The sequence below is a fragment of the Equus asinus genome, chromosome 24, assembly GCF_041296235.1.
Source record: "Equus asinus isolate D_3611 breed Donkey chromosome 24, EquAss-T2T_v2, whole genome shotgun sequence".
NCBI lineage: Eukaryota > Metazoa > Chordata > Mammalia > Perissodactyla > Equidae > Equus > Equus asinus.
Genome location: NC_091813.1, coordinates 12,381,624 through 13,535,056, shown reverse-complemented (window position 1 = coordinate 13,535,056; position 1,153,433 = coordinate 12,381,624).

Genomic DNA, 1,153,433 nt, shown 5'->3' with positions numbered 1-1,153,433 from the left:
AGTTTTGATTTTATGTGAATTGATTGCCGTAACCCAGCATTATAACATCCTATAGCTTTTCACATCTACAATCTCATAGATTTAGACATCTGTGTAGGTTACATCATCTTCACCACTGTAAGCCTAATTACAGGCCCTCACCACACACTTGTGCCTAATCAACTCTTTCTCCCTCAGACCCCCGCATCCATTTCCCTTTGGGAACTACCAATCCCATGTCACGTCCTACCTTTTTGTTGCTCCGTTTTTCCTCTTCTCCTTGTACGTGAGATCCTGTGGTATTCAACCTTATCCCTGGGGCTGGCTTCAGTTCCCCTAAGACCCTCAGGAGCCATTCTGGTGGTCACAAATGGCTGGACTGCATCCATTCCTACAGCTGAGAGCTATACCCTCGTGTGGCTATAGCCGAACTTCCTTCTCCATTCATCTCTTGATGGTCACCACGGACGCTTCCAAGTCTTGGATATCGGGAGTAAGGCTGTGGTGAACACAGCAGTGCATCGATCTCTGTGCATTAGTGTTTCCATGATGTTTGGATATATACGCCACCGAGGAATAGACGGATCATATGTTAGGTGGATTCTGAAATTTCTGAGGCAATTCCACACCACTTTGCATAGTGTCTGCATCGGTTCACATTCCTACCAGCAGTGCAGGAGGCTTCCTTTCTCTCCACCTCCTCTGTGAAACTTATTGTTTCCCGTCTTCATCCTTACAGCCATTCTGACCACTGTGTGTTGCTATCTCATTGCCGTTCGGATTTGCATTGACCAGAGACTTAATGATGATGAACATGTTTTCATACAGCCTGTTGGCTATCTTCCTATCTTCCTGGGAGAAATGTCTGTTTCCATCTTTTTCCCAGGTTCTATTGGGCTCGTTGTTTTTATTCCTGTGAAGACGTATGAGTTCATTGGATCTTTTGGCTACTCACCCCTTCTCCGATGTGTGGTTTGCAAACAGCCTGTCGCAGTTGTTGTGCTGTGTTTGGAATGAGTCCAATGGAGTCGTTGGCTGGGCAGAAGCTTCTGCATTGGATGGAGTCCCGCTTGTTTTTTGTTTCCTTTGTTGTCTTTGCCCACTGACACATGCTTCTTCCAAATAGGCAGCCAAGACAGATGGCAAAGAGCAAGCTGCCTGGGTTGTCTCCTAGAAGTTGCACGGTTTCAAGTATTCCATTCAAGGCTTTAATCCATTTCGAGGTCGTGTGTATGTCTGGTGTAACATCATGGTCTACTCTCATTGTGTTACCTGTTGGTGTGCAGTCTTCTCAGCACCGTTTCTTGTGGAGACTCTCCTTTCTCCACTTTCTCCTCTAGGCTCACTGTTCGAAAATGCACTGTCAGTAGATGTGTGAGTTGACCTCCAGGCTCTCGTTCTGTTGCATGAGTCTGTGTGCCCATTTTGGTGGCCAGGCTGTGCTGTTTCCGTACCTAGGGCTTCGTCCTATATGTTGAAATCAGAAAGTGTGATACTTGCTGCTTTGTTCGTTTTCCTGAGGATTCCTCTGGCTATTCCGGGTCCTTTGTTGCTGGATAGAAACTTTAGGATTCTGTCTTGTATTTCTGTGGGAATGATTGTTGCAACTTTGACTGGGACTGCATGCAATCCAGACACTGCTTTATGCGGTATGGACGTTTGAAGTGTGTTCGTTATTCCATTGGAAGAGCACGGAATAGCCTTCCGTTTCCTTGTGTCTTCTGTAATATCTTCGCCCAAACCTTTACAAGTTTTCTGTTTCCATAGCTTTCTGCTGTTTGGCCACGTTTATTCCTAGATATCTTTTTCTTCCTACTGGCATGCTTTCTGTTTTGAGGTTCAGTTTTTCTATTCTTTGCAACTTTCAATTGGTTTTGTTTTGACAGAATTTATGGCTGTGCTCACATCTGCTGGCCATGCTGTTGCATTTCCTGAGGAAGAATGTCAATGTCTATCGTCGCTTCCCATCTGCCTCTACACTACCTCAGACGCCTTCCCAAGAATGGCTGGACGAGCGGTGAGGCGGCTCACCCCCAGGATTCCACATCGCCGAACCTGGGCTGCTGAACCAGAATGTGCGGACTTCACCACGGCCCCACTGGCTGGCCCTTTTCATGTTCCATTGCCAACCTGCAGTTGAGTGGATTGTGACTTGAATATGCTACTTGAGCCCAACTCTGGCCCTGTGTAGATGAGGCCAGCTTGCTGTTCTGGCCCACTGTGATGTTGGGTGATTTGTCAGAATTGTGTCTCTGCTGTCCAGTCTAGCTTCGTGGACACAGGGTTTCAGAGCCCGCGGGGAGCAGTCTCATAAGTCACCTTTCTCATTTAGGCCAGGTTTGACCTTTGCTGCTGTTTTTGGCGTTGTGACTTTCTCTGACTTACAAACGTTCAGAGTGTGTCTAATGACTGACGTCTTTCACTGTGGATTAGTCAGCTTTGATTTCTGTTGGCCTCCATATTCCGGGATACTTTTTTCTTTTCTATAGTCTAATTGTTATGGTCTTGCTGAGATATCTCCGTTCGATTTGCTTATCAGTGCGTTCTCCTTCTTTCCAAGTTAGGAGTTTTGTATGTCTTTAATTACCATAGGTTCTGTAGCCCGACGTGTGAGTCATTTCGTGATTGTTGGGTGTGGTCTTGGAATTTCCATCGGTCACTTGTAGGAATCTTTGCTATCCCGGCCCAGGTGACACTTAGCCCTGAGAACACATGGTCGTCTTGGTAGGTTTGAGATTCTCAGATCAGAAACTCCAGATTCAAGGTTTTCCAGACAACCACCTTCACGGACATTATGTTTTTGAGAGAAATTAGAGAAATCTGATGAATTCCTCCCTCCAGGTAAGTGATTTGTCTGTCTCTTTTCTGGATTTGGGAAGTTTCAAACTTGACCCCTGATCATTGAATGCTCCACAGGATTACGTCTGGATACTGGGCTTTTTATTTCTACATGGTTTCCTACTGGTTTGATTTTCATTCTGAACTTTGGCAGGTGTTTTTTTATTTAAACATAATGGCAATGTTCTAATTTTCAGCAAACCTCATTCCATATGTTGTCAGAACAAGAAATCAATACTGTTTCCATGGCAAGAGGTGGGGGAGAGAATTTCATTGGAGCCCAACTGAGCACTGTAGCCTGGGAAGGCAGCCTTCACACAGGAACGGAGCCCTCTCGAAAAGGGTGTTTTTAAGCACACTTCTACAGCCCTCCAAACCAAAGGACACACCCCAAGCATGACAATCATCCATTCATTTAAGTCTTCACAGAGATGTCTTGGGACACATTAGCATGTACCCAGAGGGACCCCGTGACGCCAGAGCTATGCAAAGGGAGACCTCTCTTCAAAGAATGCTAGGGGCCTAGGAAAGAAGGCCTCAATTGTTCTCTTTAATGTCCTCAAGAGATCATTCTTGACTTGGGTTTATGAGTAAGGCAGAAGGAAAATGTAGGTCTGATATGCCCCAAGTCCAGCCTCTTGTTTCAAATCTAGTTGCAAGCTTCGATCAGCACGGCCCCCACATCTACTTGAGTAGATAACAATGTTCTCCTCTCAGTGCTTGCCCCTCTAGTATCCCTTCTTCCCAATGATTCCTTTCTTATCCCTTGAATCAGTGCCTCTTTGATCTCTTCACGTTTCTGTGTGCGGTTTCTGTTTGGAAAAGCTGTTTCTGGATATCTCTCACCTGGGTATCCTAGCCAGGGCAATCCTCGGACTCTAAACTTGCTGCCATCTTGGGTGACACGTTCACCGAGACGTCATAAACACCCTCAGAATTCTAAGTTGTCCTGAAAACCTCCAGGCACACAGTGTTTCAGAGCCATCTCATATCAGTCTGACGACTCCATCTTTCCAGGTAGGATAGTTTTCCTTGTTCTGGATTTCTTGTCAGTTTCTAACTTTCTCGTGGAACTTGAAAGGTATGCTACATTCCCTCTACCCACCGGTTCCTTTCCTTTAAGATTATCCCTTGTTTTATATCTTATCCATTGTGTATATGCCCAATTGGGTGGACTTTCCTCAGAGAAAGTCCTGGGGGCCCTCCCAATTGGAAGTTGCCCAGGCAATCCCCTGATGCACAATGATCGTGTGATCTCCTAGCAGTCTAAAAATTCCACTTGGCAGGTCACATGTTTTCCTTCCTTCATCATTTGGGGAAGTGTTCCTGATGCATTCATAGATTGTCATATACTCATGGTTCATTTTCTGGTGCATATTGTTAAGGTCTCGTGACAATGTCTACTTCTTTATGATCTCTGTGCCCACCATACCTTGAAATCTATATTTCCTAATGCTAGTAATCTGATCTGCACCCCTGATGCTAGCTGGTGAAGCCCGGGCCGCCCAAGTGGAACATAGGAACCTGCCTGCTACATCACAGGGCCGGCCCTGAATTGGACTTTTGGACCAACCTTTGACCTGACCTGTGAAGATGTTGGCCTGCTTCGATCATTCGTGAAGGAATCAGTAGTAACATCATGAACGGTAACGTTTTCTGTTGGTTCATGAGTTTAGCACCGATCATGTTCTCTTGGTAGTATTCCTCTTCATCTCTTTGCAAAGGTCTACCTTTCTGTAGCATCATTGAGCATGTTGAGGTGATTACCAATACTTGGAAGTTCATCTTCTCTAACCTCTTTCTGTCTCCAAAGCTTCTTGTTGTAAATCTGCATCTCTTTTGAGAGTTTTGGTTTTATGTGAATTGATTGCCGTAACCCAACATTATAATGACCTATAGCTTTCAGATCTACTTCCACATAGATTTAGACTTCAGAGTAGGTTACATCATCTTCACCAACGTAAGACTAATTACTGTCCCTAACCACACATCTGTGCCTAATCAACACATTCTCTCTCTGGCCACTGCCCCACTTTCCCTCTGGGAAATGCCAATCCATTGTCATGTGATACCTGTTTGTTGGTCCGTCCTTGCTCTTCTCCTTGTACGTGAGATCCTGTGGTATTTGACCATACCCCTGGGGCTTCTTTCAGTTCCCCCAATACCCTCAGGAGCCATTCTGGTGATCACAAATGGCTGGCCTGACTCCGTTCCTATAGCTGAGTGCTATGCCTTTGTGTGGCTATAGTCCATCTTCCTTCTCCATTCATCCCTTGATGGGCACCAGGCAGGCTTCCAAGTCTTGGATATCGGGAATAAGGCCAGGGTAAATAGAGGTGTGCACCGATCTCTGTGTATGAGTGTTTCCACGTTCTTTGGATAAACACACCACAGAGGAATAGCTGGATCATATGGTCGATGTATTCTGAAATGTCTAAGGCAACTCCTCACCGTTTTGTGTCGTGGCTGCACCTGTTTACACTCCCTCCAGCAGTGCAGGAGGCTTCTCTTCTCTCCACCTCCTCTCCGAACCTTATTTCCTGTCTTCATCCTTATAGCCATTCTGACTGCCGTGAGCTGCTATCTCATTGCCTTTCAGATTTGCACTGACCAGAGACTTAATGATGATGAACATGTTTTCATACAGCCTGTTGGCCATCTTTCTATCTTCCTGGGAGAAATGTCTGTTTCCAGCTTTTGCCCAGATTTTGATGGGGTTTGTTTTTTTTTTTTTTTTCTTGTGGAGCCGTATGAGTTTATTGGCTGTTTTGGCTATTCACCCCTTCACCAATGTGTGGTTTGCAAAAATCCTCTCCCAGTTGTTGTGCTGTCTTTGCATTGAATCAATGATTTCCTTGGCTATGCAAAAGCTTTTTTGTTTGATGTAGTCCCATTTGTTTCTTGTTTCCTTTATTGCCCTTTCCCAGACAGATATGCTTCTTCCAAATATGAGGCTAAGAAAAATGACAAAGAGCACCCTACCTACGTTTCCTTCCAGAAGTCTCATGGTTTCCAGTATTACATTCTAGACTTTAATCCATTTCGAGTTGGTGTTTGTGCCTGGTGTAACACCATGGTCTACTCTCCTTGTCTTACATGAGACTCTGCACTCTTCCCAACACCGTTCATTGTAGAGACTTTCCTTTCTCCACTGTCTCCTCTTGGTGCTGTGATCGAAAATGGGCTGTCCATATATGTGTCCCTATACCTCTGGGCTCTTGATTCTGTTCCATGGTTCTGTTTCTCTGTTTTGCATCCCAGCCTGCGCTGTTTCCATTTCAATTTCTTCGTCCTCTATGTTGAAATCAGAAGGTGTGATACATTGCGCTTTGTTCTTTTTCCTCAGGATTCTTTTGGCTATTCGGGGTCTTTTGTTGCTGGATGTAAAGTTTAGGATGCTCACTTCTATCTCTGTGAGAAATATTGCTGCAACTTTGACTGGCACTGCATGGAATCAAGAGATTTCCCTATGCGGTGTGGACATTTCAAGTGTGTTAATTCTTCCATTTCAAGAGCATGGAATATCCTTCCGCTTCCTTGTGTCTTCTCCCATTTCTTTCTGCAAAGGTTTGCTAGTTTTCTGTTTACAGAGCTTTCACCTGTTGGGGTGAGGTTATTCCTAGGTATCTTATTCTTCTTACTGGCATCCTTTTTCTTTTTTATTGAGGTTCAATTTTCCTATTCTTTGCAACTTTTAATTTGTTTCCTTTTGAAAGAGATTTATCACTGTGCTCACACCTGTTGGAAATGCTCCTGTATTTGCTGAGGAAGAGTGGCTCTGTCTAATGTCGCTTCTCATCGGCCTCTACATTACCTCCCTCGCCTGCCCCAGAATGGCTGTACCAGTGGTGAGGAGGTTTACCCCCAGGATTCTACCCTGCCAACTCCTGGCTGCCAACTCAGAGTGCGTGGACATCCCCAATTCTTTACTGACCAGCCCCATTCATGTTCCCTCGGCAACCTGCATTTGAGGGGAATGTGACTTAAATAGGCTACTTCAGCCCAACTCTGGCACTGAGTAGATGTAGCCAGTTTGTATTTTCGGTCAACAGCGATGTCAGAGAATTTGTCATAATTGTGTCTCTGCTCTCCCGGCAAGCTTCATGGACACAGGGTTTCATAGGACGTTTGGAGGAGTCTCATACCCACCCTTTCCAGGTAGCCCAGGTTTTACCTCGCTGCAGTTTTTTGGTTTGTGTCACTTTCTGACTTTCAAAGGTTCAAGCAGAGTCTGTCTAAAGTCTGACATCTTTCGTTGTGGATTATTCCGGTGTTATTTGTGTTTGCCTTCCTTCTTTTGAGCCCGTTTTGTTTTTCCATAGCATAATCATCGTGGTCTTTCTCAGATTTCCCCGTTTGGTATGCTTGTCAGCCAGTTCTCCTTCATCCCAAGGTATCAATTTTCTATTTCTTTAACCACCCTATGTTCTATAGGCCTAGGTGTGAGTGGTTTTCATTGTTGGGTGTTGTCTTTGAATTTACATTGGTCACTTGTAGCAATCTTTACCATGCTAGCCTTGGTCAAAATGAGCACTGTGAACACGTGTTCATCTTGGTTGGTCTGACGTTCTGAGATCTTAAACTCCAAATTCTAGTTTGTCATGTTAACCTTCTTCATGAACATAATGTACCCGAGACAAATTAGACAGATGTGATGAATTCCGTCCAGGTAAGATACTTTTCTGTCTCATTCCTGGATTTGGGAAGTTTCAATCTTGACCCCCGATCCTTGAACGTTCCAGTAGATTACATCTAGATACTGGCTTACTGTATTTCTATAAGGTGTGTTATTTGTTTGATTTACAACCTCATGTTTATTTTTCTATAAAGATAATTGTAATGTTCTAATTTTCAGACAACCTCCTTTCACATGATGTCAATACACGTCATCAGTAATCATTCTACTCCAAGAGATGGGGGAGAGTATTTCATTGGAGCCAAACTGAGCACACTAGCCTGGTAGGGCAGCCCTCACAAAGCAATGAAGCCCTCTGGAAAAGGGTGATTCTCAGCACACTTCTGGAGCCCTGCCAAACAATGCGACATACCTGGAGCATGACGGGTTTCTAGTCCTTCAAGGGTTCAAAGAGACGTATTGTGACAAATTAGCATGTACCCAGTGGGCCTCCGTAAAGCCAGAGGTATGGAAAGTGAGACTTCTCTTCAATGAGTGCTAGGGGCATAGGAAGGGAAGCATCGATCCTTCTCTACAATGTCCTCAGGAGATCATTCTTGATTTGGGATTATGATTAAGGCAGAAGGACAACGTAGGTCTGATAAGACCCAAGTCCAGCCTCTGGTTTCAAATCAAGTTGCAAGCTTCAATCAGCACGGCCTCCACATCTACTTGAGTAGATAACAATGTTCTCCACTCAGTGCTTGTCTCTCTGTTATTTATTGCTTCTCCACAATGACTTCTTTCTTATCCCTTTAATCAGCGGCAATTCTAACTCTTCAAGTTTCAGTGCTGGTTTCTGTTTTTAAATTCTTTTCTGGGTATCTCTCACTTTAGTATTGTAGCCTAGGACAATCCTCGGAATATAAAGATGAGGCCATCTTGGGTGACATGTTCACTGTGATGTCATAAACACCCTCAAACTTCTCCGTTGTCCCGGTGTCTTCCATGCACACAGTAGTCACCTACTGAATTGGCTATGAGGTTAGGAGACCTGTGATTTATTCTGGGAACTGTCATGCTAGGGTAGTGTGCCCCAGCATTGGAACTTTTGTGTGACTTTTATCATGATAACCCTCTGGGAATGGCCATGAGGGTGAGGTCTGGTGTCTTCTTTTAATTTCTTTGTTTTGCTCATCACGTCCTCTGTTGTCACCAAGTCGAGCTTAATTTCAGGCTGGACTTGACCAGAACCTGGATATTCTGTAAAATTAAAAAACTTGAAAATATATTGCAAGGGACTTACCTCTCAACCCGGCTACTGGGTGCCCCGGCCTCCAGCATGTTCCAGGCCTTTGTAGGCACTGCACCCTTGTCCAGTTCAATGTCAGTCTGACACTGGCTTTACTGCCATCAGGAATGATGTAAGCATCCCAAGAGACTCACCACTTAGAGTCATTCTAACTAATTAGAAACACTTTCAATTGTATGGGTATGCCCCAGAAACTTCATCTGGGAGAAAATTTGTGATGTATCTCTGTGCCTTTCTGGTGCAGTTGGACAGGTAGATCAACCTAGAATGTCCTTCATGTTTCAGTCCAGTTTCTGAGAAATCAAGAGCAACCGTCCTTAGAAAATCCTTGCAAGACTGGAAAGACAGCTCTAGAGGCAGTTCAGATTCCACCTACTTCCTTTATGATGAAAAGGATTCTCATTCCCCCTCTGAAGGAACTACTATGTAGCCCATCACTCATTCTTAAGACTGAAAAAAAAAAAGGAGGGGAAAGGATAAATGGTCATAAGTGCACCCTTGCAAAAAGTCTACCATCTCGAGGGTCTTCTCCATAAGTATTAGTAAAAAGGCTCAAAACAAAGTGTGGATTCATAACTGGTGAGCTTTATATTATTGTACCTGATTCACTGGAGTAGTTTTTAAAACAATGGTTGTACAGTCTCTGTCTATGTGTGTCTATGTGTACATTATACGTGTGATATTTTTACCCATGGATGGTATGGCCAAAATTAAGATCTCTGTTTAGTTGGCTTAAAGAAAGTGCTTACATAAATTCTAAATGTAGTAGAAATTAACTCAGTGCCTTTCAAAGTTAACGTGATGTGAATTAACCTTTGGTAAATGAAAGCTTGTTAAAGTTTGTTGGTTTGATTGAAAATTATCTTCTTGTCAGAGTTGTCGGTATTTGCATAGGATGCAGGCATTCAGCCTGGGTTATCTAGTCATATAAGTTCACTTTCTTAACTTTGTCAGTAAAATAATAGCTTTAAATGATGACCAGTTTTGTCTAATTCCTCATGAGGTTTTCATAGCTAATCTGAACATGGTTCTTGGAAACAAATGGTTTAAATCCATAAAACTCATAAAGGTGAGTACAATAACTTTTATGGTCAGTATACTTGTTGAAACAAAACAGCTTCAAAATTTTTCTGTGTAACAATCTTGACTTTTGCAAAGGTAAGTTAAATGATAAAAGATGAATATGTGGATCATTTTTGGATAGGATGAAACACTGAATCATTATTAATAAACATATCTAAGTTATCTACTTTGGGCTTCTTCTTGAAGAGGCTAAAAGAGTGTGGGTGTATCAAAAAGCATGCCTGTGTTTTATTGTAAAGCTGCATGTTTCTAAAGTTATGAAGTGTTTAGAATGCTGATATAAAAGACAATTCATAATTGCTTACTTTTTAGTGTTTAGTAGATCTGTTAAGGCTTAAAAGTTCTAATTAACTTATGGAATTAAAGCTACAGGAAATTAATAAGGAAAAGAGCTCTGTATTCAGGGAAGTTAAAATGTATGCTTTCAGTAAAAAAGGTATAAAGAATGGAAATATTTTTGTTTGATGGATGAAAAAAGACAAATTTGTCCTAATGTCCTATAAAGGAAAAAAGAAAGAGTTGTTGACACATTCTGAAAACCAAAAAGAAAGTTGTAGAAGGTTTGTGAAGTAGAAATTCTGAAAAGAGTTTTATGCCTACTCAAGTAGACTAAAGTAAGTTCAATTAAGTGAATGAGTTTGAATGTTCAAAATAAGTAGGTGCAGAAATTGAAATTTGGTTTTATCTAAAAGGATACTTTTTCTTGAACTTTGGATCTGCTCTTGATAAAGAGGTTATAAAAGCTGTTCCTTTGAGTAAGTCTACCTAAGAGAGAAATGTGTTTTGTGAAAATAATGACTGAGGTCACTCTTAAGATTTTTGACTCTTTCTGTCATCACTTTGAATAGATACCTGAGCATTGTTTCACAGTGAGTGTTGTTTCCTATTTGAAGAAGCATTTTAAAAACTTTGGCTATGTTTTGACAAGCTTCTCCCTCAAAAATATTCAAATCCTGAATGAAGTCTTTCTTTTGACCTGGTGGACAGAAGAGAAACTACTCTGAGGATTTTCAGAGGGCCCCTGAGACTTCTCAAAGAAATTTGCTCTCTGTTCCTGTAAGGAGGAAAACATTAAACTAATTAGGCTTATATTTTCTATTACATTACATGAGAAACATTGTGAAACAAGTGATAGATATTCTTAGGTGGTATTAGATGTGTAAATGTTATTAATATAGATGTCTTCAAATTATATAGAATTCCTAAGATTCTGATCTGTCCTGGTTATCAGTCATAAGTCCACTTATTATCTGGAAGGGTCATATGTCACAGAAGTATCCAAGTTTCTTTGTCAATTGCCCTTTTGAGTCCTTTGTCCATTTCCAGGTAGTTGTTGTTTTACTCTGCTGCTTTTTTCTTTTGCAAATATGTTTCATCTTCTGAGATATTCCGGGAAAGGATTCTGACACAGAGGTTCTAAACTACAGGATTCTGATAAACTTTCAGACTGTAAAACTGAGCTGAGTAAGACACTACAGAATTGTAACAGAAACTAAGCTCCTCGATCTGCTGACAGAAGATTCAGCTCAAGAATTGATTATACAGGACTGTGTGAACTGATGAGGACTATTATAATTTTTTAGGACTTCTGTTTGAAATGTTGAGTTTTGATGTGTTGTTTTGTTTTCTCATAATGAAGGAAATCTTTTTCTCTTTTCTCTTATGCTAACCTTGACTTACAGCAATTTGGTGAAATTATACCTTTATGAGCAAAACTGAAACATTTATGTTTTACTCCCTACCATATCCCTAAGGAATTGTCAAACCCTCTGTTACTGAGTATGGTCATTTCGTGGCAATATTTGCATAAGTTCCAAAAGAATCTGTTCTCCTTATAACAGGACACATTGGTTATATTACCAAGGCTTTGACTGGAATGTCATATTTGAAACATACAGGCTCAGATATGACAAGACAGCATTTCAGGAACAAAGATTGGACTTTCTGGAATACAGCCACTCAGAAACACGGGCCCGGTACCTTGTTTATAGAGATTCTGGCAATCTTACCCGTTAAGTAAGGAAGCGTGCTTATCTGGAAAGTGCAAGTAACCTCCGAATATTTTGGGGGACCTGAAAGAGAACTCCACTCAAATCTGTAAGTACTGCAGGCAAAATCTGATGGCAAATCCTTGGCTTGGCTTTTCTGGACTCTAGAGGCTTTCACAGTTCAATCTATGATTCCTCATAAAAATTTCCAGCAAAGCATACTTTAAAAAGCCTGTACAAAAAATTGCTATTCTTGTAGCTGTTATGTAAATAATTGGAGCAAGTTGTATTGAAACTACACTGGGCTTGCAAACCTGTTAATCCTGATTTGGCTATCTTTTGAAAAATGAGGGTGATTTAAGAGAGAAAAAATTATGTTTCTGTAGAAGCTATAGTAGGCATTCATGGATATTAGATTCTAGCTCTTTTCATCCAAAAGATTCATCTATTACTAATCATAATGTCTCCTTGTGCTCATCTATGTCTGACACCTGCGAGTTCCCTGGCCACAATCAAACATTTTCCTTTAAAACTACTCCCCAAATACTAACTAGATTTGCCTTGTCACAGGTGGATCCGAAACAACAAGTTCCAAAGGGAAAGTCCCCAACTTATGGATACACACAGGATGGACCATATGAAATTTGGGATGAATGTATTTGGTTCACTCCTACTAGTGGTGAACTCAGTAAAAGGTCACTCTCTGTTGGGAACAAACAAATCACACTTGTGATACATGGCCTAATAACAGCCGACCTATGGGAAAAATTCGCTGTTATATGTGTTCTCATATCATAGTCTTAAAAAAGTACTGATTGGTTTGGGACTGACTTGGATAGACAGCCCAGCACGCTTTAGTTAGTCTCTAATGGTGCTCAGTGGCTATGCGGCTCCAATTTATGGCCTTTGCTGCCACCTATGTGGATTACACGATGCACACTAGGCTTTTTCTGGATGCAAGGTAGAACTACATTTACTACATCTCCTCCTGCTATCCTACCCAACTTGCAGCAGCGCTGAACCAGGTCTGTCTTCCACTGGTATGACCATCTTTCCGCAATTTTCCTTCCCTAATTAGGAATCGAAAGTGTCGTCTTGTACATGGAAGTCCTAAACAAATTTATTATGAAGGCATTAAATGATGCACAACATAGCATTTCGCTGCTCAATTTAGAAGTATCCCAAATGTGTAAGGCAGTCCTCCAAATCCAAATGACACTGGATGTCTTGACAGCAGCACAAGGGGGCACCTATGCCATTATAAAAACTGAATGTTGTGTCTATATTCCTGACTACCGTCAAAATATTTCTGGCTTCCTATCCCAACCACCAAATTAAATCCATGTCTTATCAACCCTAACTCTAAACGATTGGTTGAACTCCAAGTCAGGACCAGGTTTCTGCACTACTTCAATACGTTATACATTGGGTTAAACATACTGCTTGTATTTCTTATTATAGTTTGTTGTCTGTTTCATTGTCTGTCTTCCGCAAGTGAAAAAAGTTTCACCTCCTGGACCACCTGTCGTCAAATGATTCTCTCGTCTCCAGAAGCTCTGTATACCTTGTCAGCCTTGAACTCCACAGGTGAAGCCTTCCAGTCCACTGAACATCCTACCTGTACCTATGACCCCATTTATGGACAGCTCTGCGACCTTGTACAGCCATAAGTAGTTACAGAAGACTGACCATCGTCCATATCCCCAAACCTCTCCAGTCCAAATGGGTTCAGGGGGTGTTTATGATATGGATTAAGGCTGCCCCAGCTAGGGAAGCCCAAGGTGATCTGGCCTACATGCCAAACTATATGAGCAGGTGGAATAGGGCTGACTCAGGGTGAGAAGCTCAGCGCATCCTCAGCTACATGCTGATCTACAGGGCCAGATCCCTATCTAAAGTTATATGACTGCACAATGACCAGACCCCGTCTGCACTGAAATCATTTAAAGACATTTTACCACATCATTTCTTTCTCCAGTAAAAATAAATCATGCACCCATGACTTATAAAACTAGCCCTAACCCTCAACTCAGGGCAGCAGCAGGAGGTTTGACTGCTCATGGGCCCCATCCCCAGGGAGCAGCAGCAACTCTTCACTACCCATGGGTCCTGTCCCCATGCTATCCCATACTATTCTCTAAATAAAAGAGCACCAGTGCCAGACCTTCAATGTCCGAGAAATCTTTCATTCGAGTCTTCAGCTCGCTGAGCCCATATCAAAAATTATAACATGGAAAACAAAAAACCGTCCCAGAAAATGGAAGACACACAGAAATCACACCTGAATAATCCACAATGAAAGATGTCCGTTTTAGACATTCCCTGAACGTTCGAAAGACAGAGAAAGTCACAAACCCAAAAACTGTAGCAAATGTCAAACCTAGGCTAACTGGTCAGGGTGAGTTATGAGACTGTTAAAATGTGGCTCTGAAAACCTGTGTCAATGAAGTTTGCCGTGATAGCAGAGACACAATTCTGAGAAATCCTCTGACATGACAGTGGAGAAGAAAAACAAACTGGCCTCGTCTACACAGTGCAAGATTTGTCCCAAATAGCATATTCAACTCACATTCCACATCAAATGCAGGTTTCCAATGGAACATGAAAGGTGCTGGCCAGTGGTGCAGTGGTGAAGTCCACAAATTCTGGGTCGGCACCCAGGGCAGACCATGCAGAATCCTGGAGGTGAACCTCCTCACCGATGGTTCAGATATTCTGGGGCAGGCGTCCAAGGTAGTGTAGAGGCAGATGGGAAGCAACGTCAGACAGCGTTATTCTTGCCCAGCTAATACAACAGCATCACCACCAGATGTGAGCACAGCCATAAACATCTGCCAAAACAAAACCAATGAAAAGTTTCAAAGAATAGAAAAACTGAACCTCTGGAAAAAAACATGCAAGTAAGAAGAATAAGATTTCTAGGAATAAGCTTAGACAAACAGGTGCAAGATATGGAAACCGAAAACTAGCAAAGCTTTAGGGAAAGAAATTCCAGAAAACACAAAGAAACAGAAGGGTATTCTGTGCTCTAGGAATGTAAGATCTGAAACACCTGAAACGTCCGCAATGGATAAAGCAATCTCTGGGCTGCATGCAATCCCAGTCAAATTTACAGCAATCTTTCCCAGAGAAATAGAAGAGAAAATCCTAAAGTCTCTATCCAGCAACAAGGGACCCTGAATACCCAAAGGAATTCTGAGGAGAACGAACAAAGCAGGACGTATCACACTTTGATTTCAACATGTAGGACGAAGCGCTTGGTACCGAACCAGCACAGCCTGGTCCCAAAAACAGGCACAAACCCCAATGGAACAGAATGGAGAACACAAGGGTCAACTCACACATATATGGAGAGCACATTTGCAATGAGGAAGGCAAGAGGAGACAGTGGAGAAAGGAGAGTCTCTAAAATAAATGGTGCTGGGAAGACTGCACAGCCACATGTAACACAATAAGAGTAGATCATGATGTTACACACACACCATCTCGAAATGGATTAAAGCCTTCAATGGAAGTCTTGAAACAGTGAAACTTCTAGGAGAAAACACAGGCAGTTTGCTCTTTGCCATCTGGGGTAGCCGCCTATTTGGAAGAAGCATGTGTGACTGGGCCAGGGCAACAAAGAAAAGAAAGAAGCAGGACTCCATCCAACGTAGAAGCTTTTGTCCAGCTGGGGAAACCGTCCAGTCAATGCAAAGACAGCACAACAACAGAGAGAGGATGTTTCAAACCACACGTCTCCACAAGTGAAAAAACAACAAGCCCATTAAAACTGGGCAGAAGATGGAAACAGAGATTTACCCCAAGAAGACAGAAAGGTGGCCAACAGCTGTATGAACACATGTTCAACACCATTAAGTATAAGGCCAACACAAAATCCTCACGGCAATGAGATGACAGCTCCCTGTGTTCAGAATGGCTATAAGGAACAAAACAGCAAACAACAAGTGTCAGAGAGAAGGTGGAGAGAAGGGAAGAGTCCTGCACCTCTGGTAGGAGTGCAAACTGGTGAGGGCACTAGGCATAGCCATGTGAAATTGCCTCAGAAATTTCCAAATCCATCTACCTTATGATCCAGCTATTCCTCTCCAGCGTGTTTATCCAAAGAACTGTGAAACACTAATGCACACAGATCTGTGCCCCAGTGTGTTCACCACAGCCTTACTCCCGATATACAAGACTTGGAAGCCGCCCTGGTGCCCATCAAAGGACCAATAGAGAAGGAAGTTGGGCTATATCCACACAAAGGCAAAACACTCAGCTGTAAGAAACAGTGCAGTCCAGCGATTTGTGACTGCAGAATCACTCCTGAGGGTAGGAGGGGAACTGAAACAAGCCCAAGGGAGAAATCAAATACCATCGCATCTCACTTACAAGGAGAAGATTAAAATAAGGACAAACAAACAGGTAGAACGTGATATGGGATTGGTGGTTCCCAGAGGGAACAGGTGGCAGTGGACGGTGGGAGAAAGAGTTGATTAGGCACAAGTGTGGGGTGTGCGCCTGTAATTAGGCTTACTGTGGGGAAGAAGATGTAGCATACACAGAAGTCTAAATCTATGAGGATGTAAATCTGAAAGCTATAGGATTTTCTAATGCTAGGTTATTGAAATCAATTCACCTAAAATCAAAACTCCATAAAGGCAAGCAGGTTTAAGGGATAAAGTTTGCAGGCTGAAAGAGTTTAGAGATTATGAACTTCAAGGATTGATAATCACCTCGGAATGCTTAATGATGCAACATAGAGGTAGACCATTGCAAAGAGATGAAGAGGAACACTACCAACAGAACATGACCCATGCTAAACTCCTGAGCCAACTGAAAATGCTGCTGTCCACGATGTTACTGCTAATTACCTTTACGAATAATCAATGCAGACCATCTTCCCAAGTTCAAGCCAAAGGTTGGTCCAAAAGTCCACTTCAGGGCCAGCCCTCTGGTGTAGTGGGTAAGTGTCCATGTTCCACTTGGGCGGCCTGGGACTGGCAGGCTGGCATCTCAGGTACAGATCCAATTAGGAGCATTAGGAAATATTGATTTCAAGGTATGGTGCCGTCTGAGATCATGAAGAAGTAGAAATTGTGAGGATACCTTATGAATACACACCAGGAAATGAACCATGAGAATATTACAATCTATGAACACATCAGGTACACTTCCCCAAATGATGAAGGAAGGAAAACATCTGACCTGCCAAGGTGGAAACACCAGACTGCTATGAGTTGACATGATCATTACACATCAGAGGATTGCTTGGGTAACTTCAGCTTTGCAGGGACTCCAGGACTTTCTGTGGGGAAAGTCCACACATTTGGCCACATCCACAAAAGATAAGAGATAAATCCCAGGACTATCTTAAAGGAAAGAAACCACTGTCTAGAAGGAATGTAGTAGAACTTTCAAGGTTCGAGGATAAAGTTAGAAACCGACAAGAAGTCCAGAAAAAGGAAAACTATCGCACCTGGAAAGGGGGAGTCGTCAGACTGCTATGAGATGACTCTGAAACACTGTGTGCATGGAGGTTTTCAGGACAACTTAGAATTCTGAGCGTGTTTATGACATCACGGTGACCACGTCACCAAAGTTAGCCATAGGTTTCCAGCTCTAGGATTGACCTGGGCTAGGATATTCAGGTGAGTGGTACACAGAAACAGCTTTTCCAAACACAAACCGGGCACAGAAACTTGAAGACATCAAAGAGACGCTAATTCAAGGGATGAGAAAGGAATCATTGGGAAGAAGAGACAATAGAGGGTCAAGTACTCAGAGGACAACATTGTCATCTACGGAAGTCTAGGGAGGCCATGCTGATTCAAGCTGGAAATGTGTTCTGAAAAACGAGGCCGGACCCGGAGCTTATCAGACCTACGTTGTCCTTCTGCCTTACCCATAATACAAAGTCAAGACTGATCAATTGAGGACATTGAAGAGAAGAATCGAGGCCTCCTTTCCTAGGCCCCTAGCATTCTTGAAGATAATTCTCACTTTCCACAGCTCTCAAGTCACGGGGTCCCACTGGGTATATGCCAATATTTCACAAGAGAGCTCATTGATGCCCTGAAGGAATGGACCCCTGCCATGCTTGGGTATGTCTCTTGGTTTGGAAGGGCTCTAGAAGTGTGCTGAAAAGTACCCTTTTGCAGAGGCCTTCCATCCTTTGTGAAGGCTGGCCTCCCAGGTTACAGAGCTCAGTGGAATCAGTGAGATTCTCTCCCCATATCTCTTACCGTAGAAGGAGTATTGATTATGTGTTTTGAAACCACACATAGAAAGGATGGCAGAAAATTAGAACATTACCATTATACTTAAAGAAAAATAAACGTGCCACAGCTGAGGATGTAAATCAAACAAATAACAAACCCTGTAGAAATAAAGTAAGCCAGTATCTAGATGTAATCTAGTGGAAAGTACAAGGATCAGTGGTCAAGCTCGAAACTTCCCAAATCCAGCAAAGGGACAGAAGGTCTCTCACCTGCAGAGAGGAATTCATCAGATTCATCTAATTTGTGTCGGAACCATTGGGCCCATGAAAGTGGTTGCCACGATAACCTCGAACCTGGAGTTTATCATCTCACAATGTCAAACGAACCAAGATGACCACGTGTAGTCAGTGCTCAGTTGGATCTAGGCTGGGATAGCAAAGATTCCCTCAAGTGAACGATGAAAATTCCAGGACAACACCCAACAATGACGAAAGGACTCACACCTTGGCCTACAGAACATATGGTGATTAAAGAAATGCAAAATTCCTAAAATGGAGTAAAGGAGAACGCACTGATAAGCATGTCAAAGGACAAGCTCATAAAGAACATGACGATTAGACCATGGAAAAGCAAACAGGGTCCCATAAAATGGAAGGCCAACAGAAATCACACCTCAATAATCCGCAGTGAAAGATGTCAGTCTTTAGACAGACTCTGCGTGAACGATTGAAAGTCCGGGAAAGTCACAACCCCAAAACTGCAGGGAAGGTCTAACCTGGCCTAACTGGGAAGGGTGAGTTATGAGACTGCTCCACGCGTGCTGTGAAACCTTGTGTCCACCATGCTAGACTGGACAGCAGAGACACGATTCTGAAAAATCCTCCGACATCACAGTGGGCCAGAGAAACAACCTGGCCTCATCTACACAGGGCCAGAGTTGGGTTCAAGTAGCATATTCAAGTCACATTCCACTCAACCGCAGGTTGCCAATGCAGCATGAAAGGGTCCAGCCAGTGGGCCAGCAGTGAAGTCCACGTGTTCTGGGTCGGCAGGCCAGGGTCGGCCGCGTGGAATCCTGGGTGTGAGCCTCCTGAACGCTCGTCCAGCCATTCTGGGTCAGGCGTGGGAGCTAGTGTTGAGGCAGATGGGAAGTGATGTTAGACAGCGCCACTCTTCCTCGGCAAAGAGAGCAGCACGGCCAGCAGATTTGAGCACAGCCATAAATTTCTGCCAAACAACACCGATTAAAAGTTGCAAAGAATAGAAAAGCTGAACCTCAAAAAAAACCCATGCCAGTGAGAAGAAAATGATACCTGTGAATAACCTTGCACAAACAGGAGAAAGCGATCGAAACCAAAAACTAGCAAAGTTTTGGGGAAAGAAATTCCACAAGACACAAGGAAACGCAAGGCTATTCCGTGCACTTCGAATGCAATAAGGGACACACTTGAAACGTCCATACGGCATAAAGATCAAGTAAAAATGGGAAGCAATTGGATATATTGGACTATATGAGGAAGCCATTTGGTATAGACCTAATTTGGCCTGATTTTGTTTTTTCCAAAAGGGCCTGACTATGGCTATTTAGCACGCATTGCATATCTGCTTAGACATTTCCTATGGCCCTTGAGATAAAGGTGCAACTTCCCCCCACATTAGCATTTCTTTAGGGATAAGCATTTCTCCCTGGGCTAGGAACTGATTGCTGCACTCACCTTTGACCACCCAGCTCACCTGTGACCAGTCAGCTATAGAAAACAGACTGCCACCCTACTGTGTTCACTGAGACAGAAGACATACCTGCTATTTCCATCAATCGCTGTGCCAACAGAGCAGTCTTGCGACTATTGTAAATGGGACATTTCAATCCTATGTGAAACATCCTCTATGAGGGGAATACAACCAGTCTGTGCACCCCACTTCTCTGATGCTCTTTCTTCCTTTGGGTAGAAAGGCCCTGGGTTATAATCCTCAGATTGAAGCTCAGAATAAACTCCCCCAAATTTTCATTTACAGATTGGTTACGGATTATTTTTGTCGACAAAGCAATGTCTGGATTCCATGCAGTCCCAGTCAAAGTTGCAGCAATCTTTCCCACAGAAATAGAAGAGAGAATCCTAAAGTTTCTATCCAGCAACAAAGGACCCTGAATAGCAAAAGGAATCCTGGGGGAAATGAACAAAGCAGCAATTATCACACTTTCTTACTTCCACATATAGGACGAAGAGCTAGGTACTAAAACAGCACAGCCTGGCCTGCAAAGGAGGCACACAGCTGCATGGAACAGAATCGAGAGCCCAGAAATCAACTCACATATCTATGGACAGCCCATTTTCGACCAGGGAGCCAAGAGGAGAAAGCGGAGAAAAGAGACTCTAGACAGGAAATGGTGCTGGAAAGACTGCACAGCCAGATGTAACACAATGAGAGTAGACCGTGATGTTACACCAGGCACACACACCACCTCGAAATGGATTAAAGCCTTGAATGGAAGACTTGAAACCGTGACACTTCGAGGAGAAAACGCAGGCAGCTTGCTCTTTGCCTTCTGGCTTGGCCGCCTATTTGGAAGAAGCATGTGTGACTGGGCAAGGGCAACAAAGGAAACAAGAAACAAGCGGGACTCCATCCAACACAGAAGCTTCTTCCCAGCCAACGACACCATCGACTCAGTGCAAAGACGTCACAACAACTGCGACAGCAGGTTTGCAAACCACACATCGGAGAAGGGGTGAATAGCCAAAGATGCAATGGAGTCATATGTCTCCACAGGAGAAAAATCAAAGAGCCAAATAAATCCTGGGCAAAAGATGGAAACAGACAGCTCTCCCAGGAAGATAGAAAGATGGCCAACAGGCTGAATGAAAACATGCTCATCATCATTAAGTCTCTGCTCAATGCAAATACGAACGGCACTGAGATAGCAGCTCACAGTGGTCAGAATGGCTATAAGGATGAAGACAGGAACCAACAAGTTTCAGAGAGGAGGTGGAGAGAAGGCAAGCCTCCTGCACTGCTGGTGGGAGTGTAAACCGGTGCAGCCACTACGCGAAGTGGTGTGGAATCGCCTCAGAATTTTCAGAATCCATCTACCACATGATCCAGGTACTCCTCTGGGGCATATATATCCAAAGAACTTGCAAACGCTAATGCACAGAGATCCGTGCACCGCTGTGCTCACCAAAGCCTTACTCCCGATATTGAAGACAGGGAAGCCTCCCTGGTGCCCATCAAGGCACAAGAAAGATGGGCTATAGCCACACAACGGCATAGCACTCAGCTGCAGGAACAGAAGCATTCCAGCCATTTGTGACCAACAGAATGGCTCCTGAGGGTTTTAGGGGAATGGAAACAAGCCCCAGAGGGAAGGTCAAATACCATAGGGTCTCACTTACAGGGAGAAGAGGAAAAAAAGGACCAAGAAACAGGTAGCACGTGACATGGGATTTCTGGTTCCCAGAGGGAAAGGTGGCGGGGCCCAGAGGGAGAAATAGTTGATTTGACACAAGTGTGTGGTGAGGGCCTGTAATTAGGCTTACGGTGGTGAAGATGATGTAACGTACACAGAAGTCTAAATCTATGAGGATGTAGATCTGAAAGGTATAGGATGTTATAATGCTGGGTTATGGCAAACAATTCACGTAAAATCAAAACTCCCAAAAGACGTTAAGGTTCACGGCTTAAAGCTTTGGAGTCTGTAAGAAATTAGAGAAGATGAACTTCGAAGGATTGGTAATCACCTCAAAATGCTTAATGACGCTACAGAAAGGTAGACCATTGCAAGGAGACGAAGAGGAACACTACCAAGAGAACGTGTTCCATGCTAAACTCGTGAACCAGCGGAAAATGCTACCGTCCATGATGTTACTAACTGCCTTCACGAATAATCGAAGCAGGCCAACATCTTCCCAAGATCAGGCCAAAGGTTTGTCCAAAAGCCCAATTCAGGGTCGGCCCTGTGGTGTAGCAGGTAAGTGCCCAAGTTCTGATTGGGCGGCCCGGGCTTCACCTGCTATCATCAGGGTTGCAGATCAGATTGCTAGCATTAGGAAATAGAGATTTCACAGTATGGTGGGCACAGAGATCATAAAGAAGTAGAAATTCTGAGGAGGCATTTTCAATACACACCAGAAAATGAACGCTGAGAATATTACAACCTATGAATGCATAAGATACAATTTCCCAAATGATGAAGGAAGGAAAACATGTGACCTGCCCAGGTGGAATTGTCAGACTCCTAGGAGATGACACGCTCATTGTGCATCAGAGAATTGCCTGGGCAAATTCAACTTGGGAGGAGCTCCAGGAATTTCTCTGGGGAAGGTCCACCCGTTTGACCACATCCACAAAAGATAAGGGAGAAAACCGGGGATAATCTTCATGGAAGGAAACCCGTGTCTACAGGGAATGTTGTAGACCTTTCAAAGTTCGAGGAGAAAGTTAGAAACCAACAAGAAATCCAGAACTGGGAAAGCTATCCTACTTGGAAAACGGGAGTAGTCAGACTGGTATGAGATGGCTCTGAAACACTGAGTGCATGGAGGTTGTCAGTACAACTTAGAATTCTGAGGGTGTTTATGATATCACGGTGAACATGTCACCCAAGATGGCCACATGTTTACAGTCCAAGGATTGGCCTAGGCTAGCAGAATCAAGTGAGAGATACCCAGAAACAGCTTTTCCAAACAGAAACCGGGCACAGAAACTTGAATAGACCAAAGAGACGCTGATCCAAGGCATGAGAAAGGAATCATTGTGATGATACCTCATGCTTTCTTCGTTTTCTTCCATTCCAAGAGCACTGAATTCCCTTCCGTTTCCCTGTGTCCTCTGGAATTTCTTTCCCAAAGGTTTGCTATTTCTCGGTTTACATAGCTTTCACCTGTTTTGTGCAGGTTATCCCTAGATTACTTGTTTTTCTTTCTAGCATGCTTTTTTTTTTGAGGTTCAGTTTTTCTATCATTTGCAACTTTTAATTGGTTTTGTTTAGGCAGATGTTTATTGCTGTGCGCATATCTGCTGGCAATGCTGCTGTATTTGCTGAGGAAGACTAAAGTCGCTTCCCATCTGCCTCTACACTACCTCGGACGCCTGCCCCAGAAAGGCTGCACGAGCGGTGAGGAGGCTCACCCCCAGAATTCCATGCGGCCAACCACACGCTGCCGACACAGAACACGCGGACATCACCTATGCAACACTGGCCGGCCCCTTTCGTGTTCCATTGGCAACCTGTAGTTGAGTGGAATGTGACTTGAATATGCTACTTGAGCCCAAATCTGGTCCAGTGTAGACGAGGCCAGGTTGTTTTTCCGGTCCACTGGGATTTGTCAGAATTGGGTCTCTGCTGTCCCAGAAAGCATCATGGACACAGGGTTTCAGAGCCAGCTTGGAGCAGTCTGAGAACTCACCCTTCCCAGTTAGCCCAGGTTTGACATTCACTGCAAATTTTGGGGTTGTGACTTTCTCGGACTTTCAAACGTTCAAGCAGACTCTTTGTAAACACTGACTTCATTCACTGTGGAGTATTCAGGTGTGATTTCTGTTTGCCTTCCATTTTCTGGGAGCTTGTTTTCTTTCCTTAGTCTAATCGTAGTGGTCTTTCTGATCTCTCTCCCTTCGATATACTTATCAGTGGGTTCTCCTTCATTCTAGGTTAGGAATTCTGTATTTTTTTAATCACCATATGTTCTGTAGGCCGACGTGTGGGTGCTTTGGTGATTGTTGGATGTTGTCTTTGAATTTCCATCTGTCAGTTGAAGGAATCTTTGCTATCCTAGCTTACGTCCAACTGAGAACTGAGGACACGTGTCCATCTTGCTTCATTTGACATTGTGAGATGAGAAACTCCAGGTTAGACGTTGTCCTGGCAACCACCTTCACGGACACAATGGTTCTGAGACAAATTTGATGAGTCTGATGAATTCCTCTCTCCGGGTGAGAAATCCTTCCGTCTCTTCCCCTGGATTTGGGAAGTTTCGACGTTCAGCCCTGAACCTTGAACGCTCCCCTAGATTACATCTAGATACTGGCTTACATTATTTCTACAGAGTCTGTTACTGTTTGATTGACATCCTCAGCTCTGGCGTGTGTATTTTTCTTTAAATATCATGGTAATGTTCTAGTTTTCAGTCAACCTCCTTCCATATGGTGTCAAAACACAGAATCAGTACTCCTTCTACGGCAAGAGATGGGGGAGTTAATTTCATTGGAGCCCAACTGAGCACTGTAGCCTGGGAGGGCAGCCTTCACACAGGAATGAAGCCCTCTGGAAAAGGGTGCTTTTCAGCACACTTCTAGAGCCCTTCCACACCAAGCTACATACCCCAAGCATGACAGGTGTCCATGCCTTCAAGGCTTCAAAGAGATCTCTTGGGAAACCTTAGCATGTAGCCAGTTGGCCACTGTGAGGCCAGAGCTATGCAAAGGTAGAGTTCTCTTCAAAGGATGTTAGGGGCCTACGAAAGGAGTCCTCGATTCTTCTCTTCAACGTCCCCAAGAGATCTTTCTGTACTTTGGATTATGAGTAAGGCAGAAGGACAATGTAGGTCTGATAAGCCCCAAGTCTGCCCTCTTGTTTCAAATCAAGTTCCAAGATTGAATCTGCACGACCTCACCATCTACTTGAGTAGGTGACAATGTTCTCCTCTCAGTGCTTGTCCATCTATTATCGCTTGTTCCCAATGATTCCTTTCTTCTCCCTTGAATCAGAGTCTGTTTGATCCTTTCAAGTTTTTGTTTGGAAAAGCTGTTTCTGGGTATCTCTCACTTGAGTGTCCTAGACTAGGCCAATCCTCGGACTGTAAACATGCGGCCATCTTGGGTGACATGTTCACCGTGATGTCATAAACACCCTCAGATTCTAAGTTGTCCTGACAACCTCAATGCACACAGTGTTTCAGAGCCGTCTCATCCCAATCTGACTAGTCCCCCTTTCCAGGTAGGATAGTTTTCCTTGCTCTGGATTTCTTGTTGGTTTCTAACTTTCTCCAAGGACTTGAAGGGTCTCCTATGTTCCCTCTAGACACCGGTTTCTTTCCTTTAAGCTTATCCCGGGTTTTATCTCTTATCTTTTGTGGATATGGCCAAATGGGTGGACTTTCCCCAGAGAACGTCCGGGAGGCCCTCTCATGTTGAAGTTGCCCAGGCATTCCCCTGATGCACACTGATCGTGTGATCTCCTAGCAGTCTGACAATTCCACCTTGGCAGGTCTCATGTTGTCCTTCCTTCATCATTTGGGGAAGTGTTCTTTATGCGTTCATAGATTGTAATATTCTCGTGGATCTTTTTCTGGTGCATACTGATAAGGTCTCCTCACCATTTCTACTTCTTTATGATCTCTGTGACCACCAGACCTTGAAATCTGTATTTCCTAATGCTAGTAATCTGATCCCCAAGCGTGATTGTAGCTGGTGATGCCCAGGCCGCTCAAGCGGATGTGGGCACTTACCTGCTACACCACAGCCCGGCCCCAAATTGGGCTTTTGGACCAACCTTTGGCCTGAATTTGGGAAGATGTTGGCCTGCTTCGATCATTCGTGAAGGGAAGCAGTAGTAACATCAGGGTCGGTAACATTTTCCGTTGATTCATGATTTGGCTCGGACCATGTTCTCTTGGTAGTATTCCTCTTCATCTCTTTGCAAAGGTCTACCTTTCTGTATCATCATTAAGCATTTGGAGGTGAATGCTAATCCTTGGATGTTCATCTTCTCTAATGTCTTTCAGCCTCCAAAGCTTTAGGCCGTAAATCTGCACCCCTTTTTGGAGTTTTGATTTTATGTGAATTGATTTCCGTAACCCTGCATTCTAACATCCTATAGCTTTCAAATCTACATGCTCATAGATTTAGACTTCTGTGTAGGCTAAATCATCTTCACCAGCGTAAGCCTAATTACAGGCCCTCACCACACACTTTTGCCTAATCAACTCTGTCCCTCCGTCCCCCGACACCTTTCCCTCTGGGAACTGCCAATCCTATGTCACCTGCTACCTGTTTGTTGGTCCATTTTTCCTCTTCTCCTTGTACGTGAGATCCTGTGGTATTTGACCTTACCCAAGTGGTTGTTTCAGTTCCCCTGATACCCTCAGGAGCCATTCAGTTGGTCACAAATGGCTGCACTGCATGTGTCCCTACAGCTGAGTGCTATGCCATTGTGTGGCTATAGCCCATCTTCCTTCTCCATTTGTCCCTTGATGGGCATCAGGGAGGCTTCCAAATGTTGCATATCAGGAGTAAGGCTGTGGGGAATACAGCGATGCACGGATCTCTGTGCATTAGTATTTCCAAGATCTTTGGATATATACACCACAGAGGAATACCTGGATCATGTGGTAGATGGATTCTGAAAATTCTGAGGCAATTCCACACCACTTCGCGTAGTGGCTGCACCGGTTTACACTCCCACCAGCAGTGCAGGAGGCTTGCCTTCTCTCCACCTCCTCTCTGAAACTTGTTGGTTCCTGTCTTCATCCTTATAGCCATTCTGACCACTGTGAGCTGCTATCTCAGTGCCGTTCGTATTTGCATTGAGCAGAGACTTAACGATGACAAGCATGTTTTCATACAGCCTGTTGTCCATCTTTCTATCATCCTGGGAGAGCTGTCTGTTTCCATCTTTTGCCCTGGTTTTATTGGGCTCGCTGTTTTTTTTCCTGTGAAGACGTATGAGTTCATTGGATCTTATGGCTGTTCACCCCTTCTCCGATGTGCGGTTTGCAAACATCTGCTGTCAGTTGTTGCGCAGTCTTTGCAGTCAGTCGATGGTGTCTTTGTCTGGGCAGAAGCTTCTGCGTTGGATGGAGTCCCGCTTGTTTCTTGTTTCCTTTGTTTCCCTTGCCCGGTCACACATGCTTCTTCCAAACAGGTGGCTAAGCCAGATGGCAAAGAGCAAGCTGCCTGCGTTTTCTCCTAGAAGCTGCACGTTTTCAAGTCTTCCTTTCAAGGCTTTAATCCATTTCGAGGTGGTGTGTGTCCCTGGTGTAACATCACGGTCTACTCTCACGGTGTTCCATTTGGCTGTGCTGTCTTCCCAGCACCATTTCTTGTCGAGAGTCTCCTTTCTCTGCTGTCTCCTCTTGGCTCCCTGGTCAAAAATGGGCTGTAAATATGTGTTTCAGTTGACCTCTGGGCTCTCGATTCTGTTCCATGGGTCTGTGTGCCTCTTTTGGGCGCCAGGCTGTGCTGTTTCCGTACCTAGCACTTCGTCCTATATCTGGAAATCAATAAGTGCGATGCCTGCTGCTTTGTCCGTTTCCCTCAGTATTCCTTTGGCTATTCAGTGTCCTTTGTTGCTGGATAGAAACTCTAGGATTCTCTCTTCCATTTCTGTGGGAAATAGTGCTGCGACTTTGACTGGGACTGCATGGAATCCAGAGATGGCTTTATGCGGTATGGACGCTTTAAGTGTGTTAGTTCTTCCATTCGAAGAACACGGAATAGCCTTCCGTCTCCTTGTGTCTTCTGGAGTTTCTTCCCCAGAATCTTTGCTGGATTTCAGTTTCCATAGCTTTCTCCTGTTTGGCCAAGGTTATTGCTAGATATCTTTGACTTCTTACTGGCATGCTTTCTTTTTTCAGGTCAATTTTTCAATTCTTTGCAACTTTCGATTGGCTTTGTTTTGGCAGAAGTTTACGGCTGCGCTCATATCTGCGGGCCATGCTGCTGTATTTGCTGTGGAAGAGTGGAGAAGTCTAATGTCGCTTCCCATCTACCTCCACACTACCTCACACATCTGCCCCAGAATGGCTGGACGAGCCGTGAGGATGCTCACCTGCAGGATTCCATGTGGCCGAAGCCGGGCTCCCAAACCAGAATGCGCGGACTTCACCACTTCCCCCCTGGCCGTCCCCTTTCGTGTTCCATTGGCAACCTGCAGTTGAGTGGGACGTGACTTGAATATGCTACTTGAGCCCACCTCTGGCCCTGTGTAGATCAGGCCAGCTTCTTTTTCTGGCCCTCTGTGATGTCGGAGGATTTGTCAGAATCGTGTGTCTGCTGTCCAGTCTAGCTTCGTGGATGCAGGCTTTCAGAGCCCGCGTGGAGCAGTCCCATAACTCACCCTTCCCAGTTAGTCCAGGTTTGACCTTTGCTGCAGTTTTTGGCGTTGTGACTTTCTCAGACTTTCAAACGTCCAGTCAGAGTCTGTCTAATGACTGAAGTCTTTCACTGTGGATTATTCAGATGTGATTTCTATTGGCCTTCCATTTTCAGGGATTTTTTCCTCTTTTCCAAAGTCTAATCGTTACGGTCTTTCTGACCTATCTCTCTTCGATATGCTTATCACTCCATTCTCCTTCATTGCAAGCTATGACTTTTATATTTCTGTAATCACCATATGCTCTGTATGCCGAGGTCTGAGTCTTTTCGTGATTGTTGCGTGTTGTCTTGGAATTTCCATCGGTCACCTGTAGGAAACTGCTATCCTGGCCGAGGTGACACTGAGCCCTGAGAACACGTGGTCATCTTGGTTGCTTTGACTTTCTGAGATCAGAAACTCCAGATTTGAGGTTGTGCTGGCAACCGCCTTCACGGACATTATGTTTCCGAGACATATTAGAGAAATCTGATGAACTCCGCTCCAGGTAAGATACTTTTCTGTCTCATTTCTGGATTTTGGAAGTTTCGAACTTTACTCCTGATCCTTGAGTGTTCCAGTAGATTACGTCTAGATACTGGCTTACTATATTGCTATAGAGTGTTTTACTTGTTCGATTTACATCCTCAGCTCTGGCATGTTTATTTTTCTATAAACATAATTGTAATGTTCTAATTTTGAGCCAACCTCCTTACATATGCTGTCAATACACGATATTAATAATCATTCTACTTCAAGAGATACGGGGAGAGAATTTCATTGAAGCCAAACCAAGCATACTAGCCTGGTTGGGCAGCCCTCACAAAGCAATGAATCCGTCTGGAATAGGGTGCTTCTCAGCACAATTCTGGAGCCCTGTCAAACAATGGGACATACACGAAGCATGACGGGGGTCCATTCCTTCAAGCGTTCAAAGAGATATCTTGTGACACATTAGCATGTACCCAATGGGCCTCTGTAATGCCAGAGCTATGGAAAGTGAGACTTCTCTTCAATGAATGCTAGGGGCATAGGAAAGGAAGCATCAATCATTGTCTACAGTGTCTTCAGGAGATCATTCTTAATTTTGGATTATGATTAAGGCAGAAGGACAATGTAGGTCTGATAAGCCCCAAGTCCAGCCTCTGGTTTCAAATCAAGTTTCAAGCTTGCATCAGCATGGCCTCCCATACACTTGAGTAGATTACAATGTTCTCCACTCAGCGCTTGTCCCCCTATTATTGCTTCCTCACAATGACTTCTTTCTTACCCCTTTAATCAGCGTGTATTCTCTCTCTTCATGTTTCAGTGCCTGGTTTCTGTTTTTAAATTCTCTTCTGGGTATCTCTAACTTGAGTATCGTAGCCTAGGACAATCCTCAGACTATAACCATGAGGCCATCTTGGGTGACATGTTCACTGTGATGTCATAAACTCCCTCAAACTTCTAAGTTCTCCCAGCATCTTCTATGCGCATGACTACTCTCCCTTTCCAGCTTGAATAGTTTTCCATTTCCTGGATTTCTTGTGTGTTTCTAACTTTATCCTTGAACTTTTAAATGTCTACTACATTCTCTCTAGACATGGTTTCTTTACTTTAAGTTTATCCTGGGTTTTATCTGTTACATTTTGTGAATATGGCCAAATGTGTAGACTTTCCCCAGTGAAAGTCCTGGAGTCCATCCAAAGTTGAAGTTGCCCACTCAAGCCTCTGATGTGCAATGATCGTGTCAGCTCATGCAGTCCGCCAATTCTACCTATGCAGGTCACATCACTTCCTTCAGTCTGTATTTAGGGAAGTGTACCAGATGTGTCATAGATTGCAATATTTTCATGTTTTTTTCCTATTGCCTATCTCTAATGTATGCTCACAAATTCGACTTCTTTGTGATCTCTGTACACACCATACCATGAAATCTATCTTTCCCAATGTTACTAATCTGATCAGCACCAGTGATGCGAATCCATGAATCCCAGGCCACCCAATAGGAATGTGGGCACTTACACTCCTGAACACATGGCTGGCCCTGAATTTTACTTGTGGACCAATATTTTTCCTGAACTTGGGAAGAAGATGGCCTGCTGTGATTATTCGTGAATGTAATTACTCGTAACATCATAGACGGTAACATTTTCCCTTGGTTCATCTGTTTAGCATGGAACACATTCTCTTCATAGTATTCCCCATAATCTATTTGCAATGGTCTGCTTTCTGTAGCATCATTAAGCGTTTGGAGGAGATTCACAGTCCTTGGAAGTTCATCTTCTCTAATCTCTTTCAGCCTCAAATCCTTTATGCCCCAAATCAGCACGCCTTTTTGGATTTTTTCATTCCCTCTGGGAATCACCAATCCAAAGTGAAGGCTGACATCCAAAGCTAGAGTGCTCAGTTTGGCACCAGTGAAATTCTCTCCCATCTCTGGCCGTAGAAGATTATTGACTATGTGTTTTGACAGCATATGTGAGGAAGCTGGCTGAAAATTAGAACATTACACTTATATTTAATGAATAATAAACATGCCAGAGCTTAGGGTGTAAATCAAACAACTTACAAACCCTACAGAAATAAAGTAAAGCAGTATCTAGATGTAATCTACTAGGAGGACCATGGATCCAGGGTCAAGTTCCAGCCTTCCCAAATTTAGAAAAGAGACATAAAAATATCTCACCTGGAGACAGGAATTCATCAGATTTCTCTAATTTGTCTCAGAAACATTATGTCCATAAGGTGGTTGCCTGGACAACCTAGAATTTGGAGTTTCTGATCTCAGAATGTCAAACCAACCAAGATCACCTCGTGTTCTCAGTGCTCAGTTGGACCTAGGCTAGGATAGCAAAGATTCCTTCAAGTGAAAGATGGAAATTCAAAGGCAATGCCCAACAATCATGAAAACACTCACACATCAGCCTAGAGAACATATGGTGATTAAAGAAACACAAAATTCATAACTTGGAATGAAGGAGAATGGACTGATAAGCGTATCTATGGGAGATAGCTGAGAAAGACAATGACAATTGATGTGGATTAAGGCTGCCCCAGCTCGAAAAGCCCAAGGTTACCTGGCCTACATGTCAAAGCATACGACCCGGTGAATTTTTTTTGGTATGAATTAGAGGTGCCCCAGTGAGAGAAGCCCAGGTGATGCTCACCTACATGCCTATCTATATGGCCAAATTCGTATCTAATGTTATACGACCACACAATAACCAGACTCCATCTGTACTGAAGTCATTTAATGGCTTTTTACATCATCTTTTCTTTTTCCAGTAAAAATGTCACGTACCCATGCCTTATAAAATTTGCCCTTACCCTCAACTCAGGGCAGCAGCAGGACATCTGACTGCCCATGGCTCCTTTCCCCATGCAGCAGCAGCAGCTATTCACTGCCCGTGCGTCCAGTTCCCATGCCTGCAGCCCTTCACTACCCATAGGTCCTGTCCCCAGGAAGCAACTCTTTACTGACCATGGGTCCTGTCCCTATGTTATCCTGTACCATTCTCTAAATAAAAGAGCACCTCTGCCAGGCCTTGAGAGACCAAGAAATCTTTTTTCTGACTCATCAGCTCGCTGACCCACCATCATATATTGTGGCCCCCCTACTGGGAACTTGCTTCATCGGTTTCTGAGCTCAACTTCTGGTAAGTGCCCTTTTCTTCCTTGTGCCTCTCTCTGTTTCGAGGATGAATCTAAATTCACTTCTCCATCAGGAACTGTCTTTGATAGCTGTATGAATCCACGTTTGCTGCCCATGGCTACTCTATGGGGCAAATCATGGCATTCAGCTTGCAGAGAATCACTACCTTAAGCCTAAGGGCGATGTAGAGTGAATCACTGCATTCCTTCCTGACTCTATCTCTAACATACAAATTTTAGGTGGGCACGGGTCAGCCACTTAAGTCATTAGGCTGGTCAGCAATCTGCAAGACTCCCCTGTAAGGTTCCTTTCCTAAGGTTGGATTGGGATACCTCCCATGGCACCTGACCATGCTCTGAACTGTGTGAATGTCCCAATTGGGACTCCAGTTCAAAGAAAGTACCAAAGTCTAACCTTTGGTTGCGTATGGGAAGCCCTTCTCGGAGAATGCCTCCAACACGCAATTGGGTAGAATGTCCCCCAGAGCGGCGGAAAATGCCTCACTAATTTTCTCCATCCTGTTCTCTCTTGAACTTCTCCCTTTCTCTTGGGGACCATTCACCAGGCACCTATTACTGCCAGGCAGAATAGGAAAGATGTTCACCAGGACCTGTAACTTCCAGGCATACCAGGGAAGATATGCAATGGAGGCAATGCTGGGGGACACACCCATCACCCCTTGTTATAGGAACCCCACAGTAGGAATGACAGGTAGGATGCTGCCCCAGGTTCAGGGGGGATTTTCAAGGTAATGGACCTCTCTCTTTCATCTTTCTTAGAGTTGCAATGGTGTTTTGCGTCTCCTTTTGAGCTTTGCAACAGGGAAGCAAAGAAATCTGTCAACAGTCATGGCCTCCACCCCTGGGAGCCCAAACTTGGCATTTCTGGGCCTGATCACCCCGGAAAGCCCAAGTAGGGTGCTCTCTCTTGGGGGGTGAGTCATTGAGTGTTTTAGTCACCTACTGAGTTGGCTATGAGGGTAGCAGACCTGTGAGTTATTCTGTGAACTGTCATGCTACAGGAGTGCGCCCGAGCATGGGAACTGTTGAGTGAGTCTTCTCTTGAGAACCCTCTTTGAGCGGCCATGAGGGTGAGGTCTGATGTCTTCATTTCCTTTCTTTGTTTTGCTCATCATGTCCTCTGTTTTCACCAAGTCTTGGTTAAGTTCAGGCTGGACTTGACCAGAACCTGGAACTTCTGTAAAATCAGAAAACTTGAAAAACTTTTGCAAGGAACTTCATTCTCAACCCGGGTACTGGGAGCCCCGGTCTCCAGCCAGTTCAAGCCCTTTGTATGCATTCCACCCTTCTCCACTTCACTGTCAGTCAGACACTGGCTTTACTGCTGTGGAGAATGAGATAAGCGTCCCTTAAGACTCATCACTCAGGGTCACTCTAACTAATTAGAAACACTTTCAATTGTATGGGTTATGCCCCAGAAACTCCAGCTGGTAGAAAATGTGTGATGTTTCTCTCTGTCTTTCTGGTGCAGTTGGACAGGCAGATCAACCTAGAACGTCCTTCAAGTTACAGTCCAGTTTCTGAGAAATCAAGAGCAACCGTCCTTAGAAAATCCTTGCAAGACTGGAAATACAGTTCTAGAGGCAGTTCAGATTCCACCTTGTTCCTTTACCATGAAAAGGATTATCTTCCCCCCTCTCCAGGAACTACTATCTAGCATATCACTCATTCTTAAGACTGAAAAAAAAAAAAGGAGGGGAAAGGATAAATGGCCATAAGTGTGCCCTTGCAAAAAGTCTAGCTTCTTGAGGGTCTTCTCCATAAGTATTAGTAAAAAGGCTCAAAACAAAGTTTTGATTTGTAACTGGTGACCTTTATATTACTGTACCTGATTCATGGCAGTAGTTTTTAAAACAATAGTTGTACAGTCTCTGTGTTTATGTGTCTACGTGTACATCATACGTGTGATATTTTAACCCCTGGATGGTCTGGCCAAAATTAAGATCTCTGTTTAGTTGGCTTAAAGTAAGTGCTTTCTTAAATTCTAAATGTAGTCGAAATTAACAGAGTGACTTTCAAAGTTAACGTGACGTGAATTAACCTTTGGTAAATGAAAGCTTGTTTAAGTTTGTTGGTTTCATTGAAAATTGTCTTCTTGTCAGAGTTGTCAGTATTTGCATAGGATGCAGGCATTCAGACTCGGTTTACTAGTCATATAAGTTCACGTTGTCTGTTGAATTTGTCAGCAAAATAATAGCTTTAAATGATGACCAGTTTTCTCTAATGCCTCATCAGGCTTCCGTAGTAATCTGAACATAATTGTTGGAAAAAAATGGTTTACATACATAAAACTCATAAAAGTGAGTACAATAACTTTTATGGTCTGTATATTTGGGGAAAAAAACAGCTTTGAAATCCTTTTTGGTAACAATCTTGAGTTTTGCCAAGTTAAGTTAAATGATAAAAAGATGAATATGCGGGTCACTTTTGGATAGAACGGAACTCTCACACATTATTGTTAAACATATCTAAGTTATCTACTTTTGGCTTCTTATTGAAGAGGCTAAAAGCGTTTGGGTGTATCAAAAAGCATGCCTTGTGTTTTATTGCGAAGTGTCATGTTTCTTAAGTTGTGAAGTGTTTAGAATGCTGATATAAAAGACATTTCATAATTGTTTACCTTTTTAGTGTTTACTAGGTCCGTTAAGCGTTAAAGGTTCTAACTAACCTATGGAATTAAAGCTACTGGAAATTACTAAGCAAAAGAGCTCTGTATTCAAGGAAGATAAATGTATGTTTTCAGTAAAAAAGGTATAAAGAATGGAAATATTTTTGTTTGATGGGTTAAGAAAGATAAATTGCTCCTGATGTACTAGAAAGGAAAAAAGAAAGACTTTGGGACAAGTACTGAAAATGAAAAAGAAAGATGTAGAAGGTTTGTGAAGGAGGAATTCTGAAATGAGTTTTATGCCTGCTCAAGTAGACTAAAGTAAGTTCAATTAAGTGAATGAGTTTGAATGTGAAACATAAGTAGGTGCAGAAATTCAAATTTGGTTTTCTCTAAAAGTATACATTTTCTTGAACTTTTGATCTGCTCTTGGTAAAGAGGATGTAAGAGCTGTTCCTTTGAGTACGTCTACCTAAGAGACAAATCTGTTTTGTGAAAATAATGGCTGAGGTTACTCTTAATATTTTTGACTCTTTCTGTTATCACTTTGAATGGATACCTGAGCATTGTTTCACAGTGAGTGTTGTTTGCTATTTGAACAACATTTAAAAAACTTTTGATATTTTGTGACAAGCTTCTCCCTCAGAAATATTCAAATCCTGAATGAAGGCGTTCTTTAGACCTGGTAGACAGAAGAATGATTACTCTGAGGATTTTCAGAGGGTCCCTGAGACTTCTCAAAGAAATTTGCTCTCTCTTCCTACAAGGAGGAAAATGCTAAAGTAATTTGGCTTATTTGGTCTATTAAATTAAATGGAAAACATTGTGAAATAAGCGACAATAGACTTTCTTAGCTGGTATTTGATGGGTAAATGTTATTAATATAGACGTCCCAAAATTAGATAGCATTCCTAAATTTCTGATCTGCCCTGGTTGTCAGTGATAAGTTCACTTATTATCTGGCAGTGTTATATGTCACAGAAGTAGTCAACTTTCTTTGCCAATTGCCCTTTTGAGTTATTTGTCCATTTGCAGATAGTTGTTGTTTTACTCTGATGCTTTTTCCTTTTGCAAATATGTTTCAACTTCCGAAAAATTCCTGGAAAGGATTCTGACACAAAGAGTCTAAACGACAGGTTTCTGATAAACCTTCAGATTGTAAAACTGAACGGAGTAAGAAATGACAGAATTCTAACAGAAACTATGCTCATCGATCTGCTAACAGAAGATTCAGCTCAAGAATTGATTATACAGGACTGTGTGCACTGATTAGGACGATTATAAATTTTTAGGACTTCTGTTTGAAATATTGTTGAATTTGGATGTGTTGTTTTGTTTTCTCATAATGAAGGAAATCTCTTTCTCTTTTCTCTTATGCTAACTATAACTTACAGCCATTTGGTGAAATTATACCCTTATGAGCAAAACTGAAACATTTACCTTTTTCTCCCTACCTTATCCCTAAGGAATTGTCAAACCCTTTGTTACTGAGTATGGTCATTTCGTGGCAATATTTGCATAAGTTCCATAAGAATCTGTTCTCCTTATAACAGGACACATTGGTTATATTACCAAGGCTTTGACTGGAATGTCATATTTGAAACACACAGTCTCTGACATGACAAGACAGCGTTTCAGCAACAAAGATTGGACTTTCTGGAATACAGCCACTGGGAAACACAGACCTGGTACCTTGTTTACTGAGATTTTGGCAATCTTACCCGGTAAGTAAGGAAGCTTGCTTATCTGGCAGGTGCAAGGAACCTCCGAATATTTGGGGAGACCTCAAAGAGAACACCACTCAAATCTGTAGGTACTGCAGGCCAAATCTGATGGCAAGTCCTTGGCTTGGCTTTTCTGGCCTCTAGAGGCCGTCACAGTTCAATCTGAGATTCTGCAGGAAAAGATCCAGCGAAGCACATTTAACAAAGCCTGTATGAACAATTACTATTCTTGCTGCTCTTATGTAAATAATTGGAGCAAGTTGTATTGAAACTACACTTGATTTTCAAACCCGTTAATCCTGATTTCACTATCTTTTGTAAAAATGAGAGTGATTTAAGAGAGAAAAAATTATGTTTCTTTAGAAGCTATAGTAGGCATTCATGGATATTAGAGTCTAGCTCTTTTCTTCTGCAATATTCATGTATTATTAATATTAATGTCTCCTTGTGGCCATCTACCTCTGACACCTGGAAGTTCCCTGGCCACAATCAAACATTTTCCTTCAATACTACTGTCCAAATACTAACTAGATTTGCCTTGTCACACTTGGATCATACAGAACAAGTTCCAAAGGTAATGTCCCCAACTTATTAATACACACAGGATGGACAATACAAACTTTGGGATGAATATATTTGGTTCACTCCTACTAGTGGACAACTCAGTAAAAGGCCACTTTCTTTTGGGGAAAAAAATCACCCCTGTGATACATGGCCTTATAGCACTCGACCTATGGGAATAAATCCCTGTTATATGTGTTCTCATATCATAGCCTTAAAAAAAATACTGATTGGTTTCAGACTGACTGGGATACATGGCTCAACACGCATTGGTTAGCCCCTAATGGTGCTCAGTGGATACGTGGCTCCAATTTATGACCTTGGCTACCACCTGCATGGATTGGAGGATGCACTCTAGGCTTTGTCTGGATGCAAGGTGGAACTATATTTACTATATCTCCTCCTGCTAACCTACCCAACTTGCAACAGCACTTGGCCAGCCCTGTCTTCCATCGGTATGACCATCTTTCCGCAATTTTCTTTCACCAATTGGGAATCGAAAGTGTCGTCTTGCACATGGAAGTCCTAAACAAATTTAGTATGAAGCCATTAAATGATACACAACTTAGCATTTCGCTGCTCAATTTAGAAGTATCCCAAGTGTGAAAGGCAGTCCTCCAAATCCAATTGGCTCTGGATGTCTTGACAGCAGCACAAGGGGGCACCTGTGCCATTATAAAAACTGAATGTTGTGTCTATATTCCTGACTACCATCAAAATATTTCTGGCTTGGTATCCCAGCCACCAAATTAAATCCATGTCTGACCAACCCTAAATCTAAATGATTGGTTGAACTCCTAGTCAGGACAAGGTTTCTGCACTACTTCAAAACCTTATTCATTGGGTTAAACATACTGCTTGTATTTCTTATGATATTTTGTTGTCTGTTTCATTGTTTGTCTTATGCATGTCAAAAATGTTTCACTTCCTGGACCACCTCTTGTCAATGACTCTCTCATCTCCAGAGGATCTGTATAACTTGTCAGGCTTGAACTCAATGGGGCAAGACTTCTGGTCCACTAAACTGCCTAAGTGTACCTATGGCCCCATTTAGGGACAGCTCTACGACCCTGTACAGCCAGAAGTAGTCACAGAAGACTGACCATCATCCATATCCCCAAAGATTTCCAGTCCAAATAGGTTCAGGGAGGTTTTATGATGTGGATCAGGGCTGCCCCAGCTAGGGAAGCTGAAGGTGACCTGGAATATATGCCAAACTATATGACCCAGTGGATTTTTTTATGGTATGAATTAGGGCTGCCCCAGGGCAAGAAGCCCAGGGCATTCTCACTTACATGCTGATCTATATGGCCAGATTCGTACCTAAAAATATGACAACACAATGGCCAGACCCCATCTGTACTGAAATCATTTAAAGACATTTTACATCATTATTTCTTTTTCGAGTAAAAATAAGTCATATACCCATGCCTTATGAAATTAGCCCTAACCCTCCAGTCAGGGTAGCAGCAGGAGCCCTGACTACCCATGGGTCCTGTCCCCAGGCAGCAGCAGCAGTAGCTCTTCACTGCTAATGTGTCCTGTCCCCATGCTACCCTGTACTGTTCTCTCAATAAAAGAACACCAATGCAGGATCTTGAGAGTCCAAGCAATCTTTCATTCGAGTCTTCAGCTCGCTGAGCCCATATCAACGATTGTACCAAGGAAAATAAAAAACGTTCCCAGAAAATGGAAGGCACACAGAAATCACACATGAATAATACATAAAGAAAGATGTCAGTTTTAGACATACTCTGAACATTCGAAAGTCAGAGTAAGTCACAATCCCAAAAACCCAAGCGAAAGTCAAACCTAGGCTAACTGGTAAGGGTGAGTTATGAGACTGCTAAAATCAGGATCTGAAAACCTGAGTCTATGAAGTTTGCAGGGACAGCAGAGACACAATTCTGACAAATCCTCTGACATCACAGTGGAGAAGAAAAACAAACTGGCCTCATCTACACAGTGCCCGAGTTGGGCTCAAGTAGCATATTCAAGTCCCATTCCACTCAACTGCAGGTTGCCAATGGAACATGAAAGGTGCTGGCCCGTGGTGCAGTGGTGAAGTGTGCACGTTCTGGGTCAGCAGCCCGGGGCTGGCCATGCAGTATTCTGGGGGTGAACCTCCTCACCGCTGGTCCAGCCATTCTCGGGGAGGCATGGGAGGTAGTGTAGAGGCAGCTGGGAAGCAACGTCAGACAGCATCAGTATTCCTCAGCAAATACAGCAACATCGACAGCAGATCTGAGCACAGCCATAAACATCAGCCGAAACAAAACTAATGAAAACTTGAAAAGAGCAGAAAAGGCGAACCTCAGGAAAAAAAAGAATAAGATCTCTAGAAATAAGCTTAGCCAAACAGGTGCAAGCTATGGAAATTGGAAACTAGCAAAACTTTGGGGAAAGAAATTCCAGAAGTCACAAGCAAATGGAAGGGTATTCCGTGCTATAGGAATGTAGGAACTAAAATACTTGAAACCTCCATAACGGATAAAGCAATCTCTGGATTCCATGCAATCCCAGTCAAAGTTGCAGAATCTTTCCCACAGAAATATAAGAGAGAATCCTTAAGTCTCTATCCAGCAACAAGGGGCCCTGAATACCCAAAGGAATCCTGAGGAACACAGACAAAGCAGGACATATCACATTTACTGATTTCAACATGTAGGACGAAGTGCGAAGTACCGAAATGGCACAGTCTGGTCTCAAAAACAGACACAGAGATCAACGGAAAAGAATCGAGAGCCCAGAGGTCAACTCACACATATATGGACAGCCCAATTGCAACGAGGAAGGCAAGAGGATCAGTGGAGAAAGGAGAGTCTCAAGAAGAAAAGGTGCTGGAAAACTGCACAGCCATATGTGACACAATGAGAGTAGACCATGATGTTACATCAGGCTCACACACCACCTCGAATTAGATTAAAGCCTTGAATGGAAGACTTGAAACCGTGAAACTTCCAGTTGAAAACCAGGCACCTTGCTCATGGCCATGTGGCATAGCCACCTATTTGGAAGAAGGATGTGTGACTGGGCAAGGGCAACACAGGAAACAAGAAACAAATGGGATTGCATCCAACGCAGAAGCTTCTGCCCAGCCGAGGAAACCATCCACTCAATGCAAAGACAGCACAACTGCGAGTGGATGTTTGAAACCACATATCGGAGAAGGACTGAATACCCAAAAGAGCCAACGACCGCACATGCCAACACAAGAGAAAAAACAACAAGCCAATTAAAACCTGGGCAAAAGATGGAAACAGAGTTTTACCAAATAAGATAGAAAGATGGCCAACAGCTGTATGAACACATGTTCATAATCATTACGTCTAAGGCCAATGCAAATCCAAATGGCAATGAGATAACAGCACATTGTGGTCAGAATGCCCATAAGGAACAAGACAGGAAACAAGTGTTGGAGAGGAGGTGGAGAGATGGGAAGCCTTCTGCACCATTGGTGGGAGTGAAAGCCGGTGCGGGAACTACGCAAAGCGGTGTGGAATTTCTGCAGAAATTTCAGAATCCATCTACCATATGATCCAGCTATTCCTCTGTGTCGTATTTATCTGAAGAACTTGGAAACACCAACGCATAGGAATCCCTGCACCGCTGTGCTCACCACAGCCTTAATCCTGATGTCCAGGACTTGGATATCGCCCTGGGGCCCATCAAGGGATGAATGGAGAAGGAAGATTGGCTATAGCCGCACAATGGGATAGCACTCAGCTGCAAGAAAGGGTGCAGTCCAGCCATTTGTGACACCAGAATGGCTCCTGAGGGTATGAGGGGCACTGAAAGAAGCCCCAGGGAGAAAGTCAAGTACCGTAGCATCTCACTTACAAGGAGAAGAGTAAAATAAGGAGAAACAAACAGGTAGCACATGACAAGGGATTGGTGGTTCCTAGAGAGAATCGATGGCAGAAGGCAGTGGAAGAAAGAGTTGGTTAGGCACCAGTGTGTGGTATGGGCATGTCATTAGGCTAACGGTGGTGAAGATGATGTACCATACAAAGAAGTCTAAATCTAGGAGGTTGTAAATCTGAAAACAATAGGGTGTTATAATGCAGGGTTATGGCAATCAATTCATGTAAAATCAAAACTACAAAAAGGCAAGCAGGTTTATGGCCTAAAGCTTTGGAGGCTGAAAGAGATTAGAGAAGATGAACTTCCAAGCATGGCTAATCACCTCCAAGTGCTTAATAATGCTACAGAAAGGTAGACAGTGGCAAAGAGATGAAGAACAACTCTACCAAGAGAACATGTTCCGTGCTAAACTCAGGATCCAAAGGAAAAGGTAACCGTCCATGATGTTACTACTAATTACCTTTACAAATAATCAAAGCAGGCCAACATCTTCCCCAGTTCAGGCAAAATGTTGGTCCAAGAATCCAATTCAGTGCCGGCCCTGTGGTGTACTGGGTAAGTTCCCACATTCCACTTGGGTGGTACAGGCTTCATCAGCGAGCATCACGGGTGTGGATCAGATTAGTAGCATTAGCAAATATAGATTTCACGGTATGGTGCAGACAGACATCCTAAAGAAGTAGCAATTGTGAAGAGACGTTATGAATACACATCAGAGTAAGAACCATGGGAATATTACAATCTATGAACGCATCAGGAACACCTCCCCAAATGATGAAGGAAGGAAAACATGTGACCTGCCAAGGTAGAAATGGAGATGACACGATCATTATGCATCAGAGGATTGACCAGGAAAATCAATCTCGGGAGGGACTCCAGGGCTTTCTCTGGGGAAAGTCCACCCATTTGGACTCATCCACAAATGTTAAGAGATAAAACCCAGGATAATCTGAAAGGAAAGAAACTGGTGTCTAGCGGGATTGTAGTAGACCTTTCAAAGTTCGAGGATAAAGTTATAAACAGACACGGAATCCAGAACAAGGAAAACCATCCTACCTGGAAAGGGGAAGTAGTCAGACTGGTATGAGATGGTCGTGAAGAACTGTGTGCATGGAGGTTTTCAGGACAGCTTAGAATTCTGAGGGTGTTTATGACATCACGGTAAACATGTCACCCAAGATGGCCGCAGGTCTCCAGCCCGAGGATTGGCCTAGGCTTGGATACTCAAGTGACAGATACCCAGATACAGCTTTCGCAAACAGAATCTGGGCACAGAAACGTGAAGAGATGCAAGAGACGCTAATTCAATGGATAAGAAAGGAATCATTGGGAAGAAGTGATAACAGAGGGACAAGCACTGAGAGGAGAACATTGCCATCTCCTCAAGTCGATGGGGAGGCCATGCTGATTCAAGCTTGAAACTTGACTTGAAACAAGAGGCCGGACCTTGGGCTTATCAGACCTATGTTGGCCTTCTGCCTTACTCATAATCCAAAGTCAAGAATGATCTCTTGAAGACATTGAAGAGAAGAATAGAGGCCCCGGTCCTAGGTCCCTAGTATTCTGTGAAGAGAAGTCTCACTTTCCATAGCTTTGGCGTCATAGGCACCCACTGGGTACATGGTAATGTGTCACTAGGCATCTCTTTGAAGCCTGGAAGGAATGAGCCCCTGTCATGCTTGGGGTATGTCTCTTGGTTTGGAAGGACTCAGGAAGAGTGCACAAAAGCACCCTTTTGCAGAAAGCTTTGTTACTGTGTGAAGGCTGTCCTCCAAGGCTAGAGTGCTCAGTTGAGATCAATGAGATTCTCTCCCCCATCTCTTGCCATAGAAGGAGTATTGATTAGGTGTTTGACACCACACATAACGATGTTTGCTGAAACTTAGAACATTACCATTCTATTTAAAGGAATATAAACATGCCACAGCTGAGGAGGTAAATTAAACAGATAACAAAACCTGTGGAAATAAAGTAAGCCAGTATATAGACGTAATCTAGTGGAGCGTTCAAGGATCAGGTGTGAAGTTCTGAACTTTCCAAATCTAGAAAAGAGACAGAAGGATCTCTCAGCTGGAGAGAGGAATCCATCAGATTCATCTAATTTGTCTCGGAACCATTGTGTCTGGGAAGGTGGTTTCCAGGACAACCTCAAACATGGCGTTTCTGATCTCACAATATTGAACCAACCAAGATGACCACGTTTACTCAGTGCTCAGTTGGGTCTAGGCTAGGATAGCAAAGATTCCTTCAAATGACCGATGGAAATTCAAAGACAACACCCAACAGTAACGAAAGCACTCACACTTCAGCCTATACAACCTATGGTGATTAAAGAAATACCAAACTCCTAACTTGAAATGAAGGAGAACACACTGATAAGCATATCGAAGGGAGATAGCTCAGAACCATGACGATTAGACTATGGAAACGAAAGCAAGCTCCCAGAAAATGGAAGGCAAACAGAAATCACACCTCAATAATCCACAGTGATTGACTTCAGTGTTTAGTTAAGGTCCGCTTGAACGTTTAAAAGTCGGAGAAAGTCACAACCCCAAAACTTGCATTGAAGGTCAAACCTGTGCTAACTGGGAAGGGTGAGTTCTGAGACTGCTCCACGCAGGCTCTGAAACCCTGTGTCCCCGAAGCCTGATTGGACAAGAGACACGATTCTGACAAATACCCTGACATCACAGTGGTGCAGAAAAAGAAGCTGGCCTCATCTACACAGGGCCAGAGTTGGGCTCAAGTAACATGTTAAAGTACATTCCACTCAACTGCAGGTTGCCAATGGAACATGAAAGGGGCCAGCCAGTGGGGCAGCCGTGAAGTCCCTGCGTTCTGAGTCAGCATCCCAGGGTCGGCCAGGTGGAATCCTGGGGGTGAGCCTCCTCACCGCTCATCCAGCCGTTCTGGGCCAGGCGTGCGACCCAGTGTAGAGGCATATGGGAAGCAACGTTATACCGCGCTACTCTTGCTCAGCAAATACAGCAGCATGGCCAGCAGATGTGAGCACAGCCATAAACTTCTGCCAAAACAAACCAATTAAATGTTGCTAAGAATAGAAAAAAGGAACAGCAAAAAAGAAAGCATGCCAGTAAAAAGAAAAAAACATCTAGGAATAACATTGGCCAAACAGGAGAAAGCTATGTCTACCGAAATCTAGCAAAGCTTTGGGCAAAGAAATTCCACAAGACACAAGGAAACGGAAGTCTATTCCATGTTCTTTGAATGGAAGAACGAACACACTTTAAGCATCCAGACCGGAAAAAGCCATGTCTGCATTCCATGTCGTCCCAGTCAAAGTTGCAGCAATCTTTCCCACAGAAATAGAAGAGAGAATACTAAAGTTTCTATGTGGCAACAAAGGACCCTGAATAGGAAGAGGAATCCTGAGGAAAACGAACAAAGCAGCATGTATCACACTTTCTGATTGCCAAATATAGGACAAAGCGCTAGGTACCGGTACAGCACAGCCTTTCCCCCAAAATAGGCACACAGACTCATGGAACAGAATTGAGCCCAGCAGTCAACTGCCACATATAGGGCAGCCCATTTTCGACACGGGAGCCAAGAGGCGACAGCAGAGAAAGGAGAGTCTCGAAAAGAAACAGTGCTGGGAAGACTTCAGAGCCACAAGTGGCACAATGAGACTAGACCATGATGTTACACCAGGCACACATACCACATTGAAATGGATTAAAGCTTTGAATGGAAGACTTGAAACCATGAAACTTCTGCGGGAAAATGCAGGCAGCTTGCTCTTTGCCATCTGGCATAGCCGCCTACTTGGAAGAAGCATGTGTGACTGGGTAAGGGCAACAAAAGAAACAAGAAACAAGCGTGACTCCATCCAACGCAGAAGCTTCTACCTGGCCAACGACTCCATCGACTCAATGCAAAGACAGCACAACAACTGCGACAGGATGTTTGCAGAACAGACATCGGAGAAGGGGTGAACAGCCATAAGATCCAGTGAACTCATACATCTCCACAGGAAAAAAAACAATGAGCCCAACAAAACTTGGGCAAAAGATGGAAACACACATTTCTCCCAGGAAGATAGAAAGATGGCCAACAGGCTGTATGAAAACATGTTCCTCATCATTAAGTCTGAGGCCAATGCAAATCCGAAGTGCAATGAGATAGCAGCTCACAGTGGTCAGAATGGCTATAAGGGTGAAGACACGAAACAACATGTTTCAGAGAGGAGGTGGAGAGAAGGGAAGCCTCCTGCACTGCAGGTGGGAGTTTGAGCCGATGCAGCCACTACACAAAGGAGTGAAAATTCAGAATGTTTCAGAATCCACCTAGCATATGATCCAGCTATTCCTCTGTGACGTATATATCCAAAGATCATGGAAACAGTAATGCACAGAGATCCGTGCACTGCTGTGAGCACCACAGCCTTACGCCCGATATCCAAGACTTGGAAGCCTCCCTGATGCCCATCAAGGGACGAATGGAGAAGGAAGATGGGCTACAGCCACACAATGGCATAGCACTCAGCTGTCGGAACGGATGCAAGTCCAGCCATTTGTGACCACCAGAATGGCTCCTGAGGGTACTAGAGGAACTGAAGCGCCAGGGGTAAGGTCAAATACCACAGGATCTCACGTACAGGAGAAGAGGAAAAACGGACCAACAAACAGGTAGCACGTGACATGGGATTGGTAGTTCCCAGAGGAAAAGTAGGCGAGGGCCAGAGGGAGAAAGAGTTGATTAGGCACAAGTATCGTGAGAGCCTGTAATTAGCCTTACGGTGGTGAAGATGATGTAACCTACTCAGAAGTCTAAATCTATGAGGATGTACATCTGAAAGCCATAGCATGTTAGAATGCAGGGTTACGGCAATCAATCCACATAAAATCAGAACTCCAAAAAGGGGTGCAGACTTACGACCTAAAGCTTTATAGGCTGAAAGAGATCAGAGAGGATGAACTTCCAAGGATTGCTAATCACCTCAAAGTGCTTAATGATGCTACAGAAAGGTAGACCTTCGCAAAGTGATGAAGCGGAATACTAGCAAGAGAACATGTTCCGTCCTAAACTCATGAACCAATGGAAAATAATACCTTCCATGATGTTACTACTGATTCCCTTCACGAATGATTGAAGCAGGCCAACATCTTCCCAAGTTCAGGCCAAAGGTTGGTGCAGAAGTCTAATTCATTGCCGGTCCTGTGGTGCAGCAGGTAAGTGCCCAACTTCCTCTTGCGTGGCCCGGGCTTCAGGGGCTAGCATCATGGGTACAGATCAGATTTCTAGCATTAGGAAATCCATATTTCAAGGTATGGTTGGCACAGAGATCATAAAGAAGTAGTAATTGTGAGGAGACCTTATCAATACTCACCAGAAAAAGAACCATGAGAATATTGGAGTCTATGAACGCATCTGGTACGCTTTCCCAAATCATGAAGGAAGGAAAATATGTGGCCCACCAAGGTGGAATTGCCAGAGTGCCATGAGATCACACGATCATTGTGCATCACAGGATTTCCTGGGCAACGTCAACTTGGGAGGGAGTCCAGGACTTTCTCTGGGGAAAGTCCACCCATTTGCCCATATCCACAAACGATATGCGATAAAACCCAGGATAATCTTCAAGGAAAGAAACCGGTGTCTGTGGGAAAGTAGTAGACCTTTCCAAGTTAGAGGACAAAGTTGAAAACCGACAACACATCCAGAACAAGGAAAACTATCCTTCCTGCAAAGGGGGAGTAGTCAGGCTGGGAGGAGACGGCTCTGAAACACTGTGTGCATGGAGGTTGTCAGGACAACTCTGAATTCTGGGAGTGTTTATGACATTACAGTGAACGTGTCACCCCAGATGGCTGCATGTTTACAGTACCAGGATTGGCTTAGGCTGGGATACTCAAGTGAGAGATACCCAGAAACAGCTTTTCCAAACAGAAACCTGGCACAGAAACTTGAAGAGATAAAAGAGATGCTGATTCCAGGGATAAGAAAGGTATCATTGTGATGATACTTCATTCTTCCTTTGTTTTCTTCCATTCCATGCGCACTGATGCCCTTCTGTTTCCTTGTATCTTGTGGAATTTCTTTCCCCAAAGCTTTGCTACTTCTCGGTTTACATAGCTTTCACCTGTTTGGCACAGGTTATTCCTAGATACCTTGTTCTTCCTACTAGCATGCTTTTTTTTTTTTTTGAGGTTCAGTTTTTCTATCCTTTGCAACTTTTGATTGGTTTTATTTAGGCAGATGTTTACTGCTGTGCTCACATCGGCTGGCAATGCTGCTGTATTTGCTGAGGAAGACTGGCCCAGTCTAACGTCGCTTCCCATCTGCCTGTTTCCTTTGTTGCCCATTCCTGTCACACACGCTTCTTCCAAATAGGCTGCTAAGACAGATGGCAACGAGCATGCTGCCTAGGTTTTCTCCTAGAAGTCTCCCGGTTTCAAGTCTTCCATTCAAGTCTTTAATCCATTTCGAGGTGGTGTGTGTGACTAGAGTAACATCATGCTCTACTCTCATTGTGTTACATTTGGCTGTGCAGTCTTCCCAGCACCGTTTCTTGTCGAGACTCTCCTTTCTCCGCTGTGTACTCTTGGTTCCCTGGTTGAAAATGTGTTGTGCATGTATGCATGTGCATATATGCGTGAGTTGACCTCTGGGCTCTCGATTCTGTTCCATGGATTTGTGTGCCTGTTTTTGGGCCCAGACTGTGCCGTTTCGGTTCCTAGCACTTCGTCCTATATGTGGAAATCAGAAAGTGTGATACGTCCTGCTTTGTTCATTTTCTTCAGGATTCCTTTGGGTATTCAGGGTCCTTTCCTTCTGGATAGAGACTTTATTATTCTCTCTTCTATTTCTGTGGGAAAGATCACTGCAACTTTGACTGGGATTGCTTGGAATCCACAGATTCCTCTATCCGCTATGGACGTTTCAAGTGTGTTAGTTCTTCCATTCCAACAGCACGGAATAGTCTTCCGTTTCGTTGTGTCTTCTGGAATTTCTTTAGCCAAAGCTTTGCTAATATTGGTTTACAATGTTTCCACCTGTTTAGTGAAGGTTAGTCCTAGATATCTTATTATTCTTAGTGACATGCTTCTTTTTTTGAGGCTCAGTTTTTCTATTCTTTGCAACTTTTAATTGGTTCTGTTTTGGCAGAAGTTTATGGCAGTGCTCACATCTGCTGGTCGTGCTGCTGTATTTGCTGAGCAAGAGTGGCACTGTCTAACGTCACTTCCCATCTGCCTCTACACTACCTCCCAGGACTCTCCCAGGATGGCTGTACCAGCGGTGAGGAGGCTCAACCCCAAGAGCACAAATGGACGACCACGGGCTATGGACCCAGAAGGCATGGACTTCACAGCTTCACCAGTGGCCAGCACCTTTCATGTTCCATTGGCAACCTGCTGTTTTGGAATGTGACTTCAATATGCTACTGGAGCCCAGCTCTGGCCCTGTGTAGATGAAGCCATGTTGTTTTCCTGGTCCACTGTGATGTCATAGGATTTCTGAGAATTGTGTCTGTGCTGTGCCAGCAAGCTTCATGGACACAAGGTTTCTGAGCCCGCTTGGAGCAGTCTCAGAACTCTCCCATTCCATTTAGCCCAGGTTTGACCTTCACTGCAGGTTTTGGGGTTGTGACTTTTCTGACTTTCAAACGTTTAAGCAGAATCTGTCTAAACACGGCCGTCTTTCACTGTGGATTATTCAGTTGTGATTTCTGTTTGCCTTACATTTTCTGGGAGCTTTTTTTCTTTTCCATAGGCTAATCATCATGGTATTGCTAAGCTATCTCCCTTAGATATGCTTATCAGTGTGTTCCCTTTTCATTCCAAGTTATAAATTTTGCATTTCTTTGATCACGATATGTTCTGTTGGCCGTTGTGTGAGTGCTTTCGTGATTGTTGGGTGTTGTCTTTGAATTTCCATCGGTCACTTGAAGGAATCTCTGCTATCCTGGCCGAGGTGACACTGAGCACTGAGAACATGTGGTCATCTTCCTTGGTTAGAGATTCTGAGATCAGAAACTCCAGATTTGAGGTTGTCCTGGCAACCATCTTCATGGACACAATGGTTCCGCAACAAATTAGACGAATCTGATGAATTTCTCTTTCCAGGTGAGAGATCCTTCTGTCGATTTCTGGATTTGGAAAGTTCGAACTTCACCCCTGATCCTTGAACGCTCTGCTAGATTATGTCTATATACTGGCTTACTTTGTTTCCACAGGGTTTGTTATTTGTTTGATTTATATCCTCACCTGTGGCGTGTTTATTTTTCCTTAAATATAATGATAATATTCTAATTTTCAGCCAACATCGTTACATGTGGTGTCGAAACACATAATCAATACTCCTTCTACGGCAAGAGAAGTGGGAGAGAATCTCATTGATCCCAACTTAGGACTCTAGCCTTGGAGTGCAGCATTCACCAAGGAATGAACCCCTCTGCAAAAGGGTGCTTTTGAGAAACTTCTAGAGTCCTTCCAAACCAAGAGACATACCCTAAGCATGACAGGGGTCCACTCCTTCCAGGCTTCAAAGAGGTGTCTTGTGACACATTAGCATGTAGCCAGTGGGCACCCGTGATGCCACAGCTATGCAAAGTGAGACTTCTCTTTAAAAAATGCTAGTGGCCTAGGACGGCGGCCTTGATTTTTCTCTACAATGACCTCAAGAGATCATTCTTGACTTTGGATTATGAGTGAGGCAGAAGGACAACATAGGTCTCATAGTTCCAGCCTCTTGTTTCAAATCAAGTTTCAAGCTTGAATCAGAACGGCTTCCTCTTCGACGTGAGGAGATGGCAATGTTCTCCTTTCAGTGCTTGTCCCTCTATTATGGCTTCTTCCCAATGATTCCTGTCTTATCCCTTGAATTACCATATCTTTGATCTCTTCAACTTTCTGTGCCCTGTTTCTGTGGGCAAAAGCTGTTTCTGAGTATCCCTCACTTGAATATCCTAGCCTATGTCAATCCTCGGGCTGGAAACCTGTGGCCATCTTGGGTGACATATTTACAGTGATATCATAAACACCCTCAGAATTCGAAGTTGTCCTGAAGACCTATATGCACACAGTTCTTCAGAAGCATCTCATCCCAGTCTGATTACTCCCCCTTTCCAGGTAGGGTAGTTTTCGTCGTTATGTATTTCTTGTCGGTTTCTAACTTTTTCCTCAAACTTGAAAAGGTCTGCTACCTTCCCTCTAGACACTGGTTTCTTTCCTTTCGGATTAATCTGGGTTTTCTCTCTTATCTTTTGTGGATGAGGCCAAATGGGTGGACTTTCCCAAGAGAAAGTGCCGGAGGCCCTCCCAAGATGTCTTCCCAGGCAATCCTCTGATGTACAATGATCATGTCATCTCCTAGCAGTCTGACAATTCCACTTTGGCAGGTCACATGTTGTCCTTCATTCATTATTTGGGGAAGTGTTCCTGATGCGTTCATAGATTGTAATATTCCCATGGTTCTTTTTCTGGTGTGTACTCATAACGTCTCTTCAAAATTTCGATTTCTTTAGGATGTTTCTCCGCACCATACCGTGAAATCTATATTTGCTAATGCTACTAATCTGATCCACACCCGTGGTGCTAACCAATGAAGCCCTGGCCGCCCAGGCGGAACATGGGCACATACCCAGTACACCACAGGGCCAGCACTGAAATGGACTTTTGGATCAAACTTTTGCCTGAACTAGGGATGATGTTGGCCTGCTTTGGTTATTCGTGATGGTAATTAGTAGTAACATTGTGGACTGTAACCTTTTCTTTTGGCTCCTGAGTTTAGCATGGGACGTGTTCTCTTGGTAATGTTCTTCTTCAACTCTTTGTAATGGTCTTCCTTTCTGTAGCATCATTAAGCATTTTGAGGTGATTACCAATCCTTGAAAGTTCATCTTCTCTAATCTCTTTCAGCCTCCAAAGTTTTAGGCCGTAAATCTGGACCCCTAGAGAACATATGGTGAATAAAGAAATACAAAATTCATAACTTGGAATGGAGGAGAAAAGACTGATAAGAATATCTATGGGAGATAGCTGTGAAAGACCATGATGAATGATGTGGATTAAGGCTGCCCCAGCTCGAAAAACCCAAAGTTACCTGGCCTACATACCAAACTACATGACCCGGTGTGTTTTTTTTTTTTTTGGTATGAATTAGAGGTGTCCCAGTAATAGAAGCCCATTTCATGCTCACCTACATGCCTATCTATATGGCCAGATTCGTATTTAATGCTATATGACCACACAATAACCAGACCCCATCTGAACTGAAATCATTTAATGACTTTTAAAATCATATTTTCTTTTTCCAGTAAAAATGTCACATACCAATGCATTATAAAATTAGCCCTTACCTTCGACTCAGGGCAGCAGCAGGACCTCTGACTGCCTATGGAACCTTTCCCCATGCTGCAGCAGCAGCAGCTCTTCACTGCCCATAGGTCCTGTCCCCATGCAGCAACTATTTACTGCCCATGGGTCCTGTCGCCATGTTGTCCTGTACCATTTTATAAATAAAAGAGCACCACTTCCAGAATTTGAGAGTCCAAGAAATCTTTCTTTTGACTCTTCAGCTCACCAAGACTATATCATATCTTGTGGCCCATATCAAAAACTTGCTTCATAGGTTTGTGAGCTCGACTTCTGGTAAGTGCCCTTTTCTTCGTTGTGCATCTCTCTTTTTCAAGGATGGATCTAAATTCACTTCTCCATCAGGAACTGTCTTGGATAGCTGCATGAATCCACGTTTGCTGCCCATGGCTACTCTATGGGGCAAATCATGGCATTCAGCTTGAAGAGAATCCGTATCTTAAGCCTAAGGGCGATGTAGAGTGAATTACTCCATTCCTTCCTGACTCTATCTCTAATATACAAATTTTAGGTGGGCACGGGTCGGCCACTTAAGTCATTAGGATGGTTGGCAATCTGCAAGACTCCCCTGGAAGGTTTCTCTTCCTAAGGCTGGATTGGGATACCTCCCATGGCACCTGACCATGCTCTGAACTGTGTGAATGTCTCAATCGGGACTCCAGTTCAAGGAAAGTACCAAAGTCTAACCTTTGGTTGCATATGGGAAACCCTTCTTCGGAGAATGGCTCCAACACGCAATTGGGTAGAATGTCCCCCAGCTCAGTGGAAAATTCTACACTATTTTTCTCCATCCTGTTCTCTCTTAAAATTCTCTTTTTCTCTTGGGGACCATTCAACAGGCACCTATTACTGCCAGGCAGAATAGGAAAGATGTTCACCAGGCAGCTGTTACTGCCAGGCATACCACGGAAGGTACACAAGGGATGCAACGCTGGGGGCCACGCCCATCACCCCTTGCTATAGGAACCCCACAGTAGGAACCACATGTAGGATGCTGCCGTAGGGTCAGGGGTGATCTTCAAGGTAATGGACATGTCTCTTTCATCTTTGTTAGAGTTACAATGGCCATTTTCATCTCCTTTTGAACTTTGCAACTGGGGAAACAAAGGAATCTTTCAAGGATCAAGGCCTCCACCACTGGAGCCCCAACTATGGCTTTCTGGGCCTGATCACCCCAGCGACCCTAAGTAGGGTGCCCTCTCTTGGCGGTTGACTCATTGAGTAGTTTAGTCACCTACTGAGTTGGACATGAGGGTAGGAGACCTGTGATTTATTTTGTGAACTGTCATGCTATGGTAGTGTGCCACAGCACAGGAACTGTTGTGTCTCTTAACTTGAGAACCCTCTGAGAGCAACCATGAGGGTGAGGTCTGGTGTCTTCTTTTCCTTTCTCTGTTTTGCTCATCATGTCATCTGTTGTCACCAAGTAGAGCTTAAGTTCTGGCTGGACCTGACCAGAACATGGACATTCTGTAAAATCGAGCAACTTGAAAATATTTTGCAAGGGACTTAACTCTCAACCCCGGTACTGGGAGCCCCGGCCTCCAGCCAGTTCCAGGAGTTTGTAGCCACTGCACCCTTCTCCAGGCCACTGCCAGTCGCACACTGGCTTTACTGCCATGGGGAATGGCATAAGCATCCCCAGAAACTCACCACTCAGGGTCATTCTAACTAATTAGAAACACTTTCAATTGTATGGGTTATGCCCCAGAGACTCCAGCTGGGAGAAAATTTGCGAGGTTTCTCTGTGCCTTTATGGTGCAGTTGGACAGGTAGATCAACCTAGAACGTCCTTCAAGTTACAGTCCAGTTTCTGAGAAATCAAGAGCAACTGTCCTTAGAAAATCCTTGCAAGACTGGAAAGACAGCTCTAGAGGCAGTTCAGATTCCACCTAGTTCCTTTATCATGAAAAGAATTATCATCCCCCCTCTGAAGGAATTACTATCTAGCCCACCACTCACTCTTAAGACTGACAAAAAGAAAGGAGGGGAAAGGAGAAATGGCCATAAGGGTGCCATTGAAAGAGTCTAGCATCTCGAGGGTCTTCTCCATAAGTATTAGTAAAAAGCCTCAAAACAAAGTTTACATTCATAACTGGTGAGCTTTATATTATTGTACCTGATTCACGGCAGTAGCTTTTAAAACAGTAGTTGTACAGTCTCTGTGTATGCGTGTCTATGTGTAGGTTATACATGTGATATTTTCAGCCTTGGGTGGTATGACCAAAATTAAGATCTCTGTTTAGTTGGCTTATAGTAAGTGTTTACATAAATGCTAAATGCAGTAGAAATTAACTCAGTGCCTTTCAAAGTTAACGTCATGTGAATTAACCTTTGGTAAATGAAAGACTGTTTAAGTTTGTTGGTCTGATTGAAAATAGTCTTGCTGTCAGGGATGTCGGTATTTGCATAGGGATGCAGGCATTCAGCCTGGGTTTACTAGTCATATAAGTTCACGTTGTCTGCTAAATTTGTCAGCAAAGTAATAGCTTTAAATGATGACCAGTTTTGTCTAAGGCCTCATGAGGTTTCAGTAGGTAATCTGAACATAATTGATGGAAACAAATGGTTTAAATAGATAATACTCATTAAAGTGAGTACAAAAACTTTTATGGTCTGTATAGTTTGGGAAAGAAAAACAGCTTCAAAATGCTTTTTGGTAACCATCTTGAGTTTTGCCGAGTTAAGTTAAATGATAATAATCTGAATATCTGGGTCGTTTCTGAATAGGACGAAACACTGAAACATTATTAATAAACACATCTAAGTTATCTACTTTTGGCTTCTTCTTAAAGAGGCTAAAAGCCTGTGGGTGTATTAAAAACCATGCCTTGTGTTTTATTGTAAAGTGGCGTGTTTCTAAATTTATGAAGTGTTCAGAAAGCTGATATAAGAGACAATTCATAATTGTTTTCCTTTTTAGTGTTTAGTAGGTCTGTTAAGGGTTAAAAGTTCTAATTAACCTACGTAATTAAAGCTACAGGAAATTAGTAAGAAAAAGAGATCTGTATTCAAGAAAGTTAAAATGTACGTTTTCAGTAAAAAAGGTATAAATAATGGAAATATTTTTGTTTGATTGGTTAAGGAAGATAAATTCGTCCTGAAGTACTAGAAAGGAAAAAACAAAAACTTTGGGACCAATTCTGAAAACATAAAAGAATGTTTTAGAAGGTTTGTGAAGAAGAAAATCTGAAAGGAGTTTTATGCCTGGTCAAGAAGACCAAAGTAAGTTCAATTAAGTGAATGAGTTTGAATGTTAATAATAAGTAGTTGCAGAAATTCAAATTTGGTTTTCTCTAAAAGGGTACATTTTCTTGAACTTTTGATCTGCTCTTGATAAAGAGGTTATAAAAGCTATTCCTTTGAGTAACTCTACCTAAGAGACAAACCTGTTTTGTGAATATAATGACTTAGGTCACTCTTAAGATTATTGACTCTTTCTGTTATCACTTTGAATAGATACCTGAGCATATTTCACAGTGAGTGTTGTTTCACATTTGAACAAGCATTTGAAAAGCTTTTGATATGTTTTGACAAGCTTCTCCCTCAAAAATATTCAAATCCTAAATGAAGGCTGTCTTTTGACCTGATAGACAGAAGAAAAATTAATCTGAGGATTTTCAGAGTGCCCTTGAGACTTCTCAAAGACATTTGCTCTCTCTTCCTATAAGGAGGAAAATACTAAACTAATTAGACTTATTTGCTCTAGTACATTGCACGGGAATCATTGTAAAATAAGTAATGATAGACTTTCTTAGGTGTTATTAGATGGGTAAATGTTATTAATATAGATGTCTTAAAATTATATAGCATTCCTAAAATTCTGATCTGTCCTCGTTATCAGTCATAAGTCCACTTATTATCTGGAAGTTTAATATGTCACAGAAGCAGCCAAGTTTCTTTGGCAATTGCCCTTTTGAGTCCTTTGTCCATTTCCAGGTAGTTGTTTTACTCTGATTCTTTTTCCTTTTGCAAATATGTTTCGTCTTCTGAGAAATTCCTGGAAAGGGTTCTGACAAAAAGGGTCTAAACGACAGGCTTCTGATAAACTTTCAGATTGTAAAACTGAACGGAGTAAGAAATTACAGAATTCTAACAGAAACTAAGTTCATCAATATACTAACAGAAGATTCAGCCCAAGAACTGATTATATAGGACTGTGAGAACTGATAAGGATGATTGTAATTTTTTAGGACTTCTATTTGAAATATTGTTGAGGTGTGATGTGTTGTTTTGTTTTCTCGTAATGAAGGAAAGCTTTTTCTCTTCTCTCTTATGCTAACTATGACTTACAGCCATTTGGTGAAATTTTACCTTCATGAGCAAAACTGAAACATTTACCTTTTTCTCCCTACCTTATCCCTAAGGAATTGTCAAACCCTTTGTTACTGAGTATGGTCATTTCGTGGCAATATTTGCATAAGTTCCATAAGAATCTGTTCTCCTTATAACAGGACACATTGGTTATATTACCAAGGCTTTGACTGGAATGTCACGTTTGAGACATACAGGCTCAGATATGACAAGACAGCATTTCAGGAACAAAGATTGGACTTTCTGGAATACAGCCACTTGGAAACATGGGCCTGGTACCTTGTTTACAGAGATTCTGGCAATCTTGCCCGGTCACTAAGGAATCTTGCTTATCTGGCATGTGCAGGGTACCTCTGAATATTTTGGGTGACCTCAAAGAGAACGCCACTCAAATCTGTAGGTACTGCAGGCCAAATCTGATGGCAACTCCTTGGCTTGGCTTTTCTGGCATCTAGAGGCCTTCACAGTTCAATCTGAGACGCCTCAGAAAAAATTCCAGCAAAGCAGATTTTAAAAAACCTGTATAAGCAATTCCGATTCTTTCTGCTCTTATGTAAATAATTGGAGCAATTTGTATTGAAACTACACTTTATTTGCAAACGTGTTAATCATGATTTGGCTACCTTTTGTAAAAATGAGGATGATTTAAGAGAGCAAAAAATTACGCTTCTGTAGAAGCTATAGTAGCCATTCATGGATACTAGATTCTAGCTGTTTTCTTCCTCAAGATTCATCTATTACTAATCGTAATGTCTCCTTGTGGCCATCTATCTCTGACACCTCGGAGTTCCCTGGCCACAATCAAACGTTTTCTTTCAATACTACTGTCCAAATACTAACTAGATTTGCCTTGTCACAGGTGTATCAAACAAAACAAGTTCCAACAGTAAAGTCCCCAACTTATCGATACACACAGGATGGACCATATCTAATTTGGGATGAGTATATTTGGTTCACTCCTACTAGTGGGCAACTCAGTAAAAGGCCACTCTCTGTTGGGAACAAACCAACCACACCTGTGATACATGGCCTAATAGCAGCGGACCTTGGGAAAAAATCCCTTTTATATGTGTTCTTATGTCATAGCCTTAAAAAAAATACTGGTTAGTTTGGGACTGACTGGGATAGACTGCCCAGAATGCATTGGTTAGCCCCTAACGGTGCTCAGTGGATATGTGGCTCCAATTTATTACCTTGGCTGCCACCTGGATGGATTGGATGATGCACCCTAGGCTTTGTCTGGATGCAAGGTAGAACTACATTTACTATATCTGCTCCTGCTAAGCTACCCAACCTGCAACAGCACTGGACCCTCTCTGTCTTCCACTGGTATGACCATCTTTCCGCAATTTTCCTTCCCCAATTAGGAATCGAAAATATCATCTTGCACACGGAAGTCCTAAACAAATTTACTATGAAGGCATTAAATGATACACAACATAGCATTTCGCTGCTCAATTTAGAAGTATCCCAAGTGTGTAAGGCAGTCCTCCAAATCCAAATGGCACTGGATGTCTTGACAGCAGCACAAGGGGGCACCAGTGTCATTATAAAAACAATGTTGTGTCTATATTCCTGACTACCATCAAAATATTTCTGGCTTCCTATCCCAGCCACCAAATTAAATCCATGTCTGACCAACCCTAACTGTAAACGACTGGTTGAACTCCTAGTCAGGACCAGGTTTCTGCAGTACTTCAAAATCTTATTCATTGGGTTAAACATAGTGCTTGTATTTCTTATTATAATTTGTTGTCTCTTTCGTTGTTTGTCTTTAGCATGTCAAAAATGTTTCACCTCCTGGACCACCTCTCGTCAAAGGATTCTCTAGTCTCAAAGGCTCTGTACAACTTGTCACCCTTGAACTCCACCGGTGAAGACTTCTGGTCCACTGAACTTCCTACCTGTACCTATGGCCCCATTTTGGGGCAGCTCTACGACCTTGTACAGCCAGAAGTAGTTACAGAAGACTGACCATCATTCATATCCCCAAAGATTTCCGGTCATAATGGGTTCAGGGGTGGTTTATGATGTGGATTAATGCTGCCCAAGCTAGAGAAGCCCAAGGTGACCTGGCCTACATGCCAAACTACATGACCTGGTGGATATTTTTCTAGTATGAATTGGGGCTGCCCCAGGGAGAGTAATCTCACATTGATCTGTGAAGGCCTCTAGATGCCTGAAAAGCCAAGCCAAGGACTTGCCATCAGATTTGGCCTGCAGTACCTACAGATGTGAGTTCAGTTCTCTTTGAGGTCCACCAAAATATTCGGAGGTTCCTTGCATCTGGCAGATAAGCAAGCTTCCTTAGCGACCGGGCAAGATTGCCAGAATCTCTGTAAACAAGGTACCAGGCCCATGTTTCCTAGGGACTGTATTCCAGAAAGTCCAATCTTTGTTCCTGAAATGCTGTCTTGTCATATCTGAGCCTGTATGTTTCAAATATGACATTCCAGTCAAAGCCTTGGTAGTGTAACCAATGTGGCCTGTTATAAGGTGAACAGATTCTTATGGAACTTATGCAAATATTGCCACTAAATAACCATACTCAGTGACAAAGGGTTTCCAAATTTCTTAGGGATAAGGTAGGGAGAAAAAGATAAAAGTTTCAGTTTTGCTCATGAAGGTATAATTTCACCAAATGGCTGTGAGTCATTGTGAGCATAAGGGAAAAGAGAAAAAGCTTTCCTTCATTACGAGAAAACAAAACAACACATCAAAACTCAACAATATTTCAAACAGAAGTTCTAAAAAATTACAACCATCCTCATCAGTTCACACAGTCCTGTATAATCAATTCTTGAGCTGAGTTTTCTGTTATCAGATCGATGAGCTTAGTTTCGTTAGAATTCTGTAATTTCTTACTCCGTTCAGTTTTACAATCTGAAAGTTTATCAGAAGCCTGTCGTTTAGAACCTTTGTGTCAGAACCCTTTCCTGGAATTTCTCAGAAGATGAAGCATATTTGCAAAAGAAAAAAGCATCAGAGTAAAACAACAACTACCTGGAAATGGACAAAGGACTCAAAAGGGCAATTGCCAAAGAAACTTGGCTACTTCAGTGACATATAACACTTGCTGATAATAATTGGACTTATGACTGTTAACCAGGAAAGATCAGACTCTTAGGAATGCTATATAATTTTGACACCTATATTATAACATTTACCCATCTTATACCACCTAAGGAAGTCTATCATCACTTATTTCACAATGTTTCCCATGTAATTTAATAGACCAAGTAAGCCTAATTAGTTTAATATCTTCCTTCTTATAGGAAGAGAGAGCAAATGTCTTCGAGAAGTCTCAGGGGCCCTCTAAAAATCCTCAGAGTAATTTTTCTTCTGCCTACCAGGTCAAAAGAAAGCCTTCATTCAGCATTTGAATGTTTTTGAGGGAGAAGCTTGTCAAAACATATCAAAAGCTTTTCAAATGCTTGTTCAAATAGAAAGCAACACTCCCTGTGAAGCAATGCTCGGGTATCTATTCAAAGTGATAACAGAGTCAAAAATCTTAAGAGTGACCTCAGTCATTATTTTCACAAAACAGATTTGTCTCTTAGGTAGACTTACTCAAAGGAATAGCTTTTAAGACCTCTTTACCAAGAGCAGATCGAAAGTTCAAGAAAATATATCCTTTTAGAGAAAACCAAACTTGAATTTCTGCACCTACTTATTTTGAACTTTCAAACTCATGCACTTAATTGAACTTACTTTAGTCTACTTGACCAGGCATAAAACTCCTTTCAGAATTTCTCCTTCACAAACCTTCTACAACTTTCTTTTTTGTTTTCAGAATTTGACCCAAAGTCTTTGTTTTTTCCTTTCTAGTACATCACAACAAATTTATCTTTCTTAACCCATCAAACAAAAATATTTCCATTCTTGATACCTTTTTTACTGAAAGCATCCATTTTAACCTCCTTGAATACAAAGCTCTTTTCCTTAGTAATTTGCAGTAGGTTTAATTCCATAAGGTAATTAGAACTTTAACCCTTAACAGACCTAGCAAACACTAAAAAGGTAAACAATTATGGATTGTCTTTTCTATCAGTATTCTAAACACTTCATAAGTTTAGAAACACGCCGCTTTACAACAAAACACAAGGCATGCTTTTTAATACACCCACACAATTTTAGCCTCTTTCATAAGAAGCAAAAAGTAGATAACTTAGATGTGTTTATTAATAATGATTCAGTGTTTCATCCTATCCAAAAATGATCCAGATATTCAGATATTTATTATTTAACTTTACTTGGCAAAATTCAAGATTGTTACCAAAAGAATTTGAAGCTGTTTTTTTCCCCCAAGTATAGAGACCATAAATGTTATTGTATTCACTTTTATGAGTTTTATGTATTTAAACCATTTGTTTCCAACAATTATGTTCAGATTACCTACGGAAACCTCATGAGGCATTAGACAAAACTGGTCATCATTTAAATATATTATTTCACTGACAAATTTAACAGACAACGTGAACTTATATGACTAGTAAACCGAGGCTGAATGCCTGCATCCTATGCAAATACTGACAACTCTGACAACAAGACTATTTTCAAACCAACAAACTTAAAGAAGCTTTCATTTACCAAATGTTAATTCACATGACGTTAACTTTGAAAGGCACTGAGTTAATTTCTACTACATTTAGAATTTATGAAAGCACTTACTTTAAGCCAACTAAACAGAGATCTTTATTTTGGCCATATCATCCAGGGGTAAAAATATCACATGTATAATGTACACATAGACACACATACTCAGAGACTGTACAACTATCGTTTTAAAAGCTACTGCCGTGAATCAGGTACAATAATATAAAGCTCACCAGTTATGAATCCAAACTTTGTTTTGAGCCTTTTTACTAATGCTTATGGAGAAGACTCTCTAGATGCTATACTTTTTGCAATGACACACTTATGGCCATTTATCCTTTCCCCTCCTTTCTTTCTTTTTTTTTTTTTTGAGTCTTAACACTGAGTGATTGGCTAGATAGTAGTTCCTGGAGAGGGGGGATGACAATTCTTTTCATGATAAAGGAACTAGGTCGAAACTGAGCTGCCTCTAGAACTGTCTTTCCAGTCTTGCAAGGATTTTCTAAGGACGATTGCTCTTGATTTCTCAGAAACTGGACTGTAACTTGAAGGACGTTCTAGGTTGATCTACCTGTCCAACTGCACCATAAAGGCACAGAGAAACCTCACAAACTTTCTCCCAGCTGCAGTTTCTGTGCCATAACCCAGACAATTGAAAGTGTTTCTAATTAGTTGGAATGATTCTGAGTGGTGAGTCTCTGGGTATGCTTATGGCATTCCCCATGGCAGTAAAGCCAGTGTGCGACTGACAGTGGAGTGGAGAAGGGTGGAGTGCCTACAAAGGCCTGGAACTGACTGGGGGCCGGGGCTCCAAGTACCTGGGTTGAGAGTTAAGTCCCCTGAAAAATGTTTTCAAGCTTTTCAATTTCACAGAAGGTGCAGGTTCTGATCAGGTCCAGCCTGATCTTAACCTCGACTTGGTGACAACAGAGGAGATGATGACCAAAACAAAGAAAGGAAAAGAAGACACCAGACCTCACCCTCATGGCCGCTCAGAGGGTTCTCAAGATAACAATCACACAACAGTTCCCGTGCTGTGGCACACTACCGTAGCACGACTGTTCACAGAAAAAATCACAGATTTCCTACCCTCATAGCCAACTCAGTAGGTGACTAAAATATTCAATTGGTCAACCGCCAACAGAGGGCACCCTACTTGGGGTCGCCAGGGTGATCAGGCCCAGAAAGCCAAAGTTGGGGCTCCTAGTGTTGGAGGACTTGACTCTTGAAAGATTTCTTTGTTTCCCAGTTGCAAAGCTCAAAAGTAGACGAAAATGGCCATTGTATCTCTAACAAAGATGAAAGAGACACGTCCATTACCTTGAAAATGCCCCCTGAACCTACGGCAGCATCCCACCTGTTGTTCCTACTGTGGGGTTCCTATAGCAAGGGGTGACGGGGGTGTCTGCCAGCATTACATCCCTTGTATACCTTCCCTCAGATGCCTGGCAGTATCAGGTGCCTGGTGAACATCTTTCCTATTCTGCCTGGCAGTAATAGGTGCCTGGTGAATGGTCCCCGAGACAAAAGGAGAAGTTTAAGAGAGAACATAATGGAGAAAAAGTGTGAGGAATTTTCCGCCACTCTGAGGGGCATTCTACCCAATTGCGTGTTGGAGTCATTCTCTGAAGAAGGGTTTCCCATACTCAAGCAAAGGTTAGACTTTGGTAGTTTCCTTGAACTCGATTCCCGATTGGGACATTTGCACAGTTCAGAGCCTGGTCAGCTGCCATGGGAGGTATCCCAATCCAGCCTTAGGAGAAGAACCCTTCCACTGGAGTCTTGCAGATTGCCAACCATCCTAATGACTTAAATGGCCTCTGCATGCCCAGGTGATAATTATATATTAGAGATAGACTCAGGAAGGAATGGATTAATTCATGCTACGTCACCCTGAGGCTTAAGCTACTGATTCTCTTCAAGCTGAATGCCATGATTTGCCCCATAGAGTAGCCATGGGCAGCAAACATCGATTCATAGAGCTAACCAAGAAACTTCCTGATGGAGAAGTGAGTTTAGATCCATCCTCGAAAAAGAGAGAGGCACCAGGAAGAAAGGGGCACTTACCAGAAGTCGAGCTCAAAAACTGATGAAGCAAGTTCCCCATACAGGACACAAGATATGATTCAGGCTCAGCGAGCTGAAGAGTTGAAAGATTTCTTGGACTCTCAACGTCTGGTAGTGGTGCTCTTTTATTTAGAGAATGTTACAGGATAACATGGGGACAGGACCCATGGGCAGTAAAGAGTTGCTGCATGGGGACAGGACCCATGGGCAGCAAAGAGCTGCTGCTGCTGCTGAATGCAGAAAGGACCCATGGGCAGTCAGAGCTCCTGCTGCTGCCCTGAGTTGAGGGTAAGGGCTAATTTTATGAGTCATGGGTACATGACTTATTTTTACTGGAAAAAGAAAATATGATGTAAACGTCATTAAAGGATTTCAGTTCAGATGGGGTCTGGTTATTGTGTGGTCATATAATATTAGATACGAATCTGGCCATATAGATAGGCATGTAGGTGAGCATGACCTGGGCTTCTGTCACTGGGGCACCTCTAATTCATACCAAAAGAAATTCACCGGGTCATATACTTCTGCATGTACACCACATAACCTTGGGCTTTTCGAGCTGGGGCGGCCTTAATCCACATCAATTGTCATAGTCTTTCTCAGCTGTCTCCCATAGGTATGCTTATCAGTCCCTTCTCCTTCATTCAAGTTATTAATTTTGTATTTCTTTAGTCACCATATGTTCTCTAGGCCGATGTGTGAGTGCTTTCATGATTTTTGGGTATTGTCTTTGAATTTCAATTGTTCACTTAAAGGAATCTTTGCTATCCTAGCCTAGGTCCAATGGAGCACTGAGAACACGAGGTCATATTGGTTGGTTTGACATTCTGAGATCAGAATCTCCAAATCCTAGGTTGTCCTGGCAACCACCATATGGACATAATGTTTCTGAGACAAATTAGACAAATCTGATGAATTCATCCCTACCGGTAAGATATTTTTATGTCTCTTTTCTGAATTTGGGAACGCTCGAAGTGGAACCTGGATCCTTGATCATTTCAGTAGACTACATCTGGATGCTGGTTTACTTTATTTCTGTAGGATTTGTTAGATGTTCGACTTACATCGTCATCTCTGTCATGTTTATTTTTCGTTAAATATAAGTGTAATGTTCTAATTTTCAGTCAACTTCCTCACATATGGTGTCAAAGCACATAAGCAATACTCTTCTATGGCGAGGGATGGGGGAGAGAATTTCATTGTTGCCAAACTGAACATTCTAGCTTTGGATACCAGCCTTCCCTTTGGATTGGTGGTTCCCAGAGGGAAAGAAAAAATCCTAAAAGGTGTGCATATTTGCAGCATAAAGCTTTTGATGCTGAAAGAGATTAGAGAGATGAACTTCTAAGGATTGTGAAGCTCCTCAAAATGCTTAATGATGCTACAGAATGGTCGACCATTGCAAATAGATTAAGATGAATACTACAAAGAGAATGTGTTCTGTGCTAAACTCATGAACCAAGGGAAAAAATGTTACCCTCTATGAGGTCACTACTAATTACCTCGAGGAACGATCAAAAAAGCCCAGCTTCTTCCCAAGTTCAGCAAAAGATTGCTCCAAAAGTCCAATTCAGGGCCTGCGCTGTGGTGTAGCAAGTAAGTGCCCACATTCCTCTTGGGCGGCCTGGGCATCACCGCCTAGCATCACGGGTGGGGATCAGATTAATAGCAATGGGAAATCCAGATTTCATGGTCTGGTCGGCACAGAGATCATAAAGAAGTAGAAATTGTGAGGAGAACTTATCAATACGCACCAGAAAAGGAACCATGAGAATATTACAATCTATGAACGTATCAGGTAAACGTCCCCAAATGATGAAGGAAGGAAGACATGTGACCCGACAAGGTGGAATTGTCAGACTGCCAGGTGATCACACGAGCCAGAGGATTGCCTGGGCAAATTCAACTTGGGAGGGACTCCAGGACTTTCTCTGTGGAAAATCCACCCATTTGGCCATATCCACAAAAGTTAAGAGGTAAAACCCAGGATAATCTTAAAGGAAAGAAACCGGTCTCTGGAGGGAAGGTAGTAGACCTTTCAATGTTCAAGGAGAATCTTAGAAACTGATAAGAAATGCACAACAAGGAGAACTATTCTACCTGGAAAGATGGAGTCTTCAGACTGGTATGAGATGGCTCTCAAACACTGTGTGCATGGACGTTGTCAGGATAACTTAGAAAAATCCGAGGGTGTTTATGACATCACGCTGAACATGTCACCAAAGATGGCCGCATGTTTCCAGGGCGAGTATTTGCTTAGGCTGTGATAGTGAAGTGAGAGATACCCAGAAACAGCTTTTCCCAACAGGAACCAGGCACAGAAACTTGAAGAGATCAAAGAGACGCTGATTCAAGGGATAAGAAAGGAATGACTGGGAAGAAGCGCTAATAGAGGGACAAGCACTGAGAGGAGAACATTGTCATCTACTGGAGTAGATGGGAGGCCGTGCTGATTCAACCTTGAAACTTGATTTGAAACAAGAGGCCGGACTTGGTGCTTATCAGTCCTATGTGGGCCTTCTGCCTTACTCATAATCCAAAGTCAAGAATGATCTCTTGAGGACATTGAAGAGAAGAATCGAAGACTCCATCATACGCCCCTAGCATCCTTTGAAGAGAAGTCTCCCTTTCCACAGCTCTGGAGTCATGGGGGCCCACTGGGTACATGCTAATGTGTCCCAAGACATCTCTTTGAAGCCTTGAAGAAATGCACGCCTGTCATTCTTGGAGTATGTCTGCTGGTTTGGAAGGACACTGGAAGTGTGCTGAAAAGCACCCTTTTCCAGAGGGCTTCATTCCTGTGTCAAGGCTGCCCCCCCCAAGCTAGCGTGCTCAGTTGGACTCCAATGAAATTCTCTCCCATTATCTCTTGCCGTAGAAAGAGTACTGACTCTGTGTTTTGACACCATATGGAAGGGGGTTGGCTGAAAATTAGAACACTACCATTATATTTAAAGAAAACTACACATGCCAGAGCTGAGGATGTAAGTCAAACCAATAGAAAACCCTGTGGAAATGAAGTAAGCCAGTATCTAGACCTAATCTGGTGGAGCGCCCAAGGATCAGGGGTTAAGTTCGAAATTTCCCAAATCCAGAAAAGAGACAGAAAAATCTGTTACCTGGAGAGAGGAGTTCATCAGATTTTGCTAACTTGTCTCAGAAAGATAATGTCCGTGAAGGCGGTTGCCAGGACCCCAAGAATCTGGAGTTTCTGATCTCAGAATGTCAAACCAGCCAAGATAACCACGAGTTCTCAGAGCGCAGTGTCAACTCGACCAGGATAGCAAAGATTCCTACAAGTGACCTGTAAAAATTCCAAGACAACACCCAACAATCATGAAAGGACTCACACTTCGGCCTACAGAACCTAAGGTGATTAAAGAAATGCAAAATGAATAACATGGAATGAAGGAGAACGCACTGATAAGCATACCAAAGGGAGATATCTCAGAAAGACCATGACGATTGGAGTATGGAAAAGAAAATAAGGTCCTGTCAAGTGGAACGCCAACAGAAATCACAAGTGAATAATCCACAGTGATAGACGTCAGTCTTTACACAGATTCTGCTTGAACACTATGCAGTAGTGTTTCCGAGTTCTTTGGATCAACACGCCGCAGAGGAATAGCTGGATCATATGGGACACGGATTCTTAAACTTCTGAGGCAGTTCCACACCGCTTGGCATAGTGGCTGCACCGGTTTGCACTCCCACCAACGGTGCAGGAGGCTTCCCTTCTCTCCACCTCCTGTCTGACACTTGTTGCTTCCTGTCTGGTTCCTTATAGCCATTCTGACCACAGTGAGCTGCTGTGCCCTTGCAGTTTGCATTTGCATTGGCCTGAGACTTGATGGTGAACAAGTTTTCATGCACCCGTTGGCCCTCTTTCGGTCTTCTTGGGAGAAATCTCTGTTTCCATATTTTGCCTAGGTTTTCATTGGCTTGCCGTTTTTTTTCTTGTGGAGACATGCGAGTTGATTGCATCTTTGGGCTTTTCACCCCTTGTCCGATGTGGGGTTTGCAAACATCCTCTCCCAGTTGTTGTGCGATCTTTGCATTCTGTCGATGGTTTCCTTCACTGGGCAGAAGCGTCCACATTTGACGTGGTCCCGTTGGTTTCTTGTTTACTTGGTTGCCCTTGCCCAGTCGTACTTGCTTCTTCCAAACAGGCGGCTCAGACAGATGGCAAAGAGCACTCTGCCTAGGTCTTCTCCTACAAGGTTCACGCTTTCAAGTCTGCCATTCAAGGCTTTGATCCATTTCGAGGTGGTGTGTGTGCCAGGTGTAACATCATGGTGTACTCTCGTTGTGTTCCATGTGGCTGTGCAGGCTTCCCAACACCGTTTATTGTAGAGACTCTCCTTTTTCCGCTGTCTCCTCTTGGCTCCCTGGTCGAAAGTGGGCTGTCCATGTACATTTGAGTTGGGCTCTGGGTTCTCGATTCTGTTGCATGGGTGTGTGTGCCTGTTTTGGGGCCCAGACTGTGCCGTCTCGGTAACTAGTGCTTCGTCCTCTATGTTGAATCGGAAAGTGTGCCACGTCCTGCTTTTTTCGTTTTCCTGAGGATTCCTTTGCCTAGTCAGGATCTCTCATTGCTGGCTAGAAACTTTAGGATTCCCTCTTCTGTCTCTGTGGGAAACATTGCTGCAACTTTGACTGGGATTGCATGGAATCCTGAGATTCCTTGCTCTGGTATGGACGTTTCAAGTGTGTTGATGCTTCCATTCCTAGATCCTGGAATCTCCTTCTTTCTCCTTGTGTCTTCTTGAATTTCTTTCCCCCAACGTTTGTTAGTTTTCCATTGACATGGCCTTCACCTGTTTTGCAAAGTTTCTTCCTAGAGATCTTATCCTGCTCACTGGCATGCAGTTTTTCATTTTGTCTTTTCAGCTTCACTTTCTCTATTCTTTGCAACTTTGAATCGGTTTTGTTTTGGCAGAAGTGCATCGCTGAGCTCACATCTGCTGGCAATGCTCCTGTATTTGCTGTGGAAGTCTGGCCCTGTCTAACGTCCCTTCCCATCTGCCTCTACACTACCTCGGACGCCTGCCCAGAATAACTGAAGCAGTGGTGAGCAGGCTCACCCGAGGGTCCACCCGGCCCACCCCGGGCCACCGACCCAGAAGGTGCGGAACTCACCGTTGCACCACCGGCCGCCCCCTTTCATGTTCCATTGGCAACCTGCAGTTGAGTGCAATGGGAGTTGAATATGCTACTTGAGCCCAACTCTGGCACTGTGTAGATGAGGCCAGGTTGTTTTTCGGGTCCACTGTGATGTCAGAGGATTTGTCAGAATCATGTCTCTGCTGTCCCGGCAAGCTTCACGGACACACGGTTTCATGGCCCGCTTGGAGCAGCCTCATAACTCACCCTTCCCACTTAGCCCAGGCTTGACCTTCGCTGCCGTCTTTTGGCTTGTGAATTTCTCTGCCTTTCAAACGTTGCAGCAGAATCTGTCTAAAGACGGACATCATCTTTCATTGTGGATTATCCAGGTGTCATTTCTGTTCGCCTGCCATTTTCTGGGACCTTATTCTCTTTTCCATAGTGTAATCGTCACGGTATTTCTCAGCTATCCCCCTTAGACATGCTTATCAGTCCGTTCCCCTTCATTCCAAGTGATTCATTTGGCATTTCTTGAATCACGGTATGTTCTCCAGGCCGAGGTGTGAGTGCTTTCGTGACTCTCGGTTGTTGTCTTTGAATTTGCACCAGTCACTTGAAGGAGTCTTTGCTGTCCTAGCCCAGGTCAAGCTAAGCACTGAGAACACGTGGTCATCTGGGTTGGTTTGACATCCTGAGGTCAGAAACTCCAAATTCGAGGTGGTCCTGGCATCCCTCTTCACGGACACAATGTTTCCGTGACAAATTAGACAAATCTGATGAATTCCTCTCTCCAGGAAAGATATTTTTCTGTCTCCTTTCTGGATTTGGGAAGTTTCCAACTTCACCCCTGATCCTGGAACGTTCCCCTAGGTTCCGTCTAGATACGGGCTTACTTTATTTCTATAGGCTGTGCCATTTGTTTGCCTTACATCCTCAGGCCTGGCCTGTTTACTTTTTTTGAAGCAGAATTGTAATGTTCTGATTTTCAGCCCAATTCCTTACATATGGTGTCAAAACACATAATCAATAATCCTTCTACGGCAAGAGGTACGGGGAGAGAATGTCATTGGTGGCAAACTGAGCACACTAGCCTTGGAGGGCAGCCTTCACGAAGGAACGAAGCCCTGTGGAAAAGGGTGCTTTTCAGCACCCTTGTAAAGCACTTCCAAACAAAGAGACATAGCCCAAGCGTGACAGGGCTCCATTCCTTCAAGGCTTCCAAGACGTCTCTTGGGACACATTAGCATGTACCCAGTGGGCCCCCGTGACGCCAGAGCTATGGAAAGTGAGACTGATCTGCAAAGAATGCCAGGGACCTAGGAAAGGAGGTATCGATTCTTCTCTGCAACGTCCTCAAGATATCATTCTTGACTTTGGCTTATGCTTAAGGCAGAAGGACCACGTAGGTCTGATAAGGCCCAAGACCGGCCTCTTGCTTCCAATCAAGTTGCAAGCTTGAATCAGCATGGCCTCCCCATAGACTTGAATAGATGACAACGTTCTCCTCTTGGTGCTTGTCCCTCTATTCTCGCTTCTTGCCAAGGATTCCTTTCTTACCCCTTGAATCAGCGTCTGTTTTATGTCCTCCAGTTTCTGTGTCCACTTTCTGTTTCTCAAAGCTGTTTCTGGGTATCCCTCCCTTTAATAGCCTAGCCTAGGTCAATCCTCAGTCTGTAACCCTGCGGCCATCTTGTCGGACATGATCCTCGTGATGTCATAAACAACCTCAAAATTCGAAGTTGTCCTGACAACCTGCGTGCACACAGAGTTTCAGAGCCATCTCAGGCCAGTGTGACTCCTCACCCTTTCCAGGTAGGATAGTTTTCCTTTTTCTCGATTTCTTGTCGGTTTCTGACTTTCTTCTCGAACTTTGTAAGGCCTGCTACATTGTCTCTAGACACTGGTTTCTGTCCTGTAAGATTATCCTGGGTTTTATCCCTTACATTTTATGTAGATGGCCAAGTTGGTGGACGTTCCCCAGAGAAAGTCCTGGACTCCTTCCCAAGTTGAAGTTGCCCGGGCAATCCTCTGATGCGCAATGATCGTGTCATCTCCTAGCACTCTGCCAATTCCACCTTGGCAGGTCCCATGTTTTCCTTCCTTCTTCCTTTGGGGAAGTGTACCAGATGCGTTCATGGATTGTAAAAACCCCACGGTTCTTTTTCTGGTGCGTATTGATAAGGTGACCTCACCATTGCTACTTATTTTATGATCCCTGTCTGCACCGTACCATGAAATCTATATTTCCTAACACTGCTAATGTGATCTGCACCCGTGATGTGAAACAGTGAGGCCTGGGCCGGCCAAGCGGAACGTGGGCACTTAGGTGCTCCGCCACAGTGCTGGCCCTGAATTGGACTTTTGGACAAACCTTTTGCCTGAGCTTGGGAAAACGTGTGCCTGTTTGGATTATTCGTGAAGGTGATTAGTAGTAACATCCTGGACGGTAACCTTTTTCGTTGTTGCATGGGTTTAGCAGGCAGCATGTTCTGTAGGTAGTATTCCTCTTCATCTATTTGGAATGGTCTAACTTTCTGTAGCATCAGTACGCATTTTGAGGTGATTTTCCAGCCTTGCAAGTTCACCTTCTCTAAGCTCTTTCGGCCCCAAAGCTTTATGCCATCATTCTGGACCCCATTTTGGATTTTTTGCTTTTAGGTGAATTTCTTGCCGTAACCCTGCCTTGGAACATTCCATATCTTTCCGATTTGAATCCTGATCGATGTAGACTTCCGTGTAGCTTACATCATCTTCACCTGCGTAAGCCTAATAGCAGGCCCTCACCACACACTTGTGCCTCATCTTCGGTTTCCCCCTCTCACACCTCCCCGCTTTGTCTCTGGGAACCCCCAATCAAATGTCCCGTGCCACCTGTTCCTGACCGCTTGTTTTTTCTTCTCCTCTTAAGTGAGTTCCTACGGTATTTGACTTTCTCCCTGGGGCTTGTTTCACTTCCCTAAAACCCTCACAGCCATTCTGGTGGTCACAAATGTCTGGATTGCATCCTTTGTTCTGGCTGACTGGTATGCCATTGCGTGGCTATAGCCGATCTTCCTTCTGCACTCGTCCCTTGCTGTGCTCCAGGGAGGCTTCCAAGTCTTGGGTAGTGGGAGCGACGCTGTGGTGAACTCAGCGGTGCACATGTCTTTATGCAGGAGTGTTTCCGAGTTCTTTGGATCAACACGCTGCAGAGGAATAGCTGGATCATATGGGACATGGATTCTTAAAGTTCTGAGGCAGTTCCACACCGCCTGGCATAGTGGCTGCACCGGTTTGCACTCCCACCAACGGTGCAGGAGGCTTCCCTTCTCTCCACCTCCTCTCTGACACTTGTTGCTTCCTGTCTGGTTCCTGATAGCCATTCTGACCACAGTGAGCTGCTTTGCCCTTGCAGTTTGCATTTGCATTGGCCTGAGACTTAATGATGGTGAACAAGTTTTCATGCACCTGTTGGCACTCTTTTGATCTTCTTGGCAGAAATCTCTGTTTCCATCTTTTGCCCAGGTTTTCATTGGCTTGCCATTTTTTTTCTTGTGGAGACATGCGAGTTGATTGCATCTTTGGGCTTTTCACCCCTTGTCCGATGTGTGGTTTGCAAACATCCTCTCCCAGTTGTGCTATCTTTGTATTCAGTCGATGGTTTTCTTCACTGGGCAGATGCGTCCACATTTGACGTGGTCCCGTTGGTTTCTTGTTTACTTGGTTGCCCTTGCCCAGTCGGACTTGCTTCTTCCAAACAGGCGGCTCAGACAGATGTCAAAGAGCACTCTGCCTAGGTCTTCTCCTACGAGGTTCACGGTTCAAGTCTGCCATTCAAGGCTTTGATCCATTTCAGGTGGTGTGTGTGCCAGGTGTAACATCATGGTGTACTCTCGTTGTGTTCCATGTGGCTGTGCAGGCTTCCCAGCACTGTTTATGGTAGAGACTCTCCTTTTTCCGCTGTCTCCTCTTGGCTCCCTGGTCGAAAGTGGGCTGTCCATGTACGTTTGAGTTGGGCTCTGGGTTCTCGATTCTGTTGCATGGGTGTGTGTGCCTGTTTTGGGGCCCAGACTGTGCCATCTCGGTACCTAGTGCTTCGTCCTCTATGTTGAAATCGGAAAGTGTGCCACGTCCTGCTTTTTTCATTTTCCTGAGGATTCCTTTGCCTAGTCAGGGTCTCTCGTTGCTGGCTAGAAACTTTAGGATTCCCTCTTCTGTCTCTGTGGGAAACATTGCTGCAACTTTGACTGGGATTGCATGGAATCCAGAGATTCCTTGCTGTGGTATGGACGTTTCAAGTGTGTTGATGCTTCCATTCCTAGATCCTGGAATCTCCTTCTTTCTCCTTGTGTCTTCTTGAATTTCTTTCCCCCAACGTTTGTTAGTTTTCCATTGACATTGCTTTCACATGTTTTCCTAAGTTTCTTCATAGAGATCTCATCCTTCTCACTGGCATGCAGTTTTTCACTTTTTCTTTTCAGCTTCAGCGTTTCCGGTATGCAATTGCTTGGCTATAGCCCATCTTCCTGTTAATTCTTCCATTCCTAAATCCCGAAATATCCTTCTTTTTCCTTGTGTCTTCTGGAATTCCTTTCCTCAAAGATTTGCTTGTTTTCGAATTGACATGGCTTTCACCTGTTTTGCCAAGGTTCTTCATATAGATCTTATTCTTCTTACTGTCAATGTGTTTATTTTCTTTTGTTTTGTTTTTTTGAGCTTCAGTTTTTGTATTCTTTGCAACTTGTAATCCGTTTTGTTTTGGCAGAAGTGCATCACTGAGCTCACATCTGCTGGCAATGCTCCTGTGTTTGCTGTGGAAATTTGGCCCTGTCTAACGTCCCTTCCCATCTGCCTCTACACTACCTTGGCCGCCAGATCCAGGATGACTGAAGCAATGGTTAGTAGGCTCACACCCAGGATTCCACCCAGCCCACCCCGGTCCACCGACCCGGAAGGTGTGGACCTAACTACTGCACCACTGCCAGGCCCCTTTCATGTTCCTTTGGCCACCTGCAGTTGAGTACAATGGGATTTGTATATGCTACTTGAGCCCAAGTCTGGCACTGTGTAGATGAGACCAGGTTGTTTTTCGGGTCCACTGCGATGTCAGAGGATTTGTCATAATTGTGTCTATGCTGTGCCAGCAGGCTTCATCGAAACAGGGCTTCAGAGCCTGCTTGGTGCAGTCTAATAACTCACCATTCCCAGTTAGCGCAGGTTTGACCTTTGCTGCCGTCTTTTGGCTTGTGAATTTCTCTGACTTTCAAACGTTCCAGCAGAGTCTGTGTAAAGACTGACATCTCTCATTGTGGATTATTCAGGTGTGACTTTTGTTCACCTTCCATTTTCTGGAACTTTTTTCTTTTCCATATTATACTCGTCATGGTCTTTCTCAACTATCTCCCTTACATATGCTTATCAGTCTGTTCTCCTCAGTTCGTAATGATTAATTTTGTATTTCTTAAATCACCATATATTCTCTAGTCCAAGGTGTGAGTGCTTTCGTGATTCTTGGTTGTTGTCTTTGAATTTGCACCGGTCACTTGTAGGACTGCTTGCTATCCTAGCCTGGGTCTAACTAAACACTGAGAACACGTGGTTATCTGGGTTGATTTGAGATCCTGAGATCAGAAACTCCAAATTCGTGGTGTCCTGTCAACCCCTTTCATGGACATACTGCCTTCACTAAGAAATGAAGCCCTGTATAAAAGGGTGCATTTCAGCACACTTGTAAAGCCCGTCCAAACAAAGAGACAAATTAACATGTACCCTTGGGAACCCATGATGCCAGAGCTTTGGAAAGTGAGACTGATCTTCAAAGAATGCTAGAGGCATAGGAAAGGAGGCATCGATTCTTCTCTTCAATGTCCTCATGAGAACATTCTTGACTTTGGATTATACTTAAGACAGAAGGACACTGTGTCCATGAAGGGGGTTTCATGGTCCACCTCGAATTTGGAGCTTCTGATCTCAGGATGTCAAACCTACCCAGATGATGAACAGGTGGCATGGCACATTTGATTGGGGATTTCCGGAGGCAAAGCAGGTCAGTGGGGGGGGTGGGGGAAAGAGATGGTGAGGCACAAGAGTGTGGTGAGGGCCTGTGATTAGGCTTACGCTGGTGACGATGATGTAAGCTATCTGAAAGATATAGGATGTTTTAATGCACGTTTATGGAAATAAATTCAGCAAAAGTCAAAGATCCAAAAAGGGGTCCAGAATGATGGCATAAAACTATGGGGGCTGAAAAAGACTCGCGAAGGTGACCTTCCAAGGATGGAAAATCACCTTAAAATTCTTAATGATGCTACAGAAAGGTAAACCATTCCAAAGAGATGAAGAGGAATACTCCCCAAAGAACATGATCCATGCTAAACCCACGAACAACAGGAAAAGGTTACTGTCCATGATGTTACTACTAATCACCTTCACGAATAATCCAAACAGGCACAGGTTTTCCCAAGCTCAGGCTAAAGGTTGGTCCAAAAGTACAATTCAGGGCCGGCCCTGTGGTAGACCGGGTAAGTGCCCACGTCCTGCTTTGGCCGTCCGGGCCTCACTGATTCACATCACGGGTGCAGATCACATTAGCAGTGTTAGTAAATATAGATTTCATGGTACGGTGCAGACAGAGATCATAAATAAGTAGCCATTGTGAGGATAGCTTACCAACACACAACAGAAAAAGAACCACCAGACTATTACAATCTATGTACGCATTTGGTACACTTCCCCAAAGGAAGAAGGATGGAAAACATGTGACCTGCCAAGGTGGAATTGGCAGATTGCTAGAAGATGACATGATCATTGCGCATCAGAGGATTGCCTGGGCAACTTCAACTTGGGAGGGAGTCCAGGACTTTCTCTGGGGAATGTCCACCCACTTGGCCGCCTACACAAGATATAAGAGATACAACCCAGGATAATCTTACAGGAAAGAAAGCAGTGTCTAGGGAGATTGTGCTAGGCCTTTCAAAGTTCGAGGAGAAAGTTAGAAACCGACAAGAAATCCAGAAAAAGGAAAACTATCCTTTCTGGAAAGGGTTAGGAGTCAGACTGGTGTGAGATAGCTCTGAAACTCTGTGTGCATGTAGGTTGTCAGGACAACTTAGAATTAGGATGTTCTTTATGACATCATGGTGAACATGTCCCCCAAGAGGGCCACATGGTTACAGTCTGAGTGTTGGCCTAGGATAGGCTATTAAAGGGAGAGATAACAAGAAACATCTTTGACAAACAGAAAGCTGGCACAGAAAGTAGAAGAGATCAAACTGACTCTGATTCAAGGGATAAGAAGGAATCCTTGGCAAGAAGGGAGAATAGAGGGGAGAACTGAGAGGAGAACATTGTCATCTATTCAAGTCTATGGGGACAGCATGCTGATTCAAGCTTGAAACTTGATTGGAAACAAGATGCCACACTTGGGCCCTATCAGAACTATGTTGTCCTTCTTCCTTAAGCATAATCCAAAGTCAAAAATGATGTCTTGAGGACATTGAAGAGAAGAATCGATGCCTCCTTTCCTAGACACTGGTTTCTTTCCAGTATAAGATTATCCTTGGTTGTATCTCTTATATCTTGTGTAGATGGCCAAGTGGGTGGACCATCCCCACAGAAAGTCCTGGACTCCTTCCCAAGTTTAAGTTGCCCAGGCAATCCTCTCATGTGCAATGATCGTATCATCTCCTAGCACTCTGCCAATTCCACCTTGGCAGGTCACATGTCTTCCTTCCTTCTTACTTTGGGGAAGTGTACCAGATGCGTTCATTGATTGTAATATTCTCATGGAGCTCTTTCTGGTGCGAATTGATAACGTATCGTCAGAATTGCTACTTATTTATGATATCTGTCCGCACCGTACCATGAAATCTGTATTTCCTAACACTGCTAAAGTGATCTGCACCCATAATGTGAAACAGTGAGGCCCCGGCCGCCCAAGTGGAAGGTGGGCACTTACTCACTCCACCACAAAGCCGGCCCTGAATTCTTATTTTGGACCAACCTTTTGTCTGAACTTGGGAAGACGTGGGCTTGTTGGGATTATTCTTGAAGGTGATTTCTATTAAGTTCATGGACGGTAACATTTTCCCTTGGTTCATGGGTTTAGCACGCATTATGTTCTGTGGGTAGTATTCCTCTTCATCTATTTGGAATGGTCTACCTTTCTGTAGAATCAGTAAGAATTTTGAGGTGATTTTCCATCCTTGGAAGTTCACCTTCTCTAGACGCTTTCAGCCCCAAAAGCATTATGACGTCATTCTGGACCCCGTTTTGGATTTTTGATTTTAGGTGAATTTATTGCCATAACCCTGCATTAGAACATCCTATATCTTTCAGATTTGCATCCTCATTGGTTTAGACTTCTGTGTAGGTTACATCATCTTCACCAGCTAAAGCTGAATCACAACCCCTCACTGCACACTGGTGCCTCATCATCTCTTTCACCCTCCCCCACCACCCCGCTCTGCATCTGGGAACTCCCAATAAAATGTCCCGTGCCACCTGTTGGTTAGTGCTTGCTTTTTCTTCTCCTTGTAAGAGAGATCCTATGGTATTTGACGTTCTCCCTGGGGCTTGTTTCACTTCCCCTAAAACCCTCACAGCCATTCTGGGTGTCACAAATGGCTGGAATGCAACCTTTGTTCCAGCTGAGTGATATGCCATGTGCGGGTATAGCCCATCTTCCTTATGCATTCTTCCCTTGCTGGGCACCAGGGCGGCTTTCAAATCTTGGATAGCGGGAGTAAGGCTGTAGTGAAATCAGTGGTGCACGTCTCCTTATGGGGTAGTGTTTCTGAGCTCTTTGGACAAACACGCATCAGAGGAACAGCTGGATCATATGGGACATGGATTCTTAAATTTCTGACGCAGTTCCACATCGCTTGCCATAGTGGCTGCACCGGTTTCCACTCCCACTTGCAGTGCAGGAGATTTCCCTTCTCTCCACCTCCTCTCTGACACTTGTTGTTTCCTGTCTGTTTTCTTATAGCCATTCTGACCACAGTGAGCTGCTGTGCCCTTGCAGTTTGCATTTGCATTGGCCTGAGACTTAATGATGTGAACAAGTTTTCATGCACCTTTTGGCCCTCTTTCAATCTTCTTGGGAGAAATCTCTGTTTCCATCATTTGAGCAGGTTTTCATTGGCTTCTTGTTGTTTTTCTCGTGGAGTTGTGCGAGTTGATTGCATCTTTGGTCTTTTAACCCCTTGTCCGATGTCTGGTTTGCAAACATCCTCTCCCAGTTGTTGTGCTGTCTTGGAATTGAGTCGATGGTTTCCTTGACTGGGCAGAAGCGTGTGCATTTGATGTGGTCCCGTTTGTTTCTTGTTTCCTTTGTTGCCCTTGCCCAGTCAGACATGATTCTTCAAAATAGGCGGCTCAGACAGACCGCAAAGAGAACTCTGTGTAGGTCTTCTCCTACAAGGTTCACGGTTTCAAGTATGCCATTCAACGCTTTAATCCATTTTGAGGTGGTGTGTGTGCCACGTGTAACATCATGGTGTACTCTCGTTGTGTTCCATGTGGCTGTGCAGGCTTCCCAGCACCGTTTATTGTAGAGATTCTCCTTTCTCCACTGTCTCCTATTGCCTCCCTCATCGGAAAGGGGCTGTCCACGTACGTTTGAGTTGTTCTCTGGGCTCTCGATTCTGTTGCATGGGTCTGTGTGCCTGTTTTTGGGTGCAAACTGTGCCCTTTTGGTACCTAGCGCTTCATCCTCTATGTTGAAATCAGAAAGTGTAACACGTCCTGCTTTTTTCATTTTCCTGAGGATTCCTTTGCCTATTCAGGGTCTCTTGTTGCTGCCTAGAAATTTTAGGATTCTCTCTTCGATCTCTGTGGCAAGTGTTGCTGCAACTTTGACTGGGATTGCATGGAATCCAGAGATTCCTTTCTGCGGTATGGACCTTTCAAGTGTGTTAATTCTTCCATTCCTAGATCCAAGAATATCCTTTTTCCTTGTGTCTTCATGAATTTCTTTCCCAAAACGTTTGCTAGTTTTCGATTGACATGGCTCTCACCTGTTTTGCTAAGGTTCTTCATAGAGATCTAATTCTTCTCACTGGCAAGATGTCTCACCCTGTCTAATATCCCTTCCCTTCTGCCTCTGCACTACCTTGGAAGCCGGCCACACAATGACTGCATGTCTTGAGGACATTGAAGAGAAGTATTGATGCCTACTTTCCCGGGCCCGTAGCATTCTTTGAAGATCTGTCTCACTTTCCATAGCTCAGGCGTCATGGTGGACCACTGGGTACATGCTAATGTGTCCCAAGAGATGTCTTGGAAGCATTGAAGGAATGGACCCCTGTCATGCTTGGGCTATGTCTCTTTGTTTGTAAGGGCTCTACAAGTGTGCTGAGAAGCACCCTTTTCCAGAGGGCTTCGTTCCTTCGTGAAGGCTGCCCTCCCACTCTAGTGTGCTCAGTGTGGCTCCAATCAAATTCTCTCCCCCTACTTCTTGCTGTAGAAGGATTATTGATTATGTGTTTGGACACCATATGTAAGGAAGTTGGCTGAAAATTTGGACATTACAATTCTGTTTCAAGAAAAATAAAGAAGCCAGGGCTGAGGATGTATGGCAAACAAATGGCAGAGCCTATAGAAATAAAGTAAGCCCGTATCTAGAGGAAATCTAGGAGAACATTCAAGGATCAGGTGTCAAGTTCGAAACTTTCCAAATCCGGAAAAAGACAGAAAAATATCTTTCTTGGAGAGAGGAATTCATCAGATTTGTCTAATTTGTCTCGGAAACATTGTGTCCGTGAAGGATGTTGCCAGGACCCCCGCGAATTTGGAGTTTCTGATCTCAGGATGTCTAACCAAACCAGATGACCACATGTTCTCAGTGCTTTGTTTGACCTATGCTAGGGTATCAAAGATTGCTACTAGTGACGTGTGAAAATTCAAAGGGAACCACCAAGAATCATGAAAGCAGTCATACCTCGGCCTAGAGAACATACAGTGATTAAGGAAATACAAAACTAATCACTTAGACTGAAGGAGAACAGACTGATAAGCATGTCTAAGGGAGATAGCTGAGAATGACCATGACAAGTATACTATAGAAAAGAAAAAATGCTCCCATAAAATGGAAGGCAAACAGAAATCACACCTGAATAATCCACAATGAAAGATGTCACTCTTTAGACACACTCTGCTTGAACCTTTGAAAGTCAGAGAAATTTACTAGCCAAAATACGGCAGCGAAGGTCAAACCTGGGCTAACTGGGAAGGGTGAGTTATGAGACTGCTATAAGCGGGCTCTGAAACCCTGGGCCCATGAAGCTTGGAGGGACAGAAGACACACAATTAAGACAAATCCTCTGACATCACAATGTTCGCGAAAAACAAACTGACCTCATCTACACAGTGCCAGAGTTGGGCTCAAGTAGCATATTCAAGTCCCATTGCAGTCAACTGCAGGTGGCCAATGGAACAGGAAAGCGGACGGCCAGAGGTGCAGAAGTGAGGCTCGCACCTACTGTGACAGTTGACTGGGGTGGGCCAGGTGGAATCCTGGGCGTGAGCCTGCTCACCACTGCTTCAGTCACTGGTGGGCAGGCGTTCGAGGTAGTGTAGAGGCAGATGGGAAGGGACGTTAGACAGGACCAGACTTCCACAGCAAATACAGGAGCATTGCCAGCAGATGTGAGCACAGCGATGCACTTCTGCCAAAATAAAACCAATTAAAAGTTGCACAGAATATAAAAACTGACTCTGAAAAAAAAAACCAGCTTGCCTGTTAGAAGAAAAACACCTCTATGAAGAATCGTAGCAAAACAGGTGTTAGCTATGTCAATCGAAAACTAGCAAACGTTTCGGTAAAGAAATTCAAGGAGAAACAAGAAGAAAGAAGGATATTCCAGGATCTAGGAATGGAAGAATTAACACACTTGAAACGTCCATACCGGAAAAAGGAATCTCTGGATTCCATGCAATCCCAGTCAAAGTTGCAGCAACACTTGCCACAGAGATCGAAGAGAGAATCCTAAAATTTCTAGGCAGCAACAAGAGACCCTGAATAGGCAAAGGAATCCTCAGGAAAACGAACAAAGCAGGACGTGTTACACTTTCTGATTTCAACATAGAGGATGAAGCGGTAGTTACCGAAATGGCACAATCTTGGCCCAAAAACATGCACAAGACTCATTCAACAGAATCGAGAGGCCAGAGCCCAACTCAAACGTACATGCACAGCCCATTTTCGACCAGGGAGCCAAGAGGAGACAGCAGAGAAAGGAGAGTCTCTACAATAAACGGTGCTGGGAAGCCTGCACAGCCACACGGAACCCAACGAGAGTACACCATGATCTTACACGTGGCACACACACCACCTCGAAATGGATTATAGCCTTGAATGGCAGACTTCAAACTATGAACCTTGTAGGAGAAGACATAGGCAGAGTGTTCTTTGCCATCTGTCTGAGCCGCCTATTTGGAAGAAGCATGTCTGACTGTGAAATGGCAACAAAGGAAACAAGAAACAAACGGGACCACATCAAATGCGGACGCTTCTGCCCAGTGAAGGAAACCATCGACTCAATGCCAAGACAGCATAACAACTGGGAGAGGATGTTTGCAAACCACACATCGGACAAGGGGTGAAAAGCCCAAAGATACAATCAACTCACACGTCTCCACAAGAAAAAAAAAAACAAGAACCCAATGAAAACCTGGCAAAAGATGGAAACAGAGATTTCTCCCAAGAAGAACTAAAGAGGGCCAACAAGTCCATGAAAACTTGTTCACCATCATTAAATCTCAGGCCATGGCAAATCCAAACTGCAAGGACATAGCATCTCACTGTGGTCAGAATGGCTATAAGGAAGCACACAGGAAACCACAACTGTCAGAGGGGAGGTGGAGAGAAGGGAAGCCTCCTGTACTGCTGGTGAGAGTGTAAACCGGTGCATCCACTAAGCCAAGACATGTGGAGCTGCATCAGAAATTTAAGAATCCATGTTCCATATGATCCAGCTATTCCTCTGCGGCATGTTTATCCAAAGAACTGGGAAACACTACAGCATAAAGACACGTGCACAGCTGAGTTCACCACAGCCTTAATCTCGCTATCCAAGACTTGGTAGCCGCCCTGGTGCACAGCAAGGGATGAATGCAGAAGGAATATGGGCTATAACCACACCATGGCATACCACTCAGCCAGAACAAAGGATGCAATCCAGCCATTTGTGACCACCTTATAGCAGTGAGGGTTTTAGGGGAAGCGAAAGAAGCCCCAGGGAGAATGTCAGATACCATAGGATCTCACTTAGGAGAAGAAGAAAATGCAAGCGCTAACCAACAGGTGGCAAGGGACATTTGACTCGGTGATCCCAGAGGCAAATCGTGGGGTTGGGGCAGGGTGAAAGAGATGATTAGGCACAAGTGTGTGGTGAGGGTCTGTGATTCGGCATACGCTGGTGAAGATGATGTATCCTACACAGAAGTTAAATCGATGAGGATGCAAATCTGAAAAATATAGGATGTTCTAATGCAGGGTTATGGCAATAAATTCACTTAAAATCAAAAATCCAAAACGGGGTCCAGAATGACAGCATAAAGCTTTGGGGGCTGAAAGAGATTAGAGAAGGTGAACTTCCAAGGTTGGAAAATCACCTCAAAGTGCTTACTGATGCTACAGAAAGGTAGACCATTCAAAATAGATCAAGAGGAATACTACCAAGAGAACATGATCAGTCCTAAACCCAGGAACCAAGGGAAAATATTACCGTCCATGATTTTACTAGAAATCACCTTTAAGACTAATCCAAATAGGCCAATGTCTTCCCAAGTTCAGTCAAAAGGTTGATCCAAAAGTACAATTAAGGGCTGGCCATTGGTGGAGCGGGTAGGTGCCCACATTCCACTTGGGTGGCCTGGGTCTCACTGTTTCACATCACGGGTGCCGATCACATGATTAGTGTTAGGAAATATAGATTTCATGGTACGGTGCGGTCAGAGATCATAAATAAGTAGCAATTGTGAGGATACGTTATCAATACACACCAGAAAAAGAACCATGAGACTATTACAATCTATGAAGGCATCTGGTACACTTCCCCAAAGGAAGAAGGAAGGAAAACTTGTGACCTGCCAAGGTGGAATTGGCAGAGTGCCACGAAATGACACGATCATTGCGCATCAGAGGATAGCCTGGGCAACTTCAACTTGGGAGGGCGTCCAGGAGTTTCTCTGGGGAAGGGCCACATACTTCGCCATCTACACAAGATATAAGAGATACAATCCAGGATAATCTTACAGGACAGAAAACAGTGTCTAGAGAGAATGTAGCAGCCTTTTCAAAGTTCGAGGAGAATGTTAGAAACCGACAAGAAATCCAGAAAAAGGACAACTATCCTACCTGGAAAGGGTGAGAAGTCAGACTGGTCTGAGATGGCTCTGAAACTCTGTGTGCATGGAGGTTGTCAGGACAACTTAGAATTTTGAGGTTGTTTATGACATCACGGTGACCCTGTCTCCCAATATGGCTGCATGGTTACAGTATGAGGATTGGCCTAGGCTAGGCTATTAAAGGGAGAGATACCCAGAAACAGCTTTGAGAAACAGAAAGCGGGCACAGAAACTGGAAGAGATAAAACAGAGTCTGATTCAAGGGATAAGAGAGGAATGCTTGGCCAGAACCGAGAATAGAGGGACAAGCACTGAGAGCAGAACATTGTCATCTATTCAAGTCTATGGGCAGGCCATGCTGACTCAAGCTTGCAACTTGATTGGAAACAAGAGGCTGGACTTGGGGCCCATCAGAACTACAGTGTGCTTCTGCCTTAAGCATAATCCAAAGTCAAGAATGATGTCTTGAGGACATTGAAGAGAAGAATCGATGCCTCCATTCCTAGGCCCCTAGCAGCCTTTGAAGATCAGTCTCACTTTCCATAGCTCAGGCATCACGGGGGCCCACTGGGTACATGGTAATGTGTCCCAAGAGCTGTCTTGGAAGCCTTGAAGGAATGGAGCCCTGTAATGCTTGGGGTATGACTCTTTGTTTGGAAGGGCTCTACAAGTGTGCTGAAAAGCACACTTTTCCAGAGGGATTTGTTCCTTTGTTACGGTTGCCCTCCCAGGCTGGAGTGCTCAGTTTGGCTCCAGTCAAATTCTCTCCCCCTAAATCTTGCCACAGATGGATTATTGATTATGTGTTTTGACCCCATATGTGAGGAAGTTGGCTGAAAATTAGAACATGACAGTTCTGTTTCAAATAAAATAAACAGGCCAGGGCTGATGATGTATGGCAAACAAACGGCACACCCTATAGAAATAAAGTACGCCCGTATCTAGACGGAACCTAGGGGAACGTTCAAGGATCAGTGGTCAAGCTTGAAACTTCCCAATTCCGGAAAAAGACAGAAAAATATCTTTCCTGGAGAGAGGAATTCATCAGATTTGTGTAATTTGTCTCGGAAACATTATGTACTTGAGGGTGTTGCCAGGACCCCTGCGAATTTGGAGTTTCTGATCTCAAGATGTCAAACCAATCCAGACGACCACTTGTTCTCAGTACTTAGTTTAACCTAGGCTAGGATAGCGAAGATTGCCACCAGTGACCGGTGCAAATTCCAAGAGAACAACCAAGAATCACGAAAGCAGTCACACCTCTGCCTAGAGAACATACGGTGATTAAAGAAATACAAAACTAATCACTTGGACTGAAGGAGAACGGACTGATAAGCATGTCTAAGGTAGATAGCTAAGAAAGACCATGATGAGTATACTATGGAAAAGAAAAAATGCTCCCAGAAAATGCAAGGCAAACAGAAATCACACCTGAATAATGCACAATGAAAGATGTCAGTCTTTAGACAGACTCTGCTTGAACGTTTGAAAGTCAGAGAAATTCACTAGCCAAAAAATGGCAGCAATGGTCAAGCATGGGCTAACTGGGAAGGGTGAGTTATGAGATTGCTCCAAGCGGGCTCTGAAACCCTGTGTCCATGAAGCTTGGTGGGACAGAAGACACACAATTATGACAAATCCTCTGAAATCACACTGTACGTGAAAAACAACCTGGCCTCATCTATGCAGTGCCAGAGTTGGGCTCAAGTAGCATATTCAAGTCCCATTGCAGTTAACTGCAGGTGGCCAATGGAACATGAAAGCGACCGGCTGGTGGTGCAGCAGTGAGGTCCACACCTACTGCGTAGGTAGCCCGAGGTGTGTCGGGTGGATTCCTGGGCGTGAGCCTGCTCACCGCTGCTTCAGTCACTGAGGGGCAGGCATCCGAGGTAGTGTAGAGTCAGAGGGGGCAGGATGTTAGACAGGGCCAGACTTCCACAGCATGTACAATAGCGTAGCAAGCAGATGTAAGCTCAGCGATGCACTTCTGCCAAAACAAAACCAATTCAAAGTTGCAAAGAATAGAAAAACCAAAGCTAAAAAAAAAAATAATACAGCCTGCCAGTGAGAAGAATAAGATCTCTATGAAGAAACTTAGCAAAACAGGTGAAAGGTATTTCAATTGACAACTAGCAAACGTTTGGGGAAAGAAATTCAAGAGGCACAAGGAGAAAGAAGGATATTCCAGGATCTAGGAATGGAAGAATTAACACACTTGAAACGTCCATACCGGAGAAAGGAATCTCTGGATTTCATTCAATCCCAGTCAAAGTTGCAGCAGTATTTGCAACAGAGATAGAAGAGAGAATCCTAAACTTTCTACCCAGCAACAAGAGAGACTGAATAGACAAAGGAATCCTCAGGGAAACGAACAAAGCAGCACGTGTCACACTTTCTGATTTCAACATAGAGGACATAGCGCTAGTTACCGCAACAGCACAGTCTTGGCCCAGAAACAGGCACACAAACCCATGCAAAAGAATCGAAAGCCAAGAGCCCAAATCAAAAGTACATGGACAGCCCCTTTTCGAGCAGAGAGCCAAGAGGAGACAGTGGAGAAAGGAGAGTGTCTACAATAAGCGGTGCTGGGAAACCTGCACAGCCAGATGGAACACATCGAGAAAAGACCATGATATTACACCTGGCACTCACACCACCCTGAAATGGATAAGAGCCTTGAATGGCAGACTTGAAACCGTGAACCTTCTAGGAGAAGACATAGGCAGAGTGCTCTTTGCCATCTGTCTGAGCCGCCTATTTGGAAGAAGCATGTCGGACCGGGCAAGGGCAACAAAGCAAACAAGAAATAAACGGGACCACATCAAGTGCACACACTTCTGCCCAGTGAAGGAAAGCATCGATCCAATGCAAAGACACCACAACAACTGGGAAAGGATGTTTGCAAACCACACATCGGACACGGGGTGAAAAGCCCAAAGATACAATCAACTCACACGTCTCCACAAGAAAAAAACAAGAACCCAATGAAAACTTGCGCAAAAGATGGAAATAGAGATTTCTCCCAAGAAGAACTAAAGAGGACCAACAGGTGCATGAAAACTTGTTCACCATCATTAATTCTCAGGCCAAGGCAAACCCAAACTGCAAGGACATAGCATCTCACTGTGGTCAGAATGGCTATAAGGAAGCAGACAAGAAACAACAAGTGTCCAGGGGAGGTAGAGAGAAGGGAAGACTCCTGCAATGCTGGTGGGAGTGGAAACAGGTGCAGCCACTACTCAAAGCGGTGTGGAACTGCCTCAGAACTTTAAGAATCCATGTCCCATATGATCCAGCTATTCCTGTGTGGTGTGTTGATCCAAAGAACTTGGAAACACTACTGCATAAAGATATGTGCACCACAGAGTTCAGCACAGCCTTCCTCCCACTATCCAAGACTTGGAAGCTGCCCTGGTGCCCATCAAGGGACGAAGGCAGAAGGAAGATGGGCTATAGTCACTCAATGTCATACCACTCAGCCGGAACAAAGGAGGCAATCCAGCCATTTGTGACCGCCAGAATGGCTGTGAGGGTTTTAGGGGAAATGAAACAAGCCCAAGGGAGAAAGTCAAATACCGTCGGATCTCACTTACAAGGAGAAGAAAAAACGAGCACTAACCAAAATGTGGCACGGCTCATTTGATTGTTGGTTCCCAGAGGCAAAGCGCAGGGGTGGGGAAGGGTGAAAGAGATGATGAGGCACAAGTGTGTGATGAGGGCCTGTGATTCGGCTTACGCTGATGAAGATGATGTAACCTACACAGATGGTTAAATCCATGAGGATGCAAATCTGAAAGATATAGGATGTTCTAATGCAGGGTATGGCAATAAATTCACCTAAAATTAAAAATCCAAAAAAGGGTCCAGAATGACGGCATAAAGCTTTGGGGGCTGAAAGAGATTAGAGAAGGTGAACTTCCAAGGATGGAAAATCACCCCAAATGCTTAATGATGCTACAGAAAGGTAGACCTTTCAAAATAGATGAAGACGAATACTACCCTGAAACCATCATCCATGCTAAACCCATGAACCAAGGGAAAATGTTACCGTCCATGATGTTACTACTAATCACCTTCAACAATAATACAAACAGGCCCACGTCTCCCCAAGATCAGGCAAAAGGTTGATCCAAAAGTACAATTAAGGGCTGGTCATTGGTGGAGAGGGTAGGTGCCCACGTTCCGCTTGGGCTGCCCGAGTCTCACGGGTGTAGATCACATTAGCAGTGTTAAGAAATATAGATTTCATAGTACGGTGCAGACAGGGATGATAAATAAGTAGCAATTGCGAGGATACGTTAATAATATGCACCAGAAAAAGAACAATGAGGATATTACAATTGATGAAGGCATCTGGTACAATGCCCCAAAGGAATTGGGAAGGAAAACATGTGACCTGCCAAGGTGGAATAGGCAGAGTGCTAGGAGATCACACGATCATTGCGCATCAGAGGATTGCCTGGGCAACTTCAACTTGGGAGGGAGTCCAGGACTTTCCTGGGGAAGGTCCACACACTTGGCCATCTACAAAAGATATAAGAGATACAATCCAGGATAATCTTACAGGAAAGAAAACAGTATCTAGAGAGAATGTAGCAGCCTGTTCGAAGTTCGAGGAGAATGTCAGAAACTGACAAGAAATCCAGAAAAAGGACAACTACCCTACCTGGAAAGGGTGAGGAGTCAGACTGGTCTGAGATGGCTCTGAAGATCTGTGTGCATGGAGGTTGTCAGGACAACTTAGAATTTTGAGGTTGTTTATGACATCACGGTGACCCTGTCCCCCAATATGGCCGCATGGTTGCAGTCTGAGGATTGGCCTAGGCTAGGCTATTACAGGGAGAGATACCCAGAAACAGCTTTGAAAAACAGAAAGCGGGCACAGAAACTGGAAGAGATAAAACAGAGTCTGAATCAGGGGATAAGAGAGGAATCCTTGGCCAGAACCGAGAATAGAGGGACAAGCACTGAGAGCAGAACATTGTCATCTATTCAAGTCTATGGGCAGGCCATGCTGACTCAAGCTTGCAACTTGATTGGAAACAAGAGGCTGGACTTGGGACCCATCAGAACTACAGTGTGCTTCTGCCTTAAGCATAATGCAAAGTCAACAATGACGTCTTGAGGACATTGAAGAGAAGAATCGATGCCTCCTTTCCTAGGCCCCTAGCATGCTTTGAAGATCAATCTCACTTTCCATAGCTCAGGTGACATGGGGGCCCACTGGGCACATGCTAATGTGTCCCAAGAGATGTCTTGGAAGCCTTGAAGGAATGGAGCCCTGTTATGCTTGGGGTATGTCTCTTTGAGTGGAAGGGCTCTACAGGTGTGCTGAAAATCACCCTTTTGCAGAGAGCTTAGTTCCTTTGTGAAGGTTGCCCTCCCAGGCTAGAGTGGTCAGTTTTGCACCAATGAAATTCTCTCCCCCTACTTCGTGCCGTGGAAGAATTATAGAGTGTGTGCTTTGACACCATATGTAAGGGAGTGGGCTGAAAAGTAGAACATTACAATTCTGTTGCAAGAAAAAGAAACAGGCCAGGGCTGAGGATGTAAGGCAAACAAATGGCACAGCCTATAGAAATAAAGTAAGCCTGTATCTAGAGGAAATCTAGGGGAATGTTCTAGGATCAGGGGTCAAGTTAGAAACTTCCCAAATCCAGAAAAGAGACAGAAAAATATCTTTCCTGGAGAGAGGAATTCATCAGATTTGTCTAATTTGTCTCGGGAACATTGTGTCCGTGAAGGGGGTTGCCAGAACCAACTAGAATTTGGAGTTTCTGATTAGGATGTCATACCAACCCAGATGACCATGTGTTCTCAGTGCTTAGTTTGACCTAGGCTAGGATAGCAAAGATTCCTACAAGTGACCGGTGAAAATTCAAAGACAACAACCAAGAGTCACGAAAGCACTCACACCTCGGCGTACATAACATACGGTTATTAAAGAAACACAAGATTAATCACTTGGAATGAAGGAGAACGGACTGATAAGCATGTCTAAGGGAGATAGCTGAGAAAGACCATTATGATTATACTATAGAAAAGAAAAAAAGGTCCCAGAAAAAGCACGGCGAATGGAAATCACACCTGGATTATCCACAATGAAAGATGTCAGTCTTTAGACAGACTCTGCTGGAACGTTTGAAAGTCACAGAAATTCACAAGCCAAAAAACGGCAGCGCAGGTCAAACCTAGCTAACTGGGAAGGGTGACTTATGAGACGGCTCCAAGCGGGCTCTGAAACCCTGTGTCCATGAAACTTGCTGGGACAGCAGAGACACAATTATGACAAATCCTCTGACATCACAGTGGACCCGAAAAACAACCTGGTCTCAACTACACAGTGCCAGAGTTGGGCTCAAGTAGCATATTGATGTCCCAACTGCAAGTTGGCAATGGAACATGAAAGAGGCCGGCCGGTGGTGCAGCGGTGAGTTCTGCACCTTCTGGGTCGGTGGCCCAAGGGTGGACCGGATGGTATCCTTGGGGTCAGCCTGCACACCACGGCTTCAGTCATTCTGGGGCTGGCATCCCAGGTAGTGTAGAGGCAGATGGGAAGGGACGTTAGACAGGGCCAGACTTCCACAGCAAATACAGGAGCGTTGCCAGCAGATGTGAGCTCAGCGATGCACTTCTGCCAAAACAGAACCAATTAACAGTGGCACAGAATAGAAAAACTGCAGCTAAAAAAAAAAAGTACAGCTTGCCAGTGAGAAGAATAAGATCTGTAAGAAGAACATTAGCAAAACATGTGAAAGCTATGTCAATCGAAAACTAGCAAACATTTGGGGAAAGAAATTCAAGAAGACACAAGGAGAAAGAAGGATATTCCACGATCTAGGAATGGAAGAATTAAAACACTTGAAACGTCCATACTGGAGAAAGGAATCTCTGGATTTCATTCAATCCCAGTCAAAGTTGCAGCAGTATTTGCGACAGAGATAGAAGAGAGAATCCTAAACTTTCTACCCAGCAACAAGAGATACTGAATAGACAAAGGAATCCTCAGGGAAATGAACAAAGCAGCACGTGTCACACTTTCTGATTTCAACATAGAGGACGAAGCACTAGGTACCGAAACGGCACAGTCTGGGCCCCAAAACAGGCACACAAACCCATGCAACAGAATCGAGAGCCAAGAGCCCAACTCAAGCGTACATGGACAGCACCTTTTCGAGCAGAGAGCCAAGAGGAGAAGGTGGAGAATGGAGAATCTCTTCAATAAGCGGTGCTGGGGAGCCTGCATAGTCACATGGAACACAACGAGGAAAGATCATGATGTTACACCTGGCACACACACCACCTCGAAATGGATTAAAGCCTTGAATGGCAAACTTGAAACCGTGAACCCTGTAGAAGAAGACCTAGGCACACTGCTCTTTGCCATCTGAGTGAGAAGCCTATTTGGAAGAAGCATGTCGGACTGGGCAAGGGCAACAAAGGAAACAAGAAACAAACGGGACCACATCAAATGCACACGCTTCTGCCCAGTCAAGGAAACCATCGACTCAATGCCAAGACAGCATAACAACTGGGAGAGGATGTTTGTAAACCACACATCAGACAAGGGGTGAAAAGCCCAAAGATACAATCAACTCGCACATCTCCACAAGAAAAAAAACAAGAAGCCAATGAAAACCTGGGCAAAAGATGGAAACAGAGACTTCTCCCAAGAAGATCAAAAGAGGGCGAACATGTGCATGAAAACTTGTTCACCATCATTCAGTCTAAGGCCAATGCAAATCTAAACTGCATGGACATGGCAGCTCACTGTGGTCAGAATGGCTATAAGGAACCAGAGAGGAAACAACAAGTGTCAGAGAGGAGGTGGAGAGAAGGGAAGCCTCCTGCACTGCTGGTGGGAGCGTAAACCGGTGCAGCCACCAGGCCAAGCCATGTGGAACTGTCTCAGAAATTTAAGAAACCATTTCCGATATGATCCAGCTATTCCTCTGCGACGTGTTTATCCAAAGAACTCGGAAACACTCCTGCATGAAGACATGTCACCTCGGAGTTCACCGGAGCCTTACTCCCGCTATCCAAGACTTGAAAGCTGCCCTGGTGCCCAGCAAGGGGAGAATGCAGAAGGAAGAAATGTTATAACCACACAACGGCATACCACACAACTGGAACAAAGGATGCAATCCAGCCATTTGTGACCCCCAGAATTGCTGTGAGGGTTTTAGGGTAAGTGAAACAAGCCCCAGGAACAAAGTCAAATACCGTAGCATCTCACTTACAAGGAGGAGATAAAGCAAGTGATATTCAAAATGTGGCACTGGACATGTGATTGGGGGAACCAAGAGGCAAAGCGGGGCAGTGGGGGAGAGTGAAACAGATGATGAGGCTCAAGTGTGTGGTGAGGGCCTGTGATTAGGCTTACGCTGATGAAGATGATGTAAGAAGTCTAAATCGATGAGGATGCAAATCTGAAAGATACAGGATGTTCTCATGCAGGGTTATGGCAATAAATTCACCAAAAATCAAAAATCCAAAAAGGGGTCCAGAATGACGGCATAAAGCTTTGGGGGCTGAAAGAGATTAGAGAAGGTGAACTTCCAAGCATGGAAAATCACCTCCAAATGCTTACTGATGCTACTGAAGGGTAGACCAGTCCAATTAGATGAAGAGGAATACTCCCGAGAAATCATGATCTGTGGTAAACCCGTGAACGACGGGAAAAGGTTACCGTCCATGATATTCCTACTAATCACCTTCACGAATTATCGAAACAGGCCCACGTCTTCCCAAGTTCAGGCAAAAGGTTGGTCCAAAAGTCCAATTCAGGGCCGGCCCTGTGGCGGAGCGGGTAAGTGCCCACGTTCCGCTTGGGTGGCCCTGGCCTCACTGGTTCACACCACGGGTGCACGTCACATTAGTAGTGTTAGGAAATATAGATTTCATGGTACGGCGCAGACAGAGATCATAAATAAGTAGCAATTGTGAGGACACGTTATCAGTATGCACCAGATAAAGAACAATGAGCCTATTACAATATGTGAACTCATCTGGTACACTTCGCCAAAGGCAGAAGGAAGGAAAACATGGGACCTGCCAAGGTGGAATTGGCAGAGTGCTAGGAGATGACACGATCATTGTGCATCAGATGATTGCCTGGGCAACTTCAACTTGGGAGGGAATCCAGGACTTTCTCTAGGGAAGGTCCTCCCACTTGGACATCTACAAAAGATGTAAGAGGTTAAACCCAGAATAATCTTACAGGAAAGAAACCAGTGTCCTGAGAGAATGTAGCAGGACTTTTGAAGTTCGCGGAGAAAGTTAGAAACCGACAAGAAATCCAGAAATAGGAAAACTATCCTACCTGGAAAGGGTGAGGTGTCACATTGGTCTGAGATGGCTCTGAAACTCTGTGTGCATGGAGGTTGTCAGGACAACTTAGAATTTTGAGGTTGTTTATGACAGAACAGTGGACATGTCTCCCAAGATGGCCGCATGGGTACAGTCTGAGGATTGGTCTAGGTTAGGCTATTAAAGAGAGAGATACCCAGAAACAGCTTTGACAAACAGAAAGCGGGCACAGAAACTGGAAAAGATAAAACAGAGTCTGATTCAAGGGAAAAGGAAGGAATCCTTGGCAAGAAGCAAGAAGAGAGGGGCAAGCACTGAGAGGAGAACGTTGTCATCTATTCAAGTCTATGGGGAGGCCATGCTGATTCAAGCTTGCAACTTGATTGGAAGCAAGAGGCCGGACTTGGGCCTTATCAGACCTACGTTGTCCTTCTGCCTTAAGCATAATCCAAAGTCAAGATTGATGTCTTGAGGACATTGAATAGAAGAATCATTGCATCCTTTCCTAGGCCCCTAGCACGTTTTGAAGATCAGTCTTTTTTTCCATAGCTCTGCCGTCACAGGGGCCCACTGGGTACATGTTAATGTGTCCCAAGAGATGTCTTTCAAGCCTTGAAGGAATGGAGCTCTGTTATGCTTGGGGTATGTCTCCTTGTTTAGAAGTGCTCCACAAGTGTGCTGAAAAGCACCCTTTTCCACTGGGCTTGGTTCCCTTGTGAAGGCTGCCCTCCCAGTCTAGAGTGCTCATTTTGGCTCCAGTGAAATTCTCTCCCCCTACCTCTTGCCGTAGAAGGATTATTGATTATGTGTTTTGACACCATATGTAAGGAAGTTGGCTGAAAGTTAAAACATTACAATTCTGTTTCAAGAAAAATAAACAGGCCAGGGCTGAGGATGTAAGGCAAACAAATGGCACAGCAAATAGAGGTAAAGTAAGCCCGTATCTACACGGAATCTAGGGTAAAGTTAGACGATCAGGGGTCAAGTTCGAAACTTCCCAAATCCAGTAAAGAGAAAAATATCTTTCCTGGAGAGTGAAATTCATCAAATTTGTCTAATTTGCCTCGGAAACATTGTGTCCCTGAAGGGGTTTGCCAGGACCACCTCGAATTAGGAGTTTCTGATCTCAGGATGTCAAACCAACCCAGATGAGACCGGTTCTCACTGCTTAGTTTGACCTGGTCCAGGATAGCAAAGATTCCTACAAGTGACCGGTGCAAATTCATAGACAACAACCACGAGGCACGAAAGCACTCACACCTTGGCCTAGATAACATACGGTTATTGGAGAAATACAAAATTAATCACTTGGACTGAAGGAGATCGGACCGATAACAATATCTAAGAGAGATAGCTGAGAAAGAGCATAACGAGTATACTATGGAAAATTAAAAAGGTCCCAGAAAATGGAAGGCGAACAGAAATCACACCTGGATAATCCACAATGAAAGATGATGTCCGTCTTTAGACAGACTCTGCTGCAACGTTTGAAAGTCAGAGAAATTCACAAGCCAAAAGACGGCAGCGAAGGTCAAGCCTGGGCTAAAAGGGAAGGGTGAGTTATGAGGCTGCTCCAAGCGGGCCATGAAACCGTGTGTCCATGAAGCTTGCCGGGACAGCAGAGACACGATTATGACAAATCCTCTGACATCACAGTGGACCCGAAAAACAACCTGGCCTCATCTACACAGTGCCAGAGTTGGGCTCAAGTAGCATATTCAAGTCCTATTGCCCTCAACTGCAGGTTGCCAATGGAACATGAAAGAGGGCGGCCGGTGGTGCAATGGTGAGGTCCGCACCTTCTGGGTCGGTGGCCCGGGGTGGGCCGGGTGGACACTCGGGTGAGCCTGCTCACCACTGCTTCAGGCATTCTGGGGCAGGCGTCCGAGGTAGTGTAGTGGCAGATGGGAAGGGACGTTAGACAGGGCCAGACTTCCACAGCAAATACAGGAGCATTGCCAGCAGATGTGAGCTCAGCGATGCACTTCTGCCAAAACAAAACCGATTCAAAGTTGCAAAGCATAGAGAAACTGAAGCTGAAAAGAAAAAGTGAAAAACTGCATGCCATGAGAAGGATGAGATCTCTATGAAGAAACTTAGCAAAACAGGTGAAAACCATGTTAATGGAAAACTAACAAACGTTGGGGGAAAGAAATTCAAGAAGACACAAGGAGAAAGAAGGAGATTCCAGGATCTAGGAATGGAAGCATCAACACACTTGAAACGTACATACCAGAGCAAGGAATCTCAGGATTCCATGCAATCCTAGTCAAAGTTGCAGCAATGTTTCCCACAGAGACAGAAGAGGGAATCCTAAAGTTTCTAGCCAGCAACAAGAGACCCTGACTAGGCAAAGGAATCCTCAGGAAAACGAAAAAAGCAGGACGTGGCACACTTTCCGATTTCAACATACAGGATGAAGCACTAGGTACCGAGACGGCACAGTCTGGGCCCCAAAACAGGCACACACACCCATGCAACAGAATCGAGAACCCAGAGCCCAACTCAAACGTACATGGACAGCCCATTTTCGACCAGGGAGCCAAGAGGAGACAGCGGAGAAAGGAGAGTCTCTACCATAAACGGTGCTGGGAAGCCTGCACAGCCACATGGAACACAATGAGAGTACACCATGATGTTACACCTGGCACACACACCACCTCGAAATGGATTAAAGCCTTGAATGGCAGACTTGAAACCTTGAACCTTGTAGCAGAAGACCTAGGCAGAGTGCTCTTCGCCATCTGTCTGAGCCGCCTGTTTGGAAGAAGCAAGTACGACTGGGCAAGGGCAACCAAGTAAACAAGAAACCAACGGGACCACGTCAAATGCGGACGCTTCTGCCCAGTGAAGGAAACCATCGACTGAATGCAAAGATAGGACAACGACTGGGAGAGGATGTTTGCAAACCACACATCGGACAAGGGGAGAAAAGCCCAAAGATGCAATCAACTCGCACGTCTCCACAAGAAGAAACACAACAAGCCAATGAAAACCTGGGCAAAAGATGGAAACAGAGATTTCTCCCAAGAAGATCGAAAGAGGGCCAATGGGTGCATGAAAACTTGTTCACCATCATTAAGTCTCACGCCAATGCAAATGCAAACTGCAAGGGCACAGCAGCTCACTGTGGTCAGAATGGCTATAAGGAACCAGACAGGAAGCCACAAGTGTCAGAGAGGAGGTGGAGAGAAGGGAAGCCTCCTGCATCGTTGGTGGGAGTGCAGACCAGTGCAGCCACTACGCCAAGCGGTGTGGAACTGCCTCAGAACTTTAAGAATCCATGTCTCATATGATCCAGCTATTCCTCTGCGGCGTGTTGATCCAAAGAACTCGGAAACACTCCTGCATAAAGACATGTGCACCACTGAGTTCACCACAGCGTCGCTCCCACTACCCAAGACTTGGAAGCCTCCCTGGAGCCCAGCAAGGGATGAGTGCAGAAGGAAGATCGGCTATAGCCACGCAATGGCATACCAGTCAGCCAGAACAAAGGATGCAATCCAGCCATTTGTGACCACCAGAATGGCTGTGAGGGTTTTAGGGAAGTGAAACAAGCCCCAGGGAGAAAGGCAAATACCGTAGGAACTCACTTAAGAGGAGAAGAAAAAACAAGCAGTAAGGAACAGGTGGCATGGGGCATTTGATTGGGGGTTCCCAGAGACAAAGAGGGGAGGTGTGAGAGGGGGAAACAGATGAAGAGGCACAAGTGTGTGGTGAGGGCCTGCTATTAGGCTTACGCAGGGGAAGATGATGTAAGCTACACGGAAGTCTACATCGATCAGGGTGCAAATCGGAAAGATATAGGATGTTCTAATGCAGGGTTGCGGCAATAAATTCACCTAAAAGCAAACAATCCAAAATGGGGTCCAGAATGATGGCATAAAGCTTTGGGGCCGAAAGAGATTAGAGAAGGTGAACTTCCAAGGCTGGAAATTCACCTCAAAATGCGTACTGATGCTACAGAAAGGTAGACCATTCCAATTAGATGAAGAGGAATACTACCCACAGAACATGCTGCGTGCTAAACCCATGCACCAATGGAAAAGGTTACCATCCAGGATGTTACTACTAATCACCTTCACGAATAATCCAAACAGGCCCACGTCTTCCCAAGTTCAGGCAAAAGGTTGGTCCAAAAGTCCAATTCAGGGCCGGCCCTGTGGCGGAGCGCGTAAGTGCCCACGCTCCGCTTGGGCGGCCCAGGCCTCACTGTTTCACATCACGGGTGCAGATCACATTAGCAGTGTTAGGAAATATAGATTTCATGGTACGGTGCGGACAGGGATCATAAAATAATTAGCAATGGTGAGGTCACCTTATCAATACGCACCAGAAAAAGAACCGTGAGGTTTTTACAATCCATGAATGCATCTGGTACACTTCCCCAAAGGAAGAAGGAAGGAAAACATGGGACCTGCCAAGGTGGAATTGGCAGAGTGCTAGGAGATGACACGATCATTGCGCATCAGAGGATTGCCCGGGCAACTTCAACTTGGGAGGGAGTCCAGGACTTTCTCTGGGGAAGGTCCACCCACTTGGCCATCTACATAAAATGTAAGGGATAAAACCCAGGATAATCTTACAGGACAGAAACCAGTGTCTAGAGACAATGTAGCAGGCCTTACAAAGTTCGAGGAGAAAGAAACCGACCAGAAATCGAGAAAAAGGAAAACTATCCTACCTGGAAAGGGTGAGGAGTCACACTGGCCTGAGATGGCTCTGAAACTCTGTGTGCACGCAGGTTGTCAGGACAACTTCGAATTCTGAGGTTGTTTATGACATCACGAGGATCATGTCCGACAAGATGGCCGCACGGTTACAGACTGAGGATTGACCTAGGCTAGGCTATTAAAGGGAGGGATACCCAGAAACAGCTTTGAGAAACAGAAAGCGGACACAGAAACTGGAGGACGTAAAACAGACGCTGATTCAAGGGGTAAGAAAGGAATCCTTGGCAGGAAGCAAGAATAGAGGGACAAGCACCGAGAGGAGAACGTTGTCATCTATTCAAGTCTATGGGGAGGCCATGCTGATTCAAGCTTGCAACTTGATTGGAAGCAAGAGGCCGGTCTTGGGCCTTATCAGACCTACGTGGTCCTTCTGCCTTAAGCATAAGCCAAAGTCAAGAATGATGTCTTGAGGACGTTGCAGAGAAGAATCGATGCCTCCTTTCCTAGGCCCCTGGCATTCTTTGCAGATCAGTCTCACTTTATATAGCTCTGGCGTCACGGGGGCCCACTGGGTACATGCTAATGTGTCCCAAGAGATGTCTTGGAAGCCTTGAAAGAATGGAGCCCTGTCACGCTTTGGGTACGTCTCTTTGTTTGGAAGTGCTCTACAAGGGTGCTGAAAGCACCCTTTTCCACAGGGCTTCGTTCCTTCGTGAAGGCTGCCCTCCCAGGCTAGTGTGCTCAGTTTGCCTCCATCAAAATTCTCTCCCCCTACCTCTTGCCGTAGAAGGATTATTGATTATGTGTTTTGACACCACATGTAAGGAAGTGGGCTGAAAATGAGAACATTACAATTCTGTTGCAAGAAAAAGAAACAGGCCAGGGCTGAGGATGTAAGGCAAACAAATGGCACAGCCTATAGAAATAAAGTAAGCCCGTATCTAGACGGAACCTAGGGGAACGTTCCAGGATCAGGGGTGAAGTTCGAAACTTCCCAAATCCGGAAAGGAGACAGAAAAATATCTTTCCTGGAGAGAGGAATTCATCAGATTTGTCTAATTTGTCTTGGAAACATTGTGTCCCTGAAGGGGGATGCCAGGACCACCTCGAGTTTGGAGTTTCTGACCTCAGGATGTCAAACCAACCCAGATGACCACGTGTTCCCAGTGCTTAGTTTGACCTAGGCTAAGACAGCAAAGACTCCTTCAAGTGACCGGTGCAAATTCAAAGACAACAACCAAGAGTCACGAAAGCACTCACACCTCGGCCTAGAGAACATACGGTTATTAGAGAAATACAAAATTAATCACTTGGACTGAAGGAGATCGGACCGATAAGAATATCTAATAGAAATAGCTGAGAAAGACCATTACGAGTATACTAGGGAAAATTAAAAAGGTCCCAGAAAATGGAAGGTGAACAGAAATCACACCTGAATAATCCACAATGAAAGACGTCAGTCTTTAAACAGAGTCTGCTTGAACGTTTGAATGTCAGAAAAATTCACAAGCCACAAAATGGCAGCGAAGTGCAAACCTGGGCTAACTGGGAAGGGCGAGTTATGAGACTGCTCCAAGTGGGCTCTGAAACCCTGTGTCCATGACCCTTGCCGGCACAGCAGAGACACAATTATGACAAATCCTCTGACATCACAGTGGACCCGAAAAACTACCTGGTCTCATCTACACATCTGTAGCATCTGTCAGCATTTTGAGGTGATTTTCCATCCTTGGAAGTTCACCTTCTGTAAACTCTTTCCGCCCCCAAAACTTTATGACATCATTCTGGACCCCTTTTTGGATTTTTGATTTGAGGTGAATTTATAGCCATGACCCTGCATTAGAACATACTATAACTTCCAGATTCACATCCTCATTGCTTTAGACTTCTGTGTAGCTTACATCATCTTCACCAGTGTAAGACTAATCACAGGCCCTCGCCACACACTTGTGCCTGATCTTCTCTTTCACCCTCCCTCACCGCCCCTCTTTGCCTCTGCGAGCCAGCAATCAAATGTTCTGTGCCACCTGTTGGTTAGTGCTTGCTTTTTCTTCTCCTTGTAAGTGAGATACTATGGTATTTGTATTTCTCCCTGGGGCTTGTTTCACTTCCCCTAAAACCCTCACAGCCATTCTGGTGGTCACAAATGGCTGGCTTGCATCATTTGTTCCGGCTGAGTGGTATGCCATTGTGTGGCTATAGCCCATCTTCCTTCTCCAATCATCCCTTTCTGGACACCAGGGCGCATTCCAAGTCTTGGATATCAGGAGTAAGACTGTGGCGAACTCAGCCATGCACATGTCCTTATGCAGTAGTCTTTCTGACTTTTTTGGATAAACAAGCAGCAGATTAATAGCTGGGTCATATGGGACATGGATACTTAAATTTCTGAGGCTGTTCCACACCTTTGGCGTTGTGGCTGCACAGGGTTACACTCCCACCAGCAGTGCAGGAGGCTTCCCTTCTCTCCACCTCCTCTGTGACACTTGTTATTTCCTGTCTGCTTCCTTCTAGCCATTCTGACCACAGTGAGCTGCCATGTCCTTGCAGTTTGGATTTGCATTTTCCTGAGACTTAATGATGGTCAACAAGTTTTCATGCACCTGCTGGCCCTCTTTCTATCTTCTTCACAGAAATCTCTGCTTCCATCTTTTGACCAGGTTTTCATTGGCTTGTTTATTTTTTCTTGTGGAGGCTACTGAGTTGATTTTATCTTTGGGCTTTTCACCCCTTGTCCGATGTGTGGTTTGCAAACATCCTCTCCCAGTTGTTGTGCTGTCTTAGCATTCAGTCGATGGTTTCCTTCACTGGGCAGAAGTGTGTGCATTTGACGTGGTCCCATTTGTTTCTTGTTTATTTGTTGCCCTTGCCCAGTCCGACATGCTTCTTCCATATAGGCAGCTCAGACAGATAGCAAAGAGCAATCTGCGTAGGTCTTCTCCTACAAGGTTCACGGTTTCAAGTCTGCCATTCAAGGCTTTAATCCATTTCAGGTGGTGTGTGTGCCAGGTGTAACATCATGGTGTACTCTCGTTGTGTTCCATGTGGCTGTGCAGACTTCCCAGCACAGTTTACGGTAGAGACTCTCCTTTCTCTGCTGTCTCCTCTTGGCTCCCTGGTCGAAAATGGGCTGTCCATGTACGTTTGAGTTGGGCTCTGGGCTCTCAATTCTTTTGCATGGGTGTGTGTGCCTGTTTTTGGGCCCAGACTGTGCCGTTTCGGTACCTAGCACTTCGTCCTCCATGTTGAAATCAGAAATTGTGACACGTGCTGCTTTTTTCGTTTTCCTGAGGATTCCTTTGCCTATTCAGGGTCTCTTGTTGCTGCCTAGAAATTTTAGGATTCTCTCTTCTTCTCTGTGGCAAATACTGCTGCAACTTTGACTGGGATTGCATGGAATCCAGAGATTCCTTTCTGCGGTATGAACCTTTCAAGTGTGTTAATCCTTCCATTCCTAGATCCCTCGATATCTTTTTTTTCTTGTGTCTTCTTGAATTTCTTTCCCCAAAGGTTTGATAGTTTTTGAATTAACATAGAATTCACCAGTTTTGCTAAGGTTATTCACAGAGATCCTGTTCTTCGTAATGGCAAGCTCCTGGTTTTTTTTTCTTAGCTTCAGTTTTTCTATTCTTTGCAACTTTTAATTGGTTTTGTTTTGGCACAAGTGCATTGCTGTGCTCACATCTGCTGGCAATGCTCCTGTATTCGCTGTGGAAGTCTGGCCCTGTCTAACGTCCCTAAACATCTGCCTCTACACTACCTGGACGCCTGCACCAGAATGACTTAAGCAGTGGTGAGGAGGCCCAAACCGAGGATTCCACCCAGCCCATACTGGGCCACAGACCCAGAAGGTGGGGACCTCACCACTGCACCACCGGCCGGCCCCTTTCAGCAACGTGCAGTTGAGTGCAATGGGAGTTAAATATACTAGTGAGCCCAACTCAAGCACTGTGTAGATGAGGCCAGGTTGTTTTTCGGGTCCATTGTGATGTCAGAGGATTTGTCATAATTGTGTCTCTGATGTCCAGCATGCTTCATGGATACAGGTTTCAGAGCCTGCTTGGAGCAGTCTCATAACTCACCCTTCCCAGTTAGCCCATGCTTGACCTTCACTGCCATTTTTTGGCTTGTGAATTTCTCTGACTTTCAAACGTTCAAGCAGAGTCTGTCTAAAGACGGACATCATCTTTCACTGTGGATTATTCAGGTGTGATTTCTGTTCACCTTCCATTTCCTAGTCCTCTTTTTCTTTTCCATAGTATACTTGTCATGGTCTTTCTCAGCTATGTCCCTTAGACATTCTTATCAGTCCGTTCTCCTTCATTCCAAGTGATTAAGTTTGTATTTCTTTAATCGCTGTATGTTCTCTAGGGCGAGGTGTGAGTGCTTTCGTGACTCTCGGTTGTTGTCTTTGAATTTGCACCGGTCACTTGAAGCAGTCTTTGCTGTCCTAGCCCAGGTCAAGCTAAGCACTGAGAACACGTGGTCATCTGGGTTGGTTTGACATCCTGAGGTCAGAAACTCCAAATTCGAGGTGGTCCTGGCAACCCCCTTCACGGACACAATGTTTCCAAGACAAATTAGACAAATCAGATGAATTCCACTCTCCAGGAAAGATATTTTTCTGTCTTTTTTTCGGATTTGGGAAGTTTCGAACTTGACCCCTTATCCTGGAACGTTCCCCTAGATTCCGTCCAGATACGGGCTTACTTAATTTTTATAGGGTGTGCCATTTGCTTGCCCTACATCCTCTGCCCTGGCCTGTTTATTTTTCTTGAAACACAATTGTAAAGTTCTAATTTTCGTGCAACTTCCTTACATATGGTGTCAAAACACATAGTCAATAATCCTTATACGGCAAGAGGTAGGGGGAGAGAATTTCGATGGAGGCAAATTGAGCACACTAGCCTGGGAGGGCAGCCTTCACGAAGGAACGAAGCCCTGTGGAAAAGGGTGCTTTTCAGCACCCTTGTAGAGCACTTCCAAACAAAGAGACATAGCCCAAGCGTGACAGGGCTCCATTCCTTCAAGGCTTCCAAGACATCTCTTGGGACACATTAGCATGTGCCCAGTGGGCCCACGTGACACCAGAGCTTCGGAAAAAGAGACTGACCTTCAAAGAATGCTATGGGCCTCGGAAAGGAGGCATCGATTCTTCTCTTCAATGTTCTCAAGACATCTTTCTTGACTTTGCATTATGCTTAATGCACAAGGGCACTGTAGGTGTGATGAGCCCCAAGTCCGGCCTCTTGTTTCCAATGAAGTTGCAAGCTTGAATCAGCATGACCTCCCCATAGACTTAAATAGATGACAATGTTCTCCTCTCAGTGCTTGTCCCTCTATTCTCACATGTGGCCTAGGGTTCCTTTCTTATCCCTTGCATCAGACTCTGTTTTATCTCTTCTAGTTTCTGTGCCTGCTTTCTGTTTGTCAAAGCTGTTTCTGGGTATCCCTCCCTTTAATAGCCTGGCCTAGGCCAATCCTCAGACTGTAAACATGCGGCCACCCTGGGGGACATGTTCACCGTGATGTCATAAACAACCTCAAAATTCGAAGTTGTCCTGACAACCTGCGTGCACACAGAGTTTCACAGCCCTCTCAGACAAGTCTGACTCCTCACCCTGTCTAGGTAGGATAGTTTTCCTTTTTCTGCAATTGTTGTCAGCTTCTATCTTTCTCCTTGAACTTCGAAAGGGCTCCTACATTCTCTCTAAACACTGGTTTCACTCCTGTAAGATTATCCTGGGTTTTATCTCTTATATCTTGGCTAGATGGCAAAAGTGGTGGACCTTACCCAGAGAAAGTCCTGGACTCCCTCACAAGTTGAAGTTGCCCAGGCAATGTTCTGATGCACAATGATCATGTCATCTCGTGTCACTCTGCCAATTCCACCTTGGCAGGTCACAAGTTTTCCTTCCTTCTGCCTTTGGGAAGTGTACCAGATGCTTCCATAGATTGTAATATTCTTATGGTTCCTTTTCTTGTGCGTATTGATAACGTATGCTCACAATTGCTGCTTATTTATGATCTCTGCCTGCACCGTACCATGAAATCTATATTTCCTAACACTACTAATGTGATATGCACTCGTGATGTGAAACAGTGAGGCCCGGGCCGCCCAAGCGGAATGTGGGCACTTACCTGCTCCACCACAGGGCCGGCCCTGAGTTGTAATTTTGGACCAACCTTTTGCCTGAACTTGGGAAGAGTGGGCCTGTTTGGATTATTCGTGAAGGTGATTAGTAATAACATCATGGACGGTAACATTTTCCGTTCATTCATGGGTTTAGGACTGATCATGTTCTCTTCGTACTATTCCTCTTCACCTATTTGGAATGGTCTGCCTTTCTGTAGCATCTGTACGCATTTTGAGGTGATTTTCCATCCTTGGAAGTTCACCTTCTCTAATCTCTTTCAGCCCCCAAAGCTTTACGCTGTCTAACTGGACCCCTTTTTGGATTTTTGATTTTAGGTGAACTTATTGCCATAACCCTGCATTAGAACATCCTACATCTTCCAGATTTACATCCTCATTGCTTTAGACTTCTGTGTGGCTTACATCATCTTCACCAGTGTAAGCCTAATCACAGGTCCTCACCACACAGTTGTGCCTAACCATCTCTTTCACCCTTCCTCACTGCCTTTTTTGCCTCTTGGAACCCGGAATCCAATGTCCAGTGCCACCTGTTCATTAGTGCTTGCTTTTTCTTCTCCTTGTAAGTGAGATCCTATGGTATTTGGCTTTCTTCCTGGGACTTGTTTCACTTCCGCTAAAACCCTCACAGCCATTCGGGTGGTCACAAATGGCTGGATTGCATACTTTGTTCCGGCTGAGTGGCACGCCATTCTGTGGGTATAGCCCATCTTCCTTCTCTATTCGTCCCCTGCTGTGCACCAGGTCGGTTTCCAACTCTTAGATAGCGGGAGTAAGGCTTTGATGAACTCAGCGGTGCACGTCTTTATGCAGTAGTGTTTCCGAGTTCTTTGGATAAACACACCGCACAGGAATAGGTGGATCATATGGGACATGGATTCTTAAATTTCTGTGGATGTTCCACACCGCTTGGTATAGTGGCTGCACCGGTTTATACTCCCACCAGCAGTGCAGGAGGCTTCCCTTCTCTCCACCTCCTCTCTGACACTTGTTGTTTCCTCTCTGGTTCCCTATAGCCATTCTGACCACAGTGAGCTGCCATGTCCTTGCAGTTTGGATTTGCATTGGCCTTAGACTGAATGATGGTGAGCAAGTTTTCATGCACCTGTTGGCCCTCTTTCGATCTTCTTGGCAGAAATCTCTGTTTCCATCTTTTGACCAGGTTTTCATTGGCTTGTTTTTTTTCTTGTGGAGACGTGTGAATTGATTGTATCTGTGGGCTTTTCACCCCTTGTCTGATGTGTGGTTTGCAAACATCCTGTCCCAGGTTTTGTGCTGTCTTTGCATTGAGTCGATAGTTTCCTTCACTGGGCAGAAGCATCTGCATTGCACGTGGTCCCGTTTGTTTCTTGTTTCCTTTGTTGCCCTGGCCCAGTCAGATATGCTTCTGCCAAATAGGCGGCTCAGACAGATGGCAAAGAGCACTCTGCCTAGGTCTTCTGCTACAAGGTTCACGGTTTCAAGTCTGCCATTCAAGGCTTTGATCCATTGCAGGTGGTGTGTGTGCCAGGTGTAACATCATGGTGTACTCTCGTTGTGTTCCATGTGGCTGTGCAGGCTTCCCAGCACTGTTTATGGTAGAGACTCTCCTTTCTCCGCTGTCTCCTCTTGGCTCCCTGGTCGAAAATGGGCTGTCCATGTACGTTTGAGTTGGGCTCTGGGTTCTCGATTCTGTTGCATGGGTCTGTGTGCCTGTTTTTGGGCCCAGACTGTGCCGTCTCGGTACCTAGTGCTTCGTCCTCTATGTTGAAATCGGAAAGTGTGCCACGTCCTGCTTTTTTCGTTTTCCTGAGGATTCCTTTGCCTATTCAGGGTCACTTGTTGCTGGCTAGAAACTTTAGGATTCCCTCTTCTGTCTCTGTGGGAAACATTGCTGCAACTTTGACTGGGATTGCATGGAATCCAGAGATTCCTTTCTCTGGTATGGACATTTCAAGTGGGTTAATGCTTCCATTCCTAGATCTTGGAATCTCCTTCTTTCTCCTTGTGTCTTCTTGAATTTCTTTCCCCCAACGTTTGTTAGTTTTCGATTGACATAGCTTTCACCTGTTTTGCTAAGGTTCTTCATAGAGATCTTATTTTTCTCACTGGCATTCAGTTTTTTTTTTTCTTTTCAGCTTCAGCGTTTCGATTCTTTGCTACTTTGAATTGGTTTTGTTTTGGCAGAAGTGTATCGCTGTGCTCACATCTGCTGGCAATGCTCCTGTATTTGCTGTGGAAGTCTGGCCCTGTCTAACGTCCCTCCCCATCTGGCTCTACACTACCTCAGACGCCTGCCCCAGAATGACTGAAGCAGTGGTGAGGACGATCACCCACTTTATTCCACCCGGCCCACCCTGGGCCACCAAACCAGAAGGTGCTGACCTCGCCACTGCACCACCGGCTGGAGCCTTTCATGTTCCATTGGCAACCTGCAGTTGAGTGCAGTGGAACTTGAATGTGCTACTTGAGCCCAACTTTGGCACTGTATAGATGAGGCCATGAAGTTATTCAGGCCCACTGTGATGTCAGAGGATTTGTCACAATTGTGTCTCATCTGTCCCGGCAATCTTCATGGACACAGGGTTACAGAGCCCGCTTGGAGCAGTCTCATATCTCTCCCTTCCCAATTAGCCCAGGTTTGACCTTCGCTGCCGCTTTTTGGCTTATGAATTTCTCTGACTTTACAATGTTCAGAGTCTGTGTAAAGCCTTACATCTTTCATTGTGAATTATTCAGGTGTGACTTCTGTTCACCTTCCATTTTCTGTCGCCTTTTTTTCTTTTCCACAGTATAATCGTCATGGTCCTCAACTATCTCCCTTAGATATGCTTATCAGTCCGTTCTCCTTCAGTCCAAGTGATTAATTTTGTATATCTTTAATCACCGTATATTCTCTAGGACGAGGTGTGAGTGCTTTCGTGATTCTTGGTTGTTGTCTTTGAATTTGCACCAGTCACTGCCAGGACTCTTTGCTAACCTAGCCTAGGTCAAACTAAGCACTGAGACCACGTGGTCATCTGGGTTGGTTGACATCCTGAGATCAGAAACTCCAAATTCGAGCTGGTCCTGGCAACCCCATTCAGGGACATACTGTTTCTGAGACAAATTAGACAAATCTGATGAATTCCTCTCTCAGGAAAGAAATTTTTTCTTCTCATTTCTGGATTTTGGAAGTTTCGAACTTGACCCCTGATCCTTGGACTTTCCCTTAGAATGTGTCTTGATAGGGGCTTACTTTAATATTCTAGAGTGTGCCATTTCTTTGCCTTACATCCTCAGCCCTGGAATGTTTATTTTCCTTGGTACAGACTTGTAATGTTCTAATTTTGAGCCAACTTCCTCACATATGGTGTCAAAACACATAATCAATAATCCTTGTACAGAAAGAGTTAAGGGGAGACAATTTCATTGGAAGCAAAGTGAGCACTCTAGCCTGGGAGGTCAGCCTTCACAAAGGAATGAAGCCCTCTGGAAAAGGGTGCTTTTCAACACACTTGTAGAGTGCTTCCAGACAAGGAGACATACCCACAGTGACAGGGCTCCATTCCTTCAAGGCTTCCAAAACATCTCTTGGGACACATAAGCATGTACCCAGTGGGAACCCATGACGCCAGAGCTATGGAAAGTGAGACTGATCTTCAAAGAATGCTAGGGGCCTAGGAAAGGAGGCATCGATTCTTTTCAGCAATGTTTGGAACAGATAATTCTTGACTTTGGCTTATGCTTAAGGCAGAAGGACACTATGTCCGTGAAGGGGGTTGCCAGGACCTCCTCGAATTTGGAGTTTCTGATCTCAGGATGTCAAACCAACCCAGATGACCACGTGTTCTCAGTGCTTAGTTTGACCTAGGCTAGGATAGCAAAGATTCCTACAATGACCAGTGTAAATTCAAAGACAACAACCAAGAGTCATGAAAGCACTCACACCTCGGACTAGAGAACATACGGTGATTAAAGAAGTATAAAATTAATCACTTGGAATGAAGGAGAACGAACTGATAAGCATGTCTAAGGGACATAGCTGAGAAAGACCATGACAAGTATATTATAGAAAAGAAAAAGAGGTCCCAGAAAATGGAAGGCGAACAGAAATCACACCTGGATAATCCACAATGAAAGATGATGTCAGTCTTTAGACAGACTCTGCTTGAACGTTTGAAAGTCACAGTAATTCACAAGCCAAAAAGCAGCGAAGGTCAAACCTTTGCTAACTGGGAAGGGCGAGTTATAAGACTGCTCCAAGCTGGCTCTGGAACCCTGTGTCCATGAATATTGTTGGGATAGCAGAGACACAATTATGACAAATCCTCTGACATCACAGTGGAAACAAAAGACACCTGGCCTCATCTACACAGTGCCATAGATGGGCTCAAGTACCATATTCAAGTCCCACTGCACTCAACTGCAGGTTGCCACTGGAACATGAAAGGGGCCGGCCGGTGGTGCAGCAGTGAGGTCCGCACATTTTGGGTCAGTGGCCAGGTTTGGGCCGGGTGGAATCCTGGGGGTGAGCCTGCTCACCACTGCTTCAGTTATTCTGGGGCAGACGTCAGACGTAATGTAGAGGGAGATGGGAGTGCACGTTAGACAGTGCCAGACTTAAACAGCAAATACAGGAATATTGCCAGCAGATGTGAGCTTAGTGATGCACTTCTGCCAAAGCAAAATCAGTCAAAATTTGCAAAGTATAGAAAACCTGAAACTGGAAGAAAAAACAACAGCTTGCCAGTTAGGCGAACAAGATCTCTATGAAGAACCTTAGCAAAACAGGTGAAGCTATGTCAATCGAAAACTAGCAAGCGTTTGGTGAAAGATGTTCAAAAAGACACAAGGAGAAAGAAGGAGATTCCAGGATCTAGGAATGGAAGAATTAGCACATTTGAAACGTCCATACCGGAGAAAGGAATCTCTGGATTCCATGCAATCCCAGTCAAATTTGCAGCAATATTTGCCACAGAGATAGAAGAGAGAATCTTAACGTTTCTAGGCAGCAACAACAGACCCTGAATAGGCAAAGGAATCCTCAGGAAAACGAACAAAGCAGGACGTATCACACTTTCTGATTTCAATATAGAGGGCGAAACTCTAGGTACCAAAACGGCATAACCTGGGCCCAAAAACAGGCACACATACCCATGCAACAGGAGCGAGAACCCAGAGCCCAACTCAAACGTACATGGACAGCCCATTTTCGACCAGGGAGCCAAGAGAAGACAGTTGAGAAGGGAGAGTCTGTACAATAAACGGTGCTGGGAAGCCTGCACATCCACACGGAACACAACGAGAGAAGACCATGATGTTACAACTGGCACACACACCATGTGAAATGGATTGAAGTCCTTAATGGCAGACTTGAAACTGTGAAACTTGTAGCAGAAGACCTAGGCAGAATGCTCTATTCCATCTGTCTGAGCCACCTATTTGGAAGAAGCATGTCTGACTGCGCAAGGGCAACAAAGTAAACAAGAAACAAACGGGACCACATCAAATGCACACGCTTCTGCCCACTCAAGGAAACCATCGACTCAATGCAAAGACAGCACAACACCTGGGAGAGGAAGTTTACAAACCACAAATCGGACAAGGGGTGAAAAGCCCAAAGATACAATGAACTCGCACGTCTCCACAAAAAAAAAAAACAAGCCTATGAAAACCTGGTCAAAAAATTGAAACAGACATTTCTCCCAAGAAGATCAAAAGAGGGGTAACAGGTGCATGAAAACTTGTTCACCATCATTAAGTCTCAGGAAAATGAAAATCCAAACTGCAAGGACATAGCAGCTCACTGTGGTCAGAATGGCTATAAGGAAGCAGACAGGAAACAACAAGTGTCAGAGAGGAGGTGGAGAGTACGGAAGCCTCCTGCACTCCTGCTGGGAGTGTAAAACAGTGCAGCCAGTATGTCAAGTGGTGTGTAACTGCCTCTGAAAGTTAAGAATCCATGTCCCATATGATCCAGCTATCTCTCTGAGGCATGTTTATCCAAAGAACTCGGAAACACTACCACATAAAGACATGTGCATGGCTGATTTCACCACAGCCTTACTCCCACTATGCAAGACTTGTAAGCCGCACTGGTGCCCAGCAAGGGACGAGTGCAGAAGGAAGATGGGCTCTAGCCACACAATGGCATACCACTCAACCGGAACAAAGGATGCAACCCAGCCATTTTTGACCACCAGAATTGCTATGAGGGTTTTAGGGGAAGTGAAACAAGCTCCAGGGACTATGTCAAATACCATAACATCTCACTTACAAGTAGAAGAAAAAGAAAGCAATAACCAATATGTGGCATGTGATATTTGTGCCTTCCCAGAGGCAAAGCAGTGCGGTGGAGAAGGGTGAAAGATATGATTAGGCACAAGTATGTGGTGAGGGCCTGCGATTCGGCTTTGGATGGTGAAGATGATTTAACCTACACAGAAGTCTAAATCGATGAGGATGTAAATCTGAAAGATATAGGATGTTCTAATGCAGTGTTACGGCAATAAATTCACCTAAAATCACAAATCCAAAAAGGATTTGTGAAGAATGACGGCATAAAGCCCTGGGGACTGAAAGAGATAGGAGAAGGTGAACTTCCAAGCATGGAAAATCACCTCCAAATGCGTACTGATGCTACAGAAAGGTAGACCGTTCCAAATAGATGAAGAGGAATACTACCACGAGAAGATGATCTGTCCTAAACCCATGAACCAAGGGAAAATGTTACCCTCCAGGATGTTACAACTAATCACCTTCATGACTAATCCAAACAGGCCACGTCTTACCCCGTTCAGGCAAAAGGTTGGTCCAACAGGACAATTCATGGCTGGCCCTGTGGTGGAGCGTGTAAGTGCCCACGTTCCGTTTGTGTGGCCTGGGCCTCACTCCCTCAAATCACGGGTGCCGATCACATGAGCAGTTTTAGGAAATATAGATTTCATGGTACGGTGCAGACAGGGATCATATATAAGTAGCAATTGTGAGGATATGTTAGCAATACACACCAGAAAAAGAAGCATGAGAATATTACAATCTATGAACGCATCTGGTACAATTCCCCAAAGGAAGAAGGGAGGAAAACATGTGACCTGCTAAGGAGGAATTGCCAGAGTGCTAGGAGATGACATGATCATTGCACATCAGAGGATTGCCTGGGCAATTTCAACTTGGGAGGGAGTCCAGGACTTTCTCAGGGGAAGGTCCACCCACTTGGCAATCTACACAAGATATAAGAGATACAACCCAGGATAATCTTACAGGAAAGAAACCAGTGTCTAGAGAGAATGTAGCAGGCCTTTCAAAGTTCAAGGAGAAAGTGAGAAACCAACAAGAAATTCAGAAAAAGGAAAACTATCCTACCTGGAAAGGGTGAGGAGTCAGACTGGTCTGAGATGGCTCTGAAACTCTGTGTGCATGCAGGTTGTCAGGACAACTTCGAGTTTTGAGGTTGTTTATGACATCATGGTGCACATGTCCCCCAAGATGGCCGCATGGTTACAGTCTGAGGATTGGCCTAGGCTAGGCCATTAAAGGGAGAGATACCCTGAAACAGCTTTGAAAAACAGAAAGTGGGCACAGAAACTGGAACAGAGAAAACAGACTCTGATTCAAGGGATAAGAAAGGAATCCTTGGCAAGAAGCAAGAATAAAGGGACTAGCTCTGACAGTAAAACATTGTCATCTATTCAAGTCTATGGGGAGGCCATGCTGATTCAAGCTTGCAACTTGATTGGAAACAAGAGGCCAGACTGGGCCTTTTGAGACCTACAGTGTCCTTTTGCCTTAAGCATAATCCAAAGTGAAGAATGATGTCTTGAGGACATTGAAGAGAAGAATCGATGCCTCCTTTCCTATGGCCCTAGCCTGCTTCAAAGATCAGTCTCACTTTCCATAGCTCTGGCGTCACGAGGGACCGTTAGGTATATGAGAATGCGTCCCAAGAGATGTCTTGGAAGCCTTGAAGGAATGGAGCCCTGTCACGCTTGGGGTATGTCTGTTTGTTTGGAAGTGCTCCACAAGGGTGGTAAAAATCAGCATTTTCCAGAGGACTTTGTTTTTTGTGAAGGCTGCCCTCCCAGGCTGGAATCCTCAGTTTGGCTCCAATGACATTCTCTCCCTTCACCTCTTGCCGTAGAAGGATTATTGATTATGTGTTTTGACACCATATGTAAGGACGTTGGCTGAAAATTAGAACATTACAATTCTGTTTCAAGAAAAATAAAGAAGCCAGGGCTGAGGATGTAAGGCAAACAAAGTTCACTCCCTATAGAAATAAAGTAAGCCCGTATCTAGACAGAATCTAGGGGAACGTTCAAGGATCAGGGGTCAAGTTTGAAACTTCCCAAATCCAGAAAACGAGAGAAAAATATCTTTTCTGGAGAGAGGAATTCATCATATTTGTCTAATTTGTCTGGGAAACATTATGTTCATGAAGGATGTTGCCAGGACCCCCGTGAAATTTGGAGTTTCTGATCTCAGGATGTCAAAAAAACCCAGATGACCACTTGTTCTCCGGGCTTAGTTTGACCAAGGCTAGAATAGCAAAGATTCCTACGAGTGACCAGTGCAAATACAAAGACAACAACCAAGAATCACGAAAGGACTCACACCTCGCCCTAGAGAACATACGGTGACTACAGAAATGCAAAATTAAAGACTTGGAATGAAGGAGAACCCACTGATAAGCATGTCTAAGGGAGATAGCTGAGGAAGACCATGACGATTATACTATGGAAAAGAAAAAAAGGTCCCAGAAAATGGAAGACGAACAGAAATCATACCTGAATAATTCACAATGAAAGATGTGCGTCTTTAGACAGACTCTGCTTCAACGTTTGAATGTTAGAGAAATTCACAAGCCAAAAAACGGCAGTGAATGTCAAACCTGGGCCAACTGGCAAGCATGAGTCATGAGACTGCTCCAAGCGGGCTCTGAAACCCTGTGTCCATGGAGCTTGCTGGGACAGCAGAGACACAATTCTGACAAATCCTCTGACATCACAGTGGACCCGATAAACAACCTGGGCTCATCTATACAGTGCCACTGTTGGGCTCAAGCAGCACATTCAAGTCCCATTTCACTCAACTGCCAGTGGCCAACGGAACATGAAAGGGGCCGGCCGGTGGAGCAGCTGTGAGGTCCACACCTTCTGGGTCAGTGTCACCTGGTGGGCCGGTTGGAATCATGTGGGTGAGCCCCCTCACCACTGCTTCAGTCATTGTATGGCAGGAGTCCGAGGTATTGTGAAGGCAGAAGGGAAAGGACTTCAGACAGGGCCAGACTTCCACAGCAACTACAGTAGCATTGCCAGCAAATGTGGGCATAGCGATGTACTTCTGCTGAAACAAAACCAATTCAAGTTGCAAAGAATAGAAAAACTGAAGATAAAAAAAAGAAAAAATACAGCTTGCCAGTACAAAGAATAACATCTCTATGAAGAACCTTAGCAAAACAGGTGAAAGCTATGTTAATTCAAAAACTAGCAAACGTTTGGGGAAAGAAATTCAAGAAGACACAAGGAGAAAGAAGGATATTCCAGGATCTAGGAATGCAAGAATTAACACACTTGAAACGCCCATACCTGAGTAAAGGAATCTCTGGGTTGCATGCAATCCCAGTCAAAGTTGCAGCAATACTTGCCACAGAGATAGAAGAGAGAATCCTAATGTTTCTAGCCAAGAGACCCTGAATAGGCAAAGGAATCCTCAGGAAAACGAAAAGCAGGACGTATCACACTTTCTGATTTCAACATATAGGATGAAGCGCTAGGTAACGAAATGTCTAGTCTGGGCCCAAAAACAGGCACACAGACCCATGCAACAGTATCGAGTACCCAGAGCCCAACTCAAACGTGCATGGACAGCCCCTTTTCGAGCAGGGAGCCAAGAAGACACAGAGGAGAGAGGAGAGTCTCCACAATAAACGGTGCTGGGAAGGCTACACAGCCACATGGAACACAATGAGAGTAGACCATGATGTTACACCTGGCACACACACCACATCGAAATAGATTAAAGCCCTGAATGGCAGACTTGAAACCGTGAACCTTGTAGGAGAAGACCTAGGCAGAGAGCTCTTTGCCATCAGTCTGAACCGCCTATATGGAAGAAGCATGTCTGACTGGGCAAGGGCAGCAAAGGAATCACGAAACAAACGGGACCACATCAAATGCACACGCTTCTGCCCAGTCAAGGAAACCTTCCACTCAATGCGAAGACAACACAACAACTGGGAGAGGATGTTTGCAAACCACACATCAGACACGGGGTGGAAAGCCCAAAGATACAATCAACTCGCACGTCTCCACTAGAAAAAAACAACAAGCCAATGAAAACCTAGGTAAAAGATGGAAACAGAGATTTCTCCCAAGAAGATCGAAAGAGGGCCAGGAGGTGCATGAAAACTTGTTCACCATCATTAAATCTCAGGCCATGCAAATCCAAACTGGAATGACAAAGCAGCTCACTGTGCTGAGAATGGTTATAAGGAACCAGACGGAAAACTGCAAGTGTCAGAGGGGAGATGGCAGAAGGGAAGCCTCCTGTACTGCCGATGGGAGTGTAATCCGGTGCAGCCACTATGCCAAGAGATGTGGTGCTGCCTCAGAAGTTTAAGAATAGATGTGACATATGATCCAGCTATTCCTCTGTGGCCTGTTTATCCTAAGAACTCAGAAACACTACAGCATAAAGACATGTGCACCGCTGGGTTCAGCATAGCCTGACTCTCGCTATCCAAGACTAGGTAGCCGCCCTGGTGCCCAGCAAGGGATGAAGGCAGAAGAAAGATGGGCTATAGCCACACAATGGCATACCACTCAACCAGAACAAAAGATGCAATCCAGCCATTTGTGATCACCTGTATAGCTGTGAGGGTTTTCGGGGAAGTGAAAGAAGCCCCAGGGAGAATATCAGATACCATAGGATCTCACTTACAAGGAGAAGAAAAAGCAAGCAGTAACCAACAGGTGACAAGGGACATTTGATTGCACATTCCCAGAGACAAAGCCGGGTGGTGTGGGAGGGTGAAAGAGATGATTAGGCACAAGAGTGCAGTTAGGGCCTGCCATTAGGCTTATGCCACTGAAGATGGTGTAATCTACACAGAAGTCTAAATAGATGAGGATGCAAATCTGAAAGACATAGGATGTTCTAATGCAGGGTTATGGCAATAAACTCACCTAAAATCAAAAATCAAAAAAGAGGTCCAGAATGACGGCATAAAGCTTTGGAGGCTGAAGAGATTAGAGAAGGTGATCTTCCAAGGATGGAAAATCACCTCAAAATGCTTAGTGATGCTACAGAAAGGTAGATCATTCAAAATAGTTGAAGAGGAATACTACCGAGAGAACATGATCAGTCCTAAAACCATGAACCAAGGGAAAATGCTACCGTCCATGCTGTTACTACTAATCACATTCAGGACTAATCAAAACGGGCCAACGACTTCCGAAGTTCAGGCAAAAGGTTGGTCCAAAAGAACAATTCAGGGCCAGCCCTGTGGTGGATTGTGTAAGTGCCCACGTTCCCCTTGGGCCCCGGGCCTCGCTGTTTCACATCACGGGTGCAGATCACATTAGCAGTGTTAGGAAATATAGATTTCATGGTACGGTGCAGACAGGGATCATAAAATAAGTAGCAATGGTGAGGTTACGTTATCAATACGCACCAGAAAAAGAACCGTGAGGCTTTTACAATCCATGAACGCATCTGGTACACTTCCCCAAAGGAAGAAGGAAGGAAAACATGGGACCTGCCAAGGTGGAAGCGGCAGAGTGCTAGGAGATGACACAATCATTGCGCATCAGAGGATTGCCCGGGCAACTTCAACTTGGGAGGGAATCCAGGACTTTCTCTGGGGAACGTCCACCCACTTGGCCATCTACATAAAATGCAAGAGGTAAAACCCAGGATAATCTTACAGGACAGAAACCAGTGTCTAGAGAGAATGTAGCAGGCCTTACAAAGTTCGAGGAGAAAGTCAGAAACCGACAAGAAATCAAGAAAAAGTAAAACTATCCTACCTGGAAGGTTGGCGCGAGATGGCTCTGAAACTCCGTGTGCATGCAGGTTGTCAGGACAACTTCGAATTTTGAGGTTGTTTATGACATCACGAGGATCATGTCCGCCAAGATGGCCGCACGGTTACAGACCGAGGAATGGCCTAGGATAGACTATTAAAGGGAGGGATACCCAGAAACAGCTTTGAGAAACAGAAAGCAGACACAGAAACTGGAAGACATAAAACAGACACTGATTGAAGGGGTAAGAAAGGAATCCTAGGCAAGAAGCGAGAATAGAGGGACAAGCCCCGAGAGGAGAACGTTGTCATCTATTCAAGTCTATGGGGAGGCCATGCTGATTCAAGCTTGCAACTTGATTGGAAGCAAGAGGCCGGACTTGGGCCTTATCAGACCTACGTGGTCCTTCTGCCTTAAGCATAAGCCAAAGTCAAGAATGATGTCTTGAGGACATTGAAGAGAAGAATCGATGCCTCCTTTCCTAGGTCCCTGGCATTCTTTGCAGATCAGTCTCACTTTCCATAGCTCTGGCATCACGGGGGCCCACTGGGTACATGCTAATGTGTCCCAAGAGATGTCTTGGAAGCCTTGAAGGAATGGAGCCCCGTCACGCTTGGGCTATGTCTCTTTGTTTGGAAGTGCTCTACAAGGGTGCTGAAAGCACCCTTTTCCACAGGGCTTCGTTCCTTCGTGAAGGCTGCCCTCCCAGGCTAGTGTGCTCAGTTTGCCTCCATCGAAATTCTCTCCCCCTACCTCTTGCTGTAGAAGGATTATTGATTATGTGTTTTGACACCACATGTAAGGAAGTGGGCTGAAAATCAGAACATTACAATTGTGTTTCAAGAAAAATAAACAGGCCAGGGCTGAGCATGTAAGGCAAACAAATGGCACAGCCTATAGAAATAAAGTAAGCCCGTATCCAGACGGGACCTAGGGGAACGTTCCAGGATCAGGGGTGAAGTTCGAAACTTCCCAAATCCGGAAAGAGACAGAAAAATATCTTTCCTGGAGAGAGGAATTCATCAGATTTGTCTAATTTGTCTTGGAAACATTGTGTCCGTGAAGGGGGATGCCAGGACCACCTCGAATTTGGAGTTTCTGACCTCAGGATGTCAAACCAACCCAGATGACCACGTGTTCTCAGTGCTTAGTTTGACCTAGGCTAGGGCAGCAAAGACTCCTTCAAGTGACCGGTGCAAATTCAAAGACAACAACCAAGAATCACGAAAGCACTCACACCTAGCCCTAGAGAACATACAGTGATTCAAGAAATGCAAAATTATCAATTGGAATGAAGGAGAACGGACTGATAAGCATGTCTAAGAGACATAGCTGAGAAATACCATGACGATTATACTATGGAAAAGAAAAAAAGGTCCCAGAAAATGGAAGGCAGACAGAAATCACACCTGGATAATCCAAAATGAAAGATGATGTCAGTCTTTAGACAGACTCTGCTTGAACGTTTCAAAAGCAGAGAAATTCACAAGCCAAAAGACGGCAGCGAATGTCAAGCCTGGGCTAGGTGGGAAGGGTGACTTATGAGACTGCTCTGAGCGGGCCATGAAACCGTGTGTCCATGAAGCTTGCCGGGACAGCAGAGACACGATTCTGACAAATCCTCTGACATCACAGTGGACCCGAAAAACAACCTGGCCTCATCTACACAGTGTCAGAGTTGGGCTCAAGTAGCATATTCAAGTCCCATTGCCCTCAACTGCAGGTTGCCAATGGAACAGGAAGGGGCTGGCCGGTGGTGCAGCAGTGAAGTCCGCAGCTTTTGTGTCAGTGGCCCGGAGTGGGCCGGGTGTAATGATGGGGCTGAGCCTCCTCACCACTGCATCAGTCATTGTGTGACAGCCGTCTGAGGTAGTGTAGAGGCAGATAGGAAGGGACGTTAGACAGGGCCAGACTTCCACAGCAAATACAGGAGCATTTTCAGCAGATGTGAGGACAGCAATGCAATTCTGCCAAAACAAAACCAATTGAATGTTGCAAGGAATAGAAAAACTGAAGTTGAAAAATAAAAAAAGGCTTGCCAGTGAGAAGAATAAGATCTTTATGAAGAACCTTAGCAAAACAGGTGAAAGCTATGTCAATCGAAAACTAGCAAACTTGTGGGGAAAGAAATTCAAGAAGACACAAGGAGAAAGAAGGATATTCCAGGTTCTAGGAATGGAAGAATTAACACACTTGAAACGTCCATTCCGGAAAAAGGAATCTCTGGATTCCATGCAATCCCAGTCAAATTTGCAGCAATATTCTCTACAGAGATCGAAGACAGAATCTGAAAGTTTCTAGCCAGCAACAAGAGACCCTGAATAGGCAAAGGAATCCTCAGGAAACAGAACAAAGCATGACGTGTCACACTTTCTGATTTCAACATATAGAACGAAGTGATACGTACCGAAACGTCACAGTCTGGGCCCAAAAACAGGCACGCAGACCCATGCAACAGAATCGAGAGCCCAGAGCCCAAGTGAAACGTACATGGACAGCCCATTTTGGACCAGGGAGCCAAGTGGAGACAGCGGAGAATGGAGAGTCTCTACAATAAACGGTGCTGGGAAGTCTGCACAGCCACATGGAACACAACGAGAGTACACCATGATGTTACACCTGGCACACACACCACCTCGAAATTGATTAAAGCCCTGAATGGCAGACTTGAAACCGTGAAACTTGTAGGAGAAGACCCAGGCAGAGTGCTCTTTGCCATCTGTCTGAGCTGCCTATTTGGAAGAAGCATATCTGACTGGGCAAGGGCAACAAAGGAAACAAGAAACAAACGGGACCACATCAAATGCACACGCTTCTGCCCAGTCAAGGAAACCATCGACTCAATGCAAAGACAGCACAACAACTGGGAGAGGATGTTTCCAATGCACACATTGGACCAGGGGTGGAAAGCCCAAAGATACAATCAACTCACACGTCTCCACAAGAAACTCAACAAGCCAATGAAAACCTTGGCAAATGATGGAAACAGAGATTTCTCCCAAGAAGATCGAAAGAGGGCCAACAGGTGCATGAAAACTTGTTCACCATCATTAAGTCTCAGGCCAATGCAAATCCAAACGGCAAGGACACAGCAGCTCACTGTGGTCAGAATGGCTAGAATGAAGCAGAAAGGAAACAAGTGTCAGAGAGGATGTGGAGAGAAGCGAAGCCTCCTGTACTGCTGGTGGGTGTGTAAACCGGTGCAGTCAGTACTCCAAGCGCTGTGGAACTGCCTCAGAAATTGTAGAATCCTTGTCCCATATGATTCAGCTATTCCTGTGTTGCGTGTTTATCCAAAGAACTCGGAAACACTACTGCATAAAGACATGTGCACCACTGAGTTCACCACAGCCTTACTGCCGCTATCCAAGACTTGGAATCCGCCCTGGTGCCCAGCAAGGGACTAATGGAGAAGGATGATGGGCTATACCCACACAATGGCATACCTCTTAGCCGGAACAAATGATGTAATCCAGGCATTAGTGACCACCAGAATGGCTGTGAGGGTTTTAGGGGAAGTGAAACAAGCCCCAGGGAGAAAGTCAAATACCATAGGATCTCACTTACAAGGAGAAGAAAAGACAAGCAGTAACCAACTATTGGCACGGGACATTTGATTAAGGGTTAACAGAGGCAAAGCAGGGAGGTGGGGTAGGGTGAAACAGATGATTAGGCACAAGTATGTGGTAAGGGCCTATGATTCAGCTTACTCTGGTGAAGATGATGTAACCTACACAGAAGTCTAAACCGATGAGGATGCAAATCTGAAAGATATAGGATGTTCTATTGCAGCGTTATGGCAATAAATTCACCTAAAATCAAAAATCCAAAAAGGGGTTCAGAATGAGGGCATAGAGCTTTGGGGGCTGAAAGAGATTAGAGAAGGTGAACTTCCAAGGATGGAAAATCACCTCAAAATGCTTACTGATGGTACAGAAAAGTAGACCATTCCAAAAAGAGGAAGAGGAATACTTCCAAGAGAACATGATCCATCCTAAACCCATGAACCAACGGAAAATGTTACCGTCCATGATGTTACTACTAATCACCTTCGCGAATAATCCAAACAGGCCCACGTCTTCCCAAGTTCAGGCAAAGGGTTGGTCCAAAAGTCAAATTCAGGGCTGTCACTGTGGTGGAGCGGGTAACTGCTGCCGTTCTGCTTGGGCGGCCAGGCCCTCACTGTTTCACATCACGGGTGCACATCACTTTAGCAGTGGTAGGAAATATAGATTTCATGGTACGGTGTGGACAGAGGTCGTAAATAAGTAGCATTTGTGAGGATACCTTATTAATACGTGCCAGAAAAAGAACCATGAGAATATTACAATCTATGAAGGCATCTGGTACACTTCCCCAAAGGAAGAAGGAAGGAAAACATGTGACCTGCCAAGGTGGAATATGCAGAGTGCTAGGAGATGACACGATCATTGCGCATCAGAGGATTGCCTGGGCAACTTCAACTTGGGAGGGAGTCCAGGGTTTTCTCAGGGGAAGGTCCACCCACTTGGCCATCTACACAAGGTATAAGAGAAACAACCCAGAATAATCTTACAGGAAAGAAACCAGTGTCTAGAGAGAATGTAGCAGGCCTTTCAAAGTTCGAGGAGAAAGTGAGAGACCGACAAGAAATCCAGAGAAAGGAAAACTATCCTACCTGGAAAGGGCGAAGAGTCAGACTGGTCTGAGATGGCTCTGAAAGTCTGTGTGCATGTAGGTTGTCAGGACAACTTAGAATTTTGAGGTTGTTTATGACAACACAGTGAATATGTCCCTCATCATGGCCACATGGTTACAGTCTGAGGCTTGACCTTGGCTAGACTATTAAAGGGAGAGACACCCAAAAACAGTTTTGATAAACAGAAAGTGGACACCAAAACTGGAGGAGATAAAACAGACTCTGATTCAAGGGATAAGAAAGGAATCCTTGGCAAGAAGCGAGAATAGGGGACAAGAACTGACAGGAGATCATTGTCATGTATTCAAGTCTATGGGGAGGCCATGTTGATTCGAGCTTGAAACTTGATTGGAAACAAGAGGCCAGACTTGTGGCTCATCTGACCTACTTTGTCAATCCAAAGTCAAGAATAATGTCTTGAGGACATTGAAGTGAATAACCGATGCCTGCTTTCCTAGGCCCAGGGCTTTCGTTGATGATCAGTCTCACTTTACATACCTCTGGTGTCACGGGGGCCCACTGGGTACACGCTAATGTGTCCCAAGAGATGTCTTGCACGCCTTGAAGGAATGGACCCCTGTCATGCTTGGGGTATGTCTCTTTGTTTGGAAGGGCTCTACAAGTGTGCTGAAAAGCACCCTTTTGCAGAGGACTTAGTTCCTTTGTGAAGGCTGCCCTCCCAGGCTAGAGTGCTCAGTTTGGTTGAATGAAATTCTCTCCCCCTACCTCTTGCCGTATAAGGATTATTGATTATGTGTTTTGACACCACATGTAAGGAAGTGGGCTGAAAATTAGAACATTACTATTGTGTTTCAAGAAAAATAAACAGGCAAGGTCTGAGGATTTAAGTCAAACAGATGGCACAACCTATAGAAATAAGGTCAGCCCGTATCTAGATGGAATCTAGGCCAAAGTTCAAGGATCGGGGGTCAAGTTTGAAACTTCCCAAATCCAGAAAATAGACAGAAAAATATCTTTCCTGGAGAGAAGAATTCATCAGATTTGTCTAATTTGTCTCGGAAACATTGTGTCCATGAAAGGGGTTGCCAGGACCACCTCGAAGTTGGAGTTTCTGATCTCAGGATGTCAAACAAACCCAAATGACCACGTGTTCTCAGTGCTTATTTTGACCTAGGCTAGGATAGCAAAGATTCCTACAAGTGACCAGTGCAAATTCAAAGAAAACAAGCCAGAGTCACGAAAGCATTCACACCTCGGCCTAGAACACATGAGGTCATTAAAGAAATACAAAATTAATCACTTGGAATGAAGGAGAACGGACTGATTAGCATGTCTAAGGGAGATAGCTGAGAAAGACCATGACGAGTATACTATGGAAAAGAAAAAAAGGTCCCAGAAAATGGAAGGCCAACAGAAATCACATCTGAATAATCCACAATGAGAGATGATGTCCGTCTTTAGACAGACTCTGCTTGAACGTTTCAAAGTCAGAAAAATTCACAAGCCACAAAACAGCAGCGAAGGTCAAACCTGGGCTAACTGGGAAGGGTGAGTTATGAGACTGCTCCAAGCAGGCTCAAACCCTGTGTCCATGAAGCTTGCTGGGACAGCAGAGACACAATTATGACAAATCCTCTGAAATCACAGTGTAGACGAAAATCAACTTGGCCTTATCTACACAGTGCCAGCGTTGGGCTCAAGTAGCATATTCAAGTCCCATTGCACTCAAGTGCATCTTGCCAGTGGAACATGAAAGGGGCCGGCCAGTGGTGCAGTGGTGAGGTCTGCATCTTCTTGGTCGGTGACCCGGGTTCGGCCGATTGGAATACTGGGTGTGAGCCTGCTCACCACTGCTTCAGTCATTATGGGGCATACATCCGAGGTAGTTCAGAGGCAGATGGGAAGGGACGTTAGACAGTGCCAGACTTCCACAGCAAATACAGGAGCATTGTCAGCAGGTGTGAGCTCAACGATGCACTTCTGCCAAAACAAAACCAGTTAAAATTTGCAAAGAATAGAAAAACTGAAGCTAAAAAAAAGAAACAAACCAGCTTGCTAGTGAGAAGAATAAGATCTTTATGAAGAACCTTAGCAAAACAGGTGAAAGCTATGTCAATCGAAAACTAACAAACATTTGGGGAAAGAAATTCAAGGAGACACATGGAGAAAGAAGGATATTCCAGGATCTGGGAATGGAAGAATTAACACACTTGAAACGTCCATACCGGAGGAGGAATCTCTGGATTCCATGAAATCCCAGTCAAAGTTGCAGCAATATTGGCCACAGAGACAGAAGAGAGAATCCGAAAGTTTCTACCCAGCAACAAGAGACCCTGAGTAGGCAAAGGAATCCTCAGGAAAACGAAAAAAGCAGGACGTGTCACACTTTCTGATTTCAACATATAGGACGAAGCGCTAAATACTGAAACGGCACAGTCTGGGCCCAAAAACAGGCACACAGACCCATGCAACAGAATGGACAGCCCACAGCCCAACTCAAACGCATATGTACATCCCATTTTCGAACAGGGAGTCAAGAGGAGACAGTGGAGAAAGGAGAGTCTGTACAATAAACGGTGCTGGGAAGCCTGCACAGCCACATGGACACAACGAGAGTAGACCATGATGTTACACCTGGCACACACACCACCTAGAAATGGATTAAAGCCTTAAATGGCAAACTTGAAACCGTGAACCTTGTAGAAGAAGACCTAGGCAGAGTCCACTTTGCCATCTGTCTGAGCCCCCTATTTGGAAGAAGCATGTCGGACCCGGCAAGGGCAACAAAGCAAACAAGAAACAAATGGGACCACATCAAATGCACACGCTTCTGCCCAGTCAAGGAAACCATTGACTCAATGCAAAGACAGCACACAACCACGGGAGGATGTTTGCAAAGCACACATAGGACAAGGGTTGAAAAGCCCAAAGATATAATCAACTCACACGTCTCCACAAGAAAAAAAACAACAAGCCAATGAAAACCTGGGCAAAAGATGGAAACAGAGATAGCTGCCAAGAAGATTGAAAGAGGGCCAACAGGTGCATGAAAACTTGTTCACCATCATTAATTCTCAGGCCAACGCAAATCCAAACTGCAAGGACATAGCAGCTCACTGTGTTCAGAATGGCTATAACGAAGCAGACACGAAAAAAGTGTCAGAGAGGAGGTGGAGAGAGTGGAAACCTCCTGCACTGCTGGTGGGAGTGTAAACCGGTGCAGCAACTACTCCAAGCGGTGTGGAACTGCCTCAGAAATTTAAGAATCCGTGTCTCATATGATCCAGCTATTCCTCTGTGACGTGTTTATCCAAAGAACCCAGAAACACTACTGCATAAAGACATGTGCACCGCTGAGTTCCCCACTGCACTACTGCTGCTATTGAAGACTTGGAAGCCGCCCTGGTGCCCAGCAAGGGACGAATGCAGAAGGAAAATATGCTATAGCCACACAATGGCATACCAGTCAGCCAGAACAAAGGATGCAATCCAGCCGTTTGTGACCACCAGAATGGCTGTGAGGGTTTTAGGAGAGGTGAATCAAGCCCCAGGGAGAAAGTCAAATACCATAGGATCTCACTTACAAGGAGAAGAATAAGCAAGCACTAAACAACAGGTGGCACGGGACATTTGATTGGGGGTTCCACAGGCAAAGAGGGGCGGCGGGGGAGGGTGAAAGAGATGATGAGGCACAAGTGTGTGGTGAGGGCCTGTCATTAGGCTTACGCTGGTGCAGATGATGTAAGCTACGCAGAAGTCTAAATCGATGAGGATGCAAATCTGAAAGATAAAAGATGTTCTAATTCAGGGTTATGGCAATAAATTCACCAAAAATCAAAATTCCAAAAAGGGGTCCAGAATGACGGCATAAATCTTTGGGGGCTGAAAGAGATTAGAGAAGGTGAACTTCCAAGGATGGAACATCCTCTGAAAATGCTTACTGCTGCTACAGAAAGGTAGACCATTCCAAACAGATGAAGAGGAATACTACCAAGAAAACATGATCCATCCTAAACCCATGAACCAACGGAAAATGTTACCGTCCATGATGTTACTACTAATCACCTTCACGAATAATGCAAACAGGCCCACGTCTTCACAATTCAGGCAAAAGGTTGGTCCAAAATTACAATTCAGGGCCGTCTCTGTGATGGAGCGCATAAGTGCCCACATTCCTCTTGGGCGGCCCAGGTCTCACTGTTTGACATCACGGGTACACATCACATTAGCAGTGTTAGGAAATATAGATTTCATGGTACTATGTGGACAGGGATGATAAATAAGTTGCAATTGTGAGGATACGTTATCAATACGCACCAGAAAATGAACCATGAGAATATTACAATCTATGAACGAATCTGGTACACTTCCCCAAAGGAGAAAGGAAGGAAAACATGTGACCTGCCAAGGTGGAATATGCAGAGTGCTAGGAGATGACACGATCATTGTGCATCAGAGGATTGCCTGGGCAACTTCAACTTGGGAGGGAGTCCAGGGTTTTCTCAGGGGAAGGTCCACCCACTTGGCCATCTACACAAGGTATAAGAGATACAACCCAGGATAATCTTACAGGAAAGAAACCAGTGTCTAGAGAGAATGTAGCAGGCCTTCAAATTTCGAGAAGAAAGTTAGAAACTAACAAGAAATCCAGAGAAAGGAAAACTATCCTTCCTGGAAAGGGTGAGGAGTCAGACTGGTCTGAGATGGCTCCGAAACTCTGTGTGCATGGAGGTTGTCAGGACAAGTTAGAATTTTGAGGTTTTTTATGGCATCACAGTGACCATGTCCCCGTCGTTTTCTAACTTTCTCTTCTAACTTTGAAAGGTCTACTACATTCTCTCTACACACCGGTATCTTTCCTTTAAGATTATTCTTGGTTTTATCTCTTATCTTTTGTGGATATGCTTAAACTGGTGCACTTTCCCCGGAGACAGTCCTGGAGGCCATCCCAAGTTGAAGTTGCCCATTCAATTGCCTGATGCACAATGATCATGTGATCTCCCAGCAGTCTGACAATTCCACCTTGGCAAGTCACATGCTTTCCTTCCTTCATCATTTGGGGAAGTGTACCTCATGCGTTCACAGATTGTAATATTCTCAAGGTTCTCTTTCTGGTGTGTATTGATAAGGTCTCCTCACCATTTCTACTTGTTTATGTTCTCTGTGCCCATCAGACTGTGTAATCTGGATTTCCTAATGCTTGTAATATGGTCTACACCCGTGATGCTAACCTTTGAAACCCAGTCAGCTCAAGCGGAACATGTGCACTTACCCGCTACACCACAGGGCTGGCCCTGAATTGGACTTTTGGACCAAACTTTGGCCTAAACTTCGGAATATGTTGGCCTGCTTCGATCATTTGTGAAGGGAATCAGTAGTAACATCACGGATGGTAACATTTTCCTTTGGGTCATGAGTTTGGCTCGGACAATGTTCTCTTGCTAGTATTCCTCTTCATCTCTTTGCAAAGGTCTACCTTTCTGTATCATCATTAAGCATTTGGAGGTGATTGCCAATCCTTGGAAGTTCATCTTCTCTAATCTGTTTCAGCCTCCAAAGCTTTAGGCCGTAAATCTGCACCCCTCTTTGGAGTTTTGATTTTATGTGAATTGATTGTCATAACCCTACATTGTAAGATCCTATAGCTTTCAGATCTACATCCTCATAGATTGAGACTTCTGTGTAAGTTACATCATCTTCACCACCGTAAGCCTAATTACAGGCCCTCACCACACACTTGTGCCTAATCAGCTCTTTCTCCCTCCGGTGGCTGCCCCCATTTCCCTCTGGGAACTACCAATCCTATGTCACGTGCTACCTGTTTGTTGGTCCATTTTTCCTCTTCTCCTTGTGCATGAGATCCTGTGGTATTTGACCTTTCCCCAGGGCTTTTTTCAGTTCCCCTAATACCCTCAGGAGCCTTTCTGTTGTTCACAAATGGCTGCACTGCCTCCGTTCCTACAACTGAGTGTTATGCCATTGTGTGGCTATAGCCCATCTTCCTTCTTCTTTCGTCACATGATGGGGACCAGGGCGGCCTCGAAGTCTTGGATATCGGGAGTAAGGCTGTGGTGAGCACAGTCGTGCACGGATCTCTATGCGTTAGTGTTTCCAAGTTCTTTGGATAAATATGCTGCCAAGGACTACCTGCATCTTATGGTAGATGGATTCTGACATTTCTGAGGCTGTTCCACACAGCTTTGCATAGTGGCTGCACCGGTTTACACTCCCACCATCAGTGCAGGAGGCTTCTCTTCTCTCCACCTCCTCTCCGAAACCTGTGGTTTCCTGCCTTCCTCCGTATAGCCCTCTGACCACTGTGAGCTGCTGTCTCATTGCCGTTCGGATTCACATTGACCAGAGACTTAATGATAATGAGCATGTTTTCATATAGCCTGTTGGCCATATTTCTATCTTCCTGGGAGAAATGTCTGTTTCCATCTTTTTAACAGGTTGTATTGGGCTCGTTGTTTTTTTTTCCTGTGGAGACGTATGACTTCATTGGATCTTTTGGCTATTCACCTCTTCTCCGATGTGTGGTTTGCAAACATCCTGTCGCAGTTGTTGTGCTGTCTTTGCATTGAGCCGATGGTGTCGTTGGCTGGGCAGAAGGTTCTGCGTTGGATGGAGTCCTGCTTGTTTCTTGTTTCCTTTCTTGCCATTGCTCAGCCACACATGCTTCTTCCAAACAGGCAGCCAAGCCAGATGGCAAAGAGCAAGCTGCCTGCGTTTTCTCCTCGTAGTGTCACGGTTTCAAGTCTTCCATTCAAGGCCTGAATCCATTTCGAGGTGGTGTATGTGCCTGGTGTAACATCATGGTCTACTCTCATTGTGTTACATGCTGCTGTGCAGTCTACCCAGCACCGTTTCTTGTCGAGACTCTACTTTCTCTGCTGTCTCCTCTTGGCTCCCTGGTCGTAAATGGGCTGTCCATGGATGTGTGAGTTGACCTCTGGGGTCTCGATTCTGTTGCATGGGTCTGTGTGCCTATTTTGGGGTCCAGGCTGTGCTGTTTCAGGACCTAGCCCTATGTTCTATATGTGGCAATCAGAAAGGGTGATAATTGCTGCTGTGTTCGTTTTCCTCAGGATTCCTGTGTCTATTCAGGGTCCTTTGTTGCTGGATAGAAACTTTAAGATTCTCTCTCCTATTTGTATGGGAAAGATAGCTGCAACTTTGACTGGGACTGCATGGAATCCAGACATTGCTTTGTCGACAAAAATAATCCATAACCAATCTATAAATGAAACTTTGGGTGAGCTTACTCTGAGCTTAAATCAGAGGATTATAACCCGGGTCCTTTCTTCCCAAAGGAAGAAAGGGCATCAAAGAAGTGGGGTGCACAGACTGGTTATATGCTCCCAGAGAGGATGTTTCACATAGGATTGAAATGTCCCATTTACAATAGTCAGGAGACTGCTCTGTTGGCACAGCGATTGATGGAAATAGCAGGTAGGTCTTCTGTCTCAGTGAACACAGCAGGGTGGCGGTCTGTTGTCTCCAGCTGACTGGTCACAGGTGGGCTGGGTGGTCAAAGGTGAGTGCAGCAATGTGCTCATAGCCTAGGACAAAATGCTTATCCCTAAGGAAATGTTAATGTTGGGGGAATTTGCACCTTTATCTCAAGGGCCATAGGAAATGTCTAAGCAGATATGCAATGCGTGCTAAATAGCCATAGTCAGGCCCTTTTGGAAAAAACAAAATCAGGCCGAATTAGGTCTATATCAAATGGCTTCCTCATATACTCCAATATGTCCTATTGCTTCCCATTTTTATTTGTCAGCTTTATGCCGTATGGACGTTTCAAGTGTGTCCGTTGTTGCATTCGAAGGGCACGGAATAGCCTTGCGTTTCCTTGTGACTTGTGGAATTTCTTTCCCCAAAACTTTGCTAGTTTTTGGTTTCCATTGCTTCCTCCTGTTTGGCAAAGGTTATTCGTAGGTATAATTTTCTTCTCACTGGCATGGGTCTTTTTTATTTTGAGGTTCAGCTTTTCTATTCTTTGCAACTTTTAATTGGTTTTGTTTTGGCAGAAGTTTATGGCTGTGCTCAAATCTGCTGGCCATGCTGTTGTATTCTCTGAGGAAGAGTGGTGCTCTCTAAAGTCGCTTCCCATCTGCCTCTACACTAGGTCACACGCCTGGCCCAGAATGGCTGGACGATCATTGAGGAGGCTGACCCCCAGGATTCCACATGGCTGACCCTGTGCTATTGACCCAAAAGAAGTGGACTCCACACTGCCCCACTGGCCAGCCCCTTTCATGTTCCATTGGCAACCTGCAGTTGACTGGAATGGGACTTGAATATGCTACTTGAGCCCAAATCTGGCCGGGTGTAGATGAGCCCAGCCTGTTTATCTGGCACACTGTGATGTTGGAGGATTTGTCAGAATCGTGTCTCCTCTGTCCAGTCTAGCTTCGTGGACACAGGCTTCAGAGCCTGCGGGAAGCAGTCTCATAACTCACCCTTCCCAGTTAGACCAGGTTTGACATTCGCTGTAATTTTTGGGGTTGTGAGTTTCTCAGACTTTCCAGCGTTCAAGCAGAATCTGTCTAAAGACTGATGTCGATCACTGTGGATTATTCACTTGTGATTTCTGTTGGCCTTCCATTTGACAGGACCTTATTTTCTTTTCCATACTCCAATCGTCATGGTCTTTCTGAGGTATCTCCCTTTGGTATGCTTATCAGTGCGTTCTCCTTCATTCCAAGTTATGAATTTTGCATTTCTTTAATCACCTTAGGTTCTGTAGGCTGAGGTGTGAGTCCTTTCGTGATTGTTGGGTGTTGTCTTGGAATTTTTATAGGTCACTTGTAGGAATCTTTGCTATCCTGGTCGAGTTGACACTGAGCCCTGAGAACTCGTGGTCGTCTTGGCTGGTTTGCCATTCTGAGATCAGAAACTCCAGATTCGTGGGGGTCCTGGCAACCACCTTCACGGACATTATGTTTCTGAGACAAGTTAGCAAAATCTGATGAACTCCTCTCTCCAGGTAACAGATTTTTCTGTCTCTTTTCTGGATTTGGGAAATTTCGAACTTAACCCCTGATCCTTGGGTGCTCCACCAGATTAGGTCTAGATACTGGCTTACTTTATTTCCACAGGGTTTTCTATTGGTTTGACTTACATCCTCAGCTCTGGCATGTGTAGTTTTCTTTAAATATAATGGTAGTGTTCTAATTTTCAGCCAACCCCCTTCCATATGGTGTCAAAACACAGAGTCAGTACTCCTTCTACGGCAAGAGATAATGGGAGAGAATTTCATTGGAGTCCAACTGAGCACACTAGCCTGGGGGGGCAGCCTTGACACAGGAATGAAGCCCTCTGGAAAAGGGTGCTTTTCAGCACACTTCCAGTGTCCTTCCAAACCAGCAGAAATACTCAAAGAATGACAGGTGTGCATTTCTTCAAGGCTTCAAAGAGATGTCTTGGGACACATTAGCATGTACTCAGTGGGCCCCCATGACTCCAGAGCTGTGGAAAGGGAGACTTCTCTTCAAAGGATGCTAGGGGCGTATTACGGAGGCTTCTATTCTTCTCTTCAATGTCCTCAAGAGATCATTCTTGACTTTGGATTATGAGTAAGGCAGAAGGCCAACGTAGGACTGATAAGCGCCAAGTCCAGCCTCTTGTTCCAAATCAAGTTTCAAGGTTGAATCAGCATGGCCTCCCCATCTACTCCAGTAGATGACAATGTTCTCCTCTCAGCGTTTGTCCCTCTATTAGCGCTTCTTCCAAGTGATTCCTTTCTTATCCCTTGAATCAGCGTCTCTTTGATCTCTTCAAGTTTCTGTGCCTGGTTCCTGTTGGGAAAAGCTGTTTTTTCGGTATCTCTCACTTCACTATCACAGCCTAGGCAAATACTCGCCCTGGAAACATGTGGCCATCTTTGGTGACATGTTCACTGTGATGTCATAAACACCCTCGGATTTTTCTAAGTTATCCTGACAACGTCCATGCACACAGTGTTTGAGAGCCATCTCATACCAGTCTGAAGACTCCATCATTCCAGGTAGGATAGTTCTCCTTGTTCTGCATTTCTTATCAGTTTCTAAGATTCTCCTCAAACATTGAAAGGTCTACTACCTTCCCTCCAGAGACCGGTTTCTTTCCTTTAAGATTATCCTGGGTTTTACCTCTTAACTTTTGTGGATATGGCCAAATGGGTGGATTTTCCACAGAGAAAGTCCTGGAGTCCCTCCCAAGTTGAATTTGCCCAGGCAATCATCTGACTCGTGTGATCACCTGGCAGTCTGACAATTCCACCTTGTCGGGTCACATGTGTTCCTTCCTTCATCATTTGGGGACGTGTACCTGATACATTCATAGATTGTAATATTCTCATGGTTTCTTTTCTGGTGTGTATTGATAAGTTCTCCTCACAATTTCTACTTCTTTATGATCTCTGTGCCGACCAGACCATGAAATCTGGATTTCCCATTGCTATTAATCTGATCCCCACCCGTGATGCTAGGCAGTGCTGCCCGGGCCGCTCAAGAGGAATGTGGGCACTTACTTGCTACACCACAGCGCCGGCCCTGAATTGGACTTTTGGAGCAATCTTTCGCTGAACTTGGGAAGAAGCTGGCCTTTTCCGATCATTCCTGAAGGTAATTAGTAGTGACCTCATAGAGGGTAACATTTTCCCTTGGTTCATGAGTTTAGCACGGAACACATTCTCTTTGTAGTATTCATCTTAATCTATTTGCAATGGTCGACCATTCTGTAGCATCATTAAGCATTTTGAGGAGCTTCACAACCCTTAGAAGTTCATCTCTCTAATCTCTTTCAGCATCAAAAGCTTTATGCCGCAAATATGCACGCCTTTTAGGATTTTTTCTTTCCCTCTTGGAACCACCAATCCAAAGGGAAGGCCGGTATCCAAAGCTAGAATGCTCAGTTTGGCAACAATGAAATTCTCTCTCCCATCCCTCGCCATAGAAGAGTATTGCTTATGTGCTTTGACACCATATGTGAGGAAGTTGTCTGAAAATTAGAACATTACACTTATATTTAACAAAAAATAAACATGACAGAGATGACGATGTAAGTCGAACAACTAACGAATCCTACAGAAATAAAGTAAACCAGCATCCAGACGTAGTCTACTGAAATGATCAAGGATCCAGGGTCCAGTTCGAGCGTCCCCAAATTCAGAAAAGAGACATAAAAATATCTTACCTGGAGACAGGTATTCATCAGATTTCTCTAATTTGTCTCGGAAACATTATGTCCATATGGTGGTTGCCAGGACAACCTAGAATTTGGAGATTCTGATCTCAGAATGTCAAACCAACCAAGATGACCTCGTGTTCTCAGTGCTCCATTGGACCTAGGCTAGGATAGCAAAGATTCCTTTAAGTGAACGATTGAAATTCAAAGACAATACCCAAAAATCATGAAAGCACTCACACGTCGGCCTAGAGAACATATGGTGACTAAAGAAATACAAAATTAATAACTTGAATGAAGGAGAAGGGACTGATAAGCATACCTATGGGAGACAGCTGAGAAAGACTATGACAATTGATGTGGATTAAGGCTGCCCCAGCTCGAAAAGCCCAAGGTTATCTGGTGGACATGCAGAACTATATGACCCGGTGAGTTTCTTCTGGTATGAATTAGAGGTGCCCCAGTGAGAGAAGCCCAGGTCATGCTCACCTACATGTCTATCTATATGGCCAGATTAGTATCTAATATTATATGACCACACAATAACCAGACCCCATCTGAACTGAAATCCTTTAATGACGTTTACATCATATTTTCTTTTTCCAGTCAAAATAAGTCATGTACCCATGACTCATAAAATTAGCCCTTCCCCTCAACTCAGGGCAGCAGCAGGAGCTCTGAATGCCCATGGGTCCTTTCCGGCTTCAGCAGCAGCAGCAGCTCTTCGCTGCCCATGGGTCCTGTGCCCATGCATGCAGCTCTACACTGCCCATAGATCCTGTCCCCATGCAGCAACTCTTTACTGCCCATGGGTCCTGTCCCCATGTTATCCTGTAACGTTCTCTAAATAAAAGAGCACCACTACCAGACGTTGAGAGCCCAAGAAATCTTTCAACATTTCAGCTCGCTGAGCCTGCATCATATCTTGTGTCCTGTATGGGGAACTTGCTTCGTCAGTTTTTGAGCTCGACTTCTGGTAAGTGCCCCTTTCTTCCTGGTGCCTCTTTTTCGAGGATGGATCGAAACTCACTTCTCCATCAGGAACTTTCTTGGTTAACTCTATGAATCGATGTTTGTTGCCCATGGCTGCTCTATGGGGCAAATCATGGCATTCAGCTTGAAGAGAATCAGTAGCTTAAGCCTCAAGGTGAAGTAGCATGAATTAATCCATTCCTTCCTGAGTCTATCTCTAATATATAATATATTACCTGGGCATGCATAGGCCACTTAAGTCATTAGGATGGTTGGCAATCTGCAAGACTCCAGTGGAAGGTTTCTTCTCCTAAGGCTGGATTGGGATACCTCCCATGGCACCTGACCATGCTCTGAACTGTGCAAATGTCCCAATCTGGAATCGAGTTCAAGGAAACTACCAAAGTCTAACCTTTGCTTGAGTATGGGAAACCCTTCTTCAGAGAATGACTCCAACACGCAATTGGGTAGAATGTCCCTCAGAGCGGCGGAAAATTCCTCACACTTTTTCTCCACTATGTTCTCTCTTAAACTTCTCCTTTTGTCTCAGGGACCATTCACCAGGCACCTATTACTGCCAGGCAGAATAGGAAAGATGTTCACCAGGCACCTGTTACTGCCAGGCATCTGAGGGAAGGTATACAAGGGATGTAATGCTGGCAGACACCCCCGTCACCCCTTGCTATAGGAACCCCACAGTAGGAACAACAGGTGGGATGCTGCCGTAGGTTCAGGGGGCATTTTCAAGGTAATGGACGTGTCTCTTTCATCTTTGTTAGAGATACAATGGCCATTTTCGTCTCCTTTTGAGCTTTGCAACTGGGAAACAAAGAAATCTTTCAAGAGTCAAGTCCTCCAACACTAGGAGCCCCAACTTTGGCTTTCTGGGCCTGATCACCCTGGCGACCCCAAGTAGGGTGCCCTCTGTTGGCCGTTGACTCATTGAGTATTTTAGTCACCTACTGAGTTGGCTATGAGGGTAGGAAATCTGTGATTTTTTCTGTGAATAGTCATGCTACGGTAGTGTGCCACAGCACGGGAACTGTTGTGTGACTGTTATCTTGAGAACCCTCTGAGGGGCCATGAGGGTGAGGTCTGGTGTCTTCTTTTCCTTTCTTTGTTTTGGTCATCATCTCCTCTGTTGTCACCAAGTCGAGGTTAAGATCAGGCTGGACCTGATCAGAACCTGCACCTTCTGTGAAATCGAAAAACTTGAAAACATTTTTCAAGGGAGTTAACTCTCAACACGGGTACTTGGAACCCTGGCCCCCAGTCAGTTCCAGGCCTTTGTAGGAACTCATAAAACTCATAAAAGTGAATACAACTCCACCCTTCTCCACTCCACTGTCAGTTGCACACTGGCTTTACTGTCATGGGGAATGCCATAAGCATCCCCAGAGACTCACCACTCAGGGTCATTCTAACTAATTAGAAACACTTTCAATTGTCTGGGTTATGGCACAGAAACTGCAGCTGGGAGAAAGTTTGTGAGGTTTCTCTGTGCCTTTATGGTGCAGTTGGACAGGTAGATCAACCTAGAACGTCCTTCAAGTTACAGTCCAGTTTCTGAGAAATCAAGAGCAATCGTCCTTAGAAAATCCTTGCAAGACTGGAAAGACAGTTCTAGAGGCAGCTCAGTTTCGACCTAGTTCCTTTATCATGAAAAGGATTATCATCCCCCCTCTCCAGGAACTACTATCTAGCCCATCACTCACAGTTAAGACTGAAAAAAAGAAAGGAGGGGAAAGGATAAATGGCCATAAGTGTGTCATTGCAAAAAGTATAGCATCTAGAGAGTCTTCTCCATAAGCGTTAGTAAAAAGGCTCAAAACAAAGTTTGGATTCATAACTGGTGAGCTTTATATTATTGTACCTGATTCACGGCAGTAGCTTTTAAAACGATAGTTGTACAGTCTCTGTGTATGTGTGTCTATGTGTACGTTATACATGTGATATTTTTACCCCTGGATGGTATGGCCAAAATAAAGATCTCTGTTTAGTTGGCTTAAAGTAAGTGCTTTCATAAATTCTAAATGTAGTAGAAATTAACTCAGTGCCTTTCAAAGTTAACATCATGTGAATTAACCTTTGGTAAATGAAAGCTTCTTTAAGTTTGTTGGTTTGATTGAAAATAGTTTTGTTGTCAGAGTTGTCAGTATTTGCATAGGATGCAGGCATTCAGCCTCGGTTTACTAGTCATATAAGTTCACGTTGTCTGTTAAATTTGTCGGCAAAATAATATATTCAAATGATGACCATCTTTGTCTAATGCCTCATGAGGTTTCCGTAGGTAATCTGAACATAATTGTTGGAAACAAATGGTTTAAATACATAAAACTCATAAAATGAATACAATAACATTTATCGTCTCTATATTTGGGGGAAAAAACCAGCTTCAAATTCTTTTGGTAACAATCTTGAATTTTGCCAAGTAAAGTTAAATAATAAATATCTGAATATCTGGATAATTTTTGGATAGGATGAAACACTGAATCATTATTAATAAACATATCTAAGTTATCTACTTTTGGCTTCTTATGGAAGAGGGTAAAAGCGTGTGGGTGTATTAAAAAGCATGCCTTGTGTTTTGTTGTAAAGCGGCGTGTTTCTAAACTTAGGAAGTGTTTAGAATGCTGATATAAAAGACAATCCATAATTGTTCACCTTTTTAGTGTTTGCTAGGTCTGTTAAGGGTTAAAATTGTAATTATCTTATGGAATTAAACCTAGTGGAAATTACTAAGGAAAAGAGCTTTGTATTCAAGGTGGTTAAAATGGATGTTTTCAGTAAAAAGGGTATAAAGAATGGAAATATTTTTGTTTGATGGGTTAAGAAAGATAAATTTGTCATGATGTACTAGAAAGTTAAAAACAAAGACTTTGGGTCAAATTCTGAAAACAAAAAAGAAAGTTGTAGAAGGTTTGTGAAGGAGAAATTCTGAAAGGAGTTTTATGCCTGGTCAAGTAGAATAAAGTAAGTTCAATTCAGTGCATGAGTTTGAATGTTCAAAATAAGTAGGTGCAGAAATTCAAGTTTGGTTTTCTCTAAAAGGATACATTTTCTTGAACTTTTGTTCTGCTCTTGGTAAAGAGGTCATAAAAGCTATTCCTTTGAGTAAGTCTACCTAAGAGACAAATCTGTTTTGTAAAAATAATGACTGAGGTCACTCTTAAGATTTTTGACTCTGTTATAACTTTGAATAGATACCCGAGCATTGTTTCACAGTGAGTGTAGCTTTCTATTTGAACAAGCAGTTGAAAAGCTTTTGATATGTTTTGACAAGCTTCTCCCTCAAAAATATTCAAATGCTGACTGAAGGCTTCCTTTTGACCTGGTAGGCAGAAGAAAAATTACTCTGAGGATTTTTAGAGGGCCCCTGAGACTTCTTAAAGACATTTGCTCTCTCTTCCTAATAAGAAGGAAGATATTAAACTAATTAGGCTTACTTGGTCTATTAAATTACAAGGGAAACATTGTGAAATGAGTGATGATAGACTTCCTTAGGTGGTATAAGATGGGTAAATGTTATTAATATAGGTGTCTTAAAATTATATAGCATTCCTAAGAGTCTGATCTTTCCTGGTTAACAGTCATAAGTCCAATTATTATCAGCATGTGTTATATGTCACAAAAGTAGCCAAGTTTCTTTGTCAATTGCCATTTTGAGTCCTTTGTCCATTTCCAGGTAGTTGTTGTTTTACTCTGATGCTTTTTTCTTTTGCAAATATGCTTCATCTTCCGAGAAATTCCAGGAAAGGGTTCTGACACAAAGGTTCTAAACGACAGGTTTCTGATAAACTTTCAGATTGTAAAACTGAACAGAGTAAGAAATTACAGAATTCTAACAGAAACTAAGCTCATCGATCTGCTAACAGAAAACTCAGCTCAAGAATTGATTATACAGGACTGTGTGAAATGATGATGATGGTTGTAATTTTTTAGAACTTCTGTTTGAAATATTGTTGAGTTTTGATGTGCTGTTTTGTTTACTCGTAATGAAGGAAAGCTTTTTCTCTTTTCCCTTATGCTAAAAATGACCTACAGCCATTTGGTGAAATTATACCTTCATGAGAAAAACTGAAACATTTATCTTTTTCTCCCTACCTTATCCCTAAGGAATTTGGAAACCCTTTGTCACTGAGTATGGTTATTTATTGGCAATATTTGCATAAGTTCCATAAGAATCTGTTCTCCTTATAACAGGCCTCATTGGTTATACTACAAAGGCTTTGACTGGAATGTCATATTTGAAACATACAGGCTCAGATATGACAAGACAGCATTTCAGGAACAAAGATTGGACTTTCTGGAATACAGTCCCTAGGAAACATGGGCCTGGTACCTTGTTTACAGAGATTCTGGCAATCTTGCCCGGTCACTAAGGAAGCTTGCTTATCTGCCAGGTGCAGGGAACCTCCGAATATTTTGGTGGACCTCAAAGAGAACTCAACTCACATCTGTAGGTACTGCAGGCCAGATCTGATGGCAAGTCCTTGGCTTGGCTTTTCTGGCATCTAGAGGCCTTCACAGATCAATGTGAGATTACTCTCCCTGGGCAGCCCCAATTCATACTATAAAAATATCTACCAGGTCATGTAGTTTGGCTTGTAGGCCAGGTCACCTTGGGCTTCTCTAGCTTGGGCAGCATTAATCCACATCATAAACCACCCCTGAACCCATTATGACCGGAAATCTTTGGGGATATGAATGATGGTCAGTCTTCTGTAACTACTTCTGGCTGTACAAGGTCGTAGAGCTGCCCCAAAATGGGGCCATAGGTACAGGGAGGAAGTTCAGTGGACCAGAAGTCTTCACTGGTGGAGCTCAAGGGTGACAAGTTGTACAGAGCCTCTGGAGACGAGAGAATCCTTTGACGAGAGGTGGTCCAGGAGGTGAAACATTTTTGTCATGCTAAAGAGAAACAATGAAAGAGACAACAAATTATAATAAGAAATACAAGCAGTATGTTTAACCCAATGAATAAGATTTTGAAGTACTGCAGAAACCTGGTCCTGACTAGTAGTTCAACCAGTCGTTTACAGTTAGGGTTGGTCAGACATGGATTTAATTTGGTGGCTGGGATAGGAAGCCAGAAATATTTTGATGGTAGTCAGGAATATAGACACAACATTGTTTTTATAATGACACTGGTGCCCCCTTGTGCTGCTGTCAAGACATCCAGTGCCATTTGGATTTGGAGGACTGCCTTACACACTTGGGATACTTCTAAATTGAGCCTCGAAAGGCTATGTTGTGTATAATTTAATGCCTTCATACTAAATTTGTTTAGGACTTCCATGTGCAAGACGATATTTTCGATTCCTAATTGGGGAAGGAAAATTGCGGAAAGATGGTCATACCAGTGGAAGACAGAGCGGGTCCAGTGCTGTTGCAGGTTGGGTAGCTTAGCAGGAGGAGATATAGTAAATGTAGTTCTACCTTGCATCCAGACAAAGCCTAGGGTGCATCATCCAATCCATCCAGGTGGCAGCCAAGGTAATAAATTGGAGCCACATATCCACTGAGCACCATTAGCGGCTAACCAATTCATTCTGGGCTGTCTATCCCAGTCAGTCCCAAACTAACCTGTATTTTTTTTAAGGCTATGACATAAGAACACATATAAAGGGATTTTTTCCCAAGGTCAGCTGCTATTAGGCCATGTATCACAGGTGTGGTTGGTTTCTTCCCAACAGAGAGCGGTCTTTTACTGAGTTGCCCACTAGTAGGAGTGAACCAAATATACTCATCCCAAATTAGATATGGTCCATCCTGTGTGTATCGATGAGTTGGGGACTTTACTGTTGGAACTTGTTTTGTTTGATACACCTGTGACAAGGCAAATCTAGTTAGTATTTGGACAGTAGTATTGAAGGAAAATGTTTGATTGTGGCCAGGGAACTCCGAGGTGTCAGAGATAGATGGCCACAAGGAGACATTACGATTAATAATAGATGAATCTTGCAGAAGAAAAGAGCTAGAATCTAGTATCCATGAATAGCTACTGTAGCTTCTACAGAAGCGTAATTTTTTGCTCTCTTAAATCATCCTCATTTTTACAAAAGATAGCCAAATTATGATTAACACGTTTGCAAATAAAGTGCAGTTTCAATACAACTTGCTCCAATTATTTACATAAGAGCAGAAAGAATCGGAATTGCTTATACAGGTTTTTTAAAATCTGCTTTGCTGGAATTTTTTCTGAGGAGTCTCAGATTGAACTGTGAAGGCCTCTAGAGGCCAGAAAAGCCAAGCCAAGGACTTGCCATCAGATTTGGCCTGCAGTACCTACAGATTTGAGTGGCATTCTCTTTGAGGTCACCCAAAATATTCGGAGGTTCCCTGCACCTGCCAGATAAGCAAGATTCCTTAGTGACCGGGCAAGATTGCCAGAATCTCTGTAAACAAGGTACCAGGCCCATGTTTCCTAGGGACTGTATTCCAGAAATTCTAATCTTTGTTCCTGAAATGCTGTCTTGTTGTATCTGAGCCTGTATGTTTCAAATATCACATTCCAGACAAAGCGTTGGTAATATAACCAATGTGTCCTGTTATAAGGAGAACAGATTCTTATGGAACTTATGCAAATATTGCCACGAAATGACCATACTCAGTAACAAAGTGTTTGACAATTCCTTAAGGATAAGGTAGGGAGAAAAAGGTAAATGTTTCAGTTTTGCTCATGAAGGTATAATTTCACTAAATGGATGTAAGTCATAGTTAGCATAAGAGAAAAGAGAAAAAGCTTTCCTTCATTACGAGAAAACAAAACAACACATCAAACCTCAACAATATTTCAAATAGAAGTCCTAAAAAATTACAATCATACTTATCAGTTCACACAGCCTTACATAATCAGTTCTTGGGCTGAATCTTCTGTTAGTAGAATGATGAACTTAGTTTCTGTTAGAATTCTGTAATTTCTTACTCCGTTCAGTTTTACAATCTGAAAGTTTATCAGAAGCCTGTCGTTTAGAACCTTTTTGTCAGAACCCTTTCCAGGAATTTCTCCGCAGACGAAACATATTTGCAAAAGGAAAAAGAATCAGAGTAAAACAACAACTACCTGGAAATGGACAAAGGACTCAAAAGGGCAATTGCCAAAGAAACTTGGCTGCTTCTGTGACATATTAAACTTCCAGATAATAAGTGGACTTATGACTGATAACCAGGACAGATCAGAATTTTAGGAATGCTATATAATTTTAAGACATCTATATTAATAACATTTACCCATCTAATAACACCTAAGAAAGTCTATCATTACTTATTTTACAATGATTCCCGTGCAATGTAATAGACCAAATAAGTCTAATTAGTTTAGTATTTTCCTCCTTATAGGAAGAGAGAGCAAATGTCTTTGAGATGTCTCAAGGGCCCTCTGAAAAGCCTCAGATTAATTTTTCTTCTGTCTACCAGGTCAAAAGACAGCCTTCAGTTAGGATTTGAATATTTTTGAGGGAGAATCTTGTCAAAACATATCAAAAGCTTTTCAAATGCTTGTTCAAATGTGAAACAACACTCACTGTGAAATATGCTCAGGTATCTATTCAAAGTGATAACAGAAAGAGTCAATAAACTTAAGAGTGACCTAAGTCATTATATTCACAAAAGAGGTTTGTCTCTTAGGTAGACTCACTCAAAGGAATAGCTTTTATAACCTCTTTATCAAGAGCAGATCAAAAGTTCAAGAAAATGTATCCTTTTAGAGAAAACCAAACTTGAATTTCTGCACCTACTTATTTTTAACATTCAAACTCATTCACTTAATTGAACTTACTTTGGTCTTCTTGACCAGGCATAAAACTCCTTTCAGATTTTCTTCTTCACAAACCTTCTAAAGCTTTCTTTTATGTTTTCAGCATTTGTCCCAAAGTCTTTGTTTTTTCCTTTCTAGTACATCAGGACGAATTTATCTTCCTTAACTAATTAAACAAAAATATTTCCATTATTTATACCTTTTTTACTGAAAACGTACATTTTAACTTCCTTGAAAACAGAGCTCTTTGTTAGTAATTTCCTGTAGCTTTAATTACGTAGGTTAATTAGAACTTTTAACCCTTAACAGACCTATTAAACACTAAAAAGGAAAACAATTATGAATTGTCTTTTATATCAGCATTCTGAACACTTCATAAATTTAGAAACACGCCACTTTACAATAAAACACAAGGCATGGTTTTTAATACACCGACACACTTTTAGCCTCTTCAAGAAGAAGCCAAAAGTAGATAACTTAGATGTGTTTACTAATAATGTTTCAGTGTTTCGTCCTATCCAGAAATGACCCAGATATTCAGATTTTTATCATTTAACTTAACTCGGCAAAACTCAAGATGGTTACCAAAAAGCATTTTGAAGCTGTTTTTCTTTCCCAAACTATACAGACCATAAAAGTTTTTGTACTCACTTTAATGAGTATTATCTATTTAAACCATTTGTTTCCATCAATTATGTTCAGATTACCTACTGAAACCTCATGAGGCCTTAGACAAAACTGGTCATCATTTAAAGCTATTACTTTGCTGACAAATTTAGCAGACAACGTGAACTTATATGACTAGTAAACCCAGGCTGAAGACCTGCATCCCTATGCAAATACCGACATCCCTGACAACAAGACTATTTTCAATCAGACCAACAAACTTAAACAGTCTTTCATTTACCAAAGGTTAATTCACATGACATTAACTTTGAAAGGCACTGAGTTAATTTCTACTGCATTTAGCATTTATGTAAACACTTACTATATGCCAACTAAACAGAGATCTTAATTTTGGTCATACCACCCAAGGCTGAAAATATCACATGCATAACCTACACATAGACACGCATACACAGAGACTGTACAACTATTGTTTTAAAAGCTACTGCCGTGAATCAGGTACAATAATATAAAGCTCACCAGTTATGAATGTAAACTTTGTTTTGAGCCTTTTTACTAATACTTATGGAGAAGACCCTCGAGATGCTAGACTCTTTCAATGGCACACTTATGGCCATTTCTCCTTTCCCCTCCTTTCTTTTTTTCAGTCTTAACTGTGAGTGATGGGCTAGATAGTAGTTCCTGGAGAGGGGGGATGATAATTCTTTTCATGATAAAGGAACTAGGTGGACTCGGAACTGCCTCTAGGGCTGTCTTTCCAGTCTTGCAAGGATTTTCTAAGGACAGTTGCTCTTGATTTCTCAGAAACTTGACTGTAACTTGAAGGACGTTCTAGGTTGATCTACCTGTCCAACTGCACCATAAAGGCACAGGGAAACCTCACAAACTTTCTCCCAGCTGGAGTCTCTGGGGCATAACCCATACAATTGAAAGTGTTTCTAATTAGTTAGAATGACCCTGAGTGGTGAGTCTCTGGGGATGCTTATGGCATTCCCCATGGCAGTAAAGCCAGTGTGCGACTGGCTGTGGACTGGAGAAGGGTGCAGTGGCTACAAACACCTGGAACTGGCTGCAGGCCGGGGCTCCCAGTACCGGGGTTGAGAGTTAAGTCCCTTGCAAAATATTTTCAAGTTGTTCGATTTTACAGAAGGTCCATGTTCTGGTCAGGTCCAGCCAGAACTTAAGCTCGACTTGGTGACAACAGATGACATGATGAGAAAAACAGAGAAAGGAAAAGAAGACACCAGACCTCACCCACATGGCTGCTCTCAGAGGGTTCTCAAGATAAGAGTCACACAACAGTTCCTGTGTTGTGGCACACTACCGTAGCATGGCAGTTCTCAGAATAAATCACAGGTCTCCTACCCTCATAGCCAACTCAGTAGGTGACGAAACTACTCAATGAGTCAACCGCCAAGAGAGGGCACCCTACTTAGGGCCGCTGGGGTGATCAGGCCCAGAAAGCCATAGTTGGGGCTCCAGTGGTGGAGGCCTTGATCCTTGCAAGATTCCTTTGTTTCCCCAGTTGCAAAGTTCAAAAGGAGATGAAAATGGCCATTGTAACTCTAACAAAGATGAAAGAGACATGTCCATTACCTTGAAGATCACCCCTGACCCTACGGCAGCATCCTACATGTGGTTCCTACTGTGTGGTTCCTATAGCAATGGGTGATGGGCGTGGCCCCCAGCATTGCATCCCTTGTGTACCTTCTGTGGTATGCCTGGCAGTAACAGGTGCCTGGTGAACATCTTTCCTATTCTGCCTGGCAGTAATAGGAGCCTGTTGAATGGTCCCCAAGAGAAAAGGAGAAGTTTAAGAGAGAACAGGATGGAGAAAAATAGTGTAGAATTTTCCACTGAGCTGGGGGACATTCTACCCAATTGCATGTTGGAGCCATTCTTTGAAGGAGGGTTTCCCATATGCAACCAAAGGTTAGACTTTGGTACTTTCCTTGAACTGTAGTCCCGATTGAGACATTCACACAGTTCAGAGCATGGTGAGGTGTCATGGGAGGTATCCCAATCCAGCCTTAGGAAAAGAAACCTTCCAGGGGAGTCTTGCAGATTGCCGGCCATCCTAAGGACTTAAGTGGCCGACCCGTGCCCACCTAAAATTTGTATATTAGAGATAGAGTTAGGAAGGAATGGAGTAATTCACTCTACATCGCCCTTAGGCTTAAGGTACTGATTCTCTTCAAGCTGAATGCCATGATTTGCCCTATAGAGTAGCCATGGGAAGCAAACGTGGATTCATGCAGCTATCCAAGAAAGTTCCTGATGGAGAAGTGAATTTAGATCCATCCTTGAAAAAGAGAGATGCACAACCAAGAAAAGGGCACTTACCAGACGTTGAGCTCACAAACCTATGAAGCAAGTTTTCGATATGGGCCACAAGATATGATATGGGCTTGGCAAGCTGAAGAGTCAAAAGAAAGATTTCTTGGACTCTCAAATTCTGGTAGTGGTGTTCTTTTATTTATAGAATGGTACAGGACAACATGGCGACAGGACCCATGGGCAGTAAATAGTTGCTGCATGGGGACAGGACCTATGGGCAGTGAAGAGCTGCTGCTGCTGCATGGGGAAAGGTTCCATGGGCAGTCAGAGGTCCTGCTGCTGCCGTGAGGTGAAGGTAAGGGCTAATTTTATAATGCATTGGTACGTGACATTTTTACTGGAAAAAGAACATATGATGTTAAAAGTCATCTTAGTGTAGTTTTGATTTGCATTTCCCTGATGATTAGCGATGATGAACATCTTTTCATGTGTCTATTGGCCATATTCATATCTTCTTTTGAGAAATGTCTGTTCATGTCCTCTGCCCATTTTTTCATCAGGTTGTTTGTTTTTTTGTTGTTAAGCAGTGTGAGTTCTTTGTATATTATGGAGATTAACCCTTTGTCGGATAAGTGGCTTGTAAATATTTTTTTCCCAATTAGTGAGCTGTTTTTTTGTTTCAATCCTGTTTTCCATTGCCTTGAAGAAGCTCTTTAGTCTGATGAAGTCCCATTTGTTTATTCTTTCTATTGTTTCCCTCAACTGAGGAGTTACAGCGTCTGAAAAGATTCTTTTGAAACTGATGTCAAAGAGTGTACTGCATATATATACACAATGGAATACTACTCAGCCATAAAAAAGACAAAATTGGCCCATTCACAACAACGTGGATGGACCTCGAGGGTATTATGTTAAGTGAAATAAGCCAGTCAGAGAAAGACGAACTCTATATGACTCCACTCATAGGTGGAAATTAGTAGATTGATAAGGAGATCTGATCGGTGGTTACAAGGGAAAAGGGGGTGTGGGGGGATGGCACAGAGGGGGAAGTGGTGTACCCACAACAAGACTAACAAAAATGTACAACTGAAATCTCACAAGGTTGTAATCTATCATAACATTAATAAAAAAAGTCATTAAATGATTTCAGTTCAGATGGGGTCTGGTTATTGTGTGGTCATATAGCATTAAATACCAATCTGGCCATATAGATAGGCATGTAGGTGAGCATGAAATGGGCTTCTATCACTGGGACACCTCTAATTCATACCAAAAAAAAAAATGCACCGGGTCATGTAGTTTGGTATGTAGGCCAGGTAACCTTGGGCTTTTCGAGCTGGGGCAGCCTTAATCCACATCATTCATCACGGTCTTTCACAGCTATCTCCCATAGATATTCTTATCAGTCTTTCCTCCTCCATTCCAAGTTATGAATTTTGTATTTCCTTATTCACCATATGTTCTCTAGGGGTCCAGATTTACGGCCTAAAACTTTGGAGGCTGAAAGAGATTAGAGAAGATGAACTTTCAAGGATTGGTAATCACCTCAAAATGCTTGATGATGCTATAGAAAGGAAGACCATTACAAAGAGATGAAAAGGAACATTACCAAGAGAACACGTTCCGTACTAAACTCAGGAGCCAAAGGAAAAGGTTACAGTCCACAATGTTACTATTAATTACCATTACGAATAACCAAAGCAGGCCAACATCATCCCTAGTTCAGGCAAAAGTTTGATCCAAAAGTCCATTTCAGTGCCGGCCCTGCGGTGTACTGGGTATGTGCCCACGTTCCACCTGGGCGGCCAGGGCTTCATTGGTTAGCACCACGGGTGCGCATCAGATTAGTAGCATTAGCAAATATAGATTTCACGGTATGGTGCAAACATCCTAAAGAAATCGAAATTTTGAAGAGACGTTATGAGTACACACCAGAAAAAGAACCATGGGAATATTACAATCTATGAACGCATCAGGAACACTTCCCCAAATAATGAAGGAAGGAAAACATGTGACCTGCCAAAGTGGAATTGTCAGACTGCTAGGAGGTGACATGATCTTTGCGCATCAGAGGATTGCCTGGGAAAAGTCATCTTGGGAGAGCCTCCGGGACTTTCTCTTGGGAAAGTCCACCCATTTGGCCTCATCCACAAAAGATAAGAGAGAAAACCCAGATTAATCCGAAAGGAAAGAAACCAGTGTCTAGAGGGAAGGTAGCAGACATTTTCAAGTTCAAGGAAAAAGTTAGAAACCAACAAGAAATACATAACGACGAATACAATCCTACCTGGAAAGGGGGAGTAATCAGACGGGGATGAGATGGTTCTGAAGAAATGTGTGCATGGAGGTCGTCAGGACAACTTCGAATTCTGAGGGTGTTTATGACATCATGGTGAACATGTCACCCAAGATGGCCACAGGTTTCCAGCCCGAGGATTGGCATAGGCTAGGATATTCTAGTGAGGGATACTCAGAAACAGCTTTTGTCCACAGAAACAGGGCACAGAAACTTGAAGAGGTCAAAGATACGCTAATTCAAGGGATAAGACAGGAATCATTGGGAAGAAGCCATAATAGAGGGACAAGCACTGAGATGAGAACATTGCCATCTCCTCACGTTGAAGAGGAGGCCATTCTGATTCAAGCTTGAAACTTGATTTGAAACAAGAGGCTGGAACTATGAGACCTATGTTGTCCTTCTGCCTCACTCATAATCCAAAGTCAAGAATGATCTCTTGAGGTTATTGTAGAGAAGAATCAAGGCCGCCGTTCTAGGCCACTAGCATTTTTTAAAGAGAAGTCTCACTTTGCATAGCTCTGGCATCATGGGTGCCCACTGGCTACATGCTAATGTGTCACAAGACACCTCTTTGAAGCCTGGAAGGAATGGACAACTGTCATGCTTGGGGTATGTCTCTTGGTTTGGAAGGACTCTAGAAGTTGCTCAAAAGCACCCTTTTGCAGAGGGGTTCATTCCTTGGTGAATGCTGCACTCCAAGGCTAAAGTGCTAAGTTGGGATCAGTGAGATTCTCTGCCCCTTCTCTTGCAGTAGAAGGAGTATTGATTATGTGTTTCAACACCAGATGTAAGGATGTTGGCTGAAAATTAGAACATTATATTTAAAGAAAAATAAACACGCCACAGGTGAGGATGTAAATCAAACAAATAACAAACCCTGTGGAAAGAAAGTAAGCCAGTATCTAGACATAATCTAGCAGAGCATTCAAGGATCAGGGCTGAAGTTCGAACTTTCCAAATCCAGAAATTGACAGAAGGATCTCTCACCTGGAAAGAGAAATTCATCAGATTCGTCTAATTTGTTGCAGAACCGTTGTGTCCGTGAAGATGGTTGCCAGGACAACCTCAAATCTGGAGTTTCTGATCTCAGAATCTCTAACCAAGGAAGATGACCACATGTTCTCAGTGCTCAGTGTCACCTCGGCCAGGATAGCAGAGATTCCTTCAAGTGACCGATGGAAATTCAAAGACAACACCCAACAATCACGAAAGCACTCACACAACGGCCAACAGAACATATCGTGATCAAAGAAATGCAAAATTTATAACTTGGAATGAAAAGGGAACACACTGATAAGCATATCGAAGGGAGATAGCTTAGCAATACCATGATGATTAGCCTATGGAAAAGAAAAAAAGGTCCCAGAAAATGTAAGGCAAACAGAAATCACAACTGAATAATCCACAGTGAAAGACGGCCGTGTTTAGACAGATTCTGCTTAAACGTTTGAAAGTCAGAAAAGTCACAACCCCAAAACCTGCAGTGAAGGTCAAACCTGGGCTAAATGGAATGGGAGAGTTCTGAGACTGCTCCAAGCGGGCTCTGAAACCTTGTGTCCATGAAGCTTGCTGGCACAGCACAGACACAATTCTCAGAAATCCTATGACATCACAGTGGACCAGGAAAACAACATGGCTTCATCTACACAGGGCCAGAGCTGGGCTCCAGTAGCATATTGAAGTCACATTCCAAAACAGCAGGTTGCCAATGGAACATGAAAGGGGCTGGCCACTGCTGAAGCTGTGAAGTCCGTACCTTCTGAGTCCGCAGCTCATGGTCGTCCATTTGTACTCTTGGGGTTCAGCCTCGTCACCTCTGGTACAGCCATCCTGGGAGAGTCCTGGGAGGTAGTGTAGAGGTAGATGGGAAGTGACGTTAGACAGTGCCACTCTTGCTCAGAAAATAAAGCAGCACGACCAGCAGATGTGAGCACTGCCATAAACTTCTGCCAAAACAGAACCAATTAAAAGTTGCAAAGAATAGAAAAACTGAGCCTCAAAAAAAGAAGCATGTCACTAAGAATAATAAGATATCTAGGACTAACCTTCACTAAACAGGTGGAAGCATTGTAAACCGATACTAGCAAAGCTTTGGCTAAAGAAATTCCAGAAGACACAACGAAACGGAAGACTATTCCGTGCTGTTCGAGTGGAAGAACTAACACACTTGAAACGTCCATAGCGGATAGAGGAACCTGTGGATTCCAAGCAATCCCAGTCAAAGTTGCAGTGATCTTTCCCACAGAAATAGAAGAGAGAATAATAAAGTCTCTATCCAGAAGGAAAGGACCCTGAATACCCAAAGGAATCCTGAAGAAAATGAACAAAGCAGGACGTATCACACTTTCTGATTTCCACATATAGGACGAAGTGCTAGGAACCGAAACGGCACAGTCTGGGCCCAAAAACAGGCACCAAGAGCCCAGAGGTCAACTCACGCATATATGCACATGCATACATGCGCAACACATTTTCAACCAGGGAACCAAGGGTACACAGCGGAGAAAGGAGAGTCTCGACAAGCAACAGTGCAGGGAAGACTGCACAGCCAAATGTAACACAATGAGAGTAGAGCATGATGTTACACTAGTCACACACACCACCTCGAAACGGATTAAAGACTTGAATGGAAGACTTGAAACCGGGAGACTTCTAGGAGAAAACCTAGGCAGCATGCTCGTTGCCATCTGTCTTAGCAGCCTATTTGGAAGAAGCGTGTGTGACAGGAATGGGCAACAAAGGAAACAGGCAGATAGGAAGCGACGTTAGACTGGGCCAGTCTTCCTCAGCAAATACAGCAGCATTGCCAGCCGATGTGAGCACAGCAGTAAACATCTGCCTAAATAAAACTAATCAAAAGTTGCAAAGGATACAAAAACTGAACCTCAAAAAAGAAAAAAAAGCATGCTAGTAGGAAGAACAAGGTATCTAGGAATAAGCTGTGCCAAACAGGTGAAAGCTATGTAAACCGAGAAGTAGCAAAGCTTTGGGGAAAGAAATTCCACAAGATACAAGGAAACGGAAGGGCATCAGTGCGCATGGAATGGAAGAAAACGAAGGAAGAATGAAGTATCATCACAATGATACCTTTCTTATCCCTGGAATCAGCATCTCTTTGATCTCTTCAAGTTTCTGTGCCTGGTTTCTGTTTGGAAAAGCTGTTTCTGGGTATCTCTCACTTGAGTATCCCAGCCTAAGCCACTCCTGGTACTGTAAACATGCAGCCATCTGGGATGACACGTTCGCTGTAATGTCATAAACACTCTCAGAATTCAAAGTTGTCCTGACAACCTCCATGGACACAGTGTTTCAGAGCCGTCTCCTCCCAGCCTGACTACTCCCCCTTTCCAGGAAGGATAGTTTTCCTTGTTCTGGATGTGTTGTTGGTTTTCAGCTTTGTCCTCTAACTCGGAAAGGTCTACTACATTCCCTCTAGACACCCGTTTCTTTCCTTTAAGATTATCCTGGGTTTTATCGCATATCTTTTGTGGATATGGCCAAATGGGTGGACTTTCCCCAGAGAAAGTCCTGGACTCCCTCCCAAGTTGACGTTGCCCAGGAAATCCTGTGATGCACAATGATCGTGTGATCTCATGGCAGTCTGACAATTCCACCTCGGTGGGTCACATATTTTCCTTCCTTCATGATTTGGGAAAGCGTACCAGATGCGTTCATAGACTCTAATATTCTCATGGTTCTTTTTCTGGTGAGTATTGATAAGGTCTCCTCACAATTACTACTTCTTTATGATCTCTGTGCCAACCATACCTTGAAATCTGGATTTCCTAATGCTAGAAATCTGATCTGTACCCATGATGCTAGCCCCTGAAGCCCGGGCCACGCAAGAGGAAGTTGGGCACTTACCTGCTGCACCACAGGGCCGGCAATGAATTAGACTTCTGCACCAACCTTTGGCCTGAACTTGGGAAGATGTTGGCCTGCTTCAATCATTCGTGAAGGGAATCAGTAGTAACATCATGGAAGGTATTATTTTCCATTGGGTCATGAGTTTAGCACGGAACATGTTCTCTTGCTAGTATTCCTCTTCATCACTTTGCAAAGGTCTACCTTTCTGTAGCATCATTAAGCACTTTGAGGTGATTACCAATCCTTGGAAGTTCATCCTCTCTGATCTCTTTCAGCCTATAAAGCTTTAGGCCGTAAGTCTGCACCCCTTTTTGGAGTTCTGATTTTATGTGGATTGATTGCCGTAACCCTGCATTCTAACATGCTATGGCTTTCAGATCTACATCCTCATAAATTTAGACTTCTGAGTAGGTTACATCATCTTCACCACCGTAATGCTAATTACAGGCTCTCACGATACTTGTGCCTAATCAACTCTTTCTCCCTCTGGCCCTCGCCTACTTTTCCTCTGGGAACTACCAATCCCATGTCACATGCTACCTGTTTGTTGGTCCGTTTTTCCTCTTCTCCTGTACGTGAGATCCTGTGGTATTTGACCTTACCCCTGGCGCTTGTTTCAGTTCCTCTAGTACCCTCAGGAGCCATTCTGGTGGTCACAAATGGCTGGACTTGCATCCGTTCCGACAGCTGAGTGCTATGCCATTGTGTGGCTATAGCCCATCTTCCTTCTCCATTCGTCCCTTGATGGGCATCAGGGAGGCTTCCAAGTCTTGGATATCGGGCGTAAGGCTGTGGTGCTCACAGCAGTGCACGGATCTCTGTGCATTACAGTTTCCATGATCTTTGGATATATACATCACAGAGGAATAGCTGGATCATATGCTAGGTGGATTCTGAAACATTCTGAATTTTCACTCCTTTGTGTAGTGGCTGCATCGGCTCAAACTCCCACCTGCAGTGCAGGAGGCTTCCCTTCTCTCCACCTCCTCTCTGAAACATGTTGTTTCGTGTCTTCACCCTTATAGCCATTCTGTCCACTGTGAGCTGCTATCTCATTGCACTTCGGATTTGCATTGGCCTCAGACTTAATGATGAGGAACATGTTTTCATACAGCCTGTTGGCCATCTTTCTATCTTCCTGGGAGAAATGTGTGTTTCCATCTTTTGCCCAGGTTTTGTTGGGCTCATTGTTTTTTTTCCTGTGGAGATGTATGAGTTCACTGGATCTTATGGCTGTTCACCCCTTCTCCGATGTCTGTTCTGCAAACATCCTGTCGCAGTTGTTGTGCTGTCTTTGCATTGAGTCGATGGAGTCGTTGGCCGGGTAGAAGCTTCTGTGTTGGATGGAGTCACGCTTGTTTCTTGTTTCTTTTGTTGCCCTTACCCAGTCACACATGCTTCTTCCAAGTAGGCGGCTATGCCAGATGGCAAAGAGCAAGCTGCCTGCATTTTCCCACATAAGTTTCACGGTTTCAAGTCTTCCATTCAAAGCTTTAATCCATTTCAATGTGGTATGTGTGCCTGGTGTAACATCATGGTCTAGTCTCATTGTGCCACTTGTGGCTCTGAAGTCTTCCCAGCACTGTTTCTTTTCGAGACTCTCCTTTCTCTGCTGTCTCCTCTTGGCTCCCGTGTCGAAAATGGGCTGCCCATATATGTGGCAGTTGACTGCTGGGCTCAATTCTGTTCCATAGGTCTGTGTGCCTATTTTGGGGGAAAGGCTGTGCTGTACCGGTACCTAGCGCTTTGTCCTATATTTGGCAATGAGAAAGTGTGATACATGCTGCTTTGTTCGTTTTCCTCAGGATTCCTTTTCCTATTCAGGGTCCTTTGTTGCCACATAGAAACTTTAGTAGTCTCTCTTCTATTTCTGTGGGAAAGATTGCTGCAACTTTGACTGGGACGACATGGAATGGAGACATTGCTTTTTGCGGTATGGATGCTTAAAGTGTGTTCATTCTTCCATTCAAAGAACATGGAATAGACTTCCGTTTCCTTGTGTCTTGTGGAATTTCTTTGCCCAAAGCTTTGCTAGATTTCGGTAGACATAGCTTTCTCCTGTTTGGCCAATGTTATTCCTAGATGTTTTTTTCTTTTTACTGGCATGCTTTCTTTTCTGCTGTTCCTTTTTTCTATTCTTAGCAACATTTAATTGGTTTGTTTTGGCAGAAGTTTATGGCTGTGCTCACATCTGCTGGCCATGCTGCTGTATTTGCTGAGCAAGAGTAGCGCAGTATAACTTTTCTTCCCATATGCCTCTACACTAGGTCCCACGCCTGGCCCAGAACGGCTGGATGAGCGGTGAGGAGGCCCACCCCCGGATTCCACGTGGTCGACCCTGGGTTGCCAACTCAGAACGCAGGGACTTCACGGCTGCCCCACTGGCTGGCCCCTTTCGTGTTCCATTGGCAACCTGCAGTTGAGTGGAATGTACTTTAACATGTTACTTGAGCCCAACTCTGGCCCTGTGTAGATGAGGCCAGCTTCTTTTTCTGGACCACTGTGATGTCAGAGTATTTGTCAGAATCGTGTCTCTTGTCCAATCAGGCTTCGGGGACACAGGGTTTCCGAGCCCACGTGGAGCAGTCTCAGAACTCACCCTTCCCAGTTAGCCCAGGTTTGACCTTCAATGCAAGGTTTCGGGTTGTGAGTTTCTCGGACTTTCAAACGTTCAAGCAGACCCTAACTAAACACTGAAGTCATTCACTGTGGATTATTGAGGTGTGATTTCTGTTTGCCTTCCATTTTCTGGGAGCTTGCTTTCTTTTCCATAGTCTAATCGTCATGGTTCTGAGCTATCTCCCTTCGATATGCTTATGAGTGTGTTCTCCTTCATTTCAAGTTAGGAGTTTGGTATTTCTTTAATCACCAGAGGTTGTATAGGCTGATGTGTGAGTGCTTTCGTTACTGTTGGGTGTTGTCTTTGAATTTCCATCGGTCATTTGAAGGAATATTTGCCATCCTAGCCTAGATCCAACTGAGCACTGAGTAAACGTGGTCATCTTGGTTGGTTCGATATTGTGAGATCAGAAACCCCATGTTTGAGGTTGTCCTGGAAACCACCTTCCCAGACACAATGGTTCCGAGATGAATTAGATGAATCTGATGAATTCCTCTCTCCAGGTGAGAGATCCTTCTGTCTCTTTCCTAGATTTGGAAAGTTCAGAACTTCACACCTGATCCTTGAACACTCCGCTAGATTACATCTAGATACTGGCTTACTTTATTTCCACAGGTTTTGTTATTTGTTTTATTTACCTCCTCAGCTGTGGCATGTTTATATTCCTTTAAATAGAATGGTAATGTTCTAAGTTTCAGCAAACATCGTTATGTGTAGTGTCAAACACCTAATCAATACTCCTTCTATGGCAAGAGATGGGGGAGAGAATCTCATTGATCTCAACTGAGCACTCTAGCCTGGGAGGACAGCCTTCACACAGTAAGGAAGCTTTCTGCAAAAGGGTGCTTTTGCGCACTCTTCCTGAGTCCTTCCAAACCAAGAGACATACCCCAAGCATGACAGGGGCCCATTCCTTCCAGGCTTCAAAGAGATACCTAGTGACACATTACCATGTACCCAGTGGGTGCCTATGACGCCAGAGCTATGGAAAGTGAGACTTCTCTTCACAGAATACTAGGGACCTAGGACCGAGGCCTCTATTCTTCACTTCAATGTCTTCAAGAGATCATTCTTGACTTTGGATTATGAGTAAGGCAGAAGGCCAACATAGGTCTGATAAGCTCAAGGTCCGGCCTCTTGTTTCAAGTCAAGTTTCAAGCTTGAATCAGCATGGCCTCCCCTTCGACTTGAGGAGAAGGCAATGTTCTCCTCTCAGTGCTTGTCCCTCTGTTATCACTTCTTCCCAATGATTCCTTTCTTATCCATTGAATTAGCGTCTCTTGCATCTCTTCACGTTTCTGTGCCCAGATTCTGTTTGCGAAAGCTGTATCTGGGTATCTGTCACTTGAGTATCCAAGCCTACGCCAATCCTCGGGCTGGAGACCTGTGGCCATCTTGGGTGACATGTTTACCATGATGTCATAAACACCCTCAGCATTCTAAGCTGTCCTGAAAACCTCCATGCACACAGTTCTTCACGACCATCTGATACCAGTCTGACTACTTCCCCTTTCCAGGTAGGATAGTTTTCCTTGTTCTGGATTCCGTGTCTGTTTATAACTTTATCCTCGAACTTTGAAAGGTCTACTACAATCCCACTAGACACCAGTTTCTTTCCTTTCAGATTATCCTGGGTTTTATCTCTCATCATTTGTGGATGAGTCCAAATGGGTGGACTTTCCCCAGAGAAAGCCCTGGAGTCCCTCCCGAGATTGATTTTCCTGGTCAATCCTCTGATGCATAATGATCGTGTCATCTCCATTTCCACCTTGGCAGGTCACATGTTTTCCTTCCTTCATCATTTGGGGAAGTGTTCCTGATGCGTTCATAGATTGTAATATTCCCATGGTTCTTACTCTGATGTGTATTCATAACATCTCTTCACAATTTCTACTTCTTTAGGATGTCTGTCTGCACCATACCATGAAATCTATATTTGCTAATGCTACTAATCTGATCTGCACCCATGATGCTCGCCGATGAAGCCTGTACCACCCAAGTGGAATGTGGGAACTTACCCAGTACACCACAGGGCCGGCACTGAATTGGATTCTTGGATCAACATTTTGCCTGAACTGGGGAAGATGTTGGCCTGCTTTGATTATTTGTAAAGGTAATTAGTAGTAACATCATGGACGGTAACCTTTTCCTTTGGATCCTGAGTTTAGCACGGAACATGTTCTCTTGGTAGAGTCGTTCTTCATCTCTTTGCCACTGTCTACCTTTCTGTAGCATTATTAAGCACTTGGAGGTGATTAGCCATGCTTGGAAGTTCATCTTCTCTAATCTCTTTCAGCCTCCAAAGCTTTAGGCCATAAACCTGCTTGCCTTTTTGTAGTTTTGATTTTACATGAATTGATTGCCATAACCCTGCATTATAACACCCTATTGTTTTCAGATTTACAACCTCCTAGATTTATTGTTCTTTGTATGGTACATCATCTTCACCACCGTAAGCCTAATGACATGCCCATACCACACACTGGTGCCTAACCAACTCTTTCTTCCACTGTCTTCTGCCACCGATTCCCTCTGGGAACCCCCAATCCCTTGTCATGTGCTACCTGTTTGTTTCTCCTTATTTTACTCTTCTCCTTGTAAGTGAGATGCTACGGTACTTGACTTTCTCCCTGGGGCTTCTTTCAGTTCCCCTCATACCCTCAGGAGCCATTCTGGTGTCACAAATGGCTGGACTGCACCCTTTCTTGCAGCTGAGTGCTATCCCATTGTGCGGCTATAGCCAATCTTCCTTCTCCATTCATCCCTTGATGGGCCCCAGGGCGATATCCAAGTCCTGGACATCAGGATTAAGGCTGTGGTGAACACAGCGGTGCAGGGATTCCTATGCGTTGGTGTTCCAAGTTCTTCAGATAAATACGCCGCAGAGGAATAGCTGGATCATATGGTAGATGGATTCTGAAATTTCTGCGGAAATTCCACACCGCTTTGCATAGTTCCCGCACCGGCTTACACTCCCACCAACGGTGCAGGAGGCTTCCCTTCTCTCCACCTCCTCTCCGACACTTGTTCTTTCCTGTCTTGTTCCTTATGGGCATTCTGACCACAATGTGCTGTTATCTCATTGCCATTTGGATTTGCATTGGCCTTACACATAATGATTATGAGCATGTGTTCAGACAGCTGTTGGCCATCTTTCTATCCTATTTGGTAAAACTCTGTTTCCATCTTTTGCCCAGGTTTTAATGGGCTTGTTGTTTTTTCTCTTGTGTTGGGATGTGCGGTCGTTGGCTCTTTTGGCTATTCAGTCCTTCTCCGATGTGTGGTTTGAAACATCCACTCGCAGTTGTTGTGCTGTCTTTGCATTGAGTGGATGGTTTCCTCGGCTGGGCAGAAGCATCTGTGTTGGACGCAATCCCATTTGTTTCTTGTTTCGTGTGTTGCCCTTGCCCAGTCACACATGCTTCTTCCAAATAGGCGGCTATGCCACATGGCCATGAGCAAGGTGCTGGTTTTCTACTAGAAGTTTCACGGTTTCAAGTCTACCATTCAAGGCTTTAATCCATTTCGAGGTGGTGTGTGAGCCTGATGTAACATCATGGTCTACTCTCATTGTGTCACATATGGCTGTGCATTTTTCCACCACCTTTTCTTCTTGAGACTGTCCTTTCTCCACTGATCCTCTTGCCTTCCTCGTTGCAAATGGGCTGTCCATATATGTGTGAGGTGACCTCTGGGCTCTAGATTCTTTTCCGTTGATCTCTGTGTCTGTTTTTGAGACCAGACTGTGCTGTTTTGGTATGTAGCACTTCGTCCTACATGTTGAAATCAGTAAATGTGACATGTCCTGCTTTGTTCGTTTTCCTCAGGATTCCTTTGGGTATTCAGGGTCCCGTGTTGCTGGATAGAGACTTAAGGATTCTCTCTTATATTTCTATGGGAAAGATTCTGCAACTTTGACTGGGATTGCATGGAATCCAGAGATTGCTTTATCCGTTATGGAGGTTTCAAGTATTTTAGTTCCTACATTCCTATAGCACGGAATACCCTTCCATTTGCTTGTGTCTTCTGGAATTTCTTTCCCCAAAGTTTTGCTAGTTTCCGATTTCCATAGCTTTCACCTGTTTAGCTAAGCTTATTTCTAGAGATCTTATTCTTTTTTTCCTGAGGTTCGGTTTTTCTGTTCTTTTCAAGTTTTCATTAGTTTTGTTTCAGCTGATGTTTATGGCTGTGCTCAGATCTGCTGTCGATGTTGCTGTATTTGCTGAGGAATACTGACGCTGTCTGACGTTGCTTCCCAGCTGCCTCTACACTACCTCCCATGCCTCCCCGAGAATGGCTGGACCAGCGGTGAGGAGGTTCACCCCCAGGATTCCGCATGGCCACCCAGAACGTGCAGACTTCACCACTGCACCACGGGCCGACACCTTTCATGTTCCATTGGCAACCTGCAGTTGAGTGGAATGTGACTTGAATATGCTACCTGAGCCCAACTCGGGCACTGTGTAGATGAGGCCAGTTTGTTTTCCTTCTCCACTGTGATGTCAGAGGATTTGTCAGAATTGTGTCTCTGCTGTCCCTGCAAACTTCATAGACACAGGCTTACAGAGCCTGATTTTAGCAGTCTCATAACTCACCCTTACCAGTTTTCCTAGGTTTGACCTTCCCTGGTTTTTGGGATTGTGACTTACTCCGACTTTCGAACGTTCAGAGTATGTCTAAAACTGACATCTTTCTCTATGGATTATTCATGTGTGATTTCTGTGTGCCTTCCATTTTCTGGGAACGTTTTTTATTTTCCGTGGTAGAATCGTTGATATGGGCTCAGCGAGCTGAAGACTTGAATGAAAGATTGCTCGGACTCAAGATCCTGCATTGGTGTTCTTTTATTGAGAGAACAGTACAGGGTAGCATGGGGACAGGACACATTAGCAGTGAAGAGCTACTGCTGCTGCTGCCTGGGGACAGGACCCATGGGTAGTCAGAGCTATTGCTGCCCTGACTAGAGGGTTAGGGCTAATTTGATAAGGCATGGGCATATGACTTATTTTTACTCGAAAAAGAAATAATGATGTAAAATGTCTTTAAATGATTTCAGTACTGATGGGGTCTGGACATTGTGTTGTCATATTTTTAGATACGAATCTGGCCATATAGATCAGCATGTAGGTGAGAATGCCCTGGGCTTCTCGCCCTGGGGCAGCCCTAATTCATTCCATAAAAAAAGCCACTGGGTCATATAGTTTGGCATGTAGTCCAGGTCACTCAGCTTCCCTAGCTGGGGCAGCCCGGATCCACATCATAAAACCTACCTGAACCTATTTGGACTGGAAATCTTTGGGGATATGGATGATGGTCAGTCTTCTGTGACTACTTCTGGCTGTACAGGGTCGTAGAGCTGTCCCTAAATGGGGCCATAGGTACACTTAGGCAGTTTAGTGGACCAGAAGGCTTGCCCCATTGAGTTCAAGCCTGGCAAGTTATACAGATCCTCTGGAGATGAGAGAGTCATTGACAAGAGGTGGTCCAGGAAGTGAAACATTTTTGACATGCATAAGACAATGAAACAGACAAAAAATATCATAAGAAATACAAGCAGTATGTTTAACCCAATGAATAAGGTTTTGAAGTAGTGCAGAAACCTTGTCCTGACTAGGAGTTCAACCAATCATTTAGATTTAGGGTTGGTCAGGCATGGATTTAATTTGGTGGCTGGGATACCAAGCCAGAAATATTTTGACGGTAGTCAGGAATATAGACACAACATTCAGTTTTTATAATGGCACAGGTGCCCCCTTGTGCTGCGGTCAAGACATCCAGAGCCATTTGGATTTGGAGAACTGCCTTACACACTTGGGATACTTCTAAATTGAGCAGCGAAATGCTATGTTGTGTATCATTTAATGCCTTCATACTAAATTTGTTTAGGACTTCCATGTGCAAGACGACACTTTCGATTCCTAATTGGTGAAAGAAAATTGCGGAAAGATGGTCATACCAGCGGAAGACAGGGCTGGTCAAGTGCTGTTGCAAGTTGCGTAGGTTAGCAGGAGGAGATATAGTAAATGTAGTTCTACCTTGCATCCAGACAAAGCCTAGAGTGCATCGTCCAATCCATGCAGGTGGTACCCAAGGTCATAAATTGGAGCCACATATCCACTGCGCACTGTTAGGGGCTAACCAACACGTGTTGAGCCATGTATCCCAGTCAGTCTGAAACCAATCAGTATTTTTTTAAGGCTATGATATGAGAACACATATAACAGGGATTTTTTCCCATAGGTCGAGTGCTATAAGGCCATGTATCACAGGGTGATTTTTTTCCCCCAAAGAAAGTGGCCTTTTACTGAGTTGCCCACTAGTAGGAGTGAACCAAATATATTCATTCCAAATTTTGTATTGTCCATCCTGTGTGTATTAATAAGTTGGGGACATTACCTTTGGAACTTGTTCTGTATGATCCAAGTGTGACAAGGCAAATCTAGTTAGTATTTGGACAGTAGTATTGAAGGAAAATGTTTGATTGTGGCCAGGAAACTTCCAGGTGTCAGAGGTAGATGACCACAAGGAGACATTACTATTAATAATACATGAATATTGCGGAAGAAAAGAGCTAGAATCTAATATCCATGAATGCCTACTATAGATTCTACAGAAACATATTTTTTCTCTCTTAAATCACTCTCATTTTTACAAAAGATAACCAAATCAGGATTACCGGGTTTGCAAATCAAGTGTAGTTTCAATACAACGTGCTCCAATTATTTACATAAGAGCAGCAAGAATAGTAATTTTTCATACAGGCTTTTTTAAATGTGCTTCGCTGGATCTTTTCCTGCAAAATCTCAGATTGAACTGTGAAGGCCTCTAGAGGCCAGAAAAGCCAAGCCAAGGACTTGCCATCAGATTTGGCCTGCAGTACCTACAGATTTGAGTGGTGTTCTCTTTGAGGTCTCCCCAAATTTTCGGAGGTTCCTTGCACCTGCCAGATAAGCAAGCTTCCTTACTTACCGGGTAAGATTGCCAAAATCTCAGTAAACAAGGTACCAGGCCTGTGTTTCCGAGTGGCTGTATTCCAGAAAGTGCAATCTTTGTTCCTGAAACGCTGTCTTGTCATATCTGAGACTATGTGTTTCAAATATGACATTCCAGTCAAAGCCTTGGTAATATAACCAATGTGTCCTGTTATAAGGAGAACAGATTCTTATGGAACTTACGCAAATATTGCCACGAAATGACCATACTCAGTCACAAAGGGTTTCTAAATTCAGGAGGGATAAGGTAGGGAGAAAAAGATAAATGTTTCAGTTTTGCTCATAAAGGTATAATTTCACCAAATGGCTGTAAGTTAGAGTTAGCATAAGAGAAAAGAGAAAAAGATTTCCTTCATTATGAGAAAACAAAACAACACATCCAAACAGAACAATATCTCAAACAGAAGTCCTAAAAATTTATAATCGTCCTAATCAGTGCACACAGTCCTGTATAATCAATTCTTGAGCTGAATCTTCTGTTAGCAGATTGATGAGCATAGTTTCTGTTAGAATTCTGTCATTTCTTACTCCGTTCAGTTTTACAAAGGGCAATTGGCAAAGAAACTTGACTACTTCTGTGACATATAACACTGCCAGATAATAAGTGAACTTATCACTGATAACCATGGCAGATCAGAATTTTAGGAATGCTATCTAATTTTGAGACGTCTATATTAATAACATTTACCCATCAAATACCAGCTAAGAAAGTCTATTGTCACTTATTTCACAATGTTTCCCATTTAATTTAATAGACCAAATAAGCCAAATTACTTTAGCATTTTCCTCATTGTAGGAAGAGAGAGCAAATTTTTTGAGAAGTCGCAGAGACTCTCTGAAAATCCTCAGAGTAATCATTCTTCTGTCTACCAGGTCTAAAGAACGCCTTCATTCAGGATTTGAATATTTTTGAGGGAGAAGCTTGTCACAACATATCAAAAGTTTTAAAAATGTCGTTCAAATAGCAAACAACACTCACTGTGAAACAATGCTCAGGTATCCATTCAAAGTGATAACAGAAAGAGTCAAAAATATTAAGAGTAACCTCAGCCATTATTTTTCACAAAACTGATTTGTCTCTTAGGTAGACGTACTCAAAGGGACAGCTCTTACATCCTCTTTAACAAGAGCAGATAAAAGGTTCAAGAAAATGTATCCTTTTAGAGAAAACCAAATTTGAATTTCTGCACCTACTTATGGTTCACATTCAAACTCTTTCACTTAATTGAACTTACTTTAGTCTACTTGAGCAGGCATAAAACTCATTTCAGAATTCCTCCTTCACAAACCTTCTACATCTTTCTTTTTCATTTTCAGTACTTGTCCCAAAGTCTTTCTTTTTTCCTTTGTAGTGCATCAGGAGCAATTCATCTTTCTTAACCCATCAAACAAAAATATTTCCATTCTTTATACCTTTTTTACTGAAAACATACATTTTAACTTCCTTGAATACAGAGCTCTTTTGCTTAGTAATTTCCAGTAGCTTTAATTGCATAGGTTAATTAGAACCTTTAATGCTTAACGGACCTAGTAAACACTAAAAAGGTAAACAATTATGAAATTTCTTTTATATCAGCATTCTAAACACTTCACAACTTAAGAAACATGCCACTTTGCAATAAAACACAAGGCACGCTTTTTGATACACCCACATGCTTTTAGCCTCTTCAATAAGAAGCCAAAAGTAGATAACTTAGATATGTTTAACTATAATGTGTGTGTTCTGTTCTATCCAAAAGTGACCCGCATAGTCATCTTTTTATCATTTAACTTAACTTGGCAAAACTCAAGATTGTTACCAAAAAGGATTTCGAAGCGTTTTTTTTCCCCAAGTATACAGCCCATAAAAGTTATTGTACTCACTTTTATGAGTTTTATGTATTTAAACCATTTGTTTCCAACAATTATGTTCAGATTACTATGGAAACCTCATGAGGCATTAGACAAAACTGGTCATCATTTAAAGCTATTATTTTGCTGACAAATTTAACAGACAACGTGAACTTATATGACTAGTAAACCGAGTCTGAATGCCTGCATCCTATGCTAATACTGACAACTCTGACAAGAAGACAATTTTCAATGAAACCAACAAACTTAAACAAGCTTTCATTTACCAAAGGTTAATTCACATCACGTTAACTTTGAAAGTCACTGTGTTAATTTCGACTACATTTAGAATTTAAGAAAGCACTTACTTTAAGCCAACTAAACAGAGATCTTAATTTTGGCCAGACCATCCAGGGGTTAAAATATCACACGTATAATGAACACATAGACACATATACACAGAGACTGTACAACTATTGTTTTAAAAACTACTGCCATGAATCAGGTACAATAATATAAAGCTCACCAGTTACAAATCAAAACTTTGTTTTGAGCCTTTTTACTAATACTTATGGAGAAGACGCTCAACATGCTAGACTTTTTGCAAGGGCACACTTATGGCCATTTATGCTTTCCACTACTTTTTTTTTTTCAGTCTTAAGAATGAGTGATATGCTAGACAGTAGTTCCTGGAGAGGGGGGAAGATAATCCTTTTCATGGTAAAGGATCAAGGTGGAATCTGAACTGCCTCTAGAACTGTATTTCCAGTCTTGCAAGGATTTTCTAAGGACAGTTGCTCTTGATTTCTCAGAAACTGGACTGTAACTTGAAGGACGTTCTAGGTTGATCTACCTGTCCAACTGCACCAGAAAGACAGAGAGAAACATCACACATTTTCTACCAGCTGGAGTTTCTGGGGCATAACCCATACAATTGAAAGTGTTCCTAATTAGTTAGAATGACCCTGAGTGATGAGTCTTAAGGGATGCTTATCTCATTCCCCACGGCAATAAAGCCAGTGTCCGACTGACAGTGAAGTGGAGAAGGGTGGAAGGCATACAAAGGGCTTGAACTGGCTGGAGGCCAGGGCTCCCAGTACCCGGGTTGAGAATGAAGTTGCTTGCAAAAGGTTTTCAAGTTTTCTGATTTTACAGAAGTTCCAGGTTCTGGTCAAGTCCAGCCTGAACTTAACCAAGACTTGGTGACAACAGAGGACATGATGAGCAAAACAAAGAAAGGAAATGAAGACATCAGACCTCACCCTCATGGCCGCTCAAAGAGGGTTATCAAGAGAAGACTCACTCAACAGTTCCTGTGCTGGGGCACACTACTGTAGCATGACAGTTCACAGAATATATCACAGGTCTGCTACCCTCATAGCCAACTCAGTAGGTGACTAAAACACTCAATGAGTCAACCCCCAAGAGAGGGCACCCTACTTGGGCTTTCCGGGGTGATCAGGCCCAGAAATGCCAAGTTTGGGCTCCCAGGGGTGGAGGCCATGACTGTTGACAGATTTCTTTGCTTCCCTGTTGCAAAGCTCAAAAGGAGACGAAAATCGCCATTGCAACTCTAAGAAAGATGAAAGAGACAGGTCCATTACTTTGAAAATCCCCCCTGAACCTGGGGCAGCATCCTACCTGTCATTCCTACTGTGGGGGTCCTATAACAAGGGGTGATGGGGTGTCCCCCGCATTGCATCCATTGCATATCTTCCCTGGTATGCCTGGAAGTTACAGGTGCCTGGTGAACATCTTTCCTATTCTGCGTGGCAGTAACAGGTGCCTGGTGAATGGTCCCCAAGAGAAAGGGAGAAGTTCAAGAGAGAACAGGATGGAGAAAATTAGTGAGGCATTTTCCGCCGCTCTGGGGGACATTCTACCCAATTGCGTGTTGGAGGCATTCTCTGAGAAGGGCTTCCCATACGCAACCAAAGGTTAGACTTTGGTACTTTCCTTGAACTGGAGTCCCAATTGGGGCATTCACACAGTTCAGAGCATGGTCAGGTGCCATGGGAGGTATCCCAATCCAACCTTAGGAAGAGAAACGTTCCAAGGGAGTCTTGCAGATTGCTGACCATCCTAATGACTTAAGTGGCCGACCCGTGCCCACCTAAAATTTGTATATTAGAGATAGAGTCAGGAAGGAATGGAGTAATTCACTCTACTTCGCCCTTAGGCTTAAGGTACTGATTCTCTTCAAGCTGAATGCCACGATTTGCCCCATAGAGTAGCCATGGGCAGCAAACGTGGATTCATACAGCTATCCAAAATAGTTCCTGATGGGGAAGTGAATTTAGATTCATCCTCGAAACAGAGAGAGGCACAAGGAAGAAAAGGGCACTTACCAGAAGTTGGGCTCAGAAACCAATGAAGCAAGTTCCCGTTAGGGGGGCCACAATATATGATGGTGGGTCAGCAAGCTGATGAGTCGGAAGAAAGATTTCTTGGTCTCTCAAGGCCTGGCAGAGGTGCTCTTTTATTTAGAGAATGGTACAGGATAACATAGGGACAGGACCCATGGGGAGTAAAGAGTTGCTTCCTGGGGACAGGACCTATGGGTAGTGAAGAGCTGCAGGCATGGGAACTGGACGCACGGGCAGTGAATAGCTGCTGCTGCTGCATGGGGAAAGGAGCCATGGGCAGTCAGATGTCCTGCCGCTGCCCTGAGTTGAGGGTAAGGGCAAATTTTATAAGGCATGGGTACGTGACATTTTTACTGGAAAAAGAAAAGATTATGTAAAAAGCCATTAAAGGACTTCAGTACAGATGGAGTCTGGTTATTGTGTGGTCGTATAACATTAGATACGAATTTGGCCATATAGATAGGCATGTAGGTGAGCATCGCCTGGGCTTCTCTCACTGGGGCGCCTCTAATTCATACCAAAAAAAATTCACCGGGTCATATGCTTTGACATGTAGGCCAGGTAACCTTGGGCTTTTCGAGCTGGGGCAGCCTTAATCCACATCAATCGTCATTGTCTTTCTCAGCTATCTCCCATAGATACGCTTATCAGTCTGTTCTCCTTCATTCCAAGTTATGAATTTTGTATTTCTTTAATCACCATATGTTCTCTAGGCTGATGTGTGAGTGTTTTCATGATTGTTGGGCATTGCCTTTGAATTTCCATCGTTCACTTGAAGGAATCTTTGTTATCCTAGCCTAGGTCCAACTGAGCACTGAGAACACGAGGTGATCTTGGTGGGTTTGACATTCTGAGATCAGAAACTCCAAATTCTAGGTTGTCCAGGCAACCACCTTATGGACATAATGTTTCTGAGACAAATTAGAGAAATGTGATGAATTCCTGTCTCCAGGTAAGATATTTTTATGTCTCTTTTCTAAATTTGGGAAGGCTGGAACTTGACCCTGGATCCATGATCCTTCTAGTAGATTACATCTAGATACTGCTTTACTTTATTTCTGTAGGTTTTGTAAGTTGTTTGATTTACACCCTAAGCTCTGGCATGTTTATTTTTCGTTAAATATAAGTGTAATGTTCTAATTTTCAGCCAACTTCCTCACAAATGCTGTCAAAACACATAGTCAATAATCTTCTACGGCCAGAGATGGGAGAGAATTTCACTGGTGCCAAAGTGAGCACTCTAGCTTTGGATGTCAGCCTTCACTTTGGATTGGTGATTCCCAGAGGGAATGAAAAAATCCAAAAAGGCCTGCTGATTTGGGGCATAAAGGATTTGAGGCTGAAAGAGATTAGAGAAGATGAACTTCCAAGGACTGTGAATCTCCTCCAAATGCTTAATGATGCTACAGAAAGTAGACCATTGCAAATAGATTATGGGGAATACTATGAAGAGAATCTGTTCCGTGCTAAACAGATGAACCAAGGGAAAATGTTACCGTCTATGATGTTACGAGTAATTACATTCACAAATAATCACAGCAGGCCATCTTCTTCCCAAGTTCAGGACAAATATGGGTCCACAAGTAAAATTCAGGGCCAGCCATGTGTTCAGGAGTGTAAGTGCCCACATTCCTATTGGGTGGCCTGGGGTTCATGGACTCGCATCACTGGTGCTGATCAGATTAGTAACGTTGGGAAAGATAGATTTCATGGTATGGTGTGTACAGAGATCACAAAGAAGTCGAAATTGTGAGCATACATCAGAGATAGGCAATAGGAAAAAAACATGAAAATATTGCAATCTATGACACATCTGGTACACTTCCCTAAATACAGACTGAAGGAAGTGATGTGACCTGCATAGCTAGAATTGGCAGACTGCATGAGATGACAGAATCATTGCACATCAGAGGCTTGAGTGGGCAACTTCAACTTTGGATGGACTCCAGGACTTTCACTGGGGAAAGTCTACACATTCGGCCATATTCACAAAATGTAACAGATAAAACCCAGGATAAACTTAAAGTAAAGAAACCATGTCTAGAGAGAATGTAGTAGACATTTAAAAGTTCAAGGATAAAGTTAGAAACCCACAAGAAATCCAGGAAATGGAAAACTATTCAAGCTGGAAAGGGAGAGTAGTCGTGTGCATAGAAGATGCTGGGACAGCTTAGAAGTTTGAGGGAGTTTATGACATACAGTGAACATGTCACCCAAGATGGCCTCATGGTTATAGTCTGAGGATTGTCCTAGGCTACGATACTCAAGTTAGAGATACCCAGAAGAGAATTTAAAAACAGAAACCAGGCACTGAAACTTGAAGAGAGAGAATACACGCTGATTAAAGGGGTAAGAAAGAAGTCATTGTGAGGAAGCAATAATAGGGAGACAAGCACTGAGTGGAGAACATTGTAATCTACTCAAGTGTATGGGGAAGCCATGCTGATGCAAGCTTGAAACTTGATTTGAAACCAGAGGCTGGACTTGGGGCTTATCAGACCTACATTGTCCTTCTGCCTTAATCATAATCCAAAATTAAGAATGATCTCCTGAGGACACTGTAGACAATGATTGATGCTTCCTTTCCTATGCCCCTAGCATTCATTGAAGAGAAGTCTCACTTTCCATGGCTCTGGCATTACAGAGGCCCATTCGGTACATGCCAATGTGTCACAAGATATCTCTTTGAACGCTTGAAGGAATGGACGCCCGTCATGCTTCGTGAATGTCCCATTGTTTGACAGGGCTCCAGAATTGTGCTGAGAAGCACCCTATTCCAGACGGTTTCATTGCTTTGTGAGGGCTGCCCTACCAGGCTAGTATGCTTGGTTAGGCTTCAATGAAATTCTCTCCCCGTATCTCTTGAAGTAGAATGATTATTAATATCGTGTATTGACAGCATATGTAAGGAGGTTGGCTCAAAATTAGAACATTACAATTATGTTTATAGAAAAATAAATATGCCAGAGCTGAGGATGTAAATCGAACAAGTAAAACACTCTATAGAAATATAGTAAGCCAGCATCTAGACGTAATCTAGTGGAACACTCAAGGATCGGGAGTACAGTTCGAAACTTCCCAAATCCAGAAATGAGACAGAAAAGTATCTTACCTGGAGCGGAGTTCATCAGATTTCTCTAATATGTCTCAGAAACATAATGTCCGTGAAGGCGGTTGCCAGCACAAACTCGAATCTGGAGTTTCTGATCTCAGAATGTCAAAGCAACCAAGACGACCACGTGTTCTCAGGGCTCAGTGTCACCTCGGCCAGGATAGCAGTTTCCTACAGGTGACCGATGGAATTTCCAAGACAGCACGCAACAATCACGAAAAGACTCAGACCTCGGTATACAGAACATATGGTGATTACAGAAATACAAAAGTCATAGCTTGCAATGAAGGAGAACGGACTGATAAGCATATCGAAGAGAGATAGGTCAGAAAGACTGTAATGATTAGACTTTGGAAAAGAGAAAAATCTCCCTGAAAATGGAAGGTCAATAGAAATCACATCTGAATAATCCACAGTGAAAGACTTCAGTCATTAGACAGACTCTGACTGGACGTTTGAAAGTCCGAGAAAGTCACAACGCCAAAAACTGCAGCGAAGGTCAAACCTGGACTAACTGGGAAGGGTGAGTTATGGGACTGCTCCACGTGGGCTCTGAAAACCTGCATCCACGAGGCTAGACAGGACAGCAGACACACGATTCTGACAAATCCTCTGACATCACAGAGGGCCAGAAAAAGAAGCTGGCCTCATCTACACAGGGCCAGAGGTGGGCTCAAGTAGCATATTCAAGTCACGTCCCACTCAACTGCAGGTTGCCAATGGAACACGAAAGGGGCCGGCCAGTGGGGAAGTGGTGAAGTCCGCACATTCTGGTTTGGGAGCCCGGCTTCGGCCACATGGAATCCTGCGGGTGAGCATCCTCACAGCTCGTCCAGCCATTCTGGGGCAGATGTGTGAGGTAGTGTAGAGGTAGATGGGAACCAACATTAGACAGCTCCACTCTTCCACAGCAAATAGAGCAGCATGGCCCGCAGATGTGAGCACAGCCATAAACTTCTGCCAAAACAAAGCCAATCGAAAGTTGCAAAGAATTGAAAAATTGAACCTCAAAAAAGAAAGCATGCCAGTAAGAAGTAAAAGATGTCTAGCAATAACCTTGGCCAAACAGGAGAAAGCTATGGAAACCGAAATACAGCAAAGATCCTGGGGAAGAAACTCTGGAAGACACAAGGAAACTGAAGGCTATTCCATGTTCTTCGAATGGAAGATCTAACACACGTGAAGCGTCCATACCGCATAAAGCCATCTCTGGATTCCATGCAGTCCCAGGCAAAGTCGCAACACTATTTCCCACAGAAATGGAAGAGAGAATCCTAGAGTTTCTATCCAGCAACAAAGGACACTGAATAGCCAAAGGAATACTGAGGAAAACGGACAAAGCAGCAGGCATCACACATTGATTTCCAGATATAGGACTAAGTGCTAGGTACGGAAACTGCACAGCCTGGCTCCCAAAAGAGGCACACAGACCCATGGAACAGAATCGAGAGCCAAAGGTCAACTGACACACATATGGACAGCCCATTTTCGACCAGGAAGCCAAGAGGAGACAGCAGAGAAAGGAGAGTCTCGACAAGAAATGGTGCTGGGAAAACAGCACAGCCACATGGAACACAGTGAGAGTAGACCGTGATGTTACACCAGGGACACACACCACCTCGAAATGGATTAAAGCCTTGAACGGAAGACTTGAAAACGTGCAGCTTCTAGGAGAAAACGCAGGCAGCTTGCTCTTTGCCATCTGGCTTAGCCACCTGTTTGGAAGAAGCATGTGTGACCGGGCAAGGGCAACAAAGGAAACAAGAAACAAGCGGGACTCCATCCAACGCAGAAGCTTCTGCCCCGCCAACGACACCATCGACTGACTGCAAAGACTGTGCAACAACTGACAGCAGATGTTTGCAAACCGCACATCGGAGAAGGGGTGAACAGCCATGAGATCCAATGAACTCATACGTCTTCACAGGAAAAAAAACAGCGAGCCAAATAAAACCAGGGCAAAAGATGGAAACAGACAGCTCTCCCAGGAAGATAGAAAGATGGACAACAGGCTGTATGAAAACATGCTCATCAACATTAAGTCTCTGCTCAATGCAAATACGAACGGCACTGAGATAGCAGCTCACAGTGGTCAGAATGGCTATAAAGATGAAGACAGGAACCAACAAGTTTCAGAGAGGAGGTGGAGAGAAGGGAAGCCTCCTGCACTGCTGGTGGGAGTGTAAACCTGTGCAGCCACTATGCGAAATGGTGTGGAATTGCCTCAGAATTTTCAGAATCCATTTACCGTATGATCCAGGTATTCCTCTGTGGTGTATACATCCAAAGATCTTGGAAACACTAATGCACAGAGATCCGTGCATCGCTGTATTCCCCACAGCTTTACTCCCAATATGTAACACTTGGAAGCCTCCCTGATGCCCATCAAGGGACGAATGGAGAAGGAAGATGGGCTATAGCCACACAATGGCATAGCACCCAGCTGTAGGAACAGATGCAGTGCAGCCATTTGTGACCACCTGAATGGCTCCTGAGGGTATCAGGGGAACTGAAACAAGCCCTGGGGTAAGGTCAAATACCACAGGATCTCACGTACAAGGAGAAGAGGAAAAATGGACCAACAAACAGGTAGCACGTGACATAGGATTGGCAGTTCCCAGAAGGAAAGGGGGGCGCAGGACGGAGGGACAAAGAGTTGATTAGGCACAAGTGTGTGGTGAGGGCCTGTAATTAGGCTTACGCTGGTGAAGATGATGTAGCCTACACAGAAGTCTAAATCTATGAGGATGTAGATTTGAAAGCTATAGGATGTTAGAATGCAGGGTTACAGAAATCAATTCACATAAAATCAAAACTCCAAAAAGGGGTGCAGATTTACGGCCTAAAGCTTTGGAGGCTGAAAGACATTAGAGAAGATGAACATCCAAGGATTAGCAATCGCCTCCAAATGCTTAATGATGATACAGAAAGGTAGACCTTTGCAAAGAGATGAAGAGGAATACTACCAAGAGAACATGGTCCGAGCCAAATCATGAGTCAACGGCAAATGTTACTGACCCTGATGTTACTACCGCTTCCCTTCACCAATGATGGAAGCAGGCCAACATCTTCCCAAATTCAGGCCAAAGGTTGGTCCAAAAGCCCAATTTGGGGCCGGGCTGTGGTGTAGCAGGTAAGTGCCCACATCTGCTTGGGCGGCCTGGAATTCACAGGCTAGCATCACGCGTGCGGATAAGATTACTAGCATTAGGAAATACAGATTTCAAGGTCTGGTGGTCACAGAGATCATAAAGAAGTAGAAATGGTGAGGAGACCTTATCAGTACGCACCAGAAAAAGATCCACGAGAATATTACAATCTATGAACGCATCAGGTACACTTCCCCAAATGATGAAGGAAGGACAACATGAGACCTGCCAAGTTGGAATTGTCAGACTGCTAGGAGATCACATGATCAGTGTGCATCAGGGGAATGCCTGGGCAACTTCAACATGAGAGGGCTTCCCGGACGTTCTCTGGGGAAAGTCCACCCATTTGGCCATATCCACAAAAGATAAGAGATAAAACCCGGGATAAGCTTAAAGGAAAGAATCCAGTGTCTAGAGGGAACATAGGAGACCCTTCAAGTCCTTGGAGAAAGTTAGAAACTGACAAGAAATCCAGAGCAAGGAAAACTATCCTACCTGGAAAGGGGGACTAGTAAGATTGGGATGAGACGGCTCTGAAACACTGTGTGCATTGAGGTTGTCAGGACAACTTAGAATCTGAGGGTGTTTATGACATCACGGTGAACATGTCACCCAAGATGGCCGCATGTTTACAGTCCGAGGATTGGCCTAGTCTATGACACTCAAGTGAGAGATACCCAGAAACAGCTTTTCCAAACAAAAACTTGAAAGGATCAAACAGACTCTGATTCAAGGGAGAAGAAAGGAATCATTGGGAACAAGCGATAATAGATGGACAAGCACTGAGAGGAGAACATTGTCACCTACTCAAGTAGATGGTGAGGTCGTGCACATTCAATCTTGGAACTTGATTTGAAACAAGAGGGCAGACTTGGGGCTTATCAGACCTACATTGTCCTTCTGCCTTACTCATAACCCAAAGTACAGAATGATCTCTTGGGGACATTGGAGAGAAGAATCGATGACTCATTTCATAGGCCCCTAACATCCTTTGAAGAGAACTCTACCTTTGCATAGCTCTGGCCTCACGGGGGCCCACTGGCTACATGCTAATGTTTCCCAAGAGATCTCTTTGAAGCCTTGAAGGCATGGATGCCTGTCATGCGTAGGGTATGTGGCTTGGTTTGAAGGGCTCTAGAAGTGTGCTGAAAAGCACCCTTTTCCAGAGGGCTTCATTCCTGTGTGAAGGCTGCCCTCCCAGGCTACAGTGCTCAGTTGGGCTCCAATGAAATTAACTCCCCCATCTCTTGCCGTAGAAGGAGTACTGATTCTGTGTTTTGACACCATATGGAAGGAGGTTGACTGAAAACTAGAACATTACCATGATATTTAAAGAAAAATACACACGCCAGAGCTGAGGATGTCAATCAAACAGTAACAGACTCTGTAGAAATAAAGTAAGCCAGTATCTAGATGTAATCTAGGGGAGCGTTCAAGGTTCAGGGCTGAACGTCGAAACTTCCCAAATCCAGGGAAAGAGACGGAAGGATTTCTCACCCGGAGAGAGGAATTCATCAGACTCATCGAATTTGTCTCAGAACCATTGTGGCCGTGAAGGTGGTTGCCAGGACAACGTCTAACCTGGAGTTTCTCATCTCACAATGTCAAATGAAGCAAGATGGACACGTGTCCTCAGTTCTCAGTTGGACGTAAGCTAGGATAGCAAAGATTCCTTCAACTGACAGATGGAAATTCAAAGACAACATCCAACAATCACCAAAGCACCCACACGTCGGCCTACAGAACATATGGTGATTAAAAAAATACAGAATTCCTAACCTAGAATGAAGGAGAACCCACTGATAAGTATATCGAAGGGAGAGAGATCAGAAAGACCACTACGATTAGACTAAGGAAAGAAAACAAGCTCCCAGAAAATGGAAGGCAAACAGAAATCACACCTGAATACTCCACAGTGAATGAAGTCAGTGTTTACAAAGAGTCTGCTTGAACGTTTGAAAGTCCGAGAAAGTCACAACCCCAAAATTTGCAGTGAATGTCAAACCTGGGCTAACTGGGAAGGGTGAGTTCTCAGACTGCTCCAAGCTGGCTCTGAAACCCTGTGTCCATGATGCTTTCTGGGACAGCAGAGACCCAATTCTGACAAATCCCAGTGGACCGGAAAAACAACCTGGCCTCGTCTACACTGGACCAGATTTGGGCTCAAGTAGCATATTCAAGTCACATTCCACTCAACTACAGGTTGCCAATGGAACACGAAAGGGGCCGGCCAGTGTTGCATAGGTGATGTCCGCGTGTTCTGTGTCGGCAGCGTGTGGTTGGCCGCATGGAATTCTGGGGGTGAGCCTCCTCACCGCTCGTGCAGCCTTTCTGGGGCAGGCGTCCGAGGTAGTGTAGAGGCAGATGGGAAGCGACTTTAGTCTTCCTCAGCAAATACGGCAGCATTGCCAGCAGATATGCGCACAGCAGTAAACATCTGCCTAAACAAAACCAATTAAAAGTTGCAAATGATAGAAAAACTGAACCTCAAAAAAAAAAGCATGCTAGAAAGAAAAACAAGTAATCTAGGGATAACCTGCACAAAACAGGTGAAAGCTATGTAAACCGAGAAATAGCAAACCTTTGGGAAAGAAATTCCAGAGGACACAGGGAAACGGAAGGGAATTCAGTGCTCTTGGAATGGAAGAAAACGAAGAAAGCATGAGGTATCATCACAATGATTCCTTTCTCATGCCTTGGATCAGCGTCTCTTTGGTCTATTCAAGTTTCTGTGCCCGGTTTCTGTTTGGAAAAGCTGTTTCTGGGTATCTCTCACTTGATTCTGCTAGCCTAGGCCAATCCTTGGACTGTAAACATGTGGCCATCTTGGGTGACATGTTCACCGTGATATCATAAACACCCTCAGAATTCTAAGTTGTACTGACAACCTCCATGCACTCAGTGTTTCAGAGCCATCTCATACCAGTCTGACTACTCCCGTTTTCCAAGCAGGATAGCTTTCCCAGTTCTGGATTTCTTGTTGGTTTCTAACTTTCTCCTCGAACTTTGAAAGGTCTACAACATTCCCTCTAGACACGGGTTTCCTTCCATGAAGATTATCCCCGGTTTTCTCCCTTATCTTTTGTGGATGTGGTCAAACGGGTGGACCATCCCCAGAGAAATTCCTGGAGCTCCTCCCAAGTTGAATTTGCCCAGGCAATTCTCTGATGCACAATGAGCGTGTCATCTCCTAGGAGTCTGACAATTCCACCTGGGCAGGTCACATGTTTTCCTTCCTTCATCATTTGGGAAATTGTACCTTATGCATTCATAGGTTGTAATATTCTCAGCGTTCATTTTCTGGTGTGTATTGAAAATGCCTCCTCAGAATTTCTACTTCTTTATGATCTCTGTGCCCACCATACTGTGAAATCTCTATTTCCTAATGCTAGCAATCTGATCTGCAACCCTGATGATAGCAGGTGAAGCCCGGGCCGCCCAATCAGAACTTGGGCACTTACCTGCTACACCACAGGGCCGACCCTGAATTGGGCTTTTGGACAAACCTTTGGCCTGATCTTGGGAAGATGTTGGCCTGCTTCGATTATTCGTGAAGGCAGTTAGTAACATCATGGACGGTAGCATTTTCCGCTGGTTCACGAGTTTAGCATGGAACACGTTCTCTTGGTAGTGTTCCTCTTCGTCTCCTTGCAATGGTCTACCTTTCTGTAGCGTCATTAAGCATTTTGAGGTGATTACCAATCCTTCGAAGTTCATCTTCTCTAATTTCTTACAGACTCCAAAGCTTTAAGCCGTGAACCTTAACGTCTTTTGGGAGTTTTGATTTTACGTGAATTGTTTGCCATAACCCAGCATTATAACATCCTATACCTTTCAGATCTACATCCTCATAGATTTAGACTTCTGTGTACGTTACATCATCTTCACCACCGTAAGCCTAATTACAGGCCCTCACCACACACTTGTGTCAAATCAACTATTTCTCCCTCTGGGCCCCGCCACCTTTCCCTCTGGGAACCAGAAATCCCATGTCACTTGCTACCTGTTTCTTGGTCCTTTTTTTCCTCTTCTCCCTGTAAGTGAGACCCTATGGTATTTGACCTTCCCTCTGGGGCTTGTTTCCATTCCCCTAAAACCCTCAGGAGCCATTCTGTTGGTCACAAATGGCTGGAATGCTTCTGTTCCTGCAGCTGAGTGCTATGCCGTTGTGTGGCTATAGCCCATCTTTCTTGTGCCTTGATGGGCACCAGGGAGGCTTCCCTGTCTTCAATATCGGGAGTAAGGCTTTGGTGAGCACAGCGGTGCACGGATCTCTGTGCATTAGCGTTTGCAAGTTCTTTGGATATATATGCCCCAGAGGAGTACCTGGATCATGTGGTAGATGGATTCTGAAAATTCTGAGGCGATTCCACACCACTTCGTGTAGTGGCTGCACCGGTTTACACTCCCACCAGCAGTGCAGGAGGCTTGCCTTCTCTCCACCTCCTCTCTGAAACTTGTTGGTTCCTGTCTTCATCCTTATAGCCATTCTGACCACTGTGAGCTGCTATCTCAGTGCCGTTCGTATTTGCATTGAGCAGAGACTTAATGATGATGAGCATGTTTTCATTCAGCCTGTTGGCCATCTTTCTATCTTCCTGGGAGAGCTGTCTGTTTCCATCTTTTGCCCAGGATTTATTTGGCTCTTTGATTTTTCTCCTGTGGAGACATATGACTCCATTGCATCTTTGGCTATTCACCCCTTCTCCGATGTGTGGTTTGCAAACCTGCTGTCGCAGTTGTTGTGACGTCTTTGCACTGAGTCGATGGTGTCGTTGGCTGGGAAGAAGCTTCTGTGTTGGATGGAGTCCCGCTTGTTTCTTGTTTCCTTTGTTGCCCTTGCCCAGTCACACATGCTTCTTCCAAATAGGCGGCCAAGCCAGAAGGCAAAGAGCAAGCTGCCTGCGTTTTCTCCTCGAAGTGTCACGGTTTCAAGTCTTCCATTCAAGGCTTTAATCCATTTCGAGGTGGTGTGTGTGCCTGGTGTAACATCACGGTCTACTCTCATTGTGTTACATCTGGCTGTGCAGTCTTTCCAGCACCATTTCCTGTCTAGAGTCTCTTTTCTCCGCTTTCTCCTCTTGGCTCCCTGGTCGAAAATGGGCTGTCCATAGATATGTGAGTTGATTTCTGGGCTCTCGATTCTGTTCCATGCAGCTGTGTGCCTCCTTTGCAGGCCAGGCTGTGCTGTTTTAGTACCTAGCTCTTCGTCCTATATGTGGAAGTAAGAAAGTGTGATAATTGCTGCTTTGTTCATTTCCCCCAGGATTCCTTTTGCTATTCAGGGTCCTTTGTTGCTGGATAGAAACTTTAGGATTCTCTCTTCTATTTCTGTGGGAAAGATTGCTGCAACTTTGACTGGGACTGCATGGAATCCAGACATTGCTTTGTCGACAAAAATAATCCGTAACCAATCTGTAAATGAAAATTTGGGGGAGTTTATTCTGAGCTTCAATCTGAGGATTATAACCCAGGGCCTTTCTACCCAAAGGAAGAAAGAGCATCAGAGAAGTGGGGTGCACAGACTGGTTGTATTCCCCTCATAGAGGATGTTTCACATAGGATTGAAATGTCCCATTTACAATAGTCGCAAGACTGCTCTGTTGGCACAGCGATTGATGGAAATAGCAGGTATGTCTTCTGTCTCAGTGAACACAGTAGGGTGGCAGTCTGTTTTCTATAGCTGACTGGTCACAGGTGAGCTGGGTGGTCAAAGGTGAGTGCAGCAATCAGTTCCTAGCCCAGGGAGAAATGCTTATCCCTAAAGAAATGCTAATGTGGGGGGAAGTTGCACCTTTATCTCAAGGGCCATAGGAAGTGTCTAAGCAGATATGCAATGCATGCTAAATAGCCATAGTCAGGCCCTTTTGGAAAAAACAAAATCAGGCCGAATTAGGTTTATACCAAATGGCTTCCTCATATAGTCCAATATATCCAATTGCTTCCCATTTTTACTTGAGCTTTATGCCGTATGGACGTTTCAAGTGTGTCCCTTATTGCATTCGAAGTGCACGGAATAGCCTTGCGTTTCCTTGTGTCTTGTGGAATTTCTTTCCCCAAAACTTTGCTAGTTTTTGGTTTCGATCGCTTTCTCCTGTTTGTGCAAGGTTATTCACAGGTATCATTTTCTTCTCACTGGCATGGGTGTTTTTTGAGGTTCAGCTTTTCTATTCTTTGCAACTTTTAATTGGTTTTGTTTGGCAGAAGTTTATGGCTGTGCTCAAAGCTGCTGTTCGTGCTGCTCTCATTGCCGAGGAAGAGTGGCGCTGTCTAACATCACTTCCCATCTGCCTCCACACTAGCTCGCACGCCTGGCCCAGAATGGCTGGACGAGCATTGAGGAGGCTCAACCCCAGGATTCCAGGTGGCCAACCCTGGCCTGCCGACCCAGAACACGTGGACTTCACCACTGGCCCACTGGCTGGACCCTTTCGTGCTCCATTGGCAACCTGCGGTTGAGGGGAATGTGACTTGAATATGCTACTTGAACCCAACTCTGGCCCTGTGTAGATGAGGCCAGGTTGTTTCTGTGGCCCACTGTGATGTCGGAGGATTTTTCAGAATCGTGTCTCCTCTATCCAGTCTAGCTTGGTGGACACAGGGTTTCAGAGCACGCGTGGAGCAGTCTCATAACTCACCCTTCCCCGTTAGGCCAGGTTAGACCTTCCCTGCAGTTTTTGGGGTTGTGACTTTCTCGGACTTTCAATCTTTCAAGCAGTCTGTCTAAAGACTGACATCTTTCACTGTGGATTATTGAGGTGTGATTTCTGTTGGCCTTCCATTTTATGGGACCCTGTTTGCTTTTCCATGGTCTAATCGTCATGTTCTTTATGAGCTTGTCCTTTGACATGCTTCTCAGTGCGTTCCCCTTCACTCCATTTTAGGAATTTTGTATTTCTTTAATCACCATATGTTCTGTAGGCCAAGGTGTGAGTCCTTTCGTGATTGTTGGGTGTTGTCCTGGAATTTTCATCGTTCACTTGAGGGAATCTCTGCTATCCTAGCCTAGATCCAACTGAGCACTGACTACACGTGGTCATCTTGGTTCGTTTGACATTGTGAGATGATAGACTCCAGGTTCGAGGTTATCCTGGCAACCACTTTCACTGGCCCAATGGTTCTGACACAAATTAGATGAATCTGATGAATTCCTCTCTGCAGGTGAGAGACCTTCTGTCCCTTTTCTGGATTTGGGAAGTTTCGAGCTTGACCACTGATCCTTGAACTTTCCACTAGATTACGTCTAGATACTGGCTTACTTTATTTCTACAGGGTGTGTTATTTGTTTAATTTACATCCTCAGCTGTGGCATGTTTATTTTTCTTTAAATTTAATGGTAATGTTCTAATTTTCTGCCATCCTCTCTACATGTGGTTTCAAAACACATAATCAATACTCCTTCTATGGTAAGAGATATGGGGAGGGAATCTCACTGATCCCACTGAGCCCTGTAACCTGGGAGGCCAGCCTTCACAAAGGATGGAAGCCCTCTGCAAAAGGGTACTTTTCAGCACACTTCTAGAGCCCCTCCAAACCAAGAGACATACCCAAGCATGGCAGGGGTCCATTCCTTCAAGGCATCAATGAGCTCTCTTGTGACATATTGGCATATACCCAGTGGGCCCCCGTGACTTGAGAGCTGTGGGAAGAGAGAAGTCTCTTCAAGAATTCTAGGGGCATAGGAAAGGAGGCCTCGATTCTTCTCTTCAATGTCCTCTATTGATCATTCTTGACTTTGTATTATGGGTAAGGCAGAAGGACAACGTAGGTCTGATAAGCCCTGGCCCGGCCTCGTTTTTCAGAACACATTTCCAGCTTGAATCAGCATGGCCTCCCCAGACTTCCGTAGATGACAATGTTGTCCTCTGAGTACTTGACCCTCTATTGTCTCTTCTTCCCAATGATTCCTTTCTCATCCCTTGAATTAGCGTCTCTTTGATGTCTTCAAGTTTCTGTGTCCGGTTTGTGTTTGGAAAAGCTGTTTCTGTGTACCTCTCACTTGAATATCCTAGCCCAGGCCAATCCTAGAGCTGGAAACCTATGGCCAACTTTGGTGACATGGTCACCGTGATGTCATAAACACACTCAGAATTCTAAGTTGTCCTGACAACCTCCATGCACACAGTGTTTCAGAGCCATCTCATACCAGTCTGACGACTCCCCCTTTCCAGGTTTAATAGTTTTCCTTTTTCTGGACTTCTTCTCGGTTTCTAACTTTATCCTCGAACCTTGAAAGTTCTACTACATTCCTTCTAGACAGTGGTTTCTTTCCTTTAAGATAGTCCTGGGATTTATCTCTTATCTTTTGTGGATGTGGCCAAATGTGTGGACTTGCCCCACAGAAAGTCCTGGAGTCCCTGCGAAGCTGAAGTTACCCAAGCAATCCTCTGATGAGCAATGATCATGTCAACTCATAGCAGTCTGGTGTTTCCACCTTGGCAGGTCAGATGTTTTCCTTCCTTCATCATTTGGGGAAGTGTACCTGATGTGTTCATAGATTGTAATATTCTCATGGTTCATTTCCTGGTGTGTATTCATAAGGTATCCTCACAATTTCTACTTCTTCATGATCTCTGTCAGCACCATACCTTGAAATCTACATTTCCTAATGCTCCTAATCGGATCTGCACCTGAGATGCCACCCTGCCAGTCCCAGGCCGCCCAAGTGCAACATGGACACTTACCCACTACAGCAGAGGGCTGGCCCTGAATTGGACTTTTGGACCAACCTTTGGCTTGAACTTGGGAAGATGTTGGTCTGCATTGATTATTCGTAAAGGTAATTAGCAGTAACATCGTGGACAGCAACATTTTCAGTTGGCTCAGGAGTTTAGCACGGGTCAGGTTCTGTTGGTAGTGTTCCTCTTCATCTCTTTGCAATGGTCTACATTTATGTTGCATCATTAAGCATTTTGAGGTGATTATCAATCCTTTGAAGTTCATAATCTCTAAACTCTTTCAGCCTGCAAACTTTATCCCTTAAACCTGCTTGCCTTTATGGAGTTTTGATTTTAGGTGAATTGATTTCCATAACCTTGCATTAGAAAATCCTATAGCTTTCAGATTTACATCCTCATAGATTTAGACTTCTGTGTATGCTACATCTTCTTCCCCACAGTAAGCCTAATTACAGGCCCACACCCCACACTTGTGCCTAATCAACTGTTTCTCCCACCGTCCACTGCCACCCGTTCCCTCTGGGAACCACCAATCCCATATCACGTTCTACCTGTTTGTTGGTCCTTATTTTAATCTTCTGCTTGTAAGTGAGATGGGATGGTGTTTGATTTCTCCCTTGGGTTTGTTTCAGCTCCCCTCCCACCCTCAGGAGTGATTCTGCAGTCACAAATCGCTGGACTGCACTCTTTCTTACAGCTGAGTGTTTTGCCTTTGTGTGGATATAGCCCAACTTCCTTCTCCATTGGTCCTTTGATGGGCACCAGGGTGGCTTCCAAGTCTTGGATATCGGGAGTAAGGCTGTGGTGAACACAGCAGGGCACGGATCTGTGTGCATTAGTGTTTCACAGTTCTTTGGATAAACACGCTGGAAAGGAATAGCTGGATCATATGGTAGATAGATTTGGAAATTTCTGAGGCAATTTCACAAGGCCATGCCTAGTGCCCTCACCAGTTTGGACTCCCACCAGTGGTGCAGGACTCTTCCCTTCTCTCCACCTTCTCTCTGACACTTGTTTCCTGTTTTGTTCCTTATAGCCATTCTGAACACAGGGATCTGTCATCTCATTGTCGTGAGGATTTGCGTTGGCCTCATACTTAATGGTGTTGAACATGTGTTCATACAGCTGTTGGCCACCTTTCTGTCTTCTTGGCGTAAATCTCTGTTTCCATCTTCTGCCCAGGTTTTAATGGGCTTGTTGTTTTTTCTCTTGTGGAGACGTGTGTGGTCATTGGGTCTTTTGGCTATTCAGCCCTTCTCAGATGTGTGGTTTGAAACATCCTCTCCCTGTTGTCGTTCTGTCTTTGCATTGAGTGGATGGTTTCCCCGGCTGGACAGAAGCTTCTACGTTGGATGGAGTCCTGCTTCTTTCTTCTTTTCTTTGTTGCCCTTGCCCAGTCACACATGCTTCTTCCAAATAGGCGGCTACCCCAGATGGCAAAGAGCAAGCTGCCTGTGTTTTCTCCTAGAAGTTTCACTGTTTCAAGACTTCCGTTGAAGGCTTTAATCCATTTCGAGGTGGTGTGTGTGCCTGGTGTAACATCATGATCTACTCTTATTGTGTCACATGTGGCTGTGCAGTCTTCCCAGCACCATTTATTTTAGAGACTCTCCTTTCTCCACTGTCTCCTCTTGCCTTCCTCATTGCAAATGTGCTCTCCATATATGTGTGAGTTGACCCTTGTGTTCTCCATTCTGTTCCATTGGGGTTTGTGCCTGTTTTTGGGACCAGGCTGTGCTGGTTCGGTACCAAGCGCTTCGTCCTACATGTTGAAATTGAAGTGTGATACGTCCTGCTTTGTTCGTTCTCCTCAGAATTCCTTTGGGTATTCATGGTCCCTTGTTGCTGGATAGAGACTTTAGGATTTTCTCTTCTATTTCTGTGGGAAAGATTGCTGCAAATTTTACTGGGGTTGCATGCAACCCAGAGATTGTTTTATCCATTGCAGACGTTTCAGGTGTTTCAGATCTTACATTCCTAGAGCACGGAATACCCTTCTGTTTCTTTGTGTTTTCTGGAATTTCTTTCCCTAAAGCTTTGCTAGTTTTCGGTTTCCATAGCTTGCACCTGTTTGTCTAAGCTTATTCCTAGAAATCTTATTCTTCTTACTTGCATGTTTTTTCCCCAGAGGTTCAGTTTTTCTATTCTTTGAAACTTTTCATTGGTTTTGTTTTGGCAGATGTTTATGGCTGTGCTCACATCTGGTGGTGATGCTGCTGTATTAGCTGGGCAAGAATAACACTGACTGACGTTGCTTCCCATCTGCCTCTACACTACCTTGGACGCCTGCCCCAGAATATCTGGACCATCGTTGAGGAGGTTCACCTCCAGGATTCTGCATGGTCTGCCCTGGGTGCCGACCCAGAATTTGCGGACTTCACCACTGCACCACTGGCCAGCACCTTTCCTGTGCCATTGGAAACCTGCATTTGATGTGGAATGTGAGTTGAATATGCTATTTGGGACAAATCTTGCACTGTGTAGACGAGGCCAGTTTGTTTTTCTTCTCCACTGTGATGTCGGAGGATTTCTCAGAATTGTGTCTCTGCTATCACAGCAAACTTCATCGACACAGGTTTTCAGAGCCACATTTTAACAGTCTGATAACTCACCCTGACCAGTTAGCCTAGGTTTGACATTTGCTACAGTTTTTGGGTTTGTGACTTTCTCTGTCTTTCGAACGTTCAGGGACTGTCATCTAAAATGGACATCTTTCATTGTGGATTATTCAGGTGTGATTTCTGTGTGCCTTCCATTTTCTGGGACGGTTTTTTGTTTTCCATGTTATAATTGTTGAAATGGGCTCAGCGAGCTGAAGACTCGAATGAAAGATTTCTCGGACATTGAAGGTCTGGCACTGGTGCTCTTTTATTTAGAGAATAGTATGGGATAGCATGGGGACAGGACCCATGGGTAGTGAAGAGTTGCTGCTGCTCACTTGGGATGGGACACATGAGCAGTCAAAGCTCCTGCTGCTGCCCTGAGTTGAGGGTTAGGGCAAGTTTTATAAGTCATGGGTACATTATTTATTTTTACTGGAAAAAGAAATGATGTGGTAAAATGTCTTTAAATGATTTCAGTGCTGATGGAGTCTGGTTATTGTGCAGTCATATAACTTTAGATACGGATCTGGCCCTGTAGATCAGCATGTAGGTGAGGATGCGCTTGGCTTCTCTCCATGAGTCAGCCGTAATTCCACCTGCTCATATAGTTTGGCGTGTAGGCCAGATCACCTTGGGCTTCCCTAGCTGGGACAGGCTTAATCCTCATCATAAACACCCCCTGAACCCATTTGGACTGGAGAGGTTTGGGGATATGGACGATGGTCAGTCTTCTGTAACTACTTATGGCTGTACAAGGTCGCAGAGCTGTCCCTAAATGGGGTCATAGGCACAGGTAGGATGTTCAGTGGACTGGAAGGCTTCACCGGTGGAGTTCAAGGCTGACAAAGTATACAGAGCATCTGGAGACGAGAGAATCATTTGACGAGAGGTGGTCCAGGAGGTGAAACTTTTTTCACACGTGGAAGACAGACAATGAAACAGACAACAAACTATAATAAGAAATACAAGCAGTATGTTTAACCCAATGTATAACGTATTGAAGTAGTGCAGAAACCTGGTCCTGACTTGGAGTTCAACCAATCGTTTAGAGTTAGGGTTGATACGACATGGATTTAATTTGGTGGTTGGGATAGGAAGCCAGAAATATTTTGACGGTAGTCAGGAATATAGACACAACATTCAGTTTTTATAATGGCATAGGTGCCCCCTTGTGCTGCTGTCAAGACATCCAGTGTCATTTGGATTTGGAGGACTGCCTTACACATTTGGGATACTTATAAACTGAGCAGCGAAGTGCTATGTTGTGCATCATTTAATGCCTTCATAATAAATTTGTTTAGGACTTCCATGTGCAAGACGACACTTTCGATTCCTAAGTGGGGAAGGAAAATTGTGGAAAGATGGTCCTACCAGTGGAAGACAGACCTGGTTCAGCGCTGCTGCAGGTTGGGTAGGATAGCAGGAGGAGGTGTAGTAAATGTAGTTCTACCCTGCATCCAGACAAAGCCTAGTGTGCATCGTGCAATCCACATAGGTGGCAGCAAAGGCCATAAATTGGAGCCACATAGCCACTGAGCACCATTAGAGACTAACAAAAGCGTGCAGGGCTGTCTATCCCAATCAGTCCCAACCAATCAGTACTTTTTTAAGACTATGATATAACACATATAACAGCGAATTTTGCCCATAGGTCGGCTGTTATTAGGCCATGTATCACAGGTGTGATTGGTTTGTTCTCAACAGAGAGTGACCTTTTACTGAGTTGAGCACTAGTAGGAGTGAACCAAATACATTCATCCCAAATTTCATATGGTCCATCCTGTGTGTATTGATAAGTTGGGGACTTTCCGTTTGGAACTTGTTGTTTCAGATCCACCTGTAACAAGGCAAATCTAGTTAGTATTTGGGGAGTAGTTTTAAAGGAAAATGTTTGATTGTGGCCAGGGAACTCGCAGGTGTCAGACATAGATGAGCACAAGGAAACACTATGATTAGTAATAGATGAATCTTGTGGATGAAAAGAGCTAGAATCTAATATCCATGAATGCCCACTATAGCTTCTACAGAAACATAATTTTTTCTCTCTTAAATCACCCTCATTTTTACAAAAGATAGCCAAATGAGGATTTACAGGTTTGCAAGTAAAGTGTAGTTTCAATACAACTTGCTCCAATTATTTACATAACAGCTCCAAGAATAGCAATTGTTTATACAGGCTTTTTTAAGTATGCTTTGCTGGAAATTTTTATGAGGAATCACAGATTGAACTGTGAAGGCCTCTAAAGGCCAGAAAAGCCAAGCCAAGGATTTGCCATCAGATTTTGCCTGCAGTACTTACAGATTTGAGTGGAGTTCTCTTTCAGGTCCCCCAAAGTATTCGGTGGTTACTTGCTCCTGCCAGATAAGCACGTTTCCTTACTTAACGGGTAAGATTGCCAGAATCTCTGTAAACAAGGTACCAGGACCGTGTTTCTGAGTGGCTGTATTCCAGAAAACCCAATCTTTGTTCCTGAAATGCTGTCTTGTCATATCTGAGCCTGTATGATTCAAATATGACATTCCAGTCAAATCCTTGGTAATATAACCAATGTGTCCTGTTATAAGAAGAACAGATTCTTATGGAACTTATGCAAATATTGCCACGAAATGACCATACTCAGTAACAAAGGGTTTGACAATTCCTTAGGGATATGGTAGGGAGAAAAAGATGAATGTTTCAGTTTTGCTCATAAAGGTATAATTTCACCAAATTGCTGTAAGTCAAAGTTAGCAGAAGAGAAAAGAGAAAAAGATTTCCCTCATTATGAGAAAACAAAACAACACATCAAAACTCAACAATATTTCAAACAGAAGTCCTAAAAAATTATAATCCTCCTCATCAGTTCACACAGTCCTGTATAATCAATTCTTGAGCTGAATCTTCTGTCAGCAGATCGAGGAGCTTAGTTTCTGTTACAATTCTGTAGTTTCTTACTCAGCTCAGTTTTACAGTCTGAAAGTTTATCAGAAACCTGTAGTTTAGATCCTCTGCGTCAGAATCCTTTCCCGGAATATCTCAGAAGATGAAACATATTTGCAAAAGAAAAAAGCATCAGAGAAAAACAACAATTATCTGCAAATGGACAAAGGACTCAAAAGGGCAATTGACAAAGAAACTTGGATACTTCTGTGACATATGACCCTTTCAGATAATAAGTGGACTTATGACTGATAACCAGGACAGATCAGAATCTTAGGAATTCTATATAATTTGAAGACATCTATATTAATAACATTTACCCATCTAATACCACCTAAGAATATCTATCATCACTTGTTTCACAATGTTTCCCATGTAATTTAATAGAAAAAATAAGCCTAATTAGTTTAATGTTTTCCTCCTTACAGGAACAGAGAGCAAATTTCTTTGAGAAGTCTCAGGGGCCCTCTGAAAATCCTCACAGTAATTTCTCCTCTGTCCACCAGGTCAAAAGAAAGACTTCATTCAGGGTTTGAATATTTTTGAGGGAGAAACTTGTCAAAACATATCCAAAGTTTTTTAAATGCTTCTTCAAATAGGAAACAACACTCACTGTGAAACAATGCTCAGGTATCTGTTCAAAGTGATGACAGAAAGAGTCAAAAATCTTAAGAGTGACCTCAGTCATTATTTTCACAAAACACATTTCTCTCTTAGGTAGACTTACTCAAAGGAACAGCTTTTATAACCTCTTTACCAAGAGCAGATCCAAAGTTCAAGCAAAAGTATCCTTTTAGAGAAAACCAAATTTCAATTTCTGCACCTACTTATTTTGAACATTCAAACTCATTCACTTAATTGAGCTTACTTTAGTCTACTTGAGTAGGCATAAAACTCCTTTCAGAATTTCTACTTCACAAACCTTCTTCAACTTTCTTTTTCGTTTTCAGAATGTGTCAACAACTTTCTTTTTTCCTTTCTAGTACATTAGGACAAATTTATCTTTTTTCACCCATCAAACAAAAATATTTCCATTCTTTATACCTTTTTTACTGAAAGCATACATTTTAACTTCCCTGAATACAGAGCTCTTTTCCTTATTAATTTCCTGTAGCTTTAATTCCATAAGTTAATTAGAACTTTTAAGCCTTAACAGATCTACTAAACACTAAAAAGTAAGCAATTATGAATTGTCTTTTATATCAGCATTCTAAACACTTCATAACTTTAGAAACATGCAGCTTTACAATAAAACATAGGCATGCTTTTTGATACACCCACACGCTTTTAGCCTCTTCCATAAGAAGCCCAAAGTAGATAACTTAGATATGTTTATTAATAATGATTCAGTGTTTCATCCTATCCAAAAATGACCTGCATAGTCATCTTTTTATCATTTAACTTAACTTTTCAAAAGTCAAGATTGTTACACAGAAAAATTTTGAAGCTGTTTTGTTTCAACAAGTATACTGACCATAAAAGTTATTGTACTCACCTTTATGAGTTTTATGTATTTAAACCATTTGTTTCCAACAACCATGTTCAGATTACCTATGGAAACCTCATGAGGAATTAGACAAAACTGGTCATCATTTAAAGCTATTATTTTACTGACAAAGTTAAGAAAGTGAACTTATATGACTAGATAACCCAGGCTGAATGCCTGCATCCTATGCAAATACCGACAACTCTGACAAGAAGATAATTTTCAATCAAACCAACAAACTTTAACAAGCTTTCATTTACCAAAGGTTAATTCACATCGCGTTAACTTTGAAAGGCACTGAGTTAATTTCTACTACATTTAGAATTTATGTAAGCACTTTCTTTAAGCCAACTAAACAGAGATCTTAATTTTGGCCATACCATCCAGGGGTAAAAATATCACACATATAATGTACACATAGACACACATAGACAGAGACTGTACAACCATTGTTTTAAAAACTACTCCAGTGAATCAGGTACAATAATATAAAGCTCACCAGTTATGAATCCACACTTTGTTTTGAGCCTTTTTACTAATACTTATGGAGAAGATCCTCGAGATGGTAGACTTTTTGCAAGGGCGCACTTATGACCATTTATCATTTCCCCTCCTTTTTTTTTCACTCTTAAGAATGAGTGATGGGCTACATAGTAGTTCCTTCAGAGGGGGAATGAGAATCCTTTTCATCATAAAGGAAGTAGGTGGAATCTGAACTGCCTCTAGAGCTGTCTTTCCATTCTTGCAAGGATTTTGTAAGGACAGTTGCTCTTGATTTCTCAGAAACTGGACTGAAACTTGAAGGACATTCTAGGTTGATCTACCTGTCCAACTGCACCAGAAAGGCACAGAGATACATCACAAATTTTCTCCCAGATGAAGTTTCTGGGGTATACCGATACAATTGAAAGTGTTTCTAATTAGTTAGAATGACCCGAAGTGGTGAGTCTCTTGGGATGCTTACGTCATTCCCCATGGCAGTAAAGCCAGTGTCGGACTGACAGTGAACTGGACAAGGGTGCAGTGCCTACAAAGGCCTGGAACATGCTGGAGGCCGGGGCTCCCAGTAGCCGGGTTGAGAGTTAAGTCCCTTGTAAAATATTTTCAACTTTTTCAATTTTACAGAATGTCCAGGTTCTGGTCAAGTCCAGCCTGAACTTAAGCTCGACTTGGTGACAACAGAGGACACGATGATCAAAACAAAGAAATTAAAAGAAGACACCAGACCTCACCCACATGGCAGTTCCCAGAGGGTTATCATGATAAAAGTCACACAACAGTTCCCATGCTGGGGCACACTACCCTAGCATGACAGTTCACAGAATAAATCGCAGGTCTCCTAACCTCATAGCCCATTCAGTAGGTGACTAAAATACTCAATGAGTCAACCGCCAACAGAGGGCACCCTACTTGGCATCACCGGGGTGATCAGACCCAGAAAGCCAAAGTTGGGGCTCCCAGTGTTGGAGGACTTGACTCTTGGAAGATTTCTTTGTTTCCCAGTTGCAAAGCTCAAAAGGAGACGAAAATGGCCATTGTAACTCTAAGAAAGATGAGACAGGTCCATTACCTTAAAAATCCCCCCTGAACCTAGGGAAGCATCCTACCTGTTGTTCCTATGGTGGGGTGCCTATAGCAAGGGGTGATGGGGGTGTCCCCCAGAATTGCATCCCTTGGATACCTTCCCTGCTATGCCTGGCAGTAACAGGTGCCTGGTGAACATCTCTCCTATTCTGTCTGGAAGTAATAGGTGCCTGGTGAGTGGTCCCCAAGAGAAAAGGAGAAGTTTAAGAGAGAACATGATGGAGAGAAATAGTGAAGAAGTTTCCGCCACGCTGGGGTCATTCTACCCAATTGCGTGTTGGAGCCTTTCTCCAAAGATGGGTTTCCAATACTCAGCCAAAGGTTAGACGTTGGTACTTTCCCTGAACTGAAGTCCCGATTGGGACATTCACACAGTTCAGATGGTCAAGTGCATGGGAGGTGTCCCAATCCAGCTTTAGTGATAGAAACCTTCCACGAGAGTCTTGGAGATTGCCAACCATCCTAATGACTTAAATGGCTGACCCGTTCCCACGTAAACTTTATGTATTAGAGATAGGGTCAGGAAGGAATGGATTAATTCATTCTACATCACTCTTAGGCTTAAGGTACTGATTCTCTTAAAGCTGAATGCCAGATTTGCATCATAGAGTAACCATGGGCAGCAAACACGAATTCATACAGCTATTCAAGACAGTTCCTGATGGAGAAGTGAATTTAGATCCATCCTCGAAAAAGAGAGAGGCACAAGGAAGGAAAGGTCACTTACCAGAATTCGAGCTCACAAACCAATGAAGCACGTTCCCCATATGGGCCACAAGATATGATGTGGGGTCGGCAAGCTCAAGAGTTGAAAATAAGATTTCTTGGACCCTCAAGGTCTGGAAGTGGTGCTCTTTTATTTAGAGAATGGTACAGGATAGCATGGGGACAGGACCTATGGGCAGTGAAGAGCTGCAGGCATGGGGACAGGACACATGGGCAGTGAAGAGCTGCTGCTGCTGCTGCATTGGGAAAGGACCCATGGGCAGTCACAGCTCCTGCTGCTGGCCGGAGTTGAGGTTAAGGACTAATTTTATCAGGCATGGGTACGTGACTTATTTTTCCTGGAAAAAGAAAAGATGTAAAAAGTCATTAAATGATTTCAGTTCACATGGGTTCTGGATATTGTGTGGTTATATAACACTAGATACGAAACTGGCCCCATAGATAGGCATGTAGGTGAGCATGACCTGGGCTTCTCTCACTGGGGCACCTCTAATTCATACCAAAAGAAATTCAACGGGTCATATAGTTCTGCATGTTCACCAGCTAACCTTGGGCTTTCGAATGGGGGCAGCCTTAATCCACATCAATCCTCATGGTCTTTCACAGCTGTCTCCCATGGATATGGTCATCAGTGTGTTGTCCTTCATTCCAAGTTAGGAATGTTGTATTTCTTTAATCACCATATGTTCTCTAGGCCTATGTGAGTGCTTTCGTGATTATTGGGTTTTGTCTTTGAATTTCCATCGTTCACTTGAAGGAATCTTGGCTATCCTAGCCTAGGTCCAACTGAGCACTGAGAATACGAGGTCATCTTAGTTGGTTTGACATTTTGAGATCAGAAACGCCAAATTCTAGTTTGTCCTGGCAACCACCTTATGGACATTATGTTTCTGAGACAAATTAGACAAATCTGATGAATTCCTCTCTCCAGGTAAAATATTTTTATGTCTTTTTTTCTGAATTCTTTACTTTAAGTTTATCCTTGGTTTTATCTGTCACATTTTGTGGATATGGCCAAATATGTAGAATTTCCCCAGAAAAAGTCCACGAGTCCCTCCCAAGTTGAAGTTGCCCAGCCAATCCTCTGATGTAATATTTTCATGTTGTGCAATCTATGATGCATCTGGTAGACTTCTCAAATACAGAATGGAGGAAGTGATGTGACTTGCATAGGTGGAATTGTCGGATTGCACAATATGACACGATCATTGAACATCAGTGTCTAGAGAGAATGTAGTAGACATTTAAAAGTCCAAAGATAAAGTTATAAACAGACAAGAAATTCAGGAAATGGAAAACTATCAGACTGGTATCAGATGGCTCTGAAATACTGTGTGCATGGAAGATGCCGGACAACTCAGAAGTTTGAGGGTGTTTATGACATCACAGTGAACATGTCACCCAAGATGGCCCCATCTTTATAGTCCGAGGATTGTCCTAGGCTACGATACTCAAGTGAGAGATACCCAGAAAAGAATTTAAAAACAGAAACCAGCACTGAAACTTGAAGAGTTAGAATTGCTGCTGATTAAAGGGATAAGAAAGAAGTCATTGAGGAGATGCAATAAATAACAGACAGACAAGCACTGAGTGGAGAACATTGTGATCTTCTCAAGAATATGGGTAGGCCATTCTAATTCAAGCTTGCAACTTGATTTTAAACCAGAGGCTGGACTTGGGTCTTATCAGACCTACATTGTCCTTCTGCCTTAATCATAATCCCAAATCAAGAATGATCTCCTGAGGACATTGTAGAGAAGGATCGATGCGTCCCTTCCTATGCCCCTAACACTCATTGAAGAGAAGTCTCACTTTCCATACCTCTGGCTTTACGGAGGCCCACTGGGTACATGCTAATGTGTCACAATACATCTCTTTGAACCCTTGAACGACTAGAACCCCATCATGCTCCAGGTATGTCGCATTGTTTGGCAGGGCTCCAGAAGTGTGCTGAGAATCACCCTTTTCCAGAGGGCTTCATTGCTTTGTGAGGGCTGCCCTACCAGGCTAGTGTGCTCAGTTTGGCTCCAATGAGATACTCTCCCCCATCTCTTGGAGTAGAATGATTACTGATGACGTGTATTGACACCATGTGAAAGGAGGTTGTCTGAAAATTAGAACATTACAATTATCTTTATAGAAAAATAAACATGAGGTTGTAAATCAAACAAATAACACACCTTATAGAAATACAGTAAGCCAGTATCTAGACGTAATCTACTGGAATGTTCAAGGATCGGGGGTCAAGATCGAAACTTCCCAAATCCAGAAATGAGACAGAAAAATATCTTACCTGGAACGGAATTCATCACATCTGTCTAATTTGTCTCGGGTACATTATGTTCATGAAGAAGGTTAACATGACAAACTAGAATTTGGAGTTTAAGATGTCAGAACGTTAGACCAACCAAGATGAACACGTGTTCACAGTGCTCATTTTGACCAAGGCTAGCATGGTAAAGATTGCTACAAGTGACCAAGGTAAATTCAAAGACAACACCCAACAATGAAAACTACTCACACGTAGGTCTATAGAACATAGGGTGCTTAAAGAAATAGAAAATTGATACCTTGGGATGAAGGAGAATTGGCTGACAAGCATAGCAAACGGGGAAATCTGAGAAACACCACAATGATTATGCTATGGAAAAACAAAACGGGCTCAAAAGAAGGAAGGCAAACACAAATAACACCTGAATAATCCACAACGAAAGGTGTCAGACTTTAGACAGACTCTGATTGAACTTTTGAAAGTCAGAAAGTGACACAAACCAAAAAACTGCAGCTAGGTAAAACCTGGGCTACCTGGAAAGGGTGGGTATGAGACTCCTCCAAACGTCCTTTGAAACCCTGTGTCCATGAAGCTTGCCGGGAGAGCAGAGACATAATTATGACAAATTCTCTGACATCGCAGTTGACCCAAAATACAAACTGGCTTCATCTACTCAGTGCCAGAGTTGGGCTGAAGTAGCCTATTTAAGTCACATTCCACTCAAATGTAGGTTGCCGAGGGAACATAAATGGGGCTGGTCAGTAAAGAATTAGGGAAGTCTGCGCATTCTGAGTTGGCAGCCAGGAGTTGGCAGGGTAGAATCCTGGGGGTAAACCTCCTCACCACTGGTACAGCCATTCTGGGGCAGGTGAGGGAGGTAATGTAGAGGCAGATGAGAAGCGACGTTAGACAGGGCCACACTTCCTCAGCAAATACAGGAGCACTTCCAGCAGATGTGAGCACTGTGATAAATCTCTTTCAAAAGGAAACAAATTAAAAGTTGCAAAGAATAGAAAAATTGAACCTCAATAAAAAAGAAAAAGGATGCCAGTAAGAAGAATAAGATACCTAGGAATAACCTCACCCCAACAGGTGAAAGCTCTGTAAATAGAAAACTAGCAAACCTTTGCAGAAAGAAATGGGAGAAGACACAAGGAAGCGGAAGGATATTCCATGCTATTGAAATGGAAGAATTAACACACTTGAAATGTCCACACCACATAGAGAAATCTCTTGAGTCCCAGTCAAAGTTGCAGCAATATTTCTCACAGAGATAGAAGCGAGCATCCTAATGTTTACATCCAGCAAGAAAAGACCCCGAATAGCCAAAGGAATCCTGAGGAAAAAGAACAAAGCTCAATGTATCACACCTTCTGATTTCAACATATAGGACGAAGAAATTGAAATGGAAGCAGCGCAGGCTGGGATGCAAAACAGAGAAACAGAACCATGGAACAGAATCAAGAGCCCAGTGGTATAGGGTCACATATATGGACAGCCCATTTTCGATCATGGCGCCAAGAGGAGACAGTGGAGAAAGGAAAGTCTCTACAATGAACGGTGTTGGGAAGAGTGCAGAGTCTCATGTAAGACAAGGAGAGTAGACCATGGTGTTACACCAGGCACAAACACCAACTCAAAATGGATTAAAGTCTAGAATGTAATACTGGAAACCATGAGACTTCTGGAAGAAAACGTAGGTAGGGTGCTCTTTGTCATTTTTCTTAGCCTCATACTTGGAAGAAGCATATCTGTCTGGGAAAGGGCAATAAAGGAAACAAGAAACAAATGGGACTACATCAAACACAAAAGCTTTTCCATAGCCAAGGAAATCATTGATGCAATGCAAAGACAGCACAACAACTGGGAGAGGATGTTTGCAAACCACACATTGGTGAAGGGGTGAATAGCCAAAAGAGCCAATAAACTCATACGGCTCCACAAGAAAAAAAAAAAACAAGCCCCATTAAAATCTGGGCAAAAGCTGGAAACAGACATTTCTCCCAGGAAGATAGAAAGATGGCCAACAGGCTGTATGAAAACATGTTCATCATCATTAAGTCTCTGGTCAGTGCAAATCTGAAAGGCAATGAGATAGCAGCTCACGGCGGTCAGAATGGCTATAACGATGAAGACAGCAAATAAGTTTCGGAGAGGACGTGGAGAGAAGAGAAGCCTCCTGCACTGCTGGAGGGAGTGGAAACAGGTGCAGCCACGACACAAAACGGTGTGGAATTGCCTTAGACATTTCAGAATACATCGACCATATGATCCAGCTATTCCTCTGTGGTGTGTTTATCCAAATAACTTGGAAACACTCATACACAGAGATTGGTGCACACCTCTATTTACCCTGGCCTTATTCCCGATATCCAAGACTTGGAAGCCTGCCTGGTGCCCATCAAGGGATGAATGGAGAAGGAATATGGGCTATAGCCACACAAAGGCATAGCAGTCAGCTATAGGAACAGATTCAGGCCAGCCTTTTGTGACCACCAGAATGGCTCCTGAGGGTATTGGGGGAACTGAAAGAAACCCCAGGGGTATGGTCAAATACCACAGGATCTCACGTACAAGGAGAAGAGCAAGAAGGGACCAACAAACAGGTATCACATGACAATGGATTGGCATTTCCCAGAGGGAAAGTGGGGCAGTGGCCAGAGAGAGAAAGTGTTGATTAGGCACAGGTGTGTGGTTAGGGACAGTAATTAGGCATAAGTTGGTGAAGATGATGTAACCTACTCTGAAGTCTAAATCAATGTGGATGTAGATCTGAAAGCTATAGATCATTATAATATTGGGTTACGGCAATCAATTCACATAAAACCAAAACTCCCAAAAGAGATGCAGATTTACAACCAGAAGCTTTGGAGACAGAAAGAGGTTAGAGAAGATGAACTTCCAAGTATTGGTAATCACCTCAACATGCTCAATGATGCTACAGAATGGTAGACTTTTGCAAAGAGATGAAGAGGAATACTACCGAGAGAACATGCTCTGTGCTAAACTCATGAACCAACAGAAAATGTTACCGTCCATGATGTTACTACTGATTCCTTCACGAATGATCGAAGCAGGCCAACATCTTCACAGGTCAGGTCAAAGGTTGGTCCAAAAGTGCAATTCAGGGCCGGCCCTGTGATGTAGCAGGTAGGTTCCTACATTCCACTTGGGTGGCCCGGGCTTCACCAGCTAGCATCAGGGGTGCGGATGAGATTACTAGCATTAGGAAATATAGATTTCAAGGTATGGTGGGCACAGAGATCATAGAGAAGGAGAAATTGTCACGAGATCTTAACAATATGCACCAGAAAAAGAACCATGAGTATATGACAATCTATGAACGCATCAGGAACACTTCCCCAAATGATGAAGGAAGGAAAACATGTGACCTGCCAAGTGGAATTTTTAGACTGCTAGGAGATCGCACGATCATTGTGCATCAGGGGATTGCCTGGGCAACTTCCAATTGGGGGGGCCCCCAGGACTTTCTCTGAGGAATGTCCACCTAATTGGGCATATACACAATGGATAAGATATAAAACAAGGGATAATCTTAAAGGAAAGGAACCAGTGGGTAGAGGGAATGTAGCATACCTTTCAAGTTCCACGAGAAAGTTAGAAACTGACAAGAAATCCAGAACAAGGAAAACTATCCTACCTGGAAAGATGGAGTCGTCAGACTGATATGAGATGGCTCTGAAACACTGTGTGCCTGGAGGTTTCCAGGACAACTTAGAATTCTGAGGGTGTTTCTGACGTCACGGTGAATGTGTCACCCAAGATGGCAGCAAGTTTAGAGTCCGAGGATTGCCCTGGCTAGGATACCCACGTGAGAGATATCCAGAAACAGCTTTTCCAAACAGAAACTGCACACAGAAACTTGAAGAGATCAAAGAGGCACTGATTCAAGGGATAAGAAAGGAATCATTGGGAAGAAGGGATACTAGAGGGGCAAGCACTGAGAGGAGAACACTGTTATCTACTCAAGTAGATGTTGAGGCCGTGCTGATTGAAGCTTGCAACTTGATTTGAAACAAGAGGCTGGACTTGGGGCATATCACACCTACATTTTCCTTCTGCCTTACTCATAAACCCAAATCAAGAATGATCTCTTGAGGACATTGAAGAGAACAATTGAGGCCTTCTTTCCTAGACCCCTAGCATTCTTTGAAGAGAGGTCTCCCTTTGCATAGCTCTGGCGTCACGGGGTCCCACTGGGTACACGCTAATGTGTCCGAAGACATCTCTGTGAAGACTTAAAGGAATGGATGATTGTCATGCTTGGGGTGTGTCCTTTGGTTTGGAGGGCTGTAGAAGTGTGCTTAAAAGCACCCTTTTTGAGAGGGCTTCGTTCCTGTGTGAAGGCTGCCCTCCCAGGCTACAGTGCTCAGTTGGGCTCCAATGAAATTCTCTACCCCATCTCTTGCCATGGAAACAGTATTGATTTCTTGTTCTGACAACATATGGAATGAGGTTTGCTGAAAATTAGAACATTGCCATTATGTTTAAATAAAAATACACCTGCCAAAGTTCAGAATGAAAATCAAACCAATAGCAAATCATGTAGAAATAAAGTAAGCCCAGTATCCAGACGTAATCTGTTGGAGCATTCAATGATCAGGGGTCAAGTTTGAAACTTCCCAAATCCATAAAAGAGACAGACAAATCACTTACCTGGAGGGAGGAATTCATCAGATTTCTCTCGAAAACACAATGTCCGTGAAGGTGGTTGTCTCGACAACCTCGAATCTGGAGTTTCTGATCTGAGAATCTCAAACCTACCAAGGCGACCATGTGTTCTCAGGGCTAAGTGTCACCTGGGCCGGGATAGCAAAGATTCCTACAAGTGACCGATGGAAATTCCAAGACCACACCCAACAATCACGAAATGACTCACACGTCGGGCTACAGAACCTATGGTAATTAAAGACATACAAAACTCCTAACTTGGAAAGAAGGAGAACGCACTGATAAGCAAATCGAACGGAGATATCTCAACAAGACCATAACAATTAGACTATAGAAAAGAAAAAAGGATCCCGGAATATGGAGGCCAACAGAAATCAAAGCTGACTAATCCACAGTGAAAGACGTCAGTCATTAGACACACTCTGTTTGAACGTTTGAAAGTCAGAGAAAGTCACAATGCCAAAAACAGCAGCAAAGGTCAAACCTGGCCTAAAGGAGAAGGGTGACTTATGAGACTGCTCCCCGCGGGCTCTGAAACCCTGTGTCCACGAAGCTAGACTAGACAGCAGACACGATTCTGACAAATCACCCAACATCACAGTGGGCCAGAAAAGCAAGCTGGCCTCATCAACACAGGGCCAGAGTTGGACTCAAGTAGCATATTCAAGGCACAATCCACTCAACTGCAGGTTGCCAATGGAACATGAAAAGGGCCAGCCAGTGGGGCCGTGGTGATGTCCGCACATTCTGGTTCAGCAGCCCAGGTTCGGTGATGTGGAATCCTGGAGGTGAGCCACCTCACTGCTCGTCCAGCCATTCTGGGGAAGGCATCTGAGGTAGTGTAGAGGCAGATGTGAAGCAACAATAGACATCGCCATTCTTCCTCAGCAAATACGGCAGCATGGCCAGCAGATGTGAGCACAGCCATAAACTTCTGTCAAAACAAAACCAATTGAAAGTTGCAAAGAATAGAAAAACTGAACCTCAAAAAAGAAAGCATGCCAGTAGGAAGAAAAAGATATCTAGGAATAAACGTGGCCAAACAGCAGAAAGATATGGAAACAGAAAACTTGCAAAGGTTTGGGCAAATATATTACAGAAGACACAAGGGAACGGAAGGCTATTCCGTGCTCTTCCAATGGAAGAACGAACACACTTCAAACGTCCATACTGCATAAAGCAGTGTCTGGATTGCATGCAGTCCCAGTCAAAGTTGCAAGGATCATTCCCACAGAAATACAACACAGAATCCTAAAGTTTCTATCCAGCAACAAAGGACCCAGAACAGCCAGAGGAATCCTCAGGAAAACGAACAAAGCAGCAAGTATCACACTTTCTGATTTCAACATATAGGACGAAGCCCTAGGTACGGAAACAGCACAGCCTGGGCCCCAAAATAGGCACACAGACTCATGCAACAGAACGAGATGCTGGAGGTCAACTCACCCATCTACTGACAGCGCATTTTCAAACAGTGAGCCTAGAGGATAAAGTGGAGAAAGGAGAGTCTCCACAAGAAACGGTGCTGAGAAGACTGCACACCAACAGGTAACATAATGAGAGTAGACCATGATGTTACACCAGACATACACACGACCTCGAAATGGATTAAAGCCTTGAATGGAATACTTGAAACCGTGCAACTTCTAGGAGACAACCCAGGCAGCTTGCTCTTTGCCATCTGGCTTGGCTGCCTATTTGGAAGAAGCATGTGTCAGTGGGCAAAGGCAACAAAGGAAACAAAAAACAAGCGGGACTCCATCCAATGCAGAAGCTTCTGCCCAGCCAACGACTCCATTGACTCAATGCAAACACAGCACACCAACTGCGACAGGCTGTTTGCAAACCACACATCGGAGAAGGGGTGAGTAGCCAAAAGATCCAATGAACTCATACATCTTCACAGGAATAAAAACAACGAGCCCAATAGAACCTGGGCAAAAGATGGAAACAGACATTTCTCCCAGGAAGATAGGAAGACAGCCAACAGGCTGTATGAAAACATGTTCATCATTAAGTCTCTCGTCAATGCAAATCCGAACGGCAATGAGATAGCAACACACAGTGGTCAGAATGGCTATAAGGATGAAGACGGGAAACAATAAGTTTCACAGAGGAGGTGGAGAGAAAGGAAGCCTCCTGCACTGCTGGTAGGAATGTGAACCGGTGCAGCCACTACGCAAAGTGGTGTGGAATTGCCTCAGAAATTTCAGAATCCACCTAACATATGATCCGTCTATTCCTCTGTGGCGTATATATCCAAACATCATGGAAACACTAATGCACAGAGATCGATGCACTGCTGTGTTCACCACAGCCTTACTCCCGATATCCAAGACTTGGAAGCGTCCGTGGTGACCATCAAGAGATGAATGGAGAAGGAAGATCGGCTATAGCCACACGATGGTATAGCTCTCAGCTGTAGGAATGGATGCAGTCCAGCCATTTGCGACCACCAGAATGGCTCCTGAGGGTCTTAGGGAAACTGAAGCAAGCCCCAGGGATAAGGTTGAATACCACAGGATCTCACGTACAAGGAGAAGAGGAAAAACGGAGCATCAAAATGTAGGACGTGACATGGGATTGGTAGTTCCCAAAGGGAAATGGATGTGGGGGCCTGAGGGAGAAAGAGTTGATTAGGCACAAGTGTGTGGTGAGGACCTGTAATTAGGCTTACAGTGGTGAAGATGATGTAACCTACACAGAAGTCTAAATCTATGCAAATGTAGATGTGAAAAGCTATAGGATGTTATAATGCTGGGTTACGGCAATCAGTTCACATAAAATCGAAACTCCAAAAAACGGTGCAGATTTACGGCCTAAGCTTTGGAGGCTGAAAGAGATTAAAGAAGATGAACTTCCAAGGATTGGTAAGCACCTCCAAATGCTTAATGATGCTACAGAAAGGTAGACCTTAGCAAAGAGATGAAGCGGAATACTAGCAAGAGAATATGTTCCATGCTAAACGCATCAACCAAAGGTGAATGTTACCGCCATTCATGTTACTACTGATTCCCTTCACGAATGATCGAAGCAGGCTAACATCCTCCCAAGATCAGGCCAAAAGTTGGTCCAGAAGTCCAATTCATTGGCGCACCTGTGATGTAGCAGGTAAGTGCCCACGTTCCACTTGGGCGGCCTGAGCTTCACAGGATAGCAACACGGTTGTGGATCAGATTACTAGCATTAGGAAATCCAGATTTCATGGTCTGGTGGGCACAGAGATCATAAAGAAGTAGAAATGGTGAGGGAAACTGAGCAATGTGCACCAGAAAAAAACCATGTGAATATTACAATCTATGGACTCATCAGCTACACTTCCCCCAATGATGAAGGAAGGAAACATGTGACTTGCCTGGTGGAATTGTCAGACTACTAGGAGATGACACGATAAGTGTGCATCAGGGGATTGCCTGGGCAACTTCAACTTGGGAGGGAGTCCATGACTTTCTCTGGGGAAAGTCCACCCATTTCACCATATCCACACAAGATAAGAGATAAAATCTTTGATAATCGTAACGGAAAGAGACTGGTGTGTAGAGGGAATGTAGTAGACCTTTCAAAGTTCGAGGAGAAAGTTAGAAACCGACAAGAAATCCAGAGAAAGGAACACTATCCTACCTGGAAATGGGGAGTGGTCAGACTGGTATGCGATGGCTCTGAAACACTGTGTGCATGGAGGTTGTCAGGACAACTTAGAATTCTGAGGGTGTTTATGAACATGTCACCCAAGATGGCCACATATATACAGTCCGAAGATTGGCCATTGTGTGGCTATAGATCGTCTTCCTTCTCCATTCATCCCTTGATGGGCACCAAGCAGGCTTCCAAGTCTTGGATATCGGGAATAAGGCCAGGGTAAATAGAGGTGTGCACCGATCTCTGTGCATGAGTGTTTCCACGTTCTTTGGATAAACACACCACAGATGAATTGATGGATCATATGGTCGATGTATTCTGAAATGTCTAAGGCAACTCCTCACCGTTTTGTGTCGTGGCTGCACCTGATTACACTCCCCACAGCAGTGCAGGAGGCTTCCCTTCTCTCCACCTTCTCTCCGAGAGTTGTTGTTCCCTGTCTTCATCCCTATAGCCATTCTGACCACAGTGAGCTGCTGTCTCATTGCCGTTCGTATTTGCATTGCCAAACAATTAATGATGAAGAACATGTTTTCATACAGCCTGTTGGCCATCTTTTATCTTCCTGGGAGAAATATCTGTTTCCATCTTTTGCCCAGATTTATGGGGATCGTTGTTTTTTTACTGTGGAGACATATGAGTTCATTGGATATTTTGGCTAATCACCCCTTCTCCGATGTGTGGTTTGCAAACATCCACTCACAGTTGTTGTGCTGTCTTTGCATTGAGTCGATGGAGTCGTTGGCTGGGCAGAAGCTTCTGCATTGAATGGAGTCCCGCTTGTTTCTTGTTTCCTTTGTTGCCCTTGCCCAGTCACACACGCTTCTTCCAAATAATTGGCTAAGCCAGATGGCAAATAGCAAGCTGCTTGCGTTTTCTCTTAGAAGTTGCACCGTTTCAAGTCTTCCATTCAAAGCCTTTATCCATTTCCTGGTGGTGTGTGTGGCTGGTGTAACATTATGGTCTACCATCATTGTGTTACATGTGGCTGTGCAGTCTTCCCAGCATCATTTCTTGTCGAGACTCTCCTTTCTCCGCTGTCTCCTCTTGGCTCCTTGGTCTACAATGGGCTGTCCATATATGTGGGAGTTGACCTCTGGGCTCTCAATTCTGTTCCTTGTGTCTATGTCCCTGTTTTTGTGGCCAGCCTTTGCCGTTTCGGTACCTAGCAGTTCGTCCTAAATGTGGAAATTCGAAAATGTGGTACTTGCTGAGTTGTTCGTTTTCCTCAGGATTCCTTTGGCCTTTCCTGCTCCTTTGTTGCTGGATAGAAACTTTAGGATTCTCCCTTCTATTTCTGTGGGAAAGATTGCTGAAACTTCGATGGGGCTTGCGTGGAATCCAGAGATTGCTTTATCCAATATGGACGTTTCAAGTGTGTTCATTCTTCCATTCAAAGAGCGTGGAATAGACTTCTGTTTCCTTGTGTCTTCTCTAATTTCTTTCTGCAAAGCTTTCCAGTTTGTTGGTCCTTGTTTGTCTCTTCTCCTTGTAAGTGAGCTCCTATGGTATTTGAGTTTCTCTCTGTGAGATGTTTCACTTCCAATGAAACCCTCAGGAGCCATCCTTCTGGTCACTAATGGCTGGATTCTCTACTTTGTTATGGCTCATTGATATGCCATTGTGTTCTTAAAGCCCAGCTTCCTTCTCCAATCTTCCCTATTTATTCTTCCTTCTGCCTTGATGGGCATCAGGGCGGCTTTCAAGTCTTGGATAACGGGAGTAAGGCCAGGGTGAACACAGGGGTGCACATATATCGGTGCACGACTTCTTCCAAGGTCTTTGGATAAACATGCCACTGAATAATAGCTGGATCATATAGTAGATGGATTCTGACATGTCTGAGGCAATTCCACAGGGCTTTGCATCGTGGCTGCACCAGCTTACACTCACAGCAGCACTGTAGGAGTCTTCCCATCTCTGCAGCTCCTCTCTGACACTTGTTTCCTGACTTTTTACCTATAGTCATTCTGACCACATTGAGCTGCTATCTCGCTGCCATTTGGATTTCAATTGCCCTGAGTCTTAATGATGATGAACATGTTTTCATACACCTGTTGACCATCTCTATCTCTTCTTGGGCGAAATCTCTGTTTCCACCTACTGCCCAGGTTTTAATGGGCTTATTTTTTTTCTCTTGTGGACGCATATGATTTTACTGCATCTTTTGGCTATTCACCCATTCACTGATGTGTGGTTTTCAAACATCCTCTCCCAGTGGTTGTACTGTCTTTGCATTGAGTCGATGGTTTCCTTGGCTGGGCAGAAGCTTTTGCGTTTGATGTAGTCCCATTTGTCTCTTGTTTCCTTTATTGCCCTTGCCCAGACAGAAAGGCTTCCTCCAAATAGGAGGCTAAGACAGATGACAAAGAGCAAGCTGCCAGCGTTTTCTTCCAGAAGTCTCATGGTTTCCAGTCTTACATTCAAGACTTTAATCCATTTCGAGTTGGTGTTTGTGCCTGGTGTAACACCGTGGTCTATTCTCCTTGTCTTAGGTGAGGCTCTGCAGTCTTCCCAGCACCATTTATTGTAGAGACTTTCCTTTCTCCCCTGTCTCCTCTTGGCGTCATGGTCGAAAATGGGCTGTCCATATATGTGTACGTATACCTCTGGGCTCTTGATTCTGTTCCATGGTTCTGTTTCTCTGTTTTGCATCCCAGCCTGTGCCGTTTCCATTCCTAGTTCTTCGTCCTCTATATTCAAATCAGAAAATGTGATACATTGAGCTTTGTTCTTTTTCCTCAGGATTCCTTTGGTTATTTGGGGCCTTTTGTTGCTGGATGTAAACTTTAGGATGCTCGCTTCTATCTCTGTGAGAAATATAGCTGCAACTTTGACTGGGATTTCATGTAATCTAGAGATTGCTTTAGCTGGTGTGGAGGTTTCCAATGTGTTCATTCTTCCATTTCAAGAGCATGCAATATCCTTCTGCCTCCTTGTGTCTTCTCCCATTTTTCTTCTGCAAAGGTTTGCTAGTTATCAATTTACAGAGCTTTCACCTGTTGGGGTGAGGTTATTCGTAGGTATCTTATTATTCTTACTGGCATTTTTTTGAGGTTCAATTTCCCTATTGATTGCAACTTTTAATTTGTTTCCTTTTCACAGAGGTTTATCACTGGGCTCACATCTGCTGGAAGTGCTCCTGTATTTGCTGAGGAAGAGTGGCCCTGTCTCACGTCGCTTCTAATCTGCCTCTACACTCCCTCCCACGCCTGCCCCAGAATGGCTGGACCAGCGGTGAGGAGGTCTGCCCCCAGGATTCCACCCAGCCAAGTGCAGGCTGCCGACCCAAAACCCGTGGACTTCCCCAGTTCTCCACTGCCCGACCCCTTTCAAGTTCCCTTGCAACCTGCAGTTGTGTGGAATGTGACTTAAATAGGCTACGTCAGCCCAATTCTGCCACTGAGTTGATGTAGACGGTTTCTATTTTTGCTCAACTGTGATGTCAGAGAATATGTCATAATTGTGTCTCTGCTGTCCAGGCAAGCACCATGGACACAGAGTTTCAGAGCAGGTTTGGAGCAATCTCAGACTCACCCTTTCCAGGTAGCCCAGGTTTTACCTCGCTGCAATTTTTTGGTTTGTGACTTTCTGACTTTCAAAAGTTCAAGCAGAGTCTGTCTAAAGTCTGACATCTTTTGTTGTGGATTATTCAGGTGTTATTTGTGTTTGCATTCCCTTTTCTGAGCACATTTTGTTTTTCCATAGTATAATCATCATGGTCGTTCTCAGATTTCCCCCTTTGGTATACTTGTCAGTCGGTTGTCCTTCATCCCAAGGTATCAATTTTCTATTTCTTTAAGCATCCTATGTTCTATAGACCTACGTGTGAGTGCTTTTCGTTGTTGGGTGTTGTCTTTGAATTTACATGGTCCCGTGTAGCCATCTTTGCCATGCTAGCCTTGGTGAAGATGAGCACTGAGAACACGTGTTCATCTTGGTTGATCTGACATTCTGAGATCTTAAACTCCAAATTCTAGGTAGGCATGGCAACCTCCTTCATGAACATAATGTAGCCGAAGCAAATTCGGCAAATCTGCTGAATTCCGCTCCAAATAAGATACTTTTCTGTCTCATTTCTGGATTTGGGAAGTTTCAGTCTTGACCCCCATCCTTGAACGTTCCTCTAGATTACGTCTAGATACTGGCTTACTTTATTTCTATAGGGTGTGTTATTTGTTTGATTTACATCCTCAGCTCTGGCAAGTTTATTTTTCTATAAAGATAATTGTAATGTTCTAATTTTCAGCCAACCTATTTACATATGGTATCAATACACGTCATCAATAATCATTCTACTCCAAGAGATACGGGGATAGAACTTCATTGGAGCCAAACTGAGCACACTAGCCTGTTATGGTGGCCCTCACAAAGCAACGAAGCCCTCTGGAAAAGGGTGCTTCTCAGCACATTTCTGAAGCCCTGCCAAACAATGAGACATATGCAAAGCATGACGGGGGTCCATTCCTTCAAGGATTCAAAGAGATATCTTGTGACATATTAGAATGTAACCTTTGGAGCTCCATAATGCCAGAGCTATGGAAAGTGATACTTCTCTTCAATGAATGCTAGTGGCATAGGAAAGGAAGCATCAATCATTCTCTACAATGTCCTCAGGAGATCACTCTTGATTTTGGGTGATGATTAACGCAGAAGGAAAATGTAGGCCTGATAAGACCCAAGTCCAGCCTCTGGTTTCAAATCAAGTTTCAAGCTTGAATCTCCATGGCCTCCCCCTATACTTGAGTAGATCACAGTGGTCTCCACTCAGTGATTGTCCCTCTATTATTGTATCTTCACAATGACTTCTTTCTTATCCCTTTAATCAGCGTCTATTCTATCTCTTCAAGTTTCAGTGCCTGGTTTCTGTTTTTAAATTCTCTTCTGGGTATCTCTCCCTTGAGTATCAGTAGCCTAAGACAATCCTTGGACTATTAACATGAGGCCATCTTGGGTGACATGTTCACTGTGATGTCCTAAACACCCTCAAACTTCTCAGTTGTCCCGGCATCTTCCATGAACACAGCATTTCAGAGCGATCTCATACCAGTCTGACTACTCACGCTTTCCAGCTAGAATAGTTTTCCATTTCCTAGATTTCTTGTCGGTTTCTAACTTTATCCTTGAACTTTTAAACGTCTAGTAAATTCTCTCTAGACACTAGTTTCTTTACTTTAAGTTTATCCTGGGTTTTAGCTGTTACATTTTGTAGATATGGCCAAATGTGTAGACTTTCCCCAGAGAAAGTCCTGGAGTCCCTCCCAAGTTGAAGTTGCCCAGCCAATCCTCTGATGTGCAATGATCACGTCATCTCGTGCAGTCTGACAATTCCACCTATGCAGGTCACATCACTTCCTTCATTTTGTATTTAGAGAAGTGTACCAGATGTGTCATAGACTGCAATATTTTCATGTTTATTTCCTTGTGCGTATCTATAAGGTATGCTCACAATTTCCATTTATTTATGATCTCTGTCTGCACCATACCATGAAATCTATCTTTCCTAATGTTACTAATCTGATCAGCACCCATGAATTGAATCCATGAATCCCAGGTTGTCCACTAGGAACGTGGGCACTTACACACCAGAACACATGGCTGGACCTGAATTTTACTTTTGGACCAATCTGTTGCCTGAACTTGGGGAGAAGCTGCCCTGCTGTGATTATTCGTGAAGGTAATTAGTAGTAACCTTACTCATGGTAACATTTTCCCTTGCTTCATGAGCTTAACACGGAACACGTTCTCTTCGTTGTATTCCTCTTAATCTATTTGCTATGGTCTACCTTTGCGTATCATCATTAAGCATTTGGAGGATATTCATAATCCTTGGAAGTTCATCTTCTCTAACGTCTTTCAGCCTCAAAAGCTTCGTGGTGCAAATCTGCATGCCTTTTTGAACAGTATTGATTATGTGTTTTGAAAACATATGTGAGAAAGTTTGCTGAAAATTGAAACATTACACTTATATTTAAAGAAAAATAAACATGCCAGAGCTGAGGATGTAAATCAAACAACAAACAATCCCTACAGAATTAAAGTAAAGCAGTCCTTAGACGTAATCTACTCTAACGATCAAGTTCGAGCCTTCCCAAATTCAGAAAAGAGACATGAAAATATCTTACCTGGAGAGAAGAATTCATCAGGTTTGTCTAATTTGTCTCAGAAACATTATGTCCATAAGTTGGTTGCCTGGACAACCTAGCATTTGGAGTTTCTGATCTCAGAACGTCAAACCAACCAAGATGACGATGTGTTCTCAGTGCTCAGTTGGATCTAGGCAAAGATTCCTTCTAGTGAACAATGGGAATTCAAAGACAATACATAACAATCACAAAAGCATTCATGCATCGGCCTACAGAATATATGGTGATTAAAGAAATACAAAATTAATAACTTGGAATGAAGGAGAATGGACTGATAAGCATACCTATGAGAGATAGCTGAGAAAGCAAAAGACGATTGATGTGGATTAAGGATTGAAAATAGTCTTTTTGTCAGAGTTGTTGGTATTTGCATAGCATGCAGGCATTCAGCCTGGGTTTTCTAGTCATATAAGTTCACGTTGTCTGTTAAATTTGTCAACAAAATAATAGCTTTAAATGATGACCAGTTTTGTCTAATGCCTCATGAGGTTTCTGTAGGTAATCTGAACATAATTGTTGGTAACAAATGGTTTAAATACATAAAACTCATAAAAATGAGTACAATAACTTTTATGGTCAGTATACTTGTTGGAAAAAAACAGCTTCAAAATTCTTTTTGGTAACAATCTTGAGTTATGCCAAGTTAAGTTAAATGATAAAAATCTGAATATCTGGGTTGTTTTTGGATTGGATGTAACACCGAAACATTATTAATAAACATATCTAAGTTATCTACTTTTGGCTTCTTATTGAAGAGGCTAAAAGCGTTTGGGCGTATAAAAAGCATGCCTTGTGTTTTATTGTAATGTGGCGTGTTTCTAAACTTATGAAGTGTTTAGAATGCTGATATAAAAGTCGATTCATAACTGTTTGCCTTTTTAGCGTTTCCTGCGTCTGTTAAGGGTTAAAAGTTCTAATTAAACTATGGAATTAAAGCTACTGGAAATTACTAAGGAAAAGAGCTCATATTCAAGGAAGTTAAAGTCTACGCTTTCAGTAAAAAAGGTATAAAGAATGGAAATATTTTTGTTTGATGGGTTAAGAAAGATAAATTCGTCCTAATGTACTGGAAAGGAAAAAAGAAAGAGTTTGGGACAAAATCTGAAACCAAAAAAGAAAGTTTTAGAAGGTTTGTGAAGGAGAAATTCTGAAAGGAGTTTTCTGCCTGGTCACGTAGACTAAAGTAAGTTCAATTAAGTGAATGAGTTTGAATGTTAAAAATAAGTAGGTGCAGAAATTCAAATTTGGTTTTCTCTAAAAGGATAAATGTTCTTGAACCTTTGATCTGCTCTTGATAAGGAGGTAATGAAAGCTGTTCCTTTGAGTAAGTCTACCCAAGAGACAAATCTGTTTTGCGAAAATAATGACTGAGGTCAGTCTTAATATTTTTGACTTTTTCTGTTATCATTTGGAATAGATACCTGAGCATTGTTTCACAGTGAGTATTGTTTCCTATTTGAAGAAGCATTTTAAAAACTTTTGATATGTTTGAACAAGCTTCTCCCTCAAAAATATTCAAATCCTGAATGAAGGCTATCTTTTCACATGGGAGACAGAAGAATGATTACTCTGAGGATTTTCAGAGGGCCCCTGAGACTTCTCAAATAAATTTGCTCTCTCTTCCTATAAGGAAGAAAATACTAAACTAATTAGGCTTATTTGGTCTATTAAATTACATGGGAAACATTGGGAAATAAGTGATGATAGATCTTCTTAGGTGCTATTAGATGGGTAAATGTTATTAATATAGATGTCTTAAAATTATATAGCATTCCTAGAATTCTGATCTGTCCTGGTTATCAGTCATAAGTCCAATTATTATCTGGAAGTGTTATATGTCACAGGAGTAGCCAAGTTTCTTTGTCAATTGCCCTTTTGATTCCTTTGCAAATTTGCAGTTAGATCTTGTTTTACTCTGCTGCTTTTTCTTTAGCAAATATGTTTCATCTTCAGAGAAATTTCTGGAAAGGATTCTGACACAGAGGATCTAATCTACAGATTTATGATAAACTTTCAGATTGTAAAACTAAACTGAGTAAGAAACTACAGAATTCTAACAGAAACTAAGCTCCTCGATCTGCTGACAGAAGATTCAGCTCAAGACTTGATTATACAGGACTGTGTGAACTGATGAGGATGATTATAAATTTTTAGGACTTCTGTTTGAAATATTGTTCAGTTTTGATGTGTTGTTTTGTTTTCTCATAATGAGGGAAATCTTTTTCTCTTTTCTCTTCTGCTAACTATGACTTACAGCAATTTGGTGAAATTATACCTTTATGAGCAAAACTGAAACTTTTATCTTTTTCTCCCTATCTTATTCCTCCGGAATTGGGAAACACTTTGTGACTGACTATAGTTATTTGGTGGCAATATTTGTATAAGTTCCATAAGAATCTGTTCTCCTTATAACAGGACACATTGGTTATACTACCAAGGCTTTGACTGGAATGTCATATTTGAAACATACAGGGTCAGATATGACAAGACAGCATTTCCGGAACAGAGATTGCACTTTCTGGAATACAGCCACTTGGAAACATGGGCCTGGTACCTTGTTTACAGAGATTCTGGCAATCTCACCCGGTAAGTAAGGAAGCTTGCTTATCTGCCAGTTGTAAGGAACCTCCGAATATTTTGGGGGAACTCAAGGAGAACTCCACTCAAATCTGTAAGTACTGCAGGCAAAATATGATGGCAAGTCCTTGGCTTTGCTTTTCTGGCCTCGAGAGGCCTTCACAGTTCAATCTGAGATTCGTCAGAAAAAATTCTAGCAAAGCAGATTTTAAAAAGCCTGTATGAGCAATTACTATTCTTGCTGCTGATATGTAAATAATTGGAGAAAGTTGTCTTGAAACTGCACTTTATTTGAAAACCAGTTAATCCTAATTTGGCTATCTTTTGTAAAAATGAGGGTGATTTAAGAGACAAAAATTATGTTTCTGTAGAAGCTATAATAGGCATTCCTGGATACTAGATTCTAGCTGTTTTCTTTGGCAAGATTCATCTATTACTAATCGTAATGTCTACTTGTTGCCATCTATATCTGACACCTGGGAGTTCCCTGGCCACCATCAAACATTTTCCTTCAATACTACTGCCCAAATACTAACTACATTTGCCTTGTCATAGGTGGATCCTAAACAACAAGTTCCAAATGTAAAGTCCCCAACCTATCGATATGCATAGGATGGACAATATCAAATTTGGTATGCATATATTTGGTTCACTCCTACTCGTGGTCAACTCAATCAAAGGTCACTCCCTGTTGGGAACAAACCAATCACGCTTGTGATACATCGCCTATTAACACCTGACCGATGGGAAAAATTCACTGTTATATGTGTTCTCATATCATAGGCTTAAAAAAATACTGATTGGTTTGGGACTGACTGGGATAGATGGCCCCGCACACATTGGTTAACCCCTAATTGTGCTCAGTGGCTATGTGGCTCCAATGTACAGCCTTGGCTGCCACCTGGATGGATTGGATGATGTACCCTAGGGTTTGTCTGGATGCAAGGTACAACGAGATCTACTATATCTCCTCCTGCTAACCTACCCAACTTGCAGCAATGCTGAACCAGCTGTGTCTTCCACTGGTATGACCATCTTTCCTCAATTTTCCTTCCCTCATTAGGAATCCAAAATGTCGTCTTGCACCTGGAAGTCCTAAACAAATTTATTATGAAGGCATTAAATGACACTCAATATAGCACTTCACTGCTCAATTTAGAAGTATCCCAAATGTGAAAGGCAGTCCTCCAAATCCAAATGGCACTGGATGTCTTGACAGCAGCACAAGAGCAGCACTGTGCCATTATAAAAACTGAATGTTGTATCCATATTCTTGACTGCCATCAAAATATTTCTGGCTTCCTATCCCCACCACCAAATGAAATCCATGTCTTATCAACCCTAACTCTAAACGATTCATTGAACTCCTAGTCCGGATCAGTTTTCTGTACTACTTCAAAACCTTATTCATTGGGTTAAACATGCTGCTTGTATTTCTTATGATAATTTATCTGTTTCGTTGTTTGTCTTCCGCATGTCAAAAATGTTTCACCTCGTGGACCACCTCTCATCAAATGATTCTCTTGTCTCCAGAGGCTCTGTATACCTTGTCAGCCTTGAAAACCATGGGTGAAGACTTACGGTCCACTGAACTTCCTACCTGTGCCTATGGTCCCATTTAGGGACAGCTCTATGAACCTGTACAGCCAGAAGTAGTCACAGAAGACAGACCATCCTCCATATCCCAAAAGATTTCCAGTCCAAATGGGTTCGGGGGGGTTATGATGTGGATTAAGCCGGCCCCAGCTAGAGAAACCCAAGGTGACCTGGCCTACATGCCAAACTATGTGACCAGGTGGATTTCTTCATGGTATGAATTAGGGCTGAGAGGCCAGGGAGAGAAGCCCAGGGCATAATCACATACATGCTGATCTATATTGCCAGATTCGTATCTAAAGTTATATGACCGCACAATAACCAGAGCCATTCTGCACTGAAATCATTTAAAGATATTTTACATCATCATTTCTTTTTCCAGTAAAGGTAAGTCATGTACCCATGCCTTATAAAATTCACCATAACCCTTAACTCAGGGCAACAGCAGGAGCTCTGACTGCCCTTGGGTCCTGTCCCCATGCTATCCCGTACTATGCTCTAAATAAAAGAGCACCAATGCCAGACCTTTAGATTCCAAGAAATCTTTCAATCGAGTCTTCAGCTCGCCGAGCCCCTATCAACGATTATACCATGGAAAAGAAAAAACGGTTCAAGAAAATGGAAGGCACACAGAAATCACACCTGAATAATGCAGAATTAAAGACTTCAATTTTGGACATACTCTGAACGTTCTAAAATCAGAGAAAGTCACAACTCCAAAAACTGCATCGAAGGTCAAACCTAGGTTAACTGGGAAGGGTGAGTTACAAGACTGCTAAAATCAGGCTCTGAAAACCTGTGTCGATGAAGTTTGCTGGAATAGCAGAGACACACTTCTGACAAATCCTCTGACATCACAGTGGAGAAGAAAAACAAACTGGGCTCATCTACACAGCGCCAGAGTTGGGCTCAAGTAGCATATTCAAGTCACATTCCACTCAACTGCAGGTTGCCAATGAAACATGAAAGGCTCCACCAGTGGCGCAGTGGTGAAGTCCGCATGTTCTGGGTCGGCAGCCCGGGGCCGGACACGTGGTATCCTGGGTGTGAACCTCCTCACTGCTGGTCCAGCCGTTTTCCAGCAGGCGTCCGAGGTAGTGTTGAGGCAGCTGGGAAGTGATGTCAGACAGCATCACTCTTCCTCAGAAAATACAGCAGCATCGCCTGCAGATGTGAGCACACACATAAACATATGCCAAAACAAAATCAATGAACAGTTGCAAAGAACAGAAAAACTGAACCTCAAAAAAAAAAACAAACATGCCAGTAAGAACAAAAAGATTTCTAGTAAAAACCTTAGCCAAACAGCTGCAAGCTATGGAAACCGAAAGCTAGCAAAGATTTGTGGAAAGAAATTCCAGAAGACACAAGCAAACGGAAGGGTATTCCGTGCTCTAGGAATGTAAGAAGTAAAACACTTGATACTTCCGTAATGGATAAAGCAATCTCTGGATTCCATGCAATCCCAGTCAAAGTTGCAGAATCTTTCCCACAGAAATAGAAGAGAGAATCCTAAAGTCTCTATCCAGTGAAAAGGGACACTGAATACCCAAAGGAATCCTGAGGGAAACAAGCAAAGCAGGACGTATCACACTTTGTGATTTCAACAAGTAGGACGAAGTGCTAGGTACTGAAACGGCACAGTTTGGTCTCAAAAACAGGCAAACAGACCAATGGAACAGAATCCAGAGCCCAGAGTTCAACTCACACATATATGGACAGCACATTTGCAATGAGGAAGGCAAGAGGAGACAGTGGAGAAAGGAGAGACTAACAGAAACAGTGCTGGGAAGACTGCAGAGACACATGTAACACAATGAGAGTAGACCATGATGTTACACCAGGCACACACACCATCTCGAAATGGATTAAAGCCTTCAACAGAAGTCTTGAAACCGTGAAACTTCTTGGAGGAAATGCAGGCAGCCTGCTCTTTACCATCTGGCTTAGCAGCCTATTTGGAAGAAGCATGTGACTGGGCAAGGGCAACAAATGAAACAAGAAACAAACGGGATTCCATCCAATGCAGAACCTACTGTCCAGCCAAGGAAACCATCTGCTCAATGCAAAGACAGCACAACAACAGGGAGAGGATGATTCAAACCACACATCAGAGAAGGGCTGAATAGCCAAAACATCCAATGACCACACACGTCTCCACAAGAGAAAAAACAACAAGCCCATTAAAACCTGGGCAAAAGATGGAAACAGAAATTTACCCCAAGAAGATAGAAGGTTGGGAAATAGCTATATAAACACATGTTCATCATCGTTAAGTCTAAGGCCAATGCAAATCCAAACGGCAATGAGATAACAGCTCACTGTGGTCAGAATGGCTACAAGGAACAAGACAGGAAACAAGTGTTGGAGAGGAGGTGGAGAGAAGGGAAGAGTCCTGCAGAGCTTGTGGGAGTGTAAACCAGTGCAGGCACTACGTAAAGCCATGTGACATTACCTCAAAAATTTCAGAATCCATCTACCATATGATCCAGCTATTCCTCTCTGGTGTGTTTATCCAAAGACCTTGGAATCACTAAGGCATGGAGATCCCTGCACTGCTTTGTTCACCACAGCCTTACTCCCGATATCCAAGACTTGGAATCCTCCATGGTGCCCAGCAAGGGCTCTTGGAGAAGGAAGATGGGCTATATCCACACAATGGCATAGCAGTCAGCTATAAGAAAGTGTGCAGTCCAGCCATTTGTGACACCAGAATGGCTACTGAGTGTATGAAGGTAACTGAAACAATCCCCAGGGAGAAAGTCAAATACCATAGGATCTCACTTACAAGGAGAAGGTTAAAACAAGGAGCAACAAACAGGTAGCATGTGACAGGGGATTGGTGCTTCCCAGAGGTAACAGATGGCAGGGGACGGAGGGAGAAACAGTTGATTAGGCACAAGTGTGTGGTGTGGGCCTGCAATTAAGCTTAGAGTGGTCAAGATGACGTAGCATACACAGAAGTCTAAATCTATGAGGATGTAAATCTGAAAGTTATAGGATGTTATAATGCAGGGTTCCAGAAACCAGTTCATATAAAATCAAGACTCCATAAAGGCAAGCAGGTTTATGGCATAAAGATTGCAGGCTGAAAGAGTTTAGAGAAGATGGGCTTCCATGGATTGATAATCACCTTCAAATGCTTAATGATGCTACAGAAAGGTAGACCATTGCAAAGAGATGAAGAGGAACACTACCAAGAGAACATGTTCCATGCTAAGCTCATGAGAGAATGGAAAATGTAGCTGTCTATGATGTTACTACTAATAACCTTTATGAATAATCAAAGCAGGCCAACATCTTCCAAAGTTCAGTACAAAGGTTGGTTCAAAAGTCCTATTCAGGGTCGGCCCAGTGGTGTAGCGGGTAAGTGCCCACGTTCTGCTTGGGCGGCCTGGGCTTTGCTGGCCAGCATCACAGGTCCGGATCAGATTAGGAGCATTTGGAAATATAGATTTCAAGGTATGATGCAGACAGAGATCATGAAGATGTAGAAATTGTGAGGATACGTTATGAATACACACCAGAAAAAGAACCATGAGAATATCACAATCTATGAATGCATCAGGTACACTTCCCCACATGATGAAGGAAGTAAAACATGTGACCAGCCAAGGTGGAATTGCCAGAGTGCTATGAGATGACCCGATCATTGTGCATCAGAGGATTGCTGGGAACATAAAGTTGGCAGGGACTTTCTGTGGGGAAAGTCCACACATTTGGCCACATCCACAAATGATAAGAGATAAATCCCAGGAAGAACTTAAAGCAAAGAAACCAGTGTCTAGAAGGAATGTAGTAGACCTTTCAAGGTTCGAGGATAAAGTTAGAAACTGACAAGAAGTCCAGAAAAAGGAAAACTGTCCTACCTGGAAAGGGAGAGTAGTCAGACTGGTTTGAGATCGCTCTGAAACACTGTGTGCATGGAGGTTGTCAGGACAACTTAGAATTCTGAGGGTGTTTATGACATCATGGTGACCATGTCACCCAAGTCGGCTGAGGTTTCCAGCCAGAGGATTGGCCTAGGACAGTATATTCAAGTGACAGTTACCCAGAAACAGCTTTTCCAAACAGAATCCTGGCACAGATTGTTGAAGAGATAAAAGAGACACTGATTCAAGAGTTGAGAAAGGAATCATTGGGAAGAAGCGATACTAGAGGGGCAAGCACTGAGAGGAGAACAGTGTCATCTACTCAAGTAGATGGGGAGACTGTGCTGATTCAAGCTTGAAACTTGTTTAGAAAAAAGAGGCCAGACCTGGGGCTTATCAGACCTATGTTGTCCTTCTGCCTTACTCATAATCCAAAGTGAAGAATGATCACTTGAGGACATTGAAGAGAAGAATCAAGACCTCCTTTTCTACGCCCCTAGCATCTTGAAGACAAGTCTCTCTTTCCATAGCTCTGGCTTCACAGGGGTCCACTGGGTACATGCCAATGTGTCTCAAGAGATCTCATTGAAGCCTGGAAGGAATGGATCTCTGCCATGGTTGGCTATGTTTCTTGCTTTGGAAAGGCTCTAGATGTGTGCTAAAAAGCATGCTTTTCCAGAGGGCTTCGTTCCTTGGTGATGGCTGCCTTCCCAGGCTAGAGTGCTCAGTTGGGATCAATGAGATTCTCTCCCCCATCTCTTATCTTAGAAGGAGTATTGATTATGTGTTTCAAACTACATGTAAGGAGGTAGGCTGAAAAAGTAGAACATTTCCATTATATTTAAAGAAAAATAAACATGCCTCAGCTGAGGATGTAAATCAAACAAATAAAAAAACCCTGTAGAAATAAAGTAAGAAACGATCTACACGTAATCTAGTGGAGCGTTCAGGGATGAGGGGTGAAGTACGAAACCACCCAAATCCAGAAAAGGGATGGAAGGATCTCTCCCCTGGAGAGAGGAATTCATCAGATTCATCTAATTTGTCTCAAAACCCTTGGGTCCTTGAAGGTGGTTGCCAGGACAACATGGAGTTTCTCATCTCACAATGTCAAACGAAGCAAGATGACCACATGTACTCAGTGCTCAGTTGCACCTAGACTAGCATAGCAAAGATTACTTCAAGTTACCAATAGAAATTCAAAGATAACACCCAACAATCACAAAAGCACTCACACACCAGCCTACAGAACATACAGTGATTAAAGAAATACAAAATTCCTAACTTGGAATGAAGGAGAATGCAATCATAAGCATGTCAAAGGGAGATAGCTCAGAAAGACCATGACAATTAGACTATGGAAAAGAAAACATGGTCCCAGAAAATGGAAGGCCAACAGAAGTCACACCTCAATAATCCACAGTGAAAGACGTCAGTCTTTAGACAGACTCTGCTTGAATGTTGGAAAGTCTGAGAAAGTGACAACCCCAAAACCTGCAGTGAAGGTCAAACCTGGGCTAACTGGGAAGGGTGAGTTCTCAGACTGCTCCAAACGGGCTCTGAAACTGTGTGTCCATGAAGCTTGCCAGGACAGCAGAGACAAAATTCTGACAAATCCTCTGACATCACTGTGCACCGGAAAAACAACCTGGCCTAGTCGACACAAAGCCAGAGTTGGGCTCAAGTAGCATATTCAACTCACATTCCACTCAACTGCAGGTTGGCAATGGAACATGTAAAGGGCCGGCCAGTGTTGCAGGGGTGAAGTCCACGTGTTCTTGGTCGGCCGGCCGTGGTCAGGAGAGTGGAATCCTGGGGTGATCCTCCTCATGGTTGTTACAGCCATCTGGGGCAGGCGTCCGAGGTAGTGTAGAGGCAGTTGGGAAATGACGTTAGACAGTGCCACTCATCCTCAGCAAGTACAGCAGCATTGTCAGCAGATGTGAGCATAGCAATAAACGTTTGCCAAAACAGAAGCAATTAAAAGGTGCAAAGAATAGAAATAATGAACCTCAAAAAGGGAAGCATGCCAGTAGGAGAAATAAGATATCTAAGACTATGCTTTGCCAAACAGATGCAAGCTATGTAAACCAAAACCTGGCAAAGCTTTGCGGAAAGAAATTCCAGAAGACCTAAGGAAACAGAAGGCTATTTCATGCTCTTCGAATGGAAGAACTAATACACTTGAAACGTCCATACCCCATAAAGCAATCTGTGGATTCCATGCAATCCCAGTCCAAGTTGCAGCAATCTTTCTCACAGAAATAGAGAGAGGATAGTAAAGCCTCTATCCAGCAGCAAAGGAATCTGAATACCCAAAGGAATCCTGAGGAAAACGAACAAAGCATGACATATCACACTGTCTGATTTCCTCATGTAGGACGGAGCGCAACGAACCGAAATGGCACAATCTCGGTCCAAAAACAGGCACACAGACACATGGAACAGAATCGAGATCCCAGAGGTCAACTTACGTACATATGGACAACCCATTTTCGACAAGGGAACCAAGAGGAGACAGCAGAGAAAGGAGAGTCTCGACAAGCAACGGTGCATGGAAGACTGCACAGCCACATGTAACACAATGAGAGTAGACCATGATGTTACACCAGGCACACACACCACCTCGAAATGGATTAAAGCCTTGAATGGAAGACTTGAAACCGTGCAACTTCTAGGAGACAACCCAGGCAGCTTGCTCTTTGCCATCTGGCTTAGCCACCTATTTGGAAGAAGCATGTTTGACTAGTCAAGGTCAACAAAGGAAGCAAGAAACAAACGGGACCTCATACACTGCAGAAGCTTTTGCCCAGACAAGGAAACCATCGACTCAGTGCAAAGTCAGCACAACAACTGGGAGAGGATGTTTTCAAAACACACATCAGACAAGGGGTTAAGAGCCAAAAGATCCAATGACCTCATACGTCTCCAAAAGAGAAAACGCAACAAGCCCACTAAAACCTGGGCAGAAGATGCAAACAGAGATTTCTCCCCAGAAGATAGAAAGATGGCCAATAGGCTGTATGAAAACATGTTCCTCATCAGGAAGTCCCATGCCAGTGCAAATCCAAACTTCAATGAGATAGCAGCTTACTGTGGTCACAATGGCCCTAAGTAACAAGCCAGGAAACAAGTGTCTGAGAGGAGGTGGAGAGAAGTGAAGCCTCCAGCACTGCTGGTGGTAGTGTAAACCGATGCTGCCACTTCACAAAGCAGTGTGGACTTGCCTCAGAAATTTAAGATTCCATCTACCATATGATCCAGCTCTTCCTCGGTGGTGTATTTATCCAAAGAACTTGGAAACACCAATGCATAGAGATCCCTGCACTGCCGTGTTCACCACAGCCTTGCTCCTGATATCCAAGACTTGGAAGCTGCCCTGGTGCCCATCAAGGGACCAATGGAGAAGGAAGATGGGCTATAGCGACACAAGGGCATACTACTCAGCTATAAGTAAGGATGTAATCCAGCCCTTTGTGACCTCCAGAATGGCTCCTAAGGGTCTTATGGGAAGTGAAACCAGTCACAGGGAGAAAGTCAAATCCCGTAGGTTCTCACTTACAAGGAGAACAGAAAAACATGGGCTAATGTACAGGTACCATGGGACAGTGGATTGGTGGTTCCCAAGGGGACTGGGGGGCAGAGGGATGGTGCAACAGATGATTAGCCACAAGCATGTGATTCAGGCCTGTAATGAGGCTTCCGGAGGGGAGGATGATATAACCTACACAGAAGTCTAAATCTCTGGGGGTGGAAATCTGAAAGCTACAGGATGTTATAACGCAGGGTTACAACAATAAATTAACATAAAATCCAAAATCCAGAAAGCCGTGCGGATTCATGGCATAAAGCTTTGGAGTCTGAAAGAGATGAGAGAAGATGAACTTTCAAGTATTGACAATCACCTCCAAATGCTTAATAGTGCTACAGAAAGGTAGACCATTGCAACGAGATGATGAGGAATACTACCAGGAGAACATGTTCCATGCTAATATCACGCACCAATGGAAAATGTTCCCCTCCATGATGTTACTAGTAATTCCCTTCACCCATAATCAAACGAGGATAACATCTTCCCAAGTTCAGGCCAATGATTGGCCCAAAAGTCCAATTCAGGGCCGGCCCTGTGGTGTAGGGGGTAAGTGCCCACATTCCGCTTGGGCGGCCCGGGCTTTAGTGGTTCAAATCATGGGTGGGGATCAGATTAGTAGCAAACGGAAATGTAGATTTCACGGTATGGTGCAGACAGAGACCATAAAGAAGTAGAAATTGTGAGGACGTGTTAGCAATATGCACCAGAAAAAGAAACATGAGGGTACTACAATGTGTGAACGCAGCTGGTACACTTGCCAAATGAAGTAAGAAGGAAAACTTAACCTGCCAAGGTGGACTTGTGAGACTGCTATGAGATGAAACGATCATTGCGCATCAGAGGATTGCCTGGGCACCCTCAACTTGGGAAGTACTCCAGGACTTTCTATGGGGAAGGTCCACCCATTTGGTCATAGCCACAAATTATGAGAGATGACCTAGGATAATCTTAAAGGAAAGAAACTAGTGTGTAGAGAGAATGTAGTACACCTTTCAAAGTTGGAGGATAAAGTTGGAAACCGACAAGAAATCCAGAAAAAGGAAAACTATCCTGCCTGGAAAAGGTGCGTGGTCAGACTTGTATGAGATGGCTCTGAAACATGGTGTGCAGGGAGGTTGTCAGCACAACTTGTAACTTTGAGGGTGTTTATGATATCACGGTGAACATGTCACCCAAGATCGCCGCATATTTCCAGTCGGAGTGTTGGACTAGACTAGGATATTCAAGTAAGAGATACCCAGAGACAGCTGTTACAAACAGAAACCGGGCACAGAATCTTGAAGAGATCAAAGAGACTATGATCCAAGGGATAAGAAAGGAATCATTGGGAAGAAGCGATAATAGAGGGACAAGCACCAAGAGGGGAACATTGTCATCTACTCAAGTAGATGGGGAGACCATGCTGATTCAAGCTTGAAACTTGCTTGGAAACAAGAGGCCAGACTTGGGGCTTATCAGACCGACATTGTCCTTCTGACTTAATCTTAATCCAAAATCAAGAATGAAGTCTTCATGACATCAAAGAGGAGAATCCATGCCTCCTTTCCTGGGCCCCTAGCATTCTTTGAGGAGAAGTTTCCCTTTCCATAGCTCTGGCATCACGGCGGCCCACTGCGTAGACGGTTATGTCTCACAAGAGTACTCTTTGATGCCCTGAAGGTGTGGGCACCTGTCATGCTTGGGGTATGTCTCCTTGTTTGGAAGGGCTCCAGAAGTGTGCTGAAATGCACCCTTTTCCAGAGGGCTTCGTTCCTTTGTGAAGGCTACCCTCCCAGGCTAGATTGCTCCATTGGACTCTAATGAAGTTCTCTCCCCATATCTCTGACCCTAGAAGGAGTATTGATTATGTGTTTTGACACCTTATGTAAGGAGTTGGTGGAAAATTAGAACATTACAGTGACATTTAAAGAAAACTACACATGCCAGATCTGAGGATGTAAATCAAACAAATAAACCCTATAGAAATAAAGCAAGCCAGTATCTGGACGTAAGCTAGTGGAATGTTCAAGGATCAGGGCTCAAGTTAGAAACTTCCCAAATCCAGAAAAGAGACAGAAAAATCTGTTGCCTGGAGAGAGGAGTTCATCAGATTTGTCTAATTTGTCTCAGAAACATAATTTCCGTGAAGGTGGTTGCCAGGACACCCATGAATCTGGAGTTTCTGATCTCAGAATGTCAAACCATCCAAGAGGACCTGGTATTCTCAGTGCTCAGTTTGGCCTAGGCTAGGATAGCAGAGATTCCTTCAAGTGACAGATGGAAATTCCAAGACAACACCCAACAATCATGAAAGGACTCACACCTCGGCCTACAGAAAATATGGTGATTAAAAAAATACAAAATTAATAACTTGGAATGAAGGAGAACGGATTGATAAGCATATGTAAGGAGATAGCTGAGAAAGACCATGATGATTAGACTATGAAAATGAAACCAAGGTCCCCAAAATGGAAGGCAAACTGAAATCACACCTGAATAATCCACTGTGAAATATGTCATTCAGTAGACAGACTCTGCTGGAATGTTTGAAAGTCCGAGAAATTCACAACCCCAAAAACTGCAGCGAAGGTCAAAGCTGGGCTACCTGGGAAGAGTGAGTTACGAGTTTGCTCCAAGCGGCTATGAAAGCCGCTGTCCATGAAGCTTGCCGGGACAGCAGAGACACAATTCTGACAGATCCTCTGACATCACACTGGACCAGATAAACAAGCTGGCCTCATCTACACAGGGCCAGAGTTGGGCTCAAGTAGCATACTCGAGTCACCTTCCACTCAACTGCAGGCTGTCAATGGAACATGAAAGGGGCCAGCCAGTGGTGCAGCGGTGAAGTCCATGTGCTCTGGGTAGGCAGACAGCGGTGGCCACATAGAATCCTGGCGTGAACCTCCTCACGGCTGGTCCAGCCATTCTGGGACAGGCGTGCGAGGTAGTGTAGAGGCAGATGGGAAGAGACGTTAGACAGGGCCCTCTTCATCAGGAAATACAGGAGCATTGCCAACAGGTGTGAGCCCAGCGATAGACTTCTGCCTAAACAAAAGCAATTAAAACTTACAAATGATAGAAAAACTTACCCTCAAAAAAAAAATAAAAGCATGCTTTAGAAGATTAAGGTATCTAGGAATAACCTGAGCCAAACAGGTGAAAGCTATGTAAACCGAGAAATAGCAAAGCTTTGAGGAAAGAAATTCCACAAGACACAAGGAACTGGTAGGGCATTCAGTGCTCTTGGAATGGAAGAATTAACACATTTGAAACGTCCGTACTGGATAAAGCAATCTCTGGATTCCATGCAATCCCAGTCAACGTTGCAGCAATCTTTCCCACAGAAATAGAAGAGGGAATCCTAATGTTTATCTCCAGCAACAAAAGACCCTGAAGAACCAAAGGAATCCTGAGGAAAACAAAGAAATCATGACGTATCATCACAATGATTCCTTTCTTATCCCTTCAATCAGCGTCTCTTTGGTCTCTTCAAGATTCTGTGCCTGGTTTCTGTTTGTAAAAGCTGTTTCTGGGTATCTCTCACTTGACTATCCTTAGCCTAGTCCAATGCTAGGACTGGAAACATGCGGCCATCTTGGGTGACATGTTCACCGTGATGTCATAAACACCCTCAGAATTCTAAGTTGTCCTGAAAACCTCCATGAACGCAGTGGTTCAGACCCATCTCATACCAGTCTGACTATTCCCCCTTTCCAGGTAGGATAGTTTTCCTTGTTCTGGATTTCTTGTCAGTTTCTAACTTTCTCCTCGAACTTTGAAAGGTCTACTATATTCCCTCTAGACACCGGTTTCTTCCCTTAAAGATCATCCCTGGTTTTATCTCTTATCTTTTGTGGATATGGCCAAATGGGTGGACTTTCCTCAGAGAATGTCCTGAAGTCCGTAAGAAGTTGATGCTGTCCAGGCAATCCCCTGATGCACAATGATCGTGTGATCTCCTAGCGGCATGACAATTCCACCTTGGCATCTCACATGTTTTGTTTCCTTCATCATTTGGGCAAGTGTAGTTGATGCGTTCATAGATTGTAATATTCTCATGGTTCTTTTTCTGGTGAGTATTGATAAGGTCATCTCACACTTTCTACTTCTTTATGATCTCTGTGCCCACGAGACCATGAAATCTGGATTTCCTAATGCTAGTAATCTGATCCACACACGTGATGCTAGCCAATGAAGCCCTGGCCACCGACGCGGAACGTGGGCACTTACCTGCTGCAATACAGGGCAGGCCCTGAATTGGACTTTTGGACCAAACTTTGGCCTGAACTTTGGAAGATGTTGGCCTGCTTGGCTCATGCGTGAAGGGAATCAGTAGTAACAACATGGAAGGTAGCATTTTCCGTTGGTTCATGAGTTTAGCACGGAACATGTTCTCTTCCTAGTATTCCTCTTCATCTCTTTGCAAAGGTCTACCTTTCTGTAGCATCATTAAGCATTTTGAGGTGATTACCAATCCTTGGAAGTTCATCTTCTCTAATCTGTTTCAGCCTCCAAAGCTTTAGGCCGTAAATCTGCACCCCTTTTTGGAGTTTTGATTTTATGTGAATTGGTGGCCGTAACCCTGCATTATAACATCCTATATCTTTCACATTTACATCCTCACAGATTTAAAGTTCTGTGTAGGTTACATCATCTTCACCACCATAAGCCTAATTACAGGCCCTCACCACACACTTGTGCCTATTCAACTATGTCTCCCTCCGGGCCCAGGCTCCCATTCCCTCTGGGAACCACCGGTTCCATCTCACGTGATTCCAGCTAGTTTGTCCTTTTTTTCTATATCTCTTTGTAACTTAGATCGCATGGTATTTGACCTTCTCCCTGGGCTTGTTTCAATTCCCCTCATACCCTCAGGAGCCATTCTGGTGGTCACAAATGACTGGACTGCATCCATTCCTACAGCTGAGTGCTATGTCATTGTGTGGATATAGCCCATCTTCCTTCTCCATTCGTCCCTTCATGGGCACCAGGGCGGCTTACAAGTCTTGTATCTCGGGAGTAAGGCTGTGGTGAACACAGTGGTGCACGGATCTCTATGCATTAGTGTTTCCAAGTTCTATGGATAGACAAGCTGCCGAGGAATAGCTGGATCATATGGTAGAAATTTCTGAGGCAATTCCACGCTGCTTTTCCTACTGTCTGCACCGGTTTACACTCCCACCAGTGGTGCAGGAGGCTTCCCTTGTCTCCACCTCCTCTCTGACACTTGTTGTTTCCTGTCTTGTTCCTTATAGCCATTCTGACCACAGGGAGCTGTTATCCCATTGCCGTTTGGATTTGCACTGGCCTGAGAATTTATGATGGTGAAGATGTTTTCATACAGCTGTTGCCCATCTTTCTCTCTTTGGGAGAAATCTCTGTTTCCATCTTTTGCCCAGGTTTTACTGGGTTTGTTGTTTTTCCTCTTGTGGAGACGTGTGAGGTTATTGGATCGTTTGGCTATTCAGCCCTTCTCTGATGTGTGGTTTGCAAACATCCACTGCCAGTTGCTGTGCAGTCTTTGCATTGACTTATGGTTTCTTTGGCTGGGCAGAACCTTCTGCGTTGGATAGAGTCCCGTTTGTTTCTTGTTTCCTTTCTTGCCCTTGCCCAGTCACACATGCTTCTTCCAAATAGGCAGCTAAGCCAGATGGTAAAGAGCACGCTGCCTGGGTTTTCTCCTAGAAGTTCCACGGACTCAAGTCTTCCATTCAAGGCTTTAATCCATTTCGAGGTGGCATGTGCCTCGTTTAACATCATGTCCTACTCGCATTTTGTTACCTGTGGTTGTGCAGTCTTCCAAGAAACCTTTCTTCTCTAGACTTTCCTTTCTCCGCTGTCTTCTCTTGTCCCTCTGGTCGAAAATGAGCTGTCCATATTTGTGTGAGTAGACATCTGTGCTCTTGATCGTGTTCTATTCGTCTGTGTGCCTGTTTTTGGGCCCAGACTGTGCTGTTTCAGTAGCTAGTGCTTCGTCCTGTATGGTGAAATCAGAAAGGGGGATACGTCCAGCTTTGTTCATTTTCCTCAGGATTCCGTTGGCTATTCAGTGTCCCTTATGCCTGGATAGAGACTTTAGGATTCTCTCTTCTATTTCTGTGGGAAAAATTACTACAACTTTGAACTGGGATTGCATGGAATCCAGAGATTGCTTTATCTGTTACGAACTTTTCAAGTGTGTTAGTTCTTCCATTCCAAGAGCACGGTGTAGCCTTCCATTTCCTTCTCTCTTCTGGAATTTATTTCCCAAAAGCTTTCTTCCCTTTCGTGTTACATAGCATGCACCCGTTTGGTTAAGGTCATTCATAGATATCTTATTCTTCTTACTGGTATGCTTCTGTTTTTGAGGTTCAGTATTTATGTTCTTTGCACCTTTTAATTGGTTCTGTTTTGGCTAACGTTTATGGCTGTGCTCACATGTGCTGACACTGCAGCTGTATTTGCTGAAGAAGAGTGGCCCTGTCTAACGTTGCTTCCCATCTGCCTCTGCACTACCTCGGACGCCTGCCCCAGAATGGCTGGGCCAACGGTGAGGAGGCTCACCCCAGGAATCCACGTGGCCTAGCGCGGGCTTCCGACCCAGAATGCACAGACTTCACTGCTACAACACGGGCTGGCCCCTTTCATGTTCCATTGCCAACCTGCTGTTGAGTGAAATGTGAATTAAATATGCTACATAAGCCCAAATCTGGCCCTGTGTAGACTAGGCCTGGTTTTCTTTCCGGTCCACGGTGATGTCAGAGGATTTGTCAGAATTGTGTCTCTGCTGTCCCGGAAAGCTTCATGGACACAGGGTTTCAGAGCCCGCTTGGAGCAGTCTCATAACTCACCCTTCCCAGTTAGCCCAGGTTTGACCTTCATTGCAAGTTTTGGGGTTGTGACCTTCTCGGTCTTTCCAACGTTCAAACATAGTCTGTCTAAAGACTGACGTATTGCACTGTGGATTATTCAGGTGTGATTTCTGTTGGGCTTCCATTTTCTGGGACCCTGTTTTCTTTTCCATAGTCTAATCGTCATGGTCTTTCTGAGGTATATCCCTTCGAGGTGCTTGTCAGTACATTCTCCTTCATTCCAAGTTAGGAATTTTGTATTTCTTTAATCACCACATGTTCTGTAGGCCGATGTGTGAGTGCTTTCATGATTCCTGGGTGTCGTCTTTGAATTTCCATCGGTCACTTGAGGGAGTCTTTGCTCTCTTAGTCTAGGTGCAACTGAGCACTGAGTACGCGTGGTCATCTGGGTTCGTTTGACATTGTGAGATGAGAAACTCCAGGTACGACGTTGTCCTGGCAACCACCTTCAGGAACCCAATGCTTCTGAAACAAATTAGATGAATCTGATGAATTCCTCTGTCCAGGTGAGAGACCTTCTGTCTCTATTCTGGATTTGGGAAGTTTCAAACTTCACCCTTGATGCTTGAACTTTCCACTAGATTATGGCTAGATACTGGCTTACTTTGTTTCTACAGGTTTTGGTATGTGTTTGACTTACCTCCTCAGCTGTGGCGAGTTTATTTTTCTTTAAATATAATGGTATTGTTCTAATTTTCAGCAAACCTCCTTATGTGTGGTATCGAAACACGTAATCAATATTCCTTGTACGGCAAGAGAGGGTGGAGAGAATCTCATTGATCCCAACTGAACACTCTAGCCTGGGAGGGCAGCTTTCACAAAGGAACAAAGCCCTCTGGAAAAGGTGCTTTTCAGCACACTTCTAGAGCCCTTCCAAACCAAGCGACATACCCAAGCATGGCAGGGGGCCGTTCTTTCCGGGCTTCATTGAGATCTCTGCTGACACATTGGCATGTACCCAGAGGGCCCCCGTGACTTGAGCGCTATGGAAAGGGAGACTTGTCTTCAAAATTTGCTGAGGCCTAAGAAAGGTGGCCTCTCTTCTTCTCTTCAATGTCCTCAAGTAATCATTCTTGACTTTGGGTTATGGGTAAGGCAGAAGGACAATGTAGGTCTGATAAGCCCCAGGTACGGCCTCTTTTCTCAAAACACTTTTCAAGCTTGAATCAGCATGGCTTCCACATCTACGTGAGTAGATGACAATGTTCTCCTCTGAGTGCTTGTCCCTCTATTATCGCTTCATTTCAGTGATTCCTTTCTCATCCCTTGAATACGCATCTGTTGGATCTCTTCAAGTTTCTGTGCCCAGTTTCTGTTTGGAAAAGCTGTTTCTGGGAATCTCTCACTTGAATATCCTAGCCTAGACAAATCCTCGGGATGGAAACCTGGGACCATCTTGGGTGACATGGTCACCATGATGTCATAAACACCCTCAGAATTCTAAGTTGTGCTGAAAACCTCCATGCACACAGTGTTTCAGACCCATCTCATACCAGTCTGACTACTCTCCCTTTCCAGGTGCGATAGTTTTCCTTTTTCTGGACTTCTTGTCGGTTTCTAACTTTCTCCTCGAACCTTGAAAGGTCTACTACATTCCTTCTAGACAATGGTTTCTTCCCTTTAAGATCGTCCTGGGATTTATCTCTTAAGTTTTGTGGATGTGGCCAAATGTGTGGACTTTCCCCACAGAAAGTCCTGGAGTCCCTGCAAAGTTGAAGTTACCCAGGCAATCCTCTGATGAGCAATGATCGTGTCATCTCATAGTAGTCTGGCAATTCCACCTTGGCAGGTCACATGTTTTACTTCCTTCATCATGTGGGGGAAGTGTACCTGATGCGTTCATAGATTGTAATATTCTCATGGTTCATTTCCCGGTGTGTATTCACAAGGTATCCTCACAATTTCTACTTCTTCATGATCTCTGTTGGCACCATACCTTGAAATCCATATTTCCTACTGCTCCTAATCTGATCCGGACCCGTGATGCCACCCTACCAAGCCTAGGCCGCCCAAGTGAAACATGGGCACTTACCAGCTACACCACAGTGCCGGACCTGAATTGGACTTTTGGACCAACCTTTTGCCTGAACTTGGGAAGATGTTGGCCTGCATTGATTATTCCTAAATGTAATTAGTAAAAACATCGTGGACGGTAACATTTTCCGTTGGCTCATGAGTTTATCACAGAACGTGCTGTGTTGGTTGTGTTCCTCTTCATCTCTTTGCAATGGTCTAATTTTCTGTAGCATCGTTAAGCATTTGGAGGTGATTATCAATCCTTGGAAGTTCATCTTCTCTAAATTCTTTCAGCCTGCAATCTTTATGCCATAAACCTGCTTGCCTTTATGGAGTTTTGATTTTAGGTGAATTGATTTCCCTAACCCTTCATTATAACATCCTATAGCTTTCAGATTTACATCCTCATAGATTTAGACTTCTGTGTATGGTACATCATCTTCCCCACTGTAAGCCTAATTACAGGCCCACACTACACCATTGTGCCTAAACAACTCTTTCTCCCACCGTCCCCTGCCACCCGTTACCTCTGGGAACCACCAATCCCATGTCATGTTCTACATGTTTGTTGGTCCCTATTTTAATCTTCTCCTTGTAAGTGAGATCCTATGGTTTTTGACATTCTCCCTGGGGGTTGTTTCAGTTCCCCTCATACCCACAGGAGCCATTCTGGCGTCACAAATGGCTGGACTGCACCCTGTCTTACAGCTGAGTGCTATGCCATTGTGTGGATATAGCCCACCTTCCTTCTCCATGGGTCCCTTGATGGGCACCAGAGGAACTTCCATGTCTTGCATATTGGGAGGAAGGCTGTGGTGAACACAGCGCTGCACGGATCTCTGTGCAGTAGTGTTCCCAATTTCTTTGGATAAACACGCCGCAGAGGAATAGCTGGACCATATGGTAGATGTATTTTGAAGTTTCTGAGGCAATTCCACAAGGCTATGCCTAGTGCCTTCACCGGTTTGCACTCCCACCAGTGGTGCAGAACTCTTCCCTTCTCTCCACCTCCCCTCCGACACTTGTTGTTTCCTGTCTTGTTCTTTATAGCCATTCTGACCACAGTGAGCTGCTATCTCATTGCCGTTTGGATTTGCATTGGCCTTAGACTCAATGATGATGAACATGAGTTCATAAAGCTGTTGGCAACCTTTCTGTCTTCTTGGTGTAAATCTCTGTTTCCATCTTTTGCCCAGGTTTTAATGGGCTTGTTGTTTTTTCTCTTGTCGAGACGTGTGAGGTCATTGGATCTTTTGGCTATTCAGCCCTTCTCCGATGTGCGGTTTGAAATATTCTCTTCCTGCTGTTGTGCTGTCCTTGCATTGAGTCGACGGTTTCCTTGGCTGGACAGAACCTACTGCATTGGATGGAGTCCCATTTGTTTCTTGTTTCCATTGTTGACCTTGACTAGTCACACATGCTTCTTCCAAATAGGCCGCTACGCCAGATGGCAAAGAGCAAGCTCCCTGGGTTTTATTCTAGAAGTTTCACGGTTTCAAGTCTTAAGTTGAATGGTTTAATCCATTTCGAGGGGGTGTATGTGCCTGGTGTAACATCATGGTCTACTCTCATTGTGTTACATGTGGCTGTGCAGGCTTCCCAGCACCGTTTCTTTTAGAGACTCACCTTTCTCCACTGTCTCCTCTTGCCTTCCTCGTTGCAAATGAGTTGTTCATATATGGGTGAGTTGACCTCTGGGCTCTGGATTCTGTTCCATTGGTCTGTGTGCCTGTTTTTGGGAGCAGGCTATGTTTCGGTACCTAGCTCTTCGTCCTACATGTTGGAATCAGAAAGTGTTTTACATCCTGCTTTGTTCATCCTGCTTTTTTCCTCAGGATTCCTTTGGGTATTCAGGGTTCTTGTTGCTGTATAGAGAGTTTAGGATTCTCTCTTCTATTTCTGTGGGAAAGATTGCTGCAACTTTGACTGGGATTGCATGGAATCTAGAGATTGATTTATCCTTTACGGCCGTTTCAGTTGTTTTAGTTCTTACATTCCTAGACCGTGGAAAACCCTTCCGTTTGCTTGTGTCTTCTGGAATTGCTTTCGCCAAAGCTTTGCTAGTTTTTGGTTTGCATTGCTTGCACCTGTTTGTCTAAGCTAATTCCTAGAAATCCTATTGTTCTTACGTGCATGTTTTTTCTTTCTGAGGTTCAGTTTTTCTATCCTATGCAACTTTTCATTGGTTTTGTTTTGGCAGATGTTCATGGCTGTGCTCACATCTGCTGGTGATGCTGCTGTACTTTCTGAGGAAGATTGACGCTGTCTGACGTTGCTTCACATCTGCCTCTACACTACCTCAGACGCCTGCCCCAGAATGGCTGGACCAGCTGTGATGAGGTTCACCCCCAGGATTCCGCCTGGCCTGCCCGGGGCTGCTGACCACAATGTGCAGTGTTCACCACGACACTGGCCGGCACCTTTCATGTTCCATTGGCAACCTGCAGTTGAGTGGAATGTGACTTGAATAGGCTACTTGGGCCAAATGTGGCACTGTGTAGATGAGGCCAGTTTATTTTTCTTCTCCACTGTGATGTCAGAAGATTTGTCAGAATTCTGTCTCTGCTGTCCTGGCACACTTCATTGACACAGGTTTTCAGAGCCCGATGTTAGCAGTGTGATAACTCACCTTTACCAATTAGCCTAAGTATGACATTTGCTCCAGTTTTTGTGGATGTGACTTTCTCTGACATTCGAACGTTCAGAGTATGACTAAAACTTAATTGTTTCATTGTGGATTATTCAGATGTGATTTCTGTGTGCCTTCCATTTTCTGTGACCGTTTTCTCTTTTCCATGGTATAATTGTTGATATGGGCTCGGCGAGCTGAAGACTCAAATATAAGATTTCTTGGACTCTCAAGGTCTGGCATTGGTGCTCTTTTATTTAGAGAATAGTACGGGATGGCATGGGGACAGGACCCATGGGCAGTGAAGAGCTGCTGCTGCTCCCTGGGGACGGGACCCATGAGCAGTCAGAGCTCCTGCTGCATCCCTCAGTTGAGGGTTAGTGATAATTTTATAAGGACTGGGTACATGACTTGTTTTTACTGGAAAAAGAAATGATGATGTTCAATGTCTTTAAATGACTTCAGTGCAGATGGGGTCTGGTTATTGTGCGGTCATATAACTTCAGATACGAATCTGCCCATATATATTACCATGTAGGTTAGTATGCCCTGGGATGCTCTCCATGGGACAGCCCTAATTCATATCAACAAAAAATCCAACGGGTCATATAGATTGGCATGTAGGCCAGGTCACCTTGGGCTTTTCTAGCTGGAGCAGCCTCAATCCACGACATAACCCCCCTCGAACCCATTTGGACCGGAAATATTTGGGGATATGGACGATGTTCACTCTTCTGTAAATACTTCTGGCTGTACAATGTTGTAGAGGTGTCCCTAAATGGGGCCATAGGCACAGGTAGAAGTTCAGTGGACCAGAAGTCTTCACCTGTGGAGTCCAAGGCTAAGTTATACAGAGCCCCTGGAGAGGAGAGAATCATTTGACGAGATGTGCTCCAAGAGGTGAAATATTCTGGCATGCAGAAGACAAACAACAAAACAGACAACAAACTACAAGTAGAAATACAAGCAGTATGTTTAACCCAATGAATAACGTTTTGAAGTAGTGCAGAAACCTGGTACTGACTGGGAGCTCAACCAATCGTTTAGAGTTAGGGTTGGTCAGACATGGATTTAATTTGGTGGCTGGGCTAGGAAGCCAGAAATATTTTGACGGTAGTCAAGAATATAGGCAAAACATTCAGTTTTTATAACGGCACAGGTGCCCCCTTGTGGGGCTGTCAAGACATCCAGTGCCATTTGGATTTGGAGGACTGCCTTACACATTTGGGATACTTCTAAATTGAGCAGCGAAATGCTATGCTGTGCGTCATTTAATGCCTTCATACTGAATTTGATTAGGACTTCCATGTGCAAGACAGCATTTTCAATTCCTAATTGGTGAAGGATAATTGAGTAAAGATGGAAATACCAGTGGAAGACACAGCTGGTCCAGCGCTGTTGCAGTTGGGTAGGTTAGCAGGAGGAGATATATTAAATGTAGTTCTACCTTGCATGCAGACAAAGCCTAGGGTGCATCATCCAATCCATCCAGGTGGCAGCCAAGGCCATAAATTGGACCCACATCGACACTGAGCACCATTAGGGGCTAACCAAAACGTGCTGGGCCATCTATCCCAGTCAGTCCCAGACCAGTCAGTATGTCTTTTAAGGCTATGATACGAGAACACAAATAACAGGGAATTTTTCCCATAAGTCGAGTGCTATTAGGCCATGTATCACAGGTGTGATTGGTTTGTTCCCAAGAGAGAGTGATCTTTTACTGGGTTGACCACTAGTAGGAGTGAACCAAATATATTCATTCCAAATTTGATATGGTCCATCCTGAGTCTTGATAAGCTGGGGACTTTAAATTTGGAACATGTTGTTTAGGATCCACATGTGACAAAGCAAATCTATTTAGTATTCGGGCAGTAGTATTGAAGGAAAATGTTTGATGGTGGCCAGGGAACTCCCAGGTGTCGGAGATAGATGGCCACAAGGAGACATTACGATTAGCAATAGATGAATCTTGCAAAAGAAAACAGCTAGAATCTAATATCCAGGAATACCTACTATAGCTTCTACATAAACGTATTTTTTCTCTCTTAAATCACCCTCATTTTTACAAAAGATAGCCAAATTAGGATGAACTGGTTTGCAAATAAAGTGTAGCTTCAATACAACTTGCTCCAATTATTTACATAAGAGGAGCAAGAATAGTAATTGCTTATACAGGCTTTTTTAAATCTGCTTTGCTGGACTTTTTTATGAGGAATCTCAGATTCAACTGTGAAGGCCTTGCAAGGCCAGAAAAGCCAAGCCAAGGATTTGCCATCAGATTTGGCCTGCAGTACTTACAGATTTGAGTGGTGTTCTCTTTGAGGTCCCCCAAAATATTCGGAGGTTCCTTACACCTGTCAGATAAGCAAGCTTCCTTACTTAATGGGTAAGATTGCCAGAATCTCTGTAAACAAGGTACCAGGCCCATGTTTCCAAGTGGCTGTATTCCAGAAAGTCGAATCTTTGTTCCTGAAATGCTGTCTTGTCATATCTGAGCCTGTGTGTTTCCAATATACATTCCAGTCAAAGCCTTGGTAGTATAACCAATGTGTCCTGGTATAAGGAGAACAGATTCTTATGGAACTTATACAAATATTGCCACTGCATAACCATACTCGGTCACAAAGGGTTTCCCAATTCCAGAGGGATAAGGTAGGGAGAAAAAGATAAATGTTTCAGTTTTTCTTATAAAGGCATAATTTCACCAAACGGCTGTAAGTCAAAGTTAGCATAAGAGAAAAGAAAAAATATTTCCTTCATTGTGAGAAAACAAAACAACACATCAAAACTCAACAATATTTCAAACAGATGTCCTAAAAAATTATAATCATCCTCATCAGTTCACACAGTCCTGTATAATCAACTCTTGAGCTGAATCTTCTGTCAGCAGATTGATGAACTTAGTTTCTGTTAGAATTCTGTCATTTCTTACTCAGTTCAGTTTTACAATCTGAAAGTTTGTCAGAAACGTGTAGTTTAGAACCTCTGTGTCAGAATCCTTTCCAGGAATTTCTCGGAAGATGAAAGATATTTGCAAAAGGAAAAAGCATCAGAGTAAAACAACAGCTATCTGCAAATGGACAAAGGACTCCAAACGGCAATTGCCAAAGAAACTTGGCTACTTCTGTGACCTATAACACTTCCAGATAATAATTGGACTTATGACTGATAACCAGGACAGATCAGAATCTTAAGAATGCCATATAATTTTAAGACATCTATATTAATAACATTTACCCATCTAATACCACCTAAGAAAGTCTATCTTCACTTATTTCCCAATGTTTTCCATGTAATTTAATAGACCAAATAAGCCTAATTAGTTTGGTATTTTCCTCCTCATAGGAAGAGAGAGAAGATTTCTTTGAGAAGACTCAGGGGGCCTCTGAAAATCCTCAGAGTAATTTTTCTTCTGTCTACCAGATCAAAAGAAAGCCTTCATTCAAGATTTGAATATTTTTGAGGGAGAAACTTGTTAAAACATATCAAAAGTTTTTAAAATGCTTCTTCAAATAGGAAACAACACTCACTGTGAAACAATGCTCAGCTATCTATTCAAAGTGATAACAGAAAGAGTGAAAAATCTTAAGAGTGACCTCAGTCATTATTTTCACAAAACAGATTTGTCTCTTAGGTAGAATTACTCAAAGGAATAGCTTTTATAACCTCTTTATCAAGAGCAGATCCAAAGTTCAAGAAAAAGTATCCTTTCAGAGAAAACCAAATTTGAATTTCTGCACGTACTTATTTTTAACATTCAAACTCATGCACTTAATTGAACTTACTTTAGTCTACTTGACCAGGCATAAAACTCCTTTCAGAATTTCTCCTTCACAAGCATTCTACAACTTTGTCCCAAAGTCTTTCTTTTTCCTTTCTAGTACGTCATGACAAATTTATGTTTCTTAACCTATCAAACAAAATATTTCCATTCTTTATACCTTTTTTACTGAAAACATCCATTTTAACTTCCTTGAATACAGAGCTCTTTTGCTTATTAATTTCCAGTAGCTTTAATTCCATAGGTTAATTGGAACATTTAAACCTTTACAGACCTAGTAAACACTAAAAATGTAAACAATTATGAATTGTCTTTTATATCAGCATTCTAAACACTTCATAAATTTAGAAACGTGGTACTTTACAACAAAACACAAGGCATGCTTCTTAATACACCCAAACGCTTTTAGCCTCTTCACTAAGATGCCAAAATCAGATAACTTAGCTATGTTTATTAATAATGTTTCAGTGTTTCAGCCTATCCAAATATGACCCAGATATTCAGATTTTTATCATTTAACTTAACTTGGCAAAACTCAAGATTGTTACCAAAAAGAATTTCGAAGCTGTTTTTTTCCCCAAGTATACAGACTGTAAAAGTTATTGTGAGTTTTATGTATTTAAACCATTTTTTTCCGACAATTATGTTCAGATTACCTACGGAAACCTCATGAGGCATTTGAAAAAACTGGTCATCGTTTACAGCTATTATTTTGCTGACAAATTTAACAGACAATGTGAACTTATGTGACTAGTAAACCCAGGATGAATGCCTGCATACTATGCAAATACCGACAACTCTGACGAGAAGACTATTTTCAATCAAACCAACAAACTTAAACAAGTTTTCATTTACCATAGGTTAATTCACATCACGTTTACTTTGAAAGGCACTGAGTTAATTTCTACTACATTTAGAATTTAAGTAAGCACTTACTTTAAGCCAACTAAACAGAGATCTTAATTTTGGCCATAGCATCCAGGATAAAAGTATCACACCTATAACATACACATAGCCACACATACAGAGAGACTGTACAACCATCGTTTTAAAAACTACTGCTGTGAGTCAGGAACAATAATATTAAGCTCACGTTATGAATCCAAACTTTGTTTTGAGCCTTTTTACTAATACTTATGGAGAAGACCTTTGACATGCTAGACTTTTGGCAAAGGCACACTTATGTTCATTTATCCTTTCACCTCCTTTTTTGTTTTTCAGTCTTAAGAATGAGTGATGGACTGGACAGTAGTTCCTGGAGAGGGAGGATGATAATCTTTTCCATGATAAAGGAACTAGGTGGAATCTGAACTGCCTCTAGAGCTGTCTTTCCAGTCTTGCAAGGATTTTGTAAGGACAGTTACTCTTGATTTCCCAGAAACTGGACTGTAACTTGAAGGTCCTTTTAGGTTGATCCACCTGTCCAACTGCACCATAAAGGCACAGAGAAACCTCGCAAATTTTCTCCTAGTTGGAGTTTCTGGGGCATCACCCATACAATTGAAAGTGTTTCTAATTAGTTAGAAGGATTCTGAGTGGTGAGTCTCTGGGGATGCTTACGGCATTCCCCATGGCAGTAAAGCCAGTGTCTGACTGACAGTGGACTGGAAAAGGGTGCAGTGCCCACAGAAGCCGGGAACTGGCTGGAGGTCAGGGCTCCCAGCAGCCGGGTTGAGAGTTAAGTCCCTTGCAAAATGTTTTCAACTTTTTCGATTTTACAGAAGGTCCAGGTTCTGGTCAGGTTCAGCCTGAACTTAAGCTCGACTTGGTGACAACAGACTACATGATGAGCAAAACAAAGAAAGGAAAAGAAGACACCAGACCTCACCTTCATGGCCACTCCCAGAGGGTTATCAAGATAAGAGTCACACAACAGTTCCCGTGCTGGGGCACACTACCCTAGCACGACAGTTCACAGAATAAATCACAGGTCTGCTACCCTCATAGCCAACTCAGTAGGTGACTAAAATCCTCAATCAGTCATCTGCCAAAAAAGGGCACCCTACTTGGTGTTGCCGTGGTGATCAGGGTAGAAAGCCAAAGTTGGGGTTCCCAGGCTTGGAGGCCTTCACTCTTCAAAGATTCTTCTGTTTTCCGGTTGCAAAGCTCAAAAGGAGATGAAAATGGCCCGTGTAACTCTAACAAAGATGAAAGAGACACGTCCATTTCCTTGAAAATCCCCTGTGAACCTAGGGCAGCATCCCACCTGTCGTTCCTAATGTGGGGTTCCTATAGCAATGGGTGATGGGGAACTCCACCAGCATTGCATCCCTTGTATACCTTCCCTCGGATGCCTGGCAGTAACAGGTGCCTGGTGAACATCTTTCCTATTCTGCCTGGCAGCAATAGGTGCCTGGTGAATGGTCCCTGAGAGAAAAGGAGAAGTTTAAGAGAGAACAGGATAGAGAAAAATAGTGAGGAACTTTCCGCCGCTTTGGGGGACATTCTACCCAATTGCGTGTTGGAGCCATTCTCCGAGAAGGGTTTTCCATACTCAACCAAAGGTTAGACTTTCTTACTTGCCTTGAACTGGAGTCCCAATTGGGACATTCACACAGTTCAGAGCATGGTCAGGTGCCTGGGAGGTAGCCCAATACAGCCTGAGGAAAAGAAACCTTCCATGGGAGTCTTGCAGATTCCCGACCATCCTAATGACTTAAGTGGCCAACCCGTGCCCACGTAAAATTTATATATCAGAGATAGAGTCAGGAAGGAACGGAGTAATTCACTCTACACTCCCTTAGGCTTAAGGTACTGATTCTCTTCAAGCCGAATGCCATGATTTGCCCCACAGAGTAGCCATGGGCAGCAAACGTTGATTCATACAGCTATCCAAGAAAGTTCCTGATGGAGAAGTGAATTTAGATCCATCCTCGAAAAGGAGAGAGGCACAAGGAAGGAAAGGGCATTTACCAGAAGTCAAGCTCACAAACCGATGAAGCAAAATCCCCGTACGGGCCACAAGATATGATGCGGGGTTGGCGAACTGAAGAGTCAAAAGAAAGATTTGTTGGACTCTCAAGGTCTGGCAGTGATGCTCTTTTATTTAGAGAACGGTACAGGATAGCATTGGGACAGGACCTATGGGCAGGGAAGAGCTTCAGGCATCGAGACAGGACCCATGGGCACTAAAGAGTTGCTGCATGGGGACAGGACCCATGGGCAGTCACAGCTCCTGCTGCTGCCCTGAGTACAGGGTAAGTGCTAATTTTATAAGCATAGTTACGTGACTTACTTTTGCTGGAAAAAGAAAAGATGATGTAAAATGTCATGAAATGATTCCAGTTCAGTTGGGGTCTGGTTATTGTGTGGTCGGATAACATTAGATACGAATCTGGCCATATAGTTAGGCATGTAGGTGAGCATGACCTGGGCTTCTCTCACTGGGGCACCTCTAATTCATACCAAAAAAATGATTCACCGCGTCATGTAGTTTGGCAAGTAGGCCAGGTAACCTTGGGCTTTTCGAGCTGGGGCAGCCTTAATCCACATCAATCGTCATGGGCTTTCTCAGCTATCTCCCATAGATATGCTTATCAGTCCGTTCTCCTTCATTCAAGTTATTAATTTTGTATGTCTTTCATCACCATATGTTCTCCAGCCTGATGTATGAGTGATTCCCTGATTGTTGGGTATTGTCTTTGAATTTCAATCGTTCACTTGAAGTAATCTTTGCTAAGCTAGCCTAGGTCCAACCAAGCACTGAGAACACGTGGTCATGTTTGTTGGTTTGACATTCTGAGATCAGAAACTCTAAATTCTAGGTTGTCCTGGCAACCACCTTATGGACATAATCTTTCCGAGACAAATTAGACAAATCTGGCGAATTCCTCTCTCCAGGTAAGATATTTTTATGTCTCTTTTCTGAATTTTGGAAGGCTCGAACTTGAGTCCGGATCCCTGATCGTTCAGGTAGATTATGTCTAGATACTGGTTTACTTTATTTCTGTAGGATTTGTTAGTTGTTTGATTTACATCCTCTGCTCTGGCATGTTTATTTGTCATTAAATATAAGTGTAATGTTGTAATTTTCAGCCAACTTCCTCCTTATGGTGTCAAAACACATAATCAATACTCTTCTATGGCAATACATCGAGAGAGAGAATTGCACTGGGGCCACTGAGCATTCTACTTTGGATGGCAGCCTTCACTTTGGATGTGAGGTTCCCAGAGGGAAAGAAAAAATCCAAAAAGGCATGCAGATTTGTGGCAAAAAGCTTTTGAGACTGAAAGACATTAGAGAAAATAAACTTCCAAGGATTGTGAATATCCTCCAAATGCTTAATGATGATACAGAAAGGTAGACCATTTCAAATAGATTAAGAGGACTACTACGAAGAGAACGTGTTCCGTGCTAAACTCATGAACCAAGGGAAAATGTTACCATCTATGAGGTTACTACTAATTACCTTCATGAATAATCACAGCAGGCCAGCTTCTTCCCAAGTTCAGGCAAAAAATTGGTCCCAAAGTAAAATTCAGGGCCAGCCATGTGTTCTGGTGTGTAAGAGTCCATGTTACTAGTGGGCGGCCTGGGATTCATGGATTCGTATGACACGTACTGATCACATTAGTAACATTAGGAAAGATAGGTTTCATGGTATGGTGCAGACAGAGATCATAAATAAGTGGAAATTGTGAGCATACCTTATAGATATGCACCAGGAAAAAAACATGAAAATATTGCAATCTATGACACATCTGGTACACTTCCCTAAATACAGAGGGAAGAAAGTGATGTGACCTGCATAGGTGGAATTGTCAGCCTGCACGAGATGCCACGATCATTGCACGTCAGAGGATTGCCTGGGCAGCTTCCACTTGGGAGGGACTCCAAGACTTTCACTGGGGAAAGTCTAAACACTCGGCCATATCCACAAAATGTAACCGATAAAACCCAGGATAAACTTACAATAAAGAAACCAGTGTCTAGAGAGAATGTACTAGACATTTAAAAGTTCAAGGATAAAGTTAGAAACCGACAAGAAATCCAGGAAATGGAAAGGGTGAGTGTCAGAGTGGTATGAGATGGCTCTGAAACACTGTGTGCAAGCAAGACGCCGGGACAACTTAGAAGTTTGAGGGTGTTTATGACACCACAGTGAACCTGTCACCCAAGATGCCCTCATCTTTATAGTCTGAGGATTATCCTGGGATACGATAGTCAAGTGAGAGATACCCAGAAAAGAATTTAAAAACAGAAACCAAGCACTGAAACTTGAAGACATAGAATAGACGTTGATTAAATGGGTAAGAAAGAAGTCATCGTGATGAAGCAATAATACAGGGACAAGCACTGAGTGGAGACCATGGTCATCTACTCAAGTATATGGCGAGGCCATGCTGATTCAAGCTTGAAACTTGATTTGAAACCAGAGGCTGGACTTGGGGCTTATCAGACGTACAAATTCTCCTGCCTTAATCATAATCCAAAATCAAGAATGGTGTCCTGAGGACATTGTAGAGAAGGATTGATGCCTCCTTTCCTTTGCCTCTAGCATTAATTGAGGAGAAGTCTCACTTTCCATAGCTCTGTCATTATGGAGGCCAACTGGGTACATGCTAATGTGTCACAATACATCTCTTGGAACCCATGAAGGAATGGAACCCCGTCATGCTTCTAGTATGCCTCATTTTTTGGCAGGGTGCCAGAAGTGCGCTGAGAAACACCCTTTTCCAGATGGCTTCGTTGCTTTGTGAGGGCTGCACTGCCAGGCTAGTGTGTTCACTTTGGCTCCAATGAAATACTCTCCCCCTATCTCTTGGAGTAGAATGATTATGGATAACGTGTATTGACACCATATGTAAGGAGGTTGGCTCAAAATTAGAACATTACCATTATCTTTATAGAAAAATAAACATGCCAGATCTGAGGATGTACATCAAACAACACACCCTATAGAAATAAAGTAAACCAATATCTACACGTAGTCTAAGGGAACGTTCAACGATCGGTGGTCAAGTTCGAAACTTCCCAAATCCAGGAATGAAACAGAAAAGTACCTTCCCTGAAGCGGATTCATTAGATTCGTCTAATTTGTCTCAGATACATTATGTTCATGAAGGAGGTTGCGATGACTACCTATAGTTTGGAGTTTAAGATCTCAGGAGGTAAGACCAAGCAAGATGACCACGTGTTCTCAAGCTCACTTTGACTTAGGCTAGCATGATAAAGATTGCAACAAGTGACCAATGTAAATTCAAAGACAACACCCAACAATGAAAAGCACTCACACGTAGGCCTATAGAACATAGGGTGATTATAGAAATAGAAAATTGATACCTTGGGATGAAGGAGAACTGACTGACAAGCATACCATAGGGAGAAATCTGAGAAAGACCATGATGATTATACTATGGAAAGCAAAATGGGCTCAGAAAAGGGAAAGCAAACACAAATCACACTTGAATAATCCACAACGAAAGATGTCAGACGTTAGACAGACTATGCTTGAACTTTTGAAAGTCAGAGAGTGTCACAAAAAAAAAAAACCGCAGTGAGGTAAAACCTGGGCTACCTGGAAAGGGTGAGAATGAGACTGCTCCAAACGTGCTCAGAAACACTGTGTCCATGAAGCTTGCTGGGACAGCAGAGACACAATTTTGACAAATTGTTTGACTTCGCAGTCAAAATGCAAACTGGCTACGTCTACTCAGTGCCAGACTTGGGCTGAAGTAGCATATTTAAGTCACATTATACTGAACTGCAGGCTGCCAAGGGAATATGAAAGGGGCCGGCCAGTGGAGAATTGGGGAAGTCCGTGCATTCTGGGTCGGAAGCCTGGAGTTGACAGGGTGGAATACTGGGGGTAAACCTCTTCACCGCTGGCCAAACCATTCTGTTGCAGGCGTGGGAAGGATTGTAGAGGCAGATGAGAAGTGACGATAGACAGGGCCACTCTTCCTTAGAAAATACAGGAGCACTGTCATCAGATGTGAGAACAGCGATAAACTTCTGTCAAAAGGAAGCAAATTAAAAGTTGCAAAGAATAGGAAAATTGAACCTCAAAAAAAAAATGCCAGTGAGAAGATGTAGATACCTAGGAACAACCTCGCCCCAACAGGTGAAAGCTCGGTAAATCGAAAACTAGCAAACCTTGTGGAAAGAAATGGGAGAAGACACAAGGAAGCGGAAGGATATTCCATGCTCTTGAAATGGAAGAATTAACACACTGGAAACCTCCACTCCGGATAAAGCAATCTCTAGATTACATGAAGTCCCAGGCAAAGTTGCAGCAATATTTCTCACAGAGATAGAAGCGAGCATCCTAAAGTTCACATCCAGCAACAAAAGACCACGGATGGCCAAAGGAATCCTGAGGAAAACGAACAAAGCTCAATGTATCACACTTTCTCATTTCAACATATAGGATGAAGAAATAGGATTGGAAATGGCACAGGCTGGGATGAAAACAGACACGCAGAAGCATGGAACACAATCGAGAGCCCAGAGGTATACACACACATACATGGACAGCCCATTTTCGACCACGGAACCAAGAGGAGACAGTGGAGAAAGGAAAGTCTCTACAATAAACGGTGCTGGGACGACTGCAGAGCCTCATGTAAGACAAGGAGAGTAGACCACGATGTTACACCAGGCACAAACACCAACACAAAATGGATTAAACTTTTGAATGTAAGACTGCAAACCACGAGACTTCTCTAAGGAAACCTAGGCAGCATGCTATTTGACATCTGTCTTAGCCTCCTATTAGTAAGATGCATGTCTGTTGGGCAAGGGCAACAACGGAAACAAGAAACAGATGGGACTACATCAAATGCAAAAGCTTCTGCCCAGCCAAGGAAACCATCGACTCAATGAAAAGACAATACAACCACTGGGAGAGGATGTTTGAAAACCACACATTGGTGAACCGGTGAATAGCCAAATGATGCAGTGAACTCATATGCGTCCACAAGAGAAAAAAAAATAAGCCCATTAAAACCAGGGCAGTAGGTGGAAACAGAGATTTCACCCAAGAAGTATAGAGATGGCCAACAGCTGTATGAAAACATGTTAATCATCATTAAGACTCAGGGCAATTGAAATCCAAATGGCAGCGAGATAGCAGCTCAATGTGGTCTGAATGACTATAGGTAAAAAGTCAGGAAACAAGTGTCAGAGAGGAGCTGCAGAGATGGGAAGACTCCTACAGTGCTGCTGTGAGTGTAAGCTGGTGCAGCCACGACGCAAATCAGTGTGGAATTGCCTCAGACATGTCAGAATCCATCTACCATATGATCCAGCTATTATTCACTGGTGTGTTTATCCAAAGACCTTGGAAGAAGTCGTGCACTGATATATGTGCGCCCCTGTGTTCACCCTGGCCTTACTCCCGTGATCCAAGACTTGGAAGCCGCCCTGATGCCCATCAAGGCAGAAGGAAGAATAGATAGGGAAGATTGGAGAAGGAAGCTGGGCTTTATGAACACAATGGCATATCTCTGAGCCATAACAAAAGAGAGAATCCAGCCATTAGTGACCAGAAGGATGGCTCTTGAGGGTTTCATTGGAAGTGAAACAGCTTGCAGGGAGAAACTCAAATACCGTAGGAGCTCACTTACAAGGAGAAGAGGCAAACAAGGACCAACAAACTGGAAAGCTTTGCAGAAAGAAATTAAAGAAGACACAAGGAAACGGAAGTCTATTCCATGCTCTTCGAATGGAAGAACGAACACACTTGAAACGTCCATGTTGGATAAAGCAATCTCTGGATTCCACGCAAGCCCCATCGAAGTTTCAGCAATCTTTCCCACAGAAATAGAAGAGAGAATCCTAAAGTGTCTATCCAGCAACAAAGGAGCAGGAAAGGCCAAAGGAATCCTGAGGAAAACGAACAACTCAGCAAGTACCACATTTTCGAATTTCCACATATAGGACGAACTGCTAGGTACCGAAACGGCAAAGGCTGGCCACAAAAAGAGGCACACAGACACAAGGAACAGAATCGAGAGCCCAGAGGTCAACTCCCACATATATGGACAGCCAATTTTAGACCAAGGAGCCAAGAGGAGACAGCAGAGAAAGGAGAGTCTTGACAAGAAACGGTGCTGGGAAGACTGCACAGCCACATGTAACACAAGGAGAGTAGACCATGATGTTACACCAGCCACACACACCACCTCAAAATGGATTAAGGCCTTGAATGGAAGACTTGAAACCATGCAACTTCTAGGACAAAACGCAGGCAGCTTGCTCTTTGCCGTCTGGCTTAGCCGATTATTTGGAAGAAGCGTGTGTGACTGGCCAAGGGCAACAAAGGAAACAAGAAACAAGCAGGACTCCATCCAAAGCAGAAGCTTCTGAACAGCCATCGACTCCATCGACTCAATGCAAAGACAGCACAACAACTGCGAGTGGATGTTTGCAAACCACACATCAGAGAAGGGGTGATTAGCCAAAATATCCAATGACCTCATATGTCTCCACAATAAAAAAACAACGATCCCCATAAAACCTGGGCAAAAGATGGAAACCGATATTTCTCCCAGGAAGATAAAAGATGGCCAACAGGCTGTATGAAAACGTGTTCATCATCATTAAGTCTTTGGCAATGCAAATACGAACGGCAATGAGACAGCAGCTCACTGTGGTCAGAGTGGCTATAGGGATGAAGACAGGGAACAACAAGTCTTGGAGAGGAGGTGGAGAGAAGCAAAGCCTCCTGCACTGCTGGGGGAGTGTAATCAGGTACAGCCACTACCCAAAATGCTGTGGAATTGCCTTAGAATTTTCAGAATCCATCTACCATATGATCCAGCTATTCCTCTGTGGCATATATATCCAAAGAACTTGGAAACACTAATGCTCAGAGATCCATGCAGCACTGTGTTCACCACAGCCTTACTCCCAATATCCAAGACATGGAAGCCTACGTGGTGCCCATCAAGTGACGAATGGAGAAGGAAGACGATCTATAGCCACACAATGGCCAATCTTCGGACTGTATAGATGTGGCCATCTTGGGTGACATGTTCATAAACACCCTCAGAATTCTAAGTTGTCCTGACAACCTCCATGCACACAATGTTTCAGAGCCATCGCATACCAGTCTGACCACTCCCCATTTCCAGGTAGGATAGTTTTCCTTTCTCTGGATTTCTTGTCGGGTTCTAACTTTCTCCTCGAACTTTGAAAGGTCTACTACATTCCCTCTACACACCAGTCTTTTTCCGTTAAGATTATCAAAGATTTTATCTATCTTTTGTGGATATGGTGAAATGGGTGGACTTTCCCCAGAGAAAGTCATGGACTCCCTCCCAAGTTGAAGTTGCTCAGGCAATCCCCTGATGCACACTTATCGTGTCATCTCCTAGCAGTCTGACAATTCCACCAGGCAAGTCACATGTTTCCTTCCTTCATCATTTGGGGAAGTGTACCTGATGCGTTTGTAGATTGTAATATTCACATGGTTTTTTTCTGGCGCGTATTGCTCAGTTTCCCTCACCATTTCTACTTCTTTGTGATCTCTGTGCCCACCAGACTGTGAAATCTGGATTTCCTAATGCTAGTAATCTGATCCACAACCGTGGTGCTATCCTGTTAAGCTCAGGCAGCCCAAGCGGAACTTGGGCACTTGCCTGCTACATCACATGTCCGTCAATGAATTGGACTTCTGGACCAACCTTTGGCCTGAACTTGGGAGGATGTTGGCCTGCTTCGATCATTCGTGAAGGGAATCAGTAGTAACATGAATGACCATAACATTTACCTTTGGTTGATGAGTTTAGCACCGAACATATTCTCTTGCTAGTATTCCGCTTCATCACTTTGCTAAGGTCTACCTTTCTGTAGCATCATTAAGCATTTGGAGATGCTTACCAATCCGTGGAAGTTCATCTTCTCTAATCTCTTTCAGCCTCCATAGCTTAGGCCGTAAATCTGCACCTTGTTTTGGAGTTTTGATTTTATGTGAATTGATTGCCATAACCCAGCATTATAACATCCTATAGCTTTTCACATCTACATTCTCATAGATTTAGACTTCTGTGTAGGTTACATCATCTTCACCACTGTAAGCCTAGTTACAGGCCCTCACCACACACTTGTGCCTAATCAACTCTTTCTCCCTCAGGCCCCCGCATCCATTTCCCTTTGGGAACTACCAATCCCATGTCACGTCCTACCTTTTTGTTGCTCCGTTTTTCCTCTTCTCCTTGTACGTGAGATCCTGTGGTATTCAACCTTATCCCTGGGGCATGTTTCAGTTCCCCTAAGACTCTCAGGAGCCATTCTGGTGGTCACAAATGGCTGGACTGCATCCATTCCTACAGCTGAGAGCTATACCATCGTGTGGCTAAAGCCGATGTAGCTTCTCCATTCATCTCTTGATGGTCACCACGGACGCTTCCAAGTCTTGGATATTGGGAGTAAGGCTGTGGTGAACACAGCAGTGCATCGATCTCTGTGCATTAGTGTTTCCATGATGTTTGGATATATACGCCACAGAGGAATAGATGTATCATATGTTAGGTGGATTCTGAAATTTCTGAGGCAATTCCACACCACTTTGCGTAGTGGCTGCACCGGTATACATTCCTACAGCAGTGCAGGAGTCTTCCTTTCTCTCCACCTCCTCTGTGAAACTTATTGTTTCCCGTCTTCATCCTTATAGCCATTCTGATTGCCGTGTGCTGCTATCTCATTGCCGTTCAGATTTGCATTGACCAGAGACTTAATGATGATGAACATATTTTCATATAGCCTGTTGGCTATCTTCCTATCTTCCTGGGAGAAATGTCTGTTTCCATCTTTTGCCCAGGTTCTATTGGGCTCGTTGTTTTTATTCCTGTGAAGATGTATGAGTTCATTGGACCTTTTGGCTACTCAGCCATTCTCCGATGTGTGGTTTGCAAACAGCCTGTCACAGTTGTTGTGCTGTCTTTGCATTGAGTCGATGGAGTCCTTGGCTGTGCAGAAGCTTCTGCATTGGGTGGAGTCCCGTTTGTTTCTTGTTTCCTTTCTTGCCCTTGCCCACTGACACATGCTTCTTCCAAATAGGCAGCCAAGCCAGATGGCAAAGAGAAAGCTGCCTGGGTTGTCTCCTAGAAGTTGCACGGTTTCAAGTATTCCATTCAAGGCTTTAATCCATTTCGAGGTCGTGTGTATGTCTGGTGTAACATCATGGTCTACTCTCATTGTGTTACCTGTTGGTGTGCAGTTTTCTCAGCACCGTTTCTTGTGGAGACTCTCCTTTCTCCACTTTCTCCTCTAGGCTCACTGTTCGAAAATGCGCTGTCAGTAGATGTGTGAGTTGATCTCCGGGCTCTCGTTCTGTTGCATGAGTCTGTGTGCCTATTTTGGGGCCCAGGTTGTGCTGTTTCCGTACCTAGGTCTTCGTCCTATATGTTGAAATCAGAAAGTATGATACTTGCTGCTTTGTTGGTTTTCCTGAGGATTCCTCTGGCTATTCTGGGTCCTTTGTTGCTGGATAGAAACTTAATATTCTGTCTTATATTTCTGTGGGAATGATTGTTGCAACTTTGACCTGGACTGCATGCAATCCAGACACTGCTTTATGCAGTATGGACGTTTGAAGTGTGTTCGTTCTTCCATTGGAAGAGCACGAAATAGCCTTCCGTTTCCTTGTGTCTTCTGTAATATCTTCGCCCAAACCTTTGCAAGTTTTCTGTTTCCATAGCTTTCTGCTGTTTGGCCACGTTTATTCCTAGATATCTTTTTCTTCCTACTGGCATGCTTTCTTGTTTGAGGTTCAGTTTTTCTATTCTTTGCAACTTTCAATTGGTTTTGTTTTGACAGAAGTTTATGGTTGTGCTCACATCTGCTGGCCATGCTGCTGCATTTCCTGAGGAAGAATGGCGATATCTATCATTGCTTCCCATCTCCCTCTACACTACCTCAGACGCCTTCCCCAGAATGGCTGGATGAGCGGTGAGGCGGCTCACCCCCAGGATTCCACTTCGCTGACCATGGGCTGCTGAACCAGAATGTGCGGACTTCATCACGGCCCCACTGGCTATCCCTTTTCATGTTCCATTGGCAACCTGAAGTTGAGTGGATTGTGCCTTGAATATGCTACTTGAGTCCAACTCTGGCCCTGTGTTGATGAGGCCAGCTTGCTTTTCTGGCCCACTGTGATGTTGGGTGATTTGTCAGAATCGTGTCTCTGCTGTCCGGTCTAGCTTCATGGACACAGGGTTTCAAAGCCCTCGGGGAGCAGTCTCATAAGTCACCCTTCTCATTTAGGCCAGGTTTGACCTTTGCTGCTGTTTTTGGCATTGTGACTTTCTCTGACTTTCAAATGTTCAGAGTGTGTCTAATGAGTGACGTCTTTCACTGTGGATTAGTCAGCTTTGATTTCTGTTGGCCTCCATATTCCGGGATCCTTTTTTCTTTTCTATAGTTTAATTGTTATGGTCTTGTTGAGATATCTCCGTTCGATTTGCTTATCAGTGCGTTCTCCTTCTTTCCAAGTTAGGAGTTTTGTATGTCTTTAATTACCATAGGTTCTGTAGCCCGACGTGTGAGTCATTTCGTGATTGTTGGGTGTGGTCTTGGAATTTCCATCGGTCACTTGTAGGAATCTTTGCTATCCCGGCCCAGGTGACACTTAGCCCTGAGAACACATGGTCGCCTTGGTAGGTTTGAGATTCTCAGATCAGAAACTCCAGATTCAAGGTTGTCTGGGCAACCACCTTCACAGACATTATGTTTTTGAGAGACATTAGAGAAATCTGATGAATTCCTCCCTCCAGGTAAGTGATTTGTCTGTCTCTTTTCTGGATTTGGGAAGTTTCAAACTTGGCCCCTGATCATTGAATGCTCCAACAGATTACGTCTGGGTACTGGGCTTACTTTATTTCTACATGGTTTGCTATTGGTTTGATTTTCATTCTGAACTTTGGCAGGTGTATTTTTATTTAAATATAATGGCAATGTGCTAATTTTCAGCAAACCTCCTTCCATATGTTGTCAGAACAAGGAATCAATACTGTTTCCATGGCAAGAGGTGGGGGAGAGAATTTCATTGGAGCCCAACTGAGCACTGTAGCCTGGGAGGGCAGCCTTCACACAGGAACGAAGCCCTCTCGAAAAGGGTGCTTTTAAGCACACTTCTACAGCCCTCCAAACCAAAGGACACACCCCAAGCATGACAATCATCCATTCCTTTAAGTCTTCACAGAGATGTCTTGGGACACATTAGCATGTACCCAGTGGGACCCCGTGACGCGAGAGCTATGCAAAGGGAGACCTCTCTTCAAAGAATGCTAGGGGCCTAGCAAAGAAGGCCTCAATTGTTCTCTTCAATGTCCTCAAGAGATCATTCTTGACTTAGGATTATGAGTAAGGCAGATGGACAACGTAGTTCTGATAAGCCCCAAGTCCAGCCTCTTGTTTCAAATCAAGTTGCAAGCTTCAATCAGCACGGCCACCACATCTACTTGAGTAGATAACAATGTTCTCCTCTCAGTGCTTGCCCCTCTAGTATCCCTTCTTCCCAATGATTCCTTTCTTATCCCTTGAATCAGTGCCTCTTTGATCTCTTCAAGTTTCTGTGTGCAGTTTGTGTTTGGCAAAGCTGTTTCTGGATATCTCTCACGTGCGTATGCTAGCCAGGGCAATCCTCGGACTCTAAACTTGCTGCCAACTTGGGTGACACGTTCACCGTGACGTCATAAACACCCTCAGAATTCTAAGTTGCCCTGAAAACCTCCATGCACACAGTGTTTCAGAGTCATCTCATATCAGTCTGACGACTCCATCTTTCCAGGTAGGATAGTTTTCCTTGTTCTGGATTTCTTGTCAGTTTCTAACTTTCTCGTGGAACTTGAAAGGTATACTACATTCCTTCTACCCACCAGTTTCTTTCCTTTAAGATTATCCCTTGTTTTATATCTTATCCATTGTGTATATGCCCAATTAGGTGGACATTCCTCAGAGAAAGTCCTGGGGGCCCCCCCAATTGGAAGTTGCCCAGGCAATCCCCTGATGCACAATGATCGTGCGATCTCCTAGCAGTCTAAAAATTCCACTTGGCAGGTCACATGTTTTCCTTCTTTCATCATTTGGGGAAGTGTTCCTGATGCGTTCATAGATTGTCATATACACATGGTTCTTTTTCTGGTCCATATTGTTAAGGTCTCGTGACAATTTCTCCTTCTTTATGATCTCTGTGCCCACCATACCTTGAAATCTATATTTCCTAATGCTAGTAATCTGATCCGCACCCCTGATGCTAGCTGGTGAAGCCCGGGCCACCCAAGTGGAATGTAGGAACCTACCTGCTACATCACAGGGCCGGCCCTGAATTGCACTTTTGGACCAACCTTTGACCTGACCTGTGAAGATGTTGGCCTGCTTCGATCATTCGTGAAGGAATCAGTAGTAACATCATGAACGGTAACGTTTTCTGTTGGTTCATGAGTTTAGCACGGAACATGTTCTCTCGGTAGTATTCCTCTTCATCTCTTTGCAAAGGTCTACCTTTCTGTAGCATCATTGAGCATGTTGAGGTGATTACCAATACTTGGAAGTTCATCTTCTCTAACCTCTTTCTGTCTCCAAAGCTTCCGGTTGTAAATCTGCATCTCTTTTGGGAGTTTTGGTTTTATGTGAATTGATTGCCGTAACCCAACATTATAATGACCTATAGCTTTCAGATCTACATCCACATAGATTTAGACTTCAGAGTAGGTTACATCATCTTCACCAACGTAAGACTAATTACTGTCCCTAATCACACACCTGTGCCTAATCAACACTTTCTCTCTCCGGCCACTGCCCCACTTTCCCTCTGGGAAATGCCAATCCATTGTCATGTGATACCTGTTTGTTGGTCCCTTCTTGCTCTTCTCCTTGTGCATGAGATCCTGTGGTATTTGACCATACCCCTGGGGCTTCTTTCAGATCCCCCAATACCATCAGGAGCCATTCTGGTGGTCACAAATGGCTGGCCTGAATCCGTTCCTATAGCTGAGTGCTATGCCTTTGTGTGGCTATAGCCCATCTTCCTTCTCCATTCATCCCTTGATGGGCACCAAGCAGGCTTCCAAGTCTTGGATATCGGGAATAAGGCCAGGGTAAATAGAGGTGTGCACCGATCTCTGTGCATGAGTGTTTCCACATTCTTTGGATAAACACACCACAGAGGAATAGCTGGATCATATGGTCGATGTATTCTGAAATGTCTAAGGCAACTCCTCACCGTTTTGTGTCGTGGCTGCACCTGTTTCCACTCCCTCCAGCAGTGCAGGAGGCTTCTCTTCTCTCCACCTCCTCTCTGAAACTTATTTCCTGTCTTCATCCTTATAGCCATTCTGACTGCCGTGAGCTGCTATCTCATTGCCTTTCAGATTTGCACTGACCAGAGACTTAATGATGATGAACATGTTTTCATACAGCCTGTTGGCCATCTTTCTATCTTCCTGGGAGAAATGTCTGTTTCCAGCTTTTGCCCAGATTTTAATGGGGCTTGTTTTTTTTTTCTTGTGGAGCCGTATGAGTTTATTGGATCTTTTGGCTATTCACCCCTTCACCAATGTGTGGTTTGCAAACATCCTCTCCCAGTTGTTGTGCTGTCTTTGCATTGCATCAATGATTTCCTTGGCTATGGAAAAGCTTTTGTGTTTGATGTAGTCCCATTTGTTTCTTGTTTCCTTTATTGCCCTTTACCAGAGAGACATGCTTCTTCCACATATGAGGCTAAGACAAATGACAAAGAGCATGCTACCTCCGTTTTCTTCCAGAAGTCTCATGGTTTCCAGTGTTACATTCTACACTTTAATCCATTTCGAGTTGGTGTTTGTGCCTGGTGTAACACCGTGGTCTACTCTCCTTGTCGTACATGAGACTGTGCACTCTTCCCAACACTGTTTATTGTAGAGACTTTCCTTTCTCCACTGTCTCCTCTGGGCTCCGTGGTCGAAAATGGGGTGTCCATATATGTGTCCCTATACCTCTGGGCTCTTGATTCTGTTCCTTGGTTCTGTTTCTCTGTTTTGCATCCCAGCCTGCGCTGCTTCCATTTCAATTTCTTCGTCCTATATGTTGAAGTCAGACAGTGTGATACATTGAGCTTTGTTCTTTTTCCTCAGGATTCTTTTGGCTATTCGGGGTCTTTTGTTGCTGGATGTAAACTTTAGGATGCTCGCTTCTATCTCTGTGAGAAATATTGCTGCAACTTTGACTGGGACTGCATGGAATCAAGAGATTTCTCTATGTGGTGTGGACATTTCAAGTGTGTTAATGCTTCCATTTCAAGAGCATGGAATATCCTTCCGCTTACTTGTGTCTTCTCCCATTTCTTTCTGCAAATGTTTGCTAGTTTTCTATTTACAGAGCTTTCACCTGTTGGGGTGAGGTTATTCCTAGGTATCTTATTCTTCTTACCGGCATCCTTTTTCTTTTTTATTGAGGTTCAATTTTCCTATTCTTTGCAACTTTTAATTTGTTTCCTTTTGAAAGAGATTTATCACTGTGCTCACATCTGCTGGAAATGCTCCTGTATTTGCTGAGGAAGAGTGGCCCTGTCTAACGTCGCTTCTCATCTGCCTCTACATTACCTCCCTCGCCTGCCCCAGAATGGCTGTACCAGTGGTGAGGAGGTTTATCCCCAGGATTCTACCCTGCCAACTCCTGGTTGCTGACGCAGAATGCGCAGACTTCCCCAATTGTTTACTGACCAGCCCCATTCATGTTCCCTCGGCAACCTGCATTTGAGTGGAATGTGACTTAAATAGGCTACTTCAGCCCAACTCTGGCACTGAGTAGATGTAGACAGTTTGTATTTTCGGTCAACTGCGATGTCACAGAATTTGTCATAATTGTGTCTCTGCTCTCCCGGCAAGCTTCATGGACACAGGGTTTCATAGGACGTTTGGAGGAGTCTCATACCCACCCTTTCCAGGTAGCCCAGGTTTTACCTAGCTGCAGTTTTTTGGTTTGTGTCACTTTCTGACTTTCAAAAGTTCAATCAGAGTCTGTCTAAAGCCTGACATCTTTCGTTGTGGAGTATTCAGGTGTTATTTGTGTTTGCCTTCCCTATTCTGAGCCCATTTTGTTTTTCCATAGTATAATCATCATGGTCTTTCTCAGATTTCCCCCTTTGGTATGCTTGTCAGCCTGTTCTCCTTCATCCCAAGGTATCAATTTTCTATTGCTTTAAGCACCCTATGTTCTATAGGCCTACCTGTGAGTGCTTTTCATTGTTCGGTGTTGTCTTTGAATTTACATTGGTCACTTGTAGCAATCTTTACCATGCTAGCCTTGGTCAAAATGAGCACTGTGAACACGTGTTCATCTTGGTTGGTCTGACATTCTGAGATCTTAAACTCCAAATTCTAGGTTGTCATGTTAACCTTCTTCATGAACATAATGTACCCGAGACAAATTAGACAGATGTGATGAATTCCGTTCCAGGTAAGATACTTTTCTGTCTCATTTCTGGATTTGGGAAGCTTCGATCTTGACCCCTGATCCTTGAACGTTCCACTAGATTATGTCTAGATACTGGCTTACTGTATTTCTATAAGGTGTGTTATTTGATTTACAACCTCAGCTATGGCATGTTTATTTTTCTATAAAGATAATTGTAATGTTCTAATTTTCAGACAACCTCCTTTCACATGGTGTCAATACACGCCATCAGTAATCATTCTAGTCCAAGAGATAGGGGGAGTATTTCATTGGAGCCAAACTGAGCACACTAGCCTGGTAGGGCAGCCCTCACAAAGCAACGAAGCCCTCTGGAAAAGGGTGATTCTCAGCACACTTCTGGAGCCCTGCCAAACAATGCGACATATCCGGAGCATGATGGGGGTCTACTCCTTCAAGCGTTCAAAGAGATGTATTGTGACACATTAGCATGTACCCAGTGGGCCTCCGTAAAGCCAGAGGTATGGAAAGTGAGACTTCTCTTCAATGAGTGCTAGGGGCATAGGAAGGGAAGCATCGATCCTTCTCTACAATGTCCTCAGGAGATCATTCTTGATTTGGGATTATGATTAAGGCAGAAGGACAACGTAGGTCTGATAAGACCCAAGTCCAGCCTCTGGTTTCAAATCAAGTTTCAAGCTTGAATTAGCATGGCCTACCCATATTCTTGAGAACATCACAATGTTCTCCACTCACTGCTTGTCTCTCTGTTATTTATTGCTTCTTCACAATGACTTCTTTCTTATCCCTTTAATCAGTGGCAATTCTAACTCTTCAAGTTTCAGTGCTGGTTTCTGTTTTTAAATTCTTTTCTGGGTATCTCTCACTTGAGTATCGTAGCCTAGGACAATCCTCAGACTATAAAGATGAGGCCATCTTGGGTGACATGTTCACTGTGATATCATAAACACCCTCAAACTTCTCAGTTGTCCCGGCATCTTCCATGCACACAGTATTTCAGAGCCATCTGATATCAGTCTAACTACTCACCCTTTCCAGCTAAGATGGTTTTCCATTTCCTTGATTTATTGTCTGTTTATACCTTTATCTTTGGACTTTTAAATGTCTACTACATTCTCTCTAGACACTAGTTTCTTTACTTTAAGTTTATCCTTGGTTTTATCTGTCACATTTTGTGGATATGGCCAAATATGTAGACTTTCCCCAGAAAAAGTCCACGAGTCCCTCCCAAGTTGAAGTTGCCCAGCCAATCCTCTGATGTTCAATGATCGTGTCATCTTGTGCAGTCCGACAATTCCACCTATGCAAGTCACATCACTTCCTCCATTCTGTATTTGAGAAGTCTACCAGATGCGTCATAGATTGCAATATTTTCATGTTGTTTTCCTGGTGCATATCTATAAGGTCTGCTCACAATTTCCACTTATGTATGATCTCTGCCCGCACCATACCATGAAATCTATCTCTCCTGATGTTACTAATCTGATCAGCACCCGTGACGCGAATCCATGAGTCCCAGGCCACAGACTAGGAACGTGGGCTCTTACACACCAGAACACATGGCTGGCCCTGAATTTTACTTTTGGACTAATCTTTTGCCTGAACTTGGGAAGAAGCTGGCCTGCTGTGATTATTCGTGAACGTAATGAGTAGTAACCTCAAAGAAGGTAACATTTTCCCTTGATTCATGAGTTTAGCATGGAACACGTTGTCTTTGTAGTATTCTTCTTAATTTATTTCCAATGGTCTACTTTTCTGTAGCATCATTAAGCATTTGGAAGAGATTCACAATCCTTGAAAGTTTATCTTCTCTAATCTCTTTCAGCCTCAAAAGCTTTATGCCGCAAATCAGCACAGCTTTTTGGATTTTTTCTTTCCCTCTGGGAACCACCAATCCAAAGTGAAGGCTGCCATCAAAGCTAAAATGCTCCGTTTGGCCCCAATGAAATTCTCTCCCCCTATCTCTTGTCATAGAAGAGTATTGATTATGTGTTTTGACACTGTATGTGAGGAAGTTGGCTGAAAATTAGAACATTGCACTTATATTTAATGAAAAATAAACATGCCAGAGCTGAGGATGTAAACCAAACAACTAGCAAACCCTACAGAAATAAAGTAAACCAGTATCTAGACGTAATCTACTGGAACAATGAAGTATCCGAAGTCAATGTCTAGCCTACCCAAATTCAGAAAAAAAGACATAAAAATATCTTACCTGGAGAGAGGAAATCATCAGATTTGTCTAATGTGTCTCGGAAACATTATGTCCATAAGGTGGTTGCCAGGACCAACTAGAATTTGGCGTTTCTGATCTCAGAATGTCAAACCAACCACGATGACCTCATGTTCTCAGTGCTCAGTTGGACCTAGGCCAGGATAACCAAGATTCCTTCAAGTGAACGACGGAAATTCAAAGACAAAACCCAACAATCATGAAAGCACTCACACATCAGCCTAGAGAACATATGGTGATTAAAGAAATACAAAATTCCTAAATTGGAATGAAGGAGGACACACTGATGAGCATATCTATGGGAGACAGCTGTGAAAGACCATGAGGATTGATGTGGATTAAGGCTGCCCCACTCGAAAGCCCAAGGTTAGCTGGTGAACATGCAGAACTATATGACCCGTTGAATTTCTTTTGGTATGAATTAGAGGTGCCCCAGTGAGAGAAGCCCAGGTCATGCTCACCTACATGCCTATCTATGGGGCCAGTTTTGTATCTAGTGTTATATGACCACACAATAAGAAGAACCCATCTGAACTGAAATCATTTAATGACTTTTTACATCATCTTTTCTATTTCCAGGAAAAATAAGTCACGTACCCATGACTTATAAAATTAGTCCTTAACCTCAACTCCAGAAAGCAGCAGGAGATGTGACTACCCATGGGTCCTTTCCCAATGCAGCAGCAGCAGCTCTTCACTGCCCATAGGTCCTGTCCCCATGCTATCCTGTACCATTGTCTAAATAAAAGAGCACCACTGCCAGACCTTGAGGGTCCAAGAAATCTTTCTTTCAAGTCTTGAGCTTGCCGACCATGCATCATATCTTGTGGCCCGTATGGGGAACATGCTTCATCGGTTTGTGAGCTCGAATTCTGGTAAGTGCCCTTTTCTTCCTTGTGCCTCTCTCTTTTTCGAGGATGGATCTAAATTCACTTCTCCATCAGGAACTGTCTTGAATAGCAGTATGAATTCGTGTTTGCTGCCCATGGGTACTCTATGGTGCAAATCTGGCATTCAGCTTGAAGAGAATCAGTACCTTAAGCCGAAGAGTGATGTAGAATGAATTAATCCATTCCTTCCTGACCCTATCTCTAATATATAAATTTTACGTGGGAACAGGTCAGCCATTTAAGTCATTAGGATGGTTGGCAATCTCCAAGAATCCCGTGGAAGTTTTCTATTCCTAAAGCTGGATTGAGATACCTCCCATTGCACTTGACCATCTGAACTGTGTGAATCTCCCAATCGGGACTTCAGTTCAGGGAAAGTACCAACGTCTACCCTTTGTCTGAGTATTGGAAACCCTTCTTTGGAGAATGGCTCCAATACACAATTGGGTAGAATGTCCCCCAGCATGGCGGAAACTTCTTCACTATTTCTCTACATCATGTTCTCTCTTAAACTTCTCCTATTCTCTTGGGGACCACTCACCAGGCACCTATTACTTCCAGGCAGAATAGGAAAGATGTTCATCAGGCACCTGTTACTGCCAGGCATACCTGGAAAGATATCCAAGGGATGCAAGTCTGGGGGACACCCCCATCACCCCTTGCTATAGGCACCCCACGGTAGGAACAACAGGTAGGATGCTACCCTAGGTTCAGGGGGGATTTTCAAGGTAATGGACCTGTCTCTTTCATCTTTCGTAGAGTTACAACGGCCAATTTCATCTCCTTTTGAGCTTTGCAACTGGGAAAAAAAGAAATCTTTCAAGAGTCAAGTCCTCCAACACTGGGAGCCCCAACTTTGGCTTTCTGGGCCTGATCACCCCAGTGACCCCAATTAGGGTGCCCTCTGTTGACGCTTGATTCATTGAGTATTTTAGTCACCTACTGAGTTGGCTATGATGTTAGGAGACCTGTGATTTATTCTGTGAACTGTCATGCTAGGGTAGTATGCCCCAGCATGGGAACTGTTGTGTGACTTTTATCATGATAACCCTCTGGGAATGGCCATGAGGGTCAGGTCTGGTGTCTTCTTTTAATTTATTTGTTTTGCTCATCATGTCCTCTGTTGTCACCAAGTCGAGCTTAATTTCAGGCTGGACTTGAGCAGAACCTGGACCTTCTGTAAAATCGAAAAACTTGAAAATATTTTGCAAGGGACTTAACTCTCAACCCGGGTACTGGGAGCCCCGGCCTCCAGCATGTTCCAGGCCTCTGTAGGCACTGCACCTTTGTCCAGTACACTGTCAGTCCTACACTTGCTTTACTGCCATGGGGAATGATGTAAGCATCCCAAGAGACTCACCACTCAGGGTCATTCTAACTAATTAGAAACACTTTCAATTGTATGGGTATGCCCCAGAAACTCCATCTGGGGGAAAATTTGTGATGTATCTCTGTGCCTTTATGGTGCAGTTGGACAGGGAGATTTACCTAGAATGTCCTTCAAGTTACAGTCCAATTTCTGAGAAATCAAGAGCAACTGTCCCTACAAAATCCTTGCAAGACTGGAAAGACAGCACTAGAGGCAGTTCAGATTCCACCTACTTCCTTTATCATGAAAAGGATTCTCATCCCCCCTCTCCAGGAACTACTATGTAGCCCATCACTCATTCTTAAGACTGAAAAAAAAAAAAAGGAGGGGAAAGGATAAATGGTCATAAGTGCACCCTTGCAAAAAGTCTACCATCTCGAGGGTCTTCTCCATAAGTATTAGTAAAAAGGCTCAAAACAAAGTGTGGATTCATAACTGGTGAGATTTATATTATTGTACCTGATTCACAGCAGTAGTTTTAAAAACAATGGTTGTACAGTCTCTGTCTATGGTTGTCTATGTGTACATTATACATGTGATATTTTTACCCCTGGATGGTATGGCCAAAATTAAGATCTCTGTTTAGTTGGCTTAAAGAAAGTGATTGCATAAATTCTAATATAGTAGAAATTAACTCAGTGCCTTTCAAAGTTAACGTGATGTGAATTAACCTTTGGTAAATGAAAGCTTGTTAAAGTTTGTTGGTTTGATTGAAAATTATCTTGTCAGAGTTGTCGGTATTTGCATAGGATGCAGGCATTCAGCATGGGTTTTCAAGTCATATAAGCTCACTTTCTTAAATTTGTCAGCAATATAATAGCTTTACATGATGACCAGTTTTGTCTAATGCCTCATGAGGTTTCTGTAGGTAATCTGGACATAATTGTTGGAAAAAATGGTTTAAATACATAAAACTCATAAAAGTGAGTACAATAACTTTTATGCTCTGTATACTTGTTGAAAAACCAACAGTTTCGAAATTTTTCTGTGTAACAATCTTGAGTTTTTCAAAGTTAAGTTAAATGATAAAAAGATGAATATGCGGGTCATTTTTGGATAGGCTGAAACACTGAATCATTATTAATAAACATATCTAAGTTATCTACTTTTGGCTTCTTCTTGAAGAGGCTAAAAGCGTTTGGGTGTATTAAAAAGCATGCCTTGTGTTTTATTGAGAAGTGGCATGTTTCTAAAGTTTTGAAGTGTTTAGAATGCTGATATAAAAGACAATTCATAATTATTTACTTTTTTAGCGTTTAGTAGATCTGTTAAGGCTTAAAAGTTCTAATTAACTTATGGAATTAAAGCTACAGGAAATTAATAAGGAAAAGAGCTCTGTATTCAGGGAAGTTAAAATGTATGCTTTCAGTAAAAAAGGTATAAAGAATGGAAATATTTTTGTTTGATGGGTGAAGAAAGATAAATTTGTCCTAATGTACTAGAAAGGAAAAGAGAAAGAGTTGTGACAAATTCTGAAAACGAAAAAGAAAGTTGAAGAAGGTTTGTGAAGTAGAAATTCTGAAAGGAGTTTTATGCCTACTCAAGTAGACTAAAGTAAGTTCAATTAAGTGAATGAGTTTGAATGTGAAACATAAGTAGGTGCAGAAATTCAAATTTGGTTTTCTCTAAAATGATACTTTTTCTTGGACTTTGGATCTGCTCTTGATAAAGAGGTTATAAAAGCTGTTCCTTTGAGTAAGTCTACCTAAGAGAGAAATGTGTTTTGTGAAAATAATGACTGAGGTCACTCTTAAGATTTTTGACTCTTTCTGTCATCACTTTGAATAGATATCTGAGCATTGTTTCACAGTGAGTGTTGTTTCCTATTTGAAGAAGCATTTTAAAAACTTTGGCTATGTTTTGACAAGCTTCTCCCTCAAAAATATTCAAATCCTGAATGAAGTCTTTCTTTTGACCTGGTAGACAGAAGAGAAATTACTGTGAGGATTTTCAGAGGGCCCCTGAGACTTCTCAAAGAAATTTGCTCTCTGTTCCTGTAAGGAGGAAAACATTAAACTAATTAGGCTTATTTTTTCTATTAAATTACAGGGGAAACTGTGAAACAAGTGATGATAGATATTCTTAGGTGGTATTAGATGGGTAAATGTTATTAATATAGATGTCTTCAAATTATATAGCATTCCTAAGATTCTGATCTTTCCTGGTTATCAGTCATAAGTCCACTTATTATCTGGAAGGGTCATATGTCACAGAAGTATCCAAGTTTCTTTGTCAATTGCCCTTTTGAGTCCTTTGTCCATTTGCAGATAGTTGTTGTTTTACTCTGATGCTTTTTTTTTGCAAATATGTTTCGTCTTCCGAGATATTCCTGGAAAGGATTCTGACACAGAGGATCTAAACTACAGGTTTCTGATAAACTTTTACATCGTAAAACTGAGCTGAGTAAGAAACTACAGAATTGTAACAGAAACTAAGCTCCTCGATCTGCTAAGGACAGATTTAGCTCAAGAATTGATTATACAGGACTGTGTGAACTGATGAGGACGATTATAATTTTTTAGGACTTCTGTTTGAAATATTGTTGAGTTTTGATGTGCTGTTTTGTTTTCTCGTAATGAAGGAAATCTTTTTCTCTTTTCTCTTATGCTAACTTTGACTTACAGCCATTTGGTGAAAATATACCTTTATGAGCAAAACTGAAACATTCATCTTTTTCTCTCTACCGTATCCCTCGAGAATTTGGAAACCCTTTGTGACTGAGTATGGTTATTTAGTGGCAATATTTGCATAAGTTCCAAAAGAATCTCTTCTCCTTATAACAGGACACATTGGTTATATTACCAAGGCTTTGACTGGAATGTCATATTTGAAACATACAGGCTCAGATGTGACAAGACAGCATTTCAGGAACAAACATTGGACTTTCTGGAATACAGACACTCGGAAACACGGGCCTGGTACCATGTTTACAGAGATTCTGGCAATCTTACCCGTTAAGTAAGGAAACGTGCTTATTTGGCAGGTGCAAGTAACCTCCAAATACTTTGGGGGACCTGAAAGAGAACTCCACTCAAATCTGTAAGTACTGCAGGCAAAATCTGATGGCAAATCCTTGGCTTGGCTTTTCTGGCCTCTAGAGGCCTTCACAGTTCAATCCGAGATTCCTCATAAAAATTTCCAGCAAGGCATACTTTAAAAAGCCTGTATAAACAATTGCTATTCTTGTAGCTGTTATGTAAATAATTGGAGCATGTTGTATTGAAACTACACTTTACTTGCAAACCTGTTAAACCTGATTTGGCTACCTTTTGTAAAAACGAGAGTAATTTACGAGAGAAAAAGTTATGTTTTTGTAGAAGCTATAGTAGGGATTCATGGATATTAGATTCTAGCTCTTTCTTCTGCAAGATTCATCTATTACTAATCGTAATGTCTCCTTGTGCTCATCTATGTCTGACACCTGCGAGTTCCCTGGCCACAATCAAACATTTTCCTTTAAAACTACTCCCCAAATACTAACTAGATTTGCCTTGTCCCAGGTGGATCAGAAACAACAAGTTCCAAAGGTAAATTACCTAACTTATCGATACACACAGGATGGACGATATGAAATTTGGGATGAATGTATTTGGTTCACTCCTACTAGTGGTCAACTCAGTAAAAGGTCACTCTCTGTTGGGAACAAACCAATCACACCTGTGATACATGGCCAAATAACAGCCGACCTATGGGAAAAATTCGCTGTTATATGTGTTCTCATATCATAGTCTTAAAAAAGTACTGATTGGTTTGGGACTGACTGGGATAGACAGCCCAGCACGCTTTGGTTAGTCCCTAATAGTGCTCAGTGGCTATGCGGCTCCAATTTATGGCCTTGGCTGCCACCTAAATGGATTGCACGATGCACACTAGGCTTTGTCTGGATGCAAGGTAGAACTACATTTACTACATCTCCTCCTGCTAACCTACCCAACTGCAGCAGCGCTGAACCAGCTCTGTCTTCCACTGGTATGACCATCTTTCCGCAATTTTCCTTCCCCAATTAGGTATCGAAAGTGTCGTCTTGCACATGGAAGTCCTAAAAAAATTTATTATGAAGGCATTAAATGATGCACAACATAGCATTTTGCTGCTCAATTTAGAAGTATCCCAAATGTGTAAGGCAGTCCTCCAAATACAAATGGCACTGGATATCTTGACAGCAGCACATGGGGGCACCTATGCCATTATAAAAACTGAATGTTGTGTCTATATTCCTGACTACTGTCAAAATATTTCTGGCTTCCTATCCCAACCACCAAATTGAATTCATGTCTTATCAACCCTAACTCTAAACGATTGGTTGAACTCCAAGTCAGGACCAGGTTTCTGCACTACTTCAATACGTTATACATTTGGTCAAACATACTGCTTGTATTTCTTATTATAGTTTGTTGTCTGTTTCATTGTTTGTCTTCCGCATGTGAAAAAAGTTTCACCTCCTGGACCACCTCTCGTCAAATGATTCTCTCGTCTCCAGATGCTCTGTATACCTTGTCAGCCTTGAACTCCACAGGTGAAGGCTTCCAGTCCACTGAACTTCCTACCTGTACCTATGACCCCATTTAGGGACAGCTCTGCGACCTTGTACAGCCATAAGTAGTTACAGAAGACTGACCATCGTCCATATCCCCAAACCTCTCCAGTCCAAATGGGTTCAGGGGGTGTTTATGATGTGGATTAAAGCTGCCCCAGCTAGGGAAGCCCAAGGTGATCTGGCCTACATGCCAAACTATATGAGCCAGTGGAATTAGAGCTGACTCAGGGAGAAAAGCCCAGGGCATAATCACGTACATGCTTATCTATATTGCCAGATCCGTATCTAAAATTATATGACTGCACAATAACCAGACCCCATCAGCACTGAAATCATTTAAAGAATTTTACCACATCATTTCTTTTTCCAGTAAAAATAAATCATGTACCCATGACTTATAAAACTAGCCCTAACCCTCAACTCAGGGCAGTAGCAGGAGCTTTGACTGATCATGGGTCCCATACCCAGGGAGCAGCAGCAACTCTTCACTACCCATGGGTCCTGTCCCCATGCTATCCCGTACTATTCTCTAAATAAAATAGCACCAATGCCAGACCTTGAATGTCCGAGAAATCTTTCATTTGAGTCTTCAGCTCGCCAAGCCCATATCAACAATTATACCATGGAAAACAAAAAACCGTCCCAGAAAATGGAAGGCACACAGAAATCACACCTGAATAATCCACAATGAAAGATGTCCATTTTAGAAATACCCCGAACATTCGAAAGACAGAGAAAGTCACAAACACAAAAACTGCAGCAAATGTCAAACCTAGGCTAAATGGTAATGGTGAGTTATGAGACTGTTAAAATGGGGCTCTGAAAACCTGTGTCGATGAAGTTTGCCGTGATGGCAGAGACACAATTCTGAGAAATCCTCTGACATCACAGTGGAGAAGAAAAACAAACTGGCCTCGTCTACACAGTGCAAGATTTGTCCCAAATAGCATATTGAACTCACATTCCACATCAAATGCAGGTTTCCAATGGAACATGAAACTTGCTGGCCAGTAGTGCAGTGGTGAAGTCCGCAAATTCTGGGTCGGCACCCAGGGCAGACCATGCAGAATGCTGGAGGTGAACCTCCTCACTGATGGTCCAGATATTCTGGGGCAGGCATCCAAGGTAGTGTAGAGGCAGATGGGAAGCAACGTCAGACAGCGTCATTCTTGCCCAGCTAATACAGCAGCATCGCCACCAGATGTGCGTACAGCCATAAACATCTGCCAAAACAAAACCAATGAAAAGTTTCAAAGAATAGAAAAACTGAACCTCTGGAAAAAAACATGCAAGTAAGAAGAATAAGATTTCTAGGAATAAGCTTAGACAAACAGGTGCAAGCTATGGAAACCGAAAACTAGCAAAGCTTGAGGGAAAGAAATTCCAGAAAACACAAGGAAACAGAAGGGTATTCCGTGCTCTAGGAATGTAAGATCTAAAACACCTCAAACGTCCATAATGGATAAAGCAATCTCTGGATTGCATGCAATCCCAGTCAAATTTACAGCAATCTTTCCCACAGAAATAGAAGAGAAAATCCTAAAGTCTCTATCCAGCAACAAGGGACCCTGAATACCCAAAGGAATTCTGAGGAGAACGAACAAAGCAGGACGTATCACACTTTGATTTCAACATGTAGGACGAAGCGCTTGGTACCGAACCAGCACAGCCAGGTCCCAAAAACAGGCACAAAGACCAATGGAACAGAATGCAGAACCCAAGGGTCAACTCAGACATATATGGACAGCACATTTGCAATGAGGAAGGCAAGAGGAGACAGTGGAGAAAGGAGAGTCTCTAAAATAAATGGTGCTGGGAAGACTGCACAGCCACATGTGACACAATAAGAGTAGATCATGATGTTACACCAAGCACACACACCACCTCGAAATGGATTAAAGCCTTCAACGGAAGTCTTGAAACAGTGAAACTGCTAGGAGAAAACACAGGAAGCTTGCTCTTTGCCATCTGGGGTAGCCGCCTATTTGGAAGAAGCATGTGTGACTGGGCAAGGGCAACAAAGAAAAGAAGAAAGAAGCAGGACTCCATCCAACGTAGAAGCTTCTGTCCAGCCGAGGAAACCGTCCACTCAATGCAAAGACAGCACAACAACAGGGAGAGGATGTTTCAAACCACACATCTGATAAGGGCTGAATAGCCAAAAGACCCAATGACCACACACGTCTCCACAAGAGAAAAAACAACAAGCCCATTAAAACCTGGGCAGAAGATGGAAACAGAGAGTTACCCCAAGAAGACAGAAAGGTGGCCAACAGCTGTATGAACACTTGTTCAACACCATTAAGTATAAGGCCAACGCAAATCCTCACGGCAATGAGATGACAGCTCCCTGTGTTCAGAATGGCTATAAGGAAAAAACAGCAAACAACAAGTGTCAGAGAGAAGGTGGAGAGAAGGGAAGAGTCCTGCACCTCTGGTGGGAGTGCAAACCAGTGAGGGCACTAGGCATAGCCATGTGAAATTGCCTCAGAAATTTCCAAATCCATCTACCATATGATCCAGCTATTCCTCTCCAGCGTGTTTATCCAAAGAACTGCGAAACACTAATGCACACAGATCCGTGCCCCGCTGTGTTCACCACAGCCTTACTCCCGATATCCAAGACTTGGAAGCCGCCCTGGTGCCCATCAAAGGACCAATGGAGAAGGAAGTTGGGCTATATCCACACAAAGGCAAAACACTCAGCTGTAAGAAAGAGTGCAGTCCAGCGATTTGTGACTGCAGAATCACTCCTGTGGGTGGGAGGGGAACCAAAACAAGCCCAAGGGAGAAATCAAATACCATCGCATTTCACTTACAAGCAAAAGATTAAAATAAGGACCAACAAACAGGTAGAACGTGATATGGGATTGGTGGTTCCCAGAGGGAACGGGTGGCAGTGGACGGTGGGAGAAAGAGTTGATTAGGCACAAGTGTGGGGTGTGGGCCTGTAATTAGGCCTACTGTGGGGAAGAAGATGTAGCATACACAGAAGTCTAAATCTATGAGGATGTAAATCTGAAAGCTATAGGATTTTCTAATGCTAGGTTGTGGAAATCAATTCACCTAAAATCAAAACTCCATAAAGGCAAGCAGGTTTAAGGGATAAAGTTTGCAGGCTGAAAGAGTTTAGAGATTATGAACTCCATAGGATTGATAATCACCTCAAAATGCTTAATGATGCAACATAAATGTAGACCATTGCAAAGAGATGAAGAGGAACACTACCAACAGAACCTGACCCGTGCTAAACTCCTGAGCCAACTGAAAATGTTGCTGTCCACGATGTTACTGCTAATTACCTTTACGAATAATCAATGCAGACCAACATCTTCCCAAGTTCAAGCCAAAGGTTGGTCCAAAAGTGCACTTCAGGGCCAGCCCTCTGGTATAGTGGGTAAGTGTCCGTGTTCCACTTGGGTGGCCTGGTACTGGCAGGCTGGCATTGCAGGTGCAGATCTGATTAGGAGCATTAGAAAATATAGATTTCAAGGTATGGTGCCAACAGAGATCATGAAGAAGTAGAAATTGTGAGGATACCTTATGAATACACACCAGGAAATGAACCATGAGAATATTACAATCTATGAACACATCAGGTACACTTCCCCAAATGATGAAGGAAGGAAAACATCTGACCTGCCAAGGTGGAAACACCAGACTGCTATGAGTTGACATGATCATTGCTCATCAGAGGATTGCTTGGGTAACTTCAGCTTCGCAGGGACTCCAGGACTTTCTGTGGGGCAAGTCCACACATTGGGCCACATCCACAAAAGATAAGAGATAAATCCCAGGACTATCTTAAAGGAAAGAAACCACTGTCTAGAAGGAATGTAGTAGAACTTTCAAGGTTCAAGGATAAAGTTAGAAACCGACAAGAAGTCCAGAAAAAGGAAAACTATTAAACCTGGAAAGGGGGAGTCGTCAGACTGGTATGAGATGGCTCTGAAACACTGTGTGCATGGAGGTTTTCAGGACAACTTAGAATTCTGAGTGTGTTTATGACATCACGGTGACCATGTCACCAAAGTTGGCCATAGGTTTCCAGCTCTAGGATTGGCCTGGGCTAGGATATTCAAGTGAGAGGTACACAGAAACAGCTTTTCCAAACACAAACCGGACACAGAAACTTGAAGACATCAAAGAGACGCTAATTCAAGGGATGAGAAAGGAATCATTGGGAAGAAGAGACAATAGAGGGTCAAGTACTCAGAGGACAACATTGTCATCTACGGAAGTCTGGGGAGGCCATGCTGATTCAAGCTGGAAATGTGTTCTGAAAAACGAGGCCGGACCCAGGGCTTATCAGACCTACGTTGTCCTTCTGCCTTACCCATAATACAAAGTCAAGAATGATCAATAGAGGACATTGAAGAGAAGAATCGAGGCCTCCTTTCCTATGCCCCTAGCATTCTTGAAGAGAATTCTCACTTCCCACAGCTCTCAAGTCACGGGGGCCCACTGGGTATATGCCAATATGTCACAAGAGAGCTCATTGATGCCTTGAAGGAATGGACCCCTGCCATGCTTGGGTATGTCTCTTGGTTTGGAGGGGCTCTAGAAGTGTGCTGAAAAGTACCCTTTTGCAGAGGGCTTCCATCCTTTGTGAAGGCTGGCCTCCCAGGTTACAGGGCTCAGTGGGATCAGTGAGATTCCCTCCCCATATCTCTTACCATAGAAGGAGTATTGATTATGTGTTTTGAAACCACATGTAGAGAGGATGGCAGAAAATTAGAACATTACCATTAAATTTAAAGAAAAATAAACATGCCACAGCTGAGGATGTAAATTAAACAAATAACACACCCTGTAGAAATAAAGTAAGCCAGTATCTAGACGTAATCTAGTGGAAAGTTCAAGGATCAGTGGTCAAGCTCGAAACTTCCCAAATCCAGAAAAGGGACAGAAGGTCTCTCACCTGCAGAGAGGAATTCATCAGATTCATCTAATTTGTGTCAGAACCATTGGGCCAGTGAAAGTGGTTGCCAGGATAACCTCGAACCTGGAGTCTATCATCTCACAATGTCAAACGAACCAAGATGACCACGTGTAGTCAGTGCTCAGTTGGATCTAGGCTAGGATAGCAGAGATTCCCTCAAGTGAACGATGAAAATTCCAGGACAACACCCAACAATCACGAAAGGACTCACACCTTGGCCTACAGAACATATGGTGATTAAAGAAATACAAAATTCCTAAAATGGAGTGAAGGGGAACGCACTGAGAAGCATGTCAAAGGACAAGCTCATAAAGAACATGACGATTAGACCATGGAAAAGCAAACAGGGTCCCATAAAATGGAAGGCCAACAGAAATCACACCTCAATAATCCACAGTGAAAGATGTCAGTCTTTAGACAGACTGCTTGAAAGATTGAAAGTCCGAGAAAGTCACAACCCCAAAAACTGCAGGGAAGGTCTAACCTGGCCTAACGGGGAAGGGTGAGTTATGAGACTGCTCCACGCGTGCTCTGAAACCCTGTGTCCACCAAGCTAGACTGGATAGAGGAGACACGATTCTGAAAAATCCTCCGACATCACAGTGGGCCACAGAAACAACCTGGCCTCATCTACACAGGGCCAGAGTTGGGTTCAAGTAGCATATTCAAGTCACATTCCCCTCAACCGCAGGTTGCCAATGGAGCACGAAAGGGTCCAGCCAGTGGGCCAGCGGTGAAGTCCACGTGTTCTGGGTCGGCAGGCCAGGGTTGGCCACCTGGAATCCTGGGGTTGAGCCTCCTCAATGCTCGTCCAGCCATTCTGGGCCAGGCGTGCGAGCTAGTGTGGAGGCAGATGGGAAGTGATGTTAGACAGCGCCACTCTTCCTCGGCAATGAGAGCAGCACGAACAGCAGCTTTGAGCACAGCCATAAACTTCTGCCAAACAAAACCAATTAAAAGTTGCAAAGAATAGAAAAGCTGAACCTCAAAAAACACCCATGCCAGTGAGAAGAAAATGATACCTGCAAATAACCTTGGACAAACAGGAGAAAGCGATCAAAACCAAAAACTAGCAAAGTTTTGGGGAAAGAAATTCCACAAGACACAAGGAAACGCAAGGCTATTCCTTGCCCTTCTAATGCAACAACAGACACACTTGAAACATCCATATGGCATAAAGCTCAAATAAAAATGGGAAGCAATTGGATATATTGGACTATATGAGGAAGCCATTTGGTATAAACCTAATTCGGCCTGATTTTGTTTTTTCCAAAAGGGCCTGACTATGGCTATTTAGCATGCATTGCATATCTGCTTAGACACTTCCTATGGCCCTTGAGATAAAGGTGCAACTTCCCCCCACATTAGCATTTCTTTAGGGATAAGCATTTCTCCCTAGGCTAGGAACTGATTGCTGCACTCACCTTTGACCACCCAGCTCAACTGTGACCAGTCAGCTATAGACAACACACTGCCACCCTACTGTGTTCACTGAGACAGAAGACCTACCTGCTATTTCCATCAATCGCTGTGCCAACAGAGCAGTCTCGCGACTATTGTAAATGGGACATTTCAATCCTATGTGAAACATCCTCTATGAGGGGAATACAACCAGTCTGTGCACCCCACTTCTCTGATGCTCTTTCTTCCTTTGGGTAGAAAGGCCCTGGGTTATAATCCTCAGATTGAAGCTCAGAATAAACTCCCCCAAATTTTCATTTACAGATTGGTTATGGATTATTTTTGTCGACAAAGCAATGTCTGGATTCCATGCAGTCCCAGTCAAAGTTGCAGCAATCTTTCCCACAGAAATAGAAGAGAGAATCCTAAAGTTTCTATCCAGCAACAAAGGACCCTGAATAGCAAAAGGAATCCTGGGGAAAACGAACAAAGCAGCAATTATCACACTTTCTTACTGCCACATATAGGACGAAGAGCTAGGTAACAAAACAGCACAGCCTGGCCTGCAAAGGAGGCACACAGATGCATGGAACAGAATCGAGAGCCCAGAAATCAACTCACACATCTATGGACAGCCTATTTTTGACCAGGGAGCCAAGAGGAGAAAGAGGAGAAAAGAGACTCTAGACAGGAAATGGTGCTGGAAAGACTGCACGGCCAGATGTAACACAATGAGAGTAGACCGTGATGTTACACCAGGCACACACACCACCTCGAAATGGGTTAAAGCCTTGAATGGAAGACTTGAAACCATGACACTTCGAGGAGAAAACGCAGGCAGCTTGGTCTTTGCCATCTGGCTTGGCCGCCTATTTGGAAGAAGCATGTGTGACTGGGCAAAGGCAACAAAGGAAACAAGAAACAAGCGGGTCTCCATCCAACACAGAAGCTTCTGCCCCGCCAACGACACCATTGACTCACTGCAAAGACGTCACAACAACTGCGACAGCAGGTTTACAAACCACACATCGGAGAAGGGGTGAATAGCCAAAAGATCCAATGAAGTCATACGTCTCCACAGGAAAAAAAAACAACGAGCCAAATAAATCCTGGGCAAAAGATGGAAACAGACATTTCTCCCAGGAAGATAGAAAGATGGCCAACGGGCTGTATGAAAACATGCTCATCATCATTAAGTCTCTGCTCAATGCAAATACGAACGGCACTGACATAGCTCACAGTGGTCAGAATGGCTATAAGGATGAAGACAGGAACCAACAAGTTTCAGAGAGGAGGTGGAGAGAAGGGAAGCCTCCTGCACTGCTGGTGGGAGTGTAAAACGGTGCAGCCACTACGCGAAATGGTGTGAAATCGCCTCAGAATTTTCAGAATCCATCTACCACATGATCCAGGTACTCCTCTGTGGCATATATATCCAAAGAACTTGCAAACGCTAATGCACAGAGATCCGTGCACCGCTGTGCTCACCATAGCCTTACTCCCGATATCAAGACAGGGAAGCCTCCCTGGTGCCCATCAAGGGACAAGAAAGATGGGCTATAGCCACACAACGGCATAGCACTCAGCTGCAGGAACAGATGCATTCCAGCCATTTGTGACCAACAGAATGGCTCCTGAGGGTTTTAGGGGAATGGAAACAAGCCCCAGAGGGAAGGTCAAATACCATAGGGTCTCACTTACAAGGAGAAGAGGAAAAAAAGGACCAAGAAACAGGTAGCACGTGACATGGGATTTCTGGTTCCCAGAGGGAAAGGTGGCGGGGCCCAGACGGAGAAATAGTTGATTTGACACAAGTGTGTGGTGAGGGCCTGTAATTAGGCTTACGGTGGTGAAGATGATGTAACGTACACAGAAGTCTAAATCTATGAGGATGTAGATCTGAAAGGTATAGGATGTTATAATGCTGGGTTATGGCAAACAATTCACGTAAAATCAAAACTCCCAAAAGACGTTAAGGTTCACGGCTTAAAGCTTTGGAGTCTGTAGGAAATGAGAGAAGATGAACTTCGAAGGATTGGTAATCACCTCAAAATGCTTAATGACGCTACAGAAAGGTAGACCATTGCAAGGAGACGAAGAGGAACACTACCAAGAGAACGTGTTCCATGCTAAACTCGTGAACCAGCGGAAAATGCTACCGTCCATGATGTTACTAACTGCCTTCACGAATAATCGAAGCAGGCCAACATCTTCCCAAGATCAGGCCAAAGGTTTGTCCAAAAGCCCAATTCAGGGTCGGCCCTGTGGTGTAGCAGGTAAGTGCCCAAGTTCTGATTGGGCGGCCCGGGCTTCACCTGCTATCATCAGGGTTGCAGATCAGATTGCTAGCATTAGGAAACAGAGATTTCACAGTATGGTGGGCACAGAGATCATAAAGAAGTAGAAATTCTGAGGAGGCATTTTCAATACACACCAGAAAATGAACTCTGAGAATATTACAACCTATGAATGCATAAGGTACAATTTCCCAAATGATGAAGGAAGGAAAACATGTGACCTGCCCAGGTGGAATTGTCAGATTCCTAGGAGATGACACGCTGATTGCGCATCAGAGAATTGCCTGGGCAAATTCAACTTGGGAGGAGCTCCAGGAATTTCTCTGGGGAAGGTCCACCCGTTTGGCCACATCCACAAAAGATAAGAGAGAAAACCGGGGATAATCTTCATGGAAAGAAACCCGTGTCTAGAGGGAATGTTGTAGACCTTTCAAAGTTCGAGGAGAAAGTTAGAAACCGACAAGAAATCCAGAACTGGGAAAGCTATCCTACTTGGAAAACGGGAGTAGTCACACTGGTATGAGATGGCTCTGAAACACTGAGTGCATGGAGGTTGTCAGTACAACTTAGAATTCTGAGTGTGTTTATGACATCATGGTGAACATGTCACCCAAGACGGCGACATGTTTACAGTCCAAGGATTGGCCTAGGCTAGGAGAATCAAGTGAGAGATACCCAGAAACAGCTTTTCCAAACAGAAACCGGGCACAGAAACTTGAAGAGACCAATGAGACGCTGATCCAAGGCATGGGAAAGGAATCATTGTGATGATACCTCATGCTTTCTTCGTTTTCTTCCATTCCAAGAGCACTGAATTCCCTTCCATTTCTTTGTGTCCTCTGGAATTTCTTTCCCAAAGGTTTGCTATTTCTCGGTTTACATAGCTTTCACCTGTTTGGCTCAGGTTATTCCTAGATACCTTAATCTTCTAAAGCATTCTTTTATTTTTTTTTGAGGTTCAGTTTTTCTATCATTTGCAACTTTTAATTGGTTTTGTTTAGGCAGATGTTTACTGCTGTGCTCATATCTGCTGGCAACGCTGCCGTATTTGCTGAGGAAGACTGGCCCTGTCTAACGTCGCTTCCCATCTGCCTCTACACTACCTCGGACGCCTGCCCCAGAAAGGCTGCACGAGCGGTGAGGAGGCTCACCCCCAGAATTCCACGCGGCCAACCACACGCTGCCTACACAGAACACGCGGACGTCACCTATGCAACACTGGCCGGCCCCTTTCGTGTTCCATTGGCAACCTGCAGTTGAGTGGAATGGGACTTGAATATGCTACTTGAGCCCAAATCTGGTCCAGTGTAGACGAGGCCAGGTTGTTTTTCCGGTCCACTGGGATTTGTCAGAATTGGGTCTCTGCTGTCCCAGCAAGCATCATGGACACAGGGTTTCAGAGCCAGCTTGGAGCAGTCTGAGAACTCACCCTTCCCAGTTAGCCCAGGTTTGACATTCACTGCAAATTTTGGGGTTGTGACTTTCTCGGACTTTCAAACGTTCAAGCAGACTCTTTGTAAACACTGACTTCATTCACTGTGGAGTATTCAGGTGTGATTTCTGTTTGCCTTCCATTTTCTGGGAGCTTGTTTTCTTTCCTTAGTCTAATCGTAGTGGTCTTTCCGATCTCTCTCCCTTCGATATGCTTATCAGTGGGTTCTCCTTCATTCTAGGTTAGGAATTCTGTATTTTTTTAATCACCATATGTTCTGTAGGCCGACGTGTGGGTGCTTTGGTGATTGCTGGATGTTGTCTTTGAATTTCCATCTGTCAGTTGAAGGAATCTTTGCTATCCTAGCTTACGTCCAACTGAGAACTGAGGACACGTGTCCATCTTGGTTCATTTGACATTGTGAGATGAGAAACTCCAGGTTAGACGTTGTCCTGGCAACCACCTTCACGGACACAATGGTTCCGAGACATATTCGATGAGTCTGATGAATTCCTCTCTCCGGGTGAGAAATCCTTCCGTCTCTTTCCCTGGATTTGGGAAGTTTCGACGTTCAGCCCTGAACCTTGAACGCTCCCCTAGATTACATCTAGATACTGGCTTACTTTATTTCTACAGAGTCTGTTACTGTTTGATTGACATCCTCAGCTCTGGCGTGTGTATTTTTCTTTAAATATCATGGTAATGTTCTAGTTTTCAGTCAACCTCCTTCCATATGGTGTCAAAACACAGAATCAGTACTCCTTCTACGGCATGAGATGGGGGAGTTAATTTCATTGGAGCCCAACTGAGCACTGTAGCCTGGGAGGGCAGCCTTCACACAGGAATGAAGCCCTCTGGAAAAGGGTGCTTTTCAGCACACTTCTAGAGCCCTTCCAAACCAAGCCACATACCCCAAGCATGACAGGCGTCCATGCCTTCAAGGCTTCAAAGAGATCTCTTGGGAAACCTTAGCATGTAGCCAGTGGGCCCCCCTGAGGCCAGAGCTATGCAAAGGTAGAGTTCTCTTCAAAGGATGTTAGGGGCCTACGAAAGGAGTCTTCGATTCTTCTCTCCAACGTCCCCAAGAGATCATTCTGTACTTTGGATTATGAGTAAGGCAGAAGGACAATGTAGGTCTGATAAGCCCCAAGTCTGGCCTCTTGTTTCAAATCAAGTTCCAAGATTGAATCTGCACGACCTCACCGTCTACTTGAGTAGGTGACAATGTTCTCCTCTCAGTGCTTGTCCATCTATTATCACTTGTTCCCAATGATTCCTTTCTTCTCCCTTGAATCAGAGTCTGTTTGATCCTTTCAAGTTTTTGTTTGAAAAAGCTGTTTCTGGGTATCTCTCACTTGAGTGTCCTAGACTAGGCCAATCCTCGGACTGTAAACATGCGGCCATCTTGGGTGACATGTTCACCGTGATGTCATAAACACCCTCAGATTCTAAGTTGTCCTGACAACCTCAATGCACACAGTGTTTCAGAGCCGTCTCATCCAAATCTGACTAGTCCCCCTTTCCAGGTAGGATAGTTTTCCTTGCTCTGGGTTTCTTGTCGGTTTCTAACTTTCTCCAAGGACTTGAAGGGTCTACTAAGTTCCCTCTAGACACCGGTTTCTTTCCTTTAAGCTTATCCCGGGTTTTATCTCTTATCTTTTGTGGATATGGCCAAATGGGTGGACTTTCCCCAGAGAACGTCCGGGAGGCCCTCTCATGTTGAAGTTGCCCAGGCATTCCCCTGATGCACACTGATTGTGTGATCTCCTAGCAGTCTGACAATTCCACCTTGGCAGGTCACATGTTTTCCTTCCTTCATCATTTGGGGAAGTGTTCCTTATGCGTTCATAGATTGTAATATTCTCGTGGATCTTTTTCTGGTGCGTACTGATAAGGTCTCCTCACCATTTCTACTTCTTTATGATCTCTGTGACCACCAGACCTTGAAATCTGTATTTCCTAATGCTAGTAATCTGATCTGCACACGTGATGCTAGCCGGTGAAGCCTGGGCCGCCCAAGCGGATGTGGGCACTTACCTGCTACACCACAGCCTGGCCCCAAATTGGGCTTTTGGACCAATCTTTGGCCTGAATTTGGGAAAATGTTGGCCTGCTTCGATCATTCGTGAAGGGAAGCAGTAGTAACATCAGGGTTGGTAACATTTGCCGTTGATTCATGATTTGGTTCGGACCACGTTCTCTTGGTAGTATTCCTCTTCATCTCTTTGCAAAGGTCTACCTTTCTGTATCATCATTAAGCATTTGGAGGGGATTGTTAATCAAGTGGATGTTCATCTTCTCTAATCTCTTTCAGCCTCCAAAGCTTTAGGCCGTAAATCTGCACCCCTTTTTGGTGTTTTGATTTTATGTGAATTGATTTCCTTAACCCTGCATTCTAACATCCTATAGCTTTCAAATCTACATCCTCATAGATTTAGACTTCTGTGTAGTCTACATCATCTTCACCAGTGTAAGCCTAATTACAGGCCCTCACCACACACTTGTGCCTAATCAACTCTTTGTCCCTCCGTCCCCCGCCCCCATATCCCTCTGGGAACTGCCAATCCTATGTCACGTGCTACCTGTTTGTTGGTCCATTTTTCCTCTTCTCCTTGCATGTGAGATCCTGTGGTATTTGACCTTACCCCAGGGCTTGTTTCAGTTCCCCTGATACCCTCAGGAGCCATTCAGGTGGTCACAAATGGCTGCACTGCATCTGTTCCTACAGCTGAGTGCTATGCCATTGTGTGGCTATAGCCCATCTTCTTTCTCCATTCGTCCCTTGATGGGCATCAGGGAGGCTTCCAAATGTTGCATATTGGGAGTAAGGCTGTGGGGAATACAGCGATGCACGGATCTCTGTGCATTAGTGCTTCGAAGATCTTTGGATATATATGCCACAGAGGAATACCTGGATCATGTGGTAGATGGATTCTGAAAATTCTGAGGCAATTCCACACCACTTCGCGTAGTGGCTGCACCGTTTTACACTCCCACCAGCAGTGCAGAAGGCTTCCCTTCTCTCCACCTCCTCTCTGAAACTTGTTGGTTCCTGTCTTCATCCTTATAGCCATTCTGACCACTGTGAGCTGCTATCTCAGTGCCGTTCTTATTTGCATTGAGCAGAGACTTAATGTTGATGAGCATGTTTTCATACAGCCTGTTGGCCATCTTTCTATCTTCCTGGGAGAGCTGTCTGTTTCCATCTTTTGCCCTGGTTTTATTGGACTCGCTGTTTTTTTTTCCTGTGAAGACGTATGAGTTCATTGGATCTTATGGCTGTTCACCCCTTCTCCGATGTGCGGTTTGCAAACATCTGCTGTCAGTTGTTGCACAGTCTTTGCATTCAGTCGATGGTGTCATTGGCTGGGCAGAAGCTTCTGCGTTGGATGGAGTCCCGCTTGTTTCTTGTTTCCTTTGTTTCCCTTGCCCGGTCACACATGCTTCTTCCAAACAGGTGGCTAAGCCAGATGGCAAAGAGCAAGCTTCCTGTGTTTTCTCCTAGAAGCTGCACGTTTTCAAGTCTTCCGTTCAAGGCTTTAATCCATTTCGAGGTGGTGTGTGTCCCTGGTGTAACATCATGGTCTACTCTCACTGTGTTCCATGTGGCTGTGCTGTCTTCCCAGCACCATTTCTTATCGAGACTCTCCTTTCTCTGCTGTCTCCTCTTGGCTCCCTGGTCGAAAATGGGCTGTCCATACGTGTGTCAGTTGACCTCTGGGCTCTCGATTCTGTTCCATGGGTCTGTGTGCCTCTTTTGGGCGCCAGGCTGTGCTGTTTCCGTACCTAGCATTTCGTCCTATATCTGGAAATCAGAAAGTGTGATGCCTGCTGCTTTGTCCGTTTTCCTCAGTATTCCTTTGGCTATTCTGTGTCTTTTGTTGCGGGATAGAAACTCTAGGATTCTCTCTTCCATTTCTGTGGGAAATAGTGCTGCGACTTTGACTGGGACTGCATGGAATCCAGAGATGGCTTTATGTGGTATGGACGCTTCAAGTGTGTTAGTTCTTCCATTCGAAGAACACGGAATAGCCTTCCATCTCCTTGTGTCTTCCGGAGTTTCTTCCCCAGAATCTTTGCTGTATTTCGGTTTCCATAGCTTTCTCCTGTTTGGCCAAGGTTATTGCTAGATATCTTTTACTTCTTACTGGCATGCTTTCTTTTTTGAGGTTCAATTTTTCATTCTTTGCAACTTTCGATTGGCTTTGTTTTGGCAGAAGTTTATGGCTGTGCTCACATCTGCGGGCCATGCTGCTGTATTTGCTGTGGAAGAGTGGAGCTGTCTAATGTCGCTTCCCATCTACCTCTACACTACCTCACACATCTGCCCCAGAATGGCTGGACGAGCCGTGAGGATGCTCACCTGCAGGATTCCATGTCTCCAAAGCCGGGCTCCCAAACCACAATGCGCGGACTTCACCACTTCCCCACTGGCCGGCCCCTTTCGTGTTCCATTGGCAACCTGCAGTTGAGTGGGATGTGACTTGAATATGCTACTTGAGCCCACCTCTGGCCCTGTGTAGATGAGTCCAGCTTATTTTTCTGGCCCTCTGTGATGTCGGAGGATTTGTCAGAATCGTGTGTCTGCTGTCTTGTCTAGCTTCCTGGATGCAGGCTTTCAGAGCCCGCGTGGAGCAGTCCCATAACTCACCCTTCCCAGTTAGTCCAGGTTTGACCTTCGCTGCAGTTTTTGGCGTTGTGACTTTCTCGGACTTTCAAACGTCCAGTCAGAGTCTGTCTAATGACTGAAGTCTTTCACTGTGGATTATTCAGATGTGATTTCTATTGGCCTTCCATTTTCAGGGAGTTTTTCCTCTTTTCCAAAGTCTAATCGTTACGGTCTTTCTGACCTATCTCTCTTCGATAGGCTTATCAGTCCGTTCTCCTTCATTGCAAGCTATGACTTTTGTATTTCTCTAATCATCATATGTTCTGTATACCGAGGTCTGAGTCTTTTCGTGATTGTTGCGTGTTGTCTTGGAATTTCCATCGGTCACCTGTAGGAAACTGCTATCCTGGCCGAGGTGACACTGAGCCCTGAGAACACGTGGTCGTCTTGGTTGCTTTGACATTCTGAGATCAGAAACTCCAGATTCGAGGTTGTGCTGGCAACCGCCTTCACGGACATTATGTTTCCGAGACATATTAGAGAAATCTGATGAACTCTGCTCCAGGTAAGATACTTTTCTGTCTCATTTCTGGATTTGGGAAGTTTCGAACTTTACTCCCGATCCTTGAGTGTTCCACTAGATTACGTCTAGATGCTGGCTTACTATATTTCTATAGAGTGTTTTACTTGTTCGATTTACATCCTCAGCTCTGGCATGTTTATTTTTCTATAAACATAATTGTAATGTTCTAATTTTGAGCCAACCTCCTTACACATGCTGTCAATACACGATATTAATAATCATTCTACTTCAAGAGATATGGGGAGAGAATTTCATTGAAGCCAAACCAAGCATACTAGCCTGGTAGGGCAGCCCTCACAAAGCAACGAAGCCGTCTGGAATAGGGTGTTTCTCAGCACAATTCTGGAGCCCTGTCAAACAATGGGACATACACGAAGCATGATGGGGGTCCATTCCTTCAAGGGTTCAAAGAGATATCTTGTGACACATTAGCATGTACCCAATGGGCCTCTGTAATGCCAGAGCTATGGAAAGTGAGACTTCTCTTCAATGAATGCTAGGGGCATAGGAAAGGAAGCATCAATCATTGTCTACCGTGTCCTCAGGAGATCATTCTTAATTTTGGATTATGATTAAGGCAGAAGGACAATGTAGGTCTGATAAGCCCCAAGTCCAGCCTCTGATTTCAAATCGAGTTTCCAGCTTGCATCAGCATGGCTTCCCCATACACTTGAGTAGATTACAATGTTCTCCACTCAGCACTTATCCCCCTATTATTGCTTCCTCACAATGACTTCTTTCTTACCCCTTTAATCAGCATGTATTCTCTCTCTTCAAGTTTCATTGCCTGGTTTCTGTTTTTAAATTCTCTTCTGGGTATCTCTAACTTGAGTGCCATAGCCTAGGACAATCCTCAGACTATAACCATGAGGCCATCTTGGGTGACATGTTCACTGTGATGTCATAAACTACCTCAAACTTCTAAGTTGTCCCAGCATCTTCTATGCACATGACTACTCTCCCCTTCCAGCTTGAATAGTTTTCCATTTCCTGGATTTCTTGTGGGTTTCTAACTTTATCCTTGAACTTTTAAATGTCTACTACATTCTCTCTAGACATGGTTTCTTTACTTTAAGTTTATCCTGGGTTTTATCTGTTACATTTTGTGAATATGGCCGAATGTGTAGACTTTCCTCAGTGAAAGTTCTGGAGTCCACCCAAAGTTGAATTTGCCCACTGAAGCCTCTGATGTGCAATGATCGTGTCATCTCATGCAGTCCGCGAATTCTACCTATGCAGGTCACATCACTTCCTTCAGTCTGTATTTAGGGAAGTGTACCAGATATGTCATAGATTGCAATATTTTCATGTTTTTTTCCTATTGCCTATCTCTGATGTATGCTCACAATTTCGACTTCTTTGTGATCTCTGTACACACCATAGCATGAAATCTATCTTTCCCAACGTTACTAATCTGATCAGCACCAGTGATGCGAATCCATGAATCCCAGGCCACCCAATAGGAATGTGGGCACTTACACTCCTGAACACATGGCTGGCCCTGAATTTTACTTGTGGACCCATATTTGTCCTGAACTTGGGAAGAAGATGGCCTGCTGTGATTATTCGTGAATGTAATTACTCGTAACATCATAGACGGTAACATTTTCCCTTGGTTCATCTGTTTAGCACGGAACACATCCTCTTCATAGTATTCCCCATAATCTATTTGCAATGGTCTACTTTCTGTAGCATCATTAAGCATTTGGAGGAGATTCACAGTCCTTGGAAGTTCATCTTCTCTAATCTCTTTCAGCCTCAAATCCTTTATGCCCCAAATCAGCACGCCTTTTTGGATTTTTTCATTCCCTGTGGGAATCACCAATCCAAAGTGAAGGCTGACATCCAAAGCTAGAGTGCTCAGTTTGGCACCAGTGAAATTCTCTCCCATCTCTGGCCGTAGAAGATTATTGACTATGTGTTTTGACAGCATATGTGAGGAAGTTGGCTGAAAATTAGAACATTACACTTATATTTAATGAAAAATAAACATGCCAGAGCTTAGGGTGTAAATCAAACAACTTACAAACCCTACAGAAATAAAGTAAAGCACTATCTAGATGTAATCTACTAGGAGGACCATGGATCCAGGGTCAAGTTCCAGCCTTCCCAAATTTAGAAAAGAGACATAAAAATATCTTACCTGGAGACAGGAATTCATCACATTTCTCTAATTTGTCTCAGAAACATTATGTCCATAAGGTGGTTGCCTGGACAACATAGAATTTGGAGTTTCTGATCTCAGAATGTCAAACCAACCACGATGACCTCGTGTTCTCAGTGCTCAGTTGGACCTAGGCTAGGATAGCAAAGATTCCTTCAAGTGAAAGATGGAAATTCAAAGGCAATGCCCAACAATCATGAAAACACTCACACATCAGCCTAGAGAACATATGGTGATTAAAGAAACACAAAATTCATAACTTGGAATGAAGGAGAACGGACTGATAAGCGTATCTATGGGAGATAGCTGAGAAAGACAATGACGATTGATGTGGATTAAGGCTGCCCCAGCTCGAAAAGCCCAAGGCTACCTGGCCTACATGTCAAAGCATACGACCCGGTGAATTTTTTTTGGTATGAATTAGAGGTGCCCCAATGAGAGAAGCCCAGGTGATGCTCACCTACATGCCTATCTATATGGCCAAATACGTATCTAGTGTTATACGACCACACAATAACCAGACTCCATCTGTACTGAAGTCATTTAATGGCTTTTTACATCATCTTTTCTTTTTCCAGTAAAAATGTCACGTACCTATGCCTTATAAAATTTGCCCTTACCCTCAACTCAGGGCAGCAGCAGGACATCTGACTGCCCATGGCTCCTTTCCCCATGCAGCAGCAGCAGCTATTCACTGCCCGTGCATCCAGTTCCCATGCCTGCAGCTCTTCATGACCCATAGGTCCTGTCCCCATGAAGCAACTCTTTACTCCCCATGGGTCCTGTCCCTATGTTATCCTGTACCATTCTCTAAATAAAAGAGCACCTCTGCCAGGCCTTGAGAGACCAAGAAATCTTTCTTCCAACTCATCAGCTTCGAGGATGAATCACAATTCACTTCTCCATCAGGAACTGTCTTGGATAGCTGTATGAATCCACGTTTGCTGCCCATGGCTACTCTATGGGGCAAATCATGGCATTCAGCTTGAAGAGAATCAGTACCTTAAGCCTAAGGGCGATGTAGAGTGAATTACTCCATTCCTTCCTGACTGTATCTCTAATATACAGATTTTAGGTGGGCACGGGTCGGTCACTTAAGTCATTAGGATGGTCGGCAATCTGCAAGACTCCCCTGTAAGGTTTCTTTTCCTAAGGTTGGATTGGGATACCTCCCATGGCACCTGAACATGCTCTGAACTGTGTGAATGTCCCAATTGGGACTCCAGTTCAAGGAAAGTACCAAAGTCTAACCTTTGGTTGCGTATGGGAAGCCCTTCTCGGAGAATGCCTCCAACACGCAATTGGGTAGAATGTCCCCCAGAGCGGCGGAAAATGCCTCACTAATTTTCTCCATCCTGTTCTCTCTTGAACTTCTCCCTTTGTCTTGGGGACCATTCACCAGGCACCTATTACTGCCAGGCAGAATAGGAAGGATGTTCACCAGGCACCTGTAACTTCCAGGCATACCAGGGAAGATATGCAATGGATGCAATGCTGGGGGACACCCCAATCACCCCTTGTTATAGGAACCCCACAGTAGAAATGACAGGTAGGATGCTGCCCCAGGTTCAGGGGGGATTTTCAAGGTAATGGACCTGTCTCTTTCATCTTTCTTAGAGTTGCAATGGCGATTTTCATCTCCTTTTGAGCTTTGCAACAGGGAAGCAAAGAAATCTGTCAACAGTCATGGCCTCCCCCCCTGGGAGTCCAAACTTGGCATTTCTGGGCCTACTCACCCGGGAAAGCCCAAGTAGGGTGCCCTCTCTTGGGGGTTGACTCATTGAGTGTTTTAGTCACCTACTGAGTTGGCTATGAGGGTGGCAGACCTGTGATTTATTCTGTGAACTGTCATGCTACAGGAGTGTGCCCCAGCACGGGAACTGTTGAGTGAGTCTTCTCTTGAGAACCCTCTTTGAGCGGCCATGAGGGTCAGGTCTGATGTCTTCATTTCCTTTCTTTGTTTTGCTCATCATGTCCTCTGTTGTCACCAAGTCTTGGTTAAGTTCAGGCTGGACCTGACCAGAACCTGGAACTTCTGTAAAATCGGAAAACTTGAACACCTTTTGCAAGGAACTTCATTCTCAACCCGGGTACTGGGAGCCCCGGCCTCCAGCCAGTTCAAGCCCTTTGTATGCATTCCACCCTTCTCCACTTCACTGTCAGTTGGACACTGGCTTTACTGCCGTGGGGAATGAGATAAGCATCCCTTAAGACTCATCACTCAGGGCCATTCTAACTAATTAGAAACACTTTCACTTGTATGGATTATGCCCCAGAAATGCCAGCTGGTAGAAAATGTGTGATGTTTCTCTGTGCCTTTCTGGTGAAGTTGGACAGGCAGATCAACCTAGAACGTCCTTCAAGTTACAGTCCAGTTTCTGAGAAATCAAGAGCAACTGTCCTTAGAAAATCCTTGCAAGACTGGAAATACAGTTCTAGAGGCAGTTCAGATTCCACCTTGTTCCTTTACCATGAAAAGGATTATCTTCCCCCCTCTCCAGGAACTACTATCTAGCATATCACTCATTCTTAAGACTGAAAAAAAAAAAAGGAGGGGAAAGGATAAATGGCCATAAGTGTGCCCTTGCAAAAAGTCTAGCATCTTGAGGGTCTTCTCCATAAGTATTAGTAAAAAGGCTCAAAAGAAAGTGTTGATTTATAACTGGTGAGCTTTATATTATTGTACCTGATTCATGGCAGTGGTTTTTAAAACAATAGTTGTACAGTCTCTGTGTATATGTGTCTATGTGTACATTATACGTGTGATATTTTAACCCCTGGATGGTCTGGCCAAAATTAAGATCTCTGTTTAGTTGGCTTAAAGTAAGTGCTTTCTTAAATTCTAATGTAGTCGAAATTAACAGAGTGACTTTCAAAGTTAAGAAGTGAATTAACCTTTGGTAAATGAAAGCTTGTTTAAGTTTGTTGGTTTCATTGAAAATTGTCTTCTTGTCAGAGTTGTCAGTATTTGCATAGGATGCAGGCATTCAGACTCGGTTTACTAGTCATATAAGTTCACTTTGTTAAATTTGTCAGCAAAATAATAGCTTTAAATGATGACCAGTTTTGTCTAATGCCTCATGAGGTTTCCGTAGTAATCTGAACATAATTGTTGGAAACAAATGGTTTAAATACATAAAACTCATAAAAGTGAGTACAATAACTTTTGTGGGCTGTATACTTGGGGAAAAACAACAGCTTCGAAATCCTTTTTGGTAACAATCTTGAGTTTTGCCAAGTTAAGTTAAATGATAAAAAGATGACTATGCGGGTCACTTTTGGATAGAACAGAACACACACATTATAGTTAAACATATCTAAGTTATCTACTTTTGGCTTCTTATTAAACAGGCTAAAAGCGTTTGGGTGTATCAAAAAGCATGCCTTGTGTTTTATTGCGAAGTGGCATGTTTCTTAAGTTGTGAAGTGTTTAGAATGCTGATATAAAAGACATTTCATAATTGTTTACCTTTTTAGTGTTTACTAGGTCCGTTAAGCGTTAAAGGTTCTAACTAACCTATGGAATTAAAGCTACTGGAAATTACAAAGCAAAAGAGCTCTGTATTCAAGGAAGTTAAAATGTATGTTTTCAGTAAAAAAGGTATAAAGAATGGAAATATTTTTGTTTGATGGGTTAAGAAAGATAAATTGCTTCTGATGTACTAGAAAGGAAAAAAGAAAGACTTTGGGACAAGTACTGAAAATGAAAAAGAAAGATGTAGAAGGTTTGTGAAGGAGGAATTCTGAAATGAGTTTTATGCCTGCTCAAATAGACTAAAGTAAGTTCAATTAAGTGAATGAGTTTGAATGTGAACCGTAAGTAGGTGCAGAAATTCAAATTTGGTTTTCTCTAAAAGGATACATTTTCTTGAACTTTTGATCTGCTCTTGGTAAAGAGGATGTAAGAGCTGTTCCTTTGAGTACGTCTACCTAAGAGACAAATCTGTTTTGTGAAAATAATGGCTGAGGTTACTCTTAATATTTTTGACTCTTTCTGTTATCAGTATGAATAGATACCTGAGCATTGTTTCACAGTGAGTGTTGTTTGCTATTTGAACAACATTTTAAAAACTTTTGATATGTTGTGACAAGCTTCTCGCTCAAAAATATTGAAATCCTGAATGAAGGCGTTCTTTAGACCTGGTAGACAGAAGAATGATTACTCTGAGGATTTTCAGAGGGTCCCTGAGACTTCTCAAAAAATTTGCTCTCTCTTCCTACAAGTAGGAAAATGCTAAAGTAATTTGGCTTATTTGGTCTATTAAATTAAATGGGAAACATTGTGAAATAAGCGACAATAGACTTTCTTAGCTGGTATTAGATGGGTAAATGATATTAATATAGACATCTCAAAATTAGATAGCATTCCTAAAATTCTGATCTGCCCTGGTTGTCAGTGATAAGTTCACTTATTATCTGGCAGTGTTATATGTCACAGAAGTAGTCAAGTTTCTTTGCCAATTGCCCTTTTGAGTTCTTTGTCCATTTGCAGATAGTTGTTGTTTTACTCTGATGCTTTTTCCTTTTGCAAATATGTTTCAACTTCTGAGAAATTCCTGGAAAGGATTCTGACACAAAGAGTCTAAACGACATGTTTCTGATAAACCTTCAGATTGTAAAACTGAACAGAGTAAGAAATGACAGAATTCTAACAGAAACTATGCTCATCAATCTGCTAACAGAAGATTCAGCTCAAGAATTGATTATACAGGATTGTGTGCACTGATTAGGACGATTATAAATTTTTAGGACTTCTGTTTGAGATATTGTTGAGTTTGGATGTGTTGTTTTGTTTTCTCATAATGAAGGAAATCTTTTTCTCTTTTCTCTTATGCTAACTCTAACTTACAGCCATTTGGTGAAATTATACCTTTATGAGCAAAACTGAAACATTTATCTTTTTCTCCCTACCTTATCCCTCCTGAATTTAGAAACCCTTTGTGACTGAGTATGGTCATTTCGTGGCAATATTTGCGTAAGTTCCATAAGAATCTGTTCTCCTTATAACAGGACACATTGGTTATACTACCAAGGCTTTGACTGGAATGTCATATTTGAAACACACAGCCTCAGATATGACAAGACAGCGTTTCAGGAACAAAGATTGGACATTCTGGAATACAGCCACTCGGAAACACAGGCCTGGTACCTTGTTTACTGAGATTCTGGCAATCTTACCTGGTAAGTAAGGAAGCTTGCTTATCTGGCAGGTGCAAGGAACCTCCGAATATTTGGGGAGACCTCAAAGAGAACACCACTCAAATCTGTAGCTAATTCTGGCCAAATCTGATGGCAAGTCCTTGGCTTGGCTTTTCTGGCCTCTAGAGGCCTTCACAGTTCAATCTGAGATTCTGCAGGAAAAGATCCAGCGAAGCACATTTAAAAAAGCCTGTATGAACAATTACTATTCCTGCTGCTCTGATGTAAATAATTGGAGCAAGTTGTATTGAAACTACACTTGATTTGCAAACCCGTTAATCCTGATTTGGCTATCTTTTGTAAAAATGAGAGTGATTTAAGAGAGAAAAAATTATGTTTCTGTAGAAGCTATAGTAGGCATTCATGGATATTAGATTCTAGCTCTTTTCTTCCGCAATATTCATGTATTATTAATAGTAATGTCTCCTTGTGGCCATCTACCTCTGACACCTGGAAGTTTCCTGGCCACAATCAAACATTTTCCTTCAATACTACTGTCCAAATACTAACTAGATTTGCCTTGTCACACTTGGATCATACAGAACAAGTTCCAAAGGTAATGTCCCCAACTTATTAATACACACAGGATGGACAATACAAAATTTGGGATGAATATATTTGGTTCACCTCTACTAGTGGGCAACTCAGTAAAAGGCCACTTTGTTTTCGGGAAAAATAATCACCCCTGTGATACATGGCCTTATGGCACTCGACCTATGGGAAAAAGTCCCTGTTATATGTGTTCTCATATCATAGCCTTAAAAAAAATACTGATTGGTTTCAGACTGACTGGGATACATGGCTCAACACGCGTTGGTTAGCCCCTAACAGTGCTCAGTGGATACGTGGCTCCAATTTATGACCTTGGCTGCCACCTGCATGAATTGGACGATGCACTCTAGGCTTTGTCTGGATGCAAGGTGGAACTACATTTACTATATCTCCTCCTGCTATCCTACCCAACTTGCAACAACACTTGACCATCCCTGTCTTCCACTGGTATGACCATCTTTCCGCAATTTTCTTTCACCAATTTGGAATCGAAAGTGTCGTCTTGCACATGGAAGTCCTAAACAAATTTAGTATGAAGGCATTAAATGATACACAACATAGCATTTCGCTGCTCAATTTAGAAGTATCCCAAGTGTGTAAGGCAGTCCTCCAAATCCAAATGGCTCTGGATGTCTTGACAGCAGTACAAGGGGGAACCTGTGCCATTATAAAAACTGAATGTTGTGTCTATATTCCTGACTACCGTCAAAATATTTCTGGCTTGGTATCCCAGCCACCAAATTAAATCCATGTCTGACCAACCCTAAATCTAAATGATTGGTTAAACTCCTAGTCAGGACAAGGTTTCTGCACTACTTCAAAACCTTATTCATTGGGTTAAACATACTGCTTATATTTCTTATATTTTGTTGTCTGTTTCATTGTTTGTCTTATGCTTGTCAAAAATGTTTCACTTTCTGGACCACCTCTTGTCAATGAGTTTCTCATCTCCAGAGGATCTGTATAACTTGTCAGGCTTGAACTAAATGGGGCAAGCCTTCTGGTCCACTAAACTGCCTAAGTGTACCTATGGCCCCATTTAGGGACAGCTCTACGACCCTGTACAGCCAGAAGTAGTTACAGAAGACTGACCATCATCCATATCCCCAAAGATTTCCAGTCCAAATAGGTTCAGGGAGGTTTCATGATGTGGATCAGGGCTGCCCCAGCTAGGGAAGCTGAAGGTGACCTGGACTACATGCCAAACTATATGACCCAGTGCATTTTTTTATGGTATGAATTAGGGCTGCCCCAGGGCAAGAAGCCCAGGGCATTCTCACCTACAAGCTGATCTATATGGCCAGATTCATATCTAAAAATATGACAACACAATGTCCAGACCCCATCTGTACTGAAATCATTTAAAGACATTTTACATCATTATTTCTTTTTCGAGTAAAAATAAGTCATATACCCATGCCTTATGAAATTAGCCCTAACCCACCAGTCAGGGCAGCAGCAGGAGCCCTGACTACCCATGGGTCCTGTCCCCAGGCAGCAGCAGCAGTAGCTCTTCACTGCTAATGTGTCCTGTCCCCATGCTATCCTGTACTGTTCTCTCAATAAAAGAACACCAATGCAGGATCTTGAGAGTCCAAGCAATCTTTCATTCGAGTCTTCAGCTCGCTGAGCCCATATCAATGATTCTACCACGGAAAATAAAAAACGGTCCCAGAAAATGGAAGGCACACAGAAATCACACATGAATAATACATAAAGAAAGATGTCAGTTTTAGACATACTCTGAACGTTCGAAAGTCGGAGTAAGTCACAATCCCAAAAACCCAAGCGAAGGTCAAACCTAGGAAAACTGGTAAGGGTGAGTTATGAGACTGCTAAAATCAGGATCTGAAAGCCTGTGTCTATGAAGTTTGCAGGGACAGCAGAGACACAATTCTGACAAATCCTCTGACATCACAGTGGAGAAGAAAAACAAACTGGCCTCATCTACACAGTGCCCAAGTTGGGCTTAAGTAGCATATTCAAGTCCCATTCCACTCAACTGCAGGTTGCCAATGGAACATGAAAGGTGCTGGCCCGTGGTGCAGTGGTGAAGTCTGCACGTTCTGGGTCGGCAGCCCGGGAGTGGCCATGTGGAATCCTGGGGGTGAACCTCCTCACCGCTGGTCCAGCCATTCTCGGGGAGGCATGGGAGGTAGTGTAGAGGCAGCTGGGAAGCAACGTCAGACAGCGTCAGTATTCCTCAGCAAATACAGCAACATCGACAGCAGATCTGAGCACAGCCATAAACATCAGCCAAAACAAAACTAATGAAAACTTGAAAAGAACAGAAAAACCGAACCTCAGGAAAAAAAGAATAAGATCTGTAGAAATAAGCTTAGCCAAACAGGTGCAAGCTATGGAAATCGAAAACTAACAAAACTTTGGGGAAAGAAATTCCAGAAGACACAAGCAAATGGAAGGGTATTCCACGCTATAGGAATGTAGGAACTAAAATACTTGAAACCTCCATAACTGATAAAGCAGTCTCTGGATTCCATGCAATCCCAGACAAAGTTGCAGAATCTTTGCCACAGAAATATAAGAGAGAATCCTTAAGTCTCTATCCAGCAACACGGGACCCTGAATACCCAAAGGAATCCTGAGGAAAACGAACAAAGCAGGACATATCACATTTACTGATTTCAACATGTAGGACGAAGTGCTACGTACCGAAACGGCACAGTCTGGTCTCAAAAACAGACACAGAGATCAACGGAAAAGAATCGAGAGCCCAGAGGTCAACTCACACATATATGGACAGCCCATTTGCAACGAGGAAGGCAAGAGGATCAGTGGAGAAAGGAGAGTCTCAAGAAGAAAAGGTGCTGGAAAACTGCACAGCCATATGTGACACAATGAGAGTAGACCATGATGTTACATCAGGCTCACACACCACCTCGAAAGGGATTAAAGCCTTGAATGGAAGACTTGAAACCATGAAACTTCTAGCAGAAAACCAGGCACCTTGCTCATGGCCATGTGGCATAGCCGCCTATTTGGAAGAAGCATGTGTGACTGGGCAAGGACAACACACGAAACAAGAAACAAATGGGATTGCATCCAACGCAGAAGCTTCTGCCCAGCCGAGGAAACCATCCACTCAATGCAAAGACAGCACAACAACTGCGAGTGGATGTTTCAAACCACACATCGGAGAAGGACTGAATAGCCAAAAGAGCCAACGACCGCACACGCCAACACAAGAGAAAAAACAACAAGCCCATTAAAACCTAGGCAAAAGATGGAAACAGAGTTTTACCAAATAAGATAGAAAGATGGCCAACAGCTATCTGAACACATGTTCATAATCATTACGTCTAAGGCCAATGCAAATCCAAATGGCAATGAGATAACAGCACATTGTGGTCAGAATGCCCATAAGGAACAAGACAGGAAACAAGTGTCGGAGGGGAGGTGGAGAGAAGGGAAGCCTCCTGCACCATTGGTGGGAGTGTAAGTCGGTGCGGGAACTATGCAAAGCAGTGTGGAATTTCCGCAGAAACTTCAGAATCCATCTACCATATGATCCAGCTATTCCTCTGCGGTGTATTTATCCGAAGAACTTGGAACACCAACGCATAGGAATCCCTGCACCGCTGTGTTCACCACAGCCTCAATCCTGATGTCCAGGACTTGGATATCACCCTGGGGCCCATCAAGGGACGAATGGAGAAGGAAGATTGGCTATAGCCGCACAATGGGATAGCACTCAGCTGCAAGAAAGGGTGCAGTCCAGCCATTTGTGACACCAGAATGGCTCCTGAGGGTATGAGGGGAACTGAAAGAAGCCCCAGGGAGAAAGTCAAATACCGTAGCATCTCACTTACAAGGAGAAGAGTAAAATAAGGAGAAACAAACAGGTAGCACATGACAAGGGATTGGTGGTTCCCAGAGGGAATCAGTGGCAGAAGACAGTGGAAGAAAGAGTTGATTAGGCACCAGTGTGTGGTATGGGCATGTCATTAGGCTTACGGTGGTGAAGATGATGTACCATACAAAGAACAATAAATCTAGGAGGTTGTAAATCTGAAAACAATAGGGTGTTATAATGCAGGGTTATGGCAATCAATTCATGTAAAATCAAGACTACAAAAAGGCAAGCAGTTTTATGGCCTAAAGCTTTGGAGGCTGAAAGAGATTAGAGAAGATGAACTTCCAAGCATTGATAATCACCTTCAAGAGCTTAATAATGCTACAGAAAGGTAGAAAGTGGGAAAGAGTTGAAGAACAACTCTACCAAGAGAACATGTTCCGTGCTAAACACAGGATCCAAAGGAAAAGGTTACCGTCCATGATGTTACTACTAATTACCTTTACAAATAATCAAAGCAGGCCAACATCTTCCCCAGTTCAGGCAAAATGTTGGTCCAAGAATCCAATTCAGTGCCGGCCCTGTGGTGTACTGGGTAAGTTCCCACATTCCACTTGGGTGGTACAGGCTTCATCGGCGAGCATCACGGGTGCGGATCAGATTAGTAGCATTAGCAAATATAGATTTCACGCTATGGTGCAGACAGACATCCTAAAGAATTCGAAATTGTGAAGAGACGTTATGAATACACATCAGAGTAAGAACCATGGGAATATTGCAATCTACGAACGCATCAGGAACACTTCCCCAAATGATGAAGGAAGGAAAACATGTGACCTGCCAAGGTGGAAATGGAGATGACACGATCATTACGCATCAGAGGATTGACCAGGAAAATCAATCTCGGGAGGGACTCCAGGGCTTTCTCTGGGGAAAGTCCACCCATTTGGACTCATCCACAAAAGATAAGAGATAAAACCCAGGATAATCTGAAAGGAAAGAAACTGGTGTCCAGCGGGATTGTAGTAGACCTTTCAAAGTTTGAGGATAAAGTTATAAACAGACACGGAATCCAGAACAAGGAAAACTATCCTACCTGGAAAGGGGAAGTAGTCAGACTGGTATGAGATGGTCGTGAAGAACTGTGTGCATGGAGGTTTTCAGGACAGCTTAGAATTCTGAGGGTGTTTATGACATCACGGTAAACATGTCACCCAAGATGGCCGCAGGTCTCCAGCCCGAGGATTGGCCTAGGCTTGGATACTCAAGTGACAGATACCCAGATACAGCTTTTGCAAACAGAATCTGAGCGCAGAAACGTGAAGAGATGCAAGAGACACTAATTCAATGGATAAGAAAGGAATCATTGGGAAGAAGTGATAACAGAGGGACAAGCACTGAGAGGAGAACATTGCCATCTCCTCAAGTCGATGGGGAGGCCATGCTGATTCAAGCTTGAAACTTGACTTGAAACAAGAGGCCGGACCTTGGGCTTATCAGACCTATGTTGGCCTTCTGCCTTACTCATAATCCAAAGTCAAGAATGATCTCTTGAAGACATTGAAGTGAAGAATAGAGGCCTCGGTCCTAGGTCCCTAGTATTCTGTGAAGAGAAGTCTCACTTTCCATAGCTCTGGCATCATAGGCACCCACTGGGTACATGGTAATGTGTCACTAGGCATCTCTTTGAAGCCTGGAAGGAATGGGCCCCTGTCATGCTTGGGGTATGTCTCTTGGTTTGGAAGGACTCAGGAAGAGTGCGCAAAAGCACCCTTTTGCAGAAAGCTTCGTTACTGTGTGAAGGCTGTCCTCCCAGGCTAGAGTGCTCAGTTGAGATCAATGAGATTCTCTCCCCCATCTCTTGCCGTAGAAGGAGTATTGATTAGGTGTTTGACACCACAAATAACCATGTTTGCTGAAACTTAGAACATTACCATTCTATTTAAAGGAATATAAACATGCCACAGCTGAGGAGGTAAATTAAACAAATAACAAAACCTGTGGAAATAAAGTAAGCCAGTATCTAGACGTAATCTAGTGGAGCGTTCAAGGATAAGGTGTGAATTTCTGAACTTTCCAAATCTAGAAAAGAGACAGAAGGATCTCTCAGCTGGAGAGAGGAATCCATCAGATTCATCTAATTTGTCTCATAACCATTGTGTCTGGGAAGGTGGTTTCCAGGACAACCTCAAACATGGGGTTTCTGATCTCACAATATCGAACCAACCAAGATGACCACGTTTACTCAGTGCTCAGTTGGATCTAGGCTAGGATGGCAAAGATTCCTTCAACTGACCGATGGAAATTCAAAGACAACACCCAACAGTAACGAAAGCACTCACACATCAGCCTACAGAACCTATGGTGATTAAAGAAATACCAAAATCCTAACTTGAAATGAAGGAGAACACACTGATAAGCATATCGAAGGGAGATAGCTCAGAACCATGACGATTAGACTATGGAAACGAAAGCAAGCTCCCAGAAAATGGAAGGCAAACAGAAATCACACCTCAATAATCCACAGTGATTGACTTCAGTGTTTAGTTAGGGTCTGCTTGAACGTTTGAAAGTCCGATAAAGTCACAACCGCAAAACTTGCATTGAAGGTCAAAGCTGGGCTAACTGGGAAGGGTGAGTTCTCAGACTGCTCCACGTGGGCTCTGAAACCCTGTGTCCCCGAAGTCTGATTGGAAAAGAGACACGATTCTGACAATACTCCGACATCACAGTGGTCCAGAAAAAGAAGCTGGCCTCATCTACACAGGGCCAGAGTTGGGCTCAAGTAACATGTTAAAGTACATTCCACTCAACTTCAGGTTGCCAATGGAACATGAAAGGGGCCAGCCAGTGGGGCAGCCGTGAAGTCCCTGCGTTCTGAGTCGGCAACCCAGGGTCGGCCACGTGGAATCCTGGGGGTGAGCCTCCTCACCGCTCATCCAGCCGTTCTGGGCCAGGCATGCGACCCAGTGTAGAGGCATATGGGAAGCAACATTATACCACGCTACTCTTGCTCAGCAAATACAGCAGCATGGCCAGCAGATGTGAGCACAGCCATAAACTTCTGCCAAAACAAACCAATTAAATGTTGCTAAGAATAGAAAAAAGGAACAGCAAAAAAGAAAGAATGCCAATAAAAAGAAAAAAAAATCTAGGAATAACATTGGCCAAACAGGATAAAGCTATGTCTACCGAAATCTAGCAAAGCTTTGGGCAAAGAAATTCCACAAGACACAAGGAAACGGAAGTCTATTCCATGTTCTTTGAATGGAAGAACGAACACACTTTAAGCATTCATACCGGAAAAAGCAATGTCTGCATTCCATGTCGTCCCAAAGTTGCAGCAATCTTTCCAACAGAAATAGAAGAGAGAATACTAAAGTTTCTATGTGGCAACAAAGGACCCTGAATAGGAAAAGGAATCCTGAGGAAAACGAAAAAAGCAGCATGTATCACACTTTCTGATGGCCAAATATAGGACAAAGCGCTAGGTACCGGTACAGCATAGCCTTTCCCCCAAAATAGGCACACAGGCCCATGGAACAGAATTGAGCCCAGCAGTCAACTGCCACATATATGGGCAGCCCATTTTCGACACGGGAGCCAAGAGGAGACAGCAGAGGAAGGAGAGTCTCGAAAAGAAACAGTGCTGGGAAGACTTCAGAGCCACAAGTGGCACAATGAGACTAGACCATGATGTTACACCAGGCACACATACCACATTGAAATGGATTAAAGCTTTGAATGGAAGACTTGAAACCGTGAAACTTCTGTGGGAAAATGCAGGCAGCTTGCTCTTTGCCATCTGGCATAGCCACCTACTTGGAAGAAGCATGTGTGACTGGGTAAGGGCAACAAAAGAAACAAGAAACAAGCGTGACTCCATCCAACGCAGAAGCTTCTACCGGGCCAACGACTCCATCGACTCAATGCAAAGACAGCACAACAACTGCGACAGGATGTTTGCAGAACAGACATCGGAGAAGGGGTGAACAGCCATAAGATCCAGTGAACTCATACATCTCCACAGGAAAAAAAACAATGAGCCCCACAAAACCTGGGCAAAAGATGGAAACACACATTTCTCCCAGGAAGATAGAAAGATGGCCAACAGGCTGTATGAAAACATGTTCCTCATCATTAAGTCTGAGGCCAATGCAAATCCGAAGTGCAATGAGATAGCAGCTCACAGTGGTCAGAATGGCTATAAGGGTGAAGACACGAAACAACAAGTTTCAGAGAGGAGGTGGAGAGAAGGGAAGCCTCCTGCACTGCAGGTGGGAGTTTGAGCCGATGCAGCCACTACACAAAGGAGTGAAAATTCAGAATGTTTCAGAATCCACCTAGCATATGATCCAGCTATTCCTCTGTGACGTATATATCCAAAGATCATGGAAACAGTAATGCACAGAGATCCGTGCACTGCTGTGTTCACCACAGCCTGACTCCCGATATCCAAGACTTGGAAGCCTCCCTGATGCCCATCAAGGGACGAATGGAGAAGGAACATAGGCTATAGCCACACAGTGGCATAGCATTCAGCTGTCGGAACGGATGCAGTCCAGCCATTTGTGACCACCAGAATGGCTCCTGAGGGTACTAGAGGAACTGAAACAAGCGCCAGGGGTAAGGTCAAATACCACAGGATCTCACGTACAGGAGAAGAGGAAAAACGGACCAACAAACAGGTAGCATGTGACATGGGATTGGTAGTTCCCAGAGGGAAAGTAGGCGAGGGCCAGTCGGAGAAAGAGTTGATTAGGCACAAGTATCGTGAGAGCCTGTAATTAGCCTTAGGGTGGTGAAGATGATGTAACCTACTCAGAAGTCTAAATCTATGAGGATGTAGATCTGAAAGCTATAGCATGTTAGAATGCAGGGTTACGGCAATCAATTCACATAAAATCAAAACTCCAAAAAGGGGTGCAGACTTACGGCCTAAAGCTTTATAGGCTGAAAGAGATCAGAGAAGATGAACTTCCAAGGATTGGTAATCACCTCAAAGTTCTTAATGATGCTACAGAAAGGTAGACCTTTGCAAAGTGATGAAGCGGAATACTAGCAAGAGAACATGTTCCGTGCTAAACTCATGAACCAATGGAAAATAACACCTTCCATGATGTTACTACTGATTCCCTTCACGAATGATTGAAGCAGGCCAACATCTGCCCAAGTTCAGGCCAAAGGTTGGTGCAGAAGTCTAATTCATTGCCGGCCCTGTGGTGCAGCAGGGAAGTGCCCAACTTCCTCTTGCGTGGCCCGGGCTTCAGGGGCTAGCATCATGGGTACAGATCAGATTTCTAGCATTAGGAAATCCAGATTTCAAGGTATGGTTGGCACAGAGATCATAAAGAAGTAGTAATTGTGAGGAGACGTTATCAATACTCACCAGAAAAAGAACCATGAGAATATTAGAGTCTATGAACGCATCTGGTAGGCTTTCCCAAATCATGAAGGAAGGAAAATATGTGACCCACCAAGGTGGAATTGTCAGACTGCCATGAGATCCCATGATCACTGTGCATTACAGGATTTCCTGGGCAACGTCAACTTGGGAGGGAGTCCAGGACTTTCTCTGGGGAAAGTCCACCCATTTGGCCATATCCACAAAAGATATGCGATAAAACCCAGGATAATCTTAAAGGAAAGAAACCGGTGTCTAGAGGGAATGTAGTAGACCTTTGCAAGTTAGAGGACAAAGTTGAAAACCGACAACACATCCAGAACAAGGAAAACTATCCTTCCTGGAAAGGGGGAGTAGTCAGGCTGGGAGGAGACGGCTCTGAAACACTGTGTGCATGGAGGTTGTCAGGACAACTTTGAATTCTGAGAGTGTTTATGACATTACAGTGAACGTGTCACCCCAGATGGCTGCATGTTTACAGTACCAGGAGTGGCTTAGGCTGGGATACTCAAGTGAGAGATACCCAGAAACAGCTTTTCCAAACAGAAACCAGGCACAGAATCTTGAAGAGATCAAAGAGATGCTGATTCCAGGGATAAGAAAGGTATCATTGTGATGATACTTCATTCTTCCTTCGTTTTCTTCCATTCCATGCGCACTGATGCCCTTCCGTTTCCTTGTATCTTGTGGAATTTCTTTCCCCAAAGCTTTACTACTTCTCGGTTTACATAGCTTTCACCTGTTTGGCACAGGTTATTCCTAGATACCTTGTTCTTCCTACTAGCATGCTTTTTTTTTTTTTTTTGAGGTTCAGTTTTTCTATCCTTTGCAACTTTTGATTGGTTTTATTTAGGCAGATGTTTACTGCTGTGCTCACATCTGCTGGCAATGCTGCTGTATTTGCTGAGGAAGACTGGCCCAGTCTAACGTCGCTTCCCATCTGCCTGTTTCCTTTGTTGCCCATTCCTGTCACACACGCTTCTTCCAAATAGGCTGCTAAGACAGATGGCAACGAGCATGCTGCCTAGGTTTTCTCCTAGAAGTCTCACGGTTTCAAGTCTTCCATTCAAGTCTTTAATCCGTTTCGAGGAGGTGTGTGTGACTAGTGTAACATCATGCTCTACTCTCATTGTGTTACATTTGGCTGTGCAGTCTTCCCACCACCGTTTCTTGTCGAGACTCTCCTTTCTCTGCTGTCTACTCTTGGTTCCCTGGTTGAAAATGTGTTGTGCATGTATGCATGTGCATATATGCGTGAGTTGACCTCTGGGCTCTCGATTCTGTTCCATGGATTTGTGTGCCTGTTTTTGGGCCCAGACTGTGCCGTTTCGGTTCCTAGCGCTTCGTCCTATATGTGGAAATCAGAAAGTGTGATACGTCCTGCTTTGTTCATTTTCTTCAGGATTCCTTTGGGTATTCAGGGTCCTTTCCTTCTGGATAGAGACTTTATTATTCTCTCTTCTATTTCTGTGGGAAAGATCACTGCAACTTTGACTGGGATTGCTTGGAATCCACAGATTCCTCTATCCGCTATGGACGTTTCAAGTGTGTTAGTTCTTCCATTCCAACAGCACGGAATAGTCTTCCGTTTCGTTGTGTCTTCTGGAATTTCTTTAGCCAAAGCTTTGGTAGTATCAGTTTACAATGTTTCCACCTGTTTAGTGAAGGTTAGTCCTAGATATCTTATTATTCTTAGTGACATGCTTCTTTTTTTGAGGCTCAGTTTTTCTATTCTTTGCAACGGTTAATTGGGTCTGTTTTGGCAGAAGTTTATGGCAGTGCTCACATCTGCTGGTCATGCTGCTGTATTTGCTGAGCAAGACTGGCACTGCCTAAGGTTACTTCCCATCTGCCTCTACACTACCTCCCAGGACTCTCCCAGGATGGCTGTACCAGCGGTGAGGAGGCTCCACCCCAAGAGCACAAATGGACGACCACGGGCTGCGGACCCAGAAGGCACGGGCTTCACAGCTTCAGCAGTGGCCAGCCCCTTTCATGTTCCATTGGCAACCTGCTGTTTTGAAATGTGACTTCAATATGCTACTGGAGCGCAGCTCTGGCCCTGTGTAGATGAAGCCATGTTGTTTTCCTGGTCTACTGTGATGTCATAGGATTTCTGAGAATTGTGTCTGTGCTGTGCCAGCAAGCCTCATGGACACAAGGTTTCAGAGCCCGCTTGGAGCAGTCTCAGAACTCTCCCATTCCATTTAGCCCAGGTTTGACCTTCACTGCAGGTTTTGGGGTTGTGACTTTTCTGACTTTCAAACGTTTAAGCAGAATCTGTCTAAACACGGCCGTCTTTCACTGTGGATTATTCAGTTGTGATTTCTGTTTGCCTTACATTTTCTGGGACCTTTTTTTCTCTTCCATAGGCTAATCATCATGGTATTGCTAAGATATCTCCCTTCGATGTGCTTATCAGTGTGTTCCCTTTTCATTCCAAGTTATAAATTTTGCATTTCTTTGATCACCATATGTTCTGTTGGCTGTTGTGTGAGTGCTTTCATGATTGTTGGGTGTTGTCTTTGAATTTCCATCGGTCACTTGAAGGAATCTCTGCTATCCTGGGCGAGGTGACACTGAGCACTGAGAACATGTGGTCATCTTCCTTGGTTAGAGATTCTGAGATCAGAAACTCCAGATTTGAGGCTGTCCTGGCAACCATCTTCACGGACACAATGGTTCTGCAACAAATTAGACGAATCTGATGAATTTCTCTTTCCAGGTGAGAGTTCCTTCTGTCAATTTCTGGATTTGGAAAGTTCGAACTTCACCCCTGATCCTTGAACGCTCTGCTAGATTATGTCTAGATACTGGCTTACTTTGTTTCCACAGGGTTTGTTATTTGTTTGATTTATATCCTCACCTGTGGCGTGTTTATTTTTCTTTAAATATAATGATAATATTCTAATTTTCAGCCAACATCGTTACATGTGGTGTTGAAACACATAATCAATACTCCTTCTACGGCAAGAGAAGGGGGAGAGAATCTCATTGATCCCAACTTAGGACTCTAGCCTTGGAGTGCAGCATTCACCAAGGAATGAACCCCTCTGCAAAAGGGTGCTTTTGAGCCACTTCTAGAGTCCTTCCAAACCAAGAGACATACCCCAAGCATGACAGGGGTCCATTCCTTCCAGGCTTCAAAGAGGTGTCTTGTGACACATTAGCATGTAGCCAGTGGGCACCCGTGATGCCAGAGCTATGGAAAGTGAGACTTCTCTTTAAAAAATGCTAGTGGCCTAGGACGGCGGCCTTGATTCTTCTCTACAATGATCTCAAGAGATCATTCTTGACTTTGGATTATGAGTGAGGCAGAAGGACAACATAGGTCTCATAGTTCCAGCCTCTTGTTTCAAATCAAGTTTCAAGCTTGAATCAGAATGGCCTCATCTTCGACATGAGGAGATGGCAATGTTCTCATCTCAGTGCTTGTCCCTCTATTATGGCTTTTTCCCAATGATTCCTGTCTTATCCCAGTGAATTAGCGTATCTTTGATCTCTTCAAGTTTCTGTGCCCTGTTTCTGTGGGCAAAAGCTGTTTCTGAGTATCCCTCACTTGAATATCCTAGCCTATGCCAATCCTCAGGCTGGAAACCTGTGGCCATCTTGGGTGACATATTCACCATGATGTCATAAACACCCTCAGAATTCGAAGTTGTCCTGAAGACCTCCATGCACACAGTTCTTCAGAACCATCTCATCCCAGTCTGATTACTCCACCTTTCCAGGTAGGATAGTTTTCGTCATTATGTATTTCTTGTCGGTTTCTAACTTTTTCCTCGAACTTGAAAAGGTCTGCTACCTTCCCTCTAGACACTGGTTTCTTTCCTTTTGGATTAATCTGGGTTTTCTCTCTTATCTTTTGTGGATGAGGCCAAATGGGTGGACTTTCCCAAGAGAAAGTGCTGGAGGCCCTCCCAAGATGACTTTTCCCAGGCAATCCTCTGATGCGCAATGATCGTGTCATCTCCTAGCAGTCTGACAATTCCACTTTGGCAGGTCACATGTTTTCCTTCCTTCATTATTTGGGGAAGTGTTCCTGATGCGTTCATAGATTGTAATATTCCCATGGTTATTTTCCTGGTGTGTACTCATAATGTCTCTTCAAAATTTCGATTACTTTAGGATGTCTGTCTGCACCATACCGTGAAATCTATATTTGCTAATGCTACTAATCTGATCCACACCCGTGGTGCTAACCAATGAAGCCCTGGCCGCCCAGGCGGAACGTGGGCACATACCCAGTACACCACAGGGCCGGCACTGAAATGGACTTTTGGATCAAACTTTTGCCTGAACTAGGGATGATGTTGGCCTGCTTTGGTTATTTGTAACGGTAATTAGTAGTAACATTGTGGACTGTAACCTTTTCTTTTGGCTCCTGAGTTTAGCACGGAACGTGTTCTCTTGGTAATGTTCTTCTTCAACTCTTTGTAATGGTCTTCCTTTCTGTAGCATCATTAAGCATTTTGAGGTGTTTACCAATCCTTGAAAGTTCATCTTCTCTAATCTCTTTCAGCCTCCAAAGTTTTAGGCCGTATATCTGGACCCCTAGAGAACATATGGTGAATAAAGAAATACAAAATTCGTAACTTGGAATGAAGGAGAAAAGACTGATAAGAATATCTATGGGAGATAGCTGTGAAAGACCATAACGAATGATGTGAATTAAGGCTGCCCCAGCTCGAAAAGCCCAAGGTTACCTGGCCTACATACCAAACTACATGACCCGGTGAGTTTTTTTGTTTTTTGTTTTGGTATAAATTAGAGGTGTCCCAGTGATAGAAGCCCATTTCATGCTCACCTACATGCCTATCTATATGGCCAGATTCGTATTTAATGCTATATGACCACACAATAACCAGACCCCATCTGAACTGAAATCATTTAATGACTTTTAACATCATATTTTCTTTTTCCAGTAAAAATGTCACATACCAATGCATTATAAAATTAGCCCTTACCTTCAACTCAGGGCAGCAGCAGGGCCTCTGACTGCCTATGGAACCTTTCCCCATGCAGCAGCAGCAGCAGCTCTTCACTGCCCATAGGTCCTGTCCCCATGCAGCAACTATTTACTGCCCATGGGTCCTGTCACCATGTTGTCCTGTACCATTCTATAAGTAAAAGAGCACCACTTCCAGAATTTGAGAGTCCAAGAAATCTTTCTTTTGACTCTTCAGCTCACCAAGCCCATATCATATCTTGTGGCCCATATCGAAAACTTGCTTCATAGGTTTGTGAGCTCGACTTCTGGTAAGTGCCCTTTTCTTCCTTGTGCCTCTCTCTTTGTCAAGGATGGATCTAAATACACTTCTCCATCAGGAACTTTCTTGGATAGCTGCATGAATCCAGGTTTGCTGCCCATGGCTACTCTATGGGGCAAATCATGGCATTCAGCTTGAAGAGAATCAGTACCTTAAGCCTAAGGGCGATGTAGAGTGAATTACTCCATTCCTTCCTGACTCTATCTCTAATATACAAATTTTAGGTGGGCACGGGTCAGCCACTTAAGTCCTTAGGATGGCCGGCAATCTGCAAGACTCCCCTGTAAGGTTTCTTTTCCTAAGGCTGGATTGGGTTACCTCCCATGGCACCTGACCATGCTCTGAACTGTGTGAATGTCTCAATCGGGACTACAGTTCAAGGAAAGTACCAAAGTCTAACCTTTGGTTGCGTATGGGAAACCCTTCTTCAGAGAATGGCTCCAACACGCAATTGGGTAGAATGTCCCCCAGCTCGGTGGAAAATTCTACACTATTTTTCTCCATCCTGTTCTCTCTTAAACTTCTCCTTTTCTCTTGGGGACCATTCAACAGGCACCTATTACTGCCAGTCAGAATAGGAAAGATGTTCACCAGGCACCTGCTACTGCCAGGCATACCACCGAAGGTACACAAGGGATGCAATGCTGGGGGCCACGCCCATCACCCCTTGCTATAGGAACCCCACAGTAGGAACCACATGTAGGATGCTGCCGTAGGGTCTGGGGTGATCTTCAAGGTAATGGACATGTCTCTTTCATCTTTGTTAGAGTTACAATGGCCATTTTCATCTCCTATTGAACTTTGCAACTGGGGAAACAAAGGAATCTTTCAAGAATCAAGGCCTCCACCACTGGAGCCCCAAGTTTGGCTTTCTGGGCCTGATCACCCCAGCGACCCTAAGTAGGGTGCCCTCTCTTGGCGGTTGACTCATTGAGTAGTTTAGTCACCTACTGAGTTGGCTATGAGGGTAGGAGACCTGTGATTTATTTTGTGAACTGTCATGCTACGGTAGTGTGCCACAGCACAGGAACTGTTGTGTGAGTCTTATCTTGAGAACCCTCTGAGAGCAGCCATGAGAGTGAGGTCTGGTGTCTTCTTTTCCTTTCTTTGTTTTGCTCATCATGTCATCTGTTGTCACCAAGTCGAGGTTAAGTTCTGGCTGGACCTGACCAGAACATGGACCTTCTGTAAAATTGAACAAATTGAAAATATTTTGCAAGGACCTTAACTCTCAACCCCGGTACTGGGAGCCCTGGCCTCCAGCCAGTTCCAGGTGTTTGTAGCCACTGCACCCTTCTCCAGTCCACTGCCAGTCGCACACTGGCTTAATGCCATGGGGAATGGCATAAGCATCCCCAGACACTCACCACTCAGGGTCATTCTAACTAATTGGAAACACTTTCAATTGTATGGGTTATGCCCCAGAGACTCCAGCTGGGAGAAAATTTGCGAGGTTTCTCTGTGCCTTTATGGTGCAGTTGGACAGGTAGATCAACCTAGAACGTCCTTCAAGTTACAGTCCAGTTTCTGAGAAATCAAGAGCAACTGTCCTTAGAAAGTCCTTGCAAGACTGGTAAGACAGCTCTAGAGGCAGGTCAGATTCCACCTAGTTCCTTTATCATGAAAAGAATTATCATCCCCCTCTCCAGGAGCTACTATCTAGCCCATCACTCACTCTTAAGACTGACAAAAAGAAAGGAGGGGAAAGGAGAAATGGCCATAAGTGTGCCATTGAAAGAGTCTAGCATCTCGAGGGTCTTCTCCATAAGTATTAGTAAAAAGGCTCAAAACAAAGTTTACATTCATAACTGGTGAGCTTTATATTATTGTACCTGATTCACGGCAGTAGCTTTTAAAACAGTAGTTGTACAGTCTCTGTGTATGCGTGTCTATGTGTAGGTTATGCATGTGATATTTTCAGCCTTGGGTGGTATGACCAAAATTAAGATCTCTGTTTAGGTGGCTTATAGTAAGTGTTTACATAAATGCTAAATGCAGTAGAAATCAACTCAGTGCCTTTCAAAGTTAATGTCATGTGAATTAACCTTTGGTAAATGAAAGACTGTTTAAGTTTGTTGGTCTGATTGAAAATAGTCTTGTTGTCAGGGATGTCGGTATTTGCATAGGGATGCAGGCCTTCAGCCTGGGTTTACTAGTCATACAAGTTCACGTTGTCTGCTAAATTTGTCAGCAAAGTAATAGCTTTAAATGATGACCAGTTTTGTCTAAGGCCTCATGAGGTTTCAGTAGGTAATCTGAACATAATTGATGGAAACAAATGGTTTAAATAGATAATACTCATTAAAGTGAGTACAAAAACTTTTATGGTCTGTATAGTTTGGGAAAGAAAAACAGCTTCGAAATGCTTTTTGGTAACCGTCTTGAGTTTTGCCGAGTTAAGTTAAATGATAAAAATCTGAATATCTGGGTCATTTCTGGATAGGACGAAACACTGAAACATTATTAATAAACGCAGCTAAGTTATCTACTTTTGGCTTCTTCTTGAAGAGGCTAAAAGCGTGTGTGTGTATTAAAAACCATGCCTTGTGTTTTATTGTAAAGTGGCGTGTTTCTAAATTTATGAAGTGTTCAGAATGCTGATATAAAAGACAATTCATAATTGTTTTCCTTTTTAGTGTTTAGTACGTCTGTTAGGGGTTAAAAGTTCTAATTAACCTACATAATTAAAGCTACAGGAAATTACTAAGAAAAAGAGCTCTGTATTCAAGGAAGTTAAAATGTACGTTTTCAGTAAAAAAGGTATAAATAATGGAAATATTTTTGTTTGATTGGTTAAGGAAGATAAATTCGTCCTGATGTACTAGAAAGGAAACAAGAAAGACTTTGGGACAAATTCTGAAAACATAAAAGAAAGTTTTAGAAGGTTTGTGAAGAAGAAAATCTGAAAGGAGTTTTATGCCTGGTCAAGAAGACCAAAGTAAGTTCAATTAAGTGAATGAGTTTGAATGTTAATAATAAGTAGGTGCAGAAATTCAAATTTGGTTTTCTCTAAAAGGATACATTTTCTTGAACTTTTGATCTGCTCTTGATAAAGAGGTTATAAAAGCTATTCCTTTGAGTAAGTCTACCTAAGAGACTAACCTGTTTTGTGAATATAATGACTTAGGTCACTCTTAAGATTATTGACTCTTTCTGTTATCACTTTGAATAGATACCTGAGCATATTTCACAGTGAGTGTTGTTTCACATTTGAACAAGCATTTGAAAAGCTTTTGATATGTTTTGACAAGATTCTCCCTCAAAAATATTCAAATCCTAACTGAAGGCTGTCTTTTGACCTGGTAGACAGAAGAAAAATTAATCTGAGGCTTTTCAGAGGGCCCTTGAGACTTCTGAAAGGCATTTGCTCTCTCTTCCTATAAGGAGGAAAATACTAAACTAATTAGACTTATTTGGTCTATTACATTGCACGGGAATCATTGTAAAATAAGTAATGATAGACTTTCTTAGGTGTTATTAGATGGGTAAATGTTATTAATATATATGTCTTAAAAGTATATAGCATTCCTAAAATTCTGATCTGTCCTGGTTATCAGTCATAAGTCCACTTATTATCTGGAAGTTTAATATGTCACAGAAGTAGCCAGGTTTCTTTGTCAATTGCCCTTTTGAGTCCTTTGTCCATTTCCAGGTAGTTGTTTTACTGTGATTCTTTTTCCTTTTGCAAATATGTTTCGTCTTCTGAGAAATTCCTGGAAAGGGTTCTGACAAAAATGTTCTAAACGACAGGCTTCTGATAAACTTTCAGATTGTAAAACTGAACGGAGTAAGAAATTACAGAATTCTAACAGAAACTAAGTTCATCAATCTAGTAACAGAAGATTCAGCCCAAGAACTGATTATGCAGGGCTGTGTGAACTGATAAGGATGATTGTAATTTTTTAGGACTTCTATTTGAAATATTGTTGAGTTTTGATGTGTTGTTTTGTTTTCTCGTAATGAAGGAAAGCTTTTTCTCTTTTCCCTTATGCTAACTATGACTTACAGCCATTTGGTGAAATTATACCTTCATGAGCAAAACTGAAACATTTACCTTTTTCTCCCTACCTTATCCCTAAGGAATTGTCAAACCCTTTGTGACTGAGTATGGTCATTTCGTGGCAATATTTGCATAAGTTCCATAAGAATCTGTTCTCCTTATAACAGGCCACATTGGTTACACTACCAAGGCTTTGACTGGAATGTCATATTTGAAACATACAGGCTCAGATATGACAAGACAGCATTTCAGGAACAAAGATTGGACTTTCTGGAATACAGTCCCTAGGAAACATGGGCCTGGTACCTTGTTTACAGAGATTCTGGCAATCTTGCCCGGTCACTAAGGAATCTTGCTTATCTGGCAGGTGCAGGGAACCTCCGAATATTTTGGGTGCCGTCAAAGAGAACGCCACTCAAATCTGTAGGTACTGCAGGCCAAATCTGGTGGTAAATCCTTGGCTTGGCTTTTCTGGCCTCTAGAGGCCTTCACAGTTCAATCTGAGACTCCTCAGAAAAAATTCCAGCAAAGCAGATTTTTAAAAACCTGTATAAGCAATTCCAATTCTTTCTGCTCTTATGTAAATAATTGGAGCAAGTTGTATTGAAACTGCACTTTATTTGCAAACGTGTTAATCATAATTTGGCTATCTTTTGTAAAAATGAGGGTGATTTAAGAGAGAAAAAAATTACGCTTCTGTAGAAGCTATAGAAGCCCTTCATGGATACTAGATTCTAGCTCTTTTCTTCCGCAAGATTCATCTATTACTAATCCTAATGTCTCCTTGTGGCCATCTATCTCTGACACCTCGGAGTTCCCTGGCCACAATCAAACATTTTCCTTCAATACTACTGTCCAAATACTAACTAGATTTGCCTTGTCACAGGTGTATCAAACAAAACAAGTTACAACAGTAAAGTCCCCAACTTATTGATACACACAGGATGGACCATATCTAATTTGGGACGAATATATTTGGTTCACTCCTACTAGTGGGCAACTCAGTAAAAGGACACTCTCTGTTGGGAACAAACCAACCACACCTGTGATACATGGCCTAATAGCAGCTGACCTTGGGAAAAAATCCCTTTTATATGTGTTCTTATGTCAAAGACAAAAAAAATACAAGTTAGTTTGGGACTGACTGGGATAGACGGCCCAGAATGCATTGGTTAGCCCCTACCGGTGCTCAGTGGATATGTGGCTCCAATTTATTACCTTGGCTGCCACCTGGATGGATTGGATGATGCACCCTAGGCTTTGTCTGGATGCAAGGTAGAACTACATTTACTATATCTCCTCCTGCTAAGCTACCCAACCTGCAACAGCACTGGACCTGCTCTGTCTTCCACTGGTATGACCATCTTTCCGCAATTTTCCTTCCCCAATTAGGAATCAAAAATATCGTCTTGCACATGGAAGTCCTAAACAAATTTACTATGAAGGCATTAAATGATACACAACATAGCATTTCGCTGCTCAATTTAGAAGTATCCCAAGTGTGTAAGGCAGTCCTCCAAATCCAAATGGCACTGGATGTCTTGACAGCAGCACAAGGGGGCACCTATGCCATTATAAAAACAATGTTGTGTCTATATTCCTGACTACCATCAAAATATTTCTGGCTTCCTATCCCAGCCACCAAATTAAATCCATGTCTGACCAACCCTAACTGTAAACGACTGGTTGAACTCCTAGTCAGGACCAGGTTTCTGCAGTACCTCAAAATCTTATTCATTGGGTTAAACATACTGCTTGTATTTCTTATTATAATTTGTTGTCTCTTTCATTGTTTGTCTTTAGCATGTCAAAAATGTTTCACCTCCTGGACCACCTCTCGTCAAAGGATTCTCTCGTCTCCAGAGGCTCTGTACAACTTGTCACCCTTGAACTCCACCGGTGAAGACTTCTGGTCCACTGAACTTCCTACCTGTACCTATGGCCCCATTTTGGGGCAGCTCTACGACCTTGTACAGCCAGAAGTAGTTACAGAAGACTGACCATCATTCATATCCCCAAAGATTTCCGGTCATAATGGGTTCAGGGTTGGTTTATGATGTGGATTAATGCTGCACAAGCTAGAGAAGCCCAAGGTGACCTGGCCTACATGCCAAACTACATGACCTTGTGGATATTTTTCTAGTATGAATTGGGGCTGCCCCAGGAAGAGTAATCTCACATTGATCTGTGAAGGCCTCTAGATGCCAGAAAAGCCAAGCCAAGGACTTGCCATCAGATTTGCCTGCAGTACCTACAGATGTGAGTTGAGTTCTCTTTGAGGTCCACCAAAATATTCGGAGGTTCCCTGCACCTGGCAGATAAGCAAGCTTCCTTAGTGACCGGGCAAGATTGCCAGAATCTCTGTAAACAAGGTACCAGGCCCATGTTTCCTAGGGACTGTATTCCAGAAAGTCCAATCTTTGTTCCTGAAATGCTGTCTTGTCATATCTGAGCCTGTATGTTTCAAATATGACATTCCAGTCAAAGCCATGGTAGTATAACCAATGTGTCCAGTTATAAGGAGAACAGATTCTTATGGAACTTATGCAAATATTGCCAATAAATAACCATACTCAGTGACAAAGGGTTTCCAAATTCCTTAGGGATAAGGTAGGGAGAAAAAGATAAATGTTTCAGTTTTGCTCATGAAGGTATAATTTCAGCAAATGGCTGTAGGTCATTGTTAGCATAAGGGAAAAGAGAAAAAGCTTTCCTTCATTACGAGAAAACAAAACAACACATCAAAACTCAACAATATTTCAAACAGAAGTTCTGAAAACTTACAACCATCCTCATCAGTTCACACAGTCCTGTATAATCAATTCTTGAGCTGAGTTTTCTGTTAGCAGATCGATGAGCTTAGTTTCTGTTAGAATTCTGTAATTTCTTACTCCGTTCAGTTTTACAATCTGAAAGTTTATCAGAAACCTGTCGTTTAGAACCATTGTGTCAGAACCCTTTCCTGGAATTTCTCGGAAGATGAAGCATATTTGCAAGAGAAAAAAGCATCAGAGTAAAACAACAACTACCTGGAAATGGACAAAGGACTCAAAGGGGCAATTGACAAAGAAACTTGGCTACTTCAGTGACATATAAGACTTGTTGTTAATAAGTGGACTTATGACTGTTAACCAGGAAAGATCAGACTCTTAGGAATGCTATATAATTTTAAGGCACCTATATTAATAACATTTGCCCATCTTATACCACCTAAGGAAGTCTATCATCACTTATTTCACAATGTTTCCCTTGTAATTTAATAGACCAAGTAAGCCTAATTAGTTTAGTATCTTCCTCCTCATAGGAAGAGAGAGCAAATGTCTAAGAAGTCTCAGGGGCCCTCTAAAAATCCTCAGAGTAATTTTTCTTCTGCCTACCAGGTCAAAAGAAAGCCTTCATTCAGCATTTGATTATTTTTGAGGGAGAAGCTTGTCAAAACATATCAACAGCTTTTCAAATGCTTGTTAAAATAGAAAGCAACACTCACTGTGAAGCAATGCTCAGGTATCTATTCAAAGTGATAACAGAAAGAGTCAAAAATCTTAAGAGTGACCTCAGTCATTATTTTCACTAAACAGATTTGTCTCTTAGGTAGACTTACTCAAAGGAATAGCTTTTATGACCTCTTTACCAAGAACAGATCAAAAGTTCAAGAAAATGTATCCTTTTAGAGAAAACCAAACGAATTTCTGCACCTACTTATTTTGAACATTCAAACTCATGCACTTAATTGAACTTACTTTATTCTACTTGACCAGGCATAAAACTCCTTTCAGAATTTCTCCTTCACAAACCTTCTTCAACTTTCTTTTTTGTTTTCAGAATTTGACCCAAAGTCTTTGTTTTTTCCTTTCTAGTACATCACGACAAATTTATCTTTCTTAACCCCACAAACAAAAATATTTCCATTCTTTATAACTTTTTTACTGAAAGCATCCATTTTAACCACCTTGAATACAAAGCTCTATTCCTTAGTGATTTGCAGTATGTTTAATTCCATAAGGTAATTAGACCTTTAACCCTTAACAGACCTAGTAAACACTAAAATGGTAAACAATTATGGATTGTCTATTATATCAGTATTCTAAACTCTTCATAAGTTTAGAAACACGCCACTTTACAACAAAACACAAGGCATGCTTTTTAATACACCCACACGCTTTTAGCCTCTTCCATAAGAAGCCAAAAGTAGATAACATAGATGTGTTTATTAATAATGATTCAGTGTTTCATCCTATCCAAAAATGATCCAGATATTCAGATATTTATTATTTAACTTTACTTGGCAAAATTCAAGATTGTTACCAAAAGAATTTGAAGCTGATTTTTCCCCCAAGTATAGAGACCATAAATGTTATTGTATTCACTTTTATGAGTTTTATGTATTTAAACCATTTGTTTCCAACAATTATGTTCAGATTACCTTCAGAAACCTCATGAGGCATTAGACAAAACTGGTCATCATTTAAATATATTATTTCGCTGACAAATTTAACAGACAACGTGAACTTATATGACTAGTAAACCGAGGCTGAATGCCTGCATCCTATGCAAATACTGACAACTCTGACAACAAGACTATTTTCAAACCAACAAACTTAAAGAAGCTTTCATTTACCAAATGTTAATTCACATGATATTAACTTTGAAAGGCACTGAGTTAATTTCTACTACATTTAGAATTTATGAAAGCACTTACTTTAAGCCAACTAAACAGAGATCTTTATTTTGGCCATACCATCCAGGGGTAAAAATATCACATGTATAGCGTACACATAGACACACATACACAGAGACTGTACAACTATTGTTTTAAAAGCTACTGCCGTGAATCAGGTACAATAATATAAAGCTCACCAGTTATGAATCCAAACTTTGTTTTGAGCCTTTTTACTAATGCTTATGTAGAAGACTCTCTAGATGCTATACTTTTTGCAATGACACACTTATGGCCATTTATCCTTTCCCCTCCTTTCTTTTTTTTTTTTTTTTGAGTCTTAAGACTGAGTGATTGGCTAGGTAGTAGTTCCTGGAGAGGGGGGATGATAATCCTTTTCATGATAAAGGAACTAGGTCGAAACTGAGCTGCCTCTAGAACTGTCTTTCCAGTCTTGCAAGGACTTTCTAAGGACGGTTGCTCTTGATTTCTCAGAAACTGGACTGTAACTTGAAGGACGTTCTAGGTTGATCTACCTGTCCAACTGCACCATAAAGGCACAGAGAAACCTCACAAACTTTCTCCCAGCTGCAGTTTCTGTGCCATAACCCAGACAATTGACAGTGTTTCTAATTAGTTGGCATGACCCTGAGTGGTGAGTCTCTGGGGATGCTTATGGCATTCCCCATGGCTGTAAAGCCAGTGTGCAACTGACAGTGGAGTGGAGAAGGGTGGAGTGCCTACAAAGGCCTGGAACTGACTGGGGGCCGGGGCTCCAAGTACCTGGGTTGAGAGTTAAGTCCCTTGAAAAATGTTTTCAAGTGTTTCGATTTCACAGAAGGTGCAGGTTCTGATCAGGTCCAGCCTGATCTTAACCTCGACTTGGTGACAACAGAGGAGATGATGACCAAAACAAAGAAAGGAAAAGAAGACACCAGACCTCACCCTCATGGCCACTCAGAGGGTTCTCAAGATAACAGTCACACAACAGTTCCCGTGCTGTGGCACACTACCATAGCACGAGTGTTCATAGAAAAAATCGCAGATTTCCTACCCTCATAGCCAACTCAGTAGGTGACTAAAATACTCAATGAGTCAACGGCCAACAGAGGGCACCCTACTTGGGGTCGCCAGGGTGATCAGGCCCAGAAAGCCAAAGTTGGGTCTCCCAGTGTTGGAGGACTTGACTCTTGAAAGATTTCTTTGTTTCCCGGTTGCAAAGCTCAAAAGTAGACGAAAATGGCCATTGTATCTCTAACAAAGATGAAAGAGACACGTCCATTACCTTGAAAATGCCCCCTGAACCTACGGCAGCATCCCACCTGTTGTTCCTACTGTGGGGTTCCTATAGCAAGGGGTGACGGGGGTGTCCGCCAGCATTGCATCCCTTGTGTACCTTCCGTGGTATGCCTGGCAGTAACAGGTGCCTGGTGAACATCTTTCCTATTCTTCCTGGCAGTAATAGGTGCCTGGTGAATGGTCCCCGAGACAAAAGGAGAAGTTTAAGAGAGAACATAATGGAGAAAATGTGTGAGGAATTTTCCGCCACTCTGAGGGACATTCTACCCAATTGCGTGTTGGAGTCATTCTCTGAAGAAGGGTTTCCCATACTCAAGCAAAGGTTAGACTTTGGTAGTTTCCTTGAACTCGATTCCCGATTGGGACATTTGCACAGTTCAGAGCCTGGTCAGGTGCCATGGGAGGTATCCCAATCCAGCCTTAGGAGAAGAAACCTTCCACCGGAGTCTTGCAGATTGCCAACCATCCTAATGACTTAAGTGGCCTATGCATGCCCAGGTAATATTTATATATTAGTGATAGACTCTGGAAGGAATGGATTAATTCATGCTACGTCACCCTGAGTCTTAAGCTACTGATTCTCTTCAAGCTGAATGCCATGATTTGCCCCATAGAGTAGCCATGGGCAGCAAACATCGATTCATAGAGCTAACCAAGAAAGTTCCTGATGGAGAAGTGAGTTTAGATCCATCCTCGAAAAAGAGAGAGGCACCAGGAAGAAAGGGGCACTTACCAGAAGTCGAGCTCAAAAACTGACGAAGCAAGTTCCCCATACAGGACACAAGATATGATGCAGGCTCAGCGAGCTGAAGAATTGAAAGATTTCTTGGACTCTCAACGTCTGGTAGTGGTGCTCTTTTATTTAGAGAACGTTACAGGATAACATGGGGACAGGACCCATGGGGAGTAAAGAGTTGCTGCATGGGGACAGGATCTATGGGCAGTGTAGAGCTGCATGCATGGGGAGAGGACCCATGGGCAGCGAAGAGCTGCTGCTGCTGCTGAAGGCGGAAAGGACCCATGGGCAGTCAGAGCTCCTGCTGCTGCCCTGAGTTGAGGGTAAGGGCTAATTTTATGAGTCATGGGTACATGACTTATTTTTACTGGAAAAAGAAAATATGATGTAAACGTCATTAAATGATTTCAGTTCAGATGGGGTCTGGTTATTGTGTGATCATATAATATTAGATACTAATCTGGCCATATAGATAGACATGTAGGTGAGAATGACCTGGGCTTCTATCACTGGGGCACCTCTAATTCATACCAAAAGAAATTCACCGGGTCATATACTTCTGCATGTACACCACATAACCTTGGGCTTTTCGAGCTGGGGCAGCCTTAATCCACATCAATTGTCATAGTCTTTCTCAGCTGTCTCCCATAGGTATGCTTATCAGTCCCTTCTCTTTCATTCACGTTATTAATTTTGTATTTCTTTAGTCACCATATGTTCTCTAGGCCGACGTGTGAGTGCTTTCATGATTTTTGGGTATTGTCTTTGAATTTCAATGGTTCACTTAAATGAATCTTTGCTATCCTAGCATAGGTCCAATGGAGCACTGAGAACACGAGGTCACCTTGGTTGGTTTGACATTCTGAGATCAGAATTTCCAAATTCTAGGTTGCCCTGGCAACCACCATATGGACATAATGTTTCCGAGATAAATTAGACAAATCTGCTGAATTCATCCCTACAGGTAAGATATTTTTATGTCTCTTTTCTGAATTTGGGAACGCTCGAAGTGGAACCTGGATCCTTGATCATTTCAGTAGACTACGTCTGGATGCTGGTTTACTTTATTTCTGTAGGATTTGTTAGTTGTTCGACTTACATCGTCATCTCTGTCATGTTTATTTTTCGTTAAATATAAGTGTAATGTTCTAATTTTCAGTCAACTTCCTCACAAATGGTGTCAAAGCACATAAGCAATACTCTTCTATGGCGAGGGATGGGGGAGAGAATTTCATTGTTGCCAAACTGAGCATTCTAGCTTTGGATACCAGCCTTCCCTTTGGATTGGTGGTTCCCAGAGGGAAAGAAAAGATCCTAAAAGGCGTGCATATTTGCGGCATAAAGCTTTTGATGCTGAAAGAGATTAGAGAGATGAACTTCTAAGGATTGTGAAGCTCCTCAAAATGCTTAATGATGCTACAGAATGGTCGACCATTGCAAATAGATTAAGATGAATACTACAAAGAGAATGTGTTCCGTGCTAAACTCATGAACCAAGGGAAAATGTTACCCTCTATGAGCTCACTATTAATTACCTTCAGGAATGATCAAAAAAGGCCAGCTTCTTCCCAAGTTCAGCGAAAGATTGCTCCAAAAGTCCAATTCAGGGCCGGCGCTGTGGTGTAGCAAGTAAGTGCCCACATTCCTCTTGGGCCGCCCGGGCATCACCGCCTAGCATCACGGGTGGGGATGAGATTAATAGCAATGGGAAATCCATATTTCATGGTCTCGTTAGCACAGAGATCATAAAGAAGTAGAAATTGTGAGGAGAACTTATGAATACGCACCAGAAAAGGAACCATGAGAATATTACAATCTATGAACGTATAAGGTACATGTCCCCAAATGATGAAGGAAGGAAGACATGTGACCCAACAAGGTGGAATTGTCAGACTGCCAGGTGATCACACGAGTCAGAGGATTGCCTGGGCAAATTCAACTTGGGAGGGACTCCAGGACTTTCTCTGTGGAAAATCCACCCATTTGGCCATATCCACAAAAGGTAAGAGGTAAAACCCAGGATAATCTTAAAGGAAAGAAACCGGTCTCTGGAGGGAAGGTAGTAGACCTTTCAATGTTCGAGGAGAATCTTAGAAACTGATAAGAAATGCAGAACAAGGAGAACTATCCTACCTGGAAAGATGGAGTCTTCAGACTGGTATGAGATGGCTCTCAAACACTGTGTGCATGGACGTTGTCAGGATAACTTAGAAAAATCCGAGGGTGTTTATGACATCACGGTGAACATGTCACCAAAGATGGCCGCATGTTTCCCGGGCGAGTATTTGCCTAGGCTGTGATAGTGAAGTGAGAGATACCCAGAAACAGCTTTTCCCAACAGGAACCAGGCACAGAAACTTGAAGAGATCAAAGAGACGCTGATTCAAGGGATAAGAAAGGAATCACTGGGAATAAGTGATAATAGAGGGACAAGCGCTGAGAGGAGAACATTGTCATCTACTCAAGTAGACTGGGAGGCCGTGCTGATTCAACCTTGAAACTTGATTTGAAACAAGAGGGCGGACTTGGCGCTTATCAGTCCTATGTTGGCCTTCTGCCTTACTCATAATCCAAAGTCAAGAATGATCTCTTGAGGACATTGAAGAGAAGAATCGAAGCCTCCGTCCTACGCCCCTAGCATCCTTTGAAGAGAAGTCTCCCTTTCCACAGCTCTGGAGTCATGGGGGCCCACTGGGTACATGCTAATGTGTCCCAAGACATCTCTTTGAAGCCTTGAAGAAATGCACGCCTGTCATTCTTTGAGTATGTCTGCTGGTTTGGAAGGGCACTGGAAGTGTGCTGAAAAGCACCCTTTTCCAGAGGGCTTCATTCCTGTGTCAAGGCTGCCCCAAAGGCTAGCGTGCTGAGTTGGACTCCAATGAAATTCTCTCCCATTATCTCTTGCCGTAGAAGGAGTACTGACTCTGTGTTTTGACACCATATGGAAGGGGGTTTGCTGAAAATTAGAACACTACCATTATATTTAAAGAAAACTACACATGCCAGAGCTGAGGATGTAAGTCAAACCAATAGAAAACCCTGTGGAAATAAAGTAAGCCAGTATCTAGACCTAATCTGGTGGAGCGCCCAAGGATCAGGGGTTAAGTTCGAAATTTCCCAAATCCAGAAAAGAGACAGAAAAATCTGTTACCTGGAGAGAGGAGTTCATCAGATTTTGCTAACTTGTCTCAGAAAGATAATGTCTGTGAAGGTGGTTGCCAGGACCCCCAAGAATCTGGAGTTTCTGATCTCAGAATGTCAAACCAGCCAAGACGACCACGAGTTCTCAGGGTGCAGTGTCAACTCGATGAGGATAGCAAAGATTCCTACAAGTGACCTATAAAAATTCCAAGAAAACACCCAACAATCACGAAAGGACTCAAACTTCGGCCAAGGGTACATTAGGTGATTAAAGAAATGCAAAATTCATAAATTGGAATGAAGGAGAACGAACTGATAAGCATACCAAAGGGAGATACCTCAGAAAGACCATGACGATTGGACTATGGAAAAGAAAATAAGGTCCTGTCAAATGGAAGGCCAAGAGAAACCACAAGTGAATAATCCACAGTGATAGACGTCAGTCTTTAGACACATTCTGCTTGAACACTATGCAGTAGTGTTTCTGAGTTCTTTGGCTCAACATGCCACAGAGGAATAGCTGGATCATATGGGACATGGCTTCTTAAAGTTCTGAGGCAGCTCCACACCGCTTGGCGTAGTGGCTGCACCGGTCTGCACTCCCAACAACGGTGCAGGAGGCTTCCCTTCTCTCCACCTCCTCTCTGACACTTGTGGCTTCCTGTCTGCTTCCTTATAGCCATTCTGACCACAGTGAGCTGCTGTGCCCTTGCAGTTTGCATTTGCATTGGCCTGAGACTTAATGACGGTGAACAAGTGTTCATGCACCCGTTGGCCCTCTTTCGATCTTCTTGGCAGAAATCTCTGTTTCCATCTTCTGCCCAGGTTTTCATTGGCTTGTTGTTTTTTTTTTTTCTTGTGGGGCCGTGCGAGTTGATTGCATCCTTGGGCTTTTCACCCATTGTCCGATGTGTGGTTTGCAAACATCCTCCCCCAGTCGTTGTGCTATCTTTGCATTCAGTCGATGGTTTCCTTCACTGGGCAGAAGCGTCCGCATTTGACGTGGTCCCGTTGGTTTCTTGTTGACTTGCTTGCCCTGGCCCAGTCGGACTTGCTTCTTCCAAGCAGGCGGCTCAGACAGATGGCAAAGAGCACTCTGCCTAGGTCTTCTGCTACAAGGTTCACGGTTTCAAGTCTGCCATTCAAGGCTTTGATCCATTGCAGGTGGTGTGTGTGCCAGGTGTAGCATCATGGTGTACTCTCGTTGTGTTCCAGGTGGCTGTGCAGGCTTCCCAGCACCGTTTATGGTAGAGACTCTCCTTTCTCCGCTGTCTCCTCTTGGCTCCCTGGTCGAAAATGGGCTGTCCATGTACGTTTGGGTTGGGCTCTGGGTTCTCGATTCTGTTGCAGGGGTCTGTGTGCCTGTTTTGGGGCCCAGACTGTGCCGTCTCGGTACCGAGTGCTTCGTCCTATATGTTGAAATCGGAAAGTGTGCCACGTCCTGCTTTTTTCGTTTTCCTGAGGATTCCTTTGCCTAGTCAGGGTCTCTTGTTGCTGGCTAGAAACTTTAGGATTCCCTCTTCTGTCTCTGTGGGAAACATTGCTGCAACTTTGACTGGGATTGCATGGAATCCAGAGATTCCTTGCTCTGGTAGGGACGTTTCCAGTGTGTTGCTGCTTCCACTCCTAGATCCGGGAATCTCCTTCTTTCTCCTTGTGTCTTCTTGAATTTCTTTCCCCCAACGTTTGTTAGTTTTCCATTGCCATGGCTTTCACCTGTTTTGCTAAGTTTCTTCATAGAGATCTCATCCTTCTCACTGGCATGCAGTTTTTCACTTTTTCTTTTCAGCTTCAGTTTCTCTATGCTTTGCAACTTTGAATCGGTTTTGTTCTGGCAGAAGTGCATCGCTGAGCTCACATCTGCTGGCAATGCTCCTGTATTTGCTGTGGAAGTCTGGCCCTGTCTAACGTCCCTTCCCGTCTGCCTCTACACTACCTCGGACGCCTGCCCCAGAATGCCTGAAGCAGTGGTGAGCAGGCTCACCCGAGGGTCCACCCGGCCCACCCCGGGCCACCGACCCAGAAGGTGCGGACCTCACCGCTGCACCACCGGCCGGCCCCTTTCATGTTCCGTTGGCAACCTGCAGTTGAGGGCAATGGGACTTGAATATGCTACTTGAGCCCAACTCTGGCACTGTGTAGATGAGCCCAGGTTGTTTTTCGGGTCCACTGCGATGTCAGAGGATTGGTCATAATCGTGTCTCTGCTGTCCCGGCAAGCTTCACGGACACACGGTTTCCTGGCCCGCTTGGAGCAGTCTCATAACTCCCCCTTCCCACTTAGCCCAGCCTTGACCTTCGCTGCCGTCTTTTGGCTTGTGAATTTCTCTGCCTTTCAAACGTTCCAGCAGAGTCTGTCTAAAGACGGACATCATCTTTCATTGTGGATTATCCAGGTGTGATTTCTGTTCGCCTTCCATTTTCTGGGACCTTTGTCTCTTTTCCATAGGAGAATCGTCACGGTATTTCTCAGCTATCCCCCTTAGACATGCTTATCAGTCCGTTCCCCTTCATTCCAAGTGATTCATTTGGCATTTCTGGAATCACCGTATGTTCTCTAGGCCGAGGTGTGAGTGCTTTCGTGACTCTTGGTTGTTGTCTTTGAATTTGCACCGGTCACTTGAAGGAGTCTTTGCTGTCCTAGCCTGGGTCAAACTAAGCACTGGGAACACGTGGTCATCTGGGTTGGTTTGACATCCTGAGGTCAGAAACTCCAAACTCGAGGTGGTCCTGGCATCCCCCTTCACGGACACAATGTTTCCAAGACAAATTAGACGAATCTGATGAATTCCTCTCCCCAGGAAAGATATTTTTCTGTCTCCTTTCCGGATTTGGGAAGTTTCGAACTTCACCCCTGATCCTGGAACGTTCCCCCAGGTGCCGTCTAGATACGGGCTTACTTTATTTCTCTGGGCTGTGCCATTTGTTTGCCTTACATCCTCAGCCCTGGCCTGTTTCTTTTTCTTGCAACAGAATTGTAATGTTCTCATTTTCAGCCCACTTCCTTACATGTGGTGTCAAAACACATAATCCATAATCCTTCTACGGCAAGAGGTAGGGGGAGAGAATTTCGATGGAGGCAAACTGAGCACACTAGCCTGGGAGGGCAGCCTTCACGAAGGAACGAAGCCCTGTGGAAAAGGGTGCTTTTCAGCACCCTTGTAGAGCACTTCCAAACAAAGAGACATAGCCCAAGCGTGACGGGGCTCCATTCCTTCAAGGCTTCCAAGACATCTCTTGGGACACATTAGCATGTACCCAGTGGGCCCCCGTGACGCCAGAGCTATGGAAAGTGAGACTGATCTGCAAAGAATGCCAGGGGCCTGGGAAAGGAGGCATCGAGTCTTCTCTTCAACGTCCTCAAGACCTCATTCTTGACTTTGGCTTATGCTTAAGGCAGAAGGACCACTTAGGTCTGATAAGGCCCATGTCCGGCCTCTTGCTTCCAATCAAGTTGCAAGCTTGAATCAGCATGGCCTCCCCATAGACTTGAATAGATGACCACGTTCTCCTCTCGGGGCTTGTCCCTCTATTCTCGCTTCTTGCCCAGGATCCCTTTCTTAGCCCTCGAATCAGCGTCTGTTTTATGTCTTCCAGTTTCTGTGTCCGCTTTCTGTTTCTCAAAGCTGTTTCTGGGTATCCCTCCCTTTAATAGCCTAGCCGAGGCCAATCCGCAGTCTGTAACCGTGCGGCCATCTTGGCAGACATGATCCTCGTGATGTCATAAACAACCTCAAAATTCGAAGTTGTCCTGACAACCTGCGTGCACACAGAGTTTCAGAGCCATCTCAGGCCAGTCCGACTCCTCACCCTTTCCTGGTAGGATAGTTTTCCTTTTTCTCGATTTCTTGTCGGTTTCTGTCTTGCTCCTCGCACTTTGGAAGGCCTGCTACATTCTCTCTAGACACTGGTTTCTGTCCTGTAAGATTATCCTGGGTTTTGCCTCTTACATTTTATGTAGATGGCCAAGTGGGTGGACGTTCCCCAGAGAAAGTCCTGGACTCCCTCCCAAGTTGAAGTTGCCGGGGCAGTCCTCTGATGCGCAATGATCGTGTCATCTCCTAGCACTCTGCCGATTCCACCTTGGCAGGTCCCATGTTTTCCTTCCTTCTTCCTTTGGGGAAGTGTACCAGATGCGTTCCTGGATTGTAAAAGCCTCACGGTTCTTTTTCTGGTGCGTATTGATAAGGTGACCTCACCATTGCTACTTAGTTTATGATCCCTGTCCGCACCGTACCATGAAATCAATATTTCCTAACTCTGCTAATGTGATCTGCACCCGTGATGTGAAACAGTGAGGCCTGGGCCGGCCAAGCGGAACGTGGGCGCTTACCCGCTGCGCCACAGGGCCGGCCCTGAATTGGACTTTTGGACCAACCTTTTGCCTGAGCTTGGGAACACGTGGGCCTGTTTGGATTATTCGTGAAGGTGATTAGTAGTAACATCCTGGACGGTAACCTTTTCCGTTGGTGCATGGGTTTAGCAGGCAGCATGTTCTGTGGGTAGTATTCCTCTTCGTCTATTTGGAATGGTCTACCTTTCTGTAGCATCAGTACGCATTTTGAGGTGATTTTCCAGCCTTGGAAGTTCACCTGCTCTAATCTCTTTCAGCCCCAAAGCTTTATGCCGTCATTCTGGACCCCATTTTGGATTTTTTGCTTTTAGGTGAATTTATTGCCGCACCCCTGCATTAGAACATCCTATATCTTTCCGATTTGCATCCTCATCGATGTAGACTTCCGTGTAGCTTACATCATCTTCCCCTGCGTAAGCCTAATAGCAGGCCCTCACCACACACTTGTGCCTCATCATCTGTTTCACCCTCTCACACCTCCCCGCTTTGTCTCTGGGAACCCCCAATCAAATGTCCCGTGCCACCTGTTCCTGACCGCTTGTTTTTCCTTCTCCTCTTAAGTGAGGTCCTACGGTACTTGCCTTGCTCCCTGGGGCTTGTTTCACTTCCCTAAAACCCTCACAGCCATTCTGGTGGTCACAAATGGCTGGATTGCATCCTTGGTTCCGGCTGACTGGTATGCCATTGCGTGGCTATAGCCCATCTTCCTTCTGCACTCGTCCCTTGCTGGGCTCCAGGGAGGCTTCCAAGTCTTGGGTAGTGGGAGCGACGCTGTGGTGAACTCAGCGGTGCACGTGTCTTTATGCAGGAGTGTTTCCGAGTTCTTTGGATCAACACGCCGCAGAGGAATAGCTGGATCATATGGGACATGGATTCTTAAAGTTCTGAGGCAGTTCCACACCGCTTGGCGTAGTGGCTGCACCGGTCTGCACTCCCACCAACGGTGCAGGAGGCTTCCCTTCTCTCCACCTCCTCTCTGACACTTGTGGCTTCCTGTCTGCTTCCTTATAGCCATTCTGACCACAGTGAGCTGCTGTGCCCTTGCAGTTTGCATTTGCATTGGCCTGAGACTTAATGACGGTGAACAAGTGTTCATGCACCCGTTGGCCCTCTTTCGATCTTCTTGGCAGAAATCTCTGTTTCCATCTTCTGCCCAGGCTTTCATTGGCTTGTTGTTATTTTTTTTTTTCTTGTGGGGACGTGCGAGTTGATTGCATCCTTGGGCTTTTCACCCCTTGTCCGATTTGGGGTTTGCAAACATCCTCCCCCAGTCGTTGTGCTATCTTTGCATTCAGTCGATGGTTTCCTTCACTGGGCAGAAGCGTCCGCATTTGACGTGGTCCCGTTGGTTTCTTGTCGACTTGGTTGCCCTGGCCCAGTCGGACTTGCTTCTTCCAAGCAGGCGGCTCAGACAGATGGCAAAGAGCACTCTGCCTAGGTCTCCTGCTACAAGGTTCACGGTTTCAAGTCTGCCATTCAAGGCTTTGATCCATTTCAGGTGGTGTGTGTGCCAGGTGTAACATCATGGTGTACTCTCGTTGTGTTCCAGGTGGCTGTGAAGGCTTCCCAGCACCGTTTATGGTAGAGACTCTCCTTTCTCCGCTGTCTCCTCTTGGCTCCCTGGTCGAAAATGGGCTGTCCATGTACGTTTGGGTTGGGCTCTGGGTTCTCGATTCTGTTGCAGGGGTCTGTGTGCCTGTTTTGGGGCCCAGACTGTGCCGTCTCGGTACCGAGTGCTTCGTCCTATATGTTGAAATCGGAAAGTGTGCCACGTCCTGCTTTTTTCGTTTTCCTGAGGATTCCTTTGCCTAGTCAGGGTCTCTTGTTGCTGGCTAGAAACTTTAGGATTCCCTCTTCTGTCTCTGTGGGAAACATTGCTGCAACTTTGACTGGGATTGCATGGAATCCAGAGATTCCTTGCTCTGGTAGGGACGTTTCCAGTGTGTTGCTGCTTCCACTCCTAGATCCGGGAATCTCCTTCTTTCTCCTTGTGTCTTCTTGAATTTCTTTCCCCCAACGTTTGTTAGTTTTCCATTGCCATGGCTTTCACCTGTTTTGCTAAGTTTCTTCATAGAGATCTCATCCTTCTCACTGGCATGCAGTTTTTCACTTTTTCTTTTCAGCTTCAGTTTCTCTATGCTTTGCAACTTTGAATCGGTTTTGTTCTGGCAGAAGTGCATCGCTGAGCTCACATCTGCTGGCAATGCTCCTGTATTTGCTGTGGAAGTCTGGCCCTGTCTAACGTCCCTTCCCGTCTGCCTCTACACTACCTCGGACGCCTGCCCCAGAATGCCTGAAGCAGTGGTGAGCAGGCTCACCCGAGGGTCCACCCGGCCCACCCCGGGCCACCGACCCAGAAGGTGCGGACCTCACCGCTGCACCACCGGCCGGCCCCTTTCATGTTCCGTTGGCAACCTGCAGTTGAGGGCAATGGGACTTGAATATGCTACTTGAGCCCAACTCTGGCACTGTGTAGATGAGCCCAGGTTGTTTTTCGGGTCCACTGCGATGTCAGAGGATTGGTCATAATCGTGTCTCTGCTGTCCCGGCAAGCTTCACGGACACACGGTTTCCTGGCCCGCTTGGAGCAGTCTCATAACTCCCCCTTCCCACTTAGCCCAGCCTTGACCTTCGCTGCCGTCTTTTGGCTTGTGAATTTCTCTGCCTTTCAAACGTTCCAGCAGAGTCTGTCTAAAGACGGACATCATCTTTCATTGTGGATTATCCAGGTGTGATTTCTGTTCGCCTTCCATTTTCTGGGACCTTTGTCTCTTTTCCATAGGAGAATCGTCACGGTATTTCTCAGCTATCCCCCTTAGACATGCTTATCAGTCCGTTCCCCTTCATTCCAAGTGATTCATTTGGCATTTCTGGAATCACCGTATGTTCTCTAGGCCGAGGTGTGAGTGCTTTCGTGACTCTTGGTTGTTGTCTTTGAATTTGCACCGGTCACTTGAAGGAGTCTTTGCTGTCCTAGCCTGGGTCAAACTAAGCACTGGGAACACGTGGTCATCTGGGTTGGTTTGACATCCTGAGGTCAGAAACTCCAAACTCGAGGTGGTCCTGGCATCCCCCTTCACGGACACAATGTTTCCAAGACAAATTAGACGAATCTGATGAATTCCTCTCCCCAGGAAAGATATTTTTCTGTCTCCTTTCCGGATTTGGGAAGTTTCGAACTTCACCCCTGATCCTGGAACGTTCCCCCAGGTGCCGTCTAGATACGGGCTTACTTTATTTCTCTGGGCTGTGCCATTTGTTTGCCTTACATCCTCAGCCCTGGCCTGTTTCTTTTTCTTGCAACAGAATTGTAATGTTCTCATTTTCAGCCCACTTCCTTACATGTGGTGTCAAAACACATAATCCATAATCCTTCTACGGCAAGAGGTAGGGGGAGAGAATTTCGATGGAGGCAAACTGAGCACACTAGCCTGGGAGGGCAGCCTTCACGAAGGAACGAAGCCCTGTGGAAAAGGGTGCTTTTCAGCACCCTTGTAGAGCACTTCCAAACAAAGAGACATAGCCCAAGCGTGACGGGGCTCCATTCCTTCAAGGCTTCCAAGACATCTCTTGGGACACATTAGCATGTACCCAGTGGGCCCCCGTGACGCCAGAGCTATGGAAAGTGAGACTGATCTGCAAAGAATGCCAGGGGCCTGGGAAAGGAGGCATCGAGTCTTCTCTTCAACGTCCTCAAGACCTCATTCTTGACTTTGGCTTATGCTTAAGGCAGAAGGACCACTTAGGTCTGATAAGGCCCATGTCCGGCCTCTTGCTTCCAATCAAGTTGCAAGCTTGAATCAGCATGGCCTCCCCATAGACTTGAATAGATGACCACGTTCTCCTCTCGGGGCTTGTCCCTCTATTCTCGCTTCTTGCCCAGGATCCCTTTCTTAGCCCTCGAATCAGCGTCTGTTTTATGTCTTCCAGTTTCTGTGTCCGCTTTCTGTTTCTCAAAGCTGTTTCTGGGTATCCCTCCCTTTAATAGCCTAGCCGAGGCCAATCCGCAGTCTGTAACCGTGCGGCCATCTTGGCAGACATGATCCTCGTGATGTCATAAACAACCTCAAAATTCGAAGTTGTCCTGACAACCTGCGTGCACACAGAGTTTCAGAGCCATCTCAGGCCAGTCCGACTCCTCACCCTTTCCTGGTAGGATAGTTTTCCTTTTTCTCGATTTCTTGTCGGTTTCTGTCTTGCTCCTCGCACTTTGGAAGGCCTGCTACATTCTCTCTAGACACTGGTTTCTGTCCTGTAAGATTATCCTGGGTTTTGCCTCTTACATTTTATGTAGATGGCCAAGTGGGTGGACGTTCCCCAGAGAAAGTCCTGGACTCCCTCCCAAGTTGAAGTTGCCGGGGCAGTCCTCTGATGCGCAATGATCGTGTCATCTCCTAGCACTCTGCCGATTCCACCTTGGCAGGTCCCATGTTTTCCTTCCTTCTTCCTTTGGGGAAGTGTACCAGATGCGTTCCTGGATTGTAAAAGCCTCACGGTTCTTTTTCTGGTGCGTATTGATAAGGTGACCTCACCATTGCTACTTAGTTTATGATCCCTGTCCGCACCGTACCATGAAATCAATATTTCCTAACTCTGCTAATGTGATCTGCACCCGTGATGTGAAACAGTGAGGCCTGGGCCGGCCAAGCAGAACGTGGGCGCTTACCCGCTGCGCCACAGGGCCGGCCCTGAATTGGACTTTTGGACCAACCTTTTGCCTGAGCTTGGGAACACGTGGGCCTGTTTGGATTATTCGTGAAGGTGATTAGTAGTAACATCCTGGACGGTAACCTTTTCCGTTGGTGCATGGGTTTAGCAGGCAGCATGTTCTGTGGGTAGTATTCCTCTTCATCTATTTGGAATGGTCTACCTTTCTGTAGCATCAGTACGCATTTTGAGGTGATTTTCCAGCCTTGGAAGTTCACCTTCTCTAATCTCTTTCAGCCCCAAAGCTTTATGCCGTCATTCTGGACCCCATTTTGGATTTTTTGCTTTTAGGTGAATTTATTGCCGCAACCCTGCATTAGAACATCCTATATCTTTCCGATTTGCATCCTCATCGATGTAGACTTCCGTGTAGCTTACATCATCTTCCCCTGCGTAAGCCTAATAGCAGGCCCTCACCACACACTTGTGCCTCATCATCTGTTTCACCCTCTCACACCTCCCCGCTTTGTCTCTGGGAACCCCCAATCAAATGTCCCGTGCCACCTGTTCCTGACCGCTTGTTTTTCCTTCTCCTCTTAAGTGAGGTCCTACGGTACTTGCCTTGCTCCCTGGGGCTTGTTTCACTTCCCTAAAACCCTCACAGCCATTCTGGTGGTCACAAATGGCTGGATTGCATCCTTGGTTCCGGCTGACTGGTATGCCATTGCGTGGCTATAGCCCATCTTCCTTCTGCACTCGTCCCTTGCTGGGCTCCAGGGAGGCTTCCAAGTCTTGGGTAGTGGGAGCGACGCTGTGGTGAACTCAGCGGTGCACGTGTCTTTATGCAGGAGTGTTTCCGAGTTCTTTGGATCAACACGCCGCAGAGGAATAGCTGGATCATATGGGACATGGATTCTTAAAGTTCTGAGGCAGTTCCACACCGCTTGGCGTAGTGGCTGCACCGGTCTGCACTCCCACCAACGGTGCAGGAGGCTTCCCTTCTCTCCACCTCCTCTCTGACACTTGTGGCTTCCTGTCTGCTTCCTTATAGCCATTCTGACCACAGTGAGCTGCTGTGCCCTTGCAGTTTGCATTTGCATTGGCCTGAGACTTAATGACGGTGAACAAGTGTTCATGCACCCGTTGGCCCTCTTTCGATCTTCTTGGCAGAAATCTCTGTTTCCATCTTCTGCCCAGGCTTTCATTGGCTTGTTGTTATTTTTTTTTTTCTTGTGGGGACGTGCGAGTTGATTGCATCCTTGGGCTTTTCACCCCTTGTCCGATTTGGGGTTTGCAAACATCCTCCCCCAGTCGTTGTGCTATCTTTGCATTCAGTCGATGGTTTCCTTCACTGGGCAGAAGCGTCCGCATTTGACGTGGTCCCGTTGGTTTCTTGTCGACTTGGTTGCCCTGGCCCAGTCGGACTTGCTTCTTCCAAGCAGGCGGCTCAGACAGATGGCAAAGAGCACTCTGCCTAGGTCTCCTGCTACAAGGTTCACGGTTTCAAGTCTGCCATTCAAGGCTTTGATCCATTTCAGGTGGTGTGTGTGCCAGGTGTAACATCATGGTGTACTCTCGTTGTGTTCCAGGTGGCTGTGAAGGCTTCCCAGCACCGTTTATGGTAGAGACTCTCCTTTCTCCGCTGTCTCCTCTTGGCTCCCTGGTCGAAAATGGGCTGTCCATGTACGTTTGGGTTGGGCTCTGGGTTCTCGATTCTGTTGCAGGGGTCTGTGTGCCTGTTTTGGGGCCCAGACTGTGCCGTCTCGGTACCGAGTGCTTCGTCCTATATGTTGAAATCGGAAAGTGTGCCACGTCCTGCTTTTTTCGTTTTCCTGAGGATTCCTTTGCCTAGTCAGGGTCTCTTGTTGCTGGCTAGAAACTTTAGGATTCCCTCTTCTGTCTCTGTGGGAAACATTGCTGCAACTTTGACTGGGATTGCATGGAATCCAGAGATTCCTTGCTCTGGTAGGGACGTTTCCAGTGTGTTGCTGCTTCCACTCCTAGATCCGGGAATCTCCTTCTTTCTCCTTGTGTCTTCTTGAATTTCTTTCCCCCAACGTTTGTTAGTTTTCCATTGCCATGGCTTTCACCTGTTTTGCTAAGTTTCTTCATAGAGATCTCATCCTTCTCACTGGCATGCAGTTTTTCACTTTTTCTTTTCAGCTTCAGTTTCTCTATGCTTTGCAACTTTGAATCGGTTTTGTTCTGGCAGAAGTGCATCGCTGAGCTCACATCTGCTGGCAATGCTCCTGTATTTGCTGTGGAAGTCTGGCCCTGTCTAACGTCCCTTCCCGTCTGCCTCTACACTACCTCGGACGCCTGCCCCAGAATGCCTGAAGCAGTGGTGAGCAGGCTCACCCGAGGGTCCACCCGGCCCACCCCGGGCCACCGACCCAGAAGGTGCGGACCTCACCGCTGCACCACCGGCCGGCCCCTTTCATGTTCCGTTGGCAACCTGCAGTTGAGGGCAATGGGACTTGAATATGCTACTTGAGCCCAACTCTGGCACTGTGTAGATGAGCCCAGGTTGTTTTTCGGGTCCACTGCGATGTCAGAGGATTGGTCATAATCGTGTCTCTGCTGTCCCGGCAAGCTTCACGGACACACGGTTTCCTGGCCCGCTTGGAGCAGTCTCATAACTCCCCCTTCCCACTTAGCCCAGCCTTGACCTTCGCTGCCGTCTTTTGGCTTGTGAATTTCTCTGCCTTTCAAACGTTCCAGCAGAGTCTGTCTAAAGACGGACATCATCTTTCATTGTGGATTATCCAGGTGTGATTTCTGTTCGCCTTCCATTTTCTGGGACCTTTGTCTCTTTTCCATAGGAGAATCGTCACGGTATTTCTCAGCTATCCCCCTTAGACATGCTTATCAGTCCGTTCCCCTTCATTCCAAGTGATTCATTTGGCATTTCTGGAATCACCGTATGTTCTCTAGGCCGAGGTGTGAGTGCTTTCGTGACTCTTGGTTGTTGTCTTTGAATTTGCACCGGTCACTTGAAGGAGTCTTTGCTGCCGTAGCCTGGGTCAAACTAAGCACTGGGAACACGTGGTCATCTGGGTTGGTTTGACATCCTGAGATCAGAAACTCCAAACTCGAGGTGGTCCTGGCATCCCCCTTCACGGACACAATGTTTCCAAGACAAATTAGACGAATCTGATGAATTCCTCTCTCCAGGAAAGATATTTTTCTGTCTCCTTTCCGGATTTGGGAAGTTTCGAACTTCACCCCTGATCCTGGAACGTTCCCCCAGGTGCCGTCTAGATACGGGCTTACTTTATTTCTCTGGGCTGTGCCATTTGTTTGCCTTACATCCTCAGCCCTGGCCTGTTTCTTTTTCTTGCAACAGAATTGTAATGTTCTCATTTTCAGCCCACTTCCTTACATGTGGTGTCAAAACACATAATCCATAATCCTTCTACGGCAAGAGGTAGGGGGAGAGAATTTCGATGGAGGCAAACTGAGCACACTAGCCTGGGAGGGCAGCCTTCACGAAGGAACGAAGCCCTGTGGAAAAGGGTGCTCTTCAGCACCCTTGTAGAGCACTTCCAAACAAAGAGACATAGCCCAAGCGTGACGGGGCTCCATTCCTTCAAGGCTTCCAAGACATCTCTTGGGACACATTAGCATGTACCCAGTGGGCCCCCGTGACGCCAGAGCTATGGAAAGTGAGACTGATCTGCAAAGAATGCCAGGGGCCTGGGAAAGGAGGCATCGAGTCTTCTCTTCAACGTCCTCAAGACCTCATTCTTGACTTTGGCTTATGCTTAAGGCAGAAGGACCACGTAGGTCTGATAAGGCCCAAGTCCGGCCTCTTGCTTCCCATCAAGTTGCAAGCTTGAATCAGCATGGCCTCCCCATAGACTTGAATAGATGACAACGTTCATCCTCTCGGGGCTTGTCCCTCTATTCTCGCTTCTTGCCCAGGATCCCTTTCTTAGCCCTCGAATCAGCGTCTGTTTTATGTCTTCCAGTTTCTGTGTCCGCTTTCTGTTTCTCAAAGCTGTTTCTGGGTATCCCTCCCTTTAATAGCCTAGCCTAGGCCAATCCGCAGTCTGTAACCGTGCGGCCATCTTGGCGGACATGATCCTCGTGATGTCATAAACAACCTCAAAATTCGAAGTTGTCCTGACAACCTGCATGCACACAGAGTTTCAGAGCCATCTCAGGCCAGTCCGACTCCTCACCCTTTCCAGGTAGGATAGTTTTCCTTTTTCTCGATTTCTTGTCGGTTTCTGACTTGCTCCTCGCACTTTGGAAGGCCTGCTACATTCTCCCTAGACACTGGTTTCTGTCCTGTAAGATTATCCTGGGTTTTACCTCTTACATTTTATGTAGATGACCAAGTGGGTGGACGTTCCCCAGAGAAAGTCCTGGACTCCATCCCAAGTTGAAGTTGCCCGGGCAATCCTCTGATGCGCAATGATCGTGTCATCTCCTAGCACTCTGCCGATTCCACCTTGGCAGGTCCCATGTTTTCCTTCCTGCTTCCTTTGGGGAAGTGTACCAGATGCGTTCATGGATTGTAAAAGCCTCACGGTTCTTTTTCTGGTGCGTATTGATAAGGTGACCTCACCATTGCTACTTAGTTTATGATCCCTGTCCGCACCGTACCATGAAATCTATATTTCCTAACACTGCTAATGTGATCTGCACCCGTGATGTGAAACAGTGAGGCCTGGGCCGGCCAAGCGGAACGTGGGCGCTTACCCGCTGCGCCACAGGGCCGGCCCTGAATTGGACTTTTGGACCAACCTTTTGCCTGAGCTTGGGAACACGTGGGCCTGTTTGGATTATTCGTGAAGGTGATTAGTAGTAACATCCTGGACGGTAACCTTTTCCGTTGGTGCATGGGTTTAGCAGGCAGCATGTTCTGTGGGTAGTATTCCTCTTCGTCTATTTGGAATGGTCTACCTTTCTGTAGCATCAGTACGCATTTTGAGGTGATTTTCCAGCCTTGGAAGTTCACCTTCTCTAATCTCTTTCAGCCCCAAAGCTTTATGCCGTCATTCTGGACCCCATTTTGGATTTTTTGCTTTTAGGTGAATTTATTGCCGCAACCCTGCATTAGAACATCCTATATCTTTCCGATTTGCATCCTCATCGATGTAGACTTCCGTGTAGCTTACATCATCTCCCCCTGCGTAAGCCCAATAGCAGGCCCTCACCACACACTTGTGCCTCATCATCTGTTTCACCCTCTCACACCTCCCCGCTTTGTCTCTGGGAACCCCCAATCAAATGTCCCGTGCCACCTGTTCCTGACCGCTTGTTTTTTCTTCTCCTCTTAAGTGAGGTCCTACGGTACTTGCCTTGCTCCCTGGGGCTTGTTTCACTTCCCTAAAACCCTCACAGCCATTCTGGTGGTCACAAATGGCTGGATTGCATCCTTGGTTCCGGCTGACTGGTATGCTTTTGCGTGGCTATAGCCCATCTTCCTTCTGCAGTCGTCCCTTGCTGGGCTCCAGGGAGGCTTCCAAGTCTTGGGTAGTGGGAGCGACGCTGTGGTGAACTCAGCGGTGCACATGTCTTTATGCAGGAGTGTTTCCGAGTTCTTTGGATCAACACGCCGCAGGGGAATAGCTGGATCATATGGGACATGGATTCTTAAAGTTCTGAGGCAGTTCCACACCGCTTGGCGTAGTGGCTGCACCGGTCTGCACTCCCACCAACGGTGCAGGAGGCTTCCCTTCTCTCCACCTCCTCTCTGACACTTGTGGCTTCCTGTCTGCTTCCTTATAGCCATTCTGACCACAGTGAGCTGCTGTGCCCTTGCAGTTTGCATTTGCATTGGCCTGAGACTTAATGACGGTGAACAAGTGTTCATGCACCCGTTGGCCCTCTTTCGATCTTCTTGGCAGAAATCTCTGTTTCCATCTTCTGCCCAGGCTTTCATTGGCTTGTTGTTTTTTTTTTTTCTTGTGGGGCCGTGCGAGTTGATTGCATCCTTGGGCTTTTCACCCCTTGTCCGATGTGGGGTTTGCAAACATCCTCCCCCAGTCGTTCTGCTATCTTTGCATTCAGTCGATGGTTTCCTTCACTGGGCAGAAGCATCCGCATTTGACGTGGTCCTGTTGGTTTCTTGTTGACTTGGTTGCCCTGGCCCAGTCGGACTTGCTTCTTCCAAACAGGCGGCTCAGACAGATGGCAAAGAGCACTCTGCCTAGGTCTTCTGCTACAAGGTTCACGGTTTCAAGTCTGCCATTCAAGGCTTTGATCCATTTCAGGTGGTGTGTGTGCCAGGTGTAACATCATGGTGTACTCTCGTTGTGTTCCAGGTGGCTGTGCAGGCTTCCCAGCACCGTTTATGGTAGAGACTCTCCTTTCTCCGCTGTCTCCTCTTGGCTCCCTGGTCGAAAATGGGCTGTCCATGTACGTTTGGGTTGGGCTCTGGGTTCTCGATTCTGTTGCAGGGGTCTGTGTGCCTGTTTTGGGGCCCAGACTGTGCCGTCTCGGTACCTAGTGCTTCGTCCTATATGTTGAAATCGGAAAGTGTGCCACGTCCTGCTTTTTTCGTTTTCCTGAGGATTCCTTTGCCTAGTCAGGGTCTCTTGTTGCTGGCTAGAAACTTTAGGATTCCCTCTTCTGTCTCTGTGGGAAACATTGCTGCAACTTTGACTGGGATTGCATGGAATCCAGAGATTCCTTGCTCTGGTAGGGACGTTTCCAGTGTGTTGCTGCTTCCACTCCTAGATCCGGGAATCTCCTTCTTTCTCCTTGTGTCTTCTTGAATTTCTTTCACCCAACGTTTGTTAGTTTTCCATTGCCATGGCTTTCACCTGTTTTGCTAAGTTTCTTCCTAGAGATCTCATCCTTCTCACTGGCATGCAGTTTTTCACTTTTTCTTTTCAGCTTCAGTTTCTCTATGCTTTGCAACTTTGAATCGGTTTTGCTCTGGCAGAAGTGCATCGCTGAGCTCACATCTGCTGGCAATGCTCCTGTATTTGCTGTGGAAGTCTGGCCCTGTCTAACGTCCCTTCCCATCTGCCTCTACACTACCTCGGACGCCTGCCCCAGAATGCCTGAAGCAGTGGTGAGCAGGCTCACCCGAGGGTCCACCCGGCCCACCCCGGGCCACCGACCCAGAAGGTGCGGACCTCACCGCTGCACCACCGGCCGGCCCCTTTCATGTTCCGTTGGCAACCTGCAGTTGAGGGCAATGGGACTTGAATATGCTACCCGAGCCCAACTCTGGCACTGTGTAGATGAGCCCAGGTTGTTTTTCGGGTCCACTGCGATGTCAGAGGATTGGTCATAATCGTGTCTCTGCTGTCCCGGCAAGCTTCACGGACACATGGTTTCCTGGCCCGCCTGGAGCAGTCTCATAACTCCCCCTTCCCACTTAGCCCAGCCTTGACCTTCGCTGCCGTCTTTTGGCTTGTGAATTTCTCTGCCTTTCAAACGTTCCAGCAGAGTCTGTCTAAAGACGGACATCATCTTTCATTGTGGATTATCCAGGTGTGATTTCTGTTCGCCTTCCATTTTCTGGGACCTTTGTCTCTTTTCCATAGGAGAATCGTCATGGTATTTCTCAGCTATCCCCCTTAGACATGCTTATCAGTCCGTTCCCCTTCATTCCAAGTGATTCATTTGGCATTTCTGGAATCACCGTATGTTCTCTAGGCCGAGGTGTGAGTGCTTTCGTGACTCTTGGTTGTTGTCTTTGAATTTGCACCGGTCACTTGAAGGAGTCTTTGCTGTCCTAGCCTGGGTCAAACTAAGCACTGGGAACACGTGGTCATCTGGGTTGGTTTGACATCCTGAGGTCAGAAACTCCAAACTCGAGGTGGTCCTGGCATCCCCCTTCACGGACACAATGTTTCCAAGACAAATTAGACGAATCTGATGAATTCCTCTCCCCAGGAAAGATATTTTTCTGTCTCCTTTCCGGATTTGGGAAGTTTCGAACTTCACCCCTGATCCTGGAACGTTCCCCCAGGTGCCGTCTAGATACGGGCTTACTTTATTTCTCTGGGCTGTGCCATTTGTTTGCCTTACATCCTCAGCCCTGGCCTGTTTCTTTTTCTTGCAACAGAATTGTAATGTTCTCATTTTCAGCCCACTTCCTTACATGTGGTGTCAAAACACATAATCCATAATCCTTCTACGGCAAGAGGTAGGGGGAGAGAATTTCGATGGAGGCAAACTGAGCACACTAGCCTGGGAGGGCAGCCTTCACGAAGGAACGAAGCCCTGTGGAAAAGGGTGCTTTTCAGCACCCTTGTAGAGCACTTCCAAACAAAGAGACATAGCCCAAGCGTGACGGGGCTCCATTCCTTCAAGGCTTCCAAGACATCTCTTGGGACACATTAGCATGTACCCAGTGGGCCCCCGTGACGCCAGAGCTATGGAAAGTGAGACTGATCTGCAAAGAATGCCAGGGGCCTGGGAAAGGAGGCATCGAGTCTTCTCTTCAACGTCCTCAAGACCTCATTCTTGACTTTGGCTTATGCTTAAGGCAGAAGGACCACGTAGGTCTGATAAGGCCCAAGTCCGGCCTCTTGCTTCCCATCAAGTTGCAAGCTTGAATCAGCATGGCCTCCCCATAGACTTGAATAGATGACCACGTTCTCCTCTCGGGGCTTGTCCCTCTATTCTCGCTTCTTGCCCAGGATCCCTTTCTTAGCCCTCGAATCAGCGTCTGTTTTATGTCTTCCAGTTTCTGTGTCCGCTTTCTGTTTCTCAAAGCTGTTTCTGGGTATCCCTCCCTTTAATAGCCTAGCCTAGGCCAATCCGCAGTCTGTAACCGTGCGGCCATCTTGGCGGACATGATCCTCGTGATGTCATAAACAACCTCAAAATTCGAAGTTGTCCTGACAACCTGCGTGCACACAGAGTTTCAGAGCCATCTCAGGCCAGTCCGACTCCTCACCCTTTCCTGGTAGGATAGTTTTCCTTTTTCTCGATTTCTTGTCGGTTTCTGTCTTGCTCCTCGCACTTTGGAAGGCCTGCTACATTCTCTCTAGACACTGGTTTCTGTCCTGTAAGATTATCCTGGGTTTTGCCTCTTACATTTTATGTAGATGGCCAAGTGGGTGGACGTTCCCCAGAGAAAGTCCTGGACTCCCTCCCAAGTTGAAGTTGCCGGGGCAGTCCTCTGATGCGCAATGATCGTGTCATCTCCTAGCACTCTGCCGATTCCACCTTGGCAGGTCCCATGTTTTCCTTCCTTCTTCCTTTGGGGAAGTGTACCAGATGCGTTCCTGGATTGTAAAAGCCTCACGCTTCTTTTTCTGGTGCGTATTGATAAGGTGACCTCACCATTGCTACTTAGTTTATGATCCCTGTCCGCACCGTACCATGAAATCTGTATTTCCTAACACTGCTAATGTGATCTGCACCCGTGATGTGAAACAGTGAGGCCTGGGCCGGCCAAGCGGAACGTGGGCGCTTACCCGCTCCGCCACAGGGCCGGCCCTGAATTGGACTTTTGGACCAACCTTTTGCCTGAGCTTGGGAACACGTGGGCCTGTTTGGATTATTCGTGAAGGTGATTAGTAGTAACATCCTGGACGGTAACCTTTTCCGTTGGTGCATGGGTTTAGCAGGCAGCATGTTCTGTGGGTAGTATTCCTCTTCATCTATTTGGAATGGTCTACCTTTCTGTAGCATCAGTACGCATTTTGAGGTGATTTTCCAGCCTTGGAAGTTCACCTTCTCTAATCTCTTTCAGCCCCAAAGCTTTATGCCGTCATTCTGGACCCCATTTTGGATTTTTTTTGCTTTTAGGTGAATTTGTCGCCGCAACCCTGCATTAGAACATCCTATATCTTTCCGATTTGCATCCTCATCGATGTAGACTTCCGTGTAGCTTACATCATCTTCCCCTGCGTAAGCCCAATAGCAGGCCCTCACCACACACTTGTGCCTCATCATCTGTTTCACCCTCTCACACCTCCCCGCTTTGTCTCTGGGAACCCCCAATCAAATGTCCCGTGCCACCTGTTCCTGACCGCTTGTTTTTTCTTCTCCTCTTAAGTGAGGTCCTACGGTACTTGCCTTGCTCCCTGGGGCTTGTTTCACTTCCCTAAAACCCTCACAGCCATTCTGGTGGTCACAAATGGCTGGATTGCATCCTTGGTTCCGGCTGACTGGTATGCCATTGCGTGGCTATAGCCCATCTTCCTTCTGCACTCGTCCCTTGCTGGGCTCCAGGGAGGCTTCCAAGTCTTGGGTAGTGGGAGCGACGCTGTGGTGAACTCAGCGGTGCACATGTCTTTATGCAGGAGTGTTTCCGAGTTCTTTGGATCAACACGCCGCAGAGGAATAGCTGGATCATATGGGACATGGATTCTTAAAGTTCTGAGGCAGTTCCACACCGCTTGGCGTAGTGGCTGCACCGGTCTGCACTCCCACCAACGGTGCAGGAGGCTTCCCTTCTCTCCACCTCCTCTCTGACACTTGTGGCTTCCTGTCTGCTTCCTTATAGCCATTCTGACCACAGTGAGCTGCTGTGCCCTTGCAGTTTGCATTTGCATTGGCCTGAGACTTAATGACGGTGAACAAGTGTTCATGCACCCGTTGGCCCTCTTTCGATCTTCTTGGCAGAAATCTCTGTTTCCATCTTCTGCCCAGGCTTTCATTGGCTTGTTGTTTTTTTTTTTTTCTTGTGGGGACGTGCGAGTTGATTGCATCCTTGGGCTTTTCACCCCTTGTCCGATGTGGGGTTTGCAAACATCCTCCCCCAGTCGTTCTGCTATCTTTGCATTCAGTCGATGGTTTCCTTCACTGGGCAGAAGCATCCGCATTTGACGTGGTCCTGTTGGTTTCTTGTTGACTTGCTTGCCCTGGCCCAGTCGGACTTGCTTCTTCCAAGCACGCGGCTCAGACAGATGGCAAAGAGCACTCTGCCTAGGTCTCCTGCTACAAGGTTCACGGTTTCAAGTCTGCCATTCAAGGCTTTGATCCATTGCAGGTGGTGTGTGTGCCAGGTGTAACATCATGGTGTACTCTCGTTGTGTTCCAGGTGGCTGTGCAGGCTTCCCAGCACCGTTTATGGTAGAGACTCTCCTTTCTCCGCTGTCTCCTCTTGGCTCCCTGGTCGAAAATGGGCTGTCCATGTACGTTTGGGTTGGGCTCTGGGTTCTCGATTCTGTTGCAGGGGTCTGTGAGCCTGTTTTGGGGCCCAGACTGTGCCGTCTCGGTACCTAGTGCTTCGTCCTATATGTTGAAATCGGAAAGTGTGCCACGTCCTGCTTTTTTCGTTTTCCTGAGGATTCCTTTGCCTAGTCAGGGTCTCTTGTTGCTGGCTAGAAACTTTAGGATTCCCTCTTCTGTCTCTGTGGGAAACATTGCTGCAACTTTGACTGGGATTGCATGGAATCCAGAGATTCCTTGCTCTGGTAGGGACGTTTCCAGTGTGTTGCTGCTTCCACTCCTAGATCCGGGAATCTCCTTCTTTCTCCTTGTGTCTTCTTGAATTTCTTTCCCCCAACGTTTGTTAGTTTTCCATTGCCATGGCTTTCACCTGTTTTGCTAAGTTTCTTCATAGAGATCTCATCCTTCTCACTGGCATGCAGTTTTTCACTTTTTCTTTTCAGCTTCAGTTTCTCTATGCTTTGCAACTTTGAATCGGTTTTGTTCTGGCAGAAGTGCATCGCTGAGCTCACATCTGCTGGCAATGCTCCTGTATTTGCTGTGGAAGTCTGGCCCTGTCTAACGTCCCTTCCCGTCTGCCTCTACACTACCTCGGACGCCTGCCCCAGAATGCCTGAAGCAGTGGTGAGCAGGCTCACCCGAGGGTCCACCCGGCCCACCCCGGGCCACCGACCCAGAAGGTGCGGACCTCACCGCTGCACCACCGGCCGGCCCCTTTCATGTTCCGTTGGCAACCTGCAGTTGAGGGCAATGGGACTTGAATATGCTACCCGAGCCCAACTCTGGCACTGTGTAGATGAGGCCAGGTTGTTTTTCGGGTCCACTGCGATGTCAGAGGATTGGTCATAATCGTGTCTCTGCTGTCCCGGCAAGCTTCACGGACACACGGTTTCCTGGCCCGCTTGGAGCAGTCTCATAACTCCCCCTTCCCACTTAGCCCAGCCTTGACCTTCGCTGCCGTCTTTTGGCTTGTGAATTTCTCTGCCTTTCAAACGTTCCAGCAGAGTCTGTCTAAAGACGGACATCATCTTTCATTGTGGATTATCCAGGTGTGATTTCTGTTCGCCTTCCATTTTCTGGGACCTTTGTCTCTTTTCCATAGGAGAATCGTCACGGTATTTCTCAGCTATCCCCCTTAGACATGCTTATCAGTCCGTTCCCCTTCATTCCAAGTGATTCATTTGGCATTTCTGGAATCACCGTATGTTCTCTAGGCCAAGGTGTGAGTGCTTTCGTGACTCTTGGTTGTTGTCTTTGAATTTGCACCGGTCACTTGAAGGAGTCTTTGCCGCCCTAGCCTGGGTCAAACTAAGCACTGGGAACACGTGGTCATCTGGGTTGGTTTGACATCCTGAGGTCAGAAACTCCAAACTCGAGGTGGTCCTGGCATCCCCCTTCAGGGACACAATGTTTCCAAGACAAATTAGACGAATCTGATGAATTCCTCTCTCCAGGAAAGATATTTTTCTGTCTCCTTTCCGGATTTGGGAAGTTTCGAACTTCACCCCTGATCCTGGAACGTTCCCCCAGGTGCCGTCTAGATACGGGCTTACTTTATTTCTCTGGGCTGTGCCATTTGTTTGCCTTACATCCTCAGCCCTGGCCTGTTTCTTTTTCTTGCAACAGAATTGTATTGTTCTCATTTTCAGCCCACTTCCTTACATGTGGTGTCAAAACACATAATCCATAATCCTTCTACGGCAAGAGGTAGGGGGAGAGAATTTCGATGGAGGCAAACTGAGCACACTAGCCTGGGAGGGCAGCCTTCACGAAGGAACGAAGCCCTGTGGAAAAGGGTGCTTTTCAGCACCCTTGTAGAGCACTTCCAAACAAAGAGACATAGCCCAAGCGTGACGGGGCTCCATTCCTTCAAGGCTTCCAAGACATCTCTTGGGACACATTAGCATGTACCCAGTGGGCCCCCGTGACGCCAGAGCTATGGAAAGTGAGACTGATCTGCAAAGAATGCCAGGGGCCTGGGAAAGGAGGCATCGAGTCTTCTCTTCAACGTCCTCAAGACCTCATTCTTGACTTTGGCTTATGCTTAAGGCAGAAGGACCACGTAGGTCTGATAAGGCCCAAGTCCGGCCTCTTGCTTCCCATCAAGTTGCAAGCTTGAATCAGCATGGCCTCCCCATAGACTTGAATAGATGACCACGTTCTCCTCTCGGGGCTTGTCCCTCTATTCTCGCTTCTTGCCCAGGATCCCTTTCTTAGCCCTCGAATCAGCGTCTGTTTTATGTCTTCCAGTTTCTGTGTCCGCTTTCTGTTTCTCAAAGCTGTTTCTGGGTATCCCTCCCTTTAATAGCCTAGCCGAGGCCAATCCGCAGTCTGTAACCGTGCGGCCATCTTGGCGGACATGATCCTCGTGATGTCATAAACAACCTCAAAATTCGAAGTTGTCCTGACAACCTGCGTGCACACAGAGTTTCAGAGCCATCTCAGGCCAGTCCGACTCCTCACCCTTTCCTGGTAGGATAGTTTTCCTTTTTCTCGATTTCTTGTCGGTTTCTGTCTTGCTCCTCGCACTTTGGAAGGCCTGCTACATTCTCTCTAGACACTGGTTTCTGTCCTGTAAGATTATCCTGGGTTTTGCCTCTTACATTTTATGTAGATGGCCAAGTGGGTGGACGTTCCCCAGAGAAAGTCCTGGACTCCCTCCCAAGTTGAAGTTGCCGGGGCAGTCCTCTGATGCGCAATGATCGTGTCATCTCCTAGCACTCTGCCGATTCCACCTTGGCAGGTCCCATGTTTTCCTTCCTTCTTCCTTTGGGGAAGTGTACCAGATGCGTTCCTGGATTGTAAAAGCCTCACGCTTCTTTTTCTGGTGCGTATTGATAAGGTGACCTCACCATTGCTACTTAGTTTATGATCCCTGTCCGCACCGTACCATGAAATCTGTATTTCCTAACACTGCTAATGTGATCTGCACCCGTGATGTGAAACAGTGAGGCCTGGGCCGGCCAAGCGGAACGTGGGCGCTTACCCGCTCCGCCACAGGGCCGGCCCTGAATTGGACTTTTGGACCAACCTTTTGCCTGAGCTTGGGAACACGTGGGCCTGTTTGGATTATTCGTGAAGGTGATTAGTAGTAACATCCTGGACGGTAACCTTTTCCGTTGGTGCATGGGTTTAGCAGGCAGCATGTTCTGTGGGTAGTATTCCTCTTCATCTATTTGGAATGGTCTACCTTTCTGTAGCATCAGTACGCATTTTGAGGTGATTTTCCAGCCTTGGAAGTTCACCTTCTCTAATCTCTTTCAGCCCCAAAGCTTTATGCCGTCATTCTGGACCCCATTTTGGATTTTTTTTGCTTTTAGGTGAATTTGTCGCCGCAACCCTGCATTAGAACATCCTATATCTTTCCGATTTGCATCCTCATCGATGTAGACTTCCGTGTAGCTTACATCATCTTCCCCTGCGTAAGCCCAATAGCAGGCCCTCACCACACACTTGTGCCTCATCATCTGTTTCACCCTCTCACACCTCCCCGCTTTGTCTCTGGGAACCCCCAATCAAATGTCCCGTGCCACCTGTTCCTGACCGCTTGTTTTTTCTTCTCCTCTTAAGTGAGGTCCTACGGTACTTGCCTTGCTCCCTGGGGCTTGTTTCACTTCCCTAAAACCCTCACAGCCATTCTGGTGGTCACAAATGGCTGGATTGCATCCTTGGTTCCGGCTGACTGGTATGCCATTGCGTGGCTATAGCCCATCTTCCTTCTGCACTCGTCCCTTGCTGGGCTCCAGGGAGGCTTCCAAGTCTTGGGTAGTGGGAGCGACGCTGTGGTGAACTCAGCGGTGCACATGTCTTTATGCAGGAGTGTTTCCGAGTTCTTTGGATCAACACGCCGCAGAGGAATAGCTGGATCATATGGGACATGGATTCTTAAAGTTCTGAGGCAGTTCCACACCGCTTGGCGTAGTGGCTGCACCGGTCTGCACTCCCACCAACGGTGCAGGAGGCTTCCCTTCTCTCCACCTCCTCTCTGACACTTGTGGCTTCCTGTCTGCTTCCTTATAGCCATTCTGACCACAGTGAGCTGCTGTGCCCTTGCAGTTTGCATTTGCATTGGCCTGAGACTTAATGACGGTGAACAAGTGTTCATGCACCCGTTGGCCCTCTTTCGATCTTCTTGGCAGAAATCTCTGTTTCCATCTTCTGCCCAGGCTTTCATTGGCTTGTTGTTTTTTTTTTTTTCTTGTGGGGACGTGCGAGTTGATTGCATCCTTGGGCTTTTCACCCCTTGTCCGATGTGGGGTTTGCAAACATCCTCCCCCAGTCGTTCTGCTATCTTTGCATTCAGTCGATGGTTTCCTTCACTGGGCAGAAGCATCCGCATTTGACGTGGTCCTGTTGGTTTCTTGTTGACTTGCTTGCCCTGGCCCAGTCGGACTTGCTTCTTCCAAGCACGCGGCTCAGACAGATGGCAAAGAGCACTCTGCCTAGGTCTCCTGCTACAAGGTTCACGGTTTCAAGTCTGCCATTCAAGGCTTTGATCCATTGCAGGTGGTGTGTGTGCCAGGTGTAACATCATGGTGTACTCTCGTTGTGTTCCAGGTGGCTGTGCAGGCTTCCCAGCACCGTTTATGGTAGAGACTCTCCTTTCTCCGCTGTCTCCTCTTGGCTCCCTGGTCGAAAATGGGCTGTCCATGTACGTTTGGGTTGGGCTCTGGGTTCTCGATTCTGTTGCAGGGGTCTGTGAGCCTGTTTTGGGGCCCAGACTGTGCCGTCTCGGTACCTAGTGCTTCGTCCTATATGTTGAAATCGGAAAGTGTGCCACGTCCTGCTTTTTTCGTTTTCCTGAGGATTCCTTTGCCTAGTCAGGGTCTCTTGTTGCTGGCTAGAAACTTTAGGATTCCCTCTTCTGTCTCTGTGGGAAACATTGCTGCAACTTTGACTGGGATTGCATGGAATCCAGAGATTCCTTGCTCTGGTAGGGACGTTTCCAGTGTGTTGCTGCTTCCACTCCTAGATCCGGGAATCTCCTTCTTTCTCCTTGTGTCTTCTTGAATTTCTTTCCCCCAACGTTTGTTAGTTTTCCATTGCCATGGCTTTCACCTGTTTTGCTAAGTTTCTTCATAGAGATCTCATCCTTCTCACTGGCATGCAGTTTTTCACTTTTTCTTTTCAGCTTCAGTTTCTCTATGCTTTGCAACTTTGAATCGGTTTTGTTCTGGCAGAAGTGCATCGCTGAGCTCACATCTGCTGGCAATGCTCCTGTATTTGCTGTGGAAGTCTGGCCCTGTCTAACGTCCCTTCCCGTCTGCCTCTACACTACCTCGGACGCCTGCCCCAGAATGCCTGAAGCAGTGGTGAGCAGGCTCACCCGAGGGTCCACCCGGCCCACCCCGGGCCACCGACCCAGAAGGTGCGGACCTCACCGCTGCACCACCGGCCGGCCCCTTTCATGTTCCGTTGGCAACCTGCAGTTGAGGGCAATGGGACTTGAATATGCTACCCGAGCCCAACTCTGGCACTGTGTAGATGAGGCCAGGTTGTTTTTCGGGTCCACTGCGATGTCAGAGGATTGGTCATAATCGTGTCTCTGCTGTCCCGGCAAGCTTCACGGACACACGGTTTCCTGGCCCGCTTGGAGCAGTCTCATAACTCCCCCTTCCCACTTAGCCCAGCCTTGACCTTCGCTGCCGTCTTTTGGCTTGTGAATTTCTCTGCCTTTCAAACGTTCCAGCAGAGTCTGTCTAAAGACGGACATCATCTTTCATTGTGGATTATCCAGGTGTGATTTCTGTTCGCCTTCCATTTTCTGGGACCTTTGTCTCTTTTCCATAGGAGAATCGTCACGGTATTTCTCAGCTATCCCCCTTAGACATGCTTATCAGTCCGTTCCCCTTCATTCCAAGTGATTCATTTGGCATTTCTGGAATCACCGTATGTTCTCTAGGCCAAGGTGTGAGTGCTTTCGTGACTCTTGGTTGTTGTCTTTGAATTTGCACCGGTCACTTGAAGGAGTCTTTGCCGCCCTAGCCTGGGTCAAACTAAGCACTGGGAACACGTGGTCATCTGGGTTGGTTTGACATCCTGAGGTCAGAAACTCCAAACTCGAGGTGGTCCTGGCATCCCCCTTCAGGGACACAATGTTTCCAAGACAAATTAGACGAATCTGATGAATTCCTCTCTCCAGGAAAGATATTTTTCTGTCTCCTTTCCGGATTTGGGAAGTTTCGAACTTCACCCCTGATCCTGGAACGTTCCCCCAGGTGCCGTCTAGATACGGGCTTACTTTATTTCTCTGGGCTGTGCCATTTGTTTGCCTTACATCCTCAGCCCTGGCCTGTTTCTTTTTCTTGCAACAGAATTGTATTGTTCTCATTTTCAGCCCACTTCCTTACATGTGGTGTCAAAACACATAATCCATAATCCTTCTACGGCAAGAGGTAGGGGGAGAGAATTTCGATGGAGGCAAACTGAGCACACTAGCCTGGGAGGGCAGCCTTCACGAAGGAACGAAGCCCTGTGGAAAAGGGTGCTTTTCAGCACCCTTGTAGAGCACTTCCAAACAAAGAGACATAGCCCAAGCGTGACGGGGCTCCATTCCTTCAAGGCTTCCAAGACATCTCTTGGGACACATTAGCATGTACCCAGTGGGCCCCCGTGACGCCAGAGCTATGGAAAGTGAGACTGATCTGCAAAGAATGCCAGGGGCCTGGGAAAGGAGGCATCGAGTCTTCTCTTCAACGTCCTCAAGACCTCATTCTTGACTTTGGCTTATGCTTAAGGCAGAAGGACCACGTAGGTCTGATAAGGCCCAAGTCCGGCCTCTTGCTTCCCATCAAGTTGCAAGCTTGAATCAGCATGGCCTCCCCATAGACTTGAATAGATGACCACGTTCTCCTCTCGGGGCTTGTCCCTCTATTCTCGCTTCTTGCCCAGGATCCCTTTCTTAGCCCTCGAATCAGCGTCTGTTTTATGTCTTCCAGTTTCTGTGTCCGCTTTCTGTTTCTCAAAGCTGTTTCTGGGTATCCCTCCCTTTAATAGCCTAGCCGAGGCCAATCCGCAGTCTGTAACCGTGCGGCCATCTTGGCGGACATGATCCTCGTGATGTCATAAACAACCTCAAAATTCGAAGTTGTCCTGACAACCTGCGTGCACACAGAGTTTCAGAGCCATCTCAGGCCAGTCCGACTCCTCACCCTTTCCTGGTAGGATAGTTTTCCTTTTTCTCGATTTCTTGTCGGTTTCTGTCTTGCTCCTCGCACTTTGGAAGGCCTGCTACATTCTCTCTAGACACTGGTTTCTGTCCTGTAAGATTATCCTGGGTTTTGCCTCTTACATTTTATGTAGATGGCCAAGTGGGTGGACGTTCCCCAGAGAAAGTCCTGGACTCCCTCCCAAGTTGAAGTTGCCGGGGCAGTCCTCTGATGCGCAATGATCGTGTCATCTCCTAGCACTCTGCCGATTCCACCTTGGCAGGTCCCATGTTTTCCTTCCTTCTTCCTTTGGGGAAGTGTACCAGATGCGTTCCTGGATTGTAAAAGCCTCACGCTTCTTTTTCTGGTGCGTATTGATAAGGTGACCTCACCATTGCTACTTAGTTTATGATCCCTGTCCGCACCGTACCATGAAATCTGTATTTCCTAACACTGCTAATGTGATCTGCACCCGTGATGTGAAACAGTGAGGCCTGGGCCGGCCAAGCGGAACGTGGGCGCTTACCCGCTCCGCCACAGGGCCGGCCCTGAATTGGACTTTTGGACCAACCTTTTGCCTGAGCTTGGGAACACGTGGGCCTGTTTGGATTATTCGTGAAGGTGATTAGTAGTAACATCCTGGACGGTAACCTTTTCCGTTGGTGCATGGGTTTAGCAGGCAGCATGTTCTGTGGGTAGTATTCCTCTTCATCTATTTGGAATGGTCTACCTTTCTGTAGCATCAGTACGCATTTTGAGGTGATTTTCCAGCCTTGGAAGTTCACCTTCTCTAATCTCTTTCAGCCCCAAAGCTTTATGCCGTCATTCTGGACCCCATTTTGGATTTTTTTTGCTTTTAGGTGAATTTGTCGCCGCAACCCTGCATTAGAACATCCTATATCTTTCCGATTTGCATCCTCATCGATGTAGACTTCCGTGTAGCTTACATCATCTTCCCCTGCGTAAGCCCAATAGCAGGCCCTCACCACACACTTGTGCCTCATCATCTGTTTCACCCTCTCACACCTCCCCGCTTTGTCTCTGGGAACCCCCAATCAAATGTCCCGTGCCACCTGTTCCTGACCGCTTGTTTTTTCTTCTCCTCTTAAGTGAGGTCCTACGGTACTTGCCTTGCTCCCTGGGGCTTGTTTCACTTCCCTAAAACCCTCACAGCCATTCTGGTGGTCACAAATGGCTGGATTGCATCCTTGGTTCCGGCTGACTGGTATGCCATTGCGTGGCTATAGCCCATCTTCCTTCTGCACTCGTCCCTTGCTGGGCTCCAGGGAGGCTTCCAAGTCTTGGGTAGTGGGAGCGACGCTGTGGTGAACTCAGCGGTGCACATGTCTTTATGCAGGAGTGTTTCCGAGTTCTTTGGATCAACACGCCGCAGAGGAATAGCTGGATCATATGGGACATGGATTCTTAAAGTTCTGAGGCAGTTCCACACCGCTTGGCGTAGTGGCTGCACCGGTCTGCACTCCCACCAACGGTGCAGGAGGCTTCCCTTCTCTCCACCTCCTCTCTGACACTTGTGGCTTCCTGTCTGCTTCCTTATAGCCATTCTGACCACAGTGAGCTGCTGTGCCCTTGCAGTTTGCATTTGCATTGGCCTGAGACTTAATGACGGTGAACAAGTGTTCATGCACCCGTTGGCCCTCTTTCGATCTTCTTGGCAGAAATCTCTGTTTCCATCTTCTGCCCAGGCTTTCATTGGCTTGTTGTTTTTTTTTTTTCTTGTGGGGCCGTGCGAGTTGATTGCATCCTTGGGCTTTTCACCCCTTGTCCGATGTGGGGTTTGCAAACATCCTCCCCCAGTCGTTCTGCTATCTTTGCATTCAGTCGATGGTTTCCTTCACTGGGCAGAAGCATCCGCATTTGACGTGGTCCCGTTGGTTTCTTGTTGACTTGCTTGCCCTGGCCCAGTCGGACTTGCTTCTTCCAAGCACGCGGCTCAGACAGATGGCAAAGAGCACTCTGCCTAGGTCTCCTGCTACAAGGTTCACGGTTTCAAGTCTGCCATTCAAGGCTTTGATCCATTGCAGGTGGTGTGTGTGCCAGGTGTAACATCATGGTGTACTCTCGTTGTGTTCCAGGTGGCTGTGCAGGCTTCCCAGCACCGTTTATGGTAGAGACTCTCCTTTCTCCGCTGTCTCCTCTTGGCTCCCTGGTCGAAAATGGGCTGTCCATGTACGTTTGGGTTGGGCTCTGGGTTCTCGATTCTGTTGCAGGGGTCTGTGTGCCTGTTTTGGGGCCCAGACTGTGCCGTCTCGGTACCTAGTGCTTCGTCCTATATGTTGAAATCGGAAAGTGTGCCACGTCCTGCTTTTTTCGTTTTCCTGAGGATTCCTTTGCCTAGTCAGGGTCTCTTGTTGCTGGCTAGAAACTTTAGGATTCCCTCTTCTGTCTCTGTGGGAAACATTGCTGCAACTTTGACTGGGATTGCCTGGAATCCAGAGATTCCTTGCTCTGGTAGGGACGTTTCCAGTGTGTTGCTGCTTCCACTCCTAGATCCGGGAATCTCCTTCTTTCTCCTTGTGTCTTCTTGAATTTCTTTCCCCCAACGTTTGTTAGTTTTCCATTGCCATGGCTTTCACCTGTTTTGCTAAGTTTCTTCATAGAGATCTCATCCTTCTCACTGGCATGCAGTTTTTCACTTTTTCTTTTCAGCTTCAGTTTCTCTATGCTTTGCAACTTTGAATCGGTTTTGTTCTGGCAGAAGTGCATCGCTGAGCTCACATCTGCTGGCAATGCTCCTGTATTTGCTGTGGAAGTCTGGCCCTGTCTAACGTCCCTTCCCGTCTGCCTCTACACTACCTCGGACGCCTGCCCCAGAATGCCTGAAGCAGTGGTGAGCAGGCTCACCCGAGGGTCCACCCGGCCCACCCCGGGCCACCGACCCAGAAGGTGCGGACCTCACCGCTGCACCACCGGCCGGCCCCTTTCATGTTCCGTTGGCAACCTGCAGTTGAGGGCAATGGGACTTGAATATGCTACCCGAGCCCAACTCTGGCACTGTGTAGATGAGGCCAGGTTGTTTTTCGGGTCCACTGCGATGTCAGAGGATTTGTCATAATCGTGTCTCTGCTGTCCCGGCAAGCTTCACGGACACACGGTTTCCTGGCCCGCTTGGAGCAGTCTCATAACTCCCCCTTCCCACTTAGCCCAGCCTTGACCTTCGCTGCCGTCTTTTGGCTTGTGAATTTCTCTGCCTTTCAAACGTTCCAGCAGAGTCTGTCTAAAGACGGACATCATCTTTCATTGTGGATTATCCAGGTGTGATTTCTGTTCGCCTTCCATTTTCTGGGACCTTTGTCTCTTTTCCATAGGAGAATCGTCACGGTATTTCTCAGCTATCCCCCTTAGACATGCTTATCAGTCCGTTCCCCTTCATTCCAAGTGATTCATTTGGCATTTCTGGAATCACCGTATGTTCTCTAGGCCGAGGTGTGAGTGCTTTCGTGACTCTTGGTTGTTGTCTTTGAATTTGCACCGGTCACTTGAAGGAGTCTTTGCTGCCCTAGCCTGGGTCAAACTAAGCACTGGGAACACGTGGTCATCTGGGTTGGTTTGACATCCTGAGGTCAGAAACTCCAAACTCGAGGTGGTCCTGGCATCCCCCTTCACGGACACAATGTTTCCAAGACAAATTAGACGAATCTGATGAATTCCTCTCTCCAGGAAAGATATTTTTCTGTCTCCTTTCCGGATTTGGGAAGTTTCGAACTTCACCCCTGATCCTGGAACGTTCCCCCAGGTGCCGTCTAGATACGGGCTTACTTTATTTCTCTGGGCTGTGCCATTTGTTTGCCTTACATCCTCAGCCCTGGCCTGTTTCTTTTTCTTGCAACAGAATTGTATTGTTCTCATTTTCAGCCCACTTCCTTACATGTGGTGTCAAAACACATAATCCATAATCCTTCTACGGCAAGAGGTAGGGGGAGAGAATTTCGATGGAGGCAAACTGAGCACACTAGCCTGGGAGGGCAGCCTTCACGAAGGAACGAAGCCCTGTGGAAAAGGGTGCTTTTCAGCACCCTTGTAGAGCACTTCCAAACAAAGAGACATAGCCCAAGCGTGACGGGGCTCCATTCCTTCAAGGCTTCCAAGACATCTCTTGGGACACATTAGCATGTACCCAGTGGGCCCCCGTGACGCCAGAGCTATGGAAAGTGAGACTGATCTGCAAAGAATGCCAGGGGCCTGGGAAAGGAGGCATCGAGTCTTCTCTTCAACGTCCTCAAGACCTCATTCTTGACTTTGGCTTATGCTTAAGGCAGAAGGACCACGTAGGTCTGATAAGGCCCAAGTCCGGCCTCTTGCTTCCCATCAAGTTGCAAGCTTGAATCAGCATGGCCTCCCCATAGACTTGAATAGATGACCACGTTCTCCTCTCGGGGCTTGTCCCTCTATTCTCGCTTCTTGCCCAGGATCCCTTTCTTAGCCCTCGAATCAGCGTCTGTTTTATGTCTTCCAGTTTCTGTGTCCGCTTTCTGTTTCTCAAAGCTGTTTCTGGGTATCCCTCCCTTTAATAGCCTAGCCTAGGCCAATCCGCAGTCTGTAACCGTGCGGCCATCTTGGCGGACATGATCCTCGTGATGTCATAAACAACCTCAAAATTCGAAGTTGTCCTGACAACCTGCGTGCACACAGAGTTTCAGAGCCATCTCAGGCCAGTCCGACTCCTCACCCTTTCCTGGTAGGATAGTTTTCCTTTTTCTCGATTTCTTGTCGGTTTCTGTCTTGCTCCTCGCACTTTGGAAGGCCTGCTACATTCTCTCTAGACACTGGTTTCTGTCCTGTAAGATTATCCTGGGTTTTGCCTCTTACATTTTATGTAGATGGCCAAGTGGGTGGACGTTCCCCAGAGAAAGTCCTGGACTCCCTCCCAAGTTGAAGTTGCCGGGGCAGTCCTCTGATGCGCAATGATCGTGTCATCTCCTAGCACTCTGCCGATTCCACCTTGGCAGGTCCCATGTTTTCCTTCCTTCTTCCTTTGGGGAAGTGTACCAGATGCGTTCCTGGATTGTAAAAGCCTCACGCTTCTTTTTCTGGTGCGTATTGATAAGGTGACCTCACCATTGCTACTTAGTTTATGATCCCTGTCCGCACCGTACCATGAAATCTGTATTTCCTAACACTGCTAATGTGATCTGCACCCGTGATGTGAAACAGTGAGGCCTGGGCCGGCCAAGCGGAACGTGGGCGCTTACCCGCTCCGCCACAGGGCCGGCCCTGAATTGGACTTTTGGACCAACCTTTTGCCTGAGCTTGGGAACACGTGGGCCTGTTTGGATTATTCGTGAAGGTGATTAGTAGTAACATCCTGGACGGTAACCTTTTCCGTTGGTGCATGGGTTTAGCAGGCAGCATGTTCTGTGGGTAGTATTCCTCTTCATCTATTTGGAATGGTCTACCTTTCTGTAGCATCAGTACGCATTTTGAGGTGATTTTCCAGCCTTGGAAGTTCACCTTCTCTAATCTCTTTCAGCCCCAAAGCTTTATGCCGTCATTCTGGACCCCATTTTGGATTTTTTTTGCTTTTAGGTGAATTTGTCGCCGCAACCCTGCATTAGAACATCCTATATCTTTCCGATTTGCATCCTCATCGATGTAGACTTCCGTGTAGCTTACATCATCTTCCCCTGCGTAAGCCCAATAGCAGGCCCTCACCACACACTTGTGCCTCATCATCTGTTTCACCCTCTCACACCTCCCCGCTTTGTCTCTGGGAACCCCCAATCAAATGTCCCGTGCCACCTGTTCCTGACCGCTTGTTTTTTCTTCTCCTCTTAAGTGAGGTCCTACGGTACTTGCCTTGCTCCCTGGGGCTTGTTTCACTTCCCTAAAACCCTCACAGCCATTCTGGTGGTCACAAATGGCTGGATTGCATCCTTGGTTCCGGCTGACTGGTATGCCATTGCGTGGCTATAGCCCATCTTCCTTCTGCACTCGTCCCTTGCTGGGCTCCAGGGAGGCTTCCAAGTCTTGGGTAGTGGGAGCGACGCTGTGGTGAACTCAGCGGTGCACATGTCTTTATGCAGGAGTGTTTCCGAGTTCTTTGGATCAACACGCCGCAGAGGAATAGCTGGATCATATGGGACATGGATTCTTAAAGTTCTGAGGCAGTTCCACACCGCTTGGCGTAGTGGCTGCACCGGTCTGCACTCCCACCAACGGTGCAGGAGGCTTCCCTTCTCTCCACCTCCTCTCTGACACTTGTGGCTTCCTGTCTGCTTCCTTATAGCCATTCTGACCACAGTGAGCTGCTGTGCCCTTGCAGTTTGCATTTGCATTGGCCTGAGACTTAATGACGGTGAACAAGTGTTCATGCACCCGTTGGCCCTCTTTCGATCTTCTTGGCAGAAATCTCTGTTTCCATCTTCTGCCCAGGCTTTCATTGGCTTGTTGTTTTTTTTTTTTTCTTGTGGGGACGTGCGAGTTGATTGCATCCTTGGGCTTTTCACCCCTTGTCCGATGTGGGGTTTGCAAACATCCTCCCCCAGTCGTTCTGCTATCTTTGCATTCAGTCGATGGTTTCCTTCACTGGGCAGAAGCATCCGCATTTGACGTGGTCCTGTTGGTTTCTTGTTGACTTGCTTGCCCTGGCCCAGTCGGACTTGCTTCTTCCAAGCACGCGGCTCAGACAGATGGCAAAGAGCACTCTGCCTAGGTCTCCTGCTACAAGGTTCACGGTTTCAAGTCTGCCATTCAAGGCTTTGATCCATTGCAGGTGGTGTGTGTGCCAGGTGTAACATCATGGTGTACTCTCGTTGTGTTCCAGGTGGCTGTGCAGGCTTCCCAGCACCGTTTATGGTAGAGACTCTCCTTTCTCCGCTGTCTCCTCTTGGCTCCCTGGTCGAAAATGGGCTGTCCATGTACGTTTGGGTTGGGCTCTGGGTTCTCGATTCTGTTGCAGGGGTCTGTGAGCCTGTTTTGGGGCCCAGACTGTGCCGTCTCGGTACCTAGTGCTTCGTCCTATATGTTGAAATCGGAAAGTGTGCCACGTCCTGCTTTTTTCGTTTTCCTGAGGATTCCTTTGCCTAGTCAGGGTCTCTTGTTGCTGGCTAGAAACTTTAGGATTCCCTCTTCTGTCTCTGTGGGAAACATTGCTGCAACTTTGACTGGGATTGCATGGAATCCAGAGATTCCTTGCTCTGGTAGGGACGTTTCCAGTGTGTTGCTGCTTCCACTCCTAGATCCGGGAATCTCCTTCTTTCTCCTTGTGTCTTCTTGAATTTCTTTCCCCCAACGTTTGTTAGTTTTCCATTGCCATGGCTTTCACCTGTTTTGCTAAGTTTCTTCATAGAGATCTCATCCTTCTCACTGGCATGCAGTTTTTCACTTTTTCTTTTCAGCTTCAGTTTCTCTATGCTTTGCAACTTTGAATCGGTTTTGTTCTGGCAGAAGTGCATCGCTGAGCTCACATCTGCTGGCAATGCTCCTGTATTTGCTGTGGAAGTCTGGCCCTGTCTAACGTCCCTTCCCGTCTGCCTCTACACTACCTCGGACGCCTGCCCCAGAATGCCTGAAGCAGTGGTGAGCAGGCTCACCCGAGGGTCCACCCGGCCCACCCCGGGCCACCGACCCAGAAGGTGCGGACCTCACCGCTGCACCACCGGCCGGCCCCTTTCATGTTCCGTTGGCAACCTGCAGTTGAGGGCAATGGGACTTGAATATGCTACCCGAGCCCAACTCTGGCACTGTGTAGATGAGGCCAGGTTGTTTTTCGGGTCCACTGCGATGTCAGAGGATTGGTCATAATCGTGTCTCTGCTGTCCCGGCAAGCTTCACGGACACACGGTTTCCTGGCCCGCTTGGAGCAGTCTCATAACTCCCCCTTCCCACTTAGCCCAGCCTTGACCTTCGCTGCCGTCTTTTGGCTTGTGAATTTCTCTGCCTTTCAAACGTTCCAGCAGAGTCTGTCTAAAGACGGACATCATCTTTCATTGTGGATTATCCAGGTGTGATTTCTGTTCGCCTTCCATTTTCTGGGACCTTTGTCTCTTTTCCATAGGAGAATCGTCACGGTATTTCTCAGCTATCCCCCTTAGACATGCTTATCAGTCCGTTCCCCTTCATTCCAAGTGATTCATTTGGCATTTCTGGAATCACCGTATGTTCTCTAGGCCAAGGTGTGAGTGCTTTCGTGACTCTTGGTTGTTGTCTTTGAATTTGCACCGGTCACTTGAAGGAGTCTTTGCCGCCCTAGCCTGGGTCAAACTAAGCACTGGGAACACGTGGTCATCTGGGTTGGTTTGACATCCTGAGGTCAGAAACTCCAAACTCGAGGTGGTCCTGGCATCCCCCTTCAGGGACACAATGTTTCCAAGACAAATTAGACGAATCTGATGAATTCCTCTCTCCAGGAAAGATATTTTTCTGTCTCCTTTCCGGATTTGGGAAGTTTCGAACTTCACCCCTGATCCTGGAACGTTCCCCCAGGTGCCGTCTAGATACGGGCTTACTTTATTTCTCTGGGCTGTGCCATTTGTTTGCCTTACATCCTCAGCCCTGGCCTGTTTCTTTTTCTTGCAACAGAATTGTATTGTTCTCATTTTCAGCCCACTTCCTTACATGTGGTGTCAAAACACATAATCCATAATCCTTCTACGGCAAGAGGTAGGGGGAGAGAATTTCGATGGAGGCAAACTGAGCACACTAGCCTGGGAGGGCAGCCTTCACGAAGGAACGAAGCCCTGTGGAAAAGGGTGCTTTTCAGCACCCTTGTAGAGCACTTCCAAACAAAGAGACATAGCCCAAGCGTGACGGGGCTCCATTCCTTCAAGGCTTCCAAGACATCTCTTGGGACACATTAGCATGTACCCAGTGGGCCCCCGTGACGCCAGAGCTATGGAAAGTGAGACTGATCTGCAAAGAATGCCAGGGGCCTGGGAAAGGAGGCATCGAGTCTTCTCTTCAACGTCCTCAAGACCTCATTCTTGACTTTGGCTTATGCTTAAGGCAGAAGGACCACGTAGGTCTGATAAGGCCCAAGTCCGGCCTCTTGCTTCCCATCAAGTTGCAAGCTTGAATCAGCATGGCCTCCCCATAGACTTGAATAGATGACCACGTTCTCCTCTCGGGGCTTGTCCCTCTATTCTCGCTTCTTGCCCAGGATCCCTTTCTTAGCCCTCGAATCAGCGTCTGTTTTATGTCTTCCAGTTTCTGTGTCCGCTTTCTGTTTCTCAAAGCTGTTTCTGGGTATCCCTCCCTTTAATAGCCTAGCCTAGGCCAATCCGCAGTCTGTAACCGTGCGGCCATCTTGGCGGACATGATCCTCGTGATGTCATAAACAACCTCAAAATTCGAAGTTGTCCTGACAACCTGCGTGCACACAGAGTTTCAGAGCCATCTCAGGCCAGTCCGACTCCTCACCCTTTCCTGGTAGGATAGTTTTCCTTTTTCTCGATTTCTTGTCGGTTTCTGTCTTGCTCCTCGCACTTTGGAAGGCCTGCTACATTCTCTCTAGACACTGGTTTCTGTCCTGTAAGATTATCCTGGGTTTTGCCTCTTACATTTTATGTAGATGGCCAAGTGGGTGGACGTTCCCCAGAGAAAGTCCTGGACTCCCTCCCAAGTTGAAGTTGCCGGGGCAGTCCTCTGATGCGCAATGATCGTGTCATCTCCTAGCACTCTGCCGATTCCACCTTGGCAGGTCCCATGTTTTCCTTCCTTCTTCCTTTGGGGAAGTGTACCAGATGCGTTCCTGGATTGTAAAAGCCTCACGCTTCTTTTTCTGGTGCGTATTGATAAGGTGACCTCACCATTGCTACTTAGTTTATGATCCCTGTCCGCACCGTACCATGAAATCTGTATTTCCTAACACTGCTAATGTGATCTGCACCCGTGATGTGAAACAGTGAGGCCTGGGCCGGCCAAGCGGAACGTGGGCGCTTACCCGCTCCGCCACAGGGCCGGCCCTGAATTGGACTTTTGGACCAACCTTTTGCCTGAGCTTGGGAACACGTGGGCCTGTTTGGATTATTCGTGAAGGTGATTAGTAGTAACATCCTGGACGGTAACCTTTTCCGTTGGTGCATGGGTTTAGCAGGCAGCATGTTCTGTGGGTAGTATTCCTCTTCATCTATTTGGAATGGTCTACCTTTCTGTAGCATCAGTACGCATTTTGAGGTGATTTTCCAGCCTTGGAAGTTCACCTTCTCTAATCTCTTTCAGCCCCAAAGCTTTATGCCGTCATTCTGGACCCCATTTTGGATTTTTTTTGCTTTTAGGTGAATTTGTCGCCGCAACCCTGCATTAGAACATCCTATATCTTTCCGATTTGCATCCTCATCGATGTAGACTTCCGTGTAGCTTACATCATCTTCCCCTGCGTAAGCCCAATAGCAGGCCCTCACCACACACTTGTGCCTCATCATCTGTTTCACCCTCTCACACCTCCCCGCTTTGTCTCTGGGAACCCCCAATCAAATGTCCCGTGCCACCTGTTCCTGACCGCTTGTTTTTTCTTCTCCTCTTAAGTGAGGTCCTACGGTACTTGCCTTGCTCCCTGGGGCTTGTTTCACTTCCCTAAAACCCTCACAGCCATTCTGGTGGTCACAAATGGCTGGATTGCATCCTTGGTTCCGGCTGACTGGTATGCCATTGCGTGGCTATAGCCCATCTTCCTTCTGCACTCGTCCCTTGCTGGGCTCCAGGGAGGCTTCCAAGTCTTGGGTAGTGGGAGCGACGCTGTGGTGAACTCAGCGGTGCACATGTCTTTATGCAGGAGTGTTTCCGAGTTCTTTGGATCAACACGCCGCAGAGGAATAGCTGGATCATATGGGACATGGATTCTTAAAGTTCTGAGGCAGTTCCACACCGCTTGGCGTAGTGGCTGCACCGGTCTGCACTCCCACCAACGGTGCAGGAGGCTTCCCTTCTCTCCACCTCCTCTCTGACACTTGTGGCTTCCTGTCTGCTTCCTTATAGCCATTCTGACCACAGTGAGCTGCTGTGCCCTTGCAGTTTGCATTTGCATTGGCCTGAGACTTAATGACGGTGAACAAGTGTTCATGCACCCGTTGGCCCTCTTTCGATCTTCTTGGCAGAAATCTCTGTTTCCATCTTCTGCCCAGGCTTTCATTGGCTTGTTGTTTTTTTTTTTTCTTGTGGGGCCGTGCGAGTTGATTGCATCCTTGGGCTTTTCACCCCTTGTCCGATGTGGGGTTTGCAAACATCCTCCCCCAGTCGTTCTGCTATCTTTGCATTCAGTCGATGGTTTCCTTCACTGGGCAGAAGCATCCGCATTTGACGTGGTCCCGTTGGTTTCTTGTTGACTTGCTTGCCCTGGCCCAGTCGGACTTGCTTCTTCCAAGCACGCGGCTCAGACAGATGGCAAAGAGCACTCTGCCTAGGTCTCCTGCTACAAGGTTCACGGTTTCAAGTCTGCCATTCAAGGCTTTGATCCATTGCAGGTGGTGTGTGTGCCAGGTGTAACATCATGGTGTACTCTCGTTGTGTTCCAGGTGGCTGTGCAGGCTTCCCAGCACCGTTTATGGTAGAGACTCTCCTTTCTCCGCTGTCTCCTCTTGGCTCCCTGGTCGAAAATGGGCTGTCCATGTACGTTTGGGTTGGGCTCTGGGTTCTCGATTCTGTTGCAGGGGTCTGTGTGCCTGTTTTGGGGCCCAGACTGTGCCGTCTCGGTACCTAGTGCTTCGTCCTATATGTTGAAATCGGAAAGTGTGCCACGTCCTGCTTTTTTCGTTTTCCTGAGGATTCCTTTGCCTAGTCAGGGTCTCTTGTTGCTGGCTAGAAACTTTAGGATTCCCTCTTCTGTCTCTGTGGGAAACATTGCTGCAACTTTGACTGGGATTGCCTGGAATCCAGAGATTCCTTGCTCTGGTAGGGACGTTTCCAGTGTGTTGCTGCTTCCACTCCTAGATCCGGGAATCTCCTTCTTTCTCCTTGTGTCTTCTTGAATTTCTTTCCCCCAACGTTTGTTAGTTTTCCATTGCCATGGCTTTCACCTGTTTTGCTAAGTTTCTTCATAGAGATCTCATCCTTCTCACTGGCATGCAGTTTTTCACTTTTTCTTTTCAGCTTCAGTTTCTCTATGCTTTGCAACTTTGAATCGGTTTTGTTCTGGCAGAAGTGCATCGCTGAGCTCACATCTGCTGGCAATGCTCCTGTATTTGCTGTGGAAGTCTGGCCCTGTCTAACGTCCCTTCCCGTCTGCCTCTACACTACCTCGGACGCCTGCCCCAGAATGCCTGAAGCAGTGGTGAGCAGGCTCACCCGAGGGTCCACCCGGCCCACCCCGGGCCACCGACCCAGAAGGTGCGGACCTCACCGCTGCACCACCGGCCGGCCCCTTTCATGTTCCGTTGGCAACCTGCAGTTGAGGGCAATGGGACTTGAATATGCTACCCGAGCCCAACTCTGGCACTGTGTAGATGAGGCCAGGTTGTTTTTCGGGTCCACTGCGATGTCAGAGGATTTGTCATAATCGTGTCTCTGCTGTCCCGGCAAGCTTCACGGACACACGGTTTCCTGGCCCGCTTGGAGCAGTCTCATAACTCCCCCTTCCCACTTAGCCCAGCCTTGACCTTCGCTGCCGTCTTTTGGCTTGTGAATTTCTCTGCCTTTCAAACGTTCCAGCAGAGTCTGTCTAAAGACGGACATCATCTTTCATTGTGGATTATCCAGGTGTGATTTCTGTTCGCCTTCCATTTTCTGGGACCTTTGTCTCTTTTCCATAGGAGAATCGTCACGGTATTTCTCAGCTATCCCCCTTAGACATGCTTATCAGTCCGTTCCCCTTCATTCCAAGTGATTCATTTGGCATTTCTGGAATCACCGTATGTTCTCTAGGCCGAGGTGTGAGTGCTTTCGTGACTCTTGGTTGTTGTCTTTGAATTTGCACCGGTCACTTGAAGGAGTCTTTGCTGCCCTAGCCTGGGTCAAACTAAGCACTGGGAACACGTGGTCATCTGGGTTGGTTTGACATCCTGAGGTCAGAAACTCCAAACTCGAGGTGGTCCTGGCATCCCCCTTCACGGACACAATGTTTCCAAGACAAATTAGACGAATCTGATGAATTCCTCTCTCCAGGAAAGATATTTTTCTGTCTCCTTTCCAGATTTGGGAAGTTTCGAACTTCACCCCTGATCCTGGAACGTTCCCCCAGGTGCCGTCTAGATACGGGCTTACTTTATTTCTCTGGGCTGTGCCATTTGTTTGCCTTACATCCTCAGCCCTGGCCTGTTTCTTTTTCTTGAAACAGAATTGTATTGTTCTCATTTTCAGCCCACTTCCTTACATGTGGTGTCAAAACACATAATCCATAATCCTTCTACGGCAAGAGGTAGGGGGAGAGAATTTCGATGGAGGCAAACTGAGCACACTAGCCTGGGAGGGCAGCCTTCACGAAGGAACGAAGCCCTGTGGAAAAGGGTGCTTTTCAGCACCCTTGTAGAGCACTTCCAAACAAAGAGACATAGCCCAAGCGTGACGGGGCTCCATTCCTTCAAGGCTTCCAAGACATCTCTTGGGACACATTAGCATGTACCCAGTGGGCCCCCGTGACGCCAGAGCTATGGAAAGTGAGACTGATCTGCAAAGAATGCCAGGGGCCTGGGAAAGGAGGCATCGAGTCTTCTCTTCAACGTCCTCAAGACCTCATTCTTGACTTTGGCTTATGCTTAAGGCAGAAGGACCACGTAGGTCTGATAAGGCCCAAGTCCGGCCTCTTGCTTCCCATCAAGTTGCAAGCTTGAATCAGCATGGCCTCCCCATAGACTTGAATAGATGACCACGTTCTCCTCTCGGGGCTTGTCCCTCTATTCTCGCTTCTTGCCCAGGATCCCTTTCTTAGCCCTCGAATCAGCGTCTGTTTTATGTCTTCCAGTTTCTGTGTCCGCTTTCTGTTTCTCAAAGCTGTTTCTGGGTATCCCTCCCTTTAATAGCCTAGCCGAGGCCAATCCGCAGTCTGTAACCGTGCGGCCATCTTGGCGGACATGATCCTCGTGATGTCATAAACAACCTCAAAATTCGAAGTTGTCCTGACAACCTGCGTGCACACAGAGTTTCAGAGCCATCTCAGGCCAGTCCGACTCCTCACCCTTTCCTGGTAGGATAGTTTTCCTTTTTCTCGATTTCTTGTCGGTTTCTGTCTTGCTCCTCGCACTTTGGAAGGCCTGCTACATTCTCTCTAGACACTGGTTTCTGTCCTGTAAGATTATCCTGGGTTTTGCCTCTTACATTTTATGTAGATGGCCAAGTGGGTGGACGTTCCCCAGAGAAAGTCCTGGACTCCCTCCCAAGTTGAAGTTGCCGGGGCAGTCCTCTGATGCGCAATGATCGTGTCATCTCCTAGCACTCTGCCGATTCCACCTTGGCAGGTCCCATGTTTTCCTTCCTTCTTCCTTTGGGGAAGTGTACCAGATGCGTTCCTGGATTGTAAAAGCCTCACGCTTCTTTTTCTGGTGCGTATTGATAAGGTGACCTCACCATTGCTACTTAGTTTATGATCCCTGTCCGCACCGTACCATGAAATCTGTATTTCCTAACACTGCTAATGTGATCTGCACCCGTGATGTGAAACAGTGAGGCCTGGGCCGGCCAAGCGGAACGTGGGCGCTTACCCGCTCCGCCACAGGGCCGGCCCTGAATTGGACTTTTGGACCAACCTTTTGCCTGAGCTTGGGAACACGTGGGCCTGTTTGGATTATTCGTGAAGGTGATTAGTAGTAACATCCTGGACGGTAACCTTTTCCGTTGGTGCATGGGTTTAGCAGGCAGCATGTTCTGTGGGTAGTATTCCTCTTCATCTATTTGGAATGGTCTACCTTTCTGTAGCATCAGTACGCATTTTGAGGTGATTTTCCAGCCTTGGAAGTTCACCTTCTCTAATCTCTTTCAGCCCCAAAGCTTTATGCCGTCATTCTGGACCCCATTTTGGATTTTTTTTGCTTTTAGGTGAATTTGTCGCCGCAACCCTGCATTAGAACATCCTATATCTTTCCGATTTGCATCCTCATCGATGTAGACTTCCGTGTAGCTTACATCATCTTCCCCTGCGTAAGCCCAATAGCAGGCCCTCACCACACACTTGTGCCTCATCATCTGTTTCACCCTCTCACACCTCCCCGCTTTGTCTCTGGGAACCCCCAATCAAATGTCCCGTGCCACCTGTTCCTGACCGCTTGTTTTTTCTTCTCCTCTTAAGTGAGGTCCTACGGTACTTGCCTTGCTCCCTGGGGCTTGTTTCACTTCCCTAAAACCCTCACAGCCATTCTGGTGGTCACAAATGGCTGGATTGCATCCTTGGTTCCGGCTGACTGGTATGCCATTGCGTGGCTATAGCCCATCTTCCTTCTGCACTCGTCCCTTGCTGGGCTCCAGGGAGGCTTCCAAGTCTTGGGTAGTGGGAGCGACGCTGTGGTGAACTCAGCGGTGCACATGTCTTTATGCAGGAGTGTTTCCGAGTTCTTTGGATCAACACGCCGCAGAGGAATAGCTGGATCATATGGGACATGGATTCTTAAAGTTCTGAGGCAGTTCCACACCGCTTGGCGTAGTGGCTGCACCGGTCTGCACTCCCACCAACGGTGCAGGAGGCTTCCCTTCTCTCCACCTCCTCTCTGACACTTGTGGCTTCCTGTCTGCTTCCTTATAGCCATTCTGACCACAGTGAGCTGCTGTGCCCTTGCAGTTTGCATTTGCATTGGCCTGAGACTTAATGACGGTGAACAAGTGTTCATGCACCCGTTGGCCCTCTTTCGATCTTCTTGGCAGAAATCTCTGTTTCCATCTTCTGCCCAGGCTTTCATTGGCTTGTTGTTTTTTTTTTTTCTTGTGGGGCCGTGCGAGTTGATTGCATCCTTGGGCTTTTCACCCCTTGTCCGATGTGGGGTTTGCAAACATCCTCCCCCAGTCGTTCTGCTATCTTTGCATTCAGTCGATGGTTTCCTTCACTGGGCAGAAGCATCCGCATTTGACGTGGTCCCGTTGGTTTCTTGTTGACTTGCTTGCCCTGGCCCAGTCGGACTTGCTTCTTCCAAGCACGCGGCTCAGACAGATGGCAAAGAGCACTCTGCCTAGGTCTCCTGCTACAAGGTTCACGGTTTCAAGTCTGCCATTCAAGGCTTTGATCCATTGCAGGTGGTGTGTGTGCCAGGTGTAACATCATGGTGTACTCTCGTTGTGTTCCAGGTGGCTGTGCAGGCTTCCCAGCACCGTTTATGGTAGAGACTCTCCTTTCTCCGCTGTCTCCTCTTGGCTCCCTGGTCGAAAATGGGCTGTCCATGTACGTTTGGGTTGGGCTCTGGGTTCTCGATTCTGTTGCAGGGGTCTGTGTGCCTGTTTTGGGGCCCAGACTGTGCCGTCTCGGTACCTAGTGCTTCGTCCTATATGTTGAAATCGGAAAGTGTGCCACGTCCTGCTTTTTTCGTTTTCCTGAGGATTCCTTTGCCTAGTCAGGGTCTCTTGTTGCTGGCTAGAAACTTTAGGATTCCCTCTTCTGTCTCTGTGGGAAACATTGCTGCAACTTTGACTGGGATTGCCTGGAATCCAGAGATTCCTTGCTCTGGTAGGGACGTTTCCAGTGTGTTGCTGCTTCCACTCCTAGATCCGGGAATCTCCTTCTTTCTCCTTGTGTCTTCTTGAATTTCTTTCCCCCAACGTTTGTTAGTTTTCCATTGCCATGGCTTTCACCTGTTTTGCTAAGTTTCTTCATAGAGATCTCATCCTTCTCACTGGCATGCAGTTTTTCACTTTTTCTTTTCAGCTTCAGTTTCTCTATGCTTTGCAACTTTGAATCGGTTTTGTTCTGGCAGAAGTGCATCGCTGAGCTCACATCTGCTGGCAATGCTCCTGTATTTGCTGTGGAAGTCTGGCCCTGTCTAACGTCCCTTCCCGTCTGCCTCTACACTACCTCGGACGCCTGCCCCAGAATGCCTGAAGCAGTGGTGAGCAGGCTCACCCGAGGGTCCACCCGGCCCACCCCGGGCCACCGACCCAGAAGGTGCGGACCTCACCGCTGCACCACCGGCCGGCCCCTTTCATGTTCCGTTGGCAACCTGCAGTTGAGGGCAATGGGACTTGAATATGCTACCCGAGCCCAACTCTGGCACTGTGTAGATGAGGCCAGGTTGTTTTTCGGGTCCACTGCGATGTCAGAGGATTTGTCATAATCGTGTCTCTGCTGTCCCGGCAAGCTTCACGGACACACGGTTTCCTGGCCCGCTTGGAGCAGTCTCATAACTCCCCCTTCCCACTTAGCCCAGCCTTGACCTTCGCTGCCGTCTTTTGGCTTGTGAATTTCTCTGCCTTTCAAACGTTCCAGCAGAGTCTGTCTAAAGACGGACATCATCTTTCATTGTGGATTATCCAGGTGTGATTTCTGTTCGCCTTCCATTTTCTGGGACCTTTGTCTCTTTTCCATAGGAGAATCGTCACGGTATTTCTCAGCTATCCCCCTTAGACATGCTTATCAGTCCGTTCCCCTTCATTCCAAGTGATTCATTTGGCATTTCTGGAATCACCGTATGTTCTCTAGGCCGAGGTGTGAGTGCTTTCGTGACTCTTGGTTGTTGTCTTTGAATTTGCACCGGTCACTTGAAGGAGTCTTTGCTGCCCTAGCCTGGGTCAAACTAAGCACTGGGAACACGTGGTCATCTGGGTTGGTTTGACATCCTGAGGTCAGAAACTCCAAACTCGAGGTGGTCCTGGCATCCCCCTTCACGGACACAATGTTTCCAAGACAAATTAGACGAATCTGATGAATTCCTCTCTCCAGGAAAGATATTTTTCTGTCTCCTTTCCAGATTTGGGAAGTTTCGAACTTCACCCCTGATCCTGGAACGTTCCCCCAGGTGCCGTCTAGATACGGGCTTACTTTATTTCTCTGGGCTGTGCCATTTGTTTGCCTTACATCCTCAGCCCTGGCCTGTTTCTTTTTCTTGCAACAGAATTGTAATGTTCTCATTTTCAGCCCACTTCCTTACATGTGGTGTCAAAACACATAATCCATAATCCTTCTACGGCAAGAGGTAGGGGGAGAGAATTTCGATGGAGGCAAACTGAGCACACTAGCCTGGGAGGGCAGCCTTCACGAAGGAACGAAGCCCTGTGGAAAAGGGTGCTTTTCAGCACCCTTGTAGAGCACTTCCAAACAAAGAGACATAGCCCAAGCGTGACGGGGCTCCATTCCTTCAAGGCTTCCAAGACATCTCTTGGGACACATTAGCATGTACCCAGTGGGCCCCCGTGACGCCAGAGCTATGGAAAGTGAGACTGATCTGCAAAGAATGCCAGGGGCCTGGGAAAGGAGGCATCGAGTCTTCTCTTCAACGTCCTCAAGACCTCATTCTTGACTTTGGCTTATGCTTAAGGCAGAAGGACCACGTAGGTCTGATAAGGCCCAAGTCCGGCCTCTTGCTTCCCATCAAGTTGCAAGCTTGAATCAGCATGGCCTCCCCATAGACTTGAATAGATGACCACGTTCTCCTCTCGGGGCTTGTCCCTCTATTCTCGCTTCTTGCCCAGGATCCCTTTCTTAGCCCTCGAATCAGCGTCTGTTTTATGTCTTCCAGTTTCTGTGTCCGCTTTCTGTTTCTCAAAGCTGTTTCTGGGTATCCCTCCCTTTAATAGCCTAGCCGAGGCCAATCCGCAGTCTGTAACCGTGCGGCCATCTTGGCGGACATGATCCTCGTGATGTCATAAACAACCTCAAAATTCGAAGTTGTCCTGACAACCTGCGTGCACACAGAGTTTCAGAGCCATCTCAGGCCAGTCCGACTCCTCACCCTTTCCTGGTAGGATAGTTTTCCTTTTTCTCGATTTCTTGTCGGTTTCTGTCTTGCTCCTCGCACTTTGGAAGGCCTGCTACATTCTCTCTAGACACTGGTTTCTGTCCTGTAAGATTATCCTGGGTTTTGCCTCTTACATTTTATGTAGATGGCCAAGTGGGTGGACGTTCCCCAGAGAAAGTCCTGGACTCCCTCCCAAGTTGAAGTTGCCGGGGCAGTCCTCTGATGCGCAATGATCGTGTCATCTCCTAGCACTCTGCCGATTCCACCTTGGCAGGTCCCATGTTTTCCTTCCTTCTTCCTTTGGGGAAGTGTACCAGATGCGTTCCTGGATTGTAAAAGCCTCACGCTTCTTTTTCTGGTGCGTATTGATAAGGTGACCTCACCATTGCTACTTAGTTTATGATCCCTGTCCGCACCGTACCATGAAATCTGTATTTCCTAACACTGCTAATGTGATCTGCACCCGTGATGTGAAACAGTGAGGCCTGGGCCGGCCAAGCGGAACGTGGGCGCTTACCCGCTCCGCCACAGGGCCGGCCCTGAATTGGACTTTTGGACCAACCTTTTGCCTGAGCTTGGGAACACGTGGGCCTGTTTGGATTATTCGTGAAGGTGATTAGTAGTAACATCCTGGACGGTAACCTTTTCCGTTGGTGCATGGGTTTAGCAGGCAGCATGTTCTGTGGGTAGTATTCCTCTTCATCTATTTGGAATGGTCTACCTTTCTGTAGCATCAGTACGCATTTTGAGGTGATTTTCCAGCCTTGGAAGTTCACCTTCTCTAATCTCTTTCAGCCCCAAAGCTTTATGCCGTCATTCTGGACCCCATTTTGGATTTTTTTTGCTTTTAGGTGAATTTGTCGCCGCAACCCTGCATTAGAACATCCTATATCTTTCCGATTTGCATCCTCATCGATGTAGACTTCCGTGTAGCTTACATCATCTTCCCCTGCGTAAGCCCAATAGCAGGCCCTCACCACACACTTGTGCCTCATCATCTGTTTCACCCTCTCACACCTCCCCGCTTTGTCTCTGGGAACCCCCAATCAAATGTCCCGTGCCACCTGTTCCTGACCGCTTGTTTTTTCTTCTCCTCTTAAGTGAGGTCCTACGGTACTTGCCTTGCTCCCTGGGGCTTGTTTCACTTCCCTAAAACCCTCACAGCCATTCTGGTGGTCACAAATGGCTGGATTGCATCCTTGGTTCCGGCTGACTGGTATGCCATTGCGTGGCTATAGCCCATCTTCCTTCTGCACTCGTCCCTTGCTGGGCTCCAGGGAGGCTTCCAAGTCTTGGGTAGTGGGAGCGACGCTGTGGTGAACTCAGCGGTGCACATGTCTTTATGCAGGAGTTTTTCCGAGTTCTTTGGATCAACACGCCGCAGAGGAATAGCTGGATCATATGGGACATGGATTCTTAAAGTTCTGAGGCAGTTCCACACCGCTTGGCGTAGTGGCTGCACCGGTCTGCACTCCCACCAACGGTGCAGGAGGCTTCCCTTCTCTCCACCTCCTCTCTGACACTTGTGGCTTCCTGTCTGCTTCCTTATAGCCATTCTGACCACAGTGAGCTGCTGTGCCCTTGCAGTTTGCATTTGCATTGGCCTGAGACTTCATGACGGTGAACAAGTGTTCATGCACCCGTTGGCCCTCTTTCGATCTTCTTGGCAGAAATCTCTGTTTCCATCTTCTGCCCAGGCTTTCATTGGCTTGTTGTTTTTTTTTTTTTCTTGTGGGGCCGTGCGAGTTGATTGCATCCTTGGGCTTTTCACCCCTTGTCCGATGTGGGGTTTGCAAACATCCTCCCCCAGTCGTTCTGCTATCTTTGCATTCAGTCGATGGTTTCCTTCACTGGGCAGAAGCGTCCGCATTTGACGTGGTCCCGTTGGTTTCTTGTTGACTTGGTTGCCCTGGCCCAGTCGGACTTGCTTCTTCCAAACAGGCGGCTCAGACAGATGGCAAAGAGCACTCTGCCTAGGTCTTCTGCTACAAGGTTCACGGTTTCAAGTCTGCCATTCAAGGCTTTGATCCATTGCAGGTGGTGTGTGTGCCAGGTGTAACATCATGGTGTACTCTCGTTGTGTTCCAGGTGGCTGTGCAGGCTTCCCAGCACCGTTTATGGTAGAGACTCTCCTTTCTCCGCTGTCTCCTCTTGGCTCCCTGGTCGAAAATGGGCTGTCCATGTACGTTTGGGTTGGGCTCTGGGTTCTCGATTCTGTTGCAGGGGTCTGTGTGCCTGTTTTGGGGCCCAGACTGTGCCGTCTCGGTACCTAGTGCTTCGTCCTATATGTTGAAATCGGAAAGTGTGCCACGTCCTGCTTTTTTCGTTTTCCTGAGGATTCCTTTGCCTAGTCAGGGTCTCTTGTTGCTGGCTAGAAACTTTAGGATTCCCTCTTCTGTCTCTGTGGGAAACATTGCTGCAACTTTGACTGGGATTGCATGGAATCCAGAGATTCCTTGCTCTGGTAGGGACGTTTCCAGTGTGTTGCTGCTTCCACTCCTAGATCCGGGAATCTCCTTCTTTCTCCTTGTGTCTTCTTGAATTTCTTTCCCCCAACGTTTGTTAGTTTTCCATTGCCATGGCTTTCACCTGTTTTGCTAAGTTTCTTCATAGAGATCTCATCCTTCTCACTGGCATGCAGTTTTTCACTTTTTCTTTTCAGCTTCAGTTTCTCTATGCTTTGCAACTTTGAATCGGTTTTGTTCTGGCAGAAGTGCATCGCTGAGCTCACATCTGCTGGCAATGCTCCTGTATTTGCTGTGGAAGTCTGGCCCTGTCTAACGTCCCTTCCCGTCTGCCTCTACACTACCTCGGACGCCTGCCCCAGAATGCCTGAAGCAGTGGTGAGCAGGCTCACCCGAGGGTCCACCCGGCCCACCCCGGGCCACCGACCCAGAAGGTGCGGACCTCACCGCTGCACCACCGGCCGGCCCCTTTCATGTTCCGTTGGCAACCTGCAGTTGAGGGCAATGGGACTTGAATATGCTACTTGAGCCCAACTCTGGCACCGTGTAGATGAGGCCAGGTTGTTTTTCGGGTCCACTGCGATGTCAGAGGATTTGTCATAATCGTGTCTCTGCTGTCCCGGCAAGCTTCACGGACACACGGTTTCCTGGCCCGCTTGGAGCAGTCTCATAACTCCCCCTTCCCACTTAGCCCAGCCTTGACCTTCGCTGCCGTCTTTTGGCTTGTGAATTTCTCTGCCTTTCAAACGTTCCAGCAGAGTCTGTCTAAAGACGGACATCATCTTTCATTGTGGATTATCCAGGTGTGATTTCTGTTCGCCTTCCATTTTCTGGGACCTTTGTCTCTTTTCCATAGGAGAATCGTCACGGTATTTCTCAGCTATCCCCCTTAGACATGCTTATCAGTCCGTTCCCCTTCATTCCAAGTGATTCATTTGGCATTTCTGGAATCACCGTATGTTCTCTAGGCCGAGGTGTGAGTGCTTTCGTGACTCTTGGTTGTTGTCTTTGAATTTGCACCGGTCACTTGAAGGAGTCTTTGCTGCCCTAGCCTGGGTCAAACTAAGCACTGGGAACACGTGGTCATCTGGGTTGGTTTGACATCCTGAGGTCAGAAACTCCAAACTCGAGGTGGTCCTGGCATCCCCCTTCACGGACACAATGTTTCCAAGACAAATTAGACGAATCTGATGAATTCCTCTCTCCAGGAAAGATATTTTTCTGTCTCCTTTCCGGATTTGGGAAGTTTCGAACTTCACCCCTGATCCTGGAACGTTCCCCCAGGTGCCGTCTAGATACGGGCTTACTTTATTTCTCTGGGCTGTGCCATTTGTTTGCCTTACATCCTCAGCCCTGGCCTGTTTCTTTTTCTTGCAACAGAATTGTAATGTTCTCATTTTCAGCCCACTTCCTTACATGTGGTGTCAAAACACATAATCCATAATCCTTCTACGGCAAGAGGTAGGGGGAGAGAATTTCGATGGAGGCAAACTGAGCACACTAGCCTGGGAGGGCAGCCTTCACGAAGGAACGAAGCCCTGTGGAAAAGGGTGCTTTTCAGCACCCTTGTAGAGCACTTCCAAACAAAGAGACATAGCCCAAGCGTGACGGGGCTCCATTCCTTCAAGGCTTCCAAGACATCGCTTGGGACACATTAGCATGTACCCAGTGGGCCCCCGTGACGCCAGAGCTATGGAAAGTGAGACTGATCTGCAAAGAATGCCAGGGGCCTGGGAAAGGAGGCATCGAGTCTTCTCTTCAACGTCCTCAAGACCTCATTCTGGACTTTGGCTTATGCTTAAGGCAGAAGGACCACGTAGGTCTGATAAGGCCCAAGTCCAGCCTCTTGCTTCCAATCAAGTTGCAAGCTTGAATCAGCATGGCCTCCCCATAGACTTGAATAGATGACAACGTTCTCCTCTCGGGGCTTGTCCCTCTATTCTCGCTTCTTGCCCAGGATCCCTTTCTTAGCCCTCGAATCAGCGTCTGTTTTATGTCTTCCAGTTTCTGTGTCCGCTTTCTGTTTCTCAAAGCTGTTTCTGGGTATCCCTCCCTTTAATAGCCTAGCCGAGGCCAATCCGCAGTCTGTAACCGTGCGGCCATCTTGGCGGACATGATCCTCGTGATGTCATAAACAACCTCAAAATTCGAAGTTGTCCTGACAACCTGCGTGCACACAGAGTTTCAGAGCCATCTCAGGCCAGTCCGACTCCTCACCCTTTCCTGGTAGGATAGTTTTCCTTTTTCTCGATTTCTTGTCGGTTTCTGTCTTGCTCCTCGCACTTTGGAAGGCCTGCTACATTCTCTCTAGACACTGGTTTCTGTCCTGTAAGATTATCCTGGGTTTTGCCTCTTACATTTTATGTAGATGGCCAAGTGGGTGGACGTTCCCCAGAGAAAGTCCTGGACTCCCTCCCAAGTTGAAGTTGCCGGGGCAGTCCTCTGATGCGCAATGATCGTGTCATCTCCTAGCACTCTGCCGATTCCACCTTGGCAGGTCCCATGTTTTCCTTCCTTCTTCCTTTGGGGAAGTGTACCAGATGCGTTCCTGGATTGTAAAAGCCTCACGCTTCTTTTTCTGGTGCGTATTGATAAGGTGACCTCACCATTGCTACTTAGTTTATGATCCCTGTCCGCACCGTACCATGAAATCTGTATTTCCTAACACTGCTAATGTGATCTGCACCCGTGATGTGAAACAGTGAGGCCTGGGCCGGCCAAGCGGAACGTGGGCGCTTACCCGCTCCGCCACAGGGCCGGCCCTGAATTGGACTTTTGGACCAACCTTTTGCCTGAGCTTGGGAACACGTGGGCCTGTTTGGATTATTCGTGAAGGTGATTAGTAGTAACATCCTGGACGGTAACCTTTTCCGTTGGTGCATGGGTTTAGCAGGCAGCATGTTCTGTGGGTAGTATTCCTCTTCATCTATTTGGAATGGTCTACCTTTCTGTAGCATCAGTACGCATTTTGAGGTGATTTTCCAGCCTTGGAAGTTCACCTTCTCTAATCTCTTTCAGCCCCAAAGCTTTATGCCGTCATTCTGGACCCCATTTTGGATTTTTTTTGCTTTTAGGTGAATTTGTCGCCGCAACCCTGCATTAGAACATCCTATATCTTTCCGATTTGCATCCTCATCGATGTAGACTTCCGTGTAGCTTACATCATCTTCCCCTGCGTAAGCCCAATAGCAGGCCCTCACCACACACTTGTGCCTCATCATCTGTTTCACCCTCTCACACCTCCCCGCTTTGTCTCTGGGAACCCCCAATCAAATGTCCCGTGCCACCTGTTCCTGACCGCTTGTTTTTTCTTCTCCTCTTAAGTGAGGTCCTACGGTACTTGCCTTGCTCCCTGGGGCTTGTTTCACTTCCCTAAAACCCTCACAGCCATTCTGGTGGTCACAAATGGCTGGATTGCATCCTTGGTTCCGGCTGACTGGTATGCCATTGCGTGGCTATAGCCCATCTTCCTTCTGCACTCGTCCCTTGCTGGGCTCCAGGGAGGCTTCCAAGTCTTGGGTAGTGGGAGCGACGCTGTGGTGAACTCAGCGGTGCACATGTCTTTATGCAGGAGTGTTTCCGAGTTCTTTGGATCAACACGCCGCAGAGGAATAGCTGGATCATATGGGACATGGATTCTTAAAGTTCTGAGGCAGTTCCACACCGCTTGGCGTAGTGGCTGCACCGGTCTGCACTCCCACCAACGGTGCAGGAGGCTTCCCTTCTCTCCACCTCCTCTCTGACACTTGTGGCTTCCTGTCTGCTTCCTTATAGCCATTCTGACCACAGTGAGCTGCTGTGCCCTTGCAGTTTGCATTTGCATTGGCCTGAGACTTCATGACGGTGAACAAGTGTTCATGCACCCGTTGGCCCTCTTTCGATCTTCTTGGCAGAAATCTCTGTTTCCATCTTCTGCCCAGGCTTTCATTGGCTTGTTGTTTTTTTTTTTTTCTTGTGGGGACGTGCGAGTTGATTGCATCCTTGGGCTTTTCACCCCTTGTCCGATGTGGGGTTTGCAAACATCCTCCCCCAGTCGTTCTGCTATCTTTGCATTCAGTCGATGGTTTCCTTCACTGGGCAGAAGCGTCCGCATTTGACGTGGTCCCGTTGGTTTCTTGTTGACTTGGTTGCCCTGGCCCAGTCGGACTTGCTTCTTCCAAACAGGCGGCTCAGACAGATGGCAAAGAGCACTCTGCCTAGGTCTTCTGCTACAAGGTTCACGGTTTCAAGTCTGCCATTCAAGGCTTTGATCCATTGCAGGTGGTGTGTGTGCCAGGTGTAACATCATGGTGTACTCTCGTTGTGTTCCCTGTGGCTGTGCAGGCTTCCCAGCACCGTTTATGGTAGAGACTCTCCTTTCTCCGCTGTCTCCTCTTGGCTCCCTGGTCGAAAATGGGCTGTCCATGTACGTTTGGGTTGGGCTCTGGGTTCTCGATTCTGTTGCAGGGGTCTGTGTGCCTGTTTTGGGGCCCAGACTGTGCCGTCTCGGTACCTAGTGCTTCGTCCTATATGTTGAAATCGGAAAGTGTGCCACGTCCTGCTTTTTTCGTTTTCCTGAGGATTCCTTTGCCTAGTCAGGGTCTCTTGTTGCTGGCTAGAAACTTTAGGATTCCCTCTTCTGTCTCTGTGGGAAACATTGCTGCAACTTTGACTGGGATTGCATGGAATCCAGAGATTCCTTGCTCTGGTAGGGACGTTTCCAGTGTGTTGCTGCTTCCACTCCTAGATCCGGGAATCTCCTTCTTTCTCCTTGTGTCTTCTTGAATTTCTTTCCCCCAACGTTTGTTAGTTTTCCATTGCCATGGCTTTCACCTGTTTTGCTAAGTTTCTTCATAGAGATCTCATCCTTCTCACTGGCATGCAGTTTTTCACTTTTTCTTTTCAGCTTCAGTTTCTCTATGCTTTGCAACTTTGAATCGGTTTTGTTCTGGCAGAAGTGCATCGCTGAGCTCACATCTGCTGGCAATGCTCCTGTATTTGCTGTGGAAGTCTGGCCCTGTCTAACGTCCCTTCCCGTCTGCCTCTACACTACCTCGGACGCCTGCCCCAGAATGCCTGAAGCAGTGGTGAGCAGGCTCACCCGAGGGTCCACCCGGCCCACCCCGGGCCACCGACCCAGAAGGTGCGGACCTCACCGCTGCACCACCGGCCGGCCCCTTTCATGTTCCGTTGGCAACCTGCAGTTGAGGGCAATGGGACTTGAATATGCTACTTGAGCCCAACTCTGGCACCGTGTAGATGAGGCCAGGTTGTTTTTCGGGTCCACTGCGATGTCAGAGGATTTGTCATAATCGTGTCTCTGCTGTCCCGGCAAGCTTCACGGACACACGGTTTCCTGGCCCGCTTGGAGCAGTCTCATAACTCCCCCTTCCCACTTAGCCCAGCCTTGACCTTCGCTGCCGTCTTTTGGCTTGTGAATTTCTCTGCCTTTCAAACGTTCCAGCAGAGTCTGTCTAAAGACGGACATCATCTTTCATTGTGGATTATCCAGGTGTGATTTCTGTTCGCCTTCCATTTTCTGGGACCTTTGTCTCTTTTCCATAGGAGAATCGTCACGGTATTTCTCAGCTATCCCCCTTAGACATGCTTATCAGTCCGTTCCCCTTCATTCCAAGTGATTCATTTGGCATTTCTGGAATCACCGTATGTTCTCTAGGCCGAGGTGTGAGTGCTTTCGTGACTCTTGGTTGTTGTCTTTGAATTTGCACCGGTCACTTGAAGGAGTCTTTGCTGCCCTAGCCTGGGTCAAACTAAGCACTGGGAACACGTGGTCATCTGGGTTGGTTTGACATCCTGAGGTCAGAAACTCCAAACTCGAGGTGGTCCTGGCATCCCCCTTCACGGACACAATGTTTCCAAGACAAATTAGACGAATCTGATGAATTCCTCTCTCCAGGAAAGATATTTTTCTGTCTCCTTTCCGGATTTGGGAAGTTTCGAACTTCACCCCTGATCCTGGAACGTTCCCCCAGGTGCCGTCTAGATACGGGCTTACTTTATTTCTCTGGGCTGTGCCATTTGTTTGCCTTACATCCTCAGCCCTGGCCTGTTTCTTTTTCTTGCAACAGAATTGTAATGTTCTCATTTTCAGCCCACTTCCTTACATGTGGTGTCAAAACACATAATCCATAATCCTTCTACGGCAAGAGGTAGGGGGAGAGAATTTCGATGGAGGCAAACTGAGCACACTAGCCTGGGAGGGCAGCCTTCACGAAGGAACGAAGCCCTGTGGAAAAGGGTGCTTTTCAGCACCCTTGTAGAGCACTTCCAAACAAAGAGACATAGCCCAAGCGTGACGGGGCTCCATTCCTTCAAGGCTTCCAAGACATCGCTTGGGACACATTAGCATGTACCCAGTGGGCCCCCGTGACGCCAGAGCTATGGAAAGTGAGACTGATCTGCAAAGAATGCCAGGGGCCTGGGAAAGGAGGCATCGAGTCTTCTCTTCAACGTCCTCAAGACCTCATTCTGGACTTTGGCTTATGCTTAAGGCAGAAGGACCACGTAGGTCTGATAAGGCCCAAGTCCAGCCTCTTGCTTCCAATCAAGTTGCAAGCTTGAATCAGCATGGCCTCCCCATAGACTTGAATAGATGACAACGTTCTCCTCTCGGGGCTTGTCCCTCTATTCTCGCTTCTTGCCCAGGATCCCTTTCTTAGCCCTCGAATCAGCGTCTGTTTTATGTCTTCCAGTTTCTGTGTCCGCTTTCTGTTTCTCAAAGCTGTTTCTGGGTATCCCTCCCTTTAATAGCCTAGCCGAGGCCAATCCGCAGTCTGTAACCGTGCGGCCATCTTGGCGGACATGATCCTCGTGATGTCATAAACAACCTCAAAATTCGAAGTTGTCCTGACAACCTGCGTGCACACAGAGTTTCAGAGCCATCTCAGGCCAGTCCGACTCCTCACCCTTTCCTGGTAGGATAGTTTTCCTTTTTCTCGATTTCTTGTCGGTTTCTGTCTTGCTCCTCGCACTTTGGAAGGCCTGCTACATTCTCTCTAGACACTGGTTTCTGTCCTGTAAGATTATCCTGGGTTTTGCCTCTTACATTTTATGTAGATGGCCAAGTGGGTGGACGTTCCCCAGAGAAAGTCCTGGACTCCCTCCCAAGTTGAAGTTGCCGGGGCAGTCCTCTGATGCGCAATGATCGTGTCATCTCCTAGCACTCTGCCGATTCCACCTTGGCAGGTCCCATGTTTTCCTTCCTTCTTCCTTTGGGGAAGTGTACCAGATGCGTTCCTGGATTGTAAAAGCCTCACGCTTCTTTTTCTGGTGCGTATTGATAAGGTGACCTCACCATTGCTACTTAGTTTATGATCCCTGTCCGCACCGTACCATGAAATCTGTATTTCCTAACACTGCTAATGTGATCTGCACCCGTGATGTGAAACAGTGAGGCCTGGGCCGGCCAAGCGGAACGTGGGCGCTTACCCGCTCCGCCACAGGGCCGGCCCTGAATTGGACTTTTGGACCAACCTTTTGCCTGAGCTTGGGAACACGTGGGCCTGTTTGGATTATTCGTGAAGGTGATTAGTAGTAACATCCTGGACGGTAACCTTTTCCGTTGGTGCATGGGTTTAGCAGGCAGCATGTTCTGTGGGTAGTATTCCTCTTCATCTATTTGGAATGGTCTACCTTTCTGTAGCATCAGTACGCATTTTGAGGTGATTTTCCAGCCTTGGAAGTTCACCTTCTCTAATCTCTTTCAGCCCCAAAGCTTTATGCCGTCATTCTGGACCCCATTTTGGATTTTTTTTGCTTTTAGGTGAATTTGTCGCCGCAACCCTGCATTAGAACATCCTATATCTTTCCGATTTGCATCCTCATCGATGTAGACTTCCGTGTAGCTTACATCATCTTCCCCTGCGTAAGCCCAATAGCAGGCCCTCACCACACACTTGTGCCTCATCATCTGTTTCACCCTCTCACACCTCCCCGCTTTGTCTCTGGGAACCCCCAATCAAATGTCCCGTGCCACCTGTTCCTGACCGCTTGTTTTTTCTTCTCCTCTTAAGTGAGGTCCTACGGTACTTGCCTTGCTCCCTGGGGCTTGTTTCACTTCCCTAAAACCCTCACAGCCATTCTGGTGGTCACAAATGGCTGGATTGCATCCTTGGTTCCGGCTGACTGGTATGCCATTGCGTGGCTATAGCCCATCTTCCTTCTGCACTCGTCCCTTGCTGGGCTCCAGGGAGGCTTCCAAGTCTTGGGTAGTGGGAGCGACGCTGTGGTGAACTCAGCGGTGCACATGTCTTTATGCAGGAGTTTTTCCGAGTTCTTTGGATCAACACACCACAGAGGAATAGCTGGATCATATGGGACATGGATTCTTAAAGTTCTGAGGCAGTTCCACACCGCTTGGCGTAGTGGCTGCACCGGTCTGCACTCCCACCAACGGTGCAGGAGGCTTCCCTTCTCTCCACCTCCTCTCTGACACTTGTGGCTTCCTGTCTGCTTCCTTATAGCCATTCTGACCACAGTGAGCTGCTGTGCCCTTGCAGTTTGCATTTGCATTGGCCTGAGACTTCATGACGGTGAACAAGTGTTCATGCACCCGTTGGCCCTCTTTCGATCTTCTTGGCAGAAATCTCTGTTTCCATCTTCTGCCCAGGCTTTCATTGGCTTGTTGTTTTTTTTTTTTTCTTGTGGGGCCGTGCGAGTTGATTGCATCCTTGGGCTTTTCACCCCTTGTCCGATGTGGGGTTTGCAAACATCCTCCCCCAGTCGTTCTGCTATCTTTGCATTCAGTCGATGGTTTCCTTCACTGGGCAGAAGCGTCCGCATTTGACGTGGTCCCGTTGGTTTCTTGTTGACTTGGTTGCCCTGGCCCAGTCGGACTTGCTTCTTCCAAACAGGCGGCTCAGACAGATGGCAAAGAGCACTCTGCCTAGGTCTTCTGCTACAAGGTTCACGGTTTCAAGTCTGCCATTCAAGGCTTTGATCCATTGCAGGTGGTGTGTGTGCCAGGTGTAACATCATGGTGTACTCTCGTTGTGTTCCAGGTGGCTGTGCAGGCTTCCCAGCACCGTTTATGGTAGAGACTCTCCTTTCTCCGCTGTCTCCTCTTGGCTCCCTGGTCGAAAATGGGCTGTCCATGTACGTTTGGGTTGGGCTCTGGGTTCTCGATTCTGTTGCAGGGGTCTGTGTGCCTGTTTTGGGGCCCAGACTGTGCCGTCTCGGTACCTAGTGCTTCGTCCTATATGTTGAAATCGGAAAGTGTGCCACGTCCTGCTTTTTTCGTTTTCCTGAGGATTCCTTTGCCTAGTCAGGGTCTCTTGTTGCTGGCTAGAAACTTTAGGATTCCCTCTTCTGTCTCTGTGGGAAACATTGCTGCAACTTTGACTGGGATTGCCTGGAATCCAGAGATTCCTTGCTCTGGTAGGGACGTTTCCAGTGTGTTGCTGCTTCCACTCCTAGATCCGGGAATCTCCTTCTTTCTCCTTGTGTCTTCTTGAATTTCTTTCCCCCAACGTTTGTTAGTTTTCCATTGCCATGGCTTTCACCTGTTTTGCTAAGTTTCTTCATAGAGATCTCATCCTTCTCACTGGCATGCAGTTTTTCACTTTTTCTTTTCAGCTTCAGTTTCTCTATGCTTTGCAACGTTGAATCGGTTTTGTTCTGGCAGAAGTGCATCGCTGAGCTCACATCTGCTGGCAATGCTCCTGTATTTGCTGTGGAAGTCTGGCCCTGTCTAACGTCCCTTCCCGTCTGCCTCTACACTACCTCGGACGCCTGCCCCAGAATGCCTGAAGCAGTGGTGAGCAGGCTCACCCGAGGGTCCACCCGGCCCACCCCGGGCCACCGACCCAGAAGGTGCGGACCTCACCGCTGCACCACCGGCCGGCCCCTTTCATGTTCCGTTGGCAACCTGCAGTTGAGGGCAATGGGACTTGAATATGCTACTTGAGCCCAACTCTGGCACCGTGTAGATGAGGCCAGGTTGTTTTTCGGGTCCACTGCGATGTCAGAGGATTTGTCATAATCGTGTCTCTGCTGTCCCGGCAAGCTTCACGGACACACGGTTTCCTGGCCCGCTTGGAGCAGTCTCATAACTCCCCCTTCCCACTTAGCCCAGCCTTGACCTTCGCTGCCGTCTTTTGGCTTGTGAATTTCTCTGCCTTTCAAACGTTCCAGCAGAGTCTGTCTAAAGACGGACATCATCTTTCATTGTGGATTATCCAGGTGTGATTTCTGTTCGCCTTCCATTTTCTGGGACCTTTGTCTCTTTTCCATAGGAGAATCGTCACGGTATTTCTCAGCTATCCCCCTTAGACATGCTTATCAGTCCGTTCCCCTTCATTCCAAGTGATTCATTTGGCATTTCTGGAATCACCGTATGTTCTCTAGGCCGAGGTGTGAGTGCTTTCGTGACTCTTGGTTGTTGTCTTTGAATTTGCACCGGTCACTTGAAGGAGTCTTTGCTGCCCTAGCCTGGGTCAAACTAAGCACTGGGAACACGTGGTCATCTGGGTTGGTTTGACATCCTGAGGTCAGAAACTCCAAACTCGAGGTGGTCCTGGCATCCCCCTTCACGGACACAATGTTTCCAAGACAAATTAGACGAATCTGATGAATTCCTCTCTCCAGGAAAGATATTTTTCTGTCTCCTTTCCGGATTTGGGAAGTTTCGAACTTCACCCCTGATCCTGGAACGTTCCCCCAGGTGCCGTCTAGATACGGGCTTACTTTATTTCTCTGGGCTGTGCCATTTGTTTGCCTTACATCCTCAGCCCTGGCCTGTTTCTTTTTCTTGCAACAGAATTGTAATGTTCTCATTTTCAGCCCACTTCCTTACATGTGGTGTCAAAACACATAATCCATAATCCTTCTACGGCAAGAGGTAGGGGGAGAGAATTTCGATGGAGGCAAACTGAGCACACTAGCCTGGGAGGGCAGCCTTCACGAAGGAACGAAGCCCTGTGGAAAAGGGTGCTTTTCAGCACCCTTGTAGAGCACTTCCAAACAAAGAGACATAGCCCAAGCGTGACGGGGCTCCATTCCTTCAAGGCTTCCAAGACATCTCTTGGGACACATTAGCATGTACCCAGTGGGCCCCCGTGACGCCAGAGCTATGGAAAGTGAGACTGATCTGCAAAGAATGCCAGGGGCCTGGGAAAGGAGGCATCGAGTCTTCTCTTCAACGTCCTCAAGACCTCATTCTTGACTTTGGCTTATGCTTAAGGCAGAAGGACCACTTAGGTCTGATAAGGCCCAAGTCCGGCCTCTTGCTTCCCATCAAGTTGCAAGCTTGAATCAGCATGGCCTCCCCATAGACTTGAATAGATGACCACGTTCTCCTCTCGGGGCTTGTCCCTCTATTCTCGCTTCTTGCCCAGGATCCCTTTCTTAGCCCTCGAATCAGCGTCTGTTTTATGTCTTCCAGTTTCTGTGTCCGCTTTCTGTTTCTCAAAGCTGTTTCTGGGTATCCCTCCCTTTAATAGCCTAGCCTAGGCCAATCCGCAGTCTGTAACTGTGCGGCCATCTTGGCGGACATGATCCTCGTGATGTCATAAACAACCTCAAAATTCGAAGTTGTCCTGACAACCTGCGTGCACACAGAGTTTCAGAGCCATCTCAGGCCAGTCCGACTCCTCACCCTTTCCTGGTAGGATAGTTTTCCTTTTTCTCGATTTCTTGTCGGTTTCTGTCTTGCTCCTCGCACTTTGGAAGGCCTGCTACATTCTCTCTAGACACTGGTTTCTGTCCTGTAAGATTATCCTGGGTTTTGCCTCTTACATTTTATGTAGATGGCCAAGTGGGTGGACGTTCCCCAGAGAAAGTCCTGGACTCCCTCCCAAGTTGAAGTTGCCGGGGCAGTCCTCTGATGCGCAATGATCGTGTCATCTCCTAGCACTCTGCCGATTCCACCTTGGCAGGTCCCATGTTTTCCTTCCTTCTTCCTTTGGGGAAGTGTACCAGATGCGTTCCTGGATTGTAAAAGCCTCACGCTTCTTTTTCTGGTGCGTATTGATAAGGTGACCTCACCATTGCTACTTAGTTTATGATCCCTGTCCGCACCGTACCATGAAATCTGTATTTCCTAACACTGCTAATGTGATCTGCACCCGTGATGTGAAACAGTGAGGCCTGGGCCGGCCAAGCGGAACGTGGGCGCTTACCCGCTCCGCCACAGGGCCGGCCCTGAATTGGACTTTTGGACCAACCTTTTGCCTGAGCTTGGGAACACGTGGGCCTGTTTGGATTATTCGTGAAGGTGATTAGTAGTAACATCCTGGACGGTAACCTTTTCCGTTGGTGCATGGGTTTAGCAGGCAGCATGTTCTGTGGGTAGTATTCCTCTTCATCTATTTGGAATGGTCTACCTTTCTGTAGCATCAGTACGCATTTTGAGGTGATTTTCCAGCCTTGGAAGTTCACCTTCTCTAATCTCTTTCAGCCCCAAAGCTTTATGCCGTCATTCTGGACCCCATTTTGGATTTTTTTTGCTTTTAGGTGAATTTGTCGCCGCAACCCTGCATTAGAACATCCTATATCTTTCCGATTTGCATCCTCATCGATGTAGACTTCCGTGTAGCTTACATCATCTTCCCCTGCGTAAGCCCAATAGCAGGCCCTCACCACACACTTGTGCCTCATCATCTGTTTCACCCTCTCACACCTCCCCGCTTTGTCTCTGGGAACCCCCAATCAAATGTCCCGTGCCACCTGTTCCTGACCGCTTGTTTTTTCTTCTCCTCTTAAGTGAGGTCCTACGGTACTTGCCTTGCTCCCTGGGGCTTGTTTCACTTCCCTAAAACCCTCACAGCCATTCTGGTGGTCACAAATGGCTGGATTGCATCCTTGGTTCCGGCTGACTGGTATGCCATTGCGTGGCTATAGCCCATCTTCCTTCTGCACTCGTCCCTTGCTGGGCTCCAGGGAGGCTTCCAAGTCTTGGGTAGTGGGAGCGACGCTGTGGTGAACTCAGCGGTGCACATGTCTTTATGCAGGAGTTTTTCCGAGTTCTTTGGATCAACACACCGCAGAGGAATAGCTGGATCATATGGGACATGGATTCTTAAAGTTCTGAGGCAGTTCCACACCGCTTGGCGTAGTGGCTGCACCGGTCTGCACTCCCACCAACGGTGCAGGAGGCTTCCCTTCTCTCCACCTCCTCTCTGACACTTGTGGCTTCCTGTCTGCTTCCTTATAGCCATTCTGACCACAGTGAGCTGCTGTGCCCTTGCAGTTTGCATTTGCATTGGCCTGAGACTTCATGACGGTGAACAAGTGTTCATGCACCCGTTGGCCCTCTTTCGATCTTCTTGGCAGAAATCTCTGTTTCCATCTTCTGCCCAGGCTTTCATTGGCTTGTTGTTTTTTTTTTTTTCTTGTGGGGACGTGCGAGTTGATTGCATCCTTGGGCTTTTCACCCCTTGTCCGATGTGGGGTTTGCAAACATCCTCCCCCAGTCGTTCTGCTATCTTTGCATTCAGTCGATGGTTTCCTTCACTGGGCAGAAGCGTCCACATTTGACGTGGTCCCGTTGGTTTCTTGTTGACTTGGTTGCCCTGGCCCAGTCGGACTTGCTTCTTCCAAACAGGCGGCTCAGACAGATGGCAAAGAGCACTCTGCCTAGGTCTTCTGCTACAAGGTTCACGGTTTCAAGTCTGCCATTCAAGGCTTTGATCCATTGCAGGTGGTGTGTGTGCCAGGTGTAACATCATGGTGTACTCTCGTTGTGTTCCAGGTGGCTGTGCAGGCTTCCCAGCACCGTTTATGGTAGAGACTCTCCTTTCTCCGCTGTCTCCTCTTGGCTCCCTGGTCGAAAATGGGCTGTCCATGTACGTTTGGGTTGGGCTCTGGGTTCTCGATTCTGTTGCAGGGGTCTGTGTGCCTGTTTTGGGGCCCAGACTGTGCCGTCTCGGTACCTAGTGCTTCGTCCTATATGTTGAAATCGGAAAGTGTGCCACGTCCTGCTTTTTTCGTTTTCCTGAGGATTCCTTTGCCTAGTCAGGGTCTCTTGTTGCTGGCTAGAAACTTTAGGATTCCCTCTTCTGTCTCTGTGGGAAACATTGCTGCAACTTTGACTGGGATTGCATGGAATCCAGAGATTCCTTGCTCTGGTAGGGACGTTTCCAGTGTGTTGCTGCTTCCACTCCTAGATCCGGGAATCTCCTTCTTTCTCCTTGTGTCTTCTTGAATTTCTTTCCCCCAACGTTTGTTAGTTTTCCATTGCCATGGCTTTCACCTGTTTTGCTAAGTTTCTTCATAGAGATCTCATCCTTCTCACTGGCATGCAGTTTTTCACTTTTTCTTTTCAGCTTCAGTTTCTCTATGCTTTGCAACTTTGAATCGGTTTTGTTCTGGCAGAAGTGCATCGCTGAGCTCACATCTGCTGGCAATGCTCCTGTATTTGCTGTGGAAGTCTGGCCCTGTCTAACGTCCCTTCCCGTCTGCCTCTACACTACCTCGGACGCCTGCCCCAGAATGCCTGAAGCAGTGGTGAGCAGGCTCACCCGAGGGTCCACCCGGCCCACCCCGGGCCACCGACCCAGAAGGTGCGGACCTCACCGCTGCACCACCGGCCGGCCCCTTTCATGTTCCGTTGGCAACCTGCAGTTGAGGGCAATGGGACTTGAATATGCTACTTGAGCCCAACTCTGGCACCGTGTAGATGAGGCCAGGTTGTTTTTCGGGTCCACTGCGATGTCAGAGGATTTGTCATAATCGTGTCTCTGCTGTCCCGGCAAGCTTCACGGACACACGGTTTCCTGGCCCGCTTGGAGCAGTCTCATAACTCCCCCTTCCCACTTAGCCCAGCCTTGACCTTCGCTGCCGTCTTTTGGCTTGTGAATTTCTCTGCCTTTCAAACGTTCCAGCAGAGTCTGTCTAAAGACGGACATCATCTTTCATTGTGGATTATCCAGGTGTGATTTCTGTTCGCCTTCCATTTTCTGGGACCTTTGTCTCTTTTCCATAGGAGAATCGTCACGGTATTTCTCAGCTATCCCCCTTAGACATGCTTATCAGTCCGTTCCCCTTCATTCCAAGTGATTCATTTGGCATTTCTGGAATCACCGTATGTTCTCTAGACCGAGGTGTGAGTGCTTTCGTGACTCTTGGTTGTTGTCTTTGAATTTGCACCGGTCACTTGAAGGAGTCTTTGCTGCCCTAGCCTGGGTCAAACTAAGCACTGGGAACACGTGGTCATCTGGGTTGGTTTGACATCCTGAGGTCAGAAACTCCAAACTCGAGGTGGTCCTGGCATCCCCCTTCACGGACACAATGTTTCCAAGACAAATTAGACGAATCTGATGAATTCCTCTCCCCAGGAAAGATATTTTTCTGTCTCCTTTCCGGATTTGGGAAGTTTCGAACTTCACCCCTGATCCTGGAACGTTCCCCCAGGTGCCGTCTAGATACGGGCTTACTTTATTTCTCTGGGCTGTGCCATTTGTTTGCCTTACATCCTCAGCCCTGGCCTGTTTCTTTTTCTTGCAACAGAATTGTAATGTTCTCATTTTCAGCCCACTTCCTTACATGTGGTGTCAAAACACATAATCCATAATCCTTCTACGGCAAGAGGTAGGGGGAGAGAATTTCGATGGAGGCAAACTGAGCACACTAGCCTGGGAGGGCAGCCTTCACGAAGGAACGAAGCCCTGTGGAAAAGGGTGCTCTTCAGCACCCTTGTAGAGCACTTCCAAACAAAGAGACATAGCCCAAGCGTGACGGGGCTCCATTCCTTCAAGGCTTCCAAGACATCTCTTGGGACACATTAGCATGTACCCAGTGGGCCCCCGTGACGCCAGAGCTATGGAAAGTGAGACTGATCTGCAAAGAATGCCAGGGGCCTGGGAAAGGAGGCATCGAGTCTTCTCTTCAACGTCCTCAAGACCTCATTCTTGACTTTGGCTTATGCTTAAGGCAGAAGGACCACGTAGGTCTGATAAGGCCCAAGTCCGGCCTCTTGCTTCCCATCAAGTTGCAAGCTTGAATCAGCATGGCCTCCCCATAGACTTGAATAGATGACCACGTTCTCCTCTCGGGGCTTGTCCCTCTATTCTCGCTTCTTGCCCAGGATCCCTTTCTTAGCCCTCGAATCAGCGTCTGTTTTATGTCTTCCAGTTTCTGTGTCCGCTTTCTGTTTCTCAAAGCTGTTTCTGGGTATCCCTCCCTTTAATAGCCTAGCCTAGGCCAATCCGCAGTCTGTAACTGTGCGGCCATCTTGGCGGACATGATCCTCGTGATGTCATAAACAACCTCAAAATTCGAAGTTGTCCTGACAACCTGCGTGCACACAGAGTTTCAGAGCCATCTCAGGCCAGTCCGACTCCTCACCCTTTCCTGGTAGGATAGTTTTCCTTTTTCTCGATTTCTTGTCGGTTTCTGTCTTGCTCCTCGCACTTTGGAAGGCCTGCTACATTCTCTCTAGACACTGGTTTCTGTCCTGTAAGATTATCCTGGGTTTTGCCTCTTACATTTTATGTAGATGGCCAAGTGGGTGGACGTTCCCCAGAGAAAGTCCTGGACTCCCTCCCAAGTTGAAGTTGCCGGGGCAGTCCTCTGATGCGCAATGATCGTGTCATCTCCTAGCACTCTGCCGATTCCACCTTGGCAGGTCCCATGTTTTCCTTCCTTCTTCCTTTGGGGAAGTGTACCAGATGCGTTCCTGGATTGTAAAAGCCTCACGCTTCTTTTTCTGGTGCGTATTGATAAGGTGACCTCACCATTGCTACTTAGTTTATGATCCCTGTCCGCACCGTACCATGAAATCTGTATTTCCTAACACTGCTAATGTGATCTGCACCCGTGATGTGAAACAGTGAGGCCTGGGCCGGCCAAGCGGAACGTGGGCACTTACCCGCTCCGCCACAGGGCCGGCCCTGAATTGGACTTTTGGACCAACCTTTTGCCTGAGCTTGGGAACACGTGGGCCTGTTTGGATTATTCGTGAAGGTGATTAGTAGTAACATCCTGGACGGTAACCTTTTCCGTTGGTGCATGGGTTTAGCAGGCAGCATGTTCTGTGGGTAGTGTTCCTCTTCATCTATTGGGAATGGTCTACCTTTCTGTAGCATCAGTACGCATTTTGAGGTGATTTTCCAGCCTTGGAAGTTCACCTTCCCTAATCTCTTTCAGCCCCAAAGCTTTATGCCGTCATTCTGGACCCCATTTTGGATTTTTTTTGCTTTGAGGTGAATTTATTGCCGCAAGCCTGCATTAGAACATCCTATATCTTTCCGATTTGCATCCTCATCGATGTGGACTTCCGTGTAGCTTACATCATCTTCCCCTGCGTAAGCCCAATAGCAGGCCCTCACCACACACTTGTGCCTCATCATCTGTTTCACCCTCTCACACCTCCCCGCTTTGTCTCTGGGAACCCCCAATCAAATGTCCCGTGCCACCTGTTCTTGACCGCTTGTTTTTTCTTCTCCTCTTAAGTGAGGTCCTACGGTACTTGCCTTGCTCCCTGGGGCTTGTTTCACTTCCCTAAAACCCTCACAGCCATTCTGGTGGTCACAAATGGCTGGATTGCATCCTTGGTTCCGGCTGACTGGTATGCCATTGCGTGGCTATAGCCCATCTTCCTTCTGCACTCGTCCCTTGCTGGGCTCCAGGGAGGCTTCCAAGTCTTGGGTAGTGGGAGCGACGCTGTGGTGAACTCAGCGGTGCACATGTCTTTATGCAGGAGTGTTTCCGAGTTCTTTGGATCAACACGCCGCAGAGGAATAGCTGGATCATATGGGACATGGATTCTTAAAGTTCTGAGGCAGTTCCACACCGCTTGGCGTAGTGGCTGCACCGGTCTGCACTCCCACCAACGGTGCAGGAGGCTTCCCTTCTCTCCACCTCCTCTCTGACACTTGTGGCTTCCTGTCTGCTTCCTTATAGCCATTCTGACCACAGTGAGCTGCTGTGCCCTTGCAGTTTGCATTTGCATTGGCCTGAGACTTCATGACGGTGAACAAGTGTTCATGCACCCGTTGGCCCTCTTTCGATCTTCTTGGCAGAAATCTCTGTTTCCATCTTCTGCCCAGGCTTTCATTGGCTTGTTGTTTTTTTTTTTTTTCTTGTGGGGACGTGCGAGTTGATTGCATCCTTGGGCTTTTCACCCCTTGTCCGATGTGGGGTTTGCAAACATCCTCCCCCAGTCGTTCTGCTATCTTTGCATTCAGTCGATGGTTTCCTTCACTGGGCAGAAGCGTCCGCATTTGACGTGGTCCCGTTGGTTTCTTGTTGACTTGGTTGCCCTGGCCCAGTCGGACTTGCTTCTTCCAAACAGGCGGCTCAGACAGATGGCAAAGAGCACTCTGCCTAGGTCTTCTGCTACAAGGTTCACGGTTTCAAGTCTGCCATTCAAGGCTTTGATCCATTGCAGGTGGTGTGTGTGCCAGGTGTAACATCATGGTGTACTCTCGTTGTGTTCCAGGTGGCTGTGCAGGCTTCCCAGCACCGTTTATGGTAGAGACTCTCCTTTCTCCGCTGTCTCCTCTTGGCTCCCTGGTCGAAAATGGGCTGTCCATGTACGTTTGGGTTGGGCTCTGGGTTCTCGATTCTGTTGCAGGGGTCTGTGTGCCTGTTTTGGGGCCCAGACTGTGCCGTCTCGGTACCTAGTGCTTCGTCCTATATGTTGAAATCGGAAAGTGTGCCACGTCCTGCTTTTTTCGTTTTCCTGAGGATTCCTTTGCCTAGTCAGGGTCTCTTGTTGCTGGCTAGAAACTTTAGGATTCCCTCTTCTGTCTCTGTGGGAAACATTGCTGCAACTTTGACTGGGATTGCCTGGAATCCAGAGATTCCTTGCTCTGGTAGGGACGTTTCCAGTGTGTTGCTGCTTCCACTCCTAGATCCGGGAATCTCCTTCTTTCTCCTTGTGTCTTCTTGAATTTCTTTCCCCCAACGTTTGTTAGTTTTCCATTGCCATGGCTTTCACCTGTTTTGCTAAGTTTCTTCATAGAGATCTCATCCTTCTCACTGGCATGCAGTTTTTCACTTTTTCTTTTCAGCTTCAGTTTCTCTATGCTTTGCAACTTTGAATCGGTTTTGTTCTGGCAGAAGTGCATCGCTGAGCTCACATCTGCTGGCAATGCTCCTGTATTTGCTGTGGAAGTCTGGCCCTGTCTAACGTCCCTTCCCGTCTGCCTCTACACTACCTCGGACGCCTGCCCCAGAATGCCTGAAGCAGTGGTGAGCAGGCTCACCCGAGGGTCCACCCGGCCCACCCCGGGCCACCGACCCAGAAGGTGCGGACCTCACCGCTGCACCACCGGCCGGCCCCTTTCATGTTCCGTTGGCAACCTGCAGTTGAGGGCAATGGGACTTGAATATGCTACTTGAGCCCAACTCTGGCACCGTGTAGATGAGGCCAGGTTGTTTTTCGGGTCCACTGCGATGTCAGAGGATTTGTCATAATCGTGTCTCTGCTGTCCCGGCAAGCTTCACGGACACACGGTTTCCTGGCCCGCTTGGAGCAGTCTCATAACTCCCCCTTCCCACTTAGCCCAGCCTTGACCTTCGCTGCCGTCTTTTGGCTTGTGAATTTCTCTGCCTTTCAAACGTTCCAGCAGAGTCTGTCTAAAGACGGACATCATCTTTCATTGTGGATTATCCAGGTGTGATTTCTGTTCGCCTTCCATTTTCTGGGACCTTTGTCTCTTTTCCATAGGAGAATCGTCACGGTATTTCTCAGCTATCCCCCTTAGACATGCTTATCAGTCCGTTCCCCTTCATTCCAAGTGATTCATTTGGCATTTCTGGAATCACCGTATGTTCTCTAGGCCGAGGTGTGAGTGCTTTCGTGACTCTTGGTTGTTGTCTTTGAATTTGCACCGGTCACTTGAAGGAGTCTTTGCTGCCCTAGCCTGGGTCAAACTAAGCACTGGGAACACGTGGTCATCTGGGTTGGTTTGACATCCTGAGGTCAGAAACTCCAAACTCGAGGTGGTCCTGGCATCCCCCTTCACGGACACAATGTTTCCAAGACAAATTAGACGAATCTGATGAATTCCTCTCTCCAGGAAAGATATTTTTCTGTCTCCTTTCCGGATTTGGGAAGTTTCGAACTTCACCCCTGATCCTGGAACGTTCCCCCAGGTGCCGTCTAGATACGGGCTTACTTTATTTCTCTGGGCTGTGCCATTTGTTTGCCTTACATCCTCAGCCCTGGCCTGTTTCTTTTTCTTGCAACAGAATTGTAATGTTCTCATTTTCAGCCCACTTCCTTACATGTGGTGTCAAAACACATAATCCATAATCCTTCTACGGCAAGAGGTAGGGGGAGAGAATTTCGATGGAGGCAAACTGAGCACACTAGCCTGGGAGGGCAGCCTTCACGAAGGAACGAAGCCCTGTGGAAAAGGGTGCTTTTCAGCACCCTTGTAGAGCACTTCCAAACAAAGAGACATAGCCCAAGCGTGACGGGGCTCCATTCCTTCAAGGCTTCCAAGACATCGCTTGGGACACATTAGCATGTACCCAGTGGGCCCCCGTGACGCCAGAGCTATGGAAAGTGAGACTGATCTGCAAAGAATGCCAGGGGCCTGGGAAAGGAGGCATCGAGTCTTCTCTTCAACGTCCTCAAGACCTCATTCTGGACTTTGGCTTATGCTTAAGGCAGAAGGACCACGTAGGTCTGATAAGGCCCAAGTCCAGCCTCTTGCTTCCAATCAAGTTGCAAGCTTGAATCAGCATGGCCTCCCCATAGACTTGAATAGATGACAACGTTCTCCTCTCGGGGCTTGTCCCTCTATTCTCGCTTCTTGCCCAGGATCCCTTTCTTAGCCCTCGAATCAGCGTCTGTTTTATGTCTTCCAGTTTCTGTGTCCGCTTTCTGTTTCTCAAAGCTGTTTCTGGGTATCCCTCCCTTTAATAGCCTAGCCGAGGCCAATCCGCAGTCTGTAACCGTGCGGCCATCTTGGCGGACATGATCCTCGTGATGTCATAAACAACCTCAAAATTCGAAGTTGTCCTGACAACCTGCGTGCACACAGAGTTTCAGAGCCATCTCAGGCCAGTCCGACTCCTCACCCTTTCCTGGTAGGATAGTTTTCCTTTTTCTCGATTTCTTGTCGGTTTCTGTCTTGCTCCTCGCACTTTGGAAGGCCTGCTACATTCTCTCTAGACACTGGTTTCTGTCCTGTAAGATTATCCTGGGTTTTGCCTCTTACATTTTATGTAGATGGCCAAGTGGGTGGACGTTCCCCAGAGAAAGTCCTGGACTCCCTCCCAAGTTGAAGTTGCCGGGGCAGTCCTCTGATGCGCAATGATCGTGTCATCTCCTAGCACTCTGCCGATTCCACCTTGGCAGGTCCCATGTTTTCCTTCCTTCTTCCTTTGGGGAAGTGTACCAGATGCGTTCCTGGATTGTAAAAGCCTCACGCTTCTTTTTCTGGTGCGTATTGATAAGGTGACCTCACCATTGCTACTTAGTTTATGATCCCTGTCCGCACCGTACCATGAAATCTGTATTTCCTAACACTGCTAATGTGATCTGCACCCGTGATGTGAAACAGTGAGGCCTGGGCCGGCCAAGCGGAACGTGGGCGCTTACCCGCTCCGCCACAGGGCCGGCCCTGAATTGGACTTTTGGACCAACCTTTTGCCTGAGCTTGGGAACACGTGGGCCTGTTTGGATTATTCGTGAAGGTGATTAGTAGTAACATCCTGGACGGTAACCTTTTCCGTTGGTGCATGGGTTTAGCAGGCAGCATGTTCTGTGGGTAGTATTCCTCTTCATCTATTTGGAATGGTCTACCTTTCTGTAGCATCAGTACGCATTTTGAGGTGATTTTCCAGCCTTGGAAGTTCACCTTCTCTAATCTCTTTCAGCCCCAAAGCTTTATGCCGTCATTCTGGACCCCATTTTGGATTTTTTTTGCTTTTAGGTGAATTTGTCGCCGCAACCCTGCATTAGAACATCCTATATCTTTCCGATTTGCATCCTCATCGATGTAGACTTCCGTGTAGCTTACATCATCTTCCCCTGCGTAAGCCCAATAGCAGGCCCTCACCACACACTTGTGCCTCATCATCTGTTTCACCCTCTCACACCTCCCCGCTTTGTCTCTGGGAACCCCCAATCAAATGTCCCGTGCCACCTGTTCCTGACCGCTTGTTTTTTCTTCTCCTCTTAAGTGAGGTCCTACGGTACTTGCCTTGCTCCCTGGGGCTTGTTTCACTTCCCTAAAACCCTCACAGCCATTCTGGTGGTCACAAATGGCTGGATTGCATCCTTGGTTCCGGCTGACTGGTATGCCATTGCGTGGCTATAGCCCATCTTCCTTCTGCACTCGTCCCTTGCTGGGCTCCAGGGAGGCTTCCAAGTCTTGGGTAGTGGGAGCGACGCTGTGGTGAACTCAGCGGTGCACATGTCTTTATGCAGGAGTTTTTCCGAGTTCTTTGGATCAACACGCCGCAGAGGAATAGCTGGATCATATGGGACATGGATTCTTAAAGTTCTGAGGCAGTTCCACACCGCTTGGCGTAGTGGCTGCACCGGTCTGCACTCCCACCAACGGTGCAGGAGGCTTCCCTTCTCTCCACCTCCTCTCTGACACTTGTGGCTTCCTGTCTGCTTCCTTATAGCCATTCTGACCACAGTGAGCTGCTGTGCCCTTGCAGTTTGCATTTGCATTGGCCTGAGACTTCATGACGGTGAACAAGTGTTCATGCACCCGTTGGCCCTCTTTCGATCTTCTTGGCAGAAATCTCTGTTTCCATCTTCTGCCCAGGCTTTCATTGGCTTGTTGTTTTTTTTTTTTTCTTGTGGGGCCGTGCGAGTTGATTGCATCCTTGGGCTTTTCACCCCTTGTCCGATGTGGGGTTTGCAAACATCCTCCCCCAGTCGTTCTGCTATCTTTGCATTCAGTCGATGGTTTCCTTCACTGGGCAGAAGCGTCCGCATTTGACGTGGTCCCGTTGGTTTCTTGTTGACTTGGTTGCCCTGGCCCAGTCGGACTTGCTTCTTCCAAACAGGCGGCTCAGACAGATGGCAAAGAGCACTCTGCCTAGGTCTTCTGCTACAAGGTTCACGGTTTCAAGTCTGCCATTCAAGGCTTTGATCCATTGCAGGTGGTGTGTGTGCCAGGTGTAACATCATGGTGTACTCTCGTTGTGTTCCAGGTGGCTGTGCAGGCTTCCCAGCACCGTTTATGGTAGAGACTCTCCTTTCTCCGCTGTCTCCTCTTGGCTCCCTGGTCGAAAATGGGCTGTCCATGTACGTTTGGGTTGGGCTCTGGGTTCTCGATTCTGTTGCAGGGGTCTGTGTGCCTGTTTTGGCGCCCAGACTGTGCCGTCTCGGTACCTAGTGCTTCGTCCTATATGTTGAAATCGGAAAGTGTGCCACGTCCTGCTTTTTTCGTTTTCCTGAGGATTCCTTTGCCTAGTCAGGGTCTCTTGTTGCTGGCTAGAAACTTTAGGATTCCCTCTTCTGTCTCTGTGGGAAACATTGCTGCAACTTTGACTGGGATTGCATGGAATCCAGAGATTCCTTGCTCTGGTAGGGACGTTTCCAGTGTGTTGCTGCTTCCACTCCTAGATCCGGGAATCTCCTTCTTTCTCCTTGTGTCTTCTTGAATTTCTTTCCCCCAACGTTTGTTAGTTTTCCATTGCCATGGCTTTCACCTGTTTTGCTAAGTTTCTTCATAGAGATCTCATCCTTCTCACTGGCATGCAGTTTTTCACTTTTTCTTTTCAGCTTCAGTTTCTCTATGCTTTGCAACGTTGAATCGGTTTTGTTCTGGCAGAAGTGCATCGCTGAGCTCACATCTGCTGGCAATGCTCCTGTATTTGCTGTGGAAGTCTGGCCCTGTCTAACGTCCCTTCCCGTCTGCCTCTACACTACCTCGGACGCCTGCCCCAGAATGCCTGAAGCAGTGGTGAGCAGGCTCACCCGAGGGTCCACCCGGCCCACCCCGGGCCACCGACCCAGAAGGTGCGGACCTCACCGCTGCACCACCGGCCGGCCCCTTTCATGTTCCGTTGGCAACCTGCAGTTGAGGGCAATGGGACTTGAATATGCTACTTGAGCCCAACTCTGGCACCGTGTAGATGAGGCCAGGTTGTTTTTCGGGTCCACTGCGATGTCAGAGGATTTGTCATAATCGTGTCTCTGCTGTCCCGGCAAGCTTCACGGACACACGGTTTCCTGGCCCGCTTGGAGCAGTCTCATAACTCCCCCTTCCCACTTAGCCCAGCCTTGACCTTCGCTGCCGTCTTTTGGCTTGTGAATTTCTCTGCCTTTCAAACGTTCCAGCAGAGTCTGTCTAAAGACGGACATCATCTTTCATTGTGGATTATCCAGGTGTGATTTCTGTTCGCCTTCCATTTTCTGGGACCTTTGTCTCTTTTCCATAGGAGAATCGTCACGGTATTTCTCAGCTATCCCCCTTAGACATGCTTATCAGTCCGTTCCCCTTCATTCCAAGTGATTCATTTGGCATTTCTGGAATCACCGTATGTTCTCTAGGCCGAGGTGTGAGTGCTTTCGTGACTCTTGGTTGTTGTCTTTGAATTTGCACCGGTCACTTGAAGGAGTCTTTGCTGCCCTAGCCTGGGTCAAACTAAGCACTGGGAACACGTGGTCATCTGGGTTGGTTTGACATCCTGAGGTCAGAAACTCCAAACTCGAGGTGGTCCTGGCATCCCCCTTCACGGACACAATGTTTCCAAGACAAATTAGACGAATCTGATGAATTCCTCTCTCCAGGAAAGATATTTTTCTGTCTCCTTTCCAGATTTGGGAAGTTTCGAACTTCACCCCTGATCCTGGAACGTTCCCCCAGGTGCCGTCTAGATACGGGCTTACTTTATTTCTCTGGGCTGTGCCATTTGTTTGCCTTACATCCTCAGCCCTGGCCTGTTTCTTTTTCTTGCAACAGAATTGTAATGTTCTCATTTTCAGCCCACTTCCTTACATGTGGTGTCAAAACACATAATCCATAATCCTTCTACGGCAAGAGGTAGGGGGAGAGAATTTCGATGGAGGCAAACTGAGCACACTAGCCTGGGAGGGCAGCCTTCACGAAGGAACGAAGCCCTGTGGAAAAGGGTGCTTTTCAGCACCCTTGTAGAGCACTTCCAAACAAAGAGACATAGCCCAAGCGTGACGGGGCTCCATTCCTTCAAGGCTTCCAAGACATCTCTTGGGACACATTAGCATGTACCCAGTGGGCCCCCGTGACGCCAGAGCTATGGAAAGTGAGACTGATCTGCAAAGAATGCCAGGGGCCTGGGAAAGGAGGCATCGAGTCTTCTCTTCAACGTCCTCAAGACCTCATTCTTGACTTTGGCTTATGCTTAAGGCAGAAGGACCACGTAGGTCTGATAAGGCCCAAGTCCGGCCTCTTGCTTCCCATCAAGTTGCAAGCTTGAATCAGCATGGCCTCCCCATAGACTTGAATAGATGACCACGTTCTCCTCTCGGGGCTTGTCCCTCTATTCTCGCTTCTTGCCCAGGATCCCTTTCTTAGCCCTCGAATCAGCGTCTGTTTTATGTCTTCCAGTTTCTGTGTCCGCTTTCTGTTTCTCAAAGCTGTTTCTGGGTATCCCTCCCTTTAATAGCCTAGCCTAGGCCAATCCGCAGTCTGTAACCGTGCGGCCATCTTGGCGGACATGATCCTCGTGATGTCATAAACAACCTCAAAATTCGAAGTTGTCCTGACAACCTGCGTGCACACAGAGTTTCAGAGCCATCTCAGGCCAGTCCGACTCCTCACCCTTTCCTGGTAGGATAGTTTTCCTTTTTCTCGATTTCTTGTCGGTTTCTGTCTTGCTCCTCGCACTTTGGAAGGCCTGCTACATTCTCTCTAGACACTGGTTTCTGTCCTGTAAGATTATCCTGGGTTTTGCCTCTTACATTTTATGTAGATGGCCAAGTGGGTGGACGTTCCCCAGAGAAAGTCCTGGACTCCCTCCCAAGTTGAAGTTGCCGGGGCAGTCCTCTGATGCGCAATGATCGTGTCATCTCCTAGCACTCTGCCGATTCCACCTTGGCAGGTCCCATGTTTTCCTTCCTTCTTCCTTTGGGGAAGTGTACCAGATGCGTTCCTGGATTGTAAAAGCCTCACGCTTCTTTTTCTGGTGCGTATTGATAAGGTGACCTCACCATTGCTACTTAGTTTATGATCCCTGTCCGCACCGTACCATGAAATCTGTATTTCCTAACACTGCTAATGTGATCTGCACCCGTGATGTGAAACAGTGAGGCCTGGGCCGGCCAAGCGGAACGTGGGCGCTTACCCGCTCCGCCACAGGGCCGGCCCTGAATTGGACTTTTGGACCAACCTTTTGCCTGAGCTTGGGAACACGTGGGCCTGTTTGGATTATTCGTGAAGGTGATTAGTAGTAACATCCTGGACGGTAACCTTTTCCGTTGGTGCATGGGTTTAGCAGGCAGCATGTTCTGTGGGTAGTATTCCTCTTCATCTATTTGGAATGGTCTACCTTTCTGTAGCATCAGTACGCATTTTGAGGTGATTTTCCAGCCTTGGAAGTTCACCTTCTCTAATCTCTTTCAGCCCCAAAGCTTTATGCCGTCATTCTGGACCCCATTTTGGATTTTTTTTGCTTTTAGGTGAATTTATTGCCGCAACCCTGCATTAGAACATCCTATATCTTTCCGATTTGCATCCTCATCGATGTAGACTTCCGTGTAGCTTACATCATCTTCCCCTGCGTAAGCCCAATAGCAGGCCCTCACCACACACTTGTGCCTCATCATCTGTTTCACCCTCTCACACCTCCCCGCTTTGTCTCTGGGAACCCCCAATCAAATGTCCCGTGCCACCTGTTCCTGACCGCTTGTTTTTTCTTCTCCTCTTAAGTGAGGTCCTACGGTACTTGCCTTGCTCCCTGGGGCTTGTTTCACTTCCCTAAAACCCTCACAGCCATTCTGGTGGTCACAAATGGCTGGATTGCATCCTTGGTTCCGGCTGACTGGTATGCCATTGCGTGGCTATAGCCCATCTTCCTTCTGCACTCGTCCCTTGCTGGGCTCCAGGGAGGCTTCCAAGTCTTGGGTAGTGGGAGCGACGCTGTGGTGAACTCAGCGGTGCACATGTCTTTATGCAGGAGTGTTTCCGAGTTCTTTGGATCAACACGCCGCAGAGGAATAGCTGGATCATATGGGACATGGATTCTTAAAGTTCTGAGGCAGTTCCACACCGCTTGGCGTAGTGGCTGCACCGGTCTGCACTCCCACCAACGGTGCAGGAGGCTTCCCTTCTCTCCACCTCCTCTCTGACACTTGTGGCTTCCTGTCTGCTTCCTTATAGCCATTCTGACCACAGTGAGCTGCTGTGCCCTTGCAGTTTGCATTTGCATTGGCCTGAGACTTCATGACGGTGAACAAGTGTTCATGCACCCGTTGGCCCTCTTTCGATCTTCTTGGCAGAAATCTCTGTTTCCATCTTCTGCCCAGGCTTTCATTGGCTTGTTGTTTTTTTTTTTTCTTGTGGGGCCGTGCGAGTTGATTGCATCCTTGGGCTTTTCACCCCTTGTCCGATGTGGGGTTTGCAAACATCCTCCCCCAGTCGTTCTGCTATCTTTGCATTCAGTCGATGGTTTCCTTCACTGGGCAGAAGCGTCCGCGTTTGACGTGGTCCCGTTGGTTTCTTGTTGACTTGGTTGCCCTGGCCCAGTCGGACTTGCTTCTTCCAAGCACGCGGCTCAGACAGATGGCAAAGAGCACTCTGCCTAGGTCTCCTGCTACAAGGTTCACGGTTTCAAGTCTGCCATTCAAGGCTTTGATCCATTGCAGGTGGTGTGTGTGCCAGGTGTAACATCATGGTGTACTCTCGTTGTGTTCCAGGTGGCTGTGCAGGCTTCCCAGCACCGTTTATGGTAGAGACTCTCCTTTCTCCGCTGTCTCCTCTTGGCTCCCTGGTCGAAAATGGGCTGTCCATGTACGTTTGGGTTGGGCTCTGGGTTCTCGATTCTGTTGCAGGGGTCTGTGTGCCTGTTTTGGGGCCCAGACTGTGCCGTCTCGGTACCTAGTGCTTCGTCCTATATGTTGAAATCGGAAAGTGTGCCACGTCCTGCTTTTTTCGTTTTCCTGAGGATTCCTTTGCCTAGTCAGGGTCTCTTGTTGCTGGCTAGAAACTTTAGGATTCCCTCTTCTGTCTCTGTGGGAAACATTGCTGCAACTTTGACTGGGATTGCATGGAATCCAGAGATTCCTTGCTCTGGTAGGGACGTTTCCAGTGTGTTGCTGCTTCCACTCCTAGATCCGGGAATCTCCTTCTTTCTCCTTGTGTCTTCTTGAATTTCTTTCCCCCAACGTTTGTTAGTTTTCCATTGCCATGGCTTTCACCTGTTTTGCTAAGTTTCTTCATAGAGATCTCATCCTTCTCACTGGCATGCAGTTTTTCACTTTTTCTTTTCAGCTTCAGTTTCTCTATGCTTTGCAACTTTGAATCGGTTTTGTTCTGGCAGAAGTGCATCGCTGAGCTCACATCTGCTGGCAATGCTCCTGTATTTGCTGTGGAAGTCTGGCCCTGTCTAACGTCCCTTCCCGTCTGCCTCTACACTACCTCGGACGCCTGCCCCAGAATGCCTGAAGCAGTGGTGAGCAGGCTCACCCGAGGGTCCACCCGGCCCACCCCGGGCCACCGACCCAGAAGGTGCGGACCTCACCGCTGCACCACCGGCCGGCCCCTTTCATGTTCCGTTGGCAACCTGCAGTTGAGGGCAATGGGACTTGAATATGCTACTTGAGCCCAACTCTGGCACCGTGTAGATGAGGCCAGGTTGTTTTTCGGGTCCACTGCGATGTCAGAGGATTTGTCATAATCGTGTCTCTGCTGTCCCGGCAAGCTTCACGGACACACGGTTTCCTGGCCCGCTTGGAGCAGTCTCATAACTCCCCCTTCCCACTTAGCCCAGCCTTGACCTTCGCTGCCGTCTTTTGGCTTGTGAATTTCTCTGCCTTTCAAACGTTCCAGCAGAGTCTGTCTAAAGACGGACATCATCTTTCATTGTGGATTATCCAGGTGTGATTTCTGTTCGCCTTCCATTTTCTGGGACCTTTGTCTCTTTTCCATAGGAGAATCGTCACGGTATTTCTCAGCTATCCCCCTTAGACATGCTTATCAGTCCGTTCCCCTTCATTCCAAGTGATTCATTTGGCATTTCTGGAATCACCGTATGTTCTCTAGGCCGAGGTGTGAGTGCTTTCGTGACTCTTGGTTGTTGTCTTTGAATTTGCACCGGTCACTTGAAGGAGTCTTTGCTGCCCTAGCCTGGGTCAAACTAAGCACTGGGAACACGTGGTCATCTGGGTTGGTTTGACATCCTGAGGTCAGAAACTCCAAACTCGAGGTGGTCCTGGCATCCCCCTTCACGGACACAATGTTTCCAAGACAAATTAGACGAATCTGATGAATTCCTCTCTCCAGGAAAGATATTTTTCTGTCTCCTTTCCGGATTTGGGAAGTTTCGAACTTCACCCCTGATCCTGGAACGTTCCCCCAGGTGCCGTCTAGATACGGGCTTACTTTATTTCTCTGGGCTGTGCCATTTGTTTGCCTTACATCCTCAGCCCTGGCCTGTTTCTTTTTCTTGCAACAGAATTGTAATGTTCTCATTTTCAGCCCACTTCCTTACATGTGGTGTCAAAACACATAATCCATAATCCTTCTACGGCAAGAGGTAGGGGGAGAGAATTTCGATGGAGGCAAACTGAGCACACTAGCCTGGGAGGGCAGCCTTCACGAAGGAACGAAGCCCTGTGGAAAAGGGTGCTTTTCAGCACCCTTGTAGAGCACTTCCAAACAAAGAGACATAGCCCAAGCGTGACGGGGCTCCATTCCTTCAAGGCTTCCAAGACATCGCTTGGGACACATTAGCATGTACCCAGTGGGCCCCCGTGACGCCAGAGCTATGGAAAGTGAGACTGATCTGCAAAGAATGCCAGGGGCCTGGGAAAGGAGGCATCGAGTCTTCTCTTCAACGTCCTCAAGACCTCATTCTGGACTTTGGCTTATGCTTAAGGCAGAAGGACCACGTAGGTCTGATAAGGCCCAAGTCCAGCCTCTTGCTTCCAATCAAGTTGCAAGCTTGAATCAGCATGGCCTCCCCATAGACTTGAATAGATGACAACGTTCTCCTCTCGGGGCTTGTCCCTCTATTCTCGCTTCTTGCCCAGGATCCCTTTCTTAGCCCTCGAATCAGCGTCTGTTTTATGTCTTCCAGTTTCTGTGTCCGCTTTCTGTTTCTCAAAGCTGTTTCTGGGTATCCCTCCCTTTAATAGCCTAGCCGAGGCCAATCCGCAGTCTGTAACCGTGCGGCCATCTTGGCGGACATGATCCTCGTGATGTCATAAACAACCTCAAAATTCGAAGTTGTCCTGACAACCTGCGTGCACACAGAGTTTCAGAGCCATCTCAGGCCAGTCCGACTCCTCACCCTTTCCTGGTAGGATAGTTTTCCTTTTTCTCGATTTCTTGTCGGTTTCTGTCTTGCTCCTCGCACTTTGGAAGGCCTGCTACATTCTCTCTAGACACTGGTTTCTGTCCTGTAAGATTATCCTGGGTTTTGCCTCTTACATTTTATGTAGATGGCCAAGTGGGTGGACGTTCCCCAGAGAAAGTCCTGGACTCCCTCCCAAGTTGAAGTTGCCGGGGCAGTCCTCTGATGCGCAATGATCGTGTCATCTCCTAGCACTCTGCCGATTCCACCTTGGCAGGTCCCATGTTTTCCTTCCTTCTTCCTTTGGGGAAGTGTACCAGATGCGTTCCTGGATTGTAAAAGCCTCACGCTTCTTTTTCTGGTGCGTATTGATAAGGTGACCTCACCATTGCTACTTAGTTTATGATCCCTGTCCGCACCGTACCATGAAATCTGTATTTCCTAACACTGCTAATGTGATCTGCACCCGTGATGTGAAACAGTGAGGCCTGGGCCGGCCAAGCGGAACGTGGGCGCTTACCCGCTCCGCCACAGGGCCGGCCCTGAATTGGACTTTTGGACCAACCTTTTGCCTGAGCTTGGGAACACGTGGGCCTGTTTGGATTATTCGTGAAGGTGATTAGTAGTAACATCCTGGACGGTAACCTTTTCCGTTGGTGCATGGGTTTAGCAGGCAGCATGTTCTGTGGGTAGTATTCCTCTTCATCTATTTGGAATGGTCTACCTTTCTGTAGCATCAGTACGCATTTTGAGGTGATTTTCCAGCCTTGGAAGTTCACCTTCTCTAATCTCTTTCAGCCCCAAAGCTTTATGCCGTCATTCTGGACCCCATTTTGGATTTTTTTTGCTTTTAGGTGAATTTGTCGCCGCAACCCTGCATTAGAACATCCTATATCTTTCCGATTTGCATCCTCATCGATGTAGACTTCCGTGTAGCTTACATCATCTTCCCCTGCGTAAGCCCAATAGCAGGCCCTCACCACACACTTGTGCCTCATCATCTGTTTCACCCTCTCACACCTCCCCGCTTTGTCTCTGGGAACCCCCAATCAAATGTCCCGTGCCACCTGTTCCTGACCGCTTGTTTTTTCTTCTCCTCTTAAGTGAGGTCCTACGGTACTTGCCTTGCTCCCTGGGGCTTGTTTCACTTCCCTAAAACCCTCACAGCCATTCTGGTGGTCACAAATGGCTGGATTGCATCCTTGGTTCCGGCTGACTGGTATGCCATTGCGTGGCTATAGCCCATCTTCCTTCTGCACTCGTCCCTTGCTGGGCTCCAGGGAGGCTTCCAAGTCTTGGGTAGTGGGAGCGACGCTGTGGTGAACTCAGCGGTGCACATGTCTTTATGCAGGAGTTTTTCCGAGTTCTTTGGATCAACACGCCGCAGAGGAATAGCTGGATCATATGGGACATGGATTCTTAAAGTTCTGAGGCAGTTCCACACCGCTTGGCGTAGTGGCTGCACCGGTCTGCACTCCCACCAACGGTGCAGGAGGCTTCCCTTCTCTCCACCTCCTCTCTGACACTTGTGGCTTCCTGTCTGCTTCCTTATAGCCATTCTGACCACAGTGAGCTGCTGTGCCCTTGCAGTTTGCATTTGCATTGGCCTGAGACTTCATGACGGTGAACAAGTGTTCATGCACCCGTTGGCCCTCTTTCGATCTTCTTGGCAGAAATCTCTGTTTCCATCTTCTGCCCAGGCTTTCATTGGCTTGTTGTTTTTTTTTTTTTTCTTGTGGGGACGTGCGAGTTGATTGCATCCTTGGGCTTTTCACCCCTTGTCCGATGTGGGGTTTGCAAACATCCTCCCCCAGTCGTTCTGCTATCTTTGCATTCAGTCGATGGTTTCCTTCACTGGGCAGAAGCGTCCGCATTTGACGTGGTCCCGTTGGTTTCTTGTTGACTTGGTTGCCCTGGCCCAGTCGGACTTGCTTCTTCCAAACAGGCGGCTCAGACAGATGGCAAAGAGCACTCTGCCTAGGTCTTCTGCTACAAGGTTCACGGTTTCAAGTCTGCCATTCAAGGCTTTGATCCATTGCAGGTGGTGTGTGTGCCAGGTGTAACATCATGGTGTACTCTCGTTGTGTTCCAGGTGGCTGTGCAGGCTTCCCAGCACCGTTTATGGTAGAGACTCTCCTTTCTCCGCTGTCTCCTCTTGGCTCCCTGGTCGAAAATGGGCTGTCCATGTACGTTTGGGTTGGGCTCTGGGTTCTCGATTCTGTTGCAGGGGTCTGTGTGCCTGTTTTGGGGCCCAGACTGTGCCGTCTCGGTACCTAGTGCTTCGTCCTATATGTTGAAATCGGAAAGTGTGCCACGTCCTGCTTTTTTCGTTTTCCTGAGGATTCCTTTGCCTAGTCAGGGTCTCTTGTTGCTGGCTAGAAACTTTAGGATTCCCTCTTCTGTCTCTGTGGGAAACATTGCTGCAACTTTGACTGGGATTGCATGGAATCCAGAGATTCCTTGCTCTGGTAGGGACGTTTCCAGTGTGTTGCTGCTTCCACTCCTAGATCCGGGAATCTCCTTCTTTCTCCTTGTGTCTTCTTGAATTTCTTTCCCCCAACGTTTGTTAGTTTTCCATTGCCATGGCTTTCACCTGTTTTGCTAAGTTTCTTCATAGAGATCTCATCCTTCTCACTGGCATGCAGTTTTTCACTTTTTCTTTTCAGCTTCAGTTTCTCTATGCTTTGCAACTTTGAATCGGTTTTGTTCTGGCAGAAGTGCATCGCTGAGCTCACATCTGCTGGCAATGCTCCTGTATTTGCTGTGGAAGTCTGGCCCTGTCTAACGTCCCTTCCCGTCTGCCTCTACACTACCTCGGACGCCTGCCCCAGAATGCCTGAAGCAGTGGTGAGCAGGCTCACCCGAGGGTCCACCCGGCCCACCCCGGGCCACCGACCCAGAAGGTGCGGACCTCACCGCTGCACCACCGGCCGGCCCCTTTCATGTTCCGTTGGCAACCTGCAGTTGAGGGCAATGGGACTTGAATATGCTACTTGAGCCCAACTCTGGCACCGTGTAGATGAGGCCAGGTTGTTTTTCGGGTCCACTGCGATGTCAGAGGATTTGTCATAATCGTGTCTCTGCTGTCCCGGCAAGCTTCACGGACACACGGTTTCCTGGCCCGCTTGGAGCAGTCTCATAACTCCCCCTTCCCACTTAGCCCAGCCTTGACCTTCGCTGCCGTCTTTTGGCTTGTGAATTTCTCTGCCTTTCAAACGTTCCAGCAGAGTCTGTCTAAAGACGGACATCATCTTTCATTGTGGATTATCCAGGTGTGATTTCTGTTCGCCTTCCATTTTCTGGGACCTTTGTCTCTTTTCCATAGGAGAATCGTCACGGTATTTCTCAGCTATCCCCCTTAGACATGCTTATCAGTCCGTTCCCCTTCATTCCAAGTGATTCATTTGGCATTTCTGGAATCACCGTATGTTCTCTAGGCCGAGGTGTGAGTGCTTTCGTGACTCTTGGTTGTTGTCTTTGAATTTGCACCGGTCACTTGAAGGAGTCTTTGCTGCCCTAGCCTGGGTCAAACTAAGCACTGGGAACACGTGGTCATCTGGGTTGGTTTGACATCCTGAGGTCAGAAACTCCAAACTCGAGGTGGTCCTGGCATCCCCCTTCACGGACACAATGTTTCCAAGACAAATTAGACGAATCTGATGAATTCCTCTCTCCAGGAAAGATATTTTTCTGTCTCCTTTCCGGATTTGGGAAGTTTCGAACTTCACCCCTGATCCTGGAACGTTCCCCCAGGTGCCGTCTAGATACGGGCTTACTTTATTTCTCTGGGCTGTGCCATTTGTTTGCCTTACATCCTCAGCCCTGGCCTGTTTCTTTTTCTTGCAACAGAATTGTAATGTTCTCATTTTCAGCCCACTTCCTTACATGTGGTGTCAAAACACATAATCCATAATCCTTCTACGGCAAGAGGTAGGGGGAGAGAATTTCGATGGAGGCAAACTGAGCACACTAGCCTGGGAGGGCAGCCTTCACGAAGGAACGAAGCCCTGTGGAAAAGGGTGCTTTTCAGCACCCTTGTAGAGCACTTCCAAACAAAGAGACATAGCCCAAGCGTGACGGGGCTCCATTCCTTCAAGGCTTCCAAGACATCGCTTGGGACACATTAGCATGTACCCAGTGGGCCCCCGTGACGCCAGAGCTATGGAAAGTGAGACTGATCTGCAAAGAATGCCAGGGGCCTGGGAAAGGAGGCATCGAGTCTTCTCTTCAACGTCCTCAAGACCTCATTCTGGACTTTGGCTTATGCTTAAGGCAGAAGGACCACGTAGGTCTGATAAGGCCCAAGTCCAGCCTCTTGCTTCCAATCAAGTTGCAAGCTTGAATCAGCATGGCCTCCCCATAGACTTGAATAGATGACAACGTTCTCCTCTCGGGGCTTGTCCCTCTATTCTCGCTTCTTGCCCAGGATCCCTTTCTTAGCCCTCGAATCAGCGTCTGTTTTATGTCTTCCAGTTTCTGTGTCCGCTTTCTGTTTCTCAAAGCTGTTTCTGGGTATCCCTCCCTTTAATAGCCTAGCCGAGGCCAATCCGCAGTCTGTAACCGTGCGGCCATCTTGGCGGACATGATCCTCGTGATGTCATAAACAACCTCAAAATTCGAAGTTGTCCTGACAACCTGCGTGCACACAGAGTTTCAGAGCCATCTCAGGCCAGTCCGACTCCTCACCCTTTCCTGGTAGGATAGTTTTCCTTTTTCTCGATTTCTTGTCGGTTTCTGTCTTGCTCCTCGCACTTTGGAAGGCCTGCTACATTCTCTCTAGACACTGGTTTCTGTCCTGTAAGATTATCCTGGGTTTTGCCTCTTACATTTTATGTAGATGGCCAAGTGGGTGGACGTTCCCCAGAGAAAGTCCTGGACTCCCTCCCAAGTTGAAGTTGCCGGGGCAGTCCTCTGATGCGCAATGATCGTGTCATCTCCTAGCACTCTGCCGATTCCACCTTGGCAGGTCCCATGTTTTCCTTCCTTCTTCCTTTGGGGAAGTGTACCAGATGCGTTCCTGGATTGTAAAAGCCTCACGCTTCTTTTTCTGGTGCGTATTGATAAGGTGACCTCACCATTGCTACTTAGTTTATGATCCCTGTCCGCACCGTACCATGAAATCTGTATTTCCTAACACTGCTAATGTGATCTGCACCCGTGATGTGAAACAGTGAGGCCTGGGCCGGCCAAGCGGAACGTGGGCGCTTACCCGCTCCGCCACAGGGCCGGCCCTGAATTGGACTTTTGGACCAACCTTTTGCCTGAGCTTGGGAACACGTGGGCCTGTTTGGATTATTCGTGAAGGTGATTAGTAGTAACATCCTGGACGGTAACCTTTTCCGTTGGTGCATGGGTTTAGCAGGCAGCATGTTCTGTGGGTAGTATTCCTCTTCATCTATTTGGAATGGTCTACCTTTCTGTAGCATCAGTACGCATTTTGAGGTGATTTTCCAGCCTTGGAAGTTCACCTTCTCTAATCTCTTTCAGCCCCAAAGCTTTATGCCGTCATTCTGGACCCCATTTTGGATTTTTTTTGCTTTTAGGTGAATTTGTTGCCGCAACCCTGCATTAGAACATCCTATATCTTTCCGATTTGCATCCTCATCGATGTAGACTTCCGTGTAGCTTACATCATCTTCCCCTGCGTAAGCCCAATAGCAGGCCCTCACCACACACTTGTGCCTCATCATCTGTTTCACCCTCTCACACCTCCCCGCTTTGTCTCTGGGAACCCCCAATCAAATGTCCCGTGCCACCTGTTCCTGACCGCTTGTTTTTTCTTCTCCTCTTAAGTGAGGTCCTACGGTACTTGCCTTGCTCCCTGGGGCTTGTTTCACTTCCCTAAAACCCTCACAGCCATTCTGGTGGTCACAAATGGCTGGATTGCATCCTTGGTTCCGGCTGACTGGTATGCCATTGCGTGGCTATAGCCCATCTTCCTTCTGCACTCGTCCCTTGCTGGGCTCCAGGGAGGCTTCCAAGTCTTGGGTAGTGGGAGCGACGCTGTGGTGAACTCAGCGGTGCACATGTCTTTATGCAGGAGTGTTTCCGAGTTCTTTGGATCAACACGCCGCAGAGGAATAGCTGGATCATATGGGACATGGATTCTTAAAGTTCTGAGGCAGTTCCACACCGCTTGGCGTAGTGGCTGCACCGGTCTGCACTCCCACCAACGGTGCAGGAGGCTTCCCTTCTCTCCACCTCCTCTCTGACACTTGTGGCTTCCTGTCTGCTTCCTTATAGCCATTCTGACCACAGTGAGCTGCTGTGCCCTTGCAGTTTGCATTTGCATTGGCCTGAGACTTCATGACGGTGAACAAGTGTTCATGCACCCGTTGGCCCTCTTTCGATCTTCTTGGCAGAAATCTCTGTTTCCATCTTCTGCCCAGGCTTTCATTGGCTTGTTGTTTTTTTTTTTTTTCTTGTGGGGACGTGCGAGTTGATTGCATCCTTGGGCTTTTCACCCCTTGTCCGATGTGGGGTTTGCAAACATCCTCCCCCAGTCGTTCTGCTATCTTTGCATTCAGTCGATGGTTTCCTTCACTGGGCAGAAGCGTCCGCATTTGACGTGGTCCCGTTGGTTTCTTGTTGACTTGGTTGCCCTGGCCCAGTCGGACTTGCTTCTTCCAAGCACGCGGCTCAGACAGATGGCAAAGAGCACTCTGCCTAGGTCTCCTGCTACAAGGTTCACGGTTTCAAGTCTGCCATTCAAGGCTTTGATCCATTGCAGGTGGTGTGTGTGCCAGGTGTAACATCATGGTGTACTCTCGTTGTGTTCCAGGTGGCTGTGCAGGCTTCCCAGCACCGTTTATGGTAGAGACTCTCCTTTCTCCGCTGTCTCCTCTTGGCTCCCTGGTCGAAAATGGGCTGTCCATGTACGTTTGGGTTGGGCTCTGGGTTCTCGATTCTGTTGCAGGGGTCTGTGTGCCTGTTTTGGGGCCCAGACTGTGCCGTCTCGGTACCTAGTGCTTCGTCCTATATGTTGAAATCGGAAAGTGTGCCACGTCCTGCTTTTTTCGTTTTCCTGAGGATTCCTTTGCCTAGTCAGGGTCTCTTGTTGCTGGCTAGAAACTTTAGGATTCCCTCTTCTGTCTCTGTGGGAAACATTGCTGCAACTTTGACTGGGATTGCATGGAATCCAGAGATTCCTTGCTCTGGTAGGGACGTTTCCAGTGTGTTGCTGCTTCCACTCCTAGATCCGGGAATCTCCTTCTTTCTCCTTGTGTCTTCTTGAATTTCTTTCCCCCAACGTTTGTTAGTTTTCCATTGCCATGGCTTTCACCTGTTTTGCTAAGTTTCTTCATAGAGATCTCATCCTTCTCACTGGCATGCAGTTTTTCACTTTTTCTTTTCAGCTTCAGTTTCTCTATGCTTTGCAACTTTGAATCGGTTTTGTTCTGGCAGAAGTGCATCGCTGAGCTCACATCTGCTGGCAATGCTCCTGTATTTGCTGTGGAAGTCTGGCCCTGTCTAACGTCCCTTCCCGTCTGCCTCTACACTACCTCGGACGCCTGCCCCAGAATGCCTGAAGCAGTGGTGAGCAGGCTCACCCGAGGGTCCACCCGGCCCACCCCGGGCCACCGACCCAGAAGGTGCGGACCTCACCGCTGCACCACCGGCCGGCCCCTTTCATGTTCCGTTGGCAACCTGCAGTTGAGGGCAATGGGACTTGAATATGCTACTTGAGCCCAACTCTGGCACCGTGTAGATGAGGCCAGGTTGTTTTTCGGGTCCACTGCGATGTCAGAGGATTTGTCATAATCGTGTCTCTGCTGTCCCGGCAAGCTTCACGGACACACGGTTTCCTGGCCCGCTTGGAGCAGTCTCATAACTCCCCCTTCCCACTTAGCCCAGCCTTGACCTTCGCTGCCGTCTTTTGGCTTGTGAATTTCTCTGCCTTTCAAACGTTCCAGCAGAGTCTGTCTAAAGACGGACATCATCTTTCATTGTGGATTATCCAGGTGTGATTTCTGTTCGCCTTCCATTTTCTGGGACCTTTGTCTCTTTTCCATAGGAGAATCGTCACGGTATTTCTCAGCTATCCCCCTTAGACATGCTTATCAGTCCGTTCCCCTTCATTCCAAGTGATTCATTTGGCATTTCTGGAATCACCGTATGTTCTCTAGGCCGAGGTGTGAGTGCTTTCGTGACTCTTGGTTGTTGTCTTTGAATTTGCACCGGTCACTTGAAGGAGTCTTTGCTGCCCTAGCCTGGGTCAAACTAAGCACTGGGAACACGTGGTCATCTGGGTTGGTTTGACATCCTGAGGTCAGAAACTCCAAACTCGAGGTGGTCCTGGCATCCCCCTTCACGGACACAATGTTTCCAAGACAAATTAGACGAATCTGATGAATTCCTCTCTCCAGGAAAGATATTTTTCTGTCTCCTTTCCGGATTTGGGAAGTTTCGAACTTCACCCCTGATCCTGGAACGTTCCCCCAGGTGCCGTCTAGATACGGGCTTACTTTATTTCTCTGGGCTGTGCCATTTGTTTGCCTTACATCCTCAGCCCTGGCCTGTTTCTTTTTCTTGCAACAGAATTGTAATGTTCTCATTTTCAGCCCACTTCCTTACATGTGGTGTCAAAACACATAATCCATAATCCTTCTACGGCAAGAGGTAGGGGGAGAGAATTTCGATGGAGGCAAACTGAGCACACTAGCCTGGGAGGGCAGCCTTCACGAAGGAACGAAGCCCTGTGGAAAAGGGTGCTTTTCAGCACCCTTGTAGAGCACTTCCAAACAAAGAGACATAGCCCAAGCGTGACGGGGCTCCATTCCTTCAAGGCTTCCAAGACATCGCTTGGGACACATTAGCATGTACCCAGTGGGCCCCCGTGACGCCAGAGCTATGGAAAGTGAGACTGATCTGCAAAGAATGCCAGGGGCCTGGGAAAGGAGGCATCGAGTCTTCTCTTCAACGTCCTCAAGACCTCATTCTGGACTTTGGCTTATGCTTAAGGCAGAAGGACCACGTAGGTCTGATAAGGCCCAAGTCCAGCCTCTTGCTTCCAATCAAGTTGCAAGCTTGAATCAGCATGGCCTCCCCATAGACTTGAATAGATGACAACGTTCTCCTCTCGGGGCTTGTCCCTCTATTCTCGCTTCTTGCCCAGGATCCCTTTCTTAGCCCTCGAATCAGCGTCTGTTTTATGTCTTCCAGTTTCTGTGTCCGCTTTCTGTTTCTCAAAGCTGTTTCTGGGTATCCCTCCCTTTAATAGCCTAGCCGAGGCCAATCCGCAGTCTGTAACCGTGCGGCCATCTTGGCGGACATGATCCTCGTGATGTCATAAACAACCTCAAAATTCGAAGTTGTCCTGACAACCTGCGTGCACACAGAGTTTCAGAGCCATCTCAGGCCAGTCCGACTCCTCACCCTTTCCTGGTAGGATAGTTTTCCTTTTTCTCGATTTCTTGTCGGTTTCTGTCTTGCTCCTCGCACTTTGGAAGGCCTGCTACATTCTCTCTAGACACTGGTTTCTGTCCTGTAAGATTATCCTGGGTTTTGCCTCTTACATTTTATGTAGATGGCCAAGTGGGTGGACGTTCCCCAGAGAAAGTCCTGGACTCCCTCCCAAGTTGAAGTTGCCGGGGCAGTCCTCTGATGCGCAATGATCGTGTCATCTCCTAGCACTCTGCCGATTCCACCTTGGCAGGTCCCATGTTTTCCTTCCTTCTTCCTTTGGGGAAGTGTACCAGATGCGTTCCTGGATTGTAAAAGCCTCACGCTTCTTTTTCTGGTGCGTATTGATAAGGTGACCTCACCATTGCTACTTAGTTTATGATCCCTGTCCGCACCGTACCATGAAATCTGTATTTCCTAACACTGCTAATGTGATCTGCACCCGTGATGTGAAACAGTGAGGCCTGGGCCGGCCAAGCGGAACGTGGGCGCTTACCCGCTCCGCCACAGGGCCGGCCCTGAATTGGACTTTTGGACCAACCTTTTGCCTGAGCTTGGGAACACGTGGGCCTGTTTGGATTATTCGTGAAGGTGATTAGTAGTAACATCCTGGACGGTAACCTTTTCCGTTGGTGCATGGGTTTAGCAGGCAGCATGTTCTGTGGGTAGTATTCCTCTTCATCTATTTGGAATGGTCTACCTTTCTGTAGCATCAGTACGCATTTTGAGGTGATTTTCCAGCCTTGGAAGTTCACCTTCTCTAATCTCTTTCAGCCCCAAAGCTTTATGCCGTCATTCTGGACCCCATTTTGGATTTTTTTTGCTTTTAGGTGAATTTGTCGCCGCAACCCTGCATTAGAACATCCTATATCTTTCCGATTTGCATCCTCATCGATGTAGACTTCCGTGTAGCTTACATCATCTTCCCCTGCGTAAGCCCAATAGCAGGCCCTCACCACACACTTGTGCCTCATCATCTGTTTCACCCTCTCACACCTCCCCGCTTTGTCTCTGGGAACCCCCAATCAAATGTCCCGTGCCACCTGTTCCTGACCGCTTGTTTTTTCTTCTCCTCTTAAGTGAGGTCCTACGGTACTTGCCTTGCTCCCTGGGGCTTGTTTCACTTCCCTAAAACCCTCACAGCCATTCTGGTGGTCACAAATGGCTGGATTGCATCCTTGGTTCCGGCTGACTGGTATGCCATTGCGTGGCTATAGCCCATCTTCCTTCTGCACTCGTCCCTTGCTGGGCTCCAGGGAGGCTTCCAAGTCTTGGGTAGTGGGAGCGACGCTGTGGTGAACTCAGCGGTGCACATGTCTTTATGCAGGAGTGTTTCCGAGTTCTTTGGATCAACACGCCGCAGAGGAATAGCTGGATCATATGGGACATGGATTCTTAAAGTTCTGAGGCAGTTCCACACCGCTTGGCGTAGTGGCTGCACCGGTCTGCACTCCCACCAACGGTGCAGGAGGCTTCCCTTCTCTCCACCTCCTCTCTGACACTTGTGGCTTCCTGTCTGCTTCCTTATAGCCATTCTGACCACAGTGAGCTGCTGTGCCCTTGCAGTTTGCATTTGCATTGGCCTGAGACTTCATGACGGTGAACAAGTGTTCATGCACCCGTTGGCCCTCTTTCGATCTTCTTGGCAGAAATCTCTGTTTCCATCTTCTGCCCAGGCTTTCATTGGCTTGTTGTTTTTTTTTTTTTTCTTGTGGGGACGTGCGAGTTGATTGCATCCTTGGGCTTTTCACCCCTTGTCCGATGTGGGGTTTGCAAACATCCTCCCCCAGTCGTTCTGCTATCTTTGCATTCAGTCGATGGTTTCCTTCACTGGGCAGAAGCGTCCGCATTTGACGTGGTCCCGTTGGTTTCTTGTTGACTTGGTTGCCCTGGCCCAGTCGGACTTGCTTCTTCCAAACAGGCGGCTCAGACAGATGGCAAAGAGCACTCTGCCTAGGTCTTCTGCTACAAGGTTCACGGTTTCAAGTCTGCCATTCAAGGCTTTGATCCATTGCAGGTGGTGTGTGTGCCAGGTGTAACATCATGGTGTACTCTCGTTGTGTTCCCTGTGGCTGTGCAGGCTTCCCAGCACCGTTTATGGTAGAGACTCTCCTTTCTCCGCTGTCTCCTCTTGGCTCCCTGGTCGAAAATGGGCTGTCCATGTACGTTTGGGTTGGGCTCTGGGTTCTCGATTCTGTTGCAGGGGTCTGTGTGCCTGTTTTGGCGCCCAGACTGTGCCGTCTCGGTACCTAGTGCTTCGTCCTATATGTTGAAATCGGAAAGTGTGCCACGTCCTGCTTTTTTCGTTTTCCTGAGGATTCCTTTGCCTAGTCAGGGTCTCTTGTTGCTGGCTAGAAACTTTAGGATTCCCTCTTCTGTCTCTGTGGGAAACATTGCTGCAACTTTGACTGGGATTGCATGGAATCCAGAGATTCCTTGCTCTGGTAGGGACGTTTCCAGTGTGTTGCTGCTTCCACTCCTAGATCCGGGAATCTCCTTCTTTCTCCTTGTGTCTTCTTGAATTTCTTTCCCCCAACGTTTGTTAGTTTTCCATTGCCATGGCTTTCACCTGTTTTGCTAAGTTTCTTCATAGAGATCTCATCCTTCTCACTGGCATGCAGTTTTTCACTTTTTCTTTTCAGCTTCAGTTTCTCTATGCTTTGCAACTTTGAATCGGTTTTGTTCTGGCAGAAGTGCATCGCTGAGCTCACATCTGCTGGCAATGCTCCTGTATTTGCTGTGGAAGTCTGGCCCTGTCTAACGTCCCTTCCCGTCTGCCTCTACACTACCTCGGACGCCTGCCCCAGAATGCCTGAAGCAGTGGTGAGCAGGCTCACCCGAGGGTCCACCCGGCCCACCCCGGGCCACCGACCCAGAAGGTGCGGACCTCACCGCTGCACCACCGGCCGGCCCCTTTCATGTTCCGTTGGCAACCTGCAGTTGAGGGCAATGGGACTTGAATATGCTACTTGAGCCCAACTCTGGCACCGTGTAGATGAGGCCAGGTTGTTTTTCGGGTCCACTGCGATGTCAGAGGATTTGTCATAATCGTGTCTCTGCTGTCCCGGCAAGCTTCACGGACACACGGTTTCCTGGCCCGCTTGGAGCAGTCTCATAACTCCCCCTTCCCACTTAGCCCAGCCTTGACCTTCGCTGCCGTCTTTTGGCTTGTGAATTTCTCTGCCTTTCAAACGTTCCAGCAGAGTCTGTCTAAAGACGGACATCATCTTTCATTGTGGATTATCCAGGTGTGATTTCTGTTCGCCTTCCATTTTCTGGGACCTTTGTCTCTTTTCCATAGGAGAATCGTCACGGTATTTCTCAGCTATCCCCCTTAGACATGCTTATCAGTCCGTTCCCCTTCATTCCAAGTGATTCATTTGGCATTTCTGGAATCACCGTATGTTCTCTAGGCCGAGGTGTGAGTGCTTTCGTGACTCTTGGTTGTTGTCTTTGAATTTGCACCGGTCACTTGAAGGAGTCTTTGCTGCCCTAGCCTGGGTCAAACTAAGCACTGGGAACACGTGGTCATCTGGGTTGGTTTGACATCCTGAGGTCAGAAACTCCAAACTCGAGGTGGTCCTGGCATCCCCCTTCACGGACACAATGTTTCCAAGACAAATTAGACGAATCTGATGAATTCCTCTCTCCAGGAAAGATATTTTTCTGTCTCCTTTCCGGATTTGGGAAGTTTCGAACTTCACCCCTGATCCTGGAACGTTCCCCCAGGTGCCGTCTAGATACGGGCTTACTTTATTTCTCTGGGCTGTGCCATTTGTTTGCCTTACATCCTCAGCCCTGGCCTGTTTCTTTTTCTTGCAACAGAATTGTAATGTTCTCATTTTCAGCCCACTTCCTTACATGTGGTGTCAAAACACATAATCCATAATCCTTCTACGGCAAGAGGTAGGGGGAGAGAATTTCGATGGAGGCAAACTGAGCACACTAGCCTGGGAGGGCAGCCTTCACGAAGGAACGAAGCCCTGTGGAAAAGGGTGCTTTTCAGCACCCTTGTAGAGCACTTCCAAACAAAGAGACATAGCCCAAGCGTGACGGGGCTCCATTCCTTCAAGGCTTCCAAGACATCGCTTGGGACACATTAGCATGTACCCAGTGGGCCCCCGTGACGCCAGAGCTATGGAAAGTGAGACTGATCTGCAAAGAATGCCAGGGGCCTGGGAAAGGAGGCATCGAGTCTTCTCTTCAACGTCCTCAAGACCTCATTCTGGACTTTGGCTTATGCTTAAGGCAGAAGGACCACGTAGGTCTGATAAGGCCCAAGTCCAGCCTCTTGCTTCCAATCAAGTTGCAAGCTTGAATCAGCATGGCCTCCCCATAGACTTGAATAGATGACAACGTTCTCCTCTCGGGGCTTGTCCCTCTATTCTCGCTTCTTGCCCAGGATCCCTTTCTTAGCCCTCGAATCAGCGTCTGTTTTATGTCTTCCAGTTTCTGTGTCCGCTTTCTGTTTCTCAAAGCTGTTTCTGGGTATCCCTCCCTTTAATAGCCTAGCCGAGGCCAATCCGCAGTCTGTAACCGTGCGGCCATCTTGGCGGACATGATCCTCGTGATGTCATAAACAACCTCAAAATTCGAAGTTGTCCTGACAACCTGCGTGCACACAGAGTTTCAGAGCCATCTCAGGCCAGTCCGACTCCTCACCCTTTCCTGGTAGGATAGTTTTCCTTTTTCTCGATTTCTTGTCGGTTTCTGTCTTGCTCCTCGCACTTTGGAAGGCCTGCTACATTCTCTCTAGACACTGGTTTCTGTCCTGTAAGATTATCCTGGGTTTTGCCTCTTACATTTTATGTAGATGGCCAAGTGGGTGGACGTTCCCCAGAGAAAGTCCTGGACTCCCTCCCAAGTTGAAGTTGCCGGGGCAGTCCTCTGATGCGCAATGATCGTGTCATCTCCTAGCACTCTGCCGATTCCACCTTGGCAGGTCCCATGTTTTCCTTCCTTCTTCCTTTGGGGAAGTGTACCAGATGCGTTCCTGGATTGTAAAAGCCTCACGCTTCTTTTTCTGGTGCGTATTGATAAGGTGACCTCACCATTGCTACTTAGTTTATGATCCCTGTCCGCACCGTACCATGAAATCTGTATTTCCTAACACTGCTAATGTGATCTGCACCCGTGATGTGAAACAGTGAGGCCTGGGCCGGCCAAGCGGAACGTGGGCGCTTACCCGCTCCGCCACAGGGCCGGCCCTGAATTGGACTTTTGGACCAACCTTTTGCCTGAGCTTGGGAACACGTGGGCCTGTTTGGATTATTCGTGAAGGTGATTAGTAGTAACATCCTGGACGGTAACCTTTTCCGTTGGTGCATGGGTTTAGCAGGCAGCATGTTCTGTGGGTAGTATTCCTCTTCATCTATTTGGAATGGTCTACCTTTCTGTAGCATCAGTACGCATTTTGAGGTGATTTTCCAGCCTTGGAAGTTCACCTTCTCTAATCTCTTTCAGCCCCAAAGCTTTATGCCGTCATTCTGGACCCCATTTTGGATTTTTTTTGCTTTTAGGTGAATTTGTCGCCGCAACCCTGCATTAGAACATCCTATATCTTTCCGATTTGCATCCTCATCGATGTAGACTTCCGTGTAGCTTACATCATCTTCCCCTGCGTAAGCCCAATAGCAGGCCCTCACCACACACTTGTGCCTCATCATCTGTTTCACCCTCTCACACCTCCCCGCTTTGTCTCTGGGAACCCCCAATCAAATGTCCCGTGCCACCTGTTCCTGACCGCTTGTTTTTTCTTCTCCTCTTAAGTGAGGTCCTACGGTACTTGCCTTGCTCCCTGGGGCTTGTTTCACTTCCCTAAAACCCTCACAGCCATTCTGGTGGTCACAAATGGCTGGATTGCATCCTTGGTTCCGGCTGACTGGTATGCCATTGCGTGGCTATAGCCCATCTTCCTTCTGCACTCGTCCCTTGCTGGGCTCCAGGGAGGCTTCCAAGTCTTGGGTAGTGGGAGCGACGCTGTGGTGAACTCAGCGGTGCACATGTCTTTATGCAGGAGTGTTTCCGAGTTCTTTGGATCAACACGCCGCAGAGGAATAGCTGGATCATATGGGACATGGATTCTTAAAGTTCTGAGGCAGTTCCACACCGCTTGGCGTAGTGGCTGCACCGGTCTGCACTCCCACCAACGGTGCAGGAGGCTTCCCTTCTCTCCACCTCCTCTCTGACACTTGTGGCTTCCTGTCTGCTTCCTTATAGCCATTCTGACCACAGTGAGCTGCTGTGCCCTTGCAGTTTGCATTTGCATTGGCCTGAGACTTCATGACGGTGAACAAGTGTTCATGCACCCGTTGGCCCTCTTTCGATCTTCTTGGCAGAAATCTCTGTTTCCATCTTCTGCCCAGGTTTTCATTGGCTTGTTGTTTTTTTTTTCCTTGTGGGGACGTGCGAGTTGATTGCATCCTTGGGCTTTTCACCCCTTGTCCGATGTGGGGTTTGCAAACATCCTCCCCCAGTCGTTGTGCTATCTTTGCATTCAGTCGATGGTTTCCTTCACTGAGCAGAAGCGTCCGCATTTGACGTGGCCCCGTTGGTTTCTTGTTGACTTGGTTGCCCTGGCCCAGTCGGACTTGCTTCTTCCAAACAGGCGGCTCAGACAGATGGCAAAGAGCACTCTGCCTAGGTCTTCTGCTACAAGGTTCACGGTTTCAAGTCTGCCATTCAAGGCTTTGATCCATTGCAGGTGGTGTGTGTGCCAGGTGTAACATCATGGTGTACTCTCCTTGTGTTCCAGGTGGCTGTGCAGGCTTCCCAGCACCGTTTATGGTAGAGACTCTCCTTTCTCCGCTGTCTCCTCTTGGCTCCCTGGTCGAAAATGGGCTGTCCATGTACGTTTGAGTTGGGCTCTGGGTTCTCGATTCTGTTGCAGGGGTCTGTGTGCCTGTTTTGGGGCCCAGACTGTGCCGTCTCGGTACCTAGTGCTTCGTCCTATATGTTGAAATCGGAAAGTGTGCCACGTCCTGCTTTTTTCGTTTTCCTGAGGATTCCTTTGCCTAGTCAGGGTCTCTTGTTGCTGGCTAGAAACTTTAGGATTCTCTCTTCTATCTCTTTGGGAAATATTGCTGCAACTTTGACTGGTATTGCATGGAATCCAGAGATTCCTTTCTGCGGTGTGGACCTTTCAAGCGTGTTAATACTTCCATTCCTAGATCCCGGAATATCCTTCTTTTTCCTTGTGTCTCCTTGAATTTCTTTCCCAAAACGTTTGCTAGTTTTCGATTGACATGGCTCTCACCTGTTTTGCTATGGTTCTTCATAGAGATCTAATTCTTCTCACTGGCAAGAGGTCTCGCCCTGTCTAACGTTCCTTCCCTTCTGCCTCTGCACTACCTTGGAAGCCGGCCCCACAATGACTGAATGTCTTGAGGACATTGAATAGAAGTATCGATGCCTCCTTTCCCAGCCCCTAGCATTCTTTGAAGATCTGTCTCACTTTCCATAGCTCAGGCATCACGGTGGACCACTGGGTACACGCTAATGTCTCCCAAGAGATGTCTTGGAAGCATTGAAGTAATGGACCCCTGTCATGCTTGGGCTATGTCTCTTTGTTTGGAAGGGCTCTACAAGTGTGCTGAGAAGCACCCTTTTCGAGAGGGCTTCGTTCCTTCATGAAGGCTGCCCTCCCAGTCTAGTGTGCTCAGTGTGGCTCCAATCAAATTCTCTCCCCCTACTTCTTGCTGTAGCAGGATTATTGATTATGTGTTTGGACACCATATGTAAGGAAGTTGGCTGAAAATTTGGACATTACAATTCTGTTTCAAGAAAAATAAACAGGCCAGGGCTGAGGATGTAAGGCAAACAAATGGCAGAGCCTATAGAAGTAAAGTAAGCCCGTATCTAGAGGAAATCTAGGAGAACATTCAAGGATCAGGTGTCAAGTTCGAAACTTTCCAAATCCGGAAAAAGACAGAAAAATATCTCTTCTGGAGAGAGGAATTCATCAGATTTGTCTAATTTGTCTCGGAAACATTGTGTCCGTGAAGGTTGTTGCCAGGACCCCCGTGAAATTGGAGCTTCTGATATCAGTATGTCTAACCAAACCAGATGACCACATGTTCTCAGTGCTTTGTTTGACCTATGCTAGGGTAGCAAAGATTGCTACTAGTGACGGGTGAAAATTCAAAGAGAACCAGCAAGAATCATGAAAGCAGTCATACCTCGGCCTAGAGAACATACAGTGATTAAGGAAATACAAAACTAATCACTTAGACTGAAGGAGAACGGACTGATAAGCATGTCTAAGGGAGATAGCTGAGAATGACCATGACAAGTATACTATAGAAAATAAAAAATGCTCCCATAAAATTGTAGGCGAACAGAAATCACACCTGAATAATCCACAATGAAAGATGTCACTCTTTAGACAGACTCTGCTTTAACCTTTGAAAGTCAGAGAAATTTACTAGCCAAAAAACGGCAGTGAAGGTCAAACCTCGGCTAACTGGGAAGGGTGACTTATGAGACTGCTATAAGTTGGCTCTAAAACCCTGTGTCCATGAAGCTTGCTGGGACAGAAGACACACAATTATGACAAATCCTCTGACATCACAATGTACGCGAGAAACAAACTGGCCTCATCTACACAGTGCCAGAGCTGGGCTCAAGTAGCATATTCAAGTCCCATTGCAGTCAACTGCAGGTGGCCAATGGAACAGGAAAGCGGACGGCCAGAGGTGCAGAAGTGAGGCTCGCACCTACTGTGACAGTTGCCTGGGGTGGGTCGGGTGGAATCCTGGGCGTGAGCCTGCTCACCACTGCTTCAGTCACTGGGGGGCAGGCGTTAGAGCTAGTGTAGAGGCAGATGGGAAGGGACGTTAGACAGGGCCAGACTTCTACAGCAAATACAGGAGCATTGTCAGAAGATGTGAGCACAGCGATGCACTTCTGCCAAAATAAAACCAATTAAAAGTTGCACAGAATATAAAAACTGACTCTGAAAAAAAAAAACAGCTTGCCTGTTAGAAGAAAAAGATCTCTATGAAGAATCGTAGCAAAACAGGTGTTAGCTATGTCAATCGAAAACTAGCAAACGTTTCGGTAAAGAAATTCAAGACACAAGGAGAAAGAAGGATATTCCAGGATCTAGGAATGGAAGAATTAACACACTGGAAACGTCCATACCGGAAAAAGGAATCTCTGGATTCCATGCAATCCGAGTCAAAGTTGCAGCAACACTTGCCGCAGAGATCGAAGAGAGAATCCTAAAATTTCTAGGCAGCAACAAGAGACACTGAATAGGCAGAGGAATCCTCAGGAAAACGAACAAAGCAGGACGTGTTACACTTTCTGATTTCAACATAGAGGATGAAGCGCTAGTTACCGAAATGGCACAATCTTGGCCGAAAAACATGCACAAGACCCATGTAACAGAATCGAGAGCCCAGAGCCCAACTCAAACGTACATGGACAGCCCATTTTCGACCAGGGAGCCAAGAGGAGACAGCGGAGAAAGGAGAGTCTCTACCATAAACGGTGCTGTGAAGCCTGCACAGCCACATGGAACACATCGAGAGTACACCATGATCTTACACGTGGCACACACACCACCTCGAAATGGATTATAGCCTTGAATGCCAGACTTCAAACTATGAACCTTGTAGGAGAAGACATAGGCAGAGTGCTCTTTGCCATCTGTCTGAGCTGCCTATCTGGAAGAAGCATGTCTGACTGTGAAAGGGCAAGAAAGGAAACAAGAAACAAACGGGACCACATCAAATGCGGACGCTTCTGCCCAGTGAAGGAAACCATCGACTCAATGCCAAGACAGCACAATGACTGGGGGAGCATGTTTGCAAACCACACATCGGACAAGGGGTGAAAACCCAAAGATGCAATCAACTCACACGTCTCCACAAGAAAAAAAACAAAACCCAATGAAAACCTGGGCAAAAGATGGAAACAGAGATTTCTCCCAAGAAGAACTAAAGAGGGCCAACAAGTCCATGAAAACTTGTTCACCATCATTAAATCTCAGGCCATGGCAAATCCAAACTGCAAGGACATAGCATCTCACTGTGGTCAGAATGGCTATAAGGAAGCAGACAGGAAACCACAACTGTCAGAGGGGAGGTGGAGAGAAGGGAAGCCTCCTGTACTGCTGCTGGGAGTGTTAACCGGTGCATCCACTGAGCCAAGATGTGTGGAGCTGCATCAGAAATTTAAGAATCCATGTTCCATACGATCCAGCTATTCCTCTGCGGCATGTTTATGCAAAGAACTGGGAAACACTACAGCATAAAGACATGTGCACAGCTGAGTTCACCACAGCCTTAATCTCGCTATCCAAGACTTGGTAGCCGCCCTGGTGCACTGCAAGGGATGAATGCAGAAGGAATATGGGCTATAACCACACCATGGCCTACCATTCAGCCGGAACAAAGTATGCAATCCAGCCATTTGTGACCACCTGTATAGCTGTGAGGGTTTTTAGGGGAAGCGAAAGAAGCCCCAGGGAGAATGTCAGATACCGTAGGATCTCACTTACAAGAAGAAGAAAACGCAAGCGCTAACCAACAGGTGGCAAGGGACATTTGATTCGGCGATCCCAGAGGCAAATCGTGGGGGTGGGGCAGGGTGAAAGAGATGATTAGGCACAAGTGTGTGGTGAGGGCCTGTGATTCGGCTTACACTGGTGAAGATGATGTATCCTACACAGAAGTTAAATCGATGAGGATGCAAATCTGAAAAATATAGGATGTTCTAATGCAGGGTTATGGCAATAAATTCACTTAAAATCAAAAATCCAAAAAGGGGTCAAGAATGACAGCATAAAGCTTTGGGGGCTGAAAGAGATTAGAGAAGGTGAACTTCCAAGGTTGGAAAATCACCTCAAAGTGCTTACTGATGCTACAGAAAGGTAGACCATTCAAAATAGATCAAGAGGAATACTACCAAGAGAACATGATCAGTCCTAAAACCATGAACCAAGGGAAAATATTACCGTCCATGATTTTACTAGAAATCACCTTTAAGACTAATCCAAACAGGCCAACGTTTTCCCAAGTTCAGGCAAAAGTTTGATCCAAAAGTACAATTAAGGGCTGGCCATTGGTGGAGTGGGTAGGTGCCCACGTTCCACTTGGGCGGCATGGGTCTCACTGTTTCACATCACGGGTGCCGATCACATGATTAGTGTTAGGAAATATAGATTTCATGGTACGGTGCGGTCAGAGATCATAAATAAGTAGCAATTGTGAGGATACGTTATCAATACACACCAGAAAAAGAACCATGAGACTATTACAATCTATGAAGGCATCTGGTACACTTCCCCAAAGGAGGAAGGAAGGAAAACATGTGACCTGCCAAGGTGGAATTGGGAGAGTGCTAGGAGATGACACGATCATTGCGCATCAGAGGATAGCCTGGGCAACTTCAACTTGGGAGAGCGTCCAGGACTTTCTCTGGGGAAGGGCCACATACTTCGCCATCTACACAAGATATAAGAGATACAATCCAGGATAATCTTACAGGAAAGAAAACAGTGTCTAGAGAGAATGTAGCAGCCTTTTCGAAGTGCGAGGAGCAAGACAGAAACCGACAAGAAATCCAGAAAAAGTACAACTATCCTACCTGGAAAAGGTGAGGGTTCAGACTGGTCTGAGATGGTTCTGAAACTCTGTGTGCATGAAGGTTGTCAGGACAACTTAGAATTTTGAGGTTGTTTATGACATCACGGTGACCCTGTCCCCCAATATGGCCACATGGTTACAGTCTGAGAATTGGCCTAGGCTAGGCTATTAAAGGGACAGATACCCAAAAACAGCTTTGACAAACAGAAAGCGGGCACAGAAACTGGAAGAGATAAAACAGAGTCTGAATCAAGGGATAAGAGAGGAATCCTTGGCCAGCACCGAGAATAGAGGGACAAGCACTGAGAGCAGAACATTGTCATCTATTCAAGTCTATGGGCAGGCCAAGCTGACTCAAGCTTGCAACTTATTGGAAACAAGAGGCTGGACTTGGGTCCCATAAGAACTACAGTGTCCTTCTGCCTTAAGCATAATCCAAAGTCAAGAATGATGTCTTGAGGACATTGAAGAGAAGAATCGATGCCTCCATTCCTAGGCCCCTAGCACACTTTGAAGATCAGTCTCACTTTCCATAGCTCAGGCGTCACGGGGGCCCACTGGGTACATGCTAATGTGTCCCAAGAGATGTCTTGGATGCCTTGAAGGAATGGAGCCCTGTCACGCTTGGGCTATGTCTCTTTGTTTGGAAGTGCTCTACAAGGGTGCTGAAAAGCACCCTTTTCCACAGGGCTTCGTTCCTTCGTGAAGGCTGCCCTCCCGGACTAGTGTGCTCAGTTTGCCTCCATCGAAATTCTCTCCCCCTACCTCTTGCCGTAGAAGGATTATGGATTATGTGTTTTGACACCACATGTAAGGAAGTGGGCTGAAAATTAGAACATTACAATTCTGTTGCAAGAAAAAGAAACAGGCCAGGGCTGAGGATGTAAGGCAAACAAATGGCACAGCCTATAGAAATAAAGTAAGCCCGTATCTAGACGGAACCTAGGGGTATGTTCAAGGATCAGTGGTCAAGCTTGAAACTTCCCAAATACGGAAAGGAGACAGAAAAATATCTTTCCTGGAGAGAGGAATTCATCAGATTTGTCTAATTTGTCTCGGAAACATTATGTCCATGAGGGTGTTGCCAGGACCCCTGCGAATTTGGAGTTTCTGATCTCAAGATGTCAAACCAATCCAGACGACCACTTGTTCTCAGTACTTAGTTTAACCTAGGCTAGGATAGCAAAGATTGCCACCAGTGACCGGTGCAAATTCCAAGAGAACAACCAAGAATCACGAAAGCAGTAACACCTCTGCCTAGAGAACATACGGTGATTAAAGAAATACAAAACTAATCACTTGGACTGAAGGAGAACGGACTGGTAAGCATGTCTAAGGTAGATAGCTAAGAAAGACCATGATGACTATACTATGGAAAAGAAAAAATGCTCCCAGAAAATGCAAGGCAAACAGAAATCACACCTGAATAATGCACAATGAAAGATGTCACTCTTTAGACAGACTCTTCTTGAACGTTTGAAAGTCAGAGAAATCCACTAGCCAAAAAACAGCAGCAAATGTCAAGCATGGGCTAACTGGGAAGGGTGAGTTATGAGACTGCTCCAAGCTGGCTCTGAAATCTGTGTCCATGAAGCTTTGTGGGACAGAAGACACACAATTATGACAAATCCTCTGAAATCACACTGTACGTGAAAAACAACCTGGCCTCATCTACGAAGTGCCAGAGTTGGGCTCAAGTAGCATATTCAAGTCCCATTGCAGTCAACTGCAGCTGGGCAATGGAACATGAAAGTGACCGGCCGGTGGTGCAGCGGTGAGGTCCACACCTACTGTGTAGGTAGGCCGAGGTGGGTCGGGTGGAATCCTGGGCGTGAGCCTGCTCACCACTGCTTCAGTCACTGGGGGGCAGGCGTCCGCGGTAGTGTAGAGTCAGAGGGGACAGGATGTTAGACAGGGCCAGACTTCCACAGCATATACAATAGCATAGCAGGCAGATGTAAGCTCAGCGATGCACTTCTGCCAAAACAAAACCAATTAAAAGTTGCAAAGAATAGAAAAACCAAAGCTAAAAAAAAAATAATACAGCCTGCCAGTGAGAAGAATAAGATCACTATGAAGAAACTTAGCAAAACAGGTGAAAGGTGTTTCAATTGACAACTAGCAAACGTTTGGGGGAAGAAATTCAAGAGGCACAAGGAGAAAGAAGGATATTCGAGGATCTAGGAATGGAAGAATTAACACACTTGAAACGTCCATATGGGAGAAAGGAATCTCTGGATTTCATTCAATCCCAGTCAAAGTTGCAGCAGTATTTGTGACAGAGATGGAAGAGGGAATCCTAAACTTTCTAGCCAGCAACAAGAGACCCTGAATAGACAAAGGAGTCCTCAGGGAAACGAACAAAGCAGCACGTGTCACACTTTCTGATTTCAACATAGAAGACGTAGCGCTAGGTACCGCAACGGCACAGTCTTGGCCCAGAAACAGGCACACTACCCATGCAACAGAATCGAGAGCCAAGAGCCCAAATCAAAAGTACATGGACACCCCCTTTTCGAGCAGAGAGCCAAGAGGAGACAGTGGAGAAAGGAGAGTGTCTACAACAAGCGGCGCTGGGAAACCTGCACAGCCACATGGAACACATCGAGAGTACACCATGATGTTACACCTGGCACTCACACCACCCCGAAATGGATAGGAGCCTTGAATGGCAGACTTGAAACCGTGAACCTTGTAGGAGAAGACATAGGCAGAGTGCTCTTTGCCATCTGTCTGAGCCGCCTATTTGGAAGAAGCATATCTGACTGTGAAAGGGCAACAAAGTAAACAAGACACAAACGGGACCACATCAAGTGCACACGCTTCTGCCCAGTGAAGGAAAGCATCGACCTAATGCAAAGACACCACAACAACTGGGAAAGGATGTTTGCAAACCACACATCGGACACGGGGTGAAAAGCCCAAAGATACAATCAACTCACACGTCTCCACAAGAAAAAAACAAGAACCCAATGAAAACTTGCACAAAAGATGGAAACAGAGATTTCTCCCAAGAAGAACTAATGAGGGCCAACAGGTGCATGAAAACTTGTTCACCATCATTAATTCTCAGGCCAAGGCAAACCCAAACTGCAAGGACATAGCATCTCACTGTGGTCAGAATGGCTATAAGGAAGCAGACAGGAAACAACAAGTGTCCAGGGGAGGTGGAGAGAAGGGAAGCCTCCTGCAGTGCTGGTGGGAGTGGAAACAGGTGCAGCCACTACTCCAAGCGGTGTGGATCTGCCTCAGAACTTTAAGAATCCATGTCCCATATGATCCAGCTATTCCTGTGCAGCGTGTTGATCCGAAGAACTCGGAAACACCACTGCATAAAGACATGTGCACCACTGAGTTCAGCACAGCCTTACTCCTGCTATCCAAGACTTGGAAGCTGCCCTGGTGCCCATCAAGGGATGAAGGCAGAAGGAAGATGGGCTATACTCACTCAATGTCATACCACTCAGCCGGAACAAAGGAGGCAATCCAGCCATTTGTGACCACCAGAATGGCTGTGAGGGTTTTAGGGGAAGTGAAACAAGCTCCAGGGAGAAAGTCAAATACCGTCGGATCTCACTTACAAGGAGAAGAAAAAACGAGCACTAACCAAAAGGTGGCACGGGTCATTTGATTGTTGGTTCCCAGAGGCAAAGCACAGGGGTGGGGAAAGGTGAAAGAGATGATGAGGCACAAGTGTGTGATGAGGGCCTGTGATTTGGCTTACGCTAGTGAAGGTGATGTAACCTACACAGATGGTTAAATCCATGAGGATGCCAATCTGAAAGATATAGCTTGTTCTAATGCAGGGTTATGGCAATAAATTCACCTAAAATTAAAAATCCAAAAAGGGGTCCAGAATGACTGCATAAAGCTTTGGGGGTTGAAAGAGATTAGAGAAGGTGAACTTCCAAGGATGGAAAATCACCCCAAAATGCTTAATGATGCTACGGAAAGGTAGACCTTTCAAAATAGATGAAGATGAATACTACCCTGAAACCATCATCCATGCTAAACCCATGAACCAAGGGAAAATGTTACCGTCCATGATGTTACTATTAATCACCTTCAACAATAATACAAACAGGCCCACGTCGTCCCAAGTTCAGGCAAAAGGTTGATCCAAAAGTACAATTAAGGGCCGGTCATTGGTGGAGTGGGTAGGTGCCCACGTTCCGCTTGGGGGCCCGAGTCTCACTGTTTCACATCACGGGTGTAGAGCACATTAGCAGTGTTAGGAAATATAGATTTCATAGTACGGTGCGGACAGGCATGATAAATAAGTAGCAATGGCGAGGATACGTTAATAATATGCACCAGAAAAAGAACGATGAGAATATTACAATCGATGAAGGCATCTGGTACAATTCCCCAAAGGAAGTGGGAAGGAAAACATGTGACCTGCCAAGGTGGAATAGGCAGAGTGCTAGGAGATGACACGATCATTGCGCATCAGATAGCCTGGGCAACTTCAACTGGGGAGGGAGTCCAGGACTTTCTCTGGGGAACGTCCACCCACATGGCCATCTACATAAAAAGGAAGAGGTAAAACCCAGGATAATCTTACAGGAAAGAAAACAGTGTCTAGAGAGAATGTAGCAGTCTTTTCGAAGTTCAAGAAGAATGTCAGAAACTGACAAGAAATCCAGAAAAAGGACAACTATCCTACGTGGAAAGGGTGACGAGTCAGACTGGTCTGAGATGGCTCTGAAGATCTGTGTGCATGGAGGTTGTCAGGACAACTTAGAATTTTGAGGTTGTTTATGACATCACGGTGACCCTGTCCCCCAATATGGCCGCATGGTTACAGTCTGAGGATTGGCCTAGGCTAGGCTATTAAAGGGAGAGATGCCCAGAAACAGCTTTGAAAAACAGAAAGCGGACACAGAAACTGGAAGAGACATAACAGAGTCTGAATCAAGGGATAAGAGAGGAATCCTTGGCCAGAAGCGAGAATAGAGGGACAAGCACTGAGAGGAGAACATTGTCATCTATTCAAGTCTATGGGCAGGCCATGCTGACTCAAGCTTGCAACTTATTGGAAACAAGAGGCTGGACTTCGGGCTCATCAGAACTACAGTGTGCTTCTGCCTTAAGCATAATGCAAAGTCAACAATGACGTCTTGAGGACATTGAAAAGAAGAATCGATGCCTCCTTTCCTAGGCTCCTAGCATGCTTTGAAGATCAATCTCACTTTCCATAGCTCAGGTGACATGGGGGCCCACTGGGTACATGCTAATGTGTCCCAAGAGATTTCTTGGAAGCCTTGAAGGAATGGAGCCCTGTCACACTTGGGGTATGTCTCTTTGACTGGAAGGGCTCTACAAGTGTGCTGAAAATCACCCTTTTCCAGAGAGCTTCGTTCCTTTCTGAAGGTTGCCCTCCCAGGCTAGAGTGGTCAGTTTTGCACCAATGAAATTCTCTCCCCAACTTCGTGCCATGGAAGAATTATAGAGTGTGTGTTTTGACACCATATGTAAGGAAGTGGGCTGAAAATGAGAACATTACAATTCTGTTTCAAGAAAAATAAACAGGCCAGGGCTGAGGATGTAAGGCAAACAAATGGCACAGCCTATAGAAATAAAGTAAGCCCGTATCTAGAGGAAATCTAGGGGAATGTTCTAGGATCAGGGGTCAGTTTGAAACTTCCCAAATCCAGAAAAGAGACAGAAAAATATCTTTCCTGGAGAGAGGAATTCATCAGATTTCTCTAATTTGTCCAGGGAACATTGTGTCCGTGAAGGGGGTTGCCAGGACCAACTAGAATTTGGAGTTTCTGATTAGGATGTTATACCAACCCAGATGACCATGTGTTCTCAGTGCTTAGTTTGACCTAGGCTAGGATAGCAAAGATTCCTACAAGTGACCGGTGCAAATTCAAAGACAACAACCAAGAGTCACGAATGCACTCACACCTCGGTGTAGATAACATACGGTTATTAAAGTAATACAAGATTAATCACTTGGAATGAAGGAGAACGGACTGATAAGCATGTCTAAGGGAGATAGCTGAGAAAGACCATTATGATTATACTATAGAAAAGAAAAAAAGGTCCCAGAAAAAGGACGGTGAACGGAAATCACACCTGGATAATCCACAATGAAAGATGATGTCCGTCTTTAGACAGACTCTGCTGGAACGTTTGAAAGGCAGAGAAATTCACAAGCCAAAAAACGGCAGTGAAGGTCAAACCTAGCTAACTGGGAAGGGTGACTTATGAGACGGCTCCAAGCGGGCTCTGAAACCCTGTGTCCATGAAGCTTGCTGGGACAGCAGAGACACAATTCTGACAAATCCTCTGACATCACAGTGGACCCGATAAACAACCTGGTCTCAACTACACAGTGCCAGAGTTGGGCTCAAGTAGCATATTGATGTCCCATTGCACTCAACTGCAGGTTGGCAATGGAACATGAAAGAGGCCGGCCGGTGGTGCAGCGGTGAGTTATGCACCTTCTGGGTCGGTGGCCCAAGGGTGGACCGGGTGGTATCCTTGGGGTCAGTCTGCACACCACTGCTTCAGTCATTCTGGGGCTGGCATCCCAGGTGGTGTAGAGGCAGATGGGAAGGGACGTTAGACAGGGCCAGACTTCCACAGCTAATACAGGAGCGTTGCCAGCAGATGTGAGCTCAGCGATGCACTTCTGCCAAAACAGAACGAATTAAAAGTGGCACAGAATAGAAAAACCAAAGCTAAAAAAAAAAAAGTACAGCTTGCCAGTGAGAAGAATAAGATCTGTAAGAAGAACACTAGCAAAACATGTGAAAGCTATGTCAATCGAAAACTAGCAAACATTTGGGGATAAAATTCAAGAAGACACAAGGAGAAAGAAGGATATTCCAGGATCTAGGAATGGAAGAATTAACACACTTGAAACGTCCATACCGGAGAAAGGAATCTCTGGATTCCATGCAATCCCAGTCAAAGTTGCAGCAGTATTTGCGACAGAGATAGAAGAGAGAATCCTACACTTTCTACCCAGCAACAAGAGATACTGAATAGACAAAGGAATCCTCAGGGAAACGAACAAAGCAGCAAGTGTCACACTTTCTGATTTCAACATAGAGGACGAAGCGCTAGGTACCGAAACGGCACAGTCTTGGCCCAGAAACAGGCACACAAACACTTGCAACAGAATCGAGAGCCAAGAGCCCAACTCAAACGTACATGGACAGCCCATTTTCGACCAGGGAGCCAAGAGGAGACAGTGGAGAAAGGAGAATCTCTTCAATAAGCGGTGCTGGCAAGCCTGCATAGTCACATGGAACACAACGAGAAAAGATCATGATGTTACACCTGGCACACACACCACCTCGAAATGGATTAAAGCCTTGAATGGCAAACATGAAACCGTGAACCTTGTAGAACAAGACCTAGGCACACTGCTCTTTGCCATCTGAGTGAGAAGCCTATTTGGAAGAAGCATGTCGGACTGGGCAAGGGCAACAAAGGAAACAAGAAACAAACGGGACCACATCAAATGCACACACTTCTGCCCAGTCAAGGAAACCATCGACTCAATGCAAAGACATTACAACAACTGGGAGAGGATGTTTGCAAACCACACATCGGACAAGGGGTGAAAAGCCCAAAGATACAATCAACTCGCACGTCTCCATAAGAAAAAAAACAAGACTCCAATGAAAACCTGGTCAAAAGATGGAAACAGAGATTTCTCCCAAGAAGATCAAAAGAGGGCCAACACGTGCATGAAAACTTGTTCACCATCATTCAGTCTAAGGCCAATGCAAATCCAAACTGCAAGGACATGGCAACTCACTGTGGTCAGAATGACTATAAGGAACCAGAGAGGAAACAATTGTCAGAGAGGAGGTGGAGAGAAGGGAAGCCTACTGCACTGCTGGTGGGAGCATAAACTGGTGCAGCCACCACGCCAAGCCATGTGGAACTGTCTGAGAAATTTAAGAAACCATTTCCGATATGATCCAGCTATTCCTGTGCAGCGTGTTGATCCAAAGAACTCGGAAACAGTACTGAACGGAGACATGTGCACCTCGGAGATCACCGGAGCCTTACTCCCGCTATCCAAGACTTGGAAGCTTCCCTGGTGCCCAGCAAGGGAAGAATGCAGAAGGAAGAAATGCTATAGCCACACAATGGCATACCACACAACTGGAACAAAGGATGCAATCCAGCCATTTGTGACCCCCAGAATTGCTGTGAGGGTTTTAGGGTAAGTGAAACAAGCCCCAGGAACAAAGTCAAATACTGTAGCATCTCACTTACAAAGAGGAGATAAAGCAAGTGATACTCAAAATGTGGCACTGGACATTTGATTGGGGGAACCAAGAGGCAAAGCAGGACGGTAGGGGAGAGTGAAACAGATGATGAGGCTCAAGTGTCTGGTGAGGACCTGTGATTAGGCTTACACTGATGAAGATGATGTAAGCTCCACAGAAATCTAAATCGATGAGGATGCAGATCTGAAAGATACAGGATGTTCTCATGCAGGGTTATGGCAATAAATTCACCTAAAATCAAAAATCCAAAAAGGGGTCCAGAATGACAGCATAAAGCTTTGGGGGCTGAAAGAGATTAGAGAAGGTGAACTTCCAAGCATGGAAAATCACCTTCAAATGCTTACTGATGCTACTGAAGGGTAGACCAGTCCAATTACATGAAGAGCAATACTCCCGAGAAATCATGATCTGTGGTAAACCCATGAACGATGGGAAAAGGTTACCGTCCATGATGTTCCTACTAATCACCTTCACGAATTATCCAAACAGGCCCACGTCTTCCCAAGTTCAGGCAAAAGGTTGGTCCAAAAGTACAATTGAGGGCCGGCCCTGTGGCGGAGCGGGTAAGTGCCGACGTTCCGCTTGGGTCGCACGGGCCTCACTGGTTCACACCACGGGTGCACGTCACATTAGTAGTGTTAGGAAATATAGATTTCATGGTACAGCGCAGACAGAGATCATAAATAAGTAGCAATTGTGAGAACACGTTATCAATATGCACCAGATAAAGAACCATGAGACTATTACAATATGTGAAAGCATCTGGTACACTTCGCCAAAGGAAGAAGGAAGGAAAACTTGTGACCTGCCAAGGTGGAATCGGCAGAGTGCTAGGAGATGACACGATCATTGTGCATCAGAGGATTGCCTGGGCAACTTCAACTTGGGAGGGAATCCAGGACTTTCTCTAGGGAAGGTCCTCCCACTTGGCCATCTACACAAGATGTAAGAGATTAAACCCAGTAAAATCTTACAGGAAAAAAACCAGTGTCTAGAGAGAATGTAGCAGGACTTTTGAAGTTCGCAGAGAAAGTTAGAAACCGACAAGAAATCCAGAAATAGGAAAACTATCCGACCTGGAAAGGGTGAGGTGTCACATTGGTCTTTGATGGCTCTGAAACTCTGTGTGCATGGAGGTTGTCAGGACAACTTCGAATTTTGAGGTTGTTTATGACAGCACGGTGCACATGTCTCCCAAGATGGCTGCATGGTTACAGTCGAAGGATTGGCCTAGGCTAGGCTATTAAAGAGAGAGATAGCCAGAAACAGCTTTGAGAAACAGAAAGCGGGCACAGAAACTGGAAAAGATAAAACAGAGTCTGATTCAAGGGAAAAGGAAGGAATGCTTGGCAAGAAGCGAGAAGAGAGGGGCAAGCACTGAGAGGAGAACGTTGTAATCTATTCAAGTCTATGGGGAGGCCATGCTGATTCAAGCTTGCAACTTGATTGGAAGCAAGAGGCTGGATTTGGGCCTTATCAGACCTATGTTGTCCTTCTGCCTTAAGCATAATCCAAAGTCAAGAATGATGTCTTGAGGACATTGAAGAGAAGAATCAATGCATCCTTTCCTAGGCCCCTAGCACGTTTTGAACATCAGTCTCTTTTTCCATAGCTCTGGCGTCACAGGGGCCCACTGGGTACATGCTAATATGTCCCAAGGGATGTCCTTGAAGCCTTGAAAGAATGGAGCTCTGTTATGCTTGGGGTATGTCTCCTTGTTTAGAAGGGCTCTACAAGTGTGCTGAAAAGCACCTTTTTCCACAGGGCTTGGTTCCCTTGTGAAGGCTGCCCTCCCAGTCTAGAGTGCTCAGTTTGTCTCCAGTGAAATTCTCTCCCCCTACCTCTTGCAGTAGAAGGATTATTGATTATGTGTTTTGACACCATATGTAAGGAAGTTGGCTGAAAGTTAAAACATTACAATTCTGTTTCAAGAAAAATAAACAGGCCAGGGCTGAGGATGTAAGTCAAACAAATGGCACAGCATATAGAAGTAAAGTAAGCCCGTATCTAGACGGCACCTGGGGGAACGTTCCAGGATCAGGGGTGAAGTTCGAAATTTCCCAAATCCAGTAAAGAGACAGAAAAGTATCTTTCCTGGAGAGTGAAATTCATCCGATTTGTCTAATTTGCCTCGGAAACATTGTGTCCCTGAAGGGGGTTGCCAGGACCAACTAGAATTTGGAGTTTCTGATCTCAGGATGTCAAACCAACCCAGATGACCACGTGTTCTCAGTGCTTAGTTTGACCTGGTCCAGGACAGCAAAGATTCCTACCAGTGACCGGTGCAAATTCATAGACAACAACCACGAGGCACGAAAGCACTCACAGCTCGGCCTAGAGAACATACGGTTATTAGAGAAATACAAAATTAATCACTTGGACTGAAGGAGATCGGACCGATAAGAATATCTAAGAGAGATAGCTGAGAAAGACCATTACGAGTATACTAGGGAAAATTAAAAAGGTCCCAGAAACTGGAAGGTGAACAGAAATCACACCTGAATAATCCACGATGAAAGACGTCAGTCTTTAAACAGAGTCTGCTTGAACGTTTGAATGTCAGAGAAATTCACAAGCCACAAAACGGCAGCGAAGGTCAAACCTGGGCTAACTGGAAAGGGCGAGTTATGAGACTGCTCCAAGCGGGCTCTGAAACCCTGTGTCCATGACCCTTGCCGGCACAGCAGAGACGCAATTATGACAAATCCTCTGACATCACAGTGGACCCGAAAAACTACCTGGTCTCATCTACACATCTGTAAGCATTTTGAGGTGATTTTCCATCCTTGGAAGTTCACCTTCTGTAAACTCTTTCCGCCCCCAAAGCTTTATGACATCATTCTGGACCCCTTTTTGATTTTTGATTTGAGGTGAATTTATAGCCATGACCCTGCATTAGAACATACTATAACTTCCAGATTCACAGCCTCATTGCTTTAGACTTCTGTGTAGCTTACATCATCTTCACCAGTGTAAGACTAATCACAGGCCCTCGCCACACACTTGTGCCTAATCTTCTCTTTCACCCTCGGTCACCGCCCCTCTTTGCCTCTGCGACCCAGCAATCAAATGTTCTGTGCCACCTGTTGGTTAGTGCTTGCTTTTTCTTCTCCTTGTAAGTGAGATTCTATGGTATTTGAATTTCTCTCTGGGGCTTGTTTCACTTCCCGTAAAACCCTCACAGCCATTCTGGTGCTCACAAATGGCTGGATTGCATCATTTGTTCCGGCTGAGTGGTATGCCATTGTGTGGCTATAGTCCATCTTCCTTCTCCAATCATCCATTGCTGGACACCAGGGCGCTTTCCAAGTCTTGGATATCAGGAGTAAGACTGTGGTGAACTCAGCCATGCACATGTCTTTATTTGGTAATGTTTCTGACTTTTTTGGATAAACAAGTGGCAGATTAATAGCTGGGTCATATGGGACATGGATACTTAAATTTCTGAGGCAGTTCCACACCTTTGGCGTTGTGGCTGCACCGGGTTACACTCCCACCAGCAGTGCAGGAGGCTTCCCTTCTCTCCACCTCTTCTCTGACACTTGTTATTTCCTGTCTGCTTCCTTCTAGCCATTCTGACCACAGTGAGCTGCCATGTCCTTGCAGTTTGGATTTGCATTTTCCTGAGACTTAATGATGGTGAACAAGTTTTCATGCACCTGCTGGCCCTCTTTCGATCTTCTTCGGGGAAATCTCTGTTTCCATCTTTTGACCAGGTTTTCATTGGCTTGTTTTTTTTCTTGTGGAGACTACTGAGTTGATTTTATCTTTGGGCTTTTCACATCTTGTCCGATGTGTGGTTTGCAAACATCCTCTCCCAGTTGCTGTGCTGTCTTAGCATTCAGTCTATGGTTTCCTTGACTGGCAGAAGTGTGTGCATTTGATGTTGTCCCGTTTGTTTCTTGTTTCCTTTGTTGCCCTTGCCCAGTCCGACATGCTTCTTCCAAATAGGCGGCTCAGACAGATAGCAAAGAGCAGTGTGCCTAGGTCTTCTCCTAAAGGTTCACGGTTTCAAGTCTGCCATTCAAGGCTTTAATCCATTTCAGGTGGTGTGTGTGCCAGGTGTAACATCATGGTGTACTCTCGTTGTGTTCCAGGTGGCTGTGCAGGCTTCCCAGCACCGTTTATGGTAGAGACTCTCCTTTCTCCGCTGTCTCCTCTTGGCTCCCTGGTCGAATATGGGCTGTCGATGTACGTTTGAGTTGGGCTCTGGGTTCTCGATTCTGTTGCATGGGTCTGTGTGCCTGTTTTGGGGCCCAGACTGTGCCGTCTCGGTACCTAGCGCTTCATCCTCTATGTTGAAATCAGAAAGTGTAACACGTCCTGCTTTGTTCGTTTTCCTGAGGATTCCTTTGCCTAGTCAGTGTCTCTTGTTGCTGGCTAGAAACTTTAGGATTCCCTCTTCTGTCTCTGTGGGAAACATTGCTGCAACTTTGACTGGGATTGCATGGAATCCAGAGATTCCTTTCTGCGGTATGAACCTTTCAAGTGTGTTAATCCTTCCATTCCTAGATCCCTCGATATCTTTTTTTTCTTGTGTCTTCTTGAATTTCTTTCCCCAAAGGTTTGCTAGTTTTTGAATTAACATAAAATTCACCTGTTTTGCTAAGGTTATTCACAGAGATCCTATTCTTCATAATGGCAAGCTCCTGTTTTCTTTTTTCTTAGCTTCAGTGTTTCTATTCTTTGCAACTTTTAATTGGTTTTGTTTTGGCACAAGTGCATTGCTGTGCTCACATCTGCTGGCAATGCTCTTGTATTTGCTGTGGAAGTCTGGCCCTGTCTAACGTCCCTTCCCATCTGCCTCTACACTACCTCGGATGCCTGCACCAGAATGACTGAAGCAGTGGTGAGGAGGCCCACACCGAGGATTCCACCCAGCCCATACCGGGCCACAGACCCAGAAGGTGCGGACCTCACCGCTGCACCACCGGCCCGCCCCTTTCATGTTCGGTGGCAACGTGCAGTTGAGTGCAATGGGAGTTAAATATACTAGTGAGCCCAACTCTGGCACTGTTTAGATGATGCTAGGTTGTTTTTCGGGTCCATTGTGATGTCAGAGGATTTGCCATAATTGTGTCTCTGAGGTCCAGCATGCTTCATGGATACAGGTTTCAGAGCCTGCTTGGAGCAGTGTCATAACTCACCCTTCCCAGTTAGCCCATGATTGACCTTCACTGACATTTTTTGGCTTGTGAATTTCTCTGAATTTCAAACATCCCAGCAGAGTCTGTCTCAAGACGGACATCATCTTTCATTGTGGATTATTCAGCTGTGATTTCTGTTCACCTTCCATTTTCTGGGTCCTCTTTTTCTTTTCCATAGTATACTCGTCATGGTCTTTCTCAGCTATCTCCCTTAGACATGCTTATCAGTTCGTTCTCCTTCATTCCAAGTGATTAAGTTTGTATTTCCTTAATCGCTGTATGTTCTCTAATGCGAGGTGTGAGTGCTTTCCTGACTCTTGGTTGTTGTCTTTGAATTTGCACCGGTCACTTGAAGGAGTCTTTGCTGTCCTAGCCTGGGTCAAACTAAACGCTGACAACACGTGGTCATCTGGGTTGGTTTGACATCCTGAGGTCAGAAACTCCAAATTCGAGGTGGTCCTGGCAACTCCCTTCACGGACACAATGTTTCCAAGACAAATTAGACAAATCGGATGAATTCCACTCTCCAGGAAAGATATTTTTCTGTCTCTTTTCCGGATTTGGGAAGTTTCGAACTTGACCCCGATCCTTGAACGTTCCCCTAGATGCCGTCTAGATACGGGCTTACTTAATTTTTATAGGGTGTGCCATTTGTTTGCCATAGATCCTCTGCCCTGGCCTGTTTATTTTTCTTGAAACACAATTGTAAAGTTCTAATTTTCGTGCAACTGCCTTACATATGGTGTCAAAACACATAATCAATAATCCTTCTACGGCAAGAGGTAGGGGGAGAGAATTTCATTGGAGCTAAACAGATCACTCTAGCCTGGGAGAGCAGCCTTCACAATGGAACGAAGCCCTCTGGAAAAGGGTGCTTTTCAGCACACTTGTAGAGCCCTTCCAAACAAAGAGACATACCCCAAGCATGACAGGCCTCCATTCCTTCAAGGCTTCCAAGACATCTCTTGGGACACATTAGCATGTGCCAGTGGGCCCACGTGACACCAGAGCTACGGAAAAAAAGACTGACCTTCAAAGAATGCTATGGGCCTCGGAAAGGAGGCATCAATTCTTCTCTTCAATGTCCTCAAGACATCTTTCTTGACTTTGCATTATGCTTAAGGCACAAGGGCACTGTAGGTGTGATGATCCCCAAGTCCGGCCTCTTGTTTCCAATGAAGTTGCAAGCTTGAATCCACATGACCTCCCCATAGACTTGAATAGATGACAATGTTCTCCACTCAGTGCTTGTCCCTCTATTCTCGTTTCTGGCCTAGGGTTCCTATCTTATCCCTTGAAACAGACTCTGTTTTATCTCTTCTAGTTTATGTGCCTGCTTTCTGTTTGCCAAAGCTGTTTCTGGGTATCTCTCCCTTTAATAGCCTAGCCTAGGCCAATCCTCAGACTGTAACCATGCGGCCATCCTGGGGGACATGTTCACCGTGATGTCATAAACAACCTCAAAATTCGAAGTTGTCCTGACAACCTCTGTGCACACAGAGTTTCACAGCCATCTGAGACCCGTCTGACTCCTCACCCTTTCTAGGTAGGATAGTTTTCCTCTTTCTGCAATTGTTGTCAGTTTCTATCTTTCTCCTTGAACTTCGAAAGGGCTCCTACATTCTCTCTAGACACTGGTTTCACTCCTGTAAGATTATCCTGGGTTATATCTCTTATATCTTGGGTAGATGGCAAAATGGGTGGACCTTACCCAGAGAAAGTCCTGGACTCCCTCACAAGTTGAAGTTGCCCAGGCAATGTTCTGATGCGCAATGATCGTGTCATCTCGTAGCACTCTGCAAATTTCACCTTGGCAGGTCAAATGTTTTTCTTCCTTCTGCCTTTGGGAAGTGTACCAGATGCTTCCATAGATTGTAATATTCCTATGGTTCCTTTTCATGTGCGTATTGATAACATATCCTCACAATTGCTGCTTATTTATGATCTCTGCCCACAGCGTACCATGAAATCTATATTTCCTAACACTACTAATGTGATATGCACTCGTAATGTGAAACAGTGAGGCCCGGGCCGCCCAAGCGGAATGTGGGCACTTACCCCCTCCACCAAAGGGCCGGCCCTGAATTGTACTTTTGGACCAACCTTTTGCCTGAACTTGGGAAGACGTGGGCCTGTTTGGATTATTCATGAAGGTGATTAGTAATAACATCATGGACGGTAACATTTTCACTTGGTTCATGGGTTTAGGACTGATCATGTTCTCTTCGTAGTATTCCTCTTCACCTATTTGGAATGGTCTGCCTTTCTGTAGCATCTGTAAGCATTTTGAGGTGATTTTCCATCCTTGGAAGTTCACCTTCTCTAATATCTTTCAGCCCCCAAAGCTTTACACTGTCTAACTGGACCCCTTTTTGGATTTTTGATTTTAGGTGAATTTAGTGCCATAACCCTGCATTAGAACATCCTACATCTTCCAGATTTACATCCTCATTGCTTTAGACTTCTGTGTGGCTTACGTCATCTTCACCAGAGTAAGCCTAATCACAGGTCCTCACCACACAGTTGTGCCTGATCATCTCTTTCACCCTTCCTCACCGCCTCTTTTTGCCTCTTGGAACCCGGAATCCAATGTCCAGTGCCACCTGTTCATTAGTGCTTGCTTTTTCTTCTCCTTGTAAGTGAGATCCTACGGTATTTGGCTTTCTTCCTGGGACTTGTTTCACTTCCCCTAAAACCCTCACAGCCATTCGGGTGGTCACAAATGGCTGGATTGCATACTTTGTTCCGGCTGAGTGGTATGCCATTCTGTGGGTATAGCCCATCTTCCTTCTCTATTCGTCCCCTGCTGTCCACCAGGTCGGTTTCCAACTCTTAGATAGCAGGAGTAAGGCTGTGATGAACTCAGAGGTGCACATGTCCTTATGCGGTAGTGATTCCAAGTTCTTTGGATAAACACGCCGCAGAGGAATAGCTGGATCATATGGGGCATGGATTCTTAAATTTCTGAGGCTGTTCCACACCGCTTGGCATAGTGGCTGCACTGGTTTATACTCCCACCAGCAGTGCAGGAGGCTTCCCTTCTCTCCACCTCCTCTCTGACACTTGTTTCCTCTCTGGTTCCTTATAGCCATTCTGACCACAGTGAGCTGCCATGTCCTTGCAGTTTGGATTTGCATTGGCCTTAGACTGAATGATGGTGAACAAGTTTTCATGCACCCGTTGGCCCTCTTTCGATCTTCTTTGGAGAAATCTCTGTTTCAATCTTTTGACCAGGTTTTCATTGGCTTCTTTTATTTCTTGTGGAGACGTGTGAATTGATTGTATCTGTGGGCTTTTCACCCCTTGTCTGATGTGTGGTTTGCAAACATCCTGTCACAGGTGTTGTGCTGTGTTTGCATTGAGTCGATGGTTTCCTTCACTGGGCAGAAGCATCTGCATTTGACGTGGTCCCGTTTGTTTCTTGTTTCCTTTGTTGCCCTGGCCCAGTCAGATATGCTTCTGCCAAATAGGCGGCTCAGATGGCAAAGAGCACTCTGCCTAGGTCTTCTGCTACAAGGTTCATGGTTTCAAGTCTGCCATTCAGGGCTTTAATCTATTTCGAGGTGGTGTGTGTGCCAGGTGTAACATCATGGTGTACTCTCGTTGTGTTCCAGGTGGCTGTGCAGGCTTCCCAGCACCGTTTATGGTAGAGACTCTCCTTTCTCCGCTGTCTCCTCTTGGCTCCCTGGTCGAAAATGGGCTGTCGATGTATGTTTGAGTTGGGCTCTGGGTTCTCGATTCTGTTGCATGGGTCTGTGTGCCTGTTTTGGGGCCCAGACTGTGCCGTCTCGGTACCTAGTGCTTCGTCCTATATGTTGAAATCGGAAAGTGTGCCACGTCCTGCTTTTTTCGTTTTCCTGAGGATTCCTTTGCCTAGTCAGGGTCTCTTGTTGCTGGCTAGAAACTTTAGGATTCCCTCTTCTGTCTCTGTGGGAAACATTGCTGCAACTTTGACTGGGATTGCATGGAATCCAGAGATTCCTTTCTCTGGTATGGACGTTTCAAGTGTGTTAATGATTCCATTCCTGGATCCTGGAATCTCCTTCTTTTTCCTTGTGTCTTCTTGAATTTCTTTCCCTCAACATTTGTTACTTTTCGATTGACATTGCTTTCACCTGTTTTGCTAAGATCTTATTCTTCCTAGAGATCTTATTCTTCTCACCGGCATGCAGTTTTTCTTTTTCTTTTCAGCTTCAGTGTTTCTATTCTTTGCAACTTTGAATCGGTTTTGTTTTGGCAGAAGTGCATTGCTGAGCTCACATCTGCTGGCAATGCTCCTGTATTTGCTGTGGAAATCTGGGCCTGTCTAAAGTCCCTTCCCATCTGCCTCTACACTACCTCGGACGCCTGCCCCAGAATGACTGAAGCAGTGGTGAGGACGATCACCTGCTTCATTCCACCCGGCCTACACTGGGCCACCAAACCAGAAGGTGCTGACCTCGCCGCTGCACCACCGGCCGGCCCCTTTCATGTTCCATTGGAAACCTGCAGTTGAGTGCAGTGGAACTTGAATGTGCTACTTGAGGCCAACTTTGGCACTGTATAGATGAGGCCACGAAGTTATTCAGGCCCACTGTGATGTCAGAGGATTTGTCGTAATTGTGTCTCTGCTGTCCCGGCAATTTTCATGGACACAGGGTTTCCTGGCCCGCTTGGAGCAGTCTCATATCTCTCCCTTCCCAATTAGCCTAGGTTTGACCTTCACTGCCGTTTTTTGGCTTATGAATTTCTCTGACTTTACAACGTTCAAGCAGAGTCTGTGTAAAGCCTTACATCTTTCATTGTGAATTGTTCAGGTGTGACTTCTGTTCGCCTTCCATTTTCTGTCACCTTTTTTTCTTTTTGACAGTATAATCGTCATGGTCCTTCTCAACTATCTCTCTTAGATATGCTTATCAGTCTGTTCTCCTTCAGTCCCAGTGATTAATTTTGTATATCTTTAATCACCGTATGTTCTCTAGGACGAGGTGTGAGTGCTTTTGTGATTCTTGGTTGTTGTCTTTGAATTTGCACCAGTCACTGCCAGGACTCTTTTCTATCCTAGCCTAGGTCACACTAAGCACTGAGACCACGTGGTCATCTGGGTTGGTTGACATCCTGAGATCAGAAACTCCAAATTCGAGCTGGTCCTGGCAACACCATTCAGGGACAGACTGTTTCTGAGACAAATTAGAGAAATCTGATGAATTCCTCTCTCAGGAAAGAAATTTTTTCTTCTCATTTCTGGATTTTGGAAGTTTCGAACTTGACCCCTGATCCTTGAACATTCCCTTAGAATGTGTCCTGATAGGGGCTTACTTTAATTCTCTAGAGTGTGTCATTTCTTTCCCTTACATCCTCAGCCCTGGCACGTTTATTTTTCTTGAAACAGACTTGTAATGTTCTAATTTTGAGCCAACTTCCTCACATATGGTGTCAACACATAATCAATAATCCTTGTACAGAAAGAGTTAGGGGGAGAAAATTTCATTGGAAGCAAAGTGAGCACTCTAGCCTGGGAGGTCAGCCTTCACAAAGGAATGAAGCCCTCTGGAAAAGGGTGCTTTTCAACACACTTGTAGAGCGCTTCCAGACAAGGAGACATACCCACAGTGACAGGGCTCCATTCCTTCAAGGCTTCCAAAACATCTCTTGGGACACATAAGCATGTACCCAGTGCGAACCCGTGATGCCAGGGCTATGGAGAGTGAGACTGATCTTCAAAGAATGCTAGGGGCCTAGGAAAGGAGGCATCGATTCTTTTCAGCAATGTTCGGAACAGATAATTCTTGACGTTGCATTATGCTTAAGGCAGAAGTACACCATGTCCGTGAAGGGGGTTGCCAGGACCTCCTCGAATTTGGAGTTTCTGATCTCAGGATGTCAAACCAACCCAGATGACCACGTGTTCTCAGTGCTTAGTTTGACCTAGGCTAGGATAGCAAAGATTCCTACAATGACCAGTGTAAATTCAAAGACAACAACCAAGAGTCATGAAAGCACTCACACCTCGTCCTAGAGAACATACGGTGATTAAAGAAGTATAAAATTAATCACTTGGAATGAAGGAGAACGAACTGATAAGCATGTCTAAGGGACATAGCTGAGAAAGACCATGACAAGTATATTATAGAAAAGAAAAAAAGGTCCCAGAAAATGGAAGGCAAACAGAAATCACACCTGGATAATCCACAATGAAAGATGGTAGTCTTTAGACAGACTCTGCTTGAACGTTTGAAAGTCACAGTAATTCACAAGCCAAAAAGCAGCGAAGGTCAAACCTTTGCTAACTGGGAAAGGCGAGTTATAAGACTGCTCCAAGTGGGCTCTGGAACCCTGTGTCCATGAATATTGTTGGGATAGCAGAGACACAATTATGACAAATCCTCTGACATCACAGTGGAAACAAAAAACACCTGGCCTCATCTACACAGTGCCAAAGATGGGCTCAAGTACCATATTCAAGTCCCACTGCACTCAACTGCAGGTTGCCAATGGAACATGAAAGGGGCCGGCCGGTGGTGCAGCAGTGAGGTCCACACCTTTTGGGTCAGTGGCCGGGGTTGGGCCGGGTGGAATCCTGGGGGTGAGCCAGCTCACCACTGCTTCAGTTATTCTGGGGCAGATGTCAGAGGTAGTGTAGAGGGAGATGGGAGGGCACGTTAGACAGTGCCAGACTTAAACAGCAAATACAGGAAGATTGACAGCAGATGTGAACTTAGTGATGCACTTCTGCCAAAGCAAAATCAGTCAAAATTTGCAAAGTATACAAAACCTGAAACTGGAAGAAAAAACAACAGCTTGCCAGTTAGGCGAACAAGATCTCTATGAAGAACCTTAGCAAAACAGGTGAAGCTATGTCAATCGAAAACTAGCAAGCGTTTGGTGAAAGATGTTCAAGAAGACACAAGGAGAAAGAAGGATATTCCGGGATCTAGGAATGGAAGAATTAACACACTTGAAAAGTCCATACCGCAGAAAGGAATCTCTGGATTCCATACAATCCCAGTCAAAGTTGCAGCAATATTTGCCACAGAGATAGAAGAGAGAATCTTAACGTTTCTAGGCAGCAACAACAGACCCTGAATAGGCAAAGGAATCCTCAGGAAACGAAAAGAGCAGGATGTGGCACACTTTCTGATTTCAATATAGACGGCGAAACTCTAGGTACCAAAACGGCATAACCTGGGCCCCAAAACAGGCACACATACCCATACAACAGGAGCAAGAACCCAGAGCCCAACTCAAACGTACATGGACAGCCCATTTTCTCCCAGGGAGCCAAGAGAAGACAGTTGAGAAGGGAGAGTCTGTACAATAAACAGTGCTGGGAAGCCTGCACATACAGACGGAACACAATGAGAGAAGACCATGATGTTACACCTGGCACACACACCATGTGAAATGGATTGAAGCCCTTAATGGCAGACTTGAAACTGTGAAACTTGTAGCAGAAGACCTAGGCAGAATGCTCTATTCCATCTGTCTGAGCCACCTATTTGGAAGAAGCATGTCTGACTGGGCAAGGGCAACAACGGAAACAAGAAACAAACGGGACCACATCAAATGCACAAGCTTCTGCCCACTCAAGGAAACCATCGACTCAATGCAGGACAGCACAACACCTGGGAGAGGAAGTTTGCAAACCACAAATCGGACAAGGGGTGAAAAGCCCAAAGATACAATGAACTCGCACGTCTAAACAAGAAAAAAAACAACAAGCCTATGAAAACCTGGTCAAAAGATGGAAACAGAGATTGCTCCAAAGAAGATTGAAAGATGGCCAACAGGTGCATGAAAACTTGTTCACCATCATTAAGTCTCAGGCCAACGCAAATCCAAACTGCAAGGACATAGCAGCTCACTGGGGTCAGAATGGCTATAAGGAAGCAGACAGGAAACAACAAGTGTCACAGAGGAGGTGGAGAGTAGGGAAGCCTCCTGCACTCCTGCTGGGAGTGTAAAACAGTGCAGCCAGTATGCCAAGTGGTGTGTAACTGCCTCTGAATTTTAAGAATCCATGTCCCATATGATGCAGCTATTCCTCTGAGGTGTGTTTATCCAAAGAACTCAGAAACACTACCACATAAAGACATGTACATGGCTGATTTCACCACAGCCTTACTCCCACTATCCAAGACTTGTAAGCCGCACTGGTGCCCAGCAAGGGACGAATGCAGAAGGAAGATGGGCTCTAGCCATACAATGGAATACCACTCAACCGGAACAAAGGATGCAACCCAGCCATTTTTGACCACCAGAATTGCTGTGAGGGTTTTAGGGGAAGTGAAACAAGCTCCAGGGACAATGTCAAATACCGTAACATCTCACTTACAATTAGAAGAAAAAGAAAGCAATAACCAATATGTGGCATGGGATATTTGTGCCTTCCCAGAGGCAAAGCAGTGCAGTGGAGAAGGGTGAAAGATATGATTAGGCACAAGTGTGTGGTGAGGGCCTGCGATTTGGCTTACGATGGTGAAGATGATTTAACCTACACAGAAGTCTAAATCGATGAGGATGTAAATCTGAAAGATATAGGATGTTCTAATGCAGTGTTACGGCAATAAATTCACCTAAAATCACAAATCCCAAAAGGTTTCCAGAATGACGGCATAAAGCCCTGGGGACTGAAAGAGATAGGAGAAGGTGAACTTCCAAGCATGGAAAATCACCTCCAAATGCTTACTGATGCTACTGAAGGGTAGACCGTTCCAAATAGATGAAGAGGAATACTACCACAAGAACATGATCAGTCCTAAACACATGAACCAAGGGAAAATGTTACCGTCCAGGATGTTACAACTAATCACCTTCATGACTAATCCAAACAGGCCCACGTCTTCCCCCGTTCAGGCAAAAGGTTGGTCCAACAGGACAATTCATGGCCGGCCCTGTGGTGGAGCGTGTAAGTGCCCACGTTCCGCTTGTGTGGCCTGGGCCTCACTCCTTCACATCACGGTTGCCAATGACATGAGCAGTTTTAGGAAATATAGATTTCATGGTACGGTGCAGACAGGGATCATATATAAGTAGCAATTGTGAGGATATGTTATCAATACACACCAGAAAAAGAACCATGAGAACATTACAATCTATGAAGGCATCTGGTACACTTCCCCAAAGGAAGAAGGGAGGAAAACATGTGACCTGCTAAGGAGGAATTCCCAGAGTGCTAGGGGATGACATGATCATTGCGCATCAGAGGATTGCCCGGGCAACTTCAACTTGGGAGGGAGTCCAGGACTTTCTCAGGGGAACGTCCACCCACTTGGCCATCTACATAAAATGTAAGAGGTAAAACCCAGGATAATCTTACAGGACAGAAACCAGTGTCTAGAGAGAATGTAGCAGGCCTTCCAAAGTTCGAGGAGCAAGACAGAAACAGACAAGAAATCGAGAAAAAGGAAAACTATCCTACCAGGAAAGGGTGAGGAGTCGGACTGGCCTGAGATGGCTCTGAAACTCTGTGTGCACGCAGGTTGTCAGGACAACTTCGAATTTTGAGGTGGTTTATGACATCACGAGGATCATGTCCGCCAAGATGGCCGCACGGTTACAGACTGAGGATTGGCCTAGGCTAGGCTATTAAAGGGAGGGATACCCAGAAACAGCTTTGAGAAACAGAAAGCGGACACAGAAACTGGAAGACATAAAACAGACGCTGATTCGAGGGCTAAGAAAGGGATCCTTGGCAAGAAGCGAGAATAGAGGGACAAGCCCCGAGAGGAGAACGTTGTCATCTATTCAAGTCTATGGGGAGGCCCTACTGATTCAAGCTTGCAACTTGATTGGAAGCAAGAGGCCGGACTTGGGCCTTATCAGACCTACGTGGTCCTTCTGCCTTAAGCATAAGCCAAAGTCCAGAATGAGGTCTTGAGAACGTTGAAGAGAAGACTCGATGCCTCCTTTCCTAGGCCCCTGGCATTCTTTGCAGATCAGTCTCACTTTCCATAGCTCTGGCGTCACGGGGGCCCACTGGGTACATGCTAATGTGTCCCAAGAGATGTCTTGGATGCCTTGAAGGAATGGAGCCCTGTCACGCTTGGGCTATGTCTCTTTGTTTGGAAGTGCTCTACAAGGGTGCTGAAAAGCACCCTTTTCCACAGGGCTTCGTTCCTTCATGAAGGCTGCCCTCCCAGGCTAGTGTGCTCAGTTTGCCTCCATCGAAATTCTCTCCCCCTACCTCTTGCCATAGAAGGATTATTGATTATGTGTTTTGACACCACATGTAAGGAAGTGGGCTGAAAATGAGAACATTACAATTCTGTTTCAAGAAAAATAAACAGGCCAGGGCTGAGGATGTAAGGCAAACAAATGGCACAGCTTATAGAAATAAAGTATGCCCGTATCTAGACAGAATCAAGGGGAACGTTCAAGCATCAGAGGTCAAGTTCGAAACTTCCCAAATCCGGAAAAGAGACAGAAAAATATGTTTCCTGGAGAGAGGAATTCATCAGATTTGTCTAATTTGTCCTGGAAACATTGTGGCCGTGAAGGGGGATGCCAGGACCACCTCGAGTTTGGAGTTTCTGACCTCAGGATGTCAAACCAACCCAGATGACCACGTGTTCTCAGTGCTTAGTTTGACCTAGGCTAAGACAGCAAAGACTCCTTCAAGTGACCGGTGCAAATTCAAAGACAACAACCAAGAGTCACGAAAGCACTCACACCTCAGCCTAGAGAACATACGGTGATTCAAGAAATGCAAAATGAATCACTTGGAATGAAGGGGAACGGACTGATAAGCATGTCTAAGGGGGATAGCTGAGAAATACCATGACGATTATACTATGGAAAAGAAAAAAAGGGTCCCAGAAAATGGAAGGCAGACAGAAATCACACCTGGATAATCCACAATGAAAGATGATGTCCGTCTTTAGACAGACTCTGCTGGAACGTTTGAAAGGCAGAGAAATTCACAAGCCAAAAGACGGCAGTGAAGGTCAAGGCTGGGCTAAGTGGGAAGGGTGAGTTATGAGACTGCTCCAAGCGGGCCAGGAAACCGTGTGTCCATGAAACTTGCCTGGACAGCAGAGACACGATTATGACAAATCCTCTGACAGCACAGTGGACCCGAAAAACAACCTGGCCTCATCTACACAGTGTCAGAGTTGGGCTCAAGTAGCATATTCAAGTCCCATTGCACTCAACTGCAGGTTGCCAATGGAACAGGAAAGGGGCTGGCCAGTGGTGCAGCGGTGAGGTCCGCACCTTTTGTGTCAGTGGCCCGGAGTGGGCCGGGTGGAATTATGGGGCTGAGCCTGCTCACCACTGCTTCAGGCATTCTGGGGCAGGCGTCCGAGGTAGTGTAGAGGCAGATAGGAAGGGACGTTAGACTGGGCCAGACTTCCACAGCAAACACAGGAGCATTGTCAGCAGATGTGAGGACAGCAATGCAATTCTGCCAAAACAAAACCAATTGAATGTTGCAAAGAATAGAAAAACTGAAGCTAAAAACAAAGAAAACACCTTGCCAGTGAGAAGAATAAGATCTTTATGAAGAACCTTAGCAAAACAGGTGAAAGCTATGTCAATCGAAAACTAGCAAACGTGTGGGGAAAGAAATTCAAGAAGACACAAGGATAAAGAAGGATATTCCAGGTTCTAGGAATGGAAGAATTAACACACTTGAAACGTCCATACCAGAGAAAGGAATCTCTGGATTCCATGCAATCCCAGTCAAATTTGCAGCAATATAGGCCACAGAGTTCGAAGAGAGATTCTGAAAGTTTCTAGCCAGCAACAAGAGAACCTGAATAGGCAAAGGAATCCTCAGGAAGCAGAACAAAGCAGGACGTGTCACACTTTCTTATTTCAACATATTGAACGAAGTGATACGTACCGAAACGTCACAGTCTGGGCCCAAAAACAGGCACACAGACCCATGCAACAGAATCGAGAGCCCAGAGCCCATGTGAAACGTACATGGATAGCCCATTTTGGACCAGGGAGCCAAGTGGAGACAGCGGAGAATGGAGAGTCTCCACAATAAACGGTGCTGGGAAGCCTGCACAGCCACATGGAACACAACGAGAGTAGACCATGATGTTACACGTGGCACACACACCACCTCGAAATGGATTAAAGCCTTGCATGGCATACTTGAAACCATGAACCTTGTATACGAAGACCTAGGCAGAGTGCTCTTTGCCATCTTTCTGAGCCGCCTATTCGGAAGAAGCATATCTGACTGGGCAAGGGCAACAAAGGAAACAAGAAACAAATGGGACCACATCAAATGCACACGCTTCTGCCCAGTCAAGGAAACCATCGACTCAATGCAATGACAGCACAACAACTGGGAGAGGATGTTTGCAAACCACAAATAGGACCAGGGGTGAAAAGCCCAAAGATACAATCAACTCACACGTCTCCACAAGAAACACAACAAGCCAATGAACACCTGGGCAAAAGATGGAAACAGAGATTTCTCCCAAGAAGATCGAAAGAGGGCCAACAGGTGCATGAAAACATGTTCACCATCATTAAGTCTCAGACCAATGCAAATGCAAACTGCAAGGACACAGCAGCTCACTGTGGTCAGAATGGCTAGAATGAAGCAGAAAGGAAACAAGTGTCAGAGAGGATGTGGATAGAAGCGAAGCCTCCTGTACTGCTGGTGGGAGTGTAAACTGGTGCAGTCAGTACTCCAAGCGCTGTGGAACTGCCTCAGAAATTTAAGAATCCATGTCCCATATGATCCAGCTTCCTGTGTGGCGTGTTTATCCAAAGAACTCGGAAACACTACTGCATAAAGACATGTGCACCACTGAGTTCACCACAGCCTTACTCCCGCTATCCAAGACTTGGAATCCGCCCTGGTGCCCAGCAAGGGACTAATGGAGAAGGATGATGGGCTATACCCACACAATGGCATACCTCTTAGCCGGAACAAATGATGTAATCCAGCCATTTTTGACCACCAGAATTGCTGTGAGGGTTTTAGGGGAAGTGAAACAAGCTCCAGGGACAATGTCAAATACCGTAACATCTCACTTACAATTAGAAGAAAAAGAAAGCAATAACCAATATGTGGCATGGGATATTTGTGCCTTCCCAGAGGCAAAGCAGTGCAGTGGAGAAGGGTGAAAGATATGATTAGGCACAAGTGTGTGGTGAGGGCCTGCGATTTGGCTTACGATGGTGAAGATGATTTAACCTACACAGAAGTCTAAATCGATGAGGATGTAAATCTGAAAGATATAGGATGTTCTAATGCAGTGTTACGGCAATAAATTCACCTAAAATCACAAATCCCAAAAGGTTTCCAGAATGACGGCATAAAGCCCTGGGGACTGAAAGAGATAGGAGAAGGTGAACTTCCAAGCATGGAAAATCACCTCCAAATGCTTACTGATGCTACTGAAGGGTAGACCGTTCCAAATAGATGAAGAGGAATACTACCACAAGAACATGATCAGTCCTAAACACATGAACCAAGGGAAAATGTTACCGTCCAGGATGTTACAACTAATCACCTTCATGACTAATCCAAACAGGCCCACGTCTTCCCCCGTTCAGGCAAAAGGTTGGTCCAACAGGACAATTCATGGCCGGCCCTGTGGTGGAGCGTGTAAGTGCCCACGTTCCGCTTGTGTGGCCTGGGCCTCACTCCTTCACATCACGGTTGCCAATGACATGAGCAGTTTTAGGAAATATAGATTTCATGGTACGGTGCAGACAGGGATCATATATAAGTAGCAATTGTGAGGATATGTTATCAATACACACCAGAAAAAGAACCATGAGAACATTACAATCTATGAAGGCATCTGGTACACTTCCCCAAAGGAAGAAGGGAGGAAAACATGTGACCTGCTAAGGAGGAATTCCCAGAGTGCTAGGGGATGACATGATCATTGCGCATCAGAGGATTGCCCGGGCAACTTCAACTTGGGAGGGAGTCCAGGACTTTCTCAGGGGAACGTCCACCCACTTGGCCATCTACATAAAATGTAAGAGGTAAAACCCAGGATAATCTTACAGGACAGAAACCAGTGTCTAGAGAGAATGTAGCAGGCCTTCCAAAGTTCGAGGAGCAAGACAGAAACAGACAAGAAATCGAGAAAAAGGAAAACTATCCTACCAGGAAAGGGTGAGGAGTCGGACTGGCCTGAGATGGCTCTGAAACTCTGTGTGCACGCAGGTTGTCAGGACAACTTCGAATTTTGAGGTGGTTTATGACATCACGAGGATCATGTCCGCCAAGATGGCCGCACGGTTACAGACTGAGGATTGGCCTAGGCTAGGCTATTAAAGGGAGGGATACCCAGAAACAGCTTTGAGAAACAGAAAGCGGACACAGAAACTGGAAGACATAAAACAGACGCTGATTCGAGGGCTAAGAAAGGGATCCTTGGCAAGAAGCGAGAATAGAGGGACAAGCCCCGAGAGGAGAACGTTGTCATCTATTCAAGTCTATGGGGAGGCCCTACTGATTCAAGCTTGCAACTTGATTGGAAGCAAGAGGCCGGACTTGGGCCTTATCAGACCTACGTGGTCCTTCTGCCTTAAGCATAAGCCAAAGTCCAGAATGAGGTCTTGAGAACGTTGAAGAGAAGACTCGATGCCTCCTTTCCTAGGCCCCTGGCATTCTTTGCAGATCAGTCTCACTTTCCATAGCTCTGGCGTCACGGGGGCCCACTGGGTACATGCTAATGTGTCCCAAGAGATGTCTTGGATGCCTTGAAGGAATGGAGCCCTGTCACGCTTGGGCTATGTCTCTTTGTTTGGAAGTGCTCTACAAGGGTGCTGAAAAGCACCCTTTTCCACAGGGCTTCGTTCCTTCATGAAGGCTGCCCTCCCAGGCTAGTGTGCTCAGTTTGCCTCCATCGAAATTCTCTCCCCCTACCTCTTGCCGTAGAAGGATTATTGATTATTTGTTTTGACACCACATGTAAGGAAGTGGGCTGAAAATGAGAACATTACAATTCTGTTTCAAGAAAAATAAACAGGCCAGGGCTGAGGATGTAAGGCAAACAAATGGCACAGCTTATAGAAATAAAGTATGCCCGTATCTAGACAGAATCAAGGGGAACGTTCAAGCATCAGAGGTCAAGTTCGAAACTTCCCAAATCCGGAAAAGAGACAGAAAAATATGTTTCCTGGAGAGAGGAATTCATCAGATTTGTCTAATTTGTCCTGGAAACATTGTGGCCGTGAAGGGGGATGCCAGGACCACCTCGAGTTTGGAGTTTCTGACCTCAGGATGTCAAACCAACCCAGATGACCACGTGTTCTCAGTGCTTAGTTTGACCTAGGCTAAGACAGCAAAGACTCCTTCAAGTGACCGGTGCAAATTCAAAGACAACAACCAAGAGTCACGAAAGCACTCACACCTCAGCCTAGAGAACATACGGTGATTCAAGAAATGCAAAATGAATCACTTGGAATGAAGGGGAACGGACTGATAAGCATGTCTAAGGGGGATAGCTGAGAAATACCATGACGATTATACTATGGAAAAGAAAAAAAGGGTCCCAGAAAATGGAAGGCAGACAGAAATCACACCTGGATAATCCACAATGAAAGATGATGTCCGTCTTTAGACAGACTCTGCTGGAACGTTTGAAAGGCAGAGAAATTCACAAGCCAAAAGACGGCAGTGAAGGTCAAGGCTGGGCTAAGTGGGAAGGGTGAGTTATGAGACTGCTCCAAGCGGGCCAGGAAACCGTGTGTCCATGAAACTTGCCTGGACAGCAGAGACACGATTATGACAAATCCTCTGACAGCACAGTGGACCCGAAAAACAACCTGGCCTCATCTACACAGTGTCAGAGTTGGGCTCAAGTAGCATATTCAAGTCCCATTGCACTCAACTGCAGGTTGCCAATGGAACAGGAAAGGGGCTGGCCAGTGGTGCAGCGGTGAGGTCCGCACCTTTTGTGTCAGTGGCCCGGAGTGGGCCGGGTGGAATTATGGGGCTGAGCCTGCTCACCACTGCTTCAGGCATTCTGGGGCAGGCGTCCGAGGTAGTGTAGAGGCAGATAGGAAGGGACGTTAGACTGGGCCAGACTTCCACAGCAAACACAGGAGCATTGTCAGCAGATGTGAGGACAGCAATGCAATTCTGCCAAAACAAAACCAATTGAATGTTGCAAAGAATAGAAAAACTGAAGCTAAAAACAAAGAAAACACCTTGCCAGTGAGAAGAATAAGATCTTTATGAAGAACCTTAGCAAAACAGGTGAAAGCTATGTCAATCGAAAACTAGCAAACGTGTGGGGAAAGAAATTCAAGAAGACACAAGGATAAAGAAGGATATTCCAGGTTCTAGGAATGGAAGAATTAACACACTTGAAACGTCCATACCAGAGAAAGGAATCTCTGGATTCCATGCAATCCCAGTCAAATTTGCAGCAATATAGGCCACAGAGTTCGAAGAGAGATTCTGAAAGTTTCTAGCCAGCAACAAGAGAACCTGAATAGGCAAAGGAATCCTCAGGAAGCAGAACAAAGCAGGACGTGTCACACTTTCTTATTTCAACATATTGAACGAAGTGATACGTACCGAAACGTCACAGTCTGGGCCCAAAAACAGGCACACAGACCCATGCAACAGAATCGAGAGCCCAGAGCCCATGTGAAACGTACATGGATAGCCCATTTTGGACCAGGGAGCCAAGTGGAGACAGCGGAGAATGGAGAGTCTCCACAATAAACGGTGCTGGGAAGCCTGCACAGCCACATGGAACACAACGAGAGTAGACCATGATGTTACACGTGGCACACACACCACCTCGAAATGGATTAAAGCCTTGCATGGCATACTTGAAACCATGAACCTTGTATACGAAGACCTAGGCAGAGTGCTCTTTGCCATCTTTCTGAGCCGCCTATTCGGAAGAAGCATATCTGACTGGGCAAGGGCAACAAAGGAAACAAGAAACAAATGGGACCACATCAAATGCACACGCTTCTGCCCAGTCAAGGAAACCATCGACTCAATGCAATGACAGCACAACAACTGGGAGAGGATGTTTGCAAACCACAAATAGGACCAGGGGTGAAAAGCCCAAAGATACAATCAACTCACACGTCTCCACAAGAAACACAACAAGCCAATGAACACCTGGGCAAAAGATGGAAACAGAGATTTCTCCCAAGAAGATCGAAAGAGGGCCAACAGGTGCATGAAAACATGTTCACCATCATTAAGTCTCAGACCAATGCAAATGCAAACTGCAAGGACACAGCAGCTCACTGTGGTCAGAATGGCTAGAATGAAGCAGAAAGGAAACAAGTGTCAGAGAGGATGTGGATAGAAGCGAAGCCTCCTGTACTGCTGGTGGGAGTGTAAACTGGTGCAGTCAGTACTCCAAGCGCTGTGGAACTGCCTCAGAAATTTAAGAATCCATGTCCCATATGATCCAGCTTCCTGTGTGGCGTGTTTATCCAAAGAACTCGGAAACACTACTGCATAAAGACATGTGCACCACTGAGTTCACCACAGCCTTACTCCCGCTATCCAAGACTTGGAATCCGCCCTGGTGCCCAGCAAGGGACTAATGGAGAAGGATGATGGGCTATACCCACACAATGGCATACCTCTTAGCCGGAACAAATGATGTAATCCAGCCATTTTTGACCACCAGAATTGCTGTGAGGGTTTTAGGGGAAGTGAAACAAGCTCCAGGGACAATGTCAAATACCGTAACATCTCACTTACAATTAGAAGAAAAAGAAAGCAATAACCAATATGTGGCATGGGATATTTGTGCCTTCCCAGAGGCAAAGCAGTGCAGTGGAGAAGGGTGAAAGATATGATTAGGCACAAGTGTGTGGTGAGGGCCTGCGATTTGGCTTACGATGGTGAAGATGATTTAACCTACACAGAAGTCTAAATCGATGAGGATGTAAATCTGAAAGATATAGGATGTTCTAATGCAGTGTTACGGCAATAAATTCACCTAAAATCACAAATCCCAAAAGGTTTCCAGAATGACGGCATAAAGCCCTGGGGACTGAAAGAGATAGGAGAAGGTGAACTTCCAAGCATGGAAAATCACCTCCAAATGCTTACTGATGCTACTGAAGGGTAGACCGTTCCAAATAGATGAAGAGGAATACTACCACAAGAACATGATCAGTCCTAAACACATGAACCAAGGGAAAATGTTACCGTCCAGGATGTTACAACTAATCACCTTCATGACTAATCCAAACAGGCCCACGTCTTCCCCCGTTCAGGCAAAAGGTTGGTCCAACAGGACAATTCATGGCCGGCCCTGTGGTGGAGCGTGTAAGTGCCCACGTTCCGCTTGTGTGGCCTGGGCCTCACTCCTTCACATCACGGTTGCCAATGACATGAGCAGTTTTAGGAAATATAGATTTCATGGTACGGTGCAGACAGGGATCATATATAAGTAGCAATTGTGAGGATATGTTATCAATACACACCAGAAAAAGAACCATGAGAACATTACAATCTATGAAGGCATCTGGTACACTTCCCCAAAGGAAGAAGGGAGGAAAACATGTGACCTGCTAAGGAGGAATTCCCAGAGTGCTAGGGGATGACATGATCATTGCGCATCAGAGGATTGCCCGGGCAACTTCAACTTGGGAGGGAGTCCAGGACTTTCTCAGGGGAACGTCCACCCACTTGGCCATCTACATAAAATGTAAGAGGTAAAACCCAGGATAATCTTACAGGACAGAAACCAGTGTCTAGAGAGAATGTAGCAGGCCTTCCAAAGTTCGAGGAGCAAGACAGAAACAGACAAGAAATCGAGAAAAAGGAAAACTATCCTACCAGGAAAGGGTGAGGAGTCGGACTGGCCTGAGATGGCTCTGAAACTCTGTGTGCACGCAGGTTGTCAGGACAACTTCGAATTTTGAGGTGGTTTATGACATCACGAGGATCATGTCCGCCAAGATGGCCGCACGGTTACAGACTGAGGATTGGCCTAGGCTAGGCTATTAAAGGGAGGGATACCCAGAAACAGCTTTGAGAAACAGAAAGCGGACACAGAAACTGGAAGACATAAAACAGACGCTGATTCGAGGGCTAAGAAAGGGATCCTTGGCAAGAAGCGAGAATAGAGGGACAAGCCCCGAGAGGAGAACGTTGTCATCTATTCAAGTCTATGGGGAGGCCCTACTGATTCAAGCTTGCAACTTGATTGGAAGCAAGAGGCCGGACTTGGGCCTTATCAGACCTACGTGGTCCTTCTGCCTTAAGCATAAGCCAAAGTCCAGAATGAGGTCTTGAGAACGTTGAAGAGAAGACTCGATGCCTCCTTTCCTAGGCCCCTGGCATTCTTTGCAGATCAGTCTCACTTTCCATAGCTCTGGCGTCACGGGGGCCCACTGGGTACATGCTAATGTGTCCCAAGAGATGTCTTGGATGCCTTGAAGGAATGGAGCCCTGTCACGCTTGGGCTATGTCTCTTTGTTTGGAAGTGCTCTACAAGGGTGCTGAAAAGCACCCTTTTCCACAGGGCTTCGTTCCTTCATGAAGGCTGCCCTCCCAGGCTAGTGTGCTCAGTTTGCCTCCATCGAAATTCTCTCCCCCTACCTCTTGCCGTAGAAGGATTATTGATTATTTGTTTTGACACCACATGTAAGGAAGTGGGCTGAAAATGAGAACATTACAATTCTGTTTCAAGAAAAATAAACAGGCCAGGGCTGAGGATGTAAGGCAAACAAATGGCACAGCTTATAGAAATAAAGTATGCCCGTATCTAGACAGAATCAAGGGGAACGTTCAAGCATCAGAGGTCAAGTTCGAAACTTCCCAAATCCGGAAAAGAGACAGAAAAATATGTTTCCTGGAGAGAGGAATTCATCAGATTTGTCTAATTTGTCCTGGAAACATTGTGGCCGTGAAGGGGGATGCCAGGACCACCTCGAGTTTGGAGTTTCTGACCTCAGGATGTCAAACCAACCCAGATGACCACGTGTTCTCAGTGCTTAGTTTGACCTAGGCTAAGACAGCAAAGACTCCTTCAAGTGACCGGTGCAAATTCAAAGACAACAACCAAGAGTCACGAAAGCACTCACACCTCAGCCTAGAGAACATACGGTGATTCAAGAAATGCAAAATGAATCACTTGGAATGAAGGGGAACGGACTGATAAGCATGTCTAAGGGGGATAGCTGAGAAATACCATGACGATTATACTATGGAAAAGAAAAAAAGGGTCCCAGAAAATGGAAGGCAGACAGAAATCACACCTGGATAATCCACAATGAAAGATGATGTCCGTCTTTAGACAGACTCTGCTGGAACGTTTGAAAGGCAGAGAAATTCACAAGCCAAAAGACGGCAGTGAAGGTCAAGGCTGGGCTAAGTGGGAAGGGTGAGTTATGAGACTGCTCCAAGCGGGCCAGGAAACCGTGTGTCCATGAAACTTGCCTGGACAGCAGAGACACGATTATGACAAATCCTCTGACAGCACAGTGGACCCGAAAAACAACCTGGCCTCATCTACACAGTGTCAGAGTTGGGTTCAAGTAGCATATTCAAGTCCCATTGCACTCAACTGCAGGTTGCCAATGGAACAGGAAAGGGGCTGGCCAGTGGTGCAGCGGTGAGGTCCGCACCTTTTGTGTCAGTGGCCCGGAGTGGGCCGGGTGGAATTATGGGGCTGAGCCTGCTCACCACTGCTTCAGGCATTCTGGGGCAGGCGTCCGAGGTAGTGTAGAGGCAGATAGGAAGGGACGTTAGACTGGGCCAGACTTCCACAGCAAACACAGGAGCATTGTCAGCAGATGTGAGGACAGCAATGCAATTCTGCCAAAACAAAACCAATTGAATGTTGCAAAGAATAGAAAAACTGAAGCTAAAAACAAAGAAAACACCTTGCCAGTGAGAAGAATAAGATCTTTATGAAGAACCTTAGCAAAACAGGTGAAAGCTATGTCAATCGAAAACTAGCAAACGTGTGGGGAAAGAAATTCAAGAAGACACAAGGATAAAGAAGGATATTCCAGGTTCTAGGAATGGAAGAATTAACACACTTGAAACGTCCATACCAGAGAAAGGAATCTCTGGATTCCATGCAATCCCAGTCAAATTTGCAGCAATATTGGCCACAGAGTTCGAAGAGAGATTCTGAAAGTTTCTAGCCAGCAACAAGAGAACCTGAATAGGCAAAGGAATCCTCAGGAAGCAGAACAAAGCAGGACGTGTCACACTTTCTTATTTCAACATATTGAACGAAGTGATACGTACCGAAACGTCACAGTCTGGGCCCAAAAACAGGCACACAGACCCATGCAACAGAATCGAGAGCCCAGAGCCCATGTGAAACGTACATGGATAGCCCATTTTGGACCAGGGAGCCAAGTGGAGACAGCGGAGAATGGAGAGTCTCTACAATAAACGGTGCTGGGAAGCCTGCACAGCCACATGGAACACAACGAGAGTAGACCATGATGTTACACGTGGCACACACACCACCTCGAAATGGATTAAAGCCTTGAATGGCATACTTGAAACCATGAACCTTGTATACGAAGACCTAGGCAGAGTGCTCTTTGCCATCTTTCTGAGCCGCCTATTCGGAAGAAGCATATCTGACTGGGCAAGGGCAACAAAGGAAACAAGAAACAAATGGGACCACATCAAATGCACACGCTTCTGCCCAGTCAAGGAAACCATCGACTCAATGCAATGACAGCACAACAACTGGGAGAGGATGTTTGCAAACCACAAATAGGACCAGGGGTGAAAAGCCCAAAGATACAATCAACTCACACGTCTCCACAAGAAACACAACAAGCCAATGAACACCTGGGCAAAAGATGGAAACAGAGATTTCTCCCAAGAAGATCGAAAGAGGGCCAACAGGTGCATGGAAACATGTTCACCATCATTAAGTCTCAGACCAATGCAAATGCAAACTGCAAGGACACAGCAGCTCACTGTGGTCAGAATGGCTAGAATGAAGCAGAAAGGAAACAAGTGTCAGAGAGGATGTGGATAGAAGCGAAGCCTCCTGTACTGCTGGTGGGAGTGTAAACTGGTGCAGTCAGTACTCCAAGCGCTGTGGAACTGCCTCAGAAATTTAAGAATCCATGTCCCATATGATCCAGCTTCCTGTGTGGCGTGTTTATCCAAAGAACTCGGAAACACTACTGCATAAAGACATGTGCACCACTGAGTTCACCACAGCCTTACTCCCGCTATCCAAGACTTGGAATCCGCCCTGGTGCCCAGCAAGGGACTAATGGAGAAGGATGATGGGCTATACCCACACAATGGCATACCTCTTAGCCGGAACAAATGATGTAATCCAGCCATTTTTGACCACCAGAATTGCTGTGAGGGTTTTAGGGGAAGTGAAACAAGCTCCAGGGACAATGTCAAATACCGTAACATCTCACTTACAATTAGAAGAAAAAGAAAGCAATAACCAATATGTGGCATGGGATATTTGTGCCTTCCCAGAGGCAAAGCAGTGCAGTGGAGAAGGGTGAAAGATATGATTAGGCACAAGTGTGTGGTGAGGGCCTGCGATTTGGCTTACGATGGTGAAGATGATTTAACCTACACAGAAGTCTAAATCGATGAGGATGTAAATCTGAAAGATATAGGATGTTCTAATGCAGTGTTACGGCAATAAATTCACCTAAAATCACAAATCCCAAAAGGTTTCCAGAATGACGGCATAAAGCCCTGGGGACTGAAAGAGATAGGAGAAGGTGAACTTCCAAGCATGGAAAATCACCTCCAAATGCTTACTGATGCTACTGAAGGGTAGACCGTTCCAAATAGATGAAGAGGAATACTACCACAAGAACATGATCAGTCCTAAACACATGAACCAAGGGAAAATGTTACCGTCCAGGATGTTACAACTAATCACCTTCATGACTAATCCAAACAGGCCCACGTCTTCCCCCGTTCAGGCAAAAGGTTGGTCCAACAGGACAATTCATGGCCGGCCCTGTGGTGGAGCGTGTAAGTGCCCACGTTCCGCTTGTGTGGCCTGGGCCTCACTCCTTCACATCACGGTTGCCAATGACATGAGCAGTTTTAGGAAATATAGATTTCATGGTACGGTGCAGACAGGGATCATATATAAGTAGCAATTGTGAGGATATGTTATCAATACACACCAGAAAAAGAACCATGAGAACATTACAATCTATGAAGGCATCTGGTACACTTCCCCAAAGGAAGAAGGGAGGAAAACATGTGACCTGCTAAGGAGGAATTCCCAGAGTGCTAGGGGATGACATGATCATTGCGCATCAGAGGATTGCCCGGGCAACTTCAACTTGGGAGGGAGTCCAGGACTTTCTCAGGGGAACGTCCACCCACTTGGCCATCTACATAAAATGTAAGAGGTAAAACCCAGGATAATCTTACAGGACAGAAACCAGTGTCTAGAGAGAATGTAGCAGGCCTTCCAAAGTTCGAGGAGCAAGACAGAAACAGACAAGAAATCGAGAAAAAGGAAAACTATCCTACCAGGAAAGGGTGAGGAGTCGGACTGGCCTGAGATGGCTCTGAAACTCTGTGTGCACGCAGGTTGTCAGGACAACTTCGAATTTTGAGGTGGTTTATGACATCACGAGGATCATGTCCGCCAAGATGGCCGCACGGTTACAGACTGCGGATTGGCCTAGGCTAGGCTATTAAAGGGAGGGATACCCAGAAACAGCTTTGAGAAACAGAAAGCGGACACAGAAACTGGAAGACATAAAACAGACGCTGATTCGAGGGCTAAGAAAGGGATCCTTGGCAAGAAGCGAGAATAGAGGGACAAGCCCCGAGAGGAGAACGTTGTCATCTATTCAAGTCTATGGGGAGGCCCTACTGATTCAAGCTTGCAACTTGATTGGAAGCAAGAGGCCGGACTTGGGCCTTATCAGACCTACGTGGTCCTTCTGCCTTAAGCATAAGCCAAAGTCCAGAATGAGGTCTTGAGAACGTTGAAGAGAAGACTCGATGCCTCCTTTCCTAGGCCCCTGGCATTCTTTGCAGATCAGTCTCACTTTCCATAGCTCTGGCGTCACGGGGGCCCACTGGGTACATGCTAATGTGTCCCAAGAGATGTCTTGGATGCCTTGAAGGAATGGAGCCCTGTCACGCTTGGGCTATGTCTCTTTGTTTGGAAGTGCTCTACAAGGGTGCTGAAAAGCACCCTTTTCCACAGGGCTTCGTTCCTTCATGAAGGCTGCCCTCCCAGGCTAGTGTGCTCAGTTTGCCTCCATCGAAATTCTCTCCCCCTACCTCTTGCCGTAGAAGGATTATTGATTATTTGTTTTGACACCACATGTAAGGAAGTGGGCTGAAAATGAGAACATTACAATTCTGTTTCAAGAAAAATAAACAGGCCAGGGCTGAGGATGTAAGGCAAACAAATGGCACAGCTTATAGAAATAAAGTATGCCCGTATCTAGACAGAATCAAGGGGAACGTTCAAGCATCAGAGGTCAAGTTCGAAACTTCCCAAATCCGGAAAAGAGACAGAAAAATATGTTTCCTGGAGAGAGGAATTCATCAGATTTGTCTAATTTGTCCTGGAAACATTGTGGCCGTGAAGGGGGATGCCAGGACCACCTCGAGTTTGGAGTTTCTGACCTCAGGATGTCAAACCAACCCAGATGACCACGTGTTCTCAGTGCTTAGTTTGACCTAGGCTAAGACAGCAAAGACTCCTTCAAGTGACCGGTGCAAATTCAAAGACAACAACCAAGAGTCACGAAAGCACTCACACCTCAGCCTAGAGAACATACGGTGATTCAAGAAATGCAAAATGAATCACTTGGAATGAAGGGGAACGGACTGATAAGCATGTCTAAGGGGGATAGCTGAGAAATACCATGACGATTATACTATGGAAAAGAAAAAAAGGGTCCCAGAAAATGGAAGGCAGACAGAAATCACACCTGGATAATCCACAATGAAAGATGATGTCCGTCTTTAGACAGACTCTGCTGGAACGTTTGAAAGGCAGAGAAATTCACAAGCCAAAAGACGGCAGTGAAGGTCAAGGCTGGGCTAAGTGGGAAGGGTGAGTTATGAGACTGCTCCAAGCGGGCCAGGAAACCGTGTGTCCATGAAACTTGCCTGGACAGCAGAGACACGATTATGACAAATCCTCTGACAGCACAGTGGACCCGAAAAACAACCTGGCCTCATCTACACAGTGTCAGAGTTGGGTTCAAGTAGCATATTCAAGTCCCATTGCACTCAACTGCAGGTTGCCAATGGAACAGGAAAGGGGCTGGCCAGTGGTGCAGCGGTGAGGTCCGCACCTTTTGTGTCAGTGGCCCGGAGTGGGCCGGGTGGAATTATGGGGCTGAGCCTGCTCACCACTGCTTCAGGCATTCTGGGGCAGGCGTCCGAGGTAGTGTAGAGGCAGATAGGAAGGGACGTTAGACTGGGCCAGACTTCCACAGCAAACACAGGAGCATTGTCAGCAGATGTGAGGACAGCAATGCAATTCTGCCAAAACAAAACCAATTGAATGTTGCAAAGAATAGAAAAACTGAAGCTAAAAACAAAGAAAACACCTTGCCAGTGAGAAGAATAAGATCTTTATGAAGAACCTTAGCAAAACAGGTGAAAGCTATGTCAATCGAAAACTAGCAAACGTGTGGGGAAAGAAATTCAAGAAGACACAAGGATAAAGAAGGATATTCCAGGTTCTAGGAATGGAAGAATTAACACACTTGAAACGTCCATACCAGAGAAAGGAATCTCTGGATTCCATGCAATCCCAGTCAAATTTGCAGCAATATTGGCCACAGAGTTCGAAGAGAGATTCTGAAAGTTTCTAGCCAGCAACAAGAGAACCTGAATAGGCAAAGGAATCCTCAGGAAGCAGAACAAAGCAGGACGTGTCACACTTTCTTATTTCAACATATTGAACGAAGTGATACGTACCGAAACGTCACAGTCTGGGCCCAAAAACAGGCACACAGACCCATGCAACAGAATCGAGAGCCCAGAGCCCATGTGAAACGTACATGGATAGCCCATTTTGGACCAGGGAGCCAAGTGGAGACAGCGGAGAATGGAGAGTCTCTACAATAAACGGTGCTGGGAAGCCTGCACAGCCACATGGAACACAACGAGAGTAGACCATGATGTTACACGTGGCACACACACCACCTCGAAATGGATTAAAGCCTTGAATGGCATACTTGAAACCATGAACCTTGTATACGAAGACCTAGGCAGAGTGCTCTTTGCCATCTTTCTGAGCCGCCTATTCGGAAGAAGCATATCTGACTGGGCAAGGGCAACAAAGGAAACAAGAAACAAATGGGACCACATCAAATGCACACGCTTCTGCCCAGTCAAGGAAACCATCGACTCAATGCAATGACAGCACAACAACTGGGAGAGGATGTTTGCAAACCACAAATAGGACCAGGGGTGAAAAGCCCAAAGATACAATCAACTCACACGTCTCCACAAGAAACACAACAAGCCAATGAACACCTGGGCAAAAGATGGAAACAGAGATTTCTCCCAAGAAGATCGAAAGAGGGCCAACAGGTGCATGGAAACATGTTCACCATCATTAAGTCTCAGACCAATGCAAATGCAAACTGCAAGGACACAGCAGCTCACTGTGGTCAGAATGGCTAGAATGAAGCAGAAAGGAAACAAGTGTCAGAGAGGATGTGGATAGAAGCGAAGCCTCCTGTACTGCTGGTGGGAGTGTAAACTGGTGCAGTCAGTACTCCAAGCGCTGTGGAACTGCCTCAGAAATTTAAGAATCCATGTCCCATATGATCCAGCTTCCTGTGTGGCGTGTTTATCCAAAGAACTCGGAAACACTACTGCATAAAGACATGTGCACCACTGAGTTCACCACAGCCTTACTCCCGCTATCCAAGACTTGGAATCCGCCCTGGTGCCCAGCAAGGGACTAATGGAGAAGGATGATGGGCTATACCCACACAATGGCATACCTCTTAGCCGGAACAAATGATGTAATCCAGCCATTTTTGACCACCAGAATTGCTGTGAGGGTTTTAGGGGAAGTGAAACAAGCTCCAGGGACAATGTCAAATACCGTAACATCTCACTTACAATTAGAAGAAAAAGAAAGCAATAACCAATATGTGGCATGGGATATTTGTGCCTTCCCAGAGGCAAAGCAGTGCAGTGGAGAAGGGTGAAAGATATGATTAGGCACAAGTGTGTGGTGAGGGCCTGCGATTTGGCTTACGATGGTGAAGATGATTTAACCTACACAGAAGTCTAAATCGATGAGGATGTAAATCTGAAAGATATAGGATGTTCTAATGCAGTGTTACGGCAATAAATTCACCTAAAATCACAAATCCCAAAAGGTTTCCAGAATGACGGCATAAAGCCCTGGGGACTGAAAGAGATAGGAGAAGGTGAACTTCCAAGCATGGAAAATCACCTCCAAATGCTTACTGATGCTACTGAAGGGTAGACCGTTCCAAATAGATGAAGAGGAATACTACCACAAGAACATGATCAGTCCTAAACACATGAACCAAGGGAAAATGTTACCGTCCAGGATGTTACAACTAATCACCTTCATGACTAATCCAAACAGGCCCACGTCTTCCCCCGTTCAGGCAAAAGGTTGGTCCAACAGGACAATTCATGGCCGGCCCTGTGGTGGAGCGTGTAAGTGCCCACGTTCCGCTTGTGTGGCCTGGGCCTCACTCCTTCACATCACGGTTGCCAATGACATGAGCAGTTTTAGGAAATATAGATTTCATGGTACGGTGCAGACAGGGATCATATATAAGTAGCAATTGTGAGGATATGTTATCAATACACACCAGAAAAAGAACCATGAGAACATTACAATCTATGAAGGCATCTGGTACACTTCCCCAAAGGAAGAAGGGAGGAAAACATGTGACCTGCTAAGGAGGAATTCCCAGAGTGCTAGGGGATGACATGATCATTGCGCATCAGAGGATTGCCCGGGCAACTTCAACTTGGGAGGGAGTCCAGGACTTTCTCAGGGGAACGTCCACCCACTTGGCCATCTACATAAAATGTAAGAGGTAAAACCCAGGATAATCTTACAGGACAGAAACCAGTGTCTAGAGAGAATGTAGCAGGCCTTCCAAAGTTCGAGGAGCAAGACAGAAACAGACAAGAAATCGAGAAAAAGGAAAACTATCCTACCAGGAAAGGGTGAGGAGTCGGACTGGCCTGAGATGGCTCTGAAACTCTGTGTGCACGCAGGTTGTCAGGACAACTTCGAATTTTGAGGTGGTTTATGACATCACGAGGATCATGTCCGCCAAGATGGCCGCACGGTTACAGACTGAGGATTGGCCTAGGCTAGGCTATTAAAGGGAGGGATACCCAGAAACAGCTTTGAGAAACAGAAAGCGGACACAGAAACTGGAAGACATAAAACAGACGCTGATTCGAGGGCTAAGAAAGGGATCCTTGGCAAGAAGCGAGAATAGAGGGACAAGCCCCGAGAGGAGAACGTTGTCATCTATTCAAGTCTATGGGGAGGCCCTACTGATTCAAGCTTGCAACTTGATTGGAAGCAAGAGGCCGGACTTGGGCCTTATCAGACCTACGTGGTCCTTCTGCCTTAAGCATAAGCCAAAGTCCAGAATGAGGTCTTGAGAACGTTGAAGAGAAGACTCGATGCCTCCTTTCCTAGGCCCCTGGCATTCTTTGCAGATCAGTCTCACTTTCCATAGCTCTGGCGTCACGGGGGCCCACTGGGTACATGCTAATGTGTCCCAAGAGATGTCTTGGATGCCTTGAAGGAATGGAGCCCTGTCACGCTTGGGCTATGTCTCTTTGTTTGGAAGTGCTCTACAAGGGTGCTGAAAAGCACCCTTTTCCACAGGGCTTCGTTCCTTCATGAAGGCTGCCCTCCCAGGCTAGTGTGCTCAGTTTGCCTCCATCGAAATTCTCTCCCCCTACCTCTTGCCGTAGAAGGATTATTGATTATTTGTTTTGACACCACATGTAAGGAAGTGGGCTGAAAATGAGAACATTACAATTCTGTTTCAAGAAAAATAAACAGGCCAGGGCTGAGGATGTAAGGCAAACAAATGGCACAGCTTATAGAAATAAAGTATGCCCGTATCTAGACAGAATCAAGGGGAACGTTCAAGCATCAGAGGTCAAGTTCGAAACTTCCCAAATCCGGAAAAGAGACAGAAAAATATGTTTCCTGGAGAGAGGAATTCATCAGATTTGTCTAATTTGTCCTGGAAACATTGTGGCCGTGAAGGGGGATGCCAGGACCACCTCGAGTTTGGAGTTTCTGACCTCAGGATGTCAAACCAACCCAGATGACCACGTGTTCTCAGTGCTTAGTTTGACCTAGGCTAAGACAGCAAAGACTCCTTCAAGTGACCGGTGCAAATTCAAAGACAACAACCAAGAGTCACGAAAGCACTCACACCTCAGCCTAGAGAACATACGGTGATTCAAGAAATGCAAAATGAATCACTTGGAATGAAGGGGAACGGACTGATAAGCATGTCTAAGGGGGATAGCTGAGAAATACCATGACGATTATACTATGGAAAAGAAAAAAAGGGTCCCAGAAAATGGAAGGCAGACAGAAATCACACCTGGATAATCCACAATGAAAGATGATGTCCGTCTTTAGACAGACTCTGCTGGAACGTTTGAAAGGCAGAGAAATTCACAAGCCAAAAGACGGCAGTGAAGGTCAAGGCTGGGCTAAGTGGGAAGGGTGAGTTATGAGACTGCTCCAAGCGGGCCAGGAAACCGTGTGTCCATGAAACTTGCCTGGACAGCAGAGACACGATTATGACAAATCCTCTGACAGCACAGTGGACCCGAAAAACAACCTGGCCTCATCTACACAGTGTCAGAGTTGGGTTCAAGTAGCATATTCAAGTCCCATTGCACTCAACTGCAGGTTGCCAATGGAACAGGAAAGGGGCTGGCCAGTGGTGCAGCGGTGAGGTCCGCACCTTTTGTGTCAGTGGCCCGGAGTGGGCCGGGTGGAATTATGGGGCTGAGCCTGCTCACCACTGCTTCAGGCATTCTGGGGCAGGCGTCCGAGGTAGTGTAGAGGCAGATAGGAAGGGACGTTAGACTGGGCCAGACTTCCACAGCAAACACAGGAGCATTGTCAGCAGATGTGAGGACAGCAATGCAATTCTGCCAAAACAAAACCAATTGAATGTTGCAAAGAATAGAAAAACTGAAGCTAAAAACAAAGAAAACACCTTGCCAGTGAGAAGAATAAGATCTTTATGAAGAACCTTAGCAAAACAGGTGAAAGCTATGTCAATCGAAAACTAGCAAACGTGTGGGGAAAGAAATTCAAGAAGACACAAGGATAAAGAAGGATATTCCAGGTTCTAGGAATGGAAGAATTAACACACTTGAAACGTCCATACCAGAGAAAGGAATCTCTGGATTCCATGCAATCCCAGTCAAATTTGCAGCAATATTGGCCACAGAGTTCGAAGAGAGATTCTGAAAGTTTCTAGCCAGCAACAAGAGAACCTGAATAGGCAAAGGAATCCTCAGGAAGCAGAACAAAGCAGGACGTGTCACACTTTCTTATTTCAACATATTGAACGAAGTGATACGTACCGAAACGTCACAGTCTGGGCCCAAAAACAGGCACACAGACCCATGCAACAGAATCGAGAGCCCAGAGCCCATGTGAAACGTACATGGATAGCCCATTTTGGACCAGGGAGCCAAGTGGAGACAGCGGAGAATGGAGAGTCTCTACAATAAACGGTGCTGGGAAGCCTGCACAGCCACATGGAACACAACGAGAGTAGACCATGATGTTACACGTGGCACACACACCACCTCGAAATGGATTAAAGCCTTGAATGGCATACTTGAAACCATGAACCTTGTATACGAAGACCTAGGCAGAGTGCTCTTTGCCATCTTTCTGAGCCGCCTATTCGGAAGAAGCATATCTGACTGGGCAAGGGCAACAAAGGAAACAAGAAACAAATGGGACCACATCAAATGCACACGCTTCTGCCCAGTCAAGGAAACCATCGACTCAATGCAATGACAGCACAACAACTGGGAGAGGATGTTTGCAAACCACAAATAGGACCAGGGGTGAAAAGCCCAAAGATACAATCAACTCACACGTCTCCACAAGAAACACAACAAGCCAATGAACACCTGGGCAAAAGATGGAAACAGAGATTTCTCCCAAGAAGATCGAAAGAGGGCCAACAGGTGCATGGAAACATGTTCACCATCATTAAGTCTCAGACCAATGCAAATGCAAACTGCAAGGACACAGCAGCTCACTGTGGTCAGAATGGCTAGAATGAAGCAGAAAGGAAACAAGTGTCAGAGAGGATGTGGATAGAAGCGAAGCCTCCTGTACTGCTGGTGGGAGTGTAAACTGGTGCAGTCAGTACTCCAAGCGCTGTGGAACTGCCTCAGAAATTTAAGAATCCATGTCCCATATGATCCAGCTTCCTGTGTGGCGTGTTTATCCAAAGAACTCGGAAACACTACTGCATAAAGACATGTGCACCACTGAGTTCACCACAGCCTTACTCCCGCTATCCAAGACTTGGAATCCGCCCTGGTGCCCAGCAAGGGACTAATGGAGAAGGATGATGGGCTATACCCACACAATGGCATACCTCTTAGCCGGAACAAATGATGTAATCCAGCCATTTTTGACCACCAGAATTGCTGTGAGGGTTTTAGGGGAAGTGAAACAAGCTCCAGGGACAATGTCAAATACCGTAACATCTCACTTACAATTAGAAGAAAAAGAAAGCAATAACCAATATGTGGCATGGGATATTTGTGCCTTCCCAGAGGCAAAGCAGTGCAGTGGAGAAGGGTGAAAGATATGATTAGGCACAAGTGTGTGGTGAGGGCCTGCGATTTGGCTTACGATGGTGAAGATGATTTAACCTACACAGAAGTCTAAATCGATGAGGATGTAAATCTGAAAGATATAGGATGTTCTAATGCAGTGTTACGGCAATAAATTCACCTAAAATCACAAATCCCAAAAGGTTTCCAGAATGACGGCATAAAGCCCTGGGGACTGAAAGAGATAGGAGAAGGTGAACTTCCAAGCATGGAAAATCACCTCCAAATGCTTACTGATGCTACTGAAGGGTAGACCGTTCCAAATAGATGAAGAGGAATACTACCACAAGAACATGATCAGTCCTAAACACATGAACCAAGGGAAAATGTTACCGTCCAGGATGTTACAACTAATCACCTTCATGACTAATCCAAACAGGCCCACGTCTTCCCCCGTTCAGGCAAAAGGTTGGTCCAACAGGACAATTCATGGCCGGCCCTGTGGTGGAGCGTGTAAGTGCCCACGTTCCGCTTGTGTGGCCTGGGCCTCACTCCTTCACATCACGGTTGCCAATGACATGAGCAGTTTTAGGAAATATAGATTTCATGGTACGGTGCAGACAGGGATCATATATAAGTAGCAATTGTGAGGATATGTTATCAATACACACCAGAAAAAGAACCATGAGAACATTACAATCTATGAAGGCATCTGGTACACTTCCCCAAAGGAAGAAGGGAGGAAAACATGTGACCTGCTAAGGAGGAATTCCCAGAGTGCTAGGGGATGACATGATCATTGCGCATCAGAGGATTGCCCGGGCAACTTCAACTTGGGAGGGAGTCCAGGACTTTCTCAGGGGAACGTCCACCCACTTGGCCATCTACATAAAATGTAAGAGGTAAAACCCAGGATAATCTTACAGGACAGAAACCAGTGTCTAGAGAGAATGTAGCAGGCCTTCCAAAGTTCGAGGAGCAAGACAGAAACAGACAAGAAATCGAGAAAAAGGAAAACTATCCTACCAGGAAAGGGTGAGGAGTCGGACTGGCCTGAGATGGCTCTGAAACTCTGTGTGCACGCAGGTTGTCAGGACAACTTCGAATTTTGAGGTGGTTTATGACATCACGAGGATCATGTCCGCCAAGATGGCCGCACGGTTACAGACTGCGGATTGGCCTAGGCTAGGCTATTAAAGGGAGGGATACCCAGAAACAGCTTTGAGAAACAGAAAGCGGACACAGAAACTGGAAGACATAAAACAGACGCTGATTCGAGGGCTAAGAAAGGGATCCTTGGCAAGAAGCGAGAATAGAGGGACAAGCCCCGAGAGGAGAACGTTGTCATCTATTCAAGTCTATGGGGAGGCCCTACTGATTCAAGCTTGCAACTTGATTGGAAGCAAGAGGCCGGACTTGGGCCTTATCAGACCTACGTGGTCCTTCTGCCTTAAGCATAAGCCAAAGTCCAGAATGAGGTCTTGAGAACGTTGAAGAGAAGACTCGATGCCTCCTTTCCTAGGCCCCTGGCATTCTTTGCAGATCAGTCTCACTTTCCATAGCTCTGGCGTCACGGGGGCCCACTGGGTACATGCTAATGTGTCCCAAGAGATGTCTTGGATGCCTTGAAGGAATGGAGCCCTGTCACGCTTGGGCTATGTCTCTTTGTTTGGAAGTGCTCTACAAGGGTGCTGAAAAGCACCCTTTTCCACAGGGCTTCGTTCCTTCATGAAGGCTGCCCTCCCAGGCTAGTGTGCTCAGTTTGCCTCCATCGAAATTCTCTCCCCCTACCTCTTGCCGTAGAAGGATTATTGATTATTTGTTTTGACACCACATGTAAGGAAGTGGGCTGAAAATGAGAACATTACAATTCTGTTTCAAGAAAAATAAACAGGCCAGGGCTGAGGATGTAAGGCAAACAAATGGCACAGCTTATAGAAATAAAGTATGCCCGTATCTAGACAGAATCAAGGGGAACGTTCAAGCATCAGAGGTCAAGTTCGAAACTTCCCAAATCCGGAAAAGAGACAGAAAAATATGTTTCCTGGAGAGAGGAATTCATCAGATTTGTCTAATTTGTCCTGGAAACATTGTGGCCGTGAAGGGGGATGCCAGGACCACCTCGAGTTTGGAGTTTCTGACCTCAGGATGTCAAACCAACCCAGATGACCACGTGTTCTCAGTGCTTAGTTTGACCTAGGCTAAGACAGCAAAGACTCCTTCAAGTGACCGGTGCAAATTCAAAGACAACAACCAAGAGTCACGAAAGCACTCACACCTCAGCCTAGAGAACATACGGTGATTCAAGAAATGCAAAATGAATCACTTGGAATGAAGGGGAACGGACTGATAAGCATGTCTAAGGGGGATAGCTGAGAAATACCATGACGATTATACTATGGAAAAGAAAAAAAGGGTCCCAGAAAATGGAAGGCAGACAGAAATCACACCTGGATAATCCACAATGAAAGATGATGTCCGTCTTTAGACAGACTCTGCTGGAACGTTTGAAAGGCAGAGAAATTCACAAGCCAAAAGACGGCAGTGAAGGTCAAGGCTGGGCTAAGTGGGAAGGGTGAGTTATGAGACTGCTCCAAGCGGGCCAGGAAACCGTGTGTCCATGAAACTTGCCTGGACAGCAGAGACACGATTATGACAAATCCTCTGACAGCACAGTGGACCCGAAAAACAACCTGGCCTCATCTACACAGTGTCAGAGTTGGGTTCAAGTAGCATATTCAAGTCCCATTGCACTCAACTGCAGGTTGCCAATGGAACAGGAAAGGGGCTGGCCAGTGGTGCAGCGGTGAGGTCCGCACCTTTTGTGTCAGTGGCCCGGAGTGGGCCGGGTGGAATTATGGGGCTGAGCCTGCTCACCACTGCTTCAGGCATTCTGGGGCAGGCGTCCGAGGTAGTGTAGAGGCAGATAGGAAGGGACGTTAGACTGGGCCAGACTTCCACAGCAAACACAGGAGCATTGTCAGCAGATGTGAGGACAGCAATGCAATTCTGCCAAAACAAAACCAATTGAATGTTGCAAAGAATAGAAAAACTGAAGCTAAAAACAAAGAAAACACCTTGCCAGTGAGAAGAATAAGATCTTTATGAAGAACCTTAGCAAAACAGGTGAAAGCTATGTCAATCGAAAACTAGCAAACGTGTGGGGAAAGAAATTCAAGAAGACACAAGGATAAAGAAGGATATTCCAGGTTCTAGGAATGGAAGAATTAACACACTTGAAACGTCCATACCAGAGAAAGGAATCTCTGGATTCCATGCAATCCCAGTCAAATTTGCAGCAATATTGGCCACAGAGTTCGAAGAGAGATTCTGAAAGTTTCTAGCCAGCAACAAGAGAACCTGAATAGGCAAAGGAATCCTCAGGAAGCAGAACAAAGCAGGACGTGTCACACTTTCTTATTTCAACATATTGAACGAAGTGATACGTACCGAAACGTCACAGTCTGGGCCCAAAAACAGGCACACAGACCCATGCAACAGAATCGAGAGCCCAGAGCCCATGTGAAACGTACATGGATAGCCCATTTTGGACCAGGGAGCCAAGTGGAGACAGCGGAGAATGGAGAGTCTCTACAATAAACGGTGCTGGGAAGCCTGCACAGCCACATGGAACACAACGAGAGTAGACCATGATGTTACACGTGGCACACACACCACCTCGAAATGGATTAAAGCCTTGAATGGCATACTTGAAACCATGAACCTTGTATACGAAGACCTAGGCAGAGTGCTCTTTGCCATCTTTCTGAGCCGCCTATTCGGAAGAAGCATATCTGACTGGGCAAGGGCAACAAAGGAAACAAGAAACAAATGGGACCACATCAAATGCACACGCTTCTGCCCAGTCAAGGAAACCATCGACTCAATGCAATGACAGCACAACAACTGGGAGAGGATGTTTGCAAACCACAAATAGGACCAGGGGTGAAAAGCCCAAAGATACAATCAACTCACACGTCTCCACAAGAAACACAACAAGCCAATGAACACCTGGGCAAAAGATGGAAACAGAGATTTCTCCCAAGAAGATCGAAAGAGGGCCAACAGGTGCATGGAAACATGTTCACCATCATTAAGTCTCAGACCAATGCAAATGCAAACTGCAAGGACACAGCAGCTCACTGTGGTCAGAATGGCTAGAATGAAGCAGAAAGGAAACAAGTGTCAGAGAGGATGTGGATAGAAGCGAAGCCTCCTGTACTGCTGGTGGGAGTGTAAACTGGTGCAGTCAGTACTCCAAGCGCTGTGGAACTGCCTCAGAAATTTAAGAATCCATGTCCCATATGATCCAGCTTCCTGTGTGGCGTGTTTATCCAAAGAACTCGGAAACACTACTGCATAAAGACATGTGCACCACTGAGTTCACCACAGCCTTACTCCCGCTATCCAAGACTTGGAATCCGCCCTGGTGCCCAGCAAGGGACTAATGGAGAAGGATGATGGGCTATACCCACACAATGGCATACCTCTTAGCCGGAACAAATGATGTAATCCAGCCATTTTTGACCACCAGAATTGCTGTGAGGGTTTTAGGGGAAGTGAAACAAGCTCCAGGGACAATGTCAAATACCGTAACATCTCACTTACAATTAGAAGAAAAAGAAAGCAATAACCAATATGTGGCATGGGATATTTGTGCCTTCCCAGAGGCAAAGCAGTGCAGTGGAGAAGGGTGAAAGATATGATTAGGCACAAGTGTGTGGTGAGGGCCTGCGATTTGGCTTACGATGGTGAAGATGATTTAACCTACACAGAAGTCTAAATCGATGAGGATGTAAATCTGAAAGATATAGGATGTTCTAATGCAGTGTTACGGCAATAAATTCACCTAAAATCACAAATCCCAAAAGGTTTCCAGAATGACGGCATAAAGCCCTGGGGACTGAAAGAGATAGGAGAAGGTGAACTTCCAAGCATGGAAAATCACCTCCAAATGCTTACTGATGCTACTGAAGGGTAGACCGTTCCAAATAGATGAAGAGGAATACTACCACAAGAACATGATCAGTCCTAAACACATGAACCAAGGGAAAATGTTACCGTCCAGGATGTTACAACTAATCACCTTCATGACTAATCCAAACAGGCCCACGTCTTCCCCCGTTCAGGCAAAAGGTTGGTCCAACAGGACAATTCATGGCCGGCCCTGTGGTGGAGCGTGTAAGTGCCCACGTTCCGCTTGTGTGGCCTGGGCCTCACTCCTTCACATCACGGTTGCCAATGACATGAGCAGTTTTAGGAAATATAGATTTCATGGTACGGTGCAGACAGGGATCATATATAAGTAGCAATTGTGAGGATATGTTATCAATACACACCAGAAAAAGAACCATGAGAACATTACAATCTATGAAGGCATCTGGTACACTTCCCCAAAGGAAGAAGGGAGGAAAACATGTGACCTGCTAAGGAGGAATTCCCAGAGTGCTAGGGGATGACATGATCATTGCGCATCAGAGGATTGCCCGGGCAACTTCAACTTGGGAGGGAGTCCAGGACTTTCTCAGGGGAACGTCCACCCACTTGGCCATCTACATAAAATGTAAGAGGTAAAACCCAGGATAATCTTACAGGACAGAAACCAGTGTCTAGAGAGAATGTAGCAGGCCTTCCAAAGTTCGAGGAGCAAGACAGAAACAGACAAGAAATCGAGAAAAAGGAAAACTATCCTACCAGGAAAGGGTGAGGAGTCGGACTGGCCTGAGATGGCTCTGAAACTCTGTGTGCACGCAGGTTGTCAGGACAACTTCGAATTTTGAGGTGGTTTATGACATCACGAGGATCATGTCCGCCAAGATGGCCGCACGGTTACAGACTGAGGATTGGCCTAGGCTAGGCTATTAAAGGGAGGGATACCCAGAAACAGCTTTGAGAAACAGAAAGCGGACACAGAAACTGGAAGACATAAAACAGACGCTGATTCGAGGGCTAAGAAAGGGATCCTTGGCAAGAAGCGAGAATAGAGGGACAAGCCCCGAGAGGAGAACGTTGTCATCTATTCAAGTCTATGGGGAGGCCCTACTGATTCAAGCTTGCAACTTGATTGGAAGCAAGAGGCCGGACTTGGGCCTTATCAGACCTACGTGGTCCTTCTGCCTTAAGCATAAGCCAAAGTCCAGAATGAGGTCTTGAGAACGTTGAAGAGAAGACTCGATGCCTCCTTTCCTAGGCCCCTGGCATTCTTTGCAGATCAGTCTCACTTTCCATAGCTCTGGCGTCACGGGGGCCCACTGGGTACATGCTAATGTGTCCCAAGAGATGTCTTGGATGCCTTGAAGGAATGGAGCCCTGTCACGCTTGGGCTATGTCTCTTTGTTTGGAAGTGCTCTACAAGGGTGCTGAAAAGCACCCTTTTCCACAGGGCTTCGTTCCTTCATGAAGGCTGCCCTCCCAGGCTAGTGTGCTCAGTTTGCCTCCATCGAAATTCTCTCCCCCTACCTCTTGCCGTAGAAGGATTATTGATTATTTGTTTTGACACCACATGTAAGGAAGTGGGCTGAAAATGAGAACATTACAATTCTGTTTCAAGAAAAATAAACAGGCCAGGGCTGAGGATGTAAGGCAAACAAATGGCACAGCTTATAGAAATAAAGTATGCCCGTATCTAGACAGAATCAAGGGGAACGTTCAAGCATCAGAGGTCAAGTTCGAAACTTCCCAAATCCGGAAAAGAGACAGAAAAATATGTTTCCTGGAGAGAGGAATTCATCAGATTTGTCTAATTTGTCCTGGAAACATTGTGGCCGTGAAGGGGGATGCCAGGACCACCTCGAGTTTGGAGTTTCTGACCTCAGGATGTCAAACCAACCCAGATGACCACGTGTTCTCAGTGCTTAGTTTGACCTAGGCTAAGACAGCAAAGACTCCTTCAAGTGACCGGTGCAAATTCAAAGACAACAACCAAGAGTCACGAAAGCACTCACACCTCAGCCTAGAGAACATACGGTGATTCAAGAAATGCAAAATGAATCACTTGGAATGAAGGGGAACGGACTGATAAGCATGTCTAAGGGGGATAGCTGAGAAATACCATGACGATTATACTATGGAAAAGAAAAAAAGGGTCCCAGAAAATGGAAGGCAGACAGAAATCACACCTGGATAATCCACAATGAAAGATGATGTCCGTCTTTAGACAGACTCTGCTGGAACGTTTGAAAGGCAGAGAAATTCACAAGCCAAAAGACGGCAGTGAAGGTCAAGGCTGGGCTAAGTGGGAAGGGTGAGTTATGAGACTGCTCCAAGCGGGCCAGGAAACCGTGTGTCCATGAAACTTGCCTGGACAGCAGAGACACGATTATGACAAATCCTCTGACAGCACAGTGGACCCGAAAAACAACCTGGCCTCATCTACACAGTGTCAGAGTTGGGCTCAAGTAGCATATTCAAGTCCCATTGCACTCAACTGCAGGTTGCCAATGGAACAGGAAAGGGGCTGGCCAGTGGTGCAGCGGTGAGGTCCGCACCTTTTGTGTCAGTGGCCCGGAGTGGGCCGGGTGGAATTATGGGGCTGAGCCTGCTCACCACTGCTTCAGGCATTCTGGGGCAGGCGTCCGAGGTAGTGTAGAGGCAGATAGGAAGGGACGTTAGACTGGGCCAGACTTCCACAGCAAACACAGGAGCATTGTCAGCAGATGTGAGGACAGCAATGCAATTCTGCCAAAACAAAACCAATTGAATGTTGCAAAGAATAGAAAAACTGAAGCTAAAAACAAAGAAAACACCTTGCCAGTGAGAAGAATAAGATCTTTATGAAGAACCTTAGCAAAACAGGTGAAAGCTATGTCAATCGAAAACTAGCAAACGTGTGGGGAAAGAAATTCAAGAAGACACAAGGATAAAGAAGGATATTCCAGGTTCTAGGAATGGAAGAATTAACACACTTGAAACGTCCATACCAGAGAAAGGAATCTCTGGATTCCATGCAATCCCAGTCAAATTTGCAGCAATATTGGCCACAGAGTTCGAAGAGAGATTCTGAAAGTTTCTAGCCAGCAACAAGAGAACCTGAATAGGCAAAGGAATCCTCAGGAAGCAGAACAAAGCAGGACGTGTCACACTTTCTTATTTCAACATATTGAACGAAGTGATACGTACCGAAACGTCACAGTCTGGGCCCAAAAACAGGCACACAGACCCATGCAACAGAATCGAGAGCCCAGAGCCCATGTGAAACGTACATGGATAGCCCATTTTGGACCAGGGAGCCAAGTGGAGACAGCGGAGAATGGAGAGTCTCTACAATAAACGGTGCTGGGAAGCCTGCACAGCCACATGGAACACAACGAGAGTAGACCATGATGTTACACGTGGCACACACACCACCTCGAAATGGATTAAAGCCTTGCATGGCATACTTGAAACCATGAACCTTGTATACGAAGACCTAGGCAGAGTGCTCTTTGCCATCTTTCTGAGCCGCCTATTCGGAAGAAGCATATCTGACTGGGCAAGGGCAACAAAGGAAACAAGAAACAAATGGGACCACATCAAATGCACACGCTTCTGCCCAGTCAAGGAAACCATCGACTCAATGCAATGACAGCACAACAACTGGGAGAGGATGTTTGCAAACCACAAATAGGACCAGGGGTGAAAAGCCCAAAGATACAATCAACTCACACGTCTCCACAAGAAACACAACAAGCCAATGAACACCTGGGCAAAAGATGGAAACAGAGATTTCTCCCAAGAAGATCGAAAGAGGGCCAACAGGTGCATGGAAACATGTTCACCATCATTAAGTCTCAGACCAATGCAAATGCAAACTGCAAGGACACAGCAGCTCACTGTGGTCAGAATGGCTAGAATGAAGCAGAAAGGAAACAAGTGTCAGAGAGGATGTGGATAGAAGCGAAGCCTCCTGTACTGCTGGTGGGAGTGTAAACTGGTGCAGTCAGTACTCCAAGCGCTGTGGAACTGCCTCAGAAATTTAAGAATCCATGTCCCATATGATCCAGCTTCCTGTGTGGCGTGTTTATCCAAAGAACTCGGAAACACTACTGCATAAAGACATGTGCACCACTGAGTTCACCACAGCCTTACTCCCGCTATCCAAGACTTGGAATCCGCCCTGGTGCCCAGCAAGGGACTAATGGAGAAGGATGATGGGCTATACCCACACAATGGCATACCTCTTAGCCGGAACAAATGATGTAATCCAGCCATTTTTGACCACCAGAATTGCTGTGAGGGTTTTAGGGGAAGTGAAACAAGCTCCAGGGACAATGTCAAATACCGTAACATCTCACTTACAATTAGAAGAAAAAGAAAGCAATAACCAATATGTGGCATGGGATATTTGTGCCTTCCCAGAGGCAAAGCAGTGCAGTGGAGAAGGGTGAAAGATATGATTAGGCACAAGTGTGTGGTGAGGGCCTGCGATTTGGCTTACGATGGTGAAGATGATTTAACCTACACAGAAGTCTAAATCGATGAGGATGTAAATCTGAAAGATATAGGATGTTCTAATGCAGTGTTACGGCAATAAATTCACCTAAAATCACAAATCCCAAAAGGTTTCCAGAATGACGGCATAAAGCCCTGGGGACTGAAAGAGATAGGAGAAGGTGAACTTCCAAGCATGGAAAATCACCTCCAAATGCTTACTGATGCTACTGAAGGGTAGACCGTTCCAAATAGATGAAGAGGAATACTACCACAAGAACATGATCAGTCCTAAACACATGAACCGAGGGAAAATGTTACCGTCCAGGATGTTACAACTAATCACCTTCATGACTAATCCAAACAGGCCCACGTCTTCCCCCGTTCAGGCAAAAGGTTGGTCCAACAGGACAATTCATGGCCGGCCCTGTGGTGGAGCGTGTAAGTGCCCACGTTCCGCTTGTGTGGCCTGGGCCTCACTCCTTCACATCACGGTTGCCAATGACATGAGCAGTTTTAGGAAATATAGATTTCATGGTACGGTGCAGACAGGGATCATATATAAGTAGCAATTGTGAGGATATGTTATCAATACACACCAGAAAAAGAACCATGAGAACATTACAATCTATGAAGGCATCTGGTACACTTCCCCAAAGGAAGAAGGGAGGAAAACATGTGACCTGCTAAGGAGGAATTCCCAGAGTGCTAGGGGATGACATGATCATTGCGCATCAGAGGATTGCCCGGGCAACTTCAACTTGGGAGGGAGTCCAGGACTTTCTCAGGGGAACGTCCACCCACTTGGCCATCTACATAAAATGTAAGAGGTAAAACCCAGGATAATCTTACAGGACAGAAACCAGTGTCTAGAGAGAATGTAGCAGGCCTTCCAAAGTTCGAGGAGCAAGACAGAAACAGACAAGAAATCGAGAAAAAGGAAAACTATCCTACCAGGAAAGGGTGAGGAGTCGGACTGGCCTGAGATGGCTCTGAAACTCTGTGTGCACGCAGGTTGTCAGGACAACTTCGAATTTTGAGGTGGTTTATGACATCACGAGGATCATGTCCGCCAAGATGGCCGCACGGTTACAGACTGAGGATTGGCCTAGGCTAGGCTATTAAAGGGAGGGATACCCAGAAACAGCTTTGAGAAACAGAAAGCGGACACAGAAACTGGAAGACATAAAACAGACGCTGATTCGAGGGCTAAGAAAGGGATCCTTGGCAAGAAGCGAGAATAGAGGGACAAGCCCCGAGAGGAGAACGTTGTCATCTATTCAAGTCTATGGGGAGGCCCTACTGATTCAAGCTTGCAACTTGATTGGAAGCAAGAGGCCGGACTTGGGCCTTATCAGACCTACGTGGTCCTTCTGCCTTAAGCATAAGCCAAAGTCCAGAATGAGGTCTTGAGAACGTTGAAGAGAAGACTCGATGCCTCCTTTCCTAGGCCCCTGGCATTCTTTGCAGATCAGTCTCACTTTCCATAGCTCTGGCGTCACGGGGGCCCACTGGGTACATGCTAATGTGTCCCAAGAGATGTCTTGGATGCCTTGAAGGAATGGAGCCCTGTCACGCTTGGGCTATGTCTCTTTGTTTGGAAGTGCTCTACAAGGGTGCTGAAAAGCACCCTTTTCCACAGGGCTTCGTTCCTTCATGAAGGCTGCCCTCCCAGGCTAGTGTGCTCAGTTTGCCTCCATCGAAATTCTCTCCCCCTACCTCTTGCCGTAGAAGGATTATTGATTATTTGTTTTGACACCACATGTAAGGAAGTGGGCTGAAAATGAGAACATTACAATTCTGTTTCAAGAAAAATAAACAGGCCAGGGCTGAGGATGTAAGGCAAACAAATGGCACAGCTTATAGAAATAAAGTATGCCCGTATCTAGACAGAATCAAGGGGAACGTTCAAGCATCAGAGGTCAAGTTCGAAACTTCCCAAATCCGGAAAAGAGACAGAAAAATATGTTTCCTGGAGAGAGGAATTCATCAGATTTGTCTAATTTGTCCTGGAAACATTGTGGCCGTGAAGGGGGATGCCAGGACCACCTCGAGTTTGGAGTTTCTGACCTCAGGATGTCAAACCAACCCAGATGACCACGTGTTCTCAGTGCTTAGTTTGACCTAGGCTAAGACAGCAAAGACTCCTTCAAGTGACCGGTGCAAATTCAAAGACAACAACCAAGAGTCACGAAAGCACTCACACCTCAGCCTAGAGAACATACGGTGATTCAAGAAATGCAAAATGAATCACTTGGAATGAAGGGGAACGGACTGATAAGCATGTCTAAGGGGGATAGCTGAGAAATACCATGACGATTATACTATGGAAAAGAAAAAAAGGGTCCCAGAAAATGGAAGGCAGACAGAAATCACACCTGGATAATCCACAATGAAAGATGATGTCCGTCTTTAGACAGACTCTGCTGGAACGTTTGAAAGGCAGAGAAATTCACAAGCCAAAAGACGGCAGTGAAGGTCAAGGCTGGGCTAAGTGGGAAGGGTGAGTTATGAGACTGCTCCAAGCGGGCCAGGAAACCGTGTGTCCATGAAACTTGCCTGGACAGCAGAGACACGATTATGACAAATCCTCTGACAGCACAGTGGACCCGAAAAACAACCTGGCCTCATCTACACAGTGTCAGAGTTGGGCTCAAGTAGCATATTCAAGTCCCATTGCACTCAACTGTAGGTTGCCAATGGAACAGGAAAGGGGCTGGCCAGTGGTGCAGCGGTGAGGTCCGCACCTTTTGTGTCAGTGGCCCGGAGTGGGCCGGGTGGAATTATGGGGCTGAGCCTGCTCACCACTGCTTCAGGCATTCTGGGGCAGGCGTCCGAGGTAGTGTAGAGGCAGATAGGAAGGGACGTTAGACTGGGCCAGACTTCCACAGCAAACACAGGAGCATTGTCAGCAGATGTGAGGACAGCAATGCAATTCTGCCAAAACAAAACCAATTGAATGTTGCAAAGAATAGAAAAACTGAAGCTAAAAACAAAGAAAACACCTTGCCAGTGAGAAGAATAAGATCTTTATGAAGAACCTTAGCAAAACAGGTGAAAGCTATGTCAATCGAAAACTAGCAAACGTGTGGGGAAAGAAATTCAAGAAGACACAAGGATAAAGAAGGATATTCCAGGTTCTAGGAATGGAAGAATTAACACACTTGAAACGTCCATACCAGAGAAAGGAATCTCTGGATTCCATGCAATCCCAGTCAAATTTGCAGCAATATTGGCCACAGAGTTCGAAGAGAGATTCTGAAAGTTTCTAGCCAGCAACAAGAGAACCTGAATAGGCAAAGGAATCCTCAGGAAGCAGAACAAAGCAGGACGTGTCACACTTTCTTATTTCAACATATTGAACGAAGTGATACGTACCGAAACGTCACAGTCTGGGCCCAAAAACAGGCACACAGACCCATGCAACAGAATCGAGAGCCCAGAGCCCATGTGAAACGTACATGGATAGCCCATTTTGGACCAGGGAGCCAAGTGGAGACAGCGGAGAATGGAGAGTCTCTACAATAAACGGTGCTGGGAAGCCTGCACAGCCACATGGAACACAACGAGAGTAGACCATGATGTTACACGTGGCACACACACCACCTCGAAATGGATTAAAGCCTTGCATGGCATACTTGAAACCATGAACCTTGTATACGAAGACCTAGGCAGAGTGCTCTTTGCCATCTTTCTGAGCCGCCTATTCGGAAGAAGCATATCTGACTGGGCAAGGGCAACAAAGGAAACAAGAAACAAATGGGACCACATCAAATGCACACGCTTCTGCCCAGTCAAGGAAACCATCGACTCAATGCAATGACAGCACAACAACTGGGAGAGGATGTTTGCAAACCACAAATAGGACCAGGGGTGAAAAGCCCAAAGATACAATCAACTCACACGTCTCCACAAGAAACACAACAAGCCAATGAACACCTGGGCAAAAGATGGAAACAGAGATTTCTCCCAAGAAGATCGAAAGAGGGCCAACAGGTGCATGGAAACATGTTCACCATCATTAAGTCTCAGACCAATGCAAATGCAAACTGCAAGGACACAGCAGCTCACTGTGGTCAGAATGGCTAGAATGAAGCAGAAAGGAAACAAGTGTCAGAGAGGATGTGGATAGAAGCGAAGCCTCCTGTACTGCTGGTGGGAGTGTAAACTGGTGCAGTCAGTACTCCAAGCGCTGTGGAACTGCCTCAGAAATTTAAGAATCCATGTCCCATATGATCCAGCTTCCTGTGTGGCGTGTTTATCCAAAGAACTCGGAAACACTACTGCATAAAGACATGTGCACCACTGAGTTCACCACAGCCTTACTCCCGCTATCCAAGACTTGGAATCCGCCCTGGTGCCCAGCAAGGGACTAATGGAGAAGGATGATGGGCTATACCCACACAATGGCATACCTCTTAGCCGGAACAAATGATGTAATCCAGCCATTTTTGACCACCAGAATTGCTGTGAGGGTTTTAGGGGAAGTGAAACAAGCTCCAGGGACAATGTCAAATACCGTAACATCTCACTTACAATTAGAAGAAAAAGAAAGCAATAACCAATATGTGGCATGGGATATTTGTGCCTTCCCAGAGGCAAAGCAGTGCAGTGGAGAAGGGTGAAAGATATGATTAGGCACAAGTGTGTGGTGAGGGCCTGCGATTTGGCTTACGATGGTGAAGATGATTTAACCTACACAGAAGTCTAAATCGATGAGGATGTAAATCTGAAAGATATAGGATGTTCTAATGCAGTGTTACGGCAATAAATTCACCTAAAATCACAAATCCCAAAAGGTTTCCAGAATGACGGCATAAAGCCCTGGGGACTGAAAGAGATAGGAGAAGGTGAACTTCCAAGCATGGAAAATCACCTCCAAATGCTTACTGATGCTACTGAAGGGTAGACCGTTCCAAATAGATGAAGAGGAATACTACCACAAGAACATGATCAGTCCTAAACACATGAACCGAGGGAAAATGTTACCGTCCAGGATGTTACAACTAATCACCTTCATGACTAATCCAAACAGGCCCACGTCTTCCCCCGTTCAGGCAAAAGGTTGGTCCAACAGGACAATTCATGGCCGGCCCTGTGGTGGAGCGTGTAAGTGCCCACGTTCCGCTTGTGTGGCCTGGGCCTCACTCCTTCACATCACGGTTGCCAATGACATGAGCAGTTTTAGGAAATATAGATTTCATGGTACGGTGCAGACAGGGATCATATATAAGTAGCAATTGTGAGGATATGTTATCAATACACACCAGAAAAAGAACCATGAGAACATTACAATCTATGAAGGCATCTGGTACACTTCCCCAAAGGAAGAAGGGAGGAAAACATGTGACCTGCTAAGGAGGAATTCCCAGAGTGCTAGGGGATGACATGATCATTGCGCATCAGAGGATTGCCCGGGCAACTTCAACTTGGGAGGGAGTCCAGGACTTTCTCAGGGGAACGTCCACCCACTTGGCCATCTACATAAAATGTAAGAGGTAAAACCCAGGATAATCTTACAGGACAGAAACCAGTGTCTAGAGAGAATGTAGCAGGCCTTCCAAAGTTCGAGGAGCAAGACAGAAACAGACAAGAAATCGAGAAAAAGGAAAACTATCCTACCAGGAAAGGGTGAGGAGTCGGACTGGCCTGAGATGGCTCTGAAACTCTGTGTGCACGCAGGTTGTCAGGACAACTTCGAATTTTGAGGTGGTTTATGACATCACGAGGATCATGTCCGCCAAGATGGCCGCACGGTTACAGACTGAGGATTGGCCTAGGCTAGGCTATTAAAGGGAGGGATACCCAGAAACAGCTTTGAGAAACAGAAAGCGGACACAGAAACTGGAAGACATAAAACAGACGCTGATTCGAGGGCTAAGAAAGGGATCCTTGGCAAGAAGCGAGAATAGAGGGACAAGCCCCGAGAGGAGAACGTTGTCATCTATTCAAGTCTATGGGGAGGCCCTACTGATTCAAGCTTGCAACTTGATTGGAAGCAAGAGGCCGGACTTGGGCCTTATCAGACCTACGTGGTCCTTCTGCCTTAAGCATAAGCCAAAGTCCAGAATGAGGTCTTGAGAACGTTGAAGAGAAGACTCGATGCCTCCTTTCCTAGGCCCCTGGCATTCTTTGCAGATCAGTCTCACTTTCCATAGCTCTGGCGTCACGGGGGCCCACTGGGTACATGCTAATGTGTCCCAAGAGATGTCTTGGATGCCTTGAAGGAATGGAGCCCTGTCACGCTTGGGCTATGTCTCTTTGTTTGGAAGTGCTCTACAAGGGTGCTGAAAAGCACCCTTTTCCACAGGGCTTCGTTCCTTCATGAAGGCTGCCCTCCCAGGCTAGTGTGCTCAGTTTGCCTCCATCGAAATTCTCTCCCCCTACCTCTTGCCGTAGAAGGATTATTGATTATTTGTTTTGACACCACATGTAAGGAAGTGGGCTGAAAATGAGAACATTACAATTCTGTTTCAAGAAAAATAAACAGGCCAGGGCTGAGGATGTAAGGCAAACAAATGGCACAGCTTATAGAAATAAAGTATGCCCGTATCTAGACAGAATCAAGGGGAACGTTCAAGCATCAGAGGTCAAGTTCGAAACTTCCCAAATCCGGAAAAGAGACAGAAAAATATGTTTCCTGGAGAGAGGAATTCATCAGATTTGTCTAATTTGTCCTGGAAACATTGTGGCCGTGAAGGGGGATGCCAGGACCACCTCGAGTTTGGAGTTTCTGACCTCAGGATGTCAAACCAACCCAGATGACCACGTGTTCTCAGTGCTTAGTTTGACCTAGGCTAAGACAGCAAAGACTCCTTCAAGTGACCGGTGCAAATTCAAAGACAACAACCAAGAGTCACGAAAGCACTCACACCTCAGCCTAGAGAACATACGGTGATTCAAGAAATGCAAAATGAATCACTTGGAATGAAGGGGAACGGACTGATAAGCATGTCTAAGGGGGATAGCTGAGAAATACCATGACGATTATACTATGGAAAAGAAAAAAAGGGTCCCAGAAAATGGAAGGCAGACAGAAATCACACCTGGATAATCCACAATGAAAGATGATGTCCGTCTTTAGACAGACTCTGCTGGAACGTTTGAAAGGCAGAGAAATTCACAAGCCAAAAGACGGCAGTGAAGGTCAAGGCTGGGCTAAGTGGGAAGGGTGAGTTATGAGACTGCTCCAAGCGGGCCAGGAAACCGTGTGTCCATGAAACTTGCCTGGACAGCAGAGACACGATTATGACAAATCCTCTGACAGCACAGTGGACCCGAAAAACAACCTGGCCTCATCTACACAGTGTCAGAGTTGGGCTCAAGTAGCATATTCAAGTCCCATTGCACTCAACTGCAGGTTGCCAATGGAACAGGAAAGGGGCTGGCCAGTGGTGCAGCGGTGAGGTCCGCACCTTTTGTGTCAGTGGCCCGGAGTGGGCCGGGTGGAATTATGGGGCTGAGCCTGCTCACCACTGCTTCAGGCATTCTGGGGCAGGCGTCCGAGGTAGTGTAGAGGCAGATAGGAAGGGACGTTAGACTGGGCCAGACTTCCACAGCAAACACAGGAGCATTGTCAGCAGATGTGAGGACAGCAATGCAATTCTGCCAAAACAAAACCAATTGAATGTTGCAAAGAATAGAAAAACTGAAGCTAAAAACAAAGAAAACACCTTGCCAGTGAGAAGAATAAGATCTTTATGAAGAACCTTAGCAAAACAGGTGAAAGCTATGTCAATCGAAAACTAGCAAACGTGTGGGGAAAGAAATTCAAGAAGACACAAGGATAAAGAAGGATATTCCAGGTTCTAGGAATGGAAGAATTAACACACTTGAAACGTCCATACCAGAGAAAGGAATCTCTGGATTCCATGCAATCCCAGTCAAATTTGCAGCAATATTGGCCACAGAGTTCGAAGAGAGATTCTGAAAGTTTCTAGCCAGCAACAAGAGAACCTGAATAGGCAAAGGAATCCTCAGGAAGCAGAACAAAGCAGGACGTGTCACACTTTCTTATTTCAACATATTGAACGAAGTGATACGTACCGAAACGTCACAGTCTGGGCCCAAAAACAGGCACACAGACCCATGCAACAGAATCGAGAGCCCAGAGCCCATGTGAAACGTACATGGATAGCCCATTTTGGACCAGGGAGCCAAGAGGAGACAGCGGAGAATGGAGAGTCTCCACAATAAACGGTGCTGGGAAGCCTGCACAGCCACATGGAACACAACGAGAGTAGACCATGATGTTACACGTGGCACACACACCACCTCGAAATGGATTAAAGCCTTGCATGGCATACTTGAAACCATGAACCTTGTATACGAAGACCTAGGCAGAGTGCTCTTTGCCATCTTTCTGAGCCGCCTATTCGGAAGAAGCATATCTGACTGGGCAAGGGCAACAAAGGAAACAAGAAACAAATGGGACCACATCAAATGCACACGCTTCTGCCCAGTCAAGGAAACCATCGACTCAATGCAATGACAGCACAACAACTGGGAGAGGATGTTTGCAAACCACAAATAGGACCAGGGGTGAAAAGCCCAAAGATACAATCAACTCACACGTCTCCACAAGAAACACAACAAGCCAATGAACACCTGGGCAAAAGATGGAAACAGAGATTTCTCCCAAGAAGATCGAAAGAGGGCCAACAGGTGCATGAAAACATGTTCACCATCATTAAGTCTCAGACCAATGCAAATGCAAACTGCAAGGACACAGCAGCTCACTGTGGTCAGAATGGCTAGAATGAAGCAGAAAGGAAACAAGTGTCAGAGAGGATGTGGATAGAAGCGAAGCCTCCTGTACTGCTGGTGGGAGTGTAAACTGGTGCAGTCAGTACTCCAAGCGCTGTGGAACTGCCTCAGAAATTTAAGAATCCATGTCCCATATGATCCAGCTTCCTGTGTGGCGTGTTTATCCAAAGAACTCGGAAACACTACTGCATAAAGACATGTGCACCACTGAGTTCACCACAGCCTTACTCCCGCTATCCAAGACTTGGAATCCGCCCTGGTGCCCAGCAAGGGACTAATGGAGAAGGATGATGGGCTATACCCACACAATGGCATACCTCTTAGCCGGAACAAATGATGTAATCCAGCCATTTTTGACCACCAGAATTGCTGTGAGGGTTTTAGGGGAAGTGAAACAAGCTCCAGGGACAATGTCAAATACCGTAACATCTCACTTACAATTAGAAGAAAAAGAAAGCAATAACCAATATGTGGCATGGGATATTTGTGCCTTCCCAGAGGCAAAGCAGTGCAGTGGAGAAGGGTGAAAGATATGATTAGGCACAAGTGTGTGGTGAGGGCCTGCGATTTGGCTTACGATGGTGAAGATGATTTAACCTACACAGAAGTCTAAATCGATGAGGATGTAAATCTGAAAGATATAGGATGTTCTAATGCAGTGTTACGGCAATAAATTCACCTAAAATCACAAATCCCAAAAGGTTTCCAGAATGACGGCATAAAGCCCTGGGGACTGAAAGAGATAGGAGAAGGTGAACTTCCAAGCATGGAAAATCACCTCCAAATGCTTACTGATGCTACTGAAGGGTAGACCGTTCCAAATAGATGAAGAGGAATACTACCACAAGAACATGATCAGTCCTAAACACATGAACCGAGGGAAAATGTTACCGTCCAGGATGTTACAACTAATCACCTTCATGACTAATCCAAACAGGCCCACGTCTTCCCCCGTTCAGGCAAAAGGTTGGTCCAACAGGACAATTCATGGCCGGCCCTGTGGTGGAGCGTGTAAGTGCCCACGTTCCGCTTGTGTGGCCTGGGCCTCACTCCTTCACATCACGGTTGCCAATGACATGAGCAGTTTTAGGAAATATAGATTTCATGGTACGGTGCAGACAGGGATCATATATAAGTAGCAATTGTGAGGATATGTTATCAATACACACCAGAAAAAGAACCATGAGAACATTACAATCTATGAAGGCATCTGGTACACTTCCCCAAAGGAAGAAGGGAGGAAAACATGTGACCTGCTAAGGAGGAATTCCCAGAGTGCTAGGGGATGACATGATCATTGCGCATCAGAGGATTGCCCGGGCAACTTCAACTTGGGAGGGAGTCCAGGACTTTCTCAGGGGAACGTCCACCCACTTGGCCATCTACATAAAATGTAAGAGGTAAAACCCAGGATAATCTTACAGGACAGAAACCAGTGTCTAGAGAGAATGTAGCAGGCCTTCCAAAGTTCGAGGAGCAAGACAGAAACAGACAAGAAATCGAGAAAAAGGAAAACTATCCTACCAGGAAAGGGTGAGGAGTCGGACTGGCCTGAGATGGCTCTGAAACTCTGTGTGCACGCAGGTTGTCAGGACAACTTCGAATTTTGAGGTGGTTTATGACATCACGAGGATCATGTCCGCCAAGATGGCCGCACGGTTACAGACTGAGGATTGGCCTAGGCTAGGCTATTAAAGGGAGGGATACCCAGAAACAGCTTTGAGAAACAGAAAGCGGACACAGAAACTGGAAGACATAAAACAGACGCTGATTCGAGGGCTAAGAAAGGGATCCTTGGCAAGAAGCGAGAATAGAGGGACAAGCCCCGAGAGGAGAACGTTGTCATCTATTCAAGTCTATGGGGAGGCCCTACTGATTCAAGCTTGCAACTTGATTGGAAGCAAGAGGCCGGACTTGGGCCTTATCAGACCTACGTGGTCCTTCTGCCTTAAGCATAAGCCAAAGTCCAGAATGAGGTCTTGAGAACGTTGAAGAGAAGACTCGATGCCTCCTTTCCTAGGCCCCTGGCATTCTTTGCAGATCAGTCTCACTTTCCATAGCTCTGGCGTCACGGGGGCCCACTGGGTACATGCTAATGTGTCCCAAGAGATGTCTTGGATGCCTTGAAGGAATGGAGCCCTGTCACGCTTGGGCTATGTCTCTTTGTTTGGAAGTGCTCTACAAGGGTGCTGAAAAGCACCCTTTTCCACAGGGCTTCGTTCCTTCATGAAGGCTGCCCTCCCAGGCTAGTGTGCTCAGTTTGCCTCCATCGAAATTCTCTCCCCCTACCTCTTGCCGTAGAAGGATTATTGATTATTTGTTTTGACACCACATGTAAGGAAGTGGGCTGAAAATGAGAACATTACAATTCTGTTTCAAGAAAAATAAACAGGCCAGGGCTGAGGATGTAAGGCAAACAAATGGCACAGCTTATAGAAATAAAGTATGCCCGTATCTAGACAGAATCAAGGGGAACGTTCAAGCATCAGAGGTCAAGTTCGAAACTTCCCAAATCCGGAAAAGAGACAGAAAAATATGTTTCCTGGAGAGAGGAATTCATCAGATTTGTCTAATTTGTCCTGGAAACATTGTGGCCGTGAAGGGGGATGCCAGGACCACCTCGAGTTTGGAGTTTCTGACCTCAGGATGTCAAACCAACCCAGATGACCACGTGTTCTCAGTGCTTAGTTTGACCTAGGCTAAGACAGCAAAGACTCCTTCAAGTGACCAGTGCAAATTCAAAGACAACAACCAAGAGTCACGAAAGCACTCACACCTCAGCCTAGAGAACATACGGTGATTCAAGAAATGCAAAATGAATCACTTGGAATGAAGGGGAACGGACTGATAAGCATGTCTAAGGGGGATAGCTGAGAAATACCATGACGATTATACTATGGAAAAGAAAAAAAGGGTCCCAGAAAATGGAAGGCAGACAGAAATCACACCTGGATAATCCACAATGAAAGATGATGTCCGTCTTTAGACAGACTCTGCTGGAACGTTTGAAAGGCAGAGAAATTCACAAGCCAAAAGACGGCAGTGAAGGTCAAGGCTGGGCTAAGTGGGAAGGGTGAGTTATGAGACTGCTCCAAGCGGGCCAGGAAACCGTGTGTCCATGAAACTTGCCTGGACAGCAGAGACACGATTATGACAAATCCTCTGACAGCACAGTGGACCCGAAAAACAACCTGGCCTCATCTACACAGTGTCAGATTTGGGTTCAAGTAGCATATTCAAGTCCCATTGCACTCAACTGCAGGTTGCCAATGGAACAGGAAAGGGGCTGGCCAGTGGTGCAGCGGTGAGGTCCGCACCTTTTGTGTCAGTGGCCCGGAGTGGGCCGGGTGGAATTGTGGGGCTGAGCCTGCTCACCACTGCTTCAGGCATTCTGGGGCAGGCGTCCGAGGTAGTGTAGAGGCAGATAGGAAGGGACGTTAGACTGGGCCAGACTTCCACAGCAAACACAGGAGCATTGTCAGCAGATGTGAGGACAGCAATGCAATTCTGCCAAAACAAAACCAATTGAATGTTGCAAAGAATAGAAAAACTGAAGCTAAAAACAAAGAAAACACCTTGCCAGTGAGAAGAATAAGATCTTTATGAAGAACCTTAGCAAAACAGGTGAAAGCTATGTCAATCGAAAACTAGCAAACGTGTGGGGAAAGAAATTCAAGAAGACACAAGGATAAAGAAGGATATTCCAGGTTCTAGGAATGGAAGAATTAACACACTTGAAACGTCCATACCAGAGAAAGGAATCTCTGGATTCCATGCAATCCCAGTCAAATTTGCAGCAATATTGGCCACAGAGTTCGAAGAGAGATTCTGAAAGTTTCTAGCCAGCAACAAGAGAACCTGAATAGGCAAAGGAATCCTCAGGAAGCAGAACAAAGCAGGACGTGTCACACTTTCTTATTTCAACATATTGAACGAAGTGATACGTACCGAAACGTCACAGTCTGGGCCCAAAAACAGGCACACAGACCCATGCAACAGAATCGAGAGCCCAGAGCCCATGTGAAACGTACATGGATAGCCCATTTTGGACCAGGGAGCCAAGTGGAGACAGCGGAGAATGGAGAGTCTCTACAATAAACGGTGCTGGGAAGCCTGCACAGCCACATGGAACACAACGAGAGTAGACCATGATGTTACACGTGGCACACACACCACCTCGAAATGGATTAAAGCCTTGAATGGCATACTTGAAACCATGAACCTTGTATACGAAGACCTAGGCAGAGTGCTCTTTGCCATCTTTCTGAGCCGCCTATTCGGAAGAAGCATATCTGACTGGGCAAGGGCAACAAAGGAAACAAGAAACAAATGGGACCACATCAAATGCACACGCTTCTGCCCAGTCAAGGAAACCATCGACTCAATGCAATGACAGCACAACAACTGGGAGAGGATGTTTGCAAACCACAAATAGGACCAGGGGTGAAAAGCCCAAAGATACAATCAACTCACACGTCTCCACAAGAAACACAACAAGCCAATGAACACCTGGGCAAAAGATGGAAACAGAGATTTCTCCCAAGAAGATCGAAAGAGGGCCAACAGGTGCATGGAAACATGTTCACCATCATTAAGTCTCAGACCAATGCAAATGCAAACTGCAAGGACACAGCAGCTCACTGTGGTCAGAATGGCTAGAATGAAGCAGAAAGGAAACAAGTGTCAGAGAGGATGTGGATAGAAGCGAAGCCTCCTGTACTGCTGGTGGGAGTGTAAACTGGTGCAGTCAGTACTCCAAGCGCTGTGGAACTGCCTCAGAAATTTAAGAATCCATGTCCCATATGATCCAGCTTCCTGTGTGGCGTGTTTATCCAAAGAACTCGGAAACACTACTGCATAAAGACATGTGCACCACTGAGTTCACCACAGCCTTACTCCCGCTATCCAAGACTTGGAATCCGCCCTGGTGCCCAGCAAGGGACTAATGGAGAAGGATGATGGGCTATACCCACACAATGGCATACCTCTTAGCCGGAACAAATGATGTAATCCAGCCATTTTTGACCACCAGAATTGCTGTGAGGGTTTTAGGGGAAGTGAAACAAGCTCCAGGGACAATGTCAAATACCGTAACATCTCACTTACAATTAGAAGAAAAAGAAAGCAATAACCAATATGTGGCATGGGATATTTGTGCCTTCCCAGAGGCAAAGCAGTGCAGTGGAGAAGGGTGAAAGATATGATTAGGCACAAGTGTGTGGTGAGGGCCTGCGATTTGGCTTACGATGGTGAAGATGATTTAACCTACACAGAAGTCTAAATCGATGAGGATGTAAATCTGAAAGATATAGGATGTTCTAATGCAGTGTTACGGCAATAAATTCACCTAAAATCACAAATCCCAAAAGGTTTCCAGAATGACGGCATAAAGCCCTGGGGACTGAAAGAGATAGGAGAAGGTGAACTTCCAAGCATGGAAAATCACCTCCAAATGCTTACTGATGCTACTGAAGGGTAGACCGTTCCAAATAGATGAAGAGGAATACTACCACAAGAACATGATCAGTCCTAAACACATGAACCAAGGGAAAATGTTACCGTCCAGGATGTTACAACTAATCACCTTCATGACTAATCCAAACAGGCCCACGTCTTCCCCCGTTCAGGCAAAAGGTTGGTCCAACAGGACAATTCATGGCCGGCCCTGTGGTGGAGCGTGTAAGTGCCCACGTTCCGCTTGTGTGGCCTGGGCCTCACTCCTTCACATCACGGTTGCCAATGACATGAGCAGTTTTAGGAAATATAGATTTCATGGTACGGTGCAGACAGGGATCATATATAAGTAGCAATTGTGAGGATATGTTATCAATACACACCAGAAAAAGAACCATGAGAACATTACAATCTATGAAGGCATCTGGTACACTTCCCCAAAGGAAGAAGGGAGGAAAACATGTGACCTGCTAAGGAGGAATTCCCAGAGTGCTAGGGGATGACATGATCATTGCGCATCAGAGGATTGCCCGGGCAACTTCAACTTGGGAGGGAGTCCAGGACTTTCTCAGGGGAACGTCCACCCACTTGGCCATCTACATAAAATGTAAGAGGTAAAACCCAGGATAATCTTACAGGACAGAAACCAGTGTCTAGAGAGAATGTAGCAGGCCTTCCAAAGTTCGAGGAGCAAGACAGAAACAGACAAGAAATCGAGAAAAAGGAAAACTATCCTACCAGGAAAGGGTGAGGAGTCGGACTGGCCTGAGATGGCTCTGAAACTCTGTGTGCACGCAGGTTGTCAGGACAACTTCGAATTTTGAGGTGGTTTATGACATCACGAGGATCATGTCCGCCAAGATGGCCGCACGGTTACAGACTGAGGATTGGCCTAGGCTAGGCTATTAAAGGGAGGGATACCCAGAAACAGCTTTGAGAAACAGAAAGCGGACACAGAAACTGGAAGACATAAAACAGACGCTGATTCGAGGGCTAAGAAAGGGATCCTTGGCAAGAAGCGAGAATAGAGGGACAAGCCCCGAGAGGAGAACGTTGTCATCTATTCAAGTCTATGGGGAGGCCCTACTGATTCAAGCTTGCAACTTGATTGGAAGCAAGAGGCCGGACTTGGGCCTTATCAGACCTACGTGGTCCTTCTGCCTTAAGCATAAGCCAAAGTCCAGAATGAGGTCTTGAGAACGTTGAAGAGAAGACTCGATGCCTCCTTTCCTAGGCCCCTGGCATTCTTTGCAGATCAGTCTCACTTTCCATAGCTCTGGCGTCACGGGGGCCCACTGGGTACATGCTAATGTGTCCCAAGAGATGTCTTGGATGCCTTGAAGGAATGGAGCCCTGTCACGCTTGGGCTATGTCTCTTTGTTTGGAAGTGCTCTACAAGGGTGCTGAAAAGCACCCTTTTCCACAGGGCTTCGTTCCTTCATGAAGGCTGCCCTCCCAGGCTAGTGTGCTCAGTTTGCCTCCATCGAAATTCTCTCCCCCTACCTCTTGCCGTAGAAGGATTATTGATTATTTGTTTTGACACCACATGTAAGGAAGTGGGCTGAAAATGAGAACATTACAATTCTGTTTCAAGAAAAATAAACAGGCCAGGGCTGAGGATGTAAGGCAAACAAATGGCACAGCTTATAGAAATAAAGTATGCCCGTATCTAGACAGAATCAAGGGGAACGTTCAAGCATCAGAGGTCAAGTTCGAAACTTCCCAAATCCGGAAAAGAGACAGAAAAATATGTTTCCTGGAGAGAGGAATTCATCAGATTTGTCTAATTTGTCCTGGAAACATTGTGGCCGTGAAGGGGGATGCCAGGACCACCTCGAGTTTGGAGTTTCTGACCTCAGGATGTCAAACCAACCCAGATGACCACGTGTTCTCAGTGCTTAGTTTGACCTAGGCTAAGACAGCAAAGACTCCTTCAAGTGACCGGTGCAAATTCAAAGACAACAACCAAGAGTCACGAAAGCACTCACACCTCAGCCTAGAGAACATACGGTGATTCAAGAAATGCAAAATGAATCACTTGGAATGAAGGGGAACGGACTGATAAGCATGTCTAAGGGGGATAGCTGAGAAATACCATGACGATTATACTATGGAAAAGAAAAAAAGGGTCCCAGAAAATGGAAGGCAGACAGAAATCACACCTGGATAATCCACAATGAAAGATGATGTCCGTCTTTAGACAGACTCTGCTGGAACGTTTGAAAGGCAGAGAAATTCACAAGCCAAAAGACGGCAGTGAAGGTCAAGGCTGGGCTAAGTGGGAAGGGTGAGTTATGAGACTGCTCCAAGCGGGCCAGGAAACCGTGTGTCCATGAAACTTGCCTGGACAGCAGAGACACGATTATGACAAATCCTCTGACAGCACAGTGGACCCGAAAAACAACCTGGCCTCATCTACACAGTGTCAGAGTTGGGCTCAAGTAGCATATTCAAGTCCCATTGCACTCAACTGCAGGTTGCCAATGGAACAGGAAAGGGGCTGGCCAGTGGTGCAGCGGTGAGGTCCGCACCTTTTGTGTCAGTGGCCCGGAGTGGGCCGGGTGGAATTATGGGGCTGAGCCTGCTCACCACTGCTTCAGGCATTCTGGGGCAGGCGTCCGAGGTAGTGTAGAGGCAGATAGGAAGGGACGTTAGACTGGGCCAGACTTCCACAGCAAACACAGGAGCATTGTCAGCAGATGTGAGGACAGCAATGCAATTCTGCCAAAACAAAACCAATTGAATGTTGCAAAGAATAGAAAAACTGAAGCTAAAAACAAAGAAAACACCTTGCCAGTGAGAAGAATAAGATCTTTATGAAGAACCTTAGCAAAACAGGTGAAAGCTATGTCAATCGAAAACTAGCAAACGTGTGGGGAAAGAAATTCAAGAAGACACAAGGATAAAGAAGGATATTCCAGGTTCTAGGAATGGAAGAATTAACACACTTGAAACGTCCATACCAGAGAAAGGAATCTCTGGATTCCATGCAATCCCAGTCAAATTTGCAGCAATATAGGCCACAGAGTTCGAAGAGAGATTCTGAAAGTTTCTAGCCAGCAACAAGAGAACCTGAATAGGCAAAGGAATCCTCAGGAAGCAGAACAAAGCAGGACGTGTCACACTTTCTTATTTCAACATATTGAACGAAGTGATACGTACCGAAACGTCACAGTCTGGGCCCAAAAACAGGCACACAGACCCATGCAACAGAATCGAGAGCCCAGAGCCCATGTGAAACGTACATGGATAGCCCATTTTGGACCAGGGAGCCAAGAGGAGACAGCGGAGAATGGAGAGTCTCCACAATAAACGGTGCTGGGAAGCCTGCACAGCCACATGGAACACAACGAGAGTAGACCATGATGTTACACGTGGCACACACACCACCTCGAAATGGATTAAAGCCTTGAATGGCATACTTGAAACCATGAACCTTGTATACGAAGACCTAGGCAGAGTGCTCTTTGCCATCTTTCTGAGCCGCCTATTCGGAAGAAGCATATCTGACTGGGCAAGGGCAACAAAGGAAACAAGAAACAAATGGGACCACATCAAATGCACACGCTTCTGCCCAGTCAAGGAAACCATCGACTCAATGCAATGACAGCACAACAACTGGGAGAGGATGTTTGCAAACCACAAATAGGACCAGGGGTGAAAAGCCCAAAGATACAATCAACTCACACGTCTCCACAAGAAACACAACAAGCCAATGAACACCTGGGCAAAAGATGGAAACAGAGATTTCTCCCAAGAAGATCGAAAGAGGGCCAACAGGTGCATGGAAACATGTTCACCATCATTAAGTCTCAGACCAATGCAAATGCAAACTGCAAGGACACAGCAGCTCACTGTGGTCAGAATGGCTAGAATGAAGCAGAAAGGAAACAAGTGTCAGAGAGGATGTGGATAGAAGCGAAGCCTCCTGTACTGCTGGTGGGAGTGTAAACTGGTGCAGTCAGTACTCCAAGCGCTGTGGAACTGCCTCAGAAATTTAAGAATCCATGTCCCATATGATCCAGCTTCCTGTGTGGCGTGTTTATCCAAAGAACTCGGAAACACTACTGCATAAAGACATGTGCACCACTGAGTTCACCACAGCCTTACTCCCGCTATCCAAGACTTGGAATCCGCCCTGGTGCCCAGCAAGGGACTAATGGAGAAGGATGATGGGCTATACCCACACAATGGCATACCTCTTAGCCGGAACAAATGATGTAATCCAGCCATTTTTGACCACCAGAATTGCTGTGAGGGTTTTAGGGGAAGTGAAACAAGCTCCAGGGACAATGTCAAATACCGTAACATCTCACTTACAATTAGAAGAAAAAGAAAGCAATAACCAATATGTGGCATGGGATATTTGTGCCTTCCCAGAGGCAAAGCAGTGCAGTGGAGAAGGGTGAAAGATATGATTAGGCACAAGTGTGTGGTGAGGGCCTGCGATTTGGCTTACGATGGTGAAGATGATTTAACCTACACAGAAGTCTAAATCGATGAGGATGTAAATCTGAAAGATATAGGATGTTCTAATGCAGTGTTACGGCAATAAATTCACCTAAAATCACAAATCCCAAAAGGTTTCCAGAATGACGGCATAAAGCCCTGGGGACTGAAAGAGATAGGAGAAGGTGAACTTCCAAGCATGGAAAATCACCTCCAAATGCTTACTGATGCTACTGAAGGGTAGACCGTTCCAAATAGATGAAGAGGAATACTACCACAAGAACATGATCAGTCCTAAACACATGAACCGAGGGAAAATGTTACCGTCCAGGATGTTACAAGTAATCACCTTCATGACTAATCCAAACAGGCCCACGTCTTCCCCCGTTCAGGCAAAAGGTTGGTCCAACAGGACAATTCATGGCCGGCCCTGTGGTGGAGCGTGTAAGTGCCCACGTTCCGCTTGTGTGGCCTGGGCCTCACTCCTTCACATCACGGTTGCCAATGACATGAGCAGTTTTAGGAAATATAGATTTCATGGTACGGTGCAGACAGGGATCATATATAAGTAGCAATTGTGAGGATATGTTATCAATACACACCAGAAAAAGAACCATGAGAACATTACAATCTATGAAGGCATCTGGTACACTTCCCCAAAGGAAGAAGGGAGGAAAACATGTGACCTGCTAAGGAGGAATTCCCAGAGTGCTAGGGGATGACATGATCATTGCGCATCAGAGGATTGCCCGGGCAACTTCAACTTGGGAGGGAGTCCAGGACTTTCTCAGGGGAACGTCCACCCACTTGGCCATCTACATAAAATGTAAGAGGTAAAACCCAGGATAATCTTACAGGACAGAAACCAGTGTCTAGAGAGAATGTAGCAGGCCTTCCAAAGTTCGAGGAGCAAGACAGAAACAGACAAGAAATCGAGAAAAAGGAAAACTATCCTACCAGGAAAGGGTGAGGAGTCGGACTGGCCTGAGATGGCTCTGAAACTCTGTGTGCACGCAGGTTGTCAGGACAACTTCGAATTTTGAGGTGGTTTATGACATCACGAGGATCATGTCCGCCAAGATGGCCGCACGGTTACAGACTGAGGATTGGCCTAGGCTAGGCTATTAAAGGGAGGGATACCCAGAAACAGCTTTGAGAAACAGAAAGCGGACACAGAAACTGGAAGACATAAAACAGACGCTGATTCGAGGGCTAAGAAAGGGATCCTTGGCAAGAAGCGAGAATAGAGGGACAAGCCCCGAGAGGAGAACGTTGTCATCTATTCAAGTCTATGGGGAGGCCCTACTGATTCAAGCTTGCAACTTGATTGGAAGCAAGAGGCCGGACTTGGGCCTTATCAGACCTACGTGGTCCTTCTGCCTTAAGCATAAGCCAAAGTCCAGAATGAGGTCTTGAGAACGTTGAAGAGAAGACTCGATGCCTCCTTTCCTAGGCCCCTGGCATTCTTTGCAGATCAGTCTCACTTTCCATAGCTCTGGCGTCACGGGGGCCCACTGGGTACATGCTAATGTGTCCCAAGAGATGTCTTGGATGCCTTGAAGGAATGGAGCCCTGTCACGCTTGGGCTATGTCTCTTTGTTTGGAAGTGCTCTACAAGGGTGCTGAAAAGCACCCTTTTCCACAGGGCTTCGTTCCTTCATGAAGGCTGCCCTCCCAGGCTAGTGTGCTCAGTTTGCCTCCATCGAAATTCTCTCCCCCTACCTCTTGCCGTAGAAGGATTATTGATTATTTGTTTTGACACCACATGTAAGGAAGTGGGCTGAAAATGAGAACATTACAATTCTGTTTCAAGAAAAATAAACAGGCCAGGGCTGAGGATGTAAGGCAAACAAATGGCACAGCTTATAGAAATAAAGTATGCCCGTATCTAGACAGAATCAAGGGGAACGTTCAAGCATCAGAGGTCAAGTTCGAAACTTCCCAAATCCGGAAAAGAGACAGAAAAATATGTTTCCTGGAGAGAGGAATTCATCAGATTTGTCTAATTTGTCCTGGAAACATTGTGGCCGTGAAGGGGGATGCCAGGACCACCTCGAGTTTGGAGTTTCTGACCTCAGGATGTCAAACCAACCCAGATGACCACGTGTTCTCAGTGCTTAGTTTGACCTAGGCTAAGACAGCAAAGACTCCTTCAAGTGACCGGTGCAAATTCAAAGACAACAACCAAGAGTCACGAAAGCACTCACACCTCAGCCTAGAGAACATACGGTGATTCAAGAAATGCAAAATGAATCACTTGGAATGAAGGGGAACGGACTGATAAGCATGTCTAAGGGGGATAGCTGAGAAATACCATGACGATTATACTATGGAAAAGAAAAAAAGGGTCCCAGAAAATGGAAGGCAGACAGAAATCACACCTGGATAATCCACAATGAAAGATGATGTCCGTCTTTAGACAGACTCTGCTGGAACGTTTGAAAGGCAGAGAAATTCACAAGCCAAAAGACGGCAGTGAAGGTCAAGGCTGGGCTAAGTGGGAAGGGTGAGTTATGAGACTGCTCCAAGCGGGCCAGGAAACCGTGTGTCCATGAAACTTGCCTGGACAGCAGAGACACGATTATGACAAATCCTCTGACAGCACAGTGGACCCGAAAAACAACCTGGCCTCATCTACACAGTGTCAGAGTTGGGCTCAAGTAGCATATTCAAGTCCCATTGCACTCAACTGCAGGTTGCCAATGGAACAGGAAAGGGGCTGGCCAGTGGTGCAGCGGTGAGGTCCGCACCTTTTGTGTCAGTGGCCCGGAGTGGGCCGGGTGGAATTATGGGGCTGAGCCTGCTCACCACTGCTTCAGGCATTCTGGGGCAGGCGTCCGAGGTAGTGTAGAGGCAGATAGGAAGGGACGTTAGACTGGGCCAGACTTCCACAGCAAACACAGGAGCATTGTCAGCAGATGTGAGGACAGCAATGCAATTCTGCCAAAACAAAACCAATTGAATGTTGCAAAGAATAGAAAAACTGAAGCTAAAAACAAAGAAAACACCTTGCCAGTGAGAAGAATAAGATCTTTATGAAGAACCTTAGCAAAACAGGTGAAAGCTATGTCAATCGAAAACTAGCAAACGTGTGGGGAAAGAAATTCAAGAAGACACAAGGATAAAGAAGGATATTCCAGGTTCTAGGAATGGAAGAATTAACACACTTGAAACGTCCATACCAGAGAAAGGAATCTCTGGATTCCATGCAATCCCAGTCAAATTTGCAGCAATATAGGCCACAGAGTTCGAAGAGAGATTCTGAAAGTTTCTAGCCAGCAACAAGAGAACCTGAATAGGCAAAGGAATCCTCAGGAAGCAGAACAAAGCAGGACGTGTCACACTTTCTTATTTCAACATATTGAACGAAGTGATACGTACCGAAACGTCACAGTCTGGGCCCAAAAACAGGCACACAGACCCATGCAACAGAATCGAGAGCCCAGAGCCCATGTGAAACGTACATGGATAGCCCATTTTGGACCAGGGAGCCAAGAGGAGACAGCGGAGAATGGAGAGTCTCCACAATAAACGGTGCTGGGAAGCCTGCACAGCCACATGGAACACAACGAGAGTAGACCATGATGTTACACGTGGCACACACACCACCTCGAAATGGATTAAAGCCTTGAATGGCATACTTGAAACCATGAACCTTGTATACGAAGACCTAGGCAGAGTGCTCTTTGCCATCTTTCTGAGCCGCCTATTCGGAAGAAGCATATCTGACTGGGCAAGGGCAACAAAGGAAACAAGAAACAAATGGGACCACATCAAATGCACACGCTTCTGCCCAGTCAAGGAAACCATCGACTCAATGCAATGACAGCACAACAACTGGGAGAGGATGTTTGCAAACCACAAATAGGACCAGGGGTGAAAAGCCCAAAGATACAATCAACTCACACGTCTCCACAAGAAACACAACAAGCCAATGAACACCTGGGCAAAAGATGGAAACAGAGATTTCTCCCAAGAAGATCGAAAGAGGGCCAACAGGTGCATGGAAACATGTTCACCATCATTAAGTCTCAGACCAATGCAAATGCAAACTGCAAGGACACAGCAGCTCACTGTGGTCAGAATGGCTAGAATGAAGCAGAAAGGAAACAAGTGTCAGAGAGGATGTGGATAGAAGCGAAGCCTCCTGTACTGCTGGTGGGAGTGTAAACTGGTGCAGTCAGTACTCCAAGCGCTGTGGAACTGCCTCAGAAATTTAAGAATCCATGTCCCATATGATCCAGCTTCCTGTGTGGCGTGTTTATCCAAAGAACTCGGAAACACTACTGCATAAAGACATGTGCACCACTGAGTTCACCACAGCCTTACTCCCGCTATCCAAGACTTGGAATCCGCCCTGGTGCCCAGCAAGGGACTAATGGAGAAGGATGATGGGCTATACCCACACAATGGCATACCTCTTAGCCGGAACAAATGATGTAATCCAGCCATTTTTGACCACCAGAATTGCTGTGAGGGTTTTAGGGGAAGTGAAACAAGCTCCAGGGACAATGTCAAATACCGTAACATCTCACTTACAATTAGAAGAAAAAGAAAGCAATAACCAATATGTGGCATGGGATATTTGTGCCTTCCCAGAGGCAAAGCAGTGCAGTGGAGAAGGGTGAAAGATATGATTAGGCACAAGTGTGTGGTGAGGGCCTGCGATTTGGCTTACGATGGTGAAGATGATTTAACCTACACAGAAGTCTAAATCGATGAGGATGTAAATCTGAAAGATATAGGATGTTCTAATGCAGTGTTACGGCAATAAATTCACCTAAAATCACAAATCCCAAAAGGTTTCCAGAATGACGGCATAAAGCCCTGGGGACTGAAAGAGATAGGAGAAGGTGAACTTCCAAGCATGGAAAATCACCTCCAAATGCTTACTGATGCTACTGAAGGGTAGACCGTTCCAAATAGATGAAGAGGAATACTACCACAAGAACATGATCAGTCCTAAACACATGAACCGAGGGAAAATGTTACCGTCCAGGATGTTACAAGTAATCACCTTCATGACTAATCCAAACAGGCCCACGTCTTCCCCCGTTCAGGCAAAAGGTTGGTCCAACAGGACAATTCATGGCCGGCCCTGTGGTGGAGCGTGTAAGTGCCCACGTTCCGCTTGTGTGGCCTGGGCCTCACTCCTTCACATCACGGTTGCCAATGACATGAGCAGTTTTAGGAAATATAGATTTCATGGTACGGTGCAGACAGGGATCATATATAAGTAGCAATTGTGAGGATATGTTATCAATACACACCAGAAAAAGAACCATGAGAACATTACAATCTATGAAGGCATCTGGTACACTTCCCCAAAGGAAGAAGGGAGGAAAACATGTGACCTGCTAAGGAGGAATTCCCAGAGTGCTAGGGGATGACATGATCATTGCGCATCAGAGGATTGCCCGGGCAACTTCAACTTGGGAGGGAGTCCAGGACTTTCTCAGGGGAACGTCCACCCACTTGGCCATCTACATAAAATGTAAGAGGTAAAACCCAGGATAATCTTACAGGACAGAAACCAGTGTCTAGAGAGAATGTAGCAGGCCTTCCAAAGTTCGAGGAGCAAGACAGAAACAGACAAGAAATCGAGAAAAAGGAAAACTATCCTACCAGGAAAGGGTGAGGAGTCGGACTGGCCTGAGATGGCTCTGAAACTCTGTGTGCACGCAGGTTGTCAGGACAACTTCGAATTTTGAGGTGGTTTATGACATCACGAGGATCATGTCCGCCAAGATGGCCGCACGGTTACAGACTGAGGATTGGCCTAGGCTAGGCTATTAAAGGGAGGGATACCCAGAAACAGCTTTGAGAAACAGAAAGCGGACACAGAAACTGGAAGACATAAAACAGACGCTGATTCGAGGGCTAAGAAAGGGATCCTTGGCAAGAAGCGAGAATAGAGGGACAAGCCCCGAGAGGAGAACGTTGTCATCTATTCAAGTCTATGGGGAGGCCCTACTGATTCAAGCTTGCAACTTGATTGGAAGCAAGAGGCCGGACTTGGGCCTTATCAGACCTACGTGGTCCTTCTGCCTTAAGCATAAGCCAAAGTCCAGAATGAGGTCTTGAGAACGTTGAAGAGAAGACTCGATGCCTCCTTTCCTAGGCCCCTGGCATTCTTTGCAGATCAGTCTCACTTTCCATAGCTCTGGCGTCACGGGGGCCCACTGGGTACATGCTAATGTGTCCCAAGAGATGTCTTGGATGCCTTGAAGGAATGGAGCCCTGTCACGCTTGGGCTATGTCTCTTTGTTTGGAAGTGCTCTACAAGGGTGCTGAAAAGCACCCTTTTCCACAGGGCTTCGTTCCTTCATGAAGGCTGCCCTCCCAGGCTAGTGTGCTCAGTTTGCCTCCATCGAAATTCTCTCCCCCTACCTCTTGCCGTAGAAGGATTATTGATTATTTGTTTTGACACCACATGTAAGGAAGTGGGCTGAAAATGAGAACATTACAATTCTGTTTCAAGAAAAATAAACAGGCCAGGGCTGAGGATGTAAGGCAAACAAATGGCACAGCTTATAGAAATAAAGTATGCCCGTATCTAGACAGAATCAAGGGGAACGTTCAAGCATCAGAGGTCAAGTTCGAAACTTCCCAAATCCGGAAAAGAGACAGAAAAATATGTTTCCTGGAGAGAGGAATTCATCAGATTTGTCTAATTTGTCCTGGAAACATTGTGGCCGTGAAGGGGGATGCCAGGACCACCTCGAGTTTGGAGTTTCTGACCTCAGGATGTCAAACCAACCCAGATGACCACGTGTTCTCAGTGCTTAGTTTGACCTAGGCTAAGACAGCAAAGACTCCTTCAAGTGACCGGTGCAAATTCAAAGACAACAACCAAGAGTCACGAAAGCACTCACACCTCAGCCTAGAGAACATACGGTGATTCAAGAAATGCAAAATGAATCACTTGGAATGAAGGGGAACGGACTGATAAGCATGTCTAAGGGGGATAGCTGAGAAATACCATGACGATTATACTATGGAAAAGAAAAAAAGGGTCCCAGAAAATGGAAGGCAGACAGAAATCACACCTGGATAATCCACAATGAAAGATGATGTCCGTCTTTAGACAGACTCTGCTGGAACGTTTGAAAGGCAGAGAAATTCACAAGCCAAAAGACGGCAGTGAAGGTCAAGGCTGGGCTAAGTGGGAAGGGTGAGTTATGAGACTGCTCCAAGCGGGCCAGGAAACCGTGTGTCCATGAAACTTGCCTGGACAGCAGAGACACGATTATGACAAATCCTCTGACAGCACAGTGGACCCGAAAAACAACCTGGCCTCATCTACACAGTGTCAGAGTTGGGCTCAAGTAGCATATTCAAGTCCCATTGCACTCAACTGCAGGTTGCCAATGGAACAGGAAAGGGGCTGGCCAGTGGTGCAGCGGTGAGGTCCGCACCTTTTGTGTCAGTGGCCCGGAGTGGGCCGGGTGGAATTATGGGGCTGAGCCTGCTCACCACTGCTTCAGGCATTCTGGGGCAGGCGTCCGAGGTAGTGTAGAGGCAGATAGGAAGGGACGTTAGACTGGGCCAGACTTCCACAGCAAACACAGGAGCATTGTCAGCAGATGTGAGGACAGCAATGCAATTCTGCCAAAACAAAACCAATTGAATGTTGCAAAGAATAGAAAAACTGAAGCTAAAAACAAAGAAAACACCTTGCCAGTGAGAAGAATAAGATCTTTATGAAGAACCTTAGCAAAACAGGTGAAAGCTATGTCAATCGAAAACTAGCAAACGTGTGGGGAAAGAAATTCAAGAAGACACAAGGATAAAGAAGGATATTCCAGGTTCTAGGAATGGAAGAATTAACACACTTGAAACGTCCATACCAGAGAAAGGAATCTCTGGATTCCATGCAATCCCAGTCAAATTTGCAGCAATATTGGCCACAGAGTTCGAAGAGAGATTCTGAAAGTTTCTAGCCAGCAACAAGAGAACCTGAATAGGCAAAGGAATCCTCAGGAAGCAGAACAAAGCAGGACGTGTCACACTTTCTTATTTCAACATATTGAACGAAGTGATACGTACCGAAACGTCACAGTCTGGGCCCAAAAACAGGCACACAGACCCATGCAACAGAATCGAGAGCCCAGAGCCCATGTGAAACGTACATGGATAGCCCATTTTGGACCAGGGAGCCAAGAGGAGACAGCGGAGAATGGAGAGTCTCCACAATAAACGGTGCTGGGAAGCCTGCACAGCCACATGGAACACAACGAGAGTAGACCATGATGTTACACGTGGCACACACACCACCTCGAAATGGATTAAAGCCTTGCATGGCATACTTGAAACCATGAACCTTGTATACGAAGACCTAGGCAGAGTGCTCTTTGCCATCTTTCTGAGCCGCCTATTCGGAAGAAGCATATCTGACTGGGCAAGGGCAACAAAGGAAACAAGAAACAAATGGGACCACATCAAATGCACACGCTTCTGCCCAGTCAAGGAAACCATCGACTCAATGCAATGACAGCACAACAACTGGGAGAGGATGTTTGCAAACCACAAATAGGACCAGGGGTGAAAAGCCCAAAGATACAATCAACTCACACGTCTCCACAAGAAACACAACAAGCCAATGAACACCTGGGCAAAAGATGGAAACAGAGATTTCTCCCAAGAAGATCGAAAGAGGGCCAACAGGTGCATGGAAACATGTTCACCATCATTAAGTCTCAGACCAATGCAAATGCAAACTGCAAGGACACAGCAGCTCACTGTGGTCAGAATGGCTAGAATGAAGCAGAAAGGAAACAAGTGTCAGAGAGGATGTGGATAGAAGCGAAGCCTCCTGTACTGCTGGTGGGAGTGTAAACTGGTGCAGTCAGTACTCCAAGCGCTGTGGAACTGCCTCAGAAATTTAAGAATCCATGTCCCATATGATCCAGCTTCCTGTGTGGCGTGTTTATCCAAAGAACTCGGAAACACTACTGCATAAAGACATGTGCACCACTGAGTTCACCACAGCCTTACTCCCGCTATCCAAGACTTGGAATCCGCCCTGGTGCCCAGCAAGGGACTAATGGAGAAGGATGATGGGCTATACCCACACAATGGCATACCTCTTAGCCGGAACAAATGATGTAATCCAGCCATTTTTGACCACCAGAATTGCTGTGAGGGTTTTAGGGGAAGTGAAACAAGCTCCAGGGACAATGTCAAATACCGTAACATCTCACTTACAATTAGAAGAAAAAGAAAGCAATAACCAATATGTGGCATGGGATATTTGTGCCTTCCCAGAGGCAAAGCAGTGCAGTGGAGAAGGGTGAAAGATATGATTAGGCACAAGTGTGTGGTGAGGGCCTGCGATTTGGCTTACGATGGTGAAGATGATTTAACCTACACAGAAGTCTAAATCGATGAGGATGTAAATCTGAAAGATATAGGATGTTCTAATGCAGTGTTACGGCAATAAATTCACCTAAAATCACAAATCCCAAAAGGTTTCCAGAATGACGGCATAAAGCCCTGGGGACTGAAAGAGATAGGAGAAGGTGAACTTCCAAGCATGGAAAATCACCTCCAAATGCTTACTGATGCTACTGAAGGGTAGACCGTTCCAAATAGATGAAGAGGAATACTACCACAAGAACATGATCAGTCCTAAACACATGAACCGAGGGAAAATGTTACCGTCCAGGATGTTACAACTAATCACCTTCATGACTAATCCAAACAGGCCCACGTCTTCCCCCGTTCAGGCAAAAGGTTGGTCCAACAGGACAATTCATGGCCGGCCCTGTGGTGGAGCGTGTAAGTGCCCACGTTCCGCTTGTGTGGCCTGGGCCTCACTCCTTCACATCACGGTTGCCAATGACATGAGCAGTTTTAGGAAATATAGATTTCATGGTACGGTGCAGACAGGGATCATATATAAGTAGCAATTGTGAGGATATGTTATCAATACACACCAGAAAAAGAACCATGAGAACATTACAATCTATGAAGGCATCTGGTACACTTCCCCAAAGGAAGAAGGGAGGAAAACATGTGACCTGCTAAGGAGGAATTCCCAGAGTGCTAGGGGATGACATGATCATTGCGCATCAGAGGATTGCCCGGGCAACTTCAACTTGGGAGGGAGTCCAGGACTTTCTCAGGGGAACGTCCACCCACTTGGCCATCTACATAAAATGTAAGAGGTAAAACCCAGGATAATCTTACAGGACAGAAACCAGTGTCTAGAGAGAATGTAGCAGGCCTTCCAAAGTTCGAGGAGCAAGACAGAAACAGACAAGAAATCGAGAAAAAGGAAAACTATCCTACCAGGAAAGGGTGAGGAGTCGGACTGGCCTGAGATGGCTCTGAAACTCTGTGTGCACGCAGGTTGTCAGGACAACTTCGAATTTTGAGGTGGTTTATGACATCACGAGGATCATGTCCGCCAAGATGGCCGCACGGTTACAGACTGAGGATTGGCCTAGGCTAGGCTATTAAAGGGAGGGATACCCAGAAACAGCTTTGAGAAACAGAAAGCGGACACAGAAACTGGAAGACATAAAACAGACGCTGATTCGAGGGCTAAGAAAGGGATCCTTGGCAAGAAGCGAGAATAGAGGGACAAGCCCCGAGAGGAGAACGTTGTCATCTATTCAAGTCTATGGGGAGGCCCTACTGATTCAAGCTTGCAACTTGATTGGAAGCAAGAGGCCGGACTTGGGCCTTATCAGACCTACGTGGTCCTTCTGCCTTAAGCATAAGCCAAAGTCCAGAATGAGGTCTTGAGAACGTTGAAGAGAAGACTCGATGCCTCCTTTCCTAGGCCCCTGGCATTCTTTGCAGATCAGTCTCACTTTCCATAGCTCTGGCGTCACGGGGGCCCACTGGGTACATGCTAATGTGTCCCAAGAGATGTCTTGGATGCCTTGAAGGAATGGAGCCCTGTCACGCTTGGGCTATGTCTCTTTGTTTGGAAGTGCTCTACAAGGGTGCTGAAAAGCACCCTTTTCCACAGGGCTTCGTTCCTTCATGAAGGCTGCCCTCCCAGGCTAGTGTGCTCAGTTTGCCTCCATCGAAATTCTCTCCCCCTACCTCTTGCCGTAGAAGGATTATTGATTATTTGTTTTGACACCACATGTAAGGAAGTGGGCTGAAAATGAGAACATTACAATTCTGTTTCAAGAAAAATAAACAGGCCAGGGCTGAGGATGTAAGGCAAACAAATGGCACAGCTTATAGAAATAAAGTATGCCCGTATCTAGACAGAATCAAGGGGAACGTTCAAGCATCAGAGGTCAAGTTCGAAACTTCCCAAATCCGGAAAAGAGACAGAAAAATATGTTTCCTGGAGAGAGGAATTCATCAGATTTGTCTAATTTGTCCTGGAAACATTGTGGCCGTGAAGGGGGATGCCAGGACCACCTCGAGTTTGGAGTTTCTGACCTCAGGATGTCAAACCAACCCAGATGACCACGTGTTCTCAGTGCTTAGTTTGACCTAGGCTAAGACAGCAAAGACTCCTTCAAGTGACCGGTGCAAATTCAAAGACAACAACCAAGAGTCACGAAAGCACTCACACCTCAGCCTAGAGAACATACGGTGATTCAAGAAATGCAAAATGAATCACTTGGAATGAAGGGGAACGGACTGATAAGCATGTCTAAGGGGGATAGCTGAGAAATACCATGACGATTATACTATGGAAAAGAAAAAAAGGGTCCCAGAAAATGGAAGGCAGACAGAAATCACACCTGGATAATCCACAATGAAAGATGATGTCCGTCTTTAGACAGACTCTGCTGGAACGTTTGAAAGGCAGAGAAATTCACAAGCCAAAAGACGGCAGTGAAGGTCAAGGCTGGGCTAAGTGGGAAGGGTGAGTTATGAGACTGCTCCAAGCGGGCCAGGAAACCGTGTGTCCATGAAACTTGCCTGGACAGCAGAGACACGATTATGACAAATCCTCTGACAGCACAGTGGACCCGAAAAACAACCTGGCCTCATCTACACAGTGTCAGAGTTGGGCTCAAGTAGCATATTCAAGTCCCATTGCACTCAACTGCAGGTTGCCAATGGAACAGGAAAGGGGCTGGCCAGTGGTGCAGCGGTGAGGTCCGCACCTTTTGTGTCAGTGGCCCGGAGTGGGCCGGGTGGAATTATGGGGCTGAGCCTGCTCACCACTGCTTCAGGCATTCTGGGGCAGGCGTCCGAGGTAGTGTAGAGGCAGATAGGAAGGGACGTTAGACTGGGCCAGACTTCCACAGCAAACACAGGAGCATTGTCAGCAGATGTGAGGACAGCAATGCAATTCTGCCAAAACAAAACCAATTGAATGTTGCAAAGAATAGAAAAACTGAAGCTAAAAACAAAGAAAACACCTTGCCAGTGAGAAGAATAAGATCTTTATGAAGAACCTTAGCAAAACAGGTGAAAGCTATGTCAATCGAAAACTAGCAAACGTGTGGGGAAAGAAATTCAAGAAGACACAAGGATAAAGAAGGATATTCCAGGTTCTAGGAATGGAAGAATTAACACACTTGAAACGTCCATACCAGAGAAAGGAATCTCTGGATTCCATGCAATCCCAGTCAAATTTGCAGCAATATTGGCCACAGAGTTCGAAGAGAGATTCTGAAAGTTTCTAGCCAGCAACAAGAGAACCTGAATAGGCAAAGGAATCCTCAGGAAGCAGAACAAAGCAGGACGTGTCACACTTTCTTATTTCAACATATTGAACGAAGTGATACGTACCGAAACGTCACAGTCTGGGCCCAAAAACAGGCACACAGACCCATGCAACAGAATCGAGAGCCCAGAGCCCATGTGAAACGTACATGGATAGCCCATTTTGGACCAGGGAGCCAAGAGGAGACAGCGGAGAATGGAGAGTCTCCACAATAAACGGTGCTGGGAAGCCTGCACAGCCACATGGAACACAACGAGAGTAGACCATGATGTTACACGTGGCACACACACCACCTCGAAATGGATTAAAGCCTTGAATGGCATACTTGAAACCATGAACCTTGTATACGAAGACCTAGGCAGAGTGCTCTTTGCCATCTTTCTGAGCCGCCTATTCGGAAGAAGCATATCTGACTGGGCAAGGGCAACAAAGGAAACAAGAAACAAATGGGACCACATCAAATGCACACGCTTCTGCCCAGTCAAGGAAACCATCGACTCAATGCAATGACAGCACAACAACTGGGAGAGGATGTTTGCAAACCACAAATAGGACCAGGGGTGAAAAGCCCAAAGATACAATCAACTCACACGTCTCCACAAGAAACACAACAAGCCAATGAACACCTGGGCAAAAGATGGAAACAGAGATTTCTCCCAAGAAGATCGAAAGAGGGCCAACAGGTGCATGGAAACATGTTCACCATCATTAAGTCTCAGACCAATGCAAATGCAAACTGCAAGGACACAGCAGCTCACTGTGGTCAGAATGGCTAGAATGAAGCAGAAAGGAAACAAGTGTCAGAGAGGATGTGGATAGAAGCGAAGCCTCCTGTACTGCTGGTGGGAGTGTAAACTGGTGCAGTCAGTACTCCAAGCGCTGTGGAACTGCCTCAGAAATTTAAGAATCCATGTCCCATATGATCCAGCTTCCTGTGTGGCGTGTTTATCCAAAGAACTCGGAAACACTACTGCATAAAGACATGTGCACCACTGAGTTCACCACAGCCTTACTCCCGCTATCCAAGACTTGGAATCCGCCCTGGTGCCCAGCAAGGGACTAATGGAGAAGGATGATGGGCTATACCCACACAATGGCATACCTCTTAGCCGGAACAAATGATGTAATCCAGCCATTTTTGACCACCAGAATTGCTGTGAGGGTTTTAGGGGAAGTGAAACAAGCTCCAGGGACAATGTCAAATACCGTAACATCTCACTTACAATTAGAAGAAAAAGAAAGCAATAACCAATATGTGGCATGGGATATTTGTGCCTTCCCAGAGGCAAAGCAGTGCAGTGGAGAAGGGTGAAAGATATGATTAGGCACAAGTGTGTGGTGAGGGCCTGCGATTTGGCTTACGATGGTGAAGATGATTTAACCTACACAGAAGTCTAAATCGATGAGGATGTAAATCTGAAAGATATAGGATGTTCTAATGCAGTGTTACGGCAATAAATTCACCTAAAATCACAAATCCCAAAAGGTTTCCAGAATGACGGCATAAAGCCCTGGGGACTGAAAGAGATAGGAGAAGGTGAACTTCCAAGCATGGAAAATCACCTCCAAATGCTTACTGATGCTACTGAAGGGTAGACCGTTCCAAATAGATGAAGAGGAATACTACCACAAGAACATGATCAGTCCTAAACACATGAACCGAGGGAAAATGTTACCGTCCAGGATGTTACAACTAATCACCTTCATGACTAATCCAAACAGGCCCACGTCTTCCCCCGTTCAGGCAAAAGGTTGGTCCAACAGGACAATTCATGGCCGGCCCTGTGGTGGAGCGTGTAAGTGCCCACGTTCCGCTTGTGTGGCCTGGGCCTCACTCCTTCACATCACGGTTGCCAATGACATGAGCAGTTTTAGGAAATATAGATTTCATGGTACGGTGCAGACAGGGATCATATATAAGTAGCAATTGTGAGGATATGTTATCAATACACACCAGAAAAAGAACCATGAGAACATTACAATCTATGAAGGCATCTGGTACACTTCCCCAAAGGAAGAAGGGAGGAAAACATGTGACCTGCTAAGGAGGAATTCCCAGAGTGCTAGGGGATGACATGATCATTGCGCATCAGAGGATTGCCCGGGCAACTTCAACTTGGGAGGGAGTCCAGGACTTTCTCAGGGGAACGTCCACCCACTTGGCCATCTACATAAAATGTAAGAGGTAAAACCCAGGATAATCTTACAGGACAGAAACCAGTGTCTAGAGAGAATGTAGCAGGCCTTCCAAAGTTCGAGGAGCAAGACAGAAACAGACAAGAAATCGAGAAAAAGGAAAACTATCCTACCAGGAAAGGGTGAGGAGTCGGACTGGCCTGAGATGGCTCTGAAACTCTGTGTGCACGCAGGTTGTCAGGACAACTTCGAATTTTGAGGTGGTTTATGACATCACGAGGATCATGTCCGCCAAGATGGCCGCACGGTTACAGACTGAGGATTGGCCTAGGCTAGGCTATTAAAGGGAGGGATACCCAGAAACAGCTTTGAGAAACAGAAAGCGGACACAGAAACTGGAAGACATAAAACAGACGCTGATTCGAGGGCTAAGAAAGGGATCCTTGGCAAGAAGCGAGAATAGAGGGACAAGCCCCGAGAGGAGAACGTTGTCATCTATTCAAGTCTATGGGGAGGCCCTACTGATTCAAGCTTGCAACTTGATTGGAAGCAAGAGGCCGGACTTGGGCCTTATCAGACCTACGTGGTCCTTCTGCCTTAAGCATAAGCCAAAGTCCAGAATGAGGTCTTGAGAACGTTGAAGAGAAGACTCGATGCCTCCTTTCCTAGGCCCCTGGCATTCTTTGCAGATCAGTCTCACTTTCCATAGCTCTGGCGTCACGGGGGCCCACTGGGTACATGCTAATGTGTCCCAAGAGATGTCTTGGATGCCTTGAAGGAATGGAGCCCTGTCACGCTTGGGCTATGTCTCTTTGTTTGGAAGTGCTCTACAAGGGTGCTGAAAAGCACCCTTTTCCACAGGGCTTCGTTCCTTCATGAAGGCTGCCCTCCCAGGCTAGTGTGCTCAGTTTGCCTCCATCGAAATTCTCTCCCCCTACCTCTTGCCGTAGAAGGATTATTGATTATTTGTTTTGACACCACATGTAAGGAAGTGGGCTGAAAATGAGAACATTACAATTCTGTTTCAAGAAAAATAAACAGGCCAGGGCTGAGGATGTAAGGCAAACAAATGGCACAGCTTATAGAAATAAAGTATGCCCGTATCTAGACAGAATCAAGGGGAACGTTCAAGCATCAGAGGTCAAGTTCGAAACTTCCCAAATCCGGAAAAGAGACAGAAAAATATGTTTCCTGGAGAGAGGAATTCATCAGATTTGTCTAATTTGTCCTGGAAACATTGTGGCCGTGAAGGGGGATGCCAGGACCACCTCGAGTTTGGAGTTTCTGACCTCAGGATGTCAAACCAACCCAGATGACCACGTGTTCTCAGTGCTTAGTTTGACCTAGGCTAAGACAGCAAAGACTCCTTCAAGTGACCGGTGCAAATTCAAAGACAACAACCAAGAGTCACGAAAGCACTCACACCTCAGCCTAGAGAACATACGGTGATTCAAGAAATGCAAAATGAATCACTTGGAATGAAGGGGAACGGACTGATAAGCATGTCTAAGGGGGATAGCTGAGAAATACCATGACGATTATACTATGGAAAAGAAAAAAAGGGTCCCAGAAAATGGAAGGCAGACAGAAATCACACCTGGATAATCCACAATGAAAGATGATGTCCGTCTTTAGACAGACTCTGCTGGAACGTTTGAAAGGCAGAGAAATTCACAAGCCAAAAGACGGCAGTGAAGGTCAAGGCTGGGCTAAGTGGGAAGGGTGAGTTATGAGACTGCTCCAAGCGGGCCAGGAAACCGTGTGTCCATGAAACTTGCCTGGACAGCAGAGACACGATTATGACAAATCCTCTGACAGCACAGTGGACCCGAAAAACAACCTGGCCTCATCTACACAGTGTCAGAGTTGGGCTCAAGTAGCATATTCAAGTCCCATTGCACTCAACTGCAGGTTGCCAATGGAACAGGAAAGGGGCTGGCCAGTGGTGCAGCGGTGAGGTCCGCACCTTTTGTGTCAGTGGCCCGGAGTGGGCCGGGTGGAATTATGGGGCTGAGCCTGCTCACCACTGCTTCAGGCATTCTGGGGCAGGCGTCCGAGGTAGTGTAGAGGCAGATAGGAAGGGACGTTAGACTGGGCCAGACTTCCACAGCAAACACAGGAGCATTGTCAGCAGATGTGAGGACAGCAATGCAATTCTGCCAAAACAAAACCAATTGAATGTTGCAAAGAATAGAAAAACTGAAGCTAAAAACAAAGAAAACACCTTGCCAGTGAGAAGAATAAGATCTTTATGAAGAACCTTAGCAAAACAGGTGAAAGCTATGTCAATCGAAAACTAGCAAACGTGTGGGGAAAGAAATTCAAGAAGACACAAGGATAAAGAAGGATATTCCAGGTTCTAGGAATGGAAGAATTAACACACTTGAAACGTCCATACCAGAGAAAGGAATCTCTGGATTCCATGCAATCCCAGTCAAATTTGCAGCAATATAGGCCACAGAGTTCGAAGAGAGATTCTGAAAGTTTCTAGCCAGCAACAAGAGAACCTGAATAGGCAAAGGAATCCTCAGGAAGCAGAACAAAGCAGGACGTGTCACACTTTCTTATTTCAACATATTGAACGAAGTGATACGTACCGAAACGTCACAGTCTGGGCCCAAAAACAGGCACACAGACCCATGCAACAGAATCGAGAGCCCAGAGCCCATGTGAAACGTACATGGATAGCCCATTTTGGACCAGGGAGCCAAGAGGAGACAGCGGAGAATGGAGAGTCTCCACAATAAACGGTGCTGGGAAGCCTGCACAGCCACATGGAACACAACGAGAGTAGACCATGATGTTACACGTGGCACACACACCACCTCGAAATGGATTAAAGCCTTGAATGGCATACTTGAAACCATGAACCTTGTATACGAAGACCTAGGCAGAGTGCTCTTTGCCATCTTTCTGAGCCGCCTATTCGGAAGAAGCATATCTGACTGGGCAAGGGCAACAAAGGAAACAAGAAACAAATGGGACCACATCAAATGCACACGCTTCTGCCCAGTCAAGGAAACCATCGACTCAATGCAATGACAGCACAACAACTGGGAGAGGATGTTTGCAAACCACAAATAGGACCAGGGGTGAAAAGCCCAAAGATACAATCAACTCACACGTCTCCACAAGAAACACAACAAGCCAATGAACACCTGGGCAAAAGATGGAAACAGAGATTTCTCCCAAGAAGATCGAAAGAGGGCCAACAGGTGCATGGAAACATGTTCACCATCATTAAGTCTCAGACCAATGCAAATGCAAACTGCAAGGACACAGCAGCTCACTGTGGTCAGAATGGCTAGAATGAAGCAGAAAGGAAACAAGTGTCAGAGAGGATGTGGATAGAAGCGAAGCCTCCTGTACTGCTGGTGGGAGTGTAAACTGGTGCAGTCAGTACTCCAAGCGCTGTGGAACTGCCTCAGAAATTTAAGAATCCATGTCCCATATGATCCAGCTTCCTGTGTGGCGTGTTTATCCAAAGAACTCGGAAACACTACTGCATAAAGACATGTGCACCACTGAGTTCACCACAGCCTTACTCCCGCTATCCAAGACTTGGAATCCGCCCTGGTGCCCAGCAAGGGACTAATGGAGAAGGATGATGGGCTATACCCACACAATGGCATACCTCTTAGCCGGAACAAATGATGTAATCCAGCCATTTTTGACCACCAGAATTGCTGTGAGGGTTTTAGGGGAAGTGAAACAAGCTCCAGGGACAATGTCAAATACCGTAACATCTCACTTACAATTAGAAGAAAAAGAAAGCAATAACCAATATGTGGCATGGGATATTTGTGCCTTCCCAGAGGCAAAGCAGTGCAGTGGAGAAGGGTGAAAGATATGATTAGGCACAAGTGTGTGGTGAGGGCCTGCGATTTGGCTTACGATGGTGAAGATGATTTAACCTACACAGAAGTCTAAATCGATGAGGATGTAAATCTGAAAGATATAGGATGTTCTAATGCAGTGTTACGGCAATAAATTCACCTAAAATCACAAATCCCAAAAGGTTTCCAGAATGACGGCATAAAGCCCTGGGGACTGAAAGAGATAGGAGAAGGTGAACTTCCAAGCATGGAAAATCACCTCCAAATGCTTACTGATGCTACTGAAGGGTAGACCGTTCCAAATAGATGAAGAGGAATACTACCACAAGAACATGATCAGTCCTAAACACATGAACCGAGGGAAAATGTTACCGTCCAGGATGTTACAAGTAATCACCTTCATGACTAATCCAAACAGGCCCACGTCTTCCCCCGTTCAGGCAAAAGGTTGGTCCAACAGGACAATTCATGGCCGGCCCTGTGGTGGAGCGTGTAAGTGCCCACGTTCCGCTTGTGTGGCCTGGGCCTCACTCCTTCACATCACGGTTGCCAATGACATGAGCAGTTTTAGGAAATATAGATTTCATGGTACGGTGCAGACAGGGATCATATATAAGTAGCAATTGTGAGGATATGTTATCAATACACACCAGAAAAAGAACCATGAGAACATTACAATCTATGAAGGCATCTGGTACACTTCCCCAAAGGAAGAAGGGAGGAAAACATGTGACCTGCTAAGGAGGAATTCCCAGAGTGCTAGGGGATGACATGATCATTGCGCATCAGAGGATTGCCCGGGCAACTTCAACTTGGGAGGGAGTCCAGGACTTTCTCAGGGGAACGTCCACCCACTTGGCCATCTACATAAAATGTAAGAGGTAAAACCCAGGATAATCTTACAGGACAGAAACCAGTGTCTAGAGAGAATGTAGCAGGCCTTCCAAAGTTCGAGGAGCAAGACAGAAACAGACAAGAAATCGAGAAAAAGGAAAACTATCCTACCAGGAAAGGGTGAGGAGTCGGACTGGCCTGAGATGGCTCTGAAACTCTGTGTGCACGCAGGTTGTCAGGACAACTTCGAATTTTGAGGTGGTTTATGACATCACGAGGATCATGTCCGCCAAGATGGCCGCACGGTTACAGACTGAGGATTGGCCTAGGCTAGGCTATTAAAGGGAGGGATACCCAGAAACAGCTTTGAGAAACAGAAAGCGGACACAGAAACTGGAAGACATAAAACAGACGCTGATTCGAGGGCTAAGAAAGGGATCCTTGGCAAGAAGCGAGAATAGAGGGACAAGCCCCGAGAGGAGAACGTTGTCATCTATTCAAGTCTATGGGGAGGCCCTACTGATTCAAGCTTGCAACTTGATTGGAAGCAAGAGGCCGGACTTGGGCCTTATCAGACCTACGTGGTCCTTCTGCCTTAAGCATAAGCCAAAGTCCAGAATGAGGTCTTGAGAACGTTGAAGAGAAGACTCGATGCCTCCTTTCCTAGGCCCCTGGCATTCTTTGCAGATCAGTCTCACTTTCCATAGCTCTGGCGTCACGGGGGCCCACTGGGTACATGCTAATGTGTCCCAAGAGATGTCTTGGATGCCTTGAAGGAATGGAGCCCTGTCACGCTTGGGCTATGTCTCTTTGTTTGGAAGTGCTCTACAAGGGTGCTGAAAAGCACCCTTTTCCACAGGGCTTCGTTCCTTCATGAAGGCTGCCCTCCCAGGCTAGTGTGCTCAGTTTGCCTCCGTCGAAATTCTCTCCCCCTACCTCTTGCCGTAGAAGGATTATTGATTATTTGTTTTGACACCACATGTAAGGAAGTGGGCTGAAAATGAGAACATTACAATTCTGTTTCAAGAAAAATAAACAGGCCAGGGCTGAGGATGTAAGGCAAACAAATGGCACAGCTTATAGAAATAAAGTATGCCCGTATCTAGACAGAATCAAGGGGAACGTTCAAGCATCAGAGGTCAAGTTCGAAACTTCCCAAATCCGGAAAAGAGACAGAAAAATATGTTTCCTGGAGAGAGGAATTCATCAGATTTGTCTAATTTGTCCTGGAAACATTGTGGCCGTGAAGGGGGATGCCAGGACCACCTCGAGTTTGGAGTTTCTGACCTCAGGATGTCAAACCAACCCAGATGACCACGTGTTCTCAGTGCTTAGTTTGACCTAGGCTAAGACAGCAAAGACTCCTTCAAGTGACCGGTGCAAATTCAAAGACAACAACCAAGAGTCACGAAAGCACTCACACCTCAGCCTAGAGAACATACGGTGATTCAAGAAATGCAAAATGAATCACTTGGAATGAAGGGGAACGGACTGATAAGCATGTCTAAGGGGGATAGCTGAGAAATACCATGACGATTATACTATGGAAAAGAAAAAAAGGGTCCCAGAAAATGGAAGGCAGACAGAAATCACACCTGGATAATCCACAATGAAAGATGATGTCCGTCTTTAGACAGACTCTGCTGGAACGTTTGAAAGGCAGAGAAATTCACAAGCCAAAAGACGGCAGTGAAGGTCAAGGCTGGGCTAAGTGGGAAGGGTGAGTTATGAGACTGCTCCAAGCGGGCCAGGAAACCGTGTGTCCATGAAACTTGCCTGGACAGCAGAGACACGATTATGACAAATCCTCTGACAGCACAGTGGACCCGAAAAACAACCTGGCCTCATCTACACAGTGTCAGAGTTGGGCTCAAGTAGCATATTCAAGTCCCATTGCACTCAACTGCAGGTTGCCAATGGAACAGGAAAGGGGCTGGCCAGTGGTGCAGCGGTGAGGTCCGCACCTTTTGTGTCAGTGGCCCGGAGTGGGCCGGGTGGAATTATGGGGCTGAGCCTGCTCACCACTGCTTCAGGCATTCTGGGGCAGGCGTCCGAGGTAGTGTAGAGGCAGATAGGAAGGGACGTTAGACTGGGCCAGACTTCCACAGCAAACACAGGAGCATTGTCAGCAGATGTGAGGACAGCAATGCAATTCTGCCAAAACAAAACCAATTGAATGTTGCAAAGAATAGAAAAACTGAAGCTAAAAACAAAGAAAACACCTTGCCAGTGAGAAGAATAAGATCTTTATGAAGAACCTTAGCAAAACAGGTGAAAGCTATGTCAATCGAAAACTAGCAAACGTGTGGGGAAAGAAATTCAAGAAGACACAAGGATAAAGAAGGATATTCCAGGTTCTAGGAATGGAAGAATTAACACACTTGAAACGTCCATACCAGAGAAAGGAATCTCTGGATTCCATGCAATCCCAGTCAAATTTGCAGCAATATTGGCCACAGAGTTCGAAGAGAGATTCTGAAAGTTTCTAGCCAGCAACAAGAGAACCTGAATAGGCAAAGGAATCCTCAGGAAGCAGAACAAAGCAGGACGTGTCACACTTTCTTATTTCAACATATTGAACGAAGTGATACGTACCGAAACGTCACAGTCTGGGCCCAAAAACAGGCACACAGACCCATGCAACAGAATCGAGAGCCCAGAGCCCATGTGAAACGTACATGGATAGCCCATTTTGGACCAGGGAGCCAAGAGGAGACAGCGGAGAATGGAGAGTCTCCACAATAAACGGTGCTGGGAAGCCTGCACAGCCACATGGAACACAACGAGAGTAGACCATGATGTTACACGTGGCACACACACCACCTCGAAATGGATTAAAGCCTTGAATGGCATACTTGAAACCATGAACCTTGTATACGAAGACCTAGGCAGAGTGCTCTTTGCCATCTTTCTGAGCCGCCTATTCGGAAGAAGCATATCTGACTGGGCAAGGGCAACAAAGGAAACAAGAAACAAATGGGACCACATCAAATGCACACGCTTCTGCCCAGTCAAGGAAACCATCGACTCAATGCAATGACAGCACAACAACTGGGAGAGGATGTTTGCAAACCACAAATAGGACCAGGGGTGAAAAGCCCAAAGATACAATCAACTCACACGTCTCCACAAGAAACACAACAAGCCAATGAACACCTGGGCAAAAGATGGAAACAGAGATTTCTCCCAAGAAGATCGAAAGAGGGCCAACAGGTGCATGGAAACATGTTCACCATCATTAAGTCTCAGACCAATGCAAATGCAAACTGCAAGGACACAGCAGCTCACTGTGGTCAGAATGGCTAGAATGAAGCAGAAAGGAAACAAGTGTCAGAGAGGATGTGGATAGAAGCGAAGCCTCCTGTACTGCTGGTGGGAGTGTAAACTGGTGCAGTCAGTACTCCAAGCGCTGTGGAACTGCCTCAGAAATTTAAGAATCCATGTCCCATATGATCCAGCTTCCTGTGTGGCGTGTTTATCCAAAGAACTCGGAAACACTACTGCATAAAGACATGTGCACCACTGAGTTCACCACAGCCTTACTCCCGCTATCCAAGACTTGGAATCCGCCCTGGTGCCCAGCAAGGGACTAATGGAGAAGGATGATGGGCTATACCCACACAATGGCATACCTCTTAGCCGGAACAAATGATGTAATCCAGCCATTTTTGACCACCAGAATTGCTGTGAGGGTTTTAGGGGAAGTGAAACAAGCTCCAGGGACAATGTCAAATACCGTAACATCTCACTTACAATTAGAAGAAAAAGAAAGCAATAACCAATATGTGGCATGGGATATTTGTGCCTTCCCAGAGGCAAAGCAGTGCAGTGGAGAAGGGTGAAAGATATGATTAGGCACAAGTGTGTGGTGAGGGCCTGCGATTTGGCTTACGATGGTGAAGATGATTTAACCTACACAGAAGTCTAAATCGATGAGGATGTAAATCTGAAAGATATAGGATGTTCTAATGCAGTGTTACGGCAATAAATTCACCTAAAATCACAAATCCCAAAAGGTTTCCAGAATGACGGCATAAAGCCCTGGGGACTGAAAGAGATAGGAGAAGGTGAACTTCCAAGCATGGAAAATCACCTCCAAATGCTTACTGATGCTACTGAAGGGTAGACCGTTCCAAATAGATGAAGAGGAATACTACCACAAGAACATGATCAGTCCTAAACACATGAACCGAGGGAAAATGTTACCGTCCAGGATGTTACAACTAATCACCTTCATGACTAATCCAAACAGGCCCACGTCTTCCCCCGTTCAGGCAAAAGGTTGGTCCAACAGGACAATTCATGGCCGGCCCTGTGGTGGAGCGTGTAAGTGCCCACGTTCCGCTTGTGTGGCCTGGGCCTCACTCCTTCACATCACGGTTGCCAATGACATGAGCAGTTTTAGGAAATATAGATTTCATGGTACGGTGCAGACAGGGATCATATATAAGTAGCAATTGTGAGGATATGTTATCAATACACACCAGAAAAAGAACCATGAGAACATTACAATCTATGAAGGCATCTGGTACACTTCCCCAAAGGAAGAAGGGAGGAAAACATGTGACCTGCTAAGGAGGAATTCCCAGAGTGCTAGGGGATGACATGATCATTGCGCATCAGAGGATTGCCCGGGCAACTTCAACTTGGGAGGGAGTCCAGGACTTTCTCAGGGGAACGTCCACCCACTTGGCCATCTACATAAAATGTAAGAGGTAAAACCCAGGATAATCTTACAGGACAGAAACCAGTGTCTAGAGAGAATGTAGCAGGCCTTCCAAAGTTCGAGGAGCAAGACAGAAACAGACAAGAAATCGAGAAAAAGGAAAACTATCCTACCAGGAAAGGGTGAGGAGTCGGACTGGCCTGAGATGGCTCTGAAACTCTGTGTGCACGCAGGTTGTCAGGACAACTTCGAATTTTGAGGTGGTTTATGACATCACGAGGATCATGTCCGCCAAGATGGCCGCACGGTTACAGACTGAGGATTGGCCTAGGCTAGGCTATTAAAGGGAGGGATACCCAGAAACAGCTTTGAGAAACAGAAAGCGGACACAGAAACTGGAAGACATAAAACAGACGCTGATTCGAGGGCTAAGAAAGGGATCCTTGGCAAGAAGCGAGAATAGAGGGACAAGCCCCGAGAGGAGAACGTTGTCATCTATTCAAGTCTATGGGGAGGCCCTACTGATTCAAGCTTGCAACTTGATTGGAAGCAAGAGGCCGGACTTGGGCCTTATCAGACCTACGTGGTCCTTCTGCCTTAAGCATAAGCCAAAGTCCAGAATGAGGTCTTGAGAACGTTGAAGAGAAGACTCGATGCCTCCTTTCCTAGGCCCCTGGCATTCTTTGCAGATCAGTCTCACTTTCCATAGCTCTGGCGTCACGGGGGCCCACTGGGTACATGCTAATGTGTCCCAAGAGATGTCTTGGATGCCTTGAAGGAATGGAGCCCTGTCACGCTTGGGCTATGTCTCTTTGTTTGGAAGTGCTCTACAAGGGTGCTGAAAAGCACCCTTTTCCACAGGGCTTCGTTCCTTCATGAAGGCTGCCCTCCCAGGCTAGTGTGCTCAGTTTGCCTCCATCGAAATTCTCTCCCCCTACCTCTTGCCGTAGAAGGATTATTGATTATTTGTTTTGACACCACATGTAAGGAAGTGGGCTGAAAATGAGAACATTACAATTCTGTTTCAAGAAAAATAAACAGGCCAGGGCTGAGGATGTAAGGCAAACAAATGGCACAGCTTATAGAAATAAAGTATGCCCGTATCTAGACAGAATCAAGGGGAACGTTCAAGCATCAGAGGTCAAGTTCGAAACTTCCCAAATCCGGAAAAGAGACAGAAAAATATGTTTCCTGGAGAGAGGAATTCATCAGATTTGTCTAATTTGTCCTGGAAACATTGTGGCCGTGAAGGGGGATGCCAGGACCACCTCGAGTTTGGAGTTTCTGACCTCAGGATGTCAAACCAACCCAGATGACAACGTGTTCTCAGTGCTTAGTTTGACCTAGGCTAAGACAGCAAAGACTCCTTCAAGTGACCGGTGCAAATTCAAAGACAACAACCAAGAGTCACGAAAGCACTCACACCTCAGCCTAGAGAACATACGGTGATTCAAGAAATGCAAAATGAATCACTTGGAATGAAGGGGAACGGACTGATAAGCATGTCTAAGGGGGATAGCTGAGAAATACCATGACGATTATACTATGGAAAAGAAAAAAAGGGTCCCAGAAAATGGAAGGCAGACAGAAATCACACCTGGATAATCCACAATGAAAGATGATGTCCGTCTTTAGACAGACTCTGCTGGAACGTTTGAAAGGCAGAGAAATTCACAAGCCAAAAGACGGCAGTGAAGGTCAAGGCTGGGCTAAGTGGGAAGGGTGAGTTATGAGACTGCTCCAAGCGGGCCAGGAAACCGTGTGTCCATGAAACTTGCCTGGACAGCAGAGACACGATTATGACAAATCCTCTGACAGCACAGTGGACCCGAAAAACAACCTGGCCTCATCTACACAGTGTCAGAGTTGGGCTCAAGTAGCATATTCAAGTCCCATTGCACTCAACTGCAGGTTGCCAATGGAACAGGAAAGGGGCTGGCCAGTGGTGCAGCGGTGAGGTCCGCACCTTTTGTGTCAGTGGCCCGGAGTGGGCCGGGTGGAATTATGGGGCTGAGCCTGCTCACCACTGCTTCAGGCATTCTGGGGCAGGCGTCCGAGGTAGTGTAGAGGCAGATAGGAAGGGACGTTAGACTGGGCCAGACTTCCACAGCAAACACAGGAGCATTGTCAGCAGATGTGAGGACAGCAATGCAATTCTGCCAAAACAAAACCAATTGAATGTTGCAAAGAATAGAAAAACTGAAGCTAAAAACAAAGAAAACACCTTGCCAGTGAGAAGAATAAGATCTTTATGAAGAACCTTAGCAAAACAGGTGAAAGCTATGTCAATCGAAAACTAGCAAACGTGTGGGGAAAGAAATTCAAGAAGACACAAGGATAAAGAAGGATATTCCAGGTTCTAGGAATGGAAGAATTAACACACTTGAAACGTCCATACCAGAGAAAGGAATCTCTGGATTCCATGCAATCCCAGTCAAATTTGCAGCAATATTGGCCACAGAGTTCGAAGAGAGATTCTGAAAGTTTCTAGCCAGCAACAAGAGAACCTGAATAGGCAAAGGAATCCTCAGGAAGCAGAACAAAGCAGGACGTGTCACACTTTCTTATTTCAACATATTGAACGAAGTGATACGTACCGAAACGTCACAGTCTGGGCCCAAAAACAGGCACACAGACCCATGCAACAGAATCGAGAGCCCAGAGCCCATGTGAAACGTACATGGATAGCCCATTTTGGACCAGGGAGCCAAGAGGAGACAGCGGAGAATGGAGAGTCTCCACAATAAACGGTGCTGGGAAGCCTGCACAGCCACATGGAACACAACGAGAGTAGACCATGATGTTACACGTGGCACACACACCACCTCGAAATGGATTAAAGCCTTGAATGGCATACTTGAAACCATGAACCTTGTATACGAAGACCTAGGCAGAGTGCTCTTTGCCATCTTTCTGAGCCGCCTATTCGGAAGAAGCATATCTGACTGGGCAAGGGCAACAAAGGAAACAAGAAACAAATGGGACCACATCAAATGCACACGCTTCTGCCCAGTCAAGGAAACCATCGACTCAATGCAATGACAGCACAACAACTGGGAGAGGATGTTTGCAAACCACAAATAGGACCAGGGGTGAAAAGCCCAAAGATACAATCAACTCACACGTCTCCACAAGAAACACAACAAGCCAATGAACACCTGGGCAAAAGATGGAAACAGAGATTTCTCCCAAGAAGATCGAAAGAGGGCCAACAGGTGCATGGAAACATGTTCACCATCATTAAGTCTCAGACCAATGCAAATGCAAACTGCAAGGACACAGCAGCTCACTGTGGTCAGAATGGCTAGAATGAAGCAGAAAGGAAACAAGTGTCAGAGAGGATGTGGATAGAAGCGAAGCCTCCTGTACTGCTGGTGGGAGTGTAAACTGGTGCAGTCAGTACTCCAAGCGCTGTGGAACTGCCTCAGAAATTTAAGAATCCATGTCCCATATGATCCAGCTTCCTGTGTGGCGTGTTTATCCAAAGAACTCGGAAACACTACTGCATAAAGACATGTGCACCACTGAGTTCACCACAGCCTTACTCCCGCTATCCAAGACTTGGAATCCGCCCTGGTGCCCAGCAAGGGACTAATGGAGAAGGATGATGGGCTATACCCACACAATGGCATACCTCTTAGCCGGAACAAATGATGTAATCCAGCCATTTTTGACCACCAGAATTGCTGTGAGGGTTTTAGGGGAAGTGAAACAAGCTCCAGGGACAATGTCAAATACCGTAACATCTCACTTACAATTAGAAGAAAAAGAAAGCAATAACCAATATGTGGCATGGGATATTTGTGCCTTCCCAGAGGCAAAGCAGTGCAGTGGAGAAGGGTGAAAGATATGATTAGGCACAAGTGTGTGGTGAGGGCCTGCGATTTGGCTTACGATGGTGAAGATGATTTAACCTACACAGAAGTCTAAATCGATGAGGATGTAAATCTGAAAGATATAGGATGTTCTAATGCAGTGTTACGGCAATAAATTCACCTAAAATCACAAATCCCAAAAGGTTTCCAGAATGACGGCATAAAGCCCTGGGGACTGAAAGAGATAGGAGAAGGTGAACTTCCAAGCATGGAAAATCACCTCCAAATGCTTACTGATGCTACTGAAGGGTAGACCGTTCCAAATAGATGAAGAGGAATACTACCACAAGAACATGATCAGTCCTAAACACATGAACCGAGGGAAAATGTTACCGTCCAGGATGTTACAACTAATCACCTTCATGACTAATCCAAACAGGCCCACGTCTTCCCCCGTTCAGGCAAAAGGTTGGTCCAACAGGACAATTCATGGCCGGCCCTGTGGTGGAGCGTGTAAGTGCCCACGTTCCGCTTGTGTGGCCTGGGCCTCACTCCTTCACATCACGGTTGCCAATGACATGAGCAGTTTTAGGAAATATAGATTTCATGGTACGGTGCAGACAGGGATCATATATAAGTAGCAATTGTGAGGATATGTTATCAATACACACCAGAAAAAGAACCATGAGAACATTACAATCTATGAAGGCATCTGGTACACTTCCCCAAAGGAAGAAGGGAGGAAAACATGTGACCTGCTAAGGAGGAATTCCCAGAGTGCTAGGGGATGACATGATCATTGCGCATCAGAGGATTGCCCGGGCAACTTCAACTTGGGAGGGAGTCCAGGACTTTCTCAGGGGAACGTCCACCCACTTGGCCATCTACATAAAATGTAAGAGGTAAAACCCAGGATAATCTTACAGGACAGAAACCAGTGTCTAGAGAGAATGTAGCAGGCCTTCCAAAGTTCGAGGAGCAAGACAGAAACAGACAAGAAATCGAGAAAAAGGAAAACTATCCTACCAGGAAAGGGTGAGGAGTCGGACTGGCCTGAGATGGCTCTGAAACTCTGTGTGCACGCAGGTTGTCAGGACAACTTCGAATTTTGAGGTGGTTTATGACATCACGAGGATCATGTCCGCCAAGATGGCCGCACGGTTACAGACTGAGGATTGGCCTAGGCTAGGCTATTAAAGGGAGGGATACCCAGAAACAGCTTTGAGAAACAGAAAGCGGACACAGAAACTGGAAGACATAAAACAGACGCTGATTCGAGGGCTAAGAAAGGGATCCTTGGCAAGAAGCGAGAATAGAGGGACAAGCCCCGAGAGGAGAACGTTGTCATCTATTCAAGTCTATGGGGAGGCCCTACTGATTCAAGCTTGCAACTTGATTGGAAGCAAGAGGCCGGACTTGGGCCTTATCAGACCTACGTGGTCCTTCTGCCTTAAGCATAAGCCAAAGTCCAGAATGAGGTCTTGAGAACGTTGAAGAGAAGACTCGATGCCTCCTTTCCTAGGCCCCTGGCATTCTTTGCAGATCAGTCTCACTTTCCATAGCTCTGGCGTCACGGGGGCCCACTGGGTACATGCTAATGTGTCCCAAGAGATGTCTTGGATGCCTTGAAGGAATGGAGCCCTGTCACGCTTGGGCTATGTCTCTTTGTTTGGAAGTGCTCTACAAGGGTGCTGAAAAGCACCCTTTTCCACAGGGCTTCGTTCCTTCATGAAGGCTGCCCTCCCAGGCTAGTGTGCTCAGTTTGCCTCCATCGAAATTCTCTCCCCCTACCTCTTGCCGTAGAAGGATTATTGATTATTTGTTTTGACACCACATGTAAGGAAGTGGGCTGAAAATGAGAACATTACAATTCTGTTTCAAGAAAAATAAACAGGCCAGGGCTGAGGATGTAAGGCAAACAAATGGCACAGCTTATAGAAATAAAGTATGCCCGTACCTAGACAGAATCAAGGGGAACGTTCAAGCATCAGAGGTCAAGTTCGAAACTTCCCAAATCCGGAAAAGAGACAGAAAAATATGTTTCCTGGAGAGAGGAATTCATCAGATTTGTCTAATTTGTCCTGGAAACATTGTGGCCGTGAAGGGGGATGCCAGGACCACCTCGAGTTTGGAGTTTCTGACCTCAGGATGTCAAACCAACCCAGATGACCACGTGTTCTCAGTGCTTAGTTTGACCTAGGCTAAGACAGCAAAGACTCCTTCAAGTGACCGGTGCAAATTCAAAGACAACAACCAAGAGTCACGAAAGCACTCACACCTCAGCCTAGAGAACATACGGTGATTCAAGAAATGCAAAATGAATCACTTGGAATGAAGGGGAACGGACTGATAAGCATGTCTAAGGGGGATAGCTGAGAAATACCATGACGATTATACTATGGAAAAGAAAAAAAGGGTCCCAGAAAATGGAAGGCAGACAGAAATCACACCTGGATAATCCACAATGAAAGATGATGTCCGTCTTTAGACAGACTCTGCTGGAACGTTTGAAAGGCAGAGAAATTCACAAGCCAAAAGACGGCAGTGAAGGTCAAGGCTGGGCTAAGTGGGAAGGGTGAGTTATGAGACTGCTCCAAGCGGGCCAGGAAACCGTGTGTCCATGAAACTTGCCTGGACAGCAGAGACACGATTATGACAAATCCTCTGACAGCACAGTGGACCCGAAAAACAACCTGGCCTCATCTACACAGTGTCAGAGTTGGGCTCAAGTAGCATATTCAAGTCCCATTGCACTCAACTGCAGGTTGCCAATGGAACAGGAAAGGGGCTGGCCAGTGGTGCAGCGGTGAGGTCCGCACCTTTTGTGTCAGTGGCCCGGAGTGGGCCGGGTGGAATTATGGGGCTGAGCCTGCTCACCACTGCTTCAGGCATTCTGGGGCAGGCGTCCGAGGTAGTGTAGAGGCAGATAGGAAGGGACGTTAGACTGGGCCAGACTTCCACAGCAAACACAGGAGCATTGTCAGCAGATGTGAGGACAGCAATGCAATTCTGCCAAAACAAAACCAATTGAATGTTGCAAAGAATAGAAAAACTGAAGCTAAAAACAAAGAAAACACCTTGCCAGTGAGAAGAATAAGATCTTTATGAAGAACCTTAGCAAAACAGGTGAAAGCTATGTCAATCGAAAACTAGCAAACGTGTGGGGAAAGAAATTCAAGAAGACACAAGGATAAAGAAGGATATTCCAGGTTCTAGGAATGGAAGAATTAACACACTTGAAACGTCCATACCAGAGAAAGGAATCTCTGGATTCCATGCAATCCCAGTCAAATTTGCAGCAATATTGGCCACAGAGTTCGAAGAGAGATTCTGAAAGTTTCTAGCCAGCAACAAGAGAACCTGAATAGGCAAAGGAATCCTCAGGAAGCAGAACAAAGCAGGACGTGTCACACTTTCTTATTTCAACATATTGAACGAAGTGATACGTACCGAAACGTCACAGTCTGGGCCCAAAAACAGGCACACAGACCCATGCAACAGAATCGAGAGCCCAGAGCCCATGTGAAACGTACATGGATAGCCCATTTTGGACCAGGGAGCCAAGAGGAGACAGCGGAGAATGGAGAGTCTCCACAATAAACGGTGCTGGGAAGCCTGCACAGCCACATGGAACACAACGAGAGTAGACCATGATGTTACACGTGGCACACACACCACCTCGAAATGGATTAAAGCCTTGAATGGCATACTTGAAACCATGAACCTTGTATACGAAGACCTAGGCAGAGTGCTCTTTGCCATCTTTCTGAGCCGCCTATTCGGAAGAAGCATATCTGACTGGGCAAGGGCAACAAAGGAAACAAGAAACAAATGGGACCACATCAAATGCACACGCTTCTGCCCAGTCAAGGAAACCATCGACTCAATGCAATGACAGCACAACAACTGGGAGAGGATGTTTGCAAACCACAAATAGGACCAGGGGTGAAAAGCCCAAAGATACAATCAACTCACACGTCTCCACAAGAAACACAACAAGCCAATGAACACCTGGGCAAAAGATGGAAACAGAGATTTCTCCCAAGAAGATCGAAAGAGGGCCAACAGGTGCATGGAAACATGTTCACCATCATTAAGTCTCAGACCAATGCAAATGCAAACTGCAAGGACACAGCAGCTCACTGTGGTCAGAATGGCTAGAATGAAGCAGAAAGGAAACAAGTGTCAGAGAGGATGTGGATAGAAGCGAAGCCTCCTGTACTGCTGGTGGGAGTGTAAACTGGTGCAGTCAGTACTCCAAGCGCTGTGGAACTGCCTCAGAAATTTAAGAATCCATGTCCCATATGATCCAGCTTCCTGTGTGGCGTGTTTATCCAAAGAACTCGGAAACACTACTGCATAAAGACATGTGCACCACTGAGTTCACCACAGCCTTACTCCCGCTATCCAAGACTTGGAATCCGCCCTGGTGCCCAGCAAGGGACTAATGGAGAAGGATGATGGGCTATACCCACACAATGGCATACCTCTTAGCCGGAACAAATGATGTAATCCAGCCATTTTTGACCACCAGAATTGCTGTGAGGGTTTTAGGGGAAGTGAAACAAGCTCCAGGGACAATGTCAAATACCGTAACATCTCACTTACAATTAGAAGAAAAAGAAAGCAATAACCAATATGTGGCATGGGATATTTGTGCCTTCCCAGAGGCAAAGCAGTGCAGTGGAGAAGGGTGAAAGATATGATTAGGCACAAGTGTGTGGTGAGGGCCTGCGATTTGGCTTACGATGGTGAAGATGATTTAACCTACACAGAAGTCTAAATCGATGAGGATGTAAATCTGAAAGATATAGGATGTTCTAATGCAGTGTTACGGCAATAAATTCACCTAAAATCACAAATCCCAAAAGGTTTCCAGAATGACGGCATAAAGCCCTGGGGACTGAAAGAGATAGGAGAAGGTGAACTTCCAAGCATGGAAAATCACCTCCAAATGCTTACTGATGCTACTGAAGGGTAGACCGTTCCAAATAGATGAAGAGGAATACTACCACAAGAACATGATCAGTCCTAAACACATGAACCGAGGGAAAATGTTACCGTCCAGGATGTTACAACTAATCACCTTCATGACTAATCCAAACAGGCCCACGTCTTCCCCCATTCAGGCAAAAGGTTGGTCCAACAGGACAATTCATGGCCGGCCCTGTGGTGGAGCGTGTAAGTGCCCACGTTCCGCTTGTGTGGCCTGGGCCTCACTCCTTCACATCACGGTTGCCAATGACATGAGCAGTTTTAGGAAATATAGATTTCATGGTACGGTGCAGACAGGGATCATATATAAGTAGCAATTGTGAGGATATGTTATCAATACACACCAGAAAAAGAACCATGAGAACATTACAATCTATGAAGGCATCTGGTACACTTCCCCAAAGGAAGAAGGGAGGAAAACATGTGACCTGCTAAGGAGGAATTCCCAGAGTGCTAGGGGATGACATGATCATTGCGCATCAGAGGATTGCCCGGGCAACTTCAACTTGGGAGGGAGTCCAGGACTTTCTCAGGGGAACGTCCACCCACTTGGCCATCTACATAAAATGTAAGAGGTAAAACCCAGGATAATCTTACAGGACAGAAACCAGTGTCTAGAGAGAATGTAGCAGGCCTTCCAAAGTTCGAGGAGCAAGACAGAAACAGACAAGAAATCGAGAAAAAGGAAAACTATCCTACCAGGAAAGGGTGAGGAGTCGGACTGGCCTGAGATGGCTCTGAAACTCTGTGTGCACGCAGGTTGTCAGGACAACTTCGAATTTTGAGGTGGTTTATGACATCACGAGGATCATGTCCGCCAAGATGGCCGCACGGTTACAGACTGAGGATTGGCCTAGGCTAGGCTATTAAAGGGAGGGATACCCAGAAACAGCTTTGAGAAACAGAAAGCGGACACAGAAACTGGAAGACATAAAACAGACGCTGATTCGAGGGCTAAGAAAGGGATCCTTGGCAAGAAGCGAGAATAGAGGGACAAGCCCCGAGAGGAGAACGTTGTCATCTATTCAAGTCTATGGGGAGGCCCTACTGATTCAAGCTTGCAACTTGATTGGAAGCAAGAGGCCGGACTTGGGCCTTATCAGACCTACGTGGTCCTTCTGCCTTAAGCATAAGCCAAAGTCCAGAATGAGGTCTTGAGAACGTTGAAGAGAAGACTCGATGCCTCCTTTCCTAGGCCCCTGGCATTCTTTGCAGATCAGTCTCACTTTCCATAGCTCTGGCGTCACGGGGGCCCACTGGGTACATGCTAATGTGTCCCAAGAGATGTCTTGGATGCCTTGAAGGAATGGAGCCCTGTCACGCTTGGGCTATGTCTCTTTGTTTGGAAGTGCTCTACAAGGGTGCTGAAAAGCACCCTTTTCCACAGGGCTTCGTTCCTTCATGAAGGCTGCCCTCCCAGGCTAGTGTGCTCAGTTTGCCTCCATCGAAATTCTCTCCCCCTACCTCTTGCCGTAGAAGGATTATTGATTATTTGTTTTGACACCACATGTAAGGAAGTGGGCTGAAAATGAGAACATTACAATTCTGTTTCAAGAAAAATAAACAGGCCAGGGCTGAGGATGTAAGGCAAACAAATGGCACAGCTTATAGAAATAAAGTATGCCCGTACCTAGACAGAATCAAGGGGAACGTTCAAGCATCAGAGGTCAAGTTCGAAACTTCCCAAATCCGGAAAAGAGACAGAAAAATATGTTTCCTGGAGAGAGGAATTCATCAGATTTGTCTAATTTGTCCTGGAAACATTGTGGCCGTGAAGGGGGATGCCAGGACCACCTCGAGTTTGGAGTTTCTGACCTCAGGATGTCAAACCAACCCAGATGACCACGTGTTCTCAGTGCTTAGTTTGACCTAGGCTAAGACAGCAAAGACTCCTTCAAGTGACCGGTGCAAATTCAAAGACAACAACCAAGAGTCACGAAAGCACTCACACCTCAGCCTAGAGAACATACGGTGATTCAAGAAATGCAAAATGAATCACTTGGAATGAAGGGGAACGGACTGATAAGCATGTCTAAGGGGGATAGCTGAGAAATACCATGACGATTATACTATGGAAAAGAAAAAAAGGGTCCCAGAAAATGGAAGGCAGACAGAAATCACACCTGGATAATCCACAATGAAAGATGATGTCCGTCTTTAGACAGACTCTGCTGGAACGTTTGAAAGGCAGAGAAATTCACAAGCCAAAAGACGGCAGTGAAGGTCAAGGCTGGGCTAAGTGGGAAGGGTGAGTTATGAGACTGCTCCAAGCGGGCCAGGAAACCGTGTGTCCATGAAACTTGCCTGGACAGCAGAGACACGATTATGACAAATCCTCTGACAGCACAGTGGACCCGAAAAACAACCTGGCCTCATCTACACAGTGTCAGAGTTGGGCTCAAGTAGCATATTCAAGTCCCATTGCACTCAACTGCAGGTTGCCAATGGAACAGGAAAGGGGCTGGCCAGTGGTGCAGCGGTGAGGTCCGCACCTTTTGTGTCAGTGGCCCGGAGTGGGCCGGGTGGAATTATGGGGCTGAGCCTGCTCACCACTGCTTCAGGCATTCTGGGGCAGGCGTCCGAGGTAGTGTAGAGGCAGATAGGAAGGGACGTTAGACTGGGCCAGACTTCCACAGCAAACACAGGAGCATTGTCAGCAGATGTGAGGACAGCAATGCAATTCTGCCAAAACAAAACCAATTGAATGTTGCAAAGAATAGAAAAACTGAAGCTAAAAACAAAGAAAACACCTTGCCAGTGAGAAGAATAAGATCTTTATGAAGAACCTTAGCAAAACAGGTGAAAGCTATGTCAATCGAAAACTAGCAAACGTGTGGGGAAAGAAATTCAAGAAGACACAAGGATAAAGAAGGATATTCCAGGTTCTAGGAATGGAAGAATTAACACACTTGAAACGTCCATACCAGAGAAAGGAATCTCTGGATTCCATGCAATCCCAGTCAAATTTGCAGCAATATTGGCCACAGAGTTCGAAGAGAGATTCTGAAAGTTTCTAGCCAGCAACAAGAGAACCTGAATAGGCAAAGGAATCCTCAGGAAGCAGAACAAAGCAGGACGTGTCACACTTTCTTATTTCAACATATTGAACGAAGTGATACGTACCGAAACGTCACAGTCTGGGCCCAAAAACAGGCACACAGACCCATGCAACAGAATCGAGAGCCCAGAGCCCATGTGAAACGTACATGGATAGCCCATTTTGGACCAGGGAGCCAAGAGGAGACAGCGGAGAATGGAGAGTCTCCACAATAAACGGTGCTGGGAAGCCTGCACAGCCACATGGAACACAACGAGAGTAGACCATGATGTTACACGTGGCACACACACCACCTCGAAATGGATTAAAGCCTTGAATGGCATACTTGAAACCATGAACCTTGTATACGAAGACCTAGGCAGAGTGCTCTTTGCCATCTTTCTGAGCCGCCTATTCGGAAGAAGCATATCTGACTGGGCAAGGGCAACAAAGGAAACAAGAAACAAATGGGACCACATCAAATGCACACGCTTCTGCCCAGTCAAGGAAACCATCGACTCAATGCAATGACAGCACAACAACTGGGAGAGGATGTTTGCAAACCACAAATAGGACCAGGGGTGAAAAGCCCAAAGATACAATCAACTCACACGTCTCCACAAGAAACACAACAAGCCAATGAACACCTGGGCAAAAGATGGAAACAGAGATTTCTCCCAAGAAGATCGAAAGAGGGCCAACAGGTGCATGGAAACATGTTCACCATCATTAAGTCTCAGACCAATGCAAATGCAAACTGCAAGGACACAGCAGCTCACTGTGGTCAGAATGGCTAGAATGAAGCAGAAAGGAAACAAGTGTCAGAGAGGATGTGGATAGAAGCGAAGCCTCCTGTACTGCTGGTGGGAGTGTAAACTGGTGCAGTCAGTACTCCAAGCGCTGTGGAACTGCCTCAGAAATTTAAGAATCCATGTCCCATATGATCCAGCTTCCTGTGTGGCGTGTTTATCCAAAGAACTCGGAAACACTACTGCATAAAGACATGTGCACCACTGAGTTCACCACAGCCTTACTCCCGCTATCCAAGACTTGGAATCCGCCCTGGTGCCCAGCAAGGGACTAATGGAGAAGGATGATGGGCTATACCCACACAATGGCATACCTCTTAGCCGGAACAAATGATGTAATCCAGCCATTTTTGACCACCAGAATTGCTGTGAGGGTTTTAGGGGAAGTGAAACAAGCTCCAGGGACAATGTCAAATACCGTAACATCTCACTTACAATTAGAAGAAAAAGAAAGCAATAACCAATATGTGGCATGGGATATTTGTGCCTTCCCAGAGGCAAAGCAGTGCAGTGGAGAAGGGTGAAAGATATGATTAGGCACAAGTGTGTGGTGAGGGCCTGCGATTTGGCTTACGATGGTGAAGATGATTTAACCTACACAGAAGTCTAAATCGATGAGGATGTAAATCTGAAAGATATAGGATGTTCTAATGCAGTGTTACGGCAATAAATTCACCTAAAATCACAAATCCCAAAAGGTTTCCAGAATGACGGCATAAAGCCCTGGGGACTGAAAGAGATAGGAGAAGGTGAACTTCCAAGCATGGAAAATCACCTCCAAATGCTTACTGATGCTACTGAAGGGTAGACCGTTCCAAATAGATGAAGAGGAATACTACCACAAGAACATGATCAGTCCTAAACACATGAACCGAGGGAAAATGTTACCGTCCAGGATGTTACAACTAATCACCTTCATGACTAATCCAAACAGGCCCACGTCTTCCCCCATTCAGGCAAAAGGTTGGTCCAACAGGACAATTCATGGCCGGCCCTGTGGTGGAGCGTGTAAGTGCCCACGTTCCGCTTGTGTGGCCTGGGCCTCACTCCTTCACATCACGGTTGCCAATGACATGAGCAGTTTTAGGAAATATAGATTTCATGGTACGGTGCAGACAGGGATCATATATAAGTAGCAATTGTGAGGATATGTTATCAATACACACCAGAAAAAGAACCATGAGAACATTACAATCTATGAAGGCATCTGGTACACTTCCCCAAAGGAAGAAGGGAGGAAAACATGTGACCTGCTAAGGAGGAATTCCCAGAGTGCTAGGGGATGACATGATCATTGCGCATCAGAGGATTGCCCGGGCAACTTCAACTTGGGAGGGAGTCCAGGACTTTCTCAGGGGAACGTCCACCCACTTGGCCATCTACATAAAATGTAAGAGGTAAAACCCAGGATAATCTTACAGGACAGAAACCAGTGTCTAGAGAGAATGTAGCAGGCCTTCCAAAGTTCGAGGAGCAAGACAGAAACAGACAAGAAATCGAGAAAAAGGAAAACTATCCTACCAGGAAAGGGTGAGGAGTCGGACTGGCCTGAGATGGCTCTGAAACTCTGTGTGCACGCAGGTTGTCAGGACAACTTCGAATTTTGAGGTGGTTTATGACATCACGAGGATCATGTCCGCCAAGATGGCCGCACGGTTACAGACTGAGGATTGGCCTAGGCTAGGCTATTAAAGGGAGGGATACCCAGAAACAGCTTTGAGAAACAGAAAGCGGACACAGAAACTGGAAGACATAAAACAGACGCTGATTCGAGGGCTAAGAAAGGGATCCTTGGCAAGAAGCGAGAATAGAGGGACAAGCCCCGAGAGGAGAACGTTGTCATCTATTCAAGTCTATGGGGAGGCCCTACTGATTCAAGCTTGCAACTTGATTGGAAGCAAGAGGCCGGACTTGGGCCTTATCAGACCTACGTGGTCCTTCTGCCTTAAGCATAAGCCAAAGTCCAGAATGAGGTCTTGAGAACGTTGAAGAGAAGACTCGATGCCTCCTTTCCTAGGCCCCTGGCATTCTTTGCAGATCAGTCTCACTTTCCATAGCTCTGGCGTCACGGGGGCCCACTGGGTACATGCTAATGTGTCCCAAGAGATGTCTTGGATGCCTTGAAGGAATGGAGCCCTGTCACGCTTGGGCTATGTCTCTTTGTTTGGAAGTGCTCTACAAGGGTGCTGAAAAGCACCCTTTTCCACAGGGCTTCGTTCCTTCATGAAGGCTGCCCTCCCAGGCTAGTGTGCTCAGTTTGCCTCCATCGAAATTCTCTCCCCCTACCTCTTGCCGTAGAAGGATTATTGATTATTTGTTTTGACACCACATGTAAGGAAGTGGGCTGAAAATGAGAACATTACAATTCTGTTTCAAGAAAAATAAACAGGCCAGGGCTGAGGATGTAAGGCAAACAAATGGCACAGCTTATAGAAATAAAGTATGCCCGTACCTAGACAGAATCAAGGGGAACGTTCAAGCATCAGAGGTCAAGTTCGAAACTTCCCAAATCCGGAAAAGAGACAGAAAAATATGTTTCCTGGAGAGAGGAATTCATCAGATTTGTCTAATTTGTCCTGGAAACATTGTGGCCGTGAAGGGGGATGCCAGGACCACCTCGAGTTTGGAGTTTCTGACCTCAGGATGTCAAACCAACCCAGATGACCACGTGTTCTCAGTGCTTAGTTTGACCTAGGCTAAGACAGCAAAGACTCCTTCAAGTGACCGGTGCAAATTCAAAGACAACAACCAAGAGTCACGAAAGCACTCACACCTCAGCCTAGAGAACATACGGTGATTCAAGAAATGCAAAATGAATCACTTGGAATGAAGGGGAACGGACTGATAAGCATGTCTAAGGGGGATAGCTGAGAAATACCATGACGATTATACTATGGAAAAGAAAAAAAGGGTCCCAGAAAATGGAAGGCAGACAGAAATCACACCTGGATAATCCACAATGAAAGATGATGTCCGTCTTTAGACAGACTCTGCTGGAACGTTTGAAAGGCAGAGAAATTCACAAGCCAAAAGACGGCAGTGAAGGTCAAGGCTGGGCTAAGTGGGAAGGGTGAGTTATGAGACTGCTCCAAGCGGGCCAGGAAACCGTGTGTCCATGAAACTTGCCTGGACAGCAGAGACACGATTATGACAAATCCTCTGACAGCACAGTGGACCCGAAAAACAACCTGGCCTCATCTACACAGTGTCAGAGTTGGGCTCAAGTAGCATATTCAAGTCCCATTGCACTCAACTGCAGGTTGCCAATGGAACAGGAAAGGGGCTGGCCAGTGGTGCAGCGGTGAGGTCCGCACCTTTTGTGTCAGTGGCCCGGAGTGGGCCGGGTGGAATTATGGGGCTGAGCCTGCTCACCACTGCTTCAGGCATTCTGGGGCAGGCGTCCGAGGTAGTGTAGAGGCAGATAGGAAGGGACGTTAGACTGGGCCAGACTTCCACAGCAAACACAGGAGCATTGTCAGCAGATGTGAGGACAGCAATGCAATTCTGCCAAAACAAAACCAATTGAATGTTGCAAAGAATAGAAAAACTGAAGCTAAAAACAAAGAAAACACCTTGCCAGTGAGAAGAATAAGATCTTTATGAAGAACCTTAGCAAAACAGGTGAAAGCTATGTCAATCGAAAACTAGCAAACGTGTGGGGAAAGAAATTCAAGAAGACACAAGGATAAAGAAGGATATTCCAGGTTCTAGGAATGGAAGAATTAACACACTTGAAACGTCCATACCAGAGAAAGGAATCTCTGGATTCCATGCAATCCCAGTCAAATTTGCAGCAATATTGGCCACAGAGTTCGAAGAGAGATTCTGAAAGTTTCTAGCCAGCAACAAGAGAACCTGAATAGGCAAAGGAATCCTCAGGAAGCAGAACAAAGCAGGACGTGTCACACTTTCTTATTTCAACATATTGAACGAAGTGATACGTACCGAAACGTCACAGTCTGGGCCCAAAAACAGGCACACAGACCCATGCAACAGAATCGAGAGCCCAGAGCCCATGTGAAACGTACATGGATAGCCCATTTTGGACCAGGGAGCCAAGAGGAGACAGCGGAGAATGGAGAGTCTCCACAATAAACGGTGCTGGGAAGCCTGCACAGCCACATGGAACACAACGAGAGTAGACCATGATGTTACACGTGGCACACACACCACCTCGAAATGGATTAAAGCCTTGAATGGCATACTTGAAACCATGAACCTTGTATACGAAGACCTAGGCAGAGTGCTCTTTGCCATCTTTCTGAGCCGCCTATTCGGAAGAAGCATATCTGACTGGGCAAGGGCAACAAAGGAAACAAGAAACAAATGGGACCACATCAAATGCACACGCTTCTGCCCAGTCAAGGAAACCATCGACTCAATGCAATGACAGCACAACAACTGGGAGAGGATGTTTGCAAACCACAAATAGGACCAGGGGTGAAAAGCCCAAAGATACAATCAACTCACACGTCTCCACAAGAAACACAACAAGCCAATGAACACCTGGGCAAAAGATGGAAACAGAGATTTCTCCCAAGAAGATCGAAAGAGGGCCAACAGGTGCATGGAAACATGTTCACCATCATTAAGTCTCAGACCAATGCAAATGCAAACTGCAAGGACACAGCAGCTCACTGTGGTCAGAATGGCTAGAATGAAGCAGAAAGGAAACAAGTGTCAGAGAGGATGTGGATAGAAGCGAAGCCTCCTGTACTGCTGGTGGGAGTGTAAACTGGTGCAGTCAGTACTCCAAGCGCTGTGGAACTGCCTCAGAAATTTAAGAATCCATGTCCCATATGATCCAGCTTCCTGTGTGGCGTGTTTATCCAAAGAACTCGGAAACACTACTGCATAAAGACATGTGCACCACTGAGTTCACCACAGCCTTACTCCCGCTATCCAAGACTTGGAATCCGCCCTGGTGCCCAGCAAGGGACTAATGGAGAAGGATGATGGGCTATACCCACACAATGGCATACCTCTTAGCCGGAACAAATGATGTAATCCAGCCATTTTTGACCACCAGAATTGCTGTGAGGGTTTTAGGGGAAGTGAAACAAGCTCCAGGGACAATGTCAAATACCGTAACATCTCACTTACAATTAGAAGAAAAAGAAAGCAATAACCAATATGTGGCATGGGATATTTGTGCCTTCCCAGAGGCAAAGCAGTGCAGTGGAGAAGGGTGAAAGATATGATTAGGCACAAGTGTGTGGTGAGGGCCTGCGATTTGGCTTACGATGGTGAAGATGATTTAACCTACACAGAAGTCTAAATCGATGAGGATGTAAATCTGAAAGATATAGGATGTTCTAATGCAGTGTTACGGCAATAAATTCACCTAAAATCACAAATCCCAAAAGGTTTCCAGAATGACGGCATAAAGCCCTGGGGACTGAAAGAGATAGGAGAAGGTGAACTTCCAAGCATGGAAAATCACCTCCAAATGCTTACTGATGCTACTGAAGGGTAGACCGTTCCAAATAGATGAAGAGGAATACTACCACAAGAACATGATCAGTCCTAAACACATGAACCGAGGGAAAATGTTACCGTCCAGGATGTTACAACTAATCACCTTCATGACTAATCCAAACAGGCCCACGTCTTCCCCCGTTCAGGCAAAAGGTTGGTCCAACAGGACAATTCATGGCCGGCCCTGTGGTGGAGCGTGTAAGTGCCCACGTTCCGCTTGTGTGGCCTGGGCCTCACTCCTTCACATCACGGTTGCCAATGACATGAGCAGTTTTAGGAAATATAGATTTCATGGTACGGTGCAGACAGGGATCATATATAAGTAGCAATTGTGAGGATATGTTATCAATACACACCAGAAAAAGAACCATGAGAACATTACAATCTATGAAGGCATCTGGTACACTTCCCCAAAGGAAGAAGGGAGGAAAACATGTGACCTGCTAAGGAGGAATTCCCAGAGTGCTAGGGGATGACATGATCATTGCGCATCAGAGGATTGCCCGGGCAACTTCAACTTGGGAGGGAGTCCAGGACTTTCTCAGGGGAACGTCCACCCACTTGGCCATCTACATAAAATGTAAGAGGTAAAACCCAGGATAATCTTACAGGACAGAAACCAGTGTCTAGAGAGAATGTAGCAGGCCTTCCAAAGTTCGAGGAGCAAGACAGAAACAGACAAGAAATCGAGAAAAAGGAAAACTATCCTACCAGGAAAGGGTGAGGAGTCGGACTGGCCTGAGATGGCTCTGAAACTCTGTGTGCACGCAGGTTGTCAGGACAACTTCGAATTTTGAGGTGGTTTATGACATCACGAGGATCATGTCCGCCAAGATGGCCGCACGGTTACAGACTGAGGATTGGCCTAGGCTAGGCTATTAAAGGGAGGGATACCCAGAAACAGCTTTGAGAAACAGAAAGCGGACACAGAAACTGGAAGACATAAAACAGACGCTGATTCGAGGGCTAAGAAAGGGATCCTTGGCAAGAAGCGAGAATAGAGGGACAAGCCCCGAGAGGAGAACGTTGTCATCTATTCAAGTCTATGGGGAGGCCCTACTGATTCAAGCTTGCAACTTGATTGGAAGCAAGAGGCCGGACTTGGGCCTTATCAGACCTACGTGGTCCTTCTGCCTTAAGCATAAGCCAAAGTCCAGAATGAGGTCTTGAGAACGTTGAAGAGAAGACTCGATGCCTCCTTTCCTAGGCCCCTGGCATTCTTTGCAGATCAGTCTCACTTTCCATAGCTCTGGCGTCACGGGGGCCCACTGGGTACATGCTAATGTGTCCCAAGAGATGTCTTGGATGCCTTGAAGGAATGGAGCCCTGTCACGCTTGGGCTATGTCTCTTTGTTTGGAAGTGCTCTACAAGGGTGCTGAAAAGCACCCTTTTCCACAGGGCTTCGTTCCTTCATGAAGGCTGCCCTCCCAGGCTAGTGTGCTCAGTTTGCCTCCATCGAAATTCTCTCCCCCTACCTCTTGCCGTAGAAGGATTATTGATTATTTGTTTTGACACCACATGTAAGGAAGTGGGCTGAAAATGAGAACATTACAATTCTGTTTCAAGAAAAATAAACAGGCCAGGGCTGAGGATGTAAGGCAAACAAATGGCACAGCTTATAGAAATAAAGTATGCCCGTACCTAGACAGAATCAAGGGGAACGTTCAAGCATCAGAGGTCAAGTTCGAAACTTCCCAAATCCGGAAAAGAGACAGAAAAATATGTTTCCTGGAGAGAGGAATTCATCAGATTTGTCTAATTTGTCCTGGAAACATTGTGGCCGTGAAGGGGGATGCCAGGACCACCTCGAGTTTGGAGTTTCTGACCTCAGGATGTCAAACCAACCCAGATGACCACGTGTTCTCAGTGCTTAGTTTGACCTAGGCTAAGACAGCAAAGACTCCTTCAAGTGACCGGTGCAAATTCAAAGACAACAACCAAGAGTCACGAAAGCACTCACACCTCAGCCTAGAGAACATACGGTGATTCAAGAAATGCAAAATGAATCACTTGGAATGAAGGGGAACGGACTGATAAGCATGTCTAAGGGGGATAGCTGAGAAATACCATGACGATTATACTATGGAAAAGAAAAAAAGGGTCCCAGAAAATGGAAGGCAGACAGAAATCACACCTGGATAATCCACAATGAAAGATGATGTCCGTCTTTAGACAGACTCTGCTGGAACGTTTGAAAGGCAGAGAAATTCACAAGCCAAAAGACGGCAGTGAAGGTCAAGGCTGGGCTAAGTGGGAAGGGTGAGTTATGAGACTGCTCCAAGCGGGCCAGGAAACCGTGTGTCCATGAAACTTGCCTGGACAGCAGAGACACGATTATGACAAATCCTCTGACAGCACAGTGGACCCGAAAAACAACCTGGCCTCATCTACACAGTGTCAGAGTTGGGCTCAAGTAGCATATTCAAGTCCCATTGCACTCAACTGCAGGTTGCCAATGGAACAGGAAAGGGGCTGGCCAGTGGTGCAGCGGTGAGGTCCGCACCTTTTGTGTCAGTGGCCCGGAGTGGGCCGGGTGGAATTATGGGGCTGAGCCTGCTCACCACTGCTTCAGGCATTCTGGGGCAGGCGTCCGAGGTAGTGTAGAGGCAGATAGGAAGGGACGTTAGACTGGGCCAGACTTCCACAGCAAACACAGGAGCATTGTCAGCAGATGTGAGGACAGCAATGCAATTCTGCCAAAACAAAACCAATTGAATGTTGCAAAGAATAGAAAAACTGAAGCTAAAAACAAAGAAAACACCTTGCCAGTGAGAAGAATAAGATCTTTATGAAGAACCTTAGCAAAACAGGTGAAAGCTATGTCAATCGAAAACTAGCAAACGTGTGGGGAAAGAAATTCAAGAAGACACAAGGATAAAGAAGGATATTCCAGGTTCTAGGAATGGAAGAATTAACACACTTGAAACGTCCATACCAGAGAAAGGAATCTCTGGATTCCATGCAATCCCAGTCAAATTTGCAGCAATATTGGCCACAGAGTTCGAAGAGAGATTCTGAAAGTTTCTAGCCAGCAACAAGAGAACCTGAATAGGCAAAGGAATCCTCAGGAAGCAGAACAAAGCAGGACGTGTCACACTTTCTTATTTCAACATATTGAACGAAGTGATACGTACCGAAACGTCACAGTCTGGGCCCAAAAACAGGCACACAGACCCATGCAACAGAATCGAGAGCCCAGAGCCCATGTGAAACGTACATGGATAGCCCATTTTGGACCAGGGAGCCAAGAGGAGACAGCGGAGAATGGAGAGTCTCCACAATAAACGGTGCTGGGAAGCCTGCACAGCCACATGGAACACAACGAGAGTAGACCATGATGTTACACGTGGCACACACACCACCTCGAAATGGATTAAAGCCTTGAATGGCATACTTGAAACCATGAACCTTGTATACGAAGACCTAGGCAGAGTGCTCTTTGCCATCTTTCTGAGCCGCCTATTCGGAAGAAGCATATCTGACTGGGCAAGGGCAACAAAGGAAACAAGAAACAAATGGGACCACATCAAATGCACACGCTTCTGCCCAGTCAAGGAAACCATCGACTCAATGCAATGACAGCACAACAACTGGGAGAGGATGTTTGCAAACCACAAATAGGACCAGGGGTGAAAAGCCCAAAGATACAATCAACTCACACGTCTCCACAAGAAACACAACAAGCCAATGAACACCTGGGCAAAAGATGGAAACAGAGATTTCTCCCAAGAAGATCGAAAGAGGGCCAACAGGTGCATGGAAACATGTTCACCATCATTAAGTCTCAGACCAATGCAAATGCAAACTGCAAGGACACAGCAGCTCACTGTGGTCAGAATGGCTAGAATGAAGCAGAAAGGAAACAAGTGTCAGAGAGGATGTGGATAGAAGCGAAGCCTCCTGTACTGCTGGTGGGAGTGTAAACTGGTGCAGTCAGTACTCCAAGCGCTGTGGAACTGCCTCAGAAATTTAAGAATCCATGTCCCATATGATCCAGCTTCCTGTGTGGCGTGTTTATCCAAAGAACTCGGAAACACTACTGCATAAAGACATGTGCACCACTGAGTTCACCACAGCCTTACTCCCGCTATCCAAGACTTGGAATCCGCCCTGGTGCCCAGCAAGGGACTAATGGAGAAGGATGATGGGCTATACCCACACAATGGCATACCTCTTAGCCGGAACAAATGATGTAATCCAGCCATTTTTGACCACCAGAATTGCTGTGAGGGTTTTAGGGGAAGTGAAACAAGCTCCAGGGACAATGTCAAATACCGTAACATCTCACTTACAATTAGAAGAAAAAGAAAGCAATAACCAATATGTGGCATGGGATATTTGTGCCTTCCCAGAGGCAAAGCAGTGCAGTGGAGAAGGGTGAAAGATATGATTAGGCACAAGTGTGTGGTGAGGGCCTGCGATTTGGCTTACGATGGTGAAGATGATTTAACCTACACAGAAGTCTAAATCGATGAGGATGTAAATCTGAAAGATATAGGATGTTCTAATGCAGTGCTACGGCAATAAATTCACCTAAAATCACAAATCCCAAAAGGTTTCCAGAATGACGGCATAAAGCCCTGGGGACTGAAAGAGATAGGAGAAGGTGAACTTCCAAGCATGGAAAATCACCTCCAAATGCTTACTGATGCTACTGAAGGGTAGACCGTTCCAAATAGATGAAGAGGAATACTACCACAAGAACATGATCAGTCCTAAACACATGAACCGAGGGAAAATGTTACCGTCCAGGATGTTACAACTAATCACCTTCATGACTAATCCAAACAGGCCCACGTCTTCCCCCGTTCAGGCAAAAGGTTGGTCCAACAGGACAATTCATGGCCGGCCCTGTGGTGGAGCGTGTAAGTGCCCACGTTCCGCTTGTGTGGCCTGGGCCTCACTCCTTCACATCACGGTTGCCAATGACATGAGCAGTTTTAGGAAATATAGATTTCATGGTACGGTGCAGACAGGGATCATATATAAGTAGCAATTGTGAGGATATGTTATCAATACACACCAGAAAAAGAACCATGAGAACATTACAATCTATGAAGGCATCTGGTACACTTCCCCAAAGGAAGAAGGGAGGAAAACATGTGACCTGCTAAGGAGGAATTCCCAGAGTGCTAGGGGATGACATGATCATTGCGCATCAGAGGATTGCCCGGGCAACTTCAACTTGGGAGGGAGTCCAGGACTTTCTCAGGGGAACGTCCACCCACTTGGCCATCTACATAAAATGTAAGAGGTAAAACCCAGGATAATCTTACAGGACAGAAACCAGTGTCTAGAGAGAATGTAGCAGGCCTTCCAAAGTTCGAGGAGCAAGACAGAAACAGACAAGAAATCGAGAAAAAGGAAAACTATCCTACCAGGAAAGGGTGAGGAGTCGGACTGGCCTGAGATGGCTCTGAAACTCTGTGTGCACGCAGGTTGTCAGGACAACTTCGAATTTTGAGGTGGTTTATGACATCACGAGGATCATGTCCGCCAAGATGGCCGCACGGTTACAGACTGAGGATTGGCCTAGGCTAGGCTATTAAAGGGAGGGATACCCAGAAACAGCTTTGAGAAACAGAAAGCGGACACAGAAACTGGAAGACATAAAACAGACGCTGATTCGAGGGCTAAGAAAGGGATCCTTGGCAAGAAGCGAGAATAGAGGGACAAGCCCCGAGAGGAGAACGTTGTCATCTATTCAAGTCTATGGGGAGGCCCTACTGATTCAAGCTTGCAACTTGATTGGAAGCAAGAGGCCGGACTTGGGCCTTATCAGACCTACGTGGTCCTTCTGCCTTAAGCATAAGCCAAAGTCCAGAATGAGGTCTTGAGAACGTTGAAGAGAAGACTCGATGCCTCCTTTCCTAGGCCCCTGGCATTCTTTGCAGATCAGTCTCACTTTCCATAGCTCTGGCGTCACGGGGGCCCACTGGGTACATGCTAATGTGTCCCAAGAGATGTCTTGGATGCCTTGAAGGAATGGAGCCCTGTCACGCTTGGGCTATGTCTCTTTGTTTGGAAGTGCTCTACAAGGGTGCTGAAAAGCACCCTTTTCCACAGGGCTTCGTTCCTTCATGAAGGCTGCCCTCCCAGGCTAGTGTGCTCAGTTTGCCTCCATCGAAATTCTCTCCCCCTACCTCTTGCCGTAGAAGGATTATTGATTATTTGTTTTGACACCACATGTAAGGAAGTGGGCTGAAAATGAGAACATTACAATTCTGTTTCAAGAAAAATAAACAGGCCAGGGCTGAGGATGTAAGGCAAACAAATGGCACAGCTTATAGAAATAAAGTATGCCCGTATCTAGACAGAATCAAGGGGAACGTTCAAGCATCAGAGGTCAAGTTCGAAACTTCCCAAATCCGGAAAAGAGACAGAAAAATATGTTTCCTGGAGAGAGGAATTCATCAGATTTGTCTAATTTGTCCTGGAAACATTGTGGCCGTGAAGGGGGATGCCAGGACCACCTCGAGTTTGGAGTTTCTGACCTCAGGATGTCAAACCAACCCAGATGACCACGTGTTCTCAGTGCTTAGTTTGACCTAGGCTAAGACAGCAAAGACTCCTTCAAGTGACCGGTGCAAATTCAAAGACAACAACCAAGAGTCACGAAAGCACTCACACCTCAGCCTAGAGAACATACGGTGATTCAAGAAATGCAAAATGAATCACTTGGAATGAAGGGGAACGGACTGATAAGCATGTCTAAGGGGGATAGCTGAGAAATACCATGACGATTATACTATGGAAAAGAAAAAAAGGGTCCCAGAAAATGGAAGGCAGACAGAAATCACACCTGGATAATCCACAATGAAAGATGATGTCCGTCTTTAGACAGACTCTGCTGGAACGTTTGAAAGGCAGAGAAATTCACAAGCCAAAAGACGGCAGTGAAGGTCAAGGCTGGGCTAAGTGGGAAGGGTGAGTTATGAGACTGCTCCAAGCGGGCCAGGAAACCGTGTGTCCATGAAACTTGCCTGGACAGCAGAGACACGATTATGACAAATCCTCTGACAGCACAGTGGACCCGAAAAACAACCTGGCCTCATCTACACAGTGTCAGAGTTGGGCTCAAGTAGCATATTCAAGTCCCATTGCACTCAACTGCAGGTTGCCAATGGAACAGGAAAGGGGCTGGCCAGTGGTGCAGCGGTGAGGTCCGCACCTTTTGTGTCAGTGGCCCGGAGTGGGCCGGGTGGAATTATGGGGCTGAGCCTGCTCACCACTGCTTCAGGCATTCTGGGGCAGGCGTCCGAGGTAGTGTAGAGGCAGATAGGAAGGGACGTTAGACTGGGCCAGACTTCCACAGCAAACACAGGAGCATTGTCAGCAGATGTGAGGACAGCAATGCAATTCTGCCAAAACAAAACCAATTGAATGTTGCAAAGAATAGAAAAACTGAAGCTAAAAACAAAGAAAACACCTTGCCAGTGAGAAGAATAAGATCTTTATGAAGAACCTTAGCAAAACAGGTGAAAGCTATGTCAATCGAAAACTAGCAAACGTGTGGGGAAAGAAATTCAAGAAGACACAAGGATAAAGAAGGATATTCCAGGTTCTAGGAATGGAAGAATTAACACACTTGAAACGTCCATACCAGAGAAAGGAATCTCTGGATTCCATGCAATCCCAGTCAAATTTGCAGCAATATTGGCCACAGAGTTCGAAGAGAGATTCTGAAAGTTTCTAGCCAGCAACAAGAGAACCTGAATAGGCAAAGGAATCCTCAGGAAGCAGAACAAAGCAGGACGTGTCACACTTTCTTATTTCAACATATTGAACGAAGTGATACGTACCGAAACGTCACAGTCTGGGCCCAAAAACAGGCACACAGACCCATGCAACAGAATCGAGAGCCCAGAGCCCATGTGAAACGTACATGGATAGCCCATTTTGGACCAGGGAGCCAAGAGGAGACAGCGGAGAATGGAGAGTCTCCACAATAAACGGTGCTGGGAAGCCTGCACAGCCACATGGAACACAACGAGAGTAGACCATGATGTTACACGTGGCACACACACCACCTCGAAATGGATTAAAGCCTTGAATGGCATACTTGAAACCATGAACCTTGTATACGAAGACCTAGGCAGAGTGCTCTTTGCCATCTTTCTGAGCCGCCTATTCGGAAGAAGCATATCTGACTGGGCAAGGGCAACAAAGGAAACAAGAAACAAATGGGACCACATCAAATGCACACGCTTCTGCCCAGTCAAGGAAACCATCGACTCAATGCAATGACAGCACAACAACTGGGAGAGGATGTTTGCAAACCACAAATAGGACCAGGGGTGAAAAGCCCAAAGATACAATCAACTCACACGTCTCCACAAGAAACACAACAAGCCAATGAACACCTGGGCAAAAGATGGAAACAGAGATTTCTCCCAAGAAGATCGAAAGAGGGCCAACAGGTGCATGAAAACATGTTCACCATCATTAAGTCTCAGACCAATGCAAATGCAAACTGCAAGGACACAGCAGCTCACTGTGGTCAGAATGGCTAGAATGAAGCAGAAAGGAAACAAGTGTCAGAGAGGATGTGGATAGAAGCGAAGCCTCCTGTACTGCTGGTGGGAGTGTAAACTGGTGCAGTCAGTACTCCAAGCGCTGTGGAACTGCCTCAGAAATTTAAGAATCCATGTCCCATATGATCCAGCTTCCTGTGTGGCGTGTTTATCCAAAGAACTCGGAAACACTACTGCATAAAGACATGTGCACCACTGAGTTCACCACAGCCTTACTCCCGCTATCCAAGACTTGGAATCCGCCCTGGTGCCCAGCAAGGGACTAATGGAGAAGGATGATGGGCTATACCCACACAATGGCATACCTCTTAGCCGGAACAAATGATGTAATCCAGCCATTTTTGACCACCAGAATTGCTGTGAGGGTTTTAGGGGAAGTGAAACAAGCTCCAGGGACAATGTCAAATACCGTAACATCTCACTTACAATTAGAAGAAAAAGAAAGCAATAACCAATATGTGGCATGGGATATTTGTGCCTTCCCAGAGGCAAAGCAGTGCAGTGGAGAAGGGTGAAAGATATGATTAGGCACAAGTGTGTGGTGAGGGCCTGCGATTTGGCTTACGATGGTGAAGATGATTTAACCTACACAGAAGTCTAAATCGATGAGGATGTAAATCTGAAAGATATAGGATGTTCTAATGCAGTGTTACGGCAATAAATTCACCTAAAATCACAAATCCCAAAAGGTTTCCAGAATGACGGCATAAAGCCCTGGGGACTGAAAGAGATAGGAGAAGGTGAACTTCCAAGCATGGAAAATCACCTCCAAATGCTTACTGATGCTACTGAAGGGTAGACCGTTCCAAATAGATGAAGAGGAATACTACCACAAGAACATGATCAGTCCTAAACACATGAACCGAGGGAAAATGTTACCGTCCAGGATGTTACAACTAATCACCTTCATGACTAATCCAAACAGGCCCACGTCTTCCCCCGTTCAGGCAAAAGGTTGGTCCAACAGGACAATTCATGGCCGGCCCTGTGGTGGAGCGTGTAAGTGCCCACGTTCCGCTTGTGTGGCCTGGGCCTCACTCCTTCACATCACGGTTGCCAATGACATGAGCAGTTTTAGGAAATATAGATTTCATGGTACGGTGCAGACAGGGATCATATATAAGTAGCAATTGTGAGGATATGTTATCAATACACACCAGAAAAAGAACCATGAGAACATTACAATCTATGAAGGCATCTGGTACACTTCCCCAAAGGAAGAAGGGAGGAAAACATGTGACCTGCTAAGGAGGAATTCCCAGAGTGCTAGGGGATGACATGATCATTGCGCATCAGAGGATTGCCCGGGCAACTTCAACTTGGGAGGGAGTCCAGGACTTTCTCAGGGGAACGTCCACCCACTTGGCCATCTACATAAAATGTAAGAGGTAAAACCCAGGATAATCTTACAGGACAGAAACCAGTGTCTAGAGAGAATGTAGCAGGCCTTCCAAAGTTCGAGGAGCAAGACAGAAACAGACAAGAAATCGAGAAAAAGGAAAACTATCCTACCAGGAAAGGGTGAGGAGTCGGACTGGCCTGAGATGGCTCTGAAACTCTGTGTGCACGCAGGTTGTCAGGACAACTTCGAATTTTGAGGTGGTTTATGACATCACGAGGATCATGTCCGCCAAGATGGCCGCACGGTTACAGACTGAGGATTGGCCTAGGCTAGGCTATTAAAGGGAGGGATACCCAGAAACAGCTTTGAGAAACAGAAAGCGGACACAGAAACTGGAAGACATAAAACAGACGCTGATTCGAGGGCTAAGAAAGGGATCCTTGGCAAGAAGCGAGAATAGAGGGACAAGCCCCGAGAGGAGAACGTTGTCATCTATTCAAGTCTATGGGGAGGCCCTACTGATTCAAGCTTGCAACTTGATTGGAAGCAAGAGGCCGGACTTGGGCCTTATCAGACCTACGTGGTCCTTCTGCCTTAAGCATAAGCCAAAGTCCAGAATGAGGTCTTGAGAACGTTGAAGAGAAGACTCGATGCCTCCTTTCCTAGGCCCCTGGCATTCTTTGCAGATCAGTCTCACTTTCCATAGCTCTGGCGTCACGGGGGCCCACTGGGTACATGCTAATGTGTCCCAAGAGATGTCTTGGATGCCTTGAAGGAATGAAGCCCTGTCACGCTTGGGCTATGTCTCTTTGTTTGGAAGTGCTCTACAAGGGTGCTGAAAAGCACCCTTTTCCACAGGGCTTCGTTCCTTCATGAAGGCTGCCCTCCCAGGCTAGTGTGCTCAGTTTGCCTCCATCGAAATTCTCTCCCCCTACCTCTTGCCGTAGAAGGATTATTGATTATTTGTTTTGACACCACATGTAAGGAAGTGGGCTGAAAATGAGAACATTACAATTCTGTTTCAAGAAAAATAAACAGGCCAGGGCTGAGGATGTAAGGCAAACAAATGGCACAGCTTATAGAAATAAAGTATGCCCGTATCTAGACAGAATCAAGGGGAACGTTCAAGCATCAGAGGTCAAGTTCGAAACTTCCCAAATCCGGAAAAGAGACAGAAAAATATGTTTCCTGGAGAGAGGAATTCATCAGATTTGTCTAATTTGTCCTGGAAACATTGTGGCCGTGAAGGGGGATGCCAGGACCACCTCGAGTTTGGAGTTTCTGACCTCAGGATGTCAAACCAACCCAGATGACCACGTGTTCTCAGTGCTTAGTTTGACCTAGGCTAAGACAGCAAAGACTCCTTCAAGTGACCGGTGCAAATTCAAAGACAACAACCAAGAGTCACGAAAGCACTCACACCTCAGCCTAGAGAACATACGGTGATTCAAGAAATGCAAAATGAATCACTTGGAATGAAGGGGAACGGACTGATAAGCATGTCTAAGGGGGATAGCTGAGAAATACCATGACGATTATACTATGGAAAAGAAAAAAAGGGTCCCAGAAAATGGAAGGCAGACAGAAATCACACCTGGATAATCCACAATGAAAGATGATGTCCGTCTTTAGACAGACTCTGCTGGAACGTTTGAAAGGCAGAGAAATTCACAAGCCAAAAGACGGCAGTGAAGGTCAAGGCTGGGCTAAGTGGGAAGGGTGAGTTATGAGACTGCTCCAAGCGGGCCAGGAAACCGTGTGTCCATGAAACTTGCCTGGACAGCAGAGACACGATTATGACAAATCCTCTGACAGCACAGTGGACCCGAAAAACAACCTGGCCTCATCTACACAGTGTCAGAGTTGGGCTCAAGTAGCATATTCAAGTCCCATTGCACTCAACTGCAGGTTGCCAATGGAACAGGAAAGGGGCTGGCCAGTGGTGCAGCGGTGAGGTCCGCACCTTTTGTGTCAGTGGCCCGGAGTGGGCCGGGTGGAATTATGGGGCTGAGCCTGCTCACCACTGCTTCAGGAATTCTGGGGCAGGCGTCCGAGGTAGTGTAGAGGCAGATAGGAAGGGACGTTAGACTGGGCCAGACTTCCACAGCAAACACAGGAGCATTGTCAGCAGATGTGAGGACAGCAATGCAATTCTGCCAAAACAAAACCAATTGAATGTTGCAAAGAATAGAAAAACTGAAGCTAAAAACAAAGAAAACACCTTGCCAGTGAGAAGAATAAGATCTTTATGAAGAACCTTAGCAAAACAGGTGAAAGCTATGTCAATCGAAAACTAGCAAACGTGTGGGGAAAGAAATTCAAGAAGACACAAGGATAAAGAAGGATATTCCAGGTTCTAGGAATGGAAGAATTAACACACTTGAAACGTCCATACCAGAGAAAGGAATCTCTGGATTCCATGCAATCCCAGTCAAATTTGCAGCAATATTGGCCACAGAGTTCGAAGAGAGATTCTGAAAGTTTCTAGCCAGCAACAAGAGAACCTGAATAGGCAAAGGAATCCTCAGGAAGCAGAACAAAGCAGGACGTGTCACACTTTCTTATTTCAACATATTGAACGAAGTGATACGTACCGAAACGTCACAGTCTGGGCCCAAAAACAGGCACACAGACCCATGCAACAGAATCGAGAGCCCAGAGCCCATGTGAAACGTACATGGATAGCCCATTTTGGACCAGGGAGCCAAGAGGAGACAGCGGAGAATGGAGAGTCTCCACAATAAACGGTGCTGGGAAGCCTGCACAGCCACATGGAACACAACGAGAGTAGACCATGATGTTACACGTGGCACACACACCACCTCGAAATGGATTAAAGCCTTGAATGGCATACTTGAAACCATGAACCTTGTATACGAAGACCTAGGCAGAGTGCTCTTTGCCATCTTTCTGAGCCGCCTATTCGGAAGAAGCATATCTGACTGGGCAAGGGCAACAAAGGAAACAAGAAACAAATGGGACCACATCAAATGCACACGCTTCTGCCCAGTCAAGGAAACCATCGACTCAATGCAATGACAGCACAACAACTGGGAGAGGATGTTTGCAAACCACAAATAGGACCAGGGGTGAAAAGCCCAAAGATACAATCAACTCACACGTCTCCACAAGAAACACAACAAGCCAATGAACACCTGGGCAAAAGATGGAAACAGAGATTTCTCCCAAGAAGATCGAAAGAGGGCCAACAGGTGCATGGAAACATGTTCACCATCATTAAGTCTCAGACCAATGCAAATGCAAACTGCAAGGACACAGCAGCTCACTGTGGTCAGAATGGCTAGAATGAAGCAGAAAGGAAACAAGTGTCAGAGAGGATGTGGATAGAAGCGAAGCCTCCTGTACTGCTGGTGGGAGTGTAAACTGGTGCAGTCAGTACTCCAAGCGCTGTGGAACTGCCTCAGAAATTTAAGAATCCATGTCCCATATGATCCAGCTTCCTGTGTGGCGTGTTTATCCAAAGAACTCGGAAACACTACTGCATAAAGACATGTGCACCACTGAGTTCACCACAGCCTTACTCCCGCTATCCAAGACTTGGAATCCGCCCTGGTGCCCAGCAAGGGACTAATGGAGAAGGATGATGGGCTATACCCACACAATGGCATACCTCTTAGCCGGAACAAATGATGTAATCCAGCCATTTTTGACCACCAGAATTGCTGTGAGGGTTTTAGGGGAAGTGAAACAAGCTCCAGGGACAATGTCAAATACCGTAACATCTCACTTACAATTAGAAGAAAAAGAAAGCAATAACCAATATGTGGCATGGGATATTTGTGCCTTCCCAGAGGCAAAGCAGTGCAGTGGAGAAGGGTGAAAGATATGATTAGGCACAAGTGTGTGGTGAGGGCCTGCGATTTGGCTTACGATGGTGAAGATGATTTAACCTACACAGAAGTCTAAATCGATGAGGATGTAAATCTGAAAGATATAGGATGTTCTAATGCAGTGTTACGGCAATAAATTCACCTAAAATCACAAATCCCAAAAGGTTTCCAGAATGACGGCATAAAGCCCTGGGGACTGAAAGAGATAGGAGAAGGTGAACTTCCAAGCATGGAAAATCACCTCCAAATGCTTACTGATGCTACTGAAGGGTAGACCGTTCCAAATAGATGAAGAGGAATACTACCACAAGAACATGATCAGTCCTAAACACATGAACCGAGGGAAAATGTTACCGTCCAGGATGTTACAACTAATCACCTTCATGACTAATCCAAACAGGCCCACGTCTTCCCCCGTTCAGGCAAAAGGTTGGTCCAACAGGACAATTCATGGCCGGCCCTGTGGTGGAGCGTGTAAGTGCCCACGTTCCGCTTGTGTGGCCTGGGCCTCACTCCTTCACATCACGGTTGCCAATGACATGAGCAGTTTTAGGAAATATAGATTTCATGGTACGGTGCAGACAGGGATCATATATAAGTAGCAATTGTGAGGATATGTTATCAATACACACCAGAAAAAGAACCATGAGAACATTACAATCTATGAAGGCATCTGGTACACTTCCCCAAAGGAAGAAGGGAGGAAAACATGTGACCTGCTAAGGAGGAATTCCCAGAGTGCTAGGGGATGACATGATCATTGCGCATCAGAGGATTGCCCGGGCAACTTCAACTTGGGAGGGAGTCCAGGACTTTCTCAGGGGAACGTCCACCCACTTGGCCATCTACATAAAATGTAAGAGGTAAAACCCAGGATAATCTTACAGGACAGAAACCAGTGTCTAGAGAGAATGTAGCAGGCCTTCCAAAGTTCGAGGAGCAAGACAGAAACAGACAAGAAATCGAGAAAAAGGAAAACTATCCTACCAGGAAAGGGTGAGGAGTCGGACTGGCCTGAGATGGCTCTGAAACTCTGTGTGCACGCAGGTTGTCAGGACAACTTCGAATTTTGAGGTGGTTTATGACATCACGAGGATCATGTCCGCCAAGATGGCCGCACGGTTACAGACTGAGGATTGGCCTAGGCTAGGCTATTAAAGGGAGGGATACCCAGAAACAGCTTTGAGAAACAGAAAGCGGACACAGAAACTGGAAGACATAAAACAGACGCTGATTCGAGGGCTAAGAAAGGGATCCTTGGCAAGAAGCGAGAATAGAGGGACAAGCCCCGAGAGGAGAACGTTGTCATCTATTCAAGTCTATGGGGAGGCCCTACTGATTCAAGCTTGCAACTTGATTGGAAGCAAGAGGCCGGACTTGGGCCTTATCAGACCTACGTGGTCCTTCTGCCTTAAGCATAAGCCAAAGTCCAGAATGAGGTCTTGAGAACGTTGAAGAGAAGACTCGATGCCTCCTTTCCTAGGCCCCTGGCATTCTTTGCAGATCAGTCTCACTTTCCATAGCTCTGGCGTCACGGGGGCCCACTGGGTACATGCTAATGTGTCCCAAGAGATGTCTTGGATGCCTTGAAGGAATGAAGCCCTGTCACGCTTGGGCTATGTCTCTTTGTTTGGAAGTGCTCTACAAGGGTGCTGAAAAGCACCCTTTTCCACAGGGCTTCGTTCCTTCATGAAGGCTGCCCTCCCAGGCTAGTGTGCTCAGTTTGCCTCCATCGAAATTCTCTCCCCCTACCTCTTGCCGTAGAAGGATTATTGATTATTTGTTTTGACACCACATGTAAGGAAGTGGGCTGAAAATGAGAACATTACAATTCTGTTTCAAGAAAAATAAACAGGCCAGGGCTGAGGATGTAAGGCAAACAAATGGCACAGCTTATAGAAATAAAGTATGCCCGTATCTAGACAGAATCAAGGGGAACGTTCAAGCATCAGAGGTCAAGTTCGAAACTTCCCAAATCCGGAAAAGAGACAGAAAAATATGTTTCCTGGAGAGAGGAATTCATCAGATTTGTCTAATTTGTCCTGGAAACATTGTGGCCGTGAAGGGGGATGCCAGGACCACCTCGAGTTTGGAGTTTCTGACCTCAGGATGTCAAACCAACCCAGATGACCACGTGTTCTCAGTGCTTAGTTTGACCTAGGCTAAGACAGCAAAGACTCCTTCAAGTGACCGGTGCAAATTCAAAGACAACAACCAAGAGTCACGAAAGCACTCACACCTCAGCCTAGAGAACATACGGTGATTCAAGAAATGCAAAATGAATCACTTGGAATGAAGGGGAACGGACTGATAAGCATGTCTAAGGGGGATAGCTGAGAAATACCATGACGATTATACTATGGAAAAGAAAAAAAGGGTCCCAGAAAATGGAAGGCAGACAGAAATCACACCTGGATAATCCACAATGAAAGATGATGTCCGTCTTTAGACAGACTCTGCTGGAACGTTTGAAAGGCAGAGAAATTCACAAGCCAAAAGACGGCAGTGAAGGTCAAGGCTGGGCTAAGTGGGAAGGGTGAGTTATGAGACTGCTCCAAGCGGGCCAGGAAACCGTGTGTCCATGAAACTTGCCTGGACAGCAGAGACACGATTATGACAAATCCTCTGACAGCACAGTGGACCCGAAAAACAACCTGGCCTCATCTACACAGTGTCAGAGTTGGGCTCAAGTAGCATATTCAAGTCCCATTGCACTCAACTGCAGGTTGCCAATGGAACAGGAAAGGGGCTGGCCAGTGGTGCAGCGGTGAGGTCCGCACCTTTTGTGTCAGTGGCCCGGAGTGGGCCGGGTGGAATTATGGGGCTGAGCCTGCTCACCACTGCTTCAGGAATTCTGGGGCAGGCGTCCGAGGTAGTGTAGAGGCAGATAGGAAGGGACGTTAGACTGGGCCAGACTTCCACAGCAAACACAGGAGCATTGTCAGCAGATGTGAGGACAGCAATGCAATTCTGCCAAAACAAAACCAATTGAATGTTGCAAAGAATAGAAAAACTGAAGCTAAAAACAAAGAAAACACCTTGCCAGTGAGAAGAATAAGATCTTTATGAAGAACCTTAGCAAAACAGGTGAAAGCTATGTCAATCGAAAACTAGCAAACGTGTGGGGAAAGAAATTCAAGAAGACACAAGGATAAAGAAGGATATTCCAGGTTCTAGGAATGGAAGAATTAACACACTTGAAACGTCCATACCAGAGAAAGGAATCTCTGGATTCCATGCAATCCCAGTCAAATTTGCAGCAATATTGGCCACAGAGTTCGAAGAGAGATTCTGAAAGTTTCTAGCCAGCAACAAGAGAACCTGAATAGGCAAAGGAATCCTCAGGAAGCAGAACAAAGCAGGACGTGTCACACTTTCTTATTTCAACATATTGAACGAAGTGATACGTACCGAAACGTCACAGTCTGGGCCCAAAAACAGGCACACAGACCCATGCAACAGAATCGAGAGCCCAGAGCCCATGTGAAACGTACATGGATAGCCCATTTTGGACCAGGGAGCCAAGAGGAGACAGCGGAGAATGGAGAGTCTCCACAATAAACGGTGCTGGGAAGCCTGCACAGCCACATGGAACACAACGAGAGTAGACCATGATGTTACACGTGGCACACACACCACCTCGAAATGGATTAAAGCCTTGAATGGCATACTTGAAACCATGAACCTTGTATACGAAGACCTAGGCAGAGTGCTCTTTGCCATCTTTCTGAGCCGCCTATTCGGAAGAAGCATATCTGACTGGGCAAGGGCAACAAAGGAAACAAGAAACAAATGGGACCACATCAAATGCACACGCTTCTGCCCAGTCAAGGAAACCATCGACTCAATGCAATGACAGCACAACAACTGGGAGAGGATGTTTGCAAACCACAAATAGGACCAGGGGTGAAAAGCCCAAAGATACAATCAACTCACACGTCTCCACAAGAAACACAACAAGCCAATGAACACCTGGGCAAAAGATGGAAACAGAGATTTCTCCCAAGAAGATCGAAAGAGGGCCAACAGGTGCATGGAAACATGTTCACCATCATTAAGTCTCAGACCAATGCAAATGCAAACTGCAAGGACACAGCAGCTCACTGTGGTCAGAATGGCTAGAATGAAGCAGAAAGGAAACAAGTGTCAGAGAGGATGTGGATAGAAGCGAAGCCTCCTGTACTGCTGGTGGGAGTGTAAACTGGTGCAGTCAGTACTCCAAGCGCTGTGGAACTGCCTCAGAAATTTAAGAATCCATGTCCCATATGATCCAGCTTCCTGTGTGGCGTGTTTATCCAAAGAACTCGGAAACACTACTGCATAAAGACATGTGCACCACTGAGTTCACCACAGCCTTACTCCCGCTATCCAAGACTTGGAATCCGCCCTGGTGCCCAGCAAGGGACTAATGGAGAAGGATGATGGGCTATACCCACACAATGGCATACCTCTTAGCCGGAACAAATGATGTAATCCAGCCATTTTTGACCACCAGAATTGCTGTGAGGGTTTTAGGGGAAGTGAAACAAGCTCCAGGGACAATGTCAAATACCGTAACATCTCACTTACAATTAGAAGAAAAAGAAAGCAATAACCAATATGTGGCATGGGATATTTGTGCCTTCCCAGAGGCAAAGCAGTGCAGTGGAGAAGGGTGAAAGATATGATTAGGCACAAGTGTGTGGTGAGGGCCTGCGATTTGGCTTACGATGGTGAAGATGATTTAACCTACACAGAAGTCTAAATCGATGAGGATGTAAATCTGAAAGATATAGGATGTTCTAATGCAGTGTTACGGCAATAAATTCACCTAAAATCACAAATCCCAAAAGGTTTCCAGAATGACGGCATAAAGCCCTGGGGACTGAAAGAGATAGGAGAAGGTGAACTTCCAAGCATGGAAAATCACCTCCAAATGCTTACTGATGCTACTGAAGGGTAGACCGTTCCAAATAGATGAAGAGGAATACTACCACAAGAACATGATCAGTCCTAAACACATGAACCGAGGGAAAATGTTACCGTCCAGGATGTTACAACTAATCACCTTCATGACTAATCCAAACAGGCCCACGTCTTCCCCCATTCAGGCAAAAGGTTGGTCCAACAGGACAATTCATGGCCGGCCCTGTGGTGGAGCGTGTAAGTGCCCACGTTCCGCTTGTGTGGCCTGGGCCTCACTCCTTCACATCACGGTTGCCAATGACATGAGCAGTTTTAGGAAATATAGATTTCATGGTACGGTGCAGACAGGGATCATATATAAGTAGCAATTGTGAGGATATGTTATCAATACACACCAGAAAAAGAACCATGAGAACATTACAATCTATGAAGGCATCTGGTACACTTCCCCAAAGGAAGAAGGGAGGAAAACATGTGACCTGCTAAGGAGGAATTCCCAGAGTGCTAGGGGATGACATGATCATTGCGCATCAGAGGATTGCCCGGGCAACTTCAACTTGGGAGGGAGTCCAGGACTTTCTCAGGGGAACGTCCACCCACTTGGCCATCTACATAAAATGTAAGAGGTAAAACCCAGGATAATCTTACAGGACAGAAACCAGTGTCTAGAGAGAATGTAGCAGGCCTTCCAAAGTTCGAGGAGCAAGACAGAAACAGACAAGAAATCGAGAAAAAGGAAAACTATCCTACCAGGAAAGGGTGAGGAGTCGGACTGGCCTGAGATGGCTCTGAAACTCTGTGTGCACGCAGGTTGTCAGGACAACTTCGAATTTTGAGGTGGTTTATGACATCACGAGGATCATGTCCGCCAAGATGGCCGCACGGTTACAGACTGAGGATTGGCCTAGGCTAGGCTATTAAAGGGAGGGATACCCAGAAACAGCTTTGAGAAACAGAAAGCGGACACAGAAACTGGAAGACATAAAACAGACGCTGATTCGAGGGCTAAGAAAGGGATCCTTGGCAAGAAGCGAGAATAGAGGGACAAGCCCCGAGAGGAGAACGTTGTCATCTATTCAAGTCTATGGGGAGGCCCTACTGATTCAAGCTTGCAACTTGATTGGAAGCAAGAGGCCGGACTTGGGCCTTATCAGACCTACGTGGTCCTTCTGCCTTAAGCATAAGCCAAAGTCCAGAATGAGGTCTTGAGAACGTTGAAGAGAAGACTCGATGCCTCCTTTCCTAGGCCCCTGGCATTCTTTGCAGATCAGTCTCACTTTCCATAGCTCTGGCGTCACGGGGGCCCACTGGGTACATGCTAATGTGTCCCAAGAGATGTCTTGGATGCCTTGAAGGAATGGAGCCCTGTCACGCTTGGGCTATGTCTCTTTGTTTGGAAGTGCTCTACAAGGGTGCTGAAAAGCACCCTTTTCCACAGGGCTTCGTTCCTTCATGAAGGCTGCCCTCCCAGGCTAGTGTGCTCAGTTTGCCTCCATCGAAATTCTCTCCCCCTACCTCTTGCCGTAGAAGGATTATTGATTATGTGTTTTGACACCACATGTAAGGAAGTGGGCTGAAAATGAGAACATTACAATTCTGTTTCAAGAAAAATAAACAGGCCAGGGCTGAGGATGTAAGGCAAACAAATGGCACAGCTTATAGAAATAAAGTATGCCCGTATCTAGACAGAATCAAGGGGAACGTTCAAGCATCAGAGGTCAAGTTCGAAACTTCCCAAATCCGGAAAAGAGACAGAAAAATATGTTTCCTGGAGAGAGGAATTCATCAGATTTGTCTAATTTGTCCTGGAAACATTGTGGCCGTGAAGGGGGATGCCAGGACCACCTCGAGTTTGGAGTTTCTGACCTCAGGATGTCAAACCAACCCAGATGACCACGTGTTCTCAGTGCTTAGTTTGACCTAGGCTAAGACAGCAAAGACTCCTTCAAGTGACCGGTGCAAATTCAAAGACAACAACCAAGAGTCACGAAAGCACTCACACCTCAGCCTAGAGAACATACGGTGATTCAAGAAATGCAAAATGAATCACTTGGAATGAAGGGGAACGGACTGATAAGCATGTCTAAGGGGGATAGCTGAGAAATACCATGACGATTATACTATGGAAAAGAAAAAAAGGGGTCCCAGAAAATGGAAGGCAGACAGAAATCACACCTGGATAATCCACAATGAAAGATGATGTCCGTCTTTAGACAGACTCTGCTGGAACGTTTGAAAGGCAGAGAAATTCACAAGCCAAAAGACGGCAGTGAAGGTCAAGGCTGGGCTAAGTGGGAAGGGTGAGTTATGAGACTGCTCCAAGCGGGCCAGGAAACCGTGTGTCCATGAAACTTGCCTGGACAGCAGAGACACGATTATGACAAATCCTCTGACAGCACAGTGGACCCGAAAAACAACCTGGCCTCATCTACACAGTGTCAGAGTTGGGCTCAAGTAGCATATTCAAGTCCCATTGCACTCAACTGCAGGTTGCCAATGGAACAGGAAAGGGGCTGGCCAGTGGTGCAGCGGTGAGGTCCGCACCTTTTGTGTCAGTGGCCCGGAGTGGGCCGGGTGGAATTATGGGGCTGAGCCTGCTCACCACTGCTTCAGGCATTCTGGGGCAGGCGTCCGAGGTAGTGTAGAGGCAGATAGGAAGGGACGTTAGACTGGGCCAGACTTCCACAGCAAACACAGGAGCATTGTCAGCAGATGTGAGGACAGCAATGCAATTCTGCCAAAACAAAACCAATTGAATGTTGCAAAGAATAGAAAAACTGAAGCTAAAAACAAAGAAAACACCTTGCCAGTGAGAAGAATAAGATCTTTATGAAGAACCTTAGCAAAACAGGTGAAAGCTATGTCAATCGAAAACTAGCAAACGTGTGGGGAAAGAAATTCAAGAAGACACAAGGATAAAGAAGGATATTCCAGGTTCTAGGAATGGAAGAATTAACACACTTGAAACGTCCATACCAGAGAAAGGAATCTCTGGATTCCATGCAATCCCAGTCAAATTTGCAGCAATATTGGCCACAGAGTTCGAAGAGAGATTCTGAAAGTTTCTAGCCAGCAACAAGAGAACCTGAATAGGCAAAGGAATCCTCAGGAAGCAGAACAAAGCAGGACGTGTCACACTTTCTTATTTCAACATATTGAACGAAGTGATACGTACCGAAACGTCACAGTCTGGGCCCAAAAACAGGCACACAGACCCATGCAACAGAATCGAGAGCCCAGAGCCCATGTGAAACGTACATGGATAGCCCATTTTGGACCAGGGAGCCAAGTGGAGACAGCGGAGAATGGAGAGTCTCTACAATAAACGGTGCTGGGAAGCCTGCACAGCCACATGGAACACAACGAGAGTAGACCATGATGCTACACGTGGCACACACACCACCTCGAAATGGATTAAAGCCTTGAATGGCATACTTGAAACCATGAACCTTGTATACGAAGACCTAGGCAGAGTGCTCTTTGCCATCTTTCTGAGCCGCCTATTCGGAAGAAGCATATCTGACTGGGCAAGGGCAACAAAGGAAACAAGAAACAAATGGGACCACATCAAATGCACACGCTTCTGCCCAGTCAAGGAAACCATCGACTCAATGCAATGACAGCACAACAACTGGGAGAGGATGTTTGCAAACCACAAATAGGACCAGGGGTGAAAAGCCCAAAGATACAATCAACTCACACGTCTCCACAAGAAACACAACAAGCCAATGAACACCTGGGCAAAAGACGGAAACAGAGATTTCTCCCAAGAAGATCGAAAGAGGGCCAACAGGTGCATGGAAACATGTTCACCATCATTAAGTCTCAGACCAATGCAAATGCAAACTGCAAGGACACAGCAGCTCACTGTGGTCAGAATGGCTAGAATGAAGCAGAAAGGAAACAAGTGTCAGAGAGGATGTGGATAGAAGCGAAGCCTCCTGTACTGCTGGTGGGAGTGTAAACTGGTGCAGTCAGTACTCCAAGCGCTGTGGAACTGCCTCAGAAATTTAAGAATCCATGTCCCATATGATCCAGCTTCCTGTGTGGCGTGTTTATCCAAAGAACTCGGAAACACTACTGCATAAAGACATGTGCACCACTGAGTTCACCACAGCCTTACTCCCGCTATCCAAGACTTGGAATCCGCCCTGGTGCCCAGCAAGGGACTAATGGAGAAGGATGATGGGCTATACCCACACAATGGCATACCTCTTAGCCGGAACAAATGATGTAATCCAGCCATTTTTGACCACCAGAATTGCTGTGAGGGTTTTAGGGGAAGTGAAACAAGCTCCAGGGACAATGTCAAATACCGTAACATCTCACTTACAATTAGAAGAAAAAGAAAGCAATAACCAATATGTGGCATGGGATATTTGTGCCTTCCCAGAGGCAAAGCAGTGCAGTGGAGAAGGGTGAAAGATATGATTAGGCACAAGTGTGTGGTGAGGGCCTGCGATTTGGCTTACGATGGTGAAGATGATTTAACCTACACAGAAGTCTAAATCGATGAGGATGTAAATCTGAAAGATATAGGATGTTCTAATGCAGTGTTACGGCAATAAATTCACCTAAAATCACAAATCCCAAAAGGTTTCCAGAATGACGGCATAAAGCCCTGGGGACTGAAAGAGATAGGAGAAGGTGAACTTCCAAGCATGGAAAATCACCTCCAAATGCTTACTGATGCTACTGAAGGGTAGACCGTTCCAAATAGATGAAGAGGAATACTACCACAAGAACATGATCAGTCCTAAACACATGAACCGAGGGAAAATGTTACCGTCCAGGATGTTACAACTAATCACCTTCATGACTAATCCAAACAGGCCCACGTCTTCCCCCGTTCAGGCAAAAGGTTGGTCCAACAGGACAATTCATGGCCGGCCCTGTGGTGGAGCGTGTAAGTGCCCACGTTCCGCTTGTGTGGCCTGGGCCTCACTCCTTCACATCACGGTTGCCAATGACATGAGCAGTTTTAGGAAATATAGATTTCATGGTACGGTGCAGACAGGGATCATATATAAGTAGCAATTGTGAGGATATGTTATCAATACACACCAGAAAAAGAACCATGAGAACATTACAATCTATGAAGGCATCTGGTACACTTCCCCAAAGGAAGAAGGGAGGAAAACATGTGACCTGCTAAGGAGGAATTCCCAGAGTGCTAGGGGATGACATGATCATTGCGCATCAGAGGATTGCCCGGGCAACTTCAACTTGGGAGGGAGTCCAGGACTTTCTCAGGGGAACGTCCACCCACTTGGCCATCTACATAAAATGTAAGAGGTAAAACCCAGGATAATCTTACAGGACAGAAACCAGTGTCTAGAGAGAATGTAGCAGGCCTTCCAAAGTTCGAGGAGCAAGACAGAAACAGACAAGAAATCGAGAAAAAGGAAAACTATCCTACCAGGAAAGGGTGAGGAGTCGGACTGGCCTGAGATGGCTCTGAAACTCTGTGTGCACGCAGGTTGTCAGGACAACTTCGAATTTTGAGGTGGTTTATGACATCACGAGGATCATGTCCGCCAAGATGGCCGCACGGTTACAGACTGAGGATTGGCCTAGGCTAGGCTATTAAAGGGAGGGATACCCAGAAACAGCTTTGAGAAACAGAAAGCGGACACAGAAACTGGAAGACATAAAACAGACGCTGATTCGAGGGCTAAGAAAGGGATCCTTGGCAAGAAGCGAGAATAGAGGGACAAGCCCCGAGAGGAGAACGTTGTCATCTATTCAAGTCTATGGGGAGGCCCTACTGATTCAAGCTTGCAACTTGATTGGAAGCAAGAGGCCGGACTTGGGCCTTATCAGACCTACGTGGTCCTTCTGCCTTAAGCATAAGCCAAAGTCCAGAATGAGGTCTTGAGAACGTTGAAGAGAAGACTCGATGCCTCCTTTCCTAGGCCCCTGGCATTCTTTGCAGATCAGTCTCACTTTCCATAGCTCTGGCGTCACGGGGGCCCACTGGGTACATGCTAATGTGTCCCAAGAGATGTCTTGGATGCCTTGAAGGAATGGAGCCCTGTCACGCTTGGGCTATGTCTCTTTGTTTGGAAGTGCTCTACAAGGGTGCTGAAAAGCACCCTTTTCCACAGGGCTTCGTTCCTTCATGAAGGCTGCCCTCCCAGGCTAGTGTGCTCAGTTTGCCTCCATCGAAATTCTCTCCCCCTACCTCTTGCCGTAGAAGGATTATTGATTATGTGTTTTGACACCACATGTAAGGAAGTGGGCTGAAAATGAGAACATTACAATTCTGTTTCAAGAAAAATAAACAGGCCAGGGCTGAGGATGTAAGGCAAACAAATGGCACAGCTTATAGAAATAAAGTATGCCCGTATCTAGACAGAATCAAGGGGAACGTTCAAGCATCAGAGGTCAAGTTCGAAACTTCCCAAATCCGGAAAAGAGACAGAAAAATATGTTTCCTGGAGAGAGGAATTCATCAGATTTGTCTAATTTGTCCTGGAAACATTGTGGCCGTGAAGGGGGATGCCAGGACCACCTCGAGTTTGGAGTTTCTGACCTCAGGATGTCAAACCAACCCAGATGACCACGTGTTCTCAGTGCTTAGTTTGACCTAGGCTAAGACAGCAAAGACTCCTTCAAGTGACCGGTGCAAATTCAAAGACAACAACCAAGAGTCACGAAAGCACTCACACCTCAGCCTAGAGAACATACGGTGATTCAAGAAATGCAAAATGAATCACTTGGAATGAAGGGGAACGGACTGATAAGCATGTCTAAGGGGGATAGCTGAGAAATACCATGACGATTATACTATGGAAAAGAAAAAAAGGGGTCCCAGAAAATGGAAGGCAGACAGAAATCACACCTGGATAATCCACAATGAAAGATGATGTCCGTCTTTAGACAGACTCTGCTGGAACGTTTGAAAGGCAGAGAAATTCACAAGCCAAAAGACGGCAGTGAAGGTCAAGGCTGGGCTAAGTGGGAAGGGTGAGTTATGAGACTGCTCCAAGCGGGCCAGGAAACCGTGTGTCCATGAAACTTGCCTGGACAGCAGAGACACGATTATGACAAATCCTCTGACAGCACAGTGGACCCGAAAAACAACCTGGCCTCATCTACACAGTGTCAGAGTTGGGCTCAAGTAGCATATTCAAGTCCCATTGCACTCAACTGCAGGTTGCCAATGGAACAGGAAAGGGGCTGGCCAGTGGTGCAGCGGTGAGGTCCGCACCTTTTGTGTCAGTGGCCCGGAGTGGGCCGGGTGGAATTATGGGGCTGAGCCTGCTCACCACTGCTTCAGGCATTCTGGGGCAGGCGTCCGAGGTAGTGTAGAGGCAGATAGGAAGGGACGTGAGACTGGGCCAGACTTCCACAGCAAACACAGGAGCATTGTCAGCAGATGTGAGGACAGCAATGCAATTCTGCCAAAACAAAACCAATTGAATGTTGCAAAGAATAGAAAAACTGAAGCTAAAAAAAAAGAAAACACCTTGCCAGTGAGAAGAATAAGATCTTTATGAAGAACCTTAGCAAAACAGGTGAAAGCTATGTCAATCGAAAACTAGCAAACGTGTGGGGAAAGAAATTCAAGAAGACACAAGGATAAAGAAGGATATTCCAGGTTCTAGGAATGGAAGAATTAACACACTTGAAACGTCCATACCAGAGAAAGGAATCTCTGGATTCCATGCAATCCCAGTCAAATTTGCAGCAATATTGGCCACAGAGTTCGAAGAGAGATTCTGAAAGTTTCTAGCCAGCAACAAGAGAACCTGAATAGGCAAAGGAATCCTCAGGAAGCAGAACAAAGCAGGACGTGTCACACTTTCTTATTTCAACATATTGAACGAAGTGATACGTACCGAAACGTCACAGTCTGGGCCCAAAAACAGGCACACAGACCCATGCAACAGAATCGAGAGCCCAGAGCCCATGTGAAACGTACATGGATAGCCCATTTTGGACCAGGGAGCCAAGTGGAGACAGCGGAGAATGGAGAGTCTCTACAATAAACGGTGCTGGGAAGCCTGCACAGCCACATGGAACACAACGAGAGTAGACCATGATGTTACACGTGGCACACACACCACCTCGAAATGGATTAAAGCCTTGAATGGCATACTTGAAACCATGAACCTTGTATACGAAGACCTAGGCAGAGTGCTCTTTGCCATCTTTCTGAGCCGCCTATTCGGAAGAAGCATATCTGACTGGGCAAGGGCAACAAAGGAAACAAGAAACAAATGGGACCACATCAAATGCACACGCTTCTGCCCAGTCAAGGAAACCATCGACTCAATGCAATGACAGCACAACAACTGGGAGAGGATGTTTGCAAACAACAAATAGGACCAGGGGTGAAAAGCCCAAAGATACAATCAACTCACACGTCTCCACAAGAAACACAACAAGCCAATGAACACCTGGGCAAAAGACGGAAACAGAGATTTCTCCCAAGAAGATCGAAAGAGGGCCAACAGGTGCATGGAAACATGTTCACCATCATTAAGTCTCAGACCAATGCAAATGCAAACTGCAAGGACACAGCAGCTCACTGTGGTCAGAATGGCTAGAATGAAGCAGAAAGGAAACAAGTGTCAGAGAGGATGTGGATAGAAGCGAAGCCTCCTGTACTGCTGGTGGGAGTGTAAACTGGTGCAGTCAGTACTCCAAGCGCTGTGGAACTGCCTCAGAAATTTAAGAATCCATGTCCCATATGATCCAGCTTCCTGTGTGGCGTGTTTATCCAAAGAACTCGGAAACACTACTGCATAAAGACATGTGCACCACTGAGTTCACCACAGCCTTACTCCCGCTATCCAAGACTTGGAATCCGCCCTGGTGCCCAGCAAGGGACTAATGGAGAAGGATGATGGGCTATACCCACACAATGGCATACCTCTTAGCCGGAACAAATGATGTAATCCAGCCATTTTTGACCACCAGAATTGCTGTGAGGGTTTTAGGGGAAGTGAAACAAGCTCCAGGGACAATGTCAAATACCGTAACATCTCACTTACAATTAGAAGAAAAAGAAAGCAATAACCAATATGTGGCATGGGATATTTGTGCCTTCCCAGAGGCAAAGCAGTGCAGTGGAGAAGGGTGAAAGATATGATTAGGCACAAGTGTGTGGTGAGGGCCTGCGATTTGGCTTACGATGGTGAAGATGATTTAACCTACACAGAAGTCTAAATCGATGAGGATGTAAATCTGAAAGATATAGGATGTTCTAATGCAGTGTTACGGCAATAAATTCACCTAAAATCACAAATCCCAAAAGGTTTCCAGAATGACGGCATAAAGCCCTGGGGACTGAAAGAGATAGGAGAAGGTGAACTTCCAAGCATGGAAAATCACCTCCAAATGCTTACTGATGCTACTGAAGGGTAGACCGTTCCAAATAGATGAAGAGGAATACTACCACAAGAACATGATCAGTCCTAAACACATGAACCGAGGGAAAATGTTACCGTCCAGGATGTTACAACTAATCACCTTCATGACTAATCCAAACAGGCCCACGTCTTCCCCCGTTCAGGCAAAAGGTTGGTCCAACAGGACAATTCATGGCCGGCCCTGTGGTGGAGCGTGTAAGTGCCCACGTTCCGCTTGTGTGGCCTGGGCCTCACTCCTTCACATCACGGTTGCCAATGACATGAGCAGTTTTAGGAAATATAGATTTCATGGTACGGTGCAGACAGGGATCATATATAAGTAGCAATTGTGAGGATATGTTATCAATACACACCAGAAAAAGAACCATGAGAACATTACAATCTATGAAGGCATCTGGTACACTTCCCCAAAGGAAGAAGGGAGGAAAACATGTGACCTGCTAAGGAGGAATTCCCAGAGTGCTAGGGGATGACATGATCATTGCGCATCAGAGGATTGCCCGGGCAACTTCAACTTGGGAGGGAGTCCAGGACTTTCTCAGGGGAACGTCCACCCACTTGGCCATCTACATAAAATGTAAGAGGTAAAACCCAGGATAATCTTACAGGACAGAAACCAGTGTCTAGAGAGAATGTAGCAGGCCTTCCAAAGTTCGAGGAGCAAGACAGAAACAGACAAGAAATCGAGAAAAAGGAAAACTATCCTACCAGGAAAGGGTGAGGAGTCGGACTGGCCTGAGATGGCTCTGAAACTCTGTGTGCACGCAGGTTGTCAGGACAACTTCGAATTTTGAGGTGGTTTATGACATCACGAGGATCATGTCCGCCAAGATGGCCGCACGGTTACAGACTGAGGATTGGCCTAGGCTAGGCTATTAAAGGGAGGGATACCCAGAAACAGCTTTGAGAAACAGAAAGCGGACACAGAAACTGGAAGACATAAAACAGACGCTGATTCGAGGGCTAAGAAAGGGATCCTTGGCAAGAAGCGAGAATAGAGGGACAAGCCCCGAGAGGAGAACGTTGTCATCTATTCAAGTCTATGGGGAGGCCCTACTGATTCAAGCTTGCAACTTGATTGGAAGCAAGAGGCCGGACTTGGGCCTTATCAGACCTACGTGGTCCTTCTGCCTTAAGCATAAGCCAAAGTCCAGAATGAGGTCTTGAGAACGTTGAAGAGAAGACTCGATGCCTCCTTTCCTAGGCCCCTGGCATTCTTTGCAGATCAGTCTCACTTTCCATAGCTCTGGCGTCACGGGGGCCCACTGGGTACATGCTAATGTGTCCCAAGAGATGTCTTGGATGCCTTGAAGGAATGGAGCCCTGTCACGCTTGGGCTATGTCTCTTTGTTTGGAAGTGCTCTACAAGGGTGCTGAAAAGCACCCTTTTCCACAGGGCTTCGTTCCTTCATGAAGGCTGCCCTCCCAGGCTAGTGTGCTCAGTTTGCCTCCATCGAAATTCTCTCCCCCTACCTCTTGCCGTAGAAGGATTATTGATTATGTGTTTTGACACCACATGTAAGGAAGTGGGCTGAAAATGAGAACATTACAATTCTGTTTCAAGAAAAATAAACAGGCCAGGGCTGAGGATGTAAGGCAAACAAATGGCACAGCTTATAGAAATAAAGTATGCCCGTATCTAGACAGAATCAAGGGGAACGTTCAAGCATCAGAGGTCAAGTTCGAAACTTCCCAAATCCGGAAAAGAGACAGAAAAATATGTTTCCTGGAGAGAGGAATTCATCAGATTTGTCTAATTTGTCCTGGAAACATTGTGGCCGTGAAGGGGGATGCCAGGACCACCTCGAGTTTGGAGTTTCTGACCTCAGGATGTCAAACCAACCCAGATGACCACGTGTTCTCAGTGCTTAGTTTGACCTAGGCTAAGACAGCAAAGACTCCTTCAAGTGACCGGTGCAAATTCAAAGACAACAACCAAGAGTCACGAAAGCACTCACACCTCAGCCTAGAGAACATACGGTGATTCAAGAAATGCAAAATGAATCACTTGGAATGAAGGGGAACGGACTGATAAGCATGTCTAAGGGGGATAGCTGAGAAATACCATGACGATTATACTATGGAAAAGAAAAAAAGGGGTCCCAGAAAATGGAAGGCAGACAGAAATCACACCTGGATAATCCACAATGAAAGATGATGTCCGTCTTTAGACAGACTCTGCTGGAACGTTTGAAAGGCAGAGAAATTCACAAGCCAAAAGACGGCAGTGAAGGTCAAGGCTGGGCTAAGTGGGAAGGGTGAGTTATGAGACTGCTCCAAGCGGGCCAGGAAACCGTGTGTCCATGAAACTTGCCTGGACAGCAGAGACACGATTATGACAAATCCTCTGACAGCACAGTGGACCCGAAAAACAACCTGGCCTCATCTACACAGTGTCAGAGTTGGGCTCAAGTAGCATATTCAAGTCCCATTGCACTCAACTGCAGGTTGCCAATGGAACAGGAAAGGGGCTGGCCAGTGGTGCAGCGGTGAGGTCCGCACCTTTTGTGTCAGTGGCCCGGAGTGGGCCGGGTGGAATTATGGGGCTGAGCCTGCTCACCACTGCTTCAGGCATTCTGGGGCAGGCGTCCGAGGTAGTGTAGAGGCAGATAGGAAGGGACGTTAGACTGGGCCAGACTTCCACAGCAAACACAGGAGCATTGTCAGCAGATGTGAGGACAGCAATGCAATTCTGCCAAAACAAAACCAATTGAATGTTGCAAAGAATAGAAAAACTGAAGCTAAAAACAAAGAAAACACCTTGCCAGTGAGAAGAATAAGATCTTTATGAAGAACCTTAGCAAAACAGGTGAAAGCTATGTCAATCGAAAACTAGCAAACGTGTGGGGAAAGAAATTCAAGAAGACACAAGGATAAAGAAGGATATTCCAGGTTCTAGGAATGGAAGAATTAACACACTTGAAACGTCCATACCAGAGAAAGGAATCTCTGGATTCCATGCAATCCCAGTCAAATTTGCAGCAATATTGGCCACAGAGTTCGAAGAGAGATTCTGAAAGTTTCTAGCCAGCAACAAGAGAACCTGAATAGGCAAAGGAATCCTCAGGAAGCAGAACAAAGCAGGACGTGTCACACTTTCTTATTTCAACATATTGAACGAAGTGATACGTACCGAAACGTCACAGTCTGGGCCCAAAAACAGGCACACAGACCCATGCAACAGAATCGAGAGCCCAGAGCCCATGTGAAACGTACATGGATAGCCCATTTTGGACCAGGGAGCCAAGTGGAGACAGCGGAGAATGGAGAGTCTCTACAATAAACGGTGCTGGGAAGCCTGCACAGCCACATGGAACACAACGAGAGTAGACCATGATGCTACACGTGGCACACACACCACCTCGAAATGGATTAAAGCCTTGAATGGCATACTTGAAACCATGAACCTTGTATACGAAGACCTAGGCAGAGTGCTCTTTGCCATCTTTCTGAGCCGCCTATTCGGAAGAAGCATATCTGACTGGGCAAGGGCAACAAAGGAAACAAGAAACAAATGGGACCACATCAAATGCACACGCTTCTGCCCAGTCAAGGAAACCATCGACTCAATGCAATGACAGCACAACAACTGGGAGAGGATGTTTGCAAACCACAAATAGGACCAGGGGTGAAAAGCCCAAAGATACAATCAACTCACACGTCTCCACAAGAAACACAACAAGCCAATGAACACCTGGGCAAAAGACGGAAACAGAGATTTCTCCCAAGAAGATCGAAAGAGGGCCAACAGGTGCATGGAAACATGTTCACCATCATTAAGTCTCAGACCAATGCAAATGCAAACTGCAAGGACACAGCAGCTCACTGTGGTCAGAATGGCTAGAATGAAGCAGAAAGGAAACAAGTGTCAGAGAGGATGTGGATAGAAGCGAAGCCTCCTGTACTGCTGGTGGGAGTGTAAACTGGTGCAGTCAGTACTCCAAGCGCTGTGGAACTGCCTCAGAAATTTAAGAATCCATGTCCCATATGATCCAGCTTCCTGTGTGGCGTGTTTATCCAAAGAACTCGGAAACACTACTGCATAAAGACATGTGCACCACTGAGTTCACCACAGCCTTACTCCCGCTATCCAAGACTTGGAATCCGCCCTGGTGCCCAGCAAGGGACTAATGGAGAAGGATGATGGGCTATACCCACACAATGGCATACCTCTTAGCCGGAACAAATGATGTAATCCAGCCATTTTTGACCACCAGAATTGCTGTGAGGGTTTTAGGGGAAGTGAAACAAGCTCCAGGGACAATGTCAAATACCGTAACATCTCACTTACAATTAGAAGAAAAAGAAAGCAATAACCAATATGTGGCATGGGATATTTGTGCCTTCCCAGAGGCAAAGCAGTGCAGTGGAGAAGGGTGAAAGATATGATTAGGCACAAGTGTGTGGTGAGGGCCTGCGATTTGGCTTACGATGGTGAAGATGATTTAACCTACACAGAAGTCTAAATCGATGAGGATGTAAATCTGAAAGATATAGGATGTTCTAATGCAGTGTTACGGCAATAAATTCACCTAAAATCACAAATCCCAAAAGGTTTCCAGAATGACGGCATAAAGCCCTGGGGACTGAAAGAGATAGGAGAAGGTGAACTTCCAAGCATGGAAAATCACCTCCAAATGCTTACTGATGCTACTGAAGGGTAGACCGTTCCAAATAGATGAAGAGGAATACTACCACAAGAACATGATCAGTCCTAAACACATGAACCGAGGGAAAATGTTACCGTCCAGGATGTTACAACTAATCACCTTCATGACTAATCCAAACAGGCCCACGTCTTCCCCCGTTCAGGCAAAAGGTTGGTCCAACAGGACAATTCATGGCCGGCCCTGTGGTGGAGCGTGTAAGTGCCCACGTTCCGCTTGTGTGGCCTGGGCCTCACTCCTTCACATCACGGTTGCCAATGACATGAGCAGTTTTAGGAAATATAGATTTCATGGTACGGTGCAGACAGGGATCATATATAAGTAGCAATTGTGAGGATATGTTATCAATACACACCAGAAAAAGAACCATGAGAACATTACAATCTATGAAGGCATCTGGTACACTTCCCCAAAGGAAGAAGGGAGGAAAACATGTGACCTGCTAAGGAGGAATTCCCAGAGTGCTAGGGGATGACATGATCATTGCGCATCAGAGGATTGCCCGGGCAACTTCAACTTGGGAGGGAGTCCAGGACTTTCTCAGGGGAACGTCCACCCACTTGGCCATCTACATAAAATGTAAGAGGTAAAACCCAGGATAATCTTACAGGACAGAAACCAGTGTCTAGAGAGAATGTAGCAGGCCTTCCAAAGTTCGAGGAGCAAGACAGAAACAGACAAGAAATCGAGAAAAAGGAAAACTATCCTACCAGGAAAGGGTGAGGAGTCGGACTGGCCTGAGATGGCTCTGAAACTCTGTGTGCACGCAGGTTGTCAGGACAACTTCGAATTTTGAGGTGGTTTATGACATCACGAGGATCATGTCCGCCAAGATGGCCGCACGGTTACAGACTGAGGATTGGCCTAGGCTAGGCTATTAAAGGGAGGGATACCCAGAAACAGCTTTGAGAAACAGAAAGCGGACACAGAAACTGGAAGACATAAAACAGACGCTGATTCGAGGGCTAAGAAAGGGATCCTTGGCAAGAAGCGAGAATAGAGGGACAAGCCCCGAGAGGAGAACGTTGTCATCTATTCAAGTCTATGGGGAGGCCCTACTGATTCAAGCTTGCAACTTGATTGGAAGCAAGAGGCCGGACTTGGGCCTTATCAGACCTACGTGGTCCTTCTGCCTTAAGCATAAGCCAAAGTCCAGAATGAGGTCTTGAGAACGTTGAAGAGAAGACTCGATGCCTCCTTTCCTAGGCCCCTGGCATTCTTTGCAGATCAGTCTCACTTTCCATAGCTCTGGCGTCACGGGGGCCCACTGGGTACATGCTAATGTGTCCCAAGAGATGTCTTGGATGCCTTGAAGGAATGGAGCCCTGTCACGCTTGGGCTATGTCTCTTTGTTTGGAAGTGCTCTACAAGGGTGCTGAAAAGCACCCTTTTCCACAGGGCTTCGTTCCTTCATGAAGGCTGCCCTCCCAGGCTAGTGTGCTCAGTTTGCCTCCATCGAAATTCTCTCCCCCTACCTCTTGCCGTAGAAGGATTATTGATTATGTGTTTTGACACCACATGTAAGGAAGTGGGCTGAAAATGAGAACATTACAATTCTGTTTCAAGAAAAATAAACAGGCCAGGGCTGAGGATGTAAGGCAAACAAATGGCACAGCTTATAGAAATAAAGTATGCCCGTATCTAGACAGAATCAAGGGGAACGTTCAAGCATCAGAGGTCAAGTTCGAAACTTCCCAAATCCGGAAAAGAGACAGAAAAATATGTTTCCTGGAGAGAGGAATTCATCAGATTTGTCTAATTTGTCCTGGAAACATTGTGGCCGTGAAGGGGGATGCCAGGACCACCTCGAGTTTGGAGTTTCTGACCTCAGGATGTCAAACCAACCCAGATGACCACGTGTTCTCAGTGCTTAGTTTGACCTAGGCTAAGACAGCAAAGACTCCTTCAAGTGACCGGTGCAAATTCAAAGACAACAACCAAGAGTCACGAAAGCACTCACACCTCAGCCTAGAGAACATACGGTGATTCAAGAAATGCAAAATGAATCACTTGGAATGAAGGGGAACGGACTGATAAGCATGTCTAAGGGGGATAGCTGAGAAATACCATGACGATTATACTATGGAAAAGAAAAAAAGGGGTCCCAGAAAATGGAAGGCAGACAGAAATCACACCTGGATAATCCACAATGAAAGATGATGTCCGTCTTTAGACAGACTCTGCTGGAACGTTTGAAAGGCAGAGAAATTCACAAGCCAAAAGACGGCAGTGAAGGTCAAGGCTGGGCTAAGTGGGAAGGGTGAGTTATGAGACTGCTCCAAGCGGGCCAGGAAACCGTGTGTCCATGAAACTTGCCTGGACAGCAGAGACACGATTATGACAAATCCTCTGACAGCACAGTGGACCCGAAAAACAACCTGGCCTCATCTACACAGTGTCAGAGTTGGGCTCAAGTAGCATATTCAAGTCCCATTGCACTCAACTGCAGGTTGCCAATGGAACAGGAAAGGGGCTGGCCAGTGGTGCAGCGGTGAGGTCCGCACCTTTTGTGTCAGTGGCCCGGAGTGGGCCGGGTGGAATTATGGGGCTGAGCCTGCTCACCACTGCTTCAGGCATTCTGGGGCAGGCGTCCGAGGTAGTGTAGAGGCAGATAGGAAGGGACGTTAGACTGGGCCAGACTTCCACAGCAAACACAGGAGCATTGTCAGCAGATGTGAGGACAGCAATGCAATTCTGCCAAAACAAAACCAATTGAATGTTGCAAAGAATAGAAAAACTGAAGCTAAAAACAAAGAAAACACCTTGCCAGTGAGAAGAATAAGATCTTTATGAAGAACCTTAGCAAAACAGGTGAAAGCTATGTCAATCGAAAACTAGCAAACGTGTGGGGAAAGAAATTCAAGAAGACACAAGGATAAAGAAGGATATTCCAGGTTCTAGGAATGGAAGAATTAACACACTTGAAACGTCCATACCAGAGAAAGGAATCTCTGGATTCCATGCAATCCCAGTCAAATTTGCAGCAATATTGGCCACAGAGTTCGAAGAGAGATTCTGAAAGTTTCTAGCCAGCAACAAGAGAACCTGAATAGGCAAAGGAATCCTCAGGAAGCAGAACAAAGCAGGACGTGTCACAGTTTCTTATTTCAACATATTGAACGAAGTGATACGTACCGAAACGTCACAGTCTGGGCCCAAAAACAGGCACACAGACCCATGCAACAGAATCGAGAGCCCAGAGCCCATGTGAAACGTACATGGATAGCCCATTTTGGACCAGGGAGCCAAGTGGAGACAGCGGAGAATGGAGAGTCTCTACAATAAACGGTGCTGGGAAGCCTGCACAGCCACATGGAACACAACGAGAGTAGACCATGATGTTACACGTGGCACACACACCACCTCGAAATGGATTAAAGCCTTGAATGGCATACTTGAAACCATGAACCTTGTATACGAAGACCTAGGCAGAGTGCTCTTTGCCATCTTTCTGAGCCGCCTATTCGGAAGAAGCATATCTGACTGGGCAAGGGCAACAAAGGAAACAAGAAACAAATGGGACCACATCAAATGCACACGCTTCTGCCCAGTCAAGGAAACCATCGACTCAATGCAATGACAGCACAACAACTGGGAGAGGATGTTTGCAAACCACAAATAGGACCAGGGGTGAAAAGCCCAAAGATACAATCAACTCACACGTCTCCACAAGAAACACAACAAGCCAATGAACACCTGGGCAAAAGACGGAAACAGAGATTTCTCCCAAGAAGATCGAAAGAGGGCCAACAGGTGCATGGAAACATGTTCACCATCATTAAGTCTCAGACCAATGCAAATGCAAACTGCAAGGACACAGCAGCTCACTGTGGTCAGAATGGCTAGAATGAAGCAGAAAGGAAACAAGTGTCAGAGAGGATGTGGATAGAAGCGAAGCCTCCTGTACTGCTGGTGGGAGTGTAAACTGGTGCAGTCAGTACTCCAAGCGCTGTGGAACTGCCTCAGAAATTTAAGAATCCATGTCCCATATGATCCAGCTTCCTGTGTGGCGTGTTTATCCAAAGAACTCGGAAACACTACTGCATAAAGACATGTGCACCACTGAGTTCACCACAGCCTTACTCCCGCTATCCAAGACTTGGAATCCGCCCTGGTGCCCAGCAAGGGACTAATGGAGAAGGATGATGGGCTATACCCACACAATGGCATACCTCTTAGCCGGAACAAATGATGTAATCCAGCCATTTTTGACCACCAGAATTGCTGTGAGGGTTTTAGGGGAAGTGAAACAAGCTCCAGGGACAATGTCAAATACCGTAACATCTCACTTACAATTAGAAGAAAAAGAAAGCAATAACCAATATGTGGCATGGGATATTTGTGCCTTCCCAGAGGCAAAGCAGTGCAGTGGAGAAGGGTGAAAGATATGATTAGGCACAAGTGTGTGGTGAGGGCCTGCGATTTGGCTTACGATGGTGAAGATGATTTAACCTACACAGAAGTCTAAATCGATGAGGATGTAAATCTGAAAGATATAGGATGTTCTAATGCAGTGTTACGGCAATAAATTCACCTAAAATCACAAATCCCAAAAGGTTTCCAGAATGACGGCATAAAGCCCTGGGGACTGAAAGAGATAGGAGAAGGTGAACTTCCAAGCATGGAAAATCACCTCCAAATGCTTACTGATGCTACTGAAGGGTAGACCGTTCCAAATAGATGAAGAGGAATACTACCACAAGAACATGATCAGTCCTAAACACATGAACCGAGGGAAAATGTTACCGTCCAGGATGTTACAACTAATCACCTTCATGACTAATCCAAACAGGCCCACGTCTTCCCCCGTTCAGGCAAAAGGTTGGTCCAACAGGACAATTCATGGCCGGCCCTGTGGTGGAGCGTGTAAGTGCCCACGTTCCGCTTGTGTGGCCTGGGCCTCACTCCTTCACATCACGGTTGCCAATGACATGAGCAGTTTTAGGAAATATAGATTTCATGGTACGGTGCAGACAGGGATCATATATAAGTAGCAATTATGAGGATATGTTATCAATACACACCAGAAAAAGAACCATGAGAACATTACAATCTATGAAGGCATCTGGTACACTTCCCCAAAGGAAGAAGGGAGGAAAACATGTGACCTGCTAAGGAGGAATTCCCAGAGTGCTAGGGGATGACATGATCATTGCGCATCAGAGGATTGCCCGGGCAACTTCAACTTGGGAGGGAGTCCAGGACTTTCTCAGGGGAACGTCCACCCACTTGGCCATCTACATAAAATGTAAGAGATAAAACCCAGGATAATCTTACAGGACAGAAACCAGTGTCTAGAGAGAATGTAGCAGGCCTTCCAAAGTTCGAGGAGCAAGACAGAAACAGACAAGAAATCGAGAAAAAGGAAAACTATCCTACCAGGAAAGGGTGAGGAGTCGGACTGGCCTGAGATGGCTCTGAAACTCTGTGTGCACGCAGGTTGTCAGGACAACTTCGAATTTTGAGGTGGTTTATGACATCACGAGGATCATGTCCGCCAAGATGGCCGCACGGTTACAGACTGAGGATTGGCCTAGGCTAGGCTATTAAAGGGAGGGATACCCAGAAACAGCTTTGAGAAACAGAAAGCGGACACAGAAACTGGAAGACATAAAACAGACGCTGATTCGAGGGCTAAGAAAGGGATCCTTGGCAAGAAGCGAGAATAGAGGGACAAGCCCCGAGAGGAGAACGTTGTCATCTATTCAAGTCTATGGGGAGGCCCTACTGATTCAAGCTTGCAACTTGATTGGAAGCAAGAGGCCGGACTTGGGCCTTATCAGACCTACGTGGTCCTTCTGCCTTAAGCATAAGCCAAAGTCCAGAATGAGGTCTTGAGAACGTTGAAGAGAAGACTCGATGCCTCCTTTCCTAGGCCCCTGGCATTCTTTGCAGATCAGTCTCACTTTCCATAGCTCTGGCGTCACGGGGGCCCACTGGGTACATGCTAATGTGTCCCAAGAGATGTCTTGGATGCCTTGAAGGAATGGAGCCCTGTCACGCTTGGGCTATGTCTCTTTGTTTGGAAGTGCTCTACAAGGGTGCTGAAAAGCACCCTTTTCCACAGGGCTTCGTTCCTTCATGAAGGCTGCCCTCCCAGGCTAGTGTGCTCAGTTTGCCTCCATCGAAATTCTCTCCCCCTACCTCTTGCCGTAGAAGGATTATTGATTATGTGTTTTGACACCACATGTAAGGAAGTGGGCTGAAAATGAGAACATTACAATTCTGTTTCAAGAAAAATAAACAGGCCAGGGCTGAGGATGTAAGGCAAACAAATGGCACAGCTTATAGAAATAAAGTATGCCCGTATCTAGACAGAATCAAGGGGAACGTTCAAGCATCAGAGGTCAAGTTCGAAACTTCCCAAATCCGGAAAAGAGACAGAAAAATATGTTTCCTGGAGAGAGGAATTCATCAGATTTGTCTAATTTGTCCTGGAAACATTGTGGCCGTGAAGGGGGATGCCAGGACCACCTCGAGTTTGGAGTTTCTGACCTCAGGATGTCAAACCAACCCAGATGACCACGTGTTCTCAGTGCTTAGTTTGACCTAGGCTAAGACAGCAAAGACTCCTTCAAGTGACCGGTGCAAATTCAAAGACAACAACCAAGAGTCACGAAAGCACTCACACCTCAGCCTAGAGAACATACGGTGATTCAAGAAATGCAAAATGAATCACTTGGAATGAAGGGGAACGGACTGATAAGCATGTCTAAGGGGGATAGCTGAGAAATACCATGACGATTATACTATGGAAAAGAAAAAAAGGGGTCCCAGAAAATGGAAGGCAGACAGAAATCACACCTGGATAATCCACAATGAAAGATGATGTCCGTCTTTAGACAGACTCTGCTGGAACGTTTGAAAGGCAGAGAAATTCACAAGCCAAAAGACGGCAGTGAAGGTCAAGGCTGGGCTAAGTGGGAAGGGTGAGTTATGAGACTGCTCCAAGCGGGCCAGGAAACCGTGTGTCCATGAAACTTGCCTGGACAGCAGAGACACGATTATGACAAATCCTCTGACAGCACAGTGGACCCGAAAAACAACCTGGCCTCATCTACACAGTGTCAGAGTTGGGCTCAAGTAGCATATTCAAGTCCCATTGCACTCAACTGCAGGTTGCCAATGGAACAGGAAAGGGGCTGGCCAGTGGTGCAGCGGTGAGGTCCGCACCTTTTGTGTCAGTGGCCCGGAGTGGGCCGGGTGGAATTATGGGGCTGAGCCTGCTCACCACTGCTTCAGGCATTCTGGGGCAGGCGTCCGAGGTAGTGTAGAGGCAGATAGGAAGGGACGTTAGACTGGGCCAGACTTCCACAGCAAACACAGGAGCATTGTCAGCAGATGTGAGGACAGCAATGCAATTCTGCCAAAACAAAACCAATTGAATGTTGCAAAGAATAGAAAAACTGAAGCTAAAAACAAAGAAAACACCTTGCCAGTGAGAAGAATAAGATCTTTATGAAGAACCTTAGCAAAACAGGTGAAAGCTATGTCAATCGAAAACTAGCAAACGTGTGGGGAAAGAAATTCAAGAAGACACAAGGATAAAGAAGGATATTCCAGGTTCTAGGAATGGAAGAATTAACACACTTGAAACGTCCATACCAGAGAAAGGAATCTCTGGATTCCATGCAATCCCAGTCAAATTTGCAGCAATATTGGCCACAGAGTTCGAAGAGAGATTCTGAAAGTTTCTAGCCAGCAACAAGAGAACCTGAATAGGCAAAGGAATCCTCAGGAAGCAGAACAAAGCAGGACGTGTCACACTTTCTTATTTCAACATATTGAACGAAGTGATACGTACCGAAACGTCACAGTCTGGGCCCAAAAACAGGCACACAGACCCATGCAACAGAATCGAGAGCCCAGAGCCCATGTGAAACGTACATGGATAGCCCATTTTGGACCAGGGAGCCAAGTGGAGACAGCGGAGAATGGAGAGTCTCTACAATAAACGGTGCTGGGAAGCCTGCACAGCCACATGGAACACAACGAGAGTAGACCATGATGTTACACGTGGCACACACACCACCTCGAAATGGATTAAAGCCTTGCATGGCATACTTGAAACCATGAACCTTGTATACGAAGACCTAGGCAGAGTGCTCTTTGCCATCTTTCTGAGCCGCCTATTCGGAAGAAGCATATCTGACTGGGCAAGGGCAACAAAGGAAACAAGAAACAAATGGGACCACATCAAATGCACACGCTTCTGCCCAGTCAAGGAAACCATCGACTCAATGCAATGACAGCACAACAACTGGGAGAGGATGTTTGCAAACCACAAATAGGACCAGGGGTGAAAAGCCCAAAGATACAATCAACTCACACGTCTCCACAAGAAACACAACAAGCCAATGAACACCTGGGCAAAAGATGGAAACAGAGATTTCTCCCAAGAAGATCGAAAGAGGGCCAACAGGTGCATGGAAACATGTTCACCATCATTAAGTCTCAGACCAATGCAAATGCAAACTGCAAGGACACAGCAGCTCACTGTGGTCAGAATGGCTAGAATGAAGCAGAAAGGAAACAAGTGTCAGAGAGGATGTGGATAGAAGCGAAGCCTCCTGTACTGCTGGTGGGAGTGTAAACTGGTGCAGTCAGTACTCCAAGCGCTGTGGAACTGCCTCAGAAATTTAAGAATCCATGTCCCATATGATCCAGCTTCCTGTGTGGCGTGTTTATCCAAAGAACTCGGAAACACTACTGCATAAAGACATGTGCACCACTGAGTTCACCACAGCCTTACTCCCGCTATCCAAGACTTGGAATCCGCCCTGGTGCCCAGCAAGGGACTAATGGAGAAGGATGATGGGCTATACCCACACAATGGCATACCTCTTAGCCGGAACAAATGATGTAATCCAGCCATTTTTGACCACCAGAATTGCTGTGAGGGTTTTAGGGGAAGTGAAACAAGCTCCAGGGACAATGTCAAATACCGTAACATCTCACTTACAATTAGAAGAAAAAGAAAGCAATAACCAATATGTGGCATGGGATATTTGTGCCTTCCCAGAGGCAAAGCAGTGCAGTGGAGAAGGGTGAAAGATATGATTAGGCACAAGTGTGTGGTGAGGGCCTGCGATTTGGCTTACGATGGTGAAGATGATTTAACCTACACAGAAGTCTAAATCGATGAGGATGTAAATCTGAAAGATATAGGATGTTCTAATGCAGTGTTACGGCAATAAATTCACCTAAAATCACAAATCCCAAAAGGTTTCCAGAATGACGGCATAAAGCCCTGGGGACTGAAAGAGATAGGAGAAGGTGAACTTCCAAGCATGGAAAATCACCTCCAAATGCTTACTGATGCTACTGAAGGGTAGACCGTTCCAAATAGATGAAGAGGAATACTACCACAAGAACATGATCAGTCCTAAACACATGAACCGAGGGAAAATGTTACCGTCCAGGATGTTACAACTAATCACCTTCATGACTAATCCAAACAGGCCCACGTCTTCCCCCGTTCAGGCAAAAGGTTGGTCCAACAGGACAATTCATGGCCGGCCCTGTGGTGGAGCGTGTAAGTGCCCACGTTCCGCTTGTGTGGCCTGGGCCTCACTCCTTCACATCACGGTTGCCAATGACATGAGCAGTTTTAGGAAATATAGATTTCATGGTACGGTGCAGACAGGGATCATATATAAGTAGCAATTGTGAGGATATGTTATCAATACACACCAGAAAAAGAACCATGAGAACATTACAATCTATGAAGGCATCTGGTACACTTCCCCAAAGGAAGAAGGGAGGAAAACATGTGACCTGCTAAGGAGGAATTCCCAGAGTGCTAGGGGATGACATGATCATTGCGCATCAGAGGATTGCCCGGGCAACTTCAACTTGGGAGGGAGTCCAGGACTTTCTCAGGGGAACGTCCACCCACTTGGCCATCTACATAAAATGTAAGAGGTAAAACCCAGGATAATCTTACAGGACAGAAACCAGTGTCTAGAGAGAATGTAGCAGGCCTTCCAAAGTTCGAGGAGCAAGACAGAAACAGACAAGAAATCGAGAAAAAGGAAAACTATCCTACCAGGAAAGGGTGAGGAGTCGGACTGGCCTGAGATGGCTCTGAAACTCTGTGTGCACGCAGGTTGTCAGGACAACTTCGAATTTTGAGGTGGTTTATGACATCACGAGGATCATGTCCGCCAAGATGGCCGCACGGTTACAGACTGAGGATTGGCCTAGGCTAGGCTATTAAAGGGAGGGATACCCAGAAACAGCTTTGAGAAACAGAAAGCGGACACAGAAACTGGAAGACATAAAACAGACGCTGATTCGAGGGCTAAGAAAGGGATCCTTGGCAAGAAGCGAGAATAGAGGGACAAGCCCCGAGAGGAGAACGTTGTCATCTATTCAAGTCTATGGGGAGGCCCTACTGATTCAAGCTTGCAACTTGATTGGAAGCAAGAGGCCGGACTTGGGCCTTATCAGACCTACGTGGTCCTTCTGCCTTAAGCATAAGCCAAAGTCCAGAATGAGGTCTTGAGAACGTTGAAGAGAAGACTCGATGCCTCCTTTCCTAGGCCCCTGGCATTCTTTGCAGATCAGTCTCACTTTCCATAGCTCTGGCGTCACGGGGGCCCACTGGGTACATGCTAATGTGTCCCAAGAGATGTCTTGGATGCCTTGAAGGAATGGAGCCCTGTCACGCTTGGGCTATGTCTCTTTGTTTGGAAGTGCTCTACAAGGGTGCTGAAAAGCACCCTTTTCCACAGGGCTTCGTTCCTTCATGAAGGCTGCCCTCCCAGGCTAGTGTGCTCAGTTTGCCTCCATCGAAATTCTCTCCCCCTACCTCTTGCCGTAGAAGGATTATTGATTATGTGTTTTGACACCACATGTAAGGAAGTGGGCTGAAAATGAGAACATTACAATTCTGTTTCAAGAAAAATAAACAGGCCAGGGCTGAGGATGTAAGGCAAACAAATGGCACAGCTTATAGAAATAAAGTATGCCCGTATCTAGACAGAATCAAGGGGAACGTTCAAGCATCAGAGGTCAAGTTCGAAACTTCCCAAATCCGGAAAAGAGACAGAAAAATATGTTTCCTGGAGAGAGGAATTCATCAGATTTGTCTAATTTGTCCTGGAAACATTGTGGCCGTGAAGGGGGATGCCAGGACCACCTCGAGTTTGGAGTTTCTGACCTCAGGATGTCAAACCAACCCAGATGACCACGTGTTCTCAGTGCTTAGTTTGACCTAGGCTAAGACAGCAAAGACTCCTTCAAGTGACCGGTGCAAATTCAAAGACAACAACCAAGAGTCACGAAAGCACTCACACCTCAGCCTAGAGAACATACGGTGATTCAAGAAATGCAAAATGAATCACTTGGAATGAAGGGGAACGGACTGATAAGCATGTCTAAGGGGGATAGCTGAGAAATACCATGACGATTATACTATGGAAAAGAAAAAAAGGGGTCCCAGAAAATGGAAGGCAGACAGAAATCACACCTGGATAATCCACAATGAAAGATGATGTCCGTCTTTAGACAGACTCTGCTGGAACGTTTGAAAGGCAGAGAAATTCACAAGCCAAAAGACGGCAGTGAAGGTCAAGGCTGGGCTAAGTGGGAAGGGTGAGTTATGAGACTGCTCCAAGCGGGCCAGGAAACCGTGTGTCCATGAAACTTGCCTGGACAGCAGAGACACGATTATGACAAATCCTCTGACAGCACAGTGGACCCGAAAAACAACCTGGCCTCATCTACACAGTGTCAGAGTTGGGCTCAAGTAGCATATTCAAGTCCCATTGCACTCAACTGCAGGTTGCCAATGGAACAGGAAAGGGGCTGGCCAGTGGTGCAGCGGTGAGGTCCGCACCTTTTGTGTCAGTGGCCCGGAGTGGGCCGGGTGGAATTATGGGGCTGAGCCTGCTCACCACTGCTTCAGGCATTCTGGGGCAGGCGTCCGAGGTAGTGTAGAGGCAGATAGGAAGGGACGTTAGACTGGGCCAGACTTCCACAGCAAACACAGGAGCATTGTCAGCAGATGTGAGGACAGCAATGCAATTCTGCCAAAACAAAACCAATTGAATGTTGCAAAGAATAGAAAAACTGAAGCTAAAAACAAAGAAAACACCTTGCCAGTGAGAAGAATAAGATCTTTATGAAGAACCTTAGCAAAACAGGTGAAAGCTATGTCAATCGAAAACTAGCAAACGTGTGGGGAAAGAAATTCAAGAAGACACAAGGATAAAGAAGGATATTCCAGGTTCTAGGAATGGAAGAATTAACACACTTGAAACGTCCATACCAGAGAAAGGAATCTCTGGATTCCATGCAATCCCAGTCAAATTTGCAGCAATATTGGCCACAGAGTTCGAAGAGAGATTCTGAAAGTTTCTAGCCAGCAACAAGAGAACCTGAATAGGCAAAGGAATCCTCAGGAAGCAGAACAAAGCAGGACGTGTCACACTTTCTTATTTCAACATATTGAACGAAGTGATACGTACCGAAACGTCACAGTCTGGGCCCAAAAACAGGCACACAGACCCATGCAACAGAATCGAGAGCCCAGAGCCCATGTGAAACGTACATGGATAGCCCATTTTGGACCAGGGAGCCAAGTGGAGACAGCGGAGAATGGAGAGTCTCTACAATAAACGGTGCTGGGAAGCCTGCACAGCCACATGGAACACAACGAGAGTAGACCATGATGTTACACGTGGCACACACACCACCTCGAAATGGATTAAAGCCTTGAATGGCATACTTGAAACCATGAACCTTGTATACGAAGACCTAGGCAGAGTGCTCTTTGCCATCTTTCTGAGCCGCCTATTCGGAAGAAGCATATCTGACTGGGCAAGGGCAACAAAGGAAACAAGAAACAAATGGGACCACATCAAATGCACACGCTTCTGCCCAGTCAAGGAAACCATCGACTCAATGCAATGACAGCACAACAACTGGGAGAGGATGTTTGCAAACCACAAATAGGACCAGGGGTGAAAAGCCCAAAGATACAATCAACTCACACGTCTCCACAAGAAACACAACAAGCCAATGAACACCTGGGCAAAAGACGGAAACAGAGATTTCTCCCAAGAAGATCGAAAGAGGGCCAACAGGTGCATGGAAACATGTTCACCATCATTAAGTCTCAGACCAATGCAAATGCAAACTGCAAGGACACAGCAGCTCACTGTGGTCAGAATGGCTAGAATGAAGCAGAAAGGAAACAAGTGTCAGAGAGGATGTGGATAGAAGCGAAGCCTCCTGTACTGCTGGTGGGAGTGTAAACTGGTGCAGTCAGTACTCCAAGCGCTGTGGAACTGCCTCAGAAATTTAAGAATCCATGTCCCATATGATCCAGCTTCCTGTGTGGCGTGTTTATCCAAAGAACTCGGAAACACTACTGCATAAAGACATGTGCACCACTGAGTTCACCACAGCCTTACTCCCGCTATCCAAGACTTGGAATCCGCCCTGGTGCCCAGCAAGGGACTAATGGAGAAGGATGATGGGCTATACCCACACAATGGCATACCTCTTAGCCGGAACAAATGATGTAATCCAGCCATTTTTGACCACCAGAATTGCTGTGAGGGTTTTAGGGGAAGTGAAACAAGCTCCAGGGACAATGTCAAATACCGTAACATCTCACTTACAATTAGAAGAAAAAGAAAGCAATAACCAATATGTGGCATGGGATATTTGTGCCTTCCCAGAGGCAAAGCAGTGCAGTGGAGAAGGGTGAAAGATATGATTAGGCACAAGTGTGTGGTGAGGGCCTGCGATTTGGCTTACGATGGTGAAGATGATTTAACCTACACAGAAGTCTAAATCGATGAGGATGTAAATCTGAAAGATATAGGATGTTCTAATGCAGTGTTACGGCAATAAATTCACCTAAAATCACAAATCCCAAAAGGTTTCCAGAATGACGGCATAAAGCCCTGGGGACTGAAAGAGATAGGAGAAGGTGAACTTCCAAGCATGGAAAATCACCTCCAAATGCTTACTGATGCTACTGAAGGGTAGACCGTTCCAAATAGATGAAGAGGAATACTACCACAAGAACATGATCAGTCCTAAACACATGAACCGAGGGAAAATGTTACCGTCCAGGATGTTACAACTAATCACCTTCATGACTAATCCAAACAGGCCCACGTCTTCCCCCGTTCAGGCAAAAGGTTGGTCCAACAGGACAATTCATGGCCGGCCCTGTGGTGGAGCGTGTAAGTGCCCACGTTCCGCTTGTGTGGCCTGGGCCTCACTCCTTCACATCACGGTTGCCAATGACATGAGCAGTTTTAGGAAATATAGATTTCATGGTACGGTGCAGACAGGGATCATATATAAGTAGCAATTGTGAGGATATGTTATCAATACACACCAGAAAAAGAACCATGAGAACATTACAATCTATGAAGGCATCTGGTACACTTCCCCAAAGGAAGAAGGGAGGAAAACATGTGACCTGCTAAGGAGGAATTCCCAGAGTGCTAGGGGATGACATGATCATTGCGCATCAGAGGATTGCCCGGGCAACTTCAACTTGGGAGGGAGTCCAGGACTTTCTCAGGGGAACGTCCACCCACTTGGCCATCTACATAAAATGTAAGAGGTAAAACCCAGGATAATCTTACAGGACAGAAACCAGTGTCTAGAGAGAATGTAGCAGGCCTTCCAAAGTTCGAGGAGCAAGACAGAAACAGACAAGAAATCGAGAAAAAGGAAAACTATCCTACCAGGAAAGGGTGAGGAGTCGGACTGGCCTGAGATGGCTCTGAAACTCTGTGTGCACGCAGGTTGTCAGGACAACTTCGAATTTTGAGGTGGTTTATGACATCACGAGGATCATGTCCGCCAAGATGGCCGCACGGTTACAGACTGAGGATTGGCCTAGGCTAGGCTATTAAAGGGAGGGATACCCAGAAACAGCTTTGAGAAACAGAAAGCGGACACAGAAACTGGAAGACATAAAACAGACGCTGATTCGAGGGCTAAGAAAGGGATCCTTGGCAAGAAGCGAGAATAGAGGGACAAGCCCCGAGAGGAGAACGTTGTCATCTATTCAAGTCTATGGGGAGGCCCTACTGATTCAAGCTTGCAACTTGATTGGAAGCAAGAGGCCGGACTTGGGCCTTATCAGACCTACGTGGTCCTTCTGCCTTAAGCATAAGCCAAAGTCCAGAATGAGGTCTTGAGAACGTTGAAGAGAAGACTCGATGCCTCCTTTCCTAGGCCCCTGGCATTCTTTGCAGATCAGTCTCACTTTCCATAGCTCTGGCGTCACGGGGGCCCACTGGGTACATGCTAATGTGTCCCAAGAGATGTCTTGGATGCCTTGAAGGAATGGAGCCCTGTCACGCTTGGGCTATGTCTCTTTGTTTGGAAGTGCTCTACAAGGGTGCTGAAAAGCACCCTTTTCCACAGGGCTTCGTTCCTTCATGAAGGCTGCCCTCCCAGGCTAGTGTGCTCAGTTTGCCTCCATCGAAATTCTCTCCCCCTACCTCTTGCCGTAGAAGGATTATTGATTATGTGTTTTGACACCACATGTAAGGAAGTGGGCTGAAAATGAGAACATTACAATTCTGTTTCAAGAAAAATAAACAGGCCAGGGCTGAGGATGTAAGGCAAACAAATGGCACAGCTTATAGAAATAAAGTATGCCCGTATCTAGACAGAATCAAGGGGAACGTTCAAGCATCAGAGGTCAAGTTCGAAACTTCCCAAATCCGGAAAAGAGACAGAAAAATATGTTTCCTGGAGAGAGGAATTCATCAGATTTGTCTAATTTGTCCTGGAAACATTGTGGCCGTGAAGGGGGATGCCAGGACCACCTCGAGTTTGGAGTTTCTGACCTCAGGATGTCAAACCAACCCAGATGACCACGTGTTCTCAGTGCTTAGTTTGACCTAGGCTAAGACAGCAAAGACTCCTTCAAGTGACCGGTGCAAATTCAAAGACAACAACCAAGAGTCACGAAAGCACTACGACCACAGCCTAGAGAACATACGGTGATTCAAGAAATGCAAAATGAATCACTTGGAATGAAGGGGAACGGACTGATAAGCATGTCTAAGGGGGATAGCTGAGAAATACCATGACGATTATACTATGGAAAAGAAAAAAAGGGGTCCCAGAAAATGGAAGGCAGACAGAAATCACACCTGGATAATCCACAATGAAAGATGATGTCCGTCTTTAGACAGACTCTGCTGGAACGTTTGAAAGGCAGAGAAATTCACAAGCCAAAAGACGGCAGTGAAGGTCAAGGCTGGGCTAAGTGGGAAGGGTGAGTTATGAGACTGCTCCAAGCGGGCCAGGAAACCGTGTGTCCATGAAACTTGCCTGGACAGCAGAGACACGATTATGACAAATCCTCTGACAGCACAGTGGACCCGAAAAGCAACCTGGCCTCATCTACACAGTGTCAGAGTTGGGCTCAAGTAGCATATTCAAGTCCCATTGCACTCAACTGCAGGTTGCCAATGGAACAGGAAAGGGGCTGGCCAGTGGTGCAGCGGTGAGGTCCGCACCTTTTGTGTCAGTGGCCCGGAGTGGGCCGGGTGGAATTATGGGGCTGAGCCTGCTCACCACTGCTTCAGGCATTCTGGGGCAGGCGTCCGAGGTAGTGTAGAGGCAGATAGGAAGGGACGTTAGACTGGGCCAGACTTCCACAGCAAACACAGGAGCATTGTCAGCAGATGTGAGGACAGCAATGCAATTCTGCCAAAACAAAACCAATTGAATGTTGCAAAGAATAGAAAAACTGAAGCTAAAAACAAAGAAAACACCTTGCCAGTGAGAAGAATAAGATCTTTATGAAGAACCTTAGCAAAACAGGTGAAAGCTATGTCAATCGAAAACTAGCAAACGTGTGGGGAAAGAAATTCAAGAAGACACAAGGATAAAGAAGGATATTCCAGGTTCTAGGAATGGAAGAATTAACACACTTGAAACGTCCATACCAGAGAAAGGAATCTCTGGATTCCATGCAATCCCAGTCAAATTTGCAGCAATATTGGCCACAGAGTTCGAAGAGAGATTCTGAAAGTTTCTAGCCAGCAACAAGAGAACCTGAATAGGCAAAGGAATCCTCAGGAAGCAGAACAAAGCAGGACGTGTCACACTTTCTTATTTCAACATATTGAACGAAGTGATACGTACCGAAACGTCACAGTCTGGGCCCAAAAACAGGCACACAGACCCATGCAACAGAATCGAGAGCCCAGAGCCCATGTGAAACGTACATGGATAGCCCATTTTGGACCAGGGAGCCAAGTGGAGACAGCGGAGAATGGAGAGTCTCTACAATAAACGGTGCTGGGAAGCCTGCACAGCCACATGGAACACAACGAGAGTAGACCATGATGTTACACGTGGCACACACACCACCTCGAAATGGATTAAAGCCTTGAATGGCATACTTGAAACCATGAACCTTGTATACGAAGACCTAGGCAGAGTGCTCTTTGCCATCTTTCTGAGCCGCCTATTCGGAAGAAGCATATCTGACTGGGCAAGGGCAACAAAGGAAACAAGAAACAAATGGGACCACATCAAATGCACACGCTTCTGCCCAGTCAAGGAAACCATCGACTCAATGCAATGACAGCACAACAACTGGGAGAGGATGTTTGCAAACCACAAATAGGACCAGGGGTGAAAAGCCCAAAGATACAATCAACTCACACGTCTCCACAAGAAACACAACAAGCCAATGAACACCTGGGCAAAAGATGGAAACAGAGATTTCTCCCAAGAAGATCGAAAGAGGGCCAACAGGTGCATGAAAACATGTTCACCATCATTAAGTCTCAGACCAATGCAAATGCAAACTGCAAGGACACAGCAGCTCACTGTGGTCAGAATGGCTAGAATGAAGCAGAAAGGAAACAAGTGTCAGAGAGGATGTGGATAGAAGCGAAGCCTCCTGTACTGCTGGTGGGAGTGTAAACTGGTGCAGTCAGTACTCCAAGCGCTGTGGAACTGCCTCAGAAATTTAAGAATCCATGTCCCATATGATCCAGCTTCCTGTGTGGCGTGTTTATCCAAAGAACTCGGAAACACTACTGCATAAAGACATGTGCACCACTGAGTTCACCACAGCCTTACTCCCGCTATCCAAGACTTGGAATCCGCCCTGGTGCCCAGCAAGGGACTAATGGAGAAGGATGATGGGCTATACCCACACAATGGCATACCTCTTAGCCGGAACAAATGATGTAATCCAGCCATTTTTGACCACCAGAATTGCTGTGAGGGTTTTAGGGGAAGTGAAACAAGCTCCAGGGACAATGTCAAATACCGTAACATCTCACTTACAATTAGAAGAAAAAGAAAGCAATAACCAATATGTGGCATGGGATATTTGTGCCTTCCCAGAGGCAAAGCAGTGCAGTGGAGAAGGGTGAAAGATATGATTAGGCACAAGTGTGTGGTGAGGGCCTGCGATTTGGCTTACGATGGTGAAGATGATTTAACCTACACAGAAGTCTAAATCGATGAGGATGTAAATCTGAAAGATATAGGATGTTCTAATGCAGTGTTACGGCAATAAATTCACCTAAAATCACAAATCCCAAAAGGTTTCCAGAATGACGGCATAAAGCCCTGGGGACTGAAAGAGATAGGAGAAGGTGAACTTCCAAGCATGGAAAATCACCTCCAAATGCTTACTGATGCTACTGAAGGGTAGACCGTTCCAAATAGATGAAGAGGAATACTACCACAAGAACATGATCAGTCCTAAACACATGAACCAAGGGAAAATGTTACCGTCCAGGATGTTACAACTAATCACCTTCATGACTAATCCAAACAGGCCCACGTCTTCCCCCGTTCAGGCAAAAGGTTGGTCCAACAGGACAATTCATGGCCGGCCCTGTGGTGGAGCGTGTAAGTGCCCACGTTCCGCTTGTGTGGCCTGGGCCTCACTCCTTCACATCACGGTTGCCAATGACATGAGCAGTTTTAGGAAATATAGATTTCATGGTACGGTGCAGACAGGGATCATATATAAGTAGCAATTGTGAGGATATGTTATCAATACACACCAGAAAAAGAACCATGAGAACATTACAATCTATGAAGGCATCTGGTACACTTCCCCAAAGGAAGAAGGGAGGAAAACATGTGACCTGCTAAGGAGGAATTCCCAGAGTGCTAGGGGATGACATGATCATTGCGCATCAGAGGATTGCCCGGGCAACTTCAACTTGGGAGGGAGTCCAGGACTTTCTCAGGGGAACGTCCACCCACTTGGCCATCTACATAAAATGTAAGAGGTAAAACCCAGGATAATCTTACAGGACAGAAACCAGTGTCTAGAGAGAATGTAGCAGGCCTTCCAAAGTTCGAGGAGCAAGACAGAAACAGACAAGAAATCGAGAAAAAGGAAAACTATCCTACCAGGAAAGGGTGAGGAGTCGGACTGGCCTGAGATGGCTCTGAAACTCTGTGTGCACGCAGGTTGTCAGGACAACTTCGAATTTTGAGGTGGTTTATGACATCACGAGGATCATGTCCGCCAAGATGGCCGCACGGTTACAGACTGAGGATTGGCCTAGGCTAGGCTATTAAAGGGAGGGATACCCAGAAACAGCTTTGAGAAACAGAAAGCGGACACAGAAACTGGAAGACATAAAACAGACGCTGATTCGAGGGCTAAGAAAGGGATCCTTGGCAAGAAGCGAGAATAGAGGGACAAGCCCCGAGAGGAGAACGTTGTCATCTATTCAAGTCTATGGGGAGGCCCTACTGATTCAAGCTTGCAACTTGATTGGAAGCAAGAGGCCGGACTTGGGCCTTATCAGACCTACGTGGTCCTTCTGCCTTAAGCATAAGCCAAAGTCCAGAATGAGGTCTTGAGAACGTTGAAGAGAAGACTCGATGCCTCCTTTCCTAGGCCCCTGGCATTCTTTGCAGATCAGTCTCACTTTCCATAGCTCTGGCGTCACGGGGGCCCACTGGGTACATGCTAATGTGTCCCAAGAGATGTCTTGGATGCCTTGAAGGAATGGAGCCCTGTCACGCTTGGGCTATGTCTCTTTGTTTGGAAGTGCTCTACAAGGGTGCTGAAAAGCACCCTTTTCCACAGGGCTTCGTTCCTTCATGAAGGCTGCCCTCCCAGGCTAGTGTGCTCAGTTTGCCTCCATCGAAATTCTCTCCCCCTACCTCTTGCCGTAGAAGGATTATTGATTATGTGTTTTGACACCACATGTAAGGAAGTGGGCTGAAAATGAGAACATTACAATTCTGTTTCAAGAAAAATAAACAGGCCAGGGCTGAGGATGTAAGGCAAACAAATGGCACAGCTTATAGAAATAAAGTATGCCCGTATCTAGACAGAATCAAGGGGAACGTTCAAGCATCAGAGGTCAAGTTCGAAACTTCCCAAATCCGGAAAAGAGACAGAAAAATATGTTTCCTGGAGAGAGGAATTCATCAGATTTGTCTAATTTGTCCTGGAAACATTGTGGCCGTGAAGGGGGATGCCAGGACCACCTCGAGTTTGGAGTTTCTGACCTCAGGATGTCAAACCAACCCAGATGACCACGTGTTCTCAGTGCTTAGTTTGACCTAGGCTAAGACAGCAAAGACTCCTTCAAGTGACCGGTGCAAATTCAAAGACAACAACCAAGAGTCACGAAAGCACTACGACCACAGCCTAGAGAACATACGGTGATTCAAGAAATGCAAAATGAATCACTTGGAATGAAGGGGAACGGACTGATAAGCATGTCTAAGGGGGATAGCTGAGAAATACCATGACGATTATACTATGGAAAAGAAAAAAAGGGGTCCCAGAAAATGGAAGGCAGACAGAAATCACACCTGGATAATCCACAATGAAAGATGATGTCCGTCTTTAGACAGACTCTGCTGGAACGTTTGAAAGGCAGAGAAATTCACAAGCCAAAAGACGGCAGTGAAGGTCAAGGCTGGGCTAAGTGGGAAGGGTGAGTTATGAGACTGCTCCAAGCGGGCCAGGAAACCGTGTGTCCATGAAACTTGCCTGGACAGCAGAGACACGATTATGACAAATCCTCTGACAGCACAGTGGACCCGAAAAGCAACCTGGCCTCATCTACACAGTGTCAGAGTTGGGCTCAAGTAGCATATTCAAGTCCCATTGCACTCAACTGCAGGTTGCCAATGGAACAGGAAAGGGGCTGGCCAGTGGTGCAGCGGTGAGGTCCGCACCTTTTGTGTCAGTGGCCCGGAGTGGGCCGGGTGGAATTATGGGGCTGAGCCTGCTCACCACTGCTTCAGGCATTCTGGGGCAGGCGTCCGAGGTAGTGTAGAGGCAGATAGGAAGGGACGTTAGACTGGGCCAGACTTCCACAGCAAACACAGGAGCATTGTCAGCAGATGTGAGGACAGCAATGCAATTCTGCCAAAATAAAACCAATTGAATGTTGCAAAGAATAGAAAAACTGAAGCTAAAAACAAAGAAAACACCTTGCCAGTGAGAAGAATAAGATCTTTATGAAGAACCTTAGCAAAACAGGTGAAAGCTATGTCAATCGAAAACTAGCAAACGTGTGGGGAAAGAAATTCAAGAAGACACAAGGATAAAGAAGGATATTCCAGGTTCTAGGAATGGAAGAATTAACACACTTGAAACGTCCATACCAGAGAAAGGAATCTCTGGATTCCATGCAATCCCAGTCAAATTTGCAGCAATATTGGCCACAGAGTTCGAAGAGAGATTCTGAAAGTTTCTAGCCAGCAACAAGAGAACCTGAATAGGCAAAGGAATCCTCAGGAAGCAGAACAAAGCAGGACGTGTCACACTTTCTTATTTCAACATATTGAACGAAGTGATACGTACCGAAACGTCACAGTCTGGGCCCAAAAACAGGCACACAGACCCATGCAACAGAATCGAGAGCCCAGAGCCCATGTGAAACGTACATGGATAGCCCATTTTGGACCAGGGAGCCAAGTGGAGACAGCGGAGAATGGAGAGTCTCTACAATAAACGGTGCTGGGAAGCCTGCACAGCCACATGGAACACAACGAGAGTAGACCATGATGTTACACGTGGCACACACACCACCTCGAAATGGATTAAAGCCTTGAATGGCATACTTGAAACCATGAACCTTGTATACGAAGACCTAGGCAGAGTGCTCTTTGCCATCTTTCTGAGCCGCCTATTCGGAAGAAGCATATCTGACTGGGCAAGGGCAACAAAGGAAACAAGAAACAAATGGGACCACATCAAATGCACACGCTTCTGCCCAGTCAAGGAAACCATCGACTCAATGCAATGACAGCACAACAACTGGGAGAGGATGTTTGCAAACCACAAATAGGACCAGGGGTGAAAAGCCCAAAGATACAATCAACTCACACGTCTCCACAAGAAACACAACAAGCCAATGAACACCTGGGCAAAAGATGGAAACAGAGATTTCTCCCAAGAAGATCGAAAGAGGGCCAACAGGTGCATGAAAACATGTTCACCATCATTAAGTCTCAGACCAATGCAAATGCAAACTGCAAGGACACAGCAGCTCACTGTGGTCAGAATGGCTAGAATGAAGCAGAAAGGAAACAAGTGTCAGAGAGGATGTGGATAGAAGCGAAGCCTCCTGTACTGCTGGTGGGAGTGTAAACTGGTGCAGTCAGTACTCCAAGCGCTGTGGAACTGCCTCAGAAATTTAAGAATCCATGTCCCATATGATCCAGCTTCCTGTGTGGCGTGTTTATCCAAAGAACTCGGAAACACTACTGCATAAAGACATGTGCACCACTGAGTTCACCACAGCCTTACTCCCGCTATCCAAGACTTGGAATCCGCCCTGGTGCCCAGCAAGGGACTAATGGAGAAGGATGATGGGCTATACCCACACAATGGCATACCTCTTAGCCGGAACAAATGATGTAATCCAGCCATTTTTGACCACCAGAATTGCTGTGAGGGTTTTAGGGGAAGTGAAACAAGCTCCAGGGACAATGTCAAATACCGTAACATCTCACTTACAATTAGAAGAAAAAGAAAGCAATAACCAATATGTGGCATGGGATATTTGTGCCTTCCCAGAGGCAAAGCAGTGCAGTGGAGAAGGGTGAAAGATATGATTAGGCACAAGTGTGTGGTGAGGGCCTGCGATTTGGCTTACGATGGTGAAGATGATTTAACCTACACAGAAGTCTAAATCGATGAGGATGTAAATCTGAAAGATATAGGATGTTCTAATGCAGTGTTACGGCAATAAATTCACCTAAAATCACAAATCCCAAAAGGTTTCCAGAATGACGGCATAAAGCCCTGGGGACTGAAAGAGATAGGAGAAGGTGAACTTCCAAGCATGGAAAATCACCTCCAAATGCTTACTGATGCTACTGAAGGGTAGACCGTTCCAAATAGATGAAGAGGAATACTACCACAAGAACATGATCAGTCCTAAACACATGAACCAAGGGAAAATGTTACCGTCCAGGATGTTACAACTAATCACCTTCATGACTAATCCAAACAGGCCCACGTCTTCCCCCGTTCAGGCAAAAGGTTGGTCCAACAGGACAATTCATGGCCGGCCCTGTGGTGGAGCGTGTAAGTGCCCACGTTCCGCTTGTGTGGCCTGGGCCTCACTCCTTCACATCACGGTTGCCAATGACATGAGCAGTTTTAGGAAATATAGATTTCATGGTACGGTGCAGACAGGGATCATATATAAGTAGCAATTGTGAGGATATGTTATCAATACACACCAGAAAAAGAACCATGAGAACATTACAATCTATGAAGGCATCTGGTACACTTCCCCAAAGGAAGAAGGGAGGAAAACATGTGACCTGCTAAGGAGGAATTCCCAGAGTGCTAGGGGATGACATGATCATTGCGCATCAGAGGATTGCCCGGGCAACTTCAACTTGGGAGGGAGTCCAGGACTTTCTCAGGGGAACGTCCACCCACTTGGCCATCTACATAAAATGTAAGAGGTAAAACCCAGGATAATCTTACAGGACAGAAACCAGTGTCTAGAGAGAATGTAGCAGGCCTTCCAAAGTTCGAGGAGCAAGACAGAAACAGACAAGAAATCGAGAAAAAGGAAAACTATCCTACCAGGAAAGGGTGAGGAGTCGGACTGGCCTGAGATGGCTCTGAAACTCTGTGTGCACGCAGGTTGTCAGGACAACTTCGAATTTTGAGGTGGTTTATGACATCACGAGGATCATGTCCGCCAAGATGGCCGCACGGTTACAGACTGAGGATTGGCCTAGGCTAGGCTATTAAAGGGAGGGATACCCAGAAACAGCTTTGAGAAACAGAAAGCGGACACAGAAACTGGAAGACATAAAACAGACGCTGATTCGAGGGCTAAGAAAGGGATCCTTGGCAAGAAGCGAGAATAGAGGGACAAGCCCCGAGAGGAGAACGTTGTCATCTATTCAAGTCTATGGGGAGGCCCTACTGATTCAAGCTTGCAACTTGATTGGAAGCAAGAGGCCGGACTTGGGCCTTATCAGACCTACGTGGTCCTTCTGCCTTAAGCATAAGCCAAAGTCCAGAATGAGGTCTTGAGAACGTTGAAGAGAAGACTCGATGCCTCCTTTCCTAGGCCCCTGGCATTCTTTGCAGATCAGTCTCACTTTCCATAGCTCTGGCGTCACGGGGGCCCACTGGGTACATGCTAATGTGTCCCAAGAGATGTCTTGGATGCCTTGAAGGAATGGAGCCCTGTCACGCTTGGGCTATGTCTCTTTGTTTGGAAGTGCTCTACAAGGGTGCTGAAAAGCACCCTTTTCCACAGGGCTTCGTTCCTTCATGAAGGCTGCCCTCCCAGGCTAGTGTGCTCAGTTTGCCTCCATCGAAATTCTCTCCCCCTACCTCTTGCCGTAGAAGGATTATTGATTATGTGTTTTGACACCACATGTAAGGAAGTGGGCTGAAAATGAGAACATTACAATTCTGTTTCAAGAAAAATAAACAGGCCAGGGCTGAGGATGTAAGGCAAACAAATGGCACAGCTTATAGAAATAAAGTATGCCCGTATCTAGACAGAATCAAGGGGAACGTTCAAGCATCAGAGGTCAAGTTCGAAACTTCCCAAATCCGGAAAAGAGACAGAAAAATATGTTTCCTGGAGAGAGGAATTCATCAGATTTGTCTAATTTGTCCTGGAAACATTGTGGCCGTGAAGGGGGATGCCAGGACCACCTCGAGTTTGGAGTTTCTGACCTCAGGATGTCAAACCAACCCAGATGACCACGTGTTCTCAGTGCTTAGTTTGACCTAGGCTAAGACAGCAAAGACTCCTTCAAGTGACCGGTGCAAATTCAAAGACAACAACCAAGAGTCACGAAAGCACTCACACCTCAGCCTAGAGAACATACGGTGATTCAAGAAATGCAAAATGAATCACTTGGAATGAAGGGGAACGGACTGATAAGCATGTCTAAGGGGGATAGCTGAGAAATACCATGACGATTATACTATGGAAAAGAAAAAAAGGGGTCCCAGAAAATGGAAGGCAGACAGAAATCACACCTGGATAATCCACAATGAAAGATGATGTCCGTCTTTAGACAGACTCTGCTGGAACGTTTGAAAGGCAGAGAAATTCACAAGCCAAAAGACGGCAGTGAAGGTCAAGGCTGGGCTAAGTGGGAAGGGTGAGTTATGAGACTGCTCCAAGCGGGCCAGGAAACCGTGTGTCCATGAAACTTGCCTGGACAGCAGAGACACGATTATGACAAATCCTCTGACAGCACAGTGGACCCGAAAAACAACCTGGCCTCATCTACACAGTGTCAGAGTTGGGCTCAAGTAGCATATTCAAGTCCCATTGCACTCAACTGCAGGTTGCCAATGGAACAGGAAAGGGGCTGGCCAGTGGTGCAGCGGTGAGGTCCGCACCTTTTGTGTCAGTGGCCCGGAGTGGGCCGGGTGGAATTATGGGGCTGAGCCTGCTCACCACTGCTTCAGGCATTCTGGGGCAGGCGTCCGAGGTAGTGTAGAGGCAGATAGGAAGGGACGTTAGACTGGGCCAGACTTCCACAGCAAACACAGGAGCATTGTCAGCAGATGTGAGGACAGCAATGCAATTCTGCCAAAACAAAACCAATTGAATGTTGCAAAGAATAGAAAAACTGAAGCTAAAAACAAAGAAAACACCTTGCCAGTGAGAAGAATAAGATCTTTATGAAGAACCTTAGCAAAACAGGTGAAAGCTATGTCAATCGAAAACTAGCAAACGTGTGGGGAAAGAAATTCAAGAAGACACAAGGATAAAGAAGGATATTCCAGGTTCTAGGAATGGAAGAATTAACACACTTGAAACGTCCATACCAGAGAAAGGAATCTCTGGATTCCATGCAATCCCAGTCAAATTTGCAGCAATATTGGCCACAGAGTTCGAAGAGAGATTCTGAAAGTTTCTAGCCAGCAACAAGAGAACCTGAATAGGCAAAGGAATCCTCAGGAAGCAGAACAAAGCAGGACGTGTCACACTTTCTTATTTCAACATATTGAACGAAGTGATACGTACCGAAACGTCACAGTCTGGGCCCAAAAACAGGCACACAGACCCATGCAACAGAATCGAGAGCCCAGAGCCCATGTGAAACGTACATGGATAGCCCATTTTGGACCAGGGAGCCAAGAGGAGACAGCGGAGAATGGAGAGTCTCCACAATAAACGGTGCTGGGAAGCCTGCACAGCCACATGGAACACAACGAGAGTAGACCATGATGTTACACGTGGCACACACACCACCTCGAAATGGATTAAAGCCTTGAATGGCATACTTGAAACCATGAACCTTGTATACGAAGACCTAGGCAGAGTGCTCTTTGCCATCTTTCTGAGCCGCCTATTCGGAAGAAGCATATCTGACTGGGCAAGGGCAACAAAGGAAACAAGAAACAAATGGGACCACATCAAATGCACACGCTTCTGCCCAGTCAAGGAAACCATCGACTCAATGCAATGACAGCACAACAACTGGGAGAGGATGTTTGCAAACCACAAATAGGACCAGGGGTGAAAAGCCCAAAGATACAATCAACTCACACGTCTCCACAAGAAACACAACAAGCCAATGAACACCTGGGCAAAAGATGGAAACAGAGATTTCTCCCAAGAAGATCGAAAGAGGGCCAACAGGTGCATGAAAACATGTTCACCATCATTAAGTCTCAGACCAATGCAAATGCAAACTGCAAGGACACAGCAGCTCACTGTGGTCAGAATGGCTAGAATGAAGCAGAAAGGAAACAAGTGTCAGAGAGGATGTGGATAGAAGCGAAGCCTCCTGTACTGCTGGTGGGAGTGTAAACTGGTGCAGTCAGTACTCCAAGCGCTGTGGAACTGCCTCAGAAATTTAAGAATCCATGTCCCATATGATCCAGCTTCCTGTGTGGCGTGTTTATCCAAAGAACTCGGAAACACTACTGCATAAAGACATGTGCACCACTGAGTTCACCACAGCCTTACTCCCGCTATCCAAGACTTGGAATCCGCCCTGGTGCCCAGCAAGGGACTAATGGAGAAGGATGATGGGCTATACCCACACAATGGCATACCTCTTAGCCGGAACAAATGATGTAATCCAGCCATTTTTGACCACCAGAATTGCTGTGAGGGTTTTAGGGGAAGTGAAACAAGCTCCAGGGACAATGTCAAATACCGTAACATCTCACTTACAATTAGAAGAAAAAGAAAGCAATAACCAATATGTGGCATGGGATATTTGTGCCTTCCCAGAGGCAAAGCAGTGCAGTGGAGAAGGGTGAAAGATATGATTAGGCACAAGTGTGTGGTGAGGGCCTGCGATTTGGCTTACGATGGTGAAGATGATTTAACCTACACAGAAGTCTAAATCGATGAGGATGTAAATCTGAAAGATATAGGATGTTCTAATGCAGTGTTACGGCAATAAATTCACCTAAAATCACAAATCCCAAAAGGTTTCCAGAATGACGGCATAAAGCCCTGGGGACTGAAAGAGATAGGAGAAGGTGAACTTCCAAGCATGGAAAATCACCTCCAAATGCTTACTGATGCTACTGAAGGGTAGACCGTTCCAAATAGATGAAGAGGAATACTACCACAAGAACATGATCAGTCCTAAACACATGAACCAAGGGAAAATGTTACCGTCCAGGATGTTACAACTAATCACCTTCATGACTAATCCAAACAGGCCCACGTCTTCCCCCGTTCAGGCAAAAGGTTGGTCCAACAGGACAATTCATGGCCGGCCCTGTGGTGGAGCGTGTAAGTGCCCACGTTCCGCTTGTGTGGCCTGGGCCTCACTCCTTCACATCACGGTTGCCAATGACATGAGCAGTTTTAGGAAATATAGATTTCATGGTACGGTGCAGACAGGGATCATATATAAGTAGCAATTGTGAGGATATGTTATCAATACACACCAGAAAAAGAACCATGAGAACATTACAATCTATGAAGGCATCTGGTACACTTCCCCAAAGGAAGAAGGGAGGAAAACATGTGACCTGCTAAGGAGGAATTCCCAGAGTGCTAGGGGATGACATGATCATTGCGCATCAGAGGATTGCCCGGGCAACTTCAACTTGGGAGGGAGTCCAGGACTTTCTCAGGGGAACGTCCACCCACTTGGCCATCTACATAAAATGTAAGAGGTAAAACCCAGGATAATCTTACAGGACAGAAACCAGTGTCTAGAGAGAATGTAGCAGGCCTTCCAAAGTTCGAGGAGCAAGACAGAAACAGACAAGAAATCGAGAAAAAGGAAAACTATCCTACCAGGAAAGGGTGAGGAGTCGGACTGGCCTGAGATGGCTCTGAAACTCTGTGTGCACGCAGGTTGTCAGGACAACTTCGAATTTTGAGGTGGTTTATGACATCACGAGGATCATGTCCGCCAAGATGGCCGCACGGTTACAGACTGAGGATTGGCCTAGGCTAGGCTATTAAAGGGAGGGATACCCAGAAACAGCTTTGAGAAACAGAAAGCGGACACAGAAACTGGAAGACATAAAACAGACGCTGATTCGAGGGCTAAGAAAGGGATCCTTGGCAAGAAGCGAGAATAGAGGGACAAGCCCCGAGAGGAGAACGTTGTCATCTATTCAAGTCTATGGGGAGGCCCTACTGATTCAAGCTTGCAACTTGATTGGAAGCAAGAGGCCGGACTTGGGCCTTATCAGACCTACGTGGTCCTTCTGCCTTAAGCATAAGCCAAAGTCCAGAATGAGGTCTTGAGAACGTTGAAGAGAAGACTCGATGCCTCCTTTCCTAGGCCCCTGGCATTCTTTGCAGATCAGTCTCACTTTCCATAGCTCTGGCGTCACGGGGGCCCACTGGGTACATGCTAATGTGTCCCAAGAGATGTCTTGGATGCCTTGAAGGAATGGAGCCCTGTCACGCTTGGGCTATGTCTCTTTGTTTGGAAGTGCTCTACAAGGGTGCTGAAAAGCACCCTTTTCCACAGGGCTTCGTTCCTTCATGAAGGCTGCCCTCCCAGGCTAGTGTGCTCAGTTTGCCTCCATCGAAATTCTCTCCCCCTACCTCTTGCCGTAGAAGGATTATTGATTATGTGTTTTGACACCACATGTAAGGAAGTGGGCTGAAAATGAGAACATTACAATTCTGTTTCAAGAAAAATAAACAGGCCAGGGCTGAGGATGTAAGGCAAACAAATGGCACAGCTTATAGAAATAAAGTATGCCCGTATCTAGACAGAATCAAGGGGAACGTTCAAGCATCAGAGGTCAAGTTCGAAACTTCCCAAATCCGGAAAAGAGACAGAAAAATATGTTTCCTGGAGAGAGGAATTCATCAGATTTGTCTAATTTGTCCTGGAAACATTGTGGCCGTGAAGGGGGATGCCAGGACCACCTCGAGTTTGGAGTTTCTGACCTCAGGATGTCAAACCAACCCAGATGACCACGTGTTCTCAGTGCTTAGTTTGACCTAGGCTAAGACAGCAAAGACTCCTTCAAGTGACCGGTGCAAATTCAAAGACAACAACCAAGAGTCACGAAAGCACTCACACCTCAGCCTAGAGAACATACGGTGATTCAAGAAATGCAAAATGAATCACTTGGAATGAAGGGGAACGGACTGATAAGCATGTCTAAGGGGGATAGCTGAGAAATACCATGACGATTATACTATGGAAAAGAAAAAAAGGGTCCCAGAAAATGGAAGGCAGACAGAAATCACACCTGGATAATCCACAATGAAAGATGATGTCCGTCTTTAGACAGACTCTGCTGGAACGTTTGAAAGGCAGAGAAATTCACAAGCCAAAAGACGGCAGTGAAGGTCAAGGCTGGGCTAAGTGGGAAGGGTGAGTTATGAGACTGCTCCAAGCGGGCCAGGAAACCGTGTGTCCATGAAACTTGCCTGGACAGCAGAGACACGATTATGACAAATCCTCTGACAGCACAGTGGACCCGAAAAACAACCTGGCCTCATCTACACAGTGTCAGAGTTGGGCTCAAGTAGCATATTCAAGTCCCATTGCACTCAACTGCAGGTTGCCAATGGAACAGGAAAGGGGCTGGCCAGTGGTGCAGCGGTGAGGTCCGCACCTTTTGTGTCAGTGGCCCGGAGTGGGCCGGGTGGAATTATGGGGCTGAGCCTGCTCACCACTGCTTCAGGCATTCTGGGGCAGGCGTCCGAGGTAGTGTAGAGGCAGATAGGAAGGGACGTTAGACTGGGCCAGACTTCCACAGCAAACACAGGAGCATTGTCAGCAGATGTGAGGACAGCAATGCAATTCTGCCAAAACAAAACCAATTGAATGTTGCAAAGAATAGAAAAACTGAAGCTAAAAACAAAGAAAACACCTTGCCAGTGAGAAGAATAAGATCTTTATGAAGAACCTTAGCAAAACAGGTGAAAGCTATGTCAATCGAAAACTAGCAAACGTGTGGGGAAAGAAATTCAAGAAGACACAAGGATAAAGAAGGATATTCCAGGTTCTAGGAATGGAAGAATTAACACACTTGAAACGTCCATACCAGAGAAAGGAATCTCTGGATTCCATGCAATCCCAGTCAAATTTGCAGCAATATTGGCCACAGAGTTCGAAGAGAGATTCTGAAAGTTTCTAGCCAGCAACAAGAGAACCTGAATAGGCAAAGGAATCCTCAGGAAGCAGAACAAAGCAGGACGTGTCACACTTTCTTATTTCAACATATTGAACGAAGTGATACGTACCGAAACGTCACAGTCTGGGCCCAAAAACAGGCACACAGACCCATGCAACAGAATCGAGAGCCCAGAGCCCATGTGAAACGTACATGGATAGCCCATTTTGGACCAGGGAGCCAAGTGGAGACAGCGGAGAATGGAGAGTCTCTACAATAAACGGTGCTGGGAAGCCTGCACAGCCACATGGAACACAACGAGAGTAGACCATGATGTTACACGTGGCACACACACCACCTCGAAATGGATTAAAGCCTTGAATGGCATACTTGAAACCATGAACCTTGTATACGAAGACCTAGGCAGAGTGCTCTTTGCCATCTTTCTGAGCCGCCTATTCGGAAGAAGCATATCTGACTGGGCAAGGGCAACAAAGGAAACAAGAAACAAATGGGACCACATCAAATGCACACGCTTCTGCCCAGTCAAGGAAACCATCGACTCAATGCAATGACAGTACAACAACTGGGAGAGGATGTTTGCAAACCACAAATAGGACCAGGGGTGAAAAGCCCAAAGATACAATCAACTCACACGTCTCCACAAGAAACACAACAAGCCAATGAACACCTGGGCAAAAGACGGAAACAGAGATTTCTCCCAAGAAGATCGAAAGAGGGCCAACAGGTGCATGAAAACATGTTCACCATCATTAAGTCTCAGACCAATGCAAATGCAAACTGCAAGGACACAGCAGCTCACTGTGGTCAGAATGGCTAGAATGAAGCAGAAAGGAAACAAGTGTCAGAGAGGATGTGGATAGAAGCGAAGCCTCCTGTACTGCTGGTGGGAGTGTAAACTGGTGCAGTCAGTACTCCAAGCGCTGTGGAACTGCCTCAGAAATTTAAGAATCCATGTCCCATATGATCCAGCTTCCTGTGTGGCGTGTTTATCCAAAGAACTCGGAAACACTACTGCATAAAGACATGTGCACCACTGAGTTCACCACAGCCTTACTCCCGCTATCCAAGACTTGGAATCCGCCCTGGTGCCCAGCAAGGGACTAATGGAGAAGGATGATGGGCTATACCCACACAATGGCATACCTCTTAGCCGGAACAAATGATGTAATCCAGCCATTTTTGACCACCAGAATTGCTGTGAGGGTTTTAGGGGAAGTGAAACAAGCTCCAGGGACAATGTCAAATACCGTAACATCTCACTTACAATTAGAAGAAAAAGAAAGCAATAACCAATATGTGGCATGGGATATTTGTGCCTTCCCAGAGGCAAAGCAGTGCAGTGGAGAAGGGTGAAAGATATGATTAGGCACAAGTGTGTGGTGAGGGCCTGCGATTTGGCTTACGATGGTGAAGATGATTTAACCTACACAGAAGTCTAAATCGATGAGGATGTAAATCTGAAAGATATAGGATGTTCTAATGCAGTGTTACGGCAATAAATTCACCTAAAATCACAAATCCCAAAAGGTTTCCAGAATGACGGCATAAAGCCCTGGGGACTGAAAGAGATAGGAGAAGGTGAACTTCCAAGCATGGAAAATCACCTCCAAATGCTTACTGATGCTACTGAAGGGTAGACCGTTCCAAATAGATGAAGAGGAATACTACCACAAGAACATGATCAGTCCTAAACACATGAACCAAGGGAAAATGTTACCGTCCAGGATGTTACAACTAATCACCTTCATGACTAATCCAAACAGGCCCACGTCTTCCCCCGTTCAGGCAAAAGGTTGGTCCAACAGGACAATTCATGGCCGGCCCTGTGGTGGAGCGTGTAAGTGCCCACGTTCCGCTTGTGTGGCCTGGGCCTCACTCCTTCACATCACGGTTGCCAATGACATGAGCAGTTTTAGGAAATATAGATTTCATGGTACGGTGCAGACAGGGATCATATATAAGTAGCAATTGTGAGGATATGTTATCAATACACACCAGAAAAAGAACCATGAGAACATTACAATCTATGAAGGCATCTGGTACACTTCCCCAAAGGAAGAAGGGAGGAAAACATGTGACCTGCTAAGGAGGAATTCCCAGAGTGCTAGGGGATGACATGATCATTGCGCATCAGAGGATTGCCCGGGCAACTTCAACTTGGGAGGGAGTCCAGGACTTTCTCAGGGGAACGTCCACCCACTTGGCCATCTACATAAAATGTAAGAGGTAAAACCCAGGATAATCTTACAGGACAGAAACCAGTGTCTAGAGAGAATGTAGCAGGCCTTCCAAAGTTCGAGGAGCAAGACAGAAACAGACAAGAAATCGAGAAAAAGGAAAACTATCCTACCAGGAAAGGGTGAGGAGTCGGACTGGCCTGAGATGGCTCTGAAACTCTGTGTGCACGCAGGTTGTCAGGACAACTTCGAATTTTGAGGTGGTTTATGACATCACGAGGATCATGTCCGCCAAGATGGCCGCACGGTTACAGACTGAGGATTGGCCTAGGCTAGGCTATTAAAGGGAGGGATACCCAGAAACAGCTTTGAGAAACAGAAAGCGGACACAGAAACTGGAAGACATAAAACAGACGCTGATTCGAGGGCTAAGAAAGGGATCCTTGGCAAGAAGCGAGAATAGAGGGACAAGCCCCGAGAGGAGAACGTTGTCATCTATTCAAGTCTATGGGGAGGCCCTACTGATTCAAGCTTGCAACTTGATTGGAAGCAAGAGGCCGGACTTGGGCCTTATCAGACCTACGTGGTCCTTCTGCCTTAAGCATAAGCCAAAGTCCAGAATGAGGTCTTGAGAACGTTGAAGAGAAGACTCGATGCCTCCTTTCCTAGGCCCCTGGCATTCTTTGCAGATCAGTCTCACTTTCCATAGCTCTGGCGTCACGGGGGCCCACTGGGTACATGCTAATGTGTCCCAAGAGATGTCTTGGATGCCTTGAAGGAATGGAGCCCTGTCACGCTTGGGCTATGTCTCTTTGTTTGGAAGTGCTCTACAAGGGTGCTGAAAAGCACCCTTTTCCACAGGGCTTCGTTCCTTCATGAAGGCTGCCCTCCCAGGCTAGTGTGCTCAGTTTGCCTCCATCGAAATTCTCTCCCCCTACCTCTTGCCGTAGAAGGATTATTGATTATGTGTTTTGACACCACATGTAAGGAAGTGGGCTGAAAATGAGAACATTACAATTCTGTTTCAAGAAAAATAAACAGGCCAGGGCTGAGGATGTAAGGCAAACAAATGGCACAGCTTATAGAAATAAAGTATGCCCGTATCTAGACAGAATCAAGGGGAACGTTCAAGCATCAGAGGTCAAGTTCGAAACTTCCCAAATCCGGAAAAGAGACAGAAAAATATGTTTCCTGGAGAGAGGAATTCATCAGATTTGTCTAATTTGTCCTGGAAACATTGTGGCCGTGAAGGGGGATGCCAGGACCACCTCGAGTTTGGAGTTTCTGACCTCAGGATGTCAAACCAACCCAGATGACCACGTGTTCTCAGTGCTTAGTTTGACCTAGGCTAAGACAGCAAAGACTCCTTCAAGTGACCGGTGCAAATTCAAAGACAACAACCAAGAGTCACGAAAGCACTCACACCTCAGCCTAGAGAACATACGGTGATTCAAGAAATGCAAAATGAATCACTTGGAATGAAGGGGAACGGACTGATAAGCATGTCTAAGGGGGATAGCTGAGAAATACCATGACGATTATACTATGGAAAAGAAAAAAAGGGGTCCCAGAAAATGGAAGGCAGACAGAAATCACACCTGGATAATCCACAATGAAAGATGATGTCCGTCTTTAGACAGACTCTGCTGGAACGTTTGAAAGGCAGAGAAATTCACAAGCCAAAAGACGGCAGTGAAGGTCAAGGCTGGGCTAAGTGGGAAGGGTGAGTTATGAGACTGCTCCAAGCGGGCCAGGAAACCGTGTGTCCATGAAACTTGCCTGGACAGCAGAGACACGATTATGACAAATCCTCTGACAGCACAGTGGACCCGAAAAACAACCTGGCCTCATCTACACAGTGTCAGAGTTGGGCTCAAGTAGCATATTCAAGTCCCATTGCACTCAACTGCAGGTTGCCAATGGAACAGGAAAGGGGCTGGCCAGTGGTGCAGCGGTGAGGTCCGCACCTTTTGTGTCAGTGGCCCGGAGTGGGCCGGGTGGAATTATGGGGCTGAGCCTGCTCACCACTGCTTCAGGCATTCTGGGGCAGGCGTCCGAGGTAGTGTAGAGGCAGATAGGAAGGGACGTTAGACTGGGCCAGACTTCCACAGCAAACACAGGAGCATTGTCAGCAGATGTGAGGACAGCAATGCAATTCTGCCAAAACAAAACCAATTGAATGTTGCAAAGAATAGAAAAACTGAAGCTAAAAACAAAGAAAACACCTTGCCAGTGAGAAGAATAAGATCTTTATGAAGAACCTTAGCAAAACAGGTGAAAGCTATGTCAATCGAAAACTAGCAAACGTGTGGGGAAAGAAATTCAAGAAGACACAAGGATAAAGAAGGATATTCCAGGTTCTAGGAATGGAAGAATTAACACACTTGAAACGTCCATACCAGAGAAAGGAATCTCTGGATTCCATGCAATCCCAGTCAAATTTGCAGCAATATTGGCCACAGAGTTCGAAGAGAGATTCTGAAAGTTTCTAGCCAGCAACAAGAGAACCTGAATAGGCAAAGGAATCCTCAGGAAGCAGAACAAAGCAGGACGTGTCACACTTTCTTATTTCAACATATTGAACGAAGTGATACGTACCGAAACGTCACAGTCTGGGCCCAAAAACAGGCACACAGACCCATGCAACAGAATCGAGAGCCCAGAGCCCATGTGAAACGTACATGGATAGCCCATTTTGGACCAGGGAGCCAAGTGGAGACAGCGGAGAATGGAGAGTCTCTACAATAAACGGTGCTGGGAAGCCTGCACAGCCACATGGAACACAACGAGAGTAGACCATGATGTTACACGTGGCACACACACCACCTCGAAATGGATTAAAGCCTTGAATGGCATACTTGAAACCATGAACCTTGTATACGAAGACCTAGGCAGAGTGCTCTTTGCCATCTTTCTGAGCCGCCTATTCGGAAGAAGCATATCTGACTGGGCAAGGGCAACAAAGGAAACAAGAAACAAATGGGACCACATCAAATGCACACGCTTCTGCCCAGTCAAGGAAACCATCGACTCAATGCAATGACAGCACAACAACTGGGAGAGGATGTTTGCAAACCACAAATAGGACCAGGGGTGAAAAGCCCAAAGATACAATCAACTCACACGTCTCCACAAGAAACACAACAAGCCAATGAACACCTGGGCAAAAGATGGAAACAGAGATTTCTCCCAAGAAGATCGAAAGAGGGCCAACAGGTGCATGAAAACATGTTCACCATCATTAAGTCTCAGACCAATGCAAATGCAAACTGCAAGGACACAGCAGCTCACTGTGGTCAGAATGGCTAGAATGAAGCAGAAAGGAAACAAGTGTCAGAGAGGATGTGGATAGAAGCGAAGCCTCCTGTACTGCTGGTGGGAGTGTAAACTGGTGCAGTCAGTACTCCAAGCGCTGTGGAACTGCCTCAGAAATTTAAGAATCCATGTCCCATATGATCCAGCTTCCTGTGTGGCGTGTTTATCCAAAGAACTCGGAAACACTACTGCATAAAGACATGTGCACCACTGAGTTCACCACAGCCTTACTCCCGCTATCCAAGACTTGGAATCCGCCCTGGTGCCCAGCAAGGGACTAATGGAGAAGGATGATGGGCTATACCCACACAATGGCATACCTCTTAGCCGGAACAAATGATGTAATCCAGCCATTTTTGACCACCAGAATTGCTGTGAGGGTTTTAGGGGAAGTGAAACAAGCTCCAGGGACAATGTCAAATACCGTAACATCTCACTTACAATTAGAAGAAAAAGAAAGCAATAACCAATATGTGGCATGGGATATTTGTGCCTTCCCAGAGGCAAAGCAGTGCAGTGGAGAAGGGTGAAAGATATGATTAGGCACAAGTGTGTGGTGAGGGCCTGCGATTTGGCTTACGATGGTGAAGATGATTTAACCTACACAGAAGTCTAAATCGATGAGGATGTAAATCTGAAAGATATAGGATGTTCTAATGCAGTGTTACGGCAATAAATTCACCTAAAATCACAAATCCCAAAAGGTTTCCAGAATGACGGCATAAAGCCCTGGGGACTGAAAGAGATAGGAGAAGGTGAACTTCCAAGCATGGAAAATCACCTCCAAATGCTTACTGATGCTACTGAAGGGTAGACCGTTCCAAATAGATGAAGAGGAATACTACCACAAGAACATGATCAGTCCTAAACACATGAACCAAGGGAAAATGTTACCGTCCAGGATGTTACAACTAATCACCTTCATGACTAATCCAAACAGGCCCACGTCTTCCCCCGTTCAGGCAAAAGGTTGGTCCAACAGGACAATTCATGGCCGGCCCTGTGGTGGAGCGTGTAAGTGCCCACGTTCCGCTTGTGTGGCCTGGGCCTCACTCCTTCACATCACGGTTGCCAATGACATGAGCAGTTTTAGGAAATATAGATTTCATGGTACGGTGCAGACAGGGATCATATATAAGTAGCAATTGTGAGGATATGTTATCAATACACACCAGAAAAAGAACCATGAGAACATTACAATCTATGAAGGCATCTGGTACACTTCCCCAAAGGAAGAAGGGAGGAAAACATGTGACCTGCTAAGGAGGAATTCCCAGAGTGCTAGGGGATGACATGATCATTGCGCATCAGAGGATTGCCCGGGCAACTTCAACTTGGGAGGGAGTCCAGGACTTTCTCAGGGGAACGTCCACCCACTTGGCCATCTACATAAAATGTAAGAGGTAAAACCCAGGATAATCTTACAGGACAGAAACCAGTGTCTAGAGAGAATGTAGCAGGCCTTCCAAAGTTCGAGGAGCAAGACAGAAACAGACAAGAAATCGAGAAAAAGGAAAACTATCCTACCAGGAAAGGGTGAGGAGTCGGACTGGCCTGAGATGGCTCTGAAACTCTGTGTGCACGCAGGTTGTCAGGACAACTTCGAATTTTGAGGTGGTTTATGACATCACGAGGATCATGTCCGCCAAGATGGCCGCACGGTTACAGACTGAGGATTGGCCTAGGCTAGGCTATTAAAGGGAGGGATACCCAGAAACAGCTTTGAGAAACAGAAAGCGGACACAGAAACTGGAAGACATAAAACAGACGCTGATTCGAGGGCTAAGAAAGGGATCCTTGGCAAGAAGCGAGAATAGAGGGACAAGCCCCGAGAGGAGAACGTTGTCATCTATTCAAGTCTATGGGGAGGCCCTACTGATTCAAGCTTGCAACTTGATTGGAAGCAAGAGGCCGGACTTGGGCCTTATCAGACCTACGTGGTCCTTCTGCCTTAAGCATAAGCCAAAGTCCAGAATGAGGTCTTGAGAACGTTGAAGAGAAGACTCGATGCCTCCTTTCCTAGGCCCCTGGCATTCTTTGCAGATCAGTCTCACTTTCCATAGCTCTGGCGTCACGGGGGCCCACTGGGTACATGCTAATGTGTCCCAAGAGATGTCTTGGATGCCTTGAAGGAATGGAGCCCTGTCACGCTTGGGCTATGTCTCTTTGTTTGGAAGTGCTCTACAAGGGTGCTGAAAAGCACCCTTTTCCACAGGGCTTCGTTCCTTCATGAAGGCTGCCCTCCCAGGCTAGTGTGCTCAGTTTGCCTCCATCGAAATTCTCTCCCCCTACCTCTTGCCATAGAAGGATTATTGATTATGTGTTTTGACACCACATGTAAGGAAGTGGGCTGAAAATGAGAACATTACAATTCTGTTTCAAGAAAAATAAACAGGCCAGGGCTGAGGATGTAAGGCAAACAAATGGCACAGCTTATAGAAATAAAGTATGCCCGTATCTAGACAGAATCAAGGGGAACGTTCAAGCATCAGAGGTCAAGTTCGAAACTTCCCAAATCCGGAAAAGAGACAGAAAAATATGTTTCCTGGAGAGAGGAATTCATCAGATTTGTCTAATTTGTCCTGGAAACATTGTGGCCGTGAAGGGGGATGCCAGGACCACCTCGAGTTTGGAGTTTCTGACCTCAGGATGTCAAACCAACCCAGATGACCACGTGTTCTCAGTGCTTAGTTTGACCTAGGCTAAGACAGCAAAGACTCCTTCAAGTGACCGGTGCAAATTCAAAGACAACAACCAAGAGTCACGAAAGCACTCACACCTCAGCCTAGAGAACATACGGTGATTCAAGAAATGCAAAATGAATCACTTGGAATGAAGGGGAACGGACTGATAAGCATGTCTAAGGGGGATAGCTGAGAAATACCATGACGATTATACTATGGAAAAGAAAAAAAGGGTCCCAGAAAATGGAAGGCAGACAGAAATCACACCTGGATAATCCACAATGAAAGATGATGTCCGTCTTTAGACAGACTCTGCTGGAACGTTTGAAAGGCAGAGAAATTCACAAGCCAAAAGACGGCAGTGAAGGTCAAGGCTGGGCTAAGTGGGAAGGGTGAGTTATGAGACTGCTCCAAGCGGGCCAGGAAACCGTGTGTCCATGAAACTTGCCTGGACAGCAGAGACACGATTATGACAAATCCTCTGACAGCACAGTGGACCCGAAAAACAACCTGGCCTCATCTACACAGTGTCAGAGTTGGGCTCAAGTAGCATATTCAAGTCCCATTGCACTCAACTGCAGGTTGCCAATGGAACAGGAAAGGGGCTGGCCAGTGGTGCAGCGGTGAGGTCCGCACCTTTTGTGTCAGTGGCCCGGAGTGGGCCGGGTGGAATTATGGGGCTGAGCCTGCTCACCACTGCTTCAGGCATTCTGGGGCAGGCGTCCGAGGTAGTGTAGAGGCAGATAGGAAGGGACGTTAGACTGGGCCAGACTTCCACAGCAAACACAGGAGCATTGTCAGCAGATGTGAGGACAGCAATGCAATTCTGCCAAAACAAAACCAATTGAATGTTGCAAAGAATAGAAAAACTGAAGCTAAAAACAAAGAAAACACCTTGCCAGTGAGAAGAATAAGATCTTTATGAAGAACCTTAGCAAAACAGGTGAAAGCTATGTCAATCGAAAACTAGCAAACGTGTGGGGAAAGAAATTCAAGAAGACACAAGGATAAAGAAGGATATTCCAGGTTCTAGGAATGGAAGAATTAACACACTTGAAACGTCCATACCAGAGAAAGGAATCTCTGGATTCCATGCAATCCCAGTCAAATTTGCAGCAATATTGGCCACAGAGTTCGAAGAGAGATTCTGAAAGTTTCTAGCCAGCAACAAGAGAACCTGAATAGGCAAAGGAATCCTCAGGAAGCAGAACAAAGCAGGACGTGTCACACTTTCTTATTTCAACATATTGAACGAAGTGATACGTACCGAAACGTCACAGTCTGGGCCCAAAAACAGGCACACAGACCCATGCAACAGAATCGAGAGCCCAGAGCCCATGTGAAACGTACATGGATAGCCCATTTTGGACCAGGGAGCCAAGTGGAGACAGCGGAGAATGGAGAGTCTCTACAATAAACGGTGCTGGGAAGCCTGCACAGCCACATGGAACACAACGAGAGTAGACCATGATGTTACACGTGGCACACACACCACCTCGAAATGGATTAAAGCCTTGAATGGCATACTTGAAACCATGAACCTTGTATACGAAGACCTAGGCAGAGTGCTCTTTGCCATCTTTCTGAGCCGCCTATTCGGAAGAAGCATATCTGACTGGGCAAGGGCAACAAAGGAAACAAGAAACAAATGGGACCACATCAAATGCACACGCTTCTGCCCAGTCAAGGAAACCATCGACTCAATGCAATGACAGCACAACAACTGGGAGAGGATGTTTGCAAACCACAAATAGGACCAGGGGTGAAAAGCCCAAAGATACAATCAACTCACACGTCTCCACAAGAAACACAACAAGCCAATGAACACCTGGGCAAAAGATGGAAACAGAGATTTCTCCCAAGAAGATCGAAAGAGGGCCAACAGGTGCATGAAAACATGTTCACCATCATTAAGTCTCAGACCAATGCAAATGCAAACTGCAAGGACACAGCAGCTCACTGTGGTCAGAATGGCTAGAATGAAGCAGAAAGGAAACAAGTGTCAGAGAGGATGTGGATAGAAGCGAAGCCTCCTGTACTGCTGGTGGGAGTGTAAACTGGTGCAGTCAGTACTCCAAGCGCTGTGGAACTGCCTCAGAAATTTAAGAATCCATGTCCCATATGATCCAGCTTCCTGTGTGGCGTGTTTATCCAAAGAACTCGGAAACACTACTGCATAAAGACATGTGCACCACTGAGTTCACCACAGCCTTACTCCCGCTATCCAAGACTTGGAATCCGCCCTGGTGCCCAGCAAGGGACTAATGGAGAAGGATGATGGGCTATACCCACACAATGGCATACCTCTTAGCCGGAACAAATGATGTAATCCAGCCATTTTTGACCACCAGAATTGCTGTGAGGGTTTTAGGGGAAGTGAAACAAGCTCCAGGGACAATGTCAAATACCGTAACATCTCACTTACAATTAGAAGAAAAAGAAAGCAATAACCAATATGTGGCATGGGATATTTGTGCCTTCCCAGAGGCAAAGCAGTGCAGTGGAGAAGGGTGAAAGATATGATTAGGCACAAGTGTGTGGTGAGGGCCTGCGATTTGGCTTACGATGGTGAAGATGATTTAACCTACACAGAAGTCTAAATCGATGAGGATGTAAATCTGAAAGATATAGGATGTTCTAATGCAGTGTTACGGCAATAAATTCACCTAAAATCACAAATCCCAAAAGGTTTCCAGAATGACGGCATAAAGCCCTGGGGACTGAAAGAGATAGGAGAAGGTGAACTTCCAAGCATGGAAAATCACCTCCAAATGCTTACTGATGCTACTGAAGGGTAGACCGTTCCAAATAGATGAAGAGGAATACTACCACAAGAACATGATCAGTCCTAAACACATGAACCAAGGGAAAATGTTACCGTCCAGGATGTTACAACTAATCACCTTCATGACTAATCCAAACAGGCCCACGTCTTCCCCCGTTCAGGCAAAAGGTTGGTCCAACAGGACAATTCATGGCCGGCCCTGTGGTGGAGCGTGTAAGTGCCCACGTTCCGCTTGTGTGGCCTGGGCCTCACTCCTTCACATCACGGTTGCCAATGACATGAGCAGTTTTAGGAAATATAGATTTCATGGTACGGTGCAGACAGGGATCATATATAAGTAGCAATTGTGAGGATATGTTATCAATACACACCAGAAAAAGAACCATGAGAACATTACAATCTATGAAGGCATCTGGTACACTTCCCCAAAGGAAGAAGGGAGGAAAACATGTGACCTGCTAAGGAGGAATTCCCAGAGTGCTAGGGGATGACATGATCATTGCGCATCAGAGGATTGCCCGGGCAACTTCAACTTGGGAGGGAGTCCAGGACTTTCTCAGGGGAACGTCCACCCACTTGGCCATCTACATAAAATGTAAGAGGTAAAACCCAGGATAATCTTACAGGACAGAAACCAGTGTCTAGAGAGAATGTAGCAGGCCTTCCAAAGTTCGAGGAGCAAGACAGAAACAGACAAGAAATCGAGAAAAAGGAAAACTATCCTACCAGGAAAGGGTGAGGAGTCGGACTGGCCTGAGATGGCTCTGAAACTCTGTGTGCACGCAGGTTGTCAGGACAACTTCGAATTTTGAGGTGGTTTATGACATCACGAGGATCATGTCCGCCAAGATGGCCGCACGGTTACAGACTGAGGATTGGCCTAGGCTAGGCTATTAAAGGGAGGGATACCCAGAAACAGCTTTGAGAAACAGAAAGCGGACACAGAAACTGGAAGACATAAAACAGACGCTGATTCGAGGGCTAAGAAAGGGATCCTTGGCAAGAAGCGAGAATAGAGGGACAAGCCCCGAGAGGAGAACGTTGTCATCTATTCAAGTCTATGGGGAGGCCCTACTGATTCAAGCTTGCAACTTGATTGGAAGCAAGAGGCCGGACTTGGGCCTTATCAGACCTACGTGGTCCTTCTGCCTTAAGCATAAGCCAAAGTCCAGAATGAGGTCTTGAGAACGTTGAAGAGAAGACTCGATGCCTCCTTTCCTAGGCCCCTGGCATTCTTTGCAGATCAGTCTCACTTTCCATAGCTCTGGCGTCACGGGGGCCCACTGGGTACATGCTAATGTGTCCCAAGAGATGTCTTGGATGCCTTGAAGGAATGGAGCCCTGTCACGCTTGGGCTATGTCTCTTTGTTTGGAAGTGCTCTACAAGGGTGCTGAAAAGCACCCTTTTCCACAGGGCTTCGTTCCTTCATGAAGGCTGCCCTCCCAGGCTAGTGTGCTCAGTTTGCCTCCATCGAAATTCTCTCCCCCTACCTCTTGCCGTAGAAGGATTATTGATTATGTGTTTTGACACCACATGTAAGGAAGTGGGCTGAAAATGAGAACATTACAATTCTGTTTCAAGAAAAATAAACAGGCCAGGGCTGAGGATGTAAGGCAAACAAATGGCACAGCTTATAGAAATAAAGTATGCCCGTATCTAGACAGAATCAAGGGGAACGTTCAAGCATCAGAGGTCAAGTTCGAAACTTCCCAAATCCGGAAAAGAGACAGAAAAATATGTTTCCTGGAGAGAGGAATTCATCAGATTTGTCTAATTTGTCCTGGAAACATTGTGGCCGTGAAGGGGGATGCCAGGACCACCTCGAGTTTGGAGTTTCTGACCTCAGGATGTCAAACCAACCCAGATGACCACGTGTTCTCAGTGCTTAGTTTGACCTAGGCTAAGACAGCAAAGACTCCTTCAAGTGACCGGTGCAAATTCAAAGACAACAACCAAGAGTCACGAAAGCACTCACACCTCAGCCTAGAGAACATACGGTGATTCAAGAAATGCAAAATGAATCACTTGGAATGAAGGGGAACGGACTGATAAGCATGTCTAAGGGGGATAGCTGAGAAATACCATGACGATTATACTATGGAAAAGAAAAAAAGGGTCCCAGAAAATGGAAGGCAGACAGAAATCACACCTGGATAATCCACAATGAAAGATGATGTCCGTCTTTAGACAGACTCTGCTGGAACGTTTGAAAGGCAGAGAAATTCACAAGCCAAAAGACGGCAGTGAAGGTCAAGGCTGGGCTAAGTGGGAAGGGTGAGTTATGAGACTGCTCCAAGCGGGCCAGGAAACCGTGTGTCCATGAAACTTGCCTGGACAGCAGAGACACGATTATGACAAATCCTCTGACAGCACAGTGGACCCGAAAAACAACCTGGCCTCATCTACACAGTGTCAGAGTTGGGCTCAAGTAGCATATTCAAGTCCCATTGCACTCAACTGCAGGTTGCCAATGGAACAGGAAAGGGGCTGGCCAGTGGTGCAGCGGTGAGGTCCGCACCTTTTGTGTCAGTGGCCCGGAGTGGGCCGGGTGGAATTATGGGGCTGAGCCTGCTCACCACTGCTTCAGGCATTCTGGGGCAGGCGTCCGAGGTAGTGTAGAGGCAGATAGGAAGGGACGTTAGACTGGGCCAGACTTCCACAGCAAACACAGGAGCATTGTCAGCAGATGTGAGGACAGCAATGCAATTCTGCCAAAACAAAACCAATTGAATGTTGCAAAGAATAGAAAAACTGAAGCTAAAAACAAAGAAAACACCTTGCCAGTGAGAAGAATAAGATCTTTATGAAGAACCTTAGCAAAACAGGTGAAAGCTATGTCAATCGAAAACTAGCAAACGTGTGGGGAAAGAAATTCAAGAAGACACAAGGATAAAGAAGGATATTCCAGGTTCTAGGAATGGAAGAATTAACACACTTGAAACGTCCATACCAGAGAAAGGAATCTCTGGATTCCATGCAATCCCAGTCAAATTTGCAGCAATATTGGCCACAGAGTTCGAAGAGAGATTCTGAAAGTTTCTAGCCAGCAACAAGAGAACCTGAATAGGCAAAGGAATCCTCAGGAAGCAGAACAAAGCAGGACGTGTCACACTTTCTTATTTCAACATATTGAACGAAGTGATACGTACCGAAACGTCACAGTCTGGGCCCAAAAACAGGCACACAGACCCATGCAACAGAATCGAGAGCCCAGAGCCCATGTGAAACGTACATGGATAGCCCATTTTGGACCAGGGAGCCAAGTGGAGACAGCGGAGAATGGAGAGTCTCTACAATAAACGGTGCTGGGAAGCCTGCACAGCCACATGGAACACAACGAGAGTAGACCATGATGTTACACGTGGCACACACACCACCTCGAAATGGATTAAAGCCTTGAATGGCATACTTGAAACCATGAACCTTGTATACGAAGACCTAGGCAGAGTGCTCTTTGCCATCTTTCTGAGCCGCCTATTCGGAAGAAGCATATCTGACTGGGCAAGGGCAACAAAGGAAACAAGAAACAAATGGGACCACATCAAATGCACACGCTTCTGCCCAGTCAAGGAAACCATCGACTCAATGCAATGACAGCACAACAACTGGGAGAGGATGTTTGCAAACCACAAATAGGACCAGGGGTGAAAAGCCCAAAGATACAATCAACTCACACGTCTCCACAAGAAACACAACAAGCCAATGAACACCTGGGCAAAAGATGGAAACAGAGATTTCTCCCAAGAAGATCGAAAGAGGGCCAACAGGTGCATGAAAACATGTTCACCATCATTAAGTCTCAGACCAATGCAAATGCAAACTGCAAGGACACAGCAGCTCACTGTGGTCAGAATGGCTAGAATGAAGCAGAAAGGAAACAAGTGTCAGAGAGGATGTGGATAGAAGCGAAGCCTCCTGTACTGCTGGTGGGAGTGTAAACTGGTGCAGTCAGTACTCCAAGCGCTGTGGAACTGCCTCAGAAATTTAAGAATCCATGTCCCATATGATCCAGCTTCCTGTGTGGCGTGTTTATCCAAAGAACTCGGAAACACTACTGCATAAAGACATGTGCACCACTGAGTTCACCACAGCCTTACTCCCGCTATCCAAGACTTGGAATCCGCCCTGGTGCCCAGCAAGGGACTAATGGAGAAGGATGATGGGCTATACCCACACAATGGCATACCTCTTAGCCGGAACAAATGATGTAATCCAGCCATTTTTGACCACCAGAATTGCTGTGAGGGTTTTAGGGGAAGTGAAACAAGCTCCAGGGACAATGTCAAATACCGTAACATCTCACTTACAATTAGAAGAAAAAGAAAGCAATAACCAATATGTGGCATGGGATATTTGTGCCTTCCCAGAGGCAAAGCAGTGCAGTGGAGAAGGGTGAAAGATATGATTAGGCACAAGTGTGTGGTGAGGGCCTGCGATTTGGCTTACGATGGTGAAGATGATTTAACCTACACAGAAGTCTAAATCGATGAGGATGTAAATCTGAAAGATATAGGATGTTCTAATGCAGTGTTACGGCAATAAATTCACCTAAAATCACAAATCCCAAAAGGTTTCCAGAATGACGGCATAAAGCCCTGGGGACTGAAAGAGATAGGAGAAGGTGAACTTCCAAGCATGGAAAATCACCTCCAAATGCTTACTGATGCTACTGAAGGGTAGACCGTTCCAAATAGATGAAGAGGAATACTACCACAAGAACATGATCAGTCCTAAACACATGAACCAAGGGAAAATGTTACCGTCCAGGATGTTACAACTAATCACCTTCATGACTAATCCAAACAGGCCCACGTCTTCCCCCGTTCAGGCAAAAGGTTGGTCCAACAGGACAATTCATGGCCGGCCCTGTGGTGGAGCGTGTAAGTGCCCACGTTCCGCTTGTGTGGCCTGGGCCTCACTCCTTCACATCACGGTTGCCAATGACATGAGCAGTTTTAGGAAATATAGATTTCATGGTACGGTGCAGACAGGGATCATATATAAGTAGCAATTGTGAGGATATGTTATCAATACACACCAGAAAAAGAACCATGAGAACATTACAATCTATGAAGGCATCTGGTACACTTCCCCAAAGGAAGAAGGGAGGAAAACATGTGACCTGCTAAGGAGGAATTCCCAGAGTGCTAGGGGATGACATGATCATTGCGCATCAGAGGATTGCCCGGGCAACTTCAACTTGGGAGGGAGTCCAGGACTTTCTCAGGGGAACGTCCACCCACTTGGCCATCTACATAAAATGTAAGAGGTAAAACCCAGGATAATCTTACAGGACAGAAACCAGTGTCTAGAGAGAATGTAGCAGGCCTTCCAAAGTTCGAGGAGCAAGACAGAAACAGACAAGAAATCGAGAAAAAGGAAAACTATCCTACCAGGAAAGGGTGAGGAGTCGGACTGGCCTGAGATGGCTCTGAAACTCTGTGTGCACGCAGGTTGTCAGGACAACTTCGAATTTTGAGGTGGTTTATGACATCACGAGGATCATGTCCGCCAAGATGGCCGCACGGTTACAGACTGAGGATTGGCCTAGGCTAGGCTATTAAAGGGAGGGATACCCAGAAACAGCTTTGAGAAACAGAAAGCGGACACAGAAACTGGAAGACATAAAACAGACGCTGATTCGAGGGCTAAGAAAGGGATCCTTGGCAAGAAGCGAGAATAGAGGGACAAGCCCCGAGAGGAGAACGTTGTCATCTATTCAAGTCTATGGGGAGGCCCTACTGATTCAAGCTTGCAACTTGATTGGAAGCAAGAGGCCGGACTTGGGCCTTATCAGACCTACGTGGTCCTTCTGCCTTAAGCATAAGCCAAAGTCCAGAATGAGGTCTTGAGAACGTTGAAGAGAAGACTCGATGCCTCCTTTCCTAGGCCCCTGGCATTCTTTGCAGATCAGTCTCACTTTCCATAGCTCTGGCGTCACGGGGGCCCACTGGGTACATGCTAATGTGTCCCAAGAGATGTCTTGGATGCCTTGAAGGAATGGAGCCCTGTCACGCTTGGGCTATGTCTCTTTGTTTGGAAGTGCTCTACAAGGGTGCTGAAAAGCACCCTTTTCCACAGGGCTTCGTTCCTTCATGAAGGCTGCCCTCCCAGGCTAGTGTGCTCAGTTTGCCTCCATCGAAATTCTCTCCCCCTACCTCTTGCCGTAGAAGGATTATTGATTATGTGTTTTGACACCACATGTAAGGAAGTGGGCTGAAAATGAGAACATTACAATTCTGTTTCAAGAAAAATAAACAGGCCAGGGCTGAGGATGTAAGGCAAACAAATGGCACAGCTTATAGAAATAAAGTATGCCCGTATCTAGACAGAATCAAGGGGAACGTTCAAGCATCAGAGGTCAAGTTCGAAACTTCCCAAATCCGGAAAAGAGACAGAAAAATATGTTTCCTGGAGAGAGGAATTCATCAGATTTGTCTAATTTGTCCTGGAAACATTGTGGCCGTGAAGGGGGATGCCAGGACCACCTCGAGTTTGGAGTTTCTGACCTCAGGATGTCAAACCAACCCAGATGACCACGTGTTCTCAGTGCTTAGTTTGACCTAGGCTAAGACAGCAAAGACTCCTTCAAGTGACCGGTGCAAATTCAAAGACAACAACCAAGAGTCACGAAAGCACTCACACCTCAGCCTAGAGAACATACGGTGATTCAAGAAATGCAAAATGAATCACTTGGAATGAAGGGGAACGGACTGATAAGCATGTCTAAGGGGGATAGCTGAGAAATACCATGACGATTATACTATGGAAAAGAAAAAAAGGGTCCCAGAAAATGGAAGGCAGACAGAAATCACACCTGGATAATCCACAATGAAAGATGATGTCCGTCTTTAGACAGACTCTGCTGGAACGTTTGAAAGGCAGAGAAATTCACAAGCCAAAAGACGGCAGTGAAGGTCAAGGCTGGGCTAAGTGGGAAGGGTGAGTTATGAGACTGCTCCAAGCGGGCCAGGAAACCGTGTGTCCATGAAACTTGCCTGGACAGCAGAGACACGATTATGACAAATCCTCTGACAGCACAGTGGACCCGAAAAACAACCTGGCCTCATCTACACAGTGTCAGAGTTGGGCTCAAGTAGCATATTCAAGTCCCATTGCACTCAACTGCAGGTTGCCAATGGAACAGGAAAGGGGCTGGCCAGTGGTGCAGCGGTGAGGTCCGCACCTTTTGTGTCAGTGGCCCGGAGTGGGCCGGGTGGAATTATGGGGCTGAGCCTGCTCACCACTGCTTCAGGCATTCTGGGGCAGGCGTCCGAGGTAGTGTAGAGGCAGATAGGAAGGGACGTTAGACTGGGCCAGACTTCCACAGCAAACACAGGAGCATTGTCAGCAGATGTGAGGACAGCAATGCAATTCTGCCAAAACAAAACCAATTGAATGTTGCAAAGAATAGAAAAACTGAAGCTAAAAACAAAGAAAACACCTTGCCAGTGAGAAGAATAAGATCTTTATGAAGAACCTTAGCAAAACAGGTGAAAGCTATGTCAATCGAAAACTAGCAAACGTGTGGGGAAAGAAATTCAAGAAGACACAAGGATAAAGAAGGATATTCCAGGTTCTAGGAATGGAAGAATTAACACACTTGAAACGTCCATACCAGAGAAAGGAATCTCTGGATTCCATGCAATCCCAGTCAAATTTGCAGCAATATTGGCCACAGAGTTCGAAGAGAGATTCTGAAAGTTTCTAGCCAGCAACAAGAGAACCTGAATAGGCAAAGGAATCCTCAGGAAGCAGAACAAAGCAGGACGTGTCACACTTTCTTATTTCAACATATTGAACGAAGTGATACGTACCGAAACGTCACAGTCTGGGCCCAAAAACAGGCACACAGACCCATGCAACAGAATCGAGAGCCCAGAGCCCATGTGAAACGTACATGGATAGCCCATTTTGGACCAGGGAGCCAAGTGGAGACAGCGGAGAATGGAGAGTCTCTACAATAAACGGTGCTGGGAAGCCTGCACAGCCACATGGAACACAACGAGAGTAGACCATGATGTTACACGTGGCACACACACCACCTCGAAATGGATTAAAGCCTTGAATGGCATACTTGAAACCATGAACCTTGTATACGAAGACCTAGGCAGAGTGCTCTTTGCCATCTTTCTGAGCCGCCTATTCGGAAGAAGCATATCTGACTGGGCAAGGGCAACAAAGGAAACAAGAAACAAATGGGACCACATCAAATGCACACGCTTCTGCCCAGTCAAGGAAACCATCGACTCAATGCAATGACAGCACAACAACTGGGAGAGGATGTTTGCAAACCACAAATAGGACCAGGGGTGAAAAGCCCAAAGATACAATCAACTCACACGTCTCCACAAGAAACACAACAAGCCAATGAACACCTGGGCAAAAGATGGAAACAGAGATTTCTCCCAAGAAGATCGAAAGAGGGCCAACAGGTGCATGAAAACATGTTCACCATCATTAAGTCTCAGACCAATGCAAATGCAAACTGCAAGGACACAGCAGCTCACTGTGGTCAGAATGGCTAGAATGAAGCAGAAAGGAAACAAGTGTCAGAGAGGATGTGGATAGAAGCGAAGCCTCCTGTACTGCTGGTGGGAGTGTAAACTGGTGCAGTCAGTACTCCAAGCGCTGTGGAACTGCCTCAGAAATTTAAGAATCCATGTCCCATATGATCCAGCTTCCTGTGTGGCGTGTTTATCCAAAGAACTCGGAAACACTACTGCATAAAGACATGTGCACCACTGAGTTCACCACAGCCTTACTCCCGCTATCCAAGACTTGGAATCCGCCCTGGTGCCCAGCAAGGGACTAATGGAGAAGGATGATGGGCTATACCCACACAATGGCATACCTCTTAGCCGGAACAAATGATGTAATCCAGCCATTTTTGACCACCAGAATTGCTGTGAGGGTTTTAGGGGAAGTGAAACAAGCTCCAGGGACAATGTCAAATACCGTAACATCTCACTTACAATTAGAAGAAAAAGAAAGCAATAACCAATATGTGGCATGGGATATTTGTGCCTTCCCAGAGGCAAAGCAGTGCAGTGGAGAAGGGTGAAAGATATGATTAGGCACAAGTGTGTGGTGAGGGCCTGCGATTTGGCTTACGATGGTGAAGATGATTTAACCTACACAGAAGTCTAAATCGATGAGGATGTAAATCTGAAAGATATAGGATGTTCTAATGCAGTGTTACGGCAATAAATTCACCTAAAATCACAAATCCCAAAAGGTTTCCAGAATGACGGCATAAAGCCCTGGGGACTGAAAGAGATAGGAGAAGGTGAACTTCCAAGCATGGAAAATCACCTCCAAATGCTTACTGATGCTACTGAAGGGTAGACCGTTCCAAATAGATGAAGAGGAATACTACCACAAGAACATGATCAGTCCTAAACACATGAACCAAGGGAAAATGTTACCGTCCAGGATGTTACAACTAATCACCTTCATGACTAATCCAAACAGGCCCACGTCTTCCCCCGTTCAGGCAAAAGGTTGGTCCAACAGGACAATTCATGGCCGGCCCTGTGGTGGAGCGTGTAAGTGCCCACGTTCCGCTTGTGTGGCCTGGGCCTCACTCCTTCACATCACGGTTGCCAATGACATGAGCAGTTTTAGGAAATATAGATTTCATGGTACGGTGCAGACAGGGATCATATATAAGTAGCAATTGTGAGGATATGTTATCAATACACACCAGAAAAAGAACCATGAGAACATTACAATCTATGAAGGCATCTGGTACACTTCCCCAAAGGAAGAAGGGAGGAAAACATGTGACCTGCTAAGGAGGAATTCCCAGAGTGCTAGGGGATGACATGATCATTGCGCATCAGAGGATTGCCCGGGCAACTTCAACTTGGGAGGGAGTCCAGGACTTTCTCAGGGGAACGTCCACCCACTTGGCCATCTACATAAAATGTAAGAGGTAAAACCCAGGATAATCTTACAGGACAGAAACCAGTGTCTAGAGAGAATGTAGCAGGCCTTCCAAAGTTCGAGGAGCAAGACAGAAACAGACAAGAAATCGAGAAAAAGGAAAACTATCCTACCAGGAAAGGGTGAGGAGTCGGACTGGCCTGAGATGGCTCTGAAACTCTGTGTGCACGCAGGTTGTCAGGACAACTTCGAATTTTGAGGTGGTTTATGACATCACGAGGATCATGTCCGCCAAGATGGCCGCACGGTTACAGACTGAGGATTGGCCTAGGCTAGGCTATTAAAGGGAGGGATACCCAGAAACAGCTTTGAGAAACAGAAAGCGGACACAGAAACTGGAAGACATAAAACAGACGCTGATTCGAGGGCTAAGAAAGGGATCCTTGGCAAGAAGCGAGAATAGAGGGACAAGCCCCGAGAGGAGAACGTTGTCATCTATTCAAGTCTATGGGGAGGCCCTACTGATTCAAGCTTGCAACTTGATTGGAAGCAAGAGGCCGGACTTGGGCCTTATCAGACCTACGTGGTCCTTCTGCCTTAAGCATAAGCCAAAGTCCAGAATGAGGTCTTGAGAACGTTGAAGAGAAGACTCGATGCCTCCTTTCCTAGGCCCCTGGCATTCTTTGCAGATCAGTCTCACTTTCCATAGCTCTGGCGTCACGGGGGCCCACTGGGTACATGCTAATGTGTCCCAAGAGATGTCTTGGATGCCTTGAAGGAATGGAGCCCTGTCACGCTTGGGCTATGTCTCTTTGTTTGGAAGTGCTCTACAAGGGTGCTGAAAAGCACCCTTTTCCACAGGGCTTCGTTCCTTCATGAAGGCTGCCCTCCCAGGCTAGTGTGCTCAGTTTGCCTCCATCGAAATTCTCTCCCCCTACCTCTTGCCGTAGAAGGATTATTGATTATTTGTTTTGACACCACATGTAAGGAAGTGGGCTGAAAATGAGAACATTACAATTCTGTTTCAAGAAAAATAAACAGGCCAGGGCTGAGGATGTAAGGCAAACAAATGGCACAGCTTATAGAAATAAAGTATGCCCGTATCTAGACAGAATCAAGGGGAACGTTCAAGCATCAGAGGTCAAGTTCGAAACTTCCCAAATCCGGAAAAGAGACAGAAAAATATGTTTCCTGGAGAGAGGAATTCATCAGATTTGTCTAATTTGTCCTGGAAACATTGTGGCCGTGAAGGGGGATGCCAGGACCACCTCGAGTTTGGAGTTTCTGACCTCAGGATGTCAAACCAACCCAGATGACCACGTGTTCTCAGTGCTTAGTTTGACCTAGGCTAAGACAGCAAAGACTCCTTCAAGTGACCGGTGCAAATTCAAAGACAACAACCAAGAGTCACGAAAGCACTCACACCTCAGCCTAGAGAACATACGGTGATTCAAGAAATGCAAAATGAATCACTTGGAATGAAGGGGAACGGACTGATAAGCATGTCTAAGGGGGATAGCTGAGAAATACCATGACGATTATACTATGGAAAAGAAAAAAAGGGGTCCCAGAAAATGGAAGGCAGACAGAAATCACACCTGGATAATCCACAATGAAAGATGATGTCCGTCTTTAGACAGACTCTGCTGGAACGTTTGAAAGGCAGAGAAATTCACAAGCCAAAAGACGGCAGTGAAGGTCAAGGCTGGGCTAAGTGGGAAGGGTGAGTTATGAGACTGCTCCAAGCGGGCCAGGAAACCGTGTGTCCATGAAACTTGCCTGGACAGCAGAGACACGATTATGACAAATCCTCTGACAGCACAGTGGACCCGAAAAACAACCTGGCCTCATCTACACAGTGTCAGAGTTGGGCTCAAGTAGCATATTCAAGTCCCATTGCACTCAACTGCAGGTTGCCAATGGAACAGGAAAGGGGCTGGCCAGTGGTGCAGCGGTGAGGTCCGCACCTTTTGTGTCAGTGGCCCGGAGTGGGCCGGGTGGAATTATGGGGCTGAGCCTGCTCACCACTGCTTCAGGCATTCTGGGGCAGGCGTCCGAGGTAGTGTAGAGGCAGATAGGAAGGGACGTTAGACTGGGCCAGACTTCCACAGCAAACACAGGAGCATTGTCAGCAGATGTGAGGACAGCAATGCAATTCTGCCAAAACAAAACCAATTGAATGTTGCAAAGAATAGAAAAACTGAAGCTAAAAACAAAGAAAACACCTTGCCAGTGAGAAGAATAAGATCTTTATGAAGAACCTTAGCAAAACAGGTGAAAGCTATGTCAATCGAAAACTAGCAAACGTGTGGGGAAAGAAATTCAAGAAGACACAAGGATAAAGAAGGATATTCCAGGTTCTAGGAATGGAAGAATTAACACACTTGAAACGTCCATACCAGAGAAAGGAATCTCTGGATTCCATGCAATCCCAGTCAAATTTGCAGCAATATTGGCCACAGAGTTCGAAGAGAGATTCTGAAAGTTTCTAGCCAGCAACAAGAGAACCTGAATAGGCAAAGGAATCCTCAGGAAGCAGAACAAAGCAGGACGTGTCACACTTTCTTATTTCAACATATTGAACGAAGTGATACGTACCGAAACGTCACAGTCTGGGCCCAAAAACAGGCACACAGACCCATGCAACAGAATCGAGAGCCCAGAGCCCATGTGAAACGTACATGGATAGCCCATTTTGGACCAGGGAGCCAAGTGGAGACAGCGGAGAATGGAGAGTCTCTACAATAAACGGTGCTGGGAAGCCTGCACAGCCACATGGAACACAACGAGAGTAGACCATGATGTTACACGTGGCACACACACCACCTCGAAATGGATTAAAGCCTTGAATGGCATACTTGAAACCATGAACCTTGTATACGAAGACCTAGGCAGAGTGCTCTTTGCCATCTTTCTGAGCCGCCTATTCGGAAGAAGCATATCTGACTGGGCAAGGGCAACAAAGGAAACAAGAAACAAATGGGACCACATCAAATGCACACGCTTCTGCCCAGTCAAGGAAACCATCGACTCAATGCAATGACAGCACAACAACTGGGAGAGGATGTTTGCAAACCACAAATAGGACCAGGGGTGAAAAGCCCAAAGATACAATCAACTCACACGTCTCCACAAGAAACACAACAAGCCAATGAACACCTGGGCAAAAGATGGAAACAGAGATTTCTCCCAAGAAGATCGAAAGAGGGCCAACAGGTGCATGAAAACATGTTCACCATCATTAAGTCTCAGACCAATGCAAATGCAAACTGCAAGGACACAGCAGCTCACTGTGGTCAGAATGGCTAGAATGAAGCAGAAAGGAAACAAGTGTCAGAGAGGATGTGGATAGAAGCGAAGCCTCCTGTACTGCTGGTGGGAGTGTAAACTGGTGCAGTCAGTACTCCAAGCGCTGTGGAACTGCCTCAGAAATTTAAGAATCCATGTCCCATATGATCCAGCTTCCTGTGTGGCGTGTTTATCCAAAGAACTCGGAAACACTACTGCATAAAGACATGTGCACCACTGAGTTCACCACAGCCTTACTCCCGCTATCCAAGACTTGGAATCCGCCCTGGTGCCCAGCAAGGGACTAATGGAGAAGGATGATGGGCTATACCCACACAATGGCATACCTCTTAGCCGGAACAAATGATGTAATCCAGCCATTTTTGACCACCAGAATTGCTGTGAGGGTTTTAGGGGAAGTGAAACAAGCTCCAGGGACAATGTCAAATACCGTAACATCTCACTTACAATTAGAAGAAAAAGAAAGCAATAACCAATATGTGGCATGGGATATTTGTGCCTTCCCAGAGGCAAAGCAGTGCAGTGGAGAAGGGTGAAAGATATGATTAGGCACAAGTGTGTGGTGAGGGCCTGCGATTTGGCTTACGATGGTGAAGATGATTTAACCTACACAGAAGTCTAAATCGATGAGGATGTAAATCTGAAAGATATAGGATGTTCTAATGCAGTGTTACGGCAATAAATTCACCTAAAATCACAAATCCCAAAAGGTTTCCAGAATGACGGCATAAAGCCCTGGGGACTGAAAGAGATAGGAGAAGGTGAACTTCCAAGCATGGAAAATCACCTCCAAATGCTTACTGATGCTACTGAAGGGTAGACCGTTCCAAATAGATGAAGAGGAATACTACCACAAGAACATGATCAGTCCTAAACACATGAACCAAGGGAAAATGTTACCGTCCAGGATGTTACAACTAATCACCTTCATGACTAATCCAAACAGGCCCACGTCTTCCCCCGTTCAGGCAAAAGGTTGGTCCAACAGGACAATTCATGGCCGGCCCTGTGGTGGAGCGTGTAAGTGCCCACGTTCCGCTTGTGTGGCCTGGGCCTCACTCCTTCACATCACGGTTGCCAATGACATGAGCAGTTTTAGGAAATATAGATTTCATGGTACGGTGCAGACAGGGATCATATATAAGTAGCAATTGTGAGGATATGTTATCAATACACACCAGAAAAAGAACCATGAGAACATTACAATCTATGAAGGCATCTGGTACACTTCCCCAAAGGAAGAAGGGAGGAAAACATGTGACCTGCTAAGGAGGAATTCCCAGAGTGCTAGGGGATGACATGATCATTGCGCATCAGAGGATTGCCCGGGCAACTTCAACTTGGGAGGGAGTCCAGGACTTTCTCAGGGGAACGTCCACCCACTTGGCCATCTACATAAAATGTAAGAGGTAAAACCCAGGATAATCTTACAGGACAGAAACCAGTGTCTAGAGAGAATGTAGCAGGCCTTCCAAAGTTCGAGGAGCAAGACAGAAACAGACAAGAAATCGAGAAAAAGGAAAACTATCCTACCAGGAAAGGGTGAGGAGTCGGACTGGCCTGAGATGGCTCTGAAACTCTGTGTGCACGCAGGTTGTCAGGACAACTTCGAATTTTGAGGTGGTTTATGACATCACGAGGATCATGTCCGCCAAGATGGCCGCACGGTTACAGACTGAGGATTGGCCTAGGCTAGGCTATTAAAGGGAGGGATACCCAGAAACAGCTTTGAGAAACAGAAAGCGGACACAGAAACTGGAAGACATAAAACAGACGCTGATTCGAGGGCTAAGAAAGGGATCCTTGGCAAGAAGCGAGAATAGAGGGACAAGCCCCGAGAGGAGAACGTTGTCATCTATTCAAGTCTATGGGGAGGCCCTACTGATTCAAGCTTGCAACTTGATTGGAAGCAAGAGGCCGGACTTGGGCCTTATCAGACCTACGTGGTCCTTCTGCCTTAAGCATAAGCCAAAGTCCAGAATGAGGTCTTGAGAACGTTGAAGAGAAGACTCGATGCCTCCTTTCCTAGGCCCCTGGCATTCTTTGCAGATCAGTCTCACTTTCCATAGCTCTGGCGTCACGGGGGCCCACTGGGTACATGCTAATGTGTCCCAAGAGATGTCTTGGATGCCTTGAAGGAATGGAGCCCTGTCACGCTTGGGCTATGTCTCTTTGTTTGGAAGTGCTCTACAAGGGTGCTGAAAAGCACCCTTTTCCACAGGGCTTCGTTCCTTCATGAAGGCTGCCCTCCCAGGCTAGTGTGCTCAGTTTGCCTCCATCGAAATTCTCTCCCCCTACCTCTTGCCGTAGAAGGATTATTGATTATGTGTTTTGACACCACATGTAAGGAAGTGGGCTGAAAATGAGAACATTACAATTCTGTTTCAAGAAAAATAAACAGGCCAGGGCTGAGGATGTAAGGCAAACAAATGGCACAGCTTATAGAAATAAAGTATGCCCGTATCTAGACAGAATCAAGGGGAACGTTCAAGCATCAGAGGTCAAGTTCGAAACTTCCCAAATCCGGAAAAGAGACAGAAAAATATGTTTCCTGGAGAGAGGAATTCATCAGATTTGTCTAATTTGTCCTGGAAACATTGTGGCCGTGAAGGGGGATGCCAGGACCACCTCGAGTTTGGAGTTTCTGACCTCAGGATGTCAAACCAACCCAGATGACCACGTGTTCTCAGTGCTTAGTTTGACCTAGGCTAAGACAGCAAAGACTCCTTCAAGTGACCGGTGCAAATTCAAAGACAACAACCAAGAGTCACGAAAGCACTCACACCACAGCCTAGAGAACATACGGTGATTCAAGAAATGCAAAATGAATCACTTGGAATGAAGGGGAACGGACTGATAAGCATGTCTAAGGGGGATAGCTGAGAAATACCATGACGATTATACTATGGAAAAGAAAAAAAGGGGTCCCAGAAAATGGAAGGCAGACAGAAATCACACCTGGATAATCCACAATGAAAGATGATGTCCGTCTTTAGACAGACTCTGCTGGAACGTTTGAAAGGCAGAGAAATTCACAAGCCAAAAGACGGCAGTGAAGGTCAAGGCTGGGCTAAGTGGGAAGGGTGAGTTATGAGACTGCTCCAAGCGGGCCAGGAAACCGTGTGTCCATGAAACTTGCCTGGACAGCAGAGACACGATTATGACAAATCCTCTGACAGCACAGTGGACCCGAAAAGCAACCTGGCCTCATCTACACAGTGTCAGAGTTGGGCTCAAGTAGCATATTCAAGTCCCATTGCACTCAACTGCAGGTTGCCAATGGAACAGGAAAGGGGCTGGCCAGTGGTGCAGCGGTGAGGTCCGCACCTTTTGTGTCAGTGGCCCGGAGTGGGCCGGGTGGAATTATGGGGCTGAGCCTGCTCACCACTGCTTCAGGCATTCTGGGGCAGGCGTCCGAGGTAGTGTAGAGGCAGATAGGAAGGGACGTTAGACTGGGCCAGACTTCCACAGCAAACACAGGAGCATTGTCAGCAGATGTGAGGACAGCAATGCAATTCTGCCAAAATAAAACCAATTGAATGTTGCAAAGAATAGAAAAACTGAAGCTAAAAACAAAGAAAACACCTTGCCAGTGAGAAGAATAAGATCTTTATGAAGAACCTTAGCAAAACAGGTGAAAGCTATGTCAATCGAAAACTAGCAAACGTGTGGGGAAAGAAATTCAAGAAGACACAAGGATAAAGAAGGATATTCCAGGTTCTAGGAATGGAAGAATTAACACACTTGAAACGTCCATACCAGAGAAAGGAATCTCTGGATTCCATGCAATCCCAGTCAAATTTGCAGCAATATTGGCCACAGAGTTCGAAGAGAGATTCTGAAAGTTTCTAGCCAGCAACAAGAGAACCTGAATAGGCAAAGGAATCCTCAGGAAGCAGAACAAAGCAGGACGTGTCACACTTTCTTATTTCAACATATTGAACGAAGTGATACGTACCGAAACGTCACAGTCTGGGCCCAAAAACAGGCACACAGACCCATGCAACAGAATCGAGAGCCCAGAGCCCATGTGAAACGTACATGGATAGCCCATTTTGGACCAGGGAGCCAAGTGGAGACAGCGGAGAATGGAGAGTCTCTACAATAAACGGTGCTGGGAAGCCTGCACAGCCACATGGAACACAACGAGAGTAGACCATGATGTTACACGTGGCACACACACCACCTCGAAATGGATTAAAGCCTTGAATGGCATACTTGAAACCATGAACCTTGTATACGAAGACCTAGGCAGAGTGCTCTTTGCCATCTTTCTGAGCCGCCTATTCGGAAGAAGCATATCTGACTGGGCAAGGGCAACAAAGGAAACAAGAAACAAATGGGACCACATCAAATGCACACGCTTCTGCCCAGTCAAGGAAACCATCGACTCAATGCAATGACAGCACAACAACTGGGAGAGGATGTTTGCAAACCACAAATAGGACCAGGGGTGAAAAGCCCAAAGATACAATCAACTCACACGTCTCCACAAGAAACACAACAAGCCAATGAACACCTGGGCAAAAGATGGAAACAGAGATTTCTCCCAAGAAGATCGAAAGAGGGCCAACAGGTGCATGAAAACATGTTCACCATCATTAAGTCTCAGACCAATGCAAATGCAAACTGCAAGGACACAGCAGCTCACTGTGGTCAGAATGGCTAGAATGAAGCAGAAAGGAAACAAGTGTCAGAGAGGATGTGGATAGAAGCGAAGCCTCCTGTACTGCTGGTGGGAGTGTAAACTGGTGCAGTCAGTACTCCAAGCGCTGTGGAACTGCCTCAGAAATTTAAGAATCCATGTCCCATATGATCCAGCTTCCTGTGTGGCGTGTTTATCCAAAGAACTCGGAAACACTACTGCATAAAGACATGTGCACCACTGAGTTCACCACAGCCTTACTCCCGCTATCCAAGACTTGGAATCCGCCCTGGTGCCCAGCAAGGGACTAATGGAGAAGGATGATGGGCTATACCCACACAATGGCATACCTCTTAGCCGGAACAAATGATGTAATCCAGCCATTTTTGACCACCAGAATTGCTGTGAGGGTTTTAGGGGAAGTGAAACAAGCTCCAGGGACAATGTCAAATACCGTAACATCTCACTTACAATTAGAAGAAAAAGAAAGCAATAACCAATATGTGGCATGGGATATTTGTGCCTTCCCAGAGGCAAAGCAGTGCAGTGGAGAAGGGTGAAAGATATGATTAGGCACAAGTGTGTGGTGAGGGCCTGCGATTTGGCTTACGATGGTGAAGATGATTTAACCTACACAGAAGTCTAAATCGATGAGGATGTAAATCTGAAAGATATAGGATGTTCTAATGCAGTGTTACGGCAATAAATTCACCTAAAATCACAAATCCCAAAAGGTTTCCAGAATGACGGCATAAAGCCCTGGGGACTGAAAGAGATAGGAGAAGGTGAACTTCCAAGCATGGAAAATCACCTCCAAATGCTTACTGATGCTACTGAAGGGTAGACCGTTCCAAATAGATGAAGAGGAATACTACCACAAGAACATGATCAGTCCTAAACACATGAACCAAGGGAAAATGTTACCGTCCAGGATGTTACAACTAATCACCTTCATGACTAATCCAAACAGGCCCACGTCTTCCCCCGTTCAGGCAAAAGGTTGGTCCAACAGGACAATTCATGGCCGGCCCTGTGGTGGAGCGTGTAAGTGCCCACGTTCCGCTTGTGTGGCCTGGGCCTCACTCCTTCACATCACGGTTGCCAATGACATGAGCAGTTTTAGGAAATATAGATTTCATGGTACGGTGCAGACAGGGATCATATATAAGTAGCAATTGTGAGGATATGTTATCAATACACACCAGAAAAAGAACCATGAGAACATTACAATCTATGAAGGCATCTGGTACACTTCCCCAAAGGAAGAAGGGAGGAAAACATGTGACCTGCTAAGGAGGAATTCCCAGAGTGCTAGGGGATGACATGATCATTGCGCATCAGAGGATTGCCCGGGCAACTTCAACTTGGGAGGGAGTCCAGGACTTTCTCAGGGGAACGTCCACCCACTTGGCCATCTACATAAAATGTAAGAGGTAAAACCCAGGATAATCTTACAGGACAGAAACCAGTGTCTAGAGAGAATGTAGCAGGCCTTCCAAAGTTCGAGGAGCAAGACAGAAACAGACAAGAAATCGAGAAAAAGGAAAACTATCCTACCAGGAAAGGGTGAGGAGTCGGACTGGCCTGAGATGGCTCTGAAACTCTGTGTGCACGCAGGTTGTCAGGACAACTTCGAATTTTGAGGTGGTTTATGACATCACGAGGATCATGTCCGCCAAGATGGCCGCACGGTTACAGACTGAGGATTGGCCTAGGCTAGGCTATTAAAGGGAGGGATACCCAGAAACAGCTTTGAGAAACAGAAAGCGGACACAGAAACTGGAAGACATAAAACAGACGCTGATTCGAGGGCTAAGAAAGGGATCCTTGGCAAGAAGCGAGAATAGAGGGACAAGCCCCGAGAGGAGAACGTTGTCATCTATTCAAGTCTATGGGGAGGCCCTACTGATTCAAGCTTGCAACTTGATTGGAAGCAAGAGGCCGGACTTGGGCCTTATCAGACCTACGTGGTCCTTCTGCCTTAAGCATAAGCCAAAGTCCAGAATGAGGTCTTGAGAACGTTGAAGAGAAGACTCGATGCCTCCTTTCCTAGGCCCCTGGCATTCTTTGCAGATCAGTCTCACTTTCCATAGCTCTGGCGTCACGGGGGCCCACTGGGTACATGCTAATGTGTCCCAAGAGATGTCTTGGATGCCTTGAAGGAATGGAGCCCTGTCACGCTTGGGCTATGTCTCTTTGTTTGGAAGTGCTCTACAAGGGTGCTGAAAAGCACCCTTTTCCACAGGGCTTCGTTCCTTCATGAAGGCTGCCCTCCCAGGCTAGTGTGCTCAGTTTGCCTCCATCGAAATTCTCTCCCCCTACCTCTTGCCATAGAAGGATTATTGATTATGTGTTTTGACACCACATGTAAGGAAGTGGGCTGAAAATGAGAACATTACAATTCTGTTTCAAGAAAAATAAACAGGCCAGGGCTGAGGATGTAAGGCAAACAAATGGCACAGCTTATAGAAATAAAGTATGCCCGTATCTAGACAGAATCAAGGGGAACGTTCAAGCATCAGAGGTCAAGTTCGAAACTTCCCAAATCCGGAAAAGAGACAGAAAAATATGTTTCCTGGAGAGAGGAATTCATCAGATTTGTCTAATTTGTCCTGGAAACATTGTGGCCGTGAAGGGGGATGCCAGGACCACCTCGAGTTTGGAGTTTCTGACCTCAGGATGTCAAACCAACCCAGATGACCACGTGTTCTCAGTGCTTAGTTTGACCTAGGCTAAGACAGCAAAGACTCCTTCAAGTGACCGGTGCAAATTCAAAGACAACAACCAAGAGTCACGAAAGCACTCACACCTCAGCCTAGAGAACATACGGTGATTCAAGAAATGCAAAATGAATCACTTGGAATGAAGGGGAACGGACTGATAAGCATGTCTAAGGGGGATAGCTGAGAAATACCATGACGATTATACTATGGAAAAGAAAAAAAGGGGTCCCAGAAAATGGAAGGCAGACAGAAATCACACCTGGATAATCCACAATGAAAGATGATGTCCGTCTTTAGACAGACTCTGCTGGAACGTTTGAAAGGCAGAGAAATTCACAAGCCAAAAGACGGCAGTGAAGGTCAAGGCTGGGCTAAGTGGGAAGGGTGAGTTATGAGACTGCTCCAAGCGGGCCAGGAAACCGTGTGTCCATGAAACTTGCCTGGACAGCAGAGACACGATTATGACAAATCCTCTGACAGCACAGTGGACCCGAAAAACAACCTGGCCTCATCTACACAGTGTCAGAGTTGGGCTCAAGTAGCATATTCAAGTCCCATTGCACTCAACTGCAGGTTGCCAATGGAACAGGAAAGGGGCTGGCCAGTGGTGCAGCGGTGAGGTCCGCACCTTTTGTGTCAGTGGCCCGGAGTGGGCCGGGTGGAATTATGGGGCTGAGCCTGCTCACCACTGCTTCAGGCATTCTGGGGCAGGCGTCCGAGGTAGTGTAGAGGCAGATAGGAAGGGACGTTAGACTGGGCCAGACTTCCACAGCAAACACAGGAGCATTGTCAGCAGATGTGAGGACAGCAATGCAATTCTGCCAAAACAAAACCAATTGAATGTTGCAAAGAATAGAAAAACTGAAGCTAAAAACAAAGAAAACACCTTGCCAGTGAGAAGAATAAGATCTTTATGAAGAACCTTAGCAAAACAGGTGAAAGCTATGTCAATCGAAAACTAGCAAACGTGTGGGGAAAGAAATTCAAGAAGACACAAGGATAAAGAAGGATATTCCAGGTTCTAGGAATGGAAGAATTAACACACTTGAAACGTCCATACCAGAGAAAGGAATCTCTGGATTCCATGCAATCCCAGTCAAATTTGCAGCAATATTGGCCACAGAGTTCGAAGAGAGATTCTGAAAGTTTCTAGCCAGCAACAAGAGAACCTGAATAGGCAAAGGAATCCTCAGGAAGCAGAACAAAGCAGGACGTGTCACACTTTCTTATTTCAACATATTGAACGAAGTGATACGTACCGAAACGTCACAGTCTGGGCCCAAAAACAGGCACACAGACCCATGCAACAGAATCGAGAGCCCAGAGCCCATGTGAAACGTACATGGATAGCCCATTTTGGACCAGGGAGCCAAGTGGAGACAGCGGAGAATGGAGAGTCTCTACAATAAACGGTGCTGGGAAGCCTGCACAGCCACATGGAACACAACGAGAGTAGACCATGATGTTACACGTGGCACACACACCACCTCGAAATGGATTAAAGCCTTGAATGGCATACTTGAAACCATGAACCTTGTATACGAAGACCTAGGCAGAGTGCTCTTTGCCATCTTTCTGAGCCGCCTATTCGGAAGAAGCATATCTGACTGGGCAAGGGCAACAAAGGAAACAAGAAACAAATGGGACCACATCAAATGCACACGCTTCTGCCCAGTCAAGGAAACCATCGACTCAATGCAATGACAGCACAACAACTGGGAGAGGATGTTTGCAAACCACAAATAGGACCAGGGGTGAAAAGCCCAAAGATACAATCAACTCACACGTCTCCACAAGAAACACAACAAGCCAATGAACACCTGGGCAAAAGACGGAAACAGAGATTTCTCCCAAGAAGATCGAAAGAGGGCCAACAGGTGCATGGAAACATGTTCACCATCATTAAGTCTCAGACCAATGCAAATGCAAACTGCAAGGACACAGCAGCTCACTGTGGTCAGAATGGCTAGAATGAAGCAGAAAGGAAACAAGTGTCAGAGAGGATGTGGATAGAAGCGAAGCCTCCTGTACTGCTGGTGGGAGTGTAAACTGGTGCAGTCAGTACTCCAAGCGCTGTGGAACTGCCTCAGAAATTTAAGAATCCATGTCCCATATGATCCAGCTTCCTGTGTGGCGTGTTTATCCAAAGAACTCGGAAACACTACTGCATAAAGACATGTGCACCACTGAGTTCACCACAGCCTTACTCCCGCTATCCAAGACTTGGAATCCGCCCTGGTGCCCAGCAAGGGACTAATGGAGAAGGATGATGGGCTATACCCACACAATGGCATACCTCTTAGCCGGAACAAATGATGTAATCCAGCCATTTTTGACCACCAGAATTGCTGTGAGGGTTTTAGGGGAAGTGAAACAAGCTCCAGGGACAATGTCAAATACCGTAACATCTCACTTACAATTAGAAGAAAAAGAAAGCAATAACCAATATGTGGCATGGGATATTTGTGCCTTCCCAGAGGCAAAGCAGTGCAGTGGAGAAGGGTGAAAGATATGATTAGGCACAAGTGTGTGGTGAGGGCCTGCGATTTGGCTTACGATGGTGAAGATGATTTAACCTACACAGAAGTCTAAATCGATGAGGATGTAAATCTGAAAGATATAGGATGTTCTAATGCAGTGTTACGGCAATAAATTCACCTAAAATCACAAATCCCAAAAGGTTTCCAGAATGACGGCATAAAGCCCTGGGGACTGAAAGAGATAGGAGAAGGTGAACTTCCAAGCATGGAAAATCACCTCCAAATGCTTACTGATGCTACTGAAGGGTAGACCGTTCCAAATAGATGAAGAGGAATACTACCACAAGAACATGATCAGTCCTAAACACATGAACCGAGGGAAAATGTTACCGTCCAGGATGTTACAACTAATCACCTTCATGACTAATCCAAACAGGCCCACGTCTTCCCCCGTTCAGGCAAAAGGTTGGTCCAACAGGACAATTCATGGCCGGCCCTGTGGTGGAGCGTGTAAGTGCCCACGTTCCGCTTGTGTGGCCTGGGCCTCACTCCTTCACATCACGGTTGCCAATGACATGAGCAGTTTTAGGAAATATAGATTTCATGGTACGGTGCAGACAGGGATCATATATAAGTAGCAATTGTGAGGATATGTTATCAATACACACCAGAAAAAGAACCATGAGAACATTACAATCTATGAAGGCATCTGGTACACTTCCCCAAAGGAAGAAGGGAGGAAAACATGTGACCTGCTAAGGAGGAATTCCCAGAGTGCTAGGGGATGACATGATCATTGCGCATCAGAGGATTGCCCGGGCAACTTCAACTTGGGAGGGAGTCCAGGACTTTCTCAGGGGAACGTCCACCCACTTGGCCATCTACATAAAATGTAAGAGGTAAAACCCAGGATAATCTTACAGGACAGAAACCAGTGTCTAGAGAGAATGTAGCAGGCCTTCCAAAGTTCGAGGAGCAAGACAGAAACAGACAAGAAATCGAGAAAAAGGAAAACTATCCTACCAGGAAAGGGTGAGGAGTCGGACTGGCCTGAGATGGCTCTGAAACTCTGTGTGCACGCAGGTTGTCAGGACAACTTCGAATTTTGAGGTGGTTTATGACATCACGAGGATCATGTCCGCCAAGATGGCCGCACGGTTACAGACTGAGGATTGGCCTAGGCTAGGCTATTAAAGGGAGGGATACCCAGAAACAGCTTTGAGAAACAGAAAGCGGACACAGAAACTGGAAGACATAAAACAGACGCTGATTCGAGGGCTAAGAAAGGGATCCTTGGCAAGAAGCGAGAATAGAGGGACAAGCCCCGAGAGGAGAACGTTGTCATCTATTCAAGTCTATGGGGAGGCCCTACTGATTCAAGCTTGCAACTTGATTGGAAGCAAGAGGCCGGACTTGGGCCTTATCAGACCTACGTGGTCCTTCTGCCTTAAGCATAAGCCAAAGTCCAGAATGAGGTCTTGAGAACGTTGAAGAGAAGACTCGATGCCTCCTTTCCTAGGCCCCTGGCATTCTTTGCAGATCAGTCTCACTTTCCATAGCTCTGGCGTCACGGGGGCCCACTGGGTACATGCTAATGTGTCCCAAGAGATGTCTTGGATGCCTTGAAGGAATGGAGCCCTGTCACGCTTGGGCTATGTCTCTTTGTTTGGAAGTGCTCTACAAGGGTGCTGAAAAGCACCCTTTTCCACAGGGCTTCGTTCCTTCATGAAGGCTGCCCTCCCAGGCTAGTGTGCTCAGTTTGCCTCCATCGAAATTCTCTCCCCCTACCTCTTGCCATAGAAGGATTATTGATTATGTGTTTTGACACCACATGTAAGGAAGTGGGCTGAAAATGAGAACATTACAATTCTGTTTCAAGAAAAATAAACAGGCCAGGGCTGAGGATGTAAGGCAAACAAATGGCACAGCTTATAGAAATAAAGTATGCCCGTATCTAGACAGAATCAAGGGGAACGTTCAAGCATCAGAGGTCAAGTTCGAAACTTCCCAAATCCGGAAAAGAGACAGAAAAATATGTTTCCTGGAGAGAGGAATTCATCAGATTTGTCTAATTTGTCCTGGAAACATTGTGGCCGTGAAGGGGGATGCCAGGACCACCTCGAGTTTGGAGTTTCTGACCTCAGGATGTCAAACCAACCCAGATGACCACGTGTTCTCAGTGCTTAGTTTGACCTAGGCTAAGACAGCAAAGACTCCTTCAAGTGACCGGTGCAAATTCAAAGACAACAACCAAGAGTCACGAAAGCACTCACACCTCAGCCTAGAGAACATACGGTGATTCAAGAAATGCAAAATGAATCACTTGGAATGAAGGGGAACGGACTGATAAGCATGTCTAAGGGGGATAGCTGAGAAATACCATGACGATTATACTATGGAAAAGAAAAAAAGGGTCCCAGAAAATGGAAGGCAGACAGAAATCACACCTGGATAATCCACAATGAAAGATGATGTCCGTCTTTAGACAGACTCTGCTGGAACGTTTGAAAGGCAGAGAAATTCACAAGCCAAAAGACGGCAGTGAAGGTCAAGGCTGGGCTAAGTGGGAAGGGTGAGTTATGAGACTGCTCCAAGCGGGCCAGGAAACCGTGTGTCCATGAAACTTGCCTGGACAGCAGAGACACGATTATGACAAATCCTCTGACAGCACAGTGGACCCGAAAAACAACCTGGCCTCATCTACACAGTGTCAGAGTTGGGCTCAAGTAGCATATTCAAGTCCCATTGCACTCAACTGCAGGTTGCCAATGGAACAGGAAAGGGGCTGGCCAGTGGTGCAGCGGTGAGGTCCGCACCTTTTGTGTCAGTGGCCCGGAGTGGGCCGGGTGGAATTATGGGGCTGAGCCTGCTCACCACTGCTTCAGGCATTCTGGGGCAGGCGTCCGAGGTAGTGTAGAGGCAGATAGGAAGGGACGTTAGACTGGGCCAGACTTCCACAGCAAACACAGGAGCATTGTCAGCAGATGTGAGGACAGCAATGCAATTCTGCCAAAACAAAACCAATTGAATGTTGCAAAGAATAGAAAAACTGAAGCTAAAAACAAAGAAAACACCTTGCCAGTGAGAAGAATAAGATCTTTATGAAGAACCTTAGCAAAACAGGTGAAAGCTATGTCAATCGAAAACTAGCAAACGTGTGGGGAAAGAAATTCAAGAAGACACAAGGATAAAGAAGGATATTCCAGGTTCTAGGAATGGAAGAATTAACACACTTGAAACGTCCATACCAGAGAAAGGAATCTCTGGATTCCATGCAATCCCAGTCAAATTTGCAGCAATATTGGCCACAGAGTTCGAAGAGAGATTCTGAAAGTTTCTAGCCAGCAACAAGAGAACCTGAATAGGCAAAGGAATCCTCAGGAAGCAGAACAAAGCAGGACGTGTCACACTTTCTTATTTCAACATATTGAACGAAGTGATACGTACCGAAACGTCACAGTCTGGGCCCAAAAACAGGCACACAGACCCATGCAACAGAATCGAGAGCCCAGAGCCCATGTGAAACGTACATGGATAGCCCATTTTGGACCAGGGAGCCAAGTGGAGACAGCGGAGAATGGAGAGTCTCTACAATAAACGGTGCTGGGAAGCCTGCACAGCCACATGGAACACAACGAGAGTAGACCATGATGTTACACGTGGCACACACACCACCTCGAAATGGATTAAAGCCTTGAATGGCATACTTGAAACCATGAACCTTGTATACGAAGACCTAGGCAGAGTGCTCTTTGCCATCTTTCTGAGCCGCCTATTCGGAAGAAGCATATCTGACTGGGCAAGGGCAACAAAGGAAACAAGAAACAAATGGGACCACATCAAATGCACACGCTTCTGCCCAGTCAAGGAAACCATCGACTCAATGCAATGACAGCACAACAACTGGGAGAGGATGTTTGCAAACCACAAATAGGACCAGGGGTGAAAAGCCCAAAGATACAATCAACTCACACGTCTCCACAAGAAACACAACAAGCCAATGAACACCTGGGCAAAAGATGGAAACAGAGATTTCTCCCAAGAAGATCGAAAGAGGGCCAACAGGTGCATGAAAACATGTTCACCATCATTAAGTCTCAGACCAATGCAAATGCAAACTGCAAGGACACAGCAGCTCACTGTGGTCAGAATGGCTAGAATGAAGCAGAAAGGAAACAAGTGTCAGAGAGGATGTGGATAGAAGCGAAGCCTCCTGTACTGCTGGTGGGAGTGTAAACTGGTGCAGTCAGTACTCCAAGCGCTGTGGAACTGCCTCAGAAATTTAAGAATCCATGTCCCATATGATCCAGCTTCCTGTGTGGCGTGTTTATCCAAAGAACTCGGAAACACTACTGCATAAAGACATGTGCACCACTGAGTTCACCACAGCCTTACTCCCGCTATCCAAGACTTGGAATCCGCCCTGGTGCCCAGCAAGGGACTAATGGAGAAGGATGATGGGCTATACCCACACAATGGCATACCTCTTAGCCGGAACAAATGATGTAATCCAGCCATTTTTGACCACCAGAATTGCTGTGAGGGTTTTAGGGGAAGTGAAACAAGCTCCAGGGACAATGTCAAATACCGTAACATCTCACTTACAATTAGAAGAAAAAGAAAGCAATAACCAATATGTGGCATGGGATATTTGTGCCTTCCCAGAGGCAAAGCAGTGCAGTGGAGAAGGGTGAAAGATATGATTAGGCACAAGTGTGTGGTGAGGGCCTGCGATTTGGCTTACGATGGTGAAGATGATTTAACCTACACAGAAGTCTAAATCGATGAGGATGTAAATCTGAAAGATATAGGATGTTCTAATGCAGTGTTACGGCAATAAATTCACCTAAAATCACAAATCCCAAAAGGTTTCCAGAATGACGGCATAAAGCCCTGGGGACTGAAAGAGATAGGAGAAGGTGAACTTCCAAGCATGGAAAATCACCTCCAAATGCTTACTGATGCTACTGAAGGGTAGACCGTTCCAAATAGATGAAGAGGAATACTACCACAAGAACATGATCAGTCCTAAACACATGAACCAAGGGAAAATGTTACTGTCCAGGATGTTACAACTAATCACCTTCATGACTAATCCAAACAGGCCCACGTCTTCCCCCGTTCAGGCAAAAGGTTGGTCCAACAGGACAATTCATGGCCGGCCCTGTGGTGGAGCGTGTAAGTGCCCACGTTCCGCTTGTGTGGCCTGGGCCTCACTCCTTCACATCACGGTTGCCAATGACATGAGCAGTTTTAGGAAATATAGATTTCATGGTACGGTGCAGACAGGGATCATATATAAGTAGCAATTGTGAGGATATGTTATCAATACACACCAGAAAAAGAACCATGAGAACATTACAATCTATGAAGGCATCTGGTACACTTCCCCAAAGGAAGAAGGGAGGAAAACATGTGACCTGCTAAGGAGGAATTCCCAGAGTGCTAGGGGATGACATGATCATTGCGCATCAGAGGATTGCCCGGGCAACTTCAACTTGGGAGGGAGTCCAGGACTTTCTCAGGGGAACGTCCACCCACTTGGCCATCTACATAAAATGTAAGAGGTAAAACCCAGGATAATCTTACAGGACAGAAACCAGTGTCTAGAGAGAATGTAGCAGGCCTTCCAAAGTTCGAGGAGCAAGACAGAAACAGACAAGAAATCGAGAAAAAGGAAAACTATCCTACCAGGAAAGGGTGAGGAGTCGGACTGGCCTGAGATGGCTCTGAAACTCTGTGTGCACGCAGGTTGTCAGGACAACTTCGAATTTTGAGGTGGTTTATGACATCACGAGGATCATGTCCGCCAAGATGGCCGCACGGTTACAGACTGAGGATTGGCCTAGGCTAGGCTATTAAAGGGAGGGATACCCAGAAACAGCTTTGAGAAACAGAAAGCGGACACAGAAACTGGAAGACATAAAACAGACGCTGATTCGAGGGCTAAGAAAGGGATCCTTGGCAAGAAGCGAGAATAGAGGGACAAGCCCCGAGAGGAGAACGTTGTCATCTATTCAAGTCTATGGGGAGGCCCTACTGATTCAAGCTTGCAACTTGATTGGAAGCAAGAGGCCGGACTTGGGCCTTATCAGACCTACGTGGTCCTTCTGCCTTAAGCATAAGCCAAAGTCCAGAATGAGGTCTTGAGAACGTTGAAGAGAAGACTCGATGCCTCCTTTCCTAGGCCCCTGGCATTCTTTGCAGATCAGTCTCACTTTCCATAGCTCTGGCGTCACGGGGGCCCACTGGGTACATGCTAATGTGTCCCAAGAGATGTCTTGGATGCCTTGAAGGAATGGAGCCCTGTCACGCTTGGGCTATGTCTCTTTGTTTGGAAGTGCTCTACAAGGGTGCTGAAAAGCACCCTTTTCCACAGGGCTTCGTTCCTTCATGAAGGCTGCCCTCCCAGGCTAGTGTGCTCAGTTTGCCTCCATCGAAATTCTCTCCCCCTACCTCTTGCCATAGAAGGATTATTGATTATGTGTTTTGACACCACATGTAAGGAAGTGGGCTGAAAATGAGAACATTACAATTCTGTTTCAAGAAAAATAAACAGGCCAGGGCTGAGGATGTAAGGCAAACAAATGGCACAGCTTATAGAAATAAAGTATGCCCGTATCTAGACAGAATCAAGGGGAACGTTCAAGCATCAGAGGTCAAGTTCGAAACTTCCCAAATCCGGAAAAGAGACAGAAAAATATGTTTCCTGGAGAGAGGAATTCATCAGATTTGTCTAATTTGTCCTGGAAACATTGTGGCCGTGAAGGGGGATGCCAGGACCACCTCGAGTTTGGAGTTTCTGACCTCAGGATGTCAAACCAACCCAGATGACCACGTGTTCTCAGTGCTTAGTTTGACCTAGGCTAAGACAGCAAAGACTCCTTCAAGTGACCGGTGCAAATTCAAAGACAACAACCAAGAGTCACGAAAGCACTCACACCTCAGCCTAGAGAACATACGGTGATTCAAGAAATGCAAAATGAATCACTTGGAATGAAGGGGAACGGACTGATAAGCATGTCTAAGGGGGATAGCTGAGAAATACCATGACGATTATACTATGGAAAAGAAAAAAAGGGGTCCCAGAAAATGGAAGGCAGACAGAAATCACACCTGGATAATCCACAATGAAAGATGATGTCCGTCTTTAGACAGACTCTGCTGGAACGTTTGAAAGGCAGAGAAATTCACAAGCCAAAAGACGGCAGTGAAGGTCAAGGCTGGGCTAAGTGGGAAGGGTGAGTTATGAGACTGCTCCAAGCGGGCCAGGAAACCGTGTGTCCATGAAACTTGCCTGGACAGCAGAGACACGATTATGACAAATCCTCTGACAGCACAGTGGACCCGAAAAACAACCTGGCCTCATCTACACAGTGTCAGAGTTGGGCTCAAGTAGCATATTCAAGTCCCATTGCACTCAACTGCAGGTTGCCAATGGAACAGGAAAGGGGCTGGCCAGTGGTGCAGCGGTGAGGTCCGCACCTTTTGTGTCAGTGGCCCGGAGTGGGCCGGGTGGAATTATGGGGCTGAGCCTGCTCACCACTGCTTCAGGCATTCTGGGGCAGGCGTCCGAGGTAGTGTAGAGGCAGATAGGAAGGGACGTTAGACTGGGCCAGACTTCCACAGCAAACACAGGAGCATTGTCAGCAGATGTGAGGACAGCAATGCAATTCTGCCAAAACAAAACCAATTGAATGTTGCAAAGAATAGAAAAACTGAAGCTAAAAACAAAGAAAACACCTTGCCAGTGAGAAGAATAAGATCTTTATGAAGAACCTTAGCAAAACAGGTGAAAGCTATGTCAATCGAAAACTAGCAAACGTGTGGGGAAAGAAATTCAAGAAGACACAAGGATAAAGAAGGATATTCCAGGTTCTAGGAATGGAAGAATTAACACACTTGAAACGTCCATACCAGAGAAAGGAATCTCTGGATTCCATGCAATCCCAGTCAAATTTGCAGCAATATTGGCCACAGAGTTCGAAGAGAGATTCTGAAAGTTTCTAGCCAGCAACAAGAGAACCTGAATAGGCAAAGGAATCCTCAGGAAGCAGAACAAAGCAGGACGTGTCACACTTTCTTATTTCAACATATTGAACGAAGTGATACGTACCGAAACGTCACAGTCTGGGCCCAAAAACAGGCACACAGACCCATGCAACAGAATCGAGAGCCCAGAGCCCATGTGAAACGTACATGGATAGCCCATTTTGGACCAGGGAGCCAAGTGGAGACAGCGGAGAATGGAGAGTCTCTACAATAAACGGTGCTGGGAAGCCTGCACAGCCACATGGAACACAACGAGAGTAGACCATGATGTTACACGTGGCACACACACCACCTCGAAATGGATTAAAGCCTTGAATGGCATACTTGAAACCATGAACCTTGTATACGAAGACCTAGGCAGAGTGCTCTTTGCCATCTTTCTGAGCCGCCTATTCGGAAGAAGCATATCTGACTGGGCAAGGGCAACAAAGGAAACAAGAAACAAATGGGACCACATCAAATGCACACGCTTCTGCCCAGTCAAGGAAACCATCGACTCAATGCAATGACAGCACAACAACTGGGAGAGGATGTTTGCAAACCACAAATAGGACCAGGGGTGAAAAGCCCAAAGATACAATCAACTCACACGTCTCCACAAGAAACACAACAAGCCAATGAACACCTGGGCAAAAGATGGAAACAGAGATTTCTCCCAAGAAGATCGAAAGAGGGCCAACAGGTGCATGGAAACATGTTCACCATCATTAAGTCTCAGACCAATGCAAATGCAAACTGCAAGGACACAGCAGCTCACTGTGGTCAGAATGGCTAGAATGAAGCAGAAAGGAAACAAGTGTCAGAGAGGATGTGGATAGAAGCGAAGCCTCCTGTACTGCTGGTGGGAGTGTAAACTGGTGCAGTCAGTACTCCAAGCGCTGTGGAACTGCCTCAGAAATTTAAGAATCCATGTCCCATATGATCCAGCTTCCTGTGTGGCGTGTTTATCCAAAGAACTCGGAAACACTACTGCATAAAGACATGTGCACCACTGAGTTCACCACAGCCTTACTCCCGCTATCCAAGACTTGGAATCCGCCCTGGTGCCCAGCAAGGGACTAATGGAGAAGGATGATGGGCTATACCCACACAATGGCATACCTCTTAGCCGGAACAAATGATGTAATCCAGCCATTTTTGACCACCAGAATTGCTGTGAGGGTTTTAGGGGAAGTGAAACAAGCTCCAGGGACAATGTCAAATACCGTAACATCTCACTTACAATTAGAAGAAAAAGAAAGCAATAACCAATATGTGGCATGGGATATTTGTGCCTTCCCAGAGGCAAAGCAGTGCAGTGGAGAAGGGTGAAAGATATGATTAGGCACAAGTGTGTGGTGAGGGCCTGCGATTTGGCTTACGATGGTGAAGATGATTTAACCTACACAGAAGTCTAAATCGATGAGGATGTAAATCTGAAAGATATAGGATGTTCTAATGCAGTGTTACGGCAATAAATTCACCTAAAATCACAAATCCCAAAAGGTTTCCAGAATGACGGCATAAAGCCCTGGGGACTGAAAGAGATAGGAGAAGGTGAACTTCCAAGCATGGAAAATCACCTCCAAATGCTTACTGATGCTACTGAAGGGTAGACCGTTCCAAATAGATGAAGAGGAATACTACCACAAGAACATGATCAGTCCTAAACACATGAACCGAGGGAAAATGTTACCGTCCAGGATGTTACAACTAATCACCTTCATGACTAATCCAAACAGGCCCACGTCTTCCCCCGTTCAGGCAAAAGGTTGGTCCAACAGGACAATTCATGGCCGGCCCTGTGGTGGAGCGTGTAAGTGCCCACGTTCCGCTTGTGTGGCCTGGGCCTCACTCCTTCACATCACGGTTGCCAATGACATGAGCAGTTTTAGGAAATATAGATTTCATGGTACGGTGCAGACAGGGATCATATATAAGTAGCAATTGTGAGGATATGTTATCAATACACACCAGAAAAAGAACCATGAGAACATTACAATCTATGAAGGCATCTGGTACACTTCCCCAAAGGAAGAAGGGAGGAAAACATGTGACCTGCTAAGGAGGAATTCCCAGAGTGCTAGGGGATGACATGATCATTGCGCATCAGAGGATTGCCCGGGCAACTTCAACTTGGGAGGGAGTCCAGGACTTTCTCAGGGGAACGTCCACCCACTTGGCCATCTACATAAAATGTAAGAGGTAAAACCCAGGATAATCTTACAGGACAGAAACCAGTGTCTAGAGAGAATGTAGCAGGCCTTCCAAAGTTCGAGGAGCAAGACAGAAACAGACAAGAAATCGAGAAAAAGGAAAACTATCCTACCAGGAAAGGGTGAGGAGTCGGACTGGCCTGAGATGGCTCTGAAACTCTGTGTGCACGCAGGTTGTCAGGACAACTTCGAATTTTGAGGTGGTTTATGACATCACGAGGATCATGTCCGCCAAGATGGCCGCACGGTTACAGACTGAGGATTGGCCTAGGCTAGGCTATTAAAGGGAGGGATACCCAGAAACAGCTTTGAGAAACAGAAAGCGGACACAGAAACTGGAAGACATAAAACAGACGCTGATTCGAGGGCTAAGAAAGGGATCCTTGGCAAGAAGCGAGAATAGAGGGACAAGCCCCGAGAGGAGAACGTTGTCATCTATTCAAGTCTATGGGGAGGCCCTACTGATTCAAGCTTGCAACTTGATTGGAAGCAAGAGGCCGGACTTGGGCCTTATCAGACCTACGTGGTCCTTCTGCCTTAAGCATAAGCCAAAGTCCAGAATGAGGTCTTGAGAACGTTGAAGAGAAGACTCGATGCCTCCTTTCCTAGGCCCCTGGCATTCTTTGCAGATCAGTCTCACTTTCCATAGCTCTGGCGTCACGGGGGCCCACTGGGTACATGCTAATGTGTCCCAAGAGATGTCTTGGATGCCTTGAAGGAATGGAGCCCTGTCACGCTTGGGCTATGTCTCTTTGTTTGGAAGTGCTCTACAAGGGTGCTGAAAAGCACCCTTTTCCACAGGGCTTCGTTCCTTCATGAAGGCTGCCCTCCCAGGCTAGTGTGCTCAGTTTGCCTCCATCGAAATTCTCTCCCCCTACCTCTTGCCGTAGAAGGATTATTGATTATGTGTTTTGACACCACATGTAAGGAAGTGGGCTGAAAATGAGAACATTACAATTCTGTTTCAAGAAAAATAAACAGGCCAGGGCTGAGGATGTAAGGCAAACAAATGGCACAGCTTATAGAAATAAAGTATGCCCGTATCTAGACAGAATCAAGGGGAACGTTCAAGCATCAGAGGTCAAGTTCGAAACTTCCCAAATCCGGAAAAGAGACAGAAAAATATGTTTCCTGGAGAGAGGAATTCATCAGATTTGTCTAATTTGTCCTGGAAACATTGTGGCCGTGAAGGGGGATGCCAGGACCACCTCGAGTTTGGAGTTTCTGACCTCAGGATGTCAAACCAACCCAGATGACCACGTGTTCTCAGTGCTTAGTTTGACCTAGGCTAAGACAGCAAAGACTCCTTCAAGTGACCGGTGCAAATTCAAAGACAACAACCAAGAGTCACGAAAGCACTCACACCTCAGCCTAGAGAACATACGGTGATTCAAGAAATGCAAAATGAATCACTTGGAATGAAGGGGAACGGACTGATAAGCATGTCTAAGGGGGATAGCTGAGAAATACCATGACGATTATACTATGGAAAAGAAAAAAAGGGGTCCCAGAAAATGGAAGGCAGACAGAAATCACACCTGGATAATCCACAATGAAAGATGATGTCCGTCTTTAGACAGACTCTGCTGGAACGTTTGAAAGGCAGAGAAATTCACAAGCCAAAAGACGGCAGTGAAGGTCAAGGCTGGGCTAAGTGGGAAGGGTGAGTTATGAGACTGCTCCAAGCGGGCCAGGAAACCGTGTGTCCATGAAACTTGCCTGGACAGCAGAGACACGATTATGACAAATCCTCTGACAGCACAGTGGACCCGAAAAACAACCTGGCCTCATCTACACAGTGTCAGAGTTGGGCTCAAGTAGCATATTCAAGTCCCATTGCACTCAACTGCAGGTTGCCAATGGAACAGGAAAGGGGCTGGCCAGTGGTGCAGCGGTGAGGTCCGCACCTTTTGTGTCAGTGGCCCGGAGTGGGCCGGGTGGAATTATGGGGCTGAGCCTGCTCACCACTGCTTCAGGCATTCTGGGGCAGGCGTCCGAGGTAGTGTAGAGGCAGATAGGAAGGGACGTTAGACTGGGCCAGACTTCCACAGCAAACACAGGAGCATTGTCAGCAGATGTGAGGACAGCAATGCAATTCTGCCAAAACAAAACCAATTGAATGTTGCAAAGAATAGAAAAACTGAAGCTAAAAACAAAGAAAACACCTTGCCAGTGAGAAGAATAAGATCTTTATGAAGAACCTTAGCAAAACAGGTGAAAGCTATGTCAATCGAAAACTAGCAAACGTGTGGGGAAAGAAATTCAAGAAGACACAAGGATAAAGAAGGATATTCCAGGTTCTAGGAATGGAAGAATTAACACACTTGAAACGTCCATACCAGAGAAAGGAATCTCTGGATTCCATGCAATCCCAGTCAAATTTGCAGCAATATTGGCCACAGAGTTCGAAGAGAGATTCTGAAAGTTTCTAGCCAGCAACAAGAGAACCTGAATAGGCAAAGGAATCCTCAGGAAGCAGAACAAAGCAGGACGTGTCACACTTTCTTATTTCAACATATTGAACGAAGTGATACGTACCGAAACGTCACAGTCTGGGCCCAAAAACAGGCACACAGACCCATGCAACAGAATCGAGAGCCCAGAGCCCATGTGAAACGTACATGGATAGCCCATTTTGGACCAGGGAGCCAAGTGGAGACAGCGGAGAATGGAGAGTCTCTACAATAAACGGTGCTGGGAAGCCTGCACAGCCACATGGAACACAACGAGAGTAGACCATGATGTTACACGTGGCACACACACCACCTCGAAATGGATTAAAGCCTTGAATGGCATACTTGAAACCATGAACCTTGTATACGAAGACCTAGGCAGAGTGCTCTTTGCCATCTTTCTGAGCCGCCTATTCGGAAGAAGCATATCTGACTGGGCAAGGGCAACAAAGGAAACAAGAAACAAATGGGACCACATCAAATGCACACGCTTCTGCCCAGTCAAGGAAACCATCGACTCAATGCAATGACAGCACAACAACTGGGAGAGGATGTTTGCAAACCACAAATAGGACCAGGGGTGAAAAGCCCAAAGATACAATCAACTCACACGTCTCCACAAGAAACACAACAAGCCAATGAACACCTGGGCAAAAGATGGAAACAGAGATTTCTCCCAAGAAGATCGAAAGAGGGCCAACAGGTGCATGGAAACATGTTCACCATCATTAAGTCTCAGACCAATGCAAATGCAAACTGCAAGGACACAGCAGCTCACTGTGGTCAGAATGGCTAGAATGAAGCAGAAAGGAAACAAGTGTCAGAGAGGATGTGGATAGAAGCGAAGCCTCCTGTACTGCTGGTGGGAGTGTAAACTGGTGCAGTCAGTACTCCAAGCGCTGTGGAACTGCCTCAGAAATTTAAGAATCCATGTCCCATATGATCCAGCTTCCTGTGTGGCGTGTTTATCCAAAGAACTCGGAAACACTACTGCATAAAGACATGTGCACCACTGAGTTCACCACAGCCTTACTCCCGCTATCCAAGACTTGGAATCCGCCCTGGTGCCCAGCAAGGGACTAATGGAGAAGGATGATGGGCTATACCCACACAATGGCATACCTCTTAGCCGGAACAAATGATGTAATCCAGCCATTTTTGACCACCAGAATTGCTGTGAGGGTTTTAGGGGAAGTGAAACAAGCTCCAGGGACAATGTCAAATACCGTAACATCTCACTTACAATTAGAAGAAAAAGAAAGCAATAACCAATATGTGGCATGGGATATTTGTGCCTTCCCAGAGGCAAAGCAGTGCAGTGGAGAAGGGTGAAAGATATGATTAGGCACAAGTGTGTGGTGAGGGCCTGCGATTTGGCTTACGATGGTGAAGATGATTTAACCTACACAGAAGTCTAAATCGATGAGGATGTAAATCTGAAAGATATAGGATGTTCTAATGCAGTGTTACGGCAATAAATTCACCTAAAATCACAAATCCCAAAAGGTTTCCAGAATGACGGCATAAAGCCCTGGGGACTGAAAGAGATAGGAGAAGGTGAACTTCCAAGCATGGAAAATCACCTCCAAATGCTTACTGATGCTACTGAAGGGTAGACCGTTCCAAATAGATGAAGAGGAATACTACCACAAGAACATGATCAGTCCTAAACACATGAACCGAGGGAAAATGTTACCGTCCAGGATGTTACAACTAATCACCTTCATGACTAATCCAAACAGGCCCACGTCTTCCCCCGTTCAGGCAAAAGGTTGGTCCAACAGGACAATTCATGGCCGGCCCTGTGGTGGAGCGTGTAAGTGCCCACGTTCCGCTTGTGTGGCCTGGGCCTCACTCCTTCACATCACGGTTGCCAATGACATGAGCAGTTTTAGGAAATATAGATTTCATGGTACGGTGCAGACAGGGATCATATATAAGTAGCAATTGTGAGGATATGTTATCAATACACACCAGAAAAAGAACCATGAGAACATTACAATCTATGAAGGCATCTGGTACACTTCCCCAAAGGAAGAAGGGAGGAAAACATGTGACCTGCTAAGGAGGAATTCCCAGAGTGCTAGGGGATGACATGATCATTGCGCATCAGAGGATTGCCCGGGCAACTTCAACTTGGGAGGGAGTCCAGGACTTTCTCAGGGGAACGTCCACCCACTTGGCCATCTACATAAAATGTAAGAGGTAAAACCCAGGGTAATCTTACAGGACAGAAACCAGTGTCTAGAGAGAATGTAGCAGGCCTTCCAAAGTTCGAGGAGCAAGACAGAAACAGACAAGAAATCGAGAAAAAGGAAAACTATCCTACCAGGAAAGGGTGAGGAGTCGGACTGGCCTGAGATGGCTCTGAAACTCTGTGTGCACGCAGGTTGTCAGGACAACTTCGAATTTTGAGGTGGTTTATGACATCACGAGGATCATGTCCGCCAAGATGGCCGCACGGTTACAGACTGAGGATTGGCCTAGGCTAGGCTATTAAAGGGAGGGATACCCAGAAACAGCTTTGAGAAACAGAAAGCGGACACAGAAACTGGAAGACATAAAACAGACGCTGATTCGAGGGCTAAGAAAGGGATCCTTGGCAAGAAGCGAGAATAGAGGGACAAGCCCCGAGAGGAGAACGTTGTCATCTATTCAAGTCTATGGGGAGGCCCTACTGATTCAAGCTTGCAACTTGATTGGAAGCAAGAGGCCGGACTTGGGCCTTATCAGACCTACGTGGTCCTTCTGCCTTAAGCATAAGCCAAAGTCCAGAATGAGGTCTTGAGAACGTTGAAGAGAAGACTCGATGCCTCCTTTCCTAGGCCCCTGGCATTCTTTGCAGATCAGTCTCACTTTCCATAGCTCTGGCGTCACGGGGGCCCACTGGGTACATGCTAATGTGTCCCAAGAGATGTCTTGGATGCCTTGAAGGAATGGAGCCCTGTCACGCTTGGGCTATGTCTCTTTGTTTGGAAGTGCTCTACAAGGGTGCTGAAAAGCACCCTTTTCCACAGGGCTTCGTTCCTTCATGAAGGCTGCCCTCCCAGGCTAGTGTGCTCAGTTTGCCTCCATCGAAATTCTCTCCCCCTACCTCTTGCCGTAGAAGGATTATTGATTATGTGTTTTGACACCACATGTAAGGAAGTGGGCTGAAAATGAGAACATTACAATTCTGTTTCAAGAAAAATAAACAGGCCAGGGCTGAGGATGTAAGGCAAACAAATGGCACAGCTTATAGAAATAAAGTATGCCCGTATCTAGACAGAATCAAGGGGAACGTTCAAGCATCAGAGGTCAAGTTCGAAACTTCCCAAATCCGGAAAAGAGACAGAAAAATATGTTTCCTGGAGAGAGGAATTCATCAGATTTGTCTAATTTGTCCTGGAAACATTGTGGCCGTGAAGGGGGATGCCAGGACCACCTCGAGTTTGGAGTTTCTGACCTCAGGATGTCAAACCAACCCAGATGACCACGTGTTCTCAGTGCTTAGTTTGACCTAGGCTAAGACAGCAAAGACTCCTTCAAGTGACCGGTGCAAATTCAAAGACAACAACCAAGAGTCACGAAAGCACTCACACCTCAGCCTAGAGAACATACGGTGATTCAAGAAATGCAAAATGAATCACTTGGAATGAAGGGGAACGGACTGATAAGCATGTCTAAGGGGGATAGCTGAGAAATACCATGACGATTATACTATGGAAAAGAAAAAAAGGGTCCCAGAAAATGGAAGGCAGACAGAAATCACACCTGGATAATCCACAATGAAAGATGATGTCCGTCTTTAGACAGACTCTGCTGGAACGTTTGAAAGGCAGAGAAATTCACAAGCCAAAAGACGGCAGTGAAGGTCAAGGCTGGGCTAAGTGGGAAGGGTGAGTTATGAGACTGCTCCAAGCGGGCCAGGAAACCGTGTGTCCATGAAACTTGCCTGGACAGCAGAGACACGATTATGACAAATCCTCTGACAGCACAGTGGACCCGAAAAACAACCTGGCCTCATCTACACAGTGTCAGAGTTGGGCTCAAGTAGCATATTCAAGTCCCATTGCACTCAACTGCAGGTTGCCAATGGAACAGGAAAGGGGCTGGCCAGTGGTGCAGCGGTGAGGTCCGCACCTTTTGTGTCAGTGGCCCGGAGTGGGCCGGGTGGAATTATGGGGCTGAGCCTGCTCACCACTGCTTCAGGCATTCTGGGGCAGGCGTCCGAGGTAGTGTAGAGGCAGATAGGAAGGGACGTTAGACTGGGCCAGACTTCCACAGCAAACACAGGAGCATTGTCATCAGATGTGAGGACAGCAATGCAATTCTGCCAAAACAAAACCAATTGAATGTTGCAAAGAATAGAAAAACTGAAGCTAAAAACAAAGAAAACACCTTGCCAGTGAGAAGAATAAGATCTTTATGAAGAACCTTAGCAAAACAGGTGAAAGCTATGTCAATCGAAAACTAGCAAACGTGTGGGGAAAGAAATTCAAGAAGACACAAGGATAAAGAAGGATATTCCAGGTTCTAGGAATGGAAGAATTAACACACTTGAAACGTCCATACCAGAGAAAGGAATCTCTGGATTCCATGCAATCCCAGTCAAATTTGCAGCAATATTGGCCACAGAGTTCGAAGAGAGATTCTGAAAGTTTCTAGCCAGCAACAAGAGAACCTGAATAGGCAAAGGAATCCTCAGGAAGCAGAACAAAGCAGGACGTGTCACACTTTCTTATTTCAACATATTGAACGAAGTGATACGTACCGAAACGTCACAGTCTGGGCCCAAAAACAGGCACACAGACCCATGCAACAGAATCGAGAGCCCAGAGCCCATGTGAAACGTACATGGATAGCCCATTTTGGACCAGGGAGCCAAGTGGAGACAGCGGAGAATGGAGAGTCTCTACAATAAACGGTGCTGGGAAGCCTGCACAGCCACATGGAACACAACGAGAGTAGACCATGATGTTACACGTGGCACACACACCACCTCGAAATGGATTAAAGCCTTGAATGGCATACTTGAAACCATGAACCTTGTATACGAAGACCTAGGCAGAGTGCTCTTTGCCATCTTTCTGAGCCGCCTATTCGGAAGAAGCATATCTGACTGGGCAAGGGCAACAAAGGAAACAAGAAACAAATGGGACCACATCAAATGCACACGCTTCTGCCCAGTCAAGGAAACCATCGACTCAATGCAATGACAGCACAACAACTGGGAGAGGATGTTTGCAAACCACAAATAGGACCAGGGGTGAAAAGCCCAAAGATACAATCAACTCACACGTCTCCACAAGAAACACAACAAGCCAATGAACACCTGGGCAAAAGATGGAAACAGAGATTTCTCCCAAGAAGATCGAAAGAGGGCCAACAGGTGCATGAAAACATGTTCACCATCATTAAGTCTCAGACCAATGCAAATGCAAACTGCAAGGACACAGCAGCTCACTGTGGTCAGAATGGCTAGAATGAAGCAGAAAGGAAACAAGTGTCAGAGAGGATGTGGATAGAAGCGAAGCCTCCTGTACTGCTGGTGGGAGTGTAAACTGGTGCAGTCAGTACTCCAAGCGCTGTGGAACTGCCTCAGAAATTTAAGAATCCATGTCCCATATGATCCAGCTTCCTGTGTGGCGTGTTTATCCAAAGAACTCGGAAACACTACTGCATAAAGACATGTGCACCACTGAGTTCACCACAGCCTTACTCCCGCTATCCAAGACTTGGAATCCGCCCTGGTGCCCAGCAAGGGACTAATGGAGAAGGATGATGGGCTATACCCACACAATGGCATACCTCTTAGCCGGAACAAATGATGTAATCCAGCCATTTTTGACCACCAGAATTGCTGTGAGGGTTTTAGGGGAAGTGAAACAAGCTCCAGGGACAATGTCAAATACCGTAACATCTCACTTACAATTAGAAGAAAAAGAAAGCAATAACCAATATGTGGCATGGGATATTTGTGCCTTCCCAGAGGCAAAGCAGTGCAGTGGAGAAGGGTGAAAGATATGATTAGGCACAAGTGTGTGGTGAGGGCCTGCGATTTGGCTTACGATGGTGAAGATGATTTAACCTACACAGAAGTCTAAATCGATGAGGATGTAAATCTGAAAGATATAGGATGTTCTAATGCAGTGTTACGGCAATAAATTCACCTAAAATCACAAATCCCAAAAGGTTTCCAGAATGACGGCATAAAGCCCTGGGGACTGAAAGAGATAGGAGAAGGTGAACTTCCAAGCATGGAAAATCACCTCCAAATGCTTACTGATGCTACTGAAGGGTAGACCGTTCCAAATAGATGAAGAGGAATACTACCACAAGAACATGATCAGTCCTAAACACATGAACCAAGGGAAAATGTTACCGTCCAGGATGTTACAACTAATCACCTTCATGACTAATCCAAACAGGCCCACGTCTTCCCCCGTTCAGGCAAAAGGTTGGTCCAACAGGACAATTCATGGCCGGCCCTGTGGTGGAGCGTGTAAGTGCCCACGTTCCGCTTGTGTGGCCTGGGCCTCACTCCTTCACATCACGGTTGCCAATGACATGAGCAGTTTTAGGAAATATAGATTTCATGGTACGGTGCAGACAGGGATCATATATAAGTAGCAATTGTGAGGATATGTTATCAATACACACCAGAAAAAGAACCATGAGAACATTACAATCTATGAAGGCATCTGGTACACTTCCCCAAAGGAAGAAGGGAGGAAAACATGTGACCTGCTAAGGAGGAATTCCCAGAGTGCTAGGGGATGACATGATCATTGCGCATCAGAGGATTGCCCGGGCAACTTCAACTTGGGAGGGAGTCCAGGACTTTCTCAGGGGAACGTCCACCCACTTGGCCATCTACATAAAATGTAAGAGGTAAAACCCAGGATAATCTTACAGGACAGAAACCAGTGTCTAGAGAGAATGTAGCAGGCCTTCCAAAGTTCGAGGAGCAAGACAGAAACAGACAAGAAATCGAGAAAAAGGAAAACTATCCTACCAGGAAAGGGTGAGGAGTCGGACTGGCCTGAGATGGCTCTGAAACTCTGTGTGCACGCAGGTTGTCAGGACAACTTCGAATTTTGAGGTGGTTTATGACATCACGAGGATCATGTCCGCCAAGATGGCCGCACGGTTACAGACTGAGGATTGGCCTAGGCTAGGCTATTAAAGGGAGGGATACCCAGAAACAGCTTTGAGAAACAGAAAGCGGACACAGAAACTGGAAGACATAAAACAGACGCTGATTCGAGGGCTAAGAAAGGGATCCTTGGCAAGAAGCGAGAATAGAGGGACAAGCCCCGAGAGGAGAACGTTGTCATCTATTCAAGTCTATGGGGAGGCCCTACTGATTCAAGCTTGCAACTTGATTGGAAGCAAGAGGCCGGACTTGGGCCTTATCAGACCTACGTGGTCCTTCTGCCTTAAGCATAAGCCAAAGTCCAGAATGAGGTCTTGAGAACGTTGAAGAGAAGACTCGATGCCTCCTTTCCTAGGCCCCTGGCATTCTTTGCAGATCAGTCTCACTTTCCATAGCTCTGGCGTCACGGGGGCCCACTGGGTACATGCTAATGTGTCCCAAGAGATGTCTTGGATGCCTTGAAGGAATGGAGCCCTGTCACGCTTGGGCTATGTCTCTTTGTTTGGAAGTGCTCTACAAGGGTGCTGAAAAGCACCCTTTTCCACAGGGCTTCGTTCCTTCATGAAGGCTGCCCTCCCAGGCTAGTGTGCTCAGTTTGCCTCCATCGAAATTCTCTCCCCCTACCTCTTGCCGTAGAAGGATTATTGATTATGTGTTTTGACACCACATGTAAGGAAGTGGGCTGAAAATGAGAACATTACAATTCTGTTTCAAGAAAAATAAACAGGCCAGGGCTGAGGATGTAAGGCAAACAAATGGCACAGCTTATAGAAATAAAGTATGCCCGTATCTAGACAGAATCAAGGGGAACGTTCAAGCATCAGAGGTCAAGTTCGAAACTTCCCAAATCCGGAAAAGAGACAGAAAAATATGTTTCCTGGAGAGAGGAATTCATCAGATTTGTCTAATTTGTCCTGGAAACATTGTGGCCGTGAAGGGGGATGCCAGGACCACCTCGAGTTTGGAGTTTCTGACCTCAGGATGTCAAACCAACCCAGATGACCACGTGTTCTCAGTGCTTAGTTTGACCTAGGCTAAGACAGCAAAGACTCCTTCAAGTGACCGGTGCAAATTCAAAGACAACAACCAAGAGTCACGAAAGCACTCACACCTCAGCCTAGAGAACATACGGTGATTCAAGAAATGCAAAATGAATCACTTGGAATGAAGGGGAACGGACTGATAAGCATGTCTAAGGGGGATAGCTGAGAAATACCATGACGATTATACTATGGAAAAGAAAAAAAGGGGTCCCAGAAAATGGAAGGCAGACAGAAATCACACCTGGATAATCCACAATGAAAGATGATGTCCGTCTTTAGACAGACTCTGCTGGAACGTTTGAAAGGCAGAGAAATTCACAAGCCAAAAGACGGCAGTGAAGGTCAAGGCTGGGCTAAGTGGGAAGGGTGAGTTATGAGACTGCTCCAAGCGGGCCAGGAAACCGTGTGTCCATGAAACTTGCCTGGACAGCAGAGACACGATTATGACAAATCCTCTGACAGCACAGTGGACCCGAAAAACAACCTGGCCTCATCTACACAGTGTCAGAGTTGGGCTCAAGTAGCATATTCAAGTCCCATTGCACTCAACTGCAGGTTGCCAATGGAACAGGAAAGGGGCTGGCCAGTGGTGCAGCGGTGAGGTCCGCACCTTTTGTGTCAGTGGCCCGGAGTGGGCCGGGTGGAATTATGGGGCTGAGCCTGCTCACCACTGCTTCAGGCATTCTGGGGCAGGCGTCCGAGGTAGTGTAGAGGCAGATAGGAAGGGACGTTAGACTGGGCCAGACTTCCACAGCAAACACAGGAGCATTGTCAGCAGATGTGAGGACAGCAATGCAATTCTGCCAAAACAAAACCAATTGAATGTTGCAAAGAATAGAAAAACTGAAGCTAAAAACAAAGAAAACACCTTGCCAGTGAGAAGAATAAGATCTTTATGAAGAACCTTAGCAAAACAGGTGAAAGCTATGTCAATCGAAAACTAGCAAACGTGTGGGGAAAGAAATTCAAGAAGACACAAGGATAAAGAAGGATATTCCAGGTTCTAGGAATGGAAGAATTAACACACTTGAAACGTCCATACCAGAGAAAGGAATCTCTGGATTCCATGCAATCCCAGTCAAATTTGCAGCAATATTGGCCACAGAGTTCGAAGAGAGATTCTGAAAGTTTCTAGCCAGCAACAAGAGAACCTGAATAGGCAAAGGAATCCTCAGGAAGCAGAACAAAGCAGGACGTGTCACACTTTCTTATTTCAACATATTGAACGAAGTGATACGTACCGAAACGTCACAGTCTGGGCCCAAAAACAGGCACACAGACCCATGCAACAGAATCGAGAGCCCAGAGCCCATGTGAAACGTACATGGATAGCCCATTTTGGACCAGGGAGCCAAGTGGAGACAGCGGAGAATGGAGAGTCTCTACAATAAACGGTGCTGGGAAGCCTGCACAGCCACATGGAACACAACGAGAGTAGACCATGATGTTACACGTGGCACACACACCACCTCGAAATGGATTAAAGCCTTGAATGGCATACTTGAAACCATGAACCTTGTATACGAAGACCTAGGCAGAGTGCTCTTTGCCATCTTTCTGAGCCGCCTATTCGGAAGAAGCATATCTGACTGGGCAAGGGCAACAAAGGAAACAAGAAACAAATGGGACCACATCAAATGCACACGCTTCTGCCCAGTCAAGGAAACCATCGACTCAATGCAATGACAGCACAACAACTGGGAGAGGATGTTTGCAAACCACAAATAGGACCAGGGGTGAAAAGCCCAAAGATACAATCAACTCACACGTCTCCACAAGAAACACAACAAGCCAATGAACACCTGGGCAAAAGATGGAAACAGAGATTTCTCCCAAGAAGATCGAAAGAGGGCCAACAGGTGCATGAAAACATGTTCACCATCATTAAGTCTCAGACCAATGCAAATGCAAACTGCAAGGACACAGCAGCTCACTGTGGTCAGAATGGCTAGAATGAAGCAGAAAGGAAACAAGTGTCAGAGAGGATGTGGATAGAAGCGAAGCCTCCTGTACTGCTGGTGGGAGTGTAAACTGGTGCAGTCAGTACTCCAAGCGCTGTGGAACTGCCTCAGAAATTTAAGAATCCATGTCCCATATGATCCAGCTTCCTGTGTGGCGTGTTTATCCAAAGAACTCGGAAACACTACTGCATAAAGACATGTGCACCACTGAGTTCACCACAGCCTTACTCCCGCTATCCAAGACTTGGAATCCGCCCTGGTGCCCAGCAAGGGACTAATGGAGAAGGATGATGGGCTATACCCACACAATGGCATACCTCTTAGCCGGAACAAATGATGTAATCCAGCCATTTTTGACCACCAGAATTGCTGTGAGGGTTTTAGGGGAAGTGAAACAAGCTCCAGGGACAATGTCAAATACCGTAACATCTCACTTACAATTAGAAGAAAAAGAAAGCAATAACCAATATGTGGCATGGGATATTTGTGCCTTCCCAGAGGCAAAGCAGTGCAGTGGAGAAGGGTGAAAGATATGATTAGGCACAAGTGTGTGGTGAGGGCCTGCGATTTGGCTTACGATGGTGAAGATGATTTAACCTACACAGAAGTCTAAATCGATGAGGATGTAAATCTGAAAGATATAGGATGTTCTAATGCAGTGTTACGGCAATAAATTCACCTAAAATCACAAATCCCAAAAGGTTTCCAGAATGACGGCATAAAGCCCTGGGGACTGAAAGAGATAGGAGAAGGTGAACTTCCAAGCATGGAAAATCACCTCCAAATGCTTACTGATGCTACTGAAGGGTAGACCGTTCCAAATAGATGAAGAGGAATACTACCACAAGAACATGATCAGTCCTAAACACATGAACCGAGGGAAAATGTTACCGTCCAGGATGTTACAACTAATCACCTTCATGACTAATCCAAACAGGCCCACGTCTTCCCCCGTTCAGGCAAAAGGTTGGTCCAACAGGACAATTCATGGCCGGCCCTGTGGTGGAGCGTGTAAGTGCCCACGTTCCGCTTGTGTGGCCTGGGCCTCACTCCTTCACATCACGGTTGCCAATGACATGAGCAGTTTTAGGAAATATAGATTTCATGGTACGGTGCAGACAGGGATCATATATAAGTAGCAATTGTGAGGATATGTTATCAATACACACCAGAAAAAGAACCATGAGAACATTACAATCTATGAAGGCATCTGGTACACTTCCCCAAAGGAAGAAGGGAGGAAAACATGTGACCTGCTAAGGAGGAATTCCCAGAGTGCTAGGGGATGACATGATCATTGCGCATCAGAGGATTGCCCGGGCAACTTCAACTTGGGAGGGAGTCCAGGACTTTCTCAGGGGAACGTCCACCCACTTGGCCATCTACATAAAATGTAAGAGGTAAAACCCAGGATAATCTTACAGGACAGAAACCAGTGTCTAGAGAGAATGTAGCAGGCCTTCCAAAGTTCGAGGAGCAAGACAGAAACAGACAAGAAATCGAGAAAAAGGAAAACTATCCTACCAGGAAAGGGTGAGGAGTCGGACTGGCCTGAGATGGCTCTGAAACTCTGTGTGCACGCAGGTTGTCAGGACAACTTCGAATTTTGAGGTGGTTTATGACATCACGAGGATCATGTCCGCCAAGATGGCCGCACGGTTACAGACTGAGGATTGGCCTAGGCTAGGCTATTAAAGGGAGGGATACCCAGAAACAGCTTTGAGAAACAGAAAGCGGACACAGAAACTGGAAGACATAAAACAGACGCTGATTCGAGGGCTAAGAAAGGGATCCTTGGCAAGAAGCGAGAATAGAGGGACAAGCCCCGAGAGGAGAACGTTGTCATCTATTCAAGTCTATGGGGAGGCCCTACTGATTCAAGCTTGCAACTTGATTGGAAGCAAGAGGCCGGACTTGGGCCTTATCAGACCTACGTGGTCCTTCTGCCTTAAGCATAAGCCAAAGTCCAGAATGAGGTCTTGAGAACGTTGAAGAGAAGACTCGATGCCTCCTTTCCTAGGCCCCTGGCATTCTTTGCAGATCAGTCTCACTTTCCATAGCTCTGGCGTCACGGGGGCCCACTGGGTACATGCTAATGTGTCCCAAGAGATGTCTTGGATGCCTTGAAGGAATGGAGCCCTGTCACGCTTGGGCTATGTCTCTTTGTTTGGAAGTGCTCTACAAGGGTGCTGAAAAGCACCCTTTTCCACAGGGCTTCGTTCCTTCATGAAGGCTGCCCTCCCAGGCTAGTGTGCTCAGTTTGCCTCCATCGAAATTCTCTCCCCCTACCTCTTGCCGTAGAAGGATTATTGATTATGTGTTTTGACACCACATGTAAGGAAGTGGGCTGAAAATGAGAACATTACAATTCTGTTTCAAGAAAAATAAACAGGCCAGGGCTGAGGATGTAAGGCAAACAAATGGCACAGCTTATAGAAATAAAGTATGCCCGTATCTAGACAGAATCAAGGGGAACGTTCAAGCATCAGAGGTCAAGTTCGAAACTTCCCAAATCCGGAAAAGAGACAGAAAAATATGTTTCCTGGAGAGAGGAATTCATCAGATTTGTCTAATTTGTCCTGGAAACATTGTGGCCGTGAAGGGGGATGCCAGGACCACCTCGAGTTTGGAGTTTCTGACCTCAGGATGTCAAACCAACCCAGATGACCACGTGTTCTCAGTGCTTAGTTTGACCTAGGCTAAGACAGCAAAGACTCCTTCAAGTGACCGGTGCAAATTCAAAGACAACAACCAAGAGTCACGAAAGCACTCACACCTCAGCCTAGAGAACATACGGTGATTCAAGAAATGCAAAATGAATCACTTGGAATGAAGGGGAACGGACTGATAAGCATGTCTAAGGGGGATAGCTGAGAAATACCATGACGATTATACTATGGAAAAGAAAAAAAGGGGTCCCAGAAAATGGAAGGCAGACAGAAATCACACCTGGATAATCCACAATGAAAGATGATGTCCGTCTTTAGACAGACTCTGCTGGAACGTTTGAAAGGCAGAGAAATTCACAAGCCAAAAGACGGCAGTGAAGGTCAAGGCTGGGCTAAGTGGGAAGGGTGAGTTATGAGACTGCTCCAAGCGGGCCAGGAAACCGTGTGTCCATGAAACTTGCCTGGACAGCAGAGACACGATTATGACAAATCCTCTGACAGCACAGTGGACCCGAAAAACAACCTGGCCTCATCTACACAGTGTCAGAGTTGGGCTCAAGTAGCATATTCAAGTCCCATTGCACTCAACTGCAGGTTGCCAATGGAACAGGAAAGGGGCTGGCCAGTGGTGCAGCGGTGAGGTCCGCACCTTTTGTGTCAGTGGCCCGGAGTGGGCCGGGTGGAATTATGGGGCTGAGCCTGCTCACCACTGCTTCAGGCATTCTGGGGCAGGCGTCCGAGGTAGTGTAGAGGCAGATAGGAAGGGACGTTAGACTGGGCCAGACTTCCACAGCAAACACAGGAGCATTGTCAGCAGATGTGAGGACAGCAATGCAATTCTGCCAAAACAAAACCAATTGAATGTTGCAAAGAATAGAAAAACTGAAGCTAAAAACAAAGAAAACACCTTGCCAGTGAGAAGAATAAGATCTTTATGAAGAACCTTAGCAAAACAGGTGAAAGCTATGTCAATCGAAAACTAGCAAACGTGTGGGGAAAGAAATTCAAGAAGACACAAGGATAAAGAAGGATATTCCAGGTTCTAGGAATGGAAGAATTAACACACTTGAAACGTCCATACCAGAGAAAGGAATCTCTGGATTCCATGCAATCCCAGTCAAATTTGCAGCAATATTGGCCACAGAGTTCGAAGAGAGATTCTGAAAGTTTCTAGCCAGCAACAAGAGAACCTGAATAGGCAAAGGAATCCTCAGGAAGCAGAACAAAGCAGGACGTGTCACACTTTCTTATTTCAACATATTGAACGAAGTGATACGTACCGAAACGTCACAGTCTGGGCCCAAAAACAGGCACACAGACCCATGCAACAGAATCGAGAGCCCAGAGCCCATGTGAAACGTACATGGATAGCCCATTTTGGACCAGGGAGCCAAGTGGAGACAGCGGAGAATGGAGAGTCTCTACAATAAACGGTGCTGGGAAGCCTGCACAGCCACATGGAACACAACGAGAGTAGACCATGATGTTACACGTGGCACACACACCACCTCGAAATGGATTAAAGCCTTGAATGGCATACTTGAAACCATGAACCTTGTATACGAAGACCTAGGCAGAGTGCTCTTTGCCATCTTTCTGAGCCGCCTATTCGGAAGAAGCATATCTGACTGGGCAAGGGCAACAAAGGAAACAAGAAACAAATGGGACCACATCAAATGCACACGCTTCTGCCCAGTCAAGGAAACCATCGACTCAATGCAATGACAGCACAACAACTGGGAGAGGATGTTTGCAAACCACAAATAGGACCAGGGGTGAAAAGCCCAAAGATACAATCAACTCACACGTCTCCACAAGAAACACAACAAGCCAATGAACACCTGGGCAAAAGACGGAAACAGAGATTTCTCCCAAGAAGATCGAAAGAGGGCCAACAGGTGCATGGAAACATGTTCACCATCATTAAGTCTCAGACCAATGCAAATGCAAACTGCAAGGACACAGCAGCTCACTGTGGTCAGAATGGCTAGAATGAAGCAGAAAGGAAACAAGTGTCAGAGAGGATGTGGATAGAAGCGAAGCCTCCTGTACTGCTGGTGGGAGTGTAAACTGGTGCAGTCAGTACTCCAAGCGCTGTGGAACTGCCTCAGAAATTTAAGAATCCATGTCCCATATGATCCAGCTTCCTGTGTGGCGTGTTTATCCAAAGAACTCGGAAACACTACTGCATAAAGACATGTGCACCACTGAGTTCACCACAGCCTTACTCCCGCTATCCAAGACTTGGAATCCGCCCTGGTGCCCAGCAAGGGACTAATGGAGAAGGATGATGGGCTATACCCACACAATGGCATACCTCTTAGCCGGAACAAATGATGTAATCCAGCCATTTTTGACCACCAGAATTGCTGTGAGGGTTTTAGGGGAAGTGAAACAAGCTCCAGGGACAATGTCAAATACCGTAACATCTCACTTACAATTAGAAGAAAAAGAAAGCAATAACCAATATGTGGCATGGGATATTTGTGCCTTCCCAGAGGCAAAGCAGTGCAGTGGAGAAGGGTGAAAGATATGATTAGGCACAAGTGTGTGGTGAGGGCCTGCGATTTGGCTTACGATGGTGAAGATGATTTAACCTACACAGAAGTCTAAATCGATGAGGATGTAAATCTGAAAGATATAGGATGTTCTAATGCAGTGTTACGGCAATAAATTCACCTAAAATCACAAATCCCAAAAGGTTTCCAGAATGACGGCATAAAGCCCTGGGGACTGAAAGAGATAGGAGAAGGTGAACTTCCAAGCATGGAAAATCACCTCCAAATGCTTACTGATGCTACTGAAGGGTAGACCGTTCCAAATAGATGAAGAGGAATACTACCACAAGAACATGATCAGTCCTAAACACATGAACCGAGGGAAAATGTTACCGTCCAGGATGTTACAACTAATCACCTTCATGACTAATCCAAACAGGCCCACGTCTTCCCCCGTTCAGGCAAAAGGTTGGTCCAACAGGACAATTCATGGCCGGCCCTGTGGTGGAGCGTGTAAGTGCCCACGTTCCGCTTGTGTGGCCTGGGCCTCACTCCTTCACATCACGGTTGCCAATGACATGAGCAGTTTTAGGAAATATAGATTTCATGGTACGGTGCAGACAGGGATCATATATAAGTAGCAATTGTGAGGATATGTTATCAATACACACCAGAAAAAGAACCATGAGAACATTACAATCTATGAAGGCATCTGGTACACTTCCCCAAAGGAAGAAGGGAGGAAAACATGTGACCTGCTAAGGAGGAATTCCCAGAGTGCTAGGGGATGACATGATCATTGCGCATCAGAGGATTGCCCGGGCAACTTCAACTTGGGAGGGAGTCCAGGACTTTCTCAGGGGAACGTCCACCCACTTGGCCATCTACATAAAATGTAAGAGGTAAAACCCAGGATAATCTTACAGGACAGAAACCAGTGTCTAGAGAGAATGTAGCAGGCCTTCCAAAGTTCGAGGAGCAAGACAGAAACAGACAAGAAATCGAGAAAAAGGAAAACTATCCTACCAGGAAAGGGTGAGGAGTCGGACTGGCCTGAGATGGCTCTGAAACTCTGTGTGCACGCAGGTTGTCAGGACAACTTCGAATTTTGAGGTGGTTTATGACATCACGAGGATCATGTCCGCCAAGATGGCCGCACGGTTACAGACTGAGGATTGGCCTAGGCTAGGCTATTAAAGGGAGGGATACCCAGAAACAGCTTTGAGAAACAGAAAGCGGACACAGAAACTGGAAGACATAAAACAGACGCTGATTCGAGGGCTAAGAAAGGGATCCTTGGCAAGAAGCGAGAATAGAGGGACAAGCCCCGAGAGGAGAACGTTGTCATCTATTCAAGTCTATGGGGAGGCCCTACTGATTCAAGCTTGCAACTTGATTGGAAGCAAGAGGCCGGACTTGGGCCTTATCAGACCTACGTGGTCCTTCTGCCTTAAGCATAAGCCAAAGTCCAGAATGAGGTCTTGAGAACGTTGAAGAGAAGACTCGATGCCTCCTTTCCTAGGCCCCTGGCATTCTTTGCAGATCAGTCTCACTTTCCATAGCTCTGGCGTCACGGGGGCCCACTGGGTACATGCTAATGTGTCCCAAGAGATGTCTTGGATGCCTTGAAGGAATGGAGCCCTGTCACGCTTGGGCTATGTCTCTTTGTTTGGAAGTGCTCTACAAGGGTGCTGAAAAGCACCCTTTTCCACAGGGCTTCGTTCCTTCATGAAGGCTGCCCTCCCAGGCTAGTGTGCTCAGTTTGCCTCCATCGAAATTCTCTCCCCCTACCTCTTGCCGTAGAAGGATTATTGATTATTTGTTTTGACACCACATGTAAGGAAGTGGGCTGAAAATGAGAACATTACAATTCTGTTTCAAGAAAAATAAACAGGCCAGGGCTGAGGATGTAAGGCAAACAAATGGCACAGCTTATAGAAATAAAGTATGCCCGTATCTAGACAGAATCAAGGGGAACGTTCAAGCATCAGAGGTCAAGTTCGAAACTTCCCAAATCCGGAAAAGAGACAGAAAAATATGTTTCCTGGAGAGAGGAATTCATCAGATTTGTCTAATTTGTCCTGGAAACATTGTGGCCGTGAAGGGGGATGCCAGGACCACCTCGAGTTTGGAGTTTCTGACCTCAGGATGTCAAACCAACCCAGATGACCACGTGTTCTCAGTGCTTAGTTTGACCTAGGCTAAGACAGCAAAGACTCCTTCAAGTGACCGGTGCAAATTCAAAGACAACAACCAAGAGTCACGAAAGCACTCACACCTCAGCCTAGAGAACATACGGTGATTCAAGAAATGCAAAATGAATCACTTGGAATGAAGGGGAACGGACTGATAAGCATGTCTAAGGGGGATAGCTGAGAAATACCATGACGATTATACTATGGAAAAGAAAAAAAGGGGTCCCAGAAAATGGAAGGCAGACAGAAATCACACCTGGATAATCCACAATGAAAGATGATGTCCGTCTTTAGACAGACTCTGCTGGAACGTTTGAAAGGCAGAGAAATTCACAAGCCAAAAGACGGCAGTGAAGGTCAAGGCTGGGCTAAGTGGGAAGGGTGAGTTATGAGACTGCTCCAAGCGGGCCAGGAAACCGTGTGTCCATGAAACTTGCCTGGACAGCAGAGACACGATTATGACAAATCCTCTGACAGCACAGTGGACCCGAAAAACAACCTGGCCTCATCTACACAGTGTCAGAGTTGGGCTCAAGTAGCATATTCAAGTCCCATTGCACTCAACTGCAGGTTGCCAATGGAACAGGAAAGGGGCTGGCCAGTGGTGCAGCGGTGAGGTCCGCACCTTTTGTGTCAGTGGCCCGGAGTGGGCCGGGTGGAATTATGGGGCTGAGCCTGCTCACCACTGCTTCAGGCATTCTGGGGCAGGCGTCCGAGGTAGTGTAGAGGCAGATAGGAAGGGACGTTAGACTGGGCCAGACTTCCACAGCAAACACAGGAGCATTGTCAGCAGATGTGAGGACAGCAATGCAATTCTGCCAAAACAAAACCAATTGAATGTTGCAAAGAATAGAAAAACTGAAGCTAAAAACAAAGAAAACACCTTGCCAGTGAGAAGAATAAGATCTTTATGAAGAACCTTAGCAAAACAGGTGAAAGCTATGTCAATCGAAAACTAGCAAACGTGTGGGGAAAGAAATTCAAGAAGACACAAGGATAAAGAAGGATATTCCAGGTTCTAGGAATGGAAGAATTAACACACTTGAAACGTCCATACCAGAGAAAGGAATCTCTGGATTCCATGCAATCCCAGTCAAATTTGCAGCAATATTGGCCACAGAGTTCGAAGAGAGATTCTGAAAGTTTCTAGCCAGCAACAAGAGAACCTGAATAGGCAAAGGAATCCTCAGGAAGCAGAACAAAGCAGGACGTGTCACACTTTCTTATTTCAACATATTGAACGAAGTGATACGTACCGAAACGTCACAGTCTGGGCCCAAAAACAGGCACACAGACCCATGCAACAGAATCGAGAGCCCAGAGCCCATGTGAAACGTACATGGATAGCCCATTTTGGACCAGGGAGCCAAGTGGAGACAGCGGAGAATGGAGAGTCTCTACAATAAACGGTGCTGGGAAGCCTGCACAGCCACATGGAACACAACGAGAGTAGACCATGATGTTACACGTGGCACACACACCACCTCGAAATGGATTAAAGCCTTGAATGGCATACTTGAAACCATGAACCTTGTATACGAAGACCTAGGCAGAGTGCTCTTTGCCATCTTTCTGAGCCGCCTATTCGGAAGAAGCATATCTGACTGGGCAAGGGCAACAAAGGAAACAAGAAACAAATGGGACCACATCAAATGCACACGCTTCTGCCCAGTCAAGGAAACCATCGACTCAATGCAATGACAGCACAACAACTGGGAGAGGATGTTTGCAAACCACAAATAGGACCAGGGGTGAAAAGCCCAAAGATACAATCAACTCACACGTCTCCACAAGAAACACAACAAGCCAATGAACACCTGGGCAAAAGATGGAAACAGAGATTTCTCCCAAGAAGATCGAAAGAGGGCCAACAGGTGCATGAAAACATGTTCACCATCATTAAGTCTCAGACCAATGCAAATGCAAACTGCAAGGACACAGCAGCTCACTGTGGTCAGAATGGCTAGAATGAAGCAGAAAGGAAACAAGTGTCAGAGAGGATGTGGATAGAAGCGAAGCCTCCTGTACTGCTGGTGGGAGTGTAAACTGGTGCAGTCAGTACTCCAAGCGCTGTGGAACTGCCTCAGAAATTTAAGAATCCATGTCCCATATGATCCAGCTTCCTGTGTGGCGTGTTTATCCAAAGAACTCGGAAACACTACTGCATAAAGACATGTGCACCACTGAGTTCACCACAGCCTTACTCCCGCTATCCAAGACTTGGAATCCGCCCTGGTGCCCAGCAAGGGACTAATGGAGAAGGATGATGGGCTATACCCACACAATGGCATACCTCTTAGCCGGAACAAATGATGTAATCCAGCCATTTTTGACCACCAGAATTGCTGTGAGGGTTTTAGGGGAAGTGAAACAAGCTCCAGGGACAATGTCAAATACCGTAACATCTCACTTACAATTAGAAGAAAAAGAAAGCAATAACCAATATGTGGCATGGGATATTTGTGCCTTCCCAGAGGCAAAGCAGTGCAGTGGAGAAGGGTGAAAGATATGATTAGGCACAAGTGTGTGGTGAGGGCCTGCGATTTGGCTTACGATGGTGAAGATGATTTAACCTACACAGAAGTCTAAATCGATGAGGATGTAAATCTGAAAGATATAGGATGTTCTAATGCAGTGTTACGGCAATAAATTCACCTAAAATCACAAATCCCAAAAGGTTTCCAGAATGACGGCATAAAGCCCTGGGGACTGAAAGAGACAGGAGAAGGTGAACTTCCAAGCATGGAAAATCACCTCCAAATGCTTACTGATGCTACTGAAGGGTAGACCGTTCCAAATAGATGAAGAGGAATACTACCACAAGAACATGATCAGTCCTAAACACATGAACCGAGGGAAAATGTTACCGTCCAGGATGTTACAACTAATCACCTTCATGACTAATCCAAACAGGCCCACGTCTTCCCCCGTTCAGGCAAAAGGTTGGTCCAACAGGACAATTCATGGCCGGCCCTGTGGTGGAGCGTGTAAGTGCCCACGTTCCGCTTGTGTGGCCTGGGCCTCACTCCTTCACATCACGGTTGCCAATGACATGAGCAGTTTTAGGAAATATAGATTTCATGGTACGGTGCAGACAGGGATCATATATAAGTAGCAATTGTGAGGATATGTTATCAATACACACCAGAAAAAGAACCATGAGAACATTACAATCTATGAAGGCATCTGGTACACTTCCCCAAAGGAAGAAGGGAGGAAAACATGTGACCTGCTAAGGAGGAATTCCCAGAGTGCTAGGGGATGACATGATCATTGCGCATCAGAGGATTGCCCGGGCAACTTCAACTTGGGAGGGAGTCCAGGACTTTCTCAGGGGAACGTCCACCCACTTGGCCATCTACATAAAATGTAAGAGGTAAAACCCAGGATAATCTTACAGGACAGAAACCAGTGTCTAGAGAGAATGTAGCAGGCCTTCCAAAGTTCGAGGAGCAAGACAGAAACAGACAAGAAATCGAGAAAAAGGAAAACTATCCTACCAGGAAAGGGTGAGGAGTCGGACTGGCCTGAGATGGCTCTGAAACTCTGTGTGCACGCAGGTTGTCAGGACAACTTCGAATTTTGAGGTGGTTTATGACATCACGAGGATCATGTCCGCCAAGATGGCCGCACGGTTACAGACTGAGGATTGGCCTAGGCTAGGCTATTAAAGGGAGGGATACCCAGAAACAGCTTTGAGAAACAGAAAGCGGACACAGAAACTGGAAGACATAAAACAGACGCTGATTCGAGGGCTAAGAAAGGGATCCTTGGCAAGAAGCGAGAATAGAGGGACAAGCCCCGAGAGGAGAACGTTGTCATCTATTCAAGTCTATGGGGAGGCCCTACTGATTCAAGCTTGCAACTTGATTGGAAGCAAGAGGCCGGACTTGGGCCTTATCAGACCTACGTGGTCCTTCTGCCTTAAGCATAAGCCAAAGTCCAGAATGAGGTCTTGAGAACGTTGAAGAGAAGACTCGATGCCTCCTTTCCTAGGCCCCTGGCATTCTTTGCAGATCAGTCTCACTTTCCATAGCTCTGGCGTCACGGGGGCCCACTGGGTACATGCTAATGTGTCCCAAGAGATGTCTTGGATGCCTTGAAGGAATGGAGCCCTGTCACGCTTGGGCTATGTCTCTTTGTTTGGAAGTGCTCTACAAGGGTGCTGAAAAGCACCCTTTTCCACAGGGCTTCGTTCCTTCATGAAGGCTGCCCTCCCAGGCTAGTGTGCTCAGTTTGCCTCCATCGAAATTCTCTCCCCCTACCTCTTGCCATAGAAGGATTATTGATTATGTGTTTTGACACCACATGTAAGGAAGTGGGCTGAAAATGAGAACATTACAATTCTGTTTCAAGAAAAATAAACAGGCCAGGGCTGAGGATGTAAGGCAAACAAATGGCACAGCTTATAGAAATAAAGTATGCCCGTATCTAGACAGAATCAAGGGGAACGTTCAAGCATCAGAGGTCAAGTTCGAAACTTCCCAAATCCGGAAAAGAGACAGAAAAATATGTTTCCTGGAGAGAGGAATTCATCAGATTTGTCTAATTTGTCCTGGAAACATTGTGGCCGTGAAGGGGGATGCCAGGACCACCTCGAGTTTGGAGTTTCTGACCTCAGGATGTCAAACCAACCCAGATGACCACGTGTTCTCAGTGCTTAGTTTGACCTAGGCTAAGACAGCAAAGACTCCTTCAAGTGACCGGTGCAAATTCAAAGACAACAACCAAGAGTCACGAAAGCACTCACACCTCAGCCTAGAGAACATACGGTGATTCAAGAAATGCAAAATGAATCACTTGGAATGAAGGGGAACGGACTGATAAGCATGTCTAAGGGGGATAGCTGAGAAATACCATGACGATTATACTATGGAAAAGAAAAAAAGGGGTCCCAGAAAATGGAAGGCAGACAGAAATCACACCTGGATAATCCACAATGAAAGATGATGTCCGTCTTTAGACAGACTCTGCTGGAACGTTTGAAAGGCAGAGAAATTCACAAGCCAAAAGACGGCAGTGAAGGTCAAGGCTGGGCTAAGTGGGAAGGGTGAGTTATGAGACTGCTCCAAGCGGGCCAGGAAACCGTGTGTCCATGAAACTTGCCTGGACAGCAGAGACACGATTATGACAAATCCTCTGACAGCACAGTGGACCCGAAAAACAACCTGGCCTCATCTACACAGTGTCAGAGTTGGGCTCAAGTAGCATATTCAAGTCCCATTGCACTCAACTGCAGGTTGCCAATGGAACAGGAAAGGGGCTGGCCAGTGGTGCAGCGGTGAGGTCCGCACCTTTTGTGTCAGTGGCCCGGAGTGGGCCGGGTGGAATTATGGGGCTGAGCCTGCTCACCACTGCTTCAGGCATTCTGGGGCAGGCGTCCGAGGTAGTGTAGAGGCAGATAGGAAGGGACGTTAGACTGGGCCAGACTTCCACAGCAAACACAGGAGCATTGTCAGCAGATGTGAGGACAGCAATGCAATTCTGCCAAAACAAAACCAATTGAATGTTGCAAAGAATAGAAAAACTGAAGCTAAAAACAAAGAAAACACCTTGCCAGTGAGAAGAATAAGATCTTTATGAAGAACCTTAGCAAAACAGGTGAAAGCTATGTCAATCGAAAACTAGCAAACGTGTGGGGAAAGAAATTCAAGAAGACACAAGGATAAAGAAGGATATTCCAGGTTCTAGGAATGGAAGAATTAACACACTTGAAACGTCCATACCAGAGAAAGGAATCTCTGGATTCCATGCAATCCCAGTCAAATTTGCAGCAATATTGGCCACAGAGTTCGAAGAGAGATTCTGAAAGTTTCTAGCCAGCAACAAGAGAACCTGAATAGGCAAAGGAATCCTCAGGAAGCAGAACAAAGCAGGACGTGTCACACTTTCTTATTTCAACATATTGAACGAAGTGATACGTACCGAAACGTCACAGTCTGGGCCCAAAAACAGGCACACAGACCCATGCAACAGAATCGAGAGCCCAGAGCCCATGTGAAACGTACATGGATAGCCCATTTTGGACCAGGGAGCCAAGTGGAGACAGCGGAGAATGGAGAGTCTCCACAATAAACGGTGCTGGGAAGCCTGCACAGCCACATGGAACACAACGAGAGTAGACCATGATGTTACACGTGGCACACACACCACCTCGAAATGGATTAAAGCCTTGCATGGCATACTTGAAACCATGAACCTTGTATACGAAGACCTAGGCAGAGTGCTCTTTGCCATCTTTCTGAGCCGCCTATTCGGAAGAAGCATATCTGACTGGGCAAGGGCAACAAAGGAAACAAGAAACAAATGGGACCACATCAAATGCACACGCTTCTGCCCAGTCAAGGAAACCATCGACTCAATGCAATGACAGCACAACAACTGGGAGAGGATGTTTGCAAACCACAAATAGGACCAGGGGTGAAAAGCCCAAAGATACAATCAACTCACACGTCTCCACAAGAAACACAACAAGCCAATGAACACCTGGGCAAAAGATGGAAACAGAGATTTCTCCCAAGAAGATCGAAAGAGGGCCAACAGGTGCATGAAAACATGTTCACCATCATTAAGTCTCAGACCAATGCAAATGCAAACTGCAAGGACACAGCAGCTCACTGTGGTCAGAATGGCTAGAATGAAGCAGAAAGGAAACAAGTGTCAGAGAGGATGTGGATAGAAGCGAAGCCTCTTGTACTGCTGGTGGGAGTGTAAACTGGTGCAGTCAGTACTCCAAGCGCTGTGGAACTGCCTCAGAAATTTAAGAATCCATGTCCCATATGATCCAGCTTCCTGTGTGGCGTGTTTATCCAAAGAACTCGGAAACACTACTGCATAAAGACATGTGCACCACTGAGTTCACCACAGCCTTACTCCCGCTATCCAAGACTTGGAATCCGCCCTGGTGCCCAGCAAGGGACTAATGGAGAAGGATGATGGGCTATACCCACACAATGGCATACCTCTTAGCCGGAACAAATGATGTAATCCAGCCATTTTTGACCACCAGAATTGCTGTGAGGGTTTTAGGGGAAGTGAAACAAGCTCCAGGGACAATGTCAAATACCGTAACATCTCACTTACAATTAGAAGAAAAAGAAAGCAATAACCAATATGTGGCATGGGATATTTGTGCCTTCCCAGAGGCAAAGCAGTGCAGTGGAGAAGGGTGAAAGATATGATTAGGCACAAGTGTGTGGTGAGGGCCTGCGATTTGGCTTACGATGGTGAAGATGATTTAACCTACACAGAAGTCTAAATCGATGAGGATGTAAATCTGAAAGATATAGGATGTTCTAATGCAGTGTTACGGCAATAAATTCACCTAAAATCACAAATCCCAAAAGGTTTCCAGAATGACGGCATAAAGCCCTGGGGACTGAAAGAGACATGAGAAGGTGAACTTCCAAGCATGGAAAATCACCTCCAAATGCTTACTGATGCTACTGAAGGGTAGACCGTTCCAAATAGATGAAGAGGAATACTACCACAAGAACATGATCAGTCGTAAACACATGAACCAAGGGAAAATGTTACCGTCCAGGATGTTACAACTAATCACCTTCATGACTAATCCAAACAGGCCCACGTCTTCCCCCGTTCAGGCAAAAGGTTGGTCCAACAGGACAATTCATGGCCGGCCCTGTGGTGGAGCGTGTAAGTGCCCACGTTCCGCTTGTGTGGCCTGGGCCTCACTCCTTCACATCACGGTTGCCAATGACATGAGCAGTTTTAGGAAATATAGATTTCATGGTACGGTGCAGACAGGGATCATATATAAGTAGCAATTGTGAGGATATGTTATCAATACACACCAGAAAAAGAACCATGAGAACATTACAATCTATGAAGGCATCTGGTACACTTCCCCAAAGGAAGAAGGGAGGAAAACATGTGACCTGCTAAGGAGGAATTCCCAGAGTGCTAGGGGATGACATGATCATTGCGCATCAGAGGATTGCCCGGGCAACTTCAACTTGGGAGGGAGTCCAGGACTTTCTCAGGGGAACGTCCACCCACTTGGCCATCTACATAAAATGTAAGAGGTAAAACCCAGGATAATCTTACAGGACAGAAACCAGTGTCTAGAGAGAATGTAGCAGGCCTTCCAAAGTTCGAGGAGCAAGACAGAAACAGACAAGAAATCGAGAAAAAGGAAAACTATCCTACCAGGAAAGGGTGAGGAGTCGGACTGGCCTGAGATGGCTCTGAAACTCTGTGTGCACGCAGGTTGTCAGGACAACTTCGAATTTTGAGGTGGTTTATGACATCACGAGGATCATGTCCGCCAAGATGGCCGCACGGTTACAGACTGAGGATTGGCCTAGGCTAGGCTATTAAAGGGAGGGATACCCAGAAACAGCTTTGAGAAACAGAAAGCGGACACAGAAACTGGAAGACATAAAACAGACGCTGATTCGAGGGCTAAGAAAGGGATCCTTGGCAAGAAGCGAGAATAGAGGGACAAGCCCCGAGAGGAGAACGTTGTCATCTATTCAAGTCTATGGGGAGGCCCTACTGATTCAAGCTTGCAACTTGATTGGAAGCAAGAGGCCGGACTTGGGCCTTATCAGACCTACGTGGTCCTTCTGCCTTAAGCATAAGCCAAAGTCCAGAATGAGGTCTTGAGAACGTTGAAGAGAAGACTCGATGCCTCCTTTCCTAGGCCCCTGGCATTCTTTGCAGATCAGTCTCACTTTCCATAGCTCTGGCGTCACGGGGGCCCACTGGGTACATGCTAATGTGTCCCAAGAGATGTCTTGGATGCCTTGAAGGAATGGAGCCCTGTCACGCTTGGGCTATGTCTCTTTGTTTGGAAGTGCTCTACAAGGGTGCTGAAAAGCACCCTTTTCCACAGGGCTTCGTTCCTTCATGAAGGCTGCCCTCCCAGGCTAGTGTGCTCAGTTTGCCTCCATCGAAATTCTCTCCCCCTACCTCTTGCCGTAGAAGGATTATTGATTATGTGTTTTGACACCACATGTAAGGAAGTGGGCTGAAAATGAGAACATTACAATTCTGTTTCAAGAAAAATAAACAGGCCAGGGCTGAGGATGTAAGGCAAACAAATGGCACAGCTTATAGAAATAAAGTATGCCCGTATCTAGACAGAATCAAGGGGAACGTTCAAGCATCAGAGGTCAAGTTCGAAACTTCCCAAATCCGGAAAAGAGACAGAAAAATATGTTTCCTGGAGAGAGGAATTCATCAGATTTGTCTAATTTGTCCTGGAAACATTGTGGCCGTGAAGGGGGATGCCAGGACCACCTCGAGTTTGGAGTTTCTGACCTCAGGATGTCAAACCAACCCAGATGACCACGTGTTCTCAGTGCTTAGTTTGACCTAGGCTAAGACAGCAAAGACTCCTTCAAGTGACCGGTGCAAATTCAAAGACAACAACCAAGAGTCACGAAAGCACTCACACCTCAGCCTAGAGAACATACGGTGATTCAAGAAATGCAAAATGAATCACTTGGAATGAAGGGGAACGGACTGATAAGCATGTCTAAGGGGGATAGCTGAGAAATACCATGACGATTATACTATGGAAAAGAAAAAAAGGGTCCCAGAAAATGGAAGGCAGACAGAAATCACACCTGGATAATCCACAATGAAAGATGATGTCCGTCTTTAGACAGACTCTGCTGGAACGTTTGAAAGGCAGAGAAATTCACAAGCCAAAAGACGGCAGTGAAGGTCAAGGCTGGGCTAAGTGGGAAGGGTGAGTTATGAGACTGCTCCAAGCGGGCCAGGAAACCGTGTGTCCATGAAACTTGCCTGGACAGCAGAGACACGATTATGACAAATCCTCTGACAGCACAGTGGACCCGAAAAACAACCTGGCCTCATCTACACAGTGTCAGAGTTGGGCTCAAGTAGCATATTCAAGTCCCATTGCACTCAACTGCAGGTTGCCAATGGAACAGGAAAGGGGCTGGCCAGTGGTGCAGCGGTGAGGTCCGCACCTTTTGTGTCAGTGGCCCGGAGTGGGCCGGGTGGAATTATGGGGCTGAGCCTGCTCACCACTGCTTCAGGCATTCTGGGGCAGGCGTCCGAGGTAGTGTAGAGGCAGATAGGAAGGGACGTTAGACTGGGCCAGACTTCCACAGCAAACACAGGAGCATTGTCAGCAGATGTGAGGACAGCAATGCAATTCTGCCAAAACAAAACCAATTGAATGTTGCAAAGAATAGAAAAACTGAAGCTAAAAACAAAGAAAACACCTTGCCAGTGAGAAGAATAAGATCTTTATGAAGAACCTTAGCAAAACAGGTGAAAGCTATGTCAATCGAAAACTAGCAAACGTGTGGGGAAAGAAATTCAAGAAGACACAAGGATAAAGAAGGATATTCCAGGTTCTAGGAATGGAAGAATTAACACACTTGAAACGTCCATACCAGAGAAAGGAATCTCTGGATTCCATGCAATCCCAGTCAAATTTGCAGCAATATTGGCCACAGAGTTCGAAGAGAGATTCTGAAAGTTTCTAGCCAGCAACAAGAGAACCTGAATAGGCAAAGGAATCCTCAGGAAGCAGAACAAAGCAGGACGTGTCACACTTTCTTATTTCAACATATTGAACGAAGTGATAAGTACCGAAACGTCACAGTCTGGGCCCAAAAACAGGCACACAGACCCATGCAACAGAATCGAGAGCCCAGAGCCCATGTGAAACGTACATGGATAGCCCATTTTGGACCAGGGAGCCAAGTGGAGACAGCGGAGAATGGAGAGTCTCCACAATAAACGGTGCTGGGAAGCCTGCACAGCCACATGGAACACAACGAGAGTAGACCATGATGTTACACGTGGCACACACACCACCTCGAAATGGATTAAAGCCTTGAATGGCATACTTGAAACCATGAACCTTGTATACGAAGACCTAGGCAGAGTGCTCTTTGCCATCTTTCTGAGCCGCCTATTCGGAAGAAGCATATCTGACTGGGCAAGGGCAACAAAGGAAACAAGAAACAAATGGGACCACATCAAATGCACACGCTTCTGCCCAGTCAAGGAAACCATCGACTCAATGCAATGACAGCACAACAACTGGGAGAGGATGTTTGCAAACCACAAATAGGACCAGGGGTGAAAAGCCCAAAGATACAATCAACTCACACGTCTCCACAAGAAACACAACAAGCCAATGAACACCTGGGCAAAAGATGGAAACAGAGATTTCTCCCAAGAAGATCGAAAGAGGGCCAACAGGTGCATGGAAACATGTTCACCATCATTAAGTCTCAGACCAATGCAAATGCAAACTGCAAGGACACAGCAGCTCACTGTGGTCAGAATGGCTAGAATGAAGCAGAAAGGAAACAAGTGTCAGAGAGGATGTGGATAGAAGCGAAGCCTCCTGTACTGCTGGTGGGAGTGTAAACTGGTGCAGTCAGTACTCCAAGCGCTGTGGAACTGCCTCAGAAATTTAAGAATCCATGTCCCATATGATCCAGCTTCCTGTGTGGCGTGTTTATCCAAAGAACTCGGAAACACTACTGCATAAAGACATGTGCACCACTGAGTTCACCACAGCCTTACTCCCGCTATCCAAGACTTGGAATCCGCCCTGGTGCCCAGCAAGGGACTAATGGAGAAGGATGATGGGCTATACCCACACAATGGCATACCTCTTAGCCGGAACAAATGATGTAATCCAGCCATTTTTGACCACCAGAATTGCTGTGAGGGTTTTAGGGGAAGTGAAACAAGCTCCAGGGACAATGTCAAATACCGTAACATCTCACTTACAATTAGAAGAAAAAGAAAGCAATAACCAATATGTGGCATGGGATATTTGTGCCTTCCCAGAGGCAAAGCAGTGCAGTGGAGAAGGGTGAAAGATATGATTAGGCACAAGTGTGTGGTGAGGGCCTGCGATTTGGCTTACGATGGTGAAGATGATTTAACCTACACAGAAGTCTAAATCGATGAGGATGTAAATCTGAAAGATATAGGATGTTCTAATGCAGTGTTACGGCAATAAATTCACCTAAAATCACAAATCCCAAAAGGTTTCCAGAATGACGGCATAAAGCCCTGGGGACTGAAAGAGATAGGAGAAGGTGAACTTCCAAGCATGGAAAATCACCTCCAAATGCTTACTGATGCTACTGAAGGGTAGACCGTTCCAAATAGATGAAGAGGAATACTACCACAAGAACATGATCAGTCCTAAACACATGAACCAAGGGAAAATGTTACCGTCCAGGATGTTACAACTAATCACCTTCATGACTAATCCAAACAGGCCCACGTCTTCCCCCGTTCAGGCAAAAGGTTGGTCCAACAGGACAATTCATGGCCGGCCCTGTGGTGGAGCGTGTAAGTGCCCACGTTCCGCTTGTGTGGCCTGGGCCTCACTCCTTCACATCACGGTTGCCAATGACATGAGCAGTTTTAGGAAATATAGATTTCATGGTACGGTGCAGACAGGGATCATATATAAGTAGCAATTGTGAGGATATGTTATCAATACACACCAGAAAAAGAACCATGAGAACATTACAATCTATGAAGGCATCTGGTACACTTCCCCAAAGGAAGAAGGGAGGAAAACATGTGACCTGCTAAGGAGGAATTCCCAGAGTGCTAGGGGATGACATGATCATTGCGCATCAGAGGATTGCCCGGGCAACTTCAACTTGGGAGGGAGTCCAGGACTTTCTCAGGGGAACGTCCACCCACTTGGCCATCTACATAAAATGTAAGAGGTAAAACCCAGGATAATCTTACAGGACAGAAACCAGTGTCTAGAGAGAATGTAGCAGGCCTTCCAAAGTTCGAGGAGCAAGACAGAAACAGACAAGAAATCGAGAAAAAGGAAAACTATCCTACCAGGAAAGGGTGAGGAGTCGGACTGGCCTGAGATGGCTCTGAAACTCTGTGTGCACGCAGGTTGTCAGGACAACTTCGAATTTTGAGGTGGTTTATGACATCACGAGGATCATGTCCGCCAAGATGGCCGCACGGTTACAGACTGAGGATTGGCCTAGGCTAGGCTATTAAAGGGAGGGATACCCAGAAACAGCTTTGAGAAACAGAAAGCGGACACAGAAACTGGAAGACATAAAACAGACGCTGATTCGAGGGCTAAGAAAGGGATCCTTGGCAAGAAGCGAGAATAGAGGGACAAGCCCCGAGAGGAGAACGTTGTCATCTATTCAAGTCTATGGGGAGGCCCTACTGATTCAAGCTTGCAACTTGATTGGAAGCAAGAGGCCGGACTTGGGCCTTATCAGACCTACGTGGTCCTTCTGCCTTAAGCATAAGCCAAAGTCCAGAATGAGGTCTTGAGAACGTTGAAGAGAAGACTCGATGCCTCCTTTCCTAGGCCCCTGGCATTCTTTGCAGATCAGTCTCACTTTCCATAGCTCTGGCGTCACGGGGGCCCACTGGGTACATGCTAATGTGTCCCAAGAGATGTCTTGGATGCCTTGAAGGAATGGAGCCCTGTCACGCTTGGGCTATGTCTCTTTGTTTGGAAGTGCTCTACAAGGGTGCTGAAAAGCACCCTTTTCCACAGGGCTTCGTTCCTTCATGAAGGCTGCCCTCCCAGGCTAGTGTGCTCAGTTTGCCTCCATCGAAATTCTCTCCCCCTACCTCTTGCCGTAGAAGGATTATTGATTATTTGTTTTGACACCACATGTAAGGAAGTGGGCTGAAAATGAGAACATTACAATTCTGTTTCAAGAAAAATAAACAGGCCAGGGCTGAGGATGTAAGGCAAACAAATGGCACAGCTTATAGAAATAAAGTATGCCCGTATCTAGACAGAATCAAGGGGAACGTTCAAGCATCAGAGGTCAAGTTCGAAACTTCCCAAATCCGGAAAAGAGACAGAAAAATATGTTTCCTGGAGAGAGGAATTCATCAGATTTGTCTAATGTGTCCTGGAAACATTGTGGCCGTGAAGGGGGATGCCAGGACCACCTCGAGTTTGGAGTTTCTGACCTCAGGATGTCAAACCAACCCAGATGACCACGTGTTCTCAGTGCTTAGTTTGACCTAGGCTAAGACAGCAAAGACTCCTTCAAGTGACCGGTGCAAATTCAAAGACAACAACCAAGAGTCACGAAAGCACTCACACCTCAGCCTAGAGAACATACGGTGATTCAAGAAATGCAAAATGAATCACTTGGAATGAAGGGGAACGGACTGATAAGCATGTCTAAGGGGGATAGCTGAGAAATACCATGACGATTATACTATGGAAAAGAAAAAAAGGGTCCCAGAAAATGGAAGGCAGACAGAAATCACACCTGGATAATCCACAATGAAAGATGATGTCCGTCTTTAGACAGACTCTGCTGGAACGTTTGAAAGGCAGAGAAATTCACAAGCCAAAAGACGGCAGTGAAGGTCAAGGCTGGGCTAAGTGGGAAGGGTGAGTTATGAGACTGCTCCAAGTGGGCCAGGAAACCGTGTGTCCATGAAACTTGCCTGGACAGCAGAGACACGATTATGACAAATCCTCTGACAGCACAGTGGACCCGAAAAACAACCTGGCCTCATCTACACAGTGTCAGAGTTGGGCTCAAGTAGCATATTCAAGTCCCATTGCACTCAACTGCAGGTTGCCAATGGAACAGGAAAGGGGCTGGCCAGTGGTGCAGCGGTGAGGTCCGCACCTTTTGTGTCAGTGGCCCGGAGTGGGCCGGGTGGAATTATGGGGCTGAGCCTGCTCACCACTGCTTCAGGCATTCTGGGGCAGGCGTCCGAGGTAGTGTAGAGGCAGATAGGAAGGGACGTTAGACTGGGCCAGACTTCCACAGCAAACACAGGAGCATTGTCAGCAGATGTGAGGACAGCAATGCAATTCTGCCAAAACAAAACCAATTGAATGTTGCAAAGAATAGAAAAACTGAAGCTAAAAACAAAGAAAACACCTTGCCAGTGAGAAGAATAAGATCTTTATGAAGAACCTTAGCAAAACAGGTGAAAGCTATGTCAATCGAAAACTAGCAAACGTGTGGGGAAAGAAATTCAAGAAGACACAAGGATAAAGAAGGATATTCCAGGTTCTAGGAATGGAAGAATTAACACACTTGAAACGTCCATACCAGAGAAAGGAATCTCTGGATTCCATGCAATCCCAGTCAAATTTGCAGCAATATTGGCCACAGAGTTCGAAGAGAGATTCTGAAAGTTTCTAGCCAGCAACAAGAGAACCTGAATAGGCAAAGGAATCCTCAGGAAGCAGAACAAAGCAGGACGTGTCACACTTTCTTATTTCAACATATTGAACGAAGTGATACGTACCGAAACGTCACAGTCTGGGCCCAAAAACAGGCACACAGACCCATGCAACAGAATCGAGAGCCCAGAGCCCATGTGAAACGTACATGGATAGCCCATTTTGGACCAGGGAGCCAAGTGGAGACAGCGGAGAATGGAGAGTCTCCACAATAAACGGTGCTGGGAAGCCTGCACAGCCACATGGAACACAACGAGAGTAGACCATGATGTTACACGTGGCACACACACCACCTCGAAATGGATTAAAGCCTTGAATGGCATACTTGAAACCATGAACCTTGTATACGAAGACCTAGGCAGAGTGCTCTTTGCCATCTTTCTGAGCCGCCTATTCGGAAGAAGCATATCTGACTGGGCAAGGGCAACAAAGGAAACAAGAAACAAATGGGACCACATCAAATGCACACGCTTCTGCCCAGTCAAGGAAACCATTGACTCAATGCAATGACAGCACAACAACTGGGAGAGGATGTTTGCAAACCACAAATAGGACCAGGGGTGAAAAGCCCAAAGATACAATCAACTCACACGTCTCCACAAGAAACACAACAAGCCAATGAACACCTGGGCAAAAGACGGAAACAGAGATTTCTCCCAAGAAGATCGAAAGAGGGCCAACAGGTGCATGGAAACATGTTCACCATCATTAAGTCTCAGACCAATGCAAATGCAAACTGCAAGGACACAGCAGCTCACTGTGGTCAGAATGGCTAGAATGAAGCAGAAAGGAAACAAGTGTCAGAGAGGATGTGGATAGAAGCGAAGCCTCCTGTACTGCTGGTGGGAGTGTAAACTGGTGCAGTCAGTACTCCAAGCGCTGTGGAACTGCCTCAGAAATTTAAGAATCCATGTCCCATATGATCCAGCTTCCTGTGTGGCGTGTTTATCCAAAGAACTCGGAAACACTACTGCATAAAGACATGTGCACCACTGAGTTCACCACAGCCTTACTCCCGCTATCCAAGACTTGGAATCCGCCCTGGTGCCCAGCAAGGGACTAATGGAGAAGGATGATGGGCTATACCCACACAATGGCATACCTCTTAGCCGGAACAAATGATGTAATCCAGCCATTTTTGACCACCAGAATTGCTGTGAGGGTTTTAGGGGAAGTGAAACAAGCTCCAGGGACAATGTCAAATACCGTAACATCTCACTTACAATTAGAAGAAAAAGAAAGCAATAACCAATATGTGGCATGGGATATTTGTGCCTTCCCAGAGGCAAAGCAGTGCAGTGGAGAAGGGTGAAAGATATGATTAGGCACAAGTGTGTGGTGAGGGCCTGCGATTTGGCTTACGATGGTGAAGATGATTTAACCTACACAGAAGTCTAAATCGATGAGGATGTAAATCTGAAAGATATAGGATGTTCTAATGCAGTGTTACGGCAATAAATTCACCTAAAATCACAAATCCCAAAAGGTTTCCAGAATGACGGCATAAAGCCCTGGGGACTGAAAGAGACAGGAGAAGGTGAACTTCCAAGCATGGAAAATCACCTCCAAATGCTTACTGATGCTACTGAAGGGTAGACCGTTCCAAATAGATGAAGAGGAATACTACCACAAGAACATGATCAGTCCTAAACACATGAACCAAGGGAAAATGTTACCGTCCAGGATGTTACAACTAATCACCTTCATGACTAATCCAAACAGGCCCACGTCTTCCCCCGTTCAGGCAAAAGGTTGGTCCAACAGGACAATTCATGGCCGGCCCTGTGGTGGAGCGTGTAAGTGCCCACGTTCCGCTTGTGTGGCCTGGGCCTCACTCCTTCACATCACGGTTGCCAATGACATGAGCAGTTTTAGGAAATATAGATTTCATGGTACGGTGCAGACAGGGATCATATATAAGTAGCAATTGTGAGGATATGTTATCAATACACACCAGAAAAAGAACCATGAGAACATTACAATCTATGAAGGCATCTGGTACACTTCCCCAAAGGAAGAAGGGAGGAAAACATGTGACCTGCTAAGGAGGAATTCCCAGAGTGCTAGGGGATGACATGATCATTGCGCATCAGAGGATTGCCCGGGCAACTTCAACTTGGGAGGGAGTCCAGGACTTTCTCAGGGGAACGTCCACCCACTTGGCCATCTACATAAAATGTAAGAGGTAAAACCCAGGATAATCTTACAGGACAGAAACCAGTGTCTAGAGAGAATGTAGCAGGCCTTCCAAAGTTCGAGGAGCAAGACAGAAACAGACAAGAAATCGAGAAAAAGGAAAACTATCCTACCAGGAAAGGGTGAGGAGTCGGACTGGCCTGAGATGGCTCTGAAACTCTGTGTGCACGCAGGTTGTCAGGACAACTTCGAATTTTGAGGTGGTTTATGACATCACGAGGATCATGTCCGCCAAGATGGCCGCACGGTTACAGACTGAGGATTGGCCTAGGCTAGGCTATTAAAGGGAGGGATACCCAGAAACAGCTTTGAGAAACAGAAAGCGGACACAGAAACTGGAAGACATAAAACAGACGCTGATTCGAGGGCTAAGAAAGGGATCCTTGGCAAGAAGCGAGAATAGAGGGACAAGCCCCGAGAGGAGAACGTTGTCATCTATTCAAGTCTATGGGGAGGCCCTACTGATTCAAGCTTGCAACTTGATTGGAAGCAAGAGGCCGGACTTGGGCCTTATCAGACCTACGTGGTCCTTCTGCCTTAAGCATAAGCCAAAGTCCAGAATGAGGTCTTGAGAACGTTGAAGAGAAGACTCGATGCCTCCTTTCCTAGGCCCCTGGCATTCTTTGCAGATCAGTCTCACTTTCCATAGCTCTGGCGTCACGGGGGCCCACTGGGTACATGCTAATGTGTCCCAAGAGATGTCTTGGATGCCTTGAAGGAATGGAGCCCTGTCACGCTTGGGCTATGTCTCTTTGTTTGGAAGTGCTCTACAAGGGTGCTGAAAAGCACCCTTTTCCACAGGGCTTCGTTCCTTCATGAAGGCTGCCCTCCCAGGCTAGTGTGCTCAGTTTGCCTCCATCGAAATTCTCTCCCCCTACCTCTTGCCGTAGAAGGATTATTGATTATGTGTTTTGACACCACATGTAAGGAAGTGGGCTGAAAATGAGAACATTACAATTCTGTTTCAAGAAAAATAAACAGGCCAGGGCTGAGGATGTAAGGCAAACAAATGGCACAGCTTATAGAAATAAAGTATGCCCGTATCTAGACAGAATCAAGGGGAACGTTCAAGCATCAGAGGTCAAGTTCGAAACTTCCCAAATCCGGAAAAGAGACAGAAAAATATGTTTCCTGGAGAGAGGAATTCATCAGATTTGTCTAATTTGTCCTGGAAACATTGTGGCCGTGAAGGGGGATGCCAGGACCACCTCGAGTTTGGAGTTTCTGACCTCAGGATGTCAAACCAACCCAGATGACCACGTGTTCTCAGTGCTTAGTTTGACCTAGGCTAAGACAGCAAAGACTCCTTCAAGTGACCGGTGCAAATTCAAAGACAACAACCAAGAGTCACGAAAGCACTCACACCTCAGCCTAGAGAACATACGGTGATTCAAGAAATGCAAAATGAATCACTTGGAATGAAGGGGAACGGACTGATAAGCATGTCTAAGGGGGATAGCTGAGAAATACCATGACGATTATACTATGGAAAAGAAAAAAAGGGTCCCAGAAAATGGAAGGCAGACAGAAATCACACCTGGATAATCCACAATGAAAGATGATGTCCGTCTTTAGACAGACTCTGCTGGAACGTTTGAAAGGCAGAGAAATTCACAAGCCAAAAGACGGCAGTGAAGGTCAAGGCTGGGCTAAGTGGGAAGGGTGAGTTATGAGACTGCTCCAAGCGGGCCAGGAAACCGTGTGTCCATGAAACTTGCCTGGACAGCAGAGACACGATTATGACAAATCCTCTGACAGCACAGTGGACCCGAAAAACAACCTGGCCTCATCTACACAGTGTCAGAGTTGGGCTCAAGTAGCATATTCAAGTCCCATTGCACTCAACTGCAGGTTGCCAATGGAACAGGAAAGGGGCTGGCCAGTGGTGCAGCGGTGAGGTCCGCACCTTTTGTGTCAGTGGCCCGGAGTGGGCCGGGTGGAATTATGGGGCTGAGCCTGCTCACCACTGCTTCAGGCATTCTGGGGCAGGCGTCCGAGGTAGTGTAGAGGCAGATAGGAAGGGACGTTAGACTGGGCCAGACTTCCACAGCAAACACAGGAGCATTGTCAGCAGATGTGAGGACAGCAATGCAATTCTGCCAAAACAAAACCAATTGAATGTTGCAAAGAATAGAAAAACTGAAGCTAAAAACAAAGAAAACACCTTGCCAGTGAGAAGAATAAGATCTTTATGAAGAACCTTAGCAAAACAGGTGAAAGCTATGTCAATCGAAAACTAGCAAACGTGTGGGGAAAGAAATTCAAGAAGACACAAGGATAAAGAAGGATATTCCAGGTTCTAGGAATGGAAGAATTAACACACTTGAAACGTCCATACCAGAGAAAGGAATCTCTGGATTCCATGCAATCCCAGTCAAATTTGCAGCAATATTGGCCACAGAGTTCGAAGAGAGATTCTGAAAGTTTCTAGCCAGCAACAAGAGAACCTGAATAGGCAAAGGAATCCTCAGGAAGCAGAACAAAGCAGGACGTGTCACACTTTCTTATTTCAACATATTGAACGAAGTGATACGTACCGAAACGTCACAGTCTGGGCCCAAAAACAGGCACACAGACCCATGCAACAGAATCGAGAGCCCAGAGCCCATGTGAAACGTACATGGATAGCCCATTTTGGACCAGGGAGCCAAGTGGAGACAGCGGAGAATGGAGAGTCTCCACAATAAACGGTGCTGGGAAGCCTGCACAGCCACATGGAACACAACGAGAGTAGACCATGATGTTACACGTGGCACACACACCACCTCGAAATGGATTAAAGCCTTGAATGGCATACTTGAAACCATGAACCTTGTATACGAAGACCTAGGCAGAGTGCTCTTTGCCATCTTTCTGAGCCGCCTATTCGGAAGAAGCATATCTGACTGGGCAAGGGCAACAAAGGAAACAAGAAACAAATGGGACCACATCAAATGCACACGCTTCTGCCCAGTCAAGGAAACCATCGACTCAATGCAATGACAGCACAACAACTGGGAGAGGATGTTTGCAAACCACAAATAGGACCAGGGGTGAAAAGCCCAAAGATACAATCAACTCACACGTCTCCACAAGAAACACAACAAGCCAATGAACACCTGGGCAAAAGACGGAAACAGAGATTTCTCCCAAGAAGATCGAAAGAGGGCCAACAGGTGCATGGAAACATGTTCACCATCATTAAGTCTCAGACCAATGCAAATGCAAACTGCAAGGACACAGCAGCTCACTGTGGTCAGAATGGCTAGAATGAAGCAGAAAGGAAACAAGTGTCAGAGAGGATGTGGATAGAAGCGAAGCCTCCTGTACTGCTGGTGGGAGTGTAAACTGGTGCAGTCAGTACTCCAAGCGCTGTGGAACTGCCTCAGAAATTTAAGAATCCATGTCCCATATGATCCAGCTTCCTGTGTGGCGTGTTTATCCAAAGAACTCGGAAACACTACTGCATAAAGACATGTGCACCACTGAGTTCACCACAGCCTTACTCCCGCTATCCAAGACTTGGAATCCGCCCTGGTGCCCAGCAAGGGACTAATGGAGAAGGATGATGGGCTATACCCACACAATGGCATACCTCTTAGCCGGAACAAATGATGTAATCCAGCCATTTTTGACCACCAGAATTGCTGTGAGGGTTTTAGGGGAAGTGAAACAAGCTCCAGGGACAATGTCAAATACCGTAACATCTCACTTACAATTAGAAGAAAAAGAAAGCAATAACCAATATGTGGCATGGGATATTTGTGCCTTCCCAGAGGCAAAGCAGTGCAGTGGAGAAGGGTGAAAGATATGATTAGGCACAAGTGTGTGGTGAGGGCCTGCGATTTGGCTTACGATGGTGAAGATGATTTAACCTACACAGAAGTCTAAATCGATGAGGATGTAAATCTGAAAGATATAGGATGTTCTAATGCAGTGTTACGGCAATAAATTCACCTAAAATCACAAATCCCAAAAGGTTTCCAGAATGACGGCATAAAGCCCTGGGGACTGAAAGAGATAGGAGAAGGTGAACTTCCAAGCATGGAAAATCACCTCCAAATGCTTACTGATGCTACTGAAGGGTAGACCGTTCCAAATAGATGAAGAGGAATACTACCACAAGAACATGATCAGTCCTAAACACATGAACCAAGGGAAAATGTTACCGTCCAGGATGTTACAACTAATCACCTTCATGACTAATCCAAACAGGCCCACGTCTTCCCCCGTTCAGGCAAAAGGTTGGTCCAACAGGACAATTCATGGCCGGCCCTGTGGTGGAGCGTGTAAGTGCCCACGTTCCGCTTGTGTGGCCTGGGCCTCACTCCTTCACATCACGGTTGCCAATGACATGAGCAGTTTTAGGAAATATAGATTTCATGGTACGGTGCAGACAGGGATCATATATAAGTAGCAATTGTGAGGATATGTTATCAATACACACCAGAAAAAGAACCATGAGAACATTACAATCTATGAAGGCATCTGGTACACTTCCCCAAAGGAAGAAGGGAGGAAAACATGTGACCTGCTAAGGAGGAATTCCCAGAGTGCTAGGGGATGACATGATCATTGCGCATCAGAGGATTGCCCGGGCAACTTCAACTTGGGAGGGAGTCCAGGACTTTCTCAGGGGAACGTCCACCCACTTGGCCATCTACATAAAATGTAAGAGGTAAAACCCAGGATAATCTTACAGGACAGAAACCAGTGTCTAGAGAGAATGTAGCAGGCCTTCCAAAGTTCGAGGAGCAAGACAGAAACAGACAAGAAATCGAGAAAAAGGAAAACTATCCTACCAGGAAAGGGTGAGGAGTCGGACTGGCCTGAGATGGCTCTGAAACTCTGTGTGCACGCAGGTTGTCAGGACAACTTCGAATTTTGAGGTGGTTTATGACATCACGAGGATCATGTCCGCCAAGATGGCCGCACGGTTACAGACTGAGGATTGGCCTAGGCTAGGCTATTAAAGGGAGGGATACCCAGAAACAGCTTTGAGAAACAGAAAGCGGACACAGAAACTGGAAGACATAAAACAGACGCTGATTCGAGGGCTAAGAAAGGGATCCTTGGCAAGAAGCGAGAATAGAGGGACAAGCCCCGAGAGGAGAACGTTGTCATCTATTCAAGTCTATGGGGAGGCCCTACTGATTCAAGCTTGCAACTTGATTGGAAGCAAGAGGCCGGACTTGGGCCTTATCAGACCTACGTGGTCCTTCTGCCTTAAGCATAAGCCAAAGTCCAGAATGAGGTCTTGAGAACGTTGAAGAGAAGACTCGATGCCTCCTTTCCTAGGCCCCTGGCATTCTTTGCAGATCAGTCTCACTTTCCATAGCTCTGGCGTCACGGGGGCCCACTGGGTACATGCTAATGTGTCCCAAGAGATGTCTTGGATGCCTTGAAGGAATGGAGCCCTGTCACGCTTGGGCTATGTCTCTTTGTTTGGAAGTGCTCTACAAGGGTGCTGAAAAGCACCCTTTTCCACAGGGCTTCGTTCCTTCATGAAGGCTGCCCTCCCAGGCTAGTGTGCTCAGTTTGCCTCCATCGAAATTCTCTCCCCCTACCTCTTGCCGTAGAAGGATTATTGATTATTTGTTTTGACACCACATGTAAGGAAGTGGGCTGAAAATGAGAACATTACAATTCTGTTTCAAGAAAAATAAACAGGCCAGGGCTGAGGATGTAAGGCAAACAAATGGCACAGCTTATAGAAATAAAGTATGCCCGTATCTAGACAGAATCAAGGGGAACGTTCAAGCATCAGAGGTCAAGTTCGAAACTTCCCAAATCCGGAAAAGAGACAGAAAAATATGTTTCCTGGAGAGAGGAATTCATCAGATTTGTCTAATGTGTCCTGGAAACATTGTGGCCGTGAAGGGGGATGCCAGGACCACCTCGAGTTTGGAGTTTCTGACCTCAGGATGTCAAACCAACCCAGATGACCACGTGTTCTCAGTGCTTAGTTTGACCTAGGCTAAGACAGCAAAGACTCCTTCAAGTGACCGGTGCAAATTCAAAGACAACAACCAAGAGTCACGAAAGCACTCACACCTCAGCCTAGAGAACATACGGTGATTCAAGAAATGCAAAATGAATCACTTGGAATGAAGGGGAACGGACTGATAAGCATGTCTAAGGGGGATAGCTGAGAAATACCATGACGATTATACTATGGAAAAGAAAAAAAGGGTCCCAGAAAATGGAAGGCAGACAGAAATCACACCTGGATAATCCACAATGAAAGATGATGTCCGTCTTTAGACAGACTCTGCTGGAACGTTTGAAAGGCAGAGAAATTCACAAGCCAAAAGACGGCAGTGAAGGTCAAGGCTGGGCTAAGTGGGAAGGGTGAGTTATGAGACTGCTCCAAGTGGGCCAGGAAACCGTGTGTCCATGAAACTTGCCTGGACAGCAGAGACACGATTATGACAAATCCTCTGACAGCACAGTGGACCCGAAAAACAACCTGGCCTCATCTACACAGTGTCAGAGTTGGGCTCAAGTAGCATATTCAAGTCCCATTGCACTCAACTGCAGGTTGCCAATGGAACAGGAAAGGGGCTGGCCAGTGGTGCAGCGGTGAGGTCCGCACCTTTTGTGTCAGTGGCCCGGAGTGGGCCGGGTGGAATTATGGGGCTGAGCCTGCTCACCACTGCTTCAGGCATTCTGGGGCAGGCGTCCGAGGTAGTGTAGAGGCAGATAGGAAGGGACGTTAGACTGGGCCAGACTTCCACAGCAAACACAGGAGCATTGTCAGCAGATGTGAGGACAGCAATGCAATTCTGCCAAAACAAAACCAATTGAATGTTGCAAAGAATAGAAAAACTGAAGCTAAAAACAAAGAAAACACCTTGCCAGTGAGAAGAATAAGATCTTTATGAAGAACCTTAGCAAAACAGGTGAAAGCTATGTCAATCGAAAACTAGCAAACGTGTGGGGAAAGAAATTCAAGAAGACACAAGGATAAAGAAGGATATTCCAGGTTCTAGGAATGGAAGAATTAACACACTTGAAACGTCCATACCAGAGAAAGGAATCTCTGGATTCCATGCAATCCCAGTCAAATTTGCAGCAATATTGGCCACAGAGTTCGAAGAGAGATTCTGAAAGTTTCTAGCCAGCAACAAGAGAACCTGAATAGGCAAAGGAATCCTCAGGAAGCAGAACAAAGCAGGACGTGTCACACTTTCTTATTTCAACATATTGAACGAAGTGATACGTACCGAAACGTCACAGTCTGGGCCCAAAAACAGGCACACAGACCCATGCAACAGAATCGAGAGCCCAGAGCCCATGTGAAACGTACATGGATAGCCCATTTTGGACCAGGGAGCCAAGTGGAGACAGCGGAGAATGGAGAGTCTCCACAATAAACGGTGCTGGGAAGCCTGCACAGCCACATGGAACACAACGAGAGTAGACCATGATGTTACACGTGGCACACACACCACCTCGAAATGGATTAAAGCCTTGAATGGCATACTTGAAACCATGAACCTTGTATACGAAGACCTAGGCAGAGTGCTCTTTGCCATCTTTCTGAGCCGCCTATTCGGAAGAAGCATATCTGACTGGGCAAGGGCAACAAAGGAAACAAGAAACAAATGGGACCACATCAAATGCACACGCTTCTGCCCAGTCAAGGAAACCATTGACTCAATGCAATGACAGCACAACAACTGGGAGAGGATGTTTGCAAACCACAAATAGGACCAGGGGTGAAAAGCCCAAAGATACAATCAACTCACACGTCTCCACAAGAAACACAACAAGCCAATGAACACCTGGGCAAAAGACGGAAACAGAGATTTCTCCCAAGAAGATCGAAAGAGGGCCAACAGGTGCATGGAAACATGTTCACCATCATTAAGTCTCAGACCAATGCAAATGCAAACTGCAAGGACACAGCAGCTCACTGTGGTCAGAATGGCTAGAATGAAGCAGAAAGGAAACAAGTGTCAGAGAGGATGTGGATAGAAGCGAAGCCTCCTGTACTGCTGGTGGGAGTGTAAACTGGTGCAGTCAGTACTCCAAGCGCTGTGGAACTGCCTCAGAAATTTAAGAATCCATGTCCCATATGATCCAGCTTCCTGTGTGGCGTGTTTATCCAAAGAACTCGGAAACACTACTGCATAAAGACATGTGCACCACTGAGTTCACCACAGCCTTACTCCCGCTATCCAAGACTTGGAATCCACCCTGGTGCCCAGCAAGGGACTAATGGAGAAGGATGATGGGCTATACCCACACAATGGCATACCTCTTAGCCGGAACAAATGATGTAATCCAGCCATTTTTGACCACCAGAATTGCTGTGAGGGTTTTAGGGGAAGTGAAACAAGCTCCAGGGACAATGTCAAATACCGTAACATCTCACTTACAATTAGAAGAAAAAGAAAGCAATAACCAATATGTGGCATGGGATATTTGTGCCTTCCCAGAGGCAAAGCAGTGCAGTGGAGAAGGGTGAAAGATATGATTAGGCACAAGTGTGTGGTGAGGGCCTGCGATTTGGCTTACGATGGTGAAGATGATTTAACCTACACAGAAGTCTAAATCGATGAGGATGTAAATCTGAAAGATATAGGATGTTCTAATGCAGTGTTACGGCAATAAATTCACCTAAAATCACAAATCCCAAAAGGTTTCCAGAATGACGGCATAAAGCCCTGGGGACTGAAAGAGATAGGAGAAGGTGAACTTCCAAGCATGGAAAATCACCTCCAAATGCTTACTGATGCTACTGAAGGGTAGACCGTTCCAAATAGATGAAGAGGAATACTACCACAAGAACATGATCAGTCCTAAACACATGAACCAAGGGAAAATGTTACCGTCCAGGATGTTACAACTAATCACCTTCATGACTAATCCAAACAGGCCCACGTCTTCCCCCGTTCAGGCAAAAGGTTGGTCCAACAGGACAATTCATGGCCGGCCCTGTGGTGGAGCGTGTAAGTGCCCACGTTCCGCTTGTGTGGCCTGGGCCTCACTCCTTCACATCACGGTTGCCAATGACATGAGCAGTTTTAGGAAATATAGATTTCATGGTACGGTGCAGACAGGGATCATATATAAGTAGCAATTGTGAGGATATGTTATCAATACACACCAGAAAAAGAACCATGAGAACATTACAATCTATGAAGGCATCTGGTACACTTCCCCAAAGGAAGAAGGGAGGAAAACATGTGACCTGCTAAGGAGGAATTCCCAGAGTGCTAGGGGATGACATGATCATTGCGCATCAGAGGATTGCCCGGGCAACTTCAACTTGGGAGGGAGTCCAGGACTTTCTCAGGGGAACGTCCACCCACTTGGCCATCTACATAAAATGTAAGAGGTAAAACCCAGGATAATCTTACAGGACAGAAACCAGTGTCTAGAGAGAATGTAGCAGGCCTTCCAAAGTTCGAGGAGCAAGACAGAAACAGACAAGAAATCGAGAAAAAGGAAAACTATCCTACCAGGAAAGGGTGAGGAGTCGGACTGGCCTGAGATGGCTCTGAAACTCTGTGTGCACGCAGGTTGTCAGGACAACTTCGAATTTTGAGGTGGTTTATGACATCACGAGGATCATGTCCGCCAAGATGGCCGCACGGTTACAGACTGAGGATTGGCCTAGGCTAGGCTATTAAAGGGAGGGATACCCAGAAACAGCTTTGAGAAACAGAAAGCGGACACAGAAACTGGAAGACATAAAACAGACGCTGATTCGAGGGCTAAGAAAGGGATCCTTGGCAAGAAGCGAGAATAGAGGGACAAGCCCCGAGAGGAGAACGTTGTCATCTATTCAAGTCTATGGGGAGGCCCTACTGATTCAAGCTTGCAACTTGATTGGAAGCAAGAGGCCGGACTTGGGCCTTATCAGACCTACGTGGTCCTTCTGCCTTAAGCATAAGCCAAAGTCCAGAATGAGGTCTTGAGAACGTTGAAGAGAAGACTCGATGCCTCCTTTCCTAGGCCCCTGGCATTCTTTGCAGATCAGTCTCACTTTCCATAGCTCTGGCGTCACGGGGGCCCACTGGGTACATGCTAATGTGTCCCAAGAGATGTCTTGGATGCCTTGAAGGAATGGAGCCCTGTCACGCTTGGGCTATGTCTCTTTGTTTGGAAGTGCTCTACAAGGGTGCTGAAAAGCACCCTTTTCCACAGGGCTTCGTTCCTTCATGAAGGCTGCCCTCCCAGGCTAGTGTGCTCAGTTTGCCTCCATCGAAATTCTCTCCCCCTACCTCTTGCCGTAGAAGGATTATTGATTATTTGTTTTGACACCACATGTAAGGAAGTGGGCTGAAAATGAGAACATTACAATTCTGTTTCAAGAAAAATAAACAGGCCAGGGCTGAGGATGTAAGGCAAACAAATGGCACAGCTTATAGAAATAAAGTATGCCCGTATCTAGACAGAATCAAGGGGAACGTTCAAGCATCAGAGGTCAAGTTCGAAACTTCCCAAATCCGGAAAAGAGACAGAAAAATATGTTTCCTGGAGAGAGGAATTCATCAGATTTGTCTAATGTGTCCTGGAAACATTGTGGCCGTGAAGGGGGATGCCAGGACCACCTCGAGTTTGGAGTTTCTGACCTCAGGATGTCAAACCAACCCAGATGACCACGTGTTCTCAGTGCTTAGTTTGACCTAGGCTAAGACAGCAAAGACTCCTTCAAGTGACCGGTGCAAATTCAAAGACAACAACCAAGAGTCACGAAAGCACTCACACCTCAGCCTAGAGAACATACGGTGATTCAAGAAATGCAAAATGAATCACTTGGAATGAAGGGGAACGGACTGATAAGCATGTCTAAGGGGGATAGCTGAGAAATACCATGACGATTATACTATGGAAAAGAAAAAAAGGGTCCCAGAAAATGGAAGGCAGACAGAAATCACACCTGGATAATCCACAATGAAAGATGATGTCCGTCTTTAGACAGACTCTGCTGGAACGTTTGAAAGGCAGAGAAATTCACAAGCCAAAAGACGGCAGTGAAGGTCAAGGCTGGGCTAAGTGGGAAGGGTGAGTTATGAGACTGCTCCAAGCGGGCCAGGAAACCGTGTGTCCATGAAACTTGCCTGGACAGCAGAGACACGATTATGACAAATCCTCTGACAGCACAGTGGACCCGAAAAACAACCTGGCCTCATCTACACAGTGTCAGAGTTGGGCTCAAGTAGCATATTCAAGTCCCATTGCACTCAACTGCAGGTTGCCAATGGAACAGGAAAGGGGCTGGCCAGTGGTGCAGCGGTGAGGTCCGCACCTTTTGTGTCAGTGGCCCGGAGTGGGCCGGGTGGAATTATGGGGCTGAGCCTGCTCACCACTGCTTCAGGCATTCTGGGGCAGGCGTCCGAGGTAGTGTAGAGGCAGATAGGAAGGGACGTTAGACTGGGCCAGACTTCCACAGCAAACACAGGAGCATTGTCAGCAGATGTGAGGACAGCAATGCAATTCTGCCAAAACAAAACCAATTGAATGTTGCAAAGAATAGAAAAACTGAAGCTAAAAACAAAGAAAACACCTTGCCAGTGAGAAGAATAAGATCTTTATGAAGAACCTTAGCAAAACAGGTGAAAGCTATGTCAATCGAAAACTAGCAAACGTGTGGGGAAAGAAATTCAAGAAGACACAAGGATAAAGAAGGATATTCCAGGTTCTAGGAATGGAAGAATTAACACACTTGAAACGTCCATACCAGAGAAAGGAATCTCTGGATTCCATGCAATCCCAGTCAAATTTGCAGCAATATTGGCCACAGAGTTCGAAGAGAGATTCTGAAAGTTTCTAGCCAGCAACAAGAGAACCTGAATAGGCAAAGGAATCCTCAGGAAGCAGAACAAAGCAGGACGTGTCACACTTTCTTATTTCAACATATTGAACGAAGTGATACGTACCGAAACGTCACAGTCTGGGCCCAAAAACAGGCACACAGACCCATGCAACAGAATCGAGAGCCCAGAGCCCATGTGAAACGTACATGGATAGCCCATTTTGGACCAGGGAGCCAAGTGGAGACAGCGGAGAATGGAGAGTCTCCACAATAAACGGTGCTGGGAAGCCTGCACAGCCACATGGAACACAACGAGAGTAGACCATGATGTTACACGTGGCACACACACCACCTCGAAATGGATTAAAGCCTTGAATGGCATACTTGAAACCATGAACCTTGTATACGAAGACCTAGGCAGAGTGCTCTTTGCCATCTTTCTGAGCCGCCTATTCGGAAGAAGCATATCTGACTGGGCAAGGGCAACAAAGGAAACAAGAAACAAATGGGACCACATCAAATGCACACGCTTCTGCCCAGTCAAGGAAACCATTGACTCAATGCAATGACAGCACAACAACTGGGAGAGGATGTTTGCAAACCACAAATAGGACCAGGGGTGAAAAGCCCAAAGATACAATCAACTCACACGTCTCCACAAGAAACACAACAAGCCAATGAACACCTGGGCAAAAGACGGAAACAGAGATTTCTCCCAAGAAGATCGAAAGAGGGCCAACAGGTGCATGGAAACATGTTCACCATCATTAAGTCTCAGACCAATGCAAATGCAAACTGCAAGGACACAGCAGCTCACTGTGGTCAGAATGGCTAGAATGAAGCAGAAAGGAAACAAGTGTCAGAGAGGATGTGGATAGAAGCGAAGCCTCCTGTACTGCTGGTGGGAGTGTAAACTGGTGCAGTCAGTACTCCAAGCGCTGTGGAACTGCCTCAGAAATTTAAGAATCCATGTCCCATATGATCCAGCTTCCTGTGTGGCGTGTTTATCCAAAGAACTCGGAAACACTACTGCATAAAGACATGTGCACCACTGAGTTCACCACAGCCTTACTCCCGCTATCCAAGACTTGGAATCCACCCTGGTGCCCAGCAAGGGACTAATGGAGAAGGATGATGGGCTATACCCACACAATGGCATACCTCTTAGCCGGAACAAATGATGTAATCCAGCCATTTTTGACCACCAGAATTGCTGTGAGGGTTTTAGGGGAAGTGAAACAAGCTCCAGGGACAATGTCAAATACCGTAACATCTCACTTACAATTAGAAGAAAAAGAAAGCAATAACCAATATGTGGCATGGGATATTTGTGCCTTCCCAGAGGCAAAGCAGTGCAGTGGAGAAGGGTGAAAGATATGATTAGGCACAAGTGTGTGGTGAGGGCCTGCGATTTGGCTTACGATGGTGAAGATGATTTAACCTACACAGAAGTCTAAATCGATGAGGATGTAAATCTGAAAGATATAGGATGTTCTAATGCAGTGTTACGGCAATAAATTCACCTAAAATCACAAATCCCAAAAGGTTTCCAGAATGACGGCATAAAGCCCTGGGGACTGAAAGAGATAGGAGAAGGTGAACTTCCAAGCATGGAAAATCACCTCCAAATGCTTACTGATGCTACTGAAGGGTAGACCGTTCCAAATAGATGAAGAGGAATACTACCACAAGAACATGATCAGTCCTAAACACATGAACCGAGGGAAAATGTTACCGTCCAGGATGTTACAACTAATCACCTTCATGACTAATCCAAACAGGCCCACGTCTTCCCCCGTTCAGGCAAAAGGTTGGTCCAACAGGACAATTCATGGCCGGCCCTGTGGTGGAGCGTGTAAGTGCCCACGTTCCGCTTGTGTGGCCTGGGCCTCACTCCTTCACATCACGGTTGCCAATGACATGAGCAGTTTTAGGAAATATAGATTTCATGGTACGGTGCAGACAGGGATCATATATAAGTAGCAATTGTGAGGATATGTTATCAATACACACCAGAAAAAGAACCATGAGAACATTACAATCTATGAAGGCATCTGGTACACTTCCCCAAAGGAAGAAGGGAGGAAAACATGTGACCTGCTAAGGAGGAATTCCCAGAGTGCTAGGGGATGACATGATCATTGCGCATCAGAGGATTGCCCGGGCAACTTCAACTTGGGAGGGAGTCCAGGACTTTCTCAGGGGAACGTCCACCCACTTGGCCATCTACATAAAATGTAAGAGGTAAAACCCAGGATAATCTTACAGGACAGAAACCAGTGTCTAGAGAGAATGTAGCAGGCCTTCCAAAGTTCGAGGAGCAAGACAGAAACAGACAAGAAATCGAGAAAAAGGAAAACTATCCTACCAGGAAAGGGTGAGGAGTCGGACTGGCCTGAGATGGCTCTGAAACTCTGTGTGCACGCAGGTTGTCAGGACAACTTCGAATTTTGAGGTGGTTTATGACATCACGAGGATCATGTCCGCCAAGATGGCCGCACGGTTACAGACTGAGGATTTGCCTAGGCTAGGCTATTAAAGGGAGGGATACCCAGAAACAGCTTTGAGAAACAGAAAGCGGACACAGAAACTGGAAGACATAAAACAGACGCTGATTCGAGGGCTAAGAAAGGGATCCTTGGCAAGAAGCGAGAATAGAGGGACAAGCCCCGAGAGGAGAACGTTGTCATCTATTCAAGTCTATGGGGAGGCCCTACTGATTCAAGCTTGCAACTTGATTGGAAGCAAGAGGCCGGACTTGGGCCTTATCAGACCTACGTGGTCCTTCTGCCTTAAGCATAAGCCAAAGTCCAGAATGAGGTCTTGAGAACGTTGAAGAGAAGACTCGATGCCTCCTTTCCTAGGCCCCTGGCATTCTTTGCAGATCAGTCTCACTTTCCATAGCTCTGGCGTCACGGGGGCCCACTGGGTACATGCTAATGTGTCCCAAGAGATGTCTTGGATGCCTTGAAGGAAAGGAGCCCTGTCACGCTTGGGCTATGTCTCTTTGTTTGGAAGTGCTCTACAAGGGTGCTGAAAAGCACCCTTTTCCACAGGGCTTCGTTCCTTCATGAAGGCTGCCCTCCCAGGCTAGTGTGCTCAGTTTGCCTCCATCGAAATTCTCTCCCCCTACCTCTTGCCGTAGAAGGATTATTGATTATTTGTTTTGACACCACATGTAAGGAAGTGGGCTGAAAATGAGAACATTACAATTCTGTTTCAAGAAAAATAAACAGGCCAGGGCTGAGGATGTAAGGCAAACAAATGGCACAGCTTATAGAAATAAAGTATGCCCGTATCTAGACAGAATCAAGGGGAACGTTCAAGCATCAGAGGTCAAGTTCGAAACTTCCCAAATCCGGAAAAGAGACAGAAAAATATGTTTCCTGGAGAGAGGAATTCATCAGATTTGTCTAATTTGTCCTGGAAACATTGTGGCCGTGAAGGGGGATGCCAGGACCACCTCGAGTTTGGAGTTTCTGACCTCAGGATGTCAAACCAACCCAGATGACCACGTGTTCTCAGTGCTTAGTTTGACCTAGGCTAAGACAGCAAAGACTCCTTCAAGTGACCGGTGCAAATTCAAAGACAACAACCAAGAGTCACGAAAGCACTCACACCTCAGCCTAGAGAACATACGGTGATTCAAGAAATGCAAAATGAATCACTTGGAATGAAGGGGAACGGACTGATAAGCATGTCTAAGGGGGATAGCTGAGAAATACCATGACGATTATACTATGGAAAAGAAAAAAAGGGTCCCAGAAAATGGAAGGCAGACAGAAATCACACCTGGATAATCCACAATGAAAGATGATGTCCGTCTTTAGACAGACTCTGCTGGAACGTTTGAAAGGCAGAGAAATTCACAAGCCAAAAGACGGCAGTGAAGGTCAAGGCTGGGCTAAGTGGGAAGGGTGAGTTATGAGACTGCTCCAAGCGGGCCAGGAAACCGTGTGTCCATGAAACTTGCCTGGACAGCAGAGACACGATTATGACAAATCCTCTGACAGCACAGTGGACCCGAAAAACAACCTGGCCTCATCTACACAGTGTCAGAGTTGGGCTCAAGTAGCATATTCAAGTCCCATTGCACTCAACTGCAGGTTGCCAATGGAACAGGAAAGGGGCTGGCCAGTGGTGCAGCGGTGAGGTCCGCACCTTTTGTGTCAGTGGCCCGGAGTGGGCCGGGTGGAATTATGGGGCTGAGCCTGCTCACCACTGCTTCAGGCATTCTGGGGCAGGCGTCCGAGGTAGTGTAGAGGCAGATAGGAAGGGACGTTAGACTGGGCCAGACTTCCACAGCAAACACAGGAGCATTGTCAGCAGATGTGAGGACAGCAATGCAATTCTGCCAAAACAAAACCAATTGAATGTTGCAAAGAATAGAAAAACTGAAGCTAAAAACAAAGAAAACACCTTGCCAGTGAGAAGAATAAGATCTTTATGAAGAACCTTAGCAAAACAGGTGAAAGCTATGTCAATCGAAAACTAGCAAACGTGTGGGGAAAGAAATTCAAGAAGACACAAGGATAAAGAAGGATATTCCAGGTTCTAGGAATGGAAGAATTAACACACTTGAAACGTCCATACCAGAGAAAGGAATCTCTGGATTCCATGCAATCCCAGTCAAATTTGCAGCAATATTGGCCACAGAGTTCGAAGAGAGATTCTGAAAGTTTCTAGCCAGCAACAAGAGAACCTGAATAGGCAAAGGAATCCTCAGGAAGCAGAACAAAGCAGGACGTGTCACACTTTCTTATTTCAACATATTGAACGAAGTGATACGTACCGAAACGTCACAGTCTGGGCCCAAAAACAGGCACACAGACCCATGCAACAGAATCGAGAGCCCAGAGCCCATGTGAAACGTACATGGATAGCCCATTTTGGACCAGGGAGCCAAGTGGAGACAGCGGAGAATGGAGAGTCTCCACAATAAACGGTGCTGGGAAGCCTGCACAGCCACATGGAACACAACGAGAGTAGACCATGATGTTACACGTGGCACACACACCACCTCGAAATGGATTAAAGCCTTGAATGGCATACTTGAAACCATGAACCTTGTATACGAAGACCTAGGCAGAGTGCTCTTTGCCATCTTTCTGAGCCGCCTATTCGGAAGAAGCATATCTGACTGGGCAAGGGCAACAAAGGAAACAAGAAACAAATGGGACCACATCAAATGCACACGCTTCTGCCCAGTCAAGGAAACCATTGACTCAATGCAATGACAGCACAACAACTGGGAGAGGATGTTTGCAAACCACAAATAGGACCAGGGGTGAAAAGCCCAAAGATACAATCAACTCACACGTCTCCACAAGAAACACAACAAGCCAATGAACACCTGGGCAAAAGACGGAAACAGAGATTTCTCCCAAGAAGATCGAAAGAGGGCCAACAGGTGCATGGAAACATGTTCACCATCATTAAGTCTCAGACCAATGCAAATGCAAACTGCAAGGACACAGCAGCTCACTGTGGTCAGAATGGCTAGAATGAAGCAGAAAGGAAACAAGTGTCAGAGAGGATGTGGATAGAAGCGAAGCCTCCTGTACTGCTGGTGGGAGTGTAAACTGGTGCAGTCAGTACTCCAAGCGCTGTGGAACTGCCTCAGAAATTTAAGAATCCATGTCCCATATGATCCAGCTTCCTGTGTGGCGTGTTTATCCAAAGAACTCGGAAACACTACTGCATAAAGACATGTGCACCACTGAGTTCACCACAGCCTTACTCCCGCTATCCAAGACTTGGAATCCACCCTGGTGCCCAGCAAGGGACTAATGGAGAAGGATGATGGGCTATACCCACACAATGGCATACCTCTTAGCCGGAACAAATGATGTAATCCAGCCATTTTTGACCACCAGAATTGCTGTGAGGGTTTTAGGGGAAGTGAAACAAGCTCCAGGGACAATGTCAAATACCGTAACATCTCACTTACAATTAGAAGAAAAAGAAAGCAATAACCAATATGTGGCATGGGATATTTGTGCCTTCCCAGAGGCAAAGCAGTGCAGTGGAGAAGGGTGAAAGATATGATTAGGCACAAGTGTGTGGTGAGGGCCTGCGATTTGGCTTACGATGGTGAAGATGATTTAACCTACACAGAAGTCTAAATCGATGAGGATGTAAATCTGAAAGATATAGGATGTTCTAATGCAGTGTTACGGCAATAAATTCACCTAAAATCACAAATCCCAAAAGGTTTCCAGAATGACGGCATAAAGCCCTGGGGACTGAAAGAGATAGGAGAAGGTGAACTTCCAAGCATGGAAAATCACCTCCAAATGCTTACTGATGCTACTGAAGGGTAGACCGTTCCAAATAGATGAAGAGGAATACTACCACAAGAACATGATCAGTCCTAAACACATGAACCAAGGGAAAATGTTACCGTCCAGGATGTTACAACTAATCACCTTCATGACTAATCCAAACAGGCCCACGTCTTCCCCCGTTCAGGCAAAAGGTTGGTCCAACAGGACAATTCATGGCCGGCCCTGTGGTGGAGCGTGTAAGTGCCCACGTTCCGCTTGTGTGGCCTGGGCCTCACTCCTTCACATCACGGTTGCCAATGACATGAGCAGTTTTAGGAAATATAGATTTCATGGTACGGTGCAGACAGGGATCATATATAAGTAGCAATTGTGAGGATATGTTATCAATACACACCAGAAAAAGAACCATGAGAACATTACAATCTATGAAGGCATCTGGTACACTTCCCCAAAGGAAGAAGGGAGGAAAACATGTGACCTGCTAAGGAGGAATTCCCAGAGTGCTAGGGGATGACATGATCATTGCGCATCAGAGGATTGCCCGGGCAACTTCAACTTGGGAGGGAGTCCAGGACTTTCTCAGGGGAACGTCCACCCACTTGGCCATCTACATAAAATGTAAGAGGTAAAACCCAGGATAATCTTACAGGACAGAAACCAGTGTCTAGAGAGAATGTAGCAGGCCTTCCAAAGTTCGAGGAGCAAGACAGAAACAGACAAGAAATCGAGAAAAAGGAAAACTATCCTACCAGGAAAGGGTGAGGAGTCGGACTGGCCTGAGATGGCTCTGAAACTCTGTGTGCACGCAGGTTGTCAGGACAACTTCGAATTTTGAGGTGGTTTATGACATCACGAGGATCATGTCCGCCAAGATGGCCGCACGGTTACAGACTGAGGATTGGCCTAGGCTAGGCTATTAAAGGGAGGGATACCCAGAAACAGCTTTGAGAAACAGAAAGCGGACACAGAAACTGGAAGACATAAAACAGACGCTGATTCGAGGGCTAAGAAAGGGATCCTTGGCAAGAAGCGAGAATAGAGGGACAAGCCCCGAGAGGAGAACGTTGTCATCTATTCAAGTCTATGGGGAGGCCCTACTGATTCAAGCTTGCAACTTGATTGGAAGCAAGAGGCCGGACTTGGGCCTTATCAGACCTACGTGGTCCTTCTGCCTTAAGCATAAGCCAAAGTCCAGAATGAGGTCTTGAGAACGTTGAAGAGAAGACTCGATGCCTCCTTTCCTAGGCCCCTGGCATTCTTTGCAGATCAGTCTCACTTTCCATAGCTCTGGCGTCACGGGGGCCCACTGGGTACATGCTAATGTGTCCCAAGAGATGTCTTGGATGCCTTGAAGGAAAGGAGCCCTGTCACGCTTGGGCTATGTCTCTTTGTTTGGAAGTGCTCTACAAGGGTGCTGAAAAGCACCCTTTTCCACAGGGCTTCGTTCCTTCATGAAGGCTGCCCTCCCAGGCTAGTGTGCTCAGTTTGCCTCCATCGAAATTCTCTCCCCCTACCTCTTGCCGTAGAAGGATTATTGATTATTTGTTTTGACACCACATGTAAGGAAGTGGGCTGAAAATGAGAACATTACAATTCTGTTTCAAGAAAAATAAACAGGCCAGGGCTGAGGATGTAAGGCAAACAAATGGCACAGCTTATAGAAATAAAGTATGCCCGTATCTAGACAGAATCAAGGGGAACGTTCAAGCATCAGAGGTCAAGTTCGAAACTTCCCAAATCCGGAAAAGAGACAGAAAAATATGTTTCCTGGAGAGAGGAATTCATCAGATTTGTCTAATTTGTCCTGGAAACATTGTGGCCGTGAAGGGGGATGCCAGGACCACCTCGAGTTTGGAGTTTCTGACCTCAGGATGTCAAACCAACCCAGATGACCACGTGTTCTCAGTGCTTAGTTTGACCTAGGCTAAGACAGCAAAGACTCCTTCAAGTGACCGGTGCAAATTCAAAGACAACAACCAAGAGTCACGAAAGCACTCACACCTCAGCCTAGAGAACATACGGTGATTCAAGAAATGCAAAATGAATCACTTGGAATGAAGGGGAACGGACTGATAAGCATGTCTAAGGGGGATAGCTGAGAAATACCATGACGATTATACTATGGAAAAGAAAAAAAGGGTCCCAGAAAATGGAAGGCAGACAGAAATCACACCTGGATAATCCACAATGAAAGATGATGTCCGTCTTTAGACAGACTCTGCTGGAACGTTTGAAAGGCAGAGAAATTCACAAGCCAAAAGACGGCAGTGAAGGTCAAGGCTGGGCTAAGTGGGAAGGGTGAGTTATGAGACTGCTCCAAGCGGGCCAGGAAACCGTGTGTCCATGAAACTTGCCTGGACAGCAGAGACACGATTATGACAAATCCTCTGACAGCACAGTGGACCCGAAAAACAACCTGGCCTCATCTACACAGTGTCAGAGTTGGGCTCAAGTAGCATATTCAAGTCCCATTGCACTCAACTGCAGGTTGCCAATGGAACAGGAAAGGGGCTGGCCAGTGGTGCAGCGGTGAGGTCCGCACCTTTTGTGTCAGTGGCCCGGAGTGGGCCGGGTGGAATTATGGGGCTGAGCCTGCTCACCACTGCTTCAGGCATTCTGGGGCAGGCGTCCGAGGTAGTGTAGAGGCAGATAGGAAGGGACGTTAGACTGGGCCAGACTTCCACAGCAAACACAGGAGCATTGTCAGCAGATGTGAGGACAGCAATGCAATTCTGCCAAAACAAAACCAATTGAATGTTGCAAAGAATAGAAAAACTGAAGCTAAAAACAAAGAAAACACCTTGCCAGTGAGAAGAATAAGATCTTTATGAAGAACCTTAGCAAAACAGGTGAAAGCTATGTCAATCGAAAACTAGCAAACGTGTGGGGAAAGAAATTCAAGAAGACACAAGGATAAAGAAGGATATTCCAGGTTCTAGGAATGGAAGAATTAACACACTTGAAACGTCCATACCAGAGAAAGGAATCTCTGGATTCCATGCAATCCCAGTCAAATTTGCAGCAATATAGGCCACAGAGTTCGAAGAGAGATTCTGAAAGTTTCTAGCCAGCAACAAGAGAACCTGAATAGGCAAAGGAATCCTCAGGAAGCAGAACAAAGCAGGACGTGTCACACTTTCTTATTTCAACATATTGAACGAAGTGATACGTACCGAAACGTCACAGTCTGGGCCCAAAAACAGGCACACAGACCCATGCAACAGAATCGAGAGCCCAGAGCCCATGTGAAACGTACATGGATAGCCCATTTTGGACCAGGGAGCCAAGTGGAGACAGCGGAGAATGGAGAGTCTCCACAATAAACGGTGCTGGGAAGCCTGCACAGCCACATGGAACACAACGAGAGTAGACCATGATGTTACACGTGGCACACACACCACCTCGAAATGGATTAAAGCCTTGAATGGCATACTTGAAACCATGAACCTTGTATACGAAGACCTAGGCAGAGTGCTCTTTGCCATCTTTCTGAGCCGCCTATTCGGAAGAAGCATATCTGACTGGGCAAGGGCAACAAAGGAAACAAGAAACAAATGGGACCACATCAAATGCACACGCTTCTGCCCAGTCAAGGAAACCATTGACTCAATGCAATGACAGCACAACAACTGGGAGAGGATGTTTGCAAACCACAAATAGGACCAGGGGTGAAAAGCCCAAAGATACAATCAACTCACACGTCTCCACAAGAAACACAACAAGCCAATGAACACCTGGGCAAAAGATGGAAACAGAGATTTCTCCCAAGAAGATCGAAAGAGGGCCAACAGGTGCATGGAAACATGTTCACCATCATTAAGTCTCAGACCAATGCAAATGCAAACTGCAAGGACACAGCAGCTCACTGTGGTCAGAATGGCTAGAATGAAGCAGAAAGGAAACAAGTGTCAGAGAGGATGTGGATAGAAGCGAAGCCTCCTGTACTGCTGGTGGGAGTGTAAACTGGTGCAGTCAGTACTCCAAGCGCTGTGGAACTGCCTCAGAAATTTAAGAATCCATGTCCCATATGATCCAGCTTCCTGTGTGGCGTGTTTATCCAAAGAACTCGGAAACACTACTGCATAAAGACATGTGCACCACTGAGTTCACCACAGCCTTACTCCCGCTATCCAAGACTTGGAATCCGCCCTGGTGCCCAGCAAGGGACTAATGGAGAAGGATGATGGGCTATACCCACACAATGGCATACCTCTTAGCCGGAACAAATGATGTAATCCAGCCATTTTTGACCACCAGAATTGCTGTGAGGGTTTTAGGGGAAGTGAAACAAGCTCCAGGGACAATGTCAAATACCGTAACATCTCACTTACAATTAGAAGAAAAAGAAAGCAATAACCAATATGTGGCATGGGATATTTGTGCCTTCCCAGAGGCAAAGCAGTGCAGTGGAGAAGGGTGAAAGATATGATTAGGCACAAGTGTGTGGTGAGGGCCTGCGATTTGGCTTACGATGGTGAAGATGATTTAACCTACACAGAAGTCTAAATCGATGAGGATGTAAATCTGAAAGATATAGGATGTTCTAATGCAGTGTTACGGCAATAAATTCACCTAAAATCACAAATCCCAAAAGGTTTCCAGAATGACGGCATAAAGCCCTGGGGACTGAAAGAGATAGGAGAAGGTGAACTTCCAAGCATGGAAAATCACCTCCAAATGCTTACTGATGCTACTGAAGGGTAGACCGTTCCAAATAGATGAAGAGGAATACTACCACAAGAACATGATCAGTCCTAAACACATGAACCGAGGGAAAATGTTACCGTCCAGGATGTTACAACTAATCACCTTCATGACTAATCCAAACAGGCCCACGTCTTCCCCCGTTCAGGCAAAAGGTTGGTCCAACAGGACAATTCATGGCCGGCCCTGTGGTGGAGCGTGTAAGTGCCCACGTTCCGCTTGTGTGGCCTGGGCCTCACTCCTTCACATCACGGTTGCCAATGACATGAGCAGTTTTAGGAAATATAGATTTCATGGTACGGTGCAGACAGGGATCATATATAAGTAGCAATTGTGAGGATATGTTATCAATACACACCAGAAAAAGAACCATGAGAACATTACAATCTATGAAGGCATCTGGTACACTTCCCCAAAGGAAGAAGGGAGGAAAACATGTGACCTGCTAAGGAGGAATTCCCAGAGTGCTAGGGGATGACATGATCATTGCGCATCAGAGGATTGCCCGGGCAACTTCAACTTGGGAGGGAGTCCAGGACTTTCTCAGGGGAACGTCCACCCACTTGGCCATCTACATAAAATGTAAGAGGTAAAACCCAGGATAATCTTACAGGACAGAAACCAGTGTCTAGAGAGAATGTAGCAGGCCTTCCAAAGTTCGAGGAGCAAGACAGAAACAGACAAGAAATCGAGAAAAAGGAAAACTATCCTACCAGGAAAGGGTGAGGAGTCGGACTGGCCTGAGATGGCTCTGAAACTCTGTGTGCACGCAGGTTGTCAGGACAACTTCGAATTTTGAGGTGGTTTATGACATCACGAGGATCATGTCCGCCAAGATGGCCGCACGGTTACAGACTGAGGATTGGCCTAGGCTAGGCTATTAAAGGGAGGGATACCCAGAAACAGCTTTGAGAAACAGAAAGCGGACACAGAAACTGGAAGACATAAAACAGACGCTGATTCGAGGGCTAAGAAAGGGATCCTTGGCAAGAAGCGAGAATAGAGGGACAAGCCCCGAGAGGAGAACGTTGTCATCTATTCAAGTCTATGGGGAGGCCCTACTGATTCAAGCTTGCAACTTGATTGGAAGCAAGAGGCCGGACTTGGGCCTTATCAGACCTACGTGGTCCTTCTGCCTTAAGCATAAGCCAAAGTCCAGAATGAGGTCTTGAGAACGTTGAAGAGAAGACTCGATGCCTCCTTTCCTAGGCCCCTGGCATTCTTTGCAGATCAGTCTCACTTTCCATAGCTCTGGCGTCACGGGGGCCCACTGGGTACATGCTAATGTGTCCCAAGAGATGTCTTGGATGCCTTGAAGGAATGGAGCCCTGTCACGCTTGGGCTATGTCTCTTTGTTTGGAAGTGCTCTACAAGGGTGCTGAAAAGCACCCTTTTCCACAGGGCTTCGTTCCTTCATGAAGGCTGCCCTCCCAGGCTAGTGTGCTCAGTTTGCCTCCATCGAAATTCTCTCCCCCTACCTCTTGCCGTAGAAGGATTATTGATTATTTGTTTTGACACCACATGTAAGGAAGTGGGCTGAAAATGAGAACATTACAATTCTGTTTCAAGAAAAATAAACAGGCCAGGGCTGAGGATGTAAGGCAAACAAATGGCACAGCTTATAGAAATAAAGTATGCCCGTATCTAGACAGAATCAAGGGGAACGTTCAAGCATCAGAGGTCAAGTTCGAAACTTCCCAAATCCGGAAAAGAGACAGAAAAATATGTTTCCTGGAGAGAGGAATTCATCAGATTTGTCTAATGTGTCCTGGAAACATTGTGGCCGTGAAGGGGGATGCCAGGACCACCTCGAGTTTGGAGTTTCTGACCTCAGGATGTCAAACCAACCCAGATGACCACGTGTTCTCAGTGCTTAGTTTGACCTAGGCTAAGACAGCAAAGACTCCTTCAAGTGACCGGTGCAAATTCAAAGACAACAACCAAGAGTCACGAAAGCACTCACACCTCAGCCTAGAGAACATACGGTGATTCAAGAAATGCAAAATGAATCACTTGGAATGAAGGGGAACGGACTGATAAGCATGTCTAAGGGGGATAGCTGAGAAATACCATGACGATTATACTATGGAAAAGAAAAAAAGGGTCCCAGAAAATGGAAGGCAGACAGAAATCACACCTGGATAATCCACAATGAAAGATGATGTCCGTCTTTAGACAGACTCTGCTGGAACGTTTGAAAGGCAGAGAAATTCACAAGCCAAAAGACGGCAGTGAAGGTCAAGGCTGGGCTAAGTGGGAAGGGTGAGTTATGAGACTGCTCCAAGCGGGCCAGGAAACCGTGTGTCCATGAAACTTGCCTGGACAGCAGAGACACGATTATGACAAATCCTCTGACAGCACAGTGGACCCGAAAAACAACCTGGCCTCATCTACACAGTGTCAGAGTTGGGCTCAAGTAGCATATTCAAGTCCCATTGCACTCAACTGCAGGTTGCCAATGGAACAGGAAAGGGGCTGGCCAGTGGTGCAGCGGTGAGGTCCGCACCTTTTGTGTCAGTGGCCCGGAGTGGGCCGGGTGGAATTATGGGGCTGAGCCTGCTCACCACTGCTTCAGGCATTCTGGGGCAGGCGTCCGAGGTAGTGTAGAGGCAGATAGGAAGGGACGTTAGACTGGGCCAGACTTCCACAGCAAACACAGGAGCATTGTCATCAGATGTGAGGACAGCAATGCAATTCTGCCAAAACAAAACCAATTGAATGTTGCAAAGAATAGAAAAACTGAAGCTAAAAACAAAGAAAACACCTTGCCAGTGAGAAGAATAAGATCTTTATGAAGAACCTTAGCAAAACAGGTGAAAGCTATGTCAATCGAAAACTAGCAAACGTGTGGGGAAAGAAATTCAAGAAGACACAAGGATAAAGAAGGATATTCCAGGTTCTAGGAATGGAAGAATTAACACACTTGAAACGTCCATACCAGAGAAAGGAATCTCTGGATTCCATGCAATCCCAGTCAAATTTGCAGCAATATTGGCCACAGAGTTCGAAGAGAGATTCTGAAAGTTTCTAGCCAGCAACAAGAGAACCTGAATAGGCAAAGGAATCCTCAGGAAGCAGAACAAAGCAGGACGTGTCACACTTTCTTATTTCAACATATTGAACGAAGTGATACGTACCGAAACGTCACAGTCTGGGCCCAAAAACAGGCACACAGACCCATGCAACAGAATCGAGAGCCCAGAGCCCATGTGAAACGTACATGGATAGCCCATTTTGGACCAGGGAGCCAAGTGGAGACAGCGGAGAATGGAGAGTCTCCACAATAAACGGTGCTGGGAAGCCTGCACAGCCACATGGAACACAACGAGAGTAGACCATGATGTTACACGTGGCACACACACCACCTCGAAATGGATTAAAGCCTTGAATGGCATACTTGAAACCATGAACCTTGTATACGAAGACCTAGGCAGAGTGCTCTTTGCCATCTTTCTGAGCCGCCTATTCGGAAGAAGCATATCTGACTGGGCAAGGGCAACAAAGGAAACAAGAAACAAATGGGACCACATCAAATGCACACGCTTCTGCCCAGTCAAGGAAACCATCGACTCAATGCAATGACAGCACAACAACTGGGAGAGGATGTTTGCAAACCACAAATAGGACCAGGGGTGAAAAGCCCAAAGATACAATCAACTCACACGTCTCCACAAGAAACACAACAAGCCAATGAACACCTGGGCAAAAGATGGAAACAGAGATTTCTCCCAAGAAGATCGAAAGAGGGCCAACAGGTGCATGGAAACATGTTCACCATCATTAAGTCTCAGACCAATGCAAATGCAAACTGCAAGGACACAGCAGCTCACTGTGGTCAGAATGGCTAGAATGAAGCAGAAAGGAAACAAGTGTCAGAGAGGATGTGGATAGAAGCGAAGCCTCCTGTACTGCTGGTGGGAGTGTAAACTGGTGCAGTCAGTACTCCAAGCGCTGTGGAACTGCCTCAGAAATTTAAGAATCCATGTCCCATATGATCCAGCTTCCTGTGTGGCGTGTTTATCCAAAGAACTCGGAAACACTACTGCATAAAGACATGTGCACCACTGAGTTCACCACAGCCTTACTCCCGCTATCCAAGACTTGGAATCCGCCCTGGTGCCCAGCAAGGGACTAATGGAGAAGGATGATGGGCTATACCCACACAATGGCATACCTCTTAGCCGGAACAAATGATGTAATCCAGCCATTTTTGACCACCAGAATTGCTGTGAGGGTTTTAGGGGAAGTGAAACAAGCTCCAGGGACAATGTCAAATACCGTAACATCTCACTTACAATTAGAAGAAAAAGAAAGCAATAACCAATATGTGGCATGGGATATTTGTGCCTTCCCAGAGGCAAAGCAGTGCAGTGGAGAAGGGTGAAAGATATGATTAGGCACAAGTGTGTGGTGAGGGCCTGCGATTTGGCTTACGATGGTGAAGATGATTTAACCTACACAGAAGTCTAAATCGATGAGGATGTAAATCTGAAAGATATAGGATGTTCTAATGCAGTGTTACGGCAATAAATTCACCTAAAATCACAAATCCCAAAAGGTTTCCAGAATGACGGCATAAAGCCCTGGGGACTGAAAGAGATAGGAGAAGGTGAACTTCCAAGCATGGAAAATCACCTCCAAATGCTTACTGATGCTACTGAAGGGTAGACCGTTCCAAATAGATGAAGAGGAATACTACCACAAGAACATGATCAGTCCTAAACACATGAACCAAGGGAAAATGTTACCGTCCAGGATGTTACAACTAATCACCTTCATGACTAATCCAAACAGGCCCACGTCTTCCCCCGTTCAGGCAAAAGGTTGGTCCAACAGGACAATTCATGGCCGGCCCTGTGGTGGAGCGTGTAAGTGCCCACGTACCGCTTGTGTGGCCTGGGCCTCACTCCTTCACATCACGGTTGCCAATGACATGAGCAGTTTTAGGAAATATAGATTTCATGGTACGGTGCAGACAGGGATCATATATAAGTAGCAATTGTGAGGATATGTTATCAATACACACCAGAAAAAGAACCATGAGAACATTACAATCTATGAAGGCATCTGGTACACTTCCCCAAAGGAAGAAGGGAGGAAAACATGTGACCTGCTAAGGAGGAATTCCCAGAGTGCTAGGGGATGACATGATCATTGCGCATCAGAGGATTGCCCGGGCAACTTCAACTTGGGAGGGAGTCCAGGACTTTCTCAGGGGAACGTCCACCCACTTGGCCATCTACATAAAATGTAAGAGGTAAAACCCAGGATAATCTTACAGGACAGAAACCAGTGTCTAGAGAGAATGTAGCAGGCCTTCCAAAGTTCGAGGAGCAAGACAGAAACAGACAAGAAATCGAGAAAAAGGAAAACTATCCTACCAGGAAAGGGTGAGGAGTCGGACTGGCCTGAGATGGCTCTGAAACTCTGTGTGCACGCAGGTTGTCAGGACAACTTCGAATTTTGAGGTGGTTTATGACATCACGAGGATCATGTCCGCCAAGATGGCCGCACGGTTACAGACTGAGGATTGGCCTAGGCTAGGCTATTAAAGGGAGGGATACCCAGAAACAGCTTTGAGAAACAGAAAGCGGACACAGAAACTGGAAGACATAAAACAGACGCTGATTCGAGGGCTAAGAAAGGGATCCTTGGCAAGAAGCGAGAATAGAGGGACAAGCCCCGAGAGGAGAACGTTGTCATCTATTCAAGTCTATGGGGAGGCCCTACTGATTCAAGCTTGCAACTTGATTGGAAGCAAGAGGCCGGACTTGGGCCTTATCAGACCTACGTGGTCCTTCTGCCTTAAGCATAAGCCAAAGTCCAGAATGAGGTCTTGAGAACGTTGAAGAGAAGACTCGATGCCTCCTTTCCTAGGCCCCTGGCATTCTTTGCAGATCAGTCTCACTTTCCATAGCTCTGGCGTCACGGGGGCCCACTGGGTACATGCTAATGTGTCCCAAGAGATGTCTTGGATGCCTTGAAGGAAAGGAGCCCTGTCACGCTTGGGCTATGTCTCTTTGTTTGGAAGTGCTCTACAAGGGTGCTGAAAAGCACCCTTTTCCACAGGGCTTCGTTCCTTCATGAAGGCTGCCCTCCCAGGCTAGTGTGCTCAGTTTGCCTCCATCGAAATTCTCTCCCCCTACCTCTTGCCGTAGAAGGATTATTGATTATTTGTTTTGACACCACATGTAAGGAAGTGGGCTGAAAATGAGAACATTACAATTCTGTTTCAAGAAAAATAAACAGGCCAGGGCTGAGGATGTAAGGCAAACAAATGGCACAGCTTATAGAAATAAAGTATGCCCGTATCTAGACAGAATCAAGGGGAACGTTCAAGCATCAGAGGTCAAGTTCGAAACTTCCCAAATCCGGAAAAGAGACAGAAAAATATGTTTCCTGGAGAGAGGAATTCATCAGATTTGTCTAATTTGTCCTGGAAACATTGTGGCCGTGAAGGGGGATGCCAGGACCACCTCGAGTTTGGAGTTTCTGACCTCAGGATGTCAAACCAACCCAGATGACCACGTGTTCTCAGTGCTTAGTTTGACCTAGGCTAAGACAGCAAAGACTCCTTCAAGTGACCGGTGCAAATTCAAAGACAACAACCAAGAGTCACGAAAGCACTCACACCTCAGCCTAGAGAACATACGGTGATTCAAGAAATGCAAAATGAATCACTTGGAATGAAGGGGAACGGACTGATAAGCATGTCTAAGGGGGATAGCTGAGAAATACCATGACGATTATACTATGGAAAAGAAAAAAAGGGTCCCAGAAAATGGAAGGCAGACAGAAATCACACCTGGATAATCCACAATGAAAGATGATGTCCGTCTTTAGACAGACTCTGCTGGAACGTTTGAAAGGCAGAGAAATTCACAAGCCAAAAGACGGCAGTGAAGGTCAAGGCTGGGCTAAGTGGGAAGGGTGAGTTATGAGACTGCTCCAAGCGGGCCAGGAAACCGTGTGTCCATGAAACTTGCCTGGACAGCAGAGACACGATTATGACAAATCCTCTGACAGCACAGTGGACCCGAAAAACAACCTGGCCTCATCTACACAGTGTCAGAGTTGGGCTCAAGTAGCATATTCAAGTCCCATTGCACTCAACTGCAGGTTGCCAATGGAACAGGAAAGGGGCTGGCCAGTGGTGCAGCGGTGAGGTCCGCACCTTTTGTGTCAGTGGCCCGGAGTGGGCCGGGTGGAATTATGGGGCTGAGCCTGCTCACCACTGCTTCAGGCATTCTGGGGCAGGCGTCCGAGGTAGTGTAGAGGCAGATAGGAAGGGACGTTAGACTGGGCCAGACTTCCACAGCAAACACAGGAGCATTGTCATCAGATGTGAGGACAGCAATGCAATTCTGCCAAAACAAAACCAATTGAATGTTGCAAAGAATAGAAAAACTGAAGCTAAAAACAAAGAAAACACCTTGCCAGTGAGAAGAATAAGATCTTTATGAAGAACCTTAGCAAAACAGGTGAAAGCTATGTCAATCGAAAACTAGCAAACGTGTGGGGAAAGAAATTCAAGAAGACACAAGGATAAAGAAGGATATTCCAGGTTCTAGGAATGGAAGAATTAACACACTTGAAACGTCCATACCAGAGAAAGGAATCTCTGGATTCCATGCAATCCCAGTCAAATTTGCAGCAATATTGGCCACAGAGTTCGAAGAGAGATTCTGAAAGTTTCTAGCCAGCAACAAGAGAACCTGAATAGGCAAAGGAATCCTCAGGAAGCAGAACAAAGCAGGACGTGTCACACTTTCTTATTTCAACATATTGAACGAAGTGATACGTACCGAAACGTCACAGTCTGGGCCCAAAAACAGGCACACAGACCCATGCAACAGAATCGAGAGCCCAGAGCCCATGTGAAACGTACATGGATAGCCCATTTTGGACCAGGGAGCCAAGTGGAGACAGCGGAGAATGGAGAGTCTCTACAATAAACGGTGCTGGGAAGCCTGCACAGCCACATGGAACACAACGAGAGTAGACCATGATGTTACACGTGGCACACACACCACCTCGAAATGGATTAAAGCCTTGAATGGCATACTTGAAACCATGAACCTTGTATACGAAGACCTAGGCAGAGTGCTCTTTGCCATCTTTCTGAGCCGCCTATTCGGAAGAAGCATATCTGACTGGGCAAGGGCAACAAAGGAAACAAGAAACAAATGGGACCACATCAAATGCACACGCTTCTGCCCAGTCAAGGAAACCATCGACTCAATGCAATGACAGCACAACAACTGGGAGAGGATGTTTGCAAACCACAAATAGGACCAGGGGTGAAAAGCCCAAAGATACAATCAACTCACACGTCTCCACAAGAAACACAACAAGCCAATGAACACCTGGGCAAAAGATGGAAACAGAGATTTCTCCCAAGAAGATCGAAAGAGGGCCAACAGGTGCATGGAAACATGTTCACCATCATTAAGTCTCAGACCAATGCAAATGCAAACTGCAAGGACACAGCAGCTCACTGTGGTCAGAATGGCTAGAATGAAGCAGAAAGGAAACAAGTGTCAGAGAGGATGTGGATAGAAGCGAAGCCTCCTGTACTGCTGGTGGGAGTGTAAACTGGTGCAGTCAGTACTCCAAGCGCTGTGGAACTGCCTCAGAAATTTAAGAATCCATGTCCCATATGATCCAGCTTCCTGTGTGGCGTGTTTATCCAAAGAACTCGGAAACACTACTGCATAAAGACATGTGCACCACTGAGTTCACCACAGCCTTACTCCCGCTATCCAAGACTTGGAATCCGCCCTGGTGCCCAGCAAGGGACTAATGGAGAAGGATGATGGGCTATACCCACACAATGGCATACCTCTTAGCCGGAACAAATGATGTAATCCAGCCATTTTTGACCACCAGAATTGCTGTGAGGGTTTTAGGGGAAGTGAAACAAGCTCCAGGGACAATGTCAAATACCGTAACATCTCACTTACAATTAGAAGAAAAAGAAAGCAATAACCAATATGTGGCATGGGATATTTGTGCCTTCCCAGAGGCAAAGCAGTGCAGTGGAGAAGGGTGAAAGATATGATTAGGCACAAGTGTGTGGTGAGGGCCTGCGATTTGGCTTACGATGGTGAAGATGATTTAACCTACACAGAAGTCTAAATCGATGAGGATGTAAATCTGAAAGATATAGGATGTTCTAATGCAGTGTTACGGCAATAAATTCACCTAAAATCACAAATCCCAAAAGGTTTCCAGAATGACGGCATAAAGCCCTGGGGACTGAAAGAGATAGGAGAAGGTGAACTTCCAAGCATGGAAAATCACCTCCAAATGCTTACTGATGCTACTGAAGGGTAGACCGTTCCAAATAGATGAAGAGGAATACTACCACAAGAACATGATCAGTCCTAAACACATGAACCAAGGGAAAATGTTACCGTCCAGGATGTTACAACTAATCACCTTCATGACTAATCCAAACAGGCCCACGTCTTCCCCCGTTCAGGCAAAAGGTTGGTCCAACAGGACAATTCATGGCCGGCCCTGTGGTGGAGCGTGTAAGTGCCCACGTTCCGCTTGTGTGGCCTGGGCCTCACTCCTTCACATCACGGTTGCCAATGACATGAGCAGTTTTAGGAAATATAGATTTCATGGTACGGTGCAGACAGGGATCATATATAAGTAGCAATTGTGAGGATATGTTATCAATACACACCAGAAAAAGAACCATGAGAACATTACAATCTATGAAGGCATCTGGTACACTTCCCCAAAGGAAGAAGGGAGGAAAACATGTGACCTGCTAAGGAGGAATTCCCAGAGTGCTAGGGGATGACATGATCATTGCGCATCAGAGGATTGCCCGGGCAACTTCAACTTGGGAGGGAGTCCAGGACTTTCTCAGGGGAACGTCCACCCACTTGGCCATCTACATAAAATGTAAGAGGTAAAACCCAGGATAATCTTACAGGACAGAAACCAGTGTCTAGAGAGAATGTAGCAGGCCTTCCAAAGTTCGAGGAGCAAGACAGAAACAGACAAGAAATCGAGAAAAAGGAAAACTATCCTACCAGGAAAGGGTGAGGAGTCGGACTGGCCTGAGATGGCTCTGAAACTCTGTGTGCACGCAGGTTGTCAGGACAACTTCGAATTTTGAGGTGGTTTATGACATCACGAGGATCATGTCCGCCAAGATGGCCGCACGGTTACAGACTGAGGATTGGCCTAGGCTAGGCTATTAAAGGGAGGGATACCCAGAAACAGCTTTGAGAAACAGAAAGCGGACACAGAAACTGGAAGACATAAAACAGACGCTGATTCGAGGGCTAAGAAAGGGATCCTTGGCAAGAAGCGAGAATAGAGGGACAAGCCCCGAGAGGAGAACGTTGTCATCTATTCAAGTCTATGGGGAGGCCCTACTGATTCAAGCTTGCAACTTGATTGGAAGCAAGAGGCCGGACTTGGGCCTTATCAGACCTACGTGGTCCTTCTGCCTTAAGCATAAGCCAAAGTCCAGAATGAGGTCTTGAGAACGTTGAAGAGAAGACTCGATGCCTCCTTTCCTAGGCCCCTGGCATTCTTTGCAGATCAGTCTCACTTTCCATAGCTCTGGCGTCACGGGGGCCCACTGGGTACATGCTAATGTGTCCCAAGAGATGTCTTGGATGCCTTGAAGGAATGGAGCCCTGTCACGCTTGGGCTATGTCTCTTTGTTTGGAAGTGCTCTACAAGGGTGCTGAAAAGCACCCTTTTCCACAGGGCTTCGTTCCTTCATGAAGGCTGCCCTCCCAGGCTAGTGTGCTCAGTTTGCCTCCATCGAAATTCTCTCCCCCTACCTCTTGCCGTAGAAGGATTATTGATTATGTGTTTTGACACCACATGTAAGGAAGTGGGCTGAAAATGAGAACATTACAATTCTGTTTCAAGAAAAATAAACAGGCCAGGGCTGAGGATGTAAGGCAAACAAATGGCACAGCTTATAGAAATAAAGTATGCCCGTATCTAGACAGAATCAAGGGGAACGTTCAAGCATCAGAGGTCAAGTTCGAAACTTCCCAAATCCGGAAAAGAGACAGAAAAATATGTTTCCTGGAGAGAGGAATTCATCAGATTTGTCTAATTTGTCCTGGAAACATTGTGGCCGTGAAGGGGGATGCCAGGACCACCTCGAGTTTGGAGTTTCTGACCTCAGGATGTCAAACCAACCCAGATGACCACGTGTTCTCAGTGCTTAGTTTGACCTAGGCTAAGACAGCAAAGACTCCTTCAAGTGACCGGTGCAAATTCAAAGACAACAACCAAGAGTCACGAAAGCACTCACACCTCAGCCTAGAGAACATACGGTGATTCAAGAAATGCAAAATGAATCACTTGGAATGAAGGGGAACGGACTGATAAGCATGTCTAAGGGGGATAGCTGAGAAATACCATGACGATTATACTATGGAAAAGAAAAAAAGGGTCCCAGAAAATGGAAGGCAGACAGAAATCACACCTGGATAATCCACAATGAAAGATGATGTCCGTCTTTAGACAGACTCTGCTGGAACGTTTGAAAGGCAGAGAAATTCACAAGCCAAAAGACGGCAGTGAAGGTCAAGGCTGGGCTAAGTGGGAAGGGTGAGTTATGAGACTGCTCCAAGCGGGCCAGGAAACCGTGTGTCCATGAAACTTGCCTGGACAGCAGAGACACGATTATGACAAATCCTCTGACAGCACAGTGGACCCGAAAAACAACCTGGCCTCATCTACACAGTGTCAGAGTTGGGCTCAAGTAGCATATTCAAGTCCCATTGCACTCAACTGCAGGTTGCCAATGGAACAGGAAAGGGGCTGGCCAGTGGTGCAGCGGTGAGGTCCGCACCTTTTGTGTCAGTGGCCCGGAGTGGGCCGGGTGGAATTATGGGGCTGAGCCTGCTCACCACTGCTTCAGGCATTCTGGGGCAGGCGTCCGAGGTAGTGTAGAGGCAGATAGGAAGGGACGTTAGACTGGGCCAGACTTCCACAGCAAACACAGGAGCATTGTCAGCAGATGTGAGGACAGCAATGCAATTCTGCCAAAACAAAACCAATTGAATGTTGCAAAGAATAGAAAAACTGAAGCTAAAAACAAAGAAAACACCTTGCCAGTGAGAAGAATAAGATCTTTATGAAGAACCTTAGCAAAACAGGTGAAAGCTATGTCAATCGAAAACTAGCAAACGTGTGGGGAAAGAAATTCAAGAAGACACAAGGATAAAGAAGGATATTCCAGGTTCTAGGAATGGAAGAATTAACACACTTGAAACGTCCATACCAGAGAAAGGAATCTCTGGATTCCATGCAATCCCAGTCAAATTTGCAGCAATATTGGCCACAGAGTTCGAAGAGAGATTCTGAAAGTTTCTAGCCAGCAACAAGAGAACCTGAATAGGCAAAGGAATCCTCAGGAAGCAGAACAAAGCAGGACGTGTCACACTTTCTTATTTCAACATATTGAACGAAGTGATACGTACCGAAACGTCACAGTCTGGGCCCAAAAACAGGCACACAGACCCATGCAACAGAATCGAGAGCCCAGAGCCCATGTGAAACGTACATGGATAGCCCATTTTGGACCAGGGAGCCAAGTGGAGACAGCGGAGAATGGAGAGTCTCCACAATAAACGGTGCTGGGAAGCCTGCACAGCCACATGGAACACAACGAGAGTAGACCATGATGTTACACGTGGCACACACACCACCTCGAAATGGATTAAAGCCTTGAATGGCATACTTGAAACCATGAACCTTGTATACGAAGACCTAGGCAGAGTGCTCTTTGCCATCTTTCTGAGCCGCCTATTCGGAAGAAGCATATCTGACTGGGCAAGGGCAACAAAGGAAACAAGAAACAAATGGGACCACATCAAATGCACACGCTTCTGCCCAGTCAAGGAAACCATCGACTCAATGCAATGACAGCACAACAACTGGGAGAGGATGTTTGCAAACCACAAATAGGACCAGGGGTGAAAAGCCCAAAGATACAATCAACTCACACGTCTCCACAAGAAACACAACAAGCCAATGAACACCTGGGCAAAAGATGGAAACAGAGATTTCTCCCAAGAAGATCGAAAGAGGGCCAACAGGTGCATGGAAACATGTTCACCATCATTAAGTCTCAGACCAATGCAAATGCAAACTGCAAGGACACAGCAGCTCACTGTGGTCAGAATGGCTAGAATGAAGCAGAAAGGAAACAAGTGTCAGAGAGGATGTGGATAGAAGCGAAGCCTCCTGTACTGCTGGTGGGAGTGTAAACTGGTGCAGTCAGTACTCCAAGCGCTGTGGAACTGCCTCAGAAATTTAAGAATCCATGTCCCATATGATCCAGCTTCCTGTGTGGCGTGTTTATCCAAAGAACTCGGAAACACTACTGCATAAAGACATGTGCACCACTGAGTTCACCACAGCCTTACTCCCGCTATCCAAGACTTGGAATCCGCCCTGGTGCCCAGCAAGGGACTAATGGAGAAGGATGATGGGCTATACCCACACAATGGCATACCTCTTAGCCGGAACAAATGATGTAATCCAGCCATTTTTGACCACCAGAATTGCTGTGAGGGTTTTAGGGGAAGTGAAACAAGCTCCAGGGACAATGTCAAATACCGTAACATCTCACTTACAATTAGAAGAAAAAGAAAGCAATAACCAATATGTGGCATGGGATATTTGTGCCTTCCCAGAGGCAAAGCAGTGCAGTGGAGAAGGGTGAAAGATATGATTAGGCACAAGTGTGTGGTGAGGGCCTGCGATTTGGCTTACGATGGTGAAGATGATTTAACCTACACAGAAGTCTAAATCGATGAGGATGTAAATCTGAAAGATATAGGATGTTCTAATGCAGTGTTACGGCAATAAATTCACCTAAAATCACAAATCCCAAAAGGTTTCCAGAATGACGGCATAAAGCCCTGGGGACTGAAAGAGATAGGAGAAGGTGAACTTCCAAGCATGGAAAATCACCTCCAAATGCTTACTGATGCTACTGAAGGGTAGACCGTTCCAAATAGATGAAGAGGAATACTACCACAAGAACATGATCAGTCCTAAACACATGAACCAAGGGAAAATGTTACCGTCCAGGATGTTACAACTAATCACCTTCATGACTAATCCAAACAGGCCCACGTCTTCCCCCGTTCAGGCAAAAGGTTGGTCCAACAGGACAATTCATGGCCGGCCCTGTGGTGGAGCGTGTAAGTGCCCACGTTCCGCTTGTGTGGCCTGGGCCTCACTCCTTCACATCACGGTTGCCAATGACATGAGCAGTTTTAGGAAATATAGATTTCATGGTACGGTGCAGACAGGGATCATATATAAGTAGCAATTGTGAGGATATGTTATCAATACACACCAGAAAAAGAACCATGAGAACATTACAATCTATGAAGGCATCTGGTACACTTCCCCAAAGGAAGAAGGGAGGAAAACATGTGACCTGCTAAGGAGGAATTCCCAGAGTGCTAGGGGATGACATGATCATTGCGCATCAGAGGATTGCCCGGGCAACTTCAACTTGGGAGGGAGTCCAGGACTTTCTCAGGGGAACGTCCACCCACTTGGCCATCTACATAAAATGTAAGAGGTAAAACCCAGGATAATCTTACAGGACAGAAACCAGTGTCTAGAGAGAATGTAGCAGGCCTTCCAAAGTTCGAGGAGCAAGACAGAAACAGACAAGAAATCGAGAAAAAGGAAAACTATCCTACCAGGAAAGGGTGAGGAGTCGGACTGGCCTGAGATGGCTCTGAAACTCTGTGTGCACGCAGGTTGTCAGGACAACTTCGAATTTTGAGGTGGTTTATGACATCACGAGGATCATGTCCGCCAAGATGGCCGCACGGTTACAGACTGAGGATTGGCCTAGGCTAGGCTATTAAAGGGAGGGATACCCAGAAACAGCTTTGAGAAACAGAAAGCGGACACAGAAACTGGAAGACATAAAACAGACGCTGATTCGAGGGCTAAGAAAGGGATCCTTGGCAAGAAGCGAGAATAGAGGGACAAGCCCCGAGAGGAGAACGTTGTCATCTATTCAAGTCTATGGGGAGGCCCTACTGATTCAAGCTTGCAACTTGATTGGAAGCAAGAGGCCGGACTTGGGCCTTATCAGACCTACGTGGTCCTTCTGCCTTAAGCATAAGCCAAAGTCCAGAATGAGGTCTTGAGAACGTTGAAGAGAAGACTCGATGCCTCCTTTCCTAGGCCCCTGGCATTCTTTGCAGATCAGTCTCACTTTCCATAGCTCTGGCGTCACGGGGGCCCACTGGGTACATGCTAATGTGTCCCAAGAGATGTCTTGGATGCCTTGAAGGAATGGAGCCCTGTCACGCTTGGGCTATGTCTCTTTGTTTGGAAGTGCTCTACAAGGGTGCTGAAAAGCACCCTTTTCCACAGGGCTTCGTTCCTTCATGAAGGCTGCCCTCCCAGGCTAGTGTGCTCAGTTTGCCTCCATCGAAATTCTCTCCCCCTACCTCTTGCCGTAGAAGGATTATTGATTATTTGTTTTGACACCACATGTAAGGAAGTGGGCTGAAAATGAGAACATTACAATTCTGTTTCAAGAAAAATAAACAGGCCAGGGCTGAGGATGTAAGGCAAACAAATGGCACAGCTTATAGAAATAAAGTATGCCCGTATCTAGACAGAATCAAGGGGAACGTTCAAGCATCAGAGGTCAAGTTCGAAACTTCCCAAATCCGGAAAAGAGACAGAAAAATATGTTTCCTGGAGAGAGGAATTCATCAGATTTGTCTAATTTGTCCTGGAAACATTGTGGCCGTGAAGGGGGATGCCAGGACCACCTCGAGTTTGGAGTTTCTGACCTCAGGATGTCAAACCAACCCAGATGACCACGTGTTCTCAGTGCTTAGTTTGACCTAGGCTAAGACAGCAAAGACTCCTTCAAGTGACCGGTGCAAATTCAAAGACAACAACCAAGAGTCACGAAAGCACTCACACCTCAGCCTAGAGAACATACGGTGATTCAAGAAATGCAAAATGAATCACTTGGAATGAAGGGGAACGGACTGATAAGCATGTCTAAGGGGGATAGCTGAGAAATACCATGACGATTATACTATGGAAAAGAAAAAAAGGGTCCCAGAAAATGGAAGGCAGACAGAAATCACACCTGGATAATCCACAATGAAAGATGATGTCCGTCTTTAGACAGACTCTGCTGGAACGTTTGAAAGGCAGAGAAATTCACAAGCCAAAAGACGGCAGTGAAGGTCAAGGCTGGGCTAAGTGGGAAGGGTGAGTTATGAGACTGCTCCAAGCGGGCCAGGAAACCGTGTGTCCATGAAACTTGCCTGGACAGCAGAGACACGATTATGACAAATCCTCTGACAGCACAGTGGACCCGAAAAACAACCTGGCCTCATCTACACAGTGTCAGAGTTGGGCTCAAGTAGCATATTCAAGTCCCATTGCACTCAACTGCAGGTTGCCAATGGAACAGGAAAGGGGCTGGCCAGTGGTGCAGCGGTGAGGTCCGCACCTTTTGTGTCAGTGGCCCGGAGTGGGCCGGGTGGAATTATGGGGCTGAGCCTGCTCACCACTGCTTCAGGCATTCTGGGGCAGGCGTCCGAGGTAGTGTAGAGGCAGATAGGAAGGGACGTTAGACTGGGCCAGACTTCCACAGCAAACACAGGAGCATTGTCAGCAGATGTGAGGACAGCAATGCAATTCTGCCAAAACAAAACCAATTGAATGTTGCAAAGAATAGAAAAACTGAAGCTAAAAACAAAGAAAACACCTTGCCAGTGAGAAGAATAAGATCTTTATGAAGAACCTTAGCAAAACAGGTGAAAGCTATGTCAATCGAAAACTAGCAAACGTGTGGGGAAAGAAATTCAAGAAGACACAAGGATAAAGAAGGATATTCCAGGTTCTAGGAATGGAAGAATTAACACACTTGAAACGTCCATACCAGAGAAAGGAATCTCTGGATTCCATGCAATCCCAGTCAAATTTGCAGCAATATTGGCCACAGAGTTCGAAGAGAGATTCTGAAAGTTTCTAGCCAGCAACAAGAGAACCTGAATAGGCAAAGGAATCCTCAGGAAGCAGAACAAAGCAGGACGTGTCACACTTTCTTATTTCAACATATTGAACGAAGTGATACGTACCGAAACGTCACAGTCTGGGCCCAAAAACAGGCACACAGACCCATGCAACAGAATCGAGAGCCCAGAGCCCATGTGAAACGTACATGGATAGCCCATTTTGGACCAGGGAGCCAAGAGGAGACAGCGGAGAATGGAGAGTCTCTACAATAAACGGTGCTGGGAAGCCTGCACAGCCACATGGAACACAACGAGAGTAGACCATGATGTTACACGTGGCACACACACCACCTCGAAATGGATTAAAGCCTTGAATGGCATACTTGAAACCATGAACCTTGTATACGAAGACCTAGGCAGAGTGCTCTTTGCCATCTTTCTGAGCCGCCTATTCGGAAGAAGCATATCTGACTGGGCAAGGGCAACAAAGGAAACAAGAAACAAATGGGACCACATCAAATGCACATGCTTCTGCCCAGTCAAGGAAACCATCGACTCAATGCAATGACAGCACAACAACTGGGAGAGGATGTTTGCAAACCACAAATAGGACCAGGGGTGAAAAGCCCAAAGATACAATCAACTCACACGTCTCCACAAGAAACACAACAAGCCAATGAACACCTGGGCAAAAGATGGAAACAGATTTCTCCCAAGAAGATCGAAAGAGGGCCAACAGGTGCATGAAAACATGTTCACCATCATTAAGTCTCAGACCAATGCAAATGCAAACTGCAAGGACACAGCAGCTCACTGTGGTCAGAATGGCTAGAATGAAGCAGAAAGGAAACAAGTGTCAGAGAGGATGTGGATAGAAGCGAAGCCTCCTGTACTGCTGGTGGGAGTGTAAACTGGTGCAGTCAGTACTCCAAGCGCTGTGGAGCTGCCTCAGAAATTTAAGAATCCATGTCCCATATGATCCAGCTTCCTGTGTGGCGTGTTTATCCAAAGAACTCGGAAACACTACTGCATAAAGACATGTGCACCACTGAGTTCACCACAGCCTTACTCCCGCTATCCAAGACTTGGAATCCGCCCTGGTGCCCAGCAAGGGACTAATGGAGAAGGATGATGGGCTATACCCACACAATGGCATACCTCTTAGCCGGAACAAATGATGTAATCCAGCCATTAGTGACCACCAGAATTGCTGTGAAGGTTTTAGGGGAAGTGAAAAAAGCCCCAGGGATAAAGTCAAATACTGTAGGATCTCACTTACAAGGAGAAGAAATGACAAGCAGTAACCAACTATTGGCACGGGACATTTGATTAAGGGTTACCAGAGGCAAAGCAGGGAGGTGGGGTAGTGTGAAACAGATGATTAGGCACAAGTGTGTGGTAAGGGCCGGTGATTCAGCTTACTCTGGTGAAGATGATGTAACCTACACAGAAGTCTAAACCGATGAGGATGGAAATCTGAAAGATATAGGATGTTCTATTGCAGCGTTATGGCAATAAATTCACCTAAAATCAAAAATCCAAAAAGGGGTTCAGAATGACGGCATAAAGTTTTGCGGGCTGAAAGAGATTAGAGAAGGTGAACTTCCAAGGATGGAACATCCTCTCAAAATGCTTACTGATGCTACAGAAAGGTACACCATTCCAAACAGATGAAGAGGAATACTACCAAGAGAACATGATCCGTCCTAAACCCACGAACCAACGGAAAATGTTACCCTCCATGATTTTACTACTAATCACCTTCACAAATAATCCAAACAGGCCCACGTCTTCCCAATTCAGGCTAAATGTTGGTCCAAAAGTACAATTCAGGGCCGTCTCTGTGGTGGAGCGGGTAAGTGCCCACATTCCGCTTGGGCGGCCTCACTGTTTGACATCATGGGTGCACATCACATTAGCAGTGTTAGGAAATATAGATTTCATGGTACTATGCGGACAGGGATCATAAATAAGTTGCAATTGTGAGGATATGTTATCAATACGCACCAGAAAAAGAACCATGAGAATATTACAATCTATGAACGCATCTTGTACACTTCCCCAAAGGAGAAAGGAAGGAAAACATGTGACCTTCCAAGGTGGAATTTGCAGAGTGCTAGGAGATGACACGATCATTGCGCATCAGAGGATTGCCTGGGCAACTTCAACTTGGAAGGGAGTCCAGGACTTTCTCTGGTGAAGGGCCACCCACTTGGCCATCTACCCAAGATATAAGAGATACAACCCAGGATAATCTTACAGGAAAGAAACCAGTGTCTAGAGAGAATGGAGCAGGCCTTCAAAGTTTGAGAAGAAAGTTAGAAACCGACAAGAAATCCAGAGAAAGGAAAACTATCCTACCTGGAAAGGGTGAGGAGTCAGACTGGTCTGAGGTGGCTCTGAAAGTCTGTGTGCATGGAGGTTGTCAGGACAAGTTAGAATTTTGAGGTTTTTTATGACATCACGTTGACCATGTCCCTGTTGTTTTCTAACTTTCTCTTCTAACTTTGAACCGTCTACTACATTCCCTCTACACACCGGTATCTTTCCTCTAAGATTATTCTTTGTTTTATCTCTTATCTTTTGTGGATATGCTTAAACTGGTGCACTTTCCCCGGAGACAGTCCTGGAGCCATCCCAAGTTGAAGTTGCCCATTCAATTGCCTGATGCACAATGATCATGTGATCTCCCAGCAGTATGACAATTCCACCTTGGCAAGTCACATGCTTTCCTTCCTTCATCATTTGGGGAAGTGTACCTGATGCGTTCACAGATTGTAATATTCTCAAGGTTCTCTTTCTGGTGTGTATTGATAAGGTCTCCTCACCATTTCTACTTCTTTATGTTCTCTGTGCCCATCAGACCGTGTAATCTGGATTTCCTAATGCTAGTAATATGGTCTACACCCGTGATGCTAAACTTTGAAACGCGGTCAGCTCAAGCGGAACATATGCCCTTACCCGCTATACCACAGGGCTGGCCCTGAATTGGACTTTTGGACCAAACTTTGGCCTGAATTTCGGAATATGTTGGCCTGCTTCGATCATTTGTGAAGGGAATCAGTAGTAACATCATGGATGGTAACATTTTCCATTGGGTCATGAGTTTGGCTCGGACAATGTTCTCTTGCTAGTATTCCTCTTCATCTCTTTGCAAAGGTCTACCTTTCAGTAGCATCATTAAGCTTTTGGAGGTGATTGCAAATCCTTGGAAGCTCATCTTCTCTAATCTCTTTTAGCCTCCAAAGCTTTAGGCCGTAAATCTGCACCCCTCTTTGGAGTTTTGATTTTATGTGAATTGATTGTCATAACCCTACATTGTAAGATCCTATAGCTTTCAGATCTACATCCTCATAGATTTAGACTTCTGTGTAAGTTACATCATCTTCACCACCGTAAGCCTAATTACAGGCCCTCACCACACACTTGTGCCTAATCAGCTCTTTCTCCCTCCGGTGGCCGCCCCCATTTCCCTCTGGGAACTACCAATCCTATGTCACGTGCTACCTGTTTGTTGGTCCATTTTTCCTCTTCTCCTTGTGCATGAGATCATGTGGTATTTGACCTTTCCCCGGGGCTTTTTTCAGTTCCCCTAATACCCTCAGGAGCCTTTCTGGTGTTCACAAATGGCTGCACTGCCCCCGTTCCTACAACTGAGTGTTATGCCATTGTGTGGCTATAGCCCATCTTCCTTCTTCTTTCGTCACATGATGGGGACCAGGGCGGCCTCGAAGTCTTGGATATCGGGAGTAAGGCTGTGGTGAGCACAGTGCTGCACGGCTCTCTATGTGTTAGTGTTTCCAAGTTCTTTGGATAAATATGCTGCCAAGGACTACCTGCATCTTATGGTAGATGGATTCTGACATATCTGTGGGTATTCCACAGAGCTTTGCCTAGTGGCTGCACAGGTTTACACACCCACCAACAGTGCAGGAGGCTTCTCTTCTCTCCACCTCCTCCGAAACCTGTGGTTTCCTGTCTTCATCCTTATAGCCCTCTGACCACTGTGAGCTGCTGTCTCATTGCCGTTCAGATTCACATTGTCCAGAGACTTAATGATGATGAGCATGTTTTCATATAGCCTGTTGGCCATCTTTCTATCTTCCTGGGAGAAATGTCTGTTTCCATCTTTTTAACAGGTTGTATTGGGCTCGTTGTTTTTTTTCCTCTGGAGACATATGAGTTCATTGGATCTTTTGGCTATTCACCCCATCTCCGATGTGTAGTTTGCAAACATCCTGTCGCAGTTGTTGTGCTGTCTTTGTATTGAGCCGATGGTGTCATTGGCTGGGCAGAAGGTTCTGCGTTGGATGGAGTCCTGCTTGTTTCTTGTTTCCTTTGTTGCAATTGCTCAGTCACACATGCTTCTTCCAAACAGGCGGCCAAGCCAGATGGCAAAGAGAAAGCTGCCTGCGTTTTCTCCTCGAAGTGTCACGGTTTCAAGTCTTCCATTCAAGGCCTGAATCCATTTCGAGGTGGTGTGTGTGGCTGGTGTAACATCATGGTCTACTCTCATTGTGTTACATGCGGCTATGCAGTCTACCCAGCACCGTTTCTTGTCGAGACTCTCCTTTCTCTGCTGTCTCCTCTTGGCTCCCTGGTCGTAAATGGGCTGTCCATGGATGTGTGAGTTGACTTCTGGGGTCTCGATTCTGTTGCATGGTTATGTGTGCCTATTTTGGGGTCCAGGCTGTGCTGTTCAGGACCTAGCTCTTTGTTCTATATGTGGCAATCAGAAAGGGTGATAATTGCTGCTTTGATCATTTTCCTCAGGATTCCTGTGTCTATTCAGGGTCCTTTGTTGCTGGATAGAAACTTTAGGATTCTCTCTCCTATTTGTGTGGGAGAGATTGCTGCAACTTTGACTGGGACTGCATGTAATCCAGACATTGCTTTGTCGTCAAAAATAATCCATAACCAATCTATAAATGAAACTTTGGGTGAGCTTATTCTGAGCTTAAATCTGAGGATTATAACCCGGGGCCTTTCTTCCCAAAGGAAGAAAGGGCATCAAAGAAGTGGGGTGCACAGACTGGTGGTATTCCCCTCATAGTGGATGTTTCACATAGGATTGAAATGTCCCATTTACAATAGTCACGAGACTGCTCTGTTGGCACAGCGATTGATGGAAATAGCAGGTAGGTCTTCTGTCTCAGTGACCACAGCAGGGTTGTGGTCTGTTGTCTCCAGCTGACTGGTCACAGGTGAGCTGGGTGGTCAAAGGTGAGTGCAGCAATCTGTTCATAGCCTAGGGCAAAATGCTTATCCCTAAGGAAATGTTAATGTTGGGAGAAGTTGCACCTTTATCTCAAGGGCCATAGGAAATGTCTAAGCAGATATGCAATGCATGCTAAATAGCCATAGTCAGGCCCTTTTGGAAAAAACAAAATCAGGCCAAATTAGGTTTATACCAAACGGCTTCCTCATATACTCTAATATATCCTATTGCTTTCCATTTATATTTCTCAGCTTTATGAGGTATGGACGTTTCAAGTGTGTCCGTTGTTCCATGCGAAGGGCACAGAATAGCCTTGCGTTTCCTTGTGACTTGTGGAATTTCTTTCCCCAAAACTTTGCTAGTTTTTGGTTTCCATCGCTTTCTCCTGTTTGGCAAAGGTTATTCGTAGATATAATTTTCTTCTCACTGGCATGGGTCTTTTTTATTTTGAGGTTCAGCTTTTCTATTCTTTGCAACTTTTAATTGGTTTTGTTTGGCAGAAGTTTATGGCTGTGCTCAAATCTGCTGGTCATGCCGCTGTATTGGCTGAGGAAGAGTGGTGCTCTCTAAAGTTGCTTCCCATCTGCCTCTACACTAGGTCGCACGCCTGGCCCAGAACTGCTGGACGATCATTGAGGAGGCTGACCCCCAGGATTCCACGTGGCTGACCCTGGGCTATTGACCCAAAAGAAGCAGACTCCATGCTGCCCCACTGGCCAGCCCCTTTCATGTTCCATTGGCAACCTGCAGTTGAGTGGAATGGGACTTGAATATGCTACTTGAGCCCAAATCTGGCCCTGTGTAGATGAGGCCAGCCTGTTTATCTGGCACACTGTGATGTCGGAGGATTTGTCAGAATCGTGTCTCCTCTGTCCAGTCTAGCTTCGTGGACACAGGCTTCAGAGCCTGCGGGGAGCAGTCTCATAACTCACCCTTCCCAGTTAGACCAGGTTTGACCTTCGCTGTAATTTTTGGGGTTGTGACTTTCTCAGACTTTCAAGCGTTCAAGCAGAATCTGTCTAAAGACTGACATCTATCACTGTGGATTATTCACTTGTGATTTCTGTTGGCCTTCCATTCGACAGGACCTTATTTTCTTTTCCATAGTCCAATCGTCATGGTCTTTCTGAGGTATCTCCCTTTGGTATGCTTATCAGTGCATTCTCCTTCATTCCAAGTTATGAATTTTGCATTTCTTTAATCACCTTATGTTCTGTAGGGCGAGGTGTGAGTCCTTTCGTGATTGTTGGGTGTTGTCTTGGAATTTCTATAGGTCACTTGTAGGAATCTTTGCTATCCTGGTCGAGTTGACACTGCGCCTTGAGAACTCGTGGTCGTCTTGGCTGGTTTGACATTGTGAGATCAGAAACTCCAGATTCGTGGGGTTCCTGGCAACCACCTTCATGGGCATTATGTTTCTGAGACAAGTTAGCAAAATCTGATGAACTCCTCTCTCCAGGTAACAGATTTTTCTGTCTCTTTTCTGGATTTGGGAAATTTCGAACTTCACCCCTGATCCTTGGGAGCTCCACCAGATTAGGTCTAGATACTGGCTTACTTTATTTCCACAAGGTTTTCTATTGGTTTGACTTACATCTTTAAATATAATGGTAGTGTTCTAATTTTCAGCCAACCCCCTTCCATATGGTGTCAAAACACAGAGTCAGTACTCCTTCTATGGCAAGAGATAATGGGAGAGAATTTCATTGGAGTCCAACTGAGCACGCTAGCCTGGGGGGGCAGTCTTGACACAGGAATGAAGCCCTCTGGAAAAGGGTGCTTTTCAGCACACTTCCAGTGCCCTTCCAAACCAGCAGACGTACTCAAAGAATGACAGGCGTGCATTTCTTCAAGGCTTCAAAGAGATGTCTTGGGACACATTAGCATGTACCCAGTGGGCCCCCATGACTCCAGAGCTGTGGAAAGGGAGACTTCTCTTCAAAGGATGCTAGGGGCGTAGGACGGAGGCTTCGATTCTTCTCTTCAATGTCCTCAAGAGATCATTCTTGAATTTGGATTATGAGTAAGGCAGAAGGCCAACATAGGACTGATAAGTGCCAAGTCCAGCCTCTTGTTTCAAATCAAGTTTCAAGGTTGAATCAGCACGGCCTCCCCATCTACTTGAGTAGATGACAATGTTCTCCTCTCAGTGCTTGTCCCTCTATTATTGCTTCTTCCCAGTGATTCCTTTCTTATCCCTTGAATCAGCGTCTCTTTGATCTCTTCAAGTTTCTGTGCCTGGTTTCTGTTGGGAAAAGCTGTTTCTGGGTATCTCTCACTTCACTATCACAGCCTAAGCAAATACTCGCCCTGGAAACATGCGGCCATCTTTGGTGACATGTTCAGCGTGATGTCATAAACACCCTCGGATTTTTCTAAGTTATCCTGCTGAATGCCTGCATCCTATGCAAATACTGACAACTCTGACAACAAGACTATTTTCAATCAAACCAACAAACTTAAACAAGCTTTCATTTACCAAAGGTTAATTCACGTCACGTTAACTTTGAAAGTCACTCTGTTAATTTCGACTACATTTAGAATTTAAGAAAGCACTTACTTTAAGCCAACTAAACAGAGATCTAAATTTTGGCCAAACCATCCAGGGGTTAAAATATCACACGTATAATGTACACATAGACACATATACACAGAGACTGTACAACTATTGTTTTAAAAGCTACTGCCATGAATCAGGTACAATAATATAAAGCTCACCAGTTATGAATCAAAACTTTGTTTTGAGCCTTTTTACTATTACTTATGGAGAAGACCCTCAAGATGCTAGAATTTTTGCAAGGGCACACTTATGGCCATTTATCCTTTCCCCTCATTTTTTTTTTTTCAGTCTTAAGAATGAGTGATATGCTAGATAGTAGTTCCTGGAGAGGGGGGAAGATAATCCTTTTCATGGTAAAGGAACAAGGTGGAATCTGAACTGCCTCTAGAATTGTATTTCCAGTCTTGCAAGGATTTTTTAAGGACAGTTGCTCTTGATTTCTCAGAAACTGGACTGTAACTTGAAGGACGTTCTAGGTTGATCTACCTGTCCAACTGCACCAGAAAGGCAGAGAGAAACATCACACATTTTCTACCAGCTGGAGTTTCTGGGGCATAACCCATACAATTGAAAGTGTTCCTAATTAGTTAGAATGACCCTGAGTGATGAGTCTTAAGGGATGCTTATCTCATTCCCCACGGCAGTAAAGCCAGTGTCCAACTGACAGTGAAGTGGAGAAGGGAGGAGTGCATACAAAGGGCTTAAGCTGCCTGGAGGCCGGGGCTCCCAGTACCCAGGTTGAGAATGAAGTTCCTTGCAAAAGGTTTTCAAGTTTTCCGATTTTACAGAAGTTCCAGGTTCTGGTCAAGTCCAGCCTGAACTTAACCCAGACTTGGTGACAACAGAGGACATGATGAGCAAAACAAAGAAAGGAAATGAAGACATCAGACCTCACCCTCATGGCCGCTCAAAGAGGGTTATCAAGAGAAGACTCCCTCAACAGTTCCCATGCTGGGGCACACTACTGTAGCATGACAGTTCACAGAATAAATCCCAGGTCTGCTACCCTCATAGCCAACTCAGTAGGTGACTATAACACTCAATGAGTCAACCCCCAAGAGAGGGCACCCTACTTGGGCTTTCCGGGGTGATCAGGCCCAGAAATGCCAAGTTTGGGCTCCCAGGGGTGGAGGCCATGACTGTTGACAGATTTCTTTGCTTCCCTGTTGCAAAGCTCAAAAGGAGACAAAAATCGCCATTGCAACTCTAAGAAAGATGAAAGAGACAGGTCCATTACCTTGAAAATCCCCCCTGAACCTGGGCAGCATCCTGCCTGTCAATCGTACTGTGGGGTTCCTATAACAAGGGGTGATGGGGGTGTCCCCCAGCATTGCATCCATTGCATATCTTCCCTGGTATGCCTGGAAGTTACAGGTGCCTGGTGAACATCCTTCCTATTCTGCCTGGCAGTAATAGGTGCCTGGTGAATGGTCCCCAAGACAAAGGGAGAAGTTCAAGAGAGAACAGGATGGAGAAAATTAGTGAGGCATTTTCCGCCGCTCTGGGGGACATTCTACCCAGTTGCGTGTTGGAGGCATTCTCCGAGAAGGGCTTCCCATACGCAACCAAAGGTTAGACTTTGGTACTTTCCTTGAACTGGAGTCCCAATTGGGACATTCACACAGTTCAGAGCATGGTCAGGTGCCATGGGAGGTATCCCAATCCAACCTTAGGAAAAGAAACCTTACAGGGGAGTCTTTCAGATTGCCGACCATCCTAATGACTTAAGTGGCCGACCCGTGCCCACCTAAAATTTGTATATTAGGGATAGAGTCAGGAAGGAATGGAGTAATTCACTCTACATCACCCTTAGGCTTAAGGTACTGATTCTCTTCAAGCTGAATGCCATGATTTGCCCCATAGAGTAGCCATGGGCAGCAAACGTGGATTCTTACAGCTATCCAAGACAGTTCCTGATGGAGAAGTGAATTTAGATTCATCCTCGAAACAGAGAGAGGCACAAGGAAGAAAAGGGCACTTACCAGAAGTTGAGCTCAGAAACCGATGAAGCAAGTTCCCGGTAGGGGGGCCACAATATATGATGGTGCGTCAGCAAGCTGATGAGTCAAAAGAAAGATTTCTTGGTCTCTCAAGGCCTGGCAGAGGTGCTCTTTTATTTAGAGAATGGTACAGGATAACATAGGGACAGGACCCATGGGGAGTAAAGAGTTGCTTCATGGGGACAGGACCTATGGGTAGTGAAGAGCTGCAGGCATGGGAACTGGACGCACGGGCAGTGAATAGCTGCTGCTGCTGCATGTGGAAAGGAGCCATGGGCAGTCAGATGTCCTGCTGCTGCCCTGAGTTGAGGGTAAGGGCAAATTTTATAAGGCATGTGTACGTGACATTTTTACTGGAAAAAGAAAAGATGATGTAAAAAGCCATTAAATGACTTCAGTACAGATGGAGTCTGGTTATTGTGTGGTCGTATAACATTAGATACGAATTTGGCCATATAGATAGGCATGTAGGTGAGCATTGCCTGGGCTTCTCTCACTGGGGCACCTCTAATTCATACCAAAAAAGATTCACCGGGTCATATGCTTTGACATGTAGGCCAGGTAGCCTTGGGCTTTTCGAGCTGGGGCAGCCTTAATCCACATCAATCGTCATTGTCTTTTTCAGCTATCTCCCATAGATACGCTTATCAGTCCGTTATCCTTCATTCCAAGTTATGAATTTTGTGTTTCTTTAATCACCATATGTTCTCTAGGCTGATGTGTGAGTGTTTTCATGATTGTTGGGCATTGCCTTTGAATTTCCATCGTTCACTTGAAGGAATCTTTGCTATCCTAGCCTAGGTCCAACTGAGCACTGAGAACACGAGGTCATCTTGGTTGGTTTGACATTCTGAGATCAGAAACTCCAAATTCTAGGTTGTCCAGGCAACCACCTTATGGGCATAATGTTTCTGAGACAAATTAGAGAAATGTGATGAATTCCTGTCTCCAGGTAAGATATTTTTATGTCTGTTTTCTAAATTTGGGAAGGCTGGAACTTGACCATGGATCCATAGTCCTTCTAGTAGATTACATCTAGATACTGCTTTACTTTATTTCTGTAGGGTTTGTAAGTTGTTTGATTTACACCCTAAGCTCTGGCATGTTTATTTTTCGTTAAATATAAGTGTAATGTTCTAATTTTCAGCCAACTTCCTCACATATGCTGTCAAAACACATAGTCAATAATCTTCTATGGCCAGAGATGGGAGAGAATTTCACTGGTGCCAAAGTGAGCATTCTAGCTTTGGATGTCAGCCTTAACTTTGGATTGGTGATTCCCACAGGGAATGAAAAAATCCAAAAAGGCGTGCTGATTTTGGGCATAAAGGATTTGAGGCTGAAAGAGATTAGAGAAGATGAACTTCCAAGGACTGTGAATCTCCTCCAAATGCTTAATGATGCTACAGAAAGTAGACCATTGCAAATAGATTATGGGGAATACTATGAAGAGAATGTGTTCCGTGCTAAACAGATGAACCAAGGGAAAATGTTACCGTCTATGATGTTATGAGTAATTACATTCACGAATAATCACAGCAGGCCATCTTATTCCCAAGTTCAGGAAAAATATTGGTCCACAAGTAAAATTTAGGGCCAGCCATGTGTTCAGGAGTGTAAGTGCCCACATTCCTATTAGGTGGCCTGGGATTCATGGATTCGCATCACTGGTGCTGATCAGATTAGTAACGTTGAGAAAGATAGATTTCATGGTATGGTGTGTGCAGAGATCACAAAGAAGTCGAAATTGTGAGCATACATTAGAGATAGGCAATAGGAAAGAAACATGAAAATATTGCAATCTATGACACATCTGGTACACTTCCCTAAATACAGACTGAAGGAAGTGATGTGACCTGCATAGTTAGAATTGGTGGACTGCATGAGATGACACGATCATTGCACATCAGAGGCTTGAGTGGGCAACTTCAACTTTGGATGGACTCCAGGACTTTCACTGGGGAAAGTCTACACATTCGGCCATATTCACAAAATGTAACAGATAAAACCCAGGATAAACTTAAAGTAAAGAAACCATGTCTAGACGGAATGTAGTAGACATTTAAAAGTTCAAGGATAAAGTTAGAAACCCACAAGAAATTCAGGAAATGGAAAAGTATTCAAGCTGGAAAGGGAGAGTAGTCATGTGCATAGAAGATGCTGGGAGAACTTAGAAGTTTGAGGGAGTTTATGACATCACAGTGAACATGTCACCCAAGATGGCCTCATGGTTATAGTCTGAGGATTGTCCTAGGCTACGATACTCAAGTTAGAGATACCCAGAAGAGAATTTAAAAACAGAAACCAGGCACTGAAACTTGAAGAGAGAGAATACACGCTGATTAAAGGGGTAAGAAAGAAGTCATTGTGAGGAAGCAATAATAGGGGGACAAGCGCTGAGTGGAGAACATTGTAATCTACTCAAGTGTATGGGGAGGCCATGCTGATGCAAGCTTGAAACTTGATTTGAAACCAGAGGCTGGACTTGGGGCTTATCAGACCTACATTGTCCTTCTGCCTTAATCATAATCCAAAATTAAGAATGATCTCCTGAGGACATGGTAGACAATGATTGATGCTTCCTTTCCTATGCCCCTAGCATTCATTGAAGAGAAGTCTCACTTTCCATAGCTCTGGCATTACAGAGGCCCATTGGGTACATGCTAATGTGTCACAAGATATCTCTTTGAACCCTTGAAGGAATGGACCCCCGTCATGCTTCGTGTATGTCCCATTGTTTGACAGGGCTCCAGAATTGTGCTGAGAAGCACCCCATTCCAGACAGCTTCATTGCTTTGTGAGGGCTGCCCTACCAGGCTAGTATGCTTGGTTTGGCTTCAATGAAATTCTCTCCCCGTATCTCTTGAAGTAGAATGATTATTAATATCGTGTATTGACAGCATATGTAAGGAGGTTGGCTCAAAATTAGAACATTACAATTATGTTTATAGAAAAATAAACATGCCAGAGCTGAGGATGTACACCGAACAAGTAAAACACTCTATAGAAATATAGTAAGCCAGTATCTAGACGTAATCTAGTGGAACACTCAAGGATCAGGAGTAAAGTTCGAAAATTCCCAAATCCAGAAATGGGACAGAAAAGTATCTTACCTGGAGCGGAGTTCATTGGATTTCTCTAATATGTCTCGGAAACATAATGTCCGTGAAGGCGGTTGCCAGCACAACCTCGAATCTGGAGTTTCTGATCTCAGAATGTCAAACCAACCAAGACGACCACGTGTTCTCAGGGCTCAGTGTCACCTCGGCCAGGATAGCAGTTTTCTACAGGTGACCAATGGAAATTCCAAGACAACATGCAACAATCACGAAAGGACTCAGACCTCGGCATACAGAACATATGGTGATTACAGAAATACAAAAGCCATAGCTTGCAATGAAGGAGAACGGACTGATAAGCATATCGAAGAGAGATAGGTCAGAAAGACCATAACGATTAGACTTTGGAAAAGAGAAAAAAAATCCCTGAAAATGGAAGGCCAATAGAAATCACATCTGAATAATCCACACTGAAAGACTTCAGTCATTAGACAGACTCGGACTGGACGTTTGAAAGTCCGAGAAAGTCACATCGCCAAAAACTGCAGTGAAGGTCAAACCTGGACTAACTGGGAAGGGTGAATTATGGGACTGCTCCACGCGGGCTCTGAAAACCTGCATCCACGAAGCTAGACAGGACAGCAGACACACGATTCTGACAAATCCTCCAACATCACAGAGGGCCAGAAAAAGAAGCTGGCCTCATCTACACAGGGCCAGAGGTGGGCTCAAGTAGCATATTCAAGTCACATCCCACTCAAATGCAAGTTGCCAATGAAACATGAAATGGGACAGCCAGTGGGGAAGTGGTGAAGTCCGCGCATTCTGGTTCGGGAGCCCGGCTTCGGCCACATGGAATCCTGCAGGTGAGCATCCTCACGGCTCGTCCAGCCATTCTGGGGCAGATGTGTGAGGTAGTGTAGAGGTAGATGGGAAGCGACATTAGACAGCTGCACTCTTCCACAGCAAATACAGCAGCGTGGCCCGCAGATGTGAGCGCAGCCATAAACTTCTGCCAAAACAAAGCCAATCGAAAGTTGCAAAGAATTGAAAAATTGAACCTCAAAAAAGAAAGCATGCCAGTAAGAAGTAAAAGATATCTAGCAATAACCTTGGCCAAACAGGAGAAAGCTATGGAAACCGAAATCCAGCAAAGTTTCTGGGGAAGAAACTCTGGAAGACACAAGGAAACGGAGGGCTATTCCGTGTTCTTCGAATGGAAGAACTAACACACTTGAAGCGTCCATACCGCATAAAGCCATCTCTGGATTCCATGCAGTCCCAGTCAAAGTCGCAGCACTATTTCCCACAGAAATGGAAGAGAGAATCCTAGAGTTTCTATCCAGCAACAAAGGACACTGAATAGCCAAAGGAATACTGAGGAAAATGGACAAAGCAGTAGGCATCACACTTATTGATTTCCAGATATAGGACTAAGTGCTAGGTATGGAAACAGCACAGCCTGGCACCCAAAAGAGGCACACAGACCCATGGGACAGAATCGAGAGCCCAGAGGTCAACTGACACACATATGGACAGCCCATTTTCGACCAGGGAGCCAAGAGGAGACAGCAGAGAAAGGAGAGTCTCGACAAGAAATGGTGCTGGGAAGACAGCACAGCCACATGGAACACAGTGAGAGTAGACCGTGATGTTACACCAGGGACACACACCACCTTGAAATGGATTAAAGCCTTGAACGGAAGACTTGAAAACGTGCAGCTTCTAGGAGAAAACGCAGGCAGCTAGCTCTTTGCCATCTGGCTTAGCCACCTGTTTGGAAGAAGCATGTGTGACCTGGCAAGGGAAACAAAGGAAACAAGAAACAAGCGGGACTCCATCCAACGCAGAAGCTTATGCCCAGCCAATGACACCGTCAACTGACTGCAAAGACTGTGCAACAACTGACAGCAGATGTTTGCAAACCGCACATCGGAGAAGGGGTGAACAGCCATAAGATCCAATGAACTCATACGTCTTCACAGGAAAAAAAACAGCGAGCCCAATAAAACCAGGGCAGAAGATGGAAACAGACAGCTCTCCCAGGAAGATAGAAAGATGGCCAACAGGCTGTATGAAAACATGCTCATCAACATTAAGTCTCTGCTCAATGCAAATACGAACGGCACTGAGATAGCAGCTCACAGTGGTCAGAATGGCTATAAGGATGAAGACAGGAACCAACAAGTTTCAAAGAGGAGGTGGAGAGAAGGGAAGCCTCCTGCACTGCTGGTGGGAGTGTAAACCGCTGCAGCCACTACGCACACTAGTGTGGAATTGCCTCAGAATTTTCAGAATCCATCTACCGTATGATCCAGGTATTCCTCTGTGGCGTATATATCCAAAGATCTTGGAAACACTAATGCTCAGAGATCCGTGCATCGCTGTATTCCCCACAGCCTTACTCCCGATATGCAACACTTGGAAGCCTCCCTGATGCCCATCAAGGGACGAATGGAGAAGGAAGATGGGCTATAGCCACACAATGGCATAGCACTCAGCTGTAGGAACAGATGCAGTACAGCCATTTGTGACCACCTGAATGGCTACTGAGGGTATCAGGGGAACTGAAACAACCCCTGGGGTAAGGTCAAATACCACAGGATCTCACGTACAAGGAGAAGAGGAAAAACGGACCAACAAATAGGTAGCACATGACATAGGATTGGTAGTTCCCAGAGGGAAATGGGGGCGGCCACCGGAGGGAGAAAGAGCTGATTAGGCACAAGTGTGTGGTGAGGGCCTGTAATTAGGCTTACGCTGGTGAAGATGATGTAGCCTACACAGAAGTCTAAATCTATGAGGATGTAGATTTGAAAGCTATAGGATGTTAGGATGCAGGGTTACGGATATCAATTCACATAAAATCAAAACTCCGAAAACGGGTGCATTTACGGCCTAAAGCTTTGGAGGCTGAAAGAGATTAGAGAAGATGAACATCCAAGGATTAGCAATCGCCTCCAAATGCTTAATGATGATACAGAAAGGTAGAACTTTGCAAAGAGATGAAGAGGAATACTACCAAGAGAACATGGTCCGAGCCAAATCATGAATCAACGGCAAATGTTACCGACACTAATGTTACTACCGCTTCCCTTCACGAATGATCGAAGCAGGCCAACATCTTCCCAAATTCAGGCCAAAGGTTGGTCCAAAAGCCCAATTTGGGGTCTGGCTGTGGTGTAGCAGGTAAGAGCCCACATCCGCCTGGGCGGCCCGGGCTTCACCGGATAGCATCAAGCATGCGGATCAGATTACTAGCATAGGAAATACAGATTTCAAGGTCTGGTGGTCACAGAGATCATAAAGAAGTAGAAATGGTGAGGAGACCTTATGAGTACGCACCAGAAAAGGATCCACGAGAATATTACAATCTATGAACACATAAGGAACACTTCCCCAAATGATGAAGGAAGGAAAACATGTGACCTGCCAAGGTGGAATTATCAGACTACTAGGAGATCACACGATCAGTGTGCATCAGGGGAATGCCTGGGCAACTTCAACATGAGAGGGCCTCCCGGACGTTCTCTGGGGAAAGTCCACCCATTTGGCCATATCCACAAAAGATAAGAGATAAAACCCGGGATAAGCTTAAAGTAAAGAAACCGGTGTCTACAGGGAATGTAGTAGAGGCTTCAAGTCCTTGGAGGAAGTTAAAAACCGACAAGAAATCCAGAACAAGGAAAACTATCCTACCTGGAAAGGGGCACTAGTCAGATTGGGATGAGACGGCTCTGAAACATTGTGTGCATTGAGGTTGTCAGGACAACTTAGAATGTGAGGGTGCTTATGACATCACGGTGAACATGTCACCCAAGATGGCCGCATGTTTACAGTCCGAGGATTGGCCTAGTCTAGGACACTCAAGTGAGAGATACCCAGAAACAGCTTTTCCAAACAAAAACTTGAAAGGATCAAACAGACTCTGATTCAAGGGAGAAGAAAGGAATCATTGGGAACAAGCGATAATAGATGGACAAGCACAGAGAGGAGAACACTGTCATCTACTCAAGTAGATGGTGAGGTCGTGCAGATTCAATCTTGGAACTTGATTTGAAACAAGAGGGCAGACTTGGGGCTTATCAGACCTACGTTGTCCTTCTGCCTTACTCATAATCCAAAGTACAGAATGATCTCTTGGGGACGTTGAAGAGAAGAATCGAGGACTCCTTTCGTAGGCCCCTAACATCCTTTGAAGAGAACTCTACCTTTGCATAGCTCTGGCCTCACGGGGGCCCACTGGCTACATGCTAATGTTTCCCAAGAGATCTCTTTGAAGCCTTGAAGGAATGGACGCCTGTCATGCTTGGGGTATGTAGTTTGGTTTGGAAGGGCTCTAGAAGTGTGCTGAAAAGCACCCTTTGCCAGAGGGCTTCATTCCTGTGTGAAGGCTGCCCTCCCAGGCTACAGTGCTCAGTTGGGCTCCAATGAAATTAACTCCCCCATCTCTTGCCGTAGAAGGAGTACTGATTCTGTGTTTTGACACCATATGGAAGGAGGTTGACTGAAAACTAGAACATTACCATGATATTTAAAGAAAAATACACATGCTAGAGCTCAGGATGTAAATCAAACAGTAACAGACTCTGTAGAAATAAAGTAAGCCTGTATGTAGATGTAATCTAGGGGAGCATTCAAGGTTCAGGGCTGAGCGTTGAAACTTCCCAAATCCAGGGAAAGAGACGGAAGGATTTCTCACCTGGAGAGAGGAATTCATCAGACTCATCGAATTTGTCTCGGAACCATTGTGTCCGTGAAGGTGGTTGCCAGGACAACGTCTAACCTGGAGTTTCTCATCTCACAATGTCAAACGAACCAAGATGGACACGTGTCCTCAGTTCTCAGTTGGACGCAAGCTAGGATAGCAAAGATTCCTTCAACTGACAGATGGAAATTCAAAGACAACATCCAACAATCACCAAAGCACCCACACGTCGGCCTACAGAACATATGGTGATTAAAAAAATACAGAATTCCTAACCTAGAATGAAGGAGAACCCACTGATAAGCATATCGAAGGGAGAGAGATCAGAAAGACCACTACGATTAGACTAAGGAAAGAAAACAAGCTCCCAGAAAATGGAAGGCAAACAGAAATCACACCTGAATACTCCACAGTGAATGAAGTCAGTGTTTACAAAGAGTCTGCTTGAACGTCTTTTGGGAGTTTTGATTTTACGTGAATTGTTTGCCATTACCCAGCATTATAACATCCTATACCTTTCAGATCTACATCCTCATAGATTTAGACTTCTGTGTATGTTACATCATCTTCACCACCGTAAGCCTAATTACAGGCCCTCACCACACACTTGTGTCAAATCAACTATTTCTCCCTCTGGGCCCCGCCACCTTTCCCTCTGGGAACCAGAAATCCCATGTCACGTGCTACCTGTTTCTTGGTCCTTTTTTTCCTCTTCTCCTTGTAAGAGAGACCCTATGGTATTTGACCTTCCCTCTTGGGCTTGTTTCCATGCCCCTAAAACCCTCAGGAGCCATTCTGTTGGTCACAAATGGCTGGAAGGCATCTGTTCCTGCAGCTCAGTGCTATGCCATTGTGTGGCTATAGCCCATCTTTCTTGTCCATTCGTCCCTTGATGGGCACCAGGGAGGCTTCCCTGTCTTCGATATCGGGAGTAAGGTTGTGGTGAGCACAGCGGTGCATGGATCTCTGTGCATTAGTGTTTCCAAGTTCTTTGGATATATATGCCACAGAGGAATACCTGGATCATGTGGTAGATGGATTCTGAAAATTCTGAGGCAATTCCACACCACTGCGCGTAGTGGCTGCACCGGTTTACACTCCCACCAGCAGTGCAGGAGGCTTGCCTTCTCTCCACCTCCTCTCTGAAACTTGTTGGTTCCTGTCTTCATCCTTATAGCCATTTTGACCACTGTGAGCTATCTCAGTGCCGTTCGTATTTGCATTGAGCAGAGACTTAATGATGATGAGCATCTTTTCATACAGCCTGTTGGCCATCTTTCTATCTTCCTGGGAGAAATGTCTGTTTCCATCTTTTGCCCAGGATTTATTTGGCTTGTTGTTTTTTCTCCTGTGGAGACATATGACTTCATTGGATCTTTTGGCTATTCACCCCTTCTCTGATGTGTGGTTTGCAAACCTGCTGTCGCAGTTGTTGTGACGTCTTTGCACTGAGTCCATGGTGTCGTTGACTGGGCAGAAGCTTCTGCGTTGGATGGAGTCCCGCTTGTTTCTTGTTTCCTTTGTTGCCCTTGCCCAGTCACACATGCTTCTTCCAAATAGGCGGCCAAGCCAGATGGCAAAGAGCAAGCTGCCTGCGTTTTCTCCTCGAAGTGTCACGGTTTCAAGTCTTCCATTCAAGGCCTTAATCCATTTCGAGGTGGCGTGTGTGCCTGGTGTAACATCACGGTCTACTCTCATTGTATTACATCTGGCTGTGCAGTCTTTCCAGCACCGTTTCCCGTCGAGAGTCTCTTTTCTCTGCTTTCTCCTCTTGGCTCCCTGGTCGAAAATGGGCTGTCCATAGATGTGAGAGTTGATTTCTGGGCTCTCGATTCTGTTCCATGCATCTGTGTGCCTCCTTTGCAGGCCAGGCTGTGCTGTTTTGGTACCTAGCTCTTCGTCCTATATGTGACAGTAAGGAAGTGTGATAATTGCTGCTTTGTTCGTTTTCCCCAGGATTCTTTTTGCTATTCAGGGTCTTTTGTTGCTGGATAGAAACTTTAGGATTCTCTCTTCTATTTCTGTGGGAAAGATTGCTGCAACTTTGACTGGGACTGCATGGAATCCAGACATTGCTTTGTTGACAAAAGTAATCTGTAACCAATCTGTAAATGAAAATTTGGGGGAGTTTATTCTGAGCTTCAATCTGAGGATTATAACCCAGGGCCTTTCTACCCAAAGGAAGAAAGAGCATCAGAGAAGTGGGGTGCACAGACTGGTTGTATTCCCCTCATAGAGGATCTTTCACATAGGATTGAAATGTCCCATTTACAATAGTTGCGAGACTGCTCTGTTGGCACAGTGATTGATGGAAATAGCAGGTAGGTCTTCTGTCTCAGTGAACACAGTAGGGTGGCAGTCTGTTGTCTCCAGCTGACTGGTCACAGGTGAGCTGGGTGGTCAAAGGTGAGTGCAGCAATCAGTTCCTAGTCTAGGGAGAAATGCTTATCCCTAAATAAATGCTAATGTGGGGGAAAGTTGCACCTTTATCTCAAGGGCCATAGGAAATGTCTAAGCAGATATGCAATGCATGCTAAATAGCCATAGTCAGGCCCTTTTGGAAAAAACAAAATCAGGCTGAATTAGGTTTACACCAAATGGCTTCCTCATATAGTCCAATATATCCAATTGCTTCCCATTTTTATTTGTCAGCTTTATGCCGTATGGACGTTTCAAGTGTGTCCATTGTTGCATTCGAAGGGCACGGAATAGCCTTGTGTTTCCTTGTGTCTTGTGGAATTTCTTTCCCCAAAACTTTGCTAGTTTTTGTTTTCCATCACTTTCTCCTGTTTGTCCAAGGTTATTCGCAGATATCATTTTCTTCTCACTGGCATGGGTTTTTTTTGAGGTTCAGCTTTTCTATTCTTTGCAACTTTTAATTGGTTTTGTTTGGCAGAAGTTTATGGCTGTGCTCAAATCTGCTGGCTGTGCTGCTCTCTTTGCTGAGGAAGAGTGGCACTGTCTAACATCGCTTCCCATCTGCCTCTACACTAGCTCGCATGCCTGGCCCAGAATGGCTGGACAAGCGTTGAGGAGGCTCACCCCCAGGATTCCACGTGGCCGACCCTGGCCTGCCGACCCAGAACACGTGGACTTCACCGCTGGCCCACTGGCTGGACCCTTTCGTGCTCCATTGGCAACCTGCAGTTGAGTGGAATGTGACTTGAATATGCTACTTGAACCCAACTCTGGCCCTGTGTAAATGAGGCCAGGTTGTTTCTGTGGCCCACTGTGATGTCGGAGGATTTTTCAGAATCGTGTCTCGTCTGTCCAGTCTAGCTTGGTGGACACAGGGTTTCAGAGCATGCGTGGAGCAGTCTCATAACTCACCCTTCCCAGTTAGGCCAGGTTAGACCTTCCCTGCAGTTTTTGGGGTTGTGACTTTCCCGGACTTTCAATCGTTCAAGCAGAGTCTGTCTAAAGACTGACATCTTTCACTGTGGATTATTGAGGTGTGATTTCTGTTGGCCTTCCATTTTATGGGACCCTGTTTGCTTTTCCATGTTCTAATCATCATGTTCTTTATGAGCTTGTGCTTTAACATGCTTATCAGTGTGTTCTCCTTCACTCCATTTTAGGAATTTTGTATTTCTTTAATCACCATATGTTCTGTAGGCCAAGGTGTGAGTCCTTTCGTGATTGTTGGGTGTTGTCCTGGAATTTTCATCGTTCACTTGAGGGTATCTTTGCTATCCCAGCCTAGATCCAACTGAGCACTGACTACACGTGGTCATCTTGGTTCGTTTGACATTGTGAGATGATAAACTCCAGGTTCAAGGTTATCCTGGCAACCACCTTCCCGGGCCCAATGGTTTCGACACAAATTAGATGAATCTGATGAATTTCTCTCTGCAGGTGAGAGACCTTCTGTCCCTTTTCTGGATTTGGGAAGTTTCGAGCTTGACCACTGATCCTTGAACTTTCCACTAGATTACGTCTAGATACTGGCTTACTTTATTTCTACAGGGTTTGTTATTTGTTTGATTTACATCCTCAGCTGTGGCATGTTTATTTTACTTTAAGTATAATGGTAATGTTCTAATTTTCTGCCATCCTCTCTACGTGTGGTTTCGAAACACATTATCAATACTCCTTCTACGGTAAGAGATATGGGGAGAGAATCTCACTGATCCCACTGAGCCCTGTAACCTGGGAGGCCAGCCTTCACAAAGGATGGAAGCCCTCTGCAAAAGGGTACTTTTCAGCACACTTCTAGAGCCCTTCCAAACCAAGAGACATACCCAAGCATGGCAGGGGTCCATTCCTTCAAGACATCAATGAGCTCTCTTGTGACATATTGGCATATACCCAGTGGGCCCCCAAGACTTGAGAGCTGTGGAAAGTGAGAATTCTCTTCAAGAATGCTAGGGGCCTAGGAAAGGAGGCCTCGATTCTTCTCTTCAATGTCCTCAACTGATCAGTCTTGACTTTGTATTATGGGTAAGGCAGAAGGACAACGTAGGTCTGATAAGCCCCGGGTCCGGCCTCGTTTTTCAGAACACATTTCCAGCTTGAATCAGCATGGCCTCCCCAGACTTCCATAGATGACAATGTTGCCCTCTGAGTACTTGACCCTCTATTGTCTCTTCTTCCCAATGATTCCTTTCTCATCCCTTGAATTAGCGTCTCTTTGATGTCTTCAAGTTTCTGTGCCCGGTTTGTGTTTGGAAAAGCTGTTTCTGTGTACCTCTCACTTGAATATCCTAGCCCAGGCCAATCCTAGAGCTGGAAACCTATGGCCAACTTTGGTGACATGGTCACCATGATGTCATAAACACACTCAGAATTCTAAGTTGTCCTGACAACCTCCATGCACACAGTGTTACAGAGCCATCTCATACCAGTCTGACGACTCCCCCTTTCCAGGTGTGATAGTTTTCCTTTTTCTGGACTTCTTGTCGGTTTCCAACTTTCTCCTCAAACCTTGAAAGATCTACTACATTCCTTCTAGACAGTGGTTTCTTTCCTTTAAGATAGTCCTGGGATTTATCTCTTATCTTTTGTGGATGTGGCCAAATGTGTGGACTTTCCCCACAGAAAGTCCTGGAGTCCCTGTGAAGCTGAAGTTACCCAAGCAATCCTCTGATGAGCAATGATCATGTCAACTCATAGCAGTCTGGTGTTTCCACCTTGGCAGGTCAGATGTTTTCCTTCCTTCATCATTTGGGAAAGTGTACCTGATGTCTTCATAGATTGTAATATTCTCATGGTTCTTTTCCTGGTGTGTATTCATAAGGTATCCTCACATTTTCTACTTCTTCATGATCTCTGTCGGCACCATACCTTGAAATCTATATTTCCTAATGCTCCTAATCGGATCTGCACCTGCGATGCCAGCCTGCCAGTCCCAGGCCGCCCAAGTGGAATACGGACACCTACCCACTACACCAGAGGGCTGGCCCTGAATTGGACTTTTGGACCAACCTTTGGCTTGACCTTCGGAAGATGTTGGTCTGCATTGATTATTCGTAAAGGTAATTAGCAGTAACACCGTGGACAGCAGCATTTTCAGTTGGCTCAGGAGTTTAGCAGGGGTCATGTTCTGTTGGTAGTGTTCCACTTCATCTCTTTGCAATGGTCTACCTTTATGTTGCATCATTAAGCATTTCGAGGTGATTATCAATCCTTTGAAGTTCATAATCTCTAAACTCTTTCAGCCTGCAAACTTTATCCCTTAAACCTGCTTGCCTTTATGGAGTTTTGATTTTAGGTGAATTGATTTCCATAACCTAGCATTAGAAAATCCTACAGCTTTCAGATTTACATCCTCATAGATTTAGACTTCTGTGGATGCTACATCTTCTTCCCCACAGTAAGCCTAATTACAGGCCCACACCCCACAATTGTGCCTACTCAACTCTTTCTCCCACCGTCCACTGCCACCCGTTCCCTCTGGGAACCACCAATCCCATATCACGTTCTACCTGTTTGTTGGTCCTTATTTTAATCTTCTGCTTGTAAGTGAGATGCGATGGTATTTGATTTCTCCCTTGGGCTTGTTTCAGTTCCCCTCCCACCCTCAGGAGTGATTCTGCTGTCACAAATCGCTGGACTGCACTCTTTCTTACAGCTGAGTGTTTTGCCTTTGTGTGGATATAGCCCAACTTCCTTCTCCATTGGTCCTTTGATGGGCACCAGGGCGGCTTCCAAGTCTTGGATATCGGGAGTAAGGCTGTGGTGAACACAGCGGGGCACGGATCTGTGTGCATTAGTGTTTCGCAGTTCTTTGGATAAACACGCCGGAGAGGAATAGCCGGATCATATGGTAGATGGATTTGGAAATTTCTGAGGCAATTTCACATGGCTATGCCTAGTGCCCTCACCGGTTTGCACTCCCACCAGAGGTGCAGGACTCTTCCCTTCTCTCCACCTTCTCTCTGACACTTGTTGTTTCCTGTTTTGTTCCTTATAGTCATTCTGAACACAGGGAGCTGTCATCTCATTGCCGTGAGGATTTGCGTTGGCCTTATACTTAATGGTGTTGAACATGTGTTCATACAGCTGTTGGCCACCTTTCTGTCTTCTTGGGGTAAATCTCTGTTTCCATCTTCTGCCCAGGTTTTAATGGGCTTTTTGTTTTTTCTCTTGTGGAGACGTGTGTGGTTATTGGGTCTTTTGGCTATTCAGCCCTTCTCAGATGTGTGGTTTGAAACATCCTCTCCCTGTTGGTGTGCTGTCTTTGCATTGAGTGGACGGTTTCCCCGGCTGGACAGAAGCTTCTACGTTGGATGGAATCCTGCTTCTTTCTTCTTTTCTTTGTTGCCCTTGCCCAGTCACACATGCTTCTTCCAAATAGGCGGCTACCCCAGATGGCAAAGAGCAAGTTGCCTGTGTTTTCTCCTAGAAGTTTCACTGTTTCAAGACTTCTGTTGAAGGCTTTAATCCATTTCGAGGTGGTGTGTGTGCCTGGTGTAACATCATGATCTACTCTTATTGTGTTACACGTGGCTGTGCAGTCTTCCCAGCACCATTTATTTTAGAGACTCTCCTTTCTCCACTGTCTCCTCTTGCCTTCCTCATTGCAAATGCGCTGTCCATATATGTGTGAGTTGACCCTTGTGTTATCCATTCTGTTCCACTGGGGTTTGTGCCTGTTTTGGGGACCAGGCTGTGCTGGTTCGGTAATAAGCGCTTCGTCCTACATGTTGAAATCAAAGTGTGGTAGTCCTGCTTTGTTCGTTCTCCTCAGAATTCCCATGTGTATTCAGGGTCCCTTGTTGCTGGATAGAGACTTTAGGATTGTCTCTTCTATTTCTGTGGAAAAGATTGCTGCAAATTTGACTGGGATTGCATGCAACCCAGAGACTGCTTTATCCATTGCGGACGTTTCAGGTGTTTCAGATCTTACATTCCTAGAGCACGGAATACCCTTCCGTTTCCTTGTGTTTTCTGGCATTTCTTTCCCTAAAGCGTTGCTAGTTTTTGGTTTCCATAGCTTGCACCTGTTTGTCTAAGCTTATTCCTAGAAATCTTATTCTTCTTACTTGCATGTTTTTTTCCAGAGGTTCAGTTTTTCTATTCTTTGAAACTTTTCATTGTTTTTGTTTTGGCAGATGTTTATGGCTGTACGCATATCTGGTGGCGATGCTGCTGTATTAGCTGGGCAAGAATGACGCTGTCTGACGTTGCTTCCCATCTGCCTCTACACTACCTTGGACGCCTGCCCCAGAATATCTGGACCATCGGTGAGGAGGTTCACCTCCAGCATTCTGCATGGTCTGCCCTGGGTGCCGACCCAGAATTTGCGGACTTCACCACTGCACCACTGACCAGCACCTTTCATGTTCCATTGGAAACCTGCATTTGATGTGGAATGTGAGTTGAATATGCTATTTGGGACAAATCTTGCACTGTGTAGACGAGGCCAGTTTGTTTTTCTTCTCCACTCTGATGTCAGAGGATTTCTCAGAATTGTGTCTCTGCTATCATGGCAAACTTCATCGACACAGGTTTTCAGAGCCAGATTTTAACAGTCTCATAACTCACCCTTACCAGTTAGCCTAGGTTTGACATTTGCTACAGTTTTTGGGTTTGTGACTTTCTCTGTCTTTCGAACGTTCAGGGAATGTCTAAAACGGACATCTTTCATTGTGGATTATTCAGGTGTGATTTCTGTGTGCCTTCCATTTTCTGGGACGGTTTTTTGTTTTCCATGTTATAATTGTTGATATGGGCTCGGTGAGCTGAAGACTCGAATGAAAGATTTCTCGGACATTGAAGGTCTGGCACTGGTGCTCTTTTATTTAGAGAATAGTATGGGATAGCATGGGGACAGGACCCATGGGTAGTGAAGAGTTGCTGCTGCTCCCTGGGGATGGGACCCATGAGCAGTCAAAGCTCCTGCTGCTGCCCTGAGTTGAGGGTTAGGGCTAGTTTTATAAGTCATGGGTACATGATTTATTTTTACCGGAAAAAGAAATGATGTGGTAAAATGTCTTTAAATGATTTCAGTGCAGATGGGGTCTGGTTAATGTGCAGTCATATAACTTTAGATACGGATCTGGCCCTGTAGATCAGCATGTAGCTGAGGATGCGCTGAGCTTCTCTCCCTGAGTCAGCCCTAATTCCACCTGCTCATATAGTTTGGCATGTAGGCCAGATCACCTTGGGCTTCCCTAGCTGGGGCAGCCTTAATCCACATCATAAACACCCCCTGAACCCATTTGGACTGGAGAGGTTTGGGGATATGGACGATGGTCAGTCTTCTGTAACTACTTATGGCTGTACAAGGTTGCAGAGCTCTCCCTAAATGGGGTCATAGGTACAGGTAGGATGTTCAGTGGACTGGAAGCCTTCACCTGTGGAGTTCAAGGCTGACAAGGTATACAGAGCCTCTGGAGACGGGAGAATCATTTGACGAGAGGTGGTCCAGGAGGTGAAACTTTTTTCACATGTGGATGACAGACAATGAAACAGACAACAAACTATAATAAGAAATACAAGCAGTATGTTTAACCCAATGTATAACGTATTGAAGTAGTGCAGAAACCTGGTCCTGACTTGGAGTTCAACCAATCGTTTAGAGTTAGGGTTGATAAGACACGGATTTAATTTGGTGGTTGGGATAGGAAGTCAGAAATATTTTGACAGTAGTCAGGAATATAGACACAACATTCAGTTTTTATAATGGCATAGGTGCCCCCTTGTGCTGCTGTCAAGACATCCAGTGTCATTTGGATTTGGAGGACTGCCTTACACATTTGGGATACTTCTAAATTGAGCAGCGAAATGCTATGTTGTGCATCATTTAATGCCTTCATAATAAATTTGTTTAGGACTTCCACGTGCAAGACGACACTTTCGATTCCTAATTGGGGAAGGAAAATTGCGGAAAGATGGTGATACCAGTGGAAGACAGACCTGGTTCAGCGCTGCTGCAGGTTGGGTAGGAGAGCAGGAGGAGATGTAATAAATGTAGTTCTACCCTGCATCCAGCTAAAGCCTAGTGTGCATCGTGCAATCCACTTAGGTGGAAGCAAAGGCCATAAATTGGAGCCGCATAGCCACTCAGCACCATTAGAGACTAACCAAAGCATGCTGGGCTGTCTATCCCAGTCAGTCCCAAACCAATCAGTACTTTTTTAAGACTATGATATGAGAACACATATAACAGCGAATTTTTCCCATAGGTCGGCTGTTATTAGGCCATGTATCACAGGTGTGATTGGTTTGTTCCCAACAGAGAGTGACCTTTTACTGAGTTGACCACTAGTAGGAGTGAACCAAATACATTCATCCCAAATTTCATATTGTCCATCCTGTGTGTATCGATAAGTTGGGGACTTTCCCTTTGGAACTTGTTGCTTCTGATCCACCTGTGACAAGGCAAATCTAGTTAGTATTTGGGAGTAGTTTTAAAGGAAAATGTTTGATTGTGGCCAGGGAACTCGCAGGTGTCAGACATAGATGAGCACAAGGAGACATTACGATTAGTAATAGATGAATCTTGTGGATGAAAAGAGCTAGAATCTAATATCCATGAATGCCTACTATAGCTTCTACAGAAACATAATTTTTTCTCTCTTAAATCACCCTCATTTTTACAAAAGATAGCTAAATCAGGATTAACAGGTTTGCAAGTAAAGTGTAGTTTCAATACAACTTGCTCCAATTATTTACATAACAGCTACAAGAATAGCAATTGTTTATACAGGCTTTTTAAAGTATGCTTTGCTGGAAATTTTTATGAGGAATCACAGATTGTACTGTGAAAGCCTCTAGAGGCCAGAAAAGCCAAGCCAAGGATTTGCCATCAGATTTTGCCTGCAGTACTTACAGATTTGAGTGGTGTTCTCTTTCAGGTCCCCCAAAGTATTTGGAGGTTACTTGCACCTGCCAGATAAGCACGCTTCCTTACTTAACGGGTAAGATTGCCAAAATCTCTGTAAACACGGTACCAGGCCCGTGTTTCCGAGTGGTCCTATTCCAGAAAGTCCAATCTTTGTTCCTGAAATGCTGTCTTGTCATATCTGAGTCTGTGTGATTCAAATATGACATTCCAGTCAAAGCCTTGGTAATATAACCAATGTGACCTGTTATAAAGAGAACAGATTCTTATGGAACTTATGCAACTATTGCCACAAAATGACCATACTCAGTAACAAAGGGTTTGACAATTTCTTAGGGATAAGGTAGGGAGAAAAAGATAAATGTTTCAGTTTTGCTCATAACGGTATAATTTCACCAAATTGCTGTAAGTCAAAGTTAGCATAAGAGAAAAGAGAAAAAGACTTCCTTCATTATGAGAAAACAAAACAACACATCAAAACTCAACAATATTTCAAACAGAAGTCCTAAAAAATTATAATCCTCCTCATCAGTTCACACAGTCCTGTATAATCAATTCTTGAGCTAAATCTGTCCTTAGCAGATCGAGGAGCTTAGTTTCTGTTACAATTCTGTAGTTTCTTGCTCAGCTCAGTTTTACAATCTGAAAGTTTATCAGAAACCTGTAGTTTAGATCCTCTGTGTCAGAATCCTTTCCCAGAATATCTCGGAAGATGAAACATATTTGCAAAAGAAAAAAGCATCAGAGAAAAACAACAATTATCTGCAAATGGACAAAGGACTCAAAAGGGCAATTGACAAAGAAACTTGGATACTTCTGTGACATATGACCCTTACAGATAATAAGTGGACTTATGACTGATAACCAGGACAGATCAGAATCTTAGGAATTCTATATAATTTGAAGACATCTATATTAATAACATTTACCCATCTAATACCACCTAAGAATATCTATCATCACTTGTTTCACAATGTTTCCCATGTAATTTAATAGAAAAAATAAGCCTAATTAGTTTAATGTTTTCCTCCTTACAGGAACAGAGAGCAAATTTCTTTGAGAAGACTCAGGGGCCCTCTGAAAATCCTCAGAGTAATTTCTCTTCTGTCCACCAGGTCAAAAGAAAGACTTCATTCAGCATTTGAATATTTTTGAGGGAGAAGCTTTCAAAACATATCCAAAGTTTTTTAAATGCTTCTTCAAATAGGAAACAACACTCACTGTGAAACAATGCTCAGGTATCTATTCAAAGTGATGACAGAAAGAGTCAAAAATCTTAAGAGTGACCTCAGTCATTATTTTCACAAAACACGTTTCTCTCTTAGGTAGACTTACTCAAAGGAAGAGCTTTTATAACTTCTTTATCAAGAGCAGATCCAAAGTTCAAGAAAAAGTATCCTTTTAGAGAAAACCAAATTTCAATTTCTGCACCTACTTATTTTGAACATTCAAACTCATTCACTTAATTGAACTTACTTTAGTCTACTTGAGTAGGCATAAAACTCTTATCAGAATTTCTACTTCACAAACCTTCTACAACTTTCTTTTTCGTTTTCAGAATGTGTCAACAACTCTTTCTTTTTTCCTTTCTAGTACATTAGGATAAATTTATGTTTCTTAACCCATCAAACAAAAATATTTCCATTCTTTATACCTTTTTTACTGAAAGCATACATTTTAACTTCCCTGAATACAGAGCTCTTTTCCTTATTAATTTCCTGTAGCTTTAATTCCATAAGTTAATTAGAACTTTTAAGCCTTAACAGATCTACTAAACACAAAAAAGTAAGCAATTATGAATTGTCTTTTATATCAGCATTCTAAACACTTCATAACTTTAGAAACATGCAGCTTTACAATAAAACACAGGCATGCTTTTTGATACACCCACACTCTTTTAGCCTCTTCAAGAAGAAGCCCAAAGTAGATAACTTAGATATGTTTATTAATAATGATTCAGTGTTTCATCCTATCCAAAAATGACCCGCATATTCATCTTTTTATCATTTAACTTAACTTGGCAAAAGTCAAGATTGTTACACAGAAAATTTTTGAAGCTGCTGTGTTTCAACAAGTATACTGACCATAAAAGTTATTGTACTCACTTTTATGAGTTTTATGTATTTAAACCATTTGTTTCCAACAACTACGTTCAGATTACCTATGGAAACCTCATGAGGAATTAGACAAAACTGGTCATCATTTAAAGCTATTATTTTACTGACAAATTTAAGAAAGTGAACTTATATGACTAGATAACCCAGGGTGAAATGCCTGCATCCTATGCAAATACAGACAACTCTGACAAGAAGATAATTTTCAATCAAACCAACAAACTTTAACAAGCTTTCATTTACCAAAGGTTAATTCACATCACGTTAACTTTGAAAGGCACTGAGTTAATTTCTACTACATTTAGAATTTATGTAAGCACTTTCTTTAAGCCAACTAAACAGAGATCTTAATTTTGGCCAGACCATCCAGGGGTAAAAATATCACACGTAAAATGTACACATAGACACACATACACAGAGACTGTACAACCATTGTTTTAAAAACTACTCCAGTGAATCAGGTACAATAATATAAAGCTCACCAGTTATGAATCCACACTTTGTTTTGAGCCTTTTTACTAATACTTATGGAGAAGACCCTCGAGATGGTAGACTTTCTGCAAGGGCGCACTTATGACCATTTATCCTTTCCCCTCCTTTTTTTTTTTCAGTCTTAAGAATGAGTGATGGGCTACATAGTAGTTCCTGGAGAGGAGGGATGAGAATCCTTTTCATGATAAAGGAAGTAGGTGGAATCTGAACTGCCTCTAGAGCTGTCTTTCCAGTCTTGCAAGGATTTTGTAAGGACAGTTGCTCTTGACTTCTCAGAAACTGGACTGAAACTTGAAGGACATTCTAGGTTGATCTACCTGTCCAACTGCACCAGAAAGGCACAGAGATACATCACAAATTTTCTCCCAGATGAAGTTTCTGGGGCATACCCATACAATTGAAAGTGTTTCTAATTAGTTAGAATGACCCTAAGTGGTGAGTCTCTTGGGATGCTTACGTCATTCCCCATGGCAGTAAAGCCAGTGTCGGACTGACAGTGAACTGGACAAGGGTGCAGTGCCTACAAAGGCCTGGAACATGCTGGAGGCCGGGGCTCCCAGTAGCCGGGTTGAGAGTTAAGTCCCTTGCAAAATATATTCAAGTTTTTCAATTTTACAGAATGTCCAGGTTCTGGTCAAGTCCAGCCTGAACTTAACCAAGACTTGGTGACAACAGAGGACATGATGAGCAAAACAAAGAAATTAAAAGAAGACACCAGACCTCACCCTCATGGCCGTTCCCAGAGGGTTATCATGATAAAAGTCACACAACAGTTCCCATGCTGGGGCACACTACCGTAGCATGACAGTTCACAGAATAAATCACAGCTCTCCTAACCTCATAGCCAACTCAGTAGGTGACTAAAACACTCAATGAGTCAACCGCCAACAGAGGGCACCCTACTTGGGGTCGTCGGGGTGATCAGGCCCAGAAAGCCAAAGTTGGGGCTCCCAGTGTTGGAGGACTTGACTGTTGAAAGATTTCATTGTTTCCCGGTTGAAAAGCTCAAAAGGAGACGAAAATGGCCATTGTAACTCTAAGAAAGATGAAAGAGACAGGTCCATTACCTTGAAAATCCCCCCTGAACCTAGGGAAGCATCCTACCTGTTGTTCCTACAGTGGGGTGCCTATAGCAAGGGGTGATGGGGGTGTCCCCCAGAATTGCATCCCTTGGATACCTTCCCTGCTATGCCTGGCAGTAACAGGTGCCTGGTGAACATCTTTCCTATTCTGCCTGGAAGTAATAGGTGCCTGGTGAGTGGTCCCCAAGAGAAAAGGAGAAATTTAAGAGAGAACATGATGGAGAGAAATAGTGAAGAAGTTTCGGCCACGCATGGGTCATTCTACCCAGTTGCCTGTTGGAGCCATTCTCCAAAGAAGGGTTCCCAATACTCAGACAAAGTTTAGACGTTGGTACTTTCCCTGAACTGAAGTCCCGATTGGGACATTCACACAGTTCAGATGGTCAAGTGTATGGGAGGTATCCCAATCCAGCTTTAGGGATAGAAACCTTCCACGAGAGTCTTGGAGATTGCCAACCATCCTAATGACTGAAATGGCTGACCCGTTCCCACGTAAACTTTATGTATTAGAGATAGGGTCAGGAAGGAATGGATTAATTCATTCTACATCACTCTTAGGCTAAAGGTACTGATTCTCTTCAAGCTGAATGCCAGATTTGCACCATAGAGTAGCCATGGGCAGCAAACATGAATTCATGCAGCTATTCAAGACAGTTCCTGATGGAGAAGTGAATTTAGATCCATCCTCGAAAAAGAGAGAGGCACAAGGAAGGAAAGGGCACTTACCAGAATTCGAGCTCACAAACCAATGAAGCACGATTCCCATATGGGCCACGAGATACGATGTGGGGTCGGCAAGCTCAAGAGTTGAAAATAAGATTTCTTGGACCCTCAAGGTCTGGCAGTGGTGCTCTTTTATTTAGAGAATGGTACAGGATAGCATGGGGACAGGACCTATGGGCAGTGAAGAGCTGCAGGCATGGGGACAGGACCCATGGGCAGTGAAGAGCTGCTGCTGCCGCTGCATTGGGAAAGGACCCATGGGCAGTCACAGCTCCTGCTGCTGCCCGGAGTTGAGGTTAAGGACTAATTTTATCAGGCATGGGTACGTGACTTATTTTTCCTGGAAAAAGAAAAGATGATGTAAAAAGTCATTAAATGATTTCAGTTCAGATGGGTTCTGGATATTGTGTGGTCATATAACACTAGATACGAAACTGGCCCCATAGATAGGCATGTAGGTGAGCATGACCTGGGCTTCTCTCACTGGGGCACCTCTAATTCATACCAAAAGAAATTCAACGGGTCCTATAGTTCTGCATGTTCACCAGCTAACCTAGGGCTTTCGAATGGGGGCAGCCTTAATCCACATCAATCCTCATGGTCTTTCACAGCTGTCTCCCATAGATATGCTCATCAGTGTATTCTCCTTCATTCCAAGTTAGGAATTTTGTATTTCTTTAATCACCATGTGTTCTCTAGGCCGATGTGAGTGCTTTCGTGATTGTTGGGTTTTGTCTTTGAATTTCCATCGTTCACTTGAAGGAATCTTGGCTATCCTAGCCTAGGTCCAACTGAGCACTGAGAACACGAGGTCATCTTGGTTGGTTTGACATTTTGAGATCAGAAACGCCAAATTCTAGTTTGTCCTGGCAACCACCTTATGGACATAATGTTTCTGAGACAAATTAGACAAATCTGATGAATTCCTCTCTCCAGGTAAGATATTTTTATGTCTTTTTTTCTGAATTTGGGTAGGCTAGACCTTGACTTCGGATCCTTCATTGTGCCAGTAGAATACGTCTAGATACTGGTTTACTTTATTTCTGTAGGGTTTGCTAGTTGTTTGGTTTACATCCTCAGCTCTGGCATGTTTATTTTTCGTTAAATATAAGCGTAATGTTCTAATTTTCAGCCAACTTCCTCACATACGGTGGCAAACCACATAATCAATACTCTTCTATGACAAGAGATAGGGGGAGAGAATTTCATTGGGGCCAAATGGAGCATTTTAGCTTTGATGGCAGCCTTCACTTTGGATTGGTGGTTCCCAGAGGGAAAGAAAAAATCCAAAAAGCTGTGCAGATTTACGGCATAAAGCTTTTGAGGCTGAAAGAGATTAGAGAAGATAAACTTTCAAGGATTGTGAATCTCCTCCAAATGCTTAATGATGCTACAGAAAGGTAGACCATTGCAAATATATTAAGAAGAATACTACAAAGACAACATGTTCCGTGCTAAACTCATGAACCAAGGGAAAATGTTACCCTCTGTGAGGTTACTACTCATTACCTTCACGAATAATCACAGCAGGCCAGCTTCTACCCAATTTCAGGCAAAAGATTGGTCCAAAAGTAAAATTCACGGCCAGTCATGTGTTCTGGTGTGTAAGAGCCCACGTTCCTAGTCTGTGGCCTGGGACTCATGGATTCACATCACGGGTGCTGATCAGATTAGTAACATCAGGAGAGATAGATTTCATGGTATGGCGTGGGCAGAGATCATACATAAGTGGAAATTGTGAGCATACCTTATACATATGCACCAGGAAAACAACATGAATATATTGCAATCTATGACGCATCTGGTAGACTTCTCAAATACAGAATGGAGGAAGTGATGTGACTTGCATAGGTGGAATTGTCGGACTGCACAAGATGACACGATCATGGAACATCAGAGGATTGGCTGGGCAACTTCAACTTGGGAGGGACTCGTGGACTTTTTCTGGAGAAAGTCTACATATTTGGCCATATCCACAAAATGTGACAGATAAAACCAAGGATAAACTTAAAGTAAAGAATTCAGTGTCTAGAGAGAATGTAGTAGACATTTAAAAGTCCAAAGATAAAGTTATAAACAGACAAGAAATCCAGGAAATGGAAAACTATCAGACTGGTATCAGATGGCTCTGAAATACTGTGTGCATGGAAGATGCCGGGACAACTGAGAAGTTTGAGGGTGTTTATGACATCACAGTGAACATGTCACCCAAGAGGGCCTCATCTATATAGTCCGAGCATTGTCCTAGGCTACGATACTCAAGTGAGAGATACCCAGAAAAGAATTTAAAAACAGAAACCAGCACTGAAACTTGAAGAGTTAGAATTGCCGCTGATTAAAGGGATAAGAAAGAAGTCATTGTGGAGAAGCAATAAATAACAGAGAGACAAGCACAGAGTGGAGAACATTGTGATCTACTCTAGTAGATGTGGAGGCCGTGCTGATTGAAGCTTGCAACTTGATTTGAAACCAGAGGCTGGACTTGGGGCTTATCAGACCTACGTTGTCCTTCTGCCTTAATCATAATCCCAAATCAAGAATGATCTCCTGAGGACATTGTAGAGAAGGATCGATGCTTCCCTTCCTATGCCCCTAGCACTCATTGAAGAGAAGTCTCACTTTCCATAGCTTAGGCATTACGGAGGCCCACTGGGTACATGCTAATGTGTCACAATACGTCTCTTTGAACCCTTGAAGGACTAGAACCCCGCCATGCTCCAGGTATGTCGCATTGTTTGGCAGGGCTCCAGAAGTGTGCTGAGAATCACCCTTTTCCAGAGGGCTTCATTGCTTTGTGAGGGATGCCCTACCAGGCTAGTGTGCTCAGTTTGGCTCTAATGAAATACTCCTCCCCCATCTCTTGGAGTAGAATGATTACTGATGACGTGTATTGACACCATGTGAAAGGAGGTTGTCTGAAAATTAGAGCATTACAATTATCTTTATAGAAAAATAAACATGAGGTTGTAAATCAAACAAATAACACACCTTATAGAAATACAGTAAGCCAGTATCTAGACATAATCTAGTGGAACGTTCAAGGATCGGGGGTCAAGATCAAAACTTCCCAAAGCCAGAAATGAGACAGAAAAGTATCTTACCTGGAACGGAATTCATCACATCTGTATAATTTGTCTCGGGTACATTATGTTCATGAAGAAGGTTAACATGACAAACTAGAATTTGGAGTTTAAGATGTCAGAACGTCAGACCAACCAAGATGAACACGTGTTCACAGTGCTCATTTTGACCAAGGCTAACATGGTAAAGATTGCTACAAGTGACCAATGTAAATTCAAAGACAACACCCAACAATGAAAAGCACTCACAGGTAGGCCTATAGAACATAGGGTGGTTAAAGAAATAGAAAATTGATACCTTGGGATGAAGGAGAACTGGCTGACAAGCACACCAAAGGGGGAAATCTGAGAAAGACCATGATGATTATACTATGGAAAAACAAAATGGGCTCAGAATAGGGAAGGCAAACACAAATAACACCTGAATAATCCACAACGAAAGGTGTCAGACTTTAGACAGACTCTGCTTGAACTTTTGAAAGTCAGAAAGTGTCACAAACCAAAAAAACTGCAGTGAGGTAAAACCTGGGCTACCTGGAAAGGGTGGGTATGAGACTCCTCCAAACGTCCTATGAAACCCTGTGTCCATGAAGCTTGCCGGGAGAGCAGAGACACAATTATGACAAATTCTCTGACATCGCAGTTGACCGAAAATACAAACTGGCTACATCTACTCAGTGCCAGAGTTGGGCTGAAGTAGCCTATTTAAGTCACATTCCACTCAAATGCAGGTTGCTGAGGGAACATGAATGGGGCTGGTCAGTAAAGAATTGGGGAAGTCCACACACTCTGAGTTGGCAGCCAGGAGTTGGCAGGGTAGAATCATGGGGGTAAACCTCCTCACCGCTGGTACAGCCATTCTTGGGCGGGAGTGGGAGGTAATGTAGAGGCAGATGAGAAGCGACATTAGACAGGGCCACTCTTCCTCAGCAAATACAGGAGCATTTCCAGCAGATGTGAGCACAGTGATAAATCTCTTTCAAAAGGAAACAAATTAAAAGTTGCAAAGAATAGGAAAATTGAACCTCAATAAAAAAGAAAAAGGATGCCAGTAAGAAGAATAAGATACCTAGGAATAACCTCACCCCAACAGGTGAAAGCTCTGTAAACAGAAAACTAGCAAACCTTTGCAGAAAGAAATGGGAGAAGACACAAGGAAGCGGAAGGATATTCCATGCTCTTGAAATGGAAGAATTAACACACTTGAAATGTCCACACCGCATAGAGAAATCTCTTGATTCCATGCAGTCCCATACAAAGTTGCAGCAATATTTCTCACAGAGATAGAAGCGAGCATCCTAAAGTTCACATCCAGCAACAAAAGACCCCGAATAGCCAAAGGAATCCTGAGGAAAAAGAACAAAGCTCAAGGTATCACACTTTCTGATTTCAACATATAGGACGAAGAAATTGAAATGGAAACAGCGCAGGCTGGGATGCAAAACAGAGAAACAGAACCATGGAACAGAATCAAGAGCCCAGAGGTATAGGGACACATATATGGACAGCCCATTTTCGATCACAGCGCCAAGAGGAGACAGTGGAGAAAGGAAAGTCTCTACAATGAACGGTGTTGGGAAGAGTGCAGAGTCTCATGTAAGACAAGGAGAGTAGACCATGGTGTTACACCAGGCACAAACACCAACTCGAAATGGATTGAAGTCTAGAATGTAATACTGGAAACCATGAGACTTCTGGAAGAAAACATAGGTAGGGTGCTCTTTGTCATTTTTCTTAGCCTCATATTTGGAAGAAGCATATCTGTCTGGGAAAGGGCAATAAAGGAAACAAGAAACAAATGGGACTACATCAGATGCAAAAGCTTCTGCATAGCCAAGGAAATCATTGATTCAATGGAAAGACAGCACAACAACTGGGAGAGGATGTTTGCAAACCACACATTGGTGAAGGGGTGAATAGCCAAAAGATCCAATAAACTCATACGGCTCCACAAGAAAAAAAAAAAAACAAGCCCCATTAAAATCTGGGCAAAAGCTGGAAACAGACATTTCTCCCAGGAAGATAGAAAGATGGCCAACAGGCTGTATGAAAACATGTTCATCATCATTAAGTCTCTGGTCAGTGCAAATCTGAAAGGCAATGAAATAGCAGCTCACGGCAGTCAGAATGGCTATAACGATGAAGACAGGAAATAAGTTTCGGAGAGGAGGTGGAGAGAAGAGACGCCTCCTGCACTGCTGGAGGGAGTGTAAACAGGTGCAGCCACGACACAAAACGGTGTGGAATTGCCTTAGACATTTCCGAATACATCAACCATATGATCGAGCTATTCCTCTGTGGTGTGTTTATCCAAAGAACTTGGAAACACTCATACACAGAGATCGGTGCACACCTCTATTTACCCTGGCCTTATTCCCGATATCCAAGACTTGGAAGCCTGCCTGGTGCCCATCAAGGGATGAATGGAGAAGGAAGATGGGCTATAGCCACACAAAGGCATAGCACTCAGCTATAGGAACGGATTCAGGCCAGCCATTTGTGATCACCAGAATGGCTCCTGACGGTTTTAGGGGAACTGAAAGAAGCCCCAGGGGTATGATCAAATACCACAGGATCTCACGTGCAAGAAGAGCAAGAACGGACCAACAAACAGGTATCACATGACAATGGATTGGCATTTCCCAGAGGGAAAGTGGGGCAGTGGCCAGAGAGAGAAAGTGTTGATTAGGCACAGGTGTGTGGTTAGGGACAGTAATTAGGCTTACGTTGGTGAAGATGATGTAACCTACTCTGAAGTCTAAATCTATGTGGATGTAGATCTGAAAGCTATAGGTCATTAGAATGTTGGGTTACGGCAATCAATTCACATAAAACCAAAACTAGCAAAAGAGATGCAGATTTACAACCGGAAGCTTTGGAGACAGAAAGAGGTTAGAGAAGATGAACTTCCAAGTATTGGTAATCACCTCAACATGCTCAATGTTGCTACAGAAAGGTAGACCTTTGCAAAGAGATGAAGAGGAATACTACCAAGAGAACATGTTCCATGCTAAACTCATGAACCAACAGAAAACGTTACCGTTCATGATGTTACTACTGATTCCTTCACGAATGATCGAAGCAGGCCAACATCTTCACAGGTCAGGTCAAAGGTTGGTCCAAAAGTGCAATTCAGGGCCGGCCCTGTGATGTAGCAGGTAGGTTCCTACGTTCCACTTGGGCGGCCCGGGCGTCACCAGCTAGCATCAGGGGTGAAGATCAGATTACTAGCATTAGGAAATATAGATTTCAAGGTATGGTGGGCACAGAGATCATAAAGAAGGAGAAATTGTCACGAGACCTTAACAATATGCACCAGAAAAAGAACCATGAGTATATGACAATCTATGAACGCATCAGGAACACTTCCCCAAATGATGAAGGAAGGAAAACATGTGACCTGCCAAGTGGAATTTTTAGACAGCTAGGAGATCACACGATCATTGTGCATCAGGGGATTGCCTGGGCATCTTCCAATTGGGAGGGGCTCCAGGACTTTCTCTGAGGAAAGTCCACCCAATTGGGCATATACACAATGGATAAGATATAAAACAAGGGATAATCTTAAAGGAAAGGAACCGGTGGGTAGAGGGAATGTAGCATACCTTTCAAGTTCCACGAGAAAGTTAGAAACTGACAAGAAACCCAGAACAAGGAAAACTATCCTACCTGGAAAGATGGAGTCATCAGACTGATATGAGATGGCTCTGAAACACTGTGTGCCTGGATGTTTTCAGGACAACTTAGAATTCTGAGGGTGTTTATGACGTCACGGTGAACGTGTCACCCAAGATGGCAGCAAGTTTAGATTCCGAGGATTGCCGTGGCTAGGATACCCACGTGAGAGATATCCAGAAACAGCTTTTCCAACCACAAACCGCACACAGAAACTTGAAGAGATCAAAGAGGCACTGATTCAAGGGATAAGAAAGGAATCATTGGGAAGAAGGGACACTAGAGGGGCAAGCACTGAGAGGAGAACATTGTTATCTACTCAAGTAGATGTGGAGGCCGTGCTGATTGAAGCTTGCAACTTGATTTGAAACAAGAGGCTGGACTTGGGGCATATCAGACCTACGTTTTCCTTCTGCCTTACTCTTAATCCCAAGTCAAGAATGATCTCTTGAGGACATTGAAGAGAACAATTGAGGCCTTCTTTCCTAGGCCCCTAGCATTCTTTGAAGAGAGGTCTCCCTTTGCATAGCTCTGGCGTCACGGGGTCCCACTGGGTACATGCTAATGTGTCCCAAGACATCTCTGTGAAGACTTAAAGGAATGGATGATTGTCATGCTTGGGGTGTGTCCTTTGGTTTGGAGGGCTGTAGAAGTGTGCTTAAAAGCACCCTTTTCGAGAGGGCTTCGTTCCTGTGTGAAGGCTGCCCTTCCAGGCTACAGTGCTCAGTTGGGCTCCAATGAAATTCTCTCCCCCACCTCTTGCCATGGAAACAGTGTTGATTTCTTGTTCTGACAACATATGGAATGAGGTTTGCTGAAAATTAGAACATTGCCATTATGTTTAAATAAAAAAACACCTGCCAAAGTTCAGAATGAAAATCACACCAATAGGAAACCATGTAGAAATAAAAAGCCAGTATCCAGACGTACTCTGTTGGAGCATTCAATGATCAGGGGTCAAGTTTAAAACTTCCCAAATCCAGAAAAGAGACAGACAAATCACTTACCTGGAGGGAGGAATTCATCAGATTTCTCTAATTTCTCTCAAAAACATAATGTCCGTGAAGGTGGTTGTCGGGACAACCTCGAATCTGGAGTTTCTGATCTGAGGATCTCAAACCTACCAAGACGACCATGTGTTCTCAGGGCTAAGTGTCACCTGGGCTGGGATAGCAAAGATTCCTACAAGTGACCAATGGAAATTCCAAGACCACACCCAACAATCACGAAATGACTCACACCTTGGGCTACAGAACCTATAGTAATTAAAGACATACAAAACTCCTAACTTGGAAGGAGGGAGAACGCACTGATAAGCAAATCGAATGGAGATATCTCAGCAAGACCATAACAATTAGACTATAGAAAAGAAAAAAGGATCCCGGAATATGGAGGCCAACAGAAATCAAAGCTGACTAATCCACAGTGAAAGACGTCAGTCATTAGACACACTCTGTTTGAACGTTTGAAAGTCAGAGAAAGTCACAACGCCAAAAACAGCAGCAAAGGACAAACCTGGCCTAAATGAGAAGGGTGAGTTATGAGACTGCTCCCCGTGGGCTCTGAAAGCCTGTGTCCACGAAGCTAGACTGGACAGCAGAGACACTATTCTGACAAATCACCCAACATCACAGTGGGCCAGAAAATCAAGCTGGCGTCATCAACACAGGGCCAGAGTTGGGCTCAAGTAGCATATTCAAGTCACAATCCACTCAACTGCAGGTTGCCAATGGAACATGAAAAGGGCCAGCCAGTAGGGCCGTGGTGAAGTCTGCACATTCTGGTTCAGCAGACCAGGGTTGGCGATGTGGAATCCTGGGGGTGAGCCACCTCACCGCTCGTCCAGCCATTCTGGGGAAGGCATCTGAGGTAGTGTAGAGGGAGATGGGAAGCGATGATAGACATCGCCATTCTTCCTCAGGAAATGCAGCAGCATGGCCAGCAGATGTCAGCACAGCCATAAACTTCTGTCAAAACAAATCCAATTGAAAGTTGCAAAGAATAGAAAAACTGAACCTCAAAAAAGAAAGCATGCCAGTAGGAAGAAAAAGACATCTAGGAATAAACGTGGCCAAACAGCAGAAAGCTATGGAAACAGAAAACTTGCAAAGGTTTGGGTGAAGATATTACAGAAGACACAAGGGAACGGAAGGCTATTCCATGCTCTTCCAATGGAAGAACGAACATACTTCAAACGTCCATACCGCATAAAGCAGTGTCTGGATTGCATGCAGTCCCAGTCAAAGTTGCAACAATCATTCCCACAGAAATACAAGACAGAATCCTAAAGATTCTATTCAGCAACAAAGGACCCGGAATAGCCAGAGGAATCCTCAGGAAAACGAACAAAGCAGCAAGTATCACACTTTCTGATTTCAACATATAGGACGAAGCCCTAGGTACGGAAACAGCACAGCCTGGCCCCCAAAATAGGCACACAGACTCATGCAACAGAACGAGAGCCCGGAGGCCAACTCACACATCTACTGACAGCGCATTTTCGAACAGTGAGCCTAGAGGAGAAAGTGGAGAAAGGAGAGTCTCCACAAGAAACGGTGCTGAGAAGACTGCACACCAACAGGTAACACAATGAGAGTAGACCATGATGTTACACCAGACATACACACGACCTCGAAATGGATTAAAGCCTTGAATGGAATACTTGAAACCGTGCAACTTCTAGGAGACAACCCAGGCAGCTTGCTCTTTGCCATCTGGCTTGGCTGCCTATTTGGAAGAAGCACGTGTCAGTGGGCAAAGGCAACAAAGGAAACAAAAAACAAGCGGGACTCCATCCAATGCAGAAGCTTCTGCCCAGCCAACGACTCCATCGACTCAATGCAAAGACAGCACAACTGTGACAGGCTGTTTGAAAACCACACATCAGAGAAGGGGTCAGTACCTAAAAGATCCAATGAACTCATATGTCTTCACAGGAATAAAAACAACGAGCCCAATAGAACCTGGGCAAAAGATGGAAACAGACATTTCTCCCAGGAAGATAGGAAGATAGCCAAAAGGCTGTATGAAAACATGTTCATCATCATTAAGTCTCTGGTCAATGCAAATCCGAACAGCAATGAGATAGCAACACACAGTGGTCAGAATGGCTATAAGGATGAAGACGGGAAACAATAAGTTTCACAGAGGAGGTGGAGAGAAAGGAAGCCTCCTGCACCGCTGGTAGGAATGTGAACCTGTGCGGCCACTACACAAAGTGGTGTGGAATTGCCTCAAAAATTTCAGAATCCACCTACCATATGATCCGTCTATTCCTCTGTGGCGTATATATCCAAACATCATGGAAACACTAATGCACAGAGATCGATGCACTGCTGTGTTCACCACAGCCTTACTCCCGATATCCAAGACTTGGAAGCGTCCGTGGTGACCATCAAGAGATGAATGGAGAAGGAAGATCGGCTATAGCCACACGATGGTATAGCTCTCAGCTGTAGGAATGGATGCAGTCCAGCCATTTGTGACCACCAGAATGGCTCCTGATGGTCTTAGGGGAACTGAAGCAAGGCCCAGGGATAAAGTTGAATACCACAGGATCTCATGTACAAGGAGAAGAGGAAAAACGGAGCAACAAAAAGGTAGGACGTGACATGGGATTGGTAGTTCCCAAAGGGAAATGGATGCGGGGGTCTGAGGGAGAAAGAGTTGATTAGGCACAAGTGTGTGGTGAGGGCCTGTAATTAGGCTTACAGTGGTGAAGATGATGTAACCTACACAGAAGTCTAAATCTATGAGATTGTAGATTTGAAAAGCTATAGGATGTTATAATGCTGGGTTACGGCAATCAATTCACATAAAATCCAAACTCCAAAAAACGGTGCAGATTTACGGCCTAAGCTTTGGAGGCTGAAAGAGATTAGAGAAGATGAACTTCCAAGGATTAGTAATCACCTCCAAATGCTTAATGATGCTACAGAAAGGTAGACCTTAGCAAAGAGATGAAGCGGAATACTAGCAAGAGAATATGTTCCTTGCTAAACTCATCAACCAAAGGTAAATGTTACCGTCATTCATGTTACTACTGATTCCCTTCACGAATAATCGAAGCAGGCTAACATCCTCCCACGATCAGGCCAAAAGTTGGTCCAGAAGTCCAATTCATTGGCGGACCTGTGATGTAGCAGGTAAGTGCCCGCGTTCCGCTTGGGAGGCCTGAGCTTCACAGGATAGCACCACGGTTGTGGATCAGATTACTAGCATTAGGAAATCCAGGTTTCACGGTCTGGTGGGCACAGAGATCATAAAGAAGTAGAAATGGTGAGGGAAACTGAGCAATATGCACCAGAAAAAAACAATGTGAATATTACAATCTATGAACGCATCAGGTACACTTCCCCAAATGATGAAGGAAGGAAACATGTGACTTGCCTGGTGGAATTGTCAGACTGCTAGGAGATGACATGATAAGTGTGCATCAGGGGATTGCCTGGGCAACTTCAACTTGGGAGGGAGTCCATGACTTTCTCTGGGGAAAGTCCACCCATTTCACCATATCCACAAAACATAAGAGATAAAATCTTTGATAATCGTAACGGAAAAACACTGGTGTGTAGAGGGAATGTAGTAGACCTTTCAAAGTTCGAGGAGAAAGTTAGAAACCGACAAGAAATCCAGAGAAAGGAAAACTATCCTACCTGGAAATGGGGAGTGGTCAGACTGGTATGCGATGGCTCTGAAACACTGTGTGCATGGAGGTTGTCAGGACAACTTAGAATTCTGAGGGTGTTTATGAACATGTCACCCAAGATGGCCACATCTATACAGTCCGAAGATTGGCCATTGTGTGGCTATAGATCGTCTTCCTTCTCCATTCGTCACTTGATGGGCACCACGTAGGCTTCCAAGTCTTGGATATTGGGAGTAAGGCTGTGGTGAACACAGTGCTGCATGGATCTCTGAGCATTAGTGTTTCCAAGTTCTTTGGATATATATGCCACAGAGGAATAGCTGGATCATATGGTAGATGGATTCTGAAAATTCTAAGGCAATTCCACAGCACTTTGGGTAGTGGCTGCACCTGATTACACTCCCCCCAGCAGTGCAGGAGGCTTCCCTTCTCTCCACCTACTCTCCGAGACTTGTTGTTCCCTGTCTTCATCCCTATAGTCATTCTGACCACTGTGAGCTGCTATCTCATTGCCGTTCGTATTTGCATTGCCAAAGACTTAATGATGATGAACATGTTTTCATACAGACTGTTGGCCATCTTTTATCTTCCTGGGAGAAATATCTCTTTCCATCTTTTGCCCACGTTTTATGGGGCTTGTTGTTTTTTTATTGTGGAGACATATGAGTTCATTGGATATTTTGGCTAATCACCCCTTCTCCGATGTGTGGTTTGCAAACATCCACTCGCAGTTGTTGTGCTGTCTTTGCATTGAGTCGATGGAGTCGTTGGCTGTTCAGAAGCTTCTGCGTTGGATGGACTCCTGCTTGTTTCTTGTTTCCTTTGTTGCCCTTGCCCTGTTACACATGCTTCTTCCAAATAATCGGCTAAGCCAGATGGCAAAGAGCAAGCTGCCTGCGTTTTCTCCTAGAAGTTGCATGGTTTCAAGCCTTCCATTGAAGGCCTTAATCCATTTCCAGGTGGTGTGTGTGGCTGGTGTAACCTCATGGTCTACTCTCATTGTGTTACATGTGGCTGTGCAGTCTTCCCAGCACCGTTTCTTGTCGAGACTCTGCTTTCTCTGCTGTCTCCTCTTGGCTCCTTGGTCTAAAATGGGCTGTCAATATATGTGGGAGTTGACCTCTGGGCTCTCGATTCTGTTCCTTGTGTCTGTGTGCCTCTTTTTGTGGCCAGCCTTTGCCGTTTCGGTACCTAGCAGTTCGTCCTATATGTGGAAATTCGAAAATGTGGTACTTGCTGAGTTGTTCGTTTTCCTCAGGATTCCTTTGGCCTTCCCTGCTCCTTTGTTGCTGGATAGAAACTTTAGGATTCTCTCTTCTATTCCTGTGGGAAAGATTGCTGAAACTTCGATGGGGCTTGCGTGGAATCCAGAGATTGCTTTATCCAATATGGACGTTTCAAGTGTGTTCGTTCTTCCATTGGAAGAGCGGTGAATAGACTTCCGTTTCCTTATGTGTTCTTTAATTTCTTTCCGCAAAGCTTTCCAGTTTGTTGGTCCTTGTTTGTCTCTTCTCCTTGTAAGTGAGCTCCTATGGTACTTGAGTTTCTCCCTGCGAGCTGTTTCACTTCCAATGAAACCCTCAAGAACCATCCTTCTGGTCACTAATGGCTGGATTCTCTCTTTTGTTATGGCTCAGAGATATGCCATTGTGTTCATAAAGCCCAGCTTCCTTCTCCAATCTTCTTTCTCTATTCGTCCTTCTGCCTTGATGGGCATCAGGGCGGCTTCCCAGTCTTGGATAACGGGAGTTAGGCCAGGGTGAACACAGGGGTGCACATATATCAGTGCACGACTTCTTCCAAGGTCTTTGGATAAACCCGCCACTGAATAATAGCTGGATCATATGGTAGAATCCATCTACCATGGATGGATTCTGACATGTCTGAGGCAATTCCACAGTGATTTGCGTCGTGGCTGCACCAGCTTACACTCACAGCAGCACTGTAGGAGTCTTCCCATCTTTGCAGCTCCTCTCTGACACTTGTTTCCTGACTTTTTACCTATAGTCATTCAGACCACAGTGAGCTGCTATCTCACTGCCATTTGGATTTCAATTGCCCTGAGTCTTGATGATGATTAACATGTTTTCATACACCTGTTGGCCATCTCTATCTCTTCTTGGGTGAAATCTCTGTTTCCACCTACTGCCCTGGTTTTAATGGGCTTATTTTTTTTTTCTCTTGTGGACGCATATGAGTTCACTGCATCTTTTGGCTATTCACCCGTTCACCGATGTGTGGTTTTCAAACATCCTCTCCCAGTGGTTGTGTTGTCTTTTCATTGAGTCGATGGTTTCCTTGGCTGGGCAGAAGCTTTTGCATTTGATGTAGTCCCATTTGTTTCTTGTTTCCGTTGTTGCCCCTGCCCAAGCAGACATGCATCTTAATTATAGGAGGCTAAGACAGATGTCAAATAGCATGCTGCCTAGGTTTCCTTACAGAAGTCTCGTGGTTTGCAGTCTTACATTCAAAACTTTAATCCATTTTGTGTTGGTGTTTGTGCCTGGTGTAACATCGTGGTCTACTCTCCTTGTCTTACATGAGGCTCTGCAGTCGTCCCAGCACCGTTTATTGTAGAGACTTTCCTTTCTCCACTGTCTCCTCTTGGTTCCGTGGTCGAAAATGGGCTGTCCATGTATGTGTGCGTATACCTCTGGGCTCTCGATTGTGTTCCATGGTTCTGCGTGTCTGTTTTCATCCCAGCCTGCGCCATTTCCAATCCTATTTCTTCATCCTATATGTTGACATCAGAAAGTGTGATACATTGAGCTTTGTTCGTTTTCCTCAGGATTCCTTTGGCCATCCGTGGTCTTTTGTTGCTGGATGTGAACTTTAGGATGCTCGCTTCTATCTCTGTGAGAAACATTGCTGCAACTTTGCCTGGGACTTCATGTAATCTAGAGATTGCTTTATCCGGAGTGGAGGTTTCCAGTGTGTTAATTCTTCCATTTCAAGAGCATGGAATATCCTTCTGCTTCCTTGTGTCTTCTCCCATTTCTTTCCACAAGGTTTGCTAGTTTTCGATTTACTGAGCTTTCACCTGTTGGGGCGAGGTTATTCCTAGGTATCTAAAGCTTCTCACTGACATTTTTTTTTTGAGGTTCAATTTTCCTATTGTTTGCAACTTTTAATTTGCTTCCTTTTGACAGAAGTTTATCGCTGTTCTCACATCTGATGACAGTGCTCCTGTATTTGCTAAGGAAGAGTGGCCCTGTCTATCGTCACTTCTCATCTGCCTCTACACTCCTTCCCACGCCTGCCACAGAATGGTTTGGCCAGCGGTGAAGAGGTTTACCCCCAGTATTCCACCCTGTCAACTCCAGGCTTCTGACTCAGAATGCACGGACTTCCCCAATTCTCCACTGGCCGGCCCCTTTCATATTCCCTTGGCAGCCTGCAGTTCAGTATAATGTGACTTAAATACGCTACTTCAGCCCAAGTCTGGCACTGAGTAGACGTAGCCAGTTTGCATTTTTGGTCAACTGCGAAGTCAAACAATTTGTCAAAATTGTGTCTCTGCTGTCCCGGCAAGCTTCATGGACACAGTGTTTCTGAGCACGTTTAGAGCAGTCTCATTCTCACCCTTTCCAGGTAGCCCAGGTTTTACCTCACTGCGGTTTTTTGGTTTGTGACACTCTCTGACTTTCAAAAGTTCAAGCATAGTCTGCCTAAAGTCTGACATCTTTCATTGTGGATTATTCAGGTGTGATTTGTGTTTGCTTTCCCTTTTCTGAGCCTATTTTGCTTTCCATAGTATAATCATCATGGTCTTTCTCAGATTTCTCCCTATGGTATGCTTGTCAGTCAGTTCTCCTTCATCCCAAGGTATCAATTTTCTATTTCTATAATCACCCTATGTTCTATAGGCCTACGTGTGAGTGCTTTTCATTTTGGGTGTTGTCTTTGAATTTACATTGGTCACTTGTTGCAATCTTTGCCATGCTAGCCTAAGTCAAAGTGAGCTTGAGAACACGTGGTCATCTTGCTTGGTCTTACCTCCTGAGATCTTAAACTCCAAACTATAGGTAGTCATGGCAACCTCCTTCATGAACATAATGTATCTGAGACAAATTAGATGAATCTGATGAATCCGCTTCAGGGAAGGTACTTTTCTGTTTCATTCCTGGATTTGGGAAGTTTTGAACTTGACCACCGATCGTTGAACGTTCCCTTAGACTACGTGTAGATATTGGTTTACTTTATTTCTATAGGGTGTGTTGTTTGTTTGATGTACATCCTCAGATCTGGCATGTTTATTTTTCTATAAAGATAATGGTAATGTTCTAATTTTGAGCCAACCTCCTTACATATGGTGTCAATACACGTTATCAATAATCGTTCTACTCCAAGAGATGGGGGAGAGTATTTCATTGGAGCCAAAGTGAACACACTAGCCTGGCAGTGCAGCCCTCACAAATCAACGAAGCCATCTGGAAAAGGGTGTTTCTCAGCGCACTTCTGGCGCCCTGCCAAAAAATGAGGCATACTAGAAGCATGACGGGGTTCCATTCCTTCATGGGTTCCAAGAGATGTATTGTGACACATTAGCATGTACCCAGTTGGCCTCCATAATGACAGAGCTATGGAAAGTGAGACTTCTCCTCAATTAATGCTAGAGGCAAAGGAAAGGAGGCATCAATCCTTCTCTACAATGTCCTCAGGACACCATTCTTGATTTTGGATTATGATTAAGGCAGGAGAATTTGTACGTCTGATAAGCCCCAAGTCCAGCCTCTGGTTTCAAATCAAGTTTCAAGCTTGAATCAGCATGGCCTCGCCATATACTTGAGTAGATGACAATGGTCTCCACTCAGTGCTTGTCCCTGTATTATTGCTTCATCACGATGACTTCTTTCTTACCCATTTAATCAACGTCTATTCTATCTCTTCAAGTTTCAGTGCTTGGTTTCTGTTTTTAAATTCTTTTCTGGGTCTCTCTCACTTGAGTATCGTATCCCAGGATAATCCTCAGACTATAAAGATGAGGGCATCTTGGGTGACAGGTTCACTGTGGTGTCATAAACACCCTCAAACTTCTAAGTTGTCCCGGCGTCTTGCTTGCACACAGTGTTTCAGAGCCATCTCATACCACTCTGACATTCACCCTTTCCATTTCCTGGATTTCTTGTCGGTTTCTAACTTTATCCTTGAACTTTTAAATGTCTAGTACATTCTCTCTAGACACTGGTTTCTTTATTTTAAGTTTATCCTGGGTTTTATCTGTTACATTTTGTGGATATGGCCGAGTGTTTAGACTTTCCCCAGTGAAAGTCTTGGAGTCCCTCCCAAGTGGAAGCTGCCCAGGTAATCCTCTGACGTGCAATGATCGTGGCATCTCGTGCAGGCTGACAATTCCACCTATGCAGGTCACATCACTTTCTTCCCTCTGTATTTAGGGAAGTGTACCAGATGTGTCATAGATTCCAGTATTTTCATGTTTTTTTCCTGGTGCATATCTATAAGGTATGCTCACAATTTCCACTTATTTATAATCTCTGTCTGCACCATACCATGAAACCTATCTTTCCTAATGTTACTAATGTGATCCGTACGTGTCATACGAATCCATGAATCCCAGGCCGACCACTAGTAACATGGAGTCTTACACACCAGAACACATGGCTGGCCCTGAATTTTACTTTGGGACCAATTTTTTGCCTGAACTTGGGAAGAAGCTGGCCTGCTGTGATTATTCATGAAGGTAATTAGTAGTAACCTCATAGACGGTAACATTTTCCCTTGGTTCATGAGTTGAGCACGGAACACGTTCTCTTCATAGTAGTCCTCTTAATCTATTTGAAATGGTCTACCTTTCTGTATCATCATTAAGCATTTGGAGGAGATTCTCAATCCTTGGAAGTTTATTTTCTCTAATGTCTTTCAGCCTCAAAAGCTTTTTGCCACAAATCTGCGTGCCTTTTTGGATTTTTTCTTTCCCTCTGGGAAACTCACATGCAAAGTGAAGGCTGCTATCCAAAGCTAGAATGCTCAGTGGCCCCAGTGCAATTCTCTCCCCCAATGTATTGCCATAGAAGAGTATTGGTTATGTGTTTTGACACCATAATGAGGAAGTTGGCTGAAAATTACAACATTACACTTATATTTAATGACAAATAAACATGCCAGAGCAGAGGATGTAAATCAAACAACTAACAAATCCTACAGAAATAAAGTAAACCAGTATCTAGACATAATCTACCCGAACGATCAGGGATCCGGACTCAAGTTCGAGCCTTCCAAAATTCAGAAAAGAGACATAAAAATATCTTACCTGGAGAGAGGAATTCATCAGATTTGTCTAATTTGTCTCAGAAACATTATGTCCATAAGGTGGTTGCCAGGACAACCTAGAATTTGGAGTTTCTGATCTCAGAATGTCAAACCAACAAACATGACCACGTGTTCTCAGTGCTCGGTTGGACCTAGGCTAGCTTAGCAAAGATTCCTTCAAGTGAACGATTGAAATTCAAAGACAATACCCAACAATCAGGAAATCACTCATACATCAGGCTGGAGAACATATGGTGATGAAAGAAATACAGAATTAATAACTTGAATGAAGGAGAATGGACTGATAAGCATATCTATGGGAGATAGCTGAGAAAGTCCATGACGATTGATGTGGATTAAGGTTGCCCCAGCTCGAAAAGCCCAAGGTTACCTGGCCTACATGCCAAACTACATGACGCGGTGAATCATTTTTTGGTATGAATTAGAGGTGCCCCAGTGAGAGAAGCCCAGGTCATGCTCACCTACATGCCTATCTATATGGCCAGATTCGTATCTAACGTTATCCGACCACACAATAACCAGACCCCAATTGAACTGGAATCATTTCATGACATTTTACATCATATTTTCTTTTTCCAGCAAAACTAAGTCACGTAACTATGCTTATAAAATTAGCACTTACCGTGTACTCAGGGCAGCAGCAGGAGCTGTGACTGCCCATGGGTCCTGTCCCCATGCAGCAACTCTTTAGTGCCCATGGGTCCTGTCCCCATGTCTGAAGCTCTTCACTGCCCATAGCTCCTGTCCCCATGCTATCCTGTACCGTTGTCTAAATAAAAGAGCATCACTGCCAGACCTTGAGAGTCCAACAAATTTTTCTTTTGACTTTTCAGTTCGCCAACCCCGCATCATATCTTGTGGCCCGTACGGGGATTTTGCTTCATCGGTTTGTGAGCTTGACTTCTGGTAAATGCCCTTTCCTTCCTTGTGCCTCTCTCCTTTTCGAGGATGGATCTAAATTCACTTCTCCATCAGGAACTTTCTTGGATAGCTGTATGAATCCACCTTTGCTGCCCATGGCTACGCTGTGGGGCAAATCATGGCATTCGGCTTGAAGAGAATCAGTACCTTAAGCCTAAGGGTGATGTAGAATGAATTAATCCGTTCCTTCCTGACTCTATCTCTAATATATAAATTTTACGTGGGCACGGGTTGGCCACTTAAGTCATTAGGATGGTTGGGAATCTGCAAGACTGCTGTGGAAGGTTTCTTTTCCTCAGGCTGTATTGAGATACCGCCCATGGCACCTGACCATGCTCTGAACTGTGTGAATGTCCCAATTGGGACTCCAGTTCAAGGCAAGTAAGAAAGTCTAACCTTTGGTTGAGTATGGAAAACCCTTCTCGGAGAATGGCTCCAACACGCAATTGGGTAGAATGTCCCCCAAAGCGGCGGAAAATTCCTCACTATTTCTCTCTATCCTGTTCTCTCTTAAACTTCTCCTTTTCTCTCAGGGACCATTCACCAGGCACCTATTGCTGCCAGGCAGAATAGGAAAGATGTTCACCAGGCACCTGTTACTGCCAGGCATCTGAGGGAAGGTACACAAGGGATGCAATGCTGGTGGACTTCCCCATCACCCATTGCTATAGGAACCCCACATTAGGAACGACAGGTGGGATGCTGCCCTAGGTTCACAGGGGATTTTCAAGGAAATTCACGTGTCTCTTTCATCTTTGTTAGAGTTACACGGGCCATTTTCATCTCCTTTTGAGCTTTGCAACCGGAAAACAGAAGAATCTTTGAAGAGTGAAGGCCTCCACGTCTGGGAGCCCCAATTTTGGCTTTCTACCCTGATCACCACGGCAACACCAAGTAGGGTGCCCTTTTTTGGCAGATGACTGATTGAGGATTTTAGTCACCTACTGAGTTGGCTATGAGGGTAGCAGACCTGTGATTTATTCTGTGAACTGTCATGCTAGGGTAGTGTGCCCCAGCACGGGAACTGTTGTGTGACTCTTATCTTGATAACCCTCTGGGAGTGGCCATGAGGGTGAGGTCTGGTGTCTTCTTTTCCTTTCTTTGTTTTGCTCATCATGTAGTCTGTTGTCACCAAGTCGAGCTTAAGTTCAGGCTGAACCTGACCAGAACCTGGACCTTCTGTAAAATCGAAAAACTTGAAAACATTTTGCAAGGGACTTAACTCTCAACCCGGCTGCTGGGAGCCCTGACCTCCAGCCAGTTCCCGGCTTCTGTGGGCACTGCACCCTTTTCCAGTCCACTGTCAGTCAGACACTGGCTTTACTGCCATGGGGAATGCCGTAAGCATCCCCAGAGACTCACCACTCAGAATCCTTCTAACTAATTAGAAACACTTTCAATTGTATGGTGATGCCCCAGAAACTCCAACTAGGAGAAAATCTTCGAGGTATCTCTGTGCCTTTCTGGTGCAGTTGGACAGGTGGATCAACCTAAAAGGACCTTCAAGTTACAGTCCAGTTTCTGGGAAATAAAGAGCAACTGTCCTTACAAAATCCTTGCAAGACTGGAAAGACAGCTCTAGAGGCAGTTCAGATTCCACCTAGTTCCTTTATCATGAAAAAGATTATCATCCTCCCTCTCCAGGAACTACTGTCCAGTCCATCACTCATTCTTAAGACTGAAAAACAAAAAAGGAAGGGAAAGGAAAATGAACATAAGTGTACCTTTGCCAAAAGTCTAGCATGTCAAAGGTCTTCTCCATAAGTATTAGTAAAAAGGCTCAAAACAAAGTTTGGACTCATAACTTGTGAGCTTAATATTATTGTTCCTGACTCACAGCAGTAGTTTTTAAAACGATGGTTGTACAGTCTCTCTGTATGTGTGGCTATGTGTATGTTATAGGTGTGATACTTTTATCCTGGATGCTATGGCCAAAATTAAGATTTCTGTTTAGTTGGCTTAAAGTAAGTGCTTACTGAAATTCTAAATGTAGTAGAAATTAACTCAGTGTCTTTCAAAGTAAACGTGACGTGAATTAACCTATGGTAAATGAAAACTTGTTTAAGTTTGTTGGTTTGATTGAAAATAGTCTTCTTGTCAGAGTTGTCGGTATTTGCATAGTACGCAGGCATTCATCCTGGGTTTACTAGTCACATAAGTTCACGTTGCCTGTTAAATTTGTCAGCAAAATAATGGCTGTAAACGATGACCAGTTTTTTCAAATGCCTCATGAGGTTTCTGTAGGTAATCTGAACATAATTGTCAGAAAAAATGGTTTAAATACATAAAACTCACAATAACTTTTACAGTCTGTATACTTGGGGAAAAAAACAGCTTCGAAATTATTTTTGGTAACAATCTTGAGTTTTGCCAAGTTAAGTTAAATGATAAAAATCTGAATATCTGGGTCATTTTTGGATAGGATGAAACACTGAAACATTATTAATAAATATAGCTAAGTTATCTGATTTTGGCTTCTGAGTGAAGAGGCTAAAAGCGTTTGGGCGTATTAAGAAACATGCCTTGTGTTTTGTTGTAAAGTACCACGTTTCTAAATTTATGAAGTGTTTAGAATGTTGATATAAAAGACAATTCATAATTGTTTACATTTTTAGTGTTTACTAGGTCTGTTAAGGTTTAAATGTTCTAATTAACCTATGGAATTAAAGCTACTGGAAATTAATAAGTAAAAGAGCTGTGTATTCAAGGAAGTTAAAATGGATGTTTTCAGTAAAAAAGGTATAAAGAATGGAAATATTTTTGTTTGATAGGTTAAGAAACATAAATTTGTCCTGATGTACTAGAAAGGAAAAAGAAAGACTTTGGGACAAAGTTGTAGAATGCTTGTGAAGGAGAAATTCTGAAAGGAGTTTTATGCCTGGTCAAGTAGACTAAAGTAAGTTCAATTAAGTGCATGAGTTTGAATGTTAAAAATAAGTACGTGCAGAAATTCAAATTTGGTTTTCTCTGAAAGGATACTTTTTCTTGAACTTTGGATCTGCTCTTGATAAAGAGGTTATAAAAGCTATTCCTTTGAGTAATTCTACCTAAGAGACAAATCTGTTTTGTGAAAATAATGAGTGAGGTCACTCTTAAGATTTTTCACTCTTTCTGTTATCACTTTGAATAGATAGCTGAGCATTGTTTCACAGTGAGTGTTGTTTCCTATTTGAAGAAGCACTTTAAAAACTTTTGATATGTTTTGACAAGTTTCTCCCTGAAAAATATTCAAATCCTGAATGAAGGCTTTCTTTTGACCTGGTAGACAGAAGAAAAATTACTCTGAGGATTTTCAGAGGCCCCCTGAATCTTCTCAAAGAAATTTTCTCTCTCTTCCTATAAGGAGGAAAATACCAAACTAATTAGGCTTATTTGGTCTATTAAATTACATGGAAAACATTGGGAAATAAGTGAAGATAGACTTTCTTAGGTGGTATTAGATGGGTAAATGTTATTAATATAGATGTCTTAAAATTATATGGCATTCTTAAGATTCTGATCTGTCCTGGTTATCAGTCATAAGTCCAATTATTATCTGGAAGTGTTATATGTCACAGAAGTAGCCAAGTTTCTTTGGCAATTGCCCTTTGGAGTCCTTTGTCCATTTGCAGATAGCTGTTGTTTTACTCTGATGCTTTTTTCTTTTGCAAATATCTTTCATCTTCCAAGAAATTCCTGGAAAGGATTCTGACACAGAGGTTCTAAACTACATGTTTCTGACAAACTTTCAGATTGTAAAACTGAACTGAGTAAGAAATGACAGAATTCTAACAGAAACTAAGTTCATCAATCTGCTGACAGAAGATTCAGCTCAAGAGTTGATTATACAGGACTGTGTGAACTGATGAGGATGATTATAATTTTTTAGGACATCTGTTTGAAATATTGTTGAGTTTTGATGTGTTGTTTTGTTTTCTCGTAATGAAGGAAATATTTTTTCTTTTCTCTTATGCTAACTTTGACTTACAGCCGTTTGGTGAAATTATGCCTTTATAAGAAAAACTAAAACATTTATGTTTTTCTCCCTACCTTATCCCTCTGGAATTGGGAAACCCTTTGTGACCGAGTATGGTTATGTAGTGGCAATAGTTGCATAAGTTCCATAAGAATCTGTTCTCCTTATAACAGGACACATTTGTTATACTGCCAAGGCTTTGACTGGAATGTCATATTTGAATCACACAGACTCAGATATGACAAGACAGCATTTCAGGAACAAAGATTGGACTTTCTGGAATACAGCCGCTTGGAAACACTGGCCCGGTACCTTGTTTACAGAGATTCTGGCAATCTTACCCAGTAAGTAAGGAAGCTTGCTTATCTGACAGGTGTAAGGAACTCCGAATATTTTGGGGGACCTCAAAGAGAACACCACTCAAATCTGTAAGTACTGCAGGCCAAATCTGATGGCAAGTCATTGGCTTGGCTTTTCTGGCCTTGCAAGACCTTCACAGTTGAATCTGAGATTCCTCATAAAAAAGTCCAGCAAAGCAGATTTTAAAAAGCCTGTATAAGCAATTACTATTCTTGTTCCTCTTATGTAAATAATTGGAGCAAGTTGTATTGAAGCTACATTTTATCTGCAAACCAGTTCATCCTAATTTGGCTATCTTTTGTAAAAATGAGGGTGATTTAAGAGAGAAAAAATACGTTTATGTAGAAGCTATAGTAGGTATTCCTGGATATTAGATTCTAGCTGTTTTCTCTTACAAGATTCATCTATTGCTAATCGTAATGTCTCCTTGTGGCCATCTATCTCTGACAACTGGGAGTTCCCTGGCCAACATCAAACATTTTCCTTCAATACTACTGCCCAAATACTAAATAGATTTGCTTTGTCACGGGTGGATCCTAAACAACATGTTCCAAAGTTAAAGTCCCCAGCTTATCAAGACACAGGATGGACCATATCAAATTTGGAATGAATATATTTGGTTCACTCCTACTAGTGGTCAACCCAGTAAAAGATCACTCTCTGTTGGGAACAAACCAATCACACCTGTGATACATGGCCTAATAGCACTCGACTTATGGGGAAAATTACCTGTTATTTGTGTTCTCATATCATAGCCTTAAAAAAATACTGACTGGTCTGGGACTGACTGGGATAGAGGGCCCAGCACGTTTTGGTTAGCCCCTAATGGTGCTCAGTGTTGATGTGGGTCCACTTTATGGCCTTGGCTGCCACCTGGATGGATTGGATGATGCACCCTAGGCTTTGTCTGCATGCAAGGTAGAACTACATTTAATATATCACCTCCTGCTAGCCTACCCAACTGCAACAGCGCTGGACCAGCTGTGTCTTCCACTGGTATTTCCATCTTTACTCAATTATCCTTCACCAATTAGGAATTGAAAATGCTGTCTTGCACATGGAAGTCCTAATCAAATTCAGTATGAAGGCATTAAATGACGCACAATATAGCATTTCGCTGCTCAATTTAGAAGTATCCCAAATGTGTAAGGCAGTCCTCCAAATCCAAGTGGCACTGGATGTCTTGACAGCAGCACAAGGGGGCACCTGTGCCATTATAAAAACTGAATGTTTTGCCTATATTCTTGACTACCGTCAAAATATTTCTGGCTTCCTATCCCAGCCACCAAATTAAATCCATGTCTGACCAACCCTAACTCTAAACGATTGGTTGAACTCCCAGTCAGTACCAGGTTTCTGCACTACTTCAAAACCTTATTCATTGGGTTAAACATACTGCTTGTATTTCTACTTGTAGTTTGTTGTCTGTTTCGTTGTTTGTCTTCTGCATGCCAAAATATTTCACCTCTTGGAGCACATCTCGTCAAATGATTCTCTCCTCTCCAGGGGCTCTGTATAACTTAGCCTTGGACTCCACAGGTGAAGACTTCTGGTCCACTGAACTTCTACCTGTGCCTATGGCCCCATTTAGGGACACCTCTACAACATTGTACAGCCAGAAGTATTTACAGAAGAGTGAACATCGTCCATATCCCCAAATATTTCTGGTCCAAATGGGTTCGAGGCGGTTTATGTCGTGGATTGAGGCTGCTCCAGCTAGAAAAGCCCAAGGTGACCTGGCCTACATGCCAATCTATATGACCCGGTGGAGTTTTTGGTGATATGAATTAGGGCTGTCCCATGCAGAGCATCTCAGGGCATACTAACCTACATGGTAATATATATGGGCAGATCCGTATCTAAAGTTATATGACCGCACAATAACCCGACCCCATCTGCACTGAAATCATTTAAAGACATTTAACATCATCATTTCTTTTTCCAGTAAAAACAAGTCATGTACCCATGCCTTATAAAATTATCACTAACCCTCAAATGAGAGATGCAGCAGGAGCTCTGACTGCTCATGGGTCCCTTCCCCAGGGAGCAGCAGCAGCTCTTCACTGCCCATGGGTCCTGTCCCCATGCCATCCCGTACTATTCTCTAAATAAAAGAGCACCAATGCCAGACCTTGAGAGTCCAAGAAATCTTATATTTGAGTCTTCAGCTCGCCGAGCCCATATCAACAATTATACCATGGAAAAGAGAAAACGGTCACAGAAAATGGAAGGCACACAGAAATCACATCTGAATAATCCACAATGAAACAATTAAGTTTTAGTCATACTCTGAACGTTCGAAAGTCAGAGAAAGTCACATCCACAAAAACTGGAGCAAATGTCAAAGTTAGGCTAATTGGTAAAGGTGAGTTATCACACTGCTAACATCGGGCTCTGAAAACCTGTGTCAATGAAGTGTGCCAGGACAGCAGAGACAGAATTCTGACAAATCTTCTGACATCACAGTGGAGAAGAAAAATAAACTGGCCTCATCTACACAGTGCCACATTTGGCCCAAGTAGCCCATTCAAGTCACATTCCACTCAACTGCAGGTTGCCAATGGAACATGAAAGGTGCCGGCCAGTGGTGTAGTGGTGAACACTGCACGTTGTGGTCAGCAGCCCCGGGCAGGCCATGCGGAATTCTGGGGGTGAACCTCATCACAGCTTGTCCAGCCATTCTGGGGCAGGCGTCTGAGGTAGTGTAGAGGCAGATGGGAAGCAACATCAGACAGCGTCAATCTTCCTCAGAAAGTACAGCATCATCGCCAGCAGATGTGAGCACAGCCATGAACATCTGCCAAAACAAAACCAATGAAAAGTTGCATAGGATAGAAAAACTGAACCTCAGAAAGAAAAAACATGCACGTAAGAACAATAGGATTTCTAGGAATTAGCTTAGACAAACAGGTGCAAGCAATGGAAACCGAAAACTAGCAAAGCTTTGGCGAAAGCAATTCCAGAAGACACAAGCAAACGGAAGGGTATTCCATGCTCTAGGAATGTAAGAACTAAAACAACTGAAATGGCCGTAAAGGATAAATCAATCTCTAGATTCCATGCAATCCCAGTCAAAGTTGTAGCAATCTTTTCCACAGAAATAGAAGAGAGAATCCTAAAGTCTCTATACAGCAACAAGAACCCTGAATACCCAAAGGAATCCTGAGGAAAAAAGCAGGACGAACAAAGCAGGATGTAAAACACTTTCTGATTCCAACATGTAGGACGAAGAGCTAGGTACCGAAACATAGCCTGCTCCCAAAAACAGGCACACAGACCAATGGAACAGAATCCAGAGCCCAGAGGTCAACTCACCCATATATGAACAACTCATTTGCAACGAGGAAGGCAAGAGGAGACAGTGGAGAAAGGTGAGTCTCTAAAAGAAACGGTGCTGGGAAGCCTGCACAGCCACATGTAACACAATGAGAGTAGACCATGATGTTACACCAGGCACACACCCCACCTCGAAATGGATTAAACCCTTCAACTTAAGACTTGAAACCGTGAAACTTCTAGAATAAAACCCAGGGAGCTTGCTCTTTGCCATCTGGCGTAGCCGCCTATTTGGAAGAAGCATGTGTGACTAGTCAAGGTCAACAATGGAAACAAGAAACAAACGGGACTCCATCCAATGCAGTAGGTTCTGTCCAGCCAAGGAAACCGTCGACTCAATGCAAGGACAGCACAACAGCAGGAAGAGAATATTTCAAACCGCACATCGGAGAAGGGCTGAATAGCCAAAAGATCCAATGACCTCACACGTCTCGACAAGAGAAAAAACAACAAGCCCATTAAAACCTGGGCAAAAGATGGAAACAGAGATTTACACCAAGAAGACAGAAAGGTTGCCAACAGCTTTATGAACTCATGTTCATCATCATTGAGTCTAAGGCCATTGCAAATCCAAACGGCAATGAGATAGCAGCTCACTGTGGTCAGAATGGCTATAAAGAACAAGACAGGAAACAACAAGTGTCGGAGGGGAGGCGGAGAGATGGGAAGAGTTCTGCACCGCTGGTGGGAGTGCAAACCGGTGAAGGCACTAGGCATAGCCTTGTGGAATTGCCTCAGAAATTTCAAAATACATCTACCATATGGTCCAGCTATTCCTCTGCGGCATGTTTATCCAAAGAAATTGGGAACACTACTGCACAGAGATCCGTGCAGCGCTGTGTTCACCACAGCCTTCCTCACGATATGCAAGACATGGAAGTTCCTCTGGTGCCCATCAAGGGACCCATGGAGAAGGAAGGTGGGCTATATCCACACAATGGCATAGCACTCAGCTGTAAGAAAGGGTGCAGTCCAACCATTTGTGACACCAGAATGGCTACTGAGTGTACGAAGGTAACTGAAACAATCCCCAGGGAGAAAGTCAAATACCATAGGATCTCACTTACAAGGAGAAGGTTAAAACAAGGAGCAACAAACAGGTAGCATGTGACAGGGGATTGGTGGTTCCCAGAGGTAACGGGTGGCAGGGGACGGAGGGAGAAACAGTTGATTAGGCACAAGTGTCTGGTGTGGGCCTGTAATTAAGCTTAGAGTGGTCAAGATGACGTAGCATACACAGAAGTCTAAATATATGAGGATGTAAATCTGAAAGTTATAGGATGTTATAATGCAGGGTTCCGGAAACCAGTTCACATAAAATCAAAACTCCATAAAGGCAAGCAGGTTTATGGCATAAAGATTGCAGGCTGAAAGAGTTTAGAGAAGATGGGCTTCCATGGATTGATAATCACCATCAAATGCTTAATGATGCTACAGAAAGGTAGACCATTGGAAAGAGATGAAGAGGAACACTACCAAGAGAACACGTTCCATGCTAAGCTCATGAGAGAACGGAAAATGTAGCTGTCTATGATGTTACAACTAATAACCTTTATGAATAATCAAAGCAGGCCAACATCTTCCAAAGTTCAGTACAAATGTTGGTTCAAAAGTCCTATTCAGGGTCGGCCCAGTGGTGTAGCGGGTAAGTGCCCATGTTCTGCTTGGGTGGCCTGGGCTTTGCTGGCCAGCATCATGGGTCCGGATCAGATTAGGAGCATTTGGAAATATAGATTTCAAGGTATGATGCAGACAGAGATCATGAAGAAGTAGAAATTGTGAGGATACCTTATGAATACACACCAGAAAAAGAACCATGAGAATATCACAATCTATGAATGCATCAGGTACACTTTCCCACATGATGAAGGAAGTAAAACATGTGACCAGCCAAGGTGGAATTGCCAGAGTGCTATGAGATGACACGATCATTGTGCATCAGAGGATTGCTGGGAACATAAAGTTGGCAGGGACTCCAGGACTTTCTCTGGGGAAAGTCCACACATTTGGCCACATCCACAAATGATAAGAGATAAATCCCAGGACGATCTTAAAGGAAAGAAACCAGTGTCTAGAAGGAATGTAGTAGACCTTTCAAGGTTCGAGGATAAAGTTAGAAACCAACAAGTCCAGAAAAAGGAAAACTGTCCTACCTGGAAAGGGAGAGTAGTCAGACTGGCATGAGATCGCTCTGAGACACTGTGTGCATGGAGGTTGTCAGGACAACTTAGAATTCTGCGGGTGTTTATGACATCATGGTGACCATGTCACCCAAGTTGGCTGAGGTTTCCAGCCAGAGGATAGGCCTAGGACAGTATATTCAAGTGACAGTTACCCAGAAACAGCTTTTCCAAACAGAATCCTGGCACAGAATCTTGAAGAGATCAAAGAGACGCTGATTCAAGAGTTGAGAAAGGAATCATTGGGAAGAAGCGATACTGGAGGGGCAAGCACTGAGAGGAAAACAGTGTCATCTACTCAAGTAGATGGGGAGACTGTGCTGATTCAACCTTGAAACTTGTTCAGAAAAAAGAGGCCGGACCTGGGCCTTATCAGACCTACGTTGTCCTTCTGCCTTATTCATAATCCAAAGTCAAGAATGATCACTTGAGGACATTGAAGAGAAGAAGCGTGGCCACCTTTCTTAGGCCTCAGCAAACTTTGAAGACAAGTCTCCCTTTCCATAGCTCTCAAGTCATGGGGGCCCACTGGGTACATGCCAATGTGTCTCAAGAGATCTCATTGAAGCCTGGAAAGAATGGCTCCCTGCCATGTTTGGGTATGTTGCTTGGTTTGGAAGGGCTCTAGAAGTGTGCTGAAAAGCACCTTTACTAGAGGGCTTTGTTCCTTTGTGAAGGCTCCCCTCCCAGGCTAGAGTGTTCAGTTGGGATCAATGAGATTCTCTCCACCCTCTCTTGCCATAAAAGGAATATTGATTACGTGTTTCGATACCACACGTAAGGAGGTTTGCTGAAAATTAGAACATTACCATTATATTTAAAGAAAAATAAACTCACCACAGCTGAGGAGGTAAATCAAACACATAACAAAACCTGTAGAAACAAAGTAAGCCAGTATCTAGCCATAATCTAGTGGAAAGTTCAAGCATCAAGGGTGAAGTTTGAAACTTCCCAAATCCAGAATAGAGACAGAAGGTCTCTCACCTGGACAGAGGAATTCATCAGATTCATGTAATTTGTTTCAGAAACATTGGGTTCCTGAAGGTGGTTGCCAGGACAACGTCGTACCTGGAGTTTCTCATCTCACAATGTCAAACGAACCCAGATGACCACGTGTACTCAGTGCTCAGTTGCACCTAGACTAAGAGAGCAAAGACTCCCTCAAGTGACCGATGGAAATTCAAAGACGACACCCAGGAATCACGAAAGCACTCACACATCGGCCTACAGAACATATGGTGATTAAAGAAATATAAAATTCCTAACTTGGAATGAAGGAGAATGTACTGACAAGCACCTCGAAGGGATATACCTCAGAAAGACCATGACGATTAGACTATGGAAAAGAAAACAGGGTCCCAGAAAATGGAAGCCCAACAGAAATCACACCTGAATAATCCACAGTGCAATACGTCAGTCTTTAGACAGACTATGCTTGAACGTTGGAAAGACCGAGAAGGTCACAACCCCAAAACTTGCAATGAAAGTCAAACCTGGGCTAACTGGGAAGGGTGAGTTATGAGACTGCTCCAAGCGGGCTCTGAAACCCTGTGTCCATGAAGCTTGCTGGGACAGCAGAGACACAATTCTGACAAATCCTCTGACATCACAGTGGACCGGAAAGAAAACCAGGCCTAGTCTACACAGGGCCAGATTTGGGCTTATGTAGCATATTTAATTCACATTTCACTCAACAGCAGGTTGGCAATGGAACATGAAAGGGGCCAGCCCGTGTTGTAGCAGTGAAGTCCGTGCATTCTGGGTCGGAAGCCCGCGCTAGGCCACGTGGATTCCTGGGGGTGAGCCTCCTCACCGTTGGCCCAGCCATTCTGGGGCAGGCGTCCGAGGTAGTGCAGAGGCAGATGGGAAGCAACGTTAGACAGGGCCACTCTTCTTCAGCAAATACAGCTGCAGTGTCAGCAGATGTGAGCACAGCCATAAACGTTTGCCAAAACAGAACCAATTAAAAGGTGCAAAGAACATAAATACTGAACCTCAAAAACAGAAGCATACCAGTAAGAAGACTAAGATATCTATGAATGACCTTAACCAAATGGGTGCATGCTATGTAACACGAAAGGGAAGAAAGCTTTTGGGAAATAAATTCCAGAAGAGAGAAGGAAACGGAAGGCTACACCGTACTCTTGGAATGGAAGAACTAACACACTTGAAAAGTTCGTAACAGATAAAGCAATCTCTGGATTCCATGCAATCCCAGTCAAAGTTGTAGTAATTTTTCCCACAGAAATAGAAGAGAGAATCCTAAAGTCTCTATCCAGGTATAAGGGACACTGAATAGCCAACGGAATCCTGAGGAAAATGAACAAAGCTGGACTTATCCCCCTTTCTGATTTCACCATACAGGACGAAGCACTAGGTACTGAAACAGCACAGTCTGGGCCCAAAAACAGGCACACAGACGAATAGAACACGATCAAGAGCGCAGAGGTCTACTCACATAAATATGGACAGCTCATTTTCGACCAGAGGGACAAGAGAAGACAGCGGAGAAAGGAAAGTCTAGAGAAGAAATGTTTCTTGGAAGACTGCACAACCACAGGTAACAAAATGAGAGTAGGACATGATGTTAAACGAGGCACATACCACCTCGAAATGGATTAAAGCCTTGAATGGAAGACTTGAGTCCGTGGAACTTCTAGGAGACAACCCAGGCAGCGTGCTGTTTACCATCTGGCTTAGCTGCCTATTTGGAAGAAGCATGTGTGACTGAGCAAGGGCAAGAAAGGAAACAAGAAACAAACGGGACTCTATCCAACGCAGAAGGTTCTGCCCAGCCAAGGAAACCATAAGTCAATGCAAAGACTGCACAGCAAATGGCAGTGGATGTTTGCAAACCACACATCAGAGAAGGGCTGAATAGCCAATCCAATAACCTCACACGTCTCCACAAGAGGAAAAACAACAAACCTAGTAAAACCTGGGCAAAAGATGGAAACAGAGATTTCTCCCAAAGAGAGAAAGATGGGCAACAGCTGTAGGAAAACATGTTCACCATCATAAATTCTCAGGCCAGTGCAAATCCAAACGGCAATGGGATAACAGCTCCCTGTGGTCAGAATGGCTATAAGGAACAAGACAGGAACCAAGTGTCAGAGAGGAGGTGGAGAGAAGGGAAGCCTCCTGCACCACTGGTGGGAGTGTAAACCGGTGCAGCCAGTAGGAAAAGCAGTGTGGAATTGCCTCAGAAATTTCTACCATATGATCCAGCTATTCCTCGGCAGCTTGTATATCCATAGAACTTGGAAACACTAATGCATAGAGATCCGTGCACCACTGTGTTCACCACAGCCTTACTCCCGAGATACTTGTAAGCCGCCCTGGTGCCCATCAAGGGACGAATGGAGAAGGAAGATGGGCTATATCCACACAATGGCATAGCACTCAGCTGTAGGAATGGATGCAGTCCAGTCATTTGTGACCACCAGAATGGCTCCTGAGGGTATGAGGGGAATTGAAACAAGCCCAGGGAGAAGGTCAAATACCATGCGATCTAAGTTACAAAGAGATATAGAAAAAAAGGACAAACAAGCTGGAATCACGTGAGATGGAACCGGTGGTTCCCAGAGGGAATGGGAGCCTGGGCCCTGAGGGAGACATAGTTGAATAGGCACAAGTGTGTGGTGAGGGCCTGTAATTAGGCTTATGGTGGTGAAGATGATGTAACCTACACAGAACTTTAAATCTGTGAGGATGTAAATGTGAAAGATATAGGATGTTATAATGCAGGGTTACGGCCACCAATTCACATAAAATCAAAACTCCAAAAAGGGGTGCAGATTTACGGCCTAAGGCTTTGGAGGCTGAAACAGATTAGAGAAGATGAACTTCCAAGGATTGGTAATCACCTCAAAATGCTTAATGATGCTACAGAAAGGTAGACCTTTGCAAAGAGATGAAGAGGAATACTAGGAAGAGAACATGTTCCGTGCTAAACTCATGAACCAACGGAAAATGCTACCTTCCATGTTGTTACTACTGATTCCCTTCATGCATGATCCAAGCAGGCCAACATCTTCCCAATTTCAGCCCAAAGTTTGGTCCAAAAGTCCAATTCAGGGCCTGCCCTGTATTGCAGCAGGTAAGTGCCCACGTTCCGCCTCGGTGGCCGGGGCTTCATTGGCTAGCATCACGTGTGTGGATCAGATTACTAGCATTAGGAAATCCAGATTTCATGGTCTCGTGGGCACAGAGATCATAAAGAAGTAGAAAGTGTGAGATGACCTTATCAATACTCACCAGAAAAAGAACCATGAGAATATTACAATCTATGAACGCGTCAACTACACTTGCCCAAATGATGAAGGAAACAAAACATGTGAGATGCCAAGGTGGAATTGTCACACCGCTAGGAGATCACACGATCATTGTGAATCAGGGGATTGCCTGGACAACATCAACTTCTTACGGAGTTCAGGACGTTCTCTGAGGAAAGTCCATTGGCCATATCCACAAAAGATGAGAGATAAAACCAGGGATGATCTTTAAGGGAAGAAACCGGTATCTAGAGGGAATATAGTAGACCTTTCAAAGTTTGAGGAGAAAGTTAGAAACTGACAAGAAATCCAGAACAAGGAAAACTATCCTACCTGGAAAGGGGGAATAGTCAGACTGGTATGAGATGGGTCTGAACCACTGCGTGCATGGAGGTTTTCAGGACAACTTAAAATTCTGAGGGTGTTTATGACATCGCGGTGAACATGTCACCCAAGATGGCCGCATGTTTCCAGTCCTAGCATTGGACTAGGCTAGGATAGTCAAGTGAGAGATACCCAGAAACAGCTTTTACAAACAGAAACCAGGCACAGAATCTTGAAGCGACCAAAGAGACGCTGGTTCAAGGGATAAGAAAGGAATCATTGTGATGATACGTCATGATTTCTTTGTTTTCCTCAGGATTCCTTTGGTTCTTCAGGGTCTTTTGTTGCTGGAGAGAAACATTAGGATTCCCTCTTCTATTTCTGTGGGAAAGATTGCTGCAACGTTGACTGGGATTGCATGGAATCCAGAGATTGCTTTATCCAGTACGGACGTTTCAAATGTGTTACATCTTCCATTCCAAGAGCACTGAATGCCCTTCCAGTTCCTTGTGTCTTGTGGAATTTCTTTCCTCAAAGCTTTGCTATTTCTCGGTTTACATAGCTTTCACCTGTTTGGCTCAGGTTATTCCTAGATACCTTAATCTTCTAAAGCATGCTTTTATTTTTTTTTAAGGGTAAGTTTTTCTATCATTTGTAACTTTTAATTGCTTTTGTTTAGGCAGAAGTTTATCGCTGTGCTCACATCTGTTGGCAATGCTCCTGTATTTCCTGATGAAGAGGGCCCTGTCTAGCATCTCTTCCCATCTGCCTCTACACTACCTCGGACGCATGTCCCAGAGTGGCTGGACCAGCCGTGAGGAGGTTCACGCCAGGATTCTATGCGGCCACCGCTGGCTGCCGACCCAGAGTGTGTGGACTACACCGTTGAACCACTGGCCGGCCCCTTCATGTTCCATTGACAGCCTGCAGTTGAGTGGAAGGTGACTCGAGTATGCTACTTGAGCCCAACTCTGGCCCTGTGTAGATGAGGCCAGCTTGTTTATCTGGTCCAGTGTGATGTCAGAGGATCTGTCAGAATTGTGTCTCTGCTGTCCCGGCCAGCTTCATGGACACCGGCTTTCATAGCCCGCTTGGAGCAAACTCGTAACTCACCCTTCCCAGGTAGCCCAGCTTTGACCTTCGCTGCAGTTTTTGGGGTTGTGAATTTCTCGGACTTTCAAATATTCCAGCAGAGTCTGTCTAATGAATGGCATATTTCATAGTGGATTATTCAGGTGTGATTTCAGTTTGCCTTCCATTTCGGGGACCTTGGTTTCATTTCCATAGTCTAATCATCATGGTCTTTCTCAGCTATCTCCTCTACATATGATTATCAATCCGTTCTCCTTCATTCCAAGTTATTAATTTTGTATTTTTTTAATCACCATATTTTCTGTAGGCCGAGGTGTGAGTCCTTTCGTGATTGTTGGGTGTTGTCTTGGAATTTCCATCTGTCACTTGAAGGAATCTCTGCTATCCTAGCCTAGGCCAAACTGAGCACTGAGAACACCAGGTCCTCTTGGATGGTTTGACATTCTGAGATCAGAAACTCCAGATTCATGGGTGTCCTGGCAACCACCTTCACGGAAATGATGTTTCCGAGACAAATTAGACAAATCTGATGAACTCCTCTCTCCAGGCAACAGATTTTTCTGTCTCTTTTCTGGATTTGGGAAGTTTCTAACTTGAGCCCTGATCCTTGAACATTCCACTAGCTTACATCCAGATACTGGCTTGCTTTATTTCTATAGGGTTTATTTGTTTGATTTACATCCTCAGATCTGGCATGTGTAGTTTTCTTTAAATGTCACTGTAATGTTCTAATTTTCCACCAACTCCTTACATAAGGTGTCAAAACACATAATCAATACTCCTTCTAGGGTCAGAGATATGGGGAGAGAACTTCATTAGAGTCCAATGGAGCAATCTAGCCTGGGAGGGCAGCCTTCACAAAGGAACGAAGCCCTCTGGAAAAGGGTGCATTTCAGCACACTTCTGGAGCCCTTCCAAACAAGGAGACATACCCCAAGCATGACAGGTGCCCACGCCTTCAGGGCTTCAAAGAGTACTCTTGTGAGACATAACCGTCTACCCAGTGGGCCCCCGTGATGCCAGAGCTATGGAAAGGGAGACTTCTCCTCAAAGAATGCTAGGGGCCCAGGAAAGAAGGCATGGATTCTCCTCTTTGATGTCATGAAGACTTCATTCTTGACTTTGGATTAAGATTAAGTCAGAAGGACAATGTCGGTCTGATAAGCCCCAAGTCTGGCCTCTTGTTTCCAATCAAGTTTCAAGCTTGAATCAGCAAGGTCTCCCCATCTACTTGAGTAGATGACAATGTTCCCCTCTTGGTGCTTGTCCCTCTATTATCGCTTCTTCATATCCCTTGGATCATAGTCTCTTTGATCTCTTCAAGATTCTGTGCCCGGTTTCTGTTTGTAACAGCTGTCTCTGGGTATCTCTCACTTGAATATCCTAGCCTAGTCCAACGCTCCGACTGGAAATATGCGGCGATCTTGGGTGACATGTTCACCGTGATATCATAAACACCCTCAAAGTTACAAGTTGTCCTGACAACCTCCCTGCACACCATGTTTCAGAGCCATCTCATACAAGTCTGACCACGCACCTTTTCCAGGCAGGATAGTTTTCCTTTTTCTGGATTTCTTGTCGGTTTCCAACTTTATCCTCCAACTTTGAAAGGTGTACTACATTCTCTCTAGACACCGGTTTCTTTCCTTTAAGATTATCCTAGGTCATCTCTCATAATTTGTGGCTATGACCAAATGGGTGGACCTTCCCCATAGAAAGTCCTGGAGTACTTCCCAAGTTGAGGTTGCCCAGGCAATCCTCTGATGCGCAATGATCGTTTCATCTCATAGCAGTCTCACAAGTCCACCTTGGGAGGTTACAAGTTTTCCTTCCTTCTTCATTTGGCAAGTGTACCAGCTGCGTTCACACATTGTAGTACCCTCATGTTTCTTTTTCTGGTGCATATTGCTAACACATCCTCAAAATTTCTACTTCTTTATGGTCTCTGTCTGCACCATACCGTGAAATCTACATTTCCGATTGCTACTAATCTGATCCCCACACCTGATGCGAACCACTGAAGCCCGGGCCGCCCAAGCGGAACATGGGCACTTACCCCCTACACCACAGGGCCGGCCCTGAATTGGACTTTTGGGCCAATCATTGGCCTGAACTTGGGAAGATGTTATCCTCCTTTGATTATGGGTGAATGGCATTACTAGCAACATCATGGACGGGAACATTTTCCGTTGGTGCGTGAGATTAGCACGGAACATGTTCTCTTGGTAGTATTCCTCATCATCTCGTTGCAATGGTCTACCTTTCTGTAGCACTATTAAGCATTTGGAGGTGATTGTCAATACTTGGAAGTTTATCTTCTCTCATCTCTTTCAGAGTCCAAAGCTTTATGCCGTAAATCCACACACCTTTCTGGATTTTGGATTTTATGTTAGTTTATTGTTGTAACCCTGCGTTATAACATCCTGTAGCTTTCAGATTTCCACCCCCAGAGATTTAGACTTCTGTGTAGGTTATATCATCCTCCCCTCCGGAAGCCTCATTACAGGCCTGAACCACATGCTTGTGGCTAATCTTCTCTTTCACCCTCCCTCCGCCCCCCAGTCCCCTTGGGAACCACCAATCCACTGTCCCATGGTACCTGTACATTAGCCCATGCTTTTCTGTTCTCCTTGTAAGTGAGAACCTACGGGATTTGACTTTCTCCCTGTGACTGGTTTCACTTCCCATAAGACCCTCAGGAGCCATTCTGGAGGTCACAAAGGGCTGGATTACATCCTTACTTATAGCTGAGTAGTATGCCCTTGTGTCGCTATAGCCCATCTTCCTTCTCCGTTGGTCCCTTGATGGGCACCAGGGCAGCTTCCAAGTCTTGGATATCAGGAGCAAGGCTGTGGTGAACACAGCGGTGCAGGGATCTCTATGCATTGGTGTTTCCAAGTTCTTTGGATAAATACACCACTGAGGAAGAGCTGGATCATATGGTAGATGGAATCTTAAATTTCTGAGGCAAGTCCACACTGCTTTGTGGAGTGGCAGCATCGGTTTACACTACCACCAGCAGTGCTGGAGGCTTCACTTCTCTCCACCTCCTCTCAGACACTTGTTTCCTGGCTTGTTACTTAGGGCCATTGTGACCACAGTAAGCTGCTATCTCATTGAAGTTTGGATTTGCACTGGCATGGGACTTCCTGATGAGGAACATGTTTTCATACAGCCTATTGGCCATCTTTCTATCTTCTGGGGAGAAATCTCTGTTTGCATCTTCTGCCCAGGTTTTAGTGGGCTTGTTGTGTTTTCTCTTTTGGAGCCGTATGAGGTCATTGGATCTTTTGGCTCTTAACCCCTTCTCTGATGTGTGTTTTGAAAACATCCTCTCCCACTTGTTGTGCTGACTTTGCACTGAGTCGATGGTTTCCTTTTCTGGGCAGAAGTTTCTGCAGTGTATGAAGTCCCGTTTGTTTCTTGTTTCCTTTGTTGCCCTTGACTAGTCAAACATGCTTCTTCCAAATAGGTGGCTAAGCCAGATGGCAAAGAGCAAGCTGCCTGGGTTGTCTCCTAGAAGTTGCACGGCTTCAAGTCTTCCATTCAAGGCTTTAATCTATTTCGAGGTGGTGTGTGTGCCTGGTGTAACATCATGGTCTACTCTCATTGTGTTACATGTGGCTGTGCAGTCTTCCATGCACCGTTGCTTGTCGAGACTCTCCTTTCTCCGCTGTCTCCTCTTGGTTCCCTTGTCGAAAATGGGTTGCCCATATGTACGTAAGTTGACCTCTGGGCTCTCGATTCTGTTCCATGTGTCTGTGTGCCTGTTTTTGGACTCAGACTGTGCCATTTCGGTTCGTTGCACTCCATCCTACATGAGGAAATCAGACAGTGTGATATGTCATGATTTGTTCGTTTTCCTCAGGATTCCTTTGGGTATTCAGATTCCTTTGCTGCTGGATAGAGGCTTTACTATCCTCTCTCTATTTCTGTGAGAAAGATTGCTGCAACTTGGACTGGGATTGCATGGAATCCACAGATTGCTTTATGGGGTATGGAGGTTTCAAGTGTATTAGTTCTTCCATTTGAAGAGCATGAAATAGCCTTCCGTTTCCTTAGGTCTTCTGGAATTTCTTTCTGCAGAGATTTGCCAGGTTTTAGTTTACATAGCTTGCATCTGTTTGGCGAAGCATAGTCTTAGATATCTTATTTCTCCTACTGGCATGCTTCCCTTTTTGAGGTTCATTATTTCTATTCTTTGCACCTTTTAATTGGTTCTGTTTTGCTAAACGTTTATTGCTATGCTCACATCTGCTGACAATGCTGCTGTACTTGCTGAGGATGAGTGGCACTGTCTAACGTCGTTTCCCAACTGCCTCTACACTACCTCGGACGCCTGCCCCAGATGGCTGTAACGACCATGAGGAGGATCACCCCAGGATTCCACGCTCCCGACCGCGGCCGGCCGACCAAGAACACGTGGACTTCACCCCTGCAACACTGGCCGGCCATTTACATGTTCCATTGCCAACCTGAAGTTGAGTGGAATGTGACTTGAATATGCTACTTGAGCCCAACTCTGGCCCTGTGTCGACTAGGCCAGGTTGTTTTTCCAGTGCAATGTGATTTCACAGGATTTGTCAGAATTTTGTCTCTGCTGTCCCGGGAAGCTTCATGGACACACGGTTTCAGAGCCCGTTTGGAGCAGCCTGAGAACTCACCCTTCTCAGTTAGCCCAGGTTTGACCTTCACTGCAGGTTTTGGGGTTGTCACTTTCTCAGACTTTCCAACATTCAAGCAGAGTCTGTCTAAAGACTGACGTTTTTTACTGTGGATTATTGAGGTGTGATTTCTGTTGGCCTTCCATTTTCTGGGACCATGTTTTCTTTTCCATAGTCTAATTGTCATGGTCTTTCTGAGCTATCTCCCTTTGACATGCTTATGATTGCATTCTCCTTCATTCCAAGTTAGGAATTTTGTATTTCTTTAATCACTGTATGTTCTGTAGGCTGGTGTGTGAGTGCTTTTGTGATTGTTTGGTGTTATTTTTGAATTTCTATTGGTAACTTGAAGTAATCTTTGCTATGCTAGGCTAGGTGCAACTGAGCACTGAGTACATGTGGTCATCTTGGTTCGTTTGACATTGTGAGATGAGAAACTCCATGTTGTCCTGGCAACCACCTTCAAGGACCCAAGGGTTTCGAGACAAATTAGATGAATCTGATGAATTCCTCTCTCCAGGGGGGAGATCCTTCCATCCCTTTTCTGGATTTGGGTGGTTTTGTACTTCACCCCTCATCCCTGAACGCTCCACTAGATTACGTGTAGATCGTTTCTTACTTTATTTCTACAGGGGTTTTTTATTTGTTTGAGTTACATCCTCAGCTGTGGCATGTTTATTTTTCTTTACATATAATGGAAATGTTCTACTTTTTCAGCCAACCTCCTTACATGTAGTTCGAAACACATAATCAATACTCCTTCTAAGATAAGAGATGGGGGAGAGAATCTCATTGATCCCAACTGAGCACTCTAGCCTGGGAGGGCAGCCATCACCAAGGAACAAAGCCCTCTGGAAAAGGGTGCTTTTTAGCACACATCTAGAGCCTTTCCAAAGCAAGAAACATAGCCAACCATGGCAGAGATCCATTCCTTCCAGGCTTCAATGAGATCTCTTGAGACACATTGGCATGTACCCAGTGGACCCCTGTGAAGCCAGAGCTATGGAAAGAGAGACTTGTCTTCAAGATGCTAGGGGCCTAGAAAAGGAGGTCTTGATTCTTCTCTTCAATGTCCTCAAGTGATCATTCTTGACTTTGGATTATGAATAAGGCAGAAGGACAACGTAGGTCTGATAAGCCCCAGGTCCGGCCTCTTTTTTCTAAACAAGTTTCAAGCTTGAATCAGCACAGTCTCCCCATCTACTTGAGTAGATGACACTGTTCTCCTCTCAGTGCTTGCCCCTCTAGTATCGCTTCTTCCCAATGATTCCTTTCTCAACTCTTGAATCAGCGTCTCTTTGATCTCTTCAAGATTCTGTGCCAGGATTCTGTTTGGAAAAGCTGTTTCTGGGTAACTGTCACTTGAATATACTGTCCTAGGCCTATCCTTGGGCTGGAAACCTCAGCCAACTTGGGTGACATGGTCACCATGATGTCATAAACACCCTCAGAATTCTAAGTTGTCCTGACAACCTCCATGCACAACGTGTTTCAGACCCATCTCATACCAGTCTGACTACTCTCCCTTTCCAGGTAGGACAGTTTTCCTTTTTCTGGACTTGTTGTCGGTTTCTAACTTTATCCTCGAACCTTGAAAGGTCTACTACATTCCTTCTAGACACTGGTTTCTTTCCTTTAAGATCGTCCTGGGATTTATCTCTTATCATTTGTGGATGTGGCCAAATGTGTGGACTTTCCCCAGAGAAAGTCCTGGAGTCCCTGCCAACTTTATGTTCCCAGCAATCCTCTGATGCACAATGATCGTGTCATCTCATAGCACTCTGGCAATTCCACCTTGGCTGGTCACATGTTTTACTTCCTTCATCATGTGGGAAAGTGTACCTGATGCATTCATAGATTGTGATATTCTCATGGTTCTTTTTCTGGTGTGTATTCATAAGGTATCCTCACAATTTCTACTTCTTCATGATCTCTGTCTGCATCATACCTTGAAATCTATATTTCCAAATGCTCCTAATCTGATCCGGACCCATGATGCTGGCCAGCAAAGCCCAGGCCACCCAAGCAGAACATGGGCACTTACCTGCTACACCACTGGGCCGACCCTGAATAGGACTTTTGAACCAACATTTGTACTGAACTTTGGAAGATGTTGGCCTGCTTTGATTATTCATAAAGGTTATTAGTTGTAACATCATAGACAGCTACATTTTCCGTTCTCTCATGAGCTTAGCATGGAACGTGTTCTCTTGGTAGTGTTCCTCTTCATCTCTTTCCAATGGTCTACCTTTCTGTAGCATCATTAAGCATTTGATGGTGATTATCAATCCATGGAAGCCCATCTTCTCTAAACTCTTTCAGCCTGCAATCTTTATGCCATAAACCTGCTTGCCTTTATGGAGTTTTGATTTTATGTGAACTGGTTTCCGGAACCCTGCATTATAACATCCTATAACTTTCAGATTTACATCCTCATATATTTAGACTTCTGTGTATGCTACGTCATCTTGACCACTCTAAGCTTAATTACAGGCCCACACCAGACACTTGTGCCTAATCAACTGTTTCTCCCTCCGTCCCCTGCCACCCGTTACCTCTGGGAACCACCAATCCTCTGTCACATGCTACCTCTTTGTTGCTCCTTGTTTTAACCTTCTCCTTGTAAGTGAGATCCTATGGTATTTGACTTTCTCCCTGGGGATTGTTTCAGTTACCTTCGTACACTCAGTAGCCAATCTGGTGTCACAAATGGCTGGACTGCACCCTTTCTTACAGCTGAGTGCTATGCCATTGTGTGGATATAGCCCATCTTCCTTCTCCCAGAGCCCTTGATTGGCACCAGGGAGGATTCCAAGTCTTGGATATCGGGAGTAAGGCTGTGGTGAACAAAGCAGTGCAGGGATCTCCATGCCTTAGTGATTCCAAGGTCTTTGGACAAACACGCTGGAGAGGAATAGCTGGATCATTTGGTAGATGGATTCTGAAATTTTTGAGGTAATGTCACATGGCTTTACATAGTGCCCGCACTGGTTTACACTCCCACAAGTTCTGCAGGACTCTTCCCTTCTCTCTACCTCCTCTCCAACACTTGTTTCCTGTCTTGTTCCTTGTAGCCATTCTGACCACAGTGAGCTGTTATCTCATTGCTGTTTGGATTTCCATTGGCCTTAGACTTAACGATGATGAACATGTGTTTATATAGCTATTTCCCAACCTTTCTGTCTTCTTGGGGTAAATTTCTGTTTCCATCTTTTGCCCAGGTTTTAATGGGCTTGTTGATTTTTCTCTTGTGGACACGTGTGTGGTCATTGGATGTTTTGGCTATTCAGCCCTTCTCCGATGTGTGGTTTGAAACATCCTCTCCCTGTTGTTGTGCTGTCTTTGCATTGAGCAGATGGTTTCCTTGGCTGGACAGTAGGTTCTGCATTGGATGGAATCCCGTTTGTTTCTTGTTTCATTTGTTGCCCTTGCCCAGTCACACATGCTTCTTCCAAATAGGCGGCTAAGCCAGATGGTAAAGAGCAGGCTGCCTGTGTTTCCTCCAGGAAGTTTCACGGTTTCAAGACTTCTGTTGAAGGCTTTAATCCATTTCGAGATGGTGTGTGTGCCTGGTGTAACATCATGGTCTACTCTCATTGTGTTACATGTGGTTCTCCAGTCTTCCCAGCACTGCTTCTGTTCGTCTCTCCTTTCTCCACTGTCTCCTCTTGCCTTCCTCGTTGCAAATGTGCTGTCCATATATGTGTGAGTTGAACTCTGGGTTCTGGATTCTGTTCCATTGGTCTGTTTGCCTGTTTTTGAGACCAAACTGTGCCGTTTCAGTACCTAGCACTTCGTCCTACATGTTGAAATCACAAAGTGTGATACGTCCTGCTTTGCTTGTTTCCCTCAGGATTCCTTTGGGTATTCAGCGTCCCTTTTCACTGGATAGAGACTTTAGGATTCTCTCTTCTATTTCTGTGGGAAAGATTCTGCAACTTTGACTGGGATTGCATGGATTCCAGAGATTGCTTGATCCATTATGGAAGTATCAAGTGTTTTAGTACTTACATTCCTAGAGCACGGAATACCCTTCCGTTTGCTTGTGTCTTCTGGAATTTCTTTCCCCAAATCTTTGCTAGCTTTCGGTTTCCATAGCTTGCAGCTGTTTGGCTAAGCTTATTACTAGAAATCTTTTTGTTCTTACTGGCATTTTTTTCTTTGAGGTTCAGTTTTCTGTTCTTTGCAACTGTTCATTGATTTTGTTTTGGCATATGTTTATGTGTGTGCTCACATCTGCAGGCGATGCTGCTGTATTTTCTGAGGAAGAGTGATGCTGTCTGACATCACTTCCCAGCTGCTTCAACACTACCTCGGAGGCCTGCCGGTAAACGGCTGGACCAGCAGTGAGGAGGTTCACACCCAGGATACCACGTGTCCGGCCCAGGGCTGCCGACCCAGAACATGCGGACCTCACCACTGTGCCACTGGTGGCGCCTTTCATGTTTCATTGGCAACCTGCAGTTGAGTGGAATGTGACTTGAATATGCTACTTGAGCCCAACTCTGGCACTGTGTAGATGAGCCCAGTTTGTTTTCCTTCTCCACTGTGATGTCAGAGAATTTGTCAGAATTGTGTCTCTGCTATTCCAGCAAACTTCATCAACACAGGTTTTCAGAGCCCGATTTTAGCAGTCTTGTAACTCACCCTTCCCAGTTAACCTAGGTTTGACCTTCGATGCAGTTTTTGGAGTTGTGACTTTCTCTGATTTTAGAACGTTCAGAGTATGTCCAAAATTGATGTCTTTCATTGTGAATTATTCAGGTGTGATTTCTGTGTGCCTTCCATTTTCTTGAACCGTTTTTTCTTTTCCATGATATAATCGTTGATAGGGTCTCGGCGAGCTGAAGACTCGAATGAAACATTTCTTGGAATCTAAAGGTCTGGCATTGGTGCTCTTTTATTTAGAGAATAGTACAGGATAACATGGGGACAGGACCCATGGGCAGTCAGAGCTCCTGCTGTTGCCCTGAGTTAAGGGTTATGGCGAATTTTATAAGGCATGGGTACATGACTTACTTTCACTGGAAAAAGAAATGATGATGTAAAATATCTTTAAATGATTTCAGTGCAGAATGGGTCTGGTTATTGTGTGGTCATATAACTTTAGATACGAATCTGGCAATATAGATCAGCATGTACGTGATGATGCCCTGGGCTTCTCTCCCTGGCTTCTCAGCCCTAATTCATACCATAAAGAAATCCAGCTGGTCACATAGTTTGGCATGTAGGCCAGGTCACCTTGGGTTTCTCTAGCTGGGGCCGGCTTAATCCACATCATAAACCCCCCCTGAACCCATTTGGACCGGAAATCTTTGGGGATATGGACGATGGTCTGTCTTCTGTGACTACTTCTGGCTGTACAAGGTCATAGAGCTGTCCCTAAATGGGACCATAGGCACAGGTAGGAAGTTCAGTGGACCGTAAGTCTTCACCCATGGTGTTCAAGGCTTACAAGGTATACAGAGCCTCTGGAGACAAGAGAATCATTTGACGAGAGGTGGTCCACGAGGTGAAACATTTTTGACATGCGGAAGACAAACAACGAAACAGATAAGTTATCACAAGAAATACAAGCAGTATGTTTAACCCAATGAATAAGGTTTTGAAGTAGTACAGAAAACTGATCCGGACTAGGAGTTCAATGAATCGTTTAGAGTTAGGGTTAAGACATGGATTTAATTTGGTGGTGGGGATAGGAAGCCAGAAATATTTTGATGGTAGTCAAGAATATGGACACAACATTCAGTTTTTATAATGGCACAGTGCTGCTCTTGTGCTGCTGTCAAGACATCCAGTGCCATTTGGATTTGGAGGACTGCCTTTCACATTTGGGATACTTCTAAATTGAGCAGTGAAGTGCTATATTGAGTGTCATGCAATGCCTTCATAATAAATTTGTTTAGGACTTCCATGTGCAAGACGACATTTTGGATTCCTAATGAGGGAAGGAAAATTGAGGAAAGATGGTCACACCAGTGGAAGACACAGCTGGTTCAGTGTTGCTGCAAGTTGGGTAGGTTAGCAGGAGGAGATATAGTAGATCTCGTTGTACCTTGCATCCAGACAAAGCCTATGGTGCATCATCCAATCCATCCAGATGGCAGCCAAGGCTGTAAATTGGAGCCACATAGCCACTGAGCACAATTAGGGGCTAACCAATGTGTGCAGGGCCATCTATCCCAGTCAGTCCCAAACCCATCAGTATTTTTTTAAGCCTATGATATGAGAACACATGTAACAGCGAATTTTTCCCATCGGTCAGGTGTTAATAGGTGATGTATCACAAGCGTGATTGGTTTGTTCCCAACAGAGAGTGACCTTTGACTGAGTTGACCACGAGTAGGAGTGAACCAAATATATTCATCCTAAATTTGATATCGTCCATCCTATGCGTATCAATAAGTTGGAGACTTTACATTTGGAACTTGTTGTTTAGGATCCACCTATGACAAGGCAAATCTAGTTAGTATTTGGGCAGTAGTATTGAAGGAAAATGTTTGATGATGGCCAGGGAACTCCCAGGTGTCAGACATAGATGGCAACAAGTAGACATTACGATTAGTAACGGATGAATCTTGCCAAAGAAAACAGGTAGAATCTAGTATCCAGGTATGCCTATTATGGCTTCTACAGAAACATAATTTTTGTCTCTTAGATCACCCTCATTTTTACAAAAGATAGCCTAATTAGGATTAACTGGTTTTCAAATAAAGTGCAGTTTCAATACAACTTTCTCCAATTATTTACATAGCAGCAAGAATAGTAATTGCTCATACAGCTTTTTAAAATCTGCTTTGCTAGAATTTTTTCTGACGAATCTCAGATTGAACTGTGAAGGCCTCTCGAGGCCAGAAAAGCCAAGCCAAGGACTTGTCATCAGATTTTGCCCGCAGTACTTACAGATTTGAGTGGAGTTCTCCTTGAGTTCCCCCAAAATATTCGGAGGATCCTTACACCTGTCAGATAAGCAAGCTTCCTTACTTACCGGGTGAGATTGCCAGAATCTCTGTAAACAAGGTACCAGGCCCATGTTTCCAAGTGGCTGTATTCCAGAAAGTCCAATCTTTGTTCCTGAAATGCTGTCTTGTCATATCTGAGCCTGTATGTTTTAAATATGACATTCCAGTCAAAGCCTTGGTAGTATAACCAATGTGTCCTGTTATAAGGAGAACAGATTCTTATGGAACTTATACAAATATTGCCACCAAATAACTATACTCAGTCACAAAGTGTTTCCCAATTCCGGAGGGATAAGATAGGGAGAAAAAGATAAAAGTTTCAGTTTTGCTCATAAAGGTATAATTTCACCAAATTGCTGTAAGTCATAGTTAGCATAAGAGAAAAGAGAAAAAGATTTCCCTCATTATGAGAAAACAAAACAACACATCAAAACTCAACAATATTTCAAACAGAAGTCCTAAAAATTTATAATCATCCTCATCAGTTCAGACAGTCCTGTATAATCAAGTCTTGAGCTGAATCTTCTGTCAGCAGATCGAGGAGCTTAGTTTCTGTTAGAATTCTGTAGTTTCTTACTCAGTTTAGTTTTACAATCTGAAAGTTTATCAGAAATCTGTAGATTAGATCCTCTGTGTCAGAATCCTTTCCAGAAATTTCTCGGAAGATGAAACATATTTGCTCAAGAAAAAAGCAGCAGAGTAAAACAAGAACTAACTGCAAATTTGCAAAGGAATCAAAAGGGCAATTGACAAAGAAACTTGGCTACTCCTGTGACATATAACACTTCCAGATAATAATTGGACTTATGACTGTTAACCAGGACAGATCAGAATTCTAGGAATGCTATATAATTTTAAGACATCTATATTAATAACATTTACCCATCTAATACCACCTAAGAAGATCTATCATCACTTATTTCCCAATGTTTCCCATGTAATTTAATAGACCAAATAAGCCTAATTAGTTTAGTATTTTCTTCCTTATAGGAAGAGAGAGCAAATTTCTTTGAGAAGTCTCAGGGGCCCTCTGAAAATCCTCAGAGTAATCATTCTTCTGTCTGCCATGTGAAAAGATAGCCTTCATTTAGGATTTGAATATTTTTGAGGGAGAAGCTTGTTAAAACATATCAAAAGTTTTTAAAATGCTTCTTCAAATAGGAAACAATACTCACTGTGAAACAATGCTCAGGTATCTATTCAAAGTGATAACAGAGTCAAAAATATTAAGACTGACCTCAGTCATTATTTTCACAAAACAGATTTGTCTCTTGGGTAGACTTACTCAAAGGAACAGCTTTCATTACCTCCTTATCAAGAGCAGATCAAAGGTTCAAGAACATTTATCCTTTTAAAGAAAACCAAATTTGAATTTCTGCACCTACTTATTTTTAACATTCAACCTCATTCACTTAATTGAACTTACTTTAGTCTATGTGACCAGGCATAAAACTCCTTTCAGAATTTCTCCTTCACAAACCTTCTAAAACTTTCTTTTTTGGTTTCAGATTTTGTCCCAAACTCTGTCTTTTTTCCTTTCTAGTACATTAGGACACATTTATCTCTCTTAACCCATCAAACAAAAATATTTCCATTCTTTATACCTTTTTTATTGAAAGCGTAGACTTTAAATTCCTTGAATATGAGCTCTTTTCCTTAGTAATTTCCAGTAGCTTTAATTCCATAGGTTAATTAGAACTTTTAACACTTAACAGACGTAGTAAACACTAAAAAGGCAAACAGTTATGAATCGACTTTTATATCAGCATTCTAAACACTTCATAACTTTAGAAACACGCCACTTTACCATAAAACACAAGGCATGCTTTTTATACACCCAAACGCTTTTAGCCTCTTCAATAAGAAGCCAAAAGTAGATAACTTAGATATGTTTATTAATAATGTTTCGGTGTTACATCCAATCCAAAAACAACCCAGATATTCAGATTTTTATCATTTAACTTAACTTGGCATAACTCAAGATTGTTACCAAAAAGAATTTTGAAGCTGTTTTTTTTCAATAAGTATACTGACCATAAAAGTTATTGTACTCATTTTTATGAGTTTTATGTATTTAAACCATTTGTTTCCAACAATTATGTTCAGATTACCTACAGAAACCTCATGAGGCATTAGACAAAACTGGTCATCATTTAAAGCTATTATTTTGTTGACAAATTTAACAGACAATGTGAACTTATATGACTAGAAAACCCAGGCTGAATTCCTGCATGCTATGCAAATACCAACAACTCTGACAAAAAGACTATTTTCAATCCTTAATCCACATCAATCGTCTTTTTCTTTCTCAGCTCTCTCTCATAGGTATGCTTATCAGTCCATTCTCCTTCATTCCAAGTTATTAATTTTGTATTTCTTTAATCACCATATGTTCTGTAGGCCGATGCATGAGTGCTTTTGTGATTGTTATGTATTGTCTTTGAATTCCCATTGTTCACTAGAAGGAATCTTTGCTACCCTAGCCTAGATCCAACTGAGCACTGAGAACACATCGTCATCTTGGTTGGTTTGACATTCTGAGATCAGAAACTCCAAATGCTAGGTTGTCCAGCCAACCAACTTATGGACATAATGTTTCTGAGACAAATTAGACAAACCTGATGAATTCTTCTCTCCAGGTAAGATATTTTCATGTCTCTTTTCTGAATTTGGGAAGGCTCGAACTTGATCGTTAGAGTACATTACGTCTAAGGACTGCTTTACTTTAATTCTGTAGGGATTGTTAGTTGTTTGATTTACATCCTCAGCTCTGGCATGTTTATTTTTCTTTAAATATAAGTGTAATGTTTCAATTTTCAGCCAACTTCCTCACATATGTTTCAAAACACATAATCAATACTCTTCCAAAAAGGCATGCAGATTTGCACCATGAAGTGTTTGAGGCTGAAAGACGTTAGAGAAGATGAACTTCCAAGGATTGTGAATCTCCTCCAAATGCTTAATGATGATACACAAAGGTAGACCATAGCAAATAGATTAAGAGGAATACAACGAAGAGAACATGTTCCGTGCTAAGCTCATGAAGCAAGGGAAAATGTTACCATGAGTGAGGTTACTACTAATTACCTTCACGAATAATCACAGCAGGGCAGCTTCTTCCCAAGTTCAGGCAACAGATTGGTCCAAAAGTAAAATTCAGGTCCAGCCATGTGTTCTGGTGTGTAAGTGCCCACGTTCCTAGTGGACGACCTGGGATTCATGGATTCAATGATGGGTGCTGATCAGATTAGTAACATTAGGAAAGATAGATTTCTGAATCTATCACCATGGTATGGTGCAGACAGAGATCAAAAATAAATGGAAATTATGAGCATACCTTATAGATACGCACAAGGAAATAAACATGAAAATATTGCAGTCTATGACACATCTGGTACACTTCTCTAAATACAAAATGAAGGAAGTGATGTGACCTGCATAGGTGGAATTGTCGGACTGCATGAGATGACATGATCATTGCACATCAGAGGATTGGCTGGGCAACTTCAACTTGGGAGGGACTCCAGGACTTTCTCTGGGGAAAGTCTACACATTTGGCCATATCTACAAAATGTAACAGCTAAAACCCAGGATAAACTTAAAGTAAAGAAACTAGTGTCTAGAGAGAATGTACTAGACGTTAAAAGTTCAAGGATAAAGTTAGAAACTGACAAGAAATCTAGGAAAGTATTCTAGCTGGAAAGCGTGAGTAGTCAGACTGGTATGAGATTGCTCTGAAATGCTGTGTGCATGGAAGATGCCGGGACAACTGAGAAGTTTGAGGGTGTTTATGACATCACAGTGAACATGTCACCCAAGATGGCCTCATGTTAATAGTCCGAGGATTGTCTTAGGCTACTGATACTCAAGGGAGAGATACCCAGAAGAGAATTTAAAAACAGAAACCAGGCAGTGAAACTTGAAGAGATAGAATAGACGCTGATTAAAGGGATAAGAAAGAAGTCATTGTGAAGATACAATAATAGAGGGACAATCACTGAGTGGAGACCACTGTGATCTACTCAAGTATAGGGGGAGGCCATGGAGATTCAAGCTTGAAACTTGATTTGAAACCAGACGCTGGACTTGGGCCTTATCAGGCCTACATTTTCCTTCTGCGTTAATCATCATCCAAAATCAAGAGTGATCTCCTGAGGACATTGTAGAGAATGATTGATGCTTCCTTTCCTATGCCACTAGCATTCATTGAAGAGAAGTATCACTTTCCATAGCTCTGGCATTACGGAGCTCCAAAGGGTACATGCCAATGTGTCACAAGACATCTCTTTGAACCCTTGAAGGAATGGACCCCCATTGTGCTTTGCGTATGTCTCATTGTTTGGCAGGGCTACAGAAATGTGCTGAGAAGCACCCTTTTCCAGATGGCTTCGTTGCTTTGTGAGGGCCACCGTAACAGGCTAGTGTGCTCAGTTTGGCTCCAATGAAGTTCTATCCCCGTATCTCTTGGAGTAGAATGAATATGGATGACGTGTATTGACACCATATGTAAATAGGTTGGCTGAAAATTAGAACATTACAATTATCTTTATAGAAAAATAAACTTGCCAGAGCTGAGGATGTAAATCAAACAAATAACACACCCTATAGAAATAAAGTAAGCCAGTATCTAGACATAATCTAGAGGAATGTTCAAGGATGGGGGTCAAGATTGAAACTTCCCAAATCCAGAAATGAGACAGAAAAGTATCTTATTTGGAGCGGAATTCAGCAGATTTGCCGAATTTGTTTCGGATACATTATGTTCATGAAGGAGGTTGCCATGCCTACCTAGAATTTGGAGTTTAAGATCTCAGAATGTCAGACCAACCAAGATGAACACGTGTTCTCAGTGCTCATCTTCACCAAGGCTAGCATGGCAAAGATGGCTACACGGGACCATGTAAATTCAAAGACAACACCCAACAATGAAAAGCACTCACACATAGGTCTATAGAACATAGGGTGGTTAAAGAAATAGAAAATTGATACCTTGGGATGAAGGACAACCGACTGACAAGCATACCAAAGGGGGAAAGCTGAGAACGACCATGATGATTATACTATGGAAAAACAAAATGGGCTCAGAAAAGGGAATGCAAACACAAATAACACCTGAATAATCCACAACAAAAGATGTCAGACTTTAGACAGACTCTGCTTGAACTTTTGAAAGTCAGAAAGTCACAAACCAAAAAGCTGCAGCGAGGTAAAACCTGGGCTACCTCGAAAGGGTGAGTCTGAGATTGCTCCAAACCTGCTCTGAAACTCTGTGTCCATGATGCTTGCCTGGACAGCAGAGACACAATTATGACAAATTCTCTGACATCACAGTTGAGCAAAAATACAAACCGTCTACATCAACTCAGTGCCAGAATTGGGCTGAAGTAGCCTATTTAAGTCACATTCCACACAACTGCAGGTTGCAAGGGAACTTGAAAGGGGTCGGGCAGTGGAGAACTGGGGAAGTCTGCGGGTTTTGGGTCGGCAGCCTGCACTTGGCTGGGTGGAATCCTGGGGGCAGACCTCCTCACCGCTGGTCCAGCCATTCTGGGGCAGGCGTGGGAGGGAGTGTAGAGGCAGATGAGAAGCGACGTGAGACAGGGCCACTCTTCCTCAGCAAATACAGGAGCACTTCCAGCAGATGTGAGCCCAGCGATAAACCTCTGTCAAATGGAAACAAATTAAAAGTTGCAATCAATAGGAAAATTGAACCTCAAAAAAAATGCCAGTAAGAATAATAAGATACCTACGAATAACCTCACCCCAACAGGTGAAAGCTCTGTAAAGCGATAACTAGCAAACCTTTGCAGAAGAAAAATGGGAGAAGACACAAGGAGGCAGAAGGATATTGCATGCTCTTGAAATGGAAGAATTAACACACTGGAAACCTCCACACCGGCTAAAGCAATCTCTACATTACATGAAATCCCAGTCAAAGTTGCAACTATATTTCTCACAGAGATAGAAGCGAGCATCCTAAAGTTTACATCCAGCAACAAAAGGCCCCAAATAACCAAAGGAATCCTGAGGAAAAAGAACAAAGCTCAATGTATCACATTTTCTGATTTGAATATAGAGGACGAAGAACTAGGAATGGAAACGGCACAGGCTGGGATGCAAAACAGACACACAGAACCATGGAACAGAATCAAGAGCCCAGAGGTATACGCACACCTATATGGACAGCCCATTTTTGACCATGGCGCCAAGAGGAGACAGGGGAGGAAGTAAAGTCTCTACAATAAATGGTGGTGGGAAGACTGCAGAGCCTCACCTAAGACAAGGAGAATAGACCACGGTGTTACACCAGGCACAAACACCAACTCGAAATGGATTAAAGTCTTGAATGTAAGACTGGAAACCATGAGACTTCTGGAAGAAAACGCTGGCAGCTTGCTCTTTGTCATCTGTCTTAGCCTCCTATTTGGAGGAAGCCTTTCTGTCTGGGCAAGGGCAATAAAGGAAACAAGAAACAAGTGGGACTACATCAAACACAAAAGCTTCTACCCAGCCAAGGAAACCATCGACTCAATGCAAAGACAGTACAACCACAGGGAGAGGATGTTTGAAAACCACACATCAGTGAACGGATGAATAGCCAAAAGATGCAGTGAACTCATATGGGTCCACAAGAGAAAAAAAAATAAGCCCATTAAAACCAGGGCAGTAGGGGGAAACAGAGATTTCAACCAAGAAGAGATAGAGATGGTCAACAGGTGTATGAAAACATGTTAATCATCATTAAGACTCAGGGCAATTGAAATCCAAATGGCAGCGAGATAGCAGCTCAATGTGGTCAGAATGACTATAGGTAAAAAATCAGGAAATAAGTGTCAGAGAGGAGCTGCAGAGATGGGAAGACTCCTACAGTGCTGCTGTGAGTGTAAGCTGGTGCAGCCACGATGCAAAGCCCTGTGGAATTGCCTCAAACATGTCAGAATCCATCTACTATATGATCCAGCTATTATTCAGTGGCGTGTTTATCCAAAGACCTTGGAAAAGGTCGTGCACCGATATATGTGCACCCCTGTGTTCACCCTGGCCTTACTCCCGTTATCCAAGACTTGAAAGCCGCCCTGATGCCCATCAAGGCAGAAGGAAGAACAGATAGGGAAGATTGGAGAAGGAAGCTGGGCTTTATGAACACAATGGCATATCACTGAGCCATAACAAAAGAGAGAATCCAGCCATTAGTGACCAGAAGGATGGCTCCCGAGGGTTTCATTGGAATTGAAACAACTCGCAGGGAGAAACTCAAATACCGTAGGAGCTCACTTACAAGGAGAAGAGACAAACAAGGACCAACAAACTGGAAAGCTTTGCGCAAAGAAATTAAAGAAGACACAAGGAAACGTAAGTCTATTCCACGCTCTTTGAATGGAAGAACGAACACATTTGAAACGTCCGTACTAGATAAAGCAATCTCTGGATTCCACGCAAGCCCCGTCAAAGTTTCAGCAATCTTTTGCACAGAAATAGAAGAGAGAATCCTAAAGTTTCTATCCAGCAACACAGGAGCAGGAACGGCCAAAGGAATCCTGAGGAAAACGAACAACTCAGCAAGTACCACATTTTCGAATTTCCACATTTAGGACGAACTGCTAGATACAGAAATGGCAAAGGCTGGCCACAAAAAGAGGGACATAGACACAAGGAACAGAATTGAGAGCCCAGAGGTCAACTCCCACATATATGGACAGCCCATTTTAGACCAAGGAGCCAAGAGGAGACAGCGGAGAAAGGAGAGTCTCGACAAGAAATGGTGCTGGGAAGACTGCACAGCCACATGTAACACAATGAGAGTAGACCATAAGGTTACACCAGCCACACACACCACCTGGAAATGGATTAAGACCTTGAATGGAAGACTTGAAACGGTGCAACTTCTAAGAGAAAACGCAAGTAGTTTGCTATTTGCCATCTTGCTTAGCCAATTATTTGGAAGAAGCGTGCGTGACTGGGCAAGGGCAACAAAGGAAAAAAGAAACAAGCGGGACTCCATTCAATGCAGAAGCTTCTGCCCAGCCAATGACTCCATCGACTCAATGCAAAGACAGCACAACAACTGCGAGTGGATGTTTGCAAACCACACATCGGAGAAGGGGTGATTAGCCAAAATATCCAATGAACTCATATGTCTCCACAGTAAAAAAACGACGATCCCCATAAAACTTGGGCCAAAGATGGAAACAGCTATTTCTCCCAGGAAGATAAAAGATGGCCAACAGGCTGTATGAAAACATGTTCATCATCATTAAGTCTTTGGCAATGCAAATACGAACGGCAATGAGACAGCAGCTCACAGTGGTCAGAATGGCTATAGGGATGAAGACAGGGAACAACAGGTCTCGGAGAGGAGGTGGAGAGAAGGGAAGCCTCCTGCACTGCTGGGGGGAGTGTAATCAGGTGCAGCCACTACCCAAAGTGCTGTGGAATTGCCTTAGAATTTTCAGAATCCATCTACCATATGATCCAGCTATTCCTCTGTGGCATATATATCCAAAGAACTTGGAAACACTAATGCTAAGAGATCCATGCACCACTGTGTTCACCACAGCCTTACTCCCAATATCCAAGACTTGGAAGCCTACGTGGTGCCCATCAAGTGACGAATGGAGAAGGAAGACAATCTATAGCCATACAATGGCCAATCTTCGGACTGTATAGATGTGGCCATCTTGGGTGACATGTTCATAAACACCCTCAGAATTCTAAGTTGTCCTGACAACCTCCATGCACACGGTGTTTCAGAGCCATCGCATACCAGTCTGACCACTCCCCATTTCCAGGTAGGATAGTTTTCCTTGTTCTGGATTTCTTGTCAGTTTCTAACTTTCTCCTCGAACTTTGGAAGGTCTACTACATTCCCTCTACACACCAGTCTCTTTCCGTTACGATTATCAAAGATTTTATCTCTTATGTTTTGTGGATATGGTGAAATGGGTGGACTTTCCCCAGAGAAAGTCATGGACTCCCTCCCAAGTTGAAGTTGCCCAGGCAATCCCCTGATGCACACTTATCATGTCATCTCCTAGCAGTCTGACAATTCCACCAGGCAAGTCACATGTTTCCTTCCTTCATCATTTGGGGAAGTGTAGCTGATGCGTTCATAGATTGTAATATTCTCATGGTTCTTTTTCTGGTGCGTATTGCTCAGTTTCCCTCACCATTTCCACTTCTTTATGATCTCTGTGCCCACCAGACCGTGAAATCTGGATTTCCTAACGCTAGTAATCTGATCCACAACCGTGGTGCTATCCTGTGAAGCTCAGGCTGCCCAAGCGAAAGGAACGTGGGCACTTACCTGCTACATCACAGGTCCGCCAATGAATTGGACTTCTGGACCAACTTTTGGCCTGATCTTGGGAGGATGTTAGCCTGCTTCGATTATTCGTGAAGGGAATCAGTAGTAACATGAATGACGGTAACATTTACCTTTGGTTGATGAGTTTAGCACGGAACATATTCTCTTGCTAGTATTCCGCTTCATCTCTTTGCTAAGGTCTACCTTTCTGTAGCATCATTAAGCATTTGGAGGTGATTACTAATCCTTGGCAGTTCTTCTCTAATCTCTTTCAGCCCCCAAAGCTTAGGCCGTAAATCTTCACCCCTCTTTGGAGTTTTGATTTTATGTGAATTGATTGCCGTAACCCAGCATTATAACATCCTATAGCTTTTCACATCTACAATCTCATAGATTTAGACTTCTGTGTAGGTTACATCATCTTCACCACTGTAAGCCTAATTACAGGCCCTCACCACACACTTGTGCCTAATCAACTCTTTCTCCACCAGACCCCCACATCCATTTCCCTTTGGGAAATACCAATCCCATGTCACGTCCTACCTTTTTGTTGCTCCGTTTTTCCTCTTCTCCTTGTACGTCAGATCCTGTGGTATTCAACCTTATCCCTGGGGCTTGCTTCAGTTCCCGTAAGACCCTCAGGAGTCATTCTGGTGGTCACAAATGGCTGGACTGCATCCATTCCTACAGCTGAGAGCTATACCATCGTGTGGCTATAGCCGATCTTCCTTCTCCATTCATCTCTTGATGGTCAGCACGGACGCTTCCAAGTCTTGGATATCAGGAGTAAGGCTGTGGTGAACACAGCAGTGCATCGATCTCTGTGCATTAGTGTTTCCATGATGTTTGGATATATACGCCACAGAGGAATAGACAGATCATATGGTAGGTGGATTCTGAAATTTCTGAGGCAATTCCACACCACTTTGTGTAGTGGCCGCACCGGTTCACATTCCTACAGCAGTGCAGGAGGCTTCCTTTCTCTCCACCTCCTCTGTGAAACTTATTGTTTCCCGTCTTCATCCTTATAGCCATTCTGACCACTGTGTGTTGCTATCTTATTGCCGTTCGGATTTGCATTGACCAGAGACTTAATGATGATGAACATGTTTTCATACAGCCTGTTGGCTATCTTCCTATCTTCCTGGGAGAAATGTCTGTTTCCATCTTTTGCCCAGGTTCTATTGGGCTCGTTGTTTTTATTCCTGTGAAGACGTATGAGTTCATTTGATCTTTTAGCTACTCACCCCTTCTCTGATGTGTGGTTTGCAAACAGCCTGTTGCAGTTTTTGTGCTGTCTTTGCATTGAGTCGATGGAGTCGTTGGCTGGGCAGAAGCTTCTGCATTGGATGGAGTCCCGCTTGTTTTTTGTTTCCTTTGTTGCCTTTGCCCACTGACACATGCTTCTTCCAAATAGGCAGCCAAGCCAGATGGCAAAGAGCAAGCTGCCTGGGTTGTCTCCTAGAAGTTGCACGGTTTCAAGTATTCCTTTCAAGGCTTTAATCCATTTCGAGGTCGTGTGTATGTCTGGTGTAACATCATGGTCTACTCTCATTATGTTACCTGTTGGTGTGCAGTCTTCTCAGCACTGTTTCTTGTGGAGACTCTCCTTTCTCCACTTTCTCCTCTAGGCTCACTGTTCGAAAATGCGCTGTCAGTAGATGTGTGAGTTGACCTCCAGGCTCTCGTTCTGTTGCATGAGTCTGTGTGCCTATTTTGGGGGCCAGGCTGTGCTGTTTCCGTACCTAGGGCTTCGTCCTATATGTTGAAATCAGAAAGTGTGAGACTTGCTGCTTTGTTCGTTTTTTGAGGATTCCTCTGGCTATTCCGGGTCCTTTGTTGCGGGATAGAAACTTTAGGATTCTGTCTTCTATTTCTGTGGGAATGATTGTTGCAACTTTGACTGGGACTGCATGCAGTCCAGACACTGCTTTATGCGGTATGGACGTTTGAAGTGTGTTCGTTCTTCCATTGGAAGAGCACGGAATAGCCTTCCATTCCTTGTGTCTTCTGTAATATCTTCACCCAAACCTTTGCAAGCTTTCTGTTTCCATAGCTTTCTGCTGTTTGGCCACGTTTATTCTTAGATATCTTTTTCTTCCTACTGGCATGCTTTCTTTTTTGAGGTTCAGTTTTTCTGTTCTTTGCAACTTTCAATTGGTTTTGTTTTGGCAGAAGTTTATGGCTGTGCTCACATCTGCTGGCCATGCTGCTGCATTTCCTGAGGAAGAATGGCGATGTCTATCATCGCTTCCCATCTCCCTCTACACTACCTCAGATGCCTTCCCCAGAATGGCTGGACGAGCGGTGAGGTGGCTCACCCCCAGGATTCCACATCGCTGACCCTGGGCTGCTGAACCAGAATGTGCAGACTTCACCACGGCCCCACTGGCTGGCCCTTTTCATGTTCCATTGGCAACCTGCAGTTGAGTGGATTGTGACTTGAATATGCTACTTGAGCCCAACTCTGGCCCTGTGTTGATGACGCCAGCTTGATTTTCTGGCCCACTGTGATGTTGGGTGATTTGTGAGAATCGTGTCTCTGCTGTCCAGTCTAGCTTCGTGGACACAGGCTTTCAGAGCCTGCGGGGAGCAGTCTCATAACTCACCCTTCTCATTTAGGCCAGGTTTGACCTTTGCTGCTGTTTTTGGCGTTGTGACTTTCTCTGACTTTCAAATGTTCAAACAGAGTGTGTCTAATGAGTGACGTCTTTCACTGTGGATTAGTCAGCTTTGATTTCTGTTGGCCTCCATATTCCGGGATCCTTTTTTCTTTTCTATAGTCTAATTGTTATGGTCTTGCTGAGATATCTCCATTCGATTTGCTTATCAGTGTGTTCTCCTTCTTTCCAAGTTAGGAGTTTTGTATGTCTTTAATTACCATAGGTTCTATAGCCCGAGGTGTGAGTCATTTCGTGATTGTTGGGTGTGGTCTTGGAATTTCCATCAGTCACTTGTAGGAATCTTTGCTATCCCAGCCCAGGTGACACTTAGCCCTGAGAACACATGGTCGTCTTGGTAGGTTTGAGATTCTCAGATCAGAAACTCCAGATTCGAGGTTGTCCGGACAACCACCTTCACGGACATTATGTTTTCGAGAGAAATTAGAGAAATCTGATGAATTCCTCCCTCCAGGTAAGTGATTTATCTGTCTCTTTTCTGGATTTGGGAAGTTTCAAACTCGACCCCTGATCATTGAATGCTCCACAAGATGACGTCTGGATACTGGGCTTTTTATTCCTACATGGTTTCCTACTGGTTTGATTTTCATTCTGAACTTTGGCAGGTGTATTTTTATTTAAACATAATGGCAATGTTCTAATTTTCAGCAAACCTCATTCCATATTCTGTCAGAACAAGAAATCAATACTGTTTCCATGGCAAGAGCTGGGGGAGAGAATTTCATTGGAGCCCAACTGAGCACTGTAGCCTGGGAAGGCAGCCTTCACACATTAATGAAGCCCTCTCGCAAAGGGTGCTTTTAAGCACACTTCTACAGCCCTCCAAACCAAAGGACACACCCCAAGTATGACAATCATCCATTCCTTAAGTCTTCACAGAGATGTCTTGGGACACATTAGCATGTACCCAGTGGGACCCCGTGACGCCAGAGCTATGCAAAGGGAGACCTCTCTTCAAAGAATGCTAGGGGCCTAGGAAAGAAGGCCTCAATTGTTCTCTTCAATGTCCTCAAGAGATCATTCTTGAATTGGGATTATGAATAAGGCAGAAGGAAAACGTGGGTCTGATATGCCCCAAGTCCAGCCTCTTGTTTCAAATAAAGTTGCAAGCTTCAATCAGCACGGCCTCAACATCTACTTGAGTAGATAACAATGTTCTCCTCTCAGTGCTTGCCCCTCTAGTATCCCTTCTTCCCAATGATTCCTTTCTTATCCCTTGAATCAGTGCCTCTTTAATCTCTTCAAGTTTCTGTGTGTGGTTTCTGTTTGGAAAAGCTGTTTCTGGATATCTCTCACTTGGGTATCCTAGCCACGGCAATCCTCGGACTCTAAACTTGCTGCCATCTTGGGTGACACGTTCACCGTGACGTCATAAACACCCTCAGAATTCTAAGTTGTCCTGAAAACCTCCAGGCACACAGTGTTTCAGAGCCATCTCATATCAGTCTGACAACTCCATCTTTCCAGGTAGGATAGTTTTCCTTGTTCTGGATTTCTTGTCAGTTTCTAACTTTCTCGTGGAACTTGAAAGGTATGCTACATTCCCTCTACCCACCGGTTCCTTTCCTTTAAGATTATCTCTTGTTTTATATCTTATCCATTGTGTATATGCCCAATTGGGTGGACTTTCCTCAGAGAACGTCCTGGAGGCCCTCCCAATTGGAAGGTGCCCAGGCAATCCCCTGATGCACAATGATCGTGTGATCTCCTAGCTGTCTAAAAATTCCACTTGGCAGGTCACGTTTTCCTTCCTTCATCATTTGGGGAAGTGTTCCTGATGCGTTCATAGACTGTCATATACTCATGGTTCTTTTTCTGGTGCATATTGTTAAGGTCTCATGACAATTTCTCCTTCTTTATCATCTCTGTGCCCACCATACCTTGAAATTTATATTTCCTAATGCTAGTAATCTTCTCCGCACCCCTGATGCTAGCTGGTGAAGCCCATGCCTCCCAAGTGGAACGTAGGAACCTACCTGCTACATCACAGGGCCAGCCCTGAATTGGACTTTTGGACCAACCTTTGACCTGACCTGTGAAGATGTTGGCCTGCTTCGATCATTCGTGAAGGAATCAGTAGTAACATCATGAACGGTAACGTTTTCTGTTGGTTCATGAGTTTAGCATGGAACGTGTTCTCTTGGTAGTATTCCTCTTCATCTCTTTGCAAAGGTCTACCTCTCTGTAGCATCATTGAGCATGTTGAGGTGATTACCAATACTTGGAAGTTCATCTTCTCTAACCTCTTTCTGTCTCCAAAGCTTCCAGTTGTAAATCTGCATCTCTTTTGCTAGTTTTGGTTTTATGTGAATTGATTGCCGTAACCCAACATTCTAATGACCTATAGCTTTCAGATCTACATCCACATAGATTTAGACTTCAGAGTAGGTTACATCATCTTCACCAACGTAAGCCTAATTACTGTCCCTAACCACACACCTGTGCCTAACCAACACTTTCTCTCTCTGGCCACTGCCCTACTTTCCCTCTGGGAAATGCCAATCCATTGTCATGTGATACCTGTTTGTTGGTCCGTTCTTGCTCTTCTCCTTGCACGTGAGACCCTGTGGTATTTGAACATACACCTGGGGCTTGTTTCAGTTCCCCTAAAACCGTCAGGAGCCATTCTGGTGATCACAAATGGCTGGCCTGAATCCGTTCCTATAGCTGAGTGCTATGCCTTTGTGTGGCTATAGCCCATCTTCCTTCTCCATTCATCCCTTGATGGGCAACAGGCAGGCTTCCAAGTCTTGGATATCGGGAATAAGGCCAGGGTAAATAGAGGTGTGCACCGATCTCTGTGTATGAGTGTTTCCAAGTTCTTTGGATAAACACACCACAGAGGAATAGCTGGATCATATGGTCGATGTATTCTGAAATGTCTAAGGCAACTCCACACCGTTTTGTGTCGTGGCTGCACCTGTTTACACTCCCTCCAGCAGTGCAGGAGGCGTCTCTTCTCTCCACCTCCTCTCCGAAACTTATTTCCTGTCTTCATCGTTATAGCCATTCTGACCGCCTTGAGCTGCTATCTCATTGCCTTTCAGATTTGCACTGACCAGAGACTTAATGATGATGAACATGTTTTCATACAGCCTGTTGGCCATCTTTCTATCTTCCTGGGAGAAATGTCTGTTTCCAGCTTTTGCCCAGATTTTAATGGGGCTTGTTTTTTTTTTTCTTGTGGAGCCGTATGAGTTTATTGGCTCTTTTTGCTATTCACCCCTTCACCAATGTGTGGTTTGCAAACATCCTCTCCCAGTTGTTGTGCTGTCTTTGCATTGAATCAATGATTTCCTTGGCTATGCAGAAGCTTTTGTGTCTGATGTAGTCCCATTTGTTTCTTGTTTCCTTTATTGCCCTTTCCCAGACAGATATGCTTCTTCCAAATATGAGGCTAAGAAAAATGACAAAGAGCACCCTACCTATGTTTTCTTCCAGAAGTCTCATGGTTTCCAGTATTACATTCTAGACTTTAATCCATTTTGAGTTGATGTTTGTGCCTGGTGTAACACCATGGTCTACTCTCCTTGTCTTACATGAGATTCTGCACTCTTCCCAACACCGTTCATTGTAGAGACTTTCCTTTCTCCTCTGTCTCCTCTTGGTGCTGTGATCGAAAATGGGCTGTCCGTATATGTGTCCCTATACCTCTGGGCTCTTGATTCTGTTCCATGGTTCTGTTTCTCTGTTTTGCATCCCAGCCTGCGCTGTTTCCATTTCAATTTCTTCGTCCTATATGTTGAAATCAGAAAGTGTGATACCTTGAGCTTTGTTCTTTTTCCTCAGGATTCCTTTGGCTATTTGGTGTCTTTTGTTGCTGGATGTGAACTTTAGGATGCTCACTTCTATCTCTGTGAGAAATATTGCTGCAATTTTAACTGGGATTGCATGGAATCAAGAGATTTCTCTATGGGGTGTGGACATTTCAAGTGTGTTAATTCTTCCATTTCAAGAGCATGGAATATCCTTCCGCTTCCTTCTGTCTTCTCCCATTTCTTTCTGCAAAGGTTTGCTAGTTTTCTGTTTACAGAGCTTTCACCTGTTGAGGTGAGGTTATTCCTAGGTATCTTATTCTTCTTACTGGCATCCTTTTTCTTTTTTATTGAGGTTCAATTTTCCTATTCTTTGCAACTTTTAATTTGTTTCCTTTTGAAAGAGATTTATCACTGTTCTCACATCTGCTGGAAATGCTCCCGTATTTGCTGAGGAAGAGTGGCTCTGTCTAATGTCGTTTCTCATCTGCCTCTACATTACCTCCCACTCCCGCCCAAGAATTGCTGTACCAGCGGTGAGGAGGTTTACCCCCAGGATTCTACCCTGCCAACTCCTGGCTGCCAACTCAGAGTGCGGGGACTTCCCCAATTCTTTACTGACCAGCCCCATTCATGTTCCCTCAGCAACCTGCTTTTGAATGGAATGTGACTTAAATAGGCTACTTCAGCCCAATTCTGTCACTGAGTAGATGTAGCCAGTTTGTATTTTCGGTCAACTGCGATGTCAGAGAATTTGTCATAATTATGTCTCTGCTCTCCCAGCAAGCTTCATGGACACAGCGTTTCAAAGGACGTTTGGAGGAGTCTCATACCCACCCTTTCCAGGTAGCCCAGGTTTTACCTCGCTGCAGTTTTTTGGTTTGTGACACTTTCTGACTTTCAAAAGTTCAAGCAGAGTCTGTCTAAAGTCTGACACCTTTCGCTGTGGATTATTCAGGTGTTGTTTGTGTTTGCCTTCCTTCTTTTGAGCCCGTTTTGTTTTTCCATAGCATAATCATCGTGGTCTTTCTCAGATTTCCCCCTTTGGTGTGCTTGTCAGCCCGTTCTCCTTCATCCCAAGGTATCAATTTTCTATTTCTTTAACCACCCTATGTTCTATAGGCCTACATGTGAGTGCTTTTCATTGTTGGGTGTTGTCTTTGAATTTACATTAGTCACTTGTAGCAATCTTTACCATGCTAGCCTTGGTCAAAATGAGCACTGTGAACACGTGTTCATCTTGGTTGTTCTGACGTTCTGACATCTTAAACTCCAAATTCTAGTTTGTCATGTTAACCTTCTTCATGAACATAATGTACCCGAGACAAATTAGACTGATGTGATGAATTCCGTTCCAGGTAAGATACTTTTCTGTCTCATTTCTGGATTTGGGAAGTTTCAATCTTGACCCCCGATCCTTGAACGTTCCACTAGATTACTTCTAGATACTGGCTTACTGTATTTCTATAAGGTGTGTTATTTGTTTGATTTACAACCTCATGTTTATTTCTCTATAAAGATAATTGCAATGTTCTAATTTTCAGACAACCTCCTTTCACATGGTGTCAATACACGTCATCAGTAATCATTCTACACCAAGAGATGGGGGAGAGTATTTCTTTGGAGCCAAACTGAGCACACTAGCCTGGTAGGGCATCCCTCACAAAGCAATGAAGCCCTCTGGAAAAGGGTGATTCTCAGCACACTTCTGGAGCCCTGCCAAACAATGCGACATACCTGGAGCATGGCGGGGTTCTAGTCCTTCAAGTGTTCAAAGAGACGTATTGTGACACATTAGCATGTACCCAGTGGGCCTCCATAATGCCAGAGCTATGGAAAGTGAGACTTCTCTTCAATGAGTGCTAGGGGCATAGGAAGGGAAGCATCGATCCTTCTCTACAATGTCCTCAGGAGATCATTCTTGATTTGGGATTATGATTAAAGCAGAAGGACAACGTAGGTCTGATAAGACCCAAGTCCAGCCTCTGGTTTCAAATCAAGTTGCAAGCTTCAATCAGCACGGCCTCCACATCTACTAGAGTAGATCACAATGTTCTCCACTCTGTGCTTGTCTCTCTGTTATTTATTGCTTCTCCACAATGACTTCTTTCTTATCCCTTTAATCAGCGGCAATTCTAACTCTTCAAGTTTCAGTGCTGGTTTCTGTTTTTAAATTCTTTTCTGGGTATCTCTCACTTGAGTATCGTAGCCTAGGACAATCCTCGGACTATAAAGATGAGGCCATCTTGGGTGACATGTTCACTGTGATGTCATAAACACCCTCAAACTTCTCAGTTGTCCCGGCATCTTCCATGCACACAGTATTTCAGAGCCATCTGATACCAGTCTGATAGTTTTCCATTTCCTGGATTTCTTGTCTGTTTATAACTTTATCTTTGGACTTTTAAATGTCTACTACATTCTCTCTAGACTCTGAATTATTTACTTTAAGTTTATCCTTGGTTTTATCTGTCACATTTTGTGGATATGGCCAAATATGTAGACTTTCCCCAGAAAAAGTCCACGAGTCCCTCCCAAGTTGAAGTTGCCCAGCCAATCCTCTGATGTTCAATGATCGTGTCATCTTGTGCAGTCCGACAATTCCACCTATGCAAGTCACATCACTTCCTCCATTCTGTATTTGAGAAGTGTACCAGATGCGTCATAGATTGTAATATTTTCATGTTGTTTTCCTGGTGCATATCTATAAGGTCTGCTCACAATTTCCACTTATGTATGATCTCTGCCCGCACCATACCATGAAATCTATCTCTCCTGATGTTACTCTTCTGATCAGCACCCGTGATGCGAATCCATGAGTCCCAGGCCACAGACTAGGAACGTGGGCTCTTACACACCAGAACACATGACTGGCCCTGAATTTTACTTTTGGACCAATCTTTTGCCTGAACTTGGGAAGAAGCTGGCCTGCTGTGATTATTCGTGAAGGTAATGAGTAGTAACCTCACAGAGGGTAACATTTTCCCTTGGTTCATGAGTTTAGCACGGAACAAGTTGTCTTTGTAGTATTCTTCTTAATATATTTGCAATGGTCTACCTTTCTGTAGCATCATTAAGCATTTGGAGGAGATTCACAATCCTTGAAAGTTTATCTTCTCTAATCTCTTTCAGCCTCAAAAGCTTTATGCCGTAAATCTGTACAGCTTTTTGGATTTTTTCTTTCCCTCTGGGAACCACCAATCCAAAGTGAAGGCTGCCGTGAAAGCTAAAATGCTCTGTTTGGCCCCAATGAAATTCTCTCCCCTTATCTGTTGTCATAGAAGAGTATTGATTATGTGGTTTGCCACCGTATGTGAGGAAGCTGGCTGAAAATCAGAACATTACACTTATATTTAACGAAAAATAAACATGCCAGAGCTGAGGATGTAAACCAAACAACTAGCAAACCCTACAGAAATAAATTAAACCAGTATCTAGACGTAATCTACTGGAACAATGAAGGATCCGAAGTCAAGGTCTACCCTACCCAAATTCAGAAAAAAAGACATAAAAATATCTTACCTGGAGAGAGGAATTCATCAGATTTGTCTAATTTGTCTCAGAAACATTATGTCGTTGCCAGGACAAACTAGAATTTGGGTTTCTGATCTCAAAATGTCAAACCAACGAAGATGACCTCGTGTTCTCAGTGCTCAGTTGGACCTAGGCTAGGATAGCCAAGATTCCTTCAAGTGAACGATGGAAATTCAAAGACAAAACCCAACAATCACGAAAGCACTCACATCAGCCTAGAGAACATATGGTGATTAAAGAAATACAAAATTCCTAACTTGGATTGAAGGAGAACACACTGATGAGCATATCTATGGGAGACAGCTGTGAAAGACCATGAGGATTGATGTGGATTAAGGCTGCCCCACTCGAAAGCCCAAGGTTAGCTGGTGAACATGCAGAACTATAGGACCCATTGAATTTCTTTTGGTATGAATTAGATTTGCCCCAGTGAGAGAAGCCCAGGTCATGCTCACCTACATGCCTATCTATGGGGCCAGTTTCGTATCTAGTGTTATATGACCACACAATATCCAGAACCCATCTGAACTGAAATCATTTAATGACTTTTAACATCATCTTTTCTTTTTCCAGGAAAAATAAGTCACGTACCCATGCCTGATAAAATTAGTCCTTAACCTCAACTCTGGGCAGCAGCAGGAGCTGTGACTGCCCATGGGTCCTTTCCCAATGCAGCAGCAGCAGCAGCTCTTCACTGCCCATGGGTCCTGTCCCCATGCCTGAAGCTCTTCACGGCCTATAGGTCCTGTCCCCATGCTATCCTGTACCATTCTCTAAATAAAAGAGCACCACTGCCAGACCTTGAGGGTCCAAGAAATCTTATTTTCAACTCTTGAGCTTGCCGACCCCACATCGTATCTCGTGGCCCATATGGGGAACGTGCTTCATTGGTTTGTGAGCTCGAATTCTGGTAAGTGCCCTTTCCTTCCTTGTGCCTCTCTCTTTTTCGAGGATGGATCTAAATTCACTTCTCCATCAGGAACTGTCTTGAATAGCTGCATGAATTCATGTTTGCTGCCCATGGCTACTCTATGGTGCAAATCTGGCATTCAGCTTGAAGAGAATCAGTACCTTTAGCCTAAGAGTGATGTAGAATGAATTACTCCATTCCTTCCTGACTCTGTCTCTAATACATAAATTTTACGTGGGAACGGGTCAGCCATTTAAGTCATTAGGATGGTTGGCAATCTCCAAGACTCTCGTGGAAGGTTTCTATCCCTAAAGCTGGATTGGGATACGTCCCATGCACTTGACCATCTGAACTGTGTGAATGTCCCAATAAGGACTTCAGTTCAGGGAAAGTACCAAAGTCTAACCTTTGTCTGAGTATTGGAAACCCTTCTTTGGAGAATGGCTCCAACAGGCAACTGGGTAGAATGACCCCAGCATGGCCGAAACTTCTTCACTATTTCTCTCCATCATGTTCTCTCTTAAACTTCTCCTATTCTCTTGGGGACCACTCACCAGGCACCTATTACTTCCAGGCAGAATAGGAAAGATGTTCACCAGGCACCTGTTACTGCCAGGCATAGCAGGGAAGGTATCCAAGGGATGCAATTCTGGGGGACACCCCCATCACCTCTTGCTATAGGCACTCCACAGTAGGAACAACAGGTAGGATGCTTCCCTAGGTTCAGAGGGGATTTATAAGGTAATGGACCTGTCTCTTTCATCTTTCTTAGAGTTACAATGGCCATTTTCGTCTCCTTTTGAGCTTTTCAACCGGGAAACAAAGAAATCTTTCAACAGTCAAGTCCTGCAACACTGGGAGACCAAACTTTGGCTTTCTTGGTCTGATCACCCTGGTGATGCCAAGTAGGCTACCCACTGGTGGCGGTTGACTCATTGAGTATTTTAGTCACCTACTGAGTTGGCTATGAGGGTAGCAGACCTGTGATTTATTCTGTGAACTGTCATGCTAGGGTAGTGTGCCCCAGCATGGGAACTGTTGTGTGACTTTTATCATGATAAGCCTCTGGGAACGGCCATGAGGGTGAGGTCTGGTGTCTTCTTTTAATTTCTTTGTATTGCTCATCATGTCCTCTGTTGTCACCAAGTCGAGCTTAAGTTCAGGCTGGACACGACCAGAACCTGGACCTTCTGTAAAATTGAAAAACCTGAAAATATTTTGCAAGGGACTTAACTCTCAACCCGGCTACTGGGAGCCCCGTCCTCCAGCATGTTCCAGGCCTTTGTAGGCACTGCACCCTTGTCCAGTTCACTGTCAGTCCGACACTGGCTTTACTGCCATGGGGAATGACGTAAGCATCCCAAGAGACTCACCACTTAGGGTCATTCTAACTAATTAGAAACACTTTCAATTGTATGGGTATGCCCCAGAAACTTCATCTGCGAGAAAATTTGTGATGTATCTCTGTGCCTTTCTGGTGCAGTTGGACAGGAAGATCAACCTAGAATGTCCTTCAAGTTTCAGTCCAGTTTCTGAGAAATCAAGAGCAACTGTCCTTACAAAATCCTTGCAAGACTGGAAAGACAGCTCTAGAGGCAGTTCAGATTCCACCTACTTCCTTTATCATGAAAAGGATTCTCATTCCCCCTCAGAAGGAACTACTATGTAACCCATCACTCATTCTTAAGACTGAAAAAAAAAAAGGAGGGGAAAGGATAAATGGTCATAAGTACGCCCTTGCAAAAAGTGTACCATCTCGAGGGTCTTCTCCATAAGTATTAGTAAAAAGGCTCAAAAGAAAGTGTGGATTCATAAGTGGTGAGCTTTATATTATTGTACCTGATTCACTGGAGTAGTTTTTAAAACAATGGTTGTACAGTCTCTGTCTATGTGTGTCTATGTGTACATTATACGTGTGATATTTTTACCCCTGGATGGTCTGGCCAAAATTAAGATCTCTGTTTAGTTGGCTTAAAGAAAGTGCTTACATAAATTCTAAATGTAGTAGAAATTAACTCAGTGCCTTTCAAAGTTAACGTGATGTGAATTAACCTTTGGTAAATGAAAGCTTGTTAAAGTTTGTTGGTTTGATTGAAAATTATCTTCTTGTCAGAGTTGTGGGTATTTGCATAGAATGCAGGCATTCAGCCTGGGTTATCTAGTCATATAAGCTCACTTTCTTAAATTTGTCAGTAAAATAATAGCTTTAAATGATGACCAGTTTTGTCTAATTCCTCATGAGGTTTCCATAGGTAATCTGAACATAGTTGTTGGAAACAAATGGTTTAAATACATAAAACTCATAAAGGTGAGTACAATAACTTTTATGGTCAGTGTACTTGTTGAAACAAAACAGCTTCAAAATTTTTCTGTGTAACAATCTTGACTTTTGCAAAGTTAAGTTAAATGATAAAAAGATGAATATGCAGGTCATTTTTGGATAGGATGAAACACTGAATCATTATTAATAAACATATCTAAGTTATCTACTTTGGGCTTCTTCTTGAAGAGGCTAAAAGCGTTTGGATGTATCAAAAAGCATGCCTGTGTTTTATTGTAAAGCTACATGTTTCTAAAGTTATGAAGTGTGTAGAATGCTGATATAAAAGACAATTCATAAGTGCTTACTTTTTTGTGTTTAGTAGATCTGTTAAGGCTTAAAAGTTCTAATTAACTTATTGAATTAAAGCTACTGGAAATTAATAAGGAAAAGAGCTCTGTATTCAGGGAAGTTAAAATGTATGCTTTCAGTAAAAAAGGTATAAAGAATGGAAATATTTTTGTTTGATGGGTGAAGAAAGATAAATTTGTCCTAATGTACTAGAAAGGAAAAAAAGAGTTGTTGACACATTCTGAAAACGAAAAAGAAAGTTGTAGAAGGTCTGTGAAGGAGGAAATCTGAAATGAGTTTTATGACTACTCAAGTGGACTAAAGTAAGTTCAATTAAGTGAATGAGTTTGAATGTTCAAAATAAGTAGGTGCAGAAATTGAAATTTGGTTTTCTCTAAAAGGATACTTTTTCTTGAACTTTGGATCTGCTTTTGATAAAGACGTTATAAAAGCTGTTCCTTTGAGTAAGTCTACCTAAGAGAGAAATGTGTTTTGTGAAAATAATGACTGAGGTCACTCTTAAGATTTTTGACTCTTTCTGTCATCACTTTGAATAGATACCTGAGCATTGTTTCACAGTGAGTGTTGTTTCCTATTTGAAGAAGCATTTTAAAAACTTTGGATATGTTTTGACAAGCTTCTCCCTCAAAAATATTCAAATGCTGAATGAAGTCTTTCTTTTGACCTTGTGGACAGAAGGGAAATTACTCTGAGGATTTTCCGAGGGCCCCTGAGTCTTCTCAAAGAAATTTGCTCTCTGTTCCTGTAAGGAGGAAAACATTAAACTAATTAGGCTTATTTTTTCTATTAAATTACATGGGAAACACTGTGAAACAAGTGATGATAGATATTCTTAGGTGGTATTAGATGGGTAAATGTTATTAATATAGGTGTCTTAAAATTATATAGCATTCCTAAGCTTCTGATCTTTCCTGGTTATCAGTCATAAGTCCACTTATTATTTGGAAGGGTCATATGTCACAGAAGCATCCAAGTTTCTCTGTCAATTGCCCTTTTGAGTCCTTTGTCCATTTGCAGATAATTGTTGTTTTTCTCTGATGCTTTTTTCTTTTGCAAATATGTTTCATCTTCCGAGATATTCCGGGAAAGGATTCTGACACAGAGGGTCTAAACTACAGGTTTCTGATAAACTTTCAGATTGTAAAACTGAGCTGAGCAAGAAACTACAGAATTTTAACAGAAACTAAGCTCCTCGATCTGCTAAGGACAGATTTAGCTCAAGAATTGATTATACAGGACTGTGTGAACTAATGAGGACGATTATAATTTTTTAGAACTTCTGTTTGAAATATTGTTGAGTTTTGATGTGTTGTTTTGTTTTCTCATAATGAAGGAAATCTTTTTCTCTTTTCTCTTATGCTAACTTTGACTTACAGCAATTTAGTGAAATTATACCGTTATGAGCAAAACTGAAACATTTATCTTTTTCTCCCTACCTTATCCCTAAGGAATTGTCAAACTCTTTGTTACTGAGTATGGTCATTTCGTGGCAACATTTGCATAAGTTCCACAAGAATCTGTTCTCCTTATAACAGGTCACATTGGTTATATTACGAAGGCTTTGACTGGAATGTCATATTTGAAACATACAGGGTCAGATATGACAAGACAGCATTTCAGGAACAAAGATTGGACTTTCTGGAATACAGCCACTTGGAAACATGGGCATGGTACCTTGTTTACAGAGATTCTGGCAATCTTACACGTTAAGTAAGGAAGCGTGCTTATCTGGCAGGTGCAAGCACCCTCCAAATACTTTGGGGGACCTGAAAGAGAACTCCACTCAAATCTGTAAGTACTGCAGGCAAAATCTGATGGCAAATCCTTGGCTTGGCTTTTCTGGCCTCTAGAGGCCTTCACAGTTCAATCCGAGATTCCTCACAAAAATTTCCAGCAAAGCATACTTTAAAAAGCCTGTATAAACAATTACTATTCTTGTAGCTGTTATGTAAATAATTGGAGCAAGTTGTATTGAAACTACACTTTACTTGCAAACCTGTTAATCCTGATTTGGCTATCTTTTGTAAAAATGAGGGTGATTTAAGAGAGAAAAAATTATGTTTCTGTAGAAGCTATAGTAGGCATTCATGGATATTAGATTCTAGCTCTTTTCATCCACAAGATTCATCTATTACTAATCGTAATGTCTCCTTGTGCTCATCTATGTCTGACACGTGAGAGTTCCCTGGCCACAATCAAACATTTTCCTTTAAAACTACTCCCAAATACTAACTAGATTTGCCTTGTTACAGGTGGATCAGAAACAACAAGTTCCAAAGGTAAAGTCCCCAGCTTATCGATACACACAGGTTGGACCATATGAAATTTGGGATGAATGTATTTGGTTCACTCCTACTAGTGGTCAACTCAGTAAAATTTCACTCTTTGTTGGGAACAAACCAATCACACTTGTGATACATGGCTTAATAACAGCTGACCTATGGGAAAAATTCGCTGTTATGTGTGTTTTCTTATATCATAGTCTTATAAAAGTACTGATTGGCTTGGGACTGACTGGGATAGACAGCCCAGCACACTTTGGTTAGTCTCTAATGGTGCTCAGTGGCTATGCGGCTCCAATTTATGGCCTTTGCTGCCACCTAAGTGGATTGCACGATGCACACTAGGCTTTAGCTGGATGCAGGGTAGAACTACATTTACTACATCTCCTCCTGCTATCCTACCCAACCTGCAGCAGTGCTGAACCAGGTCTGTCTTCCACTGGTATGACCATCTTTCCGCAATTTTTCTTCCCCAATTAGGAATTGAAAGTGTCGTCTTGCACATGGAAGTCCTAAACAAATTTACTATGAAGGCATTAAATGATGCACAACATAGCATTTCGCTGCTCAATTTAGAAGTATGCCAAATGTGTAAGGCAGTCCTCCAAATCCAAATGACACTGGATGTCTTGACAGCAGCACAAGGGGGCACCTATGCCATTATAAAAACTGAATGTTGTGTCTATATTCCTGACTACCGTCAAAATATTTCTGGCTTTCTATCCCAACCACCAAATTAAATCCGTGTCTTATCAACCCTAACTCTAAACGATTGGTTGAACTCCAAGTCAGGACCAGGTTTCTGCACTACTTCAATACGTTATACATCGGGTTAAACATATTGCTTGTATTTCTTATTATAGTTTGTTGTCTGTTTCATTGTCTGTCTTCCGCATGTGAAAAAAGTTTCACCTCCTGGACCACCTCTCGTCAAATGATTCTCTCATCTCCAGAGGCTCTGTATACCTTGTCAGCCTTGAACTCCACAGGTGAAGGCTTCCAGTCCACTGAAAATCCTACCTGTACCTATGACCCCATTTAGGGACAGCTCTGCAACCTTGTACAGCCATAAGTAGTTACAGAAGACTGACCATCGTCCATATCCCCAAACCTCTCCAGTCCAAATGGGTTCAGGGGGTGTTTATGATGTGGATTAAGGCTGCCCCAGCTAGGGAAGCCCAAGGTGATCTGGCCTACATGCCAAACTATATGAGCAGGTGGAATTAGGGCTGACTCAGGGAGAGAAGCTCAGCGCATCCTCACCTACATGGTGATCTACAGGGCCAGATCCATATATAAAGTTATATGACTGCACAATAAGCAGACCCCATCTACACTGAAATCATTTAAAGACATTTTACCACATCATTTCTTTTTCCAGTAAAAATAAATCATGTACCCATGACTTATAAAACTAGCCCTAACCCTCAACTCAGGGCAGCAGCAGGAGCTTTGACTGCTCATGGGTCCCATCCCCAGGGAGCAGCAGCAACTCTTCACTACCCATGGGTCCTGTCCCCATGCTATCCCATACTATTCTCTAAATAAAAGAGCACCAGTGCCAGACCTTCAATGTCCGAGAAATCTTTCATTCGAGTCTTCAGCTCGCCGAGCCCATATCAACAATTATAACATGGAAAACAAAAAACCGTCCCAGAAAATGGAAGGCACACAGAAATCACACCTGAATAATCCACAATGAAAGGTGTCCGTTTTGGACATTCCCTGAACATTCGAAAGACAGAGAAAGTCACAAACCCAAAAACTGTAGCAAATGTCAAACCTAGGCTAACTGGTAAGGGTGAGTTATGAGACTGTTAAAATCTGGCTCTGAAAACCTGTGTCGATGAAGTTTGCCATGATAGCAGAGACACAATTCTGAGAAATCCTCTGACATCAGAGTGGAGAAGAAAAACAAAATGGCCTCGTCTACACAGTGCAAGATTTGTCCCAAATAGCACATTCAACTCACATTCCACATCAAATGCAGGTTTCCAATGGAACATGAAAGGTGCTGGCCAGTAGTGCTGTGGTGAAGTCCGCAAATTCTGTGTTGGCACCCAGGGCAGACCATGCAGAATGCTGGAGGTGAACCTCCTCACCGATGGTCCAGATATTCTGGGGCAGGCGTCCAAGGTAGTGTAGAGGCAGATGGGAAGCAATGTCAGACAGCGTCATTCTTGCCGAGCTAATACAGCAGCATCGCCACCAGATGTGAGCACAGCCATAAACATCTGCCAAAACAAAACCAATGAAAAGTTTCAAAGAATAGAAAAACTGAACCTCTGGGAAAAAAATGCAAGTAAGAAGAATAAGATTTCTAGGAATAAGCTTAGACAAACGGGTGCAAGCTATGGAAACCGAAAACTAGCAACGCTTTAGGGAAAGAAATTCCAGAAAACACAAGGAAACAGAAGGGTATTCCGTGCTCTAGGAATGTAAGATCTGAAACACTTGAAACGTCCGTAATGGATAAAGCAATCTCTGGGTTGCATGCAATCCAAGTCAAATTTTCAGCAATCTTTCCCACAGAAACAGAAGAGAAAATCCTAAAGTTTCTATCCAGCAACAAGGGACCCGGAATACCCAAAGGATTTCTGAAGAGAACGAACAAAGGAGGACGTATCACACTTTGATTTCAACATGTAGGACGAAGCACGTGGTACCGAACCAGCACAGCCTGGCCCCCAAAACAGGCACAAACCCCAATGGAACAGAATGGAGAACACAAGGGTCAACTCACACATATATGGACAGCGCATTTGCAATGAGTAAGGCAAGAGGAGACAGTGGAGAAAGGAGAGTCTCTAAAATAAATGGTGCTGGGAAGACTGCACAGCCACGTGTAACACAATAAGAGTAGATCATGATGTTACACCAGGCACACACACCACCTCGAAATGGATTAAAGCCTTCAACGGAAGTCTTGAAACAGTGAAACTTCTAGGAGAAAACACAGGCAGCTTGCTCTTTGCCATCTGGGGTAGCCGCCTATTTGGAAGAAGCATGTGTGACTGGGCAAGGGCAACAAAGAAAAGAAGAAAGAAGCAGGACTCCATCCAACGTAGAAGCTTCTGTCCAGCCGGGGAAACCGTCCACTCAATGCAAAGACAGCACAATAACAGGGAGAGGATGTTTCAAACCACACATCTGAGAAGGGCTGAATAGCCAAAAGACCCAATGACCACACACGTCTCCACAAGAGAAAAAACAACAAGCCCATTAAAACCTGGGCAGAAGGTGGAAACAGAGATTTACCCCAAGAAGACAGAAAGGTGGCCAACAGCTGTATGAACACATGTTCAACACTATTAAGTATAAGGCCAACACAAATCCTCACGGCAATGAGATGACAGCTCCCTGTGTTCAGAATGGCTATAAGGAACAAGACAGGAAACAACAAGTGTCAGAGAGAAGGTGGAGAGAAGGGAAGAGTCCTGCACCTCTGGTGGGAGTGCAAACCGGTGAGGGCACTAGGCATAGCCATGTGAAATTGCCTCAGAAATTTCCAAATCCATCTACCATATGATCCAGCAATTCCTCTCCAGCGTGTTTATCCAAAGAACTGTGAAACACTAATGCACACAGATCCGTGCCCCACTGTGTTCACCACAGCCTTACTCCAGATATCCAAGACTTGGAAGCCGCCCTGGTGCCCATCAAAGGACCAATGGAGAAGGAAGTTGGGCTATATCCACACAAAGGCAAAACACTCAGCTGTAAGAAAGTGTGCAGTCCAGCGATTTGTGACAGCAGAATCACTCCTGAGGGTGGGAGGGGAACTGAAACAAGCCCAAGGGAGAAATCAAATACCATCGCATCTCACTTACAAGCAGAAGATTAAAATAAGGACCAACAAACAGGTAGAACGTGATATGGGATTGGTGGTTCCCAGAGGGAACGGGTGGCAGTGGACGGTGGGAGAAAGAGTTGAGTAGGCACAAGTGTGGGGTGTGGGCCTGTAATTAGGCTTACTGTGGGGAATAAGATGTAGCATCCACAGAAGTCTAAATCTATGAGGATGTAAATCTGAAAGCTGTAGGATTTTCTAATGCTAGGTTATGGAAATCAATTCACCTAAAATCAAAACTCCATAAAGGCAAGCAGGTTTAAGGGATAAAGTTTGCAGGCTGAAAGAGTTTACAGATTATGAACTTCAAAGGATTGATAATCACCTCGAAATGCTTAATGATGCAACATAAAGGTAGACGATTGCAAAGAGATGAAGAGGAACACTGCCAACAGAACATGACCCGTGCTAAACTCCTGAGCAAACTGAAAATGCTGCTGTCCATGGTGTTACTGCTAATTACCTTTACGAATAATCAATGCAGACCAACATCTTCCGAAGGTCAAGCCAAAGGTTTGTCCAAAAGTCCAATTCAGGGCCAGCCCTCTGGTGTAGTGGGTAGGTGTCCGTATTCCACTTGGGCCGCCTGGGACTGGCAGGCTGGCATCTCAGGTGCAGATCCGATTAGGAGCATTAGGAAATATAGATTTCAAGGTATGGTGCCGACTGAGATCATGAAGAAGTAGAAATTGTGAGGATACCTTATGAATACACACCAGCAAATGAACCATGAGAATATTACAATCTATGAACACATCAGGTACACTTCCCCAAATGATGAAGGAAGGAAAACATCTGACCTGCCAAGGTGGAAACACCAGACTGCTATGAGTTGACATGATCATTGCTCATCAGAGGATTGCTTGGGTAACTTCAGCTTCACAGGGACTCCAGGACTTTCTGTGGGGAAAGTCCACACATTTGGCCACATCCACAAAAGATAAGAGATAAATCCCAGGACTATCTTAAAGGAAAGAAACCACTGTCTAGAAGGAATGTAGTAGATCTTTCAAGGTTTGAGGAGAAAGTTGGAAACCGACAAGAACTCCAGAAAAAGGAAAACTATCACACCTGGAAAGGGGGAGTCATCAGACTGGTATGAGATGGCTCTGTAACACTGTGTGCATTGAGGTTGTCAGGACAACTTAGAATTCTGAGTGTGTTTATGACATCACGGTGACCATGTCACAAAAGTTGGCCATAGGTTTCCAGCTCTAGGATTGGCCTGGGCTAGGATATTCAAGTGAGAGGTACACAGAAACAGCTTTTCCAAACACAAACCGGACACAGAAACTTGAAGACATCAAAGAGACGCTAATTCAAGGGATGAGAAAGGAATCATTGGGAAGAAGAGACAATAGAGGGTCAAGTACTCAGAGGGCAACATTGTCATCTACGGAAGTCTGGGGAGGCCATGCTGATTCAAGCTGGAAATGTGTTCTGAAAAACGAGGCCAGACCCGGGGCTTATCAGACCTACGTTGTCCTTCTGCCTTCCCCTTAATACAAAGTCAAGACTGATCAGTTGAGGACATTGAAGAGAAGAATCGAGGCCTCCTTTCCTAGGCCCCTAGCATTCTTGAAGAGAATTCTCACTTTCCACAGCTCTCAAGTCACAGGGGCCCACTGGGTATATGCCAATATGTCACAAGAGAGTTCATTGATGCCTTGAAGGAATGGCCCCCTGCCATGCTTGCGTATGTCTCTTGATTTGGAAGGGCTCTAGAAGTGCTGAAAAGTACCCTTTTGCAGAGGGCTTCCATCCTTTGTGAAGGCTGGCCTCCCAGGTTACAGGGCTCAGTGGGATCAGTGAGATTCTCTCCCCACATCTCTTACCGTAGAAGGAGTATTGATAATGTGTTTCGAAACCACAAATAGAGAGGATGGCAGAAAATTAGAACATTACCATTATACTTAAAGAAAAATAAACATGCCACAGCTGAGGATGTAAATCAAACAAATAACAAACCCTGTAGAAATAAAGTAAGCCAGTATCTAGACGTAATCTAGTGGAAAGTTCAAGGATCAGTGGTCAAGCTCGAAACTTCCCAAATCCAGAAAAGGGACAGAAGGTCTCTCACCTGCAGAGAGGAATTCATCAGATTCATCTAATTTGTGTCGGGACCATTGGGCCCATGAAAGTGGTTGCCAGGATAACCTCGAACCTGGAGTTTATCATCTCACAATGTCAAACGAACCAAGATGACCACGTGTAGTCAGTGCTCAGTTGGATCTAGGCTGAGATAGCAAAGATACCCTCTAGTGAACGATGAAAATTCCAGGACAACACCCAACAATGACGAAAGGACTCACACCTTGGCCTACAGAACATATGGTGATTAAAGAAATACAAAATTCCTAAAATGGAGTGAAGGAGAACGCACTGATAAGCATGTCAAAGCACAAGCTCATAAAGAACATGATGATTAGAACATGGAAAAGCAAACAGTGTCCCATAAAATGGAAGGCCAACAGAAATCACACCTCAATAATCCACAGTGAAAGACGTCAGTCTTTAGACAGACTCTGCTTGAACGATTGAAAGTCCGGGAAAGTCACAACCCCAAAAACTGCAGGGAAGGTCTAACCTGGCCTAACTGGGAAGGGTGAGTTATGAGACTGCTCCATGCATGCTCTGAAACCCTGTGTCCACCAAGCTAGACTGGACAGAGGAGACACGATTCTGAAAAATCCTCCGACATCACAGTGGGCCACAGAAACAACCTGGCCTCATTGACACAGCGCCAGAGTTGGGTTCAAGTAGCATATTCAAGTCACATTCCACTCAACCGCAGGTTGCCAATGGAGCACGAAAGGGTCCAGCCAGTGGGCCAGCGGTGAAGTCCACGTGTTCTGGGTCGGCAGGCCAGGGTCGGCCACGTGGAATCCTGGGGGTGAGCCTCCTCAACGCTCGTCCAGCCATTCTGGGCCAGGCGTGTGAGCTAGTGTAGAGGCAGATGGGAAGCGATGTTAGACAGTGCCACTCTTCCTCAACAAAGAGAGCAGCACAGTCAGCAGATTTGAGCACAGCCATAAACTTCTGCCAAACAAAACCAATTAAAAGTAGCAAGGAATAGAAAAGCTGAACCTCAAAAAAAACCCATGCCAGTGAGAAGAAAATGATATCTGCGAATAACCTTGGACAAACAGGAGAAAGTGATGGAAACCAAAAACTAGCAAAGTTTTGGGGAAAGAAATTCCACAAGACACAAGGAAACGCAAGGCTATTCCGTGCCCTTCGAATGCAACAACGGACACACTTGAAACGTCCATATGGCATAAAGCTGACAAATAAAAATGGGAAGCAATTGGATATATTGGACTATATGAGGAAGCCATTTGGTGTAAACCTAATTCGGCCTGATTTTGTTTTTTCCAAAAGGGCCTGACTATGGCTATTTAGCACGCATTGCATATCTGCTTAGACATTTCCTATGGCCCTTGAGATAAAGGTGCAACTTCCCCCCACATTAGCATTTATTTAGGGATAAGCATTTCTCCCTAGGCTAGGAACTGATTGCTGCACTCACCTTTGACCACCCAGCTCACCTGTGACCAGTCAGCTGGAGACAACAGACTGCCACCCTACTGTGTTCACTGAGACAGAAGACCTACCTGCTATTTCCATCAATCGCTGTGCCAACAGAGCAGTCTCGCAACTATTGTAAATGGGACATTTCAATCCTATGTGAAACATCCTCTATGAGGGGAATACAACCAGTCTGTGCACCCCACTTCTCTGATGCTCTTTCTTCCTTTGGGTAGAAAGGCCCTGGGTTATAATCCTCAGATTGAAGCTCAGAATAAACTCCCCCAAATTTTCATTTACAGATTGGTTACAGATTACTTTTGTCAACAAAGCAATGTCTGGATTCCATGCAGTCCCAGTCAAAGTTGCAGCAATCTTTCCCACAGAAATAGAAGAGAGAATCCTAAAGTTTCTATCCAGCAACTAAGGACACTGAATAGCAAAAGGAATCCTGGGGAAAACGAACACAGCAGCAATTATCACACTTTCTTACTGCCACATATAGGACGAAGAGCTAGGTACCAAAACAGCACAGCCTGGCCTGCAAAGGAGGCACACAGCTGCATGGAACAGAATCGACAGCCCAGAAATCAACTCACACATCTATGGACATCTCATTTTCGACCAGGGAGCCAAGAGGAGAAAGTGGAGAAAAGAGACTCTAGACAGGAAATGGTGCTGGAAAGACTGCACGGCCAGATGTAACACAATGAGAGTAGACCATGATGGTACACCAGGCACACACACCACCTCGAAATGGATTAAGGCCTTGAATGGAAGACTTGAAACCGTGACATTTCGAGGAGAAAACGCAGGCAGCTTGCTCTTTGCCATCTGGCTTGGCCACCTATTTGGAAGAAGCATGTGTGACTGGGCAAGGGCAACAAAGGAAACGAGAAACAAGCGGGACTCCATCCAACGCAGAAGCTTCTGCCCAGTCAATGACACCATGGACTCAGTGCTAAGACGTCACAACAACTGCGACAGCAGGTTTGCAAACCACACATCAGAGAAGGGGTGAATAGCCAAAAGATCCAATGAAGTCATATGTCTCCGCAGGAGAAAAAACAACGAGCCAAATAAATCCTGGGCAAAAGATGGAAACAGACAGCTCTCCCAGGAAGATAGAAAGATGGCCAACAGGCTGTATGAAAACATGCTCATCATCATTAAGTCTCTGCTCAATGCAAATACGAACGGCACTGAGATAGCAGCTCACAGCGGTCAGAATGGCTATAAGGATGAAGACAGGAACCAACAAGTTTCAGAGAGGAGGTGGAGAGAAGGCAAGCCTCCTGCACTGCTGGTGGGAGTGTAAACCGCTGCAGCCACTACGCACACTAGTGTGGAATTGCCTCAGAATTTTCAGAATCCATCTACCACATGATCCAGGTATTCCTCTGTGGCATATATATCCAAAGAACTTGGAAACACTAATGCACAGAGATCCGTGCACCGCTGTGCTCACCACAACCTTACTCCCGATATCGAAGACAGGGAAGCCTCCCTGGTGCCCATCAAGGGACGAATGGACAAGAAAGATGGGCTATAGCCACACAATTGCATAGCACTCAGCTGCAGGAACAGATGCCTTCCAGCCATTTGTGACCAACAGAATGGCTCCTGAGGGTTTTAGGGGAATGGAAACAAGCCCCAGAGGGAAGGTCAAATACCATAGGGTCTCACTTACAAGGAGAAGAGGACAAAAAGGACCAAGAAACAGGTAGCAGGTGACATGGGATTTCTGGTTCCCAGAGGGAAAGGTGGCGGGGCCCAGAGGGAGAAATAGTTGATTTGACACAAGTGTGTGGTGAGGGCCTGTAATTAGGCTTACGGTGGTGAAGATGATGTAACGTACACAGAAGTCTAAATCTATGAGGATGTAGATCTGAAAGGTATAGGATGTTATAATGCTGGGTTATGGCAAACAATTCACGTAAAATCAAAACTCCCATAAGACGTTAAGGTTCACGGCTTAAAGCTTTGGAGTCTGTAAGAAATTAGAGAAGATGAACTTGGAAGGATTGGTAATCACCTCAAAATGCTAAATGATGCTACAGAAAGGTAGACCATTGCAAGGAGACGAAGAGGAACACTGCCAAGAGAACGTGTTCCATGCTAAACTCATGAACCAGCGGAAAATGCTACCGTCCATGATGTTGCTAACTGCCTTCACGAATGATCGCAGCAGGCCAACATCTTCCCAAGATCAGGCCAAAGGTTTGTCCAAAAGCCCAATTCAGGGTAGGCCCTGTGGTGTAGCAGGTAAGTGCCCAAGTTCTGATTGGGTGGACCGGGCTTCACCTGCTATCATCAGGGTTGCAGATCAGATTACTAGCATTAGGAAATACAGATTTCACAGTATGGTGGGCACAGAGATCATAAAGAAGTAGAAATTCTGAGGAGACATTTTCAATACACACCAGAAAATGAACGCTGAGAATATTACAACCTATGAATGCATAAGGTACAATTTCCCAAATGATGAAGGAAGGAAAACATGTGACCTGCCCAGGTGGAATTGTCAGACTCCTAGGAGATGACACGCTCATTGCCCATCAGAGAATTGCCTGGGCAAATTCAACTTGGGAGGAGCTCCAGGAATTTCTCTGGGGAAGGTCCACCCGTTTGACCACATCCACAAAAGATAAGAGAGAAAACCGGGGATAATCTTCATGGAAAGAAACCCGTGTCTAGAGGGAATGTTGTAGACCTTTCAAAGTTCGAGGAGAAAGTTAGAAACAGACAAGAAATCCAGAACTGGGAAAACTATCCTACTTGGAAAACGGGAGTAGTCAGACTGGTATGAGATTGCTCTGAAACACTGAATGCATGGAGTTTGTCAGTACAACTTAGAATTCTGAGGGTGTTTATGATATCACGATGAACATGTCACCCAAGATGGCCACATGTTTACAGTCCAAGGATTGGCTTAGGCTAGGAGAATCAAGTGAGAGATACCCAGAAACAGCTTTTCCAAACAGAAACCGGGCACAGAAACTTGAACAGACCAAAGAGACGCTGATCCAAGGCATGAGAAAGGAATCATTGTGATGATACCTCATGCTTTCTTCGTTTTCTTCCATTCCAAGATCACTGAATTCCCTTCCGTTTCCTTGTGTCCTCTGGAATTTCTTTCCCAAAGGTTTCCTATTTCTCGGTTTACATAGCTTTCACCTGTTTTGTGCAGGTTATCTCTAGATTACTTATTTTTCTTTCTAGCATGCTTTTTTTTTTTGAGGTTCAGTTTTTCTATCATTTGCAACTTTTAATTGGTTTTGTTTAGGCAGATGTTTACTGCTGTGCTCATATCTGCTGGCAATGCTGCCGTATTTGCTGAGGAAGACTAACGTCGCTTCCCATCTGCCTCTACACTACCTCGGACGCCTGCCCCAGAAAGGCTGCACGAGCGGTGAGGAGGCTCACCCCCAGAATTCCACGCGGCCAACCACACGCTGCTGACACAGAACACGCGGACGTCACCTATGCAACACTGGCCGGCCCCTTTCGTGTTCCATTGGCAACCTGCAGTTGAGTGGAATGGGACTTGAATATGCTACTTGAGCCCAAATCTGGTCCAGTGTAGACGAGGCCAGGTGGTTTTTCCGGGCCACTGGGATTTGTCAGAATTGGGTCTCTGCTGTCCCAGCAAGCATCATGGACACAGGGTTTCAGAGCCAGCTTGGAGCAGTCTGAGAACTCACCCTTCCCAGTTAGCCCAGGTTTGACATTCACTGCAAATTTGGGGGTTGTGACTTTCTCGGACTTTCAAACGTTCAAGCAGACTCTTTGTAAACACTGACTTCATTCACTGTGGAGTATTCAGGTGTGATTTCTGTTTGCCTTCCATTTTCTGGGAGCTTGCTTTCTTTTCCATAGTCTAATCGTCATGGTTCTGAGCTATCTCCCTTCGATATGCTTATCAGTGGGTTCTCCTTCATTCTAGGTTAGGAATTCTGTATTTTTTTAATCACCATATGTTCTGTAGGCCGACGTGTGGGTGCTTTGGTGATTGTTGGATGTTGTCTTTGAATTTCCATCTGTCAGTTGAAGGAATCTTTGCTATCCTAGCTTACGTCCAACTGAGAACTGAGGACACGTGTCCATCTTGCTTCATTTGACATTGTGAGATGAGAAACTCCAGGTTAGATGTTGTCCTGGCAACCACCTTCACGGACACAATGGTTCCGAGACAAATTCGATGAGTCTGATGAATTCCTCTCTCCAGGTGAGAAATCCTTCCGTGTCTTTCCCTGGATTTGGGAAGTTTCGACGTTCAGCCCTGAACCTTGAACGCTCCCCTAGATTACATCTAGATACTGGCTTACTTTATTTCTACAGAGTCTGTTACTGTTTGATTGACATCCTCAGCTCTGGCATGTGTATTTTTCTTTAAATATCATGGTAATGTTCTAGTTTTCAGTCAACCTCCTTCCATATGGTGTCAAAACACAGAATCAGTACTCCTTCTACAGCAAGAGATGGGGGAGTTAATTTCATTGGAGCCCAACTGAGCACTGTAGCCTGGGAGGGCAGCCTTCACACAGGAATGAAGCCCTCTGGAAAAGGGTGCTTTTCAGCACACTTCTAGAGCCCTTCCAAACCAAGCTACATACCCCAAGCATGACAGGCGTCCATGCCTTCAAGGCTTTAAAGAGATCACTTGGGAAACCTTAGCATGTAGCCAGTGGGCCCCCGTGAGGCCAGAGCTATGCAAAGGTAGAGTTCTCTTCAAAGGATGTTAGGGGCCTACGAAAGGAGTCCTCGATTCTTCTCTTCAACGTCCCCAAGAGATCATTCTGTACTTTGGATTATGAGTAAGGCAGAAGGACAACGTAGGTCTGATAAGCCCCAAGTCTGGCCTCTTGTTTCAAATCAAGTTCCAAGATTGAATCTGCACGACCTCACCATCTACTTGAGTAGGTGACAATGTTCTCCTCTCTGTGCTTGTCCATCTATTATCGCTTGTTCCCAATGATTCCTTTCTTCTCCCTTGAATCAGAGTCTGTTTGATCCTTTCAAGTTTTTGTTTGGAAAAGCTGTTTCTGGGTATCTCTCACTTGAGTGTCCTAGACTAGGCCAATCCTCGGACTGTAAACATGCGGCCATCTTGGGTGACACGTTCACCGTGATGTCATAAACACCCTCAGATTCTAAGTTGTCCTGACAACCTCAATGCACACAGTGTTTCAGAGCCGTCTCATCCCAATCTGACTAGTCCCCCTTTCCAGGTAGGATAGTTTTCCTTGCTCTGGATTTCTTGTCGGTTTCTAACTTTCTCCAAGGACTTGAAGGGTCTACTACGTTCCCTCTAGAAACCGGTTTCTTTCCTTTAAGCTTATCCCGGGTTTTATCTCTTATCTTTTGTGGATATGGCCGAATGGGTGGACTTTCCCCAGAGAACGTCCGGGAGGCCCTCTCATGTTGAAGTTGCCCAGGCATTCCCCTGATGCACACTGATCGTCTGATCTCTTAGCAGTCTGACAATTCCACCTTGGCAGGTCACATGTTTTCCTTCCTTCATCATTTGGGGAAGTGTTCCTTATGCGTTCATAGATTGTAATATTCTTGTGGATCCTTTTCTGGTGCGTACTCATAAGGTCTCCTCACCATTTCTACTTCTTTATGATCTCTGTTTTCACCAGACCTTGAAATCTGTATTTTCTATGCTAGTAATCTGATCCACACACACGATGCTAGCCGGTGAAGCCCGGGCCGTCCAAGCGGATGTGGGCACTTACCTGCTACAAGACAGCCAGGCCCAAAATTGGGCTTTTGGACCAACCTTTGGCCTGAATTTGGGAAGATGTTGGCCTGCTTCGATCATTCGTGAAGGGAAGCAGTAGTAACATCAGGGACGGTAGTATTTTCCGTTGATTCATGATTTGGCTCGGACCATGTTCTCTTGGTAGTATTCCTCTTCATCTCTTTGCAAAGTTCTACCTTTCTGTATCATCATTAAGCATTTGGAGGCGATTGCTAATCCTTGGATGTTCATCTTCTCTAATCTCTTTCAGCCTCCAAAGCTTTAGGCCGTAAATCTGCACCCGTTTTCGGAGTTTTCATTTTATGTGAATTGATATCCGTAACCCTGCATTCTAACATCCTATAGCTTTCAAATCTACATCCTCATAGATTTAGACTTCTGTGTAGGCTACATCATCTTCACCAGCGTAAGCCTAATTACAGGCCCTCACCACACACTTGTGCCTAATCAACTCATTGTCCCTCCATCCCCCGCACCCCTTTCCCTCTGGGAACTGCCAATCCTATGTCACGTGCTACCTGTTTCTTGGTCCATTTTTCCTCTTCTCCTTGTACGTGAGATCCTGTGGTATTTGACCTTACCCCAGGGCTTGTTTCAGTTCCCCTGATACCCTCAGGAGCCATTCAGGTGGTCACAAATGGCTGTACTGCATCTGTTCCTACAGCTGAGTGCTATGCCATTGTGTGGCTATAGCCCATCTTTCTTCTCCATTCGTCGCTTGATGGGCACCAGGGAGGCTTCCAAGTGTTGCATATGGCGAGTAAGGCTGTGGGGAATACAGCGATGCACGGATCTCTGTGCATTAGTGTTTCCAAGATCTTTGGATATATACGTCACAGAGGAATACCTGGATCAAGTGGTAGATGGATTCTGAAAATTCTGAGGCAATTCCACACTAGTGTGCGTAGTGGCTGCAGCGGTTTACACTCCCACCAGCAGTGCAGGAGGCTTGCCTTCTCTCCACCTCCTCTCTGAAACTTGTTGGTTCCTGTCTTCATCCTTATAGCCATTCTGACCGCTGTGAGCTGCTATCTCAGTGCCGTTCGTATTTGCATTGAGCAGAGACTTAATGATGATGAGCATGTTTTCATACAGCCTGTTGGCCATCTTTCTATCTTCCTGGGAGAGCTGTCTGTTTCCATCTTTTGCCCTGGTTTTATTGGGCTCGCTGTTTCTTTTCCTGTGAAGACGTATGAGTTCATTGGATCTTATGGCTGTTCACCCCTTCTCCGATGTGCGGTTTGCAAACATCTGCTGTCAGTTCTTGCACAGTCTTCGCAGTCAGTCGATGGTGTCATTGACTGGACAGAAGCTTCTGCGTTGGATGGAGTCCCGCTTGTTTCTTGTTTCCTTTGTTTCCCTTGCCAGGTCACACATGCTTCTTCCAAACAGGTGGCTAAGCCAGATGGCAAAGAGCTAGCTGCCTGCGTTTTCTCCTAGAAGCTGCACGTTTTCAAGTCTTCTGTTCAAGGCTTTAATCCATTTCAAGGTGGTGTGTGTCCCTGGTGTAACATCACGGTCTACTCTCACTGTGTTCCATGTGGCTGTGCTGTCTTCCCAGCACCATTTCTTGTCGAGACTCTCCATTCTCTGCTGTCTTCTCTTGGCTCCCTGGTCGAAAATGGGCTGTCCATATGTGTGTCAGTTGACCTCTGGGCTGTCGATTCTGTTCCATGGGTCTGTGTGCCTCTTTTGGGCTCCAGGCTGTGCTGTTTCCGTACCTAGCACTTAGTCCTATATCTGGAAATCAGAAAGTGTGATGGCTGCTGCTTTGTCCGTTTTCCTCAGTATTCCTTTGGCTATTCAGTGTCCTTTGTTGCTGGATAGAAACTCTAGGATTCTCTCTTCCATTTCTGTGGGAAATAGTGCTGCAACTTTGACTGGGACTGCATGGAATCCAGAGATGGCTTTATGCGGTATGGACGCTTCAAGTGTGTTAGTTCTTCCATTCGAAGAACACGGAATAGCCTTCCGTTTCCTTGTGTCTTCCAGAGTTTCTTCCCCAGAATCTTTGCTGGATTTCGGTTTCCATAGCTTTCTCCTGTTTGGCCAAGGTTATTGCTATATATCTTTTACTTCTTACTGGCATGCTTTCTTTTTTGAGGTTCAATTTTTCAATTCTTTGCAACTTTCGATTGGCTTTGTTTTGGCAGAAGTTTATGGCTGAGCTCACATCTGCGGGCCATGCTGCTGTATTTGCTGTGGAAGAGTGGAGCAGTCTAATGTCGCTTCCCATCTACCTCTACACTACCTCACACATCTGCCCCAGAATGGCTGGACGAGCCGTGAGGATGCTCACCCACAGGATTAACTGTGGCCGAAGCCGGGCTGCCGAACCAGAATGCGCGGACTTCACCACTTCCCCACTGGCCGGCCCCTTTCGTGTTTCATTGGTAACCTGCATTTGAGTGGGACGTGACTTGAATATGCTACTTGAGCCCACCTCTGGCCCTGTGTAGATGAGGCCAGCTTCTTTTTCTGGCCCTCTGTGATGTCGGAGGATTTGTCAGAATCGTGTGTCTGCTGTCCTGTCTAGTTTCGTGGATGCAGGCTTTCAGAGCCTGCATGGAGCAGTCCAATAACTCACCCTTCCCAGTTAGTCCAGGTTTGACATTCACTGCAGTTTTTGGCGTTGTGACTTTCTCGGACTTTCAAACGTCCAGTCAGAGTCTGTCTAATGACTGAAGTCTTTCACTGTGGATTATTCAGATGTGATTTCTATTGGCCTTCCATTTTCAGGGATTTTTTTCTCTTTTCCAAAGTCTAATCATTACGGTCTTTCTGACCTATCTCTCTTCGATATGCTTATCAGTCCGTTCTCCTTCATTGCAAGCTATGACTTTTGTATTTCTGTAATCACCATATGTTCTGTATGCCGAGGTCTGAGTCTTTTCGTGATTTTTGCGTGTTGTCTTGGAATTTCCATCGGTCACCAGTAGGAAACTGCTATCCTGGCCGAGGTGACACTGAGCCCTGAGAACACGTGTTCGTCTTGGTTGCTTTGACATTCTGAGATCAGAAACTCCAGATTCGAGGTTGTGCTGGCAACCTCCTTCACGGACATTATGTTTCCGAGACATATTAGAGAAATCCGATGAACTCCGCTCCAGGTAAGATACTTTTCTGTCTCATTTCTGGATTTGGGAAGTTTCGAACTTTACTCCCGATCCTTGAGTGTTCCACTAGATTACGTCTAGATACTGGCTTACTATATTTCTATAGAGTGTTTTACTTGTTCGATTTACATCCTCAGCTCTGGCATGTTTATTTTTCTATAAACATAATTGTAATGTTCTAATTTTGAGCCAACCTCCTTACATATGCTGTCAATACACGATATTAATAATCATTCTACTTCAAGAGATACGGGGAGAGAATTTCATTGAAGCCAAACCAAGCATACTAGCCTGGTAGGGCAGCCCTCACAAAGCAATGAAGCTGTCTGGAATAGGGTGCTTCTCAGCACAATTCTGGAGCCCTGTCAAACAATGGGACATACACGAAGCATGACGGGGGTCCATTCCTTCAAGGGTTCAAAGAGATATCTTGTGACACATTAGCATGTACCCAATGGGCCTCTGTAATGCCAGAGCTATGGAAAGTGAGACTTCTCTTCAATGAATGCTAGGGGCATAGGAAAGGAAGCATCAATCATTGTCTACCATGTCCTCAGGAGATCATTCTTAATTTTGGATTATGATTAAGGCAGAAGGACAATGTAGGTCTGATAAGCCCCAAGTCCAGCCTCTGGTTTCAAATCAAGTTTCAAGCTTGCATCAGCATGGCCTCCCCATACACTTGAGTAGATTACAATGTTCTCCACTCAGCGCTTGTCCCCCTATTATTGCTTCCTCACAATGACTTCTTTCTTACCCCTTTAATCAGCGTGTATTCTCTCTCTTCAAGTTTCAGTGCCTGGTTTCTGTTTTTAAATTCTCTTCTGGGTATCTCTAACTTGAGTATCGTAGCCTAGGACAATCCTCAGACTATAACCATGAGGCCATCTTGGGTGACATGTTCACTGTGATGTCATAAACTCCCTCAAACTTCTAAGTTCTCCCAGCATCTTCTATGCACATGACTACTCTCCCTTTCCAGCTTGAATAGTTTTCCATTTCCTGGATTTCTTGTGGGTTTCTAACTTTACCCTTGAACTTTTAAATGTCTACTACATTCTCTCTAGACATGGTTTCTTTATTTTAATTTTATCCTGGGTTTTATCTGTTACATTTTGTGAATATGGCCGAATGTGTAGACTTTCCCCAGTGAAAGTCCTGGAGTCCATCCAAAGCTGAAGTTGCCCACTCAAGCCTCTGATGTGCAATGATCGTGTCATCTCATGCAGTCCACCAATTCTAACTATGCAGGTCACATCACTTCCTTCAGTCTGTATTTAGGGAAGTGTACCAGATGTGTCATAGATTGCAATATTTTCATGTTTCTTTCCTATTGCCTATCTCTAACGTATGCTCACAATTTCGACTTCTTTGTGATCTCTGTACACACCATATCATGAAATCTATCTTTCCCAACGTTACTATTCTGATCAGCACGAGTGATGCGAATCCATGAATCCCAGGCCACCCAATAGGAATGTGGGCACTTACACTCCTGAACACATGGCTGGCCCTGAATTTTACTTGTGGACCAATATTTTTCCTGAACTTGGGAAGAAGATGGCCTGCTGTGATTATTTGTGAATGTAATTACTCATAACATCATAGACGGTAACATTTTCCCTTGGTTCATCTGTTTAGCACGGAACACATTCTCTTCATAGTATTCCCCATAATCTATTTGCAATGGTCTACTTTCTGTAGCATCATTAAGCATTTGGAGGAGATTCACGGTCCTTGGAAGTTCATCTTCTCTAATCTCTTTCAGCCTCAAATCCTTTATGCCCCAAATCAGCATGCCTTTTTGGATTTTTTCATTCCCTCTGGGAATCACCAATCCAAAGTGAAGGCTGACATCCAAAGCTAGAATGCTCACTTTGGCACCAGTGAAATTCTCTCCCATCTCTGGCCATAGAAGATTATTGACTATGTGTTTTGACAGCATATGTGAGGAAGTTGGCTGAAAATTAGAACATTACACTTATATTCAATGAAAAATAAACATGCCAGAGCTTAGGGTGTAAATCAAACAACTTACAAACCCTACAGAAATAAAGTAAAGCAGTATCTAGATGTAATCTACTAGAAGGACCATGGATCCGGGGTCAAGTTCCAGCCTTCCCAAATTTAGAAAAGAGACATAAAAATATCTTACCTGGAGACAGGAATTCATCACATTTCTCTAATTTGTCTCAGAAACATTATGTCCATAAGGTGGTTGCCTGGACAACCTAGAATTTGGAGTTTCTGATCTCAGAATGTCAAACCAACCAAGATCACCTCGTGTTGTCAGTGCTCAGTTGGACCTAGGCTAGGATAGCAAAGATTCCCTCAAGTGAACGATGGAAATTCAAAGGCAATGCCCAACAATCATGAAAACACTCACACATCAGCCTAGAGAACACATGGTGATTAAAGAAACACAAAATTCATAACTTGGAATGAAGGAGAATAGACTGATAAGTGTATCTATGGGAGATAGCTGAGAAAGACAATGACGAGTGATGTGGATTAAGGCTGCCCCAGCTCGAAAAGCCCAAGGTTACCTGGCCTACATGTGAAAGCATATGACCCGGTGAATTTTTTTGGTATGAATTAGAGGTGCCCCAGTGAGAGAAGCCCAGGCGATGCTCACCTACATGCCTATCTATATGGCCAAATTCGTATCTAATGTTATACGACCACACAATAACCAGACTCCATCTGTACTGAAGTCATTTAATGGCTTTTTACATCATCTTTTCTTTTTCCAGTAAAAATGTCACGTACACATGCCTTATAAAATTTGCCCTTACCCTCAACTCAGGGCAGCAGCAGGACATCTGACTGCCCATGGCTCCTTTCCCCATGCAGCAGCAGCAGCTATTCACTGCCCGTGCGTCCAGTTCCCATGCCTGCAGCTCTTCACTACCCATAGGTCCTGTCCCCAGGAAGCAACTCTTTACTGCCCATGGGTCCTGTCCCTATGTTGTCCTGTACCATTCTCTAAATAAAAGAGCACCTCTGACAGGCATTGAGAGACCAAGAAATCTTTCTTCCGACTCATCAGCTCGCTGACCCATCATCATATATTGTGGCCCCCCTACCGGGAACTTGCTTCATCGGTTTCTGAGCTCAACTTCTGGTAAGTGCCCTTTTCTTCCTTGTGCCTCTCTCTGTTTCGAGGATGAATCTAAATTCACTTCTCCATCAGGAACTGTCTTGGATAGCTGTATGAATCTACGTTTGCTACCCATGGCTACTCTATGGGGCAAATCGTGGCATTCAGCTTGAAGAGAATCAGTACATTAAGCCTAAGGGCGATGTAGAGTGAATTACGCCATTCCTTCCTGACTCTATCTCTAATATACAAATTTTAGGTGGACACGGGTCGGCCACTTAAGTCATTAGGATGGTCGGCAATCTGCAAGACTCCCCTGTAAGGTTTCTTTTCCTAAGGATGGATTGGGATACCTCCCATGGCACCTGACCATGCTCTGAACTGTGTGAATGTCCCAATTGGGACTCCAGTTCAAGGAAAGTACCAAAGTCTAACCTTTGGTTGCGTATGGGAAGCCCTTCTCAGAGAATGCCTCCAACACGAAATTGGGTAGAATGCCCCCCAGAGCGGCGGAAAATTCCTCACTAATTTTCTCCATCCTGTTCTCTCTTGAAATTCTCCCTTTCTATTGGGGACCATTCACCAGGCACCTGTTACTGCCAGGCAGAATAGGAAAGATGTTCACCAGGCACCTGTAACTTCCAGGCATACCAGGGAAGATATGCAATGGATGCAATGCTGGGGGACACCCCCATCACCCCTTGTTATAGGAACCCCACAGTAGGATTGACAGGCAGGATGCTGCCCAGGTTCAGGGGGGATTTTCAAGGTAATGGACCTGTCTCTTTCATCTTTCTTAGAGTTGCAATGGCGATTTTCGTCTCCTTTTGAGCTTTGCAACAGGGAAGCAAAGAAATCTGTCAACAGTCATGGCCTCCACCCCTGGGAGCCCAAACTTGGCATTTCTGGGCCTGATCACCCCGGAAAGCCCAAGTAGGGTGCCCTCTCTTGGGGGTTGACTCATTGAGTGTTTTAGTCACCTACTGAGTTGGCTATGAGGGTAGCAGACCTGGGATTTATTCTGTGAACTGTCATGCTACAGTAGTGTGCCCCAGCATGGGAACTGTTGAGGGAGTCTTCTCTTGATAACCCTCTTTGAGCGGCCATGAGGGTGAGGTCTGATGTCTTCATTTCCTTTCTTTGTTTTGCTCATCATGTCCTCTGTTGTCACCAAGTCTGGGTTAAGTTCAGGCTGGACTTGACCAGAACCTGGAACTTCTGTAAAATCGGAAAACTTGAAAATCTTTTGCAAGGAACTTCATTCTCAACCCGGGTACTGGGAGCCCCGGCCTCCAGGCAGCTTAAGCCCTTTGTATGCACTCCTCCCTTCTCCACTTCACTGTCAGCCGGACACTGGCTTTACTGCCATGGGGAATGAGATAAGCATCCCTTAAGACTCATCACTCAGGGTCATTCTAACTAATTAGAAACACTTTCAATTGTATGGGTTATGCCCCAGAAACTCCAGCTGGTAGAAAATGTGTGATGTTTCTCTCTGCCTTTCTGGTGCAGTTGGACAGGTAGATCAACCTAGAACGTCCTTCAAGTTACAGTCCAGTTTCTGAGAAATCAAGAGCAACCGTCCTTAGAAAGTCCTTGCAAGACTGGAAAGACAGTTCTAGAGGCAGCTCAGATTCCACCTTGTTCCTTTACCATGAAAAGGATTATCTTCCCCCCTCTCCAGGAACTACTATCTAGCATATCACTCATTCTTAAGACTGAAAAAAAAAAAAAAGGAGGGGCAAGGATAAATGGCCATAAGTGTGCCCTTGCAAAAAGTCTAGCATCTTGAGGGTCTTCTCCATAAGTCTTAGTAAAAAGGCTCAAAACAAAGTTTTGATTTGTAACTGGTGAGCGTTATATTATTGTACCTGATTCATGGCAGTAGTTTTTAAAACAATAGTTGTACAGTCTCTGTGTATATGTGTCTATGTGTACATTATATGTGTGATATTTTAACCCCTGGATGGTCTGGCCAAAATTAAGATCTCTGTTTAGTTGGCTTAAAGTAAGTGCTTTCTTAAATTCTAAATGTAGTCCAAATTAACAGAGTGACTTTCAAGGTTAACGTGATGTGAATTAAACTTTGGTAAGTGAAAGCTTGTTTAAGTTTGTTGGTTTCATTGAAAATTGTCTTCTTGTCAGAGTTGTCAGTATTTGCATAGGATGCAGGCATTCAGACTCGGTTTACTAGTCATATAAGTTCACCTTGTCTGTTAAATTTGTCAGCAAAATAATAGCTTTAAATGATGACCAGTTTTGTCTAATGCCTCATGAGGCTTCCATAGTAATCTGAACATAATTGTTGGAAACAAATGGTTTAAATACATAAAACTCATAAAAGTGAGTACAATAACTTTTATGGTCTGTATACTTGGGGAAAAAAACAGCTTCGAAATCCTTTTTGGTAACAATCTTGAGTTTTGCCAAGTTAAGTTAAATGATAAAAAGATGAATATGCGGGTCACTTTTGGATAGAACGGAACACTCACACATTATTGTTAAACATATCTAAGTTATCTACTTTTGGCTTCTTATTGAAGAGGCAAAAAGCGTTTGGGTGTATCAAAAAGCATGCCTTCTGTTTTAGTGCGAAGTGGCATGTTTCTGAAGTTGTGAAGTGTTTAGAATGCTGATATAAAAGACATTTCATAATTGTTTAACTTTTTAGTTTTTACTAGGTCCGTTAAGCGTTAAAGGCTCTAACTAACCTATGGAATTAAAGCTACTGGAAATTACTAAGCAAAAGAGCTCTGTATTCAAGGAAGTTAAAATGTATGTTTTCAGTAAAAAAGGTATAAAGAATGGAAATATTTTTGTTTGATGGGTTAAGAAAGATAAATTGCTCCTGATGTACTAGAAAGGAAAAAAGAAAGATTTTGGGACAAGTACTGAAAATGAAAAAGAAAGATGTAGAAGGTTTGTGAAGGAGGAATTCTGAAATGAGTTTTATGCCTGCTCAAGTAGACTAAAGTAAGTTCAATTAAGTGAATGAGTTTGAATGTGAAACATAAGTAGGTGCAGAAATTCAAATTTAGTTTTCTCTAAAAGGATGCATTTTCTTCAACCTTTGAGCTGCTCTTGGTAAAGAGGATGTAAGTGCTGTTCCTTTGAGTACGTCTACCTAAGAGACAAACCTGTTTTGTGAAAATAATGGCTGAGGTTACTCTTAATATTTTTGACTCTTTCTGTTATCACTTTGAATGGATACCTGAGCATTGTTTCACCGTGAGTGTTGTTTGCTATTTGAACAACATTTTAAAAACTTTTGATATGTTGTGACAAGCTTCTCCCTCAAAAATATTCAAATCCTGAATGAAGGCGTTCTTTAGACATGGTAGACAGAAGAATGATTACTCTGAGGATTTTCAGAGGGTCCCTGAGACTTCTCAAAAAATTTGCTCTCTCTTCCTACAAGGAGGAAAATGCTAAAGTAATTTGGCTTATTTGGTCTATTAAATTAAAGGGGAAACATTGTGAAATAAGTGACAATAGACTTTCTTAGCTGGTATTTGATGGGTAAATGTTATTAATATAGACGTCTCAAAATTAGATAGCATTCCTAAAATTCTGATCTGCCCTGATTGTCAGTGATAAGTTCACTTATTATCTGGAAGTGTTATATGTCACAGAATTAGTCAAGTTTCTTTGCCAATTGCCCTTTTGATTTCTTTGTCCATTTGCAGATAGTTGTTGTTTTACTCTGATGCTTTTTCCTTTTGCAAATATGTTTCAACTTCCGAGAAATTCCTGCAAAGGATTCTGACACAAAGAGTCTAAACGACAGGCTTCTGATAAACTTTCAGATTGTAAAACTTAACGGAGTAAGAAATGACAGAATTCTAACAGAAACTAAGCTCATCGATCTGCTAACAGAAGATTCAGCTCAAGAATTGATTATACAGGACTGCGTGCACTGATTAGGACGATTATAAATTTTTAGGACTTCTGTTTGAAATATTGTTGAGTTTTGACGTGTTGTTTTGTTTTCTCATAATGAAGGAAATCTTTTTCTCTTTTCTCTTATGCTAACTATAACTTACAGCCATTTGGTGAAATTATACCGTTATGAGCAAAACTGAAACATTTATCTTTTTCTCCCTACCTTATCCCTCTGGAATTGGGAAACCCTTTGTGACTGAGTATGGTCATTTCATGGCAATATTTGCATAAGTTCCATAAGAATCTGTTCTCCTTATAACAGGACACATTTGTTATACTACCAAGGCTTTGACTGGAATGTCATATTTGAAAAACACAGTCTCAGATATGACAAGACAGCGTTTCAGGAACAAAGATTGGACTTTCTGGAATACAGCCACTCGGAAACACAGGCCTGGTACCTTGTTTACTGAGATTTTGGCAATCTTACCCTGTAAGTAAAGAAGCTTGCTTATCTGGCAGGTGCAAGGAACCTCTGAATATTTGGGGAGACCTCAAAGAGAACACCACTCAAATCTGTAGGTACTTCAGGCCAAATCTGATGGCAAGTCCTTGGCTTGGCTTTTCTGGCCTCGAGAGGCCTTCACAGTTCAATCTGAGATTCCGCAGGAAAAGATCCAGTGAAGCACATTTAAAAAAGCCTGTATGAACAATTACTATTCTTGCTGCTCTTATGTAAATAATTGGAGCAAGTTGTATTGAAACTACACTTGATTTGCAAGCCTGTTAATCCTGATTTGGCTATCTTTTGTAAAAATGAGAGTGATTTAAGAGAGAAAAAATTATGTTTCTGTAGAAGCTATAGTAGGCATTCATGGATATTAGATTCTAGTTCTTTTCTTCTGCAATATTCATGTATTATTAATAGTAATGTCTCCTTGTGGCCATGTACCTCTGACACCTGGAAGTTCCCTGGCCACAATCAAACATTTTCCTTCAATACTACTGTCCAAATACTAACTAGATTTGCCTTGTCACACTTGGATCATACAGAACAAGTTCCAAAGGTAATGTCCCCAACTTATTAATACACACAGGATGGACAATACAAAATTTGGGATGAATATATTTGGTTCACTCCTACTAGTGGGCAACTCAGTAAAAGGCCACTTTCTTTTGGGGAAAAAAAATCACCCCTGTGATACATGGCCTTATAGCACTCGACCTATGGGAAAAAATCCCTGTTAGATGTGTTCTCATATCATAGCCTTAAAAAAAATACTGATTGGTTTCAGACTGACTGGGATACATGGCTCAACACACGTTGGTTAGCCCCTAACGGTGCTCAGTGGATATGTGGCTCCAATTTATGACCTTGGCTACCACCTGCATGGATTGGACGATGCACTCTAGGCTTTGTCTGGATGCAAGGTGGAACTACATTTACTATATCTCCTCCTGCTAACCTACCCAACTTGCAACAGCACTTGACCAACCCTGTCTTCCACTGGTATGACCATCTTTCCGCAATTTTCTTTCACCAATTAGTAATCGACTTTTGTAGCATATTCAGGTCTTGCACATGGAAGTCCTAGACAAATTTACTATGAAGACATTAAATGATACACAACGTAGCATTTCACTGCTCAATTTAGAATTATCCCAAGTGTGTAAGGCAGTCCTCCAAATCCAAATGGCTCTGGATGTCTTGACAGCAGCACAAGGGGGCACCTGTGCCATTATAAGAACTGAATGTTGTGTCTATATTCCTGACTACCATCAAAATATTTCTGGCTTGGTATCCCAGCCACCAAATTAAATCCATGTCTGACCAACCCTAAATCTAAACGATTGGTTGAACTCCTAGTCAGGACAAGGTTTCTGCACTACTTCAAAACCTTACTCATTGGGTTAAACATACTGCTTGTATTTCTTATGATATTTTGTTGTCTGTTTCATTGTTTGTCTTATCCATGTCAAAAATATTTCACTTCCTGGACCACCTCTTGTCAGTGACTCTCTCATCTCCAGAGGATCTGTATAACTTGTCATGCTTGAACTCAATGGGGCAAGACTTCTGGTCCACTAAACTGCCTAAGTGTACCTATGGCCCCATTTAGGGACAGCTCTACGACCCTGTACAGCCAGAAGTAGTCACAGAAGACTGACCATCATCCATATCCCCAAAGATTTCCAGTCCAAATAGGTTCAGGGAGGTTTTATGATGTGGATCAGGGCTGCCCCAGCTAGGGAAGCTGAAGGTGACCTGGACTACATGCCAAACTATATGACCCAGTGGATTTTTTTATGGTATGAATTAGGGCTGCCCCAGGGTGAGAAGCCCAGGGCATTCTCACCTACATGCTGATCTATATGGCCAGATTCGTATCTAAAAATATGACAACACAATGTCCAGACCCCATCTGTACTGAAATCATTTAAAGACATTTTACATCATTATTTCTTTTTAGAGTAAAAATTAGTCATATAACCATGCCTTATGAAATTAGCCCTAACACTCTAGTCAGGGCAGCAGCAACAGCTCTGACCAGCCATGGGTCCTGTCGCCAGGCAGCAGCAGCAGTAGCTCTTCACTGCTAATGTGTCCTGTCCCCATGCTATCGTGTACTGTTCTCTCAATAAAAGAACACCAATGCAGGATCTTGAGAGTCCAAGCAATCTTTCATTTGAGTCTTCAGCTCGCTGAGCCCATATCAACGATTCTACCATGGAAAATAAAAAACGGTCCCAGAAAATGGAAGGCACACAGAAATCACACATGAATAATACATAAAGAAAGATGTCAGTTTTAGACATACTCTGAACATTCGAAAGTCGGAGTAAGTCACAATCCCAAAAACCCAAGCGAAGGTCAAACCTAGGCTAACTGGTAAGGGTGAGTTATGAGACTGCTAAAATCAGGCTCTGAAAGCCTGTGTCTATGAAGTTTGCAGGGACAGCAGAGACACAATTCTGACAAATCCTCTGACATCACAGTGGAGAAGAAAAACAAACTGGCCTCATCTACACAGTGCCCGAGTTGGGCTCAAGTGGCATATTCAAGTCCAATTCCACTCAACTGCAGGTTGCCAATGGAACATGAAAGGTGCCGGCCCGTGGTGCAGTGGTGAAGTCTGCACGTTCTGGGTCGGCATCCCGGGGCTGGCCATGCGGAATCCTGTGGTGAACCGCATCACCGCTGGTCCAGCCATTCTCGGGGAGGCATGGAAGGTAGTGTAGAGGCAGCTGGGAAGCAACGTCAGACAGCGTCAGTATTCCTCAGCAAATACAGCAACATCAACAGCAGATCTGAGCACAGCCATAAACATCAGCCGAAACAAAACTAATGAAAACTTGAAAAGAACAGAAAAACTGAACCTCAGCAAAAAAAGAATAAGATCTCTAGAAATAAGCTTAGCCAAACAGGTGCAAGCTATGGAAATCGGAAACTAGCAAAACTTTGGGGAAAGAAATTCCAGAAGACACAAGCAAATGGAAGGGTATTCTGTGCTATAGGAATGTAGGAACTAAAATACTTGAAACCTCCATAACGGATAAAGCAATCTCTGGATTCCATGCAATCCCAGTCAAAGTTGCAGAATCTTTGCCACAGAAATATAAGAGAGAATCCTTAATTCTCTATCCAGCAACAAGGGACCCTGAATACCCAAAGGAATCCTGAGGAAAACGAACAAAGCAGGACATATCACATTTACTGATTTCAACATGTAGGACGAAGTGCTACGTACCGAAACGGCACAGTCTGGTCTCAAAAACAGACACAGAGATCAACGGAAAAGAATCGAGAGCCCAGAGGTCAACTCACACATATATGGACAGCCCATTTGCAACGAGGAAGGCAAGAGGATCAGTGGAGAAAGGAAAGTCTCAAGAAGAAAAGGTGCTGGAAAACTGCACAGCCGTATGTGACACAATGAGAGTAGACCATGATGTTACATCAGGCTCACACACCACCTCGAAATGGATTAAAGCCTTGAACGGAAGACTTGAAACCTTGAAACTTCTAGTAGAAAACCAGGCACCTTGCTCATGGCCATGTGGCATAGCCGCCTATTTGGAAGAAGCATGTGTGACTGGGCAAGGGCAACACACAAAACAAGAAACAAATGGGATTGCATCCAACGCAGAAGCTTCTGCCCAGCCGAGGAAACCATCCACTCAATGCAAAGACAGCACAACAACTGCGAGTGGATGTTTCAAACCACACATCGGAGAAGGACTGAATAGCCAAAGAGCCAACAACCGCACATGCCAACACAAGACAAAAAACAACAAGCCCATTAAAACCTGGGCAAAAGATGGAAACAGAGTTTTACCAAATAAGATAGAAAGATGGCCAACAGCTGTATGAACACATGTTCATAATCATTACGTCTAAGGCCAATGCAAATCCAAATGGCAATCAGATAACAGCACATTGTGGTCAGAATGCCCATAAGGAACAAGACAGGAAACAACAAGTGTCGGAGAGGAGGTGGAGAGAAGGGAAGCCTCCTGCACCGTTGGTGGGAGTGTAAGCCGGTGCGGGAACTACACAAAGCGGTGTGGAATTTCCGCAGAAATTTCAGAATCCATCTACCGTATGACCCAGCTATTCCTCTGCAGCGTATTTATCCGAAGAACTTGGAAACACCAACGCATACGAATCCCTGCACCGCTGTGTTCACCACAGCCTTAATCCTGATGTCCAGGACTTGGATATCGCCATGGGGCCCATCAAGGGACGAATGGAGAAGGAAGATTGGCTATAGCCGCACAATGGGATAGCACTCAGCTGCAAGAAAGGGTGCAGTCCAGCCATTTGTGACACCAGAATGGCTCCTGAGGGTATGAGGGGAACTGAAAGAAGCCCCAGGGAGAAAGTCACATACCGTAGGATCTCACTTATAAGGAGAAGAGTAAAATAAGGAGAAACAAACCGGTAGCACATGACAAGGGATTGGTGGTTCCCAGAGGGAATCGGTGGCAGAAGACAGTGGAAGAAAGAGTTGATTAGGCACCAGTGTGTGGTATGGGCATGTCATTAGGCTTACGGTGGTGAAGATGATGTACCATACAAAGAAGTCTAAATCTAGGAGGTTGTAAATCTGAAAACAATAGGGTGTTATAATGCAGGGTTATGGCAATCAATTCATGTAAAATCAAAACTACAAAAAGGCAAGCAGGTTTATGGCCTAAAGCTTTGGAGGCTGAAAGAGATTAGAGAAGATGAACTTCCAAGCATTGATAATCACCTCCAAGTGCTTAATAATGCTACAGAAATGTAGACAGTGGCAAAGAGATGAAGAACAACTCTACCAAGAGAACATGTTCCGTGCTAAACTCAGGATCCAAAGGAAAAGGTTACCGTCCATGATGTTACTACTAATTACCTTTACAAATAATCAAAGCAGGCCAACATCTTCCCCAGTTCAGGCAAAATGTTGGTCCAAGAATCCAATTCAGTGCTGGCCCTGTGGTGTACTGGGTAAGTTCCCACATTCCACTTGGGTGGTACAGGCTTCATTGGCGAGCATCACGGGTGCGGATCAGATTAGTAGCATTAGCAAATATAGATTTCACGGTATGGTGCAGACAGACATCCTAAAGAAGTCGAAATTGTGAAGAGACGTTATGAATACACATCAGAGTAAGAACCATGGGAATATTGCAATCTACGAACGCATCAGGAACACTTCCCCAAATGATGAAGGAAGGAAAACATGTGACCTGCCAAGGTGGCAATGGAGATGACACGATCATTACGCATCAGAGGATTGACCAGGAAAATCAATCTCGGGAGGGACTCCATGGCTTTCTCTGGGGAAAGTCCACCCATTTGGACTCATCCACAAAAGATAAGAGATAAAACCCAGGATAATCTGAAAGGAAAGAAACTGGTGTCCAGCGGGATTGTAGTAGACCTTTCAAAGTTTGAGGATAAAGTTATAAACAGACACGGAATCCAGAACAAGGAAAACTATCCTACCTGGAAAGGGGAAGTAGTCAGACTGGTATGAGATGGTCGTGAAGAACTGTGTGCATGGAGGTTTTCAGGACAGCTTAGAATTCTGAGGGTGTTTATGACATCACGGTAAACATGTCACCCAAGATGGCCGCAGGTCTCCAGCCCGAGGATTGGCCTAGGCTTGGATACTCAAGTGACAGATACCCAGATACAGCTTTTGCAAACAGAATCTGGGCACAGAAACCTGAAGAGATGCAAGAGACGCTAATTCAATGGATAAGAAAGGAATCATTGGGAAGAAGTGATAACAGAGGGACAAGCACTGAGAGGAGAACATTGCCATCTCCTCAAGTCGATGGGGAGGCCATGCTGATTCAAGCTTGAAACTTGACTTGAAACAAGAGGCTGGACCTTGAGCTTATCAGACCTATGTTGGCCTTCTGCCTTACTCATAATCCAAAGTCAAGAATGATCTCTTGAAGACATTGAAGAGAAGAACAGAGGCCTCGGCTCTAGGTCCCTAGTATTCTGTGAAGAGAAGTCTCACTTTCCATAGCTCTGGCGTCATAGGCACCCACTGGGTACATGGTAATGTGTCACTAGGCATCTCTTTGAAGCCTGGAAGTAATGGACCCCTGTCATGCTTGGGGTATGTCTCTTGGTTTGGAAGGACTCAGGAAGAGTGAGCAAAAGCACCCTTTTGCCAAAAGCTTCATTACTGTGTGAAGGCTGTCCTCCCAAGCTACAGTGCTCAGTTGAGATCAATGAGATTCTCTCCCCCATCTCTTGCCATAGAAGGAGTATTGATTAGGTGTTTGACACCACACATAACGATGTTTGCTGAAACTTAGAACATTACCATTCTATTTAAAGGAATATAAACATGCCACAGCTGAGGAGGTAAATTAAACAAATCACAAAACCTGTGGAAATAAAGTAAGCCAGTATCTAGACGTAATCTAGTGGAGCGTTCAAGGATCAGGTGTGAACTTCTGAACTTTACAAATCTAGAAAAGAGACAGAAGGATCTCTCACCTGGAGAGAGGAATCCATCAGATTCATCTAATTTGTCTCGGAACCATTGTGTCTGGGAAGGTGGTTTCCAGGACAACCTCAAACATGGCGTTTCTGATCTCACAATATCGAACCAAACAAGATGACCACGTTTACTCAGTGCTCAGGTGGATCTAGGCTAGGATGGCAAAGATTCCTTCAAATGACCGATGGAAATTCAAAGACAACATCCAACAATCACCAAAGCACTCACACATCAGCCTACAGAACCTATGGTGATTAAAGAAATACCAAACTCCTAACTTGAATGAAGGAGAACACACTGATAAGCATATCGAAGGGAGATAGCTCAGAACCATGACGATTAGACTATGGAAAAGAAAGCAAGCTCCCAGAAAATGGAAGGCAAACAGAAATCACACCTCAATAATCCACAGTGATTGACTTCAGTGTATAGTTAGGGTCTGCTTGAACGTTTGAAAGTCCGAGAAAGTCACAACCCCAAAACTTGCATTGAAGGTCAAACCTGGGCTAACTGGGAAGGGTGAGTTCTGGGACTGCTCCACGCGGGCTCTGAAACCCTGTGTCCCCAAAGCCTGATTGGAAAAGAGACACGATTCTGACAAATACTCCAACATCACAGTGGTCCAGAAAATGAAGCTGGCCTCATCTACACAGGGGCAGAGTTGGGCTCAAGTAACATGTTAAAGTACATTCCACTCAACTGCAGGTTGCCAATGGGACACGAAAGGGGCCAGCCAGTGGGGCAGCCGTGAAGTCCCTGCGTTCTGAGTCAGCAACCCAGGGTCGGCCACGTGGAATCCTGGGGGCGAGCCTCCTCACCGCTCATCCAGCCGTTCTGGGCCAGGCGTGCGACCTAGTGTAGAGGCATATGGGAAGCAACGTTATACCACGCTACTCTTGCTCAGCAAATACAGCAGCATGGCCAGCAGATGTGAGCACAGCCATAAACTTCTGCCAAAACAAACCAATTAAATGTTGCTAAGAATAGAAAAAAGGAACAGCGAAAAAGAAAGCATGCCAGTAAAAAGAAAAAAACATCTAGGAATAACATTGGCCAAACAGGAGAAAGCTACGTCTACCGAAATCTAGCAAAGCTTTGGGCAAAGAAATTCCACAAGACACAAGGAAACGGAAGTCTATTCCATGTTCTTTGAATGGAAGAACGAACACACTTTAAGCATCCATACCGCAAAAAGCAATGTCTGCATTCCATGTCGTCCCAGTCAAAGTTGCAGCAATCTTTCCCACAGAAATAGAAGAGAGAATATTAAAGTTTCTATGTGGCAACAAAGGACCCTGAATAGGAAGAGGAATCCTGAGGAAAACGAAAAAAGCAGCATGTATCACACTTTCTGATTGCCAAATATAGGACAAAGCGCTAGGTACCGGTACAGCACAGCCTTTCCCCCAAAATAGGCACACAGACCCATGGAACAGAATTGAGCCCAGCAGTCAACTGCCACATATATGGGCAGCCCATTTTCGACACGGGAGCCAAGAGGAGACAGCAGAGAAAGGAGAGTCTCAAAAAGAAACAGTGCTGGGAATACTTCAGAGCCACAAGTGGCACAATGAGACTAGACCATGATGTTACAGCAGGCACACATACCACATTGAAATGGATTAAAGCTTTGAATGGAAGACTTGAAACCATGAAACTGCTGTGGGAAAATGCAGGCAGCTTGCTCTTTGCCATCTGGCATAGCCACCTACTTGAAGGAGCATGTGTGACTGGGTAAGGGCAACAAAAGAAACAAGAAACAAGCGTGACTCCATCCAACGCAGAAGCTTCTACCAGGCCAACAACTCCATCGACTCAATGCAAAGACAGCACAACAACTGCGACAGGAAGTTTGCAGAACAGACATCGGAGAAGGGGTGAACAGCCATAAGATCCAGTGAACTCATACATCTCCACAGGAAAAAAAACAATGAGCCCAACAAAACCTGGGCAAAAGATGGAAACACACATTTCTCCCAGGAAGATAGAAAGATGGCCAACAGGCTGTATGAAAACATGTTCCTCATCATTAAGTCTGAGGCCAATGCAAATCCGAAGTGCAATGAGATAGCAGCTCACAGTGGTCAGAATGGCTATAAGGTTGAAGACACGAAACAACAAGTTTCAGAGAGGAGGTGGAGAGAAGGGAAGCCTCCTGCACTGCAGGTGGGAGTTTGAGCCAATGCAGCCACTACACAAAGGAGTGAAAATTCTGAATGTTTCAGAATCCACCTAGCATATGATCCAGCTATTCCTCCGTGACGTATATATCCACAGATCATGGAAACAGTAATGCACAGAGATCCGTGCACTGCTGTATTCACCACAGCCTTACTCCCGATATCCAAGACTTGGAAGCCTCCCTGATGCCCATCAAGGGACGAATGGAGAAGAAAGATGGGCTATAGCCACACAATGGCATAGCACTCAGCTGTAGGAACAGATGCAGTACAGCCATTTGTGACCACCAGAATGGCTCCTGAGGGTACTAGAGGAACTGAAACAATCGCCGGGGTAAGGTCAAATACCACAGGATCTCACGTACAGGAGAAGAGGAAAAACGGACCAACAAACAGGTAGCATGTGACATGGGATTGGTGGTTCCCAGCGGAAAAGTAGACGAGGGCCAGAGGGAGAAAGAGTTGATTAGGCACAAGTATCCTCAGAGCCTGTAATTAGCCTTACGGTGGTGAAGATGTAACCTACGCAGAAGTCTAAATCTATGAGGATGTAGATCTGAAAGCTATAGCATGTTAGAATGCAGGGTTATGGCAATCAATTCACATAAAATCAAAACTCACAAAAGGGGTGCAGACTTACGGCCTAAAGCTTTATAGGCTGAAAGAGATCAGAGAGGATGAACTTCCAAGGATTGGTAATCACCTCAAAGTGCTTAATGATGCTACAGAATGGTAGACCTTTGCAAAGTGATGAAGCGGAATACTAGCAAGAGAACATGTTCCGTGCTAAACTCATGAACCAATGGAAAATAATACCTTCCATGATGTTACTACTGATTCCCTTCACGAATGATTGAAGCAGGCCAACATCTTCCCAAGTTCAGGCCAAAGGTTGGTGCAGAAGTCTAATTCATTGCCGGCCCTGTGGTGCAGCAGGTAAGTGCCCAACTTCCTCTTGTGTGGCCCAGGCTTCAGGGCCTAGCATCATGGGTACAGATCAGATTTCTAGCATTAGGAAATCCAGATTTCAAGGTATGGTTGGCACAGAGATCATAAAGAAGTAGTAATTGTGAGGAGACCTTATCAATACTCACCAGAAAAAGAACCATGAGAATATTAGAGTCTATGAACGCATCTTGTACGCTTTCCCAAATCATGAAGGAAGGAAAATATGTGACCCACCAAGGTGGAGTTGTCAGACTGCCATGAGATCACACGATCATTGTGCATCACAGGATTTCCTGGGCAACGTCAACTTGGGAGGGAGTCCAGGACTTTCTCTGGGGAAAGTCCACCCATTTGGCCATATCCACAAAAGATATGCGATAAAACCCAGGATAATCTTAAAGGAAAGAAACCGGTGTCTAGAGGGAATGTAGTAGACCTTTCCAAGTTAGAGGACAAAGTTGAAAACCGACAACACATCCAGAAAAAGGAAAACTATCCTTCCTGGAAAGGGGGAGTAGTCAGGCTGGGAGGAGACGGCTCTGAAACACTGTGTCCATGGAGGTTGTCAGGACAACTTTGAATTCTGAGAGTGTTTATGACATTATAGTGAACGTGTCACCCAAGATGGATGCATGGTTACAGTACCAGGATTGGCTTAGGCTGAGATACTCAAGTGAGAGATACCCAGAAACAGCTTTTCCAAACAGAAACCTGGCACAGAAACTTGAAGAGATCAAAGAGATGCTGATTCCAGGGATAAGAAAGGTATCATTGTGATGATACTTCATTCTTCCTTCGTTTTCTTCCATTCCATGCGCACTGATGCCCTTCCGTTTCCTTGTATCTTGTGGAATTTCTTTCCCCAAAGCTTTGCTACTTCTCGGTTTACATAGCTTTCACCTGTTTGGCACAGGTTATTCCTAGGTACCTTGTTCTTCCTAGTCGCATGCTTTTTTTTCTTTTTTGAGGTTCAGTTTTTCTATCCTTTGCAACTTTTGATTGGTTTTATTTAGGCAGATGTTTACTGCTGTGCTCACATCTGCTGGCAATGCTGCTGTATTTGCTGAGGAAGACTGGCCCAGTCTAACGTCGCTTCTCATCTGCCTGTTTCCTTTGTTGCCCATTCCTGTCACACACGCTTCTTCCAAATAGGCTGCTAAGACAGATGGCAACGAGCATGCTGCCTAGGTTTTCTCCTAGAAGTCTCACGGTTTCAAGTCTTCCATTCAAGTCTTTAATCCGTTTCGAGGTGGTGTGTGTGACTAGTGTAACATCATGCTCTACTCTCATTGTGTTACATTTGGCTGTGCAGTCTTCCCACCACCGTTTCTTGTCGAGACTCTCCTTTCTCTGCTGTGTACTCTTGGTTCCCTGGTTGAAAATGTGTTGTGCATGTATGCATGTGCATATATGCGTGAGTTGACCTCTGGGCTCTCGATTCTGTTCCATGGATTTGTGTGCCTGTTTTTGGGCCCAGACTGTGCCGTTTCGGTTCCTAGTGCTTCATCCTATATGTGGAAATCAGAAAGTGTGATACGTCCTGCTTTGTTCATTTTCTTCAGGATTCCTTTGGGTATTCAGGGTCCTTTCCTTCTGGATAGAGACTTTATTATTCTCTCTTCTATTTCTGTGGGAAAGATCACTGCAACTTTGACTGGGATTGCCTGGAATCCACAGATTCCTCTATCCGCTATGGACGTTTCAAGTGAGTTAGTTCTTCCATTCCAACAGCACGGAATAGTCTTCCGTTTCGTTGTGTCTTCTGGAATTTCTTTAGCCAAAGCTTTGCTAGTATCGGTTTATAATGCTTCCACCTGTTTAGTGAAGATTAGTCCTAGATACCTTATTATTCTTAGTGACAGGCTTCTTTTTTTGAGGCTCAGCTTTTCTATTCTTTGCAACTTTTAATTGGTTCTGTTTTGGCAGAAGTTTATGGCAGTGCTCACATCTGCTGGTCGTGCTGCTGTATTTGCTGAGCAAGAGTGGCACTGTCTAACGTCACTTCCCATCTGCCTCTACACTACCTCCCAGGACTCTCCCAGGATGGCTGCACCAGCGGTGAGGAGGCTCAACCCCAAGAGCACAAATGGACGACCACGGGCTGCGGACCCAGAAGGCATGGACGTCACAGCTTCAGCAGTGGCCAGCCCCTTTCATGTTCCATTGGCAACCTGCTGTTTTGGAATGTGACTTCAATATGCTACTGGAGCCCAGCTCTGGCCCTGTGTAGATGAAGCCATGTTGTTTTCCTGGTCCACTGTGATGTCATAGGATTTCTGAGAATTGTGTCTGTGCTGTGCCAGCAAGCTTCATGGACACAAGGTTTCAGAGCCCGCTTGGAGCAGTCTCAGAACTCACCCATTCCATTTAGCCCAGGTTTGACCTTCACTGCAGGTTTTGGGGTTGTGACTTTTCTGACTTTCAAACGTTTAAGCAGAATCTGTCTAAACACGGCCGTCTTTCACTGTGGATTATTCAGTTGTGATTTCTGTTTGCCTTACGGTTTCCGGGAACTTTTTTGTTTTCCATAGGCTAATCATCATGGTATTGCTAAGCTATCTCCCTTCGATATGCTTATCAGTTTGTTCAATTTTCATTCCAAGTTATAAATTTTGCATTTCTTTGATCACGATATGTTCTTTTGCCTGTTGTGTGAGTGCTTTCGTGATTGTTGGGTGTTGTCTTTGAATTTCCATTGGTCACTTGAAGGAATCTGTGCTATCCTGGCCGAGGTGACACTGAGCACTGAGAACATGTGGGCATCTTCCTTGGTTAGAGATTCTGAGATCAGAAACTCCAGATTTGAGGTTGTCCTGGCAACCATCTTCACGGACACAATGGTTCCGCAAAAAATTAGACGAATGTGATGAATTTCTCTTTCCAGGTGAGCGATCCTTCTGTCGATTTCTGGATTTGGAAAGTTCGAACTTCACCCCTGATCCTTGAACACTCTCCTGGATTATGTCTAGATACTGGCTTACTTTCTTTCCACAGGGTTTGTTATTTGTTTGATTTATATCCTCACCTGTGGCATGTTTATTTTTCTTTAAATATAAGGATAATGTTCTAATTTTCAGGCGACATCGTTACATGTGGTGTTGAAACACATAATCAATACTCCTTCTACGGCAAGAGAAGGGGGAGAGAATCTCATTGATCCCAACTTAGGACTCTAGCCTTGGAGTGCAGCATTCACCAAGGAATGAACACCTCTGCAAAAGGGTGCTTTTGAGCAAGTTCTAGAGTCCTTCCAAACCAAGAGACATACCCCAAGCATGACAGGGGTCCATTACTTCCAGGCTTCAAAGAGGTGTCTTGTGACACATTAGCATGTAGCCAGTGGGCACCCGTGATGCCAGAGCTATGGAAAGTGAGACTTCTCTTTAAAAAATGCTAGTGGCCTAGGATGGCGGCCTTGATTATTCTCTACAATGACCTCAAGAGATCATTCTTGACTTTGGATTATGAGTGAGGCAGAGGGACAACATAGGTCTCATAGTTCCAACCTCTTGTTTCAAATCAAGTTTCAAGCTTGGATCAGAACAGCCTCCTCTTCGACATGAGGAGATGGCAATGTTCTCTTCTCAGTGCTTGTCCCTCTATTATGCCTTCTTCCCAATGATTCCTGTCTTATCCCTTGAATTAGCGTATCTTTGATCTCTTCAACTTTCTGTGCCCTGTTTCTGTGGGCAAAAGCTGTTTCTGAGTATCCCTCATTTGAATATCCTAGCCTATGTCAATCCTCGGGCTGGAAACCTGTGGCCATCTTGGGTGACATGTTCACCGTGATGTCATAAACACCCTCAGAATTCGAAGTTGTCCTGATGACCTCCATGCACACAGTTCTTCAGAGCCATCTCATCCCAGTCTGATTACTCCCCCTTTCCAGGTAGGATAGTTTTCGTCGTTATGTATTTCTTGTCTGTTTCTAACTTTCTCCTCGAACGTGAAAAGGTCTGCTACCTTCCCTCTAGACACTGGTTACTTTCCTTTTGGATTAATCTGGGTTTTCTCTCTTATCTTTTGTGGATGAGGCCTAATGGGTGGACTTTCCCAAGAGAAAGTCAGGGAGGCCCTCCCAAGATGACTTTTCCCAGGCAATCCTCTGATGCGCAATGATCATGTCATCTCCTAGCAGTCTGACAATTCCACTTTGGCAGGTCACATGTTTCCCTTCCTTCATTATTTGGGGAAGTGTTCCTGATGCGTTCATAGTTTGTAATATTCCCATGGTTCTTTTTCTGGTGTGTACTCATAACGTCTCTTCAAAATTTATATTTCTTTAGGATGTCTGTCTGCACCATACCGTGAAATCTATATTTGCTAATGCTACTAATCTGATCCACACCCATGGTGCTAACCAAAGAAGCCCTGGCCGCCCAGGCGGAACGTGGGCACATACCCAGTACACCGCAGGGCCGGCACTGAAATGGACTTTTGGATCAAACTTTTGACAGAATTAGGGATGATATTGGCCTGCTTTGGTTATTCGTAATGGTAATTAGTAGAAATTCTCTCCCATTATCTCTTGCCGTAGAAAGAGTACTGACTCTGTGTTTTGACACCATATGGAAGGGGGTTGGCTGAAAATTAGAACACTACCATTATATTTAAAGAAAACCACACATGCCAGAGCTGAAGATGTAAGTCAAACCAATAGAAAACCCTGTGGAAATAAAGTAAGCCAGTATCTAGACCTAATCTGGTGGAGCGCCCAAGGATCAGGGGTTAAGTTCGAAATTTCCCAATCCAGAAAAGAGACAGAAAAATCTGTTACCTGGAGAGAGGAGTTCATCAGATTTTGCTAACTTGTCTCAGAAACATAATGTCCATGAAGGCGGTTACCAGGACCCCCACGAATCTGGAGTTTCTGATCTCAGAATGTCAAACCAGCCAAGACGACCACGAGTTCTCAGGGCGCAGCGTCAACTAGACGAGGATAGCAAAGATTCCTACAAGTGACCTATAAAAATTCCAAGACAACACCCAACAATCACGAAAGGACTCACACTTCTGCCTACAGAACCTAAGGTGATTAAAGAAATGCAAAATTCATAACTTGGAATGAAGGAGAACGCACTGATAAGCATACCAAAGGGAGATACCTCAGAAAGACCATGACGATTGGACTATGGAAAAGAAAATAAGGTCCTGTCGAATGGAAGGCCAACAGAAATCACAAGTGAATAGTCCACAGTGATAGACGTCAGTCTTTAGACAGATTCTGCTTGAACACTATGCAGTAGTGTTTCCGAGTTCTTTGGATCAGCACGCCGCAGAGGAATAGCTGGATCATATGGGACATGGATTCTTGAAGTTCTGAGGCAGTTGCACACCGCTTGGCGTAGTGGCTGCACCGGTCTGCACTCCCACCAACGGTGCAGGAGGCTTCCCTTCTCTCCACCTCCTCTCTGACACTTGTGGCTTCCTGTCTGCTTCCTTATAGCCATTCTGACCACAGTGAGCTGCTGTGCCCTTGCAGTTTGCATTTGCATTGGCCTGAGACTTAATGACGGTGAACAAGTTTTCATGCACCCGTTGGCCCTCTTTCGATCTTCTTGGCAGAAATCTCTGTTTCCATCTTTTGCCCAGGTTTTCATTGGCTTCTTGTTTTTCTTGTGGAGATGTGCGAGTTGATTGCATCTTTGGGCTTTTCACCCCTTGTCCGATGGGGTGTTTGCAAACATCCTCCCCCAGTCGTTGTGCTATCTTTGCATTCAGTCGATGGTTTCCTTCACTGGGCAGAAGCGTCCCCATTTGACGTGGTCCCGTTGGTTTCTTGTTGACTTGGTTGCCCTTGCCCAGTCGGACTTGCTTCTTCCAAACAGGCGGCTCAGACAGATGGCAAAGAGCAGTGTGCCTAGGTCTTCTCCTACAAGGTTCACGGTTTCAAGTCTGCCATTCAAGGCTTTAATCCATTTCAGGTGGTGTGTGTGCCAGGTGTAACATCATGGTGTACTCTCGTTATGTTCCAGGTGGCTGTGCAGGCTTCCCAGCACCATTTATGGTAGAGACTCTCCTTTCTCCGCTGTCTCCTCTTGGCTCCCTGGTCGAAAATGGGCTGTCCATGTACGTTTGAGTTGGGTTCTGGGTTCTCGATTCTGTTGCATGGGTCTGTGTGCCTGTTTTTGGGCCCAGACTGTGCCATCTCGGTACCTAGTGCTTCGTCCTATATGTTGAAATCGGAAAGTGTGCCACGTCCTGCTTTTTTCGTTTTCCTGAGGATTCCTTTGCCTAGTCGGGGTCACTTGTTGCTGGCTAGAAACTGTAGGATTCCCTCTTCTGTTTCTGTGGGAAACATTGCTGCAACTTTGACAGGGATTGCATGGAATTCAGAGATTCCTTTCTCTGGTATGGACGTTTCAAGTGTGTTGATGCTTCCATTCCTAGATCCTGGAGTCTACTTCTTTCTCCTTGTGTCTTCTTGAATTTCTTTCCCCCAACGTTTGTTAGTTTTCCATTGACATGGCCTTCACCTGTTTTGCTAAGTTTCTTCCTAGAGATCTTATCCTTCTCACTGGCATGCAGTTTTTCATTTTGTCTTTTCAGCTTGTTTTTCTATTCTTTGCAACTTTGAATCGGTTTTGTTTTGGCAGAAGTGCATCGCTGAGCTCACATCTGCTGGCAATGCTCCTGTATTTGCTGTGGAAGTCTGGCCCTGTCTAACGTCCCTTCCCATCTGCCTCTACACTACCTCGGATGCCTGCCCCAGAATGACTGAAGCAGTTTTGAGCAGGCTCACCCGAGGGTCCACCCGGCCCACCCCGGGCCACCGACCCAGAAGGTGCGGACCTCACCGCTGCACCACCGGCCAGCCCCTTTCATGTTCCATTGGCAACCTGCAGTTGAGGGCAATGGGACTTGAATATGCTACTTGAGCCCAACTCTGGCACTGTGTAGATGAGGCCAGGTTGTTTTTCGGGTCCACTGCGATGTCAGAGGATTTGTCATAATCGTGTCTCTGCTGTCCCGGCAAGCTTCATGGACACACGGTTTCATGGCCCGCTTGGAGTAGCCTCATAACTCACCCTTCCCACTTAGCCCAGGCTTGACCTTCGCTGCCGTCTTTTGGCTTGTGAATTTCTCTGCCTTTCAAACGTTCCAGCAGAGTCTGTCTAAAGACGGACATCATCTTTCATTGTGGATTATCCAGGTGTGATTTCTGTTCGCCTTCCATTTTCTGGGACGTTATTCTCTTTTCCATAGTGTAATCGTCATGGTATTTCTCAGCTATCCCCCTCAGACATGCTTATCAGTCCGTTCCCCTTCATTCCAAGTGATTAATTTTGCATTTCTGGAATCACCGTATGTTCTCTAGGCCGAGGTGTGAGTGCTTTCATGACTCTTGGATGTTGTCTTTGAATTTGCACCAGTCACTTGAAGGAGTCTTTGCTGTCCTAGCCCAGGTCAAACTAAGCACTTAGAACACGTGGTCATCTGGGTTGGTTTGACATCGTGAGAGCAGAAACTCCAAATTCGAGGTGGTCCTGGCATCCCCCTTCACGGACACAATGTTTCCAAGACAAATTAGACGAATCTGATGAATTCCTCTCTCCAGGAAAGATATTTTTCTGTCTACTTTTCGGATATGGGAAGTTTCGAACTTCACCCCTGATCCTGGAACGTTCCCCTAGATTCCGTCTAGATACGGGCTTACTTTATTTCTATAGGCTGTGCCATTTGTTTGCCTTACATCCTCAGCCCTGGCCTGTTTATTTTTCTTGAAACAGAATTCTAATGTTCTTATTTTCAGCCCACTTCCTTAGATATGGTGTCAAAACACATAATCAACTATCCTTCTATGGCAAGAGGTAGGGGGAGAGAATTTCATTGGGGGCAAACTGAGCACACTAGCCTGGGAGGGCAGCCTTCACAAAGGAACGAAGCCCTCTGGAAAAGGGTGCTTTTCAGCACCCTTGTAGAGCCCTTCCCCTCAAAGAGACATACCCCAAGCGTGACAGGGGTCCATTCCTTCAAGGCTTCCAAGACATCTCTTGGGACACATTAGCTATGTGACGCCAGAGCTATGGAAAGTGAGACTGATCTGCAAAGAATGCCAGGGGCCTAGGAAAGGAGGCATCGATTCTTCTCTTCAACATCCTCAAGACATCATTCTTGACTTTGGCTTATGCTTAAGGCAGAAGGACCACGTAGGTCTGATAAGGCCCAAGTCCAGCCTCTTGCTTCCAATCAAGTTGCAAGCTTGAATCAGCATGGCCTCCCCATAGACTTGAATAGATGACAACGTTCTCCTCTCGGGGCTTGTCCCTCTATTCTCACTTCTTGCCAAGGATTCCTTTCTTACCCCATGAATCAGCGTCTGTTTTATGTCTTCCAGTTTCTGTGTCCGCTTTCTGTTTTTCAAAGCTGTTTCTGGGTATCCCTCCCTTTAATAGCCTAGCCTAGGCCAATCCTCAGTCTGTAACCATGTGGCCATCTTGGCGGACATGATCCTCGTGATGTCATAAACAACCTCAAAATTCGAAGTTGTCCTGACAACCTGCGTGCACACAGAGTTTCAGAGCCATCTCAGGCCAGTCCGACTCCTCACCCTTTCCTGGTAGGATAGTTTTCCTTTTTCTCGATTTCTTGTCAGTTTCTGACTTGCTCCTCGAACTTTGAAAGGCCTGCTACATTCTCTCTAGACACTGGTTTCTTTCCTGTAAGATTATCCTGGGTTTTATCCCTTACATTTTGTGTAGATGGGCAAGTGGGTGGACGTTCCCCAGAGAAAGTCCTGGACTCCCTCCCAAGTTGAAGTTGCTGGGGCAGTCCTCTGATGCGCAATGATCGTGTCATCTCCTAGCACTCTGCCGATTCCACCTTGGCAGGTCCCATGTTTTCCTTCCTTCTTCCTTTGGGGAAGTGTACCAGATGCGTTCCTGGATTGTAAAAGCCTCACGGTTCTTTTTCTGGTGCATATTGATAAGGTGACCTCACCATTGCTACTTATTTTATGATCCCTGTCCGCACCGTACCATGAAATCTATATTTCCTAACACTGCTAATGTGATCTGCACCCGTGATGTGAAACAGTGAGGCCTGGGCCGGCCAAGCGGAACGTGGGCACTTACCCGCTCCACCACAGGGCTGGCCCTGAATTGGACTTTTGGACCAACCTTTTGCCTGAGCTTGGGAACACGTGGGCCTGTTTGGATTGTTCGTGAAGGTGATTAGTAGTAACGTCATGGACGGTAACCTTTTCCGTTGGTGCCTGGGTTTAGCACGCATCATGTTCTGTGGGTTGTATTCCTCTTCATCTATTTGGAATGGTCTACATTTCTGTAGCATCAGTATGCATTTTGATGTGATTTTCCAGCCTTGGAAGTTCACCTTCTCTAATCTCTTTCAGCCCCAAAGCTTTATGCCGTCATTCTGGACCCCATTTTGGATTTTTTGCTTTTAGGTGAATTTATTGGCATAACCCTGCATTAGAACATCCCATATCTTTCCGATTTGCATCCTCATCGATGTAGACTTCTGTGTAGCTTACATCATCTTCACCTGCGTAAGCCTAATAGCAGGCCCTCACCACACACTTGTGCCTCATCATCTGTTTCACCCTCTCACACCTCCCCGCTTTGTCTCTGGGAACCCCCAATCAAATGTCCCGTGCCACCTGTTCCTGACCGCTTGTGTTTTCTTCTCCTCTTAAGTGAGGTCCTACGGTATTTGACTTTCTCCCTGGGGCTTGTTTCACTTCCCTAAAGCCCTCACAGCCATTCTGGTGGTCACAAATGGCTGGGTTGCATTCTTTGATCCGGCTGACTGGTATGCCATTGTGTGGCTATAGCCCATCTTCCTGTTAATTCTTCCATTCCTAGATCCCATAATGTCCTTCTTTTTCCTTGTGTCTTCTATAATTCCTTTCTCCAAAGATTTGCTTGTTTTCGAATTGACTTGGCTTTCACCTGTTTTGCTAAGTTTCTTCATAGAAATCTTATTCTTCTTACTGGCAACGTGTTTGTTTTCTTTTGTTTTGTTTTTTTTGAGCTTCAGTTTTTGTATTCTTTGCAACTTGTAATCGGTTTTGTTTTGGCAGAAGTGCATCACTGAGCTCACATCTGCTGGCAATGCTCCTGTATTTGCTGTGGAAATTTGTCCCTGTCTAATGTCCCTTCCCCTCTGCCTCTACACTACCTCGGCCGCCAGATCCAGGATGACTGAAGCAATGGTTAGGAGGCTCACATTCAGGATTCCACCCCGCCCATCCCGGATCACTGACCCGGAAGTTGTGGACCTAACCACTACATCACTGACAGGCTGCTTTCATGTTCCTTTGGCCACCTGCAGTTGAGTACAATGGGATTTGAATATGCTACTTGAGCCCAAGTCTGGCACTGTGTAGATGAGAGCAGGTTGTTTTTCGGGTCCACCGTGATGTCAGGGGATTTGTCATAATTGTGTCTCTGCTGTCCCGGCAAGCTTCATTGACACAGGGCTTCAGAGCCTGCTTGGAGCAGTTAGCGCAGGTTTGACCTTTGCTGCCGTCTTTTGGCTTGTGAATTTCTCTGACTTTCAAACGTTCAAGCAGAGTCTGTGTAAAGACTGACATCTCACATTGTGGATTATTCAGGTGTGATTTTTGTTCACCTTCCATTTTCTGGGAATTTTTCTTTTCCATATTATACTCATCACGGTCTTTCTCAACTATCTCCCTTAGATATGCTTATCAGTCTGTTCTCCTCAGTTTGTAATGATTAATTTTGTATTTCTTTAATCACTGTATGTTCTCCATTCCAAGGTGTGATTGCTTTCGTGACTCTTGGTTGTTGTCTTTGAATTTGCACCGGTCACTTGTAGGACTGCTTGCTATCCTAGCTGGGTCAAACTAAGCACTGAGAACATGTGGTTATCTGGGTTGATTTGACATCCTGAGATCAGAAATTCCAAATTCGCGTGGTCCTGGCAACCCCTTTCACGGACATACTGCCTTCACAAAGAAATGAAGCCCTGTATAAAAGGGTGTATTTCAGCACACTTGTAAAGCCCTTCCAAACAAAGAGACACATTAACATGTACCCAGTGGGAACCCATGACGCCAGAGCTTTGGAAAGTGAGACTGATCTTCAGAGAATGCTAGAGGCGTAGGAAAGCTGGCATCGATTCTTCTCTTCAATGTCCTCATGAGAACATTCTTGATTTTGGATTATACTAAAGATAGAAGGACACTGTGTCCATGAAGGGGGTTTCAAGGTCCACCTCGAATTTGGAGCTTCTGATCTCAGGATGTCAAACCTACCCAGATGATGAACAGGTGGCATGGAACATTTGATTGGGGATTCCCAGAGGCAAAGCAGGTCGGTGTCGGGGTGGGGGAAAGAGATGGTGAGGCACAAGAGTGTGGTGAGGGCCTGTGATTAGGCTTATGCTGGTGACTATGATGTAAGCTATCTGAAAGATATAGGATGTTTTAATGCAGGTTTATGGAAATAAATTCAGCAAAAATCAAAGATCCAAAAAGGGGTCCAGAAGGATGGCATAAACCTTTGGGGGCTGAAAAAGAATCGCTAAGGTGACCTTCCAAGGATGGAAAATCACCTTAAAATTCTTACTGATGCTACAGAAAGGTAAACCATTCCAAACAGATGAAGAGGAATACTCCCCAAAGAACATGATCCGTGCTAAACCCATGAACAACAGGAAAAGGTTACTGTCCATGATGTTACTACTAATCACCTTCACAAATAATCCAAACAGGCGCAGGTTTTCCCAAGCTCAGGCTAAAGGTTGGTCCAAAAGTACAATTCGGGGCCGGCCCTGTGGTAGACGGGGTAAGTGCCCACGTTCTGCTTTGGCGGTCCGGGCCTCACTGATTCACATCAGGGGTGCAGATCTCATTAGCAGTGTTAGTAAATATAGATTTCATGGTACGATGCGGACAGAGATCATAAATAAGTAGCCCTTGTGAGGATAGCTTATCAATACGCAAGAGAAAAAGAACCACAAGACTATTACAATCTATATACGCATTTGGTACACTTCCCCAAAGGAAGAAGGAAGGAAATCATGTGACCTGCCAAGGTGGAGTTGGCAGAGTGCTAGGAGATGACACGATCATTGTGCATCAGAGGATTGCCTGGGCAACTTCAACTTGGGAGGGAGTCCAGGACTTTCTCTGGGGAATGTCCACCCACTTGGCCGCCTACACAAGATATAAGAGATACAACCCAGGATAATCTTATAGGAAAGAAACCAGTGTCTAGGGAGATTGTGCTAGGCCTTTCAAAGTTCGAGGAGAAAGTTAGAAACCGACAAGAAATCCAGAAAAAGGAAAACTCTCCTTTCTGGAAAGGGTTAGGAGTCAGACTGGTCTGAGATAGCTCTGAAATTCTGTGTGCATGGAGGTTGTCAGGACAACTTAGAATTTTGACGTTCTTTATGACATCATCGTGAACATGTCCCCCAAGAGAGCTGCATGGTTACAGTCTGAGGATTGGCCTAGGATAGGCTATTAAAGGGAGAGATAACAAGAAACAGCTTTGACAAACAGAAAGTGGGCACGGAAAGTAGAAGAGATCAAACCGACTCTGATTGAAGGGATAAGGAAAGAATCCTTGGCAAGAAGTGAGAATAGAAGGACAAGCACTGAGAGAACATTGTCATCTGTTCAAGTCTATGGGGGCGGCATGCTGATTCAAGCTTGAAACTTGATTGCAAACAAGATGCCACACTTGGGCCCTATCAGAACTACGTTGTCCTTCTTCCTTAAGCATAAGCCAAAGTCAAGAATGATGTCTTCAGGACATTGAAGAGAAGAATCGAGGCCTCCTTTCCTAGACCCCTAGCATTCTTTGAAGATCAGTCTCACTTTCCATAGCTCTGGCGTCACGGGGGCCCACAGCGTACATGCTAATGTGTCCCAAGAGATGTCTTGGAAGCCTTGAAGGAATGGACCCCTGTCACGCTTGGGGTATGTCTCTTTGGAAGTGCTCTACAAGTGTGCTGAAAAGCACCCTTTTCCAGAGGGCTTCGTTCCTTTGTGAAGGCTGCCCTCCCAGGCTAGTGTGCTCAGTTTGCCCCCAATGAAATTCTCTCCCCCGACCTCTTGCAGTACAAGGATTATTGATTATTTGTTTTGACACCATATGTAAGGAAATTTCTTAAAAATTAGATATTAGAATTCTGTTTCAAGAAAAATAAACAGGCCAGGGCTGAGGATGTAAGGCAAACAAATGGCACAGCCTATAGAAATAAGTTAAGCCCGTATCTTGACGGAATCTAGGGGAACGTTCAATGATCAGGGGTCAAGTTTGAAACTTCCCAATCCAAAAAAGAGACAGAAAAATATCTTTCCTGGAGAGAGGAATTCATCAGATTCGTCTAATTTGTCTCGGAAACATTGTGTCCATGAAGGGGGTTGCCAGGACCACCTCGAATTTGGAGTTTCTGATCTCAGGATGTCAAACCAACCCAGATGACCACGTGTTCTCAGTGCGAGTTTGACCTAGGCTAGGATAGCAAAGACTCCTTCAAGTGACCGGTGCAAATACCAAGACAACAACCAAGAGTCACGAAAGCATTCACACCTCGGCCTAGAGAACATACGGTGATTCAAGAAATACAAAATTAATCACCAGGAATGAAGGAGAACGGACTGATAAGCATGTCTAAGGGAGATAGCTGAGAAATACCATGACGATTATACTATGGAAAAGAAACAAAGCTCCCAGAAAATGGAAGGCGAACAGAAATCACACCTTGATAATCTACAATGAAAGATGATGTCAGTCTTTAGACGGACTCTTCTTGAACGTTTGAAAGTCATAGAAATTCACAAGCCAAAAAAGGGCAGCGAAGGTCAAGCCTGGGCTAAATGGGAAGGGTGAGTTATGAGACTGCTCCAAGCGGGCTCTGAAATGGTGTGTCCATGAATCATGCAGGGACAGCAGAGACACGATTATGACAAATCCTCTGACATCACAGTGGACCCGAACAACAACCTGGCCTCATCTACACAGTGCCAGAGTTGGGCTCAAGTAGCATATTCAAGTCCCATTCCACTCAACTGCAGGTTGCCAATGGAACGTTAAAGGGGCCAGCCGGTGGTGCAGCGGTGACGTCCAAACCTTCTGGGTGGGTGGCCTGATGTGGGGCACGTGGACCAACACGGTGTGCCTGCTCACCACTGCTTCAGTCATTCTGGGGCCGGCATCCGAGGTAGTCTAGAGGCAGATGGAAAGTGACATTAGACAGGGCCAGACTTCCACAGCAAATACAGGAGCATTGCCAGCAGATGTGAGCTCTGTGAGGCAGTTCTGCCAAAATAAAACCAATTAAACGTTGTGAAGTATAAAAAAACTGAAGATAAAAAAATAAAAACCAGCTTGCCAGTGAGAAGACTAAGATCTCTATGAAGAACCTTAGCAAAACAGGGGAAAGCTATGTCAATCAACAACTAGGAAACGTTTGGGAAAGAAATTCAAGAAGAAACAAGGGGAAAGAAGGATATTCCTGGATCTAGGAATGGAAGCATTAACACACTTGAAACGTCCATACCAGAGAAAGGAATCTCTGGATTCCATGCAATCCCATTCAATGTTGCAGCAATATTTGGCACAGAGATACAACACAGAACCCGAAAGTTTCTAGACAGCAACAAGTGACCCTGAATAGGCAAAGGAATCCTCAGGAAAACGAACTAAGCAGGACGTGTCACACTTTATGCTTTCAACATAAAGGACGAAGTGATAGGTTCCAAAACGGCACAGTCTGGGCCCTAAAACAGGCACACAGACACATGCAACTGAATTGAGAGCCCCGAGCCCAACTCAAACTTACATGGACATCCAATTTTCGACCAGGGATCCACTAGGAGACAGTGGAGAAAGGAGAGTCTCTACAATCAACGGTGCTGGCAAGCCTGCACAGCCACATGGAGCACAACGAGAGTACACCATGATGTTACACCTGTCTCACATACATTCTGGAAATCGATTAAAGCCTTGAATGGCAGACTTGAAACCATGAACCTTGTAGGAGAAGACCTAGGCAGAGTGCTCTTTGCAATCTGTCTGAGCCACCTATTTGGAAGAAGCAAGTCCGACTGGGCAAGGGCAACAAAGGAAACAAGAAACAAATGGGACCACATCAAATGCACAAGCTTCTGCCCAATCAAGGAAACCAACGACTCAATGCAAAGACAGCACAACAACTGGGAGACGATGTTTGCAAACCACACATCGGACAATGGGTGAAAAGCCCAAACATACAATCAACTCGCACCTCTCCACAAGAAACAAAACAAAAAGCCAATTAAAACCTGGGCAAAAGATGGAAACACAGATTTCTCCCAAGAAGATCGAAAGAGGGCCAACAGGTGCATGAATATTTGTTCACCATCATTAAGTCTCAGGCCAATGCAAATGCAAACTGCAAGGGCACAGCAGCTCACTGTGGTCAGAATGGCTATAAGGAAGCAGACAGGAAACAAGTGGCAGCGAGGAGGTGGAGAGAAGGGAAGACTACTGCACTGCTGGTGGGAGTGGAAACCGGTGCAGCCACTACACCAAGCAGTGTGGAACTGCCTCAGAAATTTAAGAATCCTTGTCCCATATGATCCAGATATTCCTCTGCGGTGAGTTGATCTAAAGATCCTGGAAACACTATTGCATAAAGACATGTACACTGCCGAGTTCAGCACAGCCTTACTCCCACTAGCCAAGACTTGGAAGCCGCCCTGGTGCTTAGCAAGGGACGAATGCAGAAGGATGGTCTAAAGCCACACAATGGTATACCACTCAGCCGGGACAAAGGATGCAATACAGCCATTTTGATCACCAGAATGGCTGTGAGGGTTTTAGGGGAAGGGAAACAAGCCCCAGGTTGAGAGTCAAAAACCGTAGGATCTCACTTACAAGGAGAAGAATAAACAAGAACTAACCAACAGGTGGCACGGGACATTTGATTGGGGGTTCCCAGAGGCAAAGAGAGGCAGTGAGGGAGGGAGAAAGAGATGATGAGGCACAAGTGTGTGGTGAGGGCCTGTGATTAGGCTTCTGCTGGTGAAGATGATGTAATGTACACAGAAGTCTAAATAGATGAGGATGCAAATCTGAAAGATATAGGATGTTCTAATGCAGGGTTATGGCAATAAATTCACCAAAAATCAAAAATCCAAAAAGTGGTACAGAATGACGGCATAAAGGTTTGGGGGCTGAAAGAGATTAGAGAAGGTGAACTTCCAAGGATGGAAAATCACCTCAAAATGCTTACGGATGCTACAGTAATGTAGACCATTGGGTTAGGTGAAGAGGAATACTACCAAGAGAACATGATCAGTCCCAAAACCATGAACCAACGGTAAATCTTACAGTCGATGATGTTGCTACTAACCACCTTCACGAGTAATCCAAACAGGCCAACGTCTTCCCAAGTTCAGGCAAAAGGTTGGTCCAAAAGTACAATTCAGGGCCTGCCCTGTGGTGGAGCGGGTAAGTGTCCATGTTTCACTTGGGCGGCCCAGGCCTCTCTGTTTCACATCATGGGTGCAGATCACATTAGCAGTGTTAGGAAATATAGATGTCATGGTACAGTGCGGACAGGGATCATAAATAAGTGTCAATTGTATGGATACCTTATCAAGAATCCCCAGAAAAAGAACTATGAGACTATTACAATATATGAGCGCATCTGGTACACTTCGCCAAGGAAGAAGGAAGGAAAACATGTGACCTGCCAAGGTGGAATTGGCAGAGTGCTAGGAGAAGACGCAATCATTGAACATCAGAAGATTGCCTGGGAACTTCAACTTGGGAGGCAGTCCATGACTTTCTCTGGGGAAGGTCCACCCACATTGCCATCTACCCAAGATATAAGAGATAAAAGCCAGGATAATCTTACAGGAAACAAACCAGTGTCTAGAGAGAATGTAGCAGGCCTTTCAAAGTTTGAGGAGAAAGTTAGAAAACTACAAGAAATCCAGAAAAAGAAAAAGTATCCTGCCTGGTAAAGGTGAGGAGTCACACTGGTCTGAGATGGCTCTGAAACTCAATGTGAATGGAGGTTGTCAGGACAACTTAGAATTTTGAGGTCATTTATGACATCACGGTGAACATGTCCCCCAAGATGGCCGCACGGTTACAGACTGAGGATTGGCCTAGGATAGGCTATTAAAGGGAGAGATACCCAGAAATAGCTTTGACAAACGGAAAGAGGCCATAGAAAGTAGAAGAGATCAAACTGACTCTGATTCAAGGGATAAGAAAGGAATCCTTGACAAGAAGCGAGAATGGAGGGACAAGCACTGAGAGCAGAACATTGACATCTATTCAAGTGTAAGGGAGGACGTGCTGATTCAGGCTTGCAACTTGATTGGAAACAAGAGCCTGCACTTGGGCCTTTTCAGACCTAGGTTGTACTTCTGCCTTAAGCATAATCCAAAGTCAAGAATGATGTCTTGAGGACATTGAAGACAAGAATCGATGTCTACTTTCTTAGGCCCCTAGGATTCTTTGAAGATCAGTCTCACTTTCCATATCTCTGGCGCCACGGGCCCCACTGGGTACATGCTAATGTGTCCCAAGAAATGTCTTGGAAGCCTTGAGGGAATGGACCCCTGTCATGCTTGGGGTATGTCTCTTTTTTTGGAAGTGCTCTACAAGTGTGCTGAAAAGCCCCCTTTTCCAGAGGCCTTCGTTCCTTTGTGAAGGCTGCCCTCCCAGTCTAGAGTGCTCAGTTTCCCTCCAATGAAATTCTCTCCCCCTACCTCTTGCTGTAGCAGGATTACTGACTATGTGTTTTGACACCATCTGCAAGGAAGTTGGCTGAACGTTAGAACTTTACAATTCTGTTTCAGAAAAATAAACAGGCCAGGGCTGAGGATGTAAGGCAAACAAATGGCACAGCCTATAGAAATTAAGTAATCCCGTATCTAGGCAGAATCTAGGGGAACGTTCAAGGATCAGTGGTCAGGTTCCAAACTTCGCAAATCCGGAAAGGAGACAGAAAAATATCTTTCCTGGAGAGAGGAATTCATCAGATTTGTCTAATTTGTCTCGGAAACATTTTGTCCCTGAAGGGGGTTTCAGGTCCACCTCGAATTTGGAGATTCTGATCTCAGGATGTCAAACCAACCCAGATGATCATGTGTTCTCAGTGCTAAGTTTGATCTAGGCTAGGATAGCAAAGATTCCTACAGTGACCAGTGCAATTCAAAGACAACAACCTAAAGTCACAAAAGCACTCACAACCTCGGCCCAGAGAACATACCATGATCAAAGAAATACAAAATTAATCACTTGGAATGAAGGAGAACGGACTGCGAAGCACATCTAAGGGAGATAGCTGAGGAAGACCATGACGAGCATACTATGTAAAAGAAAAAAAGAACCCAGCAAATGGAAGGCGAACAGAAATCACACCTGAATAATCCATAATGAATGATGATCTCCATCTTTAGACAGACTCTGCTTGAACGTTTGAAATTCAGAGAAATTCACAAGCCAAAAAAGGGCAATGAAGGTCAAACCTGGGCTAACTGGGAAGGGTGAGTTATGAGACTGCACCAAGTGGGCTCTGAAACCCTGTGTCCATGAAGCATGACAGGACAGCAGAGACACAATTATGACAAATCCTCTGACATCACATTGGACCCGAAAGACAACTTGGCCTCATCTACACAGTGCCAGAGTGGCGCTCAAGTAACATATTCAACTCCCATTGCACTCAACAGCAGGTGGCCCAGGGAACATGAACGGGGCCAGACCGTGTTGCTGCAGTGAGGTCCGCACCTTCTGGATCAGTGGCCCAGTGTGGGCCGGGTGGAAGTCTGGGGGTGAGACTCCTCACCACTGCTTCCGTCATTCTGGGGCAGGTGTCCGAGGTAGTGTAGAGTCAGATGGGAAGGGACATAAGACAGGGCCAGACTTCCACAGCAAGTACAGGAGAATTGCCAGCAGATGTGAGCACAGCATTGCACTTCTGCCAAAACAAAACCAATTAAATGTTGCAAAGAATAGAAAAACTGAAGCTAAAAACAAACAAACAAACAAACAAGAGCTTGCCAGTACGAAGAAGAAGATCTCTCTGAAGAACTATAGCATAACTGGTGAAAGCTATGGCCATTGAAAACCCAAAAACATTTGGGGAAAGAAATTCAAGAAGACACAAGGAAAAAGAAGGATATTCCGGCATGTAGGAATGGAAGAATTAACACACTTGAAAGGTCCATACCGGAGAAAGGAATCTGTGGATTCCATGCAATGACAGTCAACGTTGCAGCAATATTTCCCACAGAGATAGAAGAGAGAATCCGTAAGTTTCTAGCCAGCAACAAGAGACACTGCATAGGCCAGGGAATCCTCAGGAAAATGAACAAAGCATGACATATCAAACTTTCTGATTTCAACATATAGGATGAAGCGCTAGGTACCGAAACGGCACAGTCTGGGTCCTGAAACAGGCAGACAGACCCCTGCAACAGAATCGAGAGCCCAGAGCCCAACTCAAACGTACATGGATAGTCCATATTCAACCAGGGAGCCAAGAGGAGACAGTGGAGAAAGGAGAGTCTCTACAATAAACGGTGCTGGGAAGCCTGCACAGCCACATGGAACACAACGAGAGTACACCATGATGTTACACCTGGCACTCACACCACCTCAAAATGGATTAAAGTCTTGAATGGCACACTTGGAAGCCAAGAAACTGGTAGGAGAAGACCTAGGCAGAGTGCTCTTTGCCATCTATGTGAGCCGCTTATTGCGAAGAAGCATGTTTGACAGGGCAAGGGGAACAAAGGAAACAAGAAACTAATGGGATGACATCAAATGCACACGCTCCTGCCCAGTCAAGGAAACCGACTCAATGCAAAGACAGCACAACAACTGAAGGAGGATGTTTGCAAAGCAATCATCAGACAAGGGGTGAAAAGCCCAAAGATACAATTAACTTACACGTCTCCACAAGAAACAAAACAACAAGCCAATGAAAACCTGGGCTAGAGATGGAAACAGAGATCTCTCTCAAGAAGATCGAAAGACAGACAACAGGTGCATGAAAACTTGTTCACCATCATTAAGTCTCAGGAAAATGAAAATCTAAACTGCAAGGACACAGCAGGTCAAAGGAGTCAGAATGGCTATAAGGAAGCAGACAGGAAACAACAAGTGTCAGAGAGGAGGTGGAGAGAAGGGAAGCCTCCTGCACTGCCAGTGGGAGTGTAGACCGGTGCAGCCACTACGCCAAGCGGTGTGGAACTGCCTCAGAACTTTAAGAATCCATGTCTTATATGATCCAGCTATTCCTCTGCAGAGTGTTGATCCAAAGAACCTGGAATCACTATTGCATAAAGACATGTGCACCGCTCAGTTCACCATAGCCTTACTCCCGCTATCCAAGACTTGGAAGCTGCCCTGGTGTCCAGCAAGGGACGAATGCAGAAGGAAGGTGGGCTATAGCCACACAATGGCATACCAGTCAGCCGGAACAAAGGATGTAATCCAGCCATTTGTGACCACCAGAATGGCTGTGAGGGCTTTAGAGGAAGTGAAACAAGCCCCAGGGAGAAAGTCAAATACCGTAGGATCTCACTGACCTGGTGAAGAAAAAGCAAGCAGTAAAAAACAGGTGGCACTGGACATTTGATTGCGGGTTCCTAGAGTCAAAGCAGGGCGGTGGGTGAGGGTGAAAGAGATGATTAGCCAAAAGTGTTTGGTGAGGGCGTGTGATTAGGTTTATGCTGGTGAAGATGATGTGACATACACAGAAGTCTAAATCGATGAGGATGCAAATCTGAAAGATATAGGATGCCCTAATGCAGGGTTATTGCAATAAATTCACCAAAAATCAAAAATCCAAAAAGGGGTCCAGAATGACGGCCTAAAGCTTTGGGGGCTGAAAGAGATTAGAGAAGGTGCACTTCCAAGCATGGAAAATCACCTCAAAATGCTTACTCATGCTACAGAAAGGTAGACCATTCCAAATAGATGAGGAATACTACCCAGAGATCATGATCCATGCTAAACCCATGAACCACGGGAAAAGGTTACTGTCCATGACGTTACTCCTAATCACCTTCACAAATAATCAAAACAGGCCCACCTCTTCGCAAGTCCAGGCAGAAGCTTGGTCCAAAAGTACAATTCAGGGCTGTCCCTGTGGTGGAGCAGGTAGGTGCCCACTTACTCTTCCGTGGCCCGTGCCTCACTGTTTCACATCACGGGTGCACATAACATTAGCTGTGTTAGGAAATATAGATTACATGGTACGGTGTGGACAGAGATCATAAATAAGTAGCAATTGTGAGGATACGTTATCAATACGCACCACAAAAAGAACCATGAGACTATTACAATCTATGAACGCATCTTTTACACTTCCCCAAAGGAAGAAGCAAGGAAAACATGTGACCTGCCAAGGTGGAATTGGCAGAGTGCTAGGAGATGACATGATCATTGGGCATCAGAGGATTGCCTGGGCAACTTCAACTTGGGAGGGAGTCCAGGACTTTCTCTGGGGAACGTCCACCTACTTGGGCATCTACATGAAATATAGAGATACAACCCAGGATAATCTTACAGGAAAGAAACCAGTGTCTAGAGAGAATGTAGCAGGCCTTTCAAAGTTCGAGGAGAAAGTTAGAAACTGAGAAAAAATCCAGAAAAAGGACAACTATCCAACCTGGAAAGGGTGAGGAGTCAGACTAGTCTGAGATGGCTCTGAAACTCTGTGTGCATGGAGGTTGTCAGGACAACTTCGAATTTTGAGGTTGTTTGTGACATCACAGTGAACCTGTCCCCCAAGATGGCCGCATGGTTACAGTGTGAGGATTGGCCTATGCTAGGCTATAAAAGGAGAGAGAGCCAGAAACAGCTTTGACAAACGGAAGTGGGCACGGAAACTGGAAGAGATAAAACGGACTCTGATTCAAGGGATAAGAAAGGAATCCTTGGCAAGAAGAGAGAATAGAGGGACAAGCACTGAGAGGAGAACATTGTCATCTATTCAAGTCAATGGGGAAGCCATGCTGATTCAAGCTTGAAACTTGATTGGAAACAAGAGGCTGGACTTGGGGCTCATCAGACCTACAGTGTCCTTGTGCCTTAAGCATAATGCAAAGTCAAGAATGATGTATTGAGGACATTGAAGAGAAGAATCGAGGCCTCCTTTCCTAGACCCCTAAAATTCTTTGATGATCAGTCTCAGTTTCCATAGCTGTGGCATCACGTGGGCCCACTGGGTACATGCAAATGTGTCCCAAGAGATGTCTTGGAAGCCTTGAAGGAATGGAACCCTGTCACGCTTGGGGCATGTCTCTTTGAGTGGAAGGGCTCTACAAGGGTGCTGAAAAGCACCCTTTTCCAGAGGGCTTTGTTCCTTTGTGAAGGGTGCCCTCCCAGGCTAGAGTGCTCAGTTTAGCTCCAATGACATTCTCTCCCCCTACCTCTTGCTGGAGAAGGATTATTGATTATGTGTTTTGACACCATATGTAAGGATGTGGGCTGAAAATTAGAACATTACAATTCTGTTTTGAGAAAAATAAACAGGCCAGGGCTGAGGATGTAAGACAAACAAATGGCACAGCCTATAGAAATAAAGTAAGCCCGTATCTAGACGGAATCTAGGGGAAAGTTCAAGGATCAGGGGTCAAGTTCGAAATTTCTCAAATCTAGAAAAGAGACAGTAAAATATCTTTCCTGGTGAGAGGAATTCATCCAATTTGTCTAATTTGTCTAGGAAACATTGTGTCCTTGAAGGGGGTTGCCAGGACCACCTCGAATTTGGAGTTTCTGATCTCAGGATGTCAAACCAACCCAGATGACCACGTGTTCTCAGTGCTTAGTTTGACGTAGGCTAGGGTACTAAAGATTCCTACAACTGACCTGTGAAAATTCAAAGACAACAACCAAGAGTCACCAAAGCACTCACACCTCGGCCTAGAGAACATACAGTGATTATAGAAATGCAAGATTAATCACTTGGAATGAAGGAGAACGGACTGATAAGAATGTTTAAGGGAGATAGCTTAGAAAGACCATGACGATTATACTATGGAAAAGAAAAACAGGTCCCAGAAAATGGAAGGCGAACAAAAATCACACCTGAAGAATCCACAATGAAAGATGATGTCAGTCTTTAGATAGACTCTGCTTGAACGTTTGAAAGTCAGAGAAATTCACAAGCCAAAAAAAGGTGGTGTAGGTCAAGCCTGGGCTAAGTGGGAACGGTGAGTTATGAGACTGCTCCAAGCAGGCTCTGAAACCGTGTGCCCATGAAGCTTGCCTGGACAGCAGAGACACAATTCTGACAAAATCACTGACATCACAGTGGACCCGAAAAAAAACCTGGCCACATCTACACAGTGCCAGTGTTGGGCTCAAGTAGCATATTCAAGTCCCATTGCACTCAATTGCAGGTTGCCAATGGAACATGAAAGGGGCCGTCCGATGTTGCAGCGGTGAGGTCCGCAGCTTAAGGGTTGGTTGCCCGGGGTGGGCCTCGTGGATTCCTAGGGTTGAGCCTCCTCACCACTGCTCAGTCCTTCTGGGGCAGGCTTCCTGGGTAGTGTAGAGGCAGATGGGATGGGACGTTACACAGGGCCAGACTTCCCCGTCAAATACAGGAGTCCCAGAGTGTGCCATTTCAGTACCTAGTGCTTCATCCTATATGTTGAAATCAGAAAGTACTCTCGTTGTGTTCCATGTGGATGTGCAGGCTTCCTAGCTCCCAATCAAATGTCCCGTGCCACCAGTTGGCTAGTGCTTGTTTTTTCTTCTCCTAGTCAGTGACATCCTATGGTATTTGACTTTCTCCCTGGGGCATGTTTCCCTTCCCCTAAAACCCTCACAGCCATTCTGGTGGTCACAAATGGCTCGAGGTGTCAGTGCTATTGTGACTCTTGGTTGTTGTCTTTAAATTTGCACCGGTCACTTGTAGGAATCTTTGCTATCCTAGCCTAGGTCAAACTAAGCACTGAGAACACGTGGTCATCTGGGTTGCTGTGACATCCTGAGATCAGAAACTCCAAATTCTAGTAGGTCCTGGCCACCCCCTTCACGGACACAATGTTTCCGAGACAAATTAGACAAATCTGATGAATTCCTCTCTCCAGGAAAGATTTTTTTCTGTCTCTTTTCTGTATTTGTGAAGATTGGAACTTGTCCCCCGATTCTTGAACGTTCCCTTGATTCCGTCTAGATACGGACTTACCTTACTTCTGTAGGCTGTGATATTTGTTTGCCTTACAACCTCAGCCCTGTATCTGGGTATCTCTCACTTTTTTATTTCTTGTCAGTTTCTAACTTTCTCCTCGAACATTGAAATGCCAGCTACATTGTGTCTAGACACTGGTTTCTTTCCTGTAAGATTATCCTGGGTTGTATCTCTTATATTTTGATTAGATGGCCAAGTGGGTGGCCTTTCAACAGAGAAAGTCCTGGACTCCCTCCCAAGTTGATGTTGCCCAGGAAATCCTCTGATGCACAATGATCGTGTCATCTCCTAGCACTCTGCCAACTCCACCTTAGCAGGTCACATGATTTCCTTCCTTCTTCCTTTGGGGAAGTGTACCTGATGCGTTTGCAGATTGTAATATTCTCATGGTTCTTTTTCTGGTGCGTATAGATAAAGTATCCTCACAGTTGCTACTTATTTATGATCTCTGTCCACACCGTACCATGAAATCCATATTTCCTAACACAGCTAATGTGATCTGCACCCGTGATGTGAAGCAGTGAGGCCCGGCCGCCCAAGCGGATCGTGGGCACTTACCTGATCCACCACAGGGCCGGCCCTGAATTGTACTTTTGGACCAACCTTTTGCCTGAACTTGGGAAGACGTGGGCCTGTTTGGATTATTCGTGAAGGTGATTAGTAGTAACATCATGGACTGTAACCTTTTCCGTTGGTGCATGGGTTTAGCAGGCAGCATGTTCTGTGGGTAGTATTCCTCTTCATCTATTTGGAATGGTCTACCTTTCTGTAGCATCAGTAAGCATTTGGAGGTGATTTTCCAGCCTTGGAAGTTCACCTTCTCTAATCTCTTTCTGCTCCCAAAGCTTTATGCAGTCATTCTGGACCCCTTTTTGGATTTTTGATTTTTGGTGAATTTATTGCCATAACTCTGCATTACAACATCCTATATCTTTCCGATTTGCATCCTCATCGATTCCAACTTCTGTGTAGCTTACATCATCTTCACCAGCGTAAGCCTAATCAAAAGCCCTCACCACACGCTTGTGCCTCATCATCTCTTTCACCCTGCCCCACCTCACCGCTTTGCCTCTTGGAACCCCACATCAAATGTCCCGTGCCACCTGTTGGTTCATGCTTGTTTTTTCTTCTACTCTTAAGTGAGATCCTACGGTATTTCACTTTCTCCCTGGGGCTTGTTTCACTTCCCTAAAACCCTCACAGCCATTCTGGTGGTCACAAATGACTGGATTGCGTCCTTTGCTCCATCTGAGTGGTATGCCATTGTGTGGCTATATCCCACCTTCCTTCTGCATTCGTCCCTTGCTGGGCACCAGGGTGGAATCCAAGTCTTGGATAGCGGGAGCAAGGCTGTGGTGAACTGAGCAGTGCACATGTCTTTATGCAATAGTGTTTCCGAGTTCTTTGGATCAACACGCCTCAGAGGAACAGCTGGATCATATGGGACATGGATTCTTAAGTTTCTGAGGCAGTGACACACAGCTTGCCGTAGTGGCTGTACCGGTTTCCAATCCCACCAGCAGTGCAGGAGGCTTCCCTTCTCTCCACCTCCTCTCTGACACTTGTTTCCTGTCTGCTTCCTATTACCCATTCTGACCACAGCGACCTGCTGTGTCCTTGCATTTGGATTTGCATTGGCCTGAGACTTAATGATGGTGGCCAAGTTTTCATACACGTGTTGGCCAGCTTTTGATCTTCTTGGGAGAAATCTCTGTTTCCATCTTTTGCCCAGGTTTTCATTGGCTTCTTGTTGTTTTTCTTGTGGAGACGTGTGAACGGATTGTATCTTTGGGCTTTGCACCCCTTGTCCGATGTGTGGTTTGCAAACATCCTCTCCCAGTTGTTGTGCTATCTTTGCATTCAGTCGATGGATTCCTTGAGTGGGCAGAAGCATCTGCATTTGACGTGGTCTCATTTGTTTCTTGTTTCCTTTGTTGCCCTTTCCCAGTCAGACATGCTTCTTCCAAATAGGAGGCTCAGACAGATGGCAGAGAGCACTCTGCCTAGGTCTTCTCCTACTAGTTTCACGGTTTCAAGTCTGGCATTGAAGGCTTTAATCCATTTCAAGGTGGTGTGTGTGCCAGGTGTAACATCATGGTGTACTCTCATTGTGTTCCATGTGGCTGTGCAGGCTTGCCAGCACTGCTTATGGTAGAGACTCTCCTGTCTCCACTGTCTCCTTTTGGTTCCCTGGTCAAAAGTAGGCTGTCCATGTACCTTTGAGTTGTTCTCTGGGCTCTCGATTCTGTTGCGTGGGTCTGTGTGCCTGTTTCCGGGCCCAGACTGTGCTGTTTTGGTACCAGCACTTTGTCCTCTATGTTGAAATCAGAAAGTGTGGCACGTCCTGCTTTGTTCGTTTTCCTGAGGATTCCTTTGCCTATTCATGGTCTCTTTTTGCTGGCTAGAAACTTTAAAATTCTCTCTTCTATCTCTGTGACAAATATTGCTGCAACTTTGACTGGGATTGCATGGAATCCAGAGATTCCTTGCTCTGGTAGGGACGTTTCCAGTGTGTTGATGCTTCCACTCCTAGATCCGGGAATCTCCTTCTTTCTCCTTGTGTCTTCTTGAATTTCTTTCCCCAAACGTTTGCTAGTTTTTGTTGCCATAGCTTTCACCTGTTTTGCTAAGATTCTTCATAGAGATCTTATTCTTCTCACTGGCAAGCTGCTTTTATTTTTTTCAGCTTCAGTTTTTCTATTCTTTGCATCTTTTAATTGGTTTTGTTTTGGCAGAAATGCAATGCTGTGCTGACATTTCCTTGCAATGCTCCTGTATTTGCTGTGGAAGTCTGGCCCTGTCTACCGTCCCTTCCCATGTGACTCTACACTACCTCGGACGCCTGCCCCAGAATGACTGAAACAGTGGTGGGGAGGCTCACCCCCAGGATTCCACCCGGACCACCCTGGCCCACTGACCCAGAAGGTGCAGACCTCACCGCTGCACAACCGGCCTGCCCTTTTCATGTTCCATTGGCAGCCTGCTGTTGAGTGCAATGGACCTTGAGTATACTACTTGAGCCCAACTCAGGTGGTGGGGGCCGTGGCTACATCATTTCATCAGCTGTTTGACACTGTCCAGCCAATTAGTGCCTAGGTTTTCAGGGTCGCCCCTTGGTGAAGAATAACCGTCCAGCCCCTCACATAGTTCTGAAACTTTTGCTGCTTCTAATTGACCTTCATTCCTTTTGCTTTCTTATCCTCTAGTTTTCACTCCTTTGGGTGGCTGCTTGGGAGGCACTACCTCCTGGGAAATTTAGATATAGTAAGAGAATGTGACCACCTGCAGGTAGCTATCAAGATATTTTCAGTTAATTATTGGAGTAGCACACAGTCCCATTTGAGACAATCAGAAAGGAATCCTGCCCAGATAAGATGCCTAATTAGGTTTATGGCCTCTGTCTGGTTAGTGTTTCCTTCTCCCTCCAGTTCTTTGTCTAAATATATATGCATCGTCCTTCAAAGTTTGTTGGTTAATTGGATGATCAAGAAGTAGCTATATATTATTCTTGACCTTCTGCTTTCTGTTAAAATGTTATAGAGGTTTTCTCCTAAAAGCAATAAATAATAAATAATTGATGAGTAGAAGGGCCGAGGGGTGCAGGGATGCCCCTAGGTGAAGAATGGCCGGCCGACACCCCTGATGCTTTCTGAATTATATGCATGCTTTCTATCAAGGTTATGTCTATACTGATTTCTGTTTTTTATTCTTGAAGATATACAGTTTAGCTTAGCTTTTCAGCCCTTTACTTTACTAGCAAAATGTTACGTTCTCTGGCACTGTGTTTAAGGGACTGTTAGCTCCACAATTTAAAAGACAAAGGAATGCTTTCACCCCATAAAGGGAGAGTAAATGTAAAGATGTTTAACTGCCCACTGAGAATGCAGACAGCCCTGAGGATAAGATACCCTGGAGTTGCCTTTTGTTCCCATTAACCATCTACACTAATGGCATAAATGATTGAGGGATGCAGGGATGGCTCCCCCAGGATGTAAACAGCTGTCCTGTCCAGAGGTCTGGACCTTCTCTCTTTGATTTAACTTTACCATGAATTACAACGGGTGTCTAGGTACCTATCTCTTTTAGCTTAGAGACAACAAACACTAGTTAGTTGTGAAGAAGACGATCATTAACCTTATGCTATATAGAATGAAATGCTAATAAATATTCTTGTGCTCGTTTTTTTTTACTTCCTTATCTCTGTGAGAAAATATGTAGAACCATTTCTGTACTATTCGTGAAAGATATATAAACGACACTTCTGCACAGTAAAGTCGGACATGCTAACACCAACCCAAGTCTCGCGTCACCTTTAGTTTTCCCTCATTGCGCCAACGCCGTCTATCCCTCAGGAAGCTGGACTCAGCTGGGGCAGGAGTCCGGCACTCTGGCACTGTGTAGATGAGGCCAGGTTGAGTCTCGGGTCCCCTGTGATGTCAGAGGATTTGTCATAATCGTGTCTCTACTGTCCCGGCAAGCTTCAGGGACACAGGGTTTCAGAGCCCGCTTGGAGCAGTCTCATAACTCACCCTTCCCAGTTAGTCCAGGCTTGACCTTCGCTGCCGTTTTTTGGCATGTGAATTTCTCTGACTTTCAAACGTTCAAGCAGAGTCTGTCTAAAGATGGAGATCATCTTTAATTGTGGATTATTCAGGTGTGATTTCTGTTCACCTTCCATTTTCTGGGAACTTTTTTTCTTTTCCATAGTATAATCGTCATGGTCCTTCTCAACTATCTCCCTTAGATATGCTTACCAGTCCGTTCTCCTTCAGTCCAAGTGATTAATTTTGTTTTTCTTTAATCACCGTATGTTCTCTAGGCAGAGGTGTGAGTGCTTTCGTGATTCTTGGTTGTTGTCTTTGAATTTTCACCGGCCAGTTGTAGGAATCTTTGCTATCCTAGCCTAGGTCAAACTAAAAACTAAGAACAGGTGGTAATCTGGGTTGGTTGGACATCCTGAGATCAGACACTCCAAGTTCGCGGGGGCCCTGGCAACCCCCTTCACGGACACAATGTTTCTGAGACAAATTAGACAAATCTGATGAATTCCTCTCTCCAAGAAAGATATTTTTCTGTCTCTTTTCTGGATTTGAGAAGTTTCGAACTTGACCCCTGATCGTTGAACGTTCCCCTAGATTCCGGCTACATACGGGCTTACTTTATTTCTATAGGCTGTGCCATTTGTTTGCCTTACATCCTCAGCCTCGGCATATTTATTTTTCTTGAAACAGAATTTTAAAGTTCTACTTTCCAGCCAACTTCCTGACATATGAAGTCAAAACACATAATCAATAATCCTTCTACGGCAAGAGGTAGGGGGAGAAAATTTCGTTGGAGCCAAACTGAGCACTGTAGTCTGGGAGGGCAGCCTTCACAAAGAAATGAAGCCCTCCGGAAAAGAGTGCTTTTCAGGGCACTTGTAGAGCCCTTCCAAACAAAGAGACATACACCAAGCATGACAGGGGTCCATTCCTTCAAGGTTTCCAAGACATGTCTTGGGACACATTAGCATGTACCCAGTGGGCCCCCATGACGCCAGAGCTATGGAAAGTAAGACTGTTCTTCAAAGAATGTTAGGGGCCTGGGAAAGGAGGCCTGGATTCTTCTCTTCAATGTCCTCAAGACATCATTCTTGACTTTGGCTTATGCTTCAGCCAGAAGGACAATGTAGGTCTGATAAGGCCCAAGTCCGGCCTCTTTTTTCCAATCAAGTTGCAAGCTTGAATCAGCATGGCCTCCCCATAAACTTGAATAGATAACAACGTTCTCCACTCAGTGCTTGTCCCACTATTCTCGCTTCTGGCCAAGGATTCCATTCTTATCCCTTGAATCAGAGTCTGTTTGACCTCTTCCAGTTTCTGTGCCAGCTTTCTGTTTGTCAAAGCTGTTTCTGGGTATCTCTGCCTTTAATAGCCTAGCCTAGGCCAATCCTCAGACTGTAACCATGCAGCCATCTTGGGGGACATGTTCACCGTGATGTCATAAACGACCTGAAAATTCTAAGTTGTCCTGACAACCTCCATGCACACAGAGTTTCAGAGCCATCTCAACCAGTCTGACTGCTCACCCGTTCCAGGTAAGATAGTCGTCCTTTTTCTGGATTTCTTGTCGGTTTCTAACTTTCTCCTTGAACTTTGAAAGGGCTGCTACATTCTCTCTAGACACTGGTTTCTTTCCAGTATAAGATTATCCTTGGTTATATCTCTTATATCTTGTGTACATGGCCAAGTGGGTGGACCATCCGCAGAGAAAGTCCTGGACTCCCTCCCAAGTTGAAGTTGCCCAGGCAATCCTCTCATGCGCAACGATCGTATCATTTCCTAGCACTCTGCCAATTCCACTTTCGCAGGTCACATGTCTTCCTTCCTTCTTACTTTGGGGAAGTGTACCAGATGCGTTCATTGATTGTAATATTCTCATGGAGCTTTTTCTGGTGCGAATTGATAATGTATCCTCAGAATTGCGACTTATTTATGATCTCTGTCTGCACCGTACCATGAAATCTGTATTTCCTAACACTGCTAAAGTGATCTGCACTCGTAATGTGAAACAGTGAGGCCCGGGCCGCCCAAGTGGAAGGTGGGCACTTACTCACTCCACCACAAAGCTGGCCCTGAATTCTTATTTTGGACCAAACTTTTGTCTGAACTTGGGAAAACGTGGGCTTGTTGGGATTATTCGTGAAGGTGATTTCTATTAACATCATGGACGGTAACATTTTCCCTTGGTTCATGGGTTTAGCACGCATCATGTTCTGTGGGTAGTATTCCTCTTCATCTATTTGGAATGGTCTACCTTTCTGTAGAATCAGTAAGAATTTTGAGGTGATTTTCCAGCCTTGGAAGTTCACCTTCTCTAAACGCTTTCAGCCCCAAAAGCATTATGCCGTCATTCTGGACCCCATTTTGGATTTTTGATTTTAGGTGAATTTATTGCCATAACCCTGCATTAGAACATCCTATATCTTTCAGATTTGCATCCTCATTGGTTTAGACTTCTGTGTAGGTTACATCATCTTCACCAGCTAAAGCTGAATCTCAACCCCTCACCGCACACTGGTGCCTCATCATCTCTTTTACCCTCCCCCACCACCCCGCTCTGCATCTGGGAACTCCCAATAAAATGTCCCGTGCCACCTGTTGGTTAGTGCTTGCTTTTTCTTCTCCTTGTAAGAGAGATCCTACGGTATTTGACGTTCTCCCTGGGGCTTGTTTCACTTCCCCTAAAACCCTCACAGCCATTCTGGGTGTCACAAATGGCTGGAATGCAACCTTTGTTCCAGCTGAGTGGTTTGCCATTGTGTGGGTATAGCCCATCTTCCTTATGCATTCTTCCCAGCTGGGCACCAGGGCGGGCGGCTTTCAAGTCTTGGATAACGGGAGTAAGGCTGTTGTGAAATCAGCGGTGCACGTCTCATTATGAGGTAGTGTTTCTGAGCTCTTTGGACAAACACGCCTCAGAGGAACAGCTGGATCATATGGGACATGGATTCTTGAATTTCTGAGGCAGTTCCACACCGCTTGCCATAGTGGCTGCACCGGTTTCCACTCCCACTTGCAGTGCAGGAGATTTCCCTTCTCTCCACCTCCTCTCTGACACTTGTTGTTTCCTGTCTGCTTCCTTATAGCCATTCTGACCACAGTGAGCTGTTGTGTCCTTGCAGTTTGGATTTGCATTGGCCTGAGACTTAATGATGGGAACAAGTTTTCAGGCACCTTTTGGCCCTCTTTCAATCTTCTTGGGAGAAATCTCTGTTTCCATCTTTTGCCCAGGTTTTCATTGGCTTCTTGTTGTTTTTCTCGTGGAGCTGTGCGAGTTGATTGTATCTTTGGGTTTTTCACCCCTTGTCCAATGTGTGGTTTGCAAACATCCTCTCCCAGTTGTGCTGTCTTGGCATTGAGTCGATGGTTTCCTTCACTGTGCAGAAGCTTGTGCATTTGATGTAGTCCCGTTTGTTTCTTGTTTCCTTTGTTGCCCTTGCCCAGTCAGATATGCTTCTTCCAAATAGACAGCTCAGACAGACGGCAAAGAGAACTCTGCGTAGGTCTTCTCCTACAAGGTTCACGGTTTCAAGTATGCCATTCAAGGCTTTAATCCATTTCGAGATGGTGTGTGTGCCAGGTGTAACATCATGGTGTACTCTCGTTGTGTTCCATGTGGCTGTGCAGGCTTCCCAGCACCATTTATTGTAGAGACTCTCCTTTCTCCACTGTCTTCTATTGCCTCCCTCATCGGAAAGAGGCTGTCCATGTACGTTTGAGTTGTTCTCGGGGCTCTCGATTCTGTTGCATGGGTCTGTGTGCCTGTTTTTGGGTGCAAACTCTGCCCTTTTGGTACCTAGCGCTTCATCCTCTATGTTGAAATCAGAAAGTGTAACACGTCCTGCTTTGCTCATTTTCCTGAGGATTCCGTTTCCTATTCAGGGTCTCTTGTTGCTGCCTAGAAACTTTAGGATTCTCTCTTCTATCTCTTTGGAAATATTGCTGCAACTTTGACTGGGATTGCATGGAATCCAGAGATTCTTTTCTGCAGTATGGACCTTTCAAGTGTGTTAATTCTTCCATTCCTAGATCCCGGAATATCCGTCTGTTTCCTTGTGTCCTCTTGAATTTCTTTCCCAAAACGTTTGCTAGTTTTCGATTGACATGGCTCTCACCTGTTTTGCTAAGTTTCTTTATAGAGATCTTCTTCTTCTCACTGGCAGGATGTCTCGACCTGTCTAACGTCCCTTCCCTTCTGCCTCTGCACTACCTTGGATGCCGGCCCCACAATGACTGAATGTCTTGAGGACATTGAAGAGAAGTATCGATGCCTCCTTTCCCAGCCCCGTAGCATTCTTTGAAGATCTGTCTCACTTTCCATAGCTCTGGCGTCACGGCAGACCACTGGGTACATGCTAATGTGTCCCAAGAGATGTCTTGGAAGCCTTGAAGGAATGGAGCCTTGTCATGCTTGGGGTATGACTCTTTGTTTGGAAGGGCTCTGCAAGTGTGCTGAGAAGCACCCTTTTCCAGAGGGCTTCGTTCCTTTGTGAAGGGTGCCCTCCCAGTCTAGTGTGCTCAGTTTGGCTCCAATCAAATTCTCTCCCCCTACTTCTTGCTGTAGAAGGATTATTGATTATGTGTTTGGACACCATATGTAAGGAAGTTGGCTGAAAATTTGAACCTTACAATTCTGTTTCAAGAAAAATAAAGAAGCCAGGGCTGAGGATGTAAGGCAAACAAATGGCAGAGCCCAGAGAAATAAAGTAAGCCCATATCTAGAGGAAATATAGGGGAACATTCAAGGATCAGGTGTCAAGTTCGAAACTTTCCAAATCCGGAAAAAGACAGAAAAATATCTTTCTTAGAGAGAGGAATTAATCAGATTTGTCTAATTTGTCTCGGAAACATTGTGTCCATGAAGGGTTTGCTAGGACCCCTGCGAATTTGGAGTTTCTGATCTCAGGATGTCTAACCAAACCAGATGACCACATGTTCTCAGTGCTTTGTTTGACCTATGCTAGGGTAGCAAAGATTACTACTAGTGACTGGTGAAAATTCAAAGAGAACCACCAAGAATCATGAAAGCAGTCATACCTCGGCCTAGAGAACATACAGTGATTAAAGAAATACAAAACTAATCACTTGGACTGAAGGAGAACGGACTGATAAGCATGTCTAAGGGAGATAGCTGAGAATGACCATGACAAGTATACTATAGAAAAGAAAAAATGCTCCCATAAAATGGAAGGTGAACAGAAATCACACCTGAATAATCCACAATGAAAGATGTCACTCTTTAGACAGACTCGGCTTGAACCTTTGAAAGTCAGAGAAATTTACTAGCCAAAAAATGGCAGCGAAGGTCAAACCTGGGCTAACTGGGAAGGGTGAGTTATGAGACTGCTATAAGTGGGCTCTGAAACCCTGTGTCCATGAAGCTTGCTGGGACAGAAGACACACAATTATGACAAATGCTCTGACATCACAATGTACGCGAAAATCAACCTGGCCTCATCTACACAGTGCCAGAGTTGGGCTCAAGTAGCATATTCAAGTCCCATTGCAGTCAACTGCAGGTGGCCAATGGAACAGGAAAGCGGACGGCCAGAGGTGCAGAAGTGAGGCTCGCACCTACTGCGACGGTTGCCTGGGGTGGGCCAGGTGGAATCCTGGGCGTGAGCCTGCTCACCACTGCTTCAGTCAGTGGGGGGCAGGCGTCCAAGGTAGTGTAGAGTCACATGGGAAGGGACGTTAGACAGGGCCAGACTTCCACAGCAAATACAAGAGCATTGCCAGAGGATGTGAGCACAGCGATGCACTTCTGCCAAAATAAAACCAATTAAAAGTTGCACAGAATAGAAAAACTGACTCTGAAAAAAAAAAAAAACAGCTTGCCAGTTAGAAGAATAAGATCTCTATGAAGAATCGTAGCAAAACAGGTGTTAGCTATGTCAATCAAAAACTAGCAAACGTTTCGGGAAAGAAATTCAAGAAGACACAAGGAGAAAGAAGGATATTCCAGGTTCTAGGAATGGAAGAATTAACACACTTGAAATGTCCATTCCGGAGAAAGGAATCTCTGGATTCCATTCAATCCCAGTCAAAGTTGCAGCAGTATTTGCGACAGAGATCGAAGAGAGAATCCTAAAGTTTCTAGGCAGCAACAAGAGACCCTGAATAGGCAAGGGAATCCTCAGGGAAACGAACAAAGCAGCACGTGTCACACTTTCTGATTTCAAATAGAGGACGTAGCGCTAGGTACCGCAACGGCACAGTCTTGGCACAGAAACAGGCACACAAACCCATGCAAAAGAATCGAGAGCCCAGAGCCCAAATCAAAAGTACATGGACAGCCCCTTTTCGAGCAGGGAGACAAGAGGAGACAGCAGAGAAAGGAGAGTGTCTACAATAAGCGGTGCTGGGAAACCTGCACAGCCACAGGGGACACATCGAGAACAGACCATGATGTTACACCTGGCACTCACACCACCCCGAAATGGATAAGAGCCTTGAATGGCAGACTTGAAACCGTGAACCTTGTAGGAGAAGACATAGGCAGAGTGCTCTTTGCCATCTGAGCAGCCTATTTGGAAGAAGCATGTCTGACTGTGAAAGGGCAACAAAGTAAACAAGACACAAACGGGACCACATCAAGTGCACACGCTTCTGCCCAGTGAAGGAAAGCATCGACCCAATGCAAAGACACCAAACAACTGGGAAAGGATGTTTGCAAACCACACATCGGACACGGGGTGAAAAGCCCAAAGATACAATCAACTCACACGTCTCCACAAGAAAAAAACAAGAACCCAATGAAAACTTGCGCAAAAGATGGAAACAGAGATTTCTCCCAAGAAGATTGAAAGAGGGCCAACAGGTGCATGAAAACTTGTTCACCATCATTATATCTCAGTCCATGGCAAACCCAAACTGTAAGGACATAGCAGCTCACTGTGGTCAGAATGGCTATAAGGAAGCAGACGAGAAACAACAAGTGTCCAGGGGAGGTGAAGAGAAGGGAAGCCTCCTGCAGTGCTGGTGGGAGTGGAAACAGGTGCAGCCACTACTCCAAGCGGTGTGGAACTGCCACAGAAATTTAAGAATCCATGTCCCATATGATCCAGCTATTCCTGTGCGGCGTGTTGATCCAAAGAACTCGGAAACACTACTGCATAAAGACATGTGCACCACTGAGTTCAACACAGCCTTACTCCCGCTATCCAAGACTTGGAAGCCGCCCTGGGGCCCAGCAAGGGAGGAATGCACAAGGAAGATGGGCTATACTCACCCAATGTCATACCACTCAGCCGGAACAAAGGAGGCAATCCAGCCATTTGTGACCACCAGAATGGCTGTGAGGGTTTTAGGGGAAGTGAAACAAGCCCCAGGGAGAAAGTCAAATACCGTCGGATCTCACTTACAAGGAGAAGAAAAAACGAGCACTAACCAAAAGGTGGCACGGGTCATTTGATTGTTGGTTCCCAGAGGCAAAGCACAGGGGTGGAGAAGGGTGAAAGAGATGATGAGGCACAAGTGTGTGATGAGGGCCTGTGATTCAGCTTACGCTGGTGAAGATGATGTAACCTACACAGATGGTTAAATCCATGAGGATGCAAATCTGAAAGATATAGGATGTTCTAATGCAGGGTATGGCAATAAATTCACCAAAAATCAAAAATCCAAAAAGGGGTCCAGAATGACAGTATAAAGCTTTGGGGGTTGAAAGAGATTAGAGAAGGTGAACTTCCAAGGATGGAAAATCACCCCAAAATGCTTAATGATGCTATGGAAATGTAGACCTTTCAAAATAGATGAAGACGAATACTACCCTGAAACCATCATCCATGCTAAACCCATGAACCAAGGGAAAATGTTACTGTCCATGATGTTACTACTAATCACCTTCAAGAATAATACAAACAGGCCCACGTCTTCCCAAGATCAGGCAAACGGTTGATCCAAAAGTATAATTAAGGGCCGGTTATTGGTGGAGCGGGTAGGTGCCCACATTCCGCTTGGGGGGCCCGAGTCTCACTGTTTCACATCACGGGTGTAGATCACATTCGCAGTGTTAGGAAATATAGATTTCATAGTACGGTGCGGACAGGGATGATAAATAAGTAGCAATTGTGAGGATACGTTAATAATATGCACCAGAAAGAGAACGATGAGAATATTACAATCGATGAAGGCATCTGGTACAATTCCCCAAAGGAAGTGGGAAGGAAAACATGGGACCTGCCAAGGTGGAATTGGCAGAGTGCTAGGAGATGACACGATCATTGCGCATCAGATAGCCTGGGCAACTTCAACTTGGGAGGGAGTCCAGGACTTTCTCTGGGGAAGGTCCACACACTTGGCCATCTACAAAAGATATAAGAGATACAATCCAGGATAATCTTACAGGAAAGAAACCAGTGTCTAGAGAGAATGCAGCAGCCTTTTCGAAGTTCGAGGAGGATGTTAGAAAACGACAAGAAATCCAGAAAAAGGACAACTATCCTACCTGGAAAGGGTGACGAGTCAGACTGGTCTGAGATGGCTCTGAAGATCTGTGTGCATGGAGGTTGTCAGGACAACTTAGTATTTTGAGGTTGTTTATGACATCACAGTGAACCTGTCCCCCAAGATGTCTGCATGGTTACAGTCTGAGTATTAGCCTAGGCTAGGCTATTAAAGGGAGAGATACCCAGAAACAGCTTTGACAAACAGAAAGCGGGCTGAGAAACTGGAAGAGATAAAACAGAGTCTGAATCAAGGGATAAGAGAGGAATCCTTGACCAGAAGCGAGAATAGAGGGACAAGCACTGAGAGGAGAACATGGTCATCTATTCAAGTCTATGGGCAGGCCATGCTGACTCAAGCTTGCAACTTGATTGGAAGCAAGAGGCCGGACTTGGGGCTCATCAGAACTGCAGTGTGCTTCTGCCTTAAGCATAATGCAAAGTCAACAATGACGTCTTGAGGACGTTGAAGAGAAGAATCGATACCTCCTTTCCTAGGCCCCTGGCATTCTTTGCAGATCAGTCTCACTTTCCATAGCTCTGGTGTCACGGGGGCCCACTGGGTACATGCTAATGTGTCCCAAGAGATGTCTTGGAAGCCTTGAAGGAATGGAGCCCTGTCACGCTTGGGGTATGTCTCTTTGAGTGGAAGGGCTCTACAAGTGTGCTGAAAATCATCCTTTTCCAGAGAGCTTCGTTCCTTTGTGAAGGTTGCCCTCCCAGGCTAGAGTGCTCAGTTTTGCACCAATGAAATTCTCTACCCCTACTTCGTGCGGTGGAAGAATTATAGAGTGTGTGTTTTGACACCATATGTAAGGGAATTGGCTGAAAAGTAGAACATTACAATTCTGTTTCAAGAAAAATAAACAGGCCAGGGCTGAGGATGTAAGGCAAACAAATGGCACAGCCTATAGAAATAAAGTAAGCCTCTATCGAGAGGAAATCTAGGGGAACGTTCTAGGATAAGGGGTCAAGTTTGAAACGTCCCAAATCCAGAAAAGAGACAGAAAAATATCTTTCCTGGAGAGAGGAATTCATCAGATTTCTCTAATTTGTCTCGGGAACATTGTGTCCGTGAAGGGGGTTGCCAGGACCAACAAGAATTTGGAGTTTCTGATTAGGATGTCAAACCAACCCAGATGACCATGTGTTCTCAGTGCTTAGTTTGACCTAGGCTAGGACAGCAAAGACTCCTTCAAGTGACCAGTGCAAATTCACAGACAACAACCAAGAGTCACGAAAGCACTCACACCTCGGCCTAGAGAACATACGGTGATTCAAGAAATGGCAAATTAATCACCTGGAATGTAGGAGAAGGGACGGATAAGCATGTCTAAGGGAGATAGCTGAGAAATACCATGAGGATTATACTATGGAAAAGAAAAAAAGGGTCCCAGAAAATGGAAGGCGAACAGAAATCACACCTGGATAATAAACAATGAAAGATGATGTCAGTCTTTAGACAGACTCTGCTGGAAGGTTTAAAAGGCAGAGAAATTCACAAGCCAAAAGACGGCAGCGAAGGTCAAGCCTGGGCTAAGTGGGAAGGGTGAGTTATGAGGCTGCTCCAAGCTGGCCATGAAACCATGTGTCCATGAAGCTTGCCGGGACAGCAGAGACACGATTATGACAAATCCTCTGACATCGCAGTGGACCCGAACAACAACCTGGCCTCATCTATACAGTGCCAGAGTTGGGCTCAAGTAGCATATTCAAGTCCCATTGCCCTCAATTGCAGGTTGCCAATGGAACATGAAAGGGGCCAGCCAGTGGTGCAGCGGTGAGGTCCGCACCTTCTTGGTCGGTGCCCCGGGGTGGGCCAGGTGGACACTCAGGTGAGCATGCTCACCACTGCTTCAGTCATTCTGGGGCAGGCGTCCGAGGTAGTGTAGAGTCAGATGGGAAGGGACGTTAGAAAGGGCCAGACTTCCACAGCAAATACAGGAGCATTGCCAGCAGATGTGAGCTCAGCGATGCACTTCTGCCAGAACAAAACCGATTCAAAGTTGCAAAGCATAGAGAAACTGAAGCTGAAAAGAAAAAGTGAAAAACTGCATGCCAGTGAGAAGGATGAGATCTCTATGAAGAAACTTAGCAAAACAGGTGAAAGCCATGGCAATGGAAAACTAACAAACGTTGGGGGAAAGAAATTCAAGAAGACACAAGGAGAAAGAAGGAGATTCCCAGATCTAGGAGTGGAAGCAGCAACACACTGGAAACGTCCCTACCAGAGCAAGGAATCTCTGGATTCCATGCAATCCCAGTCAAAGTTGCAGCAATGTTTCCCACAGAGACAGAAGAGGGAATCCTAAAGTTTCTAGCCAGCAACAAGAGACCCCGACTAGGCAAATTAATCCTCAGGAAAACGAAAAAAGCAGGACGTGGCACACTTTCTGATTTCAACATATAGGACGAAGAACTAGGTACCGAGACGGCACAGTCTGGGCCCCAAAACAGGCACACAGACCCATGCAACAGAATCGAGAACCCAGAGCCCAACTCAAACGTACATGGACAGCCCATTTTCGACCAGGGAGCCAAGAGGAGACAGCGGAGAAAGGAGAGTCTCTACCATAAACGGTGATGGGAAGCCTGCACAGCCACATGGAACACAATGAGAGTACACCATGATGTTACACCTGGCACACACACCACCTGCAATGGATCAAAGCCTTGAATGGCAGACTTGAAACCGTGAACCTTGTAGCAGAAGACCTAGGCAGAGTGCTCTTTGCCATCTGTCTCAGCCACCTATTTGGAAGAAGCATATCTGACTGGGCAAGGGCAACCAAGTAAACAAGAAACAAAAGGGACCACATCAAATGCACACGCTTCTGCCCAGTCAAGGAAACCAGTGACTCAATACCAAGACAGCACAACAGCTGGGAGAGGAGGTTTTCAAACCACACATCGGACCAGGGGTGAAAAGCCCAAAGATACATTCAACTCACAGGTCTCCACAAGAAAAACATGCCAATGAAAACCTGGGCAAAAGATTTAAACAGAGATTTCTCCAAAGAAGATCAAAAGAGTGCCAACAGGTGCATGAAAACTTGTTCACCATCAAGTCTCAGGCCAATGCAAATGCAAACTGCGAGGACACAGCAGCTCACTGTGATCAGAATGGCTATAAGGAAGCAGACAGGAAACAAATGTCAGAGAGGATGTGGAGAGAAGGGAAGCCTCCTGTACTGCAGGTGGGAGTGTAAACTGGTGCAGTCAGTACTCCAAGCGGTGTGGAACTGCCTCAGAAATTTAAGAATCCATGTCCCATATGATCCAGCTATTCCTGGGTGGCGTGTTGATCCAAAGAACTCGGAAACACTACTGCATAAAGACATGTGCACCACTGAGTTCACCACAGCCTTACTCCCGCTATGCAAGACTTGGAATCCGCCCTGGTGCCCAGAAAGGGACAAATTCAGAAGGAAGATGGGCTATACCCACACAATGGAATACCTCTCAGCCAGAACAAATGATGTAATCCAGCCATTAGTGACCACCAGAATGGCTGTGAGGGTTTTAGGGGAAGTGAAACAAGCCCCAGGGAGAAAATCAAATACTGTAGGATCTCACTTACAAGGAGAAGAAAAGACAAGCAGTAACCATTGGCACGGGACATTTGATTAAGGGTTACCAGAGGCAAAGCGGGGAGGTGGGGTAGGGTGAAACAGATGATTAGGCACAAGTGTGTGGTAAGGGCCTGTGGTTCAGCTTAGTCTGGTGAAGACGATGTAACCTACACAGAAGTCTAAACCGCTGAGGAGGCAAATCTGAAAGGTATAGGATGTTCTATTGCAGTGTTATGGCAATAAATTCACCTAAAATCAAAAATCCAAAAAGGGGTTCAGAATGAGGGCATAGAGCTTTGGGGGCTGAAAGAGATTAGAGAAGGTGAACTTCCAAGGCTGGAAAATCACCTCAAAATGCGTACTGATGCTACAGAAAGGTAGACCATTCCAAATAGATGAAGAGGAATACTACCCACAGAACATGATGCATGCAAAACCCATGAACGAACGGAAAATGTTACCGTCCATGATGTTACTACTAATCACCTTCACGAATAATCCAAACAGGCCCACGTCTTCCCAAGTTCATGCAAAAGGTTGGTCCAAAAGTCCAATTCAGTGCCAGACCTGTGGTGGAGCGGGTAAGTGCCCACGTTCCGCTTGGCTGGCCCAGGCCTCACTGTTTCACATCACGGGTGCAGATCACATTAGCAGTGTTAGGAAATATAGATTTCATGGTACGGTGCGGACAGGGATCATAAAATAAGTAGCAATGGTGAGGTTACATTATCAATACGCACCAGAAAAAGAACCGTGAGGCTTTTACAATCCATGAACGCATCTGGGACACTTCCCCAAAGGAAGAAGGAAGGAAAACATGGGACCTGCCAAGGTGGAATTGGCAGAGTGCTAGGAGATGACACGATCATTGCGCATCAGAGGATTGCCTGGGCAACTTCAACTTGGGAGGGAGTCCAGGACTTTCTCTGGGGAACGTCCACCCACTTGGCCATCTACACAAGGCATAAGAGATACAACCCAGGATAATCTTACAGAAAAGAAACCAGTGTCTAGAGAGAATGTAGCAGGCCTTTCAAAGTTCGAGAAGAAAGTTAGAAACTGACAAGAAATCCAGAGAAAGGAAAACTATCCTACCTGGAAAGGCTGAGGACTCAGACTGGTCTGAGATGGCTCCGAAACTCTGTGTGCATGGAGTTTGTCAGGACAAGTTAGAATTTTGAGGTTTTTTATGGCATCACATTGACCATGTCCCCATCGTTTTCTAACTTTCTCTTCTAACTTTGAAAGGTCTACTACATTCTCTCTACACACCGGTATCTTTCCTTTAAGATTATTCTTGGTTTTATCTCTTATCTTTTGTGGATATGGTTAAACTGGTGTACTTTCCCCGGAGACAGTCCTGGAGGCCATCCCAAGTTGAAGTTGCCCATTCAATTGCCTGATGCACAATGATCATGTGATCTCCCAGCAGTCTGACAATTCCACATTGGCAAGTCACATGCTTTCGTTCCTTCATCATTTGGGGAAGTGTACCTGATGCGTTCAGAGATTGTAATATTCTCATGGTTCTCTTTCTGGTGTGTATTGATAAGGTCTCCTCACCATTTCTACTTCTTTATGTTCTTTGTGCCCATCAGACCGTGTAATCTGGATTTCCTAATGCTTGTAATATGGTCTACACCCGTGATGCTAACCTTTAAAACCCGGTCAGCTCAAGTGGAACATGTGCACTTACCCGCTACACCACAGGGCTGGCCCTGAATTGGACTTTTGGATCAAACTTTGGCCTGAACTTCGGAATATGTTGGCCTGCTTCGATCATTTGTGAAGGGAATCAGTAGTAACATCATGGATGGTAACATTTTCCATTGGGTCATGAGTTTGGCTCGGACAATGTTCTCATGTTAGTATTCCTCTTCATCTCTTTGCAAAGGTCTACCTTTCAGTAGCATCATTAAGCATTTGGAGGTGATTGCCAATCGTTGGAAGCTCATCTTCTCTAATCTCTTTCAGCCTCCAAAGCTTTAGGCCGTAAATCTGCACCCCTCTTTGGAGTTTTGATTTTATGTGAATTGATTGTCATAACCCTACATTGTAAGATCCTATAGCTTTCAGATCTACATCCTCATAGATTTAGACTTCTGTGTAAGTTACATCATCTTCACCACCGTAAGCCTAATTACAGGCCCTCACCACACACTTGTGCCTAATCAGCTCTTTCTCCCTCCGGTGGCCGCCCCCATTTCCCTCTGGGAACTACCAATCCTATGTCACGTGCTACCTGTTTGTTGTTCCATTTTTCCTCTTCTCCTTGTGCATGAGATCCTGTGGTATTTGACCTTTCCCCAGGGCTTTTTTCAGTTCCCCTAATACCCTCAGGAGCCTTTCTGGTGTTCACAAATGGCGGCACTGCCTCCGTTCCTACAACTGAGTGTTATGCCATTGTGTGGCTATAGCCCATCTTCCTTCTTCTTTCGTCACATCATGGGGACCAGGGCGGCCTCGAAATCTTGGATATCGGGAGTAAGGCTGTGGTGAGCACAGTGGTGCACGGATCTCTATGTGTTAGTGTTTCCAAGTTCTTTGGATAAATATGCTGCCAAGGACTACCTGGATCTTATGGTAGATGGATTCTGACATTTCTGAGGCTGTTCCACACAACTTTGCCTAGTGGCTGCACCGGTTTACACTCCCACCATCAGTGCAGGAGGCTTCTCTTCTCTCCACCTCCTCTCCAAAACCTGTGGTTTCCTGTCTTCCTCCTTATAGCCCTCTGACCACTGTGAGCTGCTATCTCAGTGCCGTTCGGATTCACATTGACCAGAGACTTAATGATGATGAGCATGTTTTCATATAGCCTGTTGGCCATCTTTCTATCTTCCTGGGAGAAATGTCTGTTTCCATCTTTTTAACAGGTTGTATTGGGCTCGTTGTTTTATTTCCTCTGGAGACATATGAGTTCATTGGATCTTTTGGCTATTCACCTCTTCTCTGATGTGTGGTTTGCAAACATCCTGTCGCAGTTGTGCTGTCTTTGCATTGAGCCGATGGTGTCATTGGCTGGGCAGAAGGTTCTGCGTTGGATGGAGTCCTGCTTGTTTCTTGTTTCCTTTGTTGCCATTGCTCAGTCACACATGCTTCTTCCAAACAGGCAGCCAAGCCAGATGGCAAAGAGCAAGCTGCCTGCGTTTTCTCCTCGAAATGTCACGGTTTCAAGTCTTCCATTCAAGGCCTGAATCCATTTCGAGGTGGTGTGTGTGCCTGGTGTAACATCATGGTCTACTCTCATTGTGTTACATGCGGCTGTGCAGTCTACCCAGCACCATTTCTTGTCGAGACTCTCCTTTCTCTGCTGTCTCCTCTTGGCTCCCTGGTCGTAAATGGGCTGTCCATGGATGTGTGAGTTGACCTCTGGGGTCTCGATTATGTTGCATGGGTGTGTGTGGCTATTTTGGGGTCCAGGCTGTGCTGTTTCGGGACCTAGCTCTTTGTTCTATATGTGGCAATCAGAAAGGGTGATAATTGCTGCTTTGTTCGTTTTCCTCAGGATTCCTGTGTCTATTCAGTGTCCTTTGTTGCTGGATAGAAAGTTTAGGATTCTCTCTCCTATTTGTGTGGGAAAGATTGCTGCAACTTTGACTGGGACTGCATGGAATCCAGACATTGCTTTGTCGTCAAAAATAATCCATAACCAATCTATAAATGAAACTTTGGTGAGCTTACTCTGAGCTTAAATCTGAGTATTATAACCAGGGGCCTTTCTTCCCAAAGGAAGAAAGAGCATCAAAGAAGTGGGGTGCACAGACTGGTTATATGCTCCCAGAGAGGATGTTTCACATAGGATTAAAATCTCCCATTTACAATAGTCACGAGACTGCTCTGTTGGCACAGCGATTGATGGAAATAGCAGGTAGGTCTTCTGTCTCAGTGACCACAGCAGGGTTGCGGTCTGTTGTCTCCAGCTGACTGGTCACAGGTGAGCTGGGTGGTCAAAGGTGAGTGCAGCAATCTGTTCATAGCCTAGGGCAAAATGCTTATCCCTAAGGAAATGTTAATGTTGGGAGAAGTTGCACCTTTATCTCAAGGGCCATAGGAAATGTCTAAGCAGATATGCAATGCATGCTAAATAGCCATAGTCAGGCCCTTTTGGAAAAAACAAAATCAGGCCAAATTAGGTTTATACCAAACGGCTTCCTCATATACTCTAATATATCCTATTGCTTTCCATTTATATTTCTCAGCTTTATGAGGTATGGACGTTTCAAGTGTGTCCGTTGTTCCATGCGAAGGGCACAGAATAGCCTTGCGTTTCCTTGTGACTTGTGGAATTTCTTTCCCCAAAACTTTGCTAGTTTTTGGTTTCCATCGCTTTCTCCTGTTTGGCAAAGGTTATTCGTAGATATAATTTTCTTCTCACTGGCATGGGTCTTTTTTATTTTGAGGTTCAGCTTTTCTATTCTTTGCAACTTTTAATTGGTTTTGTTTGGCAGAAGTTTATGGCTGTGCTCAAATCTGCTGGTCATGCCGCTGTATTGGCTGAGGAAGAGTGGTGCTCTCTAAAGTTGCTTCCCATCTGCCTCTACACTAGGTCGCACGCCTGGCCCAGAACTGCTGGACGATCATTGAGGAGGCTGACCCCCAGGATTCCACGTGGCTGACCCTGGGCTATTGACCCAAAAGAAGCAGACTCCATGCTGCCCCACTGGCCAGCCCCTTTCATGTTCCATTGGCAACCTGCAGTTGAGTGGAATGGGACTTGAATATGCTACTTGAGCCCAAATCTGGCCCTGTGTAGATGAGGCCAGCCTGTTTATCTGGCACACTGTGATGTCGGAGGATTTGTCAGAATCGTGTCTCCTCTGTCCAGTCTAGCTTCGTGGACACAGGCTTCAGAGCCTGCGGGGAGCAGTCTCATAACTCACCCTTCCCAGTTAGACCAGGTTTGACCTTCGCTGTAATTTTTGGGGTTGTGACTTTCTCAGACTTTCAAGCGTTCAAGCAGAATCTGTCTAAAGACTGACGTCTATCACTGTGGATTATTCACTTGTGATTTCTGTTGGCCTTCCATTCGACAGGACCTTATTTTCTTTTCCATAGTCCAATCGTCATGGTCTTTCTGAGGTATCTCCCTTTGGTATGCTTATCAGTGCATTCTCCTTCATTCCAAGTTATGAATTTTGCATTTCTTTAATCACCTTATGTTCTGTAGGCCGAGGTGTGAGTCCTTTCGTGATTGTTGGGTGTTGTCTTGGAATTTCTATAGGTCACTTGTAGGAATCTTTGCTATCCTGGTCGAGTTGACACTGCGCCTTGAGAACTCGTGGTCGTCTTGGCTGGTTTGACATTGTGAGATCAGAAACTCCAGATTCGTGGGGTTCCTGGCAACCACCTTCATGGACATTATGTTTCTGAGACAAGTTAGCAAAATCTGATGAACTCCTCTCTCCAGGTAACAGATTTTTCTGTCTCTTTTCTGGATTTGGGAAATTTCGAACTTCACCCCTGATCCTTGGGAGCTCCACCAGATTAGGTCTAGATACTGGCTTACTTTATTTCCACAAGGTTTTCTATTGGTTTGACTTACATCTTTAAATATAATGGTAGTGTTCTAATTTTCAGCCAACCCCCTTCCATATGGTGTCAAAACACAGAGTCAGTACTCCTTCTACGGCAAGAGATAATGGGAGAGAATTTCATTGGAGTCCAACTGAGCACGCTAGCCTGGGGGGGCAGTCTTGACACAGGAATGAAGCCCTCTGGAAAAGGGTGCTTTTCAGCACACTTCCAGTGCCCTTCCAAACCAGCAGACGTACTCAAAGAATGACAGGCGTGCATTTCTTCAAGGCTTCAAAGAGATGTCTTGGGACACATTAGCATGTACCCAGTGGGCCCCCATGACTCCAGAGCTGTGGAAAGGGAGACTTCTCTTCAAAGGATGCTAGGGGTGTAGGACGGAGGCTTCAATTCTTCTCTTCAATGTCCTCAAGAGATCATTCTTGACTTTGGATTATGAGTAAGGCAGAAGGCCAACATAGGACTGATAAGTGACAGGTCCGGCCTCTTTTTTCAAATCAAGTTTCAAGGTTGAATCAGCACGGCCTCCCCATCTACTTGAGTAGATGACAATGTTCTCCTCTCAGCACTTGTCCCTCTATTATTGCTTCTTCCCAGTGATTCCTTTCTTATCCTTTGAATCAGCGTCTCTTTGATCTCTTCAAGTTTCTGTGCCTGATTCCTGTTGGGAAAAGCTGTTTCTGGGTATCTCTCACTTCACTATCACAGCCTAGGCAAATACTCGCCCTGAAAACATGCGGCCATCTTTGGTGACATGTTCAGCGTGATGTCATAAACAGCCTCGGATTTTTCTAAGTTATCCTGACAACGTCCATGCACACAGTGTTTGAGAGCCATCTCATACCAGTCTGAAGACTCCATCTTTCCAGGTAGGATAGTTCTTCTTGTTCTGCATTTCTTATCAGTTTCTAAGATTCTCCTTGAACATTGAAAGGTCTACTACCTTCCCTCCAGAGACCAGTTTCTTCCCTTAAGATTATCCTGGGTTTTACCTCTTACCTTTTGTGGATATGGCCAAATGGGTGGATTTTCCACAGAGAAAGTCCTGGAGTCCCTCCCAAGTTCAATTTGCCAAGAGAATCCTCTGACTCGTGTGAACACCTGACAGTCTGACAATTCCACCTTGTCGGGTCACATGTCTTCCTTCCTTCATCATTTGGGGATGTGTACCTGATACGTTCATAGATTGTAATATTCTCATGGTTCCTTTTCTGGTGCGTATTGATAAGTTCTCCTCACAATTTCTACTTCTTTATGATCTCTGTGCCGACCAGACCATGAAATCTGGATTTCCCATTGCTATTAATCTGATCTCCACCCGTGATGGTAGGCAGTGATGCCCGGGCCGCCCAAGAGGAATGTGGGCACTTACTTGCTACACCACAGCACTGGCCCTGAATTGGACTTTTGGAGCAATCTTTCGCTGAACTTGGGAAGAAGCTGGCCTTTTTCGATCATTCGTGAAGGTAATTAGTAGTGACCTCATAGAGGGTAACATTTTCCCTTGGTTCATGACTTTAGCACGGAACACATTCTCTTTGTAGTATTCATCTTAATCTATTTGCAATGGTCGACCATTCTGTAGCATCATTAAGCATTTTGAGGAGCTTCACAACCCTTAGAAGTTCATCTCTCTAATCTCTTTCAGCATCAAAAGCTTTATGCTGCAAATATGCACGCCTTTTAGGCTTTTTCTTTCCCTCTGGGAACCACCAATCCAAAGAGAAGGCTGGTATCCAAAGCTAGAATGCTCAGTTTGGCAACAGTGAAATTCTCTCCCCCTATCCCTCGCCATAGAAGAGTATCGCTTATGTGCTTTGACACCATATGTGAGGAAGTTGACTGAAAATTAGAACATTACACTTATATTTAATGAAAAATAAACATGACAGAGATGACTATGTAAGTCGAACAACTAACGAATCCTACAGAAATAAAGTAAACCAGCATCCAGATGTAGTCTACTGAAATGATCAAGGATCCAGGGTCCACTTCGAGCGTCCCCAAATTCAGAAAAGAGACATAAAAATATCTTATCTGGAGATAGGAATCCATCAGATTTCTCTAATTTGTCTCGGAAACATTATGTCCATATGGTGGTTGCCAGGACAACCTAGAATCTGGAGATTCTGATCTCAGAATGTCAAACCAACCAAGATGACCTCGTGTTCTCAGTGCTTAGTTGGACCTAGGCTAGGATAGCAAAGATTCCTTTAAGTGAACAATTGAAATTCAAAGACAATACCCAAAAATCACGAAAGCGCTCACACGTCGGCCTAGAGAACATATGGTGACTAAAGAAATACAAAATTAATAACTTGAATGAAGGAGAACGGACTGATAAGCATATCTATGGGAGACAGCTGAGAAAGATCATGACAATTGATGTGGATTAAGGCCGCCCCAGGTCAAAAAGCCGAAGGTTATCTGGTGTACATGCAGAACTATATGACCCGGTGAATTTCTTTTGGTATGAATTAGAGGTGCCCCAGTGAGAGAAGCCCAGGTCATGCTCACCTACATGTCTATCTATATGGCCAGATTAGTATCTAATATTATATGACCACACAATAACCAGACCCCATCTGAACTGAAATCATTTATTGACGTTTACATCATATTTTCTTTTTCCAGTCAAAATAAGTCATGTACCCATGACTCATAAAATTAGCCCTTCCCCTCAACTCAGGGCAGCAGCAGGAGCTCTGACTGCCCATGGGTCCTTTGCGCCTTCAGCAGCAGCAGCAGCTCTTCGCTGCCCATGGGTCCTGTCCCCATGCATGCAGCTCTACACTGCCCATAGATCCTGTCCCCATGCAGCAACTCTTTACTGCCCATGGGTCCTGTCCCCATGTTATCCTGTAACGTTCTCTAAATAAAAGAGCACCACTACCAGACGTTGACAGTCCAAGAAATCTTTCAACTCTTCAGCTCGCTGAGCCTGCATCATATCTTGTGTCCTGTATGGGGAACTTGCTTCGTCAGTTTTTAAGCTCGACTTCTGGTAAGTGCCCCTTTCTTCCTGGTGCCTCTCTCTTTTTCGAGGATGGATCTAAACTCACTTATCCATCAGGAACTTTCTTGGTTAACTCTATGAATCGATGTTTGTTGCCCATGGCTACTCTATGGGGCAAATCATGGCATTCAGCTTGAAGAGAATCAGTACCTTAAGCCTCAGGGTGACGTAGCATGAATTAATCCATTCCTTCCTGAGTCTATCTCTAATATATAAATATTACCTGGGCATGCATAGGCCACTCAAGTCATTAGGATGGTTGGCAATCTGCAAGACTCCAGTGGAAGGTTTCTTCTCCCAAGGCTGGATTGGGATACCTCCCATGGCACCTGACCAGGCTCTGAACTGTGCAAATGTCCCAATCGGGAATCGAGTTCAAGGAAACTACCAAAGTCTAACCTTTGCTTGAGTAAGGGAAACCCTTCTTCAGAGAATGACTCCAACATGCAATTGGGTAGAATGTCCCTCAGAGCGGCGGAAAATTCCTCACACTTTTTCTCCATTATGTTCTCTCTTAAACTTCTCCTTTTGTCTCGGGGACCATTCACCAGGCACCTATTACTGCCAGTCAGAATAGGAAAGATGTTCACCAGGCACCTGTTACTGCCAGGCATCCGAGGGAAGGTATACATGGGATGCAATGCTGGCAGACACCCCCGTCACCCCTTGCTATAGGAACCCCACAGTAGGAACAACAGGTGGGATGCTGCCGTAGGTTCAGGGGACATTTTCAAGGTAATGGACGTGTCTCTTTCATCTTTGTTAGAGATACAATGGCCATTTTCGTCTCCTTTTGAGCTTGCAACCGGGAAACAAAGAAATCTTTCAAGAGTCAAGTCCTCCAACACTGGGAGCCCCAACTTTGGCTTTCTGGGCCTGATCACCCTGGCGACCCCAAGTAGGGTGCCCTCTGTTGGCGGTTGACTCATTGAGTATTTTAGTCACCTACTGAGCTGGCTATGAGGGTAGGAAATCTGTGGTTTTTTCTGTGAACGGTCATGCTACAGTAGTGTGCCACAGCACGGGAACGGTTGTGTGACTCTTATCTTGAGAACCCTCTGAGCGGCCATGAGGGTGAGGTCTGGCGTCTTCTTTTCCTTTCTTTGTTTTGGTCATCATCTCCTCTGTTGTCACCAAGTCGAGGTTAAGATAAGGCTGGACCTGATCAGAACCTGCACCTTCTGTGAAATCGAAAAACTTGACAACATTTTTCAAGGGACTTAACTCTCAACCCGGGTACTTGGAGCCCCGGCCCCCAGTCAGTTCCAGACCTTTGTAGGAACTCATAAAACTCATAAAAGTGAATACAACTCCACCCTTCTCCACTCCATTGTCAGTGGCACACTGGCTTTACTGCCATGGGGAATGCCATGAGCATCCCCAGAGACTCACCACTCAGGGTCATTCTAACTAATTAGAAACACTTTCATTTGTCTGGATTATGGCACAGAAACTGCAGCTGGGAGAAAGTTTGTGAGGTTTCTCTGTGCCTTTATGGTGCAGTTGGACAGGTAGATCAACCTAGAACGTCCTTCAAGTTACAGTCCAGTTTCTGAGAAATCAAGAGCAACCGTCCTTAGAAAGTCCTTGCAAGACTGGAAAGACAGTTCTAGAGGCAGCTCAGTTTCGAACTAGTTCCTTTATCATGAAAAGGATTATCTTCCCCCCTCTCCAGGAACTACTATCTAGCCAATAACTCAGTCTTAAGACTCAAAAAAAAAAAAAAAGAAAGGAGGGGAAAGGATAAATGGCCATAAGTGTGTCATTGCAAAAAGTATAGCATCTAGAGAGTCTTCTCCATAAGCATTACTAAAAAAGGTTCAAAACAAAGTTTACCTTCATAACTGGTGAGCTTTATATTATTCTACCTGATTCACGGCAGTAGCTTTTAAAACAATAGTTGTACAGTCTCTGTGTATGTGTGTCTATGTGTACGTTATACATGTGATATTTTTACCCCTGGATGATATGGCCAAAATAAAGATCTCTGTTTAGTTGGCTTAAAGTAAGTGCTTTCTTAAATTCTAAATGTAGTAGAAATTAACTCAGTGCCTTTCAAAGTTAATATCATGTGAATTAACCTTTGGTAAATGAAAGCTTCTTTAAGTTTGTTGGTTTGATTGAAAATAGTCTTGTCAGAGTTGTCAGTATTCGCATAGGATGCAGGCATTCAGCCTCGGTTTACTAGTCATATAAGTTCACATTGTCTGTTAAATTTGTCAGCGAAATAATATATTTAAATGATGACCAGTTTTGTCTAATGCCTCATGAGGTTTCTGTAGGTAATCTGAACATAATTTTTGGAAACAAATGGTGTAAATACATAAAACTCATAAAAGTGAATACAATAACATTTATGGTCTCTATACTTGGGGGAAAAAAACAGCTTCAAATTCTTTTGGTAACAATCTTGAATTTGGCCAAGTAAAGTTAAATAATAAATATCTGAATATCTGGATCATTTTTGGATAGGATGAAACACTGAATCATTATTAATAAACAAATCTAAGTTATCTACTTTTGGCTTCTTATGGAAAAGGCTAAAAGCGTGTGGGTGTATTAAAAAGCATGCCTTGTGTTTTGTTGTAAAGCGGCGTGTTTCTAAACTTAGGAAGTTTTTAGAATGCTGATATAAAAGACAATCCATAACTGTTTACCTTTTTAGTGTTTACTAGGTCTGTTAAGGGTTAAAGATCTAATTACCTTATGGAATTAAACCTACTGGAAACTACTAAGTAAAAGAGCTTTGTATTCAAGGAGGTTAAAATGGATGCTTTCAGTAAAAAAGGTATAAAGAATGGAAATATTTTTGTTTGATGGGTTAAGAAAGATAAATTTGTCGTGATGTACTAGAAAGGAAAAAACAAAGACTTTGGGTCAAATTCTGAAAACAAAAAAGAAAGTTGTAGAAGGTTTGTGAAGGAGAAATTCTGAAAGGAGTTTTATGCCTGGTCAAGTAGACTAAAGTAAGTTCAATTAAGTGCATGAGTTTGAAAGTTCAAAATAAGTAGGTGCAGAAATTCAAATTTGGTTCTCTAAAAGGATACATTTTCTTGAACTTTTGATCTGCTCTTGGTAAAGAGGTCATAAAAGCTGTTCCTTTGAGTAAGTCTACGTAAGAGACAAATCTGTTTTGTGAAAATAATGACTGAGGTCACTCTTAAGATTTTTGACTCTGTTATAACTTTGAATAGATACCCGAGCATTGCTTCACAGCGAGTGTTGCTTTCTATTTGAACAAGCATTTGAAAAGCTTTTGATATGTTTTGACAAGCTTCTCCCTCAAAAATATTCAAATGCTGAATGAAGGCTTTCTTTTGACCTGGTAGGCAGAAGAAAAATTACTCTGAGGATTTTTAGAGGGCCCCTGAGACTTCTCGAAGACATTTGCTCTCTCTTCCTATAAGAAGGAAGATATTAAACTAATTAGGCTTACTTGGTCTATTAAATTACATGGGAAACATTGTGAAATAAGACTTCCTTAGGTGGTATAAGATGGGTAAATGTTATTAATATAGGTGTCTTAAAATTATATAGCATTCCTAAGAGTCTGATCTTTCCTGGTTAACAGTCATAAGTCCAATTATTATCAGCAAGTGTTATATGTCACTGAAGTAGTCAAGTTTCTTTGTCAATTGCCCTTTTGAGTCCTTTGTCCATTTCCAGGTAGTTGTTGTTTTACTCTGATGCTTTTTTACTTTTGCAAATATGCTTCATCTTCCGAGAAATTCCAGGAAAGGGTTCTGACACAAAGGTTCTAAACGACAGGCTTCTGATAAACTTTCAGATTGTAAAACTGAACGGAGTAAGAAATTACAGAATTCTAACAGAAACTAAGCTCATCGATCTGCTAACAGAAAACTCAGCTCAAGGATTGATTATATAGGACTGTGTGAACTGATGAGGATGGTTGTAATTTTTTAGAACTTCTGTTTGAAATATTGTTGAGTTTTGATGTGTTGTTTTGTTTTCTCATAATGAAGGAAAGCTTTTTCTCTTTTCCCTTATGCTAACTATGACTTACAGCCATTTGCTGAAATTATACCTTTATGAGCAAAACTGAAACATTTATCTTTTTCTCCCTACCTTATCCCTAAGGAATTTGGAAACCCTTTGTCACTGAGTATGGTTATTTAGTGGCAATATTTGCATAAGTTCCATAAGAATCTGTTCTCCTTATAATAGGCCACATTGGTTATACTACCAAGGCTTTGATTGGAATGTCATATTTGAAACATACAGGCTCAGATATGACAAGACAGCATTTCAGGAACCAAGATTGGACTTTCTGGAATACAGTCCCTAGGAAACATGGGCCTGGTACCTTGTTTACAGAGATTCTAGCAATCTTGCCCAGTCACTAAGGAACCTTGCTTATCTGGCAGGTGCACGGAACCTCTGAATATTTTGGTGGACCTCAAAGAGAACTCAACTCACATCTGTAGGTACTGCAGAACAAATCTGATGGCAAGTCCTTGGCTTGGCTTTTCTGGCATCTAGAGGCATTCACAGATCAATGTGAGATTACTCTCCCTGGGGCAGCCCCAATTCATACTATAAAAATATCCACCAGGTCATGTAGTTTGGCATGTAGTCCAGGTCACCTTGGGCTTCTCTAGCTTGGGCAGCATTAATCCACATCATAAACCACCCCTGAACCCATTATGACCGGAAATCTTTGGGGATATGAATGATGGTCAGTCTTCTGTAACTACTTCTGGCTGTACAAGGTCATAGAGCTGCCCCAAAATGGGGCCATAGGTACAGGTAGGAAGTTCAGTGGACCAGAAGTCTTCACCGGTGGAGTTCAAGGTTGACAAGTTGTACAGAGCCTCTGGAGACGAGAGAATCCTTTGACGAGAGGTGGTCCAGGCGGTGAAACATTTTTGACATGCTAAAGACAAACAACGAAAGAGACAACAAATTATAATAAGAAATACAAGCAGTATGTTTAACCCAATGAATAAGATTTTGAAGTACTGCAGAAACCTTGTCCTGACTAGGAGTTCAAGCAGTCGTTTACAGTTAGGGTTGGTCAGACATGGATTTAATTTGGTGGCTGGGATAGGAAGCCAGAAATATTTTGATGGTAGTCAGGAATATAGACACAACATTGTTTTTATAATGACACTGGTGCCCCCTTGTGCTGCTGTCAAGACATCCAGTGCCATTTGGATTTGGAGGACTGCCTTACACACTTGGGATACTTCTAAATTGAGCAGCGAAAGGCTATGTTGTGTATCATTTAATGCCTTCATATTAAATTTGTTTAGGACTTCCGTGTGCAAGACGATATTTTCGATTCCTAATTGGGGAAGGAAAATTGCAGAAAGATGGTTATACCAGTGGAAGACAGAGCAGGTCCAGTGCTGTTGCAGGTTGGGTAGCTTAGCAGGAGGAGATATAGTAAATGTAGTTCTACCTTGCATCCAGACAAAGCCTAGGGTGCATCATCCAATCCATCCAGGTGGCAGCCAAGGTAATAAATTGGAGCCACATATCCACTGAGCACCGTTAGGGGCTAACCAATGCATTCTGGGCCGTCTATCCCAGTCAGTCCCAAACTAACCAGTATTTTTTTTTTAAGGCTATGACATAAGAACACATATAAAAGGGATTTTTTCCCAAGGTCAGCTGCTATTAGGCCATGTATCACAGGTGTGGTCGGTTTGTTCCCAACAGAGAGCGGCCTTTTACTGAGTTGCCCACTAGTAAGAGTGAACCCCATATATTCGTCACAAATTTGATATGGTCCATCCTGTGTGTATCGATAAGTTGGGGACTTTACTGTTGGAACTTGTTTTGTTTGATACACCTGTGACAAGGCAAATCTAGTTAGTATTTGGACAGTAGTATTGAAGGAAAATGTTTGATTGTGGCCAGGGAACTCCGAGGTGTCAGAGATAGATGGCCACAAGGAGACATTACGATTAGTAATAGATGAATCTTGCGGAAGAAAAGAGCTAGAATCTAGTATCCATGAATGGCTACTATAGCTTCTACAGAAGCGTAATTTTTTTCTCTCTTAAATCATCCTGATTTTTACAAAAGATAGCCAAATTATGGTTAACACTTTTGCAAATAAAGTGTAGTTTCAATACAACTTGCTCCAATTATTTACATAAGAGCAGAAAGAATCGGAATTGCTTATACAGGTTTTTAAAAATCTGCTTTGCTGGAATTTTTTCTGAGGAGTCTCACATTGAACTGTGAAGGCCTCTAGAGGCCAGAAAAGCCAAGCCAAGGACTTGCCATCAGATTTGGCCTGCAGTACCTACAGATTTGAGTTGTGTTCTCTTTGAGGTCACCCAAAATATTTGGAGGTTCCCTGCAAGTGCCAGATAAGCAAGATTCCTTAGTGACCGGGCAAGATTGCCAGAATCTCTGTAAACAAGGTACCAGGCCCATGTTTCCAAGTGGCTGTATTCCAGAAAGTCCAATCTTTGTTCTTGAAATGCTGTCTTGTCATATCTGAGCCTGTATGTTACAAATATGACATTGCAGTCAAAGCCTTGGTAATATAACCAATGTGTCCTGTTATAAGGAAAACAGATTCTTATGGAACTTATGCAAATATTGCCACGAAATGACCATACTCAGTAACAAAGGGTTTGACAATTCCTTAGGGATAAGGTAGGGAGAAAAAGGTAAATGTTTCAGTTTTGCTCATGAAGGTATAATTTCACTAAATGGCTGTAAGTCATAGTTAGCATAAGAGAAAAGAGAAAAAGCTTTCCTTCATTACGAGAAAACAAAACAACACATCAAAACTCAACAATATTTCAAATAGAAGTCCTAAAAAATTACAATCATCCTTATCAGTTCACACAGCCCTGCATAATCAGTTCTGGGGCTGAATCTTCTGTTAGTAGATTGATGAACTTAGTTTCTGTTAGAATTCTGTAATTTCTTACTCAGCTCAGTTTTACAATCTGAAAGTTTATCAGAAGCCTGTCAGTTAGAACCTTTTTGTCAGAACCTTTTCCTGGAATTTCTCAGAAGACGGAACATATTTGCAAGAGGAAAAAGAATCAGAGTAAAACAACAACTACCTGGAAATGGACAAAGGACTCAAAAGGGCAATTGTCAAAGAAACTGGCTACTTCTGTGACATATTAAACTTCCAGATAACAAGTGGACTTATGATTGATAACCAGGACAGATCAGAATTTTAGGAATGCTATATATTTTTAAGACATCTATATTAATAACATTTACCCATCTAATAACACCTAAGAAAGTCTATCATTACTTATTTTACAATGATTCCCGTGCAATGTAATAGACCAAATAAGTCTAATTAGTTTAGTATTTTCCTCCTTATAGGAAGAGAGAACAAATGTCTTTGAGAAGTCTCAAGGGCCGTCTGAAAAGCCTCAGATTAATTTTTCTTCTGTCTACCAGGTCAAAAGACAGCCTTCATTTATGATTTGAATATTTTTGAGGGAGAATCTTGTCAAAACATATCAAAAGCTTTTCAAATGCTTGTTCAAATGTGAAACAACACTCACTGTGAAATATGCTCAGGTATCTATTCAAAGTGATAACAGAAAGAGTCAATAATCTTAAGAGTGACCTAAGTCATTATATTCACAAAACAGGTTTGTCTCTTAGGTAGAGTTACTCAAAGGAATAGCTTTTATAACCTCTTTATCAAGAGCAGATCAAAAGTTCAAGAAAATGTATCCTTTTAGAGAAAACCAAATTTGAATTTCTCACCTACTTATTTTTAACATTCAAACTCATTCACTTAATTGAACTTACTTTAGTCTTCTTGACCAGGCATAAAACTCCTTTCAGATTTTCTTCTTCACAAACCTTCTAAAAGTTTCTTTTATGTTTTCAGAATTTGTCCCAAAGTCTTTCTTTTTTCCTTTCTAGTACCTCAGGACGAATTTATCTTCCTTAACCAATCAAACAAAAATGTTTCCATTATTTATACCTTTTTTTACTGAAAACGTACATTTTAACTTCCTTGAATACAGAGCTCTTTTTCTTAGTAATTTCCTCTGGCTTTCATTACGTAGGTTAATTAGAACTTTTAACCCTTAACAGACCTACTAAACACTAAAAAGGAAAACAATTATGAATTGTCTTTTATATCAGCATTCTGAACACTTCATAAATTTAGAAACATGCCACTTTACAATAAAACACAAGGCATGGTTTTTAATACACCCACACGCTTTTAGCCTCTTCAAGAAGAAGCCAAAAGTAGATAACTTAGATGTGTTTATTAATAATGTTTCAGTGTTTCGTCCTATCCAGAAACGACCCAGATATTCAGATTTTTATCATTTAACTTAACTTGGCAAAACTCAAGATGGTTACCAAAAAGCATTTCGAAGCTGTTTTTCTTTCCCAAACTATACAGACCATAAAAGTTTTTGTACTCACTTTAATGAGTATTATCTATTTAAACCATTTGTTTCCATCAATTATGTTCAGATTACCTACTGAAACCTCATGAGGCCCTAGACAAAACTGGTCATCATTTAAAGCTATTACTTTGCTGACAAATTTAGCAGACAACGTGAACTTATATGACTAGTAAACCCAGGCTGAAGGCCTGCATCCATATGCAAATACCGACATCCCTGACAACAAGACTATTTTCAATCAGACCAACAAACTTAAACAGTCTTTCATTTACCAAAGGTTAATTCACATGACATTAACTTTGAAAGGCACTGAGTTAATTTCTACTGCATTTAGCATTTATGTAAACACTTACTATAAGCCAACTAAACAGAGATCTTAATTTTGGTCATACCACCCAAGGCTGAAAATATCACATGTATAACCTACACATAGACACGCATACACAGAGACTGTACAACTACTGTTTTAAAAGCTACTGCCGTGAATCAGGTGCAATAATATAAAGCTCACCAGTTATGAAGGTAAACTTTGTTTTGAGCCTTTTTACTAATACTTATGGAGAAGACCCTCGAGATGCTAGACTCTTTCAATGGCACATTTATAGCCATGTCTCCTTTCCCCTCCTTTCTTTTTGTCAGTCTTAAGAGTGAGTGATGGGCTAGATAGTAGTTCCTGGAGAGGGGGGATGATAATTCTTTTCATGATAAAGGAACTAGGTGGAATCTGAACTGCCTCTAGGGCTGTCTTTCCAGTCTTGCAAGGATTTTCTAAGGACAGTTGCTCTTGATTTCTCAGAAACTGGACTGTAACTTGAAGGACATTCTAGGTTGATCTACCTGTCCAACTGCACCATAAAGGCACAGAGAAACATCACACATTTTCTACCAGCTGGAGTTTCTGGGACTTAACCCATACAATTGAAAGTGTTTCTAATTAGTTAGAATGACCCTGAGTGGTGAGTCTCTGGGGATGCTTATGGCATTCCCCATGGCAGTAAAGCCAGTGTGTGACTGGCAGTGGACTGGAGAAGGGTGCAGTGGCTACAAACACCTGGAACTGGCTGGAGGCCGGGGCTCCCAGTACCCGGGTTGAGAGTTAAGGTCCTTGCCAAATATTTTCAAGTTGTTCGATTTTACAGAAGGTCCATGTTCTGGTCAGGTCCAGCCAGAACTTAACCTCGACTTGGTGACAACAGATGACATGATGAGCAAAACAGAGAAAGGAAAAGAAGACACCAGACCTCACCCTCATGGTTGCTCTCAGAGGGTTCTCAAGATAAGAGTCACACAACAGTTCCTGTGCTGTGGCACACTACCGTAGCCCAACAGTTCTCAGAATAAATCACAGGTCTCCTACCCTCATAGCCAACTCAGTAGGTGAATAAACTACTCAATGAGTCAACCGCCAAGAGAGGGCACCCTACTTATGGTCGCTGGGGTGATCAGTCCCAGAAAGCCAAATTTGCGGCTCCAGTAGTGGAGACCTTGATCCTTGAAAGATTCCTTTGTTTCCCCAGTTGCAAAGTTCAAAAGGAGATGAAAATGGCCATTTTAACTCTAACAAAGATGAAAGAGACATGTCCATTACCTTGAAGATCACCCCTGACCCTACGGCAGCATCCTACATGTGGTTCCTACTGTGGGGTTCCTATAGCAAGGGGTGATGGGCGTGGCCCCCAGCATTGCATCCCTTGTGTACCTTCCGTGGTATGCCTGGCAGTAACAGCTGCCTGGTGAACATCTTTCCTATTCTGCTTGGCAGGAATAGGTGCCTGTTGAATGGTCCCCAAGAGAAAAGGAGAACGTTAAGAGAGAACAGGATGGAGAAAAATAGTGTAGAATTTTCCATCGAGCTGGGGGACATTCTACCCAATTGCGTGTTGGAGCCATTCTCCGAAGAAGGGTTTCCCACATGCAACCAAAGGTTAGACTTTGGTACTTTCCTTGAACTGTAGTCCCGATTGAGACATTCACACAGTTCAGAGCATGGTCAGGTGCCATGAGAGGTATCCCAATCCAGCCTTAGGAAAAGAAACCTTCCAGGGGAGTCTTACAGATTGCCGGCCATCCTAAGGACTTAAGTGGCCAACCCGTTCCCACCTAAAATTTGTATATTAGAGATAGAGTCAGGAAGGAATGGAGTAATTCACTCTACATCGCCCTTAGGCTTAAGGTACTGATTCTGTTCAAGCTGAATGCCATGATTTGCCCCATAGAGTAGCCACGGGCAGCAAACGTGGATGCATGCAGCTATCCAAGAAAGTTCCTGATGGAGAAGTGAATTTAGATCCATCCTTGAAAAAGAGAGATGCACAACGAAGAAAAGGGCACTTACCAGAAGTCGAGCTCACAAACCTATGAAGCAAGTTTTTGATATGGGCCACAAGATATGATATGGGCTTGGTGAGCTGAAGAGTCAAAAGAAAGATTTCTTGGACTCTCAAATTCTGGAAGTGGTGCTCTTTTACTTATAGAATGGTACAGGACAACATGGCGACAGGACCCATGGGCAGTAAATAGTTGCTGCATGGGGACAGGACCTATGGGCAGTGAAGAGCTGCTGCTGCTGCTGCATAGGGAAAGGTTCCATGGGCAGTCAGAGGTCCTGCTGCTGCCCTGAGTTGAAGGTAAGGGCTAATTTTATAATGCATTGGTACGTGACATTTTTACTGGAAAAAGAAAAGATGATGTTAAAAGTCATTAAATGATTTCAGTTCAGATGGGGTCTGGTTATTGTGTGGTCATATAGCATTAAATACCAATCTGGCCATATAGATAGGCATGTAGGTGAGCATGAAATGGGCTTCTATCACTGGGACACCTCTAATTCATACCAAAAAAAAAAAAACAACTCACCGGGTCATGTAGTTTGGTATGCAGGCCAGGTAACCTTGGGCTTTTCGAGCTGGGGTAGCCTTAATCCACATCATTCGTCATGGTCTTTCACAGCTATCTCCCATAGATATTCTTATCAGTCTTTTCTCCTCCATTCCAAGTTATGAATTTTGTATTTCTTTATTCACCATATGTTCTCTAGGGGTCCAGATTTACGGCCTAAAACTTTGGAGGCTGAAAGAGATTAGAGAAGATGAACTTTCAAGGATTGGTAATCACCTCAAAATGCTTGATGATGCTACAGAAAGGAAGACCATTACAAAGAGTTGAAGAAGAACATTACTAAGAGAACACGTTCCGTGCTAAACTCAGGAGCCAAAAGAAAAGGTTACAGTCCACAATGTTACTACTAATTACTGTTACGAATAACCAAAGCAGGCCAACATCATCCCTAGTTCAGGCAAAAGTTTGATCCAAAAGTCCATTTCAGTGCCGGCCCTGTGGTGTACTGGGTATGTGCCCAGGTTCCGCCTGGGCGGCCAGGGCTTCATTGGTTAGCACCACGGGTGTGGATCAGATTAGTAGCATTACTAAATATAGATTTCACGGTATGGTGCGGACAGACATCCTAAAGAAATCGAAATTTTGAAGAGACGTTATGAGTACACACGAGAAAAAGAACCATGGGAATATTACAAACTATGAACGCATCAGGAACACTTCCCCAAATAATGAAGGAAGGAAAACATGTGACCTGCCAAAGTGGAATTGTCAGACTGCTAAGAGATGACACGATCATTGTGCATCAGAGGATTGCCTGGGAAGTCATCTTGGGAGCACCTCCGGGACCTTCTCTTGGGAAAGTCCACCCATTTGGCCTCATCCACAAAAGATAAGAGAGAAAACCCAGATTAATCCGAAAGGAAAGAAACCAGTGTCTAGAGGGAAGGTAGCAGACCTTTTCAAGTTTGAGGAAAAAGTTAGAAACCGACAAGAAATAGATAACGATGAAAACTATCATACCTGGAAAGGGGGAGTAATCAGACTGGGATGAGATGGTTCTGAGGAACTGTGTGCATGGAGGTCTTCAGGACAACTTCGAATTCTGAGGGTGTTTATGACATCACTGTGAATATGTCACCCAAGATGGCCACAGGTTTCCAGCCCGAGGATTGACATAGGCTAGGATATTCAAGTGAGGGATACTCAGAAACAGCTTTTGCCCACAGAAACAGGGCACAGAAACTTGAAGAGATCAAAGATACGCTAATTCAAGGGATAAGACAGGAATCATTGGGAAGAAGCCATAATAGAGGGACAAGCACTGAGATGAGAACATTGCCATCTCCTCACGTCGAAGAGGAGGCCATTCTGATTCAAGCTTGAAACTTGATTTGAAAAAAGAGGCTGGAACTATGAGACCTATGTTGTCCTTCTGCCTCACTCATAATCCAAAGTCAAGAATGATCTCTTGAGGTCATTGTAGAGAAGAATCAAGGCCGCCGTCCTAGGCCACTAGCATTTTTTAAAGAGAAGTCTCACTTTCCATAGCTCTGGCATCATGGGTGCCTACTGGCTACATGCTAATGTGTCACAAGACACCTCTTTGAAGCCTGGAAGGAATGGACAACTGTCATGCTTGGGGTATGTCTCTTGGTTTGGAAGGACTCTAGAAGTGTCTCAAAAGCACCCTTTTGCAGAGGGGGGTCATTCCTTGGTGAATGCTGCACTCCAAGGCTAGAGTCCTAAGTTGGGATCAATTAGATTCTCTCCCCCTTCTCTTGCCGTAGAAGGAGTATTGATTATGTGTTTCAACACCACATGTAACAATGTTGCCTGAAAATTAGAACATTATCATTATATTTAAAGAAAAATAAACACGCCACAGGTGAGGATATAAATCAAACAAATAACAAACCCTGTGGAAAGAAAGTAAGCCAGTATCTAGACATAATCTAGCAGAGCGTTCAAGGATCAGGGGTGAAGTTCGAACTTTCCAAATCCAGAAATCGACAGAAGGATCTCTCACCTGGAAAGAGAAATTCATCAGATTCATCTAATTTGTTGCGGAACCATTGTGTCCGTGAAGATGGTTGCCAGGACAGCCTCAAATCTGGAGTTTCTGATCTCAGAATCTCTAACCAAGGAAGATGCCCACATGTTCTCAGTGCTCAGTGTCACCTCGGCCAGGATAGCACAGATTCCTTCAAGTGACCGATGGAAATTCAAAGACAACACCCAACAATCATGAAAGCACTCACACAACGGCCAACAGAACATATGGTGATCAAAGAAATGCAAAATTTATAACTTGGAATGAAAAGGGAACACACTGATAAGCACATCGAAGGGAGATAGCTTAGCAATACCATGATGATTAGCCTATGGAAGAGAAAAAAAGTTCCCAGAAAATGTAAGGCAAACAGAAATCACAACTGAATAATCCACAGTGAAAGACGGCCGTGTTTAGACAGATTCTGCTTAAACGTTTGAAAGTCAGAAAAGTCACAACCCCAAAACCTGAAGTGAAGGTCAAACCTGGGCTAAATGGAATGGGAGAGTTCTGAGACTGCTCCAAGCGGGCTCTGAAACCTTGTGCCCATGAAGCTTGCTGGCACAGCACAGACACAATTCTCAGAAATCCTATGACATCACAGTGGACCAGGAAAACAACATGGCTTCATCTACACAGGGCCAGAGCTGGGCTCCAGTAGCATATTGAAGTCACATTCCAAAACAGCAGGTTGCCAATGGAACATGAAAGGGGCTGGCCACTGCTGAAGCTGTGACGTCCATGCCTTCTGGGTCCACAGCCCGTGGTCGTCCATTTGTGCTCTTGGGGTTGAGCCTCCTCACCGCTGGTGCAGCCATCCTGGGAGAGTCCTGGGAGGTAGTGTAGAGGCAGATGGGAAGTGACGTTAGACAGTGCCACTCTTGCTCAGCAAATACAACAGCACGACCAGCAGATGTGAGCACTGCCATAAACTTCTGCCAAAACAGAACCAATTAAAATTTGCAAGGAATAGGAAAACTGAGCCTCAAAAAACGAAGCATGTCACAAAGAATAATAAGATATCTAGGACTAACCTTCACTAAACAGGTGGAAACATTGTAAACCGATACTAGCAAAGCTTTGGCTAAAGAAATTCCAGAAGACACAACGAAACAGAAGACTATTCCGTGCTGTTGGAATGGAAGAACTAACACACTTGAAACGTCCATAGCGGATAGAGGAATCTGTGGATTCCAAGCAATCCCAGTCAAAGTTGCAGTGATCTTTCCCAAAGAAATAGAAGAGAGAATAATAAAGTCTCTATCCAGAAGGAAAGGACCCTGAATACCCAAAGGAATCCTGAAGAAAATGAACAAAGCAGGACGTATCACACTTTCTGATTTCCACATATAGGACGAAGTGCTAGGAACCGAAACGGCACAGTCTGGGCCCAAAAACAGGCACCAAGAGCCCAGAGGTCAACTCACGCATATATGCACATGCAAACATGCACAACACATTTTCAACCAGGGAACCAAGAGTACACAGCGGAGAAAGGAGAGTCTCGACAAGAAACGGTGCTGGGAAGACTGCACAGCCAAATGTAACACAATGAGAGTAGAGCATGATGTTACACTAGTCACACACACCACCTCGAAACGGATTAAAGACTTGAATGGAAGACTTGAAACCGTGAGACTTCTAGGAGAAAACCTAGGCAGCATGCTCGTTGCCATCTGTCTTAGCAGCCTATTTGGAAGAAGCGTGTGTGACAGGAATGGGCAACAAAGGAAACAGGCAGATGGGAAGCGACGTTAGACTGGGCCAGTCTTCCTCAGCAAATACAGCAGCATTGCCAGCAGATGTGAGCACAGCAGTAAACATCTGCCTAAATAAAACCAATCAAAAGTTGCAAAGGATAGAAAAACTGAACCTCAAAAAAGAAAAAAAAGCATGCGACTAGGAAGAACAAGGTATCTAGGAATAACCTGTGCCAAACAGGTGAAAGCTATGTAAACCGAGAAGTAGCAAAGCTTTGGGGAAAGAAATTCCACAAGATACAAGGAAACGGAAGGGCATCAGTGCGCATGGAATGGAAGAAAACGAAGGAAGAATGAAGTATCATCACAATGATACCTTTCTTATCCCTGGAATCAGCATCTCTTTGATCTCTTCAAGTTTCTGTGCCTGGTTTCTTTTTGGAAAAGCTGTTTCTGGGTATCTCTCACTTGAGTATCCCAGCCTAAGCCACTCCTGGTACTGTAAACATGCAGCCATCTGGGGTGACACGTTCGCTGTAATGTCATAAACACTCTCAGAATTCAAAGTTGTCCTGACAACCTCCATGGACACAGTGTTTCAGAGCCGTCTCCTCCCAGCCTGACTACTCCCCCTTTCCAGGAAGGATAGTTTTCCTTGTTCTGTATGTGTTGTTGGTTTTCAGCTTTGTCCTCTAACTCGGAAAGGTCTACTACATTCCCTGTAGACACCGGTTTCTTTCCTTTAAGATTATCCTGGGTTTTATCGCATATCTTTTGTGGATATGGCCAAATGGGTGGACTTTCCCCAGAGAAAGTCCTGGACTCCCTCCCAAGTTGACGTTGCCCAGGAAATCCTGTGATGCACAATGATCGTGTGATCTCATGGCACTCTGACAACTCCACCTTGGTGGGTCACATATTTTCCTTCCTTCATGATTTGGGAAAGCGTACCAGATGCGTTCATAGACTCTAATATTCTCATGGTTCTTTTTCTGGTGAGTATTGATAAGGTCTCCTCACAATTACTACTTCTTTATGATCTCTGTGCCAACCATACCTTGAAATCTGGATTTCCTAATGCTAGAAATCTGATCTGTACCCATGATGCTAGCCCCTGAAGCCCGGGCCACGCAAGAGGAAGTTGGGCACTTACCTGCTGCACCACAGGGCCGGCAATGAATTAGACTTCTGCACCAACCTTTGACCTGAACTTGGGAAGATGTTGGCCTGCTTCAATCATTAGTGAAGGGAATCAGTAGTAACATCATGGAAGGTATTATTTTCCATTGGTTCATGAGTTTAGCACGGAACATGTTCTCTTGCTAGTATTCCGCTTCATCACTTTGCAAAGGTCTACCTTTCTGTAGCATCATTAAGCACTTTGAGGTGATTACCAATCCTTGGAAGTTCATCCTCTCTGATCTCTTTCAGCCTATAAAGCTTTAGGCCATAAGTCTGCACCCCTTTTTGGAGTTTTGATTTTATGTGGATTGATTGCCGTAACCCTGCATTCTAACATGCTATAGCTTTCAGATCTACATCCTCATAGATTTAGACTTCTGCGTAGGTTACATCATCTTCACCACCGTAAGGCTAATTACAGGCTCTCACGATACTTGTGCCTAATCAACTCTTTCTCCCTCTGGCCCTCGCCTACTTTTCCTCTGGGAACTACCAATCCCATGTCACATGCTACCTGTTTGTTGGTCCGTTTTTCCTCTTCTCCTGTACGTGAGATCCTGTGGTATTTGACCTTACCCCGGTGATTGTTTCAGTTCCTCTAGTACCCTCAGGAGCCATTCTGGTGGTCACAAATGGCTGGACTGCATCCATTCTGACAGCTGAATGCTATGCCACTGTGTGGCTATAGCCTACCTTCCTTCTCCATTCGTCCCTTGATGGGCATCAGGGAGGCTTCCAAGTCTTGGATATGGGGAGTAAGGCTGTGGTGAACACAGCAGTGCACGGATCTCTGTGCATTACTGTTTCCATGATCTTTGGATATATACGTCACGGAGGAATAGCTGGATCATATGCTAGGTGGATTCTGAAACATTCTGAATTTTCACTCCTTTGTGTAGTGGCTGCATCGGCTCAAACTCCCACCTGCAGTACAGGAGGATTCCCTTCTCTCCACCTCCTCTCTGAAACTTGTTTCGTGTCTTCACCCTTATAGCCATTCTGACCACTGTGAGCTGCTATCTCATTGCACTTCGGATTTGCATTGGCCTCAGACTTAATGATGAGGAACATGTTTCATACAGCCTGTTGGCCATCTTTCTATCTTCCTGGGAGAAATGTGTGTTTCCATCTTTTGCCCAGGTTTTGTTGGGCTCATTGTTTTTTTTCCTGTGGAGATGTATGAGTTCACTGGATCTTATGGCTGTTCACCCCTTCTCCGATGTCTGTTCTGCAAACATCCTGTCGCAGTTGTGCTGTCTTTGCATTGAGTCGATGGAGTCGTTGGCCGGGTAGAAGCTTCTGTGTTGGATGGAGTCACGCTTGTTTCTTGTTTCTTTTGTTGCCCTTACCCAGTCACACATGCTTCTTCCAAGTAGGCGGCTATGCCAGATGGCAAAGAGCAAGCTGCCTGCATTTTCCCGCAGGAGTTTCATGGTTTCAAGTCTTCCATTCAAAGCTTTAATCCATTTCAATGTGGTATGTGTGCCTGGTGTAACATCATGGTCTAGTCTCATTGTGCCACTTGTGGCTCTGAAGTCTTCCCAGCACTGTTTCTTTTCGAGACTCTCCTTTCTCTGCTGTCTCCTCTTGGCTCCCGTGTCGAAAATGGGCTGCCCATATATGTGGCAGTTGACTGCTGGGCTCAATTCTGTTCCATGGGTCTGTGTGCCTATTTTGGGGGAAAGGCTGTGCTGTACCGGTACCTAGCGCTTTGTCCTATATTTGGCAATCAGAAAGTGTGATACATGCTGCTTTGTTCGTTTTCCTCAGGATTCCTCTTCCTATTCAGGGTCCTTTGTTGCCACATAGAAACTTTAGTATTCTCTCTTCTATTTCTGTGGGAAAGATTGCTGCAACTTTGACTGGGACGACATGGAATGCAGACATTGCTTTTTGCGGTATGGATGCTTAAAGTGTGTTCGTTCTTCCATTAAAAGAACATGGAATAGACTTCCGTTTCCTTGTGTCTTGTGGAATTTCTTTGCCCAAAGCTTTGCTAGATTTCGGTAGACATAGCTCTCTCCTGTTTGGCTAATGTTATTCCTAGATGTTTTTTTCTTTTTACTGGCATGCTTTCTTTTTCGCTGTTCGAAGTTTATGGCTGTGCTCACATCTGCTGGCCATGCTGCTGTATTTGCTGAGCAAGAGTAGCTTGGTATAACGTTGCTTCCCATATGCCTGTACACTGGGTCACACGCCTGGCCCAAAACGGCTGGATGAGCGGTGAGGAGGCTCACCCCCAGGATTCCATGTGGCCGACACTGGGTTGCCGACTCAGAACGCAGGGACTTCACGGCTGCCCCACTGGCTGGCCCCTTTCGTGTTCCATTGGCAACCTGCAGTTGAGTGGAAGGTACTTTAACATGTTACTTGAGCCCAACTCTGGCCCTGTGTAGATGAGGCCAGCTTCTTTTTCTGGACCACTGTGATGTCGGAGTATTTGTCAGAATCGTGTCTCTTTTCCAATCAGGCTTTGGGGACACAGGGTTTCAGAGCCCGCGTGGAGCAGTCCCAGAACTCACCCTTCCCAGTTAGCCCAGGTTTGACCTTCAATGCAAGTTTTGGGGTTGTGAGTTTCTCGGACTTTCAAACGTTCAAGCAGACCCTAACTAAACACTGAAGTCATTCACTGTGGATTATTGAGGTGTGATTTCTGTTTGCCTTCCATTTTCTGGGAGCTTGCTTTCTTTTCCATAGTCTAATCGTCATGGTTCTGAGCTATCTCCCTTCGATATGCTTATCAGTGTGTTCTCCTTCATTTCAAGTTAGGAGTTTGGTATTTCTTTAATCACCATAGGTTCTGTAGGCTGATGTGTGAGTGCTTTCGTTACTGTTGGGTGTTGTCTTGGAATTTCCATCGGTCATTTGAAGGAATCTTTGCCATCCTAGCCTAGATCCACCTGAGCACTGAGTAAACGTGGTCATCTTGGTTGGTTCGATATTGTGAGATCAGAAACGCCATGTTTGAGGTTGTCCTGGAAACCACCTTCCCAGACACAATGGTTCCGAGACAAATTAGATGAATCTGATGGATTCCTCTCTCCAGCTGAGAGATCCTTCTGTCTCTTTTCTAGATTTGGAAAGTTCAGAACTTCACACCTGATCCTTGAACGCTCCACTAGATTACGTCTAGATACTGGCTTACTTTATTTCCACAGGTTTTGTGATTTGTTTAATTTACCTCCTCAGCTGTGGCATGTTTATATTCCTTTAAATAGAATGGTAATGTTCTAAGTTTCAGCAAACATCGTTATGTGTGATGTCAAACACCTAATCAATACTCCTTCTACGGCAAGTATGGGGGAGGGAATCTCATTGATCTCAACTGAGCACTCTAGCCTGGGAGGACAGCCTTCACACAGTAACGAAGCTTTCTGCAAAAGGGTGCTTTTGCACACTCTTCCTGAGTCCTTCCAAACCAAGAGACATACCCCAAGCATGACAGGGGTCCATTCCTTCCAGGCTTCAAACAGATGCCTAGTGACACATTACCATGTACCCAGTGGGTGCCTATGACGCCAGAGCTATGGAAAGTGAGACTTCTCTTCACAGAATACTAGGGACCTAGGACCGAGGCCTCTATTCTTCTCTTCAATGTCTTCAAGAGATCATTCTTGACTTTGGATTATGAGTAAGGCAGAAGGCCAACATAGGTCTGATAAGCTCAAGGTCCGGCCTCTTGTTTCAAGTCAAGTTTCAAGCTTGAATCAGCATGGCCTCCCCATCGACTTGAGGAGATGGCAATGTTCTCCTCTCAGTGCTTGTCCCTCTGTTATCACTTCTTCCCAATGATTCCTTTCTTATCCATTGAATTAGCGTCTCTTGCATCTCTTCAGGTTTCTGTGCCCAGATTCTGTTTGCAAAAGCTGTATCTGGGTATCTGTCACTTGAGTATCCAAGCCTAGGCCAATCCCCGGGCTGGAGACCTGCAGCCATCTTGGGTGACATGTTTACCGTGATGTCATAAACACCCCCAGAATTCTAAGCTGTCCTGAAAACCTCCATGCACACAGTTCTTCACGACCATCTCATACCAGTCTGACTACTTCCCCTTTCCAGGTAGGATAGTTTTCCTTGTTCTGGATCCCGTGTCTGTTTATAACTTTATCCTCAAACTTTGAAAGGTCTACTACAATCCCGCTGGACACCAGTTTCTTTCCTTTCAGATTATCCTGGGTTTTATCTCTTATCTTTTGTGGATGAGTCCAAATGGGTGGACTTTCCCCAGAGAAAGCCCTGGAGTCCCTCCCGAGATTGACTTTCCTGGTCAATCCTCTGATGCGTAATGATCGTGTCATCTCCATTGCCACCTTGGCAGGTCACATGTTTTCCTTCCTTCATCATTTGGGGAAGTGTTCCTGATGCGTTCATAGATTGCAATATTCCCATGGTTCTTACTCTGACGTGTATTCATAACGTCTCTTCACAATTTCGACTTCTTTAGGATGTTTGTCTGCACCATACCATGAAATCTATATTTGCTAATGCTACTAATCTGATCCGAACCCGTGATGCTCGCCGATGAAGCCTGTACCACCCAAGTGGAATGTGGGAACTTACCCAGTACACCACAGGGCCGGCACTGAATTGGATTCTTGGACCAACATTTTGCCTGAACTGGGGAAGATGTTGGCCTGCGTTGATTATTTGTAAAGGTAATTAGTAGTAACATCATGGACGGTAACCTTTTCCTTTGGATCCTGAGTTTAGCACGGAACATGTTCTCTTGGTAGAGTTGTTCTTCATCTCTTTGCCACTGTCTACTTTTCTGTAGCATTATTAAGTACTTGGAGGTGATTAGCAATGCTTGGAAGTTCATCTTCTCTAATCTCTTTCAGCCTCCAAAGCTTTAGGCCATAAACCTGCTTGCCTTTTTGTAGTTTTGATTTTACATGAATTGATTGCCATAACCCTGCATTATAACACCCTATTGTTTTCAGATTTACAACCTCCTAGATTTAGACTTCTTTGTATGGTACATCATCTTCACCACCGTAAGCCTAATGACATGCCCATACCACACACTGGTGCCTAATCAACTCTTTCTTCCACTGTCTTCTGCCACCGATTCCCTCTGGGAACCACCAATCCCTTGTCATGTGCTACCTGTTTGTTTCTCCTTATTTTACTCTTCTCCTTGTGAGATCCTACGGTATGTGACTTTCTCCCTGGGGCTTCTTTCAGTTCCCCTCATACCCTCAGGAGCCATTCTGGTGTCACAAATGGCTGGACTGCACCCTTTCTTGCAGCTGAGTGCTATCCCATTGTGCGGCTATAGCCAATCTTCCTTCTCCATTCGTCCCTTGATGGGCCCCATGGCAATATCCAAGTCCTGGACATCAGGATTAAGGCTGTGGTGAACACAGCGGTGCAGGGATTCGTATGCGTTGGTGTTTCCAAGTTCTTCGGATAAATACAACACAGAGGAATAGCTGGATCATATGGTAGATGGATTCTGAAATCTCTGCGGAAATTCCACACCGCTTTGCATAGTTCCCGCACCGGCTTACACTCCCACCAACGGTGCAGGAGGCTTCCCTTCTCTCCACCTCCTCTCCGACACTTGTTGTTTCCTGTCTTGTTCCTTATGGGCATTCTGACCACAATGTGCTGTTATCTGATTGCCATTTGGATTTGCATTGGCCTTAGACGTAATGATTATGAACATGTGTTCAGACAGCTGTTGGCCATCTTTCTATCTTATTTGGTAAAACTCTGTTTCCATCTTTTGCCCAGGTTTTAATGGGCTTGTTGTTTTTTCTCTTGTGTTGGCATGTGCGGTCGTTGGCTCTTTTGGCTATTCAGTCCTTCTCCGATGTGTGGTTTGAAACATCCACTCGCAGTTGTTGTGCTGTCTTTGCATTGAGTGGATGGTTTCCTCGGCTGGGCAGAAGCTTCTGCGTTGGATGCAATCCCATTTGTTTCTTGTTTCGTGTGTTGCCCTTGCCCAGTCACACATGTTCCTTCCAAATAGGCGGCTATGCCACATGGCCATGAGCAAGGTGCCTGGTTTTCTACTAGAAGTTTCACGGTTTCAAGTCTTCCGTTCAAAGCTTTAATCCATTTCGAGGTGGTGTGTGTGCCTGATGTAACACCATGGTCTACTCTCATTGCGTCACATATGGCTGTGCAGTTTTCCAGCACCTTTTCTTCTTGAGACTCTCCTTTCTCCACTGATCCTCTTGCCTTCCTCATTGCAAACGGGCTGTCCGTATATGTGTGAGTTGACCTCTGGGCTCTCGATTCTTTTCCGTTGATCTCTGTGTCTGTTTTTGAGACCAGACTGTGCCGTTTCTGTACGTAGCACTTCGTCCTACATGTTGAAATCAGTACATGTGATATGTCCTGCTTTGTTCGTTTTCCTCAGGATTACTTTGGGTATTCAGGGTCCCTTGTTGCTGGATAGAGAATTAAGGATTCTCTCATATTTCTGTGGGAAAGATTCTGCAACTTTGACTGGGATTACATGGAATCCAGAGCTTGCTTTATCCGTTATGGAGGTTTCAAGTATTTTAGATCCTACATTCCTATAGCACGGAATACCCTTCCATTTGCTTGTGTCTTCTGGAAGTTCTTTCCCCAAAGTTTTGCTAGTTTCCGATTTCCATAGCTTGCACCTGTTTGGCTAAGCTTATTTCTGGAGATCTTATTCTTTTTTTGCTGAGGTTCAGTTTTTCTGTTCTTTTCAAGTTTTCATTAGTTTTGTTTCGGCTGATGTTTATGGCTGTGCTCAGATCTGCTGTCGATGTTGCTGTATTTGCTGAGGAATACTGATGCTGTCTGACTTTGCTTCCCAGCTGCCTCTACACTACCTCCCATGCCTCCCCGAGAATGGCTGGACCAGCTGTGATGCGGTTCACCCCCAGGATTCCGCATGGCCAGCCCCGGGATGCCGACCCAGAATGTGCAGACTTCACCACTGCACCACGGGCCGGCTCCTTTCATGTTCCATTGGCAACCTGCAGTTGAGTGGAATGGGACTTGAATATGCTACTTCAGCCCAACTCGGGCACTGTGTAGATGAGGCCAGTTTGTTTTTCTTCTCCACTGTGATGTCAGAGGATTTGTCAGAATTGTGTCTCTGCTGTCCCTGCAAACTTCATAGACACAGGCTTACAGAGCCTGATTTTAGCAGTCTCATAACTCACCCTTACCAGTTACCCTAGGTTTGACCTTCGCTTGGGTTTTTGGGATTGTGACTTACTCTGACTTTCGAACGTTCAGAGTATGTCTAAAACTGACATCTTTCTTTATGTATTATTCATGTGTGATTTCTGTGTGCCTTCCATTTTCTGGGACCGTTTTTTATTTTCCATGGTAGAATCGTTGATATGGGCTCAGCGAGCTGAAGACTCGAATGAAAGATTGCTTGGACTCTCAAGATCCTGCATTGGTGTTCTTTTATTGAGAGAACAGTACACGATAGCATGGGGATAGGACACATTAGCAGTGAAGAGCTACTGCTGCTGCTGCCTGGCGACAGGACCCATGGGTAGTCAGAGCTTTTGCTGCTGCCCTGACTAGAGTGTTAGGGCTAATTTCATAAGGCATGGGTATATGACTTATTTTTACTCTAAAAAGAAATAATGATGTAAAATGTCTTTAAATGATTTCAGTACAGATGGGGTCTGGACATTGTGTTGTCATATTTTTAGATATGAATCTGGCCATATAGATCAGCATGTAGGTGAGAATGCCCTGGGCTTCTCGCCCTGGGGCAGCCCTAATTCATACCATAAAAAAATCCACTGGGTCATATAGTTTGGCATGTAGTCCAGATCACCTTCAGCTTCCCTAGCTGGGGCAGCCCTGATCCACATCATAAAACCTCCCTGAACCTATTTGGACTGGAAATCTTTGGGGATATGGATGATGGTCAGTCTTCTGTGACTACTTCTGGCTGTACAGAGTCGTAGAGCTTTCCCTAAATGGGGCCATAGGTACACTTAGGCAGTTTAGTGGACCAGAAGTCTTGCCCCATTGAGTTAAAGCCTGAGAAGTTATACAGATCCTCTGGAGATGAGAGAGTCATTGACAAGAGGTGGTCCAGGAAGTGAAACATTTTTGACATGCATAAGACAAACAATGAAACAGACAACAAAATATCATAAGAAATACAAGCAGTATGTTAAACCCAATGAATAAGGTTTTGAAGTAGTGCAGAAACCTTGTCCTGACTAGGAGTTCAACCAATCATTTAGATTTAGGGTTGGTCAGACATGGATTTAATTTGGTGGCTGGGATAGGAAGCCAGAAATATTTTGACGGTAGTCAGGAATATACATACAACATTCAGTTCTTATAATGGCACAGGTGCCCCCTGGTGCTGCTGTCAAGACATCCAGTTCCGTTTGGATTTGGAGGACTGCCTTACACACTTGGGATACTTCTAAATTGAGCAGTGAAATGCTATGTTGTGTATCATATAATGCCTTCATAGTAAATTTGTCTAGGACTTCCATGCAAGACTTGAATATGCTACAAAAGTCGATTCCTAATTGGTGAAAGAAAATTGCGGAAAGATGGTCATACCAGTGGAAGACAGTGCTGGTCAAGTGCTGTTGCAAGTTGGGTAGGTTAGCAGGAGGAGATATAGTAAATGTAGTTCCACCTTGCATCCAGACAAAGCCTAGAGTGCATCGTCCAATCCATGCAGGTGGTAGCCAAGGTCATAAATTGGAGCCACATATCCACTGAGCACCGTTAGGGGCTAACCAATGCATTCTGGGCCGTCTATCCCAGTCAGTGCAAAAGAAAAGAGGTAGAATCTAATATCCATGAATGCCTACTATAGCTTCTACAGAAACATAATTTTTCTCTCTTAAATCACTCTCATTTTTACAAAAGATAGCCAAATCAGGATTAACAGGTTTGCAAATCAAGTGTAGTTTCAATACAACTTGCTCCAATTATTTACATAAGAGCAGCAAGAGTAGTAATTGTTCATACAGGCTTTTTTAAATGTGCTTCGCTGGATCTTTTCCTGCGGAATCTCACATTGAACTGTGAAGGCCTCTAGAGGCCAGAAAATAAAAGCCAAGGACTTGCCATCAGATTTGGCCTGAAGTACTTACAGATTTGAGTGGTGTTCTCTTTGAGGTCTCCCCAAATATTCGGAGGTTCCTTGCACCTGCCAGATAAACAAGCTTCCTTACTTACCAGGTAAGATTGCCAAAATCTCAGTAAACAAGGTACCAGGCCTGTGTTTCTGAGTGGCTGTATTCCAGAAAGTCCAATCTTTGTTCATGAAACGCTGTCTTGTCATATCTGAGGCTGTGTGTTTCAAATATGACATTCCAGTCAAAGCCTTGGTAATATAACCAATGTGTCCTGTTATAAGGAGAACAGATTCTTATGGAACTTATGCAAATATTGCCACGAAATGACCATACTCATTCACAAAGGGTTTCCAAATTCAGGAGGGATAAGGTAGGCAGAAAAAGATAAATGTTTCAGTTTTGCTCATAAAGGTATAATTTCACCAAATGGCTGTAAGTTTTAGTTAGCATAAGAGAAAAGAGAAAAAGATTTCCTTCATTATGAGAAGACAAAACAACACATCGAAACTCAACAATATTTCAAACAGAAGTCCTAAAAATTTATAATCGTCCTAATCAATGCACACAGTCCTGTATAATCAATTCTTGAGCTGAATCTTCTGTTAGCAGATCAATGAGCCTAGTTTCTGTTAGAATTCTGTCATTTCTTACTCCGTTCAGTTTTACAATCTGAAGGTTTATCAGAAACATGTCGTTTAGACTCTTTGTGTCAGAATCCTTTCCAGGAATTTCTCGGAAGTTGAAACATATTTGCAAAAGGAAAAAGCATCAGAGTAAAACAACAACTATCTGCAAATGGACAAAGAAATCAAAAGGGCAATTGGCAAAGAAACTTGACTACTTCTGTGACATATAACACTGCCAGATAATAAGTGAACTTATCACTGACAACCAGGGCAGATCAGAATTTTAGGAATGCTATCTAATTTTGAGACGTCTATATTAATAACATTTACCCATCAAATACCAGCTAAGAAAGTCTATTGTCGCTTATTTCACAATGTTTCCCATTTAATTTAATAGACCAAATAAGCCAAATTACTTTAACATTTTCCTCCTTGTAGGAAGAGAGAGCAAATTTCTTTGAGAAGTCTCAGGGACCCTCTGAAAATCCTCAGAGTAATCATTCTTCTGTCTACCAGGTCTAAAGAATGCCTTCATTCAGGATTTGAATATTTTTGAGTGAGAAGCTTGTCCCAACATATCAAAAGTTTTTAAAATGTTCAAATAGCAAACAACACTCACTGTGAAACAATGCTCAGGTATCCATTCAAAGTGATAACAGAAAGAGTCAGAAATATTAAGAGTAACCTCAGCCATTATTTTCACAAAACAGATTTGTCTCTTAGGTAGACGTACTCAAAGGAACAGCTCTTACATCCTCTTTACCAAGAGCAGATCAAAAGTTCAAGAAAATGTATCCTTTTAAAGAAAACCAAATTTGGTTTTCTGCACCTACTTATTATTAACATTCAAACTCATTCACTTAATTGAACTTACTTTAGTCTACTTGAGCAGGCATAAAACTCATTTCAGAATTCCTCCTTCACAAACCTTCTACATCTTTCTTTTTCATTTTCAGTACTTGTCCCAAAATCTTTCTTTTTTCCTTTCTAGTACATCAGGAGCAATTTATCTTTCTTAACCCATCAAACAAAAATATTTCCATTCTTTATACCTTTTTTACTGAAAACATACATTTTAACTTCCTTGAATACAGAGCTCTTTTTCTTAGTAAATTCCTGTAGCTTTAATTCCATAGGTAAGTTAGAACCTTTAACACTTAACGGACCTAGTAAACACTAAAAAGGTAAACAATTATGAAATGTCTTTTATATCAGCATTCTAAACACTTCACAACTTAAGAAACATGCCACTTCGCACTAAAACACAAGGCATGCTTTTTGATACACCCAAACGCTTTTAGCCTCTTCAATAAGAAGCCAAAAGTAGATAACTTAGATATGTTTAACAATAATGTCTGAGTGTTCCGTTCTATCCAAAAGTGACCCGCATATTCATCTTTTTATCATTTAACTTAACTTGGCAAAACTCAAGATTGTTACCAAAAAGGATTTCGAAGCTGTTTTTTTCCCCAAGTATACAGACCATAAAAGTTATTGTACTCACTTTTATGAGTTTTATGTATTTAAACCATTTGTTTCCAACAATTATGTTCACATTACTACGGAAACCTCATGAGGCATTAGACAAAACTGGTCATCATTTAAAGCTATTATTTTGCTGACAAATTTAACTGACAACGGGGACTTATATGACTAGTAAACCGAGTCTGAATGCCTGCATCCTATGCAAATACTGACAACTCTGACAAGAAGACAATTTTCAATGAAACCAACAAACTTAAAGAAGCTTTCATTTATCAAAGGTTAATTCACGTCACGTTAACTTTGAAAGTCACTCTGTTAATTTCGACTACATTTAGAATTTAAGAAAGCACTTACTTTAAGCCAACTAAACAGAGATCTTAATTTTGGCCAGACCATCCAGGGGTTAAAATATCACACGTATAATGTACACATAGACACATATACACAGAGACTGTACAACTATTGTTTTAAAAACTACTGCCATGAATCAGGTACAATAATATAAATCTCACCAGGTACAAATCAACACTTTGTTTTGAGCCTTTTTACTAATACTTATGGAGAAGACCCTCAAGATGCTAGACTTTTTGCAAGGGCACACTTATGGCCATTTATCCTTTCCCCTCCTTTTTTTTTTCAGTCTTAAGAATGAGTGATATGCTAGATAGTAGTTCCTGGAGAGGGGGGAAGATAATCCTTTTCATGGTAAAGGAACAAGGTGGAATCTGAACTGCCTCTAGAACTGTATTTCCAGTCTTGCAAGGATTTTCTAAGGATGGTTGCTCTTGATTTCTCAGAAACTGGACTGTAACTTGAAGGATGTTCTAGGTTAATCTACCTGTCCAACTGCACCAGAAAGGCAGAGAGAAACATCACACATTTTCTACCAGCTGGAGTTTCTGGGGCATAACCCATACAATTGAAAGTGTTTCTAATTAGTTAGAATGACCCTGAGTGATGAGTCTTAAGGGATGCTTATCTCATTCCCCACAGCAGTAAAGCCAGTGTCCGACTGACAGTGAAATGGAGAAGGGTGGAGTGCATGCAAAGGGCTTGAACTGCCTGGAGGCCAGGGCTCGCAGTACCCGGGTTGAGAATGAAGTTCCTTGCAAAAGGTTTTCAAGTTTTTCGATTTTACAGAAGTTCCAGGTTCTGGTCAAGTCCAGCCTGAACTTAACCCAGACTTGGTGACAACAGAGGACATGATGAGCAAAACAAAGAAAGGAAATGAAGACATCAGACCTCACCCTCATGGCCGCTCAAAGAGGGTTATCAAGAGAAGACTCACTCAACAGTTCCCATGCTGGGGCACACTACTGTAGCATGGCAGTTCACAGAATAAATCCCAGGTCTGCTACCCTCATAACCAACTCAGTAGGTGACTAAAACACTCAATGAGTCACCCCCCAAGAGAGAGCACCCTACTTGGGCTTTCCGGGGTGATCAGGCCCAGAAATGCCAAGTTTGGGGTCCCAGGGGTGGAAGCCATGACTGTTGACCGATTTCTTTGCTTCCCTGTTGCAAAGCTCCAAAGGAGACACAAAACGCCATTGCAACTCTAAGAAAGATGAAAGAGACAGGTCCATTAGCTTGAAAATCCCCCCTGAACCTGGGGCAGCATCCTACCTGTCAATCCTACTGTGAGGATCCTATAACAAGGGGAGATGGGGGTGTCCCCCAGGATTGCATCCATTGCATATCTTCCCTGGTATGCCTGGAAGTTACAGGGGCCTGGTGAACATCTTTCCTATTCTGCCTGGCAGTAATAGGTGCCTGGTTAATGGTCCCCAATAGAAAGGGAGAAGTTCAAGAGAGAACAGGATGGAGAAAATTAGTGAGGAATTTTCTGCCGCTCTGGGGGGCATTCTACCCAATTTCGTGTTGGAGGCATTCTCCGAGAAGGGCTTCCCATACACAACCAAAGGTTAGACTTTGGTACTTTCCTTGAACTGGAGTCCCAATTGGGACATTCACACAGTTCAGAGCATGGTCAGGTGCCATGGGAGTTATCCCAATCCAACCTTAGGAAAAGAAACCTTACAGGGGAGTCTTGCAGATTGCTGACCATCCTAATGACTTAAGTGGCTGACCCGTGCCCACCTAAAATTAGTACATTAGAGATAGAGTCAGGAAGGAATGGAGTAATTCACTCTACATCGCCCTTAGGCTTAAGGTACTGATTCTCTTCAAGCTGAATGCCATGATTTGCCCCATAGAGTAGCCATGGGCAGCAAACGTGGATTCATATAGCTATCCAAGACAGTTCCTGATGGAGAAGTGAATTTAGATTCATCCTCGAAACAGAGAGAGGCACAAGGAAGAAAAGGGCACTTACCAGAAGTTGAGCTCAGAAACCGATGAAGCAAGTTCCCGGTAGGGGGGCCACAATATATGATGGTGGGTCAGCAAGCTGATGAGTCGGAAGAAAGATTTCTTGGTCTCTCAAGGCCTGGCAGAGGTGCTCTTTTATTTAGAGAATGGTACAGGATAACATAGGGGCAGGACCCATGGGGAGTAAAGAGTTGCTTCCTGGGGACAGGACCTATGGGTAGTGAAGAGCTGCAGGCATGGGAACTGGACCCATGGGCATTGAATAGCTGCTGCTGCTGCATGGGGAAAGGAGCCATGGGCAGTCAGATGTCCTGCTGCTGCCCTGAGTTGAGGGTAAGGGCAAATTTTATAAGGCATGGGTACATGACATTTTTACTGGAAAAAGAAAAGATGATGTAAAAAGCCATTAAATGACTTCAGTACAGATGGAGTCTGATTATTGTGTGGTCGTATAACATTAGATACGAATTTGGCCATATAGATAGGCATGTAGGTGAGCATCACCTGGGCTTCTCTCACTGGGGCACCTCTAATTCATACCAAAAAAAATTCACCGGGTCATATGCTTTGACATGTAGGCCAGGTAACCTTGGGCTTTTCGAGCTGGGGCAGCCTTAATCCACATCAATCGTCATTGTCTTTCTCAGCTATCTCCCATAGATACGCTTATCAGTCCGTTCTCCTTCATTCCAAGTTATGAATTTTGTGATTCTTTAATCACCATATGTTCTCTAGGCTGATGTGTGAGTGTTTTCATGATTGTTGGGCATTGCCTTTGAATTTCCATCGTTAACTTGAAGGAATCTTTGCTGTCCTGCCTAGGTCCAACTGAGCACTGAGAACACGAGGTCATGTTGGTTGGTTTGACATTCTGAGATCAGAAACTCCAAATTCTAGGTTGTCCAGGTAACCACCTTATGGACATAATGTTTCTGAGACAAATTAGAGAAATCTGATGAATTCCTGTCTCCAGGTATGATATTTTTATGTCTCTTTTCTAAATTTGGGAAGGCTGGAACTTGACCCTGGATCCATGGTCCTTCTAGTAGATTACATCTAGATACTGCTTTACTTTATTTCTGTAGGGTTTGTAAGTTGTTTGATTTACACCCTAAGCTCTGGCATGTTTATTTTTCATTAAATATAAGTGTAATGTTCTAATTTTCAGCCAACTTCCTCACATATGCTGTCAAAACACATAGTCAATAATCTTCTACGGCCAGAGATGGGAGAGAATTTCGCTGGTGCCAAACTGAGCATTCTAGCTTTGGATGTCAGTCTTCACTTTGGATTGGTGATTCCCAGAGGGAATGAAAAAATCCAAAACGGCGTGCTGATTTGGGGCATAAAGGATTTGAGGCTGAAAGAGATTAGAGAAGATGAACTTCCAAGGACTGTGAGTCTCCTCCAAATGCTTAATGATGCTACAGAAAGTAGACCATTGCAAATAGATTATGGGGAATACTATGAAGAGAATGTGTTCCGTGCTAAACAGATGAACCAAGGGAAAAGGTTACCGTCTATGATGTTATGAGTAATTACATTCACGAATAATCACAGCAGTCCATCTTCTTCCCATGTTCAGGAAAAATATTGGTCCACAAGTAAAATTCAGGGCCAGCCATGTGTTCAGGAGTGTAAGTGCCCACATTCCTATTGGGTGGCCTGGGATTCATGGATTCGCATCACTGGTACTGATCAGAATAGTAACGTTGGGAAAGATAGATTTCATGGTATGGTGTGTACAGAGATCACAAAGAAGTCGAAATTGTGAGCATACGTTAGAGGTAGGCAATAGGAAAAAAACATGAAAATATTGCAATCTATCACACATCTGGTACACTTCCCTAAATACAGACTGAAGGAAGTGATGTGACCTGCATAGGTAGAATTGGCGGACTGCATGAGATGACACAATCATTGCACATCAGAGGCTTGAGTGGGCAACTTCAGCTTTGGATGGACTCCAGGACTTTCACTGGGGAAAGTCTACACATTCGGCCATATTCACAAAATGTAACAGATAAAACCCAGGATAAACTTAAAGTAAAGAAACCATGTCTAGAGAGAATGTAGTAGACATTTAAAAGTTCAAGGGTAAAGTTAGAAACCCACAAGAAATCCAGGAAATGGAAAACTATTCAAGCTGGAAAGGGAGAGTAGTCATGTGCATAGAAGATGCTGGGAGAACTTAGAAGTTTGAGGGAGTTTATGACATCACAGCGAACATGTCACCCAAGATGGCCTCATGGTTATAGTCTGAGGATTGTCCTAGGCTACGATACTCAAGTTAGAGATACCCAGAAGAGAATTTAAAAACAGAAACCAGGCACTGAAACTTGAAGAGAGAGAATACACGCTGATTAAAGGGGTAAGAAAGAAGTCATTGTGAGGAAGCAATAATAGGGGGACAAGCGCTGAGTGGAGAACATTGTAATCTACTCAAGTGTATGGGGAGGCCATGCTGATGCAAGCTTGAAACTTGATTTGAAACCAGAGGCTGGACTTGGGGCTTATCACACCTACATTGTCCTTCTGCCTTAATCATAATCCAAAATTAAGAATGATCTCCTGAGGACACTGTAGACAATGATTGATGCTTCCTTTCCTATGCCCCTAGCATTCATTGAAGAGAAGTCTCACTTTCCATAGCTCTGGCATTACAGAGGCCCATTGGGTACATGCTAATGTGTCACAAGTTATGTCTTTGAACCCTTGAAGGAATGGACCCCCTTCATGCTTCGTGTATGTCCAATTGTTTGACAGGGCTCCAGAATTGTGCTGAGAAGCACCCTATTCCAGATGGCTTCGTTGCTTTGTGAGGGCTGCCCTACCAGGCTAGTATGCTTGGTTTGGCTTCAATGAAATTCTCTCCCCGTATCTCTTGAAGTAGAATGATTATTAATATCGTGTATTGACAGCATATGTAAGGAGGTTGGCTCAAAATTAGAACATTACAATTATGTTTATAGAAAAATAAACATGCCAGAGCTGAGGATGTAAATCGAACAAGTAAAACACTCTATAGAAATATAGTAAGCCAGCATCTAGACGTAATCTAGTGAAACACTCAAAGATCGGGAGTAAAGTTCGAAACTTCCCAAATCCAGAAATGAGACAGAAAAGTATCTTACCTGGAGCAGAGTTCATCAGATTTCTCTAATATGTCTCAGAAACATAACGTCCGTGAAGGAGGTTGCCAGCACAACCTCGAATGTGGAGTTTCTGATCTCAGAATGTCAAAGCAACCAAGACGACCACGTGTTCTCAGGGCTCAGTGTCACCTCAGCCAGGATAGGAGTTTTCTACAGGTGACCGATGGAAATTCCAAGACAACACGCAACAATCACCTAAAGACTCAGACCTCGGCATACAGAACATACGGTGATTACAGAAATACAAAAGTCATAGCTTGCAATGAAGGAGAATGGACTGATAAGCATAGCAAAGAGAGATAGGTCAGAAAGACTGTAATGATTAGACTTTGGAAAAGAGAAAAATATCCCTGAAAATGGAAGGCCAATAGAAATCACATCTGAATAATCCACAGTGAAAGACTTCAGTCATTAGACAGACTCTGACTGGACGTTTGAAATTCCGAGAAAGTCACAAAGCCAAAAACTGCAGCGAAGGTCAAACCTGGACTAACTGGAAGGGTGAGTTATGGGACTGCTCCATGCGGGCTCTGAAAGCCAGCATCCAAGAAGCTAGACAGGACAGCAGACACACGATTCTGACAAATCCTCCGACATCACAGAGGGCCAGAAAAAGAAGCTGGCCTCATCTACACAGGGCCAGAGGTGGGCTCAAATAGCATATTCAAGTCACATCCCACTCAACTGCAGGTTGCCAATGGAACACGAAAGGGGCCGGCCAGTGGGGAAGTGGTGAAGTCCACGCATTCTGGTTTGGTAGCCCGGCTTTGGAGACATGGAATCCTGCGGGTGAGCATCCTCACGGCTCATCCAGCCATTCTGGGGCAGATGTGTGAGGTAGTGTAGAGGTAGATGGGAAGTGACATTAGACAGCTCCACTCTTCCACAGCAAATACAGCAGCATGGTCCGCAGATGTGAGCACAGCCATAAACTTCTGCCAAAACAAAGCCAATCGAAAGTTGCAAAGAATTGAAAAATTGAACCTCAAAAAAGAAAGCATGCCAGTAAGAAGTAAAAGATATCTAGCAATAACCTTGGCCAAACAGGAGAAAGCTATGGAAACCGAAATCCAGCAAAGATTCTGGGGAAGAAACTCCAGAAGACACAAGGAGACGGAAGGCTATTCCGTGTTCTTCGAATGGAAGAACTAACACACTTGAAGCGTCCATACCGCATAAAGCCATCTCTGGATTCCATGCAGTCCCAGTCAAAGTCGCAGCACTATTTCCCACAGAAATGGAAGAGAGAATCCTAGAGTTTCTATCCAGCAACAAAGGACACTGAATAGCCAAAGGAATACTGAGGAAAACGGACAAAGCAGCAGGCATCACACTTTCTGATTTCCAGATATAGGATGAAGTGCTAGGTACGGAAACAGCACAGCCTGGTGCCCAAAAGAGGCACACAGACCCATGGAACAGAATCGAGAGCCCAGAGGTCAACTGACACACATATGGACAGCCCATTTTCGACCAGGGAGCCAAGAGGAGACAGCAGAGAAAGGAGAGTCTCGACAAGAAATGGTGCTGGGAAGACAGCACAGCCACATGGAACACAGTGAGAGTAGACCGTGATGTTACACCAGGGACACACACCACCTTGAAATGGATTAAAGCCTTGAACGGAAGACTTGAAAACGTGCAGCTTCCAGGAGAAAATGCAGGCAGCTTGCTCTTTGCCATCTGGCTTAGCCACCTGTTTGGAAGAAGCATGTGTGACGAGGCAAGGGAAACGAAGGAAACAAGAAACAAGGGGGACTCCATGCAATGCAGAAGCTTCTGCACAGCCAATGACACCATCGACTGAATGCAAAGACTGTGCAACAACTGACAGCAGATGTTTGCAAACCACACATCGGAGAAGGGGTGAACAGCCATAAGATCCAATGAACTCATACATCTTCACAGGAAAAAAAAAACAGCGAGCCCAATAAAACCAAGGCAAAAGATGGAAACAGACAGCTCTCCCAGGAAGATAGAAAGATGGACAACAGGCTGTATGAAAACATGCTCATCAACATTAATTCTCTGCTCAATGCAAATATGAACGGCACTGAGATAGCAGCTCACAGTGATCAGAATGGCTATAAGGATGAAGACAGGAACCAACAAGTTTCAGAGAGGAGGTGGAGAGAAGGGAAGCCTCCTGCACTGCTGGTGGGAGTGTAAACCGGTGCATCCACTACGCGAAGTGGTGTGGAATTGCCTCAGAATTTTCAGAATCCATTTACCACATGATCCAGGTATTCCTCTGTGGCGTATATATCCAAAGATCTTGGAAACACTAATGCACAGAGATCCGTGCATCGCTGTATTCCCCACAGCCTTACTCCCGATATGCAACACTTGGAAGCCTCCCTGATGCCCATCAAGGGACGAATGCAGAAGGAAGATGGGCTATATCCACACAATGGCATAACACTCAGCTGTAGGAACAGATGCAGTGCAGCCATTTGTGACCACCTGAATGGCTCCTGAGGGTATCAGGGGAACTGAAACAAGCCCTGGGGTAAGGCCAAATACCACAGGATCTCACATACAAGGAGAAGAGGAAAAATGGACCAAGAAACAGGTAGCACGTGACATAGGATTGGCAGTTCCCAGAGGGAAAGGGGGGTGGGGGACGGAGGGACAAAGAGTTGATTAGGCACAAGTGTGTGGTGAGGGCCTGTAATGAGGCTTACGCTGGTGAAGATGATGTAGCCTACACAGAAGTCTAAATCTATGAGGATGTAGATTTGAAAGCTATAGGATGTTAGAATGCAGGGTTACGGAAATCAATTCACATAAAATCAAAACTCCAAAAAGTGGTGCAGATTTACGGCCTAAAGCTTTGGAGGCTGAAAGAGATTAGAGAAGATGAACATCCAAGGATTAGCAATCGCCTCCAAATGCCTAATGATGATACAGAAAGGTAGACCTTTGCAAAGAGATGAAGAGAAATACTACCAAGAGAACATGGTCCGAGCCAAATCATGAATCAACGGCAAATGTTACCGACACTAATGTTACTACTGCTTCCCTTCACGAATGATCGAAACAGGCCAACATCTTCCCAAATTCAGGCCAAAGGTTGGTCCAAAAGCCCAATTTGGGGACGGGCTGTGGTGTAGCAGGTAAGTGCCCACATCCGCTTGGGCGGCCCGGGCTTCACAGGCTAGCATCACGCTTGGGGATCAGATTACTAGCATTAGGAAATACAGATTTCAAGGTCTGGTGGTCACAGAGATCATAAAGAAGTAGAAATGGTGAGGAGACCTTATCAGTACGCACCATAAAAAGATCCAGGAGAATATTACAATCTATGAACGCATAAGGAACACTTCCCCAAATGATGAAGGAAGGAAAACATGTGACCTGCCAAGGTGGAATTATCAGACTGCTAACAGATCACACTATCAGTGTGCATCAGGGGAATGCCTGGGCAACTTCAACATGAGAGGGCCTCCCGGACGTTCTCTGGGGAAAGTCCACCCATTTGGCCATATCCACAAAAGATAAGAGATAAAACCCGGGATAAGCTTAAAGGAAAGAAACCGGTGTCTAGAGGGAACTTAGTAGACCCTTCAAGTCCTTGGAGAAAGTTAGAAACCGACAAGAAACACAGAGCAAGGAAAACTATCCTACCTGGAAAGGGGGACTAGTCAGATTGGGATGAGACGGCTCTGAAACACTGTGTGCATTGAGGTTGTCAGGACAACTTAGAATCTGAGGGTGTTTATGACATCACGGTGAACATGTCACCCAAGATGGCCGCATGTTTACAGTCCGAGGATTGGCCTAGTCTAGGACACTCAAGTGAGAGATACCCAGAAACAGCTTTTCCAAACAAAAACTTGAAAGGATCAAACAGACTCTGATTCAAGGGAGAAGAAAGGAATCATTGGGAACAAGCGATAATAGATGGACAAGCACAGAGAGGAGAACACTGTCATCTACTCAAGTAGATGGTGAGGTCGTGCAGATTCAATCTTGGAACTTGATTTGAAACAAGAGGCCAGACTTGGGGCTTATCAGACCTACGTTGTCCTTCTGCCTTACTCATATTCCAAAGTACAGAATGATCTCTTGGGGACGTTGAAGAGAAGAATCGAGGACTCCTTTTGTAGGCCCCTAACATCCTTTGCAGAGGACTCTACCTTTGCATAGCTCTGGCCTCACGGGGGCCCACTGGCTACATGCTAATGTTTCCCAAGAGATCTCTTTGAATCCTTGAAGGCATGGACGCCTGTCATGCTTAGGGTATGTAGCTTGGTTTGGAAGGGCTCTAGAAGTGTGCTGAAAAGCACCCTTTTCCAGAGGGCTTCATTCCTGTGTGAAGGCTGCCCTCCCAGGCTACAGTGCTCAGTTGGGCTCCAATGAAATTAACTCCCCCATCTCTTGCTGTAGAAGGAGTACTGATTCTGTGTTTTGACACCATATGGAAGGAGGTTGACTGAAAACTAGAACATTACCATGATGTTTAAAGAAAAATACACATGCCAGAGCTGAGGATGTCAATCAAACTGTAACAGACTCTGTAGAAATAAAGTAAGCCAGTATCTAGATGTAATCTAGGGGAGCGTTCAAGGTTCAGGGCTGAACGTCAAAACTTCCCAAATCCAGGGAAAGAGACGGAAGGATTTCTCACCTGGAGAGAGGAATTCATCAGACTCATCGAATTTGTCTCGGAACCATTGTGTCCGTGAAGGTGGTTGCCAGGACAACGTCTAACCTGGAGTTTCTCATCTCACAATGTCAAATGAACCAAGATGGACACGTGTCCTCAGTTCTCAGTTGGACCTAAGCTAGGATAGCAAAGATTCCTTCAACTGACAGATGGAAATTCAAAGACAACATCCAACAATCACCAAAGCACCCACACGTCAGCCTACAGAACATATGGTGATTAAAAAAATACAGAATTCCTAAAATAGAATGAAGGAGAACCCACTGATAAGCATATCGAAGGGAGAGAGATCAGAAAGACCACTACGATTAGACTAAGGAAAGAAAACAAGCTCCCAGAAAATGGAAGGCAAACAGAAATCACACCTGAATACTCCACAGTGAATGAAGTCAGTGTTTACAAAGAGTCTGCTTGAACGTTTGAAAGTCCGAGAAAGTCACAACCCCAAAATTTGCAGTGAATGTCAAACCTGGGCTAACTGGGAAGGGTGAGTTCTCAGACTGCTCCAAGCTGGCTCTGAAACCCTGTGTCCATGATGCTTGCTGGGACAGCAGAGACCCAATTCTGACAAATCCCAGTGGCCCGGAAAAACCACCTGGCCTCGTCTACACTGGACCAGATTTGGGCTCAAGTAGCATATTGAAGTCCCATTCCACTCAACTGCAGGTTGCGAATGGAACATGAAAGGGGCCGGCCAGTGTTGCATAGGTGACGTCCGCGTGTTCTGTGTCGGCAGCGTGTGGTTGGCCGCGTGGAATTCTGGGGGTGAGCCTCCTCACCGCTCGTGCAGCCTTTCTGGTGCAGGCATCCGAGGTAGTGTAGAGGCAGATGGGAAGCGTGTTAGACAGGGCCAGTCTTCCTCAGCAAATACGGCAGCGTTGCCAGCAGATATGAGCACAGCAGTAAACATCTGCCTAAACAAAACCAATTAAAAGTTGCAAATGATAGAAAAACTGAACCTCAAAAAAAAAAAAGCATGCTAGAAAGAAAAACAAGTAATCTAGGGATAACCTCCACAAAACAGGTGAAAGCTATGTAAACCGAGAAATAGCAAACCTTTGAGAAAGAAATTCCAGAGGACACAAGGAAACGGAAGGGAATTCAGTGCTCTTGGAATGGAAGAAAACGAAGAAAGCATGAGGTATCATCACAATGATTCCTTTCTCATGCCTTGGATCAGCGTCTCTTTGGTCTCTTCAAGTTTCTGTGCCCGGTTTCTGTTTGGAAAAGCTGTTTCTGGGTATCTCTCACTTGATTCTCCTAGCCTAGGCCAATCCTTGGACTGTAAACATGTGGCCATCTTGGGTGACATGTTCATCGTGATATCATAAACACCCTCAGAATTCTAATTTGTACTGACAACCTCCATTCACACACTGTTTCAGAGCCATCTCATACCAGTCTGACTACTCCCGTTTTCCAAGTAGGATAGTTTTCCCAGTTCTGGATTTCTTGTCGGTTTCTAACTTTCTCCTCAAACTTTGAAAGGTCTACAACATTCCCTCTAGACATGGGTTTCTTTCCATGAAGATTATCCCCGGTTTTCTCTCTTATCTTTTGTGGATGTGGTCAAACGGGTGGACCTTCCCCAGAGAAATTCCTGGAGCTCCTCCCAAGTTGAATTTGCCCAGGCAATTCTCTGATGGGCAGTGAGCGTGTCATCTCCTAGGAGTCTGACAATTCCACCTGGGCAGGTCACATGTTTTCCTTCCTTCATCATTTGGGAAATTGTACCTTATGCATTCATAGGTTGTAATATTCTCAGCGTTCATTTTCTGGTGTGTATTGAAAATGTCTCCTCAGAATTTCTACTTCTTTATGATCTCTGTGCCCACCATACTGTGAAATCTGTATTTCCTAATGCTAGTAATCTGATCTGCAACCCTGATGATAGCAGGTGAAGCCCGGGCCGCCCAATCAGAACTTGGGCACTTACCTGCTAACCACAGGGCCGACCCTGAATTGGGCTTTTGGACAAACCTTTGGCCTGATCTTGGGAAGATGTTGGCCTGCTTTGATCATTCGTGAAGGCAGTTAGTAACATCATGGACGGTAGCATTTTCCGCTGGTTCACGAGTTTAGCATGGAACACGTTCTCTTGGTAGTGTTCCTCTTCGTCTCCTTGCAATGGTCTACCTTTCTGTAGCGTCATTAAGCATTTTGAGGTGATTACCAATCCTTCGAAGTTCATCTTCTCTAATTTCTTACAGACTCCAAAGCTTTAAGCCGTGAACCTTAACGTCTTTTGGGAGTTTTGATTTTACGTGAATTGTTTGCCATAACCCAGCATTATAACATCCTATACCTTTCAGATCTACATCCTCATAGATTTAGACTTCTGTGTACGTTACATCATCTTCACCACCGTAAGCCTAATTACAGGCCCTCACCACACACTTGTGTCAAATCAAGTATTTCTCCCTCTGGGCCCCGCCACCTTTCCCTCTGGGAACCAGAAATCCCATGTCACGTGCTACCTGTTTCTTGGTCCTTTTTTTCCTCTTCTCCTTGTAAGTGAGACCCTATGGTATTTGACCTTCCCTCTGGGGCTTGTTTCCATTCCCCTAAAACCCTCAGGAGCCATTCTGTTGGTCACAAATGGCTGGAAGGCATCTGTTCCTGCAGCTGAGTGCTATGCCGTTGTGTGGCTATAGCCCATTTTTCTTGTCCCTTGATGGGCACCAGGGAGGCTTCCCTGTCTTCGATATCGGGAGTAAGGCTGTGGTGAGCACAGCGGTGCACGGATCTCTGTGCATTAGCGTTTGCAAGTTCTTTGGATATATATGCCACAGAAGAGTACCTGGATCATGCGGTAGATGGATTCTGAAAATTCTGAGGCAATTCCACACCACTTCGCATAGTGGCTGCACTGGTTTACACTCCCACCAGCAGTGCAGGAGGCTTGCCTTCTCTCCACCTCCTCTCTGAAACTTGTTGGTTCCTGTCTTCATCCTTATAGCCATTCTGACCACTGTGAGCTTCTATCTCAGTGCCGTTCATATTTGCATTGAGCAGAGACTTAATGATGATGAGCATCTTTTCATACAGCCTGTTGTCCATCTTTCTATCTTCCTGGGAGAGCTGTCTGTTTCCATCTTTTGCCCAGGATTTATTTGGCTCGTTGATTTTTCTCCTGTGGAGACATATGACTTCATTGGATCTTTTGGCTATTCACCCCTTCTCTGATGTGTGGTTTGCAAACCTGCTGTCACAGTTGTTGTGACGTCTTTGCACTGAGTCGATGGTGTCATTGGCTGGGCAGAAGCTTCTTTGTTGGATGGAGTCCCGCTTGTTTCTTGTTTCCTTTGTTGCCCTTGCCCAGTCACACATGCTTCTTCCAAATAGGCGGCCAAGCCAGAAGGCAAAGAGCAAGCTGCCTGCGTTTTCTCCTCGAAGTGTCACGGTTTCAAGTCTTCCATTCAAGGCTTTAATCCATTTCGAGGTGGTGTGTGTGCCTGGTGTAACATCACGGTCTACTCTCATTGTGTTACATCTGGTTGTGAAGTCTTTCCAGCACCATTTCCTGTCTAGAGTCTCTTTTCTCTGCTTTCTCCTCTTGGCTCCCTGGTCAAAAATGGGCTGTCCATAGATGTGTGAGTTGATTTCTGGGCTCTCGATTCTGTTCCATGCATCTGTGTGCCTCCTTTGCAGGCCAGGCTGTGCTGTTTTGGTACCTAGCTCTTCGTCCTATATGTGGCAGTAAGAAACTGTGATAATTGCTGCTTTGTTCATTTTCCCCAGGATTCCTTTTGCTATTCAGGGTCCTTTGTTGCTGGATAGAAACTTTAGGATTCTCTCTTCTATTTCTGTGGGAAAGATTGCTGCAACTTTGACTGGGACTGCATGGAATCCAGACATTGCTTTGTCGACAAAATAATCCGTAACCAATCTGTAAATGAAAATTTGGGGGAGTTTATTCTGAGCTTCAATCTGAGGATTATAACCCAGGGCCTTTCTACCCAAAGGAAGAAAGAGCATCAGAGAAGTGGGGTGCACAGACTGGTTGTATTCCCATCATAGAGGATGTTTCACATAGGATTGAAATGTCCCATTTACAATAGTCGCAAGACTGCTCTGTTGGCACAGCGATTGATGGAAATAGCAGGTAGGTCTTCTGTCTCAGTGAACACAGTAGGGTGGCAGTCTGTTGTCTCCAGCTGACTGGTCACAGGTGAGCTGGGTGGTCAAAGGTGAGTGCAGCAATCAGTTCCTAGCCTAGGGAGAAATGCTTATCCCTAAAGAAAGGCTAATGTGGGGGGAAGTTGCACCTTTATCTCAAGGGCCATAGGAAATGTCTAAGCAGATATGCAATGCGTGCTAAATAGCCATAGTCAGGCCCTTTTGGAAAAAACAAAATCAGGCCGAATTAGGTCTATACCAAATGGCTTCCTCATATACTCCAATATATCCAATTGCTTCCCATTTTTATTTGAACTTTATGCCGTATGGACGTTTCAAGTGTGTCCGTTGTTGCATTCGAACGGCATGGAATAGCCTTGCGTTTCCTTGTGTCTTGTGGAATTTCTTTCCCCAAAACTTTGCTAGATTTTGGTTCCCATCGCTTTCTCCTGTTTGTCCAAGGTTATTCGCAGGTATCATTTTCTTCTCACTGGCATGGGTTTTTTTTGAGGTTCAGCTTTTCCATTCTTTGCAACTTTTAATCAGTTTTGTTTGGCAGAAGTTTATGGCTGTGCTCAAATCTGCTGGCCGTGCTGCTCTCTTTGCCGAGGAAGAGTGGCACTGTCTAACATCACTTCCCATCTGCCTGTACACTAGCTCCGACGCCTGACCCAGAATGGCTGGACGAGCGTTGAGGAGGCTCACCCCCAGGATTCCACGTGGCCGACCCTGGCCTGCCGACCCAGAACACGTGGACTTCACCGCTGGCCCACTGGCTGGACCCTTTTGTGCTGCATTGGCAACCTGCGGTTGAGTGGAATGTGACTTGAATATGCTACGTGAACCCAACTCTGGTCCTGTGTAGATGAGGCCATGTTGTTTCTCTGGCCCACTGTGATGTCGGAGGATTTTTCAGAATCGTGTCTCTGCTGTCCAGTCTAGCTTGGTGGACACAGGGTTTCAGAGCACGCGTGGAGGAGTCTCATAACTCACCCTTCCCAGTTAGGCCAGGTTAGACCTTCCCTGCAGTTTTTGGGGTGGTCACTTTCCCGGACTTTCAATCGTTCAAGCAGAGTCTGTCTAAAGACTGACATCTTTCACTGTGGATTATTGAGGTGTGATTTCTGTTGGCCTTCCATTTTATGGGACCCTGTTTCCTTTTCCATGTTCTAATCATCATGTTCTTTATGAGCTTGTGCTTTGACATGCTTATCAGTGCGTTCTCCTTCACTCCATTTTAGGAATTTTGTATTTCTTTAATCACCATATGTTCTGTAGGCCAAGGTGTGAGTCCTTTCGTCATTGTTGGGTGTTGTCCTGGAATTTTCATCGTTCACTTGAGGGTATCTTTGCTATCCCAGCCTAGATCCAACTGAGCACTGACTACACATGGTCATCTTGGTTCGTTTGACATTATGAGATGATAAACTCCAGGTTCGAGGTTATCGTGGCAACCACTTTCATGGGCCCAATGGTTCCAACACAAATTAGATGAATCTGATGAATTCCTCTCTGCAGGTGAGAGACCTTCTGTCCCTTTTCTGGATTTGGGAAGTTTCGAGCTTGACCACTGATCCTTGAACTTTCCACTAGATTACGTCTAGATACTGGCTTACTTTATTTCTACAGGGTTTGTTATTTGTTTGATTTACATCCTCAGCTGTGGCATGTTTATTTTTCTTTAAGTATAATGGTAATGTTCTAATTTTCTGCCATCCTCTCTACGTGTGGTTTCGAAACACGTTCTAGTACATTCCTTCTAGACAGTAGTTTTTTTCCTTTAATATAGTCCTGGGATTTATCTCTTATCTTTTGTGGATGTGGCCAAATGTGTGGACTTTCCCCACAGAAAGTCCTGGAGTCCCTGCAAAGCTGAAGTTACCCAAGCAATCCTCTGATGAGCAATGATCATGTCAACTCATAGCAGTCTGGTGTTTCCACCTTGGCAGGTCAGATGTTTTCCTTCCTTCATCATTTGGGGAAGTGAACCTGATGTGTTCATAGATTGTAATATTCTCATGGTTCATTTCCTGGTGTGTATTCATAAGGTATCCTCACAATTTCTACTTCTTCATGATCTCAGTTGGCACCATACCTTGAAATTTATATTTCGTAATGCTCCTAATCAGATCTGCACCTGAGATGCCAGCCTGCCAGTCCCAGGCCGCCCAAGTGGAACATGGACACTCACCCACTACACCAGAGGGCTGGCCCTGAATTGGACTTTTGGACCAACCTTTGGCTTGAACTTGGGGAGATGGTCTGCATTGATTATTCGTAAAGGTAATTAGCAGTAACATCGTGGACAGCAACATTTTCAGTTGGCTCAGGAGTTTAGCACGGGTCATGTTCTGTTGGTAGTGTTCCTCTTCATCTCTTTGCAATCGTCTACCGTTATGTTGCATCATTAAGCATTTCGAGGTGATTGTCAATCCTTTGATGTTCATAATCTCTAAACTCTTTCAGCCTGCAAACTTTATCCCTTAAACCTGCTTGCCTTTATGGAGTTTTGATTTTAGGTGAATTGATTTCCATAACCTAGCATTAGAAAATCCTATAGCTTTCAGATTTACATCCTCATAGATTTAGACTTCTGTGTATGCTACATCTTCTTCCCCACAGTAAGCCTAATTACAGGCCCACACCCCACACTTGTGCCTAATCAACTCTTTCTCCCGCCGTCCACTGCCACCCGTTCCCTCTGGGAACCACCAATCCCATATCACGTTCTACCTGTTTGTTGGTCCTTATTTTAATCTTCTGCTTGTAAGTGAGATGCGATGGTATTTGATTTCTCCCTTGGGCTTGTTTCAGGTCCCCTCCCACCCTCAGGAGTGATTCTGCTGTCACAAATCGCTGGACTGCACTCTTTCTTACAGCTGAGTGTTTTGCCTTTGTGTGGATATAGCCCAACTTCCTTCTCCATTGGTCCTTTGATGGGCACCAGGGCGGCTTCCAAGTCTTGGATATCTGGAGTAAGGCTGTGGTGAACACAGTGGGACACGGATCTGTGTGCATTAGTGTTTCGCATTTCTTTGGATAAACACGCTGGAGAGGAATAGCTGGATCATATGGTAGATGGATTTGGAAATTTCTGAGGCAATTTCACATGGCTATGCCTAGTGCCCTCACCGGTTCGCACTCCCACCAGAGGTGCAGGACTCTTCCCTTCTCTCCACCTTCTCTCTGACACTTGTTGTTTCCTGTTTTGTTCCTTATAGTCATTCAGAACACAGGGAGCTGTCATCTCATTGCCGTGAGGATTTGCGTTGGCCTTATACTTAATGGTGTTGAACATGTGTTCATACAGCTGTTGGCCACCTTTCTGTCTTCTTGGGGTAAATCTCTGTTTCCATCTTCTGCCCAGGTTTTAATGGGCTTGTTGTTTTTTCTCTTGTGGAGACGTGTGTGGTCATTGCGTCTTTTGGCTATTCAGCCCTTCTGAGATGTGTGGTTTGAAACATCCTCTCCCTGTTGTTGTGCTGTCTTTGCATTGAGTGGATGGTTTCCCCGGCTGGACAGAAGCTTCTACGTTGGATGGAGTCCTGCTTCTTTCTTCTTTTCTTTGTTGCCCTTTCCCAGTCACACATGCTTCTTCCAAATAGGCGGCTACCCCAGATGGCAAAGAGCAAGCTGCCTGTGTTTTCTCCTAGAAGTTTCACTGTTTCAAGACTTCCGTTGAAGGCTTTAATCCATTTTGAGGTGGTGTGTGTGCCTGGTGTAACATCATGATCTACTCTTTTTGTGTTACATGTAGCTGTGCAGTCTTCCCAGCATCATTTATTTTAGAGACTCTCCTTTCTCCACTGTCTCCTCTTGCCTTCCTCATTGCAAATGCGCTGTCCATATATGTGTGAGTTGACCCTTGTGTTCTTCATTCTGTTCCATTGGGGTTTGTTTCTGTTTTGGGGACCAGGCTGTGCTGGTTCGGTACGAAGCGCTTCGTCCTACATGTTGAAATCAAAGTGTGATACGTCCTGCTTTGTTCGTTCTCCTCAGAATTCCTTTGGGTATTCAGGTCCCTTGTTGCTGGATAGAGACTTTAGGATTTTCTCTTCTATTTCCGTGGGAAAGATTGCTGCAAATTTGACTGGGATTTCATGCAACCCAGAGATTGCTTTATTCATTGCGGACGTTTCAGGTGTTTCAGATCTTACATTCCTAGAGCACAGAATACCCTTCTGTTTCTTTGTGTTTTCTGGAATTTCTTTCCCTAAAGCTTTGCTAGTTTTTGGTTTCCATAGCTTGCACCTTTTTATCTAAGCTTATTCCTAGAAATCTTGTTCTTCTTACTTGCATGTTTTTTTTCCAGAGGTTCAGTTTTTCTATTCTTTGAAACTTTTCATTGCTTTTGTTTTGGCAGATGTTTATGGCTGTGCTCACATCTGGTGGTGATGCTGCTGTATTAGCTGGGCAAGAATAACGCTGTCTGACGTTGCTGCCCATCTGCCTCTACACTACCTTGGACGCCTGCCCCAGAATATCTGGACCATCGGTGAGGAGGTTCACCTCCAGGATTCTGCATGGTCTGCCCTGGGTGCCGACCCAGAATTTGTGGACTTCACCACTGCACCACTGGCCAGCACCTTTCATGTTCCATTGGAAACCTGCATTTGATGTGGAATGTGAGTTGAATATGCTATTTGGGACAAATCTTGCACTGTGTAGACGAGGCCAGTTTGTTTTTCTTCTCCACTGTGATGTCAGAGGATTTCTCAGAATTGTGTCTCTGCTATCACGGCAAACTTCATCGACACAGGTTTTCAGAGCCAGATTTTAACAGTCTCATAACTCACCCTGACCAGTTATCCTAGGTTTGACATTTGCTACAGTTTTTGGGTTTGTGACTTTCTCTGTCTTTCGAACGTTCAGGGAATGTCTAAAACGGACATCTTTCATTGTGGATTATTCAGGTGTGATTTCAGTGTGCCTTCCATTTTCTGGGACGGTTTTTTGTTTTCCATGTTATAATTGTTGATATAGGCTCAGCGAGCTGAAGACTCGAATGAAAGATTTCTCGGACATTGAATGTCTGGCACTGGTGCTCTTTTATTTAGAGAATAGTATGGGATAGCATGGGGACAGGACCCATGGGTAGTGAAGAGTTGCTGCTGCTCCTTGGGGATGGGACCCATGAGCACTCAAAGCTCCTGCTGCTGCCCTGAGTTGAGGGGTAGGGCTAGTTTTACAAGTCATGGGTACATGATTTATTTTTACTGGAAAAAGAAATGATGTGGTAAAATGTCTTTAAATGATTTCAGTGCAGACGGGGTCTGGTTATTGTGCAGTCATTAAACTTTAGATACGGATCTGGCCCTGTAGATCAGCATGTAGGTGAGGATGAGCTGAGCTTCTCACCCTGAGTCAGCCCTATTCTACCTGCTCATATAGTTTGGCATGTAGGCCAGATCACCTTGGGCTTCCATAGCTGGGGCAGCCTTAATCCATATCATAAACACCCCCTGAACCCATTTGGACTGGAGAGGTTTGGGGATATGGACGATGGTCAGTCTTCTGTAACCACTTATGGCTGTACAAGGTTGCAGAGCTGTCCCTAAATGGGGTCATAGGTACAGGAAGGAAGTTCAGTGGACTGGAAGCCTTCACCTGTGGAGTTCAAGGCTGATAAGGTATACAGAGCCTCTGGAGACGGGAGAATCATTTGACGAGAGGTGGTCCAGGAGGTGAAACTTTTTTCACATGCGGAAGACAGACAATGAAACAGACAACAAACTATAATAAGAAATGCAAGCAGTATGTTTGATCCAATGTATAACGTATGGAAGTAGTGCAGAAACCTGGTCCTGACTTGGAGTTCAACCAATCGTTTAGAGTTAGGGTTGATAAGACATGGATTTAATTTGGTGGTTGGGATAGGAAGCCAGAAATATTTTGACGGTAGTCAGGAATATAGACACAACATTCAGTTTTTATAATGGCATAGGTGCCCCCTTGTGTTGCTGTCAAGACATCCAGTGCCATTTGGATTTGGAGGACTGCCTTACACATTTGGGATACTTCTAAATTGAGCAGCGAAATGCTATGTTGTGCATCATCTAATGCCTTCATAATAAATTTGTTTAGGACTTCCATGTGCAAGACGACACTTTCCATTCCTAATTAGGGAAGGAAAATTGCGGAAAGATGTTCATACCAGTGAAAGACAGACCTGGTTCAGTGCTGCTGCAGGTTGGGTAGGATAGCAGGAGGAGATGTAGTAAATGTAGTTCTACCCTGCATCCAGCTAAAGCCTAGTGTGCATCGTGCAATCCACTTAGGTGGCAGCAAAGGCCATAAATTGGAGCCGCATAGCCACTGAGCACCATTAGAGACTAACCAAAGCGTGCTGGGCTGTCTATCCCAGTCAGTCCCAAACCAATCAGTACTTTTTTAAGACTATGATATCAGAACACATATAACAGCGAATTTTTCCCATAGGTCGGCTGTTATTAGGCCATGTATCACAAGTGTGATTGGTTTGTTCCCAACAGAGAGTGACCTTTTACTGAGTTGACCACTAGTAGGAGTGAACCAAATACATTCATCCCAAATTTCATATGGTCCATCCTGTGTGTATCCATAAGTTGGGGACTTTCCCTTTGGAACTTGTTGTTTCGGATCCACCTGTGACAAGGCAAATCTAGTTAGTATTTGGGGAGTAGTTTTAAAGGAAAATGTTTGATTGTGGCCAGGGAACTCGCACGTGTCAGACATAGATGAGCACAAGGAGACATTACGATTAGTAATAGATGAATCTTGTGGATGAAAAGAGCTAGAATCTAATATCCATGAATGCCTACTATAGCTTCTACAGAAACATAGTATTTTCTCTCTTAAATCACCCTCATTTTTACAAAAGATAGCCAAATCAGGATTAACAGGTTTGCAAGTTAAGTGTAGTTTCAATACAACTTGCTCCAATTATTTACATAACAGCTACAAGAATAGCAATTGTTTATACAGGCTTTTTAAAATCTGCTTTGCTGGAAATTTTTATGAGGAATCACAGATTGTACTGTGAAAGCCTCTAGAGGCCAGAAAAGCCAAGCCAAGGATTTGCCATCAGATTTTGCCTGCAGTACTTACAGATTTGAGTGGAGTTCTCTTTCAGGTCCCCCAAAGTATTCAGAGGTTACTTGCACCTGCCTGAGAAGCACGTTTCCTTACTTAACGGGTAAGATTGCCAGAATCTCTGTAAACAAGGTACCAGGCCCGTGTTTCCGAGTGGCCGTATTCCAGAAAGTCCAACCTTTGTTCCTCAAATGCTGTCTTGTTATATCTGACCCTGTATGTTTCAAATAAGACATTCCAGTCAAAGGGAGAAGCTTGTCAAAACATATCCAAAGCTTTTAAAATGCTTGTTCAAATAGGAAACAACACTCACTGTGAAACAATGCTCAGGTATCTATTCAAAGTGATGACAGAAAGAGTCAAAAATCTTAAGAGTGACCTCAGTCATTGTTTTCACAAAACACATTTCTCTCTTGGGTAGACTTACTCAAAGGAACAGCTTTTATAACGTCTTTATCAAGAGCAGATCCAAAGTTCAAGAAAAAGTATCCTTTTAGAGAAAACCAAATTTCAATTTCTGCACCTACTTATTTTGAACATTCAAACTCATTCACTTAATTGAACTTACTTTAGTCTACTTGAGTAGGCATAAAACTCTTTTCAGAATTTCTACTTCACAAGCCTTCTACAACTTTCTTTTTCGTTTTCAGAATGTGTCAACAACTTTTTCTTTTTTCCTTTCTAGTACATTAGGACAAATTTACCTTTTTTCACCCATCAAACACAAATATTTCCATTCTTTATACCTTTTTTACTGAAAGCATACATTTTAACTTCCCTGAATACAGAGCTCTTTTCCTTATTAATTTCCTGTAGCTTTAATTCCATAAGTTAATTAGAACTTTTAAGGCTTAACAGATCTACTAAACACTAAAAAGTAAGCAATTATGAATTGTCTTTTGTATCAGCAGTCTAAACACTTCATAAATTTAGAAACATGCTGCTTTACAATAAAACACAAGGCATGCTTTTTGATACACCCACACGCTTTTAGCCTCTTCAAGAAGAAGCCCAAAGTAGATAACTTAGATATGTTTATTAATAATGGTTCAGTGTTTCAGCCTATCCAAAAATGACCCGCATATTCATCTTTTTATCATTTAACTTAACTTTTCAAAAGTCAAGATTGTTACACAGAAAAATTTTGAAGCTGTTTTGTTTCAACAAGTATACTGACCATAAAAGTTATTGTACTCACCTTTATGAGTTTTAAGTATTTAAACCATTTGTTTCCAACTACCATGTTCAGATTACCTATGGAAACCTCATGAGGAATTAGACAAAACTGGTCATCATTTAAAGCTATTATTTTACTGACAAATTTAAGAAAGTGAACTTATATGACTAGATAACCCAGGCTGAATGCCTGCATCCTATGCAAATACCGACAACTCTGACAACAAGGTAATTTTCAATCAAACCAACAAACTTTAACAAGCTTTCATTTACCAAAGGTTAATTCACATCACGTTAACTTTGAAAGGCACTGAGTTAATTTCTACTACATTTAGAATTTATGTAAGCACTTTCTTTAAGCCAACTAAACAGAGATCTTAATTTTGGCCATACCATCCAGGGGTAAAAATATCACACGTATAATGTACACATAGACACACATAGACAGAGACTGTACAACCATTGTTTTAAAAACTACTCCAGTGAGTCAGGTACAATAATATAGAGCTCACCAGTTATGAATCCACACTTTGTTTTGAGCCTTTTTACTAATACTTATGGAGAAGACCCTCGAGATGGTAGACTTTTTGCAAGGGTGCACTTATGACCATTTATCCTTTCCCCTCCTTTTTTTTCACTCTTAAGAATGAGTGATGGGCTACATAGCAGTTCCTTCAGAGGGGGAATGAGAATCCTTTTCATGATAAAGGAAGTAGGTGGAATCTGAACTGCCTCTAGAGCTGTCTTTCCAGTCTTGCAAGTATTTTGTAAGGACAGTTGCTCTTGATTTCTCAGAAACTGGACTGAAACTTGAAGGACATTCTAGGTTGATCTACCTGTCCAACTGCACCAGAAAGGCACAGAGATACATCACAAATTTTCTCCCAGATGAAGTTTCTGGGGCATACCCATACAATTGAAAGTGTTTATAATTAGTTAGAATGACCCTAAGTGGTGAGTCTCTTGGGATGCTTACGTCATTCCCCATGGCAGTAAAGCCAGTGTCGGACTGACAGTGAACTGGACAAGGGTGCAGTGCCTACAAAGGCCTGGAACATGCTGGAGGACGGGGCTCCCAGTACCTCGGTTGAGAGTTAAGTCCCTTGCAAAATATTTTCAAGTTTTTCAATTTTACAGAATGTCCAGTTTCTGGTCAAGTCCAGCCTGAACTTAAGCTCGACTTGGTGACAACAGAGGACATGATGAGCAAAACAAAGACATTAAAAGAAGACACCAGACCTCACCCTCATGGCCATTCCCAGAGGGTTATCATGATAAAAGTCACACAACAGTTCCAATGCTGAGGCACACTAGCGAGCATGACAGTTCACAGAATAAATCACAGGTCTCCTAACCTCATAGCCAATTCAGTAGGTGACTAAAATACTCAATGAGTCAACCGCCAACAGAGGGCACCCTACTTGGCATCACCGGGGTGATCAGACCCAGAAAGCCAAAGTTGGGGCTCCCAGTGTTGGAGGACTTGACTGTTGAAAGATTTCTTTCTTTCCCAGTTGCAAAGCTCAAAAGGAGACGAAATTGGCCATTTCAACTCTAAGAAAGATGAAAGAGACAGGCCCAATACCTTGAAAATCCTCCCTGAACCTAGGGAAGCATCCTACCTGTTGTTCCTACTGTGGGGTGCCTATAGCAAGGGGTGATGGGGGTGTCCCCCAGAATTGCATCCCTTGGATACCTTCCCTGCTATGCCTAGCAGTAACAGGTGCCTGGTGAACATCTTTCCTATTCTGCCTGGAAGTAATAGGTGCCTGGTGAGTGGTCCCCAAGAGAAAAGGAGAAGTTTAAGAGAGAACATGATGGAGAAAAATAGTGAAGAAGTTTCCACCACGCTGGGGTCATTCTACCCAATTGCGTGTTGGAGCGATTCTCCAAAGAAGGGTTTCCAATACTCAGCCAAAGGTTAGACGTTGGTACTTTCCCTGAACTGAAGTCCCGATTGGGACATTCACACAGTTTAGATGGTCAAGTGCATGGGAGGTATCCCAATCCAGCTTTAGGGATAGAAACCTTCCACGAGAGTCTTGGAGATTGCCAACCATCCTAATGACTGAAATGGCTGACCCGTTCCCACGTAAAATTTATGTATTAGAGATAGGGTCAGGAAGGAATGGATTAATTCATTCTACATCACTCTTAGGCTTAAGGTACTGATTCTCTTCAAGCTGAATGCCAGATTTGCACCATAGAGTAGCCATGGGCAGCAAACATGAATTCATACAGCTATTCAAGACAGTTCCTGATGGAGAAGTGAATTTAGATCCATCCTCGAAAAAGAGAGAGGCACAAGGAAGGAAATGACACTTACCAGAATTCGAGCTCACAAACCAATGAAGCGCGTTCCCGATATGGGCCACGAGATATGATGTGGGGTCGGCAAGCTCAAGAGTTGAAAATAAGATTTCTTGGACCCTCAAGGTCTGGCAGTGGTGCTCTTTTATTTAGAGAATAGTACAGGATAGCATGGGGACAGGACCTATGGGCAGTGAAGAGCTGCAGGCATGGGGACAGGACCCATGGGCAGTGAAGAGCTGCTGCTGCTGGGGCATTGGGAAAGGACCCATGGGTAGTCACAGCTCCTGCTGCTGCCCGGAGTTGAGTTTAAGGACTAATTTTCTCAGGCATGGTTACGTGACTTATTTTTCCTGGAAAAAGAAAAGATGATGTAAAAAGTCATTAAATGATTTCAGTTCAGATGGGTTCTGGATATTGTGTGGTCATATAACACTAGATACGAAACTGGCCCCATAGGCATGTAGGTGAGCATGACCTGGGCTTCTCTCACTGGGGCACCTATAATTCATACCAAAAGAAATTCAACGGGTCCTATAGTTCTGCATGTTCACCAGCTAACCTTGGGCTTTCGAATGGGGGCAGCCTTAATCCACATCAATCCTCATGGTCTTTCACAGCTGTCTCCCATAGATATGCTCATCAGTGTGTTCTCTTTCATTTCAAGTTAGGAATTTTGTATTTCTTTAATCACCATATGTTCTCTAGGCCGATGTGAGTGCTTTCGTGATTGTTGGGTTTTGTCTTTGAATTTCCATCGTTCACTTGAAGGAATCTTGGCTATCCTAGCCTAGGTCCAACTGAGCACTGAGAACACGAGGTCATCTTGGTTGGTTTGACATTTTGAGATCAGAAACGAAAATTTTACTTTGTCCTGGCAACCACCTTATGGACATAATGTTTCCGAGACAAATTAGACAAATCTAATGAATTCCTCTCTCCAGGTAAGATATTTTTATGTCTTTTTTTCTGAATGTGGGTAGGCTAGACCTTGACTTCGGATCCTTCATTGTTCCAGTAGATTACGTCTAGATACTGGTTTACTTTATTTCTGTAGGGTTTGCTAGTTGTTTGGTTTACATCCTCAGCTCTGGCATGTTTATTTTTCGTTGAATATAAGTGTAATGTTCTAATATTCAGCCAACTTCCTCACATACGGTGGCAAACAACATACTCAATACTCTTCTATGACAAGAGACAGGGGGAGAGAATTTCATTGGGGCCAAACGGAGCATTTTAGCTTTGATGGCAGCCTTCACTTTGGATTGGTGGTTCCCAGAGGGAAAGAAAAAATCCAAAAAGCTGTGCAGACTTCCAGCATAAAGCTTTTGAGGCTGAAAGAGATTAGAGAAGATAAACTTTCAGGGATTGTGAATCTCCTCCAAATGCTTAATGATGCTACAGAAAGGTAGACCATTGCAAATAAATTAAGAAGAATACTACAAAGACAACGTGTTCCATGCTAAACTCATGAACCAAGGGAAAATGTTACCTTCTGTGAGGTTACTACTCATTACCTTCACGAATAATCACAGCAGGCCAGCTTCTTCCCAAGTTCAGGCAAAAGATTGGTCCAAAAGTAAAATTCAGGGCCAGTCATGTGTTCTGGTGTGTAAGAGCCCACGTTCCTAGTCTGTGGCCTGGGACTCATGGATTCGCATCACGGGTGCTGATCAGATTAGTAACATCAGGAGAGATAGATTTCATGGTATGGTGCGGGCAGAGATCATACATAAGTGGAAATTGTGAGCAGACCTTATACATATGCACCAGGAAAACAACATGAAAATATTGCAATCTATGACGCATCTGGTAGACTTCTCAAATACAGAATGGAGGAAGTGATGTGACTTGCATAGGTGGAATTGTCGGACTGCACAGGATGACACGATCATGGAACATCAGAGGATTGGCTGGGCAACTTCAACTTGGGAGGGACTCGTGGAGTTTTTCTGGGAAAGTCTACATATTTGGCCATATCCACAAAATGTGACAGATAAAACCAAGGATAAACTTAAAGTAAAGAATCCAGTGTCCAGAGAGAATGTAGTAGACATTTAAAAGTCCAAAGATAGTTATAAACAGAGTAGAAATCCAAGAAATGGAAAACTATCAGACTGGTATCAGATGGCTCTGAAATACTGTGTGCATGGAAGACGCCGGGACAACTGAGAAGTTTGAGGGTGTTTATGACATCACAGTGAACATGTCACCCAAGATGGCCTCATCTTTATAGTCCGAGGATTGTCCTAGGCTAAAATACTCAAGTGAGAGATACCCTGAAAAGAATTTAAAAACAGAAACCAGCACTGAAACTTGAAGAGTTAGAATTGCCGCTGATGAAAGGGATAAGAAAGAAGTCATTGTGGAGAAGCAATAAATAACAGAGAGACAAGCACTGAGTGGAAAACATTGTTATCTACTCAAGTAGATGTGGAGGCCGTGCTGATTGAAGCTTTCAACTTGATTTGAAACCAGAGGCTGGACTTGGGTCTTATCAGACCTACGTTGTCCTTCTGCCTTAATCATAATCCCAAATCAAGACAGATCTCCTGAGGACATTGTAGAGAAGGGTCGATGCTTCCCTTCCTATGCCCCTAGCACTCATTGAAGAGAAGTCTCACTTTCCATAGCTCTGGCTTTACGGAGGCCCACTGGGTACATGCTAATTTGTCACAATACGTCTCTTTGAACCCTTGAAGGACTAGAACCCCGTCATGCTCCAGGTATGTCGCATTGTTTGGCAGGGCTCCAGAAGTGTGCTGAGAATCACCCTTTTCCAGAGGGCTTCATTGCTTTGTGAGCGATGCCCTACCAGGCTAGTGTGCTCAGTTTGGCTCCAATGAAATACTCTCCCCCATCTCTTGGAGTAGAATGATTACTGATGACGTGTATTGACACCATGTGAAAGGAGGTTGTCTGAAAATTAGAGCATTACAATTATCTTTATAGAAAAATAAACATGAGGTTGTAAATCAAACAAATAACACACCCTATAGAAATACAGTAAGCCAGTATCTAGACGTAATCTAGTGGAACAATCAAGGATCGGGGGTCTAGATCGAAACTTCCCAAATCCAGAAATGAGACAGAAAAGTATCTTACCTGGACGGAATTCATCACATCTGTCTAATTTGTCTCGGGTGCATTATGTTCATGAAGAAGGTTAACATGACAAACTAGAATTTGGAGTTTAAGATGTCAGAACGTCAGACCAACCAAGATGAACATGTGTTCACAGTGCTCATTTTGACGAAGGCTAGCATGGAAAAGATTGCTACAAGTGACCAATGTAAATTCAAAGACAACACCCAACAATGAAAAGCACTCACACGTAGGCCTATAGAACATAGGGTGGTTAAAGAAATAGAAAATTGATACCTTGGGATGAAGGAGAACGGGCTGACAAGCATACCAAAGGGGGAAATCTGAGAAAGACCACGATGATTATGCTATGGAAAAACAAAACGGGCTCAAAAGAAGGAAGGCAAACACAAATAACACCTGAATAATCCACAACGAAAGGTGTCAGACTTTAGACAGACTCTGCTTGAACTTTTGAAAGTCAGAAAGTGACACAAACCAAAAAACTGCAGCGAGGTAAAACCTGGGCTACCTGGAAAGGGTGGGTATGAGACTCCTCCAAACGTCCTATGAAACACTGTGTCCATGAAGCTTGCCAGGAGAGCAGAGACACAATTATGACAAATTCTCTGACATCGCAGTTGACCAAAAATACAAACTGGCTACATCTACTCAGTGCCAGAGTTGTGCTGAAGTAGCCTATTTAAGTCACATTCCACTCAAATGCAGGTTGCCGAGGGAACATGAATGGGGCTGGTCAGTAAAGAATCAGGGAAGTCCAAGCACTCTGAGTTGGCATCCAGGAGTTGGCAGGGTAGAATCCTGGGGGTAAACCTCCTCACCGCTGGTACAGCCATTCTTGGGCGGGAGTGGGAGGTAATGTAGAGGCAGATGAGAAGCGACATTACACAGAGCCACTCTTCCTCAGCAAATACAGGAGCATTTCCAGCAGATGTGAGCACAGTGATAAATCTCTTTCAAAAGGAAACAAATTAAAAGTTGCAAAGAATAGGAAAATTGAACCTCAATAAAAAAGAAAAAGGATGCCAGTAAGAAGAATAAGATACCTAGGAATAACCTCACCCCAACAGGTGAAAGCTCTGTAAACAGAAAACTAGCAAACCTTTGCAGAAAGAAATGGGAGAAGACACAAGGAAGCAGAAGGATATTCCATGCTCTTGAAATGGAAGAATTAACACACTTGAAATGTCCACACCGCATAGAGAAATCTCTTGATTCCATGCAGTGCCAGTCAAAGTTGCAGCAATATTTCTCACAGAGATAGAAGGGAGCATCCTAAAGTTTACATCCAGCAACAAAAGACCCCGAATAGCCAAAGGAATCCTGAGGAAAAAGAACAAAGCTCAATGTATCACACCATTTGATTTCAAAATATAGGATGAAGAAATTGAAATGGAAGAAGCGCAGGCTGGGATGCAAAACAGAGAAACAGAGCCATGGAACAGAATCAAGAGCCCAGAGGTATAGGGACACATATACGGACAGCCCATTTTCGATCACGGCACCAAGAGGAGACAGTGGAGAAAGGAAAGTCTCTACAATGAATGGTGTTGGGAAGAGTGCAGAGTCTCGTGTAAGACAAGGAGAGTAGACCATGGTGTTACACCAGGCACAAACATCAACTCGAAATGGATTAAAGTCTAGAATGTAATACTGGAAACCATGAGACTTCTGGAAGATAACGTAGGTAGGGTGCTCTTTGTCATTTTTCTTAGCCTCATATTTGGAAGAAGCATATCTGTCTGGGAAAGGGCAATAAAGGAAACAAGAAACAAATGGGACTACATCAAACACAAAAGATTTGCATAGCCAAGGAAGTCATTGATTCAATGCAAAGACAGCACAACAACTGGGAGAGGATGTTTGCAAACCACACATTGGTGAAGGGGTGAATAGCAAAAAGAGCCAATAAACTCATACGGCTCCACAAGAAAAAAAAAAAAAAAAACAAGCCCCATTAAAATCTGGGCAAAAGCTGGAAACAGAGATTTCTCCCAGGAAGATAGAAAGATGGTCACCAGGCTGTATGAAAACATGTTCATCATCATTAAGTCTCTGGTCAGTGCAAATCTGAAAGGCAATGAGATAGCAGCTCACGGCAGTCAGAATGGCTATAAGGATGAAGACAGGAAATAAGATTCGGAGAGGAGGTGGAGAGAAGAGAAGCCTCCTGCACTGCTGGAGGGAGTGTAAACAGGTGCAGCCACGACACAAAACGGTGTGGAATTGCCTTAGAGATTTCAGAATAGATCGACCATATGATCCAGCTATTCCTCTGTGGTGTGTTTATCCAAAGAACTTGGAAACACTCATACAGAGAGATCGGTGCACACCTCTATTTGCCCTGGCCTTATTCCCGATATCCAAGACTTGGAAGCCTGCCTGGTGCCCATCAAGGGATGAATGGAGAAGGAAGATGGGCTATAGCCACACAAAGGCATAGCACTCAGCTATAGGAACGGATTCAGGCCAGCCATTTGTGACCACCAGAATGGCTCCTGAGGGTATTGGGGGAACTGAAAGAAGCTCCAGGGGTATGGTCAAATACCACAGGATCTCACATACAAGGAGAAGAGCAAGAACGGACCAAGAAACAGGTATCACATGACAATGGATTGGCATTTCCCAGAGGGAAAGTGGGGCAGTGGCCAGAGAGAGAAAGTGTTGATTAGGCACAGATGTGTGGTTAGGGACAGTAATTAGGCTTACGTTGGTGAAGATGATGTAACCTACTCTGAAGTCTAAATCTATGTGGATGTAGATCTGAAAGCTATAGGTCATTATAATGTTGGGTTATGGCAATCAATTCACATAAAACCAAAACTCCCAAAAGAGATGCAGATTTACAATCGGAAGCTTTGGAGACAGAAAGACGTTAGAGGAGATGAACTTCCAAGTATTGGTAATCACCTCAACATGCTCAATGATGCTACAGAAAGGTAGACCTTTGCAAAGAGATGAAGAGGAATACTACCAAGAGAACATGTTCCGTGCTAAACTCATGAACCAACAGAAAACATTACCGTTCATGATGTTACTACTGATTCCTTCACGAATGATGGAAGCAGAACATCTTCACAGGTCAGGTCAAAGGTTGGTCCAAAAGTCCAATTCAGGCAACTTCCAATTGGGAGGGCCCCCAGGACTTTCTCTGAGGAAAGTCCACCCAATTTGGCATATACACAATGGATAAGATATAAAACAAGGGATAATTTTAAAGGAAAGGAACTGGTGCGTAGAGGGAATGTAGCATACCTATCAAGTTCCACGAGAAAGTTAGCAACTGACAAGAAATCCAGAACAAGGAAAACTATCCTACCTGGAAAGATGGAGTCATCAGACTGATATGAGATGGCTCTGAAACACTCTGTGCCTGGAGGTTTTCAGGACAACTTAGAATTCTGAGGGTGTTTATGACGTCACGGTGAACGTGTCACACAAGATGGCAGCAAGTTTAGAGTCCGAGGATTGCCATGGCTAGGATACCCACGTGAGAGATATCCAGAAACAGCTGTGGAGGCCGTGCTGATGGAAGCTTGCAACTTGATTTGAAACAAGAGGCTGGACTTGGGGCATATCAGCCCTTCGTTTTCCTTCTGCCTTACTCATAATCCCAAATCAAGAATGATCTCTTGAGGACATTGAAGAGAACAATTGAGGCCTTCTTTCCTAGGCCCCTAGCATTCTTTGAAGAGAGGTCTCCCTTTGCATAGCTCTGGCGTCACAGGGTCCCACTGGGTACATGCTAATGTGTCCCAAGACATCTCTGTGAAGACTTAAAGGAATGGATGATTGTCATGCTTGGGGTGTGTCCTTTGGTTTGGAGGGCTGTAGAAGTGTGCTTAAAAGCACCCTTTTCGAGAGGGCTCCCTTTCTGTGTGAAGGCTGCCCTCCCAGGCTACAGTGCTCAGTTGGGCTCCAATGAAATTCTCTCTCCCACCTCTTGCCATGGAAACAGTATTGATTTCTTGGTCTGACAACATATGGAATGAGGTTTGCTGAAAATTAGCACATTGCCATTATGTTTAAATAAAAATACACCTGCCAAAGTTCAGAATGAAAATCAAACCAGTAGGAAACCATGTAGAAATAAAAAGCCCAGTATCCAGACGTCATCTTGTGGAGCATTCAATGATCAGGGGTCAAGTTTGAAACTTCCCAAATCCAGAAAAGAGACAGACAAATCACTTACCTGGAGGGAGGAATTCATCAGATTTCTCTAATTTCTCTCGAAATCATAATGTCCGTGATGGTGGTTGTCCGGACAACCTCGAATCTGGAGTTTCTGATCTGAGAATCTCAAACCTACCAAGACGACCATGTGTTATCAGGGCTAAGTGTCACCTGGGCTGGGATAGCAAAGATTCCTACAAGTGACCAATGGAAATTCCAAGACCACACCCAAAAATCACGAGAAGACTCACACGTCGGGCTACAGAACCTATGGTAATTAAAGACATACAAAACTCCTAACTTGGAAAGAAGGAGAACGCACTGATAAGCAAATCGAACGGAGATATCTCAGCAAGACCATAACAAGTAGACTATAGAAAAGAAAAAAGCATCCCGGAATATGGAGGCCAACAGAAATCAAAGCTGACTAATCCACAGTGAAAGACGTCAGTCATTAGACACACTCTGAACGTTTGAAAGTCTGAGAAAGTCACAACGCCAAAAACAGCAGCAAAGGTCAAACCTGGCCTAAATGAGAAGGGTGAGTTATGAGACTGCTCCCCGCAGGCTCTGAAACCCTGTGTCCACGAAGCTAGACTGCACAGCAGAGGCACGATTCTGACAAATCACCCAACATCACAGTGGGTCAGAAAAGCAAGCTGGCCTCATCTACACAGGGCCAGAGTTGGGCTCAAGTAGCATATTCAAGTCACAATCCACTCAACTGCAGGTTGCCAATGGAACATGAAAAGGGCCAGGCAGTGGGGCCGTGGTGAAGTCTGCACATTCTGGTTCAGCAGCCCGGGGTCTGCGATGTGGAATCCTGGGGTGAGCCTCCTCACCGCTCATCCAGCCATTCTGGGGAAGGCATCTGAGGTAGTGTAGTGGGAGATGGGAAGCGACGATAGACATCGCCATTCTTCCTCAGGAAATGCAGCTGCATGGCCAGCAGATGTGAGCACAGCCATAAACTTCTGTCAAAACAAAACCAATTGAAAGTTGCAAAGAACAGAAAAACTGAAGCTCAAAAAAGAAAGCATGCCAGTAGGAAGAAAAAGATATCTAGGAATAAACGTGGCCAAACAGCAGAAATCTATGGAAACAGAAAACTTGCAAAGGTTTGGGTGAAGATATTACAGAAGACACAAGGGAACGGAAGGCTATTCCATGCTCTTCCAATGGAAGAACGAACACACTTCAAACGTCCATACCGCATAAAGCAGTGTCTGGATTGCATGCAGTCCCAGTCAAAGTTGCAACAATCATTCCCACAGAAATACAAGACAGAATCCTAAAGTTTCTATCCCGCAACAAAGGACCCGGAATAGCCAGAGGAATCCTCAGGAAAACGAACAAAGCAGCAAGTCTCACACTTTCTGATTTCAACATATAGGACGAAGCCCTAGGTACGGAAACAGCACAGCCTGGCCCCCAAAATAGGCACACAGACTCATGCAACAGAACGAGATGCTGGAGGTCAACTCACACATCTACTGACAGAGCATTTTCGAACAGTGAGCCTAGAGGAGAAAGTGGAGAAAGGAGAGTCTTCACAAGAAATGGTGCTGAGAAGACTGCACACCAACAGGTAACACAATGAGAGTAGACCATGATGTTACACCAGACATACGCACGACCTCGAAATGGATTAAAGCCTTGAATGGAATACTTGAAACCATGCAACTTCTAGGAGACAACCCAGGCAGCTTGCTCTTTGTCATCTGTCTTGGCTGCCTATTTGGAAGAAGCACGTGTCAGTGGGCAAAGGCAACAAAGGAAACAAAAAACAAGCGGGACTCCATCCAATGCAGAAGCTTCTGCCCAGCCAACGACTCCATTGACTCAATGCAAACACTGCACAACAACTGCGACAGGCTGTTTGCAAACCACACATCGGAGAAGGGGTGAGTAGCCAAAAGATCCAATGAACTCATATGTCATCACAGGAATAAAAACAACGAGCCCAATAGAACCTGGGCAAAAGATGGAAACAGACATTTCTCCCAGGAAGATAGGAAGATAGCCAACAGGCTGTATGAAAACATGTTCATCATCATTAAGTCTCTGGTCAATGCAAATCCGAACGGCAATGAGATAGCAACACACAGCGGTCAGAATGGCTATAAGGATGAAGACGGGAAACAATAAGTTTCTCAGAGGAGGTGGAGAGTAAAGAAGCCTCCTGTACTGCTGTAGGAATGTGAACTGGTGCAGCCACTATGCAAAGTGGTGTGGAATTGCCTCAGAAATTTCAGAATCCACCTACCATATGATCCGTCTATTCCTCTGTGGCGTATATATCCAAACATCATGGAAACACTAATGCACAGAGATCGATGCACTGCTGTGTTCACCACAGCCTTACTCCCGATATCCAAGACTTGGAAGCGTCCGTGGTGACCATCAAGAGATGAATGGAGAAGGAAGATCGGCTAGAGCCACACGATGGTATAGCTCTCAGCTGTAGGATTGGATGCAGTCCAGCCATTTGTGACCACCAGAATGACTCCTGAGGGTCTTAGGGGAACTGAAGCAAGCCCCAGGGATAAGGTTGTATACCACAGGATCTCACGTACAACGAAAAGAGGAAAAACGGAGCAACAAAAAGGTAGGACGTGACATGGGATTGGTAGTTCCCAAAGGGAAATGGATGCGGGGGTCTGAATGAGAAAGAGTTGATTAGGCACAAGTGTGTGGTTAGGGCCTGTAATTAGGCTTACACTGGTGAAGATGATGTAACCTACACAGAAGTCTAAATCTATGAGAATGTAGATGTGAAAAGCTATAGGATGTTATAATGCTGGGTTACGGCAATCAATTCACATAAAATCAAAACTCCAAAAAACGGTGCAGATTTACAGCCTAAGCTTTGGAGGCTGAAAGAGATTAGAGAAGATGAACTTCCAAGGATTGGTAAGCACCTCCAAATGCTTAATGATACTACAGAAAGATAGATCTTAGCAAAGAGATGAAGCGGAATACTAGCAAGAGAATATGTTCCGTGCTAAACTCATCAACCAAAGGTAAATGTTACCGTCATTCATGTTACTACTGATTCTCTTCACGAATAATCGAAGCAGGCTAACATCCTCCCAAGATCAGGCCAAAAGTTGGTCCAGAAGTCCAATTCATTGGCGGACCTGTGATGTAGCAGGTAAGTGCCCACATTCCGCTTGGGCGGCCTGAGCTTCACAGGATAGCACCACGGTTGTGGATCAGATTACTAGCATTAGGAAATCCAGATTTCACGGTCTGGTGGGCACAGAGATCATAAAGAAGTAGAAATGGTGAGGGAAACTGAGCAATACGCACCAGAAAAAGAACCATGAGAATATTACAATCTATGAACACATCAGGTACACTTCCCCAAATGACAAAGGAAGGAAACATGTGACTTGCCTGGTGGAATTGTCAGACTGCTAGGAGATGACATGATAAGTGTGCATCAGGGGATTGCCTGGGCAACTTCAACTTGGGAGGGAGTCCATGACTTTCTCTGGGGATAGTCCACCCATTTCACCATACCCACAAAAGATAAGAGATAAAATCTTTGATAATCGTAACGGAAAGAGACAGGTGTGTAGAGGGAATGTAGTAGACCTTTGAAAGTTCGAGGAGAAAGTTAGAAACCGACAAGAAATCCAGAACAAGGAAAACTATCCTACCTGGAAATGGGGAGTGGTCAGACTGGTATGCGATGGCTCTGAAACACTGTGTGCATGGAGGTTGTCAGGACAGCTTAGAATTTGAGGGTGTTTATGAACATGTCACCCAAGATGGCCACATCTATACAGTCCGAAGATTGGCCATTGTGTGGCTATAGATCATCTTCCTTCTCCATTCGTCACTTGATGGGCACCACGTAGGCTTCCAAGTCTTGGATATTGTGAGTAAGGCTGTGGTGAACACAGTGGTGCATGGATCTCTGAGCATTAGTGTTTCCAAGTTCTTTGGATATATATGCCACAGAGGAATAGCTGGATCATATGGTAGATGGATTCTTTGTTGCCCTTGCCCAGTCACACATGCTTCTTCCAAATAATCGGCTAAGCCAGATGGCAAAGAGCAAGCTTCCTGCGTTTTTCTTAGAAGTTTAACCGTTTCAAGTCTTCCATTCAAGGCCTTAATCCATTTCCAGGTGGTGTGTGTGGCTGGTGTAACCTTATGGTCTACTCTCATTGTGTTACATGTGGCTGTGCAGTCTTCCCAGCATCGTTTCTTGTCGAGACTCTCCTTTCTCCACTGTCTCCTCTTGGCTCCTTGGTCTAAAATGGGCTGTCGATATATGTGGGAGTTGACCTCTGGGCTCTCGATTCTGTTCCTTGTGTCTATGTCCCTCTTTTTGTGGCCAGCCTTTGCCGTTTTGGTACCTAGCAGTTTGGCCTTCATGTGGAAATTCGAAAATGTGGTACTTGCTGCCTTGTTCGTTTTCCTCAGGATTACTTTGGCCGTTCCTGCTCCTTTGTTGCTGGATAGAAACTTTAGGATTCTCTCTTCTATTTCTGTGGGAAAGAAACTTTGACGGGGCTTGCATGGAATCCAGAGATTGCTTTATCCAGTACGGACGTTTCAAGTGTGTTCATTCTTCCATTCGAAGAGCGTGGAATAGACTTCCGTTTCCTTGTGTCTTCTTTAATTTCTTTCCGCAAAGCTTTCCAGTTTGTTGGTCCTTGTTTGTCTCTTCTCCTTGTAAGTGAGCTCCTACGGTATTTGAGTTTCTCCCTGCGAGTTGTTTCACTTCCAATGAAACCGTCAGGAGCCATCCTTCTGGTCACTAATGGCTGGATTCTCTAGTTAGTTATGGCTCAGAGGTATGCCATTGTGTTCATAAAGTCCAGCTGCCTTCTCCAATCTTCCCTATCTATTCTTCCTTCTGCCTTGATGGGCATCAGGGTGGCTTTCAAGTCTTGGATAACAGGAGTAAGGCCAGGGTGAACACAGGGGTGCACATATATTGGTGCATGATTTTTCCAAGGTCTTTGGATAAACACGCCACTGAATAATAGCTGGATCATATGGTAGATGGATTCTGACATGTCTGAGGCAATTCCTCAGGGCTTTGCGTCGTGGCTGCCCCAGCTTACACTCACAGCAGCACTGTAGGAGTCTTCCCATCTCTGCAGCTCTTCTCTGACACTTGTTTCCTGACTTTTTACCTATAGTCATTCTGACCACATTGAGCTGCTATCTCACTGCCGTTTGGATTTCAACTGCCCTGAGTCTTAATGATGATTAACATGTTTTCATACACCTGTTGACCATCTCTATCTCTTCTTGGGCGAAATCTCTGTTTCCACCTACTGCCCAGGTTTTAATGGGCTTATTTTTTTTTCTCTTGTGGACCCATATGAGTTCACTGCATCTTTTGGCTGTTCACCCGTTCACCGATCTGTGGTTTTCAAACATCCTCTCCCAGTGGTTGTACTGTCTTTGCATTGAGTCGATGGTTTCCTTGGCTGGGCAGAAGCTTTTGCGTTTGATGTAGTCCCATTTGTTTCTTGTTTCCTTTATTGCCCTTGCCCAGACAGAAAGGCTTCCTCCAAATAGGAGGCTAAGACAGATGACAAAGAGCAAGCTGCCAGCGTTTTCTTCCAGAAGTCTCATGCTTTCCAGTCTTACATTCAAGATTTTAATCCATTTTGAGTTGGTGTTTGTGCCTGGTGTAACACTGTGGTCTATTCTCCTTGTCTTAGGTGAGGCTCTGCAGTCCTCCCAGCACCATTTATTGTAGAGATTTTCCTTTCTCCCCTGTCTCCTCTTGGTGCCGTGGTCGAAAATGGGCTGTCCATATAGGTGTGCATATACCTCTGGGCTCTTGATTCTGTTCCATGGTTCTGTGTGTCTGTTTTGCATCCCAGCCTGTGCCGTTTCCATTCCTAGTTCTTCGTCCTCTATATTCAAATCAGAAAATGTGATACATTGAGCTTTGTTCTTTTTCCTCAGGATTCCTTTGTTTATTTGGGGCCTTTTGTTGCTGGATGTAAACTTTAGGATGCTCGCTTCTATCTCTGTGAGAAATATAGCTGCAACTTTGACTGGGATTTCATGTAATCTACAGATTGCTTTAGCCGGTGTGGAGGTTTCCAGTGTGTTCATTCTTCCATTTCAAGAGCATGCAATATCCTTCCGCCTCCTTGTGTCTTCTCCCATTTTTCTCCTGCAAAGGTTTGCTAGTTATCGCTTTACAGAGCTTTCACCTGTTGGGGTGAGGTTATTCGTAGGTATCTTATTATTCTTACTGGCATTTTTTTTGAGGTTCAATTTTCCTATTGATTGCAACTTTTAATTTGTTTCCTTTTGACAGAGGTTTATTGCTGGGCTCACATCTGCTGGAAGTGCTCCTGTATTTGCTGAGGGAGAGTGGACCTGTCTCACATTGCTTCTCATCTGCCTCTACACTCCCTCCCACGCCTGCCCCAGAATGGCTGGACCAGCGGTGAGGAGGTCTGCCCCCAGGATTCCACCCAGCCAAGTGCAGGCTGCTGACCCAAATCCCGCGGACATCCCCAATTCTCCACTTCCCGACCCCTTTCAAGTTCCCTTGCAACCTGCAGTTGTGTGGAATGTGACTTAAATAGGCTACTTCAGCCCAATTCTGGCACTGAGTTGATGTAGACGGTTTGTATTTTTGCTCAACTGTGATGTCAGAGAATTTGTCATAATTGTGTCTCTGCTGTCCAGGCAAGCATCATGGACACAGAGTTTCAGAGCAGGTTTGGAGCAATCTCAGACTCACCCTTTCGAGGTAGCCCAGGTTTTACCTCGCTGCAGTTTTTTGGTTTGTGACTTTCTGACTTTCAAAAGGTCAAGCAGAGTCTGTCTAAAGTCTGACATCTTTCGTTGTGGATTATTCAGGTGTTATTTGTGTTTGCATTCCCTTTCCTGAGCACATTTTGTTTTTCCATAGTATAATCATCATGGTCGTTCTCAGATTTCCCCCTTTGGTATGCTTGTCAGTCGGTTGTCCTTCATCCCAAGGTATCAATTTTCTATTTCTTTAACCACCCTATGTTCTATAGACCTACGTGTGAGTGCTTTTCATTGTTGGGTGTTGTCTTTGAATTTACATGGTCCCGTGTAGCCATCTTTGCCATGCTAGCCTTGGTGAAGATGAGCACTGAGAACACGTGTTCATCTTGGTTGGTCTGACATTCTGAGATCTTAAACTCCAAATTCTAGGTAGGCATGGCAACCTCCTTCATGAACATAATGTAGCCGAATCAAATTCGGCAAATCTGCTGAATTCCGCTCCAAATAAGATACTTTTCTGTCTCATTTCTGGATTTGGGAAGTTTCAAACTTGACCCCCATCCTTGAACGTTCCTCTAGATTACGTCTAGATACTGGCTTACTTTATTTCTATAGGGTGTGTTATTTGTTTGATTTACATCCTCAGCTCTGGCAAGTTTATTTTCTATAAAGATAATTGTAATGTTCTAATTTTCAGCCAACCTATTTACATATGGTGTCAATACACGTCATCAATAATCATTCTACTCCAAGAGATATGGGGATAGAACTTCATTGGAGCCAAACTGAGCACACTAGCTTGTTACGGTGGCCCTCACAAAGCAATGAAGCCGTCTGGAAAAGGGTGCTTCTCAGCACATTTCTGAAGCCCTGCCAAACAAGGAGACATACGCAAAGCATGATGGGGTCCATTCCTTCAAGGGTTCAAAGAGATATCTTGTGACACATTAGCATGTACCCTTTGGAGCTCCGTAATGCCAGAGCTATGGAAAGTGATACTTCTCTTCAATGAATGCTAGTGGCATAGGAAAGGAAGCATCAATCATTCTCTACAATGTCCTCAGGAGATCACTCTTGATTTTGGATGATGATTAACACAGAGGGAAAATGTAGGCCTGATAAGACCCAAGTCCAGCCTCTGGTTTCAAATCAAGTTTCAAGCTTGAATCTCCATGGCCTCCCCCTATACTTGAGTAGATCACAGTGGTCTCCACTCAGTGATTGTCCCTCTATTATTGTATCTTCACAATGACTTCTTTCTTACCCATTTAATCAGCGTGTATTCCATCTCTTCAAGTTTCAGTGCCTGGTTTCTGTTTTTAAATTCTCTTCTGGGTATCTCTCCCTTGAGTATCAGTAGCCTAAGACAATCCTCGGACTATCAACATGAGGCCATCTTGGGTGACATGTTCACTGTGATGTCCTAAACACCCTCAAACTTCTCAGTTGTCCTGGCATCTTACATGCACACAGCATTTCAGAGCGATCTCATACCAGTCTGACTACTCACGCTTTCCAGCTAGAATAGTTTTCCATTTCCTAGATTTCTTGTCGGTTTCTAACTTTATCCTTGAACTTTTAAACGTCTAGTACATTCTCTCTAGACACTAGTTTCTTTACTTTAAGTTTATCCTGGGTTTTAGCTGTTACATTTTGTAGATATGGCCAAATGTGTAGACTTTCCCCAGAGAAAGTCCTGGAGTCCCTCCCAAGTTGAAGTTGCCCAGCCAATCCTCTGATGTGCAATGATCATGTCATCTCGTGCAGTCCGACAATTCCACCTATGCAGGTCACATCACTTCCTTCATTTTGTATTTAGAGAAGTGTACCAGATGTGTCATAGACTGCAATATTTTCATGTTTATTTCCTTGTGCGTATCTATAAGGTATGCTCACAATTTCCATTTATTTTTGATCTCTGTCTGCACCATACCATGAAATCTATCTTTCCTAATGTTACTAATCTGATCAGCACCCATCATTGACTCCATGAATCCCAGGTCGTCCACTAGGAAAGTGGACACTTACACACCAGAACACATGGCTGGCCCTGAATTTTACTTTTGGACCAATCTGTTGCCTGAACTTGGGGAGAAGCTGCCCTGCTGTGATTATTCGTGAAGGTAATTAGTAGTAACCTCACTCATGGTAACATTTTCCCTTGCTTCATGAGCTTCGCACGGAACACGTTCTCTTCATTGTATTCCTCTTAATCTATTTGCTATGGTCTACCTTTGTGTATCATCATTAAGCATTTGGAAGAGATTCACAATCCTTGGAAGTTCATCTTCTCTAACGTCTTTCAGCCTCAAACGCTTCATGGTGCAAATCTGCATGCCTTTTTGGAAGAGTATTGATTATGTGTTTTGAAAACATATGTGAGGAAGTTGGCTGAAAATTGAAACATTACACATATTTAAAGAAAAATAAACATGCCAGAGCTGAGGATGTGAATCAAACAACTAACAAGCCCTACAGAATTAAAGTAAAGCAGTCCTTAGACGTAATCTACTCTAACGATCAAGTTCGAGCCTTCCCAAATTCAGAAAAGAGACATGAAAATATCTTACCTGGAGAGAAGAATTCATCAGGTTTGTCTAATTTGTCTCAGAAACATTATGTCCATAAGTTGGTTGGCTGGACAACCTAGCATTTGGAGTTTCTGATCTCAGAATGTCAAACCAACCGAGATGACGATGTGTTAGTGCTCAGTTGGATCTAGGCTAGGGTAGCAAAGATTCCTTCTAGTGAACAATGGGAATTCAAAGACAATACATAACAATCACAAAAGCACTCATGCATCGGCCTACAGAACATATGGTGATTAAAGAAATACAAAATTAATAACTTGGAATGAAGGAGAATGGACTGATAAGCATACCTATGAGAGAGAGCTGAGAAAGAAAAAGACGATTGATGTGGATTAAGGATTGAAAATAGTCTTTTTGTCAGAGTTGTTGGTATTTGCATAGCATGCAGGCATTCAGCCTGGGTTTTCTAGTCATATAAGTTCACGTTGTCTGTTAAATTTGTCAACAAAATAATAGCTTTAAATGATGACCAGTTTTGTCTAATGCCTCATGAGGGTTCTGTAGGTAATCTGAACATAATAGTTGGAAACAAATGGTTTATATACATAAAACTCATAAAAATGAGTACAATAACTTTCATGATCAGTATACTTGTTGAAAAAAAACAGCATCAAAATTCTTTTTGGTAACAATCTTGAGTTATGCCAAGTTAAATTAAATGATAAAAATCTGAATATCTGGGTTGTTTTTGGATTGGATGTAACACTGAAACATTATTAATAAACATACTTAAGTTATCTACTTTTGGCTTCTTATTGAAGAGGCTAAAAGCGTTTGGGTGTATAAAAAGCATGCCTTGTGTTTTATTGTAAAGTGGCGTGTTTCTAAAGTTATGAAGTGTTTAGAATGCTGATATAAAAGTCGATTCATAACTGTTTGCCTTTTTAGTGTTTACTACGTCTGTTAAGGGTTAAAAGTTCTAATTAACCTATGGAATTAAAGCTACTGGAAATTACTAAGGAAAAGAGCTCATATTCAAGGAAGTTAAAGTCTACGCTTTCAGTAAAAACGGTATAAAGAATGGAAATATTTTTGTTTGATGGGTTAAGAAAGATAAATGCGTCCTAATGTACTAGAAAGGAAAAAAGAAAGAGTTTGGGACAAAATCTGAAACCAAGAAAGAAAGTTTTAGAAGGTTTGTGAAGGAGAAATTCTGAAAGGAGTTTTATGCCTGGTCACGTAGACTAAAGTAAGTTCAATTAAGTGAATGAGTTTGAATGTTAAAAATAAGTAGGTGCAGAAATTCAAATTTGGTTTTCTTTAAAAGGATAAATGTTCTTGAACCTTTGATCTGCTCTTGATAAGGAGGTAATGAAAGCTATTCCTTTGAGTAAGTCTACCCAAGAGACAAATCTGTTTTGTGAAAATAATGACTGAGGTCAGTCTTAAGATTTTTGACTCTTTCTGTTATCACTTTGAATAGATACCTGAACATTGTTTCACAGTGAGTATTGTTTCCTATTTGAAGAAGCATTTTAAAAACTTTTTATATGTTTTAACAAGCTTCTCTCTCAAAAATATTCAAATCCTGAATGAAGTCTTTCTTTTAACCTGGTAGACAGAAGAATGATTACTCTGAGGATTTTCAGAGGGCCCCTGAGACTTCTCAAAGAAATTTGCTCTCTCTTCCTATAAGGAAGAAAATACTAAACTAATTAGGCTTATTTGGTCTATTAAATTACATGGGAAACATTGGGAAATAAGTGATGATAGATCTTCTTAGGTGGTATTAGATGGGTAAATGTTATTAATATAGATGTCTTAAAATTATATAGCATTCCTAGAATTCTGATCTGTCCTGGTTATCAGTCATAAGTCCAATTATTATCTGGAAGTGTTATATGTCACAGGAGTAGCCAAGTTTCTTTGTCAATTGCCCTTTTGATTCCTTTGCAAATTTGCAGTTAGTTCTTGTTTTACTCTGCTGCTTTTTTCTTGAGCAAATATGTTTCATCTTCCGAGAAATTTCTGGAAAGGATTCTGACACAGAGGATCTAATCTACAGATTTCTGATAAACTTTCAGATTGTAAAACTAAACTGATTAAGAAATTACAGAATTCTAACAGAAACTAAGCTCCTCGATCTGCTGACAGAAGATTCAGCTCAAGACTTGATTATACAGGACTGTGTGAACTGATGAGGATGATTATAATTTTTTAGGACTTCTGTTTGAAATATTGTTGAGTTTTGATGTGTTGTTTTGTTTTCTCATAATGAGGGATATCTTTTCCTCTTTTCTCTTATGCTAACTATGACTTACAGCAATTTGGTGAAATTATACCTTTATGAGCAAAACTGAAACTTTTATCTTTTTCTCCCTATCTTATCCCTCCGGAATTGGGAAACACTTTGTGACTGAGTATAGTTATTTGGTGGCAATATTTGTATAAGTTCCATAAGAATCTGTTCTCCTTATAACAGGACACATTGGTTATACTACCAAGGCTTTGACTGGAATGTCATATTTAAAACAGACAGGCTCAGATATGACAAGACAGCATTTCAGGAACAAAGATTGGACTTTCTGGAATACAGCCACTTGGAAACATGGGCCTGGTACCTTGTTTACAGAGATTCTGGCAATCTCACCCGGTAAGTAAGGAAGCTTGCTTATCTGACAGGTGTAAGGAACCTCCGAATATTTTGGGGGAACTCAAGGAGAACTCCACTCAAATCTGTAAGTACTGCAGGCAAAATCTGATGACGAGTCCTTGGCTTGGCTTTTCTGGCCTCGAGAGGTCTTCACAGTTCAATCTGAGATTCGTCAGAAAAAATTCTAGCAAAGCAGATTTTAAAAAGGCTGTATGAGAAATTACTATTCTTGCTGCTGATATGTAAATAATTGGAGAAAGTTGTCTTGAAACTGCACTTTATTTGAAAACCAGTTAATCCTAATTTGGCTATCTTTTGTAAAAATGAGGGTGATTTAAGAGACAAAAATTATGTTTCTGTAGAAGCTATAATAGGCATTCCTGGATACTAGATTCTAGCTGTTTTCTTTGGCAAGATTCATCTATTACTAATCGTAATGTCTACTTGTTGCCATCTATGTCTGACACCTGGGAGTTCCCTGGCCATCATCAAACATTTTCCTTCAATACTACTGCCCAAATGCTAACTAGATTTGCCTTGTCATAGGTGGATCCTAAACAACAAGTTCCAAATGTAAAGTCCCCAACTTATCGATATGCATAGGATGGACAATATCAAATTTGGGATGAATATATTTGGTTCACTCCTACTCGTGGTCAACTCAGTCAAAGGTCACTCTCTGTTGGGAACAAACCAATCACGCTTGTGATACATCACCTATTAACACCTGACCGATGGGAAAAATTCGCTGTTATATGTGTTCTCATATCATAGGCTTAAAAAAATACTGATTGGTTTGGGACTGACTGGGATAGATGGCCCCGCACACATTGGTTAGCCCCTAATTGTGCTCAGTGGCTATGTGGCTCCAATTTACAGCCTTGGCTGCCACCTGGATGGATTGGATGATGCACCCTAGGCTTTGTCTGGTTGCAAGGTACAAGAAGATCTGCTATATCTCCTCCTGCTAACCTACCCAACTTGCAGCAACGCTGAACCAGCTGTGTCTTCCACTGGTGTGACCATCTTTCCTCGATTTTCATTCCCTCATTAGGAATCCAAAATGTCGTCTTGCACAGGGAAGTCCTAAACATATTTATTATGAAGGCATTACATGACACTCAATATAGCACTTCACTGCTCAATTTAGAAGTATCCCAAATGTGAAAGGCAGTCCTCCAAATCCAAATGGCACTGGATGTCTTGACAGCAGCACAAGAGCAGCACTGTGCCATTATAAAAACTGAATGTTGTGTCCATATTCTTGACTACCATCAAAATATTTCTGGCTTCCTATCCCCACCACCAAATTAAATCCTTGTCTTATCAACCCTAACTCTAAACGATTCGTTGAACTCCTAGTCCGGATCAGTTTTCTGTACTACTTCAAAACCTTATTCATTGGGTTAAACATACTGCTTGTATTTCTTATGATAATTTGTTATCCGTTTCGTTGTTTGTCTTCCGCATGTCAAAAATGTTTCACCTCGTGGACCACCTCTCGTCAAGTGATTCTCTTGTCTCCAGAGGCTCTGTATACCTTGTCAGCCTTGAACACCTTGGGTGAAGCCTTACGGTCCACTGAACTTCCTACCTGTGGCTATGGTCCCATTTAGGGACAGCTCTATGACCTTGTACAGCCAGAAGTAGTCACAGAAGACAGACCATCGTCCATATCCCCAAAGATTTCCGGTCCAAATGGGTTCAGGGGGGGTTTATGATGTGGATTAAGCCGGCCCCAGCTAGAGAAACCCAAGGTGACCTGGCCTACATGCCAAACTATGTGACCAGGTGGATTTCTTTATGGTGTGAATTAGGGCTGAGAAGCCAGGGAGAGAAGCCCAGGGCATCATCACGTACATGCTGATCTATATTGCCAGATTCATATCTAAAGTTATATGACCGCACAATAACCAGACACATTCTGCACTGAAATCATTTAAAGATGTTTTACATCATCATTTCTTTTTCCAGTGAAAGTAAGTCATGTACCCATGCCTTATAAAATTTGCCATAACCCTTAACTCAGGGCAACAGCAGGAGCTCTGACTGCCCATGGGTCCTGTCCCCATGGTATCCCGTACTATTCTCTAAATAAAAGAACACCAATGCCAGACCTTTAGATTCCAAGAAATGTTTCATTCGAGTCTTCAGCTCGCCGAGCCCCTATCAACGATTATACCATGGAAAAGAAAAAACGGTTCAAGAAAATGGAAGGCACACAGAAATCACACCTGAATAATGCAGAATGAAAGACGTCAATTTTGGACATTCGCTGAACGTTCTAAAATCAGAGAAAGTCACAACACCAAAAACTGCATCGAAGGTCAAACCTAGGTTAACTGGGAAGGGTGAGTTACAAGACTGCTAAAATCGGGCTCTGAAAACCTGTGTTGATGAAGTTTGCTGGAATAGCAGAGACACAATTCTGAGAAATCCTCTGACATCACAGTGGAGAAGAAAAACAAACTGGGCTCATCTACACAGCGCCAGAGTAGGGCTCAAGTAGCATATTCAAGTCACATTCCACTCAACTGCAGGTTGCCAATGAAACATGAAAGGTGCCACCAGTGGTGCAGTGGTGAAGTCCGCATGTTCTGGGCCGGCAGCTCGGGGCCGGACACTTGGTATCCTGGGTGTGAACCTCCTCACTGCTGGTCCAGCCGTTTTCCAGCAGGCGTCCGAGGTAGTGTTGAGGCAGCTGGGAAGTGATGTCAGACAGCATCACTCTTCCTCAGAAAATACAGCAGCATCGCCTGCAGATGTGAGCACACACATAAACATATGCCAAAACAAGATCAATGAAAGGTGCAAAGAACAGAAAAACTGAACCTCAAAAAAAAAAAGAACATGCCAGTAAGAACAAAAAGATTTCTAGTAATAAGCTTAGCCAAACAGCTGCAAGCTATGGAAACCGAAAGCTAGCAAAGCTTTTTGGAAAGAAATTCCAGAAGACACAAGCAAACGGAAGGGTATTCCGTGCTCTAGGAATGTAAGAAGTAAAACACTTGATACTTCCGTAATGGATAAAGCAATCTCTGGATTCCATGCAATCCCAGTCAAAGTTGCGGAATCTTTCCCACAGAAATAGAAGAGAGAATCCTAAAGTCTCTATCCAGTGAAAAGGGACGCTGAATACCCAAAGGAATCCTGAGGGAAACAAGCAAAGCAGGACGTATCACACTTTGTGATTTCAACATGTAGGATCAAGTGCTAGGTACCGAAACGGTACAGTTTGGTCTCAAAAACAGGCAAACAGACCAATGGAACAGAATCCAGAGCCCAGAGTTCAACTCACTCATATATGCACAGCACATTTGCAACGAGGAAGGCAAGAGGAGACAGTGGAGAAAGGAGAGACTAACAGAAACAGTGCTGGGAAGACTGCAGAGCCACATGTAACACAACGAGAGTAGACCATGATGTTACACCAGACACACACACCATCTCGAAATGGATTAAAGCCTTCAACAGAAGTCTGGAAACCGTGAAACTTCCTGGAGGAAACACAGGCAGCCTGCTCTTTACCATCTGGCTTAGCCGCCTATTTGGAAGAAGCATGTGTGACTGGGCAAGGACAACAAATGAAACAAGAAACAAACGGGATTCCATCCAATGCAGAACCTTCTGTCCAGCCAAGGAAACCATCTACTCAATGCAAAGACAGCACAACAACAGGGAGAGGATGTTTCAAACCACACATCGGAGAAGGGCTGAATAGCCAAAACATCCAATGGCCACACAGGTCTCCACAAGAGAAAAAACAACAAGCCCATTAAAACCTGAGCAAAAGATGGAAACAGAAATTTACCCCAAGAAGATAGAAGGTTGGGAAATAGCTATATAAACACATGTTCATCATCATTAAGTCTAATGCCAATGCAAATCCAAACGGCAATGAGATAGCTCACTGTGGTCAGAATGGCTACAAGGAACAAGACAGGAAACAAGTGTTGGAGAGGAGGTGGAGAGAAGGGAAGAGTCCTGCAGAGCTTGTGGGAGTGTAAACCAGTGCGGGCACTACGTAAAGCCATGTGACATTACCTCAAAAATTTCAGAATCCATCTACCATATGATCCAGCTATTCCTCTCCGGCGTGTTTATCCAAAGACCTTGGAATCACTAAGGCATGGAGATCCCTGCACTGCTTTGTTCACCACATCCTTACTCCCGATATCGAAGACTTGGAATCCTCCCTGGTGCCCATCAAAGGCTCTTGGAGAAGGAAGATGGGCTATATCCACACAATGGCATAGCACTCAGCTGTAAGAAAGTGTGCAGTCCAGCCATTTGTGACACCAGAATGGCTCCTGTGGGTATGAAGGTAACTGAAACAATCCCCAGGGAGAAAGTCAAATACCATAGGATCTCACTTACAAGGAGAAGGTTAAAACAAGGAGCAACAAACAGGTAGCATGTGACAGGGGATTCGTAGTTCCCAGAGGTAACGGGTGGCAGGGGATGGAGGGTGAAACAGTTGATTAGGCACAAGTGTGTGGTGTGGGCCTGTAATTAAGCTTAGAGTGGTCAAGATGATGTAGCATACACAGAAGTCTAAATCTATGAGGATGTAAATCTGAAAGTTATAGGATGTTATAATGCAGGGTTCCGGAAACCAGTTCACATAAAATCAAATCTCCATAAAGGCAAGCAGGTATATGGCATAAAAATTGCAGGCTGAAAGAGTTTAAAGAAGATGGGCTTCCAGGGATTGATAATCACCTTCAAATGCTTAATGATGCTACAGAATGGTAGACAATTGCAAAGAGATGAAGAGGAACACTACCAAGAGAACACGTTCCATGCTAAGATCATGAGAGAACGGAAAATGTAGCTGTCTATGATGTTACTACTAATAACCTTTACGAATAATCAAAGCAGGCCAACATCTTCCAAAGTTCAGTACAAAGGTTGGTTCAAAAGTCCTATTCAGGGTCGGCCCAGTGGTGTAACGGGTAAGTGCCCATGTTCTGCTTGGGCGGCCTGGGCTTTGCTGGCCGGCATTACAGGTCCGGATCAGATTAGGAGCATTTGGAAATATAGATTTCAAGGTATGATGCAGACAGAGATCATGAAGATGTAGAAATTGTGAGGATACGTTATGAATACACACCAGAAAAAGAACCATGAGAATATCACAATCTATGAACACATCGGGTACACTTCCCCACATGATGAAGGAAGTAAAACATGTGACCAGCCAAGGTGGAATTGCCAGAGTGCTATGAGATGACACGATCATTGTGCATCAGAGGATTGCTGGGAACATAAATTTGGCAGGGACTCCAGGACTTTCTCTGGGGAAAGTCCACCCATTTGGCCACATCCACAAATGATAAGAGATAAATCCCAGGACGATCTTAAAGGAAAGAAACCTGTGTCTAGAAGGAATGTAGTAGACCTTTCAAAGTTCGAGGATAAAGTTAGAAACTGACAACAAGTCCAGAAAAAGGAAAACTGTCCTACCTGGAAAGGGAGAGTAGTCAGACTGGTATGAGATCACTCTGAGCCACTGTGTGCATCGAGGTTGTCAGGACAACTTAGGATTCTGAGGGTGTTTATGACATCATGGTGACCATGTCACCCAAGTCGGCTGAGGTTTCCAGCCCGAGGATAGGCCTAGGACAGTATATTCAAGTGACAGTTACCCAGAAACAGCTTTTCCAAACAGAATCCTGGCACAGAATCTTGAAGCGATCAAAGAGACGCTGATTCAAGAGTTGAGAAAGGAATCATTGGGAAGAAGCAATACTAGAGGGGCAAGCACTGAGAGGAGAACAGTGTCATCTACTCAAGTAGATGGGGAGACTGTGCTGATTCAAGCTTGAAACTTGTTTAGAAAAAAGAGGCCAGACCTGGGGCTTATCAGACCTACGTTGTCCTTCTGCCTTATTCATAATCCAAAGTCAAGAATGATCACTTGAGGACATTGAAGAGAAGAATCCAGACCGCCTTTTCTAGGCCCCTAGCATCTTGAAGACAAGTCTCTTTCCATAGCTCTGTCTTCACAGGGGTCCACTGGGTACATGCCAATGTGTCTCAAGAGATCTCATTGAAGCCTGGAAAGAATGGATCTCTGCCATGGTTGGGTGTGTTTCTTGCTTTGGAAAGGCTCTAGATGTGTGCTAAAAAGCACCCTTTTCCAGTGGGCTTCGTTCCTTCGTGATAGCAGCCATCCCAGGCTAGAGTGCTCAGTTGGGATCAATGAGATTCTCTCCCCCATCCCTTATCTTAGATGGAGTATTGATTATGTGTTTCGAACTACATGTAAGGAGGTTGGCTGAAAAAATAGAACATTTCCATTATATTTAAAGAAAAATAAACATGCCACAGCTGAGGATGTAAATCAAACAAATAAAAAAACCCTGTAGAAATAAAGTAAGAAACGATCTACACATAATCTAGTGGAGCATTCAGGGATGAGGGGTGAAGTACGAAACCACCCAAATCCAGAAAAGGGATGGAAGGATCTCTCCCCTGGAGAGAGGAATTCATCAGATTCATCTAATTTGTCTCGAAACCCTTGGGTCCTTGAAGGTGGTTGCCAGGACAACATGGAGTTTCTCATCTCACAATGTCAAACGAACCAAGATGACCACATGTACTCAGTGCCCAGTTGCACCTAGGCTAGCATAGCAAAGATTACTTCAAGTTACCAATAGAAATTCAAAGATAACACCCAACAATCACAAAAGCACTCACACACCAGCCTACAGAACATACAGTGATAAAAGAAATACAAAATTCCTAACTTGGAATGAAGGAGAATGCAATCATAAGCATGTCAAAGGGAGATAGCTCAGAAGGACCATGACAATTAGACTATGGAAAAGAAAACATGGTCCCAGAATATGGAAGGCCAACAGAAATCACACCTCAATAACCCACAGTGAAAGACGTCAGTCTTTAGACAGACTCTGCTTGAATGTTGGAAAGTCTGAGAAAGTGACAACCCCAAAACCTGCAGTGAAGGTCAAACCTGGGCTAACTGGGAAGGGGGAGTTCTCAGACTGCTCCAAACGGGCTCTGAAACCGTGTGTCCATGAAGCTTCCCGGGACAGCAGAGACAAAATTCTGACAAATCCTCTGACATCACAGTGCACCAGAAAAACAACCTGGCCTAGTCGACACAGGGCCAGAGTTGGGCTCAAGTAGCATATTCAAGTCACATTCCACTCAACTACAGGTTGGCAATGGAACATGTAAAGGGCCGGCCAGTGTTGCAGGGGTGAAGTCCACGTGTTCTTGGTCAGCCGGCCGCGGTCGGGAGCGTGGAATCCTGGGGTGATCCTCCTCATGGTTGTTACAGCCATCTGGGGCAGGCGTCCGAGGTAGTGTAGAGGCAGTTGGGAAACGACGTTAGGCAGTGCCACTCATCCTCAGCAAGTACAGCAGCATTGTCAGCAGATGTGAGCATAGCAATAAACGTTTGCCAAAACAGAACCAATTAAAAGGTGCAAAGAATAGAAATAATGAACCTCAAAAAGGGAAGCATGCCAGTAGGAGAAATAAGATATCTAAGACTATGCTTCGCCAAACAGATGCAAGCTATGTAAACCAAAACCTGGCAAAGCTTTACGGAAAGAAATTCCAGAAGACCTAAGGAAACGGAAGGCTATTTCATGCTCTTCGAATGGAAGAACTAATACACTTGAAACGTCCATACCCCATAAAGCAATCTGTGGATTCCATGCAATCCCAGTCCAAGTTGCAGCAATCTTTCTCACAGAAATAGAGAGAGGATAGTAAAGCCTCTATCCAGCAGCAAAGGAATCTGAATACCCAAAGGAATCCTGAGGAAAACGAACAAAGCATGACATATCACACTGTCTGATTTCCTCATGTCGGACGGAGCGCAATGAACCAAAATGGCACAGTCTGGGTCCAAAAACAGGCACACAGACACATGGAACAGAATCGAGAGCCCAGAGGTCAACTTACGTACATATGGGCAACCCATTTTCGACAAGGGAACCAAGAGGAGACAGCGGAGAAAGGAGAGTCTCGACAAGCACCGGTGCATGGAAGACTGCACAGCCACATGTAACACAATGAGAGTAGACCATGATGTTACACCAGGCACACACACCACCTCGAAATGGATTAAAGCCTTGAATGGAAGACTTGAAACCGTGCATCTTCTAGGAGACAACCCAGGCAGCTTGCTCTTTGCCATATTTGGAAGAAGCATGTTTGACTAGTCAAGGGCAACAAAGGAAACAAGAAACAAACGGGACTTCATACACTGCAGAAGCTTCTGCCCAGACAAGGAAACCATCGACTCAGTGCAACGTCAGCACAACAACTGGGAGAGGATGTTTTCAAAACACACATCAGAGAAGGGGTTAAGAGCCAAAAGATCCAATGACCTCATACAGCTCCAAAAGAGAAAACGCAACAAGCCCACTAAAACCTGGGCAGAAGATGCAAACAGAGATTTCTCCCCAGAAGATAGAAAGATGGCCAATAGGCTGTATGAAAACATGTTCCTCATCAGGAAGTCCCTTGCCAGTGCAAATCCAAACTTCAATGAGATAGCAGCTTACTGTGGTCACAATGGCCCTAAGTAACAAGTCAGGAAACAAGTATCTGAGAGGAGGTGGAGAGAAGTGAAGCCTCCAGCACTGCTGGTGGTAGTGTAAACCGATGCTGCCACTCCACAAAGCAGTGTGGACTTGCCTCAGAAATTTAAGATTCCATCTACCATATGATCCAGCTCTTCCTCGGTGGTGTACTTATCCAAAGAACTTGGAAACACCAATGCATAGAGATCCCTGCACCGCTGTGTTCACCACGGCCTTGCTCCTGATATCCAAGACTTGGAAGCTGCCCTGGTGCCCATCAAGGGACCAATGGAGAAGGAAGATGGGCTATAGCGACACAAGGGCATACTACTCAGCTATAAGTAAGGATGTAATCCAGCCCTTTGTGACCTCCAGAATGGCTCCTGAGGGTCTTATGGGAAGTGAAACCAGTCACAGAGAGAAAGTCAAATCCCGTAGGTTCTCATTTACAAGGAGAACAGAAAAATTTGGGCTAATGTACAGGTACCATGGGACAGTGGATTGGTGGTTCCCAAGGGGACTGGGGGGCAGAGGGAGGGTGAAAGAGATGATTAGCCACAAGCATTTGGTTCAGGCCTGTAATGAGGCTTCCGGAGGGGAGGATGATATAACCTACACAGAAGTCTAAATCTCTGGGGGTGGAAATCTGAAAGCTACAGGATGTTATAACGCAGGGTTACAACAATAAACTAACATAAAATCCAAAATCCAGAAAGGCGTGCGGACTTACGGCATAAAGCTTTGGAGTCTGAAAGAGATGAGAGAAGATGAACTTCCAAGTGTTGACAATCACCTCCAAATGCTTAATAGTGCTACAGAAAGGTAGACCATTGCAACGAGATGATGAGGAATACTACCAAGAGAACATGTTCCGTGCTAATCTCACGCACCAACGGAAAATGTTCCCGTCCATGATGTTGCTAGTAATTCCATTCACCCATAATCAAAGGAGGATAACAATTTCCCAAGTTCAGGCCAATGATTGGCCCAAAAGTCCAATTCAGGGCCGGCCCTGTGGTGTAGGGGGTAAGTGCCCACGTTCCGCTTGGGCGGCCCGGGCTTCAGTGGTTCGCATCATGGGTGGGGATCAGATTAGTAGCAATCGGAAATGTAGATTTCACGGTATGGTGTGGACAGAGACCTTAAAGAAGTAGAAATTGTGAGGATGTGTTAGCAATACGCACCAGAAAAAGAAACATGAGGGTACTACAATGTGTGAACGCAGCTGGTACACTTGCCAAATGAAGAAGGAAGGAAAACTTTTAACCTGCCAAGGTGGACTTGTGAGACTGCTATGAGATGAAACGATCATTGCGCATCAGGGGATTGCCTGGACAACCTCAACTAGGGAAGTACTCCAGGTCTTTCTATAGGGAAGGTCCACCCATTTGGTCATAGCCACAAATTATGAGAGATGACCTAGGATAATCTTAAAGGAAAGAAACCGGTGTCTAGAGAGAATGTAGTACACCTTTCAAAGTTGGAGGATAAAGTTGGAAACCGACAAGAAATCCAGAAAAAGGAAAACTATCCTGCCTGGAAAAGGTGTGTGGTGAGACTTGTATGAGATGGCTCTGAAACATGGTGTGCAGGGAGGTTGTCAGGACAACTTGTAACTTTGAGGGTGTTTATGATATCACGGTGAACATGTCACCCAAGATCGCTGCATATTTCCAGTCGGAGCGTTGGACTAGGCTAGGATATTCAAGTGAGAGATACCCAGAGACAGCTGTTACAAACAGAAACTGGGCACAGAATCTTGAAGAGATCAAAGAGACTATGATCCAAGGGATAAGAAAGGAATCATTGGGAAGAAGCGATAATAGAGGGACAAGCACCAAGAGGGGAACATTGTCATCTACTCAAGTAGATGGGGAGACCATGCTGATTCAAGCTTGAAACTTGATTGGAAACAAGATGCCAGACTTGGGGCTTATCAGACCGACATTGTCCTTCTGACTTAATCTTAATCCAAAGTCAAGAATGAAGTCTTCAGGACATCAAAGAGGAGAATCCATGCCTCCTTTCCTGGGCCCCTAGCATTCTTTGAGGAGAAGTCTACCTTTCCATAGCTCTGGCATCACGGGGGCCCACTGGGTAGACGGTTATGTCTCACAAGAGTACTCTTTGAAGCCCTGAAGGCGTGGGCACCTGTCATGCTTGGGGTATGTCTCCTTGTTTGGAAGGGCTCCAGAAGTGTGCTGAAATGCACCCTTTTCCAGAGGGCTTCGTTCCTTTGTGAAGGCTGCCCTCCCAGGCTAGATTGCTCCATTGGACTCTAATGAAGTGCTCTGCCCATATCTCTGACCCTAGAAGGAGTATTAATTATGTGTTTTGACACCTTATGTAAGGAGTTGGTGGAAAATTAAACATTACAGTGACATTTAAAGAAAACTACACATGCCAGATCTGAGGATGTAAATCAAACAAATAAACCCTATAGAAATAAAGCAAGCCACTATCTGGACGTAAGGAAGTGGAATGTTCAAGGATCAGGGCTCAAGTTAGAAACTTCCCAAATCCAGAAAAGAGACAGAAAAATCTGTTGCCTGGAGAGAGGAGTTCATCAGATTTGTCTAATTTGTCTCAGAAACATCATTTCCGTGAAGGTGGTTGCCAGGACACCCATGAATCTGGAGTTTCTGATCTCAGAATGTCAAACCATCCAAGAGGACCTGGTGTTCTCAGTGCTCAGTTTGGCCTAGGCTAGGATAGCAGAGATTCCTTCAAGTGACAGATGGAAATTCCAAGACAACACCCAACAATCACGAAAGGACTCACACCTCGGCCTACAGAAAATATGGTGATTAAAAAAATACAAAATTAATAACTTGGAATGAAGGAGAACGGATTGATAAGCATATGTAAGGGAGATAGCTGAGAAAGACCATGATGATTAGACTATGGAAATGAAACCAAGGTCCCCGAAATGGAAGGAAAACTGAAATCACACCTGAATAATCCACTGTGAAATATGTCATTCATTAGACAGACTCTGCTGGAATGTTTGAAAGTCCGAGGAATTCACAATCCCAAATACTGCAGCGAAGGTCAAAGCTGGGCTACCTGGGAAGGGTGAGTTACGAGTTTGCTCCAAGCGGGCTATGAAAGCCGGTGTCCATGAAGCTTGCCGGAACAGCAGAGACACAATTCTGACAGATCCTCTGACATCACACTGGACCAGATAAACAAGCTGGCCTCATCTACACAGGGCCAGAGTTGGGCTCAAGTAGCATACTCGAGTCACCTTCCACTCAACTGCAGGCTGTCAATGGAACATGAAAGGGGCCGGCCAGTGGTGCAGCGGTGAGGTCCACACGCTCTGGTTCGGCAGCCAGCGGTGGCAGCATAGAATCCTGGCGTGAACCTCCTCACAGCTGGTCCAGCCATTCTGGGACAGGCGTCCGAGGTAGTGTAGAGGCAGATGGGAAGAGACGTTAGACAGGGCCCTCTTCATCAGGAAATACAGGAGCATTGCCAACAGATGTGAGCACAGCGATAAACTTCTGCCTAAACAGAAGCAATTAAAAGTTACAAATGATAGAAAAACTTACCCTCAAAAAAAAAATAAAAGCATGCTTTAGAAGATTAAGGTATCTAGGAATAACCTGAGCCAAACAGGTGAAAGCTATGTAAACCGAGAAATAGCAAAGGTTTGAGGAAAGAAATTCCACAAGACACAAGGAACTGCAAGGGCATTCAGTGCTCTTGGAATGGAAGAAGTAACACATTTGAAACGTCCGTACTGGATAAAGCAATCTCTGGATTGCATGCAATCCCAGTCAACGTTGCAGCAATCTTTCCCACAGAAATTGAAGAGGGAATCCTAATGTTTCTCTCCAGCAACAAAAGACCCTGAAGAACCAAAGGAATCCTGAGGAAAACAAAGAAATCATGACGTATCATCACAATGATTCCTTTCTTATCCCTTGAACCAGCGTCTCTTTGGTCTCTTCAAGATTCTGTGCCTGGTTTCTGTTTGTAAAAGCTGTTTCTGGGTATCTCTCACTTGACTATCCTAGCCTAGTCCAATGCTAGGACTGGAAACATGCGGCCATCTTGGGTGACATGTTCACCGCAATGTCATAAACACCCTCAGAATTCTAAGTTGTCTTGAAAACCTCCATGCACGCAGTGGTTCAGACCCATCTCATACCAGTCTGACTATTCCCCCTTTCCAGGTAGGATAGTTTTCCTTTTTCTGGATTTCTTGTCAGTTTCTAACTTTCTCCTCGAACTTTGAAAGGTCTACTATATTCCCTCTAGACACCGGTTTCTTCCCTTAAAGATCATCCCTGGTTTTATCTCTTATCTTTTGTGGATATGGCCAAATGGGTGGACTTTCCTTAGAGAATGTCCTGAAGTCCGTAAGAAGTTGATGTTGTCCAGGCAATCCCCTGATGCACAATGATCGTGTGATCTCCTAGCGGTGTGACAATTCCACCTTGGCAACTCACAGGTTTTGTTTCCTTCATCATTTGGGGAAGTGTAGTTGACGCGTTCATAGATTGTAATATTCTCATGGTTCTTTTTCTGGTGAGTATTGATAAGGTCACCTCACACTTTCTACTTCTTTATTATCTCTGTGCCCACGAGACCATGAAATCTGGATTTCCTAATGCTAGTAATCTGATCCACACACGTGATGCTAGCCAATGAAGCCCCGGCCACCGAGGCGGAACATGGGAACTTACCTGCTGCAATACAGGGCAGGCCCTGAATTGGACTTTTGGACCAAACTTTGGCCTGAACTTGGGAAGATGTTGGCCTGCTTGGCTCATGCATGAAGGGAATCAGTAGTAACAACATGGAAGGTAGCATTTTCCGTTGGTTCATGAGTTTAGCACGGAACATGTTCTCTTCCTAGTATTCCTCTTCATCTCTTTGCAAAGGTCTACCTTTCTGTAGCATCATTAAGCATTTTGAGGTGATTACCAATCCTTGGAAGGTCATCCTCTGTAATCTGTTTCAGCCTCCAAAGCTTTAGGCCGTAAATCTGCACCCCTTCTTGGAGTTTTGATTTTTTGTGAATTGGTGGCCGTAACCCTGCATTATAACATCCTATATCTTTCACATTTACATCCTCACAGATTTAAAGTTCTGTGTAGGTTACATCATCTTCACCACCATAAGCCTAATTACAGGCCCTCACCACACACCTGTGCCTATTCAACTATGTCTCCCTCAGGGCCCAGGCTCCCATTCCCTCTGGGAACCACCGGTTCCATCTCACGTGATTCCAGCTTGTTTGTCCTTTTTTTCCTATATCTCTTTGTAACTTAGATCGCATGGTATTTGACCTTCTCCCTGGGCTTGTTTCAATTCCCCTCATACCCTCAGGAGCCATTCTGGTGGTCACAAATGACTGGACTGCATCCATTCCTACAGCTGAGTGCTATGCCATTGTGTGGATATAGCCCATCTTCCTTCTCCATTCGTCCCTTGATGGGCACCAGGGCGGCTTACAAGTCTTGTATCTCGGGAGTAAGGCTGTGGTGAACACAGTGGTGCACGGATCTCTATGCATTAGTGTTTCCAAGTTCTATGGATAGACAAGCTGCCGAGGAATAGCTGGATCATATGGTAGAAATTTCTGAGGCAATTCCACGCTGCTTTTCCTACTGGCTGCACCGGTTTACACTCCCACCTTTGGTGCAGGAGGCTTCCCTTGTCTCCACCTCCTCTCTGACACTTGTTGTTTCCTGTCTTGTTCCTTATAGCCATTCTGACCACAGGGAGCTGTTATCCCATTGCCGTTTGGATTTGCACTGGCCTGAGAATTTATGATGGTGAACATGTTTTCATACAGCTGTTGCCCATCTTTCTCTCTTTGGGAGAAATCTCTGTTTCCATCTTTTGCCCAGGTTTTACTGGGTTTGTTGTTTTTCCTCTTGTGGAGACGTGTGAGGTTATTGGATCGTTTGGCTATTCAGCCCTTCTCTGATGTGTGGTTTGCAAACATCCACTGCCAGTTGCTGTGCAGTCTTTGCATTGAGTTATGGTTTCCTTGGCTGGGCAGAACCTTCTGCGTTGGATAGAGTCCCGTTTGCTTCTTGTTTCCTTTCTTGCCCTTGCCCAGTCACACATGCTTCTTCCAAATAGGCAGCTAAGCCAGATGGTAAAGAGCACGCTGCCTGGGTTTTCTCCTAGAAGTTCCATGGACTGAAGTCTTCCATTCAAGGCTTTAATCCATTTCGAGGTGGTATGTGCCTCGTTTAACATCATGTCCTACTCTCATTTTGTTACCTGTGGTTGTGCAGTCTTCCAAGAAACCTTTCTTCTCTAGACTTTCCTTTCTCCGCTGTCTTCTCTTGTCCCTCTGGTCAAAAATGAGCTGTCCATATTTGTGTGAGTAGACCTCTGCGCTCTTGATCGTGTTCTATTCGTCTGTGTGCCTGTTTTTGGGCCCAGACTGTGCTGTTTCAGTACCTAGTGCTTCGTCCTGTATGGTGAAATCAGAAAGGGGGATACGTCCAGCTTTGTTCATTTTCCTCAGGATTCCGTTGGCTATTCAGTGTCCCTTATGCCTGGATAGAGACTTTAGGATTCTCTCTTCTATTTCTGTGGGAAAAATTACTACAACTTTGACTGGGATTGCATGGAATCCAGAGATTGCTTTATCTGTTACGAACTTTTCAAGTGTGTTAGTTCTTCCATTCCAAGAGCACGGTGTAGCCTTCCGTTTCCTTCTCTCTTCTGGAATTTATTTCCCAAAAGCTTTCTTCCCTTTCGTGTTACATAGCATGCACCCGTTTGGTTAAGGTCATTCATAGATATCTTATTCTTCTTACTGGTATGCTTCTGTTTTTGAGGTTCAGTATTTATGTTCTTTGCACCTTTTAATTGGTTCTGTTTTGGCAAACGTTTATGGCTGTGCTCACATCTGCTGACACTGCAGCTGTATTTGCTAAAGAAGAGTGGCCCTGTCTAACGTTGCTTCCCATCTGCCTCTGCACTACCTCGGACGCCTGCCCCAGAATGGCTGGGCCAACGGTGAGGAGGCTCACCCCCAGGAATCCATGTGGCCTAGCACGGGCTTCCAACCCAGAATGCACGGACTTCACTGCTACAACACGGGCTGGCCCCTTTCATGTTCCATTGCCAACCTGCTGTTGAGTGAAATGTGAATTAAATATGCTACATAAGCCCAAATCTGGCCCTGTGTAGACTAGGCCTGGTTTTCTATCCGGTCCACTGTGATGTCAGAGGATTTGTCAGCATTTTGTCTCTGCTGTCCCAGCAAGCTTCATGGACACAGGGTTTCAGAGCCCGCCTGGAGCAGTCTCGTAACTCACCCTTCCCAGTTAGCCCAGGTTTGACCTTCATTGCAAGTTTTGGGGTTGTGACCTTCTCGGTCTTTCCAACGTTCAAGCATAGTCTGTCTAAAGACTGACGTATTGCACTGTGGATCATTCAGGTGTGATTTCTGTTGGGCTTCCATTTTCTGGGACCCTGTTTTCTTTTCCATAGTCTAATCGTCATGGTCTTTCTGAGGTATGTCCCTTCGAGATGCTTGTCAGTACATTCTCCTTCATTCCAAGTTAGGAATTTTGTATTTCTTTAATCACCATATGTTCTGTAGGCCGATGTGTGAGTGCTTTCGTGATTCCTGGGTGTCGTCTTTGAATTTCCATCGGTCACTTGAGGGAGTCTTTGCTCTCTTAGTCTAGGTGCAACTGAGCACTGAGTACGCGTGGTCATCTGGGTTCGTTTGACATTGTGAGATGAGAAACTCCAGGTACGACGTTGTCCTGGCAACCACCTTCAGGAACCCAATGCTTCTGAAACAAATTAGATGAATCTGATGAATTCCTCTGTCCAGGTGAGAGACCTTCTGTCTCTATTCTGGATTTGGGAAGTTTCAAACTTCACCCTTGATGCTTGAACTTTCCACTAGATTATGGCTAGATACTGGCTTACTTTGTTTCTACAGGTTTTGTTATGTGTTTGATTTACCTCCTCAGCTGTGGCGAGTTTATTTTTCTTTAAATATAATGGTAATGTTCTAATTTTCAGCAAACCTCCTTACGTGTGGTATCGAAACACGTAATCAATATTCCTTGTACGGCAAGAGAGGGTGGAGAGAATCTCATTGATCCCAACTGAACACTCTAGCCTGGGAGGGCAGCCTTCACAAAGGAACAAAGCTCTCTGGAAAAGGTGCTTTTCAGCACACTTCTAGAGCCCTTCCAAACCAAGTGACATACCCAAGCATGGCACGGGGCCATTCTTTCCAGGCTTCAATGAGATCTCTTGAGACACATTGGCATGTACCCAGTGGGCCCCCGTGACTTGAGAGCTATGGAACGGGAGACTTGTCTTCAAAGTTTGCTGAGGCCTAAGAAAGGTGGCCTCACTTCTTCTCTTCAATGTCCTCAAGTAATCATTCTTGACTTTGGGTTATGGGTAAGGCAGAAGGACAATGTAGGTCTGATAAGCCCCAGGTACGGCCTCTTTTCTCAAAACAAGTTTCAAGCTTGAATCAGCATGGCCTCCCCATCTACGTGAGTAGATGACAATGTTCTCCTCTGAGTGCTTGTCCCTCTATTGTCGCTTCATTTCAGTGATTCCTTTCTCATCCCTTGAATACGCATCTGTTGGATCTCTTCAAGTTTCTGTGCCCGGTTTCTGTTTGGAAAAGCTGTTTCTGGGAATCTCTCACTTGAATATCCTAGCCTAGGCAAATCCTCGGGATGGAAACCTGGGACCATCTTGGGTGACATGGTCACCATGATGTCATAAACACCCTCAGAATTCTAAGTTGTGCTGAAAACCTCCATGCACACAGTGTTTAAGACCCATCTCATACCAGTGTGACTACTCTCCCTTTCCAGGTAGGACAGTTTTCCTTTTACGGGACTTCTTGTCGGTTTCTAACTTTCTCCTCTAACCTTGAAAGGTCTACTACATTCCTTCTAGACACTGGTTTCTTTCCTTTAAGATCGTCCTGGGATTTATCTCTTATCTTTTGTGGATGTGGCCAAATGTGTGGACTTTCCCCACAGAAAGTCCTGGAGTCCCTGCAAAGTTGAAGTTACCCAGGCAATCCTCTGATGAGCAATGATCATGTCATCTCATAGTAGTCTGGCAATTCCACCTTGGCAGGTCACATGTTTTCCTTCCTTCATCATTTGGGGAAGTGTACCTGATGCGTTCATAGATTGTAATATTCTCATGGTTCATTTGCTGGTGTGTATTCATAAGGTATCCTCACAATTTCTACTTCTTCATGATCTCTGTTGGCACCATACCTTGAAATCCATATTTCCTACTGCTCCTAATCTGATCCAGACCCGTGATGCCACCCTGCCAAGCCTAGGCCGCCCCAGTGAAACATGGGCACTTACCAGCTACACTACAGTGCCGGACCTGAATTGGACTTTTGGACCAACCTTTGGCTTGAACTTGGGAAGATGTTGGCCTGCATTGATTATTCATAAATGTAATTAGTAAAAACATCGTGGACGGTAACATTTTCCGTTGGCTCATGAGTTTAGCACAGAACGTGCTGTGTTGGTTGTCTTCCTCTTCATCTCTTTGCAATGGTCTAATTTTCTGTAGCATCGTTAAGCATTTGGAGGTGATTATCAATCCTTGGAAGTTCATCTTCTCTAAATTCTTTCAGCCTGCAATCTTTATGCCATAAACCTGCTTGCATTTAAGGAGTTTTGATTTTAGGTGAATTGATTTCCCTAACCCTTCATTATAACATCCTATAGCTTTCAGATTTACATCCTCATAGATTTAGACTTCTGTGTATGGTACATCATCTTCCCCACTGTAAGGCTAATTACAGGCCCACACTACAAAATTGTGCCTAAACATCTCTTTCTCCCACCGTCCCCTGCCACCCGTTACCTCTGGGAACCACCAATCCCATGTCATGTTCTACATGTTTGTTGGTCCCTATTTTAATCTTCTCCTTGTAAGTGAGATCCTATGGTATTTGACATTCTCCCCGGGGGTTGTTTCAGTTCCCCTCATACCCGCAGGAGCCATTCTGGTGTCACAAATGGCTGGACTGCACCCTTTCTTACAGCTGAGTGCTAGGCCATTGTGTGGATATGGCCCACCTTCCCTCTCCATGGGTCCCTTGATGGGCACCAGAGGAACTTCCATGTCTTGCATATCGGGAGGAAGGCTGTGGTGAACACAGCGCTGCACGGATCTCTGTGCAGTAGTGTTCCCAATTTCTTTGGATAAACACGCCGCAGAGGAATAGCTGGACCATATGGTAGATGTATTTTGAAATTTCTGAGGCAATTCCACAAGGCTATGCCTAGTGCCTTCACCGGTTTGCACTCCCACCAGCGGTGCAGAACTCTTCCCTTCTCTCCGCCTCCCCTCCGACACTTGTTGTTTCCTGTCTTGTTCTTTATAGCCATTCTGACCACAGTGAGCTGCTATCTCATTGCCGTTTGGATTTGCATTGGCCTTAGACTCAATGATGATGAACATGAGTTCATAAAGCTGTTGGCAACCTTTCTGTCTTCTTGGTGTAAATCTCTGTTTCCATCTTTTGCCCAGGTTTTAATGGGCTTGTTGTTTTTTCTCTTGTCGAGACGTGTGAGGTCATTGGATCTTTTGGCTATTCAGCCCTTCTCCGATGTGTGGTTTGAAATATTCTCTTCCTGCTGTTGTGCTGTCCTTGCATTGAGTCGACGGTTTCCTTGGCTGGACAGAACCTACTGCATTGGATGGAGTCCCGTTTGTTTCTTGTTTCCATTGTTGACCTTGACTAGTCACACATGCTTCTTCCAAATAGGCGGCTACGCCAGATGGCAAAGAGCAAGCTCCCTGGGTTTTATTCTAGAAGTTTCACGGCTTCAAGTCTTAAGTTGAAGGGTTTAATCCATTTCGAGGTGGGTGTGTGCCTGGTGTAACATCATGGTCTACTCTCATTGTGTTACATGTGGCTGTGCAGGCTTCCCAGCACCGTTTCTTTTACAGACTCTCCTTTCTCCACTGTCTCCTCTTGCCTTCCTCGTTGCAAATGAGTTGTTCATATATGGGCGAGTTGACCTCTGGGCTCTGGATTCTGTTCCATTGGTCTGTGTGCCTATTTTTGGGAGCAGGCTATGTTTCGGTACCTAGCTCTTCGTCCTACATGTTGGAATCAGAAAGTGTTTTACATCCTGCTTTGTTCGTCCTGCTTTTGTCCTCGGGATTCCTTTGGGTATTCAGGGTTCTTGTTGCTGTATAGAGACTTTAGGATTCTCTCTTCTATTTCCGTGGGAAAGATTGCTGCAACTTTGACTGGGATTGCATGGAATCTAGAGATTGATTTATCCTTTACGGCCATTTCAGTTGTTTTAGTTCTTACATTCCTAGAGCATGGAATACCCTTCCGTTTGCTTGTGTCTTCTGGAATTGCTTTCGCCAAAGCTTTGCTAGTTTTCGGTTTCCATTGCTTGCACCTGTTTGTCTAAGCTAATTCCTAGAAATCCTATTGTTCTTACGTGCATGTTTTTTCTTTCTGAGGTTTTTTCTATCCTATGCAACTTTTCATTGGTTTTGTTTTGGCAGATGTTCATGGCTGTGCTCACATCTGCTGGCGATGCTGCTGTACTTTCTGAGGAAGATTGACGCTGTCTGACGTTGCTTCCCATCTGCCTCTACACTACCTCAGACGCCTGCCCCAGAATGGCTGGACCAGCTGTGATGAGGTTCACCCCCAGGATTCCGCATGGCCTGCCCAGGGCTGCTGACCACAACGTGCAGTGTTCACCACTACACCACTGGCCGGCACCTTTCATGTTCCATTGGCAACCTGCAGTTGAGTGGAATGTGACTTGAATGGGCTACTTGGGCCAAATGTGGCACTGTGTAGATGAGGCCAGTTTATTTTTCTTCTCCACTGTGATGTCAGAAGATTTGTCAGAATTCTGTCTCTGCTGTCCTGGCACACTTCATTGACACAGGTTTTCAGAGCCCGATGTTTGCAGTGTGATAACTCACCTTTACCAATTAGCCTAAGTTTGACATTTGCTCCAGTTTTTGTGGATGTGACTTTCTCTGACTTTCGAACGTTCAGAGTATGACTAAAACTTAATTGTTTCATTGTGGATTATTCAGATGTGATTTCTGTGTGCCTTCCATTATCTGTGACCGTTTTCTCTTTTCCATGGTATAATTGTTGATATGGGCTCGGCGAGCTGAAGACTCAAATATAAGATTTCTTGGACTCTCAAGGTCTGGCATTGGTGCTCTTTTATTTAGAGAATAGTACGGGATGGCATGGGGACAGGACCCATGGGCAGTGAAGAGCTGCTGCTGCTCCCTGGGGATGGGACCCATGAGCAGTCAGAGCTAATGCTGCATCCCTCAGTTGAGGGTTAGTGATAATTTTATAAGGCATGGGTACATGACTTGTTTTTACTGCAAAAAGAAATGATGTTCAATGTCTTTAAATGATTTCAGTGCAGATGGGGTCTGGTTATTTTGCGGTCACATAACTTTAGATACGAATCTGCCCATATATATTACCATGTAGGTTAGTATGCCCTGAGATGCTCTCCATGGGACAGCCCTAATTCATATCAACAAAAAATCCACCGGGTCATATAGATTGGCATGTAGGCCAGGTCACCTTGGGCTTTTCTAGCTGGAGCAGCCTCAATCCACGACATAACCCCCCTCGAACCCACTTGGACCGGAAATATTTGGGGATATGGACGATGTTCACTCTTCTGTAAATACTTCTGGCTGTACAATGTTGTAGAGGTGTCCCTAAATGGGGCCATAGGCACAGGTAGAAGTTCAGTGGACCAGAAGTCTTCACCTGTGGAGTCCAAGGCTAAGTTATACAGAGCCCCTGGAGAGGAGAGAATCATTTGACGAGATGTGCTCCAAGAGGTGAAATATTTTGGCATGCAGAAGACAAACAACGAAACAGACAACAAACTACAAGTAGAAATACAAGCAGTATGTTTAACCCAATGAATAAGGTTTTGAAGTAGTGCAGAAACCTGGTACTGACTGGGAGTTCAACCAATCGTTTAGAGTTAGGGTTGGTCAGACATGGATTTAATTTGGTGGTTGGGATAGGAAGCCAGAAATATTTTGATGGTAGTCAAGAATATAGGCAAAACATTCACTTTTTATAACGGCACAGGTGCCCCCTTGTGCTGCTGTCAAGACATCCAGTGCCATTTGGATTTGGAGAACTGCCTTACACATTTGGGATACTTCTAAATTGAGCAGCGAAATGCTATGTTGTGCGTCATTTAATGCCTTCCTACTGAATTTGATTAGGACTTCCATGTGCAAGACAGCATTTTCAATTCCTAATTGGTGAAGGATAATTGAGTAAAGATGGAAATACCAGTGGAAGACACAGCTGGTCCAGCGCTGTTGCAGTTGGGTAGGTTAGCAGGAGGAGATATATTAAATGTAGTTCTACCTTGCATGCAGACAAAGCCTAGGGTGCATCATCCAATCCATCCAGGTGGCAGCCAAGGCCATAAAATGGACCCACATCAACACTGAGCACCATTAGGGGCTAACCAAAACGTGCTGGGCCGTCTATCCCAGTCAGTCCCAGACCAGTCAATATTTTTTTTAAGGCTATGATACGAGAACACAAATAACAGGGAGTTTTCCCCATAAGTCAAGTGCTATTAGGCCATGTATCACAGGTGTGATTGGTTTGTTCCCAACAGAGAATGATCTTTTACTGGGTTGACCACTAGTAGGAGTGAACCAAATATATTCATTCCAAATTTGATATGGTCCATCCTGTGTCTTGATAAGCTGGGGACTTTAAATTTGGAACATGTTGTTTAGGATCCACCTGTGACAAAGCAAATCTATTTAGTATTCGGGCAGTAGTATTGAAGGAAAATGTTTTATGGTGGCCAGGGAACTCCCAGGTGTCAGAGATAGATGGCCACAAGGAGACATTACGATTAGCAATAGATGAATCTTGTAAAAGAAAACAGCTAGAATCTAATATCCAGGAATACCTACTATAGCTTCTAAATAAACGTATTTTTTCTCTCTTAAATCACCCTCATTTTTACAAAAGATAGCCAAATTAGGATGAACTGGTTTGCAGATAAAGTGTAGCTTCAATACAACTTGCTCCAATTATTTACATAAGAGGAACAAGAATAGTAATTGCTTATACAGGCTTTTTAAAATCTGCTTTGCTGGACTTTTTTATGAGGAATCTCAGATTCAACTGTGAAGGCCTTGCAAGGCCAGAAAAGCCAAGCCAAGGACTTGCCATCAGATTTGGCCTGCAGTACTTACAGATTTGAGTGGTGTTCTCTTTGAGGTCCCCCAAAATATTCAGAGTTCCTTACACCTGTCAGATAAGCAAGCTTCCTTACTTACTGGGTATGATTGCCAGAATCTTTGTAAACAAGGTACCAGGCCCATGTTTCCAAGCGGCTGTATTCCAGAAAGTCCAATCTTTGTTCCTGAAATGCTGTCTTGTCATATCTGAGCCTGTGTGTTTCAAATATGACATTCCAGTCAAAGCCTTGGTAGTATAAGCAATGTGTCCTGCTATAAGGAGAACAGATTCTTATGGAACTTATGCAAATATTGCCACTACATAACCATACTCGGTCACAAAGGGTTTCCAAATTCTCGAGGGATAAGGTAGGGAGAAAAAGATAAATGTTTCAGTTTTTCTCATAAAGGCATAATTTCACCAAACGGCTGTAAGTCAAAGTTAGCATAAGAGAAAAGAAAAAATATTTCCTTATTGTGAGAGAACAAAACAACACATCAAAACTCAACAATATTTCAAACAGATGTCCTAAAAAATTATAATCATCCTCATCAGTTCACACAGTCCTGTATAATCAAGTCTTGAGCTGAATCTTCTGTCAGCAGATGGATGAACTTAGTTTCTGGTAGAATTCTGTAATTTCTTACTCAGCTCAGTTTTACAATCTGAAAGTTTATCAGAAACGTGTAGTTTAGAACCTCTGTGTCAGAATCCTTTCCAGGAATTTCTCAGAAGATGAAAGATATTTGCAAAAGAAAAAAGCATCAGAGTAAAACAACAGCTATCTGCAAATGGACAAAGGACTCCAAACGGCAATTGCCAAAGAAAATTGGCTACTTCTGTGACATATAACACTTCCAGATAATAATTGGACTTATGACTGATAACCAGGACAGATCAGAATCTTAAGAATGCCATATAATTTTAAGACATCTATATTAATAACATTTACCCATCTAATACCACCTAAGAAAGTCTATCTTCATTTATTTCCCAATGTTTTCCATGTAATTTAATAGACCAAATAAGCCTAGTTAGTTTGGTATTTTCCTCCTTATAGGAAGAGAGAGAGAAAATTTCTTTGAGACGACTCAGGGGCCCTCTGAAAATCCTCAGAGTAATTTTTCTTCTGTCTACCAGGTCAAAAGAAAGACTTCATTCAGGATTTGAATATTTTTGAGGGAGAAACTTGTCAAAACATACCCAAAGTTTTTAAAATGCTTCTTCAAATAGGAAACAACACTCACTGTGAAACAATGCTCAGGTATCTATTCAAAGTGATAACAGAAAGGGTGAAAAATCTTAAGAGTGACCTCACTCATTATTTTCACAAAACAGATTTGTCTCTTAGGTAGAATTACTCAAAGGAATAGCTTTTATAACCTCTTTATCAAGAGCAGATCCAAAGTTCAAGAAAATGTATCTTTTCACAGAAAAGCAAATTTGAATTTCTGCACGTACTTATTTTTAACATTCAAACTCATGCACTTAATTGAACTTACTTTAGTCTACTTGACCAGGCATAAAACTCCTTTCAGAATTTCTCCTTCACAAGCATTCTACAACTTTGTCCCAAAGTCTTTCTTTTTCCTTTCTAGTACATCAGGACAAATTTATGTTTCTTAACCTATCAAACAAAAATATTTCCATTCTTTATACCTTTTTTACTGAAAACATCCATTTTAACTTCCTTGAATACACAGCTCTTTTACTTATTAATTTCCAGTAGCTTTAATTCCATAGGTTAATTAGAACATTTAAACCTTAACAGACCTAGTAAACACTAAAAATGTAAACTATTATGAATTGTCTTTTATATCAGCATTCTAAACACTTCATAAATTTAGAAACGTGGTACTTTACAACAAAACACAAGGCATGCTTCTTAATACACCCAAACGCTTTTAGCCTCTTCACTAAGAAGCCAAAATCAGATAACTTAGCTATGTTTATTAATAATGTTTCAGTGTTTCATCCTATCCAAAAATGACCCAGGTATTCAGATTTTTATCATTTAACTTAACTTGGCAAAACTCAAGATTGTTACCAAAAAGAATTTCGAAGCTGTTTTTTTCCCCAAGTATACAGACTGTAAAAGTTATTGTGAGTTTTATGTATTTAAACCATTTTTTTCCGACAATTATGTTCAGATTACCTACGGAAACCTCATGAGGCATTTGAAAAAACTGGTCATCGTTTACAGCTATTATTTTGCTGACAAATTTAACAGACAACGTGAACTTATGTGACTAGTAAACCCAGGATGAATGCCTGCATACTATGCAAATACCGACAACTCTGACAAGAAGACTATTTTCAATCAAACCAACAAACTTAAACAAGTTTTCATTTAACATAGGTTAATTCACATCTCGTTTACTTTGAAAGGCACTGAGTTAATTTCTACTACATTTAGAATTTAATAAAGCACTTACTTTAAGCCAACTAAACAGAAATCTTAATTTTGGCCATAGCGTCCAGGATAAAAGTATCACACCTATAACATACACATAGACACACCTACAGAGAGACTGTACAACCATCCTTTTAAAAACTACTGCTGTGAGTCAGGAACAATAATATTGAGCTCACAAGTTATGAATCCAAACTTTGTTTTGAGCCTTTTTACTAATGCTTATGGAGAAGACCTTTGACATGCTAGACTTTTGGCAAAGACACACTTATGTTCATTTAACCTTTCCCCTCCTTTTTTGTTTTTCAGTCTTAAGAATGAGTGATGGACTGGACAGTAGTTCCTGGAGAGGGAGGATGATAAACTTTTTCATGATAAAGGAACTAGGTGGAATCTGAACTGCCTCTAGAGCTGTCTTTCCAGTCTTGCAAGGATTTTGTAAGGACAGTTGCTCTTTATTTCCCAGAAACTGGACTGTAACTTGAAGGTCCTTTTAGGTTGATCCACCTGTCCAACTGCACCAGAAAGGCACAGAGAAAAATCGCAGATTTTCTCCTAGTTGGAGTTTCTGGGGCATCACCCATACAATTGAAAGTGTTTCTAATTAGTTAGAAGGATTCTGAGTGGTGAGTCTCTGGGGATGCTTACGGCATTCCCCATGGCAGTAAAGCCAGTGTCTGACTGACAGTGGACTGGAAAAGGGTGCAGTGCCCACAGAAGCCGGGAACTGGCTGGAGGTCAGGGCTCCCAGCAGCCGGGTTGAGAGTTAAGTCCCTTGCAAAATGTTTTCAAGTTTTTCGATTTTACAGAAGGTCCAGGTTCTGGTCAGGTTCAGCCTGAACTTAAGCTCGACTTGGTGACAACAGACTACATGATGAGCAAAACAAAGAAAGGAAAAGAAGACACCAGACCTCACCCTCATGGCCACTCCCAGAGGGTTATCAAGATAAGAGTCACACAACAGTTCCCGTGCTGGGGCACACTACCCTAGCACGACAGTTCACAGAATAAATCACAGGTCTGCTACCCTCATAGCCAACTCAGTAGGTGACTAAAATCCTCAATCAGTCATCTGCCAAAAAAGGGCACCCTACTTGGTGTTGCCGTGGTGATCAGGGTAGAAAGCCAAAGTTGGGGTTCCCAGGCGTGGAGGCCTTGACTCTTCAAAGATTCTTCTGTTTTCCGGTTGCAAAGCTCAAAAGGAGATGAAAATGGCCCGTGTAACTCTAACAAAGATGAAAGAGACACGTGAATTTCCTTGAAAATCCCCTGTGAACCTAGGGCAGCATCCCACCTGTCGTTCCTAATGTGGGGTTCCTATAGCAATGGGTGATGGGAAACTCCACCAGCATTGCATCCCTTGTGTACCTTCCCTCGGATGCCTGGCAGTAACAGGTGCCTGGTGAACATCTTTCCTATTCTGCCTGGCAGCAATAGATGCCTGGTGAATGGTCCCTGAGAGAAAAGGAGAAGTTTAAGAGAGAACAGGATAGAGAAAAATAGTGAGGAACTTTCCGCCGCTTTGGGGGACATTCTACCCAATTGCGTGTTGGAGCCATTCTCCGAGAAGGGTTTTCCATACTCAACCAAAGGTTAGACTTTCTTACTTGCCTTGAACTGGACTCCCAGTTGGGACATTCACACAGTTCAGAGCATGGTTAGGTGCCATGGGAGGTAGCCCAATACAGCCTTAGGAAAAGAAACCTTCCACAGGAGTCTTGTAGATTCCCGACCATCCTAATGACTTAATTGGCCAACCCGTGCCCACGTAAAATTTATATATCAGAGATAGAGTCAGGAAGGAACGGATTAATTCATTCTACATCACCCTTAGGCTTAAGGTACTGATTCTCTTCAAGCCGAATGCCATGATTTGCCCCACAGAGTAGCCATGGGCAGCAAACGTGGATTCATACAGCTATCCAAGAAAGTTCCTGATGGAGAAGTGAATTTAGATCCATCCTCGAAAAGGAGAGAGGCACAAGGAAGGAAAGGGCATTTATCAGAAGTCAAGCTCACAAACCGATGAAGCAAAATCCCCGTACGGGCCACAAGATAGGATGCGGGGTTGGCGAACTGAAGAGTCAAAAGAAAGATTTGTTGGACTCTCAAGGTCTGGCAGTGATGCTCTTTTATTTAGAGAACGGTACAGGATAGCATGGGGACAGGACCCATGGACACTAAAGAGTTGCTGCATGGGGACAGGACCCATGGGCAGTCACAGCTCCTGCTGCTGCCCTGAGTACAGGGTAAGTGCTAATTGTATAAGCATAGTTACGTGACTTACTTTTGCTGGAAAAAGAAAAGATGATGTAAAATGTCATGAAATGATTCCAGTTCAGTTGGGGTCTGGTTATTGTGTGGTCGGATAACATTAGATACGAATCTGGCCATATAGATAGGCATGTAGGTGAGCATGACCTGGGCTTCTCTCACTGGGGCGCCTCTAATTCATACCAAAAAATGATTCACCACGTCATGTAGTTTGGCATGTAGGCCAGGTAACCTTGGGCTTTTAGAGCTGGGGCAGCCTTAATCCACATCAATCGTCATGGGCTTTCTCAGCTATCTCCCATCGATATGCTTATCAGTCCATTCTCCTTCATTCAAGTTATTAATTTTGTATTTCTTTCATCACCATATGTTCTCCAGCCTGATGTATGAGTGATTTCCTGATTGTTGGGTATTGTCTTTAAATTTCAATCGTTCACTTGAAGGAATCTTTGCTAAGCTAGCCTAGGTCCAACTGAGTACTGAGAACACGTGGTCATGTTTGTTGGTTTGACATTCTGAGATGAGAAACGCCAAATTCTAGGTTGTCCTGGCAACCAGCTTATGGACATAATCTTTCCGAGACAAATTAGACAAATCTGATGAATTCCTCTCTCCAGGTAAGATATTTTTATGTCTCTTTTCTGAATTTTGGAAGGCTCGAACTTGAGTCCAGATCCCTGATCGTTCAGGTAGATTATGTCTAGATAGTGGTTTACTTTATTTCTGTAGGATTTGTTAGTTGTTTGATTTACATCCTCTGCTATGGCATGTTTATTTGTCATTAAACATAAGTATAATGTTGTAATTTTCAGCTAACTTCCTCAGTAGGGTGTCAAAACACATAATCAATACTCTTCTATGGCAATACATCGGGGGAGAGAATTGCACTGGGGCCACTGAGCATTCTAGCTTTGGATGGCAGCCTTCACTTTGGATGTGAGGTTCCCAGAGGGAAAGAAAAATCCAAAAAGGCATGCAGATTTGTGGCAAAAAGCTTTTGAGGCTGAAAGACATTAGAGAAAATAAACTTCCAAGGATTGTGAATCTCCTCCAAATGCTTAATGATGATACAGAAAGGTAGACCATTTCAAATAGATTAAGAGGACTACTACGAAGAGAACGTGTTCCGTGCTAAACTCATGAACCAAGGGAAAATGAAACCGTCTATGAGGTTACTACTAATTACCTTCATGAATAATCACAGCAGGCCAGCTTCTTCCCAAGTTCAGGCAAAAAATTGGTCCCAAAGTAAAATTCAGGGCCAGCCATGTGTTCTGGTGTGTAAGAGTCCATGTTACTAGTGGGCGGCCTGGGATTCATGGATTCGTATGACATGTACGGATCACATTAGTAACATTAGGAAAGATAGGTTTCATGGTATGGTGCAGACAGAGATCATAAATAAGTGGAAATTGTGAGCATACCTTATAGATATGCAGCAGGAATAAAACATGAAAATATTGCAATCTATGACACATCTGGTACACTTCCCTAAATACAGAGGGAAGAAAGTGATGTGACCTGCATAGGTGGAATTGTCAGCCTGCACGAGATGACACGATCATTGCACGTCAGAGGATTGCCTGGGCAGCTTCCACTTGGGAGGGACTCCAAGACTTTCACTGGGGAAAGTCTAAACACTCGGCCATATCCACAAAATGTAACAGATAAAACCCAGGATAAACTTAAAATAAAGAAACCAGTGTCTAGAGAGAATGTACTAGACATTTAAACGTTCAAGGATAAAGTTAGAAACCGACAAGAAATCCAGGAAATGAAAAGGGTGAGTTTCAGACTGGTATGAGATGGCTCTGAAACACTGTGTGCAAGGAAGACGCTGGGACAACTTAGAAGTTTGAGGGTGTTTATGACACCACAGTGAACCTGTCACCCAAGATGCCCTCATCTTTATAGTCTGAGGATTATCCTGGGATACGATACTCAAGTGAGAGAGACCCAGAAAAGAATTTAAAAACAGAAACCAAGCACTGAAACTTGAAGAGATAGAATAGACGTTGATTAAATGGGTAAGAAAGAAGTCATCGTGATGAAGCAATAATACAGGGACAAGCACTGAGTGGAGACCATTGTCATCTACTCAAGTATATGGCGAGGCCATGCTGATTCAAGCTTGAAACTTGATTTGAAACCAGAGGCTGGACTTGGGGCTTATCAGACGTACAAATTCTCCTGCCTTAATCATAATCCAAAATCAAGAATGGTGTCCTGAGGACATTGTAGAGAAGGATTGATGCCTCCTTTCCTTTGCCTCTAGCATTAATTGAGGAGAAGTCTCACTTTCCATAGCTCTGGCATTACGGAGGCCAACTGGGTACATGCTAATGTGTCACAATACATCTCTTGGAACCCATGAAGGAATGGAACCCCGTCATGCTTCTAGTATGCCTCATTTTTTGGCAGGGCGCCAGAAGTGCGCTGAGAAACACCCTTTTCCAGATGGCTTCGTTGCTTTGTGAGGGCTGCACTGCCAGGCTAGTGTGTTCACTTTGGCTCCAATGAAATACTCTCCCCCTATCTCTTGGAGTAGAATGATTATTGATAACGTGTATTGACACCATATGTAAGGAGGTTGGCTCAAAATTAGAACATTAACATTATCTTTATAGAAAAATAAACATGCCAGATCTGAGGATGTACATCAAACAAACAACACACCCTATAGAAATAAAGTAAACCAATATCCACACGTAGTCTAAGGGAACGTTCAATGATCGGTGGTCAAGTTTGAAACTTCCCAAATCCAGGAATGAAACAGAAAAGTACCTTCCCTGAAGCAGATTCATCAGATTCGTCTAATTTGTCTCAGATACATTATGTTCATGAAGGAGGTTGCCATGACTACCTCTGGTTTGGAGTTTAAGATCTCAGGAGGTAAGACCAAGCAAGATGACCACGTGTTCTCAAGCTCACTTTGACTTAGGCTAGCATGGCAAAGATTGCAACAAGTGACCAATGTAAATTCAAAGACAACACCCAACAATGAAAAGCACTCACACGTAGGCCTATAGAACATAGGGTGATTATAGAAATAGAAAATTGATACCTTGGGATGAAGGAGAACAGGCTGACAAGCATACCATAGGGAGAAATCTGAGAAAGACCATGATGATTATACTATGGAAAGCAAAATGGGCTCAGAAAAGGGAAAGCAAACACAAATCACACCTGAATAATCCACAATGAAAGATGTCAGACTTTAGACAGACTATGCTTGAACTTTTGAAAGTCAGAGAGTGTCACAAACCAAAAAACCGCAGTGAGGTAAAACCTGGGCTACCTGGAAAGGGTGAGAATGAGACTGCTCCAAACGTGCTCAGAAACACTGTGTCCATGAAGCTTGCTGGGACAGCAGAGACACAATTTTGACAAATTGTTTGACTTCGCAGTTGACCAAAAATGCAAACTGGCTACGTCTACTCAGTGCCAGACTTGGGCTGAAGTAGCATATTTAAGTCACATTATACTGAACTGCAGGCTGCCAAGGGAATATGAAAGGGGCCGGCCAGTGGAGAATTGGGGAAGTCTGTGCATTCTGGGTCAGAAGCCTGGAGTTGACAGGGTGGAATACTGGGGGTAAACCTCTTCACCGCTGGCCAAACCATTCTGTGGCAGGCGTGGGAAGGAGTGTAGAGGCAGATGAGAAGTGACGATAGACAGGGCCACTCTTCCTTAGCAAATACAGGAGCACTGTCATCAGATGTGAGAACAGCGATAAACTTCTGTCAAAAGGAAGCAAATTAAAAGTTGCAAAGAATAGGAAAATTGAACCTCAAAAAAAATGCCAGTGAGAAGATTTAGATACCTAGGAATAACCTCGCCCCAACAGGTGAAAGCTCGGTAAATCGAAAACTAGCAAACCTTGTGGAAAGATATGGGAGAAGACACAAGGAAGCAGAAGGATATTCCATGCTCTTGAAATGGAAGAATTAACACACTGGAAACCTCCACTCTGGATAAAGCAATCTCTAGATTACATGAAGTCCCAGTCAAAGTTGCAGCTATATTTCTCACAGAGATAGAAGTGAGCATCCTAAAATTTACATCCAGCAACAAAAGACCATGAATGGCCAAAGGAATCCTGAGGAAAACGAACAAAGCTCAATGTATCACACTTTCTGATTTCAACATATAGGATGAAGAAATAGGATTGGAAACGGCGCAGGCTGGGATGAAAACAGACACGCAGAACCAAGGAACACAATCGAGAGCCCAGAGGTATACGCACACATACATGGACAACCAATTTTCGACCACGGAACCAAGAGGAGACAGTGGAGAAAGGAAAGTCTCTACAATAAACGGTGCTGGGAAGACTGCAGAGCCTCATGTAAGACAAGGAGAGTAGACCACGATGTTACACCAGGCACAAACACCAACACAAAATGGATTAAAGTTTTGAATGTAAGACTGCAAACCACGAAACTTCTGTAAGGAAACCTAGGCAGCAAGCTATTTGACATCTGTCTTAGCCTCCTATTAGTAAGATGCATGTCTGCTTGGGCAAGGGAAACAACGGAAACAAGAAACAAATGGGACTACATCAAATGCAAAAGCTTCTGCCCAGCCAAGGAAACCATCGACTCAATGCAAAGACAGTACAACCACTGGAAGAGGATGTTTGAACACCACACATCGGTGAACGGGTGAATAGCCAAAAGATGCAGTGAACTCATATGGGTCCACAAGAGAAAAATAAATAAGCCCATTAAAACCTGGGCAGTAGGTGGAAACAGAGATTTCACCCAAGAAGATATAGAGATGGCCAACAGGTGTATGAAAACATGTTAATCATCATTAAGTCTCAGGGCAATTGAAATCCAAATGGCAGTGATATAGCAGCTCACTGTGGTCTGAATGACTATAGGTAAAAAGTCAGGAAACAAGTGTCAGAGAGGACCTGCAGAGATGGGAAGACTCGTACAGTGCTGCTGTGAGTGTAAGCTGGTGCAGCCACGACGCAAATCAGTGTGGAATTGCCTCAGACATGTCAGAATCCATCCATGGTAGATGGATTCTACCATATGATCCAGCTATTATTCAGTGGCGGGTTTATCCAAAGACCTTGGAAGAAGTCGTGCACTGATATATGTGCACCCCTGTGTTCACCCTTGCCTTACTCCCGTTATCCAAGACTGGGTAGCCGCCCTGATGCCCATCAAGGCAGAAGGACGAATAGAGAAAGAAGATTGGAGAAGGAAGCTGGGCTTTATGAACACAATGGCATATCTCTGAGCCATAACAAAAGAGAGAATCCAGCCATTAGTGACCAGAAGGATGGTTCTTGAGGGTTTCATTGGAAGTGAAACAACTCGCAGGGAGAAACTCAAGTACCGTAGGAGCTCACTTACAAGGAGAAGAGACAAACAAGGACCAACAAACTGGAAAGCTTTGCGGAAAGAAATTAAAGAACACATAAGGAAGCGGAAGTCCATTCACCGCTCTTCAAATGGAAGAAGGAACACACTTGAAACGTCCATATTGGATAAAGCAATCTCTGGATTCCACGCAAGCCCCATCGAAGTTTCAGCAATCTTTCCCACAGGAATAGAAGAGAGAATCCTAAAGTTTCTATCCAGCAACAAAGGAGATGGAAAGGCCAAAGGAATCCTGAGGAAAACGAACAAATCAGCAAGTACCACATTTTCGAATTTCCACATATAGGACAAACTGCTAGGTACCGAAACGGCAAAGGCTGGCCACAAAAAGAGGCACACAAACACAAGGAACAGAATCGAGAGCCCAGAGGTCAACTCCCACATATATTGACAGCCCATTTTAGACCAAGGAGCCAAGAGGAGACAGCAGAGAAAGCAGAGTCTCGACAAGAAACGGTGCTGGGAAGACTGCACAGCCACATGTAACACAATGAGAGTAGACCATGATGTTACACCAGCCACACACACCACCTGGAAATGGATTAAGGCCTTCAATGGAAGGCTTGAAACAATGCAACTTCTAGGAGAAAACGCAGGCAGCTTGCTCTTTGCCATCTGGCTTAGCCGATTATTTGGAAGAAGCATGTGTAACTGGGCAAGGGCAACAAAGGAAACAAGAAACAAGCAGGACTCCATCCAACGCAGAAGCTTCTGAACAGCCAACGACTCCATCGACTCAATGCAAAGACAGCACAACAACTGCGAGTGGATGTTTGCAAACCACACATCGGAGAAGGGGTGATTAGTCAAAATATTCAATGAACTCATATGTCTCCACAATAAAAAAACAACGAGCCCCATAAAACGTGGGCAAAAGATGGAAAGAGATATTTCTCCCAGGAAGATAAAAGATGGCCAACAGGCTGTATGAAAACATGTTCATCATCATTAAGTCTTTGGCAATGCAAATACGAACGGCAATGAGATAGCAGCTCACAGTGGTCAGAATGGCTATAGGGATGAAGACAGGGAACAACAAGTCTCGGAGAGGAGGTGGAGAGAAGGGAAGCCTCCTGCACTGCTGGGGGGAGTGTAATCAGGTGCAGCCACTACCCAAAGTGCTGTGGAATTGCCTTAGAATTTTCAGAATCCATCTACCATATGATCCAGCTATTCCTCTGTGGCATATATATCCAAAGAACTTGGAAACACTAATGCTCAGAGATCCATGCACCACTGTGTTCACCACAGCCTTATTCCCAATATCCAAGACTTGGAAGCCTACGTGGTGCCCATCAAGTGACGAATGGAGAAGGAAGACGATCTATAGCCACACAATGGCCAATCTTCGGACTGTATAGATGTGGCCATCTTGGGTGACATGTTCATAAACACCCTCAGAATTCCAAGTTGTCCTGACAACCTCCATGCACACAGTGCTTCAGAGCCATCGCATACCAGTCTGACCACTCCCCATTTCCAGGTAGGATAGTTTTCCTTTGTCTGGATTTCTTGTCAGTTTCTAACTTTCTCCTCGAACTTTGAAAGGTCTACTACATTCCCTCTACACACCAGTCTTTTTCCGTTACGATTATCAAAGATTTTATCTCTTATGTTTTGTGGATATGGTGAAATGGGTGGACTTTCCCCAGAGAAAGTCATGGACTCCCTCCCAAGTTGAAGTTGCCCAGGCAATCCCCTGATGCACACTTATCATGTCATCTCCTAGCAGTCTGACAATTCCACCAGGCAAGTCGCATGTTTCCTTCCTTCATCATTTGGGGAAGTGTAGCTGATGCGTTCATAGATTGTAATATTCACATGGTTTTTTTCTGGTGCATATTGCTCAGTTTCCCTCACCATTTCTACTTCTTTATGATCTCTGTGCCCACCAGACCGTGAAATCTGGATTTCCTAATGCTAGTAATCTGATCCACAACCGTGGTGCTATCCTGTGAAGCTCAGGCCACCCAAGCGGACCGCGGGGACTTACCTGCTACATCACAGGTCCGCCAATGAATTGGACTTCTGGACCAACCTTTGGCCTGAACTTGGGAGGATGTTGGTCTGCTTCGATCATTCATGAAGGGAATCAGTAGTAACATGAATGATGGTAACATTTACCTTTGGTTGATGAGTTTAGCACGGAACATATTCTCTTGCTAGTATTCTGCTTCATCTCTTTGCTGAGGTCTACCTTTCTGTAGCATCATTAAGCATTTGGAAGTGATTACTAATCCTTGGAAGTTCATCTTCTCTAATCTCTTTCAGCCTCCATGGCTTAGGCCGTAAATCTGCACCGTTTTTTGGAGTTTTGATTTTATGTGAATTGATTGCCGTAACCCAGCATTATAACATCCTATAGCTTTTCACATCTACATCCTCATAGATTTAGACTTCTGTGTAGGTTACATCATCTTCACCACTGTAAGCCTAATTACAGGCCCTCACCACACACTTGTGCGTAATCAACTCTTTCTCCCTCAGACCCCCGCATCCATTTCCCTTTGGGAACTACCAATCCCATGTCACGTCCTACCTTTTTGTTGCTCCGTTTTTCCTCTTCTCCTTGTACATGAGATCCTGTGGTATTCAACTTTATCCCTGGGCCTTGCTTCAGTTCCCCTAAGACCATCAGGAGCCATTCTGGTGGTCACAAATGGCTGGACTGCATCCATTCCTACAGCTGAGAGCTATACCATCGTGTGGCTATAGACGAACTTCCTTCTCCATTCATCTTTTGATGGTCACCACGGACGCGTCCAAGTCTTGGATATCGGGAGTAAGGCTGTGGTGAACACAGCAGTGCATCGATCTCTGTGCATTAGTTTTTCCATGATGTTTGGATATATACACCACAGAGGAATAGACGGATCATGTGGTAGGTGGATTCTGAAATTTCTGAGGCAATTCCACACCACTTTGCGTAGTGGCTGCACCGGTTCACATTCCTACAGCAGTGCAGGAGGCTTCTCTTCTCTCCACCTCCTCTGTGAAACTTATTGTTTCCCGTCTTCATCCTTATAGCCATTCTGACCACTGTGTGCTGCTATCTCATTGCCGTTCAGATTTGCATTGACCAGAGACTTAATGATGATGAACATGTTTTCATACAGCCTGTTGGCTATCTTCCTATCTTCCTGGGAGAAATGTCTGTTTCCATCTTTTGCCCAGGTTCTATTGGGCTCGTTGTTTTTATTCCTGTGAAGATGTATGAGTTCATTGGATCTTTTGGCTACTCACCCCTTCTCCGATGTGTGGTTTGCAAACAGCCTGTCACAGTTGTTGTGCAGTGTTTGCATTGAGTCGATGGAGTCGTTGGCTGTGCAGAAGCTTCTGCATTGGGTGGAGTCCCGTTTGTTTCTTGTTTCCTTTCTTGCCCTTGCCCACTGACACATGCTTCTTCCAAATAGGCAGACAAGACAGATGGCAAAGAGTAAGCTGCCTGGGTTGTCTCCTAGAAGTTGCACGGTTTCAAGTATTCCATTCAAGGCTTTAATCCATTTCGAGGTCGTGTGTATGTCTGGTGTAACATCATGGTCTACTCTCATTGTGTTACCTGTTGGTGTGCAGTCTTCTCAGCACTGTTTCTTGTGGCAGACTCTCCTTTCTCCACTTTCTCCTCTAGGCTCACTGTTCGAAAATGCATTGTCAGTAGATGTGTGAGTTGACCTCCGGGCTCTCATTCTGTTGCATGAGTCTGTGTGCCTATTTTGGGGGCCAGGCTGTGCTGTTTCCATACCTAGGGCTTCATCCAATATATTGAAATGAGAAAGTGTGATACTTGCTGCTTTGTTCGTTTTCCTGAGGAGTCCTCTGGCTATTCCGGGTCCTTTGTTGCTGGATAGAAACTTTAGGATTCTGTCTTGTATTTCTGTGGCAATGATTGTTGCAACTTTGACTGGGACTGCATGCAATCCAGACACTGCTTTATGCGGTATGGACGTTTGAAGTGTGCTCGTTCTTCCAGTGGAAGAGCACGGAATAGCCTTCCGTTTCCTTGTGTCTTCTGTAATATCTTCGCCCAAACCTTTGCAAGTTTTCTGTTTCCATACGTTTCTGTTGTTTGGCGACGTTTATTCCTATATATCTTTTTCTTCCTACTGGCATGCTTTCTTTTTTGAGGTTCAGTTTTTCTATTCTTTGCAACTTTCAATTGGTTTTGTTTTGACAGAATTTATGGCTGTGCTCACATCTGCTGGCCATGCTGCTGCATTTCCTGAGGAAGAATGGTGATGTCTATCATCGCTTCCCATCTGCCTCTACACTACCTCAGACGCCTTCCACAGAATGGCTGGACGAGCGGTGAGGCGGCTCACCCCCAGGATTCCACATCGCCTACCCTTGGCTGCTGAACCAGAATGTGTGGACTTCACCACGGCCCCACTGGCTGGCCCTTTTCATGTTCCATTGGCAACGTGTAGTTGAGTGGATTGTGACTTGAATATGCTACTTGAGCCCACCTCTGGCCCTGTGTTGATGAGGCCAGCTTGCTTTTCTGACCCACTGTGATGTTGGGTGATTTGTCAGAATCGTCTCTCTGCTATCCGGTCTAGCTTGGTGGACACAGGGTTTCAGAGCCTGTGGGGAGCAGTCTCATAACTCACCCTTCTCATTTAGGCCAGGTTTGACCTTTGCTGCTGTTTTTGGCATTGTGACTTTCTCTGACTTTCAAATGTTCAAACAGAGTGTGTCTAAAGACTGACGTCTTTCACTGTGGATTAGTCAGCTTTGGTTTCTGTTGGCCTCCATATTCCGGGATACTTTTTTCTTTTCTATAGTTTAATTGTTATGGTCTTGCTGAGATATCTCCATTCGATTTGCTTATCAGTGCGTTCTCCTTCTTTCCAAGTTAGGAGTTTTGTATGTCTTTAATTACCATAGGTTCTGTAGCCCGACGTGTGAGTCATTTCGTGATTGTTGGGTGTGGTCTCAGAATTTCCATCGGTCACTTGTAGGAATCTTTGCTATCCCGGCCCAGGTGACACTTAGCCCTGAGAACACATGGTCGTCTTGGTAGGTTTGAGATTCTCAGATCAGAATCTCCAGATTCAAGGTTGTGTGGGCAACCACCTTCACGGACATTATGTTTTTGAGAGGAATTAGAGAAATCTGATGAATTCCTCCCTCCAGGTAAGTGGTTTGTCTGTCTCTTTTCTGGATTTGGGAAGTTTCAAACTTGACCCCTGATCATTGAATGCTCCACAAGATTACATCTGGATACTTGGCTTTTTATTTCTACATGATTTCCTATTGGTTTGATTTTCATTCTGAACTTTGGCAGGTGTATTTTTATTTAATAATGGCAATGTGCTAATTTTCAGCAAACCTCCTTCCATATGTTGTCAGAACAAGGAATCAATACTGTTTCCATGGCAAGAGGTGGGGGAGAGAATTTCATTGGAGCCCAACTGAGCACTGTAGCCTGGAAGGGCAGCCTTCACACAGAAACGAAGCCCTCTCGAAAAAGGTGCTTTTAAGCACACTTCTACAGCCCTCCAAACCAAAGGACACACCCCAAGCATGACAATCATCCATTCCTTTAAGTCTTCACAGAGATGTCTGGGACACATTAGCATGTACCCAGTGGGACCCCGTGACGCCAGAGCTATGCAAAGGGAGACCTCTCTTCAAAGAATTCTAGGAGCTTAGGAAAGGAGGCCTCAATTCTTTTCTTCAATGTCCTCAAGAGATCATTCTTGACTTGGGATTATGAGTAAGGCAGAAGGACTACGTAGTTCTGATAAGCCCCAAGTCCAGCCTCTTGTTTCAAATCAAGTTGCAAGCTTCAATCAGCACGGCCTCCACATCTACTTGAGTAGATAACAATGTTCTCCTCTCAGTGCTTGCCCCTCTAGTATAACTTCTTCCCAATGATTCCTTTCTTATCCCTTGAATCAGTGCCTCTTTGCTCTCTTCAAGTTTCTGTGTGTGGTTTCTGTTTGGAAAAGCTGTTTCTGGATATCTCTCACGTGGGTATCCTAGCCACGGCAATCCTCGGACTCTAAACTTGCTGCCATCTTGGGTGACACGTTCACCGTGACGTCATAAACACCCTCAGAATTCTAAGTTGTCCTGAAAACCTCCAGGCACACAGTGTTTCAGAGCCATCTCATATCAGTCTGACGACTCCACCTTTCCAGGTAGGATAGTTTTCCTTGTTCTGGATTTCTTGTCAGTTTCTAACTTTCTCGTGGAACTTGAAAGGTATGCTACATTCCCTCTACCCACCAGTTTCTTTCCTTTAAGATTATCCCTTGTTTTATATCTTATCCATTGTGTATATGCCCAATTGGGTGGACTTTCCTCAGAGAAAGTCCTGGAGGCCCTCCCAATTGGAAGTTGCCCAGGCAATCCCCTGATGCACAATGATCGTGTGATCTCCTAGCAGTCTAAAAATTCCACTTGGCATGTTACATGTTTTCCTTCCTTCATCATTTGGGGAAGTGTTCCTGATGCGTTCATAGATTGTCATATTCTCATGGCTCTTTTTCTGATGCATATTGTTAAGGTCTCGTGACAATTTCTCCTTCTTTATGATCTCTGTGCCCACCATACCTTGAAATCTGTATTTCCTAATGCTAGTAATCTGATCTGCACCCCTGATGCTAGCTGGTGAAGCCCGGGCCGCCCAAGTGGAATGTAGGGACCTACCTGCTACATCACAGGGCCGGCCCTGAATTGGACTTTTGCACCACCCTTTGACCTGACCTGTGAAGATGTTGGCCTGCTTTGATCATTCGTGAAGGAATCAGTAGTAACATCATGAACGGTGACGTTTTCTGTTGGTTCATGAGTTTAGCACGGAACATGTTCTCTTGGTAGTATTCCTCTTCATCTCTTTGCAAAGGTCTACCTTTCTGTAGCATCATTGAGCATGTTGAGGTGATTACCAATACTTGGAAGTTCACCTTCTCTAACCTCTTTCTGTCTCCAAAGCTTCCAGTTGTAAATCTGCATCCCTTTTGGGAGTTCTGGTTTTATGTGAATTGATTGCTGTAACCCAACATTATAATAACCTATAGCTTTCAGATCTACATCCACATAGATTTAGACTTCAGAGTAGGTTACATCATCTTCACCAACGTAAGCCTAATTACTGTCCCTAACCACACACCTGTCCCTAATCAACACTTTCTCTCTCTGGCCACTGCCCCACTTTCCCTCTGGGAAATGCCAATCCATTGTCATGTGATACCTGTTTGTTGGTCCGTTCTTGCTCTTCTCCTTGTGCATGAGATCCTGTGGTATTTGACCATACCCCTGGGGCTTCTTTCAGTTCCCCCAGTACCCTCAGGAGCCATTCTGGTGATCACAAATGGCTGACTGAATCTGTTCTTATAGGTGAGTGCTATGCCTTTGTGTGGCTATAGCCCATCTTCCTTCTCCATTCATCCCTTGATGGGCACCAGGCAGGCTTCCAAGTCTTGGATATCGGGAATAAGGCCAGGGTAAATAGAGGTGTGCACCGATCTATGTGTATGAGTGTTTCCAAGTTCTTTGGATAAACACACCACAGAGGAATAGCTGGATCATATGGTCGATCTATTCTGAAATCTCTAAGGCAACTCCACACCGTTTTGTGTCGTGGCTGCACCTGTTTACACTCCCCCCAGCAGTGCAGGAGGCTTCTCTTCTCTCCACCTCCTCTCTGAAACTTATTTCCTGTCTTCATCCTTATAGCCATTCTGACTGCCGTGAGCTGCTATCTCATTGCCTTTCAGATTTGCACTGACCAGAGACTTAATGATGATGAACATGTTTTCATACAGCCTGTTGGCCATCTTTCTATGTTCCTGGGAGAAATGTCTGTTTCCAGCTTTTGCCCAGATTTTAATGGGGCTTAACATTTTTTTCTTGTGGAGCCGTATGAGTTTATTGGATCTTTTGGCTATTCACCCCTTCACCAATGTGTGGTTTGCAAACATCCTCTCCCAGTTGTGCTGTCTTTGCATTGCATCAATGATTTCCTTCGCTAGGCAAAAGCTTTTGTGTTTGATGTAGTCCCATTTGTTTCTTGTTTCCTTTATTGCCCTTTCCCAGACAGACATGCTTCTTCCAAATATGAGGCTAAGACAAATGACAAAGAGCACGCTACCTACGTTTTCTTCCAGAAGTCTCATGGTTTCCAGTGTTACATTCTAGACTTTAATCCATTTCGAGTTGGTGTTTGTGCCTGGTGTAACACCGCGGTCTACTCTCCTTGTCTTACATGAGACTCTGCACTCTTCCCAACACCATTCATTGTAGAGACTTTCCTTTCTCCACTGTCTCCTCTGGGCTCCGTGGTCGAAAATGGGGTGTCCATATATGTGTCCCTATACCTCTGGGCTCTTGACTCTGTTCCTTGGTTCTGTTTCCTTGTTTTGCATCCCAGCCTGCGCTGTGTCCATTTCAATTTCTTCATCCTATATGTTGAAATCAGAAAGTGTTATACATTGAGCTTTGTTCTTTTTCCTCAGGATTCCTTTGGCTATTCGGTTTCTTTTGTTGCTGGATGTGAACTTCAGGATGCTCGCTTCTATCTCTGTGAGAAATATTGCTGCAATTTTGACTGGGACTGCATGGAATGAAGAGATTTCTCTATGCGGTGTGGACATTTCAAGTCTGTTAATTCTTCCATTTCAAGAGCATGGAATATCCTTCCGCTTCCTTGTATCTTCTCCCATTTCTTTCTGCAAAGGTTTGCTAGTTTTCTGTTTACAGAGCTTTCACCTGTTGGGGTGAGGTTATTCCTAGGTATCTTATTCTTCTTACTGGCATCCTTTTTCTTTTTTATTGAGGTTCAATTTTCCTATTCTTTGCAACTTTTAATTTGTTTCCTTTTGAAAGAGATTTATCACTGTGCTCACATCTGCTGGAAATGCTCCTGTATTTGCTGAGGAAGAGTGGCCCTGTCTAACGTCGCTTCTAATCGGCCTCTACATTACCTCTCTCGCCTGCCCCAGAATGGCTGTACCAGCGGTGAGGAGGTTTACCCCAGGTTTCTATGCTGCCAACTCTTGGCTGCCGATGCAGAATACGCGGACTTCTCCAATTCTTTGCTGACCAGCCCCATTCATGATCCCTCGGCAACCTGCATTTGAGGGGAATGTGACTTAAATAGGCTACTTCAGCCCAACTCTGGCACTGAGTAGATGTAGCCAGTTTGTATTTTCGGTCAACTGCGATGTCAGAGAATTTGTCATAATTGTGTCTCTGCTCTCCCGGCAAGCTTCATGGACACAGGGTTTCATAGGACGTTTGGAGGAGTCTCATACCCACCCTTTCCAGGTAGCCCAGGTTTTACCTCGCTGCAGTTTTTTGGTTTGCGTCACTTTCTGACTTTCAAAAGTTCAGAGTCTGTCTAAAGCCTGACATCTTTCGTTGTGGATTATTCAGGTGTTATTTGTGTTTGCCTTCCCTATTCTGAGCCCATTTTGTTTTTCCATAGTATAATCATCATGGTCTTTCTCAGATTTCCCCCTTTGGTGTGCTTGTCAGCCCGTTCTCCTTCATCCCAAGGTATCAATTTTCTATTTCTTTAACCACCCTATGTTCTATAGGCCTACCTGTGAGTGCTTTTCATTGTTGGGTGTTGTCTTTGAATTTACATTGGTCACTTGTAGCAATCTTTACCATGCTAGCCTTGGTCAAAATGAGCACTGTGAACACGCGTTCATCTTGGTTGGTCTGACATTCTGAGATCTTAAACTCCAAATTCTAGTTTGTCATGTTAACCTTCTTCATGAACATAATGTACCCGAGACAAATTAGACAGATGTGATGAATTCCGTTACAGGTAAGATACTTTTCTGTCTCATTTCTGGATTTGGGAAGTTTCGATCTTGACCCCCGATCCTTGAACGTTCCACTAGATTATGTCTAGATACTGGCTTACTGTATTTCTATAAGGTGTGTTATTTGTTTGATTTACAACCTCAGTTATGGCATGTTTATTTTTCTATAATGATAAGTGTAATGTTCTAATTTTCAGACAACCTCCTTTCACATGGTGTCAATACACGCCATCAGTAATCATTCTAGTCCAAGAGATAGGGGGAGTATTTCATTGGAGCCAAACTGAGCACACTAGCCTGGTAGGGCATCCCTCACAAAGCAAGGAAGCCCTCTGGAAAAGGGTGCTTTTCAGCACACTTCTGGAGCCCTGCCAAACAATGCGACATACCTGGCGCATGACGGGGTTCTAGTCCTTCAAGGGTACAAAGAGATGTATTGTGACACATTAGCATGTACCCAGTGGGCCTCCATAATGCCAGAGCTATGGAAAGTGAGACTTCTCTTCAATGAGTGCTAGGGGCATAGGAAGGGAAGCATCGATCCTTCTCTACAATGTCCTCAGGACACCATTCTTGATTTTGGATTATGATTAAGGCAGAAGGACAACGTAGGTCTGATAAGACCCAAGTCCCACCTCTGGTTTCAAATCAAGTTTCAAGCTTGAATTAGCATGGCCTACCCATATTCTTGAGACGATCACAATGTTCTCCACTCAGTGCTTGTCTCTCTGTTATTTATTGCTTCTTCACAATGACTTCTTTCTTATCCCTTTAATCAACGGCAATTCTAACTCTACAAGTTTCAGTGCTGGTTTCTGTTTTTAAATTCTTTTCTGGGTATCTCTCACTTGAGTATCGTAGCCTAGGACAATCCTCAGACTATAAAGATGAGGCCATCTTGGGTGACATGTTCACTGTGATATCATAAACACCCTCAAACTTCTCAGTTGTCCTGGCATCTTCCATGCACACAGTATTTCAGAGCCATCTGATATCAGTCTAACTGCTCACCCTTTCCTGCTAAGATGGTTTTCCATTTCCTGGATTTCTTGTGTGTTTATAACTTTATGTTTGGACTTTTAAATGTCTACTACATTCTCTCTAGACACTGAATTCTTTACTTTAAGTTTATCCTTGGTTTTATCTGTCACATTTTGTGGATATGGCCAAATATGTAGACTTTCCCCAGAAAAAGTCCACGAGTCCCTCCCAAGTTGAAGTTGCCAAGCCAATCCTCTGATGTTCAATGATCGTGTCATCCTGTGCAGTCCGACAATTCCACCTATGCAAGTCACATCACTTCCTCCATTCTGTATTTGAGAAGTGTACCAGATGCGTCATAGATTGCAATATTTTCATTTTGTTTTCCTGGTGCATATCTATAAGGTATGCTCACAATTTCCACTTATGTATGATCTCTGCCCGCACCATACCATGAAATCTATCTCTCCGGATGTTACTAATCAGATCAGAACCCGTGATGCGAATCCATGAGTCCCAGGTCACAGACTAGGAACGTGGGCTCTTACACACCAGAACACATGACTGGCCCTGAATTTTACTTTTGGACCAATCTTTTGCCTGAACTTGGGAAGAAGCTGGCCTGCTGTGATTATTCGTGAAGGTAGTGAGTAGTAACCTCACAGAAGGTAACATTTTCCCTTGGTTCATGAGTTTAGCATGGAACACGTTGTCTTTGTAGTATTCTTCTTAATTTATTTGCAATGGTCTACTTTTCTGTAGCATCATTAAGCATTTGGAGGAGATTCACAATCCTTGAAAGTTTATCTTCTCTAATCTCTTTCAGTATCAAAAGCTTTATGCCATGAATCTGCACAGCTTTTTGGATTTTTTCTTTCCCTCTGGGAACCACCAATCCAAAGTGAAGGCTGCCATCAAAGCTAAAATGCTCCGTTTGGCCCCAATGAAATTCTCTCCCCCTATCTCTTGTCATAGAAGAGTATTGATTATGTGTTTTGACACTGTATGTGAAGAAGTTGGCTGAAAATTAGAACATTACACTTATATTTAACGAAAAATAAACATGCCAGAACTGAGGATGTAAACCAAACAACTAGCAAACCCTACAGAAATAAAGTAAACAAGTATCTAGACGTAATCTACTGGCACAATTAAGGATCCGAAGTCAAGGTCTAGCCTACCCAAATTCAGAAAAAAAGACATAAAAATGTCTTTCCTGGAGAGAGGAATTCATCAGATTTGTCTAATGTGTCTCGGAAACATTATGTCCATAAGGTGGTTGCCAGGACAAATTAGAATTTGGGGTTTCTCATCTCAGAATGTCAAACCAACCAAGATGACCTCATGTTCTCAGTGCTCAGTTGGACCTAAGCCAGGATAACCAAGATTCCTTCAAGTGAACGATGGAAATTCAAAGACAAAACCCAACAATCATGAAAGCACTCACACATCGGCCTAGAGAACATATGGTGATTAAAGAAATACAAAATACCTAACTTGGAATGAAGGAGGACACACTGTTGAGCATATCTATGGGAGACAGCTGTGAAAGACCATGAGGATTGATGTGGATTAAGTCTGCCCCCACTCGAAAGCCCAAGGCTAGCTGGTGAACATGCAGAACTATAGGACCCGTTGAATTTCTTTTGGTATGAATTAGAGGTGCCCCAGTGAGAGAAGCCCAGGTCATGCTCACCTACATGCCTATCTATGGGGCCAGTTTTGTATCTAGTGTTATATGACCACACAATAACAAGAACCTATCTGAACTGAAATCATTTAACGACTTTTTACATCATCTTTTCTTTTTCCAGGAAAAATAAGTCACGTACCCATGCCTTATAAAATTAGTCCTTAACCTCAACTCCGGAAAGCAGCAGGAGCTGTGACTACCCATGGGTCCTTTCCCAATGCAGCAGCAGCAGCTCTTCACTGCCCATAGGTCCTGTCCCCATGCTATCCTGTACCATTGTCTAAATAAAAGAGCACCTCTGCCAGACCTTGACGGTCCAAGAAATCTTTCTTTCAAGTCTTGAGCTTGCCGACCATGCATCATATCTTGTGGCCCGTATGGGGAACATGCTTCATCGGTTTGTGAGCTCGAATTCTGGTAAGTGCCCTTTTCTTCCTTGTGCCTCTCTCTTATTCGAGGATGGATCTAAATTCACTTCTCCATCAGGAACTGTCTTGAATAGCTGCATGAATTCATGTTTGCTGCCCATGGCTACTCTATGATGCAAATCTGGCATTCAGCTTGAAGAGAATCAGTACCTTAAGCCTAAGAGTGATGTAGAATGAATTAATCCATACCTTCCTGACCCTATCTCTAATATATAAATTTTACATGGGAACAGGTGAGCCATTTAAGTCATTAGGATGTTGGCAATCTCCAAGACTCCCGTGCAAGTTTTCTATTCTTAAAACTGGATTGAGATACCTCCCATGGCACTTGACCATCTGAACTGTGTGAATGTCCCAATCGGGACTGCAGTTCAGGGAAAGTACCAAACTCTAACCTTTGGTTGAATATTGGAAACCCTTCTTCAGAGAATGGCTCCAATACACAATTGGGTAGAATGTCCCCCAGCGTGGCGGAAACTTCTTCACTATTTCTCTACATCATGTTCTCTCTTAACCTTCTCCTATTCTCTTGGGGACCACTCACCAGGCACCTATTACTTCCAGGCAGAATAGGAAAGATGTTCACCAGGCACCTGTTTCTGCTAGGCATACCAGGGATTATATCCAAGGGATGCAATTCTGGGGGACACCCCCATCACCCCTTGCTATAGGCACCCCACAGTAGGAACAACAGGTAAGATGCTTCCCTAGGTTCAGGGGGGATTTTTAAGGTAATGCACCTGTCTCTTTCATCTTTCTTAGAGTTACAATGGCCAATTTCGTCCCCTTTGGAGCTTTGCAACCGGAAAACAAAGAAATCTTTCAACAGTCAAGTCCTCCAACACTGGGAGCCCCAACTTTGGCTTTCTGGGCCTGATCACCCCAGCGAGCCCAAGTAGGGTGCCCTCTGTTGGCGGTTGATTCATTGAGTATTTTAGTCACCTACTGAGTTGGCTATGATGTTAGGAGACCTGTGATTTATTCTGTGAACTGTCGTGCTAGGGTAGTATGCCCCAGCATTGGAACTGTTGTGTGACTTTTATCATGATAACCCTCTGGGAATGGCCATGAGGGTGAGGTCTGGTGTCTTCTTTTAATTTCTGTGTTTTGCTCATCATGTCCTCTGTTGTCACCAAGTCGAGCTTAAGTTCAGGCTGGACTTGACCAGAACCTGGACCTTCTGTAAAATCGAAAAACTTGAAAATATTTTGAAAGGGACTTAACTCTCAACCCAAGTACTGGGAGCCCCGGCCTCCAGCATGTTCCAGGCCTCTGGAGGCACTGCACCTTCGTCCAGTTCACTGTCAGACACTGGCTTTACTGCCATGGGGAATGACGTAAGCATCCCAAGAGACTCACCACTCAGGGTCATTCTAACTAATTAGAAACACTTTCAATTGTATGGGTATGCCCCAGAAACTCCATCTGAGGGAAAATTTGAGAGGTATCTCTCTGCCTTTCTGGTGCAGTTGGACAGGTAGATCAACCTAGAATGTCCTTCAAGTTACAGTCCAGTTTCTGAGAAATCAAGAGCAACTGTCCTTACAAAATCCTTGCAAGACTGGAAAGACAGCTCTAGAGGCAGTTCAGATTCCACGTACTTACTTTATCATGAAAAGGATTCTCATCCCCCCTCTCCAGGAATTACTATGTAGCCCATCACTCATTCTTAAGACTGAAAAAAAAAGGAGGGGAAAGGATAAATGGTCATAAGTGCACCCTTGCAGAAAGTCTACCATCTCGAGGGTCTTCTCCATAAGTATTAGTAAAAAGGCTCAAAACAAAGTGTGGACTCATAACCAGTGAGCATTATATTATTGTACCTGATTCACTGGAGTAGGTTTTAAAACAATGGTTGTACAGTCTCTGTCTATGTGTGTCTATGTGTACATTATACGTGTGATATTTTTACCCCTGGATGGTATGGCCAAAATTAAGATCTCTGTTTAGTTGGCTTAAAGTAAGTGCTTACATAAATTCTAATGTAGTAGAAATTAACTCAGTGCCTTTCAAAGTTAACGTGATGTGAATTAACCTTTGGTAAATGAAAGCGTGTTAAAGTTTGTTGGTTTGATTGAAAATTATCTTGTTGTCAGAGTTGTCGGTATTTGCATAGGATGTAGGCATTCAGCATGGGTTTTCTAGTCATATAAGCTCACTTTCTTAAATTTGTCAGCAAAATAATAGCTTTATATGATGACCCGTTTTGTCTAATGCCTCATGAGGTTTCTGTAGGTGATCTGGACATAATTGTTGGAAAAAATGTTTTAAATACATAAAACTCATAAAAGTGAGTACAACTTTTATGCTCTGTATACTTGGTGAAAAACCAACAGCTTCGAAATTTTTCTGTGTAACAATCTTGAGTTTTGCAAAGTTAAGTTAAATGATAAAAAGATGAATATGTGGGTCATTTTTGGATAGGCTGAAACACTGAATCATTAGTAATAAACATATCTAAGTTATCTACTTTTGGCTTCTTCTTGAAGAGGCTAAAAGCGTTTGGGTGTATTAAAAAGCATGCCTTGCCTTTTATTGTAAAGCGGCATGTTTCTAAAGTTATGAAGTGTTTAGAATGCTGATATAAAAGACAATTCATAATTATTTACTTTTTTAGCGTTTAGTAGATCTGTTAAGGCTTAAAAGTTCTAATTAACTTATGGAATTAAAGCTACAGGAAATTAATAGGGAAAAGAGCTCTGTATTCAGGGAAGTTAAAATGTATGCTTTCAGTAAAAAAGTATAAAGAATGGAAATATTTTTGTTTGATGGGTGAAGAAAAATAAATTTGTCCTAATGTACTAGAAAGGAAAAAAGAAAGAGTTGTTGACAAATTCTGAAAACGAAAAAGAAAGTTGAAGAAGGTTTGTGAAGTAGAAATTCTGAAAGGAGTTTTATGCCTACTCAAGTAGACTAAAGTAAGTTCAATTAAGTGAATGAGTTTGAATGTGAAACATAAGTAGGTGCAGAAATTCAAATTTGGTTTTCTCTAAAAGGATACATTTTCTTGAACTTTGGAGCTGCTCTTGATAAAGAGGTTATAAAAGCTCTTCCTTTGAGTAAGTCTACCTAAGAGAGAAATGTGTTTTGTGAAAATAATGACTGAGGTCACTCTTAAGATTTTTGACTCTTTCTGTCATCACTTTGATTAGATACCTGAGCATTGTTTCACAGTGAGTGTTGTTTCCTATTTGAAGAAGCATTTTAAAAACTTTGGCTATGTTTTGACAAGCTTCTCCCTCAAAAATATTCAAATCCTGAATGAAGTCTTTCTTTTGACCTGGTAGACAGAAGAGAAATTACTCTGAGGATTTTCAGAGGGCCCCTGAGACTTCTCAAAGAAATTTGCTCTCTGTTCCTGTAAGGAGGAAAACATTAAACTAGTTAGGCTTATTTTTTCTATTAAATTACATGGAAAACTGTGAAACAAGTGATGATAGATATTCTTAGGTGGTATTAGATGGGTAAATGTTATTAATATAGATGTCTTCAAATTATATAGCATTCCTAAGATTCTGATCTTTCCTGGTTATCAGTCATAAGTCCACTTATTATCTGGAAGGGTCATATGTCACAGAAGTATCCAAGTTTCTTTGTCAATTGCCCTTTTGAGTCCTTTGTCCATTTGCAGATTGTTGTTGTTTTACTCTGATGCTTTTTTATTTTGCAAATATGTTTCGTCTTCCGAGATATTCCTGGAAAGGATTCTGACACAGAGGATCTAAACTACAGGTTACTGATAAACTTTCAGATTGTAAAACTGAGCTGAGTAAGAAACTACAGAATTGTAACAGAAACTAAGCTCCTCGATCTGCTAAGGACAGATTTAGCTCAAGAATTGATTATACAGGACTGTGTGAACTGATGAGGACGATTATAATTTTTTAGGACTTCTATTTTGAAATATTGTTGAGTTTTGATGTGTTGTTTTGTTTTCTCATAATGAAGGAAATCTTTTTCTCTTTTCTCTTATGCTAACTTTGACTTACAGCCATTTGGTGAAATTATACCTTTATGAGCAAAACTGAAACATTCATCTTTTTCTCTGTAGCTTATCCCTTGAGAATTTGGAAACGCTTTGTGACTGAGTATGGTCATTTCGTGGCAATATTTGCATAAGTTCCATAAGAATCTATTCTCCTTATAACAGGACACATTGGTTATATTACCAAGGCTTTGACTGGAATGTCATATTTGAAACAAACAGGCTCAGCTATGACAAGACAGCATTTCAGGAACAAAGATTGGACTTTCTGGAATACAGCCACTCGGAAACATGGGCCTGGTACCATGTTTACAGAGATTCCTGCAATCTTACGCGTTAAGTAAGGAAACATGCTTATTTGGCAGGTGCAAGTAACCTGCAAATACTTTGGGGGACCTGAAAGAGAACTCCACTCAAATCTGTAAGTACTGCAGGCAAAATCTGATGGCAAATCCTTGGCTTGGCTTTTCTGGCCTCTAGAGGCCTTCACAGTTAAATCCGAGATTCCTCATAAAAATTTCCAGCAAGGCATACTTAAAAAAGCCTGTATAAACAATTGCTATTCTTGTAGCTGTTATGTAAATAATTGGAGCATGTTGTATTGAAACTACACTTTACTTGCAAACCTGTTAATCCTGATTTGGCTATCTTTTTTAAAAATGAGGGTGATTTAAGAGAGGAAAAAATTATGTTTCTGTAGAAGCTATAGTAGGCATTCATGGATATTAGATTCTAGCTCTTTCTTGTGCAAGATTCATCTATTACTAATCGTAATGTCTCCTTGTGCTCATCTATGTCTGACACCTGCGAGTTCCCTGGACACATTCAAACATTTTCTTTTAAAACTACTCCCCAAATACTAACTAGATTTGCCTTGTCACAGGTGGATTAGAAACAACAAGTTCCAAAGGTAAATTACCTAACTTATCAATACACACAGGGTGGACGATATGAAATTTGGGATGCATGTATTTGGTTCACTCCTACTAGTGGTCAACTCAATAGAAGGTCACTCTCTGTTGGGAACAAACCAATCAAACCTGTGATACATGGCCTAATAACAGCCGACCTATGGGAAAAATTCACTGTTATATGTGTTCTCATATCATAGTCTTAAAAAAGTACTGATTGGTTTGGGACTGACTGGGATAGACAGCCCAGCACACTTTGGTTAGTCCCTAATGGTGCTCAGTGGCTATGCGGCTCCAATTTATGGCCTTTGCTGCCTCCTAAATGGATTGCACGATGCACACTAGGCTTTGGCTGGATGCAGGGTAGATCTACATTTACTACATCTACTCCTGCTAACCTACCCAACTGCAGCAGCCCTGGACCAGCTCTGTCTTCCACTGGTATGACCATCTTTCCACAATTTTCCTTATCCAATTAGGTATCAAAAGTGTCGTCTTGCACATGGAAGTCCTAAACAAATTTATTATGAAGGCATTAAATGACACACAACATAGCATTTCGCTGCTCAATTTAGAAGTATCCCAAGTGTGAAAGGCAGTCCTCCAAATCCAAATGGCACTGGATGTCTTGACAGCAGCACAAGGGGGCACCTATGCCATTATAAAAACTGAATGCTGTGTCTATATTCCTGACTACCGTCAAAATATTTCTGGCTTCCTATCCCAACCACCAAATTAAATCCATGTCTTATCAACCCTAACTCTAAACGATTGGTTGAACTCCAAGTCAGGACCAGGTTTCTGCACTACTTCCATACGTTATACATTGGGTTAAACATACTGCTTGTATTTCTTATGATATTTTGTTGTCTGTTTCATTGTTTGTCTTCCGCATGTGAAAAAAGTTTCACCTCCTGGACCACCTTTCATCAAATGATTCTCTCGTCTCCAGAGGCTCTGTATACCTTGTCAGCCTTGAACTCCACAGGTGAAGCCTTCCAGTCCACTGAACTTCCTACTTGTACCTATGACCCCATTTAGGGACAGCTCTGTGACCTTGTACAGCCATAAGTAGTTACAGAAGACTGACCATCGTCCATATCCCCAAACCTCTCCAGTCAAAATGGGTTCAGGGGGTGTTTATGATGTGGATTAAAGCTGCCCCAGCTAGGGAAGCCCAGGGTGATCTGGCCTACATGCCAAACTATATGAGCCGGTGGAATTAGAGCTGACTCAGGGAGAGAAGCCCAGGGCATCATCATGTACATGCTGATCTATATTGCCAGATCCGTATCTAAAGTTACATGACTGCACAATAACCAGACCCCATCTGCACTGAAATCATTTAAAGACATTTTACCACATCATTTCTTTTTCCAGTAAAAATAAATCATGTACCCATGACTTATAAAACTAGCCCTAACCCTCAACTCAGGGTAGCAGCAGGAGCTTTGACTGCTCATGGGTCCCATCCCCAGGGAGCAGCAGCAACTCTTCACTACCCATGGGTCCTGTCCCCATCCTATCCCGTACTATTCTCTAAATAAAATAACACCAGTGCCACACCTTGAATGTCCGAGAAATCTTTCATTCGAGTCTTCAGCTCACCGAGCCCATATTAACAATTATAACATGGAAAACAAAAAACCGTCCCAGAAAATGGAAGGCACACAGAAATCACAGCTGAATAATCCACAATGAAAGATGTCCATTTCAGAAATACCCTGAACGTTCAAAAGACAGAGAAAGTCACAAAACCAAAAAATGCAGCAAATGTCAAACCTAGGCTAAATGGTAAGGGTGAGTTATGAGACTGCTAAAATGGGGCTCTGAAAACCTGTGTCAATGAAGTTTGCTGTGATGGCAGAGACACAATTCTGAGAAATCCTCTGACATCACAGTGGAGAAGAAAAACAAACTGGCCTCATCTACACAGTGCAAGATTTGTCCCAAATAGCATATTCAACTCACATTCCACATCAAATGCAGGTTTCCAATGGAACATGAAAGGTGCTGGCCAGTGGTGCAGTGGTGAAGTCCACAAATTCTGGATCGGCACCCAGGGCAGACCATGCAGAATCCTGGAGGTGAACCTCCTCACCGATGGTCCAGATATTCTGGGGCAGGCGTCCAAGGTAGTGTAGAGGCAGATGGGAAGCAACGTCAGACAGTGTCATTCTTGCCCAGCTAATACAGCAGCATCACCACCAGATGTGCGTACAGCCATAAACAGCTGCCAAAACAAAACCAATGAAAAGTTTCAAAGAATAGAAAAACTGAACCTCTGGGAATAAAATGCAAGTAAGAAGAATAAGATTTCTAGGAATAAGCTTAGACAGACAGGTGCAAGCTATGGAAACCGAAAACTAGCAAAGCTTTAGGGAAAGAAATTCCAGAAAACACAAGGAAACAGAAGGGTATTCGTGCTCTAGGAATGTAAGATCTAAAATACCTGAAACGTCCGTAATGGATACAGCAATCTCTGTATTGCTTGCAATCCCAGTCAAATTTACAGCAATCTTTCCCACAGAAATAGAAGAGAAAATCCTAAAGTCTCTATCCAGCAACAAGGGACCCTGAATACCCAAAGGAATTCTGAGGAGAATGAACAAAGCAGGACGTATCACACTTTGATTTCAACATGTAGGATGAAGCGCTTGGTACCGAACCAGCACAGCCTGGTCCCAAAAACAGGCACAAAGACCAATGGAACAGGATGCAGAACCCAAAGGTCAACTCACACATATATGGACAGCACATTTGCAATTAAGAAGGCAAGAGGAGACAGTGGAGAAAGGAGAGTCTCTAAAATAAATGGTGCTGGGTAGACTGCACAGCCACATGCAACACAATAAGAGTAGATCATGATGTTACACCAGGCACACACACCACCTCGAAATGGATTAAAGCCTTCAATGGAAGTCTTGAAACAGTGAAACTTCTAGGAGAAAACACAGGCAGCTTGCTCTTTGCCATCTGGGGTAGCCGCCTGTTTGGAAGAAGCATGTGTGACTAGGCAAGGGCAACAAAGAAAAGAAGAAAGAAGCAGGACTCCATCCAACGTAGAAGCTTCTGTCCAGCCAGGGAAACCGTCCACTCAATGCAAAGACAGCACAACAAAAGGGAGAGGATGTTTCAACCACACATCTGAGAAGGGCTGAATAGCCAAAAGACCCAATGACCACAGACGTCTCCACAAGAGAAAAAACAAGCCCATTAAAACCTGGACAGAAGATGGAAACAGAGATTTACCCCAAGAAGACAGAAAGGTGGCCAACAGCTGTATGAACACATGTTCAACACCATTAAGTATAAGGCCAATGCAAATCCTCACGGCAATGAGATGACAGCTCCCTGTGTTCAGAATGGCTATAAGGAACAAGACAGGAAACAACCAGTGTCAGAGAGAAGGTGGAGAGAAGGGAAGAGTCCTGCACCTCTGGTGGGAGTGCGAACCGGTGAGGGCACTAGGCATAGCCATGTGAAATTGCCTCAGAAATTTCCAAGTCCATCTACCATATGATCCAGCTATTCCTCTCCAGCGTGTTTATCCAAAGAACTGCGAAACACTAATGCACACAGATCCGTGCCCCGCTGTGTTCACCACAGCCTTACTCCCGATATCCAAGACTTGGAAGCCGCCCTGGTGCCCATCAAAGGACCAATGGAGAAGGAAGTTGGGCTATATCCACACAAAGGCAAACCACTCAGCTGTAAGAAAGAGTGCAGTCCAGCGATTTGTGACAGCAGAATCACTCCTGAGGGTGGGAGGGGAACTGAAACAAGCCCAAGGTAGAAATCAAATACCATCGCATCTCACTTACAAGCAGAAGATTAAAATAAGGACCAACAAACAGGTAGAACGTGATATGGGATTGGTGGTTCCCAGGGGGAACGGGTGGCAGTGGACGGTGGGAGAAAGAGTTGATTAGGCACAAGTGTGGGGTGTGCGCCTGTAATTAGGTTTACTGTGGGGAAGAAGATGTAGCATACACAGAAGTCTAAATCTATGAGGATGTAAATCTGAAAGCTATAGGATTCTCTAATGCTAGGTTATGGAAATCAATTCACCTAAAATCAAAACTCCATAAAGGCAAGCAGGTTTAAGGGATAAAGTTTACAGGCTGAAAGACTTTAGAGATTATGAACTTCAAAGGATTGACAATCACCTCGAAATGCTTAATGATGCAACATAAAGGTAGACCATTGCAAAGAGATGAAGAGGAACACTACCAACAGAACATGACCCGTGCTAAACCCCTAAGCCAACTGAAAATGTTGCTGTCCACGATGTTACTGGTAATTACTTTTTGAATAATCTATGAAGACCAACATCTTCCCAAGTTCAAGCCAAAGGTTGGTCCAAAAGTCCAATTCAGGGCCAGCCCTCTGGTGTAGTGGGTGAGTGTCCATGTTCCACTTGGGCGGCCTGGGACTGGCAGGCTGGCATCTCAGGTGCAGATCCGATTAGGAGCATTAGGAAATATAGATTTCAAGGTATGGTGCCGACTGAGATCATGAAGAAGTAGAAATTATGAGGATACCTTATGAATATACACCAGGAAATGAACCATGACAATATTACAATCTATGAACACATCAGGTACACTTCCCCAAATGATGAAGGAAGGAAAACATCTGACCTGCCAAGGTGGAAACACCAGACTGCTATGAGTTGACATGATCATTGCTCATCAGAGGATTGCTTGGGTAACTTCAGCTTTGCAGGGACTCCAGGACTTTCTGTGGGGAAGTCCACACATTTGGCCACATCCACAGAAGATAAGAGATAAATCCCTAGACTATCTTAAAGGAAAGAAACCATTGTCTAGAAGGAATGTAGTAGAACTTTCAAGGTTCGAGGATAAAGTTAGAAACCGACAAGAAGTCCAGAAAAAGGAAAACTATCGCACCTGGAAAGGGGGAGTCGTCAGACTGGTATGAGATGGCTCTGAAACACTGTGTGCATGGAGGTTGTCAGGACAACTTAGAATTCTGAGCGTGTTTATGACATCACGGTGACCATGTCACCAAAGTTGGCCATAGGTTTCCAGCTCTAGGATTGGCCTGGGCTAGGATATTCAAGTGAGAGGTACACAGAAACAGCTTTTCCAAACACAAACCGGGCACAGAAACTTGAAGACATCAAAGAGACGCTAATTCAAGGGATGAGAAAGGAATCATTGGGAAGAAGAGACAATAGAGGGTCAAGTACTCAGAGGACAACATTGTCATCTACGGAAGTCTGGGGAGGCCATGCTGATTCAAGCTGGAAATGTGTTCTGAAAAACGAGGCCGGACCCGGGGCTTATCAGACCTACGTTGTCCTTCTGCCTTACCCATAAGACAAAGTCAAGAATGATCAATTGAAGACATTGAAGAGAAGAATCGAGGCCTCTTTTCCTAGGCTCCTAGCATTCTTGAAGAGAATTCTCACTTTCCACAGCTCTCAAGTCACGGGGGCCCACTGGGTATATGCCAATATGTCACAAGAGAGCTCATTGATGCCTTGAAGGAATGGACCCCTGCCATGCTTGGGTATGTCTCTTGGTTTGGAAGGGCTCTAGAAGTGTGCTGAAAAGTACCCTTTTGCAGAGGGCTTCCATCCTTTGTGAAGGCTGGCCTCCCAGGTTACAGGGCTCAGTGGGATCAGTGAGATTCTCTCCTCATATCTCTTACCGTACAAGGAGTATTGATTATGTGTTTCGAAACCACACGTAGAAAGCATGGCAGAAAATTAGAACATTACCATTATACTTAAAGAAAAATAAACATGCCACAGCTGAGGATGTAAATCAAACAAATAACAAACCCTGTGGAAATAAAGTAAGCCAGTATCTAGACGTAATCTAGTGGAAAGTTCAAGGATCGGTGGTCAAGCACGAGACTTCCCAAATCCAGAAAAGGGACAGAAGGTCTCTCACCTGCAGAGAGGAATTCATCAGATTCATCTAATTTGTGTCGGAACCATTGGGCCCATGAAAGTGGTTGCCAGGATAACCTCGAACCTGGAGTTTATCATCTCACAATGTCAAACGAACCAAGATGACCACGTGTAGTCAGTGCTCAGTTGGATCTAGGCTGGGATAGCAGAGATTCCCTCAAGTGAACGATGAAAATTCCAGGATAACACCCAACAATCACGAAAGGACTCACACCTTGGCCTACAGAACATATGGTGATTAAAGAAATACAAAATTCCTAAAATGGAGTGAAGGAGAACGCACTGATAAGCATGTCAAAGGACAAGCTCATAAAGAACATGACGATTAGACCATGGAAAAGAAAACAGGGTCCCATAAAATGGAAGGCCAACAGAAATCACACCTCAATAATCCACAGTGAAAGATGTCAGTCTTTAGACAGACTCTGCTTGAACGATTGAAAGTCCGGGAAAGTCACAACCCCAAAAACTGCAGGGAAGGTCTAACCTGGCCTAACTGGGAAGGGTGAGTTATGAGACTGCTCCACGCGTGCTCTGAAACCCTGTGTCCACCAAGCTAGACTGGACAGCAGAGACACGATTCTGAAAAATCCTACAACATCACAGTGGACCACAGAAACAACCTGGCCTCATCTACACAGGGCCAGAGTTGGGTTCAAGTAGCATATTCAGGTCACATTCCACTCACCCGCAGGTTGCCAATGCAGCATGAAACGGTCCAGCCAGTGGGCCAGCGGTGAAGTCCACGTGTTCTGGGTCAGCAGGCCAGGGTCAGCCGCATGGAATCCTGGGGGTGAGCCTCCTCAACGCTCGTCCAGCCATTCTGGGACAGGCGTGCGAGCTAGTGTAGAGGAAGAGGGGAAGCGATGTTAGACAGCGCCACTCTTCCTCAGCAAAGAGAGCAGCACGGCCAGCAGATTTGAGCACAGCCATAAACTTCTGCCAAACAAAACCAATTAAAAGTTGCAAAGAATAGAAAAGCTGAACCTCAAAAAAAACCCATGCCAGTGAGAAGAAAATGATACCTGCGAATAATCTTGGACAAACAGGAGAAAGCGATGGGAAACAAAAACTAGCAAAGTTTTGGGGAAAGAAATTCCACAAGACACAAGGAAATGCAAGGCTATTCCGTTCCCTTCGAATGGAAAAACGGACATACTTGAAACGTCCATACGGAATCAAGCTCAAATTAAAATGGGAAGCAATTGGATATATTGGACTATATGAGGAAGCCATTTGGTATAAACCTAATTCGGCCTGATTTTGTTTTTTCCAAAAGGGCCTGACTATGGCTATTTAGCACGCATTGCATATCTGCTTAGACATTTCCTATGGCCCTTGAGATAAAGGTGCAACTTCCCCCACATTAGCATTTCTTTAGGGATAAGCATTTCTCTCTAGGCTAGGAACTGATTGCTGCACTCACCTTTGACCACCCAGCTCACCTGTGACCAGTCAGCTGGAGACAACAGACTGCCACCCTACTGTGTTCACTGAGACAGAAGACCTACCTGCTATTTCCATCAATCGCTGTGCCAACAGAGCAGTCTCGCGACTATTGTAAAAGGGACATTTCAATCCTATGTGAAACATCCTCTATGAGGGGAATACAACCAGTCTGTGCACCCCCACTTCTCTGATGCTCTTTCTTCCTTTGGGTAGAAAGGCCCCGGGTTATAATCCTCAGATTGAAGCTCAGAATAAACTCCCCCAAATTTTCATTTACAGATTGGTTACGGATTATTTTGTCGACAAAGTAATGTCTGGATTCCATGCAGTCCCAGTCAAAGTTGCAGCAATCTTTCCCACAGAAATAGAAGAGAGAATCCTAAAGTTTCTATCCAGCAACAAAGGACACTGAATAGCAAAAGGAATCCTTGGGAAAACGAACAAAGCAGCAATTATCACACTTTCTTACTGCCACATATAGGACGAAGAGCTAGGTACCAAAACAGCACAGCCTGGCCTGCAAAGGAGGCACACAGATGCATGGAACAGAATCAACAGCCCAGAAATCAACTCACACACCTATGGACAGCCCATTTTCGACCAGGGAGCCAAGAGGAGAAAGCAGAGAAAAGAGACTCTAGACAGGAAATGGTGCTGGAAACACTGCACAGCCAGATGTAACACAATGAGAGTAGACCGTGATGTTACACCAGGCACACACACCACCTCGAAATGGATTAAAGCCTTGAATGGAAGACTTGAAACCGTGACACTTCGAGGAGAAAACGCAGGCAGCTTGCTCTTTGCCTTCTGGCTTGGCCGCCTATTTGGAAGAAGCATGTGTGAGTGGGCAAGGGCAACAAAGGAAACAAGAAACAAGCGGGACTCCATCCAACAAAGAAGCTTCTGCCCAGCCAATGACACCATCGACTCAGTGCAAAGACGTCACAACAACTGCGACAGCAGGTTTGCAAACCACACATCGGAGAAGGGGTGAATAGCCAAAAGATCCAATGAAGTCATACATCTCCACAGGAGAAAAGTCAACGAGTCAAATAAATCCTGGGCAAAAGATGGAAACAGACAGCTCTCCCAGGAAGATAGAAAGATGGACAACAGGCTGTATGAAAAGATGCTCATCATCATTAAGTCTCTGCTCAATGCAAATATGAACGGCACTGAGATAGAAGCTCACAGTGGTCAGAATGGCTATAAGGATGAAGACAGGAACCAACAAGTTTCAGAGAGGAGGTGGAGAGAAGACAAGCCTCCTGCACTGCTGGTGGGAGTGTAAACCGGTGCAGCCACTATGCAAAGTGGTGTGGAATTGCCTCAGAATTTTCAGAATCCATCTACCACATGATCCAGGTACTCCTATGTGGCATATATATCCAAAGAACTTGCAAACGCTAATGCACAGAGATCCATGCACCGCTGTGCTCACCACAGCCTTACTCCCGATATCGAAGACAGGGAAGCCTCCCTGGTGCCCATCAAGGGACAAGAAAGATGGGCTATAGCCACACAACGGCATAGCACTCAGCTGCAGGAACAGATGCCTTCCAGCCATTTGTGACCAACAGAATGGCTCCTGAGGGTTTTAGGGGAATGGAAACAAGCCCCAGAGGGAAGGTCAAATACCATAGGGTCTCACTTACAAGGAGAAGAGGAAAAAAAGGACCAAGAAACAGGTAGCACATGACATGGGATTTCTGGTTCTCAGAGGGAAAGGTGGCGGGGCCCAGAGGGAGAAATATTTGATTTGACACAAGTGTGTGGTGAGGGCCTGTAATTAGGCTTACGGTGGTGAAGATGATGTAACATACACAGAAGTCTAAATCTATGAGGATGTAGATCTGAAACGTATAGGATGTTATAATGCTGGGTTATGGCAAACAATTCACGTAAAATCAAAACTCCCAAAAGACGTTAAGGTTCACGGCTTAAAGCTTTGGAGTCTGTAAGAAATTAGAGAAGATGAACTTCGAAGGATTGGTAATCACGTCAAAATGCTTAAGGACGCTACAGAAAGGTAGACCATTGCAAGGAGACGAAGAGGAACACTACCAAGAGAACGTGTTCCATGCTAAACTCATGAACCAGTGGAAAATGCTACCGTCCATGATGTTACTAACTGCCTTCACGAATGATCGAAGCAGGCCAACATCTTCCCAAGAACAGGCCAAATGTTTGTCCAAAAGCCTAATTCAGGGTCGGCCCTGTGGTGTAGCAGGTAAGTGCCCAAGTTCTGATTGGGCGGCTCAGGCTTCACCTGCTATCATCAGGGTTGCAGATCAGATTACTAGCATTAGGAAATACAGATTTCACAGTATGGTGGGCACAGAGATCATAAAGAAGTAGAAATTCTGAGGAGACATTTTCAATACACACCGGAAAATGAAGCCTGAGAATATTACAACCTATGAATGCATAAGGTACAATTTCCCAAATGATGAAGGAAGGAAAACATGTGACCTGCCCAGGTGGAATTGTCAGACTCCTAGGAGATGACCCGCTCATTGCGCATCAGAGAATTGCCTGGGTAAATTCAACTTGGGAGGAGCTCCAGGAATTTCTCTGGGGAAGGTCCACTCCTTTGACCACATCCACAAAAGATAAGGGAGAAAACCGGGGATAAACTTCATGGAAAGAAACCCGTGTCTAGAGGGAATGTTGTAGACCTTTCAAAGTTCGAGGAGAAAGTTAGAACCCGACAAGAAATCCAAAACTGGCAAAACTATCCTACTTGGAAAATGGGAGTAGTCAGACTGGTATGAGATGGCTCTGAAACACTGAGTGCATGGAGGTTGTCAGTACAACTTAAAATTCTGAGGGTGTTTATGATATCACGGTGAACATGTCACCCAAGATGGCCACATGTTTACAGTCCAAGGATTGGCCTAGGCTAGCAGAATCAAGAGAGAGATACCCAGAAACAGCTTTTCCAAACGGAAACCGGGCACAGAAACTTGAAGAGACCAATGAGACGCTGATCCAAGGCATGAGAAAGGAATCATTGTGATGATACTTCATGCTTTCTTCGTTTTCTTCCATTCCAAGAGCACTGAATTCCCTTCCATTTCCTTGTGTCCTCTGGAATTTCTTTCCCAAAGGTTTCCTATTTCTCGGTTTACATAGCTTTCACCTGTTTTGTGCAGGTTATACCTAGATTACTTGTTTTTCTTTCTAGCATGCTTTTTTTTTTGAGGTTCAGTTTTTCCATCATTTGCAACTTTTAATTGGTTTTGTTTAGGCAGATGTTTACTGCTGTGCTCATATCTGCTGGCAACGCTGCCGTATTTGCTGATGAAGACTGGCCCTGTCTAACACGCTTCCCATCTGCCTCTACACTACCTCGGACGCCTGCCACAGAAAGGCTGCACGAGCGGTGAGGAGGCTCACCCCCAGAATTCCACGCGGCCAACCACACGCTGCCGACACAGAACACGCGGACGTCACCTATGCAACACTGGCCGGCCCCTTTCATGTTCCATTCGCAACCTGCAGTTGAGTGGAATGGGACTTCAATATGCTACTTGAGCCCAAATCTGGTCCAGTGTAGACGAGGCCAGGTTGTTTTTCCGGTCCACTGGGATTTGTCAGAATTGGGACTCTGCTGTCCCAGCAAGCATCATGGACACAGGGTTTCAGAGCCAGCTTGGAGCAGTCTGAGAACTCACCCTTCCCAGTTAGCCCAGGTTTGACATTCACTGCAAATTTTGGGGTTGTGACTTTCTCGGACTTTCAAACGTTCAAGCAGACTCTTTGTAAACACTGTCTTCATTCACTGTGGATTATTCAGGTGTGATTTCTGTTTGTCTTCCATTTTCTGGGAGCTTGTTTTCTTTCCTTAGTCTAATCGTAGTGGTCTTTCTGATCTCTCTCCCTTCGATATGCTTATCAGTGGGTTCTCCTTCATTCTAGGTTAGGAATTCTGTATTTTTTTAATCACCATATGTTCTGTAGGCCGACGTGTGGGTGCTTTGGTGATTGTTGGATGTTGTCTTCAAATTTCCATCTGTCAGTTGAAGGAATCTTTGGTATCCTAGCTTACGTCCAACTGAGAACTGAGGACACGTGTCCATCTTGCTTCATTTGACATTATGAGATGAGAAACTCCAGGTTAGACGTTGTCCTGGCAACCACCTTCACGGACACAATGGTTCCGAGACAAATTCGATGAGTCTGATGAATTCCTCTGTCCAGGTGAGAAATCCTTCCGTCTCTTTCCCTGGATTTGAGAAGTTTCGACGTTCAGCCCTGAACCTTGAACGCTCCCCTAGATTACATCTAGATACTGGCTTACTTTATTTCTACAGAGTCTGTTACTGTTTGATTGACATCCTCAGCTCTGGCATGTGTATTTTTCTTTAAATATCATGGTAATGTTCTAGTTTTCAGTCAACCTCCTTCCATATGGTGTCAAAACACAGAATCAGTACTCCTTCTACGGCAAGAGATGGGGGAGTTAATTTCATTGGAGCCCAACTGAGCACTGTAGCCTGGGAGGGCAGCCTTCACACAGGAATGAAGCCCTCTGGAAAAGGGTGCTTTTCAGCACACTTCTAGAGCCCTTCCAAACCAAGCTACATGCCCCAAGCATGACAGGCGTCCATGCCTTAAAGGATTCAAAGAGATCTCTTGGGAAAAATTAGCATGTAGCCAGTGGGCCCCCGTGAGGCCAGAGCTATGCAAAGGTAGAGTTCTCTTCAAAGGATGTTAGGGGCCTACGAAAGGAGTCCTCGATTCTTCTCTTCAACGTCCCCAAGAGATCATTCTGTACTTTGGATTATGAGTAAGGCAGAAGGACAATGTAGGTCTGATAAGCCCCAAGTCTGGCATCTTGTTTCAAATCAAGTTCCAAGATTGAATCTGCACGACCTCACCATCTACTTGAGTAGGTGACAATGTTCTCCTCTCTGTGCTTGTCCATCTATTATCGCTTGTTCCCAATGATTCCTTTCTTCTCCCTTGAATCAGAGTCTGTTTGATCCTTTCAAGTTTTTGTTTGGAAAAGCTGTTTCTGGGTATCTCTCACTTGAGTGTCCTAGACTAGGCCAATCCTCGGACTGTAAACATGCGGCCATCTTGGGTGACATGTTCACCGTGATGTCATAAACACCCTCAGATTCTAAGTTGTCCTGACAACCTCAATGCACACAGTGTTTCAGAGCCGTCTCATCCCAATCTGACTAGTCCCCCTTTCCAGGTAGGATAGTTTTCCTTGCTCTGGATTTCTTGTTGGTTTCTAACTTTCTCCAAGGACTTGAAGGGTCTACTAAGTTCCCTCTAGACACCGGTTTCTTTCCTTTAAGCTTATCCCGGGTTTTATCTCTTATCTTTTGTGGATATGGCCAAATGGGTGGACTTTCCCCAGAGAACGTCCGGGAGGCCCTCTCATGTTGAAGTTGCCAAGGCATTCCCCTGATGCACACTGATCGTGTGATCTCCTAGCAGTCTGACAATTCTTCCTTGGCAGGTCACATGTTTTCCTTCCTTCATCATTTGGGGAAGTGTTCCTTATGCATTCATAGATTGTAATATTCTCGTGGATCCTTTTCTGGTTCGTACTGATAAGGTCTCCTCACCATTTCTACTTCTTTATGATCTCTGTGACCACCAGACATTGAAATCTGTATTTCCTAATGCTAGTAATCTGATCCCCAAGCGTGATGCTAGCTGGTGAAGCCCGGGCCGCCCAAGCGGATGTGGGCACTTACCTGCTACACCACAGCCCGGCCCCAAATTGGGCTTTTGGACCAACCTTTGGCCTGAATTTGGGAAGATGTTGGCCTGTTTCGATCATTCGTGAAGGGAAGCGGTAGTAACATCAGGGTCAGTAACATTTGCCTTTGACTCATGATTTGGCTCGGACCATGTTCTCTTGGTAGTATTCCTCTTCATCTCTTTGCAAAGGTCTACCTTTCTGTATCATCATTAGGCATTTGGAGGCGATTGCTAATCCTTGGATGTTCATCTTCTCTAATCTCTTTCAGCCTCCAAAGCTTTAGGCCGTAAATCTGCACCCCTTTTTGGAGTTTTGATTTTATGTGAATTGATTTCCGTAACCCTGCATTCTGACATCCTATAGCTTTCAAATCTACATCCTCATAGATTTAGACTTCTGTGTAGGCTACATCATCTTCACCAGCGTAAGCCTAATTACAGGCCCACACCACACACTTGTGCCTAATCAACTCTTTGTCCCTCCGTCCCCCACCCCCCTTTCCCTCTGGGAACTGCCAATCCTATGTCACGTGCTACCTGTTTGTGGGTCCATTTTTCCTCTTCTCCTTGCACGTGAGATCCTGTGGTATTTGACCTTACCCCAGGGCTTGTTTCAGTTCCCCTGATACCCTCAGGAGCCATTCAGGTGGTCACAAATGGCTGCACTGCATCTGTTCCTACAGCTGAGTGCTATGCCATTGTGTGGATATAGCCCATCTTCCTCCTCCATTCGTCCCTTGATGGGCATCAGGGAGGCTTCCAAGTGTTGCATATCGGGAGTAAGGCTGTGGGGAATACAGCGATGCAAGGATCTCTGTGCATTAGTCTTTCCAAGATCTTTGGATATATACGCCACAGAGGAATACCTGGATCATGTGGTAGATGGATTCTGAAAATTCTGAGGCAATTCCACACTAGTGTGCATAGTGGCTGCACAGGTTTACACTCCCACCAGCAGTGCAGGAGGCTTCCCTTCTCTCCACCTCCTCTCTGAAACTTGTTGGTTCCTCTCTTCATCCTTATAGCCATTCTGACCACTGTGAGCTGCTATCTCAGTGCCATTTGTATTTGCATTGAGCAGAGACTTAATGTTGATGAGCATGTTTTCATACAGCCTGTTGTCCATCTTTCTATCTTCCTGGGAGAGCTGTCTGTTTCCATCTTTTGCCCTGGTTTTATTGGGCTCGCTGTTTTTTTTCCTGTGAAGATGTATGAGTTCATTGGATCTTATGGCTGTTCACCCCTTCTCCGATGTGCGGTTTGCAAACATCTGCTGTCAGTTGTTGCACAGTCTTCGCAGTCAGTCGATGGTGTCGTTCGCTGGGCAGAAGCTTCTTTGTTGGATGGAGTCCCGCTTGTTTCTTGTTTCCTTTGTTTCCCTTGCCTGTTCACACATGCTCCTTCCAAACAGGTGGCTAAGCCAGATGGTTAAGAGCAAGCTGCCTGCGTTTTCTCCTAGAAGCTGCACGTTTTCAAGTCTTCTGTTCAAGGCTTTAATCCATTTCGAGGTGGTGTGTGTCCCTGGTGTAACATCACGGTCTACTCTCACTGTGTTCCATGTGGCTGTGCTGTCTTCCCAGCACCATTTCTTGTCGAGACTCTCCTTTCTCTGCTGTCTCCTCTTGGCTCCCTGGTAGAAAATGAGCTGTCCATATGTGTGTCAGTTGACCTCTGGGCTGTCGATTCTGTTCCATGGGTCTGTGCGCCTCTTTTGGGCGCCAGGCTGTGCTGTTTCCTTACCTAGCACTTCGTCCTATATCTGGAAATCAGAAAGTGTGATGTCTGCTGCTTTGTCCGTTTTCCTCAGTATTCCTTTGGCTATTCAGTGTCTTTTGTTGCGGGATAGAAACTCTAGGATTCTCTCTTCCATTTCTGTGGGAAATAGTGCTGTGACTTTGACTGGGACTGCATGGAATCCAGAGATGGCTTTATGCGGTATGGACGCTTCAAGTGTGTTAGTTCTTCCATTCGAAGAACACAGAATAGCCTTCCGTCTCCTTGTGTCTTCTGGAGTTTCTTCCCCAGAATCTTTGCTGGATTTCGGTTTCCATAGCTTTCTCCTGTTTGGCCAAGGTTATTGCTAGATATCTTTTACTTCTTACTGGCATGCTTTCTTTTTTGAGGTTCCATTTTTCAATTCTTTGCAACTTTCAATTGGCTTTGTTTTGGCAGAAGTTTACGGATGCGATCACATCTGCGGGCCATGCTGCTGTATTTGCTGTGGAAGAGTGGAGCTGTCTAATGTCGCTTCCCATCTACCTCTACACTACCTCACACATCTGCCCCAGAATGGCTGGATGAGCCATGAGGATGCTCACCCACAGGATTCCATGTGGCCGAAGCAGGGCTCCCAAACCAGAATGCGCGGACTTCATCACTTCCCCACTGGCCAGCCCCTTTTGTGTTCCATTGGCAACCTGCAGTTGAGTGGGACGTGACTTGAATATGCTACTTGAGCCCACCTCTGGCCCTGTGTAGATGAGGCCAGCTTCTTTTTCTGGCCCTCTGTGATGTCGGAGGATTTGTCAGAATCGTGTGTCTGCTGTCCTGTCTAGCTTCCTGGATGCAGGCTTTCAGAGCCCGCGTGGAGCAGTCCCATAACTCACCCTTCCAGTTAGTCCAGGTTTGACCTTCACTGCAGTTTTTGGCTTTGTGACTTTCTCGGACTTTCAAACGTCCAGTCAGAGTCTGTCTAATGACTGAAGTCTTTCACTGTGGATTATTCAGATGTGATTTCTATTGGCCTTCCATTTTCAGGGATTTTTTTCTCTTTTCCAAAGTCTAATCGTTATGGTCTTTCTGACCTATCTCTCTTCGATATGCTTATCAGTCCGTTCTCCTTCATTGCAAGCTATGACTTTTGTATTTCTGTAATCACCACATGTTCTGTATGCCGAGGTCTGAGTCTTTTAGTGATTTTTGGGTGTTGTCTTGGAATTTCCATCGGTCACCTGTAGGAAACTGCTATCCTGGCCGAGGTGACACTGAGCCCTGAGAACACGTGGTCGTCTTGGTTGCTTTGACATTCTGAGATGAGAAACTCCAGATTGGAGGTTGTGCTGGCAACCGCCTTCACGGACATTATGTTTCCGAGACATATTAGAGAAATCTGATGAACTCCACTCCAGGTAAGATACTTTTCTGTCTCATTTCTGGATTTGGGAAGTTTCGAACTTTACTCCCGATCCTTGAGTGTTCCACTAGATTACGTCTAGATACTGGCTTACTATATTTCTATAGAGTGTTTTACTTGTTCGATTAACATCCTCAGCTCTGGCATGTTTATTTTTCTATAAACATAATTGTAATGTTCTAATTTTGAGCCAACCTCCTTACATATGCTGTCAATACACGATATTAATAATCATTCTACTTCAAGAGATACACGGAGAGAATTTCATTGAAGCCAAACCAAGCATACTAGCCTGGTAGGGCAGCCCTCACAAAGCAATGAAGCCGTCTGGAATAGGGTGCTTCTCAGCTCAATTCTGGAGCCCTGTCAAACAATGGGACATACACAAAGCATGACGGGGGTCCATTCCTTCAAGGGTTCACAGAGATAACTTGTGACACATTAGCATGTACCCAATGGGCCTCTGTAATGCCAGAGCTATGGAAAGTGAGACTTCTCTTCAATGAATGCTAGGGGCATAGGAAAGGAACCATCAATCATTGTCTACCATGTCCTCAGGAGATCATTCTTAATTTTGGATTATGATTAAGGCAGAAGGACAATGTAGGTCTGATAAGCCCCAAGTCCAGCCTCTGGTTTCAAATCAAGTTTCAAGCTTGCATCAGCATGGCCTCCCCATACACTTGAGTAGATTACAATGTTCTCCACTCAGCGCTTGTCCCCCTATTATTGCTTCCTCACAATGACTTCTTTCTTACCCCTTTAATCAGCGTGTATTCTCTCTCTTCAAGTTTCAGTGCCTGGTTTCTGTTTTTAAATTCTCTTCTGGGTATCTCTAACTTGAGTATCGTAGCCTAGGACAATCCTCAGACTATAACCATGAGGCCATCTTGGGTGACATGTTCACTGTGATGTCATAAACTCCCTCAAACTTCTAAGTTGTCCCAGCATCTTCTATGCACATGACTACTCTCCCTTTCCAGCTTGAATAGTTTTCCATTTCCTGGATTTCTTGTGGGTTTCTAACTTTATCCTTGAACTTTTAAATGTCTACTACATTCTCTCTAGACACGGTTTCTTTACTTTAAGTTTATCCTGGGTTTTATCTGTTACATTTTGTGAATATGGCCGAATGTGTAGACTTTCCCCAGTGAAAGTCCTGGAGTCCATCCAAAGTTGAAGTTGCCCACTCAAGCCTCTGATGTGCAATGATCGTGTCATCTCATGCAGTCCGCCAATTCTACCTATGCAGGTCACATCACTTCCTTCAGTCTGTATTTAGGGAAGTGTACCAGATGTGTCATAGATTGCAATATTTTCATGTTTTTTTCCTATTGCCTACCTCTAACGTATGCTCACAAATTCGACTTCTTTGTGATCTCTGTACACACCATACCATGAAATCTATCTTTCCCAACGTTACTAATCTGATCAGCACCAGTGATGCGAATCCATGAATCCCAGGCCACCCAATAGGAATGTGGGCACTTACACTCCTGAACACATGGCTGGCCCTGAATTTTACTTGTGGACCAATATTTTTCCTGAACTGGGAAGAAGATGTCCTGCTGTGATTATTCGTGAATGTAATTACTCATAACATCATAGACGGTAACATTTTCCCTTGGTTCATCTGTTTAGCATGGAACACATTCTCTTCATAGTATTCCCCATAATCTATTTGCAATGGTCTACTTTCTGTAGCATCATTAAGCATTTGGAGGAGATTCACAGTCCTTGGAAGTTCATCTTCTCTAATCTCTTTCAGCCTCAAATCCTTTATGCCCCAAATCAGCACGCCTTTTTGGATTTTTTCATTCCCTCTGGGAATCACCAATCCAAAGTGAAGACTGACATCCAAAGCTAGAATGCTCAGTTTGGCACCAGTGAAATTCTCTCCCATCTCTGGCCATAGAAGATTACTGACTATGTGTTTTGACAGCATATGTGAGGAAGTTGGCTGAAAATTAGAACATTACACTTATATTTAATGAAAAATAAACATGCCAGAGCTTAGGGTGTAAATCAAACAACTTACAAACCCTACAGAAATAAAGTAAAGCCGTATCTAGATGTAATCTACTAGGAGGACCATGGATCCAGGGTCAAGTTCCAGCCTTCCCAAATTTAGAAAAGAGACATAAAAATATCTTACCTGGAGACAGGAATTCATCAGATTTCTCTAATTTGTCTCAGAAACATTATGTCCATAAGGTGGTTGCCTGGACAACCTAGAATTTGGAGTTTCTGATCTCAGAATGTCAAACCAACCAAGATCACCTCGTGTTCTCAGTTCTCAGTTGGACCTAGGCTAGGATAGCAAAGATTCCTTCAAGTGAATGATGGAAATTCGAAGGCAATGCCCAACAATCATGAAAACACTCACACATCAGCCTAGAGAACATATGGTGATTAAAGAATCACAAAACTCATAACTTGGAATGAAGGAGAATGGACTGATAAGCGTATCTATGGGAGATAGCTGAGAAAGACAATGACGATTGATGTGGATTAAGGCTGCCCCAGCTCGAAAAGCCCAAGGTTACCTGGCCTACATGTCAAAGCATATGACCCGGTGAATTTTTTTTGGTATGAATTAGAGGTGCCCCAGTGAGAGAAGCCCAGGCAATGCTCACCTACATGCCTATCTATAAGGCCAAATTACTATCTAATGTTATACGACCACACAATAACCAGACTCCATTCTGTACTGAAGTCATTTAATGGCTTTTTACATCATCTTTTCTTTTTCCAGTAAAAATGTCACGTACCCATGCCTTATAAAATTTGCCCTTCCCCTCAACTCAGGGCAGGGGCAGGACATCTGACTGCCCATGGCTCCTTTCCCCATGCAGCACAGCAGCTATTCACTGCCCGTGCATCCAGTTCCCATGCCTGCAGCTCTTCACTACCCATAGGTCCTGTCCCAGGAAGCAACTCTTTACTCCCCATGGGTCCTGTCCCTATGTTATCCTGTACCATTCTCTAAATAAAAGAGCACCTCTGCCAGGCCTTGAGAGACCAAGAAATCTTTCTTCTGACTCATCAGCTCGCTGACCCACCATCATATATTGTGGCCCCCCTACCGGGAACTTGCTTCATCGGTTTCTGAGCTCAAATTCTGGTAAGTGCCCTTTTCTTCCTTGTGCCTCTCTCTGTTTCGAGGATGGATCTAAATTCACTTCTCCATCAGGAACTGTCTTGGATAGCTGTAAGAATACACGTTTGCTGCCCATGGCTACTCTATGGGGCAACTCATGGCATTCAGCTTGAAGAGAATCAGTACCTTAAGCCTAAAGGCGATGTAGAGTGAATTATTCCATTCCTTCCTGACCCTATCTCTAATAAACAAATTTTAGGTGGGCACGGGTCGGCCACTTAAGTCATTAGGATGGTCAGCAATCTGCAAGACTCCCCTGTAAGGTTCCTTTTCCTAAGGTTGGATTAGGATACCTCCCATGGCACCTGACCATGCTCTGAACTGTGTGAATGTCCCAATTGGGACTCCAGTTCAAAGAAAGTACCAAAGTCTAACCTTTGGTTGCGTATGGGAAGCCCTTCTCGGAGAATGCCTCCAACACGCAATTGGGTAGAATGTCCCCCAGAGCAGCAGAAAATGCCTCACTAATTTTCTCCATCCTGTTCTCTCTTGAACTTCTCCCTTTGTCTTGGGGACCATTCATCAGGCACCTATTACTGCCAGGTAGAATAGGAAGGATGTTCACCAGGCACCTGTAACTTCCAGGCATACCAGGGAAGATATGCAATGGAGGCAATGCTGGGGGACACCCCAATCACCCCTTGTTATAGGAACCCCACAGTAGGAATGACAGGTAGGATGCTGCCCCAGGTTCAGGGGGGATTTTCAAGGTAATGGACCTGTCTCTTTCATCTTTCTTAGAGTTGCAATGGCGATTTTCGTCTCCTTTTGAGCTTTGCAACAGGGAAGCAACGAAATCTGTCAACAGTCATGGCCTCCACCCCTGGGAGCCCAAACTTGGCATTTCTGGGCCTGATCACCCCGGAAAGCCCCAGTAGGGTGCCCTCTCTTGGGGGTTGACTCATTGAGTGTTTTAGTCACCTACTGAGTTGGCTATGAGGGTAGCAGACCTGGGATTTATTCTGTGAACTGTCATGCTACAGTAGTGTGCCCCAGCACGGGAACTGTTGAGTGAGTCTTCTCTTGATAACCCTCTTTGAGCGGCCATGAGGGTGAGGTCTGATGTCTTCATTTCCTTTCTTTGTTTTGCTCATCATGTCCTCTGTTGTCACCACGTCTTGGTTAAGTTCAGGCTGGACTTGACCAGAACCTGGAACTTCTGTAAAATCGGAAAACTTGAAAACCTTTTGCAAGGAACTTCATTCTCAACCCGGGTACTGGGAGCCCCGGCCTCCAGCCAGTTCCATGTGTTTGTAGCCACTGCACCCTTCTCCAGTCCACTGCCAGTCACACTCTGGCTTTACTGCCATGGGGAATGCCATAAGCATCCCCAGAGACTCACCACTCAGGGTCATTCTAACTAATTAGAAACACTTTCAATTGTATGGGTTATGCCCCAGAAACGCCAGCTGGTAGAAAATGTGTGATGTTTCTCTCTGCCCTTATGGTGCAGTTGGACAGGTAGATCAACCTAGAACGTCCTTCAAGTTACAGTCCAGTTTCTGAGAAATCAAGAGCAACCGTCCTTAGAAAATCCTTGCAAGACTGGAAATACAGTTCTAGAGGCAGTTCAGATTCCACCTTGTTCCTTTACCATGACAAGGATTATCTTCCCCCCCTCCAGGAACTACTATCTAGTATATCACTCTTTCTTAAGACTGAAAAAAAAAATGAGGGGAAAGGATAAATGGCCATAAGTGTGCCCTTGCAAAAAGTCTAGCATCTTGAGGGTCTGCTCCATAAGTAATAGTAAAAAGGCTCAAAACAAAGTTTTGATTTGTAACTGGTGAGCTTTATATTATTGTACCTGATTCATGGCAGTAGTTTTTAAAACAATAGTTGTACAGTCTCTGTGTATATGTGTCTATGTGTACATTATACGTGTGATATTTTAACCCCTGGATGGTCTGGCCAAAATTAAGATCTCTGTTTAGTTGGCTTAAAGTAGTGCTTTCTTAAATTCTAAATGTAGTCAAAATTAACAGAGTGACTTTCAAAGTTAACGTGACGTGAATTAACCTTTGGTAAATGAAAGCTTCTTTAAGTTTGTTGGTTTCATTGAAAATTGTCTTCTTGTCAGAGTTGTCAGTATTTGCATATGATGCAGGCATTCAGACTCGGTTTACTAGTCATATAAGTTCACGTTGTCTGTTAAATTTGTCAGCAAAATAATAGCTTTAAATGATGACCAGTTTTGTCTAATGCCTCATGAGGTTTCCGTAGTAATCTGAATATAATTGTTGGAAACAAATGGTTTAAATACATAAAACTCATAAAAGTGAGTACAATAACTTTTATGGTCTGTATACTTGGGGAAAAAAAACAGCTTCGAAATCCTTTTTGGTAACAATCTTGAGTTTTGCCAAGTTAAGTTAAATGATAAAAAGATGAATATGCGGGTCACTTTTGGATAGAACGGAACACTCACACATTATTGTTAAACATATCTATGTTATCTACTTTTGGCTTCTTATTGAAGAGGCTAAAAGCGTTTGGGTGTATCAAAAAGCATGCCTTGTGTTTTATTGTGAAGTGGCATGTTTCTTAAGTTGTGAAGTGTTTAGAATACTGATATAAAAGACATTTCATAATCGTTTACCTTTTTAGTGTTTACTAGGTCCGTTAAGCGTTAAAGGTTCTAACTAACCTATGGAATTAAAGCTACTGGAAATTACTAAGCAAAAGAGCTCTGTATTCAAGGAAGTTAAAATGTATGTTTTCAGTAAAAAAGGTATAAAGAATGGAAATATTTTTGTTTGAGGGGTTAAGACAGATAAATTGCTCCTGATGTACTAGAAAGGAAAAAAGAAAGACTTTGGGACAAGTACTGAAAATGAAAAAGAAAGATGTAGAAGGTTTGTGAAGGAGGAATTCTGAAATGAGTTTTATGCCTGCTCAAGTAGACTAAAGTAAGTTCAATTAAGTGAATGAGTTTGAATGTGAAACATAAGTAGGTGCAAAAATTCAAATTTGGTTTTCTCTAAAAGGATACATTTTCTTGAACTTTTGATCTGCTCTTGGTAAAGAGGATGTAAGAGCTGTTCCTTTGAGTACGTCTACCTAAGAGACAAATCTGTTTTGTGAAAATAATGTCTGAGGTTACTCTTAATATTTTTGACTCTTTCTGTTATCACTTTGAATGGATACCTGAGCATTGTTTCACAGTGAGTGTTGTTTGCTATTTGAACAACATTTTAAAAACTTTTGATATTTTGTGACAAGCTTCTCCTCAAAAATATTCAAATCCTGAATGAAGGCGTTCTTTAGACCTGGTAGACAGAAGAATGATTACTCTGAGGATTTTCAGAGGGTCCCTGAGACTTCTCAAAAAATTTGCTCTCTCTTCCTACAAGGAGAAAAATGCTAAAGTAATTTGGCTTATTTGGTCTATTAAATTAAATGGGAAACATTGTGAAATAAGTGACAATAGACTTTCTTAGCTGGTATTTGATGAGTAAATGTTATTAATATAGACGTCTCAAAATTAGATAGCATTCGTAAAATTCTGGTCTGCCCTGGTTATCAGTGATAAGTTCACTTATTATCTGGCACTATTATATGTCACAGAAGTAGTCAAGTTTCTTTGCCAATTGCCCTTTTGAGTTCTTTGTCCATTTGCAGATAGTTGTTGTTTTACTCTGATGCTTTTTCCTTTTGCAAATATGTTTCAGCTTCCGAGAAATTCCTGGAAAGGATTCTGACACAAAGAGTCTAAACGACAGGTTTCTGATAAACCTTCAGATTGTAAAACTGAACGGAGTAAGAAATGACAGAATTCTAACAGAAACTATGCTCATCGATCTGCTAACAGAAGATTCAGCTCAAGAATTGATTATACAGGACTGTGTGCACTGATTAGGACGATTACAAATTTTTAGGACTTCCGTTTGAAATGTTGAGTTTTGATGTGTTGTTTTGTTTTCTCATAATGAAGGAAATCTTTTTCTCTTTTCTCTTATGCTAACTATAACTTACAGCCATTTGGTGAAATTATACCTTCATGAGCGAAACTGAAACATTTATCTTTTTCTCCCTACCTTATCCCTAAGGAATTGTCAAACTCTTTGTGACTGAGTATGGTCATTTCGTGGCAATATTTGCATAAGTTCCATAAGAATCTGTTCTCCTTATAACAGGACACATTGGTTATATTACCAAGGCTTTGACTGGAATGTCATATTTGAAACATACAGGCTCAGATATGACAAGACAGCACTTCAGGAACAAAGATTGGACTTTCTGGAATACAGCCACTTGGAAACATGGGCCTGGTACCTTGTTTACAGAGATTCTGGCAATCTCGCCCGGTCACTACAGAATCTTGCTTATCTGGCAGGTGCAGGGAACCTCCGAATATTTTGGGTGACCTCAAAGAGAATGCCACTCGAATGTGTAGGTACTGCAGGCCAAATCTGATGGCAAGTCCTTGGCTTGGCTTTTCTGGCCTCTAGAGGCCTTCACAGTTCAATGTGAGACTCCTCAGAAAAAATTCCAGCAAAGCAGATTTTTAAAAACCTGTATAAGCAATTCCGATTCTTTCTGCTCTTATGTAAATAATTGGAGCAAGTTGTATTGAAACTACACTTTATTTGCAAACGTGTTAATCATAATTTGGCTATCTTTTGTAAAAATGAGGATGATTTAAGAGAGCAAAAAATTACGCTTCTGTAGAAGCTATAGTAGCCATTCATGGATACTAGATTCTAGCTCTTTTCTTCTGCAAGATTCATCTATTACTAATCGTAATGTCTCCTTGTGGCCATCTATCTGACACCTCGGAGTTCCCTGGCCACAATCAAACATTTTCCTTCAATACTACTGTCCAAATAGTAACTAGATTTGCCTTGTCACAGGTGTATCAAACAAAACAAGTTCCAACAGTAAAGTCCCCAACTTATCGATACACACAGGATGGACCATATCAAATTTGTGACGAATATATTTGGTTCACTCCTACTAGTGGGCAACTCAGTAAAAGGCCGCTCTCTGTTGGGAAGAAACCAACCACACCTGTGATACATGGCCTAATAGCAGCTGACCTTGGGAAAAAATCCCATTTATATGTGTTCTTATGTCATAGCCTTAAAAAAAAAATACAGGTTAGTTTGGGACTGACTGGGATAGACGGATCAGAATGCATTGGTTAGCCGCTAACGGTGCTCAGTGGATATGTGGCTCCAATTTATTACCTTGGCTGCCACCTGGATGGATTGGATGATGCACCCTAGGCTTTGTCTGGATGCAAGGTAGAACTACATTTACTATATCTCCTCCTGCTAAGCTACCCAACGTGCAGCAGCACTGGACCCGCTCTGTCTTCCACTGGTATGACCATCTTTCCGCAATTTTCCTTCCCCAATTAGGAATCGAAAATATCGTCTTGCACATGGAAGTCCTAAACAAATTTAGTATGAAGGCATTAAATGATACACAACATAGCATTTCGCTGCTCAATTTAGAAGTATCCCAAGTGTGTAAGGCAGTCCTCCAAATCCAAATGGCACTAGATGTCTTGACAGCAGCACAAGGGGGCGCCAGTGTCATTATAAAAACAATGTTGTGTCTATTTTCCTGACTATCATCAAAATATTTCTGGCTTCCTATCCCAGCCACCAAATTAAATCCATGTCTGACCAACCCTAACTGTAAACGACTGGTTGAACTCCTAGTCAGGACCAGGTTTCTGCAGTACTTCAAAATCTTATTCATTGGGTTAAACATACTGCTTGTATTTCTTATTGTAATTTGTTGTCTCTTTCGTTGTTTGTCTTTAGCATGTCAAAAATGTTTCACCGCCTGGACCACCTCTCGTCAAAGGATTCTCTCGTCTCCAGAGGCTCTGTACAACTTGTCACCCTTGAACTCCACCGGTGAAGACTTCTGGTCCACTGAACTTAATACCTGTTCCTATGGCCCCATTTTGGGGAAGCTCTACGACCTTGTACAGCCAGAAGTAGTTACAGAAGACTGACCATCATTCATATCCCCAAAGATTTCCGGTCATAATGGGTTCAGGGGTGGTTTATGATGTGGATTAATGCTGCCCAAGCTAGAGAAGCCCAAGGTGACCTGGCCTACATGCCAAACTACATGACCTGGTGGATATTTTTCTAGTATGAATTGGGGCTGCCCCAGGGAGAGTAATCTCACATTGATCTGTGAAGGCCTCTAGATGCCAGAAAAGCCAAGCCAAGGACTTGCCATCAGATTTGGCCTGCAGTACCTACAGATGTGAGTTGAGTTCTCTTTGAGGTCCACCAAAATATTCGGAGGTTCCTTGCACCTGGCAGATAAGCAAGCTTCCTTAGCGACCGGGCAAGATTGCCAGAATCTCTGTAAACAAGGTACCAGGCCCATGTTTCCTAGGGACTGTATTCCAGAATGTCCAATCTTTGTTCCTGAAATGCTGTCTTGTCATATCTGAGCCTGTATGTTTCAAATATGACATTCCAGTCAAAGCCTTGGTAGTATAACCAATGTGGCCTGTTATAAGGTGAACAGATTCTTATGGAACTTATGCAAATATTGCCACTAAATAACCATACTCAGTGACAAAGGGTTTCCAAATTCCTTAGGGATAAGGTAGGGAGAAAAAGATAAATGTTTCAGTTTTGCTCATGAAGGTATAATTTCACCAAAAGGCTGTAGGTCATTGTTAGCATAAGGGAAAAGAGAAAAAGCTTTCCTTCATTATGAGAAAACAAAACAACACATCAAAACTCAACAATATTTCAAACAGAAGTTCTAAAAAATTACAACCATCCTCATCAGTTCACACAGTCCTGTATAATGAATTCTTGAGCTGAGTTTTCTGTTAGCAGATCGATGAGCTTAGTTTCTGTTAGAATTCTGTAATTTCTTACTCCGTTCAGTTTTACAATCTGAAAGTTTATCAGAAACCTGTCATTTAGAAACTTTGTGTCAGAACCCTTTCCTGGAATTTCTGGGAAGATGAAGCATATTTACAAAAGAAAAAAGCATCAGAGTAAAACAACAACTACCTGGAAATGGACAAAGGACTCAAAAGGGCAATTGACAAAGAAACTTGGCTACTTCAGTGACATATAACACTTGCTGATAATAATTGGACTTATGACTGTTAACCAGGAAAGATCACACTCTTAGGAATGTTATATAATTTTAAGACACCTATATTAATAACATTTACCCATCTTATACCACCTAAGGAAGTCTATCATCACTTATTTCACAATGTTTCCCATGTAATTTAATAGCCCAAGTAAGCCTAATTAGGTTAATATCTTCCTTCTTATAGGAAGAGAGAGCAAATGTCTTCGAGAAGTCTCAGGGGCCCTCTAAAAATCCTCAGAGTAATTTTTCTTCTGCCTACCAGGTCAAAAGAAAGCCTTCATTCAGCATTTGAATATTTTTGAGGGAGAAGCTTGTCAAAACATATCAAAAGCTTTTCAAATGCTTGTTCAAATAGAAAGCAACACTCTCTGTGAAGCAATGCTCGGGTATCTATTCAAAGTGATAACAGAGTCAAAAATCTTAAGAGTGACCTCAGTCATTATTTTCACAAAACAGATTTGTCTCTTACGTAGACTTACTCAAAGGAACAGCTTTTAAGACCTCTTTACCAAGAGCAGATCAAAAGTTCAAGAAAATGTATCCTTTTAGAGAAAACCAAACTTGAATTTCTGCACCTACTTATTTTGAACTTTCAAACTCATGCACTTAATTGAACTTACTTTAGTCTACTTGACCAGGCATAAAACTCCTTTCAGAATTTCTCCTTCACAAACCTTCTACGACTTTCTTTTTTGTTTTCAGAATTTGACCCAACGTCTTTGTTTTTTCCTTTCTAGTACATCACGACAAATTTATCTTTCTTAACCCATCAAACAAAAATATTTCCATTCTTTATACCTTTTTTACTGAAAACATCCATTTTAACCTCCTTGAATACAAAGCTCTTTTCCTTAGTAGTTTCTAGTAGGTTTAATTCCATAAGGTAATTAGAACTTTAACCCTTAACAGACCTAGTAAACACTAAAAAGGTAAACAATTATGGATTGTCTTTTATATCAGCATTCTAAACACTTCCTAAGTTTAGAAACACGCCGCTTTACAACTAAACACAAGGCATGCTTTTTAATACACCCACACGCTTTTAGCCTCTTCCATAAGAAGCCAAAAGTAGATATCTTAGATTTGTTTATTAATAATGATTCAGTGTTTCATCCTATCCAAAAATGATCCAGATATTCAGATATTTATTATTTAACTTTACTTGGCAAAATTCAAGATCGTTACCAAAAGAATTTAAAGCTGTTTTTTTCCCCCAAGTATAGAGACCATAAATGTTATTGTATTCACTTTTATGACTTTTATGTATTTAAACCATTTGTTTCCAACAATTATGTTCAGATTACCTACGGAAACCTCATGAGGCATTAGACACAACTGGTCATCATTTAAATATATTATTTTGCTGACAAATTTAACAGACAACGTGAACTTATATCACTAGTAAACCGAGGCTGAATGCCTGCATCCTATGCAATTACTGACAACTCTGACAACAAGACTATTTTCAATCAAACCAACAAACTTAAAGAAACTTTCATTTACCAAAGGTTAATTCACATGATGTTAACTTTGAAAGGCACTGAGTTAATTTCTACTACATTTAGAATTTATGAAAGCACTTACTTTCAGCCAACTAAACATATCTTAATTTTGGCCATACCATCCAGGGGTAAAAATATCACATGTATAATGTACACATAGACACACATACACAGAGACTGTACAACTATTGTTTTAAAAGCTACTGCCGTGAATCAGGTACAATAATATAAAGCTCACCAGTTATGAATCTAAACTTTGTTTTGAGCCTTTTTACTAATGCTTATGGAGAAGACTCTCTAGATGCTATACTTTTTGCAATGACACACTTATGGCCATTTATCCTTTCCCCTCCTTTCTTTTTTTTTTTTTTTTTGAGTCTTAAGACTGAGTGATTGGCTAGATAGTAGTTCCTGGAGAGGGGGGATGATAATCCTTTTCATGATAAAGGAACTAGGTCAAAACTGAGCTGCCTCTAGAACTGTCTTTCCAGTCTTGCAAGGACTTTCTAAGGACGGTTGCTCTTGATTTCTCAGAAACTGGACTGTAACTTGAAGGACGTTCTAGGTTGATCTACCTGTCCAACTGCACCATAAAGGCACAGAGAAACCTCACAAACTTTCTCCCAGCTGCAGTTTCTGTGCCATAATCCAGACAATTGAAAGTGTTTCTAATTAGTTGGAATGACCCTGAGTGGTGAGTCTCTGGGGATGCTTATGGCATTCCCCATGGCAGTAAAGCCATGACAGTGGAGTGCGACTGACAGTGGAGTGGAGAAGGGTGGAGTGCCTACAAAGGCCTGGAACTGACTGGGGGCCGTGGCTCCAAGTACCCGGGTTGAGAGTTTAGTCCCTTGAAAAATGTTTTCAAGTTTTTCGATTTCACAGAAGGTGCAGGTTCTGATCAGGTCCAGCCTTATCTTAACCTCGACTTGGTGACAACAGAGGAGATGATGACCAAAACAAAGAAAGGAATAGAAGACACCAGACCTCACCCTCATGGCCGCTCAGAGGGTTCTCAAGATAAGAGTCACACAACAGTTCCCGTGCTGTGGCACACTACCATAGCACGACTGTTCACAGGAAAAAATCACAGATTTCCTACCCTCATAGCCAACTCAGTAGGTGACTAAAATACTCAATGAGTCAACCGCCAACAGAGGGTACCCTACTTGGGGTCGCCAGGGTGATCAGGCCCAGAAAGCCAAAGTTGGGGCTCCCAGTGTTGGAGGACTTGACTTTTGAAAGATTTCTTTGTTTCCCGGTTGCAAAGCTCAAAAGGAGACGAAAATGGCCATTGTATCTCTAACAAAGATGAAAGAGACACGTCCATTACCTTGAAAATGCCCCCTGAACCTACGGCAGCATCCCACCTGTTGTTCCTACTGTGGGGTTCCTATAGCAAGGGCTGGCGGGGGTGTCTGCCAGCATTGCATCCCTTGTATACCTTCCCTCGGATGCCTGGCAGTAACAGGTGCCTGGTGAACATCTTTCCTATTCTGCCTGGCAGTAATAGGTGCCTGGTGAATGGTCCCTGAGACAAAAGGAGAAGTTTAAGAGAGAACATAATGGAGAAAAGGTGTGAGGAATTTTCCGCCGCTCTGAGGGACATTCTACCCAATTGCATGTTGGAGTCATTCTCTGAAGAAGGGTTTCCCTTACTCAAGCAAAGGTTAGACTTTGGTAGTTTCCTTGAACTCGATTCCCGATTGGGACATTTGCACAGTTCAGAGCCTGGTCAGGTGCCATGGGAGGTATCCCAATCCAGCCTTAGGAGAAGAAACCTTCCACCGGAGTCTTGCAGATTGCCAACCATCCTAATGACTTAAGTGGCCTATGCATGCCCAGGTAATATTTATATATTAGAGATAGACTCAGGAAGGAATGGATCAATTCATGCTACATCACCCTGAGGCTAAAGCTACTGATTCTCTTCAAGCTGAATGCCATGATTTGCCCCATAGAGTAGCCATGGGCAACAAACATCGATTCATAGAGCTAACCAAGAAAGTTCCTGATGAAGAAGTGAATTTAGATCCATCCTCGAAAAAGAGAGAGGCACCAGGAAGAAAGGGGCACTTACCAGAAGTCGAGCTCAAAAACTGATGAAGCAAGTTCCCCATACAGGACACAAGATATGATGCAGACTCAGCGAGCTGAAGAGTTGAAAGATTTCTTGGACTCTCAACGTCTGGTAGTGGTGCTCTTTTATTTAGAGAACTTTACAGGATAACATGGGGACAGGACCCATGGGCAGTAAAGAGTTGCTGCATGGGGACAGGATCTATGGGCAGTGTAGAGCTGCATGCATGGGGACAGAACCCATGGGCAGCGAAGAGCTGCTGCTGCTGCCCTGAGTTGAGGGTAAGGGCTAATTTTATGAGTCATGGGTACATGACTTATTTTTAATGGAAAAAGAAAATATGATGTAAACGTCATTAAATGATTTCAGTTCAGATGGGTTCTTGTTATTGTGTGGTCATATAACACTAGATACAAAACTGGCCCCATAGATAGGCATGTAGGTGAGCATGACCTGGGCTTCTCTCACTGGGGCACCTCTAATTCATACCAAAAGAAAATCACCGGGTCATATAGTTCTGCATGTACACCACATAACCTTGGGCTTTTCGAGCTGGGGTGGCCTTAATCCACATCAATTGTCATGGTCTTTCTCAGCTGTCTCCCATAGATATGCTTATCAGTCCCTTCTCTTTCATTCAAGTTATTAATTTTGTATTTCTTTAGTCACCATATGTTCTCTAGGCCGACGTGTGAGCGCTTTCGTGATTTTTGGGTATTGTCTTTGAATTTCAATCGTTCACTTAAAGGAATCTTTGCTATCCAGCCTAGGTCCAATGGAGCACTGAGAACACGAGGTCATCTTTGTTGGTTTGACATTCTGAGATCAGAATCTCCAAATTCTAGGTTGCCCTGGCAACCACCATATGGACATAATGTTTCCGAGACAAATTAGACAAATCTGATGAATTCATCCCTACAGGTAAGATATTTTATGTCTCTTTTCTGAATTTGGGGACGCTCAAAGTGGAACCTGGATCCTTGATCATTTCAGTATACTATGTCTGGATGCTGGTTTACTTTATTTCTGTAGGATTTGTTAGTTGTTCGACTTACATCGTCATCTCTGTCATGTTTATTTTTCGTTAAATATAAGTGTAATGTTCTAATTTTCAGTCAACTTCCTCACATATGGTGTCAAAGCACATAAGCAATACTCTTCTATGGCGAGGGATGGGGGAGAGAATTTCATTGTTGCCAAACTGAGCATTCTAGCTTTGGATACCAGCCTTCCCTTTGGATTGGTGGTTCTCAGAGGGAAAGAAAAAATCCTAAAAGGCGTGCATATTTGCGGCATAAAGCTTTTGATGCTGAAAGAGATTAGAGAGATGAACTTCTAAGGATTGTGAAGCTCCTCAAAATGCTTAATGATGCTACAGAATGGTCGACCATTGCAAATAGATTAAGATGAATACTACAAAGAGAATGTGTTCCGTGCTAAACTCACGAACCAAGGGAAAATGTTACCCTCTATGAGGTCACTAATAATTACCTTCAGGAATGATCGAAAAAGGCCAGCTTCTTCCCAAGTTCAGCGAAAGATTGCTCCAATAGTCCAATTCAGGTCTGGCACTGTGGTGTAGCAAGTAAGTGCCCACGTTCCTCTTGGGCGGCCCGGGCATCACCGCCTAGCATCATGGGTGGGGATCAGATTAATAGCAATGGGAAATCCAGATTTCATGGTCTGGTCGGCACAGAGATCATAAAGAAGTAGAAATTGTGAGGAGAACTTATCAATACGCCCCAGAAAAGGAACCATGAGAATATTACAATCTATGAACGTATCAGGTACACGTCCCCAAATGATGAAGGAAGGAAGACATGTGACCCGACAAGGTGGAATTGTCAGACTGCCAGGTGATCACACGAGTCAGAGGATTGCCTGGGCAAATTGAACTTGGGAGGGACTCCAGGACTTTCTCTGTGGAAAATCCACCCATTTGGCCATATCCACAAAAGGTAAGAGGTAAAACCCAGGATAATCTTAAAGGAAAGAAACCGGTCTCTGGAGGGAAGGTAGTAGACCTTTCAATGTTCGAGGAGAATCTTAGAAACTGATAAGAAATGCAGAACAAGGAGAACTATCCTACCTGGAAAGATGGAGTCTTCAGACTGGTATGAGATGGCTCTCAAACACTGTGTGCATGGACGTTGTCAGGATAACTTAGAAAAATCCGAGGGTGTTTATGACATCACGGTGAACATGTCACCAAAGATGGCCGCATGTTTCCCGGGCGAGTATTTGCCTAGGCTGTGATAGTGAAGTGAGAGATACCCAGAAACAGCTTTTCCCAACAGGAACCAGGCACAGAAACTTGAAGAGATCAAAGAGACGCTGATTCAAGGGATAAGAAAGGAATCACTGGGAAGAAGCGATAATAGAGGGACAAGCGCTGAGAGGAGAACATTGTCATCTACTCAAGTAGATGGGGAGGCCGTGCTGATTCAACCTTGAAACTTGATTTGAAACAAGAGGCCGGACTTGGCGCTTATCAGTCCTACGTTGGCCTTCTGCCTTACTCATAATCCAAAGTCAAGAATGATCTCTTGAGGACATTGAAGAGAAGAATCGAAGCCTCCGTCCTGCGCCCCTAGCATGCTTTGAAGAGAAGTCTCCCTTTCCACAGCTCTGGAGTCATGGGGGCCCACTGGGTACATGCTAATGTGTCCCAAGACATCTCTTTGAAGACTTGAAGAAATGCACGCCGATCATTCTTTGAGTATGTCTGCTGGTTTGGAAGGGCACTGGAAGTGTGCTGAAAAGCACCCTTTTCCAGAGGGCTTCGTTCCTGTGTCAAGGCTGCCCCCACAGGCTAGCGTGCTCAGTTGGACTCCAATGAAATTCTCTCCCATTATCTCTTGCCGTAGAAAGAGTACTGACTCTGTGTTTTGACACCATATGGAAGGGGGTTGGCTGAAAATTAGAACACTACCATTATATTTAAAGAAAACTACACATGCCAGAGCTGAGGATGTAAGTCAAACCAATAGAAAACCCTGTGGAAATAAAGTAAGCCAGTATCTAGACCTAATCTGGTGGAGCGCCCAAGGATCAGGGGTTAAGTTCGAAATTTCCCAAATCCAGAAAAGAGACAGAAAAATCTGTTACCTGGAGAGAGGAGTTCATCAGATTTTGCGAACTTGTCTCAGAAACATACTGTCCGTGAAGGCAGTTGCCAGGACCCCCACGAATCTGGAGTTTCTGATCTCAGAATGTCAAACCAGCCAAGATGACCACGAGTTCTCAGAGCACAGTGTCAACACGACCAGGATAGCAAAGATTCCTACAAGTGACATATAAAAATTCCAAGACAACACCCAACAATCACGAAAGGACTCACACCTCGGCCTACAGAACCTAAGGTGATTAAAGAAATGCAAAATTCATAACTTGGAATGAAGGAGAACGCACTGATAAGCATACCAAAGGGAGATACCTCAGAAAGACCATGACGATTGGACGATGGAAAAGAAAATAAGGTCCTGTCGAATGGAAGGCCAACAGAAATCACAAGTGAATAATCCACAGTGATAGACGTCAGTCTTTAGACAGATTCTGCTTGAACGCTTGAAAGTCTGAGAAAGTCACAACCCCAAAAATTACAGCGAAGGTCAAACCTGGTCTAACTGGGAAGGGTGAGTTATGAGACTGCTCCCCGCAGGCTCTGAAGCCTGTGTCCACGAAGCTAGACTGGACAGAGAAGACACGATTCTGACAAATCCTCCGACATCACAGTGTGCCAGATAAACAGGCTGGCCAGATCTACACAGGGCCAGATTTGGGCTCAAGTAGCATATTCAAGTCCCATTCCACTGAACTGCAGGTTGCCAATGGAACATGAAAGGGGCTGGCCAGTGGGGCAGTGTGGAGTCCACTTCATTTGGGTCGATAGCCCATGGTCAGCGACGTGGAATCCTGGGGGTCAGCCTCCTCAATGATCGTCCAGCCATTCTGTGCCAGGCGTGTGACCTAGTGTAGAGGCAGATGGGAAGCGACTTTAGAGAGCACCAGTCTTCCTCAGAGAATACAGCGGCATGGCCAGCAGATTTGAGCACAGCCATAAACATCTGCCAAAACAAAACCAATTAAAAGTTGCAAAGAATAGAAAAGCTGAACCTCAAAATAAAAAAGACCCATGCCAGTGAGAAGAAAATTATATCTACGAATAACCTTTGCCAAACAGGAGAAAGCAATGGAAACAAAAAACTAGCAAAGTTTTGGGGAAAGAAATTCCACAAGTCACAAGGCAATGCAAGGCTATTCCATGCCCTTCGAATGGAACAACGGACACACTTGAAACGTCCATACGGCAGAAAGCTGACAAATAAAAATGGGAAGCAATAGGATATATTGGAGTATATGAGGAAGCCATTTGGTATAGACCTAATTCGGCCTGATTTTGTTTTTTCCAAAAGGGCCTGACTATGGCTATTTAGCACGCATTGCATATCTGCTTAGACATTTCCAATGGCCCTTAAGATAAAGGTGCAACTTCCCCAACATTAACATTTCCTTAGGGATAAGCATTTTGTCCTAGGCAATGAACAGATTGCTGCACTCACCTTTGACCACCCAGCCCACCTGTGACCAGTCAGCTGGAGGCAACAGACCGCCAACCTGCTGTGTTCACTGAGACAGAAGACCTACCTGCTATTTCCATCAATCACTGTGCCAACAGAGTAGTCTCGTGACTATTGTAAATGGGACATTTCAATCCTATGTGAAACATCCTCTCTGGGAGCATATAACCAGTCTGTGCACCCCACTTGTTTGATGCCCGGGTTATAATCCTCAGATTTAAGCTCAGAGTAAGCTCACCAAAGTTTCATTTATAGATTGGTTATGGATTATTTTTGACGACAAAGCAATGTCTGGATTCCATGCAGTCCCAGTCAAAGTTGCAGCAATCTGTCCCACACAAATAGGAGAGAGAATCCTAAAGTTTCTATCCAGCAACAAAGGACACTGAATAGACACAGGAATCCTGAGGAAAAAGAACAAAGCAGCAATTATCACCCTTTCTGATTGCCACATATAGAACAAAGAGCTGGGTCCCGAAACAGCACAGCCTGGACTCCAAAATAGGCACACAGACCCATGCAACAGAATCGAGACCCCAGAGGTCAACTCACACATCCATGGACAGCCCATTTACGACCAGGGAGCCAAGAGGAGACAGCAGAGAAAGTAGAGTCTCGACAAGAAACGGTGCTGGGTAGACTGCACAGCCGCATGTAACACAATGAGAGTAGACCATGATGTTACACCAGGCACACACACCACCTTGAAATGGATTCAGGCCTTGAATGGAAGACTTGAAACCGTGACACTACGAGGAGAAAACGCAGGCAGCTTGCTCTTTGCCATCTGGCTTGGCTGCCTGTTTGGAAGAAGCATGTGTGACTGAGCAATGGCAACAAAGGAAACAAGAATCAAGCAGGACTCCATCCAACGCAGAACCTTCTGCCCAGCCAACAACACCATCGGCTCAATGCAAAGACATCACAACAACTGTGACAGGATGTTTGCAAACCACACATTGGAGAAGAGGTGAATAGCCAAAAGATCCAATGAACTCATATGTCTCCAGAGGAAAAAAAAACAACGAGCCCAATACAACCTGTTAAAAAGATGGAAACAGACATTTCTCCCAGGAAGATAGAAAGATGGCCAACAGGCTATATGAAAACATGCTCATCATCATTAAGTCTCTGCTCAATGTGAATCCGAACGGCACTGAGATAGCAGCTCACAGTGGTCAGAGGGCTATAAGCAGGAAGACAGGAAACCACAGGTTTCGGAGAGGAGGTGGAGAGAAGAGAAGCTTCCTGCACTGATGGTGGGAGTGTAAACCGGTGCAGCCACTATGCAAAGCTGTGTGGAACAGCCTCAGAAATGTCAGAATCCATCTACCATAAGATCCAGGTAGTCCTTGGCAGCATATTTATCCAAAGAACTTGGAAAAACTAATGCATAGAGATCCGTGCACCACTGTGCTCACCACAGCCTTACTCCCGATATCCAAGACTTCGAGGCCGCCCTGGTGGCCATCATGTGACGGAAGAAGAAGGAAGATGGGCTATAGCCACACAATGGCATAACACTCAGTTGTAGGAACGGAGGCAGTGCCGCCATTTGTGAACACCAGAAAGGCTCCTGAGGGTATTAGGGGAACTGAAAAAAGCCCTGGGGAAAGGTCAAATACCACAGGATCTCATGCACAAGGAGAAGAGGAAAAATGTACCAACAAACAGGTAGCATGTGACATAGGATTGGTAGTTCCCAGAGGGAAATCAGGGCGGCCACCGGAGGGAGAAAGAGCTGATTAGGCACAAGTGTGTGGTGAGGGCCTGTAATTAGGCTTACGGTGGTGAAGATGATGTAACTTACACAGAAGTCTAAATCTATGAGGATGTAGATCTGAAAGCTATAGGATCTTACAATGTAGGGTTATGACAATCAATTCACATAAAATCAAAACTCCAAAGAGGGGTGCAGATTTACGGCCTAAAGCTTTGGAGGCTGAAAGAGATTAGAGAAGATGAGCTTCCAAGGATTGGCAATCACCTCCAAATGCTTAATGATGCTACTGAAAGGTAGACCTTTGCAAAGAGATGAAGAGGAATACTAGCAAGAGAACATTGTCCGAGCCAAACACATGACCCGATGGAAAATGTTACCATCCATGATGTTACTACTGATTCCCTTCACAAATGATCGAAGCAGGCCAACATATTCCGAAGTTCAGGCCAAAGTTTGGTCCAAAAGTCCAATTCAGGGCCAGCCCTGTGGTGTAGCGTGTAAGTGCACATGTTCCGCTTGAGTTGACCGGGTTTCAAAGGTTAGCATCACGGGTGTAGACCATATTACAAGCATTAGGAAATCCAGATTACACGGTTTGATGGGCACAGAGAACATAAACAAGTAGAAATGGTGAGGAGACCTTATCAATACACACCAGAAAGTGAACCTTGAGAATATTACCATCTGTGAACGCATCAGGTACACTTCCCCAAATGATGAAGGAATGAAAGCATGTGACTTGCCAAGGTGGAATTGTCAGACTGCTGGGAGATCACATGATCATTGTGCATCAGGCAATTGAATGGGCAACTTCAGCTTGGGATGGCCTCCATGACTGTCTCCGGGGAAAGTCCACCAGTTTAACCATATCCCCAAAAGATAAGAGATAAAACCAAGAATAATCTTAAAGGAAAGATACCGGTGTGTAGAGAGAATGTAGTAGACCTTTCAAAGTTAGAAGAGAAAGTTAGAAAACGACGGGGACATGGTCACTGTGATGCCATAAAAAAACCTCAAAATTCTAACTTGTCCTGACAACCTCCATGCGCACAGAGTTTCGGAGCCATCTCAGACCAGTCTGACTCCTCACCCTTTCCAGGTAGAATAGTTTTCCTTTCTCTGGATTTCTTGTCAGTTTCTAACTTTCTTCTCGAACTTTGAAGGCCTGCTACATTCTCTCTAGACACTGGTTTCTTTCCTGTAAGATTATCCTGGGTTGTATCTCTTATGCCTTGTGTAGATGGCCAAGTGGGTGGACCTTCCCCTGAGAAAACCCTGGACTCCCTCCCAAGTTGAAGTTGCCCAGGCAATCCTGTGATGCACAATGATCGTGTCATCTCCTAGCACTCTGCATATTCCACCTTGGCAGGTCACATGTTTTCCTTCCTTTCTCCTTTGGGGAAGTGTACCAGATTCGTTCATAGATTGTAATATTCTCATGGTTCATTTTGTGGTGCGTATTGATAACGTATCCTCACAATTGCAACTTATTTATCATCCCTGTCCGCATATTACCATGAAATCTATATTTCCTAACACTGCTAATGTGATCTGCACCCGTGATGTCAAACAGTGAGGCCTGGGCCGCCCAAGAGGAACGTGGGCACTTATGCGCTCCATCACAGAGATGGCCCTGAATTGTAATTTTGGACCAACCTTTTGCCTGAATTGGGAAGACGTTGGCCTGTTTGCATTATTCATGAAGGTGATTAGTAGTAAAATCATGGACGGTAACATTTTCCGTTGGTTCATGGGTTTAGGACGGATCATGTTCTCTTGGTAGTATTGCTCTTCATCTGTTTGGAATGGTCTACCTTTCTGTAGTATCAGTAAGCATTTTGAGGTGATTTTCCATCCTTGGAAGTTCACCTTCTCTAATCTCTTTCAGCCCCCAAAGATTTATGCCGTCATTCTGGACCCCTTTTTGGATTTTTAAGTTTTGGTGAATTTATTGCCATAACCCTGAATTAGAACATCCTTTATCTTTCAGATTTGCATCCTCATCAATTTAGACTTCTGCGTAGCTTACATCATCTGCACCAGCGTAAGCCTCATGACAGGCCCTCACCACACACTTGTGCCTCATCATCTCTTTCACCCTCCCCCACCGCCCCTCTTTGCCTGTGGAACCCCCAATTAAATGTCCCGTGCCACCTGTTATTTAGTGCTTGCTTATTCTTCTCCTTGTAAGTGAGATCCTATGGTATTTGACTTTCTCCCTGGGGCTTGATTCACCTCTCCTAAAACCCTCATAGCCATTCTGGTGGTCACAAATGGCTGGATTGCATCCTTTGTTCCGGCTGAGTGGTATGCCATTGTGTGGCTATAGCATATTTTCCTTCTGCATTTGTCCCTTGCGGGGCACCAGGGCGGCTTCCAAGTCTTCAATAGTGGCAGTAGTGCAGTGGTGAACTCAGCGGTGCACATGTCTTTATGCAGTAGTGTTTCCGGGTTCTTTGGATAAACACACCACAGAGGAATAGCTGGATCATATGAGACACGGATTCTTAAATTTCTGAGGCAGTTCCACACCGCTTGGAGTAGTGGCTGCACCGGTTTACACTCCCACCAGCAGTGCAGGAGGCTTCCACTCTCTCCACCTCCTCTCTGACACTTGTTTCCTGTCTGCTTCCTTATAGCCATTCTGACCACAGTGAGCTGCTATGTCCTTGCAGTTTGGATTTGCATTGGCCTGAGACTTAATGATGGTGAACAAGTTTTCATGCAGCTGTTGGCCCTCTTTCAATCTTCTTGGGAGCAATCTCTGTTTCCATCTTTTGCCCAGGTTTTCATTGGCTTGTTGTTTTTTTTCTTGTGGAGACATGCAAGTTGATTATATCTTTGGGCTTTTCAACCGTTGTCCTATGTGTGCTTTGCAAACAGCCTCCCATGGTTGTTGTGCTCTCTTTGCATTGAGTCGATGGTTTCCTTGAGTGGGCAGAAGCGTGCGCATTTGATGTGGTCCCATTTGTTTCTTGTTTGCTTTGTTGCCCTTGCCCGGTCCGACATGCTTCTTCCAAATAGGGGGCTCAGACAGATGGCAAAGTAGACTCTGCCTAGGTCTTCTTCTACAAGGTTCACGGTTTCAAGTTTGCCATTCAAGGCTTTAATCCATTTCGAGGTGGTGTGTGTGCCAGGTGTAAGAGCATGGTCTACTCTCGTTGTGTCCATGTGGCTGTGCAGGCTTCCCAGCACCGTTTACTGTACAGACTCTCCTTTCTCCACTGTCTCCTCTTGACTTTCTGGACCAAAATGGGATGTACATATGCGTTTGAGTTGGGCTGTGGGCTGTCGATTCTGTTGCATGGGTCTGCGTGCCTGTTTTTGGGCCCAGACCGTGCCGTTTCGGTACCTAGCGCTTCGTCCTATATGTTGAAATCAGAAAGTGTGACACGTCCTGCCTTTTTCGTTTTCCTGAGGATTCCTTTACCTACTCAGGGTCTCTTGTTGCTGGCTAGAAACTTTCGGATTGTCTCTTCTATCTCTTTGGGAAATATTGCTGCAACTTTGACTGGGATTTCATGGAATCCAGAGATTCCTTTCTCCAGTATGGACGTTTCAAGTGTGTTAATTCTTCCATTCCCAGATCCAGGAATATCCTTCTTTCTCCGTGTGTCTCCTTGAATTTCTTTCCCCAAACGTATGCTAGTTTTCGATTGACATAGCTTTCACCTGTTTTGCTAAGGTTCTTCATAAAGATCTTATTCTTCTCACTAGCAAACTGGTTTTTTTTTTTTAGCTTCAGTTTTTCTATTCTTTGCAACTTTTAACTGGTTTTGTTTTGGCAGAAGTGCATCACTGAGCTCACACCTGCTGACAATGCTCCTGTATTTGCTGTGGAAGTCTGGCCCTGTCTAACGTCCCTTCCCATCTGCCTCTGAACTACCTCGGACGTATTCCCCATGATGACTGAAGCAGTGGTGAGCAGGCTCACCCCCAGTATTCCAATCGGCCGAACCCGGGCCACTAAACCAGAAGGTGCAGACCTCACCACTGCACGACCGGCCGGCACCTTTCTTGTTCCACTGGCAAGATGCAGTTGAGGGCAATGGGACTTGAATATGCTACTTGAGCCCAACTCTGGCACTGTAGATAAGGCCAGGTTGATTTTCGTCTACACTGTGATTTCAGAGGATTTGTCATAATTGTGTCTCTGCTGTCCTGGCAAGCTTCATGGACACAGGGTTTCAGAGCCTGCTTGGAGCAGTCTCATAACTCACCCTTCCCAGTTAGCCCAGGTTTGACCTTCGCTGCTGTTTTGTGGCTTGTGAATTTTTCTGACTTTGAAACGTTCAAGCAGAGTCTGTCTAAAGACGGACATGATCTTTCATTGTGGATTATTCAGATGTGATTTCTGTTGGCCTTCCATTTTCTGGGACCTTTTTTTCTTTTCTATAGTATACTTGTCATGGTCTTTCTCAGCTGTCTCCCTTAGACATGCTAATCAGTTCGTTCTCCTTCATTCCAAGTGATTCATTTTGTATTTCTTTAATGACCTCATGTGTTCTAGGCTGAGGTGTGAGTGCTTTCGTGACTCTTGCTTGTTTTCTTTGAATTTGCACTGGTAACTTGTAGGAATCTCTGCTATCCTAGCCGAGGTCAAACTAAGCACTGAGAACACGTGGTCATCTGGGTTTGTTTGACATCCTGAGATCAGAAACTCCAACTTCGAGGTGGTCCTGGCAACCCCTTTCAGGAACACAATGTTTCCGAGACAAATTAGAGAAATCTGATGAATTCTTCTCTCCAAGAAAGATATTTTTCTGTCTATTTTCTGGATTTGGGAAGTTTCGAACTTGACCCCCAATCCTTGAACGTTCGCCTAGATTCCGTCTAGATATGGGCTCACCTTATTTCTATAGGCTGTGCCATCTGTTTGACTTAAATCCTCAGACCTTGCCTGTTTATTTTTCTTGAAACACAATTGTAATGTTCTAATTTTCAGCCCACTTCCTTACATATGGTGTCAAAACACATAATCAATAATCCTTATGTGGCAAGAGGTAGGGGGAGAGAATTTCATTGGAGCCAAAGTGAGCACTCCAGACTGGGAGGGCAGCCTTCACAAAGGAACTAAGTTCTCCGCTAAAGGGTGCTTTTCAGCACCCTTGTAGAGTCCTTCCAAACAAAGAGACATACCCCAAGCATGACAGGGGTCCATTCCTACAAGGTTTCCAAGAAATCTCTTGGAACACATTAGCGTGTACCCAGTCGGCCCCCGTGCCACCAGAGGTAGGGAAAGTCAGACTGATCATCAAAGAAAGCCCTGGGCCTAGGAAAGCAGGCATCGGTTATCACTTCAATGTCCTCAAGACATCATTCTTGACTTTGGATTGTGCTTAAGGCAAAAGGACAAAGTAGATCAGATGAGCCCCAAGTCTGGCCTCTTGTTTCCAATCAAGTTTCAAGCTTGAATCAACATGGCCTCCCCATAGACTTGAATACATGAAAATGATCTCCTGTCAGGTCTTGTCCCCTATTGTCGCTTCTTGCCAAGGATTCCTTTCTTACCCCTTGAATCAGAGTCTGTTCTATCTCCTCCAGTTTTGGTGCCCACTTTATGTTTATAAAGCTGTTTTTGGGTGTCTTTCCCTTTAATAGTCTAGCCAAGGCCAAGCCTCAGACTGTAACCATGCGGACATCTTGGTGGACATGTTCACTGTGATGTCATAAACCACTTCAAAATTCTAAGTTGTCCTGACAACCTCTATGCACACAGAGTTTCAGAGCCATCTCAGACCAGTCTGACTCCTCAGCCTTTCCAGGTAGGATAGTTTTCCTTTTTCTAGATTTCTTGTCAGTTTCTAACTTTCTCCTCGAACTTTGAAAGGCCTGCTACATTCTCTCTAGACACTGGTTTCTTTCCTGTAAGATTATCCTGGGTTGTATCTCTTATACCTTGTGTAGATGGCCAAGTGGGTGGACCTTCCCCTGAGAAAACCCTGGACTCCCTCCCAAGTTGAAGTTGCCGAGGCAATCCTCCAATGTGCAATGATTGTGTCATCTCCTAGCACTCTGCCAATTCCACCTTGGCAGGTCACATGTATTCCTTTCTTCTTCCTTTGGGGAAGTGTACCAGATGCGTTCATAGATTGTAATATTCTAATGGCTCTTTTTCTGGTGAGTTTTGATAACTTATCCTCACAATTGCAACTTATTTATGGTCCTTGTCCGCAGAGTACCATGAAATCTATATTTCCTAACACTGCTAATGTGATCTGCACCCGTGATGTGAAAGAGTGAGGCCGGGGTGCTGAAGAGGAAGGTGGAAACTTATCTGCTTCACCACAGGGCCGGCCCTGAATTGGACTTTTGGACCAACCTTTTGCCTGAACTTGGGAAGACGTGGGCCTGTTTGGATTATTCATGAAGGTGATTACTAGTAACATCATGGACGGTAACATTTTCCGCTGGTTCATGGGTTTAGGACGGATCATGTTCTCTTGGTAGTATTCCTCTTCATCTGTTTGGAATGGTCTACATTCCTGTAGCATGAGTAGGCATTTTGAGGTGATTTTCCATCCTTGGAAGTTCACCTTCTCTAATCTCTTTCAGCCCCAAAGCTTTAGGCCGTCACGCTGGACCCCTTTTTGGATTTTTGATTTTAGGTGAATTTATTGCCATAACCCTGCATTAGAACATCCTATATCTTTCCGCTTTGCATCCTCATCGATTTAGACTTCTGTGGAGCTTACATCATCTTCAACAACCTAAGCCGAATCACAGGTCCTCAGCACACACTTGTGCCTCATCATCTCTGTCACCCTTCCCCACCGCCCCGCTTTGCCTCTGGGAACCCCCGATCAAATGTCCTGTGCCACTTGTTGGGTAGTGCTTGCTTTTCCTTCTCCTTGTCAGTGAGATCCTACCCCTTTGACTTTCTCCCTAGGGCTTGTTTCACTTCCCCTAAAACCCTCACAGCCATTCTGGTGGTCACAAATGGCTGGATTGCATACCTTGTTCTGGCTGAGTGGTATGCCATTGTGTGGCTATAGCCCATCATCCTTCTCCATTAGTCCCTTGCTGGGCACCAGGGCGGCTTCCAAGTCTTGGACAGCGGCAGTAAGGCTGTGCTGAACTCAGCGGTGCAAATGTCTGTATGCGTTAGTTTTTCCAAGTTCTTTGGATAAACACGCCACAGAGGAATAGCTGGATCATATGAGACATGGATTCTTCAATTTCTGAGGCAGTTCCACACCGCTTGGAGTACCGGCTGCACCGGTTTACACTCCCACCAGCAGTGCAGGAGGCTTCCCTTCTCTCCACCTCCTCTCTGACACTTGTTTCCTGTCTGCTTCCTTATAGCCATTATGACCACAGTGAGCTGCCATGTCCTTGCAGTTTGGATTTGAATTGGCCTGAGACTTAATGATGGTGAACAAGTTTTCATGCACCTGTTGGCCCTCTTTCGATCTTCTGGGGAGAAATCTCTGTCTCCATCTTTTGCCCAGGTTTTCATTGGCTTGTTGTGTTTCTTGTGGAGACGTGTGAGTTGATTGTATCTTTGGGCTTTTCACCCCTGATCCGATGTGTGCATTGCAAACATCCCCTCCCAGTTGTTGTGCTGTCTTGGCATTGAGTCGATGGTTTCCTTGACTGGGCAGAAGCGTGTGCATTTGATGTGGTCCCGTTTGTTTCTTGTTTCCTTTGTTGCCCTTGCCCAGTCAGACTTGCTTCTTCCAAACAGGCGGCTCAGACAGATGGCAAAGAGCACTCTGCCTAGGTCTTCTCCTACAAGGTTCACGGTTTCAAGTCTGCCATTCAAGGCTTTAATCCATTTCGAGGTGGTGTGTGTGCCAGGTGTAACAGCATGGTGTACTCTCGTTGTGTTCCATGTGGCTGTGCAGGCTTCCCAGCACCGTTTATTGTAGAGACTCTCCTTTCTCCGCTGTCTGCTCTTGGCTCCCTGGTACAAAATGGGCTGTCCATGTACGTTTCACTTGGGCTCTGGGCTGTCGACTCTGTTGCATGGGTCTGCGTGCCTGTATTTGGGCCCAGACTGTGACGTTTCGGTACCTATCGCTTCATTCTATATGTTGAAATCAGAAAGTGTGACACGTCCTGCTTTGTTCTGTTTCCTGAAGATTCCTTTGCCTAGTCAGGGTCTCTTGTTGCTGGCTGGAAACTTTCAGATTCCCTCTTCTGTCTCTGTGGCCAATATTGTTGCAACTTTGATTGGCATTGCATGGAATCCAGAGATTCCTTTCTCTGGTATGGACGTTTCAAGTGTGTTAATTCTTCCATTCCTAGAACCTGGAATATCCTTCTTTCTCCTTGTGTCTTCTTGAATTTCTTTCCTCACACATTTGCTAGTTTTCGATTGACATAACTTTCACCTGTTTTGCTAAGGTTCTTCATAAAGATCTTATTCTTCTCACTGGCAAGCTGGTTTTTTTGTTTGTTTGTTTAGCTTCAGTTTTTCTATTCTTTGCAACATTCAATTGGTTTTGTTTTGGCAGAATTGCATTGCTGTCCTCACATCTGCTGACAATGCTCCTGTGTTTGCTGTGGAAGTCTGGCCCTGTCTAACGTCCCTTCCTATCTGCCTCTACACTACCTCAGACGGCTGCCGCACAATGACTGAAGCAGTGGTGAGGAGGCTCAGCCCCATCATTCCACCCGGCCCACTTCGGGCCACTGACACAAAAGCTGCGGACCTCACCGCTGCACCACCGGTCAGCCCCTCTCCTGTTCCATTGGCAACCTGCAGTTGAGTTCAATGGGACTTGAATGTGCTACTTGAGCCCAACTCTGACACTGTGTAGATGAGGCCAGGTTGTTTTTCGGGTCCACTGTGCTGTCAGAGGATTCGTCATAATTGTGTCTCTGCTGTCCCGGCAATCTTCATAGACACAGGGTTTGAGAGCCCGCTTGGAGCAGTCTCATAACTCACCCTTCCCAGTTAGCCCCGGTTTGACATTCACTGCTATGTTTTGGGTAGTAAATTTCTCTGACTTTCAAATGATCAACCAGAGTCTGTCTAAAGACTGACATCATCGTTCATTGTGGATTATTCAGGTGTGATTTCTGTTCGCCTTCCATTTTCTGGGACCTCTTTTTTATTTTTCCAGAGTATAATCGTCATGGTCTTTCTCAGCTGTCTCCCTTAGACATGCTTATCAGTCTGTTCTCCTTCATTCGAAGTGATTAATTCTGCATTTCTTGAATAACCGTATGTTCTCTAGGCCAAGGCGTGAATGCTTTCGTGACTCTTGGATGTTGTCTTTGAATTTACACCGGTCACTTGTAGGAATCTTTGCTATCCTAGCCTAGGTCAAACTAAGCACTGAGAACACGTGGTCATCTGGGTTTGTTTGACATCCTGAGATCAGAAACTCCAAATTCGAGGTGGTCCTGGCATCTCCCTTCAGGGACACAATGTGTCTGACACCAATTAGACAAATCTGATGAATTCCTCTCTCCAGGAAAGATATTTTTCTGTCACTTCTCTGGATTAGGGAAGTTTCGAACTTCACCCCTGATCCTGGAACATTCCCCTAGATTCCATCTAGATACGGGCTTGCCTCATTTCTATAGGCTGTGCCATTTCTTTGTCTTACATCCTCAGCCCTGGCCTGTTTATTTTTCTTGAAACAGAATTGTAATGTTCTAATTTTCAGCCCACTTCCTTACATATGGTGTCAAAATACATATTCAATAATCCTTCTAGGGCAAGAGGTACAGGGAGAGAATTTCATTGGAGCCAAATTGAGCACTCCAGTCTGGGTGGCAGCTTTCACAAAGGAACGAACCCCCTGGAAAAGGGTGCTTTTCAGCACACTTGTAGAGCCCTTCCAAACAAAGAGACATGCCCCAAGCGTGACAGGGGTCCATTCCTTCAAGGCGTCCAAGACATCTCTTGGGACACATTAGCATGTACCCAGTGGGCCCACGTCACACCAGAGCTATGGAAAGTGAGACTGATCTGCAAAGAATGCCAGGGGCTTAGGAAACGAGGAATCGATTCTTCTCTTCAACGTCCTCAAGACATCATTCTTGACTTTGGATTATTCTTAAGGCAGAAGGACCACGTAGGTCTGATAAGGCCCAAGTCCGGCCTCTTGCTTCCAATCAAGTTGCAAGCTTGAATCAGCATGGCCTCCCCATAGACTTGAATAGATGACAACGTTCTCCTCTCGGGGCTTGTCCCTCTATTCTTGCTTCTTGCCAAGGATTCCTTTCTTATCCCTTGATTCACAGTCTGTTTCATCTCTTCCAGTTTCTGTGCCTGCTTTCTGTTTGTCAAAGCTGTTTCTGGGTATCTCTCCCTTTAATAGCCTAGCGTAGGCCAATCCTTAGACTGTAACCATGCGGCTATCATGGGGGACATATTCACCGTGTTGTCATAAACAACCTCAAAATTCTAAGTTGTCCTGACAACCTCCATGCACACAGACTTTCAGAGCCATCTCAGGTCAGTCCGACTCCTCGCCCTTTCCAGGTAGGATGGTTTTCCTTTCTCTGGATTTCTTGTCGGTTTCTCACTTTCTCCTCGAACTTTGAAAGGCCTGCTACATTCTCTCTAGACACTGGTTTCTTTCCTGTAAGATTATCCTGGGTTGTTTCTCTTATATCTTGGGTAGATGGCCAAGTGGGTGGACGTTCCCCAGAGAAAGTCCTGGACTCCCTCCCAAGTTGAAGTTGCCCAGGCAATCCTGTGATGAACAATGATCGTGTCATCTCGTAGCACTCTGCCAATTCCACCTTGGCAGGTCACAAGTTTTCCTTCCTTCTGCCTTTGGGGAAGTGTACCAGATGCCTTCATAGATTGTAATATTCTCATGGTTCTTTTTCTGGCGCGTATTGATAAGGTATCCTCACAATTGCTACTTGTTTATGACCTCTGTCCGCACTGTACCATGAAATCTATATTTCCTACCACTGCTAATGTGATGTGCACCCGTGATGTGAAACAGTGAGGGCCTGGCCGCCCAAGCAGAACGTCGGCACTTACCCGCTCCACCACAGTGACAGCCCTGAATTTGACTTTTGGACGAACCCTTTGCCTGAACTTGGGAAGACGTGGGCCTGTTTGGATTATGCGCGAAGGTGATTAGTAGTAACATCATGGATGGTAGCATTTTCCGTTGGTTCATGGGTTTAGGATGGATCATGTTCTCTTGGAAGTATTCCTCTTCCTCTTTTTGGAATGGTCTACTTTTCTGTAACATCAGTAAGCATTTTGAGGTGATTTTCCATCCTTGGAAGTTCACCTTCTCTAATCTCTTTCAGCCCCCAAAGCTCTATGCCTTCATTCTGAACCCCTTTTTGGATTTTTGATTTTAGGTGAATTTATTGCCATAACGCTGCGATAGAACATCCTATATCTTTCAGATTTGCATCCTCATCGGTTTAGACTTCTGTGTAGGTTACATCATCTTCACCAGAGTAAGCTGAATCACAGGCTCTTACCACACAATTGTGCCTAATCATCTGTTTCACCCTACCCCACCTCACCGCTTTGCCTCTGGTAACCCTTAATCAAATGTCCCGTGCCAATAGTTGGTTACTGCTTGTCTTTTCTTCTCCTTGTGAGATCCTACAGTATTTGACTTTCTCCCTGGGGCTTGTTTCACTTCCCCTAAAACCTTCACAGCCATTCTGGTGGTCACTAATGGCTGGATTACATCATTTGTTCCGGCTAAGAGGTATGCCATTGTGTGGGTATAGCCCATCTTCCTTCTGAATTCCTCCTTTTCTGGGTCACCAGGGCGGATTCCAAGTCTTGGATAGAGGGAGGAAGGCTGTGGTGAACTCAGTGGTGCACATGTCTTTATGCAGTAGTGTTTCCAAGTTCTTTGGATAAACACGCCACACAGGAATAGCTGGATCTTATGGGACATGGATTCTTCAATTTCTGAGGCAGTTCCACATTGGTTGGAGTACTGACTGCACCGGTTTACACTCCCACCAGCAGTACAGGAGGCTTCCCTTCTCTCCACATCCTCTCTGACACTTGTTTCCTTTCTGCTTCCTTACAGCCATTGTGACCAGAGTGAGCTGCTGTGTCCTCGCAGATTGCATTTGCATTGGCCTGAGACTTAATGATGGTGAACAAGTTTTCATGCACCTGTTGGCCCTCGTTTGATCTTCTTGGGAGAAATCTCTGTTTCCATCTTTTGCCCAGGTTTTCATTGGCTTGTTTTTCTTGTGGAGACGTGTGAGTTGAATGTATCTTTGGGCTTTTCAACCCTTGTCCGATGTGTGGTTTGCAAACATCCTCTCCCAGTTGTTGTGCTCTATTGGCATTGAGTCACTGGTTTCCTTGACTGGGCAGAAGCGTGTGCATTTGATGTGTTCCCGTTTGTTTCTTGTTTCCTTTGTTGCCCTTGCCCAGTCAGACATGCTTCATCCAAATAGGTGGCTCAGACAGATGGCAAAGAGCACTCTGCCTAGGTCTTCTCCTGCAAGTTTCATGGCTTCAAATCTGCCATTCAGGGCTTTAATCCATTTCTAGGTGGTGTGTGTGCCAAGTGTAACATCATGGTCTACTCTCATTATATTCCATGTGGCTGTGCAGGCTTCTCAGCACCATTTATTTTAGACACTCTGCTTTCTCCACTGTCTCCTCTTGGCTTCCTGGCAGAAAATGGGCTGTCCATGTACATTTGAGTTGGGCTCTGGGCTCTCGATTCTGTTGCATGGGTCTGTGTGCCTGTGTTTGGTCCCAGACTGTGCCATTTCGGTACCTAGTGACTTGTCCTATAGGTTTTATTCGAAAAGTGTGATACGTGCTGCTTTGTTCGTTTTCCTGAGGATTCGTTTGCCTATTCAGAGTCTCTGTCTGCTGGCTAGAAACTTTCAGATTCTCTCTTCTGTCTCTGTGGGCAACATTGCTGCAACTTTCACTGGGATTGCATGGAATCCAGAGATTCCTTTCTCTGGTATGGACGTTTCAAGTGTGTTGATGCTTCCATTCCTAGATCTTGGAATTTCCTTCTTTCTCCTTGTGTCTTCTTGAATTTCTTTCCCCCAACGTTTGTTACTTTTCGATTGACATGGCTTTCACCTGTTTTGCTAAGTTTCTTCATAGAGATCTTATTCTTCACACTGGCATGCAGTTTTTCATTTTTTATTTTCAGCTTCAGTTTTTCTATTCTTTGCAACTCTGAATCGGTTTTGTATTGGCAGAAGTGAATCGCTGAGCTCACATCCGCTGGCAATGCTCCTGTAATTGCTGTGGAAGTCTGGCCCTGTCTAACGTCCCTTCCCATCTGCCTCTACACTACCTCGGACGCCTGCCCCAGAATGACTGAAGCAGTGGTGAGCAGGCTCACCCTGAGGGTCCACACGGCTCACCCCTGGCCACAGACCAAGAAGGTGTGGACCTCACCGCTGCACCACCGGCCGGCCCCTTTCATGTTCCATCGGCAACCTGCAGTTGAGGGCAATGGGACTTGAATATGCTACTTGAGCCCAACTCTGGCACTGTGTAGATGAGGCCAGGTTCTTTTTCGGGTCCACTGTGATGTCAGAGGAATTGTAATAATCGTGTCTCTGCTGTCCAGGCAAGCTTCATGGACACACGGTTTCCTGGCCCGCTTGGAGCATTCTTATAACTCACCCTTCCCACTTAGCCCAGGCTTGACCTTCGCTGCCGTCTTTTGGCTTGTGAATTTCTCTAACTTTCAAACGTTCCAGCAGAGTCTGTCTAAAGACGGACATCATCTTCCATTGTGGATTATCCAGGTGTGATTTCCGTTCGCCTTCCATTTTCTGAGACCTTTTTCTCTTTTCCATAGTATAATCGTCATGGTACTTCTCAGCTATCTCTCTTAGACATGCTTATCAGTCCGTTCTCCTTCATTCCAAGTGATTAATTTTGCATTTCTTGAATCACCGTATGTTCTCTAGGCCGAGGTGTGAGTGCTTTCGTGTTTCTTGGTTGTTGTCTTTGAACTTACACCGGTCACTTGAAGGAGTCTTTGCTGTCCTAGCCTAGGTCAAACTAAGCACTGAGAACACGTGGTCATCTGTTTTGGTTTGACATCCTGAGGTCAGAAACTCCAAATTCCAGGTAGTCCTAGCATCCCTCATCATGGACACAATGTTTCCAAGACAAATTAGACAAATCTGAAGAATTCCTCTCTCCAGGAAAGATATTTTCCTGTCTCTTTTCCGGATTTGGGAAGTTTCGAACTTCACCCCTGATCCTGGAACGTTCCCCTAGATTCCGTCTAGATACGGGCTTACTTTATTTCTATAGGCTGTGCCATTTGTTTGCCTTACATCCTCAGGCATGGCCTGTTTATTTTTCTTGAAACAGAATTGTAATGTTCTGATTTTCAGCCCACTTCCTTACATATGGTGCCAAAACACATAATCAATGATCCGTCTACGGCAAGAGGTGGGGGAGAAAATTTCATTGGAGGCAAACTGAGCACTCTAGCCTGGGAGGGCAGCCTTCACGAAGGAACGAAGCCCTGTGGAAAAGGGTGCTTTTCAGCACCCTTGTAGAGCACTCCAAACAAAGAGACATACCGCAAGCATGACAGGGGTCCATTCCTTCAAGGCTTCCAAGAAATCTCTTGGGACACATTAGCATGAAGCCAGTGGGGTCCCATGACGCCAGAGCTATGGAAAGTGAGACTGATCTGCAAAGAATGCCAGGGGCTTAGGAAACGAGGAATCGATTCTTCTCTTCAACGTCCTCAAGACATCATTCTTGACTTTGGTTTATTCTTAAGGCAGAAGGACCACGTAGGTCTGAATAAGGCCCAAGTCCGGCCTCTTGCTTCCAATCAAGTTGCAAGCTTGAATCAGCATGGCCTCCCCATAGACTTGAATAGATGTCAACGTTCTCCTCTCAGTGCTTGTCCCTGTATTCTCGCTTCTTGCCAAGGATTCCTTTCTTACCCCTTGAATCAGCGTCTGTTTTATGTCTTCCAGTTTCTGTGTCCACTTTCTGCTTTTCAAAGCTGTTTCTGGGTATCCCTCCCTTTAATAGCCTAGCCTAGGCCAATCCTCAGTCTGTAACCGTGCGGCCATCTTGGCGGACATGTTCATCGTGATGTCATAAACAACCTCAAAATTCGAAGTTGTCCTGACAACCTGCGTGCACACAGAGTTTCAGAGCCATCACAGGCCAGTGTGACTCCTCACCCTTTCCAGTTAGTATAGTTTTCCTTTTTCTCGATTTCTTGTCAGTTTCTGACTTTCTACTCGAACTTTGTAAGGCCTGCTACATTCTCTCTAGACACTGGTTTCTTTCCTGTAAGATTATCCTGGGTTTTACCTCTTACATTTTATGTAGATGGCCAAGTGGGTGGACGTTCCCCAGAGAAAGTCCTGGACTCCCTCCCAAGTTGAAGTTGCCCGGGGAATCCTCTGATGGGCAATGATCGTGTCATCTCCTAGCCCTCTGCCAATTCCACCTTGGCAGGTCCCATGTTTTCCTTCCTTCTTCCTTTGGGGAAGTGTACCAGATGCGTTCATGGATTGTAAAAGCCTCACGGTTCTTTTTCTTGTGCGTATTGATAAGGTGACCTCACCATTGCTACTTATTTTATGATCCCTGTCTGCAGTGTACCATGAAATCTATATTTCCTAACACTGCTAATGTGATCTGCACCCGTGATGTGAAACAGTGAGGCCCGGGGCCGAAGGGGAACGTGGGCACTTACCCGATCCACCACAGGGCCGGCCCTGAATTGTTCTTTTGGACCAACCTTTTGCCTGAACTTCGGAAGTCGTTGGCCTGTTTGGATTATTCATGAAGGTGATTACTAGTAACATCATGGACGGTAACATTTTCCCTTGGTTCATGGTTTTAGGACTGATCATGTTCTCTTGGTAGTATTCCTCTTCAACTGTTTTGAATGATCTACCTTTCTGTAGCATCAGTAAGCATTTGGAGGTGATTTTCCATGCTTGGAAGTTCACCTTCTCCTATCTCTTTCAGTCCCCAGGGCTTTATGCCGTCATTCTGGAAAGGTTTTTGGATTTGTGATTTTAGGTGAATTTATTGCTGTAACACTGCATTAGAACTTCCTATATCTTTCGGATTTGCATCCTCATCTATTTAGACTTCTGTGTAGGTTACATCATCTTCAGCGGCATAAGCCTAATGGCAGGCCCTAACTGCACTCTTGTCCCTAATCATCTCTTTCACCCTCCCACACCACCGCGCTTTGTCTCTGGGAATGTCCAATCAAATGTCCCTTGTCACCTCTTGGTTACTGCTTGCTTTTTCTTCTCCTTGTAAATGAGATCCTATGGTATCTGACATTCTCCCTGGGGCTTCTTTCGCTTCCCCGAAAACCCTCACAGCTATACAGGTGATGACAAATGACTGGATTGCATCTTTTGTTGTGGTTGAGTGGTATGCCATTGTGTGGCTATAGCCCGTCTTCCATCTGCCTTCGTCCCTTGCTGGGCACCAGGGCAGCTACCTAGTCTTGGATAGCGGGAGTCAGGCTAGGCTGAACCCAGCGGTGCACATGTCTTTATGTTGTAGTGTTTCCGAGTTCTTAGGATAAACAGGCCGCAGAGGAATAACTGGATCATATGTCACATCTATTCTTAAACTTCTGAGGCAGCACGACACCTCTTGGCGTAGTGGTTGCAGCGGATTACACTCCCACCGGCAGTACAGGAGGCTTCCCTTCTGCCATCTCCCCTATGACACGTGCTGTTTTCCGTCTGGTTCCTTATAACCATTCTCAGCACAGTGAGCTGCTTTGTCATTCCAGTTTGGATTTGCATGGCCTGAGATTTAATGATGGTGAACAAGTTTTCATGCACCTCCTGGCACTCTTTCGATCTTCTTGGGAGAAATCTCTGTTTCCATCTTTTACCCAGGTTTTCATTGGCTTCTTGTTTTTTTCTAGTGGAGACGTGCGAGTTGATTGCATCTTTGGGGTTTCCACCCTGTGTCTGATGTGTGGTTTGCAAACATCCTCTCCCAGTTGTTGTGTTGTCTTCGCATTGAGTGGAAGGTTTCCTTGAGTGGGCAGAAGCGTGTGCATTTGATGTGGTCCCGTTTGTTTCGTGATTCCTTTGTTGCCCTTGCCCAGTCAGACATGCTTCTTCCATATAGGCGGCTCAGACTGATGGCAAAGAGCTCTCTGCCTAGGTCTTCTCCTACAAGGTTCACGGTTTCAAGTCTGCCATTCAAGGCTTTAATCTATTTCAAGGTGGTGTGTGTGCCACGTGTAACATCATGGTCTACTCTCGTTGTGTTCCATGTGGCTGTGTAGCCTTCCCAGCACCATTTATTGTAGAGACTCTCCTCTCTCCTCTGTCTCTTCTTGGCTCCCTGCTCGAAAAGGGGCTGTCCATGCACGTTTGAGTTGGGCTCTGGGTTCTCGATTCTGTTGCATGGGTCTGTGTGCGTGTTTTTGGGCCCAGACTGTGCCATTTCATTACCTAGCGCTTCGTCCTATATGTTGAAATCAGAAAGTGTGATACGTCCTGCTTTTCGTTTTCCTGAGGATTCCTTTGCCTATTCAGGGTCTCTTGTTGCTGGCTAGAAACATTAGGATTCTCTCTTCTATCTCTGTGGCAAGTATTGCTGCAACTTTGACTGGGATTGCATGCAACCCAGAGATTCCTTTACTCAGGTATGGGCGTTTCAACTGTGTTAATTCTTGCATTCCTAAATCCTGGAATATCCTTCTTTCTCCTTGTGTCTTCTTGAATTTCTTTCCCCAAACGTTTGCTAGTTTTTGAATTAACATAGCTTTCACCTGTTTTGCTAAGGTTCTTCATAGAGATGTTATTCTTCGTACTGGCAAGCTGTATTTTTTTCTTTTTTTTATCTTGAGTTTTTCTATTCTTTGCAACTTTGAATTGGTTTTGTTTCAGCAGAAGTACAGTGCTATGCCCACATCTGCTGGCAATGCTCCTGTATTTGCTGTGGAAGTCTGGCCCTGTCTAACGTCCCTTCCCATCTGCCTCTACAATACCTCGGGCTCCTGCCCTACAATGTCTGAAGCAGTGGTGAGGGGGCTCACCCACATGCTTCCAACCGGCTCACCAGGTGACCCCGACCCAGAAGGTGTGGACCTCACAGCTACACCACCGGCCGGCCCCTTTCATGTTCCGTTGGCCACCAGCAGTTGAGTGCAATGGGACTTGAATGTGCTGCTTGAGCCCAACTGTGGCTCTGTATAGATGAGCCCAGGTTGTTTATCGGGTCCACTGTGATGTCAGAGGATTTGTCATAATTGTGTCTCTGCTGTCCCAGCAAGCTCCATGGACACAGGGTTTCAGAGCCGGCTTGGATCAGTCTCATGACTCATGCTTGCCAGTTGGCCCAGGTTTGACATTCACTGCCGTTTTTTGGCTTGTGAATTTCTCTAACTTTCAAACGTTCAAGCACAGTCTGTCTAAAGACGCACATCTTTCATTGTGGATTATTCAGGTGTGATTTCTGTTCGTCTTCCATTTTCTGGGACCTTTTTTTCTTTTCCATAGTATAATCGTCATGGTCTTTCTCAGCTATCTCCCTTAGACATGCTTATCAGTGGGTTCTCCTTCATTCCAAGTCTTTAATTTTGCATTTCTGTAGTCACCTTATGTTCTCTAGGGCGAGGTGTGAGTCCTTTCGTGATTCTTGGTTGTTGTCTTTGTATTTGCACTGGTCACTCATAGGAATCTTTGCTATTCTAGCCTTGGTCAAACTAAGCCCGGAAACAAGTGGTCATCTGGGTTTTTTTGACATCCTGAGATCAGAAACTCCAAATTTCACGGGGGTCCTGCCAACACCCTTCATGAACATAATGTTTCCCAGACAAATTAGACAAATATGATGAATTCCTCTCTCCAGAAAAGATATTTTTCTCTCATTTTCTGGATTTAGGAAGTTTCAAACTTGACCCCTGATCCTTGAACGTTCCCCTAGATTCCGTCTAGATACGGGCTTACTTTATTTCTATAGGGAGTGAACTTTGTTTGCCTTACATCCTCAGCCCTGGCTTCTTTATTTTTCTTGAAACAGAATTGTAATGTTCTAATTTTCAGCCAACGTCCTTACATATGGTGTCAAAACACATAATCAATAATCCTTCTACAGCAAGAGGTGAAGGGAGAGAATGTCATTGGAGCCAAACTGAGGATTCCAGCCTGGGAGGACAGCCTTCACAAAAAACAAAGCCCTCTGGAAAATGCTGATTTTTAGCACCCTTGTGGAGCACTTCCAAACAAACAGACATACCCTAAGCATGACAGGGCTCCATTCCTTCAAGGCTTCCAAGACATCTCTTGGGACACATTAGCATGTACCCAGTGGGCCCACGTGACACCAGAGCTATGGAAAGTGAGACTGATCTTTGAAGCAGGCTAGGGGCCTAGGAAAGGAGGCATCAATTCTTCTCTTCAATGTGCTCAAGACATCATTCTTCACTTTGGATTATGCTTAAGGCAGAAGGACACTGTAGGTCTCAAAAGGCCCAGTCTGGCCTCTTGTTTCCAATCATGTTGCAAGCTTGAATCAGCATTGCCTCCCCATAGACTTGAATAGATGACAATGTTTTACTCTCAGAGCTTGTCCCTTTATTCTCGCTTCTTGCCAAGGATTGCTTTCTTATCCCTTGAATCAGAGTCTGTTTTCTCTGTTCCAGTTTCTGTGCCCGCTTTCTGTTTTTCAAAGCTGTTTCAGGGTATCTCTCTCTTTAATGGCCTAGCCTAGGCCAATCCTCAGACTGTAACCATGCGGCCGTCTTGGGGGACATGTGTACCATGATGTCATAAACAACGTCAAAATTCTAAGTTGTCCTGACAACCTGCATGCACACAGAGTTTCAGAGCCATCTCAGACCAGTCTGACTCCTCACCCTTTCCAGGTAGGATAGTTTTCCTTTTTCTGAATTTCTTGTCGGTTTCTCACTTTCTCCTTGAACTTTGAAAGGCCTGCTACATTCTCTCTAGACACTGGTTTCTTTCCTGTAAGATTATCCTGGGTTGTATGTCTTATATCTTGTGTAGATTGCCAAGTGGGAGGACCTTCCCCAGAGAAACTCCTGGACTCCCTCCCAAGTTGAAGTTGCCCAGGCAATCCTCTGATGCGCAATGATCATGTCATCTCCTAGCACTCTGGCAATTCCTCCTTAGCATGTCACATGTTTTCCTCCCTTCTTCCTTTGGGGAAGTGTACCAGATGCGTTTATAGATTGTAATATTCTCATGGTTCTTTTTCTGGTGTGTATTGATAACATATCCTCACAATTGTTACTTATATATGATCCCTGTCTGCACCGTACCATGAAATCTATATTTCCTAAAACTGCTCATGTGATCGGCACCCGTGATGTGAAGGAGTGAGGCCCAGGCCACACAAGCGGAACATGGGCACTTACACACTCCACCACAGGGCCGGCCATGAATTGTCCTGTTGGACCAAGCTTTTGCCTGAACGGGCGAAGACGTGGGCCTGTTTGGATTAGTCATGAAGGTGATTAGTTGTAACATCCTGGACGGTAACTTTTTCCCTTGGTTCATGGGATTAGGACTGATCATCTTCTCGTGGTAGTATTCCTCTTCATCTATTTGAAACGGTCTACCCTTCAGTAGCATCAGTAAGCATTTGGAGGTGATTTTCCATGCTTGGAAGTTCACCTTCTCCTATCTCTTTCAGTCCCCAGGGCTTTATGCCGTCATTCTGGAAAGGTTTTTGGATTTGTGATTTTAGGTGAATTTATTGCTGTAACACTGCATTAGAACATCCTATATCTTTCAGATTTACATCCTCATCGATTTAGACTTCTGTGTAGGTTAAATCATCTTCACCATCGTAAGCCGAATCGCAGGCCCTCACCACATACTTGTGCCTAATCATATCTTTCACCCTTCTCCACCGCACTGCTTTGCCTCTGGGAAGGCACAAATATCCCGTGCCACATATTGGTTATTGCTTTCTTTTTCTTCTACTTGTAAGTGAGATGTTGCGGTATTTGACATTGTCCCTGGAGCTTGTTTCACTTCCCCTAAAACGCTCACAGCCATTCTGGTGGTCAAAAATGGCTGGTTTGCATCCTTTGCTCCGGTTGAGTGGTATGCCATTGTGTGGGTGTAGCCCATCTTCCTTCTGCATTCGTCCCTTGCTGGGCACCAGTGCGGCTTACAAGTCTTGGATAGTGGGAGTAAGGCTGTGGTGAAATCAGCCATGCACATGTCTTTATGTGGTAGTGTTTCCGAATTCTTTGGATAAACACGCCTCAGAGGAATAGCTGGATCATATGGGACATGGATTCTTAAATTTCAGAGGCAGTTACACACCACTTGACATACTGGCTGCACTGTTTTACACTCCCAGCAGGAGTGCAGGAGGCTTCCGTACTCTCCACCTCCTCTCTGACACTTGTTGTTTCCTGTCTGCTTCCTTATAGCCATTCTGACCACAGTGAGCTGGTATGTCCTTGCAGTTTGGATTTTCATTTTCCTGAGACTTAATGATGGTGAACAAGTTTTCATGCACCTGTTACCCCTCTTTCCATCTTCTTGGGAGAAATTTCTGTTTCCATCTTTTGACCAGGTTTTCATAGGCTTGTTGTTTTTTTTCGTGTGGAGACGTGCGAGTTCATTGTATCTTTGGGCTTTTAACCCCTTCTCCGATTTGTGGTTTGCAAACTTCCTCTCCCAGGTGTTGTGCTGTCTTTGCATTGAGTCGATGGTTTCCTTGAGTGGGCAGAAGCATGTGCATTTGATGTGGTCCCGTTTGTTTCTTGTTTCCGTTGTTGCCCTTGCCCAGTCAGACATGCTTCTTCCAAATAGGTGGCTCAGACAGATGGAATAGAGCATTCTGCCTAGGTCTTCTGCTACAAGTTTCACAGTTTCAAGTCTACCATTAAGGGCTTCAATCCATTTCACATGGTGTGTGTGCCAGGTGTAACATCATGGTCTTCTCTCGTTGTGTTCCCTGTGGATGTGCAGGCTTCCCAGCACCGTTTATTGTACAGACTCTCCCTTCTCAACTGTCTTCTCTTGGCTCCCTGGTAGAAAATGGGCTGTCCATGTACGTTTGAGTTGGGCTCTGGGTTCTCGCTCCTGTTGCATGGGTATGTGTGCCTGTTTTTGGGCCCAGGTTATGCCGTTTTGGTACCTAGAGTTTCGCCCTCTATATTGAAATCAGAAAGTGTGCCACGTCCTGCTTTTTCGTTTCCTGAGGATTCCTTTGCCTATTCAGGGTCTGTTGTTGCTGCCTAGAAACGTTAAGATTCTCTCTTCTATCTCTGTGGCAAATATTGCTGCAACTTTGACTGGGATTGCATGGAATCTAGAGATTCCTTTCTCTGGTATGGACGTTTCAAATGTGCTAATTCTTCCATTCCTAGATCCTGGAATCTCCTTCTTTCTCCTTGTGTCTTTTTGAACATCTTTCACCAAACGACGGCTAGTTTTCGATTAACATAGCTTCACCTGTTTTGCTAAGGTTCTTCATAGAGATCTTGTTCACCTAACTGGCAAGCTGTTGTTTTTTCTTCCAGTTTCAGGTTTTCTATACTTTGCAAATTTTGACTGATTTTGCTTTGGCGGAAGTGCATCACTAAGCTCACATCTGCTGGCAATGTTCCTGTATTTGCTGTTTAAGTCTGGCACTGTCTAACGTGCCCTCCCATCTCCCTCTACATTACCTCTGACGTCTGCCCCAGAAAAACTGAAGCAGTGGTGAGCAGGCTCACCCCGAGGATTCCACCCGGCCCAAACCCGGCCACTGACCCAAAAGGTGCGGACCTCACTGCTGCACCACCGGCCGGCCCCTTTCATGTTCCAGTGGCAACCTGCAGTTGAGTGCAGTGGGACTTGAATATGGTACTTGAGCCCATCTATGGCACTGTGTAGATGAGGCCAGGTGTTTTTTGTTTCCACTGTGATGTCAGAGGATTTGTCATAATTGTGTCTCTGCTATCCCAACAATATTCATGGACACAGGGTTCCAGAGCCTGCTTGGAGCAGTCTTATAACTCGCCCTTCCCAGTTAGCAAAGGTTTGACCTTCGCTGCTTTTTGGCTTGTGAATTACTGTGACTTTCAAACGTTCCAGCAGAGTCTGTCTAAAGACTGACATCATCTTTCATTGTGGATTATCCAGGTGTGATTTCTGTTCACCTTCCATTTTCTGGGACCTTTTTTTCTTTTCTATAATATACTCGTCATGGTCTTTCTCAGCTATGTCCCTTAGACATGCTTATCAGTTCGTTCTCCTTCATTCCAAGTGATTAATTTTATACTTCTTTAATCACCATATGTTCTCTAGTCCGAGGTGTGAGTGCTTTCGTGACTCTTGGTTGTTGTCTTTGAATTTACACTGGTCATTGTAGGAATCTTTGCTATCCTAGCCTAGGTCAAACTAAGCACTGAGAACACGTGGTCATCTGTTTTGGTTTGACATCCTGAGATCAGAAACTCCAAATTCGAGGAGGTCCTGGCAACCCCCTTCACGGACATAGTGTCCTTCTGCCTTAAGCATAATGCAAAGTCAAGAATTATCTGTTCCGAACATTGCTGAAAAGAATCGATGCCTCCTTTCCTAGGCCCCTAGCATTCTTTGAAGATAAGTCTCACTTTCCATAGCTCTGGCGTCATGGGTTCCCACTGGGTACATGCTTATGTGTCTCAAGAGATGTGTTGGAAGCCTTGAAGGAATGGATCCCTGTCACTGTGGGTATGTCTCCTTGTCTGGAAGCACTCTACAAGTGTGTTGAAAAGCACCCTTTTCCAGAGGGCTTCATTCCTTTGTGAAGGCTGACCTCCCAGGCTAGAGTGCTCACTTTGCTTCCAATGAAATTGTCTCCCCTTAACTCTTTCTGTACAAGGATTATTGATTATATGTTTTGATACCATATGTGAGGAATTTGGCTCAAAATTAGAACATTACAAGTCTGTATCAAGAAAAATAAACATTCCAGGACTGAGGATGTAAGGCAAAGAAATGGCACACTCTAGAGAATTAAAGTAAGCCCCTATCAAGACACATTCTAAGGGAAAGTCCAAGGATCAGGGGTCAAGTTCAAAACTTCCAAAATCCAGAAATGAGAAGAAAAGATTTCTTTCCTGAGAGAGGAATTCATCAGATTTCTCTAATTTGTCTTAGAAACAGTATGTCCCTGAATGGGGTTGCCAGGACCAGCTCGAATTTGGAGTTTCTGATCTCAGGATGTCAACCAACCCAGATGACCACGTGGTCTCAGTGCTTAGTGTGACCTAGGCTAGGTTAGCAAAGAGTCCTGGCAGTGACTGGTGCAAATTCAAAGACAACAACCAAGAATCACGAAAGCACTCACACCTCGTCCTAGAGAACATACGGTGATTAAAGATATACAAAATTAATCACTTGGACTGAAGGAGAACGGACTGATAAGCATATCTAAGGGAGATAGTTGAGAAGGACCATGACGATTATACTGTCAACAAGAAAAAAAGGTGACAGAAAATGGAAGGCAAACAGAAGTCACACCTGAATAATTCACAATGAAGGATGTAAGGCTTTACACAGACTCTGCTTGAACGTTGTAAAGTCAGAGAAATTCATAAGCCAAAAAGCGACAGCGAAGGTCAAACCTGGGCTAATTGGGAAGGGAGAGATATGAGACTGCTCCAAGCGGGCTCTGAAACCCTGTGTCCATGAAGATTGCCGGGACAGCAGAGACACAATTACGACAAATCCTCTGACATCACAGTGGGCCTGAATAACTTCGTGGCCTCATCTATACAGTGCCAAAGTTGGGCTCAAGTATCACATTCAAGTTCCACTGCCCTCAACTGCAGGTTTCCAATAAACATGAAAGGGGCCGGCCGGTGGTGCAGTGGCGAGGTCAGCACCTTCTGGTTTGGTGGCCCAGGGTGGGCCGGGTGGAATGAAGTCGGTGATCGTCCTCACCACTGCTTCAGTCATTCTGGGGCAGGCGTCCGAGGTAGTGTAGAGGCAGATGGGAAGGGACGTTAGACAGGGCCAGACTTCCACAGCAAATACAGGAGCATTGCCAGCAGATGTGAGCTCAGCGATGCACTTCTGCCAGAACAAAACTGATTCAAAGTTGCAAAGAATAGAGAAACTGAAGCTGAAAAGGAAAAGTGAAAAACTGCATGCCAGTGAGAAGGATGAGATCTCTATGAAGAAACTTAGCAAAACAGGTGAAAGCCATGGCAATGGAAAACTAACAAACGTTGGGGGAAAGAAATTCAAGAAGACACAAGGAGAAAGAAGAAGATTCCAGGATCTAGGAATGGAAGAATTAACACACTGGAAACGTCCCTACCAGAGCAAGGAATCTCTGGATTCCATGCAATCCCAGTCAAAGTTGCAGCAGTATTTGCCACAGAGAAGAAGAGAGAATCCTAAAGTTTCTAGCCAGCAACAAGAGACCCTGACTAGGCAAAGGAATCCTCAGGAAAACGAACAAAGCAGCACGTGTCACAATTTCTGATTTCAACATAGAGGACGAAGCGCTAGGTACCGAAACGGCACAGTCTGGGCCCAAAAACAGGCATGAAGACCCATGCAAAAGAATTGAGAGCCCAGAGCCCAACTCAAACTTACATGGACAGCCCATTTTGGACCAGGGAGCCAAGTGGAGACAGCGGAGAAAGGAGAGTCTCTACAATAAATGGTGCTGGGAAGCCTGCACAGCCACATGGAACACAACGAGAGTACACCATGCTGTTACACCTGGCACAGACACCCCCTGAAATGGATTAAAGCCTTGAATGGCCGACTTGAAACCGTGAACCTTGTAGGAGAAGACCTACGCAGAGTGCTCTTTGCCATCTGTCTGAGCCGCCTATTTGGAAGAAGCATGTCTGACTGGGCAAGGGCAACAAAGGAAACAAGAAACAAACGGGACCACATCAAATGCACACACTTCTGCCAGTCAAGGAAACCATCAACTGAATACTAAGACACCACAACAATTGGGAGAGGATGTTTGCAAACCACACATCGGACAAGGGGTGAAAAGCCCAAAGATACAATCAACTCGCACGTCTCCACAAGAAAAACAACAAGCCAATGAAAACCTGGTCAAAAGATGGAAGCAGAGATTTCTCCGAAGAAGATAGAAAGAGGGCCAGTAGGTGCATGAAAACTTGTTCACCATCATTAAGTCTCAGGAAAATGCAAATCCAAACTGCAAGGACATGGCAGCTCACTGTGGTCAGAATGGCTAGAAGGAAGCAGACAGGAAATAACAAGTGTCAGAGAGGAGGTGGAGAGAAGGGAAGCCTCCTGCACTGCTGGTGGGAGTGTAACCCGGTGCAGCCACGATGCCAAAGGTGTGGAACTGCCTCAGAAATTTAAGTATCCATGTCCCATATGACCCAGCTATTAATCTGCCGCTTGTTTATCCAAAAAAGTCAGAAAGACTACCGCATAAAGACATGTGCATGGCTGTGTTCACCACAGTCTTACTCCTGATATCCAAGACTTGGAAAGCACCCTGGTGTCCAGCAAGGGATGATTGGAGAAGGAAGATGGGCTATAGCTACACAATGGCATACCACTCAGCCAGAACAAATGATGCAAGCCAGCCATTTGTGACCACCAGAATGGCTGTGAGGGTTTTAGGGGAAGTGTAACAAGCCCCAGTGAGAAATTCAAATACCATAGAATCTCACTTACAAGGAGAAGAAAAAGCAAGCACTAACCAACAGGTGGCACTGAACATTTGTATGCGGGCTCCCAGAGGCAAAGAGGGGCGGTGACGGAGGGTGAAAGAGAAGATTAGGCACAAGTGTGTGGTGAGGGCCTGTGATTAGTCTTACACTGGTGAAGATGATGTAAGCTACACAGAAGTCTAAAGCAATGAGGATGTGAATCTGGAAGTTATAGTACGTTCTAATGCAGGGTCATGGCTATAAATTCACCTAAAATCGAAAATCCAAAAAGGGGTCCAGAATGATGTCATAAAGCTTTGGGGGCGGAAAGAGTTTACAGAAGGTGAACTTCCAAGGATGGAAAATCACCTCCAAATGCTTACAGATGCTACAGATGTGTAGATGAGACCAGGTAGTTTTTCGGGTCCACTGTGATGTCAGAGGATTTGTCATAATTGTGTCTCTGCTGTGCCGGCAAGGGTCATGGACACAGGGTTTCAGAGCCCGCTTGGAGCAGTCTCATAACTCGCCCTTTCCAGTTAGCCCAGGTTTGACCTTCGCTGCCATTTTGTGGCTTGTGAATTTCTCTGACATTCAAACGTTCAAGCAGACTCTGTTTAAAGACTGACGTCTTTCATTGTGGATTATTCAGGTATGATTTCTGTTCGCCTTCCATTTTCTGGGACCTTTTTAATTTTCCATAGTATACTCGTAATGGTCTTTCTCAGCTATCTCTCTTAGATATTCTTATCGATCCTATCTCCTTCAGTCCAAGTGATTAATTTTGTATTTCTCTAATAACCGTATGTTCTCTAGGCCGAGCTGTGAGTGCTTTCGTGCCTCGTGGTTGTTGTCTATGAATTTGCACCCGTCACTTGTAGGACTCTTGGCTATCCTGGACCAGGTCAAACTAAGCACTGAGAACCCATGGTCATCTGGGTTGGTTTGACATCCTGAGATCAGAAACTCCAAATTCTAGTTAGTCCTGGCAACTCCCTTCAGGGACACAATGTTTCCGAGGCAAATTAGACAAATCGCATGAATTCCACTCTCCAGGAAAGATATTTTTGTGTCCCTTTACTGGATTTGGGAAGTTTCGAACTTGACCCCTGATCGTCTAACTTTACCCTAGGTTCCGTGTAGATACGGGCTTACTTTACTTCTATAGGCTGTGCCATTTGTTTGCCTTACATCCTCAGCCCTGGCCTGTTTATTTTTCTTGAAACAGAATTGTAATGTTCTAATTTTCAGCCAACTTCCTTACATATGGTGTCAAAACACATAATCAATGATCCGTCTACGGCAAGAGGTGGGGGAGAGAATTGCATTGGAGGCAAACTGAGCACTCTAGACTGGGAGGGCAGCCTTCACAAGGGAACCAAGCCCTGTGGAAAAGTGTGCTTTTCAGTACACTTGTAGAGCCCTTCTAAACAAGGAGACATACCCCAAGCATAACAGAGCTCCATTCCTTCAAGGCTTCAAAGACATCCCTTGGGACACATTAGCATGTACCCAGTGGGCCCCTGTGACGCCAGAGCTATGGAAAAAGAGACTGATCTTCAAAACGTGCTAGGGGCCTAGGAAAGGATGCATTGATTCTTCTATTCAATGTCCTCAAGTCATCACTCTTGACTTTGGATTATGCTTAAGGCAGAAGGACAACGTAGGTCTGATAAGGCCCAAGTCCGGCCTCTTGCTTCCAATCAAGTTGCAAGATTGAATCAGCATGGCCTCCCCATAGACTTGAATAGATGACAATGTTCTCCTCTCAGTGCTTGTCCCTGTATTCTCGCTTCTTGCCAAGGATTCCTTTCTTACCCCTTGAATCAGCGTCTATTTTATCTTTTCCAGTTTCTGTGCCCGCTTTGCATCCTTTGTTCCAGTTGTGTGGTATGCCGTTGTGTGGCTATAGCATTTCTTCCTTCTGCATTCTTCCCTTGCTGGGCACCAGGGCAGCTTCCAAGTCTTGGATAGCGGGAGTAAGGCTCCGCTGAATTCCGAGGTGCACATGTCCCCATTCAGTACTGTTTCCGAGTTCTTTGGATAAACACGTCGCAGAGGAATAGCTGGATCATATCAGAAATGGTTTCTTAAATTTCTGAGACAGTTCCACATGGCTTGGCGTGGTGGCTGCACCAGTTTATGCTCCCACCAGCAGTGCAGGAGGCTTCCCTTCTCTCCACCTCCTCTCTGACACTGTTGTTTCCTCTCTGGTTCCTTATAGCCATTCTGACCACAGTGAGCTGCCATGCAGTTTGGATTTGCATTGGCCTTAGACTGAATGATGGTGAACAAGTTTTCATGGACCTGTTGGCCCTCTTTTGATCTTCTTGGGAGCAATCTCTGTTTCCATCTTTTGCCCAGGTTTTCATTGGCTTCTTGTTTTTTTCTTGTGGAGACGTGCGAGTTGATTGTATCTTTGGGCTTTTCACCCCTTGTCCGATGTGTGGTTTGCAAACATCCTCTCCCAGTTGTTGTGCTGTCTTGGCATTGAGTCGGTGGTTTCCTTGACTGGGCAGAAGTGTGTGCATTTGATGTGGTCCCGTTTGTTTCTTGTTTCCCTTGTTGCCCTTGCCCAGTCAGACATGCTTCTTCCAAATAGGCTTCTCACTCAGATGACAAAGAGCAGTGTGCCTACGTCTTCTTCTACAAGGTTCACGGTTTCAAGTCTGCCATTCAAGGCTTTAATCCATTTCGAGGTGGTATGTGTGCCAGGTGTAACATCATGATCTTTTCTCGTTGTGTTCCATGTGACTATGCAGGCTTCCCAGCACCGCTTATTGAAGAGATTCTCCTTTCTCCACTGTCTCCTCTTGTTTCCCTGGTCGAAAAGGGGCTGTCCATGTACGTTTGAGTTGGGCTCTTGGCTCTCGATTCTGTTGCATGGGTTTGTGTGCCTGTTTCTGGACCAAGACTGCCGTTTCGGTACCTAGCGCTTCGTCCTCTATGTTGAAATCAGAAAGTGTGACACGTGCTGCTTTGTTCATTTGCCTGAGGATTCCTTTGTCTATTCAGTATCTCTTGTTGCTGGGTAGAAAGTTTAGGATTCTCTCTTCTATCTCTGTCGCAAATACTGCTGCAACTTTGACTGGGATTGCATGGAATCCAGAGATTCCTTTCTCCGGTATGGACGTTTCAAGTGTTTTAATTCTTCCATTCCTAGATCCTGGAATATCCTTCTTTCTCCTTGTGTCTTCTTGAATTTCTTTCCCCAAATGTTTGCTAGTTTTCGATTGACATAGCTTACTAATGTTTTGCTAATGTTCTTCTTACAGATCTTATTCTTCTCACTGGAAAGCTGTACTTTTTTTTTTTTAGCTGCAGTTTTTCTATTCTGTGCCACTTTTAATTGGTTCTGTTTTGGCAGAAGTGCATCGCTGAGCTCACATCTGCTGGCAATGCTCCTGTATTTGCTGTGGAAGTCTGGCCCTGTCTAACGTCCCTTCCCATCTGCCTCTACACCACCTGGGATGCCAGCCCCAAAATGACTGAAGCCGTGGAGTGCAGGATGACCCCAAGGATACCACCCGGTCCACCCTTGGGCCACTTACCCAGAAGGTGCAGACTCACTGCTGCACCACCGGCCGGCCTCTTTCATGTTCCATTGCCAACCTGCAGTTGAGGGCAATGGGACATCAATATGCTACATGAGCCCAACTCTGGCACTGTGTAGTTCAGACCACGTTGTTTTTCGGGTCCACTGTGATGTCAGAGGATTTGTCATAATTGTGTCTCTGCTGTCCCAGCAAGTTTTATGGACACAGGGTTTCAGAGCCCACTTGGAGCCGTCTCATAAGTCACCCCTCCCAGTTAGCTAGGTTTGACCTTCGCTGCCGTTTTTTGGCTTGTGAATTTCTGTGACTTTCAAACGTTCAAGCAGAGTCTGTCTAAAGACTGACATCTTTCATTGTGGATTATCCAGGTGTGATTTCCGTTCGTCGTCCTTTTTCTGGGACTTTTTTTCTTTTCTATAGTATAATCATAATGGTCTTTCTCAGCTATCTCCCTTAGACATGCTTATCAGTCCGTTCTCCTTCATTCCAAGTGATTAATCTTGTATTTCTTTAATAACCGTATGTTATCTACACCAAGGTGTGAGTGCTTTTGTGACTCTTGGTTGTTGTCTTTGAATTTGCACCGGTCACTTGTAGGAATCTTTGCTATCCTAGCCTAGGTCAAACTAAGCACTGAAAACACATGGTCATCTGGTTTGGTTTGACATCCTAATCAGAAACTCCAAATTCTAGTTGGTCCTGGCAACCCCCTTCACGGACACAATGTTCCCGAGACAAATTAGACAAATCTGATGAATTCCTCTCTTCAGGAAAGATAGCTTTCTGTCTCTTTTCTGGATTTGGGAAGTTTCAAACTTGACCCCTGAGCCTAGAACATTCCCCTAGATTTCCTCCAGATACAGGCCTACTTTATTTCTATAGGCTGTGCCATTTGTTTGCCTTACATCCTCAGCCCTGGCCTGTTTATTTTACTTGAAACAGGATTGTAATATTCTACTTTTCAGCCAACTCCCTTACATATGGTGTCAAAACACACACTCTATAATTCTTCCACGGCACGAAGTAGGGTGAGAGAATTTCATTGGTGCAAAACTGACCACTCTAGACTGGGAGGGCAACCTTCACAAAGGAATGAAGCTCTCTGGAAAAGGGTGATTTTCAGCACACTTGTAGAGCCCTTCCACTCAAAGAGACATACCCCAAGTGTGACAGGGCTCCATTCCTTCAAGGCTTCCAAGACATCTCTTGGGACACATTAGCATGTACCCAGTGGGCCCCCATGATGCCAGAGCTATGGAAAGTGAGACTGATCTGCAAAGAATGCCAGGGGCCTAGGAAAGGAGGCATCGATTCTTCTCTTCAATGTCCTCAAGACGTCATTGTTGACTTTGCATTATGCTTAAGGCAGAAGCACACTGTAGTTCTGATGAGCCACAAGTCCGGCCTCTTGTTTCCAATCAAGTTGCAAGCTTGAGTCAGCATGGCCTGCCCATAGACTTGAATAGATGACAATGTTCTCCTCTCGGTACTTGTCCCTCTATTCTCGCTTCTGGCCAAGGATTCCTCTCTTATCCCTTGATTCAGACTCTGTTTTATCTCTTCCAGTTTCTGAGCCCACTTTCTGTTTTTCAAAGCTGTTTCTGGGTATCTGTCCCTTTAATAGCCTAGCCTAGGCCAATCCTCAGACTGTAACCATGCGGCCATATTGGGGGACAGGGTCACCGTGATGTGATAAACAACCTCAAAATTCTAAGTTGTCCTGACAACCTCCATGCACACAGATCTTCAGAGCCATCTCAGACCAGTCTGACTCGTCACCCTTTCCAGGTAGGATAGTTGTCCTTTTTCTGGATTTCTTGTCATTTTCTGACATTCTCCTCGAACTTCAAAAAGGCTGCTACATCCTCTCTAGACACTGTTTTCTTTCCTGTAAGATTATCCTGGATTGTATCTCTTATATCTTTTGTAGATGGCCAAGTGTGTGGACGTTCCCCAGAGAAAGTCCTGGACTCCCTCCCAAGTTGAAGTTGCCCAGGCTATCTGATGCACAATGATCGTGTCATCTCCTAGCACTCTGCCAATTCCACGTTGGTAGGTCACATGTTTTCCTTCCCACTTCCTTTGGGGAATTGTACCAGATGCCTTCATCGATTGTAATATTCTCAGCGTTCTTTTTCTGGTGCATATTATTAACGTATCCTCACAATTGCTACTTATTTATCATCCCTGTCCACACCGTACTATGAAATCTATATTTCCTAACACTGCTAATGTGATCTACACCCGTGATGTGTAACAGTGAGACTCGGGCCGCCCAAGCGGAACGTGGGCACCTACCCTCCCCACCAATGACCGGACCTTAATTGTACTTTTGGATCAACATTTTGCCTGAGCTTGGGAACACGTGGGCCTGTTTGTATTATTGTTGGAGGTGATTAGTAGTAACATCATGGACGGTAACATTTTCCCTTGGTTCATGGGTTTAGCGTGGATGATGGTTTCAGGGTAGTATTCATTTTCATCTATTTTGAAAAGTCTACCTTTCTGTAGCATCATTAAGCATTTTGGGGTGATTTTCCATCCTTGGAAGTTCACCTTCTCTAATCTCTTTCAACCCCCAAAGCTTTATGCCGTCATTCTGGACCCCTTTTTGGATTTTTAATTTTAGGTGAATTTATTGCCATACCCTGCATTAGAACATCCTATATCTTTCAGATTTGCATCTTCATGGATCTGTGTAGGTTACATCACCTTCACCTGCATAAGCCGAATCACAGGCCCTCATCACACACTTGTGCCTCATCATCTCTTTCACCCTTCCCCACCCCTGCACTTTGCCTCTGGGATCACCGAATCTAATGTCCCTTGCCACCTGTTGGTTAGCGCTTGCGTTTTCTTCTTCTTGTAAGTGAGATCCTATGGTATCTGACATTCTCCCTGGGGCTTCTTTCACTTCCCCTAAAACCCTCACAGCTATACAGGTGGTCACAAATGGCTGGATTGCATCCTTTGTTCCGGCTGAGTGGTATGCCATGGTGTGGTTATAGCCCATATTCCTTCTGCATTCATCCCTTGCTGCGCACCAGGGTGGCTACCAAGTCTTGGATAGCGAGATTAAGGCTGTGGTGAACTCAGCTGTGCACATGTCTTTATGCTGTAGTGTTTCCCAGTTCTTTGGATAAACGTGCTGCAGAGGAATAGCTGGATCGTATGGAACATGGATTCTTAAACTTCTGATGCGGCTACACACGTCTTGGCTTAGTGGATGCACCAGTTTACACTCCCACCAGCAGTACAGGAGGCTTCCCTTCTCTCCACCTCCCCTCTAACAGTTGTGGTTTCCTGTCTGCTTCCTTATAGCCATTCTGACCACAGTGAGATGCTGTGTCCTTGCAGTTTGGATTTGCCGTGGCCTGAGACTTAATGATGCTGAACAAGTTTTCATGCACTTGTTGGCCCTCTTTAGTTCTTCTTGGGAGAAATCTCTGTTTCCATCTTTTGCCCAGGCTTTCATTGGGTTCTTGTTTTTTTTCTTGGGGAGACGTGTGAGTTGGTTGTATCTTTGGGCTTTTCATTCTGTGTCCGATTTGTGGTTTGCAAACATCCTCTCCCAGTTGTTGTGCTATCTTTGCATTCAGTCGATGGTTTCCTTCACTGGGCAGAAGCGTCCGCATTTGATGTGGTCCCGTTTGTTTCTTGTTTCCTTTGTTGCCCTTTCCCAGTCAGACATGCTTCTTCCAAATAGGTTTCTCACTCAGATGGCAAAGAGCAGTGTGCCTATGTCTTCTCCTACAAGGTTCATAGTTTGAAGTCTGCCATTCAAGGCTATAATCCATTTTGAGGTGGTGTGTGTGCCACGTGTAAGATCATGGTGTACTCTCGTTGTGTTCCATGTGGCTGTGCAGGCTTCCCAGCACCATTTATTGTAGAGACTCTCCTTTCTCCGCTGTCTCCTCTTGGCTCCCTGGCCGAAAATGGGCTGTCCATGTACGTTTGAGTTGGGCTCTGGGCTCTCAATTCTGTTGCATGGGTCTCGTGCATGTTTTTGGGCCAACATTGTGCCATTTCGGTAACTAGCGCTTCATCCTCTATGTTGAAATCAGAAAGTGTAACACGTCCTGCTTTGTTCGTTTTCCTGAGGATTCCTTTGCCTAGTCAGGGTCTCTTGTTGCTGGCTGGAAACTTTAGGATTCTCTCTTCAATCTCTGTGGCAAGTATGGCTGCAACTTTGACTGGGATTGCATGGAATCCAGAGATTCCTTTTTCCGGTATGGACGTTTCAAGTGTGTTAATTCTTCCATTCCTAGATCCTGGAATCTCCTTCTTTCTCCTTGTGTCTTCTTGAATTTCTTTACCGAAACGTTTGCTAGTTTTCGATTGACATAGCTAACACCTGTTTTGCTACGATTCTTCATAGAGATCTTATTCTTCTAACTGGCAAGCTGGTTTTTTCTTTTTCAGAGTCAGTTTTTCTATTCTGTGCAAGTTTTAATTGGTTTTATTTTGGCAGAAGTGCATCGCTGTGCTCACATCTTCTGGCAATGCTCCTGTATTTGCTGTGGAAGTCTGGCCCTGTCTAACGTCCCTTCCCATCTGCCTCTACAATACCTCGAACGCCTGCCCCCCAGTGACTGAAGCAGTGGTGAGCAGGCTCACGCCCAGGATTCCACCCGGCCCACCCCAGGCAATCGTCGCAGTAGGTGCGGGCCTCACTTCTGCACCTCTGGCCATCCGCTTTCCTGTTCCATTGGCCACCTGCAGTTGACTGCAATGGGACTTGTATATGCTACTTGAGCCCAACTCTGGCACTGTGTAGATGAGGCCAGTTTGTTTTTCGCGTACATTGTGATGTCAGAGGATTTGTCATAATTGTGTGTCTTCTGTCCCACCAAGCTTCATGGACACAGGGTTTCAGAGCCCGCTTATAGCAGTCTCATAACTCACCCTTCCCAGTTAGCCCAGGTTTGACCTTCGCTGCCATTTTTTGGCTAGTAAATTTCTCTGACTTTCAAAGGTTCAAGCAGAGTCTGTCTAAAGAGTGACATCATTCATTGTGGATTATTCAGGTGTGATTTCTGTTCGCCTTCCATTTTATGGGAGCATTTTTTCTTTTCTATAGTATACTTGTCATGGTCATTCTCAGCTATCTCCCTTAGACATGCTTATCAGTCCATTCTCCTTCAGTCTAAGTGATTAGTTTTGTATTTCCTTAATCACTGTATGTTCTCTAGGCCGAGGTATGACTGCTTTCATGATTCTTGGTGGTTCCCTTTGAATTTTCACCAGTCACTAGTAGCCATCTTTGCTACCCTAGCATAGGTCAAACTAAGCACTGATAACACATGGTCATCTGGGTTGGTTTGACATCCTAATCAGAAACTCCAAATTCGTGGGGGTCCTGGCAACACCCTTCACGGACACCATGTTTCCAAGACAAATTAGACAAATCTGATGAATCCATCTCTCCAGGAAAGATATTTTTCTGTCTTTTTCCGGATTTGGAAAGTTTCGAACTTGACACCTGATCCTTGAATGTTCTCCTAGATTTCCTCTAGATACGGGCTTACTTTATTTCTATAGGCTGTGCCATTTGTTTGCCTTACATCCTCAGCCCTGGCTTCTTTATTTTTCTTGAAACAGAATTGTAATGTCCAAATTTTCAGCCCACTTCCTTACATATGGTGTCAAAACACATAGTCAATAATCCTTATGTGGCAAGAGGTAGGGGGAGAGAATTTGATTGGAGCCACACTGAGCACACTAGGCTGGGAGGGCAGCCTTCATGAAGGAACGAAGCCCTCTGGAAAAGGGTGCTTCTCAGCACACTTGTAGAGCCCTTCCAAACAAAGAGACATGGCCCAAGCATGACAGGGGTCCATTCCTTCAATGCTTCCAAGACATCTCTTGGGACACATTAGCATGTACCCAGTGGTCCACCGTGACGCCTGAGCTATGGAAAGTGAGACAGATCTTCAAAGAATGCTACAGGCCTGGGAAAGGAGGCATCAATTCTTCTCTTCAATGTCCTCAAGACATTCAGTCATTGTGGGGCTGGCTTCCAAGGTAGTGCAGAGGCAGAAGGGAAGGGACGTTAGACAGGGCGAGACATCTTGCCAGTGAGAAGAATTAGATCTCTACGAAGAACCTTAGCAAAACAGGTGAGAGCCATATCAATCGAAAACTAGCAAACGTTTTGGGAAAGAAATTCAAGAAGACACAAGGAAAAAGAAGGATATTCCGGGATCTAGGAATGGAAGAATTAACACACTTGAAAGGTCCATACCGCAGAAAGGAATCTCTGGATTCCATGCAATCCCAGTCAAAGTTGCAGCAATATTTCCCAAAGAGATAGAAGAGAGAATCCTAAAGTTTCTAGGCAGCACCAAGAGACCCTGAATAGGCAAAGGAATCCTCAGGAAAATGAACAAAGCAGGACGTGCTACACTTTCTGATTTCAACATAGAGGACGAAGCGCTAGGTACCAAAAGGGCACAGTTTGCACCCAAAAACAGGCACAGAGACCCATGCAACAGAATCGAGAGCCCAGAGCCCAACTCAAACGTACGTGGACAGCACCTTTCCAACGAGGGAGGTAATAGGAGACAGTGGAGAAAGGAGAATCTCTACAATAAATGGTGCTGGGAAGCCTGCACAGCCACATGGAACACAACGAGAGTACACCATGATCTTACACGTGGCACACACACCACCTCGAAATGGATTGAAGCCTTGAATTGCAGACTTGAAACCGTGAACCTTGTAGGAGAAGACCTACGCAGAGTGCTCTTTGCCATCTGTCCGAGCCGCCTATTTGGAAGAAGCATGTCTGACTGGGCAAGGGCAACAAAGGAAACAAGAAACAAACGGGACCACATCAAATGCGGACGCTTCTGCCCAGTCAAGGAAACCATCAACTCAATGCCAAGACAGCACAACAACTGGGAGAGGATGTTTGCAAACCACACATCGGACAAGGGGTGAAAAGCCCAAAGATACAATCAACTCGCACAGCTCCACGAGAAAAACAACAAGAACCCAATGAAAACCTGGGCAAAAGATGGAAACAGAGATTTCTCCCAGGAAGATTGAAAGAGGGCCAAAAGGTGCATGAAAACTTCTTCCCATCATCAAGTCTCAGGCCAATGCAAATGCAAACTGCAAGGACACAGCAGCTCACTGTGGTCAGAATGGCTATAAGGAAGCAGACAGGAAACAAGTGTCAGAGAGGAGGTGGAGAGAAGGGAAATCTCCTGCACTGCAAGTGGGAGTGGAAACCGGTGCAGCCAATATGGCAAGCGGTGTGGAACTGCCTCAGAAATTTAACAATCCATGTCCCATATGATCCAGCTGTTCCTCTGAGGCGTGTTTGTCCAAAGAGCTCAGAAACACTACCTTATAATAAGACGTGCACCGCTGATTTCACAACAGCCTTACTCCCGCTATCCAAGACGTGAAATCCGCCCTGGTGCCCAGCAAGGGAAGAATGCATAAGGAAGATGGGCTACACCCACACAATGGCATACCACTCAGCTGGAACAAAGGTTGCATTCCAGCCATTTGTGACACTCAGAATGGCTGTGAGGGTTTTAGGGGAAGTGAAACAAGCCCCAGGGCGAACGTCAAATACCATAGGATCTCATTTACAAGGAGAAGAAAAAGCAAGCACTAACCAACAGGTGGCACAGGACATTTTATTGGGAGTTCCCAGATGCAGAGCGGGGTGGTGGGGGAGGGTAAAAGAGATGATGAGGCACCAGTGTGCGGTGAGGGGTTGTGATTCAGCTTTAGCTGGTGAAGATGATGTAACCTACACAGAAGTCTAAACCAATGAGGATGCAAATCTGAAATATATAAGATGTTCTAATGCAGGGTTATGGCAATAAATTCACCTAAAATCAAAAATCCAAAACGGGGTCCAGAATGACGGCATAATGCTTTTGGGGCTGAAAGCAATTAGAGAAGGTGAATTTCCAAGGATTGAAAATCACCTCAAAATTCTTACTGTTTCTACAGAAAGGTAGACCCTTCCAAATAGATGAAGAGGAATACTACCCACAGAACATGATGCATGCTAAACCCATGAACCAAGGGAAAATGTTACCGTCCATGATGTTAATAGAAATCTCCTTCATGAATAATCCCAACAAGCCCACGTCTTCCCAAGTTCAGACAAAAGGTTGGTCCAAAATAAGAATTCAGGGCCGGCTTTGTGGTGGAGTGATTAAGTGCCCACCTTCCACTTGGGCAGCCGGGGCCTCACTGTTTCACATTACGGGTGCAGATCACTTTAGCAGTGTTAGGAAATATAGATTTCATGGTACGGTGCGGACAGAGATCATAAATAAGTAGCAATTCTTACGATACGTTATCAATTCGCACCAGAAAATCTCCATGAGAATATTACAATCAATGAACGCATCTGGTACACTTCCCCAAAGTAAGAAGGAAGGAAGACATGTGACCTGCCAAGGTGGAATTGGCAGAGTGCTAGGAAATGATATGATCATTGCGCATGAGAGGATTGCCCGGGCAACTTCAACTTGGGAGGGAGTCCAGGACTTTCTTTGGGGATGCTCCACCCACTTGGTCATCTACACAAGATATAAGAGATACAACCAAGGATAATCTTATACTGGAAAGAAACCAGTGTCTAGGAAAGGAGGCATCATATTCTTCTCTTCAATGTCCTCAAGACATCATTCTTGACTTTGGATTATGCTTAAGGAAGAAGGACAACATAGTTCTGATAAGGCCCAAGTGTGGCATCTTGTTTCCAATCAAGTTTCAAGCTTGAATCAGCATGCTGTCCCCATAGACTTGAATAGATGACAATGTTCTCCTCTCAGTGCTTGTCCCTCTATTCTCACTTCTTGCCAAGGATTCCTTTCTTATCCCTTGAATCAGAGTCGGTTTGATCTCTTCTACTTTCTGTGCCAGCTTTCTGTTTGTCAAAGCTGTTTCTTGTTATCTCTCCCTTTAATAGCCTATCCTAGGCCAATCCTCAGACTGTAACCATGCGGCCCTCTTGGGGGACATGTTCACCATGATGTCATAAAGAACGTCCTAATTCTAAGTTGTCCTGACAACCTCCATGCACAGAGTTTCAGATCTATCTCAGACCAGTCAGACTCCTAACCCTTTCCAGAAAGGATAGTTTTCCTTTTTCTGGATTTCTTGTCGGTTTCTAACTTTCTCCTCGAACTTTGATAGGCCTAGCACAATCTCCCTAGACACTGGTTTCTTTCCTGTAAGATTATCCTGGGTTGTATCTCTTATATCTTGTGTAGGCGGCCAAGTGGGTGGACATTCGCCAGAGAAAGTCCTGGACTGCCTCCCAAGTTGAAGTTGCCCAGGCAATCCTCTGATGCGCAATGATCATGTCATCTTCTAGCACTCTGCCAATTCCACCTTGACAGGTCACAAGTTTTCCTTCCTTCTTCCTTTGGGGAAGTGTACCAAATGCGTACATAGATTGTAATAGTCTCGTGGTTCTTTTTCTGTTGCGTATTGATAAGCTATACTCACAATGGCTACTAATTTATGATCTCTGTCCACACCGTACCATGAAATCTATATTTCCTAACACTGTTAATGAGATCTGCACCCGTGATGTGAATCAGTGAGGCCCGGACCGCCAAAGCAGGACGTGGGCACTTACCCGGTCTACCACAGGGCCGGCCCTGAATTGGACTTTTGGACCAACCTTTAGCCTGAGCTTGGGAAAACGTGCGCCTGTTTGGATTATTCGTGAAGGTGATTAGTAGTAACATCATGGACAGTAACCTTTTCCTGTTGTTCATGGGTTTAGCATGGATCATGTTCTTTGGGGAGTATTCCTCTTCATCTGTTTGGAATGGTTTACCTTTCTGTAGCATCAATAAGAATTTTAAGGTGATTTTCCATCCTTGGAAGGTCACCTTAGCGATTCTTTTTCGGCCCCCAAAGCTTTATGCCATCATTCTGGACCCCTTTTTGGATCTTTGATTTTTGCTGAATTTATTTCCATAAACCTGCATTAAAACATCCTATATCTTTCAGATAGCTTACATCATCGTCACCAGCGTAAGCCTAGTCACAGGCCCTCACCACACTCTTGTGCCTCACCATCTCTTTCCACCACCCCCCCTCCGACCTGCTTTGCCTCTGGGAATCCCCAATCAAATGTGCCATGCCACCTGTTCATCATCTGGGTAGGCTTGACATCCTGAGATCAGAAGCTCCAAATTCGAGGTGGACCTTGATACCCCCTTCATGGACACAGTGTCCTTCTGTCTTAAGTATAATCCAAAGTCAAGAATGTTCTCATGAGGACATTGAAGAGAAGAATCGATGCCTCCTTTCCTACACCTCTAGCATTCTTTGAAGATCAGTCTCACTTTCCAAAGCTCTGGCGTCATGGGTTCCCACTGGGTACATGTTAATGTGTCTCTTTGTTTGGAAGGTCTTTACAAGTGTGCTGAAATGCACCCTTTTATACAGGGCTTCATTTCTTAGTGAAGGCAGTATGTCCATGAAAGGGGTTGACAGGACCCCGCGAATTTGGAGTTTCTGAACTCAGGATCTCAAATCAACCCAGATAACCACGTGTTCTCAGTGCTTAGTTTGACCCAGGCTAGGATAGCAAGCAGTCCTACAAGTGACCGGTGCAAATTCAAAGACAACAACCAAGAGTCACGAAAGCACTCACACCTTGGACTAGAGAAGATACGGTGATTAAAGAAATACAAAATTAATCATTACGAACTTAGGAGAACAGACTGATAAGCATATCTAAGGGAGATCGTTGAGAAAGACCATGACGGGTATAATATGGAAAAGAAAAAAGTTCCAGAAAATGGAAGGTGAACAAAAATCACACCTGAAAAATCCACAATGAGAGATGTCAGTCTTTACACAGACTCTGCTTGAACGTTTGAAAGTCAGAGAAATTCACAAGCCAAAAGACGGCAGCAAAGGTCAAACCTGCGCTAACTGGGAATGGTGAGTTATTAGACTGCTCCAAGCAGGCTCTGAAGCCCTGTTTCGATGAAGCCTGCCAGCACACCAGAGACATAATTATGACAAATCCTCTGACATCACGGTGGACCTGAAAAACAACCTGCTCTCATCTACACAGTGCCAGACTTGGGCTCAAGTAGCATATTCAAATCCCATTGTACTCAACTGCAGGTGGCCAAAGGAACATGAAAGGGGCCTGGCAGTGGTGCAGTGGTTAGGTCCACACCTTCTGGGTCGGTGGTCCAGGGTGGGCTGTGTGGAATCCTGGGTGTGAGCCTCCTAACCATTGCTTCAGTCATCCTGGATCTGGCGTCCTAGGTAGTGTAGAGGCAGATGGGAAGGGACGTTAGACAGGGCCAAATTTCCACAGCAAATACAGGAGCATTGCCAGCAGATGTGAGCTCAGTGATGCACTTCTGCCAAAACAAAACCGATTACAAGTTGCAAAGAATACAAAAACTGAAGCTCAAAAAAAAGAAAACAAACACGTTGGCAGTAAGAAGAAGATCTCTATGAAGAAGCTTAGCAAAACAGGTGAAAGCCATGTCAATTCGAAAACAAGCAAATCTTTGGGGAAAGGAATTCCAGAAGACACAAGGAAAAAGAAGGATATTTCGGGATCTAGGAATGGAAGAATTAACAGGAAGATGGGCTATAGCCAGGCAATGGCACACCAGTCAGCCGGAACAAAGGATGCAATCCAGCCATTTGTGACCACCAGAATGACTGTGAGGGTTTTAGGGAAGTGAAACAAGCCCCAGGGAGAAAGTCAAATACCGTAGGATCTCACTTAAGAGGACAAGAAAAAGCAAGCGGTCAGGAACAGGTGGCACGGGACATTTGATTGGGGGTTCCCTGAGACAAAGCAGGGAGGTGTGAGAGGGGGAAACAGATGATGAGGCACAAGTGTGTGGTGAGGGCCTGCTATTAGGCTTACGCAGGTGAAGATGATGTAAGCTACACGGAAGTCTACATCAATGAGGATGCAAATCAGAAAGATATAGGATGTTCTAATGCAGGGTTACAGCAATGAATTCACCTAAAAGCAAAAAATCCAAAATGGGGTCCAGAATGATGGCATAAAGCTTTGGGGCTGAAAGAGATTAGAGAAGGTGAACTTCCAAGGCTGGAAATTCACCTCAAAATGCGTACTGATGCTACAGAAAGGTAGACAGTTCGAAATAGGTGAAGAGGAATACTACCCACAGAACATGATGCGTGCTAAACCCATGCACCAACGGAAAAGGTTACCGTCCAGGATGTTACTACTAATCACCTTCACGAATAATCCAAACAGGCCCACGTGTTCCCAAGCTCAGGCAAAAGGTTGGTCCAAAAGTCCAATTCAGGGCCGGCCCTGTGGCGGAGCGGGTAAGTGCCCACGTTCTGCTTGGCCGGCCCAGGCCTCACTGTTTCACATCACGGGTGCAGATCACATTAGCAGTGTTAGGAAATATAGATTTCATGGTACAGTGCAGACAGGGATCATAAAATAAGTAGCAATGGTGAGGTCAGCTTATCAATACGCACCAGAAAAAGAACCGTGAGGTTTTACAATCCATGAACGCATCTGGTACACTTCCCCAAAGGAAGAAGGAAGGAAAACATGGGACCTGCCAAGGTGGAATTGGCAGAGTTCTAGGAGATGACACAATCATTGCACATCAGAGGATTGCCCGGGCAACTTCAACTTGGGAGGGAGTCCAGGACTTTCTCTGGGGAACGTCCACCCACTTGGCCATCTACATAAAATGTAAGAGGTAAAACCCAGGATAATCTTACAGGAGAGAAACCAGTGTCTAGAGAGAATGTAGCAGGCCTTACAAAGTTCGAGGAGAAAGTCAGAAACCGACAAAAAATCGAGAAAAAGTAAAACTATCCTACCTGGAAAGGGTGAGGAGTCAGACTGGCCTGAGATGGCTCTGAAACTCTGTGTGCACGCAGGATGTCAGGACAACTTCGAATTCTGAGGTTGTTTATGACATCACGATGATCATGTCCGCCAAGATGGATGAAAGGTTACAGACTGAGGATTGACCTAGGCTATGCTATTAAAGGGAGGGATACCCAGAAACAGCTTTGAGAAACAGAAAGCGGACACAGAAACTGGAAGACATAAAACAGACGCTGATTCGAGGGGTAAGAAAGGAATCCTTGGCAAGAAGCAAGAATAGAGGGACAAGCACCGAGAGGAGAACGTTGTCATGTATTCAAGTCTATGGGGAGGCCATGCTGATTCAAGCTTGCAACTTGATTGGAAGCAAGAGGCCGGACTTGGGCCTTATCAGACCTATGTGGTCCTTCTGCCTTAAGCATAAGCCAAAGTCAAGAGTGATGTCTTGAGGACGTTGAAGAGAAGAATCGATGCCTCCTTTCCTAGGCCCCTGGCATTCTTTGCAGATCAGTCTCACTTTCCATAGCTCTGGCGTCACGGGGGCCCACTGGCTTCATGCTAATGTGTCCCAAGAGATGTGTTGGAAGCCTTGAAGTAATGGAGCCCTGTCACGCTTGTGGTACGTCTCTTTGTTTGGAAGTGCTCTACAAGGGTGCTGAAAAGCACCCTTTTCCACAGGGCTTCGCTCCTTCGTGAAGGCTGCCCTCCCAGGTTAGTGTGCTCAGTTTGCCCCCAATGAAATTCTCTCGCCCTAACTCTTGCCGTAGAAGGAGTATTGATTCTGTGTTTTGACACCACATGTAAGGAAGTGGGCTGAAAATCAGAACATTACAATTCTGTTTCAAGAAAAATAAACAGGCCAGGGCTGAGGATGTAAGGCAAACAAATGGCACAGCCTATAGAAATAAAGTAAGCCCGTATCTAGACGGAATCTAGGGGAACGTTCCAGGATCAGGGGTGAAGTTCGAAACTTCCCAAATCCGGAAAAGAGACAGGAAAATATGTTTCCTGGAGAGAGGAATTCATCAGATTCATCTAATTTGTCTTGGAAACATTGTGTCCGTGAAGGGGGATGCCAGGACCACCTCGAATTTGGAGTTTCTGACCTCAGGATGTCAAACCAACCCAGATGACCACGTGTTCTCAGTGCTTAGTTTGACCTGGGCTAGGACAGCAAAGACTCCTTCAAGTGACCGGTGCAAATTCAAAGACAACCACCAAGAGTCACAAAAGCACTCACACCTCGGCCTGGAGAACATATGGTGATTCAAGAAATGCAAAACTAATCACTTGGAATGAAGGGGAACGGACTGATAAGCATGTCTAAGGGGGATAGCTGAGAAATACCGTGACGATTCTCCTATGGAAAAGAGACAAAGGTCCCAGCAAATGGAAGGCGAACAGAAATTACACCTGGATAATCCACAATGAAAGATGACGTCCATCTTTAGACAGACTCTGCTGGAACGTTTGAAAGGCAGAGAAATTCACAAGCTAAAAGACGGCAGCGAAGGTCAAGCCTGGGCTAAGTGGGAAGGGTGAGTTATGAGGCTGCTCCAAGCGGACCATGGAACCATGTGTCCATGAAGCTTGCCGGGACAGCATAGAGACGATTATGACAAATCCTCTGACATCACAGTGGACCTGAAAAACAACCTGGCCTCATCTACACAGTGCCAGAGTTGGGCTCAAGTAGCATATTCAAGTCCAGTTGCCCTCAACTGCAGTTTGCCAATGGAACATGAAAGGGGCCGGCCGGTGGTGCAGCGGTGAGGTCCGCACCTTCTGGGTCGGTGGCCCGGGGTGGGCCGGGTGGACCCTCGGGTGAGCCTGCTCACCACTGCTTCAGGCATTCTGGGGCAGGCGTCCGAGGTAGTGTAGAGGCAGATGGGAAGGGACGTTAGACAGGGCCAGACTTCCACAGCAAATACAGGAGCATTGCCAGCGGATGTGAGCTCAGCGATGCACTTCTGCCAAAAGAAAACCGATTCAAAGTTGCAAAGAATAGAAAAACTGAAGCTGAAAAGACAAAATGGAAAACTGCATGCCAGTGAGCAGGATGAGATCTCTAGGAAGAAACTTAGCAAAACAGGTGAAGGCCATGTCAATGGAAAACTAACAAACGTTGGGGAAAGAAATTCAAGAAGACACAAGGAGAAAGAAGGAGATTCCAGGATCTAGGAGTGGAAGCATCAACACACTGCAAACGTCCATACCAGAGAAAGGAATCTCTGGATTCCATGCAATCCCTGTCAGAGTTGCAGCAATGTTTCCCACAGAGACAGAAGAGGGAATCCTAAAGTTTCTAGCCAGCAACAAGAGACCCTGACTAGGCAAAGGAATCCTCAGGAAAATGAAAAAAGCAGGACGTGGCACACTTTCCGATTTCAACATATAGGACGAAGAACTAGGTACCGAGAGGGCACAGTCTGGGCCCAAAAACAGGCACACAGACCCATGCAACAGAATCGAGAACCCAGAGCCCAACTCAAACGTACATGGACAGCCCATTTTCGACCAGGGAGATAAGAGGAGACAGCGGAGAAAGGAGAGTCTCTACAATAAACGGTGCTGGGAAGCCTGCACAGCCAGATGGAACACAACGAGAGTACACCATGATGTTACACCTGGCACATACACCACCTGAAATGCATTAAAGCCTTGAATGGCAGACTTGAAACCGTAAACCTTGTAGCAGAAGACCTAGGCAGAGTGATCTTTGCCATCTGTCTGAGCCGCCTGTTTGCAAGAAGCAAGTCCTACTGGGCAACGGCAACCAAGTAAACAAGAAACCAATGGGACCACGTCAAATGCGGAAGCTCCTTGCCCAGTGAAGGAAACCATCGACTGAATGCAAAGATAGCACAACAACTTGGAGAGCATGTTTACAAACCACACATCGGACAAGGGGTGAAAAGCCCAAAGATGCAATCAACTCGCACGTCTCCACAAGAATAAAAACGGCAAGCCAATGAAAACCTGGGCAAAAGATGGAAACAGAGATTTCTCCCAAGAAGATCGAAAGAGGGCCAATGGTGGCATGAAAACTTATTCACCGTCATTAAGTCTCAGGCCAATGCAAGTGCAAACTGCAAGGACACAGCAGCTCACTGTGGTCAGAATGGCTATAAGGAACCAGAACGGAAGCAACAAGTGTCATAGAGGAGGTTGAGAGAAGGGAAGCCTCCTGCACCATTGGTGGGAGTGCAAAACGGTGCAGCCACTACGCCAAGTGGTGTGGAACTACCTCAGAAGTTTAAGAATCCATGTCCCATATGATCCAGCTGTTCCTCTGCGGCGTGTTGATCCAAAGAACCCGGAAACACTACTGCATAGTTTTCAGGCAGACCCTGTCTAAAGACTGACGTCTATCACTGTGGATTATTCACTTGTGATTTCTGTTGGCGTTCCACTTGACAGGACCTTATTTTCTTTTCCATACTCCAATCGTCATGGTCTTTCTGAGGTATCTCCCTTTGGTATGCTTATCAGTGCATTCTCCTTCATTCCAAGTTATGAATTTTGCATTTCTTTAATCACCTTAGGTTCTGTAGGCCGAAGTGTGAGTCCTTTCGTGATTGTTGGGTGTTGTCTTGGAATTTTTATAGGTCACTTGTAGGAATCTTTGCTATCCTGGTCGAGTTGACACTGCGCTCTGAGAACTCGTGGTCATCTTGGCTGGTTTGACATTCTGAGATCAGAAACTCCAGATTCGTGGGGGTCCTGGCAACCGCCTTCACAGACAGTATGTTTCTGAGACAAGTTCGCAAAATCTGATGAACTCCTCTCTCCAGGTAACAGATTTTTCTGTCTCTTTTCTGGATTTGGGAAATTTCGAACTTAACCCCTGATCCTTGGGCGCTCCACCAGATTAGGTCTAGATACTGGCTTACTTTATTTCCACAGGGTTTTCTATTGGTTTGACTTACATCCTCAGCTCTGGCATGTGTAGTTTTCTTTAAATATAATGGTAGTGTTCTAATTTTCAGCCAACCCCCTTCCATATGGTGTCAAAACACAGAGTCAGTACTCTTTCTACGGCAAGAGATAATGGGAGAGAATTTCATTGGAGTCCAACTGAGCACGCTAGCCTGTGGGGGCAGCCTTGACACAGGAACGAAGCCCTCTGGAAAAGGGTGCTTTTCAGCACACTTCCAGTGCCCTTCCAAACCAGCAGACATACTCAAAGAATGATCGGCGTGCATTTCTTCAAGTCTTCAAAGAGATGTCTTGGGACACATTAGCATGTACCCAGTGGGCCCCCATGACTCCAGAGCTGTGGAAAGGGAGACTTCTCTTCAAAGCATGCTAGGGGCGCAGGACGGAGGCTTCGATTCTTCTCTTCAATGTCCTCAAGAGATCATTCTTGACTTTGGATTATGAGTAAGGCAGAAGGCCAACGTAGGACTGATAAGCGCCAAGTCCGGCCTCTTGTTTCAAATCAAGTTTCAAGGTTGAATCAGCACGGCCTCCCCATCTACTTGAGTAGATGACAATGTTCTCCTCTCAGCGCTTGTCCCTCTATTATCGCTTCTTCCCAGTGATTCCTTTCTTATCCCTTGAATCAGCGTCTCTTTGATCTCTTCAAGTTTCTGTGCCTGGTTCCTGTTGGGAAAAGCTGTTTCTGGGTATCTCTCACTTCACTATCACAGCCTAGGCAAATACTCGCCCGGGAAACATGCGGCCATCTTTGGTGACATGTTCACCGTGATGTCATAAACACCCTCGGATTTTTCTAAGTTATCCTGACAACGTCCATGCACACAGTGTTTGAGAGCCATCTCATACCAGTCTGAAGACTCCATCTTTCCAGGTAGGATAGTTCTCCTTGTTCTGCATTTCTTATCAGTTTCTAAGATTCTCCTCGAACATTGAAAGGTCTACTACCTTCCCTCCAGAGACCGGTTTCTTTCCTTTAAGATTATCCTGGGTTTTACCTCTTACCTTTTGTGGATATGGCCAAATGGGTGGATTTTCCACAGAGAAAGTCCTGGAGTCCCTCCCAAGTTCAATTTGCCCAGGCAATCCTCTGACTCGTGTGATCACCTGGCAGTCTGACAATTCCACCTTGTCGGGTCACATGTCTTCCTTCCTTCATCATTTGGGGACGTGTACCTGATACGTTCATAGATTGTAATATTCTCATGGTTCCTTTTCTGGGGCGTATTGATAAGTTCTCCTCACAATTTCTACTTCTTTATGATCTCTGTGCCGACCAGACCATGAAATCTGGATTTCCCATTGCTATTAATCTGATCCCCACCCATGATGCTAGGCGGTGATGCCCGGGCCGCCCAAGAGGAACGTGGGCACTTACTTGCTACACCACAGTGCCAGACCTGAATTGGACTATTGGAGCAATCTTTCGCTGAACTTGGGAAGAAGCTGGCCTTTTTCGATCATTCCTGAAGGTAATTATTAGTGACCTCATAGAGGGTAACATTTTCCCTTGGTTCGTGAGTTTAGCACGGAACACATTCTCTTTGTAGTATTCATCTTAATCTATTTGCAATGGTCGACCATTCTGTAGCATCATTAAGCATTTTGAGGAGCTTCACAATCCTTAGAAGTTCATCTCTCTAATCTCTTTCAGCATCAAAAGCTTTATGCCGCAAATATGCACGCCTTTTAGGATTTTTTCTTTCCCTCTGAGAACCACCAATCCAAAGGGAAGGCTGGTATCCAAAGCTAGAATGCTCAGTTTGGCAACAATGAAATTCTCTCCCCCATCCCTCGCCATAGAAGAGTATTGCTTATGTGCTTTGACACCATATGTGAGGAAGTTGACTGAAAATTAGAACATTACACTTATATTTAACGAAAAATAAACATGACAGAGATGACGATGTAAGTCGAACAACTAACAAATCCTACAGAAATAAAGTAAACCAGCATCCAGACATAGTATACTGAAATGATCAAGGATCCAGGTTCCACTTTGAGCGTCCCCAAATTCAGAAAAGAGACATAAAATATCTTACCTGTAGGGATGAATTCATCAGATTTGTCTAATTTGTCTCGGAAACATTATGTCCATATGGTGGTTGCCAGGGCAACCTAGAATTTGGAGATTCTGATCTCAGAATGTCAAACCAACAAAGATGACCTCGTGTTCTCAGTGCTCCATTGGACCTAGGCTGGATAGCAAAGATTCCTTTAAGTGAACGATTGAAATTCAAAGACAATACCCAAAAATCACGAAAGCGCTCACACGTCGGCCTAGAGAACATATGGTGACTAAAGAAATACAAAATTAATAACTTGAATGAAAGAGAAGGGACTGATAAGCATATCTATGGGAGACAGCTGAGAAAGACCATGACAATTGATGTGGATTAAGGCCACCCCAGCTCGAAAAGCCCAAGGTTATGTGGTGTACATGCAGAACTATATGACCCGGTGATTTTCTTTTGGTATGAATTAGAGGTGCCCCAGTGAGAGAAGCCCAGGTCATGCTCACCTACATGCCTATCTATGGGGCCAGTTTTGTATCTAGTGTTATATGACCACACAATAACAAGAACCCATCTGAACTGAAATCATTTAATGACGTTTACATCATATTTTCTTTTTCCATTAAAAATAAGTCATGTACCCATGACTCATAAAATTAGCCCTTACCCTCAACTCAGGGCAGCAGCAGCAGCTCTTCGCTGCCCATGGGTTCTGTCCCCATGCATGCAGCTCTACACTGCCCATAGATCCTGTCCCCATGCAGCAACTCTTTACTGCCCATGGGTCCTGTCCCCATGTTATCCTGTAAAGTTCTCTAAATAAAAGAGCACCACTACCAGACGTTGAGAGTCCAAGAAATCTTTCAACTCTTCAGCTCGCTGAGTCTGCATCATATCTTGTGTCCTGTATGGGGAACTTGCTTCATCAGTTTTTGAGCTCGACTTCTGGTAAGTGCCCCTTTCTTCCTGGTGCCTCTCTCTTTTTCGAGGATGGATCTAAATTCACTTCTTCATCAGGAACTTTCTTGGTTAGCTCTATGAATCGATGTTTGTTGCCCATGGCTACTCTATGGGGCAAATCATGGCATTCAGCTTGAAGAGAATCAGTAGCTTTAGCCTCAGGGTGATGTAGCATGAATTGATCCATTCCTTCCTGAGTCTATCTCTAATATATAAATATTACCTGGGCATGCATAGGCCACTTAAGTCATTAGGATGGTTGGCAATCTGCAAGACTCCGGTGGAAGGTTTCTTCTCCTAAGGCTGGATTGGGATACCTCCCATGGCACCTGACCAGGCTCTGAACTGTGCAAATGTCCCAATCGGGAATCGAGTTCAAGGAAACTACCAAAGTCTAACCTTTGCTTGAGTAAGGGAAACCCTTCTTCAGAGAATGACTCCAACATGCAATTGGGTAGAATGTCCCTCAGAGCGGCGGAAAATTCCTCACACCTTTTCTCCATTATGTTCTCTCTTAAACTTCTCCTTTTGTCTCAGGGACCATTCACCAGGCACCTATTACTGCCAGGCAGAATAGGAAAGATGTTCACCAGGCACCTGTTACTGCCAGGCATCCGAGGGAAGGTATACAAGGGATGCAATGCTGGCAGACACCCCCGCCAGCCCTTGCTATAGGAACCCCACAGTAGGAACAACAGGTGGGATGCTGCCGTAGGTTCAGGGGGCATTTTCAAGGTAATGGACGTGTCTCTTTCATCTTTGTTAGAGATACAATGGCCATTTTCGTCTCCTTTTGAGCTTTGCAACCGGGAAACAAAGAAATCTTTCAAAAGTCAAGTCCTCCAACACTGGGAGCCCCAACTTTGGCTTTCTGGGCCTGATCACCCTGGCGACCCCAAGTAGGGTACCCTCTGTTGGCGGTTGACTCATTGAGTATTTTAGTCACCTACTGAGTTGGCTATGAGGGTAGGAAATCTGTGATTTTTTCCTGTGAACAGTCGTGCTATGGTAGTGTGCCACAGCACGGGAACTGTTGTGTGACTCTTATCTTGAGAACCCTCTGAGCGGCCATGAGGGTGAGGTCTGGTGTCTTCTATTCCTTTCTTTGTTTTGGTCATCATCTCCTCTGTTGTCACCAAGTCGAGGTTAAGATAAGGCTGGACCTGATCAGAACCTGCACCTTCTGTGAAATCGAAAAACTTGAAAACATTTTTCAAGGGACTAAACTCTCAACCCGGGTACTTGGAGCCACGGCCCCCAGTCAGTTCCAGGCCTTTGTAGGCACTCCACCCTTCTCCACTCCACTGTCAGTCGCACTCCACTGTCATGGCTTTACTGCCATGGGGAATGCCATAAGCATCCCCAGAGACTCACCACTCAGGGTCATTCCAACTAATTAGAAACACTTTCAATTGTCTGGATTATGGCACAGAAACTGCAGCTGGGAGAAAGTTTGTGAGGTTTCTCTGTGCCTTTATGGTGCAGTTGGACAGGTAGATCAACCTAGAACGTCCTTCAAGTTACAGTCCAGTTTCTGAGAAATCAAGAGCAACCGTCCTTAGAAAGTCCTTGCAAGACTGGAAAGACAGTTCTAGAGGCAGCTCAGTTTCGACCTAGTTCCTTTATCATGAAAAGGATTATCATCCCCCCTCTCCAGGAACTACTATCTAGCCAATCACTCAGTCTTAAGACTCAAAAAAAAAAAAAAAAAGAAAGGAGGGGAAAGGATAAATGGCCATAAGTGTGTCATTGCAAAAAGTATAGCATCTAGAGAGTCTTCTCCATAAGCATTAGTAAAAAGGCTCAAAACAAAGTTTAGATTCATAACTGGTGAGCTTTATATTATTGTACCTGATTCACGGCAGTAGCTTTTAAAACAATAGTTGTACAGTCTCTGTGTATGTGTGTCTATGTGTACATTATACATGTGATATTTTTACCCCTGGATGGTATGGCCAAAATTAAGATATGTTTAGTTGGCTGAAAGTAAGTGCTTTCATAAATTCTAAATGTAGTAGAAATTAACTCAGTGCCTTTCAAAGTTAACATCATGTGAATTAACCTTTGGTAAATGAAAGTTTCTTTAAGTTTGTTGGTTTGATTGAAAATAGTCTTGTTGTCAGAGTTGTCAGTAATTGCATAGGATGCAGGCATTCAGCCTCGGTTTACTAGTGATATAAGTTCACGTTGTCTGTTAAATTTGTCAGCAAAATAATATATTTAAATGATGACCAGTTGTGTCTAATGCCTCATGAGGTTTCCGTAGGTAATCTGAACATAATTGTTGGAAACAAATGGTTTAAATACATAAAAGTCATAAAAGTGAATACAATAACATTTATGGTCTCTATACTTGGGGGAAAAAAACAGCTTTAAATTCTTTTGGTAACGATCTTGAATTTTGCCAAGTAAAGTTAAATAATAAATATCTGAATATCTGGATCATTTTTGGATAGGATGAAACACTGAATCATTATTAATAAACAAATCTAAGATATCTACTTTTGGCTTCTTATGGAAGAGGCTAAAAGCGTGTGGGTGTATTAAAAAGCATGCCTTGTGTTTAGTTGTAAAGCGGCGTGTTTCTAAACTTAGGAAGTGTTTAGAATGCTGATATAAAAGACAATCCATAATTGTTTACCTTTTTAGTGTTTACTAGGTCTGTTAAGGGTTAAAGTTCTAATTACCTTATGGAATTAAACCTACTAGAAACTACTAAGGAAAAGAGCTTTGTATTCAAGGAGGTTAAAATGGATGTTTTCAGTAAAAAAGGTATAAAGAATGGAAATATTTTTGTTTGATGGGTTAAGAAAGATAAATTTGTCGTGATGTACTAGAAAGGAAAAAACAAAGACGTTGGGTCAAATTCTGAAAACAAAAAAGAAAGTCGTAGAAGGTTTGTGAAGGAGAAATTCTGAAAGGAGTTTTATGCCTGGTCAAGTAGACTAAAGTAAGTTCAATTAAGTGCATGAGTTTGAAAGTTCAAAATAAGTAGGTGCAGAAATTCAAGTTTGGTTTTCTCTAAAAGGATACATTTTCTTGAACTTTTGATCTGCTCTTGGTAAAGAGGTCTTAAAAGCTGTTCCTTTGAGTAAGTCTACGTAAGAGACAAATCTGTTTTGTGAAAATAATGACTGAGGTCACTCTTAAGATTTTTGACTCTGTTATCACTTTGAATAGATACCCGAGCATTGCTTCACAGCGAGTGTTGCTTTCTATTTGAACAAGCATTTGAAAAGCTTTTGATATGTTTTGACAAGCTTCTCCCTCAAAAATATTCAAATGCTGAATGAAGGCTTTCTTTTGACCTGGTAGGCAGAAGAAAAATTACTCTGAGGATTTTTAGAGGGCCCCTGAGACTTCTCGAAGACATTTGCTCTCTCTTCCTATAAGAAGGAAGATATTAACCTAATTAGGCTTACTTGGGCTATTAAATTACATGGGAAACATTGTGAAATAAGTGATGATAGACTTCCTTAGGTGGTATAAGATGGGTAAATGTTATTAATATAGGTGTCTTAAAATTATATAACATTCCTAAGAGTGTGATCTTTCCTGGTTAACAGTCATAAGTCCAATTATTATCAGCAAGTGTTATATGTCACTGAAGTAGCCAAGTTTCTTTGTCAATTGCCCTTTTGAGTCCTTTGTCCATTTCCAGGTAGTTGTTGTTTTACTCTGATGCTTTTTTCTTTTGTAAATATGCTTCATCTTCCCAGAAATTCCAGGAAAGGGTTCTGACACAAAGTTTCTAAATGACAGGTTTCTGATAAACTTTCAGATTGTAAAACTGAACGGAGTAAGAAATTACAGAATTCTAACAGAAACTAAGCTCATCGATCTGCTAACAGAAAACTCAGCTCAAGAATTCATTATACAGGACTGTGTGAACTGATGAGGATGGTTGTAATTTTTTAGAACTTCTGTTTGAAATATTGTTGAGTTTTGATGTGTTGTTTTGTTTTCTCATAATGAAGGAAAGCTTTTTCTCTTTTCCCTTATGCTAACAATGACCTACAGCCTTTTGGTGAAATTATACCTTCATGAGCAAAACTGAAACATTTATCTTTTTCTCCCTACCTTATCCCTAAGGAATTTGGAAACCCTTTGTCACTGAGTATGGTTATTTAGTGGCAATATTTGCATAAGTTCCATAAGAATCTGTTCAACTTATAACAGGCCACATTGGTTATACTACCAAGGCTTTGACTGGAATGTCATATTTGAAACATACAGGCTCAGATATGACAAGACAGCATTTCAGGAACAAAGATTGGACATTCTGGAATACAGTCCCTAGGAAACATGGGCCTGGTACCTTGTTTACAGAGATTCTGGCAATCTTGCCCGGTCGCTAAGGAAGCTTGCTTATCTGCCAGGTGCAAGGAACCTCCGAATATTTTGGTGGACCTCAAAGAGAACTCAACTCACATCTGTAGGTACTGCAGGCCAAATCTGATGGCAAGTCCTTGGCTTGGCTTTTCTGGCATCTAGAGGCCTTCACAGATCAATGTGAGATTACTCTCCCTGGGGCAGCCCCAATTCATACTAGAAAAATATCCACCAGGTCATGTAGTTTGGCATGTAGGCCAGGTCACCTTGGGCTTCTCTAGCTTGGGCAGCATTAATCCACATCATAAACCACCCCTGAACCCATTATGACCGGAAATCTTTGGGGATATGAATGATGGTCAGTCTTCTGTAACTACTTCTGGCTGTACAAGGTCGTAGAGCTTCCCCAAAATGGGGCCATAGGAACAGGTATTAAGTTCAGTGGACCAGAAGTCTTCACCGGTGGAGTTCAAGGGTGACAAGTTGTACAGAGCCTCTGGAGACGAGAGAATCCTTTGACGAGAGGTGGTCCAGGCGGTGAAACATTTTTGACATGCTAAAGACAAACAACGAAAGAGACAACAAATTACAATAAGAAATACAAGCAGTATGTTTAACCCAATGAATAAGATTTTGAAGTACTGCAGAAACCTGGTCCTGACTAGGAGTTCAACCAGTCGTTTACAGTTAGGGTTGGTCAGACATGGATTTAATTTGGTGGCTGGGATAGGAAGCCAGAAATATTTTGATGGTAGTCAGGAATATAGACACAACATTGTTTTTATAATGACACTGGCGCCCCCTTGTACTGCTGTCAAGACATCTAGTGCCATTTGGATTTGGAGGACTGCCTTACACACTCGGGATACTTCTAAATTGAGCAGCGAAATGCTATGTTGTGTATCATTTAATGCCTTCATACTAAATTTGTTTAGGACTTCCATGTGCAAGACGATATTTTCGATTCCTAATTGGGGAAGGAAAATTGCGGAAAGATGGTCATACCAGTGGAAGACAGAGCGGGTCCAGTGCTGCTGCACGTTGGGTAGCTTAGCAGGAGGAGATATAGTAAATGTAGTTCTACCTTGCATCCAGACAAAGCCTAGGGTGCATCATCCAATCCATCCAGGTGGCAGCCAAGGTAATAAATTGGAGCCACATATCCACTGAGCACCGTTAGCGGCTAACCAATGCATTCTGATCCGTCTATCCCAGTCAGTCCCAAACTAACCTGTATTTTTTTTTTAAGGCTATGACATAAGAACACATATAAAAGGGATTTTTTCCCAAGGTCAGCTGCTATTAGGCCATGTATCACAGGTGTGGTTGGTTTCTTCCCAACAGAGAGCGGCCTTTTACTCAGTTGCCCACTAGTAGGAGTGAACCAAATATCCTCATCGCAAATTAGATATGGTCCATCCTGTGTGTATCGATAAGTTGGGGACTTTACTGTTGGAACTTGTTTTGTTTGATACACCTGTGACAAGGCAAATCTAGTTAGTATTTGGACAGTAGTATTGAAGGAAAATGTTTGATTGTGGCCAGGGAACTCCGAGGTGTCAGAGATAGATGGCCACAAGGAGACATTACGATTAGTAATAGATGAATCTTGCAGAGGAAAAGAGCTAGAATCTAGTATCCATGAATGGCTACTATAGCTTCTACAGAAGCGTAATTTTTTGCTCTCTTAAATCATCCTCATTTTTACAAAAGATAGCCAAATTATGATTAACACGTTTGCAAATAAAGTGTAGTTTCAATACAACTTGCTCCAATTATTTACATAAGAGCAGAAAGAATGGGAATTGCTTATACAGGTTTTTAAAAATCTGCTTTGCTGGAATTTTTTCTGAGGAGTCTCAGATTGAACTGTGAAGGCCTCTAGAGGCCAGAAAAGCCAAGCCAAGGACTTGCCATCAGATTTGGCCTGCAGTACCTACAGATTTGAGTTGTGTTCTCTTTGAGGTCACCCAAAATATTTGGAGGTTCCCTGCAAGTGCCAGATAAGCAAGATTCCTTAGTGACCGGGCAAGATTGCCAGAATCTCTGTAAACAAGGTACCAGGCCCATGTTTCCAAGTGGCTGTATTCCAGAAAGTCCAATCTTTGTTCCTGAAATGCTGTCTTGTCATATCTGAGCCTGTATGTTTCAAATATGACATTCCAGTCAAAGCCTTGGTAATATAACCAATGTGTCTTGTTATAAAGAGAACAGATTCTTATGGAACTTATGCAAATATTGCCACGAAATGACCATACTCAGTAACAAAGGGTTTGACAATTCCTTCGGGATAAGGTAGGGAGAAAAAGCTAAATGTTTCAGTTTTGCTCATGAAGGTATAATTTCACTAAATGGCTGTAAGTCATAGTTAGCATAAGAGAAAAGAGAAAAAGCTTTCCTTCATTACGAGAAAACAAAACAACACATCAAAACTCAACAATATTTCAAATAGAAGTCCTAAAAAATTACAATCATCCTTATCAGTTCACACAGCCCAGCATAATCAGTTCTGGGGCTGAATCTTCTGTTAGTAGATTGATGAACTTGGTTTCTGTTAGAATTCTGTAATTTCTTACTCCATTCAGTTTTACAATCTGAAAGTTTATCAGAAGCCTATCGTTTAGAACCTTTTTGTCAGAACCCTTTCGTGGAATTTCTCAGAAGATGAAGCATATTTGCAAAAGAAAAAAGCATCAGAGTAAAACAACAACTACCTGGAAATGGACAAAGGACTCAAAAGGGCAATTGAGAAAGAAACTTGGCTACTTCTGTGACATATTAAACTTCCAGATAATAAGTGAACTTATGACTGATAACGAGGAGAGATCAGAATTTTAGGAATGCTATATAATTTTAAGACATCTATATTAATAACATTTACCCATCTAATAACACCTAAGAAAGTCCATCATTACTTATTTTACAATGATTCCCGTGCAATGTAATAGACCAAATAAGTCTAATTAGTTTAGTATTTTCCTCCTTTTGGAAGAGAGAGCAAATGTCTTTGAGAAGTCTCAAGGGCCCTCTGAAAAGCCTCAGATTAATTTTTCTTTTGTCTACCAGGTCAAAAGACAGCCTTCATTTAGGATTTGAATATTTTTAAGGGAGAATCTTGTCAAAACATATCAAAAGCTTTTCAAATGCTTGTTCAAATGTGAAACAACACTCACTGTGAAATATGCTCAGGTATCTATTCAAGGTGATAACAGAAAGAGTCAATAATCTTAATAGTGACCTAAGTCATTATATTCACAAAACAGGTTTGTCTCTTAGGTAGAGTTACTCGAAGTAATAGCTTTTATATCCTCTTTATCAAGAGCAGATCAAAAGTTCAAGAAAATGTATCCTTTTAGAGAAAACCAAACTTGAATTTCTGCACCTACTTATTTTTAACATTCAAACTCATTCACTTAATTGAACTTACTTTAGTCTTCTTGACCAGGCATAAAACTCCTTTCAGACTTTCTTCTTCACAAACCTTCTAAAACTTTCTTTTATGTTTTCAGAATTTCTCCCAAAGTCTTTGTTTTTTCCTTTCTGGTACATCAGGACGAATTTATCTTCCTTAACCAATCAAAAAAAATATTTCCATTATTTATACCTTTTTTACTGAAAACGTACATTTTAACTTCCTTGAATACAGAGCTCTTTTTCTTAGTAATTTCCTGTAGCTTTAATTACGTAGGTTAATTAGAACTTTTAACCCTTAACAGACCTACTAAACACTAAAAAGGAAAACAATTATGAATTGTCTTTTACATCAGTATTCTGAACACTTCATAAATTTAGAAACACGCCACTTTACAACAAAACACAAGGCATGGTTTTCAATACACCCACACGCTTTTAGCCTCTTCAAAAAGAAGCCAAAAGTAGATAACTTAGATGTGTTTATTAATAATGTTTCAGTGTTTCGTCCTATCCAGAAATGACCCAGATATTCAGATTTTTATCATTTAACTTAACTTGGCAAAACTCAAGATGGTTACCAAAAAGCATTTCGAAGCTGTTTTTCTTTCCCAAACTATACAGACCATAAAAGTTTTTGTACTCACTTTAATGAGTATTATCTATTTAAACCATTTGTTTCCATCAATTATGTTCAGATTACCTACTGAAACCTCATGAGGCCCTGGACAAAACTGGTCATCATTTAAAGCTATTACTTTGCTGACAAATTTTGCAGACAATGTGAACTTATATGACTAGTAAACCCAGGCTGAAGGCCTGCATCCCTATGCAAATACCGACATCCCTGACAACAAGACTATTTTGAATCAGACCAACAAACTTAAACAGTCTTTCATTTACCAAAGGTTAATTCATATGACATTAACTTTGAAAGGCACTGAGTTAATTTCTACTGCATTTAGCATTTACGTAAACACTTACTATAAGCCAACTAAACAGAGATCCTAATTTTGGTCATACCACCCAAGGCTGAAAATATCACATGTATAACCTACACATAGACACACATACACAGAGACTGTACAACTACTGTTTTAAAAGCTACTGCCGTGAATCAGGTACAATAATATAAAGCTCACCAGTTATGAAGGTAAACTTTGTTTTGAGCCTTTTTACAAATACTTATGGAGAAGACCCTCGAGATGCTAGACTCTTTCAATGGCACATTTATGGCCATTTCTCCTTTCCCCTCCTTTCTTTTTTTCAGTCTTAAGAGTGAGTGATGGGCTAGATAGTAGTTCCTGGAGAGGGGGGATGATAATCCTTTTCATGATAAAGGAACTAGGTGGAATCTGAACTGCCTCTAGTGCTGTCTCGCCAGTCTTGCAAGGATTTTCTAAGGACAGTTGCTCTTGATTTCTCAGAAACTGGACTGTAACTTGAAGGACGTTCTAGGTTGATCTACCTGTCCAACTGCACCATAAAGGCACAGAGAAACCTCTCAAATTTTCCCCCAGCTGGAGTCTCTGGGGCATAACCCATGCAATTGAAAGTGTTTCTAATTAGTTAGAATGACCCTGAGTGGTGAGTCTCTGGGGATGCTTATGCCATTCCCCATGGCAGTAAAGCCAGTGTGCGACTGGCAGTGGACTGGAGAAGGGTGCAGTGGCTACAAACACCTGGAACTGGCTGCAGGCCTGGGCTCCCAGTACCGGGGTTGAGAGTTAAGGTCCTTGCCAAATATTTTCAAGTTGTTCGATTTTACAGCAGGTCCATGTTCTGGTCAGGTCCAGCCAGAACTTAAGCTCGACTTGGTGACAACAGATGACATGATGAGCAAAACAGAGAAAGGAAAAGAAGACACCAGACCTCACCCTCATGGTTGCTCTCACAGGGTTCTCAAGATAAGAGTCACACAACAGTTCCTGTGTTGTGGCACACTACCGTAGCATGGCAGTTCTCAGAATAAATCACAGGTCTCCTACCCTCATAGCCAACTCAGTAGGTGACTAAAGTACTCAATGAGTCAACCGCCAAGAGAGGGCACCCTACTTAGGGTCGTTGGGGTGATCAGGCCCAGAAAGCCAAATTTGCGGCTCCAGTGGTGGAGGCCTTGATCCATGAGAGATTCCTTCGTTTCCCCAGTTGCAAAGTTCAAAAGGAGATGAAAATGGCCATTGTAACTCTAACAAAGATGAAAGAGACATGTCCATTACCTTGAAGATCACCCCTGACCCTACGGCAGCATCCTACATGTGGTTCCTACTGTGGGGTTCCTATAGTAAGGGGTGATGGGCGTGGCCCCCAGCATTGCATCCCTTGTGTACCTTCCGTGGTATGTCTGGCAGTAACAGCTGCCTGGTGAACATCTTTCCTATTCTGCCTGGCAGTAAGAGGAGCCTGTTGAATGGTCCCCAAGAGAAAAGGAGAAGTTTAAGAGAGAAGAGGATGGGGAAAAATAGTGTAGAATTTTCCACTGAGCTGGGGGACATTCTACCCAATTGCGTGTTGGAGCCATTCTTTGAAGAAGGGTTTCCCATATGCAACCAAAGGTTAGACTGTGGTACTTCCCTTGAACTGTAGTCCCGATGGAGACATTCACACAGTTCAGAGCATGGTCAGGTGCCATGGGAGGTATCCCAATCCAGCCTTAGGAAAAGAAACCTTCCAGGGGAGTCTTGCAGATTGCCGGCCATCCTAAGGACTTAAGTGGCTGACCCGTGCTCACCTAAAATTTGTATATTAGAGATAGAGTCAGGAAGGAATGGAGTAATTCACTCTACATCGCCCTTAGGCTTAAGGTACTGATTCTCTTCAAGCTGAATGCCATGATTTGCCCTATAGAGTAGCCATGGGCAGCAAACGTGGATTCAAGCAGCTATCCAAGAAAGTTCCTGATGGAGAGGTGAATTTAGATCCATCCTTGAAAAAGAGAGATGCACAATGAAGAAAAGGGCACTTACCAGAAGTCGAGCTCACAAACCTATGAAGCAAGTTTTTGATATGGGCCACAAGATATGATATGGGCTTGGTGAGCTGAAGAGTCAAAAGAAAGATTTCTTGGACTCTCAAATTCTGGAAGTGGTGCTCTTTTACTTATAGAATGGTACAGGACAACATGGCGACAGGACCCATGGGCAGTAAATAGTTGCTGCATGGGGACAGGACCTATGGGCAGTGAAGAGCTGCTGCTGCTGCTGCATAGGGAAAGGTTCCATGGGCAGTCAGAGGTCCTGCTGCTGCCCTGAGTTGAAGGTAAGGGCTAATTTTATAATGCATTGGTACGTGACATTTTTACTGGAAAAAGAAAAGATGATGTTAAAAGTCATTAAATGATTTCAGTTCAGATGGGGTCTGGTTATTGTGTGGTCATATAGCATTAAATACCAATCTGGCCATATAGATAGGCATGTAGGTGAGCATGAAATGGGCTTCTATCACTGGGACACCTCTAATTCATACCAAAAAAAAAAAAAAACAACTCACCGGGTCATGTAGTTTGGTATGTAGGCCAGGTAACCTTGGGCTTTTCGAGCTGGGGCAGCCTTAATCCACATCATTCATCATGGTCTTTCACAGCTATCTCCCATAGATATTCTTATCAGTCTTTTCTCCTCCATTCCAAGTTATGAATGTTGTATTTCCTTATTCACCATACGTTCTGTAGGGGTCCAGATTTACGGCCTAAAACTTTGGAGGCTGAAAGAGATTAGAGAAGATGAACTTTCAAGGATTGGTAAACACCTCAAAATGCTTAATGATGCTACAGAAAGGAAGACCATTACAAAGAGTTGAAGAAGATCATTAGCAAGAGAACACGTCCCATGCTAAACTCAGGAGCCAAAAGAAAAGGTTACACTCCACAATGTTACTACTAATTACCGTTACAAATAACCAAAGCAGGCCAACATCATCCCTAGTTCAGGCAAAAGTTTGATCCAAAAGTCCATTTCAGTGCCGGCCCTGCGGTGTACTGGTTATGTGCCCACGTTCAGCCTGGGCGGCCAGGGCTTCATTGGTTAGCACCACGGGTGTGGATCAGATTAGTAGCTTTAGCAAATATAGATTTCACGGTATGGTGTAGACAGACATCCTAAAGAAATCGAAATTTTGTAGAGATGTTATGAGTACACACCAGAAAAAGAACCATGGGAATGTTACAATCTATGAATGCATCAGGAACACTTCCCCAAATAATGAAGGAAGGAAAACATGTGACCTGCCAAAGTGGAATTGTCAGACTGCTAGGAGATGACATGATCATTGCGCATCAGAGGATTGCCTGGGAAAAGTCATCTTGGGAGAGCCTCCGGGATTTCTCTTGGGAAAGTCCACCCATTTGGCCTCATCCACAAAAGATAAGAGAGAAAACCCAGATTAATCCGAAAGGAAAGAAACCAGTGTCTAGAGGGAAGGTAGCAGACCTTTTCAAGTTTGAGGAAAAAGTTAGAAACCGACAAGAAATACATAAGGGCGAAAACTATCCTACCTGGAAAGGTGGAGTAATCAGACTGGGATGAGATGGTTCTGAAGAACTGTGTGCATGGAGGTCTTCAGGACAACTTTGAATTCTGAGGGTGTTTATGACATCACGGTGAATATGTCACCCAAGATGGCCACAGGTTTCCAGCCCGAGGATTGACATAGGCTAGGATATTCAAGTGAGGGATACTCAGAAACAGCTTTTGCCCACAGAAACAGGGCACAGAAACTTGAAGAGATCAAAGATACACTAATTCAAGGGATAAGACAGGAATCATTGGGAAGAAGCCATAATAGAGGGACAAGCACTGAGTGGAGAACATTGCCATCTCCTCACGTCGAAGAGGCGGCTGTTCTGATTCAAGCTTCAAGCTTGATTTGAAACAAGAGGCTGGAACTATGAGACCTATGTTGTCCTGCCTCACTCATAATCCAAAGTCAAGAATGATCTCTTGAGGTCATTGTAGAGAAGAATCAAGGCTGCCGTCCTAGGTCACTAGCATTTTTTAAAGAGAAGTCTCACTTTCCATAGCTCTGGCATCATGTGTGCCCACTGGCTACATGCTAATGTGTCACAAGACACCTCTTTGAAGCCTGGAAGGAATGGACAACTGTCATGCTTGGGGTATGTCTCTTGGTTTGGAAGGACTCTAGAAGTCCCTTAAAAGCACCCTTTTGCAGAGGGGGTCATTCCTTGGTGAATGCTGCACTCCAAGGCTAGAGTCCTAAGTTGGGATCAATGAGATTCTCTCCCCCTTCTCTTTCCGTAGAAGGAGTATTGATTATGTGTTTCAACACCACATGTAACGATGTTGGCTGAAAATTAGAACATTATCATTATATTTAAAGAAAAATAAACACGCCACAGTTGAGGATGTAAATCAAACAAATAACAAACCCTGTGGAAACAAAGTAAGCCAGTATCTAGACATAATCTAGCAGAGCATTCAAGGATCAGGGGTGAAGTTCGAACTTCCCAAATCCAGAAATAGAAGGATCTCTCACCTGGAAAGAGAAATTCATCAGATTCGTCTAATTTGTTGCGGAACCATTGTGTCCGTGAAGATGGTTGCCAGGACAACCTCAAATCTGGAGTTTCTGATCTCAGAATCTCTAACCAAGGAAGATGCCCACATGTTCTCAGTGCTCAGTGTCACCTCGGCCAGGATAGCAGAGATTCCTTCAAGTGACCGATGGAAATTCAAAGACAACACCCACCAATCACAAAAGCACTCGCACAACAGCCAACAGAACATATGGTGATCAAAGAAATGCAAAATTTATAACTTGGAATGAAAAGGGAACACACTGATAAGCATATCGAAGGGAGATAGCTTAGCAATACCATGATGATTAGCCTATGGAAAAGAAAAAAAGGTCCCAGAAAATGTAAGGCAAACAGAAATCACAACTGAATAATCCACAGTGAAAGACGGCCGTGTTTAGACAGATTCTGCTTAAACGTTTGAAAGTCAGAAAAGTCACAACCCCAAAACCTGAAGTGAAGGTCAAACCTGGGCTAAATGGAATGGGTGAGTTCTGAGACTGCTCCAAGCGGGCTCTGAAACCTTGTGTCCATGAAGCTTGCTGGCACAGCACAGACACAATTCTCAGAAATCCTATGACATCACAGTGGACCAGGAAAACAACATGGCTTCATCTACACAGGGCCAGAGCTGGGCTCCAGTAGCATATTGAAGTCACATTCCAAAACAGCAGGTTGCCAATGGAACATGAAAGGGGCTGGCCACTGGTGAAGCTGTGAAGTCCGTGCCTTCTGGGTCCGCAGCCCGTGGTCGTCCATTTGTGCTCTTGGGGTTGAGCCTCCTCACCGCTGGTACAGCCATCCTGGGAGAGTCCTGGGAGGTAGTGTAGAGGCAGATGGGAAGTGACGTTAGACAGTGCCACTCTTGCTCAGCAAATACAGCAGCATGACCAGCAGATGTGAGCACTGCCATAAACTTCTTCCAAAACAGAACCAATTGAAAGTTGCAAAGAATAGAAAAACTGAGCCTCAAAAAAAGAAGCATGTCACTAAGAATAATAAGATATCTAGGACTAACCTTCACTAAACAGGTGGAAGCATTGTAAACCGATACTAGCAAAGCTTTGGCTAAAGAAATTCCAGAAGACACAACGAAACAGAAGACTATTCCATGCTGTTGGAATGGAAGAACTAACACACTTGAAACGTCCATAGCGGATAGAGGAATCTGTGGATTCCAAGCAGTCCCAGTCAAAGTTGCAGTGATCTTTCCCACAGAAATAGAAGAGAGAATAATAAAGTCTCTATCCAGAAGGAAAGGACCCTGAATACCCAAAGGAATCCTGAAGAAAATGAACAAAGCAGGACGTATCACACTTTCTGATTTCCACATATAGGACGAAGTGCTAGGAACTGAAACGGCACAGTCTGGGCCCAAAAACAGGCACACAATTCCATGGAACAGAATCGAGAGCCCAGAGGTCAACTCACGCATATATGCACATGCATACATGCACAACACAATTTCAACCAGGGAACCAAGAGTACACAGCGGAGAAAGGAGAGTCTCGACAAGAAACGGTGCTGGGAAGACTGCACAGCCAAATGTAACACAATGAGAGTAGAGCATGATGTTACACTAGTCACACACACCTCCTCGAAACGGATTAAAGACTTGAATGGAAGACTTGAAACCATGAGACTTCTAGGAGAAAACCTAGGCAGCATGCTCGTTGCCATCTGTCTTAGCAGCCTATTTGGAAGAAGCGTGTGTGACAGGAATGGGCAACAAAGGAAACAGGCAGATGGGAAGCGACGTTAGACTGGGCCAGTCTTCCTCAGCAAATACAGCAGCATTGCCAGCAGATGTGAGCACAGCAGTAAACATCTGCCTAAATAAAACTAATCAAAAGTTGCAAAGGATAGAAAAACTGAACCTCAAAAAAAAAAAAAAAGCATGCTAGTAGGAAGAACAAAGTATCTAGGAATAAGCTGTGCCAAACAGGTGAAAGCTATGTAAACCGAGAAGTAGCAAAGCTTTGGGGAAAGAAATTCCACAAGATACAAGGAAACGGAAGGGCATCAGTGCGCATGGAATGGAAGAAAACGAAGGAAGAATGAAGTATCATCACAATGATACCTTTCTTATCCCTGGAATCAGCATCTCTTTGATCTCTTCAAGTTTCTGTGCCTGGTTTCTGTTTGGAAAAGCTGTTTCTGGTTATCTCTCACTTGAGTATCCCAGCCTAAGCCAATCCTGGTACTGTAAACATGCAGCCATCTGAGGTGACACGTTCACTGTAATGTCATAAACTCTCAGAATTCAAAGTTGTCCTGACAACCTCCATGCACGCAGTGTTTCAGAGCTGTCTCCTCCCAGCCTGACTATTCCCCCTTTCCAGGAAGCATAGTTTTCCTTGTTCTGGATGTGTTGTCGTTTTTCAACTTTGTCCTCTAACTTGCAAAGGTCTACTACATTCCCACAGACACCGGTTTCTTTCCTTTAAGATTATCCTGGGTTTTACCGCATATCTTTTGTGGATATGGCCAAATGGGTGGACTTTCCCCAGAGAAAGTCCTGGACTCCCTCCCAAGTTGATGTTGCCCAGGAAATCCTGTGATGCACAATGATCGTGTGATCTCATGGCAGTCTGACAACTCCACCTTGGTGGGTCACATATTTTCCTTCCTTCATGATTTGGGAAAGCGTACCAGATGCGTTCATAGACTCTAATATTCTCATGGTTCTTTTTCTGGTGAGTATTGATAAGGCCTCCTCACAATTACTACTTCTTTATGATCTCTGTGCCAACCATACCTTGAAATCTGGATTTCCTAATGCTAGAAATCTGATCTGTACCCATGATGCTAGCCCCTGAAGCCCGGGCCACGCAAGAGGAAGTTGGGCACTTACCTGCTGCACCACAGGGCCGGCAATGAATTAGACTTCTGCACCAACCTTTGGCCTGAACTTGGGAAGATGTTGGCCTGCTTCAATCTTTCGTGAAGGGAATCAGTAGTAACATCATGGAAGGTATTATTTTCCATTGGTTCATGAGTTTATCACGGAACATGTTCTCTTGCTAGTATTCCGCTTCATCACTTTGCAAAGGTCTACCTTTCTGTAGCATCATTAAGCACTTTGAGGTGATTACCAATCCTTGGAAGTTCATCCTCTCTGATCTCTTTCAGCCTATAAAGCTTTAGGCCGTAAGTCTGCACCCCTTTTTGGAGTTTTGATTTTATGTGGATTGATTGCCGTAACCCTGCATTCTAACATGCTATAGCTTTCAGATCTACATCCTCATAGATTTAGACTTCTGAGTAGGTTACATCATCTTCACCACCGTAAGGCTAATTACAGGCTCTCACGATACTTGTGCCTAATCAACTCTTTCTCCCTCTGGCCCTCGCCTACTTTTCCTCTGGGAACTACCAATCCCATGTCACATGCTACCTGTTTGTTGGTCCGTTTTTCCTCTTCTCCTGTACGTGAGATCCTGTGGTATTTGACCTTACCCCGGCGATTGTTTCAGTTCCTCTAGTACCCTCAGGAGCCATTCTGGTGGTCACAAATGGCTGGACTGCATCCATTCCGACAGCTGAATGCTATGCCACTGTGTGGCTATAGCCTACCTTCCTTCTCCATTCGTCCCTTGATGGGCATCAGGGAGGCTTCCAAGTCTTGGATATCGGGAGTAAGGCTGTGGTGCACACAGCAGTGCACGGATCTCTGTGCATTACTGTTTCCATGATCTTTGGATATATACGTCACAGAGGAATAGCTGGATCATATGCTAGGTGGATTCTGAAACATTCTGAATTTTCACTCCTTTGTGTAGTGGCTGCATCGGCTCAAACTCCCACCTGCAGTGCAGGAGGCTTCCCTTCTCTCCACCTCCTCTCTGAAACTTGTTGTTTCGTGTCTTCACCCTTATAGCCATTCTGACCACTGTGAGCTGCTATCTCATTGCACTTCGGATTTGCATTGGCCTCAGACTTAATGATGAGGAACATGTTTTCATACAGCCTGTTGGCCATCTTTCTATCTTCCTGGGAGAAATGTGTGTTTCCATCTTTTGCCCAGGTGTTGTTGGGCTCATTGTTTTTTTTCCTGTGGAGATGTATGAGTTCACTGGATCTTATGGCTGTTCACCCCTTCTCCGATGTCTGTTCTGCAAACATCCTGTCGCAGTTGTGCTGTCTTTGCATTGAGTCGATGGAGTCGTTGGCCGGGTAGAAGCTTCTGCGTTGGATGGAGTCACGCTTGTTTCTTGTTTCTTTTGTTGCCCTTACCCAGTCACACATGCTTCTTCCAAGTAGGCGGCTATGCCAGATGGCAAAGAGCAAGCTGCCTGCATTTTCCCACAGCAGTTTCATGGTTTCAAGTCTTCCATTCAAAGCTTTAATCCATTTCAATGTGGTATGTGTGCCTGGTGTAACATCATGGTCTAGTCTCATTGTGCCACTTGTGGCTCTGAAGTCTTCCCAGCACTGTTTCTTTTCGAGACTCTCCTTTCTCTGCTGTCTCCTCTTGGCTCCCGTGTCGAAAATGGGCTGCCCATATATGTGGCAGTTGACTGCTGGGCTCAATTCTGTTCCATGGGTCTGTGTGCCTATTTTGGGGGAAAGGCTGTGCTGTACCAGTACCTAGCGCTTTGTCCTATATTTGGCAATCAGAAAGTGTGATACATGCTGCTTTGTTCGTTTTCCTCAGGATTCCTCTTCCTATTCAGGGTCCTTTGTTGCCACATAGAAACTTTAGTATTCTCTCTTCTATTTCTGTGGGAAAGATTGCTGCAACTTTGACTGGGACGACATGGAATGCAGACATTGCTTTTTGCAGTATGGATGCTTAAAGTGTGTTCGTTCTTCCATTCAAAGAACATGGAATAGACTTCCGTTTCCTTGTGTCTTGTGGAATTTCTTTGCCCAAAGCTTTGCTAGATTTCGGTAGACATAGCTTTCTCCTGTTTGGCCAATGTTATTCCTAGATGTTTTTTTCTTTTTACTGGCATGCTTTCTTTTTTGCTGTTCCTTTTTTCTATTCTTAGCAACATTTAATTGGTGTGTTTTGGCAGAAGTTTATGGCTGTGCTCACATCTGCTGGCCATGCTGCTGTATTTGCTGAGCAAGAGTAGCGTGGTATAACGTTGCTTCCCATATGCCTCTACACTGGGTCGCACGCCTGGCCAAGAACAGCTGAATGAGCGGTGAGGAGGCTCACCCCCCGGATTCCATGTGGCCGACCCTGGGTTGCCGACTCAGAACGCAGGGACTTCATGGCTGCCCCACTGGCTGGCCCCTTTCGTGTTCCATTGGCAACCTGCAGTTGAGTGGAATGTACTTTAACATGTTACTTGAGCCCAACTCTGGCCCTGTGTAGATGAGGCCAGCTTCTTTTTCTGGACCACCGTGATGTTGGAGGATTTTTCAGAATCGTGTCTCCTCTGTCCAGTCTAGCTTGGTGGACACAGGGTTTCAGAGCATGCATGGAGCAGTCTCATAACTCACCCTTCCAAGTTATGCCAGGTTAGACCTTCCCTGCAGTTTTTGGCGTTGTGACTTTCCTGGACTTTCAATCGTTCAAGCAGAGTCTGTCTAAAGACTGACATCTTTCACTGTGGATTATTGAGGTGTGATTTCTGTTGGCCTTCCATTTTATGGGACCCTGTTTGCTTTTCCATGTTCTAATCATCATGTTCTTTATGAGCTTGTCCTTTGACATGCTTATCAGTGCGTTCTCCTTCACTCCATTTTAGGAATTTTGTATTTCTTTAATCACCATATGTTCTGTAGGCCAAGGTGTGAGTCCTTTCGTGATTGTTGGGTGTCATCCTGGAATTTTCATCGTTCACTTGAGGGAATCTTTGCTATCCTAGCCTAGATCCAACTGAGCACTGACTACACATGGTCATCTTGGTTCGTTTGACATTGTGAGATGATAAACTCCAGGTTCGAGGTTATCGTGGCAACCACTTTCATGGGCCCAATGGTTCCAACACAAATTAGATGAATCTGATGAATTCCTCTCTGCAGGTGAGAGACCTTCTGTCCCTTTTCTGGATTTGGGAAGTTTCGAGCTTGACCACTGATCCTTGAACTTTCCACTAGATTACGTCTAGATACTGGCTTACTTTATTTCCACAGGGTTTGTTATTTGATTTACATCCTCAGCTGTGGCATGTTTATTTTTCTTTAAGTATAATGGTAATGTTCTAATTTTCTGCCATCCTTTCTATGTGTGGTTTCCAAACACATAATCAATACTCCTTCTACGGTAAGAGATATGGGGAGAGAATCTCACTGATCCCACTGAGCCCTGTAACCTGGGAGGTCAGCCTTCACAAAGGATGGAAGCTCTCTGCAAAAGGGTACTTTTCAGCACACTTCTAGAGCCCTTCCAAACCAAGAGACATACCCAAGCATGGCAGGGGTCCATTCCTTCAAGGCATCAATGAGCTCTCTTGTGACATATTTGCATTACCCAGTGGGCCCCCTGACTTGAGAGCTGTGGAAAGTGAGAATTCTCTTCAAGAATGCTATGGGCCTAGGAAAGGAGGCCTCGATTCTTCTCTTCAATGTCCTCAATTGATCATTCTTGACTTTGTATTATGTGTAAGGCAGAAGGACAACGTAGGTCTGATAAGCCCCAGGTCCGGCCTCGTTTTTCAGAACACATTTCCAGCTTGAATCAGCATGGCCTCCACAGACTTCCGTAGATGACAATGTTGCCCTCTGAGTACTTGACCCTCTATTGTCTCTTCTTCCCAATGATTCCTTTCTCATCCCTTGAATTAGCGTCTCTTTGATGTCTTCAAGTTTCTGTGCCTGGTTTGTGTTTGGAAAAGCTGTTTCTGTGTACCTCTCACTTGAATATCCTAGCCCAGGCCAATCCTAGAGCTGGAAACCTATGGCCAACTTTGGTGACATGGTCACCGTGATGTCATAAACACGCTCAGAATTCTAAGTTGTCCTGACAACCTCCATGCACACAGTGTTTCAGAGCCATCTCATACCAGTCTGGCGACTCCCCTTTTCCAGGTGTGATAGTTTTCCTTTTTCTGGACTTCTTGTCGGTTTCTAACTTTATCCTCAAACCTTGAAAGTTCTAGTACATTCCTTCTAGACAGTGGTTTCTTTCCTTTAAGATAGTCCTCGGATTTATCTCTTATCTTCTGTGGATGTGGCCAAATGTGTGGACTTTCCCCACAGAAAGTCCTAGAGTCCCTGCAAAGCTGAAGTTACCCAAGCAATCCTCTGATGAGCAATGATCATGTTAACTCATAGCAGTCTGGTGTTTCCACCTTGGCAGGTCAGATGTTTTCCTTCCTTCATCATTTGGGGAAGTGTACCTGATGTGTTCATAGATTGTAATATTCTCATGGTTCATTTGCTGGTGTGTATTCATAAGGTATCCTCACAATTTCTACTTCTTCATCATCTCAGTCGGCACCATACCTTGAAATCTATATTTCCTAATGCTGCTAATCGGATCTGCACCTGCGATGCCAGCCTGCCAGTCCCAGGCCACCCAAGTGGAACATGGACACTTACCCACTACACCAGAGGGCTGGCCCTGAATTGGACTTTTGGACCAACCTTTGGCTTGAACTTGGTAAGATGTTGGTCTGCATTGATTATTTAAAAAGGTAATTACCAGTAACATCGTGGACAGCAACATTTTCAGTTGGCTTAGGGGTTTAGCACGGGTCATGTTCTGTTGGTAGTGTTCCTCTTCATCTCTTTGCAATCGTCTACCTTTATGTTGCATCATTAAGCATTTCGAGGTGATTGTCAATCCTTTGAAGTTCATAATCTCTAAACTCTTTCAGCCTGCAAGCTTTATCCCTTAAACCTGCTTGCCTTTATGGAGTTTTGATTTTAGGTGAATTGATTTCCATAACCTAGCATTAGAAAATCCTATAGCTTTCAGATTTACATCCTCATAGATTTAGACTTCTGTGTATGCTACATCTTCTTCCCCACAGTAAGCCTAATTACAGGCCCACACCCCACACTTGTGCCTAATCAACTCTTTCTCCCACCGTCCACTCCCACCAGTTCCCCCTGGGAACCACCAATCCCATATCACGTTCTACCTGTTTGTTGGTCCTTATTTTAATCTTCTGCTTGTAAGTGAGATGCGATGGTATTTGATTTCTCCCTTGGGCTTGTTTCAGTACCCCTCCCACCCTCAGGAGTGATTCTGCTGTCACAAATCGCTGGACTGCACTCTTTCTTACAGCTGAGTGTTTTGCCTTTGTGTGGATATAGCCCAACTTCCTTCTCCATTGGTCCTTTGATGGGCGCCAGGGTGGCTTCCAAGTCTTGGATATCGGGAGTAAGGCTGTGGTGAACACAGCGGGGCACGGATCTGTGTGCATTAGTGTTTCGCAGTTCTTTGGATAAACACGCTGGAGAGGAATAGCTGGATCATATGGTAGATGGATTTGGAAATTTCTGAGGCAATTTCACATGGCTATGCCTAGTGCCCTCACCGGTTTGCACTCCCACCAGAGGTGCAGGACTCTTCCCTTCTCTCCACCTTCTCTCTGACACTTGTTTCCTGTCTTGTTCCTTATAGCCATTCTGAACACAGGGAGCTGTCATCTCATTGCCGTGAGGATTTGCATTGGCCTTATACTTAATGGTGTTGAACATGTGTCATAGAGCTGTTGGCCACCTTTCTGTCTTCTTGGGGTAAATCTCTGTTTCCATCTTCTTCCCAGGTTTTAATGGGCTTGTTGTTTTTTCTCTTGTGGAGACGTGTGTGGTCATTGGGTCTTTTGGCTATTCAGCCCTTCTCAGATGTGTGGTTTGAAACATCCTCTCCCTGTTGTTGTGCTGTCTTTGCATTGAGTGGACGGTTTCCCCGGATGGACAGAAGCTTCTACGTTGGATGAAGTCCTGCTTCTTTCTTCTTTTCTTTGTTGCCCTTGCCCAGTCACACATGCTTCTTCCAAATAGGCGGCTACCCCAGATGGCAAAGAGCAAGCTGCCTGTGTTTTCTCCTAGAAGTTTCACTGTTTCAAGACTTCCATTGAAGGCTTTAATCCATTTCGAGGTGGTGTGTGTGCCTGGTGTAACATCATGATCTACTCTTATTGTGTTACATGTGGCTCTGCAGTCTTCCCAGCACCATTTATTTTAGAGACTCTCCTTTCTCCACTGTCTCCTCTTGCCTTCCTCATTGCAAATGTGCTGTCCATATATGTGTGAGTTGACCCTTGGGTTCTGCATTCTGTTCCATTGGTCTTTGTGCCTGTTTTTGGGACCAGGCTGTGCTGGTTCGGTACCAAGCGCTTCGTCCTACATGTTGAAATCAAAGTGTGATACGTCCTGCTTTGTTCGTTCTCCTCGGAATTCCTTTGGGTATTCAGGGTCCCTTGTTGCTGGATAGAGACTTTAGGATTTTCTCGTCTATTTCTGTGGGAAAGATTGCTGTAAATTTGACTGGGATTGCATGCAATACGGAGATTGCTTTATCCATTACGGACGTTTCAGGTGTTTTAGATCTTACATTCCTAGAGCACAGAATACCCTTCTGTTTCCTTGTGTTTTCTGGAATTTCTTTCCCTAAAGCTTTGCTAGTTTTCAGTTTCCATAGCTTGCACCTGTTTGTCTAAGCTTATTCCTAGAAATCTTATTCTTCTTACTTGCATTTTTTTCCCAGAGGTTCAGTTTTTCTATTCTTTGAAACTTTTCATTGCTTTTGTTTTGGCAGATGTTTATGGCTGTACGCACATCTGGGGGCGATGCTGCTGTATTAGCTGGGCAAGAATGATGCTGTCTGACGTTGCTTCCCCTCTGCCTCTACACTACCTTTGACGCCTGCCCGAGAATATCTGGACCATCGGTGAGGAGGTTCACCTCCAGGATTCTCCATGGTCTGCCCTGGGTGCCGACCCAGAATTTGTGGACTTCACCACTGCACCACTGGCCAGCACCTTTCGTGTTCCACTTTAAACCTGCATTTGATGTAGAATGTGAGTTGAATATGCTATTTGGGACAAATCTTGCACTGTGTAGACGAGGCCAGTTTGTTTTTCTTCTCCACTCTGATGTCAGAGGATTTCTCAGAAATGTGTCTCTGCTATCACGGCAAACTTCATTGACACAGGTTTTCAGAGCCCCATTTTAGCAGTCTCATAACTCACCCTTACCATTTAGCCTAGGTTTGACATTTGCTGCAGTTTTGGGGTTTGTGACTTTCTCTGTCTTTCGAACGTTCAGGGTATTTCTAAAACGGACATCTTTCATTGTGGATTAGTCAGCTGTGATTTCTGTGTGCCTTCCATTTTCTGGGACGGTTTTTTGTTTTCCATGGTATAATTGTTGATATGGGCTTGGTGAGCTGAAGACTCGAATGAAAGATTTCTCGGACATTCAAGGTCTGGCATTGGTGCTATTTTATTTAGAGAATAGTACGGGATAGCATGGGGACAGGACCCATGGGTAGTGAAGAGTTGCTGCTGCTCCCTGGGGATGGGACCCATGAGCAGTCAAAGCTCCTGCTGCTGCCCTGAGTTGAGGGTTAGGGCTAGTTTTATAAGTCATGGGTACATGATTTATTTTTACTGGAAAAAGAAATGACGTGGGAAAATTCTTTAAATGATTTCAGTGCAGATGGGGTCTGGTTATTGTGCAGTCATATAACTTTAGATACAGATCTGGCAATGTAGATCAGCATGTACGTGATGATGCCCTGGGCTTCTCTCCCTGAGTCAGCTCTAATTCCACCGGCTCATTTAGTTTGGCATGTAGGCCAGATCACCTTGGGCTTCCCTAGCTGGGGCAGCTTTAATGTACATCATAAACACCCCCTGAACCCATTTGGACTGGAGAGGTTTGGGGATATGGACGATGGTCAGTCTTCTGTAACTACTTATGGCTGTACAAGGTCACAGAGCTGTCCCTAAATGGGGTCATAGGTACAGGTAGGAAGTTCAGTGGACTGGAAGCCTTCACCTGTGGAGTTCAAGGCTGACAAGGTATACAGAGCCTCTGGAGACGAGAGAATCATTTGACGAGAGGTGGTCCAGGAGGTGAAACTTTTTTCACATGCGGAAGACAAACAATGAAACAGACAACAAACTATAATAAGAAATACAAGCAGTATGTTTGACCCAATGTATAACGTATTGAAGTAGTGCAGAAACCTGGTCCTGACTTGGAGTTCAACCAATCGTTTAGAGTTAGGGTTGATAAGACATGGATTTAATTTGGTGGTTGGGATAGGAAGCCAGAAATATTTTGACGGTAGTCAGGAATATAGACACAACATTCAGTTTTTATAATGGCATAGGTGCCCCCTTGTGCTGCTGTCAAGACATCCAGTGCCATTTGGATTTGGAGAACTGCCTTACACATTTGGGATACTTCTAAATTGAGCAGCGAAATGCTATGTTGTGCGTCATTTAATGCCTTCATAATAAATTTGTTTAGGACTTCCATGTTCAAGACGACACTTTCGATACCTAACTGGGGAAGGAAAATTGCGGAAAGATGGTCATATCAGTGGAAGACAGAGCTGGTCCAGAGCTGCTGCAGTTGGGTAGGATAGCAGGAGGAGATGTAGTAAATGGAGTTCTACCCTGCACCCAGCTAAAGCCTAGTGTGCATCGTGCAATCCATTTAGGTGGCAGCCAAGGCCATACATTGGAGCCGCATAGCCACCGAGCACCATTAGGGACTAACCAAAGCGTGCTGGGCTGTCTATCCCAGTCAGTCCCAAACCAATCAGTGCTTTTTTAAGACTATGACATGAGAACACATATAACAGCGAATTTTTCCCATAGGTCGGCTGTTATTAGGCCATGTATCACAGTTGTGATTGGTTTGTTCCCAACAGAGAGTGACCTTTTACTGAGTTGACCACTAGTAGGAGTGAACCAAATACATTCATCCCAAATTTCATATCGTCCATCCTGTGTCTATCGATAAGGTAGGTAATTTACCTTTGGAACTTGTTGTTTCTAACCCACCTGTGACAAGGAAAATCTAGTTAGTATTTGGAGAGTAGTTTTAAAGGAAAATGTTTGAATGTGGCCAGGGAACTCGCAGGTGTCAGACATAGATGAGCACAAGGAGACATTATGATTAGTAATAGATGAATCTTGCGGAAGAAAGAGCTAGAATCTAGTATCCATGAATGCCTACTATAGCTTCTACAGAAACATAATCTTTTCTCTCTTAAATCACCCTCATTTTTACAAAAGATAGCCAAATCAGGTTTAACAGGTTTGCAAATCAAGTGTAGTTTCAATACAACATGCTCCAATTATTTATATAACAGCTACAAGAATAGCAATTTTTTATACAGGCTTTTTAAAGTATGCCTTGCTGGAAATTTTTATGAGGAATCTCGGATTGAACTGTGAAGGCCTCTAGAGGCCAGAAAAGCCAAGCCAAGGATTTGCCATCGGATTTTGCCTCCAGTACTTACAGATTTGAGTGGAGTTCTCTTTCAGGTCCCCCAAAGTATTTGCAGGTTACTTGCACCTGCCAAATAAGCACGTTTCCTTACTTAACGGGTAAGATTGCCAGAATCTCTGTAAACATGGTACCAGGCCCATGTTTCCGAGTGGCTGTATTCCAGAAAGTCCAATCTTGGTTCCTGAAATGCTGTCTTGTCATATCTGAGCCTGTATGTTTCAAATATGACATTCCAGTCAAAGCCTTGGTAATATAACCAATGTGTCCTGTTATAAGGAGAACAGATTCTTATGGAACTTATGCAAATATTGCCACGAAATGACCATACTCAGTCACAAAGGGTTTCCAAATTCTCAAGGGATAAGCTACAGAGAAAAAGATGAATGTTTCAGTTTTGCTCATAAAGGTATAATTACACCAAGTGGCTGTAAGTCAAAGTTAGCATAAGAGAAAAGAGAAAAAGATTTCCTTCATTATGAGAAAACAAAACAACACATCAAAACTCAACAATATTTCAAACAGAAGTCCTAAAAAATTATAATCGTCCTCATCAGTTCACACAGTCTTGTATAATCAATTCTTGAGCTAAATCTGTCCTTAGCAGATCGAGGAGCTTGGTTTCTGTTACAATTCTGTAGTTTCTTACTCAGCTCAGTTTTACAATCTGAAAGTTTATCAGAAACCTGTAGTTTAGTTCCTCTGTGTCAGAATCCTTTCCAGGAATATCTCGGAAGATGAAACATATTTGCAAAAGAAAAAAGCATCAGAGTAAAACAACAACTATCTGCAAATGGACAAAGGACTCAAAAGGGCAATTGACAAAGAAACTTGGATACTTCTGTGACATATGACCCTTCCAGATAATAAGTGGACTTATGACTGATAACCAGGAAAGATCAGAATCTTAGGAATGCTATATAATTTTAAGACATCTATATTAATAACATTTACCAATCTAATACCACCTAAGAATATCTATCATCACTTGTTTCACAGTTTCCCCTGTAATTTAATAGAAAAACTAAGCCTAATTAGTTTAATGTTTTCCTCCTTACAGGAACAGAGAGCAAATTTCTTTGAGAAGTCTCAGGGGCCCTCTGAAAATCCTCAGAGTAATTTCTCTTCTGTCTACCAGGTTAAAAGAAAGACTTCATTCAGGATTTGAATATTTTTGAGGGAGAAGCTTGTCAAAACATATCCAAAGTTTTTAAAATGCTTCTTCAAATAGGAAACAACACTCACTGTGAAACAATGCTCAGGTATCTATTCAAAGTGATGACAGAAAGAGTCAAAAATCTTAAGAGTGACCTCAGTCATTATTTTCACAAAACACATTTCTCTCTTAGGTAGACTTACTCAAAGGAAGAGCTTTTATAACCTCTTTATCAAGAGCAGATCCAAAGATCAAGAAAAAGTATCATTTTAGAGAAAACCAAATTTGAATTTCTGCACCTACTTATGTTTCACTTTCAAACTCATTCATTTAATTGAACTTACTTTAGTCTACTTGATTAGGCATAAAACTCCTTTCAGAATTTCTACTTCACAAACCTTCTTCAACTTTCTTTTTTGTTTTCAGAAGTTGTCAACAACTCTTTCTTTTTTCCTTTCTAGTACATTAGGACAAATTTATCTTTCTTCACCCATCAAACAAAAATATTTCCATTCTTTATACCTTTTTTACTGAAAGAATACATTTTAACTTCCCTGAATACAGAGCTCTTTTCCTTATTAATTTCCTGTAGCTTTAATTCCATAAGTTAATTAGAACTTTTAAGGCTTAACAGATCTCCTAAACGCTAAAAAAGTAAATAATTATGAATTGTCTTTTATATCAGCATTCTAAACACTTCATAAATTTAGAAACATGCAGCTTTACAATAAAACACAAGGCATGCTTTTTAATACACCCAAACGCTTTTAGCCTCTTCAAGAAGAAGCCAAAAGTAGATAAATTAAATATGTTTATTACTAATGATTCAGTGTTTCAGCCTATCCAAAAATGACCGGCATATTCATCTTTTTATCATTTAACGTAATTTTGCAAAACTCAAGATTGTTACATAGAAAAATTTCGAAGCTGTTGGTTTTTCAACAAGTATACAGAGCATAAAAGTTATTGTACTCACTTTTATGAGTTTTATGTATTTACACCATTTTTTCCAACATTTATGTTCAGATTACCTACGGAAACCTCATGAGGCATTAGACAAAACTAGTCATCATATAAAGCTATTATTTTGCTGACAAATTTAAGAAAGTGAGCTTATATGACTAGAAAACCCATGCTGAATGCCTGCATCCTATGCAAATACCGACAACTCTGACAACAAGATAATTTTCAATCAAACCAACAAACTTTAACAAGCTTTCATTTACCAAAGGTTAATTCACATCACGTTAACTTTGAAAGGCACTGAGTTAATTTCTACTACATTAGAATTTATGTAAGCACTATCTTTAAGCCAACTAAACAGAGATCTTAATTTTGGCCATACCATTCAGGGGTAAAAATATCACACGTATAATGTACACATAGACACACATAGACAGAGACTGTACAACCATTGTTTTAAAAACTACTCCAGTGAGTCAGGTACAATAATACAAAGCTCACCAGTTATGAATCCACATTTTGTTTTGAGCCTTTTTACTAATACTTATGGAGGAGACCCTCGAGATGGTAGACTTTTTGCAAGGGTGCACTTATGACCATTTATCCTTTCCCCTCCTTTTTTTTTTTTTTTCTGTCTTAAGAATGAGTGATGGGCTACATAGTAGTTCCTGGAGAGGGGGGATGAGAATCCTTTTCATGATAAAGTAAGTACGTGGAATCTGAACTGCCTCTAGAGCTGTCTTTCCAGTCTTGCAAGGATTTTGTAAGGACAGTTGCTCTTGATTTCTCAGAAACTGGACTGTAACTTGAAGGACATTCTAGGTTGATCTACCTGTCCAACTGCACCAGAAAGGCAGAGAGATGCCTCTCAAATTTTCCCCCAGATGGAGTTTCTGGGGCATACCCATACAATTGAAAGTGTTTCTAATTAGTTAGAATGACCCTGAGTGGTGACTCTCTTGGGATGATTACGTCATTCCCCATGGCAGTAAAGCCAGTGTTGGACTGACAGTGTACTGGACAAAGGTGCAGTGCCTAAAGAGGCCTGGAACATGCTGGAGGCCGGGGCTCCCAGTACCCCGGTTGAGAGTTAAGTCCCTTGCAAAATATTTTCAAGTTATTCCATTTTACAGAAGGGACAGGTTCTGCTCAAGTCCAGCCTGAACTTAAGCTCAACTTGCTGACAACAGAGGACATGAGCAAAACAAAGAAATTAAAAGAAGACATCAGACCTCACCCTCATGGCCGTTCCCAGAGGGTTATCATGATAAAAGTCACACAACAGTTCCCATGCTGGGGCATACTTCCCTAGCACGACAGTTCACAGAATAAATCACAGGTCTCCTAACATCATAGCCAACTCAGTAGGTGACTAAAATACTCAATGAATCAACCGCCAACAGAGGGCACCCTACTTGGGGTCGCTGGGGTGATCAGGCCCAGAAAGCCAAAGTTGGGGCTCCCAGTGTTGGAGGACTTGACTGTTGAAAGATTTCTTTGTTTCCCGGTTGCAAAGCTCAAAAGGAGACGAAATTGGCCATTGTAACTCTAAGAAAGATGAAAGAGACAGGTCCATTACCTTGAAAATCCCCCCTGAACCTAGGGAAGCATCCTACCTGTTGTTCCTACTGTGGGGTGCCTATAGCAAGGGGTGATGGGGGTGTCCCTCAGAATTGCATCCCTTGGATATCTTCCCTGGTATGCCTGGCAGTAACAGGTGCCTGGTGAACATCTTTCCTATTCTGCCTGGAAGTAATAGGTGCCTGGTGAGTGGTCCCCAAGAGAAAAGGAGAAGTTTAAGAGAGAACATGATGGAGAGAAATAGTGAAGAAGTTTCCGCCACGCTGGGGGACATTCTACCCAATTGTGTATTGGAGCCATTCTCCGAAGAAGGGTTTCCAATACTCAACCAAAGGTTGGAGTTTGGTACTTTCCCTGAACTGCAGTCCCGATTGGGACATTCACACAGTTCAGATCGTCAAGTGCCATGGGACGTATCTCAATCCAGCTTTAGGAATAGAAAACTTCCACGGGAGTCTTGGAGATTGCCAACCATCCTAATGACTTAAATGGCTGACCTATTCCCACGTAAAATTTATATATTAGAGATAGGCTCAGGAAGGAATGGATTAATTCATTCTACATCACTCTTAGGCTTAAGGTACTGATTCTCTTCAAGCTGAATGCCAGATTTGCATCATAGAGTAGCCATGGGCAGCAAACATGAATTCATGCAGCTATTCAAGACAGTTCCTGATGGAGAAGTGAATTTAGATCCATCCTCGAAAAAGAGAGAGGCACAAGGAAGAAAAGGGCACTTACCAGAATTCGAGCTCACAAACCGATGAAGCATGTTCCCCATACGGGCCACAAGATATGATGCATGGTCGGTAAGCTCAAGAGTTGAAAGAAAGATTTCTTGGACCATCAAGGTCTGGCAGTGGTGCTCTTTTATTTTAGACAATGGTACAGGATAGCATGGGGACAGGACTTATGGGCAGTGAAGATCTGCTGCTGCTGCATTGGGGAAGGACCCATGGGTAGTCACAGCTCCTGCTGCTTTCCGGAGTTGAGGTTAAGGACTAATTTTATAAGGCATGGATACGTGACTTATTTTTCCTGGAAAAAGAAAAGATGATGTAAAAAGTCATTAAATGATTTCAGTTCAGATGGGTTCTTGTTATTGTGTGGTCATATAACACTAGATACAAAACTGGCCCCATAGATAGGCATGTAGGTGAGCATGACCTGGGCTTCTCTCACTGGGGCACCTCTAATTCATACCAAAAGAAATTCAACGGGTCATATAGTTCTGCATGTTCACCAGCTAACCTTGGGCTTTCGAGTGGGGGCAGCCTTAATCCACGTCAATCCTCATGGTCTTTCACACCTGTCTCCCATAGATATGCTCATCAGTGTGTTCTCCTTCATTCCAAGTTAGGAATTTTGTATTTCTTTAATCACCATATGTTCTCTAGGCTGATGTGTGAGTGCTTTCGTGATTGTTGGGTTTTGTCTTTGAATTTCCATCGTTCACTTGAAGGAATCATGGTTATCCTGGCCTAGGTCCAACTGAGCACTGAGAACATGAGGTCATCTTGGTTGGTTTGACATTCTGAGATCAGAAACGCCAAATTCTAGTTTGTCCTGGCAACCACCTTATGGACATAATGTTTCCGAGACACATTAGAGAAATATGATGAATTCCTCTCTCCAGGTAAGATATTTTTATGTCTTTTGTTCTGAATTTGGGTAGGCTAGACCTTGACTTCGGATCCTTCATTGTTCCAGTAGATTACGTCTAGATGCTTGTTTACTTTATTTCTGTAGGGTTTGCTAGTTGTTTGGTTTACATCCTCAGCTCTGGCATGTTTATTTTTCGTTAAATATAAGTGTAATGTTCTAATTTTCAGCCAACTGCCTCACATACAGTGTCAAAACACATAATCAATACTCTTCTATGACAAGAGATAGGGGGAGAGAATTTCATTGGGGCCAAACGGAGCATTTTAGCTTTGATGGCAGCCTTCACTTTGGATTGGTGGTTCCCAGAGGGAAAGAAAAAATCCAAAAAGCTGTGCAGATTTACGGCATAAAGCTTTTGAGGCTGAAAGAGATTAGAGAAGGTAAACTTTCAAGGATTGTGAATCTCCTTCAAATGCTTAATGATGCTACAGAAAAGTAGACCATTGCAAACACATTAAGAAGAATACTACAAAGACAACGTGTTCCATGCTAAACTCATGAACCAAGGGAAAATGTTACCTTCTGTGAGGTTACTACTCATTACCTTCACGAATAATCACAGCAGGCCAGCTTCTTCCCAGGTTCAGGCAAAAGATCGGTCCAAAAGTAAAATTCAGGGCCAGTCATGTGTTCTGGTGTGTAAGAGCCCACGTTCCTAGTCTGTGGCCTGGGACTCATGGATTCGCATCACGGGTGCTGATCAGATTAGTAACATCAGGAGAGATAGATTTCATGGTATGGTGCGGGCGGAGATCAAACATAAGTGGAAATTGTGAGCATACCTTATCCATATGCACCAGGAAAACAACATGAAAATATTGCAATCTATGACACATCTGGTAGACTTCTCAAATACAGAACGGAGGAAGTGATGTGACTTGCATAGGTGGAATTGTCGGACTGCACAAGATGACACGATCATTGAACATCAGAGGATTGGCTGGGCAACTTCAACTTGGGAGGGACTCGTGGACTTTTTCTGGGGAAAGTCTACATATTTGGCCATATCCACAAAATGTGACAGATAAAACCAAGGATAAACTTAAAGTAAAAAATTCAGTGTCTAGAGAGAATGTAGTAGACATTTAAAAGTCCAAAGATAAAGTTATAAACAGACAAGAAATCCAGGAAATGGAAAACTATCAGACTGGTATCAGATGGCTCTGAAATACTGTGTGCATGGAAGATGCCGGGACAACTGAGAAGTTTGAGGGTGTTTATGATATCACAGTGAACATGTCACCCAAGATGGCCTCATCTTTATAGTCTGAGGATTGTCCTAGGCTACGTTACTCAAGTGAGAGATACCCAGAAAAGAATTTAAAAACAGAAACCAGCACTAAAACTTGAAGAGTTAGAATTGCCACTGATTAAAGGGATAAGAAAGAAGTCATTGTGAAGAAGCAATAAATAACAGAGAGACAAGCACTGAGTGGAGAACATTGTGATCGTCTCAAGAATATGGGTAGGCCATGCTAATTCAAGCTTGAAACTTGATTTGAAACCAGAGGTGGGACTTGGGTCTTATCAGACCTACGTTGTCCTTCTGCCTTAATCATAATCCAAAATCAAGAATGGTGTCCTGAGGACATTGTAGAGAAGGATCGATGCTTCCCTTCCTATGCCCCTAGCACTCATTGAAGAGAAGTCTCACTTTCCATAGCTCTGGCATTATGGAGGCCCACTGGGTACATGCTAATGTGTCACAATACATCTCTTTGTACCCTTGAAGGACTAGAACCCCGTCATGCGCCAGGTATGTCGCATTGTTTGGCAGGGCTCCAGAAGTGTGCTGAAAAGCACCCTTTTCCAGAGGGCTTCCTTGCTTTGTGAGGGATGCCCTACCAGGCTAGTGTGCTCAGTTTGGCTCCAATGAAATACTCCCCCTATCTCTTGGACTAGAATGATTACTGATGGCGTGTATTGACACCATGTGAAAGGAGGTTGTCTGAAAATTAGAACATTACACTTATCATTATAGAAAAATAAACATGCCATAACTGAGGTTGTAAATCAAACAAATAACACACCTTATAGAAATACAGTAAGCCAGTATCTAGACATAATCTAGTGGAACGTTCAAGGATCGGGGGTCAAGATCGAAACTTCCCAAATCCAGAAATGAGACAGAAAAGTATCTTACCTGGAACGGAATTCATCACATCTGTCTAATTTGTCTCGGGTACATTATGTTCATGAAGAAGGTTAACATGACAACCTAGAATTTGGAGTTTAAGATCTCAGAATGTCAGACCAACCAAGATGAACGCGTGTTCACAGTGCTCATTTTGACCAAGGTTAGCATGGTAAAGATTGTTACAAGTGACCAATGTAAATTCAAAGACAACACCCAACAATGAAAAGCACTCACAGGTAGGCCTATAGAACATAGGGTGGTTAAAGAAATAGAAAATTGATACCTTGGGATGACGGAGAACTGGCGGACAAGCATACCAATGGGGGAAATCTGAGAAAGACCATGATGATTATACTATGGAAAAACAAAATAGGCTCAGAATAGGGAAGGCAAACACAAATAACACCTGAATACTCCACAACGAAAGATGTCAGGCTTTAGACAGACTCTGCTTGAACTTTTGAAAGTCAGAAAGTGACACAAACCAAAAAACTGCAGCGAGGTAAAACCTGGGCTACCTGGAAAGGGTGGGTATGAGACTCCTCCAAACGTCCTATGAAACCCTGTGTCCATGAAGCTTGCCGGGAGAGCAGAGACACAATTATGACAAATTCTCTTACATCACAGTTGACCAAAAATACAAACTGGCTACATCTACTCAGTGCCAGAGTTGGGCTGAAGTAGCCTATTTATGTCACATTCTCCTCAAATGCAAGTTGCCGAGGGAACATGAATGGGGCTGGTCAGTAAAGAATTGGAGAAGTCTGCGCATTCTGCGTCGGCAGCAATGAGTTGGCAGGGTAGAATCCTGGGGGTAAACCTCCACACCGCTGGTACAGCCATTCTGGGGCAGGCGAGGGAGGTAATGTAGAGGCAGATGAGAAGTGACGTTAGACAGGGCCACTCTTCCTCAGCAAATACAGGAGCATTTCCAGCAGATGTGAGCACAGTGATAAATCTCTTTCAAAGGAAACAAATTAAAAGTTGCAAAGAATAGGAAAATTGAACCTCAATAAAAAAGAAAAAGGATGCCAGTAAGAAGAATAAGATACCTAGGAATAACCTCACCCCAACAGGTGAAAGCTCTGTAAATAGAAAACTAGCAAACCTTTGCAGAAAGAAATGGGAGAAGACACAAGGAAGTGGAAGGATATTCCATGCTCTTGAAATGGAAGAATTAACACACTTGAAATGTCCACACCGCATAGAGAAATCTCTTGATTCCATGCAGTGCCAAAGTTGCAACAATATTTCTCACAGAGATAGAAGCGAGTATCCTACAGTTTACATCCAGCAACAAAAGAACCCGAATAGCCAAAGGAATCCTGAGGAAAAAGAACAAAGCTCAATGTATCACACTTGCTGATTTCAACATATAGGATGAAGAAATTGAAATGGAAACAGCGCAGGCTGGGATGCAAAACAAAGAAACAGAACCAAGGAACAGAATCAAGAGCCCAGAGGTATAGGGACACATATATGGACACCCCATTTTCGACCACGGAGCCAAGAGGAGACAGTGGAGAAAGGAAAGTCTCTACAATGAACGGTGTTGGGAAGAGTGCAGAGTCTCATGTAAGACAAGGAGAGTAGACCACGGTGTTACACCAGGCACATACACCAACTCAAAATGGATTAAAGTCTAGAATGTAACACTGGAAACCATGAGACTTCTGGAAGAAAATGTAGGTAACGTGCTCTTTGTCATTTGTCTTAGCCTCATATTTGGAAGAAGCATGTCTGTCTGGGAAAGGGCAATAAAGGAAACAAGAAACAAATGGGACTACATCAAACACAAAAGCTTTTGCATAGCCAAGGAAATCATTGATGCAATGCAAAAACAGCACAACAACTGGGAGAGGATGTTTGCAAGCCACACATTGGTGAAGGGGTGAGTAGCTAAAAGATCCAATAAACTCATACGGCTCCACAAGAAAAAAAAAAACAAGCCCCATTAAAATCTGGGCAAAAGCTGGAAACAGACATTTCTCCCAGGAAGATAGAAAGATGGCCAACAGGCTGTATGAAAACATGTTCATCATCATTAAGTCTCTGGTCAGTGCAAATCTGAAAGGCAATGAGATAGCAGCTCACGGCAGTCAGAATGGCTATAAGGATGAAGACAGGAAACAATAAGTTTCTCAGAGGAGGTGGAGAGTAAAGAAGCCTCCTGCACTGCTGTAGGAATGTGAACTGGTGCAGCCACTATGCAAAGTGGTGTGGAATTGCCTTAGAAATTTCAGAATCCACCTACCATATGATCCGTCTATTCCTCTGTGGCGTATATATCCAAACATCATGGAAACACTAATGCACAGAGATCGATGCACTGCTGTGTTCACCACAGCCTTACTCCCGATATCCAAGACTTGGAAGCGTCCGTGGTGACCATCAAGAGATGAATGGAGAAGGAAGATCGGCTATAGCCACCCGATGGTATAGCTCTCAGCTGTAGGAATGGATGCAGTCCAGCCATTTGTGACCACCAGAATGGCTCCTGAGGGTCTTAGGGGAACTGAAGCAAGCCCCAGGGATAAGGTTGTATACCACAGGATCTCACGTACAAGGAGAAGAGGAAAAACGGAGCAACAAAAAGGTAGGACGTGACATGGGATTGGTAGTTCCCAAAGGGAAATGGATGCGGGGGTCTGAGGGAGAAAGAGTTGATTAGGCACAAGTGTGGGGTGAGAGCCTGTAATTAGGCTTACACTGGTGAAGATGATGTAACCTACACAGAAGTCTAAATCTATGAGATTGTAGAGGTGAAAAGCTATAGGATGTTATAATGCTGGGTTACAGCAATCAATTCACATAAGATCAAAACTCCAAAGAGGGGTGCAGATTTACGGCCTAAGCTTTGGAGGCTGAAAGAGATTAGAGAAGATGAACTTCCAAGGATTGGTAAGCACCTCCAAATGCTTAATGATGCTACAGAAAGGTAGACCTTAGCAAAGTGATGAAGCGGAATACTAGCAAGAGAAAATGCTCGGTGCTAAACTCATCAACCAAAGGTAAATGTTATGGTCACTCATGTTACTACTGATTCCCTACACGAACGATCGAAGAAGGCCAACATCCTCCCAAGTTCAGGCCAAAGGTTGGTCCAGAAGTCCAATTCATTGGCGGACCTGTGATGTAGCAGGTAAGTGCCCATGTTCCGCTTGGGAGGCCTGAGCTTCACAGGATAGCACCACGGTTGTGGATCAGATTACTAGCATTAGGAAATCCAGATTTCATGGTCTGGTGGGCACAGAGATCATAAAGAAGTAGAAATGGTGAGGGAAACTGAGCAATACGCACCAGAAAAAAACAATGTGAATATTACAATCTATGAACGCCTCAGCTACACTTCCCCAAATGACAAAGGAAGGAAACATGTGACTTGCCTGGTGGAATTGTCAGACTGCTAGGAGATGACACGATAAGTGTGCATCAGGGAATTGCCTGGGCAACTTCAACTTGGGAGGGAGTCCATGACTTTCTCTGGGGAAAGTCCACCCATTTCACCATATCCACAAAAGATAAGAGATAAAATCTTTGATAATCGTAACGGAAAAAGACTGGTGTGTAGAGGGAATGTAGTAGACCTTTCAAAGTTCGAGGAGACATTTAGAAACCGACAAGAAATCCAGAACAAGGAAAACTATCCTACCTGGAAATGGGGAGTGGTCAGACTGGTACGCGATGGCTCTGAAATACTGTGTGCATGGAGGTTGTCAGGACAACTTAGAATTCTGAGGGTGTTTATGAACATGTCACCCAAGATGGCCACATCTATACAGTCCGAAGATTGGCCATTGTGTGGCTATAGATCGTCTTCCTTCTCCATTCGTCACTTGATGGGCACCACGTAGGCTTCCAAGTCTTGGATATTGTGAGTAAGGCTGTGGTGAACACAGTGGTGCATGGATCTCTGAGCATTAGCGTTTCCAAGTTCTTTGGATATATATGCCACAGAGGAATAGCTGGATCACATGGTAGATGGATTCTGAAAATTCTAAGGCAATTCCACAGCACTTTGGGTAGTGGCTGCACCTGATTACACTCCCCCCAGCAGTGCAGGAAGCTTCCCTTCTCTCCACCTCCTCTCCAAGACTTGTTGTTCCCTGTCTTCATCCCTATAGCCATTCTGACCACTGTGAGCTGCTATCTCATTGCCGTTCGTATTTGCATTGCCAAAGACTTAATGATGATGAACATGTTTTCATACAGCCTGTTGGCCATCTTTTATCTTCCTGGGAGAAATATTTCTTTCCATCTTTTGCCCACCTTTTATGGGGATCGTTGTTTTTTTACTCTGGAGACATATGAGTTCATTGGATATTTTGGGTAATCATCCCTTCTCCGATGTGTGGTTTGCAAACATCCACTCGCAGTTGTTGTGCTGTCTTTGCATTGAGTCGATGGAGTCGTTGGCTGTTCAGAAGCTTCTGCGTTGGATGGAGTCCTGCTTGTTTCTTGTTTCCTTTGTTGCCCTTGCCCAGTCACACATGCTTCTTCCAAATAATCGGCTAAGCCAGATGGCAAAATGCAAGCTGCCTGCGTTTTCTCCTAGAAGTTGCATGGTTTCAAGTCTTCCATTCAAGGCCTTAATCCATTTTGAGGTGGTGTGTGTGGCTGGTGTAACATCATGGTCCACTCTCATTGTGTTACATGTGGCTGTGCAGTTTTCCCAGCACCGTTTCTTCTCGAGACTCTCCTTTCTCTGTTGTCTCCTCTTGGCTCCTTGGTCTAAACTGGGCTGTCAATATATGTGGGAGTTGACCTCTGGGTTCTCGATTCTGTTCCTTGTGTCTGTGTGCCTCTTTTTGTGGCCAGCCTTTGCCGTTTCGGTACCTAGGAGTTCATCCTATATGTGGAAATTCGAAAATGTGGTACTTGCTGAGTTGTTCGTTTTCCTCAGGATTACTTTGGCCGTTCCTGCTCCTTTGTTGCTGGATAGAAACTTTAGGATTCTCTCTTCTATTCCTGTGGGAAAGATTGCTGAAACTTCGATGGGGCTTGCGTGGAATCCAGAGATTGCTTTATCCAATATGGACGTTTCAAGTGTGTTCGTTCTTCCGTTCAAAGAGCGTGGAATAGACTTCCGTTTCCTTGTGTCTTCTTTAATTTCTTTCCGCAAAGCTTTCCAGTTTGTTGGTCCTTGTTTGTCTCTTCTCCTTGTAAGTGAGCTCCTACGGTATTTGAGTTTCTCCCTGCGAGCTGTTTCACTTCCAATGAAACCCTCAAGAACCATCCTTCTGGTCACTAATGGCTGGATTCTCTCTTTTGTTATGGCTCAGAGATATGCCATTGTGTTCATAAAGCCCAGCTTCCTTCTCCAATCTTCTTTCTCTATTCGTCCTTCTGCCTTGATGGGCATCAGGGCGGCTTCCAAGTCTTGGATAACGGGAGTAAGGCCAGGGTGAACACAGGGGTGCACGTATATCGGTGCAAGACTTTTTCGAAGGTCTTTTGAGAAACACGCCACTGCATAATAGCTGGATCATATGGTAGATGGATTCTGACATATCTGAGGCAATTCCACACTGATTTGCGTCATGGCTGCACCAGCTTACACTCACAGCAGCACTGTACGAGTCTTCCCATCTCTGCAGCTCCTCTCTGACACTTGTTTCCTGACTTTTTACCTATAGTCATTCAGACCACATTGAGCTGCTATCTCACTGCCATTTGGATTTCAATTGCCCTGAGTCTTAATGATGATTAACATGTTTTCATACACCTGTTGGCCATCTCTATATCTTCTTGGGTGAAATCTCTATTTCCACCTACTGCCCAGGTTTTAATGGGCTTATTTTTTTCTCTCTTGTGGACCCATATGAGTTCACTGCATCTTTTGGCTATTCACCCGTTCACCGATATGTGGTGTTCAAACATCCTCTCCCAGTGGTTGTACTGTCTTTGCATTGAGTCGATGGTTTCCTTGGCTGGGCTGAAGCTTTTGCATTTGATGTAGTCCCATTTGTTTCTTGTTTCCGTTGTTGCCCTTGCCTAAGCAGACCTGCATCTTACTAACAGGAGGCTAAGACAGATGTCAAATAGTATGCTGCCTAGTTTTCCTTACAGAAGTCTCGTGGTTTGCAGTCTTACATTCAAAACTTTAATCCATTTTGAGTTGGTGTTTGTGCCTGGTGTAACACCGTGGTCTACTCTCCTTGTTTTACATGGGGCTCTGCAGTCGTCCCAGCACCGTTTATTGTAGAGACTTTCCTTTCTCCACTGTCTCCTCTTGGTTCCGTGGTCGAAAATGGGCTGTCCATGTATGTGTGTGTATACCGCTGGGCTCTCGATTGTGTTCCATGGTTCTGCGTGTCTGTTTTCATCCCAGCCTGTGCCGTTTCCAATCCTATTTCTTCATCCTATATGTTGAAATCAGAAAGTGTGATACATTGAGCTTTGTTCGTTTTCCTCAGGATTCCTTTGGCCATTCATGGTCTTTTGTTGCTGGATGTAAATTTTAGGATGCTCACTTCTATCTCTGTGAGAAATATAGCTGCAACTTTGCCTGGGACTTCATGTAATCTAGAGATTGCTTTATCCGGAGTGGAGGTTTCCAGTGTGTTAATTCTTCCATTTCAAGAGCATGGAATATACTTCTGCTTCCTTGTGTCTTCTCCCATTTCTTTCCACAAGGTTTGCTAGTTTTCGATTTACCGAGCTTTCACCTGTTGGGGCGAGGTTATTCCTAGGTATCTAAATCTTCTCACTGGCATTTTTTTTTTGAGGTTCAATTTTCCTATTCTTTGCAACTTTTAATTTGCTTCCTTTTGACAGAAGTTTATCGCTGTTCTCACATCTGATGACAGTGCTCCTGTATTTGCTAAGGAAGAGTGGCCCTGTCTATCGTCACTTCTCATCTGCCTCTACACTCCTTCCCACGCCTGCCACAGAATGGTTTGGCCAGCGGTGAAGAGGTTTACCCCCAGTATTCCACCCTGTCAACTCCAGGCTTCCGACCCAGAATGCACAGACTTCCCCAATTCTCCACTGGCCGGCCCCTTTCATATTCCCTTGGCAGCCTGAAGTTCAGTATAATGTGACTTAAATATGCTACTTCTTCCCAAGTCTGGCACTGAGTAGACGTAGCCAGTTTGCATTTTTGGTCAACTGCGAAGTCAAACAATTTGTCAAAATTGTGTCTCTGCTGTCCCGGCAAGCTTCATGGACACAGTGTTTCTGAGCACGTTTGGAGCAGTCTCATTCTCACCCTTTCCAGGTATCCCAGGTTTTACCTCACTGCGGTTTTTTGGTTTGTGACACTTTCTGACTTTCAAAAGTTCAAGCATAGTCTGTCTAAAGTCTGACATCTTTTGTTGTGGATTATTCAGGTGTGATTTGTGTTTGCTTTCCCTTTTCTGAGCCCATTTTGCTTTCCATAGTATAATCATCATGGTCTTTCTCAGATTTCTCCCTATGGTATGCTTGTCAGTCAGTTCTCCTTCATCCCAAGGTATCAATTTTCTATTTCTACAATCACCCTATGTTCTATAGGCCTACCTGTGAGTGCTTTTCATTGTTGGGTGTTGTCTTTGAATTTACATTGGTCACTTGTTGCAATCTTTATCATGCTAGCCTAAGTCAAAGTGAGCTTGAGAACACGTGGTGATCTTGCTTGGTCTTACCTCCTGAGATCTTAAACTCCAAACCATAGGTAGTCATGGCAACCTCCTTCATGAACATAATGTATCTGAGACAAATTAGACGAATCTGATGAATCCGCTTCAGGGAAGGTACTTTTCTGTTTCATTCCTGGATTTGGGAAGTTTCGAACTTGACCACCGATCGTTGAACGTTCCCTTAGACTACGTGTAGATATTGGTTTACTTTATTTCTATAGGGTGTGTTGTTTGTTTGATGTACATCCTCAGATCTGGCATGTTTATTTTTCTATAAAGATAATGGTAATGTTCTAATTTTGAGCCAACCTCCTTACATATGGTGTCAATACACGTTATCAATAATCATTCTACTCCAAGAGATAGGGGGAGAGTATTTCATTGGAGCCAAAGTGAACACACTAGCCTGGCAGTGCAGCCCTCACAAAGCGACGAAGCCATCTGGAAAAGGGTGTTTCTCAGCGCACTTCTGGGGCCCTGCCAAAAGATGAGGCATACTAGAAGCATGACAGGGTTCCATTCCTTCATGGGTTCCAAGAGATGTATTGTGACACATTAGCATGTACCCAGTTGGCCTCCGTAATGCCAGAGCTATGGAAAGTGAGACTTCTCCTCAATTAATGCTAGAGGCAAAGGGAAGGAGGCATCAATCCTTCTCTACAATGTCCTCAGGACACCATTCTTGATTTTGGATTATGATTAAGGCAGGAGAATTTGTACGTCTGATAAGCCCCAAGTCCAGCCTCTGGTTTCAAATCAAGTTTCAAGCTTGAATCAGCATGGCCTCGCCATATACTTGAATAGATGACAATGGTCTCCACTCAGTGCTTGTCCCTGTATTATTGCTTCATCACGATGACTTCTTTCTTACCCATTTAATCAACGTCTATTCTATCTCTTCAAGTTTCAGTGCTTGGTTTCTGTTTTTAAATTCTTTTCTGGGTATCTCTCACTTGAGTATCATATCCCAGGATAATCCTCAGACTATAAAGATGAGGGCATCTTGGGTGACAGGTTCACTGTGGTGTCATAAACACCCTCAAACTTCTAAGTTGTCCCGGCGTCTTCCTTGCACACAGTGTTTCAGAGCCATCTCATACCAGTCTGATAGTTTTCCATTTCCTGGATTTCTTGTCAGTTTCTAACTTTATCCTTGAACGTTTAAATGTCTAGTACATTCTCTCTAGACACTGGTTTCTTTATTTTAAGTTTATCCTGGGTTTTATCTGTTACATTTTGCGGATATGGCCGAGTGTTTAGACTTTCCCCAGTGAAAGTCTTGGAGTCCCTCCCAAGTGGAAGCTGCCCAGGCAATCCTCTGACGTGCAATGATCGTGTCATCTCATGCAGGCTGACAATTCCACCTATGCAGGTCACATCACTTTCTTCCCTCTGTATTTAGGGAAGTGTACCAGATGTGTCATAGATTGCAATATTTTCATGTTTTATTCCTGCTGCATATCTATAAGGTATGCTCACAATTTCCACTTATTTATGATCTCTGTCTGCACCATACCATGAAACCTATCTTTCCTAATGTTACTAATGTGATCCGTACATGTCATACGAATCCATGAATCCCAGGCCTCCCACTAGTAACATGGACTCTTACACACCAGAACACATGGCTGGCCCTGAATTTTACTTTGGGACCAATTTTTTGCCTGAACTTGGGAAGAAGCTGGCCTGCTGTGATTATTCATGAAGGTAATTAGTAGTAACCTCATAGACGGTAACATTTTCCCTTGGTTCATGAGTTTAGCACGGAACACGTTCTCTTCATAGTAGTCCTCTTAATCTATTTGAAATGGTCTACCTTTCTGTATCATCATTAAGCATTTGGAGGAGATTCACAATCCTTGGAAGTTTATTTTCTCTAATGTCTTTCAGCCTCAAAAGCTTTTTGCCACAAATCTGCATGCCTTTTTGGATTTTTTCTTTCCCTCTGGGAACCTCACATCCAAAGTGAAGGCTGTCATCCAAAGCTAGAATGCTCAGTGGCCCCAGTGCAATTCTCTCCCCCGATGTATTGCCATAGAAGAGTATTGATTATGTGTTTTGACACCATAATGAGGAAGTTGGCTGAAAATTACAACATTACCCTTATGTTTAATGACAAATAAACATGCCAGAGCAGAGGATGTAAATCAAACAACTAACAAATCCTACAGAAATAAAGTAAACCAGTATCTAGACATAATCTACCTGAACGATCAGGGATCTGGACTCAAGTTCGAGCCTTCCAAAATTCAGAAAATAGACATAAAAATATCTTACCTGGAGAGAGGAATTCATCAGATTTGTCTAATTTGTCTCGGAAAGATTATGTCCATAAGGTGGTTGCCAGGACAACCTAGAATTTGGCGTTTCTGATCTCAGAATGTCAAACCAACAAACATGACCACGTGTTCTCAGTGCTCAGTTGGACCTAGGCTAGCTTAGCAAAGATTCCTTCAAGTTAACGATTGAAATTCAAAGACAATACCCAACAATCAGGAAATCACTCATACATCAGGCTGGAGAACATATGGTGATGAAAGAAATACAAAATTAATAACTTGAATGAAGGAGAATGGACTGATAAGCATATCGATGGGAGATAGCTGAGAAAGCCCATGACGATTGATGTGGATTAAGGATGCCCCAGCTCTAAAAGCCCAAGGTTACCTGGCCTACATGCCAAACTACATGACGCGGTGAATCATTTTTTGGTATGAATTAGAGGCGCCCCAGTGAGAGAAGCCCAGGTCATGCTCACCTACATGCCTATCTATATGGCCAGATTCGTATCTAATGTTATCCGACCACACAATAACCAGACCCCAAATGAACTGGAATCATTTCATGACATTTTACTCATCTTTTCTTTTTCCAGCAAAAGTAAGTCACGTAACTATGCTTATAAAATTAGCACTTACCCTGTACTCAGGGCAGCAGCAGGAGCTGTGACTGCCCATGGGTCCTGTCCATGCAGCAACTCTTTAGTGTCCATGGGTCCTGTCCCCATGCTATCCTGTACCGTTCTCTAAATAAAAGAGCATCACTGCCAGACCTTGAGAGTCCAACAAATCTTTCTTTTGACTCTTCAGTTCGCCAACCCCGCATCCTATCTTGTGGCCCGTACGGGGATTTTGCTTCATCGGTTTGTGAGCTTGACTTCTGGTAAATGCCCTTTCCTTCCTTGTGCCTCTCTCCTTTTCGAGGATGGATCTAAATTCACTTCTCCATCAGGAACTTTCTTGGATAGCTGTATGAATCCACGTTTGCTGCCCATGGCTACTCTGTGGGGCAAATCATGGCATTCGGCTTGAAGAGAATCAGTACCTTAAGCCTAAGGGTGATGTAGAATGAATTAATCCGTTCCTTCCTGACTCTATCGCTGATATATAAATTTTACGTGGGCACGGGTTGGCCACTTAAGTCATTAGGATGGTCGGGAATCTGCAAGACTCCCGTGGAAGGTTTCTTTTCCTAAGGCTGTATTGGGCTACCTCCCATGGCACCTGACCATGCTCTGAACTGTGTGAATGTCCCAATTGGGAGTCCAGTTCAAGGCAAGTAAGAAAGTCTAACCTTTGGTTGAGTATGGAAAACCCTTCTCGGAGAATGGCTCCAACACGCAATTGGGTAGAATGTCCCCCAAAGCGGCGGAAAGTTCCTCACTATTTTTCTCTATCCTGTTCTCTCTTAAACTTCTCCTTTTCTCTCAGGGACCATTCACCAGGCACCTATTGCTGCCAGGCAGAATAGGAAAGATGTTCACCAGGCACCTGTTACTGCCAGGCATCCGAGGGAAGGTACACAAGGGATGCAATGCTGGTGGAGTTCCCCATCACCCATTGCTATAGGAACCCCACATTAGGAACGACAGGTGGGATGCTGCCCTAGGTTCACAGGGGATTTTCAAGGAAATGGACGTGTCTCTTTCATCTTTGTTAGAGTTACACGGGCCATTTTCATCTCCTTTTGAGCTTTGCAACCGGAAAACAGAAGAATCTTTGAAGAGTGAAGGCCTCCACGCCTGGGAACCCCAACTTTGGCTTTCTACCCTGATCACCACGGCAACACCAAGTAGGGTGCCCTTTTTTGGCAGATGACTGATTGAGGATTTTAGTCACCTACTGAGTTGGCTATGTGGGTAGCAGACCTGTGATTTATTCTGTGAACTGTCGTGCTAGGGAAGTGTGCCCCAGCACGGGAACTGTTGTGTGACTCTTATCTTGAGAACCCTCTGGGAGTGGCCATGAGGGTGAGGTCTGGTGTCTTCTTTTCCTTTCTTTGTTTTGCTCATCATGTAGTCTGTTGTCACCAAGTCGAGCTTAAGTTCAGGCTGAACCTGACCAGAACCTGGACCTTCTGTAAAATCGAAAAACTTGAAAACATTTTGCAAGGGACTTAACTCTCAACCCGGCTGCTGGGAGCCCTGACCTCCAGCCGGTTCCCGGCTTCTGTGGGCACTGCACCCTTTTCCAGTCCACTGTCAGTCAGACACTGGCTTTACTGCCATGGGGAATGCCGTAAGCATCCTCAGAGACTCACCACTCAGAATCCTTCTAACTAATTAGAAACACTTTCAATTGTATGGGTGATGCCCCAGAAACTCCAACTAGGAGAAAATCTGCGATTTTTCTCTGTGCCTTTCTGGTGCAGTTGGACAGGTGGATCAACCTAAAAGGACCTTCAAGTTACAGTCCAGTTTCTGGTAAATAAAGAGCAACTGTCCTTACAAAATCCTTGCAAGACTGGAAAGACAGCTCTAGAGGCAGTTCAGATTCCACCTAGTTCCTTTATCATGAAAAAGATTATCATCCTCCCTCTCCAGGAACTACTGTCCAGTCCATCACTCATTCTTAAGACTGAAAAACAAAAAAGGAGGGGAAAGGTAAATGAACATAAGTGTGTCTTTGCCAAAAGTCTAGCATGTCAAAGGTCTTCTCCATAAGTATTAGTAAAAAGGCTCAAAACAAAGTTTGGATTCATAACTTGTGAGCTCAATATTATTGTTCCTGACTCACAGCAGTAGTTTTTAAAAGGATGGTTGTACAGTCTCTCTGTAGGTGTGTCTATGTGTATGTTATAGGTGTGATACTTTTATCCTGGATGCTATGGCCAAAATTAAGATTTCTGTTTAGTTGGCTTAAAGTAAGTGCTTTATTAAATTCTAAATGTAGTAGAAATTAACTCAGTGCCTTTCAAAGTAAACGAGATGTGAATTAACCTATGTTAAATGAAAACTTGTTTAAGTTTGTTGGTTTGATTGAAAATAGTCTTCTTGTCAGAGTTGTCGGTATTTGCATAGTATGCAGGCATTCATCCTGGGTTTACTAGTCACATAAGTTCACGTTGTCTGTTAAATTTGTCAGCAAAATAATAGCTGTAAACGATGACCAGTTTTTTCAAATGCCTCATGAGGTTTCCGTAGGTAATCTGAACATAATTGTCGGAAAAAAAATGGTTTAAATACATAAAACTCACAATAACTTTTACAGTCTGTATACTTGGGGAAAAAAACAGCTTCGAAATTCTTTTTGGTAACAATCTTGAGTTTTGCCAAGTTAAGTTAAATGATAAAAATCTGAATACCTGGGTCATTTTTGGATAGGATGAAACACTGAAACATTATTAATAAACATAGCTAAGTTATCTGATTTTGGCTTCTTAGTGAAGAGGCTAAAAGCGTTTGGGTGTATTAAGAAGCATGCCTTGTGTTTTGTTGTAAAGTACCACGTTTCTAAATTTATGAAGTGTTTAGAATGCTGATATAAAAGACAATTCATAATAGTTTACATTTTTAGTGTTTACTAGGTCTGTTAAGGTTTAAATGTTCTAATTAACCTATGGAATTAAAGCTACTGGAAATTAATAAGTAAAAGAGCTGTGTATTCAAGGAAGTTAAAATGGATGTTTTCAGTAAAAAAGGTATAAAGAATGGAAATATTTTTGTTTGATAGGTTAAGAAACATAAATTTGTCCTGATGTACTAGAAAGGAAAAAGAAAGACTTTGGGACAAAGTTGTAGAATGCTTGTGAAGGAGAAATTCTGAAAGGAGTTTTATGCCTGGTCAAGTAGACTAAAGTAAGTTCAATTAAGTGCATGAGTTTGAATGTTAAAAATAAGTACGTGCAGAAATTCAAATTTGCTTTTCTGTGAAAGGATACATTTTCTTGAACTTTGGATCTGCTCTTGATAAAGAGGTTATAAAAGCTATTCCTTTGAGTAATTCTACCTAAGAGACAAATCTGTTTTGTGAAAATAATGAGTGAGGTCACTCTTAAGATTTTTCACCCTTTCTGTTATCACTTTGAATAGATACCTGAGCATTGTTTCACAGTGAGTGTTGTTTCCTATTTGAAGAAGCATTTTAAAAACTTTGGGTATGTTTTGACAAGTTTCTCCCTCAAAAATATTCAAATCCTGAATGAAGGCTTTCTTTTGACCTGGTAGACAGAAGAAAAATTACTCTGAGGATTTTCAGAGGGCCCCTGAGTCGTCTCAAAGAAATTTTCTCTCTCTCTTCCTATAAGGAGGAAAATACCAAACTAACTAGGCTTATTTGGTCTATTAAATTACATGGAAAACATTGGGAAATAAATGAAGATAGACTTTCTTAGGTGGTATTAGATGGGTAAATGTTATTAATATAGATGTCTTAAAATTATATGGCATTCTTAAGATTCTGATCTGTCCTGGTTATCAGTCATAAGTCCAATTATTATCTGGAAGTGTTATATGTCACAGAAGTAGCCAATTTTCTTTGGCAATTGCCGTTTGGAGTCCTTTGTCCATTTGCAGATAGCTGTTGTTTTACTCTGATGCTTTTTTCTTTTGCAAATATCTTTCATCTTCTGAGAAATTCCTGGAAAGGATTCTGACACAGAGGTTCTAAACTACACGTTTCTGATAAACTTTCAGATTGTAAAACTGAGCTGAGTAAGAAATTACAGAATTCTACCAGAAACTAAGTTCATCCATCTGCTGACAGAAGATTCAGCTCAAGACTTGATTATACAGGACTGTGTGAACTGATGAGGATGATTATAATTTTTTAGGACATCTGTTTGAAATATTGTTGAGTTTTGATGTGTTGTTTTGTTCTCTCACAATAAGGAAATATTTTTTCTTTTCTCTTATGCTAACTTTGACTTACAGCCGTTTGGTGAAATTATGCCTTTATGAGAAAAACTGAAACATTTATCTTTTTCTCCCTACCTTATCCCTCGAGAATTTGGAAACCCTTTGTGACCGAGTATGGTTATGTAGTGGCAATATTTGCATAAGTTCCATAAGAATCTGTTCTCCTTATAACAGGACACATTGCTTATACTACCAAGGCTTTGACTGGAATGTCATATTTGAAACACACAGGCTCAGATATGACAAGACAGCATTTCAGGAACAAAGATTGGACTTTCTGGAATACAGCCGCTTGGAAACATGGGCCTGGTACCTTGTTTACAAAGATTCTGGCAATCATACCCAGTAAGTAAGGAAGCTTGCTTATCTGACAGGTGTAAGGAACTCTGAATATTTTGGGGGACCTCAAAGAGAACACCACTCAAATCTGTAAGTACTGCAGGCCAAATCTGATGGCAAGTCCTTGGCTTGGCTTTTCTGGCCTTGCAAGGCCTTCACAGTTGAATCTGAGATTCCTCATAAAAAAGTCCAGCAAAGCAGATTTTAAAAAGCCTGTATAAGCAATTACTATTCTTGTTCCTCTTATGTAAATAATTGGAGCAAGTTGTATTGAAGCTACACTTTATCTGCAAACCAGTTCATCCTAATTTGGCTATCTTTTGTAAAAATGAGGGTGATTTAAGAGAGAAAAAATACGTTTATGTAGAAGCTATAGTAGGTATTCCTGGATATTAGATTCTAGCTGTTTTCTTTTACAAGATTCATCTATTGCTAATCGTAATGTCTCCTTGTGGCCATCTATCTCTGACACCTGGGAGTTCCCTGGCCACCATAAAACATTTTCCTTCAATACTACTGCCCGAATACTAAATAGATTTGCTTTGTCACAGGTGGATCCTAAACAACATGTTCCAAATTTAAAGTCCCCAGCTTATCAAGACACAGGATGGACCATATCAAATTTGGAATGAATATATTTGGTTCACTCCTACTAGTGGTCAACCCAGTAAAAGATCATTCTCTGTTGGGAACAAACCAATCACACCTGTGATACATGGCCTAATAGCACTTGACTTATGGGGAAAATTCCCTGTTATTTGTGTTCTCGTATCATAGCCTTAAAAAAAATATTGACTGGTCTGGGACTGACTGGGATAGACGGCCCAGCACGTTTTGGTTAGCCCCTAATGGTGCTCAGTGTTGATGTGGGTCCATTTTATGGCCTTGGCTGCCACCTGGATGGATTGGATGATGCACCCTAGGCTTTGTCTGCATGCAAGGTAGAACTACATTTAATATATCTCCTCCTGCTAACCTACCCAACTGCAACAGCGCTGGACCAGCTGTGTCTTCCACTGGTATTTCCATCTTTACTCAATTATCCTTCACCAATTAGGAATTGAAAATGCTGTCTTGCACATGGAAGTCCTAATCAAATTCAGTAGGAAGGCATTAAATGACGCACAACATAGCATTTCGCTGCTCAATTTAGAAGTATCCCAAATGTGTAAGGCAGTTCTCCAAATCCAAATGGCACTGGATGTCTTGACAGCAGCACAAGGGGGCACCTGTGCCGTTATAAAAAGTGAATGTTTTGCCTATATTCTTGACTACCATCAAAATATTTCTGGCTTCCTATCCCAACCACCAAATTAAATCCATGTCTGACCAACCCTAACTCTAAACGATTGGTTGAACTCCCAGTCAGTACCAGGTTTCTGCACTACTTCAAAACCTTATTCATTGGGTTAAACATACTGCTTGTATTTCTACTTGTAGTTTGTTGTCTGTTTCGTTGTTTGTCTTCTGCATGCCAAAATATTTCACCTCTTGGAGCACATCTCGTCAAATGATTCTCTCCTCTCCAGGGGCTCTGTATAACTTAGCCTTGGACTCCACAGGTGAAGACTTCTGGTCCACTGAACTTCTACCTGTGCCTATGGCCCCATTTAGGGACACCTCTACAACATTGTACAGCCAGAAGTATTTACAGAAGAGTGAACATCGTCCATATCCCCAAATATTTCCGGTCCAAGTGGGTTCGAGGGGGGTTATGTCGTGGATTGAGGCTGCTCCAGCTAGAAAAGCCCAAGGTGACCTGGCCTACATGCCAATCTATATGACCCGGTGGATTTTTTGTTGATATGAATTAGGGCTGTCCCATGGAGAGCATCTCAGGGCATACTAACCTACATGGTAATATATATGGGCAGATTCGTATCTAAAGTTATGTGACCGCAAAATAACCAGACCCCATCTGCACTGAAATCATTTAAAGACATTGAACATCATTTCTTTTTCCAGTAAAAACAAGTCATGTACCCATGCCTTATAAAATTATCACTAACCCTCAACTGAGGGATGCAGCATTAGCTCTGACTGCTCATGGGTCCCATCCCCAGGGAGCAGCAGCAGCTCTTCACTGCCCATGGGTCCTGTCCCCATGCCATCCCGTACTATTCTCTAAATAAAAGAGCACCAATGCCAGACCTTGAGAGTCCAAGAAATCTTATATTTGAGTCTTCAGCTCGCCGAGCCCATATCAACAATTATACCATGGAAAAGAGAAAACGGTCACAGAAAATGGAAGGCACACAGAAATCACATCTGAATAATCCACAATGAAACAATTAAATTTTAGTCATACTCTGAACGTTCGAAAGTCAGAGAAAGTCACATCCACAAAAACTGGAGCAAATGTCAAACTTAGGCTAATTGGTAAAGGTGAGTTATCACACTGCAAACATCGGGCTCTGAAAACCTGTGTCAATGAAGTGTGCCAGGACAGCAGAGACAGAATTCTGACAAATCTTCTGACATCACAGTGGAGAAGAAAAATAAACTGGCCTCATCTACACAGTGCCACATTTGGCCCAAGTAGCCCATTCAAGTCACATTCCACTCAACTGCAGGTTGCCAATGGAACATGAAAGGTGCCGGCCAGTGGTGTAGTGGTGAACACTGCACGTTGTGGTCAGCAGCCCTGGGCAGGCCATGCGGAATCCTGGGGGTGAACCTCATCACAGCTGGTCCAGCCATTCTGGGGCAGGCGTCTGAGGTAGTGTAGAGGCAGATGGGAAGCAACGTCAGACAGCGTCAATCTTCCTCAGAAAGTACAGCAGCATCGCCAGCAGATGTGAGCACAGCCATGAACATCTGCCAAAACAAAACCAATGAAAAGTTGCATAGGATAGAAAAAACCTCAGAAAGAAAAAACATGCACGTAAGAACAATAGGATTTCTAGGAATTAGCTTAGACAAACAGGTGCAAGCAATGGAAACCGAAAACTAGCAAAGCTTTGGCGAAAGCAATTCCAGAAGACACAAGCAAACGGAAGGGTATTCCATGCTCTAGGAATGTAAGAACTAAAACAACTGAAATGGCCGTAAAGGATAAATCAATCTCTAGATTCCATGCAATCCCAGTCAAAGTTGCAGCAATCTTTCCCACGGAAATAGAAGAGAGAATCCTAAAGTCTCTATACAGCAACAAGAACCCTGAATACCCAAAGGAATCCCGAGGACAAAAGCAGGACGAACAAAGCAGGATGTAAAACACTTTCTGATTCCAACATGTAGGACGAAG